This window comes from Arvicanthis niloticus, chromosome 10, assembly GCF_011762505.2.
Source record: "Arvicanthis niloticus isolate mArvNil1 chromosome 10, mArvNil1.pat.X, whole genome shotgun sequence".
Classification (NCBI taxonomy): Eukaryota; Metazoa; Chordata; class Mammalia; order Rodentia; family Muridae; genus Arvicanthis; species Arvicanthis niloticus.
Window position 1 is genome coordinate 65,035,274 of NC_047667.1, and position 990,786 is coordinate 66,026,059.

At 46.6% G+C, this 990,786-nt stretch overlaps 8 protein-coding genes, 3 long non-coding RNA genes and 1 other non-coding gene across 23 annotated transcripts; 8 read left to right on the plus strand and 4 right to left on the minus strand.

Annotated features, from left to right (window-relative positions):
- Positions 1 to 4,180: 4,180 nt before the first annotated feature.
- LOC143443746 (uncharacterized) lies at positions 4,181 to 6,660 on the minus strand. The gene is made up of 4 exons (XR_013113011.1): positions 6,507 to 6,660; positions 6,221 to 6,313; positions 5,048 to 5,672; positions 4,181 to 4,931 (listed from the first exon to the last, which is right to left on the minus strand). It is a non-coding gene; the product is annotated as an uncharacterized LOC143443746 (long non-coding RNA).
- LOC143443745 (uncharacterized) lies at positions 5,634 to 8,186 on the plus strand. Its single transcript, XR_013113010.1, has 2 exons — positions 5,634 to 6,015; positions 7,165 to 8,186. It is a non-coding gene; the product is annotated as an uncharacterized LOC143443745 (long non-coding RNA).
- An 8,477-nt stretch (positions 8,187 to 16,663) lies between these two features.
- On the plus strand, positions 16,664 to 19,557 carry LOC143443747 (uncharacterized). 2 transcript variants are annotated; one of them, XR_013113013.1, is made up of 3 exons: positions 16,666 to 17,457; positions 18,866 to 18,958; positions 19,329 to 19,557. It is a non-coding gene; the product is annotated as an uncharacterized LOC143443747 (long non-coding RNA). The 2 variants fall into 2 exon arrangements; XR_013113012.1 differs by having other exon boundaries at positions 16,664 to 18,958.
- A 17,126-nt stretch (positions 19,558 to 36,683) lies between these two features.
- Positions 36,684 to 51,124, plus strand: Nek2 (NIMA related kinase 2). Its single transcript, XM_034513258.2, has 8 exons — positions 36,684 to 36,933; positions 37,559 to 37,776; positions 38,020 to 38,260; positions 41,251 to 41,333; positions 41,965 to 42,091; positions 43,080 to 43,308; positions 47,419 to 47,544; positions 49,135 to 51,124. The coding sequence occupies exons 1-8, from the start codon at positions 36,838 to 36,840 to the stop codon at positions 49,353 to 49,355; spliced, it is 1,341 nt and encodes a 446-aa protein (XP_034369149.1). The 5' UTR covers positions 36,684 to 36,837; the 3' UTR covers positions 49,356 to 51,124.
- Positions 51,125 to 126,626: 75,502 nt separating this feature from the next.
- Positions 126,627 to 133,416, plus strand: Slc30a1 (solute carrier family 30 member 1). Its single transcript, XM_034513381.2, has 2 exons — positions 126,627 to 127,593; positions 129,000 to 133,416. Exons 1-2 carry the CDS (start codon positions 126,999 to 127,001, stop codon positions 129,905 to 129,907), a joined length of 1,503 nt encoding a protein of 500 aa, XP_034369272.1. The 5' UTR covers positions 126,627 to 126,998; the 3' UTR covers positions 129,908 to 133,416.
- Positions 133,417 to 195,635: 62,219 nt separating this feature from the next.
- On the plus strand, positions 195,636 to 205,367 carry Rd3 (RD3 regulator of GUCY2D). Of its 3 annotated transcripts, none has more exons than XM_034513555.2 (3): positions 195,636 to 195,936; positions 201,935 to 202,246; positions 203,883 to 205,367. In XM_034513555.2, exons 2-3 carry the CDS (start codon positions 201,951 to 201,953, stop codon positions 204,172 to 204,174), a joined length of 588 nt encoding a protein of 195 aa, XP_034369446.1. In that variant the 5' UTR covers positions 195,636 to 195,936; positions 201,935 to 201,950; the 3' UTR covers positions 204,175 to 205,367. The 3 variants fall into 3 exon arrangements, with proteins under 3 accessions (XP_034369446.1, XP_034369447.1, XP_076797743.1); XM_034513556.2 differs by having other exon boundaries at positions 201,938 to 202,246; XM_076941628.1 differs by lacking the exon at positions 195,636 to 195,936 and adding an exon at positions 197,754 to 197,966.
- A 9,621-nt stretch (positions 205,368 to 214,988) lies between these two features.
- On the minus strand, positions 214,989 to 259,273 carry Traf5 (TNF receptor associated factor 5). Of its 2 annotated transcripts, XM_034513432.2 has the most exons (11): positions 258,930 to 259,273; positions 238,491 to 238,709; positions 235,202 to 235,259; positions 231,045 to 231,146; positions 227,756 to 227,920; positions 226,837 to 226,914; positions 226,380 to 226,454; positions 224,171 to 224,263; positions 218,712 to 218,852; positions 217,523 to 217,691; positions 214,989 to 215,795 (listed from the first exon to the last, which is right to left on the minus strand). In XM_034513432.2, the coding sequence occupies exons 2-11, from the start codon at positions 238,706 to 238,708 to the stop codon at positions 215,218 to 215,220; spliced, it is 1,677 nt and encodes a 558-aa protein (XP_034369323.1). In that variant the 5' UTR covers position 238,709; positions 258,930 to 259,273; the 3' UTR covers positions 214,989 to 215,217. The 2 variants fall into 2 exon arrangements, with proteins under 2 accessions (XP_034369323.1, XP_076797742.1); XM_076941627.1 differs by lacking the exons at positions 231,045 to 231,146; positions 235,202 to 235,259; positions 238,491 to 238,709; positions 258,930 to 259,273 and adding an exon at positions 228,586 to 229,048.
- A 7,046-nt stretch (positions 259,274 to 266,319) lies between these two features.
- Rcor3 (REST corepressor 3) lies at positions 266,320 to 305,093 on the minus strand. 4 transcript variants are annotated; one of them, XM_034512975.2, is made up of 12 exons: positions 304,767 to 305,093; positions 304,468 to 304,524; positions 297,233 to 297,310; positions 294,718 to 294,770; positions 292,983 to 293,144; positions 291,293 to 291,417; positions 290,561 to 290,639; positions 286,779 to 286,997; positions 284,539 to 284,616; positions 276,053 to 276,110; positions 269,265 to 269,506; positions 266,320 to 268,800 (listed from the first exon to the last, which is right to left on the minus strand). In XM_034512975.2, the coding sequence occupies exons 1-12, from the start codon at positions 304,924 to 304,926 to the stop codon at positions 268,456 to 268,458; spliced, it is 1,656 nt and encodes a 551-aa protein (XP_034368866.1). In that variant the 5' UTR covers positions 304,927 to 305,093; the 3' UTR covers positions 266,320 to 268,455. The 4 variants fall into 4 exon arrangements, with proteins under 4 accessions (XP_034368866.1, XP_034368868.1, XP_034368867.1 ...); XM_034512977.2 differs by lacking the exon at positions 269,265 to 269,506 and having other exon boundaries at positions 304,767 to 305,069; XM_034512976.2 differs by lacking the exons at positions 269,265 to 269,506; positions 276,053 to 276,110 and having other exon boundaries at positions 304,767 to 305,068.
- Positions 305,094 to 305,140: 47 nt separating this feature from the next.
- On the plus strand, positions 305,141 to 310,518 carry LOC143443748 (uncharacterized). Of its 2 annotated transcripts, none has more exons than XM_076941629.1 (2): positions 305,141 to 305,749; positions 305,908 to 310,518. In XM_076941629.1, the coding sequence occupies exons 1-2, from the start codon at positions 305,425 to 305,427 to the stop codon at positions 305,928 to 305,930; spliced, it is 348 nt and encodes a 115-aa protein (XP_076797744.1). In that variant the 5' UTR covers positions 305,141 to 305,424; the 3' UTR covers positions 305,931 to 310,518. The 2 variants fall into 2 exon arrangements, with proteins under 2 accessions (XP_076797744.1, XP_076797746.1); XM_076941631.1 differs by having other exon boundaries at positions 305,142 to 305,737.
- A 49,625-nt stretch (positions 310,519 to 360,143) lies between these two features.
- Positions 360,144 to 665,999, plus strand: Kcnh1 (potassium voltage-gated channel subfamily H member 1). Of its 2 annotated transcripts, none has more exons than XM_076941632.1 (11): positions 360,144 to 360,402; positions 386,544 to 386,667; positions 390,015 to 390,121; positions 404,915 to 405,043; positions 409,594 to 409,712; positions 444,141 to 444,614; positions 501,463 to 501,892; positions 570,814 to 571,013; positions 578,389 to 578,641; positions 594,750 to 594,946; positions 660,626 to 665,999. In XM_076941632.1, exons 1-11 carry the CDS (start codon positions 360,324 to 360,326, stop codon positions 661,481 to 661,483), a joined length of 2,970 nt encoding a protein of 989 aa, XP_076797747.1. In that variant the 5' UTR covers positions 360,144 to 360,323; the 3' UTR covers positions 661,484 to 665,999. The 2 variants fall into 2 exon arrangements, with proteins under 2 accessions (XP_076797747.1, XP_034369017.1); XM_034513126.2 differs by having other exon boundaries at positions 360,145 to 360,402; positions 444,141 to 444,533.
- A 1,459-nt stretch (positions 666,000 to 667,458) lies between these two features.
- On the minus strand, positions 667,459 to 916,912 carry Hhat (hedgehog acyltransferase). Of its 3 annotated transcripts, XM_076941633.1 has the most exons (14): positions 916,789 to 916,896; positions 910,139 to 910,280; positions 909,967 to 910,058; positions 903,671 to 903,800; positions 892,752 to 892,819; positions 887,549 to 887,662; positions 872,430 to 872,624; positions 871,280 to 871,495; positions 859,695 to 859,866; positions 837,877 to 838,027; positions 801,817 to 801,852; positions 739,615 to 739,816; positions 710,527 to 710,671; positions 667,459 to 670,175 (listed from the first exon to the last, which is right to left on the minus strand). In XM_076941633.1, the coding sequence occupies exons 4-14, from the start codon at positions 903,759 to 903,761 to the stop codon at positions 670,084 to 670,086; spliced, it is 1,482 nt and encodes a 493-aa protein (XP_076797748.1). In that variant the 5' UTR covers positions 903,762 to 903,800; positions 909,967 to 910,058; positions 910,139 to 910,280; positions 916,789 to 916,896; the 3' UTR covers positions 667,459 to 670,083. The 3 variants fall into 3 exon arrangements, with proteins under 3 accessions (XP_076797748.1, XP_034369580.1, XP_076797749.1); XM_034513689.2 differs by lacking the exons at positions 909,967 to 910,058; positions 910,139 to 910,280 and having other exon boundaries at positions 916,789 to 916,912; XM_076941634.1 differs by lacking the exons at positions 667,459 to 670,175; positions 710,527 to 710,671; positions 739,615 to 739,816 and adding an exon at positions 746,437 to 747,507 and having other exon boundaries at positions 916,789 to 916,805.
- On the plus strand, positions 891,376 to 891,491 carry LOC117716690 (U5 spliceosomal RNA). The gene has a single exon (XR_004607789.1). It is a non-coding gene; the product is annotated as a U5 spliceosomal RNA (small nuclear RNA).
- Positions 916,913 to 990,786: the final 73,874 nt, after the last annotated feature.

Here is a 990,786-nt window from a genome sequence, read left to right on the forward strand (position 1 = left end):
AAGTGAAGCATATCTGAAAGGCGCACCACTGCCCGCAGCTTGGGGGGCTGGGGGTCGGGGGGGGGGGAATGTTAGTGCAGGAGAGTGCAGTGAAGACTTCAACTGAGATGAGCAGCCCAGGGCAGCTACAAGGAGAAGGCTGCTCAGGCAGGTTTGATGGTTGCCATGGAGATTGCCCACCATGCTGCATAGAGGAGGAAACATAGGGAGATCACCTGAATCTTGAAAGGGCTTAGGGAGCCTCAGAACTTGTCACAAGAGTGGAGAGTCCACGGGGACAGGCACTCTCTTGTCACTGGAAGAGGTCACACAGAGGCTGAGCTAGATGGTGCCAGGGTGAGCTGGGGAGGATGGGGAGAGCTGCCCTTTCCCTGCCTCTCCCTCCTCCCCATGTACCCTTGTCACAAGGAGTCTGATCAAAGCCTCCACTGTCCTGGCTTTCCTGTTGCTCTCAGAGGAGGGAGGAGAAGTGAGCTCAGTCCAACCCTAGCACAGAGTCTGTAGAGGCCTCTCACAGCGTAACTCACCAGAAAGAACCATCATTGGTGTGACCTAGTGCAAAGTAAAATTGCTGAGGTCCTGCTTGAAAGCATTAAGAATTGTGTCAATGTTCAGAACACCAAATAAAGGGAGGGAGGTCACACTCTAAAAATGTCAGCCTTCCAGGTACCAGTATGGAGAGGTGAAATGGACACAGGGCCCCAGCTCTAGTCCAGAAGCTATCTGCAATTGCTGCCTGCTAGCAAAGGGAAAATTGATTTTCTCCAGAGACCATGTCAGTGGGTGTGTCAGCCACACTGCAGGGCAGGCCTAAGTAGTTGGTCAGAAGTAGTTGGTTATCCAGCACAAAACAAACTTCACATTGTTGGATTGGTTGGTTGGTTGGTTGGTTGGTTGGTTGGGTTTTGTTGTTGTTGTTGTTGTTGTTCTTATTGGGATTTTTATTTTGATTATTTGAGAAAGAAAACATGGAGTTGGGTAATAGGAAGATAGAGAGGATTTGGGAAGAGCTGGGGGAGAGGAAAACATGATCAAAATATATTGTATGAAAAAATTAATTAAAAAGAATACAGATTTTAAAAAATATAGATATATAGATGTTAGCCTGGCCACAAGGAGGAAATGAGAAAGGGAGAGGAGCCAGGTACCTGAGGGAGGAATCAGACCCCTGAATGGGGATCCCAGGCTGAGGAGGGGTGGTGATCACTAAGGAGACCTCAGGGTTTGATCTCTGATACTCCTCCCATGTATAAGGCACCCCAGACAGTAGGAGTAAGAATGAAATGTTCAACTGTAAAGACTCCAGAATTGCCCTAAGAAACAGGGTACCCAGCCAGGTTCTTACTGACCCCCTAAGTGGGTACAAAAGGGTCCCCTGGCACAGCAAAAGCTTCAAGGTCCAAAGCATATAGGCCTGAGGTCAGAAGCTGCTCAAGATGAGTCCCTTAGGACCACACTTGTTGGCACAGAGGGAACTGAGAGCCAAGGGAATATGGCGGCACCAAGACACCTGTATGATGGCCTCTGGGTATCCTAGGTATAGCCTCCCAACAGTATGTGGACAGAGATTGCAAGATCTGTGCCTCCTCTCTCCTGTTGCATTACATTGCATTACAAAGACCAACACAGAAGCAGAATTGTGGAGCAGTAGGGGGGGATCACTGAGCTGTTGTGTACTGAATGTGCTTATTGAAAAGAAGCATAAAAGGGGACAGGCTATGTCGTGATTACAACACACATGCGGACAGCATGGGTGGCATTGTTACTATCTAGGGGTCTTCATACAGTTTATGTTCCCTGACATAGAATTAAAAGACAGGAAAAAAAACTCATACACAGCAGGTAGCAACAAATGACAAACTTGATCACAGGTGAAGAAGCTTGCACATATACACACACAGCAAAGCACACACACATAGCAACGCATGCATACACAGCAATGCATGCATACACAGGACAAAACACACACAGACACGCAGCAAACACACACATATACACAGACACACAGACACACAGAGAAAAGCCCACAGAAAGACTCTCCCGATAGCAGAAAGGAAATGAGATCTGTTTTCTCTCTGGAAGACTGAGGTGTTTTGGTGGCTTGGGATTGGTTTCCTTTCCCTAATTCTGGGTCAGTCAGCTTAAGCAAAGGAAGAGAAGCTGCTGTACCCACAGGCTCCACATACCCATGTTTGAGACTAGCCTTGAACAAATTTGACCAGCCTGGATCAGTCCGCTAGAATAAGGGGCAGCTGGTGAGAGAAAAGCCTAGAAGGCTTGCACATCCACACCTTGGAGCTTGTTAGATTGGCAAATTGTGTGGAATCTGAACTGTTGGAACAAGCCAACTTCAAGAGTGGTGCATGCACCTGATCTCAACAGCTAGAAATTCTCCTTCCAGGTCCTTATCAAAGAAGCTCCAGGTCTGAACTTGTGACTTATCTGGCAGACGGGTTATTATGTCTACCCTGTCTGCCTTCTAGGTTCCCAGGGGTTCATCTAAATGGGAATGTGTACATACAAGGGTGAGTCGGCTGGGCACAGGTAACATAAGATACTCATTAGAAAAATGAGCCTTCTCACTAGGCTTGACATCATCTTCCCCGTCCACCAGGCCCAGTGTAGGCTTGGGTCTAAGTGGAATGTTTCCTAGGTCATCTGAGAGCCAGAGAATGCTTATCCAGGTGCCATGGTAGGGAAGCGGCCCCTGAGTCTGCATACTGGAAAATCCATGTGCACAATAACAATATGGAAAGGTGAGCCTGTGAGAGGAGACAGGGTCAGGAGGGTGCTGCCGTTGAAAAGGGTAATGCTTGGTCACAGGGGTCAGTCAGCACGGGAGTGGGTTCCTGAAAAAAGGCTGGGCCCCCTTTCCTCCTGCTCTAGTATGTTTTTCTTAAGACAATGCCTTGCTGTAGAAGAGGCTAGCCTAGAACTCACTATGGTACCTAGGCTGGCCTTGAGCTGTGGAGGAGGAGCTCCTTACCCCAGCTCTGTTCTGATGGAAACTCAGCTTCCCCAAGTAAAATGCAACCTCCAAGACGAGGCTTTAGCATCAACCACTCAAGCTTTGTGGTACCTGGTTCATGTTCCCGATGACTTCTCTAACGTAAGAGATCTTTGCTACTGAGGCTGGACATCTAGTAAGGACAAAGCTGAGTCTGGCCCAAGGACTTGGACTAGACATGGTGGACATCTAGAGTCCGTTGGGATCACTCCATTAGACAATGGAGGAGGAGGCAGGAGCAAGACAGTAGGATAATGTCCCACGGCAGTAGCTGTGTGCAGTAAGCCAGGACAGGATACCCTGTGAACACTTGATCTCGGACTCAGGCTCAACCACTAACAGCTGTACTTGCTCCAAACGTGCAGAAGAGCATACAGCACCAGCACAGAGAACACTCCTGGGCGCTCAGGTCAGTGGTCGGCACAGGGCCACATGCCCAACACACAGTAGCAATGGCAGGTATGGAGTTCCTGTTAACTTGCAGCTCAGTGGGGACCTCAGAGCTTCAGGGCACACATGCACAGTGCAGGGTGCACACTGCACTCACACTGTGATTTTGCTGTTTACAATGTGGAGGGGAGGAGCCTAACATTCCTAAATTCAAGAACAAAATCAGGACAGCTAGATCCTGGTAGTCACACAAGGTTAGTTCCATGTAATGACAGCACATAATGACATCCTATGACTCAGGGTTTTCTCTTTTCATCTCATCCCATATATTCATCTCCTGGGGCCACCATAACCAATTGATCCCAACAGGGCTGCTTCACACAACAGAAATGTATTAGCATTAACACAAATTGGGATTTCCAGATGTCCTAAATCATGGCATTAGCAAGGCTGGTCCCGCCTGTGTTCCCGATGACCCACAGAGGCCTTGGTGTGTCCCTCCACCTCCACTCCACCTGAGCTACCTTTCTCCCCTCTCCACAGCGTCTCTCCTCAGGACATTGCTCTCGTTAGATTAAGAGCCCTGAACTCAGGGTGGCTCCATCTCAAGATCCTGGTAGAGTTTTGCCTTCTAAGAGAACAAACTGGGGTGATCGTGGTCCAGGATTGTCCATAGTCACACCACTCTCCTGGAACGCTGAGGAACTCTGAGGCTAGAAGAGAACATGGGTCACACAGAGCAAGAGGCCGCAAGGAGGAGGGTGAGGATGGTGAGTCCAAATGCTGGGTGTGGGCCCGAGGCCTGTTCCCCCAGTTATCCAGTTGTAGTTCACTGGGTTGTTTAAACTGGTCTAAGCTGTTACAAGAGTTGTCAGGCTGAGGATGTAATTTGTTTAGTGGGTTACTTGCTTAGAAGGCATGAAGCCCTGGATTTGATTCCTAGTGCCATATAAACCAACTGCGATGGCACAAGCCTGCAATTCCAGCACTTGGAGGTGGAGGCAGGAGGACCAGAAGGTCAAAATTATCTTCAGCTAGACAAGGAGTTCAAGGTTAGCCTGGGCTATACTGAGAAGCTATCCATCCATCCATACATACATACATACATACATACATACGTACATACGTACATACATACCATACATACAAACATAAATGAGTTCATCCTAGTTACTCAGCTTAACTGTCAAATTGACAGAACATAGAATTTACTGGGAAGAGAATTTCAATCAAGGAATTGCCTCTCATAACGGCCTGTGGGCATGTCTGGGGGCAGGGATTGTTCACTGAGGAAGAATGCCACTGTGGGTAGCACCATCCCCCATGCTGATGGTCCTGAACCACACGAGAAAGCTAGCTGAGCGTGCACCTGAGTGCCAGCCTGCGGCTCCTCCATGGTTCCTGTTGGGTCACTTTGTGAAGGGACTTTTCTCAGAGAGAAGCAAATGCTGTTTGGAATAGCAAGCAGGCCCGTCTGACTTCAGGTTCCTTTCTTGAGTTTCTGCCTTGACTTCCCTCAAGGAGGGACGGTAGCCTGGATGTGTAACAAATAAACCCTTTCTTTCCCAAAGTTGCTTGGTCAGGATATTTTATCACAGCAACAGAAATGCCCCAAATCCCAGCTGCTCTTTTGCCTCAGCGTCTATTTACCTCCAAAACCCAGTTCCAGGCCAACGCCTCCAGAAAGCCTTCCGTCACCAGAGCTTCCAGTCTGATGCCTTTTTTTTCTTGGTTCCCCACACACTGGGCACATCTCTGTTGTGTCCTGTAGCAGCCATGCCAGAAACTATTGGCCTGTAATCCCTTCCGATCCAGAGGTGAGCTCCTGCCTCCTAGCTGTCTCAATACAGAGGTGTGTAGCAACGAGCAATGGAATTGCAGTTTGCCTTGGCTGGGGCAAACTGTAGACAGAGCCAGAAGCCTTTCAGGGAAGGGGCACCCCAGTTTCACTCCTCCCGCATCCCGAGCTGGTGGGAAGGAAGGCTACACAGACCTCCACAGCCATGGCTCTAACGGCCACGGCTCCCACAGCCACGGCTCCCACGGCCACGGCTCCCAGACCTCTACTTTCTTTTGCTTGCTTATTTTCCAGCTCTCCTCACTGGGACTCACTCGGCCTCCGGGGCCATTGGCCTTCAGTTCAGCCCAGTCTCCCAGGTACTGGCCAGAGTCCAAGGTAATCCTTGAGGTCACTCTGAGTGATGTTGGTAAACGGCCCAGGAGATTAGGTTACTGCCAGATACTGTTCACTGCCTTTGTTCAGATCCACGTGATGCTGCAGGAGGAGGAACATGGGCTATGAATAATTGAGGAAATCTCAGGTTCTCACCGATTCCCTAGTGATGCTGATATGCCCGGAAACCCGAGAGGAGGTGACCCTTGGGTGCTACAGCTAGGATTGAGAGCGGTCAGAGCCAGTCACTGATTGAGACCCAGAGTCTACTGGTTCCTCTCTGCCCCATGTGGGAAGCCCTGTCCAGCTAGGAGTTCCCAAAAGATCCGCAGAGAGGAAGGAACGGCCCACGGATAGAAACCCAGCTGAGAATCACTCTAGCTTCGAGCGCTGTGAAGACAAAGAGAAAACAGGGCCTGACTCCTGCTGGAAGAGCTCACGGGAGGTACGGTCACCCCGAAAAAGATATTCAGTCCATTGTGGGAGTCCTGATAACAAGGTCCAGACAAGACATAAACACCAAGCAGGGGCCAGAACTAGCCAAGCTGCTATAGGGGCCCAGCCCACAGTTAGTACCCAGGCAGCCCCATTCCCCTGAAGCCTCCATGTACTCCAATGCAGAGCCTTTGCAAAGCATTCTGGGAACTAACTTGATTCCTGCTTCCTCAGTACATCCTGAGACTGCTGTGAGACGCAATGGCTGCAAGGGTGTTGCCTGTCACCTCAAGTCCTTGGGCTAGTATCTGGAAGACAGGAAGGAAGGAGAGATGAGAGGCAGCTCCACTTCCTGGTTTCCTTCCTTATCTAGAGGAAGCTCACAAGCTTGCTCAGGCTTCTGGCCACCTGCCCTTTGACTCCTACTATCACAGACAGCTATTTTGTAAGTGTGTGTGTGTGTGCGCGCGCGCGTGCCTGTGCCTGTTCGAGTGAACCTACCGGGTCTGAGATGCAACTCCAGAAGCCTGGCATTTGCACATTTGTACATCTGTGCGTGGGTGTGGCCACCTGTGATAACTCCTGTTTTCCCCAGGTGGTCCCTGTGCAGATGACCTCGTGCTGTGTTCCTGCCCCAAACCTTCATTAGCAAGCACACTGAAAGTTTCCTCTCTGTGTTCAAAGTTCAGAGTTTGATGACGTCAGTTTAGTATGCTGCTGGTCATTGCACGGCATGCAGCCAGCTTCCTGGCTTCCAGAGCTGCTATATGTACCCTGACATCCATACTTCCCTCTTCATTATTAATAAGCCATGTGCTTCTAAAGAATATGTGTGTGTGTCTGTGTGTGCTCACATGCACGCACACATGCATGTGTGCATGATCTCACATGTATGAGTGCATGCACACATACATGTGGAGGACAGAAGTCATACAAAGAATGCCATCTACCCTGGGTTTTGTGGAGAAATCGGCTCTCCTTGGCCTGGGGTTTGCCAAACTTGCTGGCCTTGAGCTGCAGGGATTCATCTCCACCTCCTCAGTGCTGGAATCCCAAGCCTGCACCACACCTGGCTTCCATCCCTTTCAACTTCTGCATGACATGCCAATCTTTCCCAGAGTACTGATGGTGCCTCCTCTTCTGCTCATTCATTTCTCAGACCAGCTGTGTGTCTCTCAAGCCACTGTGTGTGAAGAAGCAGAGACAAGTAAGACCTGGTTTCTGTCCTCATGAAGTACACACTCATCTGAAGAAAGACCTCGGCTCTGCTCAACTGCTCAGAGGCAGACTCTGATAAACCACGGGGACACAGGGAAGGAGGTGCATCCCCCAGAGAGACACAGGGAGAGGGGCACATCCCACAGGGATACAGGGAAGGGGGTGGGCACATTCCCCCTCACCCCCCCAAGAAATCTAGAAGGCCTTCTTTGAGGTCACGCTTCTGGTTCCAAAGCTAGGAGATACTTAGTCTTTACTAAGAAACTAGGTCTGTTCTTTAGGCCACCAAGTTTGTCACATTAGGTACAGGAGATGAATGTGAGAATGTACAACCCAACGTTCACAAAGGTTCGAGTGCAATTCTGCACAGAGGGCTGTGGGCAAGTGAGGAGGGGCAGCTGGGCACACAGGTGCAGATAAGTACACCATCTTCCGCAGCTTTTGATATATACAAAACAAACTCAAAATGGGGCAAAACCTAAATGTAAACAGAGTATTGACACATGCCTGTAACCCTGACATTCAGGAGGCAGACACAGGAGAATCATGAGTTCAAGGCCAGCCTGAGCTACGAAGCTAACCATTGTCTCACACAAATAAACAACCAAAGTCAACAAAGGAAAAACACTGACTGCAGAGCCAAACCCTGGGCTGAACATGGCAGCTCGTGAGCGTGGCAGCTCGTACCTGTAACCCAGGCACTGAGGAGATTCAGGCAGGAGGATTGCAGAGAGTTCAAGGCCTGCATGGGCTACAAGGTGAATAGCATGCCAGCCATGGCTGAAGCAAATAAACAAACACAAAGTAAACCAAAAAAACTAAGTATAAAAATGAAGCCATGAAACCCTTGCAGAACCAAACAAGGAAACCTGGCTCTCTCCTGTTAAGCCAGGGTTTCTCAGCTATGATGAGCCATGCAATCAACCTGACAACTTAAATTAAAAGTCTTTGTTATCATTTTAATTTTTAATGTCTATTTTTAATGATGGTTCTTAAATGTTTTAACCTTCTTTTAGCCCATTATCTACCAGAGGCAGTGGAAAAGAAAGGCTATGGGGGACCTGTTCAGAAATTGTTCTCTGTAGTAAATCTCATCTGTGTCATCAGGAAATTAGTAGTTTAGTTCACAGGTCAGCAGCGACAGCTTGATCCAGTCGCAAATGCTTTACGGATATACCAGTAGTCCAATTTAGTAAAGTTGGGATAGCAGCAGTGGCAACAGACTAGCAGGAAGGGCCAGGCCTTAGTCGAATCCACACAAGTCAACAGGAAGGGTCAGAGCCAACAGGAACATCAAAGAACGTTTTCGGCTGTGCCTCTCTCAGTGAATCAAAACACGGGGATCAACGAAGACTTGAGACCAGTCAACGTTTAGCGATACAAACAAGCCAAGCTCAGCCTCCTTCACTGTCTATCAAGGCTTATTTGTTTTCTCTCCAAACATGATGCCCACAGGTCTTGTCTCACTATGTGTCTGGCCTCAGCACGTGCCTCTGTCTCAGCCGACGTCACTCTGCCAATCGGCTCAAGTCCAAGGAAGTGACAAGAAGCCGTAACACACCACCAGAAGCTTTTTGGTGCGTTCTTCTCTATGGAGTCCCGACAAACAGAGCTCAACTACACAATGTAAGGCAGACCAATACATGTGTGTCGTTAGTGAAGAATCCTTCATCACGTGTTCTTTCACGTGCTTGCTAAAGCAGAACACCCTTTTGCTTGTGTCTGCTTCAGGACAACACTCCTTCATGTGTCTGCTCCAGCAAAACACCATCTAACACAACTGACTTTCCAAAGAACCCTTAGGTTTCCACTGCACTGTGTCCTTTATGAGACACTGCTGACAGAATGAAAACCCAATCACAGATGAACAGGTGGGGAGCAAAGGAAGACGTTATATTTTAATTTTATTTAAAAAAAACAAACCCCTCTTGGGCTCAGTAATAATTAACCCTTTAAAACCAGCAAAAGATTTTACTTTTAAATTTGATTATTATTTGTGTGTTGAGACAGGGGCTCACTCTGTAACCCTAGCTGACCTCAGGCTCTCAGAGATCTTCCTGCCTCCACCTTCCTAGTGATGAAATTAAAGGCAGGAACCGTATTGCCTAGCTACTTTTTAAAATACATAAGTGTGTGCATGCCTGGGAGTGGGTATACGCCTGAGTGCAGCATCTGAGGAAGCCAGAAAAGGGTGTCAGATCCCTAGAGCTGGAGTTTAGGGGGGTTGTGAGGTGCTAGATATAGGTGCTGGGGACCAAACTGGGGTCCTCTGCAAAAGCAATAAGTGCTTTTAATGGCTGAGCCGTTCCTTTAGCTCCAGGCAAAAAGATTTTGTTTTAATAAATTCGTCATCAGATAAGGCAAGCCACAGAAAGCTGTATAGAGTCTCAAGCTGTTAGGAAATGCAAATCAAAACCACAGGCTGCTAAGACATTCTGATTAGAACATCAAAGCCATCAAGTGTGGGGACTCAGAGTACCTGTGTATCTTTTAAAGGTCAGTGGATTTTGATTCACTCCCCACCTCTGCCCCCCACCCACCCATAAAAGCAATGTTTCACAGACAGCAAAAGAGAAAACATCTCCATTGCAAGAAAGAAATTTTCTCTCAGCAATGGCATGAGAAACTTGTTTAAGAGGCATTTTACCAGAGGAAGTTTTAGACCCTCGGGCTATCTACGCTGTGAGCTGTAGGCACCTGTGTTGCAGTAGAGGATGCTATGAGTGCCGCCCAACACACTTGATGACATCAGTATGCAATGTCACAAAGCTGGACACCATTCTCATTGAACAAATACGACAGAAGACAAAGTGGGGAGAGGGCAGAAAAACCCCAGGAAGATTCTAATGAAGTGATCTGCCCAAGACATCTTGGTTGTCACCATGTCTACATCTGGAATCAACTAAAACCCAATCATATTATTTGAAATAGGAAAACCCACCTTCCATCTGGTCCACACCTTCTGGTGCAGCCCAGATAAAGGGTTGTAGAAGAAGGAAGCTTTGCTTTTCGCCTTCTTGCTCTTACTCTCTTGGAAAGTTCATTTGTCCTGTGATGTGGCCAGTGTTAAACCCATTTTGCCAGGATTCCAGTGCAAACCAGCAGCTCTTCAAGACTTCCTCAGGGCTTCAGGTCAAGGCACACAGCCTTGAGGACTGAACCAGATTCTCAGCCTTTCTGTCATGCCACAGCTGCTGACTGTATCCTACAAGCCAGGCTCATAAATCCTCTCTCTCTATCTACTTAAAATCTACTGATGCTCTCTCGGACCTGGCAACCCATCCCCAGGGAGGGAGGGAGGTCTATATCTGCCCCAAGGCAGGAAAGACAAGGGTAGAAAATTTGGCTGGACTGTCTTCAGTCTTTAGGGACCAGAACAATCAGACCTACCAGATGGCCCAGCGATTGCATGCTGAGGGGCTTATCTGAGAGAAAGGAGCTTGCGGCCATTCAAAGACTCACACTCAGAAAGGCTTTATCTGAAATGGCACCAAACACAAACAGTGCACACGTCCCCTTCATTGGATAGGTGAGCTATGGGTTGTTAGCACAGTGGGATAATATGCAGACAAGCATTGCCTGGATGAACCTCATAATAACCATGCCAGTCAAAAAAGAGCCGTCCTGTACACAGCTTACACTCAGCATTCTATAGTATGAGTCTCTAGAATCAAAGGCAGATCAGTGGCCTGCGGTTAGGAGTCAGACTGGGCATCAAAGGTAGAGGAACGGATCACAGAGAGGCCCAAGGAGGGAGGAACATAGATAGATTCTTTGTCACACACCAACTTCAAGGGTGTGTGTGACAAAGGCCAAGACCTCGCAAAGACTTTAGATTTTATTTTTCAGAGGCCAAGACCTCGCAAAGCATGCATTTTAAATACCTTCTGCTTGTCTTGCATCAGCCATAAAAAAAAATAAATAAATAAAAAATAAAAAAAAAATAAAAAAAACTTAAACGAGATGGCTCCAGTGTTTCTAGCTTTGGTGTAATGGCTTTGCACACTGGTGGAGGCAGGCATGGATCTGGGACCAACATGCTTCTGGTCCTCAGTCCCAATAAGCCCTGGAACTCCCCCCACCTCTGTACCACCTCCAGGCCTGGATGGACACAGCAGGCCATCACGGGTCCTACCACAGGTTTTGCTTTAGCACATGAGTCTGTCTTAACAGAACTCCTTGTTACTCTGTCTCAGCTGACGTCACTGTGCCAATCAGCCCGAGTCCTCAGAAGTGACAAGAAACTGCAGCACGCCACTAGAAGTTTTTTGGTGTGTTTCTCTCTATGGAGTCCTGACAACTGGAGCTCAACTATGCAATGTGAGGCAGACCGATGCAGGCTGATACATGCATGTTGTTAGCGAAGAATCCTTCATCACGTGTTCTTTCACATGCTTTCTTTAAGAAAGCAAAACATCCTCTTATCTGTGTCCACTTCAGGAAAACACTCCTTCACGTGTTTGTGTTTGCCCCAGCAAAACACCATCAGACACAACTGACTTTCTAAGAACCCTTAAGTTTCCACTTCAATAACCTTTCCTTCTTGTTCATCCCCAAGATCACATGTTAATATTGCTATCACGATATAAAACTCTCTAACTTTTTCAAGTTCCATAGTCTTTAAAAACTCAAACACTTTAGAGGGTCAGTATCTCCAGCTAGAGACCATGTTAATATCTGCAGCCCATGTTACCACCACCAAAGTCCACAAGGATATATGTGAGGGAAGGACAGCCGGTCCCACCCCTCCTCAGCTGATAGCGTCTCCCATGGCTGCAGGCAGAAAGACTCATCTTCCTTGAGGGTACTGGCCTCAAGGAAATTGACCCTGCACCAGTGAGTATATAGACAGCATAGAATGGACTTCCTTTTTCCTTTTTGGAAGGAAGGATTCTATGGGGGAGGGGTGGACATGTGAAGACTGGGAGCTGAGCATAATCGAATGATGGATGTGTGATTCCCAAATAATTAATAAATACATAAAATATCCCACAAAATTTTAAAAAATGTCCAGTATCTTTAAAATATCTAAAATCTCGCCGGGCAGTGGTGGCGCACACCTTTAATCCCAGCACTTGGGAGGTAGAGGCAGGCAGATTTCTGAGTTCAAGGCCAGCCTGGTCTACAGAGTGAGTTCCAGGACAGCCAGGGCTACACAGAGAAACCCTGTCTCAAAAAAAAAAAACCAAACAAACAAAAATAAAATCTAAAGTCTCTCTAAAATTCCAAATCTCTTAATTGTGGGTTCATTAAAATAAAAAAAATATATATAATAAGTTACATATTTCTTACAAAAAAAAAAAAAAAAAAAAGCAGAACCCAGTTACTTTCAAATCAAAGCAAACCCAAAATCTAACAGTGTGAAACTAAGTGTCCAATTTGAAATCTTCTGGGCTCCCAAGAGCTTGCCACAGCACACAGTGTGTCTCACAGCACACACAGTGTGTCTCCTGGGCCCAGCCAGCTCCACTCCACAGCTACTGCTGTCCTTGGCAATTGTCCCATGGTGTCTCCAAAATGCTGGGGTCTGTACTGCCATCGGGTTGCATCAACAACAACTGCCACTCCTAGGCTTTCTTCGGGGACGCTAACACTCCCACATGGTGCCAAATCTCAAATTCTCTCCATGACCTCTTTAATCCTGAGTCTTCTGCTTCCACTGAGACTCTATATTCACCAATGGCCTCTCCTGGCCTCTCACTGTGGCAAGCCTCAGCTGCCATCCATGACCCCTTCATGCTTTCAAAACCAGCACCACCTGGGAGTCTCTTGCATGCAACCAAATCCCAATAGCCCATCAACTCACACCCCTTTCTGATCTGAACACATTAATGCTGCTTTTTTTGTGTGTATCATCTGACACAGCAAACCCTTACCATGTTCCTGTGGGGAGATTTTTAATGATTTCTCATTTAGAGATGAGGAATAAAGAGAGAGTATTGTGAGAATTTCTGGTCTCATCTCACACACACTAGGCAAGTGCTCCACCATGAAGCTACACTCGGTCTTTAAAACAATGTTTGCTTGTGAAAAAATAAGCATAATAGACAATTTGTTAGCCTAACAAGTCTTAGTGTAGAGTGGACAGTGCAGAGTGTATCCACTCTATGGTAGATCCCATAGGCAATCCTTTTTTATCTTCCAATATAGAGATTTTACCCACAGTGACTCTACCCCTAACCCCTCTGCTCTGCCAATCACCATTCTGGTGCATTTCCATGAATCTGAGAAATCTAGATACCTCCTATGATCGAAGTGCTGGGTTTATCTGTCTTTGCTTTCTTTCTTTTCTTAGTCAGGGTTTTGTGTATCCCAAGCTGGCCTTGAACTTGCTCTATAGCCAAGGATGCCCTTGAACCTACACCTCTTGAGTGTTGGTATCAGAGGCTAGCTCCACCATACTTGGTTACTTGTGTAAGGAATGCTGGGGACAGAACCCAGTCTCTGTGAATGTTTGACAAACACTCTAACAACGTAGCCAAATCCCTCATTTGCCCTTTTGTGATTGGCTTGTTTTACATAATTCATTCAAGTTCATGCCTATTGAACTATGCATCATCATTTCCCAGGGTCTCTGTTTCACAAGACATCTACAGACGGGCAGCAGTGACTCATACGACATAGTGAATGTTCTTTGTACCTTAAAAATGCAATGCACCTAGCCGGGCAGTGGTCGTGCAAGCCTTTAATCCCAGCACTTGGGAGGCAGAGGCAGGCAGATTTCTGAGTTCGAGGCCAGCCTGATCTACAGAGTGAGTTCCAGGACAGCCAGGGCTACACAGAGAAACCCTGTCTTGAAAAACAAACAAACAAACAAAAAAAGAACCTTAGGTGGCTTTCAAGCATCCAGACAGAAGAACCAGGGAGCATTTTTAGCTAAATGAGTGTGTTTCGAAAAAAAACCAAAAGCTTTCCTTTCCCTCTGCTTGGTACAAAGATCACTGGAATGCTTTCTCGGCTATGTGGGAAGCTCTAGAGGGGAACTCACATGAGCAATATGCTGGAAGCATGGCTGATTGTCTGTGCCGAGCTAGAGGAAGGTTCCTGAACCCACTGCACAGGGAGCCAGTCTAAACCCAACCAGGCAAGTGCTCTGGGGGTGCACATAATCCCAGGACCTAGGGAAGACCTCTAGGTCCCTTCCTGCCCAGGGCCTCATCCTAGAAGGCAAGGTCTCCACACGGGCCTGTGTCCCTCCCCTGTGGGAGAGCTTGAATCTGGCCTAGTGACTCAGCCATCTTTGCCCCGGGGAATTCTTGGAAGGAGGTGAGGAAATTCTGCTTTCTGTGAAGGTTATGCCTGGGCCTGAGGTAGGAGACTGGAGACTGCAGAATGCTGGTACAGCCACCCCCTAGAAGCCTTAATGGCAGGGGAGGTTCCCCGCATTATCATTCCTTAAAAGTTACTGGCAGGGGAGTTGGTCGGGACACTCAAGTTCTGGAAATGAGCTCACAGGCTTTGCAAATCTCCCTTGACCTGTCTGACCTGCTTGGGCAGTTGTCCCCAGCAGTGGCAGAAGCTTCAATCAGGTTTCAGGCTCACAGGCTTATTCATGGTTGAAAACAATCTTTTATTTATCCATTTATCCAAATAAACAGGTTGGAGTACTTAGAGGGACATTCTGTGAAGTAAAAGGAAGCACTCAGGTTGCATTCACAGTATTTCCAGCACAGGAAGGCCTTGGTGGGACAAACTCTGCTTTGGAAAAACATGGGCCTTCTCTTCCACAGGCACTTCTTTATCATGTCACCCTCAGAGTACCTCATCTCTGGCCTTGCCTACCTACACACTTCCTTGTTCAGATCACTCCAGGACAGTGATATACTGCCTGGTGTCTGGTGACCGATTGCCTGTGCAACCTGACTTACAGGCTGCTGCTCCTAGACCAAGTTGAAATCCAGATTCCTGACAACCTTTGTCCCACAAACCCTAACATCCAGAAGGCCAAAAGCCAGGTAGCATTATAACCTCACCATTTACCCAAAAGACTTGATCTCTGAAGCATCCGATGCTGGGGGGGGGGGGGGGGGGGGCGACGATGACACACACTGTTGTAATAAAACTGCAATTGAAGACCCCCATACACGGGAGACCCTTCCTCAAGCCTCCGGAAATCACGACCACCCAAAAATCACAAGAAACCATACCTGGATGCAATCAGCAGAGGCTTTATTAGGGAAGTAAGCCGGCGGTCAAAACAACAAGCTCTTTAGCTCCAAGAGCAGGGTTTTGGCCTCGAGTGGTGGGTTAAAGGGTCTTTTATAGCATGGGGTTGGGGGAGGAAGGCATTTTCGAGCGCTTACACATGATTGGTTGTTTTACAAATTTTGAACATAGCACTGGGAAGACCAAGGGAGGGGTAACCAAGAACAGTGGAACATTTCAGAGAATCTAGCCCAAATGATCTAGAGTCATGTGAAAATCACTGCACACTCATTCTTCTCAAAAATGTGTGTTTGTTTTTTTTTTTCCATGCTATTGTGCCCTATCCTGCCATTTACCAACTATTTCAGATTAACTATCTTCCGGCTATAGCCCCACCTAGGTGGCAGCATCTTTATCTGTAGTCAGGAATGCCTTCCTGCCTTGGGCCTCTCCCACCCATAGGTGGAAGAGGCTTGAGGAATGTAATCCAGCAAGTGTCCTTCACCTGGAATGTGAAGGCCTGAAATCTTATTTTCAGTTCCGAGGTCTGTAAGGCGAAAAATCTACACATATTTCATAAAATGGCCTTTATAATTTTTCACTCTACACAATTGGCCCGTGTTTGTGGTTCTTGTCCAGGGCCCCAGCACTTGACATGCATTACCAAATGTCATTTCCACAATTTTTAGAAGTCAGCACTGAGATTGGGACTATTTTTAACCCTTTAGTAAAGAAAACCAAACCTCAGTATGCCAGAGGCTAATTCTCAAACATACCTGCTTGTCCCCAGCCTGTGCTTCTGTCCGACAGTGTTATCAGTTTGCATGGCCATTCTCATCCCCAGGAGGGTGTATAGAAACTGACCACTGGGCCAGGCAAAAGAGTTCCTGGTTCAGTAGCTCTGAATGTGGTCAGAGCCTGAAATTCTTAAAAGCTCCCTCGGGCGGCTGCTGCTCCAAGGCTCAGCCCACTACATAACAGGGGGCTCCAGACCTCCAGCAGACAGCCTGCCTCTCTCATACTCCTCTGCTGTGTTTGTTTCTCGGTCGTAATCCAGGCAATCAAGACCCTGCAGTCAGGGAGCCCTCCAGAGGAGGGAGACATCAGAACCCAAAGTCACACTCCATAAACAGCTTCCAGGACCGCACAGACTTAACAGCGCGTGAGGCCACTCTAGGTCTAACCTGAGCCAAGCTGGCCCCATTGGGACACAGCCTTCAAGCACACTGGGGTCAGGGCTAAGCAGGAAATAAGACCCACAAGACACCTCATGATTCTTACTCTGTGTTCAGCTATGTTCAGTGACTGGATGGCCTTTTTTCTCACCCATGAAGGACCAGGAGGAGGGTCAAGAGGAGGACCAGGAAGAGGACTAGGAGGAGGAGGAGGAATAGAGTTGAGTGAGACAAGATGAAGGAAGTTGGTTGACTGAAGCTGGGATAACTTGATGGTGGTTCCTGGGAAACCCTGCCTCCCTTCCCTGCTTTCTAAAGCCCAGCTCGCCTGAGCAGGTAAGAGCTGTGGGTTGTGGGTCCCAACTGTTAGTATTCTGTACTTCACCTCCACAGTTACCTGGCAACAGCCAGGTATGCTCCTCCCCACAGTTACCTGGCAACCGCCAGGTAGGCCTGGCCCACTATAAAAGGGGCTGCTTGCCCCTCCTCTCTCTCTTACTCTTAATCTCTTACCCTCTTGATCTCTTGCCTCTCTGTCCCCCGCCCCCCTTCTATTTCTCTCTTTCCACGTGGTCATGGCCGGCCTCTATTTCTCTTCTTCCTCTTCTTCCATCTTCTTCGCCCCACCTTTGCCCTATCTCCTGAATAAACCTCCCCCCATTGGAACCATGTGGTCTGTTCTGAGCCGCAGTCGGAAGGACGTCTGAGCTAACAACTAACGCCAACCTCGGTCTGGACTGAGGCACTCTCCGTTGTTTGCTGCCTTGACTCTAACAGCAGATGTGAGTGTGTGGCTTACATGACAGAAGTCAAAGTCAGAGGCTCGGGGCCAGCAGGGTTGATGAGGACAGTGAAGGAGAATCCCAGACCTCTCCCGAGACTGTGGTACTCTGCTGGACATCTCTGGTGTGATGGTAAATATTGACTGGCAACTTGGCAGAATCTTGAATTACTCAGAAGACAAACTATCAGGCATGCCTGAGACTGTTTCCAGAGCAGGTTAACTGAGGTGGGAAGACTCAGGCTGAATGCAGGTGAAGGCCTTTCATGGGCAGAGGAGGAGGCAAGCCGAAGGTACACCAGCATGCATCTCTCTGTGGTTCCTGACTGCAGATGCACTGTAACAGCTGCTCACCCCTGCTGTCACGCCCCACCCAACCCCACCATGATGGACTGTAGCCTCAAACCGTGAGCCACATAAACCCTGCCATTCATAAAGTCACTTTTGTTGAGTACCTTTTGACAGCACAGAAATAGCTAACACACCTGGCCTGTGGCTGCATCATGGTCTGTTTTCCCGTGTGTTCCTTCTCCTTGTGTGTGAGCATTTCTGAAAGGCAACAGTCATTGGATGAGAGCCCACCAATGGCCTTCTCTGACTAAATACATTAAATGTAGGCATCCTGTGCTGAGTCAGGTCACGTGCTGAGGTCCTGGAGTCAGGCCTCCAATACGTCTTTTTCTATTGATTAGACTATTACATCTAGGGGGAAGACATGTTGGAAACCAGAAAGTCAAGAATAGGTGGTCCCTCAGGCTAGGGAAGAAAAACATCAGGTGCTGGGAGCTTTAGGCTTCTACATCTTGGGATCTCTGAGGCTAGAAGAGAAAAGTTGAGGGCCTAGGGGGTTGAACTAAAGCCCCTCCCCCATAGGTGCCACCAGTGAGGGGCCCACACTGCTCACAGGAGGGCTGCATAGATACCCCCAAATGCCACACCCCGACAAGAGCAAGAGCTGCCAGGGAAGGAAGCCATGCTAGAATTTCAAGCTTCCCTTTCTAGAACTTTGCATCATGGGTAAAAATACGACACTCTTCATCTCCTTTCTGAGGCACAGGGAGAAAAGAGGTCACTCTGGGGGCACAGGTCTCACTGGGCCAAACACCATCACTCAAGCACCAGGTTAGCTCCCTTTCTTTGTTTTCTTTCATCCTTATTTCTTTTCACTTAACAAAATAATTTATTTTATATGGATGAGTTGTCCAACCTAGATTTGTGTATGTGTACCATGTGCCTGCAGTACCAGAAGAGGGTGATAGAAACTAAAGTTACAGATGATGGTGAGCTGCCTGCAGGCTGTGACTGGGACCAGAGACTGGGCCTGTAGTCTGTGACTGGGACCAGATCTTGGGTCATCTACAGGCCTGGCAGTGCTGTTGACTGCTGGGTCATTTCTCCAGCCCTCTTTCCTCTTTTTAAGAATGTTTGTGGGTTTTTATTTGTGTGTTTGTTTTGAGACAAGGTCTAAGTTGCTCTGCAGGCCTCCTACTAACTCTATGACCTTGAATTCCTCATTTGCCTGCCTCCTAAATTCTCTACAGGTCTGAGTCACCACACCTGGTTTGTTTGATACTGGGGACTGGATGCCATGCTTCTTCCTGTGTTCTAGACAAGCACTCTGCCAACTGGGCCAGGTATCTCCACCCAGGCCATCTCTGGAGGTGGGCTGCTTCTAAACTCCATCAGGGGAGAGGGAAAAGGGGCCTTTCCCAGTTTGTGCCTAGCTCAGGCCCTTGGTAAGAGTAGCCGGTGTAGTTCTCTGTCAGGGCACGTGTGTGCAGTGACCTCAGGCACACACCTCTCAGAGTGAAGCTGGGGATCACCACAGACAGGAGCACCACAGAGGGGGGGGGGGGCACCACAGAGGGGAGCTCATAGCACAGGGAATGAACAGAGTCAGAGAGGAACAGGAGTCCCGGGCTGCTGGAAAGCCTGGGTTGGGGGAGGGCCTCCTGACTTGTCCCCACTCTCTCATGACCTCCCTGAACTGTCTGTCCTCTTTAGGTGCACCTCTTCAGTCTGATGGCTACTAGCCCCTCTCTAAGCTCTGGCAAAGCTGCCAGTGGCACATTAAGGAAATCTCTGTCTGCAGTGCGTCTAGGAAGAATCTTCAAGCATGAGAGTCCCACACCCGGGGCTTTGGCTTCACCTTTATGGGCTCACACCAAAGTCATGGTGGGTGAGGGGGAAGAAAAGAGACAAGCTCAGAATAAATCCTCCCCAGGTTATCCAACCTATGGGTCCCAAAGTCCCTTCTGAAACATCTCTGTCACGAAGAACACCGTTCACTGACAGTCCTAGAAATGGGGTCAGCCTTTCTATATTCAGACACCAAGCAATCTCAAAGCCTCCTGAGGGCTTTTCCTTCTGCAAACTTTCATAATGCACACATCCCTACACACACACACACACACACACACACACACACACACACACACACAGAGCTCGATAGCCCACTGAAAGATCTCTGAACCATTTCTAGTCTCCCCCTTCAGTGCCTGGAAGATGCAAGTGCCCTCATGTGACCACAAAGCCAGTTGGGCTGAGGAGGGGCACAAGGTCGACTCTCCTACTGATGTTCTTGTCCCTGGATGCTCATCAATCCATGCAAGGAGGCCCCCCCAAATTATAGACACCCACACATCATCATTGGCCCCAAATGAGGAGGTGGCTGCCATAGCCCAGGCCATATGTGTGTGTGTGTGTGTGTGTGTGTGTGTGTGTGTGTGTGTGTGTGTATATATATATATATATATATATATATATATATATATATATATTCACTCTTTTCAGACACACCAGGAAGAGGGCATCAGATCCCATTACAGATGGTTGTGAGCCACCATGTGGTTGCTGGGAATTGGACTCAGGACCTCTGGTAGAGCAGTCAGTGCTCTTAACTGCTCAGCCATCTCTCCAGTCCTCAGGCTTTCTTTTCTTCTTCCTTTTCATTTTTCCTAAATGTCAGGGTATCATTGGAGTGGAGATGAGCTGTTGAAAATAACTTTTCTCTCTCTCTCTCTCTCTCTCTCTCTCTCTCTCTCTCTCTCTCTCTCTCTCTCACCCTCTCTCTTTTGTTTTGTTTTGTTCTGTTTCTAGAGAGGGTGGTGATGGTTCTCTGTGTAGCCCTGGCAGTCCTGGATCTCACTCTGTAGACCAGGCTGACCTTGAACTCAGAGATTTGCCTGCCTCTGCCTCCCTAGTGCTGATGTCAAAGATATATGTCGGGCTAAAATAACTTCTTGATAATAATGCTCCAGCTGCCGACACTTGCCTCGTTAACATGCAGACCAGAGTGGGTTTGGGGCTTATCTAATACCGTTTCCTGGTACTCTCAGAGAGGAAAGGCTGTGTGGCAGCTTTGCCTGGTGCTCCTCTGATCTGCTGCCCATAACCAATGCTGGCATCTGCGCACGGCCGGGACAGCTTCCAACTGGCCTCCCCAAACACCAAATGTTAAAGAGGGGTGAGCTTTAAAGAAAAGAGATTTGTTTTGGCTCACAGACTTGGGCCAAGCTGAAGGCACTGCATCTGATGACAGCCTTCTTGCTGGCAGAGCCCCAAGGCAGCCAGAGCATCGAGAGGCCAAGCTGAAAGGGGGACTCCCTCAGAAGTGTGTCTCAAGAGAAGATGGAGTCCACATCGGGTACCTTGGCAGGAAGCCACCTCCCCTGAGTGGCTGACTGGCAGGGGAGTCTTCAGGACCACACTGAGGACCAGACTTTGATGGAGGAGAGCCAAAGCAGGCCAAAGCTGCTTCTCTGACGGGGGCCCAGTAACACGAGTGCTGCTGACAGAAACACCAACTGCCCACAGACATGCCAGCATGGGGTGTTGGCCATCTCAGGCTCATGCACTTGGGCAAGCGCACACACAGAAAGGCCTGGCTGGTCTTTTCTTCCCCACATAGTAGCAAGCCACGACTACCCCTGCAGGGAGAGTACTGCCAGAGCCACGGGACATAGCTCCCCGTCCACAGACTCTGCTAGAAGTGTTGTCCCTAGCTTGGACTCTGATGTCCTGTCATTTCTTCTTTTTCCTAAGATTTTTATTTCTAGGTATGTGCATGTATGAATGCATGCCACATGTGTACCTGTGGAGGCCAGAAGACAATGCCAGATCCCTTGGGATTGGAGTTATAGGCGACTATAAACTGCCCGAGGTGGATGCTGGAAAGAGAGCACTGTGTGTTCTTATTCACGGAGCCGTTTCTCCAGCCCTTGGTGCCACTTAACACAATTTTCCATCTCTAGTAGAACCAATAAAAGCCTCCCATTTGGCCATTTCTTCTGGTTTTCACTCACTTTCAAGGATCTCCATTCATTTGAAAAATTATTTTATGTATATAAGTGTTTTTTATGCATCCAAACTGGAGTTATGGATGGTTGTAAGGCACCATGCAGGTTCTGGGAGCCAGATTCAGATTCTCTGCAAGAGCAGCAAGTGCTCTTAGCTGCTGAGCCATCTCTCCAGCCCCTGCCCATGTATTAACACATACATTTTTTTTCTGCTAATCTTTCTTGTGTCAACTTGGCTCCTTGGTCTAGCCCAAGATCCTAAGAACAACAGTGTTCCCCAGCTCCTCGAGGTTGAGGCAGGAGGATTCTGAGTTCAAGGCCAGCCTTAGCAAGACTCTATATGGAAACCAAAACCCCTATCATCTGTTTTCTGTGGAAAATAGAACATTGCTACCTGAAGTGGAAACTTAAGGGTTCTTTGGAAAGTTGTTTGGATGGTGTTTTGTCGGAGCAAACACATAAAGGAACGTTTAGTGGAAGTAGACACATGTGAAAGACTAAGGCAGACACATGAAGAAACTTCTCGCTGAAGCAGACACAGGAGAAAAGATGTTCTGCTAAAGCAAGCACATGAAAGGACACGTGATGAAGGATTCTTCACTAAAAATACACATGTATTGGTGCCTTACATTGTGTAGTTGAACTCTGTTTGTTGGGACTCCAAAGAGAGAGAAACACACCAAAAAACTTCTGGTGGTGTGCTGCAGTTTCTTGCCACTTCCTTGGACTTGGTAGAGTGATGTCAGCTGAGACAGATGTCCTGAGGCAAGCCCCGTGGAGGACATGTGATGTTTGGAGGGTATAACTAGGACTCAATGGACAGTGATGGAGGCTGAGCCTGGCTTGCTTACAGAGCTAGCTGTGCAATGCTTGTGGGTCTCGAGTCTTCGATGAGAGAGACACAGCCAAGAACTTCTGGCATCCCTCCGGGTCCCTCCTGCTGACTTGTGTCGAGGCTGAGGCCTGGCTGTTCCTTGTCACCACTGCTGCTGACCTGACTCTACTGCACTGGACTGCTGGTGTATCTGTGAAATGAGTGGATCGAGCTGCCACTGCTGACATGTGAACTGAACTGCCCATTTCCAGACAACATAGAAGGGAGTTGTTCCAAAGAACCTTTCGTTTTTTAGCCCTGGCTGTCCTAGAACTCACTCTGTAGACCAGGCTGGCCTCCAACTCAGAAATCCGCCTGCCTCTGCCTCCCAAGTGCTGGGATTAAAGGCGTGCACCACCACCGCCCGGCCCAAAGAACCTTTCAAAACAGGTCCATTTTCCCTGTATCCTTTCTTTCCCACTACCTCTGACGGGAGGTGGAGTAAAAGAGAGGTTAAAGTATTTAAGAACTATCATTAAAAATAAAGTTTTAAAAAAATTAAAGTCACAGCTACCATTTTTCTTTAAGAAAAGGTTTATTTTGGCTCACAGTTCTAAAGCTAAAGACCACCAGCCAATGGTGGTGGGTGCTTTCTAGAGTCCCAAGGCAGGGAAGGGTTTCATGGCGGGTGGAGGTGGAGATTGTCTGCATGCATACATGGACATGTGTCCTCTGGTCTGTCTGTCTGTCTGTCTGTTATGCTCTGTCTGTCTGTCTGTTCTCCCTTGTGTCCTCACAAAATCTTGCTCATCCCCTAAACCATCTCTGCCCCAGAAAACACTGGGTTAAATTTCCACCCTCTGAATATACTTTATACCTAGAGCTCATCGTAGCTTTTCAGAGAGGACAAAATATACTCTAGTCCCAGAAAGAGCAGAGGTGGGTAGGTGCGGTTGTTAGCTGCCGCCTTCTTCTTCTGCCCATTCAGGACTACACAGGAGGGCCGGCACAAGTCACTGACCAACACTGCTCCGCTCTGACGGGGTTGGGAGCTTGTACAGCACAGCATCTCTTTTGCCTGGACCACGGGGCTTTCCTGGAATGCAAACGTCTAGTGTGATGCTGAGGGACAGTCCCGGGGGAGCAGGATGTTTGGTCACTGTGCATAGCCATGTCCCGGTGAGGTGAAATCTTGACACAGATTGCTGAAAAAGCATCAAGGGTGCTTATGAAGGATGAGTGTTATGCTCTATGAGTCTGGAGAAGCACTTGACACACTCAGGGACCTTGGACACACACTCGTGGTGCCCAGAGCACTCAGAGTGAGCTCACGGGGTGTGCTTTCGAAGCACCAAGGACCCCCATCCCGTGGACTAAATTTACAGTTGACTGAAGTGGGGTTTTAATTGGTGAGCTGTGAACTGGATGGGAAGAAAGGGGATCAGAGAATGGTCTGAAGACAGGGTGTGGGAAAGGCTTCCCACTGGAGCAGGCTTTGGTAGTCAGACCACTACAGTCAGACTCGGAGTACCGTGTGCTCAGATATTTACACGACAAACCTACACCTGTTGGCTGTAGGCTCCCTCTCCCTTCTGCGCCTCTTCAGTTTCTTTCCTCACAAGGCAGGTAATGGAAGTCAGACCTCACCCAAGCCAGGCAGGTGCTCTGTCACTGAGCCATCCCCCCAGGGCTTCTAAGACACTTTATTTCAAACAATTGGCAATTGTTTGGAGCCAGCACTTAGGTTTCCTTGGCCTTCCTGCCCATGTGGCCTGCAGAGAATGTTACACAGTGCCATGGTCTAAGCGCCTCACCAAGGGGTCATCGTCCTGAGATGGGTTTTGTCCTGTCTCCACCCTAGGCATGCTATAAGTATGAGCCCAACAGGGTGGGCAAGCTTTCCAGCTGCAACCCAAGGGCACATCACATCAGAAATGGCACACGCTCTCTGGAGTGCAGTCACACTCTGGCCAGTTATGCTTTGATTCTGAGAACTTGAAGCACATGGGTTTCCCAAGTACATAGGATCTGTAATAAACCACATAAAATAGGTGCTGTAATAAACCATATCCCTGGGGGTGGAGTCCAGGGAAGCTTTTGACCTATAAACCAGATGGAAATGCAGGTGCCTTTTTTTTTTTTTTTTTTGGTAGAGATTTGAGCATTGTGGCCTGGGCAAGCTGAGTGCCACCCCAGCTCTTCCTTCTCTGAGCAGTCTGGTCTTACCTGCTTGGTATCCTTGTTGGAGATGCTGAATCTGGGCCAGCCCAGTGAGCAAAACATTCTGTTCTAGCTTGGCCTGTAGAAGGAAGGTGGCCTGTCAGGAGGCCTGCGGGCCTTCCTGTATGGGAACTAGCTGTCACAAACATATTGCCAGCCATTGGCGGCTCCCAGGGTGACACCCCTACTTAAAAAGATGTGTTAGAGAGCCACATGATTCTCACAACGTTTACAGGGAAATTGTGGATGCATTCCCTCCACTTCCTTGACCCATTCATGTGTTTGCCTGTTGTCTAATTTGGGGGCTCAGCATTGAAGTCAGAGCCCTGTGCATGGCGATGCCCGTGTGGAGTTTAGAGGATAATGCCATGGATAACTGAGATCTCTTTCTCCACCTTCGCATCTATCCCAGAGCCACAGGGCGAGCACCCTATATGGTTTGTTTTTGAGGAGTTTTACACTTATAGGAAAGTTGTGAAGAGGGCATAGACAGTTCCATTTCTCAAGGTGAGTTCTGAGGGGCTTCCTGCTGGGCGGGGGCCCACTATGGTCCACCAGTTTGGTTTGTGTCTGACTTCCCTTTTCAGTGGTAAACAATCGTGCTGAAAGCGGGATATGAGGTTATAGTTTCTCCAAATGACCCTGGTCGTCACCTGCATCCCTTCCCCTGTGCGCACACAGGCCCATCTGCAGCCTCTGGGAGAAACACACCCACTGAGCCAGGCTCAGACCCTTGGTTTGTCTCCTTGCAGGCCGTATGACTTGGATGTGGGGGTGGGCACAGGTCTAGGAAGAGGCTTCCTCAGAGATGATGAAGCCCAACCTGGGAAAAGCTTGGTGTTTGTGTCACACTTGTGCTTCCTCAGTGCTTCATATGAGAGGTAATATGGCACCTGGGGGGTGAGAGTTAACCACTTCCAGCTTTGTTTTTCTTTCTGGCAAATGGGAATATGCAATACTCCAACCACAGCCATGGTAAGTTGTGGAGGGAGTGAGCTACCAACATGTGCTGTTCTTAAATCCAGTTCTGCAGGGCACCAGGTCACAAGTGCTTGTGGGCTCAGCTCTCTGGGCTCCTTGGCCCTCTGACTGCCCAGTGTGATGAGAAGAATCTCCTTGGTACCACAGTCTTGGGAGGCCTGAAAATGTCTCACAGTCACCTTCTCAAACTTCTGGATACACTAAAATACCTAACCAAAACAGTATTTTAAACTAAAAGCATGGTTTTTATGTACTTATTACTTCTTAGAAATTTACTTTTATATTTGTATGTATTTGTATGCATCTGTGTGTCTGTGTGCATCTCTCTCTCTCTCTCTGTGCATCTCTGTGTGTGTGTGCATCTGTGTCTGTGTGTGTGTGTGCGCGCGCTACAGAATTCAGGAGGGGTTACTAGATCCCTCGGAACTGGAATTACAGGGGATTTTGAGCCTCTTGATGCAGGTTCTTGAGCCAAACTTGGATCCTCTTGAGGAGTAGCGAGCTCTTCTAAGTGCTGAGCAATCTCTCCAGCCTCTGAAAATATGTTTCTAGCCTGCTCTGCTGGTACCCATTTGTAGTCCCAAACTAGGAAGACTGAAGCAGGAGGAGCAAGAAGCCAGCTTGAACTACATGAGTTCAAGGCCAGCCTGGGCTCCATAAGAAGACTGTATCAAAGTTTTCCATGTGCTTTTGAAGAGTGGCACTAAGCCCTATGCACGGCAGATAGCTCTCTTTGCCAGTTACTCCGTGTCATCATTTCTGGCTGCTCTGTGCTTTGGGTGTGAGCTGTGAGTTTAAGAGAGAGGGAAAGCAGCCAACGTTTCTTACCTATGAAACAAACAAACAGGCGGAGGCAGGAGGCAGGAGGCCAAGTTCCCTGGAGGTTTTGAGGCAGATCTCCTCCGAGGACCTTCTACATCTTTCCTTGAGGCCAGTAGTGAGTCCTGGTGACAGTGAAGGAAAGAACTGTCTTCAGGCTGATGGAGAAGTCTCCTTGCTCTCCAGTGCTCCACCACAGCTCTGACCTACACAGACTGCTGAGAGTGGTGGGTGGGAAGATGAAAGAGCAGTGGAGAGAGAAAAGGAAGTGAAAGGCTAGGGGAGAAAATGCCCACACGAGACTGGCACTGGGGAGGTAGTGACACCTGGTTCTCAGTGGGGAAATAGACCCATGCCTGGCCTCTCTCTTCCGGTTTGTCGGCTGAGGCTGACAGCCTGGGTTCAAGAGTCCGCCTAGCTCAAGCCAAGCGCAAGCTAGAGGACTAGCAGCTGCGGATGCTTGCCCTAAGAGATGCTTGCAGGGCAGCCAAGCCTCACAGAGGCTCCGACTTCGAGGGACACCTAGGTGGTGTTTCTGTCTCTCCCAGCTGTGGAGCAGAAGTGGCCCCTAGCAAGGACAGTGACATTCTCTCAGAGTGCACAGGTCCGTCCTCTGGTATCACTGATAACAGGGAAATTGCTTGGTTTGTTGCTGGATTTTTCCATATTCTCTCTACTCCAAAGCTCACGGCACGGAAAGCAGCTTTATTCTTCCTGGCCCTCATCTGGGATACCTTCTCCCGCCATTTGCCACCCGCACCAGTACATATCTTCTGGACACCTGTGTCAGTGGTTCAACAGCTGCTGTGCCAAGGAGGAATACCCATCCTGTTGGGGGCCGACTTTTAGCAGAAAGCGGCTATCAGCTTTGCAGCCATCTTGAGCCATATACCCTGACATGAGACTTGGATTACAATAGCCTACAACAGCTGAGCACACTCTGATAATCTTGGTTTAGATACCTTGAGATTAAAGGTGCGTGAGATTAAAGGCGTGTGAGATTAAAGGTGTGTGACTTAAGAGTGTGACTTAGAGATCAGACTTAGAGACAAGACCTAAGGGCATGATTAAAGGCGTGACCAAAAGGCATGGCTTAGAAGTGAGACATATAAAAGGCAGAGGCAGCCGGTAGAGAATCAGACTCTTTAGATATACTCTTTAGGGAGACTCTTTAGAGAGCACAGCTAGACTTGGGACTTAGACTAGGAAGAGAGACTGAAGAATAAACGGGATTGAATCACACTCTGTCTGGTCTCCATTCTTCTAGTCCGTCCTTACTCTCTCTCTCTTGCTGAACCCCGACCCGAGGACCGGAGCGGCGGAGTGGAGAAAGCCCCAACATTTTTTAGCCGCCCAAAGTGAGGCAGCTCGGGCCTCAACATTTTAGGCCGCCCAAAGTGGGCCAGCCTAGGCCCCAACATTTTTGGCACCTGAACGTGGGCTAGTACGGTTCTCAACACCATCCAGTACCTGGCCTCTGAGCTGGGGATCCAGCCTGGGCCTTGGAGCCACAGGCAGCAGCTTCACGCTTTGTTTGTTGTCTTTGCCTTGGAATTCTCTGTCTAAAGGCAACTGAGGTTGTCCTGTGAGGCTGCATCAAAAGTGTCACCCTCTCCAGCCCCAGCTGGTTAAGAATACTTCCAGAGGACCCAGGTTATGTTAACAGCCCCACATGGTAGCTCACAACTACCCGTAACTCCAGTTCCAGAGGATCTGATGTGAACACCACACATACATATATGCAGAGAAAACATTCATACATATCTAATAAAAATAAATCTTACAAAAGCTCTACCCTGAGAAGGAACACACACGGGAGTGTGTAACTCCAGAAGGGCTCTAAGTGCAACTCACCTACACTGGGAGCTTGGTTCCATCCACTGATGTCAAAACAAGTCCCCTGTTCAACTTTCTCGGGCCCTCTTCCCTCTCAGCTGTGCTTCCCACACCGCCCCCACCCACCTGCTTTCTTTTCTTGCTCATTTGGCCCTTGCTCAGATCAGCAGTCAGTAGAGATATGGAGGTGTGTGCAGTCTCGTGGTGTGCGTATACAAGTGTGTAACATGAAATTACTTGAGGGTTAATGCCATAGGAGGGTGGCAGTGAGGGGAGGAGGGCTCTGGAGCAGGACAAAGGGCCAGCAGGTGACCAGGTGGATCCTGCAGCTGTGCTGGGAGGCAACCTAGGGTACACACACACACACACACACACACTCCAGCAGCCCTCCCTTGCCATCTGACCTTGCTGTGACTCCTGCCTCCAGCTGCTGCCATATCCCACTTGCTCTGGGAAAGGCCTATATGCTCTCAGAATGAGACCCAGTGTTTTGTGTTGAAGACCCCCATACTCGGGAGACCCTTCCTCAAGCCTCCGGAAATTGCGACCACCCAAAAATCACAAGAAACCATACCTGGATGCAATCAGCAGAGGTTTATTAGGGGAGGAGCCAGCGGTCAAAAACGACAAGCTCTTTAGCTCCAAGAGCAGGGTTTTTGGCCCCGTGTGGTGGGTTAAAGGGTCTTTTAAAGCATGGGGTGGGGGGAGGAAGGCATTTTCGCGCACTTACACATGATTGGTTGTTTTACAAATTTTGAACATAGCACTGGGAAGACCAAGGGAGGGGTAACCAAGAACAGTGGAACATTTCAGAGAATCTAGCCCAAATGATCTAGAGTCATGTGAGATCACTCTGCACACTCATTCTTCTCAAAAATGTGGTTTTCACCATGCTATTGTGTCCTATTCTGCCATTTCAGATTACTATCTTTACTTTTTCCGGCTATAGGGCTATGGCCCCACCTAGGTGGTAGCATCTTTATCTGTAGTCAGGAATGCCTTCCTGCCTTGGGCGAGGCTTGGGGAATGTAATCCAGCAAGTGTCCTTCACCTGGAATGTGAAGGCCTGAAATCTTATTTTCAGTTCCGAGTTCTGTAAGGCGAAAAATCTACACATATTTCATAAAATGGCCTTTATAATTTTTTACTCTACAGTGTCAGCTCTGGCTTCCACATCTGGGCTCTCTCATGCCTGTGACCTTCTCTCCTGAGGGAGCCTGTGCTATGCGTTACTCCACAGACACATGCATACCAACTCACACACAGAGGTGAACACACACACATGACAGACACATGCACACAAACTCACGCACAGAGATGAACACACACACATGCGTGCGTGCACACACATGCACACAAACTCACGCACAGAGATGCACACACACACATGCTTGCGTGCACACACATGCACACAAGCTCACGCACAGAGGTGAACACACACACATGCGTGCGTGCACACACATGCACACAAGCTCACGCACAGAGATGAACACACACACATGCGTGCGTGCACACACATGCACACACTCCTCCTTTAGTGTCATCCACTGACTTCTCTTCCTCCCCCTGTCCGCAGCCTCTGGTCGGGCTCCCCTCCCTCCTCTGCTCACTCAGCCACTGGCCAGCTTCCCACATGTCCTTAAGCTCAGGCTTGCTCCTCACTCACATTTCTCCCTGTGCCACCACCATCTGTTTGGTCCCCTAAGCCAGTACTTGTCATCCTTGCTTACCCATCTCACAGCTGGTCACCACATCACAGAGGACCCCCTCTGTGAGGCTCCTACACTGTGTTGCTGGACTGCAAGCTTCTCTCCAAGAGTGGCCTCTCCAGAACACACATCCGGTCATGCTCACCTGCTCACAGCTTCCCCTGGGCTCCACCCCTTTTCAGGGGCACCTCAGCGGAGGGCCCTCCTGCTAACTGTGCACCACCTGGCTCAGTGAGTGGCAAGCCCTGAGCAGCTAACTGCCCGACCCAACCCACAGGCCTCTGCACACCTTCCATGCACAGTTCTCTCCAATCTTTAAGAGTTAACTGTCACCGGGCAGTGGTGGCGCACACCTTTAATCCCAGCACTTGGGAGGCAGAGGCAGATGGATTTTTGAGTTTGAGGCCAGCCTGGTCTACAGAGTGAGTTCCAGGACAGCCAAGGCTATACAGAGAAACCCGTCTCAAAAAAAACAAAACAAAACAAACAAAAAAAGAGTTAAGTGTCACCTCCGGGGGACATCTGCCGTCCTCAGTAGAGTCTATTTCTGGGCAGAGCCGCTGCCTCTCTGCATAGAGGAGCACTGACCTGGAGCCCCTAAGAGCTGAAGGTTACAGTCAAGAATAAAGAAAATAAGGGCTGTTTTTCCAGAGTGTCCAGATTCAATTCCTAGCACCCACTTGGTGGCTTACAACTCCTTTCAGAGGAGCCAAGCACAGACACACATGTAGACAAAACATCTACAAACCAAACAACAAAGAGAATTTTTGTTTGTTTTTGAGACAGGGTCTCTCTCTGTAGCTCTGGCTGTCCTGAAACTTGATATGTAGCCCAAGTTGGCTTCAAACCTACAGGGATCCAACTGCCTCTGCTAGAATTAAAGGTGTGTGCCACTGTGCCAGATAAACAAAACCAACCAGAGAGAGGGGGGCGGGATAGGGGTGGGGGGAGAATAGCTGTGGAGAAAGCTACTCCAGACTCAGGGGCGTGGCCACCCTGTGCTCTGCCCCTGTAGCAGCTGTGGAAATGTGAGCACAGAAGCACATAGCATTTAAAGCTGGAAGGGTCACTTAAGGTCTTCCAGATTAAAGCCTTTATTTTTGCAGAGCCCAGAGATGGGTTGGGCCACACAGCTCCTAATTCCCAGGACTGCAGTCCCTGTTCCTGCGATTTCACAATGCCTCCTCCTGAAAGCTCTGGACATTCCTGCAAACACATTAGCTGCAACTTACGGTCTGGGCTGCTATAACAAGACACCTGGTACTGCGTGATTCTTGCATTTGTTTCTCACTGTTACAGGGCTGAGAAATCTGATGCTGGCAGAACAACTCGAGGACTGCCCTCCTTGATGACCTTAATGTGTCCTCACAGGGTGCAAGAGGGCAAGCCCTTCATGCCCTAGAGGAACCAATCCAACCACAGGGCTCGGCCCCTGAGACCTAATTCTCCTAAAGGCCGAGCCCCGCACCTTCACCTATATGGCCAGGTTTCAGTATGTGAATTTAGGGTGGAGAGACCCAATACCCAGACCAAGCAACCCTTACCATCTGTGACTAGCTTTAATGTTCTTATCCAATTGATATGATTAATGCTTAGAAACAGGTCCTGGAGAAGTGGCTTCAATAGCTAAGAGTGTTTGCTGCTCTTGCACAGAATCAGGTGTGGTTTCTAGCACCCAAGTTGAGTGGTCACAGCTGCCTGTAACTCCAGCTCCAGGGGATCTGACACCCTCTTCTGGCCTCAAAGGGCGCCCTCACACATGTGCACACGCACACAATTTGTAAAAGTATTTTTTAAAGTTATAGTATCATAAATAACATAAAACATGTATGGTTTGTGAGAAGTCTGCTTATCCATGTGTGAAACAGAAATTTGTTTTTCCTTGATTTGTATTCTTGTGTACAAGTCTGAAACTCTGCCTGTGTGAGACATTGTGGTGCTGTGACCTCTCGCAGGGGTCCCAGCCCAGTCCTCACGTGTTCTTCCACAGCTGCCTGCCATTCACCCCAGGCTGGGGTCTGTCCTGCAGGCAGCACCCACAGAGTTCCTGCCACTATCAACGTATCTCTCTAGCATTCCTTACTGAGCTTATACTGTGCTTTACAGTTGTTTTAAAAATGTTTTGAATTGAAATAGAATCTCATTGTTTCCTCCTCCCCTATACCCTCCCATGCCCCCCACTTTTAATTGGTATGCCCTTTTTCTTTATTGTTGTTACACACACACACATATATGCATGTGCATGCACAGGTACATATAAATACACCCTACTGAGTGTGTTTCTGTTGTCTGTGTGTGTGAGGTTCCAAGGATGACCCCTTGGCATTGGACAAACAGTTCCTGGGAGAGGCTACCTCCTCTTCTGGCAGTTGCCATCATTCTTTGTCTAGAGAAAGAACCCTGAGAACCTTTTCCTCTTCCACGTGAACGTGTCTGCTGATGCTGGCATTGTTCCCGACTTTTCCTCCTAATGCTGCCATTTCTAGAGAAGCTGTTCACAGCAGGTGTCTTGGTCCTCTGGTTCCTCAGATCTTTCTGCTCCCTATTCATTTGCCTTTCCTGAACCATAGACAAAGGTGCTGTGTGTACGTGTATCCACTGGGGCTGGGCTCCCCATGACCTGTTGATTTCTGCATTGTGTCCAGTTGTGGGTTTCTGTGATGGGCTCCATTTGCTGTGAAAGAGCGTCCTCTTTGATGACGGGTGGGAGCTGCCCTGATCCAGGAAAGGTAGGTTGAGCACCTGCTTTAAATTTTTGAGACTGTGTTATGATGTCGTCCGATTGTTACAAAGAACCCCCTCCTTTATTTTTCTTTGCAGAAATCCTTACTAATAACTTTAAAATATTGTCATAAGCCCACATTTCAAACTGCCCCAAGGTGAGACTCACTCACAAAATGTCTGACCCGACACCCTCCTAGCCGTCTTGGAGTCTTCAGGTGGTGCAGAGCCGCGCCTTATTATGCAGTGGTGTACAGCCCCCTAGTGGGCATTTTCTGTCAGTACACAGAGGCTCCTGGAGGACAGCCTGCTATGTCTTAGGTTCTGAGGACTCTTAAGCGAATAGAGCTAATGGATGCTACCTTTAGCTAAGAGAAGGAAGACAAGAAAGTAGCAAAATCAGGAGCTTGATTTGAACATGGTACAGCTGAGAAGCTCAAAGCCTGCCTAGGAAGCACACTGTGGGGCCAGGTCACAATGCAAAAGATCCCACACTTGAGGCAGCACCAACTGTTAATGGGAACTGACAACAGAAGCAGATTGGACAAGCATAGTGTGAGCCAGATCCTGCAGGAGCCGGACAGCTGCCCAAAGCAGGGTAGACTCATCTCTCCATTCTCTGTTGATTCCTGTCCCCTATCTTCACCCCCTGTCCCTATACTGAGGACTGAAGTCAGGACCTTGTGTTGGTTGAATGAACTCTGTACCACTGAGAGGAATCCCCAAACCCACCCCCTTCCCACTTTGGTAGTTACGATTTGTCCTGCGAATCCTCCCCTGCCTGTTTTATTATGGTGGTCATTGTGGCTGAACACTCTCAACCTAGAGACTCTCTCTATACTCCCAGGATGGCTCCCCCAAGATATGCAGGCTCAGCCTCAGAGCTGAATACTTCAGGGATCACTCGGAATCTCTGCATAAGTCTTAATAACAGTCCTTACTGCGTCTTCATTTAACACAGCCTCCCCCCCACTCTATTCCAGGACTTATACTGGCTACAAGCAGTTTGAGTTTCAGCTAGGAAACAATCACAGATATCACAATAGAATTGATTTACATTGGTTTCTGAACAGCTTGGATGAGGGCCCTCAAAGAAGAGGTGACAAGGCTGGAGGACAAGTTGTGTCCTCTGGATAAACATAACAGAGGGCACATGCTGTTGCCTTGAGTAAAATCCTGGGCAGAAGCAGCTCAGGAAAAGGTGGGTTCAACTGGTTCACAGTTCAAGTCTGCTCAGAAAGCAGAAACTTTGCAGCCATGCATAGTTATGCATGCCACAGGAAGGCAGATCTGTATGTTCAAGGCCAGCCTGGTCTACAGAGTGAGTGCCAGGACAGTCAGAGCTACACAGAGAAACCCTGTCATGAAAACAAAAAACAAAAAGAAACTTGAGGCTTCTGGTTACATTGTACCTGCAGTCAGGAAACAGGAAGAGATTAACAAATGTGTGTTAGCTTTTTCTTTTTTTATGTAGTCCAAGACTGTGGTGGTTTGAATGAGAAAGGTCTCTAGAGGCACATATTTTTGAATGAGTGGTCCCTACTTGGTAGAACTGTTTTGGGAAGTATGAGGAAGGGGTAGCCTTGTTGGAGATGTGCCACTAAGGGTGGGCTTTGGGGTTTTAAAAGCCCGTGCCGGGCACAGTCTCTCTCTCTCCCCACTCTCTCTGTGCCCTGTGGTTGACATCTCAACCTGTAAGCTCTCAGCTTCTGTTCCAGTGCTGGGCCTGCCTGCTGGCCCCATGCTCTCTGACATGATGATAATGATGGACTCACTCTCTGAAACTGTACGCCCCCAATTTAAATGTTTTCTTTTGTAAGTTGGCTTGGTCATAGTGTTTCTTTACAGCAACAGAAAAGAAACTAAGCAAGGACCTAAGAACTTTTAGGGTGTGTCTTCTCCATTCAATTAATTTAACATAAACCCTCAAAGGCATGCTCAGAGGCTAACCTAACCTACACCATTTCTACAGGTGTGCCCAAAGGCTTGACCCCTAGGTGATTCTATATCCTGTCACGCTGACAGTTAACAGTAACCATGATGGGGTAAAGCATGAGGTAGGGATACAAGTGAAATTTCTCACATATGGAATAGCAGGTACCAAGTTAGTTTTGAGAAGCTGAGAAAGTGTGTTTGTTGGGTTTGGAGCAAAGAGTAAGAGCTCTTTGTCCAGAAAGAAGATGAAGGGTTGGGTGTGAAGCAGGCTAGCCAAGGAACTCAACATGAGTATCAGTACACACATACACACATGCCTAGACCATATATCACACACAACACACACATATCACACACAACACACAACACACACATATAATATCCACACATATCACATATAACACTCTACACATCATCAACACCACACACCGCATACACACATATACATACAACATAACACATGTATCACATACATCACACACCATACACACACCACACGCGCACATATCACAAACACACCACACACATACAACACACAGCACACGCAACATACTACATATGTCACATACAATACTCTACACATCATAAACACCACACACACCACATCCACACATGCCACACACACAACATACCACACATATCACATACAACACACACTATATAAATGACCTCAGCTATTTGTGGCTCTTTATATAATTTCTGAGATCTAAATTAATCCTACTCCTTTGGGGTGAGACAATGTCCTTGAATGCTAATTTAAAAGTTCTCCTGGCTGGCAATTCCAATTAGCTTATACTAAATTCAGCGCACGGAATAAATTCTTTATTTTTAACATAAGGAGGCTTCTAACTCTTATTAATAGGACATGGGGTTCTTTTCAATCACACCATGAACAGATATTTTAAGAACAATGACCCATTTATGCAACAGATTATTAGCTTTCTGGTAACGCACATTATCTTCCATTATTATGCCCTGGATAGACGCCTTCAGCCCTTTTCCCACGTCAAAGTCACTGGCTGTGTGAGCTGAAGTCAGTAAACTGCATTCAGCTCCCAGATTGGGAGTAAACAGATTTTAGAAGTAAACTTTGACGTTGAGGTGACCACTGTGTTCTGGATGCTTCCATACCTGATCCCTAAGCTTTGGGTACATTTCTATGTTGACAGGTCTCTCAGTTTGATGTTCAGAGATACAGACTATGTTAACTGTGCCCAGAAAACACACGTCAACTCTATGTTATTACTATGAATATTTGTTATTGTTGTTGTTATTTTAAAAAATGTTTTACTTTTAAATCAGTTCTCTTCTGGGCAGTGGAGCCTAGAAAATATAAGCTGAGTTTCCATTCCCTCATGGGAATGATTGGAACACAGGTTCATCTCTCTCTCTCTCTGTCTATCTCTGTCTCTCTCTCTGTCTCTGCGTGTCTCTCTGTCTCTCTTTCTCTCTGGGCGGGGGTGTCTTTCTCACAGGTGGGGTAAGGCAGGGCCCCTCTACAAAGCTCTGGATGTCCTTGAGGTTACTATGTAGACCCGGCTGGCCTCCAGCTCACAGAGCTCTGCCTCAGTGCGCCACCAAGCCTGGCTGGAACAGGGATTCCGGCTCTCTAGGTGTGAGGAAAATAAAGTGTTCGGCGCACTCACCGCGTCCCTCAGAGTCACCAAATCCTCAACACATACCAGCATACCAGTTTACATTAAGGGGCCGCGTGCAGAGGAGTCAGAAAAGGGTGGGGATCAAAGTGGAAAGGTCAAAAGGCCAGAGCCTCCAGTCTGAGAGCCTTGGATTTCCGTTACCATAGCGACCTCAGGGACGAACGGAATCACCGAGGCCCCAACAGGCTTTGCGATCCCAGGTCCCTGGGGTTCGTGGCATGGCCGGTACTCCATAGAGCAGTTAGACGCAGACACCAACGCCGACGCGGTTGCCTAGCGACACGCACTTTCCCAGGATGCCTAGCAGTGTTGTGTTTTCTCAGCCAATCAGAGCTGAGATACACCTTCGCTGTGGACCAATAGAACACGGGGCCGAAGCCCGCGACGGTTGACTCAGCGGCCGGCAGCTCGCGGGCTCAGGCAGGCTGATTAGGGGCTCGGGGGTCGGCGCGGTTGGCTTGCAGCGGGCGAGCCTGGGCTCCGAGCGGCGCGGTGGTGTGGGTGTCCGGGTGGCCGCTCGCCATGCCGTCCCGGGTGGAGGACTACGAGGTGCTGCACAGCATCGGCACCGGCTCCTACGGCCGCTGTCAGAAGATTCGGAGGAAGAGCGACGGCAAGGTGAGGCGCCGGGCAGCCCTTCCTAGGCGGGCTTAGGGAGGAGCAAGCGTCGCCCACGCTGAAAACGGGCAGGGTGGCCACCTGAACTCTCGTGGAGGCCCCGACTAAGAAGGGAAGGGTTTGCCGGCTGGCTTCCGCCGCTGGAAACCGGTGGAGGCTGGATGCGCGAATCGGCGGCGAGGCGAGAGAGGAGCTCACGTGACCGGCTTCGCCGCGGCGCCTTACGCAGTCCCGGACTCAAGCGCAGGGGATGGTGCCGCCCACATTATCCCGGATGGCCTTCCCACTAAATTAACCCGGTCTAGACTCCCTCACTGACACACCCATTGAGTTGTAGGAGATACTGGAACGTGACGTAGTGTTTTGTTTTTCTTTCTTCTTATTTATTTATTTTTTTGGTTTTTAAGAGACAGGGATTCTCTGTGTAGTCCTGGCTGTCCTGGAACTCACTCTGTAGACCAGGCTGGCCTCGAACTCAGAAATCCACCTGCCTCTGCCTCCCAAGTGCTGGGATTAAAGGCGTGTGCCACCACCGCCCGGCTGTGTTTTGTTTTACAACTTTGGAAATTTCATCCTTTGTCTCGGAGGACAGTAGATCCTCCATCTTGGAAATGTTGTCTTTCAGATCCTGGTATGGAAAGAACTTGATTATGGCTCCATGACTGAGGTGGAGAAGCAAATGCTTGTGTCTGAAGTGAATTTGCTTCGGGAGCTGAAACATCCAAATATCGTTCGTTACTATGATCGTATTATCGACCGAACCAACACAACCCTGTATATCGTAATGGAATACTGTGAGGGAGGGGACCTGGCTAGTGTCATTACAAAGGGGACCAAGGATAGGTAAGCTGAAAGGGTCTAGTTTTGTGGTTGTTAAGTACGTTCTGTTGAGAACAGGGGCAGAGCCCTTAATAATGTGGTAAAATGTTACTGTGTTTCTTTGGTGGCTGCACAATGTTGAAAAGTCCTTAGCGAATCAATTCCTAAAGTTCATACCTAATAATAATTTACTTCCATGCTTGTACACTTTGACAGCATAAATGATTTGATTCAGGATTGTGAAATGTGTGATTGCTTTTGCTCCAGACAATACTTGGAGGAAGAGTTTGTCCTTCGAGTGATGACTCAGTTGACACTGGCCCTGAAAGAGTGTCACAGAAGGAGTGATGGTGGCCACACTGTGCTTCACCGGGATCTGAAGCCAGCCAATGTCTTCCTGGACAGCAAACACAATGTCAAGCTTGGGGACTTTGGACTAGCTAGAATATTAAATCACGACACGAGTTTTGCAAAAACGTTTGTTGGCACACCCTATTACATGTCTCCTGTGAGTATTTCAGAATTTAACTCTTTTTTTTTTTTTTTTTTTTTTTTCCTGAGACTAAAGGGATTAAAGGTGTGTGCCACCACTGCCCGGCTTTGTTTAAATGACCACAAAGTGCTAAATTAACAAGGTTACAAATAATGTTTAAGGTAACAGTGTTTCCAAAGATGTCAGTGAAATAGTGTTTAAAGGCAACAATGTTTCCCAAGATGTCTGTCCTGAAGTGGTGACCTCAGACTCCCTGGGAGGATTTTTTTTTTTTTTTTTTTTTTTTTTTAAACATACAGAGTCCTGAACCCAAAGTTAAAGTATTGCTGGTCACATTTTATTAGCAGGAAGCTGAGATGAACTTAGATGCTCAGGTGCTTGCTGCTGCTTATGAGTTTAGGACCCAGGCCCAGGGGATGGTGCTTCCACAGTTATTGTGGGTCCTTCCAGCTTAGCTAAGCCAGTCTAGACTCCCTTGATGATATACATAGACTTGTGTCCTAGGTGATTTTAGATGCTGTTAAGAGGACAGTATTTACCTTCACAGTAACCTTATGTTTTGGTGAGGCTCAGGGCTTCTCACATTGGCATCCAGTTTTTAGTATTAGTTTCTGTATGTCCTGTTCTTGCTGCTGCTCTACATTTACAGAGTGTTTCCAAGTGTCTCACTATCATAAGGTACCCTTTGTGCCTATTCTTGTATGAATCATTCCTCATTTCTGATTATTAGATTGTAGAACAGTCGTTGGGGCAAGGACATGACAGGTCTTTAGTCTGTTATTAGATGTCTAGGTCAGGGCAAGCCTTTAATCCCAGTCTGGTCTACGTAGTGAGATCCTGTCTCAAAAAACCAAAGCAAAGCAAAAGTAAAATACCAACCAACCTCAAGTCTATAAGGGACAGCATTGCTGTGTAAGTGTATAAAATTGTAGCAAATAGAGGAATCTTTAGTAGTTCACAAAGATTTTCAGAAATTTCCAGATATATAATCACACTAATAGAACTGGTGACAATATAAAACCTTGTGAGTTTGTGACTATTTTCAGAGCAGGGCAGTTTTCCCATGGTGTTGTGTTCCATACAGCTTGATTACAAAGGAAATCACCCAGAAGTTAACACCTGCACGGTCTTTTGTGCCTCCTTTTCCCACGTGCCCTTGTGACTGAATGAGCTCAGTTTCCCTGAGACATAAGCTAGGAGAAGTAAGGAGAGTGTTAGTTCCTGCTGTGCTTTATAACAGTGGACTGAGGGTGGGTGTGTTTATATATACATTCATTTATTCATAGATATATAGATATGCATATATATTAATAAATGATACAAATGCATAGTTAAGTTTTTATACCTGTATCTACTGAGATGTGAGCTAGATGCATGTTTTGGTTACTCCAGCTTTTTCTATAATTCATTTAGTTTGATTTAGAAAATGTGGGGGTGGGGGGTGTTTAAGCTAGAAGAGGGCATCATTTCCCCTGGAGCTGGAGTTACAGGCAGTTGTGAGCTAATGGGCTCTCAACCTAAACTACCACTTGCTTTGATTTTTTTATGTACATTGGTGTTTGCCTGTTTATATGGTTGTGTGAGGTTGTTGGATTCCCTGGAATTGGAATTGAAGTTATAGACAGTTGTGAGCTGTTATGTGGGTGCTCTGGAAGAGCAGTGAGTGCTTTTCATTGCTAAGCCATCTCTTTAACCCTTATTTATTTATTTATTTATTTATTTATTTATTTATTTTTGAGACAAGAGTCTCAAGTAGCTTAGGTTGGCTATGATGGAGGATGATCATGAACTCCTGACCCTCTACCTCCATCTCTCAGGAGCAGGGTTAGAGATGTGTTCCACCAGCTAGTCCTCTGATTTTTAAAATAGAGTTTCTAGTCAGTGTCTACAACTGTATGTAGTCCCAGCTTTTGGAGGCTGAGGCAGGTGTCTGAGACCCTTGTTTCTAAACAAAATAAAAAAATGGTGTTTGCTTCCCTTGAGGATATTGGGGAGAGCTCTCTGATGATTTCCTTTGGATTATAAATGTCAACATTCGTGAAAATGAAATAGTGAGTGAATTACTCATGAAGTTGCCAGGACAAGATCATTTCCTTTTTTTATTATAAACGTGAGGATAAAGTGGAAGCTGCCATCTTGGCTACTGTAGTCTAAGCTACATTAGTCTTTTGGATATGAAATTTTGAAAATTTTTGCTACAGATAGAAAATTTAACATTTTTCTTCTCTCTCTTTTTCTCTCTCAAATTTTACTTTATATGTATGAGAGTGTTCTGTCTTCATGGACACCAGAAGAAGTAATCAAATCATATTGTAGGTGGTTGTGAGCCACCATGTGGTTGCTGGGAATTGAACTCAGGACCTCTGGAGGAGCAGCCTGTGCTCTTCACTGCTGAGCCATCTCTCCAGCCCCATTTTTTCTTCTTAATGGAATATGACCAAATATTGAGGTTCTGTCTTGTGTTTAGTGTAGTGAATTATTGATTGTAGGCTTCATTTTGGCTGTTTTTGTTTGCTGGTTTTTTTTTTATAGTAACTCATACACCCAGGCTTCCTAGAACTTGTATAGTTGAGAATAACTTTGAAATTTTTTTAAGAAGATATTATTTATTTTTAGTTTATGTGTTTTTCCTGAATATGTGTACAGCCTGGGAGACCTCAGGGCATTGGATCCCCTGGAACTGGAGTCATAGGTTGTAATGGGCTGCTGTGTGGTTACTGGGGAGGAAACCTGGCTCCTGCGGGAGTGTCAGTTGGGTCTTGGCTGCCGAGCTGTGTCTCTAGCCCATCATCGAGTTCTGGTCCTCATGCCTCTACCTCCTCAGTGCCGGCATTACAAGCATGAGCCACCACACCACGGTTATTTTGTGCTTGGGATCTAGCCCAGGACTTAGTGCCTGCTAGGCAAGCACACTGCCAGCCCAGCTGCACCCCAGCCCTCAGGTTGAAACAAAACAAGCTCTCACTGCCCCCCCCCCCTTGGTACTTTCTTACCTTCTCCTTTAGGAGCAGATGAGCCGCTTGTCCTACAACGAGAAGTCGGACATCTGGTCGCTGGGCTGCCTGCTGTATGAGCTGTGTGCGCTGATGTGAGTACGTGGAGACGGCCTGTCCGCTCACACTCTGGGCCCTGTTAGAACAGCAACAACAAAACACTTAGACTAGAACCTGTGGGTCTGGGTCCTGCTTTGTTCCAGGATCTGTTTGCCAGTGGAACTGATGCTTAGCTGGAGGGCAGTTTATAGATCCGGCCAACACAGCAGATGCAGCAGGGGTGCTGAGGAGAGGCGTGGGGCTGGCAAACAGGAAGGGCTGTGAGTCTTGATACTTTACCAAGCACCACAGTAGTATAGGGACGGAGGAGAGACTTTCCATCACACTGGAGACAGTTTGGGCTGTCCTTCCAGATCTAGTAGAAAGAAGCTGCGTGCACTGCTGCAGAATGTATGGACACACCCCAAGTCAGAGCTGTCCAAACCTAAAGTACGGCAGTATGGCCTCTCCACAGTACGGTCAGTCGGCCGGCTACACTGCTAACCATAGCCAGGGAAGAGTCCCAGAGGAAGAAGTAGAGTGCATGGCCGACACCAGTCCCCAGTTACTTCTGCCCCTCGTCGGCTTCATTTACCATTTCCGTAACTCCTTTCTCTCCTGTGCCCTCCCCTCTCCCCCCTCTCTCTTCCCTCCTTTTCATTTTCATTTTTATCTTTTAAATCACAGGCCACCGTTTACAGCTTTCAACCAGAAAGAGTTAGCTGGGAAAATCAGGGAAGGGAGATTCAGGCGCATCCCCTATCGCTATTCTGATGGCTTGAATGAGCTCATCACTCGGATGCTGAATTTAAAGGTAATGGTTACAAGGCACCGTGCGTACTGTCTCGGTCTCTGTACTTTGGAGGCGTACTCTGTGTAAAGACCGGTGAGAACTAAAGAAGTGTCGCTCTCCTTGGCTCAAATCCATTTAGCACAGGTGGATGCTCACAGGTGTGGAAACATGCCTCCTCAACAACTGTGGCCTCACTTCCTGTTTTTCTTGCTGTCTTCTGCCACAGTGATGGATGGTTAGTGGCATGGGAGGACTGAGGAAAGGCTGATCTCAGAGCTGCAGTGGTAAGGGAAGGAGCCAGAATGTGCTGTGTTCCCTTCCCTCACTGTGAGGGATTACAGATTATGAGGGGAAGGTCAACAGCAGAGAATAAAAGTATCCTGAATGGTCTTCTAGCTGGTGGGATGGGAGGCAGGTGGTCTTTGTTGGCTGAGGAAAGTGTGAAGCGGGGAGCTGTGGGTTTGTGGAAGATGCAGGGGTGGAGGATGGGGAGGCAGACTGACAAGGATAGGATTGTTGTGAGGATGTTCTCGTCCCACTTTCCCAGAGCAGCCCAGTGATGCCCAGTGTTGGTAGGTATGGGGAGTTCTGCAGGCCTGAACCAGCTCTTCAGAATAGGTGGGAAAGGGGAAACAGGCAGATAGACCCACACCATCATGTAGGCCCAGCACCTGGTGACGGTCGAACTTGTTTTTCCAGGTGTAACCTGATATCTCTGGATGCAGGGACTCTCTTTTGTCTTGTTTACCCTTTTCTTAAGATGTCTCTGATTGGGGGGGGGGGGGGGCTGGAGAGATGGCTCAGAGGTTAAGAACCTCTGCTCTTCCAGAGGTCCTGAGTTCAATTCCCAACAACCACATTATGGCTTATGACCATATATAACAAGATCTGGTGCCCTCTTCTGGCCTGCAGTCATACGTGCAGGCAGAACACTGTATATACATAATAAACAAATTAAAAAAAAAAAAAAAAAGACGTCTCTGATTGGCCTGCCATACTGTTTCTCCAGGACTACCATCGCCCTTCAGTGGAAGAAATTCTGGAGAGCCCTTTGATAGCAGACTTGGTTGCAGAAGAGCAGAGGAGAAATCTGGAGAGGATGGAGAGGAGAGGTCGGCGTTCAGGCGAGCCTTCGAAGCTGCAGGACTCCAGCCCTGTGCTGAGTGAGCTCAAGTTGAAGGAAAGGCAGCTGCAGGATCGAGAGCGAGCACTCAGAGCTCGGGAGGACAGCCTGGAGCGTGAGTGGTGCCCTGAGCCAGGGAGCCAGCGGTGGGGAGGCGGGGCCAGGGTCTGAACAGAAGAGCTTATATGCACAGGCTGTTAGAACCTTTTGTTTCTTTTTAGTTGTGGGTCCTGGGGATTGAACCCAGGATCTTGTGAATACCAGTGAGCTACATCCCAGCACTTTTCTCTCGAGCTAGAATTTCTCTGAGTTGCCCAGGCTAACCTTCCATCTTCCTGCTCCAGCGACTGTGTAGCTGGGTTACGGGCCTGTGTCACCAAGCCTGGCAGAACCTTCTTTATAAACCAGTGGTTCTCATCATGTGGGTTGTGACCCCTTTGGGGGGTTCAAATGACCCTTTTACATGGGTCACCTAAGACCATCAGATAATATGTATTTCCCATGAGACTCCACTCCTTTGTCCATCTCCAGGTGGTATACACACAGTCAGATGTGCCCACATACAAGAACCAGGTGTGATACATCATGACAACCCTATCACATGTACCCTGAACATATATATAATTTCATTAGAAATATTCTATTAGAAAACCATGACAATGGTTATGTAGAAAGGAATGTTAAGAAAATAGAGTGAGAATGTTCTACAGTGTGGTTTTATCTCAATAATTACAGCAAGAGTTGGGGCCACAATGTGTTATTTGCTGTGAACGTCTATCAACCAAATCTATGAAACTAAGCAAACTAAAGTGCCATTTTGATAACAAGCATTTGTGCTTTACTGGCAAGGGTATTGACTATTTAGAAACAAAGCTGATGAACTCAAGAAAGCCAAACTTGAGAGCACCCAGAGGTGTGCTTCTACCATGCAGCAGTGGATACAGAGACAGGCCTGTTGGTGCCACTGCAGGGCAAGTGTGTGCTGGAGAGATGGAGAGAAAGAGAAGCAGAACGGTTTGTGCATATGAAGAGAGGAACTGGAAACTTGAAGGTGGTGGGAACAGCCTGATGTGAGTAGTCTGAGATGCCACCTGAGGCCATAGTGAGATCCCAGCTCCTGCTGCCACTAAGAGCCACGTCTGGGGCTGTGGCCTTGAAATAGCTATGGACCTTGATGTTTGTGGTTCGTGTGTCCCTGGTCTGGGCTGCCTCCTGGGACCATATTGATGTCCAAGGACTTCGAAGAGCTGGCCTTACTCCTTGCCTGGGCAGCCTGAGAGAACTGGCCCTGGTGGTGTGGGTGCAGGAGAGCTGACCCTGGCAGTGCTGGTGGGGCAGAACTGGTGGGCTAAACAACTCAGCTACCAGCCAGGCCCAGATCAGGGCTGAGTTGGCCTACCCCAGTCTATCCCATCTGTGAACTGCTGGAGCATGTGAAATGGCTGGTCCTACAGATCCAAAGCTGCAGGATCTCCATGACACAGGGCAACAACAGCATCCAAGAGGAGTCCCAGTGAGGATCCAGTATTGATGGTGTAGCAAAAGCCAGAGGCCTGAAACCACACCAGTGACTCAGTGCAATGAACATTTGCAAGTAAAGCTGTGTGGGCAAAAGAGTAGACTGTGGGACATACTGCGACACACTAAAGCTTCCATGGAGAAGAGAGGATTTTTTTTTTTTTCTTTTGTCAGGGAGGTTGCGTGGCAGAAGACATTGAGGGACAGAAAGATGGGTGGGATTGGGGTGAATGATGTGAAATCCCAAAGAATCAACGGAAAAGTTAAAGAAAAAGCCAGACTTGACAGTAGTGGCAAGTACCACAAATGAAACGTAGCAGCTCTTGAAACTTCATGTTTGGTGACGCTCAGTCACCAGGGCTGTAAAACCTCACACCACTGCTGAAGACTTACTGTTGTTGCCAGTGGCCAATGACATTGCTCAGGTTATGGTCAGAGGTGATTGTTACACAGTTGAGTGCAATCTCCTTGTCTAACAACACTGCAATAACACATCTGCTGATATTCTTAATCAGAAATCTAGCAAATTAAAAGTAAATTCAGTATTTAGTATCCAGCTCGATGAAGCTACAGATGTAAACTTTTCAGTTATTGCTTCAGAAGTATATTAATGATGGTGACTTTAAAGATGAGGTCTTTACAACCACAATATGCAATTGGTTCATTTCTGAAAGAGAGTAGATCTCTTGGGGAAAGGTTTGTGGTGTTTGCACAGATGGTACTCCAGCTATGCTAGGATATAGATTAGAATATCAACATTTAGTACTGAGTGAGACACCAAAAATCATCGGAACCCATGGTATGATTCATCAACAAATAGCCTTGAAGATGCTGCCACAAGAGTTATAAGAAGTAGTGAAGAGGGCCGGGCATGGTGGCACGCGCCTTTAATCCCAGCACCCAGGAAGCAGAGGCAGGTGGAGCTCAGGTCAAAGCCAGCCTGGTCTACAGATCATGTTCCAGGACAGCCAGGGCTACACAGAGAAACCCTGTCTCAAAAACAAAACAAAATAAAACCAACAACAACAAAAACAAAACAAAAACAACAAAAGGTAATGAAAAGCAACATAAGTTCTGTGAGTTTTGTGAAGGTGAGCACTTCATACTGTAATGAAATGGTTGTGAAGAGGAAAAGTCTTCAAATGAGTTTGAACTTCATGATGAACTCAATGTTGTTAGTCAGACAGCAGGGCTGCAGTTGTAAGCGCTTTTCAGTAATAACGTGAGTGGCAGACGGCAGCTTACTTGGTTGCCATCTTTGCCATCTTTGTCATCTTGAGTGAGTTACATTTATCACTACAAGGACCAACTGCAACATGCTTCGATTTGTCTGAAAGAATCCGATTATTCCAAATGAAACTTGAGCTTTGAGGAAAAAAAAAAGATGAAAATAAATTACGTGCTGCCTACCTTATCTGCTTTCTTTGAGGAGCATGACATTGAACCAGACAAAAGAATTACAAAGATAATTTCTGTTTGAGAACACTCGCACATGCTTGCAGACAAGAAATCTCACTGTATTTTCCAAGTCTACATGACGCCCCATTTGCACTTGCCTGGAGAGTCGAGGCTGCTCCCCGGACCACAAGAGTTCACTGAACAGCAATGCAATGAGCTGATTCTTCCACAGTGCCCCAGCTACAAAACTCTGGATCAAGTGTTTGCAGCAGTATCCTGCTGGACTCTTTAATTTTTTTTAAACCCTGTTTTTAATAATGCTTTAATAACACTTTCAACTCCTAGCCCACCATCACTAGAGGTAGTGGAAGAGAAAGGTTGTTAGAATGCAGGGGCAGTGGACCTGTTTAGCAAATTTTTTGGAGCAAATCTTATCTGCGTCAAGAAATCAGCAGTTCAGTTCATAGGAATCGGTGACAACTCAAACCACTGGCAAACACTTTCTGGATACACCAGCAGTCTGTTTTGGTAGTATTGGGATAGCAAGCAGGAATCAGCAGCGGTGGCATGGCTGGAGCAGAGACTTGTGCTCTTGCTAAGGCTGCCCCGAGAATTTCTGATCTGTGAGAAAGCAGCAATCTCAGCCTTTGCGCTGAAGTTTGTTTTTACTGGTACTGTGGCAAAATGTGGCAATGTAGTTTACTGTTGTTATATTAAGATTACTGGGCAGTGGTGGCACACACCTTTAATCCCAGCACTTGGGAGGCAGAGGCAGGTGGATTTCTGAGTTCGAGGCCAGCCTAGTCTACAGAGTGAGTTCCAGGACAGCCAGGGCTACACAGAGAAACCCTGTCTTGAAAAACAAAACAGAACCCCCCCCCCCAAAAAAAAAAAAAAAAAAGATTGTTACCAATGTCACACCACACTTCAAGACAAAATTACATTTATTTGTAATTAAGAGTAAATATTTCACAATATGTAATTACATAAATTTTGTGACTAACCACTATGCTTTAATTATGTTTGGTTTGTAATAATGAAAACACATCATGCATTTCGGATATTTATATTATGATTTGTAACAGTAGCAAAGTTATAGTTAAAGTAGCAACAAAAATGTTATGGTTATGGTCCTCACAACATGAGGAAGTATATTAAAGGGTCCCAGCTGTAGGAAGGTTGAGAACACTGCAGTACAGGACTCTTCCCAGCCTGCCTGTGGGGGTGACAAAAAAGAGGTACGAGCCCCAGGTGGTTTATGGCCAGAGCTCCTTATTCATTGCTTTTCTTTTTCCATGCTTTTTTCAAGAGAAGGAACGTGAACTTTGTATTCGAGAGAGACTTGCGGAGGACAAACTGGCCAGAGCCGAGAGTCTGGTGAAGAACTACAGACTGCTGAAGGAGCACAGGTTCCTGGGTCTGGCTGGTGACCCAGGTATGCTGTGAGCGGCACACACTGCCTCACATGGGGCTGTGCACTCCAGTGTGGCCCCCGGAGTGGGTTGTAGGCCTTTGGCCGTACAGCCCCAGATCTTAGGGTGATGTGCTCCTGAGATCTGTGCTCCTGAGTGGACCGAGGCCCTGCTGGTGCAGTGACTGAGTCCCTGGGGGAGAGACCTGATAGGAGTTGGGATTCCATTTCAGCTTCCTCAGTGTACCAAAGACATGGAGATACTTAGATATTTAATTTTTGAAATGGAAACACTTTCAAAACTATACATTTCAAGTTTTTCTCAGGTACTGTGTTCTTTGGCTATTGTGGTTTGAATAGTTACGGCCCTTGTAGACTCTTGTGTTTGAATGTTTGGCCTAGAGAGAGTGGCACTATTAGGAGGTGTGGCCTTGTTGGAGGAAGTGTGTCACTGGGGGCAGATTTTGAGGTCTCCTCTGCCCGGTGTGGAAGACAGTCCTTCCTTGCTATCTATGGATCAAGATAGAGAACTCTCAGCTCCTTCTCCAGTAGCATGCCTGCCTGCATGCTGCCATGATGATAATGGACTAAATTCTGCCTGCAAGCCGGCCCAATGAAATGTCCTTTATAAGAGTTGCCTTTGTCATAGTGTCTCTTCCCAGCAATGAAACTCTAAGACAGTTATGTTACCAAAACTATATTTTCAAGCAAAAATCCTGGCATTTTTTGCACTGTCACACTTCAGTCATAGTAGAAAATCTGGCTTAAAAGGCATGGTGGTATAAGTCTGTGATCCCAGCACTTGAAAGACTGAGGCAGGAGAATTGCTTGAGTTTGAGACTAGCCTATTGAGTTCGAGATGGTCCAAAAGAAAAGGGACGGGCAGTTGGCTCAGCAGCTGAGAGCACACACCACTTGTCGTAGTCACCGCTTTATTGCTGTGAAGATGCACCATGACCCTGCAATTCTTACAAGAGAAAGCATTTATCTGGGCTGGCTTACAGCTTCACACGTTCAGCCCATGACCATCGTGGTGGGGAGCATGGCGGTAGGCGTGCCGCTGGTGAGGTAGCTGAGGGCTACTTCATCTGCTGGGACTTTCTCCAACAAGGCCATACCTCCTAATCCTTTTCAATTCGTGCCAGTCTCTGATGACTAAGGATTCACATATATGAGCCTATGAGGCCATTGTTTAAACCACCACTCTGTTCTTCCTGAGGACACGCAGCTGTTTTGGAGTTAAAACTTCATGAATTATAATTAGTGGGTGTAAATGTAAAATCGTGTACTATAAAATCATCAAAAACTGACACACACACACACACACACACACACACACACACACGGACACCATGGGAACAGATGCTGGTCAGTCTTTTGTTAATCAGCTGTGGCTGATGTCAGTACTGGCCCCCTTGTGATAGTCACAGCAAGTGTGAGTTTGGTTCCTGGCATGCATACACAGCCCTCCTGCCTGGAGCTTCAGCTCCCAGGGAGCCCTTGACCACTCGTCCTAGAGAACACCTCACAGGTATCAGATGATAGGTCAGCTCTTTGATCTGTGTGCTATAATTGATCTCGGGTAACTCGATCCTTTTCCTTTTCTTTCTGAAGAAGTTGATCCTGCATCCTCAGAAATGAAGAAGAAGGTCCGTTTCCACGGGGAAAGCAAAGAGAACACCACAAGGAGTGAGGATTCCGAGAGCCAGCTCACCAGATCCAAGTGCAAGGACCTGAAGAAGAAGCTTCATGCTGCCCAGCTGCGGGCTCAAGCCCTGTCTGATATTGAAAAAAACTACCAGCTAAAGAGCAGGCAGATCCTGGGCATGCGCTAGGCCACAAGGCATGGAGCTGGGTCAGTATTGATACTGACAACCCACCGGAGGTTGGTTGGTCCTCAGCTGCTGTAGTTTTGTGTGTCTGGTTCTGTGAGTTGAACCTTTGAGTGTGGTGAGCATGGTATTGGGACTGTTTGTGGTCTACAGGATGGACATGTCTTCTTCCTAATATCCCTGTGTAGAAAGCATGCTGGCTTTGCTGGTTGGTTGGGCTTTTGATCCCGTGTGTGATTACTACTTGGAATATGAGATGGGGCAGTATAGATACTATAGATCTTAGGAGAAAATAATGTTAGGGAAAGAATATTTAACCTGGAGGACTCACTGAGAAGTTCACACAACTGAGCGATGCTGCCTTCACTGCCGTTTCCAGGGGAGGCTTCAGCGGGTATGACCTCACTGTAAGGGATATGGCAGGGCCTGGGGTCTTGACTCTCCCACAGGGTTGCGTGTCAGAGGCACAGTGGGAGCTTATTAGTGTGTGATGTTACAGGGAAGACCCAGCCACTGGCCTGACAGCCCCACTCACCAGCATTCCGGCTCCAGGATGCTCGTTGTGCTAGTTAACTACAGACTAGACTTGGGACGGAAGGTAAAGGGCTGAAGCTTTTACCTCAGCACATGATTTACCGTAGGGAAACTCATGCCAGCATAACACCCAGGCTGTGCCGGGCTGACTGACAGGGCAAAGGTCATTAGAATTGTCCCTCAGCACGCTGCTGTCCTGCAATACAGGCAGGCACTGGGGACAGGAGGCTACTGGGAGCCCTGAGAGCTCCCTCTCCCACTGTGCAGGGCCTGTCCCCATCTGTCAGTTCATGGCATTAGTTAAGTGCTGTCTGTGCCCTCAAGTATGAATGGTCTGAAGTGTCAGTCTATATATTTTAAATCATACATGTGGTCCCCAAACATTTAATGTTGGAGAACTGTCTTCAGAAAGTTGGTCTATTTAAGGCTACTGGGGGGAAAAAGCAGGTCTCCTTTGCATCTGTCCTTGTGGATAAATGTCCACAGTCCCTTGAGATGGCTTCAGAAAAGAACAGTGTGCAGTGTACGTTATGAGAGCCATGCCTGCCTTTACCTGTGTGAGGGCCAGATTACTCTTGTCTACAGTTTCCCGAAGACCTCAGCAGAAAGGGGTCCATTTGTCCTAATACGTACGTGCTGTTGGCTGAGAGGGAAGGTTAGAAGCATTTTAATGCCGTTTGTTTCATGGCTAAACACACAGGCTCCTTGCATTTTAAAACTCAGTGTGCTTTACTTTCTGGAACTGTAACAGCTTACTTGGGTGGGTAGCTTGCCAAGGTTGACTTTTGTAACACTTCATGCAAACTGCTGTTGGCATTTGCAGTTGTAGAAGCTGTATGAGGGATTGCTTACTGTTACAGTGCCTGGGATTTCTTGCAGCTGCATATATAATGCCTGGCATCTTTTGCAACTTTGGCTTTTAGTAGCAGCTTGGAATGTTAAAGTGCGGTGAGCATCTTCTCTGCTGTGAAGGGCCTGACAATCTGCCAGGTGGGGAATCTTGTTAAAAACCAGAAACTCAGTGCAGTGGTTTTCCTGCCTTTTCTTTCTCCTTTGGTCTATAATGATATTGGCATAGCAATACAAAGTAAAATCTGTGTATATAAAAATTCTAAGTATGAGGTTTTAAATGTTCCTGAACTATAGAAAAACTTAATTGGATACAATTGTTTATAATTAACAGGTCATCTTATTTATAAATTTTCCAATATAATATAAATCTATTTTGTGGAAATTTATCACTGTGATGCTTGCATTCTGTGTGTGCATGTGTGTGCATGTGTGTACATATTCGTGTGTGCGCAGGCGCATGTAGCACCTAGATGTCGAACTCAGGTGTCACTGTTAGGAGCTGTCCACCTTGATTTTTGATAAGGAGTCTCCCTGGCATGGGCCACAACAATTTTGCCAAGCTTGCTATCTCCAGGTCCTAGAGTTCTCCCTGTCCCCACCTCCCTAATGCTGAGATTACAAGCACATTTCACTGCAGCTAACTTTTTATGTGGTTCTAGGCCTGATCAGTGCTTGCACAGCAAGTACCTTTCTGACTGAGTCGTGTCCTTAGCCCGTGATGTCATTTGTTTTTATTCTGGATGTCATTTGTGTCCAATTTTTTCCATGCTGTAAAACCTTCATTTTTCTACAGTTATGTCTTCATTCCGCTGTAGGCTGTAGTGGAACTTACGTTCTCATCGATCATGGAGGCTAGCACTGCAGAGCCAATAGAGTCTGCTCCACAGGGCACACTGGGCAATGTTTAGAAACATTCCTTGTTTTGTTTTTCAAGACAGGGTTTCCCTATGTATCCCTGGCTGTCCTGGTTCTCAGTCTGTAGACCAGGTTAGCCTTGAAGTCAGAGATCTGCCTGCCTCTGCCTCCTGAGTTCTGGGATTAAGGCATGAGCTACCACCACCCAGTTGTTTGGAAATTATCTTGAAAGTCCCATAGCTAGAGTCCAGTGATGCTGTTGACTGAGTAGGACCACTCTCAGGAGGGCTGGAGTATACCGCCACCCTTATAGAGAACTTTGCAGTTTGATGTTTAGTGTGTGTGCATGTATAGACACATGCCTGTGTGTGTCAAGGTTGGTGTTATGTTTCTTGATCTCCACTTTGTTCAGGCAGAGTCCTCCCTGAACCCAGAGCTCACTGATTGCTGCTGGCCTCTGAGTCAGCTTGCCACAGAGATCCTGTGATTGTGGGCAGCTGCCATAACTTCCCAGCTTTCACATGCATTCTGGGGATCTCAGCTCTGGCCCTCAGCTACCTCCTAGTCCAGAATTTTTAAAGTCATGTCTAATTTGAGCATGAGGAACTTTACCCATCATATTTTTTATGTAACATTTCCCTGGTACTGCTAATTGTATGAGCATGATAGAGACCATGTTATGGAAGGTTCAGAAATAACTAACTCCTTCAGGTATACAGACTTAGCACACTGCTGGTAATGTAGTTCTCATACAGAAAAGGACACAGCCAAGCGAGAGATTTTCCCAGCAGGCTGTTCTGCTGTAGTGTTGGGTCTAGCTCCTGGCAGCAGCAGGAACTGCAAGGCTCAGTCTGAAAGGACTGTGCAGGAGTCTGGTTCAAGAAGAGGTGGGGAAGTGCATTCTCTACGGCCTCCCTGGTTTGTGTTACTTGCTATTGAATGTTCTAAGAAATATTGGGGAACTGTTAGCATTCATGTTATCATTTGTCTTCATTCTGGACAATGACAGCTCATGCTGGCTCATCCCTGGAGAGTGCCTCAAGCCAGGCAGAAGAGAGAGAGAGAATGCTCTCAGCCTTTGACTGTGTGTGTGTCTCTCGACAGCTGGAGGACCTGTGACTTGTTCTTTCTTCACCAGCCCTGTTCAGCGCAATGCCAGGTCTCAAGTCTAGCCCAGCACCCTGCTTTCTTAGGTCTGTTGCCCCAACCAAGGCAGTTGGCCTCCCCCAGGAGCACTAGCCCTTCTAGGCTGGACACCTTTTGCCAAGACACCCACCCTCCATAAGGTCTCTCACCTGGCAAGTGACACATGGATTGTGACTTGCCTTGTACTGAGCTGCCTAACATTGGCCCCTTCACACCTGTACTCAGGCTTCTGCTGAGAGTCCTATTAAGTTAGAAACAGAGCAGTCAGCAGTCCCAATCACCCGTAAACCAGACCTTAAGAAATAACCTTTCCTACTTCATTTTAAAGTCTGGAGCCAGCTAGATGTGGGTATCTCAGACTCTACTTAACTTCCATTCATTTATTCAGTCAATGGACGAGTCATTGAGGGCCTACCATGTTGAAACACTGACATTAACCCATTACGGTGGCAGATTGCGGGGAGGAACACAGTGCGACGGGCTGTGGGGGCAGGGCAGGAGGAAGAGGACTTGCAGGGCAGCGAGAAGAAGGTCCTTGAAAGTGACTTTTGCGTCCTGACACTGAGGCAAGCCGGTTCTTGGAAGGAAGGGGCTGCTTGCTCCCTCGCCTTAGGCATTAGGGTTTCGGCAGGTTCACCAGCGCCTCAGCAATGGCAGAAGGTGGCCGCACGGTGGCGCCAAGGCGCTGTGAGCCCAGCAGCCGGGAGGCGATGGCTCCCCGCTGAGCTCTGATCCATAACTTTCTGTCTTCACACCCCTGTGAACAGGTGCCAGAGAAACTGAGGCACACAGGTCACAGGTGAGCAGCACAGTCTCCCAAGTCACTCTGGCTTGGTGAAGGATCAGTCTCAGGAAGGAGGCCCTGCCGGCTCCCCTGCCTTTGAGCATAGCAGCCTGTTTCCCTCGCTGGGTGTTGAAGCTAAAACAGCTTTCAATTCAAAAGGTCAAGAGATGTTTATTCTGGAGCCAAAAATGAGTGACCGTGGCCCAGGTGCACAGATTCAGCTTACCCCAGATACCATGTTCCAGCGTGGTAACAATTTCATGGAGTTTTAGAGTAACAAGAAAGGCAGGTGGATGGCCATGGCGGGAACCCTTGCTGTAGCCCTCAGATCTCTTCTGAGCATCTCAGCGTTGGGGCTGGAAGAAGCTAGAGCTGTTCACACCAATAGGTCCCACACAGAAGCTGGCAACATGTGGCTATTTACCGGCTTAAAATGGCCCAAGGTCATTTTGCTCTGGACCTGCAACATTCCAACTCTCTATGGTTCCTGCTGTTCAGAACATAATTGGCCTGGTAGCAGGTTATCACAGTGACTTCTTTCCAGAAGTGGGGAGGGGGTAAGATAAATGCCTACCCTGGGCATAGCCCATGCTGTGGGTCCAGCCTTGTGGCGGATAATTAGGGTTTAAGGTTATCTGCGGCTATATAGCCAGTTTGAAGCCAACCTGGGCTACATGAGACCCTACTTCAGAAAAACAAAACAATAAACCTTGAAAAATAAGTAACAACAACAAACCCCCAAGACAACTGGGCGGTTTAATAAGATGGGCCAGAGTGGTGTGATAGGGCCAGGTAGTCTTTAGGTCTGGTGCTGAAAGAGATGCCCGGGAAGGTTTAGGTGAGGTAGGTTTAGGTGCTGGTTTTAAAGCAAGACCCTGTGAGGATGAGTCTAGTAGCTTTTTCTCCCTCCCACTTTCCTTGGTATTGCTGTCGTGTCTCCTGGAGTTCCACTCCCTCCAAAGCCCAGGCCAGATGCCTAAGACTCAGGCTGCCCGGGATCCTTTCCCTGAAGTATGCCTCACTTACAGGTCTTGTGGAACTAGAGGCAAGGCTCTCAACTGGATTGGGCTCTAGAAGGGATGAAGAGAATGTACGTTGCACCAGGAATGCTCAGTGACTTGGAAAACGACCGGCATTGATGGGTGGATTTCTCAGAAAGAAAGCTGTTGAAACCAGCCTTACCCAGGAGGTGCATGCTGGCTGTGGGCGTTCCGATGAGGCCTAGGCCTTCTTTATCCTTTCCCCTCCCAGCACTTCTCTTTCCCATGTGCCAGGGCTCCCCCACCACCCACTGAACATACAGTCAGATCCATGGGCATGTGCGAAATTTTAAGCTAGGACACCTCTGACCCATCCATCCCTCCCTCCCTCCCTTTCAGCAGCCAATTGTCCTTCTGTTTGAAGACAATGTCCAGGTGGTTGGCTGTTGGACTGACTCAGCAAGTGGAGATGCCCTGGGGTGGGGGAGACACCCAGCAGCTACCCAGGCTGCTTTATTGTTTAACCCTTTGAGCTTCAGTTCCTCACCTGTAAACAGAACATTAGTCCTGGAAAAGGTGAACTGTGTTCAAGGGCCTGGACCAGTCCGGAGCAAATGTATTCCACGTGGCCCTGGGGAGGATCCAAAAGGGCTTGGGTTATAATAAAATGTAAATATTTAAACTAAGGGGGAAAAGCGTGAGTGAAACCAGGAATGAATCCAACATGATAATTGCAGTAGTTACACCCGGAGCCAAGCCCTGAGGGAGCAGACCGCTGAGACGGGAGCTCAGGGAGTGGCATAAGCCTTTGCTGCATCTCCCGCTGCAATGGACCCACCAGTATCATCTGGACATCTTGCTAAAATAGAGACTCAATTCGACAGGTCCAGGGTGGGCCAGAGAATCTGTCCTAACTGCTCTAGGGTGGACTGCTCGCTGTTTGGTAATTTTCCAACCGCGAAGAAGGGGCTTGAGAGTCCACCAGGCTCAGGGAGCTGTGAAAAGCAGGTGGGTTGAGCTGGGGACAAAGTAGACTCCCACTGAATGCTACTGTCTCTGCCCCAGACTGAAGTCCCACGTGAGCACAAGCTGAATTAACAGAGAAGGGCTTTGGAAGGCTTTTCATGCCCTGATCCCATTTAGCACTCTAGAATATGGGAGTGATGGGAGAGCTTGGTTTGACATCCCCAAAGCCCTTGACATCATGTGATACAGAAGAACTAGAGGAGCCCCCTGCTCTCTGTGTCTGCCGGGTAGGGGTTTCTGGGGTAAATCTCCTATGGTGGGAGAGGGCCATATATGATCAGGGACCAAATGGGCCCCAACCATGTTTCCAGGATCAGAGGAAGTGGCCAGTAGGTTGTCAAAGACAAGGTTACACTCACCCTCCACACCAGCAATAGATGTCCTCAGGGTGTCCAGGGATAGCCTGGTCCAGCCCAGCCCATGGCTAGCCCAGGCACAGGGCATGGAGCTGTGAACCAGCCAGGGGCCATGGTTCCCCGATGGCAACTTTCCCGATGACACCTACTAGGGGGCCTGGGAGGGAAAACGGCTCATTAAAGTTGAACTTTGGAGTTTACCCAACGTTTATCTTAAACCACTTAATTAACCAGCACTGACTGTTTGCCTCACAACCAGGTAGAGCTGGATGGTGGGAGCAGAAGCCGCCATTACTCCCTGGCTGGAATGTATATGTTTCAGCAGAGGGTAACCCAATCTATAGAGGCCGTCCTCATGCCACTGCACAGAGCTCAGCCCCACACTGCCTCTTGATGGAACGGCAAAAATGCAAGAACAGAAAGCTGGACCTACCAACATGGGGAGCACTGGGGGTCCCCTCGGAAACATCCTGGGAAGGGGAAAGCGAGCAGTATCCAGAAGGGTCAGAAGCATTCCAGCTGGCAGGGGAGAGGGCTATGAGAGGGGTAAAGGAAGCTGGAGGTGTGGCTCAGCGATGGAGTGCGTGAGTGGCACACGGGTCTCTGAGTTTGATCCTTAACAACACACACACACACATACACAAAGTTCAAGTCCCTAGTGACCTAACTTCCACTTCTTAATTTTTCGTTTTTTTTTTGAGACAAGGTTTCTCTGTATAGCCCTGACTGTGCTGGAACTCTCTCTGTAGACCAGGCTGGCCTAGAACTCACAGAGATCCTCTTGCCTCTGCCTCCCCAGTGTTGGGATTAAAGATGTCCGCCAGTCTAATCTTCACCTCTTGAAGGTCCCACCCACCACCCTTCAATAATACCATGAGCTGGGAGGAAGCCTTAAGGGAAGCGTTCAGATGCAAACTGAAGTCACGGCTTGAGATCTTTCAAAGCACTTGTGATGATTTCTCAATGCACTGTTCTGTTCTCGGCCCTGAGGAGACCAGTAATGGAACACATCAGTGTATGGGCTTCAGAGCATCCTGGGGAAGGGATAGTTGCCTTGTGTATTGGGGATGCTGTTTTCGGGGACTATATTCTTTTGTTCTCCCAGCCCCTCTCCCAATACAAATGTGTGAACAAAAGTCACACAGAGCCAGGGAGCCTGGCACCTGAAAGCCAGTCACTCTGAGGTTCCTGACTGTTCTCCATCACATAGGGCAGGATTAATTATTAATGTTTATGATCCCACAGAAGCTGGTCTCTGTGAACCACAAGCCCAACACTTCTTTTCCAACCTCCAACCACTTAATCATGGTTTTGGCTGGGTCAGCGTAACAGCCCCATAACCTCGGAAACAGAGTTCGGTGAAGGCCTTTATCTGCTGTTCCTGGGGGCGAAGGCCAAGTTCACTGGGTGCAGCTGGCGTCACGGGAGCTGATAATGCTCTCGAAGAAACCCAGATGTCTTTGCTGCCTTTCAGAGCTGGGCCTCATCATGTCCCTTTCCTGGTGTGAGTCTTCCCTTCCCTTCATGTTGCTTAGCTGTGGTGGGCAGAGCCTTTTTACACGCGTGGTCCCCTGAGCTCCCTAACAAGGCTGCAACAGGCCCAGAAGGATTCTGTTCATACAGAAAATAAAGATCCAGAGAGCCAAGATCACTGAGACTTAAGAACTCCAGCTCATCCTTCAGGCATTCCTGCTTAACTTAACACAGTGTTAAAAGCAGGGTGGCTGTTTTACAGACCTTAGTCTGTAAGATTTCCTTGAAAGGGTCAGTGAATGGCATTTTCCCGGAAGCCTACAGCGTTTATTAGACTCTTCAGATCTGGGTCAGGAGAAGTGATTGCTTTCAAATCAGCACAAAGACTTGCCATGCCTACCGATGGTGTTGCCTGCTGGATTCTCAGATTGGCTGATAGAGTTATGGCCAAGAGTGTGACCAGCCTGGGGACCTTGCTGCCCACTGCCCTTGACCATGGAAAACTCCAGGCAGCAAGCAGCAAGCCAGGAGACCTGAAGCTGACCCCACACTTTGGTGTCTTTGGGGAGCACAGGTGGCTGCCATGGCAGAGACACACATATGACACCACCACACCTTTGTTAGCTCACAAGGAACTAACCAGGCCGAAATGAGAAGCAGCTAGACATGCTTTATAGCATACCCTCACCGTGCTAACCAATCAGAAAGTGTGTTGCAAAAAAGACTCCCCTTACAGTGCCAATGCAGACAAGTGAAGATGTAGGGGTGCGAAGCACTCACAAAATCCACATTCAACTGATGTAGAGCACATCATGGTGCATTCACTAATACTGGAGCATCCTGTTTGAGTGTGTGCATGGGTGTGTGTGTGTGTGTGATTGTGCACAAGTGTGTCTCTGTGTGCATGAGTGTGTGTCTGTGTGTGCCAGTGTGTGTGCACGTCTCTGTGCATGAGTATGTCTGTGTGTGCATGTGTATGTGTGTATTGCACAAGTGTGGGTCTGAGTGTGTGTGTGTGCCTCTGTGTGTATGTCTGTGTGTGTGTGTGCATAAGTGTATGCCTGCATGTGTGTCTGTGTGTGCCTGCATGTGTCTGTGTGCATGGGTGTATGTCTTTGTGTGTGCCTGCATGTGTGTGTCTGTCTGTGCACCCACAAGTGTGTGTGCATGTCTGTGTGCACACACATTTGTGTGCATGAGTGTGTGTCTGTGTGTATGCACATGTGTGTTCATGCATGTGCACGTGTATGTGTGTGTCTGTGTTACCGGGGCTAGGACAGTACAATTCAGCAGTAGAGTGCCCTCCTAGCACACATACAGACTTGGGTTCCATCCCCCAAACCTGGGCAGTATGGCTTATAATTGGCCCATGCTTTGGGCAGGTCCCTCTACAGGCTCTGCCTGGGGCTGATCTGAGACAGGTGGGGATGGCTTGTTGCAAACAGAACACTAAAGTGACAGTGTTACCACTCCTGGGCCTGAGGAAACTGTGAGTCCAAAGTCTCTGGTGTCATGAGTCCTGATGTCAAAGATTCCGTCAGCTGGAGTCCAGCTTCCCAGAGCCTCCCAAACAATCAGTGATAGGCAAATTAGCTACAAGAAGCTTGGGCTGGATGCCAGGCCTGGGTGGGATGGACCCAGGAGACTTTTCCCAGTGGCCTATGAGGGCAGCTCCTCTTCTCAGCAGATGCTACACGAAGTGTAGACACAGGTAGCAGGAACACTTGAGGCTGGCCAAGGCTGTTCAGGAGTAAGCTGGGCTGAACAGGCTATGCCTCCATCTGGGGCAGGTCCCCAGCACCTTGGCCATTGAGGACGCCCGGTACAAGCGTGGTACATCCTCTGATGTTTAAACAACAGAACCCATACAAGCCACCTTATATAGCCATGTGGGGCAGCGAGTGACCTTTCTACATGCCGCCCTGCTTTCACTCTTGGCTGTGGCCTCCACCTCGGCTTATGAGGGAGCATGTGAGGATGGCCTCCCAGGTGGGAAGAGTGGAGGAAGCCACAGGGCGGACAGTGGACTTTGCGCTGAGGCTGTGCCTCGGGTGTAGTTGTCTTGACTCTCGTCTTCCCCGTAGTGGCTGGGGTTTCCTCTAGTCTGTGGTTGAGGAAACAGGTTTAGAATCAACCAGTGAAATCCTGGCTGGGGCATTTCAAGCTGGAGGTGGTAGGACTCTCGGCCACATCTATGAGTCTCTATGAGACGTAGGCTACTGGCCCAGCCCTCTGTCATTATGGGACAGCTGTCATGGATCTGCCACTGAAACCCCAGGCCACGTCTTGGGCACGGTGTCCCCATCATCCCTGTCTTTCTTCTTTAAGCACATTCTCAGGGCCTCTCTGCAGTCTCAGGAGTCAGTCTTTGGGAAGATGGTCATAGCCCTCTTGGGCAGGGATGGCATGGGACTTGTCCCCTTCTGCCTCCAACACAGGCTCATGGAGCCCACACCTGTGACAGGAAATATTAACAAGGGGTACCAAGTTCCCACGCTATGATACAAGCTGCCCACCTAGATTAGGCAAGTTATCCCAATTATTCTATCCATACATTATATTATAGCTACCTGTGGCTATTTAAAGCCACGCAAAATCTGAATCGTCCTGTCTCCTTCATTTTCCTCCTTCTCCGCCTTCCGGGTCTCTGAAACTCTTAGCTCCGCCTCACTTTTCCTGTCCAATCACAGGTTTCTTGTTGTATTAATCTTTAAAGTGATTGGACAGGGAAAATTCTGCTACACACCCCCACCTAGAAAGCAGGGTGGATTTGGAAGTCTGTGTTTAAGAGGAAGAGCTTGTGTGGCCAGGGCTCAGTTGGTAGAGCGTTTGCGTGACATACACAAAGCTCCCCAGCACGATGTAAATCAGGTGTCCATGTGTAACACAAGTCTGTAATCCCAGCGCGCAGGAGGCTGAGGCAGGAGGATCGAAGTCTGTAGGAGTGAAGCTTACTAAGGATCCTTGCCCTTCTCTCCTTTCTTCCCTGGGCGCCACCACCTAAGCTGGAGGGAGGACAGGCTTGGCCTTTCTCAGAAGGGCTGTTCAACTCTTTGTGATTTTTCTGAGCCAGCTGCCCAAGCCACTCTCACCATGGAGACCCACTGGGGCACAGCCTCTCTAACTTGAAGAAAACGGAACATATTATTGGGGTTTTTAGAATTCCTCAACGAGTTGTCACAGGAAAACGCCTCGCCACCGACTTGATTTGAGGCTGGATGCTGAGCGTCTTCAGGGATCAGATGCTCTCTGCCACATCAGCAAGGAGGGTAATGAAGTCTCCGCAGCTCCTGCTGTCCGAGCCACGAGGCCTCTTCCTCCCACAATTCACTGCGTGCAACTGGTCTTTCGGAGAAGGAAGGCTCACCTGATTGGCTCCATTGCCGTGTGCGCATGTCTACATCCTGACTCTCCCTGATCCCCTAGAGGTGGAAGCAGCCTGGGAACAACCTGTACAGCCAGTCCTGGAAAACGCTGGGGACTGGGATCTACTGGTTTTGCTTTCTCTGCTGAATCAGTTTTGAAGCATTCTGCCTTGGTTACTTTTCCATCACTATGATAAAAATCTCACGACCAAAAGCAACTTGGGGAAGAAGCAGTTTATTTTACTTACAACAAACTCTACCACTAAAGAAGCCAGGGCAGAAACTGAAGGCAGAGACTGAAGCAGAGGCTGTGGAGGGACAGCGGTTAGCGGCTTGTTCCCTTTGGCTTGTTTGCCTGCTTTATCACACACCCTGGACCAGCAGCCCCGTGGCGGTACCTCTCACAGTGATATGGGCCTCCCACACCAATCACCAGTCAAGAAACTGTCCCACGGGCCAATCTTGTGGGGGCATTTTCCCAATTGATGTCCCCTCTTCCCAGATGACGCTAGCTTTATGTCAACTTGGGGAAAAAGGAAAAAGAGAAAAAAACAAAACCCCAAACCCAACCAGCGCACCTATTTTTCTCTTCTCAGTAAGGGCAGTATTGAGACTATTCTCTTACATCCCACCTACAGAGACTCCATCTGTGTGGAGTCCCAGGAAGGCAGCAATTCAGCCGTAGTGCGAAGTAGAAAGAATGGCGTCTTCCAGGGTGCAGAGATAGCTCATGTGGTCAGAGCACTCGCTGCTCTTGTAAAGGACATGGCTTCATTTCCTAACCCTGGGTGGCTCACAGCTGCCTGTACCTCCAGTTCCAGGGGAATCCAACACCCTCTTGGCCTTTGAGGGCACCCACCCACATATAGCATTCACTTACACTGACACAAACATAAATTAAAAAAAAAAAAAAACATTTTTTAATTAAAACAAGGAAGTCCACTCCACAGGGACTTTGAATGGGGCTAATAAAAAAGAACTCCACGATCAGCCTTTATATTTCCTGACTCTAAGGCCTGGCCATACAATACAGCAGTATTCACTGGGTGGAGAGGCACGCTGGGGTGGATGGGGCCAGAGTGCTGGGGACATGACCTGACTCAGTCGACGGGGAAGACACATAGACATGGACCTTCGGATGGCACTCAGTAAAGACACTGTTTTGCTGAACGGATCACAAAAGTAGGTGTGTGGTGAGTTTATAACAAAGTACCACCATCTATCAAAGGCTCCAGAGTGTAAAAATTCACACATGCACACACACACACACACACACACACACACACGCATACACATTCAGAACACAAATGGATGTTATACTGTGAAACAAGGCAGGCACGGAAAGGCAGACATGAGGTGGTCCTCTTACACACGGACTCCACCCATGGAAGTCACAGAAATGGCCACATGGTGATCCCCAAGGTCTAGAGGGAAGGTAGAAATACCTGTCAAAGGGCACAAATGCCTAAATTACAGGAGGAAAACGGGTTTCAGAGGCCTGCCATACATAAATACACATACATGTGAGCACATACATGTAACACACGTGCAGACACACAGACACAGGGAGCAAGCAGCAATTGTGACAGGTGGAGACGTTCATCGGTGTTACTGTGGCCATCATTTGATGTAGCAGAATGGAAAATTTGTACTTAAGTCATTGAATTTTATTTGTCAATCAGTACCTTGATAAAATCCCTTTTTAATTAAAAATGTTTATTTTGTTTTGGGGATGTTGTTTGCATATATTTTGAGGTAAAATCTTCCTATGTAGCCCTGTCTGTCCTGGAACTTGCTGTGTAGACCAGGGTGGCCCTGGATTCAGAGATCAGCCTGTCTCTGCCTCATGAGTCGTGGGGTAGAAACATTTGTCACATTTTGTTTATTGATTTGTGGATGTGGATGGTGGGGGTGGTGTTGGGTCCCATGCCCTGTGCAGAGGTCAGAGGACAGCTTTTAGGGTCAGTGCTCTCCTTTCACCAGTGGGATTCAGAGAGCAAACTCTGGTCATCAGCTTGGCAGCAAGAACTTCTGCTGTGGACCCATCTCTCCAGCCCCAAAAGCTTTTACTTTAAATTTTTATTTCATTTTATTTTAGAATTGCATACACAAGTGTTATACTTACACTATTTCTACCCCTCCCCCACCCAGGCCCTGGTTCCCCATTTCCTCTCAGTTCATGACCTCTTTATTACTGCTACATGCACACTGTTGAATATACATATATGTAGATAGATAGATGATAGATAGATAGATAGATGAGCCTAGTATCTATGTTAGTATTACTTATAGTATTACTTGTATGTTTATATGTTTAGGACAGAAACCATTCATTCATTTACTTACTAATTTGATTTACTTTTTTACTTGTTTTTTTTCAAGACACGGTTTTGTGTGTGTGTGTGTGTGTGTGTGTGTGTGTGTGTGTGTGTGTGTGTGTAGCCTGGCTGTCTCAGAACTTACTCTGTAGACCAGGCTGGTCTCGAACTCATAGAGATCCACGTCCCTCTGCCTCCCGAGTGCTGGGATTAAAGGAGTGCGCCACCACTCCTTTCAATGATTAACATTGCTTATTATTATTATGTATTAATATTAATAATAATGATGATTCTTCTTATTATTATATTGTGTGTGTATGTAGAATATGCACATGACTGATGTTGGAGTCCAGAGGCGCCGTGTTTTGTGCAGAGCAGTGCTGGTTTTAATTGCTGAGCCATCTCTGCAGCCCTCCTAAAACTGTTCTTTAAACCACACCAACTACTCCCATTCATTTGTCAGTTTCTTTTGGCCAAAGGAGGCCACAGGCAGGCGAGCCTTCCTTCTCTGCCTCTCTCCCAAAGCTCCTTCCCCAGTACCATGGCCTCCTCTCTCCATTCTGAGCCACGGGAAGCTCACAGCCTGAGCACTGCCCTCTCTGCGGCAGGCTCATCTTTCTCAGAGACCTCCTGGCACTCACGCGTGCAGGTTATTTGATCTGTCCTTCAAAGCTTGTAAGGACCAGAGAAGGAAAGCTCTGGAGGAAGGAGTTATGACTGCTAAGCCAGCGTTCACACGATGCTTGGAGAGACAAGCGACCTCAACTCACATGGGGATCCGTGAGGCTGAAATTCAGAGCTGCGAAACTCATCCCTTAGCGCCTGTGTTTAACTCCTGGGTTCTCAGTCTCTTGGTGGACTGGCCAGTTGAATCTGGCCCAGAATCCTGTCCTTCCATCTGATGTCCACTGAGGCCCTTCACATTTTTTTTTTTTTTTTTTTTTTTTTTTATCGTGTCTGAGGAATTCTTTCCTGGGACTCACAGACCTGAGGGGTGAACAATTCCTATGTAACCAACAGGTCAGAATTGTCTCCAAAAGACATTGTAAACTTAAGGATCCTGTTTGCAAGAAGCCCTCTAGCACCAGCAAGCAGACCTCTGCTTCTGTGTTCTAGGGTCCCTTGTCAACCACAGGGAGGGTCAGGGGAAGTAGAAAACAGGTTGAAATGTTCATTAAGAAGTGTGTTCTTTAAACTGGCTATGGTGCCACACTGTACTCTCAGTACTTGGGAGGCAGATCCAGGAGGAGATCTGTGAGTTTGTGGTCAACTTGGTCTATATAGTGAGTTCTAGGACAGCCAGGGATACATAGTGAGACTGTCTCAGAAAACAAACAAACAAACTGTCTCCTTTGTCCCCCAGAGAGTTCATTTCAATTTCCATGTCATATATGTGATTTATGCATCTATCTAAAATCTAGAAACTATATAGAAACAATAACTAACTTAATTCATTTAATATGATGGTTTCCAGTTGAATTAATTTTCTTGCAAATAACATAACTTCATTCTTCTTTAGGGCTGAGAAAAAAATCCCATTGTATATATACCACATTTCTCTTATGCAACTTTCTATCCCTGAACACCCAGGCTGGCCCCATATCTCAGTCTAGTAAAGATTCTGTCACCTCCTAATGCTGCTACAACCTGGGGCCTGTCCTCACCAGAATTGCACCAGCAGTGATAAAAGAAATAGACCAGTGATCTGAACATGCAGCTTAGGATGACCTTGAACCTCTGACCTTCCTGTCTCTGCATCCCCTGTGCTGGGATTAGTGTACCTAACCAATCCAGGTTCACTTTGGTTGAGTTCAGTGACATGAAGCCCTTCATGATATCACATGACTACAGACCTTCTTCACCTCCCCAAACTGAAATTCCACCAACCAAGCCCTGACAAACTCCACCTCATTTCCCATCTCTGTGAACTGGACTTTGGAGCATTCACTTAGAGCACTCACAGCAGTGGATTCAGACTGTGTTTGTTCACACCGTGTAAGGGCCTTAGTACTCGGCATGTATTAGATTTCCCTTCCTCATGAGGTGCAATAATATTCAGGCAATCAAGATGGCTCAGCAGGGAAAGGCACAGGCTTCCAAGACCCACAGCCAGAGTTCAATCTCTGGACCCACACGGTAGAAGATATCTGATTCAGCATGTGAGCCTCTGACCGCCACAGTTTTGCTGTGGCAGGCATGCATGTACACACACATACCCTCATACACTACATATGCACACACACATGTACATATAAACAGACATGCATACCACATATGCAAACACACACATGCACAGACACACACCACATATCCAAACACACACGCACACACATGTACATATGCACACACACACACCACATATGAGAACATACTCACACATACTTATGCACAATCACACACCTACACACTCACATACACATTTACATGCACACTCATGCATTTATACATACACATACACAGACACACACACCACATATGTTCACACACACACATATATATTCACACACACACACACACACACACACACACACACACATGCACACACAGATATATGGGAAAGAAAAAGAGCAGAGACTACTCCATCATGTGCACTGTGGAAGTTACCAGAGGCAAAATGAAGTTGCTAACATCAGCAATGTATGTACAAAAACACACACATAAAAGAATAAAGCCAGGAGTTGTGAAGGAGTGAACCTCTTGTATACATGCTTGATAAGATGAACTATCACTGAAGATGGCTGGTCAGCACACCAACATGACAGAGGCGCCTACTGTGAGGACGCCTGTCCAACCACTGTCCACTGTGGTCTGCTGTCACCTTTGTCACAGGTCCTTGGACACCTTGGTATTCATCTTTGAAGCTAAGAATTATTGCTTCCAAGTAACTTTCATAACTTCAGATTGCTCTTACCTCTAACCCTCATCCCCCTGAAGGCACCTGTGGGTTATGTCTGCAGGCTCCACGTAGCCACCCACGTTCTCTACTTATCCACAAGTAAGCACCATTATTCTCTTTGTTATGCTAAGACTGATTGATTCTGGCTGGGCAAGGTGGTACAGGAAGGCAGAGGCCGGAGACTGCCAGGCCTTCGTAGGCTACATAGTGAGGTCTTGTCTCAAAATATAAAACAAACAAACAAACAAAAGTTGACTGTGGTGGCACAGGCTTTTAATCGCACTCCAGAGATAGAAGCAGGAGGATCAGGCATTCAGAGACAGAGAAGTGGAAACTTAAGGTTCTTTGGAAAGTCAGTTGTGCCGGATGGTGTTTTGCTGGGGCAAACACATGAAGGAACATTTTGTTAAAGTGGACATAGGTGAAAGGCAGACTCGTGAAGGAATGTTTCACTGAAGCAGACACAGGAGAAAGGATGTTCTGCTAAAGCAAGCATGACAAAGGGACATGTGATGACAGATTCTTCAATATTGATTGCATGTATTGGTCCGCCTTACATTGTATAGTTGAACTCCATTTGTTGGGATTCCATTGAGAGAAATGGGCCAAAAAACTTGTGTGGTGTGCTGCCACTACCTTAGGCTCAGGCTGATTGGCTGAGACAGATGCACTTACTGAGGCGAGACCCGTGGAGAACACACGATGTTTGGAGGGTATAAATAGGAATCGGACAGTAATGAAGGCAGAAGTTGGCTTGCTTATAGAGCCAGCTGTGCAATGCTTGTGGGTCTCGTGTCTTCACTGATCTTCACTTTGCTGAGAGAGGCACGGCAGAGAACTTCTCCTGGCATCCCTCCAGGTCTCTCGTGCTGACTTGTGCCGAGGCTGAGTTCTGGCTGTCTCTGCTAGGTCTTGCCACTGCTGCTGCTGCTAACCCGATTCTACCGAACTAGACTGCTGGTCTATCTGTGAAGTGTTTGCGAATGGACTGGGCTGCTGTCGCTAACCTGTGAACTGAACGGCCCATTTCCAGACAACACAGATGGGAGTTGCTCTAAAGAACCTTTCTCAACAGGTCCACTTCCCCTGTATCCTTTCTTTTCCACTACCTCTGGTGGGTGGTGGGCAAGCAGGGAAGTTAAAGCTTTTAAGAACCATCATTAAAAGTAGACTTTGAAAATTAAAAGCTATAAGCTATTCTTGGCTACATAGTGAATCTGAGGTCAGCCTGAGAGGTACACGAGACTCTGAACAAAAACAATATATATTATATGTTATATCATGTATCACATATATATTATATACATATACACATACACATACATATACATATTAGTATATACTGATACTAGTTGGGGATATGGGTCAGTGCCTAACATGCACAGGGCCTTTGGTTTGGTCGTTAACAGCTCATGGATGGAAGATGAGTTCCTGCAACCCTTTGGCTTTTCACTGTGGCCTTTCTCTGCTCCTGAGGAATGAGGTTGCCTGTGAAGGAAGCCAGGGTGTGAGAGGAACAGCTGAATGGATTGCCAGAATAGAGCTGAGCCACTGAGCTATCGTTACAGTTGGTCCATGGCCTGAGCTGATCCTGAAGGGTCAGGATGATTCCTTCAGCCGGCAGGTCCGTGAACTGGGGTTGTCCATTGTCAAATAGAGTTTTAGCTCTATGGAACTATGAGCCCGCTATCAGGCGCCTTTCCCAGGAAGCTGTCTAGTTTTGAAACTGCTAGGAAAACAAAACTGAGGAGAACCACATGAGAAGAAGAAAGAAGGAAGTAAAACATGCGTTGAAACCGATTCAGTAAGTGTGCAAACGTGAGTGGCTTCTGTGTGACTAACACAGTGATCTGTGGGGAGAGAGCAGGAGGCTGGGTCACATGACAAAGTCCCCTTCCTCACACAGCCCCAGTGCTGACCTTCAAGGACTGACAGAAAGGAAAAGGTGGATTTTCTGCCACATTTGTTGTGTAAGTTCTGTGTGGATACTTAGAAAAAAAGAACCAAATTATGACACTGTAAAAATGGCACAGTGGTTAAAAGCACTGGCTACTCTGTGAGAGGACCTGAGTTCAATTCCCAGCAGCTGCACGTACACAGGACCTGAGTTTGATCTATATAAATAGTATGGTGGTGTGTGCTTATAATTCCGGAGCTGGAGAAGCAGAGATGGGCAGACTCCTGGGTTCTGAGGAATGGCACCCGAAGCTAACCTTTCTCCTCTATGCGCACACACACACACACACACACACACACACACACACATGTGTACACACACAGATAGCGAGAGACAGAGACAGAGACAGACAGAGAGAGAGAGAGACAGAGAGAGAGAGAGACAGAGACAGAGAGAGAAACAGAGAGAACAAACAAACAGATGGTCAGAGATGGAAAAAGAGAGAGACAGAAAGACAGAGAGAGACAGACAAACACACACACACACAGAGAGAGAGAGAGAGAGAGAGAGAGAGAGAGAGAGAGAAAAGAAAAAATTCACAAACGGAATTGTAGCCCTAGAATATTTCCCAGCTGAGTCACCTGGGAAAATCTAATGGTCCCTAGGCCCCTGTTTCTTCATCTGTGGAATGGGTTGAAGCAAATATTGTCAGAATGGAATCACTGTGTCAATTCAACCAGACCCAAAGTAAAGAAAGTTGAGTTTTGCAGTCATGAGGAAGGACTGCTCCAGCATGACTGCTTCTGTCTCAGGCCAACTGTAAACGTGCACAGGCCACTGCACATGCAGGCAGCACCACACAGGTGCCCACTGCACATGCAGGCAGCACCACACGGATGTCCACTCAGCAAGACCGTTCAACCTCCGACTGACATCACTCCTCTTATTAATCATGGTGGCCGACACTTATTGCTTCAAACTATCTGATGCAATCTCCCTTGGTTTTATCTTTTTTTTTTTTTTTTTTTTTTTGGTTTTTAGAGACAGGGTTTCTCTGTGTAGAACTGGCTGTCCTGGAACTCACTCTGTAGACCAGGCTGGCCTCGAACTCAGAAATCCACCTGCCTCTGCCTCCCAAGTGTTGGGAGGTTTTATCTTTAAAAGCTTTCCCATAGGCATGAAGATGGCCCAGGGAATAAGGATGCTTGCCACCAACTCTGACCTTCATCTGTCATCCCTGAAACCCACACAGGGGGTGGGGTGGGTGGAGAGGACAGGGAGAGAGACAGCAAGGACAATATTAAGTTAATACTCAGTATCTGCCTCCTGTATGTGAGACACCATGATGTCGGTGTTATCCACATCTACAGACGTCAGAAACACCATCTGGTGGAGACCAGGAAGTGGCAGAGCTGAGACTCCAGCTCTGAATGGTTGAGCTCTGTGACTCCTGAACTCAGCTCTACTTTCCCTAGAGACTTCCCTAATGGAGGTGAGGGGAGAGCCTGGGGCGGGGTGAGGGGAGTGAGGGGTCAGCCTGGGGACAGTGGATAGCCTGGGGGTGGGAGAGCTTGGGTTAGTAAGCTTGCCGCAGGTGCTGGCTCTTCAGACAAACAGCTGGAGGCCTTAGCTGTATGAGTCAAGAGGCTAGGTCTGCTGGAGCTGAGGCAGCTGAAAGCCAGCAGGAGCAGGCTGGCCTCAGTCAGGGGCTCTGGAACCCAATGCAATGGAGTCACCAACCTCTGACTGTCTTCTGTAGGAACCAAGACCTATGGATCCTTCTGGCTATGGGTGAAGAGAGAATTCAGGGGATTCTAACCAGAGATAAAGAGACCCACAACATTGAGTGTGGCCAGGTGTGTCTAACCTGAGATATAAGACACAAAACACAGGGCATGTCAGTACCTACACTTGTACAAGGCTCTTGTCTCTGCAGGACAGCCTTGTTGGAGAGTCCTGGAGTTGAGGAAGGGAAGATAGCTCAGCCCTGGTGAGCTTCCTGCCTTATCCTGACAGGCTGGATCACAGTGCTAGCCAGCTGAGGTTACTCTCAGCCTGGTCCACCCCTGGGACCTTGGCTCCCAGGTCCCCCTCCATTGGTTAGCAGACTCACACACAGGCTGCAGCAAGGGAGCTAGGCAGATGCAAAGGCATGTGGGGACATCTAGTTTGGGTTCGCAGAGGAAGGGAGTGTTGGGTAGCTTGCTCTATCTCCTACTGTCTGGTGGTGAAGCCGAGCAGGAAGTCCCTGGCAGCTTTGCGGTGGGTCCGTGGGAAAAACTCTTGATTCTCCTCCAGCTTTGCTTCTCAACTCTTCTCTTTGTTCCTTTGCTGCCCCAGCCTGGTGGAATCAGCCCCTGACAGGCCTTGGGTGCAGCTGATGGACGAACTTCAGAGCCTTGGAGGTACACAGAGCTTGGATGTGTTTGCTTGACAGTGGCTCTCCTTCCAAAGCTGAGAGGCACTTGAAGTGGGTTTGGCTTCAGAACTGCTCCTCAAGCATGTCCACGTGTTTCTGTGGCAGACTCTCCCAGAAGTCTTTGCAAGGCTTTCCCCTGTAGCCCCATATGTTCCTGGGGTCTGTTCTTCAGGGATATTCTCTAGGCAGTATTCTAGGCCATTGTGGTACTTTCTCCCAGGAAAAGGCTGTGGCTTGCTGCCTCTGTCTTCTTTGGGGGACCCATTGCCCACAGCCTCCCATGGCTAATGTTGAGATCTCTCGGTAAAGGAGCCCCAGGACAGGCTTCTGTGTCCTTTCCCACCCCAACTCCAGGAAGGAGGGGGTAAAAGGTAAAGGGATCAAAGGCATTGGAAACCATTCTCATTTTTAAAAGGGGAAACTGAGGCAATGTGGTTGTGTGTTTCACCTCGCCACTGAGGTGTGTGAACACAGCTCAGGGAGACGAAACGCAGAGGCGCGAGGCTGTGTTCCTTCCTTTCTGCCATCAGGGTGCCAGGCTCCTGGCATGCTGACACCTGTTCAGGGGAAGCAAAATGCAGCCTAAGATGGAGACCCCAGCCTGAGTTCCCCCCAGTGAGAAACAGCTTGCATGGGGGCAGAGGTTCCCAAACTCCTGAGTACCCAGATGCCACTGGGAATCTCTAGGAGTTGAGAAGGAGGGGAAGGGAGGGCGGGGCTGGGGAGAATTGCTGGGGGTTGGGGGGAAGGTTCCTTAATCTGTTTGACCTTGCCAGTTTTTCTGTCTGGTGACACTTGCCTCACAACTCCTCCTTTTTCTTAAAGGGGAGGTGTCATTGGAGTAACTGTCTCTCATGTTATTTGTAGTAAAAATTTTGGGCGGACTGGGGTATAAACATTAAAATAAAACACAGCATAAGCTAGAGAGGCAGTGAGGGGTGGGGGCTGGGAAGACAGGAGGTTACTGAACCAATTAATTGCTCAGTGGATCGAAATTGAGAGTGGGTTTGTACAGAGTTTGTGAGGGCATTAACATTGGCCTTAACATGAGGTTCATCTACATAGACACAACATTTTCCTTACTATCAAGTCAGTTACCCCAAGTTCAGTAGCCATTGGACTCTGGCAAGAGAGTTTATCTGTCGTTGGAAGGACTCAAGTCTCTCATCGGTGGATCTCAGCATCTGTTTGTCTTGAAAGTCTTCATTCAGTGAGGCTATGTGTCTGGACAAAGGCAGCTTCATGGCCTCAGGCCCAAGGAGATGCCAGGCTCCTTATCTATGTTCGACCTTACCAGTTTTTCTGTCTGGTGACATGGACCACATGCTCCACAAGGCAAGGCAAAAGGATGCCTTGCAGTAGTTGTGACTGGGAAGATTCTTTCTGCTTTCCCCAGGGACTGACTCTCACCGGATACACTGGTCATTTTACAGGATCAGAAGGCATGTTTGACAGCCACTCTGCAAAAGAGTACCAGGATTTCTTCTGTGGCCAGTGGTACCCCTCTCTTTCCACCCAGAGGGTGCAGTTTAAGAGAACCTGAGTCTCATCATGGAGTGTGGGGTGGAGTCCTGCTGTGCTCCTGCACTGGCTGGTTCTGTGTCAACTTGACACAAGCTGGAGTTATCACAGAGAAGGAGCTTCAGTTGATAAAATGCCTCCATGAGATCCAGCTGTAAGGCATTTTTTCTCAATTGGTGATCAAGGTGGGAGGACCCATTGGGAGTGGTGCTGTCCCTGGGCTGGTAGTCTTGGGTTCTATAAAAAAGCAAGCTGAATAAGTCAGGGAAAGCAAGCCAGTAAGTAACATCCCTCCATGGCCCCTGCATCAGCTCCTGCTTCCTGACCTGTGTGAGTTCCAGTCCTGACTTCCTTTGGTGATGAACGGCAATGTGGAAGTGTAAGCTGAATAAACCCTTTCCTCCCCAACTCGCTTCTTGATCATGATGTTTGTGCAGGAATAGAAACCCTGACTAAGACAGCTCCCAAGGGTGGACTCAACTGGTTACTCTAGGCCTCTGTCCTTTGTAGCACATTACCTACTGCCCTGAGCCTTACTTCCTCACTACTGCAGTGGGTCTCATGGAAAGGATTCCAGGATTGCTGAAGAGGCTGAGGGGACTCTCTGGGGGAGGGTCTCAAGGCCTGGGGAGGGGGTGTGCACTCAGCACAAGAGCTGTCATTGTTAATGTCATTGCCTTAGGACAGGAGACAGCCTCTGCCCTCTCCTTATCCTCCTGGTGACAGGTCTCCTGAATAGCATGATGGGTACTTTTGTAGTTTAAATGTTCTCAAAACCTACTTCTAATGATGGTTCTTAAACACTTTAACTTCCCTTCTGGTCCACTACCCACCAGAGATAGTGGAAAAGAAAGGTTATTAGGATACAGGGGAAGTGGACCTGTTTAGAAATATTTCTTTGGAGCAAATCCCATTTGGTTTGTCAGGAAATCAGCAATTCAGTTTACAGGTCAGCAGTGGCAGCTCACGGATACACCAACGGTCCCGTTCAGTAGAGTGTCAGGATGGCAAACGTGAATCGGCAACAGCGGCAGGGACAGCCAGACCTCAGCATGAGTCAGCAGGAGGAATTAGGACCACCAGGGACACCAGGACAAGTTCTCTGCCGTGCCCCTCTCAGTGAAGTGAAGATCAGATAGATCATCGAAGATGCGAGACCAAGGAGCATTTCAGAGCTAGAGTAAGCTTGTCTCGAGGTCCATTGAGTCCTGTTTATACTTCCTCCAAGCATCACATGTCCTCTGCAGCTCGGGCCTCAGCATGTGTCTAGCCTCATCACATGAGTCTGTCTTAGCAAAACTCCACATGAGTCTGTATCAGTTGACATCACCCTGCCAATCAGCCAAAGTCTGCCGAATTGGCGTGATGCTGCCAGAGCAACACCAGAAGTTTTTTGGTGCCTTTGTCTCTGTGGAGTCCCGACAAATAGAGCTCTACTATGCAGTGCAAGGCAGACCGATACATGTGTGTTGTTAGTGAAGAATCCTTCATCATGTGTCCTTTCACGTGCCTGCTTTAGCAGAACATCCTTTGCACTTGTGTCTGCTTAGCTAAACATTCCTTCAGGAGTCTAGACACCTTGGTGAACATCCTTTCTCCTGTATCCACTTCAGTGAAACATTCCTTCAGGAGTCTGCTTTAGCAACACATCCTTTCACTTGTGTCTGCTTCAGGAAAACACTCCTTTGTGTGTTTGCCCCAGCAAAACGCCATCTGACACAACTGACTTTTCAAAGAACCCAGACATTTCCACTTCACACGTTCACTGACCTCCCTGGGGCTCTGTAACTGAGACTTTCTAACTTATATTTTGACCTCCTACCAAGGAGAAAGAACATCCCCAATGTGTCTGCACAGGGTCTGCGGCACTCCTTGGTCACCTCTGCTTCTCTTCAGGGCTCCTAGCCAGGAGTCAGGCTGGCAGTAGGGCTGTGGAGGTTGAGACTCAGGGTCAAGGCTCAGCAGCGAGGGTTCCTTGTTCTGATCTGGAGCTGCAGACACTATCTGGGAGCAGCCTGTTCTCATCCCAAGGAGGATCAGAGAGAGCATGGAGGGCTCCCTTATAATCTTTCCTCACAGGGCCCATCCTGGACCTCAGAGCATTAGATACAGTACAGACCCACGCATGGTTGAGTCACTTCTTCTCTTGCTTACCCTCAAAGTCTCCTTGGTTGGGGTGAGGGAAGCAACATGAGAGGCTGGGCCTGTCTGGGCCCTGGAATAGCATCTGGGAATATGGCAATCTCGTCTGGAGGATACGTGCTTCTTTCCCTCTTCCCACCCTCTCAGCAGTTCTGCTCGAGTGGCAACACGTATCTAGGAATTATTATTATTATCATTAGTATTATTATCTACACTAATTATAGCAGCTCCAGCAGCTAGGCCTCGTGGCCTTGGCACTGCTGGGGAAATTAGGCATGCAATTACATCATGGAGTCATCTTATTCCCCTCCCTTAGACCTCCTCCACTCCCCCCTCCAGTGTAGCCAGCAGACTAGCCACCTCCACAGTCCTTTATGAGGGAGGGCTCTCGGCACTTGACCAAACAGATTATTCCCACCCTCTCCCAACCCCCCTCCACTTAGTGTCCTTCACTGGGTCCAATCCCAGCAATCCCTGCAGTTGGAGGATGCCTCCCCTACTCCACTGCTGAGGTGTCTGTTCTAGAAGGCACTCCTTTGAATTTTCAACCTGGGTGTGCAGAAGTCTTAGTGGGCAATGCCCTACCCGGGCCTTACTTCTGGAAACTTCTAGTTCTGAAGCCTTCCTGCAGTACGAGAACAATCTCAACTACATTAGTCAGGCACTAGGCAAGAGAGCCCTATCTGGCTCAGAATTTGTCCCAGAAGGAGCAGGCCAAGGGAAGGTGACTTGGGTACAAGTTGGCTTCTTGGCTATTTGCTGTTGATGGGATGAGCAGCCAGGCTGAGGAGATAAGACAGCAGCTTCCCTACCCAGGCGCCCCACAGAGCTGATACCGTGGCCTTGCTCCTTCAGAGGCAATGACTCATGTGTGGCGGAGTGGGGAGGGTGCTGCAGCCTTGATATCTGTCAGAACACATCCGATGCATGCCGCCCACGGCTTCAGAGGGATCTGTGAGAGGGGTTTCCTGAGGTCAGACCCCAGAGAGCCACAGGCCTCCACCAAGACTCTGAAAGTGTAAAGATGGAGACAGCCTGTCAGCCTGGCTTCCAGGTGTCTTGTCTGCTCAAGTTCCCTCAAACAAAATGTTTGCAGATCTATGTCCTTGTGCTGGCTAGTTTTGCACCAAAGACACTTTGGGAGGGGAAACCTCAACTGGGAAAATCCCCCCACAAGATTGGCCTGTGGGCATTATATTGATCAATGTGGGAGGGCCCAGCTCTCTGAGGCCAGTGCCCCCTCTGTGGTGGTGGTCCTGGGTGCTATAAAAAAGTCAGCTGAACAAGCCAGTAAGCAGTGTTCCTCCATAGCCTCTACTTCAGTTTCTGCCTCCAGATTCCTGCCCTGCCTGAGTTCCTGGAGTGTGGCCTGAGAGGTTTAATTAAGTTGAAGTGAAGCCTGGCTGAGTTGCTTTTGTTCAGTGTTTTATCACAGATATAGAAACCATGCCCACTGTCCTCTTTTGTCTCTCCATCAAGAACATGAGAACCTGGAGGTACGGGGCCACCAGAGCGTGCTGTGAGACACTCCAGGAGAGAGATGACCAGCCTTAAGCCATGACTCGGTGCTGGATGGGTTCCAGGTTCACAGTAATATCCATCTGGACAGAGAGAATCAGAGAGAAAGTTTCTGGGAAGGCTTCCTTCTGTGCTGCTGTAGTAGAATGCCAGAGGCTGAGCCGCTTATATAGAGCTAGCATGTAAGGGTAAATATATGGACCAGTGAATGGAAGGCTTGTCCAGTATTCACAAGCCCCAGGCTCCATTCCCAGAACTACTGAAAATGAGGCATGGTGGCATACACCTATAATCCAGCAGTCTTAGGAAACAGACTGGGAGAGAAGAAGTTTAAGGTTATATGACTACAGAGTGAGTTTAGGTCAGGCTGGGACTCTGTTGAAAGGTGTCTAGGAGGAGAAGAAGAAGAGGGAGAGAGGGAGAAAGAGAGGGGCAGAAAAAGGAAGAGATGCTGGGCAGTGGTGGTTCACGTCTTTAAATCTCAGCACTTGGAAGGCAGAGGCAGGTGGATCTCTGGGAATTCGAGACCAGGTCTATAGGAGTGAGTTTCAGGACAGCCAGGACTACATAGAGAAGCTGTATCTCAGTGTGTGTGTGTGTGTGTGTGTGTGTGTGTGTGTGTGTAAGGGGGGGGGGAAGGGGGGAACCAGAAAGGAAACAGACATTTGTTTGACTCAAGTCTGGAAGCTGGAAGTCCATCCTTGGGGGGTTAGCTAATTGCAGAGGTAACCCTGAGCCTAACGCTGACAATATCCTAATTCTTTGATCATAATCCCCAACTTCAACTCTTTAACCCTAACACAATCCCCAACCTAACCCTAACCCTAACCCTAACCCTAACCCTAACCCTAACCCTAACCCTAACCCTCTAATTCTCTGACCATCAGCTTCTTACCTCAACCCTAACTTTAACCCCAACAACACAAGGCAAGACAGGACTTGAGAAACAGAGCAGGGAGAATGTAACAGGCCCACATTCTTATCCGTGACCTCTCAGGACAGCGGTGATGTCATCTCCACAAGGGCAGAGCCTTCGAGATCTGCTTGCCTTGTAAAGGTCCTGCCCTGCACCACCATCGCCTCTGGGTTTCAACACCACCAGACTTGTGGGGGGGGCGGGGCACATGCAAACAATAGCAGTGACATTCGGGTAAGAACTCTTTCCATTGGATGAGCTGGAGAGGACATTGCCCGCCCGGGTAACTTCCACAAAACAAAGCACCCAGAACACTCAGTTAAATACAAACTTGTGAGTGAGTAGAGTGTTCACTGCATATCAGCCTTGTAAGCCCTGCTGCTCTAAAAGGTGGTCATTAGCTCAGACATTGAAGGTTAGCCAACAGTTTTCTTTCTTTCTTTTTTTAAATTTGCTACATCTGGCAATTCCAGGAAAGAACAGACACAAATAGCAAAATGTGGCTCAGGTGCAAGAGGCACAAGGATAGTTGTGGACAGCGGGGAGCTATGGCCACCAGAAACCAAACTGGCTCTCCCTGGCTTGGCTGGGATCACAGTTCACCTGACAGCCAGCAAAGCTTTTGGCTATGGTGACTTCTCTTTCTTCCAGGATTTCCAGCTGGGAAAATCTAGACAAGTATTTGGGTTCTCCTTTCCTTCCCACGTCCCTGCACCCACCCCTCCCCTCCGGCCAGTACCCATTCAGGATGCATAGGATGCTTTTCTGAATGATTCTCACGGACTAGACACTGTGGTGGCCCAGGGCATGTGGTGGCCGTGGGATAAACAGTCACTGACATACCTGCACTTTTCAAAACATCTTTCGCAGGGGCTCGAGAGATGGCTCAGTGGTTAAGGAGCAGTGGCTGCTCTTGCAGAGGACCCAGATTCTGTTCCCAACACATATGTGACAGCTAGAAGCTACAACTCCAGTTCTAGGGGATCCAACGCCCTCTTCTGACCTTCTTGGGTACTGCATGCTCATAGTGCACAGAGACCCATGCTGGCAAAACACCCATACATATAAAGTAAAAGTATATAAACCTTAAAAACAAAACGTTGACAGAATACGTGCTGTAGGTGGGGGCAGGAACATGAAGTGCACAGACAGACAAACACAGTTTCTCCTTTAAGTAAAAAGCTATGCTGAGTGGTACACACCTTAATCCCACTGCGGAGGTAGAGGCAGGTGGATCGCTGTGAGATTAAGGCTACATGGTCTACAAAATAAGTTGCAGGACAGCCAGAGCTCTGTAGAAAAACCTTGTCTCAAAAAACCAAAAATAAATAAATAAATAAATAGCTATTTCAGGCTCTGGACAACCCAAGTTCAGTCCCAAGACCCATTAATACCCATATTGGGCCACTTACAACTGCCTATTATTCCAGGGAATTTGATGCCCCCATCTGACTTCTGAGAGTAAAGAGCACACCTAAACACCACATGCATACACAGATGCATGCAAGCACACATGCATGCATACATGTACATACACACACACGTGCACACACATACTCACACATGCACACAAACACACATGAATGCGCACCCATTCATGCATGCACACACATATGCACACACATTCACACATATCACATGCACCTGTACACACTCACACACGTACATGCACAGGAACGCACACTCACATATGCACACACACACACACAATTTAAATTTTAAAAAAGCATGCTATTACAGAGAAGGGAAATTCCAGGCCAGAACCTCTGAGGAGTCTTCTTGGACAAAGTCCACAGGGGAGGGAAGGTGACCGTCCCAGCCTCAGTTGTTCGTCTGGTGAGGGGAACAGGACCTATTCCAAATACAATATAAAACTACCTTCAACACAAACATGTCATTACTTCTTTTCAAGCTGTGGATGGCCTCCAGGATGCAGAGGAATTTTAATCCAGCAACCTGACTGCTCTGGCAAGGAATCACATCCAAACATATAATCCAGCCTGAATCCAGACACGTCTTGGATTACAGTATGATCTGGCTGGACATTTACAGATATGCTAATATCTAACAATGAAGAAAAGTAAGGTTGGTTTGTAGAAAGAAGCAGCCATGTTTGAAAGTGACATCTGAGGGCCAGACAAAGTGATGAGGCAGAGAGAGATTTGACAGAATGAGTCAGAGAAAGGGTACACCCAACTCACAGAAGAACAGACAGGAAGAAGAGGCTACTTTAGAGCAGTGCAGGGAGAGAAAGCTGTGTGTGTGTGTGTGTGTGTGTGTGTGTGTGTGTGTTAGTTTGAGGGGAATGGTTTTACAGAGACAGGTGGCAGAGAGAACAAGCTAGACACAGGTGAAGACAGAAGAATGAGCCAGAGAATGAAAAGGAGCCAGCGGGTTAGAATATATTGTCAAAGTTAGTATGAGGCCAGGCAGAGCAATTCAATAAGAAACCAAAAGAAGCCAGATTGAATCAGTCAGCTTGGAAGGTTACATTATACAGAGACTAGAAGCTTCCAGGCCTAGGCCTAGCGATAGATCAGAGAAAGAAACGCTCTGGGTTCAGCCCAAACCATGTATTTACACAGCTTGAGTATGGCTCTCAACTCAACCCTCCATCTGAGGAAATAAAAGTGATGCTTACACCAGCTGTTAGGTAAGCTGTGTGTCCTGAACGAGTCATACCAGCCTCCTATTTAGCAAGTGCCCCACAACAGTCCTGTGAGGTCAGTATATCACTATACCACTTGACAGATGGCGAGACAATGCTCACTGAGTGTGGAGTGGTCTGCCCAGTGCCTAACCAGTAGCCGGTTGGTAGGAGGACCAGCGTGGAGGCAAGGCTTTGAGGCTACAGATCTTACATTTGATGACCTATCCGTGATGCTGAAAACGTGGGACTTGTGTCTGTGCCACCAGGGCCTGGAGTTGCTAGAGGGTAAATGAAAATGTGTGCCCATTTTCATGTAAAGTATCTTAGGCACTGGTCTTGCTACCTCTATCACACACAGAGAGAGAGAGGTTGGGGGCACAGGGAACCAGGATGGCTTTGAATTCACAGACATCTGCTGTCTTCACTGCCTGAGTGCTGAAATTAAAGGCATGCACGACCACACCCAACTTCCTTGTTTTTCCTTGAAAGTGTTGCTTCTTGGGACCTGACACTCAGTGGTTCATCCAGTTTTGTCCCTTACCTTCCCTGCAAACTTCTGTCACCTGGGCTGATTTGAGCCCCCTTAGGCTCATGTATCTGAATGCTTAGTCACCAGGGAGTGGCACTGTTTGAAAGAATTACAAGGATTGGGATGTGTGGCCCTGTTGGTGGAAGTGTGTCACTGGGGGTGGGAAGCCCTTGCCATGCTTAGTCACTCTCCCTCTCTCTACAGATCAGGATGCAAAGGTCTCAGATAGTGTTCTAGCCCCTGTCAGCATACCACCATGCTTCCTGACATGGATTATAACTGAAACTGTAAGCAAGCCCCCAAATGCTTCCTTTTATAAGAGCTGTCTTGGTCATGGTGTCTCTTTGCAGTGATAGAACAGTGACTAAGATGTTACCACATCCAGCTTTTTTTTTTTTTTTTTTTTTTTAATGTGGGTGATGGGAAGAATCTCAGGTTCTTATGCTTGCAGGGCAAACCCTCTTATTGAGCTCCCTCCCCAGCCTGCCAGGAGACTTTAAACAAGTTTGTTCTAGAATGAGAGGAGAGATAACAGGCACCGAGTGTCTCTACAGCCTCTCACCCACGTGGAGAGCCACAGATAGCCCAGGAACCATGAGCTCACCCTTCATGTGGTCCACAGACTGCCAGCAGCTTAATCACCCGCTATCCGGTTAGAAACAGATTTTCTAGACTTACTTAAAAATCTCTACTGAATCAGGAGCCCAGCATGTGGGGTACAGCTGTGCGGTTAGCAAGCCTACCAGGCAGCCCCACCTGTCCAGCTGTTGCCAGGTTTCCAGGGTTTTGCTTTATCCAAGAGGCAGAAGAAGGCTGCTTGTTGCTGAGACCCAAATTCACCCTGTGTAGTTCCTGGAATGTATTCAAATACTCAATGCATGTGTTTTGAACAAAGGTATCGATGGCCCCTGGATTCTTCTCAAGTATCTATCTGTAGGGTGACATGGCTCAACTATAGTACCAAGATCCTTGGGGACTTGGGAAAACCAGAAGTACCATAGAGCAGAGGGATACATTTTATCTCCACTTATGCCTTGGGGTGAGCACAGACCTGGAGAGAGCTCACATCATCCTGGCTCATAGCAGCTGCCCATTCCTGTGGTGTAAACATTCCCACCAGGACCCATGGATTCACCCCTTGGTTCTCTAGATGCCCTGGTAAGGCAGCCCTAGCTAGTGACTTGTGACTCAAAGGGGATTCATTTTTAAGTGCATATGTAGTATATCTGAGTGGAGTGACATCAAACAGCAGAGAGGGTTGGAAACAGGAAACCTCCCCACTAGCTCATCCCATCCCCAGAGGGAACCTTCTCCAGGGGGTTCTGGTCTATCTCCATGATTGCAAGTGGTGTGATGGAACCAATAAGTATTGATCCAGTCACCAATGCCTAGAGGTGCCTGACTGGGGTGGGGACTATAAAGGTTCCTCCTTTACGACTGCCCACTACCCCCCCACCCCTCCCCACCTGTCTGATTAATTTGATGATGCTCTGCAGTTCAATTGGTTGCTTTCTGGCTTGCAATTGTATCCATAGCCACTTGTTCACTGCTCATTCTTGAACGGGCGCTCCTCTAAGCGCCATGGACATCTTAAAGGCTGAATCTTCAGCATGGTTCATTGAAGTGGCTACTGCTCATGCTCCCATTTTATAGACTAGGAAGCTGAGGCACAGAGAGGTTGGGTAACTTGCCCAAGCTCATAAAAGGCAGGGATAGGATTCAAACCCAGACGGTGTGGCTCCAGAATCTACATTTTTTCTCCTTGGAGAAAAGCTGTCTAAAGTTGCTTAATCAATTCATGTTGGAGGTGGGGGATGGTTACAGGCAAACAGAAGTCAGAGCTTTAGTAGACCAGGAAGCTGTGGCCGATCTAGCTTTATTGACCTTAGAAGAACCAAGTTAGGGGGAAGGGAAGTCTATATAAGCCTGACTCTGCCTTATCACTCGGCAGAGATGCTTTGCAGCTCCTCTGGGGGCTGGACACACTCCAAGGCCATCCACCATTAGGAATGCAGTGGACCAAAGTTGCTAACGGATCACTTCCAGGCATGTCTGCCTATGAGAGTAATCGAAGATGCCCCTGTGGTGTGAGGTTTGAACTCACCCATTTCATCATTCGTAGTACTTGGTGGGCCTTAGAACGGGAGTTTGCCTTTTTTTTTTTTTTTTTTTTTTTTTTTTTTTTTTGTCAGATCTAGAAAACTTTCTTTTCCTTTCTTTTCTTTCTTTCTTTTCCTTTCTTTTCTTTCTTTCTTTCTTTTTTCTTTCTTTCTTTCTTTCTTTCTTTCTTTCTTTCTTTCTTTCTTTCTTTCTTTCTTTCTTTCTTTTTTTTTTTTTTGAGAGGGTCTTCCTTTATGGTCCTGACTAGCCTGGAACTAAGTAGACCAAGCTGGCCTTGAACTCTTAACGATCTGCTAGCCTCTGTCTTCCGAGTGCCAGGATTAAAGGCAGGGCCACTGCACCCAGCCGTTTTGTTTTGTTTTATTTTGTTTTGTTTTGTTTTGTTTTGAGACAGGGTTTCTCTGTGTAATCCTGGCTATCCTGGAACTCACTCTGTAGACCAGGCTGGCCTTGAACTCAGAAATCCGCCTGCCTCTGCCTTCCAAGTGCTGGGATTAAAGGCGTACGCCACCACCGCCCGGCTCCTTTGTTATTTCTTTAGCAACTTTTCTGCCTTTATGTTCTTGGTTGGATGTTGGACTTCTCGGATTCACTCTCAGTCTCCGACTCTGCCCTTCTAGGTAGCTCCTGTTCTGGAAATGAACTGCTTTCCCTTCTGGCTCTATGCCTCTCATCATCGCAGTAGCTCTGGGTTCTAAGAGGCTTCCTTAACTGCTCCTTTCCCTACAGTCACCTACCCTAGAGTCTCAGGCTAAAGTGATCCTACGGATTCCCAAATTGCTCCATTGGCCAGTTGTTCTGGTTTCTTATCTGACTTGTCTGCTTGGTTGGTTCTTGGGAGGCAATTGTTGGTCTGCCCTTCTTGTCGGTCACATCCACAGAGTAGAGAAGGGATATAAACAGCACTCAGCTAGCTTTCTCTGCGCTTACACAGCCCAGGGCCCCAAGCCAAGGAAAGTACTGCTCACTTTTAGGCTGCGTCTTCCCACATCAATTAAAGCAATCAGGGCCCTCCCCCACCGGGCATGCGCCATGGGCCACCCGATAGACACCATTCTTCTTTGAGGGTCTTTCCAGATGATTCCAGGTTGTAACAAGCTGACAATTAAAACTATTCATGACCCCTTCTCTTTAGCCAATAGCTAAAACTGTCACTTTTAAAAAAAAACATTTTATTTATTTATTTATTTATTTATTTATTTATTTATTTATTTATTGTGTATGTGTGTGCTCGTATACGGGCATGCTCCCATCTGTGGAGGTCAAAGGGGAAGTTGCTGGAGTTGGCTCTGTTCTACCATGTGGGCACTGGAGTTTGAACACCAGGCTTGGCAGTAAGCACCTTTACCCACTGAGCCATTTTACCCACCCACCCCGACTCCCCCACTGTCACTTTCTCCTGCACTTCCTGGACATCAGACTTTCTGCTTCTAACAACCTGACATCCCACAGCTCTGATGCCCGCCGCCTACCCCTCCTTCTCCCTCCCTTCCTCCCTCCCTCCCTCCCTCCCTCCCTCCCTCCCTCCTTCCCTCCTTCCCTTCAGGGTTGGATCCTTCCTAGTGAATAAGAACCAAGGAAGGGTCCAGAACCTCTTTCACCTATGTGTGCTATATGATTCCTTCAGTCTGCCTTTCTTCATGTGGAAGCCTTATCTACTAGACATGAGAGCTAAGCTCTGGAAACTGAAAAGAAAATTAGATATGGTATCCACCCTCTGGCCTCCAGCATGGGACTGTAAATAAGTTTTTGCCATTTTCCCAGGAATAAGCAGAATAGTCAACACTTTGTTCGGCCCTGCCTCAACCCTGAGCTTCCATTGAATTTCAGCCTGTGGTCCAGAGCCAGTCTTTGTGTTAGACTACTACTGCCTGCTTAGGGTGGGACTCAGTGGAGTTGTGCTGGGTGAAGGGATTGTGAATGGATGAGTGAGCAGTGCTGCCCAGCACGGTGGAGCGATGCCCAGCTTCAATACCCGTAGGGGACCATTTGTCTGACACCTAACAGCAGTCTCTCCTTATCCTCCATTTTCCTGTTTTCATTCTCCGTGCTCAATTGAAGTCCAAAAATATTAGTTGGAAAATTCCATAAATAAATAATTCCAGTTTTCAGAAACTTTTATTCTCTGTAACGATTGTTCCAGTTTTTATTCCTGTTATTGTTAATGGTCTACTGTTCCTAATTTAAAACTTCAGTGTAGGCATTTGTGTCTAGGAAAGGCTAGGCTCATGCTGCCTGTGTTCCAGGCTTCTCTGGGGGTATTAGGATATATCCCTGCCGGGCAGTGGTGGCGCACACCTTTAATACCAGCACTTGGGAGGCAGAGGCAGGAGGATTTCTGAGTTCGAGGCCAGCCTGGTCTACAGAGTTCCAGGACAGCCAGGGCTACACAGAGGAACCCTGTCTCGAAAACAACAACAACAACAACAACAACAAAACAAAACAAAAACAAACAAACAAAAAAAGGATATATCCCCGTGGACTAGAGGGCTACTGTGTCATGGAATCGCAGAGATATTGAGACCCAGGAGAAGCACAGACCACAGTCCTCTGCTCCTTCTCTGCTTCCTCAGCAGCCCAACTCTGGAGGCAACAGGGACTCTGGGCCAGAAGACCTGGCTGGGAGGACCCGGCTCAGTGACTTCTAGATCAAAGAGAAGCAGCCCAAGAGATGTAGTCTCTTTAAATGGCCAGGTGTGGTCAGGGAAAGCTCTGAGAGGCGAGACATTGCTGCTAATGAATTTTAGGGCCAAAGGAAGAAAATGCTAAACTCTGGGGCCTGGGCCTGGTCTCAGATGCCAATTCTAAAGCCCTGGGTGGGTGAACACCAAGCTGTGAGGAGGGTAAAGAGTTAAAATGATCTGCAAAGCCATTGGCTGCTGTTGGCTGGCTTTGGAAAGCCCACTTTCCCTGGACCAGGAAGTTAGGCCCTGGCATGGGTTCTCCAGGCAGAGGGGAAAGGCTCTGGCTGGAGGTGCAGCCTTTCCAGACCCTTGGTCTTGTACACTGGGGTCAGCTGCTGGTGTAGACTTGGGGTTCAGTCAAGTGTTCATAACGAGAAGCAGGGAGGGCTGGCGCCTTCTTCAAGCAGGATCTAGAAAGCCACTGCAGGAAGCCACAGATGCTCCAGGTGCAGGCAGAACCTGAGAGCCAGGGAACCCTGATGGCCTGAGCCACCCCTCTCAGCCCTGCTGGTGGCTCTTGGGAAGATCAGCTGGAGCATTGAGAGGGTGAGGGAATGACAGCCCAGATGGCAAGGTGTCTGAGGCTAGGACTCTGGGCTTTGTGGCAAGGCATCCAAGGCTAGAACTCTGGGCCTGTGGCATCCAGGAGAAGCTTAAGATACTGGTCCTATTGGTAGAGTGGCTGTTGCTGGGCCCAGTGTGTTATGGCCTGGCCCAAGGACAAGGTCTGACTGTGGGAGCAGACCGAGACCTAGAGAATTTGTACTCCCCCCATGAGCAGGACTGAGAGACCTTGGTTGCCACAGCAAGGTCAAGTGACGGGATCTAGGTGGAGTTACCCACCTTGGCTGCCCGGAACACAGCAGAACTGCCCCTGGGCTTGCCTTGAGACATCTCTGGCCATGACCTGGAACGGACTATGGATTATCCCACCCATCTGAAACCAGGAGGGGTTGTGGGTTGGGTCTTCCCCTTTAAATTGAGAGCTGAACATTAAAGCTTGGGGCCTTGATCAGAGAACTTTGTCTTGGCCTCATCTCTTCTCGCCCTCCTTCCCCTTTCATTCCCAGCCCCCCTTTCAGGTGAATCCAGTTAACTTGTGGCCGCAGGTGGCTACAAGAATTGGTTTGAATCAGGGAGTCTGAAGAGTGGATGCTAGGACCCGAGGCTATGTGCATAGAGGGCCCATGGGAGACCACAGAAGTGTGGGGGGTCACACAGGCAGCAGAGGAGGTTTGGCAGCTCCTGAGATCTTTCTGGGCATGAGGCAGGTCAGCATGCCAAGGTCAGATACCTCCTTTTCCCTGCAAGGAACTCTGGCAGACATCCCTGCAGCTCCTAATCCTCAAGGGCAAGTGTGGGCAGAGCCTACCTCTCCCACACTCTTGGAAACAACAAAGGGACAAGGTCCTGCCTGGACTGCAGCCCTGACGCAGACGCCATGCTGACTCTGAGATAGTGTGGGTGAATGAATGCATGGTTATTTGAGGGGAGGGCTGCATGACTGTGTCGTGTGCATACATACATGCATGAGTGTATGAAGTATGAAAGAGCATGTGTGAGCATGGTATATGAATATATGCCAGTGTGAGACAGGGTATATTTATGCAGATAAATGTGTGGGCATGGGACTGTGGGTGTGAAAAGGATTTATAGTGGTGTGTAAGTGTACATCCAGGTGCTCCATCCTCCCAGTTGAAGAGCCCACATGGCTCTGGCGGTAGGTCCTGCTGCTGGCTCCTGGGATGCTTGGTGGGGTACAGATCATTTTTTACATGGTCCAGCCTTTCTTGAGGGACCCTCATTTTGTGGGTGGTGAGAGTGTGTTCAAAAGATGTCCACTGTGGCTTTCACCCGTGTCTACAGCCTGAAGGCTGCTCTCGCCTGTTAAGAATAGCTAGACCCATCTCCTTCTTCAACTGTGCATATCCCCACCTTGTCTGTCTGTCTGTATGTATGTAATAGCCTCATTTTTTGTTCAGCTATATGCAATAAACCCAAGGCTTAAGTTACTTTTCTATTGTGAGTATGACCAAGGTAGGTTCTTTTAAAAAAGCATTTAATTTGGCTTATGGTTTCAGAGGGTTAGAATCTGTTGTGGTGGAGCAAAGACATGGTAACAGGAACAGCTGAGAGCTTACACCTTGATCTACAACCATGAGGCAGAGACAGAGGGCACTGGGAATTTTCTCAAAGCCCACCATGGTGGCTATTCCTGGTTGTCAACTTGACTATATCTGGAATGAATTACAATCCAGAATTGGAAGGCTCACCTGTGATCCTGATCTTGAGACATAGTGGCTATGAAAAGCTTAGGCCCAGGCAAGGTAGTGCACGCCTTTAATCCCAGGAGAGACTAAGCCAAGCCCCAGATCCAGGTGTGTTGGTACACACCTTTAATCTGGGCCACACCTTCTGCTGGAGACCTACATAAGGACATTGGAAGAAGGAAGGCTCACTCTTCTTTGCCTGCTTGCCTTGTGGGACTGAGAAACTGCTAGATCCTTGGACTTCCATTCACAGCTGCTGCTGACCATTGTTGGGAAGTTGGAATACAGACTGTAAGTCACCAACACATTCCCTTACTATATAGAGACTACCCATAAGTTCTGTGACTCTAGAGAACCCTGACTAACACACCCACTCTCAGTGACCAGTCTCCTCCAACAAGGCCACACCTCTTCCCTCAAGCCACATCCCCTAGCCCTTTCCAAACAGTCCCACCAACCGAGGACCAAATGTTCAAATATATGAGCCTACACAGACCATTCTCATTCAAACCATCATATCCTGGCTCTCTGTTCAGTTCTATAAACAGGCTCTTCTGGAATGCTGAGGCTTCTCTATCAGAGAGCCCAGTCCCCAGGACCCAGGTTTCTGTGTGTCTGTGTGTTTGGCTTTTCTTCATTTCCACACCTCCTCTTAGTCAGGTCCAAGTCCCTAGAGGCTTGGAAGAAGCACATGTCTTACACTGAGTGCATGGTGCTCAATGAATGTATAAACTGTGGAATGAATAAATAAAGTTAATTAGCATGTCTATTATCTTATCTATTTATTTTAATTTGTGAGAATTTGTGTTTTAAAATAAAATTTAGAAAGCATTTAGAATTTTGAAAACGAGCATTTTATTTATAGCATTCCTGCCTCTCCACCATCCAAATCCTCCTGTGCTCCTCCCAACTCCCTCTCAGACCCATGACCTCTCCAGTGTCCTCCCAACTCCCTCTCAGACCCATGACCTCTCCAGTGTCCTCCCAACTCCCTCTCAGACCCATGACCTCTCCAGTGTCCTCCCAACTCCCTCTCAGACCCCATGACCTCTTCTTTGGTATTTTTTTTTTTTAAATAATTCCTTTTAAGATCACTTTTTTTTTCTTTTTTCTTTTCTTTCTTTTTTTTTTTTTTTTTTTTTTTTTTGTTTTTTTTTCTTTTTTTTTTTTTTTTGGTTGTTAAGAGACAGGGTTTCTCTGTGTAGCCCTGGCTGTTCTGGAACTCACTCTGTAGACCAGGCTGGCCTCGAACTCAGAAATCCACCTGCCTCTGCCTAAGATCACTCTTAATATTTTTGTTTGTTTGTGTGTTTGTTTGTTTTTCTTCAGCATAAGGTTCTCAGTGTAGCCCTGGCTGTCCTGGAACTCACTCTGAAGACCAGGCTAGCTCCAAACTATGCCTGTCTTTGCCTCCCAAGTGCTGGGATTGAAGACATGGGCTACCATCACTGGGCTTACTCTTACTATTTTCAAATATATAGCAATGCTGTTTAAGAGAGCTCTGAAGGCTACTACTATTGCCTACTAAAGTTTGCACCTTTCAAACAACACCACTCAATCCAGTCCTCAGCACCTCAGGCCCTAGTAACTACCTTTCCACTCAACTTTCCTAGATTTCTTGAGGACCGAGCCACAGGGTAATCATATGTCTGCACGTGCCTCACTGTGGTGGACGGTTCTGCCTCTGGAGATGAAGGATGTTCTTACCCGCCAGGAAGATGGTGCAGCAGCCTCTGAGGTTGTCTGGATTTTGAACAGCCCATCAGGGGACCGTTATGCAGATAAGGGCTTGTGACGAAGCAGAGGACACTGTGGCATGGCCGCCCCAGAAACCGTGTGCACTCTCCAAGCCTCTGTTCCTCTGGGCTCCATGTGGGGTGTGTACAGGAGAAGGGTTGAGGGGGGTCACTCATGGTGCACCCCTGTCTCTCCTCCCCCTTTGCTTTTCTTAGGATTCCTAAGCACCTGGTTCTTTTACATTATTATTATTATTACATTTAAAAATCATAGTATACGTTTTTTAGTTTTGTGTGGTTGATGCACCCAGTGACACTCCACTGGAGAAGACTGATTTTTCAGTCTCCCGTCAAGTATGAATGTCAAGTAGCTTGTCAATTAGGAGTAGGACTCGACACCCACTTCCCCTTCTCTGTGCTGTGATTTTTGTCTGGTTTGGCCCTGTGCAGGTCTTGTGCATGCTGTCACAGTCTCTATGAGCGCATATAAGTATCAGCCCTGCTGTGTCAGGAAGACACTGTTTCTTTGGAGACATCCACCACCTCTGGCTCCTACAGTCATTCTACCTGCGCTTCCACGGATTCCTGAAACTTGGAGGGGTTTCATAAAGACATCTTGTTCAGGGCTGATACTCCAACATCTCTCACTCCGCACACTGCCCAGCTGTGCTGTGCTCAGTGCTATTGCTAACTCACCAGAACTCTCTGAAGAAGCTTGAGCTTGTGGGCCTGGATAGGCAGAGCTGGGCCTGGGCAGGAGTGCCAAGCCTCTGTGAGGTTCAGGCAGGTGGAAGGATCTGGATCTTGTTTTCGAAAGAGATGTTGAACTAGAAGGGTCCCTGGAGTCTCAGTTTAATGCCCCTTCACTCCCTTACAGACCACACATAGCAGGTGTGGCAGAGTCAGCCCTCAGAGTCACACAAATCTGAATTTAGTGTACTCTCCCCCCATGAGCAAGCCTGAAGAGACCTTGGTTACCACAACAAGGTCAAGTGACGGGATCTAGGTGGAGTTACCCACCTTGGCTGCCTGGAACACAGAAGCAGAACTGCCCCTGGGCTTGCCTTGAGACATCTCTGACCGTGACCTAGAACGACTATGGATTATCCCACCCATCTGGAACCAGGAGGGGTTGTGGGTTGGGTCTTCCCCTTTAAATTGAGAGCCGAACATTAAAGCTTTGGGCCTTGATCAGAGAACTTTGTCTTGGCCTCATCTCTTCTCGCCCTCCTTCCCCCTTCATTCCCAGCCCCCCTTTCAGATGAATCTAGTTGACTTGTGGCCGTGGGCGGCTATAATTTAGCTGCCAACTCCTCCACTCACTAGGTAGTGGGACCTTGGACAAGTTACATCATCACTTGGAACCTCAGTTTCTCCCTCAGTATAATGGGTGCAATACTGGTTATCTCATGGAAGTGCTGAGAGAGGCAGTCTACCTTCAGGAGAATAGGAGACAGTCTTTGGAGGAAACTAGTGTCAGATCTGTACCATCAGAAGCACCCAGTGCTCAGTACCCAATGGGTAGGTGCTAATACCTCTTCCTAGTGTCTGCCACCATTGGGTGATTCAGACCTAGAATATTTTCATCATTCCAGAAGGTTCTATGGGTGAGCACAGCCTCAGAAGATTGTCATAAACACAGAATGGGATGTTATCAAGCAAGAGTTTAGCTCAGTCTGGTTCTGAGCACATGGTCCCAGCTCAGTCTGGTTCTGAGCACATGCTCCCAACTCAGTCTGGTTCTGAGCATGCTCCCAGGGCCTCCTTAGATATCTGTTCCAGCCAAGACTGACCCAGGGACCAAGATGTTCCTTGGGCCTGGTGTGTGGCTGCAACCTGACAGCCCTGTAGCAGCCAATCCCCTTGAGTCACTCAAGGGTGAGGACAGATTGTCTAAGCACTATACTTTACCAACAAGGAAACTGGGGCCAGAAGTAGGGTAACTCCCCAAAGTCACCTAACAGAAAAGAGGCCAGAATCCTGCTCCCCAGCTACTCCTTTCAGAGCTGTCCCACCTCCCCCAGACACAGGGCCCAGAGAGGCTGTGTCAGGACTGTTGCCGGATTAGGGGATTTTTAGAAACCCAGATCACGCTCGCTGGCTTCTTTAGGCACTTGCTATTCACTCACACAGTACACACATGCACATGTACACACATCAATAAAAATAATTCTTAAAAGGGAGGAAAGGGGTCAGAGAGATAGCTCAGTGGTTAAGAGCACTGGTTACTCTTCTGGAGGACTCGGGTTCGCGTCCCAGCACCAACATGAAGGCTCACTGTTACAGTAAAAGCTTAATCTCAATCCGGGCTATCTGCCCCAACTTTGATCATTTAATTCCTTGATAAAAGACATACAACTTTTATATTTACAATAAGCTTTTAAAGCACTAGAGCTGGGCAGATCTACCCTCTATGTTATTATGTCTGCTTCCCTGCTAGTAACCCTAAGATATGACTTGCCATGTTCTGTCTAGGCTGCTTTTAACTCCAGCCCACATGGCTAAGTTTTCAAGAGTCTTACCCCATCACACCTTTTTCTCTCTTCACCTTCTTCTCCTTCCTTGTGGTCCCTCCTCAGACCCCAAGCCTCAGAACCTAAACCTTCCTACTTCTCTTCTGCCCAGCTATAGTCTGTAGGCATCTTTATTCACTAATCCAGGATAATTTGGGGGGCAAGGTTACATAGCATCCATTGTGTATGTGCAGATTCCCTCGTCCCTGGAGTCACCCAGGCCTTGGGGGCCACTACAATACATAGCAAAAGACCACACCTCAACAGCTCACAATCCTCTGCAACTCTAGGTTCAAGAGATTCAATGTCCTTCTCTGACCTCTGTGGGCACCAGGAACATACACGGTGCACAGACATACATGCAGGCCAAAACCTTATAGACATAAAGAAATCTTTAAAATAACAACAACAACACCACACACACACACAGAGAGAGAGAGAGAGAGAGAGAGAGAGAGAGAGAGAGAGAGAGAGAGAGAGAGCGCACAGACTTCTAGGACATACCTCAGGTTTATCTAGCCAGAAAGCCCAGTGTGAAGCCTGAGTTCTGCCTCCCTATGAAGACTCTAAGTGACTTTAATTTTTAGCTAGTTTGAGGCCACCAGCCAGGAGCCCAGGATCTGGCTGGCTCAGGCTCCAGGTGGAGCACATGTGGCCAATTCAGGGGACAGGGGGGTTGTCACACCTCTTGGATTCTCCTGGTTTGGGTTTTACTTTGTAAACATTTTCCAGGTGCCTTGGCAAAAATCAAGCACGCAAGGGCCCTAAGCCTCTTCATTTATGCCAAGGAGCTGCTCTTAAAGGGATGAGCTCTGCTGAGGAGGCCAAGAACTCACTCAGGCCCAGACACTGTGTTCCCAACAGGCTGGCTTTGGCTTGGACTTTGCCTCAAGTGGGTTAGCTGAAGTGGGAGTCGGTTGTTCCAGCCTTGGCAGAAAGCTGGCCTAACCTGACAGCCACAAGCCAACCATCACCACTGTTTGGCTCAGGAGAGCTGCATTCTCTGACAGAAAGTCTTTAATCTCTATAACAGTGGAGATCATGAGTTGAGAGTCTAGTTTCCTATTCCAGAGAGCTCAGTGGAACTGACAACCCAGCCTTCTACAAGAAGCCCCTTTCTCCCTGAGCATGTCCAGGGGCTCATTGGAGTCTGAAAGACATCACTTGCCACAACTTCTCAGTGCGTATGTTCATCTTAGCTGTTCCTCTGGGAATGGTGAACCCAGTAGGTCTGGGAGGGTTAGGTGACATGGTCCATAATCTCCAGGGATAGACTTTTCCAGAAAGTGTTCCTGATCTTCAAATCTGGTAGCAGACCTGCCCCAATCCTGTCAGAACACTCTCAAGAATGAGGGGTCTTTTGGGGGAGGGAATTGCTTCGTTTCTGTCCTGTAATTGATCTCAACAGAGGCTCCTCATGTGCTCCAGCCCCATTTTCTTCTGGAAGCAGCAGGGCCGGGAGAACTCCTCTGGACAGTGCTGAGTAGAAACTTTATGTTTAGAGAACTTCGGATTCTTACACAGAAGACAGCCATATGCCAAGAGCCTCTCAGAAGAGTTCCCCCAATTGCTTACTCATTCAATGATGTTTGTGTGTGTGTGTGTGTGTGTGTGTGTGTGTGTGTGTACATATGTATACACATATATGTATGTGTATGTGGTTGCCAGAGGAATTTTCTTCAGGAATTATCCTCCTTGGGTTGTTTGTTTGTTTATTTGTTTTTGAGACAGGATCTTTCTGTGTAACCCTGGCTGTCCTGGAACTCCTTCTGTAGACCAGGCTGGCTTTAAACTCACAGAGATCCAACTGCCTCTGCCTCCCGAGTACTAGGTGGGATTAAAGACCTGCACCGCCACCACCTGGCTCTTTTTCCACTTTATTTTGCTTTGTGTACATGCATGTGTATGGGTGTGGGCGTATGCTTTTGTTTTGTGTACATGCATATATATGTATGTGGCTGTATCATTTCCTTTATTTTGCTTTGTATACATGCATGTATACATGTGTGGGCATATGCTTTCCATGGCACCCATATGGGGGCAGAGGACAACTTGCAAGAATCAGTTCTCTGTCTACCATGTGGGTCATGGGGACTGCACTTGGGTTGTCAGGCTTGTACCTTTACCTGCTGAGCTATCTCATAGGCCCACCTTGCTTTTTGAGACAAGGTCCCTCATTGGCCTGCAGCCCACCAAGTAGGCTGGTCTGGCTAAGGCACCAAGTCCCGGAGAGCTGCCTCTTTCCACCTCCACAGCTGTTGCAAGGAACTTTTATGCAAGTGCATAAAAGAGAGACTGACCAGCAAGCCTGTGCCCCAGCCTTCTCCCCAGCCCCAGGAGGGTCTTGTGGTTCTTGCCCCAGTGAGCGAGGGACAGAGACTGCTCTTGAGCTTTCTCTCACGGGAAGCTGGGAGCAAATGGGTTAATATTTACAATGTGAGGTGAGTTAGACAGAAGAGCCCTGGGACAATAAACCTGAGGAAGGCTGGGGCACAGGGCTGGTCTGTTAGGCGCTGGGAACAGGGTCAAGAAAGCTTAGCTGGTAATAAAACATGCCTGACTCTTGGTGATCCCTGCACTCACAGTGTCTTGGGAATCGGAGGTTCAAAATGCTTGCTGGGAGGATGCTGTGTGTGCACCACGCCCTCCAGAGAGACGACTGCTCCTGTTGTCTGACAGTGAGCCACAGAACGCTTGTGTTGTGGTAAGGATGAGCAGATTGTGGTCATCTCTGAAGCTACTCTGGCCAAACATATGGCAAACAGCAAGCTTTGCCCGTGTGGCCACGGGCGTGGTTACAGCAACATACCCTTCAGCGCTTCAACTTCCTCTCCTGACTTGCCCCTTCCGAGGAGGATTCTTGGCACTGGGCCCCCATGACTTACAGACCTGAATCAGGATCTACAAGTCCAGCCCCAGGGAAGCAGAGGTTGGGGCAGACCTAAGCAGAGATACGGTTGCCTTGGCCCCTCTGAGCCTCAGTTCTCCCATCTGTGAAATGGAGATCTTTAACTATGTGAAGAACCTGCAGAAGCCTCCAGGTACAGTTAGACACTTGACGAGGGTCGGTGGCTAGGGCCCCTTGAGTAGGAAATTTAATCTAATCCCTGTCAGCTCCGATTCCTCATCTGCAGAGCATGAACCAAAGCACGGGCCTCTTGGGCTTCCTGTGAGCACGAGACAATACAGGTAAACCTCCTGGCACAGGGCCTGGGGCTTGATAATGTGTGCCCGGTATACACCGGGAGGACTTGCTGCACAGTTTAGTTTTCACAAGCTAGAGTCATCTGGGAAGAGAGATTCTCAGTGAAGAAAACATCTCCATTAGATTGGCTTATTCTTGATTAATGGTAGATGTGGGAGGGCCCAGTCCATGGTGGGAGGCGCCACTCCTAGGCAGGTGGTTCTGGGTTATAGAAGAAAGCAGGCTGAGCAAGCCAGGAGAATAAGCAGTAAGCAGCATCCTCTATGATCTCTGCTTCAGTCCTTGACTCGGCTCCTCTGGGTGGTGAACTATACAAGCTGGGAGCTTAAATAACCTCTTTCCTCCCCAAGGAGCTTGTAGTATCACAGCAATATACAGAGCACGGAAACAGCATGCCAGGAGTTAGGACCAGCAAAGGTGTTTGTGACTTAGAAGCAGCTCTCAGGCTTAGTTAGTGAGCAGGACGACGGGGAAGTGGGAGGGGCTTTCTAGAGGTATTTTTCAGCTTCAAGTTCTGGTTTTGGAATTGGAATTTACAACCCAGGGAAGGATGCACCAGCAGGAAGGTCACATGCTTGGAGGACAGCTGTGGCACCAAGAAGAGGTTACTCATAAATGCAGTCTCACGCTCTCACTTCCCCTGTGAGAGTTCCCATCTGCTGACTCATCCTCACACAGCTTGACCCAGGAAGCAAGGGCTGCATGAGACCTGGTAACAGCCTTGGAGTATTCAACCAGACTCATGCACGGGTAGCCCGACTGTGAGCCTGATGCTCTGTCTCTCATCCTTCTTGACCCCTGTCACCAGCTGGCTCCTTTCACAGACAGCAAGCAGCACTTCTGAGCATTGAATTCTGATGTAAATATCTGATATGTGACCCCCATAAAAGGGCTGTTCAATCCCCAAAGGGGGTTACAACACACAGGTTGGGAACCACTGAACTGGGGTCTAAGAGGTTCTGAACTTCTAGATTTGTTGAGCTTTCAAAATAGCAGCCTGTTAGCTTTGGGTAGAGGGCAAGGGGTCTTTCTGTGGTGTTCCTAGAGGGAAGCCATGAGATCCCCATTCAGCAGCTTCTCAGGGGATGCAAAACACCCTCCCCACTTGAAATCCCAAAGCCCAGAAAGAACAAAAGTACCCAGTCAGGGGGACAGAAAACATATGCAGAAACATGATGTTTGCTCCTGAAGTGTCTGTCAGCCTGGAGATCTGCACACCACCAAGCATAAGTGGTGTCCAGCTGGCAGACAGTGGAGAAGGCAGCAGTGTTTTGTGACAGGGACACTGTGGCTGCTTCACTGACCACAGCCCTTCACAGAGCCACTGAAGCAGGCCTGAAGAGATAATATCAAAGCTTGGTTGGAGATTTGGGGAATAGCTTTGTGTTCTCTCTCTCTCTCTCTCTCTCTCTCTCTCTCTCTCTCTCTCTCTCTCTCTCTCTCTCTCTGTGACTGCCTATGAAAGCCCAAACATCAACTTTGGGTGTTGCTCCTCAGGTGGATCCACATCATTTTTGAGCCGGGTTCACTCTCTTTGGGAGTGTGCATCATCTAACATGTACACGCACACACCGCTTCATGTGTGCACCATCTAATACGGCTTTGCAGAAAGGCGTCCTTGGGCTCAAATTCAGGTCCCTGTGTTCATGTGTCCTGCACTTTACAGGCTAGCTTCCTTCCCAGCCCTGTGAAGTCCTCAAGTGTGGGTGATGAACGTGAAGCAGTTTGTTTAGTGAAACACCAAGACATGCATCCCCTCTGGGCCTCAGTGTTAGACAAGGTGAGTTCTCAGGTCCTGTGTACCTGCTTAGTGAATGTCGATCTGTTGCAAGAGAAGGAGCCTTAGCTGGCTCTTGTGGTGTTGCTGTTGACCTGAGAGGCAGTCAGAGGTTAAGGACTTAGCTGTACCATGGGTATAGCCCCTGACACCATTCAAGGCTGGCTGGTTCAAGGTTCAGTAGGCAGCTGTGGTGTGGAGAGAGGATAAAGAGAGCTGAGGTTTCTCTCCTCAGAAGCACTTCCCCTTTCATTAGACAGAATTTTCTTGCAGCCTTCCCGTTGCCTCACTGAGGTAGGGGTGGAGGTGGGCTCTCCCTGGCTGGTTTTCCAGCCTGAGACATCCCTTCCACTATTAGGCACCATCAGCTGAATCTCTGCTTCCTCTTCTGTTGGCGGTTCTTTCCATTTCCCCAGCAACTCCCAGACAGGGGGCAGAAGGCTCTGAGGGGAGAAGAAGGCTTTGTGTAGCCAGGAGGGTGAGGGGAAGAAAGTCAGAGCCATCCACAGACCTTGGCCTGTGGGAATGGGGGTGAGAAGAGAGAGGGCTGGCTAGCATGAGGTAACTCTAATGCTCCCTTCACAACCATCCAGACCTATGTGGCCCTCAGCTCTCCAGTTCAGAGTGGCCCCTCTGCCTCAGGAGAAGACTGGTGGGGGAAACACATCCTAGGACAACCCCGGGAGTTGAGGGAGAGGGTATCATAGCTCTGGCTGGGTGTCACTGAGGACATATCAGGTATGAACACAGGTTAATGGCTGCTCTGTGAGACTAGGCCAGTACCAGGATCCCTGGCATCATTCAGGGGAAATCTAGGCTTGGCTGTCCCTTCCCTGGCCCTTGGACTTGGCAGGTGGGGAAGAGGGAAGCAGCTGAAGTGGTTTTCTGGCTGGCACTGCAGCCTGCACACTATCTAGCAATTGCTCATGTCTACAGGAGCCATCTTATGAATGGATATTTAGGCAAAGCTGTGCCAGAGAAATATGGGGTGGGGGTGGGTCTGGCTGATGAGCAAGCTTCACCAGGATGGAGGTATGAGTTTAAAAAGAGATTATCTTGGGCTCCTTTTGTATTTGTCTGGCATTCACTTTCTAACTGTGGAAAAGTGACTTTGGGCCAAAAAGCATTCTTGTCCAGAGTGAACATCCAGAGGGAAACATCCAACACCAGGAGAGTGTTTCCTTTACAGTGTGACATCTACAACTGTCTGCACAAATAGGACAGACTCTAGAGTCAAGTTGGCTGGCTTTGAGTCACCACCCTGGAACCAACTTTGTCAAGTGGCTTTGGTGTCCTCCTGTAAGAGGTGCTGATTTGAGGAGAGATGGTTCTGTTCGGTACTTTCATGAGGCGGGGAGCCCTTTGTGTAGTATCTGTGGATGCCTGGAACTGTCCTTTTACTAGATAGTTAGGGCCCTCACTCAGCTGTTGGGGAGATTTTACAGTCTGGATGACAAGATAAGAAGCAAATATCTGAGTTCTCAGACAAAAAAAAAAAAAAAAAAAAAACCCCAACAAGATCTCAAGTAGCTTAGATAGTAGTATACAAGTGGGGCCTGTGACAGGCTGGGGGGGGGGCAGGGGGGGAGGGCACAGTGTCCTTGTGGTGGCTATTCCTGGTTGTCAGCTTGACTATATCTGGAATGAATTACAATCCAGAATTGGAAGGCTCACCTGTGATCCTGATCTTGAGACATAGTGGCTATGAAAAGCTTAGGCCCAGGCAAGGTAGTGCACGCCTTTAATCCCAGGAGAGACTAAGCCAAGCCCCAGATCCAGGTGTGTTGGTACACACCTTTAATCTGGGCCACACCTTCTGCTGGAGACCTACATAAGGACATTGGAAGAAGGAAGGCTCACTCTTCTTCCCCTGCTTGCCTTGTGGGACTGAGAAACTGCTAGATCCTTGGACTTCCATTCACAGCTGCTGCTGACCATTGTTGGGAAGTTGGACTACAGACTGTAAGCCATCAACACATTCCCTTACTATATAGAGACTACCCATAAGTTCTGTGACTCTAGAGAACCCTGACTAATACAGTCCTCAAAGGCCAGCTTACCTTGTCATAGCCCAATACCAGTTTTCTAGCCTCTCCTCCCCCAGCCATTCCCAGCCTGTAGGAATTTCACACACCCTACCCCTCAACAGTGCATGTCTGACCTCAGGCTAGATCTGATAAGAGAGAAGAGAAACAGTTCCTTCAAAATTGTCCCTAGGAAGTCTGCACTGGACAGCAAGCCAGGAAGACACTGTAAAGATGTCTTCATGAAGAAGTGGGCACCAGTGGTGGGGGGGCTTCAGATTGAGCCCACAGCTCTGCAGAGATGAGAGCAGGGCAGGCAGAGGCAGCAGAGAGCAGCATAAGGGTCTGTGCGACTTCGAACTGCTGTAACCACATGCCCTAGAGGCGTAAAGGAGAAAGGAGGGATTTTGGCTCACAGTTTCAGAGAGTTGCGTCAGGTGCTTGAGCTCATGCATTTAGTTAGAACACTGCTGGCTGAGCATGTGGCACTGTTCTTAGAAGCAAAGGGAGAAGAGGACATATAGGAAGGCACCAGGCAAGCAGTGACCCCCAAGGACAGCCCTACACTCTAATCCTCCAATAGAGCTTGCCTCCTTGCTTTCACCACCTCCCTATGATGCCACCATCTGACAAATCCACCAAAGGACCGGGATTCATTAGGTCAGAGCCCTCATGACTTGACTGTCTACGGAAAACAGCCTTGCAGGGCCCCCGAGAGGTGCTTTGCTCTCGCCTTGGTGGTTCCTCCATCTTAGGGTGAAAATATTAGATCGAAGGGAGTAACTGGAGGTTTCTGAGCAGAGCCAGGAAGGAGCCATTACAGATGACTTCCCTTCCTGGTGGCCTTCGGTGGCTCAGGAAGCAGGATGACAGAGGGAATGGACACTGGAGGACTGGTCAGGAAAGGACAGCATCTTCCAGAACACCAGGGGCACACAGGCTCCACAGAGCCTGGGAAAGCTGCTGCAGTGTGGTGACAAGTACGTGAGCCAGCACCAGGGCCCTGGCTAGGACGCCAGGGATTAGGTGGATGAAGAGTGGACTTCTTCAGAGAAAACACAGACTGTGGAAGTCTGGCTGTTTCAGCTGCAGGTGACAGAAAACCCAACAGGGTCACACAGTCAGGGACGGCTGACTCCACTGACCCATGTTTGGGAGATGCCGGTAGGTGTGGCCAGCTTTAGTGAAAGGCAATGCAGAGTTCAAAGTCAAGGATCTCATTTTTTCCCAGTCTCCTTCCAAAGGAGGCTTCTTCTAATTTCATCCATCTTTTTAACTCTCAGTGCAGCTGCCAAGATGATCAGTATCAGCCAAAAAATTTCTCTAAGAAATATTCTTCAAAGCAGCCAAAGCTGGCTTGTCATTTATACTTGATTCAGAAATTGGCTTTCAGAAAGTTGGGGGTTTTTTTGTTTTTGTTTTTTTGTTGTTGTTTTGGTTTTCAAGATGGGGTTTCTCTTTATAGTCTCGCCTGTCCAGGAACTCCTCTGGAGACCAGGGACAAACTCACAGAGATCCACCTGCTTCTGCCTCCTGAGTGCTGGGATTAAAGGCATGTGCCACTATGCCCTGCTTCAGAAAGTTGGTTTTAGGGAAATTGCTTTGAGAACTACAATGGTTGTCAGTGGCCCTTGGACTATCAGCCTCTTGGTTCGTGTCTAGGAAGGGAATGGCCTCTGTGTCCCAGCCTAGTTGGCAGGAGGCCCACAACTCATGCTGGTGTTGCAGCTGGAGACACATGCCATCCTCTCTGGAGACGCTGGCTGTCTGGGCTGACTCACTGGCTTTTTCTGAACCTGTTGTCAGGTGTCAGGGCAACAAAGCTACATTGGTGGGCATAAGGCATTGTAAGCCCACCTCTAAGGTTGGGGGTAGGAGAGCTCATTCTCCACCACAGGGCTGGGAAGCCCTAGTTATTGTGGGTAATTACTGACAGAGGGTGTTGGGTAGCCAGCCACAGTGCTGGGCTTGGTTCTGTGGGCAGCCTGGCGATGCTGGAGGCTTTTGATCTGGAAGTGAACTCTTTCGAATGGTGTTTCAGGAAGATTGGTCTGACCACAGATGTGAAAGCCAAATGATTCCTGGAAAGCCAGTGGGAGGGAGGTGGTGTGCATTGCATTCATGAAAGAGCGAGCAAGGCAGAAGGGACGACTGTGAAGTGCTTTGAGAGAAGTGACAGGATTCAGCATACTATCAGACGTGGAGAGGGAGATGGCAGGCTAGTGGGGAACACTCAAAGGTTCCTGACCTGGGGGAATGTCTGGGGCTTATGCTCATACCCCAGACTCCTTCTCAAGAGGAGATGACTCCCAGGGACCACTGGGAAATCAGGATTTACCATGGATTGCACAACACCATATCAAAACGGCCTGGTGGGGCACAGCCCTCACCCTTACACTTGGAAAGCTGAGACAAGAGGACCCAGAGTCCAAGCCCAATGGAGCTACATGATAAGACACTGACAAAGGGGGTGGGGAGAGAAAGGAGAGAGAGAGACAGAGAGAGAGAGAGACAGAGAGAGAGAGAGAGAGAGAGAGAGAGAGAGAGAGAGAGACAGAGACAGAGAGACAGACAGAGACAGAAAGACAGAGAGCAACACATAGAGACAGAAAGACTGACAGAGAGATAGACACACACAGAGACAGAGACACAGAAACACATAGACAGAGAAATAGAGACAGACAGCAATACAGACAGTGACAGAAAGACAGACAGACAGACAGACAGACAGACACACACACACACACACACACACACACACACACACACACACGGGTGGGGGGTGAGGATTGAAATCACTTCAAAGTCTGTATCCCTACTGAATTGGAGGTGTTGTAAACTGAGCAGACCTTAAGTGAAGAAGGCGTTCGCAAGAGCCCTCTCTGCAGTATCCCACCTGGCTGGCCTGTGTCCCTATTAGTTGTAGTGGTGTTTTGACTGTAGTCCCTTGTAGCAGCCATGTTTCTTTTGTTCACTGGGTATCTGCAGAGCTGGCCAAGCAGCACATGCTGTGGCATGTCTGTTGGGGGTACAGTAAAGCAGGAAGGCAGAGAACATGACCACCATCCTACAGATTGAGGGGGCGGACTTGATGAATGAGTTAGATTCTTCACTGGCTCTTCCAACTTAAGTGTGCCTTTTCTTAACCACTTAGGACATCTTTGAAGATTGGTTGATAGCAAGGATTTCTCAAAGGCATAATGACTTTAAATGAACCTGAACATGCAATGCCTGGAAACCTCAGAGTCTCTGTAGTAGATTCAGCACATTCAAGTAACCCAGGCTCCATGCCAGCTACCCTTACGCGGATAAAGATGAGGGCAATTTGGTGAACTGGTTCCACTAAGTCTTGGCTCCAACCCTTACCTCATTATTAATGATGGTAGTTAGTAGATGTGGAGCAAATGCTTCCTCAGCACCAGCCCTTGTGCTGGGCTCTAAGACCCTCCCTGAATGCAGCCATACTGTTAGAGCCGCTAGCACCCTCTTGCCTTTCATGGCTGTCCTCACCTCCGTCTGACAAAGCTTACAGAGCTCATAGGAGGCTTGGAAGAAGTGATAAGGCACGGCTCTACAGTCGCACTTTACGGCTCTACAGTCGCACTTTACGGCTCACAGTGGTGCTCTGAGAGGCTACTAGAACTGTGAGCGTATACGTAGGACCATTTACGCAGAGCCATTCTATCTACTAGGCAAGATTTAAACTAAACCTTCTAGAAATGGAAGATTGAAACAAATAAGCTTTTCTGATCAATCCTTAGAGAATTCAATTAACTTCCACTATTACCAGAACATTCCAGTCTGCCCCTCCAGGTGGGCTGGCGGGCCAACTGTCGGGTGTGGTGTGGTCTTGAAGTCCTGTTTACCCAGTGAGCACACTATCTCTGCTCAGAGTATGGCTATCTGGGCTGTCCAGACGTGGTCACTGGAAAGTAAACCTCTGCCCACCTCCCAGCTGCCGCCACTGACTGGGTCTCTAATTACATTTTGCTTATCGGACTTGCAGGGATATCCCAGGCTTCCAAATCCACTGTGGCTTTGAGAAAAAAATTTCAAGAGGAAGAAGTAGCAGCTTCTACTCTGAAAATGCCCTCCCCGACCCCCCATCTTCCCCACATCCCCTCTATCTCTCGTTGCCCTATCTTCCCCCTAGAGGGAGGGTGCAGTGGGTAAGAACCTGACTCCCCAAACAATGCCTGCAATGAGCCATAAACACACAACAGCTGAGTGTTTGCTTTTCTTTTTCTCTGGTTGGGTTTTCACTTTGAAAAGGAAGAATTTATCCAGCAAAAGAGCTCAGTGGGTGAAAGAGCTTGCTACTAGGTCCAGCAACCCAAGTTCAAGACAGACAGACAGACAGACAGACACACACACACACACACACACACACACACACGTAAACAAAAGTAAATAAACATCAAAAAATTAAAGGGAGGGATGGGGGAAGAAGAAAAAGGGGAAGGGAGGAGAGGGGAAAAAAATTGTCCTTAGACTACCAAGGTAGGATTCTGTAAACTGGGGGCCCGGGTACCTCAGTTGGCTGAGTGCTTGCCTAGCATTCACAGGTTCAGCCCCCAGCACCACATAAAACTGGGGACAGGCGTACACACCCATAGCTTAGCACTATGAAGTTAGATTCAGGAGGATTGGAAATGTTAGGTCACCCTTGGCTACATAGAGAATTTGAAGCCAGCCTGGTCTACGAATAGAACTTAAGTTTCCAAATGGCCTTCTTTGTTTTATTGGCACCAATCCGACCAGTGCACATTGAAAAGGGGATAATTGCATTTACACTCTTCACAGACGCCAGATAAACACGGCTCACTCAAGGAAGGCTGAACTAACTGGAGAGGTCTGCCAAAACAGATTATAATCGGACTTTAAGAGTGTTTTTAAGGCAACTGCTCTACGACCGCAGAATGAGTCTTGGGAGACATTGAGCTTGGCAGGCGGCTCATTCCCTGTCCTTGTGGATGACGTGACAGCTACACAGAGGCTGAACTCCACAGTCACACACAACAAGCATGTGTGCGGCATGGGCCTCATTTTCCTTAAGGAGCTGCTGGGAAAATGGAGTCAAGACTAGGCTATGCTACCCACCGAGTGGACCTTGTGGCAACAGCTACTCTCCTGAGGACAGGGACCATACTGAGCACCTGTCTCAGGGCTGGTCCTGTGCTGAAAACTTCCTCATCTTCGGCTGCCTCGCTCACGGTGTAATGTGTATTTTAACTTCTGGTTTTTCTCATCCACAGATGAGAAGGCTGCAGAGAACAGCCAGGTAACTGCTCCAAGATCACACAGCTGGGATTTAAACGTTGAAAAGTGGAAAATTTGCCAATGCAAAGGGCTTCTGAATGAATGCACACCAACTAATTTTCAATTCACACATGTTTCAGGAGCACTCATGACCTTTCCGTAGCCTCAAGTTCTGTCGCGCAGCTCTTTATGATCTACACGGAATGTCACACCACATGGGGCCAACCAGCGCTCCCAAAACACCTGGGCTCAGATTCACTACTACAGTACATTAGGTCACAGCGTGTTTATTGTGCATCCAAAGATTTCTGATCCCCCTTCTCTCTCTCTTCTTTTTTGCCCCTCTCTCTTTTTTGAGACAGGGTCTCTCTATGGAAACCTGGCTGTCCATAAAATGGCTATGTAGACCAGGCTGGCCTTGAACTCACAGAGATCCACCTGCCTCTGCCTCTTCTGCTAGGATTAAAGTTGCATATACAACTACACCCATCACACCCAATTACAAAGATACTTACATTTTTTTTTCCTACTGTAATTCTTTAACGTGTAAATATCAAATTAGTCTTTCACTGGATTGTATTATGTTGGGATGTTTGATTTTAGTTGATTTGAGTTTCATTAAGAAAAAAAAAAGTCTGCCTGGCAGTGGTGGTGCATGCCTTTAGTCCCAAGCATTTAGGGTCAGGGTAAGGGTGAGGGTTAAGGTTAGGGTTAGGGTTTTTATGAGGCAGAGGCAGGCAGATCTCTGAGTTTGAGGTCAGCCTGATCTACAGAGTGAGTTCCAGGACAGCCAGGGCTACACAGAGAAACCCTGTTTCAAAAAACCAACCAACCAACCAAACCAACAAACCAACAACAAAAAAGTCAAATAAATTTTGGCTTGAGATTGGGACAGAATTTCCAACATTTTCTGAAAGGGCCTTAGCACACTTCTGCCACTGTTGCAGTGTTACTAGAGTTGCTGATTAGTGACACACCAAACATGGTCTCTACTCAGCAAATCCTCAAATACAATTTAACTCATTCTGTGAAATCAAACACCTATCTCAGGACACAGATAAGTTAAACTTATGTGCACAGCAAAGAATTAACTTATAAATTTCCTTATGATTTATTGTTTACAAATGTTTGATTTGCACACCTATTTTATTCCTTGAATACAAGACAGACTTGGGATTCTACAGCTAAAGCCGAAGATAAGCTCGTAGGTGTGCAGTGGACAGTGAGCAGGTCCCACTGTTTATCAGCTACTGGGGGAACTGACTGTCTTGTTGAGAGGTGTTCCAACTTAGCAATAGTGGCTTTCTAGAAGACATCAGTTGGCAACTTTAATGCCACACAGTCCTAAAGAGAAGCAGGAGGAAAAAGAACAGAATGATATGGTCACTTTACTTCCCTAACCGTAGTAATATACACTGTAAGTGCTCAAATATATGGCAGTAAGTTTTTTTTTTAAGTACATTGCTGTTTAGTCTACAGGTATGTCTGTGTACTGTGTGCATGCCTGGTGTTGGAGGAAGCAAAAAAAGGAATCAGATTCTCTAGAACTGAAATTACAGTGGTCATTTGCCACATTTGCGTGCTGAAGGAATTCATGAAGGAATTCATCTTCCTTCAGTTCTCCCTTCTATCCATCCTGCTGCCTTTTACACACATATACACACACATTCAGACATACAAACACACTCACACAAACACATACACACTACACATACACATGCAAACACATACATACACATATACACACATACATACACACACATACAAACACACAAATACACACACAAACACAGATACACACACATACATACACACACTTGCAAACACACATACATACACACACTTGCAAACACACACACCACACCTACACATACACACACTTGCAAACACACACACCACACCTACACATACACACACATACATACACACACTTGCAAACACATCCCCCCACACAGACATATATATATATGTTGCGGCCTGAGCTGCCTCATGTTTGGGGGCCCAAGTGTCTCTGACCGTTCTGTCAATGTTGGAACCCGCACTGCCCCAAGCTGCTCAGGTCTGTGGGTCGGGGTTCAGCAAGAGAGAGAGTGAGGATGGACATGAGGAATGGAGACCAGAGTGTGATTCAATCCCGTTTATTCTTCAGTCTCTCTTCTTCTCCAAGTCCCAAGTCTTGAGTTTCTAGTCCCTAGTTCCTAGTACCTAATGCCTCCAAGTTCCAAGTTCTTTCTCCAAGTGCCAAGTGCCTAATGTCTAATTCCAAGTTCTTCCTCCAAGTGCCAAGTGCCTAATACCTCATAATTCTGAGTTCTCTAGTCCAAGTGTCTTCTTCCTCAATGCCTAATTCCTACTCCTAATTGTACTCCAAGTTGTACTCTCTAACCTAATTCCTAGTTCCAAGTTGTACTCTTCTAATCCTAATGCCTAATTCTCTGTTCTCCCTCCAAGTTGTACTCTAAGTTGTTCTCTTCCGAGTGTCTAATGTCTACTCTTACTCCAAGTGGTACTCTCTGAAGTGTCTGCTTCTCGCCTTTTATATGTCTCACTTCTAAGCCATGCCTCTAAGTCATGCCTTTAATCATGCCCTTAGGTCTTGTCTCTAAATCTGATCTCTAAGTCACGCCCTTAAGTCACACACCTTTAAGTCTCACACACCCAAGGGAAAATTCTGGGTATCTAAGGCAAGATGTTATCAGAGTGTGCTCAGCTGTTGCAGGCTAATGTATTCAAGTCTCTGGTCAGGGTATATGGCTCAAGATGGCTGCAAGGATGATAGCTGCCCTCTTTCGGCTCCCCACATATACACACATACACACACTTGAAAACACAAACACAACACACACACACACACCACACACACACACACACACAAACAACAAAAGTAGTGATTAATGATTGGTGGGCTGGTGGTCCTAGGTTGCATAAGCAGGCTGAGTAAGCCATGGGGAGCAAGCCCGTAAGCAGCACTCCTTCATGGTCTCTGCTTCAGTTCCTGTCTTGAGTTCCTGCCTGGCTCCTCCAGATGACAGACTGCAAGCCAAATTAACCCTTTCCTCTCTGAGTTTCTTCGTTTTTATCACAGCAATAGGAAGCAAGCTGATGCACTCACCCCTTTAGATGTTGATACAAAGAACTCCCCAATAACTCCTATTTGAGAATCTGTTTCAGAGTCTGTTTATTTGGAACTTAATCTAAGATAACATCCTTAATAATATAATGAACTTTCATGAGCCAACAAGACAGTAGACAAGCAGGAAAAGGACAGCAAGTCTTGATATGCACTGTTAAGTGTGTTCATAAAACATGTCAGCAAGGGTGCTCTAGAAATTTATCATAGAGGAATAATTTCACAGGAGCAAAAATAAATAAATTAATATTTAAGGGCAGGTGAAGTTGTCTACAGGTTGAATTCTAGGCCGGTCAGGACCACATAATGAAAACCTTTACAAAAAAGGAGGGGGTGCTGGAGAGATGGGTCAGTGTAGGAGAGCGTGTCCTGTTCTTCCAAAGGACCTGGGTTCAGTGCCTAGCACTGCATGGCATCTAACAACTGTCCATAATTCCAGCTCCAGGGGAATCAATGCCCTCTTCTGGCTTCAACAGGCATCAGGCATGCATGTGGCACACAGATGTACATGCAGGCAAAACATATATACATATGAATGCATACATTTAAAATAAAAATAAATATTTTTAAAAAATTCAAGACTTTCCTCTGGAGCTTTGCTTACAAGAGTAAAAATTTGGGGAAAGAGGGAGAAAGAGGGGGAAGGGAGAGATGGATAGAGAGACAGAAGCGAGAGAGGGAGAGAGAGATGGAGCAATTGTATTGTAATGTAGATATGCATAAACATGACACATTGATTGACTAGCATTAAAATATAAACATTCTCCCTCTCTCCCCCCTCTCTCTCCCTCTCCCTGTCCTCTTTCCCCTCTCATCCCCTCTCCCACTCCCCATCACCCTTCCCTCTCTTATCCCCCCTCCACCTCCCTCTTTCCTCTTTCCTCTCTTTCCCTCCCCTTGTCTCTCTTTCCTCCTCCCTCTCTCTCCCTCCCTCCGCAGTCTCCTTCCTCCCTCCCCTCCCTTTCTCCCTCCCGTCTCCTTCCTCCTTCCTCTCTTACTCTTTTCTCTCTCTCTCTTCTGTAACCCAACTGCTCTGGAATTTTCCATCCTTGTGTCTTAGCCTCCTGAGTGCCAAGTCTCCAGGCTTTGTCTAATGCACCTGGCTTCTTTAGAACACATCATGAGGTAGGCTGTAATAGCAGGTAGCATACATACAACACAGGATGAAACTTCCAGACGATTATCTAAGAAACCTCTCATAGTGAATTTCGGGGGTTGTACAACCAGAAGAGAAATAAGCAGCTCTTAGGAGAAATGTCTTGGCCAGCCCTTACAGTTAGAGGCCAGCTAACACCCCTCACATGAATGTCCCTGGCTGTCTAAGCAAACCTCAACTCACCATGGGTTTCTCGTGTCAGCCTGTGGAAGTCACAATCCCCATACTGAACAGTCGCTGTCTCTGCAACTGTTTCATGAATGAGCAGTGTGTAGTCTCCTACTTCAGGTAAAGGTCCCTCCCTCTGCAGAGACTAGGGATCAGTCCAACCCCACAGTCTGCAGAGAGCAGTGAGTCACCCACAGCAGGAGATCAGTGAGAGGGGACAGGAAGGATCTGTAGCAATGCTTTAACTGCAGCTGAGGAGCAGCCGAAGAGAGGGTGGGAGATGCTGCAGAGGTTTCTGTCAGCGCAGAGCAAAGCAGGGCAGAGAGATGAGCCAGCTGCTGATGAAGTCAGTGGCAGTTAAATTCCACCAGTAACCTAGGTGTAGGGAAGTTGGTGCCCCTGCTGGCCTCCATGGGCACCTGCACATATGTATACATACACAGAGGCAGGTATACACACACACACACACACACACACACACAGATAGGTAGATAGATGGATGGATGGATGGATAGATAGGTGGGTGGATGGATAAATGGATGGGCAGATGGATAGATGGATGGATAAGTGAATAGGTCAATGAGTAGATAGATAGATGTTGATAGATAGATAGATAGATAGATAGATGTTGGGGTCCACACTAGCCCCACGTTGGGGCAGCCAAAAAATGTTGCGGCCCAAGCAAAATGTTGAGGCCCAGGCCGACCCACGTTTGGGCGGCCACTGTATCCCGGCCCAAGCTGCCGCTCCGGTCCTCGGGTTGGGGTTCAGCAAGAGCGAGAGTGAGGGCAGACTTGAAGAATGCAGACCAGACAGAGTGTAATTCAATCCTGTTTATTCTTCAGTCTAAGTCCTAAGTCTTGAGTTCCTAGTGCCTAGCCCCTAGCTCCCAGTCCCTGCAAGTTCCAGGTTACTTCTTCCAAGTTCTCTTCCAAGTGCCTGCTACCTGTCTTCTCTCTGCTGTGTCTGGTTCTGTCTGATTCTCTGATCTGTTCTGTCTCTGCCTTTTATATGTCTCACTTCTAAGCCATGCCTTTTGGTCACGCCTTTAATCATGCCCTTAGGTCTTGTCTCTAAATCTGATCTCTAGGTTACACTCTTAAGTCACACACCTTTAATCTCACACACCTTTAATCTCAAGGTATCTAAACCAAGATTATCAGAGTGTGCTCAGCTGTTGTAGGCTATTGTAATACAAGTCTCATGTCAGGGTATATGGCTCAAGATGGCTGCAAAGCTGATAGCCGCTTTCTGCTAAAAGTCGGCCCCCAACAGATAGATAGATGAAAAAATAAAACACTGGCCTGTCTGCAACCCCAGCACTCAGAAGCTTAGGCAGAGAAATACTCCGGTGTAGAGCTAATCTGGACCACACAGTGGATTCCAAGCTCATGTGGGCTACAGAGTAAGACCCTGTCTCAAAAACCAAACAATAACAAAAACCCAAAGCCTCACATGAAGCAAGCAGTAACACCGCTTTTGCTGAAGCTTAGGGGAGAAGGTATCCTCTGCATCAGGACATGTTGTGTGTACATCTGAGAGCAGCTCAAGAGAACCTTACTCAATCTCAGACTAAGTCAAGTGTGTCTAGTATTTGGATCTACTTTATGCTGGTGACCGTGCCTAGAGGACAGGAAGAGAGAAAGAGGGCACAAGTCAGGGCTACAAAATGGCCGTGGGGTTGCCAGAGCCTACTCCCAGGGACTGGCTGGGCTCTCTGGAGTCTCAATCCTGTGGAACAAGCATCTCTCCTTCTCAGTCCTCCACGGTGTGCCAAATTGAAGGCTGTGGTTGCCTCCATTTGGAGGCTTGGAGCAGAGTCCTGAGTAGCTCTACTCCTGGAAAGATGTGAACCACACACTGCTATGGCTCCCAGGATCTTCTTACACTTTCTTGCTACCTAGACTTTCATCTCCAAGGGTCACAGGAAAGTCCTGGGGCTGGGTGTGGACAAAGAGTAGTGGAAAGCAGGCTATCTCACCCCTCAGACCACCTGAGCTCCTCCTTGAGTGATAGGCTGAGCACCACGACTGGGTCCCCTGTGCTGCCGCTACTCTTGGGACATGGTTTCTTTTGGGAGCTTCATGGAGAGAAGACACTGCCCAGGCATGGGGTTGAGCTTTCCTGGGCTCTCTAACCAAACAGTGCCGTAGTTTCACAAGTACTGGACACATGCGGATGTGTCCAAGGCCTTCTGGAGAACCTACACAGATGAAAAGAATGGTGAGGGTAGCCCTGCCTCACATAGCCGGCTCAGCCAGATGGCTCAGCAAAGTTTCTCACAGAAAGACTTGAGCTTGTAGATCATATCGCCACAAAGGGAAAAGAAAAGGCTCCGTCAGCTGAGTCCATCAGCACAAGGGCAGCTCATGAGGTCACGTCTGGTGATCACGGAATTATCGTAATTATTTATTAAGGTATTCAGGCTTGAGATCACTGTCATCACCGCCTACAGTATAAACTCCCAACGCCAAGTCCAAACACTGCTTGGCAAAATCACACATATTCCAGACCACACTTGAGAAGGAGCTGGGGTAGGTGATAAATCGTCAACTTTCCAAAGCTACGGTCCAGAGAACCCGGGCATAACTCTGTCCCCCTCGCTCTACAGTGTGTCTTTCTATGCACGTGGCACAGTCTCTAGAGGAGGTTTAGTTGGTGTCACTTGTCACATTCCCGTTTCTGAAAGCCAATTGATCTGGTCAGTTTCGGTTGGGCTCCAGAGTCAGAGTGACTGCTGTCTAAAGCTCATGCTGGAGACCAGGTGGAAACTGAAACCTAGAGGAAGAAGATATTGTCTGGGGTGACAGTGACCATTCACCAAAGACCCAAGTAGAAATACCAAGAAACCATTATTCTGACCCTCCAAGGCTTAGATGCCCCCTTGCAGGATGGAGCATGGTACAGCCTGGGCTTAGCACAGCTCAATGGACACCTGCGTGCCCCAGCAGCTGCTGGCATGCCTCTAGTTATTTTCAAGGACAGGCCATGGTAGATTTCACTGGCTATACTCCTCTGGTAGACAAGCTGTGGAAACAAGAGCTTGGGGAGATGGCTCAGTTGGTCAAGTGCTTGCTGCACAAGCATGGGGCTCTGACTTCTGTGAAGCCGTCCACAGTCATGAGCACCTCTAACTCCAGCAGTGCAGAAGCACGTGGAGCTCTGGGGTTTGCTGGTCAATCTGCCTAGCTGAATGGATGAGAACTGGGTACAGTGAGAGACCCTGTCTCAAAACGTACAGTGGAGAGCAATTAAGGAAGACACCTGACTTTGACCTGGCTTTTACATGCATACATGTGCACATGCATACACACATTCCCCTCCCCCCACATACACACACACACACACACACACACACACACACACCATCCACACAGAGAAAAACTGTGTGTACACATCTCCCAGTTTCCTTTGGATACACTGTCACACCCTGTAGCTTATAGTTGTAGTTGCATGCTGAGAACTTGACTCAAAACCATGGTCAGCTGAAGCCTCCATGGAAGAATAACTCACCCTCTATGCTACTATGTCCCATAGAGATGCCTGTGCTGCTGTCCTAACCCAAAGCAGGAGACATATCCTACAATATCATTCAAAACCTAAGTGCTTAGGAGAAACAGAACATACCCAGACTTCTGGGAAACATGGCAGACTAGAGGCTGCCTTGGCATGAGCTAGTGAAGGAAGGAGCAAGAATGAGAAATTCAGATTTTATCCCAGAGACATAGAAGAGCTTCAAACATCCATGGATGATGAACATGGGGCACATGCCTTTAATCTCAGCAGGAGGACCTCTGTGAGTTGAAGCCCAGCACAGCTACTGAGTTCTAGGCCAGTCTGGATTACACAGTGAGATCCTAGTTTGTCGTTGTTTGTTTTGTTTTTGTTTGTTTGTCTTTAAAGTGAATGGAACCAGGAAAGAAGACGAATTGTAGGGACCCGCCTTGGTTTAATCCATCTCTACCAAAAGCAGTTAGGGGGTAGAGTAGGGTGGGGTGGTGGGGCATAGAGGAACACCACAAAGAGTACTGGGCTTTGTCACCCTGGACACCCTGGAAAACTCCCGTGCAGCTTCTCTATGCCAGGTTGATCTTTACTACCTAAATAACATACCATTGTCACCTAAGTCCTAAGTGTCACCGCCGTTAACAGAGGTTTGTCTACCGTGAGTCTTGTAGCTTCCTGGCACTTGGGCTCATCACCCATCACTGCCATCTGTGTTTGCCAGTAGAGGAAATTAGGGGCGGGGCCATTAAAACCTGACCAAGATCACAGTCATGGAGTTCAGAGTACAACGGAGCAAAGGGGAAACTTGCCCAGATTCTAGAATCAAAGGACAGAACACTAGAGAGGACGGCAAGAGGCCACTGGGTCACTTGCTTCCCTGTAGATGGACAATAAAACTCTCCAAAGCTAATGATTGTCTGGGAGCAAAGGCCCTGGAATACCTCCACCTTCGTCCCGTTCCCAACTCTCCATTGCTGGTTACTCTTTCTACCCTCCCAGACGGGGCTTGACAAACACAGGGTCTCTCTGGCAGGAGATCTTGTGTTTGTTCTAACAGGCAGCTCCTGAGAAGGCCCAGGTTACCAGCTTGGGTAGGCTTTGTGGTGCTGCAGCAAGCAGAGCAGAAGCTTCTGTATGTAGATGCTTTTATGCTCTGCCGAGATGCCAGACAAACGTGCTTCCTTGATCCACCCTCTCTGGGTTGAGAAACAGTGTCAGTGGCCTCAATGGGCATCAGGATACAGGGCTCTAGGCTCACAGGAGGGGCTTTTCAGACCTTGTGTTTATTATGTGAATGGATTCTGAGGCATAGGACTTGCTGATGGGAGGAGGTCTTGCCCTTGGGGTGGGCTCACCACACTCTGAAGTGGGAGGAAGATGGCAGACCTGCCTGAAACTGCTGCCTACAGAGCGGCTTTTCCCCATCTTCAAACACACCAATTCAAAGCATTTCAAAAGAGCGGCATGTGTGGAAACTAACAAGCAAACCACAGCTAAAGGAGACCCTCTTTGAATGTGGATCTTGCCCTGTACTGAACCAGCACGGACAGGCCCGAGATATAAAGCTCTTCAGTGGCTGGGGCCAAATTTTAAACACAATTGCCATTTTTTTTTTCTTGATATTTTCCCACCCTCCAATCTTCTTTGGCTGCCCTTGCTGGGGGAAGAGAGCTGGGTTCTGAGGTGACTCCCACACATTGCTTTGTGGCGCCTTCTTTGGGGGTAAACTGTCCACAAGTTTGTGAATAAGTTGCTTTTGAACTGTTACTATGAATCGATTTAACTGCAAAATAACTTGTCTTAAAAGCCAATTTTCCCATCGGTAAAATATAGTATTTCAAACTCTGTGCAAAGGAGCCATAAAGAAAAAAAGCTGGACAAATCGACACCAGAACACTTCGTTTACTGGGCTCCGCTGTGCCCTAGGCAGAACAGGGCTTAGTTCAAAGTACAAGCCTAAAGCTCTCCCTTGAAAGTGGAAGGCCGCCGGGCGGTGGTGGCACACGCCTTTAATTCCAGCACTCGGGAGGCAGAGGCAGGCGGATTTCTGAGTTCGAGGCCAGCCTGGTCTACAGAGTGAGTTCCAGGACAGCCAGGACTACACAGAGAAACCCTGTCTAAAAAAAAAAAAAAAAAAAAAAAAAAAAAAGTGGAACGCCAGGAGAAACACAAAAAGGAAGAGATGAAGATGAAGGAGGGAAACAAAACTAGGTTTTCAGGTTAGCATACAGTGCTGCATGCCTGTAATGCCAACTGAGACAGGAGGATTGAAGGTTTGAGACTAGCCTGGGCAACTTATCAAGACTTTGTCTTAAAATAGAATTAAAATGTGCCAGAGATGTAGCTCAGTTGTAGATGGGTTGCCTAGTGCATATGAGACCGTGTTTGGTTCCCAGCAGCACCAAATAACCACAAAGTTACAAAGGTGAAGGGCAGCATGCGGGCAGTGGGGATAGAAGACAGCCATAGTTCACAGCAGCGGCTGAAGCAAGGAAACACACATTAGTTCTGAATGGTGGTGAAGACCTTAAGTGAGGGATGATGAACAGACTGGGACAAGAAGGTCAAAGCAAACTGGGGTGGGGATGGGCGTGGGAGGAAGACAAGGCAGGGAACTCTATAATTAGTGGATAAATGCAGTAGCCAAGCAATTTGATAAGAAGGTATGCAGCCTAAGCCAGTTTCCCAGCAAAGTCAGATTCTGGAGGGGCAGAGCAAAGCCTACCCAACTATAAGGAAGGAACTGAAACAGTCTGAGACTATGGGACCTAAACTACCACGCTAAGCATTACCATCCATCATTTGGATCCTAGAAAAAGCAAGGCTGCTGGCCCTTCTCAGCTTCGTTGTTCAGCAGGGTCTTACTAACCTGGCTTGGTCCCCAGACCCTTATCCTCACCCCTTCCTTACCCTCTCCCCCTCTTCTCCATCCCCTGGATAATTTTGAAATAAATTATCACACCCCTCATCTGCAAATATTTCAGTTGTTTTATTAGCATTTAGATGTGAGCAACATCAAATTATACAGGTCAGAGCGTGTTTCAGAAAAACAAAACAAAACACGAAACTGGAGATCTTGGCACAATAATCACATCCCTAGGCTGAGCCCCTGGCATGTCTTTTCCCAGTTCTCTTCCATTCGCCAGCAACCCAGGAGCTTGAAAGAACTCCCAGGGGCTTTGGAAGAAATAAAATGAAAATGGGGTACCCAGAACTCTCGGCTTTGCTGTGGTACTTGAACTCTTGCAGGATGCTGGACACACGGGCAAACACTTGTCCCTGTACATCTTCGTGCTATTTCCAACATGAATCAGAGAGGCTTCTCAGAAACACATGCCCTGCCATAAACCTGACTCCTCCCAGAGCAGGCAGTGGAATCTGAGGATGGTGGAACAGTCTGGAGCAAGGACCAAAGCAAAAGAAGGCGGGGATGGGTGTGGGAGGCAGATGGGGCACAGAGGGTCCGGAGGCTCCGAAGAGGGATGTGAAACTGAGTGGGAGGCAGAGAACGAAAGTAGAGCATGTTATCCTGGAATGAGGATGAGTCACACAGAGAACGCTCTCCCACTGCGATTGAGTGAGCAAGGGACTCTGAGTAACACCCTTCACCAGGAAAAGAACCAAGGAGTATATGCTGCCCTTGATGGTGACAGAGAGCAAGCTCGCTGGACTAGGTGTGTTTCTAGAGATGGGGCACCCCTCCTAGGGAGCCTGGAGTGAGCCATTTGCCTCTCCATCTCATACCCATGTTCTCCCTCCATGAAAAAGAGCAGCTAGGCTAGTTATCTATGGATTAACCCAGCTTTAGGAAAGGGACAGACTTAAGTGAGTTTGGGGGAATTTTCGATGGTGGTGGTGAGCAGCAAGGAGCCCCAACAATAGCAGAGATGACCTAGTCCATGCATGAACTATAACACTAGGAACAGAACCGTGCACAAACTCACACCTGTGAGGTACTGATGTGTCAGTCATTCTCTGAATAAACACTGACGTTATCTTGTTTAATCTGGATGGCAAACTCCAGTATTCTCACACTGTCGGGGAGACTGAAGCTTGTACCGCCTACCCCAAGACCCATTGGTTACAAACTGGAAAGTCAGAATCAATGTCGTCTTTCTGAAGTTTTTCCGAGCTCTTGGTGCAGGTTCTCTGGCCGAGTTAGGGTGGATGGAATCACCACAGACATCTCAGTTCCATTATTCAGTCGAAATCCAGAAACATTGATGAAATGCTGTCTAATCAGCAACGACAGGCCCCAAATAAGCAGAGATGAACTGTAAACCACTGAGAACCAAGAAATAAACTAGTGGAGGTATGACGATCACCTGCTTCCAGAACACTGGCAAACTCTGAAGCAGGCAGAGCAAGGGTGTGAGGACGGAGCTGGGCGGGGACAATTACCCACACTGTGTGAGAGGAAATGTTGGTGGAGAATATATTTTTGTAGTCTTATTAACAGTACCTACCCAGAGACTGTTTCTCAGTTCAAAGGAAAAGAAATAATTATATGGTAAAGGAGCTGGGCAAGTGAGGAATGGGTGGAGAGGGATGAAAGAAAGCATGTGCTACTAAGAAGGGACAGGTGGATCGCTTGTTCCCAGGTCAGGTGCTCCCAGAAAGACGCGATGCCACTTCTGCAACATTCTACCCGAGAGAACAAAGCATCAGACGAAGCAGATGATGGGCTTTTATTTTATCTGAGCATCAATCTAAGGCCTGTGGATGAGAGGCAGGTGCAACACTGCTGAGTTCTCCAACCCTTGGCTTCTTGAGACAGACTCTTACTGTGTAGCTGACATGGAACCGGAACCTGCTTCCAGAACCTGCTTCCGGAACGTGCTTTTAGCCCACTCCAGCCTCAAGCTAATGATGTTACTGTCTGCCTCCCCCCAAAACATGAGAAGAACTATATTCTTAAGAATACGTCAACATTATAAAGAACAAAAGAGGGGCTATGGGAATGCTCTAGGAGAGAGGAGCGCAGAGGCAGGCAATCACCTTGGAGAGGACAGTGTTAGGAAGCTGTTATCACTGCCGGGTTTACAGACAACGGCTTCTAACTTATGAAGCAGGCAGATGTACTGCAGCTATGTAACAGAATAACAGAATAGCCCTGTTGTTCTGAGATGCATGTTAAGGTGTCTGACTTTGGATTATACGTAGCGTGTGCACGTGTGCGTGTATGTACATCAAAGGATAACTTTTGAGAGTTGGTCCTCTCCTAATCTGTGTGACTTGCTTCATATCCTTCAAAAGAGACAAAGATGCAGTGAGCATGGTGTCTGTACAACCCCAGCTCCCTGGAGACAGAGACAAGCGGAGCTCCGCAAGTTCAAAGACAGACAGGTCTACTTATCAAGTTCTAGAACGGCTGGGGTTGCACAGCAAGAACCTAGCTCAGAAACAAACGAGGGAGCACAAAAGCCAAAGCAAATGGGAGAAAACCCAACATCAGGTAAACCCGGGTGCAAATCTGAATTTCAGAATACAGAGGGTCTTTGACTTTCTGTGGGGTTACCTCTCAATGAACTCACTGTAAATTGGAAACATGGTAAAATGTAATTAACGCATCTGTGATGACTGACTTGACCATCAATTCAACGTGTTTAGAATTACCATGCAAATGAACTTCTAGGCATGTCTGTGAGACAGTTTCTAGAAGACGTTGGTAGAGGTGGGGTGCGGCCACCCCACAGGCTGGGGACATGGACTGAATGAAAAAGGGGACATGGACTGAATGAAAAAGACAACAGCAGGCTGAGCACTGGGAAGATAGATGCTCTTGGTTTCCTGGCCCCAGTGCCTCCAGCTCTGGTGGCCAGGCCTTCCCTGCTTGAATGGACCGCACCCTCCAGCTGCAGCCACAATGGCCACTTCCAGCCTTGCTGAGGATTTTGCTCTGGCAAGAAGAGGCTGCTAGCCACTGCTGCTCTCCCTCTGAGGAACATGGCTTAAGGGCCAGTTCAAAGTACAGGGCTGCCTGTTTTGAGTGTGAGGAAATATCAAAATCAGAAAATTAGAGTACAGTTTCTATTAGATGCCTGCGCAGTCAGGATAAAACCCCAAGTCCGACCATCGTAAGTTAGGGCCGTCAAGACATTTTATCTTTCAAGAACCCTGACATCATCTTCCAGGGTGGTGGTCACACACTGAATTCTTGGATGGTCAGAGAGAGTGCCTGGCATGGAGCCATGGGAATAATCACTGTCACTAGAAGCTCAAGGCTGAGTGGCCTTCTGGTTAGCAGTTCAGCAAATATCAACAACCTACCAAAGATTACACAGCAACAAGAACCATGCAGAGTCACCAGGAAAACCAACACCTTCAGTGTGCCAGGAAGGAGAGTTTCTCTGTGTAGCCCTGGCTGTCCTTGAACTTGTTCAGACTGGCCTCAAATGCAGATCCATCTGGCTCTGCTTCCCAAATGGGAAATGAGAAAGGAATCTTATTTAGCTTATTCATCCACCCATCAGAAGGACCAGAGTGTGTAACCCACCTTTGCAGCTTGTATTTGAAGTATACTGGAAAGAGGTTTCCAGGCAGTAGGGCAGTGACATAGCAGCAAGGACACACTCAGCCTGGGGCTTGGGAGACACTAGTGAACAGCTTCTGTCAACAGGATGATTACTGTCATTGTATATTTGAATCGCTACTGTGTGCAAGGCCCTGTGGATACACAAAGATAAAAGGTTTCCCCGACCTGTCCCAAGAAACTCTGGGGCAGGGGAGAGAAGCTCGGGAAAGCAATGTGTTGTAGGGCAACAGATCAGAATGCCAGTCAAAAGTGTTCCAAAGGGGTGGCTAAAAAGCTACAGGAAGAATGTGTGGCCAATGCAGGTAATAGGAATAGGATTCTAACTCATTCATTCATTCATTCATTCACCTATACAGTTATTCAATTATTTATTTCCATTTGTTTGGTTTGAGGCAGGGACTTACTATGTAGCCCTAGCTGGTCTCACTCACAGAGATCCAACTGCCTGACTCTTAAGAGCACCTGGATTTAAGGGTTGCACCACCATGCTAGGCTTCGTTCATTCTTAAATGCAAAGTACTATGCTAGACAATTATAAAACATGAGGTTAGAAAAATAATACTGAAGCAAGAAAAAAAAATCGGTTAATGTAACTAAAAACTAAACTGTGTAGTGACACATGCCTTTAATCCCAGCATGTGGGAACTCTGTAATAGAGACTCTGACTCAAAAAACAAACAAACAAAACAAAAACTTAAATAGGAGGTCAAGGGATTTGCAGTCCCAGTCAAGGTGTGGCCCTGCTCACCACTGTGCTGTCCTTGAACTTTCACAAAGCCCTGTGAGGTGGTCTGGTAAGTTAACACAACTCTGTGCAGTCTCTTTCCTGGAGATGAGTTCTCCTTTTGACTGCCGCCTTTCCCTTCTCTCGGCATGAGGTTCCTGGGGAAATTCCCATTTCTTCTGGTCCATTGTTTACACAAGAGTCTTTAGATACTGCTAGATAGTTTACAAACTTTTCCTGGTGTAAGAAATGTCAGTGATAGCCAGATACAAAGATTTCTGGAGGGCAATGGGGCCTTCTAAAGAAGGCTCCTGAGACTGGTACGAATGTCCGTCCCTCTCCGTCCCAGAAGAGTCTCCTGTCAGCCTGACTCTTGCAGCAGATGCTCTTCCACCAACGGTAGCTCTGTCTTTCTCCATAGCACATCAGGAAGCAAGTGAGAGAGACCAAATGGGTTCATTTCCTCCAGTGTGGCTGGCACTACTATTCTTTATGACTGCCGAGGGAGCCATCATCGTCTTGATGGTGGGCCTGTCAGAGGCAATGGTGCTTCAGGGACCCACCAGTGTGTCTCTGCTGGCTGTGAAATGGTCACCTCTAACCTCATTCATGATGGAATAAACCTTGGAGCCAACATAAGGCATGGTGAAATTCTTTCAGGCATGTGGTGGTTTGAATGTACTTGGCCCATGGGAAATGGCATTATTAGGAGGTGTGGCCTTATTTGCAGGAGGTGTGCCCTTGTTACAAGGAAGTGTGTCACTGTGGAGGCTGGGCTTTGAGGTCTCATATATATGTTCAAGTCTGGCTAGTGTGACATAGTCTTCTCCTGGCTGCCGTTGGGTCAAGATATAGATAGAACTCTTGGCTCCTGCATGCTGCCATGCTTCCTGCCATGATGATAATGGACTGAACCTCTGAAACCAAGTCAGCCCCAAGTGCCTTTACCCACTGAGCCATCTCACCAACCCCCTAAATGTTTAAAATCCCAAAGTACCAAATTTCCTATGGCACAACGTAAGCCACCTAGAATGTCACCAATTTTAAGGAGTACCTTCTTAATAAGGGTAAGGTATGCATCTGTTTAACATTTAAACATAAAAGCAATGCCTGCTCATATTAAAACACGGCTGATGAATACGAAGTCAGCACAGGAAGCAAAGTTTAAATATAAGGGTACTTCTCCCTGGGAATAAGTTAACACCATACAGTACCTTCCTTTTAGGATTAGCGGGAAGCTTATGAGCAGAGCACAGCAGTACAGAGATGTAGCCCAGCTCCTTGGGAAGCTGAGGCAAAAGAATTACTTACTACAAGGTTGCTTGGGGACACAGTGAAATGCTGCTGTAAGCTTACACTCTAGGGACATAAAATACAGCTGATGACAGACACCAAGAGCTGGAAACACAGGGTCCCAGGCCCCACTGTAGACCTTCAGGACCTGAGTCTGCATTCTAGCCAGTTCCCAGGTGACTCCGGTACATGCTAAAGGCAGAAATGACAGCGCTTTCCTCAAGTCCTTTGGAAGACATCCAGGTTGTCAAAGAAACCACGAGTAGTGGTTACACCGACCAAAGCAGCAGGCAGAACATGGTGCTAATTCACCCCACAGAACTACGTGTAGAGAGGACCCAATTCTGGAACATGTCACTAGAGAATCAGACCTTGGAGTGACCTGTTAAAGAGAAGTGTCCCTCACAAGTAGGCCACCTCCCCTTAGTGCTTATAGTAATTACAAATTAACAAAAGACTCACAGAGTCAGCGGCGACGTAGAGGAACAGGGAGCAGGGAGGACCGGAGTCTGTAGGGTTTCATGTGGTCTTGAGCTTCAGGTCAGTGTGCTACCCCAGTGAAGGTGTGAAGTTACAAGCTACATTTCACATCCATGGAGTTTCACACTCACAAGCTGTGGGGCATGGAACAAATTTCTTAGTTGCCTGGGGTCGCCACTCATTCATTGCCTGTAGATTCTGCCTCACAAATTCACAGCCTCATCCTGAATCAAAACCAAACAGCACTACAGTTGTAGAAAGCTGTGGAAAACCCCCGTGTGGGGCTGGAGTGTGGCAGCAGAGCACCCACCTAGCATGGCCCGTGATCCTTGTTTGGTTGGTTGGGACATGGTCTCATGTAGCCCAGGCTAGCCTTGAACTATAAAGCCAAGGATAACTTTCTGGCCCTCCTGTCTGCACATCAGTAACTGCTGGCATGACTGCATATGACTTGGGCATGCCTGGTTATGCCCTGCTGAACATTATGTATATACCATCAAGCTACACTCATCCCAAGTCTTCAGCTTAATGTCAAACAGCATCTTTGCTAAGCACAGATAAGAGAGCAAGACATGAAGCACTATCCTCCAGGGATGGCCTGGTAGGAGGATCAGGGGTCATCCCAGGAAGTGATCTTTAGCTGACAGCCAAGGATATCTGAGATTCATTGGGGACAGGGGTGGAAAAACATCCCAGGAGGAGGAACAGTGTGTTCACAGGCTGAATTTGCAGCAGTAGGAAAGGCTGGTCCCAAAGCTGGAGAGGACAGCATAGCCATCGGTCCTGAGTGTCCTCTGCTATAATGACATGAGTGGAGGATACTTTTTTGGTGTCCAGACCTGGGGTTTGGTTTTTGTTTGAGACAACATTTCTGTGTAGCCTTGGCTGACTTAGAGCTCTCTGTGTAGACCAGGTTGGCCTCAAACTTACAAAGATCTACCACCTCAGCCTCCTGAGAGCTAAGGTTGAAGGTTGTGCCACCAATCCTGGGACCACTGTGGCAGCTAAAGTTTGGGAGCAGGAAGGTAGAGTTGGGCAGGGACTACAGGAGACTTTTATGACCTAGAAGAGAGTCTGGGAAGGCTGCTCTTCACAGAAGGTCCCCTTCCAAGGAGCCCCTCTGTCCTTCCACCAGAAGAAGATCAGGAGGCTGTGGTCCAGGAGCAGCCATTGTAGCCAAGAGCATTAGCTGAGAAGCCGGCTGGCCAACTGTTCCGAGTCCCTGAGAACTAGTTTATCAAAAGAGAAATGGGGGCTGGGGGGTGGTTTCTGAAATTACCAATTGAGAACTCAGTCCTGGGTTCACGAACTCCAAGGAAAAGTGACTCAAAAGGTCCCACCCAAGAATGTCAACCAAGATATTTTGTCTTCTTGTTCTTATCTCTCGACTCCAATAAAGTAGGCACCTTGTCAGGCCTGGTGCCAGGTCTAAATCCCTGCTTAGTGGGGCTGCTTAGTGGGGCTGAGGTGGGAGATTTACAGGTTCAAGGCCAGCCTGGGCAACATGGTAAGTCTATCTCACTACATTGTAACTCAGTGGTATAGTACTTTCCTAGTATACAGAAGGCCCAAGGGTCTATCCTGAGCTTCCCAGTCCCAAAGACAAACTTCCTTCACCCACAAGATGTGGTAAGGGAAACTCAGGGATGTTTACTACCTTGTTCAAAGACACACAGGAGCTTTTTTCCTTCTTCTTTTTTTTTTTTTTTTTTTTTTGGCCCAGGCTGGTCTCAGACACGAGATGTAGCTGAGGATGACACTTTACTTCTGGCTCTTTAGCCTCTGGGATTATAGGCCTGTGCCACCGAGGTAAGTTTATGCTGCTCTGTAGACTGAACCCATATGTGCTAGACACTAACTCTTAGCTATATTGCCCTAAAATAATGCTTTATTTCATTTTAATTTTTGAGAAAGGGACATGGTAAGTCCAGGGCTGGCCTTGAACCACCATGTCTGACAAAATTCTCTTTAAAGCATATCCTTTGGCTGGGCTGTGGTGGCGCACGCCTTTAATCCCAGCAATCCCAGCACTTGGGAGGCAGAGGCAGGCGGATTTCTGAGTTCGAGGCCAGCCTGGTCTACAGAGTGAGTTCCAGGTGTTCCAGGACAGCCAGGGCTATATGGAGAAACCCTGTCTCAAAAAAACAAAAGACTACAGAAGACAAGACAGATATGATGGCTCATGTCTGTAATCTCAGTATGTGGGGAGGTTATGGCAGGAGGAGTGAGAGTTCAAGGCTAGCCTGGGCTATATCTCAAGCATGTCTTAAAAACAAAACAAAACAACCCAAACACCATGACCAAAGAAGTATGAGCTCGCCATTCTGAAGATGACCTGAGCCTTCACCTGCCTCTAGTGCAGAGTGGCCAAGCTAGTTTAGCAGGTAAAGATACCTGCCACCAAGACTGACAACCCAAGCTCAATCCCTGGAATCCCTATGGTAAAAGGAGCGAACCAAATCAGAGTTGAATTTGGACCTCTACATTCATGTGTGCACACAGATAAATGTAACCAAAAATTCACAGGTGCTTGTTTTTGTGGTGCTGGGGACCACAGCCTAACAGCAGTAGGTCACCACTGTACCATCAAGCCACATTCAAACTTCTGTTTCTTGACAGGGTCTTAATAAGTTGCCCAGGCCAGACTCAAACTCACTCTATGGTTCATGCAGACCTAGAACTCTCTCCTGCCCCAGCCTCCAGAGTGGCTAGGTCTGAGTTCCTAAATGCTTCTAGTAAGCCTTGCTATATGGGTGCTGGTGCCTTAACTTCCTGACATGACTGCAGAACTTGGGTTCCATTTCATTATTCAAGGAAAAAAAAAAAAAACATTTCTCTATTGTTAGCCTCATCTGAGAACCTTCAGTTCCACCAACGAAGACAAAAGCTGGACCCTCCCTGCTGTGGCCGGGCAGGTCTCTGCACTTGGTTGGGCTTCCTGCTCCAGGGTTCCTTACTGGTTTCCCTTATACCGCTGAGACCTTTTGTGCCATTCCTGAGTTTTACTGCTGCATTGTTCCTAGTTATTCTTTGTTCTGTTGTTTATTCCTCTAGGGGCAGCTAAACAAATATCAAACCTTGGCACTCATGTTATTGCTAGATATTTTGGTTCCTACATAGAAACTACTCAAGTGATTTCCAAAAGACACAAGAGCATAAACAAGCCCCGAGTTTCCCCTTGAGATTGAACATTGGACGTGACTTAGTGTTAGCTGAAGTCAAATGCACTCTGGTGTTCACATGGTTCTGTGGTGGTTTGTTTTGGGGTCTTTCCAGTCAAGGTCCAACTTTATACAATGATTTTTAAAACTTAAAACAACAACAAATAAAACCCCCCAAAGCATTGTGTATAGGTCAGAGGACAACTTGAGAGGTCAGCCCTCTCCTTCCACCGAGGATCCTCAGCCCAAACACAGGCCGTCCGGCTCTGTGCAGCTCCGTTAGCGGCTAAGCCAGCTTCTTGGTCCTGTACTTTTTTAAATGGTAGGTTCTATATGACCTGGCAGTCCTGGAACTGTGTCAATTAGGCTGGCCTCTAACTCACAAGAGATTCTCCTGCCTCTGGGATTAAAAGCAAGCACTACCACACCCAGTTACACTGATTTTTGATAATATACCTTCGGGTGTGTTTGTCTGGGGCTTTCACAATCCTCTAAGATTCTCCCCGAGTTCCACCAGGAGTGTCAAGTTCAGAGGGCCAAGTGTAGAGAGCATCTGTTACACTCGCCTTTCAGTCATGTTGGCAATTTCCAAAACTGTGAGGATTCTATCTCTAAGGTGTGCTAGATTTAATCACTGTGGTGTGAAAATGATCAGGCAAGTTCTCTGGAAGGAGGATGAAAAAGCCGTTCTATTCAGCCTAGGGCCACTGAATGCCACTGGTAAGAACTCACATGGCTCCTCCTGTTAAATCCACTCTGGGTGGTGCTAGAATTGCTAGGATAAGCTGAGTGGGGGTTCCTCAGCCTGGTGAGTTCAAAGCCAACGTGGGCTCCATGATGAGATCCTGTCTCAGAGACAAACACCAAGCAAGAATAAAGTTTCTAGGGCAACTAGTGGAAAAGAAAAAGAACAAAACAAAAACTCAAGCCAAATACTCAACTATTTTGCCCACACAGAGGGAGGTAGGGCGGGCTATGGGTGTGCACAGCTTTTAATCCTAAACACTGGAGGCACAGAAGGCAAGGCTCTGTGGGTTCGAGGCCAGCGTGGCAATCAATCACTGAACCACTAAACTAGTCCCCTACCCTGCATTTTGAGTTGGCTGGCCATTGTGACTTCTCCACACTTTGGGGCTGTGCTGCCCCACCCCCTACCAGGGGATGAGGGAATAAAGCAGCTTCCTGGCAGACAGCTTGAATGTGAGACAGACCCCTCAGCTGTGGCTGCCACTGGAAGCTGAGATGACTTTTATGGCGAAACATCTTCCAAGCTGGTCCGTTTAGCCCCTGTAGGGCAAGGCCCCTTTGGCAAGGCAAGCCTGCCTTATTATTTACATATTGTTTCTGCTTTGCACATCAACTTCTTTTAAAGCGGTAGTTCTCAACCTGGAAGTCACCACCCCTTTGGGGGTCAAATGATCCTTTCATGGGGAGGTGGTGGTTTCCAAAGATCATTGGAAAACATATTTACATTACGATTCGTAACAGCAAAACTAGTTATGAAGTAGCATTAGGAAGGTTGAGAATCACTGTTTTAAAGCAATCTGTCTCAATAAAGGGCCACAGTAGGAAGCAAAATGGCCCACAGCTGCCAAGTGACTTAAGGATACCTTAAGCACCTTCCAAATTTAGGCTTCTATATAGGTAGGCTGGAACAAAGTTTGAAGCTATGTTTCCCACTTCTGGGTGTGTATGGGGTGATTACTGGAGTCCCAGAGTCTAAGCACTGCTATCATACGTATTCAAATTCAGCATCTCAGTGTGAAGTTCACTGTTTTTTTTTGTTTGTTTGTTTTTGTTTTTTGAGACAGGGTTTCTGTGTAGCCCTGGCTGTCCTGGAACTCACTCTGTAGACCAGGCTGGCCTCGAACTCAGAAATCCGCCTGCCTCCGCCTCCCAAATGCTGGGATTAAAGGCGTGTGCCACCACTGCCCGGCTCACTGTTTTTTCATTATCCAACAAAATGGGATTTAAGGGAGTATTTCCCTTATCGGCTTTGAAACCTAACTTAATTCTCCACATTAGCTCTCTTCCTCCTCCCCCCCCCCCCCCCCCAGAATCTAATCACCGGGTTCTGCTATTCATTTCCTATGATGTGGGAAACCTTTGTCCATTCTTTCTTATTCAGCAAAACAGAATATGAGGACATACCTAGCTTTCCATCCTGGGTGCTGGGATGAGAACATCGTGTACAAAGCGAGAGGCAATCTTGGAATGAGAATTTCTGCTGAGTGGTCGTGGCAAACACCTTTAATCCTATCTCTCAGTTCGAGGCCAGCCTGGTCTACATAGGGAGTTCCAGCACAGACAGGGTTACTCACAGAAACTGTCTCAAAAAGCCAAAAAGGAAAACAAGAAAAATTTTCAATGCAAAAGAGCACAGTGGGCCATGAATATCGCAATGCAATGGCTGGGACCTAGGGGGTCCATCGTTATACTTGGTGGCCCAACAGAGGCTGCTCTGATGATTGACTACAGCCTCCATCTGGGGGCATTACCCACATAGATGTGCACACATGCACGGTTCTCGCTTAGAGGACCAACTCCAGAGTCTTAGCCAACTCAGCAAGGGTGTTTGGTTCCTAGTGCCTGCCCACCACCTTCTTTTGTATTCTGGCCGCCCCTCCCCCTCCAAACAGCCTACACAAGGGTTCGGAGGTTTGTAACCTATAAATAGTGTGAAATCACAGAGCTTTGGAATTTTAGCTAGAAGGAAGAAGAGGAGTTCCACTTGCCCAATCCTCCTCTCTATTGATGAAGAAACAGGTGTAGCGAGATCAGGGGACTGGCCTAAGTCACGCAGCAGGCTCCCGCCCCAAGTCAGCACCCTACACCTTAGAGTGTCAGCGACAGGCTGACTTCACACGGTTGCCCGGGGGAGGTGGCTCTGCGGGTGATCCGCTGGATGAAAAGAGTTCCCGAGGCTGGGGTTGTGCCGCTAGCAAGCCAGTCCCTAACTCAGCTCCTCGCTCGGCCGCGCCCCCGCCGCCCGCACTGCCCGCACAGCCCGCCCCTCCTGGGTGCCGACCTGTCACCTAGCCGCCCCCACGTGCACCCAGCTCGCAGGATCAAAGTCTGGGGCGGCCGGGCCGGCGCAGAGGAACCGTGGCCCGGAACCGGCACCGCAGGAAGCGGGAACTGCTCACTGCGTCCCAGAGCTCGGCGCCACCGCCCTGCCGCCTGCCCACCGCTGCACGCGGCCCGCGCCCACCCTCCCCCGCACCGCCCGCCGCTGCACCCGGCCGCGGCCCCCGGCCCACGCCCGGCTCCCCAGAGCACAGGCCCCACCCCCAGCTCCCGCGGCCGCGCCCCGCCCCCTCCCGCCCCTCCGCCGCGCTAGCCAATAGAGGCTGAGGAGAGGCGGGACGCCAGGGCTGTCGTGAGGCAGCTCTGGCCAATGGGGAGGCAAGCCGGGCCTCGGGGGCGGGGCACCGGGGCCTTGTCACGCTCGGGTCCGTGTGAAAACGGGGGTTCCGAGTGCAAAGCAAAGTTTTTTTGTAAACCGTCTGCAAAGGCGGGGGGGCGAAGACGGCGGCCGCTGCCGAGCCGAGCGCAGTCGTCGCGGACGCGGTCTCCTGAGCGCCTCGGTCTGATGCTCGGCAGCCCCTCGGCACGCAGCGGCCCGTCTCGCCTGTCCAGCCGAGCGCCGGCGCTTGAGTAGCTGCGCGGCCGGCGGTTTCCCCACAGCGCCGCTCCCGCGTCAGCGCCGAGCCTCAGGCCGCCGCCATGGGCTGCTGGGGCCGCAACCGCGGCCGGCTGCTGTGCATGCTGCTGCTGACCTTCATGTTCATGGTGCTGGAGGTGGTGGTGAGCCGGGTGACCGCGTCGCTCGCCATGCTGTCCGACTCCTTCCACATGCTGTCGGACGTGCTGGCGCTGGTGGTGGCGCTGGTGGCCGAGCGCTTCGCCCGGAGGACTCACGCCACGCAGAAGAACACATTCGGCTGGATCCGCGCTGAGGTGATGGGCGCGCTGGTGAACGCCATCTTCCTCACGGGGCTGTGCTTCGCCATCCTGCTGGAAGCCGTCGAGCGCTTCATCGAGCCGCATGAGATGCAGCAGCCGCTCGTGGTGCTGAGCGTCGGTGTAGCGGGGCTGCTGGTCAACGTGCTGGGGCTCTGTCTGTTCCACCACCACAGCGGCGAGGGCCAGGGCGCGGGCCACGGCCACTCGCACGGCCACCTCTCCAAGGGCGCGCGCAAGGCGGGACGCGCGGGGGGCGAGACGGGCGCGCCACCGGGCCGGGCTCCGGACCAGGAGGAGACCAACACGCTGGTGGCCAACACCAGCAATTCCAACGGGCTGAAGGCGGACCAAGCAGGTGAGCGCCGGAGGGGTCGGGACGGGCGCCCCCTGGTGACCGCGGTGGGTGCCACGCCCCGCGCCCGGGTGCGCGGTGGTTTCGTGCCCACTGAACAAGTTTGATAATGATGTGTTGGGGGTGTGTGGGCCCTGGTTAAAGGCGGCCTTTGTGGACGGGAGTGTGTGTTTCCCTTGAACCGACCACCTAATCCGGAAAATCACCGCTTAGGGACTTGCCAGGGCACGTTGCACCCTTACCTCTTCGGGTTTGGCATAATGGTGCTATACCCGCTGGTGATGTATCACCCTCGTGGTTTTAACGGGCGTTTTTCATCTTGAGCACACGTGTGCTTGATGGTAATTTGGAAGGTAAGTGTTGAAAAGAAAGGAGAAGGAACCAGCCGGTGCCACCCAAGCTCGATGTTAACGTTGTGTGTTCCTTCCAGTTTTTTCTTGCCATTTGTCTCTGGTTGAGTTACATACAACTTCTCCAATGCATAGTAACATGTTAGGAAGTTCAGGTGGTGCCTACATAGGAAAGGAGAAAATGAAGCTACTCAGGTGTGCCATCTGACTGGAACTTTTAGATTACTTAGTGATTCCTGACTTCTGCCATCTGACTGGAACCTTTAGATTACTTAGTGATTCCTGACTTCTGCCATCTGACTGGAACCTTTAGATTACTTAGTGATTCCTGACTTCTGCCATCTGACTGGAACCTTTAGATTACTTAGTGATTACTGACTTCCAACTTCGTTGGTAGCTTCAGGTTGTGTTTTGTTGGTTGGTTTGTTTTTGGTTTCTCGAGACAGGGTTTCTCTGTGTAGCCCTGGCTGTCCTGGAACTCACTCTGTAGACCAGGCTGACTTCAAACTCACAGTTCCTCGTGCATCTGTCTCCTCAGTGCTGGGATCAAAGGCCTGCACTGCCCAGCAATAGCCCCAGGTTGTTGATTTGTCAGTTTGTAAACTCCTCCACCAAGACACTATATTTGGTGTTTATGATGAATATTTTACGTTAGAGCCGCTTTTCTCAGCCTACGTAGTGCCACTGACTACAGAGAGCCTCACGTCAGATTAGATCCTGTTAGAGGACTTATCCTCAGTGCTGCTTAACTGATTGCCTTAAATTCTGTTCCTCTTGTATGCTTCAGAGAAGTGAAGCAGAGTGTTTACACAACACCAACCCAATAGTGAGGGGCAGGTGAGAGGGTAGGAAGGAACAAGAAGGAGCCGTAGCTCTGTGACACACAGTTGAATGGTCGCTGTTGTACACTGCAGTGCCCAGTGTCAGCGCACTGTGAATTACTTTCCGCACACTTTGATTGTGCTTTCTGAAACAAGTTTAAATGTACTCACTGCTAGACAAGGTGTTTCTGTGGACACTGTAAACAGGCTTAACTACAATTGCATTTTTTTGTTGTAGAGCCAGAAAAACTGAGAAGTGATGATCCAGTGGATGTACAAGTAAACGGGAATCTCATCCAGGAGTCGGACAGTCTGGAGTCAGAAGACAACAGGGCCGGACAGCTGAACATGCGAGGAGTGTTTCTGCACGTCCTTGGAGATGCCCTGGGCTCCGTGATCGTGGTAGTGAATGCCTTGGTCTTTTACTTTTCCTGGAAGGGTTGTACTGAAGACGACTTTTGTATGAACCCGTGTTTTCCTGATCCCTGCAAATCGTCTGTAGAGATAATTAACAGCACCCAGGTCCCAGTGCGGGAGGCTGGTCCGTGCTGGGTGCTCTACCTGGATCCGACCCTTTGTATTATAATGGTTTGTATACTTCTTTACACCACGTACCCATTGCTTAAGGAGTCTGCTCTCATCCTTTTACAAACTGTTCCTAAGCAGATTGACATTAAACATTTGGTTAAAGAGCTACGAGCCGTTGAAGGAGTTGAGGAAGTCCATGAGTTACACGTCTGGCAGCTCGCCGGAAGCAGGATCATAGCTACTGCTCACATAAAATGTGAAGACCCAGCTTCATACATGCAGGTGGCCAAAACCATTAAAGATGTTTTTCACAATCATGGAATCCACGCCACTACCATCCAGCCTGAATTCGCTAGCGTAGGCTCTAAATCAAGTGTAGTCCCGTGTGAACTCGCCTGCAGAACTCAGTGCGCTCTGAAGCAGTGCTGCGGGACTCGGCCGCAAGTCCATTCTGGAAAGGATGCAGAGAAGGCGCCAACAGTTAGTATTTCTTGTTTAGAACTCAGTGAAAATCTAGAGAAGAAGCCCAGGAGGACTAAAGACGACGAAGGCAGTCTCCCTGCTGTGGTGATAGAGATTAAAAACGTGCCAAACAAACAGCCCGAATCATCTTTGTGAGTCTTGAAAAAGATGTGATATTTGACTTTTGCTTTTAAACTGCAAGAGAAAATAGACTCGATTGAAATACTAAGTTTGCCAAGTAGTGTAATTGAAGTCCTTGTCTGGTCGCACAGTTTAATTCTATTTTTGTAAGAACCAAATGGAACTGCATACTAGAGTGTGCTCCATCACAGCCTTGTGATTAGTAGTGCATAGTGCAGCTATGCTGGAACACATTTGAAAGCCAGTTTTAACACTATGTTACAGTTTTGTTTAAAGTAAGTATAAACCTTATATGACATAATGACATTTGATTCCTGGTTTTCCCATGATAAGGATTAGGGGGATAAATAAAATTGTTACTGGAATTTCTCTGCTTTTCTTTCCCCCCATTGTTGTATCTTATCTGTTAGGATTATAATTGCTAGGCCTTTAAAATCATCAAGTTTGTTTCCTTTGATGTTTGAGGGGATAGTTACTTGCCCTTTGAGATCATAAACGTAGCATAATGGCAGCATATTTTCAGAGCAAGTCATGACTATTAGCAGGAAATAAGATTAGGTACTACTCTTGTGTTCTCTACTGCTGAGTAGTAGCCTAGTAAACTGTGAGATAATTCACAAGTTCACATCGTGGAGCGGATGGGGGATAAGAGCAGGGAAGAAGACAAGCTACGTTAGTTACTGCATATTAATGTTGAGATCACAGCTCTAAATTATCTTGAAAATCTCCAATGGCTTTATTCTACCAAAGTTGGCCTAAACATGTTTGCCAGTGTTGCTTGCTTTCAAAGCCTGGTATTAGCAGCATTGAGCTAAAAGGTTCTAAATGCGTCAATGTTTCTGAGGATGCAGACTTGGCTCCTTAAACTGCAAACTGTTAATCTTAAATTGTGTCTTAAACTTCATAGTGACCTGTCAAATGGATTGAATACCTTTCTTCATGTGCAGCCAACACAGTGTGTGTTTAGCCAAGAGCCAGTGACTTGAAAATGAAATCAGATGGCTCATGCAACTTGGATAGTACTTTAGAAAGCAAAACCAGTAAGAGGAAGGCTCAGGTCTTTAGCTTCCATGTCTTGGCTTGCTCGCTCGCACTGTGCTTACTGTGCAGGACACCGCACTTTGCACCCAGGAAGTCATTCACACAGCTGCTCTGTTGCCACAGATTTCAAATCCAACACAAGCATTTGAAGATTTTTAAGTTATGTTTTCCTTGATAGAGAAAGGTTAATGCTTTGTGAAGGAAATGTAGATTTTTGTCTTCAAAAGAGTGATTATTAATATCAGTTATGTATAGCTCTATTTTTCTAGGAACAAAGTATTCTGACTACTTCAATAACTTTTATAGCTGACTACTTTTGGGAAAGCTAACTTTTGGGATTTGAAATAATTCATTGCTTAATAATCTGAAAATGGAAGTGTTAGAGTATGACAGTTACTTTAAGGGATAGTCTCTCCTCTAGTGTAATAAGCCTGTTGCTGGCAACAGGCCTACTTAAGAACAGCTGGATTTTCTGATAAGAAATGTCATTTTTGGAATATAGTTTGTAAGTTCACATTTACTACACTGGGCCAACCATCAACCTACGTAATACTTCACTAGTATGTGCTCTAACCCCTTGGCAGGTGGTTACTTTGACTTTTGCAAAATGTTTGTTTTTTTTTAAACCATGAAATTGAGAGCTCTGTGAGTGGTGTGAGAGGAAGCTCCAGTGGCACTGTGCAGAAGGTTTCAGTGTTTTCACTGGTACAGGAAGGCAACGGGAAAGCCTATGGCATCCAGGAGGTGTCCTTCAGAACACTCTGGGCAGGTTTATGTCACAGAGGAGAGCTGTGTCAATCCAATTTTCAGAAGTGCTTTAAGGTGGTGGTGGCCTGGGTTAAGTGGCTTCTATGTAAAAAAGTGGTACTGTGGGCTTTTTTTTTTCCCTCAAAGGTGTTTGTCATAGCAAAATCCATGGGCACCAACTCACCTTGAGGTTTTAGAGAATTATTTATTTCTTTACAATGCACTTTCTAACCTTTTTTTTTTAAGCTATATTAGCATTATCTTTAAGAAGAAAGACATTTTTATATTTAAATGTTGTGGGATTTGATTGTCTTTTCCAAAATAGCTTATTTCTTGAGAGAAAATGAGGAGCTACCTTGGCCTGTTCGGGACTGTCCCATTGTTAAATGTGCTTCCTCTCAGTGTATCAGGGCTAGGGGGAGGCCTCCCTGCTTCGCCTTACTTGAGACAGGTCATTGTGGCCTAAGTGAGGAAGGGTTGTATGCTCCCACAGAACACTCAGACAGGAATCCTTTCAAGCCATGTGCAGCCTTGGAACAATGGACTTGATTTCCCATGGCCAGCTTTGAACTTGTAGGAGGAATTTTTTCCTGGGGGGTATCTACATTGAAGAAGTACAGGCTAGGTCGTGGAAAACAATCCTCGAACATTGTACTGTATTTTCACACCCAAAACAAAATGCTGGGTAGCTTTATCCTAACATGTATAATTTGAGCAGGAAGGGTTTCCATCCAGTTTACTTTGAGGGTCTCGAGAGGTTGTTTATGTGTGTGTGTCTTGTCAGCATCTGTTATTTTGAGTTCCTGAAAGTTTTGAGGGAAAAGAAAACCTAATGTGAAGTATTTGGTAGGTAAACTGGCTTTGAATGTTTGTAACTGTTTTACAAGCAGATATCATTTGAACAAAAAACAAACAAAAAAATTGTCCTTAACCTGCTGTCTTAAGGTAGTCCTACACAAATACAGAGATTAATTTGCTGTCTTAAGGTAGTCCTACAGTGGTTCTACAGTAAGAAATATTTATTTTAGTACTGTGTTTCAGTTAAGTAGTAAACAGTGTTAAGAGGTCTTGGGAAAGTGGAAGGCTTTTGTTGGTGTCTATGTAATCAAAACTGCCCTAGTGCTTCACGGTCTGGAAAACGGGACTGCAATCACACTATTTTGATACAGTACTGCATATATACATACGTATATGCTGATTCTATTTTGTTTTACTAACAAGCTCTGGAATATTTAGCAGTCATTCATTCTCACCGGCACAAGAGCCTTTTGTATGTTAATCAATTTAAACTTTGAAACCAAAAACAGGAAGGTTCAGTGTCAGGCAGAAAAGATGCTGAGGGAGAATGTAACATAGAATTAATATTTGGTTATATAAAAAGACACAAATGACCATGATATGGATCTGCCTTGAAACAGCACAATGGGGTGTTAGTGTGTCTGGTTCTCTTGAGACACTCTCATGATGGTCTTGTCTGCTGCTGCCCGTCCGTCCGTCTGTCCGTCTGTCCCCTGGGCCAAGGGCAGTTGATGTGGCTCAACCAGAACTCCAGTGCAGCAGCCTTTCCCTAACTTCTGTGTTTTATGACTGTGTTGTTATTTCCAAAGCTGTTCCTACCTCACCATGAGGCTTTATGGATTGTTATGTACTATAAATGTTCTATATGAGACAAGTCTACTGTGTTTCTTCTCATTTATTAAAAGTTAAGTAGAAAAATAAACTAATTCTAATATGTACTTTGTGCACGTGGCCTTCCCCTCTTACACTACAGTGGGTAAAAGAAGTGGACTTCTCTGGCGTACAAGAGGACAGTGGTGTGGGAGATGAATGAGCAGAGTCTATCAGGAACAGAAGGGTTCCCTCACTGTGGGCTAGTAGGCTGTGAAGAGGCTTGGTTTTGAGCATAAATTTGTGGGATATCGTTAATGTTTAGCCTGCTCCTATTGGTAATTTATATTTTGTAATTTTGAGCAAAGTTATGAATGATAATCACGTTATACCTATATAACATCTGAAACTAATACAGAAAGTGGCACCCCAGTGTGAGTCTATTTCAGGGTAGCACAGATAATTGGATGAAAAGTTCCAAGAACTTTTGTTTCTGGCTGGGAGACAACAGTTTAAAAATCAATACACAATAGATGGGAGGTGAGTGAGTGCTCAGGGCCCCAGGAGTACAATGGATAATGTAAAACGGGCAGGCACAGCTAGAGAAACGCAGTTTAAGGTGGAGAGGATTGAGAGGCCGAGGATTACAGGTTAGGATAAAGTGTTGCAGTTGAAAGACAGAACTGGGCCTTATAGGGAAAAGAAACTCAAGCTGTTCTTAAGATTGTCTTATGAGTATTTTCCTTGCATGTATGAGTACCACATGGGTCAGGTGCCATCAGGGGTCAGAAAAGGGAACTGAATCCTCTGGAACTTCAATTTACAGATGTTTGTTAGCTGCCGGGATTTGAACCTGGGGCCTGTGGAAGAGCAAGTGTTCTTAACTGAAGTATCTCTTAAGCCCTTCACACATTTTTTTAAATTAAATTGTATGTGTATGTGTGAGAATGACACATGGCCCATGGAGTCTAGATAAGGGGTCAAATGCCCGTGGTGGAGCTGGAATCATGGGGGATCCAGCACTCTCTGGTGTAGGGTTAGGAACCAAACTGGGCCTCTCAGCAGGGAGTGCAATCAGACTCTGGTCCTCTTGAAGAGCAGGAAGTGCCCTCAGCTACCTTGACATCTCCAGCTCTGCAAACTCAGTTTCTGAGTAGATAGAGTAGAAAAAGGACTGAGCATGATAAATTTGAAAAGCAAGCTGGTAGTGTCCGCCCTCACTGGTTCCTAACACCTCCATGCTCACGTGCTCGCGCCTCCAGCTGCTTGCTTGACTGGGCGTACATGAACGTGTTAGTACACTGCTGACCTCAGAATGGGGAGCCACAGTCAATGCTACCTTAGAGTTGCTGCTGGTCGGCTTTTCATCTGGACCTGTTTGGAGGAAATGGCCTTCTGAGGTAATAGGAGTTTCCCCAAAACTTCTCCATCTTCCCTGAAACAGCACTATCTAATGTGTGTCACACAGCTGAGTGAGGGTTGTTATTTTAGAAACATGAGCGTGGGGGAATGTCAGCAGTGTTAGGTGTTTCTGCACCGTCAGGATGGGTGCCCCTCCTCCCACAGCACTCTCTTCAATCTAGACATTTATGACACCTGCATTTGCTTAAGAACCTGTTTCTAGATTGTAAACTGAGGTCAGTGCTGTTTTCCCTATCTCTGTTTCCTCGAGATGTTGCCAAGGGCTAGTAATGCTTCGGGTATTTACAGGTGTTTGAATGACTTAGGGAAGGCAGCCAGGCTGGGGAAGACACTTTAACAGTTAGGATGCGAGCACTTGGCACTCATCACGTGTATCCCAACTCTTGCAGAGCAGACATAGTCCTCCACTATTCCCACTTCTCTGAAAAACGTCTGAAAACTGCATTCAGTGATGGAGGCAGAGAGGCAGGACAGGAAGCTGCTTGTTCTGCCTCTCCTTGGACTTCAAATAACTCCCTAGAAGTCCAAAATGAAGAATTCTTTGTGGCTCAGTCTAACAAGCTTGACAACAAAGGCCCATGAGTCAAACCAGGAAGGCACAGCCACCCGGAGAAATGGGAAGTGTAGTTTTTAAATCATTTGATATTTACCTTAAAAGACAAAGTAATCACTGGATTAAAACCAGCAAGCACCTTGTTCTAAATTAGACTTTCTTAAGTTGTGATTTAGTGTCAGTTTTTTTTTTTTTTTTTTTTTTAAATTTTGAGTTATATGGAGAGAGGAATAGGGTGGTTTATTGTTGTTTGTTTTGATTTGAGTTTTTTGGATCTTGGTTTTAATCCAGCTTTAAAACTGGCAGTGTTTTCACTTAAAGTGTGGTCTAGTACTGTTCTGTATGGGTGCTTCTGCTGGAGGGACACTGTGGCTTATGTAGCCTAGGGCTGATGCCGAACTCCAGCTGCGTGGCTGAGGAGCAGAGGCAACAGGTGTGTGCAGAGGAGAGCGCAGAACACTGGCTACTTTTTGACAAATGAATAAGCAGCCAGTCCATCCCATGTCCCCTGATCCACCAAGGGAATTAATAGCACAGACTTGCCGGGCGGTGGTGGCGCGCACGCCTTTAATCCCAGCACTTGGGAGGCAGAGGCAGGCAGATTTCTGAGTTCGAGGCCAGCCTGGTCTACAGAGTGAGTTCCAGGACAGCCAGAGCTACACAGAGAAACCCTGTCTCGAAAAACCAAAAAACAAAACAAAACAAAACAAAACAAAACAAACAAAAAAAATAGCACAGACTCCTGTGGTCTCCCCTCCCTCTGCTCACTGACAGGATGCCTCCCCTGCTGTGAACATCTCCTAGGGGGGTGGCCTTGCACTTCAAAAACCAGGGAAGGTTTCTGACCCAGGCCAGTGGGTCCTCTTTGGATCTCTCCTTGCACAAGCTTTGATTTCGCCAAGAACTGTTCTTGGATGTCTGGAGGGTCAAACTGAAGGTCTCCGTTGGATGTCTGGGTTTATAATCCTGATAAAGGATTGTGACAGGTCCAGGAAGCCAAGCCTCTGTCTGAGGTGCTTAGAAAATGTGTCTGCTCATGAAGCATGTGTGGTTGTTTATACTGTAGAGACCCTGGTTATCTCCTTATAGAGTAAAAGTGGGGTTCTGATAGAAAAGGGGTTCAAAATTTAGCATCTTTTTAAGATACAAAATTGAATAGCCTTAAAATGTATAATAACTAGTTTCTCTTTCTAATGGCATTGGCTGGTGGATGTAGCCCTGGGGATTGAGTCCAGGGCTCCTGCGTGCTAGGCCAGGGCTCCGCCAACTAACCCATATCTCCACTCCAAGTTCTCCTCTTTTAAGCCGCTAAAATCATGGCAGCAATAAGAAAAACAGACAAAGATAAGCACACGTACACTACTGTTGGTACGCTCTCTTTTGTGCTTACAAAGACTCCTCTCACTGGAGTTAAATTACAGACTGACTTATAAAATAAGATTTTTATCAGAAAGGGGCTAGATGTGTTGAGTGGCGACTGAGCTTAAGAAACAGCTAATATTAAATCTGGACTCTCAGGAAGGCAAGGCTGGGGGTGGTGTGCCATACTAAGGCAGCTTTCTATAAGTCTATTTGTGGCTTGTGTCTCAGGACACCAAGCTAAAGGGATAAAAAAAAAAGGATTGGGAGAGACTCTGAATATCCTCATGTTACAGAGAAGCCCACCTGAAGTAAAGGGGCGCATGGGTGGTTAGAAGTAATTACCCAAACCTGGTCACCTGCACTAGATGGCCTCTCTGTGGTGCTTCCTCCTCTGTTGTGTTTCCCCTTCCCTCTTTGCTTTCTCCCCTCTCTGTTCATCCAGTCGTGTACTCTCCCCCCATGAGCAGGACTGAGACCTTGGTTGCCACAGCAAGGTCAAGTGACGGGATCTAGGTGGAGTTACCCACCTTGGCTGCCCGGAACACAGCAGAACTGCCCCTGGGCTTGCCCTGAGACATCTCCGGTCGTGACCTGGAATGGACTATGGATTATCCCACCCATCTGAAACCAGGAGGGGTTGTGGGTTGGGTCTTCCCCTTTAAATTGAGAGCCGAACATTAAAGCTTTGGGCCTTGATCAGAGAACTTTGTCTTGGCCTCATCTCTTCTCGCCCTCCTTCCCCCTTCATTCCCAGCTCCCCTTTCAGGTGAATCCAGTTGACTTGTGGCCGCGGGCGGCTACAGATTGGCGCCCAACGTGGGGCTTGAAAACGGGGACCAGCTGAGGAAACACTGTCTTAGGTGGGGCCCCACGGAAAAAGGTAATAAAAGAATGTATCCCGCGCACTTAGGAAGTAGCAAACAGTATTGAATCTAGCGCTAGGTAAGTTTGGGAGGCCATGTTTGCAGGAAGTGTGTTGTGAGGGATACGGTATAGGTCTAGGTCAAATAGGTGTTGACCCGATGCCTACTTTGCCTAGGGGTGACAGTGAATTCGGGATAGGAGACCGGCAGATGCCCGCAGCCTTCAAGAGCTGCCTCAGACGAGAAAGAGCAGGGTTAGAAGAAATTTTGGAAAACTAAAAAAGCAGCCACAGCCATCTCCTAAAGAGAGGGATAAAGTGTTAGATATTAAACTTCAGAGAGAGAACGGGTTTTGAAAAGCAGTTGTTCTCTCTCTGGGTTATGCCAGCAAAAAGAATGGAAAGGCTGTTTCAGAGCTCTCCTAGGAACAAGAGAAAATTCAGGAGACGTTTTAGACTAAGAGAAACTAAGAGAAATTCTTAGTTCTGCCTTCTTTGTTTATTGTCTTGTCCTTGGTGCACCAATGTCCACGTGTGTCTCATTGTGTTTTCTGTCCATGTGTCTCGTTGTATGAATGATTGGTCGTCTATGTTTCATGTTCTATGTTTAATGTTTAAAAGATTGTTAAAATTGCTTGATTCAACACTTGGTTTAACTTGGTTTTCAAAGGCATTTCTAATATGCAGAGCAGCGGCTAGTAAGTTTGCTTAACACCTGTAGCTAAAAGTTTGGGAGCTGAGCTGAGCTGGAAAGGCTGCTTTTAAAGGGACAGGCAGGTTTCTTGGATTAAATAAGGAAGTTAAGAGTTGTTTGTCCTGGAAAAATCTCAGTGACAAGGTGCTTTTATTTTAGAATTGTGGCTAGAAAAAGCGAGAAATTTTGTTTGGTTTAAATATATAAGATGTGTTGTTACTTCAACACATCTTAAGATTGGGATCTTAACATGCTTCTATGAGAAGGTTAATATGAAGGTAATGCTAATCAGGTTAAACTGCCTGCAGGATTGCATACATAGGTTGCAATGGTTGCCTGCTGTGCTTGAAACCTACTAAAGGGGACCTTAGTGGAAATTTATTCAGTATTAAACAGGGTTCTGAGGAACCACTTCAGAAATTCATAGACAGGCTGCTGAAAGCAGCTGGTAGAATTTTTGGAGATCCTCAAACAGGAATTCCTTTTGTTACTCATTTGGCTTATGAGAATGCTAATGCAGCCTGTTGCACAAAGCAAAGACAGACTTACATGGATACTTTTTCTTTGCGCTAAAATTGGGCCCTCTTACCATCAGGGTCTGTCTGCCTTACAAGGGACCACTGTACAAGCAATGCTTGCACAGAACCGTAAAGATAAAAGATGTTTCTAAAATATGGAGATTCAAGTCATTTTTAAAAGGAGGGTCTCAAAAACAGGCACTAGCAAATAATCCGGTCACAAGACAGAAATTTGTCCTTGGTGCAGGAAAGATAATCTTTGGGCCAGGCCTCAGGATATAGGCCAAGATTAAAAACATTTACATTTGAATTAAGTTGATATAATGGGTGCAGCAGAAGTTTGTGTGACAAATACTCTTTTTGCCTAGGTCATCCTGACCAGCCCCTTGAAGGGTGTTTTCTGGAATTTGTTTATTGCCTTGTTTGTTCCTTGGAAAGGTCAGCTTCAGGGCCAAGAGTTATAATGATTATGCTGGAGAAATCTAAATAATGGCTGCTCCGCCCATGGCATTGTAACTACCTGCTGGAAAAAGAATTGTTCAACTTGTTCCTTTGCATCTAGTTCCTTCCAAATTGTTAAGAAAGAGAAAGGACAAGATGGCTTTGGTTCCTCTAATATATATTGGGTTCAGTCTATCACTAGCAAGAGACCTAATCTTAAGTTCAGTAACAATTAGAAGATTGCCTTCAGCTTGACATTCATCTGATACTCTCACTCAGCTAAAAAAGATTGGTTATTGAATTAATCCAAAACAAAGTTTAAACTTAAGATTTATAAAACTAATGGGGCATCACAGCCTGACTTGCCTACTCCAGCTGCCATTTCAGTAAATATGTATATATTTATTATAGATCTAGAAGATTGTTTTTATACCATTCCTTTACATTTCTGGTAAGGTGTTAGGTTTGCATTTAGTAGATTTGCTGGTAATTGAGAATCCAAGGTTCTCACATTATTGGAAAGGTTTGCTTTTAATTTCATTTGCATTTAATGATTTTCAAAATTTGTTAAGAGATATTATTTGGCTAAAACCTCATCTTAAGCTTACCATACGAGGATTTGAACCTATGTTTGATATTCTCAAGGGAGATACAAGTCTTAATTCCCCTTGACAATTAACTAAAGGAAAAATAGCCTTGCAGAAAGTAGAGTAAGCTGTTAGTTATCAACAGACAAATTATATAGACTATGAAAATTGTTGGCTGTTTGTGTTATTATTACTCATATGCCCACAGCAGCCCTTTGGCAAAAGAAACCATTTATGTAGATTCATCCTTCTTCACCTACAAGTAAAGTTTGTGTTAATAAAAGATTGTAAGATAGAATCCTAAAAACATTTTCAATAAAATGTTTATTCCTTATTCCAAATAACAATTAAATTGGTTATTGAAAAATGATATTTGGCCTATTATGGCAAACATTTTAAGCAAATTTGGTGATCGCTATCCAAAAGTTGTTACAGTTTTTCTCTACATGCTTTTATATTTCCTGAAGTTTACTACACATGTAGCTCATAGAAAAGACATTTGCTGTATTTACAGATGCCTCATCTATTGAGAAGGCAATATATGTAATTAGATCACATATTTAGATCACATGTTTATTTTCTTGAGTTTTCTCTACTTGAGCACAAATAATTAAATTATGTGTTGTAGCCACTGTTTAAAATACTAGAAAGTCAAGCTTTCAATTTATATACTTATAGCCAGTAAATGGCTCATAATTTATAATTGCTTAAAATTGTTCCTTTTTTAGATATTGCTAATTCTCTAATTTTATAGTTATTTATAAAAATACAGCTTAATTTTTAAAACATGTACTGTCTCTGAACTTTTTAAGACATTTAAAAGCTCATTGGATTGCCTGAACCCCAGGGCAATGCCAGAGCAGATTTGTATACTAGGCAGATCATAGGCCTTGCAAATAATTGGCCATACTATCTTATTCTTTACAGCATCTTGATATAATAATTTGGCATTTCTAAAAAGTGTGCAAGTTAAATTGCAAAAACTTGTTTTTAATATTCTCAATTTTTTCATTTTGGTGTTAAACCTTGAGGTCTTATGTAATCAATTTTGGCAAATAGATGTTACTCATTTTGATTTTTAAAAATTAAAATATATACATGTGACTTGACACTTTTTAGGCCTTTTAGTTGCAACTACTTTAACAAGAGAAGCAACTAAAAATATAATTAGTTATTGCCTATATTATTTCCCTGTGCTTGGTGTTCCATACCAGACTAAGATAGGTAATGGAACTGGCTATTACAGTTATTTGACTACAGTCAAACATTTGAGAGATTTTGTTGACAACTTTATTACCAAGATTCCTTATTATCCTCAAAGACAACAAATTGTGAAAGAGAGATTATAAAACCTTAATATCTTTATAACTCTCTGAGTGTGGGAAAAACAGCTATTGGTGCTTCTTCCCTGATTTTACAAAAACTCTAAAAGGTTGGCTTTTTAAACTAAAAAGGTGGGGAGAATTATACCCTCCAAGGTCACCAAAAGCACATCTTGCTTTTGTGTTATTTGTCTTAAATTTTCTGCAAACTGATGTTAAAGGTCAGTCTGCAGCAGATTGCCACTGACATCCAGTCACTTCCAGGGTCTAATGGAGAGACCCCCTAACTAATTCTTGGAATGGTCCTGACCCTGTCTTAATTTGGGGTCGTGGATCAGTCTGTATTTTTTCAGAAAAAGAAAATGGAGCCCGATGGCTGCCTGAAAGATTGGTCCGTCAAGTAGACACAGATCTTGAGCCTAATAATTATGATTCTGATAATGAAGAATCTGATGACAAAATTTAGTCAGACACATTATCATGTGTTAGCCATGGAGGACCCAAGACTCTAGATAAGGTTGTTACTCTATCCAGGGTGTTCCCAAGTCTCATCTCCATCCAACCTAAAAGAGGGGACTTCCGCCCCAAGCGGAGAGGGGCCACCCAGAACCCCCTCTGTCTGGCAATCTGAATTCTTGCTAAGGCTGCGAGGCTAAGCACTGCAGGGGAATATAAATAAAAGTTAAAAATATGTTTCTGGGTTCCCTGAGGGACAAGCCTGACTGCATAGGGGTTGATGTCAAAAGTATCCCCTCTCCAGGAAAAAGACATCAGGACGGGTATGACCTTCAGGCCTTACTGGACAACGACAGGAGGACTGGAGCCATTACAAGGTTCCCTTTAATTACTGGAGGTCAGGCCTCTATCCCCGCCTGGGTAAGATGAGAATTGCCACAGTCCTTCTATAATTGGAAAAGAGAGGAGACTTCAGGGACAGCCCTGCTTAACTTTGAAGGCCTAAAATCAGCTATAAGCCTAAAATTCAGCAATAGGCCTGGCTTACTTGCCTGCTCTAAGTCTTAGGTCTCCATGGAAAAACACTGAAACAGAGGGCTATAAATTATTGTAAACAGACAGCTTTTGTTGATATCTACCAGCCTGAGTAGTCATAGACTTTGTATCTGATCTCTGTCAACCAGCAGTTGGATTAGATACTAAAACAGTTCCATTTTCAACCTTATTTCCTACTCGGCTTGGATAATCATATTGCTGTTAACCTTGTTTGAACCTTGTGTCTCAAGCAGATAAGTTGCCTTCACACAAAGATCTCTCCCAACAAGCCCGGCTACTCGTACCCCAGATGGGATGAAGTCGTGTACCCCACACAGCTGCTTCTACTGGACCTGTTCCTCCTGACCTATCCTCAGATGGGCTCCATAAACCCTGGACAGCAGGACACAGCCGACTCTCCTATATCCCCCATACCCATTCTTCTAGGTTCCCCCTAGAGACACGTCGCCCCCAATGTCAGCAGGAAGTAGCCAGATATCACGACGACGACCCTATTCCTGTTTCACCTCTCTCTTTTCTTTTTAAGTTAACCAAAACGGGGGAAACTGTACTCTCCCCCCATGAGCAGGACTGAGACCTTGGTTGCCACAGCAAGGTCAAGTGACGGGATCTAGGTGGAGTTACCCACCTTGGCTGCCCGGAACACAGCAGAACTGCCCCTGGGCTTGCCCTGAGACATCTCCGGTCGTGACCTGGAATGGACTATGGATTATCCCACCCATCTGAAACCAGGAGGGGTTGTGGGTTGGGTCTTCCCCTTTAAATTGAGAGCCGAACATTAAAGCTTTGGGCCTTGATCAGAGAACTTTGTCTTGGCCTCATCTCTTCTCGCCCTCCTTCCCCCTTCATTCCCAGCTCCCCTTTCAGGTGAATCCAGTTGACTTGTGGCCGCGGGCGGCTACACAGTCGAATCCTCAAAACCTCAAATCCGAATCCAGTTTAGGAGCTGGGGCTGAGAGAGTGAGGACCCAGCAAGTGGAGGGATGGAGACTAATGTGTTCACCTCAGCAGGTCTGTGCCCTGAGCAGGACAGACTCCAGCATGAGCTACTGGCACTTTTTATGTTCTCAGTGTTCTGCCTGGGAGCTGTGTGCCTGAGTCTGAATGCCATCTACAATGTCAGTGTTAGCATCTTTTTTAGGTTCTGCCCAACAGTTACCTGGCAACAGCCAGGTAGGCCTGGCTTGCTATAAAAAAAGGCTGTTTGACCCCTCCTCACTGCTCTTACTCTCTTTGTCCCTTCTCTCTCTTTGACTCTCTTCTTTCCCTCACTCCTTTCTCCCTCTCTCCCCGTCCCCCATCCTCCATGTGTTCCTGGATGGCTTCTCCTCTCTCTCTCTCTCTCTCTCTCTCTCTCTCTCTCTCTCTCTCTCTCCCTCTCCCTCCCTCCCTCCATCCATGCATCCCCCTCCCTCTCTCTGTCTCTTTCTGCCTCTACTCCCTTCCTGTGCCCTAAATTATTCTACACTATACCCATCTTATGACTGATACCTTGGGGGGTAAGGGATGCCTCAGCATGGGCCCACTGAGGCATCCCTCCCACCTCACCATACTGCGCTCTAGCAAACATATCCTGGTTCCTTTTATAAAAAACAACAATCAGGGTAATAATACTCATGATGATATTTCCCTCAGAGTTGGCCTGAAGATAAATGAGAAGGCATCTGACAGTAGCCAGTCCTTAGTGTTAAATATTAGCTGTGTGTGTTCTGGTCATAGGTCCTGTCCCCACCTCCTCCTCCTCTTCTTCCTCCTCCTCCTCCCTCTTTTTCTTTCCTTCTCTGTTGTCCTAAACTCAATGACAGATCCTGAAGTTCTTTGATGGGCATGTCTTACTCAAGTCTTACTCAGTGATAGCACTCTACTTTTTCAAACCGAAGACAGAGAGACTGGGAGAGACAAATTTCCCCACAGTGACAGGGTAACTCATAATAAACCCTGCCAGCAGGAGAGGCAGACCTTAAGGGTGAGCAGTTATTATTTACTGGTAATCTGAGAGCCAGCCTAGGGGCTTAGGGGCTGTGAGGAGGAGGAGCTTGTGACAATTGCCAAAGATCTTTCTTTGTAGACCATTAAAAGAACAGGCATGAGAAGGGTAGGGTCGCTTGAGGCCCACGCGCCTGCCATTGGGAACCTTGGTGGTGACCTCAGTAAAGGACAGATTTGGACACAATGACATCCTGACTGCCCTTCTAGATGGTCTGCAGACTCCTGATGGTCTGGTAAAGTACAGGGTGCTGGGCTGGGCACCCAGTGACCACAACCTTGGACCACAGCCTTTCCTCTTTGGCCTGGTTCCCCAACTGTAAAGTAAGGGGTTGGATGATCTCACCTTCAGGGTGTGTCAGAGTTCTGGTTCTGTGCTTGTCCAGAGGACACCATCACAGGCTGGTCACCTGTGGGGTACGATGTCTCTACAGCCAGGGTTCTGAGTAGGCTGGGATTTGGGGATTAGTGCTTTTTGGGTGTGACTGAGGAAGCAGATGGTTTGTTGCACTAGTGCTGGTAACTCGAACAGGACCTGACGTGGGCATTTACAGCTCAGTGTTTCATGGGACAGATTCATACATTAGTCTAATGCCATTCATTTGGGATCTTGGACACATGGTTGATAAGCACAATTCAAGGGTGTGGTAGCTGCTGGGATTTGGTTTGGGTGTCAGTTTTGCTCAGAAGTTTTGGTGAAGGAATGTGTCCAGATTTGCTTTTAAGACATTTGTTACTGCTCACCCCCCAACACACAGTCTAAATTCCAGGACCAGTGCCACCCTTCCCTCTGGGTGGGCCCACCCATGCTTTTTACCCCTGCTCAGGAATCCCTCACAGTCCAAGCCTGATGAAGTCTAAAACAAATCTGTGAGCCTGGAGTCCAAAATGCGGGCTCCCAGGAAATACAAGCACCCATTGGTGAAGTGCACGGCTCCTGTGTCCATCAACAATGAGACAGTGCAAACCAGGGGGCAGATGCAGGGGGCTCAGATTGTATGGGTACCCTCATCTGGCCTTTTCCTGTCATAGGCTCTGAGGTGATGGATGTCACAAGTATTTCATTTCCTTCCCTTTGAACGGTGACGTTGTCTGTTCTACTAGGACCATTCTAGCTCATCTCCACTGTGACTGTGACCTCTCCACACCAGATCTCTTCTTTCTACTGGGCCTCTTTGTCCACCCTCCCCTTTTCTTCCCTCTCCTCCTTTCCACTTTCTTCCTCGCCCCTCCCCCTCCCCTTTCTTTCCATTCTCTTCCCTCCCCTCCCCCTTCCTTCCTTTGTTCCATTCTTTGTTTTCTTACTGAGGCACACCTATGCTAAGCTCTGGTCCTGTAATTGCTGTGGAACTGTCTTCCCAGCCTGATGCGGCCTGGCCTGACGAGTGCAAGTTAATGAGCAACAGGAAGTAAATAGCCTGACTCTGGATCTGCTCAGTGTGGTGTCCTGAGATCACTGGGTACTGTGTTCAGTTTACCGACATAGAGACATTGGCGTTCATCCAAAGTTCCACTCGCAACAGGCAGAGGTGGCTGCTGGCTCCACCCAGCGTGGACTTCTGGATTTTGGCAGGAAGAGTGTCTCACCTTGTGTGGGGTTTGCAGAGGAGAGTATAAGTGGAACAGCCTGAATGAAACCTTTTCTTACCTCATCTTTTAAAGCAAAACAGTAGTCTCTCCCCCCACACCCATACCATGCGTGTAGACAGATGATTTTCAAGTATATAAGTGGACCCTTAAGCATTTTTATCACATTTGCTTGTTTGTATACATACACACATCACAGTGCATCAGTGGAGGTCAGAGAACAAGAGAGTTCTCTCTCTCTCTCTCTCTCTCTCTCTCTCTCTCTCTCTCTCTCACACACACACACACACACACACACACACACTCCACAGTGCATAAGGTCTTCAGGCACCTTTTCCCACTGAGCCATCTCTTCAGTAAGCAAGTCAGTGTTTAGAGCATCTTATTTATTGAGTGTTGAGGACACACAGGATCAGCCCATATTTAACAACTATATAAACATATGTATTCATCTGTGTAAGGCTTACACATTTTTTTTTCTTGTTCAAATAAATAAAATTCTGTCAAGCAACTTAATCCACTTGGTAACATCAAACGTTTAGAGCAATTCTAATACAATAAGCATCTAAAGTAAAAATACCATCCCTCTCCTTGGCATGATTCCATCCTGCGTGTCTGTTCTGAGGATCAGAGGGCAGGTTTCCCCCACACTCTACCCCCAACCCCCATTTCTCTCACACAGAAATGTGCACCTCCACCTCATGGACATGTCTTAGGCCTCAGAACTACCTTTTCAGTTGTGAACCAAAGGCTGACAAAGATTATCACTTGACGGTGGAAAATGACGAAAATCAGCACCAGTTATCATTGAGAACGGTCAGTTCTTAATGACAGCATCTCATAGCTATAGGGAAAGATGCAGAGTCAGAAGATGTTAAATCCTTAAGTTTTAATGTTTGGAAAATGATATACCCTGGGATGGTAGCGAGTTTCCACAGAAAAAGTAAGATTTGATGAAGATGAGGAGGAGGAAGAGCAGGAGGAGGAAAAAGAAGAAGAAGGGAGGAATAAGAGGAAGAGGAAAACAAGAAAATTCCACCGAAGAATCTGTACAAGAGACTCCAGTCAAAGATGCACAAATATCAAACCATAATGAAAAAAGACTTAACACCAAGACTTAACATCAACACCAAGATCAAAGGGTCAAGAGTCCTTCAAAAAACCAGGAAAAAAAATTCTAAAACACCAAAGTGACCTAGTTCTGTAGAAGACATTAAGGCAAAAATGTACACAAAATGCATAGAAAAAGCTCACTGAACATTCCTGGGCACTCCTGGTAAGGTAGGCCCGAGGATGGGGAAAGAGGAAAAGGAGAAAGAAGTACGGTCCATACTGAGGACCATCAATGATCCAGACCAAAGCCTTCTATTTTAATCTCAATCCTCTCTCCTGAGCCATCCATTCCCCACCCCCCACACCCGCCCTTGCTCACTGGAAGCAAACTCCTGTTTTCCTAAAGCATTTTTCTTTCACTCTTCAGAACAAAAAAAGGTCCCTGTGTAATAAACCACTCTAGGCAAAAGGGGCAGGGCAGCTGGTCCTTGCACTATAACTCTGGGAAAAGTGACAGAACTGGGCTTCACTATGAAAGGCTGCATGGAGTCCCCAGGCTGGATGGGCAGAGGACGTGGCCATGGGTTAGACCATGACTGTCAGCTCTTTTTCGGGGGGCAGAAGCAGCATTTCCACAATATTTATTGGCTCACATCGATTCTGTGGAAAGTTCACAAAGAAGGAAATAAAGGCACATTCTTGATAATATTTCGGCACTGGGCCGCAGTATTTTTATACCCAGCATTTTTATATACACACAGACTAACCACAGCATGTAACAGCTAGGACACGTGTAGCAGTGAGTTTTGGCTACATTGCTTTGTGCTACCAGTGAATTGCATGCACGCATGCACCGCCCAGAAGCTATCTTTGAGTCCACGAATGAAACTCACACACACACACACACACACACACACACACACACACACACACACACACAAGCTTGTTTTTAAAATGCCTTGGCTACCTCAAAGGCTGGGCACTCCTAAGCCTTTCCCTGCTACCTCAGGCCCAATCGGGGAAGTGGCCAGTGGCCACTTACCTGAAATCTCACATGGCTAGTTGGCTTTATCTCCTGCCACCCCTGTGTCCCATCCTTCTTCCCCAGTCATGGCAATTCCTCCTCATTCCTCTTTGCATCCTCACACAGGCAACTCTAAGGGTCCCTCCCACCCCCGTGCCCAACCATTGGCCGTTGGCACCTTTACTGATTGACCAAAACCAACTGAGAGACAAGGACCTTTAGCGTTTGGACACAGAATCCTGATTGAATCAAAGCATCAGAACCAATCTCCAACACAGATGAGGATGCTGGTTCTATTCTCTGTTCCTGTGTTCATTGCTCTGGGCAGGCCACACTGCCTGCTTAGGGAGACCAGGTTGTGGTGAGCACTCAGGCATAATTCCAGAACAGTCTCTGTTGTGGCTCTTGGTTAGTCCAGGCCCAGTGTACAATCCCCAGAGGCTCAGCCACAGAATGAACATGGTGAGACTTAAGTATGGGTCATCTGGCTAGGTGCATTTGACCCCTGGTCTCTGAGGGCCTCGCTGTCACCTCTAACTCTTGCAGCTGTTTCCCCGGGCTGTCCTGTCCTCTGGTGTGCAGATCAGCTGTTCTCTCTACATGTATCTATTGTGCACCAGACTGAGCAGCTCTCAAGAGTGAGGGGACCTAGCAGGGACTGCAGGCGTCACTCCCTGCTCTAGTGATGTAAAGATGAGGGTGACATATGGACCAAAGCTAACACAAAATTAAAGCAAGGGAGGAGAGCTAGGGGAGAGAAAGGTGTGAGTGACAGCTGAGGATGCAGGGAAGTGAGCCCCTTGGGTTTCTGGGGAAGAGCTCAGGGGGTAGTGAGACAAAGGAAGGCTATGGACTGGGGCTGGCTTTCTCGGAAGAATGGATTTATTTATGTTTTCGTCACACTGTAAAGCAGCCTTCTTCCCCTAAGCAGACATTTCACCTTTGGAGTTAGGCTGTCATCATCCCTTTGCTGGGTAACCAGGATAGGTGAGGCTACCCTGAGGAGCTGGACTGGCAGCTCATCTGTTATGTAATGAAGGTGCCAGTGGTAACTCCACACAGGGCTTAGAGTCAAGCCAATGGTGGCCAGCTCCAGGCCCAGGTAAGCCCAGACTCCTCAGAAGCTCCACAGAGGGGAGAAAGCAGCCATTTCTCAAAGCTACCAGCATGCCCATGCCCGCACTCTGGGAGCTGTATGCAAACATTTGCTCCCTAGGACTAGAGGCCTGCCTGGGAAAAAGAGAGCCTACAGAATGCAGAGAAACAGAGACTCACTCTGGTGTTCACGAATTATGTAACTCTAAGCAAGGTATTCCGATGAGAACTAGAATGTGAGACTTTATATCTTTAGATGCTGTGCACCGTGAAGTGAGGCACACGTGAGGCACACGTGTGTCTTCACGGAGCTAGCACATTGTAGAAGTTCAGTGAACTAGCCCTGAGCTGCTTCTTGCCTTCTTGAGTCATGACAATGGACTGACCATCACTCCTCTGTCCACAGCTTTATCTTCAGGCAGCTGTTGGTAAAACTGTGGTCCCTCATAGTGGGCTGGCCTAATGCTGCTTGTATTCTAATGCTAATTTAGGGCCACCAAGACCCTTTGGGTTACCCCAAAGATGAGAGAATACACACATAAGACACTGAGTGACCCTGCCTCTAGTTAATTGTGATCAGTAAATAAAGAGGCCAACAGCCAATATCTGGGCAGAGGAGACAGAGGTGGGGTTGAGGTTTCACAGGTTTGGAGGAGAGGGAGAACAAGAAGAATGTCCAGGAGGGAGAAGGAGAGCCACTATGGGATAGCTAAGCCATAAAAACGTGGCCCTGTGGGTTGGCCAACTGGGTTAAGAGCAGCCTAGATGGAACATAGTAAGTAGTAAATAATAACTCGAGTTGTCTATAGGAAGATAGATTCTAACAGCACAGAGGGTAGGCAGCTGCCCAGCTCTTGTGCTGCCTAAGGCATATTAAAAATATAAAGGCTGTGTGTGCCTCTTATCCAGGAGTATAAATGGTCTAAAGTGATGCTATGAAGAAGCCCCATACTGGAATTTATACTACAGCCCCTGAACCTCTAGGATAACAACGTGGGTTACAGGGCTTCCTGCCTATCCGAGGAACTAAGTTGAGATGGGTGGAGCCATATCAGATAAGCTAATTATGTTTGATCTCTTCTGATTTCTGTTCCCTCACAATGGCCTGGTGTCACTCTTCAGGCATATCATTTGCATATGGATTTGGATGAATAAAATATTTGTTTTAAATGTGGCAAGAGAGCCATTGAGATGCCTCAGTAGGTAAAGGTGCTTGCTGCCAAGCCTGGTGACCTGATTTCAGTGCACCAAACCCACAGGGTTGAAGGAAAACGCTGACTCCTCTAAGTTTGCTCCTCCTACATGAGCCTTGACGTGTATACCCACATAAAAAAATAATGGTGTTTATTTGTTTTGTTTTTTTGAGACAGAGTTTCTCTGTGTAGTCCTGGCTGTCTTGGAACTCACTCTGTAGACAAGGCAGCCTGGAACTCACAGAAATCCACCTGGCTCTGCCTTCTGAGTGCTGGAATTAAAGGCGTGCACCACCACCACTCAGCTAAAATAATGATTTTTTTTTTTGCCTGTTTTTTTGTTTTTTGTTTTTATGCACACAGATTCACAATCTCCTGAAACATCTGCTCACTAACATCAGACTTTCAAAGGTTGTTAACAGAATCATTTGTTTCCCGGCAGAGCCTGGTGTGGCTATCCAGGAAGAGATAGAGTTGGAGAATTTTAACAGTCTTCCTGGGCAAATCACCTGCCTGGGATGGACCATTCAAGGAGGTCACCCAGCCTGCTCTGGTCACAGCCATGCAAGGCCCATAGGCATTAAAACCTGCTTTTCAGCTGCTGCTCTTGCCTGACTGTACCTCAGGTCAGGATGCCATGACAGTCTCAACTCTAGGATTTGAAGATGTAAATTAATTCTTAATCATACATTTTGACAGTTGATTTGTTTGTGTGTGTTGTGTGATCTCTGACTGTTGTCTCTGTGTGGAGTGTTATCAGGCTCAGTCTTTCAAAACTGGTTTTGTCATGCACAGAATGCAGTCCACAGGGTTCTGCCTGCAGCTGCTGTACAGCGCCCTCGGCAGGGAATTTACTTGGTTAGGGTCCTTCTGAGGGATACTCAGGGGCCCAGCTCTCCACCCCTAAGTGCCCCACAGCATCTGCCTAATTGCTAACAAAGTGCCGACTAAACACCACACGGATGCATGAGAACTCAGGAACTCCATACAGGTAAATGTAAGACTTTTGCCTGAGTGTGTGTGTGTGTGTGTGTGTGTGTGTGTGTGTGTGTGTGCAGGCTCATGCTCAGACATGAAGGTGTCCTTGGATGTCAGAAGAAGGTGTTGGATCCCCCGAAACTGGAATTACCAGTAGTTGTAAACTGCCTTATGACCCACAGTTGGAATCCACACATGCACAGAACTATTTGTAAAACATGGTCAGTACAGGGAAACGTGGGGTCCCAGCCCGTATCTTTCTTAGTCCATGCTCAGGGGCTGGGGCAATATCCCCAAGCTGGACAGTGAGGAGGAGCTCAGATGTTAGCATCCTCTTGCTCCCTTTGCTTCTTCCTCCTCCCCATGTAAGTGAACTCACTGGCCAATGGATAAACTTTACTATCTCTAGTCTCTCACTAAATCCTAGGTCTGCCTGACCTAGGATGGCTCTCTAGTCTTCTGTTGCTAACATCATAGTCCCAGCAGCCTCTGCAGGCTTGTGAGGCTGTGCATGCGTGGCAAGGGCCCCAGTGTCGGTCCTGGGAGGACAGGGCTGTCAAGACTGCTGCACTGCAGCCTGTAAGAAGGTGGGAAAGAATCCTAACCCTGAGTACCTGGGCATGGGACACTCTTCCTCCAGAGCTGGGATCCCCATGCCTCCTGCTTAGCTGAGTTAAATAGGTGAGTATTGGCTGAAGTTGAACTTACTTTATTACCCTGTGCAAAGACAGTCCAGCTGTGTCAGAGGGAGGGGCCCTTGAAAGGTATTTCTGCTTTGGCTTGACTCGTCAAGTTAGTCCAAATAGGCCCCCACTGCCTGTTCCTGCCAGCAGTTACTAGAACACTCAAGGAATGTGCAGAAGGCAAAGGCAAGGTGAGGGCCCAGCAGGACAGGACAAGGAGATGCTGAATAATTATTCTGGTTGTTTGGATAGCTGAGTAAGGGTGAGAGGCAGCTTAGGGCTATGAACAACCAGGTAACTCCATTGCAAGAATACCTGCAGGTAGCCTCTGATCCCCACTTGGCACTCCCCTCCCCATGCCAGGGTGGCTCCTCTCCTACCATCTGGGGGACGAAGAAGCCCCTTGGCTTCAGCCTTGATTGCTGCTGAAATCTGTCCAGGATGGAGAGAGGAAAGGTGAGTATTGTATTCAGAAGCAATCTGGGTAGGCAGGCCTCTGCATGGGAGGGCCAGTTCCTGCAGATGCTTGGAGAGAGGCAGCGCCCTGCAACCTGTGTAGGGTTTGGTGCAGCAGCTGACTCAAAGCACAGAGCCGATTATCCGTAATTATAGGCCTATGGGGACCTGAGTCTTGCAAAAACACAGGGACCTTCTTGGTCCAAAAGCTGCTCCCAGCGTTCCTCTAAGAAGGAAAGAACTTTCCACAAAACAAATCTTTGAAATTCTCCACACACTAACCCATAAGGCCAGAATCACCACTGTAGCACAGTATCCTGCACCCCCTACCTCACCCCACCCCACCGTCCATCCCCCTCGAGAGATGCACTGCTCTAGACGCAACTATGGAGGTGTCAACCCTCCTCCAGATCTGTAGCAAGACTGACAGGGCCTGCTGGCCAGGCTTCTGCCCACACCTCTGCCTCTCCTCACAACAGTCATGGGAGGAATGCAGCAGATAATACCCAACCTGCCTGAGCTGTGTATCAATCTGGCACTGACGGTCTTCCAGGGGAAGCCCTGTCCTCATGCCGGAAGAGAGAGATGAATTACATAGCAGGATGGCCTGACTCACTCAGGTGTGGGGGAGTAAAATGGAAGAGTGAGCAAAGGAAGCCTCGCTAGTCACGTGCCCCTGAAGCAAGAACCTGTCAGATATTTGAGGAGAGTCGCACCAGAGGGAGAGGTTGTGGCCAAACTGGGAGAGTAGGGCACGGGCTGGAAGAAGGGCTAGGCCAGCTCTCCTTCTGCTGACTGGAGGGCTATGAATCCAGTATTGACACACTCCCCATGCTTATTCAAAAATTAAGCACTCCCTCCCACACTGCTTTGTGGGAGCAGAGCACAGGTAAGCAAGCATCCAAGCTGGTAAACAGCAGGGGTAGGGGTGGAGATAGCAGAGATAGCTTAGTCAGTCCTGTTGGCAAAGCTAGGAAGGAGGCCACCTCCAGACCTCCTTGGTAGGTAGAGATCTCAGGTTTCCTCATGCCCAGTTGGGAGAAGTTAAACATGACTCTGTACTTTTTGCACTCCCACCCCAGCCTTGCTAGTCGGGGTATGGAGGTGAACTTGGTCCTGGTAGAACTAGGAAGTGTGGGTCAGGGAAAATGTAGCATCTGACATTAGACAAATTCCACGTGGCCACTGGGTATTCCACGGCAAGAGCTCACCAGGCCCTTGGGTGCTGAGTCTGGAGTCCAGGGGCCTCTCTGACTGGAAGCACAGCTGTCCACCACCACGTGAGGCCTCCGAAGCCCTGGGTCTGGTTGCAGCAGTCATTTAAGATCGATGGCTGCCGCCGGGTGGTGGTGACACACGCCTTTAATCCCAGCACTTGGGAGGCAGAGACAGGTGGATTTCTGAGTTCGAGGCCAGCCTGGTCTACAGAGTGAGTTCCAGGACAGCTAGGACACAGAGAAACCTTGTCTCGAAAACAAAACAAAACAAAACAAAAAAAAAAAAAAAAAAAAAAAAAAAGATTGATGGCTGCCAACTGCATTGGGCCCTTAGAAAGATAGAGAAGACAAGCTAAGGAACCCAGCTCTGAGACACTTCAGCTTACTCGGGGTCAGGAAGATGAAAGAGGGCCAGCATAGACACCAAGAACCTGCAGCCACAGAGGTGGAGGGTAAGCCATGAGAGTGTGGGGTTCTAAAAGCTGGGAGAATTAAGTGTCCCCAAGGACAAAGGACCAAACGGTTTTAAAGCCCTAGGGGCTAAGGGACAGGTGAGGGAGAGAAGGGAAACTGGGTATCTGGCTAGTGGCTAGTGACCACTTGCGAAGCCCTGTTCTGTGGAGACCTGAGAGGAGAGGAGGTGGGGCCAAGCCAGGAAGGGAAGCCAGACATTTCTATTTTTTTTTTTTTTTTAAGAGTTCTGCTTTATGGTGCAGTAGAAGAATGGGCTGCTGCTGTCAGAACATAGCCTCTAGGAGATACCAAACACGAGGAGAGTCCAATGATAGGCAGGTACTGCAAGACAAAGAGGGTTTCAACTTGGAATGGCACTGGACCTTTGTCAAACCGCTGACTTGTGGACCAACTTAACTGCTCTGCCTCCTTGCTTGCCCAGAACTTTCTATCCCTTGTAGAGTTGATATTACAACTCTAGGTTCTAAATGACCCACTGGGACAATAGACAGACTCATGCTATGGATGGTTTCCAAGTTTTTACCTTGTTAAGACATAAGATCCAACCCCGTTTTCTATTTTATAACATAAATAACCCCTGAACCCCGACTCCAGGGCTGGCAATCCATTCGGGATCTCAGGGCCTTCACTTCATGAAGCCCTCACTGTCGGGGGCCGACTTTTAGCAGAAAGTGGCTATCAGCTTTGCAGCCATCTTGAGCCATATACCCTGACATGTGACTTGGATTACAATAGCCTACAACAGCTGAGCACACTCCGATAATCTTGGTTTAGATACCTTGAGATTAAAGGTGTGTGAGATTAAAGGTGTGTGACTTAAGAGTATAACTTAGAAGTATAGAGATCAGAGTTAGAGATAAGACCTAAGGGCATGATTAAAGCTGTGACCAAAAGGCGTGGCTTAGAAGTGAGACATATAAAAGGCAGAGACAGAACAGATCAGAATCAGACACATCAGACATTAGGGAGACGCAGCAGAGAGAAGACAGGTAGCAGGCACTTGGAAGAGAACTTGGAAGAAGTAACTTGGAACTTGGAGGGACTAGGAGCTAGGGACTAGATACTAGGAACTCAAGACTTAGGACTTAGACTGAAGAATAAACGGGATGGAATTGCACTCTGTCTGGTCTGCATTCTTCGAGTCCGTCCTCACTCTCGATCTTGCTGAACCCCGACCCGTGGACCGGAGCAGCAGCTTGGGCCGGGATACAGTGGCCGCCCAAACGTGGGTCGGCCCGGGCCTCGACATTTTGCTTGGGCCGCGACATTTTTTGGTTGCCCGAATGTGGGACTAGTGTGGTTCCCAACACCTCACTGTGCTACTCCCTCCTCTCCACCGTCCTCTTTGCAGAGGCCAAGCTCTGCTCTGTAAGCACAGGGTTGACAGTAAGTTTAAAGCCAGGGTGGTTAGCCAAGTAGGTGCTTTCTATGTGAGACGGTGTGAAATAAATAACTTGATTTAACCAAGGTTGCCAAGGTTTTTGTTTTTCTGGAAGAATGAAGCAAGAAGGGAGATTGGGACTAGAACTATGCAGAAGGTTATCAGATCAATGAGGGGACATCTAACCTGGGTGAGAAGGGACAAGGGACCCAGAGTGAGTGACTTCTGAGGGTAGGAATGTCAGCCAGAGTGGAGGGTGTGAAGCTGAGGTGATGGGACTCCTGACTCTTGGGAGCCAAGGCCTGCTCAGGGTGGAAGGTGGCCATGGTCTTACCTTGATCACATACCAACATGGGCATTGCGTACCAACATGGACACTGCATACCAACATGGGCATTGCATACCAACATGGGCACTGCATACCAACATGGGCACTGCATACCAACATGGGTAGCAGCAATCCTTGACTGGGATCCAGGACTGTAAAACTGGAGAAAAGGAGAGTACCACAGGTCTGTGTGCATTCTTTGTTCTCTACTCCTGATTATGGCTGCCACATGACCAGCTCCCCCAAGGTCCCGGGTGACTTCTCCACGTGATAGACTGTACTGCAATAGTGAGCTAAAAGCGGCTTTGGTCTGAGTGCTTTATCATGACAGCAGGAAACAAAAATAAGACAAGAGGTGACACATCTAATAATCGGGGGCAGAGTGGCGTGGAAGGTGGGGGACAAGCCCACCAATGGGGAGGAGGCCTGAGAAGGGAAGGCCAGGAGTGCTGAGCTCCGACTGCCAGTTGACAATGGTCCACTTCTTCTCCAGTCTTCACCACAGAAAGCCTGAGACTGTATTTCCTACAGCTGTTTGCTGGTTAAGTTTCCACAATCAACAGATGCCTCTCAGAGATTTTAAAGTTGAAGAGAAATGAAATAACCTGTGGTTTCTCCGTCAGGACAAGGTGGACATGACCCTCAGCTTCACCGAGGGTCACAGATCTGCCTCGCCCATCCCCCTAAGTTGAGTCTGAGGAGTTTCCAGTCCTTCTGGCAACTTCCTAACTCCCTGGAAGCTGATGACAAATGTGAAAGGTACAGGTGCTTGGCTGGCTTCTGTTAAGCTCTTCCAGTGGTTCTTTCCGGATCTGAGCCCTGAGTTAAATACTTCTGTGCCCGAGGAACTTTCTGGGGCTTCCCTCTCTGTTGAATACTTTTCCATGTGCCAGATGCCTTGGAACCTGCTGCTCCCCTTTGAAATGCTCTTCCCCAGAACCCTTCCTAAGAGCTGCTCTGATCTGAGGATGAGTAAACATGACTCATAAACTGTAGACATTCTGCTGTGGTTGGGAACTGGAAGAAGCATCACAGGGATGGCTTATTTGTGGTCCATCCAGTGTCTCTGGCCTCAGCCTACATGACTGGGACAGCTTAAATGACTGGGGTGACTCTCAGACTGAGTCCCCTGGACATGTCTTACTCGAATGCTTGGTGCCTAAGCCAGAGTTGTTCAGACTCAGGCTCTGTCGCTGTTATCCAGTGCATGAAGTCTCCCCACGGGACTGGGGCTTCCAACATGGCAGCCCAAGGGCAGGCAGTTTTTTCCGGAGGTGGAAAGCCCAGTCTTCTATGCCAGGCTCCACTGTGGTAAATGTGCACTGCTTTCTATATTCTTGTCTGTGTTGCACTTGTTGTGAGGGAGATCTAAGTCAGGGCCTGCAACCCCAACCCTACCTCCCGCCCCTAGTAAGAGGGTGAAAGAGGCAGCAAGGGAGAGCAGAGGCTACATTCTCTGAAGCAATAGCTACATTGTCCCAAGGAAGCACCCAGTGTCCCCAAAGCACTACATTTTATGAGGGAGTCCTAAACTCAGTACCCTTGGGAAGCTTTCTGACCACATCTCCAGTGCCTGGATCAATAGTTGGTGGGAAAAGTAAAAACCATTTCCTGGCCCGACCATTGCCCTGTGCCATATCTGTCCTGGATGACCTCTGACAGAGAGAAAGAGAGAGCCTATTGTACTGGCATTTAAGGGTGGATAGGCCATTACTTCATCTCCTGGCTACGGTGTAGTGGAAGGGTGGGTGGGTGAGCCAACAAAGGAAGTGTAGTGCAATCCACAAAGGACGGACAGGGCTGGTCTGCTCCTACCCTGCCTCTTTTATCTTATAAATGGTTGAAATGAGCTGAATTATGCCCTTTATCTTCCCAAACACCAGGTTAGTTCTTGATCATTTTGCTTTCTGTGGTCAGAAACACACACACACACACACACACACACACACACACACACACACCACACACACACACCACACACACACCATACACACACACACCACACACACACACCACACACACACACCACACACACACCACACACCACACACACACACACACACACACACACACACATCTTCTTCACTCCCACCCCTCACTCTACAGGGTTTTCACAGGTGAACCTCACAGATTTCTAAAACTAATAAATGTCATTAATTTCCCAGTAAAAATTTAGGATTGTTTCTGGGGTCCTTCCTGGTCACATGCCATCGCCTCTGTCTGCCACATGGAGGCAGGAATGTGGCAGCAGTTCTGGAGGCCCAGTCCTGCCACCAACATGGTGACCCAGGGTGGATGGAGTCCCTGTGAGGATCCCTTCTCTGTGCGTCCTGGGGATGGGGCACAGTAGTGGAGTTTCTACACACACAATCTCCAGACAATCCCGAAGGCAGCGGCATTTCTCTCCTTCGGATGAGAAAATGAATGTCCCGGGGCGTGTGGAGCCTTCTCATCTGCAGAGCTCCCTGTGAGAGGAGCTAGGATTTGCAGGGAGCCCATAGCCTCCAGAGCAGTTCCTGTCTGTCTGTCCATCCATCCGCTTGTCTGTCTGGGGGCTATTTAAGTTGCCCATACTGGGTCAGATCGAAGCAGGTGTTCTTTGATGTCTGTGTGTGGGGGCTCCTGCAGATGTTTGGAGAAGCATCGGGGAATAAATGGGAGGAAACTGGCTGGGGCAGCAGGTGGGGCACGCTCCAGGCTGGAGGGTATGAAGGCAGGATGGACAAGCTCTGCTGGGCCTCTTGTGTTTGGGACAGGAGAGCAGCAAGTAAGGAGGGGTCCATTCCATCCAAAGTCATATCGAGGTCTACAGAATTCACAGCTGGCTCTTATTTTTGTTAGTGGGACCAGCCAAACTTCCCCACACGGCTTCCTGGCTTTCTAAGCCCTTCCTTTCCTTGGTCCCAGATCACTGGGCTAAGAAAACAGCGTATGTTCACCTGGTCAGCCCCCTAGATGTGGTCTCAGAAAGTTCCAGTAAGGAGAGGTGAGGAGAGAAAATAACTGGGTCTTTCATTCAGCCAGTGCTTATTGAAGACTTACTATGTGTTAGATTTTTGTGACCTTGGGTTGCTTCTAGTGGAGTTGGGAGGCAGTAGAGAATGGCTAGACGTGAGTAAATTAGATCCTAAAGGATCTAAGTGAGGTGTGTCACTGTGTTGGTGACAGCTGCAATCTAGACAGGGCAGTTAGGGTGGCCTTTTCCTATGGTTATCAGGACAGTCATCCAGGCAGAGGCTGAAGAGACAGACAGAAGCCTGTGTGTCTGAGGAGCAGAAGGAGAGCAGGAAGCTAAATCGGAAGGTGCAATGGAAGAGCAGCTAAGAGTCCCAAGTGATGCTGGCTAAGTGGACAGCAGCTTGGCGCAGGGAGGACACTGCATATAGCTGAGGGGACAGCCATAGGATCTCTAGATAGATCGGATTCAGAATATTCCTTTAGAATAAGGAGTCTATGACCACTGAGAAGCTGGAACACTCTTTAGTGGGGATGGGGGAGAGGGAAGGAGCAGGATTGTGAAGCACCCTTGAGTGGGGATGGAGAAGAGAGTAAAATAGGATTGGGAGGAGGGAGCACCCTTCAATGGGGGCAGAAAAGAGAGGTGAACAGTATTGGAGGGAGGGGATCCTCTGTGGAGATTGGGGAGAAGAGTAAGCTTTGGGTGCTGAAGAGATCCAGCCGTGTGAGACCTTGGGCTCCCCTGGCAGGATGAAGCAGGAGCAGAGTCTGCCGAGTCATAGGTAGATCTGGGCTGGGAATGTGAGGGGTGGGAGTTGGCTCTGGAGAGGGTGAGAGATGTCTCCACAGTACAGCTATGGACAGGACAAGGTCAAGGCTGAGCCTGGAGCTCCACCTTGTCAGGAAGTCAAGAGAAGGAGTCAAGAGGGAGTTGGTGTTCTGAAAGCCACGTGAGAGACTGCTCTCAGAAGACCTTGGAGGAGTTGACACAGGATGTTGCCGAACGAACCCCCACGTGCTACCTTCGTTGTGCTCAGCCAGCATCCCCCTGCTTTGAGATGAAAGGTCGATTTGGCACTTACCCCAAAGACTACAAGCCAACACATCACAGAGACACTTGCATGTCAGTCAGTGACACTTGCAGATCAGTGTTTCCCTGAAGTTCTATTCACAACAGCTGAGTGAGAGGGCCAACCCGGGCGTCCAGAGATAGAGGGATACCGAAGGGAGACAAGGTGCATACAAAACCATCCCCACCAGGTATCCTGTAAACTGTGCAGGAAGCGTGAGGCACGCCGACAGACAGCTCTCCCTGAGCACTGTCCGTGGGAGGACTTACCCAACAGTGATGATGATTCAAAATAAGATGGTGGTAAAAGCCAAGGTAATGAGGCTTGTTTGCGTCTCAGAAGAAGCATACAGGAGACACACCTTTGCCCTTACCCAGCGCAGCAGCAGGCAAAGGACACATCTCAGCACTGTAAGCAGTAGCTAGACTCATCGGGCCAGGACCCAACAGGCTTCGTAGACAGCAAGCACCTGGGCTGACTGAGTGAGCTGAGATCCAGAGTCAGGCAGGTCCCTTGGAGGAAGACAGCAGTGCACACTGGCCTGTGCTGGGCAGGGGTTTGGGGAGGAGACCAATGGAAAGAAAGAGAAGCTGAGTCAAGTGCACAGTGATCAATATTCTAAGCTAACAGAGCGGGCACAATGGGTTGGCTAACCCTGGGCCCTTCCCACCTGACTTTCATGCCTGCTGCACCCTGTCTTCCAGAGTGAGGCAGGCTGAGGCAGGTTCACCCTGCTTTGGTGCTGTGCTGAGGAGGCATGCGCGTGTGCACAAGCGCCTAAACACTGGGGGAGGGTGCAACCCTTGGGCCCATGAGCCATCCTGTGAAGGCCATGTGGGAGTCTTCCCCACCTCAGTAAAGACACTCATCTCTAGCTGGGCATGGTGGCACGTACCTTTAATCTCAGCACTTGGGAGGCAGAGGCAGTCGGCTCTCTGAGTTGGGGTCAGACCCTATCTTAAAACAAAACAAAAAGCCCCTCATCTCTGAGGATTCTCCTAGGGAGACCAGAAGGTGATCTTTTTGCCTCTTAGCTCCTGGCATAGAAATCACCACAGTGCCTTTCTTTGTCACTTCTTCTAGGAGGGAACCTGTCCTTGCCACCCAGGCCCTGTTCTCTCTCTGCTCACATTTCAAACACCCCCCTCTGCCCGTCCCCACATTTCTTCTCCCATTCAGGTGAGCTCCCTCCCCCTCCCTGACCTGCCCATCTGCCCTCTGAGCCTGGCTTCTTCTCAGAAGGGACTTCTGAAAGGCCCTGCCTGTCACAAGCTGCCAGGCAAGACAAGGGCTTCAGTAAAGCCACTTAGGGAGCTGACAGGTCTAAGAGATGGGTACGAGGAAGGCTTACAAAGACTTTCAGAATCAGAGGGAGTCCTGGGCAGAGGTGTGTGTGGGGGAATGGATGAGAACTGAGTAAGACCCAAAATTGAGCCCAGTGGGCAGGGCACACTGCTGAACAGGTTTTGTTGGGTCAGATGTGGACAGCTCAGGCCTGGGCCCCACAGATGTATCTGGATGCCAAGATATCCACACCCCTGAGCACAAGGTCCCTTCATGCTCCCGTGAGGGTCCCCAAGCTCACAGGCCTAGCAAAGAAGCAGTCAGAGTTGACAGGGTATGAGGAATCTTGTGTCCTATCCAGCCTGCTTGGGGTGGCCTTCCTTAGCTCTGGGACTTTGGGGGTGTTGATGAGGCATGGGTTCTCGGTAATAAGTTTATTGAGGAATTAAAAGGGTATAGGAGTTGAGAAGGGGGTGGTGTTAACTTTCTAAAGGTTAAGGAGAAAGGTTTTGTTGTTATTCCTTTAGTCGGTGTCTCATTAGGTAGCCCACACTGTCCCAGAAGTCATCGCTCTCTTGCCTGCCAGACGTGCTTCTGTACACCAGGCTAGAAGAATGCTCAGGGCACAGGGCACCCGCTGCTCACAGGCTCCTGATCAAGGACAAAAGGGGAATATGAAAGCCTATGGGCTATCTGCTTTACCCCTTCTGCAGAGGGAGTGTGTCAGGTAAGGATATGGCTGTCTGTATGGGTGTGAGTGTGTAAGCATGTATGAAATGAAGGCAGGTGTGAGTGCCGGCAGCTGCATATATGAGTGGGGTCTAAGTGTGTGATCCCTCACCTGGAGACATGTTATGTGAGGCAGAGCAATGTGATGTGAGTCTAGCCAGAAGGACCGACCCGATGAAGCTGTGCTTCTATTTCTGTGGTCATCAGTGAGAAAGACCCCCCCCCCCCCCAGGAAGGAAATTAGGAGTTAGGTCTGATGGTTGTAGTGCACAGTAACCTTCAGCCTACAGAAGGAGGGACAGCTCTAGTCAACGTTAGTCCAGGCTCTAAGACAGGAACTCTGACAAGTGAAATGACAAGACTATTTTCGTAATGATGCTGTCCCCAGACCTGGGTGCGTGCCCATCCAGCTCAAAGGCCTTCACACTCAGGTCTAAGCCACCCTGGTAACGGCTGAGGGCCTCCCATATGGAGGGTGCCCAGAGAAGTGGGCCAGGTACCAGGACCACACCCACTTTGTCGAATATCTGAGGACCTGGTGAAAGGGGGACAAGGGTCAGTGGCATTTTACTGTGACTCTTGCATCCTCAGCAGGGAGGTACACACACCAAGACTCCCCATTGTTTTGGGTAGGCATCTCCTGAGCACAAGCCTCATACTGGACCAGGCCTGGGACTCCTGCCAGGGTGTGGAGGAGCCCTCGCAGCAGAAGACAAACTCTTTAATGGCTCTAGACAGGTCAGGGAGGGATCCTGACCTTCCTGCAGCCCCTGTCCTACCTTCCTCGGTCACTGCTGACCTCCCTAGTCAGTCCCCCACATTCCCTCTGGAAGCAGAGTGGAACAAATTTGTCTAGACCTGAGCAACCATCATGGAGTCTCTGTGGTCCATCTGTGCGTCTCATGGGGAGAGATACTATTGGGCAAAGATGGGGAGGCAGTTTAGAGGTAGTATGGGGGTGGAGGGTGAAGTCTCTGTGGTGCTCCAGTCCTTTGGGGGCTTGCTGGTGGTCGGGGCAGGCTGAGCAATGGGCTGGGCCACTGGCCCTGTGTTTGTGAGCTGGACACAAGAGAACAGATTTGAAGATCACAGCCCATTGTCCTTCCCTTCCCACCCTGTGCCCCCAGAGGCCAGCGATGCCTGCGAGGACATGACAGTTCATACTCTCTAGCAGCAAACAGCCGCTGAGGTAACTCCTCGGACCCAGTGAAGGTTGTAATATTTGAGATATACTAAAAAATGCCCTGTGTGTCTGAGACCCTGAACCTTGTGCTCTGCCTGGTAGGTCCAGCCAGGGTGTTCCAAGACAGGCTCTGCATCCACAGAACAGCCTGTGAAAAGGCCCAGAGTGCCTTCGGGCATGAGCTTCAGGGGATGGTGGGGGTTTCTCAGTACTAGGAAGCCGGATTCTGGGTGGGGACCTCTTGGCCTTGAGGCTGCCCCTCCTACATGGGTGTGGACCAGGCCTGTGTCCCTGTGAAATTCGGCCCCTGGGGAAGATCCCTTTGCCGAATTCCTGGAAAAGGTAAAGGCCGGCTGACCTTCAAGTCAAATCTCTGCTTGAGCCAGGAGTGGCGGGAACACCCATGTTCCCTTTAGCCTTGGCTTCTACTTTTCCCCAGTGCTTCCTGAGGTCTGAGGGCCTGAGAGACGGTGGTATCACAGTGTAGCTGAGATCCAGGACTGCCAGGAGAAACGCAAGGCACCGGCTGCTGGCTAGACTTACATTTCAGACAAATGGGGAGTCGTTTTTATGACCAACTTCCTGTATGATATTTGGAGGCCGTAGATTCTTTAAAAGTATTCACCATTTATCTAAAATTCAATTCCAGCCAGTGTCGGGATTGCTATTTGTTTGTTTATGATAAGTATGGTCCCTACACAGGGCAGGGACTTTGGACTTTAGACTGTGTTTTCCAGCCTAGACTTCCCACCCCCCTTTCTGGCTGTAGGACACCCCCCCCCTTACTTAGTCCCTTATCTGCCTTCCTGGTGGGTGAAGAGTTAAAAGATTTATACATATACATACAACTGTTATTGTCTCTAGCCCAGCAGGGGTCCCACAGCTAAAAGGTGGGGTTGAGAAAGCTCACCCTCCAGGAACTAGAGATTTTTTTTTTCCTTAAACAAATGACACCCCTGTCCCTAGAACCCACACCACTCTCAGGGGACCCAGAAGAGATGAGAGTGCAGTTCTATGACATGGAAGGCAGGTCCAGGTCTGGAGAGCCTGTCCCCAATTCTATGTGAACCAAATAGGTGTGTTTCACGCCCAGTGCCTGCTGGACATTTGTCATGGAGTGACATCCTCCAGGACTTCCCCATTCCCACCTTGCAGCTGAGGATGAATGACAGTCACCAGGCTCTGCTGCCCCTCTAGGGGAAGACTGGGCTCTCCTCTCCAGTCCTCTCCCTTGTCTCTGCTTTACTTGGCCTCTTTCCGGAAACCCATGTGCTGAAGCAACTTTCCCACCAAGCGCCTTTTGTTTAAGCACTTTTTAAAGATATTAACTGTGCTTGGTTTGCTCACGTCAGTTGTTCCAACTGTTTCCAGTCAGAAACCCAAGAGTCTTCCAGTCTGTGTTGCTTACTGCTACACACCCTGTGTCCCCGGAGCCTGTGCACCTGTGATGAGTGAGGTAAAAGAGCACTGGTAACAGCTGATGCCCTCTTAGCACCTCCTTTGTCTCTCCAAGCTCTTTCTCCTGTGCTCATTCACAATGCCTGCCTCACACTTCCTAGGCCACGGAGGCTGTACATAGGTCCAGTCTGCCCGACCGAGTCCCCGGCTGTCAGTCTTTACATCTCAGCTCTCCTGCCTCTGACCCTGGCAATCCTCCAACTCCCGCCCACCTCCCAGGCTGACTGACAGCCCACTGAGGCAGGAGGCTCAGACATGATGGCTCTTTTGTTTCCATTTGACCAAAGAAGACCCAGGCTAAGAGAAGAGAAGCAATGTGTCCAACAGTCTGAAGGAGAGAGGACCAGACTTCTGGTTCAGGGGTGAGGGAAGGTCTCAGAACAGGAGTAGGGCCCCAGAACTGGGGATCATGGTGCAAGGACTCCCAGCCTACAAATTGCCAGGTGGACTTCAAAGCAAATGATGCGAAGTTGAGAACAGTTAGACTGCAGTGGCTGCAGAGGACGAGGCTGGTTGGTGTGCTGTCTGTCCCAGAGGCAGAACCCATGGCCCTTTTCCTTTTTGGAAGAATGAATCCCTTGGGTAGGGGTAGTAGAACTTTGTAGTTTATGAAACAGTGGCTTAGCTGTACACAGGAAAAAATCACAGAAATAAACTGTGGAGTCGGGGATATTGCTCAGGCAGTAAACAGCTTGCGATGCAAGTGCAGATCCAAACTGCGATTTCCCAGACCTCAAAGAAAAACTCAAGTGTGATGCCCTGTACTTCTGTGGGGAAGCTGAGGCAGGAGAACTCTGGAAAGTCCTGGTCAGCCAGCCTAAGCTGACTTTGTGAACTCCAAACTCAGTGAGAGACACTGTCTCAAAAAATAAGGTGGAACGGACACCTGCTGTTGACCTCTGACCTCCACATGCATGTGCATGCACACTTGCACACACAGATGAACATGTATGTGCACATACACTCACACATATAATAAATAAAAATAAATACATCATAGTAGGAGCCAGACAGTCTTTAAGTCTGCTCTCCTTGGCTCCCGAGGTTCTGTAGACACAGGTCTCTGCCGGGAGGTGAGGATGGTGTGAAGAGGCTGGATTCATTGTTTCATCCATTGAACAAAAATAAAACAAAATACATCAACAAATACACCCACTTAACAAGCACCAACTGCATTTCTGCTCCGTACCTGGCATTGAGCTGAGCGTGGAGAACATTACAGGAAAACAGTGCGCCTGCTGTTCTAGCCGAACCTGTGTCTTTCTGGTGGCCATTGTTACGAGGTCTCCTTCCTTCACCACTGTAAGCACATGGTGTTTGAAGGGAGTCACTGGACTGCAAGAGGTCAAAGCAGAGCAACGGTTTCAGTGACGGGGCTGAGGAGGGCTTCACGGAGGAAGTGGTATCGGAGCTGAGATGTGTAAGAGTTGAAGTGGTTGTCACTGGAGTTGAAGCCAAACCAGGAGCATTAAGCACACGTGGACCTCAGTGGATCGAGGTCATACGTAAAGGGCTCTGGAGTGGCTAGAGCTTGGATCTTAAGCTAGAGACAGAAGGTTGTGAGGTTTGGCTCTAGGAGCCCCAGGGAATGGAGGGCTGAAACAAGGCTTGCCAGCAGCCCACAGAATCTCCTGGAAAGCTCGTGGAAGGGGGTGAGCTGGGGTTTGATAGAGGGGTGAGTCCTGTTTGGCAGAAGGTGTAGGAGTTTGAAGCTCTGTCTGTGAGCTAAGGAAGTGGGCGAGCGTACTTGAGGCTGGAGCGAACAGTGGGTGAATGCCTCCTTTTGAATGCTTCCACCCTCTCTCTCCATTTAATTCTAGTAGCTACTATTTATTCCGCAGATGCCGGGGTCCAGCAAACACTGGCCCATTTCATTCAATTAATTCATTGGCTGGCTGAGGTGGATAGGATTATCTTGTCTTATAAAATGAGAATAAAGGGGGCTCGCGGGGCAAGGAGGACAGACTTAAAATCCTTTTGGTCCAACTGGAATAGACTACGTAGTCTTTGTCACGGGTTTGTATGTGCGTGCGTGCGTGTGTGTGTGTGTGTGTGTGTGTGTGTGTGTGAGCATTCATGTATGCATGCAAGATTTAGTGACCTGTTCACAGAGCCAGGGCACAACCACGTTTCCTTTTCTGTTGCTGTGGTGAAACACTGGCCAGAAGCAAATTCGGGAGGAAAGGGTTTACCTGGCTTACAAGTTATGAAGTATATTATTGAGGAAACCCAAGGTAGGAACCTGGAGGAAGCAGAGACCATGGAGGAACGCTGCTTACAGTTTGCCTCCCCTGGCCTGCCCAGGCCCACCTGCTTAGGGATGGCACTGCCCACAGTGAGCCGAGCCATACCCCACAGACATGCCCACAGGCCAGTCTTATTGACTGCAGGTATGTGAGGCTGACCAAGATTGGCCATTGCACCAGGGGCAACATTCACCCATGATGCAGCTCGCCAACCTTTTAGCACGATGGCTCTCCAAGTGACTTGCCATCTTGAGGGGTTTCCCTGCTTGCTCTGGAAGCACATGGTTTAACAGCAAGTAGTTAGTGCGCCTGGACCGTAAATGTCATTATGGTGAGAAGGAGCCGTGTGTAGGTCTACTTTCCTGCCCAGCTCCACGGACAAGCAGCTGGAAGTCCAGCCTGTGAGACCAGGAGCATGCTCATAAACACATCGGTGCAAGTTAGAAATCAACTGTCTTTTCCACCACTGGTACCTACTATCCTAAGCCTTGACTGACAGCCTGGCCACCATAGGGATTTCAATATTTTATTGCTATATTTCCAATCCCAAGAATGATACCTAGCACATAGTGGGGCATAGTAAGTTTGTGTGAATAAATTTTTCAATACTTGGTGCTGTGTTTAGTGGTATTTTGTTTATTTTTGAGACAGGGTTTCTCTGTGTAGCCCCTAGCTGGCCTGGAATTCACTCTGTAGACCAGGCTGATCTTAAACTCACAGAGATCCACCAGCACTGCCTCCCACCCCCAGTACTGGGATTAAAGGTGTGCCTCACCGGCTTAGTGGGAATTTCACGAACAATCACTGTCTCCTGGTAGTTTATGAACTAATTAAATGTATACATATGTGAGCGTTGCACACCCACACACATAAGTGTGTGTGTGTGCACATGGGAAGTCAGCTTTGCATGCGTGCACACGGTAAGTAGGCCTTTGTGTCAACCAAGACATTGAGGAGGGTGCTGCTATTCCTGTAGTACCGCTTCAAATAAGACAGACTTGGGTTAGACTGGAGCAAGCCAGCTTTTTCTAAAATGAATCTGAAACAAAACTTAAGCTATATAAAAATGACCTCATATTTTTGACTTCTTTTCTGTGGGTGGGCAGAAGCTAACACATAATAAAGTTTGCAAATCTCAGTGTGGAGCCAGATGGTGTGTTACATATGTCAAGTACACCACGCCACACATACAAACATGTGACTCACTTCTGCAGCCTACAGACTTCTGTGAGCCCTCAGAAGAGATGCCTCCTCCACAGGGCAAGAGGCAGTGGCTGTGTCATAGTCTGCCGCTCTTGGCATTTAGAGAGGTGGGACCTGGTACAAAAGGACTCTTCTGTGTGGTCTCTTTCTCAGTAGAGAAATAACCATAAGGCCTGCGTTCCTTGCCGTGCACTGTAGGTCACCCTTTCTCATGGCAATATGAAACACAGAATCAATTCATTTGCTCGTTCTCCTGAGGGGCATTTGAACTGTCTGTTAGAAGGGAAACTTCTAGAAGTACCCCCTTGCAGGGGCCTTGCTGGGATGAACCTCTGGGAGATTTTAAAGAACAGGAATAGATGGACCATATTGGACATCCGAGATGAGCCTAGCGGAACTCTCCTTGCCTCAGGGGTCAGAGATTCAGGGTCAGGGGTGGAAGAGTAAATGGCCAGAATGCTGAGCAGGGCCCCTCCAAGGACACTCATGCACAACCCAGGAGCTCAGAGCTGAAGATGTCCCAGTGGCTTACATTCATGTCACAGAGACATCTCCAGTGCACCCACAGAAAAAAAAAAGTGCTTTTTTTTTTTTTTTTTTTTTTTTTAAATTCTGGAATGAATGTCTGACTGGCAGCAAGTGTCCCCAGTAGAATCTGGTTTTGCCCCGCTCTTCCCTGGTTTGTATCTGCTCGGCCCAGGGAGTGGCACGGTTAGAATGTGTGGCCCAGTTGGAGTGGGTGTGTCACTGTGGGTATGGGCTTTAAGACCCTCATCCTACCTGCCTGGAAGTGAGTCTTCCACTAGCAGCCTTCAGATGAAGATGTTGAACTCTCAGCTCCTCCTACACCATGCCTGCCTGGATGCTGCCATGCTCTTGCCTTGACAATAAGGGACTGAACTTCTGAACTTGTAAGCCAGCCCCAATTAAGGGTCCTTTATAAGACTTGCCTTGGTTATGGTGTCTGTTCACAGCAGTAAAACCCTAACTTAGACAAAAGCTCAGAGAGAGGCCAGCAGCAGTGAGTTCACAGGACTTGAGAGGAGTCTACTTCCCAGTTTCAAGAGGGACCTGCCATGGATACTCTACTGATGCCACTGACAGACCGTTACGGGGCATGCGTGAAGGATCGGAAAACAGCAGGCAGCCTTGACTCTATGGACTCACCTCTGTCCTCATGATGGAGGAGACACTTGGGAAGGACAAAGTAATGACCAGAGCAGTTGCTCAAGGTGCTTGCTTTGGGGTAGTGGACGCTGGGCTTCATCCTAGCTCTGTTCCTGGGTTCCATCCCAGCTGTGTCCCTTCCTGAGCCTTGAACTTTCTGAATAACCATTTCCTTGTCTGTTAAATGGTGACTGCGTAGACACTGTCCCCCCCCTCCCCTAGATCTCACGGTTCACCCACTGAATCACATTAGCCAAGGGCAGAGGATGAACACAGACGTCTGTGCTACTGCCGTTATGCCTCTTGCTTGGAACGAGGCACATGTGGGCCTTCACCCCATTTCCCTGGGATTCCCCGTTTCAGTTGATATGGAGAGTGGTTGTGGGCCTGACTTTATCCCAATCACCGTCAGAGTCACTGTTGTCTCTCTGAGAGCAGTTAGGAAAAGTCGACAGACAGGAGCTTGGAGGACTACAGGCATGCTCAAATGGAAGTGCCTCGTTGCTGACGTCAAAGTGTGGAAGGAAGAGAGAGGTTCACCTTGGAGCTGGGGCTGAAGCATTGCTTGGTGTCAGATGGTGGCCACTCAGAGACATTATCCCCAACCCCTGGAGGCTGGACTGGAATCAGCATGACTAGTGTGGAAAAGGTTACTGGTTCAGCTGTCCTCCGGTGATGGGTTTGGAGCAGCCCAGGACAGCTCACTTTGCACTCTGGACTCTATAGTAAGGCCACAGGCAGTGGGTGGTCCTCTCCTCAGGCTCCAGGCCTGTTCTCATCTCTTCCATCCTCTGGAAGGCCTAGGCCTACCTTGGGCCTCACCCCAAGAGACTTCCTTCCCCTGGTGACTGTGCCTTTGAAATCTGCTGAAGAATTTCCTGTTGCAGGCATTGTCAGGCTGGAGGATTGCTGGGCTTCCTCTCTACCCTAGGAGCTGTGGCCAGGTTGTTCGAGTCTGGGCCAAGCTTGAGGAAGCCCTGATTTGGGGCTAGGAGAGAAGACCACCAAGAAATCGGAGACACAGGGCTAACTAGGGTGAGATACTGCTGCTGTCCCAGACAGCTGATGACAGATGTGTCACCCCAGTCCTGCCAGGATAGGAGCCAGTGTTACTACAGATCCTCTACACAGGACAGCCCCACAGGCCTCAGGAACAGAGGACAGAGGCAATCCCTGGGAAAGAGCCTGTTTGTGAACCCAGCAACTTCTGATTCTTGTCTACTGGCATTTGACTCCCCACCCACCCACCCCCGTGCTGTGCTCTAAACCAGCTGCTGATCTGGGGTCGGGATTTAGACATCCTCTTGCTGTTTCTCTTGACTCTCACCCTGCCAGACCCCAGGAGCTTTCTCCCTCAAAAACTAACAGTGTGGATGTGGTCTTGCATGGGTGCAGTCAGGTGACCTGCCAGAGAGGAGTGGACCCTTGCTGCTCAGCCTGGAGCATCTGTGGGTCTCTGCCAAGGTGTCAAGGCTCTCTCCAGCCACCTCCTTACTCCTGTGAAGCCTGAAGGAATAGGAGAACAGGTTCTGTTGGGGATGCAGCCTCTGAGGCCACAGCCTCAGCCCTGGCTGCCGAGAAACCTGGATACTGGGAGGGCGAGGGAGGTCAGAGGGGCAGGGAATAAGGAACCCTGCAAAGCTGTAAGACCTGCCATCTTCTCATATGGAATACGGGGCTGAGAGAACCCCAGAGTCTTGGAGAGAGGGCTGTGGATAGTATGAGGCAGATGAAATGCTTATTTGCAGGTTGTTTGGCCCAGAATGTGCAGGCTTTTCCTGTGCTGTCTAGAACCCAGCTCATTTCCCTGAGCTCCCCAGGTTGGGGAGCTGTGACCCGGGGTTCTCCCCTCTCTCTTGTTGGGTGGGAACAGCTGGCCTGGAAGTGTCCCTGGGTCTGAGCAGAGCAGGGCACCCCTGTGGTGCGGAGGCTGTGTGTTCTGGGGTGAGAGGCAGGGCCAGGAAGGAAGGAAACCAATGAGAGGCCTCCTGAGTCTCTGCTTCCTGTGGTAGCAGGAGCTGACTTCAGGGCCTTTCTGCTCTGCTAGTCCTGCTCTCACCCACGCTTTCCTCAACCCACCCCTAGCCCACCTTTATACCCACCTTGAGATTTCTAGGACTCTGTGTCCCTCTCTTCCATTCACAGAGCCTGTCTGGACTCATGACTAAGGAAAACCAAGAGACCTGCCACTTCCTGGTTCAAGGATCTAGTGCAGTCTTGACCTGAGGTACCTGAGCACCAGATGGATTCAGATTGGTCCAGTGGCTATTGCCAGGGTGCTGGGTTGGGTGTGGGTGGGTGAGAGGGTCAGCCCTCACCCATACCCTCATCTGTGGAGGTCCACACCGGCACTCTCCTTTAATGCTCAGTTCTGTGTTCTCTCTCTGTTGCTGCTGTGAACCTGTGAGGACAGGGTTGTCGCAGCTCTGCCTCTCTCTGGAAGGGAGCACTGAGGACCAAGCAGCATGGTGAGCAGCAGAGGAAGCTGTGAGCTGGGGTTCGGGCCATGGGAGGGCTTACAGCTGGGAGCAGGAGGCCTAGCAAGGTCCGGGTATGCCCCCAGCAAGCAGGAATGGGCAGCTGAACCTGGGAAAGCTCTCTGCTGCTGGGAGTCATGGGAATTGGCCTGATGTCAGCTCCCTGGGGAAACAGGACAGCTCCTGTCTGGAGCCAGTTAATGAACACCCAGTGTCCAGAAACACCCAGAGTCCTGCCAGGCTCAGTAGTGTTTTGCACACACACACCAGAACACTCACACGGTGGCTTATAGCTGCTAAGCCCGCGCATACTTGTCCAGGCTGAAGCCATACTAGCTCCACACATTTCCAAGATGAGGGGAAACCAGCCAAATGCTCGATGTTTCTTGGCTTATGGTGAAGGTATAACCATGCGAACAAGCTGAAAATATCCTGTTTTCAAACCCATTAAGAGCTAGGCCTGGTGGTGATGCCAGCCTGTAAGCTCACGGAGGAAGCTGAGGCAGAAGGATCAGTAAGTCCAAGGCCTGCTATAGAGTGAGTTCAAGGATAAAATATTAGAAAAGAAAAAAGTTGGGATGCAACTTGGTGTTAGAATGCTCATCAGGAATTCGGTGGCCCTGACCAGCATCAACGGGCCCAGCCTGCACCCAGTACCTGCTGTCTGTGAGGCGACCTGGAGCCTTGGCTGACCTTCCACCAGACAGGGCCATCTTTCACCAGACAGGAGCATACTGCAGGCTGTTCCCAGACAGCAGCCAGTCAACTGTGCAAGCGCCATTTCTGCTGGTGACATATTCCTTTTGCCCCACAGTAGAACAAACAAAATCAAGCTTAGCTGTGGCTGGTGGGCTTCATTCTGTGGTCACTCTGCAGTAGTCGGTCACTCCCCAGCATGGCTGTCTGCTGGGCAAAGGCGTTCAATCTTGTCCGAATTTGATCTCTCTCTCTCTCTCTCTCTCTCTCTCTCTCTCTCTCTCTCTCTCTCGTTTACACAGTTCCTCCAAACCCCCATTTTACCTTTGACAAAACTGAGACCAAGCATGGCAGAGTGACTTACCTAAGGTCAAATAAACACATTTTGCCTTGAGTTCTGGAGTTTAAATTTTGGAGATAACACAGATTTGTGTGGCTTAAAGCCCGAATTAGGAAGAAAAAGGACAGAGTTTGGAGTCTCTGAGCCAGTGTCATTCTAAATGTGCATTCTTCGACAACTTAGCAAGCAAGCCTCTGAGATAGCACCTAAGACAGCAGTGATCAGACCTAAGGCTGAATGACATAATGGTGACGTGGACCAGAAGCTTGACACTTAGTAGATTCTGAACAAATACTCCACAGCTATTTAATACATCAGTGAAGCAGTCCCATGCTACTCTCCACACTGATTGATTGATTGATTGATTGACTGACTGACTGATTGTAGGGTATGTATGGCAGGTGCCATAGCATGTTGAGGTCAGAGGGCAACTTACAGGAGTCTACTCGTGCCTCTAATATGTGGGTTCTGGGGATCAAACTCAGGTTGTTACGCTTGTTGGCAAGCACTCTTACAGATGATCTAGTCCCATGGTGCCATTTCCTGAGAGCCACTGTGAGCCAGGCTTACGTTTGGATCCTGGAAGGAGACAATTGGATGCTTGGTTGGGTTGACTGTGTGATGATGAGGCACTGGGCCTAGAGGAAAAGCGTTGAATGTGGGGAGAGAGAGAGAGAGAGAGAGAGACTCTGTGGAGGGAGAAATGGAGACACTTGGAAGAGTCCTAAGACTTGAAAAGTGAATAAAATAAAATGTACCAGGAGATGGGAAGAGAAACAGGAGTCAAGCTGAGGCTTGAGAGGACAAGAATGTGAGACTGGAGAAAGTCGGCTGTGGTTGAGGGGCCTGAGGGAGTGAGGGAGACTGGGAGCTTCGCAATCAACAGCTTTGACCCGAGGGGAGGGAACATTTGAATATAGCAGTTCAGACACCTACATTCTCAATGGAAAAGCAAAGTTAGAAAATAATGAACTTTGCTTTAATTCTTTTTCTTCTCAAAAGCGATTGCTTTGTTGTTGGCCATTGTGGAAGGCCACCCATTCCTCACTAGCAGGGGTGACTGGTGGCTCAGAACTAGGCTTCACAGTGTAAGAGGAAGAGACTCAAGCAAACCTGTGAGGTCAATAACTTTCAACTTCCTGAGAAATTAACAAGTATTTTCGAAATTGCTGCTCTGGGCTCTTCACCCTGAAGACAGTTGGAGTTCTCTAGCCAGAGATTCACCGTCTTTAGCCCGTAGCATATTGCAAGTGATGACTCAGAGCTGTCCATGTTGGTGGTGGGTAAGGAAGAAGTTTCTAGAAGGTCTCACTCGGTGAAACTGATTTGACCGGTTTCCCTGGACCGTTCCAGGTTTGGTCCCGGCACTCCTAGGATCTGACAAAGCAGGCATTTTTGTAGCTATAGTCAATTTCTGCTGTTCTAAGAAAGGTGGCTGAGAGTCTGGCATTTTCAAGACAAATGAAACCTGGCTTCAAGTCTGTTGTTTGAACTCAGGCAAATGACTTTTTCTGTCTCTGGGGACTAGAGTGAGAGACACAGCCACTACTTTAAGCTTGTCCTGAAGATGAGATGCCAATGGAGGACCTGGGCTGGAACACTGAGGGAGGGGACAGGGAGGAGGTGTGGGGACTGTAGAAGGGGTCTTCAGCAAAACCACAGTCCAGACCCTGGGGAAAGCTTCTCAAGCCTGGGGTTGGGTTGGGTTTGTTCGTGCGGCATCTCCAGTGACCAGAAATGACAGGATGTTGAGAGCTGGCACTGACTGCTTGGTTATGAGCTCTTGGGCAAGACCCACAAAAGAGGTTTGATGTGTCAATCAAATGGTTCCAGGAAGACACTATTCAATGGACTACCTTGTTTGTTTGTTTGAGATAAGGTCTCTCTATCAAGTAGTCTATAAAGACCAGGCTAGCCTTGAGCTCCAGGAGATACCACTGCCTCTGCCTCCTTCTTTTCTGTGATTAAAGGTGTGCATTGCCACTCCACTCCTGATTCATTGAGCTACTTTAATAAATAAAGTCAGTGGAATGGGGTCACTTGTGAAATAAGCCAACACCACCCATACACCCACAAACATTTTTTTTTTTTTTTGGAAAGAGTGCAGAGAAATGGAAATTCAGAAGGGATGGGCTAGGGGCAGGGAAGGAGAGGAGTCACTTTGCAAACCTCCCAGGAAAGAGACAGTAATGAAGTAAATAACCAATGAACAGAGTTTCCTGAGGTACATAAACAGTGTGTAGGCTTTCCAGAGGTGAATAACCAGTACAGAGGCTCTCCTCAGGTGAATAACAAGTGTGCAGGCTTTCCTGAGGTGAATGACCAGTGCTCAGGCTTTTCTGAGGTAAATAACCAGTGCACAGCCTTCCCAGATGTGAGTAACCAATGTTCAGGCTTTCCTGAAGTAATAACCAGTCACCAGGCTTTCCTGAGGTAAATATTCAATGCACAGGGTTTTCTGATATGAATTACTAATGCTCAGTCTTTTCTGAGGTAAATTACCAGTGTTCAGGCTTTCCTGAGGTGAATAACCAGTGCTCAGGCTCTCCTGAAGTAAATAACCAGTGTGCAGGCTTTCCTCAGGTAAAAAACCAGTGTTCAGAATTCCTGAGGTGAATAACCACCAGTGCCTTGGCTGTCTTGAGGTAAATAACCAGTTCACTGGCTTTCCTGATCTAAATAACCAATGTGCAGGCTTTCCTGAGTTGAGTAACTTGTGTGCATGCTTTTTTTTTTTTTTTTTTTTGAGGTGAATAACTTGTGCTCAGGCTTTCCTTTTGTGAATAACCAGTGTGCAGGCTTTTCTCAGGTAAATAACCAGTGCTCAGGCTTTTCTAAGGTGAATAACCAGTGGTCATGCTTTCCTGAGTTGAATAATAAGTGTGCAGGCTTTTCCGAGGTGAATAAAGAGTGTGCTTGCTTTCTGAGGTGAATAACCAGTGTTCAGGTTTTTTGGAGGTGAATAACCAGTGCTCAGGCTTTCCTGAGGTGAACAACCAGTGCTCAGGGTTTTCTGAGGTGAATATCCAGTGCTCAGGCTTTCCTGAGGTGAACAACTAGTGCTCAGGGTTTTCTGAGGTGAATATCCAGTGCTCAGGCTTTCCTGAGCTGAATAACCAGTGTGCAGAATTTCCTGAGTTGAATAACCATTGTTCAGGCTTTTCTGAGGTGAATAACCAGTGCTCAGGATTTCCTGAGCTGAATAACCATTGTGCAGGCTTTCCTGAATGGATAATCAGTGCTTAGGCTTTCGTGAGTAAAAACCAGTGCTCAGGCTTTCCTGAGGTGAATAACCAGTGCACAGAATTTTCTGAGGTGAATAACCAGTGCTCAGGCATTCCTGAGGTAAATAACCAGTGCTCAGGCTTTCCTGAGGTGAATAATCAGTGTGCAGGCTTTCCTGAGGTGAATAACCAGTGTTCGGGATTTCCTTATGTGAATAATCAGTGTGCAGGTTTTCTTGTGGTAAATAACCAGTGCTCAGGCTTTCCTGAGGTAAATAACAAGTGCTCAGGCTTACCTGAGATGAATAACCAGTGTGCAGGCTTTCCTGAGATGAATAATCAGTGCACAGACTCCTGAGGAGAATAACTAGTGCGCAGGCTTCTGTCATCAATAACCAGTGTGCAGGCTTTCCTAAGTAAAAACCAGTGTGCTGGCTTTCCTGAGGTGAATACTATCAGGCTTTCCTGATGTGAATAATCAGTGTGCAGGTTTTCCAGAGATAAATAACAAGTGCGCAGGCTTTCTTGAGGTGAATAACCAGTGCAGAGGCTTTCCTGAGGAGAATAACTTGTGCGCAGGCTTTTCTGTCGTGAATAACCAGTGTGCAGGCTTCCCTAAGTAAATAACCAGTCTTCAGGCATTCCTGAGGTGAATCACCAGTGCTTAGGCTTTCCTGACGTAAATAACCAGTGTGTAGGCTTTCATGATGTGAATAACCAGTGTGCAGGCGTTTTTGAGGTAAATAACCTGTGCTCAGGATGTCCTGACGTGAATATCCAGTGAGCAGGCTTTCCAGAAATGAATAACCAGTACGTAGGCTCTCCTCAGGTGAATAACCAGTGTGTAGGCTTTCTTGAGGTGAATAACCAGTGCTCAGGCTTTCCTGAGGTGAATAAACAGGGCTCAGGCTTTCCTGAGGTGAATAAACAGTCACCAGGCTTTCCTGAGGTAAATATCCAATGCACAGGGTTTTCTGATATGAATTACCAATACTCAGTGTTTTCTGAGGTAAATAACCAGTATGCAGGCTTTCCTGAGGTGAATAACCAGTGTTCAAGCTTTTCTGAGGTGAATAACCAGTGCCTTGGCTGTCTTGAGGTAAATAACTAGTTCTCTGGCTTTCGTGATGTAAATAACCAGTGTGAAGACTTTCCGGAGGTGAATAACCAGTCATCAGGATTTTCTGAGATGAATAACCAGTGTGCAGGCTTTCCTGAATGGACAATCAGTGCTCAGGCTTTCGTGAGTAAACAACCAGTGCACAGGCTTTCCTGAGGAGAATAACTAGTCCTCCGCAGGGTTTCCAGAGAAGAATAACTAGTGCACATGCTTTTCTGTCCTGAATAACCAGTGTGCAGGCTTTCCTAAGTAAATAACCAGTGTCCAGGCATTCCTGATGTGATTCACTAGTACTTAGGCTTTCCTGATGTAAATAACCAGTGTGTAGGCTTTTGTGATGTAAATAACCAGTGTTCAGGCTTTCCTGAGGAGAGTAATCAGTGTGCAGGCTTTTCTGAGTAAATAACCATTGCACAGGCTTTCCTGAGATGAATAACCAGTGCTCAGGCATTCCTGAGTTAAATAACCAGTGCACAGGCTTTCCTGAGGTGAATAACTAGTGCTCGGTCTTTTCTGAGGTGAATAACCAGTGTGCAGGCTTTTCTGAGGTGAATTACCAGTGCTCATGCTTTCCTGAGGTGAATAACTACTGTTCAGGTTTTTCTGTGGTAAATAACCAGTGTGCAGGCTTTCCTGAGCTGAATAACTAGTGCTCAGGCTTTTTTGAGGTAAATAATCAGTGCACAGCCTTTCCTGATGTGAATAACCAATGTGCAGGCTTTCCTGAGGTGAATAACCAGTGACCAGGCTTTTCTGAGGTAAATATCCAATGCACAGGGTTTTCAAATGTGAATTACCAATGATCAGTCTTTTCTGAGGTAATTAACCAGACTGCAGGCTTTCCAGAGGTGAATAACCAGTGTGCAGGCTCTCCTCAGGTGAATAATCAGTGTGCAGGCTCTCCTCAGGTGAATAACCAGTGTTCAGGCTTCCCTGATGTGAACAACCAATGCTCAGGCTTTTCTGAGTTGAATAACCAGTGTTCAGGCTTTCCTGAGGTAAATAACCAGTACGCAGGCTTTCCTTGAGTTGAATAACCAGTGCACAGAATTTCCCGAAGTGAATATTCAATGCACAAGGTTTTCTGATGTGAATAACCAATGCTCAGTCTTTTCTGAGGTAAATAACCAGTGCTTAGGCTTTTCTGGCTCCACATGAGCAGATGTTCAGTGTAAACCATGCAGAAAGCCAGTCTCTACTCACCCTCACCCACTTTCCTTTCTCCTTTCTTTCTTCTTTCCTACTCCTTCACCTTCTCTTCCTTCCTTTCTTCACCCCTCTGTCCCTCTATAGAGAATACATTTCTTTCCCTTTGAGCTCCTAAACCGATCCTCAGTCCATCCCATTCTCTTGTCTTCAGTACTGTCACACATGTTGAAGGTAACTCCTTCAATAGCTATCGAACTGTTTTACTTTGAGTTTATCCTGGACCTATCCAGTGTCTCTCATACAGTACAGCTGTGTGGCTTTCAAAGGACACAGACCCAGTCACAGGACACTACACCACATCACACCACACCATACACCACACACAGAGCTGCATGGGGAAATGTCAATGGCTTCCCTTTGTTCCCAGGATAAAGATAAAACTCACTGGTGAGACTCACAAATCCCTGTACCATCTGGATCCCCTACCTCACTTTGCTAGAATGTCACAGGACACTATTTTTCTGCACCCTAGCCACACTGGCCTTTTCCTCTCAGCTGTATTGGTTTGGCTGTAAAATTTACATTTACACACACACACATACACTCACACACACAGAGACATACACAAACACACACATATGCACACACACCACACACATTCACATAGCACATACATACACACCATGCATACACACAGACACACAAACCACACACATGCATACACATATGCACACACCCCGCACACAGGCACACACACACACACCATGCACACATGTGCACACACACCACACACATGTATGTACACACACAGATACACATACCATGCACACACACAGGAACACACACACACATATACACATATCACACTCATACAGACACATACATGCACACATACAGATACACACACCACACACACATGTGCACATACAGATAAACACCACACACACACACACACACACACACACACACACACACGGGCGGACTCAAGTCTAACACTTGGTCCTCAGATGAAAGCACTGTTCTGAGAGCTGTGGAACTTTTTAGATGAGGGGCATAGCCAGAGGAAATGGATCACTGGGGGTGGGCTTTGGGGAATAACCCAGACCCAGGTGAAAGCCAATCTCCCCAGGCCTCCAGCCTTGCTCGCTCTACACCAGGGGTTGGAGGGCATTCCACACTGCTGTGACTACATTTCCTCAAGCCTACCCTCTCCTAAGCTGCTTTAGCTAGGTTGTTTTTACCACAGTGAGCAGCAACTCTCTCCACCCACCCTCTCTGCAGCCATGCTTTCTCCAAAGGGAAAGATTCTGGGTCCACTCATATCCCATGAGGTGACTGGACAATGACACCTACCTAAGTCTATGGGAAACTGTCTTTGGGTGTCTCTAAACACAGTGTGCAGAGGGGACCACGCTCCCTAGAGCTGAGGCCTCAATCTGAGGCCAGTCAGAATGTAAGGTGGGCCCTGGGGCCCTGCACCCTCCAGTAGGCTGGTCCATGGCTGCTGGTAGGAGCCTCTTACACCAGGTGTGAGGTGGAGAGAGGACCTGGAGTTTGTTTGTGTCTTTGAAACGTCCTGAGAACAGCCTGGTATACAACATGACAGGACCCAGTCTCTCTTGAAGGGCATAAGGCTGGCATGTCAGTTTCATTTCAGGGGGTTGGCACAGTAACTACTCTATACCCAAGGCTAGGCTTCTCTTGCCTCCTTTCTCTTTGCTGTTCTTCCGTCTCTGCCTTCTGTATGTACTCTTGCCATATTAACCACTCAACCTGATCTACTTCATGGTGCTCAGGAGTGAGAGGCCCTTCACATTAGCGCTCTCTGCCTGGAAGCCATCCTCAAGGCAGGTCGGTGTCAATTCTCCAGGCTGAGCCTCTGTGGAAGGGCAGGGTGCACAGATGCCTGGGCCTGAAACAGGAAGGAAACTGGTTCTGGTTGGATCTCCAGTGTGATTTCCTGGTGCTTCCATTTCTAAACCAACGTGTCTGAGTGTGGAAAGAAGGCAGGTCAGGGAAAGAGTGACACAGGCAACACTCAGAGGCTCAGGGGCTGGTGAGTCACTCAGCTTAGCCATTCCCAGAGCTCCTGAGAAAAACTGGGCTCAGCAGTGAGGTTATGGAGCCAGATGAGACCCCACAGGCGAGCCGGCCTCTCCTGGTTTGTGCCTCCCCCTTTCATCCCCCCACCTGACAGCACAGCCTCCCCTGACCTCCAGGTTGCCATCCTTCTCCTCCTTGTAGCAGGGCTGGAGTTTAATAAAGTTTGTGTGAGTGATTGGTAGCACCCAGGGCAGGATTAGAACGGGATTTTCCTTGATGTTTCTGCTGCCATGGAAGAGACGGGTCATTATGTTCTGGGCAAGTTCTTAATAGTTGTTGAATTAATGAATGAATCAATGGCTTAATAAATGCATTTCCTGGTTTGCACACAGTTCCCACCTCTTGGGCACCCCAGATAGCGGATGTTAGCATCATTTTCCAGCTATGTTGTCCAGTGCAAAGGGAACCTCCATCCCACATGGTTCCGGCTCCTGCACCATTGCTGGCTCCCGGGTTATTTGTCCCCCCATATCTGAAGCTACTCTTGTGGTCAGACTAGGGGAGGGCCCAGGGCCCACTAGCTCTAAAGCAGGACTGGTTTGCTCAGATGGCTTCAATCTGGACACTTTGTGCCTTTTTTACAGACAGGGCTGATCTTGACTTTCTGAATAACCTAACAGGGCCTTTAAAAAACTGAGTTCTTCCCCCTCTCCTTTGAGCTGCCTGAAGGCATCCGCCTTCCCCAGCCTGAGGCTCCAAGGGCCAAAGTGCGCCCCCTGCTGCCTGTGAACAGTGCTCCAGGGCCTGAACTCTTGAGTCATGCTGCAAGATGACTCAGCACCAAGTCCAGCTGCAGGCCCTGGGGGTGGGGACCTGCTGCCCTCGCCCCTCCCCTAGGCTCACCTCTCCCTTCAGGCCCCCTTAACCCGGTTGTTAATCATTAATATCTTGTCCCAGAGGGAGCCGGTTGTCCTGGAGCCTCAGTGCACATCTGCTCCTGGTTGTGCCCCAGGCACAAGTCTCGGTGTCTGGTGATAGAGGGACCTGAGCCGACTTCTTGCAGGGTTCACAAATGCTAGCGGTCTTAGGCGTAGTCAGGATTCAAACCAAGGCCCCAGACACAGGCTCAGGTTGTCCATAGAGTCACCCTGAACTACTGGTTTCACAGTTGTCTGAGTGTGATACACCAGGTAGCCCTGGCCGGGTCTGTGGGGTCACTCTCCCCTCTCCACAGCTCTCAAGGTATCCTACCCCTAGCCCCAAATCCTCGTCTGACTTGCTGAGGATGAATGATGAGGTATCCTGTGTATTATGTCAAATGCTGCTTTGGGTGGAAGGTAGTCACTGGGCACAGAGCTGAACAGCCCCAGAAGAAGTAGTGAATATAGGTAGTCTGAAACAAACCAGAAATTCTCCAACACTGGGCTTCCCTTTTCCTAGAGCAAATATGACACCCCAGGGGACCAAATGAGCCTGGGGGCCTCTCTCTACTGGTCCTATAAGTGGCGCTTCATGGTCCAGTAACGTCTTGGCTTGGTGGCAAAGGCGTGCTCTGCAAGGTTCCTTCTCATCGTCACCACAAGATGGTGCTGTCGTTCTTAATTAGCCGACACTGTGCAAGATCAAATTAGCATCCTCTGGTTGGTTTGTTTTGTTTTCCGTGAAGCCCAGAAAACTGTTTTCAGTTATAAGAACCACTGGCCGCTCTGAAAACCCTGCTTCCCTTAGCTCTTCTTCCTCTGAAGGTCAAGGCAAGCCGGTCTGTAGCCTACCTGGAACTCCTGACCTGCTGCCATTTTTCTGGGCAGCCGCTGGAAACCTTATGATGTCCAGACTCCTCAAAAGGATGTCTGAGCCAACCAACTATGTGGGTTTCTGTCTCAATCTGTCCACTTTTCAAAGTGGCGCGCACGCGCGCGAGCGTGCATGAAAGCTAAATAAAAGCTTGTAGATAAGCCCACAGGAGGAGAGATCGTGGTGCCAGTCAGATCTACTGGTATAAAAGGATAACACAAGTTTACCGGCAAGAAGGAAAATGATTGATGCCTTCGCTTTTCCTGGGAGCCGTGAATAAAGGCCAGCTACAGGACCAACAACAGGTGCAGCAGTGGCTACGGCAAACCAGTAACTCACTGAACTTACAGAATCATGGTGTGACCTCAGCATAGATGAGGACTTCACCAAAGCTGCATGGTGGAGGTTTCTCCTTAACTAACCCTCTGCCCTCTAGCACCCCTGAGACCACTGGGACAAAATTACATGCCACTGAGAGGCAGGTACCATGGAAACTAGTGGCTGGATTCTCAGATGATGGTCTGACGAAACTCCCTGATCTTGTTGAGGGTCTCTGCCTAGTAATTATAGCTCCTCTGATTAAGATGCTAATAATGAGGCTGGGGAGGCGGCTCAGCAGTTAACAACACTGGCTGCTCTTCCAGGGGTTCTGAGTGCAATTTGCAGCACCCACATGGTGGCTCACAACAATCCATACCCGGATCTAATGCCCTCTTCTGGTATGCAGGTGTACATGCAGATAGAGCACTCATTAAAAATAGTAATAGCTAAGTTACGCTCAGAGGATTCCACACTGGCATGCATCAAAAACTAGCTCCTAGCAAGGACTTGTATAAAAGAGAAAGGGGAACTGACAACTGTTCTTATTCTTAGCTGGTCCAAAGATAACTGCTTGTTTAAAATAACCACAGTGCCGGGCGGTGGTGGCGCACGCCTTTAATCCCAGCACTTGGGAGGCAGAGGCAGGCGGATTTCTGAGTTCGAGGCCAGCCTGGTCTACCGAGTGAGTTCCAGGACAGCCAAAGGCTATACAGAGAAGCCCTGTCTCGAAAAACAAAAACAAAAACAAAAAAAAACAAAACAAAAAACAAAACAAAACAAAACAAAACAACAAAAAATAATAATAAAATAACCACAGTACCAGAATTTTCAGTGAAAGGAAAAACAGCATCCCAAGGGACAGAGGGAGGGGTTGAGGGGTTTTGGTGAGACCGATACAAGCTGCTCACACTACACATGAAGCAGCCCCCTGTTATCTGAAGATGTTAGTTGTTATTGCATGCTGCAGACTTGAGGGTAACCATTTAATGTTTTTCAAAAGAATGTAACTGACAAGCTAAAAGAGATGGTGAAATAGAACTGGGGGTGGGGTGGTGAAGAGAAGACTCATTGGCTAGAAGTGCTTACAGGAGACCCAAGCACAGTTCCCAGGACCCTCGGTAGGCAGCTAACAACCACCTGTAATTTCAGCAAAAGACCGACAACCCAGTTAAATCCTACTTAAAGGTGGAAGGAGAGAAAAGACTCCACATCACGTCCTCTGACCTCCATATGTGCACAGCGACACTTTCAAAAATACTTGTCTTAGTTAGGGTTTCTATTCCTGCACAAAACATCATGACCAAGAAGCAAGCTGGGGAGGAAAGGGTTTATTCAGCTTACACTTTCACACTGCTGTTCATCACCAAAGGAAGTCAGAACTGGAACTCAAGCAGGTTAGGAAGCAGGAGCTGATGCAGAGGCCATGGAGGGATGTTACTTACTGGCTTGCTTCCCTTGGCTTTCTCAGCTTGCTTTCTTATAGAACCCAGGACCACCAGCCCAGGGATGGCCCCACCCACAATGGGCCCGCCCCCTTGATCACTAATTGAGAAAATGCCTTACAGCTGGATCTCATGGAGGCATTTCCTCAAGGGAGGCTCCTTTCTCTGTCATAACTCCAGCTTGTGTCAAGTTGACACATAAAACTGGCCTGTACAATACTGATATCCAAATTAAAGATGGCTTAACAAGAAAAGAAACAGACAAATATTACTCACAAAGAAGGGAAGTTTCCAAACAACATTGTAACAAATCAAACCTAAGAAAGCGTTAACAAGTTCTTACACCATAACCAGATTGGATTTAGCAGAGTAGAAGAGTTCCTTCATTTTTAAAAGTCAGACAATATAATTAACCATCAAACAATTTAGAAGTACAAATTCAAGTATCACCTTGACAAAATATGAATTCAAATGCAATTTGACAACACAGGCTCTCACCGAACTAGTAACAGAAGGGAACCCCCTCCGATGGATAATCGACACCTTTGAGGAACTGACAGGTGGCATTGTGCTTAACGCTAAAAGGGTAACCAACATTCCTGGGTCAAGAACAAGACACAAAGGTCCATCCTGGAATGTCTGTGGATGTCTGAGAGACACAGAGGTCCATCCTGGAATGTCTGTGGATGTCTGAGAGACACAAAGGTCCATCCTGGAATGTCTGTGGATGTCTGAGAGACACGGAGGTCCATCCTGGAATGTCTGTGGATGTCTGAGAGACACGGAGGTCCATCCTGGAATGTCTGTGGATGTCTGAGAGACACGGAGGTCCATCCTGGAATGTCTGTGGATGTCTGAGAGACACGGAGGTCCATCCTGGAATGTCTGTGGATGTCTGAGAGACACGGAGGTCCATCCTGGAATGTCTGTGGATGTCTGAGAGACACAGAGGTCCATCCTGGAATGTCTGTGGATGTCTGAGAGACACAGAGGTCCATCCTGGGATGTCTGTGGATGTCTGAGAGACACAGAGGTCCATCCTGGGATGCCTGTGGATGTCTGAGAGACACAAAGGTCCATCCTGGAATGTCTGTGGATGTCTGAGAGACACAAAGATCCATCCTGGAATGTCTGTGGATGTCTGAGAGACACAAAGGTCCATCCTGGAATGTCTGTGGATGTCTGAGAGACACGGAGGTCCATCCTGGAATGTCTGTGGATGTCTGAGAGACACAGAGGTCCATCCTGGAATGTCTATGGATGTCTGAGAGACACAGAGGTCCATCCTGGAATGTCTGTGGATGTCTGAGAGACACAAAGGTCCATCCTGGAATGTCTGTGGATGTCTGAGAGACACAAAGGTCTATCCTGGAATGCCTATGGATGTCTGAGTTAGGGAAACTGGGCAAGAAACATAAAAGGCACCAGGTCTGGAAGCAAAGAAGCATTCTCTTGGTAGTTCATGTTTCCTTTTTTTTTTTTTTTTTTTTTTTTTTTAACCTTAGTGTTTTTTTTTTTTTGTTTTTTTGTCCACCCTTCTCCCCCTTGCTCCAGCCCAAAGGTTTTATATTTAGATCTCATTACGGCTAGTTGTGAGCCACCATGTAGCCACATGATTTGAACTCAGACCCTCTGGAAGAGCAGTCAGTGCTCCTAACCACTGAGCCATCTCACCAGCCTCCTCATGTTTCCTTTTAAGCGCAAGAATCTCCAAGAACATACAGAAGAGATCTAGAGAGATGAGTCAGTGGGCAAAGGGGCTTGCTGCCAAGTCTGAGGACCCAGGTTCAATTCCACATGGTGAAAAGGGAAGATTGAGTCCTACGAGTTGTCCTCTGACCTCCATACTTGTGCAGTGGCACTTGTATGACAACACTCACACTCTTCCACACACAAAATAAGCAAATGAAAGAAAAATGTAAAGCTCAGATGGAGGGATGGGATGGGAGCCACATGACTAGCTGTGTGAATACATGGTTTAGGCTGAGCCCAGGGCATTTCTAGTTCTAATTATCCCTAGGTCGAGGCCTGGAAGCTTCTAGCCTATGTATAATCTAATCTTCCAAGCTGACTGATTCGATCTTGCTTCTCTTGACCTCTTACTTACTTTGACAATATGTTCTAATCCACTGGCTCCTTTTCATTCTCTGGCTCATTCTTCTGTCTTCACCTGCGTCTAGCTTGTTTTCTCTGCCACCTGTGTCTGTAAAACTGTCCCACTCAAACTAACACACACACACACACACACACACACACATACACACACACACACCTACCTTTCTCGCCCTTGAATGCTCTAAAGTAGCCTCTTCTTCTCTTCTTCCTATCTGTTCTCCTGGGAGTTGGGCGTATCTTATCTCTGACTCATTCTGTCAAATCTCTCTCCTATTCATCACTTTGTCTGGCCCTCAATTAGAAGTTACTTTCAATCATGGCTGCTTCTTTCTGCAAACTCACCTTACCTTTATTCATTGTTAGGGATTAAAGGTGTGTACTAAGGGCATGTCTGTATTCCCGTCAGATCATACTATAATCTAAGACAAGTCTCATTCTGACCAGATCAAATCTTTGAATATGATCACTTGCTAGAGCAGCATGTTGCTGAATCAAAATTCCTCTACAAAAAAAGCATGGATAAAAGAGAGAGGAACCAGGTGTTGGTGATGCACACATTTAATCCCAGCACTTGGGAAGCAGAGGTGAAACCAGCCTGGTCTACAGCTCGAGTTCCAGGACAGTCAAGGATACACAGAGGAGAGAGAGAGAGAGAGAGAGAGAGAGAGAGAGAGAGAGAGAGAGAGAGAATATGCAAAAGTCAGTTTAGTATCTATGGGATTACATTGATATGTAAATCCTAAGTTTATTTACATTTGCTAATATTGAAATCCACCTATAGGTGCTAAAATAGGGAGTACTGGAGCTGGAGAGACAGCTCCACAGTTAGAGCACACAGTGTTCTTGCAGAGGACCTGAGTTCAGTTCCTAGATCCATCAGGAGGCTCACGGATACTTATTGGACGTGCTGGTAAGATGATTCAATACAATCAGCATGTCAATTTTCTCAAATTGAACTGTAGAATCAGTGTAGTCCTGACCGAAGTTCAGTAAGGGGTCTCTGTGGGAAGCAACAGGAGTGTTCTACATTTCCTGTGGAACTTGGAAGAACCTTGTCTTAGTCACTGATTTATCACTAAGAACAGACACCATGACCAGGGCAAATCATAAAGGAAGCATTTAATTGAGGACTTGCTTACAGTTTCAGAGGGTGAGTCCATTATCACCATGGCAGGGAGTTTGGTGGCAGACAGGCGTGGCGGGCATGATGTTGGAGAAGTAGTGAGGGCTTACATCTGGTCCACAAGTTGCAGACAGAGAAAGAAAAACTGGGCCTTGCATGGGCTTTTGAAACATTAAAGCCCAACCCCAGTGGCACACCTCCTTAAAAAATTAAGGCCACACCCCTAATCCTTCCCAAACAGCTCCACTAACCTGGTACCAAGTATTCAAACACATGAGCCTAGGCGACCATTCTCATTCAAACCACCACAGACCTAGAGTAGCCAACTTGGAACAGTCAAGAGAGTGCCAAGACTACTTTATTTCAAGGTTTCAGAATGAGATCATGCATTCAGGGTGATGTTGGCATGAAGGAAGACATGCTGATGGGATCTGTTCTTTCATGTTGAAGTAGACGGTGCAAAAGGACTCCATTCCCAAAAGAGATAACTTACCAAATGTGTCTGACTGTTGGCACCTCCTGTTTTCCCTAATGAGTTTTGCTAACACACATGACTATAAGCAAAAGTTGGCGAGAAATGTAATAGGCCAGACAGAAATTAAGCTACTCAAAGGGATACTTCCATCTCCCACTATCAGACTACTGAAACAACGTACCCTCCACTCCAGACAGGAATCTCATACTGGGGGAAAAAAAGATGCTGGCCAGAGAGGGATCTTGTCTCCCCGAGAGAGAGTTCTAACTTGTCAGCCCACCTTACTGGATATGACTGACTCCAGACAAGGATAGGTCAGTGGAGGGTGGGGCTCCACCAAGACCAGGACTGCTTAGATGTGATATCTTTGGGTGCTATTTAAACTCTGGTCTCCCCTCAGGACTCTGAAGACTGGCCTGGGGAGTTCTCTGGATCCCTTTGTCCGTCTTCCTAAGTGGCCACATGGAATAAATCTCCTTTTCCTGCTTCCGATGTTTAGTTAGGCTCTTGTAATTGGTTTATTGAGGACGGATGGCTCTCCCTGGCTTGGGACAAGTCCAATAACATAGCCAGATCATAGACACCCAGGTGAGTTCTGAGACCCATCTAAGGAGAAAATGTGAAAATCCACAAGGCTCTTGCATTCCGCACAGGTTCACAAATAAATAGCAATGTGAGTAGACTATGTAGGGTTTCAGGACACGTGGAAGCACGCGTGTGTTCTCAACACCGTTAGAGCAACCAGCCCACATGGGAGTGAGCACCAGAAGCACTGCCCTCCCACACACAAGCCTGGAGAACAGTCACAGGACAACAGTCTGGAGAGAGCCACACGTTTGCGCTTACCCAGCATGGGCTACAAAGGTTGCAATTAAAAAGCCCACCCATACCAAATGCAGGCTAGGATGGGAAGGGCCTGTCGTCCTGCCTGCAGCACAGCAGAAGCCAGTGCAGCAGTGAGGAAGCCGTAGAGCCGTCCTCCCCAGAGGGCGATTCTTGGAGGTGTTTCCTTTTCAGGAGCCCTTCCTGCTACTCATAAGCCACAGCACCCAGACTCTGGGGTGAGGAATTAGATAATTTTTTATTTATTTTATTTATATTAGTATACTGTAGCTGTTGTCTTCAGACTCACTAGAAGAGGGCGTTATATCCCATTACAGATGGTTGTGAGTCACCATGTGGTTGCTGGGAATTGAACTCAGGACCTCTGGAAGAACAACCTCTGGAAGTCTTAACCGCTGAGCCATCTCTCCAGCCTGGATAACTTTTTTTGAGAGTGGAGTCTCATGCTCAGACTGGCCTTAAACTCTGGATCCTCCTGACTCTGCCTCCTTAGCGCTGGGATTACAGGTACGTGGTGCCATGCCCAGGCTTAGGGTGGGCTTGCATTTATGGGTCAGTCTAGACTCTGGGGAAGGAATGGCTGCCCCTGCCCTGCTCTCTGGATACAGACACTAGGAGGAGTGTAGGTAATTGTGGCTGGAGAATCGCAGGGTTCCTCACACCAGGCTGTGGAGAGTTGGCTGGGAACCCTCTGGGTTTCTCCAGGGGGAAGTTAGGCCCGGCTGCTGTGGCTCCACAGTTCCTCACAGCGCACAGCGGATGGTGAATGGATCTGGAGGCACACACCACCCCCAAACCCAGGGCAGACCTGAGTTAAATAGGAACTGAGAGAGGGAGGAGGGGCTGGGGAAGAATGCTTAATTGACTCCACCCTCTGGCCTTCAGTTACCTCATTCATATGTAAATCTCCTGAGGCCTGTTCCTCCTGACTGATGGTCATAAACCTCTCTGTGGGAGGGGTTTGAGGGCTGAAGCTAAATGAAAAGAACCAGGTCCTGGGAGCAGAGCTGAATAAAAGTTCCAGGGTTCCAAGCTCTTGCTAGACCAAGCACCCAGCTGCTTCTCACAGTCCACCGCCCCACAGAGGAGTGCCTTTGGTCTGTAGCAACAGAAGGCCCAGGGAAAGGGTTTGCAAGGCGCTGGGGTCTCCTATTGGCTGCTTCTTTTACTTGGTATAGCCTTTGCTCCAAGATGGTGTCACAGAAGTTTTTATAGGACATGGGTGATAGCAGACTGTATGTTCCTCCTTTCTGTGACAGGTTTGTGGTCAAAAGACTTACATCTGATTCCACTCCCTCAGTAACAACCACACTCCTCTGAGAACAAAGATCACCGCTCCCAAGATCTCTTAGCGTCACTAATTATTTTGTCTTTGTGTTGTTTCAACATGTTGCACAACTGACAAGTCTGTCTGCACCACATGAGGGCCTGGTGCCTGAGAAGGTCAGAGGAAGGTGTCAGATCCAGGAGAACTGGAGTTACAGATGGCTAAGAGGCAGCATGTGGGGCTGTAACTAACTCCAGTGCTCTTTAAGAGTAGCCAGGGCTCTTAACTGCTGAGCCATCTCTGAGGCCCAAGATACTGTTTTTCTTAAACAAGAAAATAATAATTAATAATAATAATAATAATAATAATAATAATAGTGATAATGATAGTGATAGTGATGATGATGATAGTGACGATGATGATGATGATGATAGTAATAATATATTCATATAGAAATGTATCAACATGTCTTTATGTATTTTTATGAGCTTGAGAAGTGTTCAGGGCCGGGCGGTGGTGGCGCACACCTTTAATCCCAGCACTTGGGAGGCAGAGGCAGGCAGATTTCTGAGTTCGAGGCCAGCCTGGTCTACAGAGTGAGTTCCAGGACAGCCAGGGCTACACAGAGAAACCCTGTCTCAAAATAAATAAATAAATAAATAAATAAATAAATAAATGAAGTGTTCAGAATAAAGAAATAGATAATTTTGTTCTCTGTAGCCTGTCGACTACTTAGCTGAACTGTGCAGATCTCGTCAGCTGGACTAAAATCTGAGGACCTGAAAGAATGGGGCAGAGCAGTCTGATGCTGTTGACAACCTTCCTTCAGCTTCAGTGTGCCTTTAGATATGAATGTAACAAAGAAAGTAATGATCTAACCCCAGACTCTGCCTATGTCTCTTCTGCTAGCTATTGGTTGTTGGCATCTTTATTTAACCGATAGTTTTAAATTCAGGAGCAAGGTCACATTGTACTTGAGGATTCTCTCATCCTTATGGGCAACCAGGCCTTGGGGGTGGAGTATTTAGTTTTACAAAACATAGTAAAAGATCAAACCTCAACACCCTGGTTACATGTGAACTCTGGGCTGGTTGTTTAACTAAATAGCTATGTTCTCCCATGTGTAAACCAGAGGTGGCAGTTACACCCATAATGTAGGTTGGTACAGACTTAGCGTGTGTAATGGTCGTTGGCCAGAGCATCATTTTAGGGTTTTGCAGCAGCATGAACTTTATAAATCAAATGTAAATTAAACTCTCATGAGGCAGACTTTGCAAGCATCCATGAAAGGATTCATACTTAATGTGGGGTTAGTCTAGCGACTCAGTGTGTATTCTTGGAGAAATATGTCCCTATGGTCAATGCCGTTAGAGACCCTAGGCTAGAGGTCTCAACCTGTAGATCATGACCCCAGGGAGGTTGCATATCAGATATCCTGCATATCTGATCTTTACATTACAATTCAAAACAGTAGCAAATCACAGTTATGAAATTGCAACAAAAATAATTCTGTGGTTGGGGGTCACCACAGCATGAGGATTATATTAAAGGGGCCACAGCATTAGGAAGGTTGAAAACCACTGTCCTAAAAGGTAGAGGCTATGTGATTCACAAGCACAGGGTGCTCCTCCAGAGGAGAATGTCTGCTCAGGAAGAAGCTTAGACAGGAGGAGGAGTCTGCCAGGGAGGGAACAGGGAATGCAGGGGAAGTCCACCAAGGGCTGTGGGAGAAAGCTGATCCTCAGTTAAGGTTTCACCAGCAGAAGCCAGGTAACAAGGCAGCTAATTCTCCTGATTCTCGTTGCCATGTTTACCAGCTTGGAGGGACTCTGGGGACTGGGGTGTCCAGGAGGAGCATAGCCAATCAAGAGTTGACGTTTCAGCACTGGGCACCTGGGACACGCCTTCCTGGCGCCAGCTAAGTACAAACAGATGAAGAGCTCTGGTCAACAGGGAATTCTGAGCCTGTCCTTGCCAGCCTACTCCCAGCCACTCAGACAAGGGAGCTGTAGGCAGAGGCAGGGTTCTCCCCACACAAACCAGGATTGCAGGGCAGCTGTAGAGGTGAGGCCAAAGCAACATGGGCCCTGGGACTTCCTCAGAACCTCCTTCTGGTTGACTCCGTGGGCTTAGGGCCAGGATCAATGAGGGTGATAGAAAGAGAGTGCATGCCAAGGATATTCAGAAGAAATTTTGAGAAAGGGGTCCTACCATAGGATCAGTCTCCATAGAGTTTATCAGGGGGTCATAGTCTAAGGCCTAGGTCAGGTCCAGCCATTTGTCCTCAATAAGCCAAATTACAAGTGGGATGCAGAAAGGGAGATTTATTCAATGTGGCCACATTGGGAAGAGGGACAGAGAGATCCAAGCCAGTCTCCAGGGTCCTGCAAACCAAGGTTTAAATAGAGGACAGGAATATCGCATCTAAGCAATCCCAGCAAGGTGTGCTCCACCCCCTCCACTGACCCATCACTGTCTGAGCCTCAGTCTCATTCTGAAAGGTGGATTGACAAGCTGTTAGAACTATGTGGAATTTCTTTCCAACAGGCCATCTGGCTGTGACCTTTTTCCTTCCCAGGATGAGAATCCTGGGAGAAATTACCACATTTTGTTAGGTCCATTGTTTCAATTTTCCTTGAAGAAGACTCTCTCCCCTCCATCTTCATTCACAAGACCCACGTCTCTGTACTAAGATCCGAGAGGAGGGGGACTTCAGCAATGCCCCCAAGACACTGGAGACTGAGCACAGGACCTTGAACTCTGAGGGAAAGCCAGCAGAGGCCCGAAACAGAGGTCCAAACATCTGCCTGGGACTATGCAGATCCACCCACACTCCTCACACTTTGAGAATTGCTGAAAGTTCTGCAAATTACATACATATGTATATGAACCCTATGCAACCACAGGGTTGTAAAGACACATGGTTTGCGCTGAGGGATTAGGGGTTTGGGTTCCCCTATTAATGCTGCTTTGGTGACATTAAGGCAGGGAGGTCAAGTTCCTTCTTTTTGGTTTTATACAAAGTTTTTCTTGCTCAAACTTTCCTTTTTGTCCCTTTATAGGGACTAATAATTTGTCACCACATGCTTACTAAGAGGTGTTTCCCAAGAAAAGAACAAACTTGACATCATCTCCGTCAACGGTTCTCAACCTCTGAAATGCTGCGACGACCCTTTGATACAGATCCTCATGTTGTGGTGACCCTTAACCATAAAATTATTTTCATTGCTACTTACTGTAATTTTGTTACTGTAATGAGTCATAATGTAAATATCTTTGGAGATAAAAGTTTGCCAAAGGGATTGCGACCCAGCTACATCTACAAGTAAGCTGCTCTATCTCTAAGACAAGACTCGAGTGACCTCCTGGTTGTGCCTCAGGCAAAAGTGAGACACAGGTCAGGTCAGTGACTGAGGCAGAGGGGCCAGTTGTGGCTCCCATCCCAGCCACTAGACCTGGCTTGAGTCTCACTCCTGGCCTGGCGTGCCGTCCAGCATGGGGTGCCTTTGCTTTTTCCAAGGCAAAGCTAGAGATGTGCTTTGCTGCAATTGTCTTTTGGCCGCAGAGTCGGCGATGTTGCTACATCTGGAATTTTGAAGCGGCTCCTCCATTGCTGGACAGTTCGCTTCTGACATGCATCAGATTACCACTTCAAACTTTGCTTTGTGAATTCTATTTCCAGCCCCGCTGGAGCCTGGGTGCCAGGCCACAGCCCTCTGCTTTTCCTGTGGTCGCTCAGCCAGCTCTGTTCTTTCTTCTTCTCTGCTCTTTCGTGCTGTGGGGCGAGCCGTGGGTGAGATGGGGGACTGTACGGTGGTTTACCTTCTGGGAAGCAGCCAAGTGCACTGGGTTAAAACAAAACCAGCTCTGGGGCCTCTGCTGCTACATCCGCTTCCAGCAGGTTTTACAGAGGACCAGGTCCTAGTCTCAGTACACACAATGACATCATATCTCTCCATTCGACCTCCAGCCCTAGGAAGGTAGAATGAGGTAGAATGAGGATGGAGCCCTCCTCCCTCATCCTCATTCTGCCCAGCAAGATCTTCTAGTATTTTGAGGTCTGTGGAAATACCTCTTCTCTCATGCATCTCCTAACAGGTGAAAAGGATGGATAGAGACCTCCTCTACAGTTCCCAGGTGGCTCCATCCAGGGCCAGCTAAGGTAACCTGAGGCAAGTGCCGGACAACTGAGAGCAGACTTCCCATGGGTCAGCACTAGTGCCTTGCCTTGCATGGGCCAGGAGCCACTGGGACTTGGAAAGTAACAGAGAATTCCACACTGCACAGACAGGGGCACGGCTTGCTCCCCCCTCAATTTAGAGAGCAGGGGACATGGGGGCACAGCCTACTCCCCCTCCATCAGAGAACAGGGGATATGTCTGGTACCCTCACTGAGACTGACTGTCAGGATTGTGTCCAGAGGTTTGTAAGATTTGCTGAGGCCACAGGGGTGCAGTGGGCATGAGTGGTTTAGAACAGAGGGTATCGTGCTGACTTTGAACTTGCCTGCTAAGCTGTGTGAGGAAGTCCCCAGCCCCTTCTGATGCCATGACTCCAGCAGGTGTGGGAATAAAAGACCTTCACAGCTCCGTGCTTGCAGATTCTCAGCATTGCAGCCTGGGGACAAGGGAATAGGAGGTGTTGGGAGAAGGTGAGGACCACTAGGAAGACCTCTTCCTCATGGTGTCCCTGGATCTCTGCAGGTGCCTGCTCACCGGTCACCCCAAGTTGGAAGCCCTGGTGGGTAAAGGAGGTGGCCTGCTTGCTATGCCTTCATCTTTGGCCAGGGGCCTGAGGCTGGTACAAAGTATACAAGTAGAACTTTGGTTAAAAGAGTTCAGAAGGGGCTAGATGGGCACACAGTGTTCCCAGGGTGAGAGTTCTGGCTACTCTCCAGTCCACATGAAAGACTCCCAGAAAGAACAGTCTCAGCCCTGATCCTGGTCCAAGGAAAGACACTCAGCTAACCCATGAGAAAGGTGTTATCAGCTGGTCACTTGATGGTTTGAATGTGCTTGGCCCAGGGAGTGGCACTTGTGGTCTTGTTGGAGTAGGTGTGGCCTTGTTATAGAAAGTGTGTCACTGTGGGCATGGGCTTTAAGACCCTTGTCCTAGCTACCTGGAAGCCAGTCTTCTCCTCGTGACCTTCAGATGAAGATGTAGAACTCTCAGCTCCTCCTGCACCATGCCCTCCTGTACGCTGCCACGCTCCTGCCTTGATGACAATGAACTGAACCTTTGAACCTGTAAGCCAGCTCTAATTAAATGTTGTCCTTATAAGAGTTGCCTTGGTCATGGTGTCTATTCACAGCAGAAAAACTGTAACCAAGACAGTACTCTTGTCCTGACACTTGCCTCAGATTGCTCTGGCCTTAGCTGGTTCTGGATGGAGGCCACCTAAGAACTGTAACTGTCCCTAAGCCATCCTTTTACCTGTTAGGTCTGTCATGATGTGAACTTACCAAGAGAAGTGTTTGACCTAAGACCCAGCTCCTGACAGGACCCTGAAGCCTCTTCTAGAGGCAGGAAGGCAGAAGAATCTGCACACTGTGTACACCCCCCCCCCCCCCAAACACACCTCAAACCTCAAATATGCACACAGGAGGGCAGTTGCAGCTGAGAAGCCTGGCCTGGCTTATATCCTGGCTGTGTTTTCTGCTTCATTTTTAACTTAATTGAATGAGATGTGTCCAAAGCCATTCCCTTCCCAGGTGCTGGCCCAGCATCCCCTAAGATCTTTACAGTGCAGGCTGCTGGTCCAGCATACAGGCCCTAGGATCTGTTACAGTCCCCTGCTCCTTCACAGGACACCATCCCTTTCTCAGTGCCTCCTCACTTCTGTGAGACACAATCGGGACTACTGTTGGCCTGCAGCAGAGTAGCATAGATGTGGTACCATGTCTAGAGAGCAGAAAGGCAGCGACCTAGAGGAGAGTGGGGAGAGGGTTAGGTGCAGCAGGAAGCCTGTATCAGTCCCTGGCATCACTTAGATGTTCCAGGACCCACTTGCTCTCTTCTTCCTGAACCTACCTGAGTCTCTGTACCTGTGCTTGATGCAAGGGAAGGAAAGACAGAGAGGGTGGCAGGTAAGGAAAGTATAAAGGTTGAGACAAGTTCATGGGCTCCTGGTGCCCAGAATAATGCCCTCCTGGAAGAAAGAGTATTGCATTCAGGAACCATCCACCAGGCAGCTAGAAACACCTGCCAATAGCAGGTTCACAGAGAGTCTGATGAGGTTACCAGCATCAAACTGGGTGGTACTGAGACAGTAAGGGTTCAGATGCTTTCTGGGAACACTGCTCTCTCTGTGTCAGGTCAGCCCTCCCTCACCAGCTAATACTGTTGCAGGCCAAGAGGCTTAGGTGGGTCTCCATGACAACCACAGCTGGCCTGTCTCCAGGTTTCACAGGGAGCCCTGTCTCAGCTCTGGGGACCTACACACTCCACAAACACCAGCCCAGCTGGGTCCCTCCTCCAGTTGGTGGCTCCAGTACAACTTCTCAGTGAGGAAGAGCAGAAAGCACAGGAGGCAGCCAGCAGTGGACGAGGCAGAAGGAGGCTGAAGATGGAGATCACCCTTCAACTTCTGCTGGTTTGCCGCTCAACGTTTTACTTTCCCTAGAAAAGATCAAGGCTCTCTTCTAGAGTGTGAAGCAGAAAACAGGAGCCCTGAAGTGAAGGAGGTGGACCTCAGGTAAGAGGGTCTCCCCAGAAGTGGCAGCTTCCCGCACTTACAGTGGACAGCTAGCTCTTTAGGGGTCAGCACACTTGGCTGTGAGCTTGGAAGGGAGGCTCTCTGGCCACCTGGGAACCAGAAAGTAATCTGGATCCAGGACCCAGGTGGCCATGAGAGGCCGCCTCAGTCCTCACTGGTCAAAGATGAGCAGACTCGGGCCTGATCCTGAGGGTGTTCATCCTGGTTTGTAAATTTATAGAAAGTCACATCTGTTGTCCACTCTGGGCAGAGCAAGCATCTGAGAGAAACCAGCCTTGGCGCTCTCCCTTGTGCTGTGTAGGGGACACAGGCAGGGGGAGAAAGCAAATCTCAAATCAGAGGGGCCACCCGCCTGAGAAATGCAACTTCAGCACCTGTAAGGTGCAGAGTCAAGGCTAGACATGCAGCAGCGACCAGGAAACGCATGATCCCCTCCACAATGGTGCAGCCTCTAAGGTCTAATAAGACACTAGGGAGGGAGTCTGGGAGGGTTCAATGGAGATGGTCTCATTATGACATTGGGATGCGTCGTGGAGATTGTCCATCATGGTCAGACCCGAGTATTTGTACCTCTGCCTCAGTATGAAGAAAACTGACTGACACTCATTAATCTACCCACACATCCACTCGCCTGTCTTCTACTCATCATCCACCCACCTATCAACAGACCTCTCTATCCATATAAGCATCCGCTGATCTATCAACCCCTCTACTCATCCACCACCCACCCCGATCCACCCACCCCCTGATCTACCCACCCACCCCCTGATCCACCTACCCACCCCTGATCTACCCACCCACTCCCTGATCCACCCACCCACCCCCTGATCCACCCACCCACCCACCCCCTGATCTACCCACCCACCCCCTGATCTACCCACCCACCCCCTGATCCACCCACCTACCCCCCATCCACCCACCCACCCCCTCATCTACCCACCCACCCCCTGATCTACCCACCCACCCCGATCTATCCACCCACCCACTGATCCACCCACCCCCTGATCTACCCACCTACCCCCTGATCCACCCACCCACTGATCTATCCACCCACCCACTGATCCACCCACCCCCTGATCTATCCACCCACCCCCTGATCCACCCACCCACCCCCTGATCTACCCACCTACCCCCTGATCTACCCACCCACCCCTGATCTATCCACCCACCCACTGATCTACCCACCTACCCCCTGATCTACCCACCTACCCCCTGATCCACCCACCCACCCACTGATCTACCCACCCTCTGATCTTCCCACCCACCCCCTGATCTACCCACCCACCCCTGATCTATCCACCCACCCACTGATCCACCCACCCACCCTCTGATCTACCCACCTACCCCCTGATCCACCCACCCACCCACTGATCTACCCACCCTCTGATCTTTCCACCCACCCCCTGATCTACCCACCCACCCCCTGATCTACCCACCCCCTTGATCTACTCAACTACCTACTGATCCACCCATCTACCCCCTGATCCACCCACCCACCCCCTGATCCACCCACCTACCCACTGATCTACCCACCCACCCACTGATCTACCCACCTACCCACTGATCCACCCACCTACCCACTGATCCACCCACCCACCCCGATCCACCCACCCACTGATCCACCCACCCACTCCCTGATCTACCCACCTACCCCCTGATCCACCCACCCACTGATCCACCCACCCACCCCCTGATCTACCCACCTACCCACTGATCCACCTCTGGGACAGCCTGGGTCAGGTGACCTTAGGCCCTAGGGTCCCCAGGAACAGAGTCCTCCCTAGCCTGCAGATATTCAGCTGAGCTGTGGGAGCCCAGCTATACAAGGGAAGAGCCTCAGCTGCTGCCCTGGGTGTGGGTCCCTCTGGACCAATAAGCCAGGGTTCTTGGATGCAGGACAGCATCCCCTTCACTGTGTGGCACTAGTAAGCACAGTGGTCCCCTCTAACTGTCTGGAACCAGAGTCCTCTTGCCTTTGGGATTCAGGGAAGGCTTTGAGTGTTTCTAAGGTAAGAAGTCACTGTCCTGAGGGATGTCCAGAAATAGACCAGTGGGAAGGCTCAGAGTGTGCGCCTGTATAATGAAGGGGAGAGGCGGGAGGTGAGAGTGACACCCTGGGCATCTGCAATCAGTTCCTCAGCTCTCCCCACACAGCCACCAGATCATAGGGCCTTGAAGGCCAGGATCCAGGTTGGGGTCAAGCTTGCACCAAGTTGGGGTATGTGTGCAGGAGAGGCTTTTCTTTCTGTTCTCCAGACCTTTAGGGGTCGGCGAGGACACATTTTCTGAAAGAAAAAAAAAATGTTTCTGTGTAAAATCACCAAGGTTGAATTAGGGAAAACCAGCTCTGTAGAAATGTAGCTACTAAAATATTTGTAAAACCAGCTTATGACCCAGCGATGTCCATGCTTTTTTAGAACCAGATAAGATGGCAAGATCTGGTGACGTAGCTAATTAACACCATGTTTCGGAAGAATGATGAGTACACAATATTTTACAAATAGCTGCTTTGAGGAGTTGGGACTATTATTCCTGTAAACCCACAGATGTCATGGGTACTCATGGCTGTGTGGTGGTCATTCATACCCAGAGGGAATGCTACTGTAAGATATTTTAGATTTGCTTTATGAATATGAGTGTTTTGCCTGCATGTATGTGTGTATACTACATGTGTGGCTGGCACCTGTAGAGATCAAAAAGGGGTATCAGACACCCCAGATTGTGAGCCACCATGTGGGTGCTGGTTCTCTGCAAGTGCTCTTAGCTGCAGAGCCATCTCTCCAGACCGGAAATGCTACATTTTAAATTAAAGATGGAAACAAAGTTTTACAAGATCATCACTTGATTCTTCTAGGACCACAGGAACAGTCCCTGAAGTAAGGGCCAGTGACAGCCATAGCTGGACTGACTTACTGATGAGACTCCAGTGATCTGGACATAGGCTAGATGTGTCAGGTACAACTGGCATTCTCTCGCCAGCCTCAGCGTGCCTCATCTGAGACAACTGACAAAACGGACGGGGGACAGCCAGACCACCAAGCATGTCTGAGGTTGAAGGAAGTGTGAGCCTGGGTGGGTGGGTAGGTGGGTAGGTGGAGGTGAGGCCATGCTCCTTAGCAGAAGAGACCAGGAGAGAGAAGAGGGGAGGAGCCGTCAGCGTAAGGCAGCATCCATCTTGCCCCATTTCGAAGACAGGGGAGAGAGGCATATCCCCAAGGTTCTCACAGACCCAATGTAAAGAACACTAGGGTTCTTTACAGTCTCGGGACCCTCAGTGTATCATCCTGGCTGGCTTTCATTTCTTCTTGTCACCCTCAGCAGGACCAGCATCCTGTTCTCCCTCCCCCTTATCCCCCACACCCCCGGCCACCTGGCAGGCAGAGGCAGCAGTCACTTCCAGACTGTGTACCAGGTTATGGGATGGCAGCTTCTTTTGTGTGTCAAAAATATTCTGGGGAGTGTGCTGCATGGTATGTCAACCCTGTGTGTAGATGAGGAATTTAAGGCCTGGCTGGTCAGGGAGGATGCGACAGGGAGCTCTCAGTGGGGGGTTCCTGGATGTCCTCTCAGCTGGCCACAAGCTGAAGACAGGTAGGTGCCTTCCATCCAGGAGTGTAGTCTCCTGTGGAAGCATCACAATGGCTCTGTCTAGAGACCCCCACTCAGACTCCAACGTGGAATCACAAGCACACTCCACTACACCTATTCTTCAATAGGTTTCTTGAGGGAGTTTCACAGGTAGTACAGTGAAAGGCGTGGCCCAGGGCCCAGGACTGCTGAGACCTCAGGCCGGCCCAGCGTACTGCCTGTGCCCAATGGTGGAGAATCTGACGGCCATATGTGCCGCCGGCATGCTGGGAAGTTGGAAAGTACAACAAATACCAAAAAACCTCAGAGAAAACAATTGGTTTTGCTATATGTTGGAGTTACAGGTTTGTGTGTATGAATGCACATGCCTGTCGCTCCTCTGAGTGAGGAGAAGGCCTCCAGGACAGGCTCTGAGGTCACCAAGGCCCTATCACAAGCTCCAGTGGTGAGCTAGAGTGTCAGGGGACTGGAAGTCTGACAGGGAATTCGGCCTTTGAGGGGAGCAATGCCTCCAGAGAGGGTGAGGAGAGGGGGAGCCACAAAGCAGATCACACACAGCCTGTCTGGTCCCAGGAGTCTGCCTGGCTGGCAGCTGTCCACAGCTATCCTTCCCTTCCTCCACCCTCCCTCTCCATCCGGTAGCCTTAAGCACTTAATCGGGCTTGCCCAGGGCTTGCCCCTAGAGCCTCCTTCGGGGAGCAGCTGGCATCAGGGTCAGAAATAGCTGCAGCAGAAATCCTGCTTTGTTGGGTCAGGGCCAGTGTGGAGGAGCATGGGGGTGGGGAGAAGAAAGCTGAGACAGGCTTCTCCTTTCCAGTGAGACCCCCAAGCTGGGCCACAGAAGGTTAGGGTTCACAGAGCTCAGGAGGCCCACCCAGCTTTACCCCTGAAAAACATCTGCCTCTACAGGCCAGCTCAGGTCTCGGCTCTAGTGAGATTCGACACCTCCCTGTTGGCTGGCCATTTGTACTTCATCCATCACCAGACCTCTTATCGACTCTGTTATTTAATGTCTTGTTTTTAAAAGCTCTTTACATATTCTGGATATTAATTCTTTGTCCCGGGTGCAGCCGTCAGCGGTTTTCTCCTGTCCTGTGGGCTCCTCCTTTCTGTTAACTTCTCTTTGCTGTACAGAAGCTTTTTAAAATTTCACCAGGTTCCATTTGTGAATTGTTACCCCTTATTTCCTGAGTAACTGGGGTCCTACGGAGAAGGGCCTTGTTATGCCTGTGTCTGGAGCGTTTCCCAACTTTTTTCTCTCATAGTTGTAGAATTTCTGGTTTCACGTTGAAGTGTGGTCAATTTGGAGTTGGTTTTCACCTGGTATCCTGCTCCGGCAGCCCTGTGTAACACCTCAGACCGAGGCTATGTCTTTCTACGAAGGTCACCCATCTCTATCTGTCCCTGTGTGTGACGTCTGCCCTCACTCGCACCCTGCTCTTCCATAACCCCTCCTCTGACCCCCTTCATGGTCTAATGCTCAGCCCTCCCCATAGATACCGAGTGCGCTCTGTGTCAGTCGTCCTGAGAGCAGGTATCCTGGATACTTTCACGTTGGTGTCCCTCCAGTGAACTTGGCTAACGCTTACTGGATTAATGAATTATGAATGGTGGGTTGGTTGTTTTATCAGGGTAGTGTCAACCTACACATTTGTAAGTGTATCATCCTTAGACCAGAGGCATTTGAAACAATGTGTTTTTGTTGGATTGGCATGGAATATATAAGTACCTAAGGGTGAGTGTGTGCTTGTGTGTGTGTGTATGTCTCTGTCTGTGTGTGTGTGTGTGTGTCTGTGTGTATGTCTCTGTGTGTGTGTGTGTGTGCGTGTGTGTGTGTGTCTGTGTGTATGTCTCTGTGTGTGTGTGCGTGTGTGTGTCTGTGTGTATGTGCGTGTGTGTATGTTTCTCTGTGTGTGTGTGTGTTGCGTGTGTTGTCTGTGCTATGTATGTTGTATGGCTATGTAAGTTGTGTGTTGTTTCCCCTGTATGTGTTTGGGTTGTGTGTCCCTTCCTCCACAGATTATGGGGATATTACTGTGCTCAGATGTACATGCCCTGTTTCCTGCTTTGTTTTTGGTTAGTGAGGTTTGGGGAACATTTTCTCTGGGTTCAACCTTCATGATGATCTCAGGACTCTTATCAAAACGGCTGCATACATTACCTCAATGTAATGCTTATAGTGAGCCAAGCTTATCCACAGCTGCTTCTCAAAGGGCCCTATTTTGCTTTCCATAATTCAGGATTTTGTTCAAAGAGGTGTGGCCTACACAGGCCTACAAGGCCTTACAGCTGTAAGGGCTCGGATGAGGCCCAACTCTCCTCTCTCTTTCTTGGTGTCTTGGGTTCCTGCCTTGCTGACAAGGGGCACACTCCTTCTTCTCTGTCTCAGTAGGGCCTGGGGGGCCATGTCCCTCATCCCGTGGCTCCGGTGGAATGACACCTCTCCCCGGCTCTCGGCCCGGAGCCCAGCTGAGACGGTGCTGGAGACACTAATGATGGAGCTGGCTGGGCAGCTGAGAGAGGTGGAGCGGCAACAGAGGGAGCGTCGCAGTGCCGTCAGGAAGATCTGCACCGGTGTGGACTACAGCTGGCTGGCCAGCACGCCCAGGCCCACCTATGACATCAGCCCTGGTGAGCGGCTGCAGCTGGAGGATGTGTGTGCCAAGATCCACCCATCCTACTGTGGGCCTGCCATCCTCAGGTAACCCTGGCATTGGAATGGGGACCAACTGTGACCCTACTGGCTCCAGAGAAGGTGATTGTAGTTAGGAGCCCAAGGGTACTAGGATCATAGCCTGATGGCATGAGTGGCCAGAAATATGTTAGATGGGGTGAGGCAGGAAAAGGAACTCAGAAGGCACGTCAGACCTGGGGGAGGCTTCATCTGGGGCCTCAGGCTGGGATGGGTTGGACTCAAAGCCTGTAAGTTCTTTGTTCTTCCTGCTGGGTGGTTGCAAGCCTGGATGTCAATAATGGCTTCTTTGTCATATATTTATCTTCCAAGTCTCCAACTTCTCCGGCTGCATTTCCTTCTTCTTCCTCTTCTTTTAGCTCAGGCTAGCCTAGAACTCACTATGTAGCCTAGGCTGGTTTCAAATTCACAGCAATCCTGCTGCCTCAGACTCAATGTTCCTTCCTTAGGACCTGTCCCAGGCAATCTCTCCGAAACTGGTGTCTTAATTATTCTGTTTTGATCAGGTTTGATACTGGACAGCCCGAGGTGTGAGTGTGTGTATGGGGAAGAGGGAACAGGCAAGCTGAGCAAGTGTGTGAGAGCCCAGGGCACCAAGTGTGTAAAGCTTGGTGCAGCACAGGACAGAACTTAAACCTCCCTCCCCGAGGCTGTGGACCCTACATCTATTCCCATAGACTTGATGAAGTCAGTACAAACTCAGGAATGATTCCAAACGGACAGAAGTTCCTTGTCAGCATTTCTGTTTGACAAATCTACAAGTAAACACTTTGATCCCAACTCCTCCCACAGTTCCCAACACTTTCCCATTCTGTGCTTTCTCTCTGACATCCCTCGAAGGGAGGACTTTGCCCTTATTCACTCCCTTTGGGTTTTGTAGTCTTTGTGCTGGCTGCCTTCCTTTCAGACTGAGCTCTCCAGTTTCTCTGATTCTATTAATGAGGGAGGCCCCTAAAAGTATTTACTTCAGAAGAGAAAATGGGACAGAGGTAGAGTCCTAGGCTGATGCCAGGGGGCACCTGATCTGGCTGGCTAAACCCACAGTGAGAGGCACAGGGTCAGAGGCCATGTTTCCTGTTTCTTCCTGGCCTTCCTGTCTGCCCCTGCCAAGCGCTGGCTCTCAATAGGGCTGAGGAAAGAAGTGATCAAAAGAATGAAATCAGCTCTAGGGAGAGGAGACAGTTAAGGAGACACACAAGGACCAAGGAGGTCACCAGTGGCCTTCCTGAGAAGGAGCAGGGCCAGTGGGAAAGCAGAGCTTGTCCATCCCCTGAAGAGACATGGAGCTGGGGACAAGGTCTCCATGATTACACACAATGACATTGCAGATATACATTTCAGAGCAATCACCTGGGCAGGTAGAACCTGCCGAGGGAGGAACACAAAGTCTCTCACAGCCAGGCTGCGGTTGCAGTGCATATGTCTGAGGACTCTGTCCCTGTCAGTCTTGGGCTGGCTTCAGGTTTCTTGCACGTGAGCACGTACCGTACCTCGTGAAAAGGCAGGTGTTACCCTCTACAGGTGGGAAAATTGCGACTCAGAGGTGAACAGAGCTGGGATTTGAGCTCAGTATTGACTGGGACAAGAGCAAAGGCTGGGAGTTGCTGGCAGGTGAGATGCTCAGCCGTTAGTCATGTGCCCCCAGGTTCCGACAGCTGCTGGCTGAGCGAGAGCCCGAGGTGCAGGAGGTGGCGCGGCTATTCCGCTCCGTGTTGCAGGAGGCCCTGGAGAAGATGAAGCAGGAGGAGGAGGCCCATAGGCTGACACGTCAGTGGAGCTTGAGGCCCCGCGGCAGCCTGTCATCCTTCAAGACCCGTGCTCGCATCGCGCCCTTTGCCAGTGACATCCGGACCATTTCGGAGGACGTGGAGCGTGATGCACCACCCCCGCAGCGGACCTGGAGCATGCCGGAGTTCAGGGCACCCCAGGCCGACTGACCACTCGAGACAATCACCCTCAGGAGGGAATGACGGGCTGGTGGCTCTTGTCACCAGTGCTGGAACCTCCCCACCTGCCCCAACCAGGAGACCATCAAGCAGCACTGCTAGACCAGGGAGCCAACTACCCAGTGAGCACACCTGCCTGGCTACAGGACAGAGTCAGGACTTTAGCTCCGTTTCTCCCCGAAAAGGTCTCCACTTCCCTGCCTGATACAGATACAAGGCCTGGCATTGGAGCAGGCTCCTCCCCATCTCCTCTGTCTGGAACAAGGAAGGAACCTGCAAGGCTGGCATATGCATCCCAATCTCCGGGATGCCCCATTCACCCTATCCATTCAGGGCGCCTTTACTGGTGACCAGATGACATTCACTGCAGGAGACCCACAGCCTCAGGCCCAGGACAGCTGGTGGGGTCCACAGAAGACTGTTCAGCCTATTCTTCAGCTAGTGAGTGAAAAAAAAAACCGAGTCTCCCAAGGGTCTCCCTGCTTTTGCCTTAACTCTGATCCCTCTGATGGGGGAGTGTTCTTGCTTCTGAGTCCTTGAAGGCTGGACTATGATAGGGCAGGACCAGGTCCACGTCTCCAGCCACTGGGGCTGAGGCTGCTCTCCAAGAAAGGTAGCTGGGGGTAGGCAGGATGATCCTAACTCCCATTGTTCGGTGTCAACACATGGAGTGTGACCAGAGTAGTCTCCTGCAGCCTCATGCTCTGATGGTATATGAGCAGATCACCTATGAAAGATCTGGAAAGCTAGGGGGCCCTCCTGCAATCTGGGGTAGAAGTAGGGTTCAGGGGAGAGGGTGAGTAAAGTGTCTGTCCCCAGCACCCAGTGCATACCCAGAGAACACAAGTGAATCTTATAGCCCAAAGAAAATGCAATGGGAAGAAAATCACCAGGTACTGCATGTAGTCTGGCTCAGTGAGAAGTCTGTGTCTATTTTCCTCTGCCCTCTCCCCTCCCTCCCTCCCTCCCTCCTTTCCTCCTTCCCTCCCCTTGTCCAAGGCAGGGTCTCACTATTTTAGCTGCTTCGGCCTCTTGAGTACAGATGTTCTTTTTGAATGATGTGGCTTTGGGTTGCTTTGCTGGAATCTGACAGAACGGCACATTCCTCTATCCACCACTGCCTGGATGAAGGAGCTGACTGGCTCATTAGTGTATCTCTTCTAAATAAAGACATCTTAAACATACCTTCCACTGGAAGATACTGAGAAGTTCACCCAGTTGCCAAACTTTGGATAGAGGTCCAAAGTGACCTGTGTTGTGATGGGGGTTCATTTGGATTCGGTGGGTTTGTGGGTGCTTCGGATGTGACACCAAGATCTGGAGAGGCTTTGAAACAGACAAGTCCACAGGTGGGAGGAAATGTTGAGGGAACCAGAGCTGGCCAAGCCTCCTGCCTGAGGCCCTTGTGGGGTTTGGTTTGCCTGGAGGGAGGTTCTCCTCAGAGGAAGACTACTGATTTCTTCTCCCAGATCTCTCTGTTCTCCTCAAACAAAAGGAAAACCTGAGGCAGTGAGCTTGCTCTTGAGTGACAGGCAACTGCTATTGCTGTCCCTGCCAACCTCCTCAGTACTCTTCTGCTTTGTCCCATCTTAACTGTGAGGCTAAAGCCTGTGAGGGTTCTAGAGGCAGTCCTCTGCACCTAGGCTGGGAAACCTGAGAACAAAGGGAAGTGTCTGATGAGGGTTTGGCATTGGCTGGAGGGGGAGCTTCCACCTGCCAAGCTGTGGATTGCATTGTGCCAATGCTCCAGATTGCAGCATTTTATTTCTGGTGCTTCTTACTTGGTATGAAAATTTCTAAGTTTAGAAAGTAAAGCCGGGAGGTGATGGCTCACGCCTTTAATCCCAGCAATCCCAGCACTTGGGAGGCAGAGGCAGGCGGATATCTGAGTTCGAGGCCAGCCTGGTCTACAGAGTGAGTTCCAGGACAGCCAGGGCTACACAGAGAAACCCTGTCTCGAAAAACAAAAAAAAAAAAAAAAAAAAAAAAAAAAAAGAAAGAGAGCTTTAATATTTATTAATTCTTAATAATATTAATTTTATTTTTAATTTCTTGTTGTAATATCTCAACCCAAATTTTTGTCAGATACTTTAATATGAATCTCAGATATGATTCCTCACTCCTGAATATTTCAGTGTGTTCTGAAAAAGAGAACATCCCAGAAGTTGAGAAGGCTCAACATGGTGGCATACACCTTTAGTCCCAGGGTTTGGGACACAAAGGCATGCATATCTCTGAGTTTGAGGTCAGTCTGGTTTACAGAATAAGTTCCAGGACAGCCAGGGCTACACAGAGAAACCCTGTCTTGAAACACAAACACAAACACAAACACACAGCTGTCTGCTAATAAAATCTACGCAAACTTTCATATTATCTAATATCTAGTCCATGCTGAAATGACCCAAATGTTTCCCAACATATGACTTCTGCATATTGTTTCTGAGAGTGAGGGTCTCATCAAATTTCATACCTCCACACATCATTCAGAAAATTATGATTTATTTATGCTCAGTCATACAGTATTCTGTAATTCTATAACAGAATATTGTTTATGGAGTATCATGTTGATAAACAGTAAGTTAATAAAGGATAAGTAAAAAATACTTTCTGCTTAGATTCTCATTGTAGCCATTGATAAAATGGTTTCAATACAACCTAGATTCATATATATATATATATATATATATATGCAATTTTAGATAACATTAATTTCTTGTTCTGATTTTTAAATTCTTCCACAAATAAGAAAAGCAGAAAAAAGTGCCAACCAGTTGCACTTGTAACGAGTAGCTATTAGTAGTATATATTTTTATTAATTTGAAATAATAAAAACCTACTAGCCATACACGGTAGGGGCACATGCTTGGCTTAATACTTCATGAGCCTTCCAGTGCACACTTGAATCACACACAAGGAGAAAAAAAAGGCTGAGGATAACCAGCCATAACAAAAACCACCTTCTTTGTAGTTTGATGTTTGATATCTCCCAGGTTTGACCTGCATGCTTGCTTTAACCCACAAATAGGTACCGCAGTTATTACATGTTCCACGGAAAGTTGTCTTTTAGGCTAAGACATATTTGAGAGCTGTTTACAAAGTCTTACGAGGAAAAAATGCTTTGCTTCCAAAATACTGTCTCTCTGGAATGTGTGTGTAGCACACTCCATGAGAGGTCTGCGTTCATCTGCCGTATCGGTACTCTTGGTGGCAAACACTTAGACTCTGGAGGTCTGCCATGCCTGTTGCTGCTAGCAAGCTGAGAAATCATGGAATTCTGGGCTGGGCTGGCAAAATGCCTTGCTCCATGGGATTGGCGGTCTGGGCCATTATCTGTCCAGGATGTGAAGAACAATATGGTGTGAATATTTGAGTCCACCTCTTCAGGGACAGGCTGAGTGGGGACTAGAATTGTGCATGAAAGACAGGCTGTGGAGAACACACCTGACTAGAGAAAGAATTAGGGGTGTGCTGCCCTTGTAGGTGTGGAGGCTGGGTCTGATTTGGATGCTCTTGGGGGCTCATAGGGATATGGTGATAGCTCAGAGCTGGCCCATGTATCCCACACTCCCTTGCTGCATCTGTTGCCACTTTTGTTATCACCTGCTTGTTCCTGCATTTCTTAGAACTTTATCAGCACGGTGCTATGACTTATTTTTCATTTACTGCACTTGGGGGCTCACCACTGCAAGACTTACTATTTTAAACAATGGAGAAAAGATAGGATCACCTCCAAGACCGATACTGAAAATATTTGGGACACCTTAGTCATTTCTAATTTTAAAGAATAATAAAAAAAACAACTCACAGACGCGGGAATGAACGTTGTAACTTTAAAAAAGCTGTCTACCAGAAAGTTGGAGAAACATAAGATGTCACCTTAAAGTAAGTTCCCTTAGGGGTACTATCTAGTGAGGTGCTGGACTCCTGGGAAAAGTTAAAATTGTTACCTACAAATACATCCTTACCTACAAAACTAAGACTATAGTCAAACCACTAGGATACAAAAGTCGAATAAAGAAATCAGGACGACCAGCCAACAAACCTCCACACTGTGGTAAAGCAGAGCATAAAAAGTGCCAGAGCCAAACCTAAAAGAAATACTCTGAAACCTGAAGAAAAATCACTTCCCTTTAAGAGTAAAGGAAGACGGAAGAGGGCATTTAACCTGGAGAATTAACCTGCAAAAACACGTAGTCTCAAGTCTTGGGAACCTTCGCCATCCAGTCATAGTCGATTACAAATTCTAGTCCTAAGGCCTGGCTGCTCACCACACATGGAAAGGCTCTCAAAGGAGCCAGCAGCCAAGAGCGCCTGAACAGAGCATCCTAACCGGAAGTGGTCTCAGCCCCGCCCCCGCCCGCAAGAGGCTGAAGAGCCCTTGGCCCCATCTCTTGCTGTGTAGCTCCTGCCGATATAAGCCCGGAAGTCCCGCCCAGCCTTGTTCTGTCTGTCAAGCTTCCGGCTGTGGATGGTGGGCGGGTTCCTCTCTGGCTTGGTGTCTGCTGGAAGTTTCCAGTGAGTCCTAGTCGGCAGCAGAGCGGGATGGGGCAATGAGAGACACCATATGCTTGGTGTAGGCAGGATTAAGCTGAAAGTCACGTTATTTTGAACACTTAAAGCTATCTATATTTTGTACTGGAAACAAAACGCACATTCATATAACATTTTTGTATTCAATGTTGGGAGATTTGAGGGTCTCCATTCCCAGAGTTACATGTTCAAAAAATTCCCTGACTTTGGAAAATAAAAGGAACTATAACAAAAAAAAATTAATTCAGAAGTTTAAGGCTTGCAGACAGTGTAGAACTATTGAAGATAGGGGGAAAAGTCTGAAATGAATTCCTGTGGAAACCAGACGTGGTAAAATCATTTTGAAAGCATGGAATGTTTTGACAGCAGAGCAGCATTCTGAAACATTCTCGGATGTTCACCTGCCAGACATTTTGGATTTTCTTTCAAAATATTTATTTTGATTTTTTTTGTGTATGGGTGTTTTGCCAGTATGAATGTATACGTGCCACATGCATTCCTAGTGCCACAGAGGCCACGTGGCATTGGATCCCCTAGAACTGGAGTTCCAGATTTTTCTGAGCCACCATGTAGGTTCTGAGAACTGAAGTCAAGTCCTCTAGAAGAGTAGCCAGGGCTCAACCACTGAGCCATTTTTCCAACTCTCAAAATATCGCACCACCCACCCAATATTTCTTTATATCCTCTTCGATAAACTTTTTTTGCTGTTACTTTTAAATTTTCTTTTTACCTTTGTTGACATAAACACACATATTGGCCTGGCCCTCTTCCCTGGAGACTGTCACCTGTTGCTGTGTTAGAATTGTAATCCCCGTGGGCACCTGCACATCTGTCCCACTGAAGTGGGTTCAGGGGTGATGATACACACGGGGCTCTCCTCTGGGGTTCTTGCCTCTCACACATGAGCAATCCCTTGTGCTGAGATGTTTTGGAGTGAGATGAAAAACAGCCTAGGGATGTTTCCAGTGCTGTGTACACACCCATCAGGACTGATCACAGGTGCAGAGTCTGGGTTCCTCTGCCTCTCTCCAGCGAGTCACACATCATGTAGATGCATCTATCAAGTGCAGTAGTGAGCTAGAAAGGCACTGTCAAAAGAAGGCATGCAGTGACCCAGACAGAGTCACCCACACTTGTCATTGTGTTCCTGGGAAATCCTCCAAAGGCCTCCTGAGCAATAAGTGTTTAGCTTTATCTTCTCTGGTGTATCATGTAGGTAGTCCTACTCCTGACCCATCTCCCAGGTGGATACTATCTTAGGGTTTCTATTGCTTCGATGAAACACCATGACCAAAATGCTAGTTGGCTTACACTTCTGTTATCACTGTTCATCACTGAAGAGTCAGAACAGGAACTCAAACAAGGCGGGAACCTGGATGCAGGAGCTGATGCAGAGGTCATGGAGGGTGCTGCTTACTGGCTTCACTCCCTATTGTTAGCTCAGGCTGCTTTCTTATAGAACCCAGGACCACCAGCCCAGGGATGGCACCACCCATGACAGCTAGGCCCTCTCTCATTAATTGCTAATTAAGAAAACGTGCCTGATCTTAAGGAGGCATTTTCTTACTTGAGGTCCCCTCCTTTCAGATAATTCTAGCTTGTGTTAAATTAACATAAAAGTAGCCAGTATAGTAAGTAAAATAAAAAGTGTGTTGATTACTTGCTATGTGCCAGTCATAACTTATGATATATAAACTGAAATCAGACATGGACCCTTGCCTAGAATTAGTAATCTAAGGAGTGGTACATATATACCAGGCTCCTTCCTCTGCCTCTGCTCTGGGAAAACGCTGCTACATTGAGATCCTCACCCTATCTCTGTAAAGTGCTTACTGTGTGCCTGGAAGAGACAGGTGTAAAGGTTCCTGCACCTAAGGCAGAAGGGAGAGCAGGCTGAGTAAGTGCATCATCCCTGGGTGAGGAGCACAGTGGCAAGGATGCTTCTGTCCTTCTGAGCAGGTATACTGCATAGAGGGGTGAGGCAAGTGGAGAAGCCCTAGCTCCAATGCTGGACCCCCCAAACCAGGCCAGCTGACCCATAACCTGAGATGAAGCATGGGCCTGTCAGTTCCTTAGATGACACTGAGGTGCTGTGACCTGTAAGAACCAGTCAGAAGTTATTATGGGCACATCTCCACAACAGACAGTTCTTGTCACGGCTGGCTTACTTGGAGAAAAGATGCATCTCCCGCCTCTGTTCGCAGCTTTGCAGGTCAGCTCTGTTTGCTTTCTGCTTGTGACTGCTTTTGCTCTGAGTTCCGAAGCCTGGATGCTTGGTGAGGATCCAGCAGGTGCCTGGCCCCAGCAGGACCAGAATGACCTTGCCAACAGCACAGTTCTCAGCTCAGCACCTGTAGTGTCTTCTTTCTTCCTGTCTGTCTTGTCCAGATCCCAGCTCCTCCCTACCTCTCTGGCCAAATTCCAGCCAGGATAGGGAGAGTGGGCTTTGAGAGTGCTGTGTTTGTTTCAGCAGAGAAACCATGGCTGGACTTGAGCTGGACAACAGCACAGAACATGCTAGAATGCTCAGCCTCTGTGGGCTTGTGAACACTTTCTGAATCAGAGACACTTGTTAATATTTGGAAGCATTAAAAATATTTGTTAGATTTCTTTTAACCATTGATGAAAACGTTTAGCAAGTGTTTCTATTTCAAGGTTAGCACCTTTAGATCTCGTGATGTTGATTTAGTACAACATTCATTACTATTCAAAATGCAGCAGGAGCTAATTTCTGGGCACACGTACACATGTGTACTTATACACAGAAACACATACATGCACAGATGGTTATCTGAAAACTTATTTATCAAATAAGCGTTGAAGTAGCAAATGCTGTTGGGTACAGGATGAAGGCTAACAGTGAAATTTAGCCACGCTGTAAATGAGGGCATCGGCCATGCACACAGGCTAGGTTGGAGGTCAGCAGAGGTGTGCTCGCTGACCGTGAGTAAGGCTCTGGGTTTCCCCCCAACCCCACCATAAAATACAATTAAAATAGACTTTATTTTTCATTATCTGCCTTTGTGGTGATGGGCATTTTCCCTGAGTTATTTTGATGGATTTTAGTGTTGTGTCTGTAAATGAGAAGAGAGAGGAAATAGATTTTCTTTGTGTTTCTTCTCTTTCTTCTATTCCTTTTTTTTTTTTTTTTAAAAAAAACTTTTATTGAAAGTTTTACCTCACGCACCCCAGTCCTGCTCATCTCTCCTTCCCTTCACACCCCCCTTCTTTCTTGCAACCTCCCTCAATAAAATAAACACACACACACACACACACACACACACACACAGAGAGAGAGAGAGAGAGAGAGAGAGAGAGAGAGAGAGAGAGAGAACAAAGCATACAAAACATCTCATCGTGGAAGCTGTAGTGTGTCACCGTGTGTCCCACAGTAGATCACACAGTGGCCACACATCTTCACTTGCAAATGTTCACTGCAACAAGTCATTGATCTGGTTCGAGGTCTCCGGCTTCTGTGACACCATCGATATTGGCTCCTCACTTGGACTGCTCCTGTTGTTCACCTATGCCATGGAGACCCTGCAGTTTTGGGCTGACAGGACTGGCCATTTCAATGCAGCCCAACAATTTGCAGATGATATGTGGGTGGTAGCTGAGCTGGTCAGTGCACCAGCTTTCCCTTATCTGTACCAACATGTAAGCTCTGAGCACGGCTCTGGCTAGTCCACCCGGTGTTGCCACTGATAGGAAGCAGGGTCAGCTCTCCTGCTCTCAGGCCGTTGGGCTGGCTCACCCAGGCCTATGCCTCCAGAGCCAGCCTCACTGTGCTGCCCGGTCGAGGTGCGGGCCCAAGATCAAAGTTTTTTTAGGTTGCTTTTTTTTTTTTTTTGCAAACACATCTAGGAAAACACAACAAACGGGTGTGGTGGGGTAGCTGCGTGGAATGGAAAGTGAGTTAGAGGTGGTGCCCGCTTTTCCACCCAGGACACGGTGCCGCAGAACCACAGCTGAGGATGGAGAAGTCAGCTCAGCTCACAGCCTCAGACACTTCATGCTCCGGCCGGGCCTCATCACCACCTATGATGCTGTCAGCAATGGCTCCATCGAGGGACTGACTGGTCAGTCCACTGACAAAGGGAGATGTCTTGGGTTTGTCATGCCACAACCAATACCCCCACCCCCTACACCTACACACACACACACACACACACACACACACACACACCATATATTCTGCTACTCTAGAGAACCCTAATACAGACAGTGAACAAACCACAGAATCCCCCAGTCTGGTCTGTGGGCTAGAGACTGGGCTCCTAGATTACTCTAAGGTCATGGACCATCACTGCTCACCAGCAAGGATACAGTGCATTCCTATGTTACATCTGTTTTTTCAAGTTCTATTCTTCTGGACGAATTCTGAGGTGTGGCTCTAGGATCTTCACTTTTTCACAGAAGAGATTAAGAGGGTCCATGGACTTGCAGAGGCCAGTCAGGTAAATTGTTTCTACTTAAAACCAGTATTTTATTTTATGTGGACGGGTGCAGTGCCCACAGAGGCCAGAAGAGAGCACCAGATCCCTTGGGACTTGAGTTACAGGTGGTTGTGAGCCTCTGTGTGAGTGCTAGAAACTGAAATCCTGTCCTCTGAAAGAGCAGCTGGTGGTCTCAACTGCTGAATCATCTCTTGACCCCATGTTTTGCTTTTAAGATTCATTTTTGGTTCTGTGTATCTGTGAGCATCTGTGTGAAGGTGTGTGCAGATGCCCACAAAGGCCAGAGAGAGGACATCAGATGCCTGAGTTGCAGTTACTGATCACTGGGAGCCACCTGACATGGGCACTGAACTGATTTCAGGTTCTCTGGAAGAGCGGCAAGCACTCTTAACCACTGAGTAGCTCTGCAGCCCCAGGTTCTGTCTCTTCCACAGGTTAAGTAACAGCTGCAAGAGCATGACATCACCCGAGAAATAACATGGCCCGTGGCCATTGGCTCATGACGCTTGTCCTGTGCTTAGAAGCCAATGCTATATGAGCAATGGAAGACGGCACAGATCCCATTTCTAGTCAGGGCAGGATGGCAGATCAGTCTCAGGCTTACTGAGCTGCAAGGACAGATCGTGGCTTGCATTTATACACAGACCCGAAAGAGCAGCGGTTCTCTGTCTTCCCAATGGTACAACCCTTTGACACAGCTCCTCGTGTTATGGTGACCCCAACCATAAAATTCTTTTTGTTGCTGTTTCATAACTGTAATTTTGCTACTGTTATGAATTAATTGTGTTTTCTGACGGTCTTAGGCAACCCCTGAGAAAGGGTCATTTGACCCCCAAAGGGGTTGTGACTCACAGGTTGAGAACCCCTGCAATAGACAGATCTACAAGAACCTGATAATTTCTGGTCATGGAGTACTCAGGACATTGACAGGACAATGTCACAAGTTTCTACAAACGCTCATTTTCTGGTCAGTATATGAATTTAAAAGTTTTTCTAGGGGCTGGAGAGATGGCTCAGTGGTTAAGAGCACTGACTGCAATTCCAGAGGTCCTGAGTTCAAATCCCAGCAACCACATGGTGGCTCACAACCATCTCTAATGGGATCTGATGCCTTCTTCCAGTGTGTCTGAAGACAGCTACAAAATATTCATATAAATAAAATAAATAAATCTTTAAAAAAAAGTTTTTCTAGAAGAACATGAGTGTTTGGTCAGCAGCTACCCATAACAAAGGGAAATCCCTTTGTCTTTTTCTCATATTTTCTCTATCATAATAAATTTTGCTCATCCTCATATCTGCTGTCATACAAAGGTCACCGGGTTGAGTTTTGTGAAACTGGTATAGTTGACTATTTTGACCTAAGAAGATACTTTTCACCTGGTCAAACCTAATGAAGTCTGAACTTCAGTTCACTAAACATTTGCTGTGTCAGTGGAGAAGGATGACGAGCCGACCTCTTAAGCAGCTGCTAGACAACTTTGAAAACAGTGCCTACATGCTGCTAGTGAATCTTATATAAAATACAGGGGTGTGTGTGTGTGTGTGTGATACAGTTTCCAAGGAGTTGGCACTTACCTCAAACCTGTGGCACAAATGCATGCAGTGTATGTAACTACATCACCCATACTTGATTGGCACAGCCTGCCTGCTCTGACAAGATGGCTGCTGCAGGCCTAGGGCCAGGTGTAGAAGCAGCGAGCCAGCTGATAAATGCAAAAGCATTTCAGTGGGAGCTCTGCCCCTGAGTACTCAATCACATTGAGTACTAGACTCCCTGTAAACACTTCCCAGACATCATCGAGAGAGAGGAGCCCCAGGCCCTGTTGTCAAATTAGTATAATTTTCCAGAAGATATAAAAATATAAATAACAGCAATATTCTAAGAGTTTTAAGCTTCAAACCGAGGAAGGATCCAAGATAAAAAAGATAACACCTCAGACATTAAAAGCCAAACGACAAGAAGAAAAGCATGCTCAATCCAGAGGGCTGGGCTTAAAGGACAGTCACATCTGCTCCTGTGAAGAGGGGTTTCCTTATCAGTTAACAATTACAGATCCTCCAAGTCAGTTAAATCCACGGCCACTTTCAAGAATAGGGTGTCGTCTTTAATGTAGGTGTTCTTGGAATTCTCCAGAGTAGAATGTGACACAAAGCGGGGACAGCCAGAGGCAATGTTCATCTCGCCATCCGGTCTTTTGAAGCTGCTGCTGTTGGGGTCAGCTTTGAAGGTCTCCACAATGTGGTTCTTCTTGCCACTCTGGTCCAAAAGCATCAGGGTCACCCTCTGCCTGAACGGCCACTGCAACAGTGAGTCAAACTCACCCCGCATCACCACAAAGTACAGGGACAGGTGCGTTCCCTTCCCCGACCCATCCCCGTTCAGGTACGCCCTGGCACAGAGCCGGTAGCCGCAGCGGCTGGTGTAGAAAGGCTGGCTGAAGACGGACACTGTGTGCCCCTCCACAGCCTCCCTCTTCTTCACCCTGTAATCTGTCACCTTCCAAATGAGCTTGCCACTGTAGCAGGCGCCCTCCAGCAGTTTAAACCGTTCTTCGTTCTTATTCAGCTGGGCTTTGTGGATATTAATGTGTGCGTCGTGCTTGTTGGTCTCCCCTTCTAAAAGAACTGGAAGGAAACACAGAGCAGGAGCTGCAGCAGGGGTCATCTAAACACGGTGTCCACATGTGCACCACACACATGTGCATCACACATGTCAGAACAGGAGCTGCAGCAAGGGTCATCTAAACACGGTGTCCACATGTGCACCACACACATGTGCATCACACATGTCAGAACAGGAGCTGCAGCAGGGGTCATCTAAACACGGTGTCCACATGTGCACCACACACATGTGCATCACACATGTCAGAACAGGAGCTGCAGCAAGGGTCATCTAAACACGGTGTCCACATGTGCACCACACACATGTGCATCACACATGTCAGAACAGGAGCTGCAGCAAGGGTCTGTCATCTAAGCACTGCCTATGAACTACCAGCATGGTGTCTGCATGTGCACCACACACATGTACACCACACACATGTGTACCACACAGACATGTACTACACCCATTGCTAATGTTAACTCAGCCATGGTAAGCTGACACCAAGCAGACATGGATGTGTCCTCTTCACTCTCAGCTTGCCTGAGTATACGACACACTGGACATTCACCTTGAATGAATTTCTCATGCTGAGCCTTATGCTGTGTATGTGTGTTTGAGTGTGTGTGTGTGTGCTTGTGATGTAAGTGTCTATGTGTTGCATGTGTTTGACTATGAGGTGCTTGTGTCATACAGAGGCCAGAGAGGGATGCTGGGTGTCTTCGCTTTTTAGTCTTTTGACACTAAACCGATCTCTGATGTTCTGGCTAGCCTATCCTGGAGATCCCGCCTCAGCCTCCAGATTGCTAGGATCGCAGGTAGTCCTCTAGCCCACTCAGTAATCACACGCTCTAGGAATCCAAATTCCAGGTATGTGTGAGGCAAGTGTGTTATCTACCGAGCTATCTCCCCAACTCCTATAACAAATTTTACATGGAAAAGCCATTATTATTATTGTGTGTGTGTGTGTGTGTCTGTGTGTGTAAGTGAAGGCATGTACACCACAGCATACATGTGGAGGTCATAGAATAACTTTCAATAGTTGGTTCTTACCCTCCACTGTGTGGGTTCCAGAGATCAAACTCTGACTGTGATTGACAGTTTGAATGAGTTGGTCTCATTAGTCCCAGTCACTGTAATACTTGGTCTCCAGTTGGTGGCTGTTTGTGGAGGATTAGGAGGTGTGGTCTTGGAGGAGGTGTGTCACTGGGCTTGGGGTTCCAGTGGCTGCTCTAGTGCCATGCCTGCCTGCCACCATGTTTCTCTATGAGATGGTGGTAAATTCTTATCTCCCTGGAACTATAAGCCTGAATAATCCTTCCTCCTGTAAGTTACCTTGATCATGGTGCTTTGTCACAGCAACAGAGAAGTCACTGATATACTGGTTATCTCGATTGCACAGCAAGTCACCTGCTAAGCAATCTCACTGATTCCAGTGTGCCAAACCCTAAGTCACCCATCACCTCTCCCCCTTAGCTTACTGTTATTTTTCAACGTTCTTAACGATTACCACTCCCGGCTCTCGGAACTGCCTGGGCCGTTCCAGTCTCTTGTCTGACTCCACACACATTGTGGTGACACTCATTTTCTGAGGCATCTAGGATCTCATGCTGCTTCAAAAACAGCAGTCAGCTACTGTGTGTCCTAGAAAGCTGGCTGTGACTTGTCAGCTTCTGCCACAAATGCACGCAGACAGGGAAGTCTCGATAGGGAACCGGACTGCTTCCTGCGCACGCACGCACGCACGTACCTAACCTCTGGTCACTGGCTTCCAGCTGAGTGATCCTCTGTTTCACGCTGTCAACCGCATCCACCAAAGACCTCAGATCAAGTCGACTTGGCTGCTGGTTGACTATCTGTAGCAGCTGCCGCACCTGCGCTTCCAGCCAGGCTGACTTGTCCGTGTGACTGGTGAGAGCCTGGTGGTACAAAAGGGAGCACATGTCTCGGAAATTAGACAATGGATTTGTAATTTGTTGACTGAATTTTAACACCAACATTTCACATATAATAATCCACTAATGAGATCAAAGTGGCAGTGTCCGGAGAGGGAGTTTGGTGAGCCAGCAGCCACCATCTTCTTCCTCCTCCTCTGGACTCCTCTGGGGAATCTTTGAGCTTTCCTCAAGGTGTCTAAAGTCCCCCCTCCACTTATACCCAGGCTTTGTGCTCCTTGTGCCTTAGCACTTTCCTCCCTCAGAAGCCTTCTCCAGTTCCCTCTCCGTAAGGAGGCTGAGACTGAGCAGGAGCAGGCAGGGCAGGGCACAAGTCTAGAAAAGGCCTACAGGCTCTGTGATCTCTCACATGGAGGACATTAATCTGCCTCGCCCACATAGTCTTTTTTTTTTTTTTTAAAGACTCATTCATCCATTTATTTTATATATAATATGTAAATATATTTTATTTTATATAATATATAAAATATCTATGTAAAATATTTATATATTTATACACTAATAATATATTACTTATATTTCAATATAAATGGAAAAAGCCATGTCTCACCTGGATTTTTTTCTTTTCTTTAAAAGATTTAGAGTTAGGCTTGTTCATTTTATGTGAATGTTTTGCCTGCATGTATGTCTGTAAACTTTATATATGCTTCCTGTATGACCCACAAAGGTCAAAATTGGGTATAGGATCCCTGGAACTGGAGTTATGGATAGTTGTGGACTTTCACCATGTGTGTGCTGGGAATTGAACCCAGGTCCACTGCAGGAGCAGCAGGTGCTCTTAACTGTTGAACTATTTCTCCAGCCCTTCTTTTCTTTAAAAAAGTCATTTATGTGTATGTGTGTGCCTGAGTGCATGTATATTCACCATGTATATGCAGGAGACTGTGCAGGCCAGAAGAGAGCATCAGATCCTTTGGAACTCAAGTTACAGGTGGCATGGGTTAGCACTTCCTGCCCCTGGGCCATCATCTGTCCAGCCCTTACCTGGACATTAGAGAGGAAACTTCCGTTTCTGCCAAACATCTGTGTGAACTGCTTAAGGTCCTTTTCGAACTTCTTCACGGTTCCTGCCAGCTGCTGGATCTTGCTTTCTTTCTGTTCAAGACTCTGATACAAGTCAGAGATCTAGAGGACAGGAGAGAGTCATTAAGTGCATGCACACACAGGTGATGGGTAAGACTTTCTAGAGAGAGACAGTACACGTGCATTTCTAGGGCCATTGTCAGGCAGAGTCCTGTGTAATTTAAGAAAGCGTTTGCATTCCTCACCCACGTGATGGCCAGCCAGTCAGGAGTGTCACGTGGCTGACCTCAATGAACTGATGTGGTATACTCTTCCAGTGTGTGCTGTCAGACAGCCAGGACACCGATCAGTGCCACTCAAGATCTTGCTGAATTTTATCTGCTCTGTCTCTGCTCTTCTCCAAAGAGCCCCTTCAGGTAACCATCAGCAAGTGTAGCCCAACCCAGAAAGCACTGCTAAACATAGATACCATAATCCGAGTGTGCGTGCACACACATGCATGCCTAGTGCCTCCTTCACGGCTCTCTATTCCTTCCCTTGAGACAGAGTCTCTCACTGAGCTTGGGCTTAGGCTGGTGGCCCTCCTGGGACCACACCTATGTGGGTGATCTAAATTTAGGGCCTCGTGCTCATGTGGCAAGTGCTCAAACCCACTCAGCCATCCAGCCACACCTAAGAGAGGTCCCCTTCAGCCCGAGAGTGCTGGCCAGCTTCCACTCAGATTACACACAGAGAAGCCCTTCCTCCTCACCTCACCTCATCTGTGTGTTTGCTTGGTTTCTGGTTTTCGAGAGTCTGGTGTGGCCCAGGCTGACCTGGAACTAGCTCATAGCTGAGGATGACACTCTCCTGCCTGCACCTCCCAAGTGTGGGAATTTCAGGTGTGTGTACCACACACATACATATATACACATATACAGACTGACAGAAACACCCCCATATAGATACATACCACACACCACACACACAGACTCACACTCTAACACACAGTCTCACATACTGACATACATGTACAGATATATACACACATAGATACACACTGACACACACAGAGACACATAGTCACATACACACTCACACATAGACACATAGACACACACTGATACACAGACACACTGACATACATTGATATACACTCATACACACACTCACACTGATACACAGACACACACTCACATACTGACACACACAGACAAACATACACACACATATATACACACTGACATAGACACATGGACACATGCACACTCATATACACTCACACAGACACACACACACTGATAGATACATAGGCACACAATCACTCTGACACACATTGAAACAGACACATATACACATAGACACATACACACTGATGCACACTCATACACACAGACACACATATACACATTTACACTAATACACACATTTACACTAATACACAGACACACACCAATCCACTAGCACATACACATCGACACACACTCACACATATACTGACTGACACACACTAACACACCCAGACACACACAGGCACACATACACAGACACATATACACACTCATACTGATACATAGGCAGATACTCACACTAACACACATTGGCACACACACATACACACACACTCACATTGATACATTGACACACACAGAGATGCACATATACACATTCACACACAGATATACATTCACATACTGACACACACACAGACACACATACACACACTCCACTAATACACATACACATACTCACACACTGGCACATAGTCACACACCAACACACTGGCACACCCAGACACATAAACACAGGCACATACACAGACATACATACAGTCACACTGATACACAGGCAGATACTCACATTAACACACACATTGACACACACACATACACACATTCACACTGATACACAGACACACATGCTGATACACACTCACACTCAGAGACACATATACACACTCAGACTGATACACAGATACACATTCACATTCTGACACACACACACGAAGACACACACACCAATACCCAGAAACACACTCACACACTGGCACACACTGACACACTGATAGACCTAGACACACACACAGGCACACGTACACACATTCCATCTGTTTTAGATCTCACAGTCTTGATCAGTTCTTACCTAGGCTGCAACTCTTCCCACCTTGTCCTACCCTGATACTTTCTGCCCTCACACAGGAATTCTCCCTCCTTGGGAGCTGGGACCTGTCTGGATCTCACAGAGACTGGACGGAGCCTGGTACCAGTGGGTGCTGGAAAAATATCTGCTTGGTGGCAAATGTCCTTTTCCAGTTCATACTCCACACCACAACCGACACCACCAACAGACAAATCTGGTCTTCTTTTTCTCCTGCTTCAGTGACTCTAGTGTCTTTTAAAAAGAAGGACACTTTGGGCTCTACATGATCTGATACCCTTGTGGCTTCACACTCATTTCTGACCCATGTGCATCCTGTCCAGGAAGACTGCACAGCACCTAGCTAACTCATGTGCATCCACCATGACTGTATAACATAGAGCTAACTCATGTGCATCCTGTCCAGCAAGACTGCACAACACCTAGCTAACTCATGTGCATCCTGTCCAGCAAGACTGCACAGCACCTAGCTAACTCATGTGCATTCTGTTCAACAAGACTGCACAGCACCTAGCTAACTCATGTGCATCCAGCATGACTGTATAACATAGAGCTAATCCATGTGCATCCTGTCCAGCAAGACTGCACAGCACCTAGCTAACTCACGTGCATCCTGTTCAACAAGACTGCACAGCACCTAGCTAACTCATGTGCATCCAGCAAGACTGCACAGCACCTAGCTAACTCATATACATTTCTCATGACTGTACAACACATAGATAATAAATGTGCACCCAGCAAGACTTCAGGGCACTTAGCAAATCCTTCGGTACCCTGTCGATAGCTGTATAGCACCTATATAGCCCATGTGTATCCAACAACACTGCCCAGTACCTGGCTCATATCAGGGACCTTCCCTACCCCAGAAATTACTTTTCGGTATAGCCACTCAAAGGCACAGCCTCTGGGGACATTTCCTTACCTGCATCACCTACCCAGGCCCTAATTCATCTCATCCCTCCTAGAACTTGCTTTTAGTGTTGTCTGTCCTTTTCTTCCACCAGAGTGTGGTGAGACTATGTCTCACTTCTTTATTCTCTGAATCCAGCATGATGCCTTACACAGAAGACATTGGTTATGTGTTTGATGAATGAATGTACAAATGGTCACAATGCCTGCTTGACTTTTCTTCTCCCCACCCTTGCCTCTAACCTGCTCCTGGTCTTCTGGTGCCCATCTCAGTTACTAACATTTCCTGGTTCTTTGCCTCTCGAGCTTAAAGCTCAGAATGTCTCCATGTTATATGCAGCTCATGGGCACGGAGATGCACCTCCACCATCCCCACCTCCAGCATCTTGCTTCTTCTCAATTCTGAAATGTTTCTGTGTGCCAGGCACCATGCCAATGCTTGCTCCCATCCACCATAGCCCCGTTTGCAAATGAAGAAATGGGGGCAGAGACACGTGAGCCAGAGTGGTGTGCACCTGCAGGCTCAGGCTTGTACAGCATGCTACCCTATTACCAGATGTCTCATTTTAAAAAGCCAGACAAAGAGCTGGCAAAGTGTTTCATAACACTGAAAAAGATTAGCTCTAACTTTTGATCCTTAAATCTCTTCTTCTTCTTCTTCTTTTTTTTTTTTTCTTTTTTGGTTTTTTCGAGACAGGGTTTCTCTGTGTAGCCCTGGCTGTCCTGGAATTCACTCTGTAGACCAGGCTGGCCTCGAACTCAGAAATCCGCCTGCACTCTGCCTCCCAAGTGCTGGGATTAAAGGCGTGTGCCACCACCGCCCGGCCTTAAATCTCTTCTTAAACAGGGCAGAAGCCACACAAGTAAAACAGTAACTGACCAGTGTTCAGATCTTTGCTCACAGAAGGTCACTGCTGTCTCAGCCCAACACACCAGTTTCCAGGCATTCCTGTCTCATGCTCGGGAGTCCAGGCACCCTAATACTCCACTTCCTTAAACCTACAGCATTTTCTATACAAGCCTATCTGGGCGCAACCCCGCTCTGAGCACCCTGCTTCACTTCAACCAAGGAAACTGTTGTTTCCCTTTAGGTCAGCCTGGGAAGCTGGAGAGAGGCTCAGGAGTTACAGACACGTACTGCTCTAGCAGAGGGTCTGAGTTCAGTTTCTACAGCCCATGTTAATCAGCTCATAGCTGCCGAAACTCCAGGGATCTGACACCCTCTCTGGACTCACACGCCTGCAACTCATGCATACACACTTCATACACATAATTAATGATATGACATAAACAAAGGTACAGCTCAGGTGTCCTATGCTGAAAAACCTCTACAGCTTTCCCAGAGTGCCTTGCTGCACAGCTTTCCCAGAAGACCTTGCTGCAGCCTCTGTATCCCACACAGCATTATTGTGTTTTAGAATGCATGGCTACTTATCTATTTGTATTTCTGTGATTTTTTTTTTCACAGAAAGGCTATGTCTTCCAGGCTTCATATACTTCTATTTAATCAATGGATGGATCCATAGGGTCTACAAAGAACCGGCAGTTCCCAGACAGCAGACCTGTGACCAGTTACTACTGAATCAGGATTTCTAATTCTCTCCTGGCTGTGACCCTGAGAAGCACACATACCCACTGTAATGTGGAATCAGACATCATAAAATAATCTGCAGTGCTAAACTCCTTCGCTGACAGTGGGTCTGAAGTCTTCCAAAATGGTCCTGCAAGACAATTAACTTCCATACAGCTGCTCCTTGGGGCCAGCCTTATGGAGGTCTTGGATGAAAGTTCCAGGAAGCTGATAGGCTTGGCAGCCATCTGAGTGGTATGTATGAAGTTAGCATATGTTTATCAGGTTACAAAGCTTCTCCAAGGCAGTTCAGACTGACACCAAAATTCCATAGTACTTAGAACAGACTGCCAACTAACGCAATGCTCTGGCTGATTTAATTTTAAAATATTAAACATCTAGATATGTGATAGGCTTAGTGTGTGTGTGAGCAGGCTGTGGAGTGGACCGGAAGCCATGGAGAGAGCTGGCTTGAGATCCATTCTGCCACTCACGAGTTACAAACTTAAGGCTTCTTTGATCGTAGTTAGCTCATCTGCAGGGGGAGAGGATGAATGCACAGAACTCCAAGGTACCTTCCAGCTCGAACCTTCTGTAATACCAACAGTGTATCTGGCTGGTAGTTGAAAAGCACCTGCCATTAATTAGCTTGCATGGAACCCGAGAGAGGACCAGACCAGACCAGACCAGACCAGACCAGACCAGACCACACCACACCACACCACACCACACCACACCACACCAAACCAGAGTAGCCAAGTGTCAGCAATCCCCCTGCCCCTTCACATGTGGCTCCAAGACTCACCTGCTGTTCTAGTTGGAAGTTCTTCTCTAAAACCAGAAGCATGTGGTCCTGCAGGGCTGCCCGCTCATGCTCCTGCAAGTTCCCCCGCTTACCCTTCAACACAAAGCAGAAGCAAAGTGCAGTCGTGAGCTCCCAGGAGGAGGGCCACAGGGCCTGGTTACAAACCTCAGCAACTTGCTACTTAGTTTCCATAGGCACTCTTTTTTCACAATACTACAGGAAAAATGATTCTTTTTTTTCACAATACTACAGGAAAAATGGGTCTTTTCTTTAGAATTGTCCAGTGTTGAGGACCTAACAAGCTGACAAGACAAAGAATCAGGCTGCTAGCAAAATTCTCCATGCTGATTTTCTTCCTGCCTTGGCTAGGTAGGCAGTACAGACATGGCCACCACGTAGCTATTCCTCCACACAGCTTGTCTTCCTTGTAGACTGCTTTAAAGCCTGGAGCATTCTTTTTTTTTTTTTTTTTTTTTTTTTTACTTTAATTTTTTTATTTATTTAACTTTATTTTATGTGCACTGGTGTTTTGCTTGCATATATATCTATATGAGTGTCAGGTCTTGGAGTTACAGCCAGTTGTGGGCTGTCATGTGGGTTCAGGGATTTGAACTCCAGATCTCTAGAAGAAGTCAGCGCCCTCAAGTGCTGCTCCATCTCTCCAGGCCCTTCAGTGAACATTTCTATACTGTCCTACTGTAGTGAGCCTGCAGCCTGCTTTCCATTCCAGCCTGTGCAAATTACTGCACTTAGAGATACACATATGTGAGAAGAAATGGTTATACCTCCCCTGAAGATTACACACATTTGAGAGAAGAAATGGTTCTGTGTCTCCTGACGGTCCTACTGTTTATTTGCTGACAGACTCTACTGCTAATAAAAGCAAAGGCCCACATTTCCACATGTGCCTAGGCAAGTGTCTACCATCAGCTTCCCTTTAGTTGAGGGCTGGTCACATAGTAGTGGATACTCTAAGGAAGACTCCAGAGAACGACTCTCCTACCTTTCCACAGCTCTTGACACTAGGTTAGTGTTAGAACAAGGCCCAGCTGGAGGTGGAGCCTGACTGTGAAGTCCTCTGCTCTGGAAGCAGTGGTGTCAGGTGAAGGGAAAACATGGCCGTTGTGCAGCTAAGAGGACCACGGGTCGGGTCGTCACAATGTATTTAAAGGTTCCATTACTATACATGTTGGGGTGGTGCTGGGGACCCACCAGCATGCTCCCCACCTGCTCTACCACTGACCTACACTCCAACTATTCAAACTTTTTTTTTAAATGGGGGTAATTTTAGACTTATAGAATCTATCGCTTACACTCAGCATAATGTTTGATTTCTGCTCTGATCAAATAGAATCTGCCAAAACGCCAGAAACGGAGGTCAAACTTTGTTCTCTCTACTTTTAGCTTATTTATACAACTTATTGAATAACTAGTTTAAGGTGTTTTTTAAAACACAATTTTAGATTGCTTTATTTCATTGATTTCTTTTCCCAGTGCTGGGAACCAACCTTAGCACTTCCCTCACATCAGCTAGGCAGGTACTCCACTACAGAGCTCCACCTGCAGCCACAAACCTTTGTTTCAAAACAGTTAGTGGTTTATGATGGTACTATAAACTCAGGAATCGGGAAGGATGACTCTGGGGGGTTCGTAACCCTGACAGATACAACAGAGTGAAATTAGAAAAAAATTACCACCATGGTTGGTTTCACGTGACAACCTGGTTAGGTTATGTTCAACAAAAACTAGTCAGGGTGTAGCTGTGAGAATATTTTGTAGAGAGGATTAACACAACTGGTCAACCTTAAAGTAAAAACAACCCAATTATAATGTGGGTGGGCCTTGTCCAACCAGCTGAAGGCCTAGGAGCAAACCCTGAAGCAGCAGAGTTTCATGACCACAACACAGAAATGCTGCCCCAAGTGTCCAGAATGCTGAGCTGGCTTACAGATGTGATGCATACAAATCTCACAACAGCAGAATGAGTCTCCACACGTATCTATGTGAGCATATATATGAACATAATGCATACATATGCACATACATGTGTATGTATGTAGAAGTTCTGTTTCTCTGGCAAGCCCCAACATCATTGTAGTCTTAGAGTTCTGGTGTCTGTCTACCCTTCCAGATCCCGAAGAGAGTTAAAGAGTGAAATCAACTCACCAGTGAGCTGTAGAGGCAGAGTTGAAGGTGGCCCATAGCTTACCTTGACAGTGCAGCCATAGTGCTTAAAGGGACAGTCTTGCTCAGCCTCTGGACATACAGTAAGGTGTTCATTCACCTGCAAAATGGACAGCCTGTGCTGTGGAAACATGGATTCTTCATGGTAGGATCAGGGAGCCAAGGGTGACATGGGAGGAAACAAGGGACAAGAGGAGAGGCTCTGGTGAGGCAGAGAGATGGGATGGAAACAAAAGGGTGTGCAAGGAACTACCCAGAAGGCAGAGGGGCAGGCATCACCAGGATCGTGCAAGGGATAGCCCAGAAGGCAGAGGGGCAGGCATCACCAGGATAGTGCAAGGGACAGCCCAGAAGGCAGAGGGGCAGGTATCACCAGGATCATGTAATCCCCAGGCTTTTGGCTGTCTATGGTTCTCATCAAACCCTTAAGCCAGGATTCTAAACACTTGCCCTGCACTCTCCAGGGAGAACTGTTTACTCACCCCAGCTCTTGGAATAGTCTGCACACACTTGTTGGGACAAGACACTGGGTACGCAGGACACGAGTTTTCCTCATGATCCTGAAACAGACATAAGTGGGTGGGAAACAAAGCCAAGATCACTTGCCTCGAGGTATTCACACACATGTCTCTGGAGAGACCTGACACGTGGCTTGCTCTTCATAGGAAGCTATAGCCCAGTTCCAAAAGGAGATATCAGTGGTATCTGATTTCTTGATATAAATGAATTTAACTAAATCAGACAGCTTGGGGCTCAAACAGGTGGCTGGAGGATCTACCAGCAAGGTTCCTCTGAACACGTAAAAGCACTACCGGTCCTTATGGTAATCCTGCCTCTGCAGCCAGATAACAATCTAGAGAAGCAGTTATCATCACCTTTACAGGACCCAGGCCTTGCATCTCACCTCCCAAGCTTACTGAGACCACAATACTATTCTCACCAATGATAAAGGATTAGAGCCCCAAAAGGGAAAAAGGCTTAGAGCTCTCTGCAGAATCTCTAGTTTGTGTGGTGGGGGTCAAACCTATGGCCTTGTGAATGTTAGGCGAACATGTTACCAAGTGAGCTCCAGCTCCAGCCCCAGATGATGCAGGACCACTTCTTTCTAAAGATTAGTGTCTCAGGTAGTCCAGACTTGCCTTAGTGCTAAGAAGGCAAGGGTGAATTACTCATCCTCCTGTCTCCAAGTGTTGGGATGAGGGGTGTGAGCCACCATGCCTGGTTTATGCTGTACTTAGGCTCAACCCCAAGACTTTCTGCATGCTAGACAGACGCTCTATTAACTGAGCCACATTCCCATCCAGAAAACCCTCTCTTAGTCCAAATTCAGTACAAATAAGCAAAGAATGCCATCCTGGGCTCCATCTGAGTTGTATGGCCACCCACGGTGCCTGCTCTCACCTGCAGGTTGGTCACCACTATGTCCCTTTTGCAGTAAAGACACTTCTCCTCTCGGAACCGGCAGTATGCGCTCAGATGCTCCTTCACATCTTTCCGGAGCATGGCTTCCCGGCAGCTCTCGTTAGGGCAGGGCACGGCTTGGAAGGAACAGTGCTGAAGGTGGTCCTGTGACAATGACAGAGGCCTCAGAGGTGGGGCCAGGGTGGGGAGGCTGGGCAGAGAGCTAAGTGCCATGCCTCTCTCCAGCTGGGAGACCCACTGCCTCGTATGAGGACCAGGACAGACAGACAAGCTGCTTGGCTGGTACAATGAAAGCCAGTCTGGCTGGCTGGGAATTAGGAGAGACATAAAGATTGAGTGGGGTGGGCAGGTGAGAGGATTTTGAAGTTGTTGTTGTTTTTTTTTTGTTTGTTTGTTTTTTTGTTTTTTTTTTTTGAGAATCCAGTGGCCCTCCGCCTATTTGAAGGTGGCAGGTCATGCATGTGCTCCCCAGCTCTGCCAGTGAGCATGGCAGTGAGCTTCTCTGGGCATTTCTGTTCCTTTTGTGTTTTTTTTTTTTTTTTCCTCATCCTCACTCCCAGAACCTCTTATGAATCTCTCCACAGCAGAGGTAAGATAGTCAGAAGGGAGGGAGCACATTGATTCTGCAGAAGGGAGCACAGACTATAATGGTGAGGGAGACACATTTTAGGAGAGAGGAGAGGGAAGGCAGGTTCCTGGGCAGGAGGAGGGCAGTCAGGTTTTCTTCAGTTATACGATGTGGAATGTTCTTAATCATTGACAGTATTCATTCAGAGCTTGTCATGGGCAGGACAGAGGAAACACCTCACCTTTCCACCATACCATGATGCTGCTGAGGTACCGAGAATCTGTCTCGGCCAACTAAAGCCCATTGGCCAGATGTGGCCCAGTGTTCATCCATTTCTGAAACCACCGCTTTTTCTGAGCTGGTTCTTCATATACTACTAAGGCTGGTTTGCTCTGAAGGGCGAGGAGGGAGGAAATGTGAGCCACACAGAGCCTGCAAACCTAAACCAGTTACTATCTAGCTCTTTTGTTTAAGTGGCAACTGTGGTGGCATATGCATTTAACGTTAGCACTCAGGAGGCAGAGGCAGGTGGATCTCTAATTCCAGGCCAGCCTGGTCTCCATAGTGAGTCCTAGATCAATAAGAGCTACATAGTGAGACTGTATATATATATATGTATACACACACACACACACACACACATGTGTGTGTGTGTGTATATATATACATAGTCAGTTTCCTTCTACTATGTAGGTTCCAGGGATCAAACTCAGGTCATTTGGCCCAGAAGCAAGGACCTTTTCCTGATGAGCCACCTCATCTTCCTTAAGTCAGGCTCTTAATGGACAGGTGAGTTTGAAGACCTGGGGGAGAGATGCATGGATTGCAAGGTCTAAATAATTTTAGTATCCACTATTTATTTATTTATTGTGCGTGGATATTTTGTCTGTGTATCACATCCATACCTGGTGCCCAAGGAGATCAGAGAGCATTGGATCCCCTGGGACAGAAGTTGGAGATGGTTTGAGCCACTATATGGGTGCTGGAAATTGAACAAGGGTCCTCTGGAAGAGCTGATGCTCTTAACCTCTAGAGCCTTCCCTCGGGCCCCTAGTATTGGCTTTCAACAGAAGCAGTTCGCTGCCTGTCCTCAAGTAAAAGCAACTGAGAAGTTTTTCTTTCTCAGGATAAAGATTAAAGTTATTTTCTTTTGCCTTTAGTAGTAAGAAAACTGGAAACCCAGCACTAACTTGATATTTTTCTCTATGCTCCTCCAAACTGTCAACATTCACTCAAACTCTGCCGTGACTATCAGACCCTCCACCTTACCACACAGGAGCTGGGACAGCAGCACGAGAGAGCTTGGTAAACACCCGTAGAAAGCAGCCTCTGCTCCCTAGACCCTGTGCTCTGGTCTCTATGGTGTTCTGTGATTCATCCAGGCTTAGTGACAACAAAGCTGGACAAGAAGCCCTATCTAGAATTTGTCACTCAAAGCAAGTGGCAACAGACTGTTGTACAGGAAAAATACAGTCCTGTGAGTACTCCAAGGGTAACAAGGAAATCATCTACACATTTATCACCTTAAAGCCCAGGGTATGTGTGTGTGTGTTGTATGTGTGTGTTCTGTTGTGTATGTATATGTGTGTGTAGGTTCATATATGCACATGTGTGTTGTGTATAGGTGCATATGTTCACGTGTGTGTTGTTATGTATGTGTGTATGTGTGTATAAGTGTATATGTTTGTGTATGTGTGTTGTATGTATGAGTGTATGTGTGTATGTGAGTGTGTGTATATGTTTGTGTATGAGTGTTGTATACATGTATAAGTGTATGTGTGTGTATGTGAGTGTGTGTGTAGGTGTGTAAGTTTTCTGGAGGCTTGATAAAGGGCTGAGTCATCTGACATGCATGTTCCGAACTGTGTGGGTGTGAAGGGAAAATCTCAGCAGCTGCCAAGCCATCCCCTGGAAGCTAGAGGCAGTTGAGTCACTTGAGAGTGGTGTGACAGTGCCTGATGGGGCTGAGTCTTCCCCAACTGGATGAAGTTGCATCTGACAGGAGCCCTCTTCCCTTTGCCCTTCCTTGACACCTCTGCATATTTCCTTCAGGGTCTCATTGCACAGCACATCCTGGCCTGGCCTGGTGCTCTTCATGGATCACAAGAATTAGACCAGAGCCCACAGTCCACGGCACCAAGAGACAAAACAAAGGCTCGAAGGAAGGGCCTGACTCCCACAGCTGTGCCCTGTGACACCTGCCTCCCACCCTCAGACCTCCAGACTCTTCACAGCCCTACATAATAATGCAGTCTTGATGGATGCTTTTTCCCCCCAGTATTTTGAGACAGGGTTTCTCTGTATATCCCTGGCTGTCCAGGAATTTGCTCTGTAGACCAGACTGGCCTTGAACTCAGAGTTCTGCCTAATTCTGCCTTCTGAGTGTTGGGATTTAAAGGTGTGTGCCACTGCCAGCTGGCTTTGGAGTGTTCTTTTTGCCTGGTAAGTCCCACACCCTCTTCTTGACTCAGTGGTCACATATAGGCCTAGTACACAGACCACACTCTCTCCATGCTGCGACAGAATGAACCCTTTGGTTATACCTCTGTTCTTGGTGCCCATGGTACTGGTAGATTGGGGACAATCTGAGAGGCACCCCAGGAGCCCCTTTACAAAGCTCAACCACAGATCATCACAGACAGGATAAGTAAGTGCCACGAGAAGAATCCCATGGACAGCACAGGTCACAAGGATACCAACCTGGAATCGTCCCAGAATAATTCTGGCATTGCATCCGGGGGCGTTTTTACAGTAGACGTGTAAATTGAGAACTTCTCTCTTGCAGCAGTTGTCTTTAAACACCTAAAAGACAGATGAGATCAGTCTCACACCCTCCAGCATGCTAGCACTGTGAAAGGAAGCTCTGGTGAGATTGGTCTTCGAGGCTATCTCAGCAGCAGATGGAAACTTCCAGGCAGTGGCTGAAACGGAAATGTCACACAACCATATTGAAAGTAAAGGCCCCCTCAGACACATACTTCTGGCAAGTCATACGAACGCCCAGTGTTCAACTCAGCAGGCTGCAGTGAGGGGAAGCATGGGGTGAACTTGACACCACAGTCAAGTCATGAGGGCGCTGTGGCCAAGGGTAGAACTGTTATCTCCCACTCCGGTGTAAATTGTCAGTGCCCTGAAGCTGCACTGATTGGTTATTTCAGACCAAAGTGTGTATTGGTGTGCTTCCTCTGTCAGCTTGGCAGGCCATGTGGTAACCATCCTGGCCACCATATTTCAATGTTGATATCCACAACACTTACAAAGGCAGGCACAACTCTGCTCTAATAAAACGCTTAAACTCATGGATACTGAAACTCGAATAGCATGTAATTTCCATGTGCCACAGAACATTAGTCTTTGATTTTAAATTTTTAGGTGTTTTACTTATGTGTCTATGTGTCTGTGGCTGCATGAGTTTACAAGCACCATGTACATGCAGGTACCTACAGAGGCCAGAAGAGGGCATCATAGCTCCCAGAACTGGAGATACAGACAATTGAGACTATCATGTGGGTGCTGGGAACCAAACTCAGGTCTTCTGCAAGAGCAGTAAGTGCTCTTAACAGCTGAGCCATTGCTCCAGCCACCTTGAGTTTTAAAATAAGTTATTTTAAAATACTTTAAGACTCCAGGAGGTTGCAGACATAGCATAATTTTTGGGCTTCTTTTTTTCATGAATGTTTAAGAATGTGAAAGCCATTCTCTTAGCTCAGAGGCCATGGAAAACTGGAACAATTTGCCCCAAAGTCCCTGACCAAATGGAGCACACACATGCACACACTCGCGCACACACACACACACATGCACACGCACTGGAAGTCAATAAAAGGGAAGGAGCTGGTGAGTCAGACCAGCTGCTCAGGGAGCGCTTCAGGAGGAGGCACAGTGTGAGCTCCTGAAACACAAAGAAGAAAAGAAAACTGAACTGAACAGACATTTTCAGAGAGAAAAATCTCCATGACCCTGAGTTAGACAATACTTTCTTGGATATAGCAAAAGGACAAGAAACAAACAGAACCAAACCAAAAGATTGATAAACAATACCAACCACAAGAACAATAGTATTAATTGGTTTTTGTCAACTTGACACAAAGTAGAGACACCTGGAAAGAAGGAACCCTTAACAGAGGAATTTCCCAGATCAAATAGGTCTGTGGCTAGGGCTGTGGGGGATTTTCTTCATTGCCAGTGGATGTGGGAGGGCCCAGCCCACTGTGGGCCTGGACTGTGTAAGAAAGGAAGCTGAGCAAGCCGGGAGAAGCAACCAGTGCACAGCGTCGCTCCGTGGTTTTGGTGGTCCAAGAGCTGCAGAGTTGATGGTTGTTGAGGGCAGGTAAGGTTTCCCATCATGCAGCAGAATTGAAGTCCTGAAGAGGCCATGAGGTCATTGGCAAATGTGCAGCCTCAGCTGTAAGTCACCCAAACGTACTGGACAGCCAGGACCTTGAGAAGATTACCAAGGACAGTGGCAGGTTTGGTCTGGTACCAGCTTGAGGCTATTGGACAAGCTCTGTGAGCGACCACAACTTTTCTAAGTATAGAAAATGGCAAGTCTCAGGCGTTAGACACTAGACTGTTTACAATTTTGGAGTTTGGTTTTTCTTTGAACTGACTATAACTGTGCCCTGGTTCTTCCCTTTTGGAATAAGAAACATTTAGTTTGTGTTTTTTAAAAAATGATTTTAGGGGAACCCATAGGTTTGGTTTTGTTGTTTGTTTGGTCAGTTGAGACAGGGTTTCTCTGTGTAGCCCTGCCCCTCCTGGAACTTGCTCTGTATATCAGGCTGGCCGCAGACTCAAGAGATTCGCCTGCCTCTGCTTTGCAAGTGCTGAGATTAAAAGGATATGTCACCACTGCCCAGCTAGGAGCCCACAGTTAAGAGACTAGGTATTTTAAAGAGATGTTGAATTTGTAAAGTATTTAAATTTTTAAAAAGATGGTGGGACTTTTAATGTCTTAATATGTTTGATATTAACATTAACATAATCCTGGGAACACAAAAGAAGAAAATGGTTTATAGTGAGGTATCTGTGTGTCACATTGACAAGGGGTCAATTCTGGTTTTTTGCTGTTGTTCGTTTTATTTTGGTTTTGGATAACTTGACATGAACTAGAGTCACTCAGTTGAAGAACTGCCCCCATCGGGCTTGTCTGTAGGCAAGTGTATGGATCATCTTCTTGATTGATGATTGGCACGGGAGGGCCCAGATCACTTTGGGTGGTGTCACCCCTAGGCAGGCAATTCTAGGTTGTGGAAGAAAGCAGGCTGAGCAAGCCGTAGGAAGCAAGTCAGGAAGCAGCACTGCCCACACCCTCAGCTCCTGCCCTGACTTCTCTAGACTATGGAAGTGTAAGGTGAAGTGGACATTTTCCCCAAGGGGTTTGTGATCATGATATTTATCACAGTAACAGAGAAGTACACAGGAAAGAAAAACAGATAAACTAAACTTCAACAAATTGAGAACTATCTGCTTCAAAACACACCATCAACAAGTGAGAATAAATTATGTAATAAGAGAAAAATATTGGCAAATCAGATAACAACAGAAAAAAAAACCCTTGGTATCTAGGATATAATAAAGAACTTGTAATAATTTGACAATTAGAGTAAAAACCAAAAAAAGAAAAAAACAATTAAGATGTGCAAAGGTGGGGCTGGAGAGGTGGCTTAGTGGTTAAGAACACTTGTTGCTCTTGCAGAGGAACCAAACTCAGTTTCCAGCACTCAAATTTGGTGACTCACAACCACCTTTAACTCCAGCTTCAGGGGATCTGATGCCATCCTCTGGCCTCCATGGGTACTGCACAGACATAAGAGACACACACACACACACACACACACACACACACACACACACACACCACATACAATGGGGGGGGAGAGAGAGAGAGAGAGAGAGAGAGAGAGAGAGAGAGAGAGAGAGAGAGATCATATGTATGCATCTGAATGTCTGTGTGCCATGAGCATACAGTGCCTGTGGAGGCCAAAAGATGGCATTGGATCCCCTGGGACTGAAGTTGCAGTTGGCTGTGAGTCACCATGCAGGTTTTTGGAACTAAACCCCCTGCTCTAGAAGAACAGCCAGTGTGCTCTTAAAAATTAAGCCATCCATCTCTCCAGCCCCATATTTTAAAACTTTAAGCTTAGTATATGAATATTCATAACAATATTATTTGTAGTAGTAAAAAAGTACAAAATACAAATGCACACTAACTGCTGATAGAGAAATCAAGTGCGGTATATCCACACAACAGAATAGTATTCAGCAATGAAAAGGAATGAAATACTAATTCAATTGACCACAAGGATGAACCCTGAGAACATGCTGAGTAGAGGAACTCAGAAAAGGTAGGATTCCACATTAAAAGAATGCAGCAAAATCAAATCAGAAACTAAATTGTGGTTTTCACAGGCTGGGAGATGTGGGTAGGTGACAGTCAATGGACATAGGATTTCTTCTTGGGAGACATGACACATCACAGTGGCTACATGATTCTGAAGACACTAAGTAAGACCTGTTGAACCAGATGTTTGAAAGTATACAAACTATATCAAAATTGTCATTAAACAGAACAATATGTTTTAAGGATTATCTAGACTAGAAGGTGAACACCCCCCCCCCCCCGGCAAACCTGGGTGTTCTATGTTTTCCAGCAGCTTTGGCTGGAGCTAGTGTAGGAAGGGGTGAGACCTGTATGTGGTCAGTAAAACCCACACGCGCACACGCGGAAGGTCTGACCTGACCCACAGCAGAGGACTATGGATAACGAGGATGGTCCCTAGACATTTTCCTATTCCAGCCTGGAAGTCACCCTGGTATCTTCTCCAACACCCAAGCCAGACCAGTGGCCTCCTCACCTCCTGAGGCTTGATGACCTCCTTGTCTACTGGGCAGATCGGCACTGCGTTCAATTCTCTGGAAAGGAAACCAAAATACAGGGCTGAAGTTAAGTGTTTAATCTCAACAGTCCTTCCAAGAGCACCCAGGCACTCTGTGTTGGCACAAGCTGTGCACTCTACCCAGAAGGTAGCTGTGGTGGTTTGAATAGGAATGCTCTCTCTCCCTCCCCCCCCCACCCCCCAAACTCACGTGTTTGACCCATGAGGCGTGGCACTATTAGGAGGTGTGGCCTTGGAGGAGGTGTGGCCTTGTTGTAGAAAGTTTGTCACTATGTGGGGTGGGCTTTGAGGTTCTATATTCAAGCTATACTCAGTGTGGCACACAGTCTCCTTCTGCTGCCTGCGGATTAAGATGTAGATCTCTCAGCTCTGTCTGCCTGGATGCTGCCACACCTCCTGTCATGATGATAATTGACTGAACCTTGGAATTTGTAAGCCAGCCCCAATGAAATGTTTTCCTTTATAAGAGCTGCCTTGGTCATGGTGTCAGTTCACAGCAGTAAAACCCTAACTAGGACAGCAGCCTTGCATCACACATCAGGATTCAGTCTTACAACCTTCCTGGAAAGTGCCTAGCTACCCACCAGCATGCCATCAAACACAAGTCCCCAGACTGTGAATGGCTTCGGCCCGTCCATCACACTGTGATGGGGACTTGCTAGAGAACAGACATCAGGCCCACACTGCCCGTAGCTCTTCACTTTGGAACCCGGAGCTTAGGAGCAAAGCAGTCTGGGCACACAGGTGATAAAGTGCAGACACGTTGGAATGAGTGAGGATATGTCTTGAAACCTCTTCTAGAGCCTGGCACATACATCTCTAGAAGCTCCCAAAGCCTGCCTCCAGTCTCTCCAGGTTCACAACAGGTGACAGAACCCAGATTGCTACGGTTTTGATGTTAAGAGACTCCTCCTATTTCATGACTTGATTAGCTCTGGGATCAACTAAGAGACCTGCATCTGGACGGGCTTTTGCCTGGAAGAAATCCCAGAAAGGGGAGCCACGCCCTTAGGGACAGCAGCACCATCATGCCCAGACATAAAGGGTCCCAGGGAAAAGCAGCCCTACCTGCCTGCTGTCACTTTTTACTGTTGGTGCATCTACTCTGTCATTGCTGCAGCCTCTGCTGCAGCATCCTTCCTGGTGGAAGAAGTAACTGCCAGGTTTTCAGCCTTTCCACAGGCAGGCAGATGTTGGACTGGCCAGATTACATTGTGAAAGCCATTCCAATAACCCTCCTTTTAATGTGTATTCTACGGATTCTGTTCCCCTGGAGAACCTAAGTAATGGTGGAGCCCTGGAGAGGAGGGGCCCTGGAGGGGTGGAGCCCTGGAGAGGAGGGGCCCTGGAGGGTTGGAACCTGGAGGGTGGAGCCCTGGAGAGGGGGAGCCTAGTGGGCTCATGTATGTGTGTCTTTGAAGGGGAGAGGGGGGCTCCATGCACTGTTCTCTCCCTCCTTTTTCTTTCCTGGATGATGCAAGTGACTGGTTGGGCTCCTGAGTGCCTCCTACCATGATGTGCCTGCTTCTTTACGTTACCAAAGCCTGTCAATCGCAAGCTGGCAGTGTAAAGCTATGAGCCAACAACGAACCGTATCTAACCCTGAGTATTTTCATGGAGTTATATTATTGCAGGCTTTCCAGCGTTGACAGTTTTCAGGAGCCATCTAGAATAGGCCAAGGCTAGAAGGTCACCTTCCTAAAGGTGGCCCACTGTTTTTACATTGTCTGCAGTGGGTGAGCTCTGAGAGGCAAGGCCCCAAAGAGACTTCATCTCAGAATTGCTTTTTGTAGCTGGTATGCCTTTCCTGTCATTATTAAATTAATATAATAATCCCTGGGCATAAGCCTACATCTATTGATCAGATTTCCTGCAGATCATCATAAAGATGAACTTTCATAAATGCTGTTTAGATGAATTAATGATTTTATAGAATTCCTGATTTGATTCAAATAATCTTAGGGAGAAAGTTTTAGGAGGTAGTTTTAACTGTTTTGCTAGTAACATATAATAAAGTTAGAATCAAAAATAGGATGTGCTCCTCCTCATAAGAGTAAGTAAAGGCTTCATAATAAGAAATACAATGAGCTTTCATAATTATACTAAAAGGAGACTAATTTGTGTTCAAGGAAAAGCATTCAGGCCCAAGGATATAGCCACAGGCGTTTACTATGGTAAGGCAAGGCCAGTAGGAAACTGTTGCTTTGAATTTATAACAAGCATATAGAATGAAACACTGCTTTGAACTTAATATCAGCATCCTTCTGTAACTCCCACTTTGTGTAACATTTTGTCTATGAAGTAATTCTCTAAAGAACCTTTGTCTAAGAAGGTATAAAAAGGCCACAGAAAAGAAATAAAGATGATGTGGTGGCTTGGGGGACTCTCTCCATCCATCCATCCATCCATCCATCCATCCATCCAAATGTATACATCTGTTTATAAGTACATATGTAGGTATATGTGTGTGTATGTAAGCATGCATACAGACTTATGGAGTTGATTGAGACAATCAGGCCCCGCCAGAGTGTGAGTATATGATTGTACATGTGTCTGTGAATATTTGCCTATGTAAAGAATCTCAATTCTTTTCCTTTCCTTCCTCTCTGGTTCACAAAAAAATTAATCAGCCTGGCCAGTGAAGGGAGCAATAAAAATTTTACATAATTCTGCTGCTAAACAGTGTATGTTAATCACCAGATGTATTAGTTCTTATTTAAGCACAAGTAATAAAGAGCTAAGTTTTTAGCACAAAATAGTAAAGAGTTAAAAGGCAGGAGATCATCAATTTTTTTGACCTGCATCTGACTTCTGACTTTGATCCTACTTCAACCCATTCCAGGCAAAGCAGGGTCCCAGCAGCCAGCCAGCCCCATTGCAGTCAGATGCCTTATAAACACAACAGCCTGCTACTCCAAATAAGCAATCATCAGGGCAGCCACAGCACAGGTACCAGGAGCTGTGTGCCCTCTTCAATAGACAGCTAAAGGAACAGACGGTGTCTGCGGGGCCGCTGTAGTGTGAACTTTAAGGCAGCGTGAATGTCCACAAAGGAGCGGTAAGCAAAGATTACTTTGCTTACAAAGAACACTTCAGTTCTCAGCCAGGAGCCTTGGAGAGCACTTCCCAAACCACAACTCCCCAAACCTCAATTACAGCCCTGTGGTTACAGCAGACTCAGAAGCCAGGAACACCACCATCTGGTTCTGGTCAGCTGCGGTCAGAGCTGCAGGCCCTGCCCACTCACCTCAGAGACAGGATGCAGTGCTGGCAGAAGCGGTGCCCGCAGCCAGTCTGGTGGGGGTTGTGAAGCACCGAGTGACAGAAGGCACATTTGTACCGTTCTTCCAGCTGCTCCACAAATTGGTACTCTGTGTCGGGCTCAAAGTCCAAGGAAATGGAGTTGGCAGAGTTCTGGCGGATGAAGGCACAGGGGACAACCTCTTGCTCCTCTGAATGGGCCATTCTGGGGAGTCGGATGGAACACTTTAGTGTAAAATAATCACCCAGACAACAGCAGCCACCACGCATGGGTCATAATTAGCAAACACTACAATCGTTATGTCAGGACTTTAACAACTTCCTGCTACAGGGGGCGCTTGCCAGGGTGCAGATGGTTTCTAGTCTCTCCTCTGACTGGATTTGGAATCACCTTGAAGGTGTTTCTAAGGGGAGTAGCTGAGAGGGAAGGACCCACCCTTATTGTGGGCAGCACCATCCATGGACTGGGGTCCCAGGCCGAATAAGAAAGGACAAAGCCAGCTGAGTATGGACTTTCCCTTTCTCTGCTTCCAAATCCACGGAGATGTGAGCAAGCAGCTGCAGGCTCCCACCATCAAAGCCACGCCTCCTCATTGCTCTGCCTAGCCCGCCAGGCTTGCTGCTGTATTCCCTCAAACTATGGGCCAAATGAAAGTTTTCCTGCTTCAGTTGTTTCTCATCAGGTGTTGGGGCAAAACAATGAGGGACGTTACAAATACACTTTACCAGAACAGACTCTGTCTATGGCTTTTCACAGGACACCAAACAGTCCAGTCAGTTAACTGCGTTATAGGCAAATATTTAGATTGTGCTTCCAAGACTAAGAGAATCTGAGACCTTTCAGGAGAGTCTCCTCTCCGAGGTGCTGGTGTCCGGAAGTGAAGAATTTGAGGGGTGATGTACCTCATAGAGAAGGTCCGAAAACCCCTTCTCCAGTTTTCTTCTGGCAACAATACAAGAGGAGCCCCACTGGAGTCTGACCATGCTGAAAGCGCCGGCACCCTATCCAGATGCCCAGCCTCAGACCACTGGGAAACAGACGGTGCTGTAGAGGCACCTGGTCCACGGCGCCTCGTTATTCACAGCACTGACTCACATCATGTCCCACCTGAACTAAGTAAGGTCCCATTGGCTGCTTTCTCCACCAATCCATTCGCCAAGCTGTGCACCAGGCTGCTAATCCCAGGGACACTGGGGTTCAGTTACATCTCTGTAGCTTCTCTGAGCTCTGAGGAAAAAAGTCTACAATGCCAAACATGCTACAGGGCAGCACACTCCCACCCCCTGTGTACAATGCTAAACGGGCCACAGGGCAGCACACTCCCACCCCTGGGAACCCAGGACCCTCTTGCCTTTATCTATACTCCAGCCACACGGAACTCTAGTTTTTCAAGTTCACATGCTTGCCTCCACCACAGGACACATGCAAAGCCGTTGCCTCTGTCTGGGCTGTGCCCTGATGTGGAATATTGTTCTCCAGGAACCACAAGGCTATATTGCTGTCTCACATCAAAGCGACTATCATTAGCTACAAGAGAGTCTCACAGGATTGGGGTCGCTAACATTTCCCTCAACAAGGTACCTGAAGGGCTCCTGAGGGACTCAGGTGCTGGAGCGTCAGCTCTGCCCTTTCCTGAGGCCCTGTAAGTGCTGAAGGATTGCTAGAGTGCAGGAGACTCTGGTGATGTGGCAGCAGCTCACAAGATGTCCACACTCCTCAGGTAATGCCTCACCTACACCCTTGTAAGTAACCCCAGTTAAACTTTTGGTTTCACCAAGCTAACCTGGTCTGTCCCTGGTCCTAGGTGGGATCACACAGCCCTTCCAGACCTCCATTGGCATCTTCAGGGAAGCGTTCCCGTTTCCTCTTGGTCTTATGGCAGAAGGCAGACTGAACCCCCTTCAAGCATGGATAGTCTTTTGATGGTGGTTGTGAATGTAGGTGGGTAAGAGAAAAATGTATCACTATATAATCCTTTTCAATTTTTAAAGGCAACACATTACCAAATAAAAAATAACCACATAAAACCTGAACATGGACTAAGTCCAGCCACTGGGCTCCTTTCCAGGGAAATCCCTGGCCTGAGATTAAATGCACATCTGTATGATTACATGACTGAGTCTGTGTCCCTCAGGCATAGGGTTCACATCTGGTCTTGCTCATCTCCACACCCTACCCATTGTACAGCACCTGGTGTGGCGGCTAGGTCAGTGTTTGCTGAGATGGTGATTTTGAGTGGATGCAGCTGTGTTAGTGCTGGCTTTTAATAATATAGTGATTTTAACCTTTTTTTGTGCACTCTTTACCCCTACTTTTGAAGATGTGGTAAAAACTGTCTATCCATCCCATGAACCATGCACACACATCTAGGGACTTCTGAGTGTGCCTGGCCCACATGTAAGCAGTGGCCTCCCCAATATGAGTGTGGAGACTCAGGTCATGCTGTGGCAGTGATTTTCAGAGTCTATCAAATGGTTAAAGATGAGAGCCTCCTGGGTGGTCCCTAGGGACATTATCCTTCTACATGGCTGGGTCCAGAGGGCTTGTCCTGCAGACTCTGGTGGATCACCCAGATTCACTATAGTAGCTGTGTGGCCTGACAAAGCAGGGTAAGAGGTGAGTAGCCTCTGCTGGGGTCATCTGCAGGCCTTTCTTTCCTGCATGCTCTTCCCACTGCAGTCCTGACTCAGATTTTCTGTGAACCTAACATTGCCCTAAAATAAAATCTGGTTTTAGAAAAAGAGGATGCCTAAGACTTCCCGACTGTGTTTCTCTCTCTCTCTCTCTCTCTCTCTCTCTCTCTCTCTCTCTCTTTCTCAACTTCTGCTACATTTGAGATTAAAATAGAGAAACTTAAATATATTACATTAATTAATTTTAACATAAGGAAGCTATATGTTAACATAAGTAATATTTTTATGAAACATGAAACCAATGAAGAGTCACACTGTTTCATATTTTTGTCAGACTCCTTCATGTCTGACTCAACTAAATTCTCACCTGGGCAGCTACAGCATTCCTTCTTAGGGAACCTTCTGTAAAACAACTCTGTGTATTCGTGAATGGGGAGCAGAAGTGGCCAATGGTGTTATGGTTTATCATGAGTTTGCAGGTGCAGATCTCCTAAACAGGAATTAGGAAGCCCCAGGCAGAGGCACATTAGAATTCTCCCACTGTGGCAGAAGCCAATGGCATAAGCCAAAGGCAGAAGCCACCAGACTCTAGATGGAGATGCAGGCACACAGCTGGTTCTTACTGAATTCACCTGAAGCTGGCAAGTGCTAGCAATGATTTGCCAGTAGAAGCTGCTTAGGCACTAGGAGTCCCTGAGGCTCCTTTTGGAAAACATGGTGGTTTGGCTGCTGGGTCTGTGCCATCCCAGCTAGGCGGCTGGTGGGGCTAGCAGTTCTTACTGTCATGGACACTTTCTTGCTCCTGGTAAACAGAAAGCAGGGCCTCAGGACTGACTGTCTTTGCTCTCCTCATTTGCATGTATTCCCTAGACCTAGTCCAAAAGCTCTTGCCTGTGTAAACACTCCTGCCTGAGTCTGCTGAGGCCCAACCAGGGCTCCTCCTTCATTGCACATTTAAAATGCACATGTATGTACAGTGTTCCTATGCAGGAAAGGAAGTGGAGTGTATCCTAAGGTGGGGCACTACTCCTTCCTCCTGAGCTTCCTCAAGCCTCCACCCACTTGACTCACTCACAGGAAAGCCCAACAGAACTACAATAGGCTGACATCTATTCGCTGAATACTCTCTAATTAGCTAGAGGTTTCCAGTCCTTAATGGGGACAATGGAAGCTCCCACCTTCCCCTCAGTGTAACCAGTGTAGGAGAGAAAGGAGTCCAGCTTTTAACAAAAAAAAAAAGAAAAATCATCATCACAGAATATGGGAGCCTTTCTGCTACCAACAGTGGCTTATTGTGCTAGTGACAGAATGCACAGATCACTAGGGAATTACTAGTTCAAGCCAGGAAGAAAAAAGGAAAAAGGAAAGAAAAGAAATTGCATCCATCTACTTTCTAAAAAAAAGTCAGTTATTTTAAACTTCATTTTTTCAATTTCATAAACAAATGTATCTTTTCTAGAATTCAAGAATTCCAAAGGATAACAGTAAATACATTTTGAATACTTTTAAAAAAATTATTTTAGTTTTATGTGTGTGTGTACACATGTCAGATTCCCTGGAGCTGGAGTTACAGACAATGGGAGACGAGCACTGAGCATTGGTTTCGTTTGTTCTGCCTTGCTATTCTTTGTTAAAGACACACAGGTATTGGTTCACCTTACATAGCGTTGCTGAGCTCAACTTGGGATAACACTGCCATTAAGAGAAACTTGCCCAAGAACTGCTTGTGAGGTTCTTGTGGCAGCTTGCTGCTTCAGCAGCCTCGCCTCAGGCTGGTTGGTGAGCCTGGAAGTTTCATCAGGATTGGACTATAGCTGTCTGGTGTCTGTTTGCTGAGAGGACTGGACTGTAGCTGCTGGTGTGCCTGTTGTTTCTCTGCCTAGAGGACTAGTTTGCAGCTGCTAAGTTGGTTTTGGTGTTTGATACAGGACTGAACTGTTGCCCAAGAAGATCGAGCTCACCCCCAAAGAACTATTGCTGAACAGGTCCACTTCCCATCATATCCTAATAAATTTCTCTTCCATTACCTCTGCTGGGTGGTGGGCTAGAGAAGTTGAACCCTTATTAAAAGTAGGTTGCAAAAAAAAAAAATTATGCCTCCAGTAAACAAAGTAACAAAGTAAACAAAGTAACAAAGTAAACAAAGTAACAAAGTAAACAAAGTAACAAAGTAAAATGGGTCCTTGCTTCTCTGTCCATCTCACCTCCAGTGTCTCAACACCTTTGGATTGATAAATATTTAGGAAAATTTGAGAATGTTTTTATGCATTAGGTTACAGTTCCTAAGACAGAGGCCCAAGTGGGTTCCGAGCTCTGCTTCTTGAGGTAGATTTAGTACCTCAAAAGCAAAACTCAGAGAAAAGCAAGCATAGGTAGGTCCTTAACTGGCACTGTGTCTGCCCTGGTTCTTACTAGTAGCTATGGAGCCCTGAGTAAAGACCCATCTATCTCCTACCTTGGCCAACTACCCACTCATCCACTGATTCCCATATAGGGACAGTGTGTTGCACCTTGTGTCAGATCCTGAGACAACACAGGCCTGTGATAGTTCTTTGTCCTCTAGGCCCTACAAGGGCAGGATTCTGATAGAAAATGATAAGTTACAATAGCCCAGTGATAAGTGTCACCAAGAGAGACTTTAACATAGGACCACTGGAGCCTGGATGAAGCTTAGCAAAAGTTGCTAAAATGTCTCTGCTGAGCTCACGAAGCAGCTAAGCTGGACTGAAGGTGGCATTTAATGGATGAAAACACAAAGAAATTTCCCAGAGGGCATGGCACAAGTTTGAGATTGGTTTAATAATCAACTGTACCCAGTTGTGAGATGAATGGAACGGAGCAGTCACTTGCTGCTTGTCTACATCCATCCTAGACTCTCGCTTTGCTGGGGTCTGTCCCAGGAGGTGGATGAGATGAGAACAGGCCCTGGCTCCAAGAAAGAACAATAAATGGGGGCAGAGACACAGGATGAGAAGGAAGCCAAGGGTGTGGGCAGGAGGCTTTCCAAGGCCAGCTGCTTTCCAGACCATCTTAGTGGGATGGGTGAACTATGAGTCAAACCAGCTAACATCCTATATTTCTCGTACCAGAGTTCTGTTGGTAAAGTGTTTGCATTGCAAGCATAAAGACCTGAGTTTGCTTCCCCAGAACCCACATATTAAAGCCAGGCATGGTGGTGTACACTTGTAATCCCAGTGCTAGGGAGGTGGAGACAGCAGGAGCCCTGGGGCTTACTGGCCAGCCAGCCTAGACTACTTGGCAAGTTCCAGGTCAGTAAGAGACCCTATCTCAAAACAACAAAGTTGATGGCACCTGAGGAGAGAAATCTGAGATTGTCCTCTGGCCTTTACATGCATGTGCACACATGCACATATATACTACTACACAAATGAACATACGTGTGCACACAAAATTATCAGAGTAAATCATGATCCCTCAATCATATATTCTTATCTGTTTTCAGCTTCCAAGGTTAGGTGTCCTTGTAATATCAAGGTCTGATTTAAAAGCTGTCCATGGATCACCCAGTATATCACTGTGAAGTACATGAGTAGACATGCATTTTATGTGCAATTCATGTCACGTGAATTTCACTTCATAAAACAAGATATGATGCTAAAAATAGCAGGAAATCCCAGTAAAGATATAAATTTGACCAACTAAAACAATAGCAAAAATATGCTCAAGGAATTAAGATTTTTTTCACCTTACAAACAATTTCCGTGTTGATGGTGGCATTTGATACTCTTTGCCCTACCAAGACAGCATATGGTGAAACCCTTGAACTCTCATACCCACCATCAACAAGGAAATCTCTGTAGAAGCCAAGTATGATCTGACCTGAGAATCTCTCCTATGGTCTTCTGTGACTGTTTTCTAGACCCTAGATTCCCATTAGCAATGGCTGGGTTAGATGAAACCCCACCTAGGCCTGTGGAGAAGCCGGTGCCTTCCCACTAGGCCCTCTGTAGGGCAGTGTTCTAGTCAGGGCTTCTACTGCTGTGGTAAAACACCATGACCAAAAGCAACTTGAGGAGGAAAGGTTTCATTTCAGCCCCACATCACTGTCTGTCACTGAGGGAGTCACTGAGCCAGGCTGAGGCTCTACCAAAGCTTCTTTCAATGCAGTGAAGAGCCTTCCTGTGAGACGGAAAAGCAGTTCCCCCAGACAGGGCTCTGCTCTAACCCTGACCCCTAGCTAGAACCAACACCAACTCTCTGTTCTCCACAGAGCTGAACAGAGAGGCCCTGGAAGGCAGGGTACTGCAGCAGCCAGATGAGATGAAACAAGGCCGTGTTGGGAAGGAAGAATGAGGAGCCAGGAGGGCGGGACTTTAATTCCTCAGAAAATTGTGATTTCTCTCCAGCTGGTCAGGAAGTCTCCAGTTCCTCATTTCCAGTAGCTTACCAGCCAGCAATGGTGAGGGTTGCAGGCAGCTCCAGAGCCACTACCCACACTTGTCCTGAGCCACGCCTGCCTTCTTCCCCTAGTTGGGAGGGATGCCTCTGGGGCCACTGTCTCCCCTCAGGTCAGCCAGAGCCAACCTGGCTATTTCTAAGTCACTGGGAAAAGTCACAATGAAGCTTCTCCTCAAAGGCCTGCTTGGCTCTAGAGCTCTGGGCCTCACTGTCTACAGACTTCTCCTGGGACAGCCATCATTCAGTACACTTCACCCACAGAGCCAGCAGTGCCGGACTGAGAGCACTCAATGGGCATTTGGTAAATAAGGACAAGGGGTGGGGATGGGGTGGGGGCATGACATGACATCATGGTGCAAAGGGGCTGCTGGGTGCAGGGCAGGACAGGTCCAGCTGAGGAGACTATAGAAAAACATGCATGGAACCCAGGTGCTAGAACTACGTGGCAGGAGCAATGTCTGCCTGTGGCTTGCTACCTGACACACTAAGCTTGTTTTAATCCTGACATTCCTGTGGCATACATACTACCATCGTTCCCATTTTTCAAATGAGGAAACTGAGGCTTGGAGGGTTGATACTCCAGGAAGTGGTCAATGCCTCTGAGAAGTCAGCAGGAGCTGGAGTCGATCCATGCCCCTGCTTCCTCATGGCCCACAGGGAGGCAGTGTATGTGGGTGGCACCCCATGGACTCTAGGGTAGACCAGTCCGGATTCAAATTTTGGCTTTGCACTTCATACTCTTATGAACTCAGGCAAGTAACTTTGTCTCTAGGCCTCTCTGTTTCACACACTAATTAATAGTGACAGTGCAGCGACCTCGTAGGACTTCCAAAGAGAAGATAACACTATGTACAAGGAGATGTCTGGCCTGCTAACTGCTTTTGTAAACAAAGTTTTATCATAATGCAGTCGGGTTAGTTTGTTTGCAGATGTTACCATGGCAGAGCTGAGCAAGCTAACTCGGAGAGTGCAGGGCAGCACATCCTAAAAGAGTGACTATCTTCTCCCTATGGGAAAAGCCTGCTGACTCATGTCTGCATGAGAAGTGTAACGAGAGGAGGGGGGCACAGAATGTGCTGCAGAGGCTCTGAAGATTATGAAGCATGTGCAACCCCACACCCACTGGCCATCTCCCCTCACTCTCAGGATAATATGTTTACCTGACATGTCTGGCTGCCAGGTTCAGAAATCAAAAGTGAATAGGAGGGGTTGGAGAGATGGTTCAGTGCTTAAGAGCACTGGCTGTTCTTGTAGATGGCTCAGGTTTGAATACCACCCACATGGTAACTCACAACCATTCATAACTTCAGTCCCAAGGGATCTGACTCCTTCTTCTGACTTCTGAAGGAACCATGCACACATACAGTGCACAGATACATATTTGAACAAAACACGTATCAATCAATCAACCAATCGATCAACCAATCAATCTTTAAAGAGAAAAAACCAAAACCAAAACCAACTGACATATGAGTGAGCTTTTCATCTGGTACCTGCTGCTGCCCCTAAACAAGTCCAAGGGCTGCTCTCTGCATCTGGCTCCCTTCAGTAAGCTGTTTTCCTTCCACCCAGAGCTGTGGTATGTGTGTGTGGTGTGCATGTGTGTATGCTTGTGTGGTGTATGTGTGTGTGTGCAGGTGTGTCCTGCCCTCAAGTCAATCTTAGACTAGCAGCACCCCCAGCTACACAGCCCACCGTTCTTCCCTCCCCAACTGCAGGTACAGCTGTACCCACATGTGCGCATGCATATGCAGTGTGTGTATGTCCCTGTGTGTGTTTGTGTGATATGTGTGTGATGTTTGTGTGTGTGTGCATGTGTAGTGTGTGTGCTTGTGTGGTGTGGTACAATGTGTATGTACACATGTATGTGTGTGTGGGGTATATGGGTGTGTGTGGTATGCTTATGTGAACAGGTGTGTGTGTATACAGGTGTGTGATGTGTGTATATGTGTGCGTGCGGGTGTGTGGTATATGTGTGCATATACAGGAGTGTGTATATTTGTATGTGCAGGTATGTGTGCAGATGTGTGGTACATGTGTGTGTATGTGTGTGGTGTGTATGAGCAGGTATTTGAGTGTGTGTGCAGGTGTATGTGTCTGCAGATTGTGTATGTGTGCAATTGTGCCCTTCCCTTAGGCCAACCTCAGACTAGCAGCAACCCCAGCCATACAGCTTGCCATCTTCCCTCCCCAGCCTCAGGTACACTGTACCCACACGTGTGCGTGCATGTGCAGTTCAGAGGTTGACCTCAGGGGTCATTCCTCAGGAGCTATCCTTTTTTTTTTTTTTCTAAGTTAGGGTCTCTCATTGGTCTGGAGCTAACTAGTTAGGCTAGTCCAGCAGCGTGTTACTGACTGAGCCATCTTCCTGCCTGAGTTCTCTGCCTGTTGCCACTGTTTCATTTCTCTATTTTATCTTCACAGCTAGTTTGTTGTCCCCTTACCCAGTGCATTGTTTAGAATTTAGCTACACTGGATCATCTATCCACTCAGTCCTCCATTCAGTTCCTGTGTGCCAACTATCCCTTTGCTGAGAATCTATCCCGACAGACATACTGGTAACAAAGGTACTGCTGAGTCGGCCCCAATTTCCCTCTTCTTGGGCCCTGCACAGATGCTGCCCTCAGCCCAGGAGCATCTCCCAGCCAAATGTCCCATACGCCTTCTCACACCCAGAACTCTGGGGCATTGTTTACAGAACCACAGCTTCCTGTAGGTACCAGCAGACCGTTCCCTTATCAAATGCCCCAGCACCTTTCTGATCTTCCCTGCCCTCCTGTATTCTGCTCCTGAATAAACTGGGGTGTGGGGCTGAGTCATCTGGGGTGAGGAATAAGCAGGTGATAGCCCTCCTGCCTTTTGCATTGGTGGCCTGTGGCATGTCACTCTTCGATCCTCCTGGCCTTGGGGACACTAAACTCTTAGATTCTCCTCCAAGGCTGACCACATCTTCAGGGTTAGTTTTCTGCCCTTGGTCTTGCCCACAACTCCCACCTCATCTGAAGCAAACTGCTTCTGAAGGCAGCTAGGCACCCCATTTCATTGAGTAAGTGGGTCTACCAGCACAGATTTACTCTTCTCCCCCCTTTCTGGCTATCTGAGTTGTTCACACAGTCACAGGGCACATAAACATGGAATGTGAGTTCCAGTGACCGTGTGAACACAGAGCTTGAATACACAGTCAACAACCAACATGCTAGATTTAGCTTAGAATTCAGAAGCACTTTCAAGTGAGGATTGGGTCCCTGATCCACCTTCCATGGTCTGGAGGTGTTCTGAAGGAAGGGAAGACGGTTCTAGTCAGGCTTCAGTGACAACAGTGGCCCCATATCTGCAGTTCTGCTGTCCTTACCTGTGGCCAACCAATGTCTCAAAACATTAAAATGTCTAGAAATAATTCATGCGTTTTAAGCTGCATATACCATTTTCAGTAGCATGTATAATCTTATGCCTTCTTATCCTATCTTGCTTGGGATATGAATCTTCTCTGGACAAAGGGACATTGCCTTTGACCAGAGCATCTATGCTGTATACACTACCCACCCACTAGTCACTAGGAGGTTGTCTTGGTTATCAGACAAACTGCTGTGATTTCTCAGAGCTGAAGCAAACTTTGTTGCACATGAACAGATAATAATACTGGCAGTTTATTACAGCATATTGTTCTGTTCTGTTTACTATTAGTTGTTCATCTCTTACTATGACTAACATGAATTAAATCCAATCATCTATATGGAAAAACATAGTATACATAAGTTCAGTATTATCCAAGGTATTGGGCACCCACTGGGTATTTTGGAAGGCACCCTCTGATACATAGGAGCGTTGGCTTGACTAATAGCTACCAAAGGTCATATTCTAACTCTGTCTTTTCACCAATGCCCCTGTCCAAGCTCAATAACACATATCCATCTTCAAAGCTGGAAGCTGGCCACAAACATGAGCTAAAACATTGAGGTCATAGTTTAAGAGAGGTTGATAGGGAAACCACCTTCTAACTGGCAGGGAAGCCAACTCTGGCCTGGACCCATGGTGAAAGCAGATAGAGCAAAGGTTGGTACTCACAACCCAGCCTCATGGAGTGACACACCCCAGATGCCCATGTGGTGGGCATTCCAGGGTTGGTTCCAACTCTGTATCCCTTAGATGAGACTTAGCATTGCCCACTGTCATGATGGGCAGGCTGGATCAGCATCACAAGAGAGGGGAGCAGAAGGGAATCCAGTGAGGAGATGTAAGAAAAGCAGGCAGAATGAATTTGGGGTGGCATTTTCTGCCTTCAACCAGCATTTGGGACACTGAGGCAAGAGGATACTGAATCCAAGCCCAAATGAGCTATATAATAAATTACAGACCAATAAAGAAAAGAGAAGATGTCCAGGGAATGTCCAGGGAATGTCCAGGCTCAAGCATTACCCACGCTGAGCTCAATTCTAAGGCCACATAGCTTGCTTTTAAAAATTATTTATTTTTATTTTATGTACATGGTGATTTGCCTGTGTGCATGTGTGTTTGTGTTCAACATGCAGCAGTGCTCACAGAAGCCGGTGAACCCGGTTCCCTGGAGCTGGAGTTACAGCCAGTTATTAGCCACTATGTGGGTGACGTAATTCACCTGGGTCCTCTGGAAGCCAGGTCTCCAGCCCCTAACACAGTTCCTCAGGTCCTGGTGACCCACAACCATAAAACTATTTTGTTGCTACTTTATAACGGTACTTTTGCTACTGTTATGAATTGTAACATAAGCATCTGTGTTTTCCCAAAGGTCTATGGTGGTTATGACCCACAGGTTGAGAACCACTCCCCTACTGCCTGATTTTTTTTTTTTTTTTTTAATATGCTACAGCTTGCAGTTTCCCACAGACCCCATTAGCCCTGTAAACAACATAACTTGCCTCAAGTCATACAGCTGTAAGTAGGGAAGAGGTTGGTTTTGTTTTTTATTTAACATTCCAACTTTATTACTCATATACTATGGCAGCTTAGAAATTTGCCAAAATTTTAAACTATATCTTGTCTTTTTATAAAATTAGAAAAAAAATAAAATTAGGGATTTACTCCTACGTTACTGTTCCAATATTTTTATGAAATAATTAAAATCATAGTATCTCTGGAACATAGTTACTATTAGGTATGTACCAGGTACTAACTTGATTATGAACATATTACTATTTTGTACTAATATTTGTAAGATATTTAAATTATTTTCTAAGCAGAAGCTAAATTTATAGAGAGGTCTGTAGATCATTCCACTGAGACAGCAAAGACATCAGAATAAGATATATTCACAAATCATATTATGTCTTTTTTCCCCATATGATGTCTCATTGATATATATATATATATATATATAATATATATATATATATATATATTATATATTATATATTTAGATTTCTTTTTTAGGTGTATGAGTGCTTGCAGTGTATGCAGTACCTTACAGTGGGCACCAGGGTGCTCTGGATGCTCTGGAACTGGAGATGTTTGCAGTGTGTGCAGTGCCTTACAGTGGGCACCAGGGTGCTCCAGATACTCTGGAACTGGAGCCAAGAGCAGCTGTGAACCACGTGGGTGCTGGGAAGTGAACCCAGCTCCTCTGCAAGAGCAGCGAGTGCTTTATAACCAGTGAGTCATCTCTCCAGCCCCTGAAGTAGAGACTTAAACACATATTGCTCATTCTTGATCCAAAACACTTGGTGATTAGATTTTGAATCTTAGTTTATTTTTAAAAATTTGGAGTTTTGAAACATTAGTGAATATATATATGCAAATATATATACATATATATATATAACAAGATATCATGGAAATGAGATCCAAATTTAAATAAAAGAAACTCATTTCGATATTATAAACACCTTATATATATAACCTGGCCGAGACTGACAGAATGTGTGTGTGCACATATATGTGATTGAACTTAAGACCTCATCTATGCTAAATAGGTGCTCTATCATTGAGTCTGCCCCTGCCCCGTGTTTACATTTTGAGATGGGGGTCTCACTAAGTTGCCCAGGTTAGCTTTGAACTCAGTCACTTGAATTCTCCATCTTCCTGTCTTCAACTCTAGATGCTCTGATCCTACCTGCAACTCCAGCCCACCCCTTGAGCCCCAGCCTCATTTCAATGACCTCCTCCACTAGCATTGGCTAGTGATACAAACCTAACATCCATGCCCACTCCACCTGCGCCTGTTAGTCCTTCTCCATCCCAGTGAAACGTCACTACCTCTGTCCTCACCCTGTTGGCATGGGCCATAACTTGGGCATCATCCTTGGCTCCTCTTTATCTCACAACACCAAATCCTGCCAACCTTCCACCTCCAGCCAGCCCCCATCAAACTGCTTTTCTTGCTTTTAGTACACCTACCCTCACCAAAGCTGCAGCCATCTCCTCCCTGGTGACAGCACTGGTCTCAAGGTTGGCCTCTGAAGCTGCCTACTCCCTTACAGCCTGTAGCTAGAACGACCCCTTTAAGAACAGAAGTTGGTAGAACCCACTCCCAGTGGACGCACATACAAAACCCTCCAGTAGGAAAGGCTCAGGGAACACTGTGGGAGAGCTTCTAAGAGCCAAGAGAGCAGGGACAGAAGAGCAGGGAGTTTGCTGTGAGACTGTATTCTCCAGTGATGTCAGAAGCGACACCCATACAGCTTCACCAGATGTGGGTGGAACAAGCAGAACAACAGACATGCTGAAGTTGGGGGTGGGGTGGGCATGAGGACTCAACCCTTCACAGAGAACTCCAGGAAACTCAGGAGTGCTGAGAGGGGAGCGATGCTCTTTTCCAGGGAAGAGCACTCCAATGGTCAGCCTTGAAAACATATGTACGGTAACACTATACAGACTGAGCAGGTTATATTTAGGAATATATAATGTATATACATATATGCATGAAACAACAATTAAGGGAAAAAAAAAGAGGCCAGGAATTTGAAAAAGAGCAAGGAGGGATATTTGGGATGGTTTTAAGGGAGGAAAAGGAAGTGAGAAATGAAGTATTATAATCTCAAAACAAAACAAAAAACCCAACAACAACAAGAAAACCCAGAAGTTGGCTCTGTCTCTGTTCAGCTGCCAGGGCCCCTTGACACTCAGGGTGTCCTTGAAAGTCTCGGCTGATGTGCTGTGGTCCTCATTCTTTGTTCCCATTTTCTACTTTCCTCCATTGTCGGCATTTCCAGCCACAATGGCCTCATGTACCCTTTGACAACAGAACTGCCTTCTGCTTGTTGCTCCACCGGCCATGCCTCTTGCTCCTTCGCTTTAAGCATAACCCATCAGCCAACACAGAGCCCAACACCCGGCACCCACTGCACTTGCTACCATGGCCTTTGCTCTCTGTTCTCTCCACTGGAATAAAGTACCATGGGAGCAAGGCTGTTTCTTCTGAGGTACAGGCCTTAGAGCATCACACACCATTGATGCTCAGAACAGACTGAGCGGGTGACACTTCATAGCCAGCAGCAGCCTCCCACTGCGCACACCACTCAGGGACCAAGATGTTTTATACCAGCTATCTGTGCACCTTGAACTTGTACAGGGAGAGCAAGGGGTGGTTCATGGTGGCTGACTTGGGGAGGGCTGCAGGTGGAGAGAATAAACATTGAACGGTGTTCTCCACTCACGCAGGGAAGAGTCACAGAGGAAGCAGCAACCTCAGAGCACTGGTCGCCTGGGTAAACAGGAAAGGGCTGAGAAAGATGTGCATGGACAAAACAGGCAACAGTCGAAGTCAACCAATGTCCATGAGGCTTTTGTCTAGGTCCCACACCCCGAGGTGCTTACTGCACAAAGTCCTAGGTCTAAAATCCCATTTGCCAGGGTCTCTTTCACCAGACGTCACTGTGGCAACAGTGTGAGGCCAGCCTTTCGCTTTCACCTCTCTGGGTTTTCAATATCTATTTCAAACTTTTCTCTTCTCTACAAACCTTGACCACTCCCTCCAGCCTCCCCGGGAAACTACTTCCTACTGCACAGAAGAACATAGAAATCATCAGACCAGAACAGCCTCTGCTTCCTGCCAGACACACCTGTGTGTCTCCCTGCATGGGGCCCCTGATCTGCCCTTGCCTTCTGTCTGCAGAGGTAACCTCTGATTTCAGCCAAACTCCCCAGCTGATAAACGCCTGCCCTGAACTCCTGGGCACCGTCTATGGCGGCTTCTCACTCTTGCTCACCTGCTTGACCATTAACCTCTCCACACTGGTCAGCTCCATCCTTCAGCATTCAGTCCTGAGGCTCTCACAGAACTGTGAAGAGCCAAGGCCTTGGTTCTCTCAGATGTCCCTGGAATCCCTGTGTCTCATCCCCGCTAGCCCACATAACCTCAGCTTCCCTAGAAAGACTCTTAACACCCCCAAACTTCTCTTGTCCAGGCCACTCGTGACTTATATGCCACTGGTCATTCTGGCTTTCCCCTTGTCTGTCTTTGTGGCAGCATGTGACACACTTAACCCCTGACTGCTCAGATTTAACAACAAGTACTTTCAAATACTGTATAGCTTCCTTGAAAGCACCCTGAGCTGGCGTGGGAGACAGTATAAAATGATGGAGACCCAACCTCTCCTTTGAACTCGGACAACCTCCCTGAGAGACCCACCTGCACCATTGCAGACCTCAAACACTCCAAGAAAAACTTCCAAATCATCCAAACGGAGCAGACATCCCTGCCCTGGCTGCTGCCTCCAGAGTTACCTCTAGGTGTAAAGTTCATTTTCCCCCCTGGCTACAACGCTGGCACAACACCCATGTCTGCCTATGTCCCTTGAATCCCACCTGATTTTGTTGACATGACATTTTGTTCTGCTTCTTTTAAAAACACATTTATTTTTATGTGTGCATGTTTTGCCTGCATATGTGTACGTGCACCATGTGCACGCAGTGACTGCGGAGCCCTGAAATGGACATTCGAACCTTTGGAACCACAGTTACAGACTATTGTGAGCTGCCTGCTGGGTAGGTGTTGTTCTGTTGTCTTCAATTTATGCTGACTTGGGAGATACCACAAGCTTTCCTAGGCTGTACCCAAGGCTGTTGCCAGCTTCTCTCTCTGAAGGCCCTATGCAATATTTGCTTAGTTTGTCCCACCCACCAACCCCTCTCCTCCAGTTCTAAGCTACCCATAAGGAACCAGGAAGACTCATCAGCCCCATCCCACTACTGCCTGCTCCGGGTGACTTGGAGCCTCTGGTTTACTTCTCCAATCTGATTTATTTCCCTCTGCTCCTCCCTGTGTTGGCCGTCTACCAAATGTTATTTGTTCTCAAAGCTGCAGCCTGGTTTGAGTCTTCCCAAGGACCCAGAGTCCTGGCCCCAAGCCTTGAGTGTTTGACGTTGCCTGAGATGCATTCTAGCTAATCTCCACCGTTCCTGTCCCCACCCATCCACCCCTGCCCCTGAGGTCTCTGGCCTAGACAGAAAAGCAACAGGACAGGATGGCATGGTTTCTGGTTTACCCTGGCACATGGAAGTTCATCTGCTAGTCTGTGTCTGCTTTTTATTTAAACTTTAACGCCTTTAGGCCAGGCATGTGCTCCTGAAGGCCCCAGAGACCTCATAGCTCAAGTGTTGTTAAACACACCGTCTCCCTGAGCTCTCAGGTACGGGACTTGATGTGGATATTGGCTCATCTTACCTGTCGAGGTGGGAGACAGCACCACCTCTTTGAGCCAGCTGGGACAACAGATGATCATGAGAGTTGGGCAACTTTTGTTGATCAAATAATCACACCCAGAAAGTCAAAACTCTGGACGTGATTGCTTCTTGTGCATCCGGCATTTGGGAGGCCGACACAGAAAGGTTGCTGCTAAGTTATGGGCCAGCCTGGGCTACAAAGGGAGCTCAAGGGCAGCCTGAACTACATAGTGAGATTCTGTCTCAAAAATAAAAGAAAGCAATCCAGATTTGAATCTAAGATCACCAGATTATGCAGCCCACATTCATACACTCTGACACAGCAAAAGCAATGGGTGCTAACCAGAAGACCCTCTGCAGCAGTGTGGAAAGAAAAAAACAATACAATCAAACCTGGACCTGGAGACAGTAAATGAATACTTCAGGGTGTCCAGGAAAGAGGCTCTGAGCCTAGTTAGGGAGCTGACAAGAACAGGGAGACAACAGCAGATTCTGCAACAGTTGGGATAACTGGTAGGCCAAAGTGGCTGACATGAGTGACAAGAGTGTCCTGGGAGCTCTTGAGACACTACAGCCAATCAAGGTGGGTAATACTACAGAAGCCAAGTGTCTTTCTTTAAGAATGTAGTTTAAGCCTCGGAGTGAAAGAACTCCAGGACAGGAATCTAGGGACAAAACTGGCATCCAGACGTAACTGCATTGGCACCTTCAAGGCAGGAGGAGTATGGGAGAAATTAGGCCACATTGGGGAATGCCAGTGGGGACAGGACAGGGTCCAAGGAGGCGGCTGCTGAACAGGCTGGAGGACAGCTGTGAGGCGCCCGCTGGGGACAGAGGATTATCAGACTGCAGGAGCCCTCTGTTAAGCCTCAGAGCAGCATAGCAGGTGCAGGGAACCCAGTGAGGCAGAAGCTCAAAGTGCAGACATCTCTTTCCAGAGTCTTCCAGGGAACCTGGGAGATGAGAAACTCTGGGAAACACAGGGCATCCCATGTCAATAGCTGAGTGCAGAAGGCTGAGACCAAGGAGCAGGAGAGGAGCAGGGGGAGCAGAATGGGGAACAGCAGAGGGAGCATCTCAGGAAGAAGACACACATGGGGGTTCATGGTGGTGGAGGTTTCTGTCGGTTTGGGAGGAGTTCAGCTTGGCCTTGAAGGAAGATAAGGCTGTGGGGAGATTCCAGAGGTGTTTTGGATTGCTCAGGAGAGAAACGCTTGAACCAGGCTGCTGAAATGAGAGTTGCTCTCTGGGCTGTCCCTGATGCAGAGGACCTACCTGCACATCTGGGTGCAGGGCATAGGACACAGAAGCACAGGCTTTCACACTGCCTGCACACCTGAGTGCAGGGCACAGTGCACAGCAGCTGTGGGTGCAGGGCACACTGCCTTTGCTAGAACATCACAGCCAGCTGCCTGCAGATACCAATATGCAAAATGTGCTGGGGACTAGAGTTTCTGTCAGGACTAATGAGTATTTTCACTTTTATTTCAAGGTCTGCTACTATTTCACTTCCTCATAAGGCAGGGCTTGCCAGAGACCATGCATAGGAATTCCTCAAGTACTTTTCTTTCAGCAAAGCAAGACATCAATTCTGGTCCAGTCCTAAGGTGGTGGCAGCAGGTGCCCCAGCCCTTGGTATTTTTGTTTCTGTCCTATAGAGTGATTCACCTTTCCCTGTCTCTCATGCTGGTAAATATTGCACCTGCCACCCCTCCTACTCTGACCAGTCTCTGCAGGAGCTCTAGCTCCTGCCCAGAAGAACCCTGGAAGAGAAGCAACCCAGGCTGAGAAAGCACTTAGAGACTGCATCTGTCCCGGTGTCTTCTTCCTCTGGTTTGTTAAGTCTTTAAACCTTCAGCTTGGGGCCAACTCCTCACTGGTTCTCTTGTCTGTCCAGAGAATCTTGGCTTCCTCTAATTAACATATATTGGAAGGAACATAAGAGTCAGTCGCCTCAGAAGGCTCAGGCTCAGCTGCTGCCAATTCTCTGCTGTGAGGTTTGCTCATCACTTCTGAGTTCCAGCTTGAAATCAGGTGGAGCAGAACCTCTCCCTTCTTTCTGGGAAAGAGAAGTTCATCTGATGTGATAGGTTATTTATAACCTGCATCTTAATCTTATTCCTGGGATCTAATCAACTCTCACTAACACCAGTCCTCAGTAACTGGGAGACACACCCTAAATAAACTGAATGCTGCCAACATCTTTTTAGGCTAACCGATGCCAGATTCCAGGTTGCCACAAAATCAGACACAGATCTTGCCCCAGTCACTTGGCTGGTTGAGCGGATAGAGTGGCATTGGTTCACACAACGTCAGGGGCAGTTTCCAGGAGAACTTTACCCACATTGCTGGGAACAGATGCTAGAGGCACTTAGGGGAATCTGAGTCCTTTTGATGATCCCTCAGACTAAAGGGAAGGTAGGCAGTTGTGGCTCTCTGAGAAACCAAGGTGACAGTCCTTAAGCAGAAATCTCAGAGTCCCACGCCTGGCCCAGCAGCAGAGCTCAGGGGTTGTTGACACTCGGTGCTTCCCCTCAACATCTGGGGGATGTGCAAAGCTACCCTGACTCACAAGGGTGTCGTGGGGACAAACTGAGAGCACGTGACATGAGTGAGGGGCAAACGAGCCATAAGGGGCAGTCTCACATTCAGTGGTTCCGTTTTCTTCAAGGCCCCTCAGGAAAGCAGAGATTGTGACTGCACAAAGATGTTTCTTCCACTAGTCTAAGAGGCTTTGGCTCCCCCACTTTGCAAGTCACCCTGAGACACCCCAAAAAGGAAAGCTCAGTCCCCTATGTCATCCACCCACATCCAATGGGTTCTCCGCTGACGTCGGCCATCCTCCCATACCACGGGCCTCAGCCGGGGACCCTGAGAGAGTCCTTCTTCTTTGTTATGGCCCCTTTCCACAGCTAGCCCTTCGAGAGACCCAGGGAAACTACAGTCCAGGGTCTGGAGACAACCCATTTCCTGAGCTCACTGCATTTTCCACCTTCCTCTCCCATCCATCTTTCCATCTGTAATTTCTACCTTTTCTGTTCAAATCAGTTGTCCAAGGTGTCAGGTTTTCATCCAGACCCTCAGTTGGGTTAAGATCTCTGGCTTTGGGCTTTATGAAGCCGATCAGATGGTGGCAACTGGATTGGAGAAGTTGTTAACCCAGACTTTTGCTGTCTAAACTTATCTCTCAAACACCCAGGAAGTTCTAGTCTCAGAAATGCTTTACCCAATTTCTCTGCTTTTTAAGTATTCCCGAAGACTTTTTTTAAAAAGGCATATATTCCTGGAAAAGGGAACTGTCCTCTTGGCCCTAATCTAGTTTTCATACCACACCTATGCTCGACATTTACTGCAACAGGCTGGATGTTTTTCTCACAGGCCTTGGAGGGTTGGGGTGGAGGGAGTCTCTTCTCATTTCACAGACCTTAGCCCACAACCGGACCCGGATCAGCCCCGCGCCTACCGCAGCGAGATAAACCGAGTTCTCACGAAAGTAAATCTGAAATAGCCAAATATGGAAAGTAAGCAGACGGAGTGGAGAGGCTGAGGAAGAAAGAAGCCAACCAGAGTGGCCCAGAGGGACCCGCAACAAAAGTCCTCAGAACTGTCCTTAGAACTGTCAGCCCTTGCAGTTGGGTGGCAAGGGGGTCCAGCAATGGTGTGAGAACTGTCTCCGCCTAACCTGCGGTGAGTGCTCACCTCTAGGCGCCTGGGGCTGCTGAAATCTGGAACTCACCTTCTGCAGAGTCGGGTGCTGTCTCCAAATGAGCACGCGCTATAGCACCGGGGCAGGTTTGAGTCCCTGGCATTAAGCTCACGTTAATGGGCTGTGCTCACAAGTCTTGCAAAAGTACCCCGGGCCGGGCACGAGTGTCCCAGATCGCCACAGTCCGCTCGCTACCACACACGCCTCCGACCCATCGCCCTGAGCCGCTTTCAGTTTCTGAGGAGCCGGGACGGTCAGCTCACCCGGCCTTCGCCACCGGCTGGACTCGCGGAGCTCCACTGGCGCCTTACGGCGGCGGGTGCTAGGCCGCTTCGACTCAGCAGCGGGCTAGGCCAGCCCCCGCGGCGGTCTGCGGGAGGGGCGGGGCCGATAGGGGGCGTGGTCAGGCGCCCAAGAGGCGGGGCTTGAGGTGGGGGCGTAGTTAGGGCGCCCAAGAGGCAGGGCTGAAGGTGGGGGCGTGGTGGCTCGCAAAGAGGTGGGGCCGAGGACGGGGGCATGGTCATGGCGCACGAGACTGGGCGTAAGGCTTCTAGGGTGGCGGCCTGGAACTCACTGGAGCTGGTCCCCCTAGATCCTGGGAATCACCCAGACCCTAAAAGCCTAGGCTTCTCTTTCTAGAAACATTAGTACCTTATGTACCTTTGAATTGTATATATTTTGCTCTTCAGTCAGCCTCCCTCCAATCCCCCAAACCTATTCATTCTCGAGTAGACACGTTTGCTCAAGAGCACAGGTATGGCTCAAATCACTTCTTCACTGAGCTTGCTGCAGAGCAGCACGAATCCGCCAGCCCTAATTCTGCTGTTAGCGTAAGGTAACGTTGGCAGTCTCTCTGCTGTTCTCTTGTCAAATGCTCCCCCAGACAGCTCCTGGTCTTCAGAGCCATCTGGTGGAGCGTGCCTGAACTACGAGAACTACCACTCTTATCTGAGTGGACCCACCCAAGGGTAGAGCTTGAATCCTGGCCTCCCAACTCCTAAACACAGGGCTGTTACAATGTATTCGCTCTACAAGTAGTGGACACAGGTGTGCACTGGAGCTGGGCAGCAGCTTTAGGGACCAGAATCTTTGGTTAGCGAGATTAAACCCTCCGTGGGGCGATGGCCTGTGGGCATGCTTTTGGCACTCTGGACCAGCTTACTCTTGTGAGAACTGAAAGAGACTGAGCCCAAATCCTCACCTCCTTAACTCTCCACACACTACACCCATTTACCTTACCTTCTACCTCCTTTCACGTGGCTGCAAGGTGACAGGACCCTATGTATTTAGACACCATAGGAAACAGACAATATAAACAGGAAAGACCATGTCTGGAATGAATAATGTAGCTATCGTTCTGAAAAGAAGCAATCTGTTCTAAACATGAGACCCAAGGTCTTGATATGATGAAGTCTCAAGCTGGGATAGAATAAGTTCTTATTGTGTTCCAAATGGTGGCCACTGGACTCCACAGGCAGATAGGACTTTTTTTGGTGGGGTTGGGGAGGTGCAGTCACACACATTTAATTTTTTTAAATTTTTTTTTTTTGCTTGCATGCATGTCTGTGTACCATGTGTATTTCTGGTGCTTGTGAAGGCTAGAAGACAGACCTGGAGTCACAGACAGTTGTGAAGCATCATGTGAATGCTGGGAGTTGAGCCCAGGTCCTCCGGAAGAGTAGCCAGTGCTCTTAGTGCCAACACAGAAGTATTCAGAAGTGAAGGATATGTTCCTGGCTCCTGGTGTTGATCCCAGAGTCAGTCTCTTGTAGCCCAGGCTGGTTCACATTTGCTATGGAGCTGAGGCTCACTCGAACTCTGGCCCTCTTCCCCTGTCTCCCGAACACTGTGATTACAGGCGTACACCATCACACCCAGCTTGCTTTCTTCTCTATGTACATCGTGTTTTACCCTTCCCATATACCTCCAAGAATGTTTGTGTTCTGTTTTGCTTTGTTTTGAGACAAGTGAAGATGTCTCTGCAGGTGTCATCAGGCATGAAGACAGTAAAGACAGGGCCAGATTTGAGCAGTTTTAGTATTTTGAAAATATTCAGTATTTAATTTCAATAGCCTATGTAACAGTAAACGGATTTACTAGTTTTTAAACTAGATTCACCTATAAAGAGAAAGACTGAACTATATGCAAACTCTTTCTGCAGAAGGAAAGGACACTCTCCGGTTGCCTACCACCAATGGTTTATTTAATTGGCTGATGTGACTGGGCAGTCTGATGAAGAGGGAAGGCTGCCACCTGTTGGTCAAATATATTATTTCCCTCAGTCTACACAGCAAGACTGGTGAGGTCATGTGTTAGTTGAGGACAAAAAGCATATTTCCAGGGCAGGTAGGCAGAAGTTGGACAGGGTGAAGGCTGTCCCGGGGCCTGCAGACGCCATTACTATTGATGTGTTTATAAGAAGAAAAAGAGAAAGAGAAAGAATATGTTCTGTGGGTGTGTGGAGAGGTATGGGGGAAGGGGATGTCTCAGCGGGGCCCATGCTGAGGCTTCCCTTCCCCCTGAAGGACCAGCCACACACCGGTATAGTATAGAATAGAGTTTATTTGGGGCATGGGGAGGGGAACCAGGAGGATAGTAGAGGCAGAGAGAGGGAGAGAGAGAGAGAGAGAGAGAGAGAGAGAAGAGAAGAGAAGAGAAGAGAAGAGAAGAGAAGAGAAGTAGAGGACGGCCATGAGTATGTGGAAAGAGGGGGAAGGGAAGGGAAGGCAGAAGGGGACAGGGAGAAGCAAGAGGCAAGAGAGGAGCAAGAGAACGAGAGAGAGAGAGAGAGAGAGAGAGAGAGAGAGAAGGCAAGCAGCCCCTTTAATAGTGGGCCAGGCCTACCAGGCTATTACCAGGTAACTGTGGGGGTGGAGTTTAGACAGAATGCTAATAACAATGAACAAATGTGCGATGGAGACGGGAAAGATGGAAGAGCAGAGCAGTGTGTGCTATGCGGAGAGGCAGAGCTAGAGCCGTGAAGGCAGAGAAGTGTGAGAAAGGGCTGAGGTGGATAGTGGGGTCAGTGGGATGATGTGCTAATCCCCCATCTCCAAACATGCTACCAGGCCACCGGATTGTCCTAGCTGTGGGAAATGGCAGAGGCCCAAGATGGGGAACGGTTCACTTTCTGGATTGGACCTCCATGGAGGAACCACCATGGCCCATGGTGCCATGAAGACCATGTGTGGTCCTGATGCAGCTGGGGTCGAGTCGATGTCTGTGGCCCATGTTACCACCAAATACCTTGCAGATATCTGTGGTCTACGTTCCGGCCTGAAGCCATGTTGATGTCAGTGGGCTGTGCTGCCAGCAGAGGCCATACTGATCGGAGTGGCCTTTGCTGCCACCTGAGGCCACAGTGATGTCTGAGCTTATGCTGCCTCCAAGGGCCATGTCTGGGTCCATGGTCTTGCTGCAGCAGGTGGCCATGCTCATGGTCTGTGCTGTTTTCAGAAACCATGAGGAAGCCATGATCTATCTGAGCTCCAGCCCACTGTAGAGAGCAAGGAAGCTACTTTGGCAGCGATGGCCTCAATGACTGCAGATGCAGCTGAGAAAGAGAGGCACGGAAGGCCTCTATGATAACCACCCGCAGCCTAAACTGGAAGCCATCAAAGAGAACTCTTTTTTTTAAAATTTATTTATTTATTTATTTATTTATTTAATGCATGAGTACACTGTTGCTGTCTTCAGACACACCAGAAGAGGACATTGGATCCCATTACAGATGGTTGTGAGCCATCATGTGGTTGCTGGGAATTGAACTCAGGACCTCTGGAAGAGCAGTCAGTGCTCCTAATGGCCGAGGCATCTCTCCAGCCCAAGAGAACTCTTAAAAACTGTGATAAACTGAGGTGCAGCTCTCTGCATTTGTTGGGGTACAGTAGAGAAGGACTCGGCTTTCCTTAGGGGGCTGACCACTAGAAGTTTAACCATGCTTCAGTGAGTATGTGAACAACACAAATTGGACTTTTTTTTTTGGGGGGGGAAGCTGTAGGTCACAAGGGCAAGGGGACAGACATGGAAGGACTGGGAAGTGAGTGTGATCTGGGTGGATGATATAAATATCTCAAAGAATCAATATAAACATCATTTTGAAAAAAACAAAACAAAATACCAAACGTACAATGACCCACCTTACAGTGGATATGGCCAGACAAGGAGGAAACATCTTTTCCTTGGGCTTCAAATTGCATGTTTAACCTCCTTGGGCTTGAAGTTACATAATTAACTTGTCATAGGCTACAGTGGAAAGCCTGCTCATCAGGTGACATGTGTGGAGGACGGTATAGCAGCCATCCCCAGCAGAAAGCAAGCCTCTGTTTGTGGTGTGCACAGAAGACTCATTGGCTTATCGAGTGTGTTGCACCAACACCGGTGAGTTTAAAGTAGACGGTCATTCCCATTCCATCAAATACTCTGCCCTCAGCTCTGCCTGTCGGGGGGCTGACTACAACAAAAAGACAGGCAGAGGGCAGATCTCCTCAAACTGATAAAATTTGTTTTTAAAGATACTCTTCCAGAGCTGGAGAGATGGCTCAGTGGCTAAGCGCACTGGTTGCTCTTTCAAAGGACCCAGGTTCAATTTCCAGTACCCATAAGGCAGCTTTCAACAGTGTATAGCTCCAGTTGCAGGGGAACTGATGCCCTTTTGGGGGCTGCCAGCACTGTGTTCACTAGTGAAGTAGTCCCCAGCAGCCGGCAAATATCCACACACATAATATAGGTGTCTTAGTTAGGGTTTTACTGCTGTGAAGAGACACCAAGGCAACTCTTATAAGAATGACATTTAATTGGGGCTGGCTTACAGGTTCAGAGGTTCAGTCCATTATCATCAAGGTGAGAAAATGGCAGGCATGGTGCAGGAGCTGAGGGTTCTACATCTTCATCTGAAGGCTGCTAGCAGAATACTCACTCCCAGGCAGCTAGGATGAGGGTCTTAAAGTCCATGCCCACAGTGACACACCTACTCCAACAAGGCCACGCCCACTCCAACAGGACCACACCTTCTAATAGTGCCACTCCTTAGACTAAACATATACAAACCATCACAACAGGCAAAATATCCATACACATAATGCATTCTCTAAGACTATGTATACAGTAGCTGCAATTCTAGCTTAGAAACCAAAGAAATGCCCACGTCTCTTTTGTTCTGCCTTGCTGCTAGCTGATACAGGATCCCTGTAATCCCACCCTCTGCATTTGTTGTGGGCACATTGAGTCTGTGTGCCTCTTCTTTTCACACTTCTTGCGTCTGGTGTCGGTGTGAGGAAGCACTTTAGTTAGGGGTCTTATTGTTCTGAATCTAGACCTGCTGTTATTATATACCTGGGAAAATGTGTATACCCCTGAAGACAGTTAGCTCTTCTGTCTCATACCTCATATCTTGGGAAATGTAAGCAAAATGGACTATCTTTTCTATCATAGTAAATAAGACAAAATTCTATTAAAAGACTGTAAAGAAGCCCCTTGGCAGAAGTTCAAATTCCTTCAGGGTCAGCACTTCCTGAAATCAAAATATGTGCTCAAGGTTGCCCCTTCTTCTCAATGCTGTAATCTGCCTCTTTGCTATCTGCTCTGACGCTTGGGGGCCAACTGGCCAGAGTCAGGCACAAGGTTTCTGAGTTTGTAGTAAGGACCCAACAAGGCCCCTGCTAGTTTCGCTTGCCTGCTCAATTTGACAAATGCGTGTATATATATACATACACATAAACACATGCATATACAGGCCTTGCTTATATACTTCGGATTGTGTAGTCATTTCCTGGGATCTTGGACCCATTTCTAACAGCACCCCACCATTGTCCTTAAAAACCTTGCTCACCCAAATTCTTGCTAGAGTCCTAAGATGTCACATCTGGAAAATCCACCCTCATCAGTAGTCTCTAATTTGTTAATGACAGGTTGCAAACACCTTAATGCAACTACCATCTCTTTTCATTGCTTCCTCATCCTCATTAAGTATTCAGGGATAAAAGACATGCTGAGGGAAGGGGGAGGGGACAAAGATGTGACATGGGAACTCAAGAGGGGAGCACAGATCCAAGGAAAGGCTGGGGGTGGGCCTGGTGGAGTTTGTTTGAAGTTGCCAACACCTGATACTTTGTATGATAATTAAAAAATACAAACGAAAGACTTCCAGGTGCCATCATGGACTTTCAGTAACAGACAAAGATGAGAATCTTGGTGGACTGTATGTATGATGGCTCATCCTAGGTGTCAACTTGAGCAATCTGGAATCAGCTAAAACCCAAGCAGTTGGCCACACCCATGAAGGCTTTTTGGATTGGGAAGAGGCATTTTAATGTGGGCCACACCTTCCGATGGCACTCCACATAAAGGGACATGGAAGAAGGAAGCTTTTCTTTTGCCTTTTCCTGCAGTCATTCTTTCAATGGGATCAGAACCCACTTCTTTCAGATTGCAACACAGCTTGAAGACCAGCAGCTCTCTAGGGGATCCCCTGGACTCCAGCACCAGATCAGGACTGTTGTGACATCCAGTCTTGTGACTGAACAATTACTGGATTCTTGGTATCATCTATCCGTCCGTCCATCTGTCCATCTGTCTGTCTATCTTTCATGGAAAAGTGTTTACTTACAGAAGCTAGTGAGCATGAAGCCATTTGTTGACCTAATACAGCAGGGCTCCTAAGCTGGGTTCTTTCTGCACTCAGTTACTGCCACCTTAGGAATAAGGTGGCCTCTAAGCAACTAAGTTAAAAACAGTGTAACACATTTTGGTTTCTTGTTCATAGATTTCCTGAATCAGAATGTGGTTGTTATTGACTTTGAAGAAGCCCACCAAGAATGATGAATCTTGAGTCCTAAGCTACCTTCTTCCCCAGGGTCCTGATGTCCCCATTTTAGCCAAGGCTTAGTTTTTTTTTTTTTTTTTTTTTTTTTTTAAAGGACAGGAGGGAGCATTAATATAACACACCTACCTGACAAACTGAGCTTTATACTCTTAACCAAAGTACTCCATAGTTCTGGGAACACAGATTGTCACTCTTGGCTTCCTCCCGACATCTACTACTTAGCTAAAAGCAGGTCCACATAGTTGGTTTACACTTAGACAGAATTTCACATTCTTTCACTTGGTATGTTATTTTACTCAATTGTAAGCTCACTCTTGATCATAACTTACCTTTGTTTCCATCCATATTACACTGGAATTAAATACTTTTTTGTTAATTTTATCAGTTGTAGCAACAATGTGATTTATTTTTAGTTATGTTATAAAAACACTTTGGTGTAGATCTCTCAAAAAGATAACTTCAGAATTAACAAAAATGGTCATTAAGAGATTTCTAGGCTTTGCTTTATATATATATAAACCAGTACTTAGAATTTCACAGTGAAGAGGTCCTAAATTCTCATACAATATGAGGTTATATAAAAATAGAAGACATGGACACCTTTAAATCTTTAATCCTTTAAGCAGCAAGCATATTACTCTTCCAGGCCAAACACTGCTCAAACAAACAAACAAAAAAAAAAAAGTAAAATAATGACGTGCAAAATATTTACAAAATATGCAAAGCACACAATAAAGACATCTCACTATATACATGTGTCATATTACTAATGAAACTACGATTTTTCTACTGTGTGCTCTAGTGTTTGTAAAATAAAATTGCAACATATCCCTCAGATACAGCACCTAAGCCCATGTCTGTGTCAGAACAGATTTTAAATGAACCACAGATACTGAACATCTGGACAGATGCTGGTGCTGAACAACTTGACAGACATCTCCCACAGACTGCACTGAAGGTCTACTGACGAGAGACAAGACAATGAAAGCTGTCGCGGTATAATATGCACATACACAAGACAAGTGCTTCCAAAAATGCTCTAGACAGTTTAAGATACATAACCGTCTTCCATGGCTTTTAAAGTAAAAATAAGTATAAATTCTTTAATATTATTTTTTAGATCAGTTACATTTTATACGGGGCATAAACTATTAAGGTGATCTGATGAGGGGGGGAAAAAAAAGGGCCTTTCCTGCAAGCCACCTTCAATTATATCAGAATAGAGGGTCCTTTTGAAGGAAAACCTGAAAATTAAAATTGACCAGTGGGCTGGAGAGCCCATAAAGGGACTATTTTTCCAGTACTTAAGGAATACATGACCCCTCTGATGTGGGCAGCCTGCGGCCCTGGCAATCTGTCCCTCTGTAGCAAGCCACGCTTCCAATATGAAGTCATTCTATCAAAGCTGTCAGTAACACGCTGTTGAAATGCCGTCATTGTAAAATATTCTTTGTGGGTGCTAATGATTTTGTGTTGGAATAAAAAGACCTTAAGTCTCTGTTTCTTCATAAAAGCGGGTTCGGTACTTTAGTTAACGGCACAATTATTGCAATAACACAATGAATTCTTAAGTTCATCTTGTGATGCCGATGATTTAGCCCTAAATCAAACCACAAGCCCAGGTTGGTTGTAAGGATCATACAAATGTATTCAGATGTATAACAGATTCATCAAGAAAAAAAAAAACCCAACACTCTTTGTATCAAACACAGATCCTCGTAGTGAGTATGAACCTTAAGTTCAGAAGATAAACTGTAAATAAATGTTTCCATAACCACCATCTCTACATAACCGACAAAAGATTGTTCTAAATTCCCAACATAGGCAGATACTAGCTAAAAGCAAATAGCATTTAGAAACATTTTTTCAAAATTAATATTTTCAAAGAACTTAAAAAACGTTATATCTCACCAAATTTTAAGTCCTTTTTCTGCATGTGAGTGATTCCAAACCTCTATTATTGACAGATAACAGGGTCAATGACCTTTAAACAAGGACTTTGCACTAAGACCCCAAACTATGTTAAAGGATTAGCAGGTTCAATACATTCTTTGTGGTTTCATATAATTGCTTTGCAATTGATTTAATTGCTTTCTTTTAAAGGAATATACTAAAATTCCTTTAGAAAAAAAGCAACATATTTTGAAAAAAGGGATATGAAGCTATAATTTCTTAAATATGAACATATCAAAATCTGAAATGCAGGCTATTTATCTTGCACTCCTAACATAGGAAAGTGTTTTTTAAAAAATTTAAATTAAAGATAAAAGCAAAAAGATAAACATCCTTAAGGAACTTAAGGAGTTTTTGTTTTGTTTTGTTTTTTTTACAATTCCTAAGTCAATATTTTTGTACTAACGGTTTTGAGTATGAAGAGGCAGGAAATAAGAAACCTCAACAAAATAAATACAGTAAAAATGAACAAAAACCCCTTGGTATAGAGAATACTTTTCTTCCCATGAGATCACAGTGGACACTAGAAAGGAGGCCAACTAGAGACCTCCTGCTGTGTCATACCACTTATACTAGTCCACTGTGTATGCACCCACTTAGGCTAGACCACTGCCACACTTCCTGTGTGGGAGCACCCACTTAGGCTAGACCACTGCCACACTTCCTGTGTGAGAGCACCCACTTAGGCTAGACCACTGCCACAGGACAGACTAGTTTGCCTCGTTTGGATCAGTCAAATGAGCACTGGTACAATGATAGGTGAGCCTTTGTCCAGTGTAATTAGTGCAGTGAAGGCTGTGAATCTGTCTGAATCCCAATGAGTGAAGGTGGCTGCTGACCGCCAACCGTGGTCAACACTGGTCTTGGGTTTAGGCGGGGTGGCATGGAGTTAGCAGGGCGAATGAGAGGTGGTGGAGGCTGATTGAGAGTTGGCCGTGGCTGGATGAACCGAGCCTGCTGCTGGAGTGGAGGAGGTTGCCGGTGAAGAGCAGGGGCGGCAGGCAGTGTTGGACGAAGAAGTGGTGGAGGCTGGTTCAGAGTGGCAATGGGGACTGTTGGTGTTGGAGTGGATGATGGGGCAGGAGGTGATGGACCCAGAGTCCGAGGAGCCTGTGGGGTCTGTGCCTAGAGGTGAGGAAACAAAAATACACGTGTGAGATTTAAGTCCTAACAAACTTGATACAATATAGTTTGGGCTGTCACAGGAAAAACAAAAACAAAAACAAATAAAACCAAAACAAAAAATGTAACACCAGTGTTTATTGGAAGCACAGGCTTCTTTTATTTTTAACAAGATAAAAAAATAAACAACCCCCCTCCCCACCCCAAAACAAGAAACAAAAAACCCAACAAGGCTACCAAACAGACACCTTTATTAGTAAACAGCTTAACAGTAGAAATAATACACTTTCGCTCTGCTAGGACCAGAAGCTGGCATGTCCTTATGACTAAGCAGTCAGAGGCGCCTCACGAGGAAGTGTATTGTCAGCCTTATGCTCGTTTAGCTAGTCCTCACACACCCTCACAGCACACCACCAGAAGGGGGGCTCCTCAGCTCAGATTAGCTCAAATTCCAGACACAAACACACCTCCTCTTCTTCGTCAGTGCTCTTCCCTGACGGCACATTAGAAGCACTTTTTGTCTCCTCCCCTAAAGCAGAAGTATCAGCATTAGAAGCCTGGGTTCCTTGTTCTGCTTCCCACTCCTGCAATACCTCCTCTAAGTTAAACCGACGCCTGTAGTTTACAAAGAAGTTCTTCACTTGGCCAACAGTCTTGTTGCCAATTACATCTGCAATAGCTTGAAAATCTTTACCATATTTGCGGACACCTGGAAGGCAAAGTAAATAATACACCTGTGAAGGATCAGTAAGGAGAGCTGTGTGTCCTATACATCATGCACACACAAATACCAGCAATGAACAACCTTTCTGATAAACTCTGCTCAGGTCTCAGTTCTGAGGCAGAGGCTAAGCTGTCAATCAAGGTCACAGATGAAAACCGTCAATTTTGTCATTTCATCGAGCCAGCCACTTGCCTTCAACTGAACAGTCAGAAACTTACCATTTTTTTACATACTCAGTTATTTTCTCCAATCCTCTCTTGAACTCTCAAATATAGTCCATTTATTGTAAAGCATTGAATTCTTTGTTCCATCCTCAATTCCACATTCATTTATTTCCCTAGTAGCCAGTCACCTAAATTTGAGCAACACCATTTGTAAACAAAACTGGATGGGAAGGAGCCATCTCTTTATCCCCTCAACGGACTGAGCATGCCGTACGGTTCCCCTATGATGAAAAGCAACATAGCTTGGGGCTTAGTAACTTCACCATGACTACTTGCCTATCCCACAGAGTACCAACAAATAGAAATAATTAAATTATAAAATCAGAATCATCACAATCTGATGGGTTATGGAAAGGGAAGATACTTTTAGCCCATCTACTCCTAACTGTCTTTTCTGGGAGAATCAGGCCTGTGCCCATCACCCTGCCTTACTTTAAGAAGGGCACATACTGCTCAAGGAGGAACGGCAGCAGCTGATTTATGAAGCTGATTGTTGTTTATGAGATCAACAATTGTGCTTCAGAACTTAAAATGGGTGATAATCTGCTGAGCTGAGGTCCACAAGAAATACAAGAATTCATATTTAGAAATCGATGTATCTTGCTCAAAATACAAGTCAAAGTTTTTGATTTATACTTTGATAACTGTATTTATATCAGAAAATAATCATTCATGAAAGAGATGAGAGAGACACCAAGACAAAGAAGCTTAAGTACTCGCCACTTAGTGCAATCAAAGACAAGTGTGAGGTAAAGACGTACTAACACTGCAACAGTGGTGTTCTCCCCAACACTAAGGGTCCGAAACACCGAAAATACCATCTCACGGGAAACGACTCTGCTTTTAAATCCTACTCTTTGAACTGAGAATTTGGGAATATCTCCAAATAAATTTACCTAGCTGACTTGACTGACACTAATATTTAACTACACCTCACTTTAAACAGAAACTGGGGTTTGTAAGACATGTTCGTTCATGAGTGTTCTATTCTAAAGGAAAGACATGCATGACAACACAGACATCAGTTATAATGTTTAATCAACATAAACAAACACACTATCTTTAAATCCAAACCTAATTTTATGGTTCAAGGTGAATTCTAACAGAAACCTAGTAACACTGAGGGTTTATATGGCAACAGAAATCTCAGGTTACCCAGGGTAGTGACTGTCAACACACACTATGTGTTCTTGGGGAGTAGCAGCTTTTAGAAGGGTTCTGTGCCAAGTCTAAACACAAGCCTGAGGGCAGCTGCACAGAAGGGAGTCCGATTGATAGAAGCCAGTCAGGACGAACCTGATAGAAGCCAGGCAGGATGCTCACTAATGCTCATAAAGGCTACTTAGTTACTATTTAAGCTACTTAGTTTTTTCTCTCTCCCTCTCCCAGACTGTGATTTCATTTGACTGTTCCCCTCCTGACTCTTCTCTGGCTTAACAAGTCGTATTTTGGCATCAGTCCTGTTACATTTGCAACATTACAGACCCTAAACTGAAAACTACTTCCCAGAAGAGTCTAGTGCTTCTGAAGACTCCGGTGAACTTTCTCAGTTCACAGGGCATGCTTATGATGAACTCAAGTGAAGCCCTCACTATTATGCAGATCCCTCTGGTTTGGTGGATGATCCTAATTGGTGTCCCGAGAACAAATGTACCCAGGAACAGGCAGCCCTTGTATTTGCTGAAGCTCCTTAGCAGTTACCTCTAGACTGGGGCAGCCCCACCTGCTTGCTCCTGTGTTTTGAAAACTCCAGAGTTTCTCACCATGATGTGGAAACATCTGGAGAAAATGCACAGCACTACTGGAGTTTCTGTAATGCTGTATAATGTGCTCAGAAAAATGGAGTTTTCTTTACCAAATGGCTTACTTCTCTTGTACTTCCTCAAACTATGAGGGCCAAACACAGTGTCTTGAAGTGTGTGTGTGTGCATCTATACGTGAGCATACAGAAGCCAGAGGACAAGCTCAGATGCTGTTGTTCCTCATGTACCATCCATCTTGTATTGTTGAGATAGGGTCTCTCTGTATCCTGGAACTCACCAAGCAGCTGAAGCTGGTAGGTCAGAGTCCACAGTCCCTGGGATTTGCCAGTCACTGCCTCCCGGCACTGGGCCTGCAAGTGCACTCTACCATACCTGTTTTGGGTTTTGTTTGTTGGTTGGTTTTTAATCTCGGTCCTGGGGATTGAACCAAAGCCCTAGTGCCTTGTACTTTTACTGACTGATCCATTTCCCTTGCCAATGGTAGAATGCTTGATCATGTTTATATTCCTAGAACTATTCAACAGTTTGTTTTGCTCAGGAGATGGACCCCTTTAAAAACCTATACAAAGTAGTAGGCATCAGCAGATTGTCTAGACGATGACACACTTAAGGTCTACACAACAGTGAGCAGCCAGCTGCTGCATTGGGACAGCTCCTTCAGAAGACTCTCAGTCAGGGAATCAGAGGACAGCCTAGTACAGAGCACTGAACAGTTAAGCTGAGGACACCACATCAGAGGCACCAGAGTCTCACTCTGTACCCTGGGGAGAGGTGGCCCATGCTCTTCACATGGTCTGTAACAAGCAAGGCAGTCAATGCTCCCTCAGTAAGGAAGTTTAAATACGATGGTTAAATCCATCAAATAACTTAAGGCATATCTAAGTGGACAGTCTGCCTCTAAGGGCAAAAGGTTCAAAGGTCAGCAGAGGAACACTGGAGACCCCTCCAGAACCAGAGAGGAAAATATTGCTTTTAGTCAGGTTTTAAAACTTCCTATTCTTGCAAGTAATTACTTTAAATATTTGATGGAATTTTAAAAAAGTTTGTCTGGGAATTAAGAACACTGGGACCATGATGGTTCACACCTTCCCGCCACTATTCTGCATCATCTGACATAAACATACCACGGCATACATAGTCTCAAACATTGCTTATTAATGTGTCTGTCTTACTAGTAAAGACAGACACAGGTACTGCTTGAATAACCCAGACTCAGCTGGAGGACTGTGTCCACTCGTACTTTAGGACCTCATAGACAGCGTTTCCCAATTATGGTCATGGTTCAGAAGTCAGGACGGACAGACGGCATGGACATTGCTTTGGTATTTAGAGACAAGAGAAAGCAAAGCGCTCACAGTGGGAGGGGCTCAAAGGCAGAAAAACTTCAGGGACTCGCCCCTGTTTCTCACAACAAGATTTCTTATTGTGAAAAGAGATTTAATGTACTTAATATAATTGGGAAATACAAGTCTATCAAAAATCTATTTTGAAATACGAGTATTGGTATCTAGAACTCTAAGGATATGGCCTTTTCAATAACCAAGATACACATTTTAAACTCACATCTCTGGGGATATGCCTTTTTCTGCCTTCTGCAGATTAGTTTATTAGCTCCAATACAGACCCTAAGGACTGTGCAGACAGTGAAGTCCAAACCATGGCCTGTCCTCCACGCCACTGCTCGCTGGGTCCCGCCTCACATCTTCCATGTGCTAATAAGTTCACTCCAAAAGCAGTGGGGGATTTGAATGAGTGGTGGCCTGAAGTGGCATACCAGAGGTTGACAGACTCTAAGGTGTCTGTGCTCACCGCCGCTGTTATGACAGGCAGGACACCTCAAGGGCGTCCTTAAGACACCAAAGTACTAGTTTCCTCTGGCATTCCCTTTTGATTATGTGTGGAGTAGATTTGCCGTCTTTACATTTTATCAGTGGTCAAACCATCTGCCTCCTGCTTCATGAACCATTCTTGTTTTGGGCTCTTACCTATGAGATAAATCTAAAAAGGCAATTTCTAGATCTGTAACTTCATTTCTCTGAAAAGGATCAATAGTATGAAGTGCCTAAGAGACGGCAACTTTCAACCCAGGCCCAGTCCTGGGACACGGGGCTTCTGCTCCCTGTTCTAGAGGCAGGGAAAGGGAAAGCTGACATCTAAAGCTGACATCTTGCCGTGTGTGTGTGTGTGTGTGTGTGTGTGTGTGTGTGTGTGTGTGTGTGTGTTTCTGAAATAGCATTAAGATCAGAGAGCTGAATCTTCTAAGCACTAGAATATGAATATACTTCTGAGGTAGACTAAAACAACAACAGTAAGCACTACATGCCACATTCCTCCTGAGCTACCACGTAAGTGTATGTTTTTCAGAGACCAGTCAATTGTTGTATCACATGAAAAAGGTCATACACATGGAGAAGAGCCATTCTTACTGGCACTAATGATGTCCCACTGAGATCACAGCAGAACTAGAATGGGCATGAGGAAGCTACAGAAGCACACAGATTCCTGCCACACCTGACTGATCCTTGTCTCCCCTTTCCACTGGTGGGGGGGATGGGGGAGGAAGGGAAATGCTTAAACTGTCAGCAACCCGTTGGTAACAATAGGAAAGGTGTGATATACTATTTGAACCCTAGCAATGAAGATAATCTTGTTGTACTTGTGGTTTTAAAAGAGTTACCACAGAAGTATATTCAAATTGAGTTACTGATCTCAACCATAGCACCTCTCACTTCCCTGGGTCACTAACAGTGCATTCTGAGTAAGGCAGAACACTTACACAAAGGGTGTCAGAGAAGTATACATGTGTCACATATCCTGAATATATTGTGATACAAATTAAAACATGTTAATAGCAAAACAAATTCATTATAACTTTCAAGTACTGAAGCGTCTGTTAAAGAATTTACCATGTAAAGATTTCTTACAAATATAAGGGAAAAAATTGCTTGCTAAGTAGCATCTTGCTAGCAAAGGCTGCGTATTAAACAGACACTACAGTTATGCACACATCTCAACTAGAGAGACTCGGCCTCTGGATCCCGCTGTAGTACACTGTTTTTAAGATAGACTTTTAGGTCTTTATGTCAATGTGTGGGCATATTGGACAAAACAGCATACTTTAGTCCTTGTACAACAACTACGTTAGATACAAATAGATACATATTGTTTTAATTTATGTACTAATAATAGAAACAAAATGGCCAAACAAAAATTCCAAATAATTTTTAGTCTAAAGAACTAAAAATGAAGCATTAATACATTATTTTAGAAGGACCTTAAAAAAAAAAAAAACCCAAGAACAAGCACACTTCCACTCAGACTGCCGTTAGAGTAATTTACTTAAAGGTAACTTTCTAAATGTACACCACAGAGCATTGGCCATGCCTCAGCAGGAAGGAGATGTGTGACTCTAGGCGTCAACACTGTCCTCTAGCTGCCAGCACACACAGCTCAGGCTGTGTACAGGAATCTCACTGTGGCCCTTTCTCTCGGTGCAGCTCTGTTTGGTGCAACCAAGCTACTCCATTTTGTGGATTCTGCCCCTGGGAGCAGCTCAGCACACTATCAAATCTCAAGTGCTGTGTGGAGAAAGGTCACCCCAAATTTCCCTTGGACGTTCTCTTCAGAAATTTTTTTTTTGCTGGAATAGTATCCATCATGATCCAGAATTAACATACTAAGCAAACACTGCAGACCAGGGTCAGTTCTTATCAGGCAACACCATGGTGGAAGCAAGCAGGCTGTGATGAATGAAAGGCTTGTCTGCTCTAACCCCTGGCAGAGTTCTAGGCTACAGTTCCAAACACACATAATGCAACCTCTAAGCAAAGAGAAAGAGGATGTTTGGGAACATTATAAACTCTGCTCGTGCTTCCCGGGGGCCCCTCTCTCAGAGCAGCCAGCCCCAATAGAAAGTTCTTCCCACGCAACACAATGAGGGCTCACAACCAATAAGCAGACCACATTTAATTCACACAACGAATTCTGCAGAGAGTTCATCTTAAAGCAAAGCAGAATCCTACACAAAAATATACAATTTGCCCTTGAGCAGATCAGAACAGAAGAAAAGAAAACCCAAGTTTACAACGTTCCCCATTTGTCCATGGGTGCAGCCACTGAGTGTTCTCACCAACTGCACCAGACATGGTAGCACATGCGTAGTGTCTATGGCCTCTTAAAGGAACCCAGTCATCTATCTCTGTGGAAAATGACACACTGAAAGCACATAGTTAAGAGTTTCATTCACCTCACACTTATCAAATAGAGAAATTAGACAAGTAAAAACCTTAGCATGTATGTTTATAAGCACTCATCAGTGTGACAGAGACACCCTAAAGCTGAGCCACAGAGCACCAGGGGACTAGCTCTGCTCCTCAGAACTCTAAATTCACAGATTCAGTATGCCACACCCAGAAACACAATACACAATCCCTGGTCACCAGGATGGCACGGTGACCCACTGCTAGAGGAGGGAGGACTGCGGTGGGCACCTTGCATGACAGTCAATCGTGATGAAGAACAATAACTGCTTATCTTTAGTATACCTTGCACTGCTAGAAGCTGCTCCTCTGTGGTCCAACGGGCATTAATTTTCTGATTTGACTACAAAATTAAAAAGAAGTTTCCTAATGAGGATATGAAGACAGACATTTTTCCAACTTGCTTTTTAAAAACTTTTCACCAAATCATAGACATGAGACTAATATGCCGAGTCATGGGGGATTCATTTTCAGGAGGATTAAACATATCTTGAGTTACCTTTTATCCACACAGAAAGGTAATGAAGAAAACCACACCCACAGGAGAGGCTGCACAACACTGCTATTTCCCGATTACAGTTCCTACTTCACACCACAGATACTGGTTTTAGCCCAATCTTAACATTTCAGAGATTGTTTTCTTTAGAGAGGGTCTGTGACTCTAATATTTCTTCACTTCACATTAAGTAAAACCATGACTTCTCCTAAAATAGTTGTTCAAATTAGACTAAAATGGAGGGTAAACCCAAGTTCTAAAGCACATCTTTAATTTCTGAAGCAGAAAATGAACCATTAATAAGACTTTTTTTTTTTTTTTTAAATCCCAGGACTTCCTAATGTTTCTTCGAAAATCACTCTTTAAAATCCTACAGCATCAACAACATAATGAGATTTCAGTACTTTAAACCAACGACAAATAAATCAAGACATACCAGCTCATAGATCACAGGAGACACTGCCCGGGAAAGTAAGCTGGCACAGTGCCTGGCCTCCTGGGGAGGGGCAGGCAGTGTACTCTGAGAAGGGACATCAGCTCTCACCTCTGGGTAACACCACTGAAGAGAGGCTCACACCTCCTTATAAACAAGTATTCAAGGAAGAGGCAACCTCAACCTCAAAGTCAGAAGCACAGTTTTGAAAGGACGAAAAGAAAAAGCTTTAAAGATCTACAGCAAGGGAAAAAATCGGAAATAGAAATGACTGAATTCCAGGAGACAAGAGGGACAACTGGCAGCAGCAGTGAGCAGAGAACAAGGTGCAGAGACACAGGCCACAGGGAGGCTGAGGACAGGCTCAGGCAGACCAGACGCAGTAAGAGTTCACCAGCTCAGCCTGGAGCTGTAAGGCCGCACATCCAGCTACTTGGAAGGCCAAGGCAGGAGGATCTCAAGTTCCAGACCAATGCTCCAGAACGGCTTAGACAACTCAGTGGAATGCTCTCTCAAAATGAGATACACAAAGAGGGCCGGGGACACAGGTCAGAGCATGTGGAAATTTAAATTCCCAGTACCCTCTCCTCAGTGAAAAGAAATCAATAAACTCAAGTCCATTCCCAGAAAGACAGCAGCATGGAGGAAGGGCAGACACTGAGCTGATGAACAAAGGAGCTCACTGGATTCCTGGAGATACGTACTGGAACCATTTAAAATGGGCTCAAATATTTCAGAGTAAATAGTGAAGAAATAAAGGGTCTATTGTAACTTAACTGACCTAGAAAGCAGAAACATTATAAACTGGTTTGATCTTTTTATGAAATAAAGTATTTATTACATCACGTATCTGATGTATGACTATGCCATGCACATTTGTGGATACGGGAGGTCTGAGAACAACTCTGTAGAGCTGGTTGTCTCCTCCCACCTTTATGTAAGCTCCAGAGCTCACACTCAGGTCCCCAGGCCTGTGTGAGCTTCTTTACCAGATGAGCCCTCCTGAGGGCCTGCCTCATGCCGAGATCTCTGTGCTCTCACTGCACTCTGCCATTGCTCTTCTGACCACACAACTGAGTGCTAGCCTTTGGCGTTGAGACTCACGTGGTCAGAACACAGGCTTTGCTCTTGAAGGCATCACATGTCATCACATGGGTGTGCTCTTTGAAGGCATCATGTGATCATCACATGGGGCTTGTTCTTTGGAGATTTCAAGGCTTTTCTCAAACCCTTTAACTGTGTATTGCTCAGATCGGTCTTCTCCAAGTGCTTGGCTGTCTTTGTTTCCAACTGTTGCTTTGCAGAGTCAACAACTCTGTAGATGACAGAAGCCATTCTCTTGCACAGACATCATTGGGCTTTTCATCTGTCTAGAATGTCATTTGGTGTGTGCTGTATTTGCGTTTTATTAACTACAGTAATGGACAGGCACAGATAGTGCTCTGATGGTCTGGACAGACAGCACCTGAAGTTACTGGAGAGAGCGAGCACATCCTGGTTGGCGAGCTTCTCCTTGTGTGTTTCCATCCTGGGACTCTCCTACACAAACAGCAACACTCACTTCACAAATCGCTCTGAGTATGAGCTATAACTAAATCTAGAGATAGCACCTAAGTCAACGACAGCTGATTGGTGACTGTTAAATCTGCAAAGCTAAGGCTCAAGGGAAAACAAAAATTAAACAGAAATATGGACACATAAAATTGCATTTTCATCTAAACCTTAGAAATGTTTTCTGAAAGGCACAGTCCATGTGTAGAGACTCCTGAGCTCTGTGTGGGGAGAAGGGCCAAGTTCTCCCAGCAACTGCAGCATTTGAAGGAAAGCCGGAGGGAGTCAATGAGAACAAGGTGGTAAGCTTAAATCAACCCAACAAGAAGAGGTGGGGAGTGGGAGGGAGTGAGGGGAGCGAGAGGATGCGCAGTGGGCATCTTTAACCTGGACAAGACTCTCAGGCCTGGACAGCTGGCAGAAGGCAGTGTGGCTGAGAAGCCACAAGTCGAGAAACGCTCCCGTGGGAGACAGTGAGAGGCAACGTGAGGATGAGTTTCATTTGTGATACACTAAAAAGAAGGCACTAGGACATCCAGGTAGAGCCCAGGTTTCATGTGAACTAAAACACAGGATTTATGTATCCAAACCAGTTTTGAAGGTTTGAAAAGTTTATTTTATAAAACAATGGAGTCATTCATACATTTCTTAAGTGTGAAGTTCTTATACTAGGCTTTATGCTTTTAAAAAAGTGTTATGTGTTTTCTCCTGAATGACTCCTGTGTCCCCACGAAGGTGGTTGTTGACACTGTTCTAACACACAGGGACAGAGCACTAGCTCTTTAGCAGAACTCAAATATGGCTGTTGAATGGATTTGGACCAATGTTGCACTAAGAATGGGTCATACTCAGAAGGGATGTACGGGAGTTGTGTGAAAATTAGAAAATGTCTGAAGAAATGGGACTCAGTTTCCAGGGTGTGAATGTTCCTGAGTGTATACCCAGTAAACAGTAAATGCAGTCAGGAGAAGCTGCAGCGCTCTCTCTCTCTCTCTCTCTCTCTCTCTCTCTCTCTCTCTCTCTCTCGTGTGTGTGTGTGTGTGTGTGTGTGTGTGTGTGTCTACCACACTCGTGCCTGCTGCCCTCCACTTCCTTAACTGGTTGAACAATGTTTATTTTAATGTATCTATGATGTAACTTTAACACAGTGAAGGAGTTAGATTAATGTATCTTTGGGAGAAAAAAGACACATGAGTGTAAGGACTTAGACCATGTCTGTGTACATGTGTGTGTGAAAACTACTGCGGAGCAAACAGAGGAATGAGAGGAGGCACTGCATGTCTCAGCAGTCAAGGAGAAGGAACAGGAGAGGTAACCATCTAAAACAGTTTAGGGAGAGGGCCAGGGAACCTGGCGTCTCAACTTGCAGGGTCTGGTCTTCAAGCAACAGTTACTAGCCTTTACACTGTAGCTGTGGTGGGAAACTGCAGGAAGGAGATGCTGCAGCTGGCTAGGACTAAATACGTCTGACAAAATGGAGACGGGGAAGGAGGGGGAGACTGAAGAGAAATAGAGCAAGGTATTTTAAATATATAGGAGTCCTTTAACTTACTGACTTTAGGTTCTCACAAACCCTAGAAACTTTAATATATAGAAAGGACAACTAGAATATGACTTGTGACCAAAAACTAAACTCTGTAGTCGTCTTAGCAAACGACTTGCTTTAAAAGTAACTGAACAAAATAAAACAGTGACACAATAGAAGGTCTCAGTAAGCAGACTAAACACTGGCTGCTTGCTGGGCATCCTCCCTGCTAGATCAGTTTGTCTTCACTTGCTTCTCCATTTTGTTAGTGGGAAGTTCATGTAAGTTCACAAGAGCTAGAAAAAGTTACCATGTTAAACTTTCTGCTCAAGGCTGGAAACTTGAGTATCCATCTTAAAGGCTGGAAGCAACCACCCAGGATGCAGTTCTAGTGATACCCTCTTCGGAGACTCCTCTTCTCCCTTCCCAGCTCCATGGGTTTCACTGCCTCCACCCACCTCCCAGTCATAAACCACTCACCTCCTCTACCCAGCACACAGTTTCAAGGAGATACATGCATTTCTAACTCTCCATGGATTACCTCTTGTTCCTGTTCCTATGGCTAACCTATTCTAGTCACTTCTCACTATACAACCCTCACATGGCCAGCATTTTAACAGCCAGGACATTTGCCTGTTCTGACGCTGCCAAACAATTTTCCTATCATGGCACCATTTCATCACCTACTCTCTATACTGAGGAGGCTGCAGGGCTTTCCTGGACCTAATGTAAAGTATACTTCTTCCCAGTTTCACAAAAGATCCATATGCCCTGGTCCCTGCCTGACAGTCTCTATAGCATCCTTGGTTATATTTCTCACACCTTGTGTTTGCTCTTCTCTGTATCTAACACCGCCTTTCTAGGCAGACAAAAACCTTGAAAACAGATGTGTTTTATATTTCCACTGAATCTCAGTGTCAGCTCGCCTGCTGGTTGGCTGTAACTTTCCGCATGTACCTCTCTCCATGGCTGTTACTCTCTTCTCTGCTCTGTGAACTTTGTGTCTGTACCAGTCCCATTTCTCCTTGCCCTCACAGAAACTCATTCCCGACCACCCAGCCAAAATGAATAGAGCCCAGCTGCCTTTCTAGAACACTTGTTTCTAAGTCTACACTTCCACGAGTTTATCATATAACATCTAGACTACAAGTGTTTTTTAAGCAGGTGGGGGAAAAGTCACCTTCTCTTTATGTGCTCTCCTACCCCTCCCACTCCCACAATGCCTGAATACTGATTACACAGGACAGGTGATTAATACACAGTTGTGGAAGTGAATGTACCTTCTTCATCAAATGTTACTTAAAACCAAATAAATAGTAAAGCTCCTTGGTTACGATGAGCACCGATTTAGTGATGTAATCACTCCAGAGGTTATTAACATCTTGAACTAGGTGAAGTCTATCGCACGAGTGAAGGATCACCCTTCACTGTCTTTCCTGTGACACAAATAGTATTTTGGAATATATTTCCCTGTCCTGAAAGCAACAGAGTATGATAAACAGACACATACTATGGGGGACTTTCTGGCACTTTATGTACTTCAAGTCACATGAGAGCATTAAATCACCCAAGTGACACCCAGACCCCGGTGAACCCATAGTCAAGGCTAAGATACTGGTGATTTCATTCTGCTCATTGTTATTATTCAAAAGAAATAATGAATGTTTGATAACTCCTATTCCAGTAGCTGGCTAAAACGTGAGAATCTACCAAACAGTGCTATTCTATGACACTTTCTGAAGTCTATGGTAGCATGATGCACACTGACCAACCGGGTGTCAAATCCCGAGCTGCAGAAGATGCTACTATTTACTCCTGGGTGATCCTGACTAAGTCGGCCACCTCCCTGAGCCCCGGTCTCCTCCTGTGAAGCAGCTGTACCTGCTTCAATTGCCTGTCTATAGAGATCAGAGCCCGCACAAAGTAGGACAAGCTGTCTACAGCACTGTCAGATCTTTATGCATGGTGATGAGTCAAACTGCCCTGGAATATTATGAAAACTTCAAGGTTAGAATTTTCTTTCTTTGAAGATTTGGTACTTTTCTGTAAATTTATCTGGGCTTATTTTCTTGTGACAGAAAAATGTTGATTATAAATTATTCAGCCACCGGGCAGTGGTGGCACATGCCTTTAATCCCAGCACTTGGGAGGCAGAGGTAGGTGGATTTCTGAGTTTGAGGCCAGCCTGGTCTACAGAGTGAGTTCCAGGACAGCCAGGGCTACACAGAGAAACCCTATCTCGAAAAACCAAAAAAAAAAAAAAAAAAAAAAAAAAAAAAAAAAAAAAAAAAAATTCAGCCTTTCCCCACCCCCTTGGAAATTTTAATAGAACAGCTCCTAGAAATTTTCTATTTTTTAAATTTTCAAACATGGTTTTGTTGTTGAAATTTATGTGTGTGGGTGTTTTGCCTGCATGTATGTCTGCGTGCCATGCCTAATGCCTGTGGAGGCCAAAAGACAGCATCAGATCCTTTGGAACTGGAGTTATGGATAGTGGTTAGGTACCATGTGGATGCTGGAAATTGAATCCAGGTCCTCTGGAAGAACAGCCAGTGCTCTTAACTGCTGAGCGATCTTTCCAGCCTCTAAATGTTCAAACTTTTAGCATAATAATTCTTCCTAGTTTGTTTTTAATAACACATTTGTTGATTTATTCAGTGTGGGGTGTGCATATGCCATGGTGCACATGCAGAAGTCAGAGGACAATTTTCAACAATCTGTTGTCTCTCAATCACAGGGGTCATGGGGGTCAAGCTGAGGTGGTCAGCACAGACAGCACTGACTGACAGCATGCGCCCTCACTCACTGAGCCATCCCATTACAACGCCATTTCCACCTCACCTGCCAAGTTCTTTTTTTGAGCAGGTTGTGGCTGTCCCTCTGGCTTCTGAGTCCTAAGTGCTGATATTAAAGGGGTGTCCCTATGCCTGGAACCTGCCATGCTTTTAATACCTACAACACTCAATAAAAATTTTAAATTATGAAGCTGTTAGTATTTGAAAATTTTGCTTTATATATATTCAATATATGATTAAATATAAAATTTAAGTGACCAATTCAAATTTTAAAGCTTCCTTTTGCAATAATATAGGAAAATAAAATGTTTTCTAACTCCCTTAGTTCAATATCACTATAATGTATTCAGTTTACTTATGGGACTTGAAATAAGATACTGATCTGTGTAGTCTTAACTGCTTCCCATGACCTAACCTTGATGTGGGGAGCACTGTTTCTGCAGCTTTAATGTGGGGAGCACTGTTTCTGCAGCCTGGATGTGGGGAGCACTGTTTCTGCAGCCTGGATGTGGGGAGCACTGTTTCTGCAGCCTGGATGTGGGGAGCACAGTTTCTGCAGCCTGGATGTGGGGAGCACTGTTTCTGTAGCCTGGATGTGGGGAGCACTGTTTCTGCAGCCTGGATGTGGGGAGCACTGTTTCTGCAGCCTGGATGTGGGGAGCACAGTTTCTGCAGCCTGGATGTGGGGAGCACTGTTTCTGTAGCCTGGATGTGGGGAGCACTGTTTCTGCAGCCTGGATGTGGAGAGCACTGTTTCTGTAGCCTGGATGTGGGGAGCACTGTTTCTGCAGCCTGGATGTGGGGAGCACAGTTTCTGCAGCCTGGATGTGGGGAGCACTGTTTCTGCAGCCTAGATGTGGAGAGCACTGTTTCTGCAGCCTAGATGTGGGGAGCACTGTTTCTGCAGCCCTGATATCTGATATGAGTAGCACTGTTTCTGCGCATTACTCCCATCTCCCTTTTCTCTCTCTCTCTCTCTCTCTCTCTCTCTCTCTCTCTCTCTCTCTCTCTCTCTCTCTTCCAAGACAGGGTTTCTCTGTGTAGCCCTGGCTGTCCTGGAAATCACTCTTTAGACCAGGCTGGCCTTGAACTCAGAAATTCACCTGCCTCTGCCTCCCAAGAGCTGGGATTAAAGGTGTGCGCCACCACTGCCCAGCCCATCTCCCTCATCTCATCTGTAGCTATTAAGTCAGATACAGAAAGCACAGCGAGGCCCCACAGAAACACATGCAACTATTTGATCACTATATTCAGAGACAGGCAAGCCCAGAATATAAATTGTAACTTGGGAGTCTTAAAAAAAAAAAGAAAGAAAGAAAGAAAGAAGGAAGGGAGGGAGGGAGGGAGGGAGGAAGGAAGGAAAGAAGGAAGGAAGGAAAAAAGAAAAGAAGAAAGAAGGATTTTACAGCAGAAACTTTTTATAAAAGGACTTCATTGAATTTTAGGGGCATTTAAGTTTTCCTATAATTACCGTGAACACAGAAACAAAACCCACATAAGGCTAAAGATGGGTAATGTATACCTTTATATATGAGATTTTGTATTTTCAAGTAGAATGTAAGAAAATAAACACACACAGTTAAATCCTCATTGAAGTTTGAGCCAAAAATAAGTGTCTTTAAGATTTTGTTTAAGAAAAACCCCTCGTGATTTATTCTATAGTGTTACCAGTTCACATAGGTAGAAAAGGGCTTTGAAAAAATACTGCTTATGCCCAGATGTGTGCCAGCCCAGATGTGTACCAGCTTCCCAGGAACTATGCACTTTGCCCTCTCTTACTGCTGAGGGCAGGGGAGATGAATTAATTAAATATGGAAACATCAGTCAAGACTTAAAAGATCAATTATATAGATGAAAAAACTAGGGGTGATCAATTATCCACATTGTGAAACCTTGCAAAGGGACCAGCAGACCCCAAGACTGGGCAACCCCAAAGCACAGGAGCTTAATCACATGCATCTCAGATCATACCTCAGGCGGTTTGAACTCTTCAATTCCTCCTTCCATTTTCTGCTTAAGTGCGCTGTTTACTTGCTTAGCATTCTGAACCTTCACAGAAACGACAAAACCTGAGTCAGATCATGCACTCAGAAAATTCTCATGAGCACTACATGAGCCAACAGGGCAGGTATCAAAAGCATCTTAGGTTCTTCAGGAGAACAGACACAACTGTCACATATAAGATGTGCCATTCTATCTCTCTGTCGTCCGATTAGCACATACTCTGACAGATTGATGGGACTCTGAGTAAGAGAATGACACAGATCATTTTCTTTTGTAGGGTGGGGGTGGTGGTGCTGAGTACTGAGCTGGGCTTCACTCCTGGTAGGCAAGCGCTTTACCACCGAGCTACACCTCATCCTGAATTAGACTGTAAACATCATTTAATAGTGCCGATTATAACCAAAGGCAGCTGGCAATAAACAAGATTAAACTCTGTCACTATTTCTCATCACCATAATGTTCTGACCAAATGGCAAATGTTCTTCTAATAATAATGGTAATCACGACTAACATTTGCTAGGTAGAAAACATCATTCTTTTACATTAAAAATAAATCACCCAATTCGTATAACCATTCTGTGTGGTGAATATAACTAGTTCTTTATAACACATATTCTTGCAAGTTATTATATTATATAAAACCTTCAATTAACAAAACCCTACATCTTATGGGGAAAAGGTACCCATTGGGCAGAGCATTCAGCATCTTTAATGGCAAACATGAAAAGACAGGCATCTAACAAAGATGCGAGCATAGTTTTATATACTTAAAGAAATGTATAAATTCTATAATCAAGATGGCACTTGACCTTATAAAGAAACAGTGCTCTCCACTTCAGGGCTGCAGAAACAGTGGAATAAAAACCTCTCCTTAATAGGAATGATGGAGTGGTGGTGGTGCCCACCTGTAATCCCAGCACTCAGAGGCAGAGGCAGGTACATCTGTGAGTTCTAGGCCAGCCTGGTCTACATAGTGAGTTCCAGGATAGCCAGGGCTGTGTAGAATGACACTGTCCAAAACCAAAACAACCAACCAAGCAAAAAACAAAAGAGTAACTCAGATGGCTCAGTGGTTAAGAACACCCGATGCTCTTCCAGAGATCCTGGATTTGATTCCCAGCACCCAGCTCACAACTGTCAGCTCCAGTTCCAGGGAATTTGACAACATCTTCTGATCTCTGTGGGCACCAGTCAAGCACGTGGTACACATACACACATGCAGGAAAAACACTCACACATAGAATAAAATAAAATATTTATTAGCGAGCGTGGGGGGCGGGGGGACTGGGTGGTGCTGGGACATGCCTTTAATTCCAGCACTCAGGAGACAGAGGCAGGGCAGATCTCTCTGAGTTTGAGGTCAGCCCAGTCTACAGAGCAAGTTGCAGATCAGCTAGGGCCATACAGAGAAACCCTGTCTCAAAAACAAAACAAAACAAAACAAAACAAAACACAAAAAAGCAAACCAACAAAAACCAGATGCTAGGGAAGCATGAAGACAGCCATCTGGTCAGTGTAAGATGAGATGCTAGCAGTATAGTCACAGGCCAAATGAATATCCAAGGAGAAAACCACTGCACTACGCCAGTACTCTCTTAAAAACAAAACAAAACAAAACAAAACAAAACAAAAAAAACAATAGCAGAAATTATCAGTTTATTTTCATAAGGCCTTATGGCACAACCTCAAAGTTTACAGAGTAGGGCCTTAGCACTGAAAAGCCATGAGGACATTTTCTTTTAATGACCCATGATGAGGACGACAGCAGTGACGACTCACTGAGGACTCACAATGCGCCCAGCAACCTGCACATGTTACTGCAGACAGCTTTCGACAACTTGAAAAACAGCATGGTTAGTACTCCTTATTCCACAGAAAAGTCCAAGCCTACTGAGCTATACAATTTGTTTAGAATTAATGCTGATGAATAACAATGCTGGGATTTGTATTTATAGGTAGAGGAATTCCATAAGCTATACATGAGAGACTTTAAGGAGTAACACTGGGCTAGAGATGTGGCTCAGGAGCAGAGCACCACATCTGGTGCAATGAGGTCAAGTCTGCACCCCCAAGAAATCTCCCCTCCCCCCCCTGCCCCCAGAATGTAACCTGTAGGACAGAACATCTGCAAACTACAGAGTTTAATCTAAACAAGAACAGATGAACAAATGGACAAAATCATACAAGGCCCGACTTTTATGAAATACCTGACGCTTGAGAGAGATCAGTTCCATGTCCAGTTGCCTCAGGATGGTGTTGGCTGCGTTGGGACTGCAGGAGACAGCCACCACATCCTCCTGAGTTAGGTACATGCCCTTAGGAGGGCGGCACTTGGATCGCTGAGAGTGGTGGCGGTGCTGCAGACTCTGGTACTCTCTCCTCCCCAGGCCTATCTTGCTAGTTTGGACTGGCTGGTCAGAGTTACCCTGAGACAACAAAGGCAGAGGAACAAGGCCTTGGTTTTTACAAATGTATACAGAGTAAACAATCTACTACACAAAGAAAAACACGCTGCACTGCAAAATACTCCTAACCAGATTTATTACATACAAGTCCGAAGAAGACACACGCAATGGGGCTGTATATGGCACAGTGACAAAATGTATTTCTGATTAATTAAATAAAATGTTTAGTTTCTAGGCCCTGAGGACTAAGAATGATGGAAAAATAAGTTACACTATAAATTCTTCCCATTTGCTCATGTAATGAAGACCAGAGCAGCAGCTTTCCTCCAGACTACAAATTTTACATACAAAGGTCTGCAAAAAGAATAACAAAGAAGGCAATTTAGAAATTACATGTGACATGTTAGGTGGCTAGTAAAAAGAGAAAGGTTTTATTTCACTTGGAGTTTCAGAAACTGTATGTCTCTAGGTCATGCAAGATGACCATGACTTGGTGGTGTGGACACTGTCAAATGTGTGTATGTGGCTTACATATAATACAACTCCAACTGCAAGTATTGGGTATCAGTTTACGCCCCAGAAGAGTTAGGAAAGTTGTTCTGAAAACGATGACAATGAGCTAATAAGTACTGTGACACTTAATACACCAACATGAAGACATCAGCGTTACCCTGTGCTTCTGAGAGGAATCCATTAAGACCTGACATACATCTTACTGATACATTTGCACTGTGTTCTTTAGGAAGTGGATTTATAACACTGAGTAGTCAAGCGTAATTTACCTTACTGCTTGAAATTCAAAGTAATTACAGCAAATCTGACGTCCAGAGAGACGCCTCCTAAATTTTTGAACAGTTTTTCAAGCTGGCAGTGAAGTGAGGTCACTCCTCAGTAGCCTGGAAGCACGAGGAAGAATCCAGATGGATGAGCAGCTGTGTGGGAGCTGGCATAGGCCGGAAGCCCCAGGTTTCAGTGGGGGCCATGCAGGGCAGGAGAGTCCAGGGCAGAGTGTTGGAAGGGGCACGCATCACTGTGTAAAGTAGGGAGGTGTAACCCTCTCCTGTGGTGGAGAGGGTTAGAGCAGTCAGGTCTGTAACAACCTTAGCTGAAGAAAAGAAACCTTGAAAAGTCTCCCCTGAGAACTGCCTCAGATGGTTTAACCCCTAAACGTCTGTCTTTGTAGCTTGAAAAGTCCCCTTTAGTGGCTTCAGAGATGGTAGTGCCTATACACACTTAGCAGAAGCAAATTCAGTCGTTGTTTGGAAGAACATATTCCGATCTCAGAGGTCTCATAGACATGTATGAATTTCTAAAGGATATTCCTCAGGAAAAAAGAGGGAAGTCCATATAAAGGAAGGCCTGAGTCAAGAAAGAACTGTGACACAAATAATCAAACAAATATATACAGAAATTAAAAAAAAGAAAACCATTAATTTAGGTTTGAATAAGTTAAAAAAGCAAAACCAAAAACAAACCAAGATGTGACTAAAATTGTGGGTAAAAACACAAATCACAAATCAGTAGGGTTTGGAGTCAAAGCGGATAACAGGGAATCACCAAGAGTGTCAGCACTGGAGTATACCCTAAATATAGAAGGTAGAATCTCCTGAGTGTCAGCACTGGAGTATACCCTAAATATAGAAGGTAGAATCTCCTGCGTACACAGAATAGAATACAGGAGTAACTACTCAAAATAGCAGACCGTAAAATAATGGACTATAAACTTCTTCAAAATAGACCACAAAGGAAAAAACCCTTAGAAAAGGCAAAGAGACAGCAAAAGTGAGTAAAATACAGGGTGGGGGATGGGCTCCATAAGAACAGTTTGTTGTGTGGTGTGGGAACCTGGGTTGTGAACCCCAGACTCCACAAAAAGCCTGGTACAGGAGCACACGTCCATAATCCCAGAACTGAGGGTGCAGACAGACAGGAATCCTCACAGCTGACTAGTCTAGATAGAGCAGCAGGCTCAGGGGAAGAGCCTGTCTAAATACATACATACATACATACATACATACATACATACATACATACATACAAACAAAACAATGGAAACAGGAGGAACCTGACACTGATCCCTGAAGTCCACACAGGGATGCTGGACACAGACAGCCAGGCAGGCATATCTGATCAAGTACTCTGGTTCTAAGAGGACTAAAGTAAGGATATCAGAAGAGTGAAAAGTTAAAGAAACAGGAAGAAAATGATTCCAAAAGTGAGTTGTGGGGTTGAGGAGAAGGCTCAGTGGTTGGCAGTGTGTACTGCTCTCACAGGGGGCCTGACTTCTGTCCCCAGCACCAACACTGCCTGCAATTCCAGCTTCAGAAGATCCCATGCCCTTTTTTGGCCTCCACAGATACTGCATTCATAATACATATTCACACAGAGCCACACGTATACATAAATAAAGCAGATGAAGAATTTAAGACATCTGGATATTGCTGTCACTGGGAAAATATTAAAATCTAAAAATTAGGAAAGTTAGAAAACACCAAGTTGATATAAAGTAGGATTTTAAAACGTCAATGCAGAAACTTCAAAGGATGGTAAGAACCAGACGGGATAGTTTTCTGAGCAGTGACAGTTGCTGAAGAAATCACACACTTCACTACCTAGGTTAGAACAGAGCCCAGCTGGCCTCCTGTCCAGTGCTGTTCTTACTGCTGCAAGCTGCCCCACCTCACCCGCCTTTGCCTGAGGGCACTAGAACACTTTACAGATCCAGAATTCCTCACCTTGTTAAACAGTGTGAGGCCAATTTAGCCTTTTCTTAATGACTGTAAGTGTCCTATGGTCAGCGGGTTGAGCAGCTGAGTACCTGGCTATGGGGGTTCCTCACCTCTCGCCGAGCCAGCCTCAGCCCAGTGTCCACTGCTCTCCATAGACCTGCTACTACTTTCTACTTTGCTATAACATGGGGAAAACACTTCTGGGAAAAATTGGACAAAAACCAGAAACCCTAAAATTTTAACATGTAAAGGTGAGTTTAATTTTCTTTAATAGATTAAAGGTCTATATTGTAATAGAGCTGCCTTATCTGCTGACTGGAAGATATAACCCAAGACTACTATTTAATGGCTGGTAGAGGTTCTAAATATTACAGTACTTTTTAGACTTCAAATCCCCATTGAAATCTGCTTCCTAAACCACCAGTATATAAAAAGCTTGTCTTCTTTTCCCCAGATATTTATTTTTAATGGTTTGTATGTATGTTTGTGTGTATGCATTAAGTGTCGATGTCCACTGAGGCGAGGTCAGACCTCCTGAAGCTGAGTTACAGGCAGTTAGTATAGACTAGACCTCAGTGCTGCCAACTCAACTCCAGTCCTCTAACCACCATGCCATCTCTCCAACCCCCTGTGAGACAGGGTCTCATCATATAGTCCTGGCTGGCCTGGAACTCTCTAAGTAGACCAGGCTAGACCCAAACTCCCAGAGATCTACCTGTCTCTGGAGCTCTGGGATTAAAGCGTGTTGCCACCAAACCTTGCTCTGGGCCTAGACACCCCCCCCTAACGGAAAGTGTTAAGTCGGTCTGCATGAGCTGCAACAAAACAAGCACAAAGGCTCCTCAGGATCGTCACCTCTCTTTTGGCTTCTTTCTTTGGGTCGTAGTCGCTGTCGTTCCCGTCCATGGGGTGAGCTTCTTCCACGTCATCGTCACTGAAAGAAACAAGATCAGCAGCTCTTCTTGTGGGTCTACCACATACTCCTATGAGCTGCCACTAGGTAGGACAGTTGTAATGGAGATCTCCAAAGTTCTAGGAAACATCCACCCTTTGGGGCTTACAGACTGATTTAATAAATATTTCTAGCTAAAAAGTAAGAGATTTTGTGGGGGAAAAAAAACCTTAGAAGTCCCACGTGGGAGAGGGCACTCGCTCTGTGTTGTAGCGCTGTGACTTTGCTTCTGTGCTTGGTGCAAAGACAAACGAAGCACATTGCGGGGACTTGAGCTGCTCAGATGTTACCTCAGGAAATGCAGAACCCTTGCACAGAATATACTGTTTAATATATCTGAGTGTGGAGGACTAGGGATGAAACCAGGCCTCTGTGTGTTGGTGCTAGAGCACCGAGTCACGTCTCGGTTTGTCTTTAAGTCACACTGAACAAGCAACTGAGAGAAGGAAAGCCTCAGCTCGGTGTGCACAGCTCGGTGTGCACAGCTTGGCGTGTACAGCTTGTGCACTCAGGACTTTGGACCAGTCTGTGTTCTCCACAGCAGACAGGGCTGCAGTAGCTTTCTGTCTTAGGAAAACTAGATCATCCCGTGAAAAGCCCCCAACAGTGCAACAGAGGCTAAGCGTACGACCTACCTGTCACCCTGATTGTGTCTATTGGCTAGTTTACGAGCTTGGCGATCCATCAAACTTGTCCTTGATCGAGTTTTTTTCCAAGAATAGTAATACTTTACAAGACTTGCAATTGTCTTATCTGGAAGCTTTGAAAAAAAAAAAAATCCTGTTACTGTTGGAAAGTTTAGTTCATCAACTCTGATCACCAAGTGACTAACAATATATTGTTTGATAAACGAGACATAAATGAACGTCATGTCATGGTACCCTTACAAACAACAACTAAAAAGTACTGCTAACAGTCACAGAATTCCATTACACCAAACACTGCCGAACCCATATGGCTGCTGGTTCTGGGGGAAAGAGAAAACGTCACAATGAGAATGTCCCCCATGGTCCTAGCATGGCCCTGCTAGCATTCAGCATTGTTTCCTAAGAGTAACCCAAATCTCCTCCTCTAGTTAGAGCCTTTGGTGTCTAACTGAGATCCACATACACTTCACACCAGATGTACTTCACACCATGTACTTCACACCAGAGACTCACAGTGTCATCTTTTGAGTCTGGCCTCTTTCACTGTTAAGTACTGCTCAGTACTTAACAGTGAACTTTTAAAATCACTTCAGTTTTACGTCTAGTTCTTAGTAACTAATGCAGACATATCTTAACCACTGAACAGTCTTCAGCTATTATAGTGGCCGATGATTACGTATATTGGTATGTCACACTGGCAAGTAAGGTTGTGAACTACCAACCAGAACGCTCCCTCCACTTACCAAAGTCACGTGGATGCAGAAACAATGTCTGCTTAAAATACACAGAAGTGCCAGCTGCTTGGTGTACATTATTTTAATGCAACACTGAATATTTAAGAACTTGCGATACAGACAATAGCAATATAGACATTTTTCCTTAAAAAACAAAAGCCCAAAAGAGCACCAACAACTCTCTGCAGCACCCAGACAACACTGGACAACACGGATTTAAGATGGACTTTCATGTTGCCAGTCTTTATACCAAAGATGATGTCAAAATTTCTGTGTTACTTCAGTATTGTCCAAATGATGCTTTTTAATTAGTCTAATTCCAAGTAACCAGCCCTGGATACATACACATACGAGCAACACTGTATGGTCTCAGTAGGTTGTGTGTGTATATATATATATATATATATATATATATATATATATGCGTATGCATGTGTATGTGTAAACACATATATGTACCAACAATAATTAAAGTGGTTGTGAGCTTGAAAGGGAGGTGGGGAACATGGGAGGAGTTGTTGGGGGGGGGCAATGACACAGATACAGTACTGATGCATTCTCTCAGAAAACTTAAATACTTAAAACTTAAAATGAAAAACTTAAAACATAAATGTTCATATAGAAAATAGAAGAAAGCCCTAAAATAATCAAAAAATTACAAAAATCCAAAAATAAAGTTAAATTATTCCCCCCTAAAAAACCAACCACCAAAATAATCTAATAACTATTACTCATTTGACACCAGATAAAAACCGATTCATTAATGAAATAGCACACATATGTTATGTGTGGATAACTATAGAAAATATTGTATGCAAATACACCTGTTTCAAATACTTTTAACATTAAAATTAAGTGAAAGACATTTTATGTTTAGTGAGTAGTTAGTGTTCAGTAGTGTCATAATTATTATGATAACTCACATAAGACCCAAATCACCATACCATTTGCTGGATCCTGTGGAAGCTCTTCCCATGGAAACTAAAGGCTTGCTCAAACAGGACTTTGTCTTCCACGGTCCACTCATCTGGAAAGGGTGTGAAGTTTGGGAGGTCCGCAAGGGACTTCTCAATGTTGTGTTTATGCCAGAACAACATGCCGAGTGCCTGTGAAGAGAAAGCACTACCCACATTTAGAGTTAGACACAAATCAAATTTAAAATTTTAGCCTATCACTTCAACTTACTATAAACTCAGTGTGGGGCCTTTAACAGGGCCACAGCCTATTTATTTATTTTAATTCAGGGCCTCAGGATCAGTACGGATATATATTACATCTGTGGCAGAGGTAAGAAAAAGTGGTGTGGAGTAAGCAGGTTAGTAGGCTCATGACAAGATTCCACTCAAATTTTATCAGTGTGTCAATATGTAGGGGAAACAGTCTAAAAACTCTCAAATGACTATAATAACTGAATAAAATTATCAGTTACAACACAAGAATCAGAAATACTCAGTTGGACTTAGAGAAATATCAAGCTTTGACCTTTTAGAATGTTATAGGCTAAATAATTGTAATTATTGTAATAATTGTAATTATTTAGCCTATAACATAATTCTAAGACTTAAGAGCACTTTCAGTGCAATTGTCTCAATTGTTTTATCACATATTTAATAAAACATTTGTATATTTACTTTGCTATTACTGCAATATATACATACATATAATTATTAGAAGCCATCTAAATACCTTCAATGACTTAACTGGTAAGTCATTTCTAAATAATAGGTATTAACTATTGTTTAATGCATAAACTTTCATTCTGTAAAAAAAGACAGAATTTTTAGTGGTAAGCTTAAAAATAAATTCTGTGCATAAACATGCAAATAAGCCAATATAAACTCATATTTTAAAAGATTAATGTTCTCAAAGATTAACAGGGAAGGCATGCCAGGTGTGGTGGTGCATGCCTTTAATCCTAGCACTGGGAAGGCAGAGGCAGGAGGATCTCTGTAAGGTTGAGGCCAGCCTGGTGTGCATAGTGAGCTCTAGGATAGCCAGGAATGCACTAGAGAGACCCTGCCTCAAACAAACCAACCAAAACAATGGAAGGCATACACACAGAATGGGCTTTAGGCATGGCTGTAATTCCAGCACTTGGGAGACAGAGGCAGGAGCATCACCACAAATTCTACGGCAGTCAAGGTTAAACAGCAAGACAAAAATACTCCCCAACAACCAAACAAAAACTAAAACTGCAAAGTAGGCCACCAAAAAAGGTTCAAAAAACGCCCCAAATGGTTGTTTAGCTCTATAATCAGCATGCCAGTTTCAAAAAGTTTACTTTTAGTTTACTCTGGGAAGCGAGTTCTCAGTGACTCATTTATACAGGTTTGATCTTCCCTTTCTACAGACAAGCCCACCGGTTCTACTGTAGTTCTGATCCAGGGTGAGATACTTAGCTTCAAGACTCTCTACTTTAAAGCAGGAAGTAGTGCCACATACCCACAGTCTCAGCTACTGGGATGGCTGAGGCGTAATGACGGTGGCTTGGGCAACATCAGGAGATCTGCGCTCTCTCTCTCTCTCTCTCTCTCTCTCTCGCTCTCGCTTTCTCTCTCTCTCTTTGATGGGGGTGTGTGAAAGAAGATAGACTGACACGGATCTCTGGTCTTCACATAGGTATATGCTACAGTACACACAGACACAGATACAGACAGAGACAGACATTTTTCTACATACCTGTTCAACATTGTAGCCATGTTTCTCTTTTGCAATGGCGATATACTCATCCACTGTAATGGAACAATGTTATGTCATTACTTTTAGAAACATCACATTTCTCAGATATAGGTTTTCTTCCTTCCTTTCTTCCTTCCTTCCTTTCTTTCTTTCTTTCTTTCTTTCTTTCTTTAATATGGTAAAAGAATTTACTATTCTGAGTAAAAAAAAAAAAAAAATAGCCAAAGCTATCATCCATGGACTGTTACTAAAGGAGACTTATAAACAGAATCAATGGCTCCTCACCCACTTTAAAATTTCATTTAACCTGATAACCCTATGACCATATATAAGAATAATTATTAGTAAATTAAGCAATATTGCTATAATTATTTGTGTATGTTGACAATCACGCATGCAGAAGTCGACATTGAAAACGAATTACACTGTAAAATACTGAGATAACCCTTGACTATTGATTCCGATCTTTACTTGAGATACTTGGCCGTGGAACAAGCCCTTCTCGTGTTTATAAATTCTGCAGGCTACACGGAAGAACGGCAGGCTCGGTGTGGGCTGACATTCTTTCAGCCTCTGCCTGCTTTATGGAGCTTAAGATCCTGTTTTCACTTATCTCTCACATGCAACTAAACCATCGGGAAAATTCAGACAAGCAGCTTTTATAATGATGTGCTAGCTATTTCAAGGACTCATTACCAAGTAGTCTGTTACCTTCAGGATTCACTTTTACGTGCTGTCCATAGTCACTTCTTTACCCTTTAAAAATTATTTATTGCACATATGTATATATAGATATTTCTTTAAACATATTTCTGAGAAGCAGAAATCTTAAGAATTCTGATCCTGGAATAGTTACTATCTACATGAACTTGCCTTTCTGTTCATTACTCATACTTTTAACTTTGGTGGAGTAATTTGAACTTTTGTTCCTTAGTTTCCTGCTCTAAATTCATGATAAAACAATATAGTCTCTCATGGTTAAATGAGTAACACACGGAAAATGCTCAGGAGTACAGAAAATCCAAGTATTATATTGACTTAGAATCCACTTACATATACTACAGTCCTAGAAAGATGCTGGTTAAATATAACAAACATATATTACAGACCTTTAGATAGCAAGTTAAGAAATCCCAATTGAACAGAAGTGGTCTCAGCTCTGGCTGGGCATTAGAACCATGACAGAAGCTTTAAGATGTACAGACATTGTCTATAAGATGTGGGTCAGATTAGACACCAATACTTAGAAAAGTTCCCTAAGAGACTCTAACACAACACAACCAGGGTTGATCACTGCTTCCCTCAGACCTGCTTTGGACAGCCCATGTGGACACCACTCTAATAGTGAACAGCCCCATGGACACCACCCTAATGTTGGACAGCTCACATGGACACCACCCTAACGGTGGACAGCCATATGGACACCACCCTAATGGGCATGTTACCTTTCTGCATTTTGTTTTTCACTTTGTAAAAACACACCATTGTATTTAAAATCAAAATTCCACGATGCTCTGATGCTTGTTTTATGATTGAAAACCTCTGTATATGATAATGAACAAACCTAGGAAAGGTAGATCTTTCAGGTTCTAGGTACATAGTTCTTATTGAATGCCTCCAGGGCACAGGGTCCCTAGCTTAGCAGCAGGTGAAGCTTTACCTAGTGCATTAAAGCTTTTAAGTTAGGAAGATTACTAGGTTTGCAGACACATATGACTTTCTGGTTTTTAGCTCTTAGTTGCATCGACTGGCATGGTTAGACTCTATGCACAGGATAGACAGGACATGGCTATTTTTCTCAAGACTAAGTAAATCACAACAAGACATAAGCTCCTAAGATGCTAGGAAATACCTTTAAAGAAAAACCTTATTTTATGTCTGCTAGAATGACTGTTCAGTGTAGCTGCTGTTGCTATTTAATAAATTTGATAGCTGAATGGAGGGGTGGGGGTCTTAGTGTTGTTACCTGTATGTTTCCTATATCTGATGTGCCGCAAAGGATTCAGGTCCGCTACATCACACTGAAGTCTAAAGCCACACCATGATTCAAGAAGTGCATGGTCAAGGATCCAGAAGGTCTCCGTCCAGAAATGGAGAGCACCAGATGGCCTGACGGCTGCTGAAGTCAGCTCTCTCACCTTTCCTCTTTAAAATGGGAATGAGAGGGGCTCTCTGGAGTCTGGCGGCATTTCTCTTACTGCTCCATAGACTGAGGAAAAGCCTGTGCAGATGTCTATATAGTAATTCCCTCCCCTGCTTGAGGATTTAATCACCAAAGCCAGCAGATCCTAGGTTTCTGCATTCTTCATGGGCCTGACACAAACTGAAATGATCAATTTCACTATCTTTCAAAAGGAAAAACATTCTAATACAGCGAAGGTTTCCATTAAAAAAGAAAACAAAGGTAATTCAGTTCTTAAGCGAACCTAAAAGACTAAAAGACAAATGTAAATTACATTTTGAACAAGCTGATTTCTTACTGATGTTATCATTTGATCTCAGAAAAAAAACTTACATTTGGCATCTGGGATACTGTGATAAGGAGACCACACAAGCATGCCTCCATTGTCTTTATCTGTGTACTTGGTAGCACCTGAGGAAAAATTAATTATTTTGAATAGGATAGCCTTTTACTTATATTCCAACTAAACATAAGCAAAATTTTATTAGTGTTAGTAGTACAATACCTGCAAAGAACACACAGGAAAAACAAATTTCTCAAAAGACTTATGTAAAATGAGGGAAACATTGTAGCCAACGCTCTGTTACCACTGGAAAGACTTCCTGAAGCCCGACTGACTCCTGTCGCCTGACGCCTGTCGCCTGCCTGTCGCCAGCGCCTGCCTGCCGCCTGGGGCTGCTTGCCGATCACCATTTAAAAAGGACCCTACAGGACACCTATGTCACCTGTGCTTTGCTCTATGTGTACACAGGCTGCAACTGCTAGCATCTCCCTTCATGACTTGTACTTTATCTTATCCTAAGTCTGCCAGCTTTCCTTTCAAAGGCATAAAAGTTAACACAATTTCTTGATCATACGATCTGGTCCAGTCTCGAAGAACACTGTCCTTTCCAGTGTGTTTCTCATGTTATAAGCTATAAAGTCTGTAAACTCAAGCTTTACTACTGTAAGCTCAAACGGCCTGGATGGATGAAAGCCTACACACAAGGAGACCAGGGCGACCGCACAGGTGTAGACTACAGGGGTGTAGACACCATTACACAGGAGACTTTTCTGGCTTCCACCCAACCCTTAGCTACAAGTTAGTTAAAACTAGCGACATATTAAGCATTGCTGCCAGGTTTTAAAACAGCTGACTTTCAGGAGGTAAATGTTGTTTACCACTAATAGTTAGAATTTCAAATTAGTCACATAAAATATTAGTAGAATTCTGAGACTAAACTGTGATTACTATAAGGTATTTGGAGTGGAGAATATTTTTTTTTTTTAACTACAGTTTCCACATAGAAAAGACACTTATGAGTCAATAATTTAATATTATTCATACTTCACTTTTGGAGAAGCATCAAATATTATTACTGAATGTTTAGTAAGTATTTTTAGTTGGAAGAATCATACTACACGTCAGTATCAGCAGGGTATGTGACACACTCGGGAGCAGAGGGTGTGGCAGAAAGAGCTAAAGTTTGAAGCAGGCTTGTGCAGTAAGAGTTTGGTGAAAAATCTTTCAGTCAAGCAAGTAAGCAAACAAAATCCCAAGCAAATCAAAAACAAAACATTTTCAATATTAAGACATTTAAGTTTTAGTCATGGGCCTGTCAGGTAACAAAACAAAACAGAACACCTTATAAATGCAAAAGTCAAGTTATTCCATGGAAGTGAAATGAATCCTCTCTAAGCTGGTCAGAAGCCTTTACCTTAGAAAACCAAATGTTTCAAGTGAATATTTTAGCTTCAATTACTTATCAGGGAATAGATTCTTTTTACACAATGAACTGTGACAGTAAGACTATTAAAATCTTTCTTAATAGAACATGACACAGCAAATAAAAGCTTCATTAAACCTTACAATTTAATAGTACTCCATGACAATGGCATGTAGCTTCTTGCTCCCCATTCTTTAAGGACATTCTCTCATTTAGTATATGTTGTGTACATGTATGAGTCCCAGGGATAGAACCCACGCTTGGTGGCAACCTCCTGTCTCCACTGAACCATTTCTTCAGCCCATGGACCTTATTCTTCAATCACAGAAGTCTGCTGTGTCTCATTGCATATCTCCTCTTAAACAGGCATTGGTTTTTTTTTTTTTTCTCCATTTAAAATACCAGATATAATTCTCCCCCAATTTTCAATATTGTAATTAAGAATCTAGTATGAAACAGAAACCAGTGTCAAAGTTTAGGACACTAACTGCTCCTCTAAGGTGGCATGATAAAGTTATTTATCTAAGTGGCCTTAAAACAGAATGCTCAATTAGGTATTTCATAATTTCTTTTCCTAATTATGGACCCCAACTTTAAAAATTATATATCACCCAGGCCCAAGAAATAAATGTTTACAGAAAACAGTTATTTTAGGGTACTGGGTAAGAGAATAGTTTCAGACTCCTAGTCACTGTAAGTGTGCCACCTTGAAGATATCTTGTGCCTCAGCTTCCTTCCTTCATAATAACAGAGATGATATAACTATTTCAGTGCTTTTCAAAAATGAAGTTGATAAGTTGATAATGTACACATACAGGACAATCAACAATTAAGATACAAGATGGTGGGGGCTGGAGAGATGGCTCAGTGGTTAAGAGCACTGACTGCTCTTCCAGAGGTCCTGAGTTCAAATCCCAGAAACCACATGGTGGCTCACAACCATCTGCAATGGGATCTGATGCTCTCTTCTGGTGTGTCTGAAGACAGCTACAGTGTACTCATATTCATAAAATAAATAAAATCTAAAATAAGTGTGAATGTGAAGAAACTTAAAAAAAAACGATGGTGGAATAAGGTAGGATTCAAGTACAAAGTACAAAAACAGCAATCTCTAGTTTTTAAAGACTCCCTTGAGACATTAAAAACCAGGATTTTGTGAACAAATATACTGAAAATTTAGATCCCGAGACTAAGATGCTCTAAACACATAAAAACTGTGTATAGACTAGGCCCTATATTACATTATTGATATAGCATATAGTACCTTCAAATAGGGCTGAAGGCTTTCCTCGTGACATAGAAGCATGAAAAAATTGTGTGTGGTATATACATATGTGTACACATGTGTGTGCCTGTGTGTGCATACACAAATCATGTGGTGCTCACAGATCAACATAGGGCGTCTTTGCCTACTTGTTCTACTCCTGTAGTTTTATTTTGTGAGACATGGTCTCTCCATGTAGCCCTAGGTGTCCTGGAACTACCACTATGTAGATCAGGTTGGCCTCAAACTAACAAGAGATCTACCTGCCTCTGCTGGTATCAAAGGCGTGCACCACCACACCTGATTATACCCCCACGCCACCCAGGGCCTCTCACTGAACCTAGAACTCACTGCTTCGATCAGGCTTGCTGGCCAGTAACAAATTGTTTTTACCTTCTCCCAAATTGGCATGCACCACTGTACCTAGTTTTTCTGAGGTTAGCACTTCGTCTACTGAGCTGTCTCTCCAGCCTTCTAAGTTTTAAGGGACTCAATTTTCTAATTCTTCTAAGTTTTCTTTCTCAGAATCATCTGTCGGAATACTCATCTGAGATTGAAGCTGCACTGTGGTCTCCCCAGCATCTGAGGCTTTACCTCCTATGATCAATGGGAATACTATGGTCAGAAAGGATGTGTGCGTTTAAACTGCACGCCACTCTGAGCAGCATCATGAACTCCACCCTGCCTAGGGAACTTGTGTCCCTGAGGAAGGGAACTGCAACACAGACATCCTAGTCTTATCAATAGTAAATGTCCTCTCATGTTAAACAAACAAGTTTCTCATCCTACAGAGAACATTTCCTAAAACTTTAAGATTTCCAGGGCTTCAAGCTTCTCAGTAAAGCTCTCCTCTACTGAGCAGACCACAGCTATTACAGTTTCAATCAATGATGCACTAAGTCAGGCCAGAGAATTAATACTCAGGACATTGTGCTCACTACGATATGTGTGTATCTGTGAAAAGTAGAGAGGTCAGTGCAGTACTTTGTGCGTGTGTCTGTCTCAGGGTGCTTGTGCCCCTGTGAAGGCCAGAGGAAGACGTCAGGAAAACATCCATGTCTTCCTCTATCACTTTCTCCCTTGTTGAGACAAGAGTTTCTCACTGGACTGGCTGACAGGGAGCTCCTGGATCTGCCTCTCTCCGTATCCCAAGGCTGGGGTTACAGGCGTGTGCAGTCAGGTCTGGGTTTTATGTAGATATCAGTGATTCAGACTCAGCTTCCTTGCCATCGTAGCAAGTGTTCTTATCCACTGATCTATCTCCCCAGTCCCTAGTAAAGCACTTTTAAGCATACAAATATACTATAGAAGGTTTTGTGGGCAATGTTTATAAAAAGGACTTCAAAGACAAAAAAAAAAAAAAAAAAAAAATCCATGTATTTTATAAAATGGTATCACACTAATGCTTATAAATAGATAGATATAAAATAAAGAAGATAATTTTATTTCAAAGTGTTAATATTTCAATACGCCAAAGATTACATTCATTATTACTTATTTAACTAAGCAACAAATAAAAAAAATGTCAGCTTTAAAATATATCTATTCAAATTTCTTTTATGGGTCTGCAAATCACTGCTTCACACATATTTTCACTTAACCCTGTGATGTTCTTAACAATATCTCCTTTTTTTGAACAAGAAAACAAGTACGAAGAAGTCAGGTAGTTCATCTCAGGTAACTAAATGTACCAGAAACACTTGAAGGCATGAGGTCACCAATCTAATCCTCAGGGATCAGCATGGTTAGGCAGCAAATATAAGAACTCCTAAACAACTGATTTACAAGTGAAAGATAGTAATTAGAAAACCATGAACTGATTTACAACTGAAAGATGACAATCAAAAATCAGAAAGACACCAGCATGGCCATTTAAGTAGACTGCCCCTAAAGGCCAAACTTCAAGAATTCCAACAAAACCCTCTACTTTAGCAGCTTGTTAATGGTTAGCTATTTGCCCTGGGTTTCTGAGACCTGACGTCAGTCATTCTCTATGTGTGTAATTTCTACCATCAACATTTATCATCTCTTCTAAAAACTTACTTTTTCTATATTTTCATAATAGTCTTAGAACCTAAGGAATTTTTCTTCCAAGTGCCTTATATGGAAGACTACACTAAATAATTTCCATACAAATAGTGCTTTATTAGGGATGGGGGGGGGGGCACATCTTTAACCCAAGCACTCAGGAGGCAGAGGTCAGGTTAGTCTACCTAGCGAGTTCCAGGACAGGCGAGGTTACGTAGAAAGACCTTGTCTCAAAAACAAAACAAAGAAGGAGGTAAGAGTTATGAAGGAGACAAGGAGAGCTTATTACTTCTCAATTTCTATTATTAGCTAATTTCCTTTTTCTTCTCTTATCTTTTCCCAAGTAATGCTTAAATTTTCATCTAATTATATTAACTCAACATGAAATAAAACCTTCGGAAAAAAATAGGACAACACTTAGAATAAAACAGCACCAACAGGCACAAGAAGCACAGTGTTTCCCTGAGAAAAATACCTTAGTGATTCATAGGAACGGCAAGTGCTTTAACTGTACCCTTGGACTACGCTGCTAAACAGAAGTAAGTGCATGTAAGTAATACGAGGTTTATCCTTATTCTATTGATTACAGTCAAAGTAAATAAATTGGAAATATCAATTACAGTCAAGAGTAAATAAATTAGAAATTCTAATTCAAAACCAGTAATAGTTATTGGGGTTTTGTCACCTCTCACAAATGTTCTAGGTAGCTGGAACAAGCAAAACTGATAAAAATAATTAGTTAATTTAGTTAATCCAAACAATGTCACCTAAGATCACCTAAATAGATTAATTATTTTTCCTAGTTTAAAATTGTTGCATGGATTATATTTTAAAATGGCAAATGCTTTGTCACTAAAACACATACAAGTCCCTAACCAAATGCACATAGCTAGGAGACAAACATCTACTGAGAGCTACCTAATGGGGCAAAAAGATAGGTGTGCTTATGACATAATTCGGCTGCTGAGTTCCATCTGGAAATTACTTTAACAATATTAAAAAAAAAAAAAAATCGAGTAGCAACGCGAGCTCCAAACTGTTCTTCATAATTATGAAATCTAATCTTAACTGAGTACCTGCCATATGCCTTGTCATTTAATCCTGGCAAGAATTCCATGCAATAGCTTTTTACAGCTAGGAAAGCTGAAGCTCAGAAGGCCAGTGACTTGCTCAGAAGACAAAAACAAGAGCGCTGAGAATTAAATTCAGCCTATCCTTCAGTGAACATGTCTTCTTTCCGATGTCAAACTAAGCCCTGAAGCGTATCCATAATGTGAAGGAACCCACCTACTAGCTAGCTATGTCAACAAGAAAAATAGCACTACTGGAAGCCCACCACGGCGCACACCAAGTCTTCCAACAAAACATCCCAACAGTTGTGTCGCTTTGGCTTTGAAGGTAACCCCCAAAGCTGATGAGCACCCTGGTATCACGTACTGAAGGAAACTGTCCTAATTACGCTCGTAACTGTCACCCTTCTCCCTCCAGAGAAGGGCTAATACCTATTTGGTAAATATCCTTGTCCTAATGGGGAGAAGGATGGAAGCCCCCAGCATACCTAAACTAAACAGACATGACTGTTTTCCTTGTGAAAGAAATTCCGAGTGCATAGCCACCTACAACTCAAGGGTTGGACTCTGGCAATGCTGTTAAGAATGAGCTCTAGACAAAACTGACTGCAGGAAAAGTGGGAGGGCGGTTCAGGCAGGGAAGGGCAGAGCCCACCCAGTGGTGAGTCTGGCTGGGTTAGAGCAGCTGAGCACTCCAGGCCCAGAGGCTCCAGCAAGGGCGCCTCCATATGCGGAACTCTCGCCCAATCCCCGAGCAGCCTGACATCCCGTGACAGCCAGGGAGCCTGTTTGGAGAAAAGTAGAGAGGGAGCCCGCAAGCTGCGCTGGCGGAGGGCGCTGGAACCTGGCTGTTCTGGAGAAAATGTCTCCTTGGCAGCCGCTGCCGCTGTCCTGTGGTCTGGCTTCCCCCGGCCGGGTCGGCGCGTGGGGTGGAGGGGGGCGGTGTCGGGCACGGGCGTTTCCCCGCCCAGGTCCACACTGCCCCGGCAGAAAGAAAAACCAGGATCCCGTGTGCGCGGGGGTCGCAGGGCTCGCCCTTGGCCTGGGCGGATGACAGCAGGAGGTTGCCAAGCATGGCCCTGCGGAGCCCTGGGTTCCCAGGGCGGGTCGGTGTGGCTTCTGACCTGGGGTAGGTTCAAGCACACACAGATTGCACGCCCTCTCCTGCAGCCCTCCGTTTTGCAGCCCCCACGCCCCGGGCCTCGTACCCGCGACCTCGGTACGAAGCCAGCAGCGTGCAAGTGCCGCGGGAGGGAACCATGTTCACCTTGCCATGCACACACATCTACCCCCACGCCCTGTGTCACTGCCCAGCTGAGCCTGCCAGCCTCCCTGCCGGCGATGCCCTGCCCTGCCCTGCCCGGGCCTCTCCCAGTGCTCCCCACACTCGCACCCCGTAACTCCCCCCATCCCGACGCCGGCCACCCCAGAGCTAGCCCGGGAAAAAAAAAAGAGAGAGAGAGAGAGAGACGGGGTTTTCCTGTGAGCAAATATATCTACCTGGATCGAATTCAGGGATCCGAGCTTGGTATTCAGCTCCGACTCTCATCCCAACATCTGCAAAGCAATGCCAAGATATATGGTAAAATGGTAAGAAATAAGGAGAGGAGCGGGGAAGGGCAAGGCAGAGGCTCTCCAGCCGCGGGAGCGCGGGCGAGGCCGTGGCCGGGTGGGGGCGGGGAGGCGCGGGTCGCGGGCTGCGGCGGCACCGGGAGTTCCGGCGGCCGTGGCTCGGCTCCGAGGGGAGGAGGGCGCGGGGAGGGGGCCGGGCGGGCGGGGCGGGGAGCGCGGCGAGGTACCCCCGTGCTCGTCGTCGCTGCTGCAGCCGCTCTCGGGCTCGGAGAAGTGCAGCCCGCCGTTGGCCGAGGAGCCGCCGCCGCCCGCCGGGCTCTTGGCGCCGCCGTTGGCCGATCGGCTCTTCCCCAGTAACTCGGGCCCTTTCTCCATCATGCCGGGCATGGTAGAGGAGGGGGAGAGGTGGCGTCAGGGAAGGGGGAGACGGCTGGCGGGCGGGAGCGCGGAGGAGGAGGAGGTGTTAATATGGAGCCGCCATCACCGCCCCGGTCGGGCCGTAGCGCAGTCGCCCCACACCAGCCCGCCCCGGCCCCGCCTCCCTCCCCTCCCCCGCCGCCGCCGCCCCGCGCCACCCGGCCGAGCGCCCCTCGTGGCGGCGCGCTCCTCACTGGGCGGCCGGGATCACTCCGCCCTTGGGAGGTTCCGGCCGCGGGGCGGAGAGAGCAGAGGGCCGGGACCCCGCGCGTCCCCGGCCGGCCGGTTCCGGGGCGCTCGGGGGCCGAGGGCCGAGGCGGCATGGAGGGCGGGGAGGCGGACTCAGCCCTGGCTCAGCAGTAGAAACTTGGCCTGCTGAGGTGGCGCTGCGAGGCAGGAGCTGCTCGGGTGAGGAGCGGCGGGGACGGCGGCCTCGGACGGGGGCTGCCCCGGTGACGGGGACCCGGGATGGCGGCCTCGGACAGGAGCTGCTCCCGCGAGGAGGACCGGGGCTGGCGGCCTCGGACTGGAGCTACCCCCGGTGACGGGGGCCGGGGCTGGCGGCCTCGGACGAGGGCTGCCCCGGTGACGGGGGATGCCCCGGTGAAGGAGGCCGAGGATGGCGGCCTCAGACAGGAGCTGCTCCCGCGAGGAGCGGCGGGAACGGCGGCCTCCTCAGACTGGAGCTGCTCGGGTGACGGGGACCGGGGATGGTGGCCTCGGACTGCCCCCGCGAGGAGGACTGGGGACGGCGGCCTCAGACAGGAGCTGCTCCCGCGAGGTGCGCGCAGGGGTAGGAGCTGGGTTCTCGGGTTGGAGGCAGGGCCGGTTCACTCCCGAAGGAGACCCCGGCCCTAAAGACCTGGCCAGGCAGCTCCTCTCTGCAGTGAGGTCCGAGAGGTACTAAGGGGGCAGATTTTCCACTTGGCTCTTTCTCTTTTGCTGTCTCAGAAGCGAACGGAGTGGGAAAATAAATAACGGAACTCTGGCTTCCCCGGTGAGTGCTTTCTAGGTCGACACTGCCTGGGGTCACCGGTGGCTTGGAGCAGTTCTTAAGAGGATGGAGAGAGGTGTTCTGCGGAGGTCCTGCTGCAGAGAAAGGTGAAGCCCGCTGCCTTTTGGCAGTTTGCATCCAGTTGAAGATTGTCTGGAATGCATTTCTTCACCGGATTTAAAGATATCTGCTTATGGCATGCTGTCTGGGCAAGCATATGTCTCAAGGCATAGGGCTATTTCTGTCTCAGGTCTTTCTGTCTCAGGAGGAAAAGGAGGCCTTAATGTGCAGATGCCTGTCCTGCAAAACTTTAGGGTAACAGTAAAAATACCTGGAAGGTTAAAAACTGTTCTTGGTAATTCTGTTATTGAGATATAACTCAAGAATTCAGCCAAGAAACTCTGGGATTATTAGGCAGGTGATCTGTCAAAAGGAGGGAGTACTTTGCCCAGCTTCAGAAACTGGTCCTGGTCCTGGAATTAGTTGATTTTGAATCCTTTATGTGTCCATTAATTATTGGACTACAACTCAAACTCTGCACCCCCTGCCCCTTTGAGACAGGGTTTCTACATGTACCTCTGGCTGTCCTAGAACTCACTCTTTAGACCAGGCTGGCCTTGAACTCACAGAGGTCTGGCTGCCTCTGCCTCCTGAGCGCTGGGACTAAAGGGCTATACCACACCCAGCATCTGTTCCTTTTTAAAAACACGTTGCTGAAGAATATTTCAATTCCGTGATTTTTATTTTCTGCAACGAGAAACATTATGTACAGATGAAATGAATAGCAGTTGCCTTGGACCATTAACTTTTTCATTGTGAGCCGTACATTGATATTTTGGTTTTTACATTCCAACTTCCAATGAACAGGACTCCTCTCAGCCCTGTAATGTCAGTTCCTTTGGTCCTGGAACAGAAAAGCTAGAACCCATGAAAAGAAAATTCAAGGAAACAAAACAAAACAGAGGCCTCTTAGTAGATGCACTTTTGAGCTCTGAAATCCTGCTCACTCACTTTTCTGTAGAAGGAAATCTGCATATAGATTAGGGGTCAAAACACTGTGACGTTTCAAGGGTCTTTGTGTTTATTTTGATCCGTGGAACCTTGGCAGAAAAATGGTTCTACTGGAGTATTTAGACCAAAGACTACATTCACCTTTAAGGAAGGAATTTGGGGTGAAGGTGTGTGTGTGTGTGTTTAAGGAAAACAAATTTCTGTTTGGCTTTTCAAGAAAAAAGAAAGTACTCTAAGCTGGCCCGATTGAGAAGGGTAATAGTAATGGAGCTTAGGATGGTCTCCCACCAGCTAAGGGTGTTACAGAACAGAAAGCCTCAGGTAGAAAAATCTAGAAGAATGGCTACTTCTAAGTGTTTGGAGAGGAGGAAAATCCCTGGGTGGATAAGATAGCTTTAAGCTTTAAGGGTTAATAATATCCCTTGAGATGGGTGTGTGTGTGTGGGGGGGGTTACTGGTCAGTTGAGTATTTAAATCCCCTCCCCCCATTTTAACGTTTTCTCAGAGTTACAAAGACCAAAGATAAGGCAAAGGTGGGGGATTAGCTAAGTTGTATGGTGCCTGGGCTTCTCCTTGTCAGTTCCAGAAGCAAGGACACAGGAGAGAACTTTGTTTCAAATAAGTCAGCATTTAGGAGGCCAAGGGATCAAGATCAATTATCTTTTAGAATGACTTATGTTATATCTAACAATGAGTCTTGGAAACGAGACCCAAGGACTCTGGGAAAATAATGCTACTGAGAAACAGAAGACCAACTGAATGCTTATCTAGTGACCAGATTCCCTCCCCACATAGGGATCCATGGGCTTATTCTAATCGTAAGGAAACCCAGCAGGTTGTGTATAAATTGGCTAGCGGAGTCTAGGAAAAATGAAGAGGTTAAGGACAGCCAAGACAATCTGGAGCAACAGTTTTCAACCTGTGGGCTTCACCCCTGTGGAGTCACTGAACAAACCCTTTCACAGGAATTGCCTAAAAATACATTTACATTACAACTCATAACAGTAGCAAAATTATAGTTAGGAAGTAGCAAAGAAATAATTTCATGGTTGGCTGGCACCACAACATATAAAACTGTATCAAAGGGTAGAAACATCAGGAAGGTGGAGAACCACTGAGCTTCCTGAGTCTCAATGTCTTTCCAGCATGGAAGGTTTCCACTCAGAAAATTGAGTCAGCCCCTCTACAAGAAACCAAGGAGATGGCACTATAACACCAAGAAATGGTTTCTCTGGAGACCTCAGTATGCATAAAGATTTATAATGAACTGCTTCCAACTGTGACCTTTGAGCACACATGCAGACATACCACCATTCACCCATGTCCGGTACAGGGCTCTCTCTCAGTGGTGTCTTGATTTTATTGTGTTAATTTTGATTTATCAGGAAAAAATGTTATTTTGTTTCAATCCAGGCCAAATTTGTGAATTTGTGGCTCTCAGAACTTGGGATGCGTGCCACAGCCTTCCCTCCTTTTCTCTTTTAAAAATTAAAACAAAAACAAAAACAAAACTTAAATGAAAAAAAACAAAAAAAGAAAAAAAAGAAACAAAACTAAAAAAAGGTTATTTGCCTTGCTGAGAGGCAAACCCCAGTCTCATGCACTTAAAGCTCTGATACTGGTGTCAGGAACTGGTCATAACAAGGGTGTACTTTGTCTCTGCTTAGCTCTCACTGGGGATAGCAGGCCCAAAGACTTTCACTGCCTGTTCCCTTTGGATTCCCTTGCTAGACTCTCTGACTGTCAGACTTCTGACTCAGTGGTCACGGCAGGTGACATTGCTTTGACTGTGCACCCAAAGGACAGCTCTCTAGAAGGAAATGTCTCGGACCACTCTGTCAGTGTTTGAACCTGCACTGCCAAAAGCCTTGGGGGCTAAATTGTTAGAGGCCGCACTGCCCCAAGCTGCTCCGGTTCAGGGGTTCAGCTCCGGTTCCGGGTTCAGCAAGAGAGAGAGTGAGGAAGAATGGAGACCAGACAGAGTGTGATTCAATCCCGTTTATTCTTCAGTCTCTTTTCTTCTCTCCAAGTCCCTAGTCTTGAGTTCCTAGTCCCTAGTGCCTCCAAGTTCCAAGTTACTTCTTCCAAGTGCCTAGTGCCTAATACCTAATAATCATTCTTCCGAGTTCTCTAGTCCAAGTGTCTTCTTCCTCAATGCCTAATTCCTACTCCAAGTTGTACTCCAAGTTGTACTCTCTAACCTAATTCCTAGTTCCAAGTTGTACTGAACTCTTCTGTCTGCCTCTTGCCTTTTATATGTCTCACTTCTAAGCCACACCTCTAAGTCACGTTTTTTTTAAGTCATGCCCTTAGGCCTTGTCTCTAAATCTGATCTCTAAGTCACACCCTTAAGCTCTAAATCACAGCTTTAAGTCTCACACACCCAAGGGAAGATCCTGGGTATCTAAAGCAAGATGTTATCAGAGTGTGCTCAGCTGTTGTAGGCTGATGTAATCAAATCTCTTGTCAGGGTATATGGCTCAAGATGGCTGCAAGGATGATAGCCGACTTCTGTCGGCTCCCCACAAGGAAGTACCAAAAAACTATAGTAGGTACAAAGTGAATAATATTTGATTATATCTATTTTGAAAATTAAGCTTTTAACTGTAAGTCCTCTTTAGAGCAGTCCTCATTTTATATATCAAGATACAGTAGATACAAATGTATTAAGCTGTGGGCTGGAGATATGGCTCAGCAATTAAGAGCACTGGCTGCTCTTCCAGAAGATCCAGGTTCAATTTTTAGTACCCATGTGGCAGCTCACAACCATCTGGTAACTCCAGTTCCAGAGGTTCTAACCCCCTCCCTCTTCTGGCCTCCAAAGGGACTAGACATTCGGGCAATGCACATACAAATATGCAGGCAAAGCACTCATTCACATAAAAAGATTTTTTTTAAAAAGGAGGCATTACGTTGAACTAAGTCATAGAGGGAAACTATTACTTTTTCCCCCAATATTAAATGTTATGTACTTGTTAGGATTGTTGGGGGAGATGGAGTAAACAGTTACCAGAGAAAAACAGGCCTCATTACTGTTTATAAATACAAAGAGCTTGACACTTAAATTTCAAGTAAGTAGACACTTACTGAAATGGCTTGAAGAAAGACACGGAGAACACTTAAGAGAGTTCCAGGAAATAGCTTTAAGGGCTTTAGATTTTAAAGTAAGGGTCCACTGCCACCTTCCCTCTCTCTTACCTCTCAACTTTCTGTGGAGCTGCATGTACTGGCTGTCAACTTCACACAAGCTAGAATCCTCAGAGAGGAAAGGTGCCTTGGTTGAGGAAATACCTCCATGAGCTCCAGCTGTAGGGCGTTTTCTCAATTAGTGATCAAAGAGGGAGGACTCAGCTCACTGTGTGTGGTGCCTTCTCTGGGCTGGTGTCCTGAGTTCCATAAAAAATTAAGCTGAGCAAGTCAGTAAGCAGCACTCCTCCATGGCTTCTGCATCAGCTCCTGCCTCCAGGATCCTGACCTGGCTGAGTTCCTGTCTTGACTTCCTTCAACAATGTACAGTAATATGGAAATATAAGCTGAATAAACTCTTTCTTCCCCAACTTGCTTTTTGGTCATGGTGTTTTGTTGCAACAATAAAAGCTTAAGACACTGCATTGTCTTCCATTGTGAGCATCCTTCTCAGTAACTTTCATCTTCACAAAACAAGAGGAAATGAAGAACCATGGAGCTTTGGCTAATACCTGTCAAATTGTTTGTAACTCATTACAGTTCATGTTAACAAGCTGGTGCAGACATTATAAATTGAGATTTAGAGCAGTTAACGAGCTTTCCAGAATGCATCATCTCTACCTAGCTGTTGGGTTAGGGCCAGTTGACCCGTACTGGACTCAGCTGACTGGCATGTTGGCCTTCACAGGGCTGGCCTGTGGGTGGTCAGTGATTGGATGACATACCTGGCTGGATGGTTATTCCTCAGATATCTTTCATCATATTATGGGCATCTCTAGACTAACCGGAGTCTGTTTCTTGTATCAGTATATTAATCTTCTGTTTGATATAATAACCCATTGAGCTCTCCTAGGGCTTCTGTAGCTCACAGCTCCAAGCTCTTTCATGTTCCTCCCAAAGACCTATTCCAAAGGGCCACAAATCATGTGGTTGGGTTTCTCATGGGAGTGATCTTTCTTCTCAGAACAATTTCTCAACTTAAGCAAGGGCTTGTCTTAACTCAGAGTTGGAGGATGCAGCCCACCATGGCAGGTTTATTAGTTTTCTATTGTTTTGATAAAATACTATTGCTGAAGGCAAGTTGAGTTTATGTTGGCTCCTGGCTCCACTGGCATTCCCTGCCTGAGGCCTGCAGATTCTGATACAGAACTCACAGCTCTTTCTCCAGCATCTTGTCTGCCTGGATGCCGCCATGCTTCCTGCTATGATAACGGACTAAACCTCTGAAACTGTAAGCCAGCCCCAATGAAATGTTTTTCCTCATAAGAGTTGCTGTGGTCATGGTGCCTCCTTACAACGGTAAAACCCAAACCAAGACACTTGGGAGCATTTGAAATAAACTATTTAAAATTATATTTTAAGTTAGGCCATCTTTCCAGCCTTTACTTCAAATTCTCATGTGTTAGGTTTATTGCTATGACAAAATGCCTGAGCAGATTAAGCTTTAAGAAAGAAAAGCTTTGTCTTTGCTTATAGTTGCTGGTGTTTCAGTTCCTAGGTAGTTGACTTGCTGCTTTTGGACCTGAGACAGGGCAGAACATTTCGATGAGAGTGACAGAGGAAGCTGCTCCCTTATCATGGTTATGAAGCAAAAGAGAGCAAGAAAGAGACAGGATTATCAGTATCTCCTTCAGCTGTGTGTGTCCTCTCAGTGACCTGGACTCCTCCCTCTAGATCCCACCTCTGTTGTTTTCATTTCATTTATTCATTTTACATCCCAGTCACAGCCTCCTCTCCCAGTCCCACCTTCATCACTGCCTTCCCTTCTCTGAGTACCTGGGGTACCAACCCACCCTGGAACATCCAATCCCAGAAGGATTAAGCACATCCTCTCCCATGGGGGCCCAATCAGGCAGTCCAGACAGGGGAACAGGATTCAATGACAGGGAATAGAGTCAGAGATAGCCTGGGCTCCAGCCGTTAGGGGATCAAACTGCACATGTGCTATAAATGTGTAGGGGGCCTAGGTCTAGCCAGAGCACACTCTTTGGTGATTCAGTCTCTGTGAGCCTCCATGGGCCCAGGTTAGTTGACTGTAGGTTTTCTTGTGGTGCCCCTGAACTCCCCCACCCCTTGCTCAATCCTATCCTCTACTCTTCCACATGACTCCCCAAGCTCTGTCTGATGTTTGGCTGTTGGTCTCTGCATCTGTTTTTATCCACTGCAGGATGAAGCCTGTCGGGAGACTGTAGGCATAAACTTTTTGCAACCTACTTTTAATAAGGGTTCAACCTTTCCTCTAGCCCATCACCCAACAGAGGTAAGTAGTGGAAGAGAAAAGTTATTAGGATATGGGGGAAGTGGACCTGTTCAGCAATAGTTAGGGATGAGTGTGATCTTCTTGGGCAGCAGTTCAGTCCCACAGCAAACACCAAATACAATTCAGCAGCTGCAGACCAGGCCTCTAGGCAGGCAGACACCAAGCACAAACCAGCAGCTAGAGTCCAGTCCTTTCAGCAAGGAAACACTTGGCTTGAACCAGCAGATGTAGTTCAATCCTGAAGAAACACCAGGCTCGCCCACCATTCTAAGGCAATGCTGCAGAAGCTACAAGCTGCTGCAGGACTGAGAAGTTCTTGGGAGAGTTTCTCTCAATGGCGGTGTTACCACAAGTTGAGCTCAACAACGCTATGTAAGGCGAACCAATACATGTGTGTCTTTAGCAAAGAATAGCAAGGCAGAGCAAACCAAACCAGTGCTTCATGATCATCTCCCACTGTCTGTGGGGTCATATTTATACTCCTTCATCACAGGCCCTTCCATGTGTCTGCTGTATCGAAAACATCCTTTCACCTGTGTCTGCTTCAGGAAAACCGCCTTTCACGTGTTTGCTTTAGCAAGACGTCCTTTCACCTGTGTGCCCCAGCAAACCATCATTTGACATAACTAACTTTCCAAAGAACTAGACGTTTCCACTTCAGGAGACAGTTATGCTAGGCTGTCTGCAAGCATAGCAGAGTGTCAAAGCTAGTGCTGGGGGTTAGCTGTCTCACATGAGATGGGCTCAAGTTGGGGCAGCCATGGGTTGGCTGTTCCCTCAGTCTCTGCTCTATCTTCATCTCTGCACATCTTGTAGGCAGGACAAATTTTGGGTGGAAAGTTTCATGGGTGGTTTGATGCTCCCCCCCCCCCATACCTCATTCTGAATATTTTATTCCCCTTATTTATTTTTAAAAGACACACACACACACACACACACACACACACACACACACATATGCATGTGAACCATGTATGTAGCTGAGGAGGCCAGAAGAGAACTTCAGATCCCTTGAAACTGGAGTCAGGTGTTTGTGAATTGTCATGTGGTTGCTGGGAACTGAACTCGCCCTCTTCAAGAGCAAGAAGTGCTTTTAATCACTGGGCACCTCTCCAGCTCCTGTCTTTATTTATTAATAAGCCAGGAAAGGCTTGGCTGGTCCTTACCATTTTTCTTACTTGTTTATAATCTCTCAGGTTTGAAAGACAATAAGCACACACCAAGTCCAATACATCTTAAGGCTTTAGATTCCGTTTGTCATTTACCTCACAGATTTATTCATCATAACTTTGGGATAACTGGGGGACAAAGATGAATAGCAAATAGCCAAGGACTTTAGCGGACTCACAGCCTTGCCAAAGACCTGAGTGCGATCCTGGGATGTCAGTTTAGAAGACCATTCTTTCTAGTCACTCACCCGCTTGCTTCTTCTCCCTTTACAGGTGGAATTGGAGACTAGCTACTTGGGCTGACTGTCATGAGTGGACCAAACGGCAAAAGGACTCTGTCTGTCCTGTGTGTGTGCGCCTGGCTCCAGTGCAGCTCCAGAGAATAGAACTGTGCATACTGAGTCTCACACTGGCCCCTGCATCCCTCTAAACCTCCTAACAGCCATTTTACTTTTCCTTTGTGTGTGTGTGTGTGTGTGTGTGTGGCCAGAAGAGAGTATCAAAGCCCCAGGACTAGAGTTGTAGGCATTTGTGATCCACCAACATGGGTACTTCAAACAGTACCCTGATCCTTCCTAAGAACAGCAAACCAGCAAACCTTAACTGTTGAGCGGTCCTCCCAGACCTGCTCACTGTGTTTTAAAGTCACTGGTTTCTTTTCCTCATCAAGGAATGTTTCAGATCTTTCTCATGCCGCCAACTTCTGTTCTCACCTGTCCTTAATCTTTATAGTTGATTTTCTTACCTCATTCCACCCTTCCCGCTTCCCACCAAGAAGGCCACATGCCCGGACACTGCCACCAGAACGGCTTCTCTTCCCGCTCAGAGGTCATCTGTGAGGTAGTGTGCAAGGCCAGCTCTGACACCTCCCTTATCTATCCACTCTCTCTGCCAGGACATACTTTCCCATAGTTTATTTCTGTGACCCTGGCCTCTGTCCAGTGTGTCACTGGTTACGGTGTCCTTCAGGAAGACATGAGGTTGACTGTCTCTTCAGGATGTATAGTTAGATTGGAGATAAATAAGTCTCTTCAAGCAGGCTGCCCCAATTTTAAAACTGGAACTACTGTGTGGGATAGGCCTCTGCACTGAGTGGGCTTGGAGCTCTCTTGGGGCCTTCTTTTCCAGAGGGTTTTTTTTTTTGTTTTTTTTTTTGTTTTTTTTTTGCGGTCCTAAGAGCTCACTTTCCTGCAGGTCAGCCTGATACCAACGTGACTGTTTGATCACCCCCAGAGGGCATGTATGAGAGAGAAAACTGGCTGTTCTCAAAGGTGCTTTGCGCCAACTTAGGTCCAGCTACAAAAAATAGGAAACACCAAGACTGTGCCAGTGCATTCTCTAGTTATTCCCCACCCAAACTAGAAATTGAGAGCAGAAACTTACAGCCACACTTTCCTGCATCTGACAAGGATGTAAAAATGTAGAGACAAAAGCACACCAGTGTTATTGGGAGAAAGACAAACACAAGAGTCAGAGGGAGAGGTAAGACAGAGATGGTATTTAAGATGTCCTGACTATTAGGAGAGGGAGGAAGGGCCCATGTCAAAGTTAATGCCCTTGGCACACTTGGCATTCCAGGCTAATGCCCTACTTGGCAAAAGCTCTGTCCCCAGGGCTCTTATTATGAAGTGAGGATTACCATTTCTCATACTTGTTTGGTGGGAGTGGATTCAGCCCCAGCTGTGTTCTGCTGGGCTTCAGAAGACCTTCATTCAGTCACATTGGTTCCCATCACCACAAGAGGCAGCTACCTCTGTCCTGCATGCTAGGTAAAGCAGCACCCTTGTGGGCTTCCCTCACATCCCCTGCATGTCTTCTCCATTTCTATATCTGTTGAATGTACCTAAAAAGCGAACTTTCTAACTCTAATCCTTGACCCTGATCGTTTCTCTTTTGTTTCTTTCCCGACTGAGTCTCACCGGGCACACTTACCCACGGAGGGTAAGCCTCTTGCCCAGTAGTAGGTGGTCAGCAGAAAATGAACTCCACATCTTTGGAGATATTTTATCTCAAATTTCTTTGGCCACTTTTTTGTCTTATTAGTCATTAGCTTGTATATTTTGGCTTCCGTGTGTGTTTCTGGTTTTTTGCTTTTTTTTTTTTTTAAGAGAGAGAAAGAAAGGTAGGTGGAGAGGTGGGGACAACCTGGGAGGATTTGGGGAAGGGGAGAACAGTCATCAGAATATGTAAGAAACACACATTTGGGTGGATGTTATGAGGTTGGATCTGGAAGGAGTTGGGGGAAGTGACTGAGGATGACCAAAATACAATATACAAAAATTACAAGAATTGTAAATAAAGAATTTACAAAAAGAACCTCAAATTAAGACAACATTGAAAATTGGATTCTTTGGGAAGGGTAGTATCTGAATACTGTAGTATTTATGAGTTCCAGAGTAGCTGGGACTACATAATAAAACCAAATCTCAAAAGGAGGAGCAGGAGTGAGTCCTCTTGGGGGATGGATGGATTCTTTTCGAAGGACCCTCAGTATGTGGTATCCTTAGCAGGTGGTGTTTGGCTGAGACAAGGTCTGCTGGGAGGACTTATTGGGGGCATATCTTTGCAATTATATTTCTTGGCAGTCACTTTTCATTCGCTACAACTTTCTCTGCTTCCTGCCGGGCAGGATATGTGAACAGCTGCCTCCACCCATGTTCCTGTTGCCATGGTTTTCTACCCAAGCACATGGGGATAGGACGGTCTGAAACTGTAGGCTAAAACAGCCTCTGTGGGTTGTAGAAACGAAAAGTAACTGATACAAAAGGTTCCATGTAGCTGGAGGCCTACTGCTAACCCTAGGCCACTGCTCCTACCCTCGAGCCTGTTTCTGTATCAGAAGATCTTGAAACCCGAAGCTCATTCTAGGGAAGGCTGGTCTAGAATGGAGAAGACCTGGGCCAGAAAGCTAGTACCACAGAAAGCAGGTGTGGAGTTGTGTGCCTGTAACCTTGTAACCTGATTACAGGCACAGTTCAAGGTGACCCTCAACTACACAATGAAGTTGAGGCCAGCCTGAGCTAAAATGATATCACAAACCGGTTCATACCATCAGACGCCACCTTTCTCTCCAGCCATGGCCTCAGTCAGCGGTTCTCAGTGTTATCACTTTAGCTTCCTCCCAGTGTGATCAGTACTTGGTAACTCGGTCCCACCTGAGTCACTGCTCACCGTCCACTCCAGATTGGTCCACTATGCTCTCCCAACTAGAACTGGTAAATAATAATGATGATTATAATAATAATGATAATAATAAAATTAGTAGTAATAGCGGTAGTCATAATAATTTCACTAATGAGTAACTGACACACAATTTAAAAAAGACTATGTATTTAATCTGTTTTTTTTTTTTTTTAATGATTATTCTATTGAGTCTGCCCAATCTGCTGAGGGGAATGAACCATGGTGTCCTTAGGGGGACTAGACATGGTCTAATGAAAGACTTGTATCTGCTCTGGTTTGCTGCTCTTATGGTCTGCTATGATGCACATAGAATTTTGCATTTATGTATGTCCTGTGTGTATGTATGCATGTGTATATGCGTGCGTGTGTGTGCGCGCGCATGTGCATGTGTGTATAAGTGTGGAGGTCAGAGGGCAACTTGTGAGAATCAGTTCTCGCCTTCCATGAGTCACAGGGTGCCAGCCTTCCTGGCAGGCAGCTTTACCTGCTGAGCCATCTTGTGAGCCTCACATTGAGTTTTTAAAAGGATTCTTTTGTTGCTCAGCCTTTTGTCTCACGGACAAACTACCCAAGTCAGTCATCTTATAGAGAGGGAGGATTTACTTTGTATCCTAGTTTGAGGAAAGGGTTTATTTCCTCTTACAGGTTATAGTTCCATCATTGAAGGAAGCCAGGGCAGGAGCCTGAAAGCCGGAAACTGGAGTCAGAAAATGATGCAGATACCATGGAGGATCTCTGATTACAGACATGCCCGCTTTGCTTTTGAAAAAAATACAACTCAGGGCCACCTCTCCAGTGGTGGCACTGTTCAGTGGGTAGGACTCCCTTACAGAAATCATCAATCAAGAAAATACCTTACAGCCGGGCAGTAGTGGCACACACCTTTAATCCCAGCACTTGGGAGGCAGAGGCAGGCGGATTTCTAAGTTCGAGGCCAGCCTGGTCTACAGAGTGAGTTCCAGGACAGCCAGGACTACATAGAGAAACCCTGTCTCAAAAAACAAAACAAAACAAAACAAAACAAAACAAAACAGAAAAAAAGAAAATACCCTACAGACTTTCCTACAGAGAAATCTGATGCAGAAATTTTCTTAGGTTCCTTTTCCCAGATGACTCTAGTCAAGCTGTGTCACACTGACAGGAAACTGAATGCACTTTGGTCATGATTTTCTTCATTGCCTTGGGGCTTGTGGCAATCAGTGCATCCTGGTGGTAGCATGTGGCAGAGGGAACTGTTTAAGTTATGGTGTCACAAAACAGGGGAGAGAGAGACAGATGAAGAGACAAAGATGGAGAGATACACACAGAGAGATGGAGAAAGGCATAGTCAGAAACAGATAGATAGATAGATAGATAGATAGACCACACACACACACACACACACACACACGTCCCAATGCCCCCAATACCCATTCAAGCCTCCAGCTAGGCCCTACTTCCTAGAGCTCCAACAACTCACCAATAGCATCACAGGCTGCTAATCAAACCTTTCTGTGTGCATCATGGAGGACTATAAGAGCACCAAGCCATAGCAGATGCAGGTCTTTCATTAGTCCATGTCTAGTCCCCCCAAGGACACCATGGTTCATTCCCCTCAGCAGATGGGGCAGACTCAATAGAATATTAGTAAAAACTACAATATTCTATTGAAGTAAGGGTGGGGAGAACTCCTTTTAGCCTCGTTGAGGGTATTTTTGGTAAGAGGACAGATCTGGAAGCTGGGCCACATCTGAATGTAGGACAGGACTGAAACTGCACATTCTCAGATTGCACTGGGCTGAGCCACAGCAGCTAGCACTGATTTAACTTAATATCCACTAGGTCAAAAACTGGGAAACATCTGTGTATATACTAAAAAATTAGAGTTCTTATGTTATAAAGGTAATTTTGAAATTTAATGTATTTGAAGTGTATACTGGAAAAAACAGTAAGCAAAAAGATGCTTGCATCGCATTTAAAATTGAAGAACTTATTTCATTTTTAAATTATCTAACTTATTTGGTAAACAGCTTAGTTATGATCAAAATTAGATAATACACATGGAAACAATATGCACACTAAAAAATGCTATATGGACACTGTAGTGACATTTTTGAGAATTCTGAAATTTTGGTTTCTTCACAAAACACAAAATATTGTAGGAATGTGCTTTCATTTTAATCCCAGGTATAGATTATGGGGCTGTTTCAGATTGTCCATAGCAGCTGACCGTGGTTTGCCTCATGCTCTAGCAGAAGTGTAGTTTTGCCAGCTGCAGATAGTTTCTGTGATTGTATGATGTTGAGAACTCTGGGAACGTTTTAGAGGGTACATAAATAATAAATACTAGGGCCTCAAGAGGCATGGTGGGTGTTTGTTGGCCATTTAGGGAGGTTGGTTGTGTTTTGTTAGTAGCTTGATCAAAGAAGAAACAAAGGGAAAGAAATTAGATTCAGGAATCTCTTTGCCCTCTATCCCTGTTCTTCTCCTATCTAGCGTTAGGGTGTAAAACCAGGGGGCGAGGGTGGGAATAAAGAGCGAGGGGGAAAAAAGAAGAACCCACAAAGTAACAAAGACTCTTCTGTTTAAAAGCTATAGTTTTTTTTTTTTTTTCCTTCCCCAGACAGAATACATTTGAATCTACTAAACCTTTTTTTCTTTTTATCCACATAAATTGAAACCCCGTTGGCTAGCAGGCAGATGTAGCCCTTCACTGATCCAATCTGGCATGTCCTTCCACCAGGCTAGGACAGACTTCTGCTGCAGGCTGTTGTAGGCCTCAATGATTAGAGTTCTAGTTTTTAGACACAAGGAAAACTGTTTAATTTTTTGTTGCAATGTTAGGTCAATTATGTTACCAGTCTCAGCAGTGCTTCCTTGAAAGCCCTAAAAAAGGATAACTTCAGAATCATTCTAGGTAAGAAAGAACATTAGCTCACTCTCACTCTCTCCTCCAGAGGAAACAGTGTGACATTTTGGGTCCTGGAAAGAGATTCTTTCCGCTGCTACATCAAATATTGGTGACTTCCTAACTATTTACCAGCAACATTTGTTACCAGACTCATTAGCCTACTATCTGTAAACTTTGGGGGGTAACTTCAAAAATTAAAATGTATCTATTTTCATGAGAATTTCATACATGAGTACTCTATTTGTATCCTGTCCACTCCCCCTTTCCCTCCAACTCCTTTCATGTCCCCTTCTCATTCTAAAAACAGTATGGCTTCTTTATTATTGTTACACACACACACACACACACACACACACACACACACACACCTACCTTATTGAGTTTATTTGGTGTTGCTCCTATGTACATGTTTAAGGCTGACCGCTTGGGCTGGACAACCAATCAGAAGGCTTGTCCCTTAAGAAAACTGGTTCTCCCTCTCTCAGCAGCATTGATTGCCTGTAGCTCTTTATCTAGAATGTGCTCTGTTAAATTTCTCCCCTTTATGCTTTGTGTCAACTGGTGGTGTCATTGTGCAGATCTTGTTTAGGTAACCATGTTGCTGGAGCTTCTGTGTCATGTCTAGAAGATGCTACCTAGCAGCAGGCACCCGGATCCTCTGGCTCTTTCAATTCTTCTGAGTCCTCTTCTGTAATATCCCCTGAGCCTTTAGTTAGGGGTCATGTTGTAGATGCATCAGCTGGGGCTGGGTGCCACAGGTCAGTTGTTTTCTGCCTTTTGACAAGTCACTGATCTATGATTGTTTCTGTTAAAAGTGAGCACCTTGAAACTTGGAGAGGCTGTACTTTACTGCAGAACTTCTGAATCTGTGCTTTCTGTGTCGGGTGCTATTAAACTGGTGTTGTTATTGCCTGTAGTCTTTGAGAACTCCACTTAGTGGGTTTGTCTGTGATCTATTTATTCTCACTTTACTGAAAGTAAGAGCAGGCATCTGAATAGTGACCACTGAAGATACTTTAATAGTTATAAACAACTGAACCAAGCATGTTGGTCTTGTTTATTTTTGTGGTGACAGGGATCAAACCCAGGGCTCAAGCATGCTAAGCAGACCTAACACTAACACTATGCTATACCCCAGGCCCAAGTAAAGAACACTTGAAGAAGAATGTTTATCTTTGCATTATAATAAATTGTGAAGGAGTGTAAGCTGGTCACCTTGACTGGTACACAGACCTAACAATTAAAATACTTGTTAATTAAGTCTTGTGTTTGCAATTCTCGCACATAAATGTGGATTGAATTAGGCATGCCTCATTTAATAATAAATGTGTGTTGGTTTCTTACCTGTGCCAGTTCCTGCTCTTACAGAGTTTGTGTCTTAGAAGAGGCGATAAGTCATGTATTTCTCATCTTTTCAATCATGTAGATGAACCCAGGGGATAAAACAAGCCAGACATAGAAAGACAAATGCTGTCCACTCTAATATACATACATATTATATATATATATGTATATATATATATATATATATATATATACATATATATATGTATATGTATAAAATTTGTGGAGGTAAAGAATAGGACTATGGTCTGCACATCTGGTAGTGGTTAAGATAAAAGTTTACAGAGGAAGCAAACTTGCTTTTCCCTTGCTTGGCCTTCACTCTTCACTTTTTCAGGTGACCTCTGTGGCTACCCTGGTCATTCTGTCCATTCTGGTGAGGGCCATAGATGAGTGGGCTACAGAGAAGAGAGGATGCACCAGTGGGAAGCAGATTGTAGCACAGAGTATATCTCCACCCAGGAATCAGAATGAGGGTAGGAGGGACCATGTTTGAACCTTTCTTGTAATATCTCAGGCCCTAAAAGGTCACACAGGAGCTACCAAGGGTTGCAAGTGGATACTTCATACCAATAATGGCCTAAAGACCATCCAGATGCCTCATCCCCTCAAGGTTTCACCATCTCCCAGTGCTACTAACTGGGAACCAAACCTTTGATATCAACTATGTAGCCCTCCCTCCCTCCCTCTTTCTCTCCCCACCCCTTCCTTTTTTCTTTCTTCTTTCTTTTACTGTGACTTACTGGATTTAACTAGGATTGCTTACAAGAACATGAATGAAGGAGCATTATTTACAGAAGCCTAGGCACCTTACCTGTGGTTAAACCACAAAAGGAAATCTCTCTCCCTCTACAAGCAATCATTAATTGCATTTATGCCTTGTCCCTCTGCCCCTCCGTTGCAACAGAGTTAACAGGCTCAATGAAACCATTGGCAGGGCTCATGCTGCTATCCGGAGCTGCTGAGAGCTGGAGTATAATGAGTGTATCATACTTGCAAGAAAGTACCCCACAGCATTCTACCTCTTACGCTCTCTCCACCCCTCTTCTGTGATATCCCCTGAGCAGTCTTGGGGGAGGAGATACAGGCATCCCACTAAGGTTTCTGCTTTCAACAGTCACTTATTCTCAGCATTTTAATAGGTTATGAGTCTCTGCAGTAATCACCATCCACTGCAGGGAGAAGCTTCTCTGACCAAAGGTGACAGTAGCTAGGACCTATGGACATAAGCATAAATATTTAGAAGGCAATTTGACAGGGACATCATGCTCAGTTAGTAAAACAGCACCAATAGCTGGGTGCGGTGGCACATGCCTTTAATCTTAGGACTTGGGAGGCAAAGGCAAGCAGATCACTGTGACCTCTAGGCCACTCTGAGCTACACAATGAGTTCTAGGCCAGCCTAGGTCACATAGTGAGACCCTATCTCTAAAGAAAACAAATAAACAAAAAAACAAGCGAACAACAACAGCAGCAACATCAGCAATAGCTTTACTATGACATCCCTAGCCATGAATTTTTGACCAGGTTTACCTTGTTAGATATGAATTCCCTCCTGTGGCGCAGGGCCTCAGATCCAATCAGAAAGCAACTGGTTATACCTAGTATGCACTTGCCACTATCGCAACAGAGTAACTTTTATTCTCTCCGGTGCCAGCTTTCACAGCGCAGCCCCTACTGGGCTTATTGTAACAGTTACTCTTTACACTGCCTTTGATACATCTCTGCACTCTCTACTGGTATTTATTAGTCATAGTTTTAGATACTTTTTGTGATTTGGTGTCAACATAATTATCCATGAATCATTGATTGAAATGTCTGTTTTATTCTGAGCTAAACACACAAATCCATGATGGTTCTAGTCTGTGGTAGAGATGACTGGGCTCAGAGAGAGGAGGTAGGTAGAATGTAACCCCTCTCTTTACTGACTGCTGCCAGGTTGCTCTGGTGCCTCTGATTTGTTTCCCTTCCTCCCTCCCTCCTTCCCTCCCTCCCTCCCTTCCTACTTCTTTCCTTTTTTCTTTTCTCATGGTGACTTTTTGATACTGCCAGAATGAGGAAACTTCTTTTCTCTTGCTCTCTGCTCAGCACCTCCTATCTAGTTGCCAGGGGGAACCAGGTAAGCCCTAAATGCAATACTAACTTAATATCCTGGGGCTAGATCAGGTGCATGATGTTCATGGCATCTCCTTGGCACTAGTGCAGTCTTCCGGCTTTTAGTGCAGGCCCATAGTTCCAAGGTTGAGGTTCATGGGGGCCTAAGCTTTGGAGGTGAAAGTTTAGTCATAGTTTCTGAGGAACAGACAAAGTAGTGAGGCATATTTACCATGATTCTAATTTTGAAAAAGCTTTACCATGAGTAAGGCTGGTTATTTGTCATTCATCTGAACAGCTTCTGCTATTTACTCCTGGTACTTAGAAAGAACTGGTGGAGGTACAGAGGCGTTCTTGCAGCTCCATCCTGTCCATCCTCCCCCGGCCTCTCTGGTTATCAGTGCCTCTCAGTGCTGGGATTTTGATCTGCCTTTTCATTTTGTGACTGTGATGGATCAGCCTGACTCAATCTTAAGGATGGAAGCCATTTTGCTATAAGGTCAGAACAAGTTCATTTCTGTTTGCTGCAAAATTGCAGCTGACCATACTTTAATCTATTTCTGGAATTTGACATGCTCCCCATCCTATGGAGTTTGACTCACACCTTGAATGTACCCTGATAAGATGTTCTGCCAAATAATTTAAAAATTCCTACATACCCCATATTCCTCTGGAAATCCCCCAACCCTTGAAAACCCTTAGTCTTGCAATTTTTTGCTATATTATGTTAGGACTATAAAAATCCTAACATTTCCTGTGTGCTATGCTAGATTTTCAAATCCTGCTTTAGGGAGATAGTTTCTGTCTGACAGAAAATAAAGGTCGCTTAATATGACTAAAGAATTTGGATAATGGTTTTTAGTCTTGATTGGTGGGATTGACAACTGTTACTGATTTCTGTCCCAATCTCATTATTCTGTCTTGTGTTCTGTGTTGCTGGAAATCACTAAGTGATGATGCTGTGAACTCTAGAGGCAGAGCATAAGCCCAGAGGAGGTCTGGCTCTCTCTCATCACTGTGAAAGAGTACAGGAAGAGCACCAGGCTGGAGGCAGCCCCACAGTGTCTTCTTCTCCATAGTGATGGATGGCTACCGTATATAGCACCATTTGCTCTGTTTGTAGGGTTCTGTGTGGCTCAGACACTGGCACCAGCTGACCCACTAGTGTTCCTCCTAAAGTCCTGGTTCCAGGCAGTGCATTTTGTAAATCTAGCATTCACCTCTTGTTCCCACACCAGCAGTCAATTTGCTTCCTGGATTGATCATTTTAGGATGGCCCAGTTTCTGTGGATTTTCACTTCTCAGTCCTTTATGTTAAATTCTCTCTTTGAAGTAACTTTTGTAGTTTCCTTTTGGAGCTGGGCCCTGCCTGATGCGCATGTGCTACTCTATACAAGGGATCCTGTAGGTGTGTGGTATACTACAACTACACAGAGGGTGGCCAGCATTTCTGTCACTGAACCCAGAGGGCTTGTGTTCCAGCGGGGAGGAGAATCCCTGTTGTACAAGGTTCCCCTGTTCCAACAGGAGCAGAGCTGTTTGTAGACACTGATTCATAACATACATCTCTGTATGCTAATCCTTCCAGTGACGGAGGAGTGGTGGTGTCAGCATGGTCAGCTCTGGAAAGCATCTTCCAACCTGTCAGCTTGCTTCATGAAGCCAAGCAGGCCAAAAAAGGTAGGAGATAGAGATAACATGCAAACGGATGGAAGAAGAGAAGAAAGGACAGAGAGAAGGAGAGAACAAGCTACCAAAGAGGTCAGAAGTCTGTCACCGAATTATGGAAGCAGTATTCTGTCACCTTTGTTGTGTTCTGTTCACTGGGAAGAAGTAATCGGGTATTCCTGTTTCAGTATGAAATATTCCCCACAGGTGTGTTAGTTGACTGCTTGGTCCTCAACTGGTGGTCCCACTTTAGGAGACTGTGCAAGCTTTAGGAGGGTTGTTTCTGGCCAGTAGACCCGCCACCCCTGACCCCCTGCTTCCTGTCTACTGTGTTAAAAGACATCCTCTGCTATTGATAGTACTTTTATGACTGTAAATACTTGGCTTTCTCCGTGTGGATTCTCATGTTAGACTTCAGCTCGCATGTGTGAACTGAACGCTGATCAGTATTCTTTACGACACCCGAGAACTTTTACACCTTTCATTTTATCTTTTAGGAAATCCCTGTCTTTCCATTTTTTTCATGTAAATTTTGCTCAGTTACTTGTTAATATGTAAATATTTTACTTTCAGAAATGAAGTTTTTAATTGCCATTGTTTTATATAGGATTAAAAGAAAATTAACTCCTTTATTAAAAACAAATTTATCTGAAAAAAATAAAAAAAACCCGACATCCTCTGGTTGATGCTTGTCCATAATGTCCTATCCAATCTCATGAAGACAAGCAACCATGGACAGACCTGCTGAAACTACAAGCCAACATCAACACTTCCTCCTTCCCTCCTTCATGTTCTTTATGGAAGGTCTTTGTCACAACAGTACGAAGACCAGCACAGCAGTTTAGCCTATGCCTGGTTTGGGTAGGTGGGTGGGTGGTGCTAGTGTTGACAGCACAGGCTGCGGCAGAGGGAGGGGTCTGTGGGAGCTGTGTCTGAGCTCCACTGTGACTCTCTGGGTAGTTTGACTATGCCTGTCTGGACATGGCTTTCATTGTATTCACCCTGATTGGTGTTTGTTGAGTTTATAACTTATGTTCTTCACAAATCTGGGAAAGTTTATTGCCATCAATTCCTCATCTATTTCCCTCTTACGTTTAGGGCCTCCAGCTGCCTGTATGCATGTCCTTTTCATAGTATCCCTTAGCTCCTAAGTCCTTAGTGATTTTTAAACATATTTGTATTTATTCTTTGAGAAGCTCATAGATGCATATAATATATATTCATTATATTCACCCATTTCCCAAATTCTACTTCCTGGATCCTCCCACACTTCTGCCAACTTCACTCCTTTTTTTTTTTTTTTTTTTTTTTTTTTTTTTTTTTTTTTTTTTTTTTTTTTCCAATAATCCACTGAGTCCAGTTACTGCTGCCTGTATATGCATGGGTATGGAGTCAACTCCTGAAGGATGGTCAACCTGCCAGGACCACATCCCTAAAGAAAACCAACCCTTTCTCCCCTAGAAGTCATCAACTGTCATTCACGCCTCAGCTAGAGGTGGGAGCTCCCATGCCCTCCCCCATCAAGGTTGCAGTGTTGACTGGCTTGACCTTGTGCATGGCCTGTGCAGACAGCCATGGCTGCCCTGAGTTCGTGAGTGCAGCAGCCATGGCATGTCCAGAGGACACTGCTTTACCCCAGTCCTCACTGACCTCTGGGTTTAGATTCTGTTGATTTTTTTTTTCAAACTTGGTCTTAATTTTTAAAGATTTTTTAATATTTAAATTATGCATATGTTTGTGGGTATACGTGCATAAGTTGCAGGTGCCTGAGGAGGTGGATGTTGGCATTACAGGTGAGCTGCTAACATGGGTGTTAGAACTCAGCTCAGGTTCTTCTTCACAAGAGCACTACACGTTCCTAACTGCTGAGCCATCTCTCCAGCTCCCCCTTTTAATAGATTGGATAATTTCTATTATTCAAACTTGAAGTTCATTGGCTTTTAAAAATCTTTGTTCTGCCATGAACTCTATCAAGTAATTTTAAAATTTCAGATATATTTTTACAGTAATAACATCTTCAGTTAAGATACGAAAAAGTTAAGCATGAAGTTATAACTGATTTCTTCAGATTCTTAGGCATAGCATCTCAAAGACAGAAGTGGGGCGTGTGAGACAGCTAAGCATTGAAAGTGTTTGCCAAACAAGCAAGAGGATGGGCAATGGCCCCCAGAACCCAAGCAAGTGTGGACTAGGCATGGCTGCTTCAGAAATTGGAGAGAAGGTATTTATACAACAGTCTGGCCAGTGAGACTAGCTACAGACTGGCCAGTGAGACTAGCTACAGACTGGTCAGTGAGACTAGCTACAGTCTGGCCAGTGAGACTAGCTACAGTCTGGCCAGTGAGACTAGCTACAGACTGTCTAGTGAGACTAGCTACAGACTGGCCAGTGAGACTAGCTACAGACTGGCCAGTGAGACTAGCTACAGTCTGGCTAGTGAGACTAGCTACAGATTGGCTAGTGAGACTAGCTACAGACTGATTAGTGAGACTAGCTACAGTCTGGCTAGTGAGACTAGCTAATACAGATTGTCTAGTGAGACTAGCTAATACAGATGGGCTAGTGAGACTAGGTACAGTATGGCCAGTGAGACTAGCTATAGTGGCTAGGGCTAGGCTTGACTGAGAGCCCCTGCCTAAGAGGAATAAGGTTGGAGAACAATAAAGAAAGATTCCTGACACCACACAAGCATGCCCATGTGATCATGTATGCACACATGCACACACACAAATCCTTGAAAAGAAAAAAGTGGAAGCAGTTAAGCCTCTTATATCATTTGAAAAAAAGTCACTACCTAGAGGCTATTCAACCATACACAACTACAGTTTTCTAGGTCTCTAACCAAAAGCCTCATTTACAGTAAAAAACATGTCTTAACCCTGAATTGTAACCTGTATGATCTATCTATCTATCTATCTATCTATCTATCTATCTATCTATCTATCTATGATGACAATTCTGTCCAAGGCACTGATGGGGGCAGCCTCTGATATTGCCAAGGGAAAAGGGTAGCACACTTAGTGAGTCAGTTTCAAAAACTTCTAAAATGTAGTTGCTACTAAGACACTTTAATGTGTTGGTGTGTCTGTCCTGTTATGCCCACACCTGTCTTGGCATGCCTTACCCTCCTCTGAACATCAATCTTTGTAAAGAACCTCTGAGGGGGAACTTCCCAAACTGCTGACAATCATTTTCAGCTTTATCTCCTGCTCAGTAAACATGGAAGCATACAGATCTAGATTCAGATACTAATTCCCTAATGTTTTGAAAAATTGTTTCTTTTTCTACTTTGATAACTGGGCTTTGAGTCTGCTTTGATTTCCCTGGGAGAGCAGGGGTCAGCTTTTTGGTAAAACAGAACACAAGCATATTTTCCACACTCTAGCTAAGGAAGCAGTGAGTGTGTGTGTGTGTGAGTGTGTGTGTGTGTGTGTATGTGTGCCTTCGTGTGTTTGTGTGTGTAGATATCCAGAATTTTGGGCTCTCAGGAGATAAACAAAACATTTACAGGGTTGAATACACAGGAATCGAGCTGCGGAGGAGAAGTAACAAGCTTGGCAGGTGAGTTCTGACTTGGAGACTGCTGACCATTCATCTGTGCTGGTTTTCAAATGCCCCTGTCATACAACCAAAGAAGCACGGGGTCGGTCGTGCAGAGATTGCAAGGTAATACCTTGTACCTCTCCTCAGAGGTCACGTGCATGCAATATTCTGAAGGAAACAAGTCAACCAAAGCATAAGGACAAGAACACAGGCTTCTAGTGCACTTCAAGGACTGGAAATTTCTTCTCTAGTTTGTATCTCAAGCAGGCCCTTGGCCCGGTTTTGGATGGATACTCACACTCCAGGCTGCTAAACACAGTCCTGTCAGGTACAAGCCATTCTAATTTTAGTTGCAAGTTTGACCAGTTTGTTCCTCATGTAGATCATTAAGAGTGCCAAGCAGGAAGTACTCAAAATTCAATGACAATTAGAAGAAAATCAGAGTCTCCATCCTGTTTTCTTTTCTGCTGCTGTGAAAGAGACTATAACCAAAAGCAGTCTGGAGTGAAGTTTATTTCATCTTACACTTTCAGGTCACAGTTCATCATTAAAGGAAGTCAGAGCAGGAACCTGGAGGCAGACACTGAAGCAGAGACCATGGAGGCATGCTGCCTGCTGCCTTGCTCCCTCTTCATAGGGGTGGTACCACCCACAGTGGGCTGGGTCCTCCTACATTAATTACCAATTAAGAAAATGCTTCCATTTAGTATTGTAAAAGAAGGATTACAGTGCCCTTCTCCTAGGAACCCACAGGGTGAATGTAAATGAGTTTATCTTTAAAAAATGTATAGAACCCTGGCTAATACAGAATATGAAGTCCACCAAAGCATCAGGTGAAGTGGTTTCTGTCATTAACTCATTCATCCACAGTACAATTTGCATTCTCAAAAATGATGATACAATATCATGGGTGGCTCATGAACCAGGAGTAGAAAGAAACCTCTGCCATATGGATTACAGGGACTTCCTCCCAGTGTTTGCCCCTCTGGACCCTCCTTTTATTCTGATTGTTATTTGTTTTTTTGAGACAAGGTGTTGCTAGGTAGCTCAGAAGGCCTCAAACTCCCAGTCCTCTGACCTGGTCTCCTGAGGACTAGATAAATGGTGTACATCATCTCGTGTGGCTCTGCACTGTGCTTTCCTTTCCGGGATACTACCATTCCATTTGATATGCCATGTGGTGGACATACCTCCTCATCCCAGATGGTACACAGGACTTGAGGGGGTGGGGCAACTGGGAGACACAGCTGAGACCCCAGTGGAAGATCCTAAGCTGTGCTAGATGCCCCATGCCTTGAGGACACTCACTACTGGCCCTGATCCCAACAATGGTTATAGCCTTGACTTCAACACCTTTAGCTCCTTTCTCATTCCTAAATCTTATGAGGCATTCCATTAAGCCTCCTCAGTGTATTATGGCTGCAGTATGTCAACTTAAAACAAGAAAGAGTCATTTGTTAAGAGGAACTCTCAACTGAGAAAACGACGATCCTGGAAGATCTGTCTGTAAGGAGAATGTGTATGTTTCCTTGATTAATGATTCATATGGGTGGGCCCAGCTCATTCAGAGTGGTGCCACCTCTGAGTGGTACAAGAAATCTGGCCAAGCAAGCCACGAGGAGCAAGCTAGTAAGCAGCATCCCTCCATGGTCTCTGCCTCAAGTTTCTATCTTGAATTCTGTCCTGATTTCCTTCAGTGATAGACAGTTACCTGAAGTAATAATCTCTTTCCTTCCTAAGTTTTTTTTTTCAGTAACAGAAACCCTGAGACACAGTTTCTGAACAAATGAAAAGTCTATTTTCTTTGAGACAGGGTCTTGTATAATCTGGGTTGGTCTTGAATTCCACATGTAGTGGGATGTCTTTAATTGCCTTGCCCTCAGTGCTAGGATTATAGGCAAGTACCACTATATACAACTTATGAGGTGCTGGTGTGCAACCCAGAGCTTCATGCATGCTAGGCATTCTGCCTTCCCAGTCCCACAACTTTCTTAAGAGAAAGAAAAAAAAAAGGCAAATGATATTTCATATATACTTTCATAGATTTAAGATTTATTAAAAAAAAAAAAAAAACCCTGTGTATGTGTATGATGGTCTGAATAAAAATGGCCTCTGTAGACTCATAGGGAGTGGCATTACTGGAGGTGTGACTTTGTTGGAGGAAGTGTGTCACTGGGGAGGTGGGCTTGAGGTTTCAGAAGCTCAAGCCAGACTTAGTGACTCAATGTCTCTTCCTGCTGCCCTAAGATCCAGATGTAGAACCCTCTGCCCCTCTCTAGCACCATGTCAGCCTATGTGTCACCATGCTTCCTGCCATAAGGACAACAGATTAAACCTCTGAACTGTAAGCCAGCCTCAATCAAATGTTTTCCTTCATAAGAGTTGTGGTCACGGTGTCTCTTCACAGCTATAGAAACCCTAACTAAGACACCCCAGTAACTCACAAGACACCATTCTTGATGCAACAGCAAGAGGTATATTTTGGGATCAGTCGGCTGAGGCCGAGACTCGAGACTTGTGACCCACATAGGAGCAGAGGAGTGTCGACCTCGTGGGCTGGGAGTGGAGGGTTTATATAGAGCAGAACCACAAACCAAGGGAGTGAGGGGGTTACCAAGGAAACATAACATAAAAATAGCGGAAGATTCCAGAGGAACCCAACCTAAGTGAGTCAGGGTCATGTGGAAAACACTCTGTATACTCATTCTTCTCAAAAATGTGTGGTCTTGCCTTGTCACTGTGGCCTTGCCTTGTCACTGTGGCCTTGCCCTGTCATTGCGGCCCTGCCCTGTCACTTGCTCAACTATTTCTCAGTTGCTCCGGACATCGTGGTCACTAGTTTCTCAGCATCACCTTGATGACTTGCATTCCTCTTTTCCCTTTGTGGTTAGCTGGTTCCTGAAACCGGCCAGTCTACATTTTTAGCTTGCATCAGAGAAAAATTTCCATGTCCTTTAAAGTGAGGCCTAAAGAAAAGCCTATACACATTTTATAAAATGATTTTCATAATTTTTCACTCTACAACAGGCTCCCAACCCTGTGGAGTTTAACACCTTGGATGTACTCTGATAAGATAAGATGTTCTGCTAAATAATTTAAAAATGTCCAGCCAAGTTTCCATGCAACTAAAATTCTTCTGGAAATCCATCAACCCTTGAAACCCCCTAGTCTTCTAGTTTCTTGGGCATAAACCCTAGCTTCTCCTGTGTTCCATGCTGCATTTTCAAAACCTGCTTTAGGGAGATAGCTCTGTCTGACAGAAAATAAAGCTTCCTTAATTTGACCAGAGTTTGGGTAACGGTCTTTTCTCTCGATCAGTGAGAGTAACATCTGGTGCAGAACCCTCAGCTCCTTCTCCAGCACGATGTCTGCCCAGGTGCCACCATGCTTCCAACTATGATGATAGTGGATGAGATCTCTGAACTGTAAGGCAGCCCAGTTAAATATTTTCCTTTATAAGAGGAAGGAAGACCAAAGTGTGGATGCTTCAGTTCTACTTAGGAGGGGGAACAAAATAATCAAGGGAAGTAGAGGGTGGGAGGGACTTGGGAGGAAGAGAAGAGGGGGAGGGGAAAAAGAGAATAATCTGGTATGGAAGGAGATGGAGGAGATGTAGAGAGGGTCAGGGAATTGAACAGAAGTGTGTAGCAATGGGGGGTGGGGAACAGAAAGTCCCAGATGCCAAGAAAGCAAGACCCTCTCAGGACCCCACAGAGCTGACGTTAGCTGTGAAGAGGAAAATTCCACCAGACCCCTCCCCTCCTGGTCTTAAGCACCCCTCCCCTCCAGAAGGCAGAGGCTAATTAACATTCCTCAGACCACAGGGGGTGGGGACTGACCTGCAGGTGGGGAGGGGGCCCAGAGCACATGGACAATGGACCGTTGGCCACACACAGACAAGGGAGGTCCTTGCTGCCCCATTCCCTGAAGACCAATCAGTTTTAAAAGTTACTGTTCTGCCAGTCACATTGTGCCTAATAGCTGCTACCCCTAGAGACTCTATAAATGTCCACTGAACGAGCTGTGCATGGTCACCTCTCCTTTTGGGATACAGGATGGTCTCAGCAGTCTGGAACATTAAAAATTCCTCTTGCATTTTTGCAGCCATCTCTTGTCTCCATGTGGTTCTCTCAGGGGGTCTCCGGTAAACTAAGGCTCTGCTCGCTCTTACAGCTGAGTCTTACAGCTGAAATACCCCACAAAGAGGAGGGAGAACCTGCTGAGACCATATCCAGAGGTTAGGCATGGCCCCCCAGTTGAGGGATGGGGTATACCCATCTCCAAAATTTTAACTCAGAATCGCTCCTGTCTAAAGGAAATGCAGGGACAACAAGTGGAGCAGAGACTGAAGGAAAGATCATCCCGAGACTGCCCCACCTGGGGATCCATCCCACATCCAGACACCAAACCCAGATACTATTGCTGATGCCAAAAAGTGCTTGTTGGCAGGAGCCTGATACAGCTGTCTCCTGAGAGGCTCTGCCAGAGCCTGACACATACAGAGGTGGACACTTGCAGCCAACCATCAGATTGAGCACAGGGACCCGAATGGAAGAACTAAAGGAGCTGAAGGGGCCTTATCCGGCATCAGTGGGAGGCGAGGCCCTTGGTCTTGTGAAGGTTTGATGTCCCAATGTAGAGGCATGCTAGGATGGTGAGGCAGGAGTGGGTGAGTGGGTGAGTGGGTGGGAGAGCACCCTCATAGAAGCAGGGCAAGGGGGGATGGGATAGGGAGTTTGCAGAGAGGAAACTGGGAAAGGGGATAACATTTGAAATGTAAATAAAATATCCAATTAAAAAAAATAGAGTTGCGTTGGTCATGGTGTCTATTCACAGACACTCCCTCTGTCTCTCTTCTATCTGTGCTTAACCCTGAAGCTTGTACCACCCCTTAGCACTATTGAACAAACTCAGCAACTTTGCTTCACTCTGGATTGTCCTGAAAGTCTTTCCTCAGTGTGCTCACGATACAGCTTTACCTCAGTGGGACTTCCTTCGGAGAGGACTCCTCAGGCTGGAGTGGGCAATGTCTCCTCATGATTGTTGATGTGTTTACATGGTTGTGGGAGGGAGGGAGAGAGAGAGAGAGAGAGAGAGAGAGAGAGAGAGAGAGAGAGAGAGAGAGAGAGAGAGAGGCTTCTGGTATGGCTAAAACTTCACACCCTTTTGAGTCCCTTACAAGCTTCTTCACCTTGCTTTATTCTGAAGTCAGCAAAGCATTGTCAATGAATTTGAAACACGTTCTTTTGCATTTTTACTCTGAGTTTTGAGTTTCAGATACCTTTTTGCAGCCCCACAAAGTCTACAGTTGTAGATCACATTGCACGCTGGTTCAGAAGGGGTTCTGAGACTTTCTTAGGAACATCTGGAGGATTCTGAGCTCTCCTTCTTGCCATCAATCAGGACTTAGACTTTAGCTCTTGTTTGTTGGCATCTGGTTTTAAAACTCATTTGGGAAACTTGTCTGTGGCTCGAGACTCAGTCATGCATTTTATTGCTGTGTCACGGTGAAGAGCAGATGGCAGTACATTTCAACTTGATTTAAGAACTCAAATTTCTGTTGCTTGTATAGATTGTCATTTTTAATGCTGCCATGCCTTTTAAAGTTGTTTGTTTGGGAACCTTTGAGAATATATGATTCAAGTCTGTTTCCTCTATCTAATCTAGCACTTAAGCCCAAATGTAGATGCTAGCAGAACAAATAGAAGCTTCTAAGTTAGTTACAGCTGGCTTAACATCTGGTTCTTCAAGAAATAGCTGAATGCGTTTAGGTACATTTCTTTATCTGTGAAATATTAACTGTCCTCTCATCAAAGACCACCAGAAAGCAAAACAAAACCAAGTACCAAGCAAGCTAATCTAAGCATTTTAGACTTACTGTAATAAAGAGTGTATTACCTTGAGAGAGAGTTAGGTAATGTTTCAGAAGGAGGATAAATTTAGGGTGTGGGCTGGACACATGAGTTGGTTAGTTAGCTGTCAACTTGACATAATCTAGAGTCACCAGAGAATCTCAGTAAGAAATTATCTAGATTAGGTTGGTCTATGGGCATGTTTGTGGGGTACTGTCTAGAATGTTAACTTATCCAGCCCACTGTGGGCAGCAACATCCCCTATGCTGGGCCCTGAACTGTATAAGAATATAAAAAGCTGGCCAAATATTAAGCAAGCAGATAGAATGGGTGCATTCGTTTTTATCTGCTATTGACTGTGAATGTGATGTGACCAGTTGTCTCAGGTTTTTAAATCTTTTAAAAATTATTGTGTGTGTGTGTGTTTATTATTTGCATGTATGTCTGTGTACCATGTGTATGCAATGCCCCAGGAGGCCAGAAGAGGGTGTAGGATATCCTGAAACTGGAGTTACAAATGGTTGTAAGCCAAAGAGTAGTTGCTGGGAAATGAACTCTGGTCCTCTGGAAGGGCAGCTGGTACCCTTGTTTGCTGAGTCATCTCTCTAGCCACTGTCTCAAGCTCTTGACACCACTACTTCCCTGTAATACGGACTGTAACCTAGAATAGTAAATCAGATAAACTCTTTTTTCCCTAAATTGTGTCTTATTGTGGTATTATATCATAGAAGTACAAATAAAATTAGAAAAAAGGGTAAACCTAAGGCACAGAGCTGCTTGAAACTGGGTAAAAATTATGACATAATAGCTTTATGTTGCGGCCAGCAGCCAGCATGTGATCACATGTTATAGTAGCTCATGGTCTTGTTGTTGGGTTTGTTTGTTTGTTTGTTTATTCACAGTGCTGTCTACAAATAGGGATAGCCATTCCCTGGGTTCTTTCACACAGGAATGAGAATTTTAGTTTAAATTTTACTGCATGTGCATTGGTGTGAAGGTGATGGATACCCTGGAACTGGAGTTACAGACAGTTGTGAGCTGCCACATGGGTGCTGAGGATTGTACCCAGGTCCTCTGGAAGAGCAGTCAGTGCTCTTAACCACTGAGCCATCTCTCCAGCCTCTTTTCTTTTTTCTTTTTTCTTATTTATTTATTTATTTATTGTTGTTATTTTGAGACAGGGTTTCTCTGTGTAGCTCTAGCTATCTTGGAACTCACTGTAGATCAGGCTTTCCCTGAACTCAGATAGCTGCTTGCTTCTGGCTCCCAGGTGCTGGGATTAAAGGCATGCACCACCACTGTCTTAGTTAGGGTTTCCATTGCTGTGAAGAGGCATTATGACCAAGGCAACTCTTATAAGAAACAATATTTAATTGGAGCTGGCTTACAGTTTCAAAGGTTCAGTCCGTTATATTCATGGTGGGAAGCATGGCAGTATCCAGGCAGACATGGTGCTTGAGGAGCAGAGAGTTCTACATCATGATCAGAAGGCAGCCAGGAGAGGGTCTGGATCATACTGGCCAGATTTAAGCATATATATTAGACCTTAAAGCCCCACCTCCACAGTGACACACTTCCTCTAACAAGACTACACCTCCTCCAATAAGGTCATACCTCCTAATAATGTCACTTTCCATGGGCCAAGCATATTCAAACTACCATAACCACCTGAAGTTGAAACTTCTGGGTTCTTTGGAAAGTCCATTGTGTAGGATGGTATTGTGCTGGGGCAGACACATGGAAGGTGTTTTCCTGAAGTGGACACAGGTGAAAGGATGTTCTGCCAAAGCAGATATGTAAAAGGACACATGATAAAGGAGTCTTTGCTAACAACATGCATATACTGGTCCACCTTACATGTGTCGTTCGTTGAGCTCCATTTGTCAGGACTCCATAGAGAGAAACTTCTGGTGGTATATTGCAGCTTCTTGCCTCTTCCTCGTACTTGGGCAGATTGGCAGAATGATGTCTCCTGAGACAGAATCATGTGGTGAGGCAAGACATGTGGTGAGGCAAGAACCATGGAGTATAAATAGGACTCCATGGACTGTGAGAGGGGCTTGCTTATAGTTCTAGCTGTGCAATGCTTCTTGGTCTTGTGTCTTTGCTGATCTTCGCTTTGCTGAGAAGAGATGAACAGCTGAGAACTTCTCCTGGCATCCCTGCTGTTCTGAATCCTTCCTGCTGATTTGTGCCAATTGGCTGAGGCTGGCTGTTCCTGCTAGGTTGTGCCATCTCTGCTGCTATCATGACATGTCTAAATTGGATGGCTGATATATCTGTGAGGTGTTTGTGAGTGGATGGAGCGGCTGCTGCTGACCTGTGAACTGAACTGCTGATTTCCAGACAACCCAGACTGGAGTTGCACCAAAAAACCTTTCTAAACAGGTCCACTCCCCCATATCCTTTCTTTCCCACTACCTCTGGTGGGTGATGGGCTAGAAGGGAGGTTAAATCATTTAAGAACCGTCATTAAAAATAGGCTTTGAAAAAAATTAAAGTTACAAATATTTAACTTTGTTAACTCTCATCAGGTAACAAGGCCCCAGACCTTAGCACAACTAACACTGTGTTCGAGGCACCATTCTCACCTTAAAACCCAGCATGTGGGCCCCAACACCTGCCAAAATGAGAACAAAGACCCAGTCCATCAAAGACCTCCTGTATGCTTTCATGATCCAGGAAAGTCCCTGAATGTCCTAACATTGCTTTTTTAGGTTTTGCTTCTTGCTAGCTGCTCTTGCTAAGTCAAGTGTGGGAACCAGATGTGGGTTTTGTGCATAGAAGAAAAGGATCGGTGAGGCTGGGGAATGCAAGGCCTCAGCAAGTTTCCTGTGCAGCGGCTGGTGACCACACAGACTTTCTATTCAGCTTTAAGAATGTCTCTGTGTGTTCTCCGGTGAAACTACATTGTAACAGTGGGGGGAAAAGTTAGCCAAATTAAAGGTCACTATTTGATACATTGTAACAGTGGGAGAAAAGTTAGCCAAATTAAAGGTCATTATTTGATGAAACTAAGATCCTAACTAAGTAGGGGGCATCAAAGATAGGTTTGGGGGGCTGGGAGTGTTTTGTCTTTGATATTTATAGACTTTGATTTTTTAAAAATAATATCTTTATATTTATTCTTTAAACATTTCACACATATATGCAATGTTCTTTGATCTTATCCAGCCCCTGCTACTTTCCTCCAACTTCTCCTGGAACCAAATAACTCACCATCCTCCAAGCTCATGTCCTCATTAAAAATTATTCTTATCATTCATTACATTGAACTTTAATCAGTGCTGAGTATAAAGACTTGGATGTGGGGCCATCCAATGGGCAGCTACAAATGGCCACACTATCAGTAAAAATGGCTCTGCCTCTCTCCTCAGCCATCAGTTCCAACCTACATCAGCTAGGGGTGGGGCTCTGAGGCTTTTACCTTTCTGGGCTGGAATTTTGACTGTCTTGATCTTGTGTAGTCAACTAGAGCTGCTGGGAGTTAGTTGGTGTGTGCACCAGCAGAGCCATGTTCACAGGTTAATGTTATCCACAAAAAACCATAGCACTCACATAAGGGAGTCTTAGGTGCAGAATGCTAAGTGAAAGGAGCTGTGATGAAAGGCTCCCTATTTTTTAATTCCAACCACACAACAACATTGTCTGGCTTCATCCCTGGAGAAAGGGATGAATATTGTCTTAGGGTTATTATTGCTGCAATGAAACACCATGATCAAAGTAAGTTGGGAAGGAAAGCTTTATGTGGCTTTTACACTTTTATATCATTGTTTCTGAATGAAGGAAGTCAAGATAAGAACTCATGCAGGGCAGGATCCTGGAGGCAGGAGCTAATGGGAGGAGTGCTGCCTACTGGCTTGCTCCCTATGGTTTGCTCAACCTGCTTTCTTACAGAACCCAGCACCACCAGCCCATGGATGGTACCACTCATAACCCATCAATCACCAATTAAGAAAACACCCTACAGGTTGCCTGTAGCCTAACCTCATGGAGGCATTTCCTTAATTGAGGCTCCCCTCTCTCAGATGATTTTAGCCTGTGTCAAGTTGGCATAAAACTATCCAGCACACACCTTCTTTATAAACTTTGTCACTGTCCTAGTCAGGGTTATCATTGCTGTGATGAAATACCATGGTCAAAAAGCAACCTGTGGAGGAAAGGGTTACATGTGACTTACACTGAACTGGAAACTTAAGGGTTCTTAGAAAGTCAGTTGTGTCTGATGGTGTTTTGCTGGGGCAAACATGTGAAGGAGTGTTTTCCTGAAGTGGACACAGGTGAAAGGTTAAGGCAGACTCATAAAGGAACGTTTAGCTGAAACAGACACAGGAGACAGGGTGTTCTGCTGAAGTAAACATGTGAAAAGACACATGATGAAGGATTCTTCACTAATGTCGCACATGTATTGGTCCACCTTACATTGCAGAGTTGAGCTGCATTTGTTGGGACTCCATAGAGAGAAATGTACCAAAAAACTCGTGGTGGTGTGCCGTAGTTTCTTGCTACTTCTGTGGACTCTGGCTGATTGGCAAAGTGATGTCAGCTGAGACAGAGGCATATGCTGAGGCAAGACACATGGCAAGACCAATGGAGGCCACGTGATGTTTGAAGGGAATATAAATAGAATGGACTGTGATAGAGGCTGAGCTTGCCTTGCCTATAGGGCCAGCTGTGCAACTCTTGCTTGTTGGTCTCACATCTTCACTTTGCTGAGAGAGGCACAACCTCTCCTGGAAAGCCCTCCTGCTGACTGGTGATGAGGCTGAGGCCTGGTTGTCTCTGGTTGGTAGTACTACCACTGCTGATTCCTGTTTGCTATCCCAACTCTACAGAACTGGATTGCTGGTGTATCTGTGAAGTGTTTGCAAGCTGCTGCTGCTGACCTGTGAACTGAACTGTGATTTCCAGACAACACAGATGGGAGTTGCTCTAAAGAACCATTTCTAAACAGATCCACTTCCCCCATATCCTTTCTTTTCCACTACCTCTGGAGGATGGTGGGCTAAAAGAGAAGTTAAAACTAAACCACATTAAAAGTAGAATTTAAAAAATTAAAGTTACATACTTCCACATCAGAATCACATCACAGAAGAAAGCCAGGACAGGAACTCAAGCAGTACAGAAACCTGGAGGCAGGAACTAATGTAGAGGCCATGAAGGGTGCTGCTTACTGGCTTTCTCCCTATGGTTTGCTCAACCTGCTTTCTTATAGAACACAGGACTACCAGCCCAGGAATAGCATCAACCACAGTGAGCTGGACCCTCTCCCATCAATCACTAATTAAGAAAATGCCTTACATTGCCCACTCTCTCCCTATCTATTCAATATAGTAATTGAAGTTCTAGCTAGAGCAATTAGACAACAAAAGGAGGTCAAAGGGATACAAATTGGAAAGGAAGAAGTCAAAATATCACTATTTGTAGATGATATGATAGTATACATAAGTGACCCCAAAAAATCCACCAAAGAACTCCTAAACCTGATAAACAACTTCATCAAAGTGGCTGGATATAAAACTAAATCAAACAAATCAATAGCCTTCCTCTACTCAAAGAATAGAGAAAGAAGTTAGAGAAGTGACTGAGAAATGGCTGAGAAGGAAATTAGGGAAATGACACCCTTCACAATAGTCACAAATAATGTAAAATACCTTGGTGTGACTCTAACCAAGCAAGTGAATGATCTATATGACAAAAACTTCAAGTCTCTAAAGAAAAAAATCAAAGACCTCAGAAGATGGAAAGATCTCCCATGTTCATGGATTGGCAGGATTAATATAGGAAAAATGGCCGTCTTGCTGAAAGCTACCTACGCATTCAATGCAATCCCCATCAAAATTTCAACTCAATTCTTCATAGATTTAGAAAGAGCAATTCTCAAATTGCAATAATTTGAGAATTATTTGGAATAACAACAACAACAACAACAACAACAACCACCCCCCCAGGATAGTAAAAACTATTCTTAACAATAAAAGAACTTCTGGGGGAATCACCATCCCTGACTGTCGTGGCCCTTACTGCCCGGCTTGGTGGCCACTGTGTTGCAGACCATTCTGGGGCCAAAATGTCTCGGCCTGTGCTGTTGCTCCAGTCCACGTGTCAGGGCCTAGCAAGAGACTTGAAGAATGGAGACAAGACAGAGTGTGTGATTGAGTCTCTCTCATTTATTGTCTCTCTTCATGTCTCTCTTATTGTCTCCCCCTTTGAAGGGAAGTCTGGGGTATTTATACACTTTGTCATGTGCCTTGCAGGTGTGGCTATGACATATGCTTTACAGGCATGTATAGCGTGAATAGCATGTGCACCGTGCGCCTTGCAGGCATGGATACCACGTGCGCCTTGCAGCTGGGAGCACTAAACAGCAAAACAAGATATGTGGGATAAACAAGATATTTATCAGAGTGTGCTCAGCTGTTGAAAACCAAGTCTCATGTCAGGGTACATGGCTCAAGATGGTTGCAAAGCTGATAGCCGCTTTCTGCTACAAGTCGGCTCCCAACACCTGACCTCAAGCTGTATTACAGAGTAATAGTGATAAAAACTGCATGGTATTGGTAAGACAGTCAGGTAGATTAGTGGAATAAAATTGAAGACCCAGAAATGAACCCACACACCTATGGTCACTTGATCTTTGACAAAGGAGCTAAAACCATTCAGTGGAAAAAAGAGCATTTTCAACAAATGGTGCTGGTTCAACTGGCAGTCAGCATGTAGAAGAATGCAAATCGATCCATTCTTATCTCCTTGTACAAAGCTCAAGTCCAAATGGATCAAGGACCTCCACATAAAACCAGATGCACTGAATCTAATAGAGGAGAAAGTGGGGATGAGCCTCAAACACATGGGCACAGGGGAAAATTTCCTGAACAGAACACCAATGTTTTATGCTTTGAGATCAAGAATTGACAAATGTGACCTCATAAAATTGCAAAGCTTCTATAAGACACTGTCAGTAAAACAAAATGGCCACCAACAGATTGGGAAAAGATCTTTACTAATCCTACATCTGATAGAGGGCTAATATCATATACAAAGAACTCAAGAAGTTAGACTCCAGACAACCAAATAACCCTATTAAAAATGAAGTACAGAGCTAAACAAAGAATTCTCAACTGAGGAAACTTGAATGGCTGAGAAGCACCTAAAGAAATGTTCAGCATCCTTAGTCACCAGGGAAATGCAAATCAAAACAACCCTGAGATACCACCTCACACCAGTCAGAATGGCTAAGATCAAAAACTCAGGTGACAGCAGATGATGGTGAGGATGTGGAGAAAGAGGAACACTCCTCCATTGTTGGTGGGATTGCAAGCTGGTACAACCACTCTGGAAATCAGTCTGGCAGTTCCTCAGAAAATTGGACATAGTATTAACTGAGGACCCAGCTATAGCACTCCTGGGCATATACTCAGAAGATGCTCCAACATATAACAAGGACACATGCTCCACTATGTTCATAGCAGCCTTATTTATAATAGCCAGAAGCTGGAAAGAACTCAGATGTCCTTCAACAGAGGAATGGATACAGAAAATGTGGTACATTTACACAATGGAGTACTACTCAGGTATTAAAGACAATGAGTTCATGAAATTCTTAGGCAAATTGATAGAACTAGAAAATATCATCCTGAGTGAGGTAACCCAATCACAAAAGAACACACATGGTATACACTCACTGATAAGTTGCTATTAGCCCAAATGCTCGGAATACCCAAGATACACAGACCTCATGAAGCTCAAGAAGAAGGAAGACCAAAGTGTGGGTGCTTAAGTCTAAGAAAGGGGGACAAAATACTCATGGGAGCAAATATGGAGACAAAGTGTGGAGCACAGACTGAAGGAAAGGCCATCCAAAGACTGCACTACCTGGAGATCCATCCCATATACCAAACACAGACACTATTGTGGATGCCAAGAAGTGCATGCTGACAGGAGCCTGATATAGCTGTCTTTTGAGAGACTCTGCCAGAGTCTGAGGCAGATGCTGGAAGCCAACTATTGGACTGAGCACAGAGTCCCCAATGGGGTCCCCAATGGAGGAGTTAAAGAAAGGACTGAAGGAGCTGAAGGGGTTTGCAACTCCATAGGAAGAACAATAATATCAACCAACCAGACCCCCCACCCCCCGCCCCAGAGCTCACAGGGACTAAACTACCAACCAAGGAGTACACATGGAGGGACCCATGGCTCCAGCTGCATATGTAGCAGAGGATGGCCTTGTTGGGCATCAGTGGGAGAAGAGGTCCTTGGTCCTGTGAAGTCTCTATGCCCCAGTGTAGGGGAATTCGAGGGTAGGGAGGCTGGAGTGGGTGGGTGAGTAGGGGAACAGCCTCATTGAAGCAGGGGATGGGAAATGGGATAGACGATTTTGGGGGGTGAGGGAACTCAGAAAGGGGATAACATTTGAAATGTAAATAAAGGAAATATCCAATTTAAAAGAAAAGAAAAAAATGAAAGGCAGTTTTAGCAATTGGCCTTTTAATTTATAGTGCAGAGAATATGCAGATAAGCAAGAGATCAGAATTTGGTCCAGAGAAGTTATTTTGCTTGGCTATTGCAATTGCTTAAACTTTAATAAAAACAGTTTCAGACATCTTTGAGTTAATCATAGATATGACTAGTCTCTCTCGCTTCTCTCAGTCCTTTGTGTTTATAACATGTGGCTTAGCATCCATGCAATAATATATTTTTAAGTGATCTTTAATAAAATATTTTATTAAAAATTTTTTAAAAAAAAGAAAAAGAAAATGCCTTACAGGTTAGTGTCCAGCCTGGTCTTAGGAGGGCACTTTCTCCGCTGAGGCTCCCTCCTCTCAGAGGACTCTAGCCCATGTCAAGGTGACAAACAATTAGTCAGCCCAGTCATCATACCTCTGGTTTGAGCAACTTATGCTTTTAGTAGTTGCTGACAACTAGGATTGCTTCTCAGAGACCCAGCACATAGGAAGATCTGATAAGCACCAAATGCTTGCCAGAACATGTTAGACACCTGGAAGATACTCTCTGGTCAGTTCAAAGGTATTTTCTTCTATTGTATGTTCCTCTCTCTTTTCTCATGGTTGACCCATCCTGATTCCCAGTGATTCTCTTGGTTAACCCATCCTGGTTCCCAGTGATTAACTTTTACTTTTTACCTCTGCTTACCCTCCCTTGCTCTGAAAACATGTTTGGTGCTGGCAGCAGCTCTTACAAGTCTCAGAAGGTCTCACGGTGTGACATATCCTTTGTTATCTCTGCATCTGTCCTTTCAGGGACACATGGTTCAGAGGGGTCTGCAGACTCCGGTTGCTCCTTGTGCCTCTTCACTTTCCTCCTGACCAGGAGGGTCTGTGCGCCGCCCAAGGCTTTACATGCTTTAATGGTCCAGCATTTCTTTATACAGTAAATGAATTAAGGTTCTTGATAATTCATTCTGGACAGTTCTTACTAGATGGTAAATTTACTAAGTGGGCTGGTAGATGGACATTTTGAAGGTGGGAACAGTACTGATCAGGAAGTCTGGCTGTAGTGAGCAAAGGAATCAGCATCAAAGGACCCAGGTCAGCAGACCCCAGGCTGGTTCACAGGCATCTTGTGACAGTGAGAGCGTGTGTAGTGAACACATGCATGCAGGTTCCCAGCATATGGATACAAAGTAGGATTATTATTCAGTCCCAAGTCTTGCTCAGTATTAGGTACATAGAGGGAAGCTCTCTTATGTCCTGGATTCTCTGGCTCAGATGGGCAATCTGCATTGTTTGAGGCTATAAAAGCTTCAGATTACAAGGCCATGGAGGACTCAGGATCCTTGGCTTGGGTGGGGGAGGGAGGTAGGGTATCTGCTCGGTGGAAGCTGCACAGGATAGGGAACAGGGCAGATGAGTCTGTCTGGCTTTATGGGCTGAGGGGGGACTGTGCTTTAGTGTCAGAGAGAAGCATCTCCTAGTTTTCTTTCTCTTCTCATGTCATGTCTCCCCTACAAAGCCCTCCTCCTCCCATTGACTGTCCCACTGCTAGGTATGATATGATTCCCCTGAGACCTTCAGGACAAGGGCCCAGGCTTTGTTTGCTCATATCTTATATACAAGTTGCAGAGAAAGAGAGAGAGAGAGAGAGAGAGACAGACAGAGAGAGAGAGAGAGAGAGAGAGAGAGAGAGAGAGAGAGAGCCTGGCATGGGTCTTTGAAATACAAAAGCCCACTCCCAGTGACACATCTCCTCCAAAAGGCCACACCTCCTAGTCTTTTTCAAATAGGTCCACTAACTTAGGATAATACATCCAATTGTATGAGCCTGTGGGGACCATCCTCATTCAAACTACCATGATATGTAAAGACATATATGTTCTTAAATAACCTATAGACTCTGTAAAATGCTACCTGTATGTTTGGTTTTATGTCTGTTTGGCCCTGGACAACCAATTGTTGTGCTTTTCCCTGGGGAAGAGAACCCCTCCCCCCCCCAGCTTTCCTCAGTTGCCTATAGCTCCTATGGATATGTCTATGAAACACCTCACACCATGCCCAGGGAACATTGTGGAAGAGGGAAGGAGAGCTGGAAAGAGCCAGAAGATCAGGGATTGTGCTGCGAGATTGTGTCTCCCAGTCCTATCAGATGCTACACCCATGAAGTCTCACCCAAAGCATGACTGCCCAAAGGTGAGCTGAACAAGGGTAATGCCAACGAACACACCAAATGGATGGAGACAAGCTCACCAGGCCTCAGCTTGGATATTTGTCACCTTTAGATGCAGACTCAAGGGACTCAAACCCATAGGAACCTGGCCAGCAGAGCTTGTTAGTACCAGAGACAGTTCACATGCAGAGGAGGGAAGCTTCTGAGGCGAAAGTAGCTGATTCTGACAACACCTGAGGCACCATCCTCCCATCACACCCTCACATCACAGTCCTCCCACCACAGCCTAACACCACAGTCCTCCCACCGCACCCTCACACCACAGTCCTCCCACCACACCCTCACATCACAGTCCTCCCACCACACCATAGGCACAATCTTCCCACCACACACTCACATCACAGTCCTCCCACCACAGCCTAACACCACAGTCCTCCCACCGCACCCTCGCACCACAGTCCTCCCACTGCACCCTCACATCACAATCCTCCCACCACACCCTCACATCACAGTCCTCCCACCACACCCTCACATCACAGTCCTCCCACCGCACCCTCGCACCACAGTCCTCCCACCACACCCTCACATCACAATCCTCCCACCACACCCTCACATTACAGTCCTCCCACCACACCCTCACATTACAGTCCTCCCACCACAACCTCACATCACAATCATCCCACCACACCATAGGCACAGTCTTCCCACCACACCCTTACATCACAGTCCAGTTCTCCCATTACAGTGGAAGGAGTTGCAGGAGATTCCAGGGACACAGTTCATCCCTGAGACTTGGTAGAGTCCAACATTAGCCAACATGGATACTTCTCCATTAAAAAAAAGTTTTCTCCTTTTGCTATTATTTCTCAGTATTGTTATTTGTTCACTGGAATAGTCTGAGACAGGATCTTGATATGCAGCTGCCATGAACCCACTATGTAGCAGGAGAGCTCACAGATCCTCCTGCCTCCTAAGTGCTGGGATTCTAGATGTCCACCATTGTCGGACCCGTCTCCAGCTGGGTCCCACAAAGTCTCCAGCTTGGCAGGAGATAGGATGCAAATAGCCGCTGTCTCTGTTGCTGTAGCTGCTCCTGCCCTCGGGTGGCCTGGGGCAGAGAGCCAGTGGAGGAAGTCTGCTTCTGCCTGTCGCCCTCACCCTCTCTGTATTGGAGAGAGGAGAGCCCCAAAGGCCCTCTGGGAGAGCTGGCTGGTTATGAAGTGTTACAGCTCTTTGCTAAGCTGGGAAGTGCCGGCTAGGTAGCAGGGAAAGAGAGTAGATCTCTTGCCCAGTGTTAACAGCTCTGGAGCCGGCTAGCTGGCGAAGAGGGGAGGGTCCACGACAGAAGCTCTCAGACAACAGGATGATTCTTGCGCACACTTTACTCCTCAATTAAGCTCAATATATATAGTTTGGGGTGGGTGAAGGTTTTAGCAGCAGGTAATCTCATTGGCTTAGTCTGAGGTTTTGGGGATGCCTCATATGCATGTGAGGAGAGCCTGGGGCACTATTCCTAGACCTCTCAACCTCTCTCTGTGGGAGGGGCTGTGAAGGGCAGAAGCTGAGAGAGTCAGGGGACCAGGAACAGAGCTGAACGTCTGACGTCCCAAAGGGTCTCCGGGGTTCAGAAGCTCATTCGACCAGGCACCTGGTTGTCTCTCATAGCTCAGCACCCCACACACCACATACTTATGTTAATTTTTCTAAAGAATTATGTTTTCATTATTTTTTATTTTCTCTCTTTTTATTTTTACCATCTATGAGTGTTGTGCCCACATGTACGTCTGTGCACTCTGTGAGTGCCTGGTACCAATAGAAACCAGAGGAAGGTACCAGATCCTCTGGGACTGGAGTTTCATCTGGTTAAGACCTGCTATTTGGATAGTGGGAATTAAACCCAGGTCCTATGCAAGAGAAGCCAGTACTCTCAACCTCTGAGCTCTCCAGGCTTGCTTCACTTCTTTTCTTTCATTCTTTTCTTGTAGTTATTTAATTGAATTTCTGTATTTTCATTTATGATGATGTCAGGTTTCTAATTTCTTACTGTTTTCTATTCTCTCTCACATTCTTTCTCTCATTTCCTATTTTTATTGGTGTGATGTGTGTACATACTTCCAGCGGCTGGAGGAGCAGCAGGAGGAGTGGGAGCCACAGCAGGAGGAGCAGGAGCAGGAGCAGGAGCAGGAGCAGGAGCAGGAGCAGGAGCAGGAGCAGGAGCAGGAGCAGGAGCAGGAGCAGGAGCAGGAGCAGGAGCAGGAGCAGGAGCAGGAGCAGCAGCAGGAGCAGGAGCAGGAGCAGGAGCAGCAGCAGGAGCAGGAGCAGGAGCAGGAGCAGGAGCAGGAGCAGGAGCAGGAGCAGGAGCAGCAGCAGCAGGAGCAGCAGCAGGAGCAGCAGCAGCAGCAGCAGCAGCAGCAGCAGGAGCAGCAGCAGGAGCAGCAGGAGCAGCAGCAGGAGCAGCAGCTGCAGCTGCAGCCCCCCAGGGCCCTAGCAGTTATTATACCTTTTCTAGAGTCCCCAGAATTTCTTTCTTTTTTTGTTTTTGTTTTTTTTTTATTGGATATTTTATTTACATTTCAGATGCCATCCCCTTTCCCCATTTCCCCTCCCTAGAAAATCCCTATCCCATACCCCCTTTTCCTTTTTGCTTTTATACAATTTTTCTAATGTTAACCAAAGGCTTTATAAGTTTGGTAATGCTCAATATCAACCAGAAGTGTAACCTAATACCCAAACTAGATATATCAACTATCTTTGACTGGCAGAGACATATGAATATCTGCCTCCATGTCTGTCCCCCCTCTCTCTTTCTCTCTCATCTCCTAGCTTCTCCTCTCCTTCTCCTCCTCTTCTCCTTACTCTTCCTCTCTGTACTCCTCCCACCTTAGCTCCTCCTACATATCACCCTTCCTGTTAAAATAAAACTTTTCTCTCAAAATACAGTTAGAGCATAACTATACTAATTTATGTCAGTAAGGTGCAAGATAGACCTAATACCCAGTCCATCATTTTGTTGACTAACCAGAACCTCTGTCATCTCTCCTAAATAAAAGACTTAGTTCTGAATATGTTTTTTTTTTTCTTGGCTTTAGAATGAATGTCAGCTGAAAACCATCCTCTCAAATCTTTTCTCTGAAAGTAAATATGAGACTATTGGCTATGAGACTATAATATAATATTGGCTCATATTGGCTATGAGACTATAAGTTTTCAACCCCATCAGAAATCCAGAACGACTGAGTTAACTGAGATTATGTGAAGCACAAGGCATAGCTTGAAAACATAGCCAATTTATAGAGACCACTGAACACCTGGACAGTCCCTATACTACAGAATGTTGGAGCATCCGAGATCTTCAGCCTTCTGGCCCAGGATCATCTGACAGACCTAGTGATGCAGAATTATTAAGGGCTGATTACTCTGTCTTGGCAGATATAATCAGTCGACTATTCTGCAAGTGTGTCTTTTTGTCTGGACAGTATTTTGTCTGTAGATGGAAAAAGGCAATTCTTGCCTAGTGGCTGTCTCACCACAACTGGAGTAACTCCAAAGATGCTCAATTTCTTCTTAGAATTCAATCCAGGAAGCTGTCAGGAGCAGACAGGTCTCTAATCAAAGTGAACATTACTACAGAAATGTTTGTAACATCAATTCTGTGAATTTCTTTTTTTTTTCTTTTTTGGTTTTTTGAGACAGGGTTTCTCTGTGTAGTCCTGGCTGTCCTGGAACTCACTCTGTAGACCAGGCTGGCCTCGAACTCAGAAATCCGCCTGCCTCTGCCTCCCAAGTGCTGGGATTAAAGGCGTGCGCCACCACTGCCCGGCGATTCTGTGAATTTCTGATGTTTTGAAAACCAACTATCCATGTAAGGCTATCTGGACTGTTGTCTGTTAACTCCTCTCAGCTATTTCTAAAGAAAATATAGAAAACTCCCTAACAATAAACTCCAAGCCATGAATTTGCTATAGGCCCTTAACTTACAGTCTAGCCATCTCAAATAAGTTAAAAAATTAAAGAAGGACTGGGTCTAAGCCTTGTATTCCTAAATGTGTTATACAGGTGCAATGCCTATGATAGTAACAATATTCATCTCACTTTTATATTAATAAGAAGCTTGTACCAATAAAAACCTTAAATTTGAAATCAAAGTAAATTTTGTACCATTTAAGAAATCATAACTTCATCTTAATAACAATTATACATATTTCTACCAGTAAGTTATGGCTATGTAATAAATCCCAGCTAATCCTCCCTGTTCCACCAAAACCACTACTTTTCCCTACAAAGACAGCCCAATTTTAACCACATCAGTCCCCAAGCCCAGGGAATAGGGGCACCGACTCTTCATTAACTTCTTCAAGCTGATTATGGGTGTTGAGATATTAGTAGAGGGGTTGGGGGAAGAATAAATTGATAAGCCTCTGATACTGTGTCTTCACTGCATCCAGCTGGAATTCCAGGACATCAGAGGTTTGAGCAGGTATGCTCAGCTTGCCTGATAAGTAGATACACCAAGGCTATGTATTCTGAAATATACAATTCTCAAAACAAATTTTAGTATCAAGGTAATTGTTTGTTTGAATTCTGGAATCTAGTCTTCTGGCTGCCTGCCTCTATCATGTCTAATCCATATAATTCTGGGCATTTCTATGAAGGTGTGCTCTCACCATCCTCCCATTTTCGCCTCCCTGCTCTCAAATTCCTCAACACTAGGGAATCCAAACTTTCAGGCACCAAGGCTCTCCACTTCCACTGATGCCTAACCCCTTACCCCATCTTTCCTCCTCCAATTACTATGAGGGTGTGCTCCCAACATCCTCTCATTCCCACCTCCCTGCTCTTGCAATTCCCCAACACTAGGGAATCCAAACTTTCAAGTACCAAGGCTGTCCACTTCCACTGATGCCTGGCAAGGCTACCCTCAACTACTTATAGAGGTGGAGCCATGAGTCCCTCCTTTTGTGTTCTTGGGCTGGAGATTTTAGAATGGCTACTCCAGCTTGTTTCTTAGGACCATTTGCTTGAAAAATTGTTTCCCAGCCTTTTACTCTAAGGTAGAGTCTGTCTTTGCACTGAGGTGGGTTTCCTGTATGCAACAAAATTCTGGGTCCCGTTTATGTATCCAGTCCATTAGCCTATGTCTTTTAATTTGGGAATTGAGTCCATTGATGTTAAGAGGTATTAAGGAGCAGTGATTGTTGTCTCCTGTTATTTTTGTTATTAAAGGTGAAGTTATATTTTTGTGGCTATCTTCTTTTGGATTTGTAGGAAGAGGGTTACTTTCTTGCTCTTTCTAGGGTATAATTTTCCTCCTTGTATTGGAGCTTTCCTGCTATTATCCTTTGTAATGCTGGGTTTGTGGAAAGATATTGTGTAAATTTGGTTTTGTCGTGGAATATCTTGGTTTTTCTATCTATGTTAATTGAGAGTTTTGCTAGGTATAGTAGCCTGGGCTGGCATTTGTGTTCTCTTAGGGTCTGTATGACATCTGTCCAGCATCTTCTAGCTTTTATAGTATCTGGTGAGAAGTCTGGTGTAATTCTGATAGGTCTGCCTTTATATGTTACTTGGCCTTTTTCCCTTACTGCATTTAATATTCTTTCTTTGTTTTGTGCACTTGGTGTTTTGATTATTATGTGATGGGAGGTATTTCTTTTCTGGTCTAGTCTATTTGGCATTGTATAGGCTTCTTGTATGTTTATGGGCATCTCTTTCTTTAGATTAGGGAAGTTTTCTTCTATAATTTTGTTGATGATATTTACTGGCCCTTTAAGTTGGGAATCTTCACTCTCATCTATACCTATTATCCTTAGGTTTGTTCTTCTCATTGTGTCCTGAATTTCCTGGATGTTTTGTGTTAAGAACTTTTTGCATTTTGCATTTTCTTTGACAGTTGTGTCAATATTTTCTATGGTATCTTCTGCACCGAGATTCTCTCTTCTATCTCTTGTATTCTGTTGGTAATGCTTGTGTCTATGACACCTGATTTCTTTCCTAGGTTTTCTATCTCCAGGGTAGTCTCCCTTTGTGATTCCTTGATTGTCTCTACTTCCATTTTTATGTCCTGGATGGTTTTGTTCAATTCCTTCACCTGTTTGGTTGTGTTCTCTTGTAAGTCTTTAAGGGATTTTTGTGTTTCCACTTTAAGGGCTTCTAGCTATTTACCTGTGTTCTCCTCAAATTCTTTGAGAGTGTTATTTATGTCCTTCTTGAAGTCCTCTATCATCATCATTAGAAGTGATTTTAAATCTGAATCTTGCCTTCCTAGTGATATTCAGGACTTTCTTGTGTGGGAGAGCTAGGTTCTAATGATGGCAAGCACCCTGGGTTACTGATGCTTATGTTCTTTTGCTTGAATTTTGCCATCTGGATCTCCTTAGTGCTGCCTGCCTTGTCCCTGACTGGAGCCTGTCTTTCCTATTATCTTGGTTGTATCAGAAGTTTGTGGGGTGGGTGTTACTACTGGGGTAAGCTCTGGGGCTCAAAATCTGCTCAGTGCTCAAGGTCAGACAGGATACTGCCCAAGTTAGAGTTAGAGCACCTAGGATCCCTGCTTCCTCTGGCTTCTTGGAGATTGGGGCAGAGCTGCCACCCAAGATCTGCTCAGTGCTCTGGCCCAGACCGGAAGGCCCCAGAATTTCAAATATCACACAATCACAGAAACTATTCACAGCTGGCAAAAATCACATCTCTGCTAGAGCATGAGGCAAATCATAGTCAGTTGCTATGGAGAATCTAAAGCAGCCCCATATTCCACACCTGAGATTAAACCATATTCCAATAACATTTCTCCCTCCCTCCCCCTTCTTCCTCTCTCCCTCTTCCTCTCTTCCTCTCTCTCCCTCTCCCTCCCCCCTCTGTGATTTTAAAGAAACTGAACCAAAATTGTCACTACACTCTTGTATCCACCGCCTGCCTCTCTGTAGAGGGCTGAGATTACAGATGCAGGCTACTGTATCCTCTGACTTTACATAGATTCTGGAGATCTGAACCCAGGTTTTCATGTTTGCAAGATAAATGCTTTACTCGTTACCTATTTTCCAAGATCTATCTTTTTCTCTTTTCTTTAAGCTTGCTTCTTCCCCCTCTTCTTCTCATTATTTATGTTATTCTGCCCAGGATGAGATACTGACACACAGCAATACAAAATGCAGAAGCTCACAGCTCTTCAATAACCTAAGACCATGAAAGGATAAAAATGCCAGCAACTAAATCTTAAGTTTAAAGTCTTGTCTAAAAAAGATGTATGACCTCAGAGAGGATTCAGACAGACAAATGAAATAAAGTCAAGATATGGACAAGAAGCTTAGCAACCTGGGTAAGAAATTCTACAGCAGGACAGAAGGATGAAATAAAGAGAAATCTTGAAAACAGATTAAAATCTCAATAAATAAATAAATTTAGTAAACCTAATGGAAGGTCACCAATAGAATAGAGAAGATAAAAGAAAGAACATCAGGGATTGAAATGGGTTATTAGAATCAGATAGCAATAATTGAAGTTAATCATGCTTACAACATGCAAGATCCAGGAACAGGATTAAGAGAGAAAACCTACATATGTGTAAAAGAGGGGAGTAAGATACAGATTAAAGGGACAGGAAGAAGCTATTCACTGTAATCTTAGCAGAAACATTCCAAAATCTTGGGAAACAAGTGGACTTTCAAATGAAAGAGGCATTTAGAATATCTAATACAGAGGGCCAGGAAAAAAAAAAAAACCTCTCTGTGTTATATTAAGATGAAAAGAATGTAGAACGAAGACAGAGTCTGGAAAGCTTTAAGACAACACACTGGAGTAGCAGTAGGCTCCTCTAAAGGCAGAGGAGCACAGAATGACACAGTCCAAGTCCTGATGGGCAGTAACTGCTAACTAAGGTCACTCTATCCACTGAAGTTACCTATCCTTTAAAATCAGTGGGTCGGACCAGCAGGACTGCTTAGCAGGTAATGCATTTGTTGTATAAGCCTGGTGAAGTAAATTTAACTCCCTGAATCCATGTAAAGGTAGAAGGAGGGACAGGCCTCTCCAGAGCTGTCCTGTGATGTCCACATAGGCATGGTGGCACATGTATGCTTAAACACATATCATATACACAGAAATATACATCAGCACTGTGGCATACGCGTGCTTTATACACACATCACACACACACAGCAATACACACAGCCACTTTAGCATATGTGTGCTTACACACACACATGCATACACAGCAATACAAAATTAAACTGGGAAGAAGGGACTTCCATATAAGCATAAGCTAAAGTGATTTAAATATTGTTAAAGCAATAATGACACCATGACAGTGCCAGGAGTATTACACACAGAAGAGGAAGAAAGGCGTACTAGTGGCTTGGGAAACAATGAATCTTAGTTGGAGAACTGATAAAAAATGACAAGAGAATCAAATATTAATTTGATTCTCAGCAAATCAGCAAATCTCTAATTTGCAGACAAATAAGAGGGAAATTATCAAACACATTCCAATAATAACAGCAATTATCAATGGCGTTAACTGTAAGTCATAGACCGCTAAGCTAAAACCATGCTTTTGTCCACTTTTCACACAGAGACTCACAACTGTGTGTTTGTAGTTTCCTGCCCAGCACAGGCAGGTCCCTCTGATCAGACCTGTATGGTCAATTAACTCTTATGATCATCTAAACTCAAAGTCACACATCTGGAGTTGAGCATGAGGACAGGGCCAAAGCTTGCAGCTACATAAGCAAGTAGCCCACTGAACAGTTCATCGTCACAGCAAACTGCCCTAAGCTCACATTTTAAAAAAATTTATATATTTTTTAATTGGATATTTTATTTACATTTCAGATGCCATCCCCTTTCCCCATTTCCCCCCTAGAAAACCCCTATCCCATGCCCCCTTTTCCTTTTTGCTTTTATACACTTTTTTAAAAATGTTAATCAAAGGCTTTATACGTTTGGTAATGCTCAATCAGAAGTGTAACCCACTACCCAACCTAGATAGATCAGCTATCTTTGACTGGTGGAGACACATGAACATCTGCCTCAATATCCCCCCCTTCTCTCTCATCACCTAGCTTCTCCTCTCCTTCTTCTCCTCCTCTCCTTACTCCTTCTCTTCCTCTCGGTACTCCTCCCACCTTAGCTCCTCCTACATATCACCCTTCCTGTTAAAATAAAACTTTTCTCTCAAAATACAATTAGAGCATAATTATGCCAATTTGTACCAGTGAGGTACAAGATAGTCCTAACACCCAGTCCATCATTTTGTTGACTAACCAGAACCTCTGTCATCTCTCCTAACTAAAACACTTAGTTCTGAACCTGGCTTTTCCCTTGGCTTTAGAATGAATGTCAGCTGAAAACCATCCACTCAAATCTTTTCTCTCAAGGTAAATAGCCAGGATTGGCTATGAGACTATAAGTTTTCAACCCAGTCAGAAATCCAGAATGGCTGAGTTAACTAAAATTATGGGAAGCACAAAGCATAGTTTCTAAAACTTAGCCAAATTATAGAGACCGCTGAACACCTGGACACTCCCTATACTACAAAACGTTGGAGCATCTGATCTTCAGCCTTCTGGCCCAGGATCATCTGACAGATCTTAGTGCTGCAGAATTATTAAGGGCTGATTACTCTGTCTAGGCAGATATAATCAGTCAACTATTCTACAAGTGTGTCCTTTTCTGGACAGTAATTTGTCTGTAGATGGAAAGAGGCAATTCTTGCCTAGTGGCTGTCTCACCACAACTGGAGTAACTCCAAAGATGCTCAATTTCTTCTTAGAATCCAAGACAGGAAGCTGTCAGGAGCAGACAGGTCTTTAATCAAAATGAACATTACTACAGAAATGTTTGTAATGTCAATTCTGTGGACTTCTGATGTTTTGAAAACCAACTATCCATGTAAGGTAATCTGGACTGTTGTGTGTTAACTCCACTCAGCTATTTCTAAATAAAACATAGAAAACACCCTAACAATAAACTCCAAGCCATGAATTTGCTATAGTCCCCTAACTCACAGGCTAACCATCTCAAATCAGTTAAAAAAGTTAAAGAAGGACTGGGTCTAAGCCTTGTACTCCTAAATGTGTTATACAGGTACAATGCCTATGAGAGTATCAATATTCATCTCACTTTTATATCAATAAGAAGCTCATACCAATGAAAACCTTAAATTTGAAATCAAAGTAAATTTGTGCTATTTAAGAAATTATAACTTCATCTTGATAATAATTATACAGATTTCTACCCATAGGTTATGGCTATGCAATAAATCCTAGCTAATCCTCCCTATTCCCACAAAACCACTACTTTTCCCTAGAAAGACAGCCCAATATTTACCACCTGAGTCCCCAAGCCCAGGGAATAGGGGCGCTGACTCTTCATTAACTTCTTCAAGCTGATTATGGGCGTTGAGATATTAGAAGAGGGATGGGGGGGGGGAAAGTAAATTGATAAGTCTCTGATGCTGTGTCTTCACTGCATCCAGATGGAATTCCAGAACCTCAGAGGTTTGAGCAGGTCTGTTCAGCTTGCTTGATGAGTAGATACACCAAGGCTGATTATTCTGCAATATACAATTCTCAAAACAAATTTTAGTATCAAGATAATTTTTTAAGAGGGCTGATATTTTATTAAAGATGTTGGTTCTAACAGCTTTTCTTTTTTCCCCTCTTTTATTGGATATAATATTTACATTTCAAATTTTATCCTCTTACCCCATTACCCCACCACCCAGGAACCCCTTATCCCATCCCCCCTTCTCCTGCTTCTATGAGGGTGTGCACCCACCTACCCCCCTCTCCCACCTCCCCACCCTCAGATTCCCTCCCCCCCCCACTCAGTGTTCAGCCTTCATGGGACCAAAGATCTCCTCTCCCACCTATGCCCAACAAGGCCATCCTCCCCTACACATACAGCTGGAGTCATGTGTCCCTCCCTATGTGCTCCTAGGCTGGTGGTTTAGACCCTGGGGAGCTCTGGCTGGTTGGTATTGTTACTCTCCTCATAGGGCCACCAACCCTTTTGGCTCCTTCAGTCTTCTAACTTCTCCATTGAGAAACCTTGATCAGATTAATGGTTAGCTGTGAGTATCTGCCTCTGGGTATGTCATACTCTGGTGGACCTCTAAGGAGACAGCCTTATCAGGCTGCTGTCAGCCTGTACTTCCTGTCATCCATATCAGCGTCTATTTTTGGTGACTGCACATGGGATGAATACCCAGGTGGAATGGTCTCCATACAACCTCTCCTTCAGTTTCTGTCCCACACTTTGTCTCCATATTTGTTCCCTTGGGTATTTTGTTACTTCTAAGTAAGACCTAGGCATCCATACTTGTTCTTCCTTCTTCATGAGCTTCATGTGGTCTGTGAGTTGAATCTTGACTATTTCAAGCTTTTGGGATAATATCCACTTATCAGTGAATAAATACCATGTGTGTTCTTTTGTGATTGGGTTACCTCACTCAGGATGATATTTTCTAGTTCCATCCATTTACCTAAGAATTTCTCAAATTCATTATTTTTAATAGCTCAGTAATATTTCATTGTGTAAATGTACCACATTTTTGTATCCATTCCTCTGTTGAAGGGCATCTGGGTTCTTTCCAGCTTCTGGCTATTATAAATAAGGCTGCTATGAACATAGTGGAGCATATGTCTTTGTTATATGTTGGAGCATCTTCTGGGTATATGCCCAGGAGTGGTATAGCTGGGTCCTCAGGTAGTGCTATGTCCAATTGTCTGAGGAACCGCCAGACTGACTTCCAGAGTGGTTGTACCAGCTTGCAACCCCACCAACAATGGAGGAGTGTTCCTCTTTCTCCACATCCTTGCCAACATCTACTATCACCTGAGTTTTTGATCTTAGCCATTCTGACTGGTGTGAGGTGGTATCTCAGGGTCCCCCCAACTCTTTTAAGAAGCAAAAAGGAGTAGCATAGCCTTGTTGTTGACCACCAATGTCATCACAGGAGAATGTCACACTAGTAGGATTCTGGGCAGAATGACTATTCTAAGAAGTGGGATCTCTTGGGGAGAAGTGGACAATCTTCAGCGAAGAGAGCAAGCTGAGCTGCAGCTTACTTACAAAGAGAGAAGGAGAGACGGCAGAGGGAGGAAGGATGCTCAGAGAGCGGACATACAGAAAAGCAGTCCTCAAATGTGAGAGTCCCTCACCATGCTCACTTCCTTAGACTCAATCCACTGGTACAAACCAGACGTGTGTGTATAGCTTTGAAAAGAAAATGTAACCCTTGTAAATAGCTTTAAATTATTTTCCAATGGGTGAGCATTGTGGTTGTGGGTGGTGGAGGTCAAAGGACAACCTCAGGTGTCAATCTTCAGGCACTTACTACCTTTGTTTTTTTCTGAATCAGCGTCTCTGGTCTGAAGCTTGCTGGGCAGGTGAGGCTGGCTGGCTGGCAAAATCCCAAGGATCTGCCAGTTGCTGTGTCTCCAGTACTAGAACTGGTGTGTGTGTGTGTGTGTGTGTGTGTGTGTGTGTGTGTTCATGAGTGCAGGTGCTCTTAATAGCCTGAGGCATTGGATATTGTATTCTCTCTAGCTGGAATTAATGGTGGCCATGAGTTATCCCACATAGGTTTTGGGAATTGAGCTCCGGTCCTTCACAAGATACATTCTTAACTGCTAATCTCGCTAGCTTCTCACCCTGTTCTTTTAAACTGAGTTTGGGGATTAGAACTCAGGTCCTTATGCTTGTCAGCATTTTACTGACCAAGCTATGGCCCCAGCCTCCCTCTTTGCCTTTTGGTCAGAGGAAACGAGAAAGATGAATAATTGCTCTGGGCACTTGGAAGGATACAGCACGATTTCACAAAAACTTGTCAATATCGATTGAGTTAGTCACAGTGAGGTGTGATGGCCACAGCTGCCTGTCCTTCCTCTGTCACTGGGTTCAGGCTGGAATCCCAGTGAAGCAGCTCTGCCCCAGCACTGAGGGCGAGCCGAGTATCACAGGGTTCTCTGTGAGTATAAATAACTACTGGATATTCTGCGTATAAACCCAATAGAAGCATGTGTGTGTGTGTGTGTGTGTGTGTGTGTGTGTGTCTGTGTGCATGTCTCTGTCTCTCTGTCTCTGTATGTCTCTGGATGTGTGTATATATGTCTATTTGTGTCTGTGCTTCAAAACAAGGTTTCTTGTGTCCAGGCCAGCTTCAGACATGCCATGTGTCCTATGAAGATGGGTGCTTGGGGAGCAGGAGCAGCCTCTTCCTGTGAGTCCTGTTCCTGCAGTCAGAGGAGCCAGCCAGACACAGGGAACCCTTGGGTGTGCTTTCAAAGACCCAAAGAACTATATGATGCGGTTAAAGATTGTTGACGTTTTAGTGTAGTTTTTGTCTGCCATGAGAATTACTCTCTAAAAAGGTGCATACACACAGTCTGCTTTGAGACCCACAGCATTGGCACATTTAAAGGGAAGGCTTACTCCTGAGCTCCTTTTGCTTAACAGGCAGCCCACCAAGGTTCTCACCTCAAACGAATGACATCTGTTCCTTTTTATTTAAGCCAAAGAGCATGAGGGAAATTTTATGGTCTCTCTTTGACAGATACCCCCCCCCCCCATTGTTTTCTCTTCTACAAACAGGTGCATAAGGGTGATCAAAAGGTGTTTTTTAAAAAAATATTATCATGTAAAGTTGCCTCTTGAGCACTCCCTGCCATACATAGCACAGCTGTAAGACTTTGCCTAATTCAAATGTAACTACCCGATACCCAAATGAAGCGGGCAGCCATCAAGCAGGCCAGAATCACGTTCTGTCCGAGTACTGTTTACCTCATTTGTAATAGAACAAAGGACCACTAGACGGAGCCAGTGTTTAAGAAATCACAGCTCCAACCTGGGGAGAGATTATCCAGTGGGAGAGATCAAGCATTACCTTTAAGTCCCAGCATATGCCAGTCCTGCCAAGCTATCGGGCTATCGTCTGCTTGCAGGAGCGTTGCTTGAGTTGTATTCTCACAGATACGTGAAAGGTGACACTTATAATGGCCCCAATTCATTTAGTCACTCTGAAAAATGACATTTGATTTGGCACTTATTTTTTTTCAGACTTATTTTATGAGTGTTTTGCCTGCATGTATGTACATGTAGTATGGCTCATACTTGGTGCCTGAAGAGGTCAGCTAAGGGCATTGAATGGTCTGGAACTGGAATTTCAGATGGCTTTGACCTACTGTAAACTAAACCCAGATCCCCTGCAAGAGTGCTCTCAAGTGCTGGACCATCTTTGCAGGCCCCCACACAGAGCTTTAAAAGTCAGGTATATCCCCTGTCTAATCTCCGCAGTGCTCCCCAAATCAGAGAATGCCGGGAAGGAATTGGCTCTGCTTCTGAGATTAAAAAATTGAGACAGCATGTCTTTGGGAGCTGTTAAGGTGTTTCCGGAGGTGAGCATCACAGGCTTCAGAGTCAGGTTTACCTTTGCATTTTGTTTTGAATCTTTGTCCTATTGGAAACTAACCAGTCAAGTAACAATGCATCCTTCTGTCGTCTCAGTCCCCTGCCACACGCACAGCACAACGGCAGGTACACATTTATATGCAGTTGGAACACCCCCTCTTCAGTGAACAAGAGGCCCAAAGCCATTTCTACCTACAGTGAAGCCGCACCTGCCTCATCTGTGCCGTGTGGACGCATCTCCAAGCCACAGCCATGGCTGTTTAATTAAAGTCTGATGTATTTTTTTTTTTTTTTTTTTTTTTTTTTTTTTTTTTTTTTTTTTTTTTTTTTAACCCCACACACAAATCTTAAGAGATTGTGCTGTAGCTGGAAACTCCGATGAGCCAACTCATGTTTTGTTGTTTTTCTTTTTGGTAAAATGCTTGCTCTGTAAGAGAGGACGCCAACCAGGTGAAAGGGCCATTCATCAATTGAGGAGGCTGCACTCAACATTGATGGTAAAGACAAACCAAAACGACTCTTGGGAGCTGAATCTGTCAGTCACTCTAAGTCGTCATCCTTAGACACTTGGTTGGTTAATTCTGGAGAATCTGGATAGGCAGGCTAACAAACCCTGCAGAATGCAGGGTGCTCTTGCAGAGCCTGAAGGTCCTGACTCCAATCTGAAACCGCGCAAAGAAAGGGTCTCCTTGTGACCTTTTCGGGGGTGTGTGCGGGGGGCGGGGTAACTTCACCAAGAAAGCTGCTCTGCCCCCAGCTCCAGGCGCACTCTGGACACACTTCCCGCTGCGCCCAGAGGGTGCCGCTCCGGTTCCAACCTCGCCCAGCGGCTCCCGGCTGCGGCTGGGTCCCCGAGGGTTGCGCGCCCGGTAGGGGGCGCCCTGGACCGGCTGGCTCCCTCCGCCCACGGGAGGCGGCCGCGGCGCACCGAGGACCGGGGCACTCGAGCGCACACCCGGGCGGGCCGCAGCGGGGAGGTGCGGAGCGCAGCGAGGGCGGCAGCGGGAGCCAGCCGCCGCCCCTGCGCTCCGGGGCTGCGGGGCGCATGGGGCGCGTGGAGCTGGGAACGCTCGCTGGCTGCGCACCCGGCCGCCTGCTGCGGTGAGACACGGCGCTGGACGCCCCCAGAGCCCGGGCAGTCTGGAGGATGACCATGGCTGGCGGCCGGCGGGGACTGGTGGCCCCGCAGAACACGTTTCTGGAGAACATCGTGCGGCGGTCCAACGGTAAGAGCTGCCTCTGGATTTCGGTCGCCCAGGCGGGTTTTGATTTTTTTTCTTTCTTTTTTCAAAAAATACGAGTGCGGTAATTGTAGATGCCTCCCGCCTGGTGCCAACAGATGCGGGGGGCATCCCGGAGCTCAGCTCACTGGCTTCTCCAACCCGCGGGCCTGGAAGGTGGGCAGGGCTGGAAAGGGGTCTGGTGCGCTCCATCTCTGGAGGAGAAATTTCTAGGCGACGCCTTTGGGGCCTTTTCCCGCGCCCTCCCGCTATCCTCTCCTGAAGAGCTTGGCATTTGGTGAGAAAAGTCATGCGAAAAGTGGCTGCAGGCTGGCCACCTTCAAGCACTGCGCTCCTGATGCGCACTGCCCGCCTCCCCGCGGAGGCTCCCCAGGAGTCTTGAGGTGCAGAGAGGCTAGAAGTAGCGGCAGAGCTGGGCTACTGGGTCCTGGTCCTGGCCTTGTCCGGGTGCCGGGATGTTGCCAACTCCACCTTCCATCCCTTAAGCAAGAAAGTCTGACCAGCAGAAACCCTTTGGCAGGGCTGTCTTATGCACCCTCGTCAACCAGCTAGAGCAAATGGCTCATGAAGGTCCGATGGTTTTTCTAGACTCAGCCGGGAAACAGAGGGAACTAAGTGGTCCCAGGTACAAATGTGGCATCTTTTGTCTCTTTTAAACCCTGCCAATCTTGTCCTCCATCACCAGCCGATTCATTACCCAAGAAACCTGTGCACAGCGTGAGGTTTTTGTGCCTTGTAGGATAGCTGGGAGGAGAAAGTCCTACTATGACTGATGAAGAGGGAATAATTTCCAACACCTTTTTACTCAGAGCTCGCAGTTTCCTGTGTTTATTAGCATGAAGCCTGGAAGGCGAAAAGTCCTCCGAGTGGCGACGCAAAAGGAGCTATCCAAACCTTTCGGACCCACAGCTTGCCACACGCATTAAAACACATACAGCCCTGGTGATGGGGAGTTGCTGCATACACCTGTTCACCAGGCTACCCCAGTCTGAGGTCCCCCCCTAACAGACTTCTGGGACCCTCTCCTTCCAGAAGCAGGTGATTTTCTCCTGTGGAGAGGCTGTGGGAACCTAACTCAAGAGCTGGGTTTTGACAGTGTAAACATGGCGAGCAGCCTTGGAACTTCGGTTGTTAATGATGAGCTTCCAGCTGAATTCAGTTAGGGATTCAAAGGAAGGGCATGAAAACTGATCCCTGGCTCTTCCAAATTGTCTTTAATTAAAAAGTGACCTAAGTTTACAAGACAAAGCCCGTGGGCTACCGTAGCAAATCTTACCTACTATTTAAGAGCTTTCTTAGAAATTATCCCACCTTTATTGTGTGGCTCTTAAAGACCTGTACTACTCCGTCATTACCTCCAAGGTTTAAAGGCATCTTTAAAGCAAGGTCACAGTTACTACCAGGGGCTGTGTGTGTGTGTAATGATTGCTAAACAGGCAGCCACAAGGTCACAGTCATTACCTGCGTTGTCTCTCTCACTCCCCCCTTCCCCCCCTCCCCCGTGTGTGTGGTGTGTGTGTGTAATAATTGCTAAACAGGCAGCCATGAAGAATTTTTTGCTATACAAATCTGAAAGTGATGGTTGAAGTTAGTGTGTTCTTATGGTTCCTCACTGACCTGGTGTGGGCACTGTCTTACAAATTTGGGGATCCCGCTGTGAGGGACGTATAACTTTTGCATAATAAATACTATGAACATTATGAGAAATCTGTCTATTGGAGAGAAGGCAGTGCCATGAAGTTAGAGGGAAACCAGAGTGGTGCACTCTGTAGGCTGGAGCAGGAAGGGGATGCTGCAGGCTACAGCCAGGACGGTGTGGGCTTCTAGGGGGAGCTAAGGCTCCTAAACCAACCTTCTGGTCAGTTGATCTCACCGTTCCCTGGCGTGAGTCTAGGTAGAACATCGGTAAAGCAAGCAGCATGGAGTATGTTTAGCACTTTCATCTCAGCACCTGCTCCGACAGCTTGATTCTCATCAAGTAAGAAGGAACAACAAACACAAGCCCAACGATCCTGGAGAGCAGGAAGACCTCTTAAATGCTCTGTTTTAGGGTACAAAGTACTGACTTGAAAGATGGAGTTTACTGTTTTTGTGATTGTTTTCATACTGGTCCCTGGCTGTGAGTGACTAAATACCGTGAACGCTAAGAAACACATCTGCCTGCATTTTACTTTTACAGAAACAGCCTGTTTAAAATATTGATTGTTTCCTGAAACCTGCCAGTCTATTTTTGGTCACCGCAGCATTTAAATAGCAATACTTCGTAATCGCCTTGCTAGGCCTTTTATCCCAGTAGGCCTGTGTGGTGTTGCTGCTACCTGTCTACAGAGCAGCAAACTGAGTGAGCCCTATAGTAAGAGGCCTGTTCACCGTGGCTGGGCAGAGGTGCTTGCAGCTGCTTTTCATTTGGATTTGTTTCAGTGTCATGGATCGAGGCCAGGCTAGCACTGTACCATTGGGCTATCCCAGCCTTGATGCTACTTCTTTACTCTACTTGATAAGCTTTGGTTGGGGAGATGTTTTTGTCGTCTCTAGAAGAATGGCTGAGAGAAGGTGCTATGGGATTAGAACCAGCCACGTTTGGGCTGTGTTCAACATCCGGTGTTTGGAATGTCACCGAGCTGTATGTGAGACAGAGCTGATACTGTCTCATCTGCCTGTCCCTCCTCACAACTGTGAGGGTAAGGACAGCTCTGGCAGCTCTCCTACATGTGGAGGGGCAGAACTGAGGAGATCTAGGCTGTGCTCTTTAGAGTGCAAGACTCGGATTTCCCAGTGGAGATGAAACAAAATGTTATATCAACAGGACCAGCATCCATGTTGGCCAGCAGCCACGCAAACAGAACGGCAGGGCAGACGAGAGCACAAGTACAGTCAAGAAGTCCAGAGTTCTTTTGCCTTTGCAGGACAGGGTGGGGGTGGGTGAGCTTGTGTCTACCTCCTCAGCCATCCCTGGGCCACTTTCACAGGCCTGTGTACCTCAAGATTCAACAAAGCAAGGATGGTCTCCACTGTCAGGTTAAAGAGCCAAGCTTTCTTCCTGTGAATAGTTAGTTCTCAGACTTGCCAAATGGGTGGGTAGGTTGGGGTCCAGTCAGCAGGTGGGAATGGTTTATTCATTCTGTAAAGATTTACTGGATATAGTTATTGAACACTGGGGATAGATGGAAACAAGACAGTAAGTTTGTTGTGTGACTTTTCCTGGGGACATGATAGGCTTGATACGGCTACTGAATATCTGGAGGCTGTTCTAGTCCATGAGTTTATAGGTGTATAGATTAGGAGTTAATTGCAAGAGCATAAGTCACACCCTCCCCCCCAATAGCTGACTCACCAAAGGCCCACCCCAGCATGGGTGATCATGTGAAACCGCTTTTCTAAGTCTCACTTCGGGCTTCCCACCTATGCCTTCATGTGCAGCAGAGGCAGGCTGCTCACAGCTGGGCAGACTGCTCACAGCTGGGCAGACTACTCACAGCTGGGCAGGCTGCTCACAGCTGGGCAGGCTGCTCACAGCTGGGCAGGTCATTGAGTTGTTGGAAGCACAGGTGAGGGTCCGATACCTTCACATTTCTTCCTGGGATGGGATGTTAGCAGATTGGATCTTGTGAGGGTCTAGGGGGTGACCACAGCTGCTCTGACCATGACAGCAATGGCCATGTGATGCCTGGAAGATGGAGCTCTGGAAGAAAGGCACCCTGGCAAATCTTGATCATGGTTGTTGCTCATATCCTACAGCAGCTACAGGCCTCAATGGCTCCCTAGGCCTCTCAATATATTAGAAAATAAAACACTTTAAAGGTGTTTACTGGAAACTAGTTTAACTTCCTTGGGTTGGTTTTGAGTAACACAAGAAGGAGAGATTTGATAAGTACCCATGCTTTGGATTGTTAGGAGTCAGCAGGGATGATTAATACCCTGAATGTGCTAGCCATCATTTAAAATCCTATTGGTGGGCTCGAAAGATGGTTCAGCAGGGCAAAGAGCTTGTCAGGCAAGTCTGACAACCTGAACCAGACCCACGTGGAAGGAAAGAACCAGCCTTTAAAAGTTGTCTTCTAGGCTCCATGTACACTCTGTGGTTTACATAGACACACAGAGACCCACACAGAAACCCACACAGAGGCAAACACAGACACATACACACATAGAGGCACACATACACACAGACATACACACATAGACACACACACATATATAGACACAGACACACAGATATATACATAGAGACACACAGACACACAGATACCCTCATGGACACACAGACACACACACAGACATATATACAGAGATACACAGACACTCTCACACATATATAGATACACTCATACACCCCCCCCCCCCATTGGCTTTGCTGCTTTTTCTATTCACGGCAGGAAAGTGCTCATCCACAGCACTTTTGACGGTTGCTCAAGTCTACAGGCGCCTGTTGTCAGGAAGCTGCTGAAGCAAATAGGAGATCTGTCTTAGGAAGGCTGGCAGTCTGAGGTGCCAGGAATCTACAAAATATTACTCTAGATGGGCCCGTTCTCAGCAGAACATATGTTTTACTGTTTGGGAACCTATAGCCAACAATCATAGGTGCCAGTGAGACTGTACACACCTACAGGAGTGAGTGCAACACATTTTGGTACAGATTCCTGTACATGTGTAACGTACAGACTGCTAAGTCAGCTGTGTTTTTGTGTAGTGTTAAGATGGCTCAGGTTGTTGATATAATTAGTTAGCAAACAGGATAGGCATCATGGGTAATGTTGTCTCTTCATAGACATGTCAAGCTGTGGTAATGTTTGTGAAACAGAAATCAGGTTAAAATGTGTGTTTGGGAGTGGAGCTTATCTGGGTTCTGACCTGTGCCTGTTTCTCCTTATAGCCAATGCAAGGGTAGCCTTCAGCTGTCTTTCTCTGACAGTGTTAAAGACGAGACTGTAGTGACTAATGCTAGCTAGGAACTAAGAGCCTGGCATCTTACAATGCAGCCAAGGCAATAAAACCCCCCAGTTCCATAGCTTTAATAAGATCTACTCATCTTAATCACTCATTTCAAAAGCAGCACATGCATTTGGGAAGTGCCATAGGAAATGGAGCCACTGGCTTTTGTCCTAAGATGCCAGGTCTTCATTCTGGATATATATAATTTGAAAGGTCTTTATTCTTAACTGTTTTAAAGTGGTTTAATATAATAATTGAAAAGCACACAAAGCAACTTTGTGTAGCTTGTACCCACACACACACACACACACACACACACACATATATATATATACATACATACACACACACACACATACACACATAGACACACACAGATACACGGATAGAGATACAGAGACACATGGACATACAGACACACAGACACACAGAGGCATCTGTGTGCCATCATTGACTGTGCTGAAAGATGGTTCAGCCAGCGGTGGTCCACAGATCCTTGAGAGCCTTCCCCACCCCAGCTCCCCACTTTCTCCCATAGTGAGTGCCAAGAGCCTTCCTCACCTCAGCTTTGCTGCCTCCTCCCACAGAGAGCCATCTTCTGATTTTATGGTCAGCCTTTCTTACCATCCTTCAGGTTTCACCACTCTGCCTTCTGACTGGGACCGAGCACCCCATTTGTGCTGGGTGTCCCGTGCCTGGGCTGCAGAACACGTCTTCTTTTGTCAGCTACTGATCCCTCTGGTGCTGCCTTCCTGTCTATCCCCTTTCCTTGCTGTCTAACACTTCATAGTGTGGCCACATTTTATGTACCTGCTCTGACTCGGAGGGACATGTGGGTTTCCAGTTTGGGACTAGCATTCTCGCACCTGCCTTTGGGACATGTGACACGTGTTTCTCTTGGGGATACACCCAGCATGTGTATGCTTCGCTGCAGCTGATGCTACCAGACAGTTGTGCAAAGAGTTTGTGTCGGTTCACACACCTTTGCCCCTGAGGTGGATGACAGTCCCATTGCTCTGAGTCTTCAGGAGCATATGACATTTTCTTCTTTTCTTTTTTCTAAAAAAAAAAAAAAAAAAAAAAAATCCAGTAATGAATGTCTGGGGCCATCTGGGGTTGTTTTCTAGTGAGCACATGACCAAAATGAAATGAAAACAAAACTTGTTCTTGTCCTGTGGGAAGCTCCGTCCAGCGTGGAGAGCTGTTTAAACATTCTCACATGTGCGTCCTCGATTGGCTGCGAGTGACGTGGAAACTTCACCCTAGAGGTTATGGGCTCAGGGCACAGGCAAGGCTATTGTGTTTGCTTGTTTGTTTTTGGTTTTGTTTTTTTATGTGTGTGTGTTTAGGACATTCACTTTCTTGTATTGAGAAGCATTAAACTCAGGGAACAGAGATTACGTAAGAACTGGAGCCGGAAGGGCCAAGGAAGTAGGGAGCGTGTCATTTGTCTGTTACTGAAAGAAGTGGTGGGAAGTGACTGAGGGAGGGCTCAGACTCAGTGGAGGATGGAAAAAAAAAACCTAGCTGGAGAGGGAGATGCTCAGTAAAGTGATCACCATGCAAGCAGAGGACCTGACTTCAGTGCCCAACACCAGCATAAAAGCTTGGCACAGTGGTGTGTGCTTGTAATCCCACTGACAGCAAATGCAGGAGGATCCTGGATCTTGCTGGCTAATTGGTGTGTGTGTGTGTGTCTGTGCATGTGTGTGTGTGTGTGTGTGTGCACGCACACACATGCACATGCACACGCAAACGCAAGTGAACACAGGATAATCAAAAGAAAATTGAAACTCAAAGGCTAGCTTGTGACTCAGCTTTATAACTGGTGAACCTGCTGAATTCTGTGCCTGGGAACTCCCACATAAGGGAGACTTTTGCACCTCTGGGTCTCACTGAAGAAGCCATGATGAAGCCTGACATGAAGTGTGACTCTCTCCAGAGGTCTAAGAGATGTTCTACAGAGCCAATATTTACTACCTATTTCCTTCTCGGCACACACCTCACCCAGTACCATTCTTGGCTTTTATAACTGTCTTTTTCATGAGGTTGGATGTGGGATGGACAGATCGTATTAGGTCACTGAAAAAGATGGCAGAAAGTGGGAAGCTTTGTTTCTGTGGGGTTGCGGCTTCCTTCAGCGTGCTCATGTACTGATGTGATTCTTCAGTGACCCTCAGATCTGGAATTTGTTTGGTGCCCTGGTTGTCTGTGGTAGTAGAGACCTGTCTGCCGAGCTTCAGTGCCTCTCCAGGTTCTCATGGCTGCTACTGTAGCACTGTAACATGCTGCTGTAACACTGTAACAATCAAATGTGTATATTAATGGCAAGCTCTTCAAGCCTTTCTGATTGGGTGCCACTGAATCACACCAGTTGTCAGTTGTCTTATACTAGGATGATTCACTACATAAAATTAAACAACAGCTCTTCTGATTAGCACCATGCTGCCTAAAACTGATGTTCTGAAAGAAGCTGAGTCAATCCACCATTATCAGTGTAATTAGTAAGAAGGAGTACTGGAGACCGGCAGTTCCCACAGCTTTATGCGGCTCTGCAGTGACATCAGGTATCCTTTGTTTTGTTTTGGGACAGGGTCTTGTTTCATGCTACCATGTCCCCGGTCATCTGGTGCAGGTGCTTGTGTAGGAAGAGCAGACCTCTGTGTCCCCTGTCTTTCTTTGAAGCTGGTGTGCTTGGGGTGCTGGAGTCAGTGTTGAGAAGACATAAGATATTAGCAGACTTCACATCCACGGCTTAACTTTGTTTTATATTAAGAGTCACTTAGAAAAATACATTTTAGACCAGAACTTCACTTTTCAGCCATGACAAAGACAATATGGTTCATTTGAGTGGTAAGACTGTATTTCAGTTAACTGTATGTGCACATAAGTCTTTACATTTTATTACATTTATTTGTGGTGTGCACACATGTGGAGATCAGAGGACAACTTTTGAGAGTTGGTTCTCTCCTTCTACCATGTTCTCTCCTTCTACCTGAAGCTTCCAGGGATCAGCTTCAGGCCATCAGCCTTGGTGGCACATGCATTTCCTCATGGAGCTGGCACACCTGCACAGCAGATCGCAGTTTAAAATTTTTATTTTACCTTCTCTTCCTTGAGCATTTCTGAGACAGAATAGATTAGAGTTTTGTGCAGCTATCCTGAAGGCTTGGGCCAGAGATCTGTGTATGTTCTGTCTGGATGGGTAGGAACACTTTCTTTTGTTTTCCTAGCCTATTCTGTGTCTTGGGAGGCTGGCCTGTGTAGATCGAAGCTGCTGGCTCTGTGATTGGCTGATCTCTGGCTGGCTTCATCTTACGCAGTACTGAGATAGGAGAGACTGACTTTCTAGGCTGTTTTCCCTAGCTAATGAATGGCTCTATCTCTAGCTCACTGTCCTTGCATTCCTGAGAAGACTGTAGAGATGTGTACAGGGTTGGGATGCACGTTTTTCTTACCCACTCCTGGTTTGTCAACTTCACCTCGGTGTCTGAAAGCTGCTGTGGTAGGAACATTTACACCTTGGAAGTTGGCAAATGCTGTAAACCACATTCCCTTCCCGAGGGTCATCTTAGGGGCTGTCTGCCTTCTCCGTGTCATCTTGCATCTTTTTTTTTTTTTTTTTTGGTTTTTCGAGACAGGGTTTCTCTGTATAGCCTTGGCTGTCCTGGAACTCACTCTGTAGACCAGGCTGGTCTCGAACTCAGAAATCTGCCTGCCTCTGCCTCCCAAGTGCTGGGATCAAAGGCGTGCGCCACCACCGCCGGCGTCATCTTGCATCTTTACCAAATGCTTCCTAAGCAGCTATTGAGCTCCCTGTTGATTGACTCAGTGTTCTTGGTGAGACTGGCCCAAGGATCCAGTGACTTGTTCTGTGGTTAAATCAATTTCTAAACCTTTATACAAACCAATGTGTGCTGTGTGGGTGAGCTTGGTGAGAGATGTGTACCGAGGCCCCCATTTTTAGGTACAAACATAGCAATGTTTGGCTGATGAAGGCTCCATGCACTGGCTTGATGACGTACTTTCATGTTTTTTCATCTATCTATCTATCTATCTACACACACACACACACACACACACGTTGTATAATCTCACATGTCAAAAGACAGCATAAATGGTAAGTTTATTAGAGTCACCAGATGCTAAGTAACCTGAGTTATAGTCATCTCTGGCGATTATTAGGTATTATCTACACTGTGGAACAATACTCTTTCTCACCTGTGTGCCAAAGGTTTTATATGCATCTCTTTTGATCTTCCTTATGATTGTGTTCTGTGGGGCTGTCATTATTCCCGTTTACAAGTGTGGAGAGTGAGGTTTGAAGAGTTGACTTGGGCCTTTCTGCCCATCCACTTTGTTCCCAGAAATAATGACTCTGAGACTTAATGCTGCATCAGTAAATGCCTAGGCCAAACGCTTGGTTCTTCGCCTAGCTCATAACTTAACTACCTGTGTATTCTGTTCTAAGTCATGTCATGTGGCTAGTTACCTGGTCCTCAGTTTCATGCAACTGTCTTCTTCTGTGTCTGGGGCACTGAATCTCACCCATGCCTGACTCTGTTCCCAGAAATTCCCTCTCTGTACCAGAACTTCCACCTCCCTATTTCCTGCCTATATATGTTGTTGCTAATAGGCCAACAACATTTTATTGACAGGTGATGCTTCTGTGCAGTACAACAGATTCTTTCTACAGATGGCCTAAAGCAACATGGGCTAGTTTCCAGCAGTAGACGTTTTAGAAGCTCAAGAAGCAAATTCTCCTGTCTCATACCTTATATAGTGTGATGGTTGGGTCTAATTGTCAACTTGACAAACCCTAGAATCATCTGGGAAGAGGGCTCAGTGAGGGGTTGTCTAGATTAGGTTGGTCACTAGACACGTCTGTGGTGGATGCTGTCTAGGTGAGCCTGAGTCTGCAGTATGTTTCTATTGTCCAGGTAAGGCCATCCAGCCTTAAAGTGGGCAGCACTTTTTCCTGGGTTTGGGCCCTGCGCTGTGTCAGAGAAAGCTAGCTGAGGTGTGTGTGCATTTATTTCTCTCCTCTATGGTGGTTGTGAGGTGACCATCTGTCTCAACCTTCTGCTCCTGTGACTCCCCCGCTGTGAGGGGCTGCAACCCTGGGGTGTTTTATCACAGCAACAGAGATAAATCTGAGCACTCAGGAACCAGAAGCTCTGTGGCTGGGGCCCAGCTTCCTGGGCTTCAGTGAATCCTCCAGGCAGGTCTGATGGGTGTGACAGTTGGAGAGCCCTGCTTTAGTGACAGCTTCATCCATTTCTTCATGCGAGAGGTAAATTCTTGACTTGCAGGCATGTGCAGACGGAGAAATGTGAGTACTGGAGAGAACGGGTGCTCTCTGTTGGCTTTCAGTCAATGTCTTAAGTCCTGCCCACATGTTATTCCTGTCTCTGAGTAGTGTGAGTTTCTCCTGGACCTACCCATCAACCCTGACTGTGTGTCTCCCAGCTGCTGTCCCTGGAATTTCATTCCTGGCTTCCCTGTATCTAACCTGATGCTCTCTGTTTTCTTTCACCTTGACAAAGCTTCAGAGCCTGTGTTTGCTGGTGACTTTCTTCTAGTTTTTCTAACTTTTTAGTCATCATTTGAGAATGAAGAGATTGGTGTGTCTACCATTTTGAAATGGCAATATGCGTTTCTTAGAAAGAGGAGGTCCTAGATTCTAGTCTCCTGTCAGGAGAAAACTACACAGTATCCTTTGCCAGCAGCCTGACCCTACAAGGGTTCATCCATCCACCACCACTCGGAGTTGCTTTTCTTCTCATCTTTGAATTTAATGTCTCTCCCCACCAACTTCCTGTCCCTTTCCTGTCACTTGCCATGGTGATACTTTCTCTCTTTATGTCTCTCCGAAGAGCAGAAAAGAGAGTGACCGGCATCTTGTCCTTCACAGAGGGCCATGGCTGATGCCTCTATGACATAAGAAATGGTTACAAGAGAAAAGCATGATAGATAGATTCATGTTCAGGTGTACATGGGGCACACACAAGACACGAGACTGGAAGGACTGGATGGTAGAAACAAGGTATTCTTTTTGTGGGGCGGACGGTGTAGGAGAGGACTGTTGGTAATTTCAGAGGGATAATCTATTTTTACGTTTATTTCAATGTGTGTGGGTGCACATGCATGCCACGGCGTGCCCGTGGAGGTCAGAAAACAGCTATGGGAGTCTGTTCTCTCCTTCTACCATCTGGGTTTGAGGGCTCGGACTCTGGTCATCAGACCTGGTGACGAGCATCGTCACACTGATCCATCTTGCTGACTCTCTAATAAATAACTTATGGGGCAATAAGTGAGTTTTGGAGGAAAATAAATATATCCAGAGACCACATAGTGGCCAGAGAAGCAGTTTCCCTGGCCTCTAGGTATAGTTTGGTTTTCAGTCTCTTTCTCTGTGATGTTTAATCTTCCATGGTTAATGAAATTCCTGTAAGAAGATTTGAAGGCGGTTGCACTCCTTGTTGTGAGATTCAGTCTCCAGGCACGTAAGACATTTATTGCTAAAGAAAGCCCCTTCTTGCTCTGTGGATGAGAAAGGATCATCAAGGATTGACTGGAGGGGCAGAGATGTTGTTGCTCTGAGGCCGTCTTAGGTCTGTATTCAGAGACCTCATCCTCAGTCTTCCTGTCTGTCCTCAGTCTCCCCAGGACCCTCTCCAAAGGGTCTTGATTCATGGCCAGGTCTCACTCTGGGGAGCCTGCCCTGTTGGTCTGCCTCATGCACTTGTGTCCTTGGTTGACCTGTTTCTACATGTCAGGCCTGGGTCCCCCATCTGCTCCCTCTGTCCTTTCTTTCCCCCTCTGTCTGCCTCCCGCCTCTGCCTACCACCCACTGTTGATGGCTATCTCCATTTTGTCTGTCTGTCTCACTGCTTTCTGGTCGCTGTCTGCTAATCTGTCTTCATGCTCTCTGTTGTGTTGTCTGTCTGTCCCTGTTTGCTGTCTGTGTTGTGGTCCATGTGTATATTTGTTCAGTGCTCCCTCACATGCTCCCAGTCTCTGCTTCTCTGTACCATGACTTTCTCAGCGGCATCAATATGGTCAGTAAAGTCTGCTCAGCTCATAGGCCACTCAGACAAATGTCTCAGTTTCTGTTCTCAAAAGAACATCTAGTAGAACTAGCCCTGGTAATGGCTTGTTTGGTCAACCCTCCACTCTTGGTTTTTCTTCTGGACCTGAAGCCCTTAAGGGGAAAGTAGGATTTGGAGTTACATGATATGCAAAAATGGGCAGATAGAGCTAGATGCTGCTGTCAGATGTTCAGTGTGCTTCCATCAGGCCTGGGACAAAACATACTGTTTTAGAGTGGGGCTTCCATTGCAGTGAATACACACCATGACCAGGGCAACTCTTATAAAGGACAACATTTAGTTGGGGCTAGCTTGTTGTTTCAGTGGTTCAGTCCATTACCATCATAGCAGGAGTGTGGCATCATCCAGGCAGATGCAGTGCTGGAGAATGAGCTGAGAGTTCTATGTCTTGATCCAAGGGAAGCCAGAAGACTGGCTCTTCTACAGGAAGCCAGGAGGAGGGTCTCTTCCACATTGGGCAGAGCTTCAAAGCCCACCCCCACAATGACTTACTTCCTCCAACAAGGCCACACCTTATGGGTAATGCCACTTCCCATGGGCCAAGCATATTCAAGCCACCATACACACATACACCCCAAAACTTGTCTCATTAAAGAGATTCTCTGAAATTCTTCTGCCCATTCTGATGTGATGCTGTGTGCCCACTAAGACCTCTAAGTAACACACATGGTAGGGAAGCAAAAACTAGTTTTAGGATTTTTCTAATACTAATTGATATTGTGTGTGTATTGTACATGTGTTTGCATGTTTGCATGTATGTGGGCACATATGTGTATGTATGTATGTACATGTGGATGCCTGAAGTCAGAAAGTAACCTTGATTACTCTTCTGTCTTATTCATCGAGGCAGATTTTTCTCAGTTGAACGTAGAGTGCATCGATATGGCTAGTTTCAATAGCCAGCTTGTGTTGGGGAATTTCCTGCCTTCACCTGTCAAGGCTAGTGGTCACCAGGGCTTCTATTGATGTAAAAAATATACCACAATCAAAAGCAACATGAGGAGAAAGGGGTTTATTTTATTTTATAGGATATAGCCTGTTACCTAGGAAAGTCAAGGCAGGCACTCAAGACAGGAACCTGGTGGCAGGAACTGAAGCAAACCATGGAGGAGTGTTGCTTGCTGGATTGCTCAGCCTTCTTTTACAACTCAGGACCACCTGCCCAGGAGTAGCATCACCCACAATGGGCTGGGCCTTCACATGTCAACCATTGGTCAAGAAAATATTTACAGGCTTACCCACAGGCCAGTCTGGTAGGAATATTTCTCAGTTGAGAGTCCCACCTTCCAGATGACTTTAGCTTGGGTCAAGTTGGCAAGATGCTACCCAGCACAGCTACCTAGCCATCTCCCCAATCTCTAGTCATTAACATATATATACATATATATGTATATATATATATATATGTTAAGATCTATTAAAAATTAATTATGTTTCTCTATATATCTGTGTGTGAGTATGCACACATGCATGTGGGTGTTTGTGGAGGCCAGAAGAAGGTGCTGGATACTCCGGAGCTTGAATTGCAGGTGGTTGTCAGTTTCCCAGTATGTGTGCAGGCTCTGGGAGCAGAGCTTGGGTCTTCTGTAAGAGCAGCCCACATTCTTCTAAGTCACCTCTCCAGCCACAATAGGTTTATACAAACCTAAATGTAGTAAGAAACCACTGATTATAAATACGAGAATAAAGCATTTGCTTCACTAACCTACTGAGCTGCTTTTCAGTAGAGGCTCGTCAGTAGCCGGGCAGGAAGCCACTTCTTAAGTGTTCAGTGACAGCACACCTGACACATTCCATTCTCCTCCGCCATGCTTGTGAGGTGGAGTCATCTGCTTTTATTGTTTGTTTGATACTGGATGAAGATGCCTTTGGAGCCGTGTACTTTGGGGTAACCGCTCAGTAAATGGAGTGCTTGAGTTTGCTTTGGAAACTGAAAGCCTTCTCTGCATCGCAATTTACCGACTTAATAAAAAACCTGTTTCTATTGAGTATTAAAATCACAGACGAAGCAAATAGCTAGCTGTTGAATCTCCTGGGTGTTTAGTTTGTTTTATGTGAAGATCAGGCTAGTGATGATTTAGAAGAACCATATCCATGAGATTTTATTGTTGGTAAACATGAGAGAGCAGAGTGTGACTTTTTCTAGTGCTAAGACTTTAGGTGTCTGACTTAGGTGGACAAGAGGTTAGCTTCTCTACTTCCTACTGTCTTTCTCCCAAAAGTATATCAGCAAAATTTCACCAGTCTATCCTTCCTTCCTTCCTTCCTTCCTTCCTTCCTTCCTTCCTTCCTTCCTTCCTTCCTTCCTTCCTCCTTCCCTCCCTCCCTCCCTCCCTCCCTCCCTCCCTCCCTCCCTCCCTCCTTCCTTCCCTCTCTCCTTCCCTCCTTCCCTCTAGGGGCAGAAAGATAGCTTATTGCTCTTGCATAGGACCAGGCTTCCAGTCCCAGCACTCAATGGCAGCCCACAACTATTTGTAACCCCAGTTCTAGTGGATCCCATGTCTTCTTCTGACCTCTGTGGGCATCAGTTACACATATGCTGCACATACATACTTGTGAGAAAAACGCTCAATTTAAAAAAAGCTATTCTAAAAAAAGTAAAGTCAGGTGTGACTTCTCATAGTAGTAATAATCCCCTGTGCATGGCCTCTCTCTGTCTCTCTCTCTGTCTCTCTCTCCCTCTCTCATTCATTCATTCTCTGTGTGTATGTGTGTATTCCCTCTCTCATTCATATTCTCTCTCTCTCTCTCTCTCTCTCTCTCTCTCTCTCTCTCTCTCTCTCTCTCTCTCTCTCTGTGTGTGTGTGTGTGTGTGTGTGTGTATGCTGAGCCAGGAGGATTTCTGTGTGAATTCAAGTCTAGTATACTATAGAGTAGCATGGAGTTTGAGAGCAGCCTGGAGCACAGAACCAGACTGTCTCAAAACTCAAACTCAAACTAAACCAAAACCAAACACAAATACAAACACAAAGAAACCAACCAACAAACCTAATTCCTGGTGGACTTTACATAGGTTCGAGAGAACAAAGGTGTTCTTTTCTGGTCTTTGCATAGGACTTGTTGCATAATTCTTGTTCTTGTCATTTGTTGCTAACGTTATTTTATTTTTCTGCTGTTTCATTGTTCTCAGAGAGAAACAAATACACTTTTACTCATTCCCCCGCACACCGATGCCCTCTGCAGTCTGTACCACTGTGGAGCTTTGGGGTCCTGAGCTTCTTTCCACACGGAGCGTTGAGTTACCAGATGTGCACTGTGCAGTAGTTACTGTCCTTTAATGACCAGTGTTGGCAGGGAACAATGCACCCTTGCACACGGTGCATGTGGCTTTTATCTCTGTAATTACCCACACAAAGTCGCTTCTTTGTACCATTGCTTTAGTGAATTTCTCCTTTGTTATGTGTGGTAATTATGATGAAAAGCAATTTTCTAATAATTTCTTTTTAGAATGTCTCTGTGTTATGCTTTCTGGGCAAATGGTAGGTTTGGGAGGATTGTAACATTGTTACTGCTGCAGAAGACCAGGTTCAGGCCTCTCGGTTGGAGAAATTCCTTGTGATGAGGGTGGGAAGTCTTTTCAACTTTTGTAGACTGTTGATTTCTGTTAGTGACCTGGAGGGGAGCTGAGGGCTGAGGAAGGTTGAAATTAGGAACCCTCACTTTTAACCGTGAGCAGTCTTGTGACTGTAGACAGTCCCCGAGGAGGAGGGCATCATGAGAAAGCAGTACAATCCGGCTACTTTTCACAAAAGACCTAAAGACCCTGCAGACCCTCAGACGGGAATCATTGAACAAATCTTGCCAAGGCAGCCAGGCCGAGCCTGAGTATTTAACGAGGAATTCAGGGTGGACTCCATTAGTTCAGAGAGTGATCAGGGAGGCGGGTTTGGTCCTTGTGTAGGCAGGTGGCTGACAGGAAGTCCTTCTGTGTGCATGGTGCACACACAGGGAAATAGCTGTTTACACAGCATGTACATGTTAGACATTAACTGCGTCTAGAGATGACTAGAGATTGTCCTGTTTTAAGGGCCTTGTGCATCTGTCCAGTTTAATACTCTGGGGGAGGAGCCAGTTACATACAATTTGGTCTCTCTCTCTCTCTGTGTGTGTGTATGTGTGTGTGTGTGTGTGTGTGTGTGCATTTGCACAAACATATGTAAATACATGTAAATACAACTTGCTGACTCCAGTTTTGCAGTTGCAAAACGGATCTCTTTGCATTGGACAATCAGTAAGGGGGCTCATCCCTGGGAAAGGCCAATTCTCCTTCTCCCTGTAGTCAAAACTCACCTGTAGTTCTTTGTCTAGGGGTGTGACCTGAAAAATTTCCCCTTCCACGTTAGCAATGTCTGTTGACATTGCTATTGTTCCAGCCTTGTTTATGCAGACTTTTCTAGCAGAGACTTCCACGGCAGATTTCCTGGTGGTTGGGCTTTTACAATCTTTCCATCCCCACCACTCCTGAGATGTTTCCAGAGCCATAGATGAGGGAGCTATGTCATAGATGAGTTCATTGGCGCTGGGTTCAAGATCTATTTGTCTCTGCTTTGTGGTGGTTTTCTGTAGTGGACTCCATTTGCTTCAGAGAGAAGCTTCTTTGATGAGGGGTGGTCGCTGCACTTACCTGTGAGTATAGGGATATGATTTAGGATGTAGTTAGGATTTCTGCTTGTCTAGCAAAGTGGCAGCAGTAGATGCATGACCTCACTAGCCCCAGAAAGCCGGCTAGGTTTCTAGCACCAGGCATGATTTTCCTCTGGTTGAATGGACCTAAGAGCTATTGGCTGCCATGTCCACGTGTGTGCCACGTATTGCACCTTTGTGCATGGTTTTAAAGTAGTGAATTCCATTCTGACTTTTTTATACACATGAGTTTATTCTGATTCATCCGTTTCCCTATAATCTTACCCTCTTCTTGCTGAAATCTTTCCTTTCCACAAACAGCCCCCACTTCTGCTTGCATAATGCTTGTGGGCTCCATTATTTCCTTACCCCGCCTCCTCTCTTCTCTCCTTTTCATCGTCCCCCTTTCTACCTTTAAAACAGGCACACACACACACACACACACACACACACACACACGCTCACATATACACAGACATATATACACACATATACACATATGCAATGTATATACACACATACATACACATACACACATATACACAAACACACATACACACATATACACACATACACATGCATACATATTCATACACATATACACATATACACATATACACATATACACATACACACATATATATTCACATATACACATACACACATACACACATACACACTTATATATACACACATACATACACAAATACATAATACACATTCACATAAATATACACACATATGCACACATATACAGAGACATACATATAGACACATACATGCACACTCACATATAAATATACATATATACATATACACACGTATATACACATACACACATATACATACATACACACATACATACACCAACACCCACATACAGATGCACATACACACACATATGCATATACACATACACACACTCACCATTTAAATATAAAGTCAGCATTTGAGAGAAAGCATGCATTATTTGAATTTCTCCATCTGGGTTATTTAGCTTAACACAATGATCTCCAGTTTTGTACACATTTCTTTACCCCATCATCTGTCAATAGACAGCTAGGTTGGTTCCCTATCTTGGCTATTATGAATATGTGTAGGTCAGAGGACAGCTTACAGAAATTGCTTTTCTTCTTTTACTATGTAGTTCCTAGAGATCAAACTGATGTCAGGCTTGGCTGCAAGCATACTTACCCCCTGAGCCATGGTGCCTACCTTCAAAGCCATTTTGATTTGCATTTTGGTAGCATGGCTTTTATTCCTTAATTGTCTGTTGGTTTTTATCATTGAGAAGATTCCTTGGCTCCTTGTGTAGTGTCAGGACCTCTATTTGGCTAGCTGGCCCTCTGTTTTAGAGTCTCCAGTGCTGTAGCTGAACTTCTGAGGTGACTTCTCAGGGCTCTCCAGGTGGCAGAAGCAGAACTTTCTCAAAACCAGACCCTGAGATATAGGACTGATTTTGCCCCAATCAGTGGCTTACTGCAGAAGAAGCATGTGCTAGACGGAGTCCAGGGCAGAAGGATACTTAATGATGGAGACAAGGATGCAGATGCTGGAATTGCCAGGGTCATCTCAGTTGTCTCGAGAAATGACTTGACCATGTCGGCCCATGAAGCAGCAGCCTTGAGGTATATAAGGTGCTGTTCTTGTCCTTAAAGAAGCAGGGAAGCCTAAAGGACTCTTCACTGGTAGCAGAGGACAGAGAGACTCACCCTGCCCCTTGCTCTGCAGGTGTTTGTGGGGAGTCTCTCCAGTGAGGTCAGGCAGTACCAGAGTGACTACAGCGCTGACCCTGGCTAATGTGTCGGAGTACATTTTGCTTTCATGTCTTCTAGGCTTTCACTGAGAGGAGCTGCCTGCCACGTGAGGATCAGGGAACAGTGGCAGCGAGTCACTGTTAGAATAGACTGTAGAGCATGGTAGCTCCGTTTGTCGTCCCATAGTACCTTGACTTTGGGTTCTAGACCATGAGTTATTGTCTTTCTTCTAGGGACTGGTAGACTAGAGTGGAAGGGCCGAACACAAGTAGGCTGTGAGCACTACAGGGGTCGCTTAGCCCAAGTTCTGTGTTCATTCTGTCCACACAGAGGCAGAGGTAACTGTGGGGCCAAGATGCAGTGCAGAATCTACACAGATTGGGGCCTTCACAGAGGAATGGAGTCTTCATGGAGCAATGTCTTCACGTGCATGCGCCTGTGTGTGAATGTGTGAGTCTGTGTATGTCCGTATGTGAGCATGCGCAGAAAGACACACACATACACTCTCATACACACACAATCACACACGTGTACACACATACACACTCTCACACATGCATACACACACACACTCAATACACAGACACATATACACACTCACAACATGCATACATATACAAGCACACCCTTTCTCACACACATACTCTCTGACACACACACACACACACACACACACACACACACACACACACAGCCATGCACACATCCAGCAGAACTACACAGGAGTGTTGTATTGCAAGCTATGTTAGGTTGGTTCCTGTATGTTTGTGATGCTTAATTTTATGAGCCAACTTGACAGGGTCTTGAATTGTCCAGATATTGGGTATAAGGATATTTTTAAATGAACATAACAATTCTGTATTAATTTTTAAGATTATATTTTTTGTGCGAATGCCATTAGAATTTTGATGGGAATTGCATTGAATCTGCAGGTCACTTTGGATGATGTGGTTGTTTAAACAATATGAATTCTTCCAACCCATGAACCCTAGCTGTCTTGCTATTGATTTGTGTGGAAGGTGATGTCTTTTTGATGCTCTGTTCAAATAGTGGGCTGCTCTCCTGATGATGTTTTGCTTGGCTTCAAGTTTTGTCTCCATTTGCTGAGTTGACAAATAGGACACCCTAGAGTCACAAATAGTCACCTAAAGTCATGGCTTTGGGTATGATGAGAGCACCTGTGTTGTTACCTCCGAGCTGCCCTCTTATTTGGCGAATATGGCTGCCAAGAGGGCTGAAGAGCCCTTATCTGACTGAGTAGTGCTGCTGTCATTGAAGCTTGCCCACACTAGGATTTATCTTTGCTTTTCTTTTTTAGATTCTGACTTCCCAAGCTTGCCTGTTCTATGGCAGACAGGTGTCTAGACTCTCCTGAGTTACTCGGGGAAATGGATCTTTTTGGGTTCGAGTTAGACAGTCCTAGTTAGGTTTCTATTGTGATAAACACTGTACTGTCTGGAGTTATCACAGAGAAAGGAGCCCCCCTTGAGGCAATGCCTTCATGGGATCCAGTTGTAAGACATTTTCTCAGTTAGTGATCAAGGGGGGAGGGTACTGTGGGTGGTACCATTCCTAGGCTAGTAGTCTTGGGTTCTATAAGAAAGCAGGCTGAGCAAGCCAGGGGAAACAAGCCAGTAAGCAGCACCCCTCCATGACCTCTGCATCAGCTCAAGCCTCCAGATTCCTGCCCTGAGTGAGTTCCTGTCCTAATTTACTTTGGTGATGAACAGCAGTGTGGAAGTGTAAGCTGAATAAATTCTTTCCTCCCCAACTTGCTTCTTGGTCATGATGTTTTGTGTGTGTGTGTGTGTGTGTGTGTGTGTGTGTGTAAGAATACAAACTCTGACGAAGACAAACACCATGACCAAAAGTAGCTTGGGGAGAAAAGGATTAATTCTGCCTCTCAGGTTACAGCCCATAATTAAAGAGGAGTGGGGGCAGGAACCTGGAGGCAGGAACCTAGAGGCAGCAGAGGCCGTGGGCACTGCTTGCTGGCTTGCTACCACATCTTGTTCTTCTACCCTTTTTCTGCAACCTCGGACCTCCTTCTTAGGAACAGCACCGCCCACAGTAAATAATCATTAATCAAGAAAGTGCCCCACAGATTTGCTTACAGGCCAGTTGGATTGAGGCGTTTTCTCAGTTAAGGTTCCCCCTTCCTAGATATGTCTAGGTTTGTGTTGATTTGACCAACGTTAACCAGTTCACCAGCCACTTTTTCATTCTCTCCATGATCAGATTCACGTAGAAGCAAATGACACTTCACCCAAATGCGGGTCCTGTTTTCCTGTCTGTCAAGTCTCTAGATGATCAGGACCTGTTGGGACCAAGTTTATCCTTGATTAACTTGTGTTCTGTTTGCTTGGGTTAAACAGCACTCAGTCCCCGAGCCCCAACTTAGATACACCTCTCTTTTTCTCTCTGTCTCTTTGTCCTTTTCATAGTCTGTTGCCCCACCTGTGTTTTGTATACCCTTCTCTTCATTTCCCCATTCCCACAACTAGCCTTTCTACTCACCCACAGTATTTACCTGTCTCTTCTACCCTAGTTGACCCTCATCTTGGTCAGTCTGACACATAGGCCTTGTCTGTAGGACCCGCTATGATGACCATTCCCTTATATAAATCCATCAGCCATGGGGAAGACGGTGACTTCTGTGTAATCCCCAATTCCAGGAGAACTGAGGCAGGCTCAGGAGTATGTCACCCTGAATGGAATTAAACAGGCGGCCAGGGCACAACCCTTCCCTTCTTATCTCTTGTATGTCACCCCATCTGTCCCTTCTGTGAGTGTGTGGAGGTAGGAGGAACATTCTGGAAACACCACAGTATTCTAAGAAGAAATGATGGTTTTCAAGCAAGGCGGGAGACTAAGCATGGAGGAGGCAGATGGAGAAGCTATCCTCTGGGGAAGGAGCATCTCCCGCCCTCGTCCTGAGACTGCCTTGTGCCATAACATGAGAGCAGAGGTGGTCTGCTGAGTCACTCATATTTAGAGTTTCAGAGGCAGATCAATCACAGGATGGTTTAACTTTAGCACTCCTATAGCGTACAGGAGACCATGTGATATAATGATGAAAAGCGTGGGTTTTGAAGTCACATAGGCCTGATTTTCAGCTCCAACTTCACTTGGATTTAACTGTTTACTGGGTACCTGTTGCCTGAGTCCTCAGTTCTGCCTGGCCTCCCCTTGGGGGGCAGTGGGTAGAAGGCACAGAATCAATGACTCAGACTCTGGGATCACGTGAGAATGTGGCAGCAAGCTTGTTTATTAGTTCTCGGGAAGTGCCCTTTATACCCTCCACCCAAGTCCCATTGGCCCCGAGCAAGCATGCCCTCCAAGTTCCTGAGTGGTTGTCCTTGTCTGTGTCACCAGTCTCTAGACTGTCAGGCAGGCTTCAGTTTGGCCCTCATGTGGAGGCTGCCTCTGTGGCTGTGGCCCCACTCGCTATTTACTGACATTTATGTGGAAGCAGCCACCGCCCTGGTACAAGGCCTTTCTGTTCCCCTTAAAGGCATCTAGAGAGACTCAGTTTTTCCATGAACCAGAAGATAAAACTATGATGCTTCATCAGTAATATCCCTCCACGAAGGTTGTTAAAGGGTTAAAAAAAAATCACGTCTCACAGTAACATCTCACAGTAACAACGTCTCACAGTAACGCATGACTCAGAGCGAATATCAGTCAAGGACATCTGTCCTCAGTGGTATCAGAACACCATTGGTATAGGCTCCCTTCATTCTTAACGATGCGTGGCAAATCATGAGATTGTGTGAGCACGCCCTAACACACCGTTCTGGGCAGTGCTCTTCACCTTATTATTTACAGTTAGAATTAAAAAAGAATATGTGTGTTAGGAATGGTGGAAGCGGGAGAGGAAGTGATGTCATGATTGTTGGGAGCTTTGTGCTGGTATGAGAGCTTTCTTCCTTCCTCTCCAAGTCCTCTGGTGGAGAAGACTCTAGACCTTCTGCATGTGTGGTAAGGGTATGTGTGGGCGTGTGACTGTGGAGGGGCACCCGCTTCTTGGCAGTTACAGTCTCCTGCAGCATGTCTCAGTTACTGTCCTGCTGTTATGACAAAACACCACGACCAAGCCACTTCTAGATTATTTAACTGGGGACTTACAGTTTCAAAAGGTTAGTTCATAAACAACATGGCGGTAGCTGAGAACTCACATCTGAACAAGTTGGACAGAGAGAGAGAGACAGAGAGAGAGAGAGAGAGAGAGAGAGAGAGAGAGAGAGAGAGAGAGAAAGAGAGAGGGAGGGAACATGAGAATATTAAACTAGGGAGCTAGCCTAGTGTTGGCGTTTGAAACTTCAAACCCCACCCCCAGTGACACACTTCTTCTAACAAGGCCACACCTCCTAATCCTCCCCGAACAGCTTCACTAAACACCATATATATGAGCCTGTGGGGGCATTTCCATTCAAACCGGCACACAGGATTTTAGAGGAGAGGTGCATTTGGGCCCTTTAATTCTGTTTGCGTAGGTGTGTGGGTGTTCATGTATAGTGTGGGTGCTTTGTTGACTGCAGTGTATGCCAGGCTGTCTGATCCAGGGATTCTCCTGCCTCTGACCTCTCACCACCCATGTGCTGGGATTACAGACAAGCACTGCTGTACCCTGGGTTTTAGGGGTCTGAGCTCCAGTCATTTTGCCAGAACAGCAAGTGATTAATTTTATGAGCCACCTCCCCCGGCCTTTCTCTTTACTATTATTCTGACAGGGCCTTCTGAAGCTAAAGCTGGTCTTCAATGTGTTAATGGCCACGAGTGTTGAGCTCCCAATCCTCCTGCCTTGGCCTTCTAAGTGCAGGCTCACAGGTGCACACTGCCACAAAACAAAACTTCTGCCTTCTGTTTTGGGGACAGGGTCTTGCTGTATAGCCCTGGCTGTCCTTTTATGGCAATCTTTTGCTAGGCTGTCAGGCACATGTTACCTTCTTTCCTCCTTCTCTAGCTAGCTGCCACATGTCCATATGTCTTGGCAGTTCCTTATGTTCAGGGTCTATGTCTTACAGTCCCATTGCCCCACAATCTTGCCTTGTACTTGGTACTTAAAGGACATTTAAGAGGCACTTATGTAAGTGGGTGAGACAGAAGGAGGATCTGGTTGTAAGTGTTCATTAGAAACTAATCTTTGAAAATGGTAGGTATACACCTTCACTTAAAAATAGATCAAACTAGGGTCATCAGTATGGCTTGGTGGCTAAAAGTGCTTGTCATACAAGCCTGGTGGCCTGAGTTTGACCCCCCCAAAATCCATGTTAAGGTAGAAGGACCAAACAGACCCTATAACATTGTTTTCTGACCTCCAACCTCTTCTGCCCCATGGCATGAGTGCCCACACACATCATGCCCACACACATTATGCATACACACATCATGCCTATATACATCATGCTCATACATGCCATGCCAACACACACTATGCCTATGCACACACACACCAACACACACACATCACCACACACACCATGCTCACACACATCCCACACACATCATGCCACCTATGTCATGCACACACACAATCATGCACACACACATCATGCATATACACACATACCATGCACACACACACCATGCATATACACACATACCATGCACACACACACACACACACATCATGCACACAACAACAGTAATAATGGAATTAATAGAGATAACAATAAATACACCAAGCTGTTCTCAAGGAAGATGACTTTCCCTCTCTCTCCTCTGAATGGCCTTGGCTCAGCACGGCTCCTGTCTTCCTTGCCTTATGGTAAAACACCCTCTTTTTTTTCTTTTGTGAAATGTAATAATCTTTACAAACCTGCCAAGTCAAGAAATAAACTCATCCATGCGGGGCAGAGCGGAGCAGTCTGTCTGACTCCATGAAGACAGAAAGACTGGCCACCTACACTGTGAGTGATTTATGAACACTGTCCTAGGGACTGAGGATGCTCAGCTGGTAAAGTGCCTGCTGCATACACAAGGACCTTCATGTTGACCTACACCTCCCTGTGAATGGCTGTATGCAGTGCTGTGCGCCTGTATCTCCAGTACTGGGGTGGGCAGGAATGGGTGGATCCCCAGAGCTTATTGGCCGGCCAGCCCAGCAGAGTCAGTAAATTTCATGTTTAGTGAGAGATCATATTTCAAAAATCAGATGGAGGTCAGTCAAGGAATATACCTATCATCAAGCTCTACATGCACACCTACACAAATGCACACATACACACATGCACATATACACACATGTATATATACACACATGCACACACGCATGCATGCACACATGCACATATACACACATGCACATATACACACATGCACATATACACACATGCATATATGCATGCACGCACACATAAACACATGCACACATACACACATGTACACATATACACATGCACACATACACACATGTACATATACACACATGCACATATACACATATACACACATGCACACACACATAAACACATGCACACACACATGTACATATACACACATGCACACATGTATGCATGCACACATACACACGTGCATACACACAAATGCATGCATGTACACACATGCACACATACATGCATACACATGCACACATACATACACATATGCACATTAGTGCATACAGCCACACAAACAGGTACTTACATAATGCACTTGCTTTGTATTATTGATGTGCTTTCAGTGAGATGGAAAATTAGGATTTCACAGTGTTTTACAGGAACTCACTGATGTACACGTAAGTGTAGAAATGCTATTCCAGTACAAATTAACTTCCCAGTTAGAAAGGCCATTATTTCACTATGTGCACACACACATGATATGTATACTCTCCAGTTTATAACAGGGAAGAGTATGTATGTATTTCTTTAGGGGTGTAGTGATTGGAAATATGTGCAGGACAGAGCTAGGCTAAAATAATGGTCACATTGAAGACTCAGATTTTTATCTGCTCAGTTTAAATTACTGCGATTAAAAGGGGAGACTTGATTTCCTGAGAATAAGAGGTCTTGACAGCTTTTAATTTTCAAAATGCTAGAACCATGAGAACACTACTAAGCCAGTGTGACCCTGGTTCCTGAGTCAGAGGGAGGCTGGCTGCTGGTGTGCCCCTCTGTGGCTGCAAGATTTCAAAGTCTGAAGAAGCTCTGTGGTGAACCTCTAACTGCTCTCTGCAGCAGTCGCAGGACGAGGGTCTGGTCACTGTCCTCATGAGGTTTTCCCTTGTGTGTCCTGTGAGGCAATGTTCTATCCGCTCACTTCCTTTGCTTTCATAGCAAGGCCTTGTAGAATGACCAGGGCTAGTCAGGGTCAGAGAAGCCAATTTGTGTCTTTTGGCCAAGAGAATGATAAGGCTGAGGTACAGTTCAGAGCCTAGAGGAATCTGCTCTTGGCTTTTCTCTGCTTTGTATTACAGGTGTGCTTCCAGAGGATGAAAAATCAGGGCTTGATTGTCTCAGAGGAACTCACCACCCTCCCACTCCCCAGGTTCCTGGGTTGGTGGCTAAGCATGCTTCCTTTCCTAGGACACAGTGAGCTTGGTTAGAATTTTCAATTCCAAAGCTTGGTTTCCCTCTTCCTCCTGAGGACAGGGTTCTGTCTGAGAGACTGTACTCTAAGCACTGGGACTGTCAAAGTTATACATGTTGACTAATGTCTTGCCTTACGTGCTTTTTTTTCTTTCTTTCTTTCTTTGACATAGACACTAATTTTGTGTTGGGGAATGCCCAGATTGTGGACTGGCCCATCGTGTACAGCAATGATGGATTCTGCAAGCTGTCTGGCTACCACCGGGCGGAAGTGATGCAGAAGAGCAGCGCCTGCAGGTACGCCGAGTGCTCCTCTAGGAGTGCTCCTCTAGGAGTGCCGGAGTGGGAGGATTGCCCCAGTCTGACTCTTGGTGTCTTGTGAGTTTTTATGGCAACAAGTCCTATAGCGTGTGCATGTGCTGGCAAAACCAATGGAAATGCAGAACACAGTTCCTGCAGCTGACAGACCAGCAGTCAGTAAGCCGGGGAACGGAAAACAGAAAATCTGTATGATGTGAGCTCCAAAGTTTATGAAATCTAGGTAGAACTTAATGTCAGAGTTAGATTAAACATGTTAAAATTAAATAATTAAACCAAGACAGTCATGTAGCTCAGGTGGGCCTCAAACTTGCCAGGTAGCCAAAGATGACCCTGAGCTTCTGATGCACCTGCCTCAGATTCCCAAATGCTGAGATTACAGGTATATGCCAGCACGCCCCATTTATGCAGCTCTGGGATCTGAACCCAGGGCCTTGTGCATGTTAGGCAGGACCTCTACCAACTGAGTTATGTCCCAGTGTAAAATTTTAAAACGTTATGAACATTTTATAGAGAGTAATTACAAGATAGGGTCTCATTTATAGAGCCTCCCCTCAGCCAGAATTCTTCAGAGGCACAGCTGTGGAGGTTACCCCAGTACACTTGGGCCTGGGTGCTGGGCTGGTTGGACCCTACCAGGCATTCCTCTGCAGCCATGGCTGGACCTTGGCTCAGCACAGCCTCTGGATGTCCAGACCCCATCTTCTGTGGTGTGTGCGTGAAATGGAACTATCATCTAAATTAAGAAGCAAACGCATCGTGGACTGCGTAGGTGCACCACACTGCTGTGCACCACACTGCTGTGTGTCTCGTGTCAGATCGGCCTCATCACCAACCGCTGGCAAACAATGTTAAATGTTTGGACAACATTTGAATTTTGTTAAGCTCCAGGTTGTTGAGCCTGACAAGTGGACAATTCCAGACTTTTCTTACTGCTTACGGATTTAGAAATTGTGTTTCTAATGCACAGGAGTCTCTCGCATTCTCACCATGTGCTGTTTCCCACTGAATATCTTTCCGTCTCCATCTACAGATTCACAACCGTCAAGTCCCAAGACTTCACTTCATTTTTTGGCCTGACCAGAGCAAGCATTTCCTCCCTTTTCTTATTGGCTCTACTCATCTCTAGGACAACAGATACATCCCCTTGATGAGTTTGCCATCTTCTCTTTTATACAATTCTAAGCAACTGATTCAGCTGTAACTCCTGAACTCTCCCATCCCATCTGTGCCAGCTGGATTCCTGATAGCTTGAGCCTTCTGTTTTCCTTATTTCATGCATTGCAGATGTTTGCATTCTAATATCCAGGTAAAGGTAATGTTCACCTCCAAGCTACAGCTTGGAGAAGTCCATGAGCCTAATGCGAATGGGTATAACCCTATACTCCACCTGTGGGGACTCAGATGTGGAGTCTCTGTTTGCCTGTAAGGAGGCTGCAGCTGTGGGTGCCAGCACTTTCCTCAAATGAAGGCCGCTGGTGTAAAAAATGACTCAGCAAGAGAGAAAAAGAGAGAGAGAGAGGAGACAAGTCATCTTGTTCCCAGGCTGGGATGATTTAGTCTTGATCTATTCTTCTTTATAGAGATATTTCCAAGCACCATTTTCTGTTTTCCTGGTTCTAGGTTTTAAGTACAGCCTCAAAGCCAAGTGCTGAGTGAGCTCTACAAGGACATCCACACAGTCAGTCACACTGCCCAGTAGCCAGAGGAACATAAAATGAGAAAATGATTTTAGAAAATTAGCAACTGGGATGCTTTCCTTACAAAGCTCCAGAACTGGGAAGCCTGGAGTGAGCCCTCTACTCTCTTCCAGCAGCCAGCCTGTATAATGCTTGACTGGATGTTTGGTCTAAGTCAGGAATTGCATTTGATAGTACATTTTTTTTTTTTTTGAGGTTCATTTCTTCTAAAAGCCTATGATTCTATGAGTCAAGTTTTTAAGGAAAAGCTAGAATAAATTCAGTGTTTAGCATTAGCTGATGGGAAATGCATGGTTTGGAGGACACACCCTCGGTTTCCATGGCTCGTGGGCAGAATCAATAGTGCTCTTGTTGCCTGAAGGCCTGGGGTCTGCAAGGGGTGTTTGCTGGGTCCTGGGTGGTATTAGAGAGCATGGCTTGTGTCCATCTCCTCCTGCACTTTGTTAGTGTCCCGTGCCCTGGTTCATCCTCCTTAGCTGAGGGTTTATTTTGCTCCTGGAAGGATTAGACTCAATCCAGAGCTCTGGGTCCTCTTTGTGGGATGGTTCTGGCCTCTTCTCTGCCTCTGCTGGGAAGCAAAGTGCCCTGACTCTCCTGAGATTTTTCTCTGATCTTTTACATCCTGTGTATTTACTTCCTTAGGCTGCCTTTTTCCAAAATTGAGCAGCAGGAAGATGTATTATTAAAGGCTATAGGACTTGATTCTCTGTCTTTTAGACTGAGTGCTGTTGGTTTTCGGGAGGCAGGAAAAAGCTGTGCAGACAGCAGCAGAACCTGCCCTTCCTTAGCTGCCGCCTCGTGCTGGAGCATCCAGGTGTATCCCCTCTCTTGTTTTGTATTTTTTTCTCTCTCCTTCTCTCTCTCCCTCTTTTTTTCTCTCTCCTTCCTTCTCCCTTCCTCTGGTTCAGATTTAGCCAGTCATCTTTCTCAGAAGACTCCGGAGTTGTGTTCTGTTTCTAAGATATAATCTGACTTTATTTCTCCCTGGCTTAAGACCCTCCCATGCCCTCCAGTTGGTTACAGGCTAAGATGTCATTTACCTTCGTGGCAGAGATTGCTAGTCTCTTCTGATATCTTTGTGTTATCTATTGTAACATTTCCCTTCCCTGTCTGGAGTTCAGTCACATGGGGCTGATGCATACCCAGGTTTTGCAATGACCTCTGACCTTTGTCAGTGGCACAGGGACTTGCCCGACATGCACTCTTCCTTCCCTGCTTCTCCAGCTCTGAGGTCTTATTTGTCTTTGCTTCCCAGAAGCCAAGCAGAGTGCCGGCCTTGGCGTACTGTGGCACTCCTTCTTCTAGATCTACCGATTTCTCATGTGTGTCAGTGATTAGGGGCTTCGTCTTTAGGGGAAGAAATGGGAAAACGGAGGCTTTTAAAAAATGAAAAACAGTTAAATCAATGAGTCTTCTTAAATTCAATTTATGTTTTCATTGTGTGCTCATGTAGGTTTATATGTGCATGTGTTCGTGTGTGTCCACATATGAGTGTATGTGTATTCATGTATGTGCATGTATTCACGTGTGTATGGGTGTCCAGTGCTGGGTGTGGAACATATTTAATATACGCTGGTAGACGAGTACACACTTGATTTGCTTATGAGGTTTCTGGTTGACTTTCAGTTTTATGTATGGAGAGCTGACCGACAAGGACACGGTCGAAAAGGTTCGCCAGACCTTTGAGAACTACGAGATGAATTCCTTTGAAATTCTGATGTACAAGAAGAACAGTGAGTATCTGAGACTCAGAGCCGGCTTTCATGTGCATAGAGGGTGAGGTGTTGCCTCCACCTCTGTGGCTATTTGGTTTGTCTTCTTTCCCCTCGTCCAGTTACTGGAAGCCATTGTGTGTTACTAACCAATTAAGACTTTTATCTGTTTTTCTCTCAAGAGGTAGTGGTTTTCCTCTTGGTTCATTTATGAATTGCTCCTGGAAGGCACCAGGGGAGAGGGAGAGAAGCCCTGTCCTTTTTGGCTTTGGCTCTACCCCCCATAGCTCCTAGCACAGTGAGAGACTCCTACAGGTGCCCAGCTAAGAGTCTGTGAGTAAGATTCTCATGATGACCCAAGGAAACAGTATTATTAACTACATGGCATCATGTATTCGCATTGGTCTTGGCCACAATTACTTCCACTAGGCACACAATGAAGCCCATAGCCATGCCCAAGTATAGACCTTGTCTTTCTGTTAGGTGGCTTCCTGCTGAACAGAGGGAAGCTGTCCTAAGAAGTGAGAAAGGCAGAGTACATGGTCACAATAAGATTCCTCCATTTGTTGGGGTCAGGGATGGTTGTGTTACAGTTCAAACCTAGAGCTTCCAGTGTGCTGGATAGGCGTTCTGTCAACTAAGCTGCATCTTCAGGCCCCTGGTTCTGTTTTAAAAAATGACTTTGCTTATTAATAATTCTGTTCTTTGATTGAAGAAGACACCTGATGTTAACATCTGGTCTGTCTCCATACCCATGTACACCTGCACTCATGCATGCACATGATGTAAACACACACACACACACACACACACACATGCATATCACACACACAGCCAATGAAGAATATTGCTTTTTTTTAAAAAGTAGGATTGATTGAAAGGTTGTTGGTTTAACATTTCTGGAGCGGCCCAGATGCGGCATGAGGGTGTGTGCCTGTTGGGTGGTGTCCTGGGCTCAGTGATTGACAGTTTGCTCAGGAAAGCATGTACTGAGTTCATCTCAAGAAGCTAGAACTCCAAGGGGACTGTTCCCGTCTGGCTGGAAAGCCAAGGCGACTGTTTGCTTGGTGGTTGGTGGTTATACAGGTGTTGACTTGAGAGCTGCTCTCTGGCCAGGAGCAAGTTCCACAGCACCGTTTCTGTAGTTTATTGCCGGAACGGGTGCTCAACCCTGGCTCATCAGTAGGTCTGCTATCCACCCCACTCATAGCTATAGGAGAAATGAAGTGAAGGGCTGTGAGGAGCTCTTTGCTGTTGCCTCACTAGGGTGGTATACAGCTCCAAGCCACAGCTCTGACCAGGAGCACGCCCACAGCAGCCTTCTCATAGAGAAGGCATGCATTGCACATATGCCCTGAGCTAATAGAGTAAGGTCTGGTTTCCCACACCAGAGCCTTCATGTACCAAACAGTGTGATTTGCCCCTATGGCATGGAACACTAATTGGTAGGTGTATCACCTAAAGAATGCCTTGCTTTTGTGTTTTGCTTCAGAGTTTTAAAGCGTCATTAGACTATGCACCCAGCTTGCCCAAATTCAACTACACTTTTGGGACAAAAGGGAGAGAGAAAGTAGTTAAATTGCTAAGTGATTTCACTTTTCGTTTCTTCCAGTGGGCACTGGCCCCAGAGAGAGTAGAGATGAAAGTGGGGACCCCCTGCTCTCTGAGGCTGAGGCCCTGTATGGTGAGTCTCTCACCAGCAAGTGATTCATGTATCAGGAGATTTGAGCTTTAGGAAGGCAGGAGTTTTCCATGAAAGCTGACTGGTTTAGCTGGTTGCCTACTACAGGATCCACATCTCTCCCCACCCCAGAGGTTGTGGTAGGGATATACCTCCAGCCATGGAGGAACAGGTGACATTGACAGTCTCTGAAGTAGCACTCTGATGATGGCTCTACTGTGAGGCTGTTGTAGCAGCTCTGATGGAACAGCTCTTCCCTGTGCCACATCTGATTTTCTCTTCTAGCCTTTAGCAGATAAACTTGACACAGGTCTGCACTGTTTTAAAATGGTTGGTTCTCTCAGCCTCCCAAGTGGCCATGGATTTAATTCAAATTCTTCACCCCACATCATATGGTGCTAGGGCCTTATGCCCAGTGTTTGTTCCCTGGCCATTCCTTCTAGTTGAAATATGAGCACACAGTGTGGTTATGGCGTGCATTTGCGCAGGCTATACTCTGCATGGGGACCAGGGGTGACCAGCGTGTGCTTTGCTTGCACAGCTCTCTGTGCACTGACTTTGTATCTGTGCTGGAAAGGGACATTTCTTATTTGCACCAAGCCATCAGTGGGCCAACAGAGCTGTGTATGGGGCCAACAGAGCTGTTCACAGGGACCAACAGAACCGTGTACAGGGCCAGCAGAGCCATGTGCAGGGTCAGCAGACCCGTGGCCAGGCTAATCTCACACAAAACACACAAGGCACAGACTGGGGATTCAATAGCAGTAATGCTGATTTCCACCTAGAAACCTGACTTCTACCTCCCAACCGCTTCCTGCTTCCAAATTTTACCCTCTCCTTTAGGTTTGGTTTGTTGAGTCTGGGAATTATATAGTTTTTTGTTTGTTTGTTTGTTTGTTTGTTTGTTGTTTTGTTTGTTTGTTGTTTGGATTCTATACTTATTTCAATTGCTTTTTATTGCCAACTCTATCAGGCACTGGCTTGCTGCAAGGACAAAAGGACAGATGCCAAGTCTGTCTGTACAGCATCCACAGTATAGCCATAGGTGGGTCTCTTAACCCTGATTCAGGAGGTCTGGGAAGGAACTCTTGCTAACAGCCCTGAAGGGTAGATTCGAGTTAGGCAAGGAACACAGCTGGTGCAATGCAGGCAGAGCGGGCAGCGGAGGAGAGAGCTCCCTGGGGGCTTAAGAGACACAGCAATGCTTCTCCGACTTTTGCCTGTGCAGGAACTCACCTGTGACTAGAAAGGTGTATGTCTGTGCATTGAGTCTGGGGAAGGTGTGAAGCTTGTTGTCAGCTGTTGTTTGTATGACTGGGTCACACAGTACTTACTCAGTAGCCAGGATCAGAAGAAGCTCAGGAAGACTAACTTCCACACCTGTGAGGTGTGTCTTTCATAGCTGTATTCCTAGTACCTGTTGCAGAACCTCACACAGCGTAAGGTGCTCCCCCAAAACTCATGGGATGGCAGCACATGACTGTAACCCCAGCACTTAGGATTACTTCAAGTCTAAGGCCAGCCTGGTCTGCCTCATGACTTCTAGCTTGGTCAGGGTCTTATGAGGCAGCCCCTCTCCCTCCACACTGCTCTTGCTAATTTGGCCTTGTGAGGTCCCATCTGAATGGCCCATTACTCTTTGCTTACAGAATTCTATGGCTTCTGAGCCTAAAGGCCCAAACATTTGCATGATCTCTCCTCAGACTAGATGCAAAGGTTTGTCAGTTTTTAGTACCAGTTTCCTGTATTAGTTTTTTACCTGTTGCTATGATCACACACCTGACCAGAAGATATTGAAGGGAAGAAAGGTTTATTCTGGCTTACAGTTTGAGAGTACCCAGTCTGTCACAGAAGGGAAGGCATGGTGGTACGTGGCTCCATGGTGGGTGATGTAGGAATGCAAAGCAGCTGGTCATACTTTGTCTGCTGCCAGAGAGCAGCGTGAAAGAGTTTCATAATTCCTCTACTGCTGGGTGGTTTGAATGTGGAATGTCCCTCACAGGCTCACAGGTTGGAACACTTGGTTCCCAGCTGGTGGAGCTCTTGGGAAGGTTCTGGAACCTTTGGGAGGTGGAACCTTGATATAGGAAGTGGTGGGTGTTGAGGTTTTATGGCCTCACCCCACTTCCTCTTTCTTTTCTGCTTGCTGACTGCCAGCCCAGTGTATCTGCTGCTGTGCCTCCCCTGCCATGATACACTGTGTGTGTCCTTTTAGACACTGTGAGCCCAAATCAGTTCTTCTTCTTTAAGTTGTTACTGTCGAAGTGTTTTGTCTCAGCAACAGGAAGAAAACTAACACACTGGGTGTTTATGCAGCTCTCAGCTTTTCTTACTGACCACAGCACTGAGCCAGGTGTGCTGATGGTCTCCTTATTCCCAGCACTCAGGAGGATTGAATTTGAGGCTAGCCTGAGCTCCATATTGAGACCCTGTCTTACAAAATCAAAACCAAACCAAACCAAACCAAAACCTAGGAAAACAACCCAAAACTAAGCTGCAGGGAATGAATGTCAGTGGGTGGCTATTCTGTTAACTCTGTTTCCTAGAGGTTGACAGTCGCTGGGTCAAAGACACTTTCCTGAGGCATTTGCTAGGTGGTGGCTTTCTACCATGCAGGCGATCTGCAGAGTGTGAGTGGCTGACTTACTGCACCTCATGAGATGGAGTCCTCTAATACTCTGATGCCCAAACTGTCAGACTGCACACAATAAAAGTTTTTGTCTATTAAGTGTTTAGCACCAGTGAGATTGAATTGTTTTCTTCCTATCTATTTAAAATCAGTTTTTAACATTATGTATGTTCAGACTCTAGGTCTCTCTATTCTATTTCTTACTAATAATTTTCTTCCTGGTATTTATAAGCCTTTTTATGTTTTTGAACATGTATGTGTGCACATGTGTGTGCATGGTTGCTTGTATAATGTGTATGGGTGTACATGTGTGTGCATGCAGGTCCACGCAGAGGCCAGAGGTTGATAATAGATGCCTTTCCTTGATCCCCACTTTGGTTTGCTGAGATCGTCTCCCACAGAAATAGGTGCTCACAGATGCTGGGCTCTGGGGATCTCCCATCTCTGTCTCATGAGCTTTATGTGGGTTCCTGGATCTGGACTCCAATCCTCATACTCACCCGGTGAGCTCCTTACCCATTGAGCCATCCATCCTCAGCTGTTTTGACAAGCTCCACAGACTGCTGTGACTTTTGTGTTTAGTCCCACTCTTCAGTGAGTTCTTATGGTGATCTTCTAATCAAAGGCACCAGCTTCCAATCCAGTCTTTTGGGGTGAGTAGCTAAAGGCTTCAGTGGTGTGATTTGGGGGTTTCATATGTTAGGAGATGGGTTATTTGGACACCTTCTGTCTGTTGGTTGGTTTGAAAGCCTGGTATTCTTAGATTCCCATTTGTGTATTTTATCGTGTTCCTGCATATACTCAGGAGGCTGTGTGGTTTTCCTGCAACAATAACAATTATGCTGAATGAGCCAATTCAGCAAATGTTTATGTGCTTACTCTTAAGCTGGCCTATTAGTTCTCTTCATTTTTCTAAACAAGAAAATCAAGAAACCTTACCTCTGAGTAGAAGCCATGCAACTCTGTCCAGGGTGTCACCCTCTCTTCTGACCCCCACACAGTGTGTGACTCCATGGTTTGAGGGTGGCTGGTGGCTGCATCTCTGGGAGCTTGAAGCAGCTGTACAGTTAAGAGATGCCCAGGGAATTGTGTCCTGCAGCACTGCTGCTAGCCAGTGCTTGCAGAAGGAGCTGCTGGCCAGGTAGCTATTGACTGCGGGCAGCTTAGCCCTGGCCATAGTGGAGCTGACACACCTGTGTGAGAAATGTCTCCCGTTCTTAGGAGCAGTCCAGTGTGGAGAAAAATCTAATAGGTAAAACTGTTATACTTTCCCATTTTCCAAATGGCTCATCTTTTCTTTATTCTCCAAAAAGTTGCTGATGTGTTATGAATATCAATCTTAAATCAAACACACACTGAGAACTATTGTTGAAAGAGTTAAAAAAAATTTAAACCTTCCACAGATGGAGCCAAGAGTGCAGATCAGCTTGTTCTGTGCTCTGGGTCCTAGGAAACTAGCTATCCACAAGACAAAATAAATAAGATAAGAGTTCAGAGCTGGGAGTTCAAGACAGCGTGACCAAGCGCTATGGGTACCAGGAACTAAAAACTGACCATAAGATAGATATAGGGTTTGAGCTGAGAGTTCAAGTTAGCGTGCCTGTGCACCCTGGATACCAGGAACTTGGCTGACCACAAGATAGATGGCTGATTACATATAGGCTCTTAGAAAATAGCCTGTTCCTTGTACTCTGTCACAAACTGAATAATGGGCTGGGACTTTCCACAGGTGCTCTCCAATAGCCCTCCCTTACTCTCCCTGGGTTGTGGTTCCCCCCTGAGTTGTGGTTTTGGGCTTTAAATTCTCTCTGTCTCCAAAGCCCCAGGGTCAGACCCCACTGGCCCTGCATGGGTCATGGATTTTGACCTCAGTATACTGATTAAAATATGCCTCTTGCTGATTATATCAAGTTCAGTGTCTTACAGTTAATGGGTGGCCATGAATTCCTGAGGCTTGGGTGAGGTCCTCCATTTGTGGGGGCCTTACATTGCCATTATTAAAATTATTATTATTATTTTAATATCTCTTGAGCACATAGAATTTTATTGTGTTAGAAGATAGTTTCTTTTAATTATGGCTTACTTTCCCTTTTCCTTGTTTTAATTGGATATTTTATTTATTTATAATACAGATGTCATCCCCTTTCCCTATTTCACCTCTCTAGAACCCCTATCCTATACCCCCTCTTCCTTTATGCTTTTATACCATTTTGATTATGAAAGACCCCCGAGAGGGGAGAAGTCTCGGGATATCACAGCTACCCAATAACTCACAAGACACCGATCTTAATGCAATCAGCAAGAGGTTTATTTCGGGATCAGCCAGCTGAGGTCAAGACTCATAACCCATGCAGGGGCAGAGGAGTGTTGACTCCAAGTGCAGAATATGAGGGGTATTTAAAGGAAAAAACCCACAAAACCAGGGGTGTTAGGGGGAAACCAAGGAAGAATATCATAAAAATAGTGGAAAGTCCCAACCCAGTATTCAGTCAGTCATGTGGGGAACACCCTGTACATGCTTTTCTCAGGAATTTAATCTTGCTTTCTACTCTGTGGTTAGCCAGTTCTTAGAACCTAGAGCTCGTGAACCGGCTGACCTGCATTCTTGGTTCTGCCTCTTTAGGGTCAGCTAAGTTCCTGGAACATAGCCATTTATCTGCTAGGGGTCTTAGGCTCCATTCTACCGGCTAGGGGTCTCAAAAAGTTTCTATTCCTTTCAAACATACTTACAAAGTTGCCCTCTGACTTCTACATACATCCTGTGGCACACAGTTGCCCACATACACGTACATTCACATACATAATAAAGTGAAATTGCAAAAGGAACAAACCTATATAACTCTAGATTCACATTTAGTTCTTACAATTACATGCATGTATTAAGGTCAGTTCTAGGTTGAGGGTCTAGCAATACAATAGATGCAAATAGTCCCGGAACAAGCAATACAATAAACACAAATAGTCAAAGAAAAAGCAAAACATCGAACCCAAGTATTTTTCATATTTAGGGACTTAAAAAATCACCAACAACATATACAATTGAAAACAATTTAGAGACAGGGTCTCACTATGTAACTCCAGAGGGGACTGAATCTCTGTAGACCAGGCTGACCTCAAATTTACAGAGATCTGCCTACTTCTGTCTCCAGAGTGCTAGGTTTAAGGGTATGCTCCACTACTTCTGGCAGATGGGATTTTTTTTTTTTTTATGTCAGTGTTTTTCTTCATGTTTCTGACTTTTATAGAAAGACTAGGGAACTCATTTCCTTACCCAAGTAGTAAAAGCACTCTCAATTTCCTGTTCTGCCATCCAAATAGCTGTGTTGAAATATTCTTTAGAATATTAAGCAATTTGAAATATATTTTTATATATTATGTGAGGTGAGCATTTAAACTTATTTTATCCATTGCTCATTCAGTTGTCATAGTATTTGTATTAGTCAGGGTTCTGTAGAGTCACAGAACTTATGGGTAGTCTCTATATAGTAAGGGAATGTGTTGGTGACTTACAGTCTGTATTCCAACTCCCTAACAATGGTCAGCAGCAGCTGTGAATGGAAGTCCAAGGATCTAGCAGTTTCTCAGTCCCACAAGGCAAGCAGGCAAAGAAGAGTGAGCCTTCCTTCTTCCAATGTCCTTATGTAGGTCTCCAGCAGAAGGTGTGGTCCAGATTAAAGGTGTGTACCAACACACCTGGATCTGGGACTTGCCGTAGTCTCCAGGGATTAGAGACGAAGTACTACCTTGCCTGGGCCTAAGCTTTTCATAGTCACTATGCCTCAAGATCAGAATCACAGGTGAGCCTTCTAATTCTGGATTGTAGTTCATTCCAGATATAGACAAGTTGACAACCAGGAATAGCCACCACAGTATTGTTTATTAAATAGTTTACTTCTTTCTGATTTGAAATCCTCTTTTCTTCTTTTGTTGGTGTGTGTACTTGCTTGTGTGTGCACTTGCTTGTGTGTGCACTTGCTTGTGTGTGCACTTGCTTGTGTGTGCACTTGCATGTGCGTGAGTATGAATTCATGTGTGTTCTTGTCTGTGTGTGTATCTGTGTTCACATGTGTGAGTGTGAATGCAGGTGTATATGCACGTGTGTGGAGTCCAGAGGACAATCTCAGTGTTTGTTCGTAGGAGTCATCAGCTTGTATTGTGAGACAGGTCTCTCATTGGCCTAGAGCTTTCTGAGCAGGCTCCTGTCTCTGCTTCCCCAGTGCTCAGATTACATGTGTGACCCAATATGGCCAACTTCTTTATATGGGTTATGGAGACTGAACTCAGAGGCTCACACTTGTATAGGTTTGTCATCTGAGCTGTCTCTGAAGCCCTGCCCGTTTCTTTACACAACAAACCCTCACATCTATGTGTTTATTTTTGTCATCTTGTGCTTCTTAGCACATTTGCTGTGTGAGTTGGATGCAGAACCTTTCACTCAAGGTTTGCATACTTAACGACAGGGTTAGAGTTACAGTTGCTATTCCACCTCAGGTGTAAACTGAGGTGTAAACTCTAGCTTGTTAGAGCCTGGCTCATTGCAAGTACTCAGTAAAGGATGACCTTCCTTTCCTTTCCCTTCCCTTCCCTTCCCTTCCCTTCCCTTCCCTTCCCTCCCCTCCCCTCCCCTCCCTTCCCTCCCCTTCCTCTCCCTTTCTTTCCCTTTCTCTTCCTTCTTCCTCCCCTCCCCTGCCCCTTCACTGCCTTTCCCCTCTCTCTCCCCTGCCTTTCTCTTCCTCTCTCCTCCCCTTCCCTTCCTTTTTTTCTTGCCTGCCTGCCTGCCTGCCTTCCTTCCTTCCTTCCTTCCTTCCTTCCTTCCTTCCTCCCACTCTTCCTCCTTCTCTTCTTCCTCTTCCCCCTCCTTGTCCTCTTCTTCCTCTTCTTCTTCCTCTTCCTCCATCTCCTTCTCTTTCTTCTTTTCTTTTTTTGAGACAGGGTTTTCTGTAAGCCCTGGATGTCCTGGAACTCACTATATAGACATGTAGACTAGGCTGGCCTCAAACTCAGAGATCTGCTTGCCCCTGCCTCCCAAGTCCTGGGATTAAAGGCATGTGCTACCACCAGCCCACGATGATGATGTTTTCATAATTGTTTGTCTTGCAAACAGTCCTGCCGATGCTTAATTATTATAGTGGGTAGTCCTTGTCATTGTCTCCCTCCCCCAAGGCCATGCTTACACCTTTATTTTTCTGTTTGAGTCAAATTCCAATTTATTAAGCTCTCAGGAAAAGCATGCAAAGCCCCCACCGTGGTGATTCTGACTGAAATTGCATTGTATTTATACAGTAAGCAGGAGGTCTAACATCTTACTGAGCTGTACTATCTCATCTGCGAACACTGTCACTCTCCAAATATTTAGGTTTTGTTTTATGCTCTTTAATTATGTGGAGGGCTAGGCGTTGGTTTTTCTAGCTCTCCCCTTGCTATGGTTATGATACACCCTCTCCCCTCAGAACAGGGTGAGTTTCCTCAAATACTCTGAGATATATTTTCTTTTAAGTCACTCAAACCTCCCCGGGAATTTCAACTGTTAGAAGAAAAATTGAAAAGGAAGAAGGAAAGGGAAATGGCAGCTTTAAACACCATGTCTTACATGTGTTTATTTTGACTTAATCTTAGGGCAGTCATCCCTGTTTTAAAGTGGGTAATTGCTGTGCAGAGGAGCTAAGTTGCTATGACCAGGGTCATGGTAAAGAGAGAAAGGGCTTAACCCTGGGCCTTGGGAGGCCACACCCCGAGGCTGTCTTCCATTTCTATATTTAACATTCATCTTAGTGAAGGTTAGCCCCAGACCCAACAGTCTGTTCCTGCAGAGGCTACTGTTCCTAAGTCCCGTTTCTAGGCCCCGCATGATGTAGTTCTTCCCAGGAGCCACTCCGATTGGCTTGGTCTGTTCTGCTGCTGTTGAATGTGATCTGATGCACAGAGGTCAGGTTGTATAGCATACCCAGGAGGCCCAAAAAGCATGATGGAGGTCCAGATGTTTCTCATACATCCCAGCAGCAGCAGCACTATCAGATTCTGCCTTCCTGGGCTTACACATCTGTCTTCCTTAGCATAGGAACAAGACATCAAATGTTTGCTTGTCTCTGCACTGATATGCACTGGCTTGAATCATGGTAGAGTAGTCCTGCTGCAGTTCTGGGCTCTGAGACCTCTGCAGTCCATCTGATCTGGTTTCTGCCAGCAGGAAAATCAGCCCAAAAGCCAAAGGGTTCCTGACTCTCCTTAGGACCTCCAGAGAGAGAGAAGTGAGACTGGATGGTGGGGCTCCAGGCTCTAGAAGGTTCGCTTGCATTTGAAGCAACTCTTTCTTTCATCTGCTGAGAGCCAGTGTTGCACTAGAGGAAAATGCTTCACTGTGAGGAAGGAAGGACAGGGTTGGAATCTCTGGTCTGTGCTGGCAGAATCTGGTTATTTCTGGAACATTTCCAGACTTGAAAAGTTGATCCGTTCCACTTGCTTTCTTAGTGATAGTTTGGGATGAAGGCAGTCCCCAGTGTCTTGGAAGACACCGCCCTAGAACTGATGTCTTTGAAGCTCAGTCATCTGTCCTAGAGTATCCAGCCTGCCATCTTGCTGCACAGCTCAGTGATGACTACCTGGTATACAACATACCACTGGGATGGGCATACTTGGTAGTAACATAGGGAAAGTAGGTTGAGACTCCTATCTATACACTGGGCTATATCTATTTAAGAAAGAAGTCCCCAGTTGTTATGGTTTAGGGGGTTGGGGAGGGAAGTTCCCTGTCCATCATCAGAACCAACTGAGATATAGGAATCCAGATGTAGAAATGAAAATGTCGCTACTATGACTGAGAAAGCGGATTCTGGAAGTGCAGATTGTATCTGTGGGAAAGGTTTCAGCTATGCAGTGGTACACAGGCTTATCCACCCATCACAGGTAGCACCAGAGAATCATAGGCCTCTCCTCCCACCAGCCATCGCCCTATCCTTTTGAAGACCCCCAAACTCGGGAGACCTTTCCTCAAGTCTCAGGAAATCACGACCACCCAAAAACCACAAGAAACCATACCTGGATGCAATCAGCAGAGGTTTATTGGGGAGTTGGCTAGCCAAGGTCAAAACTGCTTGTCCACGCAGGAACAGAATTTTGACAAAAAGCCAGCAAGCTGAGGGTTGTTTTTTTTATTTTATTTTATTTTATTTTATTTATTTTTTTTAATAGCATGGGGTGGGTAAAGGAAGGAATTTTCGTGCGGTTACACATGATTGGTTGCATTTTTGTGCGGTTACACGTGATTAGTTGTTTTACAAATTTTGAACATAACACTGGGAAAACCTCAAAGGGGGAGGGGGTAACCAAGAACAGTGGAACATTTCAGAGGTACTCACCCTAAATAATTAGAGTCATGTGAAAATCACTCTGCACACTCATTCCTCTCAAAAATGTAGTTCTACCATGTCATTACCAACTATTTCAGGTTAACTATTTTCACTACTTCCAGCTATAGCCCCACCTAGATGGCTTGCAACTTTCTCTGTGGTCAGAAATGTGTCTTCCTGCCTCTTGGGCTTTTCCCACCCACAGGTGGGGTCTACTCCCTGAGGCTTGAGGAATGTAATCCAGTAAGTGTCCTCTGATTCAGGGATAATGTCCTCCACCTGGAATGTGTCCGGGGTAGTGAAAATCTGACATTCAGTTCCACTTTCTGGAACTTACATTCTTTTGCTCAGGTCTAGGGTAAAGAAAAAGCCTATATATCTATATCTATATCTATATCTATATCTATATCTATATCTATCTTTATAATTTTTCACTCTACACTTTCTGTTCCTCCTACCATTTATAAAGCGGAGAGCAGAATGGAGAAGACTCAGTGTCTTCTAAATTACCAATCTACAAGGAAAGGCCTTGGGGTTACATGACAGAAATCCCTCCAGGGGAAGCTGCACACCAGGAAATGGCGGCTTCTGCCTCCTTACCAGTCCTGGGGATCACCTTGGAATGAACTCCAAGGGAATGTGAACTTTTGATGCCAGCTCTCTAGGCAGACACGGGGCAATCAGAGTGATGTGTATTTATTTAATCAGGGGCATTTGTTTCTAGAATGACAGCTGGGTGGAGAGGGGCACACGGCTTACACAGCTGGCTTTGTTGAAATGTGAGGAATTCATGGTGAGCTTGCACTGTGGAAAAGTGGCAAAGGCTCCCCAACATGATGGATGTGGGGCTCTCAAGATCTCAGTCATGGGTTTCATAAACATTGGCAGTTGGATAGATGGTGCAACCCTACTGAATGTGCTGGAGACAGGGGCCCAGCTGGTTTAGCAGTACAGATGAGGCTCGGAGGACCAGACTGAAGCCTGCAGGAAGCTGGGCTAGGAGGATGGAGAGGGGAGGCTCCTAGTCTCCACATAGGTATGGCTCCTCCCATCTGGTATGACATTAGCTTGATAAAGTAGTCCTGATTTCCATTTGAAAAAAGCATGGAGTTTTCTTTGGAGGAAAAGAAGTGTTTGTCTTATGTTGCCAACTAGAATATGGCCAGGTGTGGCTTGGTGCTGTCTTGCTGGCCTCAATACAGAAGAGTTCGTATCCCAAGGGTTCTGCAAAGACCCCTGAAGATCCTGTTACAAAAAGCTTTTAAAAACAGAGGAGATACTTCCAAGGTCCTATTTTGTTGTGATTTTGAAATACTATTCTTTTTGTACTATGAATTTCTTTCAAAATGTAATTTTCTTAGGGTGGCATTATAATCTATCAGCTTTCTCAGAGCACTCGGAATCTGGCAGCTAAAATTATGCGAAGGGGAAGCTGAACATTCACCATGGATATGTATTTCAGTAACCAAGATGTAAGAAGGACATATTTTCATTTGCTCGTTTTCTGAGTGCTTATACATGTTAGGTGTTTCCATACTTACATACATGTTATATATGTTAGCAGTGTCCATACTTATATACAAGTGAGTGGCATAGGGGAGTGACTAACTCTAATATCTGTCTGTCCAGAGACAAGACCCTGAGATTGTGTTCATTGTCTGCCCTGTTTATAAAAACTATGTGAAATGCTGAGCACAGGGCCTGGAGCACAGGGAGCTGTCAGGCTTCCATCCACGTGGCGAAATAGTTATGGAGTTTATTTTGAAAATGTTGCTGTTCTAATTTCATTTCTGTTGCTGTGCTACAATATTCTGATAGAAAGCCCGGGGAATGGGGCTCATTTCTGCATATAATTCCAGGTTACTTCTATGGCTGTGGGGAAGTTGAGGCAGGAACTTCAAACACCTGGAACATCACACCCACAGGGAAGAGCAGAGAGAAACTCAATCGTGCCGAGCTGGGTTTCCCACTCAAACAGTCCAGGACCCTTTGCTCAGGTGCCACTCATGGCAGAGTAGGAAACATCAATTAATATAATTAAGACAATCCCCATAGAGGTGCCCACAGACCAACTCAGAGTAGACACTCTCTCACTGAGACTCTCCTCTGAGGGGGGTTCTGGGTCATGTCAAGTTCTCAGATGTAACTATCACAGTTGTAAAACAGAACACAGAATATCTCAAATATGAAAAAACGGGGCAGCTGCTTACAGAGCTCTTTTGTGGCAGATGCTTCTTCAGGAAGTAGCACATAAGAATGCGCATGCTGTAACTTTGTGTCTCCTTTATGTTTGAAGCAAGGATAGCTTGTTACTTCTTGGTGAGATGTCCTATACAAAAAGAAAGGCAGTTACTTGCTTTTACTAATTATTGTTACTTTGGGGAGCCAAAGAAAGACCATGCAGGCATTTGCAGGGTGGGGTCCTCACTAAGAAGTCAGTAGAAGGGGCGTGGCTCACTGCCTTCTGTGGAGGACGATGATGGGGAGAACAGGTTCACACCCAGGATGGGCATTCCTTCAAACCTCGATGTGCTACCTCAGGCTCTAATATGACCACGATTGAGCATGGGGTTGTGGGATCTACCATGGCAACCTCTCCTGGTTGTTTTCTGCTCACTGTTGTCTGAGATGGCTTTATTTTATTTTATTTTATTTTATTTTTGGATTTTGGTTCGAGGAAAAGGGACTTTGGATTTTGATTCGAGGAAGAGGGACTTAGAGATTCAGTTTTTGGCCCATGCTTATTCAAGCATGTGCATAAGGCTGATGGTTTCTCAAGCTTCATGTGGACTGTGGGGTTCTTTAGCCACAGAGAGAGTCTATTGGTGGTTGGCAGTGTCTACCCGGCCCGTGCTTTTTTACTGTTAGTTCAATGTGTCTTCCATGAGCGCTGATGAGATTTTCAAGCTGCTTTCTGTTGTACGAAGGTTCAGACACTGTACTTACAAGATTATGTGACTGTAAGAAAGTCCCCCACTGTGTAGTCACTCTGTACATTTTTATCCCAGCAAGAAAAAACTAATGGTTAGATTCTCCCACACCGAGAGAACATTTAACAGTGAATTAATATTGGTACCTGTTCATCCCTGAGCCCTTGATTCTCCAGCCCTTCAGACAAGGGTGCAAACAGCTCACCACCCTTCTGATGTTTCTTCCAGGGACACCTGTGTGGTTTTTTGTGAAGATCGCTCCGATCAGGAACGAACAGGATAAAGTGGTCCTGTTCCTTTGCACGTTCAGTGACATAACTGCCTTCAAGCAACCCATCGAGGACGACTCCTGCAAAGGTTCGTAGCCCTGATCTGTGCAAGTATACTCTCACTTTTGCTGCAGAGAATCTGGGATCGCCAAGGCAATCTTGTGCAGAAATCAGGATTTTGAATCTCAGTTTGTGCCGGGTGCTGTGTCATTCTGCAGGGTGCTTGGGGAAGAGAGTGACAGAAAACGTCTGGTAAAGCGTTTAAAACTTCACCATTCCATAGTTACTCTTGGATGGAAGAAAGCACCCTAGCATGTCTGACCTCAGGGCACTTTCAGGTTTCCTTTCCTTTCTCCCTATCCTTTTCCCCACTTGAGACTGAACCCACAGTCCTGTGCACACCAGGCCATCATCTCCACCAGGCTGTGAAGATCTTGGCAGGTATTCATAGTTGCTCACCGAGGCAGTCAGGCTGTGCTTACCTGATTTTCTTGCAGACATCTTTGAGTCTGACTCGTGAATGGTTGTAGCCTCGTTAGATAAAAACTAGAAATGAGGGAGTGATGAACCCAGAAGACAGAGCGGGGAGGTGATGGGAAAACGGAGATGTTGGCAAATGGCTGTGTGTCTGCTGCGTTCTTGAAACCAAAGAGTGGGCTGAATTTACTCATCTGAGCTGTCACACGATTAGAGAAAAGTTGGATACAGTCATACACCCAGTACCATGCTCTGAATGGCACATATGTGTCTACATGTGATGTATATGTGCTTGGTCACATCGTGTCTGTGGCTGGTTAATTGATAGGCAGACACTACTGAGGCCAGGGGCTAGAGTCACATGTCGTAGGGGTCATGGCTTTAGGTTTTAGCAAGACCATGGGTGTGTATTGTTTGGGAAGCACTGGAGGCTTCGGAAAGGAGCCTGCAGAATGGCTGGGCAAGCTAGGCTCCTGCACTGGCTCACTAGGATAGAGGACAGCAGGTGTCAACCACTCTTTCACACCTTCTCCTGCAGTTGCATTCACTCAGCCAAGAACCTGGCAGCGCTCCATGTTGCCTGGCTACCTGGCTCTGTGCTTGGCTTTCTTCTCCAGCTCTCTACTCTTGAGGATTCTAGCCGAGAAATGCCAGTGGAGTCCAGGAGAGAGACAGGCTGGGACTCGTTACCCTGGATGTGACAAAGACTGATTGCTAGAGAGGCATCTTAGGGGAAATAAGCATGATTTGGCCATGTCAAAGTGTTTTCTGTGGAGATGCAGTGGTGCGTAGCTATTACTGTTGTAGTAGGAAAGGCATAGCCTTCTGAGAGCGCTTCTCATCTGGCTCTGCAGAAGTGACGAGTCAGCTTGATGGTGGGAGGCTCTCTTGGGCTTATTTTCCACGAGTCATGTGCTCCACTTATTTAGCCTAACCTGCCCCCATAGTACATCTTGTTGCTGATGAGAGTCATGGCACACACAGCAGTGCATCCCCTGCCCCCCACCCAACTATTCCATTAGCCAAGGTAACTTCTTGTCATGTGTCAATTCTTTTTTGTCAATGAAATAACACAAGTAACATGTGGCCTTATTTGTAGACAATTTTGAACACGTATATACACAACACATATTCACATATAAACACCTACGCAGAAGCCTGCGTGCATACATATACACACATACACGCATATATATGCATACACACATATGTATAGAAACACAACCATATACACAGATGCACATACATGCACACACATGTCTAAACACATGTACATGCTTATACACACTAGCTTTCAATGTGAGAATCCTGGTAGGGAACCCGGCTTCATGCTACCTGAAAGTCCCTGATTGTGTTCTGATTGTCATGCCTCCTCTGTCACCATATTCCTGACACACTGTGGTGTCTGCTCAGGACAAAGTCAGATTTTATATTAGCCTGTTTGGGATGGAAAAGCCTAGGAATTGGTGAGGTCTCCTGAACTGTCAGGCTGTGAACCTCAGTTCTGGCAGTAAGGATCTGACCCAGATGCGAAAGATGCTGCTGTGTGGTGGATTGCTCTGGCTTGGGCTGGATTGCTCTGGCTAGGGCTGGCTTTCTGGATGTGTTCTTGTTCATTCTCCCTGACCCAGCTGTGTTCAGCACTAAGTCTCCAGCTCCCAGCTGTCCCAGGCTTGTGAAGAATTCACTTGTGAGCAGGACTGGAAGCAAGAAGATAACATGCAGAAAACTCCCCAATGGCCTCAAGGGGCATTTCCTACTATTGATTAGTTTTTAAAGTCACATGTGCTCAAATTGTATTTCAAGTTACTCGGCCCTGGTTGTGTACTTCACAATTTGAGTCTCTGGGTGGTGTGGGGTGCGTCAAGGGAGTGGTTCTGGAAGCCTGCTTGTCCCTAACATTTTTCTTTGAACAACTAACACACAAATGGCAAGCAACCAGATCATAGAGTTGACTATTTTGTTTAGAGTCCTGGGCACTGCTGTTGGACTCTGGGAGGTGCCACTAGACTCTCTTCTCTTATAGTTCTGTGACAGGGCACCTTCCTCCTTCATTCTGCTATCCCATATGACTAATTTCCTAACTCTGACTAAAGTGCCACACACATATCACTGACCAGGGACTGAAAGTCAAGCAGGTTTTTCTGTTCTGTAACCAGCACGTGGGTTACCCCTGGGCTCAGAGAGGAATGCCTCATGTTCCAACTGTTCGTCTTTCTCTCTCTGCTTTTTTTTTTTTTTTTTTTTTTTTTTTTTTTTTTTTTTTAATGGAGAGCAGGTGGCAGAGACTTTGCTTTCCTCTCTGTTGAGCTCGAGGCTTGAGCAGGTGTGAAGTGTGGGGCTTTGACTGTCACCTCGACATGGCTCACAAGGATGAGTCACCCTCTTGCTTTCTTGTAACTTGTTGCAAAGGTATAGACTCACCTGCATGTTTGAACTTTACATTTGAACCTGACCGGAGGTGGTGTACAGATGAAAGGGAGAGACAAGATTATAACATTGGAGGATGAGGGCTCCTTCCTGGGCACACTGATGAGATGCTCTTAGCAACGATGAGTCAGAGACACGGTACAGCCTTTCAGCTACCAGTGCTCACATAACATCTCTCTGCTCACAGTAGGACGGAGAGGCGGAGCTACCGAAGCTAACCTCAGTAACTGTAGTTAGGAAGCTACTTAAGCAGCCATTGTAGACCTTTCATGTTTGCACATGGATAGGGAAAAGACCGGAAGGGACACTTCAGGGTGTAGACAGTGTTGCATGCTGGCCACTTGCGTGGGTTCACAGTTTATTGACACACAGGCAGTGAGTGGCTCATGCTGACCTCTCATGGGCATCCATCCACTTGTTCAATGTCGGCGTTGCTCTGAGGTGAAGGAGAACCTGTCTCTGAAAGACATTTCCATGGTATATCCCACTGAGCTCAGTCAGTCATGATTTACATGGAAGATGTCAGTGCTCTCTCTCCCCGACTCCAGGCCATTCCTCTTCCTGACCTGAGTGGAGCTCCAACAGTCCAGCCACTGCACAGAGGTCTGCACCTCTCTTCGTGGCACGTGGTGGTAGGCATGTGTAGATGCTATCATATCTGTTAACACCTGGTGCTTCTGGAGTGAAATAAGAGCACATTTACTTGTTACATTGACCAGAGCTTTTCAGATAAAAGACTTTCAAAGTTATAGGAAAACCACACCACTCCTCCCTAGCCCCACAGTCCTCTGGACTCTAGGTCAGTCCTGGGAAGGTGCTCCAGGGTAAAACTTAGAAGACACAGTTTCTGTGGAAGGAGCAGACTGTTTCTAGAGGCTGAGGGATAAGAATGAGTCACGTTGCTTCCTCTCAACATCACTGCCGGTAACAGTTTCCACGATTTGTTTATTTGCTGTGCACTTGAGCACATGTGTTTGGAGATCCTGGTCTTGAGACCTGACAAGCTTTCAGAAGGCTCATGGGACAGCTGCCTGGTCAGAACCTTGATTCAGATGTTTCCTGTTAAGTGTTGGAATGTTGTATTTGGGGCGGCTTTAAGGTCATCCAGGACTATTTAGACTTCTTAGATTCTCAGAAACACCTCTCCTCCATGACCTTCCCCTCACCACATAGATAAAATCAGCCAGTGCCATTCCTTACACACCTAGATGTTGGTTATTCGTTTTCTGGAATTGAGAAAGGCAGGGCAATGTTGGGTAGTCTATCATTTACAGATGCTAGTTTATAGCTCAGGTTTTGCAAGATCAGGGGATGGAGGAGTTGAGACTACCCAGAGGAAAGTCGCCCAAGGCAGAGAACCATCCCTGTCACCTGGTACGAGCCAATGAAAGAGGCTTGCCTAGAGAAGTCTGCACTGTAGATTCTTCCTCCCAAGGCACCCCAGGCCTCCTTTCCTCATTAGTATAGAGTCCCCAAAACCTGCCCTACTATGTCTCAAGGCTGTGATCAGAATGGAGCTCAAGTGTGTTGGAAAAGCAAGTTACTGCCCAAACCTCGATATGTCAGGGTTCATTTCTGATCGACTGGTCTTGCTTGCCGGCAGATATGCAAGATGGGCTCATTGGTGCTCCAGAGGTCCCTGTTGTTGTCCTGTGGTGTTGGCGGATGAGAATGCCTGCGCTCTCTTAATGTGTGGCTAACCTTGTCTTTGTGTTTTTCTGTCTGCTTCAGGTTGGGGGAAGTTTGCCCGACTGACCAGAGCTCTGACAAGCAGCAGGGGCGTCCTGCAGCAGCTGGCCCCCAGTGTGCAGAAGGGGGAGAATGTTCACAAGCACTCGCGCCTGGCAGAGGTAAGGATGGGTAGAGCCCAGCAGCCTTACTTCCTAGGGACGGCCGTGTGGGCTGAGAACATGGCATGGCATGGAGATGCTGTGGCAGTGTGATAGGGGACCTCTGGGACCTCCGGCCTCTGGGCTGGCACTTTGGTCTGTCTGGGCTCCATGAAGCATGCTGTGTAACAATGGGGGAAGGGACGTACCTGCTTTGATCTTCACACTTTGGCGTATGTAAAGGCAGGCTAGAGTTGGCCCTGTGGTCAGACTTGCTGGAGATTACAGGCATCAGCTCACTTTTCTTAGGACACAGCAAGGAGCTGGAAGTACTTCTCATTTGTAAAGGAGGCCATTAAAAACTTTATAAATCATAGACAGTTTTGTAATTTGAACAATACAGACTATTCAAGGAAAACAAAATACAGGATCCATTCCCCTGTCAGTGGGGTGCTCATATATTTTCTTTAAGCCACACTGATAAAGTCACACTTTTGCATTTTATGATCCTTGTCCCGTGGTTGCTGGAGGACACCACTGTCACCCAGAACGGGACACTGCACTTTCAGTACGCGTTCTATTACATGACAAGGAGAAAGAAAAGACCAACACAGTCACATCATTAATTGAGGGAAGGACAAAGTGCCCCATCTACTCTTAACCTGCTGTAGGTAGTTTTTTTCACAACACATGAAATATCTTACAATATAATGTACTTAAAAATGTCTCTCATTTATTTGCATATGAGAGTATGTATGCACGTGTGTGCAGATGCCTGTGCCTGTATGTGAGCTCAGGTGACCGAAGAGGACATGGAGGGTCCTCTGATGCTGGGGACAGCATCCAATGACAGGTACTGCCTGCAGTCGGCTGGGATGGAGACATCTCAGAAGCCTGTGGCAGCTCCTTGTAAAGAGTATGGTGTCTGGGACCCCGAGAAGCAGGAGATACATCCCTCCAGGGGACCCGCCATCTGAAATAAGGGACTGTCTGCAGTAGGCCGGGATGGAGACATCTCAGTAGCCCATGGCAGCTCTATGTAAAAAACTGTTGTTCCCATTTCTCCCAGGCTTAGCCCTGGACAACGGCTGTGTAGATCTCATTTGTGTGTGACTGTTTTTCAGTTGGCCTTGGTGTGCATAATTATTCTATTATATCTGACTTTCTTACTTCTTTCTCCTTCTGCTCTGGTGAATTCTGTGAAACTAGATGTTCCTTGATGTAATGATTCTTAATCAATTAAAACTTGAGGCGCAGGGCACAGCACAGCACAGTCCTAATGGCCCAGGTGCATGCTATGTGCTCTCATCTTGGAAACAATGCAATAACTGCACAATGGTAGCTCCAGATTAATGCTTGACTTGCAAAGAAAGTTTGAAGAAATTATTATAAAATGAAATAGAGCCAACACTGGGATCCCAAGAAAGGAAAAAATCTATGGAAGTTATGAAAGAAGTTTTGCACAACATTCAAGAGTGGTCTCTAGATGAGGAAGTAGAGAATATATAAAATCTTATAGTAAAACTAAGTCAAAACACTGGGACTCTTAGGAGAGACATTGTGTGCAATGCACAGAAGTAGGAAGCTAGTAGAACCACTGACTTAAGGGTTAATTTGATTCTTTCTGGCCACTGCCTGGCAGCTTTGCCCATGTCATTTATCGTTAGAGCTTCACAGAAAAATTCAAGTAGCTGATCTCAGACCTCTGTGCTTTGAAGTATAATAACTCAACAGTTAAATTTTAAATAATGATAAGTTTGCAATCATTATTATTTTGGCCACAGGCCTGGGAATAGGGAAGCTTGAAATTTTGGGGAACAATTGTAATTCTTAATTCTTTGTGGGATGTGGTTATTCTTTTGAATCTGATTTGGCAATGATTACACAATGTCTTTTTTCTATCTGCTTTTGGAGTATCAGTAAAAGACTGGGGCAAGAGAAAGGCAAGTGAGTGAGTGAGTGAGTGAGCAAATGAGAGAGTGAATGAAAGAGCATGTGAGGTGAGTGTAGAGAGTGTGAGAAGAGAGTGTGAGGAGTGAGTGAGGAGAGAAAGTGAAGAGTGAGTGAGGAGAGAGTGTGAGGTGTGTATTGAGAGAGTGTGTGTGTGAGTGAAAGGAGAGTGCATGTTGTGTGTGTGAGGTGTTTGTGGGATGTGAATGAAGAGTCTATGTGAGAGTGAAATGGGAACACACAGAGGTGTGCAAGAGTGTGGGAGTTCAAGAAAAGAAAAGCACACAGGAGAGAAGCAGAGTGCGCAGGAGAATGCAGAGTATGTGCAGCCTCAAGCTGTGAGCGAATGAGTGAGAAAGAAAGCAGAGAGTTAGAAACTTTAAGCCTTGAAAAATTGCCTGTCAGCTTGTACCCTAAAAAGTAGTTTGTGTAAATTTATTATGCACCTTCCAGATATCTCTGCTTCCAGCTGAGAACTCTGATCCTGTGTCGAGGCTGGACCCTGACACTCTGATACTTTCCCTCTATTTTTTTGAGGCAGGGCGTCTCCCTAAACCTGGGCCCTAAATCTTCTTACCTGAGTTAGAAGCCAGCGAGTCCCAGCATCCTTCTGTGTCTTCCCACCTTAGACTTGGCGCTGAGGGCTTGTGGCTGATACTGGAGTGGTACCTAAGTGCCGGGATTGGAACTCTGCTCCTTAGCACAGCTGCCACTGGGCCATCTCTTCACCACCAAGCCTACTTTGTCATGCTCATTGTTTGGGGATAGACCCAAGCTTTTCGAGCCCAGCAGCGCGCAGAAGCTGCTCAGTGGTGTAACTTAGTTTGTAGAAATTGATTTAATGAACAAAAGAAGGACATAATCTAGTATCTTCTCTACCTATCTTGTCTGTAGGCTTCCAAAATGAGGCAAGAATCTGGGGCTCATCCTGGGACTCATCCCAGGGCAAGCTTCAGCTGGTGGCTTCATGATTTTATTGAACTTAGTCTTCTTTCTTTTAATTTAATTTTCTCTATCTAGTTTCTTAAAGAAGATGTTTTGATTTCTGATTTTGACCTTTCTTTTCTAATATATTAAGAGATTAGAAATTTTCCCCTATAAAAACATAAGTGTTGCCTTTAGTTAAAATAAGTTTTCACTTAGTTAAAAATGCACCTTAATTTACTTATATGTGTGTGTCTGTGTGAGTGCACACACCCATCCACACTTATAGGCCAGAGGAGGATATCAGGTGTCCCGTGGTGTCACTCCCTACCTTCTTCCTATGAGATAGGGTCTCTCACTGAATCTGGAGCTAGCCTGGTGACCAGCAAGACACAGCAATCCTCCTACCTCTCTCCATGGCACACTAGGACTACAGGTAGATGTGTGGCCACACGTGGCTTCTTATATGGGTGCTGTAGATTTGAACTCAGGTCCTCATGCTTGCAAGGTAGGTGTTCTTACCTGCTGGGCCATCTCCCAGGTCTCCTCATGGTGCTTGCCTCACAGACTTAGATCTTGTTGTTAGGTGCCTGGGCAGCATTGTTATGTGTCCTTGGAGAACTGGCTCCTTGGCCCTTGATGAAGTTTCCTTTGATGTAGCTACCCTACTTTCATTTGATTAGTGCTAGCACACATATCCTTCTCCATCTTGTCTCCATCTCATACTTAATTTGGGGCTGCAGACAGCATGTGGCTGGATGGCTAAATTCTTTTTTTTAAACCAATCTGATGAAAGCTAAGCTTAATGTGATTACCAAAGCCCAGGCCTCTGGCTGTAGTATCTCTGCTGCTCTGTTCACTGCCTGTGGCCTTTGCTCCTGTGGTGTTGTCTACTCTTTTTCTTCTTGTCTTGGTTTTAACTGATCATTTTTTATGATGCCACTTTTTGTTTTTAATATAAAACACACTTCTTGTATGCCTGAGTGTGATATATATGTGTGTGTGTGTGTGTGTGTGTGTGTGTGTGTGTGTACATGTTGGTATGGGTCTGTATTTGTGTGGTGGGACACATGTATGTGTGCACATGTCAGAAGTCATGGCTGGGTGTTACACTCAGTGGCCCCACATGTTGTTTTTGAGACAGTGTTTCTCATTGAACCTGGGGCTCTCTGACTCATATGGGCTGGTTGGCTGTGAGCTGCAGGAATCTAATCTCTGTCTCCCTAGTACTGAGATTACAGGCATGGCTGCTGAACTCAGCTTTTTATGCAGGGGCTGGGGGTCCAAACTCAGTTCCTCTTGCATAGCAAGCACGTTGCTGATTGAGCTATCTCCAGAGCCCTAAAGCATGCTTTTTGATTTTTTTTTTTTTTTAGTGGTTGCCCTAGAGTTTGCAATTCATCAATATATCCACACAACAATATACTGCTTAATAGATAGTGGAAATACATTCTAATAACAACATGCCCCAGTCAGTGTTCTGTTCAATGGACCATTGCTTTCCTTCATGTCATTTATAAATGTTCTTGTACATGTATTGCCATAGTCAAATACATTGTTGTTGTTATTTTACTGCATGTATGCATGCATGCATGCATGTATGTATATATATTATGTATGTATGATGTATACATATATGTGTATTATATATGTATATATGTGTGTATTATGTATGTATATGTGTATTATATATGTATATATGTAATATATATATGTGTGTGAGTGTGTGTATGTATGTATGTATTATGTATGTGTGTATGGCAATCAGAGGACAACTCATGGGAGTCAATTTTTTCCTTCCACTAGGCAGATCCTAGGGATCAAACTCAGGTCACCAGGCTTAGTGGCCGGTGCCTTTACCCACTGAACAGTCTTGCCCATCCTGTTGCTCTTATTTTGATCAAACTTCTATCTAGATCTCTAATAATAACAAACTGGAATGTATTTATTGCCTCTCTGGGAGTCTACCAGTCTTTAAGTACATCTGGAATAGGGCCGTACCATTTTCCTTCTATGTAGGGAGCTTCACCTCCTCTGGTATGAAGACCTGGTACAGGTCTCTCCTATGAGACCCATCCACTATTGTCTGAGGAAATCCCAATTTCTCCTTCACTTTGGGGGTGGTGATTTTGTGAGATGCAGATACGGAGGTGGTGTGCATTTTCTGTGTGTACACGTACCTTCTGCTTGCTTGCCTCTGAGATGTTGGTGATCCTTATCTTTATATCTCTGAAGGTCCGGGCTAATTGTCAGCTCAGAGAATCTAAACTCCCCTGGGAAGTCTCTGAACATGCCTGTGGGAGATTATCTAGACTGTGTTAATTGATGTGGGAAGACCTGTCCACTGTGGGTGGCACCATTCCCTGGCTGGGATCCTGGATGTATGAATGGAGAAAGAGAGCTGGGCAGCAGCGAGCATTCAAGTCCTCTCTGCATTGTGATTATAGGAGCCATGTGGCAAGCTGCTTTAGGCTCTTGCCACCTTGAGTTCCCTGGCATGATAAACCGTACATTTAAGCTGTAAACCAGAATAACCTGCTTTTTCTAAATTGCTTTCGCTAGAATGTTTTATCACAGTTGAGTGTTATTTTTGTCTAAGGCTCCCTTTTCAGGATTTTTGTTGCTTTCATCGAGATTATGAACTCTAATTAGGTCTTCCTCCATTTGTTTTGTTTATATGACAACATCCTGCTTCTGGGATCTGAGATCTGTGTCTGACATCAGCTTGGTGAAGCCTCGGTGGTTATTGGAGTGTATGTCTCCTGGTGCTTCTGCTATGTGCATTGACACCTTCAGTTCTTGTCCTAGATTTTGGATATATTCTGTTTAGATTTTTAGCATTCCTTCATCCTTTTCAATTTCTGGTATTTCTAGCGGTTTATACTGGAGCTCAGAGGTTTGGTACCACCTCTGCTGAGTCCCGCCTCCTAAGGATCTCATCAAAGCGGTTTTCATTGTGGTTATTGTGGTTTTTGATAATTAAGTGTTTCTGTTTGGTTCTCTCTAGACTGGCCTTCTCCCTCCGTTCACATTGCCAGTCTGTTCTTGTGTGCTGCCAATGTCACCCACCTGCCCTTAGTGCTTTAATCATGGTTGCTTTAAAATTCCAGTCTGGAATCTGGTTCTGACGTTTGCTCTGTCTCTTCAAACTGAGCCTTTCTTTTCTTTCCTTTTTTGCCTCTGGCTTTGGCTGAAAGCAGCCATGACTGATAAGGAATAAGAAACTCAAGGAAAAGTGGGTGTCTGTTACCTTCAGTGAGACAGGGCAGAGCAGGGATGCGAAAGTGTTCTTTGGCTGCTGGCTCCCATCATTTAGTGAGCCTGGACCATGGACTGTGCCCTTCCCAGCTGTGTCACAGCCTTGCCTCCTCTCTTAGAAGGCATAGGATGAGGAGAGGGTAGTACAGGAGGGGTTTTTCTGCCCTATGACCAGCAAGGCCAAGTCTAGTAAAGTGGTTTCTCTGGAGGTGAGGCCTTGTTGGAGAACCTTGCTATTAAGATAGCAGTTCTCCATGGCCAGATGGCTTTCTGAACTTTGTGCAAAATAGGGGTCTCCCTTTATCAGCAGGACTTCCCAGTCTCTGCCTGTCTCTGTCTCGAGAGTGTCCCTGAACACACGTGGCTGGCCTTGTCTGGCCTTGTCTGGCCTTGTCTGAAAAGTGACCTTGTACAGAGCTCTCTGCAAGGCTGTGTAACTCAGCACACACGCCTCACTCTGGCTTCACGCCCACCTTATAAGTAGGTACTGTATTATAACCAGTCAGCCCTTGATGCTCTCTTGACGCCATAGCCTATTAGTCTATACCACCCATACCCCTAAAAACACCGTATATACCCTATCCGTGGAACAATAATGTAGTTTTCTCTTGCTGCAGTGGTCTCTGGAGGTTAGTCCGCCACACTCACCACCATATGGACCCTGGTCTTCACCTCTCTCCCCTTTGTCCTCCTAGGCTGGGGACCTACAGCCTCTGGGAAGGAAGGGGGAGGGGCACAAGGTCTTGTTGAGAAGGATACTTGGAATAGAGTGGTCCTTTTCTCCTCCTCCTGACAGAGAGATGGAGGTTTTTATTCTCAGATCTTTCTCATGGAGGAAACACTCAAATGTAAAGACTCATGACTGGGTCCTGTTGGAGTCCACCTAGGTGACAGCAGTTTTTCTGTGACAGCATAGCTTTGCAGCCTTCACTCCTTACTGCAGGGAGGCTGCTCAAGAACTCTGTCCTGATACCTGACCCCCCTGCCCACCTGCATCCTCACTCCTCTGATGAGCTAAGAGGAGTTCACAGACATGCAGCGTTTGCTGTTCTGTGAGGACCCAGGAAGGACTTCCACACCCCACCCGTGCGGGATTGGAAGTCAGAAGGCTACGATGTTATCTTCCGTTTGTAGTTGATACTGCCCTGTGCTTCAGTCAAATGTCCTTGGTACAAGAGGAGCCCAGGGAAAGCCCTGCCACCTCTGGGGGGAAGCAGACCCAGTTTTGTGGGCCTGTAGTAGTAGTCTAGGTATGTTGTTTCTAAGGCCCACTTGTCTGTCTCCTAGCTCAGCCAGGTTCGATCCTCACTGTGCCTTTGTTCATTTTTCCCTTGCATAGACTCTGAGACAGGAGGTGCACCAGGGGTCAAGCTCTGAGCACCTTAGGCTGGTTTACAGAGAAGGACCCTGGGGCTAGAGGAAACTTGCTGGCTTTTTTGAGGTAAGGGCTGGATTGTAGTTTAAGTATGAGGTTTATCTGAAACGCCAGGTGTGGTGGTGTGTGCCTGTAATCCCAGCACTGGAGAGCAAACCCCTGAGTTTTCCAGCGAGTGGGCCTAGCCTATTAAGTGAGTCCAGGCCAGTGAGAGACTCTGACTTCAGGAAAATCAAGAGTATGGGAGTGTCTACTGCTCTTACTGAGGACCCAAGTTTGGTTCTTAGCACCCACATGAGGAAGCTCACACATGCCTGCCACTCCAGCTCCAGGGACCCCATCTCTAGCCTCTGCAGGCCCCTGCATATACACTCGCATGCACATTCATGCATAAAACCAAACCACTCAACGTTTATCTGACCCTGAGCCCAATGCAGTTCCCACTGGGATAATTTCTTCTGCGTGTGGCTTCTATGCTGTCAGCTATAGTTCTTACCAGGGAGTGTTGGTGACTTTTTTCACCCTATGACAGAATACTTGACAGGAACAACTGAAAGGTAGAGGGATTTATTCAGACTCAGGGTTCCAGCTGCAGAGTCGGAGGCAGGGGATGAACAGTGTGGGGGGCAGCCTGTGCCTCTGGCAATGAGAGCACAGGTCAGCTTGCTGTCATCTCTCAGACCAGGATCCAGACAGAGAGCTCGGAATGGAGATGAAGCCGGGCTGTATAGCTCATAAGGCCTGCCTTTCATCAGACACTTCCTCCAGTTAGGCCAACCATCCAACAGATTCTACACTGTCCCCAAACTGCCACCAGCCAAGGACCAAGTGTTTGAATGCAGGAGCCTGTGGGTGGACATTTTCACATTCAAGCCATAACCTGGGGTGACTAGGTTAAGTGCTCTGGCTTTAGCCTGTAGAGGGCCTGTGAGTTCCTTCATCTTGGGATAGGAAATCTACATTTACCTTATGCTTTAAACATGATCTTATGTAGTATATAAGCTGTGCTGGGAACATTTATCACAAGCTGGGGCTCCTGAATGCAGACATTGAGTAATGCTAAGGGGTAAGTGGTACTGGGCAGGGGAGCTTAACAGAAATGGTCTGAGAAGTGAGAGCAAAGTGCCAACCTGAGGGGTTCCATGGGGGCAGGATGGGCAGAAATGTTCCCCAAAGGGACACCTTCCTGTACACTCACTAGCTCCTGTTCACTGCAAGCTGTCTCTCCACTTTGAGCTAATAGCTGAAGCCTGTCAGCTAAGCGCTCTCCCTGTAGCCGAACAGAGCATGGTTGGGCAGGGTGTGAGGGGCACCTGAGTCCCATATCCCCTCACCAGCAGTAGCTTCCTAAGAGGAATGTGCATTCTGTAGAGGAGAGCCCTGGCCCTGCTCTGCTGGCCTCACGGAGGAGTGACCTTACCCCAGTGTCCCTGCCTGGGCCCACTCTGTTCTAGCCTTTCTTTCTGTGGATCCTCTGTAGTGAAGATGTGGGTGAGGTTCCACCTTTATCCTCTCTGGCACCTCCCATTTGCAGAAGTTAGTACAGTATTCAACCTGAGATTAGCAACAGTAATGACTGAGGCAGGCACCTGTAATCAGGGTGAATACACCCTGACCACTGTAGCACCCCAAGTGTGGTTGGGCAGTCCAACTAGCTAGTGCCATCCAGAGGTGCTGCTGGGTTTCCTGTAAATGAGTGAACATGAGGTGCTCATAGAGTCCAAAGTGGGTATTAGTCCCCTGAAGCCGGGTTTATAAGTAGTTGTGAGTCACCTGATGTGGGTACTAGGAACCAAACTTGGATCCTCTGCAAGAGCAGCAAGTGATCTTAACTGCTGAGCCACCTTGCCAGCACCCTTTGGTTTAAATTTGTTACTTACTTTGAGCACATTTCTACATATTTGTAGCATATATTGACTGTTAGGATATTCTGAGAGTGTCTGGCTCTTGGTTTATTTTCACCTCAGGCAGTTACTTGCTGTGGCAGCTTATGTGACACAATTCTTGGGGTAACATGAACAAACATCTGTTCACAGATGGTTCCAGATAAGGAACTGACAACAGCCCAAAGTAATGATATCACCTAAGTCTAACATGAAAGTGGAGCCTAGTGACTGGTCTGTTTCAGGGGCTTCCTGAAGTTTCTGAGTTGTTTACTTGCTGAATCTTGCTGAACCTTCTCTGAAGGATCAAAGGTTTCACCTCTCTTTAGAACATCCAGGATCTCTATGAGCTTCTTGCTGAGATGGGATGTTTTATCTAGGAGTAAATTGCTGTGTTTTTTTTTTTTTAATGTACTTTGGATGTTTTGAGCATAAACCCCTTAACAGATGTACAGTTTGCAACTAAGCCTCTCTATCCCACAGCATGTTTCTTCACTTTACTGTCTGCAGAAGAGTTCTAGTTTGATATCAGTGTGTGTGTGTGTATGTTTACATCAAGGTTTTTAAACAAAAATATGGTCTATTTTTAAATTTTTCCTTCACTTAACATTTAGCTTATTTTCCTCACTTAACGTCATTTACTCTGAGGTATACCTTCCAGAAAGCGTGTGTCTCCTTCATTCTCTTTACTGGTTGCTTTGTAATCCATAGTGCAACTATGTCTAGACCCATTTCTCTCCTCTCCACCAATAGACATCTATGTTATTACCCATTTTTTATGGTCACATGTAACGCTTCATTGTATGTATATATTTTTATTTTCAGCTAGAAACTTTTCAAGTTTGCAGAGTGGTCGAGAAAAGCTTAGCAGACATCCAGCTAGAAGCGCTCTCTAGAGATTGTAAATGGTGATCATTTCTCACGTCTGTCAAAGCCAGGATGTGAACAAGTAAAACAGAGGTTCCTTGTTCCCAAGGTCCTGAGTTTGAAGCTGTGGTCTTTCTATGGATCTGTCTCACGCTTATATAACATGTATTTATTAATAAAAATCTATAATAGTTGGTATGTGATTTTTATATACTTGAACAAATAATATATAATGATGTGGTTTTCTTCCTTTCCTTTCTTTCTTTCTTTCTTTCTTTCTTTCTTTCTTTCTTTCTTTCTTCCTCTTTCTTTTTTCTTTCCCTTTCTCTGCTATATATGGCTGGGTTTTATGTGAACATTTTTATTTCTCTGGGATAAACTCCTATGACTGCATGTTCTGCTTTCTGTGTGTTCGTGCATATGTGTAGGTTAGACTTATATATGTAAGAAAGCTGTCAAACTACTTTTGGTTGTAGTTAGACATTCCATCTTATATCCATCCCACCTGTGACAAATGAGGGCTGATTTTGTCTGTGTCCAGCCAGACTTTGATATTGTCATTCTTGGAACAAAGCCACTTTACTAAGTATAAAGTGATGTTGCATTGTGGTATTAATATACATTTTACTAATGGTGGAAAGATGTTGAATACCTTTAAAAATGATTTACCTTCCAAATGCACATCCTCTGTGTTAAAATGTTGGTTCATGTTTTACCCATATGCTAATTGGGCTCTCTTTTAAACCTGTCTTTTAAAAATGTATGTGTGTATACAGTATCTATTTGTGTATGTTCATGCATAGGTGTGGGTGTATGGGTACCACTGTGCATATACGGAGGTCATAAAACAATCTTGGGTTGTTTGTCCTCACTTCCTGCCTGTTTACCAGAGCATAAACCAGGCTAGCTGGACTGAGAGCTTCTGGAGTTACCCTGTCTCAGCTTCTTATAACACCCACAGCATTCAGATGCATGCTGCCCCCACAGCATGCTGGGATACAGATGCAGGCTGCAACATCTAGCGTTTAAGTGGAGTTGAGGATCCAAGCTCCAGTTCTTAAGCTTTTGTGGCATGTGCCTTATCCATGGAGGCTTCTCTTAGCCTGATTTTAGCTCTGGGGAAGAAAGAGTATAGTTTACTCTCCTACCAGAACTGTGTGACGACCTTCTGCCTACCATGTTGCTGACCACTTGACAGGGTTAGAATTCTAACGTTTTCTCAATCTGGTGAAGAACAGTATTGTATCTGTTTTAGTTGGCTTACATGAGCCTGAGGTGTTGAGGGGCCATTTAGATCCTCTGTCTGTGTATTTCTTCCCCATGTTTTTTGTCCGTCTTGCTGCTAGATGAGTCATCTTTTCCTGTAGATTGTGAATCTTATCAGTTAGTCTTTTATTTTTTAAGGTTTTTTTTTTTTTAAATTTTTACTTTTGAAGACTGTAATATAATCACACCATTTCCCTCTCCCCTTCCCTCCCTCTAAACCCTCCCATGTACCCCACCTTGCTCTCTCTTTCAAATTGATGGCTTCCTTTCAATCACTTGTTACATTCATATTTGTGTGTATGTATACACGTATTCCTAAATACATAAATTCCATCAGCTCAATATATATAGTGTTACTCGTACGTATATGTCTTCACAGCTGACTATTGGTACTGGAAAATTAATTGGTGTGCTCTTCCCTGGGGTAGGCTATTTATCCCGTTGTCAACGTTCTTTAGTTACCTGTAGTTCTTTGTGTAGTATTGAGGCCTCATGTGCTTTCCCCTGTCTATTTACCATGCCAACTGGTGGCGTTCTTGTTCAGCTAATGTTTAGGCAGCCATGTTGGTTAGATTTTATGCATGTGGGTTCTGACATTCCTAGAAGACATAATCTCACAGAAAACTCCCTGCTTCTCTGGCCCTTACCTTCCTGTCTTCATCAATGATCCCCGAGCCTTGGTTGCAGGAGTTGCATTGTAGATGTAGGAGTTGGGCTAGGTTGTCATTTTCTGAAATTCTCTCTGTCTGTTGCAAATGAAAGTTTTCTTGATGAAGGCGAGGGCAGGTATAAGGACAAATATTTAGCATGTAGTTAGAGATTTTCTGTTTTAGTAAAATGGCAGTTGTAGATTTTCCTGCAAGATCTATGACTTTACCAGCCCTGGGTAATTAGCTAGTACGGTGGTCTGAATATGGTTGGTCCAGGGAATGGCACTATTAGGAGGTGTGGGCTTGTTGGAGGAAGTGTGTCACTGTGGGGATGGGTAATAAGACCCTTCTCCTAACCATGTGGGAGCCAGTTTTCTCCTAGTGGCCTTCAGATGAACATGCAGAACTCTTAGCTCCTCTGAACCATGCCTGCCTGGATGCTGACATGCTCCCACCTTGATGATAATGGACTGAACTTCGGAACCTGTAAACCAGCCCCAATTTAATGTTGTCCTTATAAGAGTTGCCTTGGTCATGGTGTCTGTTCACAGCAATAAAACCCTAAGAGCTAGCTTTCTAGTATCAGGCATGATTTCCCTTTTGTCCAGTCGTCCCTATGTGCAGTTAGAAAACTGTTAGTCACCACCAAAGTATGTGTGCCACAAAGTATGTGTGCCACTATTGCACCCTTAAGCTTATCATAACTACCCTTGTTATTGTTGTGTTTGTGGAAGTCACAGGAGGCAGGACTGTTGGCTGCTTTTCTCTTTGAATGCCCAGAATCTTCCAGATAGTCATGTTTTCATGTATGAGATTTCTGCCTAAATATTATTACCCTCAATAGTGTGCCTGATTGTTTTGAGTCAGTATTTTCCTGGGATATTTCTCCATCTGTTTTGTAAGTCTTCAGTCTCTCGGCTTGTATATAACCGACGCTTGCCTTCAGCAAAGTATGTCTGTCTCGGAAACATCTAAGTCTTACACAGTCCCTAGTCTGCATATCACTTTAATACTCTGCAAGCAAGGCATTGACTAAACATATGTTATCATAATCAATTCTGACAGCGTATGAAGTAGGAATCACCATTACCCCATGATAAAGCAGGGCACAGTGATGAGGTGCCTTGCATCAATAAGTGGTAGAATGTACTCATGACACCTCTGGGATAATCTCTACCCCTTGTGAAGACGGTCATCTTTTATGCCTTATTAGTTCAGACATGGTCAGACTTCTTGAAGCACATGGTTTTGTTTTTTGTTTACTACTCCCTTTTTCTCCCTCCATCCCTCTCTTCCGATTTAAAGGAACACTTATTTTTTTTCCTGTTCTTTCAATGGCATATTTTATTTATTTTTTAAAAAATATTTTTACCGCCGGGCGGTGGTGACGCACGCCTTTAATCCCAGCACTTGGGAGGCAGAGGCAGGTGGATTTCTGAGTTCGAGGCCAGCCTGGTCTACAGAGTGAGTTCCAGGACAGCCAGGGCTACACAGAGAAACCCTGTCTCGAAAAAAACAAACAAACAAACAAACAAACAACCCCCCCCAAAATATTTTTACCATGCATGCTCATCTTGAAGTTAATCATTTTAAGGGACTGCAAAATGACTCAGAGGGTAGAGGTTCTTGCTGCAAAAACCTGATGACCTGAGTTCAAGTTCCAGGACCATGTAAAGGCAGAAGAAAAAAAAAAACAGCATAGAGTTGTCATCTGACCTCCATGGTATGCCGTGACACCTTGTGCACGCGTGCGTACACACACACACACACACACACACACACACACACACACTGTAATAATAAATCAATACAATTTAAGCCATTAATCATTTTAACTTCTTCCAGAAGAAAACAAGGACCTTACTCCTGAAACCCTCCTACACATAGTTTCCATGTTCCTGTCTTGTTGGCTGTTTTTTTCCCTTTATAGTCAATTCCTAACTTGATTTGTTCACGTGTGTCCTTTAGGTCACCTGCTCAGCATGTTCCTTTGCAGCCCACAGCTTACTTATGAGCTACTTCCATCCCAAGGACATCTATCATGGCAGAGTCTGAGGAGGGTGTGTATCATGGCAGAGTCTGAAGACGGTGTCCATCATGGCAGAGTCTGAGGAGGGTGTCCATCATGGCAGAGTCTGAGGAGGGTGTCCATCATGGCAGAGTCTGAGGAGGGTGTCCATCATGGCAGAGTCTGAGGAGGGTGTGTATCATGGCAGAGTCTGAGGAGGGTGTGTATCATGGCAGAGTCTGAGGAGGGTGTGTATCATGGCAGAGTCTGAAGACGGTGTCCATCATGGCAGAGTCTGAGGAGGGTGTCCATCATGGCAGAGTCTGAAGAGGGTGTGTATCATGGCAGAGTCTGAGGAGGGTGTCCATCATGGCAGAGTCTGAGGAGGATGTCCATCATGGCAGAGTCTGAGGAGGGTGTCCATCATGGCAGAGTCTGAGGAGGGTGTCTATCATGGCAGAGTCTGAGGAGGGTGTCCATCATGGCAGAGTCTGAGGAGGGTGTGTATCATGGCAGAGTCTGAGGAGGGTGTCCATCATGGCAGAGTCTGAGGAGGGTGTGTATCATGGCAGAGTCTGAGGAGGGTGTGTATCATGGCAGAGTCTGAGGAGGGTGTGTATCATGGCAGAGTCTGAGGAGGGTGTGTATCATGGCAGAGTCTGAGGAGGGTGTGTATCATGGCAGAGTCTGAGGAGGATGTCCATCATGGCAGAGTCTGAGGAGGGTGTGTATCATGGCAGAGTCTGAGGATAACACACTCTTTACTCCCAGCATGCTTCAATATGTCTTTAGATCCAGGATTGTTATTTAACCGAGTATTTCCTTTTATCCTGGCATGTTTTTATCTTGCTTAATCTGTTCATTGAGTTATTCGTGTTTTCTTTCTAAAATCATAATACTGTTTTGCTTACCTACACTAAGTTCTTGAACTTGTCACTGCTTTAGAAATACCCTACTTCTCCCATGTTTAATTTCCTCCCCCTTGAGCTTGTCCACAATGATGGTGTCTTGGTGGCAGTCCCTTGGTCTCTGGTGATGTGACAGCAGAGGTGGTGGCTCTGACTTTATTACAGGGAGATACTTCATCTGGTTCTGTCCATCTCTTCATTGAAGGCTTTGGCCTGAATCATGGGAATGGTACAAGTTTGGCTTCTTCCCACCAGCATCTGACACAGACTGGCATCATAGGGCATCAGATGTGGGTGACTTTTTCCCTTTTCAGGTCTCTGAAGCATTGGGTGGAACACTTGTGTACAGTCTGTCTGTGTGGGCAGCCCCACAAGAGCAGGTGGCTTCCCCAGGGTAGGGTGTCTGCTGTAATACTTGGCTTTGCACAAGGCCTGGAGCCTTAGGTGTTCTTTCTTCGGGCTGCAGCAGGCCTGAGTCCCAGGTCCTGCTTCCCAAGTTAGATCTGTATGTTTATTAAATGCTTCCATTGCTGTTAACTAGAATTTTGTCATATCTGTAAAAGCAAATGGCTTACCAAAATTTTCTTTAACAATGTGCCCATTGGTTTTCTGAACTGGTGTCAGTGTGAGAGACAGCTAATGTCAGAGTTAGGAGACAGAGTGTGTGTACAGTTAAAACTGGATAGAACCACTGAAGTTCAACACCTGGTCAGACTGGCTTATCCTGCCCCTTAGTGACAAAGGCTGGAGTTTCTCTCCCACTATTGGCCACTGGTCAGTGCCATCAGATGTTGTGCTTAAGCTTAACATTTAAATTCATTTTTAATGAAAGGCATTTAATTTTTTTGAAGTACTCAATTGTGAGTTTGAGAAATATGAAAAAAAAATGCCATGTGTATATGATCCTTCCAGCTGCTCATAAAAGAATCTGCTGAGGATGTTGGGAGCCAGTTGTTGTCTTAACACTTTACTCTGAGATTAGCATTCAGTCCTGCAGGACCCCTTTTCAGCAGGAAGGCAAACAACTCAAAATAGCTTCAGGAAGTCCCTGAAACTGACTAGATCCACTAGGTACCTGCCTGCCAGAGTAAGCAATAAAAGCTGAGAGCCTGCCTCAGATGGGAGGAAGCTGAGCTGCAAAGACTCAGGCCAGCTGAGTTGCCTGAAGAGTTTAAGACCAGAGTGGCTCAGAAAGGACACTGCCCTGCTGAGCTGCTGCAGGCTGTGCAGTGTGTTCCAGGTTTTCCCAGCTGCCAACAGTGCTGGAGTAGACCTTGGCGATGCAGCTGCTTTGAGTAATTTCTGCCTGTAAGTAACCCCTCTCCCATACTCCTCCTGTAAGTAACCCCAATAAAACTCATTCATTTACCAAGTTGGACTTTAGTGGTGTCTGTACTTTGGTTGGTCATGGGCTCCCTATCTGGGGTGAGTAGACATGTGTGTTGTGTCTCTCCAGGAAAAGTCTCATCACCAGCACAGCTGGCTGCACAGGTGCTCAGAGGATTGGCATGGATGCAGTTATGTCATTGAACACATGTCAGGCTTGTTCTTTACTGTCCCTGCTTCTGATGTTCAGGCTGAAGCTAGCCAGGGTCTTTCCTTCTCTGGGCCCAGACTGTGTTACTGTGGAGGCTTCCAGGATTTGTGTGAATCAAATGTGGATCTTTTTCTTGAAACAAACTATCTTGCTTTGGTCTCTATGGAATGGATATTCTCACTCCATCTGATTTGGAGGCATTGACGTCCTTTGTCTGTGGAGACTGGATGAGTACTAGTGTTCCTGACTCCTCTTTTCAGGAAGCTTTGGAGAAAGTATCACCCTATAAGATAGAACTTCAGCTATAAGTATCTATCTGGGTTTGGAAATCAGCTGTGTGTGCGTGTGTGTGTATGTGTGTGTGTGTGTATATGTGTGTGGTGTATGTATGTATGCATATGTGTGTGCATCTGTGTAGAGGTCAGAGGTCAACATCATGCCTCTTCCTTGATCACTTTCTTCTTTTGAGATGCCATTCACTGAGCCTGGAGGTCACTGGTTGGCCAGTCATCCCTGGGGCCCTCCTGGCTCCACCTTTCTCTTACTGGGAGCTTTTAGGTTCTTGTGTTTACCTTGCAACACTTAAACCTCCTGAGCCATCTTCCTAGCAATGAGCTTGTTTTGCTTGTTATAATGGTATTTTTGAACTGGGTAAACATAGACTTATTAGGGAAAAATGAGAAAGAACTCCCGAGAGTGGGAGGAGCTCCAAGAACCCTTAGTGTGCCTTTGGAACGAATCCTCACTGCCTGCATGTGGACTGTGGGGCTGTGCCTGGTACACAGTTCATTTCGTGTTATCACTGGAGAACTTAGAAATGGCCATGTCATGATTTGCTGGAGGTGAGCTCAGGGAGTGGCTGTATCAGTGACGCTGGCCTTCCTCCTGACCCTGAAGGTGGCTCGTGTGGTGTCCCCTCTACACATGGGGCCATAGGGTTCATAATACTTCGGGGTAGTCTCTGTCCTTCTCTGAGGATTGTTTCCAGAACATGCTTATTGTATTTTCATGAACTTTGCTTGCTAGAGTCAGGAAGGGGAGAGCACAAAGTTCGGTGATACCACAGGTCAAATCTGTACTTGAATTTGGTGACAAAGCTGTAAATATCCAGCGGATTTCTTGTAGCACTCACTCCTCTTTCTTCTTTTTTTTTGGTGGAGACAGGATGATGTAGTGGAAAAAAGAAAGAAATCTGGAGTCAGACTGACCCAAGTCCTCCCGCCAACCTCCGTGGAGGACTAGCAGGCTGAAGGGTTGTTTAACTTTACTAATCCTCCCGCATCCTTGAGCAACCAGGATGTCATTGACCTTAGGAGATGTTTGTGTGGATTTGTGGTGCTTTAAAGCACACGTCTGATCTAATTGCACACATAAAATGTTTTAACAGCTTCTTATTGCATCTTTGGGCATATTTAAATTGTACACAGTGACCCCAGACTGGAGTAACCCTTTGCTCAGCTGCTTCCCACCCTCACTCAGTGCTGGCACCTCAGTCTCCTCAGGCTGTTCCCTGGGCCCGGGAACATGGACTCCTCAGGCTGACCCATCTTACTTCATCTCTTGGTAGGGACTTTCTTTTTTATCCTTCACATGTGAAAGCCACAATTGTGCTTGTCATGTTTCTCCACAAGGGTCTTGTTGCTCAATCCTCTGTCCACCCCAGGCTGTCAGTATGTCCCTCTCAGACCCTCTCTGAGTGTGAGTGACGCTGGGGATGTACTGACTTCTATCTGCTCTCTCCAGTGGGTGAAAGGTCTTCAGGGGGAGGGCCCTGTTTCCTCGCATGTATTCTAACAACCAGGCACGGCTCTGGGACAAGGAGAGGCTCTGCGGGAAGCATGAGGACAATCTTGGAAACTCATGCACAAGAGCCTGGAGTAGTGCTTACTTATAATCCCAACCAAGGAGCAGAGGCAGGCAGATAGACCCTTGAGGTTTGCTGGCCTGCCAGGGTAGGTGAAGCTCCAGGAAGATCCTTTCTCAAGCAAGCAAGCAAACATAAAAATAAGTAAGTAAGTAAGTAAATAAATAAATAAATAAATAAAAACAATGAAGTCCCGAACTAGGTGATCCTTTAGGAATGATATTGCAGGCTGTGCTGTGGCTTCCACTGGCATGTGCACACACATGTACCCACATGTACACACACCCACATCGGTTCATGTACACACATGTCCATGCATGTGTGTACATGCACCAGTATCAGTGTATATATACACATGTGCATGCGTGTGCACACACATGCACACAGATACACACACACACACACACAAACATAAAGCCAAATAGATACATGCCATAGTGCTAAAATATGCCAAGTACCTGGTAAATGTTTATTATATAACAAAGGAAGAAAAGCAGCGAAGATTGGTCCCCAGCCAGTGCTGGTTTGTTCACACACGCAGATCCCCACTTGCCCTGTGACAGCAGTATGTCTCACTGTGGACAGTGGAAGATGGTTTGTGGTAGATTTCACACCGTGGCATTATTCTCTGGCCAGTGTACCTCGACTCTAAGCCACGCTAAAGATTGTAAATGTACCTGAAGTTCTCAAAACAGTGTTCCAAGAATGCAGCTGAAGGACTCAGACAAACGGGCAGAAACCAAGTTATTGCCGAGTTGCCGTTAAGTGTGAGGCATCTCACGGCTGCTGCTCAGTGCTCCAGCGTGTCTGAGTTAGTCCTCTGATTGCTTCCTTAGCCTTTATTTCTTCCGCTAAAGAGCAAGTGCATCATGGAAAACCCTAAAAATAGCACCTGTTCAGTTTATGGAGAAGGGCGTTTATAACAGGAATGAAGCTACTTTTTAGCTCAGGATGTCTGAAGCCCCAAGTCAGGCTTTCTTCTGTGATGGAGCTCCACCCCACCCCTCCCCCAGCCACGCTAATGCCCAGCATTCCTTGTTCCTTTGAGCATGTGGATGTGTTTGTTCTCACACTGTTGTCATGAACACCCAGGCCATGTTTAAGCCGAGGAGCTTTTTGAAGCTACTATGGAGAAGCAGAAAGCAGGGAACACAGAGGACCAGCGCTGTCTTTCCATTCATGGAGGGGGATGTGTGAGGCGGTATGGTGATGGAAGAGGCGATGTTTTTCTCTTAGTGTTTGTCTTTGAAGTAAGATAGTAAGCCAGTTTGTTAGGCAGAGTGGGGAGGACTCTGGGGTCACTCTTAGACAGGCAGTTCTCCATCTTACTCAGGTGCCTTCTGTTGCTTGTGGAGATGTGCCACATGGTTCTCCTGAGAGGACCCTTTCAGGGTTCATTCAGATCCCATGAGGGATCATGTGTCTGAGCCTGTGTCTTCTCTTCCTTGGGGTTCTGAAAGAATCTCGTGGCAGACCTGCCCACACTCTAACCCCTGGCTGTATGTAGCTATCAAGGTCGATCCCAGCTTCCAGACTTGGGCTTTCTATGATTTCCCTACAGTACTGCTCCCGTGAGCCTCACAGATCTTCAGTTAGTGTTCTGTACTGGAAACCGTCCCTGTGTGCCAGGTCTTCCTCGACTCTACTTGTCCCCTAATCCAGCTTCACTTCAGGATTGTGCTCTCTGGTGCCTGAAAACAGTAGAACACCCCCCTCCCTACCCAACCCCCCATGCTTCAGCCACTCCTGATTCACCCCCACAGTGAGCTTTTGCACTGCCTTCCTCTAACGTGGGCATTTACACACAACTATTTGCACGTTAAAAATGCCCTTGTGAGCATCTGCCTTGTGGCTCATCTTTCAGGGCAGAGCTTGACCATCTAACAGCTAAGTTAGTTTGTTCTCTCTGCTCTCAACACACATGGTACCTCTTGCTGTGATGTATCTGTTCTAACCCATCAGTTCCTTGGGGATACTTCTCATGGCCAACTTCCCATCAGAAATTTAATCAGTGGTTGTTTTTATTAGAGTAGAAAGTCCATAGATTCTGTAGGATTCCTTTTTCCCACCTTAAATAAATTGACTTTATCAGTCTTATTTCATTTCTTTGGCTTTTGGTCCCTGATTCTTGAGGAAGCTGGGGGCTATCTGAATCACTGCAGTTTTAGTTTAGAAGGATATGTTTCTAGGAGATTCTACACACCATGAATAGACTGTGGGAACTTCCCTGATTTTTATCCAGGATCTTTGAACAGTCTTTTTCTTAGTTGCCTAACACACTAGTTTTTGAATACTACTTCAGTATTCATTAGACTATACAGGGGCATCCATACCGGTACCTCTGTTCTGGCTTGATCTGTGTGGCTTTGCTCTGATGCAGACAGGATTAGTTTTATTGTTCAGATAGGGAAACTGCAGCTTGAGATCTTGCCTTGCTGGGGTTGATCACTAGGGCTCCTGGCTGAGGCTCAAGGATGGGCCTGCAGAGGTTGTGTCATGACTGACCCGCCTTGTCTTCAGCTCTTCCCCAATGGTGTCCCCATGCTCCCCTCTTTGGCCCCCTTCAACCTCACTGTCTGTCATACATGTTCACATGATGTTCTTACCCACAGTGCACACTTTTAATTCAAATGTGTGTATTTTGTGCGTTACAAATCTACTCTTGAGCACAATGGCTGCATTTGTTGATTCCCCCATCCGGGATGGTCCTGTGATGTGACCTACTCCTGATTCAGAGCTGAGTTGCTCAGGACGCTGGCCACTGAGTATGTGTGGTAACTGAGTAAAGGAGAAATGGTGTGCCTGAATTGAAAAGTCTCATAGGTGTGAACCCATGAATTTAGAGTGAAAGAATGTAAAAGCAAATCTCACCAGTCATATGTTGGCTTACTGTTGAGATAATATTTGGGATGTACCAAGAAATTAGAATGAATGTTTTTATAATTTTATCTGTTTTCTATTACTACTTTTTATGTGTCAACTAGAACATGTAAACTGCATGAGAATCACATGTGTGTCTAGAACATGTAAACTACATGAGAATCACATATGTGGCCTATATAATTTTTCACTGGTTCTTGCTGCTTTAGTTGATGGGGTTTTAGACTTTTAGAACAAGCTTTCTGTCTTAGGCACCCTCCCCCCCCCCCCCCCCCCCCCCCCCCAGTGAATCAGCCTCAAGTTTATCCTCCATGAAGTAATATATCTTTGTCTATAAAATAAAAACAAGTATTTTCTTTCATGACTCAATAATAACTAAGTAGACTTAATGACTAAATCCAGACCCTGGCTTGGAGACAAAAGCATTGAAAATATTACACTGGAGTTCACCTTGACAAGGGTTTCCTTGCTGGCTGCACAACTTAAAAAAATTTTGGTTCGGAACAAATTCATTTACTACTTCACATCTTGGTTTCTTCTTAGTTATGGAGAATATGGGAGTTATAGGCGTTAAAGAACACACAAGGGATGTACTCATTCCTCCTGGGGCTTAGCGTAAATGCTAAGTGGTGGTGTGAGTATTTTTGGCCCCCATAGATCCATATGTTTGAATGGTTGGCTATAAGAGGCGTGGCCTTTTCAGAGGAGGTGTGGCCTTGTTGGAAGAAGGCTACGTTGTGTAGGCAGGCTTTGAAGTCTCCTATGCTCAGGCTCCACCCAGTGTGGACCTCTAGCCTCCTGGCTGCCTGCAGAAGACAGTCTGTCCTTGCTGCCTGGGCATCAAGAGGTAGAACTCTTAGCTCTGTGGTTCCACTTCCTCTCTTGTGATGCTGGGCAGGGAAGGATGTAGCACAGTCCTGAATGGGTGGGTCAGCAGGAACTTGGCCCCTCACTCATTGCCGGTGGTTGAAGGGTTTCTTCTCTGAGGATTTCAGTGAAGGAAACAGCTTGTGTTCTTTATTCAGGGTGAGCAAAGGTTATATAAACCTTGGAGAGTGGGAAGGGGTTCCTCTTAGGGTAAATATTCATTGGCTGAGACTTACGGTACCGGGAATACCTCATTTGCATGGAGAGGCATTCCAGGAAGTTGGGCCCGTAATTTTGCCAAGGACTATGTGACATTCCTCGGGTAGAGGATGTGGGGCTCCCCAGATAGGTCAGGCAGAGAAGAGGAAGCCCCGCTGAAGAAAGGGAGTCCTCTGTTTTTCCACTGAGCTCAGGGAGCTGTCTAGTCATGGTAGACTGCAACCTTAATAGCAGGGTTTCCCAACACAGCTCCTTCTCCAGCACTATGTCTGTGTGGATGCTGCTGTGCTTCCTGCCATGGTGATAATGGACTAGACCTTGAAACTGTAAGCCAGGGCCAACTAAATGTTTGCCTTTATAAGAGTTGCCTTGGTCATGGTATCTCTTCACAATGATGCAACCCAAAGTAAGATAGTAACCATAACCCGATACCCCATTCCCAGGCACATGCCCTTGTGGAAACTTCCCTGAGGCCAAATGGTCACTCGGACTGGTTTTAATTTCACCATGGGAACGCCTGTGACAGCCTCAATATGTAACATTCTCTCTTGTCTGTGCCATGTGGATTGCAGTGTTCTGTGAGCATTCATGAGATTATACTTTGCCAAGAACTACACCAGGAAACTGAAATTAGGACCCGAGGAGATGCCTGCCCCCTTTGCTCACCACAGATTGTTCACAGTATCCATGGCATGGAAGCAAGCTTTTTGCATCAGTGTATGAGTAGACAAAAAAAAAAAAGTTCGACCACATACTTATACCTACAGTAGAATATTACTAAAGTACAGTTAAATCCTACCATTTGTAATAACACAGGTGGACCTAACAGGCTGTCATGCCACACAGACAAAGACAAGTACTATATGATTGGACTTGTATGAGAAACCTAAAATAGCCAAGCTCAAGGGATTGGAAAATAGAAGGGCAGCTTCCAGGGGCTTCAAGGAGGGAGGATAGAAGTCATACAGTCTCAGTTACAAGGAGTCCTAGGGATCTACCATAACTGTGCCCATAGCTGACTATATTGAATTATACGCTTAAAGTTTCCATAGAAGACAGAGTCTGAGAGCAGTCGTAAGAATAAGCCAAGTGCTGTGAATGGATCCTGAGTCACGTTTATTTGGTGACAGAGGTAGTGGCCCTTGGTGACAGATTAGTTCTCATGAAGGGAGATCTGAGCTGCTTGTCTCTATGGTACAAGGGCTGGAGAGAGTGGAGAGAAAGCCAAGCAGAGAGTTCCAAGATGGGAGAAATGTGGCTGGGGTAGATGGCCACTGGATAAAGTGCTTGCTTGCTGTGCAAGAGCAAGGCAGAGTTCAGATCCCCTGAACCAATGTAAAAGCCAGGCAGGCATGGTGGTTGCTGGTAATGCCAACATTCAGGAGGCTGAGACAGATGATACCTGGGGCTACAACTAGCCAACTGGTGTACTCTGGGCTAAACTGAGAGACCCTGTCTCAAATTCATAGAGAAATTGAAGAAAACACTTAAGGCAAACTCTGGGGTGCCACATGCATATACATCTGTGTTCACTCATCCTGCATGCTTGAAAACACACACACACACACACACAAACACACACCCCTCTTTAAATAACAGAGGAGAGAGAAAAATCTTTAAAGTGCCTGGGGGGGGGGAGGGGGGAAGGAGAGAGGGAGGGGAAGAGAGAGAGAGAGAGACAGAGACTAATACATTTGGCCACACAGAAATTGCTGATGACTGATGACCTTGAGAGTCTCTAGAGACTGAAGGCAGTGGTCAGATAAGATCAATGTACTGAGGCAGGTACCTGAGGTTGAAAAGTGAAGGCACTGACTTCTCTTTTAAAGAGTCTGGCTACAAAGGGAAGCAGCAAGAAAAGGAAGTTGACGTGTGTCTGAGTGTGATGGGAAGAGCTCATGTCCACAGGAGGGTTAAGGGGAAGGACTGAGGAGCATCATGGGAAGGCGTGGGGGTGAGACGCTGGAGCAGGTGGGAGAAGATGAGGCTCAGAGCAGGTGGAGGGGTTAGCCTTTTACAGGGAGGACTACCTGTACTGAAGCAGGAGGAGGGGTGAGTGTTGGGCTAGTGTATAGACCTGTGACTCCTGGAAGATGCAGGGTCTCTTGGTTCAACTTTAGCTGAAACTATGAACCAAGAGTGACGGTTAAGCTAAAAGGCTAAAAGGCTGAGCATAAGAAATCACAGCCTTTTACCCATCTCGGCAAAACCACACAGCATGATGTCATTTCCTTGACTCCCCTCCATGTGGGTTGATGACTCTTAAGGGGGACACAAACTCAGGCCAACCTAGCTGTTTTGGCGCTGTGATGGACAGTTTTAACTGTTAATCTGCCACAACCTATAATTACTTGGGGGACAAGGGGAAGGCGGGAAAAACTTACAAGATGAAGAATAGTCAAGGTCAGGGCGGCCTGTGGGCGTGTCTATGGGAGACAGTTGATTGGTATAGGAAGCCCCATTTCACTGTGGGTTCCTAGGCCGAGGGGTATTGTATGGGGAGGGGGAGAAAGCCAGAAGAGAGCAAGCAGGCAGTCTGGGTGCATTCTCTTCTGCTCTTGACTGTGGATGGGGAGTGAGCAGCTGCCACCTTGACCTCCCTATTTCGATGGCCCATGACCTGGCACTGTCACCCCATGAACTCTTATATATTCCTGATGTTGCTTTGGGTCACCGTGTGTTTTTTATTTTTTTATTTTTTTATTTTTTTTATTACACTAACAGAGATGTGGCTAGGACAAGGGCCTTAAAGAGATGTTCTGGAGAAGGTCAACACTGGGAAGGGCGATGGTGTCTTCAATTGGGAGCCTGGGATTCTTAGGAGAGTTGGCACTCAATAGAAGAAGAAATACTGAGTCAGGAAACTGGATTTGGGGGTCCTGTAGACTGCAGTAAGGCTGAGAGCAAACCTTTCACCTTTGTGATCTATTTCCCAGCCTAGAGATGAGTGAAATGCCTTCTAATGTCCTGGGGCTTCAGGACGAGGACTGTACGTGTCACTGTTGCACGAGGTACCAGACCAGGGTGTGACTTGCACACTCAGAGCCGGCAGCCTGCCTGCCCACACCTCCTCTGCTTCCTCAGCCCCACTGTGATGTAGGGTGACTCATTTTCTTCTCCATTGCACCGAACCTCTGCCCCCCATTGCTTCCACTCTCATAGGCAGACTGTGGGGGTTTAAAAATGCAGCAGAGGACTCTGGGATGAACAGCGCCAGAGAAATGTGACTGATGGGCCCGTCTGGCTTTCTGAGCACTGTTTCCTTGTAGGCGGGAGCTCTCTCAGCCTCGTCCATGCAGGCCGGTCGAGAGCACCTAGGACAGGAACCTGCCTTGCTTGGTTGTCCTACAGAGAGGACAGGGAGAGCATGAACCAGTCACACTACACGAGGAGAAATGGCATCTGCCGTAAGGGACCTCAGCCTGGCTGAGGGAGTCACCGGACCCAGCTTGTGAAGCGGATTGCGCATGGAACCAGGACATGCGCTTAGATACAAGCCTACCCTTAGAAAGTGGGCTGGGTAGTTTTATGTCAATTTGATACAAGCTATAGTCATCTGAGAGGAGGGTACCTCTCAACTGAGAAACTGTCATAACATTTATCTGTGAGTAGGTACTAAGGAAAGACTTTTTTTCTTAATTAGTAACTAATGAGGGATGGGCCAGTCTATCATGAGTGGTGCCATCCCTGGGTTGGTAGCCCTGGGTTCTATAAGAAAACAGTCTGAGTGAGCCATGAGGAGCAAGCCAGTAAGCAGCACTCCTCCGAAGCCCTCTGCATCAGCTCCTGCCTTCAGGTTCCTGTCCCGACTTCCTTTGATGATGAACAGTGATAAGGAAGTGTAAGCCAAATAAAACGTTTCCTCCCCAAGTTGCTTTGGTCATGGTGTTTCACCACTGCAGTGGACACCCTAACTGGGATAGGAAGCATGATAGAAAGACTGCTAGCTCTCTGCCCCCTTAAACGTGACTGGTACAGACTGACCAAAGGAAGATACTAGGAATACCTGCTCATGCTGCTGAGGGCAGAGAAGTTGGTAGGAGCATTGTGTTATGGGTCCAGGACCCGCAGAGCAGCTCATTCTAGACACGCATCCTGTACTCCACACTGGGCCAAGCTTGTAGAAAGCACTGAGCATGGAGCCTGGACATACACTTAGAGCTGGGCAAGATCTACATACCTGCTCTAACTCTAAGCTCAGAAGACCTGGCCCTTTGGATGGTATCAACCCCCTCTCTGTCTCTGTTTTCTCTCTCTCTCTCTCTCTCTCTCTCTCTCTCTCTCTCTCTCTCTCTCTCTCTCTCTCTCTGGTGAAGGTCAAAGGTCAGCTTCAGTTGTCATTCCTAAAGTATTGTCTCCTTTATTCCCGATAAGCTCTCATTGGCTTGGCTCTGAGCAGGCAAGGCAGCAAGCTTCAGAGATCTCCTTGTCTTTCCTTCTCCAGTGCTGGGACTCCGGGTTTGGCTTCTCTGTGAGGGTTTTGGTCCTCATGTTTATGCAGGAGGCATATTGTAGACTTACTTATCTCCCCAGTTCCTTAAGCCCCAAGACAGGAGACAGATAATGACACACTGAAGGACCTGGATGAGGCGAGGCTTCGATGGAGCAAAGCTGTTGCCAGACTTCCTGCCGGGAATCCATTGCCATGTTCACCTCCGGGGGAGGAATGTGGTCAATCTCATGGGGCTCTTCTCTGATCAATATGAATAATCAGTCACTTGTCGCCGTAGTTACTATAAATGGTGACTGTAGCCAGATAGCTTACTGGATGCAAAATGGTCTCTTGGTCAGGAGCTTTTCTTAAGGGTATTGATTTTCTGTAGATATAGTGCTTGCTCTGCAGAATTTCATGTTATTTCTGTTTGTCACAATGTCATGGTGATGCTAAGAGTTCACAGCAGAGTGACATACGCAAGAGCCTAAGTCAGACGCTTGGATCTGTCTCAAACAGTCTTTCATAGCTTTCGTCATAGGCTTGTAAAGAGAACGTTTTTGCTCAGCAGTTAAGTGCTTGCCTTTCAGTCCTCAGGAGCCCATGCAGCAGCTGCCAGTCCATGTTCTAGCCATGGGAGGGAGAGACGGGAGCCCTGGGGCAGGGGACTGCAGAGACTACTTGTAGTTATGAGCTCTGGCTGTCACTGAGAAACCCTGCCTCAGTGAATGCAGTGGAAGGGTAAGCAAGGTTGATTCCTGATATCAACCTTGGGTCTATACAGCTCCATTCACATACCCCCACTTGTGTGATGTACACACGTGCAAAAGTGTGCACACACATGTGCAAATCATAATGCATTAAAAATGGGCAAAAAAAGCCCTAGCATCCAAATCTACTTCTAGAATGCTGGTCTCTGTGGTTAACTTGTAAGAGCCGAATCTTGGAGATGGGAGCTGCATGCAATTCTTCATCTACCTCCTGATTACCTCATTACCTCCCTCAGATCTTCCTGGGTACTTCTGTAGGGATAGCTACAGAAGGAGAATGTGGTCAGCCTTGCAGTGTGGAGAGATGGCAAGGTACCACTGGTCCAGGCCTCACTCAAGCAGGGCCTATTAGTGCCGTGGGAAGACTAAGGATGGAAAACTAGAAAAAATCGTGGATTTTATCAGACTGTCACAGACATGGCCACTACTCTCAGAAAGGACTTCTTCCTGAGGGTTTGCTACCCAGAACTAAGGAGCTGTAGGTGGCTTCAGTTTGCAAGCAGCACGGACCTGCTTGCTGGTAGTCTTTAGAGTTCTAGCTGAGACTATTCAGACTACTGTTGCGGCCCGAGCTGCCCCACATTTGGGGGCCAAAATGTCTCGGACCGTTCTGTCAATGTTGGGACCCTGCACTGTCAAAAGCCTTGGGGGCTAAACTGTTAGAGCCTGCACTGCCCCAAGCTGCTCCAGTCCACGGGTCGGGGTTCAGCAAGAGAGAGAGTGAGGACAGACTCACTTGAAGAATGGAGACCAGACAGAGTGTGATTCAATCCTGTTTATTCTTCAGTCTCTCTTCTTCTCTCCAAGTCCCAAGTCTTGAGTTCCTAGTCCCTAGTTCCTAGTGCCTCCAAGTTCCAAGTTCTTTCTCCAAGTGCCTAGTGCCTAATACCTAATAATAATTCTTCCGAGTTCTCTAATCCAAGTGTCCTCTTCCTCAATGCCTAATTCCTACTTTAAGTTGTACTGAACTCTTCTGTCTGCCTCTTGCCTTTTATATGTCTCACTTCCAAGTCACGACCTTAAGTCACGCCCTTAGGTCTTATCTCTAAATCTGATCTCTAAGTCTGGCTCTAAATCACACCTTTAAGTCTCACACACCCAAGGGAAGATCCTGGGTATCTAAAACAAGATGTTACCAGAGTGTGCTCAGCTGTTATAGGCTATTGTAATCAAATCTCTCGTCAGGGTATATGGCTCAAGATGGCTGCAAGGATGATATCTGCCTTCTGTCGGCTCCCCACAGACTACTATCACCCAGACTGTGTCTTGAAAAACAGAACAAACCCTAAAACCCCATCTTCCTTTTGACCTGCCTTTCCCTTACCTAGGAAGGGTTCATGGGGCCCTTTCCTCATAGCATTCATAATTCACCTACATTTGGTTGATATTTAAAAACTCAACTTATTTGAGATAACTAAATATTCACAGACCTAAATAATGGAGCTAAACTATCCTACACATCCGCCTCCTTCTCTTCACACCCTTCTTCAGCCCTGGCAGCCATTTTTTGTGATATTTTTATAATTGTGTTATCTCAAGTAAGTTATATAAATGGAGTCATAAGTTTGTAGTAAGGATTGGGTAGAGTGCCTGCCTCACAAGAGTGAGGATGTGGACTCGACTCCCAAACACAAGTAAGTGAAAATGCTCCAGTGCATTTCTAATCCCAGTGCTAGGAGGGGCAGATTGCAGATCCTCAGGCTGGCCACTAGCTTGGCCTAATTGGATAGCTCAAGGCCAGTAAAGAGATCCTATCTCAAAAATAAACATGCACACACATACACACGTACAAGCACATGCACCATGCACACATATACACATGCATACATGCACACACATGTGCAAACACACATACATCCACACATGCACACTAAAGGTATGTTCTATAAATCACAAACCTGAGTTTTCTACTCCGAGGGTCAGGCAGGTAATGCCTGTATCTCTAATGTACATGTTTGTGGTGCTGATTTGAGTTTTCTGGTATAGATGTGTTATGGTTCCCTTACCCCTGTAGCCATTGAAGGCTGTCTGGAGTACTGCTGGTGTTTGCTCTATGATGGGTAGAGTGTCTGTAAATGCTTTCACAGAGGTCTTCATGTGAACATGTTTTGGACTTAGAGCTTAGCCACACGACTTCACTTTCTGAGTGCTGTAAGCTGCCACACTCTCCTGGGATGGCCACTCACTTTACCTTCCTACTGATGGTCTGGTCATTTCCTTCTCATCAACATTTTGTGCCCAGCATGGTTGTTCATATCAGATATTTTGACAGGTGTGCAGGAATGTCTCCCTGTAATTTCTGTGTTTTCCTAATGGCTAATGTTCTCATTTGCGCTCCGTAAATTCATGCTGGCCACGCCCTTTACTTGTTTTCTGACTGGATTGCTTTTCTCTTGTTGAATTTGAGATTGGTACTTAAGTAACGGCTCCCCCTGCCCCAGGGGAGATAAACAAAACCAAGAAACCCATGTGTGTTTAATGTATATAATTTGTCGAGTTTCAACTACTGTACTCTTATTAAAACTTGCTTTGGGCATTCTAACTCTTTTTTTCCTTCCACATAATTTTAGGGAGTTTTTTGAGCATCTGTGTCTAGAAAGATTCTCGCTAGCATTTTGATAGGAACTGTGCTAAACTTAGATGTCCATTTGGGGGAAATGGATATGTTTGGTGTGTTGGGTCTTCCAAGTCCCGAGAGCGGCGGGCATCTCCACATTTCTTGGCTCTGTTTCATCAACATGTTGTTGTTTTCAACATTTGAGTGCGACACGCTTTTCTATATTTACACCTATGTGTTTTTTAGCAGTTATAAATGGTAGCATAACATTTTGGTGTTCGTGTCTATGGTAAAGGAATGCAGTGGTTTTTGTACATCTCTCTTGTCTTGTTGAACTTGCTAACTGCCCTGTTCATTCTGCAGGTTTCTCTGTAGATTCTCAGAGAACCTCTACAGATGTGCGGGCCACTCTGGTCTTTGCGAATGGGGCAGTTGTGTGACTTCCTCTGTAACCTGGATACCTGTTCTTTCCCATTTTGCTTCACTATGTGGTGAGACAGTGCTGGGTGAGAGTGTGAGCACCAGTGTCTTGCCTTTTCTTATCTTAGTGGGAAAGCACTTGGGTTTTTCATGATAAAGTGAAAGGTTAGCTATAGGGCACAGGGCCTGGGCCCCCACCCCCATCCCTGCCTCCCTTTCCCAGTTTTCCTCTCCATCCCTCCTTTTCTTCTGTTCCTTTGTAAAATTTAAAAAAATTTCCCCATATTCTTATTTACAAGTTTGTAAAATATCACAAATGGGTACTGAATTTTATCAATCACTGATCTTTCAAATATTGAATTAGCTTATACTTCTGAAATATGGTGCTATAGTAATTCATTTTTTTGAGTAGTGCTAAATGCTGTTTGCTGCCAGCTGTTAAGAACTTTTGTACATATATTTATGAGGGATATTTGTAGTTTTCTATGCTGTCTTTGGTTTGGGAATCAAGGTAGCACTAATTTCATAGAAAGAATTGTGAACTGTCCCTTCTGCTGATGTTTTCTGCAAGAAATTGTCCAAAATTGCTGTGACTTCGTCTTTAAATTTGGAAATGTTATTCATTAAAACCTCCTGGGCCTGAAGAAATCTGCTTTGGGAATTTAAACCTTGGTTTTATCTGCTTTGGGAAGTTGAATAGTAAGAAAAAACAGTCCCTTGGTTTTGGGCTGTGAGTTGCCACACTGTGTGTCTCTTGGGGATCCATTGGTTGAAGCTTCTAAGTATCCAGTTGTCATTGCTGTCCCTTGATGTCTTTTCTGGTCTCTGGTGATCCCAGTGGTGACGCTGACTCACTCTGACAGTTTATGCTGCTTTTACTTTATATTTTGCTGCTGGGGCTTGAACCCAGGGCCTTGATCACTGAGCTTCAAGCCAGCTCCCCAGTCCCAGTGTTAATTCTAGTCTTTTAAAAACCACTAGCTGTTCTCCCTCCTTTTGTGTCAGCTCCGATTGACTCTGCTGCTTGGCATTTCTTCTACTTGCTCTGCTCTAGCTTGTTCTTGACAGAAGTTCTTAAGGTGAGGGGTTGGATCATTGACCAGGACTCCCGTTTTGTCTCTGCACGTCTCTCTTTCAGTTCTGCCTCAGTCGCACCCCACAGGTCCTGATGGTTTCATTCCCACTGAATTCAGTGTATTTTAAATTGTCTTCTGGTAAGCTCTTTTCGTCCCATGAATTATTGAAGAATGCGTTGTTTAGTTTTCAAGTGTGGGGGTATTGCTGTCTTTCCAGTGTGTGTGTGGGCGTAGGACAGATGCTATGCAGTTTTTCTGTTAAGTTTTTGCGGCCGTCTGACGGACAAGCATGAGGCTCTCTCGATAATGCTCTGTGTACCTTTGAAGAGACTGTGTACTCTGCTGTCATGGGAAGAAAACTCTATCAGTATAAAAATTCCACTGCTCCTTGGTATCATCAAATTCTGTGTCCTTGTGAATCCTCTCACTCACTCTTCCCCCTCCCTCCTCCCTCATGGTAAGGATGGAGCCCAAGGTCTACATCTTCCAAATTGCAGGCTAATTTTCTGCCTGGAGCTCCATCTTTCGTCGAGAGCCACGTGATGTGGATGAGTTCTCCTCTTCTTTTCCACATGTTTTTGCTTCATGCACTCTGAAATTCTTTTCAGTGCATTCCTATGAGGGTCGCCCTGTCTTCCTGGTGGCTTGGTCCCCTGTAGCACTGTCCCCTTCTCTCTGAGTTGCAGTGGTCATGTCTATTCCAGAGCAGAAGCTGCTGGATGATTCCAGTTCTGTTTTATCTTCCGGTTGCTTGCTCCTCCATGCTCCCGAGGCTCTGCTGATGAGGTTACCCACTGGGTATTTATTTATTTATTTATTTATTTAATAGCGGCTGCTATATTAGGGTCTGAAACTTCTATCTGGCATGTCTTTGCGTCTGCTCCTTCTGTGCCGGGACATCCCATGTTCCCATTCTCCTTTCCAGCTTGTCCAAGAAATCTTGTGTTTGATGTGTCCGAGGTCTGTGTCATTTCTGGTGCTGGCGGCTACTGATTAACCACTCTTCACTCAGTGTGCTATTTCTGTGGTTCTTTGTGTAATGGACGGCATTTCTGGTCCTGAGCATTTCGAATACTGACTCTAGATCTCTCTTAGAGCTTTAGTTTGGGGGTGGTGCTTTCTTGTAACACACGGCAGGGGACAGGGCAGGCATCTCCCAGTTTCAGTCCACCTTGGGTCAAAGAACAAGTTGTCACTCTGTCTCTAGTGACACCAAGGGATGCACTCTATAGCCCAGTCTAGTCTTAAACTTGCAATGACCCTCCTGCCTCAACCATCTGGCATCAGGAGTATGTGCCTCTGTGCCTGGCAGGGTGATCCTCACTGTGTGGTGACAGGAGAGGCTCCCCCCAACCCAGGACTCTTCTGACATTGTTACTACCCGGATTGTAGGTACTAGGGGTGACCTCATACTGCTGTGGTATGGTGGAATCTCAAGCTCCCTCCTCTGCATGATTCACCCCTGCAGGGAGGGAGGACGGCTGTTTCCTTGCAACTTTGGGAAGGGGAAACAGGCTTCCAAGAGTACCTTTGCCACTCCCAGTAGGTAAAGGGCACAGTAATCTCGGTAGCCCATGGCTCTAGCAGCACAGTCATTGTCTAAGGGCTTTCTGTTTTGGAGAGCTGCATGGTGCCCCGACCTTTGGCTGGAGAAAATGGATTGTGTGTGGAGAGTGGTATTGTCTGTGTGCCTTGGTGTTCCTAGGCTACTTACCTCATCCATTCAAAGACTGGGCACACTGGAGGAGCCAAGTCAAGGGAGCACCGGCTGAACCTTTGTTCCTACTCCATCTTTCAGCCTTCGATTTAGTTGGTTTTATCTGTTTTGTTCTTTGAGCCCAAGCTCCCCTTTTTGATGGGAGGGGTACAGAGTCTCATGTGTCTCAGATTGGCATCAAATTCACTGTGTAGCCAAGGTGATTTTTCTGTCTCCCTCTCTCATTCTCCAGTGTTGGGGTTACGGGGACCAGCACAACCACACCTGGCTTAGGGAATGCTGGAGTCAAACCCAGGGCTTGGGGCCAAGCTAGGGTAGCACTCTTCTGACTCCGGGGAGCACTCCTCTGTCGTAGCCATGCCTCGGCCCCTGTGCTTCCTTAATTGCTCTGATGAGAAGTTCTTTTCCCAGGAAGAGAAATTCTATGTCGAACTCAGAACAGCTCTGAGCACAGGTGGCATGTAGACTCTCTTGTACTCCCTGCCCCCGTTCTCAGGAAGAGAGCTCAAATCAGCCTTCATCACAGTTCAGATCCTCACCACAGAGTCATCCTCAATGTGTGTCTGAGACCGAGCTCTGAGTGAGTCATCCCCACGTTCTTTCTTTATTGCCCAGGACCTATAGCACATTGTTCCTAGCACAGAACAATAAATGTATAAATATTGATGGAGTAAACTTGCTTAATTCCTGCTCAGCTTCTCACACGTCACATATGAAGCTGGCTAGCGGAAAAACAAGTAAGTAAGGCCGTGCTTAGAAACAAGCAAGACAATAAACGCGTCTGAGTACTTAGCACACTGCTCAGCTCGCAGTCAGCCAGACAACAGCCTGCTCTCACGATGGCATGAGCACTTCCGTTTATCACGTTCACATAGATTCTCCCGTTCTCCTTCAGCATCTGTTATTGTAGCTAATGATCTGTTCAAAGCGTTGTGAGCATTTGCCATTGGCAGATCCAGGCTGGTGAAACGCTTCTGTTAAATCCTAACTCTGTCTCTCTTGGTGGTGTTTTTCTGGACAGGTCCTGCAGCTGGGTTCAGACATCCTTCCCCAGTACAAGCAAGAGGCGCCAAAGACACCCCCTCACATCATCCTACACTACTGTGTCTTTAAGACCACGTGGGATTGGATCATCTTGATCCTGACCTTCTACACAGCCATCCTGGTCCCTTACAATGTCTCCTTTAAAACCAGGCAGAATAATGTGGCCTGGCTGGTGGTGGACAGCATCGTGGACGTCATCTTTTTGGTGGACATTGTTTTGAATTTCCATACCACCTTTGTCGGGCCAGCGGGGGAGGTGATCTCTGACCCCAAGCTTATCCGCATGAACTACCTGAAGACATGGTTTGTGATCGACCTCCTGTCCTGTTTGCCGTATGACGTCATCAACGCTTTTGAGAACGTGGATGAGGTTAGTGCCTTTATGGGTGATCCAGGGAAGATTGGTTTTGCTGATCAGATCCCACCACCACTGGAGGGGAGAGAGAGTCAGGTACATCCCTCAAATCTTGGACCTTGTTGTCATGTCTTTAAAGCTGAATGAAATGCGGGGTGGTCAGCACAAGAGTCACTGAGCGGGTGGGAGGCAGCATGAGCCATGGCCACAACAGAGGGAGCATGCACCATGGGTATCCTGCCTGCCATTCCTGTCCTCTGGAGGTCCAGAGGCCCTGCATGTCCGTGAGCGGGTGTGGAAGAGACCAAGGGCTCACTCTTCCTCCATGTGGAGTGCAGCTGCTGGCTCAGGGAAGGGAGGCTGAAGAGGCAGCCATGCATGGCCACTGCACCAGGGAGCCTTCCCTTTGGCACTTGACTGCTGATGTGTATCCGTTGGGTGTTCTGATGATGGGCCTTTTCTTTATCTGCTCCATGCTGGCTGTTCTACAGGCTATAACCGATGGTAACTGAGGCCATTTATGTTCTCTGGGGGAAATTTTGCACTGAGTTGTTTCTTTGCTAGTGTTGGTTTTGGAGGTAATTGTTTGCTGGGCTATTCTGATATGCAGGTGCTGGGGTTGTGTGGAGTCTCAGCTTTGTAAATATCTTGTAACCATGTTGGGATTGGGACTTGTTCAGGTAGCCAATGAACAGGTGCCTGAGACAGTTGTGGCAGGAAGCGTTCCCCCTACCCCCAGGGCTGGTGAGGAGCCAGTATCTCCTTTCCAAAAGCAAGGATGCCAAGTCACTGCAAGGAGCAGTGTAGATTTTTATCTGGATGATGCTAGGAAGGCAATTTTTCTCCATTCCGGATTAAGATAAGACAGCTTGCTTGATAAGCCTCCAGCTTGTTCAGGACCGGGACCTCATTGTCTCCGATTACACAGGGTCAGGAGGATTAACTGTGAGCAACTAGGTAGCCATCTGGAGGCTGAGCTGAGGCATGGCACATCCTTTGGGGTAAAGATAGCCATGGCAGGAAGAATCTACTCCCATCCAGGGTAGGGAGCACTGGCTGAGGGCATCGCCATGACTCTGCCTTCGGACCAGCACAGCAGTAAGGGCATCAGTTGCTTTGCTTCCCGTGGGGAAACCCAACAGCCATGTTGCTCTCCAGTTGAGGGGTAGCTTTCCTACTGAGTGCCTCCAAGATCAGAGTGTGGAGGGGAGAGCACAGATATACACCCACTCTATAGCCGGAATGGTCCCTGCTATGTTTGTTTTAAGATACATTATTTCTCAGACAGCACTTTGTGTAGTCAGCCTTGAACTTGTTATGTATCTGACTTTAAACTTGTAATCCTCTTGGCTCAGCCTCCTCAGTGCTGGTATTACAGGGGTGTGCAAGCAGGACCAGTTATTAATATAATATAAAATTTCAGGGGCTAATTCCTGAATGCCTTCAGTGAGTTTTACAAGATTAAATGAGTCTGGACAGACCATCTACATCTCCAGAGGACAGAATCCCCTCTAGAGAGGATGTTGGAATTCTTTGATATGAATTGCAGAGCATATTGGGAGGTATCTGTCTCTCAAGAAAGTTATGCCATTGGCTTATATAATTCAAATATATAATTGTAATCTAAAAGAGATTTCATATACACATGGGAAGTTAAATTTTATACTAAAATAAACAAGTAATCAAACCCTCGAGGGGCTGTGAGAGAGCTCAGTGAATAGAAATGCTCGTGCCCGGCGGTTGTGGCGCAAGCCTTTAATCCCAGCACTTGGGAGGCAGAGGCAGGTGAATTTCTGAGTTCGAGGCCAGCCTGGTCTACAGAGTGAGTTCCAGGACAGCCAGGGCTACACAGAGAAACCCTGTCTCGACAAACTAAAAAAAAAAGAAAGAAAGAAAGAAAGAAAGAAAGAAAGAAAGAAAGAAAGAAAGTGCTCATGAGAACAAGAGTACCTGGATTCAGTGACTAGCACACAGATCTTAACTTTGCATTCCCATAGCCCCATTGCTAGGAGTGTAGAGACAAGTGAATTCTGGAAGCTCCAGTTAGCCATCCAGCCTAACTGGGACTGAACTTTAGTTTCAGTGAGAGACCCTGTCTCAGAGAATAAGGTGAAGGCTGATAGAAGAAGAGCCAAATGTCTTCCTCTGGCTTCTGTATACCATGCACAGCTATGTATGTTCACAAACACACACACACACACACACACACATGCACCATGCATACACCATACACACATGTACACACATACACATGTTGGGGCCCAGGAGTTGCATCACAAATCACATGAATACTAATCTCAGTCAGACAGGGATAGTTTGTTGAGCATATACCTCAGGACTGACCAATCAGGGACACAATTCAGGCTTGGGAGTTGAACCATGACATTAACTTAAGATCCTACAGGGTTTGTAAGCCTAAAATCCATAAACATCTGTGCTAAGTACACAAATGTACAAATGAACATGATTCCACCAATTAGGATTTAGGGACAGGGGAATTTTCCTTAGGAACATGTCTTTGTTGTACATTTATCCTGCCCCCATTGGTTGGGGTATTCAGCTGTGGCAGGGGATTTGGCTTGTCTAATATTCATATCCTAACTTGTCTACCAGATGGGGCTTGTCTAACATTCATGTCTTAACTTGCTAACCAGGATGAGACTTGCTTTGTCTTTCTTTCTGCCAAGTAGAATGTCAGTTCCTAGGGAGGCCTTGGGAATTTAAACTTGACTTGACCACCTACTCAAAATGGAAGTCTTATTCCAAGTAGTTTCTTATATTGGTGTAGGTATTTTTTATGTTGTGGTCCATCCCAGGGCTAGCTTACCAAAGCAAATACCATAAAATCTTATACATAGGTTCATATTGGGAGGCGTCTGTCTTGCAAGAAAGTTATGCTATTGGCTTATATAATTCAAATATATTATTGTAATCTAAAAGATAGTTCATATACACATGGGTGGTTGGTTTGGTTCCATGCCTATTGTGGGTCACTAAAACAGTTCTTCTGACTTCTATCATGATTGGTTTGCAAGGGCACAGAGTATAATAGAATATGTAATCAACTTGGGCATGAGAAAGTTTCCTAGTAACAGCAGAAACAGCAGCACAGGAGAAAATCTCCTTATAATATTAGTAACAGCATAAACTTCAGGCTAGCCAGGTAACAGTTACCTAGGCCTTAACATTCTACCTAGGTTTTGCATTCCGTCTGGGTCTTAATATTTTAGCTAGACCTTAACACGCATGCATATATACACCGTATATACATGTCCACACATATACACACACACATATACACATATATATGAGTATACACATATACACACACATACATGCTTGTATATACATACACACACTCATACAGCCACATAGGTTTATAAAATCGGCCAAGTGCTATTTATGGCAGTGGCATTGGAATTTTGCAGCTAAACAAGACAGTTCTTCAGTTTCTGTGGGTTCACACAAGTGTCTGACAGGGCTGCAAACATGTATGGGAGATTGTCTCCATGGCCTACCTAGGGGCTAACAGGACAGAAAGTTTGCTCTCAGGCACTGTGTGGGCTGGGTTGGGAAACCTTCAGTTTTGAGCACCGTAGAGACAGCCCCTGATTTCCAGGTTTGTGGCATAGATTGGAAAGGTGTCTGTTATCAGTGGGCTTCCTGTTGGAAAGAGCTTGGAGCCAGAAGTCTGACCACCTCATGATCATACATAGCAGTTCCTGTATTAAGGGATTCAGGCAGGACAATTTTCAAAGCTTTGGATGACTGATGACTGTTCCTTTCACACCAATTGTGGTTGGTCAGGAGATGGGGCTGGGGATGGAGTCCCTGGTCCTCCTGTGGTCACAGCTGCAGCTCTGTTCATGTCACTCTGAGCCCCCTGCCAGCTCCAACCTCAGACCTACTGGGCACTAAGTCTGTTCTGCATTGCTCTCACTTACAGAATCTCTCTGTTAAAACAAGAGGCCTTTGCCCTTTGCCCCGCAGTGCTATAGGAGGAAGTGACATGGGTGAGAGTTTAGCAGAGGGTGAAAGGAGGTCACTAGAGGTCAGAGATGGATAGGCTCTTCTGAGCTCACTGGAAAGAAAGCAGATATGGGGGTTCTGCCTCTCACATGACCTCAGTCACCTGCTCACAATACTGCTTGGGTCCCTTCTGCCCCGCCTTCATCTTCCCAATGATAGATTTGGCAAAACAGGAGCACACCACGCTGAAGTGAATCGACCCGACTAGAAGCTGCTAATGTGTGCTTGCCCCTTGGCTTGTGAAATGTGGAGGAGAGAAGCTGGGGATGGTGGTGTGGAGGAGACAGCTGTGGTGTTGATCTGATGCCCAATGAGGGGCAGATCCACTGGTCCCTGAGGGCACCCTTTTGTGAAAAGCTACCATTAACTTAAGTTAATGGAGTCAAGGGCCAGGCCAGTGGCAGGTAGAGGTGGAGAGGCCATGAGGTACATTTCACTACTTTCCCCAAGAGTTAGTCTAGGGGAAAGTGTAGCACAGTCCCTTTATGAATGTCTTAGTTAGGGTTTTACTACTGTGAAGAGACACCATGACCAAGGCAACTCTTATAAAGGACAATATTTAATTGGGGCTGGCTTACAGGTTCAGAGGTTCAGCCCATTATCATCAAGGGGGGAGTATGGCAGCATCCAGGCAGGCATGGTGCAGGCAGACAGGGCTGAGAGTTCACATCTTCATCTGAAGGCAAACAGGAGAAGACTGGTTCCCAAGTAGCTAGGTGGAGGGTCTCCAAGCCCACCCCCAGAGTGACACACTTCTTCCAACAGGGCTAAACCTACTCCAAAAAGGCCACGCCCACTCCAACAAGGCCATACCTTTTAATAGGCCACTCCCTAGGCCAAATATATTCAAACCACCACAATGGCAACTACATTAATGAAGTGGTCTGATTAATGGCTTAGTGACTCATACTCCATACCTGTTCTTGCCTTGCTATTAGCTGAGGCTGTAGCGTTGCTGATCTAAGACTGCAAGTCTCTCTGGTCTAGATTCCTACTCTGGGAGAATGTAGGAAGAACGAAGAAAATACTGACTCAGCCGGGCGGTGGTGGCGCACGCCTTTAATCCCAGCACTTGGGAGGCAGAGGCAGGCGGATTTCTGAGTTCGAGGCCAGCCTGGTCTACAGAGTGAGTTTCAGAACAGCCAAGGCTATACAGAGAAACCCTGTCTCAAAAACCAAAAAAAAAAGAAAAAGAAAATACTGACTCATTTGTCATAAAAATGTATAGGGAGCTTTATTAACTGTCCCTGCGTCTTCACAGTTATGCTAGAAGGTCGTGTACCAGTGGAGACCACCAAAGAAGAGGAGACAAGGCAGCAGTGTTGTTGCTGCGTGTGTGTGTGTGTGTGTGTGTGTGTGTGTGTGTTGGGGAGACTTGAAGGGAACCGATTGGACCCAGCTCAGGTCTGGCTCACAAAAGAGCTGGATAGAACCGCTAATGCCTGTGGTCTTGCATCCAGCTTGTGGATATCACCCTTTTGGTGGCTTCAGCCAGAAAACGACCCTTTGTTTCAGCTTGCTTTGCTTATGTAGATGGCCTCCATTTGCGTCATTCCTCCCGCCTGTGGGTAATCATCCGCTCTGGGTAAGAGGCTGTTTGTGAATATGTAGCACATTAGTGCAGTGGGTTAGAGGACAGAAGGTCTGCAACCTGGGCAAGCCGAAGCTTAGAAAGGGCATGTTGGAGCCCTGGCAGATCACTGGCCTGGCGTGCTTCCTGGATAAAAAGTGGAGTCGTGAGGGATGAAGCTTCCCCTCTCCTAAGGAAACTTTGGTGTTTGTTGCTCTTGCAGTGTGGAAGTGCAGAAGGGAGAGGGGGGAAAACTGGGAGTCTGTGGGTCACTGTGTACTGATGTGCTGGCCAGGAGTCAACCTTCTCCTTGGGTGAGTGACGTACAACAACCCAACCAGCTGGTGCCAGTGACTGGCTAATATTCACCAAGAGTGAGGTGTGCTGATGGCGGCAGGTTCTCATCATCTTCCAAGGACCCTAAATGCTTTACTCTGTATGAAATGAGAAAACTGTGAAGACATTGGAGGAAGGGAAGGAAGGTGACCTGCCACTCTTTTCAGACTGTGTTTTCTCCTGCTACCCCACTAGAGGGTTGGGTGGCCAGGAAGACAATGTTTTAGTTTCTAGAACCTTGTTAGCTTCTGTCACTTTAAATCACTGCTGCCTGGGAACCACACTAAGTCAGCTTTCTGCTGGTAAAGATGCATGCTGCAGCTGGTATGGTGGTAGAGGCCCAAGGCAGGATAGTGAGTTCAAGGCCAGCCTTGGACACACTGAAAAGCATTGTCTCAAAAACAGACAAACAAACAAACAAACTCAAAAGAAGTCTGGCTTAGTGTTTAAAAGTCTGTAATTTTACCTACTCAGGAGGCTGAAGCAGGAATGCCATGAGTTTGAGACTAGCCTAGGCTATATAGTGTAGACTTTGTGTCAACCTTGCCCTGTCCTTCATTTTTTTATGACCTACACTCTCAGGTCCTTCAAAGGCCACAGCACCTCCAGTGTTTCACCTGAGCCTCTGCTTGAATGAGTCCCTCTGTAAGACTTCCCACCCTGAGCATGGGTCAGGAAAACCGATAAAATGATAAATAAAAAACAACTTCTGGACAGTGCTTGCCTGCAGGGGGATTGCAGCAGCATCCATAGGACCTCTGAAGTTAGACTCGGGCTGCTGGCCATTGCTGGTACGTCATAGTCATCAAGAGAGAAACACCCACATCTGTGGCTCCTCCTGCCACTATCAAGACCCGGGATGAAGGATGAAGTCTGTGTGTCTGCTTTGGTTCTCAATTTTATCAACATCATCGAGCAGCAGAGATCATCGGGACAGACATGAGATGTATAAAGGCCCAGGAAAGGGGATAGACTCAGGGACACTACAGTGTGAGTTAGTGTCTATCCCTTGTGCCTCCAGACAGTGACTTGCCTGAAAAGTCGTTGACATACATCAGAGAACCTCTCTGTAGGCTTCAGGGATGAGTTGGTCTGCATCTGTGCACAGGTCTCACTCACTTCCTCCTTATTCTCCCTGTGCTGGGGACTCAGAGGAGGAAGAGGAAGAGGAAGAGGAAGAGGAAGAGGAAGAGGAAGAGGAAGAAGAGACTCCAGGGCAGAGCCTGCACTGGTCCAGGCTCTGAACTGACCAGTGCTCCTCTATGATGATCTGCAAAAGTTGTTGTTACAAGAAAATTGTGGTCTGAGCCTTTCACTGAATATTGATCATCAATAAAAGAGTTACTTCATCATGGAAATATATAGAGGAAAGTTAGGCACACATTGCTAAATAAAAGACATCTATATACTCTCTGATCCCAGCATTCTAAAAAAGGCAAATGTGTGGAGAAAGGAAAGAAGAATGCTTGCCAGGAATTTAGACAGCAGGAGGAGTAGCATGAGTAGAGCTACAGGGCAGAGAGCTGATGCTGTGTGACACTGGGATGATCACGTGTCACTCAACACTAGTCTAAATCACACAGTATGCTAGACAGATAGCAAGCCCTAGACACCAGCTGTGGCCTCTGCTAACAGTAAGTATGAACACTGGCTCACTGGTCACACTGTGCCACACTAGTGCAAGACATTAATGACAGGTGTCTCCACACTGTTCCACTCTGCAGTAAACTAAAAGTGCTCTAACAATAATGTCCGTAATTAAAAACAAGAGACCCCCATGGCTGGTAAGTGATGCAGGGTTGGCCTGCATTGCTGGGCCTCAGAAAGAAAAGCCCAGATGTCCACTTGTACCTGCTTTCTTGGGCAGCAGAGGAATCGGTGAGCATCTCCCTGAAAAGAAAGAGCAGGTTAGGGCTGGGAGCCAGCCAGGAGTGGATGGAACAGGGCCCAGCATGCCCTGTGTGCGTTCAGAGTCTGTGCTGAGGAAAGCCTGTGAGCTCCGAGGAACCAAGAGGCATGGCTATTCCCTGAGGAGAGCCAAGAGGGTCAGATCTTGAAGTTGCTGCCAACCTCCAATATCACCAGCCAGCCCTGTGCAAATGTTCCAGGGCCCTTCACTGAGCCACATAGGCTGCTCACCTGAAGTTTTTCCAGTTAGCTTCAAGAGATGGCCACCAACTCAAAGTGAAGCACCAGGGACCAGGCCAGAGATGTTAGCAACACCTTGGCTCCCTACCTAGCGTCAGCATTTCTAGAACTTCTGGAAGGAAAGACAGTGATGATGGGAAGAACCTCTCCTTCCGTACAAGCTCTGGTAGAAGCGCAGGGTTCGGGTGCTGTGTCTGGCACAGGCACACAGTGTGATCAGGCTTGAGAGGGGGCTTTGGGAGCAGGGGTGTGGCTGAGGTGAACCTTTTGATTTCAGGAAGTTGTACTTGAGGGGGTTCCTGGGAAGTAGCGATTAGCTGTGAAATCGGGTATTTGTTTCTGGAGCTAGAGAGACTTCAGGAGACTCAAGGCAACTCAGGGTAAGGAGAGACATTCAGCCTGCTGTCTCTCTCCTTTCCTCCTTCCCAGGCTTCTTTCTCACCAGCCCACAGTCTTCTTCCCACTCTCTACCATGCTGTCTCTCTGCCTCTGGCTTGTCCTCCTCCCTGTCTGTCTGTCTGTCTGTCTGTCTTCATCTCTCGTCTCCACAGTCTTCTTCCCACTCTCTACCATGCTGTCTCTCTGCCTCTGGCTTGTCCTCCTCCCTGTCTGTCTGACTGTCTCCATCTCTTGTCTCTGTCTGCCCCACCCCCATCTGTCTCTGTCCCTTTGTCTCCCTCCCTCCCTCCCTCCCTCCCTCCCTCCCTCCCTCCCTCAATCCTTCTCTGCATGTGCTTGTGGTGTATGTACATTTGTGAAAGAGGTCAAGCTACATTTTCTAGCCCATATGGATGTGGAAATCCAGCTGAGCTGGCCAGTCCCTTTGAAATGCCAGCCTCATTCACTCGCCTTCAGTGTAAGCTTCTGCCTGCCACACATCTCCACAGGCCCTGCCCTGCATAGACCACATGTCTCTACAAGTATGCATCTTCACCTGTCACACATCATGCATGAATTTCACCTCTCTCTATATCTCTCTGTCTGTCTCTGTGTCTCTGTCTTGTCTGTCTGTCTGTCTTTCTCTCTCTTGAGAGAAAAAAATTGAGTGCCACATGCCACATTGCAGGAACCAGTTCTCTCCTTTCACTGTGTGGGTCCCAGGGATTAAACTCAGGTTATCAGGATTGGTGACAAGTGTGGCAGGCCCTTGTTTTGAGGAGATCTTTGAGTGATGGGTTTAGTGCATTTAACAATCAGCGAGTTTCTGTTCTGCTCCTGACTTTGTGATGCATTTTCTTTTGTTGTCTTTCCCTCTTTCCTTCCTGCTCTAATACATGTGGCCAAGGACCTTCTCTCTTTATTGCTAATGATTTTTAAAGGGATACTTTGTTATAGAATTTAAATTTTATATCTTTGGGTGATCTGAACCTTTTAGCATTGTGAAATATATCTGTCTGCTAATTTTTATTTAATATGATACCAGAATTCTTACTTCTTATGTATTATAATGTTCCTGTCTGATAACGAGAACCTTTGCTGTATTCTGCTATTTAGAATTCAAATCAGCATATATTATTTGATTAATCTGTTATTATTATCATCTTTATGTTTATGGGTGTTTTGGCCACATCTGCACTCCATTTGTGTGTCTGGTGCCTGCAGAGGCCAGAAGAGGGCGTTGGAATCTTTGGAACTGGAGTTATAGACAGTTGTGATCACCACATAGGTTCTGGGAATCGAATCCAAGTCCTCTGGAAGACCAGCCAGTGCTTTTAACTGCAGAGCCATCCCTTTATCTCTCCAGCCACACTGGCCTTAAAAAAAAAAAAAAAACAAAAAACAAAAAACAAACATATAAAAAGCAACCAAACAATAACAACAATAAAACAAGGGAACCATCCGGCCTTAACTCAGAGGACTAAGCCATTGCTTCAGGGTATCCACTAAGATATTTCAGTTTCTATCTCCCATCTCCCTACAGTTGCAGTCTGTTCTATGTGCCCCCACCCACCTTTCCCTCTTTTGTGGAATTACATTGTATTCTTCTCACTAATCTCTGACTTTATTCTTTTGACACTACTCAACTCTTCCGAAGCTTTACAAGGGTTTTAGAATGTTAACCTCCTTCTCTGTTTATATCCTGTTGATGTCAAGTGCATGCCAGTTGTTTTGTGTAGCAAACACCACTGTATGTGTTACCTTCTGGGTTGCTTTCTTCCCTTGGCCCATCTTCTACCCTTTGTGCTTTGGGAATATCCTCCATCTAGTCTGCCGATGAGTTCTGTCAGCTACTATTTGTCCGAAACTATCTTTATTTTACTTTACTTCTGTAAGATGTTTTCACTGTTTATTGGAGTCTAGGCTGCTGGTTGTCTAGACACAGGTTTCTGCTTCTGTGGTTTCTTCTGAGAATTCAGCCCTTGCTCCAATTCTTGTTTTGTAGGCGTTTCTCCCACCCCCTTCCCCACCTCCTTTTTTCTTAAGAGTCTGCCTTCCTCCTTATCCTTGAGCAGTTTTAGAATGAGATGCTTAGCATCGGCTACATCTGTCAGGGACCTGGTAAGTAAGAGGTACTTAATGAAGAGTGGGTTTACAGAGACACCAGGTGAGGATAATGAAGCAGCAGAGAACAGCTCAGACTTTGGATAGGGACTAGAGTCAGGGGCCTTGTCCTTCACATGAAATGGAGTCGCCTTTTGCTTAGAGCCAGACACAGAGAGAGGCATGAAAAGCACTTTGCAGGAATGCTTAGCCTTGGCTGAGGGTCATGGTGTCTTGTGGTGGCTGCAGAAGACACATACCCTGCTCCCCCATCCCTGCTACACCCTTAAACCCTTGTAGTTCTCATTGGTGAACATGGACCAGACAGGGTAGATTTAGTGGCTCAAAAGGGTTTGCACTTTCTGCGGCTCAGGTATCACCAAGCCTCTGTGGGAGGAGTGGGTAGTATTTTCAATGTGTGGGTCTTATCCCATCTCTCTTCCTCTTTTATTTACTTAAAAAGTGAATACCATTCTTAACTAGTAGGCCACATGAAAACAAGCCATGGGCCAAGAGAAGTTGACTTTTCTTACAGATCCAGGCACTTGTAAGTTTTGTAAAAGTGTCCACTGCTGTCTCTTCATATCGTTGGCTCCTTCTCTTCCCCTCCACCTCAGAGACAGATTAACCCTTCACTCTCTATCCTGCGCCTCCTTTACATACCCTCTCTTCGTGTTTTGCCATCTTCTTCCTGTCCACACTTGATTCTGGACTTCTACCCCGTTTTTGACTGTTCTACTTTCCTGATTTACTCTTTAGTTTTGCTCAGTTATTTTTAAAACCTCCTGGACATTCTGGTTTTAGTTAATGCATTAGCAAATTTCTGTTACTGTAACAGACACACATGAATGGGCTGCTGAGGCGGGGAGGGTTAGTTTGGTTCACAGTTCTAGAGAACTTGAGTCTGAGTCATGTGTTCCTATTGGCTTGGGCCTCTGGTAAGGACACTGGCCCAGCTAGTGAGCACATGTTAGGGAAGGAAGATGGGCATGGAGGAAGAGGAGTCATAGTTATCTTCAAGATGACTACATCCCCAGGATGACCTGTGGGACCCCACCAGGATCCCCCATCCCTGGAGTGCTGACGTAACAGAAGAGCTGCCAGGGCTTCCAGCGTCGGATCCACAGCAGTCCCTGTTTCTTCAGAGTTAGAGTTGCCATTTGGCCTATTTATACTTTGAATTTTCTCCTGATATTCCCGATCCTACCTTTTATCTTGTCAAATACACTGAGTACAATTATTTTAAATGTCTTCTTTAAATAACCTTGCAATCCAGGGTCTCTGTGGGTCTCTGCCTCCTCTGTTCCTCTGTGTCTTTTATTGTTCATATGGATTTTTTTTCTTACCTGATGTCTAATTTTGATTGTGTACCAGATACTCTTTGTGAAAATTATAGAAATATTGTAGAGTGCAGGCATCATGTTTCTTGAGAAAGTACCTTTTTTAAATGCATAGCTAAGAACACAGCAGCGGCCTCACGTGAACAACAGCTGAAAAGCCAGTGCAAGATCTTTCCCTAGTTCCCTTTAGTCTAGATGAACACCAGTGTAGTTCCAGCTGAGAGTGGGTTTTCAGGGCCCTTGTCTTCTATCAGCTCGAGACTTTTGTCTGTGTTTCTTAAATCGAAGAAGCTGTCAGAACCGATGCTCAGATCTTCAGCCCCTCAGATGCATCCCAGAACTGGCAGGTATCCACGGAAGAACTGCTTGACTGCTGAACACATCCTAGAGTATGCACTGCCTTGTGCATTTGACCCCATAATTCCTTGCTGCACTGCTGGCTTGCTAATGCATTCAAGCTGATTTAAAAGCAATCTGTGTAGGTTCTTTATTGTTCTTAGTAAAAGAATTCATGTGGCTTTATTAGTCTGCTGTAACCAGAAGACTTCAATAATTTCTTAGGGACAAGCTTTGAGCTATGCATTCCTATTGTGTTAATCTGCATTTTAAAAGACTTGATGCATACTGTCTGCATGTCCATCTGTAAAATATAAGAGTTTGCAATGGCGTATGCTAGTTTTCTTATAGCTTGCCATTCACAGGTATTAATGTAAAAACATTGCCTATTCAATAGGTCTAAACTGGAACCCTGTTGGTTTTGTATTGGTCCCATCACCAGTATGTCCTGGTCTGAATCCTCTTACCTGCGACAGAACCTTAAGCAGGTATATGTAACTCATTCTGCTGCCTACCTGGAATATTGGGATATGGTTATACTCACCTTGTGGGATTAGAGGGAAAATGATCTGGATGAGAGGAAGAAAAGTAGGCAAGGCTGTACCCAGCCCAGTGACTCCCTGAGCCGCTGTGGCTTTTCTTTCATATTGATCTGCCTTGACTAGTGACCAGTGGTATCGGGTCCCTTGACATGAAATTCTTAATTCCTACCTCTGTTTCTTGTAGTAGGTTTGACCTCATGCTGCTTCTATTCTTATGTTAATTTGGGTCTGGAAAAACTGTTTGCAGGAGAATGTCCTCATGCAAGTAGCTTCTGGGAACTTGCCCCCAGTTGGTTCTGATTGGTAAATAAGGATGCTGACAGCCAGTGGCTGCCAGGGCAGACGGAGGCGGGACTTTCAAGATACCAGGGCTAGGAACAGGGAGGAAGGAAAAGAAGAGAAAATCTGCTCTGCAGTCAGGGAGAGAGAGGGACAGGAGCAGGGAGAGGGACAGGGACAGGAGCAGGGAGAGGGACAGGAAGGGGAGGAGATTCCATGCCTGAGGAGGTGCAGGACAGGGAGGCATAGTCTCCTTGTACGAGCTGGGAGAGTAGAGCCCCACAGGGTTGCCCAGCTGGGTTCAGGGCAGCCAAGGTAGAACACAGAATGTAGGAAGTGGTTATCAGAGTGAGGTGGATTAGCCACGTGGAGGTTAGGAAGTGGCCCAGCCATTCAGCTGTTTTAGGCATATCAAAATATAGAGACGGTGCATATGTCTTCCATTTGAGAATGTAAACCATTGAGGTGGATAGCAGGAACCCTCCGCCAGGATTTATTTAATTATTTTAATACTACAGATGGCACCCAATGTGGGGAAAGAACTCACTTTTAAAAATTAATTTAAGATTCCCAAATGGAAGACATGCACCATTCCTTTAAGATGAGGAGGTAGGGAGAATTTGTTTCTTAGCAGAGCTCCGTGGTTTTTGCCCAAGCTGCGTGGGTTGGGCACTAGGACAAGTACATGCTAAATTGATGTACATAGTTCTGGGGTTCATGTCGTAAGCTAGGACACAATTAGTCCCCCAAGCTGACCCAGAAAATGCTGGTTGGAAGGCTTGGTATCTAGCCTGAGGCCTTCTCAAAGGCTTGTAAGCCGCCTCAGAGAGCTTAAGACTCAGAGGTGCTGGGGACCCCCTACTGTACAAGGAGATAATTTAATTAAAATTAAATAAGAAAGGATATTAATTCAGTTTATATAAAAAGATAAATTTATATTCATCTCCATAGAAGGGAAGAATAAACGAGAATCGCTTTAATTGTTTTTAAGGATAGAAAGGAGAAATAATGGTAGTTGCTTTAAATGTTTTTAAATATACATGGATAAATAAATAAATTGAAGCCTTTGATTTTAATGTTAAGACATGGACACAGGTTTCTTGGGAGCCTGAAGCCAACCTAATCTATAAACAAATCTGGGTCAGCTCAGGCTACACAGAGAAACCCTATCTCAATTAATAATAATAATAATAATAATAATAATAATAATAATAATAATATAGTTTTTAAATGTTATATTGCTTTAATTATCAAAATGCAGGTGGTTATAAGTTTGGTGGCTGTGGTATTACAAAGCTTCTGTGAGAGAGGTCAAAATAGAACAGGCCTAAAGAAAACAAGATTTTTATGATTATTTCTGGCTTAGCTCAAATGTTGCTTCCCTTGTGATTTCTTAGCTGATTCCTCTGAGCCAGGCCTCATGTACTTTTTTTCTTGGTCCCTATAGAATATTAATGCATCTCTGGATTACAGCTCTTGTCTGTCTTATATACTACAGGCACACAGTCCTTTATTTATGACTCTAGAATCAAAATCTGAGGAAGATGAGTCTAAAAACTCATTTCATGGTGGAGTCTCTACTGACCTGAACGTCCTTTTGAACTCAGCAAATGGATGTGTGCCAACTGCATGGCTATTTGTCACTTGTATGTAGATACTCTTAGTGTGCTTGAAGGAGCTGTCCAGCGCTGCTTAGATGCTCGGTCATCTGTGTATGAGACCTTATTGTCTTTAAGAGGTATGGACTCTATCTGAGCCTAAAGAGTTTGGTTCAGATGTTTGAAGCCTGTTTATATAGTTGTGGGTACTGTAAATTTGGAGAGTGTATTTTCATCCTCATAGAACTTGGAAACTGTGCATATTTCTGTGGCGTGTGTGTGTGTGTGTCCTTGTGTATGCATGTGGAGGCCAGAAGACAACATTAGATGTCTTCCTGTGTAGATTCCTACCTGATTTCCTTGAGGCAGGACATCATGTGTATTTAATGGAAGACATTTACAAGAGGAAGAAAAGGAGGAAACAGAGCAAGGCTTGTCAGTAATGGACTTAGTTTGATGGACACTAACATAGACAGCAGTGACTGGGAAATGGGGGCAGTGTTTTGCACATAAGGAGCCCTGTGATAGAGAGCAAATGGCAGCCTAGTAGCTGCTGTCATGGGCTAAGATTATGTGGTCACAGGATGGAGGCTTTACTTCTAGCCATTGAGCTGATAGATACTTAGTAGAAGAGGAAAGAATTCATGAGTCAATGAGCACATGCTTCCTGGGCTTGTTCCTCTAAGGACTTTGGAGGGTTTGCACCTCATCTCTCCCTTTTTTACACGAAGAAGGGGAGGCTGGCCATTTGCCCAAGGTTGCAGGACTAGGAGTGTTGGGGTGGAACTGTAATGTAGGCTGGTGTCATGTTCATGGTGTCATAGTTTCAGCCACCATGTCGCACATCTACTGATACATAACATGGAATAGTTAGGCAGAAGCCAGATTGTACAGGAAACAGAAGAACTTCAACTGACCCCTGGCTCACACCATTAATTTCTAAATGATTTCAGTTCCACGAATGTCATACAAGTACCGAGTGCTTACCAATTATGCCACTGGAAAGTGAAATGGTCTGCATGGCTGTACACACATTGAGAATTAGCGCACAGGTTCACAGGCACACAGGCATAGTCTCCATGTTGACAGCTGAGCCTCTGTTCCAGCAGACGGCTTCAAATACCATGACTTTGTCACGTGGTGTTTACATGTTAATCAGAAAAGGGATGTGGAAGAAGTAAACATACCCATAACTGTTACAGTTGTGAGGGAAGGAAGTATACATATCCATTATTGTTACCGTTGTTACAATCATAAGGGAAAGAAGTATACATATCCTAACTGTTATGATTGTGAGAGAAAGAAGTATACATATCCATAACTGTTATGATTGTGAGGGAAAGAAGTATACATATCCATAACTGTTAAAATTGTGAGAGAAGGATGTATACATATTCGTAACTGCCACAATTGTTACAATCATAAGGGAAAGACGTATACATATCCTAACTGTTATAATCATGGAGGAGAGACGTATACATATGCACAACTGTCACAATCGTGAGGGCACAGTGGGGCTCATGCAGGTGGGATGGACTGAGCGAGCTATGGGGCGTGAGAAGACTGCTGTCACGTAGACTGGGCCAGGCATGGGAAAGGGGACACCTGTGATGGTAGGGTGAGAGTATGAACGGCAGTGTAGAGATGAGCAGGTCTCTCCCTGCTGATCCAGAGATGAACCCATGAAGGAAGAGCACACACTGAGCAGAAATGTCAGCATGTTGCAGAGGTTGGGGGATCTGTTTGTGATGATTCAGAAAAGACAGGAAGCCCTGTTCACGGTGGGATAAAGAGAAAACCGAAGACCAAGGGTCCTGTGAGATAAAGGAAAAAGTATGAACTTGAACTTGGTATATAGATGAAGAGGATCCGCTCGCACAGAAAACCCAGCGCAAAGAACAGAGCGTGCACACGCTTCCCTTAAATGCTTTGCAGAACCTTTACGTCTCAGCCCTGTAAACACTTTTAAGAGGAGCTTCTAGGATAGATGAGGTAGCAAATGCGTTTTGTGTCTCCGGGAAAAGGTATGGCACCCCCCAGCCCATGCCCACAACCCTTCTCCCTTGTGACTCCACGTCTGGTAAGTGGTTATTGATTGACCAGCCCTGGAACAGCAGCTGTGAGTTCAGGGCTCAGGGGTGTAGAGGACACAGCATCCTTAGGTTGACAGGCTGTGAGCAGGTCTGTGAGAGAGGCCCAGTCAGAGTAGAGTCAAACAATAAACAGCATTACCTGCTCTGCTAACTGCAGGCCATTTGTTTCCTGTGGATCACATGACTATGGGCCCATTAGTTTTTTTCACTGAACCTTGAACTTTCAGGTTGTGTGTGGGGAGGTGAGTATACCCTCAAGTGAGTGCATGTGGAGGCCAGAAGACAACCTCAGATGCTCCTTAGGTGCCTTCTACTTTTTGTTTGAGTCAGAATCTCTTATTGGCCGTGGACTTTCATAACAGGCTGTGCTAGCTAGCCTGAGAGTTTAAGGACATCCTCCTATCTCTGCCTTATGTCTCATGATTGCTGGGAGTACAAGGGGGCTACAATCCCTGTGTTCTGGAGATGGAACTAAGGAACTCATAACTGCATGACAAGCAGTTTACCGACTGAATCATTTCTTCGGCCTCAGTCTCTTACCTTTAACGAGGGCAGTGTGTCCTTTCGAGGTGTTATGGGGACGAAGCCTGATTGATAACAAGTAGGTGTTCAGTATGCCACCATTTAGTAACCAGGACTGATCCAAAGGACAGATGCGGACCTCACAGGAACACTTGAATTCAAGAAGTATCCCTGCTGGGATCTGCCCTTTTCTGAAGGCACAGCCACTCACATTCCACGCTTGCTGGAGCTGTGGGTTCAGGTGGGAAGCTCTGCTCTCAGGAGTGATTTGTATTCGCCATCTTCAAAGGCCAGACAAGAATGCTGTGGATTCATTCTGCTTTCTGGATCTTTAAAAATATTTGTAAAAAACCTCATATTAATTTTGGCTCACAAACTATTGTATACATTGAGGATGTTTGGACATGCATAGATCGTGAACCGATCGAATCAAGTTAGGGATCTGTCGCTTGAGCTATTTATTTTGCTGTGTATACGCATGTGGACGAGTGTGTGTGGTGCACATGTGGGTGTGGGGATAAAGCACGGCCTCTGCTGGTGGCCTGTAGAGGTGCCCACCTGTCTGGTCCTCAGGCAGGGTCTCTCGTTTCTCGGAATCTACTACGTGTCCTGGGATGCTCTCATCTCCACTCACCTAGCAGGCTGAGGTTATGGGTGAATGCTGCCATGCCTCCCCTCCTTAAAAAAAAACCAAAACAACACATGGCTTCTGGGTTAAAACATGGGTACAAAGTCAGGCCCTCAGACATGTGAAGCGAGTACTTTTCTGACCAAGCCATATCCCTGCCCCCACTTAATGTGATTTATATTGTGTGTACGTAAAACGTTTCAGCCATTTTAAGATGTATGTGTTATGATTAACTGTGTTCACCGTGGGGTCCAAGCTTAGCATACACACCTAAGTGAAACTTTATAGCCACTGGCCAGCACCTCCAATGCCCTCCCACCCAAAGCTCCTGTAAGTTTCTCTTCTCTGCTTCTGAGTTTAGACTTTTGCGTTGCGTGTTGACGTCTCACACTGTTTGTTCTGAGCTTTGCTTATTTCTTTCCTCAACATTCTTCCTGATCGTTTACTTTTCAATGACAGAAATTCCCTTTTCAAAAGGCGATATACTGTCTATGCATTCATTTGTGCGTACCTGAGTTGATTTCTTAAGTAGGCACTGTGAGGAGCCGCAGTGAACGTGGGTGTGCAGACATCTTGTCATCACAGAGACTTCATTTCCGTCCAGGGCAGGGTCTGTCCCCTGTGCTGGCATGGCTGAGTCCTGTGGAAATGCTGCTGCTGTTTGTCTTTGGAGGACTCTCTCTGGTGGGTACCATCGGCTGTGTGTCACAGTCACCTAGATTGCTTGGTGAGAATCTGTATCCTCAGGCTCTGCTCTATCTGCTGAGTCCCAGTCCTGAAACTGACATCTTCAAACAGTCTCCTCACGTGGCTCCTCGGTTATCCTAGCTCCTGATGGTGGACAAGCATCTGCTGTCATCTCAGGTCATTTGGACATTTTCCCATTTGGACAGATGATAGACTCCCTGATCTTTTATGCCTCATCTTGGAATGTCTTTCAACTGACCTGTTGGCTACACTGGCTCTTCTCTTTCCTATCCATGATCCACAGCACCCACTCAGTTTTGAATCAACTCACGTCTCCCCAGCTCCAGAAAGGCAGAGTGGGCTGCACCAGAATGTTCTCCAGTCCTTGCTTCTTGTGGGTTGCTCTGCTGCCTCCCATACACTGAAACAAGGGTGTGAAAAATCACACCATTTTAAACAGCTGCCATTTACTAGGCATCTAAATGATGTTGTCAGATGTGTTCTTAGGGACCTACTCTTACTGTCTGTCTTAGTTAGGATTTTACTGCTGTGCACAGACATGATGACCAAGGAGGTATCTCTTATAAGGCCAACATTTAATTGGGACTGGTTTACAAGTTCAGAGGTTCAGTCCATCATCATCAAGGTGGGAGCATGGCAGCATCCAGGCAGGCATGGTGCAGGCAGGGCTGAGAGTTCACATCTTCATCTGAAGGCAAACAGGAGAAGACTGGCTTCTAGGCAGTTAGGACCAGGAGCTTAAAGCCCACGCCCCCAGTGACATACTTACTCCAACAAGACCACACTTCTTAATAGTGCCACTTCCTGAGCCAAGTATGTATAAACCATCACACTATCTAATTTAACATTTCCCTTTATAGTTCAATGAAAGAAACCTACCCCCAGTTTAGAGAGAAGGAGTATCTGCCAGGAAGGAAGCTGCCATTTCCAGAGTTAGCTAACAGCTCTCCCTCTCCACACATTCTAGAGCCACTGGTTCATATCTGTTAATATGCAGGGAGCACGTGGAACTTTAATGCTATTTTCTTTTTCTTACTGTTGCTTCAGTGAAGGAGTGGATATAAAGGTTTTTGTGGGGTGCCCTGAGAGCAGAGTGTGGAGCCATCAGTCTGAGAATGGGTTACATGAGAGAGTTCCTGGAGGAGGTGGCAGATGGGCCATGGCATGAGGAGAACACAAATGCTGACAGATGAGACCATGAATAAACAGATTTCATCCATGGTCTTGGCTGGCATGTTCTATATTGTAATGCTCACAATTCCCCAGGGACTTTGATATCAGAACACACTTGGGTGTGTTGGGTAAGTCTGACCCTGATTCTTGACATCTGTTGACCATTTTAGTTTCAAAGAGAAGGAAGTTTCAAATACAGGAGAGGTAGAGGCAGGAGGTAGTCAAGCATCTTCTAGTGGAACAAGCAACATGGCCAAGAGCTGAGGTTTCACAATAGACTGTGTTCAGGAATGTAGGAGGCATGTGGGCAGAGGCAGACCGTGTAAGAAAGAAAGTCAGAGGTCAGGCCCCACCCTGGGGATGGGTGTGAATGAAGGGTCTCCTTTAGAGACTGGAGTATGCTGGTTGTTTTAACTGTCCATGACCTAGAATCACCTAGAATTGTTTATATTTTTATCACATTTAATCTCCTGTGGGGATTGTTTTGATTATCCTAGGCCCTGGTGGTGATGGAGAAAATTGATTTAATATTTTACCCAGTGGTGGTCACAGAGTAAGGGCCTTTATAGACCATCCCCTCTCTGGTTTGTCTCCTCAAAGTCCATGTCGGAACAGCAAAGCTCCGACCGCCCATGTCCCTGTGGAGGTCTGAGTAAACTTCATCTTATGGTGCTCTAACACTTAATATATTTTTAACATCCCTTTGATATCTCATCCTTGCTTCTTTGTCAAAAGGCTGAGGAAGCTGCCATCAACAGAGAGTGCCTCGCCCAGGGCCACGCCCCTTGAAATGCTGATCTGAGTAGTGTTTTTCTTTACTCTGCTAGTTTCCCCACAGTTGGGATAACATGAGTAACTGGGATGCCACACTAGTTTTTTTTCTTTTTGTTTTTCTCTGAAGATCCCCAGTTTTCTCTTCTCTCAGTGGGTAGGGCTCCTAGCCCCTAGCGCTGTGTCTCAGTCACGGGTCCTCATCTTTACAATTGAATTCACCTTCCTTGGTATGTAAATCTGTGGAACAGGCTGTTTATAAAAGGGCACCTTGACGAGGCTATAACTTTAGCCTGATTTGAAATGCTGCTGTAATTAGTTATAGGTCGACATTAGCTAAATTGAATATAATCCATCATGCTTATTGGATATCGTAGGGAGATATATACCCTAAAGGATCAACGGGAAAGCCACATTAAGTATAGATGAGCTGAGTGTTTGCCTGGGCAGCCGTGTATGCAGAACAGGGAGGGCACTGTGCTCTGCACCAGCCGGAGAAACAGTGGGAGCTGGGGAAGAGGAGGCACTTAGAAATTAAAAACACACATATATTGTTTGTGACAGCGTGCATGAGTCTTGTGCAATTGCAAGGCAGATAAAAATCTCAGCATCGCATGGGAGGGGCATCAGTTTACCCCGAGCTGAGGCACTGTTAATTATCTATGGCTCTGGGAGAGGAGAGTCAGTTTTCTTTAAGGGTGTGGCCCCTGGTAGGTTGACTACACTGGTGGATGGCCCCATACCCAAGAATATATGGGCATCACAAACTAAACTTGATACTTTTTCCTCCCAAAGTACACAAAGTTGGTGGGTAAAGAAGAGAGGATGGGTTGGGAAGGAGTTGGGGAAGGGGTTGAATATATCAAGATACATTATATGAAAATCTAAGAATTAACAAAATCATTCAAAATTCATTCTTGAAAAAAAAAAGTGGTATGAATTGAGAACAGAGAGGGCAGGCAGAGGGTTCAGCATAGTGAGGGGGTTCTTACCTCCTGTCAGCTTCTCCTATGCCAGTCTATTCTGTGTCCCATGACTGCAGGTAAGCACTAAGGACACACCGGCAAGCTCTAATTCTCATCCAGCCACAAGCAGGGTGACGATTAGATGAGATACTTTGTTGTTGTTGCTGCAACAAAATAACTAGGGAAAGCAGGACAGGCGTGCTGTGCTCACAGTTGGAGGGGACAGTCTATCTGAAGTCACTATAGAAGGAGCTTGAGGCAGCTGGCCGCACTGCCTTCCCCTCAAGAGGGGCAGAGAGAGCTGAATGCTGGTACTTAGTTTGCATTCTCCTTTTTTTTTTTTTTTTGCATTCCAGCCCTAAGTGATTCTGCCCATATTCAAGGGACCTCTCACCTCAGTTAGCTTTCAGTCTGGAAATTCTCTCAGAGGCACACCCAGGGGTCTGGCTCCTGGTGATTTCAAGTCTAGTCAGGTTGACAGTGAAGACTGTCATAAGATCAGGATCAATGCTAAGCTGGGACAGACACACCCTATACCACCACTTCAATGGATAGACACACCCAGTACCACCCCTGCATAGGAGGACATGTTTGCTTTATTGAATGTTGTCATTTTTAATCTCATGTATGCAACACAGCATAAAATAAAGTCTCCTCTTAAGATTTATTCTCTCTCTGTGCGTGTGTGTATGTACATGCGCGTGCAGGCACGCAGGTGACCTGGCACTCATGTGGAGGTCAGCTTTATGGGGTCGCTTCTCTCCTTCCACTTTCCATTGATTCTGGGATTCTAGCTCAGGCTATTAAGCAGTGTGTACTTGCTGAGTCCTTTCCTGCATCCATAGTTGCCTGTGACTATTGTTTAGACCAACATCGAGTTGTTTTCTCAGCACTAGAAAGCACTGCTTTCCCAATGGGCCTTAGAGGTTAGTAAAATGTTTGTGTACAGTGCTTATTGGTCTTGTCTTCCCACAGAATCCAGTTCCAACTCTGACTCTCAGAACTAATCACTTTGGTCACTCATTTAGTCTTGAGGCAAGGCTTTCTGAAGTGCTTCTTCTAACTAGTTATCCTGCCCGTTGCCTGGGTTTCCTAGGTGATGTCTTGTCACAGTGGACCTGTCTTATGATACTGTGGAAGGTTTATTTTGATTCATCTGAATTTTTGACAGTCCTCAGCAGATCCTGTAGAGCGTTTGTTACTTTCTACAGCTTTCCATTAGTACTTACTTAATTTTACTCCCACTGTTTTTGTGGCTGTTGGAAGTTTTATGAGGAAGGAAGATGGAAGGGGAGTGGCCAGGCTGTTTACTTTTATCACTGCTAGAGCTGCAATGGATTCTTTTCTGTTTCTTGCCCATTGGATGCCTCCACCCTTTGTTTAGAGCAACTTGAATTTTAAACCCTATCCACCAGCCTACAACCTCAGCAGCAGATTTTCCACATAGGTGCCCACACCTATGTGTGCCCACTGGTACTCTTGTGTTCTCCCATGTATGCATGCACACCAGTGTCCTTGTGTTCCCTAATGCATGTGAACACAGTGGTATTCTCGTGTTCCCCCAAGTATGCATGCACACTGATGTTCTGGGCCCCCCACCCTCTTCATAAAACCGTAAAGCTTGGCTCTTGACTTCGTTTCTATACTGTCTCCTCTGAGAACGCTGTGGGAAATGGAGGCAGTTGGAGAAAGAGAGCAATTCAGGAAAAGCACCCTGGGAATTTTCCCAGCAGCCCCTGCCTGAGCGACTAGGAAGCTGACTCCATTTCTGCCTCAATGGACAGATGAACGTTGGGCAGCTGGGACACAATTCCAGAGCAGAACCTGTTTTCAGGTGGTATCATTCCTAGTAGAGATAGTGTTTATAGCTAGCCAACCAAGAGGCTGTAATACTCAGAGTGTGTCCTGTGTTAGTGATTCATTCACTTGGGACAGTTATTTCTACTCCATCATTAAGAAAGCCAGACTTCTAGATTCATGCTGATTTTCTTCACGAAGCCAGTGCAGGATAAGATACAGTTCATTTCTTTGTTTCTGCTTCGAGTGGCTCCGGCACTGAGAAGCCTCTTGCACTAGTTCCCAAAACAATCATGTCTTTGATGCTGTGATTCCTTTCTGACAAGAATGGATGTCTAGGTGACTCAAGCCAGTCTCCCTGTCCACTCTGCCTGGCTGGATGTGCTATGAGCACCGTCTGCCCAGCCCACAGGGCATCGTGAAAGCTTTGTCTTGGCAACTTTAGTGTGTTATTGTAGATGTAATTTTTTTTGGTGGGGGGGAGGTGTTCTTCGACCCCTTTTGTTCCCAAGTAATGACATGATGTTTCTATGCCCACTCTAGACCATTTTAGCTCCCGAATAAATGACATGGAGACCTAATACAGTTATTAACAAGCTTCTGGCACTGTGCTGGACGGCTATCCTCTGACCTTCCATAGCTGTTTACTTCCCAGCCACGTGGTCCTTTACCTCCCATCTGAGTCTTGTCCATCTTGCTCAGTTCCATGTGTGTCCTTATGGAGACCTCCCTGACGATCTGCTCATGGTGAATCCTCATGGTCCTTCTTTTTCCTCCTTTCTTCTCAATCTCTCTCTCTCTCTCTCTCTCTCTCTCTCTCTCTCTCTCTCTCTCTCTCTCTCTCTCTCTGTGTGTGTGTGTGTGTGTGTGTGTGTGTGTGTGTGTGCGCTCGCGCATGCGCGCGTGCTTGGGACACCCTATTCTCCTCTGCCCAGCTAACTGGTTGATCAGCTCTTTATTAACCAATCAGAGGTGATGGAAAAGACTTTGAAACACGAGGTGCTGTAGATATCATGGTAATGCCAACATCTGGACCGCAACCCCATCTCTGGGCACAGCAATCAGCATCTGAACATACCGGTAAAATCTCTTCCCCTTTCTGTCCACATCCCTCCCTTGTTCCTTCTCTTTTTCTACTCCCACTCCCTCCCTATTCCTCAGTCCCCTCTTCTCTTCTGTCTTGTTTTAATAAGATCTCTACTTGTATACCAGGCTGGCCTAGAACTCATGGTATTCATATTGCCTCGGCCCCACCCACTGCCCAAGTGTTAGGATTATAGTATAAACAAACCACCATGTCCCAATCTTCCTTAGCTGAACCTGATGAAGACTTTTAGGGTTGTAGGCTCTGGAGCTGCAGGGCTGAGATGCTTCTTGTGTGCAAGCCATTGGCATTTTGTTGTGTTCTGTGTATATGTATGAGGACACCAACTCACTACTGGCTGATCACTTGGTAGTTTCTCAGTATGTGTTTGGTACCACCCTGTCTGGAGAGCCTGGACTTGAAGAAGAATAGCCTGTCTCTCGGGTTACTGCTTATGCCCTCTCTGTGATGACCTAGGCTGCTCCACCTTCAGCCAGATCACCAAGCTGTCTTTTCATTTTGGGAAATTTTCTTTTCAACCTTCATCGTCAGACTGGGTGTTATCACCATGTGGGTGTTATAGTCTTTTAGTTTATGAAACTTTACCGCTAGCGATTATAGGTTGGCTGATTCTAGCCATCAGTTTGTAGAGTGGAGATACCAGCACTAAGCCCCTCATCCTCGTGCTGCCAACAGTTAGTTCTGGAAAGATTGCTTGAGGTGTGTGGGTTCCTGTAGCCCCTGTGGAAGAAGGTGATCTTTTGTTCCTGTCAGTCATTCTGATAGCTAGTCAACAACAGAATTTGGAGTCATCCAGGAGATGATGGCCCTCTAAGCAAGCCTGTAGGGGGCCATCTTTATTCATTGACATGGGAAGACCCATCTTGATTGTAGATGTGACCATTCTGGGTTTGCATCTGAGTTTGTAAAACTTGTCGAATTTTCATGCTGTATACAGAGGACAACATCTGGATTAAAGAAAGCTGTTTCAAGGGTAATTGAGATGCAAGAAGCTGCAGGCACACAGCACATTTGATCTAAATTCTGAGATAGCTTAGCTTTTTGTCTTGAGACAGTGTCTTTCTGTGGAACCCTGATACTCTCACCCTCCAGCTCCCTGCCTCAGTTTCCCCAGTGCTGGGAGTATAGATGTGTACCTCCATACCTGGCTTGGCATCTTTTGAAATGCTAGAAATTGTGCTAAATTATACACATCTTCATTTGTTAAATATTCTGTCAGAACCTGTTGGTACTAGCCTTTACAAAGCTACAAATGCCATGGTAAATATAATGGAATTACATTACATTTAAAACTTTGGATTATGTTAGTGAATTTACTATTGCTTTCAGTTCACTGCTTGTTGGAGCTAATTTAACTCACCAGATAAATGTCATTTCTCTATGTGTGTATAGAGTAGGCTAGAAATAAGAAACTGGGGAATCAGAAGTTATTTTAAACTGGTTGTAGTTGCAAATAGCTGTAGATTTTCTCTGACTTCAGGACTAAAAAATATCCTAATGCTGGAAACCAAAAAGAAGTTCTGAGAAAAAAATATTACAAGAAGATAAAAATAATGGAGTTTAAAATACTAAACATATAGGTAATAATTTGATATCTAGAACATATACACAGGGATGAGAGACATATCAAGATCTATAGATGAAAAAAGAACAGAATACTCACTGGGGGAAGAATGCTTATAGCAAGATGTCTACTCTTATCCGCACGCAGATGAAAATATTGAGACATTAATGAGAATTTAAAATGTGGGCTGGGCAAGGCTCATTAAAGATGACAAGTCCTCTCTCAGGGGCAACTCTCACTTGAGGTTGCCATTGGTTGAAGGCCAGGTCAGGCTGCAGAGGAAGGCTGTCACAAAAACAAACATCAGAAAGAAAGCCTGGTATGGTGGCAAAAGCCTTTAATCCCAGCACACAGGAAGCAGAGGCAGGCAGATCTCTGAGGTCAAGACCAGCCTGGGCAATATAACAAGTTCTAGACTTGTCAGTGCTATACAGTGAAACTCCAATAACAAATGAATAAGCAAGCAAGCAAGCAAGCAAGCAAGCAAGCAAGCAAGCAAGCAAGCAAGCAAGCAAGCAAACAACACCCCAGAGCATTTATGGTGGCCTGGGTTCTTACCACAACTCCTTCCTTACATCTCTGTTGGCATTGAGTCAGTGCTAAGGAAGAGGAGGCTGGGTCCAGGTCTTGTGCTGACTCAGCTGGATTTGAAATGGCCTCCCATGTCCACTCCAGCATAGTCTGTGACGAGATGAATGGCTGAGCTGTGGTCATGACTAGAGAAGGCAGCAGAGGCTTCAGAGGGATCCCCCTGTCATGATGTTCGCAGGTGCTCTCAGTTCCTTTCATGAAGTTCGAGTACATCCTCCTGCCCACACACACACCTGTGCATCGGCAGAGGCGGGACGCCAGTGCACTTGAAGTCATGGATTACATATTTCTTCCAATCAAGGACTAATCATCAATATGTGTAGTCTTAAGAGTCCAGGCTAAAAAATGAAAAGAAAGAAGAATATGGTTTTTAAAAAGATCAGAAGAAATGTCACAGTTGCACATACTTAGGAGAGATGGGCTTTTCAAATTTAGGTACCTTGTTATCAAACAAATGCACAAAACCAGTTCAAAGAGGGAATGTCAGCATGGAGCGGGTGCATGGCTGAGTGTCTGTGATGTCCACTTCTACCACACACGCTGAGGCACCCAGGGATGCAGTGGAGCCCGTGCCCAGGGATAAGATAGCTCAGCTTCTCAGCATCCTTAGGTCCATAGAAGATCAAGACGTCAACACATACACATGTTCAACGTGCCACACGCAACTATGTTAAAAGAATTAAAGAAGGGGGGAGGGTAAAAGAGTAAGCATGGCAGAAGGCAGAATAATTGAGTTTAAAAGATGGCTGGAAATACTGTAATCTGAGAAACAAAGGGAAGCTTGAAGAAATATCCAAAGACCAGAAGACAACGTGAAAAAGTTGGAAGCTTCAGAGAAAGTGATGAGCAGGCTTGTTGATTCATGTGGAGGCTGATGGGTCCTCCACAGTGAAGCGGACAGGAAACAGTAGGATGCTAATAAGCAGTGCACAGAGCCATGTCCTGGAACGGCTGGACTGCTGCCGGCACTCAGGCCTTTGAGGAGCACCAGCCAAAGTCCTTTAGGATTAGAGGAGGTTACCAGGTCTCTCAACCCCTAGGAAAGCACAAAGAGGGAAGAGGGCTGTGAGAGGGCAGGACCATTTACTGTTACTACTGTTCTTTGGGAGGACACTAGTTCAGTGCCCAGCACTGGAATCATGAGGCTTACAACCACCTGTAACTCTGGCACTTAGAGATCTAACATCCTCTTCTGAGTCTTAGGGGCACCTACACACATATGGCAGAGGGGGGGGGAGGGGAAGGGGGAGGGGAGGGGAGGGAGAGGGAAGAGTGTGAGTTACGCCCAAGTCACAGGGACCCCAGAAGACCACCAAGGAGCCAATTCTGATGCAAACACTCAAGGGTCTTTTACTACAAGTTCTTGAGCAAGGTCTCTCAGATTCTTTACTATCACAGTGGGTCAGAAGTGAGAGCCCCGAGTCTAGGCGTACAGGGTATTTATTTACTGTGGTTACAGCAAACTTGGGGAATTTCCATATGGGTCAGCAAGTTAATATTTTTAAAAGTGCATTTCTGGTGTAATTTTCAAGAACTGAACACAAGGGTAGAACCACCTGACAGACAGGATGATCAGGTTATCTGTTCTCTGCAGAATGTCTTAGGTTATCTCTACATACCTTGGTCCCGCTTCTGTAGCCTGGCTGTTGCTAAGCGGGGAAACAGGTTGTCATAAGATGTTTGCTCAGGTAGACTTTGTGATTTTCTTTCTGGAATTGGGATTTAGCCCCTGGTCTTACATAAAATGGGGTTTCTTCAGAAACAAGTTGGTTGGGCTTTACAACACACTAATAAAAATAAATCTTTAAAAGAAATGAGGGCTTCAAAATGGTCAGTATCTCAGCTTTAAAAAAAAAGATGTTTATGCATATAATCTTATCATTTCTTTTAACTTCTTTAAAATACATAAACTCAGTAAAGCAATGATTAAAATAATGTATTGCTGCTACATAGGATATGTAGATTTGTTGCCTATGACAAAAATATAGACTCTGAAATGAAAGAAGGAAGGAAAAGAACAGTTCCAACCAGCAAGCCAGTTTCTGTCAGGTACAAAGGAAACTCTTAATTCCCCAGATGCCCAATACTGAACCGGGGCTCCAGACTGATTTTTGGTGGCTATAGAAAAGTTAACACTCCTCAGGAACTTCGTATCTGTCTAAAGGAACAATTATCTGTCTAAAGGAACAATTTGCCTTACCTCTGGCAGAAGGGATGTATGGCTACCTGTGGTGCCTATCAGCACATCAGAGCACACAGGCCTCCAGGATCTCTCAGTGTCACAAGCACCTGTTACACACCTCAGTGTCCATACCTTTCTCAGCTCCTCCCCCACTCTAAAGGCTTCCTTCCCTCCATGCAGCTACTCATTCTCCTTATAGCCCTGCTCTTCTCACTATGCCTCTCTCTCTTTCTCTCCCCACCCCTCCTCTGCCCTGATTTTCACCATGTTTTACATATTCTGTATCCCCTACTATTCTCTTTTTTCTTGCATATAGCTCTGACAAAGTCTAGTCTGCTGGTCATGTTCAGTCTAGTTTCTTTGGAGCCTTCCAAATGCCCCTGGCTGTTCTCTCTCTCTCACATCTACAACAAAAGCCTTCCCCTTTACCATATTATGCAGTAGTCATGTCATCAGTTTATAAGGAATCCAAACTAAGAAGCTAGAAGCTAAACCAGTAAGCTAGTATCCAAATGAAGACCCTAGCATCCCAACCAGGAAGCTAACACATCCTAACCAGGAAGTTAGCATCCCAACCAGGAAGCTATCATCCTAACCAGGAAGTTAGCATCCCAACCAGGAAGCTAACATCCTAACCAGGAAGTTAGCATCCCAACCAGGAAGCTAACATCCTAACCAGGAAGTTAGCATCCCAACCAGGAAGTTAGCATCCCAACCAGGAAGCTAACATCCCAACCAGGAAGTTAGCATCCCAACCAGGAAGCTTAACATCCTAACCAGGAAGTTAGCATCCCAACCAGAAAGTTAGCATCCCAACCAGGAAGCTAACATCCCAACCAGGAAGTTAGCATCCCAAACAGGAAGCTAACATCCCAACCAGGAAGTTAGCATCCCAACCAGGAAGCTAACATCTCAACCAGGAAGTTAGCATCCCAAACAGGAAGCTAACATCCCAACCAGGAAGCTAACATCCCAACCAGGAAATTAGCATCCCAACCAGGAAGCTAACATCCTAACCAGGAAGTTAGCATCCCAACCAGGAAGTTAGCATCCCAACCAAGAAGTTAGCATCCCAACCAGGAAGCCAACATCCCAACCAAGAAGTTAGCATCCCAACCAGGAAGCCAACATCCCAACCAGGAAGTTAGCATCCCAACCAGGAGGCTAGTATCCAAACCAGGAAACTAGTATCTGATGTGTTTATAAAAAGATAAAGAGAGGAGGAATATGTTTTGGTGGATGTGTGGTGAGGTGTGGGGAAGGGGGTGCCTCTGCAGGTCCATGCTGAGGTATTTCTTACCCCCGAGGGACCAGCCACACAAGGATATAGTATAGGATAGAGTTTTATTCAGGGCATGGGGAGGGGAATTGAGAGGGTAGGGGAGAGAGAGAGAGAGAGAGAGAGAGAGAGAGAGAGAGAGAGAGAGAGAGAGGAAGAAGAAGAAGAAGAAGAAGAAGAAGAAGAAGAAGAAGGAGGAGGAGGAGGAGGAGGAGGAGGAGGAGGAGGAGGAGGAGGAGGAGGAAGAAGAAGAAGAAGAAGAAGAAGAAGAAGAAGAAGAAGAAGAAGAAGAAGAAGAAGAAGAAGAAGAAGAAGAGGAGGAAGAAGGAGGAGGAGGAGGAGGAAGAGGAGGAGGAGGAGGAGGAAGAGGAGGAGGAGGAGGAGGAAGAGGAGGAGGAGGAGGAGGAGGAGGAGGAGGAGGAGGAGGAGAAGTAGAGGCCTGCCATGAGCACGTGGAGAGAAAGGTGGGAAAGGGAATGGAGAGAGAGTGGGAGCAGGAAAGCAAGAGCAAGAGAGAGAGGAGAGGGCAAGCAGCCCCTTTTACAGTGAGTCAGGCATACCTGGCTATTGCCAGGTAGCTGTGGGGCAGAGCTTAGAGAGAAGGCTAACAGTAGCCAAATCAGGAAGCTAGCAGCATCCCAACTAGAAAGATAGTCTCCCAATCAGAAGATAGTATCCAAACCAGGAAGATAATATTCCAATTAGGAGGACAGTATCCTAATCACAACGTAGTATCCCAGTCAGGAAGGGAGTGGCCCAACCAGGAACATAGAATGTCAACTAGGAAGCTAGCAGCGCTCTCTTATATTCTCTTTGTCATGGGAACATAAGACAAATTACTATTGCTTATGGACAATGACACAAAGCTCCTTAATGATGAAGATATTAGCAAACCAAATTTGTAACATGTAAAAAGTTATTCACCATGACCCAAAGGATTTACCCAAGAAGTGTGTAACAGATTTACTATTCTCCAAATTAATTAATGTAATCCACCATGTTAGCAAAGGACAAAATCCATACAACCGTCTCAATGGGTGTAGAAAAAGCATTCAATAAACCTAATACTCAGGATAAACAAAATTCTGAAGAACACAAAGCTTTTATTCCTTATTCTGAATAAGAAGAAACTGTGAGGCAGCAACATTCAGAGTCAGGCGGGTGAGCAATGGCGGGGATGCTTTACTCCTCAGATCACAGACAGGGGAGAGAGACCTGTGAGGCTCATACTCTCCACAAGGAGAACTCCTCTCTGGAGAGGTCATAGTGCAACTGGCAAGCTCACCGTTTTGGAAGTTGTTACTAACTTTAGGGAAAATAAATATACCACCACCATTATAAGATAAATATATTACTATAAACACCTGGACTTAATTCCACTCCTTAAAACATTCACTTGGAAATAACTCAAAGGAAGAAAACACATGTGGAATGCCCTCACACATCTTTACACGTGTAAACAGCTACCCGATAATTTCACAGTTAATGTGTCATCTGATGAAATGTGATGTTTCTATTTTAAAATACCCCGAGAGGCTAGTGTCCTGGAAAAACTCATGTGGTGTTTTCATATTCATAAAAAAGCAGGTTTTAAAACACTTGCTGTAATTAAACTCTGTAGAAGTATGCACAGTGGGGCTGCATTGGAAGGAAAATTACCTGGGAGGGTAATACAATTATGGCTGGGTTTTTTTTTTTTTTTTTCACCTGTTAAAAAATCCCATTATTCTCACTGAGACAGTGTTATTGTAAAATAAATATGATTCTTGGAGGAAGAAATAGGTTCAAAGTCATTTAAGTTGGCATAGGAAGGAAGAGTGGTGGGTAGATGGGACTTTTCTGTACAGAAGACAATTTATTGAGGCCCCATCTGTCTATTGTTAAACTTAGTTTCTTTTTTTTGTTGAAAATTTCATTCATGAATATTGTGTTTTGATCAAATCTATCCCCAATTTTTCTTTCCATTCTTCCCTATGTCCCCTGCCACTTTTCCCTAAGTCGGTATTTGATATTCTCCCCCTCTCCTCCCCCTCCCCCAAGTCCACTTAGGCTGTCTGTATGTGTATGGCTAAAGGACCATCTACTCAGGGCCGCATCCCTGAAGGAAACTTACTGTTCCTTCCCAGTAGCCATCAGTTGCCAGTAGCTCCTCGGTTATGGGTGGGGCTTTGTGATCCCCTCCCCTATTCATGCGGAGACTGGTTTTTGAAGAATTTCATATGTGAGTACTGTATTATTTCCCCAATCCTTTTTCTCTCGCCATCCACCCCCAGAAACACAGATATATTGTTAGTATTCTGTCTAAACTCCACCTCCACAGTTACCTGGCAACAGCCAGGTATGCTCCTCCCCACAGTTACCAGGCAACAGCCAGGTGGGCCTCGTCCACTATAAAAGGGGCTGTTTGCCCTCCTCCTCTCTCTCTTAATCTCTTGCATTCTGACCTCTAGCTTCTCCTCCCCCTCCCCCACCCTCACCCCCTCCCCCTCCCCCACCCTCTCCCCCTCCCCCACCCCCTCCCCCTCCACCCCCTCTCTCCAAGTGGTCATGGCGGGACTCCTCTGCTTCTCTGCTTTTCTTCTTCTTCTTCTTCTTCTTCTTCTTCTTCTTCTTCTTCTTCTTCTTCTTCTTCTTCTTCTTCTTCTTCTCTCTCTCTCTCTCTCTCTCTCTCTCTCTCTCTTTCTCTCTCTCTCTCTCTCTCTTTCTCTCTCAGCCTCTACTACCCTCCTGGCTCCCTTCCCCATGTCCTCAATAAACTCTATTCTATACTACACTGGTATGTGACTAGTCCCTCATGGGATGAGATGCCTCTGCATGGGCCCGCTGAGACATCCCCTTCCCCCATACCTCTCCACACAGCCACAGAACATACTCTGTTTATCTCTTTATCTTTTTATAAACACTTCACATATTCCTCAATTTCATAGCCTTCCCATTCTTTAATATAACTTGCATATGTGCATATAAATTTATAAATACAACCTGCCGAGGTCATTTAGTGTTGATCGGATGTGTTTAGGGCTGACCTCTTGGGATTGGCTAACCTTGCCCTTGTGCCCAGAGAACAAGGTCCTTCCTCTCTCACAACTTAATTGGCTGTAGTTCTGCAGGGGTGAAGCCTTGTGGTGATGCCTGCCCATTGGGTGTAGGAAGGATGGTATAGACATCCAGCTTAGGGCTGAGCGTCCCACAGCCTCTTATTCTCTGCATTTGACCAGTTGTGTCTCTGGGTATTAGTTACCTCTGCACAAAGCAGCTTCTCTCATGAGGACTGAGAGGGGCTCTAACCTTAGATACAATGATAAGAACTTAGGGGGTTCTTTATTACTGGGATCATTTAGCAGAATAATAAATAGTACTAGGCTCCCCTAGAACCTGTGATCTAGCCAATCTCTGGTTTTTGGCCCAGGTGACCATTGTGTGTGTGTGTCTGTGTGTGTGTGTGTGTGTACTTGGTTGTGGTACTGAGTATGTAACCCGGGGTTTCACATGTGCTAGGCGAGTGTTCTGCTGTGGAACTATGTATTCATCCCTCTTTGTAATTAAAAAAAACAAATTACTTTGAGACAGAGGCAGGGTCTCACTCTATAGTTTAGGCAAACTTTGAACTTGAAAACCTCCTACCTCAGCCTCCAAAGTAGATGAGATGTCGAGACTGTGTTGCCAGGCCCAGATAAGAATTTTATTTTGTAGGTTTAGGTGACAGGCGTTGGCAGTTGATTAGAGGAGTCTGCTGACTCCACTGACAGGAGACTGCAGGCTCGAGGGCTGGCCTTAGAAGGTGACCCAGCTTTTAGCATATTTGGTGTCACTTTTTAAATGGGCTGAGTAAGGTTGAAATTGCCAAATGTCAGCATGAAATAAGATTTTAAATTATATATATATATATCAAATAATTTTTATATATAATTTTGTATAATATACAATATTTATATATTTGTATGTATCGATGTGGAGGGGGCCCATATTGTCATATGTGGAGGTCAGAGAACAACTTAAAGGGAGCGAGGGTTGTGTGGCTTGAACATAGCTCGTCAGGCTTAGCACCAAGTGACCTTATCCACTGAGCCATCTAGCCGGCTTCACAATGAATAACTGTGTAGAAGTCTGGAGAGCAGGCGGGCTAAAGGGTAGACAAGAGAATCACACAGATCTGCGAGAGAATGGAGAAGCAGAGTTGGGGCGCCCTTGAGCACTCTGAGCACAGGCAGAGTGCATTCTGGGTAGCAGAGGTCAAAGGGCAGAGGGATACATAGGTGAAAGTAGCTAGGCAGCTGGGTTTGCCCCATTTGGTACAGACAGGAAGGGGCAATAAAGCAGGGCGAGTGTGTATCCCCCACACTGAGCCACAGCGCTGCAGGAAGGCTTCGGGGGCTTTTCCTAAGATTTCGAGTGGGAATTTTCCTGTTGCTTAGAGAAGCCCCTGACTCACTGCTGCTGTGCGTGTGTTCTGACCCTTTTCGACTTGAACACATACTTACCCTGCGTACACAGGCCCCGCCCGGCCAGAGAGGCAAGCCAGAGTTCTGTAACTGAAATGATTGTCACCCTAATGATAACTTTCTCCTGCAGTGAGAAATGAATTTTAAAATCAATCTCTCATTTTTCTACTTCTTACAAGAAATTGTCTTCATCAGAAAACAAACCGGCTTGCCGATTTTGACAGCTTCTTTGTTAAAAGTAGGATTTCATCTTTTCTTTTTTCCCAGTGCATAAATAAATCATCTGAAAGGTAACTTGAGGGCAGCTGAAGTCATTACCGGGTGCTGAGGCTTCCACCTGAGGCAGAATGGATAGAAAGGTGCAAACTCCTCAGGTTGGTTCTCAGAGGGGGAGCAGGACAATCTGACAACATCAAGTTGGCAAGAGTTAAGAGTAAACAGATGGACCCCAGACCCAGAGGCCCTAATAGATACCATCTGCATGGGGTGGGTCTTTGTGAGGATTAAGAGCTGCCGCGTTTATGAAACTGCTTTGTAATCCATGAAACACAACTCGTTGTTATTATTAGAACTTGTGGGTGGTGTTTTGAGAAAAATAAGTAGATGGGGGGGGGATCTGCTTTGAAGTTGGATTGGAAGAATGAACTACCAACGCACATATAGTTGACTGTACCCACAAGGTCATGCTCCTGCATCCAAGTGAAGTTTTAAAGGCTGTAATGTTACTTCAATACCTTCTCTTGACCCTCAGAGGTTCCTTTGTGTTTGTCGATGAATCGGATGCACATGAAATCTGTCAAAAACGTGCAGCATCTTGTAAGCTCTTTCAAATCATGAAACAATCTATTCTAGAGAAAAGAAAAAGGACTCTCTTAAGAGGAGGAAAAAAAAAAACCTTGTCCTGAGTTATAGAATTTTCTAATTCCAAAATATAGCTACTTGTCCTGTAGCTGACCCCAGGCTCCCCACAGGGCTCCTGGAAGCACACACAGGGTTATGTAAGCTGAGCACCATCCAGACAGAGACTGGAACAACCTTGAGCGTGGATGACCCTAGACTGGAATGCAACAGAAAGTAATGTGCCTCGATAATTACTACTTTTGATTTGGACACAGCCTGTTTGAAGCTTATATAACATTTATTTATTTATTTATTTATTTATTTAACAATCAGCTCCGAATATCTCTGAAAAGTTAACCACTGCTCCCTAGAGCTGGCTCGAGTACACGATGCTGTGAGTAACATATGGGTCACGGAAGAATGAATAATGGCAGTCAGAAAAGGCCGAGACATCGAGCATAAGGAAAAGACCACAAATAAAACATCATGGAATCCAGCTGTTGCTTCGAGGACTGTAAAATCTTAAATGCTTCTATTTAGTGGAAAATAAAGACTTTAAATAATGAAGTAAGCCTTCAGCTGGACAGCAAGGCAGTTAAAGCTGCATGCATCCTTAAAGAGAGTTAGAAAGGGAAGATGGAAGCACAAATTAAAGAAATACTAAATATATAAAAGCAAGATAAGTGGCTTTGACACTTGCTCTCCAGGTAAAATCTCAAAGATCCCAATGAACTTGCTCCAGGAAGAGAGGGACAAACACCACAGAGAAGAAAGCTGAGGCAGTTGCTTAGACCATAAGAGACAAAGAGGGGCTGACAGCCATGTGGGGGAGAAGCCATGGAGTTTCTAGGAGGAATAACAAACGGGCTCAACAACTACAAGAAAAATCCTCAATCCAAACGGTCCCAAAGTCATTCATAGTCAAAGTCACATCCAATGTGTTTCTAACAAAATACAAGTACCAGCTGATACATAGTTACCACATTTACAATACATATATTTATACCTAGTTTGTGTGTTAAAAATCTGCTTCGGTTATTGTGTGACAATTCCATACATGTGTACAGTGTATCTCCATCCTGTCTGCCAGTAGCTTCTCCTAGACGCCACCACAGTGATGTCTCTCTTCCATGCCGCCTTCTTTCCCCTTTGGAACAGATGGAGTCAAATCATTAATGCCTGCTGGAATGTTGACTGGTCTTGTTGACTTGATCTTGTCCCGGTCATTGTAGCTGCAGCAAGTCATGATTGCTGGGGCCATATCACATCCAGCAGGTAGCATTTGTACAAGCCTCATATCCTTGCGCTTACATTCTGTCCTTTCTTCTGCAATGGTTCCAGAGCACAGACTCGATCTCTCTCTCCCTCCTCCCTCCTCCTCTCCCTCCCCCTCCCCCTCCCTCTCTCCCTCCCTTCCCCACCTCCCTTCTTTCTCCCTCTCTGTCTTCTTCTTCCCCTCCCCTCTCCATCTTCCTCTACCCCTCCCCCTTCCTTTCCCACTCTCCCCCTCCTCTGCCCTCCCCCTCTTCCCCTTCCCTCTCTGTCTTCCTCTCTCCCTCCTTCTCTCCCCCTTTCCCTTCCCTTCCCCCTCTTTCTGTCTTCCTTTCTTCTCCCCTTCTCCTCCCCATCCTTCCCCCTTTCTCTCTCCCGCCCCTCTGTGCCTATAATTCAGATGACTGAGTACTCACAGTTCCTTATTCTCAGTGTTTTGACCTGTCTAGAGCCTTTGCATCAAATGGCTCTGCATTGTAAAAAGAAGTTTCTCTGGCAGAACTAGTCTAAGAGTATAAACATAAATAAGTATTTAGTTTGATGACACATCCATTTAGCTGAACAATATTAAGAAGTCCCTAGCCCACTAGCAAGGCATGGGCTTTGGGCCTGGTTTCCAATACCAGCCATGAATTCCCTTCTGTGGAACAAGCCTTGAATCCAATCAAGTGTTAATCCAGAGAAGGAATGAGTTCAAATTAAAGCAAGCCATATTTGAGTGCATTTTAGGCTGGCCAGCTGGAGGTCTCTCCTAAAGATAGGGTGTTCACTGTGGGTGAGAGTTGATGGTTGTTCATTGTTAAAAAGATATAATGAAATAAGGAGGAACAAAGGCAAGGACATGCATCATGGTCCAGGAACTTACTCTCGATCACAAATAGAGGCCTTAATTTTCAGGGACCTGACACAGGACCAATGGATTTATCTCTCAGCCAGCTCTTAGCATGAAGGAAACTGTTTTAATTATAAACAGAACTCTCATTCTGCAAAGTTTGTTTTCTATTTTGGTTTTATTTCAACCTATGAGGTATTTGTTCCAGCCTTGGCCTCACAAAGGCATTTGGTAACCCCATATGGTTACCCTATATGGTAACTGCATACAGTTACCCCATATGATTCCCCCATATGTTTACCCTGTACTTTTACCCCATTTGGTTACCCCATATTGTTACCTTATTTGGTTACCCCATATGGTTATCCTGTACAGTTACCCCATATGGTTACTCCATATGGTTATCCTGTACTGTTACCCCATTTGGTTACCCCATATGGTTACCATATATGGTTACACATAATGGTCATGCCAGTATTGCCTTGTAGACTCATCTTTCCTGGGTGGGTTTTGCAGTATCCACGATTCACTGCTGGATGGTGCTGCTGATGACTTTATTTCCCCAGTGGTCTGCATAGCTTCACTGTGGTTTTATATGAACCTTTTCAGAGAATAGGAAAAGAAGGCATAGTATAAATCTATGCTGTAAGTCCAGTTAACTCAAAAAAAATCCAAAGTACACAGGTTAGCTGCTGCAGAAAGGCAAACCAATGACATTTGTAACCAAACAAGGGGTCCGGAATGCTGCCACACAGAAGTTGGGTTTCTGGATTCAGCTGGTTTGTTTCAATAAGACATGGGGGTTTCTATATAAATGCAGAAACATAATTTATTACAGTAAAAAATGAATATAGGCAATCTGGATGATTATCTCATAATTCAGAAAAGTCACTTTATTAAAGTCAATATCCTTCCTTAATTAAAAAAATTAGCAAATTGGGATAGAAGGGTGCCTTTAATTTGATAAAGAACAATATGTACTCAAAAATCTCGGGAGACATTATTTTAATGAGGGATAGTTTAGAAACATTTATAAAACGAATTGGGAAGATGACAGTGATGTTTACTGTCCCTACTCAAAGTTAAGATTTTACTAAAAGTCCTAGCTGGGCACAATGCAAGGAAATAAATAAACATAACATAACATACTAAACACTGGCTGGGAAGAAAGAAGCTAAAGAAAAGATACAGGAAAGTTTCCTCCAGCAGTTATGGGAGTTGTCAGGACAGCTTGGTTTGTAGGTATTGTGCTGTTGATGTAGGATAAAAACTTGGATGGGCTGGGCGGTGATGGCACATGCCTTTAATCCCAGCACTTGGGAGGCAGAGGCAGGCAGATTTCTGAGTTCGAGGCCAGCCTGGTCTACAGAGTGAGTTCCAGGACAGCCAGGGCTACACAGAGAAACCCTGTCTCAAAAAAACAAACAAACAAACAAAAAACAAAAACAACAAAAAAAACCTGGATGGACTGATGGGAGACAGACAGAGACAGACAGACAGACAGACAACAGACAGATGCACGCGCACCCCCCCACCCCCCCACCCCCCCCCCCCACACACACAACCGGAGAGAATGAAGGTGGTTGTGCTGGGGACAGAGTCTAGGATTTTGCATTCTGCCATCCATGTTACCTCCCCAGCACCAGTAATTCTGGGAGTTGGAAGTAAGAGGATCAGGAACCCTCAGCCATCCTTGGATGTGCAGAGAGTTTGGGGCTAGCCTGGACTACCAAAACCCTGACACAGCAAAAGGGAAAGGCAGCATTGCAGGCTACTGGAAAAGAGAGGCTCACTTAGCAGGTCTTTCTGCCATGCACGCTGCTCACGCAGTAGTAGTAGTAGTGGTTCTGTCTTACCGTGCACAAAAGTAAAAGGCAAGATAAATTCTTGACAAACACGAAAGACAAAACTTTGAAGTTTAGATGATGTTAAACTGTCATGTCTTTCAGATATGCTGGCAATTTCCTAAGGCAATTCAAAAGGAGAAAACCACAAGAGTTTTATTTAACCACATTAAAATTAGGAATTAAAATAACCATTTTCATTCTGAAAAGACAGCATGAGGAAAATGAAGAGGCAGGGTACCTGGAAAACGTTCTTGCAAATGCATTAATTTGGAGGATAAGTATCACAAGGGCGTTTTTAAAGAAGGCCTAAGAAATATTAGCAAGAGGCCGGCCAACTAAGCCTAATAATAAGCCAAACACAGCAAGCCTCAGGCTGTCTCCATTAGCATGGAGTAGCCACACAGTGGGCTGTTACCACTCCCTCAGCAACACAGCTAAGTAAAAACTCAAGTCTCCTCAAGCCAAGTCCAGAGCTAGGAAAATGTGCAAGCTATGTGTATTATGTTCAGTAGACTTACTGGTAATCATTAATGGGCTGGGGTGGGGGGGCCGGTTGGGGGGAAAGAGAGGGAGAGAGACAGAGACACAAACAGAGAGACAGAGAAAGGGAGAGAAACAGACAGACAGAGAAACAGAGACAGAGACAAAGAGAGGAAAAGAGAGACAGAGAGAGAGACAGTGACAAAGACAGACACAGAGGGACAGAGACAGAGAGACAGAGTCACAGAGAGAGACACAGAGAGAGACAGACACACAGATACAAAAAGTCAGTGTGTGTGGTATGTGTGGTATGTGTGTGTGTATGTGTGCTTGAGTGTGCATGTGAAAAAGTGTGTGTGTGTGAGAAAGAGGGAGAGAGACAGACAGATGGACAAGAGAAACAGAGCAACTTACTCAAAGACACAGAAAGACAGACAGACAGAGAGACTTGGATGGGAGGAGGACAGGGTGTGTGTGTGCAGGGGTGGAGCTCGAGATCGAGAGTCTGCCCAAAATGAAATACCAGGGAGTAGACATATCCATGCTGCTGGCTGTCAGACTGCAGAGGACCTGACCTTTGAGTGAAGGAAACACTGGGCCTTTATGTGTGCAGCTTGCTGCCTGCAGAGAATCTTCTGAGCGACTGCAGGGCCTTCCAGAAAGTGCAAAACCTCCCTATCAGCTAGAGCAGAAACCTCATGATTTGGGGGAGTACTGAACTTATTCTGCTGGAGCTGGAAGGTGTCACACATATGTCACCCTAACACTGAGGGCACTGAGGCAGGGACCTTGTGAGTTCCAGTTCTGCCTGAGTACTGAGACCCTGTCTCCAAACCAAACCAAAACAACCTAAACACCAACAAAAGATACCTGACCTCAGCACTGGGAGAAAACCTAACTACATTAAAACTGCTATGGTTTCTCTTAACAAACAAGGATGTATTCAGCTCATGAAAGAGCTGCAGAGACGGAGAACGATGTGACACACTCGAGGAACATGCCGCTCAACTAAAACCAAGCCCAGAACAACACAGCAGCTACAACAGAGGACAGGACAGCAGCAGCCCTCATTCCAGCAGACCGGAAGCAAGGGGGATGAGCTTGTCAGCACATGCAGAATACCTGTATCAGACTTGCTGCCCTGGGCTTACTATACAGCAAGAAGCATGCTGGGAGACTTGTGGGATTAAGACTCACAGGAGAAAGATTGTAATCTTGAGGACAGTGGAACAGACATTGCCAACGAGGAAATCCTGGAATGGTGGAGCATCTGGGAAGTCATTCGGTTTTCGGAAGCTTCTGTGTTGAGGATGACTGGCCTGCTGGGAACACATCATGCAAGTCACGTGTCTAATATGAGATTGTAATCAAAGCCTGCAATGAACTCTGACAACTCAGCAAGGAGACAAATGCCCAACTAACAAAAAGGCAAAACCCCTAAGATATTAGTCAGCTATAAGCATGGCAGGTGAACACAGGCAAACGTGTCACCTGTCACCAGCTGTGAAGGAAAGGCTTTAAAGCAGGGACATCCCACTGAAGACAACTGGAGCAGACCAGCTAGAGCAGCTGTGTGTGAAGACTGACCACCCACGTAGAGGAGGCTGCTGGGGATGTGGGCTCTCAGCTCACCAGCGTGATGGGCTGCTACGGCAGCCATTTTGGAAACAGTTGAGAAGTATCTGGAACAATTAAACAGACCTGTTACCCAGCTGCTGGGTTTCATTTGCCAGAGAGAAGACTGCAGATAGAGTTTAAAGCTGACGCAGTCTCATGACAGCTTTATCAGGTCTTATGTAACAGCACAGCCCCTAGTCCTTCTATGGGTAAGGGGTTGGCAAATTGTGCTTCATGTCTACAGTAGGATGCCTCTCTTCCAGCAACGAAGAGGGTGAACCCTGGGTGCCGTTAACATCATGACAAGTCATAAAACGCTTTCACTGAGTGAAAACCCTAGGCAGCACGTTTCAGTTAATACAAAGTTCTAGAAAATGTGAACTCTGTGACCCATTGTGTAGAAAACAGCTTGAGGTTTTGCCAGAGAAAGAGGTGGTGAGCGTGGGCTGTTTGACACGAGAGGTTGTGGAGGGGTGAGAGGAAGTCCTTGCAGGTGATGGGTTTTATGCATACATGTAATTGTTATACCTCAGTATACTTCTCTATAAAACAACACTTATGTATTTAGGGGCCGCTGAGGAGGCTGGGAAAGAAGGCATAGGTAGACGAGCCACGATTGCTGTATCCTGTTCCTTACACTGTGGAGTGTGCTTAGTGTTGTTGTAGAAATGTGTATTTAAAATAATTTTGCTTATGTGAACATGAGATAATATATCTAGCAGAGTATATTATCTGGCAGTAATGGGCATTCCTGGTAGTGGGCATTTCTTAATTTTAAGTTCCTAAGTGAGAGAAAAGATAGCCAGAAAGGACACGGAAGGTCTCTGCAGGGTTCAGAAGGAAGAGAGGGAGGGAAGGCTTTGGATGCATTCTAATGGATTTGCACACTCACTGGGAGAGCATGCAGGGAGAAGATTGTAGAAGAACCTGGAATTCCTTATGCAGATCTGATTAAAAGGAACTGTCTGAGTTGAGGAATCTATATCGTTGGAGTAATCTATGTAAGAGGAGATAAAAGCTGTGGCAGTGGGGGAGGGGGGTTCAAGAATTTTCCAGAAAGATAGGGGAAAGCAAGAGAGGGTTGTCACAGATGCCAGGGAAACATTTTAAAGCAAATGCAGCTGTGGTCATACTATGCATTTCAGAGATAGCAACTACTCAACCTGGAGCCCCACCCCCACCCCAGCAGATCTGGAATAGCCTATGGTCATAACAGCCCTGAGGGCTGTGGGGCTTGGGGGGAGGGGTGACAGCTGGGCTTGGATCAGCTCAGTTGGTGGAGGAGTGGGGTCCTTGGTGAGGGTTTCTGTAGTCTGAGCCTGGGCAGAAGGAAAGGCTTGCTTACACACAGGGGAGAAGGAGACATTGCAGGCACTGTAGGACTGAGTAGTGGGATGCACCAAGATGGGGATTAGCAGGGGCAGTGTTCTTGCCCTTCAAAGGAAGATACCTTTTCTTTTGAGCATCTAGAAAATGGGCCTGGAGGTGTGGGTGTAATTGCAGAGGGGGGAGACTGGATTTGGGAATACTGGACAGTGTTGGTTATCTGGGTCAGATAAAAGTGGGACTAACTTTTTGAGACAGAAACACTATCATTGTATATCAAAGAAGGAGTAAAAAAAAAAAAAAAAAAAAAAAAAAACCAACCAACCAAACAAGAGCCCTCGTAAAAACATTGCTGGGTTAGGTCACTGGGTTAGGTCGCATGTGGTTGTCCAGCTCGGGTAACGTACGGGAAGATGTAGCCGCCAGTGTGCACTGTTCCCTGGGGAGCTGTGACGTAAGCAACCCAAACAAGCCTGCTTGGAAGCCTCCATTACAGGCTAGACTGAGATGCAGAGCCATTTATAGTAAGAAAGCTTTGTGGGCTTCTCTGTAAAATGAATCTTTAGTTGACAGGACAACCCAGTGTTAGTGGACTTTTGTGAGTGTGTCCTTTGTAAAAAGATGGATGCCCTGGGTGGTAAAGATGGCGGTCAGACGATGGTAAGATGGCCAACTCTAATTTCTGCTCTGGCTCAGATCACTGATACTCTGATCCCTTTTGGTGTCTGCCTTTCTCTCAGAACCATGAATTCCGTGAAGTGGGCAGCCTAGGCTACCTAGAGAGACTTTGAGACTCAAAACAAACAAACAAACAAACAAACAAACAAACAGCTTGGTCAGTGTAAGAGGTAGTGATGGCTTAGAGACATTTCAGACTTCTGGATTCTGAGCTTAGCTAATGCAAGGCTTAGCATAAATCTTCATGTTCTCTGCCTTTCTAGAGAAAAACTTAGGGTTATGGAAAAGAAAAAAAAAGTAGCCAGTTTTAATGTTCATTGTTTCTAATGCCAGAGTCAGGACTGGCACATAGTGAGGACTCTGTGCACGCTGTCTGTGTGCTTTGACAGGTAGGTGAGGATTTATGGATAGAACTCACATTAACCATGTCCGGAACCTATGGAAGAGGGGCTATGCAGTGTGCATTCATGAGTGTCCAGGAGCCGTGGAACTGGAATGAAACATGCAAGGTTGGAGATCTGAGAATTCATACAGCCTTGTGAAGCGACAGGTCCTGAGACAGGATATGGACAGTAGTAAAGATCTGAGAAAGAGAAGGAAAACCAGGTCCGTGGGGCCAGAGTCTCATGGCATGACTGAAAAATGTCCCTCTGGAAGATGCTTGGGACTGAGGCTGAAGGTTGCAAGCCCTAAGCAAGTGACAGAGTGACCAGTGTGCAAGAGATGACAGTGGACTGCTACAAGGAGTAGGAACAGGTGGCTTACACCCAAGGAGGAAAGGGGTGTGTGCAGTAAGAGAGAGGGGAACGTTCTAGACAGGGCTGTTGTTACTGAAGGCCGTGCAGAGCAGGGAGTTCAGTCCGGGAGCTGTCCTCTTCATAGCTAGGGACTATAGCTCTGTTCTTCACCCTGGGTAACATATTTCTTTTTATTCATGATACATAGTCGATAGTTATCATAAGGATTTGATATTATAATAACATGACAGTATTATAGAAGAAGATTAATCTCTTGGATTTTATCCCGTGGCAGATATGTAATTTTTCCATTCCCGAGGAAAGCTTATCTTGCTAACCCCCAGAACCATGACCAGGGAAACCAGAAAGAAATGTTTCTGCAAGGCAGTTTCATAAACACAGTCCCGCAGGCTCTGAGTAGATTGATAGCTTCCGTTAGCTCGGCTACAGAGGAGCCCGTTACAGCGGCTCAGCCCCGTTCTGCCAGTTGCACACTGCAGGTTCAAGTGCCTTTGCTGTCCAGAGCATGCTCTTTGTATAATTAGCAGGACTCCATCCCACTTTGGCTGCTGGAGTGGACACTTTGCAGGCTCTGCTCGCATTCCTCACATTCTCAGTTTTGTTAGAGGTGCCCGAGTTTCCTGGCCCCACCTTCATTTCCTCTGCACCCCTGTGTAGAGAGGTCCGCCTAGGAAACCCCCAGAGACCTCAGAGAGCAGGGCCTACTGGCCAGAATTTGGAAACTTAGGGTCATTTCACTCTGGAGATATTCTTGCTGTGTTCAGTGTTGGTTGGCACTTTCTAGAAAACCTCCTCCCCCCTCTTTAGGAATGACTCCACTTAATTTATTCCTTTTGTATTCTGTGTAGAACTTTCTACATTTAGTTAGTATTTTGCTCTCCTACTCCCTCTCTCTCCACCCCATTGTGTGTGTGCATGCACACACGCGGCCGCGCACACACACACACACACACACACACACACACACACACACACACATGCATTTGGTTGCTTTCTGTGTCTCCCACTAGAGGTCAAGTACTGTGAAAGCCGAGATCCTTTGATTTAGCATTGAATCCTGAGGCCCCGGCTCCTGCATGCAGAGCCACCCACATGTGAGTCTTTCAAGTGTTTGCCAGTTGTTTTTATGTCTTTATAAAGGGACAAAGGTTTCTACTCCGTGTAGTGGTTGCCATGACAAAGTGATGTGCAGGGATCTCATAGCCTGGTGTTTGTCTCACAAATTGTTGTGTCGGTGAGTGATACTGTATAGTTGGGCTCCGTTCTAGGGCTTTGGCGCAGGTCTTACCATGATGATACCTGCCCTGCCGTCTCCTGAGCAGTAGGTGGCACTCTGGAGGGGCTACAAGGGCTCTAGAACAAGAATAGCATGGGACAGGGACTCCTTGTTATAAATCTGTTTTTGTTCTTGTGTTTCTGTGGCTTGGTGGTCCTCTCCTCCCTGGTTTTAAAGCAAACTATATTCCATTAGAGCAGGTTCCACATGGCTGGGTTGCTATTCGCCATTTTTACTTGTTTAAAATCCTGCCAACACCCAGACCACTGGCTCACACCATCTCTGTAGAACGTTATCACATAATGTCGCTGAGGCCTGTCATTATAGTAAGTGGTTTTGTGCACAGAATAAAATTATTTTTGCAGCAGCTTGAAATGGTCCAGAATAATGACCAGAGAAATGTTGTCCTTGGCAATGGACCTAGCTGTGGCAGATCTGCAGAGAGTACTGACATGTCAGAAGTTTAGAGGGTTCTCTATCCCCTCCAGTCCCTGCCTCTGGACACCCCTCTTTTCTGGTTGCTTGTTTAACCTCTCAAGCTGGAGTGTTGCATTCAGACTCTAGGAGGCACTAAACCAGCCCTGATTTTCCTGTGTCTGGGGCAAAAGAAGCTAACCTGGGATCTGATGGTGGAAGCTTGGGTTAAACAAACACACTTTCCTACGTTTGAGTTGCATAATCTAATGGTAACCTATAAATTGAGGTTAGTGATGGAAGTCTCCCTGGAGGAAGGAGGACCAGGGTACGTGTGTGTTCCTGTGTGTGTGTATGTGTGTGTGTGTGTGTGTGTGTGTGATGTGAACCAGCTGACTGTGCTTAGATTTGAGCATAGCTGGCTTTCAGAGGCTCTAGCAGTTCCAGGGAAACTTATGCTATCTCCTCCTCTCTGTCTACATACCCAAATCACACTATAGCATTAAAGAAATTATACACTGCATATCTCCCTAGCTTAGGGGTGGCCTGGAGACCAAAGCTGGTCTGAACTTGTTTTATATGCTCCAGGAGCTAAGAATGGATCTTCACACTTTAAAGAGTTTAATAAACTTTAAAAGAAAGAATACTACTTTGTGATATTAGAAAATTATGCAAAATTCCCATGTTGGTGTTTACAGCAGAAGCTCTGTAAGGACGAGGCCTATCCCTTTGTTTCTATTCTGGCTGCAGTTGCTCTGGGGCCCTAAGGGCTGAGTGGAGCTGCTGTGACACGTGTACATCCCTGAAGGCTGAAGACTCCGAGCGTTTGGCTTCCCACAGACAACGCTTGCTGATCCCGCCCTAACACAATGACTTTCTTCATCCCCCTCCCCCCCACTTCCTTCCAGTCTTCAGCTAAAGTGCACACATGATTTATGTTGTCGTACACATTTTATATAGGGAATGTCTCGCTGAGCCGTAAACCCTTTTCTGTAATAGTCACCGTAATTATAATTTTAATGAGCTTGTATTTGTATAGTGCTTTGAAATGTGAGAAGAATGCCTTATACCCACAATCATGGTTTATTATCATCACCACCCACATGAGAGGAGGGAGCGCTCACTTCACGAACTTGCATAGCCATTAAGCCCTGCAAGGGGACCCCACAGAGAGCCAGCATAAAGCCGGGATTTCTGACCCAAAGCCTTCCTTTGTGTTACTTTACTGATAACTGTATAATCTTTCCACAAGTTAGTACATCTTGTTTTAACATTTTTCTTATCTGTGTGTGGTATGTGTGGTATGTGTGGTATGTGTGGGTGTGTGGGTGTGTATGTATGCTCTTGCATGTGTGGGAGTGTGCACATATATGCAAATGGAAGCCTAAGGTTAATGGCATGCGTCATCCTCCATCACTTTCCTGCCTTATCCATTGAGCCAAGGCCTCTCAATCAAACCTAGAGCTTATCCATGTGACTACTATCACCAGCCAGTTTGTTCTGGGGATCCCCTATCCCCGTCCCCCCCCCCCTTCCAAGGTTGGAAAGATGGGCAGGCCAGCATATTCACTGAACGGAAAAAAATAAAAAAGAAGCTCTGAGCTTCACCTCTTGCTCTTATCTTGGGCATGCTACTACTCAGCCTTTGGTGTCAAACTCAGTGTGTAGCTGGGGGGTAACCTTGAAATTCTGAACCTCTTGCCTTCACCTTCCAAACATTAGGATTACTGACTTTGACCACCATATTCAAGAAAAAAGTATTTGTGTTGTAGTGAAACTTCTTAATGACGTGTTTTGTGTGCTGGAACTTCATGTGGTACACGTGACCTTTCTTAACTTCCACAACCCTTCAAAAGTTGGAACTACTGTGGTTCTCACTTTACAAAGAAGGAAACGGAGGCTCAGAAAGGTTAAACAAAGGGCCGGGATGTGCCCTGGGCTCCATCCCCAGCACCCCCAGCACCGTGTACATTCTTCAGTTGAAGGCACAAGGTAGTGCAGGCCTGTGCTAGAGGCTCCGAGGGCTGGGCAGGGAAGGCGGTGTTGTTTGGGGAGCACTGGTTTCAACTTGAGAGGTGAAGACTGTGCTCTAGTGGGCAGTGGTGAAGACCTGGGCAATAGTGTGAACATCTGAATGCCCTTAGCCAACCTTTAAAAGTGGGTTTAACCTGGGCCTGATGGTGCACAGTTACTCCAGCTGCTCTTGAGACTGAGGCAGGAGGATTTCAAAATCTAGGACTTTGTCCTGTAGAGCAAGTTCAAGGCCCCTGAGCAACCCCAGTGATTGAACGTTTACCTATGAAGTGGGCAATTAAGTAAGGCCTTAAGTCCATTCACTAGTACTAAGGTGTATCTTAAAATGTACAATGTCGGAAAAAAAAAAAAACAAAAAAAAATGTACAATGTGGTTAAGTTTGAAGTATATTTACCATAGTAAAATCAGTACATCCTGGTTTCTTCTCATTTTCCACACATTAGTGTGCAGCACATGAGGGTCAGGACCAGGGTTTGTGTCTGTCGTGTTTGAGCCATTTTTCTGCATACTCTGTTCCCTCTTCTTTCAAATGAGGATTACAGACCAGGTGACCTCTGGGTCCTCTGGCAGTCCTAGCACCCCTGAACCCTGGTGAGTAGAGATCTGGCAAGGTCTGTAGTGTCTTTAGCCACTGTTCTTTATTGGTCATGCCTACTGTGTGCTGGTCTGCTTGCTGCCTTTGCAGCCCAGGACTCTGCTCTGCACAAATCTGGGCTTTGCTTCTGAGCATCACCAGGAAGATCCCTTAAGTCGGTGTCTTAGTCAGGGTTTCTAAGCAATATAAAGCAGCAGCTATAAAGCATCATGACCAAAAAGCAAGCGAGGGAAGAAAGGGTTTCTTTGGCTTACACTCCACGTTGTAATCCATCATTGAAGGAAGTTAGGACAGGAACTCAAACAGGATAGGAACCAGGAGGGTGGAGCTGAGGCAGAGGCCTTGGAGGGGTGCTATTTACTGGCTTTCTCCTCATTGCTTGCTCAGCCTACTTTCTTATAGAATCCAGGACCACCATCCCAGAGATGGCACCACTCACAATGGGCTGGGCCCTCCCCTGTCAATCACCAATTAAGAGCATGCTGTACAGGCTTGCTTACAGTTTGATCTTAAGGAGGCATTTTTCTCAATTGAGGCTCCCTCCTCTCAGATGACTTTAGCCTGTGTTAAGTTGACATGCGATATCCAGCACAGTCACTGTGCATAAGTGCATCATGACTTCAGAAGACAATTGTGGATGACCCTGTTACTGCCAGCACTTGCTCTGGACATTGCATATCAACCTTCAAAGTGTCCTGTGGGACATTTTCTTGTGGCCTCGTGACTTTGCTGAGAGCCATGTGAGAAGGGACAGGTGGCGCTTCCACTGCTAATCCCTAAAACCTTACAAGCAGCCAGGGTTTTCCTTTCATGATGAATGGATGCACCCGGCTACCTACAGACAATGGAATGTTATCCAGTGTTCAAAAGAAGTGAGCTATGAAGTCATGGAAAGACTCAGGGAAACCTTGAAATCTGTTACTTAGGAATGAACTCAGCTGTCCATGGCTACATGCTAGATGATTCCAGGATGGAACATTCTGGAAAGGACAAAACCAGGGCAGTGGTAATAAAACCATGCCAAGGTTGTGTGTGGATGGGGCAGAGAACAGAGTTTTAGAAGGTTGCTAGATTTGGACAGGTCTTTTCTCTTCTCTGAGCAACAGTGACCTCATCTAGGGTCAGGCTGAAACTCTGGGGAGCCTTTGAGTGTTCTGTAATAGCCACCCTGAAGGCTGAATCTGACCCTGCTGTCTCTTGGGCCTAGTATGCAAGGAAACTCTATCTACTGAGTGATGACGGCTCTCTGTACTTGACGTCCAGAGACCTCAGAACTGTGTTCTTTCCAAAACCCTCTGAAAGGAACCATCATTTTTCTTCAGAATATTCCCATGGAGACTTATACTCAGAGATTAGAGGGCTGCAGAGTGTAGCCCTGTATGTGTTGGTTTCTTCAGGGAATGAAGATGGTAGAGTGATTCTTACCCAGCATTCCCCTGTGATGGTACACTGATTCTTACCCAGCATTCCTCTGTGATGGTACACTGATTCTTACCCAGCATTCCCCTGTGATGGTACACTGATTCTTACCCAGCATTCCCCTGTGATGGTACACTGATTCTTACCCAGCATTCCCTTGTGATGGTACACTGATTCTTACCCAGCATTCCCCTGTGATGGTACACTGATTCTTACCCAGCATTCCCTTGTGATGGTACACTGATTCTTACCCAGCATTCCCCTGTGATGGTACACTGATTCTTACCCAGCATTCCCTAGTGCTGTGGGAGGAATGACCTCTGAGATCTTGAGGAATATCAATGAAGGCTAGCCAACATTAAAACCATGAATGAAGAGAACGGAAGCCACCAACTTGGAAGGTCCTTCTTACCTAAACCTTGGTCCTGAGAGCCCCTGTTGTCCCCTTCCTTTTTGGAGTAAGCCTATACCTATAGAGGCCTTTTCTGGGGGACAAGTTCTACCTGAGGCTGATTGTCCAGTGTTTTCCTTCTTTCACCCTGAGACTACTGGGGAAATTCTAGTTTCTTGGGGACCATTGCTTGAGTAGACTAATAGCCAAGGAGGGAACACAGTGTCTCTAGAGTGTCTTACTTTCTAACAGGATGCTTCTGTTAGCATGGCAACTACACCCTCTCAGACTCAGTCCAGGGGCTCAGACTGTTGGCCTGTACTGGACAGTACCACACTCCTGCCTTGCATTCCAGGGAACCATTCACCCACCTAAACCAGCTGCTGGAATCCTCCTCTCTACTGCCCATCCCCCAGGGGGCCTGGGCCATAAGTTCCTAGCATTTGACATGAGGCCACTTGATTGGGGGCTCCTGCCTTTCTGCCTGCACCTTGATCTTTGGTCAGGGTGAGACTGACTGGAGTGGCTTATGTTCAGACTGGGCATGTGTGAGACTTTTGAATCTAAAGAGGCCGTGTGGGGAATGACTGGTCCATGCCTCTCTGCTGCTTTCTAGAATGACGCTTTTCTAGCCGCAGGACTGTTTTGTATATAAAGAGCTTAAGCCAGGAGAGAGATAAGGGACCAGTCACTCTGGTCACAGTCTTTGGGGCATCTGTGACTCTTAGGAAACTCACTTGGCTTTTCACCCACACCAGACTCTGACTGTCCCTGAGATTTATCTGTTATCCCTGAGATTTAAATCAAATTAGCCCAAAGAAAATGAAAATTGTAGCGTCCAGGCTTCAGGGCACAGTGCGACTGCACTTCTTCCTTTGAGAACAGGGAGAAAATACATTCCAGGGCACTTGGATTTGTCCCTCTGTTGTGGAAGAAGAAAACTGAATTTAGGATTCTGAGTGACGGGCATGTTGCTTGATAAGTCCAGATTTTCTGTTCCTTCTCCTTTGGATTTTTTTTTTTTTTTTTTTTTTTTTTTTTTTTTTTTTTTTTTAACAACCAAGAGCTTATTCCCAGTATCTTCAGAAGGGGAAGCTTGACGGTGTAAGTTCACGAGGGAGCACACAGTTTGCTTCATGCTTCTGAGTAAGCACGAGGGACGGATGTCCGCAGTCCTTGCAGTGATTTCTAGACTTCCTTCAATGACTGTTTTCGACAGCGACTGCAGATGTGGCTTTTGGACAGCGACGTTAGTGAATTAAACAGATAGAAGGGTGTAGGCAATCCCATTTTTGGTTAAAAAGCTCCCCTTGGGCTCAGTAACCACATCCTCCTGCTGCATGAGCCCAGAGTAGTCCCTTGTGTGCACAGCCTTGTGCCTCCTGCTGACTATCTGCAGGTGGCAGAGAGAGCTTGCTCCCCGTGCAGCAGCGTGCTCTGTTTGCTCTGAGCTTGGCCTCAGGCAGCGTGAGGTCACGGGACTAGGCTGTCCTGGTTTTCTATCCCTTCTCCATTGTTCAGGATGTGTCTTCTTTTCCCAGGTTTCAGAAAATACCCACTGGATTGAATTAAGCATGGCTGAAGTACAAGGTTGAAATGTGTAAGGGGAGGCAAATTAAATCCCAGCTTCAGAGCGCAACTTCCAATGAAACCTGGTAAAACCAGTTTATCCCATTATCAACAGAAATGGCTCTGAGTTCTCAGTGTATGGAGTATTCTTGAAGTCATTTCTTTTAAGACAACACACAGGCAGTTTTTGTTAATAAAGTAGCAAATCTTTGTATTAGGCAGAGGAGAGCCAGTGGGGGCTGGTGTATGCGGCTCATGCTTGCTTATTGCATGCGTGAGGTCTTGGGTCCCATTGCCAGGGCCATATTAATAGCTGTGCTGCAGCATGCTCTATATCCAGCACTTGGGAGGTAGAGGCAGGAGGATCAGGAGTTTGTGAAGGCCAGTCTCTGTTATAAGAAAAAGAGGGTTAGGGAAAGACAGACCTCTAGTGGAAAAGTCATGTATATATGTAAATATAAATACAGACACACACGCACACACACACACACACACACACACACACACATACACGAGGATGGGTTGTGTCAAGCTGACTCACATGGTCACAGAGGCTGAACAGGTCCATAGTGGTGGCTGCCTAAAAGCTGCAGAACCAGCAAAGCTGGTGTATGACTTCATCTCAGAGGGCAGAAGTCTGAGAGACCCAAGGAGTAACCCCAACTCCCTCACTCTGAAACCAAAGACCTGAGGGACCCCCATGCATGGCCCTGAGTGCAAATTTGAGTCCAAGGTTAAAGATCATTGGTCCAAGCCTGAAAGTGGCATCAGACAGCACACAGGTTTGGGACGGAGATGCTAGAGGGACTGAAATCACCTTCCTGACTGAGGACATCACCAGACTGAAGTCACCTTTCTTCCTGTTTGATTTTTTTTTTTTTTTCATTTGAGTTCTTAGTCCTTTGGTTGGTGCTGCCTGGAGTCTGCGCAGGTCTCTGTCACTCAGTTCACTGACCCACATGTTCATCTCTTCTGTAAACACGCAGACACACCCAGATGGGTACTTCCGACATCCCTCAGTCTCTCGGTGTAACCTCCACATCAGCATCACAATCCTTTTAGCAGACCACTAAGTTCGGTATCAGTACAATGTAGGTTTCCACTCAACTACACCGCAGAGCATCTGTGCGGAGCTAGGACTCTGAAGGGAGGAGATGGAAGGTGGAGTCCGTGTGCTGGTCACTACCTTTGCATTCACATGTTCATCTGAAGAGTAGGTCTATGATGAACTTGGAAGGTCTCAGGAATCCAGTGATGTCCTCAGCGCCTGAAGGGCTAATGGTGGAAATCACGTCTCTCCTTGACACTGTCCTTCTAGACCCAAGGACCCATCAGTCTACAGCTGAGCAACAGAGTATGACATGCCCTTCACACCCCAGGGTGCTGTGCCGTTGCTTCTGTCTGGAGCTTGTTTTTCTTAGAGCACCTCATGGCTCACAACCTGTCTCCCCGGGCCTCGCCTTGATGCCACGGTCTGCTGAGTGACATTGGCTGGCCACCTTCCTGCTACTTCTGTGCATAGGCTGTGCCTGCTCTGTTAGGATGCTGTCATGCAGCAGCTCTTACTTCAGAGTTTGTCCTATTATCTGTACCTCTTAATTAAAAATTCTAGGTGGGTGAAGATCTGGGTCTGGGTTATCACTGGTCTGTCTCCAGTGCTTGACTTATGAGTAGGAGCTCCATACACATTTGTTAAGCTTGGTGTGGTACAGACCTCTCATCCTATCTACTTGGGAGGCTGGGGTTTCCAAGTTGAAGGCTTCTCTGGCCTGCAGAATAAGTTCACGGTCAGCCTGGACAGCATGGTGAGATTCTATCTCAAGATAAAAAGTGAAAGGAAGCTGAGGTGTGGGGTACTGACAACGGCCACCCTACTCTGCCTGAAGCTCCTCCCATCCCTCAAAACCTGTTTGAAGAATGATTAAAATGCCATTCATCGGGCCTGGAGGAGGACACAGTCACCTGGGGGGAGGTAGTAGTTATTCTTTTGAGTGCTGAGTCACTCTTGTCTGGAAAGATGCAAGTGTGGAGCTTAGAACTCCCTGTTCTTAATTTCAGAGTGTGAGGGAGAATAACAGGGAAGGCCAGTGCTGACAGGAAGCCCGGGGAGCAGGTGCCAGGCAGGTCTTAGACCTCACTACATGGAGGTGCAGAAGCATGAGACAAAAAGGGATGCAGGCCAAGGGGCCGCTGATCAATGAGGGTAGAAGATGGTCACGAAAATGATTTTTATATTTCTAATTTGCCATGGCTGCCATCGTGTTCACAAGCAGATGTTGCAGTCTGGTAAAACTATCCCTCCCCCCCTCCCCCAATGGCATTTCAATAACGGACTGTGACTTCAGTGTCTTATCTATGGCAGAAAAAAATATTCTAGAAGAGACAATGGGTGAGTCTAGTTAGATGAGAAGCCAGAGGGGCTGGAAAGATGGCTCAGTGGGTAAGAGAGATTGCTGCACAAACAAGGCTTCAAGTTTGGATCCTAGCATTCACATGAAGAGCACACACACACACACACACACACACTTGCACACATACACTCTCTCACACACACTCATAGACTCACACAAGGCGAGGTAAGACAAATCTAATGAGTTCTAATGAGTTGTTTGTTTGGGTTGCTCATTTAAGTAAATCTTGAAAACTTGCACACCATAAGTCTGAAGCCTGCAGACCGTCCACCTCAGTCTGCATCCATCAGTGATATCACAGAGGAGCCACAGAGATTTCTGGAGTCTGCCTCCAGGCAAAGATGAGTTCAATGGCTTCTATTCTTGCTGCTCCTCTGTTCTCCTTGACCCACCTGGAATCTCCCAGCTCTTCCTAATGCCAAGGTTCCATAAAGCATCCAGGAAACTACTTGCCATGTGAGATGGTTTTACACTGCGAGGAGTCTCTGGGGTAGCCTGGTTCTTTAGCATGTGGCCCTGTCAAGTTTTAATGTATTCAAATGAAAAAGAAGTTTGGAGTGTTCTGTTTTATCTATGTCATGAACTAAGCTACAGGAAAGTAGGGATGTGGGGGAGCCAAACTAATAGCTTGAAATGCCAGGATTCCAGCTGCTAATGTGATAAAAGAGAGTTTGCACAGTCTCTGAGCAACGACATGCCACTGTACAGACACAGCAATGAAGTTCCAGACCCTCCTTAAGGAAAGGAGGAGAAAGCATGCCCCCACCTCAGACTCCTTCTGAGCATGTGCTACACTTGCCGTGGTGTCTTAGATTCCAAAATGGGGACTGAAGTTCCAAAGTGTTCAACCCACTTGCTTCTAACATGTATAACAGGTGACTCCTGTATTCGGGAAGATGTACTTCCTGGTGACCTTTTTTGGGAAGTGAGGACCTTATCACAGGAGATCATGTCTAGTGGTAATGGACACAGGCACTGTGGACTTGTGGAGGAGCGGGGGGGGGGGGGATGGAGTCTGACTTAGGGTCATCATGGAGGCCCCATGGTGGAGTCAGTGACAAGCAGGATGATTAGATCACCAGATGGGGAGTTATAGCTCAGGCCTTCTGGGCTGAGAGGCCAATCCGAGGAGGCACCACATGTATCTACCTACCACGTAGCCATTGGGAGTATAGCTGGAGTATAGCTTGGCCTTTGAGAGCGGGGGCAATGTACTGTGGTGTCATTGTGATGGAAGAGGAAGGGACAAGGATGTGGAAGGAGGATGAGAAGGTGGTGTAGGCATTGGTAGCCTGGAGGATTCCTGTGGTGGAGGCGGAGGCATGGGATGGTCAAAGGGAAGGGCCAAGGAGAGGCAGATGGCCTCTGGGGGCTTCTGGAAGACTTAGTGTTGTTTTGAGCTGTATATGAACTAGGAAAAACCCGAGAAGGCAGTTTCACCCTGGAAAGCACGCTTTTCTCTGAGCTGGGACCCTCAGGAGGAGGTGGCATGTGGGTGGCTGCATACATGGTATTTGATTTCTGACTCATTCCAAAGACTCCTGTGACTCCCAAAATAGTCTCCTTCATGGGGGCTGCGGATGCTGTTCACTCTGTAACTGGAAGCTGGTTACCCTTGGCTAGGGTGCAGAGAGAGATCCCTGTAGAGAGAGATCTCCCTTACCCTATCAGCCGACTGCATCTAAGTATGAAGACTGCGTCCGCTCTTTCTGTGTGCCAGGGTCAATCCCAGCAGAGGGAGGACACTGAGAACTTCCATGCTGATAGTGAACTTCGTTAACAGATAAGAAACCACCACAGCTGTTGCAGGTTCTGTGGCTGTGAAGCCTGTTTATTTGTCCTGTGATTCATTTACTTTCTGCTACTGGAAATCAAAATTGGGTATCCACACAAGGTGGTGTGTACCACCATGCTTGGCATTTCAATTAACTTTAATTTCAAATGTTTTTTCTTAATAATCAAAGTAATGATAATGACAGACATTAGGTAAATACATGCATTTATAACAAAATAGGTAAAACTAGAACAAAAACAGCCTGTGGTTCCGGATTGCTTTCTAATACACACATATTTATTTGCCTATGTGCAATGTAGTGTTATAATTCATTGCCACATGAAATAAATATGCAATACACAACTCAAATATTTCATATTGTATAATATGAAATATTATACAACCCTTGAAAGTTTTCTTAAAGTAACTAATGGTGTGGAAATATACATATTTGTTGTTTTCATGTATAATATCTCTACTTGTTTAATTTTCAAGCAAGTCATAAAACACTAAATAAAAATCTCTATTCCAGACACCTTGGAATAGAGTTCAGATTTTGAAGGGCTGGAGAGATGGCCAAACAGTTAAGAGCTTTTATTGCTCTTATAGGGGATACAGGTGTGATTCCCAGCATGCAAACTTGGCAGTGCCTCTAACGCCAGTTCCAGAGACCCTGACATTCCCCTCTGGCTTCTACAGGCACCAGGCAAGTACATGGTACACATATGTAACTGCAGCTAAAACACTCATACACATAAAATTAAAATAAAGAATAGTTTTTCAAAAAGCATTCTAATTTTAAGTTTTTCAAAGGGTTGTATAATATTGCATGTCATGGAAGCATATACAATGCTTAACCTAATGGCAGTGGTGGGGTCGAGAGACCAAGCCTTTGTTCTTTCTCTCTGATTCTGTGTCCATCCCCTTCCAGGGCATCAGCAGCCTGTTCAGTTCTCTGAAAGTTGTGCGGCTGCTCCGTCTCGGGCGAGTGGCCCGCAAGCTGGACCATTACATCGAGTATGGAGCCGCGGTACTGGTCCTGTTGGTGTGCGTGTTCGGGCTGGCTGCCCACTGGATGGCCTGTATCTGGTACAGCATTGGGGACTATGAGATCTTTGATGAAGACACCAAGACCATCCGCAACAACAGCTGGCTCTACCAACTGGCATTGGACATTGGCACTCCATACCAGTTTAATGGATCTGGTTCGGGGAAGTGGGAAGGCGGGCCAAGCAAGAACTCTGTCTACATCTCCTCGCTGTACTTCACCATGACAAGTCTCACCAGTGTGGGCTTTGGTAACATTGCCCCATCCACAGACATCGAGAAGATCTTCGCAGTGGCCATCATGATGATTGGCTGTGAGTACGACGCTTGGTGTGGGGTGGGACAGGACAATCAGGAACTCAAGGCCATCTTGCCTGATGGCCAGGCCTACTGCAGGCTGAAGGTGGGGTGGGGTTACTCTACTAGCAGGATCAAGGAATGATTGTCTCCTGAAGACTAGCTTTTTGGCTTTCCACATCTTTGAATCGGCGCACGCTGGTTGAGAAACAAATTTAAGGAAAAAACGCAAGACGTGTGGAGAGGAGTGGGGGTGTAGCTAGCTCACTTGGTGAAGTGCTTGCCTAACGTGCAGACAGCCCTGGGTTCTATCTCTAGCACTGTACAAACTGGGTGTGGTGGAGCAATCGGTGATCTGAGCATTCGGGGAGCGGTGACAGGACAATTGGGAGCCCACGGTCATCTTTAACTAGATAGAAAGTTCTAGGCCAGCCTAGGTCCGTGAGATACTGTTAGTAGAAAGGGAGGGGTGAAAGTACAGGAGAGAGAGAGGCAGGGAGAAGGTAGAGATGGAGGGAGAGACAAGCTTTCTATGTATCTGGACATCTGGAAACTGATTTTTATAAACTTTGAAAGACTGTCTCATATACAGTTTGCTAAGAGTACTGAGCTGTCGGGGTCTTTCCATGTCCAGTTTGGACTTAAGGCAGTGAGTGTTGGGTTTTGACTGCACAGGGAAATGGTCACAGCAGAGACAGACAACCCTCTTCTCTGAAGCTTTCCCTGCTTTGTTCTAGATGAGACACTTGAGTGAACACTCAGCGGGCATCTAACGTGTCTCATGAAGTGTGTTGGTTTTAACATAGGTTAGATCCGCTTTGCTAGGGAAGAGTTTATTTCTCTAGAACCCTCTGAATCGCCACTTTCTTCTTTCCATGTCCTTCTTTCCCTTCCCCCTTCCCCCTGGTTTTATTTTGGAAGACCAGTTCTTGCTATGTAGCCCAGGATGACCTGGAACTCTCTTTAGCCTAAGCCAGCTTCAAACTCTTGCCAGCCCTCTTGGCTCAGCCAACCTGAGTGCTACATAGACCTGAGACACGATCATTTTCAACTGAGATGAATATTTTTCTGTCTGCCTCTTGGTAGACAGATCCCCATGCCTGATATACAACATGCCACTATCACACACACCCCTGCCCTGCCCCAGAGAGAAAGACAGAGAGAGAGAGAGAGACAGAGAGAGAGAGACAGAGAGACAGAGACAAAGACACAGAGACACAGAGAGACAGAGACAGAGAGACACAGAGAGACAGAGAGAGAGAGACAGAGAGACAGAGACAAAGAGACAGTGACAGAGACAGAGAGAGACAGAGACAGGAAGAGAGAGAGAGAGAGAGAGAGAGAGAGAGAGAGAGAGAGAGAGATTGAGATTGAGATTAATGGGATACTGTTCCTGCACTGAATATCCCTCTAGTTCTTGAGGCAAGGGCTGCAGCCTGAGTCATTTTACCACTGACAACCGTGTAGCTGTTGCTGTAGAAGAGTCTAGAAAATGCCTTTGGCTGATGACATGGACCTCCCTTCATCCCAGGAAACCTCAGTGGGGGGAGGGTACCCACCTGAGCCTCAGTGGTTTGTGTTCATGTTGCCATGGCACCCACTGTACTGTGTGGCACTTCATGGGACAGGTCACACTAGGGAAGCATCTGATCACACCAGGAACTCAACCTCCAGAGCAGGGCTTCCTCCTCAAGGTGACATTGCTGACTGACTTGTTGACCAACCTGGAGAAGCCTGAGGCTTTAGCTGGGCACTCTGCCTACTTGTTGAGAGATCCAGCTCTGGGGTCATCTTTGTTACCCCACATTGTCAAACAACGGGTTTGCCACCCCCTTCTTTAGCTCCCGTCTTGTGCCTGACGCAGGCAGATTCCTGAACATCTTAGCGGATGTGTCTGAAGGGGTAAATGATTCTGAGAACTGGGTGCTGCTGCTTTTGCTCCTTGTTTTAAAATGGGGTTTAATAGAGATGATTGCCTGGCCATGGGAAGCCGTGAGAAGGATCCGTGGGTGGCTAATTGCTTCAGTTTAATTAGAACTTGGGGGTGCTTTCTCATGTCTCAGGCAAGGATTTAAGATCTGTTTCTCTTCTAGAAGGGTTTTAGCCTCAACTGCACTGGTTTCTAGTCAGGGCTTGCAACTTAAAAGCAAAACAAAACGTCAGTGCTGGGGCTGAATTTAGCACCTTTCACATCTTTCACCTTTCACACCTTTCACCTTTCACATGCTTTCAACTTTCACCTTTCACACCTTCACCTTTCACATCCACTCCACCACTGGGCCACTTCTACCCTTCTTTCAGAATTTTTATGAGCCTTGGGGTATAGAATAATCAAAGTGATATACTATACATAGGGCTAGATGCCCTTCCCTTCAGGGGAGATGAACACCGGATTATAGCCATTACTGAGACTTTGCTAAGAGTTGCAGTTAGAAATGGACCCGTTTCATGGTCTCCAAAGGCTTTCAGGACTTCTCATAGCTTCTCAGCCCCGAAGGCATGCAACAAAGGCAAGCATATCTTTTCCCAAAGTATTCTCCCACGAGAGTATTATTTCCTAGTATCCAGGGGAACCCTGGTCATTTCCACTATGTGTATGATTCCATCTTCTCAGAGCTAGGGAACGTTTCCATTTCTTTACGGTAACTGAAGAAGACTACTCAGGCCGGTTCCTCTGTGTAGTGAAGCATGTGGGCTCTGCGCTCCTGTCTAGCTCTTTGCAGAGCTCTGGTGAATGCGGATGCTATGCTGAGCACACCCACGTGGTCTACAGTTGACTCTCCCTGTTATTCTGTAAGGAAAGGAGGGCGCAGAGAAGTTTCCTCACCTTCTCAACAATGTGGGGCTGGTGGGCAGGGTGGAGAAGGTTCAATGGTTGGTCACCTGTGAGGGTGATGGAGGCATACTCTTGGGTGGGCCACCTGCACAGATTCCCCATGCTCCATCACTGACAGGTGCAAAATTCCTTAAGTAAACCTGAGCAGGCTGTCATGCCTGTTGTGGAAATTCTCTATGCTTCTTTGTTTCTATGCTCCGGACTCAGGACTAGTTATTTAGGGGAAAAAAAAAAAAAAAACAACAACTGTTTTTCAGCAACCTGTCACTTTTGGTTACAGCTGTGACATATGTCTGACAAATTCTTGTGTTAACGAGAAAGGTTTTGCACTATGTGTAATGCTAGTAATTAGTCCTGTGAACCCCACTTCCAGAACAATGTTCCTTCAGGATGGCTGTAGGTGTTAGGTTTATGGCTTTTCCCCTTTGCTGTCTCTGTGCACATATGTATACACTTATGCCCCTTTAGTACCGTTCCTAGGGTCAGACTTAACACCAGGACTTAGATATCTAGCAGCAAAAGCCTGGGCAAATCCTGAGAACTCTGCACTGCTTTACTCCCAGGCTACCTTTCAATCCGTACAGTGAGAAACAAGACTCGTTTTTTTTTTTTTCCTTTGTGTTCATGTCACAGGGATGGGTGGCATTTCTTGGCTCTCCTGTGGTGATGTGTTAGCTGTCCTATCGGTGATGTGTGCTTTCTGTGGCTTCTGGTGTCAGCTCTGAATGCCTCATTACAACTTGCTTATTCCCTAGAGGAGGCCAGGAAACAGGGAAAAAGCGTTCGCAAGCTAGCCCACTTTTCTCTATTCGAACAGAATATTCCACTAGGGGCGGGTGAAAACCAAGGCTGTCTTCAGTGGGCTGGCTTTAGATCTACGTTGTAGCCAGCCCTCACCCTGGCCTCCCTGTCAGCACAAGCCAGTAACAAGGGCTTGGAGTTGGAGCCCTCGCTATGGCTCATCCATACCATGGCATTTGAGGATTCCCCAAGGAGGAAAGATGTATATGGCAATGGTGACTTACCTCAGCCTCAGGTTGGGTTCTGGCCCTGTCTTGGATGGCTCTTGGGGAGGATTTGATGTTGAAGAGGCAGTCGCCATTCTCCAAATATGTTCTTGAACTTTTCCGTTTCTCCCATAATGTCACTACTGTCAGTCTGTCAGTTTAAGTAAGTGGCACTCAGCTTCTCTGTCTGGTGATGGCAGGAGATACCACCAGGGCCTGTGCAGCCTCCTGCATCTGTGAGTCACGTCTGTCTTCCCAGTCTGCCTTATCTCACTCCCTTCAAACCCTGGCTGGGCTCCGGTGCTCAGGGACTCTTGTGAACATCCTGAGCCCTGAGCAGACCCCTCTCACTCTCCTGCTGGACCTGGGCCTGTCTAGATGAATCAGTGCTTTTCAACATTCCCCAAGGCTTGGCACTCCCATACAGCAGTGGGCCCATTCGGGTGGGCTGCTTTATATCACTTTCTGTTTTTTTTTTTTTGTTTTTTTTTTTTTTTTTTTTTTTTTTTTTTTTTTTCTAAAATAACATGGTCACAACTCTCAGTAAGAACTTAGTGGTAGGAGGGAGAACTTAGATGACTTTAACCATAGACTCTCAGTAAATATGGACTTGTTCATTCTGAGCAGTTAAAGCCTTAAGCTTTGGGAAGAGGCCTACTGAGGAAGTTTATTATTTATGGCATACAGACCCAGAACATGTTTCTTAGAAGTTCACACTTCACCTGGCTGCCTCACAGACACCAGAGACCAGCTTCTTTCCTATGTCCATATGTCACTTCTGTGTTGGGATCCCATTTGACTGTTCAAGCTTCACCCATATTCTTTTCCCCTAGAAAATAGGAAGAAGGAGATGAAAAAGGCCAGCCATGCACCTCTCTTGAGAATAAGACTAGGAAGTTATGCATATTCATTTTCTTCATACCCCATTAGCTAGGATTCGATAACCTAGCTACATGTAGCTGCAAGAGAGTCTGAGAAATGTAGTCTTACCCCAATCATTGATTTGAGGGGAAAAAACAAAATTTAGAGTTGTTTTATTGGGGAGAAGAGAGTCAAGTGTGAGATCTGCTCTGTGGTTTGGGTTGTACAGTTGGTGAGAGTGAAGGGATTGATTGCCCTCGGCTCTGCTTCCACCGATGGCAGGGCCATGGCATGATGAACCGCAACGGCCATGTGAAGAAGGTAAGAGTTTTCCCTCCAGAGGCCAAGACTTTCAGTGTCATTAACCAAGGCTGCCTCTTGCTCTCCCCACTTAATTTTGTGTTTCCTGTTCTTAGAGAAAATAAAACAATAATTGCTGCTCTGTCTGAGGAGCACGGGATGCTATTTAATTTCATTTTTTGGTTTATGTTTATTTTGGGAAGTGGGGCAGTGTTCAGAATTCTCCGGGAGAAATAAGCACTCGTTTATTATTTATTCTTAGATGTCTTTTCTAGCCAGGGAATGAGCTGCTTTTTTTTGGGAACTTGATTCACCCCCACCCATCGCCCACAGCCCTCCAGGCATCTCCACCTGTGGCATAGCCTGGAATTACCACCTGCCCCTCTCTTCCTTTATTCCTCTCTTACAGATCACAAGGACTGCTTCCTCCTACCCTGTCCCCAACACACTGGCTGTGCTCTTTAGGGCCATGGGTGCTCTGGGAGTGTTTCTTTTCTTTCACATTGGACCTGTCTCTGAACATGCTTCTGGCCATCTTGGTATCTTTCTCATTTTACTGTGGATTTTGTTCAGCTCCAGGGAGACTCTTGGTTTCTAGCGGGCAGGATCTGTGTGTCTCTCTGTGGTCCCTCTTCTCTGCTGGAGTGGGGGAAAGAGTGTCAGAACCTGCCAGATCTGGATGCCAGAAGAATGGAAATGATGTACAGTTCCTGGCACAGAGGTCCCACTAGGGTGCCAGCAGTAAGAGCCCTTCCCTGCTCCCCCTCCCCCATCTTATAGCTCCTGGAATTCAACAAAGGATGCTGCTGCCAGTGCCATTAGTCCTTTGGGTGTGGTCTTCTGTGAGAGAATTTGAAATTGCCTCGCCTGAAGTGTGTAGTCGCAGGTCCCTAAATGTAAGCACCCCTGGCTGTGAGTTTTCTAGATAACAAACAAACTCCCTTCAAGATACAAATTGGCCGGACCACAGAGCAAATTAAGGGAAGCTGTTGGTGTGGTTGGTGAGATTGGAGAGGCCTCCCAGGTACCACTGCCTGGACTTGACTTGCAGCATCAGGACCAAGAGTGACAGGAGCTCCTGAGAGAACAAACAAGAACACTGAGCACCCAAAGACAATCTTGTGCAAAACAGGGTTCATTCCTCTTTGGCAGACATGAAACAGCTTGCCCCAGGGCACAGCTTTGGAGGTGGCTCAACTGAATTTTGATCCTAGTTTCACCTGACAACAAAGTCTTTCTCTTTGTGTTGTTGCTTCCCTGGCTGCTTGTTTTGGGATACAGCAAAGGAAAGCACCCCTTGTGTTGTGTGTGTTAAGGGCACACAGAATTAAGAGCTGAGGAGCTGAGGGGGGGGGTCGGTGGAGATGCTTTCTTGCAAGATATTTTTTCTAGTTTGGGCTTATAATTATAATTGAAATTATCTGATTGCATGTATGGTGGGAGGGCACTGGCCTTGATTGTAGCTGGTTGCTGTACCCCAAAGAGAAGAATTCACAACAAGCACTAGATGTTAGGAAACTTGGATGGGATGAAAGCTAATGGGGGAATTCTCTCTGGCCTTACAGATGGGCACTGTTGTGTTTTATAAATAGCCGGAAATATGTTTGGTGAAGGTTCGGTAAGGTGTGAGGGAAGGAGGTGCCTCTGCTGGCCCGTGCTGAGGCATCCCTTCCCACTCCCCGAGCCCCACAGGGACCAGCCACACCGTGGTATAGTATAGAATAGAGTTTATTCAGGGAGTTGAGAGAAAGGCAGAGAGAGGGGGGAGGAAGTGGGGAGAGAGGAGGAGCAGGAGCAAGAAGAGAGCAAGAGGGCAAGAGGGGGGCATGCAACCCCTTATACAGTGAGTCAGGCATACCTGGCTGTTGCCAGGTAACTCTGGGGGGAGCCTAGACTAAATGCTAACAGGCACATTATCTGAGAAACTCTCTTATTTTTTTAAATGCGATTTATACTGAGATTGAAGAGGTAATATTATTAGAATTCAATATTTAGCTTCTAATGTGCTTCTATGCCTATCTCCTTTGAAGCTCATAGCACCTTGTGGAGAAGGTAGTGCTGCCTCTTTTTATGGCTAAAGAGACAGTGATGTCGCTTGCCACAGGTCATGTAGCTGGTAAGAAGGGAGCTGGGCTCAGCGGTCCTGTGCAGTGGTGTGCTCCTGGTGAGTGCCATGGCAACCATTGGTTCTGGTAACCACAAATGGTGCTGGTGGGTCAGCGGCTGATGTCTTCATGGATCGTGTCAAAGCACAGACAGTGGGTGTCAGTGGACAAGGGCGGTGACAGCTCCCTTTCCACGTGCAGCAGAGGAATTGATAAATGTCATGCCACACCTCCAGCTGCTATGTGTCAAGTACTTATCATAGTTGGCAACTGATAGACCGACACATACTAGAGAAATCATACTGAGGAGAAAAGATTTTTTTCCTTTTCTTTAAAACCAGTAAGAGACAGCAGTCCACTAGGGAATGTTTCCGAAGACACAGGAGTCAACATTTTCCTGCCAGTCTAGGCAACCACCCCGGTTTCCAACAAGAACGAGATGGCTCCAGAGAATGCAGCTACCATCTATTCCCTGATTCCCTCTAAAGTAGCAAGGAGAAAGCACTGGTGGGCCGAGATAAGTACTTGCCTCCTGGCCAGTCCCCAAGACTCTGTCCTGTGGTAGGCTCATGTTTGTGACTGACTTCTGTGTGCCAAGAGATCGGGGTTGCAACCCTTACCACAAGACCCCATGTGCTGTGTGTTTTGAGCAGTCAGACTTCTGCCCTAAGTCTTCCACTTAGACGGTATCTAGGCTGCAGGAGAAGGCATCTGTCTGGGCTGCAGGAGAAGGCATCTGTCTGGGTTGTAGGAGAAGGTGTCTGGACTGCAGGAGAAGGTGTCTGTCTGTCTGTCTGTCTGTCTGTCTGTCTGTCTGGGCTGTAGGAGAAGGTGTCTGCCTGCCTGTCTGTCTGTCTGTCTGTCTGTCTGTCTGTCTGGGCTGTAGGAGAAGGTGTCTGTCTGGGCTGTAGTCTGGGCCTTTGACCTGGAGGATTTCTGTGGTTTATGTAGATTGTATAATTCAGTCTCAGAACAAAGATTCCATAATCCATCTGTCCAGCAGCTCATTCACAGACTGCCCACGTCTCTAAGACAGTCCTCTTTAGAGGAAACTCACTGGACAAGAGAGCCTTCTGAAAGCCACTCCCATTGCCCACAGAGCCAGCCAGGCTGCATACTTGGCTGACAAAAGGTCAGAAGCCACCTTTATGGTCTGATGTCATAGAGCTTAGAAAACCCAAGGATCGAATCAGACAGTTGTGGAAGCAGATCCTGGCTCTGTTCTGCTTACTTGATAGGATGAAACCCTTGTATTCCCGAGCCTGCTTCTTCATCTGGAATTGCTGCAAACAGAATGGCAGTGAAGAGCAAGGCTGGTCCCTTCTAGAACTTGTGTTTGGGGTCTGAGTAGGAGCCACAGCTGGCGCATGTCAGTGGTGCTCTCTCTCCTTTACTGTCACTTTCAGTCAGTTGACATTTCTACTAGGGACTTTGGTGGGTGTCTTAGTTAGGGTTTTACTGCTGTGAACAGACACCGTGACCAAGGCAACTCTTATAAGGACAACCTTTAATTGGGGCTGGCTTACAGGTTCAGAGGTTCAGTCTGTTATCATAAAGACGGGAACATGGCAACATCCAGGCAGGCATGGTACAGGAGGAGCTGAGAGTTCTATGTCTTCATCTCAGGGTTGCTAGCAGAACACTGACTTCCAGGCAGCTAGGAGGAGGGTCTGAAAGTCCACACCCACAATGACACAACTACTCCAACAAAGCCACACCTACTCCAACAGGGCCATACCTTCTAATAGTGCTACTCCCTGGGCCAAGCATATACAAACCATCACAGTGGGTGTCAGCTAAGGCACGGAGGAGACATGCTAGAAAAGGTAGTGATGAGAATGGGGATTGCCCATCTTCTGTGTGAGAAGAGCTGAATGAAGATTTGTGTGTGGGACTCAATACAAGAGAACCTTCTGGTGAGGATTCAGCCAGCCAGGCAGGCACTGAGAGGGCCAGCTCCACGAATCCTCTGCTGACCTGACTCTGCAGTCTCTCAGAACCTTTTCTTTTTTTCCTCTTCCTTTTCTTTCTTCACTGTGGTCCTTCATGCACATGAGAAAGGGAGGATGCTCTTATCAGGTAGAGACCTGGCTCTGAGTTATAGCTATGCAATGACAAAGCCAACCACTGCCTCAAGAAAACTAGGCAAGGAATGGGGGCTGGAGAGGAGCCCAAGAGGAAGGGCAACAGGTTCTGGGGGAAGGCCCTGTGGGGAATCATCCTGAACTCTGCAGAGCATAGAGCTAACCTTGGCCAGGATGGCCCTTTATGTGTGCTGTAGGAAAGGGTAGGGAGAGGAGCTCAGAGAATGGGGGTGGCAGAACCAGAGCAGGGAAGAGCCCCCCTTTCTGCTTAGAATTGGCATGATGGCAGCCCACACCCCTGGCTTAGAGAGCTCAGGTTTCCCTTGAGTGAAATGGAGTTACCCACTGGAGAAACTAAAGCACACTGTAAGGAGTCCCACAAACCAGCCCAGATGTGTAAATTAGCGGAGAAGGCAGAGACAGCGCTGCAGAGAGGCACAGTGGTGGAGCTGCAGGACAGAGACTGCCCACTGGGCCAGCTTGGACAGCCAAAAGGCAGGAACAGAGAAGAGGACAGGTGGAAGCCACAGGCTTTTCCTGCCTGGTATTGGAGTCTGTCCCTCCCTGGAAGCTGAGGTGTTTAATTACACCGAACTGTGATCACAGGAAGGCACCGGAGGGCTTGGCTGGAACCCACCAATTTAGCAAGAGGAAGTAAGGCAGGGTTTCGGAGCACAGGGCTTTGTGAACGGGCTCGGTGTCAGTTCAGTTTTTCATCCTTGCTTTCCTCTCTGCCCTCCCTCCTTCCCACAAATACAAATCAAAGCCTTTCTGTGTGCCAGGCACTTAGACTCGGTGTGAGGGCAAATGGGCAGCCACTGCCTTCTAATGATGATGGGCCAGAGCTCCAGTGGTGTTGTGAGCACTCTCTGAGCTTCAGACTCACTTTGGATGTTGTCCTATCAACCTTGTTCCCAGGATTCCCTTCTTCTGCCATTGGCGTTTTGGAACCAGCCCCACAATGTGACATTTACCCAAATGTGGCTCTTCCAGCCTTAACAATATTCATCTGGGAATGCAGATATGAGCAGGGACGTAGTAGCCAGCACAGAATTCTGCTTTTTCTTTCTGTCATGTGCAGCGAGGTTGCTAGAATTCAACTCATTTAAGTTTTTAATTAAAATTTGTTTCAAGTACATGTGTGTGGTACACATGTGTTGCATGTGTGGACATGTGTGGGTGCACATGCATGGACATATGTGAATGCACATGTGTGTATGCATGTGTGTGGGTGCATATGTGTGGATATGTGTGTGTATGCATGCGTGGGCATGTATGTGGGTACACATGCATGGACATGTGTGTGGGTACACATATGTGGGCAAGTGTGTGTATGCATGCATGGGGACACATGTACATTGGTGCACATGCATGTGGAGATTCCAGGTTAGTGCTGGGATTCATTCCCAACTGTTCTGCTACCATATGCACAGAGGCAGGGTCTCTCAATCTACCCAGAGCTCACTAACAGGACTAGTCTTACTAGCCAGCCTTCTTTTGGGAATCTTCTGTCTCTGTGTTCCATCACTGGAATTGCAGGATGGCCACCATGCCTAGCCAGCATTTCCAAGGGTTCTGAGGATGAACCCTGGTCCTTACTTTTGCACAGCCAACACTTTAACCACAAATCCATCTCTCCAGCTCAGTTCTTAAGTATACACATATACACATATATACTTATATACATATGTATATATACATATATATATACTTATATACACATATATACTTAAGTATATACATATATATTCTTTTTTATGTTCTCTTATATTTTGCAAACTGGCTATATATGTGTATATATATATATATATATATATATATAGGCTCTATATCTATATCTATTTGCATATATGTAGGCAATATATATCCAGCTTTATATATATATATATATATATATATATAGCCAGTTTGCAAAACATAAAAGTGCATATTAATGAGTTTCTGTATAACATCCATCACACACATATAGTATGTTATTTATCTATTTATTTATGTATTTATTTATTTAATTATTTGCAGCACTAGGAGTGAATATCTTTTATATACCAGGCAAGCGTTCTACCACTGAGTCATATCCCCAGCACGGTGTGCAATGCTCAAGTCAAGCTAAAGGTCTTCTCAGACATTCACATCTTCATATTGAGAACCTTCCAATCCATTCACTTTTCGGTGTGTATCCGTCTTTGTCATCGGTGCTATAGTGCTCAGAGCTGCTGCCTCCCGTCTGTGTCTGACCCCTCTCCATCCCCCCTCCCCCTCTCTCCCTGACTTCTGGAGCCACAAATTCTGGTCTTTATTTCTGGGAGAGCAACTCTTTGAGCTTCCAAATATGTGTGAGAACATGTGGTGTTTATCTTCCAGTGCCTGGCATATTTCACTCAACACAATGGCCTCCACTTCCACCCAGGATTAGGGTTATTGCCAATGACAGGAGGGTGAAGCATGTTGTCTGGGGGTTGTTGCTGACTTTTTGCTAACCCAGGATCCCCAGCACCGCCCATTATGTCTGTGGGGGTAGCATGGGGCAGCTGTGCATATGCGTGTACTGGGGGTAGGGGACAGGGAGCAGGCATTTGTGCACAAGTATGTGTGGAGGCCGGAGGCTGACATCAAGTTGTCATGACTTTACCTTGATTGTTTCTCCAGGTGTGTGTGTGTGTGTGTGTGTGTGTGTGTTGGTGAGACAAGGTTTCTCACTGAGTTTGGAGGAGCTCACCAATGGGCTGGACCAATTGTCTCTGCCTCCCTAGAACTGGAGCTACACCAGAACTGCCATGCCTCTGGCTTTATATGAGTGCCGGGAGTGTGAACTCAGGTCCCTGTGTTTGTTTGGTAAGTGCTTTGTTGACTGAGCCATTGCTACAGCCCAAAGCAGCCTATTCTCTCACCTGGTCGCATCTCCTTTCCATTCCTGGCTATTCCTCCAACACACTACTACATGCTTCCTTGGCTGCAGTACAATTCTGTCATGGTGGGTGGATCTTCTGATCTGTATCACCCACAGTGACAGGGAAGCATCCTGAGATGTCCTGCTGAACTTTGGTTCTGGCCCAGTCAGGATCCCATGGTGTTGCCCGTGCTTGACATCTGTCACTGAGGCATTTCTTCATCCTAGTCTCTTCTGAGACCCTGCTTCAGTTGGGGCTGGAAGGCTCAGTGTTCCCTCTTCTCACAGGACCTCAGCTATGGCAGTGTTCCTAGACAGGCTTGCTCTCTTCCACTCATGGAAGGCCATGTGTCCACCTTCCCTTGAACTGGCTTTTGGACTCAATCAACTCCATGATCCCAGTAGACTGAGCCCTTCCCCAGTGGGCACAGCCTCGTAGTGGTTAAGGAGAAGAGGCACTCACCCTGTAGAAGTGTAACTAGGAAGTAACCATTACCCCACATTCCTCTCAGCAGAGCGGTTTTAGGGTCTCTCATTAAATACACTCCAATCTTTTACCTGCATGGGATTATATGTGAATTTACCTTTATGATTCTGGACTGTCTTGAGGCACGGTCACAGGTGTTTCCTCCCAGGTTCTAGGTATTGAATCCACCCTTGGGTGCTCACCTCCCTGGCTTCCAGTCAGCACTGAGGCCACCTGCAGGTGACCCCTCATTTAATCCTACCTCACATCTGCTGAGGTACAGCTACCTTGACCCCATCTTCCTCTCTGACCCACTCCAGAAGCTGTCAGGAAGAGAGAGGTGCTCTCTGCATCCATCCTTGAGAGAACTGGGGTGGACACATGGATGGAATACCTTATGCACTACTTTTTAAATGTACTCACTGCGTGCATCATTTCCGTGTGATAAAGGATTTATAAGAAATAGTTCTGGAAACCTTTTCATTTTTCTGGAACATATTTGAAAGCCAGGATCACCATGATTCTGGAGTTACGTTGTATTCTTCTCTCCAGTGGGACCTCCTGGGAGTCAGAGGGTACTGACTAAACCTGTAGGTAGCCAAGCTACCTAACAGTTAGATTGTATCTAGCTCCATAGCACTTGGCCACCCCTTCCCTGGGCACTGTGCTGTCTGCCATGATGGTCTAGGAGTAAGACATGGCTCCTGCCCACTTTGTTTTGCAAGGACAGCAGGCCAAGGAGGCCTGGTTGTTTATGATCCCTGGACTCAGAGGCCCAGCCCTTACAGCCATACATCTACACACAGAGCCAGGGCTTTCCTTTTTCAAAGTTGGCACAGATGCCATGATATTCAAACAGGTAGCCCTGAAGCCTCCAAGCATTTGAGGCTCCAGAACCTTCTCCCTCTGTTATCAAACACAGGACTGTTCGCTTTTCAAGTCTGTTCCCATTGAGACTGGTGAGGAGCTCATAGGTCAGAAGAAGCAGCCTGAGAGTGTTGCTCTTTTCCAGCAAGCTTTGGATAATGTCACCGCACTGCAGTCCACGCGCCGATGCTCCCTACCACCACCACCAGGCTTCTTATAAGTTCAGGCTTCTTTTCTGAACTGTCCTCTGGTTGCATGTTCTCACATTCATAGCTTAATGACCTTAATTAATTAGCACATTAGTGTGTAGTGAGAGGATTTTTTTGCTACACCACTTTTGGTTGGTTCAAAGGCTGGGCACTCTTAAACCTGCCCCTGCTACCCCAGGCCCAGTTGGGGAAGTGGCCAGTGGCCACTTACCCGAATTCTTACTTGGTTGGTTGGCTTTCTCTCCTGTAGCTCCTGCATCCTATCCCTCTCTTCCAGTCACTATGATCCTCTCTCTCCGTGCCCCCCCCACTTTGTCCTAGCCCTCACAGCTCTAAGGGTCCCCCCCCATGTCCCTTTGGCAAGCCATTGGCTGCTGGCATCTTTATTGATCAATCAAAAAAAATGGGGAGAAGGACCTTTAGCACTTGGACACGCAGATTGCATCAAAGCATCAGAACAGATCTCCAACTTTAGTTAGAGAACTTGGCTTGACTTGTGCTGTCAGTGGCATCACAGGGTTCATTAAGGCTCAGGTTGAGCTTGCGTTTCCTGATGTAACTGGAGAATTGCTGAGGTACCTCAGCACCTGCCCCCTGCCTGCTGTTCTCCAGGTCCCTCTGCAGGCTAGAGCTCAGCTCTGTCCTGGGGGAGGGGACAGGAAGGCTAAGCACAGGGAGTGGGACATCCATGCTGCTATGGACTGGCCTTGCTCCTCTGTCCACACTCCTGTGGAGATGGGAGAGGTGACCTCCAGCTTTCTTCCTGAGGGTGGCTTTGACATCTGTTCTTTAACGTTAGTCCAGAACTGCTGTGGGAAGCACCTCGGGCTTACACTTGTGTTTGAGCAAGAAGGTGAACAGGTCGCTGACCCCTTGGTAACTGAATTCCACTCCCCCACTCACAACTTTTATTGGACACCTAATGTGTGCAAGGCATATATAATCTGTCTCTTCTAGCAATTAGACCCTTTATTTTACTCTGAATTTACAAATAATACTTTTTTTTCCTGTTTGATAATACAATGAAGTTTTATACCCATCACCTGTGCCTGGAGTAGTTGGGGAGACGGTGGGAGTCTGGGAATGTGTAAGGTATCCAGATGGTCTTCTTGTAGAATGTGTAAGGTATCCAGGCCTTCTTGTAGACCTGGCCTTCTGGAAGGAGTGTGGCATGGTCTTGGATGCTAAGCTCTCCTGTGTTGCCAAATACATTTTTTTCATTGACTTTACAAAAGGCCAAGCTGCTGAATGCCGAGCACAAATGGAAGGATAAACTTAGAGTCTAGAAAGGGCAAGTACATAATTCTGATTGTATGGATTCCTCAGGGGAGGTGTGAGTCTCGGTGGGAGGGGGGGGTCAGGTTTACTGGAGGCAAGAGTCACACCAGAGGTCTGGGAAGAGCATGGAGGGAAGCAGGCTGGAGGGTCTGGCGAATTTGAACAGCCTGAGACCATATCAAGTAGCTGACATCAAGTGTGGGGATGAGAGCAAGCCAAGCGGTGGGAAAGGAAGGCAGGCTCTAGCAGAGAGCTGCAGCTGATCTGGGAGGGAGATTGTGTAGCTGGAGCCTTCGGAGAGCAGCAGAGGAGCCCACAGGTTAGAGCAGGGACCCGCAGTCGGCGTGAGGAGAGTGGGGTAGGAGTAAAACAGAAGGGCTTTGAGTTTGTCTTAGCGGAGAGAGCCGTTTGAGCCTTGGCGGCAGCAGCAAAGACAGAATTGTTTTTCTCCAGAAATACTGAAACTCTTGACAGTGTCCCTTCTAAGGGCTGGAGACATTCTATGCTACTACATCATGGAGGCTTGCTTCAGCATCGGCTGGATTCCCAGCCAGGTGGGTAGACACAATTCCAAGATCATAGCTGGCTGCCATGTGGCATGCCTGTGGGCTGCTGCGTGGCACCTATGAAGATGTCCCCTCCAGCTTCCAGATGGAGCTACTCCCTCCCACCGCCTCAGTGAGCACAAAGGTGTGGGCTCCGGGCTCTGGTATTTTGTCCACATTTCTCAGGAGCATCAAGGTCATGGTTAGCAGCTCACAAGGGTCAAAGGTCATGGTCAGCAGCTCAGCAGCGGTTTCACTGTTCTCTTGCTCCTGCAGTGCCCTTAGCTTGAGCCTCACTGGGATGAACTGAAGAAGTGCTCAGACCTAGCCCTGTCCACTCTCTCCCGTGCCTCCCCACTGCTTCCTTTGCACATGGTGACAGTCTCTTCACATGCTCCTCAGGTCGCCCTCTGCTCTGGGCCACCCGTGTATATATCTTGAGTGGTGCAGTTTAGTGCCTGAGCCAGAGACAGAAGTGCCTGTGTTCTGAGGCTAGCCTTCACTGTGCAGGGTATAACGTGTGATGTCCTGGAAAGGGACTGTCTCTCTCTGTCAGCTGGTCCAAGTGCCTAACAGGATCATTGTTTGCTTTTGTGTAGGGTTCTGGAGGCTTTGCGGCAGCCTAGATTCAACTTTGTCATCCCTCAGACCTCACCTTCCCACTTTTGGTGATGGCCACAGTAAAGCTGCCTAATCCAGATTAGATCCTGTATATCCCCCAGAGGCCTGCGGATCTCTGGGAGGTAGTGGGCTCTCCATGGGTGGGGCCTGGTGGAGGAAGTTAGATTGGTTTGGGATAATGGGACTTCCAGTTCTTCCTGTCTACTTTTTCCTGGTGCAGCTGCTAGGACATGGTGAGACCTCTGTTCTGCCTTCCAGCCATGTTGCACGTTGCCATAACCATGAACACAAACAAGGCCCTGACACTGTAAGCCAAGTGAACCTTTCTTTCTTTTAAGTTGATTAGCTCAGACACTTTATCACAGCATTGGAACACTGACTGTAGCTTCCTGGTTCTGAAGTGTGTTCTTTTCATCCATTTGACCTCTTGTTTTCTGTCTGCCATTCCCCGGGAGAGTCTCCAATGATCCTCTTCATGGATAACCCAGTTCTTAGCTATAGAATTGTTTCCTAGCAGCTTCCCAGGTCTTTAAAAGAGCCGCCATTCCTCACAGTCTTCCAGGCTTTGCTTGTGAGCAGTGAAGCCCATGTCAGGGCTCAATCTGTCTTCTGTGGCTCTGAAACCATGGCCAGGGTGCCCCGTGGTCCCATTGGTGATGGAGATACCTGCTGAGTGAGTTGCTCAGAATTGGCTGCAAAGAGCCAGTCAGAACCGCTCAGAAGGCACCAGATGTGGCATTGCCTGGGCCAGATGTGCTGTCGCCTGGGGCCTGGTTCCAGTCCTAAGTACCCCAGCCCCAAGAGTTCTGATCTTGCTCCCTATTTTCCATGGTCTTGTGTGTTTCTCTGAAGTTGGTTTCACCTCAGTATAGGAAGTCAAGCTAGGGTTTCTCTTTCCAAGGGCAAGGAGTGAGGAGAGTACATGACTCCATGAGAAGATGGCCAGCATCCTTGGTGACAACCTGGACCTGGTGCCATTGGCTGAGGAGGCAGTGTGGGATAGTTGGAGTGGTTCTCTCTGCTGTGTTCCTCTTATTTGTCATGTGGTATCATTCTATTGACAACCTTATATCTAAGCATCACTTAGGTTTGAAGCCCATGGAGAGTGCTGTCTGTGAGTGATGCTTTCTTCACTCTCATGTGCATGGGCCCTTTGTTTCTAGAGCTGGGCCCAGCTGCTGGGCTAGGGAGAGAATGCTCTCAGCACCTGCCTTTTAAGAGAAAACAATCTAAAGCAAAGTGGACTGTCTAAACTGCTGCTATGAAACACCATGACTAATACTTCCACATCACAGTTGTCATCCTAGGAACCCAGGACAGGAACTCAGCAGGACAGGAACCTGAAGCAGGAACTGATACAGAGGCCATGGAGGAGTGCTGCTTACTGACTTCTCAGCCTGCTTCTTACAGTACCTAGGACTACCAGCCCAGGAGTGGCACTGTGTACAGTGGGCTGGGCTCTCCTATACCAATCACTAATTATGAAACTGCCCTACAGGTGGTTTGAATATGCTTGGCCCATGGGAAGTGGCACTATCAGTAAGTGTGGCCTTGTTGGAACAGGTGTGGCCTGGTTAGAGGAAGTATGTCACTTTAGGGGTGGGTTTTGAGATCCTCCTTCTAGCTGCCTGAAAGACAGTCTTCTCTCCTGGTTGCCTTCAAATCATGATGTAGAACTCTCATCTCCTTCTTCAATGCCATGCCTGCCTGGATGCTGCCAGGCTTCCTGCCTTGATGATAATAAACTGAATTTCTGAACCTATAAGCCACCCCCAATTGAAGATTTGTTTTTATAACAGTTTCCTTGGTCATGGTGTCTCTTCACAGAAATGGAAACTCTGAGACAGGTTTGCCTATAGCTAGAACTTATAGAGACATTTTCTCAATTAAGGTTCTGAACTGTCAAGCTGATAAAACCATCCAACACATATATACAAGTTGTGTGTGCGTTGGTGCCGGGAATTGAACCCAGGGCTTTGTGAATGTGAGGCAAGAACTCTCTTTATTTTTTTCCCAGCTCAGGAAGAAATGCTTTCTCTGGCTTTATGAGCAGGTGCTTACTGAGCTGTTGGCAGTGTGCTCTTTGGAAGTTAATTACTGTCATTGCTGGTGGGGCAGGAATTAATTCATGGGCCACATGTCTGTCATCTGAAATGCATCTTGTGTTCTATATGGTCTATATAAGCTACAGACATTTATCAGTCTGGCCGTGCAGATGAACCAGAGGAATTAGGGGTGTCCCTGCTTAAGATTGGTTTATTAGTTAGTAGGCCAATGACATGGATTAAAAAACAAACAAACCTTGCAATCCACTCATACCCTGGGGATGCCAGTACATGAGACAAAGGTTCCCAGGAATATTACAGTAAATGAAGCTGTGTGGAAGAGAAAGAAGGGGCAGTTTACGAGCCAGGCAGGGTCGCAGAGGTCAGGGATCCTAGGTCACACAATTAAGGTCACAGTACCATGGATAGTGATGGGGAGACACAGATGGGTTTTGGAGGGAGAACCCATAGTACCAGGCTGACTGATACGAGGCTTTGGAAGAGTTAGACCAGAGGATTTTTGAAACTGATGCATCTCATGGAGCTGGGAGGGTGGAGGCCGAGCAAGATAAAGTGGATAGGGATGAGGCTGGTATGAGTTTGAGCTCTCCAAGGCATCTAAGTAGGGAGTTGGTTTAACTGGGCTTTGTCAGGGAGTTTGACTCAGAGATAGAAATACAGAGACCAGGCAGTTAACTGAGGGTACAATAGGATGTGAGGCTTCTCTTCTGGGGTCCCAGAATGTGTGTGTGTGTGTATGTATATATGTGTGTGTATGTGCATATGCATGTATGTGTATATGTGTGTGTATGAGTGTATATGTGTATATGAGTGTGTATATGTGTATGTGCATATATGTGTATGTATATACATGTGTGTATATGTGTGTATGAGTGTGTATATGTGTGTATGAGTGTGTATATGTGTGTATGAGTGTGTATATGTGTGTATGTCTGTGTGCATGTGTTTGTGTACATGAGTGTGCATGTGTGTATATGTGTGCATATATATGTGTGTGTGTGTATATGTGTGTATGTGTGTATATATGTGTGTGTGTATGTATGTGTGCGTGTGTTTCCATGAGGTGGTGTGAACTGTATGGGAGTTGTAGGTTTGGAGCTGGGACTCTGCACTGTGGCTTGGCTGAGAAGGAAGATGAGAAGATAGGAACAGTGGTGGACAGGGAACATCTGATGAATTAGGGCACTCTTGTTTATTTTTTATTTTATTATTTTTTTAAACCAGGGTCTACAGAGACATCTGTGGCTCTTCTGACACTCCATAAGAGACAGGTCGTATGACCCAGACCCATAGTTTCAGCTCAGTGATGATTGGTCCAGTGTGTGTATCCCAATCACTGTAACCAGCTCTGCTGAGCCTGCAGTGGTAGCACCTGACACCCTCCCATCCTCCACTGCTCCTCCTGCCTCAGCTCTGAATCCTGCTCCAGGAAGCCTCCGTGCAGAGAGACATCCCAAGTCCCTCACACTTCCCCCAGCCTCCCCGGCCCACCAACCTCACGAAACACCCTGTCCTTTCCAGGGAAGCCACCATCTCCTATCTTTAAAGGATGTCTGCAGCTTAAATTAGACAGGAGAATTACTAAATGCCCTTCTGCTCAGTGATGCCTGAGCTCAGCTTCAGCTCAGCCTGTGATGGGAGCCACGGTGAGGTCTGTACCAGAGGCTCCATGGCCTTGAAGCCTCGTTCAGAACATATGGGGCTATCCTGAGTCAGCCTGAGTCCCAGCTAGACACATAGTTACACACCAGTGTGATTTTGAACTGTGTCCTGTCTGTATAACTCTTTGTTCAGAGCCCATCTCTGTCCTTCACCCATTTTCTCTGTAAGCTCTGAACAGGGAGGAAACCCCTCGTCTTGGTCTGAAGTGTATCCGCAGCATCCAGCATAAGTGCCCTGGCAACAGGTAGTCAGGGTTGAACAGGCAGACCCAGTATCTCCTCCCCTCTCTCTTTACAATAGGTTTTCTTTATCTTTCTCATCGCGGGGTTGCTTTTTTTTTGTTTTTTAAATCTGACTTTAACATGTATCTTTGTGGTGTTTGGTTTGTGAGAACAAAGGCTCTTTAAACAGCCTGGGCCTTAGCACATGAGAGAGTCAGGCCTCAATCCTGCCTAGTCTGTGGGATAGCACTGTGAACCAGGACAAGCAGCCCCACCTCTCTGAGCCTCATTTTCTTTACCCAAAGAGTGAGAATAAGTTTATTTTTCTTTTAAAACGGCATTGACAGTTCACTCTGTCTACTTACATGTTTATTTTTGTATACACTTATGGGAGGGGTTGATGCTCCATGCGGCATGGAGGTCAGAGGACAACACAAAGAGGTGGGTGTCTTAGTCAGGCTTTCTACTCCTGCACAAACATCATGACCAAGAAGCAAGTTAGGGAGGAAAGGGTTTATTCAGCTTACACTTCCACATTGCTGTTCATCACCAAAGGAAGTCAGGCCTGGAACACAAGCAGGTCAGGAAGCAGGAGTGATGCAGAGGCCATGGAGGGATGTTACTTACTGGCTTGCTTCCCCTGGCTCGCTCAGCTTGCTTTCTTATAGAACCCAAGACTACCAGCCCAGGGATGGCACCACCCACAATGCCTCCCCTTTGATCACTAATTGAGAAAATGCCTTAAGGCTGGATCTCATGAAGCATTTCCTCAAGGGAGACTCCTTTCTCTGAGAACTCCAGCTTGTGTCAAGTTGACACACAAAACCAGCCAGTACAGTAAGTTTTCACATTGTACCTTGTGGATCTCAGAGACTGAATTCAGCTCATCAGGTCTGGATGATAAATGCCTTTACCCACTGGGCTATCTTGCTGGTCTGTGAATAAGTTTGTTACCTGACAGTGTTGTGAAGATTTACTGGAACCACCAGCTCAGACCATAGTCAGAAACATCCCTGGGATGTGTTTATCAGTGTTTGTGTGTGTGCGTCTGCGTGTATGCTTGCGCCCTTGGGTTCAGAGGTAGTGTCAGTTGTCTTTCTCAATCACTTGCCCACTTGTTGCAACAGGGTTTTCCACCTGGAGCTCACTGATTAGGCTAGGCTGGTGGGCCGAGTTCAAGCTATATCCAGACCCTATGGTAATCACTAATCTCCTGTAATCTCTTGCCCTTCAAGAATCTGAAACCACCCGAAGCCTGAAGCTGCGGTGCTTGGTCTCGATTTTGAATATATTAAGCCTGACTTCATAGCCTGTTTCAGACACTTAGATTTGTAGTCAGTCTTTTCAGTCTGTTCCTGGAAAGAGGACATCTCTGCTTCTCTTTCTAGAAGCTGGCGAAAGCACCTGGTAGACCCTGTGGTGGAATGTGATTGTCTCCTAGCAAAACAGCCACTGTCTGCATCAGATGACTATGCCAGCTGGAGGGAGTCCATCAGGATGGTTCTTACTTATGGTTGGCGTTCCTCATAGAAGGATGGGTAGAGAGGGCCTCTGGGCCCTCACCTGGGCTTCTAATAGCTCTTTCCAGACACATATGTGCAGTCCTGCCCTTGTATACAGCCTAGAGCTCTCCAGCCAAGCTAGACACTGGGAGGTGAAGAAGGGCTCCATGTGTGCAGACAGGGGAGCCACCCTCCATGCTAGATGAAGACTTTAAAGTGTAGCTGCTCCCCCCCCCCACCCCTGCCACGTCTGCTAGTAGCCTACATTCATGCTCCATATATAAACCCATTACATTTGTTGGTTTCCCTTGGTGAACTTAGGTGGAATCATTCTGTTGTTGGGACCATAAGAGGAGAGGTAGATGTTGAAGTCTCCCTCGGGGAAGAACTGTCAACAAACACATCCTTTCTCACCAGATCCTTCCCTGACTTGAAGATTCAAAACCCAGCCTCTCCCTTTGGAGATTCAGGTCTCCATGGTAACATCAGTTCACCTGTAGTGCTGGCATAGTGTGGCGTCTCTTTCTGGTTCATTGCGAATGGAAACCCCTTGAAGTTAGGAGCAGCCACAGGGGAAGAGCTGCCTACCTAGAGTAAACACTTGCTCAGGGATGCACAGGCACCCCTCAGGCAGATCTCCCATCCTGTCTGCTGTTGGTGGTGGAGTCTGTCCTCTAGTATGGTTTTCTGTGCTGTTCTTGCTCTCAGCCCCTCCTCCTTGCTTTCTCTTTCTTCCTTCTTAGCTTCCTTGTGCACAGGGTTGGTGTGTATTCTCCTACAGAGAGCTGAGCTTTGACTGGGATGCTGGACATCATGACTTGTGTGTTTCCATAGCAGGTTGCTAGGTGGGTTCCATCTACCCTTCTACAAAGACCTCCATTTTAACGTGGCTCACATATGAATTCAACTCTCTTAGCTAAGGTTCTGGGGCCCAGGGGTCGCTCACTCTTAATGGTCTTCTCTCTTTCCCTCCCGCCTCCCTCCCTCTTCCCTCTCTCTACCAGATTTTCTTCCTCAGACCATCTATGGTAGACAGGAAAACCTCCCAACCTGCTCTTCAGTATGTCTGTGAAGGCTTCCTTGGGTAACAGGTTTTGCTGACACAATTTCACTCACCTGTGAGTTGGGGGTGATTGCGATCCGGTGTCAGAATTAAGACGAGTCATGAAATGGGAACCGATACATTGTTTCCACAGGGCTGTGCCTCGAAGCCTCTCCACGTGTAGCTTACACTTGGTTTCTTCTCACTTGCCTTGCTTATGCTCTTGATAAGCAATATCCAAAACAACTACTGACATCCTAGACTGCCTTGACTCCCTGGTGATCATCTGGAGTCTTTCTGTGGCTTGCTTGTTTGGTGATCTGTCAGTGTTAATCTCAGCTGAGTTGTGCAGGAAGATGCATGCAATACACCTGGCTCTGTTAGAAAGGTGGAGGCCGACAGACAGGCCCACTTACTACCACAACCTGGGCCAACAGGGCAGGAGGAGGAGGCTTGGGGCAGGAGGAGGAGTCCTGGGGCAGGAGACCTGGAGGAGCAGACCTGGAAGAGGAAAAGGAGAAGGAGGAAGAGGAGGAGCCTTAGGGCAGGAGGAGCCCCGGGGCAGAAGGAGGAGCCCTGGGGCAGGAAAAGGAGCCCTGGGACAGGAGGAGGAGGATTGGAGGAGGAGGCCTGGAGAAGGAAGAGGAGGAAGAAGAAGAGGAGGAGAAGGCCTGGGGCAGAAGGAGGAGGCCTGGAGAAGGAGGAGCCCTGGTCTTTCTGTTTTCACAGCCACCTGCAAAAGCCATTGCCTATGCTGAGGCATTAATCTCTCTTACCCTCCCTCTGCTCTTGTTCCTGCTCTATGTTTGCTGGTCCTGGTATCTTAGTGTCTAGACTCCTATTAAAGATCGGTGTGTGTCTGTCTGTCTGCCTGCCTGCCTGCCTGCCTGCCTGCCTGCCTGTCTATGTCTTTGTGTGTGTTTGTATGTGTGTCTAAGGAAAGGAAACTGAGAGTCTGTCTGGGGTGTCCTGATGCAGCTGGACATTGTAGGTAGGGCATCAGCCAGGACTCTAGGTGAGCAGAGAGACACCCAAGACTGCAGAAAACAGTGGGTGAGGCTCACAAAGGGGCAGAGGAGAGAGCCAGCTCCCGCCAGGCACATGAATGCATAGATCCTGGGGTGCATTTTTCCCATGAGTCCTTGGCAGTAAAGATGGATTTGCTCCCAGTTGAGCATCGTCATGGACCCACTTAGCAAAACTTAACAGCAAGGCCAGTAGTGATGGCTGTTTTCACATGCTTACGTATATCCTCAACATCTTCATTTTCAGCACTTCCCAGGGTGCAACACTCCTCATTTCCACTTGTGCATTTCACACGGTCTCACCGTTTATCCTAATAAGAGCCCACTGCCTACATCTCCTTGTGTGTCGTAGGCATTTGCTCTGTGGCTGTTTTACAGTATTTCGCCCGGGAACTCAGCAGACTTCCAGTAAGGAGACCACAAAGACAAACCTCACAGCCAAGCCTGAAATCTCCGAAAGACCTCTGATTACATTTTATATAATAACTCTAGATATTGAGCATTGCTTATCAGTCCGTAAAACACATCCTAATGAGAGGTGTCATTTGTACTTTACATCATCAGCCTGAGTGAATTCTGGGTTATCTTAGAGCCAGGCCAATCCTGACTCCCATAAGCATTGTGTACCCCTTATCTTGAGGATTGTTTCTGAGTCAACAGAACCCGTCTTTATGAAAGAAGCCATGTGTGCTTTGTAAAGAGTTTCCGTGTAAATGTCTAAAGCTTGGTTGTACACATGGAACTGAGCTCTTCGTCGTCAGGAAACTTCCTCCCAAATTGTGCTGTGCTCAAACATGGCTGAACAAACCACCTGGTGTCCGACTGTGAAGTTTGAACTAGCACTGGCTACTAACTCAGGCTGACCCAGATTTCGTTCTTGCCTCTCTGTGGGTCGTTCCTCTGCCAGGTGTGTTGCTTGCAGGGACCCTCCACAATTGAGAAAATCCCAGAATCCAACCTGATATAGACAATCATCGCTCGTTGAGACTCCCTTCCTGGGTGATTCTAGATTGTGTTGTCAATTAAACTAACATTTGTACTCACCTAGGCCAAGGATGGGTCCCTTCCCTTGTACCTCATCCAGTAGGGACCAAAGATATCATCTGATAGTGGGACCAAGTGGCATGGGGACTGTCACCAGGTCAGTCTCATGCACACACCTAACAAGTATCCCCACAGCACAGTTTGGTGGGTGAAGAGCAGCAACGGTAGAGGAAGACGAAGAAGAAGATTCTGTTCTGGCATCCTTGCCTTGCCCCACCCCATCAGGAGTCCAGGGAAGAGCCTACCATCTGTAGTCAGATCTGGGTTTGAAGGGAAAAGGCAGTTAAGCTCTCTGACCTTCTGTTTCTCTATTACTAGACATCTATTACCAGGCATGGTGGCACACCCTTGTAATCCTAATACTTGAGAGGTGGAGGCAGGAGGACTGTGAGTTGGAAGTCAGCATAGGGCACTTAGATGCCAATTCAAAAAAATGAGAGGTGGGGGTGGGATTCAGGGCCCCAAAAGGACAAGCAATAGGATTCTTGGCCCTGACATGGGCCAGAAGGTTTGTAAGTGGGAAAGGAGAAGACAGGAGGGGGACAGGAGGAGGACAGGAAGGGGACAGGAGAGGGAATAGTATTCATTTTTCCCCCATGGTTACACTGGGAAGGCAGTGTCTCTCCAGCCTCCTAAGGAAAGTTCCTGTGAAGTGCTGGCTGATTCTAGCAGTGCTTAGGTGAGGTGCAGGCAAGAAGCACATAGTCACAAAGCCATAGGTGCATGGGAGCCTGCCTGGGCAGAGGCATGCAGTCCAGCAACTGTAGGTGCATGGGAGCCTGCCTGGGCAGAGGCATGCAGTCCAGCAACTATAGATGCATTGGGAGCCTGCCTGGGCAGAGGCATGCAGTCCAGCAACTGTAGGTGCATGGGAGCCTGCCTGGGCAGAGGCATGCAGTCCAGCAACTGTAGGTGTATGGGAGCCTGCCTGGGCAGAGGCATGCAGTCCAGCAACTGTAGGTGCATGGGAGCCTACCTGGGCAGAGGCATGCAGTCCAGCAACTATAGATGCATGGGAGCCTGCCTGGGCAGAGGCATGCAGTCCAGCAACTGTAGGTGCATGGGAGCCTACCTGGGCAGAGGCATGCAGTCCAGCAACTATAGATGCATGGGAGCCTGCCTGGGCAGAGGCATGCAGTCCAGCAACTGTAGGTGCATGGGAGCCTGCCTGGATATGACTTCAGTTCTTCAGGTTCTTTGGGGTCTGGTTGTATCGGGAGAGATGATTGCCTGCAAGCCTGGATATTCCTGGTACTGGAGATGAACTAGGAGAGGGCCTCCAGAGTCTGCAGGACACAGTGAAAGCTGCTCCTAACCCTGGATCATGATGAGGCCAAAGACCAGAGCTTTGATGGCCTCAGTGTTGCAGAGGGGAAAGAAAGATGAAGTGAATTTGGTGCTACCTGCCTTATGTGTCCAATTTTAGGAAGTACTTTAGGACTGAGCAGGAATCTGACCCAAAGATCGAGGTACCCTGCTTTAGTTACCCAGGAGACACCTGCAGGAAGAGGTTGGTGATCTTAATAAAAGTGGTCTCAGGCTGAGAGGAGGCTAACCTTGGTGTTTAATCCTTCCAGGAATCCAGCCCAGTCATCTGTAGGCTGTACCTAGTGCACATTCATTTAAAGCTCTTTATTGATGTCTTTTTTTGTGTTCAGCTTGCACTAAGCTTGATTGAGGCCTTGGGGTACTTAAAACAGAATATCAAAATCCTGTCGTCTTTTTTGTTGGCAGACACAAAGCTCTCACATGCTGTATACTCAGTCCTCTCAACTACACACTGAGATCCGTAGTGTGACTAGGGTGCGCTCTAAGCCCTGTGAACTGGGATGCCAGAGATGATGGGCAAGGAAGTGACAGGCTAGGAGGTGACAGGCAGGAGGTGACAATAGGAGATGATGGGCCTTCTGAGGGTCAAACTGCAGGATTCTAACATGTACGGAAACTAGAATCCTGGGGCCACCCTGGATTGCCTACACCACCTACCTTCCTGAGGACCCCAGCCGCCCATACTTGTTACAATTGTCAAATTTTCCCTGACTCGTGAAACACACTGGGCCTTGACCACGAAGGACAAACAGTTCCTATGTGTGTTCTGTGTTGCTCTAATGCTAGGGCTGTGTTCCGAGGCAAACTTCTTCACCCTCAAAATTCACTAATTAGTTCTTCCAGTGAACAAGAGCTAACATGTAAGACCCAGACAATGTTGGCTTTGTGGTTTGGCCAGAAGGGACACGCTCCTCTCCATTGGAAGTAAATCCCTCTCAGTGCCCTTCATGTTCATGGCAGGCATTTGATCCACATCCACACCTGTGGCCGGGTCCCTTCCGTCTTGAACAGCCCAAAGAAGGCTTTTTCCTAAATGTTTTCTGCAATCCTGTCTCCTGCTTACTTCTTGTTGGTAACGTGGGCATAGAATGTGGAGCCTTGGTTTCTGAGTGTTTGTTCCAGGGAACCGACTCCTGGAGCCAATCACTCCTTCCTCTCTAGGGTCCCCACTACATGCTGGCACCCTCCATAGTGTCCCCACTACCTGCTGGCATCTGCAGGCTGCACAGGTGCTGTCACAGTTTCTGTGATTCCTTGGGTATTAAGGACTCCGTTCTGAGGAGTGATAATTTGGTGATACTTTTTTCTTTCAGAGCTGAAAAGGTTTAGAGATTTTTGCCTGGTGTGGCTTCTAATTAGTGAGGAGTTTAGATGCAAGCTTCAATTTCTTCTTCCAAACAGAGAGAAACACCTCAGCAGCCCTGAGCAAACACTCTCAGTCTGAAAGGGAATGATTTCCTCCCCCTCCTCAGCCTCCTCAGGATGCTCACAAGGACACTGAACGCTTTTCTGACTCATCACGAAGGAACCAGAAAGCTCTGTCTTCTAATCCTGAAAATGTTGTTGTGCTTTGAAGAAAGAGGGAGGAGTGGGTTTGCAGACTGGACTGGGCTGGCATCTGCGAGCATCCTGTCTGAGCACAAAAGACATCTCCTATGGGCCTCTGGAAATGGAGAAACGAGGTTACATGTTCACGGGTGGCTTGGGAAATGATGGTTCCTCCCGCCTTGACTTTCTCTGAAGCCATTCTGTGATTCTGTCTTCCCATGGGGGGTTTCAACAAATCCTTTACCTCCCCACCCCCAGCTCCCCAATGAGGGTAGATCTTAGTCAACCACTGCTTACTAAGAATATCATCACCTCCTCAGCACGTGGATTTATTTGTGACTACTACCTCGTTCTGGTCAGTTTTTAAAATGAAGCATTCAGTAGACTTGCTGGTTTAGTGTTAATTTTGACTCTCCACAGTATTGAGTACAAGATACAGAGATTTCCCCCGTATTCCTCCTATGCTGCTAAGCATCACCTGCCTCATTATCGTGGTCCTGACTAGTTCCTTTGTTACAATTTCTGAACCTGTTGACACATCATTACTAAAGTTCATCATGGTTTAAGCAAATGTGTGTAGGTTCATCATTAGAGTTTCCGGTTGCATGTTTGTACTGCCCACACCTCTCTGCCCTATCAGTCTGCCACCCCATCAGTGGTGACCACTGATTTTTCATTGTTTATATAGTTTTTTTCTGAGCCAGCATGGTGGCACACAGCTTTAATCCCAGGATTTGAGAGACAGACTCTCATCTGTCTTTGAGTTTCAGGCTAGCCAGGGCTACAAGTAAGACCCTGTCTCAAAACAGAACAGAACAAAGCAGAAATATGCACTTACCACTTTTCCAGAATGCAGTGTAGTCAGAATCGTATAGTGAGTAGTCTCTGCACTTGACTTCTCCTTACACAATCAGCACTTAACATGTTTTGTGTCTTTCCATGGCTTGATAGTTCCTTTCATTTTGATGCTGTATGATATCCCATCATCTGGACAGACTATCATTTGTCCAGTTGCCTGTTGAAGAACATTTCAGTTGCTCTTCAGGTCTTGGCAATTATGCACAAAGCTGCTGTGTCTCTGTGCAAGCACTCCTGGGAATGTTAAGTTCAGGTTGTTTGAGTCAACACTAAGAATGCATGGATTACATAAGAACATTGTCTTCTGAAGCACTGTGCTGTTTTGATTCCCACCACAATGAGTTGAGCATTCCTGCTGCCCCACGTTCTTGTCAGCACTTAGTAATATCATTTTGGTTTTTGACCATTCTCACGAGTGTGGTGGTGGTTTGTTATTACTTCAGTTTGCATTTCCTTCCTATTCTATGAGGCAGAGCAGCCTATCATCCAGAACCAGGATCATATAGATTGTTCTCCCATTTTCTGTAGGAACTGTGGAATTTTTTTTTTGCAGATAGATGTGGCATTTGTTGTGACTTAATTTTTATGAAGAGTATGAGGTCCATATTTGATCCATATTTACATATGGCTGTCCAGGTGTTTCAGTATTGTTTGTGGTAAGACTGTCTTCATGGCCTTGTCAGTGCTGTGTCATGTATCCATGGCCTTGTCAGTGCTGTCATGTGTCCATGGTGTTGTCAGTGCTGTCATGTGTTCATGGCCTTGTCAGTGCTGTCATGTGTCCATGGTGTTGTCACTGCTGTCATGTGTTCATGGCCTTGTCAGTGCTGTCATGTGTTCATGGTGTTGTCACTGCTGTCATGTGTCCATGGTGTTGTCAATGCTGTCATGTGTTCATGGTGTTGTCAGTGCTGTCATGTGTCCATGGTGTTGTCAATGCTGTCATGTGTCCATGGTGTTGTCACTGCTGTCAGGTGTCCATGGTGCCAGTGCTATCATGTGTCCATTGTGTTGTCACTGCTGTCAGGTGTCCATGGTGTTGTCACTGCTGTCAGGTGTCCATGGTGTTGTCAGTGCTGTCATGTGTCCATGGTGTTGTCAGTGCTGTCATGTGTCCATGGTGTCAGTGCTGTCATGTGTCCATGGTGTTGTCAGTGCTGTGATGTGTTCATGGTGTTGTCAGTACTGTGATGTGTCCATGGTGTTGTCAGTGCTGTGATGTGTCCATGGCCTTGTCAGTGCTGTCATGTGTCCATGGTGTTGTCAGTGCTGTCATGTGTCCATGGTGTTGTCAGTGCTGTCATGTGTCCATGGTGTTCTCATTGCTGTCATATGTCCATGGTGTTGTCAGTGCTGTGATGTGTCCATGGTGTTGTCAGTGCTGTGATGTGTCCATGGTGTTGTCAGTGCTGTCATGTGTTCATGGTGTTGTCAGTGCTGTCATGTGTCCATGGTGTTGTCAGTGCTGTCATGTGTCCATGGTGTTGTCAATGCTGTCAGGTGTCCATGGTGCCAGTGCTGTCATGTGTCCATTGTGTTGTCACTGCTGTCAGGTGTCCATGGTGTTGTCAGTGCTGTCATGTGTCCATGGTGTTGTCATTGTTGTCATGTGTCCATGGTGTCAGTGCTGTCATGTGTTCATGGTGTTCTCATTGTTGTCATATGTCCATGGTGTTGTCAGTGCTGTCATGTGTCCATGGTGTTGTCAGTGCTGTCAGGTGTCCATGGTGTCAGTGCTGTCATGTGTTCATGGTGTTGTCACTGCTGTAATGTGTCCATGGTGTTGTCAATGCTGTCATGTGTCCATGGTGTTGTCAGTGCTGTCAGGTGTCCATAGTGTCAGTGCTGTCATGTGTTCTTGGTGTTGTCAGTGCTGTCAGGTGTCCATGGTGTCAGTGCTGTCATGTGTCCATGGCCTTGTCAGTGCTGTCATGTGTCCATGGTGTTGTCACTGCTGTCAGGTGTCCATGGTGTTGTCAGTGCTGTCATGTGTCCATGGTATTGCGTTTGTTCCTTTGTCAAGGACCAGTGGACTATCTTTGTGTGGGCCTATTTTTGGACTTTCTAATATGTTGCAATGATCAACTGACCATACTTTACCAATAATCTATTATCAATAGCTTTATAGTTGTAGGCTCTGTTAGCTGTGATTCTTCTCCTTTGATATTATTAGCTTCTTATTTTTTTTAGAAACAGGGGCTGGAGAGATGAGTTGCGTCAGTGGTTAGAAGCACTAGCTGCTTTTCCAAAGGATCTGGGTTCAATTCTCAGCACTACATGGCAGCTCGCAAACATCTGTAACTCTAGTTCCAGGGGATTCTATGCCTTCTTCTGGCTTCTACAAGCATAGGCATATATATACATACATACATACATACACATAAGATAATAAAATAAAAATTTAAAATTTAGAATCAGCTTGTTAATAGCCACTTAATACCTTAAAAAATAACTACTGGAATTTAATCTTTTTACAGAGCTAGTTTTTGGTTTTGTTGCATATTTTATCAATTAAGTTCATTGGCTTATGCCCATTTTAATATATTGATCATATATCTAAAACTGCATGTAATTTATGGTGTACAGTGTGATTACTTGAAAACTATAAAATACATAAAGGTCAGCTAAGGTCAGTTCAAATCTGTGTTCTTCTTAAACAATTATCTCTTTGGTTAGGAAGTTCCTCTCTCTAGTTCTTAAAAGTGTTTATAATAGATGATTGCAAACTATAGTTGCCCAACTACACTGTAGAATAAATGAAACTTATTCCTCCTTGAACTCCTACTTTCATACACATTGTATGAACCCTTCTATTACATGTCATAGTTTCTCTTCCTGCTGATGTAATAAAACACCCTGACAAAAGCAACTTAAGAGAGGAAGAGTTTTCTTTGCTTCACAGTTCTAGGGTGCAGTCTATCATGGCAGGGAAAGTCAAGGCAGCCGGAGCTTAGAGCAACTGATTGCAGCACATACACAAGTAGGAAGTCGAGAGCAATGAATTCCTGCTATGCTCAGCTCCCATCCTTTAGTCATGCAGTCTGGGGAATGGCGCCACCCAGAGTGGGCAGGTCTTTCTACTTGAATTAACTCAGTCAGAATACCCTGCCACACACAGATGCATGCCCAAAGACCCATCTCCCAGCTGAATCTGGATTCTGTGTTGACAGCACTATCACATCCTTCTTTCTAGATTGTCTGCACCTCTGGGGATCGATAGCATACTCTCTTATATGAAATCAGGGTTTGAAGTGTCAACCTGTAAGTGAGAACACTCAGCATTCGTCTTTCTGTACCACACTTCACATAACATTCTGTATTTTTTTTTATCCACATTGCCACAAATAACAAGTTTCATTTTTTCATAGGTAACATCATAGTATTAACGTATATGTTCGGATTTCCCTAAAAGCATTGTTTCTGCTACTTCCCACTTATTTTGACAAATTTCTGCTTTTGTTTTCATGTAGTTCAAAATAGCTTGAAATTTCCATGCAGTTTTGTTCTTCGACCCCTGTGTTGTTTAACCCTTTGATTTCCCATGCAGTTTCTGTTGTTCTACATTTGTTAAGGTGTCTCTGGTACTCAGGACTGTGGTGATTGTTCCATGTGGACATGAGGAGAATATGTGCTTAGCTGTAGTTGGATGAAGTAGTCTGTGCATGCCCATAGTCCCAGGACTAATGCTATTGTTGTGTTTAACTGTGCCCTTACAGATTTTCTGTCTCCTGCATCTGTCTTACTTCAAACAGCAGGGTGGCTGGGTCTCTAGCTGTGTTTAGTGTTTACCTATTTCTCTTTGGAATTCCATTTGTGCCCCATCCCCTGCCACCTTGGGCATTCTGTTGTCAGTGCACACTCAGTAATGATTATGTGTCTTCAAGAAGAATTGGGCTATTTACAACACGCAATTTGGCACCTCTTCTCAAACACATGGTCTAAAGGACCCCTGAAAGCCATAAACTACATATAACCCAAAGATGGTCAAGGGATAGAAATGGCGTAGTAAAACAGTAAATTCATATGTCTGGTTTTTAATTAAAAAAAAAAAAACTAGTAAGTGGACTCAATTATTTATATGTGTAATCAATTTCTTGCATTTGTATATTTTGGTATTAGCAGGAGAAAAGAGATCGGCCATTCACTCATGATCATGAGTGAGACAGGCAGTCTTTTACAGGAAATGCACCGAGCAGGATCTTACTCTCCAAGACTCCACTCTCTAGCGGGGAAAAGCAGAATATCACATAAGTAATGATTCCCAGCGGTAGGAGGGCTTTCAGTTGGATGCCTTTTCAGAAGCTTGGAGGAATTGTCAGATTCTGTGTTGAATAAATCCTATGGGCAAGTTCGATGTAAAATGGAAGCAGACCTGGGAGGGGCCTTCGGCATTGCTGCTGCTGGGGTTATGGGAACAGGTGGAACCCCAAGCATCCTCCACCTCACACTGAAGGCAGTACACCCTTAGTCTGTCCTCTAACTGCACCCATGACCTACCCAGCATCTGGTGTCTGACTTTTTCTGCCTTCCTCTTGGGGTCTAAGCTCAGGGCACAAGTAGCCATCCTACTGATGAAGCTGTCCCCAGTGTCCATCCTCCTTCAGATCCTGTTGCTAGACCTACCCCTCCCACCTCTCTACCCTTCCCCCTCTTTTCCATTCCAGTGACTATATAAATACACATCTAATGAAGCTGTCATAGCTAAATTTTCAGAAAGCAGCGTGTTGCTTCTAAAACAAACAGTGCTTTTTACAAGTCATTTGTCCCTACTGGCAAACTGTCAAAATCAGGCTTTGTAGTTTTATTTCTCCACACATACCCCCCCTTTTAATTTAGGAAAATCTCCTCCCTAAATTGACTTAGATCTCCCTCAAGAAACAAAATTGCCTGTGAACTTATTACATTTAGTCTGAGAGCTAGGTCAAATGCTGGAGACAAAGGTAGAGACAGTAAGCTGTTGCTTCCCATCCATTTTGAGTTACTTTCTGCTGTATGACCAATGGAGACAGAGAAGATTATGGCAGGCAGCAGTTGCCCACACACTTAGTGGGGCTCAAAGGTTCTGAGCTGTGGAAGGGGTGCTGGGAGATTCCACACGGGAGCACCAGGTGTCCCATACCGCTTCTTGTAGAATCAGGATTGCACAGGTTTGACATTTAATGTGCCTATATTAAATGCCCTCAAGAGAGGCCCAAAGATGGAAGGTCCCACCGAGATGGGAACAGTCATGAGGCTTCTAGGTATCAGAGAGCAGGACAAGACTTTGGATTTCCTATAGAGGCAGTCACTCTAGGATATCTAGTGTTAACAGCAGGAACTATGCTTAACCAGGCCTGGGCAGTGTCATGATCTGTGTCGTAAATGTCCCTCAAAAGCTCAGGGGTGGATAGATGGCTTGGTCCAATTGCAGTGGGACCTCTGGGAAGGCCCTGACCTCATAGATGGATAATCCATTTAGATTGGTCAGTTTGGAGGAGGGAACTTCGTTATAAGAGGGAGCACCCCTGTTCCTCCCTACTTTGCCACTGTGAGTTGAGGCATCTCCCATCACGTCTCTGAGCTCTGTTTTACCACAGGCTCAGAGGCATGGGGCCAGATGGCCATAGAGTAAAACCAGGAACCAAAATACACCCTCACTCCTTATAAACTGACCTCCAGGCATTTTGTCACAGTGTCATAAAGCTGACCCAGCAAGGAACTGAACTGTAGGAAAGTGGGCAAAAAACCATTCTTTCTGTTTAAACAGTTGAAACCCAAGAGTGGCCACCAGCCCTAGTGGGGAGTCAGAATTAGTCGGGTGAGGGTTGTGGGGAGACAGACAAGGGGTGTAGTTTTGGGTGTGTTACATTTAAAATGTTCAACAGGCATTTCCAGCATGCTTTAACGTGAGCTCCCTTTCTGCCACTGAGTCTCTGGGTCCCCGGCTCTGCTCTTCTTGCTGGATGTGGTTAATGACTAACTGGTAAGACAGCTCTTCTGCCAATAGTTCATGTAGTGGAAGCCATGTATTGAATTTTAAAATTAGTCTAAGTGCCCTAGAGACTTGGGGGGAATTTTCTTGGAATTCATTTTAATTCAGTAGTAAATCAGGAAAAATTAATGTTTTAATAATGGTGTTATTATACTTAACGATTTATTCCAAAAATTTAAAATTCCTATGATGAAGGCTTGATAAGTTTCTCCATAAATTTCCTGTACACATTTTGTCAGGTGAAACATTTAAATTTTATTTAATACTTTAATCTTCTAGAAAGCGTTGGTTTTTATCATGTGTATCGTAAGCAGCTGAGGACCAGCGGACTCGGGTTAATTAACAAGTTTGTGGGGATGGATCTACTTCCTTCAGTGTGCTTGTTATTTCTTAACATAGTATTTTTATTAATTCTTTGAGAATCAATAAATTATATTTCATACAATATAATTTGATCATTTTCACTTCCTATATATAATCTATACTTGAGATTTTGTGCCCCTAACTCCTCCTGGTTTTACCTTCTTATAAACAAAAAGAAAGTGTTTGTTTTGTGGGTGAGGAGAGCACACACAGGTGGCACAGTGGAAGGTCAGAGGACAACCTGTTCCAGGATCAAATGCAGGTCACCAGGTTTGACATCAAGTGTCTTCTCCTGCAGAGACACCTGGCTGCTCCTACCTTTGAAATTTGTCTTAAAGACGGCCTCATACACAGTCTCTGCTGGCCGCTTCAGCCTCACACATAGCCTATGCTGGCTGCTCTTCCTCCTAGGTGCTGGAACCTAAGTATGGAATTCCAGGACACTACATCATCAAGAGCTAAAGTCACTGTGCTGTACAATGAACTCTGGGATTTATTCCCCTCGCCCATCCTGCTCTCTATCTGTTCATCTCCAGCCTCTGGCCACTGTTCCACACCCCCTAGTGGACATTTATGTGAACTCTATCCTGCCAGTTGTGAATAGCCATGCGCCTAACACAGAGAGCATCACCCTGCGGGTTTCGTTTCTTTTCTATACCTGATAGTGGCATGGCTGGATGGTACAATAGTTTTCTGTTTAACTTTTAAGCAACTTCATTGTGTTTTTCATAATGGCTGTACTAGTTTACATCAATAGTGTCTAAGGGTCAGGTCCTCTTCTCTTTCATCCTTTCTTGCCTGGGAGTGGAGTTATCTGAGTCTGGAACTCAGCAGGAGCCAGGGCTGGCTTTGAACTTGTAATCCTCCTGCCTCAGCTCTCTGGGAGCTGGAATTCCAGGTGGGTATCACAGTGCCTGGCATTTGACTTCTCTGATGGTGGCTATTCCAGCTGGAGAGAGGTGACATCTCCCCATGCTTTGATTTGCCTTTCCCTGAGTGGTCCTGAGCAGGGATCTGCTGGCGTCTCGGTTCCTGGAAGTTTTCTTCGGGTTTTTTACTAGCTGTTCTTTGCGACTGTGACTGTGAATAGTAACAGTATGTTACCTCTTATACTTATTAAATATTGCAATTGACTACTCCACCTCTAAATAACACTTTTAATTCTTAGATGTAGATTTTGGTATCCTATAAGCTTCCTGAACCCTCTTGTCAGTCTTGTAATTTTCACTGTGTTGACTGTCTTATAGTGTTTTCCAAATTGGTTTATATATTTCAAATAGTATTTTCTATATTGGTTTATATAGCTTTACATAGTATTTTCTATACTGGTTTATATGTAATCTATACCTGGGGGTTTTAACACTCATTCCACATTGTTATTGCTTATTGACGTTTTAGGGCTTTCAATATGGTACTCAATAATAGAAGCCACACTAAGTGTTCTATGTTCAATTACTGTCATCAGAGTTGGCTCACTAAGCAATACCAGGAGAGTTTTCTTGCTGCTATCTAACTGCACCACTGACCATCTTGTCCCCATCCACCCCTCCTATTCTCCCAACCTCTGGTAACCACTCTCAGGTTCTATGGGTTCAAGCCTTAGGTTCTTTTTATACACAGTTGTGGAAGGTGAGTTCCTCAGATGCATGAAAACCAGTGTCCTTGAAGACTGCCTCAATGAAGTGAACACATCGTGTGTGTGTGTGTGTGTGTGTGTGTGTGTGTGTGTGTGTGTGTGTTTGGCCATAGAGACCCATGGCTCGAACTGCATATGTAGCAGAGGATGGCCTTGTCAGGCATCAATGGGAGGAGAGGCCCTTGGTCCTGTGAAGGCTCAATGCCCCATTGTAGGGGAAAGCAAGGGCGGGGAGGTAGGGGTGGGTGGGTGGGGGAACACCCTCATAGAATCAGGGGGAGGGGGAATGGGAAAATCGGGAAAGGAGATAATATTTGAAATGTAAATAAAGAAAATATTCAATTAAAAAATATTCTTTTTTTTTTTTTTTTTTTTTTTTTTAGATTTATTTTATAAGTATGCAGGTTTTACCTACATGGATATCTGTGCAGATGTGTGCCTGGTACTCACAGAGTTCAGAGGTTCCACTGGAACTGGAGTTACTGTTGTAAGCTATCATGTGGCTGCTGGGAACTGAACCCACATCCTGGGCAAGAGCAAGCAGTGCTCTTAACTACTGAGCCATTCCTAAAATAGCAAAACTACAGACACAATGAAAAGACCCTATGGGTGGGAGTTAGGGAAGAGAGGATGGGAGCCTGGAGAGGAAAATGGAAGGATCCTAGAAAAGAAGCAAACAGACGCTAAACAGAAACCCAAGGAACCAAATGGAGATGAAAGGTGCTGGTTCTGGGGACTGAGAACAGTCTTCTCAACAGATGATGCTTCCAAACACACACAATCCATCCCTTACTTCACTGCACAGAGAATCTACTTACGCAGTGTAGCATATGCCCAAGCATAGAAAATAAACTGTAAAACTTACAGATGCTGTAGGAACATTGTGATGGATGAAGCCTTCTTAGGACACAAAACATAAAAAGAAAAAGAAGCCTGTTTAAATCATAAAGATAATCAAGACAATGCCATTTCTCGTCATAGTTTAGAATGAGGTATTTGAATCCAGGCTACGCTAAAAATTCATTCAACTCAATAATGGAAAACCAGTTCAGCATTTCAGATAGGAAAGGAGACGCATGAGCAGCCACTGGCACATAGAGAGATGTTCAGTTTAATTAGGCATCAAGGGACTGTCCTTCGAAACCAGCGAGATCCTCACTACACGGCTAACATTCAAAACATTCCTCTCTACTGCTAGTGGGTGTAAAGTTATATTTGCCACTCAACCTGGCTGATTTCTGTGAAGTTAGGCACCTGTTTTTGAGGAGCCCCTGAGTCTCTTCTGTTTACTGATAAGCAGTGGAAAACATGCATCTCTGGTAGTATCACACCATTGCTCATTCATAACAACTGGGAACATGGTAGAAACAAATTTGTGTCCTTCCACATGTGGGGACATACTGACTAAGGGTATGTTCACAGGTGTGGTGTTTTCTATAGTAATACTCTGCTAAGTGTTCCTGCTTTCCTTGGTAATCTGGCAGAGAACATAGGGTCTTTTATTCCAATCTTAATTCCTGATATTAACTCTATGATCATCAGCCCACCCCGTGTGTGTGGGGGGGGGGAGAGAAATGTCATACACATATCTCTCTATATTTATATATGTAGATTACAGAATGGCTGTAAAGGCTAAGACACCAAGGTAGAGTTTGAGAGAACTCTATTAGCTGGTAGAAATATACTGATAAGGACAGAGCCCAGCTACAGGGAAGAAACTGGAAAAGCTGCAGCAGCCATTTTGGAAGCAGAGCTGTAGAATCACGTTTAACAAGAGAGGTCAAAGCACAGGACTAGGGCTGGGCAGATGAATGGAGCCCCAGATGGGCAGACAGGAGAATGGGCAGATGCTGGCTACTAGGCTGTGGCAGCCACAGGGACCAGCAGAAGCCCCTGGCACAGCAGAAAGGTCTCTGCCTGTTGTTCCTTGACACAAGCATGACATGATCGGATGACACAATGGTGGAGGTCATTGCCCTTGCTGTGATAGTGCCACCTCTCTACAGGGTGTGGATGAGGGAGTTTTTGCTCTTTCCATGGGCAGGAATGACCTATAAGTTCTGTGACCAGGTCTCCCTGATACGATGTCAGATTAACCTGTCAGATTGGGTGACATCTCGTCCACATCCAAGAATGAGCCATCAGCCTACGCTGCTTGGGTGCTGACAGACAGAAGGTCCTGACAGACAGACAGAAGGTGCTGACAGACACAAGGTGCTGTTCACACTCTTGTGTCTACCCAGGTGCAAAATGAAGCCGAAAGCCACTTATATATTGGACTGCTGCAGGGCAAGGTACCATTGTTTTATATGATACAAGGGACAGAGAGCACTGCACAGACTGATCTCAACAATTAGCCCCATCAGGGGAGGAGTCAAACACATTTTAATTCCCACACAATGGGGAGCAGCAGCAATAAAGTAGCCATGAATCTGACATGTGCATAACAGTTAGTTGGCTATCATATTTTTTGTATACTGCTTTTTTTCTAAAGACTGACTACTTTTTTTTTTTTTAAATGTGGATGAGGGTTTTCCTGAACACATGTCTGTGCATTGCACATGTGCCTGGTGCCAAGAAGTCCAGAAGAGGGCATCAGATCCCCTGAAACTGGAGTTTCAAATGTTTGCGAGCCACTATGTTCGTACCGGGAATTGAACTAGGGTTCTCGGAAAGTGCATTTAACACTTTTAACAGCTGAGCCGTCTCTTCAGCTCCTATATTGTGGTGTGTGTTTGGTTGGTTGGTTGGTTGGTTGGTTTGGTTTTTGTTTCTTTGTGTTTAGGCAAACCCAAATATGTGTGGTACATGACTTAATTTACAGGAAATCTTAGTGAAGGCATTGGTAATGCAGCCGTGCAGGCAGCTAAGCAGTCCAGGCAAGGAGGACCAGGGAAGTTTGGGCAATTGAAATGTCTTAGATGCGGTTGTTCCTTCCTCTAACTTCTCAGACTGAAAACTTCAACTGGGAGGTCAGAAGGGGACAGCCAGCCAGGCGGTGTGCACACACAAGTGTGCATGCACAATTCTCACCCCATCTGGAGATAGGATTCTCTGAAGTCTTAGCTTCATAAAATACATTAATTAGCAAGGGAAAGCCAGGCTCATTGTCTGCATGCTGTGGACATTTAGGTGTCACTGGAGCAGTGTCCAACCGATGGGATTAGGCTGCCGTGTAGTTTCCTTGTGGCTTGTTCTTGATACCCCAAAGTGCAAGGTCCCTAACTCTGAAGCAGAGTGCCCTCGGGATCCTGAACTCAGAGTCTGAATGAATTGCTAAGAGATTTGGATTTGACTTGTCTGTTGTTTATTTTCTTGGTCTTAAATGAATTTATGATTTCTTGGCAGTAAGCATCTGATTTGTATAAATATTTTATTTACCTATACACCCAAGGTCATTTTCTCCAGTGAAAGTGGTTGCAAATGGAAGATTTAAAAGGCCTGTTCTAAGTTAATGTTATCCAATGTGTGCTACGCTCTGGAGAATTGGAGAAAATTTGTCTAAACATTTCTACACTTCTGTGTACATTTTATAACTGGACACACATACCCCCCCACATCTACACACACACATACACACATGTACACACATGTGCACACATACACAGACCCTCCCACACACATGTACACACACACACACACACACACACACACACACACACACACGCCTATTACCATTAACTGAAATTGGGACTTTAAGTGGATGAACAAGGATGAAGAGAGCCAATAGAACTCTATAGTTAAATTAAAAGAACCAAGAGCCAGGGCATGGCAGAGGTGAACACAGAATGGTAATGAATTCAAAGCCAACCAAGCTACAGGAGACTCTATCAGTGTAAAAATCAAAGGCTAAAGATGTTTCTCAGCAGTGGAGTGCTTGCCTAGCATGCCCCAGAGGCCCTAGGTTCGATCCTCAGTACTTCAGGTACATAAACAGGCACCTGGAAGGAGCTGTCTAGCAGATAGCTCTACATAAAACTGATAGTGTGGGGAAGGGCCTTCGAAAGGTAGAGTTTTAATACTAGATGTTCTGAAACTGACACTGGCTAAGATGTCAGCTCTCTGAGTTTGGCTTCTGCTGCAAAATGGGATGACACAGTGTCTTCCAGGCCTGCTATGGGGGTGAAGGGAACAAGCTGCCCTGTGGAAGGACTTATTCTGGGCCTCACTGTAAGAGTTCTGCACTGCTAGATGGGCATTTTCTCAGAGATGGTCTGACTATCTCCCATTCAACGTGTTCTTTGTCCACCATGCCTTTGATACCATTTCCTGCCCCTGAATCTCATAGCCATGGTCCACGATCAAGGTAACATTATGGTGTCAAGTGGGAAGTCAGGACGGGTTGCACAGTTTCTGCCTGGTTCACTTGGGACATATACCGTCAGGCCCCCTGCAGTCCCCTGAGTGACCGTGTGCCAGTTTTGAACACCCAGATTTGGCTGAGCATCTAGCCGATGTCACAGCCAACTGCTAGTCGTATAAATAAAGAAAACACGCTTACAGGTAACTTCGGTCAAACCACCCCGTGTTTGAGCCTTCCTAGCTGAGGCTCCAGAGACCAAGAGGCCAAGTCAGGCTGTGTCTTTGCAAGACACAAGATAACAGCTCAAGACCCTAATATAACAGCTCTTTTTTAAAGCAGTTGCGGTTGGGGTGATTTGTTTAGCACCAGTTATGACTAATGTTTTGGCCTCTTTGGAGTCATCTACAAGTCTTCCCACTTGCTCCCAGTGCTAAGTAAGAGGATCTGGGTACCAGAGCTGCAGCCCAGACCCCTAAAGTTGCCATCTGTCCCATTGATCACCAGAAGTTCTGTGACCGACAACAACACAGGTTCTGTCCCTGCCCCTCCTCTTTTCCCTGCCCCATTTCCATTTTGCTGGTTTAAGAGGAGAAAGTTGGTCACAGTGAGATAAGGGCATAAACTCTCCTAATGGACCCTGATGGCCATTGAAGTCTCCACTCCTGAGCTGTACCTGGTGTCCATGTCCTCATTGGCCAGCCTGCCCCACCATGCCAAGTGGGCAGAGCTTGGCTCATCAGTGGGGACAGCTGCTCTGCTGTCTCACTGAGGAAAGCAGGCTCCAGCCAAGCTCCTCTATGCTGTGGGCATGTATGAGCAGGGCTCATGAGGTACTGGGGGGCATCCAGGCAGGCGTTCTGTGCATTTCTTGTAAATCAGCTTTGCTTCCTAACAATGAACTTTGGCTCGCTGGCACTTCCTGTTCGTTCTCTGGCTGTTCCAGTCACTGACTGCCCTGGGGCCTCTGGCAAGCTGCTTCTCTCATTGCCCCCTCCCAAGGAGGGTGTTTTGTATGCAGATTTCAAGCTTCTGCAAATCCTACCATCTGTGGGTTTTTTCCATGTCAGGAGGGAGGCCAGGCCATCAGCAGAGTTCAAGGGCATGTCAGTGAAGCACCTGATTGTTGAGAACAGAGAGCGAGTGCCTTCAGTGTAAAGACCTACCCTTACAGGAAGTATGCTGTGAGGCTCCTGCCCAGCTCAGCACTGGTGGGCAAAGGGGACATAGTAATGAGATAGACGAGAGTAGCCAGGAGTGCCTTTGCCATGAAACATGTAGACCAGGGTGTTGATAAGCACTGAGAGTTCCCAGAGGTTGTGTGTCTATGAGCAGGTCCAAGGGCAGTCTCAAAAAACATGTAAGCTCTTAAAAATAGATGTTACCCTAGCCATTTCTGTCTGGAACCAAGTCACTGTGTTGTCCTGTTCACCTTGGGGAAGAGAGATAGTGCCCAGTCTGCCTGTAGGACATTCCCATTGGGGAGTTGAGGTCCAGTGTCTTGGATACTTAGTGGAATACAGCAGATGGTGTCGTGTGTGGGGTGTTCTAGCTCTTGGTGCATCCGTCTCAGTGGCCAGTCTCTGAGAGCAAACTGGCAGTAAATGCTTAGGTACATTCCAAGCTTGGGCCACCTTCCAAACTTGGCCTTTTGTTGTGTGTGTGTGTGTGTGTGTGTGTGTGTGTGTGTGTGTGTGTGTGAATGGTGGGCAGCGGGATTGATTTTTGGTTTTGGTTTTGTTTTTTTGCCCTGTACTTTGGGCACTATCTCCTTTAAGCCTCAACAGCCCTGAGAGATTGGTGTTATCTCTGGTTGACAGGAAGGAAACTGAGACTCATAGCCAAGACTGGCAGAGCTGAGGTTAACATGTCCCCATCTCTCTCCAAGTCCCTGTTCTTCCTATCACTCAAAGGCTGTCTTGGGAAAGTGGACATTTTGGTGGTCCAGTCTGTCTCTCTCACTGTCTTTACCCTAGTTGCTTGGTTTCTGTTGCAAAAGCCATGATATAGTAGGAACGTTGAACCCCTGGAAAAAGGAAAGACAAGAAGCCTGTTAGGGGTGCAGTGGTGAACTGAATTCTTTCCAGCATAAATCGATGGCGTGATTGTGCCTGGGATGTCTATGTTGCCTTTGGCTCTGTGCGTCTTTTTAATACCTAGGAGATTCTGCTCGTCTTGATGAGTCAGCCCAGAGTTTATTGAGATTTTCACCTGACACCTGTAGAATGCTTGTGGGTGTGGAGACCCTCCTTGCTTCCTTTATGCTCAGTACATCTGCCTGAGGAATATTTAAGTGGCACATTCTCACTGTGGGTGGTAGCGCTGAGGGAATCTCTTTCTGGAAGTGTTCTGTCAATCACACGGCCCACCAAGGATGGGGACTCCTTACGAATCCTCAGCTTTTTGTGAGACAGGAAATGGCTAAGTTCTCAGAGGTTGCTTGGATCACAGACTGTCCTAATCAGGATGACTGTTACCATGATGAAAACCTGTGACCAAAGCAAGCTGAGGAGAAAGGGTTTATTTGGCTTACACGTCCATATGTAGTGTATCACTAAAGGAAGTCAGAATAGGAACCTGGAAGAGGAGCTGATACAGAGGCCACAGAGTTGAGCTATTTACTGGCTTGCTCCTCATGGCTTGCTCTGTCTGCTTTCTTATAGAACCCAGAACCACAGCCCAGGGATGACACCAGACATCACTAGTAAAGAAAATGCCCTATAGTCTTGTCTACAGCCTGATCTTATGGGGGAATTTTCTCAACTGAAGTCCCTGCTTTCAGATGACTTTGGCTCGTGTCAAGTTGACATAAAACTATCGAGGACACAAACTGAATTTTGCTCTGCTGGGCAGACAACTCCTTCATACCCAGCCTATAAACTCAGGGCATGTGCTGAGCAAAGTACACTGATGGGTCCCTCTCTTAAACTGCCATTGCTCCAGCCTTACCTCCCACCATCTTCTCTTGCTCCCTGGGTCCTCAGTCCCAAACATCTAAACTGCTCTCCAGTGCCTGCCATACCCGTCCTCCCTCTGAGCCTTTGCCAGGGTCACGTACTCAGCTCAGGTCTTTCTCCTCCACTGGCTCTTTGGCCAACTCTTCCTCCCCTGTGATACAGGAATTCTCCTAGAGATATATTCCCAATTCCTTTCTAAGCACACTGTTCTCAATTCTCCAAGACATATATTTAAGGGTTGGTCATCTTTTCCTTCATTGATTCTTAAGTTGTGCGAGAGCAGAGGCTATGACTGACTTGAAGACCCTGGATCTTCAGAACAATTCTTGTGCATAGTGGGCAGCCATTCAATAGCTGTTTCTATATTTTTGAGTAAACAGCACCATCCCTAACTGATGAAACCATAGACCAGGGAGATACCGTGATTGCTCACACTCCCTAAGGCTCTGGTCTGGTCTCAGCTCTGTCAGCTTTGGGGGACTTGTGAATCCAGGGCCTGGCTCCCAAGTCCAGTGCTTACTTGGTGCTGCAGTGTTGCTGCCTTTTATTTTGACAGTCTGCATTTCTTGGGTTGATAGAAGTAGATTCTTTGGCTATTACTGTTATGTCTTAGCTTTAGAATAGAGAATGTTCAGTAAGGTATTTGGATACATTAGATAGACCAAGAACACTATGAAGGAGAAGATTGCATCACACCCTCTGTGAGTTATGGCTGTCCAAAGGTTGGCCATGATATGAGCAATAGGAAACTGAGATGACCCCCTTTGCTGTGTCTCAGAGCAGACACAGTGTGTTTTCTGGAGACATGTGGCCTGAGACTGAATTGAACAGTACTTTAGGTGAGAAACAGTGGCTTGTCAGATACCAGAAGCATCTAGCTATGGAAGTCCAGCTGACTCTTCAATGGCACCTGTGCATGAAAGGAAAGCTGCTGAGCATGGGTGTTGGAAGCCAATCAATTCTGAAGAGGTGGCAGAGACTTCTGGAACAAATTTTCAGGCAAGGGCTTTTCATTTCCCAAGAGGCTGGCAGGCAAGGCCGATCTGATGAGGGTCTCCCTTGCAGAGCTCATTCTTTGCAAATCACGTTATCATGGTGTTTTTCTGCCTCTTGGCCAGCTGCCGTGCTGCTGCAACAGGCTTAAGCCAGCTCCCCAAAGCTGCTGAGAAGACCCTGCTCTGCCAAGGCTGAACAGGAGTTGTGGGCAGAGTGATAGGCCCTCCATCTCTGGAGACCCTGTGGATTTAAAGGGTTTGATTTAATTTCATACATTTATTTCTTGTGTGTGTGTGTGTGTGTGTGTGTGTGTGTGTGTGTGTGTGTGTGTAGGGTGTATACATGTATGAGTGCTCATATACAGACATAGATATCAGAGGAAAATGTGGGGGAATTGGTTTTCTTCCTTTATCATGTGCTTCTCAGGACTGAACTCAGGTTGTCAGGCTTGGGGACAATCGCCTTAACTTGCTGAGCCACGTCCCCAGGCCCCAGAGGCTTAGCTAAAGGTGGACTTGCTTATGATTCCACGGGCAGCATGCCATTCAGTTGGCTTTCCTTCTGTGGACGTTGTCTTCTTTACTGGGTGCCATTCTTCCTGAGACACATCCTTACACCCCTGCTTTCCTCCTCTCATCCCCTGAAGCTCCCAGGGAAGACAAGTCTCGTGTGGCATGATGCTCCTCCAGCCTTCTCTGTGCTGTGGCCAGTCAGGTGCTCCCTGGAGACGGTTAAGAATCATAGACATGAACACAGGGGGCTGGGGACCTTCCTGTTACAAGGTTTTCACCCTGGGCTCCCAGGAGGTTGAGGGAGCAGTTCAGAGAGAATGCCCTTCCCTTCCATGTGTCCAGATGATCTTTGTTTTACACACTGAACTTTAGTCTAGGATGTTGCTCAATCAGAAGGCTCATGGTTTGAAACCATACGTTGACAAATCCTCAAATTCTCCTGGTCTTTGTAGTGATCTGAATGAACTCTCAAGGAAATAATAATAATTGTTATCACTGTTATGTTGGTTTCTGGAAGAATCATGCTCTATAGCCCAGGCTGGTTCATGGAACTCACTATGTTGCCCAGGTTATAAACTCACAGAAATCCTCCTGCCTCTGCCTCCCAAGTGCTAGGATAACAGGCATGAACTATTACGCACAACTTCATGAAAATTTTTCATCTAAATGGACTTGTTGAGCTTCTACTGGGTGTGTATTTTGTGATTTAGAATTCTATCTGTCTTGTGCTCACACAGTAGAGTGTTTATAGGATTCGATACATGTGAGTGTATTTTAAGCTACACATAAAACACAGTGTATGCACATAAGCATCATCCAAGGCCAGATTCCTAACACACATATCTTTCAACAGTTCCTGTCCTTTTACATGAAGGAATCTCCCATTGCTTGTATCCTGCTGCTTACATTTCTCTTCCTAGAATGATCCCACCCTGCATTACATTATCTTAGCATGTACATCTCTCTCCCAGTTACATACTTAGTTATTCAGAGGTCAAGACACTTAGCTCTTTGTAGCCTTGGTAATTCCTGGGAGTGAATTCTACATGCACAATTAAGGAATCAGTGCGTCTATCTGAGAAGATTCAAGTAGAAAAAATAGTAATATCTCATGCTATCATAGAGTTAGAATGTCATGCTTGGAACTCATAAGGACCTAGTGAGATTTTCACATGGGAAGGACAATAAGGTACATAGTTGTGTGCTTTTATTCATGAGGTGGGACACAGCATATAGTACTGGTGGCTCAGGGCCAATGTCCATCCTCGGGGAAAACATCTTTAGCTGCAGGGATCATGATAGGGACCAAGAAGGCCAGTGTTCTAAGGGACAGTATGTAGATGGAACGCCTGGACACCTCACTGTGCTGATGACCTTGTGTGGATGGTTATGTATGTGTTCTGTTATATCTTGATATAACTCACCTCAAATAGAATATATGTTTATTGAATTTGAACTGATTGAGACAGAGGTCAGAGAAAGCAGCCAGCCAATTACAGAATTGTGAACATCAGCAGATTTATGTGACTCTTGTCCCACATTCTCTGAGTCAAATCACCTTCTAAGTTGTAAAATGATAGGGATGGTATGTCAAGCCAACAGTTACGGAATGCCACCATTGCAGGGTACCTTGCAATGCTTGGGTAGAGGTTGTTAAGGGTCACGAAACCCTACAACTCACAGTGGCTTTTCTACCTTGCAAATTCTTCATTAGATATTGCCAGATTTTAACATCCTTACTGAATACCACCATATATTAACATCTAATTCTCTTGAGGTTCATTTGCCAGAAGAGACCCCTGTTTCTCTTAAAGGGGCAATTGCCTCCCAAGGTCCAGCTTGTCTTGTCTTTCAGTCTTCTAGGGGATGGCTTCATTCTATCTAGTTTTGCTCATGGTAGTTTTTAAGACCAGGGGATGTTAATAAATAACAACAACAACAACAAAACCAGAAAGCAACACCAAATAAAGTCTAGAGAACTAGAAAGACCAAGCTCATGAGCTGTAAGGCCTATGGCAGGGAAATTTTATTAGTTTAGGTCCCCGTGGGAGTGCTGGAGAGTGAAATTTAAGCGGGTTCTAATTTCTTGTTAGGTGATAGTGCCGCTTGGCCCCTACCCAGTCATGTGACTTGCAGTAGGCTAACGTGTTCCATGCAGTCACCACACTGCTCTGCATCCATGACCTGAGCAGCCTTAGCTTTTGAGTTGGCTGATCCTGATCACATAAATAAAATACTTTCCACTTTACTTTTAAACCTCACACTGGTTTCATGGAAAGATGGGGGAGGGGGATGGCTATGTCTTTTGGCTTCCCATGAGCAGTGGGGAAAGACCTTTCCTATCTTGGTGATACCTTTTAACTTCTGTCTCAGCTAGGGTGACTATTGCTATGCCGAAACACCATGACATGAAGCAGCTTGTGGAGGAAAGGGTTTACTTCACTCACTGTTCCATATAGCAGTTCGCCATTAAAATAAGTGAGGACTGGAACTCAAGCAGGGCAAGGACCTAGAGGCAGGAGCTGATGCAGAAGCCATGGAGGGGTGCTGCTTACTGACTTGCTCATCATGGCTTGCTTAGCCTGCCTTCTTATAGAAACCAGGATCACCAGCTCTGGGATGGCCTCACTCACAATGGTCTAGGTCCTCCCCTTTTGGTCACTAATAAATTCTCTTGAGTTGATCTTATAATTCTCTTATAGCCTGTCTTATGGAGGCATTTTCCTCAATTAAGGCTCCCTCCCATTTGATGATTCTAGCTTGTGTCAAGTTGACATAAAACTAGCCAGTACACCTTCAGTAATTGGAAAGCCTATAATCTAAATTTGTGGGGCAATTGGACACTTGATTGTTAACTGGCAATATTTACACATTCTGATTAGTATCATTATGCTTTGATTATATTCATTAAATTCTGGTCCTGGGGAAGCAGGAATCTACTTGCTTTTCCACCCTGCATACTTCCAGTGAGCATCTGGGGGGGGGGGGGGTTCTTGTGTCTTCATGAGCTCCCTCTCTGTGACTGGCCTAACTCTGGAATGCTAGGCCTTCACTAGTGTTGTGGTGGAGCCCAATTAAAGGTAAGGGTGTTAGAAATCCTCACACAATCACCATCCATTACAAGAGTGTTCTTCCCTATGCTTGCAGTTTTTTATAATAATTATATTATTTATTGTTTATCTACTAGGGGGTGGGGCACCACAGCAGCACACAGAGACCAGAGGACAACCTGCAGGAGTCAGTTCTCTCCTTCTGCCTTATGGATCCTGGCAGCCAATGGAACTCACGCTGTCAGGTTTGGCAGCAAGTGCTTTACCTGCTGAGCCATCTCCATCTCCGAGGCCCAGTGGGTGTTTTGTTTTGTTTTGAATTTAAACAAAAAGTCAGCTCTAGCAGAAGGAAGTCATAGCTGAGCTTTCTGGAGATCCGTGGGGGCAGCAAATGCTATGGAAGGGGATTAACACATGCTTCTGAGACCATTCTTTGTGGACTCATCACTAACTTAACATTTGCTGGAATAAAAAAAAATCTAGTTGGTGAAGTGGTGACAAGGCTGCTTCTTCCATGTTAAAGAACCAGGAGCTGTCCACCAGGGCCAGGCAGCTGGCTGTCATGTAACACAGATATGTGTGAGGTAGAGGGGAGAGGCAAGCTGCCTCTACTTGGGTCAGCTCTAAGAGACGGTGAACTAAGTCTAGAATAAAATGTGATTTGAATAGCTGGTAGCCCGACTCTACCATCCAGTGTGAGTGGTGCCCTGTGCTTTGTGAGTAAGCAGACACCACATGGGTGTGGTCCTGAGACTCTAAGGAACACTATCTAGTCCTTGCTTCTTTCTCTTTCTCTTTCTCCTCTCTCTTGTCTGTCTCTTTGTCTGCCCATTCTCTCTTTCTTTTCCTCCCACGTACGCCCCTGTGTGTGTGTGTGTATGTACATGTGGGTGTGTGTTGTTCTTGTGTGTGCACATTTGTGCATATGCATATGGTTGTGGAGGCCAGAGGCCAGCCTCAAATGTCATTCCTTGGCAGCCACCTGTCTTTAAAAAGACTCATGTATGCCTAGATAATTTATACATGTATGTATGTAATGTCATACCCTCCCACCCCCACAACCTCATTTCTACCTCCTAGCCTTACCACCATCCCTTCCACCAAGTCCCCATGCTACCTTCCTGTGTTTCTGTTTTCAGATGGTTGTCCCCTTCCTAAATTCCTATGACCTCTTAAAGTCGCCAACCTCATCTTCATTAAGAGGTGATTATGGGAAGGTGGAGCCCAGGGGACTTCAGCCAATGTTAGTTGAATTTGGCTTCCTCTACTTCCTCCATTCTTGACTTCTTCTCTTCCCCATCACCACATTAAGTTCTTGCACCTTTGGATGGTGTATCAGGTGTTTGTTTGTTTGTTTGTTTTTTAAATCTTGTCCACTTGTGCAACTGAATACCCTGCCATCTGCATTCCATCTGCCAATCTAGAAAGACCCTCTGCGTGCCTCTGACCTAAGAACCTGAGGGTTTTTTTTTTTTTTTTTTTTTTTTTTTTTTTTTTTTTTTTTTTTTTTTTTTTTTTTTTTTTGGTAGAGTACTGTAGACTATCACCATCTCCAAAGTATCATTTAACGTCTTCTTCAGATAGGGTTTAGTCTCTGTGAGCTCTAGGTGAGCTCTCTGGGGCTGGAGGAAGGGAGCAACCAGCCCTGGTGTCCTGGTGTCATTGTTGGTTAAGGAGCTGCTGAGGACAGTAAAGATGGGATGAAGCCCTTTGCAGTGTGTTTGGTTCACGGAATGATGCATTCTGGCTCTGCGTCCATAGCCAGAGCTTGCTGAGAGGGGACCAGGGAGACCCATGGATATTCGTTCGAAGAAAAGTTTAAGATGGAGCTCACGTCATTAAGTCCCATTTCAAACCCTGCTCTTAGAAGTTTTGAGGTGTCACACCCTGTGCCCAGCGTGAGTTTCTTCATTCCTTCCCTAGTGTTTGTGGAGTTTGAAGACAACACAGTGTCCCTGACATGCCTCCAAATGCTGACATCCCAGTGGGATTAACAATCCACTGAAGCTTCTCGAAATTAGAGGCCAGTGGTCCTTACAGGGGAAACAGGCATTCTTGCGTGTCCAAGGGGAAGCTTGTCAGCAGGCAGTTCTCTTGCTTCAGAAGCCCAGGGTGTAGAGGTGTCGAGCCACATGCTGGCAGCGGTGAGTCTGCCACACAGTCACATGTGTAATCCTCTTGATTCTCCTGCCTCTCTCATCTCCCTGCTCCTAAAAGCAACAACAATGAGAACCTGAAGTGCTGTTCTGTGTTCTTTAGAACATCTGTGCATCATGCAGCCATGGACCAGCAAAAGCGATCACCTCGTGATTAATGACAGCATTTCCCAGCCACAGTCATATCCTCAAGTTCACTCTTTATTGTAAGAGGATAAAATAAACTCCCAGTCCCTGGTCATTTCTTTACCCCAAGTAAGATCTCAAAGCTTGGGACTGGAAGGAGTCATCCCAGACATTATAGTCACTGGATCTACAGGGCCTTCAAGGCTGACCTCTTATGTATGAAGATGGTCTTTTCTAAAGATGAAAAGTATAAATGATAAACCTGGCCTATAACTGGGAGTATTGGGGAGTAGATGACACCTGAGTGGGAAGATGATACTCTCTTATGCCCTGCATTGGTGTTTAACTGCATCTTGTTGATGGTCACTGCCTGTCGTCTCTTGGCCCATCTGTGTGGTGCTGTTGAAACAGCAGTGACAGACTTGAAGATAAGAATTCTTCTTCTTGACCATCTTTCTTTTTTTACGCACACTCCCAGGGCAGCTGGCCTGGTATTTATGTGTGGAAAGACAGCAGAGTTGCACATGGAACAAACCCACAGCCTGAGAAGTGTGCCTAGCCATGGTGTGAACTTCACAGTATTTGTCCTGGTAGCTCTGGAGAGCTTTGCTGCTGGCTGACTTTTTTTTTTTTTTTTTTTTTTTTTTTTTTTTTTTGGACAGGGAGGCAGTGGTGACTTGGGAGATCTGAGAGCTTGTCTGATCTGGTTTTCCACTGTAAAAGAGAGAGTGTGCAGCTGGCTCCTGGCCTTTCTTTAACACCTTGATCGTAGATCCAACTTGCCCTTCACCACCGTTGGAGAAGGTTCCAAACTCACTTTTGCTGCCAGCATCCCTTGCAGAACACTTGGAGGAAAGTCTCTCCCAGAGGCCCTTCCCAGGCCTGATCTGAGGTCGTGTCCACACTGTTCTTTCCCTGAGAACCTGGGTCAGAGTCTCCACTGTCTGAAGGTGCTGCACACTAGGCATCCCTTCCTTGCTCAGGTCTGTGTGCCCACGTGTGAGAAACAGTGCCCTTCGCTCTTCTTTTTGAGTTTTAAAAGACATTTCTTTTTCTTCCTGTAGGCTGCGTTTTCTCTCTCTGCCTTCCCATTTAACCTCTTCAAAGACAAGAAACAGGAGGCAGGAGGATGGCTGCTGGTTTGGGATTTTGTTTGGCGTTTAGATCTAGGATGACCCTTTGAGAACAACAGAACATCAGAGCCATTATCTGAAGGATATGTCACAGAGGCTGAGGGGGAAATGATCTCACAGCCAAAAGATATGCGTCCTTTGATGTTTTTAATCAAAGGTTTCATAAGGAAACAAACATGTGATCGGTTATTTCTGGAAAGTCAGACAACATAAAGACACCCTCCACTCTCAGCTCCGTTGGTTACTCCAGGCCCTGGGCTATTATTCCCTTGTTCCAGAAAGGACTCCCTTCGACAGGCAGGTATCATTCTGTATTTGGACCAAAGAAGGTAGAATCCAGCAGACAGTGCTAAGATAATAACCTCCACCACGAATACACTTTTTTTTTTAAAAGTCTGTCTTTCCAAGTTAGAAAAACAAAAAAAACAACCAACAACAGTATTTCTAAATGAGATTGAGTGGGCCATCGTGTTAAAACTGTGGTCAAATTTGATCTAAAGCCGTTCCCTCCTGCGGCTTTCTTGGGGACCTCTGTAATCTTGAGAAGGCTATTTTAACTCATAAGAGAATAGACATTGGTTTGGCAATTTAAAAGGCGTCTATGCAAATCTACCACATCAGCACCTGCAACCACAGTGCCTGGCACTCATTGACTGCTGAGTGACCAGACTTTTGGGCCCTCACTCACTCTCCTCCGTTCCTCTGTCAGGTCAGTGCCAGTGTCATCCTGGTTTCACATGTAGAAACCGAGGCAGCCAGCAGCCAAGTGACTTCCCCTAAGTCACAAAGCCAGCTAGTACAGTCTCCTTGTCCTGCTTGATTCTCACACCTGCCTCTCCAATGCAGCCCCAGCCTTTTTAGGGCAGTTACTATAATTTGTTTTGTCTTGTTATCTGTACACTTGCACAGAAGTTCCCGCGCACACTTCAAGTTCACGGTGGGGCAAGATCAGTTGAGTGTGGCTGTAGTCAAGTGTCCTTAGGGGTATTTGGAAATGAAGAGAGAAGTGTTTTCTCCGCAGTTCTCAGGGAGGTGTCGACATTCCAGAACCTTGTTAGAGTCTGAACAAATCCTGTTAATCTGAAGCACTGGCTGCTCCAGAGGCCTCGGGTAACTTCCTTGCAGGCTTGTTTGTTTTCATTATGCCAACTTTTATGCCATAGCTCAAAAAATAAATTAAAAAATCAATCTCACAGCAAACGTTAAGAGGTAGGAATGGCACTGGCTGGTTCTCTTGTTTATGTCTGCAGGTAAAAACCTACCCTTTGCTCTGCCAACGGGACCTTTGTTTTGATTTAGAAATGTCGCCATTGAACTCAGGGGCTTGTAGAATGTGAAATATCCCCCACCTCCTGCATCAAGGCTAAAATACAGTTGGGGTACAATTATCATCTTCTCCCTCCCATCCCTCCTCTGGGTCTATGAAACCCACTGATTATAGGATTCCCACCCTAACTGTTTGATGCCGTTTCCTAGACTGTTATTACATGTTGCTTTGCATGGGGTCTGACTGTTATCACATGTTGCTTTGCATGGGGTCTGACTTTAACACATGTTGTTTTCATAGGGTCTGACTGTTATCATATGTGGTTTTGCATGGGGTCTGACTATTATCACATGTGGTTTTGCATGGGATCTGACTGTTATCACATGTTGCTTTGCATGAGGTCTGGCTGTTATGAGAGGCACCATTGCACAGAGTCTGACTATTAACACAAGTGTGTTTGCACAGTGTGTGACTATTAGCCCAGATAGGTTTGCATAGGATCTGACTATTAGCCCAGATAGATTTGCATAAGGTTAGACTATTAGCTCAGATAGGTTTGCATAGCATCTGACTATAAGCTCAGGTAAGTTTGCATAGGATCTGAGTATTAGCTCAGATAGGTTTGCATAGGGTTAGACTATTAACCCAGGTTTGTTCAGGGTCTGACCTGTATCTTTGCACAAGATCTGTTAGCTCTGGTAGCTTTGCATAGGGTCTAATTGTTACCTATCACATGTAGGTTTTTACAGAGGTACTCAGTGGTGGTGTTTTTATGGTCTAAATATCTTTATCACTCTTTGGTCCTATGGTCTTCTGAGAGCAGATCTGGCTCTTTTCCCACTGCTTTCCTTTTCCCCAAGGTATCTGCTACCTTCAGAAGCCTTTTTTCATTGGGCCTGATGGAGCATTGGCAGAGGAGACAGCACAGAACAGAGGGCGTCTTGCTGCTAACTCTGAGTGGAATGGCTGGGGATGGTGGGGGTGGGGAGGGCATGTGTGCCAGCCACAGCAACCTCCCTATTAGGTCACCAGGGGGAGTGCTCCCCCTTCTTCTAAAGGTCTTGTCTACCATGTCAAATGTTGCTTGTGCACCTAGTGGTAGATGCCCCGAAGATCCTAAAGTAGAGGTGCTCGTCCTTTAGATACGAGATTTCCTTGAAAATGCAGGTGGGGGAGCAGGGGAGACAGTTCAGCTGGTAAAAAGCCTAAAGCACAGGTATGCAGACCTGAGTTCACACATGTGCAAATGTCCATAGGGACATATACTCACACCTTGCTCCACTCCCCCAGCCCCAGGTTTCTTTGAAAAGACAAGTGTTCGAAATGAATTGCTTCCCTTGAATTTATGCAGTTCATGACTCCAGTTAAAATTTAATCCCACATCATGAAGTTTGGACACATGGGTGTGTGTAATGATCTTTGTGTTTTCATTGAATGTGTTAAAATTAACACTTAGTTTTAAAGAATAAGAGGCTGAACTCTGAGCGCAAAGACTTTTCAAGAGAACTAAGAGGCTTTGAGGCATCAGAGAGAACTCAGCTTGGGTGTGCTTATGTGTGCACAGGTAGTCATTTGTTCTTATTGAAAGCACAGAAGAGGGCTTTGTACACATGGTGTTTAGTAAAGAATTATTCACTAAAGGAAATGAAAGGTATTGTGTGTGGACAGTTTGGGGGGCTGCACATTCAAGTCCACCAGCATAGTTCCCTTTTTGTCTTTTGTAGGGGTGAAGCAAGGTGTTCTTTGTTGGCCACACAAAGAGAATTTCTTAGACAGCATGGCTTGTAATGGAAACAAAAGCCACAAACTTGGTACCTTTTGAACAACAGAAATGTATTTCTTACACTTGTGGAGATTGGGAAGTCTAAGGTCAGGGTGTCCACATAGATTCACTAACTGGTTCACAGGCAGGCATCTCTTCTCTGTCCTTTGTGGAAGGAGTGCAGGGGAACTCTGGGTTTGTTTTGTTTTGATTTTTTTGTTTGTTTTTTTAGAACCAAGTCTTCAAATATGTGGGCCTATGTGAGACATTTCTTATCTAAACCACCATAGGTATTAATCCCATTTACAATGGTATCACTCTCATAGCTGAGTCACTTACCCAAGCCTGGCTCCCTGTAGCATCTCTTTGAGAAATAGTGTTTTAATGCCGCTGAACTTTAGCAGGTGTGTGCTTTTAATCTGCAGCAGGGCCTGAGATACATTCTTCTTGTCTACAGTTCAGGCTGTGCCGTACTGGAACAGCTTGATTGTAAACATGACTTTAATAATTCCCAGCTCTGTTGCTGCTAGTTATTCACGTTGCAAGTAAGTATGTTTACTAAAAAATTTTAAAGTTGCTGCATCCTAGAGCTTCCCAGGGCTTGCTTACAGTTTGCTAGCAATGTGGACTAAGAAGAGAGAGACAAAGCTGAGACGGTTAGGACTCTGCTGGCTCTCTGAAGTTGTGCAGGCAATAAGGTAACATCCAGAGGTGATGTCAACCTCTCTGTCAGTTTGGTGACAGCACACATGCCTGTCTTCTGGGAGGGCAGCGTCCCCTGAATCAGTTACATGAAGGAGTGCAGCTGTTGTAATGCTGGTGTTTGGTTTATTGTGTAATCTGTCAAATATTTCACTGCACACAACATCAGAAACCTTCTCTCAAGTGGTTTCTAGGGCTGAATTAAAAAAGAAAAAGTCCTGCCTTATAAAGCATAAAGAATTTAACTTTATCTGACTTTGATTAATGTCACCGGTGATTTCTGAAAGGCCATGTTTGCCTAGAAATTTCATCCTGTAGAGAATATTGACTCCAGTTTGGTTATAGTTTGGTACCTGCTCATAGACTGGGGCCAAGTAATTGTGATTATCCTTAGAAGCACATATATTTTAATAAAGATCTAACTTAATACCAGTGGATCTGGAGAGAAATAAATACATAACATTAACATATCAGAATGAAAAATGTGTATGTATATACATAAGTATGTGAACATATACACATACATATACATTTATATACACATATACATATATGCCTGCATATATACACATACACATATATGTAAACATATATATGGATATACTTATATGCATGTACATGCACATATGTATATATGCATACCTATATCTATATGTACAAATGTATACACACCCACATGTAGATCTACATGCATATATACACGCATATACATATGTGCATGGCTATACATATACATGAATACACATAAATAAATGTGTTCATATATATGCATGTACATATTTAAATGTATATATGCATAGATATACATGCTTATATATCCATGCATACATTCCATATACATTTGCACACACATATATATGCATACATTTTCACAAATATATACTGGTGCATGCATATACATATATATACATACACAGATGCATAAGCATAATGCACATACATTCATATATATATATATGGGTAAGTAGAATATAAAATCTGAGAAGACTCTGGACAGTTGGAAAAATGGATTCATTAAGTTACAGCAGTATATTCAGAGTATGTCTTTAAGCTTTAACTAGTTCTCAGATGCCTAGTGTTTGCCAACTGCTCTCTAACCAGACCTAAGAAGAGTTATCAGATGTCTAAGCAGGCTCAGGCCAGAGATGACTGTCTGTCTGGATAATCTCACCAGATGTTCTGAGGTTTTTCCTTTTTCCCTTTTGTTTATTCTTCCTCTGTGTGTGTGTGTGCATGCGTGTGCATGCATGTGTGCTGTGTACATGTGCATGTGTATGTGTCCACACAGAAGTGTGTGTGCTCTCGAGTGTGAGTGTGTGCACATGCATGTGTGTGTATATTTGTGTTGGTTTGAGGGATCAAACTCAGCTCCTCGTGCTGGGTAGCTGGTGCCTTTAACCTGCTGAGCAATCTTGCTGATTTTCCAGTTTAGATTTTATTGTGTGGTTGTTTTTGGTGCAGGAGACTGAGCTCAGAGCTTCCTGTTCGGTAATCTTGTGTTGTAGTACCTCCCAGGCCTAACTGGTTTCTGTTGTGAGACAAATTTGACAAGTTGGGACACTGTAGAGGACTGACGGCATGGAGAAGGTTCTGGAAGCCCCTTATAGAAGTACTGTTGAAGAAATAGGGGCTATTTTCCTGGGAAACGGAGGATATTGGGTATGGGAGTCATAAGAATGGTCTGTAGATCTCAACCTCCCAAAGCCACAAACCACATAATGCTGTTTGAAATTAATAAAACTGAACAAAAACTTTAAAAGGAAGTTCCTGGTGGTGCCAGCGTATCGGAGGCTGCAGAGACACATATGGCTGGTGGCTCTGTAGATCCAGTGTGTTTCAGTCACTATAGAATGCTCTGTTAACTTCTGCGATCGTCAGTACTTGAATTTTCTAAGAGAGACAGACTCACACCATCAGTACCACGAGGAAGGACTGGGTAAGAAAGTCTTCCAGCGTTGAGCTGGGTAGGACAGTGTCAACAAGGGGAGAGTCTTGGTGGCTTCTATGACATTACATGTTAGACCCTGGGCACCAAGTGCTGGGCCATGGTACAGGCAACCTCACCTCATCTGTTCACAGCTTTCCCTTTGCTGACCTGGCAGAGACTCAGTTCAACTATTTTTCAGCCCTTAAGTCAAATTTTGATTGGACTTAAAGCCTCCCTGAGCAGAATAGTAGTTTATGAACATAATTAAAACTTTTAGTGGGATCATGCCTAGAAGTAATTTCTTTGTAGGGATAAAACTTCTGCATATGAACTTGATTACACAGAGAAAATATCAGAGCCTCCTTTTCTAGCTCCTGTCTCAGCTTGAGCAGATTCAGACACTCAGACTTACACAGAACAAAAAACCCGAAGTTGGCAACAGTGTTTTCCTTGGATAAGCCACAAAACAAGTCTTTGACCTGTGTGTTTGTAGGATGTCTTTATGGTAACGGAATTTTTTTTTTTTAAATACTTGTCAGGCTTACAGAGAGTAGAGGCCATAATTAGTAAAGCATTTAAAAAGTCTTTTAGCATCTTCTAAAGAGCCCATGTCTGAGAACTCCAAAGCCGGGGTTAGTTTCCTGAGCATACTCTTAACTGAAGCTTTATGAGCTGCCCTGGCCTGAGATCCTAGCGCTTGTTAGAGCAGGCAAAATTATTGTCTTATTTTATTATTACTTTATTTATTTATTTTACATTTCTGAAACAACACTTTCAAACGTCCTTAGGGGACCAGTGGAGGGAAACAGCATGAATTAAATATGTTAGGACTGGTCCCAAAGAAATGAAGAGCGGGAGTAATAGGGTCTCTATGGACCAACAATGGGCTGCACACCTCAGTCACATTAGATCGGCCATGTGGCTTTCCAGACCATCCTTGGCGGCCATTATATGGTTTTGTTGCTTTTGTTCACTGCCCGCAGCTGAGGATGACCTTGAACTGTCCATCTCCTGCCTCCAACTCTTCAGTGCCAGAATTACAGACATGCACTTTTTACTGTTTGTTTTATTTATTCTGCAGTCTGTTTCTTCCTCTCCCTTCTCCTGTTCAACCCAGAATCTGGTGTGTATCACCCAATGAATAGGTGAACTCTGCTTTCCAGGGGCGCTCTGTTATGGAAGAGATCCTTCCCAACCAAGGGAAGGTGCTGAGCGCTGCCCTTGGGAGGAAGCATCCCCTTGAGACTTTTGCCCCAGCTAGGTATTCCCCTCAGGGAAGCACCTTGGTTTCCTGGCTCCCCTGAGAAAGGAATTCTTGATGAGTCCTGCTCACGGTCAAGGAAAGGTTTCCATGGGCTTTGATATTTGGATGAGGTAGAGAATAAGCAGGCTGTGGACAGGGATATACTCAGAGGGTGAGAGTGGATCATGTCAATGGGCTACACTCTATAGAGTTTGGACTGTTTAAGGGAAAATTCCATAAGAAGAAACTGTTGGATGATTATTTTCTTTAAAAGTCTGTCTGTCTGTCTGTCTGTCTGTCTGTCTCTGTGTGTGTGTGTACACATATATATGTACATGATGTACATGACCATGTGTGTGTTTGTGTGAATGTGTGCACATACACCTCACAGCATACATGTGAAGGTCAGAGGACAACCTTAAATGTAGGATCTTGCCTTCTACCTTGTTTTTTGTTTTTGTTTTTGTTTTTGTTTTTGTTTTTGTTTTTTTTAGCAAGATCTCTTGTTTCACACTATGTAGGACAGGATGCTTGGCCATGACCTTCTGGGGATTCTCTTGTCTCTGCCTCTGTCTCTTCTGTAGGTTCTGGGGTTGTGGTCATATACTACCATAGCTAGTTTTTTTTTGTGGGCTCTGGGGATTTGAACTCAGATTTTCATGCTTGTGTGGCAAATCTTTTTAACCTCTGAGGAATTTCCCTAGCCCATAACACATTTATTTCTTTATTTATTTTAAATTAATTTAAAAAATTATGATTAGAGGTATTTTGCCTGTATGTATGTCTGTATACTGTGTGTGTACCTGGTGCACATAGAAGTCAGTAGATGGTGTCAGGTCTCCTATAACTGGAGTTACAGGTGGCTGTGAGCTGCCATGTTGATGGGCACAAGAGATTCTTAGTGACTATAACAAACATGCTGACTTAGGGACCTGAAGACTCAGGAAATACCACATGTTATAAATGATTAAATTCATCATTTCTGAAGTACTCAGGACCATCCTTACCGTACTCTAAGGCAGGACCATGTGTAATACCAAATGGAGAGCTTTTGTATGCATTTGCTAAGTAGAACTAGAGGCGGTCGTAGAGTTTGGTAAAAGAAATTAGGAAACGTCAGAAGCAGGTATTGGGTATGGGATGGATGGTGCCCTTTGAAAAGCTGCATCTGAGCCAAGATAGAAGAGAGACGGCTCTTTGTGGGGGAAGGTCTTCCTATGTAGCCAGCAGCTCCAAAGCAAAAGCACCTTCAGGTGACAGCCACGATGCTGGGTAGTAGGACGAGGTTGAAGGGTAAGGAAGGAGCAGATTAGAGGCCTCTGGGTCATGGTAGGGATTTCAGGGAACCTTGCTGATTCTGTTTAGATGGTCACTTTGGCTGCTTTGATAAGAAGAGACTGGACAAGGACAACATCAGTGGCCACATAAAAAGCCAGCCAGCTGGGTGGCTGTGCTGAGAACAAGGGGGCCTGAAATCACCCAGGAAGTAAGCTGGGTCTAGCAGTGCTTGCTCACCTTGGGGGAAACACACTGAGTATTGTGCCCCCCTGTTTAACTGGATCACAGCCTCTGTTGATCTGTGAGAGACAGGGCAGGCATTCTGCTAAGTGAGAAATGAGGCCCCCTGCTTTAATGAGAGGTGGTTCTGAATCTGGGCATTGGGAGGCCCAGTGTGTCAATCCACTGTCCTCAAGGAGACTCTTAGGGTCAAGTCTCACATGACCTCGAATGCCCTCCACAACATGCTTTGTACCATAAGCTGCAAGCAGTTCCACTCGGCCTCCTTTCCTGCTCCCACAACCTGTCGAGCCCCTAACCTTCACCTTGGCCGCCTCTCTGGTCTGCAGGAGTGGTTCCTGCTGGTGGCTATTCACAGGAAAGGGCCTGGTTTGATGAGTTTCGGTAAAAGTGGTTTTGAGGATCAGCTGTTGTTATCCTCATGTCTCTGATATAGAGGAATGGCCCCCTTAAGGAAGGACATTCTTGTCCTTAGAGCTGACTTCAATAAAGTACTGCCTTAATCCATCTGAGCTGCTGTAATAAAATTCCTAGGTCTGGGTAATTTCTCACAGTTCTAGACGGTGGGAAGTCTTGCTGCTGTGTTCTTACACGCCAGAAAGGCAAAAGATGTGGCTTTTCTCAAGCTCTTATTAAGAGCACTGCTTCCAGTCACAAGGACAGAGTCCTTGGGACCTAATTACCCCCTGAAAGGGCTCACATCTTAATTCCTCTGCACAAGGGATTAAGTTTCAACATTCGTTTTGGAGAGACACCAAGGGTCAAGTCATAGCAAGCAAGCTTTTGCTGAGAGCTTACTGCTCAGTGGGTCCCACTGGAGTGAACCCTGGCTCTGTTCCTGACCCACCCACCCCTCTGCATGGTCTGCCCATGCTCAGATGGCAATCAAGGCCTTACTTACCCAGAGTTCATAGTTACTTGGAGAGGGAGAGTAGTGAGAGACGCTTCCAGCAACGGAGGAAGCTTGCGTTTAAGTGTGTCACGTATCTCCTTGTTACTATGGCAACACGGAGGCAGCTGTCTTTAACGATGCCCAGTTTGTGGCTTTTGTTTCACTGGGTTAAGGCCTTTGTCTGCTTGCCCTGGTATCACATTGTAAGTCTTGGTATCTATATTGTCTGTGTGTTACGTATGTAAATGATGCTCAATAATGACTTTGACTAAGAGTAGCTACCATCAATCAGGTGAGTCCTTCCTGCCTTCACAACCTTCTTACTCTTCCTCCTAGAGGCATGTGTGGCCCACCCCCGTTCAACAGATGAGAAAACTGAAGACCAAAGATCTGCTTTAACCAAAATAAGAAGACAGGGTGATGATGTGAGGGAATCCTTAGTTTGTGACCCAGATCTTTCTGATCCCAAACTGCCTGTTCTTTAATCTCTACTGTGCTCTGGACCCTACACTGTGGTGTAAACCTAAGGGGGCACATCTGTGTGCTCATCCCTGGGTCCTCTTTGAGAGAGTTGGAATGCATCTTCCTCTACCTGTTTCACAGCGGCCAGAGTACTGTGATGTTTACATATGAGCAGTAATGTATAAACATAGGCTTTAAACAACCACTTTTAAACTGTATATGAAGAACTCCTTTAGTGCAGAAACTGCTTTATCTTTGATATTACCACTTCTTAGACTGGCTCCGTGAAAACCTTAATGTTTATTTTAAAATAAAATTACAATCTAGGGAGAGGATGAAGCCGCTGATGAAGACGAAATTGTTAAAGGGCATTGTTGCTATAACATTGTTACAGGCAATTTGGATTCAATCCAGGCTTGAGAGACCGGTGCTCTGAGGGTTAGCATGTTCCCACTGGGCAGTGACTGTCCATGTGGCCTAAGCACCCGGGCTCTGTGCCCACATGGCCTGGACAGAGGAGACTGCACACACGGCTCTGCACACAAAGGCACATAGTACAAAGCTGTTTGCTATAGGCTATCCTGTTTGCTATAGGCTATCCACTGGAAGTGTAACCTGCTAAATATTGTGACTAGTCTGTGTGTTTGGAGTGGCCATAGCATGCTTCTACCAACAACTTCATGAATGGAAGAAAAACGCTTCTTAGATGTTCTCAGGTGAACCCCTGAGCTGGAGGCGGCCCTCTATCTTCTCTCCAGGGATGTGGTCTCTTCAAAAGGACTAACTTCCGGGGTCTCCTTTACCAGACCCATGCCATGGCTTTGACTTTGCCTAGACTTTCTGTGTCTTCTGTACCTTTTTTGGCTTTATCCTCTAGTGTGTACAAACTAAAAGGGCTCCCATCCTTTACACTTGTTAGTTTTATCTTTGTAAGTGACATCCATAAACAACCTCCTGTAAAGTTATGGGTAAGGGGAGGGTGGCAGAAACTCGGAGGGTGTGTGTAGAACTTTCTTATAACCCCCTGCTTCAAGCAGGAAGCAGCTCGTGGCTCACCTGTAGGTGGTGCTTTTAGACCCCAGCACAAACAAAACCTGAATTTTGCAAGTACCCACCCTCAGACCACCACTTTTGTTAGAATATAATGCTGAAATCACAAAGGCTGTTAAGGATGAATGAAGAGCAAACTCCAGTTTCTATTGGTCTTATCATCAGAGCTGTGTCTGAGCCAGGTGCTCAGAACAGAGAAGTGGAGAAGCGTGCAGCGAGTACATGGGCAGTTAACCTGGAGCTTGTGCCTTATGTTGTCCTTTGCTTCGATAGTCAGACAAGTGGCAGGTGAGTCACAGTCCCTCCGAGTGAACTTGGCCCAAGCCCTGTCTTCGAGCCTTGCTCCTGGCTGGCTTGTTGATCTGATGTAGGCAAGACTGACAGAAGCCTGAAATGAGCACACCAGGACTCAGAGCTACACTCCTCCTCTCTCTCGGGGACCTTCTGGGACAAGTTGGTCCATGGTTGTAGACTGGGAACTCAGTTGGGGAATGGGCCAGGGTCCTGGATTCCTTTGTGTGTAGGATCAGATCAGAATGTGGCTAAGTACTCTGATCCACGGATGCCCTGTCTTCTCAGAGTCTGCCATCCTGCCGGCAAATGAGTGCCCGAGAGATGAGGAAGAGCTTGAAGTGATGTATCATCTCAGCCATGCTCTGCTAGTTACTGAGCATGTACAGACTTTACCACCTCAGCTGGCCTCCACATGCTCAGTATTCTAATAAGGCTCCAGAAAGCTCCGTGGGTCCACAGAAGCTGTCAGAGGATTGTGGGCAGCTCCTGGTAACTAGCTTTAGGCTTCAGATCCTCTCCCCACCAGCTTCCTGCCCTCACTTCTCATATTATTCCCTCCACATATCCTGTGCCCCCAGGCTCTGAACCAGTGCCCCCCCCCAAGCCCCCCATTATCCAAACGCCCTCTTACCTTTCAGGAACTTATCTGAGTGGGATGGGTGTCCTGCCAACATCCACCATCCCTAGGATAGGGCGGGCACCCCTTCACGACACCTTGGCTACACACTGTCCTTTATTTTCTCTGGAGCAGACTTAATGGCCCATGACAGCTGAATGGAACAGGAAGTGGCTCCTTACCTTTTGTACAACAGTTGAGTAAAGGAAGAGCTAGACGTAACCTGCTGTCACCGGTCATCACAGAGTTGATCTCTTAGCACCCTGCCACCACCTGCTTAACAAAAGGCTTTGAGGATCCAGAATGACTGACAGGGGAGGAGGAGTCCACGTGGACGTAATGTCTTGGGGAGTTAGAAGTGCACGAAAACATTAGTTAGAAGATGGTTTAGCTTTTATAATCGCCATATGACATGGCAGGCAGAATCCTTGTGAAGAGATTAATGCCTTTATGGGAAGAGACAGAGAAATTGACCCCGTGCTCTGCTCTGTGGAGATCAGAGTACTTAGCCACATTCTGATCTTGGGGCCCCAAGCTTCCGGAGCTGTGAGAAGTGCATACCACTCGTCTAAGCCAGACAGTCTAATCGTGTTCTGATGTAGCCACTTAATCTGAGTCAGGCACTATGTACTGGCATTGTCTACAGTGTGGATAAAGGTACCCCTACACACACATACACACACACACACACACACACACACACACACACACACACACACACTGACTAAACCTTTAGCATTACTGAGCTTGCTTATGCCAACTCCAGGACACATTTGTCTCACCCCCAGTGGAACAGCTTATGGTCAGGCTCACCCTCGGAGCCCTCTCTACATGCCTTGTTCTGTCATTTCTTCCTCATACCAGAAGTCACGATTACATGTGAGTAACAGTGCCTCGGCCCAGACATGTCTGTCCTTCTAGAACTTTTACCCTCCCCCTCTGTGGTAGTCTGAATGATAGTGGCCTCCATAGCTCCATAGGGAGTGGCACTATTGTATTACAAGGTGTGGCCTTGTGGGAGGGAGTAAGTGTGGCTTTGTAGAAAGAAGTGGAGGATGGGCTTTGAGGTCTCAGCTGCTTAAACCAGCCCCAGTGTCTCATTCTCTTCCTGCTGATGCAATGTGGAACTCTTAGCTACCTCTCCATCATCATGTCTGCCTGCATGCTGCCATGCAATCTACCATAAGGATAATGGACTGAACTGTAAGCCAGCCCCAATGAAATGCCTTTTTTTTTTTTTAAGAGTTGCCGTGGTCATGGTGTCTCTTCACAGCAATGAAACCCTAACTAAGACACCATCAGCTGCAGGAGGCCCATTAACTCAACAGATCTTCTTGGAGTGGAGTTGAAATCCAGGGTTTGGAAGAGAAGTGGAACTGTGAGGTCACGGCTCCTGTACATAGGCCCGAGAAAAGCCATTTGTAGGGTGTGAAGATGGCCTCCAGCCTCCCATCTCTAGCTCTCACACGCTGCCTTTTCTTTCTCTTCTGTTCTTGGCTAGTCATCTTGCTTTCTGATGCTGTCTGAAAGGGGGTTTGTGGTTCACCTTTGAGTATGTTGTGCGTTTATCAGGGCTTCCTTCAACACTGGCTGGTCCACAGGTATCCAGTCCCTTGACTGTCCCATGTGGACAGTTAGCTTCACCAGCCTCAAACAGTGCTTGAAGAACTATGACCTGAGCTCAGCTGGAGAGTGCAGGTGAGCCACTGTGAGGCTGAGAGTAGTCCAGGGACTCATAAAACCCACGCCTCCCATGTCCCTGCTAGTTGACTATCACTTGGCTGAAAAGCTGGGATGGTGTGATTTCATCTGTGTACTCTATATCCATTTTCTGTTGCTATCGTAACAAACATGGCTTATGTATCTCTGACTTAAGTCTAGCGGTAGACCCCACCTCACTGGACATTAAAGAACCTCATATATATATATATATATATATATATATATATATATATATATATGTATCATATATAATACATATATATATTGTGTGTGTGTGTGTTAGTGTATGCGTGCATATGAAACACCAGGACAGTGTCTGGCCCCAGTGGTATGTATGTCTAGTGGCTAGAGGTGTGTTTGGTGCTGTGCATGAGTCACTTGCTCAGGTGTGAGTCCTCTGTCTGTTTCATTGCTGGCTCAGGTGTGAGTCCTCATCTGTTTCATTGCTGGTTCTATGGCTTTAGTAAATCACTTGGTCTCTTTTCCCTTCGTATCAATACAATAAAGATAGAATCTTGTTGGGTTAGAGGGTGGAGGTCCCGCCTGCCACAGAGCTAGGGCCACTGCTCAGGGAGGCAGGACTTGGGACTCAGGAAGTTTGACAGTGCTCTCGCCCCATGCTCTCACCAGGCAGGTGTCAGGCTGTGAAAAGCCTCTGTGGGGATGCCCGTTCTAGGGGTGGGGGAGCTCGGTCTGTGGCCCCATGGGGCTGGAGTTAGCTGTGGGAGGGAGGGTCCCCGGGCCTGTAGGGTGGCGAGGGACCATCTGGTTCTCAGGTTCTTGGGCACCCAGGCACCAATGGAAACTGCAGAAGAACTGAGAACAAAGTGGGGCCCACCAACTGGATTGGCCCACAGCCAAAGGGGAAAAGGGGAGAGCGTTCCTTCTGCACCCTGCGGGGAAAGTCCATGGCTTGTCAGAGGTCAGCTTGGCTTGGCTTGGCTTAGCTTGGCTTGATCACAGGTGGCTGGTCGCTGTGGCTGGGAATGCAGAGAGGTCTTCTGTGGGAGATTAGATGGCGGCTCTGTAGGTGAAGGCCTTCTCCATTGTTCCCCACAGTGGGTCCCGATGAAAGAGAAGCAGTCTATGGTTTTAAGATGTCTATTGTCATGGCAGAAAGTAGATGAAAAACCTTACCCCATTTTCTCAGCGCAGCTCTGAGTTTAAATACCTTTTATAGGGAGGAGAGTCTGGGAAGGAAAGCTTAATTGGCTAAGTCCTTCTGGCCTTCAGATACCTCATTAAAATAGAGATCTGTCTTCAGGCTACATGGCCTGCAGTCACGCCTTCTACCTGTGGAGGGGCTAGGAAGCTTGTCCTATGTGACTGAAGGACACAAATCTATGGAGGTCTGCGGCCTCTTGTCAAGAGCTTGGAGTCTGGGTGGCAAAACGCCTGCCATCCCTTAGGATAACCTGTGGTTCCTCCTGGGGCCCCTCAGGATCACCTGGGGTCTCTTGGGGTTTCTAGCCTGTGCTCAACCAGAAATCAGGCTGCCTTTCACGGTCCTACAGAATCTTGCATGACTATATATCATGTATACAAGTGCCCAGAACAAAGGCTTGCACGTGGCAGCAGCTATGTAAACACTCTGTTATTGTAGCTGTTGGTATCATTTCTTCTTGTACTCTCTGGATCACTATGTGGCCCTTTATGTCTAAAGAGGGCAGTCTCCTGCCTCACAGAGTTTCAACAAGTTAGGACCAGTGGCTCATGCAGAGAGAGGAATGCTGTAGGGTGTGGTAAGTTTACAGAGATCTGCTCTCTGGCACCATGTGAGGTTGGAGGCCCTATTGATCCTAACTCTGGGTGATTATTAATTGGTGATATTGTGAAAAGAAGCACCATGTCCTACACTGTCACGTAGCAACTAAATGACACTTTGAAACCTGAAAGGTGAAGGCTGGTCAATGCAGAAAATCACAACATGCTCGGGGGACCAAGAGCAGGGGAGAGGCATTTTGCTAGCTGCCGTTGCACAGTCATTGTGATGTCTAGTTGGTCAGGGAATGAACAGTGTCTTTTGAGAAGCCTTCCACTTTATCTATGTTTTGAGATGTGGGAGGGAAAGTTCAGGGTTTTGTTTTTTTTTTTGTTTTGTTTTTTTGGTTTTTTTTGTTTGTTTGTTTGTTTGTGTTTTTTGAGAGCTTTAGGTATGGCTGCCGTTGGAAAGTAGGCCTGGAGGTCCTGTGCATTTGAACAGTTTAAAAAGTATGTGCCCTTCCAAGCATCTTTGTTAATCAGTGTGGGAACAGCCTGAGCTGTCATCACAGAATGAGACAGGGCACAGGCTTGTAAACCTTCTAGGCAGCAAGCTACCTTTCAACATGTGCCCTGTAACCGAGGGTCTACCTGTGACCCAGGACTCAGGAAGTACAAGCCAAACCAAAGAAGGGAATCACTGGGAGACCCTTACAACCAGTGTCTGAGCTCCTTGGTTCCTTCACAGGAGTAGTGGCCTGTGGAAATTGCTCCTTTTATCTGCAGGGCTATTAAAATGCTGGTCAGCAAAGTGGTACAGTGTATTGTTAATGGGTTATAATACTGTGGGCACTGTGATTTTATTTGATAGACTAGAAGTGGCTGGAAATGACCTTCTATCTCCCGGTAAGAACTGTGCTTGCTAAGTGACATTCCCTAGTGCACGGAGCCTGAGGTAATTTAGGCATCTGTGCTATATTTAGCATGGTATCAAATGAGTTCTCAGGTGTTCCTTACTATAAATAGGGAAATAGGTGTATTTTCTAGTCTCCATCTTGAGAGCCACTTCCTGACCTGGGCTGTGTCTGGGCAGGTGGAAGTGCATGAGGCCAGACCTGGCAGGAAATCCAGAGTGAGTATAATCAAGTCCACCCAGCATCAGACTCATGGGGGTGTTGCCTGTGGTGGGGTTCTGTCTCTACCCTTGGCTGTGTGGCTCTTGTTCTGTGGAGTGATGTTAACTGAGACCTTCTGCACCCTGACTATGGCCGAGTATCCTCCCTCTGTCAGTCAATTATTAGCATAGGGCATTGCGCTCAGTCCACTAGTGAAACAGCAGGCTCATGTACACGGCCAGAGCTTCTCAAACTTAGCACTCTCAAAGCTGCCTGAGGAGTCTGTGGAAACGCCATCCTGAGCCTTGATCCAGAGACCCAGTAGATCTCGGGTGGGAGCAAAAGAATCTGCATTCCTCTGGTAGACCAAGGTAATGCGGTATCGCTGGTCCATGTGAACACACACAAACTAACCTCTTAGAGACAGCCCTTCAGTTGTTCATCTGCAGCATTTATTAAGCAACTACTGAATGCAGAGTCTGAAATGACTCGACTATAATTTCCACAAGTCAGAAAGCGTATATGAAGAAACGTTCAGACTAGCATAGCACTGGAAGGGAGATAGATCATAGCCAAGACCCAGGGGGCAGGGAGCAACTGAGGTGCAGCTATCAACACTGGGTGGTGTAGAAAGGAATGCTAAGGTTGACTCTGGAGTGAGCGGGTCAACCAAGGTCGCTCTGACGCTCACCCTACTGACTTATTGATGTTACCATCATAAACGGCACAATTGTACCAGTCCCCTTTCTGATTACAGTGAGGACACAACACAACATACAGCTGTGTGTAATATCCACAGCCAAGAGCAGGGAGAAGTGAACGAATGCAAGTGTGCTCACTGGCTTACGCTCATGTTAATGTCTCCGCTTGTTTAGGATACCCTGCCTATGCAGTAGTGCTGAGGCTGGGCTTTGCTACTTTGTGCTTATTTTTCCCACCCTTTATCCCTCTGGTTTTATCCCCTCTTCGGCTTGAGATGTGAGGCTCTCCTGAGGTCTGAACGCTCTATCAGAGAACACAGCTCCAGCTGCGGGGCCTTCCCTGAGGAAGGTGCACCCTCTGGAGTTTGGAACACTCACACATTGTTCTTCTCTTTGTCTCCAGCTCTTCTGTATGCCACCATCTTTGGGAACGTGACAACCATTTTCCAGCAGATGTACGCCAACACCAACAGGTATCACGAGATGCTCAACAGTGTCCGGGATTTCCTGAAGCTCTACCAGGTCCCCAAAGGTCTGAGTGAGCGGGTCATGGACTACATTGTGTCCACCTGGTCCATGTCCCGAGGCATCGACACAGAGAAGGTAGGAGAGGGAGACTCTACCAGACCACCTGTCCCCAGCTTTCCCCAGTGGGCTGGGCTCAGAACTCTCCAGGGGCATCTGGGATTCTCCGGTCCTTTTTCCAGGGCTTCGGATGGCTTCTCTGTTGCCTTTACCGAAGAACTAGAAATTAAAGAGCCATCATTTAAGAAATCAAAGGCATGGTATGTCTCCTGGAACATAGGCGACAGATGTCCCGCTGTCTTGTGCAGCAATGAGATAAAGACCCTGGATAGAAGGCTGTTTCCTTCTGCCCCAGGCTCCCAGATGGCCCCTGCTGGCCAACCTTGCCTTTGTTCAGAACGTTGTTACTTTTTGTTCAGCATGGCTTTTTTTTTTTTTTTTTTTTTTTTTTTAATGAACCCTGACTTTCTTAAAGAAATACGGCATTAAATATGACTTATCTTGGTTATAGCTGGCCTTCCCCTAATAGTGAGCTTTACATTTTTGTAAACGTATGGCATCTCCTAAGGTCCCTGCTCATCAGTCTCTTCCTCTTCTCAGTTCTGATAAGAATCCCATGGTGTTGTCATTCAAACTAGACTCTTGACCACCATCCCTGGCCCGTGAGCACTGGGGGTAATGGACAGGCTGAGTAATTACCTTGGTAAGACTGTGCCTCAGACAAGTGCAATAGTCACACAACTCTGTGTGCTAGTCATACGTTGGTGACTGACAACTCTGGGCCTCAGTCATCAACAGTTGGTGACTGTTGCTCACTGTGAAATACAGACAGCAGCAGACCCTACTGAGTACTGTTCTCTAACACCCGTGTTACTCCAGACTCATGCCAGAAAAACCACAGAAAGAGCAGAGAAAAGACACAGAAGGCTCATTTATGGGTTATCTTTATGTCCCCCACTCCCTCTAAGACAGATCATGTAGCCCAGGTTAGCCTGGAAGTCACTGTGTAGCTGATCCTGACCTCTGCCTTTCCTGTACCTCCCTTATTCTGGAGTTGCAGGTCCGCACCATCACACGCCTTCTGCATGCTAGGCACGCTCTGAGATATATCTCCAGCCCCTGCTTTGTGTATTTCCCATGATCAAAGCCGAGTCCTCAGCTCAGTCTCTCTGTTCCCAGTCTCTCTGACTCCACTTCTCTCCTTGCCAAACCCTATCCCTCTACCCGAGGAGAATGGCTTCTTTCACCGTAGAATTTGGGAAAACGGTAGCACTGTGGCAAAAGTGCCTGTGGACACAGTGAAATCCAGATTGATCTGGCTGTGAGGTCAGCCACCTGCATTCCTGTCTTCCTCTATCTGAACAGACACCTGAGTGCTGGCAGGCTGAAGGAACGCTCAGTTCTGCCCACACTGTACTTTAAAGGCCCATGGCTTTGGGTCTATCTGTTTGTGGGTTGATAAAACCACCACAGCACCAACTTCCATGCCTTGAACATGCACTGAGATCAAACGTTTTCCAGGTGTGGTATTGCAGAGCAGTAACCTCAGACTTGGGAGATGGAGATTGGGCATCTGTGAGTCTGGGGCCAGCCTGAGCTACATGGCAAAAGCTTGTTGGGGAAAAGCAGAAGAACCAATGCTAGTTGCATGGCTCTCACCCACTGTACCCACGTGGCCTTCACTTCCCCCTGGGGAGGGTGTGTCTGGAAGCTCTGGTAAGTGAGGAGGAGGGCCAGAGGCCTGGCTCCTTCCTCTCCCCTAGGTCTAAGGTAACACTGGGATTTGGACCTGGTTTCCATTTGGTTCCAAAGCTTGTTCTTTTTCTATCATCCTCCCTCCTTTAATTTTTTTAACTACACTTTACTGTGTACATATGCATGCAAGTGTGTGTGCAAGTGTGTGCATCTCTATGTGCATGTGTGCATCATGTGTGCATGCATGCCTGAAAGTGTGGGTATGTGTGTATATGTGTATGCATGTATGTGTGTGCATACATGTGTGAAAGTGTGTGTTTGTGGTATGTGCAACTGTGTGTGTACATGTGTATGTATGCATGTGTGTGCATACATGTGTGAAAGTGTGTGCTTCTGGTATATGCAACTGTGTGTGTACATGTGTATGCATGCATGTGTGTGCATGCATGTGTGTATGTATGTGTGTGTATGCATGTGCATGTGTGTGCATGCTTGTGCATCTGTGTGTGTACATGTGTATGCATGCATGTGTGTGCATGTATATGTAGGTATGTATGTGTGTGCATGTGTGTGTGTGCTCGCACACATTCACTTGTGAAAGTGTCTGCATGTGTGTGCATCTGTGCCTGTTCGTGTGTGTGTGTGTGTGTGTATGTGTGTGTGCGTGCGTGTACTGTGTCATGGTATGTCTTACTGGAGTCTGTTCTTTCCTACCTTGTGGATGCCAGGGATGGAGTTTAGGTCCTCAACCTTGGTGGCGTGGCTCTAACATCACTGAGCCATCTTGCATGCTCTGCCTTTTCTAGATGTAAAGCATACATTAGAAGGAGGAAGGATGAGGCTCACACCTTCTGAACGGGCAGGGAAGGGATTGGCACTGCTTGGCTCCCGGCTTTGCCAGCTCCCTGTCCCAGCTATGCCTGTTCTCCCTGCTCAGCACTGACAACAATGCCTGCTGGTTTTGTGGGTGCCTGGCAGCTGCTGGAGCAGAAAGAACTTTGATCTTTGCCCTGAAGCTCCTTTTTCCCAGGCACTAGAATGACTCTGTAGATCCTGCTGTCTGGGAAAGCCCTTCCCTGTCCCCATGCCTGCAGGGCTGGTCGGGGAACTGCCTGGGATACTGCAGAGTCAGCTTGCATTCCTACCCTAGTCACTATTTACCTCCCTGGAGGGCTTTCAGACCTCATCTCAGTTCCTGGTCCAGACACCCGACTGTGGCATCCCATGGCAGAGCCCAGCCTGAGGAAGGAGGCAGCGGCTTCTGGGGAGAGAAACAACACTGGAGTCCCTGATCAGTAGCTCGCCAGTGACTTGCCCCAGTCCCCACATTTAGAATACACTGAAGTAAGATGACCTTTAAGACCACGTGGCCTCTGTGGCCTTTGGGCTAGCTATGACATCCTGGGTAATGAAAGCTCTGTAATGACATTAAATAAGAACCCACAAGTACCAGGCCTTTTTAACACAAGCATCATCAGAAACCTCACAAAATCCCACACACAAAATGGAAGACTTGGCACCAGGAGTTAAGCGCTGTTCAAGTTCACACATTCATTGTGCACTGAGAGCAACACTGAGTCCAGAGCCTCAAACTTGACCCTGCAATGCACAGTCCAGTGAGGCACAGCCCAGCGAGGCACAGCCCAGAAGGCTTTTCTATAGCCACAACTCTCAAGAGTTGTTGGGATCTGCACTAGCCCACGTTTGGGCGCCAAAAATGTTGGGACCTGAACTGCCCTACTTTGGGCGGCCAAAAATGTCGAGGCCTGAGCGAAATATTGAGGCCCGGGCTGCCCCGTGCTTGGTGGCCACTGTTTCCCCGGCCCAAGCTGCCGCTCGGGTCTGTGGGTCAGGGTTCGGCAAGAGAGAGAGAGTGAGGATAGACTCGAAGAACGGAGACCAGACGGAGTGTGATTCAATCCCGTTTATTCTTCAGTCTCTCTTCCTAGTCCAAGTCCCAAGTCTTGAGTTCCTAGTTCCTAGTTGTACTCCTGTTGTTCTCTCCCGAGTGTCTAATGTCTACTCCTACTCCTAGTATCTGAATCTCTGTTACTCCAAATTGTTCTCAACTCTCCTGTCTGCCTCTCACCTTTTATATGTCTCACTTCTAAGCCATGCCTTTAGGTCATGCCTTTAAGTCATGCCCTTAGGTCTTGTCTCTAAATCTGATCTCTAAGTCACACCTTTAAGTCACACACCTTTAATCTCACACACCTTTAATCTCACACACCCAAGGTATCTAAACCAAGATTATCGGAGTGTGCTCAGCTGTTGTAGGTTATTGTAATCCAAGTCTCCTGTCAGGGTATATGGCTCAAGATGGCTGCAAAGCTGATAGCCGCTTTCTGCTAAAAGTCGGCTCCCAACAAAGAGTAACCTCTCAAAGCCTGGCAATTGAGAGGACAGCCCTGGAAGGCTGTGGGACTCCTTGGCTGAGCCCCTGCCTCAGAGAGAGGGCATGCTACCCTTCTGCCTACCCCAGTGTAGAGCTTTCAGACAGGAGCAACCATGGAGAAGTGGCACAGCCCAGAGTTTGCCATCATCTCCTCTTTAGTCACCCTCTTCTCCATGGGAGCTGGAATCAGCATCCTGAACATGATGTTGCCTCATGGCCAAGCCTTTATGCAGGAGCCTGACTCAGGGAACAAATATTTAAATGTGAATGCACTTAGAGAATTAACTTGGTTCTGCTATGAAGCACTGCTTGGATCTGATAACATGTGTCCCCACCCCCTTGAGATCCACATGGACTTGACATGTGTGTTCTAGCTCCCTTACAATTCACATGGAGAAACCCCTCAGATTTTTGAAACAGTCTTGATGCGTTTGAAGCAGTCTTGTTTGCCATGATCGCTTGGCCAAGGCTTTATGCCAGGAGATTTTCTTTGAAAATTAACACATATTCCTCCGTCCACTCTCCTAGAGACACACTCATTTTCAGCCATTCCACAACCCAGAACAGGAATGCAGGGGCACCAGAGAAAGGGCTGTAACTCAGACAGGTGCACTTTCCCTTAGCTTTGCAGTGAGTGTTTGTAGTCTGTACTTTACAGGAGAAGTGAAGCACAGAGTAGTTAAACCACTCAGGGAAGAAGTAGCTGGGCTTTCAGTCATGTGACCTCTCCCCCCTGTTTCACCTCCACATGGACACTGAAGGTAGGACTGAAACCATCCAGGGCAAGACCGGAGTGGGGAGGCTGGTGGAGAAGCCCCAGCTGCAGAGGCAATTGGCTGATGCTAAGATGGGAATGGGGCCTGGCAGGTTCCCAGCACCACAAGAAGGATCCACTGAATGATCACATTTGATTTCATGCCCCCTACTTGATTCACAAAATAGAATAGAAAAAGTTATTTTAAAAATGCTCCTGAATTCTCTCGGAAAGACCCCTAGAAGTCCTGTTATATTCTCAATGCTCGCTCTAGAAAGTCGTGTGGTGGTTTCTTGCAAACAGTCCACAGAAATATTTCTTGTTCTAAAAAGCTGGGAAATTTTTCAGTTGTTTAGAAAAATGAGATCCACATGGACTGCAGTTCCTAGTTTGGCCCAGACAGTAGAGTGGTTGTCTGGCGTGTTCAAAGCTCTGGGTTTCCTCTTCAGCATCATGGGTGGGGTGGGGATGCTGCAAGTCAAATGGCAGCCCATTGGCTTTGCAGAGCTGCCTGGCATTGGGATTGGTTAGTCTATAGTGGGCTTTGATGCCAAGCTACCTAGTGTGGAAGCCAAAATATACTGTTTCCTGGCTGGGAAACACTGGGCTTCCCTGTGTCTCAGCTTTCTCATCTGAGCTGATATAATTAAAAGCACATCCTAGAGTTCCTGTGAGGACCAAGTTAGCAAATGCACACCAAGCTTTCGATGTAAAGCTGTGGCCCCTTGTTCACTGTGCTTTCTGTCTTCCTTATTGTCTCTGGCAATTGCTACCATGTTTTATTTATTTTGCTTGTTACTTGCCTCTTCCTACTAGACGGTAAGTTCCATGAGGGCAGGCACTTTTGTCTAATTGTTCTTCAACTACTACATCAGTAGAGGCTAGAATGGTACCCGGTGCTTCATGGATGCTTGAAAAATAAATATTAGCTGGATGGGTGACTTGCTGCTCCGCTCCTGGCAGACAGCAAGCACTCGGAAAAATGTGACTTTATATATCTCATTTCCATAAAGAGTATTTATTCTTTGAAAGCTAACACATGTGTATAATTTTTTTTATCTTCTCTACCCAACTACCTCCCTCTAACTGTTCCAGGGACCCAAAAACCTGTCCCTATCAACTTCATGTCTGTTGCCACTGTCTCCTCCTCTTCTTCCTCCTCCTCCTCCTCCTCCTCCTCCTCCTCCTCCTCTTCCTCCTCCTCCTCCTCCTCTTCCTCTTCCACCTCCTCCTCCTCCTCCTCCTCTTCCTCCTCTACCTCCTCCTCCTCCTCCTCCTCCTCCTCCTCCTCCTCCTCCTCCTCCTCCTCCTCTTCCACCTCCTCCTCCTCCTCCTCCTCTTCCTCCTCTTCCTCCTCCTCCTCCTCCTCCTCCTCCTCCTCCTCCTCCTCCTCCTCCTCCTCCTCCATCTTCACCATCTCACTGAGTCTAACTAGTTAATGACCTTGTGTAAATCCACTGGGGGATGGGCTACCTAACAATGGTCACATCCCCAAAGAAGAGTGAGTCTCCTTCCCCAGCAACCATCAAAGTGCCAGCAGCTCCTTGGCTAAGGGTGGGTCTCAGGAGCACCTCTCCCATCTATCCTGGAATTGTCACTGGCTTATCTTCGGCAGATCTCATGTAAATGCATCTCTTTAAATACTACCCCAAATCTACTTTATCAGCAAGTCGAGCCAGCTATGTAATCAGAACCCGATCTCTAGTCTAATGTGACCCCATTATGTTATAGAATGCCAGGCGGTTTCTTCCAGCTGTAATTTTGTACCCATTAACCAAATAACTGTGTATTTCCAGATGATCAGGTGAGAATATTTAGAATGTTCTCAGTATAAAGAATTGACAAATAAAGAGGATGGATAGACTGATTACTTTGTTCATGTATGTTCATTATTGTATGCATGCCAAAATATCATATTGTACCCTACACACACACACACACACACACGTCTATATGTATGCCTATGTTCGTGTGTGTGTGTGTGTGTGTGTGTGTGTGTGTATGCGCGTGTGCGTGCGTGTATTTGATTTGCTTGTTTGTGGAATTCATCTGAACATGGCCACTTCTTGCTGGCTGCACTGAACCAGCCTGGGCCAGGCACCTCTCACCTTTCCCTTTGACTCTTGTGTTGCCACCCAGGGTCAAAGCTCTCTAATCCCACTCTGGGTTCTCAGCTGACATTGGCCCCCTGATCTGTGTCCCTGGTCACAGTCTGTGACATGGAAGCTTCTTATGTGCTCACAGTTTTCTCTGCATGATGTCTCTTAGGCCTTCCCTTGACCTGGGTGGACTGTCCACCACAGAGCCTTTGTGTTTGCTATCCTCCTGGACCGTTCTTCTTCTTCACTCTGACACATTGCAAAGCTGTCAGCTGAAATGCGATCTCCTCAGAGACCTTTCTCATGCCCAATACACTCCTAGCCCCAACTTTCAGACCTGCATCCAGAGTATTCAGTAGAATGTTCTAGAATCCAGACACTGGCTGGCTTCCCCAGGGCACTGAAGCACAAGAGTGCAGTCTGGCCTCGTGGGTGCTGACCTGTGCCTGGGGTGCTGAGGGAAGGAGGCTGTGGAATGGACCTCACACTGTCTCTTCCTTGTCTGGCCAGGTCCTGCAGATCTGCCCCAAGGACATGCGAGCTGACATTTGCGTGCACCTGAACCGCAAAGTGTTCAAAGAACACCCCGCCTTCCGGCTGGCCAGTGATGGCTGCCTGCGGGCCTTGGCAATGGAGTTCCAGACAGTGCACTGTGCCCCAGGGGACCTCATCTATCATGCTGGGGAGAGCGTGGACAGCCTCTGCTTCGTGGTCTCAGGCTCCCTGGAGGTGATCCAGGATGACGAGGTCGTGGCCATTCTAGGTATGTGCTGCCAATTTTTGACGTACTCCTGGTAATGGTTACTTGCAGTTGTCTTAGTCACTGGACAGCCACATTTAACCAGATTTCTCCTTGGGGAAGGTTCATTTCTCCATCCATTCATCCATACAGCTATGGATCCATGCCTTCTTTGGACGATTGATGTTTAAGGCCCTTGGGGTTTTCTCCTCAAGGGGATGCAGGCTACTGGAAGAAATGAATAAACAGACCATCATTTGGAATATGTCATAAGGGGCATCTGATTCAGGATTCAAACGGGAACACTTCCTATATAAAAGGATACACAACAAGAAGCCAAACAATTGAAAATGAGTTAGCACAGAGCAGGGTAAAAACAGGGTTCCAAAAAGAGACAGGTTAGCCTGTGTGAGAGAGACAGGTATGAGTCACAGGGGCAAACTCTGAGTCACTCTGTGTGACAGGGGCACATGGAAGGGCCACAGTGGGAGATGACACTGGGAGAGAGTTGATGGACCGTAGGCTCCAGGAACTACATTAAAGGATGTTGATTTCACGTTCGAGGGTGGGACAGGTGACCCATGGTGAATTCAAAGTTGGAAAGGGGCATTATTGGGTTTGTGTTTTTGAACAGTGACAGCAAGTAGAGGTTGGGCTGCGGTGGGCAGGGTAAGCAGGTAAGAGATGTGTTATCCTGGTGCTTAAGGAACTAAGATGTGGGTGTGTGGAGAGATGCATTACTTTGAGGAAGAGGTAGGATCTCTCATTGGATGACACGGAAGCTAGTCACCACACATGGCAAGAAGGAACGTGGGAAGGGTGGGGACATGTCTAACATGATGGTATCTGGGAGCTTGACCGTCAGTGGCCCTGGGGAAATTTCTGAGGCAGCCACAGGATAGCTCTCCAATGCACACATCTCTCTAAGGAGACAAGACATCATGGCTTGTCACCACTTACCACTTACAGACATCTGCTTGTTGCCCAATATTGCACAGATGGATCCTCATTTAATTATGCAAAATGGCTTCATTACTCTCAGTCTTTAAGTGAGATGGTTGAAGTTCAGAGAGGTAAGGAAATGTTTTCACAGTGGTTGAGGCCCATGGGGTCCCAGCCCTGCAACCTCTGACTCCAGCCACTAGACTTAGGGAGTCCTGTCCCAGTATCCCTCAGTCTTCAACCTCTATCCCTGCCCAGCTTTCAAACTGAAATACTGATGGCTAATGAAGTACATGGGCCCTGGACGCTGTTGGTACTGCTGCAGATTGTGGACATACGTTTTAGGTTCAGCCCATGGTTGATTTCCCAGAGAACTGAGATGGGTGAGACAAAGTTAAAGCGATGCTAGAATGAAGAGGCTGACTATGTAGAGATGGATGATATTTTTAAAGCCTCATTTTGCTCCTGTCTGATTTTGGAGTACCCGAAACATGGCTTCCTTCTTGCTCCTGGGATACCTTGTCAACTCACCCTCTTGTCTATATTGTACTCAGGGTAACCCAAAGGTGATTTATATTCCTTCAGCATTTTCTGGAATATGGTGACGTAAGCCTGTCGAGTCTGTGTCAGAGCTGAAGTGTGTCTGGTCTGCTGGATACCATGGTGTCCACAGAGCACAACAGCCTAGTCCTGGCTGCTCCTCACTCCCTCCTCTCAGGAAAATGAGTTTGTGGGCCAAGCACAGGAATGGTGATGATGACATTGTTGTAGGGTATCTGAAGGAAGGGGTTCTTATATCTTCCTTTAAATTCACCAATGAAAGCACTGGGCTAGCCAGGATTCTTTCTCAGCTAAGAGTAACCACTGACCAATCCTTTGAATTTGCATTAGGGGTAACCCTTCAGAGTCTAGCATCTTGTACCAACTTCCCCACAGATCGATCACTCATTATTTAAGTGTTCAGAAAATCCATCCTGAGGCCCAACACTATCTTTTGTGTGCTCACGATCAGGGATTTTTAGTGCTCCGCCACATACACCAGCACGATAGACTCAGGCATGGAGGGATGATAGCCTGAAAAGAGACGAGAACAAACGAGCACTACCCCCTCCCCCCACTGCACACTAGCCTTCTTATGAGGCAGCAACTTCATAACCTGCTGGATTTGGCTGGTTACTGCTTCTCCAAATCTAGCCCTCTGGGCATCCAGCCTGCTCCACTTAGCAGTGTGGTTGGACTTCAAATATAGCTCAACAGCTTTGGATTAAACATGTTGGTTGTTCTCAAGATGGCCAGGCTAGAAAAAAAAAAAACCTCCTCTATGCTTCCCAAGAGCCAGATTGAACCCCCAAAGTAGGTCCAGGCTCGATATCCTACATAACTTGCCAAGAGACTCTTAGTCTATAAAAGGACATGACAAGTTCTTTGAGTCAACCTGTCCTTTAGGCCGTAAGGCATTCAACATTCCAAGCTGTTTGTTCCCTGGAAAACACCCACTTGGATCTTTTAAAAATTCTGCTGTCCTTAGATCTTTTCTGTTCAATGAACTGACTGAGAACTAGACCTTCATTGTCCTCTGATGCCCTTTAGTGTATTCTAACCCAGAACTACTGAACAGGCTCTGTCGTGAGTGGGTTGCTGCGGGAGACCAAATCTCATCCCAACCCTCAAGAGCCGCATGTGGAGCAACTGACTGTAGAGCTACCACTCTGCACTGCAAGGGTTACAGAGGAAACGGAGATGCTCCCTGGGGATTGTAGGATAAGTAACTATCAACCAGTGCTGTGCGCCCAGTGCTCTGGTCACACAGGGAAATATGCCAGTGTTCGTGCAGGAGGCTTCAGAGGAAATGCTGGGACACAGCTGCCCGTGCCCTTAGACTCCAGTCATACCAGTTCAGTCACTTACAACCTGCTGATGTGGTCCCTCCTTCCATTTACACTCTCCCACCCTCGTTCTCTGTTTAATTTTAGTGCAGACTCCAAGAGCGAGAAGGGACAGTGTTCATAACTAAGTGGGTTTAGCATGTGCCCAGAATAGAAATCCCCCCCTTGCTAAATCCTTATAGACTTTTGGTGACAGCAGCCACAGTATAAAATGCTAACTACATTGCTAACTGATGAACATCCAGGTAAAAGTCAGCATCCGTTCTGTTGTAGGAAATGAAGCCTGATGTTTTATTAGGGTTGGTTGCCTTTCACTTAAAGAATAATGAATATAGTGACCTGGTAAATCGGTTTCTGGAGCTGATCAAAGGTTGCAATTAGAAAGTGTGACCCCTGAGCCACTGTCTGATGGAAAGCACTGTCCCCCCAAAACAATGATCATGGCGGCACTCTCACCTGATTCCTCCCTTGACTTAATTTTGCTATGACAACCTCTTCACTTCCTTCTGGAATTCTCTTAGAAAACTCCTATACCGGCTTCTCAAACTTAGTCATTTCGCTTTTCACATGTACAATTTTTTTTTGCCTTGTTGTGATATTTATTTATTTTTAATTTAATTAAACCACCCCTTCTGCTTCTCACTTCTACCCCTCCCATGCCTAACAACCCCATTCATGGCACAGGGTGATTCTCCAAGTTGCTGAGTTGAGGGCTTCTTTGGCCATTGTTCTAGGTTGGATATTTAGCAGCATCTGCTGTCGTAGAGGATCATGGGACAGAGAAAGCCTTGTCTTAGAGGACCGTTGTTCTGAACTGAGACAGATGCTTAGTGATCATGAGCACGGGGCAAGGGGCTTGTTCTGTACCTCTCCTGGAGCAAGCAGACAGGTAAATGCTCACAGAGGAAGCAGAGCCAAACTGAGAACTTGGGAGGCCCCAAGGAGTGTGGCAGGCTGAGTGTTGGGGTAGAAAAGCAGCAGGGTGTCTAGGGGCACTGGAGTGTGAGTGTGAGTGTGAGTGGCAGGCTCAGGCCAGTATGAGTGGAACTGGCCATGCTGGTTCCATCAGCTCAGAGCTTTCTGCCTCAGTGTGCACAGGGCTTTGCCAGCCTGTAGTACCGTGTCAGGAGCACTAAGCCTTGATCGTCATTTCATGTGTGGTTTGACATTGCCAACCTTAGCTGTGGAGTAGAGGGAGGTGAGGCACATGGAGAAGGAAGCAAGACAGGAACCCATAGGAAGGGGCCTTTTATGAACTTTCCCTCAGCCATATGAAGTTGCTGATTTTCGACATTTGTTTGGATTCACTAATCAGCCGGGCATCCTTCCCAGTGATTGACAGACCAGGCTATGAGGTCTTTGCCTTGGGGGTGGCTGGAAAGATGGAGTCAGATGAGGTCGGGCATGGATCAGCTGTGGGGAGGGGACTTGTGTGGTGGGTCATCCAAGCCAGCATGTGAACTGGAGCCCAGAGCTGCAGTGACAGTGATAAGATGCAGCAAGGCTGGTGTGGACAGCACTGTGTCATCGTGAGAAACGGGGCACTTGCAAGTGAAGTGTGCTGTCATGAGAGCTGTAATCTGAAAGCACTAAAGAATAGGGCCGAGAGACATGGAAACTGTGAGGCCACTGTGGCTCACGACAGACAAAGAGCGCTGAGGTACACTCAGAACAAACAGAGAAGGCCTGCAAGGGACATTTGAATGATAGAGAAACAATGAATGGCTATTAGCCCGAATTTCTCCCCAAAGATTGCATAGGATGCAGTTTGAGGGAAATTATTCATTCATTAGAATTCAGTTGTAACCGGATATCTATGTTTTTATTTGCAGAATTTGCCAAACTTAGTTGAGAGGTACAGGTGGGTGAACCGTCAGGGAGAGGGGTGTCCTGGTTAGTTTTCTGTCAGTTTGACACAGCTAGAGTTACCTGGGAAGGGGAACCTCAAATGAGAAAATGCCCAATCAGATCAGCCTGTAAGCAAGTCTATGGGGCATCTTCTTGATTGATAATGTGATGTTGCCACCCCTGGGCAGATGGTCCTGGATCTATAGGGGAGTAAGCTGAGGAAGCTAGGAGAACAAGCCAGTGAGTAACTTTGTTCCACTGTCTCTGCTTCAGTTCGTGCTTTCCGTGTCCTGCCTTGAGTTCCTGTCCGACCTTCCCTTCATGCCGTGATCACATAGAAATGTGAGCAAAATAAGTGCTTTCCTCCTCAAGCTGTATTTGGTCAGTGTTTTAGAGAAAACAAGCTAGGACTGAGAGTCTCTTGGGCTGTAAAGGGGCAAGCAGGGAGGCAGAGGCAGGTTCTGCTGCCTGGGTAGTGGGAGAGACGTACTAACGCAGAGGAGGCCCTGGAGCAGAGAGTGTGAAGGTTCCATTAGACGTCCATGTAGAGACCCGAGCACATCAGACCGAGGTGCAGCCAGCATTGCTTGGAAAGGTGGGTCTGGAACCAGGACAAGAAGACAGGTCAGAACCAGGAAAGGGAGACAGGTCTCAAGCTAGAGATTTAAGAATTAACAAAAGAAATGTAAAATACGAAAGGGAAAGAAAAGCCATTGGCAGAACTTAGGAGTCTTCCTAAATGACCAAGCGTTTGAGAGAATTTTTAAAGAGATGGGGTATAGTTAGTCAGATGACCCCAGGGAATTTTAAATGATACTGGAAACTCTAATGACGAGTGAAGTATTATTTGAATATGCTGTGATTGATCCCAGTTATGTAAAGACAAACGCACAGATACGAGACCCCAAGGGCGTCCTTGCTGGCAAGCTGGGGTAGATGTCTTGTTTGTGAGGCAGGAGGAGATTTTCATTTTCTTATCAAATTTGTCTAGCTTTCCGGCTATCTTTAAAAGAACATGTGTGGGTCTGGAGAGATGGTAAATTATTTAAGTTTGTATCCAAACACCCCTGTAAGAAGATGTGGTGTGTGTGTGTGTGTGTGTGTGTGTGTGTGTGTGTGTGTGTGTGTAACTGTGATCCTAAAGCTGAAAAGGTGAGATCCGGAGGGTGCTGAGGCTTGCCGCTCAGCTAAGCTCGCCAGTCACTGAGTAGCTTTGTCTCAAAAACTGAGTGAACCTGGTCTCCAGGTTCACTGAGTAGCTTTGTCTCAAAAACTGAGGCAGAAACCAATAAAGGAATACACTAGACATAACCACTGGTCTCTACATCAAGTGCACACACATGTGTGCATACATATGTAGTCATAACAAGCACACACTTGTAAATGACCTCTTGTCTCTACATCATGCAAACACGTGTGTGCTACATATGTACACATACACCAAACATACAAACAAACATATTTTTCAAGATGACAGTTTAAATTTTTTTCAAGTCAATCTTGAGAAAGCATCATTTGCTTTCTCAGACACTGTTAGGGGATCATTTTTAAGCACATTTTTTTTTTCCCAAAAGAATGTCTTGGCAGCAGCTCTTTTGCTTTTTACTGTCCAATCAGAGAAAATGGCGTGTCTCTGCATGTGCCTACATCACTCCTTCTGACTGTCCTTAGCCAGACAGTGAGGACTGAAGGGCTTATTTAGCAAAGATTTATAAACCACAACCTCAATGCAATAAATGCTCACTAGTTCAAACATGGGGAAGCCAAGTCCTTTCTAGAGATGCTTCCCGGGGCCCCTGGGGGCCAGGCAGGGAGAAAGATGGGCTCCAGTACTGCTGCTCTTCCCTCTCTGAGGGGCACCCTTGCACAGGGAGCAGGTGGACTGTGGGGTGAGCTCATTGACTGTATCCAGCATGTGTCAGGAGCTGTGCTCAAGGCTCTCCACACTCTAACCAAGCATCAGTATTCACCTAGCTGCTCCGTCAACCTAAGTGGCTGCAGTAAATCTGCACCCTGGTGAGGAATCATCTAGAACGCCACAGCACAAAGCGTCTCTATCTGGTAGCGCCCACATCATGTGATCAAGAGAAGGTGAGGATAGACAGCGGGTGATCTTTTCCTAATTTCTCCTTCTGTTTAAGCAATTTTTAAAACGAGTTTTCAGTCCCCAAAGACACGGTGGATTAGATATGCTATACGTGATCTTTCTAAATGGAATCCCTGTAACTGCATTGTCCAGACAAAGGACTTGGTTGTCAGAAGTTAATGTCAGTTAGGGCAAGTATGAGATATAGAGGCACTCCACTGTCATGTAAAATGTTTCAAGTGTTCTATGTAAGGAAAGTGTAACACAGGACTGCGTGTGTGGCAGCCCTACTGCATGAGAAGAATGTGTGTGTGCATAGATGCAGGATGGAAGACAAACCAAGATCTTAACAAAGGCGTTCTAGGTGCCGTCCACCATTTCCAATCTTCAAATATAGTTGAATAATTTCTTCAATGTACTTCTATTCTTTTATAGATAGCCAGATGGGAAAGAGCAAACAAAGTTTATGTTCTCATCTGTAGGCATCCTGGTAACTTCCACCAGCTCTTGGTGGAGCTCTAGGGTCCACTTGCTTGTGGAGGAGAGGCACTTAGCTAATATAATTTTATCTGACAGACAGGGAGTCATCATGGTAGTTCTGAGACTGCTTTAACTGAATCCTTTTGTATGCAAGGCTCATTCAGGGAAGGATGCCAGCCCTCCTCACACTCAGGGTCACTGCATGAGGAAGACTGGGGACACATATGGGGTAAAGGTTCCAGAAGGCTTCTAAGACAGACAGTGCTTCTATCTTAGGGCCATCTCTTTTTTTATCACACCCCTCATCTCTGCTCCTTGCTCCTGCTCACGGGGTAATTTCTAACATACATTGTTTTACTTCATGGTTGTAAATTTGCCTGAAACTTTCAGCTTAACAGAAAGCTGAATCACACTGAGCTAAGGGAGCATTTCTGAGCAGCTCAGCAAGTCAGGCTGACAAGGCTGACCTGTGGATTCTAAACTTGGCTTCCGGTGTCCAGTCATCTTCCCCAAATCTCCCAGCCCAGGACATCCCAGGCCTTTCACCACCACCCCACTGTGCCTTTCACCCACCTTTGCAATGACTTGTTCATTTCATAAGCATGCTGAGTGTGACATTAGGGGCTGGAGACATAACATGAACAAAAAGGCTGGTCTCTCAGGGAGCTGATGGCTCATCAGGAAGACAAGTCACTACACACTTAAAGGCAGAGCCGAGAGTGGGAAAAGTGCTAAGAGCAAGATGCTGTCAGAATTCACACAGCAGGTATTCAAGCCAGCCTAAAGGAAGGCTTACGGACAGAGGCTGCATCAGAGCTGAGTGCCACCAGATGCAGTCGAGTCTGGGGCTGGGCTAGGAGATGAGAGAGTGAGAAGGAAAAGAGGTGCAGCATCATCCGCAGGGCCAACACTGGCAGAGCTTAGAAGCCACATCTAGCAATGAAGAGCAGTTCAGTCCGCAGAGTTCTTGGCCCTTTTGCCCTATAAGATGAACTTATATGGATTAGCAATAGGAGCCAGTGGTGACTTTAAACAGAACAGGGACAGAATTGCACTTGTGCTTAGAAAAGTCATCCAGGAAGCTGTTTAGAAAGTGAATTACAAAGTCAGAGGGGACCAACAGGGAGTATGCCAAGATGCAAGAGTAGCCTGACCTGATCTCACAGTAGTTTAAATAAGAGAAAATAGAGCCAAGAGATACTTGGTAGATGAAGTGAGTGGAAGATGGTCCTTCACTGTTTGTGGAGTAAGAGGGGACTTTATTAGGGTGAACAATCCAGGAGGATCATGGGCTTATCGTAGAAGTGACTCATTCCTCCCTCAGACATATGGGTCTGAGCTAAGTGAGTATTCACTGGAGGATTCTGGAGAAGGATCCGGACTCAGGGCACACACCTTGCATCATTGCAGTCCAGATGCATGAGAACAGAGCATAAACTGAGAAACTGTCCACTCCACCAGGGGTGTGGGGACTGAGGAGAGAATCAGGGCTCCAGAGTAGGTCTCTAGGGAGCACCTGTACCTAGAATTGTGTTCAGAAGACTGGGAAGGACTACTAAAACAAGGAGAGTGGCCAAAACATTGGACTGTACAGAGCCAGGGGTAAGGACAGGTGCTGGTACCAAGTTCTTGCAAATGCCATAGAATACATTTCACTGGACAGAGATGTCACAGTTTGTAAAATCATCACTATTTTATGACATGATTGCCACATATATGTTTTACTGTGTGTGTACCTACATGAATACAACACACACACACACACACACACACACACACACACACACACACACACACTTTTTTAAAATTCCAGAGCTGGGCATAGTAGCATACACCTTTAATCTCAGCACTCAGGAGGCAGAGGCAGATGGATCTCTGTGTGCTTGAGGACAGCCTAGTCTACAGTGCCAGTTCTAGGACAGCCAGCATACATTACATAGGAAGACCCTGTCTCAAAAAAGTGAATAAAACAAAAACGAAAATTAAGGCACATATGAGTGCATTAGAAACACCTGTCATGTTGAGGATTAGTGAGTATTGCTTAGATTGATTAGCAGAGGAGTAATGATTGACAGGGATGAGATGGGTGGGTGACCTACGAGAGCGATAACCTTGACAAGTGGGTGGAGAGATTTCAAATGGATGGGTTCCAAGGCCTAAGAAACTGCATAGGTCTGTGCAGAGGTGCAGCCAAGAGAGTACAGCACAGCAGGGCAGGCCAACAACAGATTAGCTGCTTGTCTCCTTATCATGAAAGTGCCTGACAAAAGCAACATAAGGTCAAGGAAGGACTTACTGGGGCTCACAGTTTGGGAGGAGACAGTCCCTTGTGCCAGGGAGGTCATGGTGCCAGGGAGGTAATGATGGCAGCTGGTCCCATTACACCCACAGCCTGGAAGCAGAGGGTGAGAAATTCTCAACTGGTTTTCTCCTCTTTTTTCAGTCTGGAACCCCAACCCATGGTTAGGGTAGGACTTTCTGTTTTACTTAACCTAATCTGGAAGCTTCTCACAGAGACGTGTCTCATTAGTGATCCCAGATCCCACCAAGCTATCGGTTTTAACCACCACTAAGTCCAATCATCATCTTTCCAGGCACAACTGCTATTCTTTATATTTATGAACGAGAAGAATCCCAGTGTTGAGCCCTCGAATTAGATCAATCATGGTGCTGACCAACCTCTTCTCACGCTCCGGTGGGGATCTGCTCCGTGAACCTCAGGGGTGGCGAGAATTCTTTGTTTCATGGGAGGGACCGGTCTAAGCAGGACAGACTGTTGGAACTGATGCCTAACAGTGAGAAAAGGTTGGCTAAGACAACCAAGAAGCTTAGCTGGTGAAGTGAACACCTCGGAACCTGTCTTCACTCCCACCTGCACGGTTTGTCAGAGCCACCGAGCCCTTCACATCTGTCTAACTTATGTGTGGGCAGCTTGACTATCTTCTCCGTGAGTTCTCCTGAGTCCCGCCCACTCCCCCATCCTCAGTCTTAGCATTGCGTGTGTTGCAGTGATTTTGTTGTTCGTTGTGACAGGCAGGCATGAGTCTCCTCTTCTTTCATCATAAGCTCCTTGACCTCAGAAATGGCTTCCACTCTTCCATCCAGCCTCATGAAACGCTGAAAGGGATCTCTGACCCACAAAAGATAAGTCCAAGTCACTGGTCTGGGTTGAGCCATGTGCAGAGATGGCAAGAGGTGGACCCAGCTATGGGAAGTCAAGGGTAAGTGCCCTCTGGGAGAGGCAGAGGCAAAGGCAGAGTGGGTGGCACCTGGAGAGGCCTAGCCATGACCTTACTTGTGTAGGTTTCACAGACCATGATAGTGCCCATCTCTAACTAGAGGTAGGTAAAGAGAGTCATCTCCGTGGCTCTTTTGTACCGACTGGAAAGAGAGCAGGAGTTTCAACATGCTGCAGCTCTCCTACAGACGTTACAATCACAGCAAACTTCTAGAGACAGATGCACTCTGGGAAGTGGCAGAGAATCAGATCTGTCTCTGGAACCAGAGTCACTAGGACACGTCTAGTCTCAGCATTTTGGCTCTGCTAGAAGTCCAATCAGGCATTTAACACTCCTGCAGCCAGTGAAGTAGACCCTTGTTCCCAGGAGCGTCTTTTTTCACCTCTGAGAGGAAGCTACTGGTGAGATTTGCAGGGTGTCTGTCTATCTGTCTGTCTGTCTGCGATGCATGTTCTCACTCTATAAGCTGGGACCTCTGCAGCAACATGTATTTGTGCAATGAAGGTGTGAAGAGCTTTGCATCTTTTCTGTCAACAAGATGTCAACATTTAGCTTCCTTACACCCACCTGCAACCTCGGCAGGCTTGGGGTTGCAGAACTAAGTACTTGTGGAGGAGCTCGCAAGTGTTCCAGAGGAATCAGGCTGGGCCTTGGCCCTCTGGGAGGAAGCACATAGCAGGTCCTGGTACACACAGTAGGTTCTGGGTGGTCCTAATCTCTGGCTATAATCAGAGTGGGCTGGGAAGCTGGTCGGTGTAGTTAACAAGGCTGGGTCTTTCACCTTCGGACTGGGAAGCTGCGCCTTCCCTGAAGGGGATACCTGCCCACAGAATTTGTTGCCCTTCTCTTCTGGGCCAAGGGATCCCCAGTGGTCTAAGATATGGGTGCAGCTGCTCTGGTAGGAACTCCAAGTGTCAGAAAGCCAGCAAGGTTAGAGCTTCTGTCTCATGTAGTTACCCAGGTACACTAGAGCAGGTAGCAGCTCCATTGGCACTAGGCACCTAGTCTCCTGTCAGCTTCCTCTTTCCCCTCATAGGGCATCACTTGAGCTTTCTGCCAAGAGGTTCTTTAGCCCTTCGAGCAGTACATGAATGACTGGCTGAGATTTTTCTGTTATCTTTGAGTCTGAAAATGGCTAGCAATTTTTAGTAACAGAGGGGCTAGCTTTGGTCATGTGCTGTACCAGTATGGGCTATCCTGTGAGCAGTCTTTAAAAGAACATATCATTAGGAATTATGGAAAGAGCCAGACATCTCCCCCCAACCCCATGCACATTGGCCAGCCAGATTCATCTATCTGAGTGAACTGGACCTGCTGGGTTCGAATCACAGTCCCTTCCCTGCAACCTCCTAACACTGAGGAAGGCTGCTTGATGTTTCCAGGGTCCTATATCCAAACACTTCTTGAAGTCGCCCTGCAGTTCCCTTGGTGTCCTCCCTACCAGCACCATTTGCCTCTGCCCTTCACCGAACCAAGCTGCCTGCAGGCTCTCCATTCCTCCCAGGCTGCGTTCCTGTGTATTTCATCCCTGTAACCTGCCTCTCCTATATGTTCTTCAGGCCACACTGGTGCCCCATTAGAGGGCAGACTTGGAAATGGTGCTGTGTGTAACTGGGGGCGGGGCGCTCATGGGATGATTCATTAGCACAATGCCTTTGGCTTGTTCTAATTAAAGATCTGCAATCACTCCCCACCTACCCACCCCTCTCCCTAAGCTCAGAACATCTACTTAGAACGTGAGCACCTAGGGAGTCACAAGGCAACATGACCTTTAATGTTCTGCACCCTACACTCTGATTGGTAAATCCAGCTGACTGAACGTTTGATTTTCAGGTGCGTTGGGAGTGTTCTGTTCTTGAGTGCATGGTCATGTCATGCTCACAGCTGGAAGCATACATACAGTGTCTGTCCTGGTTTCTGTCTTCCAATCTCTGACCTAGAAAGCTCTTCCCAGACATTTATGTCATACCAATGAGGCCTGTCAGAGCCCTGCTTTGTTCCTGCAGGCTTTTAGTTAACACGTGTCTTGAAACTATTCCTGTTTGCTAGAGATGTTTGGGGTTTGCTTGGGACTCAACGAGTCCTGTGTATCACATGCTTAACCCTCAGATCATCTACACAGATCATCTACGCCAAAGTGGCTGCCTTCACAGGAAGTAGGATTAGATACTGTTGAACTTGGGCTGGAGAGCTAATCCATGTTATGACACCACCAAGTCTCCCAGTCCTGTGGAAAACTTCCCAGTGCCTGATGCTGCTGTCTCCATGCATTGATTCATCTATGTTCAATCCCTGCATGAGTGTCCTATGATCTGTGAGGCAGGTAGATGCACCTCTTGAGAGGGTTTGTAAATGTAATCTGTATAGTCAGATTCATTCATTAAATGCACGCAAGGAGCTATTATTTCACTTTAAGGGTTCTTCTGTAATTAGGAAATTTCATTAAGGAGGCATAATGTTTCTATATTAGGTCTTGTTAAATGAGATAATCTTGGTAAGAAACAGATAAAATTACCAATCAGCTTCTACTCAGTAGTTACAGCTTAATTATACCATGTTTCCTCAGTAGGAGCTGCAGAGTTTGGAATGCTGCCTTTCTCACCAATGCTCAAAATGTGTAGCCAGGAAAGCCAAACTGTTAGAGATACTCCTCATTTCTCTCTGATGGGAAATTCTACCCATTAGAGAGGGTCCTCACACTCTCTTGTCACCTTCTTTCAGAAACACGAGGGTGCCAGCAAGAGCCGGGGTAATGGGTAATATTCAGTTGAAATAGTAAGTTCACCCACGAGGCCATTTCTCAGCCCAGAGCTCTGTAAACTGTGTGTCCAGGTGTCTGTGGCTGGATGCTCCTTACATGTCTTGATTTGACATACTCATTCTTGTCCATAGCAGGCTTCTCAGATGACTGTATATAAGTGGTCTCTAAGCCTGTACTTACCCAAAGGCTTGACTGGGCTGGACCAGCCAGAGGCTCATTGGCAGAACTGGTGGGTGTGCCTGATTATCAAATGAGAGCTGGACTGGAGACCAGAGCACTCTTTGTATATCAGGCTCTACCCCATGCTGATCAGACTTCAAGATAGAGACTTCCAGGAGTGGCTACTCCAAGAGACCATTGGCTCTCCAAGAGACCCAGGCCATCAACTTCCCATCTCAGAATATCATTTCTGACTGTATTGATTAAATGATTAAGTCCAACCTTTATTCACCTACTTGAGAGAGTTATGGCGTGTAACTGTACTGCCAGAAGGAACAGGTAGCATTGGTTTATCAACAGTTTGCCATGTTTCTTCAGAGGAAGCACATTCTCTAGAAGAGCCAGATTACATAGATATGGAGGGCACATGTGTCATGATGGACAATGTGGGAAGGCTATAGGATGGTCAGTATATATAAGTGAGTTCCTAGAGGTCACCACTGTAGGGCATCGTGGAGAAACCCTGTTTCCATGGCAACCAGGGAGCATCCTATAGAAAAGCTATCTACTGGCTCTATACCTACCTTAGCCACCCACATCACAGACAATTAAAATTAGATCTTGGCAAGGGGATCTATGTTTACCCATAACACAAAATGTCTAAGCTTACATGTTTACCTGGAAGTAACTCCACGCATGTCCTATTCACACCAGATCTTTAAAACCACTTTCATACAAGAACAACAGAGCAATGTCCGCAAGCCATGCACGGTTTGCCTGATTTGGAGGAGGTGAAGGTATTGACTTTTATGTCATACCAATGACATACCAATTTTGGAGGTGCTTAGAGAAGAATGTAGAGTATCTTATACACTTGCAATGGACACTTGGTACTTGAGAAGAAGTGACTAAGCCTGTGTGGGAAGACAGCTGCTTGTTGAGCACCAAGGGTGCCTGGGTCTAGGGAGCCTGGCCAACACCACTCTTGCTTTCTCTTTCCTCTGCATGTTCTTCTCTGGCCCCCCTGGGAATTCATAATCTGCCTTGGAAGTTTGTAAGCAAGGTGAACAATCAAACCACATAGACTATGTCAGGAATAAATTCAGTTTTACAGTAGACACAGACTAAAACATTCATACTTTTGAAGGATGGGGAGAATGTCTCCGAGAGGAGGTAGATCAGCACATGACAACGAAGGTTACTACATGTCTTATTTGGGGCTGCTATGACAAAATGCTACAGCAGGGCTGCCATATAAGCAATAGAAATTTCATACAGTCTTGAAGCATGGTCAAGTTATAATGAGGCTCTTCAGATGCAGACTGCCTACTTCTTATTGTATATGAAAATGGAAGAAATAGCACAAGAGAACTCTCTGGGTCCTTTTATGAAGGTGCCAAAGGATCAGACATGAGACAAAGTTGTAAACTCTGTCTTTGTCACTCTAAGGCCAAAGGCTCCCTCCCGATGCTGTTATACTGGGGTTTTGAATTTCAACATACAGGTTTGTGATGTAAGCATTTATTTTACAATCTTGTATTGATTCACTGAATGTACTTATAGGATTCCAGAGACAGAAGAGCCTTGAGATGCAATTGCACAGGGCCTATATTGCATGCAAGTAGGTGGGCGTTTAGCAAGGTTAAAGAACACATTTCAGGAGGTGTGGGGGAGAAGAAAGACACATGACACAAATTCATCCTTAGGGCAGGGACAAATATGGGAGGGGTCAAACCTACCGTTGCCTGATTCTAGGTAGATAGTCTCAGCTAGGCACAGCTTCCCTGTTCTTCGGTTCCTGAGATGTCTACATACAAACACACACCCCATCTGTGGAGAATATCTACTCACCTCCCAGACCAACAGATGTAGACCTATGGCTCACTTTGGCACTCACTTCCTCTTTGCCTACCAGTATCAACCAAGCTCCTACTATGTAGTTCTGTTGTATGACAGTTTCTAGGGAGACATGAGTAAATGTCTCCCTATTTCAGAGAAAGAACTGAAGAAAGACCAAAGTAATACCTCCAAATCTCAACTTGCTGAATGAATTTGTTGCAGGTATTATGGAAGTATAAATGAAGAGTAGTTACATAAACATCTATAGCTCAGAGACAGATATACCACCAAAGCCCACCCTATCAGAGGCAACAACTCATGAACATGGCAACCCTGAGCTCTCTGCTTATCAGGAAGCTTGCAGACTGGAGAGCCTCCTCCTTTTGGCAGTCTTTACTGCTTCTATAACCTGAAAGGGGAGGAGCCTTATGAATCTGATAAGTTTCAGGGAGTCTCTAAGACTTGTGAGTTATTTTAAGACTTCCTAAGTTTTAAGGAGCTTCCTTTCCAGGATGGAATAGTTCACATTGATGTGTAGAAATTGCTACACAACAGGTAAAGCATTGTGCTCTGAGAGGATTAAGGTACACAGCTCTTGTGTGCAAAGACACACAACAAGCCACACAGTAATCACAGGTTATGAGCAGTCTATGGAGAAAATGAGGTATAGACAAACTAATAAGAACAGGTGGTGGCTTTCTAGGGGATCAGCACCACTCTTGCAGGAAGGAACATTAGCATGCATTTGTGCTTCTTAAAGGTTCTTGAGTTGCATGTTATTAGGGTCCAAATAATGACTCTTTTTGTTTTCTCAGAGCCCAGCCTGCAGGCTGCCAGTGACTACAGATCCCTCCTGACTGTCACTGTGCTCATGACAACTCTCTATCCTCAGGGAAAGGAGACGTGTTTGGGGATGTTTTCTGGAAGGAGGCTACCCTTGCACAGTCCTGTGCTAATGTCCGGGCCTTGACCTACTGTGACCTGCACGTGATCAAGAGGGACGCCCTGCAGAAAGTGCTAGAATTCTACACAGCCTTCTCCCACTCCTTCTCCCGGAACCTGATTCTCACCTACAATCTGAGGAAGAGGGTGAGCTTGGGGCTTTGGTTCTTTCTAAGCTTTTGCCTGTGCACTTTGGTAATTACTTCGGCTTGAGAAATCTGCTAGCTTTCTATTTAAGTGGAGAAGAACACTCCAAGGCAGCCCTGTGTGTTGCTTGCTTTGTTAGAGCTTTTGTTGTACAGTGGAGAGGAAAGCAAGTCTGTTGGACTAGGAGTTGGATCAGCCTTAGTGCAGAGAGGCTTTGCTGTGTCTGTCTGTGGGTCGTAGTTCCTAGCACCACTTGGACCTTTTAGCATTTTGGAAAGATGGCTAAAATGGGGGCTTATAGAATGGCCACATGGAGTCACCAGATCAGTGTCTACTGTAGCTGCCCCACCCCCATGCCTAGGACCTGTAGCGTGGTCTAAAGCTACTTATGCAGCTGGCTGGTAATGACATTTTATGGGAAAAAAAAAAAAACAAACAGGAAAGTATGAAAGTTTGAGGTCAGCAAAGAAAGCTGTGGGATTTGGTTGTCAGGAGGAAGTTTTACAGCCAGCCAGTTACTTGAGAAATGAGTCTTAAGGAAAAAAAAATGTGTTCCCCAAAGCTGTTTCTTTCATACCAGGTTGTCTGAGTTTTCCCATCTCTCTCCATATTCTCTGTGAAGTCTTTAGTTTCTTGTGATTTTTCGTTTGTTTGTTTTAAGATCTTACCATGCAGCCCTCAAACTTTCAATCCCCTCTCTCAGTCTCCCAAGGTCCACACCTGCTCTCACGACTGGCTTTCTTCTGTGTCATCCATCATTGTTGGTTAAAATCTACCATGGTCACTCCAGACCAAGAGGGTACACTTGGAAGGATTTCATAAGTTTCCCCATAGTGACCTCATACCCGTCCCTCTAACCTGCCGCTCACAGTCCTGGTCTCCAATCTAGCTGTATGTGTGGTTTGTGCTGAAAACTTTCCTGCCTATGTGTGACAAACTCCTGCTAGCCGTCCAGACTTTGAAAGATTCATTGCCTCATTAGATCTCTCCTGGTGTCAGATGAACTGGACTAGATAAAGAAAACCAAAGACTCCCTCCCTTCAGGGGACCAAACCTAAAAGAAGTGCTGTACGGGAAAGCTAATGGGAGTTCATGCAGCTACTACAGTGATCATGACTCCCCCAAAGTGTAACAAGAATGTAGGAGGGGTAGTGAAGAGGGAGTCAGAGAAGCCATGTCCAGGGAGTGAGTCAAGTGTAGAGGGCATGCTGGAATAAGGGAAGAGGAAGATAGCCTATTAGGAAAGCATTTGACAATGTCCAGGGGAAGAAACACGAGCATGGCACTTGAGTCCCTTGAACAAGTTTTGTTAAGGCCAGCCTTTGGCTATGCACAGTAGGTCTTCTCTTGCTCTAGTCCCTCTGGTCCGTTGTCTTGAACATCCTGCTCAGAGACCTGGGAGCACCAGAGCATCCCATGTTCTTAGTGCATAACCAGATACAGTGCCTGCAACTCATGTGCCATTCAATGAGGGGAAAGAGGTGGGCCTTTGTGCCTCTGTTTCCCCATCATGCAATTCAAGGTGATAGAGAAAACAGTTCTCCAGCTCCTCGATTTCAAGCCTGCCAATGTGACCTCCAGGGTGGGCTGGGAATTGCTGGAGATGTGTTTCTCACTTGTCTGCTAGCTGGGAGCATGGAATGCTTGCTGAAGATACTTTTAGCCAAGTGGATTCTCCTAAAAGCTATTTTGGTTTATTCCTTTTATCTGTGAAAGCTAGTTGATTATAATCGGCTCTCAGCATTGCTGGTGATATGGGTTGAAAAATATACAGTTTGAGTTATTTGGAGGAGTAATTATTTTGGAATAATTGTGGATCAAGTAAATCTGTTTTTAAAAAATAACAAAAAGCAATGATGCCTCCGTGGTCAGACTGGTTTAATGCATATTGAGTGATTGACAGCTCTGGAGAAGAGCAAGAACTGAAGTTGTGGACAGTCTCGGACTGTCCTTCAAGTGTCAGATCCCAGCTTGCGTGAGGACCCAAGGGTGTTCGGGATCCCTTAATTCCCGACTCTGGAACATCATGGGAGGAATTCAACCATCTGATGTTGAGTCAAGCTGCTTGACCTCTGACCTTTCATCCCATCCCAAGTGCCTCTAAGTCTGGTATAGAAGCCAAAGTAATTTTAGTGACAGCCTTTATGTGAAGAGCCATTCTTTTCTTGGAAAAGGAGACATGTGATTTTGGAGTACCCATTGTCGTCTCCCATTGTGTCCTTCTGTGAATTAATTCATGGTTGCACAGGGCACCAACGATGAGAACATCGCATGCATGAATTATTCTCCTAGCTCCATTTTTTTTCTGACAAAGTGAAGTTATTCTTGCGGCTGTTTCCAGCTTGGCAAAAATCAAGTGAATTATTTGCTAAGAGTCCTGAGGACACTGTGCCATCAGTATCTGTCTGGGGGCTTGACTCATAGCCCTTCTCCAGTGCACAGCAAAATCTCAGACCCAAAACGTGCCTCGGTATCCAGCCCATCTCTCTTCCTTGTCCTCACCATCCACACGCCACAGAGATCAGACATGTCACAGAAATGCCACAGAACTGGTTGGAAATGAAAGAATCAGAGCTCAAATGACTTCCAGACCAGAACATTCCTGAAGCCTTCTGGCTTCCCCTGGCCTCCATATTCTAAACCTTATCTTTCTACCCCTGAGCCCAGGTGGATAAGCATTCTGCTGCCTTCAGAGCTACTTTAGAGTCTGGGCCAGGAAGGGTCTTGTCAGGTAATTCTGTCCTCCAGAGTCATGCAAGGTCAGTGCGGAGCCAGACAGGAGACTGTCCACATTGACCTTCCATTTTTCTTGCTTGTGAGTTTTGAGACAAATGAGACTGATTTGGATCGTGCCTCTGCTGCTTAATTCTTCTTTAATTCTGGACTAGGAAGAAGGACTCCTCATCTTGAAGATGGAGAAGCTTGAATGATAGCCTAGGACACAGGACACTTGGTTAAGTTGATTTTTATTGTTTCCTTCTGTGTAACGCTCCACCCCATTATCCCCTTGTGCCTTTTCACAGAGAGGCCCTTCTGATTCTGCCCAGAGTTCCAGCTCTGCTGAGCTCGACATAGCAGTAGAGCTGTGTGGGGACCACAGGTTTATCAGCAGGGAGTGAGGAGAATCCAGCATCCCGGTTTCTTCTGAGTGGAGCAGCCTATGCAGCTTCATGACAGAGGGGGGAGGGGTGGGGGGAGGGGAGCCATCAGCCCAGAGCCTGGCTAGGATGCTGGCAGATCCTGCAGGCCCTGAGGCGCCTTCTGCAGGCAGAGTTGTCACACTGCTGAGAGTAAGATCTTGCCAACTCCAGGAGGGTAAGAGCAGCAGCATTGGCCCAGTGTTGATTTATAGCAGCTCTGAAATCCTCAGAGCTGGTCATTGTGTCTACTCAAGGGAGTAAACCAAGAGGCTGTGCAGAAGAGAAGCCCCTTTCCAAGGTTACCCGACACTGACAGACTCTGAACCTGACTGTGCACCTGTGGTACCCATGGCTATCCAGCCCTGAGTTGTGGGGCTCAGCTTCTGCCACTGTGACACCCTTTGACTTTCTTCAGGTCTGTTGACTTAGGGGATAGCCTGGCTGTCTTTTAAGCATCTCCAATGACCATGAACCAATGGTCATGAACAATAACCATGACCAGAAGCAAGGAACCTATAGACGTACAGGAAATGGACATGGAGTTTTACTATCTAGCCAATGTCCTATGGAGTACTCTGACCCATTTCTAGAAAGTCACTGCTTTGGGGATAAGGTCTCATTTGAATTCAGAGTTACTGCTGACTGGCTGGATGCTCTTAGACACCTAAGCCTGTGCTTCTTAATTTGTAAAGAGAAGCTAATATTTTGGTATATTGGCTCACATCTGTAATTCTAGCACTTGGGAAGGGAGATGAGGCAGGAGGATATCTGCTAGTTCAAGTCTAGCCTGGGGTGCGTGGCAAGTTTCAAACCAGCCTAGGCTATAGTGTGAGACTTTGTCTCAAGCAAAACAACCTAACAACAACAAAAAGGAGATAATCCAAGGGTCTCTGATTAGTGTTATCGACAGTATCATGCATATTAAAGTATAACATGGCATAGCATAGCTGGGCATGGGGTCACATGCCTCAGATTCCAGCACTTGGTAGAGGCATGAAGATTGCAAAGTCAAGGACAAACTGGGCTATAGACTCAGTTTGAAGCCAGCCTGGACGATTTAGTGAGACCATGTCTCAAAGCCCAACACAATAACTGTAACCTGTCCCTGCAGGGAGGACCCTGTGCACATTCATCTCCTTTTGTCTCACTCACATCTCTACTTCCAGGCTTGAAGAGTTGAAGTCATGCTTGGTCCCCTTGCGTTAGGAGCAGATCTGCTTCTTTGGTTAATGATCTGTGTGGGCTCTGCATCCCTGTGGATGGGGAAGAGGTGTCACCCCTTGGGGCTCAGGGATTGATCATTAGGACAGTAGATCAAATGTACCACAACTCAAGGATGCCAGCATACAAGCAATTAGGTAATTACCAGCCGCCAGTGCCAAGGATAATTGGCATGCAGGTAATTGGATGGGCGCGTTTCATCCTCCGAGTGTAGGGCTTTCTTTTCAAAGCCAATGTTATTGTGTATGTGAGTATTTTTTTCTGCAGTGTTTCTTTATGATAATTTATTCCAGGAGGGATTTTTCTAAAAATCATAATTAAGGCTCAACCCAATGTGTTTGGGAGGAAGCTGATACCCATCACCAGGGCTTTCAAAACAGGGGCTTTCTAGAGCAGAGGTTGCCATGGTGAACGGTCCTGAATGCCAGGCATATGCTTCTAGCCTACTTTAACCAAAAGACATTTTCCTCTGCAGAAGAACTCAGAAACTCAGAGCTCTACTCGTAGGTGGTATTGAGAAGCCCTCTCTGTACTTTCTGATTCTTGTGGAATGCCAGTAAGCTAAAAAGAAAGACTATAAAGCTCAGAAACAGCACACATTTTCCTGTTGAACACTAGTGTGTCATAGCCTGAGTCTTTAAATGATCTCTGCCTAGCCAATACTTTCCTTGTCATCCCACCATAGTGAAGCCTTCTGTAAAATTAAAATCATCTATTAGACTGTCAAGCCAGAGGGATAATGAAATCATGGTGCTGGAATCAGAGGTGGCAGAGGGCACCGAGGATGGGATTGACATTGTAATCTTTGTGAGACAGCAAAATATAAATCAAAATCAGCCTGCTCTCCCCTCAGCAGGACCAGAAGGCACCACTAAAAACCTGCATAGCCTTTCCTGGGTTCTGCTCTTGCCAGGACCCCAGCAAATGTAGAGTCCACCATGGTCACAGGGAAGCCTAAAGGGTCATTATTCATTATGTCAATGCCAGCTGACAGTGTAGTGGCCAGGCTGGATCTTCTGCTTCTGAGAAAACAGTGAAATTCTGGGATGAATGTGAATCCAGGAAACGTCTCCTTGTGGCTAAGCTCTGCCATTTGCTAGCTGTGGGTAGGGACTGGTGAGTGTGAAACAAGGGTGGCTATTTCTGGTTTGTGGGTTCATACTGCCTCCCCAAAATGGTACTATGGGATAGGAAGACTGAGAGCTGAGCACGGTTCCTCACACTGGTAGTTACAGCCCAGTTACATTCCTTCCACTGTCTGTAGGAACGGAAGCCATTGGTGCTCAGAAGTCAATGAGGACAGTAAAGAGTGGTTGTTAAAAATGTGGTCTTTCTTGAGCTAGTCTCAGACAACATCCGAGATCTTAAATAAACACATAAAATCGTGCATGTATACATGGCACGAGAGTGGAAGTCAGGCTTCCCAGGGCACCGATAACAGAGGGGATATGGAAGATGGCATATGCCGTCTTTTCATGTTCACCATCTTTGCATGTTCAACATGCAAAATATATTCATATGAAAGTACCTGTAACTAATATAATATTATGCAGTAAAATGTACAGTGAATTTTTTGAAGAAATTAAACCTTTGATTATATCTTTAAAATATGTGGCTGCTGTAGCTACAGTCATGAGTTCAAAGCTTGACTCTGCTCAGTAACTGCAGATGAGAACTCCCTGGTCCTGGGTTTATTCATTTATACAATGGTAATCCCTTAGGAGGGTACTTTGATAACAAGCTATCAATGTGTGTGCTGCTTGTACCATAGCCAATGCTGAAGATAAGGGTCAGTCTAGGATGTAAGATTGATGTCAGTTATGGCCAAGTGCGTTGCTCTTTGGGAATTCAAGTGTCCCACCAGCTGCTGAAGTGCAAGTGGAATAAGGACTAGGGGAACTGAATTCTGGTACCCAGGAGTCTCTTGGTCAGATCATCCCAAATCTAGATCTTGGGACTCACAACTATCACCTTCAGAGAGCTTCCTGGAAGGATGATGCTGCCAACTTCATCATGGGTAGAATTTTTCCCAACCCATTTTTCCTACACGGGAAAGGGGCACCAAGGGCTATGGCCATTGAGTTTAACTCCAGTCAGTTTGCATGACATGATGTGACGTGTTGTATTGACCAGAGATTGGAAGAGATCTGACCTGGTATATAGGAGCCCAAGGTCCATGTACTCTGCGGGGAGCAGCATGTCTTAACCATGTTTTCTCAGGTGTACTAATGGGTCCCAGGTCAGGAACTTGATAAATGTGCATTCATTGATACATTCTGTAGAGAATGTGTGGTGGCTGACCCTCAGAGTCGAGTCTTCCCTAAGAAGCATCGAGAAGCCAAAAGATGTTCCAGGCTGGAAACATCCCTCTCTCCTGCTGCATGTTTCTCTCTCTCTCTCTCTCTCTCTCTCTCTCTCTCTCTCTCTCTCTCTCTCTCTCTCACACACACACACACACACACACACAATGTCCTTGGGAACTATATACGTACACACATACACATGGTCCTTGGGAAACACACACACAATGTCCTTGGGAACTATATATGTACACACATACACACACACACAATGTCCTTGGGAACTATATATGTACACACATACACATGGTCCTTGGGAAACACACACACACAATCCTTGAGAACTACACACATATATACATACACACATACACGCATGGTCCTGGGGAACTACACATACACACACACACATAAGTCTTTGGAAACTACACACATACACACACACAAACACAGGGTCCTTGGGAGCTCCTTCCACACTCAGCCCGCTTCCTCCTGCTCTATGTCCCTGGGCTCTTTCTTTTCTGAGGAGTGAACAGCCAGTGTTCCATCGAGCTTTCTGTCCTCAGCTGGACCACAGGCGTTAACTTCAAGAGGCTAAAGATGTTCCCACCCAGTCTCAAAGCTTTGCTAGCGAGGCACTTTCTCTATGAGCCAGGCACACTCTGTGTTTCTGACAAATCTCCAGTGTGGTGGTGCTCCCTGTTTCTATGTAAGTGCTCCATCCACTCTTACGTTCTTCTCTATGGTTTTGAGCCTATCCTCTACATTTCCCCGCTATCTTAGAAGATTTTATTTGAGCACCTCCTAAGAAGTGAAGAGTCAAGATGTGAAATGAACCCAGGCTGCCCTGTGACTTGTGTAATAGCATCTGCCTTTGAAGAGCTCAGGTGAATAGACTCAATGTCAACTCGTTCCCTCCAAGGGGACTTTGAACATCTGCATTAAGAGTCATGTGCCCAGTCTCTCATGCGTGTCTGTACACATCATAGCTTGGTCACTGTGTCACACAGCTCACTATTAACTTTGTTCTCTTTGGTTTTCTTTTTACTGATGTTTCATGACAGCCCTGTTGTTTGCTTAGTCTTCTAGGGTGAAGCTTCCAGTCCCTCACAGGACCCTCGCTGCGAGGCTTTCTTTAATCTCAGTCTAGGGGAAGCCTTCTGTATTTTAATCCAGTGAGCACTACTCTCTTCTGTGTAGTTCTCATTATATTTCTAATTATCCACTTACTGAGTGTCTCCCTTGCTGTCTAGATGTCTCACGGGGGCCAGGCCTTGTCTACTTGACCTACTTGTCTGCCCTGCCCAGCTGACTTAGAGCATTAAGAACCAAGGGAACAGTCAAGGCACCTGTAAGGAAATAAACAGATCAATGCCACGCCTCCCTCCTGTTCCTTCGAGATTTAAAGCCTTGCCTGCATGGTGGCATCTGTAGAGAAACCTTCCTGCTCTCTCCCTCTGGAGCTTGGCTTGTATATCCTATGATATCCCTCAACTCTCCACTGCTCCAGAGGCCCTCAGGTAGTGAGGATCTCAGCCAGCAACAAATAATCGCCTTTCTTTATTATCTCTATGGCCAAGAATGCACTAAAGTATTTGCATAGGTTATAATCTCACTAAGGCACTAAAGATTCAGAGGCCCCATGGGTTAGATAAATTCAGAGACTCCTGCACTGAGAAGATAATTGGAGTTCGAATCTGAACTGATCTCAGTGCTCAAGATTGGACTCTTCAGAGTGGTGACCACAGGTCTCTGTTCTCGAGACACAGATCTGTCCTATAGGCCTTCAGTGATGTGAAGAGGCTGCAGCATCCAAGCCTGCTACCTCCTGAGATGCTCTGTGCAAGCATCAGGTCCCTGGACACCACCTAAGTGCATCTGGGCATAGTGCAGACACGCTAGGGCTCGCCTGATGTCTGTTGGTGCTGGACAGTCTGCTCAGGGATGGGGCCTGTGGGTTATGCTGAGTTCACATCATTGAGCTGTGAAGCAGAGTGAGGCTGGCTGATCCAGATCACATTCTCTTTCCTGTGGCTCAACTCCACTGATGCAGAGGTGACAGAAACCTTCAGTGACAGGAACAATCAGGGATATAATTTGCTTCTGGCCATCATGAGGAGCCAGAGGAGTGACAGCTTACAGTTAGATGCCAGATTAAGTGGAAATCCACTGCTTGGCTGGGTCCTGAAGACTCAGAGGCTTAGAGTCTGGCCAGGACTGGGGAGAAGCCTTTACACAAGGAAGGTTTAATTACCATGAGACATGGGAGCAGTGGGGAAAACTTTAGGTGGATACTGATAAGAGACACCAGTTCACCCACCAGAAGACAAACCTGGATCTTTCTGGGTACCACTGATGGCTACCTCATTGCTGGGTGGCTGATTCGGTAGCATTGGTTAATGGTCATGCATTTGTCTGGATATGCTGAGTTAAGAATAATAAGAATCGATTTGCTGAGCAATAAGAACTCAAGAGAGTCTGCAGAGGGGAAACCTCCGGCCAGCTTCACACCTCCTCTCCTCACCCCTACCTCAATCCCCAATGCATTTCTAGATCTTTCCTTATCTGCTTTTGCCCAAGGAGATGTTGCTTGAAGATTTTATAGGAACTGCTCAGCCTTTCAAGGTAGAGCATCCTTCAGGGCTAGCTTTCTTTCCCGTATAACAAGTGGGTCAGCATGAATGGAGAAATTATATTCCCACGGGGCTGGGTAAGTTGGCTGTGTCCTCCCCAATTCCCATGGCACATAGCAATATTATAGCAGCCCATCAGCTCTCAAACCATTGGCTTCTCAGGCTTTTACTGCTCCTGGGCCGTGCATAGTAATGAGAGGCAGCATATTTTCCATGGCAGGTTTAATTTTTAAAAAGCCCCTTTGCTTCAGGCAGCATGCCGAGGGCTGTGCCTTATTCCTGAGAGATCTATTTGCAGAGAGCTTATGTGTGCTGCTGTGTTCCCAGCACACTTCCTTGCAAATGCTTAAACCATATGGGGAGATAACTTCTGGTTCGTGGAGTACAGAGTTTTAAAAGAGGTCACATGTTTGCGTTATATGGCATCTAAACTCCTGCTAGCTGCAGCCACACCTGGCGCCTCCTGTTGGTGATGTGTTGTATTGCACTCTTAATTCCAGGGGTCCTCTGGGACCATCTGGGCGAAGTGAAGCTTTCCGCTGGGTTCTCCTCACCATAAGCAGGAAGAGAGGCTTCTGCAGGCTTGGGATAAACCCACGGCAGATGGTGGAGTGGAAGAAAAGTGTGTCAAGAGAGAACACAGAAGACAGGATGTTAGAACTCTTGACAAAGAGAAGGCTTTTGCCCACAGTCATGCAGGGCACTGGCAACCTCTACTTTCCTTTCCCAAGTCCCTAGTTCTAGCAGCTGGAAGACCCTATCAGAGCTTGGGTTCCGAAAAGTTATGGAACCGTGGTGCCCAGCTCAGGAAGTGTTCTGGGTGCTGGTCATCAGTTTGATTTGGTTGGCAGTGGAACAGACTCAGAAAGGTCTCTTCAGAAATGGGGGATTGGAGGAAAATACTGGCATAGGGAAAGTTGGGGGGCTTGAGAAATAAAAGCAAAGATGCCCAGGCCTGGGGCCTTTGGAGAGCATGAGTGGGTTTTGCACATACTGTTTTTGGAGGAGAGGAAACTGTGCCTGTTTGGCACAGCCTAACTTCTTGCTCAGGGAGGCAGATGCCTTTGCAAACCCCAGACTGTGAGCTGGGCTCAGACTCACATGCCAGATCCAGGTTTTCTTGATCCTCCCCCTCCTGGCCCAGTGAGCACAGCAGCAGAGCTTGGTTTGGCTGTTGGACCACAAGCCGAGGCTGCTGGAGAGCTGCCAGCATCTTCATCCCAGGCTTTGTGTTAAGCACCTCCTAATTCCTCCCTGACATTTCTCTCAGGTTGGAACCTGAATAGGAATGTGTTCAGCGCTAAGCCTGTTGACTAGTGCTGGAGGCAGGGCCCAATTATCTGTGGTCATGGGCAGCAGAGCTCTGTGGAGTCTATCAGCAATCATTTCCACCCACCCCAGTGAACCTGTCAGCAGAGCTGTTTCTGTGACCAGGAGCAACACACACACACACACACACACACACACACACACACACACACACACACAGAGAGAGAGAGAGAGAGAGAGAGAGAGAGAGAGAGAGAGAGAGACAGACAGACAGACAGACAGACAGACATACACACACACACGCACACAGAGTCTGGTAGGGCCTAAGCAGCACCCTGTTGTCACGGCGTGGGGGGCTTTGGTCATTACTGCTTCACTCTGAGGAGCCAGGCACTGTTTGCACCTGTGCGTGCTTCCCCCTCATTTCCATGGCTTGAGGGTTGCTTGCTATCTGGGCTCACCGAACTCCCTGTGGGCAGTGCTGCTGCTGCTACTGGTGGTGGTGGTGGCGCGCGCGTGTGTGTGTGTGTGTGTGTGTGTGTGTGTGTGTGTGTGTGTGTGTATCTGTGTGTGTATCTGTGTGTGTATCTGTGTGTGTATGTGTCTATGTATGTCTCTGTGTATCTGTCTTTTTCTCTATCTCTGTGTGTCTCTCTCTGTCTATCTCTGTGTGTGTTTCTGTCTCCCTCTCCTCTCCCTTTCTCTGTTTTTCTCTCTCTCTGTTTCTCTCTCTCTGTTTCTCTCTCTCTCTCTCTCTCTCTCTCTCTCTCTCTCTCTCTCTCTCTCTCTCTCTCTGTGTGTGTGTGTGTGTGTGTATCTGTGTGTGTATGTGTCTATGTATGTCTCTGTGTATCTGTCTTTTTCTCTATCTCTGTGTGTCTCTCTCTGTCTATCTCTGTGTGTGTTTCTGTCTCCCTCTCCTCTCCCTTTCTCTGTTTTTCTCTCTCTCTCTGTTTCTCTCTCCGTGTGTGTGTGTGTGTGTGTGTGTGTGTATATATATGTGTGTGTGTGTGTGTGTGTGTGTGTGTGTGTGTTTTCCTATAAATGAATCATCCCAGAAGCTGCACTAGGGGAACAAGGTGGAGAACACACCCAGCCCCTCCTGGCTGCCAGTTCCCCGAGTGTCTTCTACCCCTGCTAGCATTTAGTGTTGTGGACCCAGCTCTGCTCGGCTGGGGAGGCTTTGTTCCTTCTTTTGGGAAGATGTAAAACTTGGCAAAGTGCTATACAGTGGTTATCAATTTGTGGACATGCACTCCGTGGAGACTGAATGTTCCCATCCAAGGCTACCGGCTTTTGTGAAAAATCATTAATATTTAGAATGTACTGGGCAGGAGGGGGTGTTGAGAAGAACAGGAAATGGGTTTAGGAGGCACTTGAGAGCCAGGGCCTCTTAAACCAGAGACCCTTCAAGGAGTTTAAAAATAAATCATGTCTACAACCTCTCCGAGTTGACCATAGGACACTTAAGATCCCGGGCTTTGACTGAGGCAACAGTAGATACCTCCCTACTGATAAGATGGGGGGCTTCATGGCAGACCCTGCTTTCCCTTTGCTGTGGCCAAGGGCAGGCTGTGGGGCATCCTGGCTCTGGGCTGCCAGTGTCATCTGAACTGTGAGTCTCAAATGACTCCCTTAGTTATCAGCTGCTGTGCATGGTTCTTCTAGTATTTGTGTGCACCCTGTATCTCCTGGGAGTCTCGGGCTTCAGGGTGAATCACGTAAGAAGTGTATAAAAAGTGGTACTGTGATACCGTGGCCCTTGGTACAGTCATCCAGGAATCTCCTAGTGGGCTGGTGCCTTGTGGTTGCCACAGCACATTGTCACAAACTTGGTGGCTTTAAACAGCAAGTATTTTTATCTCACAGCTCTGGAGTCCAGAGGTTGGGAATCAAAGTAAGTAAGTAAGGCCATATTCTCTTCAGCCTGTAGGGGAGGACCATACCAGCCTCTGGTGGTTTCTGGCTATCATTAGCTTTTGATAGCCTGGATGTAGTCTCTGTCAATATTCAGATGCCTCCCAGCCCCTTGTCTGTGTGGAAAAATCTCCCAACCCAAAGAAGGGTCCATCTTGAGATCCTTACAGTGGCTACATTTGCAAGGACCTCTTTTCTGTGTAAGGTCACGAGCATGAGTCAGTTTTAGGATTTGGAAATGTTTAGAGGTGCACACTGTAATCCACTACCTCACCCTGTTTCTCCTCTGCACTGGTCTTTCTATTCCTCTCCTTTCTTTTCCTCCTTTCCTCTCCTCCATTCTCCTCTCTCCCTCCCTGCCCTCTCTAAGGACCTTCATTGGCACAGACAATGTCTCTTCTTGCAAACAGTGTTCTTATGTAAGCTGCATTTCTTTGCCTTGGTGGTTTTTGGAACGGGGTCTAAACACTGGGTTAATCGCTAGTTTCTTTAACTCAGAGTAAGATATCATTTTCTGCAGGATTCTCATGAGTATTGTCTCCCCGCTAGCCTGAGGAACCATCTGCCCGAGAGAGGGACTCACAGACACTGAGGGTCTGGGCACCTCAGGTGCTGGCCTGACCTAGGCAGTGCCCACAGCTTCCTGCTAATAGGGGTGGTGAGTGTGGTAAGACACCAGGGGTCATGAAGTTGCCTTCATTTCAGATGGTTACGAACAATCTATGACTGACTTTCTAGCTCCGTGCAATTGTCTTGTTCTAAATCTTTTGATAATTCCTAACAGCTTCTGATTAAGGTCCAGGCCCAGAAATCTCATGCAAAATTCTGTGTGCAGTGGCTTCATGCCCCTACCCCACTGAGCTGTGACAGGCACACAGCCTGCTGTGAGCTTTCTGATGTAAAGGTGACCTCCTCAGCCTTACACCTCCCTCATGGCCCAGTCTAGCCTTCAGGTGCCAGCTCCATTTCTCTTTCCTGCTTACACCCCTCCCTGAGGAACCTCTTCCAGAAAGCTCTGCCCAGGAGACTCCTGCTGGTCCTGATCATCCTCTCGCTCTTCCTCCAGGGGAGGAGGGGGTTTCCACTGTGGAGCTAAGCAGGCCCACTTGCACTGAGCATTTTTTGCCCTGAATTATGGGCTGGACTTGGGGTCTACCCCTGTCTGCCCTTAGAGCTGAAAGTCGCTAATTATGAAATGAGAAAGCTGTGAGTTCTTATAGCTTCACCAGCCTTGCCTGCTAATAATCTCCCTGTCCTGTTTGCTCCAGAGAGCAGAAAATCTCAGTGCCACAGCAAAGGGGCCGTGGAGCTGGCCTCTGAGACTCATCATGAGTTGGCACCATCTCCTCACCTGTCCCTGCTTGACTTGCAGGCTCTGTCTCTATCCTCTGATTCCCCTATAATCCTATCCTGGCCAAGCCAAAATAAGATTCCACCTACAGCTTAACAGATTTTTAAAGTACAGTTGGGAGACCATGATTGCTTTCCTGTGACTTGGCTTATAAAATTAAGTATTTGGGAGAAAGGTTAAATTCCTAAGCCTTTTCTGGGCTGTTTCCACCACAACCTAAACTATGTCTAGTTTTCCACCCTGTGTCCCAAACAAGTTTGCCAGGGCTTGTGTTGCTGGGTTTTAAATGTAGCTGAGTCTCAGCTATAGACTGGCTTTTCTGACTTAGAATGGGCATTATTCAAGAGACTCCCCCTTGAGAAACAGCTCTGTGTTCTACCCAGGACCTCAGTGGCAGGGTAGGAAAAGGCTTTCCAGCCAACTGACACTACAAATCTTTACCTCCCCCTGCCTTGCCTTCTGTATTGCCTGTCTCCCTGTAGTTTCTGAGAGCTAAGCCTCTGTGCCTGCCGAGGTACATTTTCCTGTCCTCTCCTCTGCCTGTGCCTTCAGTCCTGCCACAGAGAGTGGACTCTGCAGAGGGCCAGTCACCCTTGGATGTGCATTAGAAATACAAACCCTTGCTGCCTCCTCTGACAGGGTGAGCTGGGATCTGCTGTTTAACAAGGTCCCAGCTGATGTATGTGCACATGAGAGATTGAGAGACAGTGGTTGACAGAAATAACTGGGATGGAGGCAGCTCTCCATCTGTGTTGATGGGGAGGTTGTCAAGGCCCTGAATCAGGACATCCAGAGCTGCTCACAGGTGATGGATAGGTTAATGGAAAAGATTTATGATCTAAAGCTGGGGCGTGGGTAGGAGATCTGGGCTTGTCACATACTGCTACCTCCTGTCCCCCCAGCCTCTGGTTCTGCATATGAAGTTACAGGAACGGTACTGAGGAAATAAAACATATAAAAGTGTCTTGTCCAAATACCAAAGTGTGTATGCATGCATACCAAGGCACACGCACATTCTTGACACTAAGGAGACACTGAAACACTGTCCTGTTTGGGTTCTAATGAGGGGCAGAGTGAGAACTCTGGCGGTATTTGATGGGGACAAGAGATCACAAGGTTCTAAGGGCCAAGCCTCCAGGCAAGGCCAGACCTGGCTGCCACAAATGGACAAAGGGAGGACTAACAGAGTGAAGAGCAGAGACTGGAAGCTGGAGCCAGCCAGTGCAGGATGGGGAGGCTGTGAACAGGAGGCATCCAGCTGGCAGGCAGAAACTTGTGACCAGGGTGAAGAATTCAGGCCTGAAGCTTAGAAGAAAGCCAAGAAGTAGCCCAAGTGAACTAATACAGAAAGTTCTGGGCGATTTCAGGGTAAGAAGCCCAGCCACAGAGGATGGGCAGGTGATCAAAAACCTTAGTGAATCACTAATCCACTCCCAGTGAATCCTTGTTATGAAGACTGGGGGAAGGGATGGCAGATTGGCCTTGACTGGGCACCTCCATGGGGAAACATGCTTGAGCAAGGTTCTTATAAGGATTGTGTAACTCACACTCAACAGTGTCTCTCTGTTGGCTCTTTTTTTTATCACTGTGCCCAAGTAATATGTTTCTCTGTAACATGGAGCCATGTGTTAGGTGCAGAACTGTAACATGGAATGGAGGGATATTTTTTTCTCAGTCTCTGAAGCCAATTGGCTGTGAGATACATAGTTGGTTTTCTGATGAGATGTGCAGAAGCTGATTGATTGGCTGTGAGGGGTGTAGAACTTGATTGGCTGTGAGATATGCAGAAGCTGACTGGCTGTGGTGTGCAGAAGCTGATTGATTGTGAAGTGTTTATGGCTTAAGAGAGCTCAGAATGTCCCTTCCACTTCCAACCATTCTTGCATGAGTTTCTTCAGGCATTTGGGACATGGGAGCATGTGGTGAGCAGGTTCCTCTTGGCTTCCTGTACCTCCCACATGATGCTCACCTCAAGACCCGGCTTCACGTGCTCCAAGCTGTGCTCAAAGAGTGAAAATGGAGCCACACAATGCGCAGAGGCCAAAGCACAGGCTGTAGGGCCTGGCACAGCCCCCCACCAAGTGCACACACTCAGTGTGAAGCTGACTGCTCCCTGGTCCCTGCTCAAGAAGTGTCTCAGCAATGAATAACATGCATGTGCTATCCTGTAGACAATGTTCCTGGGTGCCGTTGGGTGATTCTGTGTGGTTTCTTTTCATGATGAATTTGTCTCATTTCACAAGTATAAACCAGTTGGAATGGCTTAATCAGAACTGGGAAAATCCCAAACTGTACAGTACCATAGGACACTGCCATGCTCACGAGTGTCACTAATGAATTAATGAAAGGGCCCATTTAAAGGGTGAAGCAGACTGTTAATTGATAGAGTGCTTATTTCCATGTGAAGATGGGGCATGGGGGTGAGCTGTGTGTGTTCCTCAGGACTTGATCTTCACTCCAAGTCTTCACGTTTATGAAGGTGCTCATTCGATCCCCAGTAAACACGGTGGCATGTGCCAGCCCTGTCCTTTGCCACCCAAGTACTGACCCATGGGACAAGAATTTAAAATACTTTGCCCTTAGCTTCCCCATTTCCTACCCTTCTTAACTCCACACTCAGAAACTAGAGTGAAAGAAAAGCCCTGAGGTCTAGAACAAGTGCCCCTTGCCAAATCCCTGCTTCCTGAGACCTAGAGCCCTGATCCAGCTGCTCTGTGGAGCAGGCAGAGTGTGCACAGTCCAGCACTGTACTCAATCTCTCTCCGGCTCTCCAGACAGCAGTTAAGTCCAGTAATGTCAGGGGAGGAGGCGGCCGTGTAGAACCCCACAGCATAGGCCCATTTTGATAAAGTCAGCTTGGCAGTTGTACAGCTCAGTACAGACAACGCTTTCTATTTAAAGCTCAGCCCCCTGCCCTATCCCTTGCTTCTCCAGATCTCTCTTTGCTACACGGGGAAGCCTTTCACACTTCCTTAACATATCTGTCATCCATCTATTGCTGATCCAGGAGACACCCAAGGCCATCCAGAGTCCATGCACACGCTTTATTTGTACCCTTCTTCAGAAAATCCTGGTGTGTCCTCTGCCTGTGACATGGAAGGGTCTTGTGGTGTGAGATACACACACACACATCACTCTAGCCTGCTGCCATCCCAAGAAAAAAGAAGAATATAAGGCCTGGTCTTCAAGAGTACATGGACGGTTCAGAGAGGGTTGCATTTGAAGGCACACGTTGCTGTGGGATCATTCATATTTGACCCTGAGCAAACCACACCTCCAGAGCCTGAGCTTCTTCATCCAAAAGGAGAGAAGCCACACCCCTGGCTCCCTGTTGAATCTGTGAAGAGGGTTGAGTAAGAACACAAAGGAGGAGTAGACGTTGTTTAAACTGCCTTAGCAAAAAGTACATCCCGAGCCTTGCCTCAGAGCACAGCGGGCCAGGGCGTGTGTGCACACCCCAACAAGTGCGATCTGAATGAGGCAAAGAGGCATGGAGGAGGGAGCCCCTGGAGTTGGGCACCACGACAGCATTAAAGGTCTCTGCACTATGTTCATCAGGAATATCACTGATTAGACCCCGGGGTATTATATTGTGCAGAATTAGCACACGCAGCTCCCCCCTGTGTGTCTCTTCTGGGTCTCCCTCCCTGTTCATTTGCCAACTCTCTCCCAGTGTTGGATTCCATCCCAGAAGCCGGCTTCTGGCTGCACGGTCACCATGGTTTTCCTCCTGTGCCCTGCCTCTGTTCCCAAGGTCTGCCCTGAAAATCCTAGAACTGACAGCTGCAGAGGAAGAAGCACCTGGGTGCTTTCCAAGGCATCCAGCTCAGCTTGGAGGGAGGCAGGGTGGGTGTGGGCAGAAGTGCCCCAGAGGAGGTGAGGCATTTTCCTGGGTGTGTTTCCGGAACAGAATAAAAATGGGGAGACCCTTGCTGATGCATGCTTTCTGCTTAGTATCTCCTTACACCAGACTTACGGCTTTCCAGTCTGGAGACCACCTTTCTTAGTTGTCGTGCATGGTTTTTCAGCTACTTTTAGGAACAAGAGGCCATCTGGAAACATAGTTTGGGATGCTAAAATACCGGAATTTCTAGGCTCAGAGACTCAATCTGACTACTTAAAACCTGGCTAACTTAGAAAAGCCAAGAGGCTGGAAGTTACCCTAAATCATTTCCTCAGAGCCTCCCCAGCTCTCCTGTTCCTGACTCAAACTAGTTCCCCTCAGGTCTTACTCATTGCACCCTTTTCTGCATTCACAGAACTTAAGCATTTTTCTATTCTGCATGTACGATCTTTGGTTATTATTTGCTTCTCCGAGCCCCTGCTGTATCCCCATGAATTAATTAACTGCCTTTTCACCTTGCTTGACAGGTCCTCTCTCTGCTTCTCTGCTACCAGGTTTGACTCTTTGTTTAAAGAAAAAGCAAATTCTGGACCCTGTCCTAGGCTTGTTGAGCTAGTACCTTGGGGTTAGGGCGAGGCCGAGCAGCCGGTGCTTTTGTTGGAACTGCCCTGATGCTGGTGCCTGCTAAGCCTTGAAAGCCACAGCCTTTGCTTAGGGACAAATTCTGCAATGCCATCCGGGTTTCAGGGTAGCCTTGCCCAGGTTGGGGGTCAGTCAGAAGAGAGACATACGTCCTTGAGGCCTCTCATTGCTTCACGGAGGGGGTACTGTCATTTCAAACATTCTGGATCTGAACTCTGATGGAGAACACCTTTCTGCTGCCCATCCACGCCCCATAGAAGGCAAGCCAGAGGACAGCTTCTTGTGGAGAATGGAGAAAGGCTACAGAGCAGGGCCTGTGTGGGACATTGGATCCTTATACTAGGCTCTAGGACAGTCCGCTACATGTGGACTACCCACACCATGGAAGGTAGTAGATGCCCAGCCCCTGACAGGTGGAGCTAGCTGCAGACCCTTCCGTGGCAAGGAGTAGGGGTCCCCAGATTCAGCCAACTAGGTACCTAGATAGTAAAAGGTAAACAACAAGTGTCTGGGGGTTGTGTTGGGATCATGGGATGGGTCCAGCACAAAGGAGGGCATTTTGGAGACAAATGAGTAAGGCTACATCTGCTGTAGAGTGTCTTGCTGCTCAAATATTTGATCACTAGGAATACTGGTTATACAGTAGACATACTAGTCAGTTTCAATGCTGTAGGAAAACATGAGCTAAGTCAGCCTGTAAACAGGACGGGTAGATTCCACTCATACTTTCATTCTGAGATCATTTGCCCCCTATCTCTGAACATCATAGCAGGGAATATGAGGGAGAGAAAGCTGATTATGTTGTGTCTGGCCTGGGCCAGAATCCCCTTCAGGAATATTCCATCATTGACCTTCCCCCTTCCACTAGGATCTGCCTCCCAAAGACTCCCCCACCTCTCAGCTGGGGACTAAGGGACATTTAAGATCCCACCCACACCAGTAAAGAGCTCCCTTGAGGGGCAGACCAGAGGCTGCATTCACCCTCACCCTGTCTGCAAACCAGAAACTCCCTGCTCTTGGGAGGGCCCTCATGTTCACAGCCTCACATGAGCAGCTTGGCTTCCAGGAGGTGCCCCAAGGTGCCAGGCCTATGCAAGCCGCAGAGAGAGTCCCAGCATCCCTGGCTCAACAGGCTGTGTGTTGCTGGGACTGCTTCCCTCTCCCTGAATGGAAGAGTAAACTGAAGACCGGCTGCAGAGGCGTCAGAGAGGTCACCTGGTCCCCGGGAAGGATCCTCTGGCTCTGATTCCATTTGCCCTGCAGCTTGTCCCAGGCTGCTCTGCCCATCTTGAGTGTTTGCTTAGTGGCTCTGAACAGTTGGAAGGACACAGAGGACTTCTTCCTTTCTTCCTCCTTCTCTACTCCCAGGCCCCTGCTTGCTCACTGTCTTTTGTGAAGCAGGCTGTGTTTACTTTGGCACATGAGACATTTACAAAAGACCTGCTCCATGTCTCCTAATTTCCTCCTGGGGTTTTCATCTTTACCCCCTTTTCCCCATTCCTGCTGGGATACATTTTCTGGAACTATAAATACCATAGGTGACAATACTTTGAAGCCTTTTTGTAATGTTCTGCACACCTCAAACATCTTCATGCACACACAATAAACATGCACACGTGTGCACACATACCCGTGCGCACACACACAAATGCACAGATGTGTGCATACATATCCATCAGGAACTGAGCCTTTCTCAGCTTGTTTTAAAACCTGCACCTGTGGGTTCATTGTTCTTCTATCTCACTCTGTGTCAGGCCCCCGAGTAGCCCCTTCCCAACAACTTCTCCTTCATCTCCTGCCCAGAGGCAACTGCTGGGAGGCTCAGGCTTTGTGGACACAATAAGGATATTTTTTCATTTATGAGTATTACTGGGAATGTTCCTGGGACAGTTGGCTGAAACCCAAACGAGATGTCACTCAAGTTCATCCCCATTTAACTAGAATCACCATACAGTCAGCTTCATCCTGGGAAAAAATGGAGAGCTGCCTGGTCTGTGCACCACCTCTACAGCCCAGAGGAAATTATGACCTCTGAACTATCCAGTTCTATGTCCTATCAGATGTGACCCCACATGGTCCTCCTGAGGACTTACAGAGAAGACTCATGGAGAGCCAATACCCAGGGCTCCTGGTACAACTGTGGGGATCCTTTCAGGGGAAACCATTGTGGCCAAGGTCACCCTGAGCAAACGGTCCCCTTGGCTGAGATTGATTCTGCCCAGACACACAGCACAGTGAGAATCTTTGCAGGTACATTCGCAGAAGAAAGACAATTCCTTCAGAATCTACGGTTACTAGGTCTGGCCCTTTGTCCTTTTGTTCTTGCTTGTTTTCTTGGCCTTTGCATGACCTAGTGCTTCTGGGAAGGCCTCTGTTTGTGCTGCCATTGCTTGTTGTCTGTCCTCAGTTCTAGCAGGTGACATCCTGACTCAGCCCTGGCAGCTCCCCCAGCTGTCTCCCTTCCAGGAGTCCTGAGGGTAATATCTTTAATCAATTTGTTTCGGGAAAATTTAGCAAGATTTTCCTGCCAGGAACCCCATCTACTGAGCTGCTGTTAATTTAACTGCTCTTCCGAGCTTCCCAGTGCACTTCTATGGGGTCATCTCTCATCCACCCCACCCTGTCAAGTTAAACAGTGCTGAGCCTCAATGCAGGGGCCGGAAGTAGCCTGGCCACCTGTGGGGTGGGTGGCTGTGGACTGACAGCACTTGGTTCGAGCAGCAAAGCTAGATCCTTCACTAAGATGCACATTCTGTGGTCCAGGGCTTCTGCAAGGGCCTTTCACTCATACCCATGTCTCCACCCTCCTCGTAGCTCTGCCTTGGCAGCATTGCTCAACTGCAGCTGGGTATCAAGATTCCCATGAAAGAAGGGTGCTGTGGTACATACCAATCATCTCAGTGGCATGGAAAGAGCCTGGGAAGCAATGAAACTCGTCTCCAAGGCTCTGGGAAGGAAGTCAGTTTGTCTTCAGTCATAGCTATTGGGTTTCCCCTACCTCACTCCTTTTGTCTTCCATCTGTACACACAGAAGGACTGAGGGATGGGACTGCTGAGGAGAAGTTCTTGTCTCGGGTCTTCCTGCCTTCTTCTTATCTCTCAGGGCATTTCTGTACCATGTACATGGACTCTGCTATATTTTCCAGTGTGGTTGAGTTTATTAGAATAAATCCCTCCATCTCCTCATTGGTAAGCTCTGTGATAACACGAGCTGAAGTGAGGAGACTTACAGGATAGCCTTACTTTCCTGTTTTCAGTTTCCAGTGTCTGTGATAACAGGTTTGGAAGCCAGTTTATTCATTCAACACCACCTTCCCCCTCCCCAGCCATTGGAAGAATCCAAGGTACTGTTTATCAGAGACTGGGATACAGTAGATGATCCCAGTCTGCACCATAGAAACTGGTCCTTTTTAGACTCGACTTGTATGATGCTCCAGGTCAGTCAGTGTCAGCCCTCACCTTGTTTCCCTGAGTCGTCTGAAGGAGCCTTGAGGAATTACCCAGATTATCCAGTGACTATGCCTGTGAGAGTTTGTCTTGATAGTTGACGTAGGTGGTCCTAGCCCACTATGAGTGGTGACATCCCTAGGCTTGCTGTCCTAGGCTATGTAAACAGCTAGCTGAGAGAAGGCCAGAGGGTGAGCCATGGCTCCTGATCCAACTTCCTCTCAGTGATAGACTGTGACTTGGAAAGTGTAAACCCCATAAACCCTTTCTTCCTCGACTTTGCTTTAGGTTAGAGTGTTTTATTCCAGCAACAACATGAATCATGACCAGAGGACCCGGCAGGCACCTTGTCCTCTCTGAGGAGTACGTGGGGTTGCGGCAGTGCGTTCAGTGCTGTTCTGAGATGGCTTTGCCTCCCATCTCAACCTCTGGAGCTCGTTTTTCCTAGAGATCTTTGATTCTCCCTCATGCAGCTGTTGCAGAGATGCCCACACTTCCCTCCCTTCTAGCTCCCTGCTATCTCTCATTCCCTCCTGGCTTCCCCAGGCTTCGGTGTTTCTGCCAAAGGCTTTTGTAATAATAGAAAAATATTTTTCAATCATCAAATTTGAGCTGAGAGGGTTTTTTTTTTTTTTTTTTTTTGAGTCAGGGAAAAAGGGAGCTAGAAGGCAGGTATAGTAACCAGCAAATGCAACCCCAGCAGGTAGGTAATGGAAGGGCATCCATGGTGCTGCAGGTCACAGCTTCTGCGGCATGCAGGACTGAGAATCTAGGCATGGAAGAAGAAACCCAAACCCTCAGACAGGACAATTAGGCCAGAGAGTCAGACTGGACTGGGCATAGGAGCCTTATACCATGGCAAGCTTTTCTTTGAGTCTAAATATAGCCACAGCTGTCCGAAGGCAAAAGTTCGTTTGTTTAATTAAGAGAGTGGAATTGTAAAAAAAAATAATAATAATAAAAAAATTAGTGAGTGGTTCTTGGGTTGTAAAGAAAGCTGGGTGGGGTTTCTTTTCAGAGATGGTGTTTCCTGACATGGAGGTATTGGTAGGCATGGGCCTACTTGGTCACTCTGTTTTGTCTGCTCTCTGTTACCCCTGCTTTGTGAACATGTATGCAGCATCTTCAGTCCCTCCCTCCAGCCCATGGGTAGGTCTTTTTTTTTTTTTTATTTCAGGAAGCTCTACCCTCAGCTTTTGTCTCTCTGACAGCCCTAACGCTCTGGAATTCCTGAGGATTAAATGTCTGCTTGTTGACTTCTTCTTTTTTTTTCCTTGCATGTATCTGGAGCTGACATTCAAGACAGAATCTAAGATGGGATAGCATAGCCTCTCCCACCGAGGAGTCAAAGGTCTGGCTTCCTAGAGCTGTCTGTATGACAGGGTCCTCCTCCTAGGGGCACAGAGGATGCTGTCCAGGGTGCTGACCCATTCTGCTTCCTGCTGGTCACTTCCAAACTGGCAGGGTTTTTCAGTCGGAAATTCTTGTTGGCTAAAACCTTCTGGCCAATAAAGCTACAAGCATTTTTACTTAGAACGGGGCACTTGTGCCAGGCAGCTAATGAGATTTATCAGCTCTTCCTTGTCTCTGACCCCACATGTCTCTGCTGAATGATAACAAGCCTGGTCATGTCAGAGAAACAGCACAGGGCCAGCCCAACAGAGAATGCCTATGGTACAGTTGGGGCCTGCCAAGTTGGCAATATCTCCTTGGACATTGCACAGCTATCTGTGGCCTCCTGCAGGCAAGAAAGAAAGTCATGTGATCTGGACAAAATTCTAGATATTATTTGGGGGCAGGTGCCTTATATAGCAGCTGAGCCTTGAAGTAGAGTGGGTGGCAATGGGAGACAGGGAGAGGGGAATGTCTTACCCTGAAATGGAGTGTCTCTGCAGTGAGGACTGATGTACTGATGTCTTGTCCTAGATCAGTAGCTCTGGCAGAAGTGAGAGAATTGCCCAGTGCTGTGTGTTTGTGTGTGTGTGTGTGTGTGTGTGTGTGTGTGTGTGCAGCTCTCAGACACACGCATGCACATGTGTGTGTCTGAGAGCAGCAAGTGTAAGGCTTGTGGTCTGACAACCAAAATAAAGGAACTACTAATAAGCCGATCAATCCTTTGGGACAATAGAGTTTGTAGGTTTACAATGGGCAGTGTGGCAAACAGGTAGGGGTTGAGAGCTAAGCTTCAGAAACCAAAAGGAAGTTCTAGCTGGCTTTAGATTTTAGCGGTCATCAGTATGTTAAAGGTATGAGACTGGGTGTGGTGATAGGATAAAAAAATATGGATACAAATAAGGTGAAAGTCTGGATTCTAAGAGTAAGAATAGATGTTTATTGACTCAGTCAACTACGTAATATTAAATGCTAAAATACTAGACAATACACAAATAGATAGTCCTTTGTTTACACAAAAGACAACAATATACAGTGAGTCTAAAAAGCCCACTTCTAAGATTATGCAGTAGGTTAGGTGACTGTGGAGCCAGCCTTCCTCTCTCCTTGCTTCTCACCAGGAATACACAGAGGAGACTCAGGAGTCAGGGCACGAGGCTTAGAGGGGCAAAGAAAGGAGCCTGGGCCACTGATTCAGACCTGCCTTCTGTCCTCCCAAATATTTGAGGAGGGGTGATTTATGCTAGTACACAATTATATGACTATGGAGTAGAATAGACTTGACGTACAATAAAGCGTGGGGCTGGAAGGAAGAAGTACTCTGTGGTCTCCCTGCCCGTCTCCTCTGAGACATTGTGGAAGAAGGCTTCAGAAATGAAATCAGACACTGTTGTCACCCCAAAGAGGAGCCGGCTGCTGCTGAGGCCCGGATGCTGTTCAGCAGCATGGGGGGGGGGGAGGGGGAGGTCCCACTTAGGGATTCTGCAGGAATTTCTTTCACGTAACCAGTTCCACACTCCCTACAGTTCGTCTGCTTCATGAGTTAATTGATTCTAATTCTTTGGAATTGGATGCCATGTAATGAAGATACACACGGGAACGTGGGCTTTTGAAGTCTGTACTTTGGATCGCAAGATCTCCCAACGTTACCTCCTGGAACCCCAGATTGAATCTACTACCCAGGGGCACTGAGTGTGGCTTCTGACATGTAAGGGAGAAATCAGTGAAGTTGCTGCAGCCATTGGTTTGTTGAACACTATAGGAAAAATAATCTGTGTCCAGACCTTCTACGGGGAAATGCTTAAGACACCCTCCTCTCGTCCAAGCCTGCCTCCACCCAGCCTCTCTTCATGGCCCTCCTAGACCAACTTTCTCAGAAGCACATATCCCCCTGTCTCTAAGTCAGAGGTCAGGTTCTGACCCACAGCCATGAGCTACCTCAGGACTTCCCCTCAGCCAGGGAGGGACAAGTCTCCAGTGTGCTCTCTGCATGCCCATGGCTGTTGTGGCTCATTCTGTAAGAGCTGAGCATCTTTAGCCAGGCCAGGGATCCTAGATTTTACTCAAGGGAAAGCAAAGAGTCTATTCAGAACCTTAGTCCAGATGAGATAATTGAGCATGTAACTTTGGGCATTGTGACTCCTGGTTATAGAAATTTGAGGGTAGAGGGGCTTCCTCGGGGTTTCCCAGAAGTCATGATTCAGATGAACAGACAAGGCAGGCATAGTCCTTGGAAGCTTCCCACCATGCTGTAGCCTAAAGCCCGTGAGCTTCCCTTTTCCCAAATGTAATTCCATTGCTTTCCACACGGGGCATTTTTGCCTACTTTGCACAGTTTTCTGAATGTTATCTACCCCACTGTGGGGTGTGTGTGTGTGTGTGTGTGGTGTTCCCATGGGTGTGTGCATGCCTCTGTGCACACATGGAGGCCAGAGCTTAAATGTGGGTATCTTCCTGCATCATTGCTACTTTATCCTTTGAGTTGGTGTCTTTCACTGAACCTGGAGCTCATTGATTCAGCTGGACTGGCTGGCCAATAAACTCCAGGGCTCTTCCTGTCTCTGCCCCGTGAGCCCTGGCTTACAAATATGTGCCATCACTTGTATGTGTTGTGGGATCTGCATGGCATGGACTTTACTGTCTGAGCCACCTGCACAGCCTGACTTTCTGAATGTATTTCTACTAGCTTCAGTTTGGAAGTTCTCAGATGTGGGTTCAAGAGGCACACTGAGACTGATTGCTGGGTGTGAGGTGTTTATTAGGAGAGGTGTTAAAGTCATGGACAGACAGATAGACAAGAACATGAGAGGGAGCTGAAGGGAGGACCAGGGTCCCTCCATGACAGAAATTGAAGTCTTTGCTTGTCTCTCACTGAGGACAGAGGAGGTTTCCCAGCACAAACCTATCCAGGCTCTCTGACTCTCGTGCTGAGGTGGAGAAATGCAGAGATAGGAAACAGGATGAGTAGTTACCAGTACCTCTTTGGTGCAAACTCACTTCTCCAAGGGTGGAGGGAGTTCCTGGAACTTGGAAGTCTGTTAGCTAGAGATCCACAGTATTTCTGTGGGGACTGTGGTATCTGTGAGAGGAGGGGCTGCTTCAGGGACTATGGAGCGGCAGATGGATTCTAATGTTCCATTCTTACCAGGTGAGATGGAAGGCAATCAGGCCATGCCAAGCTCTGTGTATTTTCCTTGTAGCTTGTTTTGTTTAATACATTGGTCAGGTTGTTCTGATACCAAAAGTAATAAGCAGGCTGGGAGGGGGGATGGTCTTCTGATAATGAGGAACCCACATCTGGGAGCTCATTCTGCACGTCTGTCAGCCTGGGGCTTTTAATAACCTGTTATTTGATCCAGAATTTGTTGGGGGACTTTACTGGGTCTGAATATTTGTGTGGAAACCTAATCATCAAGGTGATGGCATTAGAAGGTTGGGGGCGTTGGAAGGTGATCAGGTTGGAGGGCTCTACCCCTGTAGAGACACAAGCGGCCCAGATCTGTAGGCCCAGAGAGCTGGCTTCCCCTCTCTGGGTGAATGATTCTGCAAAGGGTGCTATTTATGAAGCTCCCACTAGGCACTGAATCTACTGGCACCTTGATTTAAGACTTCAGAGTCGCCGGGCGGTGGTGGCGCATGCCTTTAATCCCAGCACTTGGGAGGCAGAGGCAGGTGGATTTCTGAGTTCGAGGCCAGCCTGGTCTACAGAGTGAGTTCCAGGACAGCCAGGACTACACAGAGAAACCCTGTCTCGAAAAACAAAAAAAAAAAAAAAAAAAAAAAAAAAGACTTCAGAGTCTTGAGGAGTATTAAGCAAAAAACCAAAGTATGTTGTTTACAAATCACCCAGTCTAAAGTATTTTGTTATAGCAACACAAAAGACTAAGACTGTAGAAGACTCTGCTTGAGACAGACAATGGAAGGAGCCAACACCTCTTCCCTAAAACCACGAATGCACAGTGGCTAAGGTGACTGGTTTATTATCCGGCACACAGTAGGATTTGTTACAGGAAATCTGCTGGCGCAGAGACTGATGCCCACTCCAGAAGCTGGGAAGAGCCCCGAGCCCATACTCAAGCTGTGTCCCTTTCTTATCTGAGTCTCTGCCTTCTAGATGACAGTGGCTCCCAGCCTTTCATGGTCTCCTTGTAGGCTGCTTATATTCTGAGACCTGCTGGCTGCTTTCTGGGCTGCCTGATTCTGTTGGTGGATATAATTTGGGAGGTAGTTCCTGAGAGGAGTATCCATCCTCAGCCACCCATCTGTGAGAGGCTGGAGGCTCCAGTAGGCAGTGTTGGTCTTAGGGCAGAGATGGCCTAGGCACCTTCTGATCTAATGGTAAGCTCTTAAATGACTATCTAAGGTCCTTGAGGGTTGCTGTGCCTTCATGGGACAGTGTCCTTAAGTCACATAAGAGTATTTTTGCTTCAGCCTCACACCAGTGGACATTGAGCTGGAAACTGGAAGTGGCCAAGACGAAAGACCTGTCCTAGCTTCAGTGTGCAGCGGTGATGAGCACTGCCGGGCCAGGAGAAGGGTTGTGAAGGGCACACTTATATCCATCATTTTTCTGCTTTGCTCAAGTAGTGGTTTGTGTTCACAGTTAAAGCTAAGCTCTGTACTTTGCCCAAGAATGCTCTTAGAGTTGTCCCTAAGACAACTGTGTTTGAACAGATATATGTGTGTTTAAAAAGGCAATTTAATTTACATTTATACAACTTATGTTTTTCAAAGAGCTTGTGGCATTTCTGGAAATATCCCCTTTTGTGAATTTTCTCATACTAATTTCTTGGCTTTCTAGAACACGCCATTCTTCCTGAAGCTCACCAAAGCCTCTGTAGTCAGAGAGGATGTTAGGATAGGATGAGAGGAACCGTGGGCAGGCCACTGTGAGGGCCTGGATGAAGTGGCTTAAAGTGGCTGTGTGCCTTGTGGCCTGGGGACAGATCCCAACTCAACACTTCCCACCTGGACGTGAAGTGGTAGAGAGGCCTGTGTCAACTGGTAGACCCAAGACTGTTACACCAAGAATAGTAGTATTTTATACTCAGTGAAGAGCTGTGTGCACAGAATCACTATAACTGCAAATAATCTCTCATAGGAAGCCCTGGGTGAGAAGCAATGGGAAAGTCAGAAATACCTCAGCTCATTTCTGCCTTTAAAATGCTTGCAGTGGGCTTTTTCTCCAGGAGACATGAGAGGAGACAGGCATGACTATGGGCCTGGAAGGTATAGATAGCCATGTGGCTAGACTGGGCTAGGTGGTCAGGTTAATGTAGATGCACTGGCTAAGAATCTGCTCAGCTGGGCTGAAGAGATGGCTCAGCAGTTAAGAGCACTGCTGTTCTTCCAGAGGTTCTGAGTTCAATTCCCAGCAACCACCTGGTGGCTCACAACCATCTGTAAAGGGATCTGATGCCCGTTTCTGGTGTGCCTGTTTACTCATATACATTAAATAAGAAAAAAACCACAATCTGCTCAGCTAAGGCTTAAGTAACAGGGTGGGGATGGCTCTGAAGACATTGTCCCATTCTCTGGTCACTTGGCAGCTTCCCTGTCATAGAACCAGCTAGTCTGCATTTCATTACTATTGAGGAAGGAGAGTGTGTGTCTGTGTGTGTGCATGTGTGTGCAGGTGCACACACGCATAGAGTATGTAGAGTAGTTTTGTGTGTGTAGAAAGCCCCGAGTGTCTTTCCTTAGGTGCCTGCTCACCTTGTTTCTCAGGATGAGACCTCTCATTAACCTAGAGTTTGCAGTTCATTTGGGCTGGCTGGCAGCAAGTCTCAGAGAGCTGCCTGTCTCCACTGCCCACCAAGTGTCGGGGTTACAAGGTCACAGCATTGTGTCCAGACTTTTGAATGTGGTTTCTGGGGATCAAACTTAGGTCCTTGTGCTCACAAGACAAGTGGTTTGCAAGACTGAGCCATTTCTCAGTTTCTTGGCTGCCTTGAGAGCAACAGAATCTTCTCACATAAGGAAAAGGGGAGTTTGAGATAGAAGAAGTAAGGCATCTGCCTGGGTCGTGTTTGAAGGACAGGGTCATGATGGCCATTGAGTCTGTTACACTCTCTGTCAAAAGCACAAAGCCTACTTGGTTTGATCCATGTCAGGCCGAAGCAAGCAACATAAGTATCCCAAACTTTTAGTCATTTGATAAACTAGGTGATTCTGCCCTTAGAAGAGCCAGTAGCCCTTTCAAGCCAGACAGAGAATCCCCTTTGAAATCATGGCATCTGCTACTGCCATTTCTCACCTTCCATTGTCCCAGAAAATCACCCTTCCCTCAATATACAATTCTACCACTCCCCAGTACACACCCCCACCACTCTGAAGTTCACATTTCCACCACTTCCCAGTTCACATTTCTACCACTCTCCACTACACACTTCCACCACTCCCCAGCTTACATTTTACCACTCCTTCAGTTCACACTCCCACCACTCCCCAGTTCACACTTCCACCACTTCCCAATTCATACTTCCACCATTCTCCAATTCACACTCCCACCACTCCCCCAATTCACACTCCCACCACTCCCCCAATTCACACTCCCACCACTCCCCCAATTCACACTTCCACCACTCCCCTAATTCACACTTCTACCAGTCCCCAGTTCACACTTCCACCACTCCTCACTATACATTTCTATCACTTCCCAGTTCACCCCAGTTTACACTTCTACCCCCAGTTCACATTTACACACCCCACACACACCAGTTCACACTTACACACACACACACATACCCCAGTTGACACTTCACCACTCCCTAGTTCAGACTTCCACTACTCCCTGATTTTCCCCCAAACAGTATGACACCAGCAGGCTACACTGGAGGACCAAGTTTAAAAGAGTGAGTGTATGGCAGCTTTCACTTTTTTTGCTAGGTTTGTTCAAAACCACAGAGAGTCAGGAGTAAAACAGCTAGTTCATCATGCACCTGCTTCTCAGCCAGGGGCCAATTCTTTGTCTTAGAAGGGTATCTTAGAGACATCACAGCAGTGCTCCAGGACACCTGGAAAGTGACTTGTTTCTTCTTTATTAAACTCTTTCTCCTGTGCAACTTGGTCCTAGAAGCCTGACTGAGGTGACACAGGAGTGAAGAATCAATAGACATTGAAGAAATGACAGCTGCACACACAGAGACGCTGGAATCAGTTGTGCTGTGCTCACTCTAATGGAGGGCACCTGCCACGCAACCTAGAAACATATATAGTTTGGAGAACAGGTTAAATGGTCTTGGTGTGAGGTCTCTGTCAGGGAGCAGTCTCAGGTTGGAGTCACCCCGGAAGAAGAGGTAGCAGTTGCTAGTATTGGCACACACTGGTCAATCATTGGTAAATTTTTGGATTTGGTCCAGAGGAAGGCATTTCCATTGCTCTCAGCCCGGCCCAAGGAAGGGTTTGCCATTCCCATGGGTCTGCGGTGTTTGGGTGCCTGACATGATTGTGCCCATGTCCACAATATATATTTATTCAGGACTTCCTGAGAGCTCTTTCTGACCTAACCAAGCCTTTTGTTGACACCCAGGGACTAAGCTCTGAATTTGTTTCACTGGAAGCCAGTGGTACTTGCTATATAGAAAGCACTTGAGACTGACCTTCCTGCCTCCTCTGAGGCAGTGATAGTTCACTCAAGATGCCTCCCTCCCCATAACAAACACCCGTGCCAGGTGTTCTGCTCACTTCTTTGTGGGAGTTGGTGCTCTAATCTTTTTGTGTGTCACCCTGCTTCTGGAAAACAAGAACGGGGAGCATCATTTTAGAATGAGGAGTTTTCAAGAATAAACAACAGGGGATCGATCGTGCAGAAGCTGGGCCTCTAATCTCCATTCCTCAGCCGATTTCCTTCAAATGGCCAGTTTTATTTATGAAACAGGATATCCTGGTTGGTTTTTATTGTCAACTTGACACAGTATATATACAGTCATCTGGGTAGAGGAGACCCTATGAAGAATTTTCTCAATCAGGCTGGGCTGTAGCTAAATGAGGGAAGTTGTCTTGATTCATGACTGATGTGAGCAACAGCCCAGCCCACTGAGGATGGTGACATCCCTGGGCTGTGTGAGAGGTAGCTGAGCCATCCAGAGAAGGAGCCAGCCAGCATCGCTTTTTTCCATGGTCTCTGGTTCTCCCTCAATGATAGAGTGTGGCTTAGACAGAGTAAGCCAAATAAACTCACAGCTCCTCAGGCTCATCCACACCCTTCCCAGGCTGCATCTTCTCTCAAGAGCCTCTGGTTATCAGCCAGCCCCCATTTTATTTGGCTTCTGAGTCATTAGATGGCCCTGTGTGAATTGCAGTACTCTGAGAAGCAAATGCCTAATGAAGGCCCTTTGGCTAAGTGGGGTGCAGGTAAGGGATCTGGGGGAGGAGCAACATTTCTGCTAAATAAACCTACACTGCATGTGACAAAGCCATTAAAATGTAGAGCTGTGTTTCCTGCCCAGGCTGGGGTTTGTCTAACAAAGCTTGCTTTTCCTTTGTGAATGTATTTTTCTGGCTCCTTCTGCTAAAGTGCTTAACACCAAATATGTCTCTCTCTCTCTCTCTCTCTCTCTCTCTCTCTCTCTCTCTCTCTGTGTGTGTGTGTGTGTGTGTGTGTGTGTGTGTATGCATGCATGCGTGGTGTGCACAGTGTGCATGTGTGAGTATGTTGAAGAAGAAAGAAGGGGTAAGTTTGTGTGTGTGTATACACAGAAACTCTCTGTACAAGTGCCTCACACCCATGAGCTCCACTGTTTCTTACCCTGATTTATTTTTATCAAGTAGAGCAACCAGAGAGACATTTATGATGTGCAAGTCAGCAAAGCAGAAAATCTATTCTAAACGCATGCTTAGGTAATTGCTGCCAGGACATCTGTTATTTCTCCATTCACCTCTGTCTGCCCATTATTCATTTGTCTCTGCACCCACCCTTCTCCATGGCCTCTTCCTACAGTCTGTTCACTCACTTTTACGTCTTCTATTCATAAGGAATTTCTCAGGTACCAGGCTTTCAAAATGAAGTATCTCTTCCATGGGTCTGTGTAGCCTCAGGTTATAGTGTCTAAAAAGGCACCATGATGGTGTCTGAGGACAGGGATCATCAGAATTTTGAACAGAGGAGCAAGAACCATCTATCTTACAAGCATTGGCTTGCTGTGACTGGGAGCAGGCACCTTCCAGCTTCCTTTCCAGAGGACTTACTATAAACCAGAATAAGCTCTGCTGCTGCTGCCAGCTTGGTATCCCATGTACTCTGCATTTAGTAGGTACCTTGTATCCTGTAGTGCTGGACAGTTTTATGTCAACTTGACACAAGCTGAAGTCACCTGAGATAGGAAACATCGATTAAAAAAATGCCTCCATAGATCAGGACGACCTCTACGTTGCTTCCTGCCTCCAAGTTCCTGCCCTATTTGATTTCCTGTCGTGACTTCTTTCCATGATCAACAGGGATAGAGAAATGTCAGCCAGATAAGCCCTTTCCTCCCCAAGTTGCTTTGGTCATGATGTTTCATGGCAGCAATAATCACCCAAACTGAGATAGAAAATGTGTGTAGAAAGGTCACTAGCTCTTTGCATCCCCACACCCGTCCCTCTCTCCCTAAAATGGAGGAAGAGCTTGGGGCTACAGGTTTAAATGACTAGAGAGGAAAATAGCTTTTACGGCAGGCTCCTGGCACTGTCCGTGGTCCTGAAAGTTGATTCACTCTTTGTGTTCACTGCAGTGCATAAGCCAATTCTGTCTCTGATCTTGAGGTCATGGAGGGGTGCTGCTTACTGGCTTGTTCGGTCTGCTTTGTTATACAACCCAGGACCACCAGCCCACGGATGACACCACCTATACTAGACCGGACCCTTCCCCATCAATAACCAACTAAGACAATGCCCTACATGATTACCTACAACCTGATCTTATGGAGGCATTTCCTTAATTTAAGTTCACTCTCTCAGGTGACTGTAGCTTGTGTCAAGTTGGCATAAGACTTTCCAGCACTAGAGAGTACAAGGTACTTACTAAATGCAGAGTCTGTGGGATACTGACCTGGTGCAGTGCCAGAGGTTATTTAATTACCCCTTATGTATCTCAAGATTCTGTCACCATGATAAACTTTAGGGTACCTGCTTTGGATGAATAGATTATGGCTCTGGCAATAGGAAAGTAAGCCCCTCTTTGCTGTGAGCTTGAACTTGAGCTGGCCTTGGTCTTTCTAGCATGGGATCTAAAGAATCTAAAGAGTGGGGCTGGGCTGCCTAGGGTGACTCATGACACTTCTACACAAGGTCCCTGATACAGTCAGCATCCAGATGACAAGATGCCAGGCTTCCCTGCATCCTCTTCATGAACTACTACAGGCATCAGAGCCTACTCTTCCTAGAGCCATTGCTTGTGACTGATTGTCCCCAGGCCTCTCCCTTTGCTTCTGCTTTCTGTGACTGTGCCTGGTGATTCACACCTGAGCCTTCTGTAGGAGCTGGGCACTAGTGACTGCCAGCTTACTGGGAGCTGGTACTAGGATTCCATTGTTCAGCACTTGTAACCCAGGCTGGGGGATCTCTGCCTTCCTCACTGGCGTGCATGGAAACCATCCTGAACTGTTACTGTGTGGTTTTGCCTCCATTACTCTTTTGTAAAGAGGCGTAGAGCACATATCCCTGCCAAACACAGGGAGAGACAATGATTAAGAAGACACCAGTCCTCGAGATGCTTACAGCCCAGACAGGCAGGGAGGTCCTCGTAGAGAACGTGACACTTGCATTGGTCGAAGGATGAGAAGGTGCTCAGTAGATATAGGAAGTGACAGACATTCCTGACCAAACCCAAGGCCAAGCAGTATTAAAACATGGTCTAACTGAGGAGCTGTGCACAGTGGCCCGAGGAGGAGAAGGGTCCAGAAAGCCATCTTTAAACGACCCTCATGGTTACATAGCATTTTTGCATGAGGTCGGAGTAACGATAAATGCCATGCAGAGATTGTCATGTTCCCTCCTGGAGCCTCTGTACAGCCTTCCTCTGTGTTCCCTCCTCTCACCCTCCTGAGATGACTGAGAAGCCCACAGCTGGGTCCCTCATTTGGCCTCACAGTGACTTTCCGCACACCTCACATCCAAGCCAGGCTGAATCCTCTTTAAGATAAAGGTGTAACATCTCTTGGTACTTTTGCTCAGTGTTGCAGGCAGCGTAGAGATGAGGCTCAATGAATGTCTAAAAACCCGAACGAATGCTCTGCACCCCCTGAAGAGCTGGGCACAGCAGTAGGAACCTCTGGTATGGAGGCTTCATGAGTGCGACTATTAGCCAGGGAGGCTGGAATGCAATTAGAAGCCACCATCCACCCTGTAAGAGAGTCGATAGATGACAGTGATGGGCTGATGGTTGTGATTATGGGCTTTTATGTCTTAACCAAGATATCTGAGTTAGCCTGGCTGGGGAGGCACCCGTCCTCAGAATGGCAGGCATTTCAACAGGGAAAATTGCCTTCCATCCATTCCCTCATGACAGGAAGAGCCAGGGAGATGGGATGTTCTGTTCCACCTAGCAGCCAGAGGAAGACATTTCAATTCAATTCCAATGATTCTGCCCTAGAAAATGGGGACTATTAACTGGAGTGTTCTTTGGAGTTGGCAGCAGGACCTGTCTGTCTGAATAGGTGTGAGGTGCCCTTTGAGAGGGAATGTTCTTGCCCCAGAAGGCAGCATGAGACTGCTTCAGTCAGGATTCTCTAGGTGAATGAGATGGACAGTCGGGCTATTTGGGTTATGCCAATCTGATGATGAAGTACCAGAAGCAACTTAGAACTGCTGGTCAAAAAAATATGGAGTGGCAGCAGCAGTGGCAGCAACAACAAAAGGAGAGGTAGGTGCACTCGCCAGCAGGAAGCAAAGGCAGGCAGGCAAGCAACTCTGCTTTTTGTTTCTTGAGGCTGTACACCTGAGCCATCTTGTGTGAAAGTGACACCCATGTAGAGGAGGGTCTTTTATCTGTCTCAAGGGAATAAAAACACCTAAGGTCTTCTTTTTGACTCCATGCCTTCATGTATGTATACAAATACACACACACACACCTGACTGTCTACAAATCCTGCTCACAAGGACCATGCACTCTGTTTGTTGTTCAGGATGCTTAACTCCCATTAATAAGGAAAGTGAACATCATACTAAATGGATTCCCCGTCTCTATCCTGAACCCAGCAGGAGAGCTGTCTGACAGATATTTTAATTAAATCCCCAGAGAGTTCTTTAGTGGCCTGGAGTCAGAGTCAGCCTCTGACTCTGCTTACCAGCTCAGTGTTCTTCAGTCATGGCTGTACATTGAGGTCCTCACATCTGTGATCTGTGGCGTGGCTTGGGCATTGTAATTTAAGGTTCTAGCTACACCTAGGTGGAACTACTGTACCAGAACAACTACGTTGAAAAACTGGCCCAAGTTTTTTCACTCTTATTTTTCCCCGTTTGAAAATTAACTCTTGATATGAACCTCACACTCTGATAGCAATTAAATAATAGAGGGTCTGTTCAGTCAGCATTATCTGCTGTCATGACCATGTTTCTGAAGATAAAGTCACAGCTTATGTTTATACACTGGTGACCTTGGGGTTTCTGTGAATGACACGGGACAGACTCACTCCCCAGCTGTGGTGGGGAATATGAAGCTGTGGATAATTCAGGGAAACGTTCAGCTAATCCTTGGTGAAGACAGACCATGGAACTGCCCACATGACGGCTGCATATTGACCACCAAAGCCCCAGGATCTGCCACCTGTGCTTCACCTCACATAAGTACCTTGTTAGCCTTTGAAGCACTTGACTATTTTTAAGGCTGATGGTTACCTTGTCTGTCCTCTTTGTTGGGGAATTATTGATCTTTTGTCTTTCATGCTTAAAGGAATCAGGAAGCAGAAGCCAGAGGCTCTAAGGGACTACAAACCTTGCCTTTACATTTTTTCAGGCTGCTTAGCTCGCTGAGTGACAGTCCCCAGACTCTGACATCAGGTGGCCTTTCTTTGTTTTGATGAGGTCATAAGGGTGACTGATAAACTTTATTTTAAGGAAAAGAACAGGGGGAAGTGTTTCTGTTCTTCCTGGGAAGGGTTTCCTGTAGATAGCTTCTTCTCCCCCGCTTTCTCTAGGGTAGATGTAGCCTCTCAGGGGTGGGTCACAGTGATGGCTCCTACAGCAAAGATATAATACTACCATGGTCCTTCTAACAAAGTAATGCTCTTAATGGCTAAAGGATAGGAATTATCTTATTTACTTTTCTCGTCATTGTGAGGAAATACTGATGCTGAAGGAAGGAAAGGAGGAAGGAAAGAAGGGATTTAGGTTCACAGTTTGGAGGCCAGGTAGCTGTGGTAGCAGGCAGCTGGTCCCACTTCATTCAGAGTCAGGAGGCAGGGGAAATGAATGCTGGTACACAGTTCGCTTTCTTATTTTTATTCAGTGAGGATCCAGCTCACAGAACTCTGCTGCCCACATTCAGAGCGGTTCCACCCCTAATCCAAGTAACATAACAGTCCCTCACAGACAGGTCTGTAGTTTCCTAAATGATGCTCAATCCTGTTTAGTTGGCCATCGGTATTCACCATCACAAGAGACCAGTTTCACTCTATATAGCATATTATTTAAATCTCAAGGTTTTTTTTTTTAAAGGTCAAGTATCTCATTTGTTTTCTGAAAGGAAGAAAGAGATGTTGAGAGATGCCAGCTCTGGGTGAGGCCAGGCTGGTTTCCTCCGGAGGTTTTCTGTCTGTCCGATTGTCTCTGCTTGCTCAAATACTTTGATCAAACATCTTTACTGATGAATTTTCCGCTTACAGCTGTGTGCCCTTCAGAAGTCTGCTTACATTTCCATAAGCGGGAGTTGATTTTTATCAGGTTAAGTTGTCTTTGCTGAGGCCTGACAGGAAACAGAAGCACATCAGCCCCGGCAAGACCAGTGTGGAACTTGTCCAAAGATGCTTTGATGCTTTGAGTCACCCACACAGATAATGCTAAAGCCAAAGTAGGACTTCCAGGAAGCAGTCTCCTATCATGATGTAAATTAAATTTCCTTTCTTCCATCTCTTGCGTATAAATTGCTACCTTTTCCTGGACTAATTCTGAGATATTTTGAAATAGTTTATAGATAGGGCTAGTCATCCATTTCACCTCTTTTATTGAGTTCATTTGTTGATCCAACCAAGGGGAACCAACATAATTGTGTATTGTAATTCCAAGGGTGGCTAAGGATGAATGCCATAGATTCAAGGAGACAGGAGTTATGGATGGCAAATTTTATCTCTGTCATTAATGGCTCCATCTACACACCTCTGTTCCTGGCTCCCAAAGTCGCAGAACTGTCCCCTTGCCGAGGATCTTGGTCCCTGGGTAATCATAGGGTTCCTGTGAGGTGTCCTCACAGCACAGAGGACAGCCAGTGGTTATGATGAGCAGGTAGTCATGCCTGCAAAGTGGGTGAGCACACAGAGCAGCAAGTGCTGCCCTGAAACAGCCTTGGGGTCCCAGGAAACCTTCTAAGGTTTGCTAGTCCCTTCTCTCTACAGACTTCCCCTTAGGAAGGACCACTGCTCCTTCACCTCTTTGCTGCAGGCCAGGGCTGTGAAACTGCACACACACAGATGTCCTCAGCCTTACTTAATAATAGCTCCAGGATAGCTGCCAGGTCTGAAGTTCAGGGCTTTGGCCCTGGGGCGTTTTGAAGCTCAGTCCAACCACTGAATTTGCTTAAGGGTGGGGCTGGAATGCACTGGGGAATTGAATGCTGTGATTGGCAGTGGAGAGAAAGTCAGGTAGTGGGGACATCAGCTTCAGTAGATGAGGAGTCCGTTTAGAACTAGATGGGGGGGGGGGGGTGGGGGTGGGGGTGGGGAAGAGCTGTGCCAATCTGTGGTCCTTATTGTAGCCACAGGGAATAGAATGCCCTAGATGGCACTGCAGCTCCCTTCTGGAGCTGCTGAGGCCTCTCAGGGAAGCAGGAGGGGCCAAGACACTTTACTCTGTGCCCTGTGCCTGGGAGCAGCTAAGTATCTCTTCTGAAGGAGTTGAAATCTCCTAGGGGAAGTATTCAGCAGTGAGGTCCTGCAAGGTCTCCCCTTCAAGTCCCAGAGTCCTGTCTGTAGCCTCATTATTCCAAACAACTCAGAAAGTACCTCCAGAGAAAATGCATGTTTTAAGATCTAAAGATGTTATTAACTCACACCCCTGAGTGCTCCGGAAGCCGGTGGCAGCCTCTGTGAGTCACACATACTCTTGCCGAAGGATTTTCATTAGAGTTCAGAACCAGTCTGATTATCAGTGGAGACTGTGTCAGGGCAAAGAGCCAGGGCAAAGAGCCAGGGCAGTGGAGCATGGGCGGTGGGGAAAGTGTGAAAGCCTTCAGACACCAGGAGTACATATTACCTGCTGTTATGTAAATCAGAGACAATGGAGGATCCCTGATACACAAGCCAGAGAATCTGAACAGAGGCAGGAAGGTTGGCCTGGCTCCCAGCTGCGACTCCCACACACTGAGGGCTCCTGTATATAGAGTCTGGATTGCTGAATGCTAGCACCATAAGAGGAATGGGTATCTGGGGGCCCTATGACTCTGAAGCTCCAGGAGAGGTGGTGGGGATTCCCAACACTGTACTGAAGAGGATGCAGAAGGAAGAGACACCGTCAGGGTTGGAGCAGCTTCTCATGGCAACGTGGGTCGCTTTGTTGGTTCTTCCCACAGCTGTGAGGACACCCAACTTTCCTGGACTCTGGCAAGGAGCAGGAAGAACCTCCTATACTGCTATCATTGTTTCTATACCCAGCCACAAGAGCACTCTGCCGCTTTGCCCAGGCCAGCGTCCCTGAGGCAGACACCCCACCAAGGAGAGCAGGTTTTGTGCAGATGGCCACAGAATAACTTCTGGGTGAGGCTGCTGGCGGGGAAAGGAGGCCTGTCGTATTTATAGATCATTCAAGCAAGTTCCAGTTAACCCATCAGATAGAATGTTGATTCTGGCCTGATGACTTCACCCTCTCTCCTTGGCACAGAGCCCTCACATCTTCTTCGTCAGACTGCTGCCAAGCTGACTTGACCTTGAGATAACTATTTAATTAAAGAACTTGACCTTGAACAACGGTCTGCTTTCTTCAGCTGTGTGCAGCTATTCATATTTCAGTATCTTGGTTTCCTTTCCTGATACTTTGATTTAAAAAAAAAAATACTGTAGACAAAAACAACCTAAAGGAGCAAGGCTTTATTTTGGCCCACCCAGTTCAAGGGTACAGCCCATCATGGTGGAGAAGTCAAGGCAGCATGTGCTTGTCACATGCCATCCACAATCAGGAAGCAGAGAACGGGATGCATGCTAGTACTACCCAAGATCCCACATGGGGAAGGTGCCACCCACAGTGGGTAGAGCTTCCCACATCAGTTAAAGCCAGGAAGATCTGCCCCCACAGACATCACTGTCTCCCAGGTGATTCTGGGCTGTCAAGTTGACATCACTAACCATTGGGATTCCCTTGGCTTATGACTAGAACTCTGTTGACAAGCTGCTGGCACAGTTCAGAGGTCACCCAGGTTCTAAGTCTGCTGAGCTCTATTCTGCTACTGTCTTGGGTCACCTCTTTCCTTTTGTTTTTAGTCAAAAGAATGCAAAGAATCCCCGGCTTTCCCTTTACCCTCCGCTCCTCACACATCTTCGTTTTTAACCTGGCATCTGTAAATTCTTTTTTTTTTTTTTCCAGCAATTTACTTATTTATTTATTTCACAGCCCTCCTTTCCTCCCAGTCCCCCCTCATACAGCTCCCTCCACATACCCCTTCCCCTACTCCATCCTGGGTACCAACCCACCTTGGCACTTCCAGCCACTGCAGAACTAGGCACATCTTCTCCCACTGAGGCCAGACAAGGCAACTCAAGGATCCACAGGCAGACAACAGAGTCAGAGTAAACCCCCTGCTTCTCTTGTTGAGGGACCCACATGAAGACCAAGTTGCACATCTGCCACATATGGAGGAGTGTAGTTCCAGCCCACGTATGCTCTCCGTAAATTCTAAATGACAGAACGATCTTATTTATAGATCAAGTTCCAGTTAACCCATCAGATAGAATTTTAATTCTGACCTAATGATTTCACCCTCTCTCCTTGACACAGAGCTAAGTTCCCTAAAACTTTCCATGCTCTTCCTTCTCTAGAGCTGTGTCCAGTCCATTGTTGCCCGCCCAACAGTTTCCTATCTGCCAACTCTCAAGTCCTGCTTGACCAGGGCGTGTCCCATCCTCGGGTGGGGAGGGGGCTGCACCCAAGGCATCGATGTGACTCTTGTTTGCAAGAATGTAAGACTCTTTCTGCTCCATGTTGAAGATGAATGAAGGAAAGGAAGGAAAGACATGCAGACACAGCATTCATAGTCACAGAAGAGGGAGGGAGGGAGGGAGGGATGGAGGGAGAGAGGGAGGACTGCGTGGGTGCTGACCTTCCTTGTCTCACTAGGCCCGCCCACCATCTTGTGAGGGACAGGTTATTTTAATCAGGGAAGCCCTGCTCTCCAAGAGTGAAAAAAAGGAAACTCTTGCCCCACATCTTTAGTTAGACAAGAAAAGTAATACCGTCTTGCCAGAATTTGAACTTGGTTGCATAAGTATCTGGTACAGATAGCAGAGTCTTCATGTCATGAAGATGGGGGCCTCTTGTCGCATTTCCTATGGGGTGGTCCTTTCAAACTGGCACTGTCCAATAGACCTGTCTGTGGGGGCGTTCTGTGCTATACGGACGCTCTGCACTGTGAAGCTTTTAGCCCTGCACGGCTAATGTGCCCTTAGAGTGTGGTCATTGCAACTGAGTGGTCCACCTTAAAATTTGCTTTAATTTATCTTACCAAACTAGACAGGGCAGCTGTAGGCAGCTCTGTGGAGGTATTTTGTGGATCTCAGTTGGGGCCTTATCCTGAGAATCCTCATCTGCCACAATAGGAACCCTAAAAGTGAGTTTGCTTACTTTGGGGGTACCCAAGGAATAGATCCCAGATACTCTTGAGTCACCTCTGGTTCCTGATCCCATGTTCCTTTGCCACTTACAGTGTCCAACAAGTTGGGTGCCAGCCAATTGCACACTTGATTTAGATGTGCCCCAAGTTCAAAATATATGGATAAAATATCTCAGCAACACTTTTTAGTGAGAATATTAGAAAGCAAAGCTGAACAGAGCCAACCTGGCTAGGATTAGAACCAGGGAGGTGCTGGCACTGCACCTACCATACTTGAGACAGGGAAGGTTTGTTTTTCTCATGATTTCCAAATATTTCAGCTCATCATGGCTGGAAAGGCACTAGGGAGCAGCTCATGGTAGCAGGAGGCTGGAGAAAGCTGTTCGCACCATAGCAGACCTGGAGAAGAGAGCAGGCTGAAGCTCAGAGATTATAACTTTTAAAGACCTGCCCCATTGACTTACTTCTGCCAACCAGCACCCACCTCCTAAAGGTTCCACAGCCTCTCCAGAATGGTGCTGCCAGTGGAAGTGATTCCAGTTCAAACCAGAGCAAATATTGTGTACTATTCAAATCTGACCATGTAGGCTGAGGCTCAAGGCACACGAGAACTGGGCTTTCTCCCACAGGGAGGGGCAGGAGGCTCACTTAGCACCTAGTGAGTCATTTGGTACAGACGGTCTGTTGGTTCTTCCAGAAATGGCCACATGACTGTCAGAGTAGGTGGAAGCCTGTCCTTGCCTCTAATGGATGGCAAAAGAGTGTATTTCCAGAATTTTTAGAGTCACCATGGATCTGTTCTGCCACCTGTACCCACCCTTGCCTCTCATTTTACCTGGTGAGATTTTATTGTTCGTGAGCTACTGAAAATCCATGCTGAAAGCTGTAAAGCTGAGGTTCAGACATTAACTTGCCTGCCCAGGAGCACAGGACTGCGGGCCATCAGTGGAAGAGCTGAACACAGCCCGATGTTCTCACTCCAACATGCTACATCCTCACAGCCTCCTCTGACAGAGGACATCAGGTCCCTTCCCATAGGCTCCCCACAGAGGAGCAGTCTGTGGGTTGGAAGAAGGGATCAGTAGGCACAGCTCAGCTGTGAGAATCCTCCTAAAACCCAGGAGAGTTTGTGAGCCCTTACAGCTTCCAGGAAACAGGTCTGCTTCTTGGTTCTGAAGAGAATGGACTTTGTGTACTGGCCTTCTGAACATTCCAGTCTTTGAGAACAGGCTACCTTGAGTACACCAAGAGAGATCTGTTTTAGTTACTGCTGTGTGCGTGGGTCTGTGTCCTAACATGCAGGTGTGACTATGACCCATTGGAAGTTTAAGCAGAGGTGCTTGTCTTGGATGCAGGGATAATTAGGTGTCCTGGGAAGATGAGCGAAGGCTTCTTGGAGGGACTGTAAGTAGCTGCCCCTCTCTTTGAAAAGCACCGGTTGACAGAATGGAAGGCAGGGTGTTGCATGCTGGAAAAAGAGGTGTGGCTGACATGTAGCTCACAGATGCTCTTGTTAGTTTGTTTTTGTGAATTGTTTTAAAGAAAAGCCAATTATCAGTCACATTGGGCCAGCCGGGAAATGAAGGAGGTACCATAGGCTCCTAGCCAAAACTAACCTACCTAATAGGCATAGCCTAGAACAGAAATGCAATTTAGGGAGATGGAAAGGAGCCAGGCCTTGGTCCCAAAGGAGGGCACCAGACCCAAATTACCCAGGACCTCAGAGTTTATGCATAGCTGAGCAAAGGCCCAGGTGGCTATCCTGAGGATAAGTCAGAGGCAGAAATCTCCAGCAGGCAAGGTTTCTGTGATGACACTGGCCTCTCCATCATTCATGAAAGGATTCAGGGCTGGACAGAAACAGATTCTTGGCTAAAAATGGGCCAGGTTGACTTCCATGAGCCAAGGGCTGCAGCTAAGACCAAAGGACGTTCTAGAGTTAGGGCAGCTTGAGCGGAGCCTGAGTCGGAGTGCAGAGTGTGGGAGAGCACGGGTGCATCCAGAGGCTGGTGCCAACAGCCAGTATTGTGAAGTTATCACTATGGAACAGATGGCAGCAGCCTTGAGATGATCCCTGGTTGTCCTCTGGTGGATATGAGAAAATGAGGCAACAGTATGTCCTCTGTCCACACTCTGCCCATGGACCTGCACCAGTCATGACTACGGAGTCCCCAATTACAAATGCTTCCCCAACCAATCCTGAAATGACAGCCATGTTGTGGGGGACTGACCAGCAGTCCAGATGTTGAAGTTACCCGACCAAGACTTCTCACTTAGAGTTTGGGAATGTGGATGTTTCACAGTAAGCCTCTGCTGTCCTAGGAGGACGTCTTCCCAGAACAGAGCCAGCCTAGTCTAAATGATGTCATATGTCAGCATGCAGCCTTGGGCATTGGGCTTTCAGCCTTGGTGGGAGAGTCGATGCCGGGTGAGACAAAGCCAATCTGTTCCTTCCCCTTGGAGAAAGGAAAGGAACTGCGTGCAAGCTGGGCAATCAGCAAGCTTAAAGGCGCAGTTTACAGGAATGTAAATAGAAGAATGGTTAATGATGGTCACTGTGTAAATACAAGGTCTAGTGATGTTTACTGTTTTGTTAAACATTCAGGCACAGAAAGGAAATGTTCTGTTACTGTGGACCTCAGGATTCCTGGGTAGCCAGTTTGCAGAGAAGAAAGTCTAATAGGTCCTCATAGGTTTGTGTGTGTGTGTGTGTGTGTGTGTGTGTGTGTGTGTGTGAGAGAGAGAGAGAGAGAGAGAGAGAGAGAGAGAGACCAGTGTCATCACAGAAACCTTGCCTGCTGGAGATTTCTGCCTCTGACTTATCCTCAGGATAGCCACCTGGGCCTTTGCTCAGCTATGCATAACTCTAAGGTCCTGGGTAATTTGGGTCTGGTGCCCTCCTTCGGGACCAAGGCCTGGCTCCTTTCCATCTCCCTAATCGTGCTGGAACTCTTGTTGCGGCTAGGTGCTAAGAAACCTCAATACACAGGGACCACACAAAGCTTTTTCCTGTTCACACAAAGCTTGTTCAGGAAGGACTGGAGTCTCTTCTCTTGGTTCCAGCCTTACTTCCAAGGGACTCGTCTTGGAGGGTGCTGCCATTGGAGCAGGTCCTGAGAAGAAAGCACCTAGACAACTCGCTGCTACTTTTCTCTTTTGGCTGCTAACCCCCTCTTTCACGCAGTTACTCTGTTGCTCAATGACTAGCTAGCTACAAAGCAGATACACCAGTGTCTGTCCACCAGCCACAAGAAGAAGTGAAGCAAAGGAGAAACAGGCCACAAAGCCTTCCCTCCTCCCTCTCATGCACATCACATATGAGGAAGAAGGCTGTGTGTCCCTTCATGCTGAAGATGTTTATTAAACACCTGCTGGGTACCAGGTGCTTTTATTGAGCACCCACGGTGTACCAGGAATTCTGATCAGCCCTGTGGGGGAATGTAGACACGAACAAATCCTGCATGTGGAGACTGGCCTCAGAGCTTCCTTATACCATTATAAAACACATGTATTATGTGTCTGCCTCAGGGAGCTGACAGAGCGGAGAGAGCTCTAATATTCAAGTCAGAGATAATTCAAGGCAAAGCTGTTTGGACAGGGTTTTACTCCTCCGGCTGAGGTGATCAGGGAAGGCTTCCTGGAGGAAAGGCCATTCTTAAAGCTTTTTCAGCAGAGGGAAGGTTGGAGTGTGTGGTAGGGGCTGAGGGCAGGAGCAGCCTGGGCTGAAGGAAGCAGGTCCAGGATCCAGATGGGATGAAGGTACTAGTGTGAATATGGAGTCTGTGGAGAGAGGAAGACCCCAAAGGGTCGGTGTCTGGGCCTGGATGCGTTGTCTGTATGACATGTGATTGTGTCTGTGTGGGCGTTACTATGATCTTGGATCACATAGCAGCCTGACACCTTGACACACTTGGGTGTGGTGACTGCTGAGGGAAGCCTGTTTGTGGAGCCTGACAATTGGCCTGGATAGATTCTGCTGACGTTCTGAGAGGCAGCTGTGATGGTGTTTTGCTTCTGTCCCAAGGAGCAGACACACCGATGGCCTTTTGAACAGTCTCCATCTCTCCTAGGGCTGAGGGTCCCTTAGAATACACTGCTTGCAGGGGTGTGGAAGTGGCCAAGTAACCCTGGTCTGTCCCCACCCGACCAGAGCCTTGTGCAGCCAGCAGCTCCCAGAGGATGCACACTGAGATCTGCCTCACTGGAGTCTTGGCCTCTTTATTGACTTTATAGAGAGCAGAGTGGCGGGGCTGGGCAGTCTGTTTGGGGCTTTTGCTGCCAGCAGTTGCCAAGCAGTCCCTGTCCTTCAAGTGTTCTTGATGTAAATAGATCTCTCTGGGAAGAGACTCAGGTCAAGCCAGGCTGAATGCCCACCTGCTACATTACAGGCAGACTTATGGATACCTACTGGTGACGAAAGTTTCCAGTTTCTCTGTGCTGGGGATGGGTCAGAGATCTCACCGCAGAGTGGGGACACTGGGTAGGTTGGGGGCCTGCTGTCTGCCCGGCTTCTCACCATCCTGGGCCCAGTGCACTTATTCATCCCACCAGCCCCTCCCAGGTGTTGGTCCTGCAGTGATAAACATGGAACCTGACCTCAGTGCTTTTCCATAGCAGTCATGGTGTGCTCCTGAATGCATGCATGTACATGCATACACATGCATTCGTACACACACACACACACACACACATTTATTCATATAGACCCCACATACACACACCTGTGCATACACAAAGCCCACAATCATACAGTTATTCCTGTACTTGCACACATACACACACCCATCCATATACAAAGACATACATACCTGCACTTACACACACCCATGTACACCCCTATATACATACACAGACTTATGCATACACAGTCATGAACACATAGACCTGCACTCACACATACCAATATATACACCCCCACATTTACACACACCTTTGTGTACACATGGCTATCCCACATAACCCCTGTGTTTACACACAGCTATATAGACATGATTGCACATACACACTTATATACATGCATACACATACCTATATGCACATGCATACATATGCATACATACCTGCACATGTTCATATATACCCCACATTCGTACACACATGCAACCTCCACATACAATATCTGTACTCACATACATATAAAACATCTCTCACATATACACAGTATACACATTCATACATATCCACATCTCCACATATATACACATATACCCACCTACACACATACCTGTACTTCCATACCTGTGTATACTCCCACAAACATACACACAGCCATATACATAGCTACACAAAATACTCACATATACCCTACACATACATACATACACCCATACATACTTCCACATACACAGATAGCCATGCACACACATACCTGTACTGACACATACCTCTATATCACCCCTACACACACACACACACACACACACACACACACCTGCTCTCTCCTAGACTGAGTCTCCAGAAAACGGGGGCAGGCTTTCTCTTCTGCACCCAATCTTCCAATGACACTTGTCACATATGAGTTTACAGAGCAGGCTGTGCCAGTCAAGAACCTCCTCCAACCCTCCAGGTATTTCATCATTGGCTGGCACACCCTTGAGTCTCACTTTTCTCCTCTGCAACATGAAATTTGCAGTGCTGCCTGAGGCAGGTGGCCTGCCCAAAGTGGGTGGCGAGAGCGGCTGGCTCTGCTTGGCTCAGCTGTCTAGTAAGATCTGTGTGAGAAGAGACTGAAAGGGGAGCACTGCTCCCCCACTCCACCCCTGGGCCAGGCTACCTGTTTCTGACCGGGGAGCTGGAGGCATCAGTGCCCTGCTCTGGGCCTCAGTTTCCCCATCTGTAATACCAGGTCATTTCAGCATCAGCAACAGCAGTGTTTTTACAGTTAAGTCATTAGGTGTCCATCAAACCTGCATTGAGTCAGTTGCTGAGGCTCATGTGACCCTAGAGAATCATTAAATCAAAGGCTCGTCTTATTAGACGCTTTGTGTGCATTGCTTCTTTCATGTTAGCTTTCACCTCCTGCACTATGAAAGGTGTGTGCTGTCCCTTAGCTCAGCAGTGGCTGCGGGTGAGTTGGGGCCTTTCACAAGCACAGGGATCATGCCCCGCCCAGGTGTGTTTGCAGGCTGACTGCTGGGGGGACTGGAGCAAACACTTCCCTCCTGTGTTCTCCAGAAGCCTTTATGGAGGGCAGGTTTCAGTATGAACACCACCAGCCATAGTGAGGAGCCATGCTGATGGGCAAAAGGATGGAGTCTGGAAGCCAACACTAGCCTTGGCCCAGGTTCTCCCCTTCACCTGCTCAAGTCTCATTTTCTGCATCTGTAAAATGGGCTGGTGAAAGGAGCCCCTCCACAGGGTGTCCTGGGGGTTAGCTAGAATACAGTATGGGAGGAACCTGGCATGTCTCCTTGGTGTCCTGTGATGGCACCAGTGCTGATTATAATTATAGTGGGTAGTACTGCTTAGGGGTGCTGTAGGAGCTGGAGACAGTATACAATGGCAGATATGCATAGAACCTGGGAACAAGGGAAGGAGTCAGAGCTGATTCTAAGACACAGCCTGAGGTAAACCTTGCCCTGCAGCTCAAGGAATGAGAGTAGCAAGGGTCCTGGGGCTACAGAGCTGTTACCTAAGGGCTCGTTCTACTTTCTGAACCACACGACTTTGGCTATGGAGACTGAAGCCACCAATATCTAGCTCTGGGCCAGGATGACTTTTTGGCATCTCTGGACCAGCTACAGAGTTTCCTGCAGCCGGGGAAGAGCCTGTCACTGGCCACTTGACAGAGACCACCATTACCTGTAGCTCACTCCAGGACCGTCGTTTGTCAGCTTGGTCACAGATCTTTATAGGTTACTATAGTGAAGTTAAAGTCCCAGGAAGAGGTCCAAGGTTCTGGAAGCTATCTTTACTTATTTTTAATCCCCTACCCTTAGCATGATAGGAAATGGTAACAGGAGTATGAAGTTAACAGCTCCAAGTGAGATAAATGCCCATTTCTAGAACAGATGCCACGCCCAGGCTCAATCCACCCTCCTCCTCAGCTTCCAACTACACCCGCTCCCCAGGTTCTATCTACCTACCTCTCCCCAGTCTTCATCCACCTCCACCCCAGCCTCCACCCACCCTTCTTCCTAGCCTCCATCTGTCCCTTCCCTCCCCAGCCTTTTTCCATCCCATGTCCCAAACCCTGGCTGATCACAGAGGGAGGAGGATCCTGGATTTGCAGCAGGGTAGAGAGTACTCTGGATACATCGCTTGTGGGAAGAAAGGGTCCTGACCAGCTATTCTTCATGTCTGGAGAGGAGTCTGGAATGGATTTAATTAGACAAAATTGGATACACGTGTATGCAGTTGCCCATTAGCTGATTAAGCCCAGACATGGCCCCTGAAGATGTGGACTTTGAGGCACAGAGCAGCATGAGAGTCAGAGGAGCCTGGGTCCGGCCTCCCTTCCCTTGCTTCCTGTGTACTCCTTATTCAAGGGAAGAAGGCTTGCCCGTGCCCCAGTCTCAAAGGAGGCAATGTGTGTGCCAGGCTCCTGTCTAGTAGAAAACACCAGCAAATGCCTGTTGTCTATTGTTAATGGTGGGTTGGGGCATAGCATTCTGGAAAGTAGAGACCCCCTCTGGCTCTAGCCATGCGTGGAAACAAAAGAGCAGAGCCAGGAGTGGCTGGCGGAAGGATGGTGTCAGGCCCAGTCTAATCTCCCTGGCTGGAGATCATCACTGGGGTTGCAGATGATAACCTAAACATCTAAATGACCAGGAAGCCACGGTCCCTCCTCCTATTGAGACAGGGCAGGCTGCTCCTGTCTCACTTCCGTTAGACTTCTCAGCAGGAAGGACCCCTGCACTTCAGACTTGGTTTCAGGTGGCCCCAGAAGCTTCCCACCCTTGACCCAAGGGTCTTGCATTATGGTATCTGCCCAGTCAAGGGTGCCTCTGCCTGTCTGGGTGTTGCTTCCTTAAACTAACATCTGAGCCTGTCATAGCCCCCAAGTGATATGTCATCTCCCAAACTGCTGCCACATGACAGGGATGTTCCTGCTTTTCAGCTTGGAGAACCATTGTTAACCTCTGTCTTCTCCCTGCCTGGGTCATCTTAGCTGCTGGTCTGTGCCCTGCTTAGGGGCTGGGCTGGTTCCTAATGGAATTGTACACTGAGATGTCAAGCTCAAGGAAGGGCACTTGAACGGGGGACTAATCACACAGGTGTTGTAGTGGGCGTTAACTGTGCCAGCACAGGGCAGCGTTCAGAAGGCAGCATCGATGCCCTCTGTAGTAACACCTGTTCTGTGTCAGCACTCACGTGCCCCTTTCTTACAGTCACCCTAGGAAGTAGACGTCCTTACCCACGGTACAGATGGGGAATGGGTGTTTGGGAGGTTTCAAAGATTTCTGGCAATGCCCTGTGAGATGCTCGCTTCGAGGCTACCTCGCCCACAATGCGAGCTGTTACACTTCAGCAGGTGTGCCTGGGACTGGTTTTAATTTTCCCTTATTGAGTGGGACTGAGCGTCTTTTCCTGTGCTAAGCCACCATTATATTTCCTTTTCTGTGGCCTTTTACCATCTTTGAACGCATTTAAAAACTGGAATAGTAAAGCTTTCTTCTTTATCAATTTCTAAAAGCAATTTTTTGGCTTATCAATTATAAATACATTTTTGTATTTTGTTGTCTTTTAACTAAAATATTTATTTATACTTTATGATTTCTGGGTACTTAGTTTAAAAGGACTCCAGTCGGCCTTTTAAACATTTAAATAACAAAACTGTGAAACCTGGGGTCAGTAGACCCAGGTCATCTATCTTTGCTTTCCTGGAAACTAAATAGAATTATACAAGACTTGTTTTGCTTTGTTTTGCTTAGTCAAAAGCTCTTAGGGTTAAAATAAAATGTGGGGGAAATGTAACAGAAAGATGCTTTTAAACAAATTTTTGAAAAAGAAGTAAGCAGAAGTGGCAGTTGGTTTAGGAAAGGTGAGAAGCTATACAGAGATGTATAACTTCTATACTATGTCAACGCAGGGTGGAGTAGGGGTGGGGGAGGGGCGTAGGAGCTTAAAAGAAGAATTATGTCTGTTTCTTTGTTTTCTCCTGCAAAACTCTAATCTTCCAGCCTGAGAGATGTGGAGAGGGCTCAGCTCTTCCACAGGGCCCGAGTGAGGTTCCCAGTACCCAATCAGAAGGCTCAAAATGATCTGTAGCTCTAGTTCAGGGAATCTGACACCCTCTGGCTTCTATGAAAACAGTGCATGCATACGCACACACACACACATGTGATGCATCCACATAAACTCAAGTAGACACACATACATCCACTTAAAATTTAAAATGCATTCATTAACTAAAGTAAGTTATATATATTATATATTTAAAACTCACTAAAACTGTAGCGTTTGAGCACAAATGACTGTAGAGGCTGGAGGCAAACCTCAGCACTAAACTCACGGGGTTATCCTGATGTTCTGAGCTTCAGGGGGAGCCCTGGCTTCACATCCTCAGCTCACTTACCTTGGTGGGTGCTAACACAGACAGCAAGATAAAAATGCTCAAATGAGCACATATAACAGACGTATCTATGGAACGAAATGGTTCCCTATGAAAAGAAATGATCAAAAATAAGACAGAGCTTTGTGTTTTGGAAAATAACATGTCACAGAGATGTAAAACAACCCAAAGCCTGGAAGATAAGTCAGAGGGATCTTTTCTGAGAGTAATAAAAAGATGAGATTGATGGGAAAGGGCAGGAGGGGAAGGAGGGAGTGGGAGAGAATGGAGACATCCGTGCACATCACACGCTGCTCATGGAACTTCAAAGTCGAGGCAGAAAGGCGAGAAGAAAAGCATCAAACTAAACAATACTTCAGAACTGAAGAAGAGTCCTCGGCTTGCCAGACCATCAGATTGATGCTTGAGTCACCTGCTTGAATGAAATCCATATCAAAGCATATAATTGAGAGGTGCTGGAACTTTGGGGGCAAATAAGTAAATAAATCTCCAAGAGAGACACAGATTCACTCAGGGCTTAGAAGTCAGTGTGCGTCATCTTCAATCCTGGCGTCTCATGCAGTTAAACTAGAGGAACAATAGGTTCATGAAATTGATGGAAAAATAAATTGTGCTGTGTATCTATGTTGGTTTCTTTTCTCAACAGGGTGATAAACTACCTGTCAGAATTAATTTAGTGAAGAAAGGGTTTATTTGGGTTTACATTTGGAGAGTGCTACCCATCACAATGAGGAAAGTGTGGAAGAAGCCACGGCTCACTGATGCAACAGCAGGAGTCAGAGGCTGGTTGCTTGTTCATGTCTTGGCTGATTAGGAAACGGAGAACCATTGTAATAGGGTTGGTTCTTTAGAGAAAGAAATACAATAGAAATGAGTGTGTATGTGTTTGTGTGTGTGCGTGTGGGGGAGAGTATAAATGTGTATGTGTGTGAGTGTGCCAATGCGAGTGTTTAAGATTAGAGTATAAATATGTGAATGTGCGTAAGTGTGAAAGCATGTGCAAGTATATGTGAGTGTGAGAGATAGTGTGGAGAGAGTATAGTGTATACATGAATTTGTGAGTGACTGTAAGTATGTGTATGAGTGTGTGTGAGGGAAAGAGTAAGTGCGTGTGCCTGAGTGTGAGAGTGTATGTGAGTGTGTGTGAGAGTGTGGAGAGAGTATGAATGTATATGTGCTTGTGAATGTGTGAGTGAGCATATGTGAGTATATGTGTGTGGAGAGAGAATGAGTGTGTATATGTGTGTGGAAAGAGAATGAGTGTGTATATGTGTATACATGTAAGAGTGAGTGAGCATATGTGAGTATATGTGTGTGGAAAGAGAATGAGTGTGTATATGTGTGTACATGTGAGAGTGTGTGAGTATATGAGTGTGTACATGAGTGTGAGAGAGCATATGGAGATAAGAGTATGAGTGTGTGTGTGAGTATGAGAGTGTGGAATAAATGTAAGTGTGAGTATAAGAGTGTGTGTGAGTGAATATGATTGTGTGTATGAATGTGTGAGAGAGAGTGTGTATGGAGAAAGAGTATAAGTATGTATGTGTGTGCATGTGAGTGTATGTGAGTGTGTATGTGTGTGCGTATTAATTGGTTTATGTTACAATAGTAACAGCAGTGGAGAGACAACCCATTAGTTGTTCAGTCCATAAGGCTGGGTGTCTGGGAAATTCCAGTCTAGCACTAAAACCTGGAAGGTTCCCAAGAGCTGCTGGTCCTTAGTCCATGATGGAAGCCTGGAAACACTACATCAGTGAAGGAATCATCCACAGAACTACAGAGAAAATCAACTCAATCTCGCAGCAAGACCATAGGCCAAGGGTGCTAAAGGTTCTTCATCCTGCCGTGTGCTTTCTATCTGGGCTGCTACAGAGGCACACACACACACACACACACACACACACACACGCACGCACGCACGCACGCACGCACGCACGCACGGCAGCCTTCCCAGTGAGGCTTCCAACTTACATGATTCTAATTTGCGACAAATTGACATTACAACCATCTCGATCTACAACCCACATAACTCTCTCTCCTTCCCAGCAACCCCTTCCTCCATAGCTGTTAGGTCTATATACCAAAGCTTCCAGAACCTTCCAAAACAGCGCCACCTGCTGGAGATGAAAGGGTGAACCACATAAGCCTGTAGGAGCATTTCCCATTTACAGCATATGCCACAGGTCTTGTAGCTAAACTAGTATTAGCCGAAAGTAAAGACACAGCGTTTTTGCTGGGAACTGTATGTGGGAGCTGGGCACTGGATGACATGCAGGACCTGAAAGGTCCTGCCAAGATAGCAGACTCTCCTTCAACAACATCTCTGATTCCTACGTTTTTGGTTGTGTGGCATAGTGCTGCCTGGTACAGCCAGTCAGTCTGAGGGCTCTGATTCCCTCATGCAACTAACTACCCCTAGTCCTTTAACCAGGTTATAAGGCTGTCCCTTCCACTGAGTCAGTGACACGCAAGAGCCACATTCTCAGTGTCAGGAAGGCAAGATTTTAAGGTCAGTGTGACAGAGGGCAGACACAGTGTCAATGACCATTAGTGGGCACTGTGTCTTCTGGACCTCATCCATTCATTGGCCATCCAGCAGAGGACACTGATCTCTCCACAATGGGTATAAGAATGGTACAGAAATACACACTTTGGAGAGAGAAGACAAGTCCGAAATGGAGAAGCAGAGCGTGTGGGTGGAGACCCCTGAAGACTATATGGGTCTGTGATACAGGGAGTGAGGAGGTGATAATGGCAGAGAGGAAAGCAAGCCCACCCTCACAGAAGGTGCGTAGTCCTTGTTTCCCCAGAGAGATGCAGAGAGGAAGCTGCAGCTGCCCATGACCCCTCTGAGATGGATGCAGATAGAGCTCAACCCACAGGCCTGAGTGTCAGAGTGTGACCAGCCTCTGTCACCCTCTCAGCTCCATCACCATTAACACCCTGCCTCAGGTGCTCTGCAGCCTGTTGCATTCACACATACAGAATGCTTCAAGCAGCAACTGGAGACTAGATCAATGCTGTTGCCATTCCCCGATCTGGCTCCAGCACATCCTCTTCAGATGAGGAGAAGCCAGGGCTCGTCTCTCTGACGTGTTAGCATCTCTCGTCCCTTTTCTGCTCCTTCTTGTTCTCAGTTTTCTTCCCACTGAGGATTTTCTACAAGTCAGTCCCCTGCCTCCCCTTCATCTCAGTATGTCATCATTCATTGGACTTTCTTTTGGGGTCCCTGCCCCTCTCAGGTACCCTGTACTCTTGGGGCTGGGCCTGAATTCTACATCCCTAGGTCCTTTTTGCCCACAGATCCCTAGGGATTTCTCAAAGACCCAGCTGGGGTAGTCGTTTCATCTATGGGTAGAGCTTGCCTTGATGGAGCTGGTTTCTGAGGCCCATCCCCCACTAACAGCATCACATTTGTAGAGTAGGTTGCCTATGAGACCCAAGAGCCAGTCTGTCCCGATCCTTGCCCAGTGGGCACCTCTGCGTCCACTGCAGTGTCCAAGGCTAATCCTTGAGTGGATACTCTGGCCTTCTTGTCTGCAATGGATTCAGAACTGTAGCCACTGTGTACATTTAGAGAAGAGAGGCGGAGTCTGCAGGCTGAACCCATGTGCTATGGACCCAAGAGGATAGCACAGCACATGGAAATAAACACAGATCAAGAGAGGCAGAAGGAACCTGTCCACATTGACGAGCACCCCAAGATTCTAATGTCACATCAGCTGCTTCTTGAAACCTGAAGTGCCACTTTGCCCAGATGCTCCAATGAGTATTTCTGGTGTGAGTATAGCTTGCCTGATATGTGGTTGCATTTGGCAGACTGTGTGGCCAGACACTTTCAGGGAGGGGTTGGCCCTTAATCCTGATCATCAGCCGACAGGAGGGCACCAAGTTCCCACCAGGGTAGCAAACAGCAATGGCAGGGGTGGCACTCAGCCCTTCTTTGTCTGCCTCCAGGTCTATGTGAACATGTGTTTAAGCAGACCTGTTGTTACTCTTGCTACCTATTCTGGGGAGCCTGGCTTTGAAAACAAATGCACCTGTGTATTCCAAGACTGAAGAGAGATCGGTGAGGCTGTCTCAAGTCTCTGCCCCAGTCACAACTCCTCTTTGAGCATAAGCTCAGTGGCCCTCATGGAAGTTCAGTGCAGAGCCCAGCATGAGCTCCAAGCTTAGGCACAAGTCCCTGCCTATGCCCTGTCCTGCTTGGGTTTTCCTGTGGTCACTTACCTGAACACAGCAATAATACCTGCTACTCCAGTTCTTATGGAGAAGGTGAGGACTGGGTGCCTCCACTCAGCAACCTGGGACTCTCCTTTGGGTGGCATTAAAGAAGCACATCATATATAAACAACCAAAGCTTAGAAAGAACAAATGACTCCCTTGAGCTCTGCAGCCAGCATAGTAGGGCAAGAACCTGCCCTGGGCTCCTGCCAGCATCTCTACGGGCTCTTAGGTGCTTAAGGTTCCATGCTGACACCAGAGACCTCAGACCCAAGCTTTAGACGAGGACACCCAAAAGATGATCACAAGGAAAGGTGTAAAGGAAACCTGTGCTGTGGTTTCTGGTGAGCGTCACCTACAGTGCCACCACTGCGTGTCTTAAACAACAGAACCAATTCTGTCACCAGGCTCTGCAAGCAACAAGTCCAACACTAGTGCTGCTCCCTTTCTGGAGTCTGGGAGATCTACTCCAGGCCTCTTATTGCTTCTGATTATAGTGGTCCATCCTTCGCTCCAGTGTCCACCTTCATCCCCACAGCCTTTCCCTCTGGGTCCCTTACAAGGAAATCCATCACAGGGTTTGGAGCCTACTCTAATGCAGAATTGGGTAATTTCAAACTCCTTAACTTACATCTGAAAAAAATTCCAAATACAGCCATATCCCGAGGTTCCAAGTGGACACATGTTTCTGAAACCACAATGCATGATTACTTTGGAGAGCATAAAGCATAAGAGTGACAAATGTCACCTCTAGTGAAGAGTTCCAGGCCTGTGGCTCCTGCATGATGGTGCCATCTCCTCCCTGCGCACCAATCCCAAAGCACACCCATGGCTGACTGTCACTTACAGGGAAGGTTTCAATTTTGTCTGGGGCTAACCCAGTGACCCAGGAGAGCATCATCAGTACAGAACATCAAGGGCATGCTCTCTGTCTGTCCTAGCCTTGGCTACCTTATGTCCCAGAAGACAGAGCATCTAGTGTATCTGTGGTCTGACAGTGGAAGACCTCCAGGGTTCATCTTTCTCAGAAACCAGGTGTGCAACCATGAAAGGATGGTACCACTCTCCTCAGAGTGTCACTGAGTGGTCAAGCAAGGCTGCTTGCTCAAGTCTCTGCAGATCTGGAAGCAGAAACAGGGGGATTCTGGCCCTCACCTGGCTTTCTCCTTATCCCCCACCTTTCTTTTCCCCAGCACAGGAGGTGGCACTGCCCACATTCAGAATTTATCTCCTGCTCAGTTAATCCTTCCTGAAGCACCCTCACAGACACTCCCAAAGGTGTGCCTTGCTAGTGCCCTCAGACAGCATCACATTGGAGGACGGGGCTTCTGTAAAGGAAGTGATGCACGTATCCTAAGAGAACCTTTTCCTTTTCCCAAATCTCTGGCATTCCTAAGCAGAGAGGCCTAGGATGTGAGCCAGACAGATACTCTGTGACCTTGGGAATGACCTTCTTCTTCAGACTACATTTCATCACTCAAACACCCTCTCTGCTGTCAGGGTGGCAGGAGAGGACACCTGTCACACTCCACACAGTTCTAGGACCTGAGTGTGGGATCTTGACATGTGCTGTCCCCTGTATAGGACACCCTCACCCAAATCCCTCACCTTGTATCCTATTTCTAGCTCAGCCTTCTAGACTCATCTCCAGGGTCACCCCCATAAAGATAAATGATCGCTAATGCATTTATTGAGCAATGTCTTAGTCAGGGTTTTACTGCTGGGAGCAGACACCATGACCAAGGCAACTCTTATAAGGACAGCATTTAATTGGGGCTGACTTACAGGTTCAGAGGTTCACTCCATTATCATCAAGGTGGGAACATGGCAGCATCCAGCATGGTACAGGAGCTGAGAGTTCTGAATCTTCAACTGAAGGCTGCTAGCAGAATACTGGCTTCCAGGCAGCTAGGATGAGGGTCTTAAAGCCCACACCCACAGTGACACACCTACACCAACAGGGCCACACCTCCAATTAGTGCCACGCCCCCCTCCCCCCCACACACTCCACACCCCCCCGCACTGAGCATATTCAAACCATCACAAGCAAGTATCCCACTCGATCCCAGTGATATCCCTAGAAGATGTATTATCCACTGTGACAGATAAGGAAACTGAGACTTGGGGACCATGGTCACCCCTGAATGATAAGAGCATTACTCACACAGCTGCCATCACTGATGTTGACTTCAGGAGTCTCCCTTCCCCCAGCTTGCTCAATGCTTTATCTGTGAGTGCATCATCTGACTTTTTGCATCTTGGCATCCCTGGAGGGCAAGGCCCTGCTTTATCCTCCCTGGACCAGGTCCTGAGACTTCAGTCTGAGCTCTGATAGCATTGGCTGACCTGGTCTGCCTCAGTCTCTCTGGTACCTCCTCTGCTCCTGGAGGCTCAGAGCATCCAAAGTTCTGTGCAATAAAACATTCCTGAGGCTGTTGGGGGCTGGGGGAAGCATAGCATTTGATTCTGTAATGAGTTAAAGGGGTTAAGAAGTGACTTTTTCAAAATCAGAGTCCAGCCAACTGTTCCCTATCAGCCTGTCTACTGTCTGTTTGTCCATATTTTAAGTTCTTAAGTGGTTCAGTTTGTAAATCTTCATAGTTTATGCTCTGTTATAAAACCAGGCAGGGTTACGGATGGAGGGCTTGTGGTGAGGGAGATATGCGGAGAGCTACGTCACCCAGGCCTGTTAGCTGTGGGAATGGGTGAGGCCTAGTCCCCCCACCCCCCACTTCCCGACTCTGTGGCTCAGTATAGCCTGAACCAGCACCAGACTGGCCCTGGCCCTGGGGAGAGAGGAGTCTGGGCTTTCTGCTGCAACAGAGCTGCCCTGTGCTGGGAAAAACCACCTACATAATGAAAATAAGCTGTGTGGAAGGAACCCCTGCAGGGAGGGAGCACTCTGTGTGAGAGAGCTGCCTCAAGGGGATGCCCTGTGAGAGGAGCCCTCTGTGCAGGGGCTCCACAGACAGGAAGTAGTCACCGTGTTCTCCTGAGCCCTGGGTGGTCCACTTCAGAGAGCAAGCTAGGTTTTCAAAGTTTAGGGAAAAATTATTGAAAAATGATTGCAAGGGCCATTCAGCTTATTCAGTCATTCTTCAGGCTGACCAGGGGCTGGGACATTCATTGGAGCACACACACACACACACACACACACACACACACACACACAAACCATGAAAGTCCCAGGTGGCACATGGCAAGTTTTGGGAGAATTGCAGGCAGAGAGGTGCACAGTGTCCTGGGGGAAGAGCTGTGGCCACACACACAAGACATTAGAAAGCTAGATTCCTCAGCAGGCATCAGTCCTGGCTTCCTGATCAGCCAAGACATGAACAAGCAACCAGCCTCTGACTCCTGCTGTCGCATCAGTGAGCCGTGGCCTCTTCCACACTTTCCTCGTTGTGATGGGTGGCACTCTCCAAATGTAAACCCAAATAAACCCTTTCTTAGCCAAACTTAGACTTCCATGCCACAGTTCATCACTGAGGAAAGCCAAGGCCAGGACTTAAGCAGGGCAGGAACCTGGAGGCTGAAACTGAAGCAGAAACCATGAAGGAGTGCTTGCTGCTTATGGGCCTGTTCCTCACGGCTTACCTAGTTTGCTTTCTTATACTTCTGAGGCCCACGTGCCTAGGGGTAGCTCGGCCCACAGTGAGCTTGACCCTTCTTTTAAGCATTAACCAAGAAAATGGCTTGCCTGCAGGCCAGTCTTATGGGGGCATTTTCCCAACTGCGAGACTCTCTTCACAGATACTAGCTTGGGTCGAGTTGTAAGCACTCAGCCTACTCTCGGAAGGCACTGAGAAATGCTGGGTCTTACCCATCATTCCACAGCTTGATGTTCCTACTCTGCTGACCCTCATCTTTGTGGTGTCAAGGCTCCAGAGGTCCACTGCTCTCCAGGGCTTGCTTTTCCTCTCTTTGTATGGCTGGGACCCTCTTGTACAGTGACCTTGAGGGTCGCCTTTCTCTCTCTGGCTTAGTCTTAGCTGTCACTTCAGTGGGTGTCAGATCAATGAGTGGCTAGATCTTTCTCACATGTATGTGTGTGTACATATGTATGTACATATGTACACATAATTGATGTGTATACATGTTCATGTTTGAGTACATGTTTGGGTTAACATACATGTGTGTGACCATATGCATGCAGTCATGTCCACCTTTTTTTTTTTAAATAAAGTCTTTGTTGAACTCAGAGTTTGTCAGTTGTCTAGACTGACAGTGAGCTCCAGGGATCCTCCTGTCTCTTTCAAGCAGAGGGTTTACAGCCAGGCCCCATTACATCCAGTCTTTTTATGTAGGTGCTGGGGATTGAACCTGGATCCTCTTATTTATGTGAAAGCACTTTATTGACTTCTCCATCTCTCTAGCCTTGTGGACCCTCCTTTGAGGCGACCAGAAGTTGTGGTCGATTGTCCTGACTCACCTCAGACCACAAGAGGTTGATTTGTTTTCAAATAAAGTTAAAAATAGTTTCTCACAAAGCCTTGCAGCTTACAGATCTGTGTGTCACTCAGTTCAGCTCAGTAATCACTTATTAACCAACTCCTGTGCTCAGGCCGTGACTCAGTGCAGTCTCAGAGGGATGCAGATATGTACGAATTGTATACAGTGGCCACCCCTGCTCTGAGGACTTCCTCTGTTTCCCAAAATGTTAGTAAGACTTGGGATGTACAGCATTCAGCCTGGGCCTCCTATGCCTAGCCTATCAGGAAAAAGAAAACATGTTCTCATGAACTAGAAGGACCCTGGCTGGACCCAGGAAGGATTTGGACATGCCCATCACTGCCAGCAGAGGGGTGGCAGTCTCCATAGCTCAGTCCTTCCAGTGAGTGGTTGTGGGTCTCTGTATAGTCCCAAGTACCTCTCTCTTAGAACGGTCTCTAAGTTTGTTTCTTGGGAAGGAAAGAGCACAGGCTACACCCTAGAGTTCTGCTTCTAACTGCCCATGTGACATTGAGCAGGCCCAGTGATTCAGCTCCCTCAGTTGTCACACGCCGCTGGTGATTCTTGCATGCATACCTCACAGGAAGCACTGTCAGTTGCTCTTCTGTTTCTGTGAGAAAACATCACAACCAAAGGAGACTTTTGGAGAAAGTCTATTTTGGCTCACAGTTTCAGAAAGATAAAGACTTCACTGTGGCAGGGAATGGCAGCTGGTGGCAAACAAGGAGGGCAGAGCAGAAAGCTGGGAGCTCAGATCATCAGGTGCAAGCATAAGTGACAGGGGATCCAGAAGTAGGGCAAAGGTTTAAATTCTCAAAGGATGCCCTAGTAATAGACTCCCTCCGGCAAGGCTGCACCCCTAAAGCCTTCCCCCAAAACAGTGCTGTCAAATGAGGACCACTAGACATGTCCCACAGACAGTGGAGCCTGTGGGGGGAACACTTAAACCACCATTCTTAAATAGGTGGCCTGAGCTGTAACATACTATAGCTTAGTATGTAAACTGTAACATTCTGCGGCTTAGTATGTAAGCTGTAATACAGTTATATAGGACAAATTATTAAAACCACTGACTGCCTTTAGAGGGGAAGCTGGAAGTTATTTAATAGTTTCCAAAGTAATTTCTAGGGTCATGGAAACATTTCTTGAATTCCTATAATGAAGCCCACAGAGAGAAGCTTGTCATTGAGTTGATGGGACCTGGGGAGTCAGCAGAGGGGACAGGTTCAGGGTTGCCTGCTCAGCATGTGGCCTCTGGTCATCAAGTTCCCTAGGCATTCTCTGCCCATGGAAAATTCAAGATCAGTTGTCCTCATTGCAAAAAATAAAATATGAGTTAGTCCTTCTAAATATCCCCCCCTTCTGCACACTGAGGTCATGGAAGAGTCTGTAAACCAGTCAGATGGAGATGACAGAGTCTGTTGCAGGGGGGTCTGAAATGACAAGGGATAACAACAGAAGTCCCTTGGGAGTTTATACACTACAGTTCACCTCGGGAACCCGCATGCTGCATACAGGATTAATCCACCTGCCATGTCCTCTCTCCCCACTGGATCACACACATCAGAAGCAGATTTTATCCTATGGATAACATCCTATACAGAGCATGTGCTTCAGAACTGGGAATGGTCCTGACTCAGGCACTGCCATGTTTATTGACTTAGCAATTATTTATTGAGTGCTGTAGATGCTGAGAATGGTGATAAAGATGGGAAACATGGGTGTGTCTGCCTTCAGAGAGCTTCTGTCTGAAGAACGTGACCAGCTAAGAGAGGGTTTCTCACCATGGGTTGCAGTGACCGATAGAAACACACCGTGGCTGCCTGCTGTGAGGCACCATCGGGGTGTGTTTGCCCATGTTGGGTGGGGAGAGTCCAGGGAAGGTTGGAGGGAATGACTGCTCAGTTCAGTCTTGGAGATCACAGTGGAGGCAAGCTGAAGGCCAGGGGGCGTGTGCTAGGGGAGGGGGAGAGCTGAGCTAGGACCATATCACGAAAGCCACATTAGCTGAGTCTTAGAGTTTGGATCGATGCAGACCCCACCCTTCATGGAGCAATGCATCTGCAGGGAAGACCCCCCTTATCCTCAACTCCAAGGCTTAACAATAGTGAGGAGCTATGCAGCCTGGGACAGGAAACTATACAAATACAGAGGACACTCCACCCCATAGACTGAGGAAATTCTAGGAAACACTCATTTGAAAGAGGATCTGGGGAAATGGATTAAGAATAATAATCAGGATTATTTCCTAATAAGAGGTGGGTGGTGGCTCTGTAGGAAAGAGTACTGACTACTCTTCCACAGGACCTAGGCTCTACTTTCAGTACCTGTGTGGTGGCCCACAACCACCTGTAACTCCAGTTCCAGAGGATCTGCTACCTCTTCTGATCTTCTGGCCACTGTATGTACATGGTACACAGGTCTACATGCAGGCAAAACACCCATACACACAAAATAAATAAATCTAGATAAGAGAAATTCTAAGAATACAGTTTTCCTCTTAGACATGCATAAGGTACATTTGCACACTCAGGTTCCAAAAAAGTCCTGCAATAAAGCACAGATTGAAACTGCACCCCCACCCCACCCTCACCCCCATCCCGCATAGCTGCACCCTCCCATCCCATGAATAGCACTTTAAAAGCCACATAGAACACTGGGAGAGCTGGGTAGCCATGCTTTCTACCACAGCCTTATCTGCACAGAAGGTATTGTGAGTTACAGGGCTGGAGGTCTTGGCCACCATTGCTGAGGCGTGTTCCTGCCTTGGGGACTGTGAGTGTCTCTGGCAGATGCTTGAGTGCTGTGCCTGGTAACCTAGGCCTCATTGTTACCGGTCGTGCGCAGCCATTCCTGTCTACTCCATCTAAAAATGCTCGTCAAAATGCACGGTCATGGTGGCTGCTGGCACAGATCCCACTAATGACTTCAAAGCAGCAGCTGAAATGGAAACGTGCCCTCAGCTGCACATCAGCAGAGCGGCCAGCACCCATCAGCCTGAAGGACCTCCTTAGCCTCGTCCCTGGGGTGGAGGAGCAGTGCTACTGTCCAAGGGCTGCACTTTGGTTCCCCTGCCTGTTAGTGGGGATGGGGTCTGCAAATGGACAGCCACTGGCCTTTATATGAGGACACCGTGGAAGAGGCCAGGGGCTTCCAAACAGGAAGTATGGACTTGAAGACCCGGATCCCAGGGAGAGGCTCAGGCTGGAGTGCTGAGGTAACTCAGATCGTCTTCTCATTATGTTGTCTGGGTTAGTCCTAGACTCTGAGCCCCAGGGCCTGTTAGCTGATGAGCACAACATGGCCACCCTTCCTGCAAACACATACTATGGATTCTATTAAGCCTTGAAAGGCTTATCTGAACACTGATGAGCAACCTTCCAGGATGAGTTTTGAGATGCCTTCCTGATGCCAGCATAAGTCTCCTCCACTGTCTTAGCACAGCTCATCGGAACCTCAATGGCTGCCCTGGACATTCTGCACAGGGTAGCAGTGTGTTCTGAGCCAACCCTCTCCTGTTACGATACCGTGACCTCTGTGGTATCATCTTTCCAGGTCAGATACATTGTCCCTCTGGCTTATTAACCAGTTTCACTGCTGCCATTCATTTATTCTACAGATATGAATTGAGAGCATCCTAGGCACCCCTAAGAGCTAATCGTGGACAAAATGGACAAGCACTGTTCTCTTAGGTCAGGAGATAAGAAAGAAACTTAAAGTTCAAAGATAATGTTACAGGCAAAGTCCTGTTCTAAGCCCAGAGAGAGAGAGAGAGAGAGAGAGAATCCAAACAACTGGTGTCTTGTTCAGGAAGACGTGAAACTCCTCAACTTAGCTCACCTGGGAAAGGCCACGGAGTGGGGGTGGGGGGTGGGGCATCAGGATTGATACACTGTAGACATTTAAGACAGTAGTTAACTCCAATGGTACCATTTCTCATCTGTATCCTCTTGATCCAGCCACTGTCTTTGTTCTCTTCAGAAGAGGGGTGTCTTAGTCAAGGTTTCTATTCCTACACAAACATCATAACCAAGAAGCAGGAAAGGGATTATTCAACTTATACTTCCACATTGCTGTTCATCACCGAAGGAAGTCAGGACAGGAACTCACACAGGGCAGGAACCTGGAGGCAGGAGCTGATGCAGAGGCTATGAAGGAATGCTTCTCCTGGCTTGTTCATCTTGCTTTCTTATAGAACCCAGGACTACCAGCCCAGGGATGGTACCATCCACAATGGGCTAGGCCCTTCTCCGTTATCACTAATTGAGAAAATGCCTTACAGCTGGATCTCATGGAGGCATTTCCTCAAGGGAGGCTCCTTTCTCTGTGATAACTCCAGCTTGTGTCAAGTTGACACAAAACCAGCCAGTACAAGGTGTCTCCATGTCTAAAAAAGATGTGTGCAAGACTGAGAGTAAGGTACAGAGTTGGGTGACCACAAAACAGGAGCTACAAGGTGAGAGAATTTGGTCGAGCTCAGGGGGATGAGGCGGGCTCTCTGCAGGAGGTCAGCTTGCTCTAGGCCTCAGACTTATGAACTTGACCAAAACCTGTACAGAGGCAGAATGTTGAAGGACCACCATCCATCCCGTCTAGAGCACTGGGAGAAGGTGATGGTCGCTCTGCTATCTCCATCCCTCTGTCCTTGGATGCCCATAGCTGGGTTTCCCTGGTCCTCTAGAGTGGACAGGATTCTTCTGAGGACCTGTCCAATACCCAGGTCTAGTCAGCTCATGAGGCAGGGCTGAGGAAGGGACAAAGGGACTAGCATGACAGCTAGTGAAGGTGAGGACAAGCTTGAGAATAAATGGAAGGGCTACCCAGAGCAGATCAGAAAGCCACCACTGGGGAGCACTGCAGGCTAAATGCAGGTAGCCCAATGGTGTGACACCCACCCACCTGCCATTGACCTTGAAGTGAAGCCAAGTGACAGATGCTTTGATCAAGAAGTCATGGCAGGGGCAGCAGCCAGGGACATGGAGAGCTGTGGTCACCAGTGCCAAGCCTTCTCTGTTTTTAGGGTTCTCCATGTTGAGTCTGGCAAACTGTTCTAGTTGGTCACATGTGAAGAGTGCCATCATCAGAAAATGCTGGGCCAGAGCCCTTGGAGGAGGCAAGGCAGGCTGTTTCATGTGCACCTGGGTCCTTGAAGGAACAAGGACAACAGAATTGAATGCTATCACAGTCACCTCAGTTTGACAAGTACGTGTCTCCTACTTTAGTGAAGATGTCAAGACCTGGAAGTAAGACATCCATCTGACGGCACATGGCAAGGGCTTATTAACTCTGGGGCTTAAACCACTTTGTCTGACCACAAAGGCCATGCTCCTGTCATGCCATCACATGCCTTACCAAGACCTGTAGGACCTGTAGACACCTCCTAGGACAGATTCATGGCTGATTTAGGTCTCCTGCACAGGGTACAGGTGCTCTAGATGAAGATGTGGGAAAGATGCTTTTCTGTACCTCATGTCAGCACTCAGAAGAAGACAAGGTGTGAGTCCTCAGGGCTCAGCTGCTAGCCCAGTAGGACAGGACCATTATGTGTAGTAGAGTTGGTCTTTTGGGGCTGACAGTGAAGTGACATCATCTTCAGTGACATGGTGGCTATTCAACAGATCTGGAGTTCAATGGCTAAGACACAAAATCCATATAGACAACTTCACCATATTGTGTGACGTTCAGACATGCTGGGTCTTACTTTCATCACTTTTAGATTGGGATGCTGAGTGTCCCAGTGACCTCCCAATGAGAAATACACACGATAACACAAAAATGCCTGTGAATTGTAGGTGCTGACTGAGCATTGAGTGTTATGATTATATGATAAGCATGGGTTCAAAGTTGGGGCTTTACCTTAGATTAACCCAAAGACACACTAGCTTGTAATTGTGCCATAGCTGCCCACGAGACCTGTGGATAGCACTGCAGTAGCCCCAGTGAGGATATAAGTTAACTGTTTTACCTTGCAGTATGGTTTAAACTAAAGATGGTCGAACTTTTGTGATCAGAATCCCTGGGGCTTTTTATCTTAGCGACTCAAGGGCTTTCTCTCTGAAGAGGTCTGAGCTAGGGGAGGAAAATGGTTTTCTAATTTACTGGATGTCCCCAGAGGGATGCACTTTGGCAGTCAGCCTCCTGAATGAAGGTGGGCTTTGCTCCTTCTGAGCAGAGTAGCAGCAAGAGTCGATGCTCTGATGTTGGAGAACCAGGTCAGGAGAGGAAAGGTGATGTCAGTCAGGAAGAATGGCCTGGAGGGCTTGCAGGGTTTTGAGTGTGCTGTGGACCGCAGCCCTTGGTGGGTGGTGCTTGACAACACTGGCGGGGTGAGTTGACATCTGGAGCTCCTTCCAGCTAACACACGCTGTCCTCTCTCCATCCAGATCGTGTTCCGGAAGATCAGCGATGTGAAGCGAGAAGAGGAGGAGAGGATGAAGCGGAAGAACGAGGCCCCCCTTATCCTGCCTCCTGACCACCCAGTCAGGAGACTCTTCCAAAGGTTCCGCCAGCAGAAAGAAGCCAGGCTGGCAGCCGAGAGAGGGGGCCGGGACCTGGATGACCTGGATGTAGAGAAGGGCAATGCCCTCACGGATCATACCTCAGCCAACCACAGCCTGGTGAAAGCCAGTGTGGTCACGGTGCGTGAGAGCCCCGCCACGCCCGTGTCCTTCCAGGCAGCCCCCACCTCCACACTGTCAGATCATGCCAAGCTGCAGGCACCGGGATCTGAGTGCCTCGGTCCCAAGGCAGTTATTGGAGACCCTGCCAAGCGCAAAGGCTGGGCCCGCTTCAAAGATGCCTGTGGGAAGGGTGAGGATTGGAACAAGGTGTCCAAGGCGGAGTCCATGGAGACGCTGCCTGAGAGGACAAAGGCACCAGGTGAGGCAACACTGAAGAAGACAGACTCCTGTGACAGTGGAATCACCAAGAGCGACCTGCGCTTGGACAATGTGGGCGAGGCCAGGAGCCCCCAGGACCGGAGCCCCATCTTGGCTGAGGTCAAGCATTCTTTTTACCCCATCCCCGAGCAGACGCTGCAGGCCACAGTGCTGGAGGTGAAGCATGAGCTGAAGGAGGACATCAAGGCCTTGAATGCCAAGATGACCTCCATTGAGAAGCAGCTGTCTGAGATACTCAGGATACTAATGTCCAGAGGGTCCTCCCAGTCTCCTCAGGAGACGTGTGAGATCTCCAGGCCCCAGTCCCCAGAGTCAGACAGAGACATTTTTGGAGCCAGCTGAGAGGATATTTCAAAACAAACAAACAAACAAAAATCAAAGACAAAAGCCTGCCCACCCCACCCCTGACACTCCCCACCACACCAAACACATGACCAACAACTTTCAAACTGGGCTTTTTCAGACAGGAAGTCAAAGTTAGACCAAGTGGCTTAGGTGTACCTTGGTGGTCTCTGGAAAATATAAGAGAACATGGCCAGGCACCCCAGCCTGCAAGATGGCAGCTGCGTTGGGACAGCTGCTGACAGTTGTTGAAGAAGGGGCATGCTGTCCATCTAAAGAGCAGGTCCTCTAATATGTTTTACCGATGCGATATTTGTAAAGGGTTAAAACTACCAGGAAAGGGCAGCAGCCATGTAGACTGCTGGGAAAGCCCTGAGAACCTCTCAGAAATAGACCACACCGGGCTTCTCTACCGAGACCCCTGAAGACCACAACAGGCACAGGGACTTCTGGGCATTCACCACCACCCCGGGTAGCTGTGTCTGACATTACCACCTGTTTTTCTACTTTGTCATTTGTAACAAGCTTGTGATAAGAACTTGACACACCGGAGAGTCTTTCTGCTCTGACAGGAGAGGCGGAGCATCAGGTGCTGTGCCGTGGACACATAGGCTGGGCCCCTCAGGTTTCCTTGCCCAGAAGAGCTGAGGCAAGAGTAAGGGCTGCAGAGAGCCGTCGGCTCTGAGTGGGCTCTGTTGCGTGGTCCCCAGCCTGCTCCAGTGGGTGGTTGTCGTGGAAGCTCCCAGACCCCAGGGACCCTCTGGAGCTGCACCATCTTACAGGCCTCATGACACAAGCTTCTCCTTCTCCCTCACTGACCTTTTCCCAAGCTTGTCCATGGCTTTCCTCAGGGTGTAGGGCATCGACAGGAAAAGGCAGGCGCCCAGCATTGCTTTCCTAACAAAGCAGACACACATACAACCTCAAAAAAAAAAAATGATTGTAGCAAGTACTAGGTTTCTATTTTGATTCTCGTGGGAATTTCTGTCCAGTGCATGGGGTCATCAGAGGACACGTGGCAGCCACACGTAGCCTTATTTGAAAGCCAACCTATTTCCTACTCTAAAAATAATGGCAGGACCATGATTATTCTCTCTTAGGGAGCTGGAGAAAAACAATGAAGCATTGGTTTTCAAAATGTCTCAGTAATAAAGCTGGGGGATGTGACAGTGGAACTATGGTCTGGGGGAAAGTGGGGGCCCAGAGCCATGGTCACAGAGCCATCTCTGTGCCATCCAAATTCCCACACCGTGGTGCTCAGGGACACTCATGCCTCAATCACTTGAGGACAGGTTGGTTGATCTTTCAATGGCATCTGACAGGAGAGAGGAGCTGGCTCAGTTGCATGCCTAGAGAGATGTGTGTATGGGGGGGGGGTGACTCTGCCAGTGAGCCTAGAAGCTCAGCTCTGCAGTGAGATTTGAGAGAGCAGTTGGGACAGCAAGCGACACGGGCACCTTTGCTTAGCGTTGCTTGGCTGTTGTGATTCAGAATGTCAGGTTCCCCAGAGAATTCAGCCTCTCTGGGGATCCTGACATTCGAGACCTGCCCTACCAAAGATGCTCACTGTTCTGCTTGGTGGTCATGGCGCATGCTGAGACTTGATACATGGCTGGCTGTAATGTTGCACAGCCCTGGGAAATCAAGGGTGTGCACACATGTAGCTTTTCACACGACGCTTAAGGACTGGCTTGTGGCATCCCTAGACCAAGACATGGCAGCCTTCAAAGACCACCCACTGGTGACCGTGGGTGAAGCTAAGCCTGCCATCTCTTGAGCTGCTGCCGAATACCACTTGGAGCAGAGACTGTTGAAGTACTGGAGTCCCATCTGCCAGCTGCCCCTGAATGTCTCACAAGGCCACTCCTCATATAGCCTGGTTCTAAAGTTTAGGAACTGCTCAGCTTAGGAAGTACGTGGTCATGCAGCATTCACCCTCAGAAGCACTTGCTCCTAGAGATCTTTCTGGAACTCTCTAGGATTTAATGACCCTCTAGCAGCTTGTAGGCTAGGAGAACAGAGGCCTCATTGCTCCTTGGCTGAGCTCTGTCTGAGGTGGCAGTGAGTCTCCTTAAGGTGTATCTCCCGATCTCCTTAGGGATTCAGATGGTGGGGTTTCAGGTAAGCTCACCTTTGTGACAGGCGACAGAAAAAGCTTCAGGCTGCTCTCTGGGGTCAGTGCACATTAGGCTGAAGTTCCGTTAGACTGAGGTGCACACCCTGCAAGGGGTGTCTCTGTTCACCTTGGGGTTCTAGGTGTCTAGGGCTTCAGTTCCTACAGGCAATAGTGAAGAACACCCGAGGGTGACTTTTAGTTTACCACATTTCTATAGCGGTTTTGCTATGATTGCCTTCTCTGAAACAAAATAGAAATGAGCCAACCCGTGTCTCTTTACTGTTATGGCATGCACTGGGCCGGAGGCAGGTCCCGAGCAAGGACCAACGGGACTCAGTTGCCCACAGCCTGCACCTTCCTGCTTTAGCCATTATCTGGTGGCTGAGGGGAGACTGGGAAACAAAGAGTTGTCATGTGCAGACTGAACACCGAGATATCAGATAAATTACGCTGCGAGATACTTTGCCCTTTTGAGGAGGAACGAACACATAATGTGGTGCACCACTGTCCAGTAAGTGCTGGCCACTTGGTCTCTCTAAACGAGCTACTGTGAATGTCATCCATAGAGAAGTGCCATTTCCCAGTGGCTATCCTGGCAGGCAGCTTTGATGGACTGCTCTCTTTCTGAGGGTGTGCAGCAGTATGGGTATCAGAACCAAAATGGCAGTCAATGTTCTGGCTTTGGTGGGCATACTGCCTCATCAGCCATGCCATCCCAGGGCAGTGGCAGGTCCTTCCACAGGGCATGTGGCAGCCTTTGTGTTGTTGCTCTGATCTCGGCATGGCCAACCCCACTTCTCTGCTTACTGCTGGAGCAGGGCCCAAGTGTTCTGAGTCCCTGTTGCAGCAGCTTTCCACCAGGCTTGCTTTGGTTTTGGTGCTGGAGGTCAAAGTTAGGCCCTTGTCTATACTAGGGAAGAGCTCTGCCAGTGAGTGGTACCTCTGGCTCCCCAGCAAGCTTCTGGATACAGATTTCCCCTGTCGATCTCTTGTTATCTGGTTTCGAGGCCCTATTTCAGCCTCCACCTCTTAGAGTCTGTGCTGCTTCAAGAGCAAGGATGGTTGGGCAAGGGGTAGAAACACTACCACCCTTCCATCTGCAGTCTTCAGCCTCTGAATCCTTCAGTGGAAGGAGAAAGTATTGAGCCAAATGCTGGATGTATCTAGGTTGGAACAGGGACTGAGTGAACTCTTCAGAAATACCAGTCAGAGCCAGACAGACCTTCATCTCTCTGTGACACTATATCACAGCTACACTCTGGGGCCTCTTGGGAGCCCTGGTGAAGGAACAAGTCAATACGCACGCAATTAATTTTGTATTTTGTTTTGCAATAAAGATGTTTAGCCTTAAGACCCTTGAGTGGAAGTCCAGCTGCCATGGGGGTGCAGGTACCCCCTTTTACCCCATCTTCTTGTGTGGCTTAGAAAAGAGGCCTGCCTACGTTCACTCTGGCCCTCGGATGCCCTCTCCTACCTAAATGTCCCTGTCGTCGTTGCTGCTTCATGTACTGCCTTCTTACTCGCTTCAATAAAAACCTATCTTCACCAGCTCCTGGCCTCTCCACCTGGAGGAGTCCTCAGAGTCCTTGAAGCACTGACCCTAAGCTTCCAAGAAAGGACCATTTCCCACCCAAGGTGTTGGTATGGAGACACGTTCCTTGCCGCCTCTCAGCCTCTCACACAGTTCAAAGGAATCAATGTGAATTTACCTGCAGCTTAAAGTGGGTCTCAAGTAAAATGTCAGTCTTCACACTAGTGTATCCGAACCTTTAAAGAAGGTCTTGAATTCCTGTGGGTGCCAGACCTGGTGGCGGCATCTCACCTGCCACTTGACCTTCCTGAGAGCTACTGACTCTTTACCTGTGACTTCTGAGTCACCCCATCGATCCCTTAGTCCTTGAGAAGTTCACAGCTCTCCTCTCAGAAGACAGACTGCTTCTTGGTAAGAACACAGCTCTCCACCCCACCCCCATGAATGTAGCCTCTTAATATTCAGACACTGGATTTTGGCATCAGTTGGAGACTGTCCGCATCCAAGTTGCAAGGACATTTATACTCACACGCAGTTCGTCATCCTGGGGCTTCTCATACAAACACTCTCCATCAAACCCTGCCAAATCCTTTATCGGGGTTTTGGTTTTTTTGGTTTTTGGTTTTTATTTTTGTTTCTTTTCCCTCTGAATGAGCATGAATAAACAGGTGCAAATGAGCTGAGGCTATTTTTGTGGTCAGCTGAGGATGCTGCCAAGAGCTCCCCTGTGTGGCTGTGCGGATGTGGAGAACATGTGGGCACTCCATGGATGATACCCCTTTCTTGACATTTTTAAACAAGCACAAATGATATTTGTAAAAAAAAAGTTTAATTTTATTTATTATGGTAATAAACTATTTTATACGTGACACTTGTGTTGGCCTTTCCTTACACACTTATGTCATTCAATGAGGTGCTTTCTCTTCTTCTGGCTGTTTTATGCTCTGTTCTACAGGAGTGGCTGGCTTCCAACCACCTGGAACTCCAGCAGCTCCAGGTGATCCAATGCCCTCCCTCTTCTGGCCTCTGAGGCACCTGCACACACATGGCATGCAAAAATGTAACAATAAATTTAAAAAAAATTATGTGGGAAGCTCTGGTGTGGATGGTCCCTTGCATGAGTCAGTTTTCATGTTGCTGTGGTAAAATACCAGACAAAGCAATGTGCAGAGAGAATTTATTTTAGCTCATGGCTTGAGGGTGTAGTCCACCCATCAGGCCAGGGAAATCATGACAGCAGAAGCTTGTGGCAGTGGGTCACATGTCATAGTGCACCCTCAGGAAGCAGAGAGATGGATGCCGGAACTCCTCTCTCTCTGTCCGTCCTGGCCCTGCCCCCTTTATGCAGTCCAGCATCTCAGCCCACCTACACTCAGGCTGGGCTTTCTGATCTAGCAACCCCTCAGAGACAGGCCCAGAGATCTGTCTTCTAAAGTGATCCTAGATCCGGTCAAGCTGACAGTAGCTATGAACCTATAATGGACTGGGGAGAAATATAAAGTTGTAGGGACAGCATGCTTCATGTCTTAAGTGTTGTTCATGGGGTGGTCTCGGCAAAATTGGGCAACCTTGTTCTCTTGGAGATTCTAAGAAAGTTCTGCCTCTTCCATGAGCCTGAGAGCCGGTCTCTAAGATCCTGGTCTTAAAGATCCAGGTCCTTCACAGCCCTGCCTGCCATCACAATGGCATCAAGTTTCAATATGAGTGTCAGAGGGACAACCCACATTCAAATCATAGCATTTGCCTTAACATACTGCTTAAGCCCACCTCCCTTTTTAAAGTGATGGTTTTCATCTTGAACAATTTGACATGGATTTTGGATGAAATACATTAATGTTTTCCCTACTTTTGAATAGACAGCAAAACCCACAACCCAGTGTTTCCTGAATGACTGTCAACAGCACTGGGTTCTTACCTTGCTTCACTACAGTTTGCAGAGTTATTGAGGCAGAGCCTCAAGCAGTCCTACTCAGTGTTATTCCATAAGCACTGAATCAGACTCCACAGGACTGCCATCCCATGTATTATTAAGACCCAGTGACCATAAAGTCAAAAAGCACTTCTCTCTTTGCAGACAGTGGAACTTAATTCTGGGATGAGATCCATTACGTGAAGCCAAAGTCAGGACATGGAGAACCTCACTAGCCACATGGCAAGCACATGGTGTTTTTAAGGATAACCCTTCAGTCCCCTATTTCATTACATTACAGAAGGGCATGGCAAAAAATGATGACATTGTTTAAAATCCCAAATAACTAATGCTATTTCGAATGCATTACCAAATAAAGGGCTGAACAGTAATTGTGTCTTCAATCTTTAATGGTTAAAACAAACAGAGACAAACCCATAAATAGCATTTTGTAACTAATTAACTAGACTAGAAACAGAGACAAAACTAACTCATACTACCTTTGGGGTAACAAGTGGGACTCAATCTTATTGTACAATACATACATCCTGATACGTCTGCTAGAAGCATATACATTACAGTTAGTATCTAGTACTTAGCTAATCAATAGTTGTATTTTTAGAAAAGCAGAGAAAAAAGTCTCAAGTTCTGTAAGGAAAGCCCCACTGACTGCCACTACCATGTACGATTGCTAACAGCTGGATCCTAAGGTATACGTAATTTTCTCTCTAGGCCATCATCCCCAATAGGACAAGGCCCCTGTTTCTCACACAACTTGCAAGCATAATGCCATTCAGTATTCTATGTGGTTCCAAGAATGTATGATGACACAGCAGGACTTTGGTTGGCACTGGGATTCTTGGTTCCCTAGATGCTGGCTGGGTAGTTGACTAGTTGCTCATGAACTAGGTGAGAGGGTCAGAGAGTCCTGAGGCTGGCAGTGACTCAAGACCTTATCCAGCACGCTTCCAGAACTGTCCCGGAAGTTGTCCCAGTGGATGAGGTGATTGACTACTGCCCAGGAATCAGACTCAAGGGTCTATCTGCAGCAAGTGGAGACTACAGAGAAAGGTTCTCCTCCATCATGTTACATGGGGGAGCAAGGAAAGGTGAGACAACAGAGCCCTGGATAAGCCACACAGAGAGCTAACAGCCAGTCTCCACTAGCTGCCGAGACCGTGGCTGAATCAGATCGTTTTAATGAGCTTCAGGATTATTATGGCCAACCACTCACTGACTCTCCCAGTGTAGTCTCATAGATAGGTTTGCCTTTCTATAAACAGCTTCTCTGGAAGAGTTCAACATCGCCTGAGTTATTTACAGATGACCCATATTACATACTCCCCTCTAGTCATTTTTACACTATGGGTTTCTCAGTGAGTCCTTTCCTTACTTGAAGGCTTCAGCCAGACTCCCTCTGACTGACCACAAATACTGGTTGGTCTAGGAAATTGCACCCATTTCAGTGGTTGCCACCCACATCTTTAGAACTTCCTAGCATCCCACAATCGCCTGCCCCGTGTTTCCCCGATTACCAAGCCAGCTGCAGAGGTTACTAATGCCCAGCTTACCTGTCTCTTTCTGGCTTGTGTTTTGTTCAGGGAGCACAGTGTGCTCATCCCAGGCCGTCAATGTCTCTCTTGCAAGCATGGCAGTGAGGAAGGAAGGGGATCCACCTGATGGCGGGGTGTGCCTTGCAAGGGTGCGTGTTCCATTGAGCTAACATTCGCAGGGATGATCCCAGACACTGTCACTTAGAACATGAGACAGCATGAAGCCCAGCTGATCTTTCCCTTGATTGTCACATGGTTACAACTCATGGAATAGTTAGAACGTTAAGCATTTGCTCTAAATTCCACACAGAACTTAAAGCTCCTTCTCTCCCCTCCTCCTCATGAACCCATAGCCAAACAACCTCTGTGACACTTGTCAGCAGCTGTCCAGCAGCTGTCTAGAGGGATGAAGTATCAAGACACATGTCTTTAGATCTCAAAATTTTTATTTAAAAATATTCGAAATTAGTCTAGAAGAAAATCAGAATTATCTATGTAGCAAAAACAGGTTCTGCTTTTTTTTTAAAATGAGAATAAGGCAATAAAACCCACTGAATAAAACACATGAGACCTTGAGATGCCACTCTCCCCTAAGGCCTTGTCTAATACCACCTGTGTGTGGACATCTTACTCTTCTGGCTTTTGAATTCCACTTCTGTGCAGAACAGCTGTAAGAGGAACCACCATGTTACTCCATGGCTACAGGTCTCAGAAAGCAGCTGCCATGTGTGGACTCCCCCATAAAGTTCAAATTATAGAACTCTCTGGAAAGCCCTAGCTGTACATAACCCACTTTAGCTAGGTCACCTGCAACGTGAAATATGGTTTTACTGTTCCCCTGAGGACCATTCATGCAAAGATTAGTCCAGAGCCTCCAGTGTAGCACAGAAAGGAGTCATCAGAGTATCACAGAATTTCCCAGAGAGACATTCCAAACATGACAGCACAATCCCTAATCAGGACTTCTATGTCAAAGCATATGTCTGCCACACTGAATCTTTGGTAGAAAAGAAAAAACCAAACAGGTCTATGGAAGGTTCTAGAACAAAGTATAGTTGGGGGTTGGGGGGGGAACCTAAGACTGCTCTAGACTGTACCTTATGCATCAGGAAGCTTATGGAGGTACATAAAAAAACCTCTGAGGCTCCAAAACTAGAAGATGTTTGGGTTGTATATTTACTGTAATTGATCAAGCTGCCAGTCTTGGAATGAAGCATCTTCAGCAGAAGATGAGTGTAGGTGGTCACTCAGGGACTGTCCTGGAGTGGAAGGTGGTCTCTCAGGAATTGCCCTGGAGTGGAAGATGGTCCCTTAGGGATTGTCCGAGATTAGAAGGTGGTCCTTCAGGGATGGTCTCAGAGTGTAAGGTGATCCCTCAGGGACTGTCCTGGAGTGGAAGGTGGTAGTCTTTCAAGGATGGTCTCAGAGTGAGAGGTCAGGATGAAATGTTAAGTCCCTTGGAGGCTGAGCTGGTCCAGCAGCCATAAACAGTTAAAGAACTGTGTATGTCTGAGCCCAGGCAATGCCCACATGTGAATAGCAGTACAGGAATCCCAGGACAGACAGGGTCACCCATGGCCACCCTGTATGAAGAGACAGAGAGGAAGAATAGTTAGAATACCTGGGTGGGCCTTCCCTCATGGGCAAATTGTCTCTTAAGGAGATGGCAACAAAAACACAGGCCACCAGAAAGCCAGCTTTGTCTGGACCCAGCAGGTGGGGTCCTGTGTTCTCACCAGGGTCACTGTGAAGCAATGGTTTCATTACTGCAATAGCAAACACACTTAGAAACAGGGCAAGCTTTTAAAGAGCATGTCCTATGGAGACTAAAGCAAATAACCAGAGAGAAGATGCCCTTGTGGGTACCAGAGTCAGTTTTCAAATGCACACCACCTGTTACATTAAACACAATGTCACTTTTTAGCATATAGAAAGGCGGACCCTAGATTAAAGATTAGATTTCAAAACTCAGAACATAAGGCTGGAGAGACAGCTCAGCAGTTCAGAATGCCGCTGCTTTTGCAAAGGTCCAGAGTTCAGTTCCTAAGCACCTACATGGTGAATCCCTGTAACTCCAGATCCAGAGAATTCAATGTCCTATACTGGCCTCCACAGCCACTGCTGTACGTTGTGCACATATCTACACTCAGATACATACACACACGCTCAAGCATGCTTGCACACTTGCACACACAGGCACACATACATGTATACACTCAGGAACACACACATTACACATGTGTACAATACATATACACATACTAAGGAACATACACACATGTATACGTGTATACACACATGGACACGCACACATACATACTCAGGCACACATGTATACATGCACACATACAAATGCATACATGTCTGTATACAAGTGTACAAATACACACATGCATGCACACACACATGCATGCACACTGAATAAATAAATATATCTTGTGAAAGACAACTGTCAAAGTTTGGGGCTGGAGGGATGGTTCAGCCATTAAGAGCACCTACTGCACTTGCAGAGAACATGGGTTCAGTTCCCAGATTCCGTGTGGCACATAGCTCACAATTGTTCGCAACTACCATTTTCTTCTGGCCTCTGGTACCAGGCACACACACACACACTGCACGTGCATATATGCAGACACATATAAATGAATAAATAAATAAATAAATCTCTAAAAACAAACCTCAGAGCTTTAAGCAGCTCCTTCTACAACACACACACACACACAGACACACATCTTAGGCTATCTGATCTATTCTTGTTTTTAATATTAGGGTCAAACTTTCTTGGGAACATTGGAGAATTGGAGGTACTGTAGAATATCAGAAGCCAAACTGCACAGATTCAGTCCTGTGTTAGAGGTGCTCCCAGGCTACCTCAGGTAAGACAAGCACACACAGTAGGGTTTGCTACAGTCTTTATCCTATGCACTAGATAACAGCATACAGAATGTACAAAGCCCACTTAAACTGGGACACATGTAATGAGCAAGAGTTTGCCAGTGGAAAGGACAGGGACGGGTGAGAGGATCTCAGGTCACCAAGGGACAAGGCTCACGTGATACAGGTGTTGTGTAGGGCAGGGTACAAGTCGGCAAAAGTATGTGTGGGAAAGAGTTCTAATGACCATCAGCTGCCATTTTTATTAATATGAGCTCTCTGTGTCACTGTGCCAGGCTCAAGTTCAGGCCCTGACGACTCTGCCACCTCAGCCTTGACAAAGTCACGAATCTCAAAGGTTAGATCAACGTTATGAAAACAGCCTAACTGTTGCACTTACAAATGCAAGTGGAGTGGTCCAAAGCCCTGCATGGTGACAGAAATGTGGTTGGTACTAGAGAAAAGGCAGTGATGATGGGGGTAAAGACCATGGAAATGTATCTCCCAAAAGACCAGAGTGACAGCAGAGACACTGAACCCCGGACTTCTCCCCAACCTTCCTGTAGACCGGCTTCCACGTGGCATCAGAGTGACAGTCCACCCCATACCTGCTAATGTGAGAGTCATCTATGGTGACTAAGACCAGTGCCTTGCAACCGCCTTCACTAGCTACAACTGAAATGACCATACTTCCAACAGATGGCATGCCTAGAGGTTCTAGGAACGCATGAATCTGGAAGGACAGTAAGGTTGGGTTATTTGTCTAAGGCTGCAGGAGGGATCTGTGAGCCTAAACACCTGCAGCTCTCTGTACCCTGGTTGAGGCGCAGTTTCAAGGCACCAGAGAGCAGGTTCAGAGTAGCAGGGAAAGATGTGTTTCGGACACAGGAAGTACCCCCGGACTTCAGCTGTGTTTGGGGTGAGGCATCACTGGGTGTTTGGTCAACATAGAGCCCTGAGGCCACCTGCAGATGTGAGCATGTAGGTAAGTTTTACTTACACAAAGCTGGGCCAGAACAGCTGCGACTGACAATTCTGTTTGTCCGAAGCCACCTCTGGGAAATCTTTACCTCTAAGGCGGAAGGGTCCTCCATCATGGGAAGATGGGTTCTACAGATCCCCTTGCTAGTATATATACCATGAAAAGAGGCAGCTGCGCAGCTAGGCAGCACTCGAGACGATTGTCTTCTGGACACGATACCTTCGTAAAGTCTTGGTTTCCCCATCTACTCAGTGGGAGCACAAAACAGATTGGGTGCATTACATAAATCCAAGAGTTTGAAAACACCTGGGCAACACAGCAAGATCCTCTCCCCCAAAACCCACGCAAAGACATCACCACAAGCCATCCTCCCAACCATGCCAGCAATACTCCACCCTCTGTGTGCCTGGCTCCGTGCTAGACCTGAACATCGCAGAATACTGCTCACCTGCAGGCACAGTCCAAGCAAGGCAGAGCTAACCCATCCCTGGTGTGGCGCAAGGGGTGGAAGTATGGCTGGCCAGAGCCTCCTCCTCAGAAGAGGACGGCAGCACTCTGAGGACCACTGTGATGTTTAGTCACCCAGGCTTGTCAGTCGTTTAGAAGATGGAACTGGAGGGGTCTGTCCTGTAATAAGACGCTAGTCTCCCTCTACCTCTTCCCAGCTTGCCAGATTCAAGACTGTAGAAACTTCTGGGATTTTGACAGCTTGATCTCACTACCTAAACAAGTGGTAAGTTTAAGCAGGTAACCACTGGCAACTGGAAATGCCGTGGTAAGGCTGTGGAAACATTTAACATGGCAGACTTGGCAGGCAGGTGTAGTGTTCTTATAAGTGTAGAGAGAGTGCAGCAGAGTCACTTATGACGATCAGTGCAGTTGGAATAGGTGGTGTTAAGACGGTTAATACAGTTAATCCGGTCAAGGTAGTTACACAGGATATGGGGAGCTGTGTCCTGACTACAGCCAACAGGAGGGAGACAGATATGGAAAATCGGGCAGAGACTTTACTTGAGGTTATCATGACTGAGCTGTTCTCTCGGCAGTTTTAATGATCTGAAAAGAAGAAACAGGCTGAGATACATAAGCAAACAGCTGTTATCAAGAGGGGTCTCGAGAAGCCAAAGTATTGTTTCTGGGAGGGGGAAAAAGAATCAGAAATAGGAAAGGGTCTAATAAAACACTGTTGGGAAGGTAATGTCAGGGGGCTGGAGAGAGCGCTCGGTTTGTAATGTCCTCCTTGTGAGCATGAGGATCCAAGTTTGATCCTTACAACCACTGTGAAAATAGAAAATTATGGGCTGCATCCCCCAGGCTCGCTGCCAGATCGGCCAGAGATCTGTCTTAAAAGAAGACAAGGTTTGAGGAAGACAGCCAGGCTCGAGGGATGATGCAGCAGTTAGCAGTAGTGACTGTTCTTCCAGAGGACCTGGGTTCAATTCCCAGCACCCACATGGCAGCTCACAACTGTCTGTGCCTCTAGCCTATAGGATCCAGTGCTTTCTCTGGCCTGGACACCAGGCACACATTTAGTACACAAAAATACTTTCAGGCAAACCATCAACATATAAAATAATTTTTTTTTAAAAAATGAAATTTGACATGCAAGCTTCTCCTCTGTCCTCTCACACAGGCAAATCATACGTGCACATCCGCACACACCAGTGTACCTCCCACACAACATGCAAGGTGGAATGGTGCTGTCCCTGCAGCACCCACCATGGAGGTTCCTCTAGATATCAAACCAAACATAGATTCATATGACTGAAGACTCCAAAGCAGAACCTACAAGAGATATTACACGCACAGAGTCACAACATAAAGGCACAAGCAACCCAAGCTGGCAGGTAAGCAGGTATACAGTGTGGTATGTACACACAGATACCAGAGAGAATGCAAATGTTACAAATGTAACAGCCTCTGTGGACTGCAAAGACATCGCATCATGTACAAAGCCAGACACAAAGAAACACGTATGTGATCCCACTTACACGAGGCCGGACTGGATTCATAGACAGAACTTGGTGCAAGCATTAGCAGGGGCCGAGAGGAGAGAGAAACAGGAAGTACTTGATGAAGACAAAGTTTCAGTTTTGTGAGACGAAGCAAGCTCCGGAGATTGGATGATAGCGACAGCTACATAAAATGCAAATGTTCTTAATGTTCCCGGAACTATATTTAAAAATAGCCGAAACATATTTAAGTTATGTACAATTTACCACAATAAAAAAAATAAGGCCGAAGCCCTTGAGAAAAATAATATATAGTAAATTAATCCATTTATAAAAACTGCAAACAATTTATAATGGCAACAATCTGTGGTTACTGGGAGCTGGGGCAGAGGAGCCCAGGTGGGGAGGGCAGTAAGAGTCCTGGGAGTGAGGCCTATTCAGGGAAACAGGATCCACAGGCAGGCAAGCAGGCAACAGATTCAGGGATAGTCCCTGCTCCTGTTCTTGGGGACCAAGCTACTCATTTGCTACATACGTGCAGGGAGCCTAGGTCCAGCCCATGCTCACTCTGTGGTTGATGATTTGGTCTCTGAGAGGCTCCAAGGGTCCAGGTTAGCTGACTCTGTTGGTCTTCCTGTGGAGTCCCTGTCCTCTTCAGGTCCCTCAATCCTTCCTCCAACTCCTCCCTAAGACTCCCAGATCTCCATGTAATATTTGGCTGTAGGTATCTGCTTCTCTTTCCATTGGCTGCTGGGTGGGCCTCAGTAACAGAGGATGTGCCTAGTCCTGCAGGGACCTGATGTGCTGGCAGGGGGTAGTGTTGGGGAGTGATACTTAGAAGGGGGCTCCCCCTTCTTAGAAGAGAAGGGGAGGGAGAAAAGGAGGTTGTGGGTGAGGTGGTACTGGGAGGAGAGGGAGTTTAATATCGGGCTATAAAGTAAATAAGTAAGTAAATAAATAAATAAATAATAGTCTCCTGGGTCGGGGAGGCAGTTTCCCTAATTTCCTCATCCACCTCCTGCCCTTCCCTCCCTCTCCTTTGATCTCTCTTTTGAGATAAGGTCTTAGCTGTGTAGCCCAGGCTGGCCTCAAACTCGTGACCTTCCTGCCTCCGCCTCCCGAGTGCTGGGCTCATACAAGTGCACCTTCATACCGGGAGAACGTTTTATAATTTCATAGCGAGACTGGTTTCTTGTGTTTGCATAGCTGCCAAACATCCATCAGACTGTACACATGAATGACGCCCTTGATGACGAGTTAACTGTTCAAAATGACGCCGGAACAAAAAACCCTCAGAGGCACCAGTCAGACATGCAAGTCGCACACAGGCTGGTCACTCTCACACACACAGACCCACATATCACAGACACAAACATACGTAGGCTGCAGAACTGCCAAGGGCTCAAACAAAGCATGCAGCAAAGCATGCAGCAAAGCACAGTTTGGTTTTTAGATGACATTGAATCTTGCCTCCTCCCAGGGAGGGTTCTTTTGAGTGTGCCAGGACACAGTTCTGGGCTCCTGGCCCTCCACGGTGGGGCTCTCAGATGCTTCTTCACCCTGCAGATACATTTGGCAGAGGACAGGCTGAAGCAGCTGAGTCAGCACAAATCAACATCCCATGGAGAAATCCCGTGGAGAAATCCATGGGATGCACTCCTGATGGATGGCGTTAGCTGAGTTGCTGGGTGATGCAGGGGCCGTCAATCACCCCACCAAAGGCTCACTCAGCTATCTGCTTCTGCAACAGTCCAGTTGCCATCCGCTCTTTCAAAAGCTGCATCCTGCCATTTACCGTTTCTAGAAGATAAATGCCTGGTGGCCACTTGGTGACCATGACCTGCAGGAACATGGTCGCCCTGTCCAGCCTCTCGACACCATGTGTTCTGTCCACTTCTGAAGTTCTGTTCTGTGAAGCTTAAAAATGTGACGGTTCTGTTCAGCTTACAAAGATCACACTCTCAGGTAGTTCTCTCCTTTTAATCTATTATTCACTGTTACCTGCAATTAAAATGCCTAAGCTTCTTCTCTTCATCCACCCAGGCAAGTGTTCCAGATGGTGACCCTGCACCTGCCATTCACTGGCCCGCCAGCTCCCCAGTGCTCACGGACCACAGTTCTCCTGAAGGTTGAGGAGGACCTAGGACCCTCATGGATGGACTCATGGTTTCTACAGCCCACAGACCTCTTTTCTGGTCCCGTGAAGCAATGTTACCATGACCCTCAAAGCCATTCTGAGAAAGGAAAAAAGACATTAGGCTCAAAGGAAACAAGGTTTGCCTCCCAGTGCACATTCCTCTGCTTGGGGTACAGGGGTCTCAGCTTGTACTGGTTAAGGTCAGAGTAAGGGCTGACAGTCACCCTCCTCAAAGAGCCTCTGCCAACTGGTTGGCTCAGTTATGTTTGTCCAACAGGAAGATTTGAATAAATAGGTGATTCTCGGAGATGACAAGAAGAGGGTACATCTTGGGGGGGTCAGTGGGTTTGAGGACCAAAGAGAAGAGAGTCTCTCACTGAGGCCAGCCCCAGGCAGAACTCTGAGAGCTGACACTAAGCAAGGACATGAGAGGCTACACCGGTGTTGAAGACCGGCACTCACACCAACCTGTAAAGCAGCATCTTATAGGCCCCAGGCCAGAGGAAGGCATCTCTTTCCTTAGCTTTGCCTCAGCCCCAGTTGAGTTTGCTAGCTCAGGATCTGAAAACCACAGGTATCCTGCCTAGGCTCTCTTTGCACACCTCCCAAGAGGTTTGATGTCATCACGCTGTTAATTAATTATTCAAATGCCTCTTTGCATGGCTGCTTTCATTGTTAGTGCCTCTCCCAGCAGCGCATTGTGTTTAAGGATGTTCAGATCTGATGGGGGTGGGGGAGGAATGGTGAGGTGCTTCATTTAAATTGTATTTACTCCAGAGGCCGCAGCCAGATCCCACGAGCCATTTATCAAATGGTCTTGTACCCAAGTCCCTTCCTCCTGGGCTAAATTTAGATCTTTAATAAGTTGTGGGGCCCGAGTCTTTTCCCGGCAGAGGGCTGGCTACTGATCCAGGGACAGGCACATGAAAAGCACAGAGCTGTCCAGGCATGGATGCCCATGAACTGCTGGGCCCATTCCAAACACAGAGGGACACAGATGGATGCGCTGAGGAACCTGCTCTTCCTACCTTAGGGTTCTAAGAAGAATGTTGGACCTGAACCCAGGTTTTAGACTCATCCTTTCATGAGAAAAACAAAAATAAAATACACACACACAGAGAGACACACACAAACACACACACATATGCACACACATACACACACACAAACACACACATATATGCATACACATACACACATATACACACATACACACACACATACATACATACACAACCAAATGGTTCTTGTGTATGTCCCCAAGGAACTGTGTTTAAAGGCAGACAGCAGGACCCCACCCTGTAGCTTCTGAGGAGACAAGGCTTAGACCTGAGACTGTGAGTTTTTTTAACAGGTTCCCTGGGGTTGTCGATATTGTGAGTGTAGGGGCCATAATTGTTCCCCAGATTCCTCACGATGCTGAGAGAAGGGCTTCTGCCATAGCTGTCCATCAGTAGGCTACAGACAGACACTCCTGATGCTCACACTGTCTCAGCAATGAGGTGTGCACGCTGTCCCTTAGCCACAGAAAGACCAAGGACCAAAGAAGGCCAATCCCTCCTCCAAAGTATAACAACTAGCTGACCACCAACCCAACTTGCAGACCAGCTTTAAAGTGCACCTGGCTGCAGGGCTGGGAAGCACTACTTGCTTCAGGGTAAGGCAGACCACAGGCTACAAGCAGGCCTGCCTCCCAGCCTAGTTTCACCTCCCAGCCTACCCTCACTTCCTTTAAATCCCATGACCCCAGGTGCCCAAGGTCATTGGTGGAAGGTCACAGAAACGATAGCACCTTGTATTTTCACACAGCCATGATCACTAATTCTCTTGAGCACCCCTAGTTCTGAGGGCTTCACAGCACTACAAAGGGGACAGAAAAACTGTGGTAAACACTGTGTCTGCTTCTCCATTAGTGTTGGATTCTATCTATGGCCACGAAGGGTTCATTCTAGGTGCTCAGATGGCACTTTAACAATGCTGTCAAGGTCACAGTCCTTTGACTCCTGTTATGGCCTGAACCTCCCCAGGAGCTTCAGCTGGAAGACAAAGCAGGGTGCTGGGGACCCCTTAGGGGAGCATCCTCATCCTGTCACCCTAAGGAGAAGTCTCTTGCTAGGGTGCTGTGTGCCAGTTTGAAACAGCACCCACAGTGGCCTATATAAATCACCTTGTTCACAGTCAATTTCCCAGGCTGATGAAGCCAGCCTCTGCGGATTGGCACAAGCAGCAGGCGCTTTCCAAAGCACTCACTACCATAAAGTAGAATGACGTCATCTGACATAGAAGAAGCAGGGAGAACACGCTGGAGCCACTTAGTCTTATTCTGACAGGAAAGCAGGAGCCAACAGACACATCGTCTCTCTCCAGGGCCAACAAGGTGGGATATCTGCTTCCCGAGAAACTGTCCCCAGCACTTGTTGCTACGCCAGCCACTGTGACCGAAGGCTGCTCAGTCACCAGACTTCCCAGCTGTTTCCCCTCCCCCTCTTGGCCTGTTCATACAGCCTCAAAGATTGCAGTTCATTGTTAATTCATAATCGATACAACCCAGTGGCTGTTGCCAATTTAGCAAATGATCTATGAAAAGCTGCCTTCTAACACAAAAGGCTACATGCTGAGGGTGCTTCGTCTGTCCATCCACATCTGTACAGGGCCACCTTACCCGCAGGCAAGCCTGTCAAGACCCCAGTAGATGCCTGAGGCAGCGGCCTTTCTTCCACACACATGGTTACAATATAGTTCAACTATAAGTCAATCACAGTCAGAGACGAACAACCAATAGCAAACCGACAAACAACCAATAAGAAACCGAAACAATGTAACAATATGCAGTAGTGGCTCTGCTGAGTGTGGCCTGCTCTCTGTTAGTATCCCGATACTTCATCTTGTCAGAATGGGAATGACATGGGTGTGTCGTGCACCAGGAGGCTGCTCTTGACTGATGGAGAGGGACCATTTGCTTATGCATATCTGGTTCACTGGGGCCACTTGCTAATGCAAATGTGAGTCACTGGGTCAGTGACACTAGCACAGTGTGAAAACACAGGCCAGAGAGGTGATTCATACACAGGTGGGCTAGGATGAGACTACAGGATGCTTCATCTCAGATCTCAGAGACATCCACAGCCAGAAACTTATGAATTATTTCTAGAATTTCTCATTTATTATATATTTGGACTGAGGTTGATCACAGCAACTGAATTTTCAGAAGGAACCCATACATGAGAGCTGAGGAGATGGCTTAGTGGTGAGATGGTAAACTGTTGTTTGCAAGGATGAGGACCTGAATGATATCCCCAGGTACGGTGGCCTGTGTCTATGACAACAGCATTAGGAGGGTGGACAATAGAATCCCTGGGGGCTGCTGGTCAGCTTCGCTGTATCAGTAAACTCCTGTCTCAGATGGAAGGTACCTGGCATCGGTGTGTGGTCTCCACACACACTTGCACACACAGTAAACAGACAGAGCATTTTCTTGAGGGATGAGGAACAGCCTTCCTTCTTCCCAGGATGTGGATGTCAGTGGATGAACAATGAGGTTGCAGAAACATAGAGATGAACTTAGCATTCTCACTTAGAAAGCTGCAAGTCCCTACTCCAGGTAACTAACAGTACAAAGGACCTGAGCTGGAGTTGGCTGCTCGTACATCCACTCGGCCTCTGATCCCAGACCATGGGATATAGTCAGTGGACAGAAACACCTATGGTCTAGGCACCATCTGTACTCCTGGTGTGCCTGGGACAGAGGAACCTGGTGTGTGCTGATCATGAATGACCACACATACTCAAGGTGGCAGGGCAGAGATGTCTCCCACTTCCTTCCCACCTCTCTCAGTGCATCTTCCAGAAGGATCTTGAGAGGAAGGAAAGCATAATCAGAACCATGTACACATCTGAAAGGGGGACCGGCAAGTGGATCTGATGTGGTCCATGCCTAGCACAGCTGTGATAGTAAAGATTTCAAATAACTTGACTTCAATTCTAGAACAAACAGAACAGCATGCTCCCTGCAGCAGCAGCAGCAGCAGCAGCAGCAGCAGCAGCGAGGAGCAGGAGCGAGGAGCAGGAGCGAGGAGCAGGAGCGAGGAGCAGGAGCAGGAGCAGGAGCAGGAAGAGGAGCAGGAGCAGGAGCAGGAGCAGGAGCAGCAGCAGCAGCAGCAGCACCTGGAGCTCTCAGCACCACAGTGGACTGGGAACTGAGGCAGCCACTGGGACAAGGAAGGGCATGTTCCCACCTTCTGTCAAGGACGCCCTGTTCTCCTGTAACCAGCCCACTTGCTACATCTTCAGGAGTCTGCCTTGCTCGCAGGTACACTAAGTAACAGGACAGAGTTGAAAGCTGAGGCTCACGGAAGAGAACTCTCCCTTCCAGCAGCCACTGTTTTTATTCCAGGAATGGTGGCGGGCCTAGCAGCACCGACATTGCCCTCTCCTGCCCACTCTCAGCATGGCCAGTGGCAGGCTGACTGTGGTTTTCCTTGGAAGGTACCGAGCCAATGACTGATCTCAGTGCAGACTGGAACCGGAGCTGCCTGAGTCCCAGAATGTTCCCAGATCAGCTCAGAAAAATGTGTGTTCAATGTCTACCAAGGCTACCTGGGAACGGCTCCTCAGCTCAAGCTCCTGGAGCACAGCGGAGGGGGAAGCAGAGGTAAAGACAGTATCCAGGCTCAGGGGATGTGATGGCAAGGACACTGTCCTCATCCTGTCTGCTCGCTGGCCAAAGGGCTGCAGCTCCAGAGTGCTGACACTAGGCAAGGGTTTGGGGAGGCAGTTGGGAAATAGGCTGGACCAGGCACCCTCACTTCAAAACTCCCTAGGGAGTTACTTCATTGTCCAGTGGAGATGAAAGGACCCTTCCATCAAAGCCAGCACCCCAGAGACAAAGGGCTCTGCTGACAGTCACAGTTTTCATAGGAGCTCTTCCCTAGGAACCCATTTCTGTAAGAGTCTCAGATCACAGAGCCATTTGGGATCATGTCCACTACGCCTGGACAGGAGCCAAGATGCTGCCATCCTGGGAAATGGGGCCTGGGAGGGGTAAGGAAAGGCACAGAAGTAGGCTCCATTCAGGGGGATAGTTCAGAGGTGTGCTGACCAAGAGACACTGTCACGGACACACCTCTTACGGGTCTGGAAGGACCCTCTGTGTAGGTGTGTGACAAGCCAACGTCTCACATGGAAAAAGGCCACAAGGTCACTGGGAAAGGGGATCAGATTTATTCTATGTCACTCCAGAAGGCAGAACTGGGACCAGCGGGTGGAGGTGGATTACCGGCAGCCTCTTAGCCCCCCAACAAAAGGTGAGCATGCTGGCCCTCAGCATCCAGCTTTCAGGCTGTGCAGACATCTCTCAATAGGAAGGGGAATACCACAAGAGTGTGTCTCGAGGAGCAGGCAAGTAGCAGGGACCAGGTAAACCCTCCAAATTCATCCTGACTCTCAAAGAGGGCAATCCTGTGAAACAAAAGTCATCTTCCATCCCCAGGGAAGTGCCTAACAAGTCCAGTTACAAACAAATGGTCTCCTGCCAATCAGGCAGCACTGGAGTCCTGTGTCAGACAGAAGGCAGGCGGCAGCGCTCCAGCAAAGCAGTGACTACGTAAGAGGGGAGGCAGAGTCTTAGTGAAGAATTTGGAACAGTGATGACACAAAGGTGACTCATGCCTTTCTCAACTCTCAAATGACCCAGAATGATGTTCATGCATCTAACAGGCCTTGCTCTGAAGAACGGTGTACTCCCTTCTGACTCATGCTCTGTCTGATGGTCCCGAGGGTAGGTCTGCATCGGACAGCAGGCACATCCTAGTGGATACTAGACTCCAGCTGGGATGTATGCAGACTTCCTACTCCCAAGTCTCCTTCTGAAGGTGGCTCTAACTGGTCAGCTGGACTGTTGATCTATTAGGACCCTCCACAGGGCAAACACTGAGAGGGCTGCTGGGGCTCCACACACACGCACACTTTCTCGTTGACTGCTGCTCTGCTAAGCAGCCAAACCAGAGGCAGCTGGCCACCGGCAGAGAAGCCTGACAAGGTATGGAAGAGAAGTGGATGGAAGCACCCATCTGTCCTCAGGGTAGCAGGTCCTCGGGTCCATTGTTGTGACTGATAAAAGCAGCAGATTATACAGAAGCCAGGAAACAGGAGGCCCCGGTCCTTCCAGCTTCCCCTACTCTCCATTCTCTCCTGGGCTAATAGTCTCCAGGGGGGTCTCCACTGAAACACTGAAAATATATTCTGAAATATATGCTGGGTTTGAATGCAAATACCACAATGGCCTTTCATTCTCATTCTCTCTCTCTCTCTCTCTCTCTCTCTCTCTCTCTCTCTCTCTCTCTCTCTCTCTCTCTCGGTCCTGCATCTTGGCAATTCTCATTGCATACATTGTGGTAGTCTGAATGAGAACTGTTCCCCGCAGTCTCGTGTATCTGAACACTTGGTCCCCAGTGGGTAGTACTGTTTGGAGAGGCTGGGGAGCCTTTGGAGGCTTGCTGGAGGAAGGGCGACGGTGGGGGTATATTTTGAAGGTTTATAGCCTCATCCTATTTTCCTGCCGTATTTCTGTGCTTCCTGTGTATGGATGAAAACATGACTGGCCAGCCTCCTGTGCCTGCCTGCTGCCGTGCCTTCCCCCACCATGATGGACTCTGTCCTCCTGGAACCGTATGCCACAGTAGTTCTTTCTTCACTAAATTGCTTTTGTCAGAATGTGATATCACAGCAGCAGAAAACTTACAGACACATACGATGCTTCTTCATGCTTTCTAATGGCTGGAAACATTTCCCCTAATAGATGTGCCCCGTGCACTGTGGTGGTCTCTGGCAGTCAGTCAGCCCCTCATTCCTGTTCCTTTGCTGTGACAAGCAGGGCTGCCAGCCATGAACTTCCTCCCTCACGTTTCACTCCACACATGTGAGCTCACGTCTGAATGACCCAGAAGGGGAATTTCTGCATCACAGTGAATAGCTCCTGCTAGCTTTCTGCTCTGGAAGGGCTATCACTTTAAGCCCTTGCTAGGAGCAGGAAAGGGATATTGGCCAACCTGAGCTCTGCTCAGGCTGTGTGAGTCCCACTGGGTCACCACCAGCATCAGTGTGATAGCGAAGAAACACTAAAGCTGGAAATCTTTTCATTTGTTTAACTGCCTTCTCCTGGGAACTGTCTGTCCCCGTCCTTCCTCCACGTATCTCCAGTCTGAAGCTTTTTCCTTATAGAATTGTGGGTGTGAAGTTATCACTATGTTCTCCCTGAAGGGTGTTCTGCTGCTGTTCACTCCAGGCACTGAGCCAGAGGGGGCGCCACAGACAAGGTCTAGGGCTCTCTAATTGTCAGAAACGGCAGCTTATGGTGCCTGGGCACAGCTGGAGTGTGTGTGCGAAGCACATGGCCAGCACCACATCTGTCCTCCAGAGTAGCCGGAGTCCCTGCTGCTTCTAATTATTTGTTAAGAGAAAGAGAACAAAAACACCCACAGCATCATGGACCCAGATGAGGGTCACGTGAGCTGGGCAGGAAAGGCTGTATGCTGCTGTTTTCATTCCACAGGACGTCAGGCTTGCCAGCTAAGAAAAGGAGTGTACTTGTTCTCTTCTCTTCCCCCTTCCTCACCGTGCCTTCACTCCCCCCCCCCCCCCACCACTGTCTTCCTGCCACTCCTCTCACGTCTCCTCCTCTCTCCCATCCATCCACCCTCCCACTGACACACCACTTCATACTGACTAAAGGGTGGGCAAAGCTCTGTCCCTGAGGCCCTATGAAGTTCCTCCAGTCACTCCCCTCACTCTGCACACCAGGTCCTCTTTCGATTCAGAGCCAGTCTGTGGTTATAATGGGTGAGGCAGGGCTATGTTAGTCAGCCTCTACCACAGCCCTGTGATGAATGGGGTCTAATATCAAGGTGGTAGGGGCCTCCCATTGCCAGCTCTCCTGATCCCTTCTCTAGGTTTCTATTAACTACCAGTCAAGCACCAGCCTAGGGGTCGCCAGGAGCAAGTTGAAGGACCCTCTTAATTGACTCTGAGACCCGGGCTTTCCACGTGCCTGTGCAGATGGTCCTGGCCATCTGCTGTTTTGCTTCTTCACTCTGATTAAGGCCCACTGGGAAGAGGAAAGGGAGGAATGGATTTCCTGTTGCAAACTGTGAGTCCAGAAGGCAGCAGGAGCGCTGGGCTCACTCTCTTCTTGGCGTCTCAGCAGCCCCAGGTAAGAAGCATAAGGGTAAGGCCCTTCTCAGAGAGGTGAGGATCAGCCCTGAGGACCTCTTCTCTCAGCCCCCTTGCCTTGTCCCCAGCCCTGAGGCCAGCACTCTTCACTATAGTTAAGAGTTTGGGTCACCAATTGCCCCCTGACTTCTCCGCGTTTTAGTTCTCATGCCCATGCATTTCCCTGTATTAAACCTCTCCTGCTTAATATACCCAGCATGCTCTCTGTTTTTACAGAGTAGATCTCCACAAATAGACCATCTATAATAGTTCTTATTGTCCACTTGGCAGAATCTAGAGTCATTTAGGAGATGGGCCTCTGGGCATGTCTGTGGGGGTTACCTTGAGTGGCTTGAGGTAGGAAGCTTGTCACTCCTCAAGTAGGCTGGCTGTCCAGAGCGAGTCCCCCCCTGTAGGAAGCCATGGTTAGCAGGTGATACATCCGCCATTCCAAGATGGCCGAAGTGATGGCCGGTTTCGGCACCAGATGCTCCGCGTGCCTCCCGTGTCCCCTTCGCCCGTGGAAGAGAGATACGAGAGGCAGTGTTCGGGTGGTTACCACAGCGAGGCTTTATTCATATAAGCATAAGCGGAAAGGCGAAAAGACAGGAAGAGGCACAGCTTAAATACACCCTAGAGTGACGTATTCACTTCTGATTGGCTATTCACTCATCACCCAATATTACGCCTCAGGATGGGCAGTGACTTTGGCGTACTTTTTGCCTTAGCACCTGCGCAGTTAGTTGTTTACTTGTGGGAGGACACGATGTCCACGCCATCTTGGAATGGCGGATGTATCATCGCTAACCGTGGCTTCCTACACCCCCCTCTTTTTTTTTTTCTTTTTTTTTTTTTTTTTGCTTTTCTCACTCAAGTCCACAACCCCAACACTGGGATTCTAGCTCTGTGGCCACACCTGGCTTTTACATGGTATTTAAACTCACGTTCACTCAGCAAGCACTCTTAGCAAAGAGCCATCTCCCTGGCCCTATAGTTGTCTCCTCAACAAAGAAAACAGCACATTTTGCTCCTTTCTGTTAAACTCTGGAATGCACAGATAGTTCAACTCTTTAATGGAGGCTTGCCACGTCCGCCATGAGCAGAGCTGCCAGGGCACCGGCTTTCAACCTTCCTGATGCTGCAACTCTTTAACATAGGTGCTGTGGTGATCCTCAGCCATAAAGTCAGCTTCTTTGCTACTTCATAACGATCATTTTGATATTGTTATGAATAAATAATGTAAATATTTTTGGAGACAGAGGGATGCCAAAGGGGTCTTGACCCAAAGGTTGAGAACCACTGCTCTAAGATGAGCCGCCTGGAGGTAGAAACAGCATTTATTTCCATGGATGGAGACAGTTTCTGGTCTCCCATTCCCATCCCAGACAATAACAAAAGCCCTGGGGTGCCCTTAAGCTAAGGTTTCCTGAGTCTTTTGTAAGCTCTGGACATTGGTTCTCTGAGTCATTTGTTTTCTTGACTTTAAAATCTACTCTATCCCAGCCACAGTGGCATCTGGTTAGAGTATTCTCTGTCTATTGTCTGTATTCACTGTGCTCCTAACCATGCCACTATAGCTGCCACAGCCTGACCCACTCAGGCCTGCTGGCTTGTCTAGCTTATAATCTCCTGTCCTTACCACCTACTCCCTTCTCGGATGCTGGATTGAAATCCAGGGCTTTGCAGGTGATACACAGGCACCCTGTTTGCTACTGAAATACATCCAGGGCAAGAGTGACATTGAAACCAGATCTCATTGCATAGCTCAGGCTGGCTGTGAACCTTTGGTCCTCCTATCTCAACCTCTGCATCACCAGGGTTACGCATGCTTCTAGCGATGAACTTTCGGTCATCCTATCTCAGCCTCTGGGCCACCAGGGTTACAACGAGTGCTTCTAGGGTTGTTCTACAGAGCTAGACCTTGTCTCGAGGTGCTATTATATCAGGATTCCTGAAAGAGTCCTATTCCTAAGCTCAGTCTCAAGGATAAAAGGGTATGTTTGTAAGAATCCAGACAAGATTCCAAACTACATCCAGCCGTGTACACCTACACACCAGAGTTGAATACACAGCCAAATATACACTATATTGTATTTGTTTCTTCCCCTTCAGCATTTGTGGAGGCCACTATTATACAGTTGGGCAAATTCCAAGGTTTCAAATTACAGAAAGCTGTTTTTATATACACCAATTGGGTTACTTAGCATGAAATTAAACTGTTCTGGATTTCTGAGACTGAACAAATTAAAGATCATTATACTTAGAATGGACTGTTGTCATCCCACCCACCCCCAATTTCAATTTCAATTCCTACATGTAGGCATGTTAGCTCAAACATGCCTAGTGCCTAATACACCCTCTGTTCACACTTTGCATGATACACACTCAGGCCTCTGTCCAATTTTCAAATGAATCTTACACTGTGTATTATCATGCATACAATATGCATGCTTACTAATTTCTCTGTAGAGACACTGGAAATGCATGTACCGAACTATAAAATCAGTCAGCTTTGACACTGAGTGAGGGTAGATTCAGGGTCTAGGGATTAACTACCAAATGGCACTGACTGAGCAAACTCTATAAGAGAGCATAGTTTAAGATCTCAGCCAATGACTACTGAGTCTAGAGCTGACTGATGGCAGATGAGAGAGAAGCAAAGGCTGCTGGGGCAGAGGGAGGAAGGCCTAGGTAATGCACTCAAGGCTCCAACTCCCCTACAGGAAGCATGCGATGGCTGCATGCTCACAGGAGGGTCTGCAAGCAGTACCTAGCTGACTTTAGCATTTTTATCTGTGTTTGCAAAAGCAGCTCTGATGCTGAGAAAGATAATCTATCACCTAGAAACAAGTAGCTGCCCCAAGCCAGTTCCCTTACAGTGAGGCTTTGGGGGCAGGGAGAGGCAGGGCCACTTGAGCAGAAGGCTTTATCTACACCCGGGGCTGTGATCGGACAGCTAGGTTTTCCTGGCTGGAACTTTCCAAAAGCACAAGCACAGGAGTGGAGTGGGGATGTAAGGGGTGGGAGGGTGGGGAAGGAGATTAGGAGAGCAAAGTTCCTTTGAGTCACCTGCCCAGAGGTGGGACACGGGAAGGAAGGGTGGAGCTTGGAAGCTGTCAGTCAAGAAGTGAAACCAACAAAACTCATGAAAATTGTTCCTTCAGCTGCCGTAGGATTTAAACCTACTGGTCACAGCTTTGTGCAAGGATGCATATAAGTTGAGCTGTACATAGATATTGACCAACTCCCTGGGTAGAATAAAATGGCTCCAGTGGACCAAAAAGGGCAGGTCGATGGCTCCCTACCTCAGAATATAACCGGAGGAGTGGGGAGGGAACAGTGCTTCCTCAGGTTAAGATGAGTCATTGCCCATTAGAAGAATTATTAAAGCCAAGAAGACAGCCTTGTCAAAAGGAAAAAGACTCGGGACAGGAATTCAGAGAGAGTGGCTTATGATTAGACAGCTCAGAAGAGATCCAGCTGCAGGCCAAGGACACCAAAGATGGACAGCTATCACCAAGGCTGGCATGAAGGACAGACAGCCCTAGCAGGGCTGACACCAAAGATGAACAAACACCACCTACGCTGAGAAGAGTGAGGACAGCAGGCTTCCTAATGTTCTAGTGGTGGCCTTGCAGCCTTTGGTACTGTTGTCTACATCTCAATTGCCCAGTTCTATCTTGACAGTCTTAGAAAGCTAAGAAGAAATGACCTGTTGTTTTAGTCCTTTGGTGTGTGTGTGGGGGGGGGGGGGCGGGTATGTAATTTTATCTCAATTGGAATACATGGGATATTAAATTTTTTGTTTTAGATATAATGAGCAAACTGAAAATGTGTAGATATGGCCATCTTGTTATTAAATTACTCAAGATTATTTTAAATATTCAACAAGACATTTCATTTAGAGTTTGGGCTTACAACCATTTTTACAGTGTACGGTTAATATTACAGAAATTTTGCAAATTGAAGATAAAGATGCTTTTCTGCAAGACATGCCAGCAAAGAGCAGTTGGGAAGTGATTATCTCTGGGCTCTGAGATCACAGGTCATTTTTTCTTCTTTTCTGTTACTTTCAAATGTTCCTCATTATGATCTGACATAGCTTCAAGAGAAATACAGTTTTTACTGTGCAAGTGATATTACTTTCCATAAAGGCAAAAAAACAAAAATAGGATTCACTGTCTTCTTTTCTTGGGGGTTTTGTCTTAACTATCAGCACAGGGCTCAGGGTTGTGCTAGAACCTATTGATCAGACCGAAGAGGGTGGAAGGCAGATCACATGGTGCAGAAGATGCTTGAGAAAGTAGGACATGGTGAACTGACCCTACCAAAGCCAGAGGCCAGGAAGCAAATGGGGGCTTTTGTATTTAGTGTTATAACATGTACAGATGTGTTCAAAAGGTTTTGCAAACTGGGTTTAAAGTCCAGCTGCCTCATCAACAAATAATCTTGTGGTAATAACCAAGCATATTTAGAGTCTGAAGATACGGCCCATTGTTTTGAATGGTTTTATGTCAACTTGACACAAGTCATCTGAGAGGCACATTAAGAATAATAATAATTATTATTAATTATTATTAATATTAATATTAATAATAATAATAAGACGAATAATAAGACTGGGTTGTAGACAGGCCTGTAAGGCATTTTCTTAATTAGTGATTTATGGGGAAGGGTACAGCCCACCATGTATGGGGCCATCCCTGGGCATGTGGTCCTGGGTTCTATAAGACAGCAGGATGAACAACCCATAGGGAGCAAGCCAGAAAGCAGCACCCTCCATGGCCTCTGCATCAGTTCCTGCCTCCCAGTTCCTGTTCTGTCTGAGTTCCTGTTCTGACTTCCTTCAATGATGGACTACAGTGTGGAAGTGTTAGCTGAATAAACCCTTTCTTCTACAACTTGCTTTTTGTCGAGGTGTTTTTTATCACACTAATATAAACTCTAAGACACTCAGTCTCACTGTGAAAGTATGAGACCTGAGTTCCATTCTGAGAGAACACATAAAACTAAAGCATCGTGATTTGTGTCTGTAACCACAATACTAGGGAGGTAGAGATAGGTGAATCCCAGAATTACTAACCATCCAACCTAGACTGGAGACCTTCAGGCCAATGACAGACTGTCTCAAAACACAAGTCAACAGCTCCTAAGAATGACACCCAAGGTTGACCTCTGGTCTCTAATACACACAAACATACACATACATGTACATGTATGTGCACTTATACAGACACATATACCCATACTCACACTGACATACACACCACACACACAGATATACACACATGCACACATTCACATGCAATATCAAGCATGATTAAAAATAAGTAAAAGTTCTGATTCTGCTATGATACCGTGCTGAGTACTCTATCACATGGCTACACCATGCTACATTTATTATAAAGGAAGGTGATCTGAACCCCACAACACTGAAACCAAGTTCTCATACAAGCACCTGGGTAACAAAAGGTAAAATCCGCAGGTCTGGGAAGACCCGGGCTTAGAGGAGATTCAGCAGTGGTTTTTCCTGCCTTCTCATTTGGGTGTCTAGAGAGCAGATGCCAATCAAGGCACAGCAAGATGGACAGACTCTCAGACAAAAATCCTGTCTTTCTGGCCACAGCAACTGAAAGAAAAGGGACCTGTGAGCTGGAGAGGGTAAGAACTCCAGAGTATAGCAAGCTGGCTAAGGAACCTGACATGTCCAGAGGCATGTGCCTGCACCACACGGGAGATACCCAGGCTAGCATCAGAAAGACTGTGGCAGAAGACCAAGGTTCATACACATCCAAGTCCCATCCCAGAGGAAAGGAGAGTGGACTTGAAGGAGCAAACAGACAATAGAAGCACAGAGCTCGGCACAGGAGCACAGCCAGGTTGACTGTTCATCTCTTGATGGTGTCAGGGCACCATCTGACCGCACAGGACAGTATGTGTTCAAATCCACCACTCACTGTACAGTACTGGAAGTAGTTGTATCTATTGTAAATAAAGGTGTTTCTTAAAGCAGTGCTAAATGGTAGTGTCTCCATAGAATCCAGGATAAAGGTAGTGGGTAAGGTATGACACTTAGGTTATCTGCTGAGCTGGAGGTCAGAGACAAACTGCCAACCTCGTTATCTATAGCACTGAAATGATAATGACTACCCTTTGAGAGACGCTTGTGAGGACTGGACCTACAACAGAAGCAATGGCCCAAGCAGCTTTGTCTCCAAATGACTGCTCCAGAGGCTATGGTCAACAAGTGAAACTTCAAGAAGCAGCTGTACCCATTACAAAACCGCCGAGCTTTGCTTAGTGGAGGCTCCCAGCAGGGCGCCCAGGCCACACACCAAGTTGTTCTAGTATGTCCTCAGTACATAGCAAAAATGGCAACATTCATCAGAGATGTCAGAAGCAGAACTTGGACCCTTGGCGTGTCTGCAGAGCTGGGAGTCAGAAACTAACTTTTGAAAGGATTCTTTTAAAATGGAATGCTTCATTGGTTACTTTTATAGATTGCTGTGTTAAGACACCCTAACCAAGGCAAGTTACAAAATAAAGGGTGTATTTGGGCTTCAGCTTCAGAGGGCTAAAGTCCATGAGCATCATGGCAGGAAGGGGAGCAGACAGGCAAGCAAAGTGCTGGAGCAATAGCTGAGCGCTTACATCCTGATCCCCAGCACCAGCAAACTGGGAATGATGTGGGCTTCAGAAACTTCAAAGCCTGCCCCCACTGTCATCCTTCCTCCAGCAAGGCCACACCTCCTAATCCTTCCCAAATGTTTCTACCAACTGAGACCCAAGCATTCAAATATATGAACCTGTGGGGACCATTCCCATCCAAACACTACATAAGGCTATTTTTTTTTATATCATGAATTATGCTCTGAGAATACTTTCAAAAGTGCAGACCTCTTGAAATGGGACCTGGCCTGTCAGAAGCCATCTAAGAAAGGCTATGGCAAGCAAGTGAGTTTTTTTTTTTTCAGAGATAGCTCACCATTTTGCAAGGCTGTCATGAGTTTTACTCTGAGATGCAGGGTCCTCAAGAGACATCATCCCAGGATTGCTTCTCACCGTTGATCTGCCTTTCCTGTCACTATTATATGGCTTAATGATTTGTGGGAAAAAAAAAAAAAACTCGCGGGCGGGGGAGAGTCTGGTGGCGTCTCAGGCAGGCTTCCCACACTGCCAGCAGAGGGTCCCACATTCACGCAGTGGCTGCGTGCAGGTGGTGGCTGCGGTTCGGGGTTCCAGAAGCTGGCAATCTGGCGGCACGTGGAGTTTCCCAAAGCTTTTATTGTTCATGGTGTGTTGAGTGGGTATAGATGTATGTGCTTCCCTGCCAAAAGCCAGGGGAGCCTGACTTTTATAGGGAGGGGGAAAAGGGGAGGGAATAACTTAATTAGCTACACCCCTGGCCTTTAGATAACTCATTAATATTTAAATCTCTGGAGGTGGAGATTTCTACCTGTGTCCTACGTGATTAATGGGCGCAGGTTAAATGGAGTTACTTCATCCAAGTCCCAACAATGATTCCTGGACATCAGCCCACCCTATTGGAAAAATTTTTCTGCAGAATCAATATGAAGATATACTTTCAAATAGTAATGCTATGTAAACAAATTGATGATTTCATAATCTTTGATAATGGTTTCATAGAATTCCTTGTATCAATACAAGTAATCTCAAGCCCCTCATAGAATAAAAGCTGCAAATAGAGCTCTGTAAACATTCGTGTGTCATGGGCTAATCACACTAGGAAAAGAAAGTAGCCTTGGAACAAATTTACAATCAAGGAAAACATTCCTTCTAGGTTAGGAATGAGGCCACTATCTGGTAACTAAAGATCATAAACTGGGAATGGACAATTTATGGTAGGTGCAAGGACAGAAAATAAATGATGGACTAATCTATCTATAACAAGACTTCAAACTAATAAGACACAAGGCATATGATTTGTCTCTTGACAAAACCGTGGTAGCCAATGACATAAAAAAATATTGCTTTAAACTTTAATGAGCATATAGAGCTAGTAACAGATAATGAATGTTTAGTCTTAATGGAAAGACATGTAAACAACTCTGCCGTAACTCCTTATCAGGCTGTAACATGAACTATTGCCTTAAACTTACCATGAACTTACGGAATGTAAAAATGCTTAGAAAACCATGTGGTCAATTATCCTGAGAAAGTATAACTACTAAGAAGGATAATAAAGATGTGATTTAGCCCTTCTCTGCTTAATTCAATGTGTGTCTCTGTGTGTGCCTGAATTTTATGTCCTTCCTTCCTATCTCTTTCTCTCTCTTTGCTCCCTTCCTTCCTTTCTGTTTTCCTTCCTTCCTTTTTTCCTTCCTTCCTTCTTGCTCTCTTTCTTTTCTCTTCTTTTCTTTCCTTTTCTCACTAGTTCAGAAAGAGTTAAATAACTCCAAGCCTCTTGCTTGGCCATCAAGAGGCCCTTGAGCCAAAGAGAAAAAGAAAACCAAGGAGTTAAAGACAGAAGAATTGCCTAAGGTAAAGCAACTCTGGCCCTGATCAGATGGATCACAACTCCATACCCCGTTGCTGGCTTCCTCCATGAACTGGGTGCCAGAATAAGCCTCAGTGGCCTCCAGCTCTGGCCACTTACAATGAACTTCATTCCCTAAGCATCAGTGAACTCTTCTACAAACACTAGGGTGGCAAGACTGGGATAGGACAGAATCTCTTCTAAGGCCTTTTTGGAGTCTATATATAACTTTATACCTTCTGCAATAAGCAATAAGCAAGCATGATCTGGGAAGAAGATGGACCAGGAAACATGCAAACCACCTATTAATGCTGAAAAGATACCTACTTTTCAACCTGAACTGTCAACGGCTAATTCCCATGAGACATGAGGGTTTTCAAAGTAGCACACATGGGTGTATCATTTTCTACCTCCCTGAACATCCCTGAATGGTTGTACATGGTCTCCAGATGCTTCAGCCATTAGCTCTGTTACATTAAGATCAATAAAAGTACTCCCTTTTCCTCCAAAGCTGCCTGTTAGAATAAACAATGGTGTTAAGGAGGTGTCCCATGAAAGCCAGTGTCTGCACGCAGCTCACATAAAACCTGTGATCTTCCACTAACTTCTGTATCACCAACTTCCACTGGAAGATATGAGTCACTCTCCACATGAGCAGAACACTCCAGAACATGTCAGAATACATCACCCAGTTACTTCTCTGTGAATGTAAAAAATTTTATTTATAACGGATCAAAATTATCACTGATTAGTTTTGTGTCTTATTCTTTCTAAATAAATCAAAGATAAACCAAATGCCGTAGAAATTTACATATATGTGATGCAGTTTCAAAAACCAAAATCTATTTTTTTTAGAAGTTGGTAAGATAGTATGATGGCTCAAGAATAAGCTTGACAATTCTAAAGATGGAGGACGGTCACCTTGGCTTGGCTGTGGAACTGCACATCTGTAGAGAGGTGTTGGCTTTTTCAATGAAGGTTCTGGGTAAATCTGATGTCTAAGATGACCCCTCCTCCAAATTTCCATCTTAACCTCATAATATTCTACGAAATTAATCACAAATGAATTTGAGACCTAAGTAGAAAAAGCAGCAAAGTAAAGCTTCTAAAACTGAAACAGAGAGAGAGATCTCTGTGACCATGGGCATGCTCCCTAAGCAGTGCACAGAAAGTACCAACAGTGATGGAAATAATTCATAAATGAGACTTGACAGAGTGAGAAAACGCTGTCATCCACAAACATCATTACAGCAGGGTGGGAGGAGGAGGCTACTTTGCTAGTTTGGATGAGAACTTGTGACAAATGTCCCCTATAGTCTTGGACATTTGTCTTGGTTCCCTGTTGGTGGCTGGGGACGATTAGGGGGAAGTACATCATGGTTCAGGGGCTGGCAGCAGACTCTGAGGGTAAACAGGTTCCCCTGCTTTCAGTCCGTGCTCTCTGCTTGATGCAGTGGGAGACGTGAGCTCTCACCTTCTGGCTCTGGCTGCCATGCCTGCCACCTGCCGCCCTCTGCCTGCTGCCATGGCAGACTCTTAACTCTCTGGGACAGTAAGCTCAAATAAACTCTTTCTTCTGTGAGTTGCCTTGTTCATGGTGTCTTATCACAGCAACAGAAAAGTAACTATACCAGAGCTACAGAGAAAAAAGAAATAATACATAACACCACAAAAATTGTTACACAAAAATCTATACAAAAAATGCCCAGGGGCTGAGGAGATGGCACAGTCAATGAAGTGCTTGTCACAACAAGTATGGAGAGCACTGGATTTCTATACAGTGTCTTTAGGTGGGGGACTTTACCACCTCCTGCTTCTCTCTGAAGTCTGGCATTTGCTTCAGTGACATCTGCTTGCCCCATCCATGCCTGATCACCTCACTTCCCAAAGTGTCCCTCTCTCAACCTATAAAAATCCAGTAAATTGACACGCAAAATTCTGATAATAAATGGTATGTGTCTAAACCTTGTGCTGATCATTGCGATGAACCAGTCTGGATTATTTCTCTGCCTAGGTCTATGGGCTCTTAGCTTCTCCTAGAATCCCCGAGTGTGCTAGACTGAGACACAGAATATTCATAAGCAGAGTATTACCTATGTCAGCTCTTCTGGTCTGACAAAACCGGTACTTCTGGGGTGCAGGAAGGGAAAGCGGGAGCTTCCCGTGCTACTAACCAAGGCGGCCATCAGTTATAAAAGTTACAATTCGAAGATCAGTTACAATAATTTCCCCAAGTGATAAGGCTGGAATCACTGGGGTGCTCTGTACAGTTGAGACTCCTGGGGCCATCCTAGGCCTGCTCCATCAGAATCTCCTATAATAAGCTGCCCGGATGAGGCTGAGAGACATTAGTGTACCGCAACAGTTGCTCTGGAGGTGGGGTAGGAGGACAGCTGACACCACAGCAATTAATGGTGGCACTGAGGGAGCAGACGAGGGGCGTGACAGAAGCTGCTTTAGAGCAAGTCAACCTCAAAATCATCAACATTGTGTAAATAATGAGGAACACAGCTGCTAGGCATCCAACCTGCACACAGCCACATGCAGAAGGCAGCAGCGAGTTAGACATATTAAACACTGAGTTCTCATGGTTTTGTACACGCTACCCTAAAGATCCAGCGGGGCCAAGACATGGTCGTGGCACCCCTGCCTCCTTTGCAAGTCTGGGTTTGTCTAATGGTCTTCACTTCTTGGCATCCATCTGTTTCTGGGTGGATTGATAAAGAGCATGTCCCCGGGAGAGCCAGGCAAAGTCACCTTATGCTAAGTTATGAAGCACACGGACATTAAAGATGCCAGAGTAGCATGATAAAAAGCTGCAAATGGCATGGTTCCTGGTCTTGAGTATCAATTATTACCGTGAACATTATTTTTGATTGACAGGATGAGAAATGATGGGGGAAAACAGAATTTCATGAGACAGGAGCATGGGTACATGATAAATTAATGGGCTGGTGTGAGGCAGAGTAGATAGGCAAATGGACAGATGGACAATTAGACGGATGCATAGAGGAGAAGACAGAAGAGCTAAGTCAGGCTGTGGTGTAGCTATTTCCTCCCAACTGAAAATTCCCTCCTGGAAACAGGAGGGGGGTTCAGGAGACTCACAAAGCTTACAAGAACCAAGAAGGTTATAAGATCCACAACCAGGGTTACATAGGCTGAGGAGAAAACTCTGCGGTGCTGCCTGCAAGTCAGCAAGGAGTTCCAACAATTCAGCTTGTGTGAGGTGTCACTGTGCTGGGGTGGGCTGTTCAGTGAGGCTTTTGAGTCATCCAAGATCCTGTGGGAAACTCCAATAAACTCATTGGTTCTCCAAGCCAGTCTAGGTGGAACTGGTTGGTGTGTGTACATGTGTGCATGCATGCATGCATGTGTGTGCATGTGTGTGCATGCATGTGTGTGCATGTGTGTGCATGCATGTGTGTGCATGTGTGTGCATGCATGTATGCATGTGTGTGCATGCATATGTGTGCATGCGTGTGTATTTTGTCCACAGCCAGTGCTCCATCTGAGCTGTGTTCCATTTGTTCACCTGTCCCCAGGAAAAGTTCCACGACATGGACCAACTTTTGTTTATTCTTAAGTGGTTTCTAGCAGCGTTCTGAGAAATCCTTCATATATCACACATTTCTGTTCTACTGTTCTGTGGTTCTATGTTTGCCTGTCCTATGCAATGGTGCCATGGACACACACGTACCAGTTTTTGTATGGACTCACGCTTTTATGGTTTTTTGCACACATAACCAAGAATAGATTGATGAACTGGATTTGGACTTTTAAGTTCCTGACAAACCTGTTTTCTATTTTCATTGACAGTATATGACTGTTCTATTTTCCCAGCATCCTCAGCAAAGCTTGTCACTTCCTATTTTTTGTTCATTTGTTTCTATAGTCATCATAGATGTTATGAAGCGGCAACCCACTGATGGTCTGGGTGACTCTCCTGATGACTTGAGATGTTGGGTCTTTACCCTGGCTTTTCTCTGCATATCATCTTTAGATAGATATATGCTCAGAGTCTTTATTTTCAGTGGAATTACAGCTTCTAGTTAAAAGGTCCTTTTCTGATTACATGGATTGCAAAACTTTGTTCTGTGTTCTCACTTCCTTGATGATGTCTTTAAAGCAAAAAAAAAAATCATTCTTAAAAATTTTATTTTTGTTTTGAAGACAGTCTCACTTAGTATGTCAAACTGACCTGGAACTCTCAGGAATCCTCCTGCATCAGCAACCCCATGCATTTTTAGTTTTGATAACATCAACTGATCTGCTTTTCTTTTTGGCTGCTGTGTTTTGATGCTATAGCTAAGAAAACATGGTCAGTCATTGTCCATATTTTCCCTAAGAGTTTGATACTTCCAGTTCTTGCATTAAAGTTGTTGCTTGTGTGCAGTGTCAGGTAGGGGTCCAGTGCTTTTGAATGTAGAGAGCAGTAACAAATTTTTGAAAAAGAGAGAGAGGGAGGGAGGGAGGGAGGGAGGGAGGGAGAGAGAGAGAGAGAGAGAGAGAGAGAGAGAGAGAGAGCTCAAGGCAGAATAATGTTAACATAATACTATCAAGATTAACTGTAGCCCTTGCCTTTCTCATTGCTATGGTAAAAACAACTTAGGGAAAAATAGGTTTGTTTCGGTTTGACATCAAAGCTGAAGTCCATCATGGTGGCATGAGTGGGAGGTGATTTGTCACATGGTGTCCACAGTCAGGAGCCTCCTGCTCCCTTCCCCTTTTATTTGGTCTGTGTTCCCAGCCAGGGTCTTGGTGGCTGCAGAGTTAATTCCCGGAAACACACACACACACACACAGAGAGAGAGAGAGAGAGAGAGAGAGAGAGAGAGAGAGAGAGAGAGAGAGAGAGAGAGAGAGAGAAAGAGAGAACTGTCATCCAGATGACTCTAAGTTCTGTCAGATGCCAGGATAAACCGCAACAATGGGCTATAGTTGTGACTTCCCTGTGCCAGGATAAGACACAGGATTTACACAGTCACCTGTGGACTGGGTGTTTTCTTAATTCACATGTTTGAGAGTTTAGGTGCCATGTTCTGGGTGTCACACTCCATGTGCCTGCCCCTCAAGCCCTCCCACCCACTTCCACTGAGATCATCACAAAGGTCCCAGATCCCAGGGGACACTGGAGACATAGCAACCTCCCGAACACATGAACAGCACTCTCTGGCAATTCTTATTTACATTGGAAGTGTGCTGTTGTTTCTTGGACAGTCCAAAATGGCATGCTTGACTCAAGCAAATACTAGGGTCTCTACAGAAAGATTCCTATCTCTAAGGAAGATGTCTGTTTCTGATAATATTGCTTTGAAAAATAAAACTTGAAATTGCCAGATAAATAAATTAATTTTTAAAGCTGGTTGATGTAAGTAACCAAGATAATGAGATGATAAGTTACTAAAGTGGGACCCCAAGGAAGCAAGAAGTGTCCTTAGCCTGACTTGCCATAAAGCTGTCTGTCCATCTGCCCAGATTAGATTCTATCTGTGCTGCCATCTTTGGGGTAGAGTCAGCAAATTCCAGAGCTCACAGGTGGTCTACAAAAAAAGCAAAAGCCAAGACCCAGAAGGGTGTGGTCACTACTCGAGGTAAACAGGAAGCAAACCAGGCTCCTGGCACTGAAGGAGACAGGGAGGGAACTGATCCCTCGTTGTGGAGATGTGACCACGTCCAGCCCTGTGTGTTCAGGAAATGCATGCACGGATGACCCGGGGGATAGCATCTTCATGCAAGGCCTCAGTAACACCTCACATGGTTTCCAGATAATGGCAGCGCACCCCCCAAAAGATGCCCAAGCACATAACGAAAGGGGCGTTGGGTAAAACACAGTAGTGAGGAAGCAACTGGGCAGATACAGACACATGCAGAATTAAAATACTGAAAACAAAGTAGAAAAGAAGAAACTCCAGTTATGATCATTCTTTTTAGAAGGAAAGTCAAACGAAGCTGGGAAATGTCCACAAAGAAAAAGAAACTCTTAATATACCCCTTCAGAAAAAAATACATATCCACTTGGGCAGGAGACAGAGCAAAGCCGTCTATATCTACAAAAGACTCTGTCCTTGGGCTTACACACCCCCTCAGTCTCCAGAGTCAAGGGTGAGAAAACAGAGTGGGAATCTCCTGACCATTGTTTTTCCAAAATCCAGAAAAATTCTGTTCTAGGGCAGGCTATCAATATCAATAAAGAAATCTGGAATATTTCTGTCCAGATCAGCTACCGCAACCACTAAACTATGCACACTGTAAAGACCCAGTGGACAGCTTGCAGTTCCCTCCATCTTCCCAGTCCTTGTTACCTGGCAACCACAGTGAGGACCCATTCTCCCTCACACTGCCTCCTGCTGGCCCCTAGCCTCTGGCACAGATCCCCTTGCTATTCAGATAGACACTTGCTTCAAAAGTGAGGATCCTGTCACCCTTACAAAAATCCTCATCCCTCCCAGAGCCCAGGGCACGAAGAGCACACCCCAAAGTCCTCAGCAAGGGACTCGATTGCCGGTGGGTGTTCTGGTTACCCTTGGGGCCCTTCAGCACATCTGTCACTCACCTGCCTCATCTCACATCCTCTCCCATCTGACCCCAGAGGTTTCCAGCTCCTGGATGAGCAACCATGCCTTCCTGCTTCTGTGTCTGTGTCACAATCCTTAAGCCCACCTCTGATGCCACCGCCTCTGTGATGACGGAGGGCAACAGTAAAGGCAGGGTGGGCGGAAGCTGTTTGTGTGACAATCAGCATTTGCCATCCAACCAGGACCACTCACCTCTTTGTCCCCAGAGTGCTTTGTCCCCAAACACTGCAGCTTATTCTGTCAGTTGGGCCATGAGCACAGTGCCCTCCAGCCACATGAAACAGACACAGGAACTTTGGGGACATCTCTGTTTGCATCACTTTTCTCTATTAAGCATCTTAGCCTCATGCCAGACTCCCCTGGCCACTGTCCCCTCTCTCCTGGCCCAAGTAGGCTGAGAGGCTTCCTGTGTTTCTTATTTCCTCACAGCGTGCCTTTACCTCTTTTAGTGAAGACCCCACTGATGACAGCACCCCACTGATGACAGCACCCCACTGATGACAGCACCCCACTGACGACAGCACCCCACTGACGACAGCACCCCACTGACGACAGCACCCCACTGACGACAGCACCCCACTGACGACAGCACCCCACTGACGACAGCACCCCACTGACGACAGCACCCCACTGATGACAGCACCCCAATCTTGTGCACCAGTGCAGAGGATGTGACCTAACATAGCCACAGAGAGGAGCAATCGAGACACTGACTTAATTTAAATATGAGAAGACGGCGACATTGTAAGGTGCCAAGAACACAAAGGGAATTTCAGAACAAGACCAGGAACAATTCCGTTAAGTTTAAATTTATGTTTTCTTCTAGCTGAATAAAAAAAAAAAAAAAAAAAAAAAAAAAAAAAAAAAAAAAAAAAAAAAAAAGCTGAGAAAAAAGCAGGGCTCCAAAGACAAGTCTCTCTGACCACAAGATGTCCAGGCTCAGTTCTGTTACAGAGGAGCAGGGCAGAGAGAGAGAGAGAGAGAGAGAGAGAGAGAGAGAGAGAGAGAGAGAGAGAGAGAGATCAAAATTAACATATGAAAGAAACCCATGGTGAAATCTAAACAAGGGGTCCATGTAAGGACAGAGCATGCTCCAGAAAAGCTTAAATGTGTAAGGAAGGAAGAAGCAGGCATAAGGTGGGCACCGTGTAAACAGCCTGTAAAGGGTCACGACTGTCCTAGCCTAGGGCCCTCAGAGCTTCATACCCTATCTCCAAAGCCCACCCTTCCCTTTGGAAATGCTCTCACAATGAACCACACAGGTACCCCAGTCTCAGATCCCAGCTTGGAACAGTTTGGCTGCAACAACATTATGTGGTCTGACAACATTCAGAATCCAAATACCCTGCTGTAGGTGCCTCCCACCTGAGACCTCCCCCAAACAAACTAGAGTGGCTCATGCACCCAATAGACACACACCAGGGAGGAGAGAGACCAGGTTTATCAATGAAAAGCTGCATCTCTTGGTCTTTCACCCAGTGTGTTTTGGCCCCAAAGCAGCCCAGACGTTATCTCCCCAGGTGTCCTGGCTGTCATTATCCCTGCCTCCCCTCTGCCTTTCAAAGGCACAGGTAACAGATTCCACTATGGACAAGCTGCTGGCTGCCCAGGAGATTGCCCACAGCAAAAGGACATGGCTCTGTGACATAAAAGACTGGATTTTAAGACAAAGGATTCAATTTTCCTTTAGCAGGTGAGGGTTTTTTTTTTTTTTTTTTTTTTTTTTTTTCCTGCTTTTGTTATTAAGGGTCACACGAACATGCAACCAGAAAAAGAAATTTTTTGTAAGTTGTGAGTCGTGTTGCCTGGAGATGTACTCGGTATCTAAAATTAGCAGCTGCCTCCTTCTCTGTGCTGGAGAGGGCAGCAGCTGGGCCGTTAGCAGGGTCAGAGGGCAAAGAAAGCCCAAGGCACAGAGGCTATGGCAGTGGTAAGCTCCTGGGGCCAGGGGCTCTAAGTCCTCTGCTCACTGGATGCTGGTCCATGCACATCACCTGCTCTGCCTGCCTCCCCCTGCCAGCCTGGCACAGGGCAACACGTACTTTCCCACAATTCTATCTGCTGTCTCCTACAAAATCAGCACTCCGAGTTAGTGGGAGATGCTGAAGACACTGGTGAATAAGAAGGCAACGCCTGGACTTTGGGCTTTGTTGTTGCTTGGAATTATCCAGAGCCTCTTCTGCACACCAGCCCACAGAGACTCCAGCCCAAGGGGCATCCCTGAGAGACCCTGGCTTTGCCTTGGTTTTGCTGGTCCATCCTAGATGGCTGTGGTGGGTGGCTCTGCCCAGCCTCCTCACCTACTGCTATCCTTACATTTAAGGTTTCCGTTTTCACTTTAACTCTTCTAAGAGAAAGCCTTACTATATATAATTGCCCAGGCTGCCTTCACAATCCCCTGTGTAGCCCAGGCTGGCTTCAAAATCAGGAAGGGTAACACTCCATGGGTGTTGGGGTGACTGTGGCCACCATGCCAGGTCAGTGCAGCATTCTCTTAGTTTGGCTTCTGGTTTGCTTGTTTAGGACTAGGAAGGAAGTAAATTCGGAGGCTCGCACATGCTCGGCAAGTGCTCACCACTGAGCTGCTTTCCCAGACAGCTGCTTCTCTTTAAGCTAACACGGATCACCACGACAGGTGAGATGTCCTAGGAGCGCTGTCATCTTTTCTTGGCTAGTAAATCTAAACCAAGGCCAACCACAGATCCACTCAAGAGGTGGCACCAGGCCTGCCAGCCTTTACTTGGCACAGAAGATGATGAACTGAGCAACCATTGCTCAAGCCATTAAATTCTGGGGTGACGTCACACAGCAATGGCTGACCAACAAATGCTAGCCCCAAACACTGCCCAATCTAAATCAATACTTCTTTTCTCTGAGGCTAGAATCAATAATAAAATGAGAGCAAAGCACAAAGCACAGCTTAGTCTCTGCCAGCCATCTTCAAACTAGGTTTGATTAGCAGGAGAGGTTTGCTTACCATGGAAGATTAGCAGGGTTTCCCACACAGAATAAACAGTATGGATCTTGCTGAAGACTTGATTTCCACATTGTCAACTTAGACACACACGCATGTACACACGTGCACACAAACACACAGCTTTTCCTGAAAAGTAATCTTGCTCCCAGTTTGTCGAAATTTGCAGAGGAAAATCAAGCCCCTCCCCTGCCTTATCATATAGGAAGGTATTGACCACTCTGAGGAATTGGAATGATCCCCGGAGACACTGAACAGTACCCTGCAATTGATTGACTGGGGACAGGCAGATGGAGGGTGGTGGCAATACAGTCAGCGGTTAATGCAAAAAGAGTTCCAAATCTACAGGGTTAATTACCAGCAAAGATACACAGTCACTTCACTCCTACCTGATCAATCCCATCTATGCAGGAGTTCTGTTTAAAGACACTTTACAAGGATTCTCCTCTTTCACAGAATCCCTGCTTAGCAGGTTTCACACACAAGCACAGAAGAGAGCCAGCCATCCTAGCTAACCGCCTTTCCTAGCAATTTCAGAAAGTCCCCCGTGCTAGAAAGCCTCCAGGTACTCCGATGCCCCGGCCTCACTTCTCACCTCATACACCTGGTGACATGGGTGACGATGTGGCAGGGAACAAAGAAGCCCAACACGTCTCACAGTCTTAAATCCAGGTGTTGTGGTGCTTAATTCTAGCTGTGTTGAGTGTGCTGAGGAATCGTCTGGGGCAGGTTGGCCTGTGCATATGCTTGTGGGGAATTGTCGATTATTGGAGTGGGAAAACTCACCCAGGGGCTCCTGGGATATATCAGCCAGGAGAGGACTACATGAAAGCAAGCAAGCAGGCATCCATTTGTTTTTCTCTGCTCTTGATGGTGCGTGTGAGGCGACTGTCTGCTTGAGTTCCTACCTTGATTTTCCCTCAGTGATGGACCATAATCTGGAACAGTAGTCAGAAATAAATTATTTCCTTTCATAAACTGCTTTTGGTAAGTGTGTTTTATCACAGCAACAGAAGTGAAACCAGGGCAGATGCCAAGAACGGCCACAGCGGACCCATGTCTAACCCAACACTTGAAGTGTGAGTCAACTTCACTGGGCTGGAGGCACCTGCTGGCCAACCCTCTAGAGCAGGGGTTCTCAACCTTCCTAATGCTGAGACCCTTTAATACAGCTCCCTGTGTTGTGGTTAACACCCCCAACCACCATAAAATTATTTTTGTTGCCACTTCATGACTAATTTTGCTACTGTTATGAATTGCAATGCAAATATCTGATTGTAGGATATCTGATATATGACCCTTGTGAAAGGGTAGTTCCACCTCAAAGGGGCTGTGACCCCCAGGTTGAGAAACACTGCTCTAGTGTCTAGCGCTAAGGAGGTAGAAGCAGAAGTAATAGGAGACACGAGACATCCATTTGAGCTGAGGTCTAGTGTGAGTCTTCACAAACAGCCTGGGAGGTGCTGGCCTCTGCCCTCAGTCTTTGTTCATGCACAAGACATCATGAGTGAAGTTTCACTCCCAAGAATGTGAGAAGCTGAGAGGGAGGGAGTTTTACTTCACCACAGATCTCTTGGCTCTCCGGTGCCACACTTCAGTTTGCCTTTAAAGAAAGTCCCTGTCTAGAAGCATTTGCATCAGGAGATGAATAAACTGTCTGGATAAGCTAGCAACATGGGACAAAATACACTTTCCCCTCTCTCCAGCAGAAATAGCAAGCAGATTCAGGGAGTGTTGGGGTTCTGACATGCACAACAGCACACTCTCTCCTCCCTCACTAGAATCCAGAGGAAAAGGAACCAAGCTCCTCAGGGCAAGCAGCCTCTCCTGGAGTGAAGTGTTGAGTCACAGTTTGCCAAGCGCCATGAGGTGATAAGGAAAAAGAGACAAATGTGTGTGTGTGTGTGTGTGTGTGTGTGTGTGTGTGTGTGTGTGTACATGATATACCCATGCAATTGTGCAAGGAGTCAGGAAGGAGGGTGTTGGGGGTCTGTATGCAGGTATATGTGTATTTGGGTGCATGTATGTGTGTGTAGGTGTGTGGGGAGTGAGACACACATGCATGTGTGTGCCAAGGAATGAGGCTAATGTTGGAGAGATCTGTGTGCAGGGTTCACTCATTCATGTGTGTACTATGTGACTCTCACAGAGCAGTTGCCTGAGTCACCTATGCTCATGAAAGTAACCCCAGAAAACTCACTGGTTTCCTAAGGGAGGATGGAGGGAATCCTTTCTTGGTCTGTGAGTACCCTATCTGGGATGAACAGATGTCTTCCCAGGAAAAGCCATAAAACACAGAGTTACGTCTCATTGATATCTTTACAGAGCAGAACACAACAGCTGCCTGCTGAAGAAATCAATGCTCACGTCAGCCTAGAAGGTTGAAGCTTCTCCATCACAAAGCTTCTGCAAACAAATACACCATAAGGAGCACTTTGGGCTTGTCTTTGTTGAGGGTAGCCCAGGGTAGCTCATCTTAGAGCTTATGTCTGCTGAGTATAGCCCAGGGTAGCTCATCCTAGAGCTTGTCTCTGCAGAGCATAACCCAAGGTAGCACATCCTGGAGTAAGCAGGTAGCACCAGACCCCCAGCCATGTTCTCCTTAGGTCTGTAAAACTTTAAGTAGCTTAAAGCATGTTTGAATGGCACACACACACACACACACACACACACACACACACACACAAATATTAGAGATGAAGACACAGAAGCCTTACTCTGCTGTTATCTTAGCAACAGCGGTGAGTCTTACTGATAAAATGCCCTGAGCATTGCACACGCCAGAGCTCACTTTTTTTTTTTTTTTTTTTTTTTAACCAGGCACGTCTACCTTCTATGTAACAGAGCAGGAAAGGTGTGCTGTAGAAAAATCAGACCCAGTCTCTCAGCCTCGTCTCTCACCCAGAATCCAGGAAAAAGGCTGCTATGGAAGCACTACAGTAAACCTGACAGCTTAAAACAAAACTGACTATATCTGAGTTTAAGGCACTGGAGACAGGGAGACACTGACTCTGAGGTCAGTCTTCCAAGCTACCCCAGGAGAGACTTGTAGAAACATCAGAGGGGTGGGAAACAGCTCCCAGAGCATCAGTGAGCACTTATCTATGCATGCAGTCATATTCTTTAGAAATTAGTAAGCACGCATCTGAGTAAACCCATCTCTGTTAGATTTAGTAACTGTGGATCTACAGTTTCCATATCCCTGCTGAATTAGCAAGCTTGTATCTGTGTGCATTGTTATCTGATTTGCTGTGAGGTACCTGTCCCTAACTGTGAACTGCAACACTCCCTCCTAGATGGAGGGTCACATGGCTCAAGAGTCAGGGATCTACAAGACTCAGAAGCTCAGAAGGTTAAGAGTCACAAAGCCCCTCCCCAAGATAGTATAAGCATCAGCCATCACCAGTGGGAGGAGACTTTTCTTTGGAGTTGCCTGTAAGCGGCTCGGAGAGCTCCAGGGATGCAGCTTTTGTAAGTCATCTCTATGTGGTGGGCTGTTCAGTGGTGAAGCTGCCTTTGAGTCTCCCATACACCTTTAAGAAACCTCACATCATAAGTAACTACGTTGAGCTCACTGGTTCATGAAGCTGGACTTGCGTGGAATTGTTCCTTCAATGTATCATCAAGTCCTATCTGGAGAGGGCAGACATTTGTTCATATCTTCCCAGGAAATGTCACACAATAGTGTGATGGTTAATGTTGACTACAAACTTGACAGGACTGGAATCAGCTGGGACACAAGACTTCAAGCATGCCGGTGAAGAACTGTTTACAGTAAATTAGCCTCTGGCATGCCTGGGAAGGACTATCTTATTTATGCTAATTGGGGAGGACCCTCCCTCTAAAGGAGGGTGGCTCCATCCCTATGGGCTGGGGCCTGGACTTCATAAATGGGAGGTAGCAATCTGAATATAGGCATTCATCTCTCTGCTTGATTGCACAAGCAATGTGATCCTATACCTCAAGTTCCTGCCTCTATGACTTTCCAGCCATAATGGGACTGTACCTGTGGCAGTTGGTATTGTCTAGTATTTTATCACAACAGAAAGGTAACTAAAACAGTGGCATTTGCAAACCCTTAATAATCTCTGTCTGTTCTCTGTGCTGCTTGACTCTTTGAGTTGGGGTCCATAGTATGATTAAGTACTTCTCTGTCTCTGTAGCAATACCTAAGCTGTCACGGCACAAAGGAAGGGACATCTATCAAACCCTGCCATCCAGAATCTGAGCTTGAATATGGGCCATTCCCTGGAGATAGGTCTCCTGACATCTTTATCACATCCTCTGCGGGGAGAGACGAGTTGTAGAGCAAGAGGAACTGACCTTACCCCCAAAGGCACAGGTCAGAGATGCCCAGGTGGCAAGATGTGTTAGGATGCCCTGATACCTCCACCAGCAGCTACATGTACAGGGAAGCAGGCCCTTCTGGGGTCCTTGGGGTCCAGATGACTTCAGAAGTCAGATTTTCTTTTTCAGTTTTAGAATGCTGATCTATTAACCCCCCAGCAGGACCTGAGGATGCATACTACTAACTCTTTAATTAGTTCTTGTACCTAAACATGAATATTTATAACAGCCATCTCTATACTACCAACTCATTAATTAGTTCTGTACCTAAACATGAATATTTATAACAGACATCTCTATCAGGTTATGAGGCAGTCAGGCTTGCCAGGATGGGAGATCTGCCACCATTGGGCTCATGTCCTTCCATGAGATCTAAAACTCAGGAATTCAGGGGGAAAAAAAAACCTCAACAAGAAAATGGCTTATGGGGAAACTGACAAAATCCCAGCAGACATTGCTTGGCTCAAAGCTTCCCCTGAAACAGGCCAGTTAAGATCCCGCCAGGTCTGTCTGTCTACAGAGCTTCTGGCTTCAGAACCTCGATGAGTAACTATTTGAGATTCTTATAAAGAATCAGAATCCCTGATCCTCCTGAATCCAATGAGGGCAGAAACACTGTGTCCTATCACAGACCACAAGACACAGAATGCTGGCCCCATACACTGGCAGATCCAAAGGTGCAGGGCAAGCGGTGCTATGAGCCTCCCGCCATGCAGGAGCAGCAAGTGCACTCTGTAGATCTTGTTCTGTCCTCTTCAGCACCAACACGTCCCAGGTCTGCCCCCATTTCTTACTGCAGGCAGCTAACTCCTGGCTCCAAGTCCATTCCCACAGCCTTGACTACAGTTGACTTTCATGTATCAATCACTGGTCTTCCCTCTTCCTCAAATCCAACCCAAACTTTCCACAGCCTCTGGGACATCTCCAGCTGGGTGACTGTGTGACACAGACTACTGATACATGCCAATGCCTGTTTGCTTCCCACAGCTCCTGCCTGGAACTGGCCAATGGGACATGAGCAGGAATGTCACATGTCACGTCTAAGTTCTTCAGTATCAGGCCCACTGGCCTCATGTTCTCTTCTCTTCCGTGAAGCCAAGACAAGAAAGTGGACGTGATCAAGCATTCTCAGTCTTAAGAGTTATAGCTTAGAAAAATGACTGGGTTGGCAATAAACTGTGAGAGAAATAAAACCACATGTGTAGGAGGTGGGGTGGGACGTGTGCATATGTGAGGGGTGGGACATGTGCATATGTGAGTATGTAAGTGCTTCATATGTGTTCAGAGGCCAGTGGATAGCATCAAGTGTTCTTCTTTATCACTCATTCCTTTGAAATGGGATGTCTCACTGACCCTGAAGCCAGGCCAGGCTGGCAGCTAGAAAGTCCCAGGAACCCTCTTCTCCCCACCTTTCCAACCATGCACCACCACCCCCTGCCTGCCCACAGCACAGCTCTGGAGTCTCAGGTACATGTGCGGTAATACAAGCTTTTTATATGGCTGCTGAGGACCTAAACCTGTTGACCCATCTCCTCAGTCTCGAGTAATAGTCCCGTACAGTGAAGATCCACCAAGAATGGAGTTTCTGCTGTGGCAGCCATCGTGAGTTTCCCTGGCACACTGGCTTTCTTGGTGCTCAGCTTAAACACCACTCCTGGGTAATGGCCACCTGCTACGAAAGCCCACCACTTCAGCTACCAGCCTCCAGCAGTTCGCTCAGACATCTGCCCAGTTACCCCAAGCAAGCGTCACATGGAAAACATTTGTATTTGGCTTCCATATTTTTAGTCTGTGTTTCTTTTATCTCTCCCACTTCTCCTTGGATGCAGGGTCTCGCTGTGTAACTGAGGGTAGCCTCAGACTCTGAAGCATTCACATGTAGCATCCTGAGTGCTGTTCTTGAGTGGAGGAGGCACCACACGTAGCCCGGGCTTCCCATTCCATCCTTGTCTTCATGGTGATTTATAAATAGCAAACATCTGATGTATTTGACGGGTTGAAGTGGAAATTGGAGCCTTAGATGACAAGGAGCCCAAGGTCAGCTCCCCCTGCCCCAAATCTCCATGTGCCTAGCATTGTGCCGGCTTCTGTGGCAGCAAGCAAGAAGAGCAGGACACAGTTGCCTTACCATTCCATTCTTTGTGCCTGCCACCTCTGGTCTTTATCGGAGAGAAGCACCTGCCTCAGGAGCTATGTCAAAGGGGGGGCTTTTACAGTGACAAAATCAAAGGTAAGTGGGGTCTAGTGGCCTGCTGAGCCACACAGTCTCCATTAATGGCTGATATTCAGGCATCTGGCAGCTGTGCCCGGTAAATATTTCTGTTGTGAAAAGAGAGCTGCCGTAGAAATATCTGGGGCTCCTTGGGGACCCCAACACAGAGATAACAGATGAACCATGTCCATTTCCACCATCGCTGCTCAGCCGGGACTCCCCAAACCCAAGCATAGGCAGAGGAAGTGGAACTGGGGATCTTTTCTTTGGAAGCACAGTGAGCTGGGTATAGTGCTATGCTCGGTGAATATTCCATTCTCACCTTTCAGAAGACCCAGAGCGTCTTAGTGCCAGCCCACAAGAAGTGGTGACCATAGAGATAATGACGGTCAGCTGTACCGTTTTCACAACTGCCACACGCTTACATTCTACCTGCCGCAGACATAGATTAGCTGTGGGGTTGTGTGTGCATGTAACAAAAGATTAGCCCACAGTTGGGGCCAACAGGATGGTTCAATGGGTAAGGTGCTTTCCAGGCAAGCCTGGTAACCTGAGTTATCCCTGGAACTCCTGTAAAGGTAAATGGAAAAAAAAAAAAAAAAAAAAAAAAAAAAACCACAACTCCACAGAGTTGTCCTCTGATCTTCTGTGCACACATGGAACAAACATTGCACACATGTGCCTACAAACACATAGACACACATGTCTACTTTTTAAAAAAAAAAGATTGGGTAATGAGGTTCAGAGACAAGCATCCAGGTCTAGAGCTGGACCCAGGACCCAGGCCCATAGCTCCAGGACAGCAAAAGAAGACTTGCTGGCAGGATGTCAGAGCATAAATGGAACAAGGTTGGACTGCATCACACTGAAGACTGGAATCTAGAGACACTGGTGGAGTACAGGAAGAAGTTACAACATTGGAGATGTGTGAGGTTGAGAACATGCAGGATCCCAGGAGCTGGGGTCCCACATCTGGACGTCAAGCATCACAGGGGGCCAACATGAGCTACCTACACACAGGTAGCACTGCAGTCACAGTGGAGCAGAAGCTGTTCCCAGCTGACACTTGCTGGTCACATGTCATAAATGTGGCTCTCCCAAGACTCTCAAGTCAATAGTAGCATCTGCATCCTAAGGAGATCATACAGGGGCATGCAGGGCTGAAAGGCAACTCACCTTGTAGGAAGATCCTGTTCCAGTAGGTTTTTCCAACTTGAATTCCCCCGAGGAACACCAGGTTGAAGAGGATCAGCATGGAGGTGGAGCAGGAGGCGAGCAGAGCATGCAATCGACAGCGGGCTTGTGGGGAGAGGTGCTGGGCCTATGAGAAAAGGCAAGAAGCATCTCACTGAAGGAGCAGAACTATGGCTAAGGTTTACTTCTGTGATGGTTTGTATATGCTCAGCCCAGGGAGTGGCACTGTTAGAAGGTGTGGCTTTGTTGGAGTAGGTGTGTCACTGTGGACATGGGCTTTAAGACCCTCATCTTAGCTACCTGGAAGCCAGTATTCTGCTAGCAGCCTTCAGATGACGATGTAGAACTCTCAGCTCCTCCAGCACCATGCCTGCTTAGATGCTGCCATGTTCCTGCCTTGATGATAATAGACTGAACCTCTGAACCTGCAAGCCAGCCCCAATTAAATGTTGTTCTTTATAAGACTTGCCTTGGTCACGGTATCTGTTCACAGCAGTAAAACCCTAACTAAGATAACTTCTGTCTGGGTATTTCTATTGCTGTGATAAACACCATGACTAAAAACAACCAAGGGAAAAAAGGGGCTTATTTCACCTTACAGCTTACATGTCCGTCATCTGCAAGAACTCAGAGCAGGAACCTAGGAAAAGGAACTGATACAGAGGTCAGGGAAGAGTGCTGCTGACTGGCTTGCTCCTTGTGGCTTGCTAATCATGTTTTGATACAGCACTTAGGACCACCAGCCCAGGGGTGGCATTACCCACAATGATCTAGGCCCTCTCACATCAACCTTCGATTTGAACAATGCCCCACAGGCCAATCTTGTGGGGGTGTTTTTCTCAGTTGAGGTTCCCTCTTCCAAATGACTCTACCTTCTGTCAAGTAGACAAAACCAGCAGGACATCCTGTCACCAGGTCCAGACTCATTGTCCTTCTGTGCCTGCAACTAGGTCATTGCTGAGACAGTTTTTAAAAACCTCCAGCCTACAACATATTTGTTCTACCCTAAGAAGTGATGTACTCCAGTGATGTCACTTCTTCCACACTGGGCCTCCCTCTGGCCTTGGTTAGGATGGAGCAGCCTTATTACCCCCACTGCCTGTAAATCTATAGACAAAATCACTTTTAAATTGCTCCCTACAGTACAGCTCCACATCAAGCCAAAGTGACCAGGACCAAGATCACAGTGACTGTGGTGGTTTGAATATGCTTGGCCCAGGGAGTGACACTCTTAGGAGGTGTGGCCTTGTTGGAGGAAGTGTGTCACTGTAGAGGTGGGCTTTGAAAGACCTTCTTCCTAATTGTCTGGAAGTCAGTCTTCTGTTTGCCTTTAGAACAAGATACAGAACTCTCAGCTCCTCCAGCACCATGTCTGCCTGGATGCTGCCAGGCTTCCCACCTTGATGATAATGAACTGAACCTCTGAACCTGCAAGCCAGCCCCAATTAAATGTTGTCCTTGTAAGAGTTGCCTTGGTCATGGTGTCTGTTCACAGAGGTAAAACCCTAACTTAGACAGTGACCTTCTAGATTGGTGGACTTGACCCTAGGAAGTCAGCCAGCCCCTTGCAAGCTGACTTGTTATGAGGTTGGGTGTATGAGAGAAACACTGTGATTGCCAATTTGATGGAATTTAGAATCACCACAGAAACAAACCTCTGGACAAGTCTGTGAAGGGGTTTCTAGACTGGGTTAACTGAGTGAGAGCAAGTCCTAGACTGCATAAGAGAGAGATGAGGGTTGGGGGAAAGCTGAGCACCCTCTCTCCCTCTGCCTGTGAAGGCGATGTGGCCTGTTGGGCCTAACAGGAGGTCTAATCTCCATTCCACCTTCACCCTTCAGTACACAGGTGGAGGGGCGAACAGGCCCTAGAGAGATTTACATACTAATGAGGTACCTGAAGGCCAGAGGTGGAGCCATTAAACATTCCTCCCCAGCCCCTCCCCCCTTCTCCCCTCCCCTTTTTAACTCAGGTCGATCCTGGGTTTAGGGGGGTATGCATCCAGATCCATCCACTATCCGCCATGTGAATAAACCAGTTTTGGAAACCCAAGGGCTTCCTCGTATGTTGGGGCCGCGCTGCTATGAGGAACTGTGAGGAGCCAGGGAGAGGCTTTTAGTTAATGAGCAGCGGGGCCCAACTTCCAGCTGGAGGAACCCAGAGCATTCCCAGCAGACTACCCACAGCATGGCAGGAGGAACCCTGGGATCCCCAAGCCCCCTTTCCCAACAGTGGCTGGCTGCCTTGTGTTCCTGCCTCTGTGACTTTCACAGCTTGATGGACAGGACCCTCAAACTGTATGGCAAAATAAACCCTTCCTTCCCAAAGCTGCCTTTGTCGGGCATTTTGACAGCATAACAAGGAACTGATATAGTTTCTCAACAGCACACAGTAGCAGCTAAGAAGGTGGCTGACCACAGTACCTGAAGGATTATTGATGGAGGGACCTTTCCAGTGAGCACAGAAGCTCTGTAAGCCATCCTGGGTCCTCACTTCTTCATGCCCCTTTGGTAGTTCCTTGTGGATTTTACAAAGTAAACCAGTCCTTTATACTTCATACCTTACATTGTGGTTACCCCTCCCAGTAAGGCTACCCCACCATGGCAGGAGGCATAAGAAACCCATAAAGACACCTGAGTAAAGCCAGGAGCAGCACCACGGGGTTTCTAACAAATGCTTCAGCTGAGTCTACATGCACAGGAAGGGGAGGCAACAGAAAGACTGTAGATATTTCCTAACAGTTCTCTGAGGCCACCAGCTTCAGCCATGCTGTGATTCCAAAGGCTCCATGACAGCAACCTGGGTGAGTCACACAGGCAGAGACTGGTCCGGAGTGGGAATCTCAGCAGGGTCTGGCTGCAGTGTCCTGATGTGACTGTAACTTAGTCAGGGTTCCCTCAGTCTAGAGAAATCAATTCCCATCCTGGTCCATTCCTCGATGGTGGTCTCCAGAGCTATTTCAGAAGCACAGATCTCATTGTGGAGGGACATCTCCCTGACACCATTTCCTCTTCCCATACCCTTACAGGGGCTTTTTATGGCCAGTGCACACCCATTTGGCCTCGGCATGAACAAGCCATATTGGGGACAGCGGCAGAGCTGGCGGTCTTAGATGTGGCCTGGAAAGCTCTCCAGTACAGCCCACAGGTCTCAGACAAGATGACATCACTCTCGCTGTCCCCAGAGGTCATAAGCAGAATCAGGGATGCTGTCACACAAGGCAGAGAAGAACATGTTCATTACCCAGATACCCACGCCAGAGAATGCCCGTCCACCGTGGTTTGCATTTTAAAGCAGAAGAAGATGTTCTGTGGGCAGCACTGACTCAGCTAGCAACAACTGGGGAGGTAGTTGGGGAGGAGGCCAGGAAACGAACATGAAGAACTCAGAATAGTAAGTCAAGAAACCGGGAGCTACCTGAATTGGTATGGATGTGTACAAATAATCCCCTGTAGGTTTAGAGGCTGCTATGACAAATTTGACTTCCCAGGACCTAGTGAGCCAAACCCAGTCTGTTCTTCACCCTGAACCTGACATTCTAGGAGAGAGTTGAAAGACCACTCCCCTTTTTCCCTTATCAGCATAACCTACAGTCAGGGTACAGAGTCTGGTTAAGCTCTAGGAGGCTCTTCTTTTATTAGAGGTGACTAAAATCATCATCATCAAAAAAAAAAAAAAAAAAAAAAAAAAACCAACAGAGAACAAGATGTTGAATGACTTAGGCTTCCATGGGCTTGCTCAGCTGGCTGTCATGTACCCTAAACAGGAAGGCCAGGCAGAGTAGGAGGCTCAGCTGAGTGCCCATGTGGAATAGAGGCCTGTGACAGCTGGAGTGGGCATGGGTAGGGTGGGGGAAGGGCAAAGGAGGGACAAGGGAATGTGAAGGATCAGAACTGGCTTGCCCCTGAGGACTGTTTGAACAGTAAGATGTTGCCTATTATATAACGACTACTTGGATGCAAAATCCAACAGTCAGACTGATAACTAAGAGGGATACAGAGTCACAAGTGGGTGGGTAGTTGATACAATGTGGACACACTGGAAAGAGAGAAGGGTCACATTTCAGGAAAGATAGAAGTAGGCTGGAGCTCAAGAGTTCTCAATGCTGTTCAGTGCTTCAAACAATCTAAACTTATACATTGGTTATTTCTAGAATTTTCCAGGTAGTACTTTCAGAGCACAACTGACTTCAAGTAATTAAACTGCGGAATCAAAACTTCAGATAATGAGGGCTATTGTTCATGAACACAGGTTGACATTAGGAGTCTCTTTACCTTGGAACCTGGGTCTCAGCCACTGGCTTATGGTTGTTGTTTTGGTTTGTTTGTTTTTTTTTTTTTTTAAAGATTTATTTATTTTATGTGAGTACGCTGTCGTTATCTTCAGACACCCCTGAAGAGGGCACTGGACCCCATTACAGATGGTTGTGAGCCACCATGTGTTTGCTGCAAATTGAATTCAGGACCTCTGGAAGAGCAGTGTTCTGACTGAGCCATCTCTCCAGCCCCTATTGGTTGTTTTTAAAATAATTCCATTCTTAGATGTCCCAAGAGGGAAAAAGAGGGTATACGCCCTTGCTCCACACAGCCATATCGATATGTAGAATGTTATAAATCCTTTATTTCCTTTGGGCTCTTTGACATCCGATGATAACAGTCACTCCTGTGGTCTACTGTATCTAGGATGTAAGCACTTATGCAAATAGAGCCACATCCCCAGGTCAGTCATCTACCCTCCTGCCTCATATGCTTAAAAACACCCTGGAGAAGAGAACTCTGGTTGAGGAATTGTAAACGAGGCAAGGGAATATCAGCGTGAAACAAGGAGCCACAAAACACGACAATGAGAGTCCAGCTGCCAACCTGATCAGATATCAGAAGTGTGACTGACAATCTTAATTTCATTAACATAAATTTACAGGATGAAAAAAAAAGCATCCTGGCGTGGTTTGGCCTATTCCCAGAGACAGAAAGGGCTGTGGCACTCCATTATGCTGGGAGCAGATATTTGGGACAGACATGTGTGTAAAGTTGTTAGTTTCCTTCGATGACGACCCCACCAGTCCTGAGAATGAGCGAAGCCCTTGTGCCTCCAGCTGCTGATGAACAAGGCTAACGGATCCAACGGCCACTGGATCCAAGCCTCCTCACCACACATGCCTGAAACTCAGAGGATGACATGGAAGGAAGACAGAGCGAGTTATCAAGAACCACTCTGTCCCCATGCCGATGTCTCAAACATGGCCGAGAAGTAGGCTGTGGCAGTTTCCTTTCCTTGTTAGTGCAGACATGGGACTTGCCCTGATTACGCGAGTGTGCCAGAACACCAGGAACCTCAGGCCTCAGGTAGACATTTGCTCAAGCATCTGAGAACTCTGCTTCAGACCGAAAGTGGGGCCATGACAGCAGCAACCGTGGATTCTTTAGCATACCTAATTCCAAGGTGAGGACCAACTTGAAAACAACTGAATCTCAGAGCTCAACCAACTTCTGTCAAACTAGTTTGTGCTTCTTGCTGCGAGATGTTGGTTCACATCTCCATAGAAACACCCCTGCCTCTTCCAGACAAAATCCAGTTTCTGGAACCTGTAAGATTGGCTGGGCCAGCAAGCTGGTCCCAGGGGGTTCCGGCTGCAGCATGTGTTTCAGTGAGGCCACATATGTGGGGTGTGGGAAGCTGGTATTGCAGAGCTGAAGGCTGCTGAGCTTGGCCTCTTGACTGTCCACAGAGAGCTGAGACTGGGGGCAGCTGAGCATCTGAGGGAGCAGATGGCTGGAGGAATGGCTGCTGGAGACTGTGACAAAGGCTTGGCAAGTGTGACCCAATGCTGTTTATTTTTAAGTAGGGGAGAAGCTAAGAATGGAAACGGGGTGGGATTGAGCAGCTGGACACGGTTCCCCAGGAAATCACAGATTTTCATTTTCTAATGACGATGTCAACTCGAGGGTGTGGGGATGGGAGCAACAGCAGTAGGGGAGGCTACATTGGACATCAGTGGGGACAGGTGGGCACCCACGAGCTTACACGTGAGTCCTTAATGCTCAGTCCCTTCCTGTGCCCAAGCAAAATGAATATATGAAATATTCAGAAAGCCACGCCTCTGACCTTCAAGAATACAGAACATCAGGAAGAACCTAGTCATATTTTGTATGCTAATTAAGGTTTTTAATTAAAATTAAAAAGTACCTGTTCCCCTCAGTTTCATTTCCTAGTTTGCTTCTGAGCTCTGAACATGCTCCCAGAAGAAACACCTACAGCTGAAACCCTGCTTCTGTTCCCCAACCCAGAGCACACTTCTGCACATGCATCTTATAGGCGGGGTTCTCCCCATGCGGCCAGTGTCAGCGACCTGTGTCAACAGCTTGTGTGTGTCAATGGCCTGTGTATGTCAGCAGCCTGTGTGTGTCAGCGGCCCGTGTGTGTTAGTGGCCCGTGTGTGTCAGTGGCCTGTGTGTGTCAGCAGCCCGTGTGTGTCAGCGGCCTGTGTGTGTCAGCAGCCTGTGTGTGTCAGCAGCCTGTGTCAGTGGCCTGTGTGTGTCAGCAGCCTGTGTGTGTCAGCAGCCTGTGTGTGTCAATAGCCTGTGTCAGTGGCCTGTGTCAGTTAGTTCTCCCTCACTGTGGCAATGTACCTGAGAGGAACAACTTAAAATAATAAGCAGTTTATAGTCACTCATTGTTGAACCCACTACTTTGGGTCAGAGAAGGGCAGACTAGAACTGCCTCGAGAGCGAGTGGGGAGGCTGCTTCCCCTATGGTGGCCAGGAAGATCAGGGAGAGAGGTGAGGCAGGGGGTAAGACATGGTCCCCAAGGACTGACTCCCTTCTAGTAAGTCCGTCACCTCCTATCAGCCTACCACACTATCAACTATCAGTGGATTAATCCATGAATGAAGTTAGAGCCTTTGTGATCCAATCATGTCCCCAAAGCCACACTTCTGGAAACATCACTGCCATAGAAACCAAGACTTTGGGGAACATTCTAGTTGCAGCCCAAGAAAGTCACCAAGTATTGATTCCAGAAGCAGAAATGCATGGTGGGTACACTGAAATCTTAAGGAGCTCAGGTACCCCAGGGGCTTGGTTTCAGGGAAGTAGGGCTCAGATACCCCGAGGGGCTCAGTTTTGGGGGAGGGTGTTGGGTGCCCCCAGGGGCTCTGTTATTCCAGAGACTCATGCACCCTGGGGCTCAGGTACCCCAGAGAGTCAGCAAATCTTTCCAGAAAGTGACAGATCAAAGAACATAGGCTACTTTAATAATAAAGTTATCAGGTCCTGTGGCTGGGTCCAGGAACACAAGATTTCAGTTAGACAGCAAGAATGAATTCAGAAGGTCTACTGTATATTATGATGAGAAAACTAATAATGCATATCATTATTCTTTTTTAAAAAGCCATATTCATTTTTATTTAAGTGTTTCAGTGTTCTGCCTGTATGTCTGTGTACCACATGTATACCTGGCACCAGAAAAGAGCATTGGATCCCCTGGAACTGGAGTTATGGACAGTTGTAAGCTGTCATGTGGATGCTGGGAACTGAACCTAGGTCCTCTGCAAGAGAAGCCAGTGCTTTTAATCAGTGTGCCATCTCTCCAGCTCCAACGTACTGTATCCTTGAAAACTGTATAGAAAGCAGATTCTGAGTGTTCCCACTAGAGAAAATGACCTCATACGATTACACTCCTATGAACCAACTCAACCACTCTGTAACATATCAGTAGTTGAAAATGTGCTTTACATGGTAAATATATGACATTTTCATTTTCTCACTTTAAAAAAAAATTAAATATTTTCCACACCTAAATTTGGAATGGACATTGTAAAATGAATGATCTCTGTTCATAACACAAGAATGTAGGTTTTAGGTAAAGCAAAAGAATTCATTGGAAGAAATGAAAAATTGAGCAAAATTTTAGGATTGTAAAATTAATATGCAAAAAACTGGTTGCTGTTGAGAGTTATATTTAAAATAGCGGCACCCGATCTGTTTTTGTGTTACAGTGCCACCATGTTCCCAACTAGGCTAGGCCTGAGGTCACGAGCAGCGGCTCTGCCAATTTTCCACACTGTCTCCACAAGGCTGGGCTTAGCCCAGACCATCCCACCATCCACGCGGGCCTGGTAGAAAATGAGACTCTAATGCTTAGATCATCCAAAGGCTTTATATGTTTGGTAATGCTCAATAACAAGATGCCCACACAGTCAGAGGTGTAACCCAATACCCAACCTAGATATATCAACTACCTGTGACTGCTAGAAACACTCAAACGTCCGCAGACATGTTCTCCTCTCTCTCATCCTCTCTCACCTCAATCCTCCTCTTCCTTCTCCTCTTTCTCCCCTTACTCTTCCTCTTCCTCTCCTTACTCCTCCCACCTTAGCTCCTCCCAACTTTCGGGGAAAATATGTCGCTACAGGTTGCTTTTATGTACCATGAACAATTTTTGAAAGCTAGGAAGCTGGGGATGTGTCTCAGTGGGTGAAGTGCTTGCTGTGGATTCCCAGGTCCCACAGAAAGCTGGACAGCAGTGCACATCTCCTAACTCTCCTAGACAAGATGGGAAGGAGAGAAGGGAGAATCCCTGGAAGCCTGCAGGCCAACCAGCCTGGTGTACACAGCAGCATACAATTGGATACCCTGTCTGAAACTAAGTAGAAGGCAAGAACCAACACCCAACATTGTCTGACTCCACAAGTACACAGCAGAGAGCATGAACTCATACACACAAGTATTTTTTAAAAGAAGTTAAGAAAATGTATATTTATAACACAAAAGAGAATTAAATATCTAAGATTAAATCTGGCCAAGAAAACAAAATTCTTGTACACTGAAACTAAAACATGGCTTCAAGAAGACATAAGTAACAGAGAGGCAGCCATGTTCATAACATCAAGATTTCAGTTAGATGGCAAGAACAAATTCGGAAGCTCTACCGTACATCACGATGGGAAATTTAATAATGCATATTATTATTATTCTTTTTTAAAAAGACATACTTATTTTATTTAAGTGTATCAGTGTTCTGCTTGTCTGTATGAGTAACAATATTACAGTGACATACAGACTCAATGCAGAGCCCACCCAAGTCCCAACACATTCTTTGCAGAAATAGTCCCATCCTCAATCCATTTTTAATCTTAAAGGGCCCAGAATAACCAGAACAGCGCTGGAAAACAAGAGCAGAGTTGAGAGATCCACATTCCCTGATTTCAAAACTTACTACAATGTCACACCAGCCAAAACTGCAGGAGTGGCCTAGAGACTGGTCTATGATAGAGTGTGACCCACGGCACACACAGTGTCTAGAGACTGGTCTATGATAGAGTGTGACCCACGGCACACACAGTGTCTAGAGACTGGTCTATGATAGAGTGTGACCCACGGCACACACAGTGTCTAGAGACTGGTCTATGATAGAGTGTGACCCACGGCACACACAGTGTCTAGAGACTGGTCTATGATAGAGTGTGACCCACGGCACATACAGTGTCTAGAGACTGGTCTATGATAGAGTGTGACCCACGGCACACACAGTGTCTAGAGACTGGTCTATGATAGAGTGTGACCCACGGCACACACAGTGTCTAGAGACTGGTCTATGATAGAGTGTGTGACCCACGGCACACACAGTGTCTAGAGACTGGTCTATGATAGAGTGTGACCCACGGCACACACAGTGTCTAGAGACTGGTCTATGATAGAGTGTGTGACCCACGGCACACACAGTGTCTAGAGACTGGTCTATGATAGAGTGTGACCCACGACACATACAATGGCCTAGAGGTTAGCATGTGAACAGATGGAACAGATTAGAAAGTCTTGATAGAAACCCACTTGTGGGGTTACAGCATGGTCAACTTGGGGGCTCAGAGCACTCCATGAAGAAATGATGTCCATCCATGTGTCCACCCACAAGAATGAAACTGGACCCTTACATTGTATTAATTATTCATTCAAAATAAATTAAATATCTAAAGATGAGGACTAACACTGTAAAAGTCTTTGTAATATGGTAAGAAACAAGTGCCTCGCACGGGGTTTTCTGTGGCTTCTTACAGGCTGCAGCAGGAGCAAGCTTCCCATGCTCAGCCTTTGAGGGAACATTTCAGATCCAAACCATAATATTCACCAGGTGTCAGTTTCAAAAGCAACAGCCATGTGGCTTGCAGTCACATGAAAAATTTATAACTCAATTGGAATTTACCAAAAAAACATAATAATGTAGGGAAATTTCTGAAAATTACAGAAATTTCAAGTGTCTTGTAAAAGGTAACCCAACAATAGAACATATCCACAATCATGTGTCAGTGAGGGATTAATGATCAGAATATGTAAAGAACTACTACAATTCAACAATAACAAAAGCCAAAAACCCCTGAAAAATAGAAAGAACTTGATTGGCACTCTTTCAAACAATAAATGCAAATGCCCAGCAACCATATGATGCCTAGTTGATGTTAACAATCATGGGAAAGTACAAATCAAAACCAGAAGATACTGATCCGTACATTCTACGATGCCTATTTTAAAGAAGCAGGAGGAGGAGCAGGAGGGGAAGGAGGAAGAGGGGAGGGGAAGGAAGAGGATGGGGAAGAGAAAGAGGAGGAGGAGAAGAGCAAGAAGGGGAGGAGGGAGAGGAGAAAGATGAGAAGGAGGAAGAGGAGGAGGGGAAGAAGAAGAGGAAGAGGAGGAGGAGCAGAAAGAAGAGGAGGAAGACAAAGAAAGGACTGAGGAGATGGCTCAGTGGGTAAACACTTGCCATGTAAGCCTGATAAAATGAGTTTGAATTCCCGGAGCCATGTAAAGTTGGGTCTACTGGTATGTGTCTGTAATCTCAGCACTCCCTCAGAGAGACAGGAGATGGAGACAGACAGAACAAAGAAAACAAACAAATTCCGGAGGACACGGAGGCAAATGAGGGAAGAGCCCTGTTCTCACGCGAAATGGAAGACAAGGCTCTCCTCTGTCCTCTGTCCACACAGATGCCATGACACCTGCAGGCCCTGTCCACCCCCACCCTCCCACACACAGAATAAGTGTGGCTGAGGCTGTAGAGTAATCTCGAGTTTTGTTTGCTGCTGGTGAGAACAGGGAGTGCTACAGAAACGATGTAAAATGCCCTGTGGATCAAACATGAACAGACCATTACCATGTCTGACTGCAAGCTTGGTTCTACTGATACTCGTGAGAAAGGAATTGAGAGAGCATGTGAGAGAGAGCCGAGACTCAGGTACTTTACTTATACACCCACATTCATAGCGGCTCACTCACATGAGCAAATGGCAGATGTAACCCCAAATACTGGGCAGGGACAGGGGCCAGGGTGTAAATTGTTGGCCTGCAGAGTTCAGGTCCTGAATCTATGTAAGAGCCCATTCCCCTGTAGTCCTGCTGTCCCTGTGACAAATGGGAGGCAGAATCAGGAGCAGCCCCAAATGTTGGCAGGCTATCAGCCCGTCGAACGTAGTGGCAAACGAGAATTCTGTCTCAAGCACAGCGGAAAGCAGGACCAACACCTGAGGTTATCCCCTAACCTCCATTCATGCACCGTGGCACAAAAGCACCATGCCCATACATGAACACATACATATATGCACGCATACACATCATACACTGGCTGCACACATAGACACACAAAGATCTTAGAAGGAAAAAAAAAAGAAGAAACCATTCAAATGACTATCAGTACATTAGTGAATGGATAAAAATGTAGTATATAAGTATAGTGAAGTATTACTCAGCTTTAAAAGGAAACTCTGATACGGATGAACCTTAGGAACAGTAAGCTAAAGGGAACATGCCAGACAGACACAAAAGAACACACATTATCTGACTCTGGCTGAACGAGACACTCAGAACAGCTGAAGTCACACAGAATGCATAACAGTGGCTACCAGGAACTGCCTAACGGGGGCAGAGTGAAATCACAGAAATCTCTGGAAATTCATGAGGTGATGGTTGGATAACAGTGTAAATGAACCTGACACCACTGGATTTTATGTTTAATAGTGATTAAAATGGTAAGTTATACTGCACGTCTGTCTTATCACAGTGAGAATTAACAGGCCTTCTCTATCAGGCAGACACACGGAAGAGACTACATGTGATTTTCAAGCACACGTGGGCCATGAACACACTGAGCCTGCACTCAGCCAGGGGCTGGCAGTTACATTCCACAAGAGTCCTGGGTGCATTAACAAGACATGGCAAAACTTAGCACAGCATCAAAATCTAAAGTTCCATGCAAAACCAAAGCCTTTATTCCAGTAATACTAAAATGGGTAGGCTTCAGCAGTTATGATCAAGAAACTAAGGCAAAAACTAACAAAAAACAAAAACTTGAGAGGAAGATGACCGGGATTTTAAAAACTGCTGGCTTCATGGCAATGTGTTTGAAGATCTCAATGGAAACAGCAAATATCTTGAAAAATAAATGACTTGAAACTTCAAATACAAAAGCCAGAAACACAGAAAGCATAGTCAAGGAAGAACAGCAACAGCCAAAGCCGTAGAGACGTTAAAGCCGTACTCAGACAAAGCCGAGAAAGCTCACCCAGGCGGCCTCCATGCACAAGTTCAACCCAATGGTCAAGGGGAAGGTGATTTTCATTTCACAGAAACTATTTTTAAGAAAGAAAACCATTCCATAACATTAGCATAACCCTGATATCCAAGTTATAAAAAGACAAAGGGCTGGAGAGGTGGTTCAGTGGCTAAGAGTATTTACTGCTCTTGCAGAGGACCCAGGTTCAGTTCCCAGCACCCACATCAGGTGGTTTGGAACCACCTGTAACTCCAGTTTCAGGGGATCTGACACCCTCTTCTGGCTTCCTGGTGTTCCAGTACACATACAGTACGTATAAAACTTATGTAGGCACACACATATACATAAAATAAATAAATGTAAAAATGTAAAACTAGAAGCTAACACACTTCCTTAAAAATTACAAAGTAAGGGACAGTGAATAAAAATAAGAACAATTTAAAAATATTTTCTTTTTTTGTTTTCTTTGGTATTTTGTTTTTGTTTTTGTTTTTGTTTGAGATAGAGTTTCTCTGTATAGCCCTGGCTGTCTGGAACTCACTCTGTAGACCAGGCTGGCCTCGAACTCAGAAATCCACCTGCCTCTGCCTCCCAAGTGCTGGGATTAAAGGCGTGCACCACCACCACCCGGCTAAAAATATTTTCAATGTGCTGGCTAGTCTTGTGTTACCCTGACATACAAACTAGAGTTATCTGAAAGGACGGAAACTCCCTTAAGAAAAATGTTTCCAAAAATGTAAGGCATTTTTACAATTAGTGATTGATGGGAGAGGGCCCAATTCATTGTGGATGGTGCCATCCCTGAGCTGGTGGTCCTGGGTTCTATAGAAAGCAGGCTGAGCAAGCCATGGAGAGCAACCCAGTAAGCAGCACCCCTCCATGGCTTCTGCATCAGCTCCTGCTGCCAGATTCCTGCCCTCTGTGAGTTTCTGTCCTGACTTCCTTAGAAGATAACCAGAGGTATGGAAGTGTAAGTCAAACCCTTTCTTTCCCAACCTGATTTTTAGTCATGGTGTTTCATCACAGCAATAAAAACCAAGTTGGTACCAAGATTGTGGGGTATTGCTGTGACAGACCTGACCATGATCTTGGGAGGACTGCAGGGGGACTTTCAAACTCTGGGATAGAAAAGCCACCAAATGTTGACAGCTCAGTGAGATGTTCTGTGGGAGAGTGGAGAGAAGAATCCAGCAGTACAAAGGATGGAGGCCTGGCTTGTGAAGTTTCAGAGGGAGTTTAAAGACTCTATCAGGGGTGTTTGCTATTCTGATTTAGTTGAGGCTGAACAATCAGCTGTAATTAACAAGATACCAGAACTACTAAAGTGACCTCTTTGCTTTGCTGGGATACTCAATGCTGGTGCATTGGAGCTGAGAAATTAGCAATGATTAAGATAATACCAAGGATCGTTGGGGTGAAATCTTTTGTGAAGTGTTTCCTGCGAGTCACACCCAGAAGCTGTGTTCCAGAGGCAAGCCTAGGCTGTACCTTATACTGGGAGTTGAACTCAGCAGTGTAAAAGTCACCAAGGTAGTACTGGTTTTGAAGGTACAAAGGGGACATGCAAAGCATTTAATCTCACATTAAATGAGAAAGGAAAGATTGTGGCTTACTAGTGATGTATTTGTATGTCAGGCTGACAAGGGGTCAGTTGTGCTGGCTAGTATGACGTCAGCTTTATACAAACTAGGGTTATCTGAAAGAAGGGGGCTTCAATTGAGAAAATTCGCTCATTAAGATCCAGCTGTAGGGCATTCCCTTAATTAGTGATTGATGGTAGAGGCCCAGCCCATTGCTGGTGGTACAATCCCTGGGCCAGTGGTCCTGGGTTCTATAAGCAGGCTTAGCAAACAAGGGGAAGCAAGCCAGTGAGCAGCATCCCTCCGTGGCCTCTACATCAGGATCCTGCCCTGCTTGAGCTTCTGTGCTGACTTCCTTTGATGATGAATAACAATAAGGAAGTGTAAGCTGAATAAACCCTTTCTCCCCAGCTTGCTTTTGGGTCATGGTGTTTCATCACAGTAAGAGGAACCCTAACTAAGACACTCAATTTTGAAAAGTTTATGTTGGAATGGAAAGATGATTCAATATTAGAGAAACCAGAAAACCCATGTTACTCATAGCATTAAATAATTAAAGAGGAATAATTCTGTGGTCACTTAATAGATGCCAACACAGCATCGAGCAAAAATAGATACTTGTGCGCAATATAAAGTCCTAGGAGGCTAGAAAAAAGAAACCATCAACAGAAGAATGTGGCCTACCAACAGCCCCAGATGCAGCAGTAGACCTACTACCATCAAGAGAAAACGGCAGTTTTCCACCCTAGCCTAAACTGCACTGACTGGCCTCGTTGGTACAGTCAGACAATTAAGTGTGCCAAGAGTTATAACTGCTGTCAAGAACAGAGCTGTGGGACATGTGGATGACATGGTCACCCTTCTAGAGGAACCAAAAGAATCAAACACACACAATCATTCAGCAAGACACAAAATCATCAGCTCAACACAAAGATCATCTGGGGAGTCTCCTGCCTCTGCCTCCCATCTGGACACAGGGGCTACGGGGTTACAGATGCTCATGACGTCATCCAGCTGTGGATGGTGTCTGAGGCTCCAAACTCAGGTCTCCACATTCCTACAGCAAGCACCTTACCACATCTGAGCCTAGATTTCTGTTGTTTATAAATTACTTGTTCTCAACAATTCTGTTTCAAACAAGCTATGGCAATATAAAGGACTGGGATTGGGTTACGATTCAAAGAAGAACCAAGACATCGCAGGAGAAACACTACCAGGAGTTCTAGGAAGCCCCAATTCCAAAGTTATCTGTAAGGTTCTTATATCGCTGAAGGAGATGGCTCTGTGGATGAGGGCTAGCTGTGTGTACCAGCAAGTCTAACAGCCAGGGTTCAGATTCCCATAAGCCATATAGAAGCTACACAGCAACCCAAATGTCTGTGACCCCACTGTACCCTGCCAGGGGTGGGAGGCTGGGGCTGGAGAACTGTGTGATGCTCATGGTCCTGGCCTATGTATCACTGAACAAGAAAGACCCTGTCTCTCAAGGTGAAAGGCAAGGATGTGAAATTGTCTTCCAATGTTCACATGTGCACAGTAGTGTGCATGCACCTGCACGCGTGCGCACGCACACACACTGTGGGTTGGGGGGAGGGGGGAGAGAGAGCGAGAGCGAGAGCGAGAGAGAGAGAGAGAGAGAGAGAGAGAGAGAGATCTCAATATGTAAAAAACAGTCAATTAAATTCTGGAAAAGAACCAGAAGAGGAGTAAGAAGCTTGCTACCAGGAAACAGCATGTTATAAAACCCTGGAATTTAAAATAGAGATAAATTGGCTAGGTCAGTGCAATAGCCTAGAAGGCCCAGAAATGGACCCATCCATGCTTAGACATTTATCTCTGTTTTATGACAGAGGTAGGGGGCACTTGATGGAACAATTTTAGCTGCAGGCCATCCAAGAACAGACAAGACAGTGGGCCAGATATAACCAAGCAAGAGTTTGCCATCCCAGCTCTGTTCTGTTTTTGGTATCTGCCCTGAAGAAAGGCTCACACAATGAATGTGTGAGAAGCTTGAATTGAAAGCTTCCTGAACCTCCATCTGCAAATGAAACAAAATGAGAAGCTGAAATTCAACAACAGGAGAATTCTCTCAGGAGACAGGTCAACGGACAACACACCCACTCCACACAGACCCTGCATGCTCACTCCACACAGACTGCATGACCACATGCCCACTCCACACAGACCCTGCATGACCACATGCCCACTCCACACAGACCCTGCATGACCACATGCCCACTCCACACAGACTGCATGACCACATGCCCACTCCACACAGACCCTGCATGACCACATGCTCACTCCACACAGACCCTGCATGCTCACTCCACACAGACCCTGCATGACCTCATGCTCACTCCACACAGACCCTGCATGCTCACTCCACACAGACCCTGCATGACCACATGCCCACTCCACACAGACCCTGCATGACCACATGCTCACTCCACACAGACCCTGCATGCTTACTCCACACAGACCCTGCATGACCACATGCCCACTCCACACACACCATGCATGCCAACACACCCACTCCATACAGACCATGGGAGCCACACACCCATTGCACACTGACCATGCGTGAACACACACTGACAGCACACAGATCATGCATCTCTGCACCCCCAAAGAATTATCTTTCCAGTTTATCACTAAGAAGTAAAAGAAGTTCACAACTTTCACAGGTTCCTTAACCCATGCACACCTGCATACCGGCTGCATCTTGGGAGGAAGGTGAACAGGGCATTTCAGCCTTGATTCTGTATTTCTTTAAAGAGCTTATGGTCATGAATTATAAGCTAGGGAAAGGGGGGTGGGAAAGGGAATTCTAGTCTTTCCACTCAGTGACCCTATATTCTGGCCACCTCCCTTGAGCATAAACAGTCAAGGCCCATGAGGGAGAAGCTGGAAGTCTGATGACCATCATGCCCAAGTTACAGCTGCTCACAGTCATGGCGCCTCCCTCTCCAGGCTACACTGAAGTCCCTTGGGACCACTAAATAGCCTAGGATATGGCAGGAATGGCTTCAGCAGTCAGTATCCTGTTCGACCAAAAACAGCAGCTTGGGGAAAGGCCTGCTTCTTGGGAAACCTTGACATTTAAAATTTTGAAGTTGGGGAGAGGTAACAGATTCTGAAATGCGCCATCAAGGGATCTCACAAATAATCCTTTATGATTCACTGGTGAGATACCTGTGCTCCTTCACAAACCTTGTGTAGCTGATAGTACACATCTGAAAATGGTTCAGAGCCCTAGGTAAGGAAGCAGGTAAGAAAAGTCAACCCAGTGTTTTAAGACAGAGGATGAGGACTCCATATAGCCAAGATACACAAATATTAGTTCCCAAAGAGAAGAAAAAAAAAATCTATTCACAGAACAGGAAATGGCACAGACAATACATGGTCCACAGGGGAAAACAGGGGGCTGGTTAAAGATCTGGGCAGTGAGCATGGTGCCCTCCTCTTCCACACCCACACAATGAAGGTCCCTGTCTTAGAGTTTCTATTCCTGCAATAAAACACTATGACCAAAAAGCAAGCTGGGGAGAAAAGGGTTTATCTAACTTACACTTCCATATTGCTATTCATCACTAAAGGAAGTCAGAATAGAAACTCAAACAGGTCAGGAACCTGGGGGCAGGAGCTGATGCAGAGGCTATGGAAGGGTGCTGCTTACAGGACTACTCTCCATGGCTTGCTCAACCTGCTTTCTTAGAGAACCCATGACCACCAGCACAGGGATGGTACCACCCACAATGGGCTGAGTCCTCCCCCGTCAATCACTAATTAAGAAAATGCCCTATTGGCCTGTTTACAACCCTATCTTATGGGGGCATTTTCTTAATTGATGTTCCTTCTTTCAGATAATTTTAGCTTGTGTCAAGATAACATAAAACTATCCAGCAATTACCCACCCCCAGAGAAACTGTACCTGAGAAACTCTAAACTAAAAAAGTTATAGGTGCTATGATATTTGAGAACACAAAAAGCATTTGCAACAAAGTATCTAGAAAGAAAACAGTAGATACAAAGAAACAAGAACAGAAGTTGGCATTTCCCAACAGCAAAGGTAAAAGACACAAGACAGGTACCTTCAGCAATTGCCAGAGACATTGCAACATAAAACCTCATATCAGATACCAATTGTGACATTTTTTAAGATACAAAAGGTCTTTGGAATGTGTCCTTTTCTAAGAAAGATGCTAAGGATGTCCTCCAGCAAATCACACAGTAGAGTGTGGACGGAGTAGTGACAAGCGAGCTCAGGACAACAGGGACAGGATGTAACAAGGAGAGAGAGGAAAGTCAGACATCTGACAGATAGCAGTGGTACCCACAGAAAGAGGAGATGAGAGGTTCTTCAGAAGTCAGCTGACCATCTGACTATGGGAATTTCTATCTGAGGGAGTTTGCACTCCAACAAGAGAGTCTGGAAAGAAGTAGTGATGGGAACCCGGTTAGACCATCAAAGTAATGGGAACCCGGTCAGACCATCAAAGAGGATGCCAGCTGAGGTGGGGAGCAGGTAAGCACATAGGTAAATACATCTATCCTGGTAGTGAGCCACTCTCGAGGTGACAATGTAGATACATTGATAGGGGAATAAGTCTCACACAGAAACCCATTGCCTTTATAAGTCAAAAGTAGAGTGGGTTAGTATAGACTTTTAAGAGATGGGTGTAAAAACAGGGAAAACTAAGAGAATTCAAAGTTGCTGTAAGGAAACAGGTGTGAGAGTTGGGGTGTGACGCCCGTGATATCACGCCTGGCATTGAACAACCACCCCTCTGTCAAGTAGAGCCAGCAGACACCATGGTGGTTCCCTACGAGCCTATCACCTGGTGATATGAAAACCTTTAGTTTGTTCAAGTTCACACTATAAAGTTCACATCATTATAAAATATCTCCATCCTTAAGTTACGTGTGACTAACCACCTCTATGAGCCCCAATTTACTTGGACCCATTTTTCAGATTACTTACCTCATCCACAACAATTAAATTCCAAGTTTTGGAGCCTGGAGAGATAGCTCTGAGGATCAAGTGCTTGTCATGCAAGTGAAACAGCCCAAGTTTAGATCCCCAGAACCTACATAAGAGTCTGAGCCCAGCATTGCCTGTGACCGCCACACTGGGAAAGCAGTGACAGGGCAAGGGGCTTGAGCCTGATGGCAAGCCAGTCTGCCAAACTGGTGAGCTCCTGGTTCAGTGAGAGATTCTGTCTCAAAAACTAAGGAAGTTACCCGCCATGGACCTCTAGAATCCACAAGCACACGTGCTCACATGTGCATGGGTAAATACATTCAGGGATACATACACACAATCACACACACATACAGCACATACACCATACACACATATCACACACACACACTTTATAACTTGTTCAAGAATGGAGGGCTGGAATGTCTCCCAGTGAGACGGTCAATGCACACAAACAGCCAAGACACACAGAGCAGATGGGCATATGTTCCATGTGGGGCAGGGGGAATTTATCCAGAAATATCCTTTGTGTCTGAAATTTAGGATGCTCCAAGGAGATCATGTATGACTGCATTCAACTTCCACAAAGTAGAGCTAAACACTTGCCTTTCCCTGTCTCCAGTCCCCTCATCTGTGGACCTCAAGATCTAACTGACCTAGAAGGGCTGCAGCCACTATTAAGTATGACTTTGAAAGGGCCCCAGACAGTCTTCATCTAGTCTCATCTGTAATGAAAGCTGGGAGCTACAGCAGCCACAGGTATCTTATTCCTCAGAACAACTCTACCCTCCAACCTCTGACACAAATGAGATATGGGGCCAGGCAAGCAACACCTCTGCAGGGTGAGTCCACCCTGCTAGTCTACCTATGACTGGACCACAGTACAGGCCCACTAGGGTAGAAACCATAAGATACACAGCACAGATGCCATCCCTGAGGAGACAAAAAGCAGTGACTTCCGTTGCTGCTTTTCTGTGCTCCTGTGTACTGCTGAGTAAGTCCAATGACATATATACCTTATCCTTCATCTTCCCCTAACAGGGCAACCATGTTTTCTTATGACGGCATTGGGCCAACACCATTAATACACTAACGCCACCACTTTCAAGAGCACAGGCAGTTTGGTGCAGACCCTGCATCTTTTATGGTCTTTTCTGTCACAGTAAGTAAGACACAGTCAAGGGTCATTCTGTTGCTGACTCCAACCTGCTACAGGAGCAGGGCCAGCCACAGAAGAAACAGGACTCGACTTAAGTGCGCTCTTCACTTTGTGTGGGTAGTTACAGGCACGCGGCTGCCAGCCCAGCTCAGCTCAAACAAGGCCAGCAGCTGCTCAGCGTGCTTTTTTTAAGCAGAGTTTATTTCTAGGTCTTTGGCGAGATGTGAGACGCTTTAGAAGGATTTTATTTTAGGAGTCCTGTGTTCCGTGCCTTCTCAGAGCTTTAAAATGAGCACTCACACATGCTATACACACAGAAGCACACACACACACACACACACACACACACACACACACACGAATATACTGGACTTAGTATGAACATATTACTTCGGGAATAAGCAAAGGACCAACAACAGGAATCTTGGCAGCTCCAGTCCTACTGTTTCCAGTAGACAATTTGGATTTGGAGGGTAAGAAAAGAGACCCAGCCTTAGGAAGGAAACCCAGAGAGAGCTTCGTTGGGTATGTTACAAGAGCTTTTCTTTTTCCCATGAGGCACTGCTCTGTGAGCCTGTGTTTTGCTCTCAGCTGGGACAACAGTGGCAGAAGAGTAGATGGTCAGAGCAGGAGACCTGTCCTGCTGCAGCTGAGTTGCTGGGAAAAGAAGCCGAAGCTACAAGTCGGCCTTCCAGGAGAAACCAGATGCCCTGCCAAAGCCTCCCCTCAGGGCAGCCTCAGCAAAAGGAAGTCTATGGAGGCTGCCATATCTGAGCTGAAGGGGAATTATTCTCAGAGTTCTACCTGATAACCAGAGAGGGTGAGACCTGGGCTTCAGATTGCCACTGAGAAGAAAATGTATAGGCAGCAGCTTGCATGGCCATCTCCAGCTTTATTAATGATGCCATGGCGGGGAGAGCACAAAGGGGGCACCAACCAGCCATCCCACCAAGGAACACGCTGTTTATAAGAATAGGCCTGCTCTAGCCTTTGGAGCTCTCCCAGCATGTTGGTCCGTCATACGGTATTAATATGTTAATTTAACATGCTTGTTTGGTTAAGGACTTTACATTTCCAGATTTCTAAGGATGGCACTCAGGCCCTTTACATAGGAACCTTTTGGTCTTTCCAGTTGCCTTTCATGTCATGTCAGCCTCTGAACTCCAACAAGCACCCAGGTTCCCAATTTAAGCAGTGTGTGACAGGGCCAGGCTTCTCCTCCCTCCTGACCACTCGGTGCTGCTTCTCACTCATTAGGTTTCTCTCCAAGCCCAGCTCTTTGGGGACTGAGCTCAGCTCACCCTACTCCTTCCCTCATGAACATCAATGTTCTAGAACCTTCTTTCTGAGTATAGTGCATACGCACCTTCTTCTGGTCCAGCTTTCCTCTCAGCGACACCAAAGGCTGCAGGGAGAGAGCTGTGACTCACTGCTCTTTGCTCCTGATAGCCCTCTAACCAAGACTATTTAGTCTCATTTACCTGATCCTTGAATGGCATCACCTCATTGAGCTCTCCCCTCCATGAAATAGCCTCCTCTTGGTTTCTGCAAAGCACCCCTAGATTTCTACTCCTCTTTCTGGTTCGCTCCTTCATCCAACTATTAAGTATCGGTGTGTCCCAAACTCAGTGTGGACTTACCTTCTGTCTCTTCCCATCTCCCGTCTCTTCCCCTCCCCTCCTCTCCACCTCTCTCTCTGTCTCTCTCTCCATCTCAAACATTATCATGCCTCCAAAATACCACCCATGGGCTCCCAAATTTTTATTTCTAGGCTGGGCCTTTCTTCTGAAACATACATGGCAAGGTGACATCAGTCAATGTCTTCTTATGTTGTGAAAACAAGTTAATTTTTCATACAGAACACTTCGATACGGACACAGACAAGCTCCAGTCCACCGTCTTGTGTCTCGCATCTACAACATCTGCCACTGAGATGATCTCCTGAAGAGAGGTCAGGGAAGATATGTGTCCATTAACAGAAGAAGCTAACTAGAAAGACACCCCAGCTGCACAGTGACCAGAGCATCAGCCACTGGAAACATGAAGACACCGAACAAAAGACTGGGGCAGAAGGGATCATGTTACATGTGGCAGAGAGTTCTCCACTTGACAATGTTCCCCATATAAGACACTACATTTAAGAGTGAAGGGCCAGGTTTTCATGCCTAAGTAGGCTCAGTCTTGGAAGGGCTCGGATTCCCGCAGGCTTATGTCCACTGAGCACCTGGTTTCTCTCAGCTACAATGGACCCAAGTGGAAGAACAGCAGACCAGCTACGACTGCAAATGGCGCCGCTCCTCATAGGCAGGTTTGTTTTATATTCCCTCAGAGAGGCCCTTGGGGCAATGACCTCGGACCACTAAGAAAGTATTTCTAGCTGAGTGAGGTGGCATCTGGTGCCAGCTGAGTGTCTTGTCATTTGGTGAGATCCCACAGACTCAGGTCACTGTAGGGTAAATGACCTTTGGCCATGATAGCCAGTTGTCAGCTTGTATTCATCCCTTCACAGTGCTGTTGGCATTGGTTCTTCACAGCCCATTGTCTGCTTCCCTCAACCCGATGATCTGCCAAGTGCAAGAAGCCATGGTCTGCTTTCTTTCTAATGCACCAGAGCCTCAGATCCTTCTAGAACCATTAGACTGACACATAGTGGTTAAACTCTGAGGCACATTTCCTATGTTAACTCTTTAAGTAGAGACTTCATTGCCCCAGAAGGGATTCAGTCATTGTATTCAGACGCGCTTGGAGAGAAGAGGAGATAGGGGTTGAGGAGGGAGAACATATTTAAATCATGCAATAAAATGGAAATCAGGCGTGAGTCAGACCGGGTTAACTTTTTAAAATATGGGTTCACCTTTGCATTGGAATAACTGACAAGCAGCCTGGAAGGATCTCTCTCCATGGAGAGATCAGATCCCAGCTGGCAGGAAGCAAGGTCATGCCACTGATGCTTTGAACTGCCACCACTAACTAAAAGATTTCAAGGCTGAACACAAATTCTGGCTCCCTGAGGAATGCGGTGTCGGGAAGGAGCGGGTTGCCTCAGCAACTCCTCCACAGTAAAAGAACTTGGTGAAAACACCTTTGCCAGCTTCCTACAGGTCTGTACTTCCCAGAGTCAGAGGCCATGGCCCCCCTCTTGTGAAGTAACAGGGTGTTAGCAGGTGGTCTCTTCCCTATCCCTTTCATATAAGCACATATTTTGTATTGAGCATTAAAGCAGCAATTCTCAATCACTAGATCTGTTGGTATCTGTACCGCTATAAAACACTTGTCTCAGCTCAATGCTCAGTAGTCCTCTACCTTCCTGGGTTCTTCCAGCAGGCAATCTGTGCTGTCCACACCACTGCCTCTCTCTTCTGCTCTCCTCAGTGAAGTCAGAAAACATCACTCGTTTGTTCACCCAACGGAGCGCTGTGCCAAGTATGGCGATACCTGTTGTTAATGTGTTGATCATCTGACCTCCCTAGACTCAAAGATCAGTGAGGGAGATGGGGATTGAACATCTAAAAGCATTTCATTAAGCTGTAACAGCTGCATGAGGAGAGAATGTGTGTTATCCCAAATGAATTATCCAGAGGGACCTGCCTGAACCAGGAAAACCAGCATAGGGTTCACAAACAAGATGGCTACCAAGACAAAGTCTGAAGGATTGGGATGTGCTGGGCAGAGAGGGAGATTAGAAGTCTGTGTGAGGAGCTGTAGCTTGGGGAGACAGGCTTGTAGGGACAGAGGCCCGCAGGACAGGTTTGAAAACAATAAGGGGCAAGGTCTCAGAGTTTGTCCTAAACATTGAAGACTTAGTTCTGTGACGATGAAAACCACATTGAGTTTTATTTTTTAAAGTCTTTTTTTTTTTTCATGAATGGGTGTTTTGCTTTCATATAGGTATATGCACCAAATGTATCAAATGCCCATGAAGAATTAAAGGGAGTCCTGGAGCCCCTGGAACTCAAGTTACAGACCATTGTGAGCTGCCATGTGGGTGTTGGGACATGAACCCAGGCCCTCCCAAAGAGCAGCAAATGCTTTTCCCCGCTGAGCCACCTCACCAAACCTAACAACTGGGTTTTAAGAGGGTAGTGTGGTTGGATTTTTACTAAGAAACATCACTAGGCATGAGGAGGGTAATACACTGAAGGGAGCGAAAAATGGAAGAAGAGCTACTAATTAGCTGCTGTTCGGTTACCAGGCACAAACTGAAAGGAGCATGGATCTGGAGGGTTCCAGTGGCTACACAGTGACAGAGAAAACCTCAAGATCAAGTCAGAAGGCAGGAGAAACAGTCCATACAGGAGAAGGAAAAGCTAATGGTTTTGGCTTTGAATAACCTGAGAAACAATGGTCCCATTAAAATAGAGCACACATCTGATGAGGAAACATGGATTCAGAGTCAAGACACCTTCAAGGGAGTCAGGAAAGAGATTCAGCGGCCAGCTGAACCCATGAGGCAGGGCACCAGGAATGACGATGGTTTCAGGCTACAGAGGGCTGGGCTGGAGAGATGGTTCTGTGGTTAAGAGCACTTGCTGTCCTTCCAGAGTAAGTCCTCTGGCAGCTCACAACCACCATTCCCGAGGATCTGATGCCACTTTCAAGTACTGCATGCAGTGTGGTACACAGACATATATACAAGGAAACCACCCATACATATAGAATAAGACTAAAAGATTAAATCACCACAGTCCAAATATGCTTTTTAAAAAATGTTTTGTGAAAAGTTCTGGAACAGTACTATTCAAGATGATGATCAGAATCCATAATTAAGCTACCTAGATGGAAATTAATTAAATAAGCAGGTAAGAGAGAAGGCCATCAGTTAAGAACCCTAGCTGCCCCTTCAAAGGGCCTGGATGCAGTTCCCAGCACCCACAATGGCAGCCCACAACCATTAATCCTGGGTGATCCAATGCCCTTCTCTGGCATCTGTGGACACCATCCGTGCATGTGGTATACAAACATACATGCAGGCATGGGCTGGCTAGTCTTAGGTCAACTTGACACAAGCTAGAATTATCTGAAAGAGTTAACTTTAGTTGAGAAAATGCCTCCATAAAATGCAATTGTAGAGCATCTTCTTAATCTTATTAGATTGATGGGCAAGGGCCCAGCCTGTTGTGGTGGTATCACTCCTGGGCTGGTGGTCCTGGATTCTATAAGAAAGCAGGCTGAGCAAATCCATGGAGTGCAAGCCAATAAGCAGCACCCCTCCATGGCCTCTGCACCAGCTCCTGCCTCCAGGTTCCTGCCCTGTGTGAGTTCCTGTCCTGACTTCCTTTAATGATGAACAGCTATATGTAAGTGTAAGCTAAGTAAACCCTTTCCTCCCCGACTTGCTCTTTGGTCATGGTGTTTCATCATAGCAATAGAAACCCTAAGACAAGGTCAAAAAACACCCGTATACATAAAGTAACAAAATCATTTTAAAGAGTCATAATTCGGTGTCTCAGTGGCACTAGCCATATTTGTAGTGCCTTGTGCATCTGTGACTCGTGTGTTAGACTAGAGGCCATTTCTATCACCTCAGGAAGCTATCAGAGACTCCACTATGGAAGCTGAGAGAAACAGCTTCCAGGCAGCAGATGCAATGTGACCAGCTGCTCCTGTTGCTATGCCTTGACCTCCAGGGTGGATCCTTAAACTGTGAATCAAAATCAGCCTTCCTTCACCAAGCTGCTTATGCCCCAATGATGAGAAAATTAAAATAAACCACCCAAGGCTTACAGGACAAACAACAGCTGATATACATACATACATACATACATACATACATACATACATACATACATAAACACACACACAAACTACATTAACAAATATGTAAATTAGATACATTTGTAACAAATTATTTCACCAAAATGTATATAAAGTTATTACACACCTAGGTGCCTGAATTGTGGGTGTAGTGTCAAATGTGCTAAACACACAAGGGCCTTGAGGTCATTACTCTACACTGTGGCAGATCCTGTGTTCAAGAACTTCTGTGAGCAAGCTTTCTTGTTTGGTTTCTTTCCAACCCGATTTAATCTGCGCTAGGTCACAGATAACACTTGGGTTACTCCCTGAATTGTTCAGACCCACCAGTCCATGACTCAGAGCCCATGGTACACTCCATATTCTGTTCAACGTTAATATTAGTGCCTTCTTGAAAGAGCACTGGAAACACAGCACCTGACGCTGAGCAGAAAAAAAGCCTCTGGATTTTGGGGGTGATCACTGACTTTTGGGCTTTGGGAAGAGCATTTAGTCTTGAGAAAGCAGACACCCTTAAGGTGCCTCTTCTTACATGGCGTTCAGCACGACGTCACCATTGTTTTCACTGTTTGCCCTAGACTTGATAGACACTTCTTGCCTTCTGGATGCTGGGCACCAGTAATGAATAAAATTTTTATCTTTTTTAAAAAAAAGATTTATTTTAATTTTAATTATGTGTCTGTGTATGTCTGTCTTATGGGTGAAGCACCCTCAGAAACCAGAAGGTGAAGTCAGAGCCCCTGAAACTGGAGTTGTAGATAGTTGCAAGCATTCATGCGGATGCTGAGAACCAAACCAAGGTCTTTTGGAAGAGCAAAAAGCGCTCTTAATCACTAAGCCATCTCTCCAACCCCCGGATGCTTGTCTTTTAAGCATACTTGATTCCTTCCAATGTGTTGATCTGTCTGCTGTGTGCTCACCTGTTTTTACTGAGGTAACTGCCCTACTGTATTGTGGCTATCTTTATTGAAACATGCTTCAATGCATTTGTTCCATATTGATGATTTTTTAAATGTATTTGCTTTAGTCTCATGCACTGGGTAGAATTTATCCACATTAATCAGTTTTCTCCAGTGAAATCTCTTTTGTGTTTTACAGCCTGCCACAAGAGCAGACACTGACACATTTCCTGTTGGGTCATTCTTGGGGTTGTCAGAACACTGTTCATATTCAAAAACACTGATTTCCTACGAGAGCCTCATGTATCAGCTGCCACATTTACAAGGTAACTATATATGCATATCACTTAAGATGTCTATGAAGGGACGTGTTCAATTAATATCCCCGTCATATCTATAGGCACAGAATGCGGTTTTGCACCTTAGCTGTCGTTTATGCTAGTACAACAAATAGCTTCTCTCAAAAGCTAAAATACCAGCATCACTCGGGACAGGCGAGTGCAGCATCCCTCAGGATGGGCAAGGGTCTCTGGGAGGATGGTGGCCTCTGGGAGAATGGGGCCTCTGGGAGAATGGGTCATCTGGGAGGATGGGGGCATCTGGGAGGATGGGGGGGCATCTGGGAAGATGGGGCATCTGGGAGGATGGGGGCATCTGGGAGGATGTGGGCATCTGGGAGGATGGGGGCATCTGGGAGGATGGGGGCATCTTGGAGGATGGGGGCATCTTGGAGGATGGGGGCATCTTGGAGGATGGGGGCATCTTGGAGGATGGGAGCATCTTGGAAGATGGGGCATCTGGGAGGATGGGGGCTTGATTTCTCTTCTATAGGGCAGTAAGAGCTGATGTGCAGTGTGCAGAGTCAGCTGTGAACATGTGAAAACCCTTAACCTGACAGCCCTACTCAGGAGAACGCATCCTGATTATGATATCTACATCAATATAAAATAATAAAATGATTAATAATAGACTAATTAAATCGTGAGTTTACTAGGCCTTTTAACACAGACCTGCAGGCTTGGAGAGGCTGAAACACCACCCTAGCTCACCATGGCTCTCACTGTAATGATTAGGCTGAGTGTGCACATACAAACAGAACATACTTAGAAGAATGAGTTTTGATGTGAATTTTGTTAATTTACTCATCTGGATTTTGTAATTTTTCTATAATAAATGCCTAGGTGTGGGGCTGTGAGAGGCATCTGGGTACCTGGTCACGTAGGCCTTGAACCCCGGAGACCCTCAGGAATGGTAGGAGCCTTGCTCCTGGGCCCCTGGCTCTTTTCACATAGCTACAGGCCCTCCTACAGTGAGGTTTGTGGCCATTGGTCACAGTCACATAGCACAGGTAGGTGTGACTACAGGCCACAGAGACTCAACGCATCTCTATATTCATGAGATACCTAAAGGCCAGAGGGTCTAGCCAATTAAGCATTTCTTCCCAGACCCTCCTTCTTGCAAAAGGTATTTAACCTCAGGCCCACCATGAGAACACAGGGTATAGCTTCATCCATTTTCTGCCATGACAATAAATATCTTAAGACCGTATCTTAAGACCTGGACTACCTCTCTTCTTTAGAGCCCGCCTGCAGGGAACCATGGAGGAGGTCTTCAACTACTGAACCACCTTTGAACCTCTTGGCCTCTCGGTGGTGAGTGATAGCCCAAGGTCTGAGACCCATCAGATCCTGGCTGCCTTGGCCCTGGGAACCCCCAACCTAAGAGCTCTGGCTCCCAGCGGGACCTCAGACTATGTTCTCTCACCACCAGAGAGAAGCCCCGCAGCTTCCCACAGCCCGACTTCTATCCTGTGTGGCATGAAGTGAACACAGTCAAATTCCTGCGCCTCTGCCTCCCTGAGCTGTGGCAGACGCGCGACTCACAATTCAACCCAACAGGACCAATGACCGTGTGTTCATTCCACAGCCCAACACCTAGGCTTTTATGATTACAATATTCATTTATCTATCTAACCAACCATTCATATAAACAATGGTTGATTTTAAGGCCTCTCCTACCCCACCCTCAGTCATCCACTCTGAATTGTCTGGCAAGAACAGTTCACATTTGAGCGAATCTGACGACCACTCCTCCATAACCGGTCCCTCCTTGATCAGCTGTCCCCTACAACACAGGCAATGATGGACCATGCTCACCAAAGTCTCTCGGACACGGGGTGTCTCTAGCAGCCTCCGGACCCCACTCTCCACAGTGACTCCCAGCCAGTTGAGTGCTGCCCAGCACCAGAGGTCCTCATAGCTGCCGTGCCAGTAGCTCACAAATGCAAACGTCATCGCAGTAGAAAACAATGTCCCCAACAGGCCACGCTGGGACCCACCCAGTGGGATGTACACATACCTGCAGAGAGAAGAGACTGTGAGAAACTAGGATGATGGATGGAGGAAAGGTTGCACCTGCCTCTCCCTGCTCTTCCGCTTGGCTCTCTCTAATGCCAGCATTATTGTTGACAGTCCAAAACTCCCACTTCCAGGAAGCTGTAGCCATCCCTTGAACTAACTCTCCACCTCAACCCTTGTTGACAAAGCCACGAACCTCCACAGGGAGTGGCTTTAGGCTAGATGAACATACACACCAAGGAGCCCTTATCATGGCCAAATTCACTCACAAGAGGCGCGAGAGGGGCAGCAATAACTTTAGAGCCTCTGAACAGATGCACCCAGCTCTGGAGCCCATCACAGGTGTCAACCAGGCTGCTGGCATTGTAAGCATCATGGCATTGACCATCATGGCCAGCATGCATTTCACAGTGCAGACTACTAAGTTTATGGTAAACCATTGTTTAAATTCAGTTGCTAAAAGCAGGCCTTTCCATGGTAGAAGTTGGGTAACAGGGCTGATTCCCCAATTCCGAGGCAAGTGGCCCAGATGGAGAGAAAGTTGGACTCACAGGAGTGCAGGACCACACTCCCTCACCTCTGCCCCAATGCACAGAGCCCTCAGATACTTCTTCATTCCTGAGTGAGTAATGCCCCAGGCTATGAGAATCTGAAAGTCCCAGAGCGTGCCCTCCTCATGGGGTTTTAAAAAGCCCACAGGCCTTGGTTCTTTCTGGTCAGTTTCTCTTTGTCCTTCTATCCAGGAAGGGACAAGAAACCTTTATCTTCTGAGACACTTTACAAGGATCTTTTTACTTGATTCTTTGAAGCACCACGTGGTTCACACCTGCCATCCCAGAATCCCTAATGGTTTTTTTTTTTGTGTGTAACTATATATGTGATAGTTACTTACTGTAAGAAAAGCTTTATTTAAAAATACATTTTTGATAGAACTGCTTCTCAGAAGAAGCCAAAGATAAATAAAATTAATCAGATCAGAAAATAAATGATGAAAACTATGTAAGTATTTTATTTGAAATTAATTTAAACAATGAATAAAAATTAAGCATATTACTGGGCAACCAAGTGGAGATTCAGTAGATATGTACACTGTGCAATATCATCGGCCCCTCAAACTATTTTTTTCCCAAAATCTTGGGGCTAGAGCTCAAGACCTTGTCCCAGCCTCCCTCCAGCTTCTGTTTTTCTTTATGGTGAAAACAGTTCAGAGCATGACTGAACACACACATGCTACTGTCTTCAGTAGTCATCGGCAGGTCCCAAAAACGAGTCTCACTCAGTACCTGCAGCACCTCCCAGCTTCTCTCCCTGCCCCCCACCCTAAACCTCTTCTTCCACCCATCCCCAACCCCTCGCTTCTGATTCCTATATAACTCATCCATTTTCACCACATGACTTCTTGGTTGCCATGTGCTCTCTCTGGTCCTCTTGCCCTGACTCCTTTCTCTTCTCTTGCCCTCTCTCTACTCCCACCCTCTCTCCTGTCATGGCCAGGTCTGTTCTGCTGACCATGTTCATTCAGCCTGGCCATTCTCTCCCTTCTTCTCAACCATACCATGGAGCCGTCATGTCCTCACTTCATCAGTCACTTCTTGTCCTGGCTAACTGGGGTTGTCTAACTGACTGCTGACAGACAAAGACTACCTGTGGCTGTGCCTGAGGTCACATTCTAGGTTTCACTTTACCACTCAGCTAAGCGCAAATTCTCCTCCACAAAGACTTTCTCTTTACCAGGCTCCTCTACCTTGGTGCTCATGCTTGGTTGGCCTGCACCACCCAGTTGATAGGTCAGTTTAAAGTGAATCCCTCCCTGCCCCATCGATGACCCTTGATATCTTGGTTCCTTTCCCCTCTGCCAGACACCTTAGTCAGGCAAGAACTCTGTTAAGTTGGAGACTGGGGTGGTGGCTCAGTAGGCAAAGCACTTGCACTGCAAGTACAAGACCTGAGTTTGATTCCCAGAACACTCTCTTTTCCCCAAAAGTGTAACTTCAGGGACAAGTGTAATCCCAGGGCCAAGAAGGCAGGGAGGGGGTTGTGGCTTGTTGCTCTTATCTACTTGATGAGTTAAGGACAGTGAAACATCTGTCTCTAAAGTATGTTGACAGCACCTGAGAAATGACACTGAAGTTGTCCTCTGGCCTCCACGTGTATACACATATGTACATGTACCTGCACTCATGTGTCACTGCACATGGACAGGCACACAAAGAATCTCTCTAGGTCTATCTACCAGAGTCTCCCTAAATACCAGTGTTTCTCCAGTAATTTTCCACTCAGTGAGCCCATGGTTATGGGTCTTATCCACCCCGGGTGTGTTCACAATGGTTTCTATCCCGGGTGTGTTCACAATGGTTTCCATCACAGCCCTTGCCCCATCTTCCACAGAGCAGTATTCTTTGCACAGAAAGTGTGCCTAGCACTTTAGTGTTTTTATAATCTCTCTCACTCTGTAATATCTGTAATTCCTCTCGCTCTCAAATCCCTCTCTATTTTAGATGATAAAGCATACCACCACCTTAGCTAACCTCATTTTAGGAATGAGAAAACAGAGGCTGGGAAGTTAGTTTGGTCAAGAAACCCATCAAGGAGGAGAAAGGAGAAAGATACAGCCTAACCAGCATCACCAAAGCTAACGTTTCTCCTTGCAACCAAGACTCATTCCAAACAATGGAGCCACTTCAGAAACGTGTGGAAAGTAAATCCATCCCAGGCACCAAATTAGAGATGATGTGCCTGTACACTAGGTGTCTATACATTAGGTATCTATATGTTAGGTGATTATACGTTTAGGTGACTATACACTAGGTGTCTACACATTAGGTATCTATATATTAGGTGATTATACACTAGGTGACTATACACTAGGTGTCTATACATTCGTTATCTATAGGGTGGCTATACATTGGTGGCTATACATTAGGTGTGCTTATATTAGGAACAATGTGCCTATACATTAGGTGCCTATACATTAGGCGTCTATACATTAGGCACCTATGCATTAGGTGGCTATGTTCCTGAAGTGGCTGAAGGTGGCTCTGCTGTGAGCATAAGGACCTAAGTTCAATTCCTAGACTGAAAAACTAAAATCAAAGCTGAGACAGGTGGATTGCTGGAAAGCACCCCTGGACTAATGGGTAAATGTCTGGAAAGGGGGGGCCTTTACATGCCTCCACAACATAAACAAAACCACAGCTGGCACCTGAGAAACAACACCCGATGCCATCCTCTGGCTTGTCTACACACAATCCTGTACATACATGTGCACATGCATTCACACACACACATGCACACGTAATCTACTACATGTGTGCACATACATGTACACATGCATGCAAACATGTATGCACACATAATCCTATATTCACATGTGCGCACACACACACTTACACACATATACATGCATGCACACATAAACCTGTACCACATGTGCATATACACTCACATACACACCTACACACATGCATGCACACATAATCTTTTATACATGTACGTGCATATAATCCTGCACACACATGTGCACATACACAGAGGGAATGCTCCTTCTGCTTCCAACATTTACTTAAGCCTTCAAGGAAGCAGGGCATTATAAGAAACAAAGACCTGAGATGTTCCTGCAGAAGTACAGGCATGCCTCGTTATGAAGCATGGCTGGTCTTTCTGTGAGGCCACATGCCATGGTGCCAGGCCTGCAGGAAGGCTTGACAGTGTGGGCGAGAAGCTGATGAGGAAAGAGAGTTGGGTGTGAAAAACTGGACCAGTGTGTCCCACTTCAGTGTGGCATCGAGAGGCTGAGGTTCTCTAAGCAGAGGGAAAAGGGCTGGGTGCTGCTGAAGGGACAACGGGAGAAGCGAGCTGTGAGCCTGAGAGCCTGCAGGGGCACAGGTCTTACTTGGAGCTCTGCTGCCCCCTAGAGGCTTCTTGGTTATCAGCGTGCACTACTCCGCAGGGATGTTGGATTTGGGCTGGAATTTCTGTGGCTTCTTACCCTGTACATGATCATCATCTTCAGTAGCACTGAGAATGACCGTGGTTAAAGAAAATATCACAGTGTTTACAGACTTGTTCACATGTTAAGGCTGTATGCACTAAAGGGAAGTGAGCTGCAGACGTCAGAAAATCCAGTATAGAATAAAAGCCTGCCATGCCACTCACCAGAGAGACATGGCATTGGGTCCTGTCCGCAAGCTCTGGATGCCGCAACAGCCTCCCCTTCCTCACATGTAGCTATTTTAAACCATAAGCTCTTACTTTGCTTTCAAAAGTGACAGCTGACCAAAAACAGTCTCTGAAAATTCTTTATATTCTAGAAATTAAGATACTGTAGGTCTCCAAGGACACAAAGCTGCTTTGTTCCAAACCAGAGGAGGGGGGAGCCTTCACTCTTCATTCTGGAAGACAGTGGGTTTGGCAAGAGGGGGGAATAGAGGATCTCTCTTTCGTGCATCTTGCCAGCCTGGTTCTGTGGTTACTAAGAACAGAGGCACATCTGCCTCAGAAAAGCAGTCACGTGAGCCACTCTGATGAGCTACACAGACACTGACCTCCTGGTGGAAGACCCACTTAGCACAGCAAAAACACAAAGATTTCCTCTTGTGGAGACATCAAGACTAAGTCAGCATGAAGCCTGATCTTGCCTGGCCACTTGGGTGGTCCCTGTCAGCATCTCTGCAGGCCCCACTTTCATGCAAAAACATCTGGAAAAAAAATCACACAATGTGGACGGCTCGCTCCGCAGAGCAAGCTACATGCAATAGGTAGGCGGCAATCACAATGTCTGCCCCTGACTGGGTGCCCATGCCAGGCACTCTCTGCCTACTGCAGACAGCCATCAAGACAAGTTTCAGTGAAATAATGAGAGGCCCAAGTTAAATCTAGTGTGTTCCTGGCACCATTATCACAACGGGAGTCGTCCTCCCCATGGGAAATAGTCTCTGTATTTGGTTAGATCTACAGATGACATATCCAGTAGTCTTTTTTGAGACAAGGCTTCTCAATGTAGCCCCAGCGGGCCTCAAACTCATGACAGTCCTCCTGTTTCAGCCTCCTCATCAGTGCTGGGATTACAGGTGTATGCCACCATGCATTGTCTTTTATTAACTAAAGCCGGGTCATCTTGCTTTGGGTGAATAATGCTCCTTTATGAAGGTGTGTATCATGAAACATTAGGATAACCTCAGAGGGCACCAAACACACGAGAGCCACAGTAGGGAAGGGAACCAAAGCAGTGTCCTCTCCAGTTAATTTGACCACAAACAACCCCATGTTTCAATTCCTCCCATCTCCCCGTGTCTGCCTGTAGTTTGTGGTTACTGGCTGATCTGTGGTCTGTCTGTTGCATGCATCTGAAACTGTGTTGTTAGTTGTGTCTGTGTGCTGTGCTCTCCCTAACCATGGTCTTGGCTCTGTATCGAACAATATGGAAATCATGCTACGGGAATAAAAAGAGGGATTTTTTTTTTTTTTTTTTCAGAATCTTCAACAGAGTTTTACAGGAAGAAGTTGCTTACCTGACCTTGAATAGCACTCGAGACTGCAGCAGGCATTATCAAGTTATACCTACTATGTTGTTTGCAATATTTAGGATAGAGTTTGTTTTATGATGTCTTTCAGTCTGTTGGCTGCTTTCAGCAAATGATCACCATAATACATATACACACACGGATCAGGGCATGCAGAGCACATAAATTAAGATTAAAGGTATGCATTAGCCAAGGTTGTAAAAGCTGATTGTGTGGGAAATCTAAGGCAAGCAAGGTTGGTTATATTGTTCTCTCAAAGGCAAGGTAAGTGTAAACAGGCTGAGTACACAGTAGGCTAGCAGGTTAATTACACAGTCTTAAATGATCTCAAGACATAATTAACCTGGCTACAAGGTCCAACAAAGATCAGTCTCTTTGGGGTCAAGAGATTTTTCAGAACAATGTGTCACTACAAACATGTTTGGACTGGTGAACTCCATTAGCCACTATTGAGACAGGTCAGAGGTATAACATTCATTATTGGACAGACCAAATAATTATCTGCTACAGTGACCAAGCTGGCACCCAGATGATGTCAGGTCAGCAGAGGTAGGGCACAGGAAGTCGGTGAGGAGATGGGTAGGTGACTGTAAGTAGCTCCTGTGAAGGGAAGGACAGTTTGACTCTACCTCCCCCATGGCCTCCACAAAGAACACCTCAAACACGCTGGCAGCAGGGCCAGGGTGATGACAACCCATGCAGTCTTAAATTCAGTCTATTTTCACTTTTCTCAGGAAGAACCCTTTGATTTTCTAACTTTCTCTTTGACCTAGAGAGTCACACAGAAAGTGCACTGCTTCCTGAAAATGTCTTCAAAGGTGAGGCTCTTCTAGTATGACTGTCATTCCAGCTAAATTCCAAGATCCTAACAGGGTTAAACAGGTGAGGAAGTGTGAGCTTGTGTGTGTATGGCAGGGTGTGTGTGTGTGTGTGTGTGTGTGAGTGTGTGTGAACATTTCAGTGATCTACATTACCCAATGATGGTGTGCAGGTCAAACCTCCATTCGACAGGCCATACATAAAGGTCTAGTGTTTATTTCTCACTATGAAGTGAAAGATTACTTATAAAGGGTTTTAAAGGAGGATACAAACAAGAAAATAATATAATTTGCTTTAATAGCTTTCCATTCAGTGCAGATCATAATGGAACTTTAATAACTAGGAAGCCAAAGTTGGCTAATGGGCAACCATAGAGTTGATCACTTCAGAAACCAAGGAGAGGTCAACTTGCAAAGCAGGAGGGATATTCCGAGCCTGGCAAATTCTCTGTTCCTTCACTAAAAGGGGTTGGGTAGAGATATCTTATGCGGTCTGGAAAGTTCTCAATAAGAATTCTATGTCTTGGCTCTCTGCTCCTCCCTGTTCCGGAGATCGCCGCATCTTCTTGTGCAGTGCCAGCCTCGTCCTGTAGACAAAATGGTGAAGGTCGGTGTGAACGGATTTGGCCATATTGGGCGCCTGGTTACCAGGGCTGCCTTCTGCTCTGCAAATAGCAAAGTGGAGATTGTTGCCATCAACGATCCCCTCATTGACCTCAACTACATGGTCTACATGTTCCAGTATGACTCCACCCATGACAAGTTCAATGGCACAGTCAAGGCTGAGAATGGGAAGCTTGTCATCAACGGGAAGCCCATCACTATCTTCCAGGAGCGAGATCCCGCTAACATCAAATGGGGTGATGCTGGTGCTGAGTACGTCGTAGAGTCCACTGGCGTCTTCACCACCATGGAGAAGGCCGGGGCCAACTTGAAGGGTGGGGCCAAAAGGGTCATCATCTCCACCTCTTCTGCTGATGCCCCCATGTTCGTGATGGGTGTGAATCATGAGAAATATGACAAGTCACTCAAGATGGTCAGCAATGCATCCTGCACCACCAACTGCTTAGCCCCCCTGGCCAAGGTCATCCATGACAACTTTGGCATCGTGGAAGGGCTCATGACCACAGTCCATGCCATCACTGCCACTCAGAAGACTGTGGATGGCCCCTCTGGAAAGCTGTGGCGTGATGGTCGTGGGGCTGCCCAGAACATCATCCCTGCATCCACTGGTGCTGCCAAGGCTGTGGGCAAGGTCATCCCAGAGCTGAACAGGAAGCTCACTGGCATGGCCTTCTGTGTTCCTACCGCCAATGTGTCCGTTGTGGATCTGACATGCCGCCTGGAGGAACCTGCCAAGTATGATGATATCAAGAAGGTGGTGAAGCAGGCATCTGAGGGCCCACTGAAGGGCATCCTGGGCTACACTGAGGACCAGGTTGTCTCCTGGGACTTCAACAGCAACTCCCACTCTTCCACCTTTGATGCTGGGGCTGGCATTGCTCTCAATGACAACTTTGTAAAGCTCATTTCCTGGTATGACAATGAATACGGCTACAGCAACAGGGTCGTGGACCTCATGGCCTACATGGCCTCCAAGGAGTAAGAAACCCTGGACCACCCACCCCAGCAAGAACACTGAGAGCAAGAGAGAGGCCCTCGTTGCTGAGGAGTCCCTGTCCCCCACACTGAGCATCTCCTCACAATTTCCTTCCCAGACCCCCACAACAACAGGAGGGGCCTAGGGAGCCCTCCCTACTCTCTGAAATACCAGCAATAAATGTTCGCTGCACAAAAAAAAAAAAAATTCTATGTCTTGTCTCTCTGCAGAAAATTGTAGAAACTATAAAATAAAAAGTAAACTACCCATAGTGGCAGTTCATACCTATAATCTTAGCAGGTAGGAAGCAGAGAGGCAGGAGGATTGCTGTGAGTTTGAGGCTAGCCTGAAGTAATGAGTAAAACCTTTTCTCAAAACAACAAACTTAGTCAAGCCGCATCTTGTCTGTATGTAAGCATCCATGTTTATGTAATGAGATGCCCATATTTTTTTTAAACCACCATCTTGCAGTGCACAGAGCTAGGAGCTCAGAGGCCTGAAGTGCTATGATCAGCACAGGACCGTGCTTCAAGCTTAGAGGAAACAGAGTCCAAAACCCAGAGCTCATCCCTCCAGAACTCTGTCTTCTTGGGGGCCGGAAATGTTGAAAAGTTGCAAAAGGTGGCCCAGGGCAGCAACAGAGTGCAAGGCAAGAAGAGCATGCTCATGAGCCAGAGGCAAGGCCTCCAGCGGGACCATTTGCCAGCCTCGGCATCCCCAGGGCCTGTCAGAAGCCTGATCCACTGCAGAGCCTCAGCCAGTGTAAACAGAGGGTATGACACCTTCTATGTGAGTGTCTGTGGAGATCAGATGAGTTCTAAGAGGCTTCAGGAGGCTTATGTTCCCTGTTTAGTTGCAACAAGGACACTTAAGAGATCTGGGCCAGGCTGCAAATGAGAGGATGGTAAGGCCAGGCAGATCTCAGGGATATGTTCATATTGCATTGATGGGTAATGCCCCCTCCTCCCTTACCCCTGCCCTGGTAATTCCCACTCTTCTCTCTGCTCTAAGTGGACCATGCAAGAGAAGATGGACCTGTTGGTGTCTCTCAGCAGAACACTCCCCAGGTTCCCTGTCAATGTTGCTCCAACAGGGAGAATTTCCTGATTACAGAACACCTGTACGCTTGCTAATAAGCCAGCATCACAGACAATAGCTTGCTACTTATCACAGACTGGATCTAAAATGTCCTGTCCCCAGCAGGACACCTGTCCCCCAGGTGTTCTGGGCAACTGTGGTGCCTTCAGGATGTGAGGTCTATTTGTCTAGAAGCAGGTTACTCGAGGCAGGCCTGTGTTGTCAGCTTCCTATTCATAGTCTCTGTCACCATCTCCCTCCTCTTCCCCCAGTACTCCACCCTCAGAGACTAAGCCAAAACAAACCTCTTTGGCTGCTTCTGCCTGGTGTTTTGTCACAGGGATAAAAAATTAATTGATATACTATTTTTATAAACAGAAAATGAAGGAAGCCAAAGGCAGGTGAGGTAAACTTCTTGGTGATGGGTCTATCTATCCCTCTGACTCTGGTGTTGGCTTCTTAAGTGAATGCATTTGTCCAGTGGTATCAAACTTTAATAGGAATAGTTTCAAATTGTCAGTTACACCCCACAAAGCCATGATGTAAAAGGCGCCATCCCAGAGACAGGCACTCCTGTATCTTTTGTAGCACATGAACTGCTGACTGAAGGCTCTCTAACAATCAGCACCAGCAGCAGATCCAGCTCTAAGTCTGAAGAGGTCAGTGTTGTGGATTCAACCCGCTGCTGCTGCTGACGCTTAATCCAGATGTCAGCCAGGCGTCCTCCATACGTGTAGAGTTGAGGGTGTGTTGATGGAAGAGGATAAAGATAACCCTATCATAGACCAAACCATCCACCACCAATTCTCTGCAACTAAGGCACTATGGCCCTTCCACTCGGGCAAGATACACCTTACCTACAAAAGTCACCTGACAACGTCCCTTAAAATGAGTGGCTACTGTGTGGGTGGGGACTATGTGTGTGTCTGTGTGTGTCTACATATATTTGAAATTTTTTATATATATACACACATACACACATACACACATACACACATACACACATACACACACACACACACACACACACACACACACACACACACACACATTCTTACAATATACTTGCCTGCTACTCACTGAGTAGCTTAGAATGGTCTTGAATTCAAGGCAATCCGCCTGCCTCAGCCTTGGGAGTGCTGTGGGATTGCAGGTGTGTATTACCATGCCTGGTTTTCATTCCTCTGTCTTGAAGCAATCTGACAATGCACTGGGACAGTGGGGCCACTGTCCCAGTGACAGACAAGCCTTTGAAATAAACCTGAACAAACAGCACTGGAAGATGCCGTCTTCAGGACTTTCCACTGTGTGAACAGAGGCACGGGCAGCCTTGGGGCAAGGGTCATCTGAAGGCAGACTGTGGTTACTCTCCATGGGTTTCTAAGCCCTCTTCCGGGCCTGCCTGTGTCTTGGGCTATAAATAAACACGTGAAGCAGATTCCTTGAAGTTTCACTCAAAGGGGCAGAAAGAGAGAGTATAGACTCTTTAGTGCTGTTGACATCGCCTAATCGCTAATAAAAAGATCCTTGAAGACTCAGTTTAATAACCACCGAGATTTCCTGGCTGCCTGCCTGTCTTCCTACCTTCCTCCTAAGAGGATACTAAAAGTACTTACATGCCTCTCCAGGCCACATGAAATGGGGCAGAGCATGGCAAGCCGGAAGCAAAAGGGGTGAATCTGGGGATGATGTGTGACCCTGCTCCTTCCCCTGCTGACTGAAAGGGGCACGGGGGGGGGGGGCATCCTCCCCTTCCCAGAAACACTCTCCACCCTCTGGTCTGTCAGCACCTCCTAAACTTAAGGATCGGCATTTCGAGGTTGGACGCAGGTATAGCTCCTCGGATGGACACACAGGTCCTCTCCTGAGCGACTGCATCATCTGCTCCTCCTGGGAGGTGAGCCTCTCACCCGCATCATACCCACTGTTGGCCCTCATTTTCACACTCATTTACCATGGCTGCTATAAAAGGAGTGCATGCTACGTGAAGGTCACTGGACTGGTGCAGTGCCTTGGGCCCTCTAGAGGAAAGTGTTCTGAAAACGAGTGCAATCGAGAAATGCCTAACGGAGGCATTTCACTCTCCATCTGCGTTTGTGGTGCAATGACGCAGGCAGCCATGCTGGACGGGGCCTCCCGGAGGCAAGAGGAGAGGCTCTGCTGAGCGCAGACCTCGGGTTCCCATGGCAACCTAGTACCACATTTGGAAAGTCTAGTTAGTGGTCACAGAGAAAAGAAAATTAACAGCTTGATATACAATTACAAGGCGAAAGAAAATGGCTGCTCAAAAAGCTCTCCTCCCCAGGAAGAATGTGTCTGTCACATCCTCCAAGTCTCTACCTCAAAGACATCTTATCTACATTGGATTCCCATTGCCTTACCACCCAAATGGAGACCCATTAGCCTGGCTCTATCAAAGTCAGCCTCGAACTGGCTCCTGCCTGGACGACCACCTTGCTTTTGAATCACCAAAATAGACTCCACCCTATCAGTGAATTCATCCTGGATCTGGGCCCTGTAGTCCTTCCAAGGCCTACCTCAGTCAGCCATGTTTTCTTCTACTGAGGTTCAATACTCACGTCAAGGAATATTTTTCTCTTCTACTCTTACTCTTCGATGGTTTGTGCATTGTGTACACACCTTGGTTTTTGAGACAGTGTCTCTAATAAACATGAAGCTTGCCCAGAAGCTAGGCTGGCTGGTTAGAGAGCCCCAAGAAGGCACCTATCTCCACAGCCCCAGTACAGGGATTACAAGCACATGCTCCACGCCCAGCTTTACCTTCCTGGGCTGGGGAAACTGGACTCACGGCCTCCTGCTTGTAAGGCAAGCTCCTTACCAACTGAGCTATCACCCCTCGCCTTAACTTCTTATCTCTTGGAATCACAGGTTCATCACAGCCTAACGTATTTCTTTAGACTTCCTGTGCCAGGCTTCTGCACTGTAGACCACTGCTTAGGTGGAGGACAAGCACCATCTGTCATGCATGCCACATCAAGACACAGGAGAAGATCAGAGCTCTCCTAATGTCAGGGGCCCCAAGATAAGCATACAGCCTACATCTTCTAATGCCCATCCTTCCCATCCTCCTCACCCACCTCCTTCCACCCTGTAGCAAGCTGACTTGATAAATGCCCGCCACCCTCACACTTCCACAGCTTCTCCACTACTGTGCTCTCTGAAATCTGGCTAAACCACACACAGAGGTTCCTCAAGCAAACAAGAGAACTGGAGGGCCTGGATGGTAAGATACTTATCTGCCAACATTTTCCCCAGGGAAGCTGCCAGAAGTACCAAAAATGAAAAGGTTTACCCAAAAAGCAAAACAACACATTTTGATCTTTGTAAGATTGAAGCACGGATCTGAGCATGGTGGTGCACACCTTGAGTCCTAGCACCAAGGCAGCCTAAGCAGGCAGGTCTCTATGAATTCCAGACCTCCCCAGTCTACACACAGAGTCCAGGATAGCCAGGGCTACCCAGTGAGACCCTGTCTCAAAACAAACAAACAAAATTTAAAACAGTTATGTTGGGAATGGTAATTTGTGACCTTGACTCTTTACACAAGACCATCAACATCAGGTGCATGTGAGGGTGCGCTCATGAACGTGCAGGAGTACGACTCTCCTTGCCCCTTTGTGGGTGGCACAAGTCAAGTTTTCGAGAAAAAACAAAACCAAAAACAAAGCAACAGCAAACCAAACCCTCCTTCTCTGCCATCCACACCCTCCCTCGCCCCAGTGTGTTGGTCACAGAGAAGTGCAGAATCTGGATCATGGTTAGGACAGAACAAAAGACCCACAAAGAGTGCCTTCGACTGGGAAGACGGGTCAGTGGGTGAAGTGCTCACCTTGCAGACATGTGGAGCCGAGTTTGATTCCCAGAGCCATGTAAGAAAGCTGACCATCATGGGACATGTTCACAATCAGCTTGCTAGCAAGGCAGCCTATTATCAAGGTCCATGCCAGTTAAAGGCCCTGGATTAAAATATAAGGTTGGCAGAACCTAGGGAATGACATCAGAGGTTGTCTGTTAACCTCCACATGCACACAAGTGCACACCACACGGGTACACATGCACACACACACACACTCCAGGACACTGGAGCACATTGGCAAAGAAGAGACTTTTCTGTGGGGAACACAGATGGGGTTCAATGGCCAGAATGTGAAGCATGTGAGAGAAAATAGTGATGATGTCATATAGGCAGCGATGTCATACACTGATGTCATATAGACAGTGATGTCATATAGGCGGTAATGTCATAGTGATATACAGACAGTGATGTCATACAGGCAGTGATGTCATACAGACAGTGATGTCATAAGACAATTATGTCATACAGGCAGCAGTCTCAAAGCACTGCCACTCTACACTGCCTTCAAGAGGAAAGAAAATAAAGGTCTGAAGAGCTGAACTAAATAATCCAAGTGTGATGGTTGCTGGAGGTGACAATGAAGCCATTCCCATTCTGGGCTGAAAACGAGGCTCTGACAAACCAGCTTTGATGGAATTGTTACAGCCGCCTCTCATTTATCACAAATATGATTCATAGTCCCTATCAGAGAAGATGCCTTTTAGAGCCTGGTGCTGGGAGGGAACATTGATAAAGCTTAAGCTTGGGCACAAGTGACAATAGCCCTGTGACAGTCACTCCCACCCCTGTGCCAGGGCAACACTCACAAAAACAAAGCAAGACTATTGCACTGTGCTCAGGGAAACAACGGCCCTGAAGCATGTTTCCCAGGGTGTGGTGAGTGCTGGCCTTTTAAACGGCCCCATGATGACCAAATGCATGCTTGAGTGCACAGTACAGAGTACTACTTTAAGAGCTGGCATGATACATAGATGAGAGCCAAGGATGACATTATGTGTGTGTCACACAAGGTAGAACCTTCTGTAGGTTAAAAGTGCCACCACACAGGTAATAACGTTGCAAGAAAGCCAATGCTAGTGACCATGGCACTGGCCACGGGCATCGGGACCACACTGGGAAACAGTCACTTCATGAGGGCTGGGGACGGAAGTTAGCATAGATGGCACTCTGCCTCTGATTAAAGGTCTTCTCTCAGTGGAATCAAGAAGAAAGCCATTTCTGGGTGAGGGCTCACTCTGAGAAAGGCAGGTGGCTCAGTGCTAATTCACACAGGCTGTAGGGGGAAGCCAGGCCCTGCATCTGGGGAAGCAGGAAGCAGTCGTCGGGTCCACCTGACAGGAGTGTGGCTCTCAGTTCTCCTGTCCTCCTCATCCTCCTGACTTCCAAGACCAAGGTGGGTGAAGATGCCAGCAAGGACTCACTTCCTGTCATTACTTTGTGGAGGTCAAGGAACAAAGACATTCCTTCTAGCTACCTCCTTCTTGCTTACCCAGGGCGTACCATTAACATGGATGTAATCCAGTGAACAACTCAGCAGTCTTGGCCCTCTCGGATGCTCAGCTCTCCTGAGAAGGAAAGGATTAATGGGAACAGGATAACTCAAGATGACTCAGAGGCATGGACCAGAGCTAAGCAGAACTCGAAGTTATTTATCTTCTCCTCACATGGGCCAGATTGAGCTCGCTCATGTTCTCTCTCCCTCCCTCTCCCTCTCCCCCTCCTCTCTCTCTCTCTCTCTCTCTCTCTCTCTCTGTGTAGATCTTTGGTAGTCAGAAGAGGACATGGAAACCCCTAGAGAAGGAATTACGGTCATTGTGAGGTGCCCAACATGAACAATGGGAATCCAACTCACAGTCATCTCTCTTGCCCCTGAGCTGATTACTTTGAGAGCTCAACAGGCTAATGCTGTTTCAAGTTTATTCCCCAGGCTAAAAGGCAGGCAGCCTCATATACTATTTACCTAGAACCAGAGAACCCAGAGAAAGTCTGGCTGTCCACACTGCTATGCCTGGGTGGCTGAAATACAACATGGGCTTTGAACCATTTGTCCAGACTATAGGAGCTATGACCACCACGGGGATGCCAGAGCATGCCAGGTGTTGATAACTGAAGGATCTTGCAGTCATCTGGCTAGCATCATGCTGAGTGATTTCCTGCTGTGTCTTGTCCACACCAAGACCTCTAAGACCCCACCCTGGACATGAGAACACTGCCTTAGACAACATCATCAGTGGGAGAATGAAGTTTCTAACTACAAAGACAGAAAGCCCAACCCCCTCCGATGCTCCACCTGGACTCCCAGGATATGGCCCTTTGGCTTCAACTCTTCCTCGTCTGGACCAGCCCTGGACCACAGCCAAGCAGCAGAGGGCTCAGTATCCCACCAGTATCTCTCGGTTGCTCAAGGCCATTGGTTCTAGGACTACATTGTACAGTACAAGGTGCAACACCCTCTTGAAGGAAATCTCTCATCTTGCTCTTGGAGGACCTTGGCCCAAAGGCTCTTTGGAAATGAGACTCTTCACTGAAATACTCTCTTTGCAGACCAGGTCTGTCCATAGCTCAGGACGAGCTCAGCCTCTCTCTCATGGACTACAAGAACAGCAGGCAGGAAAAGTGTTTTTAACTCACTTCTGATGGTACTTGGGGTACAGTGTCTTTGCTTCAGGTTTCTAGAAGCAAAGTAACCAAGCCATGGCTGCAAAGTCTGTGTGACTGTTTACTAGAGTCAGCCTGAAGAGCTCTCTGACCCAATTCAGTGGCACGTCTGTACTTATCAAAGGCACATGCCTATAAAAAAGTATGCTAAGTCCCAGGGCAGAGCTAGCTGCAGTGATGAACACAGTAACAACACAGAGATGGCCAGAGGCAGCCTGTGCTTGCCCAGAACAGTCTCAAGGTTTGTTAAATAGTCTGTTAGCTTGAAAACAAATTAACTCAGAAAGCTAGAGTTAGAGAATACATTAGTTAGTAAGTACATAGAAGGGTGTTCAGGGGAAAGGGTAGACTTACAGGATGGAACCCACAGGTTCAGGGAGAAGGGTGTGCGCTGCAGGGTGGGGCTCACAGGTACAGGAGGAAGGGTTCACAGGTGCGGGGCCCTGCAGGCTGGGGCTTCTAGGATAGATCTGAGTGGAACAAAGGAAGAGGCTGAAGAGAAGAGCTCTCTCTGTCTTGTTGGCTGCCTGATATCAATCCCAGCACAACCCGGGTGAAATGGAGAGTCTCCTCCTGACCCAGCATTCAAGGAAAAGATAGCCACTCCTCCCTGATCCTTTCAAGAAGGGATCTTCAAAGCTGACAAGCTTTAAGACTGTGTCAATGTGCATTTCACTTGAGAAAATCTGAACAATGTCTTCAAGGAGATAACAGAGTGATACAGAAATGAATGGCTCTCTTAAGGCGCTCCGGAGAACCAAGACAGAGGAAGCCTTGATGGGCGAGACCGTAGATCTTGTCTTCTCGGGCACACATGTATGATGTACGTACAGCTCACCCCTCATAGGACAGATTATGATGATTAAATAAGACCAAGGGGCTGCACAAGAATTGAAAGATGGCACAAAACAAGCATTACTCTATCTGAGTAATGCTATCGGGACAATAGTGTATTAGGATGCTGCTTTGAATGGTGATTAATTTAATTAATGTCCTATTGTTAGTGTAAACTTATTTAAGTACTTGCTGCTAATATGTATCTTACTGTAGAAAATAATGGGCATCATTAAAAAACATTAAAATAATTTAAAGTTTTTCACATATAATCAGAACTATCCCACATACACCTCTTAACCCTCTCTTTCCTCCCAGTGACCCCCTCCCTCTTCCCAAATACTACTTCCTCCTCCATCATAAATATCCATATACCTATGAATATACAAAATATACCTGTAAATATATACATATACATAGGTAGGAAGAAGGCTCTAAGGGAAAGTGCTTATCTAGCAAAAACGCCCAAGTTCCGATCCCTAAAGCCCACAGTGAAATAAACAGGGGGAGTTGAGGTGCCTCTATGGTGTGTCACTATAGAGCCCCTTAGGCAAATCCCCAGGAGTGGCTTAACTGGATCATACAGTAGCTCCACCTTTTAATTTTTTGAGAAAACCTTCATGCTGATTTTTGCCACACTATGTTATACCAGGGACACTTCTACCTGTGACAACCGGGGGTGGGGGGAGGGCGGGGAACTTCCATTGTGGCAAATATGCTGCCTACTACAGAGGAGACAGGAAACATTTGGAGCCCTACATTCATTAAACATCTTAGGGGATTTATTCACTATACAAATCTATCCTGGGAATGTTCCCTCAGTTTGCAGATGGAGGAAAAAAAACAAAAAAACAAAAAAACAAAAAACAGCTGAAGAGCTAGCAGGTTGGCTCCACTCCACACCAGTCTCAGGACCTGGATAAGGGGCTCAGTCTCAGCAGTGTGTGCTCTCATCTGTCTAGATTGTCTCCGAATAGAAATGGCTACACAGCCAATGTTAGAGGGGAAACGGAGGCTGAGGTTTGTCTTTCCAGCTAGGCCTCCCTGTTTCTTCTGACAGTTGTGAATGACAGGCACAGAGGGCTTACACGTGCAAAGTGAGTGAGCAGAGGGCCTGTGTGTGCAAAGAGTGTGATAGCCAATATTTAATCATTTGAGCCCTTTCCCAGTAAGGTCTAATGACTGTGCTCACAACTTTATATGGTATGGTATTTCATATGATTGATTTGTTTGGGGGTTTTGTTTGTTCAAAGACAGGGTTTAAGACAGAGTCTCACCTATCGTAGGCTGGCCTCGAACTTGCTAATGTAGTTGAAAATAACCTTGGATCCTGATCCTCCTGGTCCTCCTGCCTTTGCCTCCCAGATGCTGGGGATACAGGCATGCACCACTGTGTCTGGCAATTTTACTTTATTAGACAGTTATTTGGCTTCTTTTAGTAATCAAAATCATGTTTATGAAGCACAACATGACAAGTCCAGATAAGTGTCCAACTTAAGAAGTCTGGGAGACACCATGCCACAAAGCCGAGGGGACATAATGATCCCCTGTTGCGGGCACAGGGACTGCTAGACACATAAAGGTTGGAGAGACCATCTGAGCATGTGGGGCCCTGCGGTATGTCCAGGAGCCCCAGCCTGCACCTCAGACTTCTCAGTGTCTGAGAAATGCTTTGAGACAGACGTCTGCACTTTTAGATCATTTAGAAGGAAGAGCATCTGCTTCCAGTACTTTCTGCCAGTTAGTCCTGGTTCTCCCCTTCCAAGCAACATGGACTGAGAACCAGCTCCTCACTGACCACCCGTTAAATGTCCAGTGAAAGCTTCATCTCTTCCCAAACTATTTTGGAGCAAGCCCTGATACCGACCTTCATCCCACACCCAGTCCACAGCCCGTCGTTGTCAGCTTCTCTGATAGATAGTTGCTGGTTTGTTATCTAGCAGGGCTGTGGTACGACACCAGTTACAGGATAGACAAGGAACACCACATCCCTTTCTGACCACACATCAGTACCATGAGCAAATACTTCCTGAATTCCTACTCTGTTCCAGGCACAGAATTCTGAATTCCTACTATGTTCAGGGCATACTGCTGAGCACTGGAGTCATGAGGAAACATTTCAGGCAAGGTGTCCTCATGCATCTCACCTCCCACCTCTAACTGGCAAGTCCTGCGGTGACACACATTGCAGATCAGACTCAGTTCACACCAAGTTTGAACCTAATACTTTTCTAGAATGAGAGTTCTAATCTCTCTTAACCATGGACATTCTTGTCTCCATTAACCCCACTCTCTATCCACCCACCCACCTACCCACCCACCCACTCACTCACCCACCTACCCACTCACCTACTCATCTACCTACAAAGGAAGGCCTCTTCATAGAAGAGATGTCTACTCTGTGACTGCAAACATGGCTGCCTCCCCTTGCACACTTGTTTTAACTAGTTCTCTCTTTAACATAAAGGCATCCCTCTAGTTTCTTCCATTTTATAAACACCATTCTGCCACCCTCCAAATTCTTCCAGGCCCAATTCTAAGCACAAACGTCTTTCAGGGTTCTTGACAGGGAGCTGACCCAGTTCCTAGCCTTCCGCTCCCGTTCATCCTTTAACCTGATGCACCTGCTCGCCCTGTCCCACTCCAACAACTTCAACCATGTTATCCATGGCCTCCACACTGCCAAAGACAATGGGCAGTCTCTCCACCTTCTCCTTATCTACTGGGTTTCTTTCTTTCTTTTTGCATCAACCCTGCCTTGCCTTTTCCTCTTTTGATAATCGCTGCTTCAAGCCTTACCAATATAGTACTACTCACACTCAAAAGTAGACCATCTTTTTAAACATCCAGAAATAGCTACATCTTGAATATGTCCTTTCTGATATTGTTTCTATAAATACACACAGCCTCATTCGGGATTGCACACAAACCATTTTAGGAACCTCTCCAGTCCCCTAATCTCTCAAGAGCTTCCTTCCTCTGCCCCACCATCCTTGTTCATTTCAAAGTTCTATTCTCCTGCTGCTCCTTCCGTCTCGCCTACTTAGCTCTTCTCCAGTCCCCAGGACAGAGTGCTCATCCTCTGCTTAGCTCTAAAAATATCAGCAACCACCACCAGGGTCCAGGCCCTGTCCCCTGACGTCACACCCGTTCTGGGAGCCCACGCTAGAACACTAATGTTATTCAGTGTTGTACACATCGATCTGTATTTGCTAGCCTGTGGTACCACAGGTTCAATGGTGGAACATGTGCACTAATATGCAGCAGCAGCAGCTCAGGAAACATCTGCTGAGCTAGTCAGAGGGCAAAAGGAAGAGAGCTGGAGGAAAACCCAGCAGATTCAGCACAGGCAAAAATTAATATGGGACCATGGAAAAGGTGAAAGAGGAGCTGAGGGGGAACTGGCAGATCCACTAAACTTCTCTTTCACACCTTTGCTGAGGCTTGCACTGCTACAGCGAGTGCTGCATAATGGGCAAGGAGGAGCTTTGGACCCCTGCTCTGACAGTCAGACCTCATCACTGTGAGATTCCCTCTGGAGGAGACCTGAGGGCTTCTCCCTGGATCTCGCCCTACACCACCACTCAAGAGCCTTTTCTCCCTCCATAACCACCATCCATCAACAGCTCCCACCCCACACTGACACACCCTTGGGTTCTTCTAAAAGCCTCCCCAGATTAACATTGCCCTCCTCTCCAGTGTGAGGCTCCCCAAGGCTGCTCAATATTTACCATTTCTGCAAATCTGTAATTGCTCCCGTGTTTAATTTTCACGGAACACAGGAACCTTTGCCTGGCAGGTACCAGAGTCAACACTCCACAAATGCCCAGTGCACTCTGTGTTTCTTTCCCAAGTAGGCAGATGGACTGGGCCCTGAGCTCTGTCAGCAAAGAGAGGTGTCATGATAAGAACACAACATTTGTTCTAGGTTCTAGTCTGCCTTTACTTACCAGTGAAACTCTGAAAAAAAGAGCTCATCCTTCTCTGAGGCTCAGGCCCCTAATGAGGGGTCAGGGTAATGAAATCCACCTCCTCCGGGTAGTGTGGAGACTAGGGCAGGCTCAGCGGGTCAGGCACTTTCTATGCAAGCATGAGAACCTAGTTCAGATACTTAGAATCTATATAAAAGCCAGGCACGGTGGCAAGCTCCTGTAATCCCAGTGCTGGGGAGGGCCAGCGGGAAGATCCCAGGGACCTGCTGGTCAGCCAGTCCAGCCAAAGGCAAGCTCCAGATTCAGTGAGACCCTGTCTCACAAAACTCACCTGAGAAGCACCAGAAAAGGACACCTCAGGCTGACCACCAGCCTCCACACCATGTGCACATTGGTGGACACATTTGCACACACACACACTCAAATAAAAGATTAAGACATGGAAGTAAAGCTCTTAGAAGAGGGTCTGACACAGCAAGCATTTGACAGGTGTCAGCTTAGTTGTGACAAATACCATCTTATAAGAATTGAACAGGACCCCCACTCACACTCCACTCAGGCAAGTGTCAAGACCTTCATAACCACAGCAGCTCAGAATCCTGGGCCACACCCACCCCTCGACCTGACGGGTTTAAATGACTTGCTAAACACTGTTTCCTTTACGGGCATCACTTTCCTTAACAAGCCAGATAAGTGCAAATCCCCAATGTCAACATCCAGACTAGAAAAGCATTTTACTCCCAAGTACCTTCTCTCATTAGTGTCTGTGTGTGATTTGTGCAGCTAATATATTTCTCACTAACGGGCACCCTGGAAACAGCAGTACACTCTGCCTCCAGACCACCTGACAGCTCCTGGGACTGCTTATCAGAGTTGTGAGCTGTAATCCTATAAGGAAGGCTTCCTGGGGTTTACCTCCCAGTGTCCTGCAGGGGCTGTGGTCCGTGATGTCACACAAGGTCACACTGTGTGGCGCTCCCCATAGCATCTGCTCACTAATCCAACAACTCTCCATCCACTATGCACTGTGCCCCTTGGCCAGGGAGTTGTAAGTTACTGGGTGTCAGTACCCTGTGCATTGTGAGGAGTGGAGATACCAGGGGTAAACGCCTCACCCTCGGGGATCATCACCCAGCTGACAGGCAAAGCCAGCATGGAGGCCAGTCAGGAGTCTTAACTATTCTCACCACACAAGAGATCAACACAGGAGGCCACAGACATATTTGTTGGGTTGCTTTAAACATTTTACCATGTATCCACGTCGGAATATCACAGTATAATAATCTGTTCATTCAAAGAATATTAATATAAAATCAGAGAAACAAAATGGCAGTAATGTAAGCCAGCATGAGGAACAACTAAACAAAGACATTTATCTAGTGTATTCCAGGCTCACCCGACTAATAGCTGGAAAACTTCCATGTTTTAGGTAAGGAGACAGACATGAACTCAGATCTGTCTCTGAAACGGGCATCTTTTTAGTCATAAATGTCATATCATGTAATGTTGTGTCATGCTAACCACTGTCTTGGTTACTTTTCTCAGGATTAATCACTACAACCTCTTAATGTAAACATTTATGCATTTGATGAATATATATAATTTATGCAAATTAAGTTAAAGAATGATTATCTTGAGCATATCTTTAAATTATGGATGGATTTATTTCCTTTTAAATATTTTAGCACAAGCACAATATTAACTATATGCATTAATGGAATTTTCTGTAATCATGGGTTTATTCTCAGAAGTTCTTGGACTTTTGCTCTCCCAGTTATAGCTGAGAAGAAAAGAGCCCTCTCCTTGGAAACTGGGGCAAAGGTCAAGGGTACAGGCTAGGGAAGAAATTACTTCATCCCATGGTCCTGTGAAGCTCAACCTAACCCTCAGGGACACAGCATCAGAGGCTGCTGGTAATACCAGACAGCTATTACAGCAGAGACCATGTACATGAGAGAAACATGGTGATTTCTGGCCTTCAACAGCCTCCTTCCAGGCCGGTGGTTCATGTAGCTGAGGAGCTGGACCAGGTCTTTCCCAGAAAACTTTCCAAGTCAAAAGCAGAAATCTCCCTCCTGCTCTCCTCTGTTCACCTTCTGTTTTGTAACAAGCTGGCCCCAAACTCACGGTGTGGCCAGGAAAGGCCTTGAGCTGCCTCCCCTCCCCCTCCCCCTCCCCACTCCCACTCCATGCACCTGCCACTACCTCCCACAGGCAACCACTCCAGCCTCTCTTCCTGTTCCCCTCGAACACGAACGCCAACATCACCTTCCTCCTCTTTGCATCTGTTCTTTGTACCTGCAGCTCCAAGAGAGCAGATGCCTCCCTGGAGTATTTCCATCCAGATGTTCCTGGGAAACACTGGATTTGCAGGAAACCAACCTACCCTACCAGAGGCAGGTGGGGAGGTGAATGTTCCCATGTCTTTCCTTAAGAGAAGAAACCTTTGAGGGTGAGGAAGCCAGATTGGCCTCATGGGGGGCGTCCCTCTTTGTTCCTGACTCTAAATGGATAATCAATAACAAAGTATAGGAACACCAGGTCCTACAGTCATGTAAAAGGGAAACTGGGGGGCAAGGCACTGCAGCAAGGAGGTCTCCACGGCCTCATGGGAAGGAAGGCACAGGGAATCCTGGCACCATGCAGAGTGAGGCAATGCCCCAGCCCAGGAAACAAACAGGATACTGAGGATGAAAAGGCCTAAGGGGAGGTGTCAGAGAGGAGCACAGCCTGCCCTCCTCTGCCAACCCCAGACACTTCACTCCAAAGTTACTTCAGACGGCCCTGTCTCACTTGGAACTCTGTGGGAAGGCAATGCTGTGATTTGTGATTTCCCAGACAATACCTACAGACTCCATTCTTTTGCTGATGTCACAGAACCATCTCTACCTTCCTGGGTAGCATGGCTGAACACAGAAGCCACATCTGCAAGAGCTACCTACAAGGCTGCAAGCACTGAGCCTGGGTCAAGCATACGGCCCAGATCTGAATCTGTCTCTGGCCAGTCAACCTGAGGATATCTGAAGGGAAGACCTGGCTGCTTCTGAGGATGCCTGCCCCACACAGGAAAATGACAGGCTGAGGTCCAAACCCCAGCTGTACCACGCCATCAGTCTAGCTGCAACGTGAGCTAAGAGTGCCATCTAATAGCTGCTAAGTGACACACCAAGTGAAATTAGCCAGACCTGTTATTAAATCCCACTTCCCAGCAACCTTTACCACCAAACCTCTTCCCGGGCTCTCATAACCCACTATCTGTCCAGTAGATATTTCCTGAGGGAGATTAAAACTTTTTCTTTTAAATTATGAACAGAACAAACAAGGTCCCATGAAGCTTTATAATGGGAAGACTCAGAAAAGTTTGTTAAAATGAACAGGTGACACACTCTTAGATGAATACTATGTAAAAAAAAAAAAAAAATCAAACAGTGGCTGGAGAGATGGCTCAGCTTGTTAGCATACAGGGGACTCCACTAGGCTCCACCCAGGGACCTAGCAATGCTTACACCATTACTGGCCAACTCCAGGTGCACCAGTACCAGTGGGCTTCATGTAAAAGAACTGCCGGCCACCCCAGTAAGCTAGTGCGCTCTCTCTCTCTCTCTCTCTCTCTCTCTCTCTCTCTCTCTCTCTCTCTCTCTGTGTGTGTGTGTGTGTTTTCCCAGCCAGTCTCTCTCTCCCACTTTCCTTCTCTGTGCCCCCTTCATTGTCCTCATGGCTCTGCTCCTGTCCATCTGTCTGTCTGCATGTCCATTCATCTGCCTCTACCCCTTCCCAGGTCCTCTCACCTCTCCCTTACCTGAGTAAACTGTCTTTATACCAGATCTGTTGTATGGTGTAATTACTCAGGGGATGCCTTGGCATGGGCCCTCCAGGTGCCCTCTCTCTACATTATATTCCATAGCACAGTTGGCTAAATACTCACTTGTAAAAGCTTGAGAACCTGTCTTCAATCCCAGATCCCCGGTATCTATGGTTTTTAAAAGACTCACCGTGCTTGCTTATAACCCCAGCACTGGGAAGGTAGACACAGATGGATCCCTAGGCCTTGCTGGACAGCCAGGCTATTTGATGAATTCCAGGCCAATAAGAGACTGCCTCATAGAAACAAGGAGTATGATGCTTCTTAAGGAATGACATTCTAGGTTGACCTCTGGCCTCCACACACATGCACGCATATGCACAGATATCCATCTATGTACTGACATATAACACACATGCACAAAACCAGATCAGATACAAGCCTAAGACGCACATTCAGGATCTTGCTGTACATAGCATTATTGACTCGGTTCTCCTGCCACAGGTCCATCTATGTGCGTGATGCTCATGACAGAGACAGCCTTGCAAGCTTTATTCCCAGGTGAGGCAAGTGCACTACAGATCCCTGTCAGCTGGAGAACCCTGTCTTGTTCCAGCAGGTCAGACACGATCTATTCCATCAGTTCCCGCTAGACACAGAAATACACAAAAACTAAAGAACCACAAACCCCTTGCTACGTCCAGATGAGGACCCCATCAGTGGGACTAGGCTGACCTCAACACAGCCCCTGCCATTTCAATTCCTCTGAGCACCTTTTCCAAGGATACCCCCATCACATCACATACCAGGCATCCAATCCCTACCACACGGGCCTGGCCAGTTTCTGCCTCTCTCCCATGGCTAAAAAAAAGGGGGGGGGGGGCAGGGGTTGGTTATCCACTTGAACATGAAGGGATTCTACTCACCTTGCTAAACACTCCCAAGCAAGATCCTTTAAAACTGGGCTGAAGGACCACCTAAGCCTGCTGGCCGCCAGCTTAGCTGAAAAGGCAAACTCAAAACAGTAAGGCGGAGAGAGGGAGAACAGGAAGCTGAATGCCCTCCATGCGTGTGTGCGCGCGCGTGTGCGCACACACATATCATACATACACACACACATCATACATACACACACACATCATACATATGCTCTGCCCACTCACCACCAAATAAAAAAAATCACACACCAAATAAAAGATCATATTGTCCTCATACACAGTGGACACCTCCATTGCCTAAGCTGAGGATCATGGATCTGTGCAGAGTGACCCCTTCACAGGACAATGATGATGGAGGAGCAGGACCATGTTCTTCTGAGCCTCTGGGACAAGTATCCAGGAGCTGATACAGGCAGTGCTGTCTGTATCAGCTGGCTGGTATGTCTGTATGTGTGTTCCACCCACGTCTGCCTAGCCATTAGATAATCAATAATCACTCAGTGTCTTTCCCACTTCATCCTTGTCAGCAAGTGACTGACCCCATGCCCTACTTAGCAGGAGTCCTTTAGGCAGACATGAGGCTTGAGCCTCTGACTGTGGGTTTCTGGAGTCAGAAAAGGGAAGGCAGGGTATTGGGCCCCTCTTGAGCTCATCTGCCTCTGGTGAAACTCTGAGGTCATGGGGACATATATTTTGAGGAACTTACTCTAAAATAACAGTGTCCTTCTCTCTGTTTCTCTCACCACCAATTTACCAATTACCAGTTGATAAGACAATGGCTTTATTCCTAAACTATATTCTGAAAAGCAGTCCCGGCACCAGCCAGTCTCTCTGCTGACATCATCCAGCCATGGGTCTTTCCCATGCCTCAACTCAGTTAGTGTTGAAGACAGTTGTAAACTACCCAAGTTCCAGTGACAGGAAGCCTAGTATGCACAAGTTTTTCTACAGCCATAGTAAGTGCCAGGCTCTCCTTCACACGGAGGGAGGAAGCACCTTACCATCCCTTGCGGAAGCTATCATCTTTTCAGTTGTTTATCACTGCATTGAATAACTTCTGAATCATACTTATACTTTCTAGAAGATTCCATACCCATCTGTGAGTGGGTGACAGGGTAAAATCTAAGGACCATGAATTGTTCCGGGCAAACTTTATGAAGTGAAACTGCAGCCTTGGTCTCATAGCCTTTGACATAAACTCTAACCAATGGTGGGAGACTCGAGGCAGAGCTGCCTGTGCGTCCTTCTTGGAGGCTGGATCTGCTCTGGGCATAGTCTCCATGTGTGTCACAGAGGGAAACGACACTCGGGCCAGAATGCTGTAAGTATATGGTCCATACACCCAACACCTAACTATTCCTCTCAGAGTGTAGGCTTGAGGCAGGGTCTTTCACTGAACCTGGGGCTTCCAGTTTTCAGCTAAGCTGATTACCGACACCCAACTAGTGGCCAAGAGAGGGTAGAAGACACATTGACCGTCAAGAGATGCAGTTACTATCCTCAGAGAACTGACATTCTGAGAATGGATTGAGACTATAAGAGTTTGTTTGCTTCTTTGTTTTGTGAAAAATCAGGCAGAAGACAGTACCTATGAGCGAAGCCTTAGGCTGGGGAGGTAGTCCAGCATGAGCAAAGCCTTAGGCCGGGGAGATAGTCCAGCTAACAAAGAGCTTACTTTACAAACACAGGACCTGAGTTCAGCCCCCAAAACCATGTGGACAAGCCATGCACGAGAGCATACACTTGGCAGCACAGTGCTGGGCAGGTGGAAAAGGGCGGGCTCCCGGGCTCAGCAACCAGCCAACCTAGCTTACAGGGTGAGCTCAGGCTACTGAGAGACCCTGTTTCAAAAACCAAGTTAAACTTAAATTGAGGTGGGCGGTGCCTGGGAACTAATAATGGAGATTGTTGTCTGGACTCCATAGCCACATACCCACACACACGTGCATATTCACCTGCACACACATACACACATACACACACACACACACACACACACATGAATATTCACCTATACACACACAGGTGCATATTCACCTGCACACACATATACACACACACACACACACATACACACACACACACACACACACACATGAATATTCACCTATACACACACAGGTGCATATTCACCTGCACACACATACACACATACACACACACATGAATATTCACCTGTACACACACAGGTGCATATTCACCTGCACACACACACATGAATATTCACCTGTACACACACACACACACATGTGCATATTTACCTGTATACACACACACACACACACATGCATATTCACCTATATACACACATGTGCATATTCACCTGTACACACACACACATGCATATTCACCTGTACACACACACATGCATATTCACCTGTATACACACACACACACACACACACACACACACGAAATAGCAAAGCGTTCCTCAGGCCCAGGCAGTGTGGGACAATACTATTAGGGGCTGGAGAGACAGTGACCTGCAAGCCTCACCCTGCCCCAGTGCTGGACAGGGGTGAGAAACAGAGAAAGGCTGGGGAAAACAAATGGAGGAGACCAAGCCCCTGAGGACCACAGCTCTGACTCTGCACAGAACATTTTTGTAACCAACGTTTTCACTCCTAAAAGAGGAGTCAAGGGGAAGGAAATGAAGGGAAAGTGAAAAGGAACAGGACGGCTGCTCCTACAAAAACAAGGACTCCAAACATCAACATTAATAAGCAAATTGATTGGTAGGAAGAAATTCCAATCAATACTAATCAGGCTCAGCTGGCCCGCTTTGCTGGCAGAAATAATAACCCTTCCCGGCCCTTGTTTGATTGGAGTCCACACACACACGCATACTAATGAGGCACTGGGCTCAGAATTTATGTCCAGGCTTCAGCAAGGGCCTGGAAGGTAGTTTCTAACCCATCTGCATCAACCACGAACACATCAGGCTCTGAACATTTGTTGAGTTTGGTTAGTTGGTTATGACCCATTAGGCGGCCAAACAGACTGAACAGTACACAGGTGAAGAGACAAAGACAGGACAGACTAGCATGCTGGGCACATCATGTGTGTGTTCTCACATCTTTCTTCCACTGCCACTGTATTTACTGATTTACCAAGTGTCTTACTGATTTACTTGTGGCTGAAACCAAGTATCTTACCTTGTGTTTTAAATGAGACATGGCCCCCAGGTGCTCATGAATTCGAATACTTGGTCCCAGTTGGGTGGTGCTGTTTGGGGAGATGTCTTGCCATACAAAGCATGCCCCTGAGTGGGCTTGGGGGAGTGAGGTTTTACAGGGTAGTCCACTTCCTCATCCTTGTCCTTGACCCAAGCTCAAGTATGCTTACACTATTGACACCAAGCCTTCCCCACTCTGGTGGGCGGCGTCTTCTGTGAACTATGAACCAAAAGAAACCCTCTCTCTATTAAGATGCTTTTATTCTATCACAGCAACAAGAAAGAAATTAATCCACCCAATAAGAAGCAATTTGAGGGAGGAAGGGTTCATTTTGGCTCGTGGTTTGTGAAGACACAGTCCATGGCCAGGAAGGCCCGGCACCTTGAGGGGCTCATGGCTGTGGCAGTGAAGTTTTACTCACATCATGAACCTGAAGGCCCACTACTTGGTGACCCACTTCCTCCATGAGGCCCCACCCCAATGGTTACACCACGTCCCAGAACATCACCACCTACCTGGGGACCAAGGGTAAAACACATGAGCCCAGGAAAACATTTCACAGCAATTTCATGAGGGATTATCTTTGAATTTCTTTAATTGTCCCCAGCTGTTCTGTGTCATCTCCCCTCTTTAGGACTCCCAGTGATATGGCCATTCCTTTCACAGGACTGGGGTGGGGGGTGGTGACTCTGGATGCCTTTGTCCAGTTTTGTCCCAACTACAGTCTCACTGAATCATTAAGGCTCTTCCTTCTATCCAGCAAGGGGTGGGGGCCGGGGGAGAGGGGTGGAGGGGGTATCGGCTTGGTTCTATTAGCTGAGGAGAAGGGACAAGTCTGCAGTATCTTTCTTCTTCCTAAGGGTTCGGGCTTTTCCCTAGGCCAGGATGGGTCCAGTAGAGCACTCTCTGTGAGTCCTGTGGAGGGAGCCTCTCCCCATGGAGTGTCTTCTATTGCCTGGTTCTTTGCTAAGAGCAGTGTTCTGAAAGTAGCTTTTATTAGGTCCTTGGGTGGGCATCTCTCGGGCCCTTGGGCATGGCTGTAGTTGTGTAGGGACTGCCCAGGGCTGTGTTGAAGGTGTTCCCTCTAGCTGGTGGTACTAATCTGGGGGATTGCTCTCAAGAAACTCTCAAGAGGTGGGGCCTCTTTTGGAAGAACTGGGTCACTGCGTCACTGGGTCACTGGGATATATCCTTGAAGTTGTCTTGTGTCTGGCCCCTTCCCTTTCTTTTTCTCTGTTTTCTAGCTGCCATGAGGTGAGCATCTCTGCTCCACCAGCCCCCTTCTGCTGTGATGTTCTGCCTCACCATAACCCAGAAACAATGGAGCCAACTGGACTGAAACCTTTGAAACCTGACCGCCCCCCCCCCCAATCTTACCTTCTTAGTTCCTTTCTTGGGCACTCCTTTAGGTCACCACATTCCTTTCCCTCCTCTGATCTCTCTCAGAGGAGACCTGATACAAAGTCTTCTGCTTGTAGAAGCCCCTAATTTGTGAGTACCCTTTTTAGCAGGTGAGAGGCATGGTCCAGAGGAAAGACAGCAGCAAATGGCTCAACCCAACCAACTTTCCATAGGCCCCAGATAACAAGTGTGGGCTTGTATGTTCCAGACCAGCTACCAAAGGGCCCAGGAGTAGACTCCTGATCACAGCCCCTTACTGTGGCTGTGGGTGTTTGCAAATCCAATGTCTCAAAAACTATCTGAGGTGAGACAACCCTGATTTAACTAGACAGGGAAAGGGACCCTAGAACTCTTGAGTTATTCTCTTAGTTGTCGCTCCCCACCCCAGGATGGAGGGTGGAGGAAGTGAATAGCTACAATATACAGACAAGCTGCCTCCCTAAGCTCGCTCTTTGGTTCCTCAGCATGGGCACAGAGGTGGTAGAAGGCTGTTCAGGCTGGTCCTGACTCAAGAAGCATGGGCTAACACTCTGGGGACATAGCACAGGGCCCATGGCCTCTGCTCAGTGTCAAGTCTCACTCCCTTCCCTGAATAAAATGTAAAAGCTCTCTTGGCTTCATGCCGTTATAGTTCCTACCCTCAGCTCAGATCTCCAGTGACCACATAGGGCAGCTTGAGGAAGGCTGCATGGCCCTACACAAATCCATCTCTAAGGGAGGGAAGTTGAGGAGACACTATTCTCCTGGTTCCGAAATGTCATCTCCCCATTCCAAAAATCTATCTGAGATATTTCATTTTTAAACTGAAATTCCCTTATGCCTACCCTGGCATCCCCCAATACACATTTAGTCTTAGAACTGGGTTCTAAGGGTACACACATTTCCATGTCAACTGTATGCACATGGGCACTCGCGAGCACACACACACACAGACACACACAAAAGCATACACACAGCCGGGCGGTGGTGGCGCACGCCTTTAATCCCAGCACTTGGGAGGTAGAGGCAGGTGGATTTCTGAGTTCGAGGCCAGCCTGGTCTACAAAGTGAGTTCCAGGACAGCCAGGGCTACACAGAGAAACCCTGTCTCGAAAAACCAAAAAAAAAAAATAAATAAATAAAAAGCATACACATGATGCAAGCACTATGTGCATATACACACACGCACACCCAAGCACATATGCACACATGTACGGAGAGTGTGCAAGGAGGGTAGCCTGGACTCTGGCTGGAAGAGAGTGCATCTGCTCCAATCTCATATCTCACAGCACTGAGCTCTGAGCAGCACTTTGGAGCAATCTATCCTCCTCAGGTGGTGGGCACAGCTTCATCAAAGGACACATCAACATGGCTCCCTTCAGAAGCCAGCAGGCATCCAACAGTCTGTGGCCCTTCCTGGATTAGAGGCCAGGGCTGTAGTTGTCCTGGAAGTTAGAACACAATTGCCCATTCACTGCTTTGAACCCCTCACAATGCATGAGGCAGACACTACAGAGGTCATTGGTGTGATGGCCAGAAAGAAAATGGCTGTAATTACCAACCTCTTGGGCTCATCACCACAATCATTATTTTTTATTGTCCCCTCCCTGGCTCACCTTGGTATCCTGACCCTGTCCACTTGCTCACTGCAGGCAGGCCTTGCAGGACCCTGATGCATAGCAACATAAACAGAACCTGCTATCACTTGATATTCTTAATAAAAACAGAGATCTAAAAGATGGTGGCTATTCTATCCAGAGGAGAGAATAATTTCAAGACTATTTTCAGCACACATCAATCCCAGACAGGAGTGGGAGGAAGCCAGAGTCATGAGGTGGGAAGTGTGGAGAGGAGCCCTTTAGCACACTGGAGGAGGTGTTGGGGATGCCTATACTGAACAGCTCTGAGCTCCTCCCTGGCTTTAGAGGATGAAGCCTATGCCTGCTGAGAGGAGGGTGGAGAAGCTCACACTGCAGGGGACTAACAGGCCTGGAAAGACAAGTGTTTCCTGCTGCCTCAGAAGACAGTGTTGCCCTGGGAGGCTGTGTTTAGCAGGGCAGAGGGGAGACCTTGGGGAGGCCTCAGGGAGACCATGATGCCCTCACACAGATGGGTGCTACTGGGTGGGATTAGCTGCATTTAACTCTCAAGCTCTGCAGCCTCTTTCCTGCCTTCATGAAGTGTGTATCTTCCCAGGATCCCAGGAAGCACCTCAACAGAAGAAAAAAATGTCACCTTGTTCATCTGGGGGTTTCCTGAGATGAGGGAAGCTACCTAGCCTCTTAGGCTTCAAACTTTTCAGATCTAAGGCAGAGTGTGAGGAAGGGACCAAGCAGCTAAAAAAGAACTAGGGTACATGGAGGCCACAACATCACAGTTCAGCCAGGGCCCTTCAAGAAAGCAGCTGCAAGCCAGTCCTGCCCTCCATTCCCCAGGCAGCAGTGGAAGTCCTGGGAGAAAAAAGCATTCATAGCTTAAATCTCTCACCTTCCTTTCCATGGCTAGCCCCTCATTCTGAAGCCTCAGGACTGAGGGATGCACAGAAATAAAACAAGATGATGCAGAGCCACTTGGAGAACTGCATTTAACCCTCACACTCACACCAAGGACAGATACTGCACTAAACATTGTGGTATCACATGAAGGAGACATACTTTCTGCCCACGTAGTTCAACAGAGAGGCAGACAGCCACAGGAACACAGATATCAGACCCCAAAGAAAGCCGAGGGTAGAAAGCCAGCCGAGACATCTCAAAGGGAGCACAGCATGGTACGTCAGCATGTTACCAGGCAAGCCCGAGGTTCTGCTTACTGTCTTGGTGAAGAGATGGCTACAAAGAACCCTCAGAAACTGCCCCCAATCCCAGAGAGCTACCTCATCCAAGGCAGATCCACCTCTGGAGGCAACCATGTCTGTAACCAATCTAGAGGGAAACTATGTTTCTTTCCCTCCCTCCTAGGTGTCCATCCCAGTACACAAATCTCTAGCCCAGAATCCATGCCAAGACCATCCCATGTCTTCTGGGCACTTGGTCTGGGCAGGGGTTTGCAAAACAAAAAGGCATCTCAGGAAGAGACAAATAGAACACACAAGGCCCTCATCCTGCAGGAAGGCAAAGTGCTGATCATCTGCCAAAGGTGTCCATTCTCTGCCCCCAAACCCTCTGAAAGCTGGGCGAAGACCTGAATAATCTCTATGGACTTCCAATGCTCTGAGGAGCTATCCCTGAACCCTACCTCAGTGTGCTCCCAGGGATCTAGTTCATTGTCCCCAAGTCTGCTTATCCACAGATACCGAGTGTCAGTGATGCCTCGGGGAACACGAGTGGGGACGGAGTTATCCAAATGTCAGTAATGCTGAGGGGATATGGATCTGCAGGACAGCTTATACCTTCCCCCTTTCCGTGTGTGTGTGTGTGTGTGTGTGTGTGTGTGTGTGTGTGTGTGTGTGTGTGTGTTTGTGTATTCTTGCATGTGAACATGCTTGTACAGGTACCTGCACATAGAGGCCAAAGACCAATGTAAGGTGTCTTCCTCAAACACTTTCTACACATTTTCTTTGTTTTTTTTTGTTTGTTTGTTTTTTTGTTTGTGTATTTTTAGACAGTGTCTCTTGCTAAACCTGGATTTGTCTAAACAATGATTTGTCTAAACTGGTTAGCCTGAGACCCCCAGGAATCCTTCTGTCTCTTGTCCCCAGCAGTGACAGTATACATGCATATACATTAAATAGCCAAACCCAGCTGTTTTCAGGGGTACTAGGAATTGAAGCACATGACTTCAGGGCAGCAATTTACCCAACTGAGCATCTCCCCAGCTCCCCAACTCACTTGCTCATGGCTAATCGTGGACTCTGAAGCAGAAAGAAAAGGAGAGAACTCGACTCTTGCCGCTGTAGCTGTTGTCAGTAGAGAGAGTACCTTTCCTATCAGACTCACGTCATCCACTGTGGAAAATGGCAACCTAAACACAATACCAATGGCTTCAAGTGTGAGTAAAACTGTCACATTCTCCTTGCAAACCTTCACCACTGCTAGGCTGCCATGAGCCTGGGTTTGCAAGGAGCTGTGTCTACCTACAAAGGCAAAGGCTTCTCTCCAAGGCACCTTGGCTACCAAAGCAGGCTGGGGCAGATAACACAATTAATGTTCCCTCTATAAATCCTTTGTTGGTGCTGCTGTGACATTTAAAATTTTAAATGGCTACGACCAGAGGCTAAAAAAGAATTGGTCCAATAAATTTCTTATAAGCAAGAGGATCCCTGGCATTTTGATTTAGTGGCTCCTGGGAAATGATAAAGTTTTATCTTGAACAACGATGAGGACAACATTAATCTCCTTAAAGTTGCCATTGCTTGGTCTCCAGAACCAAAGCCCAGCCTCAAAGTTTTACTCAGAAATGTGGTTTTAAAAACACAGATAACAAATTCCCAGCAGTCTTCTAAAGAGTGCTTTTAAGAAATGTATTAGACAAGATTCTTTTTCAGTCTCAACTACATAAGCTTGATGTTCAGAACAGTCAATCACTAAACATGAGACATCTCCAAAGTGATGGAGTGCCACAGAGTTCTGATTGCCAGGGTCCCCAGAGTGTGTGCATTTCAGCATGACCAGGAACAGTAGTTGGATGAGACGGAAGTAGATGATGTGGAGAAGCCTGGCTGTCCTGTCGGTGGCTCTGTGACTTCAAGAGTCCTGTGCCCTTGGCCTCTTCAGGTGTTCCCTGCATGCTCCGGGTGAAGGCAACACTGGGGACTCTGGCTTTTGCTCACTCTCATCACTCCACATGATTACAAGGCAGCACTAAGGATGAGCACAGGGCAGACATCTGCCAGCAGTTTCTGGGAAAAACTTAGAGTGCAAACCAAACACTGGCTAATACAGAGCCCTTTACCACCTAGGCATTTGTGCCCATCCGTGTCATCTTTGAAAGGTCTGTGTCCTGGTTACTTTCTGTATTATTGTGATAAAACACCATGACCAAATGTGGTGGTTTGTATAGGAATGGCCCCCATAAACTCATGTGTTTGAATGCTTGGTCTATAGGGAGTGGCACTGTAAGGACCTGTGACCTTTTTGGAGGAAATGTGTCACTGTGGGCCAGGCTTTAAGGTCCATTTGTTCAAGCTATGTCCAGTGTGACACACAGTCTCCTTCTGCTGCCTGTGGACCAAGTTGTAGAACTCTCAGCAACTTCTCCAGCACCATGTCTGCCTGCACACTGCCATGCTTCCTCCCATGACAATAATGGACTGAACCCCTGAACTTTAAGCCATCTCCAATTAAATGTTTTCTTTATAAGAATTGCCATAGTCATGGTGTTTCTTCTAACTGAGACAGAAGTGGTTACCCGGAGTCGGGTATTGCTGTGATAGGCCTGACCATGTGTTTGTTTGGAAGAATGTGGATCTTGGGGCTTCGGGTTAGGAAAGCAGTGAAATTCTTAAAGCAGGGCTTAATATATCTTACTGGTGGGAGCATGAAAGGCAGTGGTGCTGAGAGTGATTTGCACTGAGGGGTCCTGGCTCAAGAGGCTTCAAAGGAGAAGAATGTTAGCATGAGATCTAGAGACTGTTCTTGTGATATTTTGGCAAAGAATGTGGCCACTTATTGCCCTTGTCCAAAAAGTTTGCCTGGGGCTAAATTAAAGAGTTTTGCATTAATTGCCTTGGCAGAGGAAACTTGAAAACAGCCTAGTAGTGACTCTGTTTTATGGTTATTAGTGTTCATTCTTATGAAGATTTATAATGAAAAGAAGCACGCTAAGTGAGTAAAAAAACAAAATGTACAATATAGAGAAGAGGGGAACCAGGAAGCAGAATGAAGCTTACTTAGTCCTGTGTGTGTTTAAGGAGATAAACAGATTAAGAAGTGGAATAAAAAGAGTGGTGACCTCAGGGCAAGACCCCATCCAGCTAAGCTTCCAACTTGTAAAAAGGAGTTAAAGACAAGTTTAGGTCCGGGTGCAGTGTCACATGCCTTTAATCCCAGTACTCAGAACGCAGAGGCTGCCAGATCTCTAAGTTCAAGGCTAGCCAATATCTACAGAAAAGTTCCAGGACAGCCAAGCTTAGGCAGTGAAGGAAACCATCAAAACCAGAAAGCTGGTGAAGATGTAATTGAGCAAGGGCCCATGTTCCCACCCCCAGCAAACAGCAGAACTTGTCAGCTTCACTCACATGGTTCTGGCTTTAGAGTGGAGGATGGGAGAAAGGAATTATAGAATCTTCCTTTGTGACTGAGGAAAGCTGCTGAGATCAGGTATATGTCAGGGTGTCCCTGCATGGAGGCCTGGAATGGCCATTGTGTGAAGCTCTGAAGATGAAGCCTGGATTATACTGGAGAGTCCAAGATGTTGGAAATGCTACAGCCGTGGGATACCTTCCCAGGAGAGATGCTAACAGGGAATGGAGCTAGCCCAAGAGAGAGAAAAGTGTGTTGCAGTCATCAAAACTGAAAAAAAAAAAAAAAAAAAAAAAAAGCCAAGCAGTGGTGGCACATGCCTTTAATCCCAGCACTTAGAAGGCAGAAGCAAGTGAATCTCTGAGTTCAAAGCCAGCCTGGTCAATACAGCTAGTTCTAGGACAGCCAAGGCTATACAGAGAAATCCTGTCTGGGAAAACTAAACCCAAAACCAACAAAACAAAACAAAACAAAACAAAAAACAAAACCAACAACAAAAAGTTGAACGGAATGAGAGACCTGAAGAGCACTTTGACATCGTACAGAGATGCAGAGTTTGGAGTTTGCCCAGCTGATTATCAGACTTGCTTTGGTCCAGTATTTCCTCACTGTGCTCCCTTTTGGACCAGCAATGTGCACCCTGTACCATTGTATGTTGGAAGTATGTGATCTGTACTTTTTTATTTTGATTTTACAGGAGGCTACAGTTAAGAAATTATATGAATTTCAGAAAAGACCTTAGACTTTTAAAGAAGTTGGAGACTGTTAGACTGTGAAGACTTTTGAAATTGGACTGAATGCATTTCTGCATTATGGTATGGCTGCATGCCACTGGGGGCTAGGGAGTGGAATGTGGTGGTTTGAACAGGTTTGGCCCCCCAAAGACTCAGTGTTTGAATGCTTGACTCATAGAAAGTGGCACTACTAGGAAGTGTGACATTGTTGGAGTGGGCGTGGCCTTGTTAGAGGAAGTATGTCACTGTCAGAGCAGGCTTTGAAGTCTCCTATGCTCAAGCTAAGCCTAGTGTACCACATAGTCTCCTTCTGCTTCCTTGAGTCTCCTGTGTCTCAAGATACAGAACTCTCAGCTCCTTCTCCAGCACCGTGTCTGCCTGCAGGCTGCCATGTTTCACACCATGATGATAATGAGCTGAACCTCTTAAACTGTAAGCCAGTCCCAATTAAATATTTACCTTTATAAGAGTTTCTATGGTCATGGTGTCTATTCACAGCAATAAAACCCTAAGATACCAAGCCAATTTATAAAGGCATTTTATTTGGGGCTCATGGTTCCAGAGGGTTAGATTCTGTGTCCATCATAGCGGGAAACATGGTAGATGTAGGCAGGCTTTGGTGCTGGAGCAGTAGTTGTGAGCTTACATCCTGATTCACAGGTACATGTGACAGCCAATTGGGAGTGGTGAGTTAGCCTCCAGACACATCTAATCCAACAAGGCCACACCTTCTAATCCTTCCCAAATAGTTCCACCAACCGGGAACCAAGTATTCAAATATATAAGTCTTTGGGTACCATTCTCATTCAAACTTTCACATATGTGTATGTTTGTGTGTATATATGTATACATGAATGTATGTGTATACACATGTGGACAGCAGAGGTCAACCTGAAGTTAGACACCAACCATATTGATTTTTGAGACAAGGTCTCACACTGACCTGGACTGCACTTCCTGGGCTGGGCAGGGCTGGGCAGGGCTGGACAGGGCTGGGCAGGGCTGGGCAGGGCTGGGCAGGGCTGGGCAGGGCTGGGCAGGGCTGGGCAGGGCTGGACAGGGCTGGACAGGGCTGGCTGCTTAGTGAGCTGCCAGGCTTTGCCTGTCTCCCTATACCCAGCATTTTTATTTTCATGGACTTAAAGGATCCAAACTCAGGTTTTAGGTTTACATGGCAAGCATTTGGCTGGCTGAGCATCTCCTAGCCTTCTTTGGAAGCTCTTGCCCAACATAACTTTAGCCACTCCTTGGCACACCTCTTACTTTAGAGCACTTAGGATGTGTCATAGTTGGCATCCATATTGCCACTTCACTGCTGAGAACAGAGGTACGGAAAGCTGGAGTCACTCACCAACAACACGCACCGGGTAAACGGCAGAGCCAATTCACAGACCAATCGCCAGCGCCGAAGTGCCTTTCCGACTCCGTGAGCTTCATGAGTTTCATTTCCTCTTGTATCATTAGACACCCAAGTATTAACCGGCCACAGCTCTGAGCCCCAAGTTGTTTACACTGTACTTAGAAACACAAACTGGTAGAAGAGTGATTCAGCAGGTAGCTGAGAGATTTCATTAAAAAAAAAGGATCTTCCCATTTCAGGAAGGAACAGAGACAGAAGCTGGGCTGAAAGGAGTAGAGGAGTAAACATGTCTGCCAACTAACTGAGCATAATACCTACCTGCTTGGGAGTGGCATCTGCATTTGGCCAATACCTGATGTCCCAAACTCCAAAGAGAATCAGAGCTTGCATATACCAGGAGTATCAAGGCTCAGATGGGTGCCCACTTTCTCCACCTTCTGTATCTGTCTGCCTCACTAAACTGACCATAATCCCAAGTTCCTCCTCCAGATCCCTGTCTTGGGTCCTGGTTGCATTTCTTTCTTTCTTTCTTTCTTTCTTTCTTTCTTTCTTTCTTTCTTTCTTTCTTTCTTTCAAAGGACTTATCCTTATCACCACAGCCCAGCTCCCCTGAAGCACTCCTCCTGTCTACCCAGTATATACTTCTAGGGCAAGGTCAGACTGAAGTTAATAGCTGCTTGCTTGCCCTTGGTGGTCCATCCCCTTTTCTCAAGCATTCTTGGGCATTTTTTCCCACTCTCCTCCTGCTTGGTGCCCATTCATGGGTGCAGAGGACAGAATGGCAAACACTTTGAAGACAGAAGAGACTTGGAAGACCCAAAGCTCCGAGACAGGTGTCAGATGAGAGCCCAAACCTCACAGCTTTCTCCTCAGCATCTTTTCTAGAACATTATGAGGCTCAGTTTCACGGCAAACACCACCTCGCCACACAGGGATCTACACCCAGCCTAGATTAAGTATCTTGCATTTGAGCCACTGGTGACATCCGATGCTTAGTAGCCAATCTGCTGAACTTTTCATGCACTTGAGATCCGCCACCTCCATGATTTAGCTCACAATAGTGAGTGGTTCCAGGGGTGGGCCTTAGAGGTCACATCATGACCCCTTTGCTTCCTAACTGCCACCTTGTGGGATATAACCAGCTCTCACAGCTATAAGCCAGGTTCCCATCATGCCATGCCCACTGTGTTGGACTGAATCCTCTCAGACTGTGGGCCAGAGCAAACCCTTCCTCCTCCTTTGAGTTGTTCCAGTCAACAACAACAATAAATAGCAGAGGACTATGAAATTTAATTGTGTCTGTTACATTCTGACCTACCTGGAGGACTCCTGGTTAGTAAGCCATCTGCCACCATATGGAAGGGTCCCCAGTGGGCTCAGCTGCTAGCAGCATGGTCCTACCATGCTACCAAAAAAGCCACCTGGGCTCTTCATTCCTCTCTTTCTTACCCACTAAGGCCTCACTGTCGAGCCCAGGCACCTGGACTTTCAGGGTGGCTGTTGGGTGGTCCCATTCTCCTAGTCTCTCATTCACAAGGAAAACCTGGGTACTTCTCATAGTTACTAACCCCACTACTTCATGCATCTCTGTTACATCTGTACCACCCAAGCTGTACACACTTCCCACACCAATGCAGAATTACTATTTTTAATAGAAAGCTACACTCAGTTAATCCTGTATATGAAGCCAAACAGATGCCCCTCACTGTGAATGGACCAAGCCTTGCTTGGCTCCCTGGCTGGCCCCTCAGGATCCTCCCATCTGGCCTACCTCTCACCACATGACTTCACATGTTACATTGGACCTTGTTTTCCTAAACCCTCGTGCATCTCTCCATCTCTAGACCCCTATGCCTGTTGCTTCCCCCCAACAAGAGTTCTCCCTTATCTACAAGCCTGGGGACATCAGTGGCTGGTGAGGACATCTATGCTCATCACCTCCCCTGACATACTCCCTGGCTTCCCTATGCTGCATTGGTAATCTTGCTTCTGTGTGTCATCTGTCATTTACCCACATCCCTTAGCACACAGGTGACATTCTGAGAAGCCTTGGCCACCTATGTCAAGTGGCAGGGTGTTCCCTAGTGCTCAACATGGGAAGGAGGCAGCTGTATCTGTCCGTTGAATTTCTGAGGAATTAGGATGGGTAAGAACCATCCAATCTTAAGAGGAAGCAGCTAGTGAGAGTTAGAAGGCAAAGGAAAAGAGCTTGGTGAGAACACAGCATCCTCACGCCCTCGGACACACATCAGGAGGAGCCATTGGAGGGCCGGGCACAGTGCTCATCTTGCAAAGCGAAGCACATACAGCCTGTGCTGCACAGAGCTTCCAGCTCACTAAGAAATAAAACCAACAGCATCATTTCACAGAAACTGGGAAGCTGCAATAAGGCCCTGAAAAACCATAGTATCTAGAGGAAAGTAACCAGAGCAGAGCACGTGACTTTATAGGCTGGGAAAGGCCCTTCTGAGAAAGACCAGGCTGAGCCTCTAAAGACAAAATATATTAAACAAGCAAGAGACAGACAGTGGGCTATGCACAAGGGACAGCTTATGTGCAGAGAGAAAGCATGTGTTCAAAGAATCATAAGAGAAGTCCTAAGCTTGGATACAGAATGGGGATACACAGGGCCTGATTGGCAGGAGAGATCAGGGAGGGGCCAGGAAGAGTCTCATGGATCAGCTCAATTTTGTCACCTTGGGACTTCGAAGATGGCTCAGTGATGAGGTGTTTGCCATGCAAATGTGAGGACAGAAGTTCTCACAAACAGACCAGTCAGACCCCTGGCATACATAATAAACAAGAAACAAGTCTGTTTCCCTCAGACTCGCTTGCTTAGATGAACCCAAGAAGCGAGGGCAGATGGCCACTGCCACTTGTTTTACAGACAGACAAACTGAAGCTTAAGTAGGAGATACGATTTGCCCCAAGTCACATACTGCTGATTCAACTAGGCCATTAATTTTCTCAGGAAACTCCCAGAATTCTCCTCAGCTTGGCTCTTCCCCGAGTACCTAATTGTGTAACTGCTGGACAAACTCGCTGATCCCGCCGCACTCTGAGACTTACTCGGAAGAGGCAGTAAGTGGGATACAGAGATCCCATTGGAGGGATCTGGACCTTGCAGTTGAGTCCCTAGACATGCCCTCTGTATCAAGTCTGGAAAGTCAACAGTCCCTCATTTATAAAACCCTCATGCTTTCTTCACTGGACTCAGTGGAAGATCTGGGGAGAGACAGCCTATCTAAGCAGTTAGTAACTAAAGCCACCAGGTTCTTAGTCAGCACCTAAGCTTGCTAGGTAGTCAGTGCCTAAGCTTGCTAGGTTCTTAGTGCCTCAGCTTTCTAGATTCCTAGTATCTAAACTTGCTACAATTGCTAAGTGCTTCGTACCTACCATTTGCTGGGTTCTTGGTTAGCACCCACGCTGGCTCAGTGCTTAGTTTCAGTCCTTACTGTGGTTTAGAAAGGTCACTCAGATAATCTCTGATCATTTTAAATAAAAGTTTATTTTTATTAAAAGTATTACTTCCTGAAACAAACATACAGAACATGAGTATCTATACAATATACAAAGTGTGTGCATAAGTGCACTAGTATGTGTGAGGAAAAACACCAGCTATTTGTCCCACTAAAGAAAACCACACTGGCAATTAGGCATAACCCCCATTATCTCCCTTGGCAACAGGGTCCAAATGTTCACAGCCTTCAACATTTGTTGTTAGACTAAACTGCAATTATAGTTCTAATGATAAATGCTACCTGGGAGAGGCTGCTCCAAAGCGCCTTTTATGATTACAGGATTATTGCTTAAATTAGGACTAACGATCCCTGGCAACGGTCTTTACTGCTCAGTTTTCTCCAGACGCCTCTGTGAGCGTCTGTGTTATCAGAACAGCTAAGTCGACATGAAAGTCTCTAGCTGACCAGTCAGTGACAAATGAGAGTCCCATGGAGCGAGCCAATGCCCCCACAATCAGGTTTAGAGTTTTTATTTCATTCCAACAATTTTCCAATCACAGGCTGCACGGTGCCATACTCCCCAAGTCCAGTGTGATCTAAGAAGCACCTTACACAAAACACTTTCCTCCACTGGCAGGGACAGATACCTCCTCAAGTCTGGGAGGATTTACCTTAAGGGCAATAGACAGAATTCAAAGACTGAGACACCCACCCACTCTGCTCTACCTCTCCCTCTCCTGCTTCTTCAGACCTCAGTACTTTCTCTACTCTGTGATAAGCTCCTCTGCTTCCTCTGAGTTCCTGCCTCTCCCAGAATAATAGTTGTATTCAATTCAACGTACAGTTCCTGTGGCTTCCTTTCTCCTGTCTCACTTACCAAACATGGCACCTTCTCCATTCCGAAATTCTTGATGAATCTAGCTGCCAAGACCCTCTCATTTGGCAGGTGTTAAATCAGAGTTACATATGACTGATGGCCTCACCTAGATCTGTCAGTAGAGCTGGATGTGACAATGTAAAGCTGAGGTTGTCATATGGCTAAAAGTATCACCCCACTGGTCCTTATAACCAAGATGATTCTCTAAGGAAAGGAACAGACAGAGCAGGCACCCCCAAGGATTTCCACACAAAAAAAAAATCCTTTTGCAGATTCACATATGCAAACACCTTCACTGCACACAACCCACATGTCCATTGGTGCAATGGTGGATGTTACAGAAGTAACCGACTGTTTTTATTTAAACACCTACTCCACAGAAGGAAACACTCTGAACACATGTCTGGTACTATAAATCTTACCTAAAACTCATGTATGGGGAGCTCATAGTCTCTAGGGATGAACTTACTACTGTATTTTGCTAAATGGAAATAATATTTAGCTGCTCTGTGAATTCCCATCTGTAAATCATAGATTAGTTCAGCTTCAGACCTCATCAGAGAAGTTTCTTTGTGGTGCATAGATGTTAACCCAGAAAACAAATGTCCTTGGAGTCCTCAATCACAAATGGACATCCTTCTACCAAGACTCAGGAATCATTGCAGAAGAGGGAGGGGGAAAATTGTAGGGCCCAGAGGTCTGGCAGGACTCAAGGCAGTACAGCATCTTTAGACATGACAGGACGGAACACTGCACTCATGAACTTAAAACATGTGGCTGCCTGCTTAAGACCTGTGCGGGATCAAACCAGTCAACCACACTGTGGCACAGAGGAGGAAGGGCTCATATGTTCCCACTCCTCCCTGAGGGGCTCTTGTCAGTTGATGGATACAGGGGAAAGGAGAGTCAGTTTCCTTTAAGGGTGTGGTTCCTGATAGATCCCACACTCATGAGAATTTGAGCAGCACAGAGTGAGAAAAAAAAAAAAAAAAAAAAAAAAAAAAAAAAAAAAAAAAGACATGAGGCCAGAAGGGAGCTCAAGGTGTCCCTGGGAAGAGTTAGGAGTGAAGAGGAATATAACCAAAGGAATATGACCAAAATAAGTCATGTGCAAGTGACAAGTCTGAGACCCCACTTCACAGCGAACATCTAGCCTAAATGGCCTCTTGTAGGGCATGTGCTCGGCAGATATCTCTGCTAGTCTCTTGATTACCAGGCACATGAACTTGCTATTAATTCAGATATAGAAAATCTCCAGCTCTAGAGAAGGGATGGTTCCCTCCCTGGGAGTCTTCCAGTCCCAGAGCAAATGGACAGCATAGCACTGCACAGGAAGGAAGAATTCAATTAGCAGCAAGATGCTTGAAGCCACACACACACACACACACACCCCTACAGCGAGGTGGTGCTGAGCCAGTATGCCTAGCTATCCCCCTGCACACAAGCCAGCAGCTGACTGCCCAGTGGGAAGAAGGGTGGAAGTACCGTACCATGGTCTATGAAAAAGTGACCAGTGTAAAGGCCTGTAGAACTTGATACAGTGGGGACACTTGTTTTAAAAAAAATAGAAAAGAAAAGAAAAAGAAAAAAGCTCAGAAAATGACAGGAGTCCAGAGGTCTGGGCTGGGTGTGGGTGCAAGGATGGCTCCAAGTGCCATAGAACATGCCTTTAGGCGCTCACAGACTTTATAGACGTGCTGGGTGCCAAGGAACTTATAAAACTCTAAGCCCTCCTCCCATCATTAGAAAGGTTTCACCACATCAAGGTGGATATATTACTTGGTCACTGGCATGTGGGTAGCCAGCAACATCCAGTAAAAGAACCTGACAAGCCCATGCCCATGACCATAACCCCAGAGGGGAAGCTGAGTAAGGCTACAGTTAAATTGCGACATTCCAGGCTGCTACAGACTGTAATTCAGAGCTCAGGGTCATGCTATGACTTCGACCCTCTGCGTGTGTTCCCATGGTTCCTGCTGTTGGCTTGGCATGTTATTCCTGTCATTTGTTGCTATGCAATTCACAAGAATTCTCCCACATTCCAGGATTCTGAACTGAAACTTTGCTGCATTTTTCATGCAGGCAGAAGGGACACATACCTCACACTACACACACGACTCTCCATATATAACCACATACACTGTATTATTATGTGCACACATACCATAGTACACAATATACATACATGCACATGAACATACCATACTACATACACACCACGCATATACAAATCACATAACCACACCATACACACAAATACACAATCCCATATACATACTACATATATACCACAAACAGAGACATAAAGAGATAGAGACAGACAGACTGACTGACTTTTGACCCGTAGACAGAATTGCCTACCATTCATGCTTTTCCATTTTTCTCTTCAGCCCCAGTAGCTCCAGCCAATATCTAGAAAACTACCAACCAGCTTATCAATACATGTAAGATAGCTACATGGTTCTCTTACACCCCTGAAAACAGAGGAGAGTTTTTTCTGCCTCGGAGAGTAGAAAGAAGGGTTGCCGTATCTCCCAGGCTCTGGCCCACAGTGTTACACACAGGAATTCCCCAATGTACTAGGAACTCACTTCTGAGACTACTTACAACCAGATCATCTGACCTGGGCCTCACATGACCCTCTGACCCAGGTACTGCCTCCCATTCAGCAGACCATGACTGGAACCTGAACCAGGCATGCTCTTCTGGCCTGGATGGAGAGGTCTCTCCTGGGGTAAGGTGCACAGTAGCCACCATGCTCACAGGCAAAGAAAGCCACTTCCTCTTCCTGGCACCTCATCGTAACTGAGCAATCCCACAAAAAGCAGGAGGCTGATTAAGGCTACTTTAGAAAACCCTAGTGCTCGGCCATCTCTCTACCTCCAGCATCATGTCCTGCTAGGATCTCACTGGTGGAAAACAGAAAGACAAACCCAGGCTGAAGAGTCCCTGTGGGTGGGTGGACAAACAGGTAACCGAAGTTACATATGACTAGGGTGTACAAGCCACCTGTGCACAGTGACACAGCAGGAAACCTGGGGAAAACAGGCTCCACATAAGCCAGCAGAGCCAGGATGGAGTCAGGCCCCACCAGGGACCACAGCAGCCTGCTCAGCAGTGCCATGCAAAACACCAGAGTAACCAGCATGGAGAGGCTCCCCTAGTGGAGAGCCAGCAGCCAGCACCTGCTCAGCATGCTCTCTGCTGCAGGGCAGCTCCACACTCCCCCACCCCATCCCCCACAGCTCCCCATCCTCTGGTCTACCTCCCACAGGGATGTGGGAACCAATGTGTATTCTCCATGAAGATGCCGTGTGGTCAGAGTTATTTAAGCTGTGTCTTTCCTCTTTCTCTTTATTTCATTTTTTTTTTTAAAAAGAGCCATGAATAATTTCTCATCAGTTTAAGAAAATTTAGTAAAGCTAAATTATCAAATTCTTTATTTCCTTCCTACAAAAAGCCAAGGTTATGAGAAGCCCCAAACCTCTGGTTCAATTAATTTCATTGGCAGACCTACAAGACCCTCTCAGAGCTCGGTTTAAAACAATGATGGCTCGCTGAACTCACAGACCTGCTTTGCCCTTGACAACACAATTATGAGAACACTGTGCATAAATGGTGAGACCCTGTCCCAGAGGCACATAAGAGTAGCACATGGTAGATGTCATCTGTGAAGCTCGGGTAAGTACAAACATTTCCACACAAGCCAGGGGCAGTGCCTAGGGATGGAGTGTTTCTGGACATGCCTGCTTTCCTGGGCATGACTGTCCCTGAATGTGGAACCTGAACTTGCCAGAAGCACATGACTGCTGAAGCCACAGAGCCCCAGAAAAAACCAGTCAGCTTCTCAATGCCACCTACCTCTGCTTTGTCCAGCTCCTGTACCTGGTCATGCTGAAGTGCATTCTGGGAACCCTGGGAGGGCCGAGAAGTGAGGGTCTAGCACCCTCATTGAAGACATCTACCTCTCTTTGAAGTCCCCATGTTTACTAGGTCCAGCTCCCAGTGCCAGCTTCTTAGCTGTCAAGGATTGCTCTGTGGTTGGTCACTTTAGTAGACACTTCTTTTTAAATGAATATTTAATTGTATTTTTTTAGACAATACATTTGGTCATATTCTTTGCCCTCCCCCAACAACTCTCAGCTCCTCCCCACCTTCCTCCCCACCCAGCTTCATGTTTTCTCTCTCCAGATAAAGGAAAAAGAAAAAAACAAAGCAGACAATATAAAAAGAAAAAAGTTAATAAGACAAAAATTACCAAAGCAAACAAAAACGCATGGTGTGTATGTTGTGTTGGCCAGCTGCTCCTGGGTATGAGGCCTGCCTGGAGTGTGGCCGTGCCCAGTGACACCCACTGGAGAAAACTGAGTTTCACATTCCCAGCAGGCATCTACTGCAGACAACTGCCTGGTTAGAGATGGGTCTCTGTGTGTACTTCGCCTCTCGGTGCTGGCGTTTCCGAAGAAATTTAACTTAACAAAGTGTCATCCTGGAAGTCCCCGCCTGTTAGACAGGAAGATGTGATGCAACCAACGGGATTAAAGAGTGATAATGATAAGGCTGACAAGAAAAGAAACATCCTAGATATTTTGGCTCAGGAAAGGAAAGCAGAACAAAAGTCCCATTCGTTAATTAAGACACAGTCCTCAAGTTTTCCGCTCACATTGCCCATGGGCTGCTCTCTTCCCCATGCATCCTGCAACAGATACAGAAGGCCTGGACAAAAGCATGTCTAGCTGGCTTAGCTTTCTGGTTAGGCCATGAATGCTTGTTTTCTTCTTTAGCTATTGTATGGAATACTCTAGAAACCCCTACCATTCTGTCCTATCATGGGTCTTCATGGTCTTCTGCCTGTGGCCACACCATAGTACGGAAGGAAGCTCTGGCCAGGAACCTGGAGAAGACCATGGTTCTGGGTTGCTCAGGTGCTAATGTGTCCACCTGAGTCAAGTTGCAAGAATCCTACAGTTAAGGAGAATCAGAGCTACAAGAGGCTGTTTAAATCATAAAACACTTTACCAATGAGGCACAGAAGCCTAGAAACAGGAAGTAACATGTCCAAGAACAAGGCATAGAAAAGCCGGGAGTAGACACTCAAGTCTGTGAACATCAGGTAAAAACATACCACAGGACCTAGAGGAGTTGAGTTGAGCCCTCACCCCCACCCCTGGCAACTCTAGAGCAAAGGGACATAATGTATGCTTGCACCCCGTTCCCACAGAATCACTGCCTGTGTAATCAGATGAGCTTCCTCAGCTAAATGCTTGCCAGCTCATTATTTTGCTTAAAAATGATTAAAAGGTTCAGAAATAATTACCTATTTTAATTTCCAAAATGGATTGCACTGCAAAAGGCTCAGTATTCATAAACACACACAAACTGAACTCTATGAAACAGACTGACTGCAAGTAACCTCTCAATTAGAAACAGAGGCCAGGGCCCCAGGTTCTAAGTGTTTCCATTTCAAATGGCCAGGTCGCAAGTGAAGCCAGCCACAGGGTTAATAGCTCTTTCCTTCTCTTGTGGCTCTATTTTATAGGTTCTCCCTTTCCATGGGATCCTATTGAGAGCATTGTAGGAGCCCTGCTTTCCGGGTAGAGCCTGCTCGGGGCTCTGTCCCTTCCATAGAGACTACCTGCCCCTGTCACTGAGTGGTCTCTGCACTGAGTGGGAGCTGAAACACACAGGACACAAAGCTCATGATCCTCAAATGTACCAAATATGGCTGCAAGTCAGAGGCCATGGGTAGACCTCATCTCCAAGAAGCAGACAGCACTGCTGACTGATGGAGATCATTCACAGAAGCCAGTTTACAGAACCATTCCAGGTATTCATGCATTTCCCCAAATTCTATTATCAGCATGGTGGTACACACACGTAACCCCAGCAGTTAGGAAAGCAGAGCACTGTTGAAGGGGCCACTGAGCAATCCAAAGGGCAGGGAGATGGGGGTAAGCCCCAGCTAGAGCTTCCTTTCATATATATATGAAAGAAATCTAAGTGGAGTCCTCCAAATAACAGGGAAGCCCAAACTCCTGTCAGACATCATTTACCCTCAAGGGAGACCTCAGTGCCAGGAATGGGTTACATCTAATTGAGTCGTTAGCCAAAGGGGCCCCATGGAAATCTCCAAACGACTCAGGCTATTTCCAAGGTTTTCAGCTGTCCTCTACAATGAGGCTAAGGCCCTGGTGCTGAAGACAACACTTACCTATCTCACTGAACAGGGAGAAATGGAGCTGGGGCCTAACTGGAGTCATCACCCCTACTGACTAGAGATCATGGCACTGGAAAGTATTCTTCATGATACCAGAGGAAAAGGGTAAACACTAACCCAGCTACAAACCCTTCAGTGGTGACCTGTCTGCATGGTATGGATACAGAGCCTCTACATGTTTAACAAATAGTTTTGAATATAAATATTCCAGGACGACAGACACAATTCAACTGTCATAGTTCACGTACAACTGGGAAATGGGAAGTTTATCGTGCATATTTGCTTCTCTGGAATATTAACACATTATTCCATTAAAGCCTCTGATGCTGAAGTTTACTCTTGGAGTGTGAGCTAGATGACAAAAAGCCATGGCCTATTGTCTGTGGACCCACTAGAGGTACATAGTAGTCTTAGAAGCACAGGAGTCATAGTCAAGGGAATCACACCTCAGTGTGAGCATTGTTCTCTCCAGATCCTGGTGTGAATACTGCCCTCCCACCCAGACACAAGTGTGAGCACTATCCTTCCAGACCCCAGTGTGAAAACAACAGAGCAAAGATCCATGCACTGTGGTCACTTGCTGCCTGACCCTACCTGCCCTTGGGGGTTGGAGGTGAGGCGGCACAGAGTCAGCAACACAGACTCCTAAGGCAGGTGAGAAACACCCACAGCAAGCTCACCTGCTGCAAACTCCTTTAATACCCTCCACCCGTGCCCCACTGGTCCCAAGAAACCGTTCCTGATTGGCTGGTATTGTCTGCATCAGCAATCCTTGGTCTCTCAGGCAGTCTTCAGTTAGGTCCTCCTGCAGGAGATGCTTTTGCAGCTGCATGGTCCCCAGTGTTTTACGTAGAGGTGACCCCACCGGTTCCTGCTATAGTCATCATTCAAGCTCAGGCAAAGTATGTGAGTGTTTTCCCTTGAGAACTCGGCTTCCCCTCTCCTCCCAGTTCCCTCTTGTCAGGTTACCTGCACCATTAAAGCCAAATGCTAGCACATACTAAGATACTTATTTCCTAGGAACTTGCTATAACTTTTCAACTATGTTCACACTATTGCGAGAATTGTTTCCTTTTTTTCCTTGTGCTCTGGATAAAGCTGCACAGGTGAGTGACCTGCCCATCTGTTATAAAGACTGCCATAGTTAGCACGAATTTTACATAGATGGAGTTTTCCCAAGTTTGTTTGTCTTACAATATAACAGAGCCCCTTGAACACTGAGCTGCTGGGAGAGCAGAGTGAAGTACTCCACTACCCCGTGTGTAAGCTTACAGTCACACATTATTCAGGAGCTTTTAGTTAAAAGCAACAGAATCTACTCTGGACAACATAAAGCAGAAAGGAGGGGCCGGGAAAAGAGCGTGAGCTCACACAACATCTGGATGAGCAGCAGTTGGGCCGTGAAATAATTATTCTGCCAGATGGCTTTGGTAGACCCAATTCTGGGCAAAGCTCCCATGAGCACTTGGGCTCCTATTGTGGACCCTACCCCCATGCCTGCTACATCAAAGCTTTATGTCTTTCCATTTCTGAGTCAAAGTCAGGCCCCTGGGACACCCTCATGGACCTCAAGACTTTTCTGAATTGAAGGTATCTCTTTGATGTGGTTGAATGTATAGTGTTCTTCCTACCATGGGGTTTGAATATACTTTCCTTACACCAGTCACCCCAAAAGTCCTTGTGGACGTTCTCCAGAGACCTGCCCCAGCCTGAGCTCTATCCCTTAGTCAGGTGTTCTATGACACAGTAGGACCTTTATGGTCACCTGACAAAGTAGGAACAAGAGGCAATAAGGAACCAGACATGAGGACTGTTTGTCAGAGAACAGAGGACTGGTCTGAGATAGCTGGGGGAGGGTACTAGTTACACCTGCATAGGGGCAGCTGGAGTTATGATGTGAAGGCAAGGCACTAATTAGACCAGCTTTGTGTTTGCTTTTAAATTGTACTTGAGTCAACACTCCTAGCAGGGACTGAAGGAAGCCCTGGAACAAAGAAACTACAGGTGAGATTCATACTGGAGGGCCAGTAAGAGAGGAAAAGAGGCCCTGGTCAGATGTTCCCAACAGGATGAAGAAAAAGGGGCAGATACAATAACATTTAATGGGATTCATGACAGATGAGATGGGTCAGAACTCTGATGGTTAACACTGGTTGTCACCTTGATGGGCAGTAGAACCACCTCAGGAGACAACCTTTGGGGCATGACTGCTAGATTGGGTTTTCTGAGGTGGCAGTAACCTCCTCACTGTGGGCAGCACCATACCACAGACTGGGGTCTTGGGCTGAATAAGAAGGGGGAGTGAGCACCAGCAGCCATCTCTCTTTGCTTCCTGACTGCAGATGCAGTATGACATGTGACAGCTTCCTGAAGTTCCTGCCGCCAAGACTCACCCTGCCAGGATGGACTATACCTCTTCAGACTGTGAGCCAAGACGACTGTACCTCCTCAGACTGTGAGCCAAGACTGTACCTCCTCAGACTGTGAGCCAAGACTGTACCTCCTCAGACTGTAAGCCAAGACTGTACCTCCTCAGACTGTGAGCCAAGACTGTACCTCCTCAGACTGTGAGCCAAGACGACTGTACCGCCTCAGACTGTGAGCCAAGACGACTGTACCTCCTCAGACTGTGAGCCAAGACTGTACCGCCTCAGACCATGAACCAAAATAAGCCTTTGTTTTTTACGTTGCTTTTGTCAGGGGCTTGGCTGCAGCAACAAGAAAAGAAACTATATAAAGTAGAAAGAAAATTCTAGAATAGTCCCAAGGTTCAGCTTTTATGAAGAGCTTTTGGTACCACTTATAGAAATCTGGCAAGTACTTGTCACTGGGCTCAAGGAAGTGGGCTCAGATAGGAATATTCACATTTAGGGTAATGCAAGGACCAAGGTAAACACAGCCAAGGAATGTGTGACTTCCCTTTTGTCTTAGTAATCCTGATAAGGCCCCAGACCCAGTGACTCTGGGACTTGGTTTATTGCTTTGATTGCTACCTGGTGTGATCTCTTTGTTCACTGCCTTGATTACTTTGTCTTTTATGTAAGAACTGACCCTATTCTCTGCAAGTACCTAGAATGGTATAAAAGCTGACTAGGAAAAAATAAACCGGCTTCAGTCTCAGCACTGGATGGAGTCATGTTATAATGTTTGTCTAATTGTCTTTTTCTTTTCAATCCTCACTCCTGCACCTGAGACCCTGTTGACTGACTGAGCTGGCCTGATCAAGCTTTGGTGTGTGTTCTTGAGCTACAGTTAAGAGGAGTGAGAACAGGATTAAAGTGTTTAGGAAGATGGGAGGAGGTATCTGTGTGGGGCAAGCCAGGTGACTCTCAAGTGGTTGCTCATGATCTGAATGGCAGCTAGACAAGCAGCAAAAGCTCAGCAGATCTCTGGGGGAAGCAGAAGCCCCCCATCCCTGAGAGCATGATTCCTAGTCCAACACAATGTGCAGTAGCTTCTGTGACTACTCAACACTTAAAATGCAGCCTTTGCAACTGAGCTGCTGGGTTTGTCCCACTAAGAGAGGCGCTGTCAACTCAGCATCCTTCTGTGAGCAGCCATGGAAGAGATCTGCCCCCGACACCGGGCAGTTGACTCTCTATGACTGAGCCTCTACTTCTGAAACTAGACACACGGAAGGAGCAAACATCACAGGCTCAGGGCTCAGTCCTACAAGGCAGCCCCCACTTCAGAGACTGCAGACAAGCCACTGGCTGTTTTCCTAGTGATTCTGAGTGACCAGCTAAACACCGACAATCCCCAAATATCTGTAGGAGTCTCGGTTCACTTTCCAAGATGTCTCACAAAGGTGGGGAGTTGCGGGTCTCTCTCTTTTTTTAATGTTTTTATTTATTATATGTAAGTACACTGCAGCTGTCTTCAGACACCTCCATAAGATGGTATCAGATCTCATTACGGGATGGTTGTGAGCCACCATGTGGTTGCTGGGATTTGAACTCATGACCTCCGGAAGAACAGCCAATGCTCTTAACCACTGAGCCATCTCACCAGCCCCCATGCGGGGCTCTTTATATGTTTACAGGTTCACTGTAAGGCTGGTGGGAAGGGCTTCTTAGACAAATCATGGAAGGAGGGGCTGGGAACTGCTAACCTTCTCTGGGTACTCCACCTTCCAGCCCCCCCCCCCATCCCATGGTGATAGGTCATATTGTCTTTAACATGGAAAGCCTTTTCCTTTGGTCTTTTATGAAAGTGTCACAGTGGCCATGAACAACAAAATCTTCAGTTTTCTTCCTGCCAGGCTTAGGGGTGACAAGATCAAACCTTCTACACTCATGGCTGGTTCCCCTGGCAACAGGTCCCCATCCTGAGGTTGGCTGTGAGTCTATTAGACTTTGACTCATTAGCATGAGAAGCTTCTATCTCATAGAAATTCTAAGGGATCCAGGAGCTGAGTCCTACTTCTGGTGCTCAGGGAGTCACAAAGGTCTTGGCCAATCCACATAGGGACCTAGGGACCGAGCTCAAAGAAAAAGCTCAGAACAAAGATCCTCCTGGCGTGCATATCTACAAAGGTTTTAAGGGCTCTGTGCTAGGATCCAGGGGAAGAAACCAAATATACACTCCATATTCTATCCAAATATTGTCGTAACTTCAGTGAATTTTAACAAACATGAATTTAAATAGCCACATGGGATTAACAGCCAGAGTTTCGGCTGGCACAGATCTGGACAGGAGCTAATATTAGACATGCCAGCACCACTCATCAGAGGCTGCTGAGATCAGAAGGGACCTTAAGAGTTTATCTGGCAGAATTCTCTCATTTCACAAATAAGAAAATTCAGGCCCAAGCAGAAGTGATTTAAGCAAAAAAAAAAAAAAAAAAAAAAAAAAAAAAAAATCACTACAGCAGAGAGACGTCAGGAGGCCCAGGGCGCTCCGGGCTTCTGTGCACGACCTCACGCCCTTTCCACCTCTCAGGAAGTTTCTTGTGCTGATGCAAAAAATAGCTGCAATTTGGTTTAATTCTGGTGTGTGGAATCGATGCAGCTGATGGGCAAAGCCTCATGGAAGATCATGCGCTCCCCCTGCTGAGCACAGCGTCTGCCTGTACATCACGGAAGTAGCTATCTTAGTTATCTTTTGATAGATATACATAATAGAATGTACTGCAGTTAAACCACAAAAGGCACTCATTAAGGGAACCCCAGTAGCCTGTGCAACCCCCAAAAGTACCTCACAGACAGCTAGGAGGCAATTCAGTCACGGACTGTTCACAGATTTTCCCACCAGAGCTCAATGATGTCTTTTTAGGACCAAAGCTGGGCTCTAGACCAAGACCTTTCTCTCTTAAAGTGGGTGTCACTTCCACCACTCCTGGGCTGCACACTGGGTCCCATCTTCATTCACACATGACAGTTCAGACTCTGGAGCTCTAAGACCTGTGGTGTGCAGGACAGTGGAACATGTCTGGCTTCTGCCTTATATCATGACCCTCAGAAAGCAGGAAGAGCCTCAGATGTAAGAAGGCAATTCAATAGGTGACTAAGACAACACTCCGCAAATGACCAACTGATAAACAAGCCATCTGCACTCTTTAGAAACCAGGGAGGGATCTTACAGTCCCATTGCTAAGAGTTTCCTTCACTTTCGCATTTAAAAAAGCACCTCTATATTGCAGGTCCTTCCATTTTATACCCCACATTATTTTTAACTTATCAACAGATACATTTATCTTCAGCAATGGCTACATATAGAATTGCATATAGGTGTCTAAACTGTGGATGTCAACACTCACAGCATAAAAGGTTTCTTTCCATTTGTTACTTTTAATCCATATTAAAAAAAAAAAACCCTCTAGCAACACTTTCCTCAACAGAAGAAACAGACATGGAGTAAGCAATGAGTCACAGCATCATCTAAGAACAAAAACTGCTGACCTGGGGGCCATGACCAAGGTCCTTCCATCCAGCAAAGGGATGAAAAGTGTGTCAAGACATTAGGAGTGTCTGAGCCTGGGACCAGGAATGCAGTCTCTACCACTGGTACTAACTGTGATGGACTCTGATCATGACAAGAAATGAGAGAAGACACCAGACATCAGGCCAAGATTTGAGGGGAAGCCAGAAAGAGATGTACTTCTGATGGCTCAGGGAGGAAGCCAGCATCATTCATTCAGCCCAGCATGGCTGACAAGCAGGTAATTGTAGTAGCAAGAAAAATAGGCTTAGGACAAATTAACAATCGAAGAAAGCATTTGTTCTGGGTTGGGCCCAAGGTCCTTGGTCTGGTGATCTAGGAATGTGGTAACAGGTTTTCTGTGAGCACCATGAAATAGAAAGGTCATAAATAAAAAGTAAACAATTCTATTATAAGTATAACAATAAAACAGATAATTAGCCAGTCTAGTTGATCAAGACATCAAAATAAGACATAAGACAGATGACCTGTTCCTTAGTAAGTACAGATTGTCCTCAGCCAAGCATAGGGAGAAACTTGCTACTGTAGATTTGGCCTGCTTAAACTTTGCTAATCTATGATGAGAATTATTGCATTGGGATTACAATAAGCTTGTGAAGAGAAAGATAGATGAGAATTGTTTAGTTAGATATGTTTCAAAAAAGAAATGCATACTCAACAATCCTGTTGTAATTTCCTCTTATGTAATGATTTTAATCTGTTTTTGAAGAATATGTCTTTGTGGTGATTTTGTCTAGAGAATGTGTAACTTGTAACCCTGAGGTAATAAAAATTTGTCCTAAGGGGTATAAAATGGGTTAAGAAAAATATACTGCTGCAGCCTGCTTTTGCTCCCATCACTCTACCTGTATGTGCGCGTGTGCATGTGTGCATCCCCATTGGCTGCTATCTAGACAGACTCTGGTCAGCCCCACTGAGTGCTGACTCCCCATCAGCTGCTTTCAACACTGACCCCCAATTGTTGCCATACCTCACTACCTGCCTCGGTTTACCCTGTAGTGTCAAAGCTGGCCTTTGACACCTAGGCATTTATACTGAACCCTACCAGGCTCCACCCAGCCCAGCATGGCTTCAGAAACAGAGCTTCAGGCAAGAGGATCCTGGGGTCAGAAAATGTCATAATCAGTGCCTGCAGGGACCTAGAGAAAGGCTGCAAGGGAGGAAACAGCATCTAGGACAGACTGGAGGGGGACAGGATAGGGACACTTATACCCAGTGACTCTTCTGCAGGTAAAGACAAAGTGAGCCTTTGTCAGGTTCCACTGCTTCTGGTCACAGTGTTGAGTGGTTTGCATACATTATCCTGAGATGCAGGACTGAGTTCTTCAAAATGCCACAATCAGGAGATGTTGAGTCCTATATAAAGTGGCATATGGTTTACACCTGTCCCCTTTACCTGATCCGCAGGGCTACAAAGGCACAGATACTAGGCTTAGCTAGGAACACTGTTTTAGTAAGACCATGCTTTATACCATCATTAAAAAACATTTACTTAACACTAAAAAAGGTGTTACATTTGCAAAGTAAAAAGGAAATTAAATCTTTAGTAACTAAGCAAGTGTTTGCATTGGAACTGTCATCTCCATGTGTATTTAGACATACATATTCAGTGGCTTTCACTGTGTGTGTGTTTAGAAACATATGCAATAGCTTTCGCCTCCATGTGTGTTTAGAAACATGTATGTATGCAAGGGCTTCCTCAGTGGACTCAGAATTCACATGTGCTTTGCTGTTTCTAAGCTGTTAGACTAAATACAGACCATAATTTTCCTCCCATGACCACCTGGACCTTACCCCAGGAATGAAGCCTCCCCCTTTCCATTAAACCCTCCTCTCAGTTTCCAGCTGGTAACCCAAAGGAGTCTCAAAAGATCTCTGAATATGGGCAAAGCGCAGCTCACTGGTGGCTCTCTTCCTTCTTCTTGGGGAGCCCTTTACCTTGAATGAATCCTTCACTTTACCACCTGACTTCTTAAATATGCAAGGGAAACTCTTCCCAAGACTTTGGACATCACACAATCCCAGACAAACTTGCAATGATGGTGAGCAGACATCATCACCAATACCATGAACATTACAATGGCCTGCAGTAGTTTACTTTGTAGCTGATAGTATCTATCTTAAAAGGGGTGAAAAGTACAATGACATATACCTGTAGTCCCAGCTACTCAGGAGACTAAGGCAAGAGGATACTTAAGCCCAGGTCTCAAGGTCAACCTGGGCAAAGTAGCAAGCCATATTGTGGCTTTCATGACACAGCAATCCTAAGACATCACTGAGACTCAAAATTCAAGCCCCAAAGTTATTTTTTAAACCCAACTCTTAATCTGAAGAACTAGAGACATGAACCAGTCAGTCATAAGGCAGGCTTTTAGCTTGCTTAGCTAACCCGATAATGACAGTCTCCATCCTTTCAACAATTTGAGATAGCACATACACAACGAAAAGGCTGGAGCAGAAAAGATAGAATGAGAAGTGAACAGCCATCTGGTCTACCTTCCCTCTATCAGAACAAATCATGTATTGGAAAGGTGAGGTGTGTTTTCATACAAGTGCTTTCATTTGGACAGGTTCGAATCTGCACTGTATTAAACACCATGCTATTAGCAGAATCTGTCCATGTATGAGATGAATCTTTCTGGTTTTGTTAGTTACCGAGATAAACATCCTGACTTTATCAGGATGGGCCTTATTTGATTTACAACTCCACGTCAGAGTCCTTCACTGAGAGGAAGTCAAAGTAGGAGGAACTCAAGCAGTTAGACAGACCAGAGCCAAAAGCAGAGAGAGAATAGAGTCACCCTTGCTTGATCACTCATCTAGCTGTCTCCTGTCTCATATAGTTCAGAAACCCTTGCCTAAAGAATGTTGACACCCACAATGGGCTGGATCTTCCTACATTAACAATTAAGTCAATCCCCTCTAGGCATGTCTACAAGCCTACCTGATCTAGAGAGTTCCTCAGTGGAGGCTGCCAAGTGATTCTAGGTTGTGGCAAGTTGTCAAGAAAAAAATCACTTCAGGAATTCATTTTCTAAGAGCCATAACAACTCCAAAAGCCTTCTCAAAAGCTTCAGATCCTCCCTGGAGGCTTACAGCCTCTCCCATTCACCTTAGTACCACCCAAGGCAGCATTCATACTTGATACCTTTGTAAATCCTAAGAAAATGTCAAAGTATCCTCTTTCTGGCCAAAATAATGGCTTGGATATGCCAAACATGGTGTTTAAAATAAATGTGGAAATTTTAGTAAAATTATTTTGCTATAGAGGAAAAAAGAGCCATTTGAAATACACATTTGAAATGGATTAAAAACATTAAATATATACAATATTTAAAAATAGGAAAATACAGTTTTAATGGTTTTAAATTTATAAGCATGCAAACAATAAAAAAAAATCAGAAAGAAAAGTGAAATTGAATTTTTTTAAAAATACAAATCTTTATTTTCTTGCCAAAGCTAGACTAAGCTAAATTTGAACATGACAGCCTATTGTCCGTAATGAGACAGACATTCTATTCTACAATATTTTCTTGTCAAATTGGTCATTTTCCCTTTTGCTTTTGTAGTGACATGTGAAGAACTCCAGGCAGTGTCTTCTGAGGTTCTCTGGTGAGTGGCTGTTCTGACTCCTGGAAGCCTTTCCTCTGGTTTGTGTAAGATAAAGAAGGATGGAGTTCACCCCTATCCTGCTGTCACCATAGAACACCCAGAGGAAAATGCTCACACTTCCCATGTGACTGGCCCTTCTTGCCTCAGCCCTGTGCCGCACGCACTAGCACCAAACAGGACGCTCATTCTTCAGCTTTGAGATCACAGAGTGGGCTCTGAGGAAGCTTACATCACTCCAGAGAAGACAACATTACCACCATCCATGTCAGAGCCACAGCTGATTAATCTCAGGCAGGCTGCACAAGCCTGACAACCCAGAGAACACTTGAGGAGCTTGCTGGAGCCAATAAATAGTTCTTGGAACAAAAACAAACCAAAAATGGTACCAATTCCTTTTACACACCTTCCTTCACAAGCTGGAATATAATTTTCCCTTGAAAAAAACTCCTCAAGTGTAAAATCAATCTCTCTCTCTCTCTCTCTCTCTCTCTCTCTCTCTCTCTGGCTCTCTTGTCCATAAATGCACAAGAAAATGGCACTCCTCTCTAGTGTACCCCAGGGCCACTGACCACTGCTCGATGACACTGCAGCTTTCTCAGTGTCTGAAGGGTGATTGAGATTCTGCTGGCTAAACAGTAGAAGCCACTTAGCCCGCCCCCTGCACCAGCTGCTCTTTCCTTCCTCCTCAGAGCAGAACTTAAGAGGTGCTGCTGATGTCCCCTCTCCACATGCAGCCTGGCTTTAGCACCATCGGGCCACTGAAACCTTTCTTACCACTGCGTCTGATCTTAAACACACTTGGTTTCTTGTAATTCACCTCACAAGCTTGGAACAAGAAAGCTGGAAAGCCAGCACCAGCCCATCCGATCCCAGAACTCAAGAGACAGAGGACCACTCTGCTCTAAGCAACCAGTTATATCTGTCTCCTGAGCTGACACTCCTGAGCTGAGAGGAGGACACAGGAAGAAACTCTGGGGTCTCTAAGTCGTTTTCTGGGGGGGATGTCAGCATGTGGTAGAGGATGAAAACAGCTGCTCACAGAAACTGGGGTGCGGGAGGTGGAGATGTCACTCAGTCCCCAGCCATAAGCAGTTTGTATTATTTGTTCTGGCTGCCTTTGAGTAAAGGGGATGTAAATCCCCAGGATTCACAAGAAAGAGGAAAATACACCTCTCCAAGCTCCATTTGTTTCACACACTAACCAGAATAACTAGCTACAATCATTCAACAAGGCCTTGAACCAGGGATCCGGCACCAGCTACAGTTGACCCATGCATCCAGACCCATCCTTGTTAGGAGACAAATGGCAAGTTCACTGTCTGCAGAAGCAGAGTCTCCCAGCCTAACGTACCTCCTCTCATTTCATTCATTCACTCCCTCCATAAATGCTTGTTGAAGGTTCATTCCACACAAGTTTCTCAACTTGAATATTAGTAAATAACTAGGGCTTGACCCCTTCCCTGAAGAAAGTTACCAGAGAAATTAAGGGCCAACTTGTGTTTACCACAGGCCTTGTGGGAACAGTTCCAATGAAATTCAAAGTTCCAAAACATCAAGTCCATACTCCAAACTAGGATGCAGGTATAGATCAGTAGTGGGTGTTACCTAGCAAGTCTCTGGGTTTCACACCCAGCACAAGAGGTAAGGGACTGCTATTTCAAGACCCTGAGTTCCACGTTCAGCCCGGGAGGTGAGGGGCTGCTATTCTTGGTTATCTTACCAGGCAGCCTTTTCTGATCTGTTTAACTGTGGAATTCTTGTACCATTGTAAGAATGTAAGAATTTCAGGTCTCAGCTTGAACTTAAAATTAAAAGATCCTTAAGTTTGTGTTTCGGTTAGCACTCAAACATTAGCTGCCCCCGAGGCACATCCCAGGAGGAGCACATTCCAAAGACTCAAGCACAACACACATTCCAGGAAGAAGGGCCCAAGATAAGAGTTTATCAGGGAGATGAGCCCTCAACACAGTACACCTGGGTAAACAGAAGCCACTTAAGCTGACCCTAATTGTTGTAAAGATAAGGTGAAAATTTGAGTTACCTAGAAACTGGGCCTGGGAACAGCTGTTTGAAATCCTTTATGGTTATTATTTAAGAAGTAATTAACTGTCCTTGTGAACTCTGTAAAAATGGTATATAAGCTGCTTCTAGCTTTGGCTTGGGGTTCCTCTTACCTGCATGTAGGGGAGCCCCAGTGCACTGGTTATCATCTTATCATCAATACACCTTATGTTGTTGCATCGAATCTTTTGTCTGTGAGTGTTTCTGGGGGAGCACATCCCCTGGTTTTGGATCCTTAGGTCCAACACCATCTCTGCTATATCTCTGGCTTATTATCCTTCCTGATACGCTGTTCTGACCCTTGCTGTATCAAGAGTTCACACACTATGTTTACCATCTTGAAGAAAACTAAGGCATTCCAAGGTGCAGCCTCTGAGGAAGTTTGAGAGAAAGCAAGGAAGGCTTAACTCCACCACACACACACACACACACACACACACACACACACACACACACACACCTTGGGACATTGCCATCTCAGCCTAGTGCCAAGGTTCTGCACAAGTGACATTTTCCTTCAGTATCTTACCCGTGGGGAAGGATCATGTCTTGAGGCAAGCTGAGCCACCACATGACATGCACAGAAGCCACAATGACTAGAATTTAACAAACTTTCCGAATCAATAAACATGAGCCAATATTTACAGAAAGGAAAGCCAGCCAGTGATGGTTACTTCCCTCACAGCCTTTCATTTACAGTGATTCTTCAGTGACCATTATTCCCTCCAAGGTTTTTGACAGACATCTCAATATTTTTTTAACATTATTAAAAATGATGGTCACTATGAAGAATTTAGAAAACATAGGAAAGTTGGGTTTTTTAAAGATTAGTTTAGCTTACTTTAGTTTATATGTGTATTTTACCTGCATGCCTGTATGTATATAAACCATGTATGTGCCTTGTGCCCAGAGAGGCCAGAAAGAGGGCATTGGATCTCCTAGAATTAGAGTTACAGATGGTTGTGAGTTATCAGGAATGGGAATCAAACCCAGGACCTCTGCAAGAACAACAAGTGTTCTAAACCATGGAGCCATTGCTTTAATCTCACAAAGTTGATTTTCAAAATCATATCTATTTTATAAGCACTGTCAATTTCTGGTCTATTAATTTCTGTCTAATTTGTTTAACTTCATATCTATATGAAATTAGTATGTTCCATAATACAACCCTGGTAAAAACTTACCAGTAAACGAGGTTGTAAACTCCTGTCTATAATCTCAATTATACACTAGGTCATATTTCCACAACTGTAAAACAAGTGATAGACTCGGTTTTAAAAGATTAAACTCAATGGGAGAGAACTGGTCGAATGGACTGTTGGATGTCTGACAGGAGCCAACAAAGCTTGCTTTTTTCACTTGCTACTTATTTCTCCAGTGACTTCATCCATGGAAGTAAGATCCTAGTAAATGTGGTGGATAATTTTGGTTGTCTACCCTTGAGAAGGCCCATTGGATGCCTTGAACACGTCTGTAGAGCATTTTCTTGATTGTGGATTGCTTTAGGCGTGCTTAGCCTACTACGGGCAGTCGATCCCTTGACAGGTCGGCCTGGACTGTATAAGAAATGACCAAGTAAGCTGTGTTCCTCTGTGCTCTCTGCTTCGGTTCCTGCCTCCAGGTTCTGCCTTCACTTCCTTTGATGGTGGAGCTACAAACTTAAATAAACCCTTTCCTCACCAAGTTGCTTTTGGACGATGTTTTATCACAGGAGCATAAAGCAAGCTATAGGAGAGTTTATGTCTGTCACTCCTGACAGAAACAGATCTGAGTCATTATTCACGTGGAACTGGGTGGACACACACACATGGTGCTAGCAATGTTTTCCTGGCAAGTAATTCAACTACCATCATTCTCTATGGTTTTCTACGGTTTTCTGTTTGCATTCTTCCATAACAGTTTTGCTGTTTGGTCAAAGCTAAGATCGAAAGGCATTGGCTTACCTGATTAAGAAATTGTGTAGTCCGACATCAAAATACCTGTTTGAAAGAGACAAAACAAGCCTATGAATAAAACAGTTGCAGCAACGATGGACATCATGATTTATATTATAAGCACTTTGAATGTGCAGCTACCCCTGGGTGATTGAGGTGTAGCCCTGGGGCAGCAGCAGCAGTAGAGGCTTAGGCTACACCTCCAACATCCTATTCAGAAGCTCTGGGGACCAAGCCCAGAAAGTTTTCTTAGGCCAAGTCATTCTAATGCAAAATCACCATCTCTGGGTGAGCAGGTGCCTACAAAACTAAGCTCCTCTAGAGATGAAGACCCCAGTGGTGGGTGCTATGTGCCCTCTACTTTGCAGTAGGAAGGCCCTTGACAACAGTAGTCCCCAGTGTTTATCTACCCAAACCAAATGAAATTTGTTTGAAAGCCCAGAGCTACACAATGAAGGGAGGAAGAGTGAGTGAGTTAGCTGTCTTCTGAGCCCCACCCTGTTGCCGTTCCTGCCAGTTTCCACCTGGAAGCACTTTGTCTTCCACAATTGGTCTGCTCTGAGCAGACTGTAGAAGGGCATCTCCTCCTGCTACAGCCTCACACAGGCCCCTCTGTGAGCCCTGGACAAAGCCTTTCCCATACCACTCAGCTGCTAAGTCCATATGAACTTCACTGACTCGGTTTCTTTAATTGTCAGGCTTCTTGATTCTGAGCACTGGACCAGCCAATGGCTTGTCCTTCCTTAATCTGAAGGACTAAGATGTTGGGGTGCCCCCATCACCCAGTGGGCACTAAATTGTCTTTGACTGTACCCCCAGACACTCCACTGTGTTGTCTCCTGAAAAACCTCAAATCTCTAAAATTAATGCCTGATTTGAGGCCTTCCAAACTGATACACCTCTACAATAAGGTCTGGATTTGGTACATTCTAGATAATGGTTCAAAATGGCCACCTAATGGCACTCTAGACCCAATCATTTTAAAGGGTCTTCATACATAATGCCAGCAGTCTGGTAAATGGAAAGAGGTTCCCTATATCCAAGCATTCATCTACCTTCGCTCTAATCCCTCTATGTGTTTTGCCTGTTCCCCACCCCAGCTTCTTTCAGCCATGAAGCCTACTCAACCACTGTTAGCTGACACTACACCATTAGATCCAGCTGACAAACTGCCTCCCTTCCATTGTAAACCTGTTTCCATGCTGCCGAAAACCCAAACTGCTGCCTCAGTTTCTTCTTCTCACCAGGATACCTCAGAGCCTACTAGCCCGACCTCTCCAGACCCCTCCCCTCCCTCTGTGCTAGCTGCAGGCCACTCTAATCACCCTGCGTTGGCACCAACCTTTACCCCTCCTATCACAAGTTCTAAGGCCACAGCCAAACCTCCAATTCCTTCTCCTCCAGGGACACCTAAACCAGCATCTGACCTTCCTCTAAGGGAAGTGGCTGGGGTTGATGGTCTGGTCAGAGTACATGTCCCTTTCTCACTGAGTGAACTTTCTCAAATAGAGAGCAGACTGGGTTCCTATACCTCTAACTCCTCCGCCTTTATTAAAGAGTTCCAGTACATCACTCAGTCTTATAGCTTGACTTTCCATGATATACATGTGATTCTCACTAACAGTTTACTTCCTGATGAACGCAGGCAAGTTTGGGAAGAGGCAAAAAACACTTGCAGATCAGATTCATGAGACAGAAGGAACATATCCAATCAGATCTGAGGCAGTTCCTGACCAGGATCCTCATTGGGATTATAATTCCGCAGGTGGTATCTTAGCTCGAGATAGATTTATAACATGTCTTTTGGCAGGCCTAAGAAAGGCAGCCTTAAAGCCAGTGAACTTTGAAAAACTCCAAGAAGTTGTCCAGGACAAACAGGAAAACCCATCTCAGTTTTTAGAATGCCTTACAAAGGCTTTATTGCAGTATACCAACCTGGACCCTGAAAACCCAGAAGGTAAGCAACTTCTGATGACCTACAGTTTTTTCCCCAGAGCTACCCCGACATAAAAGCTAAACTTAGGCAGTTGGAGAAGGGGCCCCTAACTCCACAGGCAGAAGTCTTGACGCTGGCCTTCAAGGTGTACCATGAGAGACATGAGAAAGCCTGAAAACAGAAATACCACATGCTGGCAAAGGCTATCCAACCAGCCTCAGCCACTACCCCAGACTCCTGGTCTTTGAAGGCTCAGGGACCACCAGGCCCCTGCTATAAATGTGATCAACAAGGTCATTGGGTGAGGGTTTGCCCCAACCCCAGCAAGCCAAGGAGACCATACCCTAGGTGCCATCAGAGGGGACATTGAGCTGTTGATTTCCCTCATGTCACCCAGAACAGAGGGACATCACTCCCAGAAAATCCTTCAGCTGACTTTCTAGGATTGGCTATGGACGACTGACAGGGCCCGAGCTCTCTCAACCCGACCATGCCTATCACTAGCAGGGAGCCCTGGGTAGCTATCGTGGTGTATGGACAACTCATCTCCATCCTCTTGGACACTGGGGCCACTTACTCGGTCCTGACAGAGTTTTGGGGACCCACTTCACCTTCGTGTTTTCCTATAGTCGGGGTAAGAGGACAACCTTACCTTCCTCACCAGATCCACCCCCCACTTAGTTGCATTTTTTAGGGGTGTGCCTCTCACCCATTCCTTTTTGGTAGTGCCTACATGTCCTGTCCCCTTATTGGGAAGGGAGATTTTAGCTAAGTTGGGAGCCTCTATTTTCTTTGCTCCCCCAATTCACCTAAACCCAAGCTCACCTAAACCCAAGAAGAGCAGTTCCTCTGCTCCTTCTTCTAGACAGTCAAACTACTGACACTAACATGTCATTTCCCTTACCAGCTTCTCAGGTGGACCCTCGAGTTTGAGATGTACAGAACCCCTCTGTTACTAAACATCATTCTCCTGATGTCATCCAGTTACTGGACTCTACCAGGACCATGCTCTATTAAACTCCAGAGGACATAGAGATCACCTACTTTGTCCTCAATCCTAGAATATGAGACTCCACTCCGGCAGCTGAGCTCGACCTCACTGGACTAGACATGGGTTTCTCGTCCTCCCCCAGCCCCCGCTTGTTTCCATCCACATCAGCCCTTACATCTGGAGATTTGAGGTTCAAGAGACCCCCACAGATAAAAAACAGTCTTTCCAAACAGGGTCAGGAAACTGCTCCATAGCCAGATGCCAAGAACCAATCCAAGTTGCTATCATCCCTGTATCTGTTGTCCCATCTAAATATTATATTCTCTAGACTTGCTTTCTCTTTGACCAGATAGAAGATTATTGCAGAAAATGGCCAGACGATTATAAGGGCTGCCCATATTGGTCATATCAGATACATATGCTAGAATCACAGACCAACCATTTCTTCTACCAACACCACAAGACACTCTTTTCTACATATAAGACCCATAGGATTCCAGCTGTGGTGCTTCAGAACCGACAGGGGCTAGATGTCCTGAGAGCTAAAGAAGGTGGTCTTTGCCGGTTCCTCTAAGGAGAATGCTGTTTTTAGGGAACTTCCTGTTACAGGATTACCAGCCTGATGCACACATCTACCAATGATGGTAAAAGCCAACTACACCCCACAATGGACTACGCCCAACACAGCAGGAAGTAGTTTAAGAGACACGGCACCTTGACTCCCCTTTCACCATCTGCTTCCCATCCCCTTTTTTTCTTTATAATAAGAAAAAGGGAGGTATGTTGGTATCAGGCTCTGAACCCAGTGACATCACATCTAGGTGACCCCCCACATTGTTGCCAAGGCAACTGCCATACATTCTCAGGATCCACCTGGCCACCTTACCTGCAAGAGGCTACATCACCACCCATATAAATAGGCAGAACCCCCTGACCTCTCTCTCTTCTTCCTCTTCTTCTCCCCACCTTTGCCCTATCTCCTGAATAAACCCCACTTGGAACCATTTGGTCTGGTGTGGTCTGTTCCAAGCCACGCACGGACGAATATCATGTATTGAAGGCGAATCTCACATAAGCAAATTTCCACAACACAGGGGCTGGAAGGATGGCTCAGCAGTCATGAGCACTGATTGTTTTTGTAGAGGACCAGGTTTCAAATTCCAGACACCACAAGGTGGCTCACAACAAGTCTGTAAATCCAGTACCAGGGAATCTGACACCCTCTTCTGGCCTCCACAGGCAGGCATCAGGCATGCATGTGATACAAAGACACATTCAGGGAAAACATTTCTCATACACATAAAATCTTAAATGCTTTCTAAAACTTAAACATCCATACCACAAATAATGAGAGTAAACTTAAAACACCTGCAGAAAAAAAAGCTCCAGTTTTACTACCTGAGGCATGTTATAACCAGCATCTCTTGAGCTTCGTAAGGGTGCCACAACCTAAAGGTTCCATGTAGTGGGAAAATTTCCCCGCAAGTTGGGAGGATCTAATATGGAAGGAGTAAGGAGAGGAAGAGGAGTAAGGGAAGGGAGAGAGACCAGAGAGAGGGGAACATGGCAGCAGATGTGTGCGTGTCTCCAGAAGTCTAAGGTAATTGTAATATTTAGGTTGCGTATTGGGTATCACCTCTAATTGTGTGGGCATCTTGTTATTGAGCATTACCAAATATATAAAGCTATTGGATAATCTTTAAACATTTGAGTCTCATTTCTCCCAGGTACCTCGTGGATGGTAGGATGGTCTGGGCTCAGCCCAACCTTGTGGAGACAGCATGGAATATTGGCAGAGCCATCTCCCATGCTGGCATCTGGTGGGTGGCAGAGCTGGTGCTGCCTCGGCTAGTGGCCTGAGCCAAGCAGCTGTGAGATTATGCGGCTGCCACTTGTGGCCACAGGCCTTGTTTAGTCAGGAAGATGGCAGCTGAGTAAGAACAAACCAGACTGAGTGCCGCTGATGTAAAAGTATTACCACAACAGTTCCACAACCCTCCAAACAGCGCCACCCCCTGCAGATTGTGAGCTCTCTAGATTGTGAGATTGTGAGCCTAGGGTGGGGCTTTCACACTTAAAGTGCAACACTTACTGAGTGTCTAGAGTACGGCAGCACTATGTTCATTGTTCAACTGTGCTGAGACAGCCACAGTTTACAGCTGAAGGAAGTAGAGTTCAGAGAGGCTGTGATCTACATGGAGCCACGGCCAGGAGGAACCTCAGCTGGGCTGCAGACTGAGCCTGAACACAAGCTCTTCAAGCTCTTACCAAGCAGGCCCTGAAGATACCGGCTCTCGCTGCTTTTTACTGTTAACAACTAAAATAAAATGTGTTCATAGAATAGACCACCCTCCCTCAGCTCCACCTAACCCTGACTTATGCCTCTCCCAACGCAGCTGCCCTGCTCCAGGCTGCCTTGGTTCCTCTGAGCACACACAAGTCCCACAGGTGCCCCAGGCAGCCCCCGAAGGTACAGACTCTCACTGTTTCCCATTGTTTCTAACAGGAAAGGCCTGTTCATTTCATAAACCAATCCCTCCCCATCTCCACTTGACTCTGGCTTCTCTCAACACAGCTGCCCTGCTCCAGGCATCCTTGGTTCCTCTAAACACACGTGTTCTGCTGGTGCCAGCAGACCCTGGGGGCTTCCATCTGGCAGGCTCTGGAAAGCCACGTGACCTGCTGGGCTGCTGCTCCCAGGGCGAGGATGGAAAGACCCTATTCATAGGGCAATTAGAGGACTTAAGTCATATTAATATAGAAACGTGGCTTAGAGGGCACCTGGTGCACACAAGTCCTCAGCTTTTACGGCTCCATTTCCAGAGAACTCAGTAGGAGAAACGTGCTCTACACAAAAGCCTAAGATGCCTCATTAATGCAGCTCAGAAAGAGGCCATACTGACTCCAGGGCCCAAGCAGAGAAGCAGGCAAGCTGCTGGGTGCCTGGACAGCAATGGACAGCAGGATCAGGGAGAGCTCAGCAGTGAACAAGAGAAGAATGGAATACAGGGGAACCTGCCCTGCCCTGTTCTGATGGACCACTCACACACCGTCTCATTCTACTGAGGTCTCTCTCTCTCTCTGTATTGGTATTCATTTGGATTCACAAATCAATCAATACTGGATTCATGCCTTCAATGTGCTATGTGCACTGTGGTACCACAAGGTCCACAACTCTCATATTCTGGCTGTAGGAGGTAATTAAGTATGTCAATAAAAATCTGCTGAGGACAAAATACAAGGTATCCACACAGTGTGTCCCTATAACCTTAGCCTTTCTGTAGAGGGAATGGTTTTCTGCATAGTCAGAAAGGGACAAACGTGCAGGAACCCAAACAGGAAAGTTCCAGTTAGGAGTGTCTCCAAGGAGAGTAACCCCAAGCTGTGGTGTCATCATGGCTGGAGTTTAGTGTTGAGAAAAAAAAATGGGACACAGAGAGGTTGAAGAGAGGAATGGCTGCCAGATCTTAAGGGACCAGGGGTACCAGCGAGCTTGGGTTTTATCTGAACACCATTGAGAAGCAGTAGAGGGCTTCCAAAGAAGAACACACTTGTTTGTATTTCATGCTCTGGGAGAGAATCATATGCTTCAATATATCAATTAAAGAGATCACATTGGTTATCAAGAAAAGATGAGAGGAATCAAAGCATCTTTTCAGCACATTCTAAAAATTTTTGGATTTTGGAACACTTAAGAGTTTTTACACTCAATTTGATTGATTGAGGGACAATCAACAAAATCTATTTAACTATTCTAAAATTCCTCCTCCCCTTCAAAACCCCTCAAATCTTTTTAAAATTTTTATGATGTATGTGTGTGTGTGTGTGTGTGTGTGTCTGTGTCTATGTGTGAGTGTCTGTGTATGTGTGTCTATCTGTATGTCTATAGGGGAGTGAGCATGCCACAGTGTGTGTGTGGAGAGCAGAGGACAACTTTTAGCAGTCAGTTCTCTCCTTCCATCATGTGGGTTCCAGGGACTGAACTCATGCCATGAGGCTTGGCAGCAAGCACCTTTACCCACTGAGCCATCTTGGCAGCCCAAACCTCTCTAATCTGAAAGCCTTCTGGTCCCGAGTATTTCAGAGAAGAGATGCTCACACGCATATACTGTGATTAGTCTCAAAATTCTTAACGGCACTTGTCATGAGGAAAACTCAGTTTTGTTGCATTCAATAAAATCAGAGGAATCAGTGTTTTAAACACCTTGCTCCACAAACTTTGTTCTTCTTGTGTAAATCTATTCCTGGGACTAAAGAACTTAATTTCTCTCTTAACAAAGATTTAGCATCTACTATAGTCAGATATCTCCCAGGGCTGGGTGTATGGCACTGATTATGGGTGCTGACGGTTTAGTGGCAACCGGTGCAGCAAACCCAGCATTCTGGGGGCCACCTCCTTGAAGGCTGGGGCCTCAGTGGCTCTAGCAGCCTGCTGAGAACAGTGACTCCTCCAGCCTTCACTGTGCCAGGCAGCTGGAGAACAATGCCCTCCACTGACTTCAAGACCAACCAACCAGAGGAACCATGGCTACCGGGCCTCAGAGTTCCCTTCTGGCTGGTCAGCGGCACCCACAGATGACAGAAATGACTCTGTTCTGAAAGTCCCTTCACCCTAAGTTGAAAGCCAGTGGCCCATGCTTTGTCTTGGCCCCGAGTTTGCTTCTGTACCTTTTAACTGTGTGAGCTGAGACTTTCTACTTGGGATCCATTAGGACTTAAAAGGTAATTTGTTCTTTTGCAGTCACCTACTCTAAGAAAAAAGGATTAATCGGGGAAGACAGATTGGCTTTGCACAGCAGGGGATATCAAATTATATTAACAATCATGTTGTAATTATTCTACAAGATTCCTTGAAGTTCGGCACACCTTTATGAATATAATAATCCTTATTCAAAAAACATGAAAGTTTAATGATACCATTTATCCACAGGTAAAAGTTCCCATAAGCATATTCATCATTGAGGCTACATACCCAAGCCACATGATAACAGCAAGTACAAGCTCTTGTGTGGTATATTCTACCAACACTAGGATCCAGCCTCACACGCAAGTGTAAGAAATGGCCACAGATTTGAAGAGCCAGCCAACATTCATGCCAGCACTAAGCACTCAGACAGCACTTAGGCCAACACTCAAGACAGCACTCAGACAACAGTCGGCCCAGTACCTCAGATAGCACTCAAATCACCACTCAGACCAGTACCCCAGACAGCACTCAAGCAGGCATCCCAGACCGGCACTCAGACCTCCTAATTTCTGACACCTTTAAACTACATCTGCCGCACTGTTCCAGATGCAATCTATCATGTAATGTTCAACATATATCTATTGTGTGCACATATATTTGTTATATAGGAAGAGACAGCTAATACAGGTGAACTGACCCAGTTAAGAAATGATAATACATCAAATATTATTGTGTCTTTATGCCATCTTTATTTACAATATTTATATATTAGAATCTGTTCCCAAACACCAATTTTCATTTAATCACTAGTATGCCAGGTCCTCCTTGCTGTCCCCTCACTCCCAGCATGACTTGCTGATTCTCGCCTGGCTCGGAAAGCAGAGTCCCCAGTCCTTGGCACACAAGCCTTCAGGTGTCTCACCACCGCTGTCCATGGGCCCAGGCTTCACCACCGACGCCTTCCTGCCTCTGGGGCCTTCACCTTCCTGCACTGTGCGCAACCCCCTTCTCTGATGTCCAGGAGCCACTGTACACTCACACATCCCAAATGCAACTCCTCATTTCCCCTTGGGTTTGCTTCCCTGTGGTTTCCCCCATCCCAGGTGATAGCAGCTACATCCTTCAGCCACCAGAAACCTGTACCCATCTCTGAGTCCCAAAACCTCACATCCAACTCACCAAAAACTATTAAGGCCTACCTAAAAACTAAAATTAGACTGCAGGCTCCTCAGCACCTGGACTTCGAAGCTCCTCCTGTTCCTGGAAAGGCCTCTTTCAATGAAGAAGCTAGAATGATCTTTAAAATCCCATGACCCTTCACTTCTCTACTGAAACCCTATAATGGCTCCCCACTTCACTCAGAGGAGCAACCAAAGTCGTTGTCCCTGACTACCTAGCTAGCTTTATGCACATGGGCTCAAAGCCAGAGGAGGTTGGGCCTTCGGTGAGTTCAAGAGGGAACAGGTAGTACTGTTCCTTCGGTTCCTTGCCTGACTTGACAGGTGTCTGGGGCTCAGCACACGTCGGGGCTCACTCTGAATTCCAAGTGTCTGTCTGAGAGAATGACTAGTGACAAGGAACATACTTAGATGATGCAGTCGGAATGGAGAAGGGAATGTGAAGGAAACCATTTGAACCAGTGTCACAAGCCACAGAAAATTTAAATGTGGACAGTACATCAGAAACTGCTCCTTCTGATGGATTTTAATAGAATTATGGCCACGGCAACAGGCTCCTCAGGAGTCCCAGGTAGATCAGACTCCTTTGGTGTCCTCAGTGCCCAGACTTGAGGCTGAGGTTGTTTTCTGTAGGCAACCAACCCCAACTTAGCCTTCTAGCTCAGACCTTTCGCTCATATTCCAGATCTATATGATTAGTTAAACTTGGTTAGGCTATGGAACTGGTTCTCTGGACGGAGCACCAGTTTGGAGATCGTGGCAAAGGTATTTTAAAACCACAGCTAGCATTCAGGGCAATGGGCTTCAGATTAAACAACATTGTGAGGCACACCTCAATCAAGCAGTTGAAGACCTTAACAGCAAAGACAGAGAATTCACAGAGGAAGGAATCTCCAAAACTATACTGAGACTCAAAATTACTTCCGATCTTCCCTACCCTAGATCTTTAGCATATTCTACAGACCTCACACTTACCAGGTCTTCTTAAAATAGACACACACACACACACACAGTGTAATTTGTATACGTTGTAAATACCAGGAGCACCACCCCCAGAATTTGGCTTGATACATAAGAAATACTGCTTCTCCCAACACAGGTCTGTGTGGGCTCAGTCTGAACCCTACTACAGTATTATAGCACTTCATGGTACATAAAGAAGTGACTATTCTCCTCCTTCATCAAGGAGTGTGTGCACGTGTATGTGTGTGCGCATGTACATGTATGCATGCATGTGTGTGTGTGTGCCCACACACGCACAGGCTTCTCCTTGGAGGGTTTAAGGCACAGCTGCATAGTGAGGTACTTAAACACCCCTTTGTTGCTTTCAGTTTATTACATAGAATTTTGTTCCTGCACCTCCTTACTATTTTTGTCTTCTAGTTAAAAAAAAAAAAAAAAAAAAAAAAAAAAAAAAAAAAAAAAACACATTTTTTTTTCAATTTCATATTTTAAGTGTTTTTCTAAATTAAAAGTAAAATTCTCTGTGCTGGAACACTTTTCTTAGTAGTGGAAATTCTTCAGAGTCTTTTCCCATATTAAGTTTACACTTGACAGAAATTAAGATGTGGCACTCGGGTTAAATGCCACTGACCTCAATTTAAAGTTCCAGTGCAATGCTGCCAGTAGGCCAGAGGGTCCCTGATTCCTTGTCCTTGTGACCATTATTTGTGAGTAATAGTCTCATTATGGTGTTTTGCCTGAGGACACATGGGGACTTGAAGCATAGGAAGGTTCCTAAGGGGATTCGCCAGCCAGAAAGCCACTTCTGTGAACACAGTGATTCCTGGGCTGGCTTTGTGATTCAGCTATCTGGTCTGCACAGCTCTCCCTCAGGAATTCTCCTAGGAGCTAAGGCTAGGAAGTGGAGGTGTCCAGGGGAATCAGCAGACCTACCCCTCTCATACAGAGCTGTGCTCACTGTTTCCAGCAGAGCAGCTGCTGGGGGCTGAAGGTGATCAGAACTAGCTTTTCCTTCTTCAGAGCTTATATTGTAAACACCTGAGTTTGCTGGACTCTAAAGATCCAAAACCAGGGGACGAGCCCCCCCAGAGATACTCACGGATGTGGGACTCGCTCCAATCACATGGGGTTTATTAGTAAATTGATAAATTGATTAAAAAAAAAAAAAACAGTGCACTGGGGTTCTCTTGTATGCCAGCAAGAAGAACCCCGAATTATAGCTGAGGGCAGCTTATATACTATTTTTACAGAATTTATGAGGGCAGTTATACAATTACTTCTTAAACATTAACCATAAAGGCCAAACTCCAACAGCTGTTCTCAGGCTCGGTTTCCATTCCCAGGCCCGGTTGCTAAATAACTCAAATTTGCACCTTATCTTTTTACAACAAAGAAGATCAGCTTAAGAAGCTTTTGTTTACCCAGGTTTTACTGCGTTAAGGGTTCATAATCTTGGGTCTTTCTTCCTGGAATGTTTGTTTGAGTCTTTGGAATGTGCTTCCACGGGGATGTGTCACTGGGGGAAGTTAGTGTTTGAATTTAAAACCGAAATAGAAGCTTTTTAATAATTTTTAAGTTTCTACAAGTTCATCCCTGATTTAACCAGTCTTTCTCTCTCCTGCCTTCTAAGCCAGTGGTTCTCGGCCCGTGAGTTGAGACCCCTTTGGGGTCGAATGTCACATATCATATATGCTACACATCAGATATTTACAATTCATAACAGTAGCAAAATTACAGTCCTAAAGTAGCAACAATGTAATTTTATGGTTGTAGTCACCACAACATGAGGAACTGTATTAAAGGGTCGCAGCAACAGGAACCATTGCTGTAGGCCATCCCTGGGTCCTTCCTCCATTCAGGCCATATGCCACATGAAAAGCTTCACTGTGAGCATATGGAATGGAGCCCTGGTTAGCCCTAGTTAGCCCTGGTTAGCCACTGGAGAACAAGGCTCAGACCAAGTCTTATCTGGTTCCAAGACCCAAAGACCTTGTGGTCAGATCTCAGATCTGCCATGAACTCCTTGGAGTTAATCTGTTCCTGAAAGGCTTATGAGCCCCCCGAAGGGGACCCCACTCAAGTCTCAGGATGGCGCGCACCCAAAGGACACACGAGAGACCAACTTGCTGCAAGAACACGAGTGAGTTTAATGGCGGAACATTCCAGGCGACACATTTCTCAATGTAGGAGACAGGGGCATCGACCTCGTGGCTCAGGGATTTAGGGTTAATATAAGCTCAGGGTGGGAAAAAGGAGAAACTTTCGAGTGGGTGCACACGATTGGTTGTTTTCCAATTTTTGAACCGGTCCATGGGGCCGGGCTGCAGTTCCTGCAGGCGGATGTTTATCTCTCTTATTTCCATGGGCTCATTCCTGGGATGACTCAGCAGCACTTTGTCCTGTATCTCCTCTGCATTCTTTGTTAACTGATTAGCTGGGCCTCTGGTTGGTAAACCCTGAAGGCACTGGCTTCAGCTACTCAGGTTAGGGAGAAGAAGACTTTTTTATTAGTTTTTCGTGGGACCCATTAAATTTTTTTTTATTCCTAAAATGGGCTTGCAGTAAGCTGAGCTTCCCTCAGGACCTGAAGAAGATGCAACCATCCTGTCAGGAGAGAAGATTGCCCAAGGACACACTAGGATCCCTCCTTCCGACCATCTGGCTATTGAACTGATAATCTCCAAGGAACTGGAATGAACTCGAATGTCCCAGGAGCTGTCAGACCACCTTGCAGGAAAGACTGAAGCTGAGGTAATGGCAGAACAATGATGGACGTGACCCCATCTTGACTAGACTACTGAGCTACTCACACCTTTACCCTCAATACACCACCAAGACTCCCCCAAGATGGGCATGTGCTTCAGGGACATCACTAAACTTTGTATTTGTTGTCCTCCCCCATGTGGCCACATGGAAATGAATCTCCTTTCTCTGCTTTTTACTATTGGTGGTCTCTGTAACTGTCCTATTAACAGGTGGGAGCCTAGTTTGCTAGGGCTGCCAGGGTCCAGTAACATAAGCATCATTAAGAACCAGGTCCCTGTGATGAGCGCACTCAGCTGATCTCAGAGTGACTTTAAGTCTTCACAAGGGCAGTAGAGCCCACTGGGGATGTGACCTGGGATGAGCACTCAATGCCCTCCTGTGACCCTCTGGGTTCAAGGATGGTGGCATGGGAAGACTGACCAACAACACAGTTTTACAAGCTCCAAACAGACAACACAAACCATGTTACCAGGACAACACTCAATGCCAACTGCCAGAGAGGAGGAAGGAAAGGACATTGCAGAAGGAGAAGTTGGTCAAGAAAAACTGACAATCTTCTTGGGGAGGAAGCAAACTGAATGATGGGGTCATTATCAACACAAGCCAAGGAGAAGAAAGCAAGATCCTACTGTGAGAATAAATTATAAAAGATGCTTAGGTTCGGAGTTTCAATTTACACTCAAGTGTAAGCTGCCCCTGGGGTGCGTCCCAGGGACTCCAACAAACATTTCAAAAGAACAAAGGCCCCAAGATAGAGGCATTAAAACACCTGGGTAAACAGTCACTTAAAAGAATTCTCCTGGAGATACAGTGAGATACAGATGTCAATTGGGAGTGAGATACAGATGGGGACAGAGACTGGGAAGGAAACCAAGCTTGAGGACGGATGCTAAAAATCAGCCTTTGTAGTTATTGATTAAGAGGTAAAACTGCCTTTATGAGCCTTGTGAATATTGGTATAAAAAAACAGCCCCAACTCTAATTCAGGGCTCTCTTTTGTCTGCATACAAGAGAGTCCTGGTGCACCAGTATCAATAAATCTCATGTTATTACAACGAATCCTGTCTGTGAGTTCTCTGGGGGATTAGAGTCCAACACTACAACTGGATCTGGTGCTCTCTCATGAGAGCATGTATCCATATTTATTTAACCATTGTGTATTCAGTCATACAGACTTGAAAAGAAACCATATCTTTCTGTGAATTAAACAAACAAACAACCTCTGGGAAGAGGTCTGTGTCTGCCAAGACTGATGGACCCCCTGGAATTTCACTTCTATAGAGACACTGAAATTTTGTAGGTTAGCTTCTGTAGAGACATTGGAATTTTGTAGATCCAGAGGCTAATTACTTTTTTCTCAGGCTAGTTTTAACCTCTGGAACAGTCATACCCTGCCCTCTCTGTATCTGAACTAACACCTCATGATAACAAGTAAAAACCTCTTAAAAGCCATTAACTTAAGACTAACATCTTGTGATAATAAATAAAAACCTCTTAGAAGCTATTAACTTAGCAGAACACCAGCTTCTACCAATCCAAGAGCTAAGAATGTCATCAGATAGCATCCCCCTGTCCCAGTGTAGCTACCTGGCATACTCACTAATATATTTTAAATTGCCTTGATTTGGGACTTTCTTTGTCCTATAAAACTATAAAAACTTCATGAAACTGCTTCTGCGTTGGATCATCGAATTGGGAGTAACCTAAATCTGTGTTCCAGGGCCATGGCCATTCAAAATGACTCCAGAATGAACTAATTCCCTTTAAGATGACAGCTGTGATGTTGATCAACTGCGAGGGTCAGAATGACTCGTCCCCCCTGCTCTGAGGAGCCCAGTGTCACTCTGATATTTGCTCTGATATTTTTCTCTTCCAGTCCCATCCCTTCACCAGGGCAAATTCCACCAGCTCCCCACACTTAGCCCTTCAGGGCCAGCAGGAAACATCAGCCAACAATCAAACCTTTACAGAGCACCACATCTTAAAACTATAACTCATGTGGCGTTTAAATAAAGTCGTACCAGCAACATGTAACAACGGCCGCTGGCCAATCAGGCAGAATCATCAACAGAGAGAAGAAATCCTATTGGCTGGGATTTCTTAGCCAATTGAACTTGGGAACCTTTCAGCCAGGTGCAGTTCCTGTCATTCAGCTTTGAGTATGGAGTCTTCACTTTTTTTTTTTCTTTCCTTAACCAGTATTTGAGGAGGTTCCTCCAGGCTTCCAAGCTGGCATTGTCACTAAGTCTCTGACCAGTCTACCTGAACTCATTTTGTTCATTTATTCATTTAACAAGCAACCACTGACCCCCTCCTGGGCATGAGGCATTCATTGGGTCTTGTCACGTATCAGTAAATAAAACAGAAAAGCATTTCCACTCTCAGTACACTGTAACAAAGAAAGACAAGAAAAAATACAGATGGGTGGTGAGGGCCTGAGGGGAGGCAGGTGCTACTCAATGTGAGACTTGCTGAAAAGACGTCTCCATAGGCTAATGCCTGAGGGAAACGGCAATGACTGTGGAGAGCTTGGGACGTTGCTCATCCAAATAGTCTAATTATAATTTCTTTTGGGCTGTCTTTAGCCCCTCCCCCCAAAAAACCATTCCTTGCCCACCTCTCTATCAGATCTACCATCCTGATAAACATAAAAATATTTTATTCTCCGCCAACGGAATGGCTAAGAATGCTATCAGATAACATCTGAGGGGTCTGCCTGGCTGTACCCAGCTCCTCTGATGCACTCTCCAATTTATTTTACAGTTGCCTTCATGTATGGCTTCCTTCATTCTGCTACTGCAAAACCTCATGCGACAACTTCCATGTGGGAATGTGGGACCTGGGGTGAGCTGGCTGTCTTCCTTGGTCACTAATATTTGGCCTCAGAATAAACTACCCCTTGTTCCCTTTGGTGTGAAGCTGTCGTGTTTGCATTGACAACCGTGATAATATCAGAGAAGGGGAGTGAGACAAGGACCCAGAGGAATCTGTGCTCTCGCAGGCGGGAAGAGAAACGCCAGCCAGGAGGAGCCAGGCAACCTTCACAGTGTCCCCTATGTATTAGAACTCCTGACCTGAAACTTCTCAAGGGTAAAGGAAGAAAACTACCAAACTTGCAGCCTTCTGATTCTTTAGCTGCTCAATTTGAAGTGTCACAGAACAAATGAACAGGAGAAAAATTACTTGTATATTTATATATACATATATATATGTATGTATATGTACATATACATATATGTATATATATATGTATGTATATGTACATATACATATATGTATATATATATACACACACACACATATATACATCTCACAGAATCTCACAAAAGTAAGAGGCTCAATGACAAGCTAGAAAGGAGCTGGGGTGCGTGGGTCAGGAAGCAAATCAAGGGAAAGGAAGAAAATGTACGTTGAATGTAGGAGACCAGCGAGAAAGATGGGTGCGTCAGGTGACTTAACTCCCTAGCTCTCTTTCTGGTTCAGGTGTCTTTACTCATGAAAAAATTGCTTTGTAAATGAAAATATCTTGTGGAAAAGTTAAAATTTACATCTTAATCAGTTGAGGAGAAATAAGATGGATTTCATGGGGTGGCTGGCAATCAATTCCTTTTGGATCAAAATAATCAATATGGCAAAGTGGCAGCATTTGGAGCGGGTGGGCTCTGAGCACTTTCTCCAATGTCTCCCCCATGGCTCCTTCCCTACCTCTCACCCCTCTCAGGGCGACACCACAAACACATAATGAAACATATAAGTGAACACATACTGAAACATATTGAAAGATAGAAAAATCATAAGTTGATCCCCTGAACCCTACTCTTAAAAGCAAAGACATAAAAACCTGTAAGTCAAACACTGTGTTGCCTCAGTCCCAGGAAATTAGCTGACCATTTGAACAGATGGCCCTAACTAAACAAACCTTAAGATTCATGGTGTCAGGATGCTATGGGCCCGAGATTAGCCTGGCCGCGCTTTGAACTAACAGCCCTGAGACAGTTGGTGCCAGGATGCTAAAAGTTTGAGATAAGCCTGACCCCCTTGAACTGGAGCTCATGATATATAGTGTGAAACTACTTCGAAATAGCCAATTATAAAGTGACACACCATCCATCTTAGGAATTTGAGATCAAATGTATCGATGACCTAGTGACCTGTTCCCCCTCCTTCCCCCTTCCCTAACTCCACTCTCAGCCTTCCCCCTTCCCTAACTCCACCCCCACCTGGTTTGTAGATTCCCCCTTAAAAGCTGTAAACTTCTTTGTTCGGGGCTTCGGAATCCCTCAGGCCCCTGCGCGGGCTGGAAGGGAGGACAGCCCTGGCTAGCCAGTAAACCTCTTGCGTTTGCATCAAGATGTGTTTCTCGTGAGTGATTTGGGGTGCGTCTGCAGTTCTCCACGGATCGTGAGTTCTTTTTCTAGTGGGCCTTACAATATAAGTGCTTCCTGGTTGTTAGAGAAAATACAGACCAGCTATGTTGTGACTGTGTTTAACCCCTCTTCAGAACACTTCTGATCTTTGTCCCTCAACCAAGTGACTCTGAAAGTCATTCTCTGACATCTAGGAAGGACGCCAAATACTCCCCTGTGGGTCTGCAGGAGACCACGGCATCCTCCTCCTTTGGGAGAAAAACTCCTCTTGGTTATTTTTTGCTACTTCTCATTACAATGGTTTTGACGTGGTTTTTCCAAGCTATACCCTCCCATTCTGGAAGTCCTCAGTGGGTGAGCACTCATCCTAGTCCTGCTGCCCTGATAGGGGTGACTTGCCACTCTGGCTACCCTTGTTGGTGTCCTGCTTCTACAAACTTGCCGTGTAAGGGTCTGTTCTCAACAGCACCTTGGGCCCCTTGGAGAACACCCTGAGCTGTAAACTCACCCAGCCTCAGTCAGATGACATCTGTTGCCATGGAGGGTCTCACCTGCAGCGCCTAATGGTCCACACTGCCAACAGGTGTGCACTGCACAATCCCTGTCCCTTCCATCCTCTCCTGCTGTCCCTCTGCACTAAGACCTGGACTTGGAGTGAAATCTGACTGCTCACGTGGCAGATCTGAAGACCAGGAGGTAAAAGCAATTTTAAATAATTATGTGACTCTGAGTTGAGGGAGACTGGGGACCTAATTACCCTGCTTTCCACAGTCTTCAGAGCCACGCTGTTTCCTCCTTGTTGAAGGGAACAGACAGTAGCTTTCAAAGCCGTGGAATAATCAGCCAGTAGAGGTTTCCTTTGGGCGAACAATCTGGGTAGAATTCGGGAGCTGGGGGTGGAGGTGGGCACTAGCTAGCCTGTTTGTTACCCAGGCCAACCAAGAAGAGAACCAAGAGACCTGATCTTATCCTTCAGCAATGTCTTAGATGTGTGTTTCTGATCCTAGCATGATCCTAGCATATTCAGAAGCCCTTGGCTGGTTCCCTCTCCCTGTCCCTTTCCCTCTCCCTCTCTTCCCTCCCCTCCCCCTCCTTCCCCCTCCTTCCCCCCTCTGTCTTTCTCTGTCTCACTCACACACACACACACACACACACACACACACGGACTCAGCCTGTCCACTTCAATCAATACGTGCTTGGTCAGCCCTGACCTTGCCCAGCAGGCAAGGACCCAGAACTGCAGATATCTGGGTACTGAGCGGATGCCCCTCTCTAATAACAACTCTAATTGTTAATTATGTGAATAGCACTTTCAGTTTCTCCAGAACAATCCTTCATGCCGAGTGGAGGAATGAGAAGCTTCCTGGGGCATCTTCATCATGAGTGAGCAGGAGCCTAATGCACTCGTGGGAAGAATTCAAAACATCCCATTAAGAGCGGATTTGCAAACGCATCTCCTTTACTGTGAGAACAGTATCTGCATGCTCTATATTATAGCAAATGTATTAATTAAAACCCAGGTTATACTCCAATTATTAGAGATAATTTAGAGGGCTAAAAATTATTAAACAAACAAACAAACAAAAAACCCCCACAAAACCTGGCTATTTGATGGAGCACAGGAAGAGAATCCTAGCATTGCTGGGTGAATTCATTACCTGTCTCACTGCTGTGGTGAAACGCACAATAAGAGCACCTTAAGGATGAAAGGATTATTTGAGTTCACACTTCGAAAGAACAGTCTGTTCTGGGAAGTCTGGTGGCAGAAGCTCAAGGTGGCTGTCATATCATATCCACAGCCAGGACCCAGAGAACAGTGGGTCCTGGTACTTAGCTGGAGTTCGCCTCCCTTTTATTCAGACCCAGACTCCAGCCCATGAGATAATGCCACCTACAATGAAGGTGTGTGTCCACCTCAATCAACTTAGTCTAGATCATCTCCCGCAGGCACACCCACAGCCTTGTCTCCTAAAGAATCCAAATCCTGTTGACATTAATAGTAACCATCACAACGGGCCAAGACAAAACCAAGAGACCACTAATTCAAATACTTGAAGTCCCTAGTTTCACCTTTATAGAATTTTAAAGGTGAAGAAAATCGTAAGGATATTAATTCTACTCCTCCTTTCAGCATTAAGAGGAAACTGAGACCCTATGAGATAACTTACCAAATGCCCTCTGAGAATACAGGACCACAGAGAGCTTGCAGCCTAGGGGCCTGTGACCCAAGCGGCTCTAGAGCTCATGTGCTGTTAGTGAAATCCACAGTGAACTCTGCTGGGGCCCTGTTACTAAACAACTGTAAACATAAAGACAGATTGGACCAAAACTCTGACCAGGGCAGAAGACAGAAGGAGTGCACAAGAATGAGCTCACAGAGAGGAGAGAAGGTTTGCTGTGGAGTGGCCAGGTTTCAGAATTTCGTGCTCTCTGTTCTAGAATGAGGAGTTCTGATGTCAAATGCCAGGTGTGCAGGCCCTTGTCCTTACACGGGTCCTTATACTTGTGAATAGGAGGCCTTCCTCCTTCATTCTTTCTCCCTTTATATCCATAGTTAACTGTTCAATTTTGTTGTTGTTTTAGTTGCTACTCAATCTGAGCCAAGTCTCTCAAACTGACGCTTGGCTCACGGAGGAGTGGAAAGTCTTAACCCTCATGGTCACATTGTATCTTATTTCTGCCTCACGGTCACATTGTTTCTTATTTCTGCTCTACAGACATCCCAGGACCCAAACTGTGGAAAAAGAAAGAAAGTAGGGTAATTGGCAGCCCGAGATTTGTAAACAGTCGGAATCTTGCTCACCTAATGTTTGAGCATGTCCACAGAAACAGAAGCCAGTATATGGGTTCTCTGGCCAAGAGGGGACACTTTGAGCCTAAAACTTTAGAGTAATGAATTATAAAGCACTAGAATACAGGAATAAGGGCATCTGGATAAATAATGAAGCCCAGGGGGTGGGGGCTTGTTTTACCACAGAACCCCAAGTGCCAACTGGCAAGGGCCAAAACTGGATATCAACATTTTACAAATGAATAAAGACCATCTCAGACAAGTTATTACCACTGAAGACAAATTTAGGGGAAATTTTAACAACGACTGGGATATCTATGTGGCCTCCAAGTGTCTCCTGTAGCTGCTCTTTAGATGTAAGGGGGAAAGAAAGAAAATGATTATGAGAAAGTGAATAAATCAGACCATACCTCTTCTGGATAGTGAAAAATAATATGACCAGTAAGAACAGTGGGATATAAGATGTCTCCTATAAGTAGCCCCTCTGCTCACATCTCCCCAGGAAAAGTCATACAGCTTGTTCTAAAAGGGATACACTTCTCTCACATGCTGTAACTTCTAAATTGAAACAGTTCCAACCCAGATGGAGGATGTTTACGACTCAGAAGTACACAGTTCACAGGTCTCAGAGAGTTCCTAAAATTTACCAGATGTACAGGTCCCTCCATCCTCAGAGTATATAAACAGTAAGGACTACTGGGAAGAGAGGAGGCTCTATAACCTGTCATGCTGCCTGTGGATTATGTACAGAGCTCTAGGGACTCATTAATCATCACCCATGGTGGGGTGGGATTTTCTGTAATGTAGCTGTGTTAAGAGTCCATACTCCTATAAGTAGCCCCTCTGCTCATATCTCTCCAGGAAAAGTCATACAGCTTGTTCAAATACACAATCTAAAGACATGTCCTTTAAAGGAGAGATGAATTTTATTTTTTAAGTGTGTGTGTGTGTGTGTGTGTGTGTGTGTGTGCACATATGTGCATGTACATGCTGGAGTTATAGGCACTGGTATGGATATTGTAATACATGCTCTAGTCCTCTAATAAAGAGGTAGGCACTCTTAACTGCTAAGCCATCTCTCCAGGCCTAAGACTCCTCAACATTGTTGAGGGCACTGAAGCCTTCCAGATAAAGAGACCCTAAAGCTCTCCAATCAGTCGAGCACCCTTCCACTCCGCTCCCAGAGAAATGAGTTCTAGGGGACTAACTTATCGCTCCTTGATGAATAATCTACAAGTGGAAAAGCTCATGTTCTTTACAGCTCACCCACCTCCACGTGCACCTTCCCCACACCGTCTTGCAAAAATAAAGCCAGTCATCTCTTCAAAGATGAGCCCACTAAGCCGCCACAGCTCTGCATTATCACTAGAATATGCTTCTCAACCAAGTGTGTGTCTGTGTGTGTGTCTGTATGTGTGTATGTATGTCTGTATGTGTGTGTATGTATGTGTGTGTGTTTGTATGTGTGTATGTGTCTGTATGTGTGTATGTGTGTCTGTATGTGTGTCTGTATGTGTGTCTGTATGTGTGTCTGTATGTGTGTATGTCTGTATGTGTGTCTGTATGTCTGTATGTGTGTCTGTATGTCTGTATGTGTGTCTGTATGTCTGTATGTGTGTATGTATGTGTGTATGTGTGTATGTCTGTCTGTCTGTGTGTATGTATGTGTATGTGTCTATATGTGTATGTATGTCTGAATGTGTGTATGTGTGTATGTATGTGTGTGTCTGTATGTATGTGTCTGTATGGGTGCATGCATGTATGTGTGTCTCTCTGTATGTGTGTGTGTGTGTATGTGTGTCTGTGTGTGTGTCTGTCTGTCTGTGTGTGTGTCTGTATGTGTGTCTGTATCTCTGTATGTGTGTCTGTATGTGTGTATATATGTTTGTATGTCTGTGTATGTCTGTATGTCTGTGTATGTCTGTATGTCTGTGTATGTCTGTATGTGTGTGTATGTCTGTATGTGTGTGTATGTCTGTATGTGTATGTGTGTATGTGTGTGTCTGTATGTGTGTATGTGTGTCTGTATGTGTGTATGTGTGTCTGTATGTGTGTATGTGTGTCTGTATGTGTGTATGTGTGTATGTCTGTATGTGTGTATGTGTGTATGTCTATATGTGTACATATGTGTGTATGTATACATTTGTATGTGTGTACATGTATGCAAGTGTGCATTCACATGAACATGTATGTCTTTGAGCTTGCATATGCATGTCTGTGTGTGCATATGTGCATGCATATGCACATGTATGTGTGCATGCACATGTATGTGTGCATGCACATGTATGTGTGCATGTATTTTTGTGCACTGTGTGAATTATGTGCATGTGTGTGTATATGTGTATATGTGTGTACACATGTGTGTGTGTAGAAGGGTTAACTCCTGCACTGTGAATCCTAGAATTCTGAACACAGCTTTTGCACTGTGTCAAAAAGTATTTATTGTAAATGACAGAAATATTTCTATTTTCCACTTCCATTGTTAAGTCTTATTGCCCTTTCCAGTAGGAATTTCAAAATTATACATTAGAAGATGTATAGAACATATGATTAAAAGACAAACAAGCCACTTCCTTGACTGAGATGGCCATGGCTGATCATCACATGAGGCCTTACTTAGTTCATTTAGAAAATAAAATACATTGACTAACACCATTTCTCCTACTTTGTACTATAAACATTACTAATCTAGAGCAGAGTCACTAAACACAAGTTGATATTTCACACTGCCTTTCCTTACCCCACAGACACACACAGCCAAAGCTGGAAGGAGCCAATCACGGCCTGAACTCACACAGTGTAGATGTGTTCTTAGGAAGAACACATACATTTTTGATCATTCTACACAGGCTGGTTAGAACTTCAATGACTGTGCAGAGGTTGCAAGTCCAAAGCCTAATTAAAAGTGGGCTATCTTGGGCTCTTGAATAGATAGTCATTGTCTTCCCCCATGTATAATTTAATGGCCTTGTGACTATCACATCAGCTTCCACCAACCCAAAAGCTAAGTGTGTCCTCAGAAAGCACCAAGAATTACTGCAGACACTCCCCAGTTTGCTATAACCCACCACCTGGCCAATGTACTCCAGAACTATTGACTCACGATGTTCTTTATTCTGTTTCTATGTTAATGAGATTGCTACCTCCTTGGAACATGGCCTTTAAGAAAAGCTGAATCTGTATTCCCAGGCTGTGGTCATTCATATTTGGTTCTAGAATAAACATTCTCTTTTCCTGTGAGGTGAAAGCTGCATTTGCACAGACACTGGCCATGGCAGAGCAAGGGTTAGGATGGACCAATCACTCTAAACAAACTCCTAAGCGAACTTGGAGCATTGCTAAATGCACACAGTTGGCAGCCTGCTTGCCAGCTTGTCTTGCCAGTCACTTTCAGGGCTTGTCTATTATCTACAGAGCCCCAACAGATTCCCATCAGTAGAAATAAAGGTCTGTGGACTTTCGACAAAATAACTGTAGACAAATTCACAGTGACAAAAAAAAAAAAAAAAAAAAAACAAAAAAACTCCAAACCAGAAGGTGGCTATTGTTACAAAGTAGCTACTTTTGCTGTTACTAAGCCCACCAGAGCATCCAGGGCAGGCGAGGTAAATACAAAAGTCAATGACCCAAGCATCTGCAAGCACAAAAGAGGATGTACTTATGCAGTTTGGTACAGTTTGGTAGCTTTCAAAAATAACCTCTGGCTTTGAATCAGACAGAAGCCAGGATCGGATCGGGTGAGGAAGGGAGAAGGGGCTTCACAAAGGCCACTGCTGTGAGCATATTACACCCTTTAAGCAGTGAGAAATTCGTTTAATATATGGATTGAAGCCTGAAATCTAATTAAATCTAAAAGAGGTTATCAGTCGGAAATGCTAATAAGTTCACACTGTAAAGGCAGGGCACTGTTGCACATGTCTCTAATCGTGTGCTGCCTTGAAGTGTTTTCTGTAGTCACTCAGGCAACTCCAGGACATGACCTAAATCATTTCCAAACTGGACTTCAAATGTAAACACCTTTGTGCAAGAGATCTGTCTGGTCACTTTTCTTTCCACAAAAGGTGAGTGACAAGATAAGAAGCCTTAAGGACTGGACCACAACAGTTTAAAAAAGAAAAATAAACAAAAAGAAGAATTCTATAAGGTGTGGGGAGCCAACAGAAGGCAGATATCATTCTTGCAGCCATCTTGAGCCATATACCCTGATAAGAGACTTGATTATAATAGCCTACAACAGCTGAGCACACTCTGATAACATCTTGGTTTAGATACCCAGGATTTTCCCTTGGGTGTGTGACTTAAGGGTATGACTTAGAGATCAGATTTAGAGATAAGACCTAAGGGCATGACTTAAAGGCATGGCTTAAAAGTGAGACATATAAAAGGCGAGAGGCAGACAGAAGAATTCAGTACAACTTAGAGTAGGAATTAGGCATTGAGGAAGAAGGATTATTAGTTATTAGGCACTTGGAAGATCATTAGACATTAGGCACTTAGCACTTGGAAGAAGTAACTTGGAACTTGGAGGCACTAGGGACTAGGAACTAGGGACTTGGAGAGAAGAAGAGAGACTGAAGAATAAATGGGATTGAATCACACTCTGTCTGGTCTTCATTCTTTGAGTCTGCCCTCACTCTCTCTCTCTCTTGCTGAACCCTGACCTGCAGACCTGAAGCAGCTTGGGGCAGTGCAGGCTCTAACAGTTTAGCCCCCAAGGCTTTTGGCAGTGCAGGCCCCAGCATTGACAGAACAGTCCAAGACATTTTGGCCCCCAAACGTAGGGCAGCTTGGGCCACGACAATAAGAGAAGCCAATTGCCTTTTACCCAGGAAAACATGAGTGCCACCTAGATGCTGGCACCCTAGGTTTAGAATCATGTAAATGTCCCTGCCTCATAATGCAGTCAAGGCTTTCTGGTAATGAATATTTCAACTAGTTCACTCTAAGCTAGAGCCCATTCCAGTCCTTTTAAACATTTATTTGTATAATTTGGAATGTGGGCAAGTGTCATGGTGTACGTAAAGTTCAGAGGAAAACTTGTTGGAGCCATTGCTTGAGTACTGGGAATCAGACTCAGGCCATTGGTGTACTGTGAGTGACTGTCCCCTGAGCCAAGCAACTAACATCCTGAGCCATAGCTGAGCCCATCTTGGAAAAGGTTATCACAGCTGGTTTACACCTCTTCCCCTGTCACCTGCAACCCCCACTTCTGCCCAGAGTATCCAACTGAACCCTACTAACTGGCAACTCAACATGTAGCATGGGGGATGGGGGTGGAGGGCTAAGAGGGAGGAGGCTACATCTCAGTGGTTACAGGGACACCCTAATCTTTGCTGAGCAGAGCTCTCCAGATACTGTCGTTAGTGAGGTAGTACCCACACACTTTTAAGTAACCCCTCGCCTAGGCTCTCTGGGGACACCTGATAGAGTTCACTGATTCTTTAGAGTGAAATTTGGTGGAACGTTGGTGGACTTTGGTGGAATCATGCTTTCGTGTGTCATTGGGACCTTTGGAGAAGGGGCAAATATGGCTTATGTCTCTCCTTGGGAAGAAGTTTTGGGAACATTAGATCCAGTGACTTTGTCCACTGAACCATCTCATGGACACCTAGAGGCCATCAGGTAGCCATCATTGACCCCTAGAGCTCATCCTCAGGTAGCCACCAGGAGCACTGCCCACCACAGCCCCAGGATTCAGCTTTCCTCCTGACTCTCCAAAGACAGCCAAGTTCCTGACCCTGTGTTGGGCCCCTCATCTCTCCTCCCCATCCATGCCATGGAAGGCAGGGACGTGGCTGCCCTGTCCAAACGCCGACCCACACACACTTTGCCCGCCTGGGATCCTGGCCCTTCTCCACAACGATGCCAAGGTGCCACCACCAGGGGACAGGGAGGAGACGCGGCACTTGGTTGCAGGGATGACAAGCAAAGGGGCCAGCAGAGGACAAGTGGCTCAGAGCCCTGGGCAGTCACTAGGGCGTGCCTTGGCCTTCGTGGAGCAGCCTGGGACCTCAAGCAACACTGGTGAGATGTGCTGGGTACACAACTGCCCTCCTGCCCTCCCATCACTCAGGCACGGTTGCTATGCCAGGGTGGCAGTTTGAGTGCTGGGCGCCAATCCGGGTGCCTGGTGTAGGAGGACTGTCACCTGAGACTACTGCTTTTGTGATTAGTCTCTTTTGTCCCATTAGGCTCCTTGCTGGGCCCCATTTTGGCCCTGTCTTGCGTCTTGAGGACAAACCTGAGCCTGGCTCAAGTTTCTGCAGCCTTGTGGGAGAGTCTAAGCCTGGCTCGAGTTTGAGGCCTGTCTTAGTCACTTCCATACCAGAATGACTGACTCAACAGGACCCGTTTAGGCGTTGCTGATGTAGAGCTTTGTCTTTGTCCATCACCCCATACCCTCTGTCACCCTTCTCTGCCCCCGAAATCCCTCCTCCCTATGCTCCGAGTTTATATAAACAAGAGGTTGTTACATTAAAGTTGAGTTCCTGTCTTGACAAGACTTCCGACCCCATGTTTCTTTGGGCCATTGACACTCACCATACCACCGCTCAGCCACAAGAGATGCAGCTGGACTAGGATCTCTCTCCTTTCACCTGGACCTGCTGGCTGCAAGACTCCCTGGACCCCATCTGTGCCTGGGAGCCATGGTGGGACCTCAGAGGACCAGCCTAGTACTGTTCCATGTGATGAGAGCATTCTCAGGGCTGGGCTCTGGTTCACTGCTTTCACACAGCATACCTGCCTCTCAGCTCAATGCCTTCCCTCACTCTCCATCTAACTGAAATGTGTAAACAAAGGATACAGGATGGCATTCAAGATGGCTCTCCTACCCATCACTTCATGCTCCATCACAGCCACACTAGCTAGCTCATTGGGGCACCATGATCCCCAGACATGACTCAGCCCCAGGGCCTTTGCACTGGCTGCACCCTCTCCTGGGGCACCTCTCTGGTCATGTGACTCCCATGTCTTCTTTCAAGTCTTCACTGCATGTGACCTTCTTGGTTACCTTGCAAATCTATGCTCATTATCCCAGGACCCCGTATTTGTGAGTTTATTTGCTCACTGTAATCCATGTATATCTCCAAATTAACATTTGTACAGTTATTCAAGCTCAGAAGCCAAAAATCCCAGTCTTCTGACCTGTGAGATGGAGAGGACTCGAAGTGCTGTTAGATGACACATTTTGGTGCATTCTGGGCAATGACATCACTGTTCCCCCAAGCATAGCATGGAAGTACTGTGCAGTGTTCCTAAACACAAGAAGGTCCTCATGTGTCTTATCTGAGAAAAACAATGGCCATGTTCCCTCAGGTCTAAGTTCCAATGCTGTTGGGCGTGAGTTCAACATTAGTCAGGCAAAATCATGCATATGTAAGGTAGCTTTAAAAACACACCACATAAGAAAGACAGGCAAAATAAGCTTCCTGGATCCGAAACCTAAGCATTCACCTTGAAACTTCTGGAGCATGTCACATTGTATACCACGCCAAGAAATAAGCAATACCTCCAAGAAGAACAATCAGAGACACCATCCAATCTTTACATCACAGGTTATCCACAGTTTAGTTCTTCTTAGAAGATAAAGTATTAACATTGTACATTGGGAAGCAATTGGACAGGATCATCGAATCCTGCTTGTCTCTGAACATCTGTGAACACAGGTGGGTTGGAGTAAAGGCAGCAGGTGGCTCTGAAGTAGCAACACGAAGCAAACACACCAAGGGCTAAACCAAATCAGCAGTCTCAAGACAGAAGAAGATGGTGCCAAGAACTGCTTTTGGAACTGGAGAGACGGTTCAGAAGTTGAGAGCACATACTGCTCTTGCAGAGAGGATCTGGGTTCAGTTCCCAGCACCCACGTCAAACAGCTCATAACCTCCTCCAAGTCTACAACTAGGGGATCCAATGTTTTCTTCTGACCTCTGCAGGTACATGCATACATGTGAAATGTGCTCACACAGACATACTCACATTCATGTAAATAATATTAATAAGTAAGAATTTTACATTCACTCATAGTATAACAAGAGACATAATCACCAATAGTGAAGTTGAATGCATAAATTTTCATCTCTGAGAAAATTCATCCTTCATCAACAGTCTCTCTAACAATGGTGTTACCTGGACTGTGTTACAGTGTGTCCTGATGAGGTCTTCCATTCTTACTTTACTAGACTATTTCACAGAATAAATCAGCTCATTCTAGTAGGGATTTTGTTTTAATCTCTCAGTTTTTATCCTAGCAACCCCTAGAGTTCCTGGTCATGATCTGCTCACAAATTCAGAATCAAATCCCAGTTCAATCTTAAAGTTCTTCTCGTTAGAAAAAGTAAACTCATTCTACTTTTGAGGGTTGAGACAGGAGATTCCTTTCTAAGGAGAATGTCACAAGAGGAAGCTCCCCCTTGTCCACAGTGGGCAGTGGAATAGAAACCACACAGAAGAGAAGAATATTGTCCAGGCTCCCTGTCTCCCCTTTGTGAACTCCATGACAGCCTGAAGGACTGTACAGGGAGAGACAAAAACCTAAGAGGACAATATTTACTACTGACTTTGGCCTCTGAGAGGCCAATTTGCTGAGTGCATTCTACAATCTGGGGATTGGATGTGGGCTGAGTGAGACAGAGGAATGGTAAGGGGGATGTAGGAGAAGACACACATGGAAGAAACAGTCACGTCTCTGTGTGGGCATCAGAGAAGCCTTCCTCCAACCTCCAGGAGGTTTCTAGCCGCCCATTTCTAACCTAATGGGAGAAGCCCTCAACAGCCCCATACCATCGCGCAGTCACTGACCTGGGCTAAGTGTCCATCGCTTTCCTCCCACTCCATGGTGCCTACAAACCAACTCTCTGCCAACTTCACTCTCCTCTATCACATCCACACAGAATTTCGAGGGAGTTGGTACCCAAGCCAACATCATTCTCTGGTCCCTTGAATCCCACATCCTGTCACAGCCTTACACTATAGTCCACAGAAAAGTGTGTTTCTGTCCCACATCACTAAGACACTAGACAGATAAAAGAGGGAGACAGAACTCAGGTGAAAGTGTTTACAACTGTCTCAGCAGAACATGAGCTACACCTTTGCAGACATTGCTGTTATCATTACCAGAATCATCTGGCCGCCTCCACAGCACTTGTAGAAGAGTTTTACTCCCAACCCTACATCAGGTTTCCTCATCTTCACTTGTAAGAAAATGAGATTTTTTTTCTCAGCACTTCCCTTAGAAAAATCTCAACCCCAAAGATGAGCAGCTGTCAGACTCTCATACAGAGTCTCAATGGAAAGTCTTTTCTTCCCTTGAGCTGGCAACTCACTCCCTATCTGTAGCATAGCATAATGTCTGGTGAAATGATAACTGTAATTAAGGCAGGTGTATGCACTCCTCCTTCTAGACTTCCTGCATAGCGCATTCATTCTCAAGAAAATTGAAGGTAGACATAATATTTTGACACACCACGTGAGCACCTGGTGAGGGAAACCAGATGAGGAAAGTTGAGTACTGGCGATGGTCACACGCGCGGTGTGTATGCAATGGCCACGCATGGTGTGTATCGCATCCTTCAGGCATGGGTCACAGCACACACTGAAAGACTAGTCACACACTGCAGCAAAATACTGGTGTTTTTGCTCCTAAGACCCAGTGGTCAGAATTTTAGAAACTCATGATCTACTGAGATCATCACTTTTCTTGTCTCTGTGACCAAAAGGAAAGGGAAGGGAGAGCGGTTTGCTTGGACTCACACTGTTTGAGGAGCTAGAACCCATCATGGCAAGGAAACACAGCAACAGAGGAGACAGCTCATGTCTGCTGCAGCAGGAACACGAGATTGTTTGCTCACATGGCTTATAGGGGAGTCAGGCTCACACAGGAAGCAGGGACAGCTATAAAAGTGAAGGACATCCCCCAGTGACCTGCTTCCTCCAGGTGGGCCCCACCTCCCAAAGCACTGGCATCAGCAGGAGACCAAGTGTTCAGACACATGCACATGTAAGAGACATTTCACATCCATCCATTCAGCATGGGTTTTCTGAGGGCAACCAGAACCTACACCTAGGCAATCTGGCTCCTGCCCATCCCCCCCCCGACCCCCAAACACCATACTCTGATAACTAATAAGATTAGCATCCAATGCCCTCCACATGAAGAAGACCTGGTATCTTAGGGTTTGTATTGCTGCACAAGCATCATGACCAAGAAGCAAGTTGGGGAGGAAAGGGGTTATTCAGCTTACACTTCCACATTGTTGTTCATCACTAAAGGAAGTCAGGACAGGAACTCACACAGGGCAGGAACTTGGAGGCAGGAGCTGATGCAGAGGCCTTGGAGGGGTGATTGCTTACTGGCTTGCTTCCCCTGGCTTACTCAGCTTTCTTATAGAACCCAGGACTACCAGCCCAGGATGGCATCACCCACAATGATCTGGGCCCTCCCCCACCCTTGATCACTAATTGAGAAAATAACTTACAGCTGGATCTCATGGAGGCCTTTCCTCAAGGAAGGCTCCTTTCTCTGTGATAGCTTCAGCTTGTGTCAAGGAGACACACAAACCCACCCGGTACACCTGGTGTTCCCTGTGTCACACTGCTTCTTACTCTAGAAGCTCTCGATCAACTGTGGAATTTGCGGAGGTACCAAAACATCTTCCACACAAGGAAAATGGAAAGGACAGCCTTCAAAGCCAAACAAACCAGGAAGCAAAACAGCATGGTGGTCAACTGCATCTCCTTCCCACTTTGATCTATGGAAGTTTTTGTTCAGACAAAAAGAGAAAGGGGTTTTTAAAATGAAGAAAGAAAATGAGTTTACCAAGTCTGGTGAGTAAGGATCAGAGAGGAAGAGTTGGATAAATGAAGGAAGATAGTGAGGTACAGTGTCCATGGCTGGACACTGTTGCAAATGTGTTCATTAATAATAACACTGTTGCAAATATGTTCATTAATAACACTGTTGCAAATATGTTCACTAATAACACTGTTGCAAATATGGTCATTAATAACACTGTTGCAAATATGGTCATTAATAATAAGAAGCAATGCCTGGGCAGACCCTGGAGCATGCACTTCCATTAGAAACCCAGGTCTTCCACCTGATTTCCACACCTGCAACCACTCACCCTTCCAGGCGTTCTTCATTGGAAAAGTAAAGGGAAATACGCACAGTAAAAACTTGACTCTATCTGTACCAATGACACTGAGCTAAAATGTTTGTGTTTGTCCTGTGTCCACTGCCTGAGGGTGTGGTCTCCATAACCCTCACAGCGGCCTGCTAAAGCAAGTACAGAGATCAGTCCATCTTAGGGCATCAGAAAAAAATGAGGTGGACAGAGGCCACTAACTTGACAAATCACATGAGTAGCAGAATGCGAAGAGATGCTGGTAGCCATCCCTCTTCCATGTAGCTGGGCTGGTGAACAAGAACATAGACAATGGTGGGCTCACACTCTGCCCCACTCTGCTGAATCATGGCTTCTCTGGTTCCCAGCTGGATGGAGTCTTTGCTTAGCCAGCCCCTTCAGCATTCAGGGTTGCAGGGCCTGGCCCAGCAGGAGTTAAACCTTCTGGTCATCTCTGGTTTTGTCAGACTTACAAGAGCAGCTCCGCTAAAAAATAGTAAAATGTTATTGCTTCCTGGGGGCCTACTCTATGCTCATTTCCGTAAGTCATCACATTATCCTATGGCACCAGTCTTCATATTAGAGTTAGAATAATTGGCCCAGAAAAATAAACAACCTGCCCAAAGTCTCACGGCTGGTAAAGAACAAGCTCTTGGAGACCAGGGTCCCTCTGTCGAGGGTAAGCACTTGTGAACACATTCTGTTCCACCTTTGCCTCTTCTGGCCCACCTAGTCTTTGCTTCACATTATCGATGCTGGGAGACCACGGCATATATCTCACCAACTCCACGCCCGCCACCTGCCCTACGACTGCAGATTAAATATTACTCAAAGGCAGGAGGCTCGAAGACGCAGCAGTTCATCTGTGGGTTCATCATCCACTGCACAGAAGAGCCAGCACCACATCTAGAAAACTAAATTCTTCTAATGACCTACTCTCTGGACAACTGATGCCCCACTGAGAGAATAGGGCTCAGGTCCCTCCTCTTCTTCCTTTTCTTCTTCTTCCTCCTCCTCAGCCTAAAGATGAACTCACACATTAAAATCTAGCCCCAACCAACTACTACCCAGATTCCTCTGAGATACCGGATGATGCATGAATTTGCCTGCAGAGTCTGGAACGAATCATAATTCAAGCAGTGTGGAGGGCAAGCTGACTCAGACTCTTGAGATAACTGAAATTGACCCATAACTCACCAGCCACTGTGGGAAATCACCTCCATAGCTAGAAATCAAATCACAGGACCCTACATCACAATCAGAATGTTAATATGGAACCTCAGGCATGCAAGGGCATCCTTAACAACTCTTGGTAACAGATACTCATTAGAGATCTCAGCTCTTCTAAATTAAAACATGAAATCTAGATATAAACCATAGAAATTTCAATTTCTCAGTTCCAGAGAACCACAGAAAACTCACACCATGGGAATACAGTGGTTCCCTGGAGCTTTGCGATATATCTTCGCAAATATTTCAACAGGAGCCATGAAGGAGGGAACCCAAAGAAAGGAGTGAATAGACCCATCAGAGCCCAACTGTAGGGGCGGGTCATTGGAGAAGCAGCAATTCTTCATGGACAATTTAAACCATCCCGTTTGCCAGCGGCCAGAGTCATCTGTCCTATGATGCAAAGTGCAGAATCCAATGGCACTGCAGGCTGACAACATCAGGGTCCTTCAATGAGAAATGCAGCAAAAGATGATGCATTAGCCAATCTCCTGTTACATCCTGCGGCATGTAAGGTGCCGCACTGATAGCGTCTCATCACTGGTTCTAAACCTCATTCAGTATCTACTTCCAGGGGATTAAGGGTCACTCAGTAGGCTCCAGGAGATTGTTACAGACCTCTCCCCTCTGCCATGGCCTGACAAACATGTGCCCCACCAGCTTTCTGCCTGCTCCTGACTAAATTCTTCTTAGACTAAGGAAGAGGGAGCCAGTCTTGGATTGCAGCCCAGAAACATCAGAGTGAAGTTGGAGACCAGATATCACAACTTGACAGCTTGCCTTCCTTTAACAGACTATATACTCAAACAGGAAACGTGGGACACTCTGAGTCAGTTCTGGAGAGATGGCTAGGTGGGGATAGCCACACAGCCAGGACAATCTGCATTTGGTTGTCCCGCAACCCACAAAACAAAGCTGGGTATAGTCAGGTATGTCTGCAACTGTAATACACAGGAGGTGGAGGCAGGCAGATCCCCAGAGCTTGCTGGCCAGCCAGTCTAGACAATCAGAGATGGAGAGCAGTTGAGGAAGATACCCAACATTTACCTCTGGCCTCCACATGAGTGAACACACACGTGCACTCACATGCACATACACTACACAGAAAAGCACATGTAGACATACACTACACAAACATACACATACAGCAGACATATGTGCAACCAACCTGCAACACTCAAAACCTCCCTGTGAGGAAGAGACACTCTGCCAATGACACAAAGATAATCAGCATCTTTTGTTTTGTTTTGTTTTTTCAATTAAAAAGCCTCTCCTGAGATTTGCCCTGGATACCATGACTCAGATGCTCACTTGGGTTCTGAAATCTGGTCGTTTATCATGAAAAGGTGCCTCATACAAAGACGCAGCACTTCTAAGTATGGCTAGCAAACTGGGAAGAAACTTGTTGCCTGCCAATTAGGAAGCTGATTTCAAAACCAGAGTATGCTACATAGTGACACCTTGTCTCAAAAACAATACAACAAAACCAAACACAGGGCTGGGCAGACCCTGTAGGTAAGAGCACCTCTGCAGGAGGACCCAGGTTCAGGTCCCAGAACCCACATCAATCAAGCAGCTTGTACACCAAGAGGTTACAAACACCAGTAACTCCAGTCCCAGGGATCCGATGCCCCTCCCCAGCCTCTGGCCTCCTTGGTCACCAGCATGCACACAGGGCACATAAATTCACATAGGCACATATATACACATAAACATTTGCTTAAATCAATGTACCTACAAAAACCCCAGGAACGTCCCAGTCTTGTATGTTACAGAAGCAAGAATGTGAGCCCGAATCAACCCTAGAGGAGAATCTATTAGTTTGCTGGTTGTTTGTTTGTTCTTGCCAAGGACTCCTGTACACGCATTTCAGATCACATTTGGAGTCTCCACCGAGGAACCATCTGATCTGATGATGACAGTGTTTTCTCCATCTTTGTGGCTTACATAAATTGAAGAACTTTCTTGGGCAAAAATAAGTTAAATAAGGGAGCTGGAGAGATGGCTCCTGAGGTCAAGGTGCATCTTGCTCTTCAAGAGGACACAAACTTGGCTCTTAGTACTCACACTAGATGGGTCACACCTATCTGTAACTCCAGCCTCACTGTATCCAATGCCAGGTATCTTCTTGCCTCCAAGGGCACATCCACTCTTGTACACATAACTATAGACAGGCAGATACACACACACACACATACACATAATGTAAAGAAATAAAACTTTTAAAAATTTTGATTAAAAAACAAACAAACAAACAAAAAACCGCCATTCTGTTTCACTGTATGAAGCACAGTGACCTATGGACAAGGAAACTGCCCTGGTCACCATGGTTACCACTCCAGCTGACCCTGTAGACGCCCCCAGGAAATGTCCTTCCCAAGTACATTAGTGCAGGTGGTCATAACAGAGAGGCAGAGGAGCCATGCAGGGTTCCCACAGATGCCTGTGACACGGTCCCAAATCATCCCTGGTCCCACCATTGGCTGAGGAAGTGACCTTTCTGAGCCGGTCATTATAGCAGCTTCCAGTGAAGTTCGCCTTAACAAAAACTACCTTCCAGCCTTGAGAAGACTCCCTTTGTCAGCATTCCCCAGTCTTGCCATTTAAAAGGCCTGGAGCTTGATTGAATGATGAAGGAAATACAAGGGAACTGCTTGACGGTCCTTTGATAACTAGAAGAAATCCCATAAGCTAAGCTGGAACTCAGTTAAGCTGTGCACAGAGAAGCCAGGCGACCCCGCAAGTGCCCTCACAGCTATGCTGCCTGCTGCCTGCGTGCTTTAGAAGGGTACCACTGGATACGGTGACATTCACTGGGTTCTCCCGCTACTTCTGTCTCTAGTCTCATGTCTACAACTCTGAGCAGAGCCACAACTAGAGAGAGACAAGCAAGGGAACCAAAGAGCAAGTTTTAAGTAGGCACCAACTCCCCTGCTGAGCCAGTGCCCCCCCTCCCAACCCCGACAGGCCTGAGCTTCTTCCAGGGGTGTCTGCAATTACAGAAGCAATCCCGACCCTTGCTACACACCAGCCATGCTCGGAAAAACATCGAAGCGAACAAGTCCTTTTGGAAAACAGCTATCAATATGACAAGAGAGTTGGGGGATCCTTAGGAAGAAAAGTTTTAGGCCAGTCATTAAGTTTGTGGGACAAAATCAGAAGCGGTGAGAAAACCCAAGAGAAACATTAGTCACAAGCCCTCACCCAAAACCTCACACAGGAACAACGCATATTGGGGGACATCTGTAAACATCTGCTGTGATCTGCCTCATCTTCAAAAGAACTTTCGGTGACAGATTATACACCCTCTTATTAATATTACTGAAAAGACAGGAAGACTGGACCAGAGGGTTTTTCAAACCCTGAGATGAATGAATAGCATTGCACGCTGGCCTGGGCTATCCCACTCAGACCATCTTTAGTTAACAATGTGACTCACACAGTCATCTTCAGAGAAAGCAGAGTGAGGAGGACCTCGGAGCATGTCTGTGGTGATGTTTGCCACCATGACCATATCCAGGTTCACCTAGGAGATAAGCCTGCAGGCACGATACCTTCAATAGGCTAACTGGGGTGGGGATCACTCTGAAAGTTGGCAGTTCCATTTCTTGGGTTGGGTCCTGGATTGCATAAAAAGGAAAAAGCCAGCTGACATACAATGTCACCCTGCTTCGTGGGTGCAGATGCCTCCCAAGCTCCAGGTCATCCCACCGGGATGGACTTCACACTCAGACAGTGAACCAAAACTAAGCCTTTCCCCATAAATTGCTTTGGTCAGGGTATTTTATCACAGCCATGACACAAGTGATTAATATACTGTCCCTAGTAAGACACCACCGCTGACAGTCCTATGTGTGTGGGCAATCTCTCTTGCTTCACTCACTTCCGTAGTCTGAAAACTCCCATCATGTTAGCAGGATAAAGAGTATGTAGTTCCAAACGTGTTTCGGTGAAGGGAAAGAACAGTAGCCAAACTCTCCAAAGCCAGCCAAGCCCACCAGACACCCCCAAAGACTTAAGCAAACCATGAGACTGACCTCCACATCCCAGTAAAGCTGAACATGGTGCTTACACAACGGGGAAGGGGTGGTGGTGTGAGTCCGTCCAGGCGCATGAGCAGAGCCGGGGCACCGAAGAGCACCAAGTACTTCACATAGAAAAAGAGCACTTGGGCCAGCGCCAGTCCTCCTGAAAGACAACAGACCTGTCAGTCACAGCAGTGTAAGACAGCAGGTTCCTGGGGCCGCCCTGCTTCTCCACTGGCCTCTCCTTGCCTTCCACAGTCTTGGGCATTTTCACTTGATCCTTTGTTGGTCCTGTTTGGGGAAGCTTAGGGGATGCAGCCTCACTTGGGGAGAGTGTGTAAGTGTGAGAGTGTGTATGTGTGTGTATGTATGTGTGTAAGAGTGTGTGTCAGTATGAGTGTGTCAGTATGTGGGTGTGTGAGAAGATATGTGTGAGTGTGTTATGTGAGTGTGTATGTGTGAGTATATATATGAGAGTGTGTATGCATGTATCAGTGTGTGTGCATGTGAGTGTGTATACATGTGTGTGTGTGAGTCTGTGTGTGTGCATGTGTGTGTGTCCATTTCAGGTTAACCTTGAATGTCTTTTCTTATGCACCATCCTTGTGGGTTTTGTTTTACACTTATTCATGTGTGTGTGTGTGCGTGTGTGTGTGTGTGTGTGTGTGTGTGTGTGTGTGCGTGTGTGTGTGTGTGTGTATATACATGGAGGTCAGAGGGCAACTTGCAGGAGTCAGTTTTCTGAGATTGAACTCAGGTCCCTGGGTTAGATAGCAAGTACTTTTACCCATATGTCATCTTGATGGTGCCACCATGCTTTTTTTTTTTTAACTCTTTATTGATTCTTTGTGAATTCACATGTTGCACCATAATCCCACATATCTCCCCATCCCTCCATATCTACCTTCCATCCTTGCAACCTCCCCTAAAAGAAAACAAACAATAAGCAAACAAAAATCTCACTGTGGGGCTGCAGTTCATCACAGTGTATCACTTTTTTGGCCAAACAACTGGACTTGCTAATGTTCATTGCAATGAGTCACTGGTCTGTTTCAAGGCCTCTGGCTTCTGCTGCACCATCAATACTGGATCCTCACTGGGACTCCTCTCAGATATCCTGTTGGTGCCCTGTGCTGGGAGATCTCGATGCTTTGGGTCTGCAGGGCTGGCCCCTTCATGTGCTCTAACAGTTCATAGATAGAGCAGATGTTGGGGTGGGCCAGCTCAGAGCTCTGGATCTGGCCTGGGTGGTAGCTGAGTTGCTCTGCCTGATAGCTCTCCTATTCCCACCAGCTCTCCAGCACTGCCCAGGCAAAGGGCAGAGCCAGCTCACCAGAGTGCCATAGTTAGCAATGGGCAGGGCCAACTCTCTCACTGGCATGCCCTAAGGGGCCAGCTCTCCTGCACACACATCAGGCACCGGGGCCAGTTCAACTGTGCTTCCCAGGCAAGGTGTGGGGCTGCTCTCCTGAGTGCTGCAGCTAGTGAGGGCTGGGCCAGCTCTGCACAGCCCTCAGCACGGCCTTAGGCAGCAGCCCAGATCAGAAATGTCTACATGGCCTTTGGTGGTAACAGATCCCCACTCCAGGGCTATGAACCCCGATGTGCCCCTTGGCAGCAGCACAGACCAGGACCTCACCAGGGCCTCAGGCAGAATCACTGGCTCTCACACCAGGTTTTCCCCCACCACCCTCAAGTCTCCAGTTCTGCTACTCTTCAGTGGGCACACATCTTTCTGCTTCTTTCTCTCTTCCATTTCTCCACCATTTACTGGCTCATCTTAGTGGTCCCCAGAGCCTCTGAGTGTCTGGGGTGGTAGCACCAGGTGGGGTGGTTTCTAAGGAATGCTTAACTCAAGGCCACCCAAGGCTCTTGGAGACAGGAAGCAGGGAATGTTCTGGTCCCTGTTAATCAGAGGACAGCTCAGGAGGAGGGATGTCCTGACTTCATTTCTGACACTGTTTCTTACAGGTGCTGTTCTAAGGCTTAGGAATCAAAATCAGTAGCTGAGTCTACGTCTCTCAGAGTTGTCGGTCTGTGCAAAAATCTCATCTTTGATTGGTACTTTTCATAAACAACGGGGATAAAGAAAGAATTCTGTGTGGGCGTTTAATATAACTGTGGCCGGATCTAACTGAAGACAACTGGGGTTTCTTTTTACTCCAGTATGGATGAAAAATGCGAGCCACATGTATTGATAACCAGGCAGCACAAGCTCTATTTACCTGCTGGTGAATGTTTCTAATGGATTAAGGTGTATGGGGGGGCTGATGGTACACACCATTAATCCCAGTACTTCAGAGGCAGAGGCAGGCGAGGGTCTATGGGATTAAGGACAGCCTAGTCTACATAGCAAGTTCTAGACCACCCAGATATGCCTAATAAGAACCTATCTAAAACAAAGTAAAGATGCATGGGACAGGAATGGTGGCTCAGTAAAGTGCTCACTATGCAGGCATGAGTGCCTGAATTTGTATCCTCAGCACCACATGAATGCTTGCAATTCAAGGCATTCAGGAGATGGAGATAGATGCCCTAGAAGACAGATCCCCAAGTCAAGCTGTCTAGCTACAGTAGATGAGCCAATGAGTCCTGGGGTCAAGTGAGAAAACCCATTTTAACATACCAGGTGTGCACATATGCAAACATACAAAAAAGTTTTAAATATATGAAAGGATAAACTAGACCTCTCCTTGACAATTTACTGACTGGTTTAGAAACATATAAGGGAAAGAATATGGTGCTTTTTATAGCATTATGTTTGCAAACATTCTGTTAATTTTTGAACAGTTGTGTTTGCACCTGTGGATTGACCCTCTGCCACTATACTCGGGATTCATAGGAGCCCAGTGAATGGCACACCTCCTTCCCCTTAACCAAAAACGTGGCCTTCGCTCGTAAGATTTAGTCCAAAGCTTTAGGTCAAACTGAAGGATTCTGCCAGATTCTCTTGGACATACAACTGGCAAGAAAGCAACATCCGAATCTAAGTTGCAGAATTTGCCCTGTTAGAATATATAAACTGAGTAAGTTCTCAGCAAGTTCAGAAATACAGAATCTGAATGTATGTTCATACTTGCATCATCACTAAGCTTATATTTAAGATATTATCTCAGCAGGAGTTATTGATGTTTCTCTAATCTTATTCATTTTCCTTTTGAAATCTATACATGGGTTTGCACACTTTCCGTTTGCATATTCAGCAGGCATGTGGAGGAGTGCTGGGCTGCAGACTAGAGGTCAAGTCAGGTGGGCCAGACTCTGGGGCCTCACAGCCAGTCTCATTACAGCCTCACTTGTCCTTTCCTTCTGTTTCCACGTCCTGCCCCTCCTCTTCTTAGCAAAATCCCATTTATCCTTCAGAGCCCAGCTCCAGTTGACCTCGTCTTATTCACTTAACATTTCTACTGATCACCAATTCCCTGCTGCATTCCAAGAAACACAGGGGTACAGAATCAAGGTGCCTGCCCGTTGAGCACTGAGGACAATAAAACAGAGCAGTATTAGAACTCACGGCACCAGGACAGGAAACAATCTAAAAACAGCGGCTCAGAACACCTACTTCATATTGTGTGCTTGTGTGCCAGGCCTGGTTCTAGATGCACGATACATATGAATGGGTGTTCATGCCTTCCTGGGGGTTACATCTACCAACGATCAACAGGAAATGGCATGAAAGTTAATTCTGCATGGAAGCTAAGGGAGGTGTGGCACATAGTATTTCCCAACAAGGATAACAACATTTCCCCCAACATGCTCTTCTGTGATGTGACCTTGCCTCTCACCCATAAGTGGTAAGATGGAGCAGGTCACATAGCACAGAAGAGTACTGTGTTATGTATTAGATAACAAAGCTCCCAAAAAGCTCATATTTTAAAGAGTCAGTTGCCAGTTGGTATCATTACTGGTAGGTGGTTGTACTTTTAAGAGATGAGAGGAAGTTAGGTCATTGAGGCATGCACTCAAAAGGAGGAAGTTAGGTCATTGGGCACACTCTAGATGGGGATATTAAGATCCCAGGCCCTCCCCTTCTCCCTTCCTCTTTCTCCTTCTCTCTCGCTCTCTTTATTCTGCTCTCATTCTTTCTAACATGTTCCCTCATTCTCTCATTTCCCAGTCACCATGAACTCAGCAACTTTCTCTGCCATGCACTCACTCCCTCAACATGGGCCCAAATATAATGGGACCATGCAACCAGAGACTGAAACAAAACAAGCCCTTCCACTTTTTAAGTAGACTGACTCTGGTATTGTGTCATAGTAACTAAAATCTGCCTGGTGCTGTTTCAAATCTAGTTACAGCCTTTAGTGACCTGGTCCATTACACTTCCTGTCTCTTAGAATGCTCATTCATGAGATAGCCCCTCTTGGAACCCAATTTCTGCACTACATAAAATGTAGTAAAGATATTCAGGTGGGCAGTACCAGCTGAGTTCCCAGCCAACAATCAGCCTCAGTTGAGTGAGAGCCATCCTGGATATTCTACACACTTGGTCCAACTCAGCTAATGTCTGGCTGCACCATAAGAGAGAACCCAGAACTACCTAGCGGAGCCCATTAAGAGACAGAATGGCAACAAGGAGAAAGCCATTGTTTTGAGCTGGGAAGCTCTAAGATGGTGATTCAGCCACTGGATCAGCAGACAAGAAAAGCAACAAGAAAACACCCCAGGGGAGGAAAGGAATACTTCTCAATGCTGAGGTGGCAGACACTGCATTTTTAACATGGAGTCAGGGTAGTCTTGAGGAACATGAAATTGCTTCAGTGAAAACTTGCAGGGAGTTAAAGGGCAGCTGCACAGCCAGCTGCCTCCTCTCAGGCTCTCACTGTACTGAGTACAGTGTGTTCTGTGACTTTCACATTAGCCCACAGTTATGCATACTCATGGCCATCCACCTAGATCACAAACTGCTTCAGAGCAAAAGGAATGCCTCACACCCTCTGCATCCCCAGCTTGTGTTTCACAAATACCACCTTGGAGAGTAGCTGGATTAATATGTCACTAACAGTGCGAGGCCTTGCTGTACTCTGGAAACTGGGTTGACGATGTAGCATCAGTTCAAAAGGTTGGCTCCCTACTGAAGCTCAGGCTGCTGCCAGATTAGTTCTCTGTGGATTTGGAACTTTGAATTCTCAGTTTAAAAGAATGCAAGTAGGAAGCAAAAACCCAACAGAAGCCCTGCACTGCCCAGAGCTGCCTCTGTTACTCAGCATGCTTCAGTGGCCACCACCCACCATCAGGGCTGCCAACTCAGCCTGTCTAGGAAAAAAAAATATATGGCTTCCCACCCACCATAAAAATCAGGGCTGATTTCAAGATGGCAGGAGGTGAATGTTAAATTCTACAGAGAATGCTGACAGAGAAAAGGTCTAGCTCAGCTCCCTGAAGCTCAGTCCTTCCACAACTACACACCTGCATCCTCAGTCTCTCTTTTTGTCATTACTCCACTATTAACTGACATAAAGAAGCTAGCAGCCAGGCAGTGGTGGTGCATGCCTTTAATCCCAGCATTTGGGAGGCAGAGGCAGGCGGATTTCTGAGTTCAAGGCCAGCCTGGTCTACAGAGTGAGTTCCAGGACAGCCAGGGATACACAGGGAAACCCTGTCTCGAAAAACCAAAAGAAGAAGAATAGGAAGAAGAAGAAGAGGAGGAGGAAGAAGAAGAGGAGGAGGAAGAGGAGGAGGAGGAGGAAGAAGAAGAAGGAGAAGGAGAAGGAGAAGGAGAAGGAGAAGGAGAAGGAGAAGGAGAAGGAGAAGAAGCAGCTAGCAACTGGCTTCCAGCTCTAGTGTGCACCTCCCTCCCTCCTTTCCTATCTCTCTCCTTCCTTTTCCCTCCCTCTCTCTCTCCCTCTTCCTGTGTCCTCTTCCCCTCTCCATGCTTTTCCATGTCTCCTTTCTTTCTTGCCTTCCTTCCCTCCCCCTCTCTTCCTCTCTCTCTTTATCCCTCTCCCCTTTCTCCTTTCTCTCCTCTCTCCCTCTCTCTCCCACTATCTTCTCTCCCTCTCCCCCTCATCTCCATGACTCCCTCCCTCTCTGTTTAGGCACACACATGCCACAGTACACATATAAAGGCCAATGAAGACTCTTGTGTTGGTTCTTACATCCTACCTTGTTTAAGACAACGTTCCTTCATTATTTGCATTGGCATATGCCAGGCTTCCCAGCCTGTGAGCTTCCAGGGATGTTCCTGTCTCTGCCTTCCATCTTCTCACAGGAGTGACAGGTGTGCAGTAAAGTGTGGGCTTTATGTGGGCTCTGGGGATTTGAACTGGGGTCTCCACACTTGTACTGAAAATGCTCTACCATCTGAACCATCCCCCAGCCTACTAGTTCTCACATGAGTGGCTAGAGTTCTGCACTGGGGGTTGGGCATTGGAGGAAGTAGAGACCAGGCTCACTCCACTTTCCTGCCCTGAGTCTCTCAGCCTCACTGATCTCGTTTTCCATTTAACCCTGTACTGGTTGGGTTTTGTCAACTTGACACAAACTAGAGTTACCTGGGCGGAGGGAACCTGGGCTGAGGACTTGACTTCATTGGATCTGTCTGTGCATATGTCTGTGAGGTATTTTCATGATTACTGATTGACATGGAGAGGGCCCATCCTACTGTGGGCACAGTGCCCCTGAGCAAGTGCTGGACTGTATATGAAAGCAGGACGAGCAAGCCGTGTTCTCTGTTCTTGACACCGGTTTCTTCTCTCAGTTATGGGCTGTAATGTCGTATGGACGCTAAATAAATCCTTCCCTCCCCAAGTTGCTTTTGTTCGTGATGTTTATCACAGCAGTGACCACCAAACTAGGGCACTAATTTCCTAGGTCTTTGCCCACATTCATTCCTGTGCTAATGGTTCTACATCCTCAATTTTGACTCTCAAAATTCTACCTTTCTTCTAGGCATCGCCTAAATGCCATAATCTCTTAAAGTTCTTCTACATGTCCATGCCAAAATAGCCACATGTTATTTTGCAAGTAAATAGCATATTACATCTTTCTATAAGATCTTCAGGGCAGAGATCACAGTAGGTGTTACAGGCTGAGTGTGAAATGTCACCCACGGGTTCTGGAATTTGAACACTTAGCTCCCAGCTGGTGGTTGTTTGAGGAGGTCGTAGAGCCTTAGGAGAGAGTGAGTCTCTGGGAAGTAGGCTCTGTGGCTCACAGTCCAGTGTCAGTTCTGGCCCAAGCTCTCTACTGCTTCCCAAATGCCAATTCAATGCAACTATCCCCTCAGACACCACAGCCACAGTGATGAGGCACTTAGGCCACCATGCCTTCCTGCCACAATAGTCTATGCCCTGATCCATGATCCAGAATAAACCCCACCTCCTGTAAGCTCTTTGTGTCAGACATTCTGTTACAGCAGTGGGAGGAGTTACTAAAACAGCTGGCCTCCTTATGTCCTCCTCACTGGCACCAAACATTGCCTAGAGAATGGTGGAGATGAGCAAGGGGAATCTTCTCCAAGGATAAACTCAAATAATTAGCTGCATTTGATATATAATAGTCTGATGTTTGTGTTCGCCCAGCAATATGCCATAGTACTGGCCTCATATGGCACATCAAAAAGCAAAGATTTGCAGGGACTCGGTGCCCCTTGTAAGTCTCTGGGCTATTCAAAAGTAGAGACTTGAACACCACTGGCTTCATAAAAACAAAACAACAACAACAAAAACACCAACGACATCTTCCCCCAACTTCCATGAGATGCCACTTCCCAAAGTGATCTCTCTACATATGATTCATAAACATTTTATGTTTTTCTTTCATTAGTGACAGAATTTTTTAAAATATAAATTTTATAAGCTACATAAAACCTTGTGTTTTACCTTTTAACTAAACATTTAAACATTTCACATACACTATCTGTCTTCTATGTTATACATGTGGACACAGTCCTCACCCAGCCATGACATGTCACTTTGCAGAGACCTTGGCATGTGCTTTTCCTGACTATCAGATTACAGATGCTCAAAGCCCAAGCCAGATGGCTGAACATCGGGGGTTTCCAAGCAGCAGCTGCTCACTACAGAGCACCTTGTCCACTCAGGCCACTCAGTGTTACGTCACCGGGCCATCTCTATGTCACACAGAGCATGGGAGGGTGGGGTGGATGGGTGATCTTTTGAATTGCCAGCTCCTGAGCAGTTTAAAGGAATCTACAAGTACCTCATATAACAAGCCCTTCATGAGCCATAGAAGTGATCAAATAGTGTTATGTCAGTCAAGGGTTGAGGAAAGACGCTCAGCTCAGTTAAACAAACTACAGATGTGAGGAACATGCCTCCACATAAGAATGTCATATGTAACTAGCCAACAGCTGGAGGGGATGAAGATGGAAGTGATTAAGATATAGTTCTTGATGTCCTAGTCAGAGTCATCAGGCAAGAGGAAAAATAAATGAATCCGAATTGGACAAGTCGGTTTGTCACTGTCTGAAAATGACATTACCTCAGCTGCAGAGATTAAGAACCACAAAAACAAACAAAAAACTAGTAAAACTAGTCATCAAATTCAGAAGGCTAGAGGGACACAAACATCCCAAAACACAGGGCCGGGAACACAGCACAGCACTAGAGTGCTTGTCCATCACACGTGGGGCCCTCGGTTCAGTCCCCATAGACAAGCCAGGTACTCTCATCAATGATAGTTATCAGAATAAAAATTAAGAAATCAACAAGATTTACAATAGCTACAAAAAATACGTTTTACCAAAGTCATAAAAGACTTTGACCATGAAAACTATAGAACAGTACGAATTAAACTGAAGAGGGAGGGAAAGGAAGGAAAAGAGGGAAAAGTGAAGGGGAAGAGAGGGAGGGAGGGAGGGAGGGAAGGAGGGAAGGAGGGAGGGAGGGAACAAAAGAGGGAGGGAAAGAGGGAAGAACAGAAGGTATCCCATGTTCAAGAACTAGAAGAATCAATATTGTTACAATACCCATACCACTCAAAGTAAGGCTCAGTGTACTTTCTACCAAAATACCAATGGAATTGTTCACATAGCTAGAAAAAATATACATAATTTGTTTGGAACTTAAAAACACTCCAAATAGCCATCATGGCGAAAGATGAACAATTTTGAAGGCATTATACTATCTGGCTTCAAAACATACTACAAAGCTATAGCCATCCAAAGAACATGGTATTACATAAGACAGACACAGAGACCATTGGACTAACTGGTCTTGTACTAGGAACACACAGTGGGAAATGGCGATCCTCTCAACAAATGGTACCTGGAATGGATATTCTCCTGGAGAGTGAAGTTAGATATGTATCGCTCATTAATTTCAAGAACTCAAATGCAGTCAAGGCCTAACTGTTAGACATGAAAATTGTAGGGAAAAAGAAAAAACACAGGAGAAATTCTTCAGGATGTTGAGACCATTGATTGAGGATATTTTTAGACAAGACCCCAAAATACAGAAAGCAAATGCTCAAACAGACATATAGGATTACACCAGATAAACATTTCTACTCATTAATAAAAACAATGATTGGACCAAAGAGACAACCTGCAGAAAGAGAAGATGTTTGCAGACTGTCCATCTGGCCAGATGACGTAAAGAATTCCAAGAACTCAGTAACAAAAAGGCAAACCAGTTAACAATAAACATTAAGCTGAAGTGGACACTTCTCAAAGAAGATACGCAGGTGGCCACTGGGCGTGCGGGGAGATGTTAGCATTGGTGATCGTCATGGGACTGCAAATCAAAACCAGAGCGCTACCACCCCACTCTGCAGAGAATGGCCATGACCCTAGAGACAGACAGTTGCATGTGGTGGAGAAAAGGGAACATGTGTGTGCATTGCCTGTGAGAGTGAAAACTTCTGCAGCATTACGGGGACGACAGGAGTTCCCCCACCACCACCACCACCACCATGGCTGAAAGAAGAGCTAGCATGACCTGGAAATCCCACTCCTGCCTCTAAATCCAAAGGAAATCAGGGAGACATGAGCACCCAGTGCTTACTGCAGTGTCATTGACATCACTCGGAAATGGAGGGAGCGTGGGGAAGAAAAACAAAGCATGGAGTGTGTGCACCGTGGAATGTTGCTCATACCAGAAGAATGAGCCCTGTCACTTGTGACATGAGTGGTCCCATGTTAAAGGAAATGAGGGGGTGCAGGAAGACAAACACATACCCTCATCACATGCAGGAAGACAAACCAAAGGAAATAAAAATAACATAAAATAAAAATAAACATCTTCAACATAAAGAAATAATAAACATTTATAAATATCAGATACACATGAATCAAAACACAGTCTAGTAACTTATAGATACATGTAAGTTTATGTTTTTATATATCAGTTTAATAATCTAAGCATTAAAAAGATAGTCCCTACTCCTAAAATGGCTGTAGATATTCTATGTAATCAGCCATAGACATTATTAATGAGGTATTAATGACAAGGCAAACTGTGGCCAGCAGTTGACCCTCGGTGCCGGAAAAGAAGGTTGGTCCCAGGAACCTAACTGCATCTGTCCTGTGAGCAGTTTCAGAGCTCCTAAGCCTGCTTCTAAGAAATGCTGATGCAGACGATGACAACGACAACCTACCCTCATCCATATCTTCTGCTTTCCACATTTTCAGCGGGAAAATCCAGAAATAAAGAACTCAGGAGACATAAGTTGCAAGCTACCCTCAGCCTCATGTGGAATCTCAGGTTACCCAGTCCATCCTGCCTGGGTTGCCAGTTACTTCTTTATCCCATGTATCCAAGCTGTAGACAGTACCCAGACATTACTCCCTTCCCTGTCTGGTTAACCAATTGACTCCCATGGTATCACAAACTTTGTAGATCTTATTAAATGCTAGCCAACCTTCATCAAATGTCCCATCATCCTCCTTAAGCAAGTATTGTGCCACCTCACGATGTGACAAATGAGAACACTACGATAAGACACTTGAGGGAGACCACATTCATGTAGCATTAATTGCACTAAATTGTTTGTGTGTACAAGTATGTGTGTTTATGTCCCTCTATGTGTGTGCATGTGTATGCACACATAACTGCATAGAACACATACATCAATATCAAGTGTCTTCCTCAAGAATTGTCTACCTTGTTTTCTGAGACAGAATCTATCACTGGACCTGACCCTTGCTGATTTGATCAGTGAACCCGAGGGTCTCCTTTCTCCACCTGAGTGCTGAGGTTACACGTCACTAATCCAGGGGATCAAACTCGGGTTTCCAGGCTTACACAGCAAGCATTTCACCAACTGAGCCAGATCCCCAGATCCCCAGATCCCACACTGGGTGATACTGTTGTAATTGTTTCCTGTCAGTCTCTTGGTGAGCCTAATTTGTAAATGAACCTTTATGATAGGCACGTACATTCAGGAAACAGCACATTATGCATAGCACTTAGTACAATCCAAGGTTTGCAGTATTCACATCTCTCCTGGATATTATCCAGTGTGAGTGAAAGAATGAGAGAAGGAAGAAAAATATAATACAGAAGTGCTGGGGGGGCGCCATCAGGGCTTCCAGGGTGGCAAATATTAACACAAGTGCTTTACAAGGGAAGCAAGAGCAGACTCCATAGCTCCAGAGCAATGGTGGGGACAACCTGCTCTATAATTCCTGATGAGTGCAGGTTCCCAGAGAACAGGAAGCCAGGCTGTGTCTTACGGTGGTGCTTGGTAGCCAGGCAGAAGGGACAAAGCAGGGTCCCGGAGCTCTCCTAGTGGGTGTCGGAGCTGCTTCAGTAGGGCACAGACAGTCCTGCCCCAGAACTCACACATCTGGCTAACTACTGACAGGCATATCAAGGCACACAAAACAGAGAAGAAGAAAAGAAATATATAAAAATAAAAACCACTCAAGTCAAGTCATCAGCTGTGACTAAGGGAAAGGCCCAGGGGTTGCAACTCTGTTGGTCTTTTTACATCTTAAACTACAGGACAGATAGACACTTATAGCGTCTTCATCACATTTTACAAGTCCCGTGTGTGTGTGTGTGTGTGTGTGTGTGTGTGTGTGTGTGTGTGTGTAGAGGTGTCTCAGTCATTAGGCGCACTCACTGCTCTTACAGGGCACCTGGACTCAGTTCCCAGCACCCACATGGAAACTCACAACCATCTGTAACTCCACTTCCGGCAGTTCTGACATCTTCTGGCCTCCAGGGGCACTGCACACACATACACATAATTTAAAATAAATCTTTTAAAATTTAAGATTGTATTCAATCTTAATTTGTAGTAGTGGTACCCAGCAGCCATCAGAGGAGAGGAATCTACCAGCTGAGCCAGCTGACTTGCCAGACTGAGGCCCAGTCCCAGGGTGGACATGAAGCCTGCGCCTGTATGTAAAGGGCCAGAAGGCTGGGCAACCAACTAGTGTTTAATGCCAAAGGAGGGTATTGTATGCAGGAAAAAGCAAACACAGAGAACAGTCTGGAGGTCCTCACCAAGCCAGCCTCAAAGAACAAAACTGCGAGAAACAAGGGAGGTGCAGATCAGCACCTGGGAACAGCAGCCCCTTCCTGACTCAAGCTCAGTGAAGACAAGACACTCAGAGACGCCTCACCTAGAAGAGACAGAGGTGAAGAGAGGACAACCAGGACCTCAGCCGCCAAGAACCCAAAGGAAGATCTCAGTCAAGGTTAAGAAGGTCAGTTGGGCCTCATGTCTGTGTCCCGAACAGGACTTCAGCAGCTGTGTCTAACCCCTCAGGGTCTGCCGTCACTCTCCTCACGTGGCGGGAGAAAGTGATGAAACTGAAGCCCTCTATTCCCAGCAGCTAAAAAACAAATTTCTCCCAGGTAATTGTGTCTTCTGCCGAGATACTTCTAACCCTCCGGCTAATTCTCTCAGGGTCAAAAGGAACAAAATTAACTCAGAGGAGTGTTGACTCCCAAGCTGCTCACTCTCTGGGTACTAAATGTGGCAAAATTGAGTTCTAAAATGTTTCCTCGTATAAGGTTTAAATGACCAATTTCTCTTTTGAGAATGGCTATCCTGCTGAGGACAGAGTTACCACTATAGAACAGTAAATCTTAATTGTTTACCCTTATCAACTACCTTTATCATTACACATCATGCAGAAGATCACTGTGTCCAGTGAAAGTGAAGAAGACTCAACAAAACCTTCCTTAAGCACAGTGTATGCTGAAGCATTTTAATACGGGGAAATATTAACACAGAAACCCTGAGTACGGCGGTAAACAGAACAGGCATGCTAAATCAGGAGTTTAGGGCAATAAACTTTATTTCTCATCGTCATCATGGCACAATTACAATCTACTGGCATCAGCTCACACCTAATCCAGAATATACCCATTGAGAAGACCCCACAGGGCTGGGTGTAGTAACACACACCTTTAATTCCAGCACCTGGGAAGCAGAGACAGGAAGATCTCTGTGAGTTCAAGGTGAGCCTAGTCTACAGAGAGAGTGCAGGACAGTCAGAGCTATACAAAGAAACCCTGTCTCACAGGGAGGCAGATATTCATGTATCTCCACCAGTCAAAGATAGTTGTTATATCTAGGTCGGTCAGTGGGTTACACCTCTGATTGAACAATTCCAAACTTATAACGCTTATGATTAACATTATTTAAAAAAAAAAATGTATAAATGCAAAAAGGAAAAGGGGGCATGGGATAGGGGTTTTCTAAGGGGTGGGGGGAATGGGGAAAGGGGATGGTATCTGAAGTGTAAATAAAATATCTAATAAAAAAAATAAAAATAATAAAAAAAAAAACCCTGTCTCAAAAACAAACAAACAAACAAACATCAAAAAAAGATCCCACAGAGGGCTGGAGAGGCAGCTCAGTGGTTAGAGCATCTGCTGCTCTTGCAGAGGACCCAGGTTCAGCTCCCAGCACCCACATCTGGCAGGTTCTGACACTGTCTTCTGTCCCCCACAGGCTCAGCACACTCATGGCACAGATATAGACAAGCAGATGCGTGAGCACACACACACACACACACACACACACACACACGCACGCGCGCGCGCGCGCGCGCGCGTGCACATTTAGAAGGAGGAAGAGGGCGTCACTCTCCCCCAGGGAACCTACTACTAAATAGGCAGTCAAAGTGCCTGTGTTTCTATCACCTTCCTCCAAGAAGCTTCTTATTGCAGAACACAGCAATTAGCACAGAGACTCATATCTGGTTGCGGCCTGAGAAAAAAAGATGAGACATCTACCTCATTCCTTCTGAGGTTTGCAGAACACCACAGAAGATGGACAAGAAATAATTAAGAGCTGGGGGGAGGCGCTATAAAGGATGTCTTCTGAACACAGCATGGCGCTGGACTCACGGACTTACCGGAGCTCTGGTTAACAAGACCTGCACAAGACTGAATCCATCAGCATTCTAACATAGAAGGGGCTGCAAGACCACACTCCTCCCTGAGGGACTGTCAACGGCTACTGGGGGATGGGGTCCTTTTCTTCAGCTGTGTAGCCACAAGCAACCCCAGTTTAACTCAGTGGGGGACACATGACATGGAGGCATGGAGAGGGCTTGTTAGAAAGGAGTGTGGACAAGAGAGAGTAAAGGGAGTGAAAATGACCAAAATCTACTATGCGCATGTATGAGACTGTTGTCTTAGTCAGGCTTTCTACTCCTGCACAAACATCATGACCAAGAAGCAAGCTGGGGAGGAAAGGATTTATTCAGCTTACACTTCTACATTGCTGTTCATCACCAAAGGAAGTCAGGACTAGAACACAAGCAGGTCGGGAAGCAGGAGCTGATGCAGAGGCCATGGAGGGATGTTACTTACTGGCTTGCTTCCCCTGGCTTGCTCAGCTTGCTTTCTTATAGAACCCAGGACTACCAGCCTAGAAATGGCACCACCCACAATGGGCTCTCCCACCCTTGATCACTAATTGAGAAAATGCCTTACAGCTGGACCTCATGGAGGCATTTCCTCAAGGGAGGCTCCTTTCTCTGTGGTAACTCCAGCTTGTGTCAAGTCGATACACAAAACCAGCCAGTACAACTGTCAATTTTTAAATTTTAATTAAAACAAAAGATCTCACAAAATAACAGGACATACACCCAACCAAACAAGCCTCTAGGAGATGTGGGATAAAAAGAGAGTTGTACACACAACCAAGTATTCTGAGACTCTGAAGAGTAAATTTTCAACTGGAGCCGGTGAGTCACTTTACCCAGGAGGGATGATGTGCAAAATCTGTGGCAAAAGCACTGAAAATGTTCAAAATGAAAGGATTCTATTGTGTTCCCTTCAAGGAAGAAAGAATTCTTCCACAAAAGGAAATATCATCTCCCCGGCACAACTGATAATTTCAGACATCCCATTCAATTCTGCTTAAAGGGAAGATTTGCCTATTTCATGTGTCTAAGAAATTATCTGTAATCCAGGTCTTTAGGGCTCAATCAATAGAAACCATGACACCCTGAGGGCTGTCAGGGGAAGGGGAGATGGTAGCAGAGACTAGCTGGTGTCAGTTGGACCCAACACCCCCTTCCAATGACTCGTCAGGAGGGCGTCTCTTCCTATCTGCAAGCACTCACTGTGAAATTACCCTCTCACCGCATGGAGTAGCCGTAGCTGAACAGCCAAGCTCCTCGGCGGTAAACTCCAGAGAACCTTCATGTTCACACTACATTAATTTTAAATAAATGTAGGATCCCAATCCAAGGAGAGAAATTATAAAAATTAATGTTTTCAGCCATATCTCAACAAGCCTTTAAATGTTTAACATTTCAAAAGGACGGAAGAGGAAGAGGGTCCTGTGCTGTCTGCCGAACATTGGTGTCGGTGTTTTTTCCAAAACAATTATCAAGTGTCAAACATCTCCCTTCTCCTCGAGATGTTACAGAATTAGCAAAAGCAGGTGGATGGCTTTGAAGGCATTCCACTTTGATCGACATACAGAGAGCACAACTCTGAGCTACCAAACCCTGGACCGATCTCCCTTAGGAGACAGGTGTGTCTACACTCGGCCCCCACCAGTGCACAGGTAAGGCCTTGAAAGAGACTCCAGTACACTCCAGGTTTTCTGCTTCATCTGAACTCCCCCTTGTCCACCCACACTGCCAAACCTCCTTTCTCACATCGTCCCCCCTGTCTCTGTGCCTGAATCTATCATGCGTTCACCATGACGAGACGCTGTCTGCAGTCTATGTAAAAACGTGTTCTGCTTGAAATCTATAAACCTGAGGAAACTGAAATAAGAATTTCTACTAGAGAATTGTTAATTTTACTGGGGAATTTCATTAAAAGGAGTCTAAAGTCCCAACATGAGGACATTCAGGTGTATCTTGAAAGCTGGGATGAGAATGGATATCCTCTCAGGTATAGAAACAACAAATACAAAAACATCTCTTCCCCACCCCCCCCCACATGCATATGTTCATACACATGCATATGCACACATGTACAGACATATACACATATATACATGCATACATACTCATACACAGATGTACACTCACACATGTGTATACACAGACACACACATGTACACACATACACACATACATCCATATACTTATACATAAACACTCATACACATACATTTATACACACACACACCACTACCACCACCACATTAAAATAATTTGTCAACTTCTAAAGGGAGGCTAAATATTAGGCTAATAAAATTTTATCTTGATTTCTAAAAATTTTTCATCTAAAGACTATCGAGCTTCTACTGCCACCTCCTGGCCATTTCTAGTATATGCACCCTAAACCACTAATTCAGATCTCTCCTGTCCCTTTCTCCCTCTTCTGTCTCTTCCTCTCTCTATACCTCCTCCTCCCCCTCTCTTTCCTTCCCTTTCCCTCTCTCTACAGGAAATCGCTGAAATGTTATATAACCTCCCAGATGCAGCTGTGCTACTTGAATGGGGCTGCTTCTCAAGGGACTAGCTCACTGACGCTGCCCCCCAGCCTGCACCATTAGGACACAGGAGCCTAGCTGTCCTCTGGTGGACCGTGTACTGACGGCACCAGTCCCCGTACAGGGCTGTGCAGTCCCATAGAGATTGTAGACATGGCTGTCTTTGGAGGCACCACCTGGCACTTCTTTAATTTTTATTTTATTTATTATTTTTCTGTGTATGGTGGTTGGCTGTGTGTATGTATGTATACCACATGTGTGCCTGGTGTCCGTGGAAGCCAGAAGAGAACATTGGTCTCCCAGAACTGGAGTTACAGATGGTTGTGAGCCACCGTGTGAGTGCCGGGAATCAATCCCATGTCTTGTTCATTTCTAGGTAAACACATTGAAATTATGAGATCAGTGGTTTTTTTTCCAAACCAACAATTTGCAAACACAAGGTATAACTAAAAGTCACATGCTCCGAGTGTAACTAAAAGTCACATGTTCAGACCCCAAACATGCTTGAGAACACATGGTGTGTGTGTGTGTTCTCTTGCTGAACCTGGAGCTCACCACAACTTTTGCTAGAGTGGCTGGCTAGCAAGCCCAGCAATCCTCAGGACTCTGCAAACCCTTCTCCCCATGGTGCCAGGGTGAAGATACAGGAAACCACATTGGGCTTTTTTAGGAGTGCTGGAGATCTGAGTTCAGAGCCTGGTGCTTACACGATCAGCAGCTGAGCCATCCCCAGTCCTGGAATAGCTGCTTGTAGCAACAGAGGTGTGTGCCTGACCAACTGCACCGCTCACACTTAACAAGCACATATAGAGTCAACCAGCTCACTGCTGTCGGAGGCGCTAGGATCCTGCGGTGGAGAAGCCCAATGGGATCTTATCTGTGTGGTGGGAGACAGAGAAGCCAAGGGAGGTTCAGGTCTGACAAGCCCTGTGCTGAGAACCTGGAGGGTGCAGGGAACATGGGGGGGGGGGGGGGGGCTGCTTCTGTTTGGGTCACAAGGAAAGCTTCTAAGGGAGAGTGACATTTAAACTCAATGGGAATGTCAAGAGGTCAGAGACAGGAAAGGGCGTTCCACCCTGAAGGAACAGCTAAGGAAAGCACCCAGGTGAAGCCGCGCCTGCTGTATTTAAAGATGTGCCCAGCATGTGGGGCCTAGGAAGCAAGGAAAAAGGCTAAAGGACAGACAAACAGACACAACAGAAACCAAAGGACATGCGTTTAGGAGGCGTAGTCTGCTTGAGAAGCTTAGGGAAGCCAAGCCGCCTGGCTGTCGGGAACACGCTGTTTCCAGTGAGGTCACACCTTTCTACAACAGGCGTTCACCCGGAAAGCAGAAGTCCCAATCAGTGCATTCCTCACAGTCTGTTTTAACTCCAGATGTTTCCATAAACAGATATGCATTTGGAAGACTTCAAATATAACATCTCTAAGAAGGGAAAGGCTCATCCAATCTGAGCACACAGAGGGTAAGTGACGGGTTCATAACCTGCAATCACAGCTAATGGGGTTTCTGCAAGGTTCTCATGGATCCCAGGGCATTTGGTGGGATGGCTCAGTTCAGAAGGAAGTAGGGGAGACAACCAGAGCTCCGGACAAGTCCACCCTGCAGAGCCACACCAGGCCCTGGCGGCTTGTTCTCCCTACCATTTGTGGATAAAAAGGCAGCCTAACTTCTGTGTGCTCCAGCTGCACAATCTGTACGCAGAGCAGAGCCGGGTTTGAGACAGGAACATGGAGTGAAACTCAAAGCAGAGAGAGATGGGGTGTAAAAATTCTCAGCTTCCCAAGCAGATAGATAACCTCTGCATTTAAAGTGTGTGTGTGTGTGTGTGTGTGTGTGTGTGTGTGTGTGTGTGTGTGTGTGTTGGGGAGCGGGGTTTACTAAGAAGAATGCTTAAATAAAGCCTTGAAGTTGGGAGGGGAAATGCAAATTAGTGCGGAGACCACTCTGGAAATCAGTATGCAGAATTCTCAAAAACAGAAAATAAGTCTACCATGTGGCCCAGCCATACCTGAAGATAAGTCTATCCTATGGCCCAGCCATAGCATCCTTGGCACACGCCTAAGGGACAAAAAAAAGTGTTTGCCTACTCCACAAACACTTGGCAATGCTCATAACTGCCCTATTCACAATAGCCAGGTAACAGGTAATAGAATCAAAATAAAAGTCCTTCAACAGACGAATGAACAATAACAATGTGGTACATACACACCATGGAATACTACTCAGCTATAAGTAAAGATAAAATCATGCACAGAAGGACTCCATGGAATCTAACTCTGGTTATCCATAAGGGTGCGCGCACCAGTCATTCTAGACTTCCTACAAAGGGGGTGGCAGCTGGCAGCATTGTTCGTCTTGGGAGCGTTGGGAAACTCTAATACCACAGTCTCCCAGGTGTGTGTGGTAAAGTGCCTGGTGCTGTCAGGGACACATAAAGGAGTAAAAGAATAGTTGGGGGCAGCACAAATGCTGGCAGAGTTACTCGGTGTGATGTGCTGTTTGTCTCTAAGAGGGCCCTAAGACATTCCACTTACCAGAACCTTAAGAAATACATCAGCCTGGGGAGAAGAGCCATCTCCTACGTGTGCTGATGAAGCCATTCTCTGGCCTTCTGGGGGACATTGGATGCCACTGGGGGACAATAAGATTCTTCATTTTAAAGACCAAACTGCTTAGGTAGTAATGACATAATCTGTCAGGTGTGGTGACTCATGCCCTTAACCCCAGAACTCAGGAGGCTGTGAGTTCAAGGCTAGACTATTCTACATAAGCAAGTTCCAAATCAACCAAGGTCACACTGGGAGAACCTGGGGCGGGGGGGGGGGGGGAGGGGGAGTCACAATAGTGACAATTCATTTCAAAGCAATGCTGGCACCATTGTCATGGTTAGCACATGGGCCATGTGGTCTCAGGGCAACAGATGCTGTAAACCACAGGGACATGAGTGAAGCAACCTGACCCTAAATGAGTGGTGAGTAAAGTCACTTCCCATGGGGCACTGTTTGCCTTTGCACAGGTATGAACAGAATGATTTCAGGAGTTTTTTTTTTTTTTTTTTTTTTTTTTTTTGCTTTTTCGTGACAGTGTTTCTCTGTGTAGCCCTGGCTGTCTGTCCTGGTACTCACTCTGTAGACCAGGCTAGCCTTGAACTCAGAAATCCACCTGCCTCTGCCTCCCAAGTGCTAAGATTAAAGGCGTGTGCCACCACCGCCCAGCGATTTCAGAAGATTTATTTCTGTTGCATAGTTTAGAAGGCTTTGGGTCCTACGCATTAAACCCTGTGCATTTTGGCAGAAGCAATGAGGTATAATTCATATTCATCAGGCCTTCAAAATTAAAAGCCGAAATCAAGTGTCAGTGAGACACAAACAGCGGAAACTCAAACCCTGTTCAGAGGAGCAAAAAAAGTACGTCACCCTGATGGAAAACTGACTTGGTGTAAGTGTGTAAGTCTGACCATGCATATGCACGAGAGCTGGGCAGTCCCTGTCTGGGTGCGTGTATGAGAGCAGGGTCTCACACACCCTCGAAGGACTCAGACAGGTGGCTGTGTGCCTGGCCAAAATTTTCACATCTAATACCACAAAACAGAACATATTCTCGGTGGAATAAAGTCGCCCGTCTCAAGGGCTCACTGCCTCTACACACAGAGACCAGCCAAGCAAGAGGTCCCCAGAGGGACTGAGCAGGGTAAGGGAAGATGGAGACCAGGTCACAGTTTGTGTGGCCTCTGCTGTGAGGGCAAAGGAATGAAGGACAGTGGTTTTCACAAATGGTTTTCTCCAGACAAATCCTGTACCTGGAGACTGTATCCTTCTGAGGACGTAAGACTCCCATGCCTACCTTGCAAGCAGGATAGAGAAAGATGCCAACAAGCAAAGGAGACCGACAGAGACATACATGTGCATGCGTACATATGTACACCCCATATATACACATATACCATCTACTGTATCTACAGGACATGTGCACACCCCATGCACACACATATACCATCTACTGTATCTACAGGACATGTGTACACCCCATGCACACACATATACCATCTACTGTATCTACAGGACATGTGCACACCCCATGCACACACATATACCATCTACTGTATCTACAGGACATGTGTACACCCCATGTACACACATATACCATCTACTGTATCTACAGGACATGTGTACACCCCATCTATACACATATACCATCTACTGTATCTACAGGACATGTGTACACCCCATGTACACACATATACCATCTACTGTATCTACAGGACATGTGCACACCCCATGAACACACATATACCATCTACTGTATCTACAGGACATGTGTACACCCTATCTACACACATATACCATCTACTGTATCTACAGGACATGTGTACACCCCATGTACACACATATACCATCTACTGTATCTACAGGACATGTGTACACCCCATGTACACACATATACCATCTACTGTATCTACAGAACATGTGTATACCCCATCTACACACATATACCATCTACTGTATCTACAGGACATGTGCACACCCCATGAACACACATATATCACTTACTCTACATAGGACATATTGTGAGGCCCATCCAAAAGGTACAGCCCTTCACTAAACCTCCAGCATAGCTGTACAGGACAGGCCTCATTTTCTTAGATGAAGGTATTCAGACAGGTGTAAGCTCCACCAAAGGCTGCCCACCCGTGTCTGAGAGAGATGGGATCCAGACCTATAACTACCCAACTTCAAAGCTCACAGGCAAAGGAACGGTGCAGCCTGTGGGTCTCAGAGCTCCAGCTCACAGAACAGCCTCCTGAGCTGGCCAGCAACTCAGCTCTCTCCCACTAACGCAGCCTCTTGTGAAGATGTAGGTCTAGTCACACTCTGTCAATTCCATCCCAAGGAGGGGTCACTCATTCAGGACTCAGTTCACGTGTCATGGCCCGTCCTCATCAACCACACCAAGCTTCTCCCAGATGTAAAATCTTGGCAGTTCCCACAATTACCTAAGGTCCAGCAGGAAACACTCTCCAGGAGGGGGATGCTGCTGTAGAGGGCATGCATGTACATGAGGTGTATCATCAGTTCTGCCAGCCACCACCAGCAGAGCAGGCGGCCCAGGCCCTTGGCTAGAATGCAGAGGCTGTGCTGCAGAGAGCTGAGCTCCGGCTGCTGCATCTAAAGAAGGGACAACAGAGAAGGCCGCGTCAGATGATGCTTGGTCCCAAACTGTGCAGAACGTCTCTCCTGTGATGTGTCTGTTAAGGTTTGTGCAAATTATCATTGCTGTTTCTACTGATAAGGTATGGGGGGGTGTGCCTTGGGGACACTCAATTTTCCTGGGTAAGAAAGTTGCAGAAACTGACCCCAGAACAAGAACAGGTGGGCCACTATAATACCCCAGAGCCAAGAACAATTCCAATTTCTGCATCCTGCTACCAAGCCTTGACCAGAGACAACCCAGTCTGGGCCAAGACTTCAGACACTCTGCCTCCTGAAACTGCCTCTCTTTGGGTCCTCATCAGTCTGCTGGTTTCCATCCACCACCCGACTCATGTCTGAGATATTATTAGTCAGGATATGGCAAAAACAGAAAAAGAGGGAGACACCAGGGATGGAGTGAGTGACCTGGAAGAGTTAAGCATGTCTGTCAGTCAGCCTGCCTTTTTCCAAGAAGAAGAGAAGGAAGAGGAGGAGTGGGAGGAGGAGGAGGAAGCAGAGGAGGAAGAAGAGGAGGAGGAGGAAGAGGAGGAAGAAGAGGAGGAGGAGAAAGAGGGTGAAAAAGAGGAGGAAGAGGAGGAAGAGGAAGAAGAATATATACTCAGCTGAGACAAGTGTCTCAGCATAATAGGCCAGAGCCTATCATCAACCACACAGCTACACAATCCTGAGAAATTTCTCAATCTCTCCAGGTCTTGGTTTCCTCAAAATAAGGTGAAAGTTAAGGGGTGATGGCAAGATGTGAGTGTGAAGTCCAGCACCCACACATTTAAAGCGTTAGCAGCCATGCTAACAGCTATTCCTGGGTGTGGCTTCACCTTCTTTTCTCAGGACACTGGTCACAAGACAGCACTAGAGCAGACCCCACACTGAATGCAAGGTAGGTGTTTCCACTGTCCTGGATATCCTTTATCTAAACCACCGGGGATCCCAAGACTCAGATCTTGAGTTTTGAATATCCTCACAGACTGTTCCCGCTGAGCATCTGAAACTGTTCAGAAGCCGTTGGAATTGTGCAGGATTCCAGACTTTCGCATTAGGGAGATCAACCTGTGTGAGTAATGTTGTCAGAGAGCCCTTCCACCACCACTTCCTGGCTGTGTGGTCACCTCACTGTGGAGGGTCACCTCACTATGTTGGGTCACCTCACTATGTGGGGTCACCTCACTGTGGAGGGTTATCTCACTATGTGGGGTCACCTCACTGTGGAGGGTCACCTCACTGTGTGGGGTCACCTCACTGTGCAGGGTCACCTCACTGTGAGGTCAACTCACTGTGGGGTCACCTCACTATGTGGGATCACCTCACTATGTGGGGTCACCTCACTATGGGGGATCCCCTCACTATGTGGGGTCACCTCACTATGCAGAAATCACCTCGCTATGGGGGAATCACCTCACTATGTGGGATCCCCTCACTATGTGGGGTCACTTCACTATGTGGGATCATCTCACTATGGGGAGTCACCTATGTGGAGTCACTTCACTATGGGGGATCACCTCACTATGCAGGATCATCTCACTATGTGGAGTCACCTCACTATGCAGGATCACCTCACTATGGGGGAATCCCCTCACTATGCGGGATCACCTCACTATGTGGGGTCACTTCACTATGTGGGATCATCTCACTATGGGGAGTCACCTATGTGGAGTCACTTCACTATGGGGGATCACCTCACTATGCAGGATCATCTCACTATGTGGAGTCACCTCACTATGCAGGATCACCTCACTATGGGGGAATCCCCTCACTATGCGGGATCACCTCACTGTGTGGGGTCATATCACTGTCGGAGAAACCTCACTGTGAGGGTCACTTTGTTATGGGGAAGTCACCTCGCTGGGTGGCTTCACTTCACCGGGGGTTCACATTGCCGTGGGCTGTCAACTAGATGGCTTAACCTCACTGTATGAGCCACTTGACTGTGTGACATCATAATGAGGATCACCTCAGTGAGGGGGTGTCTTAGCTTGCTTTCACTTACTGTGCCAAAGACCATGAAGAAAACAACTGGAGGAAGACAGGGTGTATTTACCTTCCATCTTCCACTTCATCATGCAGGGAAGTCAGAACAGGAACTGAAGCAGAGACCATGTGTGGATAGAGCTGCCCACTGGCCTGCTCCTCGTGGCTTGCTCAGCCTGCTTTCTTACACTACCCAGAACCACCTGCCCGGGGGTAGCACTGCCCACAGTGAGCTGGGCCCTTCCACATCAACCATTAATCAAGAAAGTGCCCCACAGGCTTGCCCACAGACTAATCTGATGGGGATATTTTCTCAACTAAGGTTCATTCCCTCTTCCCAGATGATCCCGCTTGTGTCAAATTGACAAATAAATAAATAAATAAATAAATCCTAACCAACATGGAGTCACCTCACTATATGGATTACCTCACTGTGGAGTCACCCCACTGTGGGGTCACCTCACTATGCAGGTAAGTCGGGGCTATAAGAATCCACAACACGGCAACTGGCATCAAGTTACCTCTATGTGATGGTTTGTATATGCTTGACCCAGGGAGTGGCACTATTTGGAGGTGTGGCTTTGTTGGAGTAGGTGTGTCACTGTGGGTGTGGGCTTAAGACCCTCATCCTAGCTGCTTGGAAGCCAGTATTCTGCTAGCAGCCTTCAGATGAAGATGCAGAACTCTCAGCTCCTCCTGCACCATGCCTGCCTGGATGCTGCCATGTTCCCACCTTGATGATAATGGACTGAACCTCTGAACCTGTAAGCCAGCCCCAATTAAATGTTGTCCTTATAAGAGATGCCTTGGTCATGATGTCTGTTCACAGCAGTAAAACCCTAAGACACTCTAGATGAAGTTGGGCTTGCTTGGTGCTGCACTGAAGCAACCTGTCTAGATGAACGTGCTAACAGCCTCAAGAGGTTTGTTACCACATAGCAGTTCTCACATACACCTGAATCTGTCCAGCTTCTAACAGGTGCTGTGCACACAGCCTGCAGCCCAGGTCCCCAAAAGCCCAGCATGCATCTGGGATGCCGGGACCTTGCTGGTGCACAGTACCAACCTAGTGAGCAGAGACAACATGTAGGTGATGGCAGGAAAATTCACCTCCTCAGCTTGCCACTCAGCAAAAGGCCAGTTTGGAGGCTCTGCTAAGTGTCCCCAAGCCACAGGCAGTTCAAAATGACACAAATACCTATGAAGCAAAAGCTTTGTGATGACAACTATACCTACCTCCTGGGAGCCCAACTAAACATTCCCTACTCTTCTTTGAGGAATATGTCGCCGGGCGGTGGTGGCACACGCCTTTAATCCCAGCACTTGGGAGGCAGAGGCAGGTGGATTTCTGAGTTCGAGGCCATCCTGGTCTACAGAGTGAGTTTCAGGACAGCCAGGGCTACACAGAGAAACCCTGTCTCGAAAAACCAAAAAAAAAAAAAAAAAAAAAAAAAAAAGAAAGAAAGAAAAAGGAATATGTCGTTGTCACCTCTGCCAGGAAGGACAGAGCATCTCCTACAGCTCTCCTACAGCCACAGATGCACCCAGGAAAAGGTCATTACCCAACTGCCCTGCCAAGTCACTCTTTTCTAAAGAAGAAAATAGGAAGGCTTTTATTCAGGGGTGGGGAGATGGCTGAGTAACTCAAAGTCTAGTCAAATAAACAGCCAAGCATGGTCCCCAGAATCCATAGAAAAAGCCAGGCATGATAATACACACTCTAATCCCAGAACTGAGGAGGCAGAGACAAGAGCATCAGAGCTATGGCTAGTCAGCCTATCCTACCTACATGGTAAGCTGCTGGCAAGAGACCCCATCTTAAAAAAAAAAAGTGTTGGCTCCTACACACATGCATACACACACACATGTGCACACACATGTACACACATGATACACACACTCAAACACATGTGCACACACACATGCACTTGCACACACATGTGCCTTTCTGGAAGGTTGGGAATCCTGACAGTCCACTTACACTTCGATGTAGTGGAGTCTCTTACTGCTCGTCATTTGTGCCTTGCCTCGCAGCAGGAGGGACAGGCTGCACACAGTACTCACCCTCAATGCTGCACAGAGAGCATTCCATTTGAGTCATTTCCAACTGAGGAGATTGTCAACCTTAAGATCGCTGGAAACTGCCACGGTGGGATTTCCAGCTCAGACTCCACTGAAAAACACGCATTAGCTCGTCTGCCAAGTGTACTTTAAAACGCATCACGATTTAAAATCTCATTTCATGCAAATTGCATAAAAGGGAATGTCGTCTTTCTCCCTCAGTGATGCTGTGAAGACTGAGGATGGCAGTTGTCATCAGATGAAAGGTTCTCATCCTTTGCACTGGAGCCATACATATGCCTGAAAGCAGCCAAGGCCTTTCCTGGGTCAGGATGTCTGTCTGCGGGTACGGGAACACACCTACTCAACCTATGCTCCTCCAGAGTCGGAGTTGCTTCTCTGTGTTGCCCAAGTCCCTAATCTCCTCTCCATGAAATGCTTCTTACTCAGGCCCAGCATCGATGTCCCCAATCCAGCCACCCAAGGCAGAGCCAGTGATGTCCACTGCTCTCTCCCAGTAAGTACACCAAACTGGCAGCTGGCACAGCTGCCATGAACCAGATTTGGGCAGCCAGAGCCTCTAGTGTAGTGTTCTCAGCCTTCCTAATGCTATGGCGACCCTTTAACACAGTTCCTCGTGTTGTGGTGATCCCCAACCACAGAAGTACTTAGTTGCTACTTCATAACTGTAATTTTGCTACTGTTATTAATTGCAATGTAAATATCTGATATTCAGGTATCTGATATGCGAGCCCTATGAAAGGGTCCAAAGGAGTGGCAACCCAACAGGTTGACACTTATGCCCACCAGACACATTCTGTCCTCTTTAGCTCTGTCACACCAAGTCAGCATGGCAAGATTGTCTTTTTTTTTTTTTTCTTTTTTCAAGGCAATATCCTAAATGTTACATGTAGCCCTGGTTGGTGTTGAATTGTGCATGCCAGCGCTCATGTCTGTCTGTGTGTGTGTGTGTGTGTGTGTGTGTGTGTGTGTGTCTACCCATGAAAACCACAGTCCAATATCCAATGTCTTCATCTATCACTCTTTACCTGATTGATTGATTGATTGACTGACTGATTGATTGACTGACTGATTGATTGACTGACTGACTGACAGACTGATGACTGATTGATTGATTGACTGAGTCGGAGCCTCTCACTGCACCTGCATCTGCGATTAGAGACACACTGATCCATCCAACACCAAGGTTCACCTGCCCCACCTCCACCCCAAGCACCAGGGTTACACAGGTACACTGGCACACTCAGCTTTTATGTGTGCCACCGGGACTGAAACCCAAGTCCCCATGTTTGCACAGCAAGCACATTACCCACTGAACTAACTCCCCAGCTCTTGATCTTAAATTTCTGATCATCATGTCTCCAACGCCCAAATGGCAGGATTCCAGGCCTGAGCTACTATGCCTGGTATGATGCTGGGAATTAAACTAGGGCCTCAGGAGTGCTAGGTAAGCACTCTAACAACCAAGCTCCAGCACCAGTTCCAACACTCCTGTCTTCACTCTGTCCTCCCCACCTGCCTTCCACGCTCCCTCTCCAGCACCAGTTCCAACACTCCTGTCTTCACTCTGTCCTCCCCACCTGCCTTCCACGCTCCCTCTTTACTCTGTCCTCCCTGCCTACCATCCTCACTCCTGTCTTCACTCCGTCCTCCCTGCCCACCATCCTCGCTCCTGTCTTCACTCCATCTTCTCTGCCCACCATCCTCGCTCCTGTCTTCACTCCGTCCTCCCTGCCCACCATCCTCGCTCCTGTCTTCACTCCGTCCTCCCTGCCCACCATCCTCGCTCCTGTCTTCACTCTGTCCTCCCTGCCCACCATCCTCGCTCCTGTCTTCACTCCATCCTCTGCCCACCATCCTCACTCCTGTCTTCACTCCGTCCTCCCTGCCCACCATCCTCGCTCCTGTCTTCACTCCGTCCTCCCTGCCCACCATCCTCGCTCCTGTCTTCACTCTGTCCTCCCCACCTGCCTTCCACACATCTGTCTTTGCTTCCATCTGCTTTCTAGTCTCTCTCAGGGTTTGAAGATAATGTGAATGAAAAACTGTAGCACTGATTTGACCTTTAAAGAACAGACAGTATCATTCTGGCTGTCTCCTGACCTGGAAACCCCTGACTCTCCATGGCACTTCTAAGATGCCAACACCTCCCTCTTGCCCTGGCCCTGCCAACCACTCTCAGTCATGCCCATCCTGCCTGCAGTGATTCCCTGGTCCCTTCCAACAGCCCAGCACAAAGAGGCCAAAGATGGCCACTGTGCAGCCCCCTCTGCTGGGGTGCCCACCAGGCCAGATACAGGTCAGCCCTCTCTGCTGGGGTGCCCACCAGGCCAGATACAGGTCAGCCCCCTCTGCTGGGGTGCCCACCAGGCCAGATACAGGTCAGCCCCCTCTGCTGGGGTGCCTACCAGGCCAGATACAGGTCAGCCCCCTCTGCTGGGGTGCCCACCAGGCCATTTACAGGTCAGCCTCTCTGCTCAGGTGCCCACCAGGCCAGATACAGGTCAGCCTCTCTGCTGGGGTGCCCACCAGGCCAGATACAGGTCAGCCTCCTCTGCTGGGGTGCCCACCAGACTGGATACAGGTCAGCCCCTCTGCTGGGGTGCCCACCAGGCCAGATACAGGTCAGCCCTTCCTGCTGGGGTGCCCACCAGGCCAGATACAGGTCAGCCTCCTCTGCTGGGGTGCCCACCAGACTGGATACAGGTCAGCCTCCTCTGCTGGGGTGCCCACCAGACTGGATACAGGTCAGCCCCCTCTGCTAGGATGCCCACCAGACTGGATACAGGTCAGCCCCCTCTGCTGGGGTGCCCACCAGGCTGGATACAGGTCAGCCCTTCCTGCTGGGGTGCCCACCAGACTGGATACAGGTCAGCCCCCTCTGCTGGGGTGCCCACCAGACTGGATACAGGTCAGCCCCCTCTGCTGGGGTGCCCACCAGGCTGGATACAGGTCAGCCCTTCCTGCTGGGGTGCCCACCAGGCTGGATACAGGGGCCTCCAAACTAGTCTCCATGTCCCCTAAATGTGCCACTTGTTCAAATCAAAACAGCAACAATAGTAAGCATAATGATACCCATGTATCATGGAACCACGCTCTCCTCATAACAATCCTGGCTCTGCTAACCCTGGCAACCCACAGAAAAGCTAACTCACCAAAGGCAGAGCAGGGATTTGAACCCAGAACTGGGCTCCAGGGTGGGAAACCAGATCTTGGTAAAGGAAGTCCCAAGATGCACCACTCAGCCTGCAACTCCATCTGCCCCCGACCCCCAGTACATCTGCTCGAGAAAGACTCCACTGCCCTGCTGGACTCAGCCCCACAGCAGCTCAGCATCTGAATTTCCCAGGAGTACAATGGGAAGGTAGCTAAGGCCTGGGCTCCCGACACTCCACACGTCAGAAATGGCCTTCAAGGAGGCCAGGTAGTAGGTAAAACGTCTTGTTTGTTCCATGAATGAAAGGTTCACACACTTTAGCGTATAGAGGTCACCTCTTCCACACTTCCCTAGTTTGTGTGTGTAAATTATGTGCTAAAAACTGGAGTAACAGATGTGTTCTGCAGGGATGTTCCTCTCTCGTTTTAATCCTTGGAGTTACAGATTCCCACATGGATCCTGCTTGTCCCCGCTGAGTTTATTTCCACGTAGGGCGCTGCTGCCCCCTGGTGGTGAAGCCTCCTCAAGCTCATTCAGTCGAGCACTCCAGAGTTCCATTATTGCTCTTCCTGGTCTTTCCCCCTAAGATGACCTTTGTAGCCTCCTCCCTCTTACAGAGGATGCGAACACCTCCAGCATCCTAGACAAATGAAGGAGTCACGTGCCTTTTTATTCTATGTGTATAATGTGTGTGAGCTGAGTGTGTATGTCCGTGTGAGTGCAGGAATTACATGCCACAAAGCACAGGTAGAACTTAGAAGACAATCTCAGGTGTCGGCACTGGCCTTTCACCGTGAGACAGAGACTTCTGTTCACTTTTGTGCACGCCGGTCCGGCTGGCCTGGGAGTTTTCAGGCACTCTGCTGAGCCCTGGCATGACACGTGTGCATGTACCATGTCTGGCTCTGTGTGGACTCTGGGGATCTGAACTCGGATCTCACATTTACAAAGCAAGACTCTACCCACTGAAAAACACTTCCAGACCCAGCCTGGCTTTTTATTTAGTATTTATTTTATCCTGTGGCTTATTGGGCATTTAATTTTTCTTGGATGACTTTAATAAACATGGGCAGACCATAGAGGAAGGTTTTGATTTGCCATTCCAAAGTCCCTAACCTCAGCAACTAGACCACGTAAGAAAGAAAGAAGACCGGAGAAGACCCTGACCCTATAGGGTGAGCCCACCTACCCTCCCCACACTGGTGCTCAACAGATAGGCAGTCCTTGGCTAAAGGTTTGAGTGAACCACAGCCTCAAAGTCTGCTTCCAAGAGCCAGGCCTAAGACTGGACTACACGGTCCTATTGTTCCTGCTTGGCTGCAGTTGGAAAGGAGAAGAGAAATATAAGAATGACTTTGCATCCCAACAAAGTGCAGGTCCCACTGGGCAGATCCCTGGGCACATGACCCAGCTGAGGAAAGCATTTGTTTCTTCTGAATGGCTTTAGTCTGCGACTCTAAGGATTACTATCCATCCCAGAGGGAGAATGGGGCCAAGGTTTAGGCTGGAAATCTGGGAAGGAGCCAAGCTCACAATGGCAAGGAAATTGCAAGAGGCAAGACAGGAAGGTCTGAGCCCACCAATCCTGTGCCGCCCTGCCTCCACCCCACTCCTCTGACAGACTCAAGACACTGGTTCTCAGCCTCTCTCAAGACACCTGGCATGTCACAATGCTCAGCTCCAACCCAAAGGCCTGGATGAGCATAGGCCTGGGGCCTGGGGCAGGGCCTGAGAATTCATATCTTGATTCCCTGACGCTGCTACAGATAGGAACCATACTTTGAGGTCATGTGCCAACACTAGTCCACCTATAATCTAAAACACAATCTCAAATGCAGACCTAAAATCACTTCCTAATCAAAGAGTGATCCTCAGGAACCAACCAGGGTGTGAGAAACGGTACAGCAAGCCCACCGCAGCCGGGAGCACCGGTGACACTGGAGGACGTCTTAAGTGGGAAGGACAGGCCTTTCCCTGCAATTCTAGACTGATGCTATTGCTATAACACAATCAGATTTTTGAATAAACTAACGGCTCTGGAATCTTTAAGATGAAATAAGCATTTTCTAAGAACCTTTCTTTTTCTTCACTGGGCATCTTTCATACTGTCCCAGAAACAGCAACATCTATGGCCCTGTCCTCACAGACACATACATGCATGTTTGTGTTCTGTGTGTGCATGCATGTGTAGGCTATATGTAAGCACATGCATGTGTGTGCTGTATGTGTGCATACACACATGTGCTCCACATACATGCCAGCATGTATGTTGTATTTGTATACATGTATGTTATAGGTGAGTATAAGCATTCATTGAATGTGTACACATGTGCAGCCTTGTGTTGTGTGTACATTTGTGTGTGCCTAGATGTGTCACGTGTATGTGTGTTATACATGTGTTACATGCATGTGTTGTGTAGACATGTATGTTTATATGTGCCTATACATAGTCTCTTCAAGATGTCTGTGCTTTGGAGAAGGCAATGACCCTTGGGGAACCACTGTTTTAAATACTAACACGTGAGCTAAATTCTTCAAGTATGCCTCAGTACATTAGTGGGAGGGAGAAGTGCAAGGACAGACTTGGCCTGACATCTAGACAAGAATGCTGGGTGGAGAAGGTGTCAGGCCCCTGCAGGGTGAGAACACACCATCACCTGTAAACATCCTTCAACTCAGTTTGCTTTCTCACTTAGCACCCAGAAGAATCTGAAGCTGAGTCAGGGCCACTGCGTGAGCAGTCTGTGAATAAGAAAGGAAGCCATCTGCTGAGCAGCAAGCAAGGCCATCTCTTCCTACTAGTGCAAGTGAAATATCAGGATCCAGCTTCCTGTCCCTGGGCCTTCCCTGCAGTGGAACTGCTTCTGAAACTCACTGTAGCCATTGTCCCCTGAGAATCAGGGCCCCTCTGAACCACCCAGGAGAAACCGCCCACCTTTAGGCTATTCAGACAACAGTGTGTACTCTGATCGGCAGCACACCTAAGTGGGGAGACACACGTCACAGGTGAGCACGGTAAACACCCCCAAGTCCCAGGTAGGGTTCCTTACTGACTGACTAAAAGCAGCCTTCTCAGCACTGATGGTTACAAATTCAAAATGTCAATCAACTCAGAAAGTGCCTAGGTACCCCATGTCCTGTCAGATGCTCAGCTCTGGCTTCATCCTTTGTGTAGATTAATCCATCTCATTATTATGCAAATTTGCCTTAATCTTGAATAAATGGTAAAAGTGTGTGTGTATCAAATAATTATTTTAAAGTAAGTGTCTTTTATGATTTGTTCACAGTAAAAGCTTGATTTGTATGCCTATTTTCTATTCACACACCCAGGGTTTAGGTAAAACTTCCTCTGCTAGGTGGACCTACAGGAATATCTCTAGGACCATTTCAGAATTTGTTGAAAATTCTGTCCCAATCAGAATCAAAATTTATTTAATGTTTTTTTAAGGCAATTCTAGTCATCAAATCAAATGGCAGCTTTTCAAATCAAACACTCGAGCCTGTGAGGTGGCTCAGTGGTTAGAGGCACTTGCACACAAACTTCACAAACTGAATTCAGTATCAGGATCCTGTAACAGGATAGGAGATACCGATTTTTTACAGACATCCTCTGAGTTCCACACATGTACTGTAGCATATGCATGCCTGCACATGCACACACACAAGCACATGTATACACATGTACACATACATACGCGCACACACACACACAAACACATAAATAAAAAAATTAAATTCAAACATTCTAACACAAGCCAATCCAGAAACACTAACTCAGGACTCACATGCTGGGATATAATGCAGGAAGATATTAAAGTCTTTGTTTTCCGTAATTAAAGCATTCTGTTTCTTCAAAACCTGCAACTCATAATACAGGACAGCCTGAAATCTGAGCAAGGTGTCTGGCATATTCTAAAATGGCTGTAACCACACTTCAGCCATTTTCTACTCTATGTTCATGATAAGGCAAGACAGGCAACCACCACCAAAAACACCAGCCATCACCCATTACACTATGAATTATTTTTAATTGTATATTCAAAAGCTCTTTACTGTTCCCAAACTTTTGTGAACCCCACATTCAATATGCAACCCCATTTGGGGTCACATCCCACAATCTAAGAGGTAGGAACCTTCACCAGCCCAGTCTCCAGAGGACTCTACCTGTCTGAAGAACTCCGGGAAGGTAAGGATGGGCCCGTTGTGGAAGACAGGATAATAGAAGACATAGGTCAGCAGCCACAGGAAGGAATAGGAGGCTCGCTGGGCAGACGGAGGCTGCCGGCACAGCTCCAGGCTGAAGCTGGTGTAGTACAGGCAGCGAACAGTGAGCGAGAACTGTAGCAGGTAATACTCGTTCTCGGTCTTGTACCACCTTCTCTGCAAGAGCGACAAAAGAGAACAATCTATGAGTTAGTGGCAAGATGCCACCAGTTCCTGACACAGGAGCTGGCTGCGGAACCTGGGCTAAATGGCTTGTCCTAGGAGAGAAGCTACATAGAACGACATTTGAGAACAAAGGACTGTCACGTAAATCCCAGTGGCAACCACAGCAGGCAGTGTAGCTGCCATGTGGCTTGCATGTGGGGGACCCTAGGTCCAACCCTCTATATACAAGATTCGAAACCAGGAAAAGAACCTTGATTTAGTCCACAAGGGACGTGGCAGGCTGTATACATAACTATCCACTCAACAGCCATACAGACTACCACTTGCCCAACGTCCACTGCCATCAAACCACAACTGACAAACAATCGCGTCTGTGTCTGTCAGGATGCCACATATCAAGGTTTGGTCTGTGACCTTAAGACAAAAAAAAACAAAAACAAAAAACAACAACAACAAAAAAAAAAAAACCATCCTTTTCTCACTTTCTATTCAAAGTGTTTCTGTGGTTAGCTACATGAGTAAATAATTATTAACCCTATTCTATCAACTAAGAATAAAAGTACTTGTCTTGGGACCATTGTGGACATTGTGTCATAAGGAAGGTGAATGGTCCTTAAGAAACAGTGCACTCAACATGTATATTTAAGCATATAGAGATGGGATGGCTCTGTTTCTAGCCCTCAGGTTCCATGACATTTGCCATCCTCTGTTAACATGCAAACTGGGAAAAAAGGTGACCCTGGACAACCTCACAGGACTCAGACAACAGACCGGTGACTGCAGAACACAGCTGAGTTCTGCAATAATCCTGTAAGGCCACTAGGTGGAGCCCCATGGAGAGGCTACTGCTGCTTTGTATGGAGGATCAGAAGCCAGGGTGTCTTCCCCTTCCCTGTGGTAAGATGGGCAAGAGGAAGGCACTTACCTTAACTTCCTCCACACTTTGCAGCCTCAGGGTGGAGAGTAGAAGGAGAGAACACAGCCAGGACAGGAGCATTGATCGGAACTGCGCCACGCAGAAGGCGATGGTGGCGTGGAGAAGGACCATGACCACGCCTGGAGCCCCCAGTACACACCAGCAGGCCCACATTCCATAGATCATGACAATCTTGGGTCTGTGCTGTAGAGGGGCAGCCCAAAGAGAAGGACAGGAGGTGAGTTCACAAGTGTGTCTCAGAACGCACCCTTATGGCGAGGGCACGCCATAACCCTCATGACCAGTATCCAAATCTCGTTCTCACTGCCCTGCCAGGTCCGTCAGACTCGGGCAATCACGTTCCTGTCCTCAGCCAGGGCCTCCTCGACTACGAGATCCTACAACAGTGAGATGCTCAGCTGACTTCCATCAGAGGATGGAAAACACCAGCTGGGAAAACCACATTCCCACACCCCGCGGACAACATCTAGAAGCCAAAAGGAACTGTCATGTACACTTCTGGGAGCCTTAGAAAAAAACTGGGCTCTCCACACCAAAGCCTTCTGATGTCTTAGACTTGAAATCAAGTATCTCTAAATCTCATCTTTCTGGAAGGTCCAGCCGATTGTACGTTTGCTGTGGATGCCTATGAATGCAGCCCAAGACAAAATCATAAACTAACTTGAGGATTATGGGGCTTTTTTTCAATTTCTCTTCATAACTCAATTTTTTCAGTCCTCAAGTGTGAACTTCTTAGGTGACACTGTGGCCCAGAGGAAGCCAAAAGGTTGGATACCTTTAGCATACTATTTATGCTCCAATTTATGTCATGGAAAACCGGCATCTTCTCAACCTTTTGTGATGTCAAGATCTTTAACTGACTGACATGTTGGTCCTGAGTTAAGAAATTCAGATTGCCAGTCTGTCTAACTAGAAAACTTATTATGATACTATTATTATTAATAATAATGTATATTATTATTATACACTTATTAAATACTGATTAACTAAACACGTGAATTAGGACATCTTTTCTATAATGATGTTTCTTCCTTATGTCCAGCTGCTAAACTCTTATTTATAAAACTGCAATAGGCCTGGGAAGATGGCTCGATGGGTAAAGCACCCTCTGTGCAAGCATGAAGAGCTGAGTTCAAATCTCAGTACCTACGTAAAGCCATGAATGGTAGCATGCACCTCTAACCTCAGCACTCCTATGGAGAGACAAGAGGCAGAGGCAGGAGGACTCCTAGAAACTGGAAGGCCAGCCAGCCTGAAGCCCGCAGCAGTGAACAAGACACCTTCACCAAACAAGGTGGAACCTGGGGTGCAGCACTGAACATTGTCCTCTAACTTCTACACACTCCTAGTGGTACAATGGAGCTGCACTCAAGCACAGAGACACACACACATCATACATACACACATACACACACATCATACACACACACATACACACACACACACATCACACACATACACACACATACATACACATACACACATACACACATACACACACATCATACACACAAACATACACACACACATACACACATATACACACACATACACACATACATACACACACATACATACACACATCATACACATACAAGCACACACATACACACACATCACACACACACAAACACATACACAGATAACTTGTTAACTGCAAAAAAAGGCAAGCAAGCAGCTCAGTGAGTAAAAGTCCTTGTCACCAACTCTGCAAGTCTGGAGGTGTGAGTTCTGTCCCCTTGGGAAGGTGGAAGGAGAGAACCAACCCTACACAGTTGTGCTCTGACCACACATGCCCACACACACACAGAGATCATGAACACACAATAAAACGGACTGCAGTGAAGAGATGTGCATGTCTCAGGAGGGGGGAGCTTGCCTCGTACATGCCGGACCTTTCATGTGATCCTTGCTCTACCAAAAAGAAAGTAAAGAAAAAGCAATAAGGATTTTTTTCCTTTTTATCTTACGTGTATGAATGTTTTACCTGTGTGTATGTGTACACACATGTGTACTATGTATGTGTAGTGCCCACAAGAGATGGTGGAGTAGTTACAGAAGGTTGTGAGCTACCTGGGGTGCTGGGAACTGAACCTGGGCCTCCTTAACTGCTGCTACCAGGTTTTAATATTAATCTGCAGTGTGTCAGCATAGTTTACTATCTAAGGCTTGGCAGTGACCATTAACTCTCTGCATGGTCTTCAGCAAGTCACACAATCTCTCTGTGGCTCCAGTAAAGTATTTCACGAGAACATCATGAGCATAATGAAATTGTTTGTGAACCACAATTAGTGTGCACAGGCAAAGTGTAAGGGCTCCTCGGATACTACTCAGGCCCAAGCTATGACTGAAGCTCAGCTGACAGAGGTCTGCCCAGCATGCGTGAAGCAATGTGATCTAACTCCAGTACTTCACGAAGTGTTTATACTGACATAGGCTAGTTATCTCGAACTCAAAGGGAAAGGCAAAGGGGTAGGAAGTTCAAGGTTATCCTTGGTTGTATAGTGAGGTCATAGTTAGCTAGCTACAGGCTATAGGAGATACTATCTCAAAAAAAAAAAAAAAAAGGTTAGTTATTTCTAAGAAATACAATGGTATGAGTGTGCATTTTGAATGATGGGTTTTCAGAAACTTTTCAAAACTCAAGAGTCAGATGAATGAGCTTAGACCTTCTGCTAAAAGGATGAGCTGGGCCTAGTGACCCGGGCCTGCCCTAGTCAGGGTGCTGAGGCAGGTGGATCACAAGTTTAAGACCTGTCTGAGCAATTTAAAGAGATCTTGTCTAGAAAACAAAAAGCAGATATGGGACTGAGAGCATAGCTTAGTGGTATAGAGACTGCCTGACAGGCATGGAGCCTGAGCTTCAGTCCCCAGTATGGCCAGAGGGATGAGACAGACAGAAGAATGACAGAGAGACAGAGACAGACAGAGCAACAGAGACAGCAGAGACAGAGAGACTGGAGCAGGGCAGACCTGGAGTGTGGACACTTGCCCATCCCGTCCTAGGTGGCAGCGCCTGTAAATTCACCTCTTCCAGAGACTTATATTCCAGCTCAAAGGAACATCTGCAATGTGGGACTAACTCAGCCGCTTTTACATTCCAAGAAAACCAGAGAAATGTGAAGTTCATTTTTACGGTTTTTTCCATCCTGCTAACCCCAGAAAACAGCCACATAAATTTGCTTCAAACTTTCCCTGGTTCTCTCACCTCCGGACAGGGTCCAATTTTCAGAAACCAGGTCACCAAAGACTATTTTAACACATGGTTTTAACAAGTGTGGGGAGGGGGGGTACGGGGGGAAGGTTCTTTTCAACACAACCTACAGCTCGTGCTATGGGGATTGGGCACACATGTATGCATACACAGTCACACTTTCAGTAAGTGCTATTTGTTCTGCTGGGAAGAGCCTGTTTGCTGAGCTTCATTTGAAACTCACCACAGACAGAAGCTGCTCCAAGTTGGGGCAGAAAGAACCTTCAGAAATACTTAACGGCACTGTGTGGACCACCAACACTCCAGGAAGTCTATGATGAATTTGACAGTGGTCACAAGAGCCACTTTGTGTGCAGGTAAATGCACCCCACACACCTGATGCAGACAGACAACACTGGGTGCTGTCCTGAGACAGAAGGAGAAACGCTCTCCTGCTGACCTCAGACTCCCCAGCCCATACACTGCCTTCACCCTCCTGAGGACAGAAAGTGGGACAGTGGCCTAACATACCACCTTACCTGCACAGAACTGGTCTGTGAGCCAGTGCCACTAAAACACTCATTTTCACATTTAAAATGTTAAAATGCCATTGGAATCCCCACCTACCCCAAACATCATTAAAACCCAGATACAACATGGGCAGCCCTGACCTGATACTGTGGCAGGGCAGGGGAGGTCCCACTGCCATCCCCACGGTCCCTTCTACACACAGGCTGAGCTCTGGAATTGGTGGTACAAAGAGGGGTCTGGACACCAGAGACCTAACCAACCCTGCCCCCCCAGCTCCACCCTGATGTGCTTACGTACGGCTCAAGCATTTGTCTGCCCCTAGGTATGGAGCCTGCCACATGAACCAGGACACAATGTCCCTAGGTATGTCAGTATGGAGCCTGCCACATGAACCAGGACACAATGCCCCTGGTATATCAGTATGGAGCCTGCCACATGAACCAGGACACAATGCCCCTAGGTATATCGGTATGGAGCCTGCCACATGAACCAGGACATGGCTGCTTTTACTTCTCAAAAAACAATTAATAAGAAATCACATGTGATATGTTTTATGCCAAAACTATGCTTCTAACTTGTCACTAAATGGGCCAGGAAGTTCTTTCCTATATTCTCTGGGATCTGAACATACGAGCACTTGCGTGTGTGGGCACATGCATACACACACACACACACACACACACACACACACACACACATACACCATGTCGGTCTCAGATTTCTTTAAAAGATAGATTTATTTTTATTTTATGTGTATGAGTATTTGCCTGCATGTAGGTGTGTGTACCATGAACATGCCTGGTTCCTGAAGATGACAGAAACAGTGTTGGATCTTCTGGAAATTGAGTTACAGGTGGTTGTGCATGCTGGAAACTGAACATAGGCCCTATAAAAGAGCAGTAAGTGTTCTTAACCACTGAGGGGTCTATCCAGCTCCCAGACTCAGGTTGCTAATGCCCATGGCCTTAGGTAAGATTCCTATTGCTGTGATGAACGGCCATGATCAAAGCAACATGGGGAGAAAACAGATTATTTGGCTTAGGCAGGGATTGATGCAAAAACTATGGAGGGATGTTGCTTACTGGCTTGCTCCCCCAGCTTGCTCAACCTGCTTTCTTATAGAACCCAGAACCTCCATCCCAGGGATGATGCCACCCCACAACCAGGCTACACCACCCTCAGCCTTAAACACACACACTTACACACATGCACACACTCACACACGTGCACACACACTCACATACAACTACATACACACAAATACATCTGGGTTTCTGCAGCCCTGGGCTGATACTCACCTACTTACCTACTCAGGAAAGTAGAAAAAAGAAAACTCAGTCTCAATGGTGAGCTAAGGTGTTTCTAATTTAGAACTTTGCATTTTAAGCAAATACAACTTTATACACTTTTCCTTTGTGTATATAGGTGTGTACATATATGTTTGTGAGCATGTATGCATATGTGTGCATGTGTGTTTGGAAACCAGAAGTCAATCTTGAGTGTGTCATTACTTAGATACCATCTACCTTGGTTTATTTTTATATTTTTAATATTTTCTGCTATTTATTATTATTGGTGTGTGTGTGTGTGTGTGTGTGTGTGTGTGTGCGCGCGCGCACTCATGCCAGGACACTTCTGTGGAGGTCAGAGGTAACTTGTGAGAGTCAGTTCTCTCCTTCTACCATGAAGATCCCAGGGATTGAACTCAGGTCATCAGACTTGGAGGCAAGCACCTTTGTCCTCTGAGACATCTTACTGGCCCACACCTTATTTTTTGAGACAAGGCCTCTCACTGGCCTCAAGCTTGCCGAACAGGTGAGGCTGACCAACCAGCGAGTCCCAGGAATTCCCCATCTCCGTCACCCACCACATCCAGCTTTTGTGGTGTGTGTTTGTTTGTTTGTTTTATGTGGGCTCTGGGAATCAAACTCAGATCCTCATACACACAAGGTAACCACGTTACTTACTAAGCAGTCTCCCAGTCACACAACATTCTTCTTCTACCTGGGACTCGTTCTGAGACAGTTGTACTTCATGTGCTCACAAGAAATAACACCTTTTGTGCTGTGTTTCATTCAGTTCCCCCAAAAGAACCTTTCGCAAAACCACAGAATATTATCATGACCACATAACTACCATTTGCCAAACATACCGGTTTCCCATTTCATCTCCCTATTTTCTACACAATTCTACCACATGTGAAGGTTCAGCGTGTGCCCCACAACATGTGAAGGTTCAGTGTGCACCCCACAACATGTGAAGGTTCAGTGTGTGCCCCACAACATGTGAAGGTTCAGCGTGCGCCCCACAACATGTGAAGGTTCAGCGTGTACCCCCACAACATGTGAAGGTTCAGCGCCCCACAACATGTGAAGGTTCAGCGTGTACCCCCACAACATGTGAAGGTTCAGCGCCCCACAACATGTGAAGGTTCAGCGTGCACCCCACAACATGTGAAGGTTCAGCGTGCGCCCCACAACATGTGAAGGTTCAGCGTGCGCCCCACAACATGTGAAGGTTCAGCGTGCGCCCCACAACATGTGAAGGTTCAGCGTGCGCCCCACAACATGTGAAGGTTCAGCGTGCGCCCCACAACATGTGAAGGTTCAGTGTGTGCGCCCCACAACATGTGAAGGTTCAGTGCATGCCCCACAACATGTGAAGGTTCAGTGTGCGCCCCACAACATGTGAAGGTTCAGTGTGCACCCCCACAGCATGTGAAGGTTCAGTGTGCACCCCACAACATGTGAAGGTTCAGTGTGCACCCCACAACATGTGAAGGTTCAGTGTGTACCCCAACAGCATGTGAAGGTTCAGTGTGCACCCCACAGCATGTGAAGGTTCAGTGTGCACCCCACAACATGTGAAGGTTCAGCATGTGCACCCCACAACATGTGAAGGTTCAGTGTGCACCCCACAACATGTGAAGGTTCAGCGTGCGCCCCACAACATGTGAAGGTTCAGCGTGCGCCCCACAACATGTGAAGGTTCAGTGTGCACCCCACAACATGTGAAGGTTCAGTGTGCACCCCACAACATGTGGAGGTTCAGTGTGCACCCCACAACATGTGAAGGTTCAGCGTGTGCACCCCACAACATGTGAAGGTTCAGTGTGCACCCCCACAGCATGTGAAGGTTCAGTGTGCACCCCACAACATGTGAAGGTTCAGTGTGCACCCCACAACATGTGAAGGTTCAGCATGTGCCCCACAACATGTGAAGGTTCAGTGTGCACCCCACAACATGTGAAGGTTCAGTGTGCACCCCACAACATGTGAAGGTTCAGCATGTGCCCCACAACATGTGAAGGTTCAGTGTGCACCCCACAACATGTGGAGGTTCAGTGTGCACCCCACAAACACCCAGAAGAGTCTTGAGATTCACATCCGATCCCTTTCTGCTCCCACCACCACCCCATCTCCTACCCATTAATTTCTTCTCCATTTCCAAAGTGCTGTCATTTCAAAGAAATCATGCAGATTCAACTAAGCGGCTGTGGCTGACACCCATTCTCTCTGCCAGCTTCCCATGGTATGGATAACCTCGGCTTGCTTAATCGCATACCAGCTGAAGGACATCTCAGATGTGTGCAAGTTAAGGCTATTTCGAATAAAACTGATGTCCTCATATCTGCACAGGCTTTTGGTGTTAAAAATAACTTCTCATTTCCCAGAATGAACGAATGCCTGAGAAAACACTAGCTGGTAGCATGCCAGTTACATGTCTGGCACCACAAACAGCTTTCTGGTCTGCCACCATTCAACACCAACAGGGGTACATGAGTGCGCCTGACATTCCGTATCCCCACAAGCATCTGCGGTGTTTCCACATTTCAGCAGAACCTTTCTGAAAAGTACATAGTACCATCTCATTGTGATTTAATACGAATTTACAACTCTAGCAATGGTGATTTTAAAGGCCTGAATGATGTGGTATCTGGTTAGATGGGCTGAGACAACTCTTTGGATGGATGTGTGGATAGATGGATGGTTGGATGGTTGGATGAGTGGATGGATGGATGGTTGGATGGGTGGGTCCATTTATACATTGATCCACCCATCCACTGTAGATGAGTGGACAGGTGAACGCATGCAGACGGATGAATACAGCAGCATACAGACAGGGGTGGGGTGGGGAGAAGCCTCCCCAGGTATTCAGAGTTAACTTGACAGATGACAAAATCAGCATCAAAGTGTGGGGCTTCTGATCCACTAATGTGAAAACCCACCACCTTCTAAGTCTCAGGTTCCACTTCACTCCTTAGAAAGGGATCTCTTCCCTGTCAGTACAGACATCACTTTATAGTTCGTGGCCAGCCTCCTGCCTCTTCTCACACCCACCTGCTCAACCTAGGAAACGGTTCCTCTAACAGAAAGTGCTGTCTGCCACTCTGACATGATGGGAGTGACACTAATTAATCCATCAGACCGCACCAGCTACAATCAGCACTGTCGACAAAGCCAGAGTTTCTTTCCCTTCTTTTGAAGCCTATATTCTTCAAACTTTCTCTACAAGGGTCAGAACCCAGAGAAACACTCTGGCTGGGGCCCCCTCACAGCACCTGTATCTGCTTCAGCTCACCCTGTGCTGTGGGTACCAAGTAGCAACGGGATGTGCCTCAGATGCCCGTGCTAGCTTAGGTCTGCATCGCAGAGTGAGGGCTCAAAGCTCTGGTCAGCGCTCCCAATAGCAGCAAATGAGATGACATATGCCAAGAGACCACCAGTGAAGCACTGTTTGAGAAAGAAAGAGAGTCAGTGTATACGCTCCTGTGTGTCATAGTTTGTTACATTTTATTTTATTGATTGCAGTAGGTTCTAAAATAAATAAATATAAATATATACATGTCTTAGTCAGGGTTTCTATTCCTGCACAAAACATCAAGACCAAGAAGCAGGTTGGGGAGGAAAGGGTTTATTCAGCTTACATTTCCACACTGCTGTTCATCACCAAACGGAGTCAGGACTGGAACTCACATAGGTCAGGAAGCAGGAGCTGCTGCAGAGGCCATGGAGGGATGTTACTGGCTTGCTCTGCTTGCTTTCTTATAGAACCCAGGATACCAGCCCAGGGATGGTACTACCTACAATGGGTCCTCCTACCCTTGATCACTAATTGGGAAAATGCCTTACAGCTGGATCTCATGGAGGCATTTCCTCAAGGGAGGCTCCTTTCTCTGTGATAACTCCAGCTTGTGTCAAGTTGACACACAAAACCAGCCAGTACAGTACATAAGATAGAGACAGAGACAGAGAGAGAGAGAGAGAGAGAGAGAGAGAGAGAGAGAGAGAGAGAGAGAAAGAGAGAATGAATCTCCCCAAAGAAGAAAAAGCAATCTGCTCCATCTGAGTGCAGGCAGTTGCATCCCAGCCAGATCTTCCTGGGAGTAAAGGTCAGTTGGCCTTTATCCAGGAAGTTCCACCTCATCAGACAGGCAATAACAGAAGTAGTGGAGTGGGTTCCAGGAGAGACATCAGTGCCTGAGGTTCTATTTATGTATGGATCTGACACTCCTCAGGGAGTGGCTGCTTACTCCATGAAGACCTTCCTCAGCTGTGCTATCCTTCAGCGAGGACCTGAGCCGAGCGGCCAAGACTAACCATGCCATGTTCCAGCCAGACCACATCAAGAAAAGCACGAAGCCCCACACCAGGCCAGCCTTCTCAGAACTCCTACAGGATCATTTTAGTTCTGAGGACGGAGAACACAGTGTCTCGGGTAGTGGAAAGCCACCGAGGCATGAGAGAACGGGGGCAGATGTGACCCATCTCCACAAAGCCCAATCATAACACACCCTCAGCCAGAGCTCAGCCATTACTCAAGCTTCCTCAGGATCCTCACAGAGAGGGCCTGACCTAGAGGAAACCATTTAATCTCAGCCAAGAAGCTCAAGGGAAAGCTTTATTACTTTATTACTTTACATGACCAGAGGAAGGGAAGAGGGAGGGAGAGGAGGGAAGAAGGGGAGAAAAAGGAGGCAGGGAGGGCTATGATTCTGGAAGTAGCCTGGCTTTCCCTGGGAGGTGGTGGACCCACAAAGGGGAAAAAAAAAAAAACCCATCCTGGATGGAGATAGAAAGCACTGTTCAGGAGTCAGGGCTTTGATCAGAAGCCATCTGACGCCTGTCCCCAGCTGGACTGCTCAGGCTTCTCAATGCCCCAAAGAAAAGCAGAATAGTCAGGGCTGCAGCTCAAATCTTCCATCTTGAAAAAGCACCAAAAACCACTCTGCCAACGGAGGCCAAGAGGAACACTGCATCCAGGTGGTGAGAGGGCTGGAGCTAATGAGGCCAGGGTTGTGGTCCAGACTCACAGAAAGGCCAAGCCAACTCTGACAAAGAAGCACTGTGGCCCAGACACAGGCAGATCTGCCAGCCAGCTGCCTCACAGCCCAGTCTGTGGTCAGGCAAAGGTGAGACACACAGGGAGAGGGCTCAGCTCTCACTCTGCCTCCTTCCAAGAAAAACGCCAGGCCCTCCTCCCCAGCATGGGGTGAGATGTGTTCTGCTGAGGTTGAACTGAATCTGCCTGCCTAGCCAGACCTCACAGCACCACATAGGAAGCTGAACAAGGGAGCTCCACTTCCCCAGCCAGGACTGCAAAGCCACCTCCAGCAGGCCTCTGACTCTACGGTGGCCAGCATACCTAGCCCACTCCTCACCTTGTATACTTGCTGTGCATGGGAGAGCCACCACTATGTCAGGTGTGCAGGGCTGAGTGGTGAGCACTCCTTCACTTCTGACTCCCAGTCTGCTGCGACTTCTGTCCCCAGCCCCCGGGAAAACAATCTCCCTCCTGTTCTTATTCCCAGAACAGCCTGAGACTGCAGTTCAGAAGAACACAGTCACAAGGCCAGACCCACCTCTGTCCCCAAGGATCGTGAAACCCCAGTCTCCAGTGCAAGGGATTGAACCCAGGGTGGCCCAGCTCAGGCACAGATACAGCTCTGTCAATGAGCTGCCTCTCAGCCTGCATCGCTCCTTTTTTAATAGAACATAGGTAACTTGCAGGAGCAGGGCAGGCAGTAACCTGGGAGAGCATTGCTTTGCAGCCTCTCTCCATGGCCCCAGAAGCCACTGCTATCCCAATGCAGATCTGAAGACACGAAATGACTTAATGGTGGCACTTATTCCAAACCATTCCAGGTACAAGTTCCACACTGTGGGTTCAACTGGCCTTGGCCAGACCAATATTAATATTAAGAATAAAATGCATACATTTTCCTTGTTGTTATTCTCTAACACAGTATCGCAGCTATTTAATGTCTGAATTGTTCTAGAAATTATAAGCAAGACACTAGGAGGATTGTGCAGGTTATATGTGAATGTTATGCCATTTTGAACCAGAGACTTGGGGGCCACTGAGAGCTCTCTCAGTGCATAAAGGTGCCTGACGACCTGGGCTTGACCTCCTGGTCCCACATCATGGGAAAAGAGCTGACTACAGAAGGTCATCCTCTAATCTCACACTTTTGCCGTGGTACATATGTGAGCGTGAGCGTGAGTGTGCACGCACACAAGTACACAGAGAGAGAGAGAGAGACAGATAGAGGCAGACAGACACAGACAGAGACACAGAGATAGACAGAGAGATAGACACACAGAAAGAAACATACAGAGGGGAGAGAGAGACAGAGACAGAGAGACAGAGACAGACAGACACAAAGACACAGAGAGACAGCGAGATAGACACACAGAAAGAAACAGATATAGAGGGGAGAGAGAGACAGAGACAGAGAGACAGAGACAGACACAGAGACACAGAGATAGACAGAAAATTAGACAAACAGAAAGAAACAAGAAACACACAGAGAAAGAGACAGAGAATAATTTTTTTTTAATTTATATCAAGGTCTCAGGCATCTGTGAATTTTGACATATTTAAGGGTTCCTAAAAGCAATCACCCAGTAGACACCAAAGTCCACAGCAACACTGCCTCCAAAGAAAAGCCTAGAAATAAAAGCTTCAAGTAAACCAAATCCCGCAGTGGGGACCATGTGTCTGACACATGAAGCCTCGGGTTCACAGCTCAGCTGCACGCAGAGCCCAGCAGCTGTCTCATTTCACACAGCACACCAAACACACAGTTAGTGCCCCACTTCTGAGTCTACTGTGCACGGAAGCATGGCTGCTATGGTTCTCCGCAACTTGAGTTCCTAGCCATCATGAGCCACGAATTCACCAGTGCTGGTCACAGCAGCTATAATCTGTTCTCTACAGCTTGTCTGTGTCACCAGGATGGACACCAGCTGCATCTGGCTCTTCAGCCTCAGAGAGCAGGTCAGGATTTGCACTGTGATCTGTGGGTGTGTGTCACTGGGTTGCCAGGGATATGCCTCAGAGGACACAGCCAGTACATGCGCCTCCTTTCCAGGGGACCTTGAGTGGCCAGTGCCCAGTTTCTTCAGGGAATCCTTGTTTATTTTTGCAAAACTGTAAAGTATGGATTGATAACTTGTATCTGTTGTTAATATATAGTTGCTTAATTATTAATGAAGTTAGACTCTTCTCCCTCAAGTTTAGGGATAGTAAGTCATTTTCTTATGGGTTAAAAAAAAAAAAGTTTTATGTTAGAAATAGAACGTTAAATTTTGGGATTGGAGAGATGGTTCAGGGTACTGGCTGCTCTTGAGAGAACCCATGTTCAGTTCCCAACACCCACACTGCGGCTCACAACCACCTGTATCAGCTACAGGGGCTTTGATGACCATTTCTGGATCCACTCGTACCAGGCACACACATGGTGTACATACATGCAGGCAAAATACATATACATAAAAATATTTTAATTTAACTCAGTTTTGAACATTTTAAATTAACTTATTTATTTTACATGTACAAATGTTTAGCCTGTGTGTTATACCTACGCGCGCCATTTGTACCTGGTGCCCACGGAGACCAGAAGATCCCCTGAGACAAGTTACAGACAGTTGGGAGCTGCTATGTGGATGCTGGGAGCTGAAACTAAGTTCTCTGAAAGAGCAACCAGTCTTCTTAACTAATGAGCCATCTCTTCAAACCTTGAAGAAAAAAATCAATGATAAACTGCTAGAAATATTATTTTAAAAAAACCCAGGAATTTGAGAGATTTATAATGATGTATTAATAATAAACACTAATAGTGAAAGCTGAAGCAGATGCACGCCTCACCACCTCAGGGGCAAGAGTGGAGCTCCAGTGCATATTCATCATCTGGTCTGTGCAAAAGGCCTAGGAAACTTTGAATCCTATCCAAGTCTGACAGACTCTACGTCTTAGCTTTGCCGCGTCAGAAAGCGAGCGACCTCTGAGGTGCAGAAGGGAATCAGTATCATTCAAAAGGAGGCCGTGTGGCTGAGTCTCCCATCTTCTCCTCCAGAGCAGTGGCTCTGAGCCTTCCTAATGCTGGGGCTCCTCAGGCTGTGGTGACTCCAACCGTGAATTTAGCAATGCTACTTTGTTACTGTAATGTTGCTACTGTTATGACTCGTAATGTCAGTATATGATATGCAGATGACCTTAGGCGACCCCTGTGAAAAGGTCCATGGACACCCCCCAAAAAAGGGGTCATGATTCATAGGTGGAGAACCACTATCCGAGAATAGACAGGATCAAAAATCACCAACTTTGTAGAAAGGGTAGATGTTCAGGTAAACCTCTAGCCAACCAGTGACCAGCCTGTTCCTCTGGCTGCCTTAGTGCCAGTCTCTCATTCTCTGGACTTTCAGGGCTACAGATGCTCCATTCCATCACCTCTTGAGTCTTTCAAAAGGATGGAATTTAACTCCTTGGTTGGTCCAGACCAGTCTAGTTGTGTCTGGGTCTCACCTGCAGATTTCCAAACACAGGCTCATTCTTTACATTAGGAAGTAGTAACAGAAAGCTCATATCAGAGGGTCCTGGACAAAAGCCAAGCAGTCCCTAAGTGACAGGAGGAATCCTCCTGGAAGCTTCTTGGGTTTCTTGCTAGCTAGCTAGCCCTGTGAAGCTGTCACAATCCAGCCTCCTGTGAAATCTCTTTTCAAATATCTACTTTGAAGATACCCTGTCCCAGGCTGAATCAGGAACAAACCAGCAATGGAATCGAGCATAAAACTGTTACAGCTACCACACTGCTTAATAATAAATGTGTGTGTGTATGTGTGTGGTGTGTGTGTAGTGTGTGTGTGTGTGTGTGTGTGTGTGTGGTGTTCCTGCGTACCTACGAACACATGTATGCACAGGTCAGAGGTCAATTGTTCCTCAGGAGCCATCCACCTTGTTTTCTTACAGAGTCTCTCATTAGCCTGGAGACAGCTAAGTGGGCCTGACTGGCTGCCAGCAACTTCCTGGAGTCCCCCTGTCTCCAGCCCCTTATTGCTGCTGTTTCAAGCATCATCATATCCAACCATTCTTTATGTGGGTTCTGGGGATCAAACCCAGGTCATTGTGCATACACAGTAAGTAAGTCACCCTGGCTCAACTGCTACTTTTTAAAAGATTTCTTGTTATTCTGCATGTATGAATTTTGCCCTATGTGTTTATCTACACAACACATTCAAGGCCAGATAAAGGCTACTGATCCTCTGAAACTGGAGTTACAGCCCATTGTTGTCCTAGGGTTTCTATTGCTGTGATGAAACACCATGACCAAGGCAACTCATGTGGTGTGTGTGTGTGTGTGTGTGTGTGTGTGTGTGGTGTGTCTGTGTGTGTGCATGTGTGTATATGTGTGTGGTGTGTGATCAGCTTATACTTCCAGGAGATGGTTCATCAGTGAGGGAAGTCAAGTCAGGAGCTCAAACAGAGCAGGAACCTGGAGGCAGGAGCCGATGCAGAGGCCATGGAGGGGGCTACTTACTGAACTGTCCAGCCTGCCTTCTTATAGAACCCAGGCCCAGCAGCCCAGGGATGCTACCACCCACAATGACCTGCGCCTCCCTCATTCATCTCTAATTAAGAACACGCCCTACCTCTAGCTTGTGTCAAGTTGTCAAAAAAAAAAAAAAAAAAAAAAAAAAACCAAACTAGTCACTACAATTGTGAACCACCATGTGGGTACTGGGAATACAGCCCGGGTCCTCTGGGAAAGCAGCCAGTGCTCTTGGCTGCTGAGCTGAGCCATCATCTCTCCAGGCCTTGTATTTACCAACAATATAATTTCTACTCCCTCCTGAACTGAATGAAGCCACATATTCTCCCAGGCAAGCAAGTCTTTACTAAAGCAGTCCATCAGGGATGTTCTTAGTGAGCACCAGCTGAGGTTCGTTCACTCTGAAGCCTTTATATTCAATGGTTGTCGTCACCCGATATGTCGCTTTGGCTAATACTGTTTGTTCCCGGGCTTCCCCACTGATACCCCTGTCTCCAGATTCAGTTCAGGCCTCTTCCCCAAACCCAAAAGCCAATGACACATGTCTCCTACCTTCTTTGTGAGCAATGTGGCCAACTGAGACACAGCCGCGTGGCCAAGGAAGAGCCACACCAGCCTCCGCTTCCCCCACTCCAGCCAGAAGCTCCACTCAAAATCAGTCGGGTCCTGGGAGGGAGAACAAGAAGGTGTTACCAGAGGAACTACAGCGTGTGTTCGACAACACACTGGGAAAAGCGCTGCGCGTCCAGAGTCTGCAGATGGCATTTACCCACTTAGAACTCCAACCTCCCCACCCACCTTGAACTGTCCCCCTCTAGCCTGTCTTCCCCATATCCTCCAAATGTACTTTTCCTTCTAACTCAGTCTTCATGGACGCGAATTCTCTAGGATGGAACCTTGGGTTCTTAGCCCACTTTGTAAATAGTGAAAATTCATGTACCCAAGGTCACAAGGCCAGCAAGGTAACTGGGAAGGCCACAGGCCAGCAATGTAACTGTGAAGGTCACAGGGTCAGGGTGGTAACTAGGAAGGTCACAAGGCCAGCAAGGTAACTGGGAAGGCCACAGGTCAGCAATGTAACTGTGAAGGTCACAGGGTCAGGGTGGTAACTAGGAAGGTCACAAGGCCAGCAAGGTAACTGGGAAGGCCACAGGTCAGCAATGTGACTGTGAAGGCCACAGGGTCAGGGTGGTAACTAGGAAGGTCACAAGGCCAGCAAGGTAACTGGGAAGGCCACAGGCCAGCAATGTAACTGTGAAGGTCACAGGGTCAGGGTGGTAACTAGGAAGGTCACAGGGTCAGGGTGGTAACTAGGAAGGTCACAGGGTCAGCATGGCAACTGGGAAGGTCACATGGTCAGCGTGGAAACTGGGAAGGTCACATGGTAACTATGGTACTGGACAAGAAATGAACTGAAATACTTTCTTTATCAACTTGCAATAAAAGAATAAGTCTGGTACATGCCGGCCCCTTCTACTATTGAAGCTCCTAGTACCAGGGTCCATGTCTGTGAGGCAGCCACACGGCAGGTGAATGGGCATGAGGAAGTCACCCTGAGGAGCCTCAGTGGTGGCCACAACAGCAAAGCTGAAAGCGCTAGCTGCCCACACATGCAGCATGGACAGGAATAACTCCACGCTATGACTGTCAACGCTTCTTCTGAAGCTCATGCAGGTGGGGGAGGGGCCTTCCCATGCCTGCTAAGGATGGACATCCTCCCCATCCTTACAAGAGGATTCAGGACCCTGGACCCAGCTTGAGTGGAAGTGGAGCAAGACTTTTTTTTTTTTTTTTTAAATTACACCTTGTGGTGGTTTGAATAGGAATGGCTTCCTTCCATCAACTCCTGTGTTCGAATGCGTGGCCTATAGGGAGTGGCACTATTAAGAGCTGTGGCCTTGTTGGAGGATGGATATCACTGTGAGGACATGCTTTAGGTCTGAGAAGCTCAAGCCAGTTCACTCCCTGACGCCTGCCAATCAGCTCCTTCTCCAACACCACGTCTGACCTCAGGATGTCATGCTTCCATCATGAGGATAATGGACTGAACCCCTGAAAGTGTAAGCCGGGCCCCAATTAAATGTTGTCCTTTACGAGAATCACAGGAGTCATGGTGTCTCTTCACAGCAATAAAACTCTTGACTAAAACCATTCCTTAAGCAGCCTTTGTCTGGTATTTAGTCAGAGCAACAAGAAATGTGACCAACATGAGTCTCCTGGACTTCCTGTCCTTTGTTAACTATGATGTAGGTCCTAAACAAGACCTGTTAAGTGACAACAGTGGTTGGCAGTGGATGGGGGATGGGGAAATCCCACAAAGCTCCACCCATACATGAAGAGCTCTAGGCAACTATCGGTTGCTAAGGGAGAGAGAATCAGTCTTCTCCAGGCATAGGTGGTCCAACCCCAAGTGCTCAGCCCTAACCACACAAATACAAGCAATACTAAATGCCCTCGGTAGCCTGTGCTCACACACGCCACGTTCTCTCTCTCTCTCTCTCTCTCTCTCTCTCTCTCTCTCTTTCTCTCTCTCTCTCTCTCTCACACACACACACACACTCACACACACTGTCTCGAGCACACACACTCTCTCACACACATGCTCACACACACACACACTCTCACACACATGCTCACACACACACACTCTCACAAATATTCCCACACACACATTAAAGAAGAGGTCATTGAAACTGAGAGGAATTGGGGGAGGCTTGAAAGGAGCTGGAGGGAGGGAGGCAGACTGAAAACAATGCAAATACATTACTCATATATGACATCCTCAAAACCTAAAATAAAAAACTTTTTAAGTATGAAAAAAAATCATGACCCCCAACTTCTCTGATGAATAACAACTTTTCGAAATCTCAGCCTTCAGGAAAAATCTACCTAACATGGTATAGAACAAGGAGGAGTTGTTGATTAGGTTAGACCTCTTTCCCTGAGTTTAAGGGTTCTATGCCATTTACCTATGAGAGCTCCTAGTATTGTTTTTTTTTTTTTCTTTTGTTTCTTGTAAATAAATGCTTTCTGAACGGGGTGTGGTAGTGAATGCCCACTTCTCTTGAGAAGTCCAAGTTGAGGCCCAAGAGTTCAAAGGTCATCCTCAGCAACACTGAGAGTTCCAGGCTAGCTTAGGCTACAGGAGCTTCTGTCTCAAAAGGACAACAATGGGGTACAGATAGACAGACAGACACACAGACATTTCTCAGACTGGGAAAGCACTGATTACATTTATCTCTAAAGCATTTCGAGGGAAGAGTTGTAAGCCACAGATGAGGCCAATATAAAAGTTTGGAACCGTGACCCAAATTACATAATTCAAGACAGCTGTGGTATTGACACCCATGATCCCAGCATCTAGGGGTTAGATGATCAACCCCTAGATCAATAAGATCTAGGGAAAAGGCAAGAGGATCAGAAGTTCAAAGATATCTTCAGCTACAATGGTTAATTTGAGGCCAGCCTGGGCTACATGAGATCCTGTCTCAAAATTTCATAATGCTAGCTCTCCAAAATTAGCATAGAGAGTGTGTGTCCCTATACCATGGAGAAAATCAACACCTCCAGTCCTTTGGGAGCCACAGCCTCAAAATCCGGAGCTTTTATTCAGAGAATTTGGTTTCTGCTCAGAAAGCCATCCCACCTTCACAAAAGCTTAAAGTCTGCCATGATGGCACATGTTTGTATTATAACACTTGGGAGGCTGAGGCAAGAGGACCGCCATGAGCTTGAGGCCAGCCTGGTCTAGAGAGTAAGTTCCTGTGTTTGAGACTAGCCTGGGCTATGTATTTAAGACACAGTCTCAGGAGGAAAAAAAATTAAAGTAGTTCTTCCAGCTTCTATACCTAAGGTGCAGCAGTTACACGATCATATAATAATGCATGAACCATTAGGAAATCTGTGTGAGGTCTGTGGGTCTGACTGCCCTTCCTCCGTTCACTATAGTGATGAAATTCCCCAGTAAGTTTTGTTATTGTTGCAATTTCCTGTAGGTGTAGTTACTTCGAAATAAATGAGTTTTATAGCAAAGAAACAGAAGTCATAAAGTCCCCCATTAAACGAAATACAAGCAAGTTCCTGTAACTGAACCAATAAGCCCAGACCTCCGCTCCGCCCCCTAGCGGTGGCTGTGTGATTTGCCTCAAAGTCTCATGAGTCAGACTTCTCATTTGCATACCCATCATTCCTTTCATGTAATACAATTTTGAAGCTTAAAATATGTATGTATATCTATATTTCATCCATCATTTAGAGCTAAAACGACTCACTACATTGCCATACAGACAAGAGACTGGGTAGCGCCTGTGGCTGAAAAGTCACCGTTGACGAACTAGGAATGGCAGTTACTGGTGAACATACCTTGCAGTCCTTTTGACATACTCTGGTTTCTCTTCAGATCGTATAAATCTTTCGCCTTTTACTAAAGATTTCCGTGGAGAGGAACAAGTCTGAGTCATTACTAATTTTTTGAGGTCTTGCTTCTCGCAAGGCTGATGTTGTGGTTCTAAAGTAAGGGAAGTAGAGGGACAGCTTGCATTGTAAGCTGAGTTGGCTCAAAGTCTTTAGTTGAAAGTTACCAGTCCGCTAACTCTAGGAATCCCAAGACACCTACAATATGCAATGTAACAGGTCAGAGTCAGATGAAGAGATGGGTGGGTGCCCAGGAACACTAAGAAACCATGCCCTAGGGCCCTGGCAGGACCTGATGAAAGGACCGCAGCCAGGAGGGCTGTGCAAAGCCCCTTTGAATAGAAGTAGCAACAGGCCCTGACAGTGAAACCTGAGGTCCCTCCAAAATCTGCCAGCATCTGACCCTGTGCTCCCACTTCTCTTCAGCTAAGCCTCTTGCTCAAAGGTAGGTCTGCTTATTTTTGCCTTTGGCAAACAATTCTATATTATCTGAAATGCCTGACCTAAGACCCTACATGGGAAAAAATATCACCCTGAGCTGTTGTAAGAGACGTGGTAAGGCTGGATCCACATGGGACTACTTCCCCGACTTCTAAATCCCACCAGGACAAAGACTCTCCAGTTCTCTCATTTTAAAGCAGCACAAGTTTCTACGATTCTAAACAGAGCTGTCAAGAAACAGAAACATCTAGAACAGGTCCTGTAAATGTGAGTCCAGTCTACATCCAATTGTACAAGTGGTGATATGTGTGCATCTAGGTACACATGTGCGGGATGGGGGTGAGGGGTGTCTGTGTGTGTCTGTGTTTGTGTGTGCCTGTGTGCATTTGTCTATGTGTATTTGTCTCTCTGTGTGTGTCTGTGTATATGTGTCTGTGTGGTGTGTGTCTGTGTGTGTGTCTGTGTGTGTGTTTCTTTGTGTGTGTGTGTGTGTGTGTGTGTGTGTGTGTACACCATAGTCCACATTTAGAAGTCAGAGGATAGCTTGCAGGAGTCGGTTTCTTTCTCTCTCTCTCTCTCTCTCTCTCTCTCTCTCTCTCTCTCTCTCTCTCTCTCTCTCGTCCCTGATCAGGATGTAGAATGTTCAGCTACCTCTGCAGAAGTTCTGGTTGGAGAAAAGGGGTAACCTAGCATCTCTCCAGTAGAAAAAGTGGGGCTGGTACCCAAGCACAGCACTTCCAGAAGAGAACAGAACATGAGTCTGGTGCCTTGTCCAACACAACACACTTCACCTTCTCAACAGAAAAGCACACCACTCCAGATGGGCCTGTACACACTCTTCCATCCCACAGAGTGAGGTGGAACACTGGCACCATTTCCACATTAGAAGGCCACCCCATACCTTCTTCAGTCCTCCAAATAGAGCATCTGTCTCCAGCTCAAATTCTTGGTCCAGTTCCTCTTCATGCTCTGACAAGAAAGAAAAGAAGAAGAAGAAAAATCCTCTATTAATCAGGTCCTAACTAAATTAGATCTAAATAGCAGAAGCACCCAAAAAAAGATTTAAAAAAAAAAAAAAATTGTCCTACAGACTCAGTAGCAGGCACACCTGACACATCCCTGAAATCCCTTCCCTGTGTTGGGACCCAAGTTCCAGGGACTGCAAGGTAGGGCTGATGTAAATGTTCCTCTCAGTTTGAGTAACGGCCACAGAGGAGAGAGAGAAAATGATGAGAAAAAAAAAAAAGTGCTCAACGTGGGGAGTTGGGGAAGTTTGGGGAACAAGCTGTCCAAAAAAATGGAGTGTGGGCTCCCCGAAGGTAAGGAGTCCTCAGAGTCCTGAGGTTGTCACTCCTCATGGACAGTTATCCAATGGCCAGGTCTCAGCATCTGTTTCCTATTGAGCAACTCACTGCAGCTGAGAGCTTTTAGCTAATTTTAGATTGGCTTGGGTAATGGCTGCTGTCTATAATCCCAACAGTTGAGAGACTATACAGGTATGGAATATTTTACTAAGATCATGACTTAAAACTGGTGTGGCATTACTGAATCATATGATAGGAACTGACAGGCATTATAAAAAGAGAATAATGTCTGAAAAATAAGCAGGCTTATAGGTAACCAATACAATGTGACTATGGTGTGTATACATAACAAAAACATACCTAACAAAGTTGAGAACTTATCTCCAAACAACAACAGCAAAAAAAAGGAGAAAGTGGTTCTCTTAAGGCTGAGTGTCCTCCATGGTAGCAAGGAAAACCAAGATGTCCCTCTGAGCCTCACATTCTCAGCAACCCCTACCTCAGCCTCCCAAGTATTGAGATCACAGACGTGAGCCACCATCCAGACAGCCTAAAATTAGCTAAAAGCTCACAGCTGCAATATCGCGTTGCTCAATAAAGAACAGATGCTGAGGACCTGCTGCAAGACATCTGTCTGTGAAGAGCATCACTCCTCAGGACTCTGAGAGGACACCTTGCCTGCAGGGAGCCCACACCTCACTCTTTTTGAGAGCCTGTTTCTGTGATTCAAATGCAGCTAAGCAAGTAGCTAGTATGAAGGACAGAAACCCCTCTGCCTAGAACTCCTCCCCACGACGCTAAAAATGGAGCCTGGGAGCCCTCCACCCAACACCACCGAGGACCAAGCCTGGAAACCCTCCACGTCACTGAGGACAAAGCCCAGGACCCCACCCCCACCCCCATGCCACTGGGGACCTGCAGCCAAGATAACTCTCTATGCTAAGGCCCAGTTCCATTTTCCAAACCACAGCCTGAGAACATTAGAAATAGAGCAATTTCCACCCAAGAGCCCTGATTATCAGTCAGCTGTTTATTCTCTCTCTTCACAAAAGGCTACATCAAATTTCCATCTATGCACTGAAGTCGAGATTTGCATTTTAATCACTGCCAATGAGCTGTTGTGTAAGTCATTACTCAGAGCCACTAACCTTCCACTTTCTTCCTACAAATACTAGTAACAGTTCTGGGGTAGGGTCCTTAGAGGTCATTAGACACACACATACACATGCACACACAGATACATACATACACAGATACATACATACATACATACATATATACATACACACATACATATACACATGCATACATATACACACACATACATACACACGCATACACACATACATACACACATACATATATACATACATACATATACACACATACATATATACATACATACACACACATATATACACATGGATACACACACATACATACATATACATACATACACACACATACTCATACATACACACATACACACATGCATACACATACACTTGCATACACACAAACATATACATATATACACATACACACACCCTATATGCACATGCACGCACACATACACACATATACACACATATGTACATACATACATGCACATACATATACACATACATACACACATATATACCTATATACACATACACACACATACAGTCACACATATATACACACACACATACACACACATACACACACACACATACACACACATCCTGCTATTTCTATGCATTTGAAAAACTCCAGTCAGCACCCACTGTGCCTTATTTCCCTAAGAAACCAGAGGTCACACAGCAGACTGGCAATAAATGAAAACATGGAAGGGAACAGAAAAGATGGGCTTCTAGCAAAATAGCTTAGTGGCAAGCAACACTCAAATATTCATAAGCAGACTATGCTGCAGCAGAGACATACATGATAAGAAATAGGTTTTCCATGACACTTGAGGTCCAGGGCTTCCAGATCTCTCAGAGGATGAGAATGTGGGTCACAAAAAAAAAAAAAAAAAACTCAATAAAAACACATGAGATCTATAAATAGTATGCAAAATAGCAAAGGTCAGGAAGACCTCCCAAGAAGGCCACGTCTAAACTCTGAACTTCTTAGGCCAATTGCTGATAGAGCCATGCTTTGTGTAGAGGAGAGACACAGCATGACACAGCAACTGTTTTAGGTGGACCTTATCTTCTACGTGGTTTATACAATGCACCAGCCTCTCACAGGACAAGGTCTTGGTTGATGAGGAGACAATTACTTCCCGTTATGACTGGAGAGATGGCACCTGGAGAGATGGCATCGATGGTAAAGTACTCGCTGTAGAAGCATGAAGCCCTGAGTTCAAATCTCCATACAGGAAAAGCCTGGTACAGCGGTGCACAGCTATAAACCCAGCCCCAGAGAGGTGGAGACAGGAGGATCTCCAAGGTTGTAGAGCAGCCAGCTTAGACTAATCAGTGAGAGATCCCATCTCAAAACAATAAAGCGGTTAGGGAATGAGGAAGGCACTCCACATTGTTGGCTGTTTTCCCAACCACCATGTTGTTGTGCTTAGCAAAAAGTTTAGTAAGAACCATAATCAACACAGAAGACGATAACAAAGCAAGCCTGAAAGGGGCTGGGCTAAGACATCTAGTGTCCCTGGAGGAAGGCAGTGACTCAGTAGTTTTGTGAGTGACAAGGACTTAGTCAAATGTTATCTAACACAGTGGGAGCCTTGATTGTGAGGACATTGGGAGACAGACTCAACCTGCGGGGTAAGGTGCCAAGGTGTCCTATCACCAAAGTTCCCTCAGTAGCCCTTCTCACCCTCAGCAAGCTCCCAGGGCAAGGCCACCTGTTCAAGGACAGGACCCCTTGCCCCCTCCTAATCCCATGGTAGAATGAGTTCTCTAAAGTCACCAACCCACTTGCAAACAAATCCTCCAGTCATAACGGGAATTGTCTCCTCACCAATATCTTGTCCTGTGAGAGATTGGTGCATTGTATAAACCACGCAGAGGAAAAGGTCCACTTACAACAGTTGCTGTGTCATGCCCTCATCCACGGAGAATATTAATGGCTGTGCTTGCAGGGCAAACAGGGGAAGGTGAAAGCGTGTGGCAAGAGTGTTTGCTATAGCTTATCCTACTCTGCAGAGAACTGCTACATAATAACAAAGAAACTAGAGGTGGCAAGTCAGACAGAAACTCTTGCACCTTGAAAGCTGTTTTTAGATCCCCAGGTGTTAGCGTTTGTTTACAGAGACATTAGCATAATTCACGGACCAAAGAAAGGGAAGCAGGTGACCTGAAACCTCAAATAATCTACAGAGGGCAGAATTCCATTTATGCAAATGTCAGTAACCAGCGACTTTTGCAGAAAAGCATGCTTGCAGACTGTTGGGTCAGCAGGATCCAACCTGGTTACCACCGAAAACAGAAAAGCTGATGAGTTTAGCTAAGTCCAAACTTCTTGGAGAAAGAAAATAAATCTGCTAAATGGGTAAATCTGAACTTTTTCTTAAGACAGGGACGTGAGGGGCATGCAGTATCTGACTCTGGAATGTGAGCTCAGGGACCTGGAAAAATAGTATCATCACACTGCCTTAAAAGACAAAGGTAAATATGCCAGGTAAATAGCCCAGAAACATTTAAGAACTTTTCGATGAGTCTGCTTTGAAGGGAACTTGGACCTCGACAAGCTTATGAGAGAGTGAAACCAAGCAATAGAGATTTCAGGTACCAGTTACACGGTTTACAAGGAAGGTGCCCATTGGATATGAAAGAGGCTCGGAGCCTTGATGGAATCTCCAAGGATAAAACTGCAATCTGACCAGGTGCACTCAAAAATTGATCGTTTTTTTGAATTTAGAGAAGAGAGGTCAATAAAATACCAGGGCCAGGATGGGTCCACAGCAGAACTCGCTGTGGGTCGCTCCTTTAAAACTTTATTCCTTTAAGTAAAATATCATTAGCAGGTCAAAAAGAGAAAATCATCTGTCATCTGCTGAGGTACCAACGGTAAACACAATCCAACACTTACTGTTGGCAGTGTTTTCTTTTATGTATTTGTGTGTGTGTGTGTGTGTGTGTGTGTGTGTGTGTGTGTGTATGTAGAGGTCAGAGGACAACCTTGTCTGATGTCTTTCAGCAACACTGTCCACCTTATATTTTGAAACAAGATCTCTCACTGGACTGGAACTTGTCAAACAGGTTAGACTAGCCAGCCAGCAATCCCTGGGGATCTGCCTGTCTACATTTCTACCCATCCACCCCACTCCTCCACCTCCCACCCCACACCCCCACACCCCACCCCACCGCCATCTAAGATTACAAACCCAAACCACCACCTTCAGCTTTTTAAAAATGACTTTTTTTTGCCACTGAACTCATACTCCACTGAGTCATTTCCTAAGACAGTCAACTTGTCTTTCAAATATTTATTTGTTTGTTTGTTTATGGTTTATGGGTATTTTGTCTGCATGGATACAGGTGCACCGCATATGTGATGTGCCTTCAGAGGCTGGAATAGGACATCAGGTCCCAGGGGACTGGAGTTGCAGATGACTGTGGCCTGCAATGTGGGTCTGAGAACTGAATCTGAGTCCTCTGCAAGAGCAGAGAGTGGTCTCCTCCAGCCCGAAACAGACACAGGGTCACCTCTCCATCCTGACACCACAATTTTTACAGAGGAACTAGAAAGCTTCTTTAATATGACTTTTAAAATGATTAAATGTGACTGTACAACCTCTCAGCAATGGTGAAAGCAGTGTGAGGCTCCCTCTGTGGGTGCAGTTACCACTGGATGACACTGCTGCTGTTCTAGAAGCCCTAGTGAAGAAAAACAGAGCAAGACACCATTGCTATCTGCAGTGGCATTAGCAGAACAGGGAGGGGGTGGGGAAGGGGCTAGCAAAGTTAAGTAAGTCAGTGGAATGGAAATACCTCAGTAAATTGTTAAAATATAAAATAGATAAACCGATATAAATATCTTTGCAATAAACCAGAAACAATCAAAAAGAAAATATAGCTGGGAACAACCCAATCATAAAAGGAAAATTGTCCAGAAATGTTATTAATAAGAATCTCTTCGGGAGCGGTTATGAACCAGCTTCTTATGAATCAAGGACCTTTATTAAGGGAAATAACAAGAGTGAACACACAGGACAAACCCCAAGGCAGGCACATGTTAAAGAAGCCCAACTACTGACAAACCCCTTCCCAAGTTCAGTGCAATCCTAACCAAAACTCTGAATGGGGTGGGACAATCTTGACAATTTCAACTATGTCCCTGGAAACATAGACCAGGGAGAAGAGCTAAGAAAGGCCTGGAAAGAAGAAACCATGAGGGGGGATGCTCCCAGAGACTTGAGTTATTTACAAAGCAGAAGCCACGGAAGAAGCATCAGGCTGCAAGGATGACTGACAGCCCAGTGCCACGCAGAGGCAGCAGTGTAGGTTAAACACTCTCCAGACGGTCCAGCAGGGAGCACTTAGCCATGGTCAGTGGACTGTCTGTGAGGAGGGCTGGCTCTCCTTACCATCTCACCAAATGCTTCTGAGATGGATGATGGACTTGCAGGGTGCATCACAACACACTCTGCTAGTGCTAGGTAATGTTCATTGGCAGCCAATGTCTATCTACCATAAGCCTTTAATTTCGGCACTCAGGAGGCAGAGGCAGCAGGATCTCTGTGAGTTTGAGGCCAGTCTGGCCTTCATAACCAGTTTCAGGCCATTAGGACTATCTAACAAGATCTCATCTCAGAAAATAATAAAAATGAAAGAGCCAGACATGGAGGTGCACACCAAATTCTGTGATCCCAGAATTTGGGGAGCTGAAGCAGGAGGATGGTCTACAGTTCAAGCCAGCCTGGGATATACGAAAGAACCCTGTCTCAAAAACAAAAACAAAAACAAAAAAAAAAAAAAAAATCAGATGTAGATGTGCCTCTTAGGTGCGCTGTTCGAACCGTTCACATCAAATCCTGGGCTCAATCCCCAGAAAAAGAAAGAGAAACTAGTCATGGTGGTATATATCTGTCATCCAGCACTTGGGAGGTAAAACCAGAGGACCAGGAGCTCTGATTCAGACATAGCAAGTTTGGGGCCACTGGGGCTGCATAAGACCCTGGTTCAAACAAGGAAGAAAATTTTTTTTTTTAGATTTTTAAAGTGTGTGTGTGTGTGTGTGTGTGTGTGTATGTGTATGTTTACTATAAGCATGCAGGTGTCCTTGGAGGCCAGAAGAAGTCTTTGAATCCCCAGAACTGGAGTTACAGATAGTTGCAGGGCACCAGATATGGGTGCTGAGAACCAAAGCGAGGTCCTCTGATAGAGCAGTCAAAACTTTTAACCACCAATATATATATGAAATCAGCAGTACATCAGTATAGTTTCAGTCTATAATCTCCACTCTGGAAAACCTCCTGAGAAAATCAGTCAGACACAATGCAATGATACAAACACATTGCTTAGGAAACGGCTAAGCTAACTCTTTAACCCATGACGCTGGTACAAAAAGGAACGACACAAGCCCGAGAGACAGCAAAGACAGAAATGATTCCTTCAGAAATCGATGAACTGGGAAGCATGAAAGGAACAACGGAGTGTTCTAACAAAGCTGAAAAAGGCTGAGAAGATTCACTGGCGCTCCAGCACAGCTGATCAAAGAAAGAAAAAGATACCGGGGAGGGGCGTGTGGGAAAATGGAGCAAGAAAGGTAGGGAAAGAGAAGACAGAAACAAAGTATACAATAAGGCGAGGGGCAGGACCAGGAAAGAGGGAGGGTGCAGTGGAAGTAAAAATGTTTCATTCTCAGAGATGGAAAAGATAAAGGAGACACAAACATAAAACTATCCGGGGTGGCAGGCTACACCCAAGCACTCCACAAAAAAATGGGCAGATTCCCAGAATGCCACAAACCCTCAACGTGGACACAAGAACCAGAGCCTAAGCATGAACGGCAGAGAATACAGTCAGAAGACAGAGGTGCCTTCACAGTGTCTGCCTGTCACTGACAGTTGTCACTAGTGACAACTAGTGACTCTCATCTTCAGAACCTCTTACATTACACTGACACAGCCACAAACACAGATGGCCTCTTTTAAGGAAAGCATTAACTCAAGACTCATTAAGCAAGCCTTTAGACGAACGGCAGGCCAGGCATGGTGCAGCATAGAGATGAGCATAGGAGGCTTCCCACGAATTTGAAGCCAGTTTGTGCTATATATTGAGACTTTGTCCAAAAACAAAGCAAAATGCAAGATGCGTGGCAAGGATTGTCTTTTCTCCTGCTCGGGCTCTGGGTACGCGCTCCTGCCTCGCTGGAGTCACAAGGCACAAAGCTGAACAGATGGACAGTTCCTTACAAAAATAAAACGTGTGCCACAGGATCCAGCAAGAGCATTGCTTAGTACGCAAGTAAGGTAGAAACCTGTCGTTTAAAAGCCAGCACACAACTGTTTATACAGGCTGTGCAAGCACCTGCCAACACTCGGAACTAACTACAACACCCTTCAGTGTCAAATGTAGTGTGTGCAGATAGCAGGATACTGTCCAGTGCCCAGAGTTGTAACCTAACGCACACAAACACCCAGGTTTGATCCTTAACAGGGAGTTGTAGCCCACACCCGACCCCAATACACAAGAGGTAGAGGCAGGAGGATCAGAAGTTCAAAGTCATCTTCAGCTACATAAAAAAAAATCACAGATGGTCTAATCCTACGTGAGACCTGTCCCCAAAAGAAGGGAAGAAAAGGAGGGAGAGAAAGAAATAAACTGAGGAGCCATGAGAATACATTGAAGTCCCCGTGGTGCTTTGCCCTAGAGGAAAGAAGCCATGTGAAAAAGGTTATATACCATGAAACTCCAGCTTTACAACATTCTAGGAAAAGTGAACCATGGTGACAGTAACAAAACCAGGGGTTTGTAAGTAAGAAGAAAGATAAGTTGGCAGGACAGGGCAGTTTGAGGGAACAAATTTCTGTGTTGTACTGTAAATGACATATGTCACTACCCACTTCTCAAATCTACAAAGTATGTACTACCCCCATTGGAGCTCTGATGTAAGCTGAGGACAGTGACCAACAAGGCTGCACTGAACAGACTCCGCTGGACAAACCCACCCCCATGGTACTGGACACTGACAGAAAGCGGCACAGCCTGAACTCAGACATTAGGAAGCATCGACACTCTGCTCGGCTTTGCCCCTAACCTAAAACTACAACAAAAGTAAAGTCTTCCCACAGGGGAAAATTTTCATGCGCGAATGGGTTATTTAAAAAATGGCAGTTATTATTTTTAAATCACAAAACTCCAAGATAGCTTATCATGTAGCAAAAGACAAGGAAGACAGCCAGCCATCTATGGAAGAGACTGACTCGATGGTAAAATGCAGCCATGTAGGGAAGACACTAGCTGGCTCCCTGACAAAAATCTAGCCTTGCTTTCTTCTGCTCCAAGAGAACGCCTTGGTGTGCTGGGTGAATGGATCCCCACCCAGACAACCTCCCCAAGTTCCTCTCTCGGCCTCTGTGGCTCCAGGGAGTACTGACTGCAAACAGTTATGAGTGTGCATTAGAAAGGAGAGGGTAACTCTCTTTCTCTTCCACCTTTCTTGCTGGGCAAAAGCTTCACAGGAGGCAGGACCACTTCTGAGGACCTCTGAGGCTCTGGAGGAAGAAAGGGCACCTCATGCTGACTAGACTCCATGTGACTCAGGGACCTGGTTATCATGGGCACAGTAATTCTGCTTCCAAGCCTGTCTTCTGAGTAATACTTTCTCACTACATTGAGATAAAGAGTCCATGAGACAAGAGAAATTGACCCAAGATGAAGCCAAACTTGGAGCTCCTTCACACTGTCTCTGAAAGCTCAAGGTTCCAGAAAAGAGGGATGTTACTTGGCCAGTTTCCACCAAAGAGGAGTTATCAACTCCCCTGAATGGCCAACATGGAGAATAGACAGCAAGATCAACCCTCAGGAGCTACCAGGACAGCAAACGCTGGGCAGAACCTACTTGCTATTGTATGTATTATGGTCCTGGGATTGAACCCAGGGCCTGACAAATGCTAAACATACCACTGAGCGGGGCAGAACCTACTGGCTATTGTATGTATTATGGTCCTGGGATTGAACCCAGGGCCTGACAAATGCTAAACATACCACTGAGCGACAACCCTATCCCTGTCTTTGCCATTCTATGTGACCATATCAACTTTCCTCACAGCCCCCTCTGCTGTCAAGAAAAAGCCTAGAGGCTGGAGAGACGGCTCTGTGGTGAAGAACACCAGCTGCTCTTCCAGAGGACCTGGGTTTGATTCTCAGCACCTACATGACAGCTCACAGCCACCGATAACTCAGTTCCAAGGGATCCGACACACTCTTCTGGCCTCTGTGGGTACCAAGCATGTCGTGTAGGCGAAACACTCATGCACATAAAATAAAATTTAAAAAGTATTTAAAAAAAAAAAAAAAAAAAAGGCAGGGCCCAAATCTCTTAATGGACTTTTAACAGCTGTCACACCCCTACACCTGTTCTTCAGTCCAAGGTCAGGTCTCCCAAGTGATTTGTGGCTCTAACCATGCTATGTTCTCTCACATCCCAGGGGCAGAGACCAAGTTTGTCTACAGCCTGCAACCCTATCTCTGGCCATGCGGTCCCAGCATTCTTTGCTACTTGGCTAGCTCCCAATCCCATCTTATTAATGTTGTTGCTGTCATTATTATTATTATCATCGTGTGTTACATGCACGTGTGCATCATGGTGTACACACAGAGGTCAGAAAACAACTTGCAGAAGCTGCTTTTCTCCTTCCATCTTTCTACAAGTTCTGGGAACCAAACCCAGGTGATCAGCCATACCAGGTAAGTGCTCTACCTACTACACCATTTCCCAAGCCCAGCTACTGTTCCTCCCGAAGTCCAGCTCAGCAGCCCCACGTGATGGCTTCCTGTAATCGCATTACTCAGGAGGCTGGGGCAGGAAGGAAAACTGCTGTGAGTTCAAAGCCAGCCTGGGCTACCAAGCGATTTCACAGCCAGTGTGGAAAACTTAGCAAGATCCTGTCTCAAAATAAAAAGCAAAAGAGGTGGGTTTGGGCATCAGCCTGTCAGCCTCGAGTGTCTGACATAAGCCCGAAAAGAAAGAGGTTTAAAGAAAAACTTTGAATCTACTTTGAATCCTCAGTGCAAATTCTTTACATGGCCTTCAAGAGAAGTGAATCAAATGTTCTTGCTGCTGTCAGGGGCTGGGGACACTGTTCAGTGACAAGTCCTAAGCTCAGAGTTTCCCTGCCCAGCACCAAGAAGAAAAGCAGCCGCTGTTGGAGAAAATAAGCCACCGCTCATGTGCAAGAGCGGGAGAGACCATCCCAGGCTCGCACCGGGATTCACACTGCACACGAGTGGGAGGCAAAGCCCAGCACAGGTCACATTGTCACAGGACTGTCCTCTTGTATTGTCCCTCTCAGACACTCCCACCTACTTCCTCATTGATGGGTCATCAGAAAATCGTGGCGCCTTACCCCTGGAGACTTTGTAAACTTCATAGAAAGAGCGAAAGTGGAAACCCAAAGAAACAAGCAGGTGGAGAGCCAGTTCCCACAGGGGCAGCATAGCTGGACACTCTGTTTCCCAGGGTAGCGTGGAGAGTTTCTAGGAGAAAAAGAGACAAAATGTCATCAAAGTTAACACTGCATGTTGACCTCTTGATGTCAACTGAGTTAACTGGCACTCCCAAGGCCCCTTCACTTTTCAGGGTGACACTGACATAATCCCAACCAAAAAACCCTGTTCTGGGGATCTCACCCCTTCCTACCTTCAACATACACATGTGCATGTGTGTGCACATGTACACACACACACACAAGCATGCACACTCCCTGCTTGCATGCTTCCCGCAAGTCTTTCCCTAGATGAATCACAAAATACATCCAAGAACTCCCTTTTCTTCTGGGCACATTTATCTCCCCCTATAAAAACCAGGGAACATGATTCCTAAGGCCACAGCACTAAGCACTCTGCCTGGATGAAGTGAGAGAACCGGGTTGGGTAGAGAGTAGGGATAAGAACAGGGGGGGTCAAGTCAGGGGAGAAGCAGAGAGAGAGAGAGAGAGAGAGAGAGAGAGAGAGAGAGAGAGAGAGAGAGTACTGGGAGACACAATTGGAATCAGGTGGCAGGGGGGCACCTCTGGAACAAGCTAGAAACCTAGGACAATGCAAACTCCCAGGAACCTATGAGGATGCCCCAGCTAAGACTCCTAGCAATGGAGAATATGAAACCTTAAACAGCCACCTCCTGTAACCAAGCAAGACTTCCAATGGAGGGACTGGGACACCAACCCAGCCCTACAGGAAACCCTCAATCCACAATTTGTCCTGCCTACAAGATGTGCAGAGGTAAAGATGGAGCAGAGATTGAGGGAACAGCTAACCAATGACTGGCCGAGCTTGAAACCCATGTCATGAAATGGAGGCCACCTCTGACACTATTCATGACACTCTGCTATACTTACAGACAAGAGCCTAGCATAACTGTCATCAGAGAGACTTCACCAGCAACTAACTGAAACAGATGCAGAAACCCACAGCCAAACACAAAGTGGAGCTTGGGGAATCCTTCAGAAGACTGGAATACAGGATTGAAGGAGCCAGAGGGGTCAAGGACACCACAAGAAAACCTACAGAATCAACTAACGTGGGCCCATGGAGCTGACAGAGACTGAACTACCCACCAGAGAGCACGCATGGGACGGACCTAAGCCCTCTGTACATGTGTAACTGTTGTGTAGCTTGGTCTTCATGTGGGACTCCTTACAGTGGGAGCAGGGACTGTCTCTGACTGCTGCCTGCCTTCGAGACCCTTTCCCCTAATGATGGAGACCTTGCCCAGGATGGGGGTCTGGTTTCTCCCATTGAGTGACAGCTTCTGCTCTCTGGAGGATCCCTACTTCCTACATGTCTCCCTATTTCACTCCTGCCATCTATCCCCTACATCAGGTTTCTGAAACTCTGCAGGAACAGTGGAAGGGAAGTTTCTCTCGGTGTTTAGCGTATCTCCTGTCACAGAAGGATGGAGGCTGCACAGACGTCAGTCTCGTCTCGTGAAGAACTGTAATTGTAAAGTGTTCCTAAAAAGTGCTTCTATAATTTGAACACAAATAACCCTGTGTGTTACGGGAAATTTCTAGAAGCTCTACCTGTTCAAAGATTACTCTCTCTTGAGTAATGCCTCTTCGTGAAGGATTTACCTCTGAAGGACTCGGTTTTTATACCATTTCTTTTTGCTGCGGTCTCTGCTGTATTAAACATGAGGTGTACATATGCATGAATACATAGCACTAATAATTATCAGGAAAGCAGTAGGATTGTCTTCTCCCTCCCGCACATCTAAAATGTGGATCTGGTCCCTAGCGGTCCCTAGAGGATCTGGTCCCACAGGGGCAAATGCCAGCAAGGACTCAGCACTCAGCCATGTGCTGATTGAACCACATGGGAAGGTAGCCAGCTCCCAGATACCCACGGGGCTGGTGGATGGATTAAACTACTTAGCCCAGGGCCGGCCCTAAGCACTCTCTAGACATTGGCAGCTACTAGTTGGTGATGTAATTCATCATTAGCCTACCTAGCCGAGGCCCTGAGTGGAAGAAACCCAACTAAAAGCAACTAACCTGACCACAGCCACCCCCACCTGCTCCTCTTCTCCTCCAGAAGTCGGCAGCCCTCAGATCTTCTTTGGGGTCACTCTTCTTCCTTTTCCCATGCTCAGCCCAGGGCCCCCACCCCTTGAACAGCATGTAAATGTTCTGGGGCTTTCTGTCCAGGGTTTCCTCCCTGAATCTTCTCTTCCCATCACATAGAAATGATGCTTGAATGCCTTCTCAACGCCACTAAACCTATGCAGAGACACTTGCAGGCCCTGCGTGCTTCTTCCTCCCACCTCTCTTTTCAGCCCTTAGGACCACTTGTCATAAGTCCTATGATGTAGAAGGACCACAGCCACTCATGCATGAACTCGCGTGCACATGTGCGCGAACACACACACACTTCTTTCGTTGTTTATTTGCACTGTGCCCCCAGAAAGCCAATCAGAGTAAAGGATTTAATGACACCACACTGTCAAAGAAAATGAAAGACATACATCTGTGAATCTAACTAGATAATGTCCAAGCCCTCCACAATTCCCTAAAACAGTCCCTCAAAACTCGCAAGCTTCTATTTTTCATACTCTAAACTGGCATGTTCATTGGGAACCAAAAAGGGTCTCGCTCAAGCACACACATAGCATCTCTCATTTGTGGGGCACAGATTCAGCCCTGCAGCAGGCCAGGCTACCCAGTGGGCAGGTGTGAGCCCTGCAGCAGCTCAGTCCACACAGTGGGCAGGGGTGAGCCCTGCAGTAGCCCAGGCTACCCAGTGGGCAGATGTGAGCCCTGTAGCAGCTCAGTCCACACAGTGGGCAGGGGTGAGCCCTGCAGTAGCCCAGGCTATCCAGTGGGCAGGTGTGAGCCCTGCAGAAGCTCAGTCCACACAGTGGGCAGGGGTAAGAAGGCTAAAACCTAGTAACACAGCATGCCCTCTCCAGGAGCCAGTGTGGGGAGCACCTGCTGACCAAGTACATGAGTGTGGTGGTGCCACCAGTGAGGGGCAAAGTAGGGGGCAGGGATGGCCGGGGGTGAAGATGCATCAGGACTGAGACCAGCAACAAAGCATCAGATGCTCCTGCACAAGTGACTAAAAGATTGCTATTGATTTTCTAAAGAAACCTGAAGCTTATGAGCTAGAACATGTCTGCACTGATTAATACTGACTACCAATTTGGCAGGTTCTACGGTCACCCAGGGGACAAGTCTCCAGGAACACCTGGGAGAGAATGTCCATATTAGTTTAGCCTCTGGCTATGCCAGTGTGGGTTGTCTAGATTGGATTTCCCTCTGGCCATGCCTTTCAGAGATTATTTTGTTTAGGTTAATTGAGCTGAGAACACCTACCATAAAGGGGGCGGGGCGGCACCATTCTCTGAGCTGGGCCCTGAACTACAGAAAAAGTGACCTGAGACCTACATTCACCTCTCTCTGCTCCCTGACTGCAGATGCAGTATGACCGACCAGCTGCCTCAAGCTTCATCCACCACGGTTTCCTGGACTGTGCCCTCAAACGTGAGCCAAAAGAAACACTCTTCCTTCAGTTGCTTGTCGAGTATTTTATCACATCAATAGAAAAAGAAACCAACCCCCACTCAGTACATGCCTGCACCTGCAGATGGTACCTTCTTGACTTTAGAGGGCATTACATCCCACTAAACCCAAGCTAAAATATCCACCCAACACCACTCACAGAGTTCTAAGCCAAGCTATTTTCAGTCAGGGTCATTTGTTTTGTCATGTCCTGTCTAGACAGCCACAGACTGAAGGTCTTTCCCATAGTAGCTATGTGTCAACAGGCCCGATGGCTGGGACTTCTGCAGAGCACACATATGCATACACAGTGGCTGGGACTTCTGCAGAGCACACACATGCATGCACAGTGGCTGGGACTTCTGCTGACACATGCATGCACAGTGGCTGGGACTTCTGCTGAGTACATACATGCACAGTGGCTGGGACTTCTGCTGACACATGCATGCACAGTGGCTGGGACTTCTGCACATGCATGCACAGTGGCTGGGACTTCTGCTGACACATGCATGCACAGTGGCTGGGACTTCTTCACATGCATGCACAGTGGCTGGGACTTCTGCTGATACATGCATGCGCAATGGCTGGGACTTCTGCTGATACATGCATGCACAGTGGCTGGGACTTCTGCTGACATATGTATGCACAGTGGCTGGGACTTCTGCTGACACATGTATGCACAGTGGCTGGGACTTCTGCAGAGCACACACGTGCATGCACAGTGGCTGGGACTTCTGCAGTGTGGGACGTAAGAGCACAGATTTAGTTTTTCCTCTCTTCATAATTTCATGAATAGAAAATGTTTTTAACCAGAGATCTCGGCAGCTCCTGTCTGAGTCTTTTTCTTTCCTTTTTAGGAGCTTTCGGCTGTCTCTTAAAGCAAACACTGTAGGCTCATCCTCCACATATCTGAATTTCCAGTCTTATGCTTTGAGGCCATTGTTAACAATACTTAACACAAGCACCTTGGGGCTGCAATGGTTAATCTAGGGACTGACAAAGCCTACTATAGGACAAGGTGGGGGGATGAAGATGTGTGACACACTGGACACCAGGAGAGGCTATGTCCTCTCTGCAGTAGGGCCAGTGGGCCTTTTCACACCAGTCAGAATGGTACAGAATTTAACAATTTGTGTTAACTTTGTATAACAATTTGTGTTAAATTTCATAAAGGAGCAATTTTAAATTATTTAATTAAAATCCATTTAATATTCCCTGATCACAGCTGCACACAGATAAGAGAGATCTACATGAAAAGAGAGTCCCACTGAATATTTAATTATCTGAAGGATGAGGGAGAATTAAGTTCTACCAGCAAACTAGTCCAAGCCTCAGCCGTGGGCTGGGAATTAAACATAAACAAATGGGCAAGTCCGAAGCTCAGGACCAGGTTCCCACCTTGTAATATTGACAGATGGGAGAAACAGACAGGAAATTGATTTCATACTGCATATTAGAAAGAAGAGACCCAGGGTTGATAATGTCTTTAAAGTATCTTGGATTTATAACATCAAAGAGACCCATAGGAAAAGAATCTCAGCCATGAAATGTTGAGAACCACCAATGGCGGCTCTGTGGAATGGCTTCCACTCCCATCCTTTGTCATTTAGCGCCCACCTGCTCTCAAAGACCCTCACAGCTCTGGCTCCCTTTGCAGGATTCAGAATTTCACTCAGGGAGAAGAGACCCACACTGGGACAGAAAGTAGCCATCAATGGCCAGAAATGAGGACCTGAGTTTCTATCTCCCACCCTCTCAGGGGCAGAAACCCTGCCCAGTCCCAGGAAACAGCAAGGTACCTCCCAATTGTTCAATGTCTTCTCATTCTTCTTTGGTGCGTTTGTGCGTTTGTGCATTTGTGAGTGCATGCGTGCGTGTGCGTGTGCGTGTGCGCGTGCGCGTGCGCGTGTGCGTGTGCGTGTGTGTGTGTGTGTGTGTGTGTGTGTTTTCATCATATGAGTAGCTTTGTGTACACCCCCGGAGTAGCACTGGGTGTCTTCCTCAATACTCTCCTTAGATTTTGCAACAGCATCTCTTCCTAAACCTAGAGCTTCCCAAATTGGCTAACTGGCAGTACGTCTAGGAATCTCCACCTCCCCAGTCCCGGGATTATGGGCACATACCACTATGGCTGGCTGGTGCTGGGTGTCTGGACTCAGGCCTCAAGCTTGTGTGGCAAGCATTTCACTAAATGAGCCATCTCCCTTCCCAGTATCTAACATGAAGATGTTCCTCCACGTAGCTTCCCTACCGTTTCTCAGTAGCTCTAACCTGAAAAGAACATTGCATATTCACTGTCCTGAAAGAGTACTTATTCTCATCACAATTACAGCCTTGGGGGTGTCACCATCTACTGAAGGGGAAACCAAGGCCCAGCAAGGTCAGGAAACCTGCCTGGAGCCACACACCTGAGCAGCAGAGCCTGGACTCAGACATGCCAACCTGACTCTCTGACCTTCCCTTGGCAGCCAGGAAATTCTTCTATTTTCCCTCAAAATCTATAATGAAATAGGTCTGTCAGAATGACAAAAGATGGTATGAGCCATCTAAATGTGAACAAACTTAAATATAGGTATAATTTTAAATACTTCCTAAGGAAAGTTGAAAGCCAAGTAGATGTAATTAAAATACATATGAATGTTTACCTCAGCGACAGTCCTTCAGAGATTCATGTGGAAGGCTGAGTAAATCACACTAACGCGTGTGTCAGAGAGTTGGTGGGCCATAAACAGGAAGGCTGAGTAGAACAGAAATATTCTTAGTTCTCTATTTAGGGAAGATGAGCACCCCAGAAACCACAGTAATGAGAACGCTTGCCTGCACACTGCGGGGACGACCACAGCTTCAAGAAGAGTGAGCGAGTGGACCAACTCCGGGCCTCAGCTTCCTCTGAGGATCCAACTGGATGGAACTGTTTGCAGTTCTGTTTTCAGAATATAAATTACATGACTCCCTCCCCCTAGAAAACAAAGTCGAGGCTCATGGTGACCCCTCCAAGGCCTAACCACAGGTCTTACTCTTCTGGCCACATCCTATAAACGGAAGCCCCTTCTCCAAACCTAATGCCACCAGGACACGCAAGTGGGGGGCAAGGGGAATGGACAGACTAGAGGTAACTCCAGGACTCAGCGGAAAGTCTTCTAACACAAACTGGGGACTTCTAAACCAGCAACAGGATGTGCCAGTTCCCATGCTTGGTAACCTCCACTCCACCCCCACCCCCACCCCCACACACACCATGTGCTGGCTTTGAACAGGAGGCTTGATGTCTCTCAGGACCTATATGAGGGCAGTATGGCTTCCGCTGACATCACCCTGGGATCACCTGCATGACTAGAGTCACTGCATAACTCAGCAGGTGGTGGAGGGAGATTCTGGCTTTCTGTGTTAGCAGTCACAGTCCTCCCACAGGTAGGTGATGCTTCCCCAGCAGGGTGACGGGGTGGGATGGGGGTGGGGGGTTCCACAACAAGGAGGCTTTGGGAACTGGAGTAAATGCACCTGAGAGGAAGGCAGGGGACCCAACTCTAGCCCTCTGGAAGAGCTGTGTTTGCACTCAACCACTGAGCCACCTCTCCAGCCCCTGAAGCAAATTCTTTTTAATCCAATTGTTATAATGTTTTTTTTTTCTTTTTTTAAATCAAGCAGGAGGAAAATATTAATCCGAAAGCAAATTTTTATGCTCAGTCCTCAGTTTAGCATTCTCTGTCTTGCACAGCATACCACCAGCAATCCTCTCACCAAACATGACCCTAAGTCTTTTTATATGAGTGTTAAAGACCAGCAAAAAGGAATCAACTTTCTCAAGTCCCTAGTTCAACAAAAAATAATGATCTGATATTGCATTTCCCCCCTTGACAATTCTCAACCTATCTTACTGCTTTTTAATCAACAATAATGCATCCTCCGTATTTCAGGCTCCCAGATTAGGGAAATCTGAATGAGTCAAGTGTCTCTTACAGCAGAACACTTTACATAATTTTTATTGAAGTACACTTTTTAAAATGCAGGCTTTTAAGACATGGGCTTGCTGTTGTGGCCAGGCAGTACTCTGCCCTAACTTACTCCATATTGTTTAAAACTATTTTTTCCCAGGGCGTTGCCTCATCCTGAGACTCTGTTTTATAAGCAGCCTTGACTCCATTAGAGAAAGATGACTCTGTTCCCATGTTGTGCTCATAAATGCCACCATTTGGCCAGCACTTGGGACAGACTGATAACTTATTCCTAAAGGCAGAGAGGGTGCTGCCCTGTACCTTTATCAAAGTACATGGGGCCACATTATCGTATTAAAATCGTATCGGGAAAACCAGACCAAGAACTCCCCAAACACACCAGACATAGACAAGGGTACATCCCCTCACCTGGGCCTGGTTAGAAGACACCATCTAATACTGCCATGTGGATGGCTCCACGAGCCTGTTACCTTACCAGCCGTAGTCACCACACACCACAGAGGCTGCGGCTTGGCTCTGTCCTCACCACTCACTTATGTAGCCACTGAAATTGCTGTCTGTCCACCTGTCCTCCTCCCATCTGTCTGTCCATCTGTCCTCCTCCCATCTGTCCAGAGCTGGTTCTGCGCCTCACCTCTAAGGTCTCCGCCCTCACCTCTGTGGCCCGACTCCGCAGCTGGACCTCCAGGAGATGAGTTCAGTATCTGGTGCTCTTTGTGTCCCCATGAGCCTTCTGCTCGCCCACAGTGAGGCCTCTTTGAAGGGCTGTGGACTCTGCAGCAGCCGCCTTAACCCTTTGTAAATATTTTGTAGCCTACATACAAACAGACACAGACAGTAGACCACTGTACAGGAGTCAGAGTCTGGCTGCTGGCTCTTGCTGTGAGACTCTCCCCACCCTCAAAGGACTAAGAAGAGGCTCTCCGCTGCCACGTGGACTCTGATTCTCTTCCTGTCCGTCTGTCTCTTTGGCTGGGGCCTGAACCTTCCTTGCTGCCTCTCTGTCTGCTCATGGCATTAATGTCTCTTCTAATAAACTTCTTAGTTTCTAGTGATCTGTGTATTCTTGAACTACCCACCCAATCCAAAACTAATAGACAGACAGACTGATTGACTGACTGACTTACTGTGTGATGTATAATGAGTGACCTCAGAGTTACATCAGGAATTAAGACCGGAATGAAAGAACCTGTTTGACTAAACAAGGTATCAAGGGAAACCTAACTATGTGGCAAATCGCAGCCAGTAAAAATGGTGTTGGTTGTGAATTTATCATTATTTAATAAATTCTGTCACTATGGAAAGGCACAAATGTGTCCATCAATATTTCTAACAGCACACCAATGACACTCTGAAACCAACATGTCCCAGAACCCCCTTCTCTCCTTGTCACTAACTGCACCAGAACTGACCCCGGTCCGATCTCCACTTCCACAGCTCACCTTTGTCCAGGTTTGAGCTTCACTTAACAGCACACTCAGTGTGGGGCAGTGGACCGTGCTACCAGACAGAAGAACTGTTAAGGTTGTAGCAAGTTCAGAACCCGGATAAAACTCGCAATTGAGAACAGCAGGAGTTCGAACTAGCTCCCAACCAGATTCCTGTCCTGCAGCACAGGACTACGACAACCAGTCACATGGCATAGAGCTAGAGTTCTCCAGGCCAATGAAGTATCTAAGGGCTCCGAGTGCTTAGCCAATGAGTGTCACTTCATGCAGAGGTATTTAATCTTTGTTTCATTCTAAGTAAGTCTCATGCATCCACATCTGCCATGAATAAAGCTGTTTGGACAAGCAAGTACTGTCTCCTTCATCAAGAGATGCCTGGGGGAGACCTTTGTTGTACAGACCACCCCTAAGGCCAACACAGAAGGGTCCTCTGCAACTGGCCTTATCACAGGTCCACAGCCTGTACCCAATTCCCAGCAGCTTCTGGATACACAGGAGGATGGGAACCATAGCCTCCATCCCAACTACCGCCATTTCTCACCCAGAGAAACAGACATGGGCTGGAACCCCATCTTAGACTGTGTTTTCACTCCCCAAACACGGTACTGGCTGTGTTCTGACACACCAGCAGTAAGGCAAAAAAAAAAAAAAAAAAAAAAAAAAAAACAAAAAAAAAAAAAAAACCCACAGACCCACATGCCAGCACCAGCTTATCAACTTCTCTTTTTGAAAAAATAATCTCCTGGGTTTTGAACTTTTTTTTTTTTTAATGGTGATGTAACCCTGCCTGGGCTGGAACTTGCTATGTAGACCGGACAGGACTGGCCTGCACTGCACAGATATCCTCCGATGCTGCCTCCAGAATGCTGGGATTAAAGGCAGTCACTACAACCAGCCCAAGACTAAATTCTAACTCTGTGGCTCTGAAAAGCAATGATATATCATCCATTATTTTAAATCTTTTTTCATTTCTCTCCTTTAAAGGCACTTTTTTGTTTTGTTTGTTTTTAGACCATATCTGCTGTTACCCAGACAGCCTCTCATGATGTAACATAGTATGCCTCTGAATAGCCACAGCGTCAGAATTAGAGACACAAGCTACCATGCCGTTTATACAGTGCTGAGGACGGAACCCAGAGCTCAGTGTGTGTTCGGCAGGCACACTACTGACTGAGTCACAGCCACAGCCAAAATTCTGTACTGCACACAGACACTTGACTTATCAAATACTTTTTCTCCTTTATTCAATAGTTGGGCTTTAACTAGTTTATTCCTTCCTGGTCTGAACAAAGCTTACTTGCCTGGAGTAAACCGGAGCCAACCACCTGATTGTTTTGTATACTTTGTATCTTAACCAACTTTAGGTCCCACACAGTTTCTAATTACTTTCTTGTCAAGGTTCACAGCTATAGCGTCCTCATAAACAACCAAGTAGTGGCCCCTCTTCCTTTCTTACTTCTTTTTTTAATGTTTGGTAGATTTCACTGGGAAGCTAGCTGGTCTGGAAAACGTTGCAGTGAAAAGGACTTTAAGCTATACTCAGTTTCTCAGGACTACTCCCAACTCTTCTAGTCCTTTGTATCTTGACTGTTTATTTGAAAACCTAGAAAATCTCTTCTCAGTTTTCAAATACATCAGCATAACGCTGCTGGTTCCCTAGAGCATCCCAGGTCACCTCAGGGTGTGGACTAAAGTAGCTCCTTTTCCTTCCCTGACACTAGCTGGATAAGAAATGTCCCCCACAGGCTCATTGTTTGAACATCTGGTGCCTGACTGGGGACCCTGTTTGAGAAGGTTGTGGAACCTTTAGGAGGTGGAGCCTGGCAGGTCACCAGGTGCAGACATTGAGGTTTATAGCCAGGCCACACTTCCTGTTCATTTTCTGTCTCCTGACTATAGATACAAAGTGTCCAGCAGCCCCCAGCTCTCCTCTCCACTAATGGAATGAACCCCTAACCTACATGAGGAATAAACCCTTCTCTCTGGAAATACTTGCTGTGGGGCATATTGGTCAAAGGGATGAAAAAAGTAACTTAAACAACTGCCTTCTCTCCCCTTCCCTCTACTCCTGCCCCTCCCCCTCCCCACTCTCGCTCTCCCTTCTACTCCCTCTTATGTTGCCTCTCTTCTCATGAGAATTGGGCATGTCCTATTCTGTGAAATCTTTCTCTGATTCATCACTTTGTCTGCCCCTCAATTAGACATCACTTTCAAACATAGCTGCTTCCTTCTACAACCTAACTTTACCTTCATTGTTTGGGCTTAAAGAGTGTGTCTGTATTCCAGGCAGAGGGATTAAAGGTGTGTACTAAGGACTGAGCCACACCACAACTAGAAACAGGTTTTTTTCAGTAAACAACCCAACCTCAGGGTTCACAGTGTGATCAAATATCCCAAGATAGAACATTATTCAAATTTGAGCTTTCGTGGCACTTTGATAACTTTATTTCAGTATCATGTATAATCCCTGTATTTTTATGTCTTTTACTTATTTTTAGACTTGGTTTTGTTTTTTGGGACAGGGTCTCATGTGGCAATGGCTGCCTTGACCTCTTGATCCCCTCCTTCCAAGCAGCATCTTCCTGAGCTCTCTCCACACCCTTTAAAAAGCCTCCAAAAAGGCTTGCGGCAAGTTCGGCAGGAACCAAAAATTTTATTTCCCCAAGGCCCCATAGTATGGCTCACCTGCCCTTGGGCCACACTGACCAGTGCCTGATGGCACCAGGAGATCTTGCCAACTGCCAACCAGGGCTTTGACCTCACCTTCAGTTGGTGAATCTCCAAGAGAAAGCAAAGTAAAAAACAGGTAAAGCTTTTATCCCCAAAGAAGGGTCCAAACACCAACCCTAGCACAGACAAGTCAGTGGTGCTGGTAGCCTTGAACACTATTTAGAGAACACAGTTTGTCTTTCTGGGATGCTGTCAAACCAACATATACGCTTAAATTATTAACTGCACCTCTCGGGTTAGAACTGTCCTTAGCCAGCACATAATCCATCCTACTGAGAGAAAAATCACAGGGAACATGGGCTATGAAGAATAGAAGCGGGAAAGAGAATAGAATTCTAGGCTCAAGAGTGAAAGCCCGCAGTCCTTCAGTGCTTTCCCTGAAAGCTGTGTCCCCATAGCACTGGGGCAAATGCTTAGCTCTAAGAAGTAACAGAACACTACACTGCAAGGAGTAGACACACAGCATAACACAGAGTCAGTCCCCACAAGTAGAAGGCCGTGATCTAAAAGCAGCCAACACAACAGTTATGCACACCTAGAATCTGGGAGATGGGAGCTTGCATTAAAAACTGGTTGTCTCCCAGTCTTGCCACTGAACAGATGAGTCCAGAGAGTAGAAGGCGAAAGAGCTCTTTAAACTGAGAACTGGGGAGATGGCTCAGTGGTTAAACATTTGCTGCCCAGACTTGGGGGCCCAAATTCAGATCCACTGGTCCCACATAACATGCTCTGAGGGCCTGCAGTGCAGCTCTTCTCCAGGGAACCAGCCTAGGTTTGACTTAGAGACCCTGCCTCACTGAAGTGGGAAGTTAGGTCTCCAGTGCTCACGGATGCACATGAACACTACACGCGCGCGCACACACGCGCACACACACACACACACACACACACACACATCGAAGAAAACAGGAATCTCTGAGCTGGGCCAGAGGGTGGGGGTGGGAGTGAGGGAGGGCGGCCATGCAGGAGTCCATGCAGGAGCCCATGCAGGCGCCCTTCCTGCAGGGAGCAGCAGGGTTCTCGGTTCCCCGGACTCCGCGCCTTTGTGTCGCCGCCCTCCGGCACGCGGACACGGGAAGCGGAAACGCTCCTGCGTTTCTCCCCACGTCAGCGGCGAGCCTCCCACGACCTGCTGCGGCACCCCAGCCAGCCCCCTGCCTCCGCGCCGAGGAAGTCCTGGCGGCCTTTGCAACCGCAGGCCCCTGCGCCTCCCGCCATCCCCGCGCGAGCCCTCCCGCCTGCTCTCCACGCGCGCCCGCCGACCCCGCGCGTCCTCGCCGCCCACGTCCGCTCCTGCGCGCCCCCGCCGCACGGCTTGCCCGGTCCGGCTCACCTGAATCGCGGCGTGCAGACCTGGGCGCGTGGGAGAGAAGGCGTCCCTGCACCCCGCCGCGCGGAGCCGCGGCCCGGGAAGGACTCGCGAGCGTAGCGCGGGTCGGAGGCCGCCGGGGTGAGCGCCTGGCCTGAGATGTTGCGCCCGGCTTCCGGGACACAGGAATTGGCCGGCGCTCTGTACATTTACCGGAGCCGAATCATCACACAGGGTCCCACCAGAACCTCAGGCTTCAGGATTCTTCCGGTCCCCCAAAGGAATGAGTCTCGGGTGGGGGTGTGTACGGCCTGCCCTGCTACAGGAAGATGACTTAGGCCAGTGAAGGGCTTTTAGCAGACATTGTTAGAGCCGGGGAAATCTCTGCAAAACCGGCTTTGCACTCTCTTCACTTCCATCTTCCCCAGCACCAACTAAAACAGCCGGGCCGTGCCAGGTTGCCCAAAATAAAAACACAGGGTGCCTCGTTAATACTTTCTTGGTATTATATGGCCTTTGTTATTTGGGAGACGTAATTTTACTTTCTAACAATACCTGGGGGCTGGAGAGATGTGGCTCGATGGTAAGGGGTTTGCTGGCAAATGTGAGCATCTGAGTTTAATCCCCACACCCAAGTAAAGGGCCTGGCATAGCTGGTGTGCCTGTAACCCCATCAAAGAAGGTAGGGACTCAATGGAAGCCCCAGACCCTGGCCAGCTATCTCAGTCTAAACAGGAAGCCTCCAATTCAGCTAGAGACCCAGCGCCACCGAAATGGGGTCAGGAAAGAGGAAGATTTGAAAAACCTTGCTCTGGCCCCTTCAGGAAAGGACCCAACATGCATACAACATACATGTCCTGTTTATCTGTAATAACAGTGTGTCTTGGTGCCCGACAAGTCTGGCCACTGTAATAAATTCCAGGGTTTGGCACAGAAGGTGCCAAAGTGTAAGCTCTGCTCAGGGACAGTCAGACCCAGGCGGGGGAATGAGTGGCTATCTTCTGTGTCATTTCTAAATAGCCTATTACGGTGGGTTCAGTGTCATTTAAACCTCTTTTCTACATGTGCACAGTGTACATCTAAAGACACAAAATAAAGGCAGGTTTGGGTAATGTAAATCAGAAACATCTACGTAAGAAAAAATACCCCAGGCTTGTGACCCAGCTATACTGCCAAGGCAGGAGTATCCCAAGTTCAAAACCAGGGCTACAAAGTGATTTCAAGGCCAGCCTGAGCAGTTTTGTCATTGCCAGAGGAGACCCAGCTCGGTGGCGGAACCTCGCCTCACATGCAGAACACCCACAATAACAAAACACAAAGCAAGGCTAAGCAGTGAGGTGACGACCGAGCTGTCGGGAATAATCCAAGTGTTACTTCTTACTATGTGTAGATTTAAAACAGTTGATGGAAACGTTAGAATCCAATTGCACATGGACAAGGGGCTTGAGTGTGGGAATGCATTTTGATAAACTTATCTTACATTCTAAGAGACTGGAAGCTTTGCTGGGCCTCTCAGCCAAAGTTAATAATATACATTGAGGTCGCTCAAGACTACTGTGTAATCAGCCTGTTTGTTTAACCTGCCTTTAAGAGAACAATGTAACAATGGACTTTACTGGTCTTAGGTTTCCCATGTAACTAACTTTCACGATCTAAACTAATACATAGCTATAAGCTTCTATTATGTGCTCCCCCATGCCATGAGCCCAGCGTCATGTGTTTGTGCTCTAATAATTATTTTCTGAAAACATAAAAAAGAGAGATTTAGAGCAGTCTTATTAAATGAACATTCACTGTAAATGTTGAACACAACATTCTGATGTTGCTTATTTGCTCTTTGTGATGGGGCCAGTTGGTGTCCGTGACTTAATCTCTTGTAAAATCTGTTAAAGGTTTCTGTGGCATTCCTCCTTACTTCCCCACGGGATACCTTTCTCTGCTGCTCAATAAATACAGAGCAAAGCCCCTTGTTAGGGACAGACACTCAGGGCTACGCTCACATGACAGCCTTAGACAGAGCACAGATTCAGACTCAACAACAGACAGGATGGAAGATACGGGAGCACGGAGCACGAGGTAGAGAATTCAAATCGAGACTTGCTCTTGGTTAAATAAAACCAAAGAGAAGTGGTCTGTTCCTTAATGTGACATTTTGGTGCCCATGTGGAGGATCTTTAATGCCTGTCATTGTATCAACAGTCCACTTTCGGGGAAAAAAAAAAGGAGGAAGAAAGTCAAATGTTAAAAGTAATCTGACCATTTATGAGAGATTTTAAATTCCAAGTTACATACTGTATGTTTCCAGATGTTATTTCCTCCCCTTCTTAGTACTGGAAATACCCCCATGCATTGTTTCCACGTGTTTCTATGCATTTGATTATTTCTGTTGAATTTCACTTGATTTTGATCTAGGGGTCCCTTTGGTCTTTCATTAGTTCTCACCATGTAAATTTAAATCTAAATCTTCTAATAAAAATTTGGCAAGAACTAGCTGGGCGGTGGTGGCACTTGCCTTTATCTCAGCACTTAGGAAGCTGAGGCAGGCAGATCTCTGAGTTTGAGGCCAGCCTGGTCTACAGAGCAAGTTCCAGGACAGCCAGGGATACACAGGAGAAACCCTGTCTCAAAATTCAAAACAATGGGGCTAGAGAGATGGCTCAGAGGTTAAAAGCACTGACTGCTCTTCCAAAGGACTAGAGTTCAATTCCCAGCACCACATGGCGCTCACTACTGTCTATAACTCCACGATCTGAACTAGTCACATAAGCATACATGCAGACGGAACACCAATGTATCTAAGAGTATAAATAAATAAATAGTTTTAAAATTGGCAAAAAAAAAAAAAAAGTTAAAAATTGTTAATAAAAAGGACTGCGGATACAGCTGTGTCTCCTTTCCTAATGTGTGTGAAAGTTCAATGGGAAAGTGCTTACTAGTGTGTACAAGACGCTGAGTTCAAGCCCTAGAAAAGAAAATTGCAACAAACAAATACAATGTTAAAGGTTGGCACATGTGTGGTCTGACAATACCCACAAGAAACTGCCAGATGTGTTAGCTTTTCAAGAGCTCATCAAATACCTGAGAGAAACTAAGGTAGCTTTTTACTCAGGCTTTCAGTCCACAGTCCCTCAGGGATTTGGTTTTGTGTAGTGGGGCAGAATGGCCGGGTAGAAGCATGTGGTAGAACGAACCTCGTGGTTGACCAGAGGCTCTGGGGCAGGGGTAGGGGAGGGAGCCAGGGAAGGAAACAAAATACCACAGGAACCCAAGGACACGTTCCTGCAACTGACTTGTGCTGGGTAGACCCCATGGAGTGAAATTCCAAGCAACTAGAAATCAGGCCTTAAATACATGAGCCTCTGGGGCCAATTCCTGTACGAAGCAGGAGGGAGTTAGCAATATTGCATCAGCAAATACTGTAGAATGTCAAAATCCTTAAGACATTTTAGCCTGTTGGCTGTTGGTCCTATTTATAGGAATAAATACACTGGGAATAGTCTATCATATAGAAAATACTTTTCAGCTTTATTGAAGTGTAATTGACAAAACGGTATTGTCTAAGGGGTATCTGTGAAGCCTTGATACATGAACACACCATAAAGTGATTACCACAGTCAAGCTAGTTAACACCTCTCATCTTGCAGTTAACCATTTTGTGTGCTCATGTGTGTGTGTGCGTGTGTAGGATTCTCTGTGTGTGCTTGTATGTGTTTGTCTGTGTAGAATCCTGTAAGTGTGCATGTATGTAGAATCTTGTGTGTATAGAATCCTCTGTGTGTGTGCTCACATGTGTGTGTAGAATCCTGTGTGTGTGTGTGTGTATAAAATTCTCTGTGTGTATATGAGCATGTGTAGAATCCTGTGTGTGTGTGTGTGTGTAGAATCGTGTGTGTAGAATCCTGTGTGTGTTTTTGTAGAATCGTGTGTGTAGAATCCTCTGTGAGTGTGTGTGTGTGTGTGTGTGTGTGTGTGTGTGTGTAGGATCCTCAAGTTTTATCCTCAGCAAATTTCAAGTCTATGCTGTTTTTCATTGGTTTGTCCATTTTATTTCACTTTTTTTTTTTTTTTTGAGACCCAGGCTGACTTCAAACTCACTATGACCTTGAGTTCCTGATACTCCTGAGTGCTGAGGCCGTGGGCATGCGCCAATACAATAACTATGTTCTGTCCTACAGTCACCTTGTGAGACAGTTTATCTTGTAGCTGCCCCATTGCTCTATCCTGCCCCTTGCTGCTGTCCCCAAGACCTGCACAACTTTAGACCTTGATCTGACTGGGGTAACCAGGGAAAGATAAAAGGCAGACACACATACTGAAAAGCTGGGATCGAGTGGACCATGCATTCTGATGGAAACGCACCAGCAGACCCAGAACGCAGTGTGTTTATTATCCATCACTGAGTGAGGTGGTAGGTTCACTGTTTACAGCGGAATGAGGAGGTGTCGGGTAATCTGGGTAGGAGGTGTGTGTGTAGGGAGCAGTCTCAAGCTGTAAATATCCAGGAGGAGGAAGCTGTGGTTGACAGTTTCTGTATTCACTGGTTTTAGCTAAAGGTTTACCATTCCTCAACATTCAGTTGGACCAGAGGAAGGCTCTGACATTTTTCTGAGCCTGTCTGGAGAAAGGCTCTGCCACTCCCGGGTATTTGGCCTGGCCATGCTCAAGTTGGTACGCACTTCCACTCAGAACTTCATCCCTCCCCGCAGCTGCCTCCTGTGTCTTTCTTTTATGTATTCCAGCACTTCCCACTCTTTGAGTGTCTCTTGTTTGCATATTTATTATTTATGTCAGCATTTTTCAAACTACTGGCAAGACAATGCATTAGTAGATTATAAGACGCAGTTAATGGGCCACGGCTAGGCTCGATTTTTAACGAGATGAAAGGGAAGAAAACACACCACTGGACTTTTATTAAGAATGATGACTACTGTTGGAAATGGTGCATCTGGTTACAATGAACCCGGCAAGAGAGATAATGGATGGTTAGGATGAATTTGATTGACTAGGAAAAGTTGTTCTATACTCTGAAGGCAGACTCCCATCTGGTAAAGAACACACATACGGCCACCACCACTGTAAAACAGTCGGCAGCTGATATTTCATATTAACACCACTCAAAGCTCATTAAAAGACACTTGTCTGAAAAGACAATCTTACACTTAGTTAAATAAATGAGAATCTCCCTTTCGTAGGATTTCTCCTTAGTGTTAGAAGGGAGAATGACGGAAGCAAAACTGAATGAACCGACAAGATGGCTCAGCCAGTAAAGAGGCTCACCTGAACACCTGTGTTTGATCCCGGGCACCACAGGCAGAAAGGAGAAAACTGACTTCTGCAAGTTATCCTCTGACCTGCACACATGCCTGCTTCACACACCATATGCAAATAAATAAACATTCAAAACTTAGAGAAATGTCCAAATTCAACCATCTTCTATCTGACACACTAAACAAGAAAAGTGCTAAGACCCCACTACAAGGCTCTACCACTGAGCTAAGTTCCAGCCTTTGCTTGATGTTTTGGTTTGGTTTGGTTTGGTTTGGTTTTTGAGATTGGTTCTTACTCTATAGCTCAGGCTAGCCTAGAACTCATCATAGCTCTCTTGCCACAACCTCTGAAGCTCTGAGATTGCAGGTATATACCACCACAGGTGGTTTGAGGTATACCTTTAAGATCATAGGAGAAACTTTTCATTTATCAATTTGCTTTTTATTTGTGAGTCAAATCATATAAAATCAAACAAACAATTTATATTGTACTATTTCTATAAACTTGTATTTGCAAAAGCAAAAATGGTGTCTCTAGAGTCTGGACAGAATGAAGCCTGAGATTTAAGGCTGCATGTCTTTTTTTTTCAAATCCAGCACCCACAAGATTTCCTTTCACCAGGCCCCACCACTTCACTGTTTTCACAGGTCTCTTAGTGTTTGGCCCCTAACAAGATCCTCACTGCATGTGCTGTTATTCGTGCTGTGTGGTCAGGTTCAGGAGAATACTCTTCTTGCAATTCTATGCGCTGGGCTGTCCAAAAATGGCGACTCGAGCAAGGTGAAGGTTCCTAGGTCTGCTAGTCCACTCTCAGCAAGACTTGAGTTGTTGGGTTGTGGTGTGCGTGGGTCCTGTTGTGTTGATATGAGGGTCCTGCCTCTGTCTCTCCACGGGGCTAGGGCCTCTCATGGGGACAGAGGCATAGGAATTTGTGTTTACTCCACGCTGGCGCTGGGCAGGCGTCCCTATGTGAAGCCACAGGACTCTGCTCGGGGGTGGAAGGGCAGTCTGTAGTCCCGCATGGAGCCAGAGCTCTTGAGTTGGGGGGGCCTAGGGTGAAAAGGTAGCTGGGAACCAGTTGGTTCTCAGGTCCTTGGGCTCTCAGGAGCCACTGGGAGGCCACAGAAGGGTTGATACCGAAGTGGGGGCATACGGGCTAGTGGGCTAGTGGCTGGCTGCAGAAGAAGAGAGGGGGAAGGATGAGCCTCCATGGTTAAGAACGTAGAGAGGTCGTCAGCAGGAGATTAGATGGCTTGGTAGTTGAAAACCTTCTCCACTATTCCCCACAACAGGTCCCAAGAGAGAGAACTGGGCTATGGTTTGTTTGTTTGTTTGTTTTGTTTTGTTTTGTTTTTTGGTTTGGTTTGGTTTGGTTTTTCGAGACAGGGTTTCTCTGTGTAGCCCTGGCTGTCTTGGAACTCATTCTGTAGACCAGGCTGGCCTCGAACTCAGAAATCCGCCTGCCTCTGCCTCCCAAGTGCTGGGATCAAAGGCGTGCGCCACCACCGCCCGGAAGCTATGGTCTTAAGATATTTATTGTCATGGCAGAAAATGGATGAAACTATACTCCTGGTATTTTCAGGCTGGCCTGAGGTTAAATACCTTTTGCAAGGAGGAGAGTCTGGGAAGGAATGTTTAATTTGCTACGCCCCTCTGTCCTTTAGGCATCTCATTAATGCATCTTAAGATCTGTCTTAATGCTCTGTGGCCTGTGGTCACACCCTCTACCTGTGGAGGGGCTAGTAGTTTCCTCATGTCTGAGGACAGCCTGCAACACAAACCAGCAGCCTCAGGAGGCAGTATTTACCACGAGTGCTGTTACTCAGCCAACTTCTATTCCATTACATTTTGCTTTTCATAATGTGGTTTTATCCCAATAAGCCAACTCGATGGCCCAAGAGTAACACCCAGTCTGCAAACCACTGTCTTCCTAATGGTACATTTACTGGGTATGGGAGGGTGGTTGTGGGCACCGTACCAAAAACTTGGAAACAGATACACACTTGTTTTGTTCTTTCTCGAAATGCACAGCTTTGGGAATAAAAGGAAATCTTGTCTTCCAAGCTGTTGTCTCTACGATGTGTTTAAAATAAACCCATTCAGACATTCGGCAGATTTTCTTTTCTCCTCAGCCTTACTACTCCCTAGCTGGGCACAGTGTGCATGGAATATTCTGGAAGGACCAAGCAGTGAGTTTGAAGAACAAAGAAAGAAAACCCTGCCCGTGGTTGTGCATGCCATGCATTCTCGTGGTGGTTCTGACGGTGAACTGTGAGGGAATGCAGAGAGCGAAGGCAAGATCTTTCCAGCGTGGAGAGACCTCAGTCGTCTTTTAAGGGCACAGCTGCTGGCCACCAAGTTTGAAAAAGTGATGGTGTCCAGCAGCTGCAGCTCTGCCTCAGCAATACCCAGCCCTGGCTCCCTGGTTTAGAGGTCAAGGTCACCCACAGTCTCTTCCCTTAACCAGGAGACACTAAAAGACCCTCCCAGTCCTTAGCAAATGATAGAGGGTCATAGAAAATGGAAAACCCACAGGACAAAGGGGATGGATCCTAGGGTGAGGGTGAGCGTTGGGGTATGGAGGTAGGAGGAAGAGGAGGAGGAAGAGGCGGCATCCAGTGTTGGGGGCAAAGGCTCTAAGACAGCCAGTTGCAGCCCACAGTGCCTCTCTCAGGCTAGCTCTGCTGGCTGACTACTGCCTCCTTTGGTGAGACTCTGCTATCTCCAATTGTTGAAGGCACCTCAGGGCTGTGTGCATCTCTCTCTCCAGGACGGCTGGCAAGGCCCCTGCACTGCCACATACCTGGCTTCCTAGGCATTCCACTGAAACCTCAGTGGGAACTCCATGATTTTAACCGTCTCTAGGCCTGGCAAACTGGCACGTTGTGGAACATTCCAGTGCCTGTTGTCAGCATGAAGTTTACAATGAAGGCCCTTGAACTTTAGTTTCTCTCTCTCTCTCTCTCTCTCTCTCTCTCTCTCTCTCTCTCTCTCTCTCTCATCTCATACTGTAACTCAAGTAGCCTAAAATTTACTTAGTAGCTCAATCTGGCTTCAGTCTCATGGCCATCATCCCCTGCCTCCCGAGTGCTGGGATTGCAGGTATTGGACATCAAGTTTGGTTCCATTCTGATTTTTCCTAACAATTCCCATGGTACATATGTCTAGAAGCAGCCAGCAATATCTATGCCACTGCCCACATGCTGGGCACCTTTAAAGTTCCTCTCTCAGCTACATTAGCCAGTCACCCTTAACTTCAGTGTCCCAAACATTTTAGTCACGGGCAAACTTTACACAAGGTCTCTGGTGCTGCAACACTAACAATGTCTGTCCCAGTTTCCAGTAGTCCTTGTTCTTAGTCCTACACAACCATGGCACCCGGCCTCCAGCCTCACCTCCACCTCTGGCTGCTCTACGGTCCCACTGGAAACACTTTAGGAGTTTTGTGTATCCTAAGGTTTTCCTAGCCTGTTTCTCTAAACTCCAAATCTACTTCCAGAAGGTTCTGAATCACATGATCAAGTATAGTCACAGCAGTGACCCAACTTCTAATAATACGTTTTGGGTCAGTAACAGAGAAAATCAACCAACCAAACAACCAAACAACAAAACCAAATGCAACCAACACATGAAACAGCGCAAATCAACCAAACCAACCAATCACACGTACTCATTCATATACACACTTACACACTCATGCATGCACTCGAGTACACTCACACAGACCCTGCACACACTCATACAGGCCCTCATACTCACAACCTCAAATGTTCTTACCCCCAACACTCACAGACACTCTCACATATAAACTATCACACACACACACTCACACCCTTTTACTTAGATGCCCTCACTTCACAACACTTATCCAAATACACACACTCATACACACTCCATCACACACATTCACCCTTTACACTCATCACATACCCTCACATAACACTCATACACACACACACACTACATATATACCTTCTCATAACACTCACACACTAACACACACTCTCAGATGCATTCTTCCCACAAATTCACACACATATACATCTCATACACACACACACACACACACACACACACACACCCCTTGTCACTGGGGATGGTGCCTCAAGATCTACACTGGTTTTCATCCACATGAAAGCATGACTCAGGGCTCTGTTGTAAGGCAGATTTGACCAGGAACAGTGTTATCCTGCACACATTGTAAATTCTCCTTTGTCAGCTGATTTAGCATCAAAAGCCATCTGTGCCATTTCTTCTCATGCTAGAAGAGTAAAAGATTTTGTAACAACTGAGCAAGCCATCTTTTCTTTGTCTGGAGTGTATGTAACAAGAGCTCAGCAATAGTCCACAGACCAACTCCGAAGTCAAGCCAGTAAGCTTTGGTCCTTGACTTTTATTTCAAGATGTCTGTTGGCATGTTGGGCAGCCCAGCATGGAGTGTGCCGTTTCCTGCCAGGACAGACAGACAGACACCAACCTCCTCACAGTGGCTGCTCAGTTCTTCCTATGCCACCACGATCTACCCGAAGGCCTGGCTGGTGGACACAGTCTTTGGCCCAGATGGAACCATAATCCCAGAGAGAGAGAGAGAGAGAGTGAATGAGCCAATGTAGGACCATGAAAGGACAGCATGGTTTCTGTTTGACCACCAGCTGGAAATTGCCGGAGACCCCATAGGGTTCCCTGCAAGGGACAGCAGGCATTTTACCATGCTCCCAGACTCTAGGCTTCTGACAGGAGGCCGAGGGTCAGGCCCTCTGAGCGTTACTTGTGCTCAGTAGCAGAAGACACAGGTGTGTCTCCCTCAGAGTGTCCAGGAGAAGCACAGCTCTGCAGCAGGAGCAGTCACAGCCTGCACTGATGGCACAGCTGACCTCATAGGGTAATATCCAAGGCATTCTAGGGCCACCTAAAGAATCGATGTATGAGCCTCTGAAGAAACCAAGAGACACAAAGCCGCCTGGAGTCAGAACAGGATAAGAAGCAGAATACAAAGACAGGAAAACTGAGGGCCCGTGGGAGGCAGAAGTCAAGCTGAGAATGGAGAATTCCAGCACAGTCCACACTTGCTGTGTGCATTGCTAACCCACACAAGTGTTCCTTCCATAGCCACGTTAACCTCGTGATTGGTATGCTGAACCATGCTCAAGGTCCAAGCTTCGTGGTTCAGTTCATGCCCGACTCCTTCCCCATATACTTCCTGATGGTCTCATATAACAAGATTAATCTCATTTACAGTAAAATAAATAATAAATAAAGATAAATCTTGGGGAATGGAGAGATGGCTCAGTGGTTGAGAGAATTGATTGTTCTTTCAGGGGACTGGGGTTCAATTCCCAGCACCTACATGGCAGCTCACAACTGTCTGTAATGCCAGGATCTAACACTCGAATACAGACATACATTCAGGCAAAACATCAATGCACATAAAACGAAAATAAATAAATATTTTAAATGTTTAAAAAATAAGTAAGTAAATAAGCCTTAAGTTACCCCATCGCCTGTGACCTAGGGTTTTACCTTCCCAGATGGAATCTTACCCCATGCCCAGGAACCACCCTGTGGCTTCTTTTATGTTCTTTATCAGTCCTTCCAGTGTGACTTCAGAAGCCATCACACCAGCATGCGTGGCCACTGTAAAGACACGCTTCTGAAGTTTTCTTTCAGAGAGCTGCACCTACGTCTTGGGGTTCTGGTGTCAGTAGAACTCATTGGTTGGGAGAGGAAAAGAACTGAGTATGGGAAAGATAAATCAAAGTACGAGGAAGCCAGAAGACAGAGAAGGAAAGAAACAGGGTTTTTATGGAGGCAGGCTGATGTCTCCGGCCAGGATGGGAAGTGCGCTCTGGGTTAAGAGACCCCTGGGGCCTTCCATGGTCCCTGTCTTCCTCCCTGGATGTTTATCCCTGGGACTTTCTTCCCCTGCTGTTCCCTTCCCTGCTTACTTACATCTCCCAGGTCCTCACCACAGGCTCCAGGGGGTACTTGCCTTTCCCCAGGCTCCTCTCTTTCTCACCTGAGTATTTACAAATGTCTCTTAATGCCTCCAGCTCTGCTCCACACCAGCTCATCTTGAAGGTCTTTTCTGTACCAAAGTCAAGAACCCACTTTACCTGAGTCAAAGTCCCTGAAAGGCCATGGGGGCTCCTTGTGCCTCTGTGGGTGACAGCACAGAGCTGTGCCTCTCTGAACTGCTGAAAGCAAGGACACGGGCAAGGACAGACGGACCTGGAAACATGGGCATCAAGACTTAAGGCTGAACCAGGTGTGGTGACGCACACCCTTGATCCCAGCACACGGAAGGCAGAGACAGGTGGATCTCTGTGTGTTCAAAGCCAGCCAGGGCTACATCATAAGACCCTGTCTAAAATAAAAATTAAAGCTGGAGTCAGGAAGGTGGCTCAGTGGGTAAAGATGCCACCAGCAAGCATGATGACCTGAGTCTGAGTCCCAGAACCTATGAGTCAGAAGAAGAGAACAAATCCCACTTGTTCTCTCTCCTACACATGTGTGCGCACACACACACACATGCACACACACACACACGCACACAAGTACACACATGCACACACACAAACATGCATGCAGACAGACAGACGGACAGATAAAATAAAGAAAAGAAAGAGGCTTATGATGGTGAACTGAGTGGGAAGAGGTACCCACATGCAGAAGCTGATATGGACGGGATGCCATGATGGGCTGACTACTGTCCTCCACCCCATACTGGCACAACGGACAAGCTCTGCCCCTAGACACGTATTCTTTGCAGTCAGAGACCAAAAGACTTTCGAGAAATAAAAAGGAACCTTGGGAGTCATTGCCGAGAGAGCATGTGTTCAGACAGAATCTACAGAACTGGCCCTGAGTGAGGAGGACCTTGTGTTCTGTGTCTGAGCTGTGGCAGAGTTCAGTTTATGATCTGAGGTCAGTTCTGAGAACATGAAATTACATCTCTGAACACCAAAGGCTGTGACTATCTGAACCTCAAGCCTGATGTGTTTCCAATGAGATCTCTGGACCTGGTGCTTGGAGACACATTATTTCCACAGAACAGTTAGGACAATCCAGCCTGGAAACAAGGCAGGACAGTTTGGTCAGGAGATGCTACTACATCGAGACTCTGGTAGGCAAAGCAGCAGGCATGAAACTGACAGCAGGAAAAGCCCAGAGTCTGGAGGGAGGATCTGAAGGCTCTGAGAAAGGAGTGTACAGAGCTATGCCTGGTCCTGTAGGAGCCAGGGCATGTGGTGGAATGTGATGTCACACTGTGATGTCACACTGCGATGTCACACTGCGATGTCACATGGAGGCATCTCTCATGGTTGTGCTCACAGCAAGGAGGGTGGAATGGAAGAAAGAGATTCCCAAAAAGGTGTGTTTGACCAATGCTAGTATTTTACTTCCTGTCTCCTAGCACTTCCTGTCTTGGGACACAGCAGCTGAGACTTGTGAAGGCTTGTCACCCTGTGGAAACTTTCGGGGCTCCTCTTTAAGCCTCACGCCTAGTACAGCCCTTACTCTTCTTTATTTAAATCTACCTGTTGGGAGGGTTCTGTGGTGATGGATTTTTCTCAGCCACCCTTGTCTTGGATGAGTCTTTTCCTTGTCCACAATTGATAAGAGGATAGAAATTCACTAGGCAGAAAGGGGGCAGGAACCCCAAAACAGAACTGTCACACTCTTGTCCTTGGTGAGAAGTGAGAAATGTCCTCAGTTCTGCCTTGGGCAGAGACCGGAGATGACAGAGGGGCAGAAGCTCTGATTGCTAGTCTCGCCTGTCCTAACTTCTGCAGGAAGCTGCCCTGGGGGTGAGAAGAATCCCTTCTGGTGACAGTTTGGAACTGGATCTCTAGGTTTTCATGGTTATGCTATTGTCCAGCTCCGGCCTATCTCTTAAATAAATGAAGAGACTCTTGAAGGGGAGCATTACAGAGTCTGGGAGGCCGTTGAGGGTGGATATTCCAGCTCTGTTCAGGCCCATTAAGGAAAAGCGGCCAGAAGATCAGAAGCTACCTCAGACCTGTTGCTATGATAACATTATCTACCATTGTCTCCTCCCTTAAGATTTAATTAAGGGGCTGGAGAGATGGCTCAGTGGTTAAGAGCACTAATTGATCTTCCAGAGGTCCTGAGTTCAATTCCCAGCAACCACATGGTAGCTCACAACCATCTGTAATGTGATCTGATGCTGTCTTCTGGTGTGTCTGAAGACAGCTACAGTGTACACATATAAATAAAATAAATAAATTATTTATTTATTTTATATATATATGTGTATATATATACGTATATATACATATATACATATATATGTATATATATACACGTATATATACATATATATGTGTGTATTATATATACGTGTATATATATATTTATATATATATAAATATATATAAATATATATATATAAATATATGTATATACATATATATACATATATACGTATATATATACACGTATATATACATATATATGTGTGTGTATTATATATACATATATATATATATATATATATATATATATATATATATATATATATATATAAATTCAGGTATGGAGATGGCAGTCTGAGGGACTAGCCACTAGGCTTGACAACCTGAGTCTAACCTTCTGGACACATGTGGTAGAAGGAAAGACCAGCTGTGCAAGCTGCCCTCTGACCTCCGCTTGCAGGCTGTGACGCATGCGTGTTTGTGTGTGTGTGTGTGTGTGTGTGTGTGTGTGTGCGCGCGCGCAGGTGTAAAGGGTTCGTCTAGAGGAGTCCCAGGTGCTTGGATCTTGGAACAGGGGGTTGGTGGGTAGAGCAGAAACAGGTGGGTAGGAATAGAAGCAGAGAGGATATTAGAAGATAGTTCATTTCTAAGAACAGGGAACAGGATGGAACACAAAGACATTTTCGTAGCTCAGCTCCTGACTGTGCATGGGGTGTAGGCATTCCAGCAGGACACGCATAACACGGGCTTTCACACCCATGCACTCTCTGATACACGGAGCTCTACACACTTCTTTCTTGATGTCTCATTAGCATCTTAAGACCACACCCAGGGGTAGGGAGTTTAGAACGTGTGCCTAGTCCCCCTTCAGATGCTGTGGTGCTCCTGTGAGCCTGTACGGTGCCCGGTCCAAGCCCTGCAGCCAGTTCGACTCAGCCTCCTGGGAGCGGAGGGACAGGCTCAGTCTTGCTCTTTGCCAGTGGGTTTTTCTAGTAAATTTTACAGCCTTCCTGTGTGAGGAGCTGTGGATTTTACCTGGCGCCCCACTCTCCGGCAGCCCCACTTTCCTGCCGCCCCACTCTCCCGCCACCCCACTTTCCTGCCCCGCTAAAGGGTCTTTCTACACAGGGACTTGGATACAGAGATCAGAACTGAGGCAAAGCATGTTTGATAAACAAATCTCGCAAATCCTGACGTTTCCTGGGAAACAAGGACTGCCCACCCTGGCACTCACTCCTGCCCGCACACCCCACCTGGGGCAGCTCTGAAGAAGAAGCTTTGACATCACTTCCTTCCGGTGATTCTGGGTTGTCCAGCCTTACTCTGGGAAGCCTTTGGCACTGACTTCTATAAAGATCTCAGACAGAACTGACCACACCCTAAGCTCACCCTCACTTGCCCTGTCTTGAGGAAGTGGTGTGCTTGCCTTTCTCTCCAACAGCCTTTGGAAGCAGAAGGGCCTTGCCGAGACGAAGAGACACCACTAGGTGGCTGCCAGAGACCTTGCTGAGCTGGTGGTTCTGATCAGGCTTTATTAGGCAGGGTGTGTGTGTGTGTGTGTGTGTGTGTGTGTGTGTGTGTGTGTGGTGTGTACGTGTGTGAGAGTGTCTGTATGTGAGTGAGTGTATATATGTGTGTGTGAGTGTATGAGTGTGTGTGTGACTGTGTATGGGTCTGTGGGTGTGTATGGGTGTATGTGTGTGTTTGCACGTGTGTAAGTGTGTGTATACATGTGCTTGGCAGGGAGCTGTCCCATAGGGAGAATGAGCATAGTGAAGTCAGAGGTCTGTATGAGTATGATCAAAATAGATTATATACAAAAATAAAAATGACATAATTAAGCCTATTATTTCACACAACTAATATACACTGAAAAGAAGGAAGGAAAGAAATGAAGCCAAAATGCCTGAATTCACCAAGAAGGTGGCCCTTTAGCATCAGAGGGTCCTTCTAAGCCCTGGAGGGTAGAAGGAACACAGAGCACTGAGAAGCAGGATCCCTTGGTGGTAGTCATTGTTTCAGCTCATTAGATAGTTGTTAGCCAAGAAACTGAAGTGCTAGTCTGCTCTCATCCTGGCTACTAGAGATGAATCAGGAGCACGGATGCTGCTGGAAACCTGAACTCCGCTAAGAAGTTGAGTCAACTTCATTTTCATTCATAATCAGAAACGTAATGAGTGCCTCCTTGCGCCACACCTGGGGGGAGGGGCCGAGGACATGGCTATGAGCCACAGTGACAAGACCCCTACTGCTCTCACAGAACTGGTATTTTAGATAAATTGATATTCACAGAGAGAAAAAAATGTGTACAACTTTTCCATTGGGAACCCGATCTGTGTTTCTATGGCAACGCTCTCCCTTTTGCCCAGCTTTCGAATGTAGAAGTGCAGGGTAATAAGACTGGCTTTATCCACTACAATTAGACGTCGCACAGGTTTCCTGGAGTGGAACTGTGGTGGTTCTCAAGACTTTCCATCTCCACCCGACTTTCCTCTTGGTCATGGGGAACCTGGGACATACCATCTGGGGTGTGAGGCTGCTTCTGAGGCAGCGAGCCCAGTAAACACACTGAAGGCTTAATACACCACTGGGAAATACGAAGGAAAATTGTCCCAAACCAGAACACTAAGAAGACTGTGGAAACACTCAGAAATGAAAGGTGTGGCTTTCCTAAGCAGTGCCAACTTTCTCTCCTTCTCCAGCCAAGTCAAACATGATACAATGTAGCTGACTTTCAGACTTCCCACAGGAGGAAGTATACATTCTAAACTCAAGTGTGGAAATCACACTTGGGTCTGGAAGATGTCTAGTTTGAGCTGCAGGAAGTTGGATACAGTTTGCCCCCTTGGGCCTACTCCTGAGCACATTGGAGACGTAGCTAGGAGACAGGCTGTGTGGAACTGCAGGACAAGAGGCTTGGGCTCGAGACATCTGCAAAAGAGTCTGCCCAATCCCCAAAGCTCAGACAGATACAACCCTGGACTATAATAGTGCCTGTTTCATCTGCTCCTGCAGCATTAGAGAAATGTTTCTTGCCTTCATTGTTTGGGTTTTCTAGATTTCTCCTGACCTGTGCTGAATTCATGGTGCTAAGTACCACATGCAGAAGGAAAATAAAATGATGGAGCCTGTCTGCAAAAGGGGTCTCTGTAGGTGTGATTGTTAAGGAGTTCAAGATTGAATCATTCTTGATCGTGGTGGGGTCTGGACTCAATATGAAAAGAATAGAAGAAAGGTGGGGGATGAAAAGGGAGGAGAGAGGAGACAGAGAAACACGTTCTCTGGAGACAGATGGCATGATTCATCCATAAGCCATGAATGGAAGTGTGGGATGGACTTCCCCTCTGACTTTGTGCTTCTCGCCTCCAGAACTCTGAGAAAGTACATTTCTGTTAAGCTAACGGGCGTGTAGCACTGTGTTATGTCACTAGAAGACACTCACAGACATGCATTCCTCAGTTCTGGTTCTCTGGCTTTGGTCCTTCCTCACCTGTGTGACAGGGTCACATCAGATGTGGGATAGCAGAGACGTTGGAAAGCATTTTCTCAAGGATAGTCTTCTCAGAAGAAGACTCAGCCACTGACTGGAACTATCTCTGAGGCATCCTCAGGAAGGGCCTCTCAGATGTCCTGCAGCTGTCCTCAGGAAGACCCAAAAGGAGACTGTGTGGGAACAGAACGCAGGGTTCCTCCATCTTTGGCCAGAGTGTGATGGTTTTTACTGGAGCCCTGTTCTTTCTGTAATAGGAGAGGCTGTGTCTGTATGAGCGCCCTTTGTAAGTGGCTTTACATGGTACTGAGTGTCAGCACCCTTTGTAAGTGGCTTTACATGGTACTGAGTGTCAGTACCCTTTGTAAGTGGCTTTACATGGTACTGGGTATCAGCACCCTTTGTAAGTGGCTTTATATGGTACTGAGTGAATTTTAAAGAGAAATGGAATTTAAAGCAATAGTTTGAGCAAACCTTGCACACTGTAGCACTTTTAAGGACATTTTACTTTCTGTGTGGTTGTTGGCAAGTGTCCACAACAGGAAACAGGCATACATCTAGGAGACTTTCTCTGTGTTTGTTAGTGTTATAGAAATAAACACACAACTTTAATTTGTTCCCCAATCGAAGGAATAATACGTTTTTTAAAAAAACACTCAAGATAAGTCAGAGTGTCTGGGAGAGCCAAGAATAAGAGAGAGAGAGAGAGAGAGAGAGAGAGAGAGAGAGAGAGAGAGAGAAGAGGAGAGGAGAGGAGAGGAGAGGAGAGGAGAGGAGAGGAGAGGAGAGGAGAGGAGAGGAGAGGAGAGGAGAGGAGAGGAGAGGAGAGGAGAGGAGAGGAGAGGAGAGGAGAGGAGAGGAGAGGAGAGATTTCACAGTTTTCCAAAAATCCTAGGCAAGACTGTAGATGGCCTTTGGGTAGCACATTCATCCTAGCAGTCAAAGAGAGGAACACATTTGCTGAAAGCGTTTCCTATCCTGAGGGCGTCTCTCCATCGAAGCTGATGGCACCCACAGGGCTAGGCTCCAAGCTGTGGCTTAAAGAAGCCAGGGGTGGGCTAGGGAGATGATCAGTCAGTACAGTGCTTGCTGAACAAGCATGAGGACCGGAGTGCGGATCCCCAGCACAGAGGTAAAAAGCTGAGCCCAGCAGCATGTGCCTGGAATCCAGAACGGAGAGGCAGATGCAGGAGGGTCCTGAAGGCTTGCTGCTCGTCTTTCTAGCTGAGCCCTGAGACCCAGGTCAATGTGAGACCCAGCCTCAAAAAATAAGGTGGAGAGTGGCTGAGGAAGACACTGCCCTCTGGTGGCCCTGGGCAGCAGTGTCCTAGGAAAATCACAACGGCTGGTATCAAGCACAGATGAGTCAATGCCACCTGATCCTTGCAATCCACATGGTAGGAGGCAAGAACTGACTCTCGAAAGTTGTCTTCTGGCCTCTACATGTGTACGTATGTACACACACACACACATAGAATAAATGCAATTTTTAGTGAAAATAACTCCGTCTGCACCCAAGAGCATCTCCCAGTCCAGACCTGCACAGGTTGGGGGTCCCACACCATGGCTTAAAGAAAGTAGGAGTGTCCTCAGGGTTAGAATCCCACACTATCTACAATGCTGCCACTTTCAAATTGTGCTGGGTTGCCTAGGGGTTCTTAGGACACCTCCAAGGTGGCTCAGCCATACAACCACTGCTTCATCTCTCTGAGATCTCAGCATTAAGGAAAAGGCTCTCGTAGCTTCAGAGAAGGGCCTCCAACACCTCCACTCTCGGGCTGCTTGTCTAAGCCCAGACACTTGTTCACAGATTTTCAGTGAATTACATATTTGTTTGTAATTTAATCTAACCAAAAGAGAACCTGAAGCCATAACAACTTTTTATAAATGGTAATATCAAAATAAGTGACTTATTTCTAAAAATCTCCTGAAAACAACCAAGCTATCGGAATATCAAAGCGTCCGTTGGGAGGGCTGTTTTATTTCTTTCGCACATGCCAGACACGAGCAAACACAAATCTTGATGTAGGATGTTTATATTGATTCTATCTATGGGAAATAAAGTAGAGGAAGACAGTACATTTCAAAGTTATTGTTGACGGTGTGGATCTGCTGAACAGCTGCTGACTAATTTTCCATAGCAAGGAAACAATGGCCAGCTTATAAATTATGTTTCCGCAAGCATTTTGATGAGTAAAAATTATAAGTGATTCAAAGAAAAGGAGTTTTGAAAGGTTAAATTTCATTTGTCAGTAACAAGCCATTGACAGTTGAACGTCACTAACCAGACACTACAGAAGTGTACGACTACAAGTATTTTCTCACCCAGGCAGAAACGACCTAATGAAAGAAGCATATGCAGAACTGTGGGGATAGTCTGTCTCAATGGTGAGTGGGTGGACCATTTGTGTAACTGCATCTAACCAGAGCAGCCTGCTCTGGGGCAGAACATTCTTGTGCAGGTCTCAAAGCTAGCCAGATCAACACCTTTGAAAAAGGCCTTGTTGTAAATCTCTCAAATCCTCTCTGACTTGAGCTAAGCTGCTGGAAGGCAGGGGGCGGGGGAAGTGATCTTCTAGAATGTTCTTGGGAACTTTTGACTTTGAAGATTTTGAAGACAGATAAAGTTTTCTGAAAGCCTCCTCACTTGATAAGATTCCTTTGTTTTGTTTAGCACAGGTCAGCGCCATTAGGAATTATTCCAAAAGGGGGCTAGCGTTACCGGGATTCCAGATGCGAGCCAGTTGCTCTAGAGGCTTGGGGGAAGGGCTACTATGAGTCAGAGCATCTGGGCCAGACACAGCCCTTCCCCAAGTGACCACAGACAAATCCAAGGGACATGCCGTCTGTTTCCAAGCCCGCCAAGCTATCCAGGAGGGTCTGAGCAGAAGAGGCCAAGAGGGAATTGGGTTTCATGAGCTCTTGGCAGCCACAGTGCTGGCGGTTAGGGGTAGACTGAACCGCTAACAGGAACCAGCCAGCTCCTTGTGAGGCGTGAGACTGGGATTAGGCCCAAGTGCTGGGAATCTGAACTGTAGCAGCCAGCCGGGTGGCTGGAACCCAGGCGAGGCCCACCTCGGTGCCAAAGATAGGACAGAAGGGCCTAAGCAGACAGCGCGGCTACCCATGTGCCTGGCAACCAGCTGAGAGGCTGTGCTCACAGTAATTCTCAGACAAAGGGGCGCAGTAAGGGGCTCCGGGCTTTCGCAGCCTGTTCTAGGCTAGAAAGGAAACAGGGTGGAGTGGGCCTTGCATGGTCACATATCCATGGGCAATGAGAGCTTTAGAAAATCCTGATTTTAAAGACGGGCATGGGGTTCGTAGCTGTAATTCCAGCACTCAGGGACACTTGTCAGAGGAGATTGTGAGTTTGAAGCTAACCTGTGCTAAATAGTGAGACCCTATCTCAAAACAAAGGGGAAAAAAACCCACAGGTTTTAGGATGGCCATCTGAGGTAAGGCCATTCACAGAAAAAGTGTGCTTGTAATTTCTTGGCGCACCACCACCAAAGCCCCCGATTCATGAATCTCTGAGGCCATGCAAGCAAGCTTAATTTTATATTATTAATTCAGCTCAGCTAAACAACTAATGCTCTGAAGAACCCTTGGATCCTCTGGAAACACGGGAGACAGCTGTAAATATCCAACATGACAACAATGGTGTCACCCTCGAGCTCTAACAGCCTGATAGCGGGTGTACAGAAGTTGATCCAGGTCCTGACAGAAAAGAAAAGACCTCTGACATCTGGAACCAGTTTCTGCCACGTCACATAACCCACTGGAAGATTAGCCAAACCCGCTTTCTGCTTAGGGCTTGCAGCTGTTTGGAATCGCCCGCTGTCGCTCTACTGAGCGGCAACCTCGCCGGGCGCGCTGTACAGTAAACAAGCGAGCCTCTGCCAGCACTGGCATCCGGCAGTGGTGAGATTTGCAACGTGGTGAATTGCTATTTTATTCAATAAAAGGAACTTACAATAGAAAAGAGATTTGGAAGTTACTTCAAACTTGTTTATGCTGTTACAGTGGGCTGGAACAAGCTTTTGTGCTTCAGATTTTGCAGGAATCCCTGTCTGGAAGGAGCGGGTGGAATTTCTGATGGTAGCTTGTCTCGAAGTGCTTAGAGTATGTCCTGACACACACACAGACCTGGACACTCTCTAAGACTGCTTTACTCAGGCCTGGTGACAGATACCTGCCATTTGAGAAAGGATCATGAGTTCAAGGCCAGCCTGAGCTGTAAACTGAGGTCTTGTCTTAATTTTATAAAAGACCTCTTTGGGCAGGAGGGTTTGGTCAGTGGTTAAGGTCACCGGCTGCTCTTGCAGAGGACCTGGGGTTCAGTTTCAAGATCCTACACGGCAGGTCACAACCAACTAACTCTAGTTCTAGGGGATCTGACGCCCCCTTTTGGCCTCTATGGGTGTTGCATGCACATGGTACACAGTATGCATGTAGGCAAAACACACATAAAATAGAACTAAATAAAATCTTGGAAAAACACAGCATTAGTGCCACAGTTAACAATACTTTGAGTTAACAAATACTGTGTTTGTCCAGTCTCCTAATCTCATGTTGTACATCTAATGCCACGCTCCTGTTCTTAATGAATACATATGTGTACATGTTAATACATCTCTGTTGGCAATGTGTGACATGTATATATGCATGCATGACTATGTATATATGTTGTGTATTGCATATGTATATATGTGCAAATGCACATGTATAGATGCATATATGAACACATATGTGTGTGATATATATCCATACATCTACTATATATGCAGGCATGTGTGTATATATGCATCTATGTGCATGTGTATATGCATGTGTATACATGTGCACACACATGTGTATATGTATATGTGTAACTGTGTATATAAACACATGAGTATATATATATGTTGTGTATTGCATATGTATATATGTGCAAATGAACATGTATAGATGCATATATGAACATGTATGTGTGTGATATAGATGCATACATCTATATATGCATACATGTGTGTAATATGCATATATGTGCATGTGTATATGCATGTGTATACATGTGCACATGTATATGTATATATATAACTGTATGTGTGTATGCATTTGTATACATATATGGACATGTGTATAGGCCTGTGTAAATTTCCTTATATTACAGCTATGCCTCCCTCATCAGCCAGGAGCTCTCCGAGGGCAGCTGGCTGGGTCTTCTCCTTTGGATCAGAGGTTCTTGGGACAATAGTCTGTGGAGAGCACCCCCCAACTAAATGGGGTGATCCTGATCCCTGTGGAGGACTTCAGGGCAACAGTGAGCACATGCAGAACACGGGAGGAAGGAAACTCAAAATCTGCCCATGCTAACAGAGGCTACACTTTGCCTTTCTCTCTCTGAGCAGATGGGTGTGGTCATTAGGAGCCAGAGACTGCTATCCTCAGTAAATAAACTGTGCTATTAGGTGGAAAGGGAAATTTAAGAGAAAGTGTCTCATTTCTGCAGCTTGAAAGCAGGTAATCTCCGTAGTCCGGGCGTCTATTCACACTGCTTCTCAGCAATAAAGGGTAACATTACCTTAATAACCTGCTGTCTGAGGCGGGAGGACACTTAAAGCATCAGAGAAAAAGGCATTTATTTACCCTGATGAGCCATTTTCCCCAAGACCGACACCATTCACTCAAGAGCACAAGACCCACACCATTCACCCAAGAGAGGGTTTTCTTTCTTTTATTCCTTTTTCCTCGTTTCTAAAAATACTTCCTGGTTCTGACATGTGATCTGAGGCACAGACACCCCACCCCCACCCCCACACTGGGAGAGAGGGGAGATCAGCATAGCTCTAGACTTTGAAAGCAGCAGATTCTACAAGTTAAAAACCCAGCTGAGTACGAGGCAGAAAATGGCTTAGTAATTTGATCTCTGTGGCTCCAGAAGCGCCTCTGGGGGCAGCTCTGCCTGGAGGATGAGGGGATCTGGGGAAGGTGCTTCTTGCCTTTATAGAGACCTTTGGAAACTTATTCCCTCAACTCTTTGAGGCAACTGAAGCATTTATTCTAAAATGGCCTCCTTTTGACACCTGTTCAAAAGCTGCTGGATGGCAAGCCACGCCCCCTCCACACCCACAGCCGGGGGCGTTATTCCAGCCACTAGGAAACCTCTAGTCTCAACTCTTTTTAAAAGATCAGAGGCTAAACTTGGAGAAGAATGTCTTCATAGATGATGCCTGAGGCATACAATGGTTGTTGGGTTTTTTGTTTGTTTGTTTGTTTGTTTTTTCATTAACAACCAGTACCCACAATGGCAGCAGCTGTCTGTGAAAGCTGAGCCAGGCACTGAGGCAGGGACCAGGACTGAGACCAGGTCTGGGCCCAGGTCAGCAAGAAGGCTATTGACTCAGAAGCAGCTAATACAAATCAAAATGTTTAGACCTTTGAAGAAAGAGTAGAGAGTCCTTTTAGTTTTTGTGTATGTTTTAAGCCCTCTTTTATCTTTCTTTGCTTTACTTTTTAACCTGTTTTTAAAGGTGACCTAAAGGAGTAGCCAAGGACTGGGTATGCAGCTCTCAGCAGTTATTAGAGTGCGTACCTGACATGTACAAAGCTCTGCCTGCAGTCTTCAAGTGTAATCCAGGTATGGTGGTATATGGCTATAATCCCAGCACTCGGGGTGTGGAGGCAGGAGGATCAGGATTTCAAGGTTAACTTCAGCTACGTAGTAAGTCTGAGGTTAGCCTGAACTGTAAGAGACCTTGTGTGAGCAAAAGGGGGTAGGCAAGATCAGAGGGGGCAGGCTCAATCTACAGGGCTAAAGCTAAACACCGTAACTTTACCAGCATAGGAAGAGTCACAGCTCCGTCCAGAACAGCCCTACCTGTTCATTGGCAGCCTCCACAGAACCACAGGCCAGCTCCAGAAGCCCCACAGCTAATACAAGTGGACGGCGGTGGGAGCGCGGCTCAGTGGTATGGCACTCGCCCAGGTTATATTTTGTCAACAAAGAAAAATATCATGAAACTAAAAATGCTTGAAATCTATTTATGTTGTAGCTGGATTTCTATATGTTTAGACATTTCAGCCTTCATTTGCTTGTCCTATTGTTGTGGGCTTAGGGTAAGGAAGGCAACAACACAGGCAGAGACATGTCCATCTTCTGGTGGCTGGGAAGAACAAGAAAAATGGGCAAAAATGGACATGATCCTACAATCTTAGACAGGAATGGACAGGATTCCACCGCCTTAGACAGGAAGGGACAGGACTCCACAGCCCTAGACAGGAAGGGACAGGACCCCACAGCCCTAGACAGGAAGGGACAGGACCCCACAGCCTTAGACAGGAAGGGGCAGGATTCCACAGCCCTAGACAGGAAGGGGCAGGACCCCACAGCCCTAGACAGGAAGGGGCAGGACCCCACAGCCCTAGACAGGAAGGGGCAGGACCCCACAGCCCTAGACAGGAAGGGGCAGGACCCCACAGCCCTAGACAGGAAGGGGCAGGACCCCACAGCCCTAGACAGGAAGGGGCAGGACCCCACAGCCCTAGACAGGAAGGGGCAGGACCCCACAGCCCTCGACAGGAAGGGGCAGCATCCAAAGAGCTCTTCAAAGGTCCAGTAGACTAAGTTTCCTTCCCATAGGTCTTGGGCAAGTCTTTAGCATGTGAGCCTGCGGAGGCCAGTTGTAAGAAATACAGCATCTCCCCCTTCACTGTCCAAGACACATTAGCTAAATTACCTCCCAGAGCCTGAGCCCCCGTCCCCCAGACTGCCTGTTCATCTGTGAGGCCTTTATACTTGCAATTCGTAACTTTGTGCTTGGGAATGTTTTTAAATGCTATACCTGCACTGGGGCCTTTGTTGTGGGGGAAGCACCCAGTCATTGGACGGCAAATGTGCTGGAAACAGAAATCTCAGCCACACCTAACTCCAGAATCATTAGGGTTGTGATGTCACAGTCGGATTTAAGGCCGGTTAAAGGAAACCCTCCTAACCAAGATAATGGAATCTGCCTCTGTGGAGAGACATGCCTTGTATTCTCCTTTAGCTGGAGGTGATGGTGGCAGGGCTTCTAGTTAATCACAGCACATAGGAGACAGAGGCAGCATGCCTGGTCTGCACAGCAAATTACAGGCCAGCTTCCACTGCAGAGTGTGAACCTGACTCAAAATCATTGTCATCACCATCACCATCATCATCACCATCATCATCATCACCACCTCCCCATCATCACCATCTCACCATCCAGCTGAACCATTGCCAGACAAGGTTTCCTAGGCCAGGGAAGGTTTTATCTGGCAAGAAAGCAAGTTAATTTCACATGTGACCTGTGTTATGTGAACAAGTCAGGGACTGAGCACATGTGACTTAGTCTCTGTGAAGGCATTCTCTCTCTGGTGCTTAAAGTGCAGTCTATACAATGGGACAGTGGTCAGGTTACTACGATCTCCTGGGCAGCAGAGAAGCTGTGTGTCCCACCCTGCTTGCAGACCTTTCTGTTTAAGGCCTGGATTCTCTAACAGTTAGACAGGGGATTCCCAACCACACAAGACTGAGGCCCGTGGCCTGCCTGGAGCATTCTTTCCATCCTGTAGACACCACACCAATCCCCTGGAGGCCTTGGTAATGTGCTGGGAGCCAGCTACAGGAAAAGAGAAGGCGCCCTGTCTACAGCACTCCCAGAAGCACACCACGTTTCAGGAGGATGCCCACCCTTCGTGACCAACATCGGCTTGTAGACACTGCTACACATACCCTTGTAGTATGGAGGCAAAGTGCTCTCCTGAGTTTCCCAGAAACCTCTGCCTGGTGGAGTATGGCTGGAGAGGGTAGAGCCATTCTGAAGCCCTGACTTCCCTTCTGTTTGACCAGGATAGTAGTGACAACAGCTTTCAAGCCCCGCCCACAAGCCCTGCCCACTAGCCCTGTCCTTACCCTCATTTCAGACTTGTTTTGCTCCCTCCCCCTGGAAGCAACTGGCCAGTGTCTTTTAGAATCTTGTTCTGTTTTTGTTTGTTGTTTGTTTGTTTGTTTTAAATTAAAAAAAATATCTTTTTATGTGTACGGATGTTTTGCCTGCTTGCTGCCTGCAGAGGTCAGAAGAGGGCAGCAGAGCTTGAAGAACTGGAGTCACAGTTGCTTGTGACCTACCATGTTGGTGCTGGGAATTGAACCTGGGTCCTCTAGAAGAGCAGCCAGTGTTTTTAACTGCTGGGCCATCTCTCCAGCCCTTCTGCTTTAGTTTTTTTAGACAGAGTCTTCTCTGTAAGTCCAGACTGTCTTAGAACTCACTGAACACACCAGGCTGGCCTTGAGCTCACACAGTGACGCTGCCTTGTCCTCCCAAGTGCTGGGGTCAGAAGGCTATACCATCAGACTCTACTTCTGAAATCATTTAGGACGGCGTTTACTTTTGTGGTGCTGGAAACCAAACTTAAAGACTCAGCCTAGGCAAGCACTCAGACACACAGACAGCAACCTTCAGAAAGCGTGTTTGATACAGCAGGTAGACAGAACGCCCTCAAACAATTGTTTTAACCTCACAAGCTCTCCTTCCCTTTTCATTACTATCTCTGTCTAAGCACCTGGCATCTGTAAGAATGTGCCCAGAGAAAACTTGGATTTCAGACACTGGGTATTTCCAGAGACGGGAAACACAGACCCTGGTCAAGGAAGACCAGGTGCTAGGCAAACTCTTTCTCTGCCCCGACAGCCTGGTTCCTAGGCCTTATGCCTGCCTTCCTAGCATGGCCGCTGCCCAGGAAGGGTGTTGAGAGGAGCTCTTCCTGAAGGGAGAAGCAGCTTTCTGGGTTTTAATGAGATCATTTATTGTCTCCTTGCTCTGACGAAGACAGTAAATGTGACGGGTGAAGTTTAAAGAATAATTAGTCCCAGAGGTGAGCCCATCCCAGCAGTCCGTGTTTCCCCCTCAGCCTGTGAGACGCTGACTGCTTCCAGATGCTCCTGATTTCAACAGTGAGCAAAGTTCTTTTGAGCTGCAAACCTGTCAGAGAAAGCTGGCTTCTGAGAAGAGGCTTAACAGGTTCCTAAAGGGCCAGCAGAGGAGAAAGCAGAGCTGAGGTGAAGCCCTGTGCCCCCCCCACCTCCCCACCCCCACCCCATGGGGAGGCAGAGGAAGGCCAGGTCAGCCTTAATTAGCTGTTAAGGAATCTGGCTGTCTGGAAGGGGACTGTGAAGACTGCTCTCCATGACTGCCTGGTTTCCAACAGCGCCAGCCCCTGTTAGGGACTTCCTGCTTCCCCAGAGCTCCCCCACTACCACATCTGGAGCAGCTGATGGAAACTGCACATTAGTCTTTGATAAGCACCTGCCACTCCCACTTCAGAGAAAGCTCTTTTGTCCCTGTCAGTTGCCTGGTAGCTAGGAACGAATCCTAAGAGTCAGAGCCCCCGGGACTGCTCAACGCAGCAGCCTGTGACCCAGAGGAAGAAAGCTGAGTGTGTACCGAGTCCCTCCTTTGTCTCTCATGCCCACTCTCTGGACCTGCTCTGAGGAGGGAACACATGGCCATTCTACAGGGGCCTAAGGAACGCAAGGATCCCCCTTGGCAGGGAGGGAAAATGTCTGTGAAGTCGGACTGACTATAGGTGGAGGCAGGCCTCACCCTATGTGCCTGGGTAGAAGCACAGGGGGTGGACATGGAGGACTGCCGGGCACACATGATGAACAGCACAGGTCCTGGCTCCACAGGAAGGAGGAGGGATGGGAGGAGGGAGCTTACATAGGCTGTTCCTCTGCTTCTTCACAACCTCGTGCTTTGCCCTCTACAGTCTCCATTTGGGGCCTGCGGCACCAAACAGGACTGACGCCTCCGCAGTACTAAGGGCCCATGGCAGGTTGTTTGTTTTATTTTTAGGTTTGTTTATTTTATTTATGTGAGTACCCTGCAGCTGTCTTCAGACACATCAGAAGAGGACATCAGATCCCATTACAGATGGTTGTGAGCCACCGTGTGTGGTTGCTGGGAATTGAACTCAGGACCTCTGGAAGAGCAGTCAGTGCTCTTAACCGCTGAGCCATCTCTCCAGCCCACCCATAGCAGTTTTGGAGGCCCATGAAGAGTTTTAATTCTCTTTTAGAAACAGATATAAGAGGAAATTTTGAATCCAAGATGCTTGAATAATAATGTCCATATAGTCATCTTTGTACAGTTATAACATGTTTACAGTTTTGTTATATTTCTTGGGGAGAATGTTTCATTTCCAATGAGTGTGTGTATCTGTATGTGTGAACATGCTCATGCATGTTCTGAAACTCACTGTCAGCAATCCTCCTGTCTCAGCCTCCCAGGGGCTAGGACTGCAGGTGTAAGGACTAACCTGCCTTGCTATGGTCTTATTGTTCATGAAGGGACTTACAGTCACAAAACTAAAAAATGCCTTGGGTCCACAGAAATCATTGCGGGGCTGGGTGAGGAAGCCATGCTTAGTATCTTATTCACACCATATGAATCTGGCACCTGCTTTTGGCCTTGTCATGTAACAGGTACAGAGACAGGCCCAGGCAGGCAAAGTCACTTACTGAAGGCCCAGCTATCTGGCTATGGAATCTGCATCCCAGACTGTCTGAATCCACTGCTCACTGCAGATCCCTGAAGTACTCAGGCGTGGCAGGAACGTGGCCAGGAAAGCTCCAAAGCTCCACAGCCCAGCATCTGCAAGCGCTTCATTGTGCAACTCTGTATTCTCAGAGCTGCCTCGTCGGCCTCCACCAGATGCGAGTTTGTGGCTTTCCTCCTTGGCTCTCTTTCCCAGGTTTTCATTCCTTGTATTCTGAAATGGAGCTGAACTTTTTCCAGCAGGACGCAGAGTGGACACCCTGAAGTCAGTAGGGAGTCCAGAAGGAAGTGAGGGCCGGGAAGGGAGCCAGGAGAGGGGGCCCAGCACACAACGCTCAATCCTTTATTACACGCATGTGGCCTGACCACAATGGATGGGCTCCAGGAAACTCTGAAGCCCTGGATGAGCCTCCCCAAGGCTATCCAGGCCAGGCCTGGATGCCTTCACCCTCGCCAGGTTTATTTCTCTCATCTTAGAGCTGCAGAAAGCCGCAAACTGGGTGTTCTAGTTCCTTCATAGACCCTTCTAGTCCTAGCTTCATAGCAGACTTGATCTTGACCACAATCGAAAACCTTTCTCATTTGCAGTTCCCTGGTTTGGGGGGAGGGGGTTGCAGGAGGAATGGGAGTGAGAGACAGCTGTTGCAGCCTGGGAAAGATGCAAACATAAACCTTCAGGTTATTGGTCAGAGCCATACAGCATTCTTGGGAGAGTAGTTGCCAATTTGCAAGCTGCTGAGGCCAACCTGGGAGCTGTCCCTTATGTACTAGGAACTATTGGCCTTTATGGGGTATGACTTTCAACTCCTACAAGGATCTCTGGGAAAGGGCAAGCAGGACGTTTGAGGAGTCTTTTAGGACTGGCCAGCAGAGCTATGCCATTAGATGGGGCACCCCCTCTTGGGATACATGAGTCTGACCCAGCTCCGAAGCTCATTCACAAGTAGACCCAGATGGAGGCTGAGCGCGCCAAGGCCCTGTCTGTAAAGGGCCAGGCTGGCTGTCCCCAGAAGCCAGAGCTGAAATCTGATCATGGAATGTCTGAGGCAGGTCTCAGGCCCTGTGGCTGGGCCACCATTGTCAGAGATGGCAGCTGCAGGACCCATGATGGGCTCCAAAGATGAGATAAATAACTTGTGAGCTGGAGTACGGGGTAGCTAACGCTGGCAGAGGAACTGATTGCCGAATAGGTGAAGCAGAGACATAGTTACCAACACACTTGACAGCTCTCAGGGCCCCACCCCCAAACTGGGGGGGGGGGGTGGCCATGCTAAGCTCTGCTCAAGAGGAAGCTAATTACTGCAGCTGAGAGAGGCAGGATGAAAGTGAGGAGCAGGACCCACACACACCAGGCCTGGAGTCTTGCTATTTGCTGCTAATTTAATATAATTATATTACCTAATACAGAAACCACGTTCAGAGCTGAGGCTGCCTCTTTGCTCCATCTAGGAGCTTCTGACAGCTTAAAGGCAACATCTTGGTTTAATTCCTTTTTTTTTTTTTTGCCATTCCCCCAACTCCAAATGTCAGAAATGAATTATCGAAACCAGATGTGAGGTTTTGGGTGCCCATTTTCAGGCTAACAGATGCCTTGTATTAATAATGTACAGTTGTGACAGGAAATACGGTTTAGAGTCCTGGAAAAACATGAAAGCTAATTCCATTACCCCTTTCATGGTACCTACTTCTTCTCAAACGCTCGACTGGTTTGGATTATAGTGAAATTCTAGAGGAAAACCGATTTGCTCTGCAGTGGTGACTGGGCTCTGTCTTCACCCGTCCCCTGGACTGGCACCCATCTTCCCAGGCACCTGCAGACCTATGGTCTCTGTCTCAACCATACAAAGCAGAACACTGGACCCAGGGGAGCAGGTCAGTCCTCAGGGAAAGTGCCACCAAGACTCATGGACAATGAAATTTCACACTCTTGCTGGAGACAGGCCTCTTAACCCTGCTTACATTTCACTTGGAGCAAAAGTTAAAAAATAATAATAATAATAAAAATAAATAAAAAACATTTCTATGCTCAAGGAACCTGGTAAACCCTAGAATTGTTCTCAAGAGAGGGATTATTTAGGGGCCAAGTACAATGTTTTCCAGAACTATGGGCGTAATAAGCACAAAGTGAAAAGAACTCACAGTTCTTTATCTGTATTTCATCACCCGATGCACTGAAGCAACTGGCTTGACAATGGTGTGTCTCCAGGAACAGGCAAGGCACAAAAATAGCTGTGACGCACCCGTTGACAGCAATGCTATGTGGCTGGAAACGTCTGCGCATGCTCACCTGTCTCACGCGGGAGGCTGGTGCTTCCTGCCATGCCCCTCCGAGGAACGGAATCCCAGCGTTTATATCCAGTGCACCAATCCCAATCTGCACTTCTTCCCTGACCCCATGCCGCACCTATGAAGGGGCATTGTCAGGTACAGACAAGGACTTCTAACTACCCTGAGCCTGTGTGCAAAGACTTCTCCATGGCAAAGAAAGAAGACGAGAGGGACGGAAAGCGTAGGCACGTAAGACACAAACCAGGGTGCCTGAAAAGGGAGGCGCGTTGGAGAGGTCAGTGTGTGGTCCCTCGCCTCCACTTCACCTGTTCTGTAATCAGTTTCTCATGGTAAAGCGCACTGGCTGCTCTCACAGGGGATCCACGTTTTGTTCTCAGCACCTAAATAGCAGCTCACAGGGGCCTGTCACCCCAGACCCAGGAAATCTGATGCCCCCTTCTGGCCTCTTACAGGCAACACACACACTCAAACAGTACACAGTACACATGCGCACACATAGCCAGCCATACGTGCAGGCAAAATATGTATAAAATAAAAATAAATCTAAAATTTTTAAAATAAAATAATATAGGAGCGAATGTTTATTGGGACCTTGCTCCTTGCCAGATCTAGCAGCTCCCCTGCCTGAGTCCTGACCACATCGATAAGGGGCAATAGTTGGACTCTCAGCTTTGGAGGGAAAGACTGACCCTCGGGGATGCTGGGTGATCTGCCGAGGGTCACAGTTAGTGGCAGAATCAACACTCGAATGTAAGTCTGATTTCAAAGACTGTTTCTATTTTGTTTTTCTTGTTGACGACTGTACTGTGAATTACAGGCAAATCCAACCCATATCATTTTTTTTTTTTTTTTTTTTTTTTTTTTGGTTTTTTTGAGACAGGGTTTCTCTGTGTAGTCCTGGCTATCCTAGAACTCACTTTGTAGATCAGGCTGGCCTCAAATTCAGAAATCCGCCTGCCTCTGCCTCCCAAGTGCTGGGATTAAAGGCATGCGCCACCACCGCCCGGCCCATGTCACTCTTTTGACAAACGTTTTGATTTTGTCTGTGTTTATTTTGGATTGGTATTGCAGGCAAGGTATAAAGTTAACAACTAAATATAGTAACAGTGCCTAGGTGCAGTTTCCTGTTCATGCTGACACTGAGCTAGAGTCCCGGAACCTGATAGAAGAAGCTGGACCTGGCATGTACGATTGTAGTCCCAGTACTAAACAACAGACAGGCCAATCGTGGGGCTTGCTGGCCAGCACCCCAGCTACCTCTACCTGGGGAGTTTCAGGCCAATAAAAGAGATTCTGTCTCAAAAAACACGGTAAGTGGTTTCAGAGGAAAGATATCCAGGTTGACCTCTGGGCCTCTATATAAACACACTTATACATACACACACACACACACACACCCCTGAGAATCAAAGTCTTGCCTTTGTTCCCTAGCTCTAGCCCTCACCACCGGTGCAATGAAGGCACTCGGTGTCTCTGGCTCATTTCTCTACCTTTAAGGCTGACACGGCAATACTTACACTGCTTTTGAAAGGCACAGGAATGCCGATGATCCGACTTGCCACGTTAATCAGACAGCTGCGTGGTTGACTGCGAACTCATTCCTCTTCCTTTCTGACTCTCCTCTGTCTGAACTATGAAGCAGTAAGAGTGGATTAAAGATCATTTCAGTCTTCCTGCCCTGGACACTGCACTTCCTGAATAGCCTACAGCACGGTTCACAGGAGCGAACACCTTTCTGGAAGGACGACTGACTGTGTGCTCCCAGGTGTGCAGGTGGAATAGCACAGCACCAATGAGCGTGAAAAAACCAGAGCTACGCCACACAGCTCGGAGGGATGTCTGTGAGGTGCTGAATGAGAAAAGCAAGATGGGAATAAGGGGGCAGAGTGATCTCGTATTTGCAAAATAACAAGCTACAGCTGTGTCCCAGAAAGTGTACAGGTACATATTCCACAGAGAATTACAGAGCAAGGAAACAACACAGAAAACAGTCTGTACTCATAGATTAAGGTGGATAGGATATGGAACTAGTGTTGATTGTAATAAAAAAAAAAACAAGATTGGGAAAGACTGTCATGGAAAACAACATGATAGCACGTATTTTCTCAACACACAGAATTGTGTAGAGATCCCCATAAGTGGATGTAACAGCTCATCTTCATTGTCAGCTTAACTGGACTAACAAACAACCCAGGCCACCAAGTGAGGCATACTCCAGGTGCATCTGTGAGGGCGTTTCCAGGAAGAATGAGCTGAGCAGGGAAAAGACCCATCCTGAACGTGGTGGCACCAACCATAGACTGATGCCCCAAAACCAAAAAGGAAGAGCCAGCAGAGTAGAGAACCATTGCTCGCTCACCTCTCTCTTGCCAGCAGAGTGCCATCGCTCGCTCTGTCTGCTCCCTGAACCCCAAGGATGTGAGCGAGCTGTGAGCCGCTCCTGCCGCCATGCCTTCCCCACCATGACAGACTGTACCAAACTCTAAGTGGAAATGACCTTTCTGCCCTTATCGGCTTCTTATCAAGTATTTGGTTATAGCAACAGTAAAGCCATTAATACAGACAATGTAGACCGCTGACCCAACTCGGCCGGTCAAGATGGCGCCGGCCTCAGCCTCTGGTATCGGCTACTAGTAAATAGTGCATGCGTCAACTCAGTTTGGCACCAAACCCCTCCTGAACGGGGTATGCTAATGAGGTACCACAATCAAGTAGGGTATGCTAATGGGGTACCACGATCCTCACCAATCACCCCCTCCCGAAGCAGGGTATGCTAATGAGGCACTGCAATTCTGACCAATCACGAACTTCCACGTGCTCTCCCCCCCTCCCCCCCAGGGCTGAGGGTATATAAGCAGCTTGCCCTGGGCACTCGGGGTCTCCTCCTGAAAACTAAAAGAGCGCTTCTGCAATAAAGGCTATTGAGAAGGATCCGGTTGTTTGCATCTTCCTTACTGGTCGAGCTGGGCGAGACAGACAGTTATTACTGTGGCACAGGGCCACTGCAGTGACTACCTGGCCATGTGGTTCACAGGCCTCTAGAACCAGTTTGCAGGAGAAATATGGAAGCATTTGGAGCGTTGGATTTGAGAAGACCCAGAGTGCTGTTAGCAGAGATTACTTGACTATTCTGCTGGGAGTTTGGAAGGCCAGAATACTGAGAGAAATGCAGACAGCAAAGATGGCGGTGCTCATGAGGTTTCTAAAGGGATCAAGGACTCTAGGGAAAGCTGAGATAGCAGCTATTGAAATCCAGCAAAGTATCTGGCTGTTCTCTAGTTAGGGTTTCTATTGCTATAATGAAACATTATAACCAAAGGCAAGTTGGGGAGAAAGGGATTTATTTCAGCTTGCACTTCCACATTATAATCTGTCATTAAAAGAACTCAGGACAGGAACTCAAGCAGGACAGGAACCTGGAGGCAGGAGCTGATGCAGAAACCATGGATGGGGGCTGCTTAATAGCTTGCTCCCCTTGGCTGGCTCAGCCTGCTTTCTTATAAAATCCAAGACCATTGTGAATAACAGCACTCACAATGGGTTAGGCCCTCTCTCATCAATTAAGAAAATGTTCCACATGCTTGCCTACAGCTGGATCTTATGGAGGCATTTTCTCTGTTGTGGCTCCCTCCTCCCCAGACAATGCTAGATTGTGTCAAGTTGGCATAAAACTGGCCAGCAGAGGCCTGTGATTTGTCCCCTTCCTGAAAACCTGGGTAAGACCAAGTTCAAAAGTAGCGGACTAAGTTCTTTAATGAAGGAAGTTTCAAGTGGGTGTGTCATCCAGGCTGTGGCATAGTTACCGCTCGTTGAATTTACCCAGATTTATAGTGTAACGTGGAAAGTGAAGCAGAAAAATATGAAAAAAATATGTTCAGCTTGGTCAGGAAAGGAACTTGAATCGGTCACAACTGAGAACAATATGGGTCCTGACAAGGGGACTGTAGTTGGTAGAGTCACTAAGAGAAGCCTCACACTTTGCGCTGGGGTAAACAGAAAGGTACCTTGATGGGAAAATTCCAATTTCACCCACTAAAAGCTCATTGTGTAGGAGTGTGGAGCCACTTGAAAGCTTCTCATGGGAAAAACCAATGCTAAACAGGGAGAGCTCCAGGGCATTTCTGTTAAGCAGGGCCACCAAGGGAATAGCTTCCCAGGTTCAGCCAGCCAGGTGCTCAGAAACCGTTGCATCTGTGCTTCAAGAGGGCCAGGCTACATTCTGAGCTGGCAGCAGAACAGGCATTATCCACGTAGTGCTTGCTTTGAAGGCACTCGATGACAGGAGTGAGGAGGCTCACATCAAGGTGCCAGAGCGCCTCAGAGGATGAGTTGCAGGAGCTTCTCCATGGGCTGTGCACGGAGCTATGAGGATGACTCTTAAGTTGTAGTGGAAACCCCAGGATATTGAAAATACCGATGCTTGGGGCACCCACTGCAGAAAGCCATAGGTACCTAGTACATGGCCCACGAGAGAGGCCATGTATACTGCAAGCTATAGAACTGGAGGGCAGAGCTGCCAAGCCCACTGGAGCCCAGATGGTTTCAGGACAAGCCCCAGGGACGAGACAAGGAGCAGCTGGGCTGGTGTCTTTCTTGTTGACCTTTGGCCTTGCTTTAGTTTGATTTGTCCTTGCTATGACTCCCTCCCCCAACTTGATACAGGAATGTGTCCTGTGCATTGGACATCAGGCTTTGGTAACGTGTTTATCTTACAAGGGCTCTCCATCAAGAGCCTATCCTGAGTCGCAGAAAAGACTTTTGAAAGCTGCTGGCCCTGATGAGACAGACATTAAGTGCTCTTACAGGGAACTGAACTCATTTTTTAGTCATGTGATTGGGTGTCACTTGACAAGGGGTGAACACAAGATAGTCTTCATTGACAACTGTGTTGAAGTAACACACACCAAGGGTACCAGTGAGTCATGCTTCAGAATGTCTGTGAGAGCATTTTCAGATAGTGCTTATTGGGTGGGGAAGACCGTACTCATATTGGTGACATTATCCCTTGGGCTGGTGTCCTATACTGACTCTAAAAGTAAACAAACCTGAGTGGTAGCATTTGTCTCTTTCTGCTCCCAGCCTATGAGGATGTGAGGAAGCAGCCGTGTGCTCCTGCTGCTGCAGCTGCGGGCAGCTCCCTTGCCTTGCCTTGCTATAATGGACTATATTCTTAAACTGTGCATCCAGACAAACGTGCCCTCACCCAAGTTGCTTCTGGCTGGGAAATCTAGTCACAACAATAAGTAAATAATTCAGTGGGTTTTATTTGTTTATTCAAAAAATCATTCATTAGTTATTTAAAGTGAGATGTGAGCACTCATACCTGTCATCTCAGTACCTAAGAGGCTGAGACAGGAGGATAGCTTTGAGTGGGTCCCAGACACGGCAGATTGCATAGTGAGTTCCTGGTTAGCATGGACTATACTCTGACCCAGGTCTGGATGCAAGTGGTTGCTTTCATAGCATCATTCCACAGGCTGCCCGTCCCTAGCAAACAAGAGAGTTGCAGGCAGTTCTCAAGGTAGAAGGTTCTACGGTATCTTAGTTATGTGCCCTCCTTTGCCCATGTTTGTGCTATATATTGCATCTGCGGCTTTTTCTCATATCAAGGACACCCTCCCACCTACCTAACATTATTTGTATTCATTGCACTCAGACAGAAGAGCTGGGTACAGCTAGGCCTGGAGTCTGTGAGCCAGACAAAGCTCAGAGAAATCTGAACCCTGATGAGGCTTATCCTCTTAGTGACAATGGTTTCAAAAATAATGAGTAAAATATAAGAATGATTAGCCATGCATAGAGAGACAGAGAGACAGAGAAAGAGACAGAGAGAGACAGGGAGAGACAGAGAAAGAAAGACAGACAGACAGAAAGAGAAAGAGAGAGACTCAGTACCGTAGTCAAAGTGGGTGGGGGCGCTGTAAGGAGGCATACATGCAGTACACAGTAAGCAAAGCTCTTCTTCAGGAGAATGTGGATCTAACAGGCAGGAGAGGGAGACAGCTTTTCTGCTTTATCTCTCCCTCAGCCTCTCACCTGGCACAAACCACTGAGGCCTCAGGCCTCTGCTCCCTCACCATACAGCCCCAGCCCTTCCCCAGGCTTGTTTCTTGCTTTCTGTGGTAGATTTTCCACACAGGCAGCCCCAGTATCCTTCTCAAAGGCAAGTGAGATCTGAGATCTGTGGAACAAAGGCCTCCTGAGCTTGCATGTTCTTCACCTTGCCTGGCCAGTCTTGTGGTCAGTGGCCAGCCAGCTCTCGGACCCCAGCCCCTGCCTCTGGCCTCCTTCTTTATCCTTGCATAAACCAAGCTTGCACCCACGCAGCAGCTGCCTGGCTGTCTCAAGGCCTGGGGCTCCCACAGTGACCAGGACTCTTCCCTCACATTCCACAGTTAATCCACTGGCAAGTCTCAGCATCCCCGCTGAGGAGGTTAGTTCCTGAGCCTCGGGGCCACCACTGTGCCTTGTCTGGATGTCCACACCCTGCCTGACATCCTGCACCCGTGACACTAGAAGAATATTCTTTTTAAAACGTGTGCTGGCTGGGAGTGGAGGTGTATGCCTGTCGTTCCCACGTTCAGAGGCAAGAGGATCACTGCAAATTCAAGGCCAGTCTGTACAACCTAGTGATAAGTCCCTGCCTCAAAATAAAAAGGACTGGTGAGATGGCCCAGCAGATAGAGGTGATTGCAGCTAAGCCTGACACCCTGAGTTCAATCCTCAGGCCCCACATGGTGGAAGAAAAGAACTGACCCTAACGAGCTGTCTGTCCTCTGACCTCTACACAAATGCAGTGGCATGCATGTACCCACAAATATGCATACAGACAAATAAATAAAGGCGGTAAGATTTTAAAATAAATAGAGAGTAAAAAGAGAACTGGAGTTATGGCTCAGTTGTAGAACACATGCCTCTCACATGGATGAAGTCCTGGGTTCGATTCCTAATAACACATAAAAATGAAATCAACATATAAAATATGTACTGAGACTACTATCTACATGCTAGGGTCTGTTTTCACAGCTGTTCCACAAATAAACCCAGGAGAAAGGAGACCCGCCCCCGACTCCTGGAAACCAGATAATGAAAAGATGAAAGTTCTTTGAACTAAGACAAGCCTGTGTTCAGTTTGCCAATACTGTAAAATGTATTTGAATATAAATTGACTCTGTGTTGTCATCTCTACAAGTGTCATTCCAGCAGGACATGGTGGCATCTGCGGTTCCAGGGACTGAGAAGCTGGGACAGGAAGATCACAGTCCAACCTAGCCTGTGCAAACAGGAGGAGCGTCTCTCAAAACCAAAACTAAGGCAGGTGTACTGGTTTGTGACTATTAGCTCCAGTGCCTTGGGAGGTGGGAGCAGGAGGGTGAGGTGTTCAAGGCCAACCTGGCCTTGAACCTTCTGTGGTTTGAATAAAAACCGTTCCTGTGAACTCATGTATTTGACACTTGGTCCCCAGCGCACATGGTTGTTTGCAGAGCCTACGGAGCCTCTTGTACGGACGTAGAGCCTTGGTAGAGGAAGTATGGCACTGGCATTGGGTTTTGAGGGTTTGTAGCTTGGCCTCACTTCCAGTTTGATCTCTGCTGTCTGCGTGACGCTGAAGCTGTGACCTCTCAGTTCCCTCCTCTAGCTGCCGCTCTTCCCCCTATGATTACGGACCACAGCCCTTCAGAACCGTAAACCAGCGTAAATGTTCTCCCGTATATTACTGCTAGTCCTCAAGGTTTATCACAGCAGCAAAAAGCAACAAATACAGACCCCAAAACAAGACAACCTCTGTGTGCCCACCCCCTCACCCCCCAAGAAAACAAAAAACATGCACAAAGGCTCTCCTCAGCCCTCCGAATTCAGGACCATCCTCCCAGAGCTGGAATGCACTTTGCCCAGCTGCTGGAACATGCCTTGACCTCACCTGGAAAACCAGCTTGGATGATAACATTTCTAGACATTTTAGAAGGAGGAAACAGCATTCTTTGATAATTCGTGTGAACCCAACTTCTGCACCTGGGAAGCATGTCCAGGAAGTTGGCTTTCTGGAGAAACAGGCAGGGATGCACCTCCTGAGTTCCTGTGGTTCCCCAAAAGATTGGGGGCGGGGGGGGGGGGAAACGGCTACACGCAACTGAGTGATTTAACTGTCACTAATCAATCTAATCTCCCAAGCTTGGATTACAATGCCTCTCCGAGTTATCTTTAATTTTATCCTGGCTGTTTGCCCTCAGCACCTGCATTGTGATTCTTCGTTTGCTCACAGGACCTGGAATGTGCTCCCTGGAACAAAGCAAAGGTTTGGGAAGTGAATGAGCACTGGGTATGGGGGATGGGCTGCAATGGAGTGGGCAACCATTAAATATAAATACAAGTCCTCTGACTAAAGAGACAAGTACTGCCATAAAAACAAAAACCTTTCCAGGGCTGGCTCGGCAGGGGCAGATGCTAGCTGCCAAGGTTGATAGCCTGAGTTCAGGCCCTAGAATGCATGTGGTGGAGTGTGAGAATTTGTTCTCTGACCTCTATAATGCAAACACACACACACACTAAATAAATGTAGAAAAGAAAACATAAAAGAAAGAAAAAACTTGTTTAGCTTTTCATTGTTGCGTTGGCACAGACAAACTGACTCTTCCTACAGCCAAAAGACCCATGGCTTTCAGAACTTTTTTTATTTCCGGTGTTCCCTAATTTAAAAGTCAAGATCAGTTGCAGGATACAGCAACCATCATACTCATTTTAAACAGAGATGTTATTAAACCAGGAGTAGGATGAGGTTGGAGGCCCAGGCTAAGCTAAGCTCACTCGAATGCCTCCCAGAACACAAGGCTTGAGAGGAGAGGGTGATGGCTGGCACGAGCTGAGTTACGACATCCATGAAGGGGCTGGGGATGTCGTTCAGTTGGCAGTGTTTTCTATCATGCATGAGCTTTAATCTCCAGTACCACTGCACTCCTAGAACTCAGGAGGTTGAGGCAGAATCAGCAGTTCAAAGTCACCCTCAGCTACAAGGCAAGTTATAGGCCAGTCTGGGCTAGAACCTTGTTTTAAAAAAAAAAAACAGGGGCAGGGCTGGAGAGTGCTCTTCCAGACCTCTGCTCTTCCAGAGGTCCTGGGTTCAATTCCCAGCCATGCCATGGTGGCTCACAACCATCTGTAATGGGATCCGATGCCCTCTTCTGGTGTATATGAAGACAACTACAGTGTACTCATATAGATAAAAGATAAATAAATAGATAAATCTTTTTAAAAAAAAATACAGAGGGCTGACTGGAGAGATGGCTTAGCAGTTAAAAGCATTGGCTGCTCCTCCAGAGGTCCTGAGTTCAATTCCCAGCACCTTCACAGTGGCTCACAACCATCTGTTAACTATAGCTCCATAGCTCCAGGGGAATCCACTGCCCTCTTCTGGCCCCTGAGAGCACTGCACACACATTTGCACAGTCAAAACACCCATACACATATAATAATAAAAACATTTAAATCCATTGAGCCAGGTCCCTGTCTGTGGCCAAGGCTCTAACTACATTCAAGAGTCAGGAATCTGCCACAACCACAGCCCCACCTCAGTACACCTATAAGGCTGCTACCCAGCCCTGGAAAGCTGTGAAGAAAAGTACCATGCCTGCATTGTCTCACCAGCATCTGGGAACAGAGATGGCTCCAGGTGAGACAGATCCTGAGGCTGGCCAGGCCAAGCCAGCTGCTCTGTTCTCTGGCGGGTGCTCTAGAGCAGAAGCTGGATAAGGTACTGTCTTCAGAGCATCTCCCTGGCCATAAATCATGTAAGAAGCCACACAGAGACTGAAGAGATGAGGGGATACTGAGCGCCCTCTGGCCACAGCCATAGCCTTCTGGCTAGCTGAGAGACTGACGAGCTCTCCTCTCACCTGAACCCCTGCATGAAGCATGAGATCCCCTATGAACAGCAGCCACTCACTTGGAGAGGGAGGGAAGTCACAATGGGATATAATCATTGCACCTTGTAGGACAGGGGAGGAAGGCACAAGCGGAGAGATGTTCTAGGTATGAAAAGGGCAGGCAGCCAAGAGAAGAAGTCTTCATCTTGGTGGCATCTGTGGCTTCTTATTACCTACCTGTGGTCACACTGGGTGTCCTCTGGCTAAGGTGAGACCCCAATCCTCCTTACAGGGATCTTGCTGCCTCTCCCTTTGGTAAGCCACTCTCTGCTATGGTGTGTTTTAATTAAACATAAAACTCGACAAAAGAAAACCAGGTAAAGATGGAGACGGCTCTAGGGTAGGAACTGAAGGACCATGGGGGAGCCTGACTTAGTGAGGACACAGTGACACTGGTGCAATGGAGAGCATGTGTTTGAGGACGTTGTGAGTGACAAGAGACCTCACAGAAGCTGGGCAGACTTGGGAGACTCCCCTACCTTCTTAGCTTGGCAACACCTCTCTTTTGGGGTCCCAGACAGATCCATGGCTGACAACCAACCAAGGTTGGCTCAGAATGTCCAGCCTGGATTAAGGCTATGAACCAACAGGTAACGGCCATTTGCTAAAACAAAAGCCAATCAAGGAGAGGGATCAAAGGTTGAATAGAGCCTAGGGAGAGATTGTGCTTGGATCAAAGTGAGATTTAGCCTGGAGGTGTTACGGAGAAAGAAGGCAGAAATTCCAAGTGTGGGGAGTCCTCCAGACTATCCCAAGAAACTCGACAGTCCCAGGCAGAAGCTTCCCAACCGGTCAACCCCAGGGCTACGGTGACTCTGGCCAGGAGACGGCAGCACTCAGATGGCTTCTGGGCCATTGTGGGACTGCTTTCCTGGTCATAGTAGCCTTCAGTCTCCTCAGTGACCCCGAAGACTTTTCTGACCTCACTCACCTCAGGCAGGGTTTCCTCAGTTAGGGTCTGTATCAGAACACATAGGCTGGACTTCCTCTCATCTCTCTGCACCCCAGATTCTTCATTCAAGTATGGAGGGAATAAAACTACACATTTCAAAGGCCATCGGAGGGTTAAAATGAGATGCATTAGATTACACACACATTAATATAAATTATCTCACATCAGTGTTAGTGCTAAATAAATATCGTCAACTTATGTCCTTCTGATGTGACGCATACTTTTCGGAAGTCAGGCACTGCAGACTATCTAGAGTCAGGCTACGCTGGAGATATGACTGAGGGTGGGAAGTAGATCAGATGAAGAAATGACAGACAAGGAACTGGCAAATGCCAGAGGCACAGCAGAGCCTGGATGAGAGCAGAAGCCACCAGGCATATGGAGAAACATGCCTGGGACCAACATGAGTTAGAACAGCTCTAGCTGCCATACCAGAGGCCCAAATAATGCTGTCTCTGCTACTGTTGGTCCAGAGTGTGTGGCGGATCTATGATGGAGATCTGGGTTTCTCCTTTCTTGTAACCATCTCATCTAAAGAGGATCAATCCAACTTTAGCCAAAGCTCAGGCCTTCCAGCCTGTCAATAGCTGTCACATGCTTTTCCTAAAGACATGACTCAGGAGAAACGGAACCACTTCTGCTCATGTCTCGTGGGACACACTTAGATACTTGTTCACTGAGCTGCAACAGAAGAAGAATGTGGTTCTTAGCCAAACAATCAAAAGTCCAGGTTAGACACGGGGGCAACAGACTGTTAACTAACTGTTAACCCTGTTAACTAACAGGGTTAGTGTGGGTTTGTGGATCCAATAGAACTTTCATTTCTCATGACCTTCAAATAAACCTGGCAATCCCATACTGTCTGTGATCAGTGTCCAAAGATGTGGGTGCCAGAACCTTCCTACAAAGACTTACTTACTAGTGCAGAAACAACACAGCTTTACCACCATTGGTGGGAAAGTGACTCCAGTTGTCCAATTCTGCTCCAGGAAAATATCTTGGAGTCTGATTAAGTCACACAGACATTAAACAAACTTCCTTCTCTTGATCAGTCCTGTTACCGTTGAGGTTTGCTGAGCAGCTAACCTCTTCTGAGAACCGGATTTCAAAAGACCAAACATGCCAAGTTTTTTGAACTTTGACAAAAATACTCTGTAGAATTATTGTTGGATTCAGAGCTAGGTCCTGAGAGACACTGAGTTGATGAAGGGACGGGAGCAGAGCCAGAGGCTAATGCTCCATAGCTGAGGGAGGCCGGTGTCACTCCAGGCTCCCTACCACCCCCTTAGTCCTCCTGCAGCTTCACCAAGGCCTGAGCATGCATACAGGGAAATGGCGAATCGTTCCTTTTCATGGCAAGTCCTTTCTAGAAGGGTCTGAGATGCACATAAGGCATAGGCCAGAGTTCCACTCTGGAGAGCAAGGGTGCGTCCACTCCTTCCCTCTCCTCTTAGGGGTAAATGTCTAAACCAAAGGCACCAAGTGTGGCCCTAAGAGTCAAATCATCTGGTCTTGCAACTGCCTACTCATGAAAACTGAGAAAGGAGACAGAAGATAGCATTACGGGTCTGCCCTGGCTCTCAGCCTGCATCTTTTTGCCTCAAGATGAGGTTGGTGGCTAATTTTTACTTTTAATTTCCCGGCCTTGTGTCATTTCCCATAACTGATGTGTTTGTAGACTTTGGACTTTGATGTCACATTGTACTCTGTACCCTGGCTAGTAATTAACAGTTTTACTCTATAAAACTATGCCTTTGAGTGGGAAGTTCGTTGATTTGGTAGTCATGTTGTTGTTCTGTTCTATCGTGGTGAAGCTTCCTACAGATTCTGCCCATGATTTGCCCAGGATTCCCGCACAATGGATGGACAACGTCACTGAAGCAAACTGGTCATTGTCCTATGATAGCGGCATGAACTTAGACTAAACTGACTTACCTTATGTCGAAATTGCTGACCGGCTTTTGAATGAACTAAAAGCTAGACTGGTCTTACTGTACAAGAAAGACAATGCCATACTTTTTTCAGCTGGAGAAAGAGTCTGAACACCACCTCACTCACATCCTATCGGGCAGCAGTTACCGGAAGCTCTTTTGTCCTGAGACGCTTCATTCCTTTGCTGAAAAAGCGCATAGTGGAAAAAGTGTGCGTGGGAACTGAGCCTTTCGTGGGGTGGTTTCACGTCCGAAAGATGAAACCACAGGTAGGAGCGAACAAGACAGTCTAATGGATGTTGAGTACCTGATTCCCAATACCCAATCAGAACTAGTGGGCGTGGTCTAATATCGAAGACTATAAGGAGGCGCTGCTGGCTCTGCAGAAGCACAAAGAGCTCTTTGAGCAACACTTGCAGGAGGCCCTCGCTGCCAAGAAAGAGAGTGGAGAGAAGCACTTCAAATTCATTTGTTCAACCCTTTTATAGTTATAAGGAGACCACACCCACACAAAAGAGTTGTTTTGAGAAAAATGAATTCCAGAGTGTTAAGCGGTTGTCACAGTAATAACACACTGGTGACTGTTGTCATTATCATCATCAGTGTTGTCTTTGTTGTCGTAATCATTGTTATTTTTGTAGTCGTTGTCATCATCGTCATTGTTGTCTGAGATAATATAGCCTTGGCCTAGTCTTTGCTGTCCTGGGACTCACAACGTAGTCCATAGCAATCCTCCTGCCTCAGCTTCCCAAATGTTGAGATTGCAGATGTGAACTTAGACTAGATTGCTGTGTTTGCTGTGCTGCTTAAGTGTCTCTTAAATGAGGTGTGATGGCATAGGATGTAACCCCAGTATTGGAGAGGTAGAGACAGGAGGATCAAAAGTTCACCTTTTCCCACATAGCAAGTGTGAGGCCAGCCTAAGATACACTCTACTCTCTCAAACAAACGAACCAAACCAGGTTGAGCCTCCCTAATCTGAAAATGTAAAACGTTCCAAATGGCATGAGTTTTGATTTTTCCAACACCATATATCAAGCTGGTACTCTACCCTGGACCTTAAGTGACAGGTTTCAGTCAGAATGAAGAGTTAGAGGGATGTAAGTAGACAGGAAATCCAAAGTAGGCTCCTTAAGATGGTGGCTTCTTGTTCCTGGAACACACTGCAAGGAGATAGGGCTGGAAGACTTAGAGGTGAGTGAACAGGTCCAAGAGAGGGAAGGAGGAGGACCCAGGAACCCTACAAAATACCCAAGCCAACATCTGTTTAGCAGACTCCCAGCCTTAGGCCTCTCCCATCCTGAAGGAATAAAGCTCTTTACTCTCTCTTTCTGGGGGGGGGTGGGGGGGGAACGACTTGGTCTTGTTTTTTTCTCAAACATTCAATTCTTTGTCCTTGCATAAAATGAACATAACAACCCCCTAGACAGTTCCCAGCACCCTTACAAGAATGCACTGCACCGGAAGCTCCATAAAATGACATTTAGGCTGTGTGCATGAGTGTGCCAAGAATTCCTTCCCTGGAAAGTCAGATGCAATGTCTGTCCTTGCTTAGAACTAAGCAAAGTATGATCCTCCAAAGCTTATCTGGAGAACTGATGGGCTTGGGGGAGTTTGCTTACAGAGCGCTTAGGAGGCGTTACTGACAGAAGTGACTCCAAGGCAGACACCCTGCATGGATGCTGGCTCCCCCAAACGTGCACAGACAGCTTCAATTAACCTCCCGGCCTGAATACCCCAGCATCCCCCTGTGCAATTAGGCCAGGATTGCATATGGTTGGGAGGAGCAGCTGTAAGGTCAGGTGAAAGTTCATGACCCTCTCTCCCTCTTTCTCTGAGAGTATGTCAATCATCAACAAGCCCAGTCTTGATGGACGCCTGAAGGTAGGCATGGCTGATCTGATGCACACGGCAGCTGTTTTGCTCTTAGAACTGAGTTCTGCAACAAAAAGGCCTGTCTGAAACAGAAATCCATTCTTTTAAACTTAGGTCCTATTACCAAGATACTTTATTGTGTATTTGAAAGTATTTCCAGGTCCGAGAGCCTAAGCATGTCTGGTCCCGAACATTTATAGAAGGAATAGCTGCTCTCTCCACTGTTACACTGTTACTTACTCCTCATGCTTTCTCCCTAAAGATGGCTGCAAAATGCTGGGTCTTTAGTTTATACATCCGCAGTCTGTATCCTTCCCTGCAGAGAGTATGAGAGAGCCAAAGCTGGGAAGGCAGGAACAGGGTCCAGAGATACCTGCTGAGCACCAGGCTCTGCATCCCCCACCAGATACCCTCCCCCTTCCCACTACTAATAGAATCAGAAGGTAACACAATCCTTGGATTCTGAATTCCTGGAGGATTCTGGCTAGGGGCTCTGGAAGCTGGCAGGAGGCCTGAGGTGGAGAAAAGTCTGATAAAGATCAAATGAGCAGGCCTCTGTCTACCCCAGGCTGCCTCCTTAAACCCAGCCTCAGCTCTGGCCTGCAGAGGCTTCCTGTGGAGAGGGGGGGAGGGTTCAAGGCCAGAGAGCTTGAGGAATAGCAACTAATCAGAACCACGTGTAGAGAAAATGTCCCTGCTTCCAGACTCCACCTGAAGGAAATGGGAAGAGCCCACTGGCAGGGCCTTTCCTACCTGCCACCAACCTAAGGGATTGGCTTAGGGACCCCACCATCTATGACTTCAGGAGACCCCCAGATTAAAGCAGAGTGGATACTGAAGGCCAAATCATCAGGACAGAGAGAAGAGAAGGAAAACACAGGGAAATCCCTGTTAGGTCCCCTGGCCTCTCCTTGCTAGGACAGAAACTAAGAACAAAAGCACAGCCAGCCAGAGCTGGGAAGAGGGAGGTGTAGACGAGTGTGAGATGCCCTTCAACCTTCTTACAGAGCATGAGGAGTTCTAGGCTGCTGGAGCACCTCAAGCCTTCTTCACACTGAGATCAGCAGCCAGTGCCGCCTGGGATTCATGAGTCCATGAGCTGCTGAGAACAGTGGTTCTTCTCCTGCAGTCTCTGTGAGCCCTGAATTATTCCGCACTGAACAACACTCGCTCTTCACGAGCCTTTGTCGAATGAGTCTTAGTCCACACATAACCTTGCTTGTGCGTGCTTCTGACTCATGTAGCACGAGTGCTTCAGCATCTAATTCATAGCCCTCTCTGGCTGTCACTCATACTGAACACACCTGTAAGGCTCGTCACTGCCTCCCCGCACAAAGGAACAGCAGGTGCTATTTCACTGTGCTACCTTGGGACCATTTTAAACAGCGAAGTGGACCCGACTCTCAAAAATGTTAAAATATGGCGCTAAGTGGACTGAAAAGAACATTCAGGGGCAGTGTGAGACCTGAGAAGAGCAGGCCTGCCTGAGGGACCTCAGTCATGAGGGTGTGACCTGGATTTCTGCTGCATGAACCTATCAAGCACACACACACACACACACACACACACACACACACACACACCAGGAGCACAAAGCTCAGCAAATATTAACTTGAATTACAAACAAATATTAATTTGTAATCAATCTCACAGATACATAAAGTCCCAAATTACAAGGCTGACTACATGAGTTAACCTATAGGGGCTGTGTGTGTGTGTGTGTGAGTGGTTGCTATTATTCCCACTTTAAAGATTGGAAAACTGAGGCCTAGGGGGCTTTTATGATTTGTACAAGATGACAGAGGTAACAAAAGATGCTGTGTGCATTTGTGTGCATGGGTACACGTGTATATTTGTGCCAGAGACTGATACCAGATCTTCCGTCCATCCTCTCTCTTTTCCCTCTTTCTCTTAATAGTTTTTTTAAATTTAAAGCAAACTCTAAGCACTTGGCTTGGAGAAAACACTACCAAAGGAGACCACCTTGCATCATGCAGCCCTTATTCTGTCTGTTCCTGATCCTGGACCTGTCCAGCTGGCACCATACAGCAGTGTACTCTGCCTAACTACTTTGGGGATGCTTCTGGGGAAAGGACTTTTGTCTCTCTTTCCCCATCCCATAATAAGTTCCAAACTTCCCTAGTACAGAACAGACATCTCCCTGTAGCTTATTTTGCAGATGCCCAGCAAGCAATTCTAAAAAAAAAAAAAAAAAAAAAAAAAATCTTATTGTGCATCCAGCTGCTACTACCACCAGCTCACAGGCCTGATCCAGGGCAGTCATGGAAGACCCGAGAGGCTCAGGATCAATGCATTCAGCAGCAAGACATGTATTAGATCCCTGATGTTTACACTGTGGAGACAGGAGCCATTGCCTCTGCTCCTCTTTCAAGGGAAGGTCACCTTGTGGTGAGAGACTGACCAGGACACATAGATTACAGGCTGGACAGAGTCATGCACATTACAGAGCTAAGTCTGGGGTGGCCCTTGGCTGGTCGGGTGATCTGTGAGGGCTGGAGCAGGAGCCCCTTCATGGAGAGAGCCATAAGGTAGGATAGACAAAAGGCAAGGGGGGGGGGGTCTAAGCGGAAGGGAAGCACAGGAAAAGCCTGTGAGCACTGCAGTAGGACTGAAACAAGAACTGGGATCTTAAGAGTGAGCTGGGCAGCATTTCAATGAAGTCTGAGGGTGAAGGAGGAGGCAGAATTATGGGCTATGATTTGGAAGCCCAAGATATATCAGACAGAACATCATTACACTAGGCTTTGTTTTTTCATCACTGTGACAAAATGCTTGACAAAGACAACTTAAATAGTTTCCAGGCTGGAGAGATGGCTCAGTGGTTAAGAACACTGACTGCTCTTCCAGAGGTCCTGTGTTCAATTCCCAGCAACCACATAGTGGCTCACAACCATCTGTAATGGGATCTGATGCCTTCTTCTTGTGTGTCTCATATATATACAGTGTACTTATATGCATAAATAAATAGTACAAAAAAAAAAAAAAAAAACCAGAAAGAAAGAGTTTCTCTCCACCCAGTCTGGAGATACTGTCTATTAGGGCCAGGAGGTCATGGTGACAGGCACCCAAGACAGATGACCACACTGGGTCCACAATCAGGAAGCAGAGAGAGAAGGATGCTGACGCTAGGTTCACTTTCTCTTCTCTCCAAGATCCCAGCTATGGAATGGGCCCGCCCACCTTTAGGGTGGGTTTTTCCATCTCAATGAAGTCAGTCTAGGAAATCTCTCACAAGCGCCCAGGGCTTCCTTTCCTAGCTGATTATGGATGTCATGTTGACAGCAGAGATTAACTACCATAGATACATTCCAGTTCCCTCCCAAGCAACCAGGGAGCCCAGGAAAACACCATCTGGGCCTCTGCTGGCCACACAGGGCTTCTGTCTTTTCTGCCTATGAGTCCCAGGCCAGAGTAGACCCCTGGCCTGACAGCAGGACATGCCATAGAGAGGAGATGTCCTGATAGACAGAGTCCCCTCTACCCTCAGCCCAGAGCCATCCTTACCCCCAGTCCATGCATGGCTCCTGGCCAATTCACTCCTCACTTCCGCCCCACTCCTAAACACAGCTTTCTCCACTACACTAATACCACACTCTTTCAGGCGTGATAGCTGATTTTGTTTTTTTTTAATCAACCTGATTGGATCTGACTGCTGTAGAGTTAAACAGGGTACACCTGTGAGGAATTGTCTTGGTCAGGTTATTTGAACTAGGAAGAGCCACCCGATATATGGTTGGCACTTTCCAGTGGCAACCTAGCCCAGATAAAAGGAGGTTTGAGAGGGAAAAAGCTCTGCTTTTTTGTCTTATTGCCTTTGTGTCTTGTTGGTGAGTTCATCTGTCCTGTTTGTGAGTTCTTTTAGTCTACTGATGCTGCCCCACTGCTGCTGTGTGTTACTGCATCTATATCAGAATCCAGCGGGTTTAGGTGACTCAGGGTATATACAATACAATACAATACAATACAATACAATACAATACAATACAATACAATACAATACAATACAATACATTATAACAGAGTTGGGAAATGAGGCATTCATGTGGTATTCCTAGAGTCCAGAGCAGTCTGGTACAGCAAGTACTAGATAAATGTTCCACAGACTTCCAGTGGTTTCTGAGGCCCCAGTCTCCAGTGTTCCTTTTGTTCCTCGCCAGCTCCATTCTACAATGCAGACTCTTCCTGGCTTGAAGTGGGAGGTGCATCCTGCTCCTTTCATCCTAGGTTAGGAGTATTGTACATGGAAAGGGTGTTTACCCCTTATCTACTCTCCTACTGAACATCATCTATCTTCAACATTTTCAGAACATTTTTACTAGTCCTCAGCTCGGTAGTCTGACACACAGTGGATTTTATAAGTATTGACTAAGTCATGTGATATTCGAATGTACTGGAATTGAAAAAAGATTGTATTATGTACTTTTACGTTGTTATATAAGTCATTCTTTCCATTTGAAACATTCACTTAAGGCTCTGAAAGTAAACACAACTCACAATTCTCAAGAAGTCCCTGAAACAAAAACTTCAAGACCAGCTCCAAGATCACACAAGTAGTAGCAGGTCAAGAAAGGAGACTTTCCTGCAGGCAGAGCTGCCTGCAGGTTGTGCAAATAGTTCCCAGGGGGAGCAGCTTTGGTGAATCATCACCCATACTGGGGTGGGCTTTGTGATAATGCAGTTTCTTTCAAATTATCCATGCTCATAAAAGTAACCCTGTAAGAACTCCATTCTTCTGTAAGAACCCCAATATACTCATTGGCTCACTGAACTAGACTATGGTGGAATTGTTTCTCTTATCTGTTACCAGTGCCTCCTGTGGGGTGAACAGACATTTGTTCCCATCTCCCCACAAAGTCATACAACACAGACTGTTGCAAAGCCAAAGATTCAGAAGCCATCTTGAGGTGAGAACCATTAGCAGCCTCTCTAGCTTTCTTGGGAAAGCATATAATCTGCATTGGTAGCCAGTTATACTGTTCAAGGATGGCCACAGTTAGATGTGTGTCTCCTCCCATCCACTGTTTTTATAGTGTTAGTGATATTTGTCCATCAAGAAGTGGAGTCTAACTTTCATAATCCAGGCTTCAGGTCATGGCTTCTTTGTTCAAGGAAGTATGGCAGAGTTGACAGTCCTTGACTTCCAAGGTTAGAGCCTACACAGGACACAGTTTCTATGTGGCCTTCTCTTGGGACTCTCACTTTTAGAATCCATCAATCTTGTTGTGAGGAAACCTAAGCCACATGGAGAGACCACATGGAGATGATGCAGCCAGCAACTCCAGCCAAGCTCTCAGCCAACATCAACAGCAGAAAGCTCCAGTTCCCAGCGGCCAAGCCTTCCCACTGAGACCACAGGGACACCATAGGGCCATCCCTGTCTGAACCCTGGTGAAAGTCCCAGCTTGTCCAGACCATACACAACAAAGGAAGGCTGTGCTCAGTCACCAAGCCTTGAGGTGACTTATCACTCAGCAAGAGACAGCTGCTACGCCGTCCCAACTGGATGCTGACACTACCCCCATTACATTCCCAGCCCAGCCTTCTGCTTTGATCTCTGGATCTGTCTATCTGGATGCCTACTTGTCATTTCCACTTGGTTTCAGAGAAGCCGCCCTCAGCAGCGCCAACTCTAAGCTGATTTCTCCGCACCTCTGCCCCCTTTCCAGTGTCTCCTTTCTCAGTGAGTGGTCCCGTTTCCAAAGCCTTTACTCGATCCAGAGATCAAGGGACCATCCTTCCTTCTGCCTTCTCTCCAGCAGCAAATTCATTCTCCTCTGCCCAGTGTCCCTTCAGTCTTTCCAGGACACCCAGTCGCCGCCGCCTCTTTGCTTATCTGTCTTCCCGATTCCTCTAGGACAGCATGATTCGCTCTTCTTTGCGCTTCACCTCAAAGTGGGCCTTCTTTATGGCACTTCAATGACGTTTCCTTGCTTTTAAAGTCAGGACCAAAAATTTTTAACACGTATAACATGTTAAGGGCTAACACTTTGGCCAAGCTCCCAAATTCCACCGTGCTCCTCCCTGGGTGGATAATCTCAGCTATGAAAATGTTCTCTGTCCCCTGCCTTTTATCTGATTAAATTTTGTCTGTTTTCCAGATCCTAGGTCAACCAAGGAGTCCCCTTCTGTCTCACCCACCCCTGCAGAAGGCCTGCTGGCATAACCCCTATGGAAAGGCTTCTTTTAAAAACAAATCTTTCTATACTTATGAGGTGGTTTGGTCAATTTCCCTTTTACAAGACCCAAATCTCACAGTCTTTTTTTTTTTTTTTTTTTTTTTCCAGAGCTGAGAACCGAACCCAGGGCCTTCTGCTTGCTAGGCAAGTGCTCTACCACTGAGCTAAATCCCCAACCCTAAGACCCAAATCTCTAGGTTGGCAGGAACCGTGTGTGGGGGTGACTCTGGCACACGAAGAGGTGCTCTGTAACTGGCTATGCTGACTGAGGGGCTGGCTTCCACATGAGCAACCAAAGATCAAGGCCCAGTCTGGAGGGCTGGGTTACAAGAGCGTCTCCAAGTCCATCGAGCAGGGGCCATTCTGACAGGAACAGCACCTTTTCCTTCTGCAGAAGTACAAGATTTTCTAACCAATTATAAAATCCTTCAGGTCTCAGCTTCTCTACCCAATGGTTGGTCTGATGTGAGCATGAGAGATCTTGATTAAACCAGCAGTCACTCCCTTGCTCAGGGTGGATCTAGGAGTAGGCATGGGCTGCATGAATTGAAGAAGTAATCCTTAGAGGCATGAGGCAGAGTCATGCCTCTTATGGCCCTGGGGGAATAAGGGCTCCAAAAACATCAAACGCAAAGCCCAGGAGAGCATGTACTCCTCTGCCACACTATAAACTAGTTGGTGAACCAACACGTGCTCACTGTCTAGAACAGGAGCTTCATGGCTTCTCAGCAGAAGTCCTACTAACATCTGGATCCACACTGTGGGCAGCTCTGCTGTGCACTGGAGATTCTTGGTAGCATCCCTGGCTTCTGTTATACATGTCAGCTTCCGTCCTAATTTTGACAACCAAAGCAATGGCTTTCCCAAAGAGTCCACCATCTACCATGCTGCTCTGAGTTGACAAGTACACTATAGTATAAGGCAACTCATCAAAATTTTCTATTAGTTGCACCAAAAAAAAAAAAAAAAAAAAAAAAAAAAAAAAAAATCACATTTTCTCCCTGACCCTTGATTGGTTTTGCCCCAACAAAACATTTTTTGTCTGTGGCGAAGAGAAGTCTGACCAAAAGTCCAAGCACCCAACTCTGCTTTCAGTGGTACCATGTTGACTACAGATCTTTGATCAGAAAAGGGTACTCAGTTAAACGTTTCCTAGGTTCCTGGGTTGGTGAGAAGAACAGAAAGAAAGATTGGGAGAAACAAAATCTACAGACACTGCCCTTTACAGACTGCATCAAGTTAGCAGCTCCTCAGTGTCTGGTCTTTCAGATGCTGACCAGCATGGTGAGCGACACAAGCCATACAATACCTGTAAGGACATATGGGACAGGAAGTACAGGCTTGAGTTGTCCATGGAAGAGCAGGCAACCACAACTTCAAACTTACATGTGAAAGGGTGATTCTTGCATTTGTCACAGTCGTAATAGTATGACCCCTTAGCTCATGCTGTAGCTGAGTGAGGTGGCCATGTTTTCACTACTCAGCTTGAAATAAAAACCGTCAAGTTCTCAGCAATGCATACTGCTATTGCAGACTTGGGCATCACTAACAAATACCTTTATGGGGCACAAGATCAGTACCTGGCTGTGGTTTCATTGTACTTGACTGAATCGGCCTTGATCCTGGCATCCTCCGGGGAAGAAGAGTTCTCAGGCTTGGCCTAGATGCCTTTAAAATGTCAATTCTAGATCAGGTTAGGTATGTGTGGCATCCGATCTGGTCAACTGAGCACTGATATTCTAAGCTGGATTGCTTAGATTCTCTCATGGAGAGCATTGAAGTTGGCGACACTAGTTCATTTCACCAAACCTTCATCCACCAGCCATCCCATGGCTGTCGAGTGTCCACAAAATCACAGTGTCACTGGGAATCACATTATCTGATGTGTCCAATGGGAAGTAAGTGAGCACAGGCTCCTGGCTGTTCTCTCTCTCTCCTCCTTAAACATCTCCTGCAAGATCACATGTCCCTCCTTCCCATTTTGGTACCTGGCAGTCAATGCACAGTACATAATGTCATGATCTTGGTCACCTGGCCAAGAGGGGATTTCTAGGTCCCAGGAGGCTCAGTGTGGGTATCTAGGTGGCTGGCCATGGCCTTTGGGTGTTACAGTTCCAAGCCAACAACCTTTCTGTTTTGTGTTTTGTTTGAGATAAGGTCTCACAGTGTAGCTGGCTTCACATTTAGGATTTGCCCACTCTCTTCCTCCCCAGCCATGTTGGTGTTACACCAGTCAAAAGCATCTGCTACAGCACCGTTACTATCCACAGACAAGCCTCTTTTAAACCTTGCTTCACCGTGCCTGCTTCCAGCTCCAGCCCAACAAACGAATGATCCTTATTTCCTAACATCCATTTGAATCTAGGTCCTGCTGCCTCCTGTCACTCAGTGCCACAACCCTTTGCCTCCTGTTTCTCATTTCACGTGTGGTAGGAACTGGTGGCATCATTCTCAGTGTGCTCCTGTAGTGTGTCACCAGCCTTCTGTTACCATTACAAAACAGTCTAGGCAATCACCTTACAAAGAGGAACTCTTCATTCTGAATATGAGCGTGGTAAAGCAAATCTACTCAACTCACAGCTGCGTCCAAGAGTGAGAAAGAGGGCGGGGCAGGGGCCTCAGTCTATAAGGTGTTGGCTGTGCACACACAAGGATTTGCGTTGGGGTCTCCAGCACCTGCATAAAAAGCTGGGTGCAGTGCACTTACAGTCCCAGTGCTTGGGAGGTTGGGACAGAGGGATCCTGGAGGCTCCATAGTCAGCTGTTTAGCTAAATCAGCAAGCTCCAGACTCAGTGAGAGTCTTATCCCAAACAATAAAATAGCAGTGAGGGAGACACGTGATGTCAACCTTTGACCTTTACAGGCATGCACACGTGAATGCATACCCTCATACACACCACCCTCCCACACACACCCAGATGCACCCCTCCAGAAAGATAGAGCCCAGATCCATCCCCCATAGATAGATAGATAGATAGAGTAAAACAGAAGAGGAAAGTGCAGAGAGCCCTCTGTTCTCAGCCCGAATCCTCTTCAAAGCTGATCATTGTGTGAAAGTCCCACTTTTAGTGCCTCATTGTCTCCTAGCAGTGCAGAGATGAGGATCAAGACTTTATCCCAATGAAACTGGTGATGCTGGAAGAGAAAAATCGAAAAACAGCCTTGATTATGAAAGTTTGAAAGAAACCTTTATGGACCTGCTAAGTGTGGCAAGCACATACCTATGTCAGGCTATAGCTTGACAATTTTTCTCTTCCAGCATCACCAGTTTCATCCATCCATCTAACCAGTCCTCCATCCACTCATCCATCTATCACCATCCATCCAACCATCCACCCACTCATTTATCCATCTACCATCCATCCATCTACTCATCCATATACACATCCATTCAGTCATCCACCATCCATCCATCTACCCACCATCTATCATTCATCTACCATTCATCCAACATCCATCCACTCATCCATCCATCCAACCATCCATCCATCCATCCATCCAACCACCATCCATCCACACATCCATCCATCCAACCGTCCATCCAACCATCTATCCACCCATCCAACCGTCCATCCATCCATCCATCCACTCATGCATCCATCTATCCACTCATCCATCCATCCATCCATCCATCCATTCATCCACTCATGCATCTATCTATCCACTCATCCACCCATTCATCCACCTATCCACTCATCCATCCATCTATCCACTCATCCATCCATCCACCCACCCACCCGCCCGTCATCTATCCAATCATCCACCAACTTACCCATCCATCTATCCAGTTTTAAACACATTCTTTCATGATTACTACGAGCCAGAGGATGTATTGGACACCAAAAGGCAAGAACTTGTCCTTACCACAATCCAGGTAAGATAATTTAATGAGCTAAATGAGAAATACTGTAGGTGTTGAAATCTAGTCTCTCTAGGAAAGTCTGTCTTTAGAGCCGGACACAGTGTCATACACTTGCAATCTCAGCACTAGCTGAGCTAGCTAGCTACATGAGACCCTGTCTCAAAAAAAAAAAAAAAAAAAAAAAAAAAAAAAAAATTAAAATAGAGAAAAGAAAGAAAAATATAACATGTTTTCAGACCCAGAGAAACCCTTTTGTTAGCTAGCTATTCAAACTTACTTTCATGAACAATCTCTATCCACTTGGACTGAGTTCTGCAGGACCATATCTGTTCATGTGATTAGGGCCAGTTCCAACCACGAGACACACTGGGAGAAGTAAAAGGTCTCAGGGTAACTATGCTGTCAGACTTTTCTTCCGCTCTGAACTTTTCTCCAACTGGTCTGAATTAGTGAGGTCTAACTGCTTCTATTTAAAGAAAAAAAGCAACAGAATCTCTAGGGTGTGCCTTCAAGGACCTTGCCAACAGACACACACACACAACCAGCTCCATCAGCCACAGAGTCTGCCCTCGGGACATGGACACACAGTGACACATACTGTCAGGCAGCGAAGAAAAGGACAGAAATTGGGCATCCATTCAAACATCGTGATTCTCAGAGATGGAAGGGCTCAGTGGGAGGGGTGGGGCAGGGCTTTGGGTAAGAAAGTACTCCCAGTGCAACAGCAAAGGTCTCCCCAGAAGAGTCTGGATTTCCTCTGGTTCTCTTTGGCTGGGGGACTGTACTCATGGGGTGTGGCGGCGAGCTCCTCTTCCCCTGCACAGTAACCCCATTGTTAAGAGACTGCGGACAATTTATGGAAAGAGGTGGAATGCTTATGTAACTGACTCCACTTTAGACAAGACGTTTGAAAGAAGGGAAAAATGACGAGTGGAAGGAAGCCAGTCCAAACAGGGTTTTTCTTCCTTTCTGGACACAGATGTTGGAAAAATCAGGGGAGAGGAGGAGGGAGGAAGAGAAAAAAAAAAGACATGAGTGAGACAGTGCCAGAGTCCAAACTGGCCAAAGACGGCCTAGCTCCCGTCTGCAGCCGGGGGCAGAGACACCATATTTGGAAGCTGCTGTTTTAATTAAATAGGTCAGCACCATCAGAGTAGCTCCAGTGTGGGGTCTGGAACTCATTAGTTTAACATGGGTAGGGTGCGGCGGCTGGCAGTGGGGGAGTGGACCCCCTGGTGAGTGGAGGACTGGGGGGCCTGGGAGGAGGAACTGTCTTGACTGCTTTCCCCAAAGCCAGGCCCCAGGCAGCTGGAGCTGCCAGAGAGGGCAGGCCACAGATGGAGAGCTTTGCTTCATTAAGCAAGAGTCTCACTCTGCAGCCTGGAGGCCTGGAAACATCAGGACTGCTTGCTTTGAGGTGGGGGAGGAGCAGGGACGAGTTTCACCGCTGCCCGCAGCCCATCTTGGGGCTAATTAGAACAAGCCTCAAACCTCTGCTTTCCCTTGAAGCTCTGGAGCCATGGCTAGATACAAGGCCACAAAGAGCAAAAGAAATCTGGGTCCTTCAGATCACAGAAGGACCTGTCCCTGTGAGTCTCACATGATGGGGGGAATCGTTCTGCCCTTGGGAACCTTTGCTTGATGGGGTGATCCAACCGTGCCCTTAGAGACCTCTAGTATATAGCTCATGGCTCTTCAGGGAGAGGTAGGGCTGTCAAAACAGTCATCAAATTCATATAAAGCTAGCCTGAAAACCCGGCACTGTTGAGTTTCCTGCCGAATCAACAGAGGAAGCAGCCTGGGACAGCAAGATGGCTCTGTGGCTTGGCTGGGCATCACCCTGCCTCTTAGTCTGTGCCTTATATATTCTTAGTTCAGGAGCTCATGTTCCCGTGGCCTCCATTCTACCATTTTTGGGTCATGAAGCAGGGCCTAGGTACCCCCCCCCACACACACCCACACACACACACACACGTAACAACAATCCACCTGACAGGGTCTGAGCCCAGCTGCTGGGACTACAGGGTCAACCTGCACTGACATCTCTCTCAGCATATCCTAGAGGCCAGGGAGAATCTGCTATCCCACGAAAATAAGATGATCATATAATTTATCATCTAAACAGTGCCACAGGTCGGGAAAGGGGTTATGCTAACATGTTAAACACAGGCATAAATGGGGGCTGTTTTAGACAAACCAGGACATTTAGCTACTCTCCTTCCAAAGGTCTTGAGGGGACTGGATCAACAAGAGGCCTGGGAGAAGACTAAGAACTGTCAAGTATTCTCCCAGCACCTGGAAACTCCATGAGGAGTTCACCTTGGCTGGGCTGGGCCTGGTCTATGCCTGTGGTGGTTTTCAATAAGAACAGTCCCCACAGACTCATATTTGAATGCTCAGGGAGTAGCATTAGGAGGTGTGGCCTTGTTGGAGGAAGTGTGTCACTGGGGGTGGGGTTTGGAGTTTCAGAAGCTCAAGCCAGGCCCAGTGTCTCTCCCTCTTCCTGCTGCCTGCCAATCTGAATGTATAACTCTCAGCTACCTCTCCAGCACCATGTCTGCCTGCATGCTGCCACGTTTTCCACCATGACAGTAATGAACTAAACCTCCCAACTATAAGCTAGCCCCAATTAAACGTGTTCCTTTATAAGAGTTACCATGGTGATGGTGTCTCTTCACAGCAATGAAACCCTAACTAAGACAATGCCTATGGGGAAGATTTCAGTATGTTAAATAAAACATGTACATATGTAATATATATGTTATTCTTTAGACGTGGGTATATGTGTGAACATTTGTAGTGCCCCTCCCCCCACACACACATGCTTTGTAACACAGAGTTCACAATGAATGCTTAAAAAATGTATTTAGGGGGCTACAGAGGTGCTCAGCAGTTAGGAGCACTCGTTCTTGCAGAGGTCCCTGGTCAATTCCTAGTATTCACACGATGGCTCACAACCATGCATGACTGCAGTTTCAGGGGATCTTCTGGCCTTTGCTGATACTGTGCACCGACATACGGGCAGGCAAAACATCCATACACATCAAAAACATATTATCATCAGGGCTGGTGGAATGACTCAGTAGGTAAAGGCACATGTAATTATGCCTGAAGACCTGAGTTTGAGCCCCAGGATTAACTGACTCCAACAAGTGTTCTTGTACATCTACAGGTGAGCCATAAATGAGTGTGTGTCTGTGTGTGTGTGTCTGTGTGTGTGTGTGTTTAATCTTAAAAGGTTTAAAATGTAATTTAAAAGGTTGAAAAATACATTCAACTGAAAACAAAATCTTTAGGATTGCGTCCCCAGCACCTGAAGGGGTACTGTCATAGACAAATACCCGCGGTGGCCCAAATCTTTTCAACACACCCTATGTATGGTCACAGTTCACAGTGAAGCCATCTCCGCTCTCAGTTGCTAGGGCCTGTTAAGTGGTGCAAGTCTCTAGACAGTGACCTGGGAATGGGGTGTGGCAGGAAGAGGCAGTGTGGGCGGGGCTAGCAGAGCAGTGTGGGCGGGGCTGGAGGAGCAATGTGGGCGAGGCCGGCAGAGGCTGACATCAGAAGTGTTCTGGGTGCTCTCTGCAGTGCAGTCTGACGTAGTTTCCTCTCCTCCCAAGTCCTAATGCATCACTTCATGCCTAAACGCTATGGGGGCTGGTTTTGTGGAGCGGGTCCCAGGCTAATTCAAGTGAAGAGGTGCAGAGTTTGAAGAGACTCAGTATGAACATATTTGGGGCAAAATGAGAAAGAAATATATTACCAGGCTCCCCAGGGTGTGGCCCAGGCCTCTGGCTCCTCAGGGTGCCGTCCTGGCCTCTAACCCGGAGCGTTTACTTACTTGTCCCCTTCTGACTTCCCCTCAGTGCGGACTCTGCAGCTTCCATCCCTGGCTCTTCACTATCCCCAGAAGCAGAGAGTGTATATATGCTTTAGTGAGCAGATGCCCAGAGGGCGGCATCCTGGCCTTGGTTATGCAGAGGACTAAAGCTGGAGCTGGGAGATCGCGTCCATTCGGTCTTTCCTTTCTCTCTACCTCCCGCCATGAACAGCTCTGAGCTTCCTAAGATTCCTGGAGCTGTAAGCTATTCTAGGGGCTCATACAGGATTGAAGGGCAGCCCTCCTCAGGTGTCACCTCTGCTCTGAAGCAACTGCACCCGGGGGCTTCAGTGTCCTCATGTGTCAAATGAAAGACTTGAGTCAAACTTGTCAGTTTTTTTTGTTTGTTTGTTTGTTTTTGTTTTTTTGGTTTGTGTTTTGTTTTTTGGTTGTTTTTGGTTTTTTTTGTTTTTGTTTTTGTTTTTCGAGACAGGGTTTCTCTGTATAACCCTGGCTGTCCTGGAACTCACGCTGTAGACCAGGCTGGCCTCAAGCTCAGAAATCCGCCTGTCTCTGCCTCCCAAGTGCTGGGATTAAAGGCATGCGCCACCACTGCCCGGTCAACATGTCAGTTTTTTAATGATCCCTTGTGCAACATCTTTCTGTTTTTGTCATTTGGGTATTGTTTGTTTGTTTGTTTTTTAGAGACAGGGTTTCTCTATGTAACTCTGATTGTCCTGTAACTCACTCCTCAGACCAGGCTATCCTTGTATTCAGAGAGCCTCCTGCCTCTGGCTCCTGAGTGCTGGGATTAAAGCAAACTACAATTTTTATTAGTATTTATTTACTTATTTTTGGTGCTGTGGGTTGAACCCAGGACCTTACACCTGTGAGGCAATCTGCTGAGCTACAGACACCAATGCGGATCAGCAATTTTTTTCTCTTAAATTCGTGAGAGTGTGAGTCTGTTATTTGTGCATGCGTGCTTGCACACACACATACACACATACATGAACACATGCACATACACACAGTGCACACATGCACATACATGCGCACACACATGCACACATGCATACACACACACACACACACAAACATGTTTGTGCCTTTACATGTCAAGAGGCCAGAGGAAGATGCCAGGCATCCTGTTCTATGACTCTTGGCTTAGTTCGAGACAGGATCTCTCATTGAACTTTCAACTAAGCTGGCAACTAGCAACCTCCAGGGATTCCCCAAGCACAAAGGTCCTTGTTAACAACACAGTAACCCTTTCTGATCTGTAAAGGCAGAGCTCAGCCACCTCATGCTATGGAGACAGACCTCACTCACTTTTTACTGTCTGTCGGGGCAGACTACACCCAAATCCCCCAGAGTGTCTATCCCAGGCTCTCCCTCCTTAGACCCTTATCTTTAGCTCTCAGTCAATAGATCCCGTCCCTAGAGGAGATGTCACGTGGTTTAGGGTCTGCTGACTCTATGCTGTCTCAGTCAGAAACCACACTAGATTCTAGGCCTTTTAGTAGAGAACCCACCACCCTCATGGTCACATGTACGTTGTAAAGGAGTTTCTTTGTAGTCACATCTTGAGCTTTATTGTGCACCTGGAATGGGGACCGTTGTTGCCAGGAAACCTTTATCCAAGTTACATTGTGTTTAAATGTGCCCACAATGCACTGCCTGGCATCAGACACTTTGGATGTGTGATCCAGGCTGACGAAGTCAACTTGAACCAAGTGTTCACTCCTAACTCTTTGAGGACCCCTTAGCTGACTGCCTTGATACCCTCAGAAACCCACCGGCTTACCCTTGGCTCTCTGCCTCCCTCAGTCCTGGGGTCATAGACATGACTGGCTTTTTATGTGGGCCCAGGGATTCAAACTCAGGTCCATATGCTGATGCACATGCTTGCTCCCCAGCCCCATCAGAAAGGCAGTCCTTTCTCTAAAATGTCAAGGTTGAAAGTTTTGTTTTGGGCTGGAGAGATGGTTCAGCGGTCAAGAACACCATCTCCTCTTCCAGAGGTCCTGAGTTCAATTCCCAGCAACCACATGGTGGCTCACAACCATCTGTAACGGGGTCTGGTGCCCTCTTCTGGTGTATCTGAAGAGAGCAATGGTGGTGTACTCATATGCATAAAATTAAAAAAAATAAATAAATAAAATAAAAAAAAAGAAAGTTTTGTTTTAAACCCAGCTGCCTGTGACTTTCAAATGATTGCAGCCTGTGTTGGGTCCTCCTGTGATGACCTAGGCATCTCTGCTGGAAGTCTGTATTTTCTCTTTCTAAGAGTTTCCCCTTTGACGGTAGGCTTCTGTTCTTCTAACCTGTGAAATAAGGACACAAGTCCTTTTCCCTTCCAGCCCCAAGGGGCTGTTGGGACACTTGCAGCCCAATGCAGAGGAGAGGGGTGTGGGCCTTAAAAGAGCTTCCTGTGGGTGCAGGGGTCCCTAGCCAGCCCCTTCTCCTGTATCCTTTGCTTTACTTTATTGTTTGTTTATTGATACAGGTCTCACCATGTAGACCTAAACTCACAGAGCTCTGCCTATCTCTGCCTCCCAAGTGTTGACATTAAAGACACACACCACCACCAGCACCACTGCCAATGCCAGTGTATTTTATTTTTAATTCTATCTGTCTGTCTGTCTGTCTGTGGATGTGCACACACACATGTGTGTGGGTACTTGTGGGAGCCAGAGGCCCTGGAGTCCCTAGAGTTGGAGGTAGAAGTGGTTATGGGTTCTGAGGAGGAAATGTGGGTGTTCTGCAAGAGCAGCCACACTTTCTCTTTTCCCAAGCCTAGGACAATGGTGATAGCAGTGTCCCAACTGCAAACCTAGGGCCAGGGAATAGGACCCTGGTAGTGCTGTACCTTACCCATGGGTAGTCTTCTACCCTTCCCCCAGAGCCAAGGCTCTGCTCAACTGCTGAAGGTGACAGCCTGGGACACGCCTCAGACCCTGCCCATAGCTGGGCAGTTCCACCTCATACATCTGCTCTATTCCACAGTAGGAGAGAGCATCAGGGGATGTCTCAGACCTTGTGTCTAACGGTGACTATGTGAATCCAGGAGTCCCCCTCACAGGATGCTCTCCAATGTGGAGCGTGCAGAGACAGCACATCTACTTGGAGACTGAGACAGACTGTGTTGTGGGGTAAAGGAGCAGGGTCGGTGGTGGTTGAGCTCTGTCACAGCATGGCTGGGCTCCATGGCACCGAGGCCTAGTGTCTGGAGGAAGACTTAGATGCCTTGGTGGCAAGGCATGCCAGGCGGCTCCCCTTCCTGCCTGACAAGACTAGACTTGCTGCCCACATTCTCCTGCTCCGCTAAAGAGGATTAAAAGCTGCTGTCTGATCCTAACAATAGCTTTCACTACCTAGGGCACACCATTGTGTGAGCCAGACACCCCTGCCTTCGGTAGTTACAATCCTGATTCTGCTCAGTCTAGCATAGCCCTATCAGGTGGGGATGGTGCGAGTGGGCCTGGGCTAGAGCTAGCCTGGTTCGAAGTGTTGAACCCCCCAGGTGACACAGGGAAGTCACTGGGAATAACAGCAATTTCCAGTGCCTTGAACTAGGGGGCTGGGCTGAGGGGCTCTGAGAAATAAATTCATGAGGGTTCCCAGAGGTCAGATAGGAAGACTGCAGCTGGAGCTTCTGAGTCCCTGACTCAGGGGTCACACTGCTACACAGTGAGTGACCTTGTCCAGTGTAGGACTCACAGCTTCAATGTCATTCTCTAACTTATATGTGTTGTAGATCAAAGAGCACACTGGCTGGGAAGATGGCTCAGGGGTTAAGCACACTTGATGCTCTTCCAAAGGACCTGGGTTCATATCCTAGCACCCTTATGGCAGCTCACAAACACCTGTACTCCTGTTCCAGGGGGTCTGGTATTCTCTTCAGGCCTCTGAGGGCACTGCATGTATATAGTACACAGATACACATGCAAACGAAACATCTAAAAATATACTTTTAAAATGTTTGAAAAGAATTTTTTAAAAGTATACAGCAGATTTCCAGTTCTGGGAATCAAAAAGAATACAACATGAGCCAGGTGTGATGGTGCACACCTTTAATCCCAGCACTCTGGAATCAGAGGCAGGCAGATCTCTGAGTTCAAGGCCAGCCTGGTCTACAGAGTGAATTCCAGAATAGCCAGGACTACACAGAGAAACCCTGTCTTAAAAAAAAAAAAAAGACAAAACAAAAGAACGCAACACAACCTTCTTTTTCTTTTAAAATTTTTTGTTTTGTTTTGTTTTGTTTTTTCGAGACAGGGTTTCTCTGTATAGCCCTGACTGTCCCGGAACTCACTCTGTAGACCAGGCTGGCCTCGAACTCAGAAATCCACCAGCCTTTGCCTGCCAAGTGCTGGGATAAAAGGCATGCGCCACCACTGCCCGGTTGCAACACAACCTTCTTCGTAGCTTTTGTATAAATGTTGTCAAAGTGAAGCTATCTGGTGTAGGTTTGGGTGAAATAAAGTATTTAATTAAAATTAACATCATCTGCTTCTTTGAACTTCTTTTAAAACGGGATTACTAGAAAATTTAAAACCGTGTCTGTGGTTCAAATGATCTTTCCCCTGAATGGTGCTGGCTGACTTACTCAGGGGTCTGCCACCGAGTAAACTGCTTCTCTCTGTGAAAAGGGTAAGGGCAGGGATCTCTGACCAGCTGGGGGGGGAGGGAACTAATCTCACCTAGTGCTTACTCATCCAAGGCTCATACTAAGGCTGTTTCCTATGCCCGGCTGCAACTCCCAGTGGAGGAGGCTCCTGGAGGTGGGAGGTGCCTCTCGGAGACCTTCCCTGCTGGACTCACAGGAGCAGAGGTGCCCGTGTCTTCCTGCTGGGAGAGCTTGTCTTGGCCCCCAAGCTTGCCGAAAGAGAGGCCCTTTCAGATAAGGGCATGTTCTATTATTTATTAACCCTGAGGAGGCCTGCCTGTGCTAGCCTTCCAGCTGGTTAATTGGATTTCATGACAACTTTGTTAAAAGGAGCATTCTGAGGAGCGCCTGTGCTGCCCCAGGGGTCCTGTGTGTTTCTGCAGCTCCTTGAAAATGAAGCCACTGTCCTGTAACTCGGGCTTTAATCATACCAGCTGGAGTAGCTCTGAGCCCCAGCGGACGCTACAGTGGGGCAGAAACTGCAGAGAATACTCAGGGATGGAAATGTGGCTCTTTTTGTGCCCGTGATGGAGAAAATGACCACTGTGCTTGGTGTACGTGGTATGCGTATGCTGGCTTACTTTTGTGGCACCTCTGTTCCTGGTACAGCTCTGGGAAGGTCAAAGGGTATACAACTCAGTAGCCGGGTTCGACTGGCTGACCTTTTCCTCAGTGAGCGTCCCTTCCTTCTACATCCTCTGGTGACAACAGCTACCATCAGGGCCATGACCTCTACTCTAATGACTGCTTCAAGAATGCAGCTAAACACTCAGCCGGCAGAGTTTTGCCGCCACCAGGGTTTCCGCCAGAGAATTCTGGAGCATGAGGAAAGATGGAAGGAAAGGACCTCTCTGACATAAGTCCATCCATCCTCTGTCTGAGGCCTAAGGAACACGAAAGAGAAACAGGAGTTTGCCTTGCAGAGTCCACCAAGCTGGGTTTCCAAGGACAGGCAGGATTTCTTGGGGTTGAATGGGGTTTTCTAGAGAGCACTTAGAAGCTGGGGGCTTCCTACTAGAATGGGTCCTTTACAAAGAGGTCCTCAGCAGAAGGAGTTGGAAAACCCAAAACAAGGAGGCCGAGGGGAGGGGGCTGGAGAGAAGGCAGCAATGAAGAGCATGTGCTGTTTTTTTCTGGAGATCCTGAGATTGGTTCCCAGCACCCATATTAGGTAGTTCCCAACAGCCTGTAACTCCAGCTCCAAGGGATTGACTCTTCTGGCCTCTGTCCGCACTCACAAACACACCACAGACACACACAAAGTTTTTAAAAGCTTAAGAAAGAGAGCAAGGAACCAAACCCTTGTCTTGTGGCTTCTTTGCAGAGTTCTGACAGGAAGACAAGGACGGTAAGTTAAGCTTGTGCCTATAAACAATAAACTGGGACTCTGGAAGAGTCTTCCTGAAGTGTCCCCCAACCACCCAGGACAAGGAGTGCCTGCACTGTGGAGACATGTGCATGCATGGTCTAGCCCCACCTTCCAGGAACTGTTGTCACAATATCCTCATGAGACAAACCTCCTCTGCTGATGAAGACCAGAGCTCAGAGGCCATAAAGCCATGTGATGCCAGGGCTGCAGCCAAGGTCTGTGGGTCCCCAAAGCTATAGTTAGATCTGATGCCTTTCTAAAATGACAGTCTCTTCAAGCAAAAACAGACACACAGGACTCTAGCGTTAGCACATGGGACACAACTACAGAGACGGTAGAAAGCTCTGTAGGACATGTAGACTGTGAGAGGGAGTGGTGTGTGTGCGTGTGTGCGTGTGTGTGTGTGTGTGTGTGTGTGTGTGTGTGTGTGTGCATGACAGAGAAAGAGAGAGGGAGGGGGAGGGGGAGGGAGAGGGGGAGGGGGAGGGGAGGGAGGGAGGGAGGGAGGGAGAGAGAGAGAGAGAGAGAGAGAGATAGAAGGGGAGAGGGAGATGAAGTGTGTGGGGGGTTATCCCAGGCTACATACAGAGCAAGGGTGAGGAGGCCAGGCTGAGGTCAGTGGGGAGGGACATGGAGGTTGCCACAGTAAGCAGAAGGTTTGGCTGGGCATGAAACCTAGGCCAAAGTTTGGAGGACACAAAGCCAAGTTCAAGAGGCTCCATGCATCTGAGAAGCTTATGACACAGGGCAGCCACCCCACAGTGGTGGGAAGGAAGGAAGGATGGATGGAGAATGTGTCTCTGGGCAAGAGAGAGGCAATCTGTAGCAGCTGGTACCCTGGTCCAGGGAGGAAGAGAGTGTCTTCATCCCCAATGTAAAGATAACCGTCCTCTCCAGACAGTGCAGGGAGGGAATGGGGCAGGGAGGAGGGGTGGGGTGTGAGGAGGATGGTGAGGAGAGGGTGGGGAGATTGGATGTCTCTGAGATGTCACTTGGAAGATCTGGACAGGAGGATCCTTCCTGTAGCTGGTCCCCCATACTCTCCAAAGCTACACCTAAATTTTGGACTCAGGTTATAGGCTGGGCTCCCCTGCCCCTCAGGCCTGCCTTGGGATTAGAGACATAGGCCAGCTTCTGCAAGCACCCCCAGCATGGAAACGGGAGATGTTCCATCTCTCTAGCCTCTTGTTGCTCTAATTTTATGATTGTATGAAAATAAGGTTCCCAAATTGCCTTTAATTAGCTTTAATAAGACAGCCTTTTTGCTAATTAAAACGATTATTAAGAAACCATTTATTGAGAATAAACACAGTGGTTTGGACCTGTGAGAATTCTGAAGGCAACAACAGTAGCCAACACCACGTCCCTACAAAGCGGCCAGGTCACCTGACTACTGACCTCGGACAGGGTGCTTCTCAGGCTGAGGTCCAGCGGTTCCACCTTCTCCCCTTTGCCGGACTGTCGGACACCTTTGATTGGGGGATTAGGAGGTAAAACTGGTCCGGGGAAGTTAACACCCAGCTTTCTCTGGGCTCTGCCCGATCTGGTAGTGAACTCTGCTGAGTCACTAACCACCCCGAGCTTACATCCCTGCGGTGAAGGGGGAACGTGGTCCTGAGTGGTGGCCTCAGGGGCCCAGGCCCCCCTGGAAGCGTTCGAAGGCGTCTGGAACGCATTCTGAGAACCCGGCCCCGTGGATGACATGGCGCTTCGAGACGACCAAGACGGACAGCTGATCTCAGTCACTCTCCTCCCACAGCCTGCAGCAGTGGGGTTCATTGACGCCCGGTCCCCCCTCCAGGAGCAAGCGTGCAACCGAGTGACCGTGGAGGCGCCAAGGTGTACATCGGTTCCCAGAGCCCAGGTTCCCGCCACGGCGCTTCCTCTGCCTGTTCCCCACCTTCCTGGGGCCACCCAGTTGCCAAAGCTGTGGGAGGCCTATGGAAGGCTCGCCCTTTTGTCCAAACCCCATGGGAAGATGGGGTTTGGAGGGGACCGGGTCCCGCGAGGAAGGGGTCACCAAGGTCGGGCGAAAGTGGCGATCGTATCTGGGCCTTATCCGCTTTTCGAGTTGCCCGTCCTGCTGAGCCTGGCTCCCTCTTACAGTCCCCACAAGAGACCTCCAAGGGCCTCGGAGGCCTGGTAGTAGTCTAAACACAGCGATTTGTTTTTTATCTGTCTATCCATCCGTCTGCCTATAGTTCCGTTGAGCTTCCCCATCTCTTCTTCCCATGGGCTTTTAGCAATAAACGAGGTGAAGCTGCCCAGTCGGAAGCTTGCAACAGAAGCATTAAGCAGGAATGTGTCCTTGACGACCCCCCCACCCCCCAGCCAGGGGAGACAAAGGCCAAGCTCTAAGGTCTCAAACTCCAGGCTGGGCCCTGTCCTCTCGCTCTGGTCCATGGTCGGGGTCAGGGGCTCGCTCTGGGGTGTCCAGCAGGAGAAAGATAGAACCACTGCTGACGCTTCTGTCAACAACATTGGGGGCCTCGGCCAAGCAAAAAGGTCTGGAGTCTAGAGTGAGGCCGGGCCTGGGGAAACTCCGAGGTGGTTCCGAGGTGTGGACCCCGCTGGGGACAGGCGATGGGAGTTAAAAGGACCGCGCTTGGAAAGAAGGCCAACCTAGACGCTCTGATGCTGAGCAGGTGAGTGCCCAACCTCTGCCGGTGAGGTGAGGCAGGGCATCAGCATCCCAGGCCTGGAGACGCAGTCCCAAGAAGGTGCGCAACCGTATGCACCCTCTTGAACACGCGTCAGGGACATACGCCTGCACCCACTGTCTGCGCCCCGCGAGGCCTGCTGCCCCGGTGCGCGACAACCCGCGACCACGCACTCCTCCAGCCCGGGGCGCTCCGCAGAGCCCCCGCCCGGCCGCGAGGCGCACGCTCCGGCTCTTTGTTATGATAATTCCCTTCCCAGCTGGTGCCAGCTGCCTGCACAATGGGCGCCCGGAGCCCCGCCAGCCCTCGACAGCCCGCGAGTGGGGGCGGGGCGGACCCTGCGCCCTATGGGGATGGGGCGGGCTAGTCCCGCTAAGTGAGCGCTGCGGGGTGAGCTGCACCTCCCCCATGCCGGCGAGACCGCGCCTCGGAGGCCTGCGGGGCGAGCGCTGATGCTTTCCAGTCGCCGGGACTGCCTGCCCTCTAGGTGCCAAGGCTGGATGGAAAGTAAAAGGTTTCTGGGCGGCTCCGGAGCCGTAAGGATGAAAGAGGACAGCCGCTTCCAGACCACACAGCTAATCCCGCCATAAACCTCGAGTAAATACCGGGAGAGATGGAGCAGGCCCGCTACAGATGTGGAGTGCAGCCTCCGGGGATCCCCAAATTAAAACCCGGGCAGGAGAGGCACTTGGACCACCACCAAATGACACTAATTGGGTTATGGGAGCATAATCTTAGCTGGTAAGAAAAAAAATCCAGTTACAGTCACAGCTGCAACGACTGTCTTCATAAAGCTGCAGAGGGAACATGGGCTATTTTATTACGCATAAACATGAGAAAGAGGCTCAGGGTCCCCCGCCTGCATGGTGCAGAGAGACGAAGGAACTCTTGTGCCAGGAGCAGCAGTGCTACATGCCTGGCTGGCTCCGGGTGTGCGGGGCTAATGGGCACAGGGAGGGTGGGGTAATGTATTGAGCTGGGGAGCAAATCTGCCTGCAGGAATGTAGTTCCAGGATGGGAGAATAGTCATGGGCAGTACAAGGGCGTGCGGGGGCGCATGCACACGCACACGCACACCGCGCTCGCGCGCGCGCGCGCGCGCGCGCACACACACACACACACACACACACACACACACACACACGAGAGGACAGGTTAGAAGATAGTAGAATGAATTAAGCTTAGATATATAATAACTCGAGTTGTGAATGAATTCTTACAAGTTACATGTCAAGGGTCAACCTAGTGTATATGTATAGTGTATACTTATTCCGTCACTAAACACTCAGATGGACAACTGACCAGGAGTTGCTTTAGGATTCTTTCTTCAGTGACAACTTCCAAACAGCGACCCATGCCACCCGCATTGTGTGTAGCCATCTTGACTAGAGCCACTGAGGACCAAGATGGCAGCAGGCTCTTACTGGTTTGAGTTATAGCCATGGAAGAATAGATTTTTTTTTTTCTTCAGCTGTTGGTTTTTCCAAACTGTGAGAAGCAAGAGCTGGGAGATGGCCAGCCTGGTGTCCCTGGGCAAGCTAAGAGTTTTCTTTACCTGGCATCCTCAATCACTGGCTTCAGCCACCCTCAGGAGGCACACAAAGTTCAGCCTATGACATTCCCTTGAAGAAGGAAGGGTCAGGAGACCCTCATCTGAGACGCCAGCCATCCTTGGACCGCAGCTACACACAGCCTTCAGGTGTGCTAAAGTGACCAAGAGACAGAAGGTTGACAGGGTGAAACATTTAGTCAGAGGTCTGCCTGGACCACCTATGCGCCTGTAAATGAACTCCAACAAACCCACTGGTTCAACAAGCTGGACCACTCCTACGAAGAATTGTTTCCTTGGTTTGTTGATGGACAGGCATATCGGGAAAACCTGCCACTGACTGTCTGGTGTTCTGGCTCCTCAATGATACCCAGTGGACACAAATCACAGGTATTTCTCATGCCAATCCTCGGGCTGGTGGTGCAGGGGGGAGATCTCCCCGGATGCTGAGAAGTCCCAGGGCTACCATGATGTGGCACTGGAGACTCTGGCATTAAACTCGGTGGCTGCTTCTCACCCTCTAGTTATAGGGTCTCTGTTTTTGCTCTCAAGCCCGACCAATCATGAAGCACCGAGAGAGGTGCCTCACCATGAGAAAACTACACAGCTGAGAAACAGAGGTGAAATGTGATTTTATGAATAGCATACCATCCTGAAGGCATCAGCTGGGCTGAGTTTAAAGGTGACACACAAAAAGGGATGGGACTCTGAAGTAGGGAATGGCAACCACTTGATCTGCTGTTGAAACCTCTCTCTCAGAAGTGGAAAACACAGTGTTGGGGTGTAGCTCAGTGGGCAGAGTGCTTGCCTGGCATGCATAAAGCCCTGGGTTTGATTCTCAGCATGGCATAAACCATAACCAGCTGTGGTGGTACATGCCTGTAATCCCAGGAGAGGTAGAGATGGGAGGATCAGAAGTTCAAGGCCATCCTCAGACACATACTGAGTTCCAGTCTGGGCCACAGAGACTGTCTCAAAAAGGAAAACAAAAACAAACAAACAACAATAGAAACTATGCAGGAAATATCCTAATTCCTTTGTAATAGGGCAGGACCTCAGGGTTCTGACTGCTCCAAATGCTGCTTTCATCTGTTCTGCGAGGTGCAGGCACACAGGAGGACTAGGCTTAAATCATCTAAAGATTTTACCGTAGCACCATGTTTTGGTGAGATTTTTCTTCCCCTGAATAAAGTCTATGTCTAAAGGAACTAACCATTCACTGTGGTTAATACAACCAACCCGAACTTTGGAAATTATATGACAACTGATGAGTTAGGAGATTGTATCTTTTCCCCTGTAAGGGACACCTCTTATCCTCTGCACACAGCCAGTGTTCTAAATGGTTCTGCCTTCAAAACAAACTGTATTTATTAAGGATAATGCATTCACCCTCATAGCCAGTTTCTTCTCGTTTTGTGATAACTGTGTTAACCCAGAGATGATTTAATTCCAGCCCAAGGAAAAGAACCCTGACACAGCTTTGCCCATGCATCTGTTTTTAGAAACTTCATGATTCATAAGCTTCTGAAACATTAGATGTCACATCTCAGGAATAAGAACGACTTCCGCAGCTATCTAAAAGTCCTGGGACCACAGCTAACCCAGACCTCAGAATGCAAGAGAGTCCTCTGGCCTTTTCAGAGAGCCTGCCTTCAGGGAATTTGGGGACAATGAAGCCTTAGAAGACTCATTCATTACACACATCCCTAATGTACACACCTGAGAGACCCAATATTGACATCAGTCCTGCCTCTGCTATAAGGTTTACCTAGTTAATTTAACAGTGTCACCAACTGTTTATGTAACAACACACCATGCACTGTAACAGCCTGAACAACACTATGAGGGGCATGCCACCGTTGGAACATGAGGCTGGCTTGTTGGCAGCAGTAGCAGGGCTTGGTCCTGCATCTAGGCTGTCAGGCCCTTTCCTACTTCAGGGTTTCATTGCTGTGAAGAGACACCATGACTACGGCAACTGTTATAAAGGAAAACATTTAATTGGGGCTGACTTACAGTTCAAGTTTAGTCCATTATCATCAAAGCATGGCAGTGTGCAGGCAGACATGGTGCTGGAGGAGCTGAGAGTTCTACATCTTGATCTGCAGGCAGCAGGAGTGAACTTGAGCCACTGACCCTGGGCTTAAGTAGTATCTAATACCTCAAAGCCCAGTCCTGCAGTGATATACTTCCTCCAACAAGACCACACCTCTTAACAGTGCCACTCCCTATTGCCAAGCATTCAAACATGAGTCTAAATGGGCCATTCCCATTCAAACCACCATTTTCCACTCCCTGGCCCCTTAGGCTTGTAGCCATAACATAAAGCAAAAAATGCATTCAGTCCAACTTAAAAATTCCCCATAGTCTATGACAGTCACGACTCTGTTTAAAAGTCAAAAGTCAGCCGGGCGGTGGTGGCGCACGCCTTTAATCCCAGCACTTGGGAGGCAGAGGCAGGCGGATTTCTGAGTTCGAGGCTAGCCTGGTCTACAGAGTGAGTTCCAGGACAGCCAGGACTACACAGAGAAAGCCTGTCTCGAAAAACCAAAAAAAAAAAAAAAAAAAAAAAAAAAAGTCAAAAGTCTCTTCTGAGATGCATCAAATCTCCTAACTGCAATCCCCTGTAAAATCAAAATAGAAAAGCAGATCACATACTTCCAACATACAATGACACAGAACATACATTATTATTCCCAAGGGGAGGAAAGAGAGCACAGTGAGAAAAATGCTGGGCCAAAGAAAGACTGAAAAGCATCTGGGCAAACTCCAAACTCTGCATCTCCATGTCTGAAGTCAAAGTGCTCTTCAGATCACCAATTCCTTTCAGCTTTGTTGACTGCAACACACTTCTTTCTCTTGAGCTGGTTCCACCCCATTAGCAGCTGTCCTTAGCAGGTATCCCATGGCTCTAGCATTTCCAACATCTTGGGCTCCCCAGTGCAATGCAGGCTTCACATTTAGAGCTTCAACTGATGGTCTCTCTAGGCCTTCGTGTAGGAACACCCCTGACACACACCTGGCCAGGATCCTTAGTTTTCCTTAGTCATAGAGGGGAGAGTCGACAATCCCTTTCTTCCATCCTTGTCTCTAAAGCCAGAACCATGTGGGTGACGCTGCCAAGCTCTGCTGCTCACCGAGGTCTGGAACATGGTCCCTTGCTCAACTTCATCTTCACCAGCTTTCTGTTTTTGATGGTTTCTTCACTGCCCAAGCTTGACTGTTCTGGAAATTCACTTTGTAGACCAGCCTCTGCCTTCTGAGTGCTGGGATTAAAGGCATGTACCACCACACCGGTACCTAAACTTGTCTTTAATTCTTTTTCACAACTTAGAAGCTTAGCTGGGTCTCGCCATGAGGCCACCAGTCTGTTTATTTCATTTAATATCAGGCTTTTCTTTAATGTGTTTATCTCCTTGAACACAGTAGTACCATTCCACTTCCCAGCACCCCCCCCTTTTCTCCTCAAATTGCACATTTTCTATTTTTCCTTGCTCAGTTTGTTCCTATTCATTATAGATCCTGCATAAGAGTGACCATGGGGGCTAGAGAGAGCGCACTAGCAATTAGAGCACTGAGTGCTCTCCCAGAAGACCCAAGTTCAATTCCCAGTACCTACATGGCAGCTCACAACTGTCTGTAACTTCAATATCTGACACCTTCACACAGATATACATACAGGCAAAACACCAATGCACATAAAATAAAAATAAGTTATTAAAAAGGAAAAAGAGTAGTCACTAGTCATCACACGGCAGAGTCACTGCTAGGCTGTTTTGAGATTGCCTTTGCCAATGCAGTTAATCCAAAAGTCTTCACTTTAGCCTCAGGCAGACTTTCGGACAACGGGCGGAAACCCAGCACATTCTTTGACAAAATATCAAAAGAATGATCTCTAGGCCACATGTTAATATTCTTCTCCTCTGAAACCTCTTGAGCTGGACTTCCACAGTTCAAATCACCCTCAGCACCACTGTCTTCCATGTTCCTACTAGGGTGGCCCATGAAGCCCCATGTAAAGCATTCCACTGCTTTTCTGATCCAAAGACTCAATGCCCACATTCCTCTAAAGAAAAGCTTGCTCGGGCCTGTCACAGCAACACCACAGTCCCTGGTACCAACTTATGTCATAATTAGGGTTCTATTGCTGTGAAGAGACACCACAACTACGGTAATTCTTATAAAGGATAACACTTAATTGGGGCTGGTCAGTAGTTCAGAGATTTAGTCCGTTATCATCCTGTTAGGAAGCATGGCAGCCTGCAGGCAGACATGGTGCTGGGGAAGGAGCTGAGAGTTCTACATCTTGATCTGCAGGCAGCAGGAGCGAACTGTGAGCCACTGAGCCTGGGCTTAAGCATCTGATACCTCAAAGCCCGCCCCTGCAGTGACA

Coding starts and splice junctions, on each gene's coding strand:
- Nek2 (XM_034513258.2), top strand. CDS start 36,838: ATGCCGTCCCGGGTGGAGGACTACGAGGTGCTGCACAGCATCGGCACC. Junction 38,261..41,250: donor CACCCTATTACATGTCTCCT/GTGAGTATTTCA, acceptor CTTCTCCTTTAG/GAGCAGATGAGCCGCTTGTC. Junction 42,092..43,079: donor CTCGGATGCTGAATTTAAAG/GTAATGGTTACA, acceptor CTGTTTCTCCAG/GACTACCATCGCCCTTCAGT.
- Slc30a1 (XM_034513381.2), top strand. CDS start 126,999: ATGGGCTGCTGGGGCCGCAACCGCGGCCGGCTGCTGTGCATGCTGCTG. Junction 127,594..128,999: donor GCTGAAGGCGGACCAAGCAG/GTGAGCGCCGGA, acceptor TTTTTGTTGTAG/AGCCAGAAAAACTGAGAAGT.
- Rd3 (XM_034513555.2), top strand. CDS start 201,951: ATGTCCCTCATCCCGTGGCTCCGGTGGAATGACACCTCTCCCCGGCTC. Junction 202,247..203,882: donor TGTGGGCCTGCCATCCTCAG/GTAACCCTGGCA, acceptor ATGTGCCCCCAG/GTTCCGACAGCTGCTGGCTG.
- Traf5 (XM_034513432.2), bottom strand. CDS start 238,708: ATGGCCCATTCAGAGGAGCAAGAGGTTGTCCCCTGTGCCTTCATCCGC. Junction 217,692..218,711: donor GTTTCCTCTCTAATGTCCAG/GTAAGGGCTGGA, acceptor TTGTACCACCAG/GCTCTCACCAGTCACACGGA. Junction 215,796..217,522: donor AGCCAGTGACCAGAGGTTAG/GTACGTGCGTGC, acceptor GTTTCCTTCCAG/TTCTTTTAGAAGGGGAGACC.
- Rcor3 (XM_034512975.2), bottom strand. CDS start 304,926: ATGCCCGGCATGATGGAGAAAGGGCCCGAGTTACTGGGGAAGAGCCGA. Junction 291,418..292,982: donor TCCACAGGATCCAGCAAATG/GTATGGTGATTT, acceptor TTTTTTTCAAAG/CTTCCAGATAAGACAATTGC. Junction 268,801..269,264: donor GCACTGACGAAGAAGAGGAG/GTGTGTTTGTGT, acceptor CCTCACCTCTAG/GCACAGACCCCACAGGCTCC.
- LOC143443748 (XM_076941629.1), top strand. CDS start 305,425: ATGGCGGCCTCGGACAGGAGCTGCTCCCGCGAGGAGGACCGGGGCTGG. Junction 305,750..305,907: donor CCCGCGAGGTGCGCGCAGGG/GTAGGAGCTGGG, acceptor TTGCTGTCTCAG/AAGCGAACGGAGTGGGAAAA.
- Kcnh1 (XM_076941632.1), top strand. CDS start 360,324: ATGACCATGGCTGGCGGCCGGCGGGGACTGGTGGCCCCGCAGAACACG. Junction 571,014..578,388: donor GAGGCATCGACACAGAGAAG/GTAGGAGAGGGA, acceptor TTGTCTGGCCAG/GTCCTGCAGATCTGCCCCAA. Junction 578,642..594,749: donor CGAGGTCGTGGCCATTCTAG/GTATGTGCTGCC, acceptor CTCTATCCTCAG/GGAAAGGAGACGTGTTTGGG.
- Hhat (XM_034513689.2), bottom strand. CDS start 903,761: ATGCTGCCCCTGTGGGAACTGGCTCTCCACCTGCTTGTTTCTTTGGGT. Junction 801,853..837,876: donor AGCTTTACTGGGATGTGGAG/GTCAGTCTCATG, acceptor TCTTTCAAACAG/GTATTTTGATGTCGGACTAC. Junction 710,672..739,614: donor CCCGTGTCCGAGAGACTTTG/GTGAGCATGGTC, acceptor CTTTTCTCATAG/GCCCAGCACCTCTCCCCACA.